Source organism: Macaca thibetana, chromosome 2, assembly GCF_024542745.1.
Source record: "Macaca thibetana thibetana isolate TM-01 chromosome 2, ASM2454274v1, whole genome shotgun sequence".
NCBI lineage: Eukaryota > Metazoa > Chordata > Mammalia > Primates > Cercopithecidae > Macaca > Macaca thibetana.
The window spans coordinates 145,219,653-146,354,922 of NC_065579.1; the positions used below are offsets into that span (position 1 = coordinate 145,219,653).

At 48.1% G+C, this 1,135,270-nt stretch overlaps 19 protein-coding genes, 2 long non-coding RNA genes, 4 other non-coding genes and 1 pseudogene across 65 annotated transcripts; 14 read left to right on the forward strand and 12 right to left on the reverse strand.

The window, feature by feature from the left end:
• Positions 1-3,246: 3,246 nt before the first annotated feature.
• Positions 3,247-100,725, reverse strand: IFT122 (intraflagellar transport 122). Of its 9 annotated transcripts, none has more exons than XM_050781584.1 (30): positions 100,390-100,725; positions 74,384-74,450; positions 72,333-72,417; positions 65,680-65,758; positions 62,528-62,604; positions 60,218-60,284; positions 59,071-59,217; positions 57,146-57,322; positions 54,798-54,873; positions 47,101-47,292; positions 46,806-46,944; positions 45,392-45,594; positions 43,687-43,824; positions 41,917-42,081; positions 39,940-40,137; positions 35,238-35,378; positions 30,862-30,915; positions 27,661-27,822; positions 23,234-23,400; positions 20,411-20,582; positions 18,857-18,959; positions 16,724-16,864; positions 15,523-15,620; positions 10,835-10,935; positions 8,729-8,894; positions 7,689-7,800; positions 5,983-6,108; positions 4,396-4,475; positions 3,850-4,014; positions 3,247-3,419 (listed from the first exon to the last, which is right to left on the reverse strand). In XM_050781584.1, the coding sequence occupies exons 1-30, from the start codon at positions 100,428-100,430 to the stop codon at positions 3,330-3,332; spliced, it is 3,729 nt and encodes a 1,242-aa protein (XP_050637541.1). In that variant the 5' UTR covers positions 100,431-100,725; the 3' UTR covers positions 3,247-3,329. The 9 variants fall into 9 exon arrangements, with proteins under 9 accessions (XP_050637541.1, XP_050637542.1, XP_050637544.1 ...); XM_050781585.1 differs by having other exon boundaries at positions 15,523-15,617; positions 100,390-100,684; XM_050781587.1 differs by having other exon boundaries at positions 7,689-7,797; positions 100,390-100,684.
• Positions 100,726-433,090, forward strand: MBD4 (methyl-CpG binding domain 4, DNA glycosylase). Of its 6 annotated transcripts, none has more exons than XM_050781701.1 (8): positions 100,726-101,045; positions 102,840-103,070; positions 104,132-104,973; positions 107,666-107,740; positions 107,818-107,952; positions 108,535-108,684; positions 109,175-109,278; positions 110,494-110,805. In XM_050781701.1, exons 1-8 carry the CDS (start codon positions 100,942-100,944, stop codon positions 110,569-110,571), a joined length of 1,719 nt encoding a protein of 572 aa, XP_050637658.1. In that variant the 5' UTR covers positions 100,726-100,941; the 3' UTR covers positions 110,572-110,805. The 6 variants fall into 6 exon arrangements, 4 of the variants coding, with proteins under 4 accessions (XP_050637658.1, XP_050637660.1, XP_050637659.1 ...); XR_007723593.1 differs by lacking the exon at positions 110,494-110,805 and adding an exon at positions 429,064-433,090 and having other exon boundaries at positions 100,732-101,045; positions 109,175-109,961; XR_007723592.1 differs by having other exon boundaries at positions 100,732-101,045; positions 109,175-110,266; positions 110,494-110,603.
• On the forward strand, positions 113,171-141,273 carry EFCAB12 (EF-hand calcium binding domain 12). The gene is made up of 9 exons (XM_050781812.1): positions 113,171-113,948; positions 120,260-120,696; positions 123,908-124,093; positions 126,840-126,996; positions 130,856-131,052; positions 133,732-133,945; positions 138,188-138,341; positions 140,021-140,077; positions 140,749-141,273. Exons 1-9 carry the CDS (start codon positions 113,900-113,902, stop codon positions 141,005-141,007), a joined length of 1,710 nt encoding a protein of 569 aa, XP_050637769.1. The 5' UTR covers positions 113,171-113,899; the 3' UTR covers positions 141,008-141,273.
• Positions 145,446-145,584, forward strand: LOC126949518 (small nucleolar RNA SNORA7). The gene has a single exon (XR_007723797.1). It is a non-coding gene; the product is annotated as a small nucleolar RNA SNORA7 (small nucleolar RNA).
• ISY1 (ISY1 splicing factor homolog) lies at positions 153,162-438,204 on the forward strand. Its single transcript, XM_050781805.1, has 12 exons — positions 153,162-153,181; positions 405,867-405,998; positions 407,762-407,784; positions 408,335-408,386; positions 409,960-410,025; positions 410,205-410,247; positions 421,450-421,562; positions 426,864-426,981; positions 433,113-433,235; positions 433,873-433,994; positions 437,406-437,492; positions 437,853-438,204. Exons 2-12 carry the CDS (start codon positions 405,996-405,998, stop codon positions 437,958-437,960), a joined length of 858 nt encoding a protein of 285 aa, XP_050637762.1. The 5' UTR covers positions 153,162-153,181; positions 405,867-405,995; the 3' UTR covers positions 437,961-438,204.
• On the forward strand, positions 231,796-233,856 carry LOC126949155 (histone H1.10). The gene has a single exon (XM_050781777.1). It carries the CDS (start codon positions 232,724-232,726, stop codon positions 233,363-233,365), a length of 642 nt encoding a protein of 213 aa, XP_050637734.1. The 5' UTR covers positions 231,796-232,723; the 3' UTR covers positions 233,366-233,856.
• On the reverse strand, positions 242,737-273,829 carry HMCES (5-hydroxymethylcytosine binding, ES cell specific). 2 transcript variants are annotated; one of them, XM_050781742.1, is made up of 7 exons: positions 272,794-273,829; positions 271,821-272,026; positions 261,237-261,380; positions 259,748-259,873; positions 251,102-251,283; positions 247,037-247,229; positions 242,737-244,278 (listed from the first exon to the last, which is right to left on the reverse strand). In XM_050781742.1, exons 2-7 carry the CDS (start codon positions 272,001-272,003, stop codon positions 244,042-244,044), a joined length of 1,065 nt encoding a protein of 354 aa, XP_050637699.1. In that variant the 5' UTR covers positions 272,004-272,026; positions 272,794-273,829; the 3' UTR covers positions 242,737-244,041. The 2 variants fall into 2 exon arrangements, with proteins under 2 accessions (XP_050637699.1, XP_050637698.1); XM_050781741.1 differs by having other exon boundaries at positions 261,237-261,398.
• COPG1 (COPI coat complex subunit gamma 1) lies at positions 273,928-857,299 on the reverse strand. 2 transcript variants are annotated; one of them, XM_050781630.1, is made up of 25 exons: positions 857,296-857,299; positions 301,692-301,828; positions 300,795-300,847; positions 299,946-300,026; positions 299,613-299,684; positions 299,352-299,431; positions 297,598-297,673; positions 297,261-297,353; positions 296,170-296,256; positions 294,700-294,857; positions 294,467-294,600; positions 291,902-291,969; positions 291,495-291,683; positions 287,718-287,813; positions 285,924-286,167; positions 284,399-284,474; positions 283,465-283,568; positions 282,884-283,009; positions 282,503-282,571; positions 280,684-280,826; positions 280,178-280,349; positions 279,692-279,789; positions 277,033-277,171; positions 276,717-276,815; positions 273,928-274,414 (listed from the first exon to the last, which is right to left on the reverse strand). In XM_050781630.1, exons 2-25 carry the CDS (start codon positions 301,726-301,728, stop codon positions 274,284-274,286), a joined length of 2,625 nt encoding a protein of 874 aa, XP_050637587.1. In that variant the 5' UTR covers positions 301,729-301,828; positions 857,296-857,299; the 3' UTR covers positions 273,928-274,283. The 2 variants fall into 2 exon arrangements, with proteins under 2 accessions (XP_050637587.1, XP_050637586.1); XM_050781629.1 differs by lacking the exon at positions 857,296-857,299 and having other exon boundaries at positions 301,692-301,882.
• CNBP (CCHC-type zinc finger nucleic acid binding protein) lies at positions 374,169-389,764 on the forward strand. 6 transcript variants are annotated; one of them, XM_050781797.1, is made up of 5 exons: positions 374,169-374,313; positions 387,257-387,394; positions 387,492-387,584; positions 387,753-387,951; positions 388,771-389,764. In XM_050781797.1, exons 2-5 carry the CDS (start codon positions 387,271-387,273, stop codon positions 388,886-388,888), a joined length of 534 nt encoding a protein of 177 aa, XP_050637754.1. In that variant the 5' UTR covers positions 374,169-374,313; positions 387,257-387,270; the 3' UTR covers positions 388,889-389,764. The 6 variants fall into 6 exon arrangements, with proteins under 6 accessions (XP_050637754.1, XP_050637753.1, XP_050637758.1 ...); XM_050781796.1 differs by having other exon boundaries at positions 387,492-387,582; positions 387,748-387,951; XM_050781801.1 differs by having other exon boundaries at positions 387,257-387,373.
• Positions 446,184-485,746, forward strand: RAB43 (RAB43, member RAS oncogene family). 3 transcript variants are annotated; one of them, XM_050781780.1, is made up of 3 exons: positions 446,184-446,722; positions 478,813-478,996; positions 482,008-485,746. In XM_050781780.1, the coding sequence occupies exons 1-3, from the start codon at positions 446,519-446,521 to the stop codon at positions 482,256-482,258; spliced, it is 639 nt and encodes a 212-aa protein (XP_050637737.1). In that variant the 5' UTR covers positions 446,184-446,518; the 3' UTR covers positions 482,259-485,746. The 3 variants fall into 3 exon arrangements, with proteins under 3 accessions (XP_050637737.1, XP_050637738.1, XP_050637739.1); XM_050781781.1 differs by lacking the exon at positions 482,008-485,746 and adding an exon at positions 480,765-481,566 and having other exon boundaries at positions 446,381-446,722; XM_050781782.1 differs by lacking the exon at positions 482,008-485,746 and having other exon boundaries at positions 446,381-446,708; positions 478,813-478,949.
• Positions 499,377-499,484, reverse strand: LOC126949559 (small nucleolar RNA U13). The gene has a single exon (XR_007723836.1). It is a non-coding gene; the product is annotated as a small nucleolar RNA U13 (small nucleolar RNA).
• GP9 (glycoprotein IX platelet) lies at positions 505,053-506,728 on the reverse strand. The gene is made up of 3 exons (XM_050781802.1): positions 506,601-506,728; positions 505,837-505,962; positions 505,053-505,737 (listed from the first exon to the last, which is right to left on the reverse strand). The coding sequence occupies exon 3, from the start codon at positions 505,722-505,724 to the stop codon at positions 505,191-505,193; it is 534 nt and encodes a 177-aa protein (XP_050637759.1). The 5' UTR covers positions 505,725-505,737; positions 505,837-505,962; positions 506,601-506,728; the 3' UTR covers positions 505,053-505,190.
• On the reverse strand, positions 527,527-573,295 carry EFCC1 (EF-hand and coiled-coil domain containing 1). Of its 2 annotated transcripts, none has more exons than XM_050781690.1 (8): positions 572,272-573,295; positions 570,491-570,774; positions 539,136-539,293; positions 536,966-537,110; positions 535,568-535,733; positions 532,419-532,559; positions 530,627-530,696; positions 527,527-529,816 (listed from the first exon to the last, which is right to left on the reverse strand). In XM_050781690.1, the coding sequence occupies exons 1-8, from the start codon at positions 572,965-572,967 to the stop codon at positions 529,680-529,682; spliced, it is 1,797 nt and encodes a 598-aa protein (XP_050637647.1). In that variant the 5' UTR covers positions 572,968-573,295; the 3' UTR covers positions 527,527-529,679. The 2 variants fall into 2 exon arrangements, with proteins under 2 accessions (XP_050637647.1, XP_050637646.1); XM_050781689.1 differs by having other exon boundaries at positions 536,966-537,113.
• CFAP92 (cilia and flagella associated protein 92 (putative)) lies at positions 572,472-655,543 on the forward strand. 15 transcript variants are annotated; one of them, XM_050781600.1, is made up of 16 exons: positions 572,472-572,545; positions 575,820-575,899; positions 581,252-581,545; positions 583,694-583,884; positions 584,710-584,923; positions 592,549-592,689; positions 593,687-593,774; positions 594,815-594,939; positions 599,707-599,853; positions 604,524-604,708; positions 616,403-617,307; positions 627,743-627,937; positions 630,321-630,618; positions 649,401-649,565; positions 650,104-650,310; positions 650,389-652,043. In XM_050781600.1, exons 3-16 carry the CDS (start codon positions 581,284-581,286, stop codon positions 650,707-650,709), a joined length of 3,444 nt encoding a protein of 1,147 aa, XP_050637557.1. In that variant the 5' UTR covers positions 572,472-572,545; positions 575,820-575,899; positions 581,252-581,283; the 3' UTR covers positions 650,710-652,043. The 15 variants fall into 15 exon arrangements, with proteins under 15 accessions (XP_050637557.1, XP_050637566.1, XP_050637558.1 ...); XM_050781601.1 differs by lacking the exon at positions 572,472-572,545 and adding an exon at positions 573,222-573,453; XM_050781597.1 differs by lacking the exon at positions 572,472-572,545 and adding an exon at positions 573,470-573,937.
• On the forward strand, positions 582,718-941,741 carry RPN1 (ribophorin I). The gene is made up of 11 exons (XM_050781688.1): positions 582,718-582,722; positions 915,637-915,948; positions 920,814-920,878; positions 922,039-922,345; positions 928,757-928,966; positions 930,805-930,997; positions 934,521-934,620; positions 935,341-935,479; positions 935,698-935,817; positions 939,013-939,258; positions 941,121-941,741. Exons 2-11 carry the CDS (start codon positions 915,688-915,690, stop codon positions 941,301-941,303), a joined length of 1,824 nt encoding a protein of 607 aa, XP_050637645.1. The 5' UTR covers positions 582,718-582,722; positions 915,637-915,687; the 3' UTR covers positions 941,304-941,741.
• On the reverse strand, positions 652,537-684,086 carry ACAD9 (acyl-CoA dehydrogenase family member 9). 2 transcript variants are annotated; one of them, XM_050781680.1, is made up of 18 exons: positions 683,885-684,086; positions 678,930-679,023; positions 673,369-673,470; positions 671,012-671,118; positions 669,886-669,986; positions 668,303-668,381; positions 666,585-666,759; positions 664,972-665,045; positions 663,075-663,150; positions 661,550-661,620; positions 661,174-661,293; positions 659,432-659,560; positions 657,417-657,496; positions 656,592-656,718; positions 656,273-656,350; positions 655,539-655,667; positions 654,819-654,891; positions 652,537-653,147 (listed from the first exon to the last, which is right to left on the reverse strand). In XM_050781680.1, exons 1-18 carry the CDS (start codon positions 684,032-684,034, stop codon positions 653,047-653,049), a joined length of 1,866 nt encoding a protein of 621 aa, XP_050637637.1. In that variant the 5' UTR covers positions 684,035-684,086; the 3' UTR covers positions 652,537-653,046. The 2 variants fall into 2 exon arrangements, with proteins under 2 accessions (XP_050637637.1, XP_050637638.1); XM_050781681.1 differs by lacking the exon at positions 678,930-679,023 and having other exon boundaries at positions 683,885-684,080.
• Positions 684,310-710,853, forward strand: LOC126949154 (intraflagellar transport protein 122 homolog). Of its 2 annotated transcripts, XM_050781775.1 has the most exons (6): positions 684,310-684,367; positions 692,556-692,764; positions 694,341-694,474; positions 700,040-700,204; positions 703,315-703,509; positions 709,349-710,853. In XM_050781775.1, exons 2-6 carry the CDS (start codon positions 692,713-692,715, stop codon positions 709,442-709,444), a joined length of 642 nt encoding a protein of 213 aa, XP_050637732.1. In that variant the 5' UTR covers positions 684,310-684,367; positions 692,556-692,712; the 3' UTR covers positions 709,445-710,853. The 2 variants fall into 2 exon arrangements, with proteins under 2 accessions (XP_050637732.1, XP_050637733.1); XM_050781776.1 differs by lacking the exon at positions 709,349-710,853 and having other exon boundaries at positions 703,315-708,620.
• Positions 739,055-826,910, reverse strand: RAB7A (RAB7A, member RAS oncogene family). Of its 2 annotated transcripts, XM_050781786.1 has the most exons (7): positions 826,703-826,869; positions 761,492-761,609; positions 758,482-758,542; positions 756,069-756,195; positions 747,302-747,520; positions 746,204-746,332; positions 739,055-740,524 (listed from the first exon to the last, which is right to left on the reverse strand). In XM_050781786.1, the coding sequence occupies exons 3-7, from the start codon at positions 758,532-758,534 to the stop codon at positions 740,429-740,431; spliced, it is 624 nt and encodes a 207-aa protein (XP_050637743.1). In that variant the 5' UTR covers positions 758,535-758,542; positions 761,492-761,609; positions 826,703-826,869; the 3' UTR covers positions 739,055-740,428. The 2 variants fall into 2 exon arrangements, with proteins under 2 accessions (XP_050637743.1, XP_050637742.1); XM_050781785.1 differs by lacking the exon at positions 761,492-761,609 and having other exon boundaries at positions 826,703-826,910.
• On the forward strand, positions 838,106-838,232 carry LOC126949514 (small nucleolar RNA SNORA24). The gene has a single exon (XR_007723793.1). It is a non-coding gene; the product is annotated as a small nucleolar RNA SNORA24 (small nucleolar RNA).
• On the forward strand, positions 838,427-838,556 carry LOC126949513 (small nucleolar RNA SNORA24). The gene has a single exon (XR_007723792.1). It is a non-coding gene; the product is annotated as a small nucleolar RNA SNORA24 (small nucleolar RNA).
• On the reverse strand, positions 885,002-885,933 carry LOC126949147 (elongation factor 1-delta-like). The gene has a single exon (XM_050781769.1). The coding sequence runs from the start codon at positions 885,865-885,867 to the stop codon at positions 885,094-885,096; it is 774 nt and encodes a 257-aa protein (XP_050637726.1). The 5' UTR covers positions 885,868-885,933; the 3' UTR covers positions 885,002-885,093.
• Positions 941,742-1,020,782: 79,041 nt separating the features above from the next.
• LOC126949162 (transmembrane emp24 domain-containing protein 10-like) lies at positions 1,020,783-1,022,296 on the reverse strand (annotated as a pseudogene).
• Positions 1,022,297-1,058,882: 36,586 nt separating this feature from the next.
• LOC126949195 (uncharacterized) lies at positions 1,058,883-1,067,119 on the reverse strand. The gene is made up of 2 exons (XR_007723616.1): positions 1,067,021-1,067,119; positions 1,058,883-1,066,902 (listed from the first exon to the last, which is right to left on the reverse strand). It is a non-coding gene; the product is annotated as an uncharacterized LOC126949195 (long non-coding RNA).
• A 3,953-nt stretch (positions 1,067,120-1,071,072) lies between these two features.
• On the reverse strand, positions 1,071,073-1,081,077 carry LOC126949188 (uncharacterized). The gene is made up of 3 exons (XR_007723607.1): positions 1,080,840-1,081,077; positions 1,079,103-1,079,393; positions 1,071,073-1,072,482 (listed from the first exon to the last, which is right to left on the reverse strand). It is a non-coding gene; the product is annotated as an uncharacterized LOC126949188 (long non-coding RNA).
• Positions 1,081,078-1,081,211: 134 nt separating this feature from the next.
• GATA2 (GATA binding protein 2) lies at positions 1,081,212-1,089,720 on the forward strand. Its single transcript, XM_050781715.1, has 6 exons — positions 1,081,212-1,081,452; positions 1,082,081-1,082,354; positions 1,082,786-1,083,427; positions 1,085,136-1,085,281; positions 1,087,196-1,087,321; positions 1,087,824-1,089,720. The coding sequence occupies exons 2-6, from the start codon at positions 1,082,126-1,082,128 to the stop codon at positions 1,088,121-1,088,123; spliced, it is 1,443 nt and encodes a 480-aa protein (XP_050637672.1). The 5' UTR covers positions 1,081,212-1,081,452; positions 1,082,081-1,082,125; the 3' UTR covers positions 1,088,124-1,089,720.
• A 16,171-nt stretch (positions 1,089,721-1,105,891) lies between these two features.
• Positions 1,105,892-1,106,981, forward strand: DNAJB8 (DnaJ heat shock protein family (Hsp40) member B8). The gene has a single exon (XM_050781771.1). The coding sequence runs from the start codon at positions 1,106,168-1,106,170 to the stop codon at positions 1,106,864-1,106,866; it is 699 nt and encodes a 232-aa protein (XP_050637728.1). The 5' UTR covers positions 1,105,892-1,106,167; the 3' UTR covers positions 1,106,867-1,106,981.
• Positions 1,106,982-1,135,270: the final 28,289 nt, after the last annotated feature.

Below are 1,135,270 nucleotides of genomic sequence, written 5' to 3' on the forward strand. Positions count from 1 at the left end.
CGGCACTGAGAGCATCAAGAGGGAATAAGGGAGGGGGAAAGACCAGCTCTCATTCCCTCCTTCCTCTTTCTTTTTTCTACTCTAGCATTTGCCAGACTCCTTACACGCACCAGGCCCTGGGGACACTGAGGCAGATCCCAAACAGTTCCTGCTTTCAAGGGGCTCCCAGTCTCAGGGGGCACTGATGGGAAACTAAGCATGAGAGATGAGAGTTTTCTCCGAGTCCCAGTACTATGGGAGCCCAGAGGAGCAAGAGGTGGACCAGGAGGGTCAAAAGAGCCTCAAAAGAGTCTCCCAAGCAGGGCAGACAGGGAGGGCCAGCTGGGCGTGGAGGTGCTGGGCCCCCCAGGGTGGCGTGGTGGGGACAGAGGGCAGGCCTAGGGGTCTGGGTGTTGGCTGAATGGCATGGGCAGCTGCTGCAGGTGGCAAGCAGGGAGGGCCATGATGAGATCTCCATACTAGGCCAGTGTTCTAGATCTGTAGGGGAAGAATCAGGGAGGCCCAGGGTAAGCACCCTGCCCAGTGGTGGCCTCTGCTGTGGGCACACAGACTCCGAGCCAGAGAAGAGACAGAGCAACCTTGGAGGAGGGGCCTCTGCCCACCTGTGCGATAGCCACCAGGGTCTCCTGGCCTCACAGCCTTGCTGGAGAAAGAGGGGAAAGCAAGGCCTGGGGACCTCCAGCTGCCTGAGGTGCGCCTACAGTCAGGTCCACCTGAGGCTGCCCAGTCCACCTCTCCCTTCCTTCCTCATTCCAAGAACATGGGCACAATGTTGAGCAGTTGGAGATGAGAGATCGGGACCAGTCCCAGCCAGATGGGGTCTCCCTATATTGTCTGAGCTGGTCTCTAACTCCCGGCTCAAGCGATCCTCCTGCCTTGGCCTCCCAAAGTGCTGAGATTACAGGTGTGAGTGACCACACCCAGCCATGTTCAGTTTTTACAGTCATTACCATCAACGATTATTTCATTTGTCTTCTTAAAACAATTTTTAAATGTTTAGAGATGAATGTTGCTCTGTTGCCCAGGCTGGAGTGCAGTGGTGCAATCACAGCTTACTGCAGCCTTGAATTCCTGTCCTTGGCTCAATTAATCCTTCCACCTCAGCCTCCCGAGTAGTTGGGACTACACGCTACAGGCCAGAATCACTGCTCCACTGTGCAGCCGCCAGCAGCCGCTCCTGTCTGGCCTCAGTGTCCTCTTAGTTCAATGGGCATCGCCAGGTCCCTGTGGTGCCTTTCTTGTCACAGGCACTTGAGAGGTCAACAGGATCATCAGCGCTGTTAACAGACGCAGACTGAGGCTGGAACCTTGGAGTCAGAGCTGGAGGGGGCCCTTTTGTGCAGATGGGGAAACAGCCTTGGAGAAAAGACTGGACTTGGTTCAGACCCAGATCAGGTTGAGAGAGAAAAGCAGCCAGACACAGGGCTTATGCACAAAGGTTGCACTCAGGTGCAACCAAATATGCCTTGGCTTAATGCATATTTGCTGAATGAAAAATAACATGACTGAGGCTCAGTGTCATCACCTGCGTAATAGGCAGCCTTGGATGATGCACGGAAAGTGCATCTGACTGAATAGGGGTCCCACTCAGGCCTCTGGAGCTGAGCTTCCCGGGGCAGCAGAACCCAGCAGAGCACACTCATTTTTGTGTTCTTCGGCTGAGGGGATGCATGCTAGAGTCTCGGCTGGAACCCTCCCCTGCCTCCAGCCAGGGACCATCTGATCTGTCACTGTGATTGACTGCTGGGTAGCTGGAGCTGTTTTCTCCCTCGCCTCTTTTTCCCAGCCATATGCAAATGATTTCAGTTCAAGTCATGCGCTAATGGAAATCCTAACACACTAATAAATGTTTAGTGGGAGAACGCATGCATGATGGTAAGTAATTAGACACTCGATGGAGGAGTTCTGTTGGCACAACTGTCTGGCTCCCTTCCTTTCTTTTCCTCCATCATCTCCAGAGAGATGCAGAGGGAGGCAGGGAGGAGGGGCGGTCTAGGGCGGGGCAGGGGCTCTGGGATGGGGCTCTATCTCTGACACTTCCCACTGGGGGCCTCTGTAGCCACTCTCCTTGGGGCCTCCGTGTCTGCGTCCCTGCAATGGGCACACTTGCCCTGCCCTGCCCCCTGCACAGGCGGGTTGTAAGGAATCAATACTGCAGCACAAGGGGAGGGTGCGTTTCAGCATGGCATGGCAGCCCATACCCTTTCTCCTGCCTGTGTCCGGCTGCTCTTGGGCTTTTCATGAAGTGCTGCATTGCCACCTCTGGCAGGTGGAGTGGGGGTGATAGGGGCAGGGCCTCGGGGCTGGACAAATTGTGGGCCGCCCCTCCCAGGGCTGGAGGCACCCCCGGGCCCTGGCAACCCCCTTCCCAGCCCCACTGGAAATCATAACCCTTCCTTCACAGGGCTGCTGAGAGGCTTGAGACAGCATGGAATGTGGCTGGTGCCAAAAACGTCCCCAATACATGTGAGTTCTCCTCAGCTTCTGTGTGCTGTTCCTTCCACGCCCTCAAGCTGTTGGACTGGACACCAGTGATGCCTGAGGGAAGGGACCTTGGCAGCATGGAATCTCAAACGGAAGCCCCCTGCTTCAGGAGCTGTTCCAAATGGAAGAGTCTCCACTGGGCTGGAGCTGCTCTGTGGGGCTGGGGAAGGTGGACGGAAGAGGGCAGCTCCACGGCCTGGACAGGAGCCTTGACTGGGCTACCAAACAGAAGGCTTTTTAAAAAAACTCCTGCCATCTTCTTTGGACCCAGGTATTTTTTCTTGTCAAGATGGATCCCCATTAAATCAAAATAAATAAACAAAAAAAAAATCCCTGCTCCCCTACCCCTTTCCATATTGCCATTTTGATTAAATGTTAAGAGCACACAAATGTAATGTTCCTTTCAAATTAGAAACAGGTGCACTTTTGCATATGGAAATTAAGTTGCAGACAATAAGAAGATTTGCTAAAATGTAGACGGTGATGAAAATAAGGAGCCCTTTTGTTATTATTGAGGCAATCTGTTGGCAAAATGTACATGCTAACGGTCTGACAGATCGGCGGACTCCAGCAGGCTGCCACGAACAACTCGGAGCCGTTCTGAAAGTAACAGATTTTTTTCCTTAGAAAATATATGTACATTCTCTTCCTCATCTCCTGGTGCTATTTACAAGGCATGAAATGCCATAAATAGGAATTCTGTGGTTACACAAGGCCCCCCCCCAAAAAAACACAAACTTCATCTGGGCAAGAAACACATTCTGACAGTTTAACTCTTTATTCTCCTTCACAGCCCAGCAGACCTCAAGGCGGGCAGAGGGTGCAGGCCATCCCCAGGATGCTGGTCATGGGCCAGGATCGTCCTTGCACCTGCGGCAGTAGGGGCAGCAGCCATGCTGAAGCACCAGCAACTCATAGTCCTCAGAGTGGAACATCTGAGGGAAGACAGCCATAAGCCCAGGCTGAGGCCCTAGTGCTTATCAGCCCTACGCCTGGGGCCGGGACACACTGCCTCTCAAGGGGAGGGGGCTTGGCAGTGGTCAGGGCCGGACACAGACCTGCAGCACCTTTGTTTGAGGGCTGGAAGGGAAGATGGGAGGGGGCTGTGGGGTTCCTTGTTTTCTGAGTGAAGGTCAAAAGCACATCACACTTGCTGGTCCTCCTGATCTGGGGAGGGTGTGGACAGCGCAGGGTCTGGTGAAGCACATGGAATGCAAGTAGGGGCAGAGGACAGCCAAGCCTCTGTCCCAACTTGGAGCCATGGACGTGCCCCTCCTCCAAGGGGCCAGACCTCCCAGAGGGACATTTGGGCAAGGGAAAAGTGGCCAAGAGAAGCACACGTGAGCTGCTGGGGGGGCCACCTACCTGGAAGCAGGAGGGGCACATGGTAATGGAGGCATCAGGTAGTAGTGAGCGGAAGTATTGCCATCTCAGGGGCGGGGGCCAGCGCTTGACGAGGACATCCCGGCGGCTCATGGAGCGCAGCACTAGCCGGCTTACCACTACTGGCACGAATTCTGAGCCACCTTGCTGCAGGGTGGGTGGGAAGGAGGCACAGTGTCCTCACTCAGCCACAGTGACACATCTGTGTGGATTATGATCCTGGAATCTTTGGCAGTGGCGAGAGAGGACCTGCTTCCTAAACCCGGGTGACCCCAACAGTGACAAGCTCCTCCCACCAGAGCTGAAGCTGCCTCCCTGTCCACAGACCTGTGCCCCTGGCCATGGTCCTTTGGGGGCAGCCATGGCTCCCATGCCCCACAGGAAAGGGTCCTGCCCCTCCCTCGTGCCACCACATCTGGAAGTTCTGGCCAATCCTCCTCCACTACTGTGCTAGCTGAGGGTCCCCATGTGCACAGGAGAAGGGATAGAGGATGCCCTCCTTCAGGTCACCCAGAGAGGCACCCTCACCTCAAAGCTCAGCTTAGCTGTGAATGGGTCCTCATCTCCCATGGAGTCCTTGGTCTCCACTAGCCGCAGAATCTGGGAGCCTGGAGGGGTCTAGTCAAGGATGGAATCAGAAGCAGAGATGGAGACAGACCTTAGCCTCCACCCTACACCTGTGTGAAGACTCAAGAGCAGCCAGGCCAATGGAACAGTTTTCCAGGTGGAGGAACAAAGGGGGCTTAGGCCAAGAAGGCGGAGAGAAGGGACTCTGCTGGCTCTGCTGCCCTCACCCATTCCCCTGGCAGGCCACACACACCATGGCTCCCAGGGCCAGTGGGAAGCACATGAGGGCCCGGTGAGCTGCTGTGGATGGGCACGGAGGGAATAGGCCCAGGGATCCTGGAGAAACATTCCGTGGCTGCTGGGGGTCTGTGGGCACTTGTGATGGAGCAGACAGGGGTGAGAGCCCCTACTGACTCCAGGGCGGGTCAGACTCACCTGGAGGTCCCCGGAAACCGCCCCTCACCCACAGTGGTGGAGCTGGTGACAGAGGCCAGCAGGGGTCCTGCAGAGAGGCCCAGGACATGAAGACTGCTGGTGTCAAGTTGGAGTGGGCACAGCACCCACCTGCCAGCACCATAGCATGTATCATCTGTGGCACCTGAGGGAGCCTGGGTGGCATAGATGGGTCCGTGTTTCCTTCAGCAAGCAGCTCTCTGAGCTTCCCTCCTCCTAGTGTGGCCCCTGGGGGTGGCAGCACCTGGGAGCCGCAGGAAAGGCAGGCTCACAGCCCCCAGACCTGCAGACTCGGCCAGTGCAAGGAAGCAAGGCCCCAGGCCATGCGTGTGCTGTTCCCTGCCAGAAGACCCTCCCATGTCCAGCCTGCAAGTGTGGCCTGGCCTGGACAACTGCCCTGGTGCATCCTCCTGGCCAAAGGGGCAGGCTGAGTTGTGCACCGGGGCTTTCACTGCCACGGCTGAGAGGAAAGCTGGCTGTTTCTGGGGGCTATGAGGCTGAGGGGATATGGGGCTGGCACTGCTCCTGACATCTCTGTGTTATGGGGGCACCGCGGTGCTGCCAAAGAATGAAGCTCCCCAGAGGACAGTGCGGCCAAGAGAGGCAGAGCCAGCCTGTGACAGACCAGACTAAGCGCTGGGCCAGGGAGCTTCCTCTCCTGCTCAGGGCTTCCTTGTACACCCTTCGCTTGTTCGGCCTGTCTGACAGTTTTGGACTCTGTCACTTGCATGCAAAAGTGACCTGAGGGGAAGAGCTAGGGGCCACCACCAACATCATGTCCCATGTTGGCTATGTAGGAGTTATGCACAGACAGAGGCACAGCCAGTGCCTTTTAAGGGGCAAGGGAGGGTGGGAGACCCACACGGGAACACCAAGGTGCCACTTGCCACTTCTGGGTCTTCAGGTCCTGGCCAGCTCTCTGCCCATCTCTGGTCCCTGTCTCTGTCCCATGTGGGCCTCTCCAATCTCTCTGGGGACACACAGCCAGGCTCAGCATGGCCTGCCATCCCCTGGGACTGGGCTCTCCTGCATCCCGCCTGGCCCCAGACCCCTCACACAGCCGCATATACAGGCTCTGGCCAAGGGCATGGATACTGCTGTTTGCAATCTCTTGCTGTCTGTTGTCCTGCTTGGGTCTCGGCACCTCCAGGTCGATGAGGGAGATGGCTTCTTCATCAGTGATCCCTTCCTCCAGGTAGAACTCAACCAGGTGTAGCACGTCTGGAGGGCATAGAGAAAGGGCTGAGGGGGCTGAGGGCTTTGCAAGGGACTTGTCGCCAGGCAGGTGGGGTGACCACAGAGTTCCTTCTCAACCCACTGGCAGCTTCACCAAAAGCAAGAAGAGGCAGCAGGGGCAGTCTGTGTGTGTGTGCAGGGGCAGTCTGTGTGTGTGTGCAGGGGCAGTCTGTGTGTGTGTGCAGGGGCAGTCTGTGTGTGTGTGCAGGGGCAGTCTGTGTGTGTGTGTATGTGTGTAGGGGCAGTCTGTGTGTGTGTGTGCAGGGGCAGTCTGTGTGTGTGTGTGCAGGGGCAGTCTGTGTGTGTGTGTATGTGTGTAGGGGCAGTCTGTGTGTGTATGTGTGTAGGGGCAGTCTGTGTGTCTGCAGGAGCAGTCTGTGTGTGTGTGCAGGAGCAGTCTGTGTGTGTGTGTGCAGGGGCAGTCTGTGTGTGTGTGTATGTGTGTAGGGGCAGTCTGTGTGTCTGCAGGGGCAGTCTGTGTGTGTGTGTGCAGGAGCAGTCTGTGTGTGTGTGTGCAGGAGCAGTCTGTGTGTGTGTGCAGGAGCCATCTGTGTGTGTGTGCAGGGGCCGTCTATGTGTGCAGGGGCAGTCTGTGTGTGGGCAGGGGCAGTCTGTGTGTGTGTGCAGGAGCAGTCTGTGCGTGTGTGTAGGGGCCGTCTATGTGTGCAGGGGCAGTCTGTGTGTGTGCAGGAGCAGTCTGTGCGTGTGTGTAGGGGCCGTCTATGTGTGCAGGGGCAGTCTGTGTGTGTGCAGGGGCAGTCTGTGTGTGTGTGCAGGAGCAGTCTGTGCGTGTGTGTAGGGGCCGTCTATGTGTGCAGGGGCAGTCTGTGTGTGTGCAGGAGCAGTCTGTGTGTGTGCAGAGGCAGTCTGTGTGTGTGCAGGAGCAGTCTGTGTGTGTGCAGGGGCAGTCTGTGTGTGTGTGTGCAGGGGCAGTCTGTGTGTGTGTGTGCAGGGGCAGTCTGTGTGTGTGTGCAGGGGCAGTCTGTGTGTGTGCAGGGGCAGTCTGTGTGTGTGCAGGGGCAGTCTGTGTGTGTGTGTGCAGGAGCAGTCTGTGTGTGTGTGCAGGGGCAGTCTGTGTGTGTGTGTGCAGGGGCAGTCTGTGTGTGTGTGTGCAGGGGCAGTCTGTGTGTGTGTGTGTGCAGGGGCCGTCTGTGTGTGTGTGTGTGTGTGTGCATGGGCAGTCGTGTGTGTGTGGCCTCTGCTCAGCTCCTGGGAAGGAGCTTCTGATCCTCTGTCAACATCAAAGGAGCTGGGCCTTGAAAACCTATCTCAGTCCGAATGAAGAGCCATCGGACTCTCTTCCTGGGGCATTTGGTTATGTACAGCACTGTGCCAAGTTCCCAGAGTGGGTGCTTCAGCTTTGGGCAGCAGTGGGTCCTATCTGTGGGAACACCGACAGTGACTCCTTGTGTCAGGCAGGTGGGTGTCAGAGTGTCCTCATTTCATAAACAGGGACATTCAGAGGCCTTTGGCCATTGCCCAACGTCCTGAGGCCAGAGAGCAGTGGAGTGAGCGTAGTGGTCCACAGGCTGTCCCGCCCACATGCTCAGGATGCAGGGACTCACCGTAGGAAGAGGCGGAGAAGATGAAGGGCTGGCGGCAGTTGATGCAGACGTTGCCCAGGTTGTTGAGCAGCGGGTTGTTGGTGGAGCAGCGGTAGCACAAGGGCACCAGCTCCTACAAAACAGCCACGGACTCCCGAGGGGCCAGGCACGTGTCCTCCTCCCCCTGGACTCTGGTTTCGGGCCCCTGGGGCCTGGCGGCAAGAAGAAAGGCCACCTGGGTGGGCAGGCAGGGAAGGGGCGCTGGGCCCAGGGGCTCCATGCCATGGGGAAGCAGGATAAAAGGCCTGCCGAAACACCCAAGCCCTGTCACTTGGGGCCCTGTGCCCAAGACACCTGCACAGGCAGTGCTCAACGGCACTGTTCCCCTGGCAGGAATGACAGTGGCCGCTGCCACCATTAGCCAGCCATTTACCATGCTCTAGGCACCGTGCAGAGCACGTGGCCTGTGCTGGCTCATTTAGCTTCACAACTACCTGTGGGAAAGGGGGAACCCGAGGCGCAGAAAGATGGAGACAGAGCTAGGAGAGGGTGGAGCCAGGATGTGAACCCAGGTCTGTTTGATGCAAGTCCTTGCTCTGAGCTTGAGGGAGGAGGTGTGAAAGAAGGAAATTGGCTGGGTTGAAGGAATGTGCGCTGGGAGTGTGGGGTAGATTTGCTGGAGAAACACAGCCTGGTTCCAGAAAGGGCAGAGGTTTCTAGAGTGAGGGTCAGCTCTGGAGCCAGGCCTGGGGTAAAGGCAGAGCCACCTGGGCATAGAGGTGTGGGGCTTGCCTAAGGGAGGGCAAGGAGCAAGGGAGACCGGGCTGAGGGCTGGGGCTGGGGTTGGGGACTGTGAGCTGGCACCGGGGGGACTGCGGGGAGAACAGGGGGTGGACAGGGAAGCACAGGGGAGCTGGCATGGCCAGGCCTGAGCAGGGGGCACAGAGCCTAGAGGGAGCTACAGCTGTCTCTCTTCAAACGGAACCCAGGCCAGGCAAGAAGGCATGAGATGGCCTCAGGGGAGAGGAGAAGCTGTCTGCCCAAGGGTGCTGCGTCCTCACCTCACTGTCATGGAAGGGCTTGGCGCGGATGGTCAGGGTACCCAGCTCAATGGACTTTTGGAATCTGGCAGGGATGTACAGGCCACGCAGCTTGTCATAGGCATGCCGGGCCAGCCTGTAGGCACCGAGGGCCTTGCTCTGCTTGGCCAAGGTGAAGAGTATTTTCCTGCCGTGAACAGGGTTAAGGACAGCAGGGGCAACACCAGGCCTAGGAGCTGGCACTGCCTATCCTTGAAGTGAGCCCCGGGCTGGAACACAGCTCGTGCTGGTGCCGGGAGGGCAGAGGAAGGATTGTGGGAAGGCTCCGTGCGCTTGTGAGAGGTGAGTGTACTTCTCGGATGGCAAGGCCCAGGAATTTTTTCAGATATAAAAACAGCATAGTTTCCATTAATACTTTAACCTTGCTTAGCATCTCTGGGCCTGCTGATGGCTCATCTTGCACCCTGACTAGGCCAAAATGGCTGTTTCTGCCTCACCAAACCTGCCAGCCAGGCCCTCCTAGGACGCCTGGCACGAAGGGCGCTCTGCTCTCGCCCTGCCAGGTGAGGCCTGGTCAAGACTCCCTGGGGAGCCACCCTCAGCCCTGCTCTGAGGCCCCTGGGTGTACCCCACTCTGCCTGCATGCCCCTCCCCGAGGGCCTGGTGGGCACTTTCTGAGCGGCAGCCTCACCTGTACTCTGGGGCCCCCTTGGAGCTCCTCAGCCAGAGGCTGATGAGCCTTTGTGCTCTCCTCTCAGGTCACCTCCGATGTTGGCTGCTCCCAGGCCCTCCTGCCCTTCCTCCCACCTTCCTCCCAGTATTCCTGCTCCTGCCCTCTGCAGCGCAGCCCCGTCCACTTCAGCAGCTTTGTGGAGAGTTTCCTTCTGTGTCTCCGGCATGACTCCTCAAAGTCAGGGACTGTCAGGAGCCATTAAGGCTCGGGGCAGGAGTCCCATCAAGCTGTTGACTCAAACAGAACTTGCTGCAAAGGATGAGTACAGGTGCTCAGCCCACACAGGCATAGCCCTGACTGCTCCTTTGGGGAAAGACGGAGATGCATGCAGCAGAGGTCTGACTCCAGGAAGGCACCCCTTGATTTGGGGTCGTTTCCCCTGAAATATAAATAATGGGCCTGGAATCCTCTAGCAAGGCCAATTCTTACAACAAAGAGCTCTGCGTCTTTTCCAGTGGAGTGCGTTTTCCTTACAGAGGGAAGGTGGTGCTAGGGCTGGGAAGGAGCTGAGAGTACAGTGAGATTTAGAAAAGAACAGGGACAATTATGTCTCATGACATCCAAGACTTTAAAAATCTGGATCCAATGATCCAGTACGTGGCTGCACAGGCCCTTCAGGCACCTGCTCTGCTTATGGCACCACTGTGGCCCTCAGTGTCTACAGAAGGGGAAGAAAACCCAAAGGTATGCCCTCAGGCCTTGGGTCCTGCTGCCTCTCCGGCCCCTCCCACCCAGGGCCCCCTTACACCCTCCCACATGCCTTGCTTGCCTCTCCACATGCTGGGTCCTCCCCTGGAACATCCACTTTGCCATCTTCCCTGGCTGCCTCAACTTGCATGATGGACATCACCTCCTCCAGGTAAACTTCCCTGACCGTGGCCCTGACCTCAGCCTCATTCCATCCTCAGACACAGCAAACATCCACCAAAGCAGGCCCTAACTTGTGACCTCCCTCTTTGATGGCAGCTTTGTCACCCGGTGCCTGGCCCAGGGCTTGGGGACATAGCAGGTGCTATGTATACCTTGGCTAAACAAACACTCCCTCCTTCCCAGTCTGGGGAAGTGCCCAAGGTTCCAAGCCTGAAGGCCTGATGCTTCTTCCATTTCAGTCACATTTTCATCTGTGGGTTCTAGGAGGAATTGGGACAGTGTGTTGGCCAGAGACCTATTGCTGGGCTCAGCTCAGAGAGCCCTGAAAACGTATCTTCTCTTGGCCTGGGCCCCTGGGCCTCCCTGCTGAGCCTCTACAGCCAAACAGCAGCGGGAGGGTGAGTTCTGTCTCTTCCCTGAGGGCTGCTGAGAGAGGAAGGTTCTGCCAGGAAAGTGCTCTGGAAGGAATTTCTTGGGGCCATTAGACAAGAACTGGGACGGGGGAGGGGTAAGAGAAAGGATACACCTTAGAGATGCCCAAGGGGGTGTCCTTGGGCAGGCTGTGCAGCAGGAACCTGGAGATGTTGAAAAGAGTTTCAGGACGATGGACACTGAATGGATCCTCCTGCAGTGAGAGAAAAGTAAACAGGGATTGAGTTCCTCAACTGAGCTGCTGCTGGGCCAGGCCAAAAGGTAGACACCAATAATTCTGAGTGACATCAACAAGAGCGGCTCTGATTATTGAGCACCCACTGTGTGCTGGGCACCATACAGTCACTGTCTCATCTGGTCTTTAACATAATAACCTTGTGGTATGCATTTTTATCCTCACAGTACTGATGAGGAAACCGACACCTAGATAGATAATTTGCCCAAGTCACCAACTAGAACAGAGCTGAGCTCCTATTCAAACCCAGGTCTGATTCCAAAGCCCAAGAATGTCTTTCTTCCAAGCTGTACTGCCTCTGGAGTTGGTAATGACTCCGTTTCTCTGAACTACTCAAGTTGTCTCCAATTAGGTCTAAAAGAGAAGACCTTCTATGCAACTTAGGACATAACCACTGATTCATATAAGCCTGTCTTTCAACAGGACATTTAGCCCTCTCCAGCATGAACCCACATGCCTCTTCTGTGCTTTCCAACAGCAGCTTGACTGATGTGCCACCAAATGAGCACACATGCGGAGTTCCTCAACTGCTGACCCACTTCCCTGGCTCCTGGCATAGGCACTAACAGGAGGCAGTTAGCACACATTAGTGGAATGATTGGTCTTCGTACCTAGAGGCTGCCAGAAGCTCAGAAGACAAATAGGGAATTTTCTATGTGAGGGTCTATAAAAGGTCAAGAATACCTTATTTTGAAGGCATCTGGCACACTGTACATAAACTGAGATTACCCATTTCTAATAAAGCTTTAAATGGTGAGGATTAAAGCAGGCCAGCCACTCCTTTTTCTTGTGAGCACTGAAGAAGGGTCTTGTGACGCCCTACTCATCACTGAGCCACCAAAGCTTAACCCCTAATTGGTCTAAACTCCTGAGGACTCACTTTGCTCTACACTTCTTCAGTTCAGAGCTTAGCATTTTCTATTTAATTCACACTTAAATTTCTATAGCTTTTGTTAGCTCCAAGAACTCAAGAAAACCTGAGACCACATCCTTTCCAGGGTAAGAACAAGATGAAGTCTGTCTCTGCTTCTACTGCACTAGGTAGGGAAGCTAAGTAACGTCCCAGAAACAATAGGTAGGAGGGGAGTCCTTTCCTCTGGGAAAGAAGCCATGTATCCAGGAAGGACCTGAACTTCCCTTTCCAGTCTTGCCCTGAATCAATGCTGCTCTCCTGGGCCCTGGATGTTGAACCACAAACTACCACTCACCTCCAGGCCTTTGCACAGGCTGTGACTTTTGCCACAAACACCTTTCCTCCTCCTCCTCTGCTTCACTTGCCCCATTTTTACTTTTCTCCCGCCTTCTGGCTGAGGGGCCACCTCCTCCAGGAAGTCTCTTCACAGGCCTCTAAACTTTACCCCTGAGGGATTGTCCTGTTTGCTAGACTGGGACTGACTGCAGGGACAATGTTTTGTTCACCACTGTGTCACCAGGTCTTATCACAGGGTCTATCACACAGTAGGCATTTGTTGAACGAAGGAATGGCCCAATTAAGAAGATTCAGCTAGGATAAGAGCCAGGGCCCCAGCTGGTCTGAAGCCCCTTAGCTCCTAGTCCCATGTAGGTCCTGTGTGTATTAGCAGAGCTCAGTTGTTAGAGACAGGAGCCCTCAGCCCCATGCCCCAGGTGAGGAAGAGGACAGGGAGCAGCAGGAGAAAAGTCTAAGGGAAGGAGCTGAGAGCCAGGTTCCGGAGTGGCTTGGGCAAACTGAGGCAGAGCTGGGCCCTGACTTCCAGCCCAAGTTGAGTCTGGGCTTCTTTTGTGGTAGTTTCTCTCCAGGTGAGCACCTGATAGAGATGAGGGACCCTAGGGGGTCTTGTTTCAGGAAAGGCAAAGACTGTAAGGGAAGATGAGGTCCCTTGAGACCACTGACCCTGCTGTGGGAAGAGATGTGACACTAGACTGACGGTTGGCCTGCACAGAGCCTGTCAGGAGTCCTTCTTGCCAGACTTTCCCAAGAAGCAAAAAATGTGCTGAGAGGTCAGCACAGATTAGAGGGAAAGAAGTGCCCAAGGTGGAAGGCAGGGCATTTGAGAGGTCAAAGAACTGTGGAAAGGCTGGGCGTGGTGGCTCATGCCTGTAATAATCCCAGTGCTCTGGGAGGCTCAGGCAGGAGGATCACTTGAGTCCAGCAGTTTGAGGCTGCCATGAGCTATGATCATGCCACTGCATCCCACCTTGGGCGACAGAGACCTCATCTCTGAAAAAAGAGAAATGCCAGATGCCCAGCCGCAGGGTGCAGGCCAGGGAAAGCTGGTGTGAAGCCTTGCCTGCAGCAGCAGTAAGGATAGCTGCCACCTAGGGTCACTCCATGCTGGGTACTCTTCCAATATTAACTCATCTAATCCTCACAACAATCCCATCATGTAGATACTGCTATTATCACCATTTTATAGAGAAGGAAGTGAAGGCCAGAGAAGGTAAATAACATGGTGTCATTTGTGTGTGAGGACTCTCAAGTTTACCCACTAGACCAACATACTAGCCTGCTTTCTCTAAAGGGAGAGAGGGAGGGAAAGGCTAGGAACACAGGCTCCAGTGCCAGCCTATTGAGACTCATATATTGGCTCTGGAATTTGCTGTTTGATAGTAGAATACATTCCTAAATGTGTTTATGTTATACATCATTTCAATGGGCATTTCTCACTTTATGTTTTTTCGCTAATGAGTTATTACTTGCTGTTTGTTTTAGACTATGGAAGTGATGTTAGACAAAAAACAAATTCAAGCAATTTTCTAAATTGAGTTCAAAATGGGTCATAAAGCAACAGACACAACTCGTAACATCGACAACGCATTTGGCCCAGGGACTGCTAATGAACGTATAGTGCAGTGGTGGTTCAAGAAGTTTTGCAAAGGAGATGAGAGCCTCGAAGATGTGTAGCGTAGTGGCCGGCCATTGGAAGTTGACAACAACCGAGAGCAATCATCGAAGCTGATCCTCTCACAACTACAGGAGAAGTTGCCGAAGAACTCAATGTCAACCATTCTACGGTTGTTTGGCATTTGAAGCAAATTGGAAAGGTGAAAAAGCTCGATAAGTGGGTGCCTCATGAGTAGATCGAAAATGAAAATATAGTCGTTTTGAAGTATTGTCTTCTCTTATTCTATGCAACAACAACAAAACATTTCTCAATCAGATGTGATGTGTGACAAAAAGTGGACTTTATATGACAACCAGTGATGACCAACTCCAAGGCTAGACTGAGAAAAAGCTCCAAAGCAGTTCCCAAAGCCAGACTTGCACCAAGAAAGGCCATGGTCACTGTTTGGCGGTCTGCTGCCGGTCTGATCCACTACAGCTTTCTGATGCTGGTGAAACGATTACATTTGAGAAGTATGCTCAGCAAATGGAGGAGATGCACTGAAAACTGCAACACCTGCAGCCAGCACTGGTTAACAGAAAGGGCCCAATTCTTCTTCACCCACCTGACTGCACGTCACACAACCAATGCTTCAAAAGTTGAATGAATTGGGATACAAAATTTTGCCTCATCCGCCATATTCACTTGATCTCTTGCCAACCAACTACCACTTCTTCAAGCATCTCAACAACTTTTTGCAGGGAAAACGCTTCCACAACCAGCAGGATGCAGAAAATGCTTTCCAAGAGTTCACTGAATCCCAAAGTATGGATTTTTACACTACAGAAATAAACTTATTTCTCATTGGCAAAAATGTGTTGATCATTATGGTTCCTATTTTGATTAATAAAGATGTGTTTGAGCCTAGTTATAATGATTTAAAATTCAGTCTGAAACTGCAATTACTTTTGCACCAACCTAATAACCTGTGAGACCCCTCTGTCTAGGGCTTCATTATCATCTGTAAAATGGGGGTGACAGTCCTTCCCTCAAAGTGTGGTTGAAAGGAGGAAATGACTTGATACAATGAAGCCCTCAGTACATTGCCTACTAGGTACTAAGTGCTCAACATCTGTTGGGTGATTGAGGAGATACAGTGGATGAAGAGGCTGTTGACAACCCATCACCTGTTCTTCATTGCCACCAGACAGATTTAAAATGGCTTTCTCAAAGGAATCAGAGAGTGACTAAAAAGAACTATTTGGGTTTCTGGAGACCAAGCCAACACTCTGGTTTCACAGAGAAAGAAACTGAGGGACAGAGAGGGAAAGTGAACTGCTGAAGAACACACAAGTCACTGACAGGGCCAGCCAGGGAGGGAACTCGAGCCTTTGGTTAACCTGGGTCTTCGCCCTACTGCAGGAGAGGGCCTCATGGAACTCCCGCCCCCCCCTGCTGGTTAATGCAGAGTTTCCCCGAGTCATTAAAGCCTGCACTGAGGAACTAGCAAGGACCATACCAGCTCTGGATTACAATTCAGCAGCCCACTGCGTGATACATGGCAAACAAATAGTCAAACAAGGAAAATCAAACTTTTTCTCCCCAGCGGAGACCAAGATTCCTCAGCAGTTCACTGTGACCAGTGGGTTACATTCCATCCAGTCTGCTGCTCTTTAGACATGCCCGGGACCCCTAGCACAGCAGACGGTACCCTCAGGCGCTGGCGACCCAGCCACCTTACCGTGTGGCGATGGATGGCATGGTAGCCATGGTACAGCTCTGCCAAACGCTGGAAGTGGTGGAACTTGCCAAGCATCATGTCCTTCTGGGCAGGATCTGCTGTGTGCAGCGGGTGGGAAGGGAAACATATCAAACAGTGTCTGTGGCTGCCAACTGGCCCCAGGAGGAGGGGCCAGGCAACAGTACTTTTGCCAGCATCAGTTCTCCCACCACACAGTGTCTGTGCCAGGGTGAGGGACAAAGTGTAGTGAGGGGAAAGGTACTCTGCTTAGGAGTAGGGCCAGTCCAGGACAGTGAAGTCTTAGGTGGGCAGGGCATAAGGCCAGGGAGTTTGAAGATATTTTTTCCAGATCTCTCACTGCACCCTCCCAGGTTATTCCCCTCAGGGAGCGACAGCTGCAGCAAGACCCCAGATGTGTCAGAAAAGCCTGCTGGGACAAGGGCAGGCAGACACCAACTGTATTCATGCTTATCTTATGCCTCTTCCCTCTGCTGCTCCTATCAGAAGCATAAGGCACTGGCCAGAACACAAAAATGTGACCTTACACCTGGGCTTGACAATTTTCAAACTGTAAGCATGACTCTGTGAGGCTCCCAGCAACCAAAGGGACCAGGACAAGGGACTCCCACAGGACAGATGGGCATGCAGAGCTCAGGAAGGATTGTGACTTGTTACAAGTCACCTGCAGCCTCCATTCCAGTGTTTTTCCCACCCCTGCATGTGGCCTTTTCCAGTGGAAAAGAACATCTTTCTCTTCCACTTCCAGGGCTCCTTCAGTACATCTTGGGAAGTCTTGTGAAAGAAAGCAATATTGAAACTGTTTTTCTGGCTGGGATGAGTAAGAATCTGGAGTGCGTTATTGTAAAGTCATCTCTTGTTCATCTTCTCTTTAATTAAAAAAATTTAAAACCCAGTGCTCACCCAGGTCCAGCTATGGGCTCCCAGGTAGCAGGGGAGAGATATGCTCTGAATTAGCAATGCAGGGCTGGACCTGCCAACCGTAACCCCAGGACGGTCCTCATACCATTCTGATGGGCAAACTGGAAAAAGATGACACACCAGATTACGCCACTGCAAGGCAGGCTTATGGACAATACACCCAATAAACAAGCCCAGAGCTTTAATTAAAATGTCCCAGCTCTTCTGATGTTTATCAGAAGTGGGGCTTGGGAAAACAGTGGTCTGGCTGATGTTTACGCACCTTGAGCTATATCGAGGCATTGCATGGACAGCATCCAGTAATAATAGGCAGCATCATTAAACCTGCTCTCTGCCACGGCATTGTTTGTGAGTTGCTCCAGAACCTGGACCGCTTCTCTCTGTCGCCCGGCCTTGTGGAATGCTGTAGGAGCGGTGGAGGGAGGAAAAAAGCACATGCAATTTAGGAAGTCACTCAGGAGGCAGGATGGAGCTCTGTGGGGCTCGCACAGGGCTGTTTTGGAAGTAGGACACTCATTGGAGCATCTGCAGTGCTTCGTTGCTGGGATGGAGCTTCTCTAAATAACCGAGGCTACATCCTGGAAAAAGTACAGTGAGACAAATTCCTTTTTGGCTGGGAAAAGGCGACCGACTTTGAAAAGCATGGCAGAAAGGAAAAACTGGAGGGGCCAAATTCCAGGGCAAAGTCTAAGAGTGAAACTTGCTCATCTTCAGTGAGGTTCTGCCCCCTGCTCATTCCAGGGCAAAGTTTTGTGACTCCTAAGGTGATACAAACAGGACCTGCCACTTTACTGCACTTGGAGGTTTGCAAAATGCTTTTGTTGCTAATCACCTCACTGGATCCTCACCACAGACTTATGAAGAAGGAAAATTATCCCCCTTTTTATGAGCAATGAAATGGACTTTGCAAGATGGAGGTAAAGCGTCACACCCAAGGTCCCAGAACCAAGCCCAACTCTTCAGTTTGTCTTCAAATGACTGCTTTTCAGTGACCACTTTGAAGGATCTACCTCAGTTCTCACAACCATTTGTGAAAACAAGCAAAAAAACTCTCAATCATTCCTACACTGTTTAACAGATATTTTCTGAGTACCTACTACGTGGCCAGCCCCTTGAGATGTTGGTGGCTGATAGTGAAGCACTTGTAGCCATGACACTTGCCATATGTGGGCATTCAAATGATCCTAATCCTCTGCCTTCAGAGAAGGAGAAGGTCTGGCCTTTGTTCCATTCTCATATACAATCTCTTGTCTGAGTACCAAGTTACTATGGTGATGGATTCTTGGAAGGGCAGACACAGACAGATGGATAGGTTGATGTGTTTTGCCCAAACATGCAGATACTTCAGCAACTGGATGCTCTGGAAATGCTGAAGCAGCAGAGAATGCGCTATCCTTCAATGAGGGCTTTCGGTTGAGAGCTCCAACAGGGAGACATTTGTTCTGCAATGTGTCCGGAGGTGGCAACGGTTATCATATAGAAGTGTAAATCAGATGCTATGGAACATGAAACACCCAACTTCAATTAGAAGGCTAAATAGGCAGCAAAACAGAAAAATCAGGTTCCCCAGTCAGAGAGGTACTGGTCCAATTCTGGCTCTCCTGCTGACTAGATTTGTGACTTGGCATGGCACATTTAGCCTCTTCATCCTTGCACAGCTGTTGGCAATATTCAAGGTTACATAGGTTAAGTGCTCAGCCAGGGCCTGACACAGAGAGGGAAGTCAACTTAAAAAAAATATGATTAATAACATCAGCGAAAGTTCTATACTTGCTTTGGCTCCAACTTCAGATGCCGTTGTATGTTTTGTGCAGCCCATTTTACCAACAGAAATCTTGAGGAGCAGAAGTCACCCATTTATCTGAGCCAGAAATAGAAGCTGAGTTTCTATTCTCAGTAGAGGTGAGACCATGCCTCACACTGTGTGGCAGTCCTCCCTTATTGTCCTCATGGCACCCTGGCTCACATTACCTCCCTGCCACTTCCTAGCTATGAAACTTCAGGCAAATTTCTTCACCTCTTTACCCTTCAGTTTTCTCATCTGCAAAATAGGAATCATAATGATGGTAGCTATACCATAGGGCTGTTGTGAGGATTAAATGAGAAGATACAGTGCAGTGCACAGCACTTTGCTCAGTAACCACAGAGGCTTGGAGAGGAGGCAGCACCTCTTAAGGGCCTGTAGCAAGTGAGTGTGGCCCAGGAGGGTGTGACTCCAAAGCCAATGGTCTTTCCATGCTCCATAGTCTTTCACCACCAAACAATCACATCCCCAGGATGAAGTCATCTATCTTGGGACCTACAGATGGGAAGGGCTTGGTAGCCTTCCTGAAATGTATGTCTTGGCAGTGACTTCTCCTGCTCCTTCTAGAAGGTGACAGTCTGTGTTGCCTACCTTTCTGGGCTTCCTCAAAGCGATCGTTCTCTGCTAGCCACTGAGCATACGGCACGTAGATGTCATCCTTAAACTCAGGATGCTTCTCACCCAAAGCAAAGGCCTGGGGGAAGGAGCAAATGAAGTCTTAATAAAACTGCCCCTGCAGCCCCCATGAAAACACTGCACTTGGCTGAATTCATTAGGGATGTCATATTTTGCCAGCCTGACGACTCAGAGAGGGAGAGTGCCTCCCCCAAAAACTACCCACAGAAACGCAAAAACAAATCAGCTCTTCGAAAACAAAAGGCAATTAACAGCAATATGCAAGCGACTGGATTCAGTAACAACACAGTCTGTTTCTGGACCACAGAAGCGGCACAGAATCGGAAACATTTTATTTTGAGGGTTTGCGTGGGCTCCTGTAGTGCTGCAAACAGATTTCTTTTAATTGCAGGCGATACCTAAGGAAACAGAATTGACATTATCATCATTACCACTTCTTATCAGTTGTCAAAGATGACTGTGGGCCTTGAGCTGTATGGACCCATTGACTACTTCTCACCTAAGCCCCAGAATCACCTGTCAGGCCAGGAGAACTGGACATGAGCCATGGGGAGAAAGTCTGCCTGATGCACAGCGAGGTCTGAGTCATTCTAAGATGCTCTAATCTATGCTGCTTGAGAAATCTAATAAATTTCTCTTGAGAAGCCACCATTGCCTCTGTCCCTAGCCCCACCTTTTCTCATGAGTGACCTCAACACCTCACCAAATGGAGCCATCCAGAGAGCAGACAACAGTCAGATGGCTCCTCTCAGTGAAGGCTTTGCTTTCACTCTAAAATGGACCATGATGGGTGGGTGGGTGAGTCGGGGGAGGATCTTGGCACAGCTCCTAATCCTCTCGGGGATGGATTTCTCTGAAGGGCACAGGGAGCCGGTGAGCTGGAGGGTGGGGGTTGACCACAGAAGGGGCAGCATTAGCTGCTTCTGCCAGCCATGGCCACTTTTCTCACTGGCCTGGCTAATTCTTTACAGCCCCCAACACCAGAGAGAGAAGCAGTGGTAGTGGGGTGGGGGCAGAGAAGGGAGGGAAAAAACTGGCCCCTGAAATGACTCTCGCAGTCTGGATCTGGAAAGCACAGATGGTGCTTTCTGCCAAAATGTTACCCAGCAGGTTTTAAATGTCACGCAGGTGCATCTTCACATCAGCCACGTGTCTGAGCCTGTGGTGCTGGTCAGAGGCAGCTCAGCCCAATGGCAGGCACTGGAGCTGTCGTGTTCACACTCACATCCCCGGTGCCTGTCACCACCCTGGCACAGAGCTGGCTGTCAGTAATGATTTTCTCAATGACTGAATGAACGGACAAGTGGAAAGGCGCTCCACTTCGAGGTTAAGTTGCTCAGAGAATTCGAGGTTCAGAGAATTCGAGGTTAAGTTGCCTGACTGCCAGCCCAATGTTCCTTTCATCACGAGGGCAACTTCTCTCCATCTGAACCCCAAAGGGCCCCTGTACCCACCCGTGTCCCAGGGCTCAGGTGGGGCCCCAGCCCACGAGGCCTGCTTTCCCCTCACCTCATCCCAGCGCTGGGTCTCCACGTGCAGCTGCACCAGGGACTTGAGGTCACCCATCTTCAGGTACGTCTCGGCAGCATAGCCAGGGCTGTCCAGCTTCTTGAGGTAGGTAGCACACAGCAGCAGCGGCTCGCGCTCAGCCTTGTCCAGCTTGCGGGCGATGTCGATCAACCTGGAAAGGAAAGGGGCAGGTAGGAGGGGGGGCTCTGGGTCTTGTCAAGGGCAGGCCGTATGTCCATTCATCCTGCAGTCCCCAATGTTGATACCGTGCCATGGTCCCTGCGAGCTGCTCAGTGGTTAGTTATTAAATGCATGAATACACACTCCAGAAACATCACCAGGGACCGGGAGAGGTGGCCTTTACAGGATCCCATCAGCCACCTCGTGTATCTTTCTCGGAAGTCACTGAGCTATCCAGCAGGGCATAGAAACAATTATCTCCTAATCCCCTACCAGTACCCAGATAATGCCATGAGCTTTCCCATGCATGAAATCAGAATCTTCACCACCCTAAGAGGTGGGCACTATTATTTCCATCTCTCAGATGAGAATAAAGTCTGGGGGGAAGGTGAAGCACCCAGCCCAAGACTCAGCAGCCAGGAAGTAGCCCAGCGCTCTTTCCACCACAGGTGCAGGAATTCTCACAGAAAAGTGGAGGCCAAGGCATAAGAATACCTCATTGACTGCCCTCTAAAGGAAGAGGTGAGTATGGGGTCTGCTCGGAGCTCTGGACAAAGGCCTGCAGGAAGTCTTCCCTGTCCTCCTGGCCAAGGAGCTGACCAAAGGGAGGAGCCGCAGAGACCCACTGGCTCACCACTGCTTCCCCGTGGTGAGCGGCCCTCCCATTGCTCATGGGGACATGACGCCTGGATAGAATGTGCTTGTTCTCTCTGGTCAGGCTGGAATTTGGAGTCAAACTAACTCTCCCAGGAGAAAGGGTTCTACCCAGGCTAGTCTTGGTGAGAACGGAAAGAGAAGCAGCTGTAACGAATCCCTGTCTCAGAGATAGGCAAGGCACGGAGGCCTGTCAGTCTACACTTAGAATAATAATGGCATCTAAAAATAACACTGCTCAGCAGAAAAAGGACACATTTTTAGGGAAAGGTGGCATAGACAGACCTTAAAGCCTTAGAAACCTTCCCACTCATCACACCCAATGTCCCTAGAGGAAAGGCACCTTTTATAGCCGCATCTGGAAAGCGAACAGAACATGCTTAATGTGTTTCTTGAATTACTCAAGTACCCTCAGAGTAACCTGACACATAGCACTTACAAATGAAAGTGACATGAAAAGCCAGACGAGAGAACAGGGGACCCTAAATCTGCCTGGCCCTCTTCTATATGAACCCCTTCACTTAAAGAAAAATGTGGGGAACAAAATCTGTGCCTCTGTCTTAAAAAAATTACTATTGGACAAGAAAATGGGGTGGTAGGACATCCACCAAGGTCCCTTTGTAAGGGGCCAACACACCAATTATTAATATATGGCAGCACTCAAGGAAATAATTTAATCATTAACCAGCCTCCTCCGTATCCCCAAATCCTGGCTGGGCCACTGCTACCTGTAGACCACAGTGTTGTTTCCTGAAGAATCAACAGCCTTTAGGAACCAGCCTAAGCCACCCTCAGGAGCTTGTCCCATCATGTCCTCTGCCTGCCACAGCAGCACGTGCATGTGTGTGTGCATGTGTGTGAGCCTGAAGCTCACTGACTGGAAAGACAAAGCCTTCCCCCTGAAGGTCTAGTGCACTGAGTCCCAAGGCTGAATCCATCCTGTCTCAGTGCTGCCCCACCCCAACCTCCTCCTCTCCCTGTTGTCCACCTTGACGAATGGTGTAACCCACCAGCAGCCACAGAGCAAAGCTAGCCTGACACTCACCCCTGCCCCACCACCCTGGGATGGGTCACTTGGTTCTAACTCTGCTACTTCTCTTTCATGCCCTCAGCTACCAAGTTCCCTCCTGCTCTACTGCACTAGCCAGTTATCTGGTCTCCATTATACCTGCCTGCCTGAGGGGATGTCTGACTGTACAACCCTGACCGTAGGTGGTCACTCGCTATCGGCAAATCTAAGCACCTCCGTTTGGCATCAGGGGCCCTTCCAGTGTGGCCAGCCCACTTCCCCCAACCCACAGCCCACGTCCTTCACCCTCCCATTCCCACACGTCTTTTACTCCAACCAGAGCCGACTCGCTGTGTTCCTGCTGTACTTCCTGCCTGCATTTCCTTTCCCCCCATCTCTATTTACCTCTTGGAATTCTTCAAGGTCCCCTCATGCAAAGAGTGTCTCCTAAGAGAAGACATCCATGGTTCCTCCCATAAGAATTCTTCCCTGGAACTTGTTTTGTTTTTGTTCCTACCATTACACATGTAGTTGGAATTGACATCGGCCAGATTAGAGGCTAAAGCTCAGCTCTACAACTTTCCAGCTATCTGGACTTTGGGAATAACTTGTCCCTTTAGCTTCTGTTTCATCATCTGCAAAGTGGGTGAGGAGACACCAACCCTGATGGCATGGGTGGAAAACCTAATGCCTGGAAGATTAGCACAGTGTCTGGGTTGTAGTGAGCATTCAGAAAATGGCAGCTGTGATGTCCTGGTGTCTCCTCTTCCCTGGTCCCCACCATCCCTTCCCCTAGTGACTCCACAAGCTCCTGGAAGGCAGCTACTGCCTTGTGCAATCTCTGTGTCTCCTGAAGAAGCTAGCCACTATCATATTAGCTTTAGATAATTAGAGAAGCACTATTTGTTCCCTTGACAGTCAAGAGGTGACATGTGATGACATGCTGCCAAATGCTTCTCGGGGCAGGGACCAAAACCTACATGTCAACCCAGCCATGGTCACCACAGATCTCGATGGCCTTGACGTGCTCTCCTGCTGAGATGTACATCTCCACGGCGGCTTTGGGCTCCTTGATATTTCTGGCCCAGTCAGCCTGTTTGGTGATTAGCATCTTTGTTTCTTTGGGGTCTCCAGATCCAAGGAAATCCTGAGGAAGCACAACAAACAAAAACACTCTGGATCAGAACTTCCTGTGCCAGCGTTACATCAGGCTTTTCTAGCAGCAAGGGCAGGCTCCACATGGCTGAAGCAGGCAACCAGGAGGCAGGCAGGGCCCGTCCCTGAGGGGCTGAGTAGGGGGAGTCCCAGGTCTCGGGAAGAGTGATCTCAGGCTGCCCTGCAGGTGTTCCTGGGGGATCCTGGGACAGCGTCAAGGACACTGGCCCCCAGTACTTCCTTCCCATCTCACAAATGGGCATTTGTTCATTGGCTAAACAACACTTTCTAGACTATTTGGGGCCCTGCACATGAAGTCTGCAGGCTTGGGGGTTCATGATCAGGCTGTCTCTCTCTCACATAGTTTGGTAAATACATGATTATTCCTAAACAGCAATGAGACAACCTGGTGCACAATTCCAAATATCAAGACCTGTCATCTTTATTCAGATCGTATGGGTGACACCACATGCTTCAGAGTGGGCTGAGCATGGGTTCCCCTAAACTTACACAAACAAAATGACTTACAGTTTGCCGGCCCTCCATGCCCTCTCTGAATCACCAGCAAACACTCTGTGCCCCGAACTAGGGAATCATTGCATGGTCTTTGCCCCAGTTACTTGCCTGGGACAGATAATAAGCAAACCTCTCTCTGGTTAGCTGCTTCTCAGCTGAATGGTTAGGGATCCTGTCCTGAGGTCAGGTCTGCAGCGGTGAGGACCTGATCCGACAGTGGGACAGCAGGAGACCATGGGGGGATCTGAGGCAGGGAAGGTGCTCAGGAGAGGACCTGAGAAGGAAGAGACGACTGTGGTCCTGGAGGCTCAGGGGTCAGGCCTAGAGCCTGTGTTCCTTTGGCCTCAGCAGCGGCCCTCTGAAGCGGTATGCCCAGCTTCTCTGGGCTGGCCATAGAATGTGTGAAAAACAGCCTCAGAACATCACCTCTTTTCACGGTAGTTACCCAAAATACACATGTGGGAGTTTGCCAGAGTCGAGGCAGCTTTTAAAGGTGGAGCTTTTCAGAAAGGGAAACTGGGAGCCCTTAGAGCCCAGGTCTATGTTACTGGTAAGAAGTGGTTTGTCTTAGGAATAATGTACCCTGCAGAGAGTGCTTTGTGTCAGCCTCACTGAGAATAAAAAAAGCACTCCTTTCCCCATGATTAACGCTCATGTGTCAGGAAAGTGCAGTCAATGTATGCTAAAAATCCACTTGAACAATTAGCTCGCTTTTTTTCATTTGCTTTCAGGGTAATTGTGCTTTCAGGGTATTAGGTCGGCCTAATATATGATACATTTTAAGAAGGGGAGGAAAGAGCATTGTATACCCTGATGCTGGGATCCAATAGAAGACAGACCTCCTGGCTGGCCTTTGGTTTTCCCAGGAGCTGACAAAGGGAAGGGGCTTGGAAAGCAGCCACTGTCCCCGCCTAGTTTGGGCCTTTACAGACACACCTCTCCTTTTGGCAGCTGCTATGGCGCGGATTCTGTACGCTAGCACGAAGCTGGAAACCCTGCCTACCTGGCTGGTGAAATGAGGGTGGCAGCTGGGGGAAACAGGCATCTTCAAAGGGACTTCAGTGAGTGCTCAGGGGACTAGGGGTGACCAGCAAGGGTGAGAGGCTGAGAGGAAGCCATAAGCCTAGGCCAGCTGGCCACTCAGGGAGCTGTGACTTCACTGAAGCTGGGTCTAAAAGCTTCCTTCAAGGCTCAGCAAACTGGGAATTCAAAGGCTTTTTGCTTTCCTGAAGCTAAGTTACACGTTATCTGGGGCCATGGCAAAGACTTGGCCCTGAAGTGGACAGAAAGAGGCTGTGTTGAGTGATGAATGAGACTAAACAGTGTTCTCATGCTTGGTGATTTTGATAAGAACATACTACATAAGAGTTAAGAGCATTATAATTCCCTTTATCACCATATAAACATGTCACTTATCCAGAAAGCATACAATTTATTTGTACGTGGGAATGTAATTTAAAAATTTTCTGAAAACCAGATTGAATCTTGGGAAGCAATTTTCAAGTAAACAAAAACATGCCATGTTAATCAGTACTAGATCTCCCCCACCCCCCACATAATGTGTATGTACACATTTCTTAAATTCAGACTACCAAGTGGGGGCAGGGCGGATTGAAATGGAACCAACTTCCTTGGAATAGTGATCAAAAACTAAAACCAAAAACAAGTCCCAGAGTATATACCTTCATAGAGAGACGGAGCAGATGGAGTGTGTAAATGGGCTGCAGTTCTGGTGGGAGGCTGTGGGCACATGAAGTCCACCAGAGTGTAAGGAGGGGCCTCAGAGCAGGGGCAGGAGTGAGGCCAGCCAGGGAGAGAGGTGTGAAGATCCACTCTGTGGTCACGTGTGGCCCTCTCATCTTCCTAATCTTTCTACAGCTTGGCATTTCTAACGGGCTTTCCTATACATTATTCTGTGCAAATCTCAAGACTAAACTGAGCTGTGGCTATTACCATCTGAGAAGGGAAGGGAGGCTTGGCAAACTGAAGAGCCTTTCCCTAGGTCATCCCACAGAAAGAACCCGCACTCACACCAGCTCTGGGGCACCAAGGCCAGGCATTTTCTTATTTATTTATTTTTGACATGGGTCTTGCTCTGTTACGCAGGCTGGAGTGCAGTGGTGTGATCTTGGCTCACTGCAACTTCTACCTCTGGAGCTCAAACAATCTTTCCACCTTAGCCTCCCAGTAGCTGGGACTGCAGGCACTGGCTAATTTTTTGCACTTTTGGTAGAGACAGGGTTTCACCATTTTGCCCAGGCTGGTCTTGACCTCCTGAGCTCAAGCAATCCACCCACTTCAGCCTCCCAAAGTGCTAGTATTACAGGCTTGAGCCACCACGCCCAGTCTGACCAGGCATTTTCTACTGTAGCACAGCTGCCTCCTTGAGGAGGCTTCAGGGGTTCCTAAGCCTAAATTCTACCTCTAGGGTCTTGATCCCTGAAGGGTTCATCCTGAGTTAAAATTTTGTTATCCCCAGAAGCAGAGATGCACTGACTCTGGTGATCTCAGTATGAATGTGTTATGAAATCCTCTAGGTGTCTGTGGTGGGGCCTGGGGGAGGGTAGAGAAGGTGACGAGGAAAAGGCAGAGGGAGCCTGTACACTCTGGGTCTCAGGTACGGAGTGAATAAATCACTAAGGTGAAAAGACAGGCTGGGGCCCAGAAGCTCATCCACGTACTGATGAAAAGGTCCTGGGCAACATCACAGGCCACCAAACACACCTTCAGCCCCAGGGTCGAACAGGTGGTGGAACAGCACAGCCATCTTCAGGAATATAAAAGCAGAAAAATGTGGGGAAGATTTTCCATCTTGAACTTGTGAGCTGGAGAATTACCATTAGTAGCCCACTAATAGGTTGTGGCTGATGAGTCACTTCAAAACACACTGAGAGCCACTTTTGACACTCCCGGAAAAGGCAGGTTAACAAAGCCCCTCTGTAGAAGGAAGACTGTAGTTGCTCAATGCACCCAAGCCTCTTTGAACTTTGCTTAGACTGAACTGCCAATGTCTTGGCTGGTCTGGGCTCCTTAGTGCAACTCCTTCCCACAGAAGCCATCAAGAGCCAGGTCCAGGAAGCTCCTCTCCTATACCTGCCTTAAAAGGCCCAGCTCTGCTGGGGACTAAGGTTCATAAGGGCCATCCCAATGCAAAAGAGGATCTCTGTTATCACCCACTGCAACCACATGGTAGCCACTCTGCAGCCGGTAGGCGTGAGGCATGCTGCGCTAACACAGGAGGGCGGAGGCTCTGCCTGACTTCCCAGAGGCCTAGTGAGAAGCCCAGGACAATCAGCAGGTGCTATGGGAAACCTGGCTGGCAGGCACCACATTATCCTGTATGACTGGCAGGACCGGCTCCCGCCTGAAGACACCGATTCTTGGCAGCTCCTGATAAGGATTGAGAGGATTTGTGGGAGACAGCCCTGAAGCACTGAGCCCTCAAATCAATGAAGGGATTGTGCTGGCGCAGACCCACAGCCATCCAGCTCTGGTGCTGATGAAGGTCTGAACTGCCATAGTCTGCCCCATTGGTGTCAGCGTTAAATGTCAGTTTTAGGTGAGTTTCAACCAGTGGCTGTAGATGGGTCATTTGTTTACCAGTTTCCCCACATCCTTTCTGAGACCATTGCTAGTTTTTGTCTACACCACTCTTGGGGAAAATAACTTGGACACCGCAGGTGAGAATACCAGTGGGCTCCAAGCTAGAGCTTGGGCCTGGGACAGGGTGGGTTACCTTGGCATACTCAAACATGCAGAGGTCGGTATACATTTCAAGCGCGAGGTTCTCGTGCCCGCTCCTCTTGTACAGTTTGGCGGCCTCATGGAACTTCCCCTGGTAGGAAAACACATCTGCCAGAAACAGGTCATTGTTGGTCTCTCCCCGCTTCTTCCTCTCCTGGAAAAATTAGAAGCACAGGAAATGGCCTCTGCAGCCATGGGCAGGAAGCAGCCTTTACAAAGGTTAGATGTGGCTATTTCAAGTGAGGCCCCTGGACCTTCCTACTGGAATCTGGGCTTGGCTCCTGGCTGTTGTCTCTCTCCCCCAGGTTCCCGCTGGGAACACTTGACAACAAAAGCAGGTTTTTACCAGACAAGCAAAGATCAAAAAAAGATGCAAACCTTTGTTTGTTTAATGGAAATTCCTCAGGGTTGCTTTCCTGTGTATTCCAAGGCTATGACAGAATAGTTTGAATAGTGTGTGCTCTGACTCATCCATGACCCCTAAGCTCCAGAGAGCTCCCAAATCTGCAAGCCCTGTTTGGCAGAGTTGTGGCTCATGGGGATGACAGAGCAGGAGAATGTTTAGGGTTTCTGCCCAAGAGCGAGACCAATAAAATAGGATGACAAGTCTCACTATGTCCCTACTTTTAAAGAGAAAGTAAGAAATCCCGCATGCTGAACATCCACTAGGTTCTGGGTATATACTTATACACACATGGCCCCTTTATTCCTCTCAGTGACCCTCAGGGTAGGTCTCACTACCCAAGTATTAGAGTGAAGGATGCTGAGACTCAAGAAGAGGAACAGGTCAGGGTCAGACAGAGCTGGAATTTGGATGCAGTTCTGTCTGACTCCAGATATTCCTTGTATCACGTAACACTGTCTTCTGAAGCAAGTGACGTCCCCAACAACACACACACACACACACACACACACACACACACACTTAGCACAGCTGAGGATAAAGCTTCTTCCTTCTGTGTCAGGGAACATTCACTTGTCTACAGCTCAAGTATTTGTAAATACTCAGTAGCACTCAAACCCTGAGCCCTAGCAGTTTCCTTTTGCTTGTTTTCTAGCAAGAGTAGCATACAGAGGATGATGAGACATTGAATCAAACTCTTAGACAAGCTGGTGAAAGTTTTAACAGCTGGAGGCAACGTGCTTCCACACTGACAGAAATCATCATTCTAAAAACCTGCGCACAGCTCAGGCTCATCAAACAGACTAACTCCTAATAGTTGGAAAGGAATTAAAATCTTGCAGTGAGATAAAAGATTGATTTTGGCTGGACATGGTGGCTCACACCTGTGATCCCTACATTTTGGGAGGCCAAAGGAGGAGGATCACTTGAGCCCAGGAGTTGTAGGCCAGCCTGGTCAATATAGCCAGACCCTATCTCTGCAAAAAAAAAAGGTTTTACTAGACATGAAATTCAGGCCATATCCATTCTAGGCCCCAGGACATCACCATGACCAATAATAACGATCTATGGCACTCAGCAGGTGCATGTCAACATGGGTAGGTTCTTCCCCGCCGTCAGCAGGACAAGAACATCTCCCCTATCCAAAAGGCACCCATTGAGGATCCGCAGTTCTCTGGAATTATGCTGAGCACCGAGATGTGTGCAACCAAGTCTGCAGGCAGTCAACATAGAACACACTCAAAGGCACTTTACTTTTTTTCAGGAGACAATCTTAGTTTACTTTAAAGCACTTCCCAGCTCATAGCACATGAGGAGAGGACTATATTTTGATCCCAGTAAAATGTGACAAATAATAGTTGGACCCCACAGCAATCAGTTACTTTTGTGGAGAGGAAAATTATGCTCCTTGACTTCCGGTGAAGACCCCCAGATCCAGGCCAGTGGATTTTGTAAATCCACTGACAGTGAGAGTCAGCAGCACTGGGCATTTTGGGCAATAGCTCCGAACAAGCCCTTTACCATGTGGTAGGTAAACCCCAGAACATACAGATGCCCTTTACGACACGCGGGTAGGGAGGGTATGTGGCCGAGAGAGCATGAGCTTAGGAAATAGACTGGGCTTGAATTCCACCAAGTTTTTGGCTGTGGACCTGTGGGGACGTGGCATTGTCTCACTGAGCCTTAATTTTCTCCCACATGGAATAGGGAGAGCAACAATACCTGCCTCATTCAGTTAATGTGAGGATCTAGAAGAGCACTCACATAAATCACACATAGGGCACAGAGCAGCTTATGTTATGAGGTTTAGCAGGCTGTGAGCTCCTGTCGGCCTCTCTCTTCCTCAGCTCTGTGCCCACTGAACTCGGCACAAGGGTTGGCCCACGACAGGTGTTTATTACATGGAAATGAATGAGAGGGACAAGACATTTGCTGATTTCCTCACTGTTTCCAACTGGGAATTCAAATGTGTCTCACATTCCCATACCCTCACAATAAATCTGTTCAGGAGAAAAAATGTATATGCCTTTTAACAGACAGCCAGACAGCACTGAGATACACAGAAATTAAGAATAGTGTCTAAGGGCCGGGCCTGGTAGCTCAAGTCTGTAATGCCAGCACTTTGGAAGGCTAAGGTGGGCTAATAGCTTGAGCCCAAGAATTTGAAACCAGCCTGGGCAACATGGGAAAACTCTGCTCTACAAAATATACAAAAAAATTAATCAGGCAGAGTGGCACATGCATGTGGTCCCAGCTACTTGGGAGGCTAGGTGGGAAGATCGTTTCAGCCTGGTAGGTCAATGCTGCAGTAAGCCGTGATCGTGCCACTGCACTCGAGCCTGGGGAACAGAGTGAGACTTTGTTTCAGGAAAAAAAAAAAAAAAAGGCATAGTGTTGACCACCACCCAGCAAATGGCGTACCTACAACCAGCTTCCTTAGCACACTGCAGGCCTATTGGGTTTGGATGACAAGGTCAATATTCTCAGCCAGAAACAGTAGGGCTGGGGGTTACTCCAGAACTCTGGGGCGTTCAATTCAGACCACGGGCCATGCTCCCCACGGAGATTGGGAGAGCTTCACCCAGCTATCACACGATAGCTCACACTGCCTGCCGCTGTCTCCCCATGTGGCCACTCTGCCCCCAGAGCAAGGCTGTGGCCCAGATGCCCAGACGCCAGTGAGCTCTGCTCCCATGTCCTCAAGGCTCTTGCCTGCCAGAAGGGCTGCCCCTAAAACAGGAACCCCAAGTATGCCTTCTTGAGAAGGAAGAAGAATGTTTCATCTTTTACCTCAATGCTGCTGATGAGCTCTAAATATCGGAGGTCTTGTACTCTGATGAAGGCCTGTGGGGAAGAAATAAAGAATAAAATAAGCTGTCTTCTTGGCTTCCAAAGTGGGTGACTGGCTGGGGGTGGGAAGTCAAGCTCTATCTAGACAGTGAGCCAGTAAGGAGAGGAAGGGAGCAAGCATGGATTAATCGTCGTGTGTGCAGGAGGTTATACCACTCAGCGAGGTGTGGTTTTATCCGTGGGATTGGACATGTAAAGAACAGCAAAGACGTTCCAGTTGCATCAATCATTTTGGGATCAGGTAAAACAAAACCGTGATGCCACAGTCTGTGGTGGTGCCTCCTTGGGAGACTCTCGACCCAAAGAAGAACAAGCCAGCCGGGCGTGGTGGCTCACGCCTGTAATCCCAGCACTTTGGGAGGCCGAGGCAGGTGGATCATGAGGTCAAGAGATCGAGACCATCCTGGCCAACATGGTGAAACCCCATTTCTACTAAAAATACAAAAAATTAGCTGGGTGTGGTGGCAGGCACCTATAGTCCCAGCTACTTGGGAGGCTGAGGCAGGAGAATCACTTGAACCCGGGAGGTGAAGGTTGCAGTGAGCTGAGATTATGCCACTGCACTCCAGCCTGGGCGACAGAGTGAGACTCCATCTCAAAAAAAAAAAAAGAAGAAGAACAAGCCGGTCTGACCCTCTGGCGGGGCAGGCAGCATCACAGCAGGAGAAGGTGAGATGCATGGACTGACGAGAGACTGCCTTGCACATCTTGGTGACATGGGTAGAATGCAGGGGACAGCTATGCCTACCCAGTGTTGCCACAGACACAAGGGACCCAGAGGCCCTGGTACTGCAGAGGGAACGGAGGAGGGGAAAGCTGAGAGGGCATAAAGACAGATTCTGGAAGAAGGTGGAGGGGTAGGGAATGAATCCCACCAAGTCCATGGAAGGCAAACTCTTATGTAAATCCTAAAATTGCAGCCCTTGCCAGAGACTTTAACTCATGGACCTCTAGAAGTTTCTGAGGAACAAGCAGACTGGTGTTGGCTAAGCCAGTTTTGCTGCTTTCAGATTCTGCCCAGGATTTGGAGGAGCATGAGCCACCAGGTCAGGCTGCTTTCAGGTGGCTTTGCTGTCACCATTTCCACCAGCTGTGCTTGCTTACATTGCCCCATTCAATGGGCTGACCTGTGCCTAGAGGAGGCAGCAGCTCCGGAGCCCTTTGAACCAAACATGCAGAGCAATCCTGACCACTTGCAGCCTCCACTCAGCAGCACGGCATCCTCCCTCCTGAAAAGACCTCGGGAGATGAGCGAGTCCCCAGCCTCTGGCTGCCTTGCAGGTGACCACGACGCAACTTCATCTTTTCATCCCACAGGGCCAGGCTTCCTGTCAGAGACTGGGGACCCAGGGAGAAACATGTCCTGGCCCCTGTCCCCCTCCACAATTCAGAGGCCCACATTCTAACCGGGGAGGCCGGCCAATTAAACAGATCATGACATCTAGAGCTAAGAGCTCTCCGACTATGAACCAGATGCCTGGAGAACACAGATGAATGGTCTGAGCATGAGCAGGGGCAGGAGGCAGCCTTAAGTGAGGCATCAGAATCAGAACCTGGCAAATAAGTGTTTGTGGAGAGGAATTCGTAGAATAGGGCAATGTGGGCATCGCATGGGCCAAGGAACACAGGGTTAAGACTACCTGGGTCCCAAGCTGTAAGTCTTACACTCTACCCTCTAGATCTGGGTTTCCTTAAAGCGCCTTGAGAGGGCAACCCTGCAAAGCCTGGCACGGTGGCCGAGAGGGAAAGGAGCATTCGAGGTCCGAGTCCTCGCTCTGAGCCTACTTCTCTGCTTCTAGGCTCCAACCATCTTCTTTGTGGAAAGGGGCCTGCTAGTGACACCCTCTCAAGGGTCTTTCTAGCTGTAGCTCAGCTGTGCTGGAGTCTAGGATTTGCCTACTAAGAAGTCTGTTTCCGAATTCCTTCAACCTGATACATTTTGCAGCGTCAGGGCGCCTGGTCAGAGTCACAAGGCCCCTGAATGAGCTCAGCAGAGGGAACCCTGGGAACAGGGAGGCACCTGCAGCTCTGCTCAGGGTCTGGCGGGAGCTCAGCAGCTCTTCTCTGCCATCTAGTGGGGATGGCAGTCCATCTCTAGGAACCACCCTATCCAAACTGGTGAGCCTGAGTGCCTGGCACAGAGGAAGGAGGCGGGGGACTCGGGATTCGGATGAAATATTAACTTCTAGCCTATCTTCAATATCATGTGGCTTTTTCAAAACAGCATGTTGTATACAATAGATATATATCATATACACTTACTTTTCAACTATAATAAATTTGGCCAGGTGTGGTGGCTTATACCTGTGAATCCCACACTTTGGGAGGCTGAGGCAAGAAGACTGCTTGACCCCAGGAGTTCAAGACCCACCTGGGCAACATAGTGAGTCCCCATCTCAATATTTAAACAAATACATATATACGAATCAATAAACACTCATATAAAACCTTGTGGCTTTTTACAATCCTTTCTGTTCTAGGGATTTGTCGTCTTCCTCCCTGTTGGCATTTCTGGGTGGGGCAGGAGAGGGAAGCTCCCTCCATGGAGATGCCTCCTTCCGCCTCTGAATTCTTTTTTTTTTTTTTTTTTTGAGACGGAGTCTCGCTCTGTCGCCCAGCCCAGGCTGGAGTGCAGTGGCGCGATCTCGGCTCACTGCAAGCTCCGCCTCCCGGGTTCACGCCATTCTCCTGCCTCAGCCTCCCGAGTAGCTGGGACTACAGGCGCCCACAACCGCGCCCGGCTAATTTTTTGTATTTTTAGTAGAGACGGGGTTTCACTGTGGTCTCGATCTCCTGACCTTGTGATCCACCCGTCTCGGCCTCCCAAAGTGCTGGGATTACAGGCGTGAGCCACCGCGCCCGGCCTCTTTTTTTTTTTTTGAGATGGAGTCTTGCTCTGTTGCCCAGGCTGGAGTGCAGGGGCGCGATCTCGGCTCACTGCAAGCTCTGCCTCCCGGGTTCACGCCATTCTCCTGCCTCAGCCTCCGGAGTAGCTGCGACTACAGGCGCCCGCCACCATGTCCGGCTAATTTTTTTGTATTTTTTAGTAGAGACGGGGTTTCACCGTGTTAGCCAGGATGGTCTCGATCTCCTGACCTTGTGATCCGCATGTCTCGGCCTCCCAACGTGCTGGGATTACAGGCGTGAGCCACTGTGCCCAGCCCCTCCTCTGAATTCTTATAGCCTCCTCCATCTCCACTTTCCTACACTGAGGACATCTAAAAATATAATCTAGATCATTGTTACACAATGATCACTTCCCTTGTTTAGTAATGGCTAGCATCTGTACAACCATCCCTGATTTAAATTCCCCTTTACAACATCTCAGTTAAGCCTCATGACTGCAGCGGGCATTCTCACAACCCCCATTTCAGAACTGGAAGGACTGGGGATCTGAGGGAAGCAGCTGGCCTGAGGTCCCAGAGCCCCTTACGTGGCACAGCTGGTTCTCAGCCAGGCTTCTTAGTCCCGGTCTGGTCCAGTCTCCTCTCTCTTCATGCCTACAAGTCTTGACCTAACCCAAGGTGGGCATCACATCCCTCTTTGCCACTCCTTCAGTATCAGCCCAGGAGTATGGACAAAATGAGCAGCTCATTAATTGGCTGTGGGGAGATAAAGAGGGAAGGGGTAGGGGAGAGGGGTTTGGAAGCCATTCCTTCCTCCATCTCAGGTTCTAGATGGAAACACAGCTCAGGAACATACCTGGGCTTTTCCTTATGTGCAGAAAGGGGCCAGATGTTTTCAGCCATCTCTCCAGCTTTCATAGACTAGGCCAGGAAAGGACACAATGAATCAAGTCCATGAATCCCGCCATGAAGGTATGTGGGAAGTGTCTACATTGCTGTCACAATCAGAGACCTTGACCTTAGTTGGCAGATGCTAAGAAAAGCAGCATTGTGTGCAGCATCATGGCCAGTGATTACACCGATAATAAAAGCCGCCATTTACGGAATGCCTATGATGTGCCAGGCTACTACCAGGTGCTTCCCATAGATGACGGCTAGTAAGAGTGACAGCCAGAATCTGAGATGCTGCTCCTGGATCAGGCTTTACAGGAACCTTCCCATTCGATCCTCAAAGCTTTGTAAGGATGGGGCCTGTCATCACCCTACATCTATAGAGAAGCAATCTCAGAAAGGGTGTCACCTACCCAGGCCCACAGTGAGGAAGTGGCTGAGCTTAGATCTAAGCCCAGGTCAGCCTAACTCCAGAGGCTGCTGCAGTCTGTGGCCTTTCCGTGCCAGCTGGGTCCCCATCTGCCTTCTTAAGGGACCCCACAAGGACCAAACTCCAGCTTCTGCTGGCTAGATGCTTACCTTCTTTGCTGTTTCAAAATCTAAACCTTCTAGAGCTTCCATGGCCAGTTCACGCCAATCAGTGTCGGTGACACCCAAGCACGCAATCTGGTAGGCTTCCTTGAACAGTTTCCTATCCAGGTACTGGTACATGGGAGCAGACTGCAGGATTTCATCAGGGGTAAAAAAGAAGACTGTTTTCAGAGCCATGGAAAGAGCCAGATTCATACAGAGCCTGCCTCCAGATGCGTGGGACAATTACCCACGCCTGGGGAGCAGCCCTGCAGCCGTCAATCAGCACCCTGCCCAGCCTGCCCAGTCCACTCTGTGTGCTCCATTCTGCACCCCTCTCATGGCTGGGCCACTGTGCTTCACAGCACAAACTCTCTGTCCATCCTCCCCTCCTTCCCACCTGTGGGCCTGCCTCACCATAGGATGTCATCCTCGCCTGGAATGCCTTTGCCCCTCCCCACTCTCCCTCTGGAAAATACCTATTTGGCTTTCAAGGCCCTATTGAAATGTCACCTCTTCTCAAGAGTCCTCCCAAGCCCCTCAAGCCCCCACCTCAGATGAAGGAGTCTCAGATTCCTCTGCCCTTTGTCCAGATCTCGGGTTGTGATGCAGTTACAGGCCTGTTCCCACAGCAAGGCCATGCACAGCACGTGGGCAGTGGTGGGTTGTACCGGCCTCCCTCAGCAGACCCCTAGTCTATGTTTGCTGACAGAATGAATGAGTTCCTGGGAGGAAGGGGTCTGGGATGGCCTCTTCTTCCAGGGACTGTGTCCAAGAAAGGTAAGTGATTTGCTCCAAGTTACCCTGGAAGCCTCTGGAAATAAGTCTCCTGCTCCCTGCACTGGGACCAACGCCCTCGTACAAGATGGAGTTGCCCATGAATAGTTCCTAACGACTTCTCTTTCTTAGGTTTATAAAGGGCTTTTGGCTGTCCCCATAGGCCTGTGCAGTAGGTATTATTTCTCCCTGGCTACAGCCCAGGAGACCGAGACTCAGAGAGGACAAATGACCTGTTCCAGCAAATAGCTGGCAATAGCCAGAGGTGACTGGACTCCAGGTTCTGTGCCCTTTCTTGCCACATGTATGCACGTGTGTACATGTGCATATTTGTGTGCAGGCCTGAGAATGAGTCTAAGTTGGGCCAGGACGTCTTTAACAAGGAAAGGCCTTGCCCTTGTTTTAGGCCAGCCAGTGTGCTTCAGAGGCCTGCATCTCTCCTGGCTAACTGGGCAGGGAAGAGAAATCAGTCAGGACCTCTGTGCTAATGGTTCCCAAATGTGGAGCTTGAAGTATTGTTTTCTCCACTTGGGGCTTTTGTCTTTGAAATTTCTGGTCCCATTTTTTAGCTTTATAATTGAAGAAAAAAAAACTTTTTTTGAGTCTGTCTACTCTCAGAGCAAAACATGGCTGCTTCCAAGTGCTTATCTTTTCCACTATGCCATCTCTCCTCATTGACACATTAAATGTTCCCTTTAGGGGGGCAGCAGGCATAGGCTAGGGAGCAGGTGACCTAGAACCCAGGCCAGACTCAGCCACATCCTAGGGTGGTGACTTTTTGGGTAAATCCATTAACTTCTGTTTAGATGTCCTGCCCAGCTCAGGCTACTATGGGCAAAGGAGAGCTGTGCTCCAAAAATGATGAAGCACTGGGCAAAACGCAGGCATGATCATTACCTTCACTATATTTTCTCAGCACTAGCTCCTCACCACCTCCTAGGCTCTCCATTCTTGTTCTACCCCCACCTTTTCCTTTGTTTGAAAAGCTTCCCTGCTCCAGTCTTCCTTTCCAGACCTCTCAGGGTTCAGATCAAGTTTCGCCATCTCCTGGAAGCTTTCTCAAACTCCTGAAAGCTTTTCTTAAAGCACACAACGAGCTTTCCTTTCTAAAGTCCATTAATAAGCACAGCCTGTTGCAATTTAGTTGTGTTTTGTGGTTTTTACTATTTTATGAGTCAGTAATAAGGTGAAATAATAATAGAAATTTGGCTTGACAAAACCTGAAAGATGGGTGTAATTAACCCCATTTCACAGAAAATAAAATGAGGCCCCAAAGAGTGAAATGAGTTGCTCTAGTTACAGCTGCTTGAGATGGCAGAGTCAGGACTGAAAGCCGGTGCTCCTTCCCCGAACCGCAACCAACTGCTTGCCACACTGACTGCCCTGTGAGTGGGACAGGCACTCAGACAGGCATATCACAGCTGAGCATATGATGGATGGCTAACACTTGGACTTACTTGGGAGGCATAATTTGAGTGGAGTTTTAAAAATAGACTCACTGAACAAATACTCTCTGAGCTATACTTTATCTTGCTGTTGCATTCCAAACATGAAGTCACCACTGCCTTGAGAAGCCCTCCTAGGGCTCGTTGTCCTACTTGGCAGCCCTGACAAACCAGTTCTTACACAAGACAATGTAAATTTCGAAAGGAAACCAAAAATTCCAAGACTGGGTCTGATGCTTTCTCCCTCCTCTCTGGGCCAAAACCACAGGATGGCTGGAGGCAGAGGCAACAGATGAACAGCCTCTGTCTTGAGAATGTGTTTCCTAACCCTTGGCAGTCCTGACCTGCTGCATCAGCAGGATGGCCTTGGTGCAGTCAGCAAGACTTTGCTGCTGAATCTTAAAGTCCTGGCAGAGGAAGCCCCAGGCCGCCCCTCTGGCTCCTCTTGGCCAGCCACAGTCAGGGAGCAGCAAACTGCATTTATTTTTGAGGTCAGGATGCCAATCTTGGGAGAAAACTTTTAATAAGCAGAGTTGGTTTGGTGCAATTGAGGGAGAGCAAGTTCCTGGTGGATGTGGTACATAGATTTGTAATGGGGCAGACAAGGATGACGAGGACACAGTCCAGGAGAAACTGTTTGTGCCCCTCGTCCTGCTGCCACTTCCACCCACCTCGTTCCCTTCTTCCTCTTGTTTTCTCGTCTTTTTCTTCAGATCTGAATTCCACTAACATTTCTTGAATAGCTGCTCTGTGTCAGGCCCGGATGATGGGCATTTCCCCAGTAAGTCTTGCAGTCATGAGTTTTGAGGGGATCATCAGCTTAGAAGAAGTGGGCTCTAGCCTGAAGCAGAGTTGTGTGGGGAAAACACAGACTGACAGAGCCTAGCGGAAGGGAAACCTGGAAATTTCCCTAAAAGTCTTTCAAAGGTACACATGCTTGAACCCAGAAATTTCATTTCTAGGAATTCACGCCAAGGCGCCAAGTTGGGACAGATGCAAGGACTTAGCTAGAAAGATGCCTGCTATTTATAATACAAAAAAAGCTGTAAGCAGCAAACGTGCAGTACGACTGGTAAAAAAAAAAAGCTATGGAACATCCACAAGACACGATAAAATGCAGCTGTAAATACAAGGCAGGTGGGGCCTAAGCAGGAGGGAGGGGTGCTGGCTGTAAAAAGCACAACACCAGGCACCTTGTGATGGTGGCAGTGTTCAGTGCCATGACTGTGGTGGGAGGTTACACATGCCAACATGGGTGGGAAGATCACCCTAGAGCTTTGCACACTGTTACCATTGGGAGGAACTGTGCAAAGGGTATAAGGGATCTCTGTATTATTTCCTACAACTTACGTGAGTCTACAATTACCCTAAATTTTGCCATGCAGGGTAAGAACATTTAATGACACAGAATCATGCTTCAGGAGATTGCTGAGTGAAAATGCCTGATGACTAGTTTATAGCCAGCACTTTGTAGACAGTGATAGGGCTGCCATAACCGAATGTGAGGTGAAATGAGAAGATGGCCATAAAGGAAGGGATGAGAAGTCTTGTTTACAGGACAGGCTCAGGGAATACAGTAAATCTGAGGTTCCATCTATAGGTAGCAATACATATACACATAAAAGTCACGAAAAGTATTTGCAGTGTGATTCCACTTTCGTTTAAAAATGTTCTTATAAAATCACATGCTCCTAATTGTATATTATGCATACATTATATATACACATAGAAAAGCTCTAAGCAGATGTATTTCAACATGTGTAAGAGTGATTCTGTCCTCAGGATGGGATGATGAAGGCTAAAGTTTCTCACTGGTGCATGTCTCTGTTTTATGGCAATCCTACATTGAGCACTATCTGTGTGGGGTGCAGAAGGCGGAGGGGAGACCATCCTGCATTCGGGAGGTCAATCTCAGCCGTCTGTCTGTGGTTCTGCCCTTCCCCATTCTGTGGCTCCTCCCTTCAGTGCCCCATTTCTATTCTGGCCTCCTCCTGGTTCAGGGGGCTTGTGCAGAGTCCTATGCTCCCTTATTGGCTCACAGACCTCAGCCCACACCCCCACCCACTCATTCTCTCTCTCCCCATCTCTCTCGCACACACATCACTACCATCACACACATACACACACACACACACACACACACACACCCTGCCAGACTCCTAGCTTTGTTGCTCGCTCCATTTGGCTCCACGCTGGGCTCTCCGCAAAACACACACTGTTGGTAACACTGCATACCCCTCCCATCCTTACATAAAGGGGACCAGGAAGAAACTGAGGCTCAGGGAGGTTAATCTGTTTGCCCCCAGTCACACAGGTTGCAAGGAGTGGAGACAGGGCAGCAGGTTCCAGGCCCAGACTGCCTCCCATGACATCACAGCTGCCATTCTTCTCTCCTTGCTACTGTCTCCCCAAAGCACCAGCAAGGGGCCTGGCTTCCCTGATCTTGTCCGCCTTGCCAGCGCTGACAGTGGACAGGTGCCCCCAGTTACCTGCGGCACCTCCACAGCAGAAATGGAGAAGACATGGAGGCAGAAGATCTTGGAGCCATTGTAGCCGACCACAAAGCCCTGCAGCTTCTGCCGGTGCACAGGGAAGGTGCTGGCTTTGATGTTGAGGTAGCCTCCTCCCGAGAAGCAGAGCATGTCCTCACACTGAGTGTTCCAGGCCACACTGTTGGCGTTTGGTTCCTGGGGGACAGGGACGGTGGGGATCCTGTGAGAACCACCCTGGGCTTGGGCAGTGCTCGCACATTTCAGCCCAATACCCTCTTAAAGACTGAATCCCACTAAATTGCTTACAGTGGGATGAAGGGAAAAGGAGGAAAAGGGACCACAAAGAAATGAACAGAGGCAAGCCCCTCCATGCACCTGCATGTTGTTGGAATTTTTGAGTTAGCAAGCATTACTTTTGAAAAAAAAAATTATTCTCCTGAAATATGCTCATACCCTTCTGCCTAGGATCTTTTATAATGACTAAATCTTTTATAATGAGCATGGATTGTTTTTTATAATGAGAAAAAAATCAATATAGCTGTTTTATGTTTAGAGGGTGGGGCAGTGGAGAAGAGGAAAAGCCAGCAGGCAATGTCACAGCTGGGAATGCTGATGTCTCCTGGCAGGGCTGAGAATCACCTCCCCTAGCCTGCTACAGAACCAGCAGTGGGGACGGTGGAGCACACACCCTTCCATACTTGTATGGTTCTACGCTTAGACACAAGATTCACATTTGGGGCCAGCTACGCCCCCTATAGGTGGGAGGTGAGGCTGGGGAGAAGGGAGGTAACATTTCAGGCCCCATTTTGTGCCCAACACTGAGCTAGGCACTGTGGTATCCCCTATTCCTATAGCAATTCTGTGAGGGGCAATTACTAATTTCATTTTAGAGAAAAGTAATCAAGGCTCAGAGAGGCTCACTAACTTAAGATCACACAGTAAGGGATCCAGGCAGGACCCAAGCCCAGGTCAGCCTGAAGGCTGTGCCCTCTCTTGCCCCCAAACCATTCTACTCTCTTCGGGACATGAGTGAGTTGAGACTGACAGGGAGTCACCCCTGGGCTAGAGGTGGCCAGGTAACCCCTTCTCACTGACAGAGGCTGCTCCCCACTTCAGGACCCTCCCCCTATCAATTCTGCTGCTGAGAACAAGGAGGAGCCTGGTAAGGGGACTCAATATGCCCATAACATGAGGAAACCCTGCAGTGGCCGAGGAAACCAGTCAGGAAGGGCTCCAGCTTTGGGGGGAACTTCATTCCGGGAAACCAGTCCTGACCACCTACAAAGACCTAAAGAGACAAAGAATGGCACGAGCCCAGCGAAAAGCAGCCAGGCCCTGGGCACAGAGCTACTGGGCTATCTTCTCTGGTGACACTTCCTCAGGCCACAGGGCTGGATGACTCCACTAAACAATGCCTAGGCCCCCAAAGATCCAAGCACTTTGCATTCTACCGGCTCTTCTAGCATTCTTGTGAATTAAGCAGAAGGCAAGGCTTGCCCATCCCCTTCCCCCTTTCAGATGACAAAACTGATCCTGTTTCCTTCCCGTGCGATAGGTGCGCATAGACACAGGCAGGCCTGCACAGGTAAGACGCAGACTTCTGCAAAGGAAGTGCATCCATCGCCCCATTCACTGAGTGCCAACGTCACACCCCTCTCAGAGTCATGGCCCCATTTCTTGTTCATGGTAAACGCGTAAGAAAGGCTCTGCTTGCTCAGAGCCTTTGGTTTCCATTGGCAAGGAAACCAAAGTTAAAGAGGCTGGTCCAGGCCCTGCAGCTTGTGCCTGTGTGGGAGGAGCAGGTTGTGGCCCAGGGCCTCTGGGACTCTGCACCTGTGCTTGGCCCCTGCTCCTCACTGCTCCTCCCAGAGACCTGCCAGGACCAGAGCTGGAGAGCCTCCTGCAGGGGCTGGGAAGCTAGAGGAGGGTCTCTAATCAAAGGATGATGTCCCTGGGCCCCCTCGGGGACATCACCTGAAAAAGCAGCTCCTTGGTATCGATGTCATACACCAGGCAAGTGTCGTTTTCATCTACCACGGCCAGCTTCTTACGGGAGGCACTCATGTCCAAGCAGCGCACGGCTGTGGCCTGCTTCAGCAGGATGATAGCAAAGAGATTGTCCACGAAGATCTTCAGGATCTGGCAACATTTCAGTGAAAACAGTGTCAGTCACCATGGCAACAAGATCCTGGCCCACTGCCAGGCCGCTAGAATCCCATGTGCTCTGTAAGAACAACTCCCACCACCTTCACCAGAAGTTCTGTGCAGAGAAAAGGACTCCTCAAAAGAAAGAGGGGGGTGGTGGGCGCGTTGGCTTATCCTCAGCAGGCCAGAAGCGAGGTTCATCAGAGGCTGCAGACATAATGACAGCCCCGAGACAGGCCGAGCTCACTTCAGTGTCTGTTCGGACCGGGGATTTGTTGATGACATTACCCAAATGGCAGCGTTAGGAGAGGCCACCTAGCAGAGATCTGAGTCACGAACTAACACAGGAAAAGGCTACTATGAACACTGACAAGACATGTGGTAGAGAATTATAATAATGATGATGACAGCCATCATCTACTGATATCCCTGGTTTAAAAAAAATTTTTTTTAGAGATAAGGTGTTGCTATGTTGCCCAGACTGACTGCAGTGGCTATTCACAGTCTTAATCATATCACACTGCAGCCTTAAACTCCTGGGCTCAAAGTGATCCTCCTGCCTCAGCCTCCTGAGTAGCTGGGACAACAGGTACCCACCACCATGCCTGCTTTAATACCCCTGGTGTTTTTTGTTTGTTTTTTGTTTTTTAACACTGGCTTTAACTCCCAACCTTGATGATATCTGGTTTTGACAGTCCTATGAAATATGTGGTATTATCCTCATGTAAAATCAGCCTCACAGAAGTAAAGTGCCCAGCATGACAAAGCCAGTGAGTAGCTAAGTAAGAACATGACCTCAGGTTCACCTGACCCCAAAGTCCATCCTCCCATGGGAAGTGAGAGCTGCCTGAGAAAGAAGCGGCCGTTCCTCCCCTTGGCATTGCTGCTTGACTTCACTCACTGCTCTCACGCCCCGTGACTTCCGTACCCAGCAAAGACCTGACAAGCCTCAGCCATAAGCCATCTGCTGCACAGCTTGGCTGTCAGGCTAATGCAGTTACATTGTCACTTTCAAAGTTCCATGTAGCAGCCCACTTAGAACTTTTCTTATGCTGAGTAAAGAACACACATGTACACACACACACACACACAGAGAAATCTGTTTAACTTTGTGTAACCTGGATATCCCACATCTAACTGGCCAAAGGGCTCATTTTTCTTACGACATCTATCAGTACCCTGAGGACCCAGCATTCTCTAGGACACATGCTGGAATACACTGCCTTAATCCACTCACTGCCCTAATCGGGAGCTGACCTAGGTAACAATCTCTGCCTCCCTCTAGAAATCCACAGAAGCAGCATCTCTAACAAATCTCCCACCTTCTGGTGACCTTAAGCCACTAATCCACTTTACATGTAGCCAAAGGTTATAGCTCAACTCTGCCAAAACATGGGCCTGCTATGAGTGTGACGGCCACAGCACCTTTGGCCTGAGGCGGTCCTCAAAACCTGAACTCAGGGCTGCCCCACAATTCAACCATGGAGGAGAGAAGCCCTTTTCCTGCCCTGAGAACCCAGCTCAGAGTCATTGCTAGACGGGTCACCCACGTGTGCATGTAGATTATCAGCCTGAGAGGAGACATGCGGGAGTGCTCACCTGTCCATTCTTCAGCCCCACTAACAGGCCTTCCCTTCCAGGAGGGCCGCCGATCACCTTGATGTAACGAATGAGAGACTCCATCTGCCACTCCCGCTCCTTCACTCCGCTGAAGGACAGGCACTGCAGCCGTTTCTCCTAAGAAGCAAACCCAGATCTCATGGAAATTCAACAGAATAAGTGCTCCCAGCCCTCCCCAAGGAGGTCTTCCTGCCCCTAAAGTGTGAAAATACCTACACATTCAGTATCTATCTATCTAACCCAATGTAGACCCCATAATTGGCATCGTTAATCCAAGACTCCGTGCAAGGCTTCCCCACAGAGCCCAATTCAGCCTCAGACTTTCAATGCAAACCTCCATCCAGGCAGCCTAGGCCAGAGGCAGCACTCAAAAGTACACATACTTGCCAGTACACATACTTGCCACACGTATCCTGTAATTTGTGGCAACCCTAAACCGCTTGAAGTTCTAGACTTTGATTATTGATTGATTGATTGATTGATTTTTGAGACAGAGTCTCACTGTCACCCAGACTAGAGTGCAGTGGCGCTATCATAGCTCACTGCAGCCTCCAATTCCTGGCTCAAGCAATCCTCTTGCCTCAGCCTCCCAAGTAGCTGGGACTACAGGCAAGTACCATCACACCCAGCTAATTAAATAATTTTTTTTTTGTAGAGATGGGGTCTCAGTTTGTTTTCTAGACTTCTTTCAAACTACTAGCCTCAAGCGATCATCCTGCCTTGGCCTCCCAAAGTGCTGGGATTTACAGGCGTGAGCCACTGCACCCAGCCCAGTTCCAGACTTTGAGAGATTTTAATAGTATTTTACACTACAGTGATTCCTAAAGAATTATTCTCTTTCATCACCTCCAATAGAGCTATGTAAAACTAAATCCACCTCTACTTCCAAGATGCTGGACTAGCCTTCTCTCAAAGTCTTTCCAAACTTCTCTTGGCATTGACTGAGACACTCTCTAGGAATCTTGAGAAATTTTTTTCTATGAAAAAAAAAATCTTTCAGGAATTAAAATTTCCTTGACAATTACTGAGTTGATACAAATTTTATGTGTATATGCTTATCCATAAAAACTATCTTCATTTTGTATAACACCAATTTATGTTTTAAGTCATTAAAATATATCTAATCCCAGTATGACAAAATGTTCTGCAATAGAAAAAGGTATTCTTGGCTAGACACAGTGGCTCACACCTATAATCCCAGTACTTTGGGAGGCTGGACAGGTCTTAAACTCCTGGGTTCAAGCATTCCTCCTGCCTTAGCCTCCCAAAGTACAGCCTCGAATCTCTACTAAAAATAAAAGATTAGTTGAGTGTGGTGGCACGTGCCAGCTACTCAGGAGGAGGACTGCTTGAGCTTGGGAGGTCAAAGCTGCAGTGAGCCAGAATTGTGCCACTGCATTCCAGCCTGGGCAACAGAGCGAGACCATGTCTGTCTCAAGAAAAATATTTTTAAAAAAATAATAAAATAAAACAAAAAGCATTCTTCAGTTTATGGCTCATGACTTGCTAATAGAGTCTGGTTCATCCAGATGCCAGGAAAATGAAAGCCAATAAGCACCACTTAGTCTGATGGAAACAGACTTGTTTTCTAGTGACCAGTTTTAAAACCATGAGATGGGCACCCTATCATTGCAGGGAGCACAAATGGAATTCAGCCCAACCCCTCCAACACGCTGCTGCCCACCTGGCACAGGATGATGTGATTGGCACACACCACCAGGAGGTTGCACTCAAACTTCTTGATAATCTTCTCCTTTACCCGGTAATGCATGTCTGATGAGTCCTCTGAATACAACTCATAGATGAGGATTTTCTCTGGCAGTTGGATAGCCAATCGATTTCTGTAGATGGCAATCTTCTTGACAAGCTCTTTGCATTTAATCCGAACTGTCAAAGAAAAAAATATCTAGTTCTAGCAAGAGGTTGTTAAGTAAGGTGGAAGGGAGAGAAATTAAAAGCCATCATTTACTTAACGCTACTGGCAATTAAAGTGAGATACTCTCATTGAAAAATCTTTAGAGTATCTAATATACACAATCAACTCTGCTGAGCACTGGGATCCAAAGTCCTATAGGATCCAATCTTCACGGTCCAAGGCTGACAACTGAGTATGGAAATGAACTACTCACTGTTACCATCACTTGCTGGATACAAATATAAACTCCTCTCCACAGCACTAGTGGCCCCTGGTGATCGGAAGCCTGCTTAAGTAACTGACCTCACCTCTGGCCGCTCCCTGCCCACCTCCTTGACAAACAGGAAAGACACGTTAATTTCTGGTACACACCAGGCTCTACACTCCCACTACAGACCAGGTGGAGAAAATGTCCCTGACGGGGACACTGTGGAGCTGTCCAAGAGGCTTTGCCCCAGCTACCACAGCCAGAATCTTCAAAAACATATGGTCCTCCAGGGGGACCAAAGGACACTCATCTGAATCTACAAAAGAACCCCCCACCTGGATCCCTTGCAAAGGCACCCAGCAGTGCACTAAGGCCAGCACATGCAGATATGAATACACCTGGAGTAAGTGGATTCTGAGCCTATTTAACCAGCACAGCTACTTAAGTGGACAGAGGGAGAGACTGCGGTCTTAGGGCTTGGAATGACTATGCTAGGCCTGGAACCCTGATCTTCTGACTAAGCCTGTGCCAATCCAATTCCGCTGCTCATCTCTGGCAGAAGGACCCAGCAGGAGGCAAGTGGAGACTGGGCTGAGGGAGAAGCACCCCTGAGTGACTCTGACCAGAAAGGATAAAGGTCCACAAAGACCCATGTAGGTCAACCACCTGGCTCCAATCTGTCATAAATCATCCTCCCTCACTCAGGAAATTCACGTACTCCTTGAAATTATGAGTTGGTACATTTTTCAGAGAGGGCTTATTGCTTTCATGAGATCCTCAAGGAGATTGGCATCCCTAGTTCCCCCACCAAAAAAAAAAAAAAAAAAACCAAAACCCCAAGACACAGACCCAGTGGCTAACATGTTTTCAAAAGGCCAAGGAGAAACCTTTCCTGTCATTTCAAGTGCCCTGTCAGTAGCCCTTTCCACCTGCTTCCACCTGTCCCTCTTCCCAAGGTCTAGACCTGCTTCTCACCTTTCTGCTCAGTAATCAGGTGCTGCACAATGACGTCAGTCATGCTATCCCTGTAGGCATAGCGGTCCTTGTAGAGCCCATGGACTGTGCTGAAAATAAGCTGGTAGAAGGAAATGGTGCCGTCCTGGCAGCCGACCACCTGCAGGGTGACAGAACTGTCAATTCCCAGCTCTCTGGAGACAGTCTGCACTCCCATTTGTCAGACACAAACCCCAGTGATATGTCTCTCGACATATGGCGGCTGCTCAGTGCCTCTTCAAGCCATGGCCCCACAGAACAAACTTCCTCTTCTTACCACATAGTTGGAATCCGGTTTCACTTGACACGTCCACACCCAGGAGTTCTGCTCCCCAACAGTCCCAAGCCGCACTCCATCCTTGGTGAAAAGAGATACTTGCTTGTCTGAACCCCCCAGCAAAATGTACTCCCCTTTAGTAAAGTAGCTGATGCAGCAGGGGTCAAAGTTCAGTGCCCGATCCTTCCCAATCTGAGGAAAAAGAACACACACCAAGGGAAAAACCATTTCCGAATCCATAACCATTGCAATACAATTAAGGGCTTTTCTCGCCAACTTTAGAGGGAGTTGGGAAGACAGGGATAGCTGGCCAGCCTTTTCTCCCGTGTCATCCCATGGTGAACACGGGCCTCTCTGCCTCTGCATCTCCCTACTCCCCCACCACACAGCCCAATCCTTAGCTCCTAGAGTCAGTGGCACCTCCCCTAGTCCCACCCAAGTGCTCCAGGAGTGCAGGTGTGTCAGGGCTCCTCAGCCAAGATGGAGACTGTGGGTGGTTTTGCTCCCAAAGGCCCCCCTCCCTCTGCAAATACAGTTCTTCATACAGTTCAGTGGGTTCCCTCAGCTTCTTTTCTCTGCCTTTTTTAAAAAAGTATTTTATAAAGCTGAGTTTATTCAGTTTAAAGACTGTCCTGGTCGGGCGTGGTGGCTCAAGCCTGTAATCCCAGCACTTTGGGAGGCCGAGACGGGCGGATCACAAGGTCAGGAGATCGACACCATGCTGGCTAACATGGTGAAACCCCGTCTCTACTAAAAAATATAAAACACTAGCCGGGCGAGGTGGCGGGCGCCTGTAGTCCCAGCTACTTGGGAGGCTGAAGTAGGAGAATGGCGTAAACCCGGGAGGTGGAGCTTGCGGTGACCTGAGATCTGGCCACTGCACTCCAGCCTGGGCGACAGAGCGAGATTTCATCTCAAAAAAAAAATAAAGATTGTCCTTTTATTCTGCAACTACACCCATACTACTTCTCTTTATTTTTTAATTCTTATTTATTTCAAGATAGGGTCTCACTCTGTCACCCAGGCTGGAGTGCAGTGGTGCAATTACGGCTCACTGTAGCCTTGAATTCCTGGACTCAAGTGATCTTCTTGCTTCAGCCTCCTAAGTAGCCAGGACCACAGGTGAGTGCCACCATGCCTAGCAAAATTTTTTTTTTTTTTGAAACAGGGTCTGACTCTGTTGCCCAGGCTGGAGTGCAGCGGCGCAATCTTGGCTCACTGAAACCTCCACCTCCCACCTTCAAGTGATCCTCCTACCTCAGCCTCCCAAGTAGCTGGGACTACAGGTGTGCGCCACCACGCCTGGCTAATTTTTGTATTTTTTGCAGAGACGGTGTTTCTCCTTGTTGTCCAGGCTAGTCTCAAACTCCTGAGCTCAGATGATCCACCCACCTTGGCCTCCCAAAGTGCTGGGATTACAGGAGTGAGTCACAGCTCCTGGCCTAAATTTTTTTCTTTTTAAACTCTACATTGAACCCTTTTAGGAACTGCTACACTTTTCAAAGTGAATGCACCATTTTATATTTGCATTAGCAGCGTATAAGGATTCCAATTTCTCCATTTTAGTGAGTATGAATTATCTCATTGTGGTTTCAATTTGCATTTTCCTGATAGCTAATGATATGGAGCATCATTTCATGTGCTTATTGGCCACAAAGAAATGTCTCACTCTATGGCTTAGGCTGGAATGCACTCATATGATCATAACCCAAGGCAACCTTGAACTTCTGGGCTCAATTCCTCTGCCTCAGCCCCCTGCCACACCTAGGAGCTGAGACTAGAGGCATATACCACCACACCCAGCTAATTAAAACTATATTTTTTTAGAGATGGGGTCCCACTATGTTACCCAAGTTAGTTCTGAACTCCTGTTCTCAAGTGATCTTCCTGTCTCTGCCTCTCAAAGCACTGGGATTACATGCATGAACCACCATGCCCAGCCCTGTCTTTATAGTTCTTTATATATTCCAGATACAAGTCCCTTATCAGATATATGAGTTGTAAAACTTCTCACATTCTGTGGCTTGTCTTTTCACTTTCTCAATGGTGTTTTCTCAGCTTCTAGGATGAAGGTCACTCCCAAACTCAGCCCCCAAGGTCATTCTCTCAGCCAAAATGAATTTGTAAGTTTCCTAAGCAGGCAATGCTTTTTCAGGTTTCTACATCCTCACAGGTGCTGTACTCCACACCATCCCTAGACCCAGCCAGGAGTGCTCTTTCCCTCACTTTGTCTGCCAGGTGTCATCTCCTCCAGGAACATCTCCAATCCCCATCCCCTCATCCCACCACAGCACCTGTGCTCGCCTATCCCATTGCACTTCTTTCATTGCCTGTAGATACAGGGTTAATCAGGTCTGCCCCGCTAAAGCACAAGTTCCTTATTACCACTGGAGTTTTTTGCTGCCCCAATGGTGTCTTTTGTGAATAAAAAGACTGTTTGTGATTAACATTATTAAACTAATATTCAATTTATAAAAGAAATAACTTTAGGGAACTGATTTCTCCTTAAGTTTTTAAGTTCAATTTACAAATATTTTCCTATTTATAAATCTAGTTAAAGTGAACAGCCAATTGACTGACTGTTTAAGGAATTTAATTTTGAACAGATTATAAAATCCCTTAAATATCCAGTCTCATTTAAAACTTAGTTAAATTAATTCCCTTATACCAATTTAAACTGCAATTATAAGTTTAATACATTCAAATTTCCTTTCCTTTTTAGGAATTTCAAATGCCTAGCAACCAAAACTTTCCCTAGCACTTATCTGATGCTAGAAAACCTAATAAGAAAACTAAAAATTCTTATGAATCATGACATGGAAGGCTAGCAGCTTCTGCAAGTGGCTCAGTAGTTCCTATCGGAACATCCTCCCACAAGTATAAACAATAAACTCTGGACCAACTATAAACAACAACCATTTCAGGGCAACCAAAAGCAGGCAGGAACTGAAGACACATGCACATCTGGAAGAAGAGAACAAGCACTAGGTGAACTTCTCATTTTTTTTAAGGGTTCTTGCCGGAGGGTAGCCCTCTTCAGCATCATGCTGGGTGAATATAGAATTTGGGAGGACCACAGCACCCAGAAAGTGAGGTGGGAAATTCCAGAAAAGAGATGCAAAGTAAGAGCTTAAATTCTGCACATAAACTCCGCTGAATATCTGGAAACTCTTGAACTACAAACTGTGATGAGATGCCAAGCAGCCTAGCTACAGCTAAAGAACTGCACAGAGATGTCAGCTGCTGACACCACTGAAAACATGCAGTTTTGATATTGAGCCCAGCAAAGTAAACTGCCTGCTTAAACATATATACACACAAACATACACAATAATCTTCAGAGGAACATGATGGAAATGAGTCTCTATGACGTATCACTCACTATATTGAGTACAATTCAAAATTCCCCAAAGCAGAAAATGTGAACCATATTCAATGGAGACTGAACCATGACGACCCAGATGTTAGAAATAGCAGATGAGAATTTTGTTTGCTTTTTGGGCACAGGTCTTGCTCTGTCACCCAGGCTGGAGTGCAGTGGTAAGAGTTCACTGCAGCCTTGAACTCCTCAGCTTGGAAATACTCCTGCCTCAGCCTCCTGAGGTGCTAGGACAATAGGTGCCTGCCACCTCGCCTGGCTAATTTGTTTGTTTGTTTTTAGGGATGAAGTCTCTCTATGTAGCCCAGGCTAGTCTTGAACCATGATCCTGGCCTCAAGTAATCCTCCCTCCTCAGCCTCCAAAAGTACTGGGATTACAGGCACGAGCCACCATGCCCAGCTGCAGATGAGAATTTTAAAACAGCTATTGGCAGGGCACAGTGGCTCAAGCCTGTAATCCCAGCACTTTGGGAGGCCGAGACGGGTGGATCACAAGGTCAGGAGATCGAGACCATCCTGGCTAACCCAGTGAAACCCCGTCTCTACTAAAAAATAAAAAAAACAAAAAAAAACTAGCCGGGCAAGGTGGCGGGCGCCTGTAGTCCCAGCTACTCGGGAGGCTGAGGCAGGAGAATGGCGTGAACCCAGGAGGCGGAGCTTGCAGTGAGCTGAGATCCGGCCACTGCACTCCAGCCTGGGTGACACAGCGAGACTCTGTCTCAAAAAACAAACAAACAAACAAAAAAAAAACAGCTATTATAACTATGGTTAAGACGATAAAGAAAAATATGCTTGTAATGAATGAAAAGGAAAAAAGAACCAAATGGAAATTCTAGAACAGAAAAATGCAATAATAACTGAAACAAATATGCACTGAAAGAGCTTAAGAGAAATGTCAGAAGTTGCAGAAGAGTCAATGAAATTTAATACTGAACAACAGAAATCCTCCAATCTGAAGATCGGAGGGAAAAGAAGGGATTTAAAAAAATAATAACAGAGCCTCAATGACTTGGAGAACAATAACAAAAGGTCTAATGTAAGTGTAATTAGAGTCCCAGAGGAAAGGAAAGAATGGAGAAGAAGAAATATTTCAAGAAATCATGGCCAAAATGTTTCCACATTTGGTGAAAGACATAAAGATATCAATGTGTACATTCAAAAAGCTCAGTGAACACCAAGCAGAAAAATACAACAAATTGCTTAAGCATTCCAATATTGCTTAGGAACCTTAAATAATATACACTTTAAATATAATTCTTATATCTTTCCACTTAAAATCAGAAGTAGGCCAGATATGGTGGCTCACACCTGTATTCCCAGGAATTTGGGAAGCCAAGGCAGAAGAATCACTTGAGCCCAGGAGTTTGAGACCAGCCTGGACAACATAGAAGACCCTATCTCTAAAAAAAATATTTTTTTTTTAATTAGCAGGGTGTGGTGAAATGTGCCTATAGTCCCAGTCACTTGGAAGGCTGAGGTAGGAGGATTCCTTGAGCCCAGGGGGATCAAGGCTGTAGTGAGCCATGATCATACCACTGCATTCCAGCCTGGGTAATAGGGTGGGAGCTTTTCTCAAAAAATAAATAAATAAAATCAGACATATAAAATTACTCAATACAACTTTTAAATGGTCATTGCAAGACTAATCTGATAGATATTCTAATATGGATTCTGGCACCAGCATGCCTGGGTTTCACCAGGGTGGACCACAGACTAAATGTGTGCCTTTGGGCAAATTATTGAGCCTCTCTGTGCTTCAATTTTCTTGCATGTAATATGGTGATGATAACAGTATTTACCTCATAGGGTTGTTACAAGGATTAAGAGAGTTAATCCTTGTAAAGAGTTTATATAATGCCTGGAATTCAATAAATGTTAGCTATTATTATTATTAAGTCGATCCTCTTAAGTATTACTAACACTTCAAATGACAAAAATACACAAATTATACCTCAGGCTAACACAAAAGTATGGGTTTGATTTACTTCATCATCCTACATTTAATTCTAATCTTCCCAGATTGGGAAGGGAAGACACTTATCCACCAAGAAAACAATTTTACTGTCCCAAACAAGTTGGGATTACCATCTCAGCCATCTCAGCAGGTTAAGGTTGCTTATCATGCAGAAACTTTGGGCCACAACACGAGCTCTGGGGCGGCATAGATGCAAGATATTTCCTGTGGCCCTCCGCCATGTTGAGCTCTTTTCTACTGTGGCCACAGCAACAAGACCCCATTCCCTCCCACTGCAGTGCGGTCATTTGTTCCCAAGAGTCTTCAGTACCCACATCCAGTGCCTCGTACACAGTAGGTGTGCCTATAAATATCTGTTGAATGATGACGTACACACATTAAGCGGATGAATAGAGAGGGCCGGGGAAACTAGATGATAGTTAATTAAAATGAGAGTTTTAGGAAATCAACCATGGCAAACTGAGAAAACACTTCATTATCTGCTCCCTTTATCTTTTCTTTACTTGAATACAAAAGAAATGACCAATGGTAAGGCAGGGGTAGAAGAAATGGCCCAAAAGCTGGGCTACACACATCTAAAACTCTTCCGTCTTGCATGACATATTTTGAGGAATAAGGATGCTATGAAATTAAAGGCTTCACTGCACAGGTTGCATTTCTCACTTGCTTGGCTATGGTATGAACCCTGTATCCAGCACCTTTACTCTAATTCTTGGCGTTTCCTGCCTACTAATAAGTCATCCTACTACCATGCTCTCTATATTTTAATCCACTCCCCACGGAAACAAGTTATTCTTCTGAAGCAAGAATCTGTGATGCCACTTCCTGCCATCTATGGCTCCTGAATACTTACAATATATGATGTTTGAACTTCTTATTCTCACTACTCAGGTCCTTTATAATCACATCCTCGGCCAGGTGTGGTGGCAGCTCATGCCTATAATCCCAGCACTTTGGGAGGCTAAGGCTGGCAGATCACCTGAGGTCAGGAGTTTGAGACCAGCCTCACCAACATGGAGAAACCCCATCTCTACCAAAAATACAAAATTAGCCAGGCGTGGTTGCACATGCCTGTAATCCCAGCTACTCAGGAGGCTGAGGCAGGAGAATCGCTTGAACCCGGGAGGCAGAGGTTGCAGTGAACCGAGATTGCACCATTACACACCAGCCTGGGCGACAGAGCGAGACTATCTCAAAACAAACAAACAAAAAATCATAGGCCGGGCGTAGTGGCTCACACCTGTAATCCCAGCACTTTGGGAGGCCAAGGCGGAGGGATCACGAGGTCAAGAGATGGAGACCATCCTGGCTAACACAGTGAAAACCCGTCTCTACTAAAAATACAAAAACAAACAAAAAAAAATTAGCCGGGCGTGGTGGTGGGCACCTATAGTCCCAGCAACTCAGGAGGCTGAGGCAGGAGAATAGTGTGAACCTGGGAGTTGGAGCTTGCAGTGAGCCAAGATGGTGCCACTGCACTCCAGCCTGGGCCACAGAGTGAGACTGTCTCAAAAAAAAAAAAAGAAAAATCATGTCCCCATGTTTCTCTTAAGCTCTGTCTTCAGGTCACAAAATCTGAGATGCAGTCACCCTGTACAACTCATCATTCTCTGAAATGTCATATATTTTCATTCCTTCCTGCCCTGATACATGCTATTTTTTTTCTGCCTGAAACACCATTCCCAATATCCTCAGCCTAACTCAAAGATGGCCTGCTCAAAGATAACTTCTAACAAGACTTCCCATCTCTACCAAGTAGTGATGTTACCCTCTTTTGTATCCCTAAAAGCCATCTATATAGCTTTCTATTATGTCACACACTGCATCACACAGGGGCTCTTTGCTATCAAGTGTGTCTCCGCCAGCCTGTGAGCTCTTGCAGGTAGAGACTATCACTTTCCCCGCTCTATGTCAGCAGCTCCTCTGTGAAAGGGCTATCCTAAGTGGGTACTCATAAACGTTAGTTGAATGAATGAAAGCAAATAGAGAAAAGTAAGGTCAAAACTAAGAGCTAGATTTTAAAGTCAAACCAATCTGGGTTTAACTCCTAGGCTCCACCATTTACTAGCCGTATGAAATCTTGGACATATAATTTCACTGCTCTGAGCTCTGGTTTACTCATTCCTAAAAAGTTGATAAGGAAAGTAGTACCCACTTCATTGGGTTTTATAAGAATAAAATAGGATAAAACATGCAAAGCAGTGAGCACAGTACCTGGTATCACAGCAAACACTCAATAAGCAGGAACTAACAATGATAATGTATAATGAATAGTAACAGAATCTCAGAAAATGAAAATATAACAGGCATGACTGCAATTGGATTTGCAATTGGATTACATACCTGTTTTCCACTCAGTTGGTAGAAGGAAATTTTCTGTCCCCAGTCAGCCACAGCCAGGATGTCATTACGTTCCTCTCTAATCAACAGAAGATAAAAGACGTTATGAAGGGCCACAGCCTGCTGATGAGTATAGCTCTAAGGGCTTAAACAACAGGAACAAGAGAGCCCTGGCCTCAGGTTGCCAAATGTTGTACAGCTTTACTGAGGCCAAAAGTTGTAATTTGGCCCAACCCATCCATCAGTCTTATGGGATGAAGCAGAGGTGAGGTTTAGCCTTCCTGGGATCTGCTGTTTCACTGAGTCCTCTGCTATGAGCTTATGGTGCTGGGGACACTGCTACAGCTGAAGAATATAAACCTCTCATTTCAGAGCTTACTGGGGAGCAACACTAAGACAGACAAGGCTCCAATATTGAGACTGCTTTTCTCTTACATACTGGAAAATGTGGGGAGATGGCAGAGAAACATCTCTTTCAATACAAACGCATTTTTTAATAGAAGGAAAACTTGCTTGCTTTTCCTGAAGAAAGAAAATTAACATCTAAAAATAAGTTCTCCTGCAGGTGGGGGTCCTTGCACAAGTGAAATGGTTTCTGACTGACTCTAATTTTCAAAAAAGAGCAATGGGCTCTCTGAAAACATGCAACTTGTCTTTGAAACTGATAACCTATGGGGATCAGTACCATGGGGCTGGGACTGTAGGACCAGCACATAGGAGAAACTCCCTTGCCTGAGGCTAGGGAGCAAGCTACCTGGGAATCTAGTTCAAGAGAAAAGTGGCAGCACGTGGTGGCTCACGCTTGTAATCCCAGCACTTTGGGAGGTTGAAGCGGGTGGATCACCCGAGGTCAGGAGTTCGAGACCAGCCTGGCCAACATGGGGAAACCCTATCTTTACTGAAAATACAAAATTAGTCGGGTGTGGTGTCACGTGCCTGTAATCCCAGCTAGTCCAGAGGCTAAGGCACAAGAATCACTTAGAACCCGGGAGGCAGAGGTTGCAGTGAGCCGAGATCGTGCCACTGCACTACAGCCTAGGTGACAGGGCCAGACTGACTCAAAAAAAAAAGAAAAAAACCAAAAGCATTCCTAGCCTTTGAGGCTGGGTCTTAATCCACCTAATGTTGCCTCTTTGTTTATTAATTCCAGCTTTTCTGATCCCAGTGTCTTGTGGTCACCTGGTAGCACCACTGGATATGTAGGCAGACAAGCTAAGGCCTTGTTTGTAAAACCCAGTCAAGAGTGGCAAATGTCATAGGCACTAACTCAAAACTAAGGGAAAAGAGACAAAGGCCAAGAGGGACGTTAATGAGGGAGCCTGCAGATGATCTTTGTGTGAACTGGCACTGAAGTCCAAAGTACAAACAATCCAGGAGCCCAGCCCACCAGTGAGCCCTCTTGGGGAGGCCACATATGGCTCTGGGCTGGGCTCAGTCCCTGTGAGGTGGATTAGTGATTTTCAACCCCCTTTTTCCTTCTAGGGCAGTAGGATTCTTTACGAAACAAAAACTCATGTTGAAACAATCAAAAGCACTGAAATGGGGACCCAAAGCCATACCTTCCTCCTTTACCGTCCCCACTTCCTAGCCCCCATGACCTCAGGGTGGGATTCTTCCAAGGAAACTCAGGTACCATGGAAAACAGTTCGGAAAGTCCCAAGCTAGTGCCCAACTGTGATATCCTGGCTACCCCAGCTTTCCCCACTCTGGCCTGCCCATGTTTTCCCTACAGGCAATCTCGACTGAAGAGAAGAAAGAATGACTGGACAGCCAGGATTTGAGTGTGAGGACTGTGGCTAAGGTAAGGGCTTCCTCACTGACATGCATCCTAGAAAATGCAAGGTAAGGTAAGGGATAGTGTGGGAACAGGCTAAGAAACGTGTTCAGTAATAGAGGAAGTGTCTAATGATGGGGCATCCACAAAAGGGCACACGCTTCAGCAATTAAAAATCATGTTCTTTGAAGGATTTATAATGTTACTGGAAAGGGGTCACACTATAATGTTAAGTGAAAAAAAGCAGAATATAACTTAATTATATGAACACACTAAAAGACTGAGGAGAAATACACTAGATTGCTAACAGTGATTTCCTCAGGTGATGGGGTTTTATCAGAAAAGCTGAACTTTCTCCTTTAGTCTTTTCAGTATTTCCTATAGTTTCTCACAGGATCACTTTATAACCCACACACAATTTTTAAGGGTGTGTCTCCTTTTTTTGAAGGAGCTTTCACCCACAGTTCCCCCCAGTCCCTGTACTCCCTTGGCCAAGGAGCTTAACATCTGTCCTGGCAAGTCTGTGTGGGGCCTGGGCCCTTACCAGGAGGGTTCCCACTCATTGGGACACACTCACAAGTTGTCGTCCCTGGGACTGTCGTCTTCTTCCTCTGGTTCTTCCTCCTCTGCCTCACTACCCTGACTACTGTACACTGCTGACTTCAGAGTGGAAGGGATTTCCTGAAAATATCTGTTGACAATGACATCCTCGGCATCCTCATTCTCTCTGTTCATCCAGAAACTCTCCCATCGGCTGTAGACAGTAAGTAGTTGTTCAAAATTACATTGCCTAGAACTACACTAAAACTATAATTTAAAATCCTGTCAAGGAGCCCCTGGGGGCCGGGTGCGGTGACTCAATGCCTGTAATTCCAGCACTTCGGGAGACCGAGGCAAGTGAATCACCTGAGATCAGGAGTTCAAGACCAGCCTGACCAACATGGTGAAACCCTGTCTCTACCAAAAATACAAAAAATTAGACAGGTATGGTGGCATGTGCCTGTGATCCCAGCTACTCAGGAGGCTGAGGCGAAAGGATTGCTTGAACCTGGGAGGCGGAGGTTGCAGTGAGCCAAGATCACACCACTGCACTCCAGCCTGGGTGACAGAGTGAGACCCTGTCTCAGAAAAAAAAAAAAAAAAAAAAAAAGATAATAAAAATAAAAAATAAAAGGAGCCCCTGAACCCTACCTGGAGGAAGACAGCCACCAGTTATATAGGACATCCTGCTTCTCATGAATTAAAAATGGTAGCCTAGAGCCACAAAGTCCTCTGCAGCCACAAATCAAACAGCAGGAACTCTGGGGTGGGCTAATGGCCTTTGATAGCATTACACATGCATGGTACAGCATGGGCCAGACAAAATTATTCAGGAAGAAGCATAATAACCTTCCAAACAACCTTCTAAATCAAGTAGGCAACCATCTGTAAAGTGACATTGAGCTGGTAAACAAGTAGGACCTTTAATTTACCTTCAGAGGACTCCATAAAGGATACTGATGGTTTAATAGTATCATAGGATATATAAAGAGCATATAGGGTCAGGTGCAATGGCTCACACCTGTAATCCCAGCACTTTGGGAGACTGAGGTGTGTGGACAACCTGAGGTCAGGAGTTCAAGACCAGCCTGGCCAACATGGTGAAACCCATCTCTACTAAAAATACAAAAAATTAGCCAGGTGTGGTGGCGGGCACCTGTAATCCCAGCTACTCAGGAGGCTGAGACAGGAGAGTTGCATGAACCCAGGAGGTGGAGATTGCAGTGAGCTGAGATTGCACCATTGCACTCCAGCCTGGGCAACAGAGTGAGACTCCATCTCAAAAAAAAAAAAAAAAAAAAAAAAAAAAAGCATATAATTAGTTTACTGTCAAAGTCACATGGACATAGAAAGGAAAGTGTGTACAAAATTTGAGAAGGTAGGTGCCAACTGCTCGTGTATCTCTAGGCTTTAGGGATGTCTGCAGACTTAATTTTGACTTTCTGGCAAAGGCAACAAAAAGGCTCATGAAAAAGCTATTTATTAACAGGTGGGCACATATTCTGCCCAAACTTGGAGGGAAGAACTAAAAAAGGAAAGGCAAAAATGAAGCCACAGCAGAGAGCTCCACTATTGATTCATAAGGAAACGGTCCTCCTGCATCACTCACACACCACACACACACCATACTCATGTACATGTGCACATACACATATGTGTGCATGCACATGTGTGCACACATGCCACACACACACTTTGGCCTGGCCTAAATAGCTCATCTGCTTTGCTAAAATCTCCAGGATGCATTCCAAAACTGAACTTTTCAGCAGGCTCTTAAAAAATTCCATACATTCTTAGGTAGCAGGACCGTTAAAAAAAAAAAATCCATACAAATGGAGCAGGTTCTAAAACAGACTATTCAAGTGAGGTGAGAAGCCTTTGAATCTAGGGAGACCTCAGGAAGGCAGAAAGCCCTTCTTCATGATGGTGTTTGTTCTAGAAGGAGGACAATTTAAAGAGTACCTTGAAGGGTTCCAGCAGATGGACCATATTGGCGAAAGGGAGCCCCCTGGCCGCTCGATCTTCACTTTCTCCTCGCCATTTTTGTTCCGTATGCTGATGATCCCATTGAACATCCCCAGCGCCAGGTACTGACCATCATTTGTCCAGCTGTGCACACAACCAACAAAAGGCATGGGGATAGAGGAAGCATCCCACAGAAGGTAAAACTAGTGAGGATGATGCCTTGGTTTGAAATAAAAGTCTGAAGAGGCAGCAACAGCTGGGATGGATATGGTTTCATTATTGCCAGTCCTGACATAAAGTCAGAGGATCAAACTTAAAATGCTATTTAGTTCTGTAATCAACAGTGAGAAGTGAAGGCACTATTTGGTACCTTTTTCTGAGCTCCCCCAGCCCTGTGTACACACCTCTATGACAGCCCTTACCTTGTGCCTACATCTCTGGGCCAGCCACCACTTCTCACTCTCCATCTCAATCCCCTCCCACTTAAAGAGCACCTTAAGAACAGACTTAGTGTCTTCCAATCCCTAGGACAGTGCTTGCTTTGTAGAAGGTGCTCAGATGCTGAACGGAAGGGATATACTCCTAGAAGCTGAACAGCTACCATTTAGAGTGTCTGCTGTACACCAGGTGCTGTCCTGCATGCTTTACACTCATAAGTTTGCGTACATTTCACGACAATCCCGTCAAGTCAGTATTTTTATCCCTATTTGTCAGATGAGGAATATAAAGCTCCAGCTCAGAAAGATTTAATAACTTTCTTGAGGTCACATGGCCTGTCAATGACAGATTCTGGATTCTAATCCAGGTCTAGCATCAAAGTGTGGGAGGGAAAGCTTTCTTCCCCACAGATGCTGCCTGGACAATGACAGCCTCACATTTTCTACAAGCCTCCACTCAGTATAGCTGGGTGTTGAGGCTTGTTGCTAGGTAACTGCATGAAGGCAACTTGTAGTTCTCTTTTGCTTCATGATCAAAGGCATAGGTCTTTCCCATTGAGGAGACCAAAAAAGAAGAAAAAAGGAAATACAGGGGCCTAAACCAACTACTTAACACAAGACCTTCTCCGCTGCATGAAATAATTGGATTTTGAAAGTCTGTGTGGAAGATGAAGGAACATAAATCTTATTGTCAGAGCTGCACTTACCTGCAGCAGATGATCTTGCTGCTTGATTTGTGTTTGGAGACAGACTTCTGTTCAGGAGACCACAACCCTTCAATGCATAATAATATAAAAGAAGATGGATTGGTTGGAATACTACCCAGCAATAAAAAGGAACAAATAATTGAAACATACAACAACTTAGATGGATCTCCAGGACTTTATGCTGAATGAAAAAACACAATCTCAAAAGGTCATATACTTACTGTATGATTCTATTTCTATAACATTCTTGAATGACAACATTATAGAAATGGAGAACGGATTTGTGGTTACCAGGGTTTGGAAATAACTGGAGGTAAGGTGAGTAGATATGACAGTAAGTGGTAACTTCATGGTGATGGCTTAGCTCTGTGTTGCACTGGTGGTAATCTACACATGTGATAAAACAACAGAACTATATAATATACACACTTTGTGCCAGTCTCAGTTTCCTAGCCTTGATATTGTATAATAGTTACATAAGATGGATCCACTAGGGGAAACTGGATGAAAAGTACGTAGACTTCTTGATACCATCTTTGTAACTTACTATGAATCTATAATTCTTTCAGAAGAAAAATAAGATAGATTGGTAAAGTGCCAGCCAACTTTTCAGGGATCTGACTCTCAAAGAAATGACAATTTCACTGTTCATAACTCTGACATTGCAACTAGAATATAACCTAGCATTTAAAATAACAATGCTGCTTTCTGAAAATCTAGTTTTCTTTCATAGGTCTCAATCACAACACATAGACCTTATCTGAGCTGTGCCTCTTCCATGGCATACTGGTCACCTAAGGCTTGCTCCTCCCTGTCCCAGATGCCCTGGCTCAGTGCCTCATAGCAACAAGTGTATGTCTAGATAACATAAGCAAATTATTCTATTTGCCAAGTTGCGAAGTACAATCAAGAAGGTAACTCCAGGGCACAAATATATAGCCAAGTGCAACACCAAACAAGTTATTTTTTGCCTTTTCCCTGGTCCAAAACGCTTCTCCAAACATTCTGACTTGTGCACATGTTATCTGTGTTCCACCAAGCCTGCCTGGAGCTCCCAGCTGGAGGAACCTCCTTCTTCTTGGGCGTCCTTCAGCAGTGCTTAGCAGGGCAGGCTTTCTATGTAATCACCTGGTCTAAGGTCCAAGCCCTGGTTCCTCTACCTACTAGCTAAGGGACCTTTACCTCTTTTTCATCAGTAGGGTGGGAATAATACCTGACACCTCAGGGGCTGTCATAAAGCTCAAATAAAAATTCATTTCTAATCCTCAGAACAGTGCCTAGCACACTGCAAGCATTCAACTTTAATATTGTATTTTTTAAAATCCCACCTTCCCCTAAGACCATAAGTTCCTTGAGGGTAGGGATTCTATTTTGTCTTTTTAATCTTCCAGTATAAGCATACAGACCAGTGCTTCACATGAAGAAAATGCTATAAAATACGTTAAACAAATGATAGGCCTTTCTCCATGTATTTATACAATTGGCTTTCAATTCCATTCTCTCTTTTGAACCTCAGAACCAGAACCGTATCAGTGAGACAGTGAGTAGCATGCTCCTTTTAGATAAGGGAACTGAAACACTGAGAGGGATTAGGCCTCTGACTCCTCATCTAGTGACTCCATTGTATCCACTAGCAAGGAACACAGACTGATAGAGCTGAAAACAGAATTAACCATTAATGGAAATAACCTATAAGCCTCTGCCCAATTTCACTCCCTTCTTCCCTCCATAGACATTTTACTGATACCTCTTTTGTGCCAGTACTACACCAGTGCTGTAACGCTGGCACGGGACCATGGCCAGGATGAACTCCTCAAGGTGTTCAGCCCCTCAGGGAGGACAGCTACAGCCGCCCCAACAAGTAATGATGACAAACTGTGCAAGAAGTACAACTGCAACAGTGAAGAATTTCACATACACACAGATGTGGGTCAATACAAAGGTGAGGACAACTGCACTGTCCTTGCCACGGTGAGTCAGGGAAGGCTTCCTAGAGGCAGTAACACCAAGGGAAAGCTTCCCAGAGGCAGCAACATCAAGTTATGCCTGTGCCCTCCCAATCTTCTTACCATTTCCTTTGCTGGGGCCCTTCCTGTAGTCTCTGATGTCTTACCAGAGTAAAGGTCACCATTCACTATCTTGGTTTCTACACGATTTAAAGAATAACTGTCAGCCTCCCCTCAGCCATTGAAGGCAGAGAAGTAGTATTAACTCTCTCAGGATAAAATCACCATATTCTGAATGCATTTCAGCATTTTTAGCCCAGATTTTCAGTTATTTCAGGACAGGAGATCAGGAAGCAGAACCTACCAAAGTCACTGGAGGAACAAGATGCCAGTTGATGAGTAATAGGATTGTAGGAGACACACTGTATAGCATCATTGTGCCTGGGAAGTAAACAACTGTAGATTACTATGCAGCAAACCACAAACATTTCAGTGGCTACAACTGAAGATTTAAATAATGAGCCCACAGCCTCTGACTACAGACCACTTGCACTTCTGCAAGTGACCAACAAAAAGCACAGAAATTAATTCTCCTACTCCAAAATAATTAATTCTTCTCACCTACTGTTTTCTTTTTTATAGAGATGGGGACTCGCTTTTGGCCAGGTTGGTTTTGAACGCTTGGCCATAAGCAATCCTTCCACCTTGGCCTTTAGGTGCTTTATTTGTGGTTGTTACTCTTACTGTTTTGCGGAGGCCCAGAAATGTAAGATGGAGGTGCAATGAAAACATTACAGACCAAGATCTGGAAACATGAGAGATCCTTCAACAACAATGAAAACTGAGCAAATCATGTACCATGCATGGCATCTCAGCCCCAGTTTTATTCCTTCACTTGTGGGTAATACTTTACTTACAACATCACTCATTCATTCATTCATTTATTCAAAAATTATTTGTTGATTTGTACACCCATGTTCATAGCAGCATTATTCATAATAGCTAAGAAGTGGAAGCAACACAAGTGTCCATCAACAGATGAATGGATAAAGAAAATGTGGTCTATATATACAAAGGAATAATATTCAGACTTAAAAAGGAAGGAAGCTGAGCCCAGTGGCTCACACCTGTAATCCCAGCAGTTTGGGCACCCGAGGGAGGATTGTTTGAGCTCAGGAGTCATAGTGAGACCTCATCTTCACAAAAAATAATAATAATAAAGAAAAAAAAGGAAGTAAATTCTGACACATGCTACAACACAGATTAGCCTTGAGGACATTACGTGAAATGAAATAACCCAGCCATGGCCGGGCGCGGTGGCTCAAGCCTGTAATCCCAGCACTTTGGGAGGCCGAGACGGGAGGATCACGAGGTCAGGAGATCGAGACCATCCTGGCTAACACGATGAAACCCCGTCTCTACTAAAAAATACAAAAAAATAGCCGGGCGAGGTGGCAGGCGCCTATAGTCCCAGCTACTCGGGAGGCTGAGGCAGGAGAATGGCTTAAACCCAGGAGGTGGAGCTTGCAGTGAGCTGATATTCGGCCACTGCACTCCAGCCTGGGCAACAGAGCGAGACTCCGTCTCAAAAAAAAAAAAAAAAAAAAAAAAAAAAAGAAATAACCCAGCCACAAAAGAACAAATATTGTATGACTCTACTTATATGAGGTATGTAAAGCAGTCAAACTCAGAGAGAAAGAAAGTAGAATGGTGGTTTTCAGGGGCAGGGGGTAGGAGAGAAGGGTGAGCAGGTAATTTGAAGGATATAGAATTTTAGTTTAGCAGGATAAAAGAGTTTGGGAGATTGGTTGCACAACAATGTAAATGTATTTAACATTAAACTGTAAACTTAAAAAGTAGTTAATATGATAAATTTTATGTCATGTATATTTTACCACAATTGAAAAGAGGCCAGGTGCAGTGGCTCATACCTGTAATCCCAGTAGTTAGAGGACAGAATGAGCCAAGGAGTTCAAGACCAGTATGGGCAACAAAGTGAAACCCTGCCTCTACCAAGAAAAAAAAATTTAAAAATTGGCCAGGTGTAGTGGTGTACACCTGCAGTTCCAGCTATTTGGGAAGCTGAAGTAAGAGGATTATTTGAGCCTGGGAGGTTGTAGTTGCAGTGAGCTAGGTACCACTGTGCTGTAGCCTGGGAGACAGAGCAAGAGCCAATCAAGAAGGGAAGGGAAGGGGAGGAAAGAAGGAAGGGGGGAGGAAAGAAGGAAGGAGGGAGGAAGGGAGGGAGGAACGGAGGAAGGGAGGAAGGGAGGAAGGGAGGAAGGAAGGAAGGGAAAGAGAAAGAGAGAGAGAGAGAGAGAAAGAAAGAAAGAAAGAGAGAAAGAAAGAAAGAGAAAGAAAGAAAGAAAGAAAGAAAGAAAGAAAGAAAGAAAGAAAGAAAGAAAGAAAGAAAGAAAGAAAGAGAAAGAATTGGTGAGTGCCAATTATGGATGGGCTAGGCATTGTATCAGGGACACAAGAGTGAGAAAAAAAAAGATGCAGTATCTGCTCTTATGGAACTTAGGAAGGAAGGAAGGAAGGAAAGAAAGAAGGAAAGAAGGAAAGAGAAAGAAAGAAAAAAGAAAGAGAGAGAGAGGGAGGGAGGGAAAGAAAGAGAGAGAGAGAGAAAGAAAAGAAAGGAAGGAAAGAAGGAAGGAAGGAAAGAAAGAGAAAGAAAGAAAGAAAGAAAGAAAGAAAGAAAGAAAGAAAGAAAGAAAGAAAGAAAGAAAGAAAGAAAGAAAGGAAGGAAGGAAGGAAGAAAGAAGAAAGAAAGAAAGAAAGAAAGAAAGAAAGAAAGAAAGAAAGAAAGAAAGAAAGAAAGAAAGAAAGAAAAATTGGTGAGTACCAAGTATGGGCTAGGCATCGTATCAGGGACACAAGAGTGAGAAAAAAAAACAGATGCAGTATCTGCTCTTATGGAACTTACAGGCTGATGAGCAATACTAATCAGTCACCAGAATAAATCTAAAACTGCGATTGTGAGAAATGCCTCAAAAGAGATCTGTCCCAGCCTAGAGAGGCAGGAAAGTCCTTACAAAGAAAGTGACATTTGAGTCTGAGATTTGCAGGATAAGTAGGGACTAACTAGTAGAGGAACAGGGGAAGAACACAGCAGATCTCCAATAGTGAGAGGAGGCCTGGAGCACACTGACCCCAAGTTTCTGACATTTGACACTGGGTGGATATAAGGCCATTCTCTGAGATAGGGCCACTGGAAGATGACAGGTTGGGGGTGGGATAAAGTCTACAATGTCAGATGAACTGAGATGAGCTTCATGAAAGCACCTGGCCCAGTGCTGACCATGCCAGTAAGTGGCCAAGAAATATTCATTAACTTATTCACTACTCAATCTTCCTATACCAACCACACACACCCACAACTTAATTTCAAGTTCAATTTAAGAGAAAAAAGTTTTCTCCTACATCTTTTCTAAGATGTAGCCTCTAAGAGGCTTTTGCTGCAATTATTCAATAAGCATCAAACTCATAATACTGTACACCTAAATGGTTACTTACGTGTACTTCAGAATGCCTTCCAGTTTTGATGTCCAGATAATAACGCTTTTGTCAGCTGATCCAGAAGCAAAGCGCTTGCCTAAAAGTGTTTTTAAAATGGAAAGTCTTACATTTATCTTAAACCAGTATTTCCCAGAGAGAATTCTTTAGAAAACTAGTTCTTTAAGGTACCTAATAAGTGTTAGCTTCTTTACTACTTCTTATCAGTACTGGGAGGCAGGACCTTGGAGTCAGAATATTTGGGTTCCAAACCTGCTTTGTCTGACACTGAGTAAACAGAGATGTATTGCGGGTCTACTACTATATAGTTGTCATGTTCTATGCTAGGGATCAAGTAATGATTAAAACACACATGATCCCTACTTTATAAAGTTTAGTCTAGTGTAAGAAGTAGGCATCAAATTAATCTAACAAAAATACAACGTGGTAAGACACAGATCCTATGAAAGAGAATAACTAGGGAACTTGATTTACTCTTTTACTTAAATTTTTATTTTTGACAAATAATATCTACTTATGAAGTACAATGTGATATTTTATGTACATACACATTGAAGAATGATTAAGCTAATTAACATATCCATCACTGCAGATGCTTTTTTTTTATAGTGAGAACATTTAAAATCTATTCCTGGCCGGGCGCGGTGGCTCATGCCTGTAATCCCAGCACTTTGGGGGGCCAAGGCAGGTGGATCACGAAGTAAGGAGATGGAGACCATCCTGGCTAACACGGTGAAATCCCGTTCGGTAAAAATATAAAAACAAAATTAGCCAGGCCTGGTGGCAGGTGACTGTAGTCCCAGCTACTCGGAAGGCTGAGGCGGGAGAATGGCATGAACCCAGGAGGTGGAGCGTGCAGTGAGCCGAGATCTCACCACTGCACTTCAGCCTGGGCAATAGAGCGAGACTCCATCTCAAAAAAAAAATCTATTCTTGTACCAGTTTTGAAAAATAGGCTATTATTAACTATGGTCACCATGCTGTGCAACAGATCTCAAAAATGTACTCCTTTTGTCTGACTGAAACTACCCTTTGGTCGACATCTCCTGGGGGACCTAATTTAGATGAGGGAAGGTTTCTCTAAGGATGAGATCCTTCAGTGGAGACCTAAAGGATGAGCAGAGCTTAGCCAGATGTAGAGAGGAGAAAGACCCATCCACATGGATGGAACAGATGTGCAAAGGCCCCGAAGCAGGAAAAGCCTGGCATGTCTGAGGGAATGAGTGGAGTCATCATGGAACTGAGGGAAGGGTGAGGTGGGTTGTGGAAGGATCTCTTGGGAACTCAGGGACACATTAGAGGCCTTGCTCTTTATCCTAACGCAATGCGAAGCCAAAGAAAGGTTTTAAGCAAAGAGTGGTAGATCAAATTTGCATTTTCATACTACTTGGGCTTTATGAAGGAACAGACTGGAGAGAGGCAACATATAATAAGTAATTTGTTATTAATTATACTGTTACACATTTATAAGTATTTGGGAGAGGATCATGGTATCATGGCAGCAAACAACGGGGTCTTCACCTACTCTGGTGAAAGATGAGGAATGAGAGGTAAGCATGAGCCACATTCTGTACACCTTAAGGACTTTCAGACTTTATTCACAGGGCAAGTGGAAGGTGACCTTGGGCAAGTCACTGTCCTCTGAGCCTCAATGCCTTCATCTGAAACACAGAAATAGTATCTTCCTCAGTCTTTTTGTGGGACTCAACTAAGATAGTATCTGTAAAGAACCTTTATTTTTTTATTTATTTATTTTTTTTGAGACCAAGTCTCACTCTGTTGCCCAGGCTGGAGTGCAGTGGCACGATCTCAGCTCACCACAACCTCCGACTCCCAGATTCAAGGGATTCTCCTGCATCAGTCTCCCAAGTAGCTGGGACTACAGGCGCCCACCACCACACCCGGTTAATTTTTTGTATTTTTTGTAGAGATGGGGTTTCTCCATGTTGGGCAGGCTGGTCTTGAACTCCTGACCTCAGGTGATCTGCCTCCCAAAGTGCTGGGATTACAGGCATGAGTCACCACCCCCGGCCCTTTTTGAGACGGAGTCTAGCTCTGTCACCCAGGCCAGAGAGTAGTGGCATAATCTCGGCTCACTGCAACCTCCGCCTCTCAGGTTCAAGCAATTCTCCTGCCTCAGCCTCCCAAGTACTGGGATTACAGGCACACACCACCATGCCTGGCTAATTTCTGTATATTTAGTAGAGATGGGGTTTCACTGTGTTGACCAGACTTGTCTCGAACTCCTGACCTCATGATCCACCTGCCTTGGCTTCCCAAAGTACTGGGATCACAAGCATGAGCCACCACGCCCGGCCAACTACCTTTTATAGTAGCTGAAATAGTAGATATTAGGGTGAGCCGTATGATATTGCTGCAAATACTAAAGAAACAAAGAAACTGCTCTTACTATTTCCATCACTCCTCCTTCATCCTGGTAGGTAGCAGGTGATGTGATGAAAAGCATAAGCTTTGGGCTCAGAGTCTCTGGCTCAGAATTCCTAGAGATCTCACTGAACAGCTGTATGACCCAAACAAGCTACTGAAGGGCTCTATGATTTCCTTATTTGAAAAATGGATATAATGTTAGTATTTACCTCATGGTTGGTGTGAAGATTAAATGAGTGTATGTATGTGTGTACATACAGTTGACCCCTGAACAACATGAGTTTTACTACATGAGTCCACTTTTACATGTGAATTTTCTTTTGCCTCTGTCTCCCTGGCACAGCGTCACCAACCCCTCCTCTTCCTCCTCCTCCTCCTCCTCCTCAGCCTAATCAACCTGAAAACAATGAAGACGAAGACCTTTATGATGATCCACTTCCATTTAATGAAGAGTGTATATTTTTCTTTTTTCTCAATTAACATTTTATCTAGCTTACTTATTTTAAGAATACAATATATAATACATATAATATTAAAAATGTGTTAACTGTTTATGTTACAGGTAAGGCTAGTGGTCAACAGTAGCCTATTAATAGTGAAGTTTTGGGGGGGGTTCAGAACTTACATGCAGATTTTTTACTGCACAGGGAGTGGCACCCCCAACCCCTGTGTTGCTTAGAACTGGGCCTGGAATAGAAGCAACACTAAAAAAAAATTAGCTATTTCTATTCTTTCTTCATATTATATTGTTTTTCTTGAACAAAAAAACTATGTCTTACATACTTTTATATCATGGTTGCTCATTAAATACTTATTAAACTTGGGCCAGGAGCGGTGGCTCACACCTGTAATCCCAGCACTTTGGGAGGCCAACGTGGGCGGATCACAAGGTCAGGAGTTTGAGACCAGCCTGAACAATATGGTGAAACCCTGTCTCTACTAAAAATACAAAAATTAGCTGGGCATGGTGGTGTGCACCTGTAGTCCCAGCTATTCAGGAGGCTGAGGCAGGAGAATCGCTTGAACCAGGGAGTCGGAGGTTGCCGTGAGCTGAGATCGCACCACTGCACTCCAGCCTGGGCGACAGAGCGAGATTTTGTCTCAAAAAAAAAAAAAAAGTATTAAACTTAAGGGAGAAATCAGAAACAAGTAGACTTAAAAGAGCAATTCAGTGTATCTCAATCTTCAGGTCTGAAAGGAAAAAACCAGTTCCGAGGACTAAAAGACTTTTTAATCATCATACAGGTGTCATGAAGAGGCAGCGTGATACACCAGAAAGAACGAGGGTTCTGCAGTCAGAGGACCTGGGTTAGGCCTGCCTCTGCCACCATCACCTGTAACTGCTCCAAGTCTGTTTTCTCATCTTTGAGCAGGAATAAGAGTCCCCTTGCTGCCTGCTTCAGAGAGTTGTTGGGAGCATCAAATGAGATGTGTGTGACATGACTCTGGAAAGTGCTGTGCAAATGCCACTACTGACGGGTCACACTCTGACATCCCCAAGTGCCTTAATGGTGTTGCAGGTCAAAGAGTCCTGCTATGCTTATAAACACCAGAGGCATCAGAGGCCCAATAGCTCTTCTGTACCTACTGGGCCTTATACCAGGCCCTTGACTGGCCCACGTTTCTCAAGAGCCACTAGGATGAGACAGAAACAGTTCAGCTCTCCAGGCTCCCTCCTCACAGGTCTCCCTAAAACATTATTCTGACCTTGAACTCAAACATGCACACACACACACACACACACACACACACACACAAAATATGACTACCATGGTATAGCACACCTGACTATAAAGCAAGAAATTAGTTTTGTCTTTGGGCCAACCTGCTGCATGGCCTTGTCAAGTCACATGACCTGTCTTTTTTTTTAGAGACGGAGTCTAGCTCTGTCACCTAGGCCAGATTTTAGGGAGTCTCACTATGTTGCCCAGGCTGGTCTCAATCCTGCCTTAAGCAATTTTCCCAACTTCAGGCTCCCAGAGCTTTAGGATTATAGTAGGATTATAGGCATGAGCCACCGTGCCCGGCCAATTGTCTATGTCTTTATGCAGGGCTAAAGTGAAGAGACTGGACTAATCAGACTAAATTATATGCACGAAATTCTGTATATATATGAAGAATCTACATTTTTCTAGGAAGTGGTCTAAAGCTTCCATCTGACTATCAAAGAGGCCCATCAGCCAAAAGAAGTTAAAAATCTGGGACTGGAATGATCTCCAAGGTTCATTCAAGCATTATAACATTACAATTTTGTGACTTCTTGGCAGTGGCTACAGAATGTTATCTCTAATGTTATCCATTTGACACATGAAGAAATTGTGACTCAGACTCAATAACCAGCTCGAACTCACAGAATTCTGGTGTTGGGTTGGGGTTGGAACTCACAACTGTCTCATTCCAAAGCCCATGTTCTTCCCACTAATCCTATGCTGTGGGACAACATGGATTATTTTAAAATAAATTTAAATCTCAGTTTCATGCATCACTTCCCTTCCTTCCCAACCCACCTGGTACCCCAACTGTAACAATCCTTCAACCCCACCAGAACCTACTACTTCTCCATTGCTGTCCTCTCTCTCTTCATTATTCAGCCAACAATTCAAGGTTAATGTACATAATTATTTATCTGTATACACTTTCTGCTCCCTTGCCCTCCTACTTCATCTTCAAATGTGCTTGCAAAACCACCTCTGGTTAAATTCATCTCTTCTGTCTCACAACTATGCAGCTCAAAATGGCTGGAGAAAAAGACATAATCACACCAACTAATCTCACTTTCAATTCATGATCACAACCTTCAAGAGGGCTCTTCATGTCACTGGGGATCTCACTACACTGGGGAACTCCCGGGTCCACTCTCTGAGGCAGTGATTTTACACTTTTTCCTTTCTCTTCAACTCTCTGAAACCTCCCTTCCCCATTGTCACTCTCAGTTGATGTTGCTTCCTATTTCACTGAAGAAAAAAAAAAATGGAATTGAGAATTTCCATTAGATTCCTACTACCACACTGTCCCCATTTGCTGGCCTCTGCAGTTCCTACCATACCCCTACCTAAAGCAAACACCCTGTCTATGCCCTAGATCCCATCTCCTCTTGCCTACTCAACTCTGTTCCAGCAGTCCTCTCCCCTCTCCTATATCATCAACTTTTCTCAAATTCAGCATGTGTAAAACTGAATTTCTGATCTTCAACTATAAGTTTTCTCTACCTGCAGTCTTTTCCATCTCTGTCGGGGGGCAACTCCATCTTTTCAGTCCTCAGGTCAAAAACTTTGACTCCTTTTTCTTCACAGCCCATATCCAATCTGTCAGACAATCCAGTTGGCTCCACCCTCCCATTATATCCAGAGTCTGATCATTTCTCACCACCTCCTCTGCCCCTACAGAGGTCTGAGCCACCATCACCCCTTGTCTAGATGATGCTTCCTCACTCAGATGTCCCAACCCTCACCTCTTGCAGGTTGTTTCCAACTCAGCAACTAGAAGGATCCTTTTAAAATATAAATCAGATCAGATCCCTTCTCTGCTGAGGACCTTTCAGTAGTTCCATTTTGATTGAGAATCAAAATCTTTATGATGGCCAGCCTGATCTGACCACCCCATGTCTGTTACCACTTTATCCTCATCCTCTACAATTCCTGATTCTCTTTGATCCAGCTCCTAGTAGGCACACCCACACGTAAGGGCCTTTGCAATGGCTCTTCCTCTGCAAGGAGCTCTCGTCCCCCAGATGCCCACTGGCACAATCTCATTGCCTCCTGACTTCAAACTCTTTGCTCACCTGTCCTCATCTCAATGAGCCCACCTTCACTAGTCTAATTCAATACTGCACCCAACCCCCTGCCCTGCCCAGCACTCTCAATCCCCCTCACACTGCTCTACTTTTTCTTCTTCCATAACAGTTATCATCTTCCAGCATACTGCTTAATTTACCTTTTTACTATGTTTACTGTATGTCTTCCCTCATACTCTCTTCCTCCCTCACTTCTCACCACCACCCCATAAAACAGAAGCCCCATAAGGGGAGGGACCACCGTTTTTTTCTCTGAAGTATCTCAAGCATCTTGAACAGCACCTGGAATATAGATCGCCTCAATAAATACTTGGTAGATTGAATGACTGAATTGAAGTCTAAGCAACTTCACTATCTTCTGAACTTGCAAGTTGTACTCTAGCTTATTAGAAATAATTAAAAAGTGACTAAGGAGAAAAATGAACAATGATGAGGCCATCATAGAGAATGGAAACCCAGAGCAGCCTTTTACCATCCTTCGCATATGCCACACAGTACACAGTGTCTTTGTGTCCCTTGAGGGGCTGAAGTAAGGTGCCATCAGAGGTGTCATAAACCTGGCAAAAGAGACAAATACAGATTATCTATGTGATATCTATTAGTCAGAATTCCTGCAGGGTTGCTACTGCTATTTTTGTTTTTATAACAATACACGTGTCAATATTCTAAATTTGTATCCAATAAAAACTATACGGTGAAACCAAAAACAACGTGACTTAAAATTGGGTAACCAAGAAGTAAAGGTCCCAGGTCTATGTACTACTACGTGACCAGGAATATACCACTAATCCTTAAGAACCAAAGGTTCAATTATTCACTCCATGGAAATGCTTTACACTCATCCTTACCTGAATTCAGATACATGACTAATCAAGGCAGGCTCTTCTAAATAGAACTAGCCCCTAAAAAGAGCCAGCTATAACATGATTAAATTTCAGTGCCAGTTCTGCACTAAATCAGCATAATAGAGAGATGTTTCATATTTGCTACCAAGAGTTTGAAAGTCACACAACTCTGGGTTTTCAAGTAGGAGGGAATGTTATAAAACCCAACTGTAGGCCAGGCATGGTAGCTCACGCCTGTAAACTCAACACTTTGGGAGGCTGAAGCGGGAGAATTGCTTGAAACCAGGAGTTCAGGACCAGCTTGGGCAACAAAGTGAAACCCCATCTCTACCCAAAAAAAAAAAAATTATTTTAATTTAAAAATTACGTGGGCGAGGTGGTGTGTGTCTACAGTCCTAGCTACTCAGGAGGCTGAGGTGGGAAAATCCCTTAAGCCCAGGAGTTTGAGGCTACAGTGATCTATGATTGCACTACTGCACACCAGCTTGGGCAACAGAGCACGACCCTGTCTCTAAGAAATAAAATACAATAAAATCCAGGTGTAATATGGATTTAGGTATTTGATAGCCATGTGACATCTATTACTACGTGGAGAGTTAAAAACACACCATCTGAGAAATCAAGGGGAAACTTTCTGAAATGGTTATAGTGTTGGAAAAGATAACCTATGTAGAAAAACTAAAATGGCTTGGATTGTTTACACTGGAGAGAAGTCTGCAGAACAATTCAACCATGTTTTAAGATTATGTAGTTAACCATACAAAGAATGGAGATTAATCAGTCTGCGTATCTAGAGACAACAGAGAAAAGGAAGTAGACTTAAGACAGAAAGAGAGATCATACAAAGGTTTTTTGGTCAAACATAAGGGGTTCTCTGAAAATTACTTTTATATACCTGGATAGGTTCCAGAGAGAGCATATGTTCTTTAAAAATATGAAAAATAGGCCGGGCGCGGTGGCTCAAGCCTGTAATCCCAGCACTTTGGGAGGCCGAGACGGGCGGATCACGAGGTCAGGAGTTCGAGACCATCCTGGCTAACACGGTGAAACCCCGTCTCTACTAAAAAATACAAAAAACTAGCCGGGCGAGGTGGTGGGCGCCTGTAGTCCCGGCTACTCGGGAGGCTGAGGCAGGAGAATGGCGTAAAAACCCGGGAGGCGGAGCTTGCAGTGAGCTGAGATCCGGCCACTGCACTCCACCCTGGGCGACATAGCGAGACTCCGTCTCAAAAAAATAAATAAATAAATAAAAATATGAAAAATAGGACAATATCCATATGGAATTGTTTAGGTAGGCCAATGCCTAAAAGTTGGGGTCTGACTTTTCATGGACAGAGCACCTTCAGTCCTGTTGCTTGAATTTTTCTGGGGAACAAAATGTAAACTGACACCAGTCCAGTTTTAAAGGCATTGTGATTGTTTTCAACTCTTTCATGGGTGTCTCAAAGTAAAAAGGGAAAGATTAATGACCCCAAAGGAGGTATTGTTCACAGGTTTTTATCTGATAGTTTACTTGCCTGTTTTAAATAGCCCATTTCCATCCCTATTAAAAAGTAATAAGGAAGGTTTTTCCACCCTTGCCTTTTTAATCTCAAAAAAAAAAAGGGTCAAATTTCAGAGTACTCACAAGAGGGAGGTTGGGGAAGTACTTTAAGAGGAAACTAAAACAAAATCCTACCAGTAATCTGTTGCCGGCAGCCAGAATCAGTTGAGTTCCATCAGGCTTAAATGCGATGTCATTTATACTGAACAGAAAACAAGGCGAAAAGACAATTAGGAATCAAAATTATGAAGTCTGCTAATGGCCAGGAAAGTAAACTTTATTTCCATTAAGAAACACTGTGTGTGTACTGAGGAGAAAAAGAATGATTAAGAATTGCATTTGTTGCAAATTCCATTCAACCACCATACCACAACAGCCCATTCAATCATGATCCACTCAGTAGTTAGCTCTTTGTCCTGACTTCCTCTTATCCAGAAACCAGACACAAGAAATTATTCAAAGGGTCGACTGTTCAGGGTATTAACTCTTCTAATAATACCATAAAGGCCAGACCACATGAGAGAATGTGTTGTAGCAGGACGGGCGGCAGACAAAACTCCTCAGACACCGAGTTAAAGAAGGAAAGGGTTTATTCAGCCAGGGACATCGGCAAGACTCCTGTCTCAAGAGCCAAGCTCCCCGAGTGGGCAATTCCTGTCCCTTTTAAGGGCTCACAAGTCTAAAGGGGTTCGTGTGAGAGGGTCATGATTGATTGAGCAAGCAGGGGGTACATGACTGGGGGCTGCATGCACCGGTAATTAGATTGGAACAAAACAAGATAGGGATTTTCACAGTGCATTTCTATACAATGTCTGTAATCTACAGATAACACAACCAATTAGGTCAGGGGTCGATCTTTAACTACCAGGCCCAGGGTGTGGCATCAGGCTGTCTGCCTGTGGATTTCATTTCTGCCTTTTAGTTTTTACTTCTTCTTTCTTTAGAGGCAGAAATTGGGCATAAGATGATATGAGGTTGGCCGGGCGCGGTGGCTCAAGCCTGTAATCCCAGCACTTTGGGAGGCCGAGACGGGCGGATCACGAGGTCAGGAGATCGAGACCATCCTGGCTAACACGGTAAAACCCCGTCTCTACTAAAAAATACAAAAAACTAGCCGGGCGAGGTGGCGGGCGCCTGTAGTCCCAGCTACTCGGGAGGCTGAGGCAGGAGAATAGTCTAAACCCGGGAGGCGGAGCTTGCAGTGTGCTGAGATCCGGCCACTGCACCCCAGCCTGGGCGACAGAGCAAGACTCTGTCTCAAAAAAAAAAAAAAAAAAAAAAAAGATGATATGAGGGGTGGTCTCCTCCCTTATTCCCCGCTTTTGAGACTCCCACTCATTTTATTAGTGGGAGTTCTCACTTTCATTTTCACTACCCATGTCTTCTTGCAAGACAGATCGATAGTGATTCATATAGTACACTTGTGCTGAAGCATTTTGGTGAACTAAGGTAGCGATGAAGCTTTTTATCGTTTGAAGAAGTACACGTGGCAAACAAGGGAGCAGTAAGTAGGTTCCTATTACTATTATAACTCTTATTATAAGAGTTTTAAATTTTCCCAGTGCTGGGAACCATTTTCCAAACATGGTCCCAGGATCAAATCCATGCCACACTTGCACGGGCACATGTGCCAGTTTTGTCATATCTCTAACTATGTCTTCGACTACTTGCCCTTGATTATCTATGTGTAGGCAGCGATTAGTAAGGTTAAATTTCCTACAGACCTCTCCTTCAGCTGCTAGCAAGTAGTCAAGAGCTAATCTATTTTGATAGATAGCATTTCTCATCTGAGTTTCTTGCTTGGCCAGAACAGTCAAGGATCTGCTAGTTTTATTAGTGATTATTTTTAAGACAGCTTGTAACCATATGATTTGGTTAATTATGTAAATGGGGGTCTGGTATCCCCACAAGCCGTCTTGTGCCTAAGTAGCAGGCCTATATTGTATGATTCTCTCAGGGGGCCATTTATCATTTTTTCAATTTCTTATAGCTATACTTCTCTTTTCGCAGGAAGCACAGACAGGGAAGCCCGGGAGTTCGCCTGTTTTTAAGGGCAGTTGGAAGAAAGATGGTTTAATAGTGCCAATAACACAACTACCTGCCCACTGATCAGGTAATCTGGCATAAGTTCTATGCCCACATATCCAGTATAATCCAGTGGGGGCTGTCCAGTCCCAGTGGGACTCCAGGTGGGTCCACACGGTTTGCAACTTTGGGAATTTAGTAAATGGATTTCTCTCTGTGTGATTTGAACTCCAATAAGTGACTGTTTTTGTGGTACTATTGTACAGTTTCTGTCTCAGACAACTAAGTCATCTTACTGGGTGAGTGAATTCTTTTCCTTCTCTAGCTGTGCAATGTTGTCCAATAATTGAGGTTTTTAGGACCTAGAAATTATCAGGGTGATTCTTTTGAGCCAGGAATTTATAAGGAACTGGGTCTGTAGGTACTAATTCTCAGGCTTCCTATGGCCATTGATCTCTTATTACAGTTCCTCCACATACATAACATGAAGTGACACTGAGAGACTGTGCTACATGCTTGGCTAATTGCAAAAACAAATTTCTTGTTTTTCCTGGAATTTCTGGTACTGGCACTTTTAGTTTATCATAGAAGGTTTGAAATACTGGCTCAGGAGAGTGTTTATAAACTTTTCCTCAAACCATGATATTTACTTAAAAATCTAGTCTAGATCCATCAATTGTTAGGGTTCCATGTTCCCCTTTTTTTCCAGTAAGGATCAACACGATTGGTTATTACTAGTTCTAAGGGGTTACATTGTCCCTTAGTACAGGAAGGGTCATTTTTTCCTTTCTGAAGGTGGACTGGATCCTTCTCATTTTTTTTTTTTAATCCAGGTAGCCTAAATGACACAAGACCAGTATTTACATTTATTTTTCCACACAGTCCTAATTTATGACAGATGTACTTATTTTCTGCCATATAGCCCCTTTTCTAATTAAGAGAACTATACCTTATTCCTAACTTATTACTATTAATGACAGCACAGGCATCAAATTTTAAGGTGACTCGTTTAGGCACCCTTTTTTTTTTCTATTTTGGCTAACACTTTACTCGTATTGTTTATGAGCCCCTAACAGTCTTCTGTTCTTAATCTTATTTTAAAAACTGTGGTCATGGGAGGCTCAGATGGGTCATAACACACATCAGGTTGGTCATTTCCTGGGCTACATACCTTGTATAGTATAACATTATACAAACAAGTTCTTTTTAGAGTTCCAGTACACTTATAATAACCATAAAATAATAGGACCGTAGCAATCTTTTGTCCTATCTCAGTGACTTGATGTATACACTGGGAACAGCTCTCAGTCTGAGGAAGGTCAGTTGAAGTCCTTACTGTACAAGTCCAAATTTTAAGGAAAATGAGTCCTGTGAAGACTTTCCTCATGCTTCAGCCGTGAGTGGACCAGTCAGCTTCCAGGTGTGACTGGAGCAGGGCTTGTCGAGTTCTTCAGAGTCACTTTGCAGGGGCTGGCAAAGCTGCTCCCATCCACGTATTGCTCACAGTCTACTGATGTTTAAGGATGGTCTCAGAGGTTATGCCTGCTAGAATAAACCGAGTCTGACACCTCTACACAGTTATGTTCAATTGGGCTCTTTGATACCGAGAGCAAGGTTGTGGTGGGGTTTAGGATGTTACAAACTTCAATGCTTATGTGGGGATTTTCACATAGCAAGCTTTGGTACTTGGTTAATCTAGCATTTGTTAACCAATGATGTCCTTTGGTATTTATTGAAGTTACCACAGCGTGGAGGGCCTTTATATTCAGGTTTTGTCTAAGGGTTAGTTTATCTGCTTCTTGTGCTAACAGGGCCATTGTTGCTAGGGCCATTAGACCTGGGGACCAGTCTTTGGAAACTCTGTCTAGTTGTTTTGAGAGATAGGCCACTGGCCTTGGCCAGGGCCCCACAGTCCGGCTTAAAACGCCAAACAAAACTCTACATTCTCTGTGTCAGAAAGATTAAAAAATGGCAGTTTTGTCAGGTCAGGTAGCCTCAGGGCTGGGGCTGACATGAGTTTTTCCTTTAACTCATGAAAACCTTGTTGCTGTTGGTTGTAATAGATGTAGTTTACCTAATCTACATTTTTATTAACTGTCACCTACCAAAATATTGACTTAAATCCTGCAGCTATTTGATTTCCAGCTTTAACTTGATCTGGTATTCCTCGTGGGACTCCAGTTGCATCTAAATAGACATGAGGGTCGAAAGATCCATAAGTGGCTTCTCTCGCTTTTATGACGTCTTATTTTTTTTCCTTCTGGTTGATGAAATGCCAGGGTGAAAGGGATAGCCAATTGGACTAAAGTACAAGTGCCACTCCAGTTATTCGGCAGAGTGCCCAGTAAATGTCCACCACAATACCACCACACATCCACTCAAGGATGAACAAGGGCTGACTGATTGATAAGCTCTTGAAAATTCTTAAGCTCATCACATCCTTTCAGGTCTCTAAGGAATGCTAAGTTTCTTCCCTGTCGTGAGAGACACGAAGTGAACTTAGTGTTGGGAGACGGAAGCTGGATGGCCCTCAGGGGCTGAACCGCAGGGTGCCAGACTTTGGCATATAGCAGAGAGAGAGTCTGGCATGACTTATTACTCCAGGCTGTAGAATCCTAGAAAAGAGCTACCATGCAGCCTACGCCTGGTCAACTGGAGGACCACCTTAGTTCCATGGAAGGGGGACAGTCTGGGCCTCTGGCCTGCCATGTGCACAAGCATAACAATTGCTTTTTTTTTTTTTAACGTGCAGATGGAATATTTGATACATTTTAACCAGGCATTTGTATCTTGGTATCCTGTCTTAATTGCTAAAGTTTGTTTTAAGTCTTTAACGTCTATGATCCTCTACTAAAATGAATGTATGGTTTTAGGGAAATTACAAAAAGCAGTTCGGGCAGTCCATCCTTGCTCTTTAGTGGCCCAGAGAATGTTGGACCAACTATGGCATGAAAGCTGTACACTGGGGGGCAACATTCCTGGTTGGCACTGGGGTCTTTATTGAAATCTCCCCGGATTAAATGGTCCTAGTTTACTACTGCCTAGTCTGAGGAGAGTCAGGAGGGACAGAAGTAATTTTCTAAAGTAGAAAGCTGTCTTTGACTTGGCAAGTCCTCACAGGATATAACAAGGCAAACATTAAATGCAACAGTTTGAGATGAAATTGACTTGGTTATGTTAATAACCAGATGGTCAGCAATAGAATGAGGAAAGAAGAAAGAGTAATAGAATAGATGAAAAGAGTTAAATTTTTCTTAGCTTCAGTTTGGTAGGGTTTTCCCCTGGGACGATGGCCCATGACTCTGGAGGGGGTGGCGCTTTCTTGACTCGGGTGTGATGAGTCCATCCTTTTTTTTTTTTTTTTTTTGCTGTACAAATAGCGGTCTTGGTGGTTAGTAGCGTCCTTCTCAGGTTGGCTCGAGTTTTTCTTCTTTCCACCCCTTGATGAGAATGTGATCTTCAGGCTGGTGCTTGTTTACTGGAAATTCTAGGGGTGGTACATGTGCTAAAAGACTTTTAGTTTTTTTTGTTTTTGTTTTTTTTCTGAGAAAGGAAAGTGGAAGATAAACCAAGTATATCATTTTTAAGAAATTGATCTTTTGTTTTAAATGTGGGGACTTTGGCAGTGAACTTTATAGTCCTTAGTGCCTTTTTACTGAGAAATTTCCTTTAGCACATATTTTTATTAGTTTTTAAACCAAAGAAAGCCAAATACCATTTTACATTTAACAATGCTTCTCATATGATTTTTATACCAGGTAAGCTAAATTTTATCTTTACATTAGTGTGTTATTAATGTTAAAGCTAATTTTAATAAAACCTTGTAGACATATTTATCTAATTTTTAATGTTTGACCATAAGGTAAGATTTTATAGACTCTTTTTAACCTTTTATAATTTTTGCTAAAGAGCAGGTTGGTGCTTTAAGAAAAACCTGTTATGCTTTTACTTTAATGTCCAGTTCACAGAAAAACTGGATGATACTTCTTTAACTTTAGCTAATATGTTTACACACAGAATTTTCTTTACAATTCACGTTTTAAAACTTGCTTAAACCTTCAAAACAATATTTTTTTAAACTTTTTAATGTAGGTAAAAATGTACATTCTTATGCCTCCTTATAATCCTTTTACCAAAGGTATATTTTACTTTTCTTATACACCTTGCGCATAAACTGTTTTTTTGTCTTTTTTCAATAGTTTTACATTCAGAAAGCCTAGTTACTTTTAAATTATACAACACTTTTTGCATAAATTCTTCTTTTAACACACATTTTTCTCTTTTACGACTTTCGCAATTCTTCGACATGCCTCAACTTTCTGACTTATTACAAATATTTCTTTCTTTAAACAACCAGTTAATTTATTTCAGGATAAGAATTTACCATATAATACTCTTTTTATATAAATTCCGCCCCCCCCCTTTTTTTTTCCTTAGGATACTTCTGAACTGGTGAGTTGTGCTCACAATGAGGTGTCCTCTAAAAGTTATTTATTTTTTTTACTTTTGTTGTTGTTGTTGTTAGCAAAGCAGTTGCCGCTGCAGATTGAAAGCATTTGGGCCATCCGTGGGTTACTGGGTTAAGGATTTTTGATAGGAAGGCCTCAGTGCTTTCGGGATACGCCCTTGTTTACACTGGCAACAAAGTGGTATTGGAGTGCTATAGGGTTATGGAGAATACCTTCAATTATCAATTACAGGTTTTAAATTTACCTTGGCTTTTAAAGGAATAGGGTACACTTTTTTTTTAACTACTTGTATATCTCTCTCTTTCTCTCTTTGACTTTGTCTCTCTTTGACTTTCCTTTTGCCTCTGTCTCCTCTCTCTCTCTGCCTCTCTCTTTCTTTCTCTCTCTCTCTCTCCTTGACTCCCTCTTTGTCTGTCTCTTCCTCTCTGTTTCTTCCTCTCTCTCTTTGCCTCTTGTCATCTCTGTATCTTTCCTTTCTCTCTCTCTCTGCTGGTCTTTCCTTGCCTCTGCCAGCCGTTTATGCTGCTGTTCTCTCAACCACTGTGTGTTGGAGGCAAGGAGGTTAAAACCAGCTGGTCTGGGTTCTCTGGCTTACAGGTTACAGGTTACCTTGTGCCATACCTTTGAAACAGGGGACCTGTCCAGGCTTCCTTCTAATGGCCAACCTATCTCTAATGCTGGCCAGTCTATCTTACACAAAGTTTTAAATTTTCCTGGTGTCATGATACTCCATAGTCTCCCTTAAATCCTTTTTTTGAAAATTTTCAACATAGTTCCTAGTAGAGTGGGCTTATCTGTGCCTGACTTATGCTGCTTCAAGACAAAACACCATGCTCACACCACATACACACCACAAAACAAAGAACGGATAAAAAGGGCACACACACTTTTTTGCAGTTTGCACCAAACCAAAATCAAAACCAAAATCAGAGTATCCAGAAATCTAAGCCAGGTCAAAACCAAAACCAAAGCATCAAGCAATCCAAGTCAAGTCAAAAACAAAAACCAAAGTGCCAGTACAGGCACACCGTGGGTAATCAGGCCACGCTTCCACTCAAATGGAGTAGGCAAGTTCCCAAGACCAATCCTGTCAAGCAATTCAAACCAAGTCAAAACCAAAACCAAAGTGCCGATAAAGGCACGCCGTGGGTGATCAGGCCACGCTTCCACTCAAACGGAGTGGGCAAGTTTCAAACACTAGTCTTACCAAGTTTTAGATGTCCAGACTCCAAGGGCCCATTCCTTCCCAGTGTTCAGCCACTGCGTTGATCCTCCACGGGGGCCTGCCACACACTGCTCTGGCGAGGTGTCCCACCAGGGGAAATGCAGGATCCGCGTCGCTCGGGCTGGTCGGAGTCCCCCGCAGGGATGTTCCACAGGGCAGGCTTAAGCCGCCCAAGGAGCTACCTCGACCATCCGCCAATCACCTAGCTTCCCAGTCAGGGAACCAAGAAATATAGCAGGACAGGCAGCAGACAAAACTCCTCAGACAACGAGTTAAAGAAGGAAGGGGTTTATTCGGCCGGGGGCATCAGTAAGACTTCTGTCTCAAGAGCCAAATTCCCCGAGTGGGCAATTCCTGTCCCTTTTAAGGGCTCACAACTTTAAGGGTGTGTGTGTGAGAGGGTCATGATTGGTTGAGTAAGCAGGGGGTACGGGGGTACGTGACTGGGGGCTGCATGCACCGGTAATTAGATCGGAACAAAACAAGATAGGGATTTTCACAATACATTTCTATACAATGTCTGTAATCTACAGATAACATAACCGATTAGGTCAAGGGTTGATCTTTAACTACCAGGCCCAGGGTGCGGCACCAGGCTGTCTGCCTGTGGATTTCATTTCTGCCTTTTAGTTTTTACTTCTTCTTTCTTTGGAGGCAGAAATTGGGCATAAGATGATATGAGGGGTGGTCTCCTCCCTTAGAGTGAGGGCCAATAAATCCACAGATACTTACTGAGTCCCTCTTAGGTGCCAGGCACCAACAGATATGAACTGATCATAATCCCTCCCTCCCCTCAGGGAAATTACTATCCAGTGAGAAGGTGTGAATCAGACACTTTCACAAAGAACTACCATATGTCATCAATTCTAAGGGATACATTTTTTTTTTCACATTTTCCTGAAAGGAATGAGGCACATCCCCCATATATCTCCCAACTCCCTGAGCCCAGCACGAGCCCAGCACAAACACATCCCCCATATATCTTCCAACTCCCTGAGCCCAGCACTAACACATTCCTCCATATTTCTTTCAAACTTCAGAAAAAAACACCACCTGGGAAATCTCCGATAAGGACGCAGCGGGAACCAATAAAAAATGCTAAATGTATAATATTAACCAATTGTAATGCTGTAACCGAGAGAATTACCTTGTTCCCCTGTAACTTTACATATCCTGTTTACATCGGGCTATAAAAAGCAAGCACTCGCATTGTTCGGGGCCCTCTTGTATGCTGTAGAATGGAGGGACCAAGTTCGAAGTTGCAGTAAAGATCCTTGCCGCTTAGCTTTGACTCTGGACTCTGGTGGTCTTCTTTGGGGAACAAACGGTCTGGGCATAACATCTGGGGGCTCGCCCGGGATTCCCCAAGCCCACCAGACCCCTGGTCAACGGATCTACCAAGATCGATCTGCTGATAGGTGAGCCGGCTCATCTCTGTTTGTCTGTCTTTTGTCTGTCTGTGTCTGTTCTGAACCTGTATCTGTGACTCGCGAGGTCTGAAACTGAGGCTGACGCAGTCCTGGCGGACGCGCTATAGGACGGTCAGCGGAGACCGGTGGGAGACGTCCCCTGGCTCTCGTCTGATTTAGATTTCGATCTGAGCTGCCGGAGCGCGTTAGCGATCTGAGCAGCAGCTGATTCTGACCCGGGCTGCCGGGGCGCGCTCGCGATCTGAGCTGCCGGAGCGCGTTTGCGATCTGAGCAGCAGCTGATTCTGAGCCGGGCTGCCGGGGCGCGCTCACGATCTGAGCTGCTGGAGCGCGTTTGCGATCTGAGCAGCTGATTCTGACCCGGGCTGCCGGAGTGCGCTTGCGACTAGATATCATTAATAAGTCAGATTTCCTTTACAGGGATTCTAACCCACATTCCTTTACAGGAAGAGACTAAAAATTATTACAGGATGGGTAATATCCAGAGCACTCCTCTATCTCTCCTTACAAGTAATTTCAAGGAAGTAAGAGCGAGGGGCCAGGATCTTAGTATAGAGATCAGGAAGGGAAAGCTAATTACTCTGTGCCGCTCCGAATGGCCTGCCTTTGATGTGGGGTGGCCACCCGAAGGGACGTTCCGACTTGCTGTCATCACTAGGGTAAAGTCCAAGATTTTCCTACCTGGGCATGTGGGCCACTTAGATCAAATCCCATATATCCTCATATGGCAGGACCTTGTTGAGAACCCGCCTCCTTGGCTGTCCCCTTTCCAATTAGCCCCTGAACTAAGGCACTGGTTGCTCGACCACTAAAATCCAAGCAACCAACTGCACTCCCCCATCCTGTTCTACCTGATAGCGGGGACCCACTGTTCACAGAACCCCCTCCGTACCCCTCTGGGCCCTAGGCCCCAGCCTCCCGGGCTGAGCCGAGGGAGGGAGCAGGCGGACGGGAGGCACACGGGCCCGCTGAAAGGGAAAGTAACTTTGAAGGGCCGGCGGGGCGGACGCGAAGGCGCACTTCGCGGGCTAGCCCCCCCAGCCGCCTGACTCCACAGTGGCTCTACCCCTTCGGGAAATAGGACCCCCAGATGAAACGGGAATCCCCAGGCTCCAGTACTGGCCATTCTCTACCAGCGATCTGTATAACTGGAAGACCCAGAGTGCTCGGTTTTCAGACAACCCCAAAGATTTAATGGCTTTACTGGATAGTGTCATGTTCACCCACCAGCCCACTTGGGATGATTGTCAGCAGCTCCTCCGAATCTTGTTCACAACGGAAGAGCGAGAGAGAATACAGGTAGAAGCTAGAAAGCTGGTCCCGGGGGACGACGGTCAACCGACTGCCAACCCCGACCTCATAAATGCGACTTTTCCTCTGACCAGGCCGGCGTGGGACTACAACATGGCAGAAGGTAGGGGACGGCTACGCCTTTATTGCCAGACTCTAATGGCGGGTCTCCGGGCAGCTGCTCGCAAGCCCACTAATTTGGCTAAAGTATACTCTGTTCTGTAGGGAAAGACAGAGAGCCCAGCTACCTACTTAGAAAGATTAATGGAAGCTTTTAGACAGTACACCCCCATAGACCCAGAGGCTCCAGGAAGTCAGGCAGCTGTTGTAATGTCTTTCGTAAATCAGGCAGCCCCAGACATTAAAAGGAAACTCCAGAAATTAGAAGACTTAGAGGGAAAGCGGATTCAGGACCTCCTTCAGATAGCCCAGCGGGTTTATAATAACAGAGCTACTCCAGAGGAAAAGCAAATAAAGGCCACTGAAAAAATGACCAAGGTCCTGGCAGCAGTAGTACAGAAAGAGCATCTACAGCCAGAGAACACCCAACCTAGGCAGCCCCCCAGGCATGATAATCTGAGCAAAGACCAATGTGCCTACTGTAAGGAGGCTGGCCACTGGGTAAAAGACTGCCCCAAAAAGAAACAACGAGGACAGGGACCCCCTAGGTCTACACCCGTACTAGTCACTCAAGACGAGGACTAGGGAAGACGGGGTTTGGACCCCCTCCCCGAACCTAGGGTAACTTTACAAGTGGAGGGGTCCCCAGTCCAGTTCTTGGTCGATACAGGAGCACAGCACTCAGTCCTAGTTAAAACTAATGGAAAATTATCCTCCAAGTCCTCGTGGGTACAAGGGGCCACAGGAGTTAAGAAATACCCATGGACAACACAAAGAACAGTAAATCTCGGAGCCAGGAATGTAACCCATTCTTTCCTGGTCATCCCTGAGAGCCCCTGTCCCCTATTAGGGAGAGACCTGCTAACTAAAATGGGAGCACAGATCCATTTCCTCCCTGAGGGGCCCGTCGTGACCAACTCCCACAATCGGCCCGTGTCCGTCCTGACTATAACCCTAGAAGATGAGTACCGGCTCCACCAGGAGCGAGCGGCCCCTGACCAGGACACAGCAACCTGGCTCCAGCAATATCCAGAAGCTTGGGCGGAAACGGGGGGCTTAGGACTAGCAAAGCACCGTCCTGCCTTGTTTGTTGAACTTAAGCCTGGGACAGACCCCGTGCGGGTACGCCAATACCCGATGCCCCTAGAGGCCAAGAAAGGAATTGCCCCGCATATTCGCCAGCTCCTTGACCAAGGGGTCCTTCGCCCATGTCACTCGCCCTGGAATACTCCATTGTTGCCAGTACAAAAACCTAATAGTGAAGAATACAGAGCTGTACAAGACTTAAGAGAAATCAATAAGAGGGTTGTAGACATACACCCAACTGTGCCTAACCCGTATACCCTCCTGAGTACCCTAAACCCTAAACATCAATGGTACACTGTTTTAGATTTAAAAGATGCTTTCTTCAGTTTGCCTTTAGCCCCTCAGAGCCAAAAGCTCTTCGCCTTCGAGTGGAATGACCCTGGAAGGGGCATAAGTGGCCAACTGACATGGACCAGACTGCTGCAGGGATTCAAAAACTCTCCTACCCTGTTCGATGAGGCCCTCCATGAAGACCTGGGTGAGTACCGACATAAACACCCTGAAGTAACTTTACTACAGTATGTTGATGATCTCCTGATTGCTGCTGAGACCCAAGAAGCTTGTGTTCAAGGGACCAAGGGTCTCTTACAAGCTCTGGGAAATCTAGGCTACCAAGCCTCGGTAAAGAAAGCTCAAATCTGTAAGCCAGAAGTAACATATCTGGGGTACCTGCTAAAAGGAGGGCAGCGCTGGTTAACAGATGCCCAGAAGCAGACTGTTCTGCAGATCCCCAGGCCACAATCCACCCGACAAGTGAGAGAATTCCTGGGGTCGGCGGGATTTTGTAGACTATGGATACCTGGGTTCGCAGAACTGGCTAAACCCTTATATCAGGCAACACGGGGGCAGCAGCCATTTAGTTGGACAGACGAAGCCGAGTCGGCTTTCCAACAGATCAAAACCACCCTACTCTTTGCGCCTGCACTGGGACTACCTGATGTTACCAAGCCCTTCCACTTATACGTGGACGAGAGTAAGGGTGTCGCCAAGGCGGTAATAACTCAGAACTTAGGCCCCTGGCGGAGGCCGGTTGCCTACCTGTCAAAGAAGTTAGAACCAGTGGCGGCCGGGTGGCCCCCTTGTCTCCGAATGATTGCGGCCACGGCTCTGATGGTGCAAGATGCTGATAAACTTGTCATGGGTCAAGAATTGTGGGTCGTAACCCCACATGCCATCGAGAGTGTTCTCAAACAGCCACCTAATCGATGGATAAGTAACGCCCGGCTCACCCACTACCAAGGACTACTACTAAATCCTCTCAGGATAACTTTCCTGCCCCCAACGACCTTAAACCCTGCCTCGCTGCTGCCCAACCCGGACCTGGACACCCCACTCCATGACTGCACCGAGATACTAGCTCAGGTGCACGGAGTTCGAGAAGACCTGCAGGACCGCCCGCTCCCTGACGCCGACCTCGTCTGGTTCACTGATGGGAGCAGCTTCATGCATCAAGGCCAGAGGTACGCTGGAGCGGCAGTGACTTCAGAGACTGAGGTAATCTGGGCGGAACCCCCGCCCCCGGGGACATCGGCCTAGAAGGCCGAACTGATAGCGCTCACCCAAGCTCTTACCTTAGGGGCAGGGAAGAAGCTGACAGTATATACAGACAGCCGATATGCTTTTGCTACGGCACACATACATGGGGCCATTTACAGGGAGCGAGGGTTACTAACAGCTGAAGGAAAAGAGATAAAAAACAAGCAAGAGATCCTAGCCCTGTTAACAGCCCTATGGAGGCCAGAAAAGTTAGCCATTGTGCATTGCCCAGGGCATCAGAAACCAACCACTCCAACTGCTCAAGGCAACTTTCTGGCAGACCAAACTGCAAGGAATGTGGCAAAGGCTCCCAGCCAACTCCTTGCACTCCAGCTCCCTGACCCGGGCCCCTGGGACTTGCCATATTTTCCTGATTATTCAGAACAAGATCTCCAGTGGATTGACAAACTTCCCCTGAAACAGATCCAGAATGGGTGGTGGACTGATACTAATGACCAAACCATCCTACCAGAAAAATTAGGACAACAAGTGTTAGAACACATCCACCGAACCACCCACCTGGGTGCTCGGCAGATGATAGACCTGATCAGACGCTCTAAGCTCAAATTCAGACATACAGCCGAGATGGCCAGCAGCATCGTGACAAGTTGCAAAGTCTGCCAGCTTAACAACTCCTACCCCCAATCCCAGGCTGCAACGGGGACAAGGCTCAGGGGAACCAGGCCCGGTATCTACTGGGAAGTAGATTTTACTGAAATAAAGCCAGGAAAGTACGGGTATCGGTACTTACTTGTCTTTGTAGATACTTTTTCAGGGTGGACTGAAGCATTTCCAACCAAAAGAGAAACTGCTCAGGTTGTAGCAAAGAAAATTCTGGAAGATATCCTCCCCAGGTATGGCTTCCCCGTCCAGATAGGGTCAGATAATGGGCCGGCCTTCGTCGCTAAGGTAAGTCAGGATTTGGCTTCCATCCTTGGGACAAATTGGAAACTACACTGCGCTTACAGGCCCCAGAGTTCAGGACAGGTAGAGAGGATGAATCGGACCTTAAAAGAGACCTTAACTAAATTGACTATGGAGACTGGCGCTAATTGGGTGGTCCTTCTCCCCTACGCTCTGTTCCGGGCCCGTAATACCCCTTACAGACTGGGCCTTACCCCTTACGAAATCATGTATGGCAGACCCCCACCCCTGGTTCCCAGTCTAAAAGATGATCTGCTCAAATCTGAAACAGGAAATGTCTCTGAACTCTTATTTTCCCTACAAGCCTTGCAGAAAATTCATCAAGAGATCTGGCCCAAGCTGAAGGAGCTATATGAGACCGGTCCCCCACCGACACCCCATCCGTACCAGCCGGGAGACTGGGTCCTGGTTAAGCGACACCGACAAGAGACCCTAGAACCCAGGTGGAAGGGACCACTCCAGGTACTCCTGACCACACCCACCGCCCTGAAGGTAGAAGGCATCGCGTTGTGGATCCACTACACCCACGTCAAGCCAGTGGACCCAACCTCCGACCTTCTGGGACCAATCACGGCGGCGGCTGAAGCACCGGCCACGTGGACTGTGGACAGAGCTAAGAACAACCCCTTAAAACTCACCCTGCGCCGGCAGCATAGCTCACTGCAAACATGCAGTTAGGTAGTCTAGCCCTAACGTTAGTAGCCCTGGTGGCCGCTGGGGAAAACACCAGACCAGCTCCTAATCCCTTTGTCTGGAGATTCTGGCTTTATGAAACCGAACCCACCCTGGGCAACCTCATAAGCCTGGGAAATTATTGGCCAGTGCTGATTGCCCCTCCTCAGGGTGCAATAGCCCAATTTTACTAAATTTTACTGGTTTTCAAATAGCCAAACCAGTGACACCAATAATATGCTTTGAGTTTGACCAGACTAAATAAAATTGTACAATTGGTGGCACCAAAATGCCGGCTGTCCTTATAACTATTGTAACATCCATAGATCCCATTATTGGGGCAGGGAAAAACAGTTAGACCCTAAGTGGCCCTTCCGTCGTAGATGAGACAGAGACTTTTCATATACGTGGATAGTTAGAGATCCCTGGAACTCCCGCTGGACCACGCCTCAACATGGGGCTGTATACTACTCCCCCTCCTCCACGTGGCCTAGCAGTCACCTCTATCTGTGGTGAGGTCTAGTGCAGGTACTGCCCCTGGTCCATGGAAATATCCAACGACAAGAAAACAGACTAACACAAGACTTACGTCCTTTCTCCTGGTTAAAATTGTTACAAGAAGGACTAGAACTTGCTAACCTTACAGGACTTCACAGCCTGTCTGGCTGCTTTCTGTGTGTCACTCTAGGGCGTCCACTGCTAACCGCTGTCCCTCTGCCATGGGGATCCTCTACCTCTGCCCAAGCTAACAACCTCCGAAACCTCTCATATGCCCCTATCCTAAACATGCCCCTATACCTAAACCCCAGTCAGGAGAAGTTTCCCTACTGTTTCTCAGGAACCAATTCCAGCCTCTGCAGCATCACTGCAGTGCCCCCTAATATCACCCTAAGGGCTCCGCTGGGCATATTCTTCTGGTGTAATGGGACATTATCTAAGAACCTATCCAGTCCCTCTGTTACCAACCTACTGTGTCTCCCTGTCACATTAGTTCCCCGGTTGACTCTACTAACTGCTGGCGAGTTCCTAGGGTACACCAGTAACTGGACTAGTACTGCTATTCACCCAGTCCCTAGACCGAGACCAGCACGAGCCATATTTCTCCCCCTCATTGCAGGAATCTCCCTCACCGCATCCCTCATTGCGGCCAGGCTAGCGGGGGGAGCCCTAGGTCACACCCTCATAGAAAGCAACAAGTTGTACCAACAATTTGCCGTTGCTATGGAGGAGTAAGCTGAGTCCCTTGCCTCCCTTCAGCGGCAGCTCACGTCCCTAGCCCAGGTAACCTTGCAGAACCGGAGGGCCCTAGACCTACTCACTACTGAAAAAGGTGGTACGTGTATGTTTCTGAAAGAGGACTGTTGTTTCTACATAAATGAATCAGGGCTTGTAGAAGACCGGGTCCAACAGTTACGCAAGTTAAGCACTGAAGTAAAAACACAGCAGTTTGCTTCAGCTGCAGACCAATGGTGGAATTCCTCTATGTTTTCTCTGTTAGCCCCCTTCCTTGGACCCCTGCTAAGTCTACTATTTCTGCTAACCGTAGGACCTTGTGTTGTTAACAGAATTTTGTAGTTTGTCAGAGAAAGGTTTGACACCGTTCAGCTCATGGTCCTCAGAGCCCAATACCAACCTGTAAACGCTGAAACAGAGTCAGACTTATAAGACCCAAGATTGGCTCTAGAGTTACCTGAAAAGAAGGGGGGAATGAAAGGAATGAGGCACATCCCCCATATATCTCCCAACTTCCTGAGCCCAGCACAAACACATCCCCCATATATCTTCCAACTCCCTGAGCCCAGCACTAACACATTCCTCCATATTTCTTTCAAACTTCAGAAAAAAACACCACCTGGGAAATCTCCGATAAGGACGCAGCGGGAACCAATAAAAAATGCTAAATGTATAATATTAACCAATTGTAATGCTGTAACCGAGAGAATTACCTTGTTCCCCTGTAACTTTACATATCCTGTTTACATCGGGCTATAAAAAGCAAGCACTCGCATTGTTCGGGGCCCTCTTGTATGCTGTAGAATGGAGGGACCAAGTTCGAAGTTGCAGTAAAGATCCTTGCCGCTTAGCTTTGACTCTGGACTCTGGTGGTCTTCTTTGGGGAACAAACGGTCTGGGCATAACATTCTCAACCTCTGAGGTTAGGATGTATCTTATAAGTGATGATGTTTCAGTGTAGCTGGCAGCATTTTTTGCTTTCTTATTGATACACAAAACAACGGTATTTTATAATCAATGACCTATTAGTTTGGATGAAATACAGAACAGTACTCTGATAAAGGCTTTAAGAGACACATGAAAACAGGATTCGAAGGAGGAAGACACAGCGATACAGGAGCTAGAAAGAAATTACTTAGCCAGATACTGAGGGTAAAAGAGTCTTCAGCGGAACTTCCCTTTTAACAAAGAGCAGCCCGAGAAATTATTTTTTTCTAACAAAGAGCAGCCTGAAAAATCGAGCTGCAAACATAGGCAAGCTGAGGCCGGGCGCAGTGGCTCACGCCTGTAATCCCAGCACTTTGGGAGGCCAAGGCAGGAGGAAGACTTGGGGTCAGGAGTTTGAGACCAGCCTGGCCAACATGGTGAAACTTTGTCTCTACTAAAAATACAAAAATTAGCCGGGCGTGGTGGTGGGCGCCTGTAATCCCAGCTACTCGAGAGGCTGAGGCAGGAGAATCACTAGAACCCAGGAGGCAGAGGTTGCAGTGAGCTAAGATCATGCCACTGCACTCCAGCCTGAGTGACAGAGCAAAACTCCGTCTCAAAAAAAAAAAAAAAAAGGCAAGCTGGAAGCTTCCACTGGTGTATGCCAGCAGCTGTGCCAATAGAAAAAGGCTACCTGGGGGCCAGGTGTGTTCAACATGGAGGTTCCATCCTCCCTTTAATTTGTCACCACATGTAAAGAAACAAGGCAACATGGCGCTGGCAACGTAAAGAACCCATCTGCATAATAAAAGATTAGGGTGGGGGTGGCCAGCTTTTCACACCATATGCAAATAACACACCTAGCCCTAACCAGTTTTTAGAAAGTTATGCAAATGAAACACCAATCCAACCAACCTTTTGCGCCCTATGTAAATCAGACACCACCTCCTCAAGCTTATCTATAAAACCTGCATTTCACCACAGAGGTGGCAACTCATTTTTGAGAACCCTGTCAGCTGCAGAGAGCTCGTCTCTTTCTTTCGCCTGTTAAACTTCTACTCTTAACCTCACTCTGGTGTGTCCATATGGCCGTTGAGACAACAAATCTCGGATATTTACCCCAGACAATGACACCGTTTCAACAGCATTTTAATTCGAGGAGAGGATCAGAAAAAGATTCATGAAGAAGATATTTGAAAAAGATAGGGCTTTTGAAACATGCAGGAGGACACTGGGTAGAGGAAATTTCAGGCAGAGAAAATAAAACAAGCAAAGACATGAAAGTGAGAAATAGCACGTATAAACCAAAAATAAAATTGTAAGCCCCCCACCACCCACAAATCTGAATGGGCTTCCTCCTCAACCAGGGCTCTTTTAAAATTTAACCTGAGAGACTGTTTAAGGCCATGAAGGGAAGTGGGCCTCTGACATGCCTCACTGTACCTCTCTGGCATTAACATCAACACAGACTTTCAGTATGAGAAAAAAACATTTTAGGCTGGGTGCGGTGGCTCACGCCTGTAATCCCAGCACTTTGGGAGGCTGAGGTAGGCGGATCACGAGGTCAGGAGCTCGAGGCCAGCCTGGCCAACATGGTGAAACTCTGCCTCAACTAAAAATACAAAAATTAGCCAGGTGTGGTGGTGGGCGCCTGTAATCCCAGCTACTTGGGAGGCTGAGGCAGGAGAATTGCTTGAATCCGGGAGACAGAGGTTGCAGCCAGCCAAGATTGCGCCACTGCACAAGACTCCGTTTTGCAGAGAGAGAAGAAATATTTTACAACCTATTCTCTCTGAAGCCTAGTACCCGAAGGCTTCCTCTGCAAATAAGAACATGGGTCTCCATAATCCTTTATCTTAACTCAGACATTCCTTTCTGTTGATCCTAGGTCTTTAAACAATCTCAACCAATTGTCAGCCAGAAAATGTTTACATGTTTAAATGTACCTATAGCCAATGTATTTCTTAAATGTATCTGATTGATGTCTCATGCTCCCCGCAAACTGTACTCCAACCACCTTAGGCACATGTTCTGCGGACCTCCTGAGGGCTGTGTCACTGGCTGTGGTCACTCATATTTGGCTCAGAATAAATCTCTTATAATATTTTGCAGTTTGACTCTTTTTGTCAACACAAGTAATCAAAATAATTTGACTGAAACATCTGGCTATATGTGAGACGTTGCTAGAACATGGAGATATGAGGCTAGAAAAATGGGCTGGAGCCATATTACAAAGATTTTCAAATGCCCCAGGCAGAGGATTTCATTGGTTCAGTAAGAATGTGTCAAAAACCTGTCAAGCACTGTCAAAACATACTATTGTTAAGGTTACTACTGAAGTTGCTACAAACAAAACACTCAAAAAACAAACAACAACAACAAAAAAACAAAACCCAACCTATAGTAAAAGTTTAGCATGGGAAAAACTTGTCAGTGTCAACAAAAAAATCCAACTCTGTAAAATGTTTGAAGAGATTTATTCTGAGCCAAATATGAGTGACCATAGCCCCATGATACAGCCCTCGGGTGGTCCTGAGAACATGTGCCCAAGGGGGTCAGGGTACAGCTTGGTTTTATACATTTTAGTGAGACGTGAGACTTCAATCAAATACATTTAAGAAATGCACTGGTTGGCCGGGCGCGGTGGCTCACGCCTGTAATCCCAGCACTTTGGGAGGCCGAGATGGGCAGATCACGAGGTCAGGAGATCGAGACCATCCTGGCTAACACGGTGAAACCCCGTCTCTACTAAAAAAAAAAATACAAAAAAAACTAACCGGGTGAGGTGGCAGGCGCCTGTAGTCCCAGCTACTCGGGAGGCTGAGGCAGGAGAATGGCATAAATCCGGGAGGTGGAGCTTGCAGTGAGCTGAGATCCGGCCACTGCACTCCAGCCTGGGCAACAGAGCGAGACTCGGTCTCAAAAAAAAAAAAAAAATGCACTGGTTTGGTCCAGAAAGATGGAACAACTTGAAGCAGGGGGCTTCCAGTTTACAGGTAGATTTAAAATTTTTCTGATTGACAATTGGTTGAGCTTATCTAAAGACCTAGCGTCGGCCAGGCGCGGTGGCTCACACCTGTAATCCCAGTACTTTGTGAGGCCGAGGCAGGCGGATCACGAGGTCAGGAGATCAAGACTATCCTGGCTAACACGGTGAAACCCCGTCTCTACTAAAAACACAAAAAATTAGCCGAGCATGGTGGCGGGCGCCTGTAGTTCCAGCTACAGGAGGCGGAGCTTGCAGTGAGCCAAGATCACGCGGCTGCACTCCAGCCTGGGCAACAGAGTGAGACTCCATCTCAAAAATAAATAAATAAATAAATAAAATTAAAAAAGACCTAGTGTCAACAGAAAGGAATGCCTGGGTTAAGATAAAGGATTGTGGCAACCCAAGTTACTGTTTGCAGAGGAAGCCTTTAAGTACTAGGCTTTAGACAGGATAGTTTGTAAAATGTTTCTTATCTTACTTAAAGTCTGTGTTGATGTTAATGCCAAAGAGGTATACTGAGGCATGTTTGACCCCCATTTCCCATCATGGCCTGAAACAGTCTCTCAGGTTAAATTTTAAAAGAGCCCTGGTTGAGAAGGAAATCCATTCAGATGGTTGGGGGGCCTTTGAATTTTATTTTTGGTTTACACCAGTAATCTAAAAATCAAGCTTTTGTCAGTAACCTAAAAGTACACTCTCAATACCAGTACTTCGAATTCTTATTCCAGACAGCACCTGCTGAGTTCTTAAAATGCATTATTTTGTTTCATCTCCACAATAATTCTGTGAGGTAGGAATTATTACTCTGTTTTGTAGATGAGGATACCATGGCTCAGAGAGGTCAAGTGGTTTGCCTGATGTCACACAACTAGCAAGTGCAAGGGCCAGGATTTCAACTCAGGTCTGACTCTAGAGTCTGTGCTTGTAACTACCGTGCTATGCTGCCTTCTGCTCCCTTGAATTACTGCCAAGTATGTCAAATCTGTTATCCTTCATACATTAGTAAGTGACTAACATTTATTGAACACATTTATTATTGTGTATGCCAGGTACAGTTTAAATGCTCTACATGTATTAACTTGTGTTAACCTCAAAACAACTGTATACCTGTTTCACAGATGAGAAAACTATGGCAAAGAGAAGTTAAATAACTTGCCTAAAAATAAAGAGCTACTGAATGGAAGTGGAGCCAGGATTCAAACCAAGGCAATCTGTTGTGTTTTTGTTTTGTTTTTGTTTTTGCTTTTGAGGCGGAGTCTTGCTCTGTCACCCAGGCTGGAGTGCAGTGGCAAGATCTCGGCTCACTGCAACCTCTGCCTCCCAGTTTCAATCTATACTCCTGCCTTAGCCTCCCAAGTAGCTGGGATGACAGGTGCCTGCCACCACACCCAGGTAGTTTTTGTATTTTTAGTAGAGACAGGGTTTCACCATGTTGGCCAGCTGGTCTCGAACTCCTGACCTCAAGTGATCCATCTGCCTTAGCTTCCCAAAGTGCTGGGATTTTAAGTGTGAGCCACTGCACCCGGCCTCAAACCTAGGCAATCTGGCTCTGAAGCCCATGTTTTAATCATTATGCTATGTGGCCGCCATTATCATTGTTATCATATGTCAAAAAAAGGTATTATTACCTACTTAAGGCATTACAGGAAGAATTCAGAAAGCTTTTAGTATGGCTCTGTTGACCTGATGCTTCTTTTAATTAAAAACTCTTCACAGTTATTCAATATTTAAGAATTGTTAAAGAACGTAAACTTGGTCAGACATGGTGGCCCACGCCTGTAACCCTAGCACTTTGGGAGGCTGAGGTGGGAGGATCATGAGGTCAAGAGATCAACACCATCCTGGCCAACGTGGTGAAACCCTGTCTCTACTAAAAATACAGAAATTAGCTGGGTGTGGTGGTGTGCACCTGTAGTCCCAGCTACTCGGGAGGCTGAGGCAGGAGAATGGCTTGAACCTGGGAGGTGGAGGTTGCAGTGAGCCGAGATTACGCTGCTGCACTCCAGCCTGGGAACAGAGCGAGACTCCATCTCAAAAAAAAAAAAAAAAAAAAAGTGTAAACTTACATTATCTCATTTGATCCTTACGAAAACATAGTGTAGTAGACAGGACAGGCACCACTGCCCTGATTTTACCAATGAGAAAACTCAAGTACAGAGAGGTAAGTTGTTTGCTCCTTGTCATAGAGCTGGCTGATAAAGAAGCTGGAACAAGGATGATTATCACACTCTTTCTAGCTGGGCAAACTGAAACCCTGAGTTTTTCAGCTTCCTCACCATTATGTGGTAACAGACCTGGGTCTTCCTTGTTTCTTATGCTTTCTTCCTCTGAGCCTTGGCACATTTCACATTTTGAGGAGAAGCAGCATGGTGGACTAAAAAGTAGAGGGGTTGTGGGGCCAGAAAAGCTGACCTCCTATTTGAGCTTTCATTCTCACCTACAAAACAAGGATAGAGAGGTAGCCTCCTACTCACGGGGTGCACAAGCCAGTCTATGTAAAGCACCTGACACTTGTGGATTGCTATGGTAGATTATCAGATGTTGGAGCGGTGTCTGCACCCCTCATCTATAGTCATCCTTGGTATGTGGCTTCCTTTCTGCCTTATACACATATGAGCTCATCAAAGTGGTTCCTGTGTGACCTCTTCTTCATAAGGGTCATTTTGGGTTGAATTATCACAAAATCGTTTCTGAATGTCTCATTTGAGCCAAGCCTGAACTATCTTTCTCTTAGATATAAAAATTCATTTTCTCTGAATATCTTGAAATCTGCCTTCCTAAAATATAACATATACATCTGATTTGCCCCAATCTAAACTCTTAATGTACTTAGAATCTGTATGTTTCAGTTTAGCTCTGAATTATACAGTCTTCTTTACATTGTGTTAGATATCTTACCCCTTTAATTATAGTCATACGCAATTTGAGAGCAATGGCCCTGTTTTATATATTTGTGGACCCACAGTGCATGGCACTGTCCTAGACACGTAATAAATATAATTATGAGATCACCAGAAACTCAGAATTGGAAAGGACTCTAGACCTTGTCATGCAGTCCAACTGCCCCATCAGGGCAAGAATTCCTTATAGATGGCCATCTAGCCCCTGCTTGAACACTTCAGGGCTGGGAGCTCACTCATTTGCAGGCAGTCTGTTCTACTTACTGTAGGATGGTTCTCTCTCCACCTGCCTCTTTTTATAAAAGAGATACATTGTCAGAAGACACACTGTCAGATTCTATTGCAGAGATACAGAGGAATCCTGCAAATTGTCCTCTGACAACCCTGTACCCACCTCACTGTAAACCAATGTCCCACAGTGCCTCTCCAACTCCTGCATAATCTGACCCAGCCCCACTTACTCATTTTGTAATCTTAGGTAAGTTATGTCACCTCATTAAATGTCAATTTCTTCATCTTTAAATGAGATAAAAAATTCCAACCTCACATGTTGTAGAGATTAAACATGATAACACATATAAAGACATGTTGCCTATAGCAAGTACTTAGTAAATACTAGCTGGCATGAATGGAGAGTTATAGCAGATGCTAGCCTGACTGGAATAGCCTAATAAGGCATCCTGGTTGAGATGAACCTGGAGCTGTGCATTTAAGGGAGAAAACTAGGGAGTTCATAGAATAAGGGAGCATTTGGGAAGGATAGAGTTTTCTGCTCAACCTAAAAGTATAAATTTAAATGCTGCAAGCCTAGTGGGGAGGAGGGTCAGGAGGACCCTCTAGCAAAATGCACAATTTTGACATGGAAAGTAATTGGGAATCACTCTAGGTTTATGAGAAGCAGAGTAACAGGATCACAGCAGCAGGTCTTAAATAAAAAGAGAGTTCCTGCTGCTATGTGAAGGTTAAAATAGAAGCAAAGGAGCAGACTGGGAGACGACGGCTGATTTGGATGTGGAGGACTAATCTTTGACATCTAGGATTTTTTTAGTTCTACTACCTTTTTTTTTTTTTTTAGTTTTTTGTTTTGTTTTCATTCTGGGCCATCAGCTGGTGGTACATCTAGCAGCCATCAGGATTGATGGTCTATAGAACCCTACATCCCTTATCCTAATAGGTTGTTTCAAATCTGTAATGGGCCAAAAACCAGACAACCAATCTTTATTTATCATTCATTCACTCACTTATTCATTCATGTATGAATACATCTATCCACAGCATTTCATTTTATATATATCTAGTATTTTATTACTACCCATAGTAACAACAACCACTGACCTGACTAGGCTCTAGAATAATTTGGAAACGAGTAACACATAGCCATTGCCTTTAACGGGTTTATCAGACTTCCGAAATAAACAGATTTAAAAAATTAACTCTTACACTCAACAGACTTTGGAAGTACCACAAGAGAGAAATGAACGAAATTCTGTGGCAGGGGTTGAAAACAGAGCAAATCGGGCTGCATTTGGCCAGCAAATGTTTTATTTGGCCCACACAGTGTTTTGTTTTGTTTTTTTTCAGAGTAGATGCTAACATTTAAAAATTAGGCCATTTCACATAAAAACCCAGATTCCTAGCTTCTGGTGAAAACAGGAAGAGCTGAGCACACTAGGCCAAATTCCTGCATGGTGGTAATTGGCAGGAGCTGAGCAGCAGCTGCCCCTTTTAGGACAAGCATGAGCTCTGCAGTTTGCCACACTCCTTGCCACACTCTGTTACTCTCTGACATTGAAGCCAAATGTTCAGTTGCCTATCATCAGCTTGTGATATAGGTACGTTTATAATAAAGTTAAAAATAAAATGATTTTTTAAAACTCAAATCTCTATTAAAAGTACAAATGAAAGATTCACTGATAGGGCTGTGTGTTTCAAGAAAAATGGGGTATAGAATACAAGACTATTCCTAAGGAAAACATACAATTCCTAGTGTTTAAGATGCAAATAGACATCTCCCATTTATGTTACCTGTCTATCTCCTGCAGACATTTGAGTTTGCCACCTCTGTAATATAAGGAAAAATTAATGTAGGGGCTGAGAGCATTGACGTTGGAGTGAGGAAGACCTGAGCTTGAAAGCTGGCTCCACCCCTCACTGTGTTACCTTGGCAAATTACCCACCCTCTCTGTGCTTCAGTTTCCTCATACATAAAATAGAGGAAATTATAGTACCTACCTCAGAAAGTGGTGAACAGAGACAACGAGATGAAGGATAAGAAGTGCTTAGCGAGACCTGGCACATAATGTCAGCTACCACTAGTGCCGAACACAAAAGAGAGGACCCGTCTCCAACGTGAGCCTTGAAGGATGTGCAGGATTTCCGTGTGAGATGAGGAGAGAGGGCACGCTTCACACAGAGAAAGATCTCAGAAAGGACTGAACCAAAGACAAGTAACCTGCTCCAGTGGCCAGAACAGAGGCTTCACAACAATGTTGAATGATTTTCAAAGTCAGGCCGAGACCTATCCCATAAATAAGTGTATGACAAAACAGACTATATTATAGATTTAGCCAATAACAATGGAATAGGACATTAAATAACTGAATCAAAAGGTGACAAAGTTATTCACCTTCAATTCTTTTTCAAACTTCCCAATTAGGAGAGCTTGTGTTTGATGCTCATTTTGAGCACCTCTCTGATCATACCTGCCAATCTCCAATTTTAGAGAAACGAGATACCAGGTTTAAAGGCTCCCTAGCAACAACAGCTAGCTACAGCCTGTTCAGTTTTGTTTCTCCCTACTTTAAGTTTTACTTTTACACTTAGAGCAAGTGACGCTGATTTTATCTTAACACTTAGAGCAAGTGACACTGGTTTTCATACATGGAGTAATAAAGTTTCCTTGTAAAATGTGAAATCATAATTAAAATAAATGAGACAATTTAGAGAAAAACGTCAAGTAAACAAGAGTACGGGTACTATGTGGAAGTGGCAAGAACTGCGAAGCTTGAGCAGCTTCGTGCTGTGTCGTGGGTGTGAGACGAACCCAAGGCAGCGACAAGGCCAGACCGTGAGGGAAGAGCCGCCTCCACCGGCACTACCTCCAGGCGCGGCACCTCCCTTTGCCGCTCTCCAACCCTCAGGAGTTTCGCCAACCGCCAAGGGGCGGGAGGGTGACCCTGCAGTCTCCCAGGCCGGGGTTCAGTGCCCTCGGCCCAGGCAGCAAGCTCGCTGCCACCCTCAAACACGCTGCAGCGGCTCGCGCAGTCCCCGCTGGGACTCGACCTCCCGCTTTTCGCGGACCGCCCGGCTTCTCACCAGTGCTCGGCTTTATCTCTCCACGTCAACACGGCCCTCATCGCGGCTTCCCTTACGCCTCGGGCTCCTCCTCTCCGCCTCAGCGTCTGTCTCAGCAACCGCCTCACTAACGGTAGCCACGCCACAAGCCACTTTGGCTACCTGCGTTACCCCTGGCAACGTACATGCGCGGTAAGCTGAGCGCGAGGTCGCCTTCCTCCGAGTGCGCATGTCCGAAAGGCAAAGCGAGAAAAGCAGCAAAAGCTAGGGTGGAACCGGAGCCCCTAAGGCATCAGCGCAACCAGAGCGCGCGCGATTGGTTGGGGTTTGTGGGGGCGGTGCGCCTTCCTCGACAATGGATTTGATTGGTGGAGCGTGGAAATGGCGGCTGTAGCCGAGGGGGCGGCCGAAAAGCAGGGGCGGCCGAAAAGCAGCGCTGGCGTCTGGGCCACTTTCGCAACATTCAGACCTCGGTTGCAGCCCGGTTCCGTGAGCTGAGGTTTCACATCTTACTCCGCCCCACACCCAGGGCTTCGCAGCGCTGGGCTCGTTGCTGCAGCCGGAGCCTGCTCGATGGGCACGACTGGGTCGGAGAGTCTGAACCTGGGGGACCGCGGAGCTGCCCCCACCGTCACCTCTAGTGAGCGCCTAGTCCCAGATCCGCCGAGTGACCTCCGGTAAATTACTGTTCCCTTTTGGGCCTCAGTTTCACCGCCTGTAAAACGGGATCGGGAGAGTGGACGGTGTGTGGGCCTTTCTAACCTTGGACAGAGGGTCGGCAGAGACCTCGAAGCCCACGGGTTTAGTTACTAGGGGCTGGAGCTCAGGTGCTTTTCCTGTGGGATCAGTCCTGGGGTGCGCCCGACTTCCTCATCCAAGATGACCAGGGAGACTTGAGGGGGAGCCAGGAGGTTTTGTGCAAGAGGTCCCCTTGAGTTGGAGGATCCTAGGAAGTTATTTGAGTACATGTATGATAGGAGGTTAAGATTTACCTACTTTTTTCGAAATTGAATCCTAAGAACTACTTTGAAAGAGGCATCAACTTCTTTTTACAGAAAGTATTTTACAGGGACTTTGAGATGTTAAGTAACTTGCTGCTAAACTTACAGCTGGCGGAGCTGGGATTTGAGCCCCAGTCTCTTTAATAGTTTGTGCTGATTTCACCAGGCTTCAGTATCTTTATCTCTAAAATTGTAAACAGTATCATTTCATAAGATCTGCCCAGCTCCGCAAAATTATTTTACCCCAACTTACATCAGAAAACCTTGATTCTAATTCTAGTTCTTGCATAGTTTCCCTATTTGTAGAAAATAACTTGGGTTAAATGATCTCTCTAGACCCATCCAGCTTTTACAATCTGTGGTTTAGTGATTAGGATACACTTTACTGAAATTTTTCTTTTTTCAATTTTTAAATTATGTTTTCATCATAGAAGACACACTGGAACATTAATGAAGTTTTAGTTTAGTTTAGTTTTTTGTTTTTTTGAGATAGGGTGTCACTCTGTCACCCAGGCTGGAGTTCAGTGGCACAATCATAGCTCCCTGAAGCCTTGACCTGCCGGGCTCAGGCAATACTCCTGCCCGCAGCCTGCTTAGTAGCTGGGACCACAGGTATGCGCCATCACGCCCGGCTGCTTTTTTTTTTTTTTTTCCCATTTTTTATAAAGACAGGTATCTCACTGTGCTGCCCAGGCTGGTCTCAAACTCTTGGGGTCAGGTGATCTTCCCACTTCCTCCTCCCAAAGTGCTGGTATTATAGGCATGAGCCACCTTGCCTTGCCAACTTTTTTCAATAATAGTATGGGAGAGAAGTATTAGACCAAGATTTGGTAGACTTGGGTTCAGGTGTCTGTTCTGCAAGTAATTTAACCTTTCTGTCACTCAATTTTTTATCAATAAATTGAGAGTTAATCTTATCGTACCTACAAGGTTACCATGAGGATCAAGAATGAAGGAGATTCAAAAATTCTGTATCAAATTATTTACCTTCTGGAGGGTTACATCTGATGAAAGTGATACACTCTCCCAGAAATTTTACATTATGTAAAACTTTTACCTCATTTATTGGCAGAGAAGAGAATGTAACTCACTGATTTATTTAAGCATTTTCTGATGCTTAAGAGCTCAGGTTAAGAGCTCAGCTGTTGGCTCATATTCTCAAATTTATGCTAAGTGCCCCCAGAAATCTTTACAATAGCCCTACTCAGTAATTAATCGGAAAAGTTTCTAACTTGACCTTTTTGTTGTGCAGAGATTTCCAACACTTTTTAACTTGTGCTAGAGGGTATGGGAAGCTTTTGGAAGACAGGAAAATACTCCCATAGCACAAGGCTGGTCCATACTGACTTTAGTCTCCCCCATTTTAATATGGATAATCTATGTGGTTCCCGCATTATCATGGATTAAAACTGAGTAGGCAGTGGAAGATAAATTTTAAATGAGTTAATCACTTAGACTTTGTTTTTCCAGCAAAGAAGATGTTGCTGTGGAATTGGAAAGAGTGGAAGAAGATGAGGAACAAATGATGATAAAAAGAAGCAGTGAATGTAATCCCCTGCTACTAGAACCCATCGCTTCTGCTCAGTTTGGTGGTACTGCAGGGACAGAATGCCATAAGTCTGTCCCGTGTGGATGGGAAAGAGTTGTGAAGCAAAGGTTATTTGGGAAGACAGCAGGAAGATTTGATGTGTACTTTATCAGGTAAGCATATAAGATGGTAAAGACAGTAAAGCAAAATAATTTTGTCTGGTCAGGCCGGGCGCGGTGGCTCAAGCCTGTAATCCCAGCACTTTGGGAGGCCGAGACGGGCGGATCACTAGGTCAGGAGATCGAGACCATCCTGGCTAACACGGTGAAACCCCGTCTCTACTAAAAAATACAAAAAACTAGCCGGGCGAGGTGGCGGGCGCCTGTAGTCCCAGCTACTCAGGAGGCTGAGACAGGAGAATGGCCCGAACCCGGGAGGCGGAGCTTGCAGTGAGCTGAGATCCGGCCACTGCACTCCAGCCTGGGCGACAGAGCGAGACTCCGTCTCAAAAAAAAAAAAAAAAAAAAAAAATTTTGTCTGGTCAGATAGTGGGAGCATAGCAGGAATCTTGGCTTCTTTATATTTTTATCATAAAACGATTGCAGATTCTATTCTTTCAATGTTGCTATTAATTACATCAAGTGATTTGGGGAAAATTACATACATTTTGGCCGGGCGCGGTGGCTCAAGCCTGTAATCCCAGCACTTTGGGAGGCCGAGACGGGCGGATCACGAGGTCGGGAGATCGAGACCATCCTGGCTAACACGGTGAAACCCCGTCTCTACTAAAAAAATACAAAAAACTAGCCGGGCGAGGTGGTGGGCGCCTGTAGTCCCAGCTACTCGGGAGGCTGAGGCAGGAGAATGGCGTGAACCCGGGAGGCGGAGCTTGCAGTGAGCTGAGATCCGGCCACTGCACTCCAGCCTGGGCGACAGAGCAAGACTCCGTCTCAAAAAAAAAAAAAAAAAAAAAAAAAATTACATACATTTTGTCCCTCCTACTGTGAATGGTTAACGGGTAGGTTGCATTTAAGTTATATTTATAAATTTATTTTATATTGTCATAGAGGAAACAAACCATTTAAAAGTGCCATTTATCACTCTTTTTCATTTTTAAATGACAGATGCCTATGGCAACATTTGGAAATTAATTAGAAATCTGAAATGTGGTCCAATTCTTTTAAAAGTCTCTTCTATTTACTAGCAGTAAGTTTCCTTTAATATCATTTTCTAGCCCACAAGGACTGAAGTTCAGATCCAAAAGTTCACTTGCTAATTATCTTCACAAAAATGGAGAGACTTGTCTTAAGCCAGAAGATTTTGATTTTACTGTACTTTCTAAAAGGGATACCAAGTCAAGATACAAAGACTGCAGCATGGCAGCCCTGACATCCCACCTACAAAACCAAAGTAACAATTCAAACCAGAACCTCAGGACCCGAAGCAAGTGCAAAAAGGATGTGTTTATGCCGCCAAGTAGTAGTTCAGAGTTGCCGGATAGCAGAGGACTCTCTAACTTTACTTCCACTCATTTGCTTTTGAAAGAAGATGAGGGTGTTGATGATGTTAACTTCAGAAAGGTTAGAAAACCCAAAGGAAAGGTGACTATTTTGAAAGGAATCCCAATTAAGAAAACTAAAAAAAGATGTAGGAAGAGCTATTCAGGTTTTGTTCAAAGTGATAGCAAAAGAGAATCTGTGTGTAATAAAGCAGATGCTGAAAGTGAGCCTGTTGCACAAGAAAGTCAGCTTGACGGAACTGTCTGCATTTTTGATGCTGGAGCATGTGGTGAGACCCTCAGTGCGACCAGTGAAGAAAAGAGGCTTGTGAAAGACAGATCATTGAGTTCAGGATCAAATTTTTGTTTTGAACAAAAAACTTCCGGCATCATAAACAAATTATGTTCAGCCAGAGATGCAGAACACAATGAGAAGTATGAGGATACCTTTTTAGAAACTGAAGAAACTGGAACAAAAGTAGAAGTAGTTGCGGAAAAGAAGGAACATTTGCATACTGACATTTTAAAACGTGGCTCTGAAATGGACAACTGCTCACCAACCAAGAAAGACTTTACTGGTGAGAAAATATTTCAAGCTATCCAGTGCTTTCAAGCACTATTAAACTTTATATGATGAGAAATTTATAATCCGGCATCTTGTATTTGTGCCTGTACATGGTTAAGACGTGAAAATAGAGCCAAGAAATAAGGCCAAATATGAGATACATCCTACCAGTTGATCCTAATACTTATCTAACTGATATTCAAGCAGTTTCCTATGGCAGAGAGAAAATCAGCTGACTGCTGTCATGAGGCCATGGCAAAGGAGAGTACTACTGTTAACAGCTGCCATTGTCTTTCCCTGGTGCAGCACCTGGGACTCTCCTTCTCAGCAGGGCTTTCCCTTCTTTCCATCCTCTTTCCAGCCAGTAATCTTAAAACTTGAAGGAAAATTAAAAGCCTTCACTTGTGAAAAATTTAGGGAAGACTTCTTTTTTTTTGAGATGGAGTCTTGCTCTGTTGCCCAGGCTGGAGTGCAGTGGCACAGTCTCGGCTCACTGCAAGCTCTACCTCCCAGGTTCACACCATTCTCCCACTTCAGCCTCCCAAGTAGCTGGGACTACAGGTGCCCGCCACCACGCCTGGCTAATTTTTTGTATTTTTAGTAGAGACGGGGTTTCACCATGTTAGCCAGGATGGTCTCGATCTCCTGACCTCGTGATCCGCCCGTCTCGGCCTCCCAAAGTGCTGCGATTACAGGCGTGAGCCACCGCGCCCGGCCGGGAAGACTTCTTATATACATAAATGGGTGGAGAATAGTTGGTGTCTTCTCTTCACACCCCTCCTAATACTTACTACTAGATGTGACTTCCAATTTAATTTTGTATATATCATAGTCGTTTTTATCTTCTATTATAATGTAATACTTCTCTGAAATGCTTTAGAGCTCTAAATAATTCAAAAGTATAATCACATAGTTCATCTATTATTTGTAATATGCTCTTAATACAGAATTCAGAACTTAGCAGTTTTGTCTTTATTCCCTCAGTGAATAAGAGATAAAAAGGAGACCTTTTGAGCAGCCCTGTATTAGTTATTCATTATGCTATTATGGTGTAATGAATAACTCCTTTAAAGAATAATAATTTTACTTAAACTCCTGTGGGGAAACAGCCTGGACAAATTTGTGAAGCAGGAGAATAGATACGATTCTTGTTCCCAGTTCTACCCATGATTGTATGTCTTTTCTGTGCCTGGAGTTTCTCTGCCTTTAACACAAGATGGCCATATATACCTAGTGGTATATTCTTATGGTATAAGAATTCTTCATAAGAATTCTTCAAGTCTGTGTCCTAAACACTGAGCTTCTTGACGAAAGCTTTGAGGTTTATGTAGATTTATTGCTAGCAAAATGGGCAAAAATTAAAAACTTTTTTTGTGATAAGAGTGTAGTTCTCAACATGAGATGAAGAACTCTTAGGTTCCTAGGTGTCCCATGAAATAGTGAAGATTCCCATTGGCTTAGCTAGAAATTGCCAAGTAAACTTGGCATAAAGGAGATTGGTTAGTAATTATTCATAGGAGCCCACAGAAAAAGTTGTCAAATCAGAGCAGTCAGAGCAGTTTCCTTTGTTGTTGTGGTTGTTGTTGTTGTTGTTGTTTTAACTCTCTACTGGGCTTTACCTACTCAAACTAAAATAGCAAAAAAACAGTAGTCTAATTATCTGGAGACCTGGATACTTGTTCCGGTTTATAGTCAATCCCAATATCATTTTGGGATGATTGCTTAATTTCAAAGCTTTAGTTTCTTCATCTGTAAAAGAGAGGTAACCACCCTGACTAGTCCTGTTTTTCACATCAAAAATATTATAAAATGAGAAGTGAAAAAGATGCTATACAAATGCAAGGTATTATTAACTGATATTCAAATTGCGAGGATATGGCTAAGGAGTATTACATGTGATTTTAGAAATTTGAGAAGTCTGATAATACTGGTTCCCAGTAGACAGAGGTTCTTAATAGGTAGTTGTCTCAGGTGCTCTAGGGTTCAAATTGTAGGTTTTTCTGCAGACTTTGTTTTGTCTGTATGTTCTGTTTTGTCTGTATTCCTTTTTTTGGTAGGCGTAAAAGTAAGTTCACTGCAGAAATTTTGGAAAATATAGAAAAGTAAAGAAGAAAAGAAAAATTAGCACTTGGCAACAACCGTTATATCATTTTGGCTTATTTCATTCTTAACCTCTGTATTTTTATTTATATATGTTTCCCCTTTTTTATAAAATTGGGATTATGTGTAGACTTTTGCTTTTTTCATTTAGAAGTTAATGGGAAAGTATTCACAATAGTCTAAAAAATATTTTAATGACCACATTATACAAATGCATTGTAATTTAAAATATTCCATACTGCCTTTAATTTTTCAATACTATAAACTCTGAACATAAGTCATAAAAAACTAGTATCACAGAGTGGTTAAGGTGAGGACTCAGGAGCCAGACTGTCTGGATTTGAATTTTAGCTCTGACACTTAGTATCCGTGTGATCTTGAGCAAGTTACTTAGCTTCTCTGTGCCTCAATGTCCATATCTGTAAAGTAGAGATAAAAATAATACCAAGTTCATGGGTCATTAGTTGGATTAATTGGGTAATTTATGTAAAGGGCTTAGAATAGTAGCTGGCATGCTTTGTAACAGTGTTGATATTATTTGCATCCCTGAATATTGCTTTAAGCTAAACCATAGACTCGATAAAGTGTTCACTTTTCCTTTTCAGAAGATATCATCCCACGAACACAGAGAGAAAGAAGGAAAACAAGCCTGTATTTTTCCAGCAAGTATAACAAAGAAGGTATCCCTTTCCCAATCAGAACAGCAAATTCTAATTCTATTTTGGGTTTTCAATTCTGATGCAGTATGTTTGTTTAGCTCCTAGCCCCCCACGACGTAAAGCCTTTAAGAAGTGGACACCTCCTCGGTCACCTTTTAATCTCGTTCAAGAAACACTTTTTCACGATCCATGGAAGCTTCTCATCGCTACTATATTTCTCAATCGGACCTCAGGTTTGGGGATTATTATCTTTGTCTTACAGACAGTGTGGTAAGGAGAAAGCACTGAATTGATGCCTGGGTTCACAGTCCATTTTGAGTGTGTCACCTGGGATAAGGCATTCTCCCTTCACCCTTAAACTCTTCACTTACGAGGAAATTAGACTAGATGACATCCAACAGACCTTTTAGAATAAAGGGGTAGATTTTATTTATTTTCTACTTTCAAATTCATTTTGATCATCAATGAAAATCAGTTAATGTTTCTCCACCCTCTTTCGTGTGTGTTTAAAAGTATCTTTTTCACTGAATGTACCTTGTGTTCTATATGCCTCTACTCTCATTATCTGCTGATGTGATCATTTAAAAGCTAATCATGCAAGGCCAGTTTTCAGCATAATTTGGACTATTAGCCCCATATATTAGCAGTGTTGGCATTTGATTCTGAAAGTGGTTGCTGGTTCAGATAATGGCTTCTCGCCAGTGGTTTTAAAAAAAAAAAAACCCTCTGGATGAGATTTCTAGATGAGAAACTACTTGAACATGAAATCAGCCTATCTAGAGTCTTGTAATCATTCAGTTACTTTTACTTCCCAGGTAAAATGGCAATACCTGTGCTCTGGAAGTTTCTGGAGAAGTATCCTTCAGCTGAGGTAGCAAGAACCGCAGACTGGAGAGATGTGTCAGAACTTCTTAAACCTCTTGGTCTCTACGATCTTCGAGCAAAAACCATTGTCAAGTTCTCAGGTATTTTCCTGTATACCCAAAGGAAAAACATAATACCTTGTGCTTATTTAAGAGAGCCACACCTTAAACTTTAATGTCCTCAGATACTATATTAATGGAGGTTTTTCAGCTCAAGCACCCAAGACATTTAAAAAAGTCCACTTTCCCCAAACCACAGCCTCCCAGTGACCTAAACAATAAATCTTTGCCCATCACTGGGTCAGGCATGTGGGCAGAATTAGGGGAAGAAGTCAGTGAAGCAGAAAGCCCAGTTCTTGACCTCAGGGACGTGACCTCTGTCGCATTAGCACAGCACAAAAGAGTGGTTAGGATTTGGTAAATGATATGGGTGCTACAGGAATTCATTAAGAAGGGCAGTCACAACTGAGGTTGCCAGGAAAGAGCCTTTCCCGTCCCTTTCTTCTGTTCTCTCCATCCTGCCCCGTCACCACACATTTTGGGAGGGTGTCTTTAGAAGCTGACCTGGTGTGTGGGATGTTGTATTCTTCAGATGAATACCTGACAAAGCAGTGGAAGTATCCGATTGAGCTTCATGGGATTGGTAAATATGGCAACGACTCTTACCGAATTTTTTGTGTCAATGAGTGGAAGCAGGTGAGGCCCACTCCTATCCATAATTCAGCACATTTGGTCTCTGGGGCAAAATAAGTCCACCATTATGGTTAAGACTATTTATTGGACACAAATGCTATTATAGTCACAAACAATTTTGTTCCTGGCTGTGGGGAAGTGGGTGGCATGCAGGTTTTGGGGTAGGCACTCCCAAGTCCACAAAGACCAGTCCAGAGGTGTGGCCTCTGACTCATCTCCAGTGGTTTGTCACCTCTGGCCCTCTTCCTGTCATTCCCCATTTGTGTACTATCTCTAAGCCTGCCATGGTTTTCCTCCTGTCAAGAGTACACCACTACAGGAAAGCAGGAAGGTTTGGGCCTGCAATGTATACTTATTGGGTTTCTCTTAGTGGTCTCAGGCTACTTTTGTGGTGACTGGGTCCTGCTTTAGCCCTGTTGAATATGCCCAGCCCTTGGCATACTGATGGTATCCTGGCACCTGATGGGTGCCCACTCAGCTTGCGACTCACCCTCATGCATTCAACCAGTAGGTCTGGCCAGGCCTGAACTGAAGGACCATGGTCCTATCCCTGCTTCATCAGAGCAATCCATTGTGACCTGAGAATCCTTTTTTTTTTTTTTTTTTCCTGAGACGGAGTCTCACTGTGTCGCCCAGGCTGGAGTGCAGTGGCGCAATCTTGGCTCACTGCAAACTCTGCCTCCCGGGTTCACACCATTCTCCTGCCTCAGCCTCCCGAGTAGCTGGGACTACAGGCGCCCGCCACCATGCCTGGCTAATTTTTTTGTATTTTTAGTAGAGACGGGGTTTCACCATGTTAGCCAGGATGGTCTTGATCTCCTGACCTTGTGATCCACCTGCCTCGGCCTCCCAAAGTGCTGGGATTACAGGCATGAGCCACCATGCCCGGCCCTGAGAATCCATTTAACCTCTCAGGGCCTAGAACCTCCTTCTGGAAAGTGAGGTATTAATACTTGACTCATGTCATCACCACCCCACACTCCAAGTCATGGTGAGTAGTCATTTGGACAGTACTTTGTAAACTGTATGTGATTACCTTAATATAAGGTATAACTTAAAATATTCATGAATCCCATGAGGTTAAAAGTTATAACTTTTAGGTATAGTATCATAATGTACTGTCCCCCAGCAAACATTTAAAAAGCCAATTTTAAAAAACATATTTCTGACTAAGTTACATTAAGGTCTCTGCCTCTTTGTGTGTTGTATTTCTTCCAGGTGCACCCTGAAGACCACAAATTAAATAAATACCATGACTGGCTTTGGGAAAATCATGAAAAATTAAGTCTGTCTTAAACTCTGCAGTTTTCAAGCTCATCTGTTATGCATAGCTTTGCACTTCAAAAAAGCTTCATTAAGTACAACCAACCACCTTTCCAGCCATATAGATTTTAATTAGCCCAACTAGGAGCCCAGTGTGTGTACTTTCTTAATGTGTGTGCCAATGGTGGATCTTTGCTACTGAATGTGTTTGAATATATTTTGAGATTATTTTTAAATAAATTATTATTTGACAACAATCCAAAAAAAGTGTGTGGCTTTTCCAAAAGTGAAATATAATCAGAAGATAAAAAGTACATCTAAACTATCAATAATATAAAGCAAATTTCTATCAACCTTGCTAAAGCTAGGGGCCCACTAAATATTTTTATTGGCCAGGTGTGGTGGTGCACGCCTATAGTCTCAGAAGGCTGAGGCAGGAGGATCATTTGAGCTCATGAGGGCCCAGGAGCTCAAGGCTTCAGTGAGCTGTGATCATGCCACTGCACTCCAGTTTGGATGACAGAGAGAGACCCTGTCTCAAAAAATATATATTTAAAAAAAATTAAAAAAAGCTAACCCCAAAGTCAAATAAGATTCCTCTGGCATTGTATATTGTTGACAGCTCCACACTGTCCCTTAGGAATTGTAGATTCCACCTCAGCATCCGCTTGGTAACGTAATGTGAATATCTGTCTGCTGCTCCTTTTCAGCTCACTCACTCTTTTACCTTGGTCCCTTTGTGAAAACTCATTTCTCATCTTCCATTTGGAGTTTATACCATTTGGCCAGGCACAGTGGCTTACATCTGTAATCCTAGCACTTTGAGAGGCTGAGGCAGGAGAACTGCTTGAGCCCAGGAGTTCAAAACCAGACTGGGCAACCAGATAATGAGACCCCATCTCTACAAATAATTTTAAAAATTAGTTCGGCATGGTGGCACACACTTGTGGTCCCAGCTACTCAGAAGGCTGAGGTGGGAGGATCCCTTGAGCCCAGGAGATTGAGGTTGCGGTGAGCTATGATCACACCATTGCACTCCAGCCTGGATGACACAGCAAGACCCTGTCTCAAAAACAATTAGTCTTATGCCATTTTTATACAAGCACTGTTATTGTTCAAATACCAAAGCATTTACTATTAGAAAAAAAGGGAAAAAACTAGTTATTAAGTCTTAATTACCAACTACCATTTTAAGATATAATTTGAAAATTAAATTGATTGAATAAATGAAAAATCAGTTGTTCAGAAAACTGCCTTTGTTGTAGAGCGGTGTGAACCAGATTAGGCTGCAGTGTGATGCAGAGGTAGTTGGTTGTTTCCACTTTAGTGAGTAATAAGTGTCAGTTTTTAGAAGGATGAATTTTGACCAGAGAACAGGAAAACTGGCCACACCTCCCTCTCCCCACGGCAAACATCCACTTTATAATTTACCATCACATTTTAATTTGACAAACATCCAATTAGCATTCACAAAGTGTGAAGCCCTGTGGTGGGGAGGGGCACAAAGATAAGTTCTGTACAGTCTCTCAGAGAGAGAAAAAAGGGCACCTAATAATGGAAGGGAACAAAAGGGGTAAGGAGTAGGGACAAGACAGCCAGATATGGCAGCTAAGGATAGCGAGGGGCCTCTGAAACCTTGGGCCCAGCTGGGGCTGGAGGGTGGGGCGGGCTCACCAAGCTCAGGGCATCAGATATGGCTTCGTTGTAGAGCTGGTGGTCATATCCTTTCCCCTAGCATCTCCATGGGGAGTGTGGGCCCATGTGAATGCAGGAGGCGAGCTCTGTGCTAGGGGACCTCAGGACAGCCAGGTTGCTCAGGCTCTAGGCCTGGTTTTTCCCCTTTATTGCAAGTAAGGTTGCCTGACCTCTGTACCTGTTAACTTGTCTTGTAAAAATGGGATAGTGGGCCAGGCACGGTGGCTCACGCCTGTAATCCCACCACTTTGGGAGGCCGAGGCGGGCAGATCACGAGGTCAGGAGATCAAGACCATCCTGGCTAACACAGTGAAACCCCGTCTCTACTAAAAATACAAAAAAAATTAGCTGGGGGTGGTGGTGGGCGCCTGTAGTCCTAGCTACTCGGGAGGCTGAGGCAGGAGAATGGCATGAACCTGGGAGGCAGAGCTTGCAGTGAGCCGAGATTGTGTCACTGTACTCCAGCCTGGGCGACAGAGCAAGAGTCCGTCTCAAAAAAAAAAAAAAAAAAAAGGGATAGTGGTGTCTACCTCACACGGTGATTGTGATTATGAAGTTCAGACATGTAGTGCTAAAATGGTACCTGGCTTGCAAGAGTGCTGTATGAATGTGACCCATGGCAACCATCTCAGGTTGTGAGGGTCACAAAGATAGCTTGTCTCAGCAAAGGACAAGTGCTTAGGTGTTTCTTTTTAACTTTTTAAAAATTGAGCTAAAAGCCACCATTTAACCATTTTAAAGTGTACAATTCAGTGGTTTTAGTACATTTACAATGTACAGCCATCATCACTAATTCCAGAAGTTTCCATTTCTTTTTTCCATTCCAAAAAGAAGTTCCCCACCTGTTAGCGGTCACTTCCAATTCCTCACCCCATCCCCTATCTGCCATTAATGTACTTTCCGTGTCTGTGGGTTTGTCTATGCTGAACATTTCACATAAAATGGAATCATACAGCACGTGGCCTTTTGTGTTTCGCTTCTTGCTTAGCATACTGTTTTGAAGGTTCATCAATATTCTAGCATGTACTTCATTCCTTCTTATGGCCATCCTATGGCTATACCTCATTTTGTTTATCAGTTGATGCACGTTTCAAGGGTTTATTATTCTCTGGTCCTCAGGTTCTGTAACTCCAAACCATGGCACCCTGCCATAAGGGGGGCAGAACATACCAAACACCTTTATCTGGCCACAGCTCACTTTGGTTCTTCCTAACCCTCTGGAGGAGGCAGGGCCTATTTTTCTGATGAGAAAACTAAGGCCTAGAGATATGGAGACCTGCTGAAGATCCCACACTTCACGGGAAAACCGGAGACTTTCTACACTAGATGCCAGGGCACCGCGCCAAACAAATCCCGCCTTTCACCAACCCCAGAACTGGGCACGGCGTGGATTTGCTCGCTGACCCTCCTAGAATTGGACGAAAAGGAGGTGGGGTCAGCAGGCACTCGGCCGAGCGGGCTCGCTCCTGGCACGTGGCAGAGCCCAGCCAATTGGCGCGGGGCGTCGGTAGCCACGGTAACAGGTTGCTCCGGCTGTCCCAGCTGAGCGCCTTTCGCACGACTTGGAGTTACTGTTTATCTGATACCCCGGCACCCGTACGCAAGCAAGCCCACATCTACACACATTCATACACGCCCTTCAGCACCCCCTCCCAGCACCACGACCATGGACGACGACTATGAAGCGTACCACAGTCTGTTCTTGTCGCTGCTGGGTAAGTCCCGGGAAGTGGCGTCTGCAGGGAGCGCTCAGCGCCCTAAGGACGCGTGGAAGTGGGGTGACGGCAAAAACTCAGCCACAGATCTCATTGTGCCGACCCCTCTGGGTGAAGGGTTGCCATGGAGTCGGGGGCAGGTCATGTACATTTCTGAGATTTCCACCTGAGCCTAGTTGGAGGCACCAGAGGCCCGACCCATATTGACGGGAGCCCTCCAGCTCACCCTGTTTCTCTGTAGGACATTAATGTATTCAGTACTGGAGGAAAGGCACGGAGAAGACGTCAGTCTTCAAGGTTTTGGCAGTAATGTGCTGGGGACCAAGTTCTTGGCAAAGCAATGCAGCTTCATGGGTAAAAGACAGAGATAAATTGATAATTACAGAATAAGAGGGGGTGAATGCCGGGCCCAGGGATGACACCCACGAGTAAAAGGTGTGCTGAGGGTATGGGATGGGGAGCAACAGTTCCAAGCTTTTGGAAAATATCTTTACACTTGAGCTTAAAGGATAAAAGGGAGCTCTCCAAGCCAAAAGGGGAAGGAAAAAGCATTTCGGGCAAAGAAACAGCATGGCCCAAGAAGTCTGGTGTCTCTGGAAATGAGGTGAGAGAGGTCAGAAGGGACAAGATCATAAAAGATCCTGCAAGCCAGGAGATGGAGAGGCCACTGGGAGTGGCAGGACAGGAATGGGAGCAGTCAGAAAAGATTCTGAGACTGAGTTGGCAGACTCAGAATGTTGGTGTGGGAAGATGAGAGCTGGGGCTGTAAAGCTTGAAGACTGAAGGTCTTCTCCATGCCCCTTCTCCAGCAGTGAACACATTAATGCCCAGTGGAGAAACAGGGCGAGCCAGAGAGGCTGACCACCTTTCCCAGGCACACAGGTCAGGGCTCTGGTCAAATGCTCAAGCTAAAGATGCTGGGAGGTGAGGGAGAAGGCCCAGGCTAGAGGTAACTACAGGGACTTGGGGACTGGTTGGTCAGGAAACATAGAAGGGGCAAATAAAGATGGTGCTCAAGTTGGCAGCTGGGGGACCTGGTAGATGGAGGTGTCTTCCACAGAGATAGAGAACGTATTCAGAGGACCCAGTTAGTGGGGGCAGGGGCACGAAGACAAATCCAGTCTTGGTTGAGTTTAAGATCCTTGTCAGTGGCTAGACACAGTATATCCCGCCTGTAATCCCAGCACTATGGGAAGCTGAGGTAGGAGAATTGCTTGAGCCCAGAAGTTTGAGAATAGCCTGGGCAACATAGTGAGATCCCATCTCTACAAAATCATTTTTAAAAGTTAGCCAGGCCTGGTGTGGTGGCTCACGCCTGTAATCCCAGCACTTTGGGAGGCCAAGGCAGGTGGATCACGAGGTCAGGAGATTGAGACCATTCTGGCTAACACGGTGAAACCCCATCTCTACTAAAAATACAAAAAATTAGCCAGGCGTCATGGCGGGCACCTGCAGTCCCAGCTACTCAGGAGGCTGAGACAGGAGAATGGTGTGAACCGGGGAGGGGAAGCTTGCAGTGAGCCGATAGCGTGCCACTGCACTCCAGCCTGGGCGACAGAGTGAGACTCCATATCAAAAAAAAAAAAAAAAAGTTAGCCAGGCTTAATGGCATGCACCTGTAGTCCCAGCTACTCAGGAAGCTGAACTGGGAGGATCATCTGAGCCTAGGAGTTCAAGGCTACAGTGAGCTATGATTGAACCACTGTACTCCAGCTTGGGCAACAGAGCAAGACCCTGTCTCAATTAAAAATAAATAATAAAAAAAGATCCCTGTAAGCCATCCAAGTGGAGATGTTTTAGGAACAACTGCAGGTATAAACTTGGAGCTAATTCCAAGTCAAAAATATTGGTATGGATGTCCCCAGCATAAAGAAGGTCATAGAAACATGAGAGTGGAAGGGATTATTTGAAAAGAGAAGAGAGCTTGGGTATAAGCCTGGAAGCAACAACCTTTAAAGAGTACAGGAAAAGAGGGGCCCAAAAATGGTAGCCAGAGAGGTAGAATTGGACATAGCAAGAGATTGAATCAAGCCAAGAGCAGGGAGAATTTCAAGAAAGAGTGGAATTGTTTCCAGACACCTATAGGCTGTCCGATAAAAGAGAGGACAAATGTGTTTTCTGGGACATCCATGGGAAGGACTAGAACCAAGGGATAGAAAGTCCAGGGAAACAAATTCTGGGTCAATATAAGGAGGTATTTTCTAGCAGTCAGAGTTTAGCGTCCGCCATGTTAAGTAGAAAGTTCCACGTCACTGGAGGTGTATAAACGGAGGCAAAGTCTGCCAGTGACATTGAGGAAAGCGTCCTTGACCTGGGCAGGTGATTGAACTAGTTGGCATATGAGAGCTTTCCTCGCCAGTCTCCTAGGAACATTGTCACATAGTCTCTACCCATAACTACATAATGACAGCCTCTTTTATTATAAGAGCCCACTTCCCTTTCTGTCAATGGACACAGGACTCCAAAGAGCACTAGAATGAAGCTCCCTGAGGAGGGTGTGGTTGGCAGGCACCCTTGGAAAGTGGGGTCAGGGGCTGGTGCAGGTTTAGAACTATGTGAGGAGAAGGACTCAGCCAGGGAAAACCCTGGGAAATGCAGTGCTCTTCAGAGGGCACAGCAAATGCAAAAACTGAAAACCCAGAGCCAGGAAAGAACCAGGCACCTCAGATAACAGAAAGGAGGACAGCAGCTGGGACCACATGAGTGAGGGGTGGGGTCTGGGAGGTGACAAGGGAAGAGTGAGGAGCAGGGCCAGTGAAGGCAGCTTTGTAGGCCACAGAAGGAGGCGGGTATTTATTCAAAGAGCACTAAGAAGCCATTGAATGGTTTCAAATTGGGGAGGGACAGACTGTGAATTTACATTTGTAAGGCTCTCCTAGCTGAGGGCAGAACATGGATTGGGAGTATAGGGAGGACCCAAATGGGAGCAGCAAGACCTGTGGGGAGCAGGTTTTGTGTTGCTGTGGTCTGCAGGGTAAAGTTTCAATCTCTTAGCCTGGCATTTGAGATGATGCCAACCTTATTTCCCACTAACCTCCTCCTTTACACACAGTGTGCTTCCAACATGTGGAACTGTCTGGTGACCCAAAAATCCCCAAATCCCACTCCTGACCTTTCCCCATCCCTGCCCCTCCATCCCATGAAGTCAGACTATTCTTGAAGGTCCACATCAGAGACACTTCTTCCTTGATGCCCTCCCAGGTTCCACAATCAGCATTTCTCCCCCAACAGAGAACATCTTGTTACCCTCTGGGTGCCCCACCTTGTTCCGTTGGGTGGACTGGGATCAGGTGAACCATGGTAGGTGCTCAGCCTAGTTTAATCTGCACCTGGTACAGCACCAAGCCCTGGGGGATTCTCAATAAATACTGGTTTGATGAGTGATGACATTCTCAGTCATCCCCTTTTGAGAATGGACTTTCTTGTGGTCAAAGTAATGATACATGTGTTGTTAGAAGTGCTCACTTCCATCCTTATTGATGTGTAATAGTCTGTTCTAGCACTGCTATAAATAACTACCTGAGACTAGGTAATTTATAAAGAAATGAGGTTTAATTGACTCACAATTCCTCAGGCTGTACAGGAAGCATGGCTGGGGAGGCCTCAGGAAACTTAACAATCATGGCGGAAGGCAAAGACAGGCACATCTTACACAACCCAAGAAGGAGGAAGAGAGAGCAGGGGGAGGTGCTACGCTTTTGAACAACCAGATCTTGTGAGCACTCGCTCTCACGAGAACAGCAAGGGGGAAGTCTTCTCCTATGATCCAATCACCTCCCACTAGGCCTCTCCTCCAACAGTGGGGATTATAATTTGACACGAAATTTGGGCAAGGACACAGATGGAAACCATACCATGATGTTTACTTTTATTATGTGCTGACTATGAAAGGAACACATAGGCCTTGTAAAGACACTTAACAAATGTACTGAATGTCCACTTTGGGCCAGGCTGGGCACCGAGGACACAGGGGAACTAAGACACAGTCCTTGTCACTGAGAAACTCACAGACTGTTGGGAAAGAAAGATGCAGAAAATATCTTCATTTCAGAAAAATATGGTAAATGCTTATGATGGGACTAAGTATGGGGGCTGTGGGACCCAGAGGACCCATGAGAGGGGGAGTGGGAGGGTTTCAAGGGGCCGGGATGCCTGAGCTAAGTCTCAAAGGGTGAGTCAGGGATCAACAAGTAAAGCAGGGAGGGAGAAGAGCGTGTCATGGGGAGGAAACAGCATGGCTTGTGTGTGTGTTAGTGGAGCAGATCTGTTTGGATACAAATGCAAGGGAAGACAGAAGGAGCCAGAGAAATCGGAGAGACTGGCAGGGGCGAGAGGGCCAGATGGGGCCAGGTTAAGGAGCTTGAACTTTATTCTAGAGGCAGTTGGGAGCCATGGACAGGTTTTAAGCAAGGGAGTTTGGGTTTTAGGAGGAAAATAACTGACAGTATTTCCAATAAGATTGTTATATCCCTTCTGATATTTTATTTTTTTGAAAAAAGGTCTCTGTTGCCCAGGCTGGAGTACAATGGAGGTCATCTCAGCTCACTGTAGCCTTTACCTCCCAGGCTCAAGTGATCCTCCCACCTCAGCCTCCTGAGGAGCTGCGACTACAGGCGTGCACCACCATGCCCGGCTAGTTTTTAAGTTTTTTGTACAGATGAGGTCTCACTATGTTGCCCAGGCTGGTCTTGAACTCCTGGGCTCAAGTAATCCTCCCACCTCAGCCTCCCAAAGTGCTTGGATTACAGGCATAAGCTACTATGCCTGGCCCCTTCTGATTTTTTAGAACACTTTCAAACTGTTATCTCATTTGATCTTCATAACAACTTCAAGAGGTAGATAGAGCAGAGTTTATACCGTTTCAGAAGTGAAATACTTGAGACTCAGAAGGATTGGGTGACAGCCCTGGGTAATATCAAGTAACAGCTAAGAGCTGAGCTCTGGGGCCAGACAAACTGAAGTTCATGTCTCAGCTCTGCTACTAATCAACTGAGTGACCTTGGGCCTCTCTAGGTCTCAATGTCCTTATCTGCAAAATGGGCATAATCATAGTACCAGCATCGTAGGTCTGTCCATTTGTCACTCACCAAATATGTACTGAGTTCCCATTATATGTAGACACTGTGGAGGTGTCAGGGCTCCAGTCGGGAACAAGAGAGATAGGGTTGTAGTCTTCACAGAACTCATAGTCTACTAGAAAAAATAAACATCAACCAAGTAATTACACCGGGGGTCTCAAAGCAAATTGCTGCCCAAACCAAGGACTTAATAAAGAAAATGAGCTGCCTGCGAGACAATAAGGAATGGGGGAGTGTGTGGCAAGCTGGAGAGGGCAGTGCCTCAGCCCAAAGTAACTCAGATTGAAAAATATCAAGCAAGGTGTTAAACAAAACAAGACCTCAACCCTCATTCAGCATGAGGGCCACCAGTTTTCAGCCCTTGATGTACCCAGTCGTGATAAGTGGTCTGAAAGAAAGTGCAGGTTGTGATGCAAAGATGTGGCCTGGAGGATGAGGAAGAGTACCCAGGGTGTGGATGGGGAGGGAGCACTCCTGCTAGAGGGAGGAGCACATACCAACCCCTAGTCAGGATGAAGCTTGGACCACTCAGCAAACAGAGAGAAGCCCAGGTGTCCAGGACATAGTAAGGAAAGAGAGGCAAGGGACTAGGGGGACAGGTTGACAGAAGAGGGGCACGGGACTTCATTTTAAGGGCTATCAAAAGTCACGGAAGGGCTTCAAAATGAGTGAATGGTGAGTATATACCAATAATAGCAGATATATTATATACAAAGCAACTCTAATAGATTGACTGATTTTAATATCACTCCCATCCAATAAAATAGGTTACCTTCATTATGCCCATTTTACCAATGAAGAGGTTGAGACAGAGAAGTTAAGTGGTTTGCTCAAGATCATGCAGCCAGTAGGTGGCAGGACCAGGACTCAGACCGAAGAGCGTTCTGGCCCCAAAGCCTCTGCTCTTAATACTGTGCTGCCTTAGATGATCACACAAGATCAGACTGGCATCTTTAAAAGTTCATTCTGATTGCCAGTGGGAGTGTTGGGGGCTGGGTGTGGAGAAGATGAAATAAGAGAAAGCATATAGAGCCCTTAGCTTGCTGCCTGCTGTTGGGAATGCCCAGTCACATTAGATGAAATTATCCTTATCATTACAGCAAGACAATGATAAAACCTGTCCTGGAATCCAGGGCCCCTGACGCCCAGCCTGGGGCAAAAGTGTTTTTCCTTCCTGGCTCCTTTTAATCCTCTTCCAGAAAGAAACTCACCTTTTAACTCTCTTACCCCAAGGACTCTGCCCATCTAAGACTTCCATCGATGAAAATGCCGCCGTCTTTGATCCTGAACTGGTCATTGCCCACTGCTTCAAGCAGTTCAAGCAGAAGGACTTCCGCCTGCCTCAGACCCGCCGGCGAATCATCGTGGTGCCTCGCAAGGAAGATCAGACACCCATTAATCCTGCATCCCAACCTCAGGCTCCCCCAGAGCCCATCCCCAGCTTCAAAGCTCTGGAAGCTAAAGATATCCAAGAGCAGCCAGAGGACAGGAAGACCTGGCTGAGCCGGAGGGCGAAGCTGCGGCAGGAGCTGGAGTCCTTTGGTGATGTAAAGAGGTGGCTGGAGAACAAGCCCAGCATCACGCCTTCAGAGGCCAAGGTCTTACACATGATCCACGAGGAGCAGAGTGCCCAGACAAATGCCTCCCAGGCAACTACCAGGACCACCAGGGTGAGCAGCCCCATTTGCCAGATGAACAAACCAAGAGTTTAGGGATGCATCATCATTTTATTCCCTTGGCTTAGGCTGGATAGGGATAGTTCACCCCATTTCACAGAGGAGCAAACGGAAGTCTTGAGAGGGAGGTGTATTAGTTATCTAGTTATCTATTGCTGCATAACAAACACCCCCAAATGACTGAAAGCAGCAAATATTTATGATCACACACAGTTTCTAGAGTCAGGAATTGGAGAGTAGCTTTGCTGGGTCGCTCTGGCTCAGAGTGTCTCATGAGGTTGCAGTCAGGATGTTGGCCTGGGCCTCAGTCGTCTGAAGGCTTGACTGGGGCAAAAGGATCTGCTTCCAAGCTGGCTCACTCATGTGGCTATTGGCAGGAGGTCTCAGTTCCTCCCCACATGGACCTCTCCATAGGGCTGCTTGAGTGTCCTCACAGTATGGCTGCTGGCATCCCCCAGAGTGAAGGGTCCAAAAAAGAGAGAAAGACAGAGGCTGCAATGCTCTTTAGGACCTAGTTTCCGAAGGCCTCAGTTTCAGAAGTTTCACACTATCACTTCCACCACATTCTCTTTGTCAGAAGTGAGTCCCTGAGTACAGCCCATGCTCAAGAAGGAAAGAAGACTCCATCTTAGAAATGAGAGAAGCAGAATAATTTGTGGACATACCTTAAAATCACCCCAGAAGGGATCATTCCTGGCAGTCCATCTTATGGGGTATTTGTAAAATACCCATTGTTCATTCATTTGTTCATGACACATGTTTGCTGAGGGTTCCATGTAGCACGCAGGTGCTCACAAGGCTATTGTGAGGATGACGATTGTGAGGTTGGGAGGAAAAGGAGGATCCCCCTTTTACAAATGTGGAAATAGAAGCTCAGTGAGGCCAACATTTGTCCAAACATACAGTGATAGTAAGTGATAAGGGCACTACCAACTCCTTCTCTCTCTGTGACATTTCCTTGGAATAAAAGGTCAGATAAGTTGGGTTTAAACATAGCTCTGCTACTTCCTAGCTGTATGATTTGGGTCTCAGTTTTCTCATCCATAAAATAGAGATAACCATTGTTCCTACCTCCTGGGGTCACTATGATGTCTAAATGGATTCATTTATATAAGGTGCCTAGGACGCTATTGGACACATAGCACTCAAGCATGTTTTCCATCTGTATTATTATTGTAATCTCACGATTGTCCATTGGGTTGGTTGACCCAGAAGCTTCAGGGCCAGTCCTTGCTGTTACTATAGCCAAAATCCTAATTTCGTGGGTCTAACACACCCTCTTCTGCCAGCAGCATGGGGTTTAAGAATAAGAACTAGACGGGTTAGAAATGCAGGTGTACTGCTTACTGGCTGTATGGCATTGGGAAAACCCTTGACATCTCTAAGCCTGATTCCTTATTGTGAATTAGGTAGTACCTCGTACCTCATTCATCGGATCGTTTATTCCTTCAGCAAATAATTACTGCCTGTCTTCCTAGGGTGGGAGATGGGGATACACTGTAAATAAGAAATGGTCTTGCTTTCAAGGTGTCTTAGCATGACTTCTCTTGCTATCACAGAAGACCTGATACTGGGTAATTTATAAAGAAAAGAGATTTTTTTGGCTCACAGTCCTGGAGGCTGAAAGTCCTCATGAGGTTGCAGTCAGGATATTGGCCTGGGCCACAGTCATCTGAAGGCTTGACTGGCCGGCCTCTAGGTAGGGCCTCGTGCTGCATCCTAACATGGTGGAAGGCATCTCAGGGTGAGGGGGTACACGAAAGAGAGCCAAACTGGCTTTTCTAGCAGATCCCACTCATGATAACGAACCCACTTCCATGATAACCAATTAATCCATAACCCATTAATCCATTAATCCATACATGAATTAATGGATTCATGACAGCAGACCCCTCATGACCCAATCACCTCTTAAAGGCCCCCTCTCTTTTTTTTTTTTTTTTGAGAAGGAGTCTCGCTCTGTCGCCCAGGCTGGAGTGCAGTGGTGTGATCTCGGCTCACTGCAAGCTCCGCCCCCTGGGTTCACGCCTTTCTTCTGCCTCAGCCTCCCGAGTAGCTGGGACTACAGGTGCCTGCCACCACGTCCGGCTAGTTTTTTGTATTTAGAGACGGGGTTTCACCGTGTTAGCCAGGATGGTCTTGATCTCCTGACCTCGTGATCCGCCCGCCTCGGCCTCCCAAAGTGCTGGGATTGCAGGCTTGAGCCACCGCACCCAGCCAAGACCCCACTTCTTAATACCATTATGTTAATAACAGTATTAAGTTACTTCTGACCCAGCCCACCTGCGGTCATCAAAAGATGCTGCGTTTCTAACGACCTTCTGGTGATGCCTGTGGTACTGGTCCACGGACCACACTTTTACTTTCACTAGCTATTTAATAATGTAAATTAATTATAAATTTAAAAATCCAGTCCCTCAATCACACCAGCCACATTTGGAGTGCTCAATAGTCACATGTGCCAAGTGGCTTAACAAAACTCACCTTAAGTTTAAACATGTGTTTTGGAGGGGACAAACATTAAGCCATAGCACAAGGTGTTCACATGTTAGTCGGGGAGGCAGCCACATTGGATTAATGGCTCTACAGTTTGCTACAGGCCATTAATATAAGTGGGTCTCTATTATAGTAAGCACCCCTGGAGGAGCACAGAGGAACAATACCCTAGGGAATGGGAAGGCCCTTTGTAAACTGTCCAGTGTTGCACCAAGGTAGAAGATTATCATCATTACAAAATATGCCCTTTCACCTGGAATTGGAGGAGGAGGAGTATTTGGACAGATAGAGAAAGAGAAAAATTTTCCAGGCAAGAGGCCTATAGCAGATGCAAAGGCTGGTGGAGGGGGTGGGGGATCTCCACCTGGTTCCAGGGAAGGGTATGGGTTTTGGTACACTGAGAGACCAGACCAGTGGGATTACAGATACTGCCTGGTTTGACAGGAGAGATGTAGATAAGAATGAAATTTTAGTTCCTATATTTTCCAAGCCTTGTGTTTTTCAGATGAGAAAACCAAGGCTCAGAGAAGCAAAGTCTCCCAGGCATTTTGTGGCCAAACACAGTTGCCCTGAATCCAGTGCCCTTTGTACTCTATCTTGCCATTTAGAGTCGCTCGGCCTCTCCTTACTCCCTAACTCTGGTGACTGCATCCCACTGGCCGGTCTCCCTTCAACTCTCTCCTCTGCCCTATCCTCTCACCTCTTCCAGAAAAAAGGCCCCCGGCTCTCCCGCCAGATGGTGCCCCAGCTCCAGCTGCCCAAGCCCCCTGCCCTGTCAGTCATGTACTCCTACCTGCATAGCCGCAAGATCAAGATCCTGGAGATATTTCACAAGGTGGGCCAGGGTGAGAACCAGAGAATCACCAGGGAGGAGTTCATCACGGCTGTAAAGGCAGTAAGTGCCACCTGCTTTCTCTGGATGGGCCTAAGTGGGCAGGATGTCCATGTACTCCCTCTTTGCCGCCCCCTGCTGGGTTCTGGTTCAACTGAGAAGTAGACATAAGGAGTGCAAACTGTCCGCCTTATTACTTATAAAGCCAGATTGGAAAATATGGATTAACTTGTGGCCAAATCAGATCCTTAAAATCTCCTCCCCACACCAGTCTGACATTGAAAGCCCCCACCTGAGTGGAAAGTCTGCAGAGTCAACCTCATAACCAGCCAGCTACCTTGGGGAATCCCTGTCTTGCACAGCAGACCCCAAAACTGAGATCAGAGAAAGCTGGTAGAGTGTCTCCAACTTTACTGGCATATAAATTACATGGGGGTCCTGTCAAAATGCAGCTTCTGACCCAGTACATCTGTGGGTCATCAAAAGATGCTGTATTTCTAATGAGCTCCTGGTGTTGCCTGCAGTACTGGTTCATGGACCACACTTTTACTTTCACTGGCTATTTATTAATGTAAATCAATTATAAATTTAAAAATCCAGTCTGTCTATCACACCAGCTACACATTTTGAGTGCTCAGTAGTCACATGTGGCAAGTGGCTCCTCTACTGGACTGCACAGATGTGGAACATTTCCATCATCATGGAAAATTTTATCGGCCTAGCAGAGGTCTGCAAACTGTGGCTCACAAGACAAGTCCAGCCTGCTTCCTGTTTTTTTAAATAAAGTTTTATTGGAACACAGTCACACTCATTCATCCTTGAATTGTCTGTGGCTGCTTTCATGCTACAATGGCACAGTTGAACAGTATGACACACTGTATAGCTAGCCAAATCTAAAATATTTACTGAGTTTTTTGTTTGTTTGTTTGTTTGTTTTATGAGATGCAATCTCACTCTGTCACCAGGCTGGAGTGCAGTGGCGCAATCTTGGCTCACTGCAACCTCCGCCTCCTGGGTTCAAGTGGCTTTCCTGCCTCAGACTCCCGAGTAGCTGGGACTATAGGCATGCACCACCACGCCCAGCTAATTTTTGTATTTTTAGTAGAGAAGGAGTTTCACCATGTTGGCCAGGATTGTCTCGATCTCTTGACCTTGTGATCCACCTGCCTCAGCCTCCCAAAGTGCTAGAATTACAGGTGTGAGCCACTACGCCTGGCCCTATCTGACTTTTTACAGAAAAAGCTTGCTAACCCTAGTCTAGATGAATTAAGTTTTTATATATTTTGAATGCAAGATACTTTACCCTGGCATGATGGCTCATGCCTGTAATCCCCCAACACTTTGGAAGGCCAAAGTCAAAAGATTGCTCGAGGCCAAGAGCTTGAGATCAGCCTAAGTAACATAGTGAGACCCCCATCTCTACAAAAAATTAAAAAGCTTAGCCCAGTGTGGTTGCACACACCTGTAGTCCCAGCTACATGGGAGGGTCAGATGGGAGGATCACTTGAGCCCAGGAGTTAGAGGCTGCAGTGAGCTATGATCACAACACTACACTCCAGACTGGGTGACAGAGCAAGATCCTGACTTAAAAGAAATCCAAACAACAACAACAAATACCTTAAACAACTTTAAGAAGTTGACTGTGATGTCTTTTGTGGCTTTAAATTATTACCAGTTTTCTCACACATGTTTTATGACATGTAATTATCTCAACAACATTTCAAAGCATTTAAAGATAATGGTATTTAATCTCCATAACCCAAAGGTTAAATAATTACATTCTTTAGCACCAGGAGAGTTTTTTTTTTTTTTTTTTTTTTTTGAGACGGAGCTTCGTTCTTGTCGCCCAGGCTGGAGTGCAATGGTGCAGTCTTGGGTCACTGCAAACTCCCTCTCCCTGGTTCAAGGGATTCTCTTGCCTCAGCCTCCCGGGTACTGGGATTATAGGCATATGCCACCATGCCTGGCTAATTTTGTGTTTTTAGTAGAGATGGGGCTTCACTATGCTGGCCAGTCTTATCTCGAACTCCTGACCTCAGGCATTCCACCCGCCTTGGCCTCCTAAAGTGCTGGGATTACAAGCATGAGCCACCACGCCCGGCCAGCGCCAGGAGAGTTCTGATCTTACTTAAGGAACGTTCAAGGCTAGGCGCAGTGGCTCACGCCTGTTTACCTAGCACTTTGGGAGGCCGAGGCAGGAGGATCACTTGAGGCCAGGAATTTGAGTAAAGTTCAGTGAACAATGACTATTGTCTAAAGAAACTGAAGAACAAAATCATATTTCCTTTACAACTTTTCTTCTTGAATATCCAATGTTGCTGGCAAGCATTATACACTTCCAGAGTTGCTCATTGTCCTTAAAAGAGTGAGGTGTATAGTATTCTTGATCCCATTTTCCAGGAATTAAGGGAGATTTATGTGTTACTTGTAGACAGGGATGATCCATATGTGAAATCATGCTTCACATCCAGGATGGTAGATGCTGCCATTGAGACTGGTAGGAAGTGGGGTGGGACCCTAGAGGAAGAAGTAACCCACTCTATAAAGATGGTGACATCTGGACTGGACTTTGAAGGAGGGATGGGAGTTTTTCAGGCAGAGAAGAGGAACTGCCTGAGCAAAGGCAAAGGTAAGAAAGGACCAGGAAAGGGCTCTGAGCTCCTGCAGCAGGGACCTTGGGTATAGTAATGAGTGGTTGAGGATGAAACTGGAAGCAGGATGGGGATCTGAGGAGGCTGGTAAGGCCTTGGCCATCAGGGCAGGATGTTTAGATGGGAGCCTGCTAGTCTCAAGGCCTCTGTCTCCTCAGGTCGGAGTCCCTCTGAAGAACCAGGAGGTGGAGGATATAGTGATCTACCTCAGCTCTCTTGGGAAGCACAACACCATCACCATGGACATCCTGGCCAATACCTACAAGCAGTGGTCTATGGCTCAGCAAAGGAGCAGCCTGGCCACTGCAAGGAAGCGTGCGTACCCCTCCCTGTCCTGTGCCTCCACCTCCCCGTCCTGGGAGCGAGCATGGTGCAGGAAGCCTTGGCCTCTCCTCCAAACTCACTTCCTCAGTGTGTTCCCCAGTTTGGGCTGACTGTGGTTTGGCCAAGCCTCTGGAAATTTTCAGGCCCAGAGATTAAGTAAGGAGTAGATATTCCCTTGAGTGCCCAGCTACCACTGTGTCCATTCAAAGACAAATGAGTCCCTGCCCTTGTTCTTAGCGGAGGATACTCAGCCCACCAGAGCCCACCTGAGAGGCTGAGAACTGACCCAAATGGCAAGCCTTTCCAGAGACATTTATGTGTATGTGGGTCCAAGGCCTCCTCACTATTAATCCATACCTTATTGATAAAATTCTTGTTCAGAACCAGAATTAGCACGTTTACAGTTTACTGGAAAGTATATTTTGGTATTCTGCTATCAGGGGTATTATAGCAGGGTTGCTGTGAACAGTTGTAAAGGTTGTGCATGGCTCAAGTTCCATCTGCCAAGCAATACACTTGTGGGGCCACATCTGCCCAGACAAGGCACAGAGGCAAATTAGAAATGGACTTGCTAAAGCTCTGGCTGTTAATTTACTCTACAACACAAAGGTGCATTGTATAATATTTCTTTATATCTTAGTACCATTCTTGTAGTAAACAAACAAAAAAGAACAATTACAACCACCCACCCATTCCAGCACCCTTCCCAAACATAGCCACAGCTTTGTTTTTCTAAATGAAACAAATCTTGCTCTGTTCCTGTCCACCAGGTTGGCACGAATTTAATCTCATGCATGTTTGGAGCGTCCTTGTCCTCCCTGAGTCACACAGGAGCCCTGGAGGAGGCAGTGGAGGGGTTTCCTAACAATGCTAAAGATCCGGGGTGAGGCCATTCGAGTTTACGGTCACACCAAGTGGAGTTACTCAGCATCTTCACTGGAGTGGCTCATTTGGGAACAGCAGGCAGCTCAGAGCATCCATTCCTCAGTCCTCTGGGAGATTTTCAATGTCCAGTCTCAACCAGCTGCCCTGCAGAGAAACCATCACCTCCCAAGCAGGGTCTCTGCCTCTGTCAGAGCTCAGGGAACCTTAGCACCCCAACAGTCGCCTCCTGCATGTATCACCACCCCAACAGTAGTAATCTCCTTTATGTCCAGCACATTTTTAAGGTCGCCTCGAGTTGGGCTGCTTTCCCTCTGATACTCTTTGTGCCTTTTTATTATAAATTACCAAGCTCATCGCTATCTGTGTAGCTGGCTGCAAGTCATTTGAATGACCACAGTGTGCTGTGATGCATATTTGCAGCAGAGATATTTTGGGGCCTGTTACTTCCCAGTAAGTAAACACAAAGCCAAACAGCAGACATTTGCTCTCATGGTGCTATTTTGGCATCATCACTGAGTTCTTTTGCCCTGGTGGGCAACAGTGGGTAAGATGGGTAGACTGGGGTGTGTAAGAATTAAAGAAAGAGGAAAGAAACATGAAAGGTGGCTCAATAGTCAAGTACAGGTTTATTTCAGAGAAAACAAACCTGAGAGGGGCTGCTGGCTGAGTTAGGTCAGAGCCACACTCTCTTACAGACTAAGAGTTTTTAAAGATTCAGTGTGGGAGAGTTTATCAGAGGTGTGGACTGCTTCTGTGTCTCTTTGTTGGGCTTATCTGGGAGGGAGAGTTGTGTGTCTGTTTCCATCTTTCTGCAGCTGCAGGCATATCCCCCAAGTCTGCTTTTAGCTTCCCTATCTTAGTGCACCTGAAGGGAAAGGAATGTGCTTATTAAGGCCCACTGTTTTACTGGGGCCCATTGTATGAGGGTGAAGTTTGGCAGTCACCCAATAGACTTTCCCCCACCTCCCTCTGTGCCCAAGCTGTCTTATCTGTGTTTTACCGTCTGCTGTTTCTGGCTGCTCATAGTTAGAAGAGAAGTGATTTCCTTGAAATGCATGAGGCTAGAAAGGGAGCTGAAACTTAAAGTGGCGGTGTTTGTCCCTGGTGACGGTGCTCCTGCTCTGTCAGGGTGTCTCTCACTTTGTCTAAAGAGGCAAGAGTTTGAGTGTCTTGGCAGGGGTGCCTTCTTCCAGTAGTTCTTCTTGCAGTAGCTCGTCTTCATTCTTGCAGAATGATCTCAGTTTATCCTTCATGTCCGCAGAGGTCACAATTGCTATTCCTGCTTTACGAGGAGGAAGCTGGAGCTCAGAGAGGCTGAGCCACTTGTTCACAGCCTCAATAGAAGGTGGTAAGGTTAGGATATTATTTCAGCTTGAGACAATGAAGGTCTGAACCAGGGCAGGGACAATGGGATTCTTTCATTCATTAGAATCTTTGTTGAGCAACTACTGTGTGCCCCTTCTAGAAACCGGGAACACAGCAGTGGGCCAGCCAAAGCGCCAGCTTTCAATGAGCTTGCACCTAAAGGGCTGGTGGTCAGGGAAGGCCTCTCTGAGAAGCAGACATTGGAGCCGACATCTGAGTGAATGACAGGAATTAGTCTTGGGGGAAGTGCAATCTAGGCAGATAGAACTGTGAAGGCAAAGGCCCTGGGGTAGGAAAGCTTGCAAGAGACAGAAGGTGATGAAGGTGGCTAGGTGGAATGGGTGAAGGGTGAATTGTATGCCATGGACCAGGTGGGAAGGCAGCTGAGGCCAGACGGTGCAGCAGGGCCTTGTAGCCCAGGGAAAGGACTCTGGGTTTTGGTCTAAGTGCTGTGGGAAGCCAAGGGAATGAGGCGATCTCGTCTGTCTATCTATCTATCTATCTATCTATCTATCTATCTATCTATCCATCCACCCACACATATCCAACATAAGGAGACCCATGCAGCGGGATCTCCTTATGTTGCCCAGGCTGGAGTGAAGTGGCTATTCACAGGTGTGATCATAGCTTACTGCAGCCTCGAATTCCTGGGCATAAGCAATCCTCCCACCTCAGCCTCCTGAGTATCTGGAACCACAGGCGTGCCACTGCACCCTGCTCTATATATGTATATATTTATATATTTTTGGGACGGAGTCTTGCTCTGTCGTCCAGGCTAGAGTGCAGTGGTGTGATCTCTTCTCACTGCAACTTCCACCTCCCATGTTCAAGCAATTCTCCTGTCTCAGCCTCCTGAGTAGTTAGGATTACAGGCACATGCCACTGCACCCGGCTAATTTTTGTATTTTTAGTAGAGACGGGGTTTCACCATATTGGTCAGGCTGGTCTCAAACTACTGACCTCAGCTGATCCATTTGCCTCGGCCTCCCAGAGTGCCCTGCTCTATATTTTTGTTTGCTTGTTTATTTTTGAGACGGAGTCCGGCTCTGTCACCCAGGCTGGAGTGTAGTGGCGTGATCTCAGCTCACTGCAACATCCAGGTCCTGGGTTCAAGTAATTCCCCTGCTTCAGCCTCCGGAGTAGCTGGGACTACAGGCACGTGCCACCACGCCTGGCTAATTTTTTGTATTTTTAGTAGAGATGGGGTTTCACAATGTTACCCAGGATGGTCTCGATCTCCTGACCTCATGATCCACCCTCCTCAGCCTCCCAAAGTGCTGGGATTACAGACGTGAGCCACCGCACCTGGCCATACTCTATATTTTTTAAAGATCCTATTTGCTGCTTGGTGAGACAGGGTGACAGGACAAGAATGGCAGCCAGAGGGCTGGGGTTGGTGCGGTAAGGGACGCCATTAATGGAGATGGAGAGGAGGGCCACATCTAAGGTACAGCTCAGGTGGGCACTGCCCAGATGTGTGGGAAGGGAGCAGAGGGTTGGCCTGATGCCTGCTGGGTGACACTGGATAACTGCTTGGCAGGTTCCGTGGCTCGGCACCTTCTTAGTCCCTCCTTCCTTCATCTTTTCCCTCCGACTCTAGGTTATATCTTGGTTAAGCACAGAGATTCCCTGAAGGGTCCGCTCAAGAAGCAGGAGGTGGATTCAGCCCCACAGCTTCCCAAAGTGGACCTGCTGACGGTGCCTGCAGTCGACACACAGATGGAGGCGCGGCCCATGACCCTGGAGGAGATGGAGGAAGTAGGCAAGCGGTACCGCGAGCGGCAGCGACAGCACAAGGTACCTCGCCAGCCCAAGGAGGGCATGCGGCTTGGGGATGAGCAGCTGGGGTTCAGATCACTGCAGTAGCATCACCCGCTGGCTGCAGAACCCTGGGGAGGGGGGTCTTCACCTCTACAACCACCCCTTCTTCACGTCCCTCACCTGTAAAATAAGAATACCCGCCTCCTGAGTTTTTTCTAGTAAGATCCTGTTTCTGAAAGTATCACGTTCCCCCCCCCATTCTTTAATTATGACTTTTCATCCTGAGACCGGGCCTGCATTTTCATCACAGCTGGAATCCAGGCAGCTGGCACAGGGCCTGGCCCTGGGTAGACTCTCCAGAAATACATGGCAAATGAAGGAAGGATTGATTGCATGAATTAGCTTGTCCAGTAAACATTTGTTGAGAGCCTACCATGTGCCAGGCACTCTTCTGGGCGTTGTAGTAAGCCTAACAGTCCCTGCCTCTAGGAAGCTGACAGTCTAGTAAGGGAGGCAGACAACATCAATACAATACTACATATAAATATTCATATATAATATAGGCTTGGAGTGGTGTCTTGCACCTGTAAGCCCCGCACCTTGAGAGGCCAAGGTACTGAGAGGACTGCTTGAGCCCAGAGTTCGAGGCCATCCTAGGCAACATAGGGAGATCCTGTCTCTACAAAAAAATTAAAAAGTTAGCCTAGTGTGATGGCATGTGCCTGTGGTCCCAGCTACTCAAGAGGCTGAGGTGAGAGGATTGCCTGAGCCCAGAAGGTTGAGACTGCAGTAAGCTAAGATCGTACCACTGCACTCCAGCCTAAGGGAAAGAGCAAGATCGTGTCTCAAAAAAAAAAAAAAAAGTATATACAGGCCAGGTGCAGTGGCTCACGCCTGTAATCCTAGCACTTTGGGAGGCCAAAGTAGGAGGATCACTGGAGGCCAGGAGTTTGAGACCAACCTGGGCAATATAGCAAGGCCCCGTCTCTGCAAAAAGTTTTTAAAAAATTAGCCAGCGTGGTGGCGTGTGCCTGTGGCTCCACCTACTGAAGAGGCTGAGGCCAGAGGATGGCTTGAACCTGGGAGGTCAAGGCCGCAGTGAGCTATCATTGCACAATGCACCCCAGCCCAGGCTACAAAGTGAGACCATGTCTCTAAAAAAAAAAAAAAAAAAAAAAAAAAAAAAAAAAAAAAAAAAAAAAAAAATTAATTAATACAAATATATGTATATAAAAAATTAAAAATACACATTTGTAGTTATACCTACAATATTTGTATTTGTACCTATAATAAAATGGCAGATATTGCTAAGTGCTATATCTACTAAGATTTGATTCAGTTGCTTGACAAGAAAACCCAAAATGTTTGAGCAGGGACCGGCAAAGTTCCCCTGTAAAGGGCCAGATAGTAAACATTTTAGGCCTGGTGAGCCATATGTTGTCTGTCGCAACTACTCAGCTCTGCTATTGCAGCAGGAAAGCAGCCACAGACAGCACCTTAACAAATGAGTGTGGCTGTGCTCCAACAAAATTTTATTTATAAAAACAGCTGGTGGGCCAGATTTGGCCCATGGGCTGGTCTTTGCTGATTCTGGTGTTAGAAGCTTTAAAAGATAGGTTTTTTTTTTTCCTTGTTAAAAAACAAGGTGGTGGCAGCCAACAAAAGCAGCTATCTGCTCCGCCAGCCTCCTCCTATCTTAGCTCGTGGCTTTCACCTCAAGGTTACAGATGGTTGCTCCTAATTTAAATTCCCATGCAGCCAAACACTCAAATGTCACTTTTCTTTTCTTCTCTTTTCTCCTCTTCTCTTCTCTTCTTTTTTTTTTTTTTTTTTTTTTTTTTTTGAGATGGAGTCTCACGCTGTTGCCCAGGCTGGAGTGCAGTGGCGCGATCTCGGCTCACTGCAAGCTCCGCCTCCTGGGTTCACGCCATTCTCCTGCCTCAGCCTCCTGAGTAGCTAGGACTACAGGCGCCCGCCACCGCGCCCGGCTAATTTTTTTTGTATTTTTAGTAGAGACGGGGTTTCACTGTGGTCTCGATCTCCTGACCTTGTGATCCGCCCGCCTCGGCCTCCCAAAGTGCTGGGATTACAGGCTTGAGCCACCGCGCCCGGCCTCTTCTTTTCTTTTTTTGAGACAGTCTCACTGTAGTGCCCAGGCTGGAGTGCAGTGACTTGATCTTGGCTCACAGAAGCCTCAACTTCCTAGGCTCAAGCCATCCTTCCACCTCAGCCTCCTGAGAAGCTGGGACTACAGGCGTGTGCCACCATGCCCAGCTACTTTTTGCTTGTAGAAACAGGGTTTTGCCACATTGCCCAGACTGATCTCGGACTCCTGGGCTCAAGTTATCCTCCTGCCTCGGCCTCCCAAAGTGCTGGGATTACAGGTGTGAGCCACCTTGTGGCCTTGTGAATGTCATTTTTCAATAGGACACCTCTAGGGCATGTGTACTGTGTTTTACTGTATATATTACACAATCATGTGTGCACACCTGCACACCCATCAACAGGGCTGTGACTTCAGAACCTGAGCTTCCAAACCTGAAGTCTTCACTGACTTCAGAACCGGAACTGCAGCCCCACTGGACATTGGTTGCCATCACCCCTCGTGGGGACCTCGCAGGGGAGAGGTCGATGAGGCACTGCATGTACCTTCTTCTGGCCAGGAGGAGGGATACAGGCAAGAGAATGACAAGCCTCTTTCTGCTTCCTTCGCAGCTCATGATCCCCTCCATCCAGTACACGGAGCAGTGCCGCCTGGTGCGCTGTGGGAATCGGCACTTTGATGAGCACTGCCTCCCGTCCACCATCCACGGGGATATGAGGGAGCTCATTGACTCGACCCGCAGGCACAACTTTCTCGTCTACCTGCAATGCTGGAAGCTCTGTGAGTCCTATGGCCTCCCGCTGACGGAGGACATCCTCATGAAAGGTAAGGGCCTCGGTGGCTGGCCCTAGGAAGATGCCAAGGGAACCCCAGAGCCGGGGCGAGGGTGATGCCACCCAAGGCACCCATGCAGCCATTCAAGCCACTATAGTCTCTGGTGGTGACACTGGGAATAAGGCAGAGTGGGGGCGTGGAGGAGAAGAGGAGGAGCCCAGTCTGTTTTGCTGCTAGATGGGATTTCCAGAACACAAGGCCTGGAGGTCTGGGTTCCACAACTGAGATTGGAGGTCTGGATTCTGGAACCCTAAGCTTGGTGAACCAAAAGCTCATCCTAGAGTAGAAAGCCCCAAGGACAGGAGTTCTGAGTGAGAAAGCCCTGAGGTTGAACATAAAGGAAGAGTTGTAATAGTCAAGAGGGAGATTTGATAGAAATGATAACTGCTATCGAAACAAAGCCTTTCTCTAGGCCAGGCTGTTGCTTGGTTCTTCTGCAACAAGCAGTGGGGTACAAATGCACCTGGAGACAGGACCTGCTGAAGCCCTGAGATTTCCACACTGCTTCTACCCTCTGCTTGGGTGGAGTATGCGTTTTCATACATCCAAGCTGGTCTGAGCCCACTGTGTCTCTGAGGGGTGAGCACTTCTAATATGTGGGAGTGAAGAAGGGCCCAGCCCTAACATGTCAATTTAGCAATGCCTGCATTCCAAACTCGTGAATTGGTGAATGTATAAATTTGTTTTGTTTTGTTTTAAAATGGAGTCTTCTCTGTCACCCAGGCTGGAGTGTAGTGGTGCGATCTCAGCTCACTGCAACCTCCACCTCCTGGGTTCAAGCAATTCTCCTGCCTTGGCCTCCTGAGTAGCTGGGATTACAGGTGTGCACCACCATGCACAGCTAATTTTTGTATTTTTAGTAGAGACAGGGTTTCACCATGTTGGCCAGGCCGGTCTTGAACTCCTGACCTCAGGTGATTCACCTGCCTTGGCCTCCCAAAGTGCTGGGATGACAGGCATGAGCCACCACGCCCAGCCTGGTGAGTGTATAAATTTAATGGGCAGGATCTTCTCTGTGCTTTAAAAACATGAAGGAGCAAGCTGCACTTGGGGGCAGAGGTTTTCTCCTCGGGACCTCTGCCTAGGAAGGAACTTTGGCCATACTGGGAAATGTAGCTTTCTGAGAAAGGAACACGCCACACAGGCAATGGTGTGACTTATGTGAGAACTAGACTTTACAGTCACAATTGATTATTACTGTCTTTTTCCCAAGAGGGAGGGAAACAAGTGCTGAATTTATAGGGCCTTGGGTCTTCTTAGATTAGTTTGCTAGGGCTCCCATAACAAAATACCAGTCTGTGGACTGGGCTGCTTCCACAACAGGAATTTATTTTTCACCATTCCGGAGGCTGGAGGTCCCAGATCGAGGTGCCAGCAGGGCTGATTTCCAAGGCCTCTCTCCTTGGCTGGCAGATGGCTGCCTCCTTGCTGCCTCCACACAGTTTTTTCTCCGCACATGCACACCTGGTGTCTCTCTTGTGTGTCCACATTTTCTCTTATAAGGACACCAGTCAAATTGGATTAGGACCCACCCATGGACAGCCTCGTTTTAGCTTGATCATCTCCTTCAATACTTTATCTCCAGGCTGGGCACAGTGGTTCACCCCAATAATCCCAGTACTTTGGGAGACCAAGGTGGAAGGATAGCTTGATCCCAGGAGTTCAAGGCTGTAGTGAGCTATGATCATACCACTGTACTCCAGCCTGAGTGACAGAGCCAGACCCTGTCTGGAAAAAAAAACAAAAAAACAAAAAAACACCAAAATCTCCAAATGAAGTCACATCTTTTTTTCTTTTTCCCCCCTCAATGGTCACATTCTAGCAAGGTGAAGTGGCTCGCGCCTATAATCCCAGCACTTTGGGAGGCCAAGGTGGGTGGATTGCTTGAGCCCAGGAGTTCGAGAACAGCCTGGGCAACATGGCAAAACTCCATCTCTGCAAAAAATACAAACATTCATCAGGCATGGTGGCATGTGCCTGTAATCTCAGCTACTCAGGAGGCTGAGGTAGGAGGATCGGTTGAGCCCGGGAGGTCAAAGTTGCAGTAAGCCGAGATCACACCACTGCACTCCAGCCTAGACGACAGAGCGAGACCCTTTCTGTCTCTCTCTCATACACACACACATGCACACACACATCACATTCTAAGGTATAAGGATTAGAATTACAACATATGAATTTTAGGGAGACACAATTTGGCCCATAACAAGTGTATACAGGAGAATGTGGTCAGAGGCTCTCAGGAACACAGGCAAGCAACTTCAGTGGTCATTGTCTCCTACGCGTGCTGCCTGGGCTGGGAGGGCAGAGACAGAAGGAGATCCTACAGCTCTGGATGCTGACTTTTCACCAAAACATCCCTCCTTCTTCCTTCCTTGGGGAGCCTCACCTTTTCGGATTATTTACGCCATGGTCTTACGCAGTGGTGGAGCTGCAGCTCTGTCTTCTGAAATGCAGGCCGGCTTGCCATGTGCCCCGGACCGCTCCTCTGGGTTAGGTCTTCCCCTGTGTGCCTCCTTTGTCCGTCCCCACCAGAACATCAAGCTCCCCCCACCCTTTATTTTATTTTATTTTTTTGAGAGATGGGATCTTGCTTTATTGCCCAGGCTGATCTCAAACTCCTGGGCTCAAGCGATCTTCCCACCTCAGCCTCCCAAAGTACTGGGATTACAGGAGTGAGCCACTGCATCCACCCCTGGCTTTTGCTAGCTGCTGGGTTCCTACATGAGTGAGCTTCACCTCTCTGCAGGATCTCATGTTCACGGGCACACAGGAGCATCCTGTGGGTAGGACTAGGCCCAAATCCATCTCTGACCACTGTCTTGGCCACTGGCTATTGGGTATCTTTATGACAGAGGCCTGATCTCCTGTAGGCAGAGAGGCTCAAATATCAGGACTTCCAGCTCTGTGTTCTAGACTAGACCTTGGTGGCTCAGACTCCAGGCCTCAAGCTCAGGAGCCAGAATTCTAAACAAGGTCTCCCCCTCCCCTGTGAATATAACTTTATTGGCTTTCCACCCTGGTTTTGGTGATAATACTTGCTCATTTGAATTTTTTGAAAACATAAAAATCTAAATTCCACCAGCCTGACTTGGCCCTTGTGAACCTTTTAGTGACCATCCTTTCACAAATCTCTTTTTCTTTTCCATTTATAGAAAATTATTTATATAACTCATTTTTAAATCATACTTTAAAAAATCATGTGTACCTTTTGAAAATATTAATGTTACATATCTCCCCCTTCCCTCTCCTTCTTTCTCACCTCCACAGCCCCTTCCCAACCCCCAAATAGCCAACATTAACTAGCTGGAGTGTAACTTCCATCACTTTTTCTAGAACATGAGCTTTCATGTGTTACCATCTTAAGACAAGCACTGCTCAATAGCTGCAGAAGGTGGAGACCCTGGCTCAGTATTTTTTATATTCAGCACATCTGAGAAAACTCTACCAAGGATCTCCATGAGATTAATTCAAGACAAGGAGAAAACTGCCACCAAACAAATCTAAGTGGGCCAGGCACAGTGGCTCATGCCTGTAATCCCAGCAGTTTGGGAGGCCGGGGTAGGTAGGATGGCTTGAGCCCAGGAGTTCCAGACCTGCCTAGGTAACATAGCAAGACCCCATCTCTACTAAAAATTTAAGAAATCAGCCAGGCATGGTGGTGCATGCCTGTGGCCCTGGCTACTCAGGAGGCTAAGGTAGGAGGGTCGCTTAAGCCCAGGAAGTTGAGGCTACAGTGAGCCATGATCTGTACTTTAGCCTGGGTGACAGAGTGAGCCCTTGCCTCAGAAAAACAAAACAAAACAGAAAATAGGTCTAAGTTAACCTCGTCAACTCTTGGTCAAATCCTCCTGCCTCCTGGGACAGCTCAGATCTCGTTGCACCCAGGCCTTCGGGGCTTTGTTGACCTGGTTATAAACAAGCCCTCCTCATCTGTAGTCCCCTGAGCCATATTGTCCCAAGGCCCCTTTCCTGGCATCACACTACAGCTATATGCACGTCACCCCTGGGGCAGTGGTTCAAAGGACTCCTCTGCATTATTTTTGCAACTTCCAGTGAATCTACAACTATTCAACAACAAAAAGTTACTATATAGATAAGAAGAAAATGTCTTAAAAATGTGAATTAACAAAACAAAACAAAAACAAAAAACACCTCATCTGACCCCAGAGGCTCAGGGAGGGATGGGCGGTCTGGATTGATGGCTGCAGATGCTTCTCTTGCTGTCCACAGCCTTGCTGTACCCAGGAGACAAGATCATTTTCCAGATGGACAAAGTGCGCCCCATCCGGCAGCCAGGAGGCTACTACTCTGACTGGAAGGTCTTTTCTCCGAATCTGGCTCTGCTCCGGTCCCAGGGCCCCAGCAAGTCTAAGAGGACTGACAAGCTAAGTTTCGGACCCTCTTTCCCCCTGCCTTGGCCTCCTGCCCCATTGCTGTCCTTTCAGTGCAGGGGCTGGAGGCTGGCATACCTGGGACGCCATGCTGTGCTTGTGTCTGCATCCTAGGGCAGCATCCCCCAACCTGACTGCTCAATGCAGACTGACCAGTCCCGGGTCACCCTGGGCGTGTGTCTCAGGATCACGGCCTGCTGGCCTCAGCTCCCATACAGCTACCCTCCTGACCCCAGTCCTGCACAATCGCAAGGTTTCTGGAAAAGATGAAAAAGAGAGCCTTCTTAGAGAACATGGTTGGAGGGAGGGCCTTCACAAATCCCCAGCCAGGTGTCAGGGCCCTGCAGAGAACAGGGGGCCGCCCTTTCTCTGCCCTGCCCCCTTGCAGCGGACACACCCCTTCTCTGGCAAGAGGTGGGCTTGCAGCTCCTAGGAGGAGAAAGGAATGTTTCCCTGGGACCTGCTCCCAGCCCTTTCGAGAGACCAACCTGAGTCTTCTCTAAGAAAACGGCCTCCTTTGGCACTCCAAAGCCTAAGCTACCCAGATTTGAGTCAAGCAGCAGGTGACAGCCCATGGGCAGCATCAGTGGGTGACTGCATCCCCGCAGAGGGAGGGCGCAGCATGGGCGGAGGAGAGCCCAGCTGGCCGGACAACAGGAGGTGGGAGGGGCCTGAACCTGCCCCTGCCCCTAGACCCCTGCCAGCTGCCCACTGGGTGTGTGGCCAGAATGCCTGCAGTGGGACACAGCGGGGCCCTGTAGAGATCAGACAGGCCTCCGGTTAAATGGACAAGGCACTTCTCTGAGCCTCAGCATCTTCATGTGTAAAGGGGCCTAGTAGCTCCTACCATACACTATGAGGATCAGATAAGAAAGAGCGTCAACATCTTAGCAGTGACAGCACTCAATCAATGATTGTTGTTGTTTTACCTTGCTCTGGTTGGGGCATCTTCAAGTGAAGGCGTAGGCCCAGGCCTGCAGGTGGGTCCTGTCCATGACATGGGCTGTGACTTCCTTCCGGCCCCGGGTGGCCCAGGAAGTGACTGGGAACCCAGGAAGGAGATTTTGGTCCGTGCTTAGGTAGGCCATAGCTAATAAAGGATAAAGAGAGTTCTCTTACCTCAAGGAGAGACATTGACTGTATCTTGCTTCTTAGGGTTATGAAAGATTTCGAGGTCAGATGGAGGCTGGGTGGGAAAGAGTGTTGTGAACCATTAGTGATATCTGTCAGGCTCAGGGTTGGAGGGGGAGGGGGTTAGATTTCACCGTCTTCGTCCTCAGGGCTGGGTTAAGCTCTGGAGTGAGGAGTGGGAGCCAGGGACCCCAAAAGGACTCGGGATTCGGCAGTGACTTGCTGAGCCTTCCTCATAACTACCCTGAGAGGTCTCTATTCTGGCCCATGAGAAAACGAAGGATAAGAAAGGGGACATGACTTGCCCAGGTCACCTGGCTGGATTCTGAGGCTAGGTCCAGCTGACCTAAGCCCACTGTGTTCCCCTGGAGCATGAAGGCACAGAGTCAGGGTCCACCTCAGGTGGAAGACATTTTTCTTTCAGAGCTCTGGTTTGAGACTTAGAAACGGGCCCACCCCTGCGGCCCCTGACCTACTCCCTAAAGCCCCATTGGCCTGGATTTCCACTCTCCTCACAAAATGCCTCTCTCTTCTCCACTAGGAAACCACCAAAGAAAAGCAAGAAAATGCACTTTAAGGAGTTTGAGGAATTTACCAGGTCTGTGGCAATCATCTAACTCCACAAGGAAGGAAGGTGGGAGGAGGCGCAGCTTCACCTGAGACAACTGGGACTCTGCGCTCCTGGCACAACAGCTGGGGCTCAGTGCCCTGGCCTGAGAGGCAGTAACACAACACAGAGAGGGCCAGGAGGCATCACTCTGGGGCTTTCCATGTGTCCACTCACTCAAATCCTCCCAACAGCCCTATGAAGTGACACTAAGCATATTCATTTTACACAGGAGGAAACTGAGGCAACAGAAAGGGCAAATATCATGCTCAGAGTCACACATCTATGAAGTGGTGGAGTACGGATCTGAACCCAGCTAGGGCGGCTCCAGGGGCCGTACTCCAAACACCACATTAAAATGCCTCCAGATAACAGATGGTGGCGCTTAAGGCTTTGAGTTTTAGAGGCGTTGGACAGGGAGTGAAGCCTGCACTTGGCCACTTGCTCAGGGTACAACGGCCTCTCCAGGCCTCTGGGTCCTCACAGGTGAGGTCGACAGGATAACAGCGCTGACCATATGGAACTGTGGGGAGGACTGAGGTGCTGAAGTGCTTGGCACGGGCTAAATCTCCGCTTTGGTCACAGTTAGTGGGCTCTGCGATGAAGCCTCAGCCCTGGCCTGTCTGCCATGACAACCATCCCTGTGTCTTCTTGTTCTCCAGGAAGCTGAAGGTGAGGAGGTCCAGCAGTCTGCAGCAAACCCACCCCAATTCCTTCTGGCCGGGTCACCTTCTGGATAAGCTGCAGCTCTACTTGCCCACTGTGGCCACAGACCGGAGCCTGGCGCTCTTCAGTTGTGTTCAACACCAGCCCCATGTCTACCCAGCCACCTACCACCCTGACCACTGGTGGCCCCTTAGGAACAAGAACTACATGACCCGCGCCTATTATGATGCTGCCAAGGTGTACTACATCAACTAGAGCGTGCCAGGTGTTGCCGGGCCCAGCCTTCCTGGGCCAGGAGCCGGTGCAGCCAGCGGCCCAGAGCCCAGACACAAGAGGAGTGTCAAAGAGTCAGACTAAAGAAATTCTTTCAAAGAGGGGTAGCCGGGGCCCAGTTCCCTCTAGACTCCAAGTGTCCAGTGTCTCAGAGGGTTGATGTGTCTAAGAAAGGACATACAGTTTTTGACTATTTCCCTCCCCTGACCTCTGCCCTTTCTAAATAAAGCAGGTTGGAGTTTTTCTCACGTCACCTGTGACCCAGCTAATGTGATTTCTTGCTCAGGAGCTGTGGCCGGGGGGGAAAACTTGAGCCTGGGGGAATACAGGCATATTCCCTGGGCTATTCCAGGGATGACTGCAGGCCACCTTCAGCCTCTTGTCCTGGGACCCCAGTGCCCACAGGGAAGCAGTGTGGGTACCCCTGTGCTCTCCTCTGTGAAGTGAGGTGGCAGCATGTCCCGTACCCCACAAAGACTGAGCCATCAGGTTACTGCTTCCAAATCTCTTGGGTCTTTGGAAACTGAGGGCAGGCTGTCTGGTTCATGAACCCTCCCAGTCAATGAACCCACTTGAACCGATCAAGACCTTTTCTTTCATGACACGCATCATGCAGGCTGCCATTAGCAGTGTGCTTCCCTGCTCCACATCCCATCTCACTACATACAGCCTGCAGGATAAGCACGATTCATGAGGTATGGAATAGCCACAGATGCAGCAGGGTTCTAGCCCCAACGCTACGGCTTGCCAGCTATGTGACCTCAGACATTCCACTTTTCTGGATCTCCTCAAACTTCCCATTCCCTTCATGCCCAAAACCTCACCATGGAGTTACTAACACACCCTTCTCACCCCTCTCTCATTCACTCATCAATACAATCCAGTTTAACTTCTGGCCCCTTCGGGTCCCTGGAACTACCCCTGTCAAGATCGCCAGTGACATCTGTACTGTGTTCCAGGAGTGGAATCTAGGAGGTTTTTTTTTTTTTGCTCCTGAAATTTGATTTTCAAAATAATCTTAAAAGCCAAGGGCCAGCTCGGTGGCTCACGCCTGTAATCCCAGCATTTTGGGAGGCCAAGGCGGGCAGATCGCCTGAGGTCAGGAGTTTGAGACCACAGTGACCAACATAGTGAGACCCCTGTCTCTACTAAAAATAAAAAAAATTAGTCGGGCGTGGTGGTGCACACCCATAATCCCAGCTACTACAGAGCCTGAGACAGGAGAATCACTTGGCCCCGGAACCTGGGAAGTGGAGGTTGCAGTGAGCCGAGATCATGCCACTCTATTGCACTCCAGCCTGGGCGACAAAGTAAGACTCCGTCTCAAAAAAAAAAAAAAAAAAAAAAGCTAAGCAAATCAAGAACAAGTTTAAAAGTTAGACAGTAGCTGGGCACAGCTACTCGGGAGGCTGAGGCGAGGACAAGAAGATCACTGAAGACCAGGAGCTGGAGACCAACCTGGCCAACACGATGAAACCATGGCTCTACACAACAACCAACAGAACAAAACAAGGTAGTTTAGAATAACGGTTAGAAGCGTGGAGCCTGGAGTAAAATCTCCAAAATTCTCCTTTCACATATGCAAAATAGAGACAATAATAGGGGTACATTATAGAATTGTGGTAGGCCTATGAACCCCATCGCATGTTAGCAGTTTCGATCTTATTACTATGTACTATGTAAATTCAGTGAGGGAATTTTGGGAAATCTGTCTTGTTCTCTCCTGACCACTAGGAGGTGCACTTCGGAGTAGAAGAAACACGACCGGAAATAGCCCAAACGCTAGATTGGCTTCAACTTCTGGCGGAAGTAGATTCCTCCCTACACCAGGTGTTAACTCAGAAAGAATTCCAAATTTCTACCTAGTGCCAAGGGCAGGGAGGATAAGTTTCCCTTTATACTCTTAGATGTTAATCTCTATTAAAACAGTTAAATTCGCCGGGCGCGGTGGCTCACGCCTGTAATCCCAGCACTTTGGGAGGCCGAGGCGGGCGGATCACAAGGTCAGGAGATCGAGACCACGGTGAAACCCCGTCTCTACTAAAAATACAAAAAATTAGCCGGGCGCGGTGGCGGGCGCCTGTAGTCCCAGCTACTCAGGAGGCTGAGGCAGGAGAATGGCGTGAACCCGGGAGGCGGAGCTTGCAGTGAGCCGAGATCGCGCCACTGCACTCCAGCCTGGGCGACAGAGCGAGACTCCGTCTCAAAAAAAAAAAAAAAAAAAAAAAAAAAAAAAAAAACCAGTTAAATTCGGCATTTTTGCAGCACCATTTCTTTCACGTGTCTTTTTTAAAGGACCCGGAGCCGGAAGTGCTTACCTTTTCCCTGCCAGGACCCAGAGGTTACCTCCCATCAGCACCGGCGCTCTCTTGTCCACTGTCTCTTTCTCGGCGCTTCTTTTTCTGGCTCGGTGAGTTTGTTTGTTTGTTTGTTTTTGTTTGTTTGCTTTTGAGACAGAATCTCACTCTGCTGCCCAGGCTGAAGTGCAGTGGTGCGATCTCAGCTTACTGCAGCCTCCTCTTCCCGGGTTCAAGCGATTCTCCTGCCTCAGCCTCCCAAGTAACTGGGGCTACAGGCGCCCGCCACCACGCCTGGCTAATTTTTGTATTTTTAGTAGAGAGTGGGTTTCACTATGTTGGCCAGGCTGGTCTCGAACGCCTGACCTCAAGTGATCCGCCCGCCTCGGCCTCCCAAAGTGCTGAGATTACAGGCGTGAGCCCCCGCGCCCGACCTGGGTGAGTCTTAATCCGGGTGTGTACCCTGGTAAGGAGGCCTTCCCTACCACTGTGTGTCTGTGGGTATTGTCGGCTTGCTGGAGCGCCTACAGGAACAGAGTGAAGCAGGCAGCGGGGACCGGGGCGGGGGCAGTGGTTGGGCTTTGCGTCCGTTGACGAAAAGAGTCAAACTGTGTGAAGTATTTGAAGAGACTTATTCTGAGTCCAGTATAAGTGACCATGGCCCGTGACACAGCCCTCAGGAGGTCCTGAGAACATCTGCCCAAGGTGGTTGGGGTGCAGCTTGGTTTTGTACATTTTAAGGAGGTGTGTTGCGGGGGCCTGGGCCAGGCTATTGTTAGGTTTGACAATTGGTCAAGTTTGTCCAAAGACCTGGAAGCAACAAAAAGGAATGCCTGGGTTCAGAAAAGCGGTTGTGGAGACCAAGATTCTTATTTATGCAGATGAATCCTCCAGGTGGCGGGCTTCAAAGAGACTAGATTGTAGGTGTTTCTTATCAGACCTGAAAAGGTGCCATACTCTTAGTGGAGTCTCTCCTGGCTCAGGGAGAAGACCTGGAAAGGGAGAGGGATTCACTACAGAACGTAGATTGTCCCAAGAGACAGCTTTACAGGGCCATGTCAGAATGTGTCAAAGAAATATATTTTTGAGTAAAGTACTTCTGTTTCTTTCAGGGCCTGCAGTCTGTCATGTGATGCTATACTAGAGTCAGGTTGAAATTTGGTATCTTATTGCTACAAAGTCTGTTTTGTCTGTCTTGGGATCGCTTTTAATGTTAATGCTGGTCAGCTGTGCCTGACTTCCATAGGGAGAAGGGCATAATGAGGCAAGTTTGACCCCGCATTTGGCCTGAACTAGTTTTTCAGGTTAACTTAGGAATGCCCTTGGCCAAGAGCAAGAGTCCATTCAGTTGGGTTGGGGGCTTAGAATTTAATTTTTGGTTTATACCGTGCTTACTGATGTTGGCCCACGTGCATTCGTTCATTGCCATGGCCCCACGCTCCTTTTCTTCTAGTCTGTGACCCTAGGGCTGCTATGGTGGGACTGAAAAAAAAAAAAAAAAAAAAAAAAAAAGATGGGGTGCAGGTCCGCTCACTCAGTTGTTAACAGAGATTCTGATAGTCAGGATCTCTGGGAATATAAAGATGAAACTTCCCCCTCGCCTTCAAGGATATCATGGGCCAGAAGGCAAAGTCGTTTTGAATAGTGGTTCGCTGAGTACCCACTCTGTGCCAATTGATGGCTGCAAAGAGAACAGAAGGGGTGCTGCTGTAGGAAATAAATGAATGGCTCGGAAGACCACACTGAGGAAGGTGTGAGTTGATACTGGAAGATCTCCAGGTTTGAGGCATCCTTAGAGGGATATGATGGTTTTGTGTGTGTTGAGGGTGTGGTAGCGCAGCAGCTCCCTGGGGAATTAGAAGGTTTTTTCTTTATTGACCGTTTACCCTGTGACAGGCACTGCAGGCATTCAGCGCACAGTGTCTTCTCCATTTTACAGGTGAGGAAAAGACGCAAGTTCAAGTAGATGGTCAAGGCCAGTACTACCGGAAGGACCATCTTGGGGTTCGGACACTGGCGGGGTGGGATTTGCTGCCCCTTGCAAATTGAGAGTATCTCGGGGTCAGTTTTGGTTTGCTCAGCTGTTGGCATTCTTTGGGCTCTGAGTGGGTGAGGTGACCCTTGACCTCCTGGGATCGCGTCTGGAGAGTGCCTAGTATTCTGCCAGCTTCGGAAAGGGAGGGAAAGCAAGCCTGGCAGAGGCACCCATTCCATTCCCAGCTTGCTCCGTAGCTGGCGATTGGAAGACACTCTGCGACAGTGTTCAATCCCTGGGTGGGAAAACCTCCTTCCAAGCCTCCTTCCAGGATTCTTCCTCACCTGGGGCTGCTTCTTTCCCAAAAGGCATCATGGCTGCCCTCAGACCCCTTGTGAAGCCCAAGATCGTCAAAAAAAGAACCAAGAAGTTCATCCGGCACCAGTCAGACCAATATGTCAAAATTAAGGTATGTGGTCCTGGGATGGAAATAGGTGTGGGGTGAAGAAAGAAGTTTCCAACAGGCTGTCGGTTTCTGACATCACCTAGTCGGGATTACCTTTGACCAATGAACTGGTTTGTGGAAGAGCTTTCTGTAGAAATACAGGTCTCCCCCAGTGTGCCCTAGTGCTGGTCTCAAGTCTCTTGGTGTATGAAGTGAAATTTAAATTAGAAGGGACACTTGGCTGTTTCGATGTGTTTAGAGGGCTTTGCATTTGTGTCGTGTATTTTGGGTTGCCTTATGACAGCAGGAGCCCTATTTTATAGACAGGAAAACTCAGAGGTGCTGAGAGCAGTGTCTGCAGCTGTGCTCGCCATCTCAGTATCTACACAGTCCCCTCGCATCCCATTGGTGTCTCCATTTCTTGGGAGTGAGAATGGCAGGGGTGCCTGCATTCCTAATGGCTAAAGCCAAGAGCTCCTGGTTTTTCCCACCAAAAAAGCATGTAAGGAAATAGTGAAGTCCTGTTACCAAAGGCAACTGCTGTGTGGCATACTTCCTTTTCATTTGGTTCTGTTTTCCCTCCCCAAAGGAACAGTTGGCACTCTGCACAGACGCTAACCCACCTGTGTGTTATTTCCTTCAGTGTAACTGGCGGAAACCCCGAGGGATTGACAACAGGGTTTGTAGAAGGTTCAAGGGCCAGATCTTGATATGATGTCCAGCATTGGTTATAGGAGCAAAAAAACCCAGAAAGCACATGCTGCCCAGTGGCTTCCGGAAGTTCTTGGTCCACAATGTCAAGCAGCTGGGAGTGCTGCTGATACGCAACAAGTGAGTTGGGCCCATCTCTGGTTTCAGGGCTCAGAAGTTTGCATCTGTGTGGGCACTTCTGGCAGGAACTCTGGAAACTCTTGGGATGCATTTTGGGAAGCTGACATTCTCTGAGGGAACCTGAAGTCATTCCTTGCAGGAGTTTAGAGAATTCTTGTTGGGGCCAGGTGTGGTGGCTCATGCCTGTAATCCCAGTACTTTGGGAGGCCAAGGCGGGCAGATCACCTGAGGTCAGGAGTTTGAGATCAACCTGGCCAACTTGGCGAAACGCCATCTCTACTAAAAAGACAAAATTAGTCAAGCGTGGTGATGTACGCCTGTAGTCTCAGCCACTCGGGAGGCTGAGGTGGGAAAACCGGAAGGAGAGGTTGCAGTGAGCTACAATCGTGCCACTGCACTCCAGCCTGGGCAACAGTGAAACTCCATCTCAAAAGGAAAAAGAGAATGCTGTTGGGGAGTTCAGTGTGTTTCCTTTGTTGGAGAGGGGAGAGACTTTTGTCCTCATAACTCTGGAGACCCAAGACCAGAAAAATGGACTTTGCTTGACACAGTGAACACAGCAGTAATCACCGGTTTTCAATATAATATCTTTTGGCTGTTTCCAGAATGTTGCTTTATTTATGAGGGAATTCGGGGAAGATCAAACATAGGCCTCAGACCTTAAGGGGCCCTTTATGCTTTGGTAAGGGGTATTTTCAGGGGCACAGAGGCATTACAGCCAAATGTGAACTAGAGGGAGAATTAAGAGGAAGACTTTGTGGACAGAGAGTGCTTACACAGAGGTGGAGAGTGCAAAGAGGGGTCACAGGACATTAGTGCTAGGTAGTCTTTATGGTTTGTTTTTAGAGACTCTGTTGCCCAGGCTAGAATGCAGTGGCCATTAACAGCTGTGATGATGGCCTACTGCACCCTTGAACTCCTGGGCTCAACTGATCCTCCTGCTTCGCCCTCCCAAGGTGCTGAGATTACAGACATGAGCCACCATGCCTGCACAAGAACAACAGGTTTAAACAACTAGGCAAGCAGAGGCGGCAGGGGCAGTCTGTATGTGTGCAGGGGCAGTCTCTGTGTGCGCAGGCGTTGTCTCCGTGTGTGTGTGCGCGCGCGCACGCACAGGGGCAGTCTCTGTGCATGTGTGCGTGTGTGCAGGGGCAGCCTGTGTATGTGTGTGTACAGGGGCAGTCTGTGTGTTTATGTGTGTGTGTGTGCAGGGGCAGTCTCTGTGTGTGCGCAGGGGCAGTCTGTGTGTGTGTGTGCGCGCGCGCGCGTGTGTGTGTGCGCAGGGGCAGTCTGTGTGTGTGTGTGTGTGTGCGTGTGTGTGTGCAGGGGCCGTCTCTGTGTGTGTGTGTGTGTGTGTGTGTGCATGGGCAGTTGTGTGTGTGCATGGCCTCTGCTCAGCTCCTGGGAAGGAGCTTCTGATCCTCTGTCAACATCAAAGGAGCTGGGCCTTGAAAACCTATCTCAGCCTCCCAGTCTGAATGAAGAGCCATCGGACTCTCTTCCTGGGGCATTTGGTTATGTACAGCACTGTGCCAGGTTCCCAGAGTGGGTGCTTCAGCTTTGGGCAGCAGTGGGTCCTATCTGTGGGAACACCGACAGTGACTCCTTGTGTCAGGCAGTTGGGTGTCAGAGTGTCCTCATTTCATAAACAGGGACATTCAGAGGCCTTTGGCCATTGCCCAACGTCCTGAGGCCAGAGAGCAGTGGAGTGAGCGTAGTGGTCCACAGGCTGTCCCGCCCACATGCTCAGGATGCAGGGACTCACTGTAGGAAGAGGCGGAGAAGATGAAGGGCTGGCGGCAGTTGATACAGACGTTGCCCAGGTTGTTGAGCAGCAGGTTGTTGGTGGAGCAGCGGTAGCACAAGGGCACCAGCTCCTACAAAACAGCCACGGACTCCCGAGGGGCCAGGCACGTGTCCTCCTCCCCCTGGACTCTGGCTACGGGCCCCTGGGGCTTGGCTGCCAAGAGGAAAGGCCACCCGGGTGGGTAGGCAGGGAGGGGGTGCCAGACCCCGGGGCCCCATGCCGTGGGGAAGCAGGATAAAGGTTTGCTGAAATACCTAAACCCTGTCACTTAGGTCCCTAAGAGGTGGGCACGATTATTTCCATCTCTCAGATGAGAATAAAGTCTGGGGGGAAGGTGAAGCACCCAGCCCAAGACTCAGCAGCCAGGAAGTGGCCCGGCGCTCTTTCCACCACAGGTGCAGGAATTCTCACAGAAAAGTGGAGGCCAAGGTGTGAGAATTCCTCAATGACTGCCTTTTAAAGGAAGAGGTGATTGTGGCGCCTGCTCTGAACTCTAGACACAGGCAACCTCTGTGTCTCCCAAGAAACCCAATCACTATCACATTTACTTTAAATATTTAGAGAAGCACAATTTGTTTCCTTGTCAAAGCCAAGAGGTGGCATGTGATGACATGCTGCCAAATGCTTGGGGCACAGATGGAAACTTTCATGTCAATCCTGACATGGTCACCACAGATCTCGATGGCCTTGACGTGCTCTCCTACTGAGATGTACATCTCCACGGCGGCTTTGGGCTCCTTGATATTTCTGGCCCAGTCAGCCTGTTTGGTGATTAGCATCTTTGTTTCTTTGGGGTCTCCAGATCCAAGGAAATCCTGAGGAAGCACAACAAACAAAAACACTTTGGATCAGAACTTCCTGTGCCAGCGTTACATCAGGCTTTTCTAGCAGCAAGGGCAGGCTCCACATGGCTGAAGCAGGCAACCAGGAGGCAGGCAGGGCCCGTCCCTGAGGGGCTGAGTAGAGGGAGTCCCAGGTCTCGGGAAGAGTGATCTCAGGCTGCCCTGCAGGTGTTCCTGGGGGATCCTGGGACAGCGTCAAGGACACTGGCCCCCAGTGCTTCCTTCCCATCTCACAAATGGGCATTTGTTCATTGGCTAAACGACTTTCTAGACTATTTGGGGCCCTGCACATGAAGTCTGCAGGCTTGGGGGTTCATGATCAGGCTGTCTCTCTCTCACATAGTTTGGTAAATACATGATTATTCCTCAACAGCAATGAGACAACCTGGTGCACAATTCCAAATATCGAGACCTGTCATCTTTATTCAGATCGTATGGGTGACACCACATGCTTCAGAGTAGGCTGAGCATGGGTTCCCCTAAACTTATACAAACAAAATGACTCACAGTTTGCCGGCCCTCCATGCCCTCCATGCCCTCTCTGAATCACCAGCAAACACTCTGTGCCCTGAACTAGGGAATCATTGCATGGTCTTTGCCCCAGTTACTTGCCTGGAACAGATAATAAGCAAACTCTCTCTGGTTAGTTGCTTCTCAGCTGAATGGTTAGGGATCCTGTCCTGAGGTCAGGTCTGCAGGTGTGAGGACCTGATCCGACCGTGGGACAGCAGGAGACCATGGGGAGATCTGAGGCAGGGAAGGTGCTCAGGAGAGGATCTGAGAAGGAAGAGACGACTGTGGTCCTGGAGGCTCAGGGGTCAGGCCTAGAGCCTGTGTTCCTTTGGCCTCAGCAGGGGCCCTCTGAAGCGGTATGCCCAGCTTCTCTGGGCTGGCCATAGAATGTGTGAAAAACAGCCTCAGAACATCACCTCTTTTCAGGGTAGTTACCCAAAATATACATGTGGGAGTTTGCTAGAGTCGAGGCAGCTTTTAAAGGTGGAGCTTTTCAAAAAGGGAAACTGGGAGCTGACCCCTAAGTTTGTCTTAGGAATAATGTACCCTGCAGAGAGTGCTTTGTGTCAGCCTCATTGAGAATTAAAAAAGCACTCCTTTCCCCATGATTAACGCTCATGTGTCAGGAAAGCGCAGTCAATGTATGCTAAAAATCCACTTGAACAATTAGCTCGCTTTTTTTCCTTATTTGCTTTCAAGGTAATTGTGTAGCTCCTAAGATCATATATTAGGTTGGCCTGAGAACCAGTGTTTTAAGAAGGGGAGGGAAGGGCATTGTATACGCTGATGCTGGGACCCAATAGATGACAGGCCCCCTGGCTGGCCTTTGGTTCTCCCAGGAGCCGACAAAGGGAAGGGGTTTGGAAAGCAGCCACTGTCCCCGCCTAGTTTGGGCCTTTACAGACACACCTCTCCTTTTGGCAGCTGCTACAGCGCGGATTCTGTACGCTAGCACGAAGCTGGAAACCCTGCCTACCTGGCTGGTGAAATGAGGGTGGCAGCTGGGGGAAACAGGCATCTTAGGAGACTAGAAATGTCCTCCAAAGGGACTTCACAAGTGCTCAGGAGACTAGGGGTGACTGTGTTAAGAAGGGTTAGAGGTTGAGAGGGAGCCATGAGCTTGGGTCGTCAACCCAAGGAGACCATCCAAGCACACGGCTCCCAGGCTCAGGAAGCCTCCTCCAGTCCAGCAGGACCCTCAGGGAGGTGTGACTTCATTGAAGGTGGCTCTAAAAGCTTCCTTCAAGGCTCATCAAACTGGGTTTTGAAAGACTTTTTGATTCCTGAAGCTAAGTTACACGTTATCTGGGGCCATGGCAAAGACTTGGCCCTGAAGTGGACAGAAAGAGGCTGTGTTGAGTGATGAATGAGACTAAACAGTGTTCTCATGCTTGGTGATTTTGATAAGAACATACTACATAAGAGTTAAGAGCATTATAATTCCCTTTATCACCATATAAACATGTCACTTATCCAGAAAGCATACAATTTATTTGTACGTGGGAATGTAATTTAAAAATTTTCTGAAAACCAGATTGAATCTTGAGAAGCCATTTTCAAGTAAACAAAAACATGCCATGTTAATCAGCACTGGATCTCCCCCACCCCCCACATAATGTATATGTACATATTTCTCAAATTCAGACTGCAGCACAGCTGCCTCCTTGAGGAGGCTTCAGGGGTTCCTAAGCCTAAATTATACCTCTAGGGTCTTGATCCCTTAAGGGTTCATCCTGAGTTAAAATTTTGTTATCCCCGGAGGCAGAGATGTACTGACTCTGGTGATCTCAGTATGAATGTGTTATAAAATCTTCTAGGTGTCTGTGGTGGGGCCTGAGGGAGGGTAGGAAAGGTGACGAGGAAAAGGCAGAGGGAGTCTGAACACCCTGCGTCTCAGGTACGGAGTGAAGAAATCACTAAGGTGAAAAACAGGCTGGGGCCCAGGAGCTCGTCCAAGTCCCGATGAACAGTAAGTCCTGAGCAACATCACAGGTCACCAACACACCTTAAGCCCCAGGATCAAACATGGTGGAAGAGCACAGCCATCTAGAAAAGCAGAAAAAAGGCCGGGCGTGGTGGCTCACGCCTGTAATCCCATCACTGGGAGGTGGGTGGATCACGAGGTCAGAAGATCGAGACCACTCGGGCTAACACGGTGAAACCCCATCTCTACTAAAAATACAAAAAATTAACCGGGCATGGTGGCGGGCACCTGTAGTCCCAGCTACTCGGGAGTCTGAGGCAGGAGAATGGCGTGAACCTGGGAGGCGGAACTTGGAGTGAGCTGAGATCGTGCCACTGCACTCCAGCCTGGGCAACAGAGCGAGATTCCGTCTCAGAAAAAAAAAAAAAAAGCAGAAAAAAGGGAAGATTTTCCATCTTGAACTTGTGAGCTGGAGAATTACCATTAGTAGCCCACTAATAGGTTGTGGCTGATGAGTCACTTCATAACACACTGAGAGCCACTTTTGACACTCCCGGAAAAGGCAGGTTAACAAAGCCCCTCTGTAGAAGGAAGACCCTCATTGCTCAATGCATTCAAGCTTTTTTGAACCTTGCTTAGGCTGAACTGTAAATGTCTTGACTGGTCTGGGCTCCTTAATGCAACTCCTTCCCACAGAAGCCATCAGGAGCCAGGTCCAGGAAGCTCCTCTCCCACACCTGCCTTAAAAGGCCCAGCTCTGCTGGGGACTAAGGTTCATAAGGGCCATCCCAAGGCAAAGGGGAATCTCCGCCATCACCCACCGCAACCACATGGTAGCTACTCTGCAGCCGGTAGGCGTGAGGCATGCTGCGCTAACACAGGAGGGCGGAGGCTCTGCCTGACTTCCCAGAGGCCTAGTGAGAAGCCCAGGACAATCAGCAGGTGCTATGGGAAACTTGGCTGGCAGGCACCATGTCGTCCTGTATGACTGGCAGGACCGGCTCCCGCCTGAAGACACCAATTCTTGGCAGCTTCTGACAAGGATTGAGAGGATTTGTGGGAGACAGCCCTGAAGCACTGAACCCTCAAATCAATGAAGGGATTGTGCTGGCGCAGACCCACAGCCATCCAGCTCTGTCGCTGATGAAGGTCTGAACTGCCATAGTCTGCCCCTTTGGTGTCAGTGTTAAAGGTCGGTTTTAGGTGAGTTTCAACCAGTGACTGTAGATGGGTCCTTTGTTTACTTACCAGTTTCCCCACATCCTTTCTGAGACCATTGCTAGTTTTTGTCTGCACCAGTCTTGGAAAACAACTTGGACGCCACGGGTGATAACACCAGTGGGCTCTAAGCCAGAGCCTGGGCCTGGGATGGGGTGGGTTACCTCGGCATACTCAAACATGCAGAGGTCGGCGTACATTTCTGTTGGGGTGATCAGACCCAACACCAGGTCGTGGGGGCGACGAAGTCCAACGGAGTCAAAGGAATGAGAAAGAGTTTAAGAGAGAAAGTGGGACCAGGGGGCCATCACAAGTGTGGAGGCTGGGAAGGCCTCGAGCTCTGGGAGCCCACACTATTTATTGTATTTATTGTTGCTCAAACAAAGAAACAGGTGGTGAGGATGTGGGGGTTGGAAGGAAATGGTGTATCAAGTGAATGAGAAACATATGGCTGCTTGAGATAATGGGAATGCTAGAAGCAAGGAGCCAGCAAGTCTAGCAGACATGCAACCCTGCCTCAGCTTCTCTCCTAACACTCAGCTTTTCTTCCAACACATTTCAAGCTGCCCGCTCCTCTTGTACAGTTTGGCGGCCTCATGGAACTTCCCCTGGTAGGAAAACACATCTGCCAGAAACAGGTCATTGTTGGTCTCTCCCCGCTTCTTCCTCTCCTGGAAAAATTAGAAGCACAGGAAATGGCCTCTGCAGCCATGGGCAGGAAGCAGCCTTTACAAAGGTTAGATGTGGCTATTTCAAGTGAGGCCCCTGGACCTTCCTACTGGAATCTGGGCTTGGCTCCTGGCTGTTGTCTCTCTCCCCCAGGTTCCCGCTGGGAATGCTTGACAACAAAAGCAGGTTTTACCAGACAAGCAAAGATCAAAAAAAGATGCAAACCTTTGTTTGTTTAATGGAAATTCCTCAGGGTTGCTTTCCTGTGTATTCCAAGGCTATGACAGAATAGTTTGAATAGTGTGTGCTCTGACTCATCTATGACCCCTAAGCTCCAGAGAGCTCCCAAATCTGCAAGCCCTGTTTGGCAGAGTTGTGGCTCATGGGGATGACAGAGCAGGAGAATGTTTAGGTCTTCCCAAGAGGGAGACCAATAAAATAGGATGACAAGTCTCACTATGTCCCTACTTTTAAAGAGAAAGTAAGAAATCCCGCATGCTGAACATCCACTAGGTTCTGGGTATATACTTATACACACATGGCCCCTTTATTCCTCTCAGTGACCCTCAGGGTAGGTCTCACTACCCAAGTATTAGAGTGAAGGATGCTGAGACTCAAGAAGAGGAACGGGTCAGGGTCAGACAGAGCTGGAATGTGGATGCAGTTCTGTCTGACTCCAGATATTCCTTGTATCACGTAACACTGTCTTCTGAAGCAAGTGATGTCCCCAACAACACACACACACACACACACACACACACACACACACACTTAGCACAGCTGAGGATAAAGCTTCTTCCTTCTGTGTCAGGGAACATTCACTTGTCTACAGCTCAAGTATTTGTAAACACTCAGTAGCACTCAAACCCTGAGCCCTAGCAGTTTCCTTTTGCTTGTTTTCTAGCAAGAGTAGCATACAGAGGATGATGAGACATTGAATCAAACTCTTAGACAAGCTGGTGAAAGTTTTAAGGACTGAAGGCAACATACTTCCACACTTGAGAGAAATCATCTTTCAAAAATCCTGCACGTAGTTCAGGCTTATGAAACAAACTAATTCATAATAGTTGGAAATGAATTAAAAGCTTGCTGTGAGATAAAAGATAGATTTCGGCTGGACCTGATGACTCATGCCTGTGATCCCTACACTTTAGGAGGCCGCGGCAGGAGGATCACCTGAGCCCAGGAATTCAAGACCAGCCTGGTCAACCTAGCAAGACTCTATCTCTGCAAAAAAACCCAAAAAAACCTCCCCCAAAAAAAGGTTTTACTAGGCATGAGAATGAGTCCATATCCATTCTAGGCCCCGGGATATCACCGTGATGAATAGAAACGATCTGTAGCACTCAAGCAGGTGCCTGTCAACATGGGCAGGTTCTTCCCCCCCCGTTAGCAGGACAAGAACATCTCCCCTATCCAAAAGGCACCCACTGAGCATCCGCAGTTCTCTGGAATTATGCTGAGCACCCAGATATGGGCAACTAAGCCCCGAGCAGTCAATGTGGGGTGCACTTGAAGGCACTTCATTGTTTTTTAAGAGACATTGTTAAGAGTTTACTTTAACCCATTTCCCAGCTCATAGCACACGAGGCGAGGCAGGCATTTTGACCTTGGTAAGACCTGACAAATGACAATAGTTGGACCCCACAGCCATCAGTTACTTTTGTGGAGAGGAAAATTATGTTCCTTGCCTTCAGTGAAGACCCCTAGATCCAGGCCAGTGGATTTACAAGTGAGAGTCAGCAGCACTGGGCATTTTGGGCAGTGGCTCCGAACAAGCCCTTTACCCCAGAACATACAGATGCCCCTTATGACATGTGGGTGGGGAGGGTACTTGGCAGAGAGAGCATGAGCTTAGGAGACAAGACTGTATTTGAATTCCACTGAGCTTTTGGCTGTGGACCCATGGGGACGTGGCATCATCTCGCTGAGCCTTAGTTTCCTCCCGCATGGAATAGGGAGAGCAACAGTACCTGCCTCATTCAGTTAACGTGAGGATCTAGAGTAGCATTAACATAAATCACGCTTGGGGCACAGAGCAGCTTCTGTTATGAAGTGTAGCAGGCTGTGAGCTCCTGTCGGCCTCTCTCCTCAGCTCTGTGCCCACTGAACTCGGCACAAGGTTGGCCCATGACAGGTGTTTATTATGTGGAAATGAATGAGAGGGACAAGACATTTGCGGATTTCTTCACTTTCCAACCAGGAATTCAAATGTGTCTCACATTCCTATACCCTTACAATAAATCTGTTCAGGAGAAAAAATGTGTACGCCTTGTAACAGACAGCCAGGCAGCACTGAGGTACACAGAAATTAAGAATAGTGTCTAAGGGCCGGGTGTGGTAGCTCAAATCTGTAATGCTAGTACTTTGGGAGGCTGAAGTGAGGTAATTGCTTGAGCCCAGGAATCTGAAACCAAACTGGGCTACATGGCAAAACCCTGACTCTACAAAAAATACAAAAAAAATTAACCAGGCGTGGTGGTGCGCACACGTGGTCCCAGCTACTTGGGAGTCTGAGGTGTGAGGATTGCTTGATCCCAGGAGGTCTAGGCTTCAGTGAGCCATGATTGTGCCACTGCACCCTGGCCTGGGGGACAAAGCGAGACCCTGTCTCAAAAATAAATAAATAAAAAGAATGGTGCCTACCACCACCCAGCGCCTAGTTTCCTTTGCCCACTGCAGGCCTATTGGGTTTGGATGACAAGGCCAATACTCTCAGCCAGGAACAGCGGGGCTGGGGGTTGCTCCAGAGCTCTGGGATGCTCAGTTCAGATTGTGGGCCTTGCTTCCCAGGTGCATTTCTGGGAGTGGAGCTTAGCTCGTGCATTTGGGAAACCCCTCAACACTATCAGATTACTGGAGTCTGAGAGGATGGTGACCGACTATTTGCCACCATGAGGATACAAACCATTTCCTGAGAACCTACTGAATCCTCACAGCAGCCTGTGAGGTAGGTCCAATCTCTTTTCACAAACAAGAAACCCAACCCTGGAGAGATCAGGAACCCATCTGCCTCAGTCAGCTATAATGTGACAGCTCACACTGCCCACTGCTGTCTCCCCTGTGTGGCCACTCTGCCCCTGGAGCGAGGCTGTGACCTGGATGCCCAGTCGCCAGTGAGCTCTGCTCCCATGTCCTCAGGGCTTTTGCCTGCTGATATGGTTTGGCCATGTCCCCACCCAAATCTCATCTTGAATTCCCACGTGTCGTGGGAGAGACCCAGTGGGAGGTAATTGAATCAGAGGGGCAAGTCTTTCCCATGCTGTTCTCACGATAGTAAATAAATCTCACGAGATCTGATAGTTTTAAAAAGAGGAGTCCCTCTGCACAAGCTCTCTTTGCCTGCTGCCATCCATAAAAGCTGTGACTTGCACTTCCTTGCCTTCTGCCATGATTGTGAGGCTTCCTTAGCCATGTGGAACTGCAAGTCTAATTAGACCTCTTTCTTGTGTAAATTGCCCAGTCTCACGTACATTTTTTCCCGCAGTGTGAAAATGAACTAATACACCTGCCACAAGGGCTGCCCCTGAACCCCGAACCCCAAGTTCACTTTCTTGACACATAAGAATGCTTCAACTTTTACCTCAGTGCTGATGATGAGGTCTTATACTCTGATGAAGGCCTGTGGGGAAGAAATAAAGAATAAAACCAGCTTACCTTCTTGGCTTCAAAAGTGGGTGATTGGCTGGGGATTGGGAAGTCAAGCTCACCTAGACAGTGAGCCACAGAGGAGAGGAAGGGAGCAAGCATGGATTAATCATCACGTGTGCAGGAGGTTATACCACTCAGCGAGGCACGGCTTTATCCCCGAAATTGGAACATGCAAAGAACAGCAAAGACATCTCGGTTGCATCAGTCATTTTGGGATCAGGTAAAACAAAACCGTGATGCCACAGTCTGTGGTGGTGCCTCCTTGGGAGACTCTCGACCCAAAGAAGAACAAGCCGGTCTGACCCTCTGGCGGGGCAGGCAGCATCACAGCAGGAGAAGGTGAGATGCATGGACTGACGAGAGACTGCCTTGCACATCTTGGTGACATGGGTAGAATGCAGGGGACAGCTATGCCTACCCAGTGTTGCCACAGACACAAGGGACCCAGAGGCCCTGGTACTGCAGAGGGAACGGAGGAGGGGAAAGCTGAGAGGGCATAAAGACAGATTCTGGAAGAAGGTGGAGGGGTAGGGAATGAATCCCACCAAGTCCATGGAAGGCAAACTCTTATGTAAATCCTAAAATTGCAGCCCTTGCCAGAGACTTTAACTCATGGACCTCTAGACGTTTCTGAGGAACAAGCAGACTGGTGTTGGCTAAGCCAGTTTTGCTGCTTTCAGATTCTGCCCAGGATTTGGAGGAGCATGAGCCACCAGGTCAGGCTGCTTTCAGGTGGCTTTGCTGTCACCATTTCCACCAGCTGTGCTTGCTTACATTGCCCCATTCAAAATGGGCTGACCTGTGCCTAGAGGAGGCAGCAGCTCCGGAGCCCTTTGAACCAAACATGCAGAGCAATCCTGACCACTTGCAGCCTCCACTTAGCAGCACGGCATCCTCCCTCCTGAAAAGACCTTGGGAGATGAGCGAGTCCCCGGCCTCTGGCTGCCTTGCAGGTGACCACGACGCAACTTCATCTTTTCATCCCACAGGGCCAGGCTTCCTGTCAGAGACTGGGGACCCAGGGAGAAACATGTCCTGGCCCCTGTCCCCCTCCACAATTCAGAGGCCCACATTCTAACCGGGGAGGCTGGCCAATTAAACAGATCATGACATCTAGAGCTAAGAGCTCTCCGACTATGAACCAGATGCCTGGAGAACACAGATGAATGGTCTGAGCATGAGCGGGGGCGGGAGGCAGCGTTAAGTGAGGCATCAGAATCAGAACATGGCAAATAAGTGTTTGTGGAGAGGAATTCGTAGAAAAGGGCAATGTGGGCATCACATGGGCCAAGGAACAGAGGGGTAGCAGTAGCTGTTGTGCCAAGCGGCAGGTCTTATACGCTACCCTCTAGATCTGGGTTTCCTTAAAGCAACTTGAGAGGACAACCCTGCAAAGCCTGGCACGGTGGCCGAGAGGGAAAGGAGCATTCGAGGTCTCAGTCCTTGCTCTGAGCCTACTTCTCTGCTTCTGGGCTCCAGCCATCTTTGTGGAAAGGGGCCTGCTACTGACACCCTCTCAAGGGTCTTTCTAGCTCTAGGTCGGCTGTGCTGGGGTCTAGGATTTGCCCACTGAGAAATCTGTTTCTGAGTTCCTTCAGCCTGATGCATCCTGCAGTGTCACGGCTCCTGGTCAGAGTGGTCAGAAGGCCCCTGAATGCACTCAGTAGAGGGAAGCCTGGGAACAGGGAGGCACCTGCAGCTCTACTCAGGTCCTGGCCGGAACTCAGCAGCTCTTCTTTGCCATCTAGTGGGGATGGCAGTCCATCACTGGGGACCACCCTGTGCAAACTGGTGAGCCTCAGTGCCTGTCCCAGAGGAAAGAAAGGCAGGGGATACCGGATTTAGATGAAATAGCAACTCCTAGCCTATTGTCAACATCCTCTGGCTTTTTCAAAACATATCGTACTGATTTTCTTTGTTTTTGACACAGAATCTTGCTCTGTCACCAAGGCTGGAGTGCAGTGACATGATCTTGGCTCACTGTAGCCTCTGTCTCCCTGGTTCAAGCAATTCTTCTGCCTCAGCCTCCCAAGTAGCTGGGACTACAGGCATGCGCCACCACACCCAGCTAATTTTTGTATTTTTTTTAGTAGAGTCAGAGTTTTACCATGTTGGCCAGGCTGGTCTTGAACTCCTGACCTCAACTGATCTGCCTGCCTCGGCCTCCCAAAGAACTGGGATTACAGGCATGAGGCACTGTGCCTGTCCCGTGTTGTACTTAATAGACATTTACTATATACAGTTATTTTTTAATTTAAATAAAATCAATGAACAGTGTTATTTTTTAAATCTTGTGGCTTTTTTTTTTTTTTTTTTGAGACAGAGTCTTACTCCAGCCCAGGCTGGAGTGCAGTGGCCGGATCTCAGCTCACTGCAAGCTCCGCCTCCCAGGTTTACGCCATTCTCCTACCTCAGCCTCCCGAGGAGCTGGGACTACAGGCGCCCGCCACCTCGCCCGGCGAGTTTTTTGTATTTTTAATAGAGACGGGGTTTCACCGTCTTAGCCAGGATGGTCTCGATCTCCTGACCTCGTGATCCGCCCGTCTCGGCCTCCCAAAGTGCTGGGATTACAGACTTGAGCCACCACGCCCGGCCAATCTTGTGGCTTTAATACACCCTTTCTATTCTCAGGGAGTGTTTTGGGGATACAGGCTGGGGAGTTAAATAAATGAATGAATAAACTTAGTTGTTATCCATTCAAGCATTTTTTGAGCACCAGTGTATCTAAGGCAGTGCTAGGCAGTGTGCAGTGTTATTAAGATGAGGTACGTGTTTAGTTCCTGGATGTAAGGAAGTGACAATCTAGAGGGAAGATTTTTAATTTCATTCCATGCCCAAAACAAACAACACCTATTTTAGGGATTTGTCGTCTTCCTCCCTGCAGGCATTTCTGGGTGGGGCAGGAGAGGGAAGCTCTTTCCATGGAGATGCCTCCTCCCTCCTCTGAATCTTACAGCCTCCTCCATCTCCACTTTCCTACACTGAGGACATCTAAAAATATAATCTAAATCATTGTGTTTTGTTTGTTTGTTTGTTTTTGAGACGGAGTCTTGCTCTGTCGCCCAGGCTGGAGTGTAGTGGCGGGATCTCAGCTCACTGCAAGCTCCGCCTCCCAGGTTCACGCCATTCTCCTGCCTCAGCCTCCCGAGTAGCTGGGACTACAGGCGCCCGCTACCTCGCCCGGCCAGTTTTTTGTATTTTTTTTAGTAGGGACGGGGTTTCACCGTGTTAGCCAGGATGGTCTCGATCTCCTGACCTCGTGATCCGCCCGTCTTCGGCCTCCCAAAGTGCTGGAATTACAGGCTTGAGCCACCGCGCCCGGCTAAATCATTGTTACACAACGATCACTTCCCTTGTTTAGTAATGGCTAGCATCTGTACAACCATCCCTGCTTTAAATTCCCCTTTACAGCATCTCGGTTAAGCGTCATGACTGCAGCAGGCATTCTCACCACCCTCATTTCAGAACTGAGAGGACTGGGACTCTGAGGCACTGTGCCTGTCACATGTTGTACTTAATAGACCTTTACTATATACAATTATTTTGTAATTTAAATAAAATCAATGAACAGTGTTATTTTTAAAATCTTGTGGCTTTAATATACCCTTTCTATTCTCGGGGAGTGTTTTGGGGATATAGGCTGGGGAGTTAAATAAATGAATGAATAAACTTAGTTGTTATCCAGGCTGGCCTGAGGTCCCAGAGCCCCTTACGTGGCACAGCTGGTTCTCAGCCAGGCTTCTTAGTCCCGGTCTGGTCCAGTCTCCTCTCTCTTCATGCCTACAAGTCTTGACCTAACCCAAGGCGGGCATCACATCCTTCTTTGCCACTCCTTCAGTATCAGCCCAGGAGTATGGACAAAATGAGCAGCTCATTAATTGACTGTGGGGAGATAAAGAGGGAAGGGGTAGGGGAGAGGGGTTTGGAAGCCATTCCTTCCTCCATCTCAGGTTCTAGATGGAAACACAGCTCAGGAACATACCTGGGCTTTTCCTTATGTGCAGAAAGGGGCCAGATGTTTTCAGCCATCTCTCCAGCTTTCATAGACTAGGCCAGGAAAGGACACAATGAATCAAGTCCATGAATCCCGCCATGAAGGTATGTGGGAAGTGCCTACATTGCTGTCACAATCAGAGACCTTGACCTTAGTTGGCAGATGCTAAGAAAAGCAGCATTGTGTGCAGCATCATGGCCAGTGATTACACCGATAATAAAAGCCGCCATTTACGGAATGCCTATGATGTGCCAGGCTACTACCAGGTGCTTCCCATAGATGACGGCTAATAAGAGTGACAGCCAGAATCCGAGATGCTGCTCCTGGATCAGGCTTTACAGGAACCTTCCCATTCGATCCTCAAAGCTTTGTAACAATGGGGCCTGTCATCACCCTACATCTATAGAGAAGCAATCTCAGAAAGGGTGTCACCTACCCAGGCCCACAGTGAGGAAGTGGCTGAGCTTAGATCTAAGCTCAGGTCAGCCTAACTCCAGAGGCTGCTGCAGTCTGTGGCCTTTCTGTGCCAGCTGGGTCCCCATCTGCCTTCTTAAGGGACCCCACAAGGACCAAACTCCAGCTTCTGCTGGCTAGATGCTTACCTTCTTTGCTGTTTCAAAATCTAAACCTTCTAGAGCTTCCATGGCCAGTTCACGCCAATCAGTGTCGGTGACACCCAAGCAGCAATCTGGTAGGCTTCCTTGAACAGTTTCCTATCCAGGTACTGGTACATGGGAGCAGACTGCAGGATTTCATCAGGGGTAAAAAAGAAGACTGTTTTCAGAGCCATGGAAAGAGCCAGATTCATACAGAGCCTGCCTCCAGATGCGTGGGACAATTACCCACGCCTGGGGAGCAGCCCTGCAGCCGTCAATCAGCACCCTGCCCAGCCTGCCCAGCCCACTCTGTGTGCTCCATTCTGCACCCCTCTCACGGCTGGGCCACTGTGCTTCACAGCACAAACTGCCCATCCTCCCCTCCTTCCCAGCTGCAGGCCTGCCTCACCATAGGATGTCATCCTCGCGTGGAATGCCTTTGCCCCTCCCCGCTCTCCCTCTGGAAAGTACCTATTTGGCTTTCAAGGCCCTACTGAAATGTCACCTCTTCTGGAGAGTCCGCCCAAGCCCCTGAAGCCCCCACCCCAGGTGAAGGAGTCTCAGCTTCCTCTGCCCTTTGTCCAGATCTCGGGTTGTGATGCAGTTACAGGCCTGTTCCCACAGCAAGGCCGTGCACAGCCCGTGGGCAGTGGTGGGTTGTACCAGCCTCCCTTGGCAGGCCCCCAGGCTATGTTTGCTGACAGAATGAGTTCCTGGGAGGAAGGGGTCTGGGATGGCCTCTTTTTCCAGGGACTGAATCCAAGAAAGGTAAATGATTTGCTCCAGGTTACCCTGGAAGTCTCTGGAAACAAGTCTCCTGCTCCCTGCACTGGGACCAACGCCCTTGTACAAGATGGGGTTGCCTTGCTGTGAATGCCCATGAATAGTTCCTAACGACTTCTCTTTCTTAGGTTTATAAAGGGCTTTTGGCTGTCCCCATAGGCCTGTGCAGTAGGTATTATTTCTCCCTGGCTACAGCCCAGGAGACCGAGACTCAGAGAGGACAACTGACCTGTCCCAGCAAATAGCTGGCAATAGCCAGAGGTGACTGGACTCCAGGTTCTGTGCCCCTTCCTGCCAGGTATGTGGTCGTGTGTATATGTGCATATGTGTGTATGTGTTACCAGTGGAGAGTCTTGACCACAAGCCATCAGGTTCTTGGTGTTTTCAACAAAGAGCTGAACAAAATACACAAATAAAACCATGAAGGAACGAAGCAACAAAAGCGCAGATTTGTTGAAACAAAAGTACACTCCACAGAGTGACAGCAGGCTTGAGGAAGAGGCTCAAGAGCACCAGTTGCAAAATCTTCTAGGGTTTGAGTACCCTGCAGAGGTTTCCCATTGGTTACTTTGTTATACCCTATGTAAATGAAGGAGTGGTCCACAATCATTCTGATTGGTTGCAGAAAGGGGCCAATCAGAGGTACTTTTCATTTTTTATCTGCTATGCAGTGCAAAGGGAGCCTCTGATCCTTTTGTTACTTCGGTGTGGAGAAGTGAGGTTTACCTTTTGATTCAGTTCTAGGAAGTCAGCATGAATCAGCCTTAGGTTTCCTCCCTCCAGACCCTATTCTGCGTCACGCGGGAACAAGAACCAGTCTGAGTTTGGCCAGGATATCTTTAACAAGAAAGGGCCTTGCCCTTGTTTTAGGCCAGCCAGTGTGCTTCAGGGCCTGCGTCTCTCCTGGCTTCCTGGGCAGGAAAGAGCAGTCACCCAGGACCTCTGTGCTAATGGTTCCCAAATGTGGATGTGGAAGTGCTGTTTTCTCTGTTTGGGGCCTTTATCTTTGAAATTTCCAGTCCCATTTTTTAGTTTTAGTGTTGAAGGCAAGTTTTTTCTTTTTAAGCTTGTGTAAACCAAAAGTAAAAGTCTACGCCCTCCATGCCTCCCTTGAATGAACCCCTCCCCTTGGAGAAGGAGGATTCCAAAAAAACCCTAAAAAACTAGTTCCAACCATCATGGGCATAAGGGGTCAGACATGCCTCATTTTACCCTCCTCCCTTTGGAGTTTAGACACAATGGACCAATATTAACAAGAAAACTGGGGTCTCAAGACTGACAAAACAGACTCTGTAGCAATGAGGCAGGATAGTATCTAGTCTGGAGGCAGGGAACTTAAGGCCAATTCATGCTGAATCAAGGAAAAACACCAAGGTCTGGGTGGAAGCAGGGAGTCTGAGGCCAATTTGTGCTGACTTCCCAAAGCTGGATCAAAAGGGAAACATCTGGGTCTGGAGGCAGGGGCCCTAAGGCCAATTAATACCAACTTCCTGAAGCTAAACCGAAAGGAAAAACCCAGCTCCCCATGCCTAAGTAGCAAAGGGTCAAATGTTACTCTTTCTACAATCCTCCCTGTTCCACTGTGGCTTAGACAAAAAGGGAGAGTGGCTTAGAGTGGCCAGGGCCAAGCAGGGACCATCCCTTCATCTGCATAGAGTGCCATTCACCTCAGTCTTTAGCCACAGATCAAATCCTTCAACTATATAAGGGGTAACTGATAGGAACCTCAAAAGGAGTACTTGAAACCCAGAAAACTTTGTAATCAGACCCTTGAGCTGCTTGGGCCCACTCCCACCCTGTGGAGTACTTTCTCTCTTTTATAAATCCCTGATTTTGCTACTTCAATCCTGTGTTTCAGTCCTTTGTTACTTAGTGTGTTTTGTCCAATTTTTTGTTCAAAACACCAAGAACCTGGACAACTTACACTCAAGGCCCTCCTTCCAGTAACAGCAATAGAACACTGTATTTCAACTTGACTCCGATACAACATTGATGGCAGTGACTACTCCAGATCCCTGAGTTTTGGACAATCAGATGTAGCCAGCTGTTCTACTGTAGCTCCCAGCTGCAGCAGGGAGACGTGGCTGGGGCTGCACGCTCCATGAAGCCCTTCCAAGTTAGGGTGGGAGCTCCCCAGGTGCCACTGCAGCTGCCCAAACCATTGGGTTGCAGACCTGGGCCTCCCAGTCCACAGAGCAGGCAGGAGCCCTGCCCTTTGGGGCAGGGCTGTAGCTGCCCAACTTGCGGCTGCAGGTCTGAGCCTCCCTGTGCTCTTGGAAGGCCAGGAGCAAGCAGGATCCCTGCCTTCCTGGGCACAACTGTAGCTGCCCAAACCATGGCTGCAGACTCAGGCACCCCTGCACTCTTGGAGGCCTGGAAGGTCCCCCTGTCCTTGCCGGCTCAGCAGTGCCTGCTCCCATTGCCTGGCTTCTCCCTGCTGTTGGTGCCCACTCCAATCTTGGAGAAATGTTGGGGCCAACCTCTGGTGTCATGAATGGCAGCAGGAGGCAGACAGATTCCTGGATGGAAGGGGGCAGGTCCCCAGGGAGGCCCCAACTTCAGGCCAGGGAGGGTCTGAAGGCTGGGAGCCAAGCTGCCAGTCCCAAGGACCAGACTGGGAACTTGTGGTGCCATTTCCAGGCCCACCCAAGTACCAGTCGGCATACACTTTCTCCCCTCTGAGGCCCATAAAAACCCTGGGCTCAGCCAGAGCTAAGCAGACTACAGGATGACCAGCTGCAGAGAAGAGCTACCCTTTCTGCTGAGAGCTTCACAGACCTGCAGAGATGTTGGGACTACCAACTTCAGAGAGGAGCAACCCACTCCAGGGCCTCCTCTCTGCTAGGAGTTGGGCAGATGTCGGGATGACCAGTAGAGAGAGGAGCTACCCTCTCCAGGGGCTCCAATCTGCTGAGAGCTGCAGAGACAATGAGATGACCTGTCTGCAGAGAGGAGCCACCCTCTCTAGTGCCTCCTCTCTGCTGAGAGCTGAATACTCCACAGGACCACCTGCCTACAGAGAGGAGCTACCCTTGTGGGTCTGCTCTGAGCTGTTCTAACACTCAATAAAGCTCCTCTTCATCTTGCTCACCCTCCACTTGTCTGCGTACCTCATTCTTCCTGGACACAGGGCAAGAACTCAGGCAAAGGCGCCACTGGCCACAGAAGTTTCTGGCCAGAAAGACGACACCCCAGAGATCCCATAACAGCATCATGCAACAGTAGGCCTTGAAGGAAATCAAAGTATTTTACCCCAAAATATATTTTCTTGACATATTTTGAAATGGGCCTGCAAAGCTTTCTCTTGTGCAGGGAAATGTGCATTCTGTAGAGAATCTCCTTCTCTTCCTAGGTCTTTTCTGGAGAGTTTTGACACATTTTAAGGTCAGACAAGAGACATTTGCCATCTGTTCTCACTGAAGCTTGCTACCTGGAGGCTTCATCCACATGGAAAGAACCTGGGCTTGGCTGGGCACTGTGGCTTATGCCTGTAATCTCAGCACTTTGGGAGGCCAAGGTGGGTGGATCATGAGGTCAGGAGATCGAGATTATCCTGGCTAACATGGTGAAACCCCGTCTCTACTGAAAATACAAAAAATTAGCTGAGCGTGGTGGCGGGCACCTGTAGTCCCAGCTACTCAGGAGGCTGGGGCAGGAAAATGGCGTGAATCTGGGAGACAGAGCTTGCAGAGAGCTGAAATTGCATCACTGCACTCCAGCCTGGGTGACAGAGCGAGACTCCATCTCAAAAAAACAAACAAACAAAAAAAAAACCTGGGCTTAAGCTCCAGCTTACTCTTTCAACCAATTGCCAATCAGGAAATCTTTGATCCACCTATGACCTGTGAGTCCTCTCCACTCCCACTCCCACCCCTGCGTCTGAAATGTCCACCTTTCTGGGGCTGAAGTAATGTATACTTTACATGTATCAATTTGTGTCTTTGCCTGTATATTTTGTCTCCCTACAATGTATAAAACCAAGCTGGGGCCGTTCGCGGTGGCTCACGCCTGTAATCCCAACACTTTGGGAGGCCAAGGTGGGCAGATCACAAGGTCAGGAGATCGAGACCATCCTGGCTAACATGGTGAAACTCTGTCTCTACTAAAAATACAAAAAATTAGCCGGGCGTGGTGGCGGGCGCCTGTAGTCCCAGCTACTTGGGAGGCTGAGGCAGGAGAATGGCGTGAACCTGGCAGGCAGAGCTTGCAGTGAGCCGAGATTGCACCGCTGCACTCCAGCCTGGGCGACAGAGCGAGACTCCATCTCAAGCAAACAAAAAGCAAGCTGTAACCCAGCCACCTTGGGCACGTGTTCTTAGGACCTCCTGAGGCTTTGTCATAGGCCATGGCCCTTGACCTTGGCAAAAGAAACCTAAGGTGATGGAGACTTGTGTCAAATACTTTTTGGTTTATAGCCGTTTACCCTCTGACAGCAAGATGTGGCTGCTCGCGAGAGCTTATCTTTTCCACTATGCCATCCTTCTGCCCTTCTCCTCCTTTAGTGGGGCAGCAGGCGTGGGCTGGGGAACAGGTGACCTAGCTCAGCTACATCCTAGGCTTGTGACTTTGGGTAAACCATTAACTTTTTTTTTTTTTTTGAGATGGAGTCTCACGCTGTTGCCCAGGCTGGAGTGCGGTGGCATGATCTCAGCTCACTGCAATATCCACCTCACGGATTCAAGCGATTCTTGTGCCTCAGCCTCCCAAGTAGCTGGGATTATAGGCATGCGCCACCACGCCAGCTAATTTTTGTATTTTTAGTAGAAACGGCATTTCACCATGTTGGTCAAGCTGGTCTCAAACTCCTGACCTCAAGTGATCAACCCACCTTGGCCTCCCAATGTGCTAGGATTACACGTGTGAGCCACCGTGCCCAGCCTAAATCCATTAACTTCTGTTTGGATGCCCTATCCAGCCCAGGCTACCATGGGCAAACAAGAGAGGTGCTCCAGAAATGATGAAGCACTGGGCAAAATGCAGGCATGATCATTACCTCTTAAGTGGACCCAGGTTCAGCTACATGAGCCAAACGAGAGGTGAGGGCTGTTGGGAAGAAAAGCAGGTTTAATTGGAAAGCCGGCAAATGGAGACGTCAAACGAGCGTTCTAAAGGAGCATCTTACATTTTCAAATTTACCATACGGGTTTTAAAGCGAAACTTGGTATGGGAGATACGGGAAGAGTGCAGGGCACAGAGTCAGTCTGTGTCTTTGTCCCCATGGCTGTCTCAGGTAACTGCTGGTCTGGAGGTCTGATTGGTGTTATCTTGACTTTGGCCCAATGGTGGTGGACCAATTGTTCGTGACTCCCCCTAAGAGGGAGTATTCCACAGAGGCTGCATGCCTGGTTTGTTTCAAGATTCACCTCTGGGGTTTCTTAAACAAGAGCATAATTAGATGAACATTCATTGCCGGAGAGAAGTGTCTACAGAAGGAAGGAATGAAGGGGTGAGAGTGGAGAAATGAAAGAAAATTAAGTAGGTGATTTTTAAAACTGAGGTCCCAGCAGCCAAACAAGCACTGGCCTCGAGATAAGCAACATTAAAACCATTAACACTCCACTAATGTTGACTGACCCCCGGCCCAGTTCTACCAGCCACAGCTACAGCTTTAATTAGACAAGAGACTGATTTCAGTAACTTTCCCCTGATAAAAAGACCACCGAGCATGCATTAGTTCTGGCCAATTTACAAAAATCACACACTCGCATGCCTTGTGTCCCGAAAAAACCTTTTGACATATAGGGCCTAATTGTAACATATTTAAATGGTCCCCACTCCAAATTGAATGTGGGTCATATGTCACATGCATATTTGTTCAATACGTATGTCAGGACCACCATCATGAGTATTCATAGCTCCTCCCAAAGCCTGTTAAATATGTATGATTAGCCAACCTGTCATCAGATCCCCACAGGAGCTCTAGGTACAATTGACAGCGGGAAACGTGCACTGTAATTTTGACTGACCGGCCTGAACAACAAAGTGAGAGCCCATCTCTACAAAAAATCAAATTAGCCCTGGTGTGGCTGCACACACCTGTGGTCTCAGCTGCCTGGAGGCTGGGGCAGGAGGATAACTTGAGCCCAGGAGGTTGATGCTGCAGTGAGCCATTTTCATACCACTGCCCTACAGCCTGGGTGAAACAGTGAGACCTGGTCTCAAAATGATGATAATAAATTTTAAAAGGACTGAATATTATGTGTACTTCCTGGATAACTCCAGAAACATATTCTCAGCCCTGCAAGACATACACAAATAAACTAGTGCTATGTCTGATCCCACAATATCTAAATCAATGGCTTTTATCATGGTTTGTATCGTGCCCCTTCTGGTGGAAAAAATTGATCATTATTTTGGCCGTGACTATAGGAACAGGCTTATTCTTCTGCTGTGAACTCTATTGCTGTTGTGTGCCATGCTTGAGAATGCAGAACTAGTTCTCCCAGGGGCTTCTGGCCCTTTGCACCACGATGCTGCAAAAGATTTTGTCTGTAAGTTCAGGGACTTGCAAATACTTTCAACTCCAAGTAGATCAGTTCCATTCCACAGCTCCCTAACTACTTCACTTTTCAGTAGGAAGTAGCCAGAATGAGTATATTGCTCATTTTTCGTGGAAATGGAATGGAACTTGACAGTAAGGAGTTTGTAACCAGAGACTTCAGTTTTGCTGTTGTGGTTACCATGGGCTTATAGTATAGTTAGAAGTCAGGTCATGTGATGCCTCTGGCTTTGGTCTTTTTGCTTAGGATTGCTTTGGCTATTGGGGCTCTTTTTTGGTTACATGTTGTTAAACCAAGTTTAGCCTAAAGCTGCCTCCTTACATATTTTAAGTTCAGCCTAAAGGTTTCTCTGTACATTGTGAACTATAACAAGTGGAGGAGTAAACCGACCATAGCCTTCACTTGTGCCAATCACCGAGTTTTGGACAATCAGATGTAGCCACCCGTTCAAACTGTACTCAAATAAGGCAAATACCAACCTGTAACCAATCTAGCTGTTTCTGTACCTCACTTCTGTTTTCTGTACATCGCTTTCCTTTTTCTGTCCATAAATCCTCCACCACTTGGCTGTGCTGGAGTCTTAGAGCCTGCTGGCTCAGGAGGCCGCCCAATTCACGAATCGTTCATTGCTCAGTTAAGCTCCTTTAAATTTAACTTGGCTGAAGTTTTTATCAATGTGAATTTTAGAATTTTTTTCTAGTTCTGTGAAAAATGACATTAGTACTTTGATACGAATAGTGTTGCATTTGTAGATTGCTTTAGGCAGCATGGCCATTTTAATGATATTAATTCTTCCAGTCCATGAACATGGAATGTTTTTCCATTTGTTTGTATCATCTGTGATTTATTTCAGCAACAAAAAACAACCCTATTAAAAAGTGGGCAAAAGACATGAACAGACATTTCTCAAACTAAGACATACATGCAGCCAACAAACGTGAAAAATGCTCAACATCACTAATCATCAGAGAAATGCAAATAAAAACCACAGTGAGACACCATCTCACATCAGTCCGAATGGCTATTATTAAAAAGTCAAAAAACAATAGATGCTGGCAAGGCTGAGGAGAAAGGGAATGCTTATACACTGCTGGTGGGAATGTAAATTAATTCAGCCACTGTGGAAAGCAGTTTGGAGAGTTCTCAAAGAACTTAAAACTACCATTCGACCCAGAAATCCCATTACTGGGTGTCTATCCAAAAGAAAATAATTCTACCAGGCCAGGCATGATGGCTCATGCCTGTAATCATTTTTGGTTCTGACATTTAGTTACATTTTGAGTTAATTTTTTGTTTATGGCCTGAAGCGAGAGTCCAGATTCATCCACTTTTGCAAGTAGATATCTAATGCAAAGGCGGCAGAGGCAAGGGGCAGGAGGATAACTTGAGCCCAGGAGGTTGATGCTGCAGTGAGCCATTTCCACTGCCCTACAGCCTGGGTGAAACGGTGAGACCTGGTCTCAAAATGATAATAATAAATTTTAAAAGGTGGGGAATGTAGTTCCTTGTACATAATCTGGCAAGGGAAGAGAAGGTGACTTCACTGACAATCCCTCCATATGCCACAGTCTGGTGGCAGGGCTTCCTTCACTTGGCAGCGTTTTTGAGGTTCATCCATGATACAATGTGCACAGTAGATTGTTCCTTTTCAGGGCTGAGTAGTATTCCACTGCCCGAAAGTACCACATTTTGACTTTCCATTCACACCATTTTTAAGAATATTTCTGCCTAGAAAGAGGGCAGATCGGGGGCACCTCCCCAGCTGGTCCAGAAGCCTTGGGTCTGGCAGCTCCGAATTTCCCCAACTTGATTCATTCAAGCCCCCCGTCTCCAGTTTTGTGCCTTATCCCTACTAACTACTTAGAATTTTTCTTTAAATTGGCTCACTCTTTTACTTGAGTGTATTCTGTAGAGAAAATGCACATTTATTTATATTCACACTTTAAATGTAAAATACTATCATTACTCCAAATAGAAAAGAATGCTCAAAATAATGCCAGGAACACAAAACAATGTCATCCCATTCTGGCTCCAGACTCTTGCTGTTTCACCCCAAGCTGATTCCTGAAAGAGGCCCGCACACTGGACTGGCACCAAACCAAGCCACTGTCCCTCACAGAACCAGGAGAGCTGGAAAGACCTGGGATGGAATGACCTGACCTCTCACATGGCGCCCGAAGCCTCTAGAAGTAGCACCATAATCACGTGCTAGCTCCCCACCTAAAGGGAGGGTGCACCCCCGGCTTCTGAGGCCCCTGGGTAGCTCCGGCATTCCAGGATTCCAGGATTTCTACATGCAGAGGCTGGGGACCTTCCCAAAGCCATGGGGGGAGCCCAGAAGTGACCTAGCACCTCTGTGTGCTGAGTTCCTTCCATGCTCACCTATGGTGCTCCCAGGTGTGCGAGGCCTGGGGTAAGGCATGTGCGGGGAGCAGCTGGACCTGGCTGTGCTGAATCTTTGAAGTTGGGATCATTTCTTAATCCCATTAGTCCCCAGGGTCTGGCTCAGTGCTGGCTATACAGCAGGTGCTCATGGACTGTAGAATGAATGACTCATAGGTGTGTGCATGAATGAGCTGGCTGCTGAGAGAAAAGACAGACTGAAATAACTCATCTGAAAACTACTCGAACCATCCAAAAGGGGCTGCTCTCCAAGGCAACGGAGTCTTTGGTGGGAGGCGAGGGAAGCCTGTGGCTGAGACAGCATGGTGGCTGCACTCACACACAAGATGCTTTTCACATCTCACGACGGGGAAAAGGGAAAAGGTTTTTAAATTTTTTTCATGGAAACTGGAAAATGAAGTTCGTGTGCTCTGTTTGCTCCTGCTCATGCACAGGTGGAGGTGAGGGGTGGCCCCAGGCCCAGAGGGGTCTGTCGGGGAGACCCCTGACTGCCACCCTCAAGGGTGTGCACTGGGTCCTGCAGGCAATGGGGAGCCACTGAACATTCTTGAGGGAGGGTGGCCTGAACAGATCCAGCTTCAGCATGACTCCTCTGGCAGCAGGTGTGCAATGGAGGGAACCTGGAGAAAGGAAGACAGCCCTGGCCGCCACCTTCACCCCCAGAGGCTTCCACACTTCCTCAAACTGTCCCAAATCACCCATAATGCCTCTTTTCCCCTCACTTACTCAGTGCCACCCACCAAGTCAGCTGCAAGTGAGCCCAAAATGCCCCTGCTGTCACCACAGCCACCCTGATCCAGGCCAGCAGCAGCTATCCCCTGGGCCATGATGCCAGCCTCCCAATGGGTCTGGCAGTTTCCTCTGGCCCTTCTACAATTTGTCCCTCAGCAGAAGCAGCTTTTATTTTATTTTATTTTATTTTATTTTATATTTTATTTTGACAGAGTCCTGCTCTTGTTACCCAGGCTGGAGTGCAGTGGCGCAATCTTGGCTCACTACAACCTCCGCCTCCCAGGTTCAAGCAATTCTCCTGCCTCAGCCTCCCAAGTAGCTGGAATTACAGGCATGTGCCACCACGCCCAGGTAATTTTTGTATTTTTAGTATAGACGGGGTTTCACCATGTTGGCCAGGCTGGTTTCGAACTCCTGACCTCAGGTGATCCGCCCGCCTTGACCTCCCAAAGTGCTAGGATTACAGGCGTGAGCCACCGCACCCAGCCAGGAGAGGCCTTTAAAACAAAGTCACACCATGTCACCCCTGAGCTCCTGTGAAAATTCTCCAAAGGCTCTGTCACAGAGCACTGAGTACCAAAGCTCCTCTTCTAAGCCCTGGCCTGGGTGCCCTGGGCTCTGCGCCACCCTCTCTCCCAGGCCTGCTGACCCTGCTCCTCTCTCTGGCCTCCTTTACCTCCTGCCAAACTCATCCCAGCTCCTCGCCCCTGATACACATTCCTCACCTGGAGCAGTCCCCTCACCTGGTCACAGCCCCTTCTCATCACCTGATTCCAGACCACTGGCCGCTTCCCAGCCCACACCCATCGCAACCGCCCTGTGCTCTGTGCTCTGGATCATCAGCTCTGTGTCTATTTGTCTTCCCCCAGGAGACCATCAGCTCCCTGCAGGCAGGGACAATGGTCCATCCATCCACCTCGCCAGCAGGCCCTGGTTGAGCCATGCTTCCCCAGAGACCAGGCTGCAGGGTGTTCCTGACGCCTGCTCCCAAGTTTACCGGCAGGGGGAAGCTGAAAGTCAGCGGACTCCAGAACCAGCCCTTCAACTCACTCCGTGCCAGCCGCACTGCCCACACTGTCCAGGTGCTGGAAATCCCCTCCCTACAGTTTCTCCTGGCATTGTAACCACCCCACAGCCCCCCAGGGAGCTCCTCACACTGGAAAAACATTCCCAGGGCTCTGGCGACTCCAAATTGGGATGGCCACCATCGAGGATGTGCCCTCACCCCGGCGGGAAGGCACAGAGTGCTGCCTCGTTAATACTCATCACAACTTCACCAACGCCCACCTGGTGGTCTTCGGGGATCATTGGAGGATGTGAAAGTAGATGCACTAGGATGTTAAATAGTTCAACAGCAAGCAGCTCCTGCCAAGTGCTTAGCAGCTTACTGCTCACTGGGGCAGTGGCGGCGCCAGTGCTGGCTCGAGGCCCGGCCACCTCTGCAGGACAGCTTGGGGACAGTCCAGGCCCGCCACGTGGCCACCAGAGGCGGGGTGGTGCCTCTAACAAGCTGGGAGACGGCACATCTTCATCCACGGACCATCAGTTCCCAGCAAGGCCCTGAGAGGCTGGTGACTTATTTCCTTAATGCCACTGCTGCCCACAATATCCAGGGAGCTTGACTTTGGGACTCAAATGTGTGTGTTTTCTCTCTCCCAATCACTCCAGGCGTGGCAACTCCTCACCAGAAACTTGAAACTTGGCAAAAGTCACCTGAAGCCTTAGTCCAGGGAACTGGGGTCTGTGCAGCCACCTACATTCAGGCTGCCCCCACTCCCGTCACAGGCTCCTGTTGGGATGCTATTTCTAAACCCCAGCCTTAGGCACTTCAGTGCTTTTGAAGATTTTAAATTGGCACGTACTGGGGTTGCAAACTCAACTGCCTGCTGAGGCTGGGAGTGGCCGGGCTAGGTGGGCCTGGGGCAAACTAGAGAGCCAGCCCGGCCCCTTCGAGGGGACTGTGCCACTCAGTTCCAGCCCCAGACCTTGATCGCCTCAAATTTCAAACTTGGAAGTCATCACATAGGATAAAGGCGGCCTGTGACCAACATTGCCAGTTTGAGACCTGGGACCCGGGGGAACAAAGGGGGTCCTTGACCCCTATCTCCTTTTTACCCCGTTATCTGCCGCTTGCCCCTCATACCCCACTCGCCCCCTTAAGAGGCTTTTCCTGCTCTGTGGCCATCATCTAGACTGAGACGTGGGTCTAGACTGAGTCCCTCAAAGGCAAGGTTTCTGGGTCCCAGGGAATAGGACTCCCTAATAAATATTCATTGAATTAAATGACTAGTTAATGATCAAGCCCATTTCATGGTCAAGACAAGGTCAGCCTCACGGCCATCGCTGTCTTACTCCTCTGGTTCCTGCATGGTCTCCGGAGCCGGTCCTTACAGAGCACAGCCTGAGACATTCCGAGGTGCACATTGACCCTTGCAGAGCACAGCCAGCACCCAGGTGTGAAGGGCGATGCCACCTGGATACTCACATCCCGGGACATTTGGCTAAACTGGCCTCATTAACAGGCCGGCCAAACACTCCTCACATATCCGCTGGCATCTAGATCTGCGTGGATGGGTTTTGCTGCCAAACTCCTGTTTCTCTTAATAGCTACCAGCCACCGGGCCACTTCACGGGCATTAATGCCACTTATTTCTCAAAGAGAGCTCCTGGCCTCATCCACGGTGGGGAAACGACATCGCAGAGAGAGGCCGTGACTGAGGCTTAAGGAGGCAGGGAGGCAGGGAGGCAGGGGGGCCAGTGAGCAGGGGAGGCCAGGGCTCGTAAGCAGGGCCACCACTGGAAGGACCTTATAGTGTGACACCATAGCAAGGCCTGGAGCCAGGAGGCCTTGATGAGGGGAGGGAGGCGGTTTCTGCCCCTGAGGCCACTGTCCCAGGCCCTGCCCTGGTCACGGTGGGGTGCCTGGGTGGTGCCCAGAGGGTTTTTCCTGAGGGTGGACACAGGCCCCAGTCTCTCTGCTCTGCGGGCAGCTGCCCGGCCCATGCACCTCTGCAGGCACCTTTGTCTCAGCTGGAAGGGTGACACTGTTCCTCCAACAGGACGTGTCCCAGCGGTAGGAGCCAGGGAGAGGTGGAGTTAGGACAGGTTCTGTCACACGGAGGCCTCCCTCAACCTCAAGCATCCTCAGGGGGCACAAGAAGGAGGCCAAGTGGAGGCCCCCCCTCCAGCAAGGCCAAATGGAGGCCCACCCACCCAATGACTCCTACCCCAACTGCATATGGCCAAGCCCCTGCCAGCCCACCCCAGGCCTCCTCGAGGAGGCCCTCCCAAAGCAAACCCAGGGGCCTAACGAGCTCAAATACTGCAGGGCTCCCAGGGGCCCAGGAGCAGACGCCTGGAGCCCACAGTGGCTCTCCGTGCCCTGCCCGAGTGGGGCTTCCATTCCTCCAAAGGGGCGGCGTGGCACTCCATGACTGTATCACATGGGCCAGGCCTCTTCTGCCGGGAGCTGCCTCCGGCACAGGCATCTGCCACAAAACCAGGAACTCCCCTGCAGTATCTTGGAAAGTCAGGCTCCCAAACTAGATTCATAAAGGACTCCAGGGCCTGATCTGGAAATTTAGTGTGCTCCGGAAATGAGCCAGTTTCCTCAACCACGACTAGACCCACCTGGAGAGGGGAGCGGCGGAGCAGAGGGGCAGGAGGCGGGAGGACGACCCCAACCTACTTTCAGAGGAGGGTCCCCTTTCCTTTTCATTGTGGTAAAGGATGCATAACACACATTTACCACCTTATCCATTTTCAGTGCACACTTCAGTGGCGTTAAGTACACTTTCTCATCTTCCCCAACTGAAACTTTGCTCCATGAAACACAAACCCCATCCCCTCTCCCCCAGCCCTAGCACCTCCATTCCACTTTCTGTCTCCGTGAATGTGACTACTCCAGGGACCTTGTGGAAGTGGAATCCTGCAGTATTTGTCCTTTTGTGGCCGGCTCATTTCACTAGCATCCTGCCATCCAGGTTCATCCCTGTTGCAGCGCAGCGCAGAACGCCCGTCCTTTTTAGGGTGAATCATATTCCATTGTAGGGACAGACCACGTTCTTCTGTCATGGACACTTTCTTTGCTTCCACCTTTGGCTGTTGTGAATAATGCTGTTGTGAACATGGTTGTGCACATATCTGTTTGAGGCCCTTTCAATTCTTGTTTTTTTTTTTGTTTGTTTGTTTGTTTTTGAGACGGAGTCTCGCTGTGTCGCCCAGGTTGGAGTGCCGTGGCCGGATCTCAGCTCACTACAAGCTCCGCCTCCCGGGTTCACGCCATTCTCCTGCCTCAGCCTCCCGAGTAGCTGGGACTACAGGCGCCCGCCACCTCGCCCGGCTAGTTTTTTGTATTTTTTAGTAGGGACGGGGTTTCACCGTGTTAGCCAGGATGGTCTCGATCTCCTGACCTCGTGATCCACCCGTCTCGGCCTCCCAAAGTGCTGGGATTACAGGCTTGAGCCACCGCGCCCGGCCGAGGCCCTTTCAATTCTTTTGGGTCTACACTGAGAAGTGGGATTGCCGGATCATATGGGAATTGTGTTGCATATTTAACTCCTTCGGGAACCACCACACCATTTCCCACGGCAGCTGCACCACTTTACCTCCCCACAGCAATGGAGCCACAAAGGTTCTTATTTCTCCACATCCTCACCAACCAGAGAATGGCCTCTGGCAGCAGACGCTGGGGGCCAAGCTCAGTGGTAGAGGCCGTCGAAAGCACTCCAAGGTCAAACAGGCTTGGGCAACAGTGAGCACGTTTCTTCCCACAGGACTCCTCAGAGTGCTCGATGTTCCAGTGAGCTCAGGACCCACAAAGGGCAACGTGCGTGGAGCCCCAGACCCTCTGCTTCCTTTACGGCTGCTGAGGAACCATGCTCTGAGGGGCAGCCTGGGGACTGGCTGGTCCCCCATGGCACAGGCCCACAGCAGGGTAAGCTCAGAAAGCAAGAGGCAGCAAGCAGACTCAGCTCCAGCCCCTCAGCACCCTGGCATCTCACACAGGAGTATCTACTTACCAAGGTGTCAATCGTGATGGATGGAAAAATAACAAAAAGGGGTCTTTTGTCAGACAGGTTGAGAACTGTGGTTCCATAAGGCCCTGCCATCGAGGTTTGGGCAGCATTGGGTGGCGGAGGTGTGACCCATCCAGACCCCCAGCTTGCCCGGCCAGTGGGCATGTGGCAGCTGCTGTGCCTGACTCTCCACACTCCCTCAGTAATGCCCCAGAATGTCAGGTCTTCATGGAAATGTCAACGCTTCCTGCATAATTGGCTTCTTCCCAGTTAGAGGCCTGAGCTCTGGGAGGAAATCATGGAAACATACAAACTCAGGTTTAGAAGGGATCCCAAAGACCCAAACCCTCCCACAAGGATGGAGATCGTCCAGATTGCAGGGAGGTCCCCGGGTCTCTCCTTCCCCACCTCCAGAGATGGGAGTGTTCCTGGCACAGCCTCTACCCCTAGAGAGTGGAAAACTTCTGCACACCCAGCAGGGTCCTCCCTGCTGCAGAGGGAGTCCTTGAGGCAGAACTCCTGTCAAGGGGGAAGCTGGGGATGGTGGACAAGTGGGTAAGTTCTACCCTCCCAGCAGAACGGCAGGAAAAACTGCCCTCCCAGGTCCCTGCACCCACCTTCCCCATGCACCCATTGGCCAGATCTGAGAACACAAGCTCCTGCTTACAAGAGACATACTGGGGACACACGGGGACTGCGCCGTCTGCAGAGGAAGTCAAAGCAAAGGCGTTAGCGAGAAGAAAAGCTGATTCATTTTTGAGTTGCATTCCAGACTTTACACCTGGCCCATCTCAGCATTTTCTGAATAGACAGACCCAGACAGAGGAGGGAGGAAAGGGGACATCTTGTGCCCTAGAAATTCACTGCCCAGACCTCCCTCCTAAGGTGTTGTTGGCTTGGAGTCACAGGACATTAATGAGCTTTGGAAGGGAATGTTGGTCAGCACAAAGCAGTGCCTCGGAGCCAGGCTCTGAGCCAGAGGGTGGGGGGCTGAGTCCTCCCTCGGCCCCAGAGCTGCTGCGCCACCTTGAGCAAGTTGATGAAATCTCTCTGAACCTCTGGTTCCTTATCTGAGGAATGGAGGCGATGAGGAGGCCAACCTTGGGAGGCTGCCGGGAGGCTTCAGTGGCAAAGGCAGGAAGAATCCACCATCCAGGGCTGGTGCAGAGCTAGAGCCTGTGACAGGGGCCATTAGAGCCGACATCGACCTCCCCACCCAGGCCGAGTCCCTTCTGCAGCCCAGAGCAATCAGAAGGAGGGAGAGGACAGAGGTCCTGACTGAGCCCAGGAGGTCAGCAGGAAGAAAGAGGCCCCCACACCCAATTATCAGGCCCTGAGAGGAAGGGTGGAAGGACCTGGGAGGAGAATGACTTCTGCCTTGGGGATCAATGTGGGCATCACTGGTCTCCCAGTTCTGGGCCCTGGGCCCGGCCCAGGCAGGGACCGCCTGCTGTTTAAGGTGCAATGGGAAAAGTGGCTCTGGGCAGACTGTTGGGGGGCTTCAGCCTCGTGACGTCCTCTCAGCCAATCTGCTTTTCCTTTAGGCTCCTAAGTGCTGAAGCAGCCCCTGTGCGCTTCCTCTCCAGTGCTGCACGGGGCGCACAGAGCACCTGATCTCCGCAGTGCCCACCAGGGCGTGTCTTGGGGTTCAACTCGATGTTCAGCACCACAGGCCTGACCTAGGCCACCGTGCACCGAGAAGGACACAGGACAGGAGCACAGCCTGCCAGGAGGGTAGCTTTGAGTGTTCCTCTTCTGCAGTTGCCCACACAGCCACATGGAAGTCATCTCCATTGTCAAACTCCCCCAACCCGTGACCACGCAGGTGCAAGGAGACCAGAGGCACATCAGGCAGGTGTGGGAACTGCCCTGGCTTAAAAGCCTCATGCCCCCCAGAAGCCAGCACCTCTAGTAACAATTCCATCAGCAAAGTGTCCTGGGCGCCCCACAGGGATGTGTCCAGCAGAGTCACTGTGCTCTGTGAAGCCCAAGCCTGGTGGCCCAGCAGGTACTCATAGCCCCCGCCCAGATACCAACCAGGGGACATTGTGCCATTAGCAATACTGCCCAGCAGCAGAGGGACATTCTGCCTTTACCTGGGTCCCAGGGAAACAGAGCTAGAAAATTAACCCAAGGTTAAATTCTCACACAGGGCAAGGGTTTTGTTACCATAGTCCACCCCATAACCTTTGGTCAACACCTTTACATGGACACCAGTGCATTTTACAAAAACCAGGAGTTGTATAACCCAACGGGGCATGAACATCCCTTTTGTCCCCTAACCAAGTGGATTTCCCCCATGGTCAGTTAGTTTTACAGCCCAATGGTGCCTTTTGATTCTGGGGTAAAAGGCAATGGTACATCAGATAACATTAAATGTGTGTTTAATGCACCGAAGATGGAACAGTGTTTTACCAGAAGCCACTAAATGAATGACATGGGCCGGGCGCAGTGGCTCACACCTGTAATCCCAGCACTTTGGGAGGCCGAGGTGGTCGGATCACGAGGTCAGAAGATCAAGACCATCCTGCCTAACACGGTGAAACCCCGTCTCTACTAAAAATGCAAAAAATTAGCCGGGCATGTTGGCAGGTGCCTGTAGTCCCAGCTACTCGGGAGGCTGAGGCAGAGGAATGGCGTGAACCCGGGAGGCGGAGGTTGCAGTGAGATCGCGTCACTGCACTCCAGCCTGGGTGACAGAGCGAGACTCCGTCTCAAAAAAAATAAAAATAAAAAGCTATGATTGTATGTGATTCTGTTATGATTTGGGCCTGTTTTTCTCTCTCTGGAATGCATGGGCCATGTTAAGATGAAAGTTCATCATAAATAGGACTCAACAAGCATACGTTCACTTGGCAGGCGGTAAGTACCAGAAAGCTTTCTAGTCACCCATTCAACAAATATGTATCAGGCCCCTAACATGTGCTAGACACAGGCTGAGAGAGATGAAGAAAATAAAGAATAGGTCCCTGCCATGAAGAAACTCAAGGTTAAGTGAAGATTCAGAAACACACATAAATAGATCACTTCTAAGGACTCTGAGAAAGGTATATCCACAGGACTATGGAAGCAAAGGAGACAGATAAATTAACCCTACTTGGTGAAGGGGCAATTCAGGTTGGGTTTTGAAGAATGAAGAGTCCTTTATGTGAAAGGACATTCTGATTATAGGAAACAGCACGAGCAAGGGAATGGAGGTAGGAAAGAGAATCAAAAGGGAGAAAAGGTTTGGGGATCTAGTGTACAGAGTGAGTACAAGAAGAAGGTAGAAAAGCTATTTAATTTAATTCATCAAACTTTAATTTTTTTTATTTTCTTTTGAGACAGGGCCTTGCTGTGTTGCCCAGGCTGGAGTGCAGTGGTTTGATTTCGGCTCACTGCAATCTCTGCCTCCTGAACTCAAGCAATCCTCCCACCTCAGCCTCCCGAATAGCTGGGACCACAGGCATGAACCACCATGCCTGGCTAATTTTGGTATTTTTGGTAGAAATGGGGTTTCCTCATGTTGACCAGGCTGGCCATGAACTCCTGAACTCAAGCAATCCTCCCACCTTGGCCTCCCAAAGTGCTGGGATTACAGGTGTGAGTCACTACATCCAGCTTCATCAAAGTTTAATTGAAGCAGCAATATAGATTAGGGACTAAGAACACTGACTCTGAAACCAATCTGCATGGGTTTGAATCCCAAGTCTGCCATTTAGTACTTGCATTACCTTGTGTTTGTTATTTAATCGCTCTGTGCCTCAGTTTACTCATCTTTAAAATGATAATCATACCTACCTCAGATCATTGTTCTTTTATTCAACAAATATTTACTGAGTATCTACTATGTGTCAGGAATTGTCCTAGGCTCTAGGGACACATCAGGGAACAAAACAAAATTTCCTGCCCCCAGGCCGGGGTAGTGGCTCACACCTGTAATCCTAGCACTTTGGGAGGCCAAGATAAGAGGATCACTTAAGGCCAGGAGTTCAAGGCTGCAGTGAGCTATGATCCTATCACTGCACTCCACCCTGGGTGACAGAGACCCTGTCTCAAAAAAAAAAAAAAAAAAAATTACCCTTTTTCAGCTCATGTTCTAGTGGGGATACTGGAGGGGCAAGAGGAAGAGCAATAAGATATGAGGTCAGAGGGGTGACAGTGACACATTGTGCATGGGCTGTGCCCACCATGAGGACCCTGGTTGTTACCTGGGTGAGGCGGGTGCTGTGGGAGGGTGCTGAGCAGAGGAGGGGCGAGGGATGACAGGCAGAGCAGGGAGATCGTTCATAATGCTACAACCATGGGAGAGCTGGTGGTGCCCAGGCCAGGTGGGGTGATGGAGGCCTGGAGGGGCAGATTCCGAAGGGGCCCACCAGGTTTCACTGATGGCTGATAAGGGGTGTGGAGACAGACAGCAAAGTGGGGACTCTCGGGGCGGCATCTCACAGGAAGACGTCCACACGTGGGGAGCAGAGACCACTGCCCTGGCTTGGAGCTGCAGGAGGCAGGCTAAGCTCACATGGATGCCGAGGCCTGAGGCTGGATCCCCAACCTTGGTGCCACCCCCGCCCCAGCTCACCTAGGACCCCTTCACCATCCCCAGCAGCCTGGCCTCAGTTTCCAACCAGGGTGAAGGACTGGTGATGGTTCCACTGAGGCCCTCCGCTGTCCCTGCTGTCTGTGTGCCTCCCGCTCTCAGGCCTGGGAACTGCGATTTACTCTCCTGACCTCCAGGCAGCCCGGCTCCTGCTGATAAATGCACTAAAACATCCATCTTTTCCACCGCCAGCCCTGCTGGGAGTGCCCAGGCGCGATCACCTGGGAACAGCTGATGACGCGAGCTAAGAAGTTCAGAGTTGCTTTTGCTTACAAGGTGCATAGGAACACATTGTACTAAGAACGTGCCAGAAGCCTCAAGATCACTAAAGATCCCCATTTACCAGACCGGAAACAAAGGAGCAGGGGAAGGAAGCACCCACGTGGGGCTTCGTGGGCTGGAACTGTGTGACCTCGGCAAGTCACTTCCCTCCCAGAGCCACTCTTTCCCAGGTCAACTGGAGACAGCCATGACCTATGGGCAGGCGTGGTTGGAATTAAAGACAGTGGGCACCCAATGCGTGGTGAATGGGAGACATTATAGTAACTATTTTATTGATCTTAGATTGAAATATTTCTTGCAACTTTGAAAAGAAATGAAAATCTTATTTTAGCTTGCGAAGGCTTTAACATCTTAAAATTTTTTTGAAATCTTTAAAAACCTTACCAAATCCCTTTGCAGGGCCTGCAAGGAGTGGCGGCATCTGCCCCTGCTCACTTCCCCCTTCTCAGCTCCTTCCTCTCACCCCTGCCCTCTGTGTTCCAGCCTTGCTGACCTCTTAGCTCTCCAAACAAGGAAACTTATGCTCACCTCAGGGCCTTTGCACATGCTGTTCCCTCTGCTGGAAACACTGTTCCCTCCGCTGGAAACACTGTTCCCTCCACTCAGTACTGACAAGCTCCCTCCTGCACCTCCTTCAGGGCTCAATGTAAATGCTACTTCCTTGGCAAGGCCTTCCACACTGCCCCACCTCAGTTTTATCTGTCTCCTCTGTTTTCTCCTCCTGGCACTTAGGATGATCTGTGATCGGTCTGAGAACTCTGCAACAGCATCTGTCTGTCTTTTTACCACTAGAGCCCAGCCTGGTGCCTGCCACACAGTATAGACTATGGAATGAATAAATAAGCCTGTGACATGGGCTGGCACCACCAGCACACACACACACACACACACACACACTCTCATACACACCCTCTCACAGTCGGCACAGCACAGAACAGAGTAACCTCAAATCCTGACTGCCTGGGTTCAAATCTCACCTTTGCCCTAAACAGCATTTGGATGAGTTACCCGCAGATTTGAAAACTGTGATGTTGTTTTGGTTTGTCAAGGTCTTAGTATCGTGATGTTCTCTGACAACCGCATACCCTTTGTTGTACACATGAGACTATGATGATAGGGCCTGGCTTATAACGACTACTGCGTAAATGTCACTGTTCATGAGGTCATCAGTGTTATGATCACCCCAGGCACTCAGAGACTGCTCAGCCTTCAAATGTTTGTTGAGTGTACAAGGGTCCAGGCAGTATTGACACCTGAGGGACCCTCATCCCCAAAGTAGATTTTATTTTATTTATTTGTTTGTGTTTTTTTTGAGACAGAGTCTTGCTCTGTCACCCAGACTGACGTTCTGTGGCCAGATCTCAGCTCACTGTAAGCTCCGCCTCCCGGGTTCACGCCATTCTCCTGCCTCAGCCTCCCGAGTAGCTGGGACTACAGGCGCCCGCCACCTCGCCTGGCTAGTTTTTTGTATTTTTTTAGTAGAGACGGGGTTTCACCGTGTGAGCCAGGATGGTCTTGATCTCCTGACCTCATGATCCGCCCGTCTCGGCCTCCCAAAGTGCTGGGATTACAGGCTTGAGCCACCACGCCCGGCCCCCAAAGTAGATTTTAAAGACAGCAGCACACTGGGGAGAGGAGAAATCTCTCACAACACTCCCACCCGCTCCCCAGCCCGCCTCTTGCTTCCTGGTCCTGTTCTCTTGGGGAGAAGGAGAATCTTATCTGACTGGTCAAACTCCAGGACCATCCCTGGCCACCATTAGTAATGGGCAGGGTCATCGCATGTTCAAGGCTGTGCACATGGAGCCCCGGCCATGCATGAGGGTGGGGCCTTCTGGATCTTCCTTAAGCTCCTTAGGAACCCACGAGGAAGCTCCCTGATGGGTGCTGAGGGGCATCTGCACCCATAGATTCTCTGCCTGACACAGAAACACCGGGTTCCTGGGAAACTGGATCCTGCCTTATGAAAGCCCCCATTCCCACCACCCCCTCCATCCCTTGAGGCTGCTGCTGTGTTTTGCCATTAACCCTCCCCTGATCCCCAGGACACCTGCCTTGCCCAGAAGCACCCCTTCGACCTGGGCCTGGCTGAAGGCTCACTCCTCCGTCAGGCCTCTGAGGGGGACCGCTTCGTGCTGTTCTTATCAAAAGGAGAAACTATCGCAGCAGAAAGGTCAATGCCACACTAGACAGCCAGGAGCCCAGCAGCACAAGTAGCCCCCTAAGGCGCTTTGAGGACCATATCTCCGTCACTCTGACCGCAACACAGTCTGGTTCCCAGGACTTCAGGATCCTCCTGGAGACCTCTCAGCATGATTAACACAGGCAGATGGGACCTGAATGGGCCACTGGTCCTTCTGAACATGTTCACAAGGCAGTGTGAGTGTGGGGAGACCATGCACAATGTGTGGGACTCTGCCCTGCACACGCTCAGAGCCCCAGCCCTTCAGAGCCACTGGTAATGATTTGCTGCAGGTGGGGTCACTCTGAGTCTTCTCTGAGGTCTCTTTTCCTTTCAGTTTTTCTGAGTAACTGAGAGGATCGCATGACTGCATGCCGCCTAAACTAGGGTGTGCAGAGCCCCCGTTCTGTGCAGGGAGGGTGAAAACCAGCAGAGTGTCTGTGACCCACCTGCCACCTTTCCAATGCTACTACAAGATTTGAAAGAAACGGTCATTTATCAGGAGCCATCTTTATTAAAAAAGATACAATAGAGCAGGGCAGGGGAGAAGTGCTGCAGGAAATAGTCCAGGTTCTGACGTTGCTCCAGGTGGGGTGGAGGGGGCCTTTTGTCTCCAGGAAGCTCCAGGCTGTCCTTCAGTTCACCTCTTGGCATAGGATGCCTTTGAAGGCCACAGCAGTGTGGACGTCTTGCCTGGCCGCCACCTGCAGCTGTTGGAGTCCACACAAGACTGATCTATCAGGTTTCAATGTTCTTGGACCTCAGGGCCTTCGTCCTCTCTAATGTAAATGCAAAAAGACATTTGATGTGGACTCTCTCAGGTGTTTTGCAATGCAGTACATTCTCATTGGCTCTGGTCATCCTGCTGTGCACTGGATGTCAAAACCTCTTCCTCCCGTCCATCTGAGATTTGGGTCCTTTGACCGACAGCCCCCCATTTCCTCCCTGTGCCGCTCCCCAGCTCCTGTCACCATCGATCTACTCGCAACTTCTGTGAGGTCAACTTTTTCTGATCAACATTTCCAGGACATCATGTGGAACTGGTCTCTCTGAGGCGGTGGAGATGCTAAGCAGCATGATTTCCTCATTCCACGGTGCACACAGCTAACTAATCATCATATTCTACCCCATAAATGAATATGATCATGATTTTCCAATTTAAACAATACTAATAAAAACATAATAAATAAAACGCAGGAAGTGCGGCTTGACTGCCCCACCTACTGGATTTTTGTCTTCACCACAGCCATCCAACTACTTCGTTGGGGTGATCTTAGTTGTAAGAATTTCTGCGCTGGGCACAAGCAACACATTTGTAAAAGAAATGAAAGGCATATTCCGGGCAGCCCTGTGGCAGTTCTTGTCGATGAGGCTGACTTCACAGCCTCTGGCTGCCCAGCTTGGAGGAATCTGGCTTTCTGCAGTGGTTGTCACAAGGCCAAGGTTTTTTCTGGGTCTCCTCCACTACTGCTGGTGCTCTGGGTAGAGAACGAGCCCACAGGGTCATGCTGGGGGTTTCACTAAAACTGTCTGGCTTCCTCTACAGGATGGCAAGAGCACTGGCAGGAATGGTGGGACAAGTTGGCTCGCTGTGAGCCCGCTCCAGTGGGAGAGGGAAGCTGGAAGCTTCAGTAGATGGAGAAGGAGAGGTGGGAACCCCAGGAGGAAAGGACAGTTCTCTGATGGTAGAGTGCTTCCTCTTTTGTTTTGTGTGCTCTAAAATGACATAGGTGGCCATGGGATAGTTTAATGCTTTTTCTTTGGCACTGAGATGTTCTCAGCCTAGAATCCCATGGCCACTATGAGCTGAGCTGTTGGAGTTCGGGTGGTCCAGGAGTGGCTCTTTGTATGATGTCAGTGGGATCTTCTGGCCACTGTTCACCCACAGGCCCCTCATCAGTTGTTCCAGTAGGGATGGCTCCCTAATGTTTAGCATTAGGTATTTTTTAATACATCTTTCAATTTGAAGTGGGAAAAAAATGGTGGGGAATAGTATTGCCCTGTGATAATTTTTTTCCTCAGGTCCACCAGGTTCCCTGATTAGAAGGGCAGGGCCCAGCCACCATGGAATAGAGAATGACATGGAGGCTCCATACGTCCATGGCAGGGCACTGGTACCCCCGGCCCAGGAAGAGTTCTGGGGCAGGAATGGTGGCCTTCTGCCCTGACTTCTGACTCTCCTTGGGCAGCCAAAAATTAAAAGTGTGAATAGCTGGCTTTCTTTAAGCTGTCTTTGGTTCCACAGGGAAGATGGACTTTGTCAGATGGGAAAGAGCAGGGGGGACACCCAGGAGGAAGGAACTGTGCTTAAATGACAGAGCCCTTCCTCCTCTGCACTTTTCCTGTACCCCAGAATTAGGTAGGTGGCCGTGGGATAATCATATACGTATTTTTTATGGGGTGGGGGAAATACTGATTCCGAAATGTGTGCTGCCTGGAATCCCATGGCCACCATGACTAGGGTTGTAGGGGGCCCAGGTGCCCAGGGTCTCTGGTGTCAGCAGCGTCTCCTGGCCAGCATTGGCCCAGGGATCCCACGTTAGCTGGGTTAGTGGGGGCCGCTCCCTGGGGCTAAGGGTGAGGAATTGTTTTACTAGTGTTTCCAGTGGAAACGAAGAAATAGGTGGGGAGTCATATTGTCACATAGCCTGAGGCGGGAAGGGACCACGGGTGGGGCTGGATGTTCTTTCAGCCTCCCTGGCAGGTATCACAGACACAGTGGTCAGCTTGGCCAAGCTTCTGCAGTGGTTGACTCTGATGTAGGGGAGGGAGGCAGTCCCCAGAGCAGGAATGACTTCCCGGGGGCCCCTATCCTTGCAGGGGAGGAGCCGGTCTTCCTCCCCTCAGAGCCTCCTTCACTGCAGCCCGTTGGGGGGCAAGTGACCTGGAGGATCCGTGCCCCAGAGGCAAACCTCTGGCCTCTGGCTTCATCCCCGCCCCAGGGAAACATGCACAGCCGCTCCGGAGGAGAGCTCTGATGCAGGAAGACTCTAGGGCGGGTCCCAGCTGCGAGGTTCCTGGGCTGTTGGTGACAGTACCCCAGGCTTCAAACTCTCTGGGCATGGGGGCAATTCCCTTCCCTGGGTACAACAGATTCCCACCCCACCCTGGCCTTCTGCTCACCCCACTGGGAAGTGGCCCAGGGGTGGAGGCTTGGACAGGCATTCTGATGTCTCCAGTCTGGGTCAGCCTGGACAGCACGGTCCCCGAGGGGCAGACAGGGTGCGAGGGGAAGATGCCAGGCTCCAGGGCAGCCCCTGACAGGCGGTCGGGCGGCCTCGGGTCCCCAAGGAGATGGGGTCGGGGCCAGGCGGCGGTGAACTACGGCCCAGTCCAGCCTGGGCAAAGAGACCCAGCTTGGGCTGGGTAGCAGAGACAGGGACCCCCCGTCTCTCCCACGCTCGCTCCCCTCCCCCTCCGCCTGGCAGAGCCTGACCCCTGCAGGTGGCCAAAGCGCTACTGCACTCACATGGACCGGTGCCCTCTGCGGGTCCTGCGGCTCCCGGCCCCACTCAGAGCCTCCAGATGCCTCATCTGGGCCCTCCGGGCTGGGTCCCCGGGGCCTCAAAGCACTGGCCAAGCCGCCGGGTCACTCCCCTCAGCCACTCGACTTTCCCATGGGTCCTTTGGAGTTTGTCCTTCCTAAGTGCCACCTGCCCGGACACGGCTGCCCCAGGACCACAGCTGACCCAGTGTGGCTGCGTCCTCTGTGGGCCACCCATCAAGGGCACAGGCAACAGGAATCCCAAGAGGCAGTGGCCTGCCCTGCCCAGGGCTGACCCTCAGAGTGGGGAGAGGCCACTAAGTCAGGTCCTCTCCCCTTCCTCAAGGCTCCTTCCGCACCTGGGGTGAAAGCCTGCCAATCCCAGCACCTCAGGGGCCTTCCTGTTTCATTTATACCAACAAATAATCATGCAGTGTGCTGGGACAGAGAAGACAGACATGCTGGCCCCCAGGTGGGTGAGAGAGACTAGTCTATCAGTGCAGAAAATTCCCAGTAGGGACAGGGGCTAAGAAGGAAACACCAAGAAAAGTGAGGGTGGAAGATGGGGGTGACCCTACTGCAGATGGGTGCTCAGGGAGGGCTTCTCTGAGGAGGTGACATTCACTAGATTGACAAAAAGGAGGGGCAGGGCCTGTGTAAGTCTTCTAAGAGAGGGAACGGCAGTGCCCAGGGCACTGTCCCAGAGATGGAAATAGGGCAGCGGGTGGGGGTGGGGGTGTGAGCCAGGCAGGCAGGACCTAGACACCGTGTGATGGGTGCAGTGGTGGGACCCATGGAGGCTCTGAGGAAGCCCTGGGCCTCAGAAGATGGGGAAACAAGAAGACCCACTTAGAGGCCTTCACAACCTTCTAGGGCACAGACAGTGCAAAATAGCTCAGGCCAGAATGAGGTTTAGGTTTCAGAAGGGTGCTGGGTCCCCCATGCTCTTCTTGAGGCTAAAGGGCTTCAGCTCCGTAGGCCATTGCCACATGGTTCTGGGGCCCCACGGACAGCCTTCTGATGGTTTTCGTCTGTGGCCAGGCAGGGGGCGTAGGGCAACCCGCCTCTTACTTGGCCAGGCGGACAGATGAAGGGAGCCTCTGGGAGCAGGATCGCTGCATTGGGAATTAGACTTGGAGTGTAATCCAAATGCCCCACAGGTCCTGCCTCTTCTCTGGAGCTTGGCTTCTTCAAGAAAACTGGGGACAAGAGATGGCAAGACTAGCTCTCAGGACCCTTGCCCCTCCACCCCGTGATGCTTTTAGACGGTTCTCAGGGGCTACCTTTTTCAGGAAGAATTCTCGAGTTACAGGAAAGTAAAGGGAGGAAACGTGTTTTGAGTGGCTTTTAGATCAGGCTCTAGACTAGGTGTTGGTTTGGTGGGGTTTGCTTTTCCTCCTGCCCCAGCCCGCTTCACAAAATCTGAGTCCTGACTAGGGCCGGGAGTGAGATCCCTGTTTCTAGATTTTCATCATTCTGTGTTGCACAAAACAAGATCTGGGGGAAAGGAGACAGATATTAGCAAGTATATAAAAGATAATTGGCCGGGCATGGTGGCTCACACCCTGTAATCCCAGCACTTTGGGAGGCAGAGGTGGGCAGATCACCTAAGGTCAGGAGTTTGAGACCAGCCTGGCCAACATGGTGAAACCCTGTCTCTACTGATAATACAAAAATTAGCCGGGCATGGTGGTGTGTGCCTGTAGTGTCAGCTACTTGGGAGGCTGAGGCAAGAGAATGGCTTGAGCCTGGGAGGTGGAGGTTGCAGTGAACTGATATTGCACTACTGCACTCTAGCCTGGGGGACAGAATGAGACTCCATCTCCAAAAAAAAAAGATAATTTAGCCAGAGAAAACCTAGAAGAGGAATCAGGATGGGGGGATTAGGAATGGCAGAGAAAGAGCTGGGGGAGAGGGAGTTAGGGACAGAGCTGGGACAAACAGAAAGGAGGTGGGGGAGGGGGCCAGGGAAATAAAGTCCAAGAGGTCAGCGGGGATCAGAAGCCACAGCCTTACTGGGGGCCTCAGGAGAGCAGCAAGCTGCATTTATCTTGGACAAGTGGAGAGAGGACTGCAGTGACTTCAGTGGGGAGGAAGGGGGAGGTGGCAGGGCAGAGGAACCTGGGGACAGACAGGAGGAAGAGATGGTGCACTGGGTCAGGTGGCCACCACCGCTACCATCACCAGAAGTGGAAAACTCTGCCTTCTCCTTACCCCTGTCACCGTGACGCCCCCATGCTTTCTGCCTGCGCCCCCCAGTCTTTAGTAATAGGTGCTGGCAACTAAGGAGCAGAGTCTGATTTGAAACTTCAAGGAAACCATCAGGGGCAGCTGTGAACCCACTAGGCTTGCCCAGTAGGGAGCTCAGGATCCCCAAATTGGATAAGCAAATAAGCTTCTGCAGGCTGTGCTGTCCAGGCAAATAAGACAAGGGCAGGGCCATGTGGTGGAGGCGGGTCTGAAACAGGACTCCCAAGGGCACAGGCCCTGCCCAGCCTTGGCACCCAAGGCAGAGCTCGTCAGCCCTGGGCCCCTGTGGGCTGCTGTGGCCACCTCCCTTCAGGTGCTGCTGCCCCCACAGGGACGGGTGACCTCTGCGGGTCGCTCGGATTCCAGCAGTCTTGGAGCCTCCAGATGCCTCATGCAGGCCCTCCCTGCTGGGTCCCCAGAGGCCTCAAAGCGCTGGCCCAGCCACCAGGACACTCCTTTGAGCCTTCTGACCTTCCCATGGGTCCTTTGGAGCCCTGGGTTTTGGAGCTTGTCCTTCCTAGAGTGCTGCCCACCTGAACGCAGCTGCCCCAGGACCACTGCTAACCAAGTGTGGCCACGTCCCCTGCAGGCCACCCATCAAGGTCACAGGTGACAGGTTCCCCAAGAGGCAGTGGCCCGTCCTGCCCGGGTCTGACCCTCGGGGTAGGGAGAGGGGAGAGGGCACTAACTCAGGTCCTCTACCCTGCCTCAAGGCTCTCTCCTCACCTAGGGTGAAGGGCTCCCAATCCTTACACCTCAGGGGCCTTCCTGTTTCATTCACGTCCACAAAGGAACACTGATCATCTCCAGTGTGGAAGGACAGAGAAGACAGACAGGCTGGCCCCAGTGGGCAAGGGAGACTAGTCTATCAGAGCAAAAACTCCCCATAGAGATAGGGGCTAGGAAGGAAACACCAGGAAAAGTGAAGGTGGGAGACGGGGGTGACCCTACTGCAGATGGGGTGCTCAGGGAGGGCTTCTCTGAGGAGGTGACATTCACTTGATTGGTGTATTATTCTGTTTCACGCAGCTGATAAAAATATACCTGAGACTGGGAAGAGAAAGAGGTTTAATTGGACTTACAATTCCACATGGCTGGGGAGGCCTCAGAATCATGGCAGGAGGCAGAAGGTACTTCTTACATGGTGGCAGCAGGAGAAAATGAGAAAGAAGCAAACTCAGAAATCCCTGATAAACCCATCAGATCTTGTGAGACTTACTATCATGAGAATAGCATGCAGAAGACTGGCCCCCATGATTCAGTTACCTCCCCCTGGGTCCCTCCTACCACACGTGGGAATTCTGGGAGATACAGTTCAAGTTGAGATTTGGGTGGAGACACAGCAAAACAATATCAGTTGGCAAAAGGGACGGGCAGGGCCTATGAAAGTCTTCTAAGAGAGGGAACAGCAGTGCCCAGCATGGTGTCCCAGGGATGGAAATAGGGCAGTGGGTGGGGGTGGGGGTGGGGGGTGTGAGCCAGGCAGGCAGGGCCCAGACACCATGTGATGGGTGCAGGGGTGGGACCCACGGAGGCTCTGAGAAAGGCCTGGGCCTCAGAAGATGGGGAAACAGAAAGACCCACGTACAGGACTTCACAACTTTCTAAGGCACAGACAGTGCAAAACGGCTCAGGCCAGAATGAGGTTTAGGTTTCAGAAGGGTGCTGGGTCCCTCATGCTCTTCTTGAGGCTAAAGGGCTCCAGCTCCTTGGATCCTTTCCATGCAGACATTGTTCTGGGGCCCCGGCTACACAGATGGCCTTCTGATGGTTGTCTGCATCCAGGCAGGGGGCATGAGCTGACCTGCTCCTTCCTTGGCCAAGTGGACAGATGAAGGAAGCCTCTGTGGGTAGGATTGCTGGACTAGGAATTAGACTTGGAGTGTAATCCAAATGCCCCACAGGCCCTGTCTCTTCTCTGGAGCTTGGCTTCATGTAAACTGGGGCTGGGGGACAAGGGATGGCAAGACCAGCTCTCAGGACCCTTGCGCTCCACCTTGTGATGCTTCTAAATGGTCTTAGGGGCCACCTTTTTCAGGAAGAATTCTCTGGTTATTGAAGAATAAAGGAAGTAGGCTGGGCGTGATGGCTCACGCCTGTAATCCCAGCACTTTCGGAGGCTAATGCGGGCAGCTCTCTTGAGGTTTGAAGTTCGAGACCAGCCTGGCCAACATGGTGAAACCCCATCTCTACCAAAAATTCAAAAAAACAAAATTAGCCAGGCATGGTGGTGGGTGCCTGTAATCCCAGTGACTGGGAGGCTGAGGGAGGAGAACTGCTTGAACCCAGGAGGCAGAGGTTGCAGTGAGCCAAGGTTGCGCCATTGCACTTCAGCCTGGGTGACAGAGCAAGACTCTGTCTCAAAAAAAAAAAAAAAAAAAAAAAAAAGAATAAAGGAAGGAAACACGTTTTGAGTGGCACTTATATCAGGCTCCAGACTAGGTGTTGGTTTGGTGGGGTTTGCTTTTGGGTTTTTTTGTTTGTTTTTGTTTTGTTTTTGTTTTTTTCTCCCTTTCACAAAACCTGAGTCCTGTCTAAGGCCAGGAGTTAGATTTCAATTTCTAGATTTTCATCATTCCATGTTGCACAAGACAGACATCCAGGGGACCGAGGGATAGATTATTAACAAGTGAATAAAAGATGACTTAGCTAGAGAAAATGTAGAAGAAAAGGAATCAGGATGAAGGGATTAGGAATGGCAGAGGGGAACTGGGGGAGAGGGACTTGGAGGTGGGTCTAGGACAAACAGAAAGGAGGTGGGGGAAAAGGCCAGGGAAATCAAGTCCCAGAGATCAGCGGGGACCAGAAACCACAGTCTTAGTGGGACCTCAGGACAGGAGAGCAACAAGCTGCATCTACCTTGGAAAGGTGAGAGAGGACTGCAGGGAGCTGAGTGGGGAGGAAGGGGAAGGTGGCATTACAGAGGAAGCAGGGGATAGACAGGAGGAAGAGATAGTGCCCTGTGCCAGGTGGGGCGGAGGGGCCCTCTGTTCTTCAGGAGGCTCCAGGCTGTCCTTCAGCTCACCCATAGCTTTGGATAGGCCTTTGAAAGCCACAGGGCTGCCAGATGCCCTCTTGACTTTTGAATCGTGTTCATTAACCCTGGTAGAAGCTTGGACACCTTCGTCCTCTGCTGAATGCCTCTGGGCCAGGTGTTTTGGGCACATGGCAGCGTCATCATCTTGCCCAGCTCTCACCTACAGCTATTGGAATCTACACATGGTCAACCTGTCACAAGGTTTTTAATGTTCTTGAACCTCGGAGCCTTTATTTTCTTCATTCTGAATGCAGGGATTCGACATGAACTCTCTCAGGTGTTTTCCGTATGCAATACATTCTCATTGAATCTGGTCACCCTGCTGTGCAATAGATATCAAAACCCCTTCCTCCTTTCCTACTGAGACTGTGGTCTTTAGACCAACAAGCCCCCATTTCTTCCCTCTGCCACCCCTCCACACACTCGCTCCCCAGCCCACATTCACCATCAATCTACTCGCTACTTCTATGAGGTCAACATTTTTAGATGGAAACTTCAGGGACATCACGTGGAATTTGTCTTTCTGAGGTGATCGGATGCTAAGTAGTGTGATTTTGTCATTCCATGGTGCACACATTCATCTAATCCTCATACTGTATCTCATAAATGAATACAAGCATGATTTGCCAATTAAAATAATATTAAGAAGAACATAATAAATGTAAAGAAACACAGGAAGTGTAGCTTGACTGCCCCACCCAGTTGATTTTTGTCTCGGCCCAGCTGTCCATTGGGTTCACTGGTGCTGCCTTATTTCTCCCTTTGACTTTTTTGTGCTAGTCAGAAACAACACAATTGCCGCATGAAACTGAAGCATCTTTTGCCAATGGCATCTGTGGCTCCTTTTTTTTTTTTTGAGACGGAGTCTCGCTGTGTCACCCAGGCTGGAGTGCAGTGGCGCGATCTCGGCTCACTGCAAGCTCTGCCTCCCGGGTTCACGTCATTCTCCTGCCTCAGCCTCCGAGTAGCTGGGACTATAGGCGCCCGTGTGGCTCCTTTTAGTCACAGAGATTGAGGTTACACCATCTGGCTTCCCGGGGGTTCCCTCAGACCAAGTCACCTCTTCTAGGTCTTCCACATGAAGCGAGCTGACTTCCCAGTGGTTTCCCTGAGACAAGGCTCCTCGGGGGTTCCCCCATAGCTGCTGGTGCTCTGTGGAGGGTGAAGCCACAGGCTTCTGCTGGGCGGCTTTGCTGGGAATGGCTGGCTTCATCTCCAGGCCAAGTAGGGTTCTGCCCTGACTCCCAGGGATGGTCCTGTTCATGCTTCTGTGAATTAGAAAGTGGGGAAGGTCAGCTGATTTTGAGTCCCTCTCTGGGTTGGACAGGGAAGGTTGACATAACTGTGGCAGATGGGGAAGGACAGGTGGGACCCCCAGGAGGAAGGGATTGTGCTCCGGTCTTGGAGCCGTTTCTCCTCTGCACTTTTCTGGACTCCATGATTAGATAGGTGGCCATGGGATGATTTTTTCTTTTTTAATATCGCTTCCTCGATATGCTCTGCCTAGAATCCCATGGCCATTATGAACTGGGTTGTTGGGGGCCTGGGAGATCCAGGAGCGGCTCTCTGTATGGCTTGAACCATGTCTCCTGGTCACTATTGACCCAGGAGTCCCTCAACAACTGGTCCAGTGGGATGTGCTCCCTGGGGTTGAGTGTGAAGAATGTTTAAATAATTCTTTCCATTAAAATGAAAAAATAAGTAGCAGTACTATTTTAAGGTATTTTTTTTTCAATGTATCCTTACAGTTCTGCTCATAAGATGGCAGGGCCCCAGCAACCATTCTGCATATGATGATGCCAAGGTTCCAAACATTGATGGCAGGGCATTGGTACCCATGGCCCAGGAAGAGTTCTGGGCCTGCATAAGGGAGAGTCCCATTAAACGTTTTCAGTCTCTCTTTGCAAATGTTGAACTAAACCCAAAGTTGGTTATTTTGATGTTACGTTCTGTTTTCGTTTTTGTTTTTGTTTTTGAGACGGAGTCTTGCTCTGTTGCCCAGGCTGGAGTGCAGAGGCACGATCTTGGCTCACTGCAAGCTCCGCCTCCCAGGTTCATGCCATTCTCCTGCCTCAGCCTCCTGAGTAGCTGGGACTACAGGTGCCTGCCACCATGCCCGGCTAATATTTTGTATTTTTTTAGTAGAGACGGGGTTTCACCGTGTTAGCCAGGATGGTCTCGATCTCCTGACCTCATGATCCACCTGCCTTGGCCTCCCAAAATTCTGGGATTACAGGCGTGAGCCCTGGCCCAACACCTGCGCGTTAAGATCTGGGTACTTGGTGGATGGGGCAGCAGCCCCAGTGCTCCTTAGCTGGCCTCTCTTAGCAGGTGTTCTTCCCATTAGCCAGGGAAGGGTGGCCGGGCCCCAGTATTCTCACGGATGCTGAACTCAAGGCAGAGCCTCTATCCCATGAGTGGGGCCTGGGTGGAAGACAAGAGCCTCCACCTCTCAACCTCCTTTCCTGGGCTGAGCAAACGGTCTCAGCAAGCGGTAGCTGGTGGCATGATAAGAAAAGATGACATTCTGCCCCTCTTAGGAAGCAAATCCCCGAAGCGGGAGCTGGTGGGGGCGAGGGATCCTGTGATCTTGGAGAAAGCAGTCTGGAGTGGAGTCCCCCTCACTGGGGTGGGGAGTCAGGGAGGACAGTCATCTTATTTTACACACCGCAGGCCCTTGTCATTCTTCCCAGGTGTTAGTAGGTTTTCTTGAATAAACACTTCTTCATTTGCTGTGTGCCCTTGGAATCATCCCAGAGATTTTATTTTAGTATTTATTTATTTATTTGAGACAGAGTTTTGCTCTTGACACCCAGGCTGGAGTGCAATGGCACGACCTTGACTCACTGCAACCTCTGTCTCCCGGGTACAAGCAATTCTCCTGCCTCAGCCTCCCGAAGAGCTGAGATTACAGGCACCTACCACCACGCTCAGTTAAGTTTTATATTTTTAGTAGAGACGGGGCTTCACTGTGTGGGCCAGGCTGGTCTCGAACTCCTGATCTCAAGTGAGATCTCTGGACCTCATCGCAGAGATTTTCAATGGCTTTGTGTGTGTTTCATGATTTTCGCCACCTTTCGGAGTCCATGGCCTCCTCACACTGTCCTGCAGAACCTTTGACTGGTTTTTGATGTGCAGGGGTGTGGGCCTGTGAGCCAAGAGCTATGATTTTCGAGAGAAAATAGAAATCTCTGTTTTTATGTGAAACACCTCCTGTTTAAAAAGTTTTTTTATTCCATTTTTTTTTTTTTGGTGGCTGTTTGGTGTTTGGTGTGCTTTTTAAAAACATTCCTTAAAGGCCGGGCGCAGTGGCTCAAGCCTGTAATCCCAGCACTTTGGGAGGCCGAGGCGGGTGGATCACGAGGTCAGGAGATCGAGACCATCCTGGCTAACACGGTGAAACCCCGTCTCTACTAAAAATACAAAAAACTAGCCAGGCGAGGTGGCGGGCGCCTGTAGTCCCAGCTACTAGGGAGGCTGAGGCAGGAGAATGGCGTAAACCCGGGAGGCGGAGCTTGCAGTGAGCTGAGATCCGGCCACTGCACTCCAGCCTGGGCTGCAGAGCGAGACTCCGTCTCAAAAAAAAAAAAAAAAAAAAAAAAAAAATTCCTTCAGTGTTTGACCTTAGTCTCCAGCTGTCTTGCAGAGAGGACCCTTTCTCAGCGCCATCCCTCAAGGACAGGGTGGGAGTCCCGCTGTTCCTGTTCTTCTCAGAGGTAAACCCTTGGATGGCAGGACGCCCTCCGAACCTGGGAACACGCGTGTGATTGGAGGACGCTGGAGGAGGGGAGGAGCCTGAGACCACAGGCAGTGTCCCCTAAGCATTCTTAGCCCCTCATAGAAGAAAGAACAATTTCCCAACTCTTCCTCCCGTCATGCAAGTGAGGAGAACCTCACACCTTAATTCTGACTGCTTGACATAAGCCTTGTTTTGTTTACTTTTAGAAATTAATAAAAACGTCTCCATGACCAAGAAGTGGGGAGTTCTTTTTTTTTTTTTTTTTTTTTTTTTTTTTTTTTTTGAGATGGAGTCTCGCTCTATCGCCCAGGCTGGAGTGCAGTGGCGGGATCTCGGCTCACTGCAAGCTCCGCCTCCCAGGTTCACGCCATTCTCCCGCCTCAGCCTCCTGAGTAGCTGGGACTACAGCCGCCGGCCACCACGCCCGGTTAATTTGTTGTGTTTTTTGTAGAGACGGGGTTTCACCATTCACAGGATGGTCTGGATCTCCTGACCTCGTGAACAGTCCGCCTCGGCCTCCCAAAGTGCTGGGATTACAGGCGTGAGCCACTGCGCCCAGCCCGAGGGGAGTTCTAAGTTAGGTAAAATGTGTACAGTGCCATTGAAACTGGGCACCCTCTCATTCACAGCAGTGGCTGCGTCTCTCCATTCCTGGGTCCTGTGAGCCTGTGAGGTGCAACCAGTCATAGGGCCATTGTTCAGGCAAGGACGCATGTCTGGGATGAGGGGGGAGTGGGTGACAGCTGTGGGACCTGAAGTCAGGTGTGTCCTCCTTTTCCCTGAGACTGACGTGTGGACAGTGATGCACGTCCCCAGCCCTTGCCCTGGGGAAGGTCACAGGGCTGGCCGGGGCCCTGTGTGAAGTTTCATCCAGTGCCCAGGTCAGAGACCGAGTCAGTGCCTGTGAGTTTCATGTGAGCTTAGGTCCTCCACTGCCAGCCTCCAGTGCGGGTAATCAGGCAACACCTGGCCCATCACATGACATTGATAAGCAGGCTGAAGGAAATGGAAGCCCATGGCTCCAGTGACCTTCAGAAATAGCTGCAGTCGCCACCTGTCAGGGGACAAGTCAGAAATGTAATCAGGGCTCCTGGAAGTGGGGGCCGAGATGACGCAAGCAGAGCCTTGGGGCCTGCGAAGCTCCAGGGCATGTGACGGTTTCAGAGTGGCCAAGTGCCCTCCATTACCCAAGGCTCCAGGGTGGCCTGGTGGGCGCCCCCTTACAGCATAATTCTGGGGTGCATTTAGCAGCTGTGCACCAGCCTGAGGGGCAGGCCAGGCTCCAGAGATGGTGGTTGAACAGCTGTCCCCTGGGAAATTGAGTGGAAGAGCAATTGATTTCCCCACTGCCATTTTATGTCTTTGTTTAAAATGTGCAAAATGGTTTTTCTGAAGGAGAAAAAAAGGAGAAAAAGTCCTTCCCTGTGCTGCCCTGTGCAGGGCTCTGTGGTGGGGGCACCACAGAATTTCTTTGCATTGTGAAGGACCTGCCCACTAATGACAATGGTAACTTTGCAGGAATTTCAAGTCAGAGCCACAAACTGGGTTCTCAAATTGGGTTATCAGATTGGGTTCTCCAATTGGGAAAGCGCTTGTTACTCTCTGTAATTTTCCGATGGGTTTTCTTTGGGTGAAATGTAATAAACTGGGGTAAATCAGTGGCTCCTGGATCCCATTCCTCAGTCTGTTTTGACACCAGGCTAGTGTGACAATGGCTCAAGTTACATAGCCATGATTTTGGAGCATAAGCGTGACGTCCATCTTGGATCTTTGTTAATCTACTGTAAGTCATTGTATGAAATAAGCGTACAGATACGCTTCATCTGTACCTCATGCCCTCAAGCTCGCTTACATGGGTGGCATGGACAGCTTGCCGATCCTCCGTGACGCCAGCTAGCTGTGGCCTTTGCCTTTGTCCACTCTCCCTCCCCAACTCCCCACATTCCATTCTGGCTGCAGGAGGCATCCAGCCCTGTTTCCCTGCTAAGTGGAGAGACAGGGAGAAGAGCCCAAACTGGGAGTTTCTGCTCATCTTCCACAACTAGAAGTTATGTACCTGAGGACAACCCTTAGGACAGGGCCTACCCGACACACAGTCGGTACTCAGGAGTGTTTCTTGTTGGTGAATGGATCTATTCTGTTGTCATATATCAGCACCGTTGTGGGCCAGACCCTGGGCCGGCAGATGAACGGGAAGCTCCGCCTAGAGAGAGGATACAGCGACAAACACAGCAGGAAAGGGGCAGCTCTGAAGATGCGACTGAGGAAGGGGGTGACTGGTCCCTCCTGTGAGAGGAGAGATGCTTCAGAGGAGCTGCTTTGCTGGGTCTGGAAGGATGAGTAGCTGGGGGAGGGCACTGCAGTAAGAGACCCTGGGCAGGATATGGGTCCTGGACCAGGAGGAGTTGAGATCGAAACAACCTGGGCAACAGAGTGAGACTCTGTCATAATTCCCTCTCTCTCTCTCTTTTTTTTTTTTTTTTTTGAGACAGAGTCTCGCTCTGTCACCCAGACTGGAGTGCAGTGGTGTGATCTTGGCTCACTACAACCTCTGCCTCCTGAGTTCAAGAGATTCTCCTGTCTCAGCCTCCCGAGTAGCTGGGACTACAGGTGCTTGCCACCACACTCTGTTAATTTTTGTATTTTTAGTAGAGATGGGGTTTTGCCATGTTGGCCTGGCTGGTCTTGAAATCCTGGCCTCAAGTGATCCACCCACTCCAGCCTCCCAAAGTGCTGGGATTTCAGGTCTGAGCCATCATGCCCAGCTTCAAGAATCTGTCTCAAAGAAAAAATAATAATAATAATCGGTGTGGTGGTGCATACCTGTAGTCCCAGCTACTCAGGAGGCTGAAGTGGAAGGATTGCTTGAGCCTTGGAGGTCGAGGCTGCAGTGAGCTGTGATCGTGCCACTGCTCTGCAGCCTGGGTAACAGAGGGAGACTTTGTCTCAAAAAACAAACAAACAAACAAAAAAGAGTAGTAGGCCCGGCGCGGTGGCTCACGCCTGTAATCCCTGCACTTTGGGAGGCCGAGGCGGGCGGATCACGAGGTCAGGAGATCGAGACCATCCTGGCTAACACGGTGAAACCCTGTCTCTACTAAAATACAAAAAATTAGCCGGGCGCGGTGGCGGGCACCTGTAGTCCCAGCTACTCGGGAGGCTGAGGCAGGAGAATGGCGCGAACCTGGGAGGCGGAGCTTGCAGTGAGCCGAGATGGTGCCACTGCACTCCAGCCTGGGCGACAGAGTGAAGACTCCGCCTCAAAAAAAAAAAAAAAAAAAAAAAGAGTAGTTTGAACTGGCAAAAGAAAGGATTAGCGAACTTGAAGATAGACTGATAGACATTATGCAATCTGAAGAACAGAGTGAAAAAAGACTGAAGAAAAATGGAGCCACAGGGATAATGGGAGAACACAGAAGAGAGGAGAGAAAGAAAAGAGGAGAAAAAATCCTAAAAACAATAATGGCTCAAAACTTCCCAAATTTATTGGAAGACATTAATGTACACATCCAGGAAGCCCAATGAAATCCACATAAGATAAACCCAAAAATATACACAAATAGAAGAACACTCCTGGGGTCAGAACAAATCACAAATACCTTCTTCAGAAACTATCCCTTCAGAAGATCCAGAACGTGATTGGATCTGTTGTGTAAACTGAAACAGTTTAAACAATGTTTAAAGCCAAAGGCTACAAAAAAATCTTGAAAGCAGCAAGAGAAAAATGACTTATCATTAACAAAGGGACTCCCAAGAGATTAACAGATGACTTCTCATCAGAAAAAATGAGGCCAGAGGGAGTAGGACAACATTATCCAGGTGCTCAAAAAAAACCCCCAAAACACCCATCAACCAAGAGTCCTATATCCAACACAGTTAACTCAAAATGGATCAAAGACTGAGACATAAGAGCTGAAACTATACAACTCTTAGAAAAAAGCATAGGGTAGCCGGTTGAGGTGGCTTATACCTGTAATCCCAGCACTTTGGGAGGCTGAGGTGGGTAGATCACCTGAGGTCAGGAGTTCAAGACCAGCCTGGCCAACATGGTGAGACCCCATCTCTACTAAAAATACAAAATTAGCTGGGCATGGTGACACATTCCTGTAATCCCTACTCAGGAGGCAAGGCTGGAGAATTGCTTGAACCCGGGAGGAGTGAGCTAAGATTGCACCACTGAAGCTGGGTGCAGTGGCTCACGCCTGTAATCCCAGAACTTTGGAAGGCCGAGGTGGGCAGATCATGAGGTCAGGAGATTGAGACCATCCTGGCTAACACGGTGAAACCCTGTCTCTACTAAAAATACAAAAAATTAGCTGGGCATGGTGGCGGGCGCCTGTAGCCCCAGCTACTCAGGAGGCTGAGGCAGGAGAATAGCGTGAACCCAGGAGGCGGAGCTTGCAGTGAGCTGAGATTGCGCCACTGCACTCCAGCCTGGGTGACAGAGCGAGACTCTGTCTCAAAAACAAAAAACGAACAAACAAACAAAAAGATGGCACCACTGCACTCCAGCCTTGGTGACAAGAGTGAAACTCTGACTGGAAAAAAAAAAGGAAAAAGGAAAAAAAGAAGAAAGCATAGGGTAAATCTCCATAAACTCAGGTTTGCAATGGCCTCTTAGATATGATATCAAAAACATGAGCAACAACTGAAAAAAAAAAAACAAAATTAAACATGCATGTGCTTGAAAGGACACCACCAAGAAAGTAAAAAGACAACCTAAAGAATGGGAGAAAATATTTGCAAATCACATCTGATGAAGGACTTGTTTCTAGAATATATGAAGAACTTCTACAACTTAAGAAAAAGACAAAAACTGGGGAAAGGATCCACATAAGTATTTGTACAAAGAAGATTTATAAATAATGAAGAAACACATGAAAAGATGCCCAACATCATTAGCTGTCAGGGAAATGTAAATCAAAACCAAAATGAGGTACCACTGTCACCTAATAGGATGGCTACAGTTAAAAAGCCTGATAATAAGTGTTGCCAAAGATGTGGAGATATTGGAATGCTCCTACACTGCTGGTGGGAATGTGAAATGGTGCGACTACTTGGGAAAACAGTCTGACCATTCCTCAAAAAGGTAAATACAGAGTTTCCACGTGACTCCAGAGATTCCACTCCTGGGTATATACCCAACCGAAATGGAAACATGTCCTCATAAAATCTTGTATACAAATGTTCACAGTAACATTATTGATAAAAGTCAAAAGGTGAAAACTAACTAAATCTCCAACAATGATGAGCAAATGAAGAAAATGTGTCATAGCCATACAATGGATTACTATTTGGCCATAGAAAGGACTGAAACACTGACATATGCTACAACGTGGATGAAACTGGAAAACATGTGAAGTGCAGGGAGCCAATCACAGAAGACCACACGTTGTATGATTCCAATTACATAAGCTGTTCAGAACAGCCAAATCCATAAAGACACAAAGTAGATCAGTGGTTGCTCAAACCTGGGACAGAGCGCACACGTGTGTGTGTGTGTGTTTGTGTGCAATAATAGGGAGCTGACAGCTGGAGTGGATGGGTTTCATTGTGAGGTAACAGAAACATGTACAAGTGACCTGGTGATGGTTGTCAACTCTGTGAATGTGCTAAAAAGCCCTGAACTGTATGCTTTAGGTGTGTGAATTGTATGGTGTGTGAGTAACCTCAATACAGGTGTGATTAAAAACAACAACAGAAATTAGCTAGAGGTGCTTGGTGGCTGCCCTTAGACCCGGCCAGTGTACTCGTTTGCCACAGTCTCCACCATGCCCTGTTACTCCCCGACACTGCACCTAGGGGCCAGGTCCGTTTAGCACAACACTTCCAGCTGTGTTCCTCACACACTGCTGCTTCCCCTCGCCGACTTTACACCTGTCTCACCCCAGAGGAAGTTAATTTGGTGATGGCCTGTGTGAAGACAGTCAGTAGGTACAAAAAGCCAGAGAAAGGTGCCCTGGCTGTGTTTCTGAAAGGAGACTCTGGGACACGGTCACTGCAAAGGTGAACTCCGACTTTGGCCTTTCCTGAAGCCAGGAAGTTGTTTCCCGCCGCCACGAGCCTGCGAGGGCTCACCTGCATAAACCAGGCAAAGCGGAGAGCAAACCCGGGCATCAGGACCGCAGGAGCCCCACAGTCAGGGCACCTCTAGCCCATCCACAGGGGCTGCACCGTCTGAGTCCCCACCACACGCCAAGCACCGAATCAACCCAGGCCTCGCTGGGTCCAGGGAAAGTCTCCTCTGATGCTGGCCTGACCGCAACACTCCTCAAACACGCAGAACCACCCCTTTTAACTGAGGAAAACAGGTCTTGGGCTCACAGCAGCTCAAAGGCCACAGCACAGCTGTGATTTACTGACACGCAGGGGTGGGTGTCATTGTTGGGTCATTGTCATTATTGTGTCAGCCCCGGGTGCTTTGGACTGCCTTGGGTTACTGACTTAGGGAGGGTTTACGACACTTTCAGTAGTGAGAGTTCCCTTTTAAAGTAAGTTCCATATTCGTGATTGCATCATAACCCATCCTGCAGATATACAGACATGTCTGATAGTGTTTGTTTTTATTCCTTTCATTCTATGCTTTCCTATATTTTTGAAAGAATAAAAACATTATGACCATCCAAACACTCTATTTAGAAGAGAATGGCTAAAGTACAAATTATGGCATAAAAATAACCAGCCGGCCTCCATATCAACACGGAGAAATAGAAAAAGTAAGAATAACATAATGGAAAAGAAGAGAACACTAAATTCTTCCATGCCTTGAGCACGGCTAAGTCAACACTTGCAAGAATAGGGAAAGGGTCAAGAAATAAACCTGGGGGAATAGATAAAGGTGCAACCTCTTTTAAAAGGAATTTTCTTTAGGGTTGTTGTAGTGCTGCTTATGCAATAACATTTTAATTTTAATGAAAAGATTGACAGAAAGGAAACCATTAGGTAACAGTGTGGGTAGTTTGTGGACATGGAATGAAAATCACAAAGGTAGCCTGGGCACGGAGAGTGACGCCTGTAATGCCAGCATTTTGGGAGGCCAAGGCCAGCAGATCTCTCCAGCCCAGGAGTTCAAGACCAGCCCGGGCAACATGGCAAGACCCGCATCTCTACAAAAAATACAAAAATTAGCCGAGTGTGGTGGTGTGCACATGTCACAGCTACTCCAGAGGCTGAGTTGGGAGGATTGCTTAAGCCCAGGAGGTCAAGGCTGCAGTAAGCTATGATCCTGCCACTGCACTCCAGCCCAGGTGACAGAGTAAGACCCTGTCTCAAAAAGACAAACAAAAAAATCATAAAGGTAGCATGAAAATGACTAAAGTTGCAGAATAAATCGGAGACTCTAAAGGCTTTGCTAGTTATAGCTGATGCGATTGACGGCTTCTGAAACAACCAATCTATGAACTTCACAATGGCTCAGATGAAGAATGAAAATCACCCCAGGGACGGATGACCCAAACTCACCATGGTGATGGTGCTGGCCTCCTGGTAGGCCATCTTGATGTCGTCCGCAGTACTGGTGTTGAGGAAGAAGTAGCCTGAGCCTTTCCTGAGGTGGACCTCCGCCTGCAGGAGGCAGATTCAGGGAGAGTCAGGCTGTGTGATGGAAGGCAAGGGGTCCCCTGGTAGGTCTCGCCCAGGCAGCTGGCAGGGCAAGGGTGGTATCTAGAAGCCAAGGTGGTTGTAGACGGTCACCTCTTCCAGGCTCACCCTCACATCCTCTACCAGGACAAGCTCTGTGGAGGTCAACGCTGGCACTGGAGGGTCATGCTGAAGGGCAAGGGCAACGCCTTCAGATCCAGGAGGCCATGGGACACCCGCGGGCCAATACAAGGCCATCCTGCAGGCTGCCCCTCAAGAAGAGCAGGCCCAGAAGCCCCAGGGCCTGGCCTTGCTCCCAGCCACAAGCCCCGATAAAGCCCCTGGTGCTCCTGAGCCCAGTGGAATGGCCATGGCCTCTTTGAGGCCTCCTGTCAGTGAGTTGCTGGCTCCTCCACTTCAGACCCAGGAGGGGGTTGGCAGCAGTCCCACTTAGATGCCACCTCACCCCACCAGGCCCCAATGGTGGGCAACTCACACACACACCCTGCCCTTCAGGACCTCAGAGCAAAGGGCCAGCTTCAGAGCATGTGGGAGACACCACCCTGGGCAGAACAGGAAGGCCGCCGGCCAGGCTAAGGAGTGGGGGAGGGTCCCCTGGAAGAGTGGCCAAGCCTGGCTCACAAGAGATCAAGGACATCCCTCATCCCCTAGGGCAGCACATGATCCACCGAACTCTGCTTCCTGCCTTGTGTCACACAAAGGAGTCACGCAGATCTGAGGCCCTCAGGGAATCTCGTGTTATAGCACCTCCTCAGGGCCACAGGTGTGCCAGGCACTTGGTGCAGCAGCTGCCCGCAGGGAGAAGCGACACCAACGCAGGGATGGAAGAGCAAGAGCAGGCTGGGTGTGGTGGTTCCCGCCTGGAATCCTAGCACTTTGGGAGGCCAAGGTGGGAGGATCTCTTGAGCCCAGGGGTTCAAGACCAGCCTGGGCAACATGGAGAAGCCCTGTCTCTACAAAAAATACAAAACATTAGCCAGGCATGGTGGCATGAGCCTGTAGTCCCAGCTTCTGGGGAGGCTGAGGTGGGAGAATCACTGGAGCCTGGGAGGTTGAGGCTGCAGTTAGCTACAATCATGCCACTGCATTCCAGCCTGGGTGACAGATCTAGACCCTGTCTCTCACACACACACACACACACACACACACACAAAGGAAAGCAAGTGTGAGTCAATGACAAGAAGGTGTTCAGTGTGGGTGACAAAAACAAGCGGGGAGTCCAAAAAGGGGAGCAGCTCGAGGGGAGCAGAGACTTCAAGGAGAGAAAGCCTGAGCGACTCAGCAATCATTGGGGGGCATCAGGGCAGAGGGAGGAAGTACAGGCCAGGTGCAGTGGCTCAAGCCTGTAATCCCAGCACTCTGGGAGACTGAGGTAGGCAGATTACTTGAGGTCAAAAGTTCGAGACCAGCCTGGCCAACATGGTGAAACCCCATCTGTACTAAAAATACAAAAAATGAGCTGGGCGTAGTGGTGCACACCTGTAATCCCAGCTACTCAGGAGGCTGAGGAAGGAGAATAGCTTGGCCCCAGGAGGTGGATGTTGCAGTGAGCCAAGATCACGCCATTGCACTCCAGCCTGGGTGACAGAGTGAGACTCTCTAGAAAAAAAAAAAAAGAAAAAAGAAAAGGAGTGCAGAATCCTCGGGGGAACATGTCGGGGTGTTCAGGCACCAGGCGGGAGGCCATGACACACCCCATTCCCGACCAAGGGATTCCTGGTGCCAGTGAGAACTGAGCCATCAGGGACAGGGACAGGTGTACCCCTTCAGTGGCCATCTCCCTCCAGGCTGGCCTCCTCAGTGCTGCCCCCATGGGCCCCAGCCTCTTCCAAAGCTTGCTCCCCAGGAGACAATAAAAGTACCTCATCCTGGCATTTAGGGACCCCAGGAATCCGGTCCCACCTTCTCCTTCCAGCCTGTATCTGCTGCCTCCACCTTATTCAAGACCTAAGTTTCCTGGTGGCCATGTCCCCCATGGGGTGGCTGTCATCCAGGCAGGGGTATTCTTGGGGAGCCCTTCCCTTCCCCACCTCCAGTGTACCTACAGGGCCCCTACTATTAATAGCAGTGCCTCTGCCTGGGGCCCCTGAGAGGCTGGGGTGGGAGAGGGGCGGACCAGCAGGCAGCGATCGTTGTCTCCAGATGGTGGCAAGTGTGTGTGAGGATGTGTGCAGGTATCTCTGTATGTGTGTGTGTGTGTGTGTGTGTGTGTTTGTGTGTGTGTTTTATGTACATCATTGTTTCCGGTTCTTAGAAAAGGAATAGTGTTGTCTATGAGACTGGGAAGGACTTCACAGCAGAGCTGTCATCTGGGCTGGGCCTGTTTGGTGGTCAGTAGGATTTCAGGTCTAGCACGAACACCAGCACAGGGTGCAGAAGTTTATGGTAACAGTGAGCAGGAAAAAGCAAAATCAAACACTGAAATGTATGCCGGGCACGGTGGCACATGCCTGTAATCCCAGCACTTTGGGAGGCTGAGATGGGCAGATCACGAGGTCAGGAGATTGAGACCATCCTGGCCAACATGGTGAAACCCCGTCTCTACTAAAAATACAAAAACTTAGCCAGGTGTGGTGGCGGGCACTTGTAGTCCCAGCTACTTGGGAGGCTGAGGCAGGAGAACGGCGTGAACCCGGGAGGCAGAGCTTGCAATGAGCCAAGATGGTGTCACTGCACTCCAGCCTGGGCAACAGGGCGAGACTCCATCTCAAAAAAAAAAAAAAAAAAAGTGTGAAATGCAAAATGCTTGAAAACCTAAAACTTTTTGAGCACCTACATGACACTCAGAGGAATTGCTCATTTTGAGCATTTCAGATTTTAGGAATTTGGATTTGGGATGCCCAACTGGTAATTATATATAATGCAAATATTCCAAAATCCAAAAAAAAAAAAAAAAAAAAAAAAATTCAAAACACTTGTGGTGTCAATCATTTCAGATAAGGGATACTCAAACTGCATAATTTCCAGCATTGGTGAGGATATAAACACGTGGAGTAATGACCACTCCCCAAAACTCTTCGTGAGCAAATGGATTTGCATAATTTCTCAGAGGGAATTCGGCAGTATCGTTCTAGTATAAAATTTTCAGCCAGGCACAGTGGCTCACGCCTGTAATCCCAGCATTTTGGGAGGCCAAGGCAGGCAGATCACCTGAGGTCTGGAGTTCAAGACCACCCTGGTCAACATGGTGAAACCCCATCTCTACCAAAATACAAAAATTAGCTGAGAGTGGTGGCACACACCTGTAATCCCAGCTACTTGGGAGGCTGAGGCTGAAGAATCGCTTGAACCCAGGAGGTACAGGCTGCAGTAAGCCAAGATCGTGCCACTGCACTCCAGCTTGGGCAACAGAGTAAGACTCCATCTCAAAAAAAAAAAAAAAATTGTATTTCATGAATCTCTCCCATTTCTAGTAGTCTGTAGTGTAAAATATTTGTACAATTAGAAGAAATATAGCATGGGGATTGTCTATGTAGCAATGTTTCTTTCTTTCTTTTTTTTTTTTTTGACGGAGTCTCACTCTGTCACCCAGGCTGGAATGTAGTGGTGCTATCTCGGCTGCTCACTGCAACCTATGCCTCCCAGGTTCAGGCAATTCTCCTGCCTCAGCCTCCCGAGTAGCTGGGACTACAGGCACGTGCCACCACGCCCGTCTAATTTTTGGATTTTTAGTTGAGATGGGGTTTCACCATGTTGGCCAGGCTGGTCTTGAACTCCTGACCTTAAGTGATCCAACTGCCTCAGCCTCCCAAAATGCTTGGATTACAGGCGTGAGCCACCATGCACAGCCCAGTGTTTCTAATAGAATAAAAAATAGGGACATAACAAATTTCCATCACCAGAGAAATAGGTACACAAATAATAGTGCACTGAGTATCATGCAGGTTTTAAACATCACAAAAGAGCTCCACTTCTGACTTCCAGTGATGCCATGGAAGTAGGTAACAGATGCTTTACATTGGGTTTTCAGGTGGGAACTCTCTGTCTAGCCTGGTTTCCTGATTTTCTGTGTCATTAAATGCACCTTCTGAAAAGCAAGTCAATTTATGGCCAAATGAAACTTTCAAATGTTTCTCAACAACTAGCTCACTTGTTTGGTATCCAATGTATCCTTTCATCCACCTGCCCATCAGTCTGGCCTTCCATTCGTGCATTTGAGTGCCCTCTACTGAGCTGACAATTCAATAACTTCCATGTTCCCAGTTACGTACTAAGCATTCAGCAAATCATCCTTGATTGTGATGATGCATTTATCTCCATTTTCTTCTCCAACCTTATTTATTACTGTTCTCCCCAGTGCACACACCAATCCATCCATGAAGGTTTATTTACTTCCCCCTATATGCCAAGCTATTATTCACTCCTGTTTTTTTGTTTTTTTTTTGTACCTATTTTCCAAAACAAAAGAGAAACCTAGGATTTTAAAACTTTGTTTCAACCTTCCTTCCTTCCTTCATGAAGATTTCTCCAACAGCCACTCCCATGGCTCTGTGCAGACTTAGTACTTGTAAATAGTAGGTCTGTTTAGCACTTGAGAATATGTTGTCTTGAGCTGTACACTAATTGTTTTGTTTCTATTAGTTATTCAATTTGGAGGCATGGTCAATGCTTGTTATTCTTTAGGACTGTTTATATCAGTGCTCCTGAGTAAGGCTGGCTCATAATCTGTCTTTATTATATTTAATATTTGTTTGGTATGGAATTAAGATCATAGTGTTCTCAGAATTTATAGAAAAGTAGCCCGTTATGTCAATTTTATGGGAGTTTTTTTGGTCTTTTAAAAAAAATTATTTTTTTTTACTTATGCAAATGGCGGTATTTTTAAAAAATTAGAATGACTTTGGTATTTAGTCAATAATACCATTAAGGCTGTGTTTGTGTGTGTGTCTGTGTGTGAGAGAGAGAGAGAGAGAGAAAGGCGCAAAGATGCACTTCTTGACTAATGATTAAATTTATATGGTGGCTATTGAGCTACTTAGGATTTCCATTTCTTCATACACATATTTTTAAAGTTATATTTTTAGGATATTGCCTATTTGGTACAAATTTTCAAGTATATTGACATCAATTTTTCTTTTCTTTTTTTTTTTTTTTGAGATAGAGTCTCGCTCTGTCGCCCAGGCTGGAGTGTGGTGGCCGGATCTCAGCTCACTGCAAGCTCTGCCTCCCGGGTTTACGCCATTCTCCTGCCTCAGTCTCCCGAGTAGCTGGGACTACAGGCGCCTGCCACCTCGCCTGGCTAGATTTTTGTATTTTTTAGTAGAGATGGGGTTTCACTGTGTTAGCCAGGATGGTCTTGATCTCCTGACCTCGTGATCCGCCCGTCTCGGCCTCCCAAAGTGCTGGGATTACAGGCTTGAGCCACTGCGCCTGGCCCAATTTTTCATAATATGCTACTATCTTTTAAAATATTTTCTACCTCCATAGTTATATCTTCCTGTTAATTTCTGAGTTTTTGTGATTTCTCTTTCTTCTTGATAATCCCCATTAAAGACTTGTATATGATACTTTCCTCAAAGAACCAACTATTAGCTCTGTCTTTCTCCGTCTTTCTATGATTATCCTCATTTTTTCTGTTTCATTAATTTATCATCTATTTATCCTTCCATTTACATTATTTGGGTTTATTCTCATGTTATTTTTTCTCATATGTTGGTTATTAGCTTCATTAATGTTCATCCTTTCTGCTTTCCTAATGTAAATAAAGCTACAGTTTTCTCTCACATGTTTACTGCAGCATCTCACAATTTTTAATTTGCACAGTTTTAATCATTTATTAGCATTATCTAATTTTCTTTCTTTTTTTTTTTTTTTTTTTTTTTTTGAGATGGAGTCTTGCTCTGTCACCCAGGCTGGAGTGCAGTGGCTGGATCTCGGCTCACTGCAAGCTCTGCCTCCCGGGTTCATGCCATTCTCCTGCCTCAGCCTCCCGAGTAGCTGAGACTACAGGTGCCCGCCACCACGCCTGGCTAATTTTTTCTATTTTTAGTAGAGACGGGGTTTCACCGTGTTAGCCAGGATGGTCTCGATCTCCTGACCTCGTGACCCACCTGCCTTGGCCTCCCAAAGTGCTGGGATTACAGGCGTGAGCCACCGCACCCAGCCTAATTTTTTGTATTTGTAGTAGAGACGGAGTTTCACCATGTTAGCCAGGATGGTATCGATCTCCTGACCTGGTGATCCACCTGCCTCAGCCTCCCAAACTGCTGGGATTACAGGCGTGAGCCACCGTGCCTGGCCAGTATTATCTAATTTTCATTATGATTTATATAGACATTTGAGTTTAGAAAAATGTTCTAATTTTTATTTTTTTCTTTTCTTTTTTTTTTTACTTTTTTTTTTTAATTATACTTTAAGTTCTAGGGTACATGTGCACAACGTGCAGGTTTGTTACATATGTATACATGTGCTATGTTGGTGTGCTGCACCCATTAACTCGTCATTTATATTAAGTATATCTCCTAATGCTATCCCTCCCCCCTACCCCCTCCCCACAATAGGACCCGGTGTGTGATGTTCCCCTTCCTGTGTCCAAGTGATCTCATTGTTCAATTCCCACCTATGAGTGAGAACATGCGGTATTTAGTTTTCTGTTCTTGTGATAGTTTGCTGAGAATGATGGTTTCCAGCTGCATCCATGTCCCTACAAAGGACACGAACTCATCCTTTTTTATGGCTGCATAGTATTCCATGGTGTATATGTGCCACATTTTCCTAATCCAGTCTGTCACTGATGGACATTCAGGTTGATTCCAAGTCTTTGCTATTGTGAATAGTGCCACAATAAACATACATGTGCATGTGTCTTTATAGCAGCATGACTTAAAATCCTTTGGGTATATACCCGGTAATGGGATGGCTGGGTCAAATGGTATTTCTAGTTCTAGATCCTTGAGGAATCGCCACACTGTTTTCCACAATGGTTGAACTAGTTTACAGTCCCACCAACAGTGTAAAAGTGTTCCCATTTATCCACATCCTCTCCAGCACCTGTTGTTTCCTGATTCTTTAATGATTGCCATTCTAACTGGTGTAAGATGGTATCTCATTGTGGTTTTGATTTGCATTTCTCTGATGGCGAGTGATGATGAGCATTTTTTCATGTGTCTGTTGGCTGTGCATTTGTCACATAGTTCTCGTGTTATGGTTTTCATCTCTATCAGTTCTTTTAAGGACTTCTCTACATTGGTTATTCTAGTTAGCCATTTGTCAAATCTTTTTTCAAGGTTTTTAGTTTTTTTGCTTTGGTTGCATAGTTCCTCCTTTAGCTCTGAGAAGTTTGATTGACTGAAGCCATCTTCTCTCAACTCATCAAAGTCATTCTCCGTCCAGCTTTGTTCTATTGCTGGCAATGAGCTGTGTTCCTTTGGACGGGGAGATGCGCTCTGATTTTTTGAATTTCCAGCTTTTCTGCACTGCTTTTTCCCCATCTTTGTGGTTTTATCTGCCTTTGGTCTTTGATGATGGTGACGTACTGATGGGTTTTGGTGTGGGTGTCCTTTCTGTTTGCTAGTTTTCCTTCTAACAGTCAGGACCCTCGGCTGCAGGTCTGTTGAAGTTTGCTTGAGGTCCACGCCAGATGCTGTTTGCCTGGGTATCAGCAGCAGAGGCTGCAGAAGATAGAATATTGCTGAACAGCGAGTGTTGCTGTCTGATTCTTGCTCTGCAAGCTTTGTCTCAGGGGTGTACCCAGCCGTGTGAGGTGTGAGGTGTCAGTCTGCACCTAGTGGGGAATGTCTCCCATTTAGGCTACTCAGGGATCAGGGACCCACTTGAGCAGGCAGTCTGTCCGTTCTCAGATCTCAATCTCCGTGCTGGGAGATCCACTGCTCTCTTCAAAGCTGTCAGACAGGGACATTTACCTCTGCCGAGGTTTCTGCTGCTTTTTGTGTAGCTATGCCCTGTCCCCAGAGGTGGAGTCTACAGAGGCAGGCAGGCCTCCTTGAGCTGTGTTGGGCTCCACCCAATTCGAGCTTCCCAGCAGCTTTGTTTACCTACTTAAGCGTCAGCAATGGTGGGCGCCCCTCCCCCAGCCTTGCTGCCACCTTTCAGTTAGATCTCAGACTGCTGTGCTAGCAATAAGGGAGGCTCCATGGGCGTGAGACCCTCTGGGCCAGGTGTGGGATATAATCTCCTGGTGTGCCGTTTGCTAAGACCCTTGGTAAAGCGCAGTATTAGGGTGGGAGTTACCTGATGTTCCAGGTTTGTGTGTCTCACTTTCCCTTGGCTAGGAAAAGGAATTCCCTTCCCCCTTGCACTTCCCAGGTGAGGCGATGCCTCCCCCTGCTTCAGCTCTCACTGGTCAGGCTGCACCTGTGGACCAGCACCACCTGTCCGACAGGCCCCAGTGAGGTGAACCCGGTACCTCAGTTGAAAATGCAGAAATCACCCGTCTTCTCTGTCACTCAAGCTGGGAGCTGGAAGCTGGAGCTGTTCCTATTTGGCCATCTTGGGCGTGCCCCCGAAAAAATGCTCTAATTTTTATAATGGTGCAACAAATGTCCTTGTGCATGAGCCTTTTTTTTCTTTTTCTTTGAGATGGAATCGCGCTCTGTCACCCAGGCTGGAGTGCTGTAGTACTATCTCGGCTCACTGCAAGCTCCGCCTCCCAGGTTCACACCATTCTCCTGCCTCAGCCTCCTGAGTAGCTGGGACTACAGGCGCCCGCCACCAGGTCCGGCTAATTTTTTGTATTTTTAGTAGAGATGGGGTTTCACCGTTTTAGCCAGGATGGTCTCGATCTCCTGACCTCATGATCCGCCCATCTCGACCTCCCTCCCAAAGTGCTGGGATTACAGGTGTGAGCCACCACGCCAGACCTGTGCATGAGCCTTTTTAAAATATTTTTTGCCTGTCTACTTTTGGGGTAGATTTTAAGATGTTGGATTGTGGGTCACAGGGTTAATGACTATGCGGTTTTACTAAATATGGCCAAATTGCTCTGCACAACAATGTGTACACAGCCACACTAGCACAGTTACATGTGAAACTATAGAAATTTTGCTACAGATAAGTAGTATTTCAGTATATTTTAATTTGCATTTTTCTGTTTTGAATAAAATTAAGAGGCTTTTGTCTTTTTTCTTCTTGGAACTGTTCATGTGTCTAGCATACCTACATGGGATTGTTGGTAGTCTTTAGAGACTTGTTATATATTAAATACATTAAAACCTTTGTAATATACTCGGCATATATTTGTTGCTGTTCACCATTTATCTTTTGTACTTTATTGACTTTATATCAATAAATATAAATGGTACATAGTACACATTAATTCTATGTTCTCAGGCATCCTTCCTTCTTATGGAAGGGCTGTGATCACTCTCTAATCTGTGCTACATTGACAAGGAACAGCCAGTGTCAGCTGAAGTAGAAGTTTTATTTCCCAGGCTTCATGATGATTTAGTTATCTTTCTTTCAGATATACCTGAGAATCTCTTGGATGTCCCCACAAGGCTTTCGACTTACTCTGGGGTTTGCAAAACCTGGGCCCCAAGTTGCCCAGCGGGGATGCAGCCCTGAGGAGGCAGGGTCATCTACAGGGAGCACCGCCCACCTCCTCCTGCAGGTCTTCACCCACAGCTGTTTTGTCTGAGCACTCATCTGAGTCACTGAGAGCATTTATTCATCAAAAAATAATTCTACTGAGCTTGACTTGTATAGTGTTTGTTTCAAAAGTTGTTTCTTTGTTGAAAATTTTATCTAATGAAATGACTATAAACCAGATACTTTCTCTTTTTATTTTTCCTTTGTGTCATATGTAGAAAGCTGATAATTTAAAAAGCCAGGGAAATGACCCTATCTGTTTACGTAAACTACGAGCCTTGGATCTAAAGTCTTTTTCCAATAGCTCCTGAGGAAGGTCGCCTAACCATACGCTTGCTTTCTGCAGGTTCCAGAAGTTTCCATGTGAAAGGAATGTCTCTCCCAACTCTGCCTCACCCAGTAACCTCCTCATTTAAAAAGCAGTGACTTTGTAATTTCCTAACTATACCTCACTGATTTCAAGGCACTGAAAAGCAGAAAAACCTCTTAGTACATGGAGATGGGGGTGATCTGGAAATTCCCTTTGTAACTTTTTTTAGTGAGTCTAATGTAAATTATTAGCTTATGTTTTAAATAAAGTCATCTCTTAACACTAGAATATGAAGCCATTCATTTTAAAATAGTGCTAATAAGATAAAATTCGCATGCCATAAAATTTATGCACATGTAGTATATAATCTAATATAATCACAGATTTATGCAGTGACTACCACAATCTGATTGTAAACATTAACGTAACTTTATGTTTTTATGTGTGAATTATATATCTGTATTTCTGTTTTGTCATTCTGAATGACAATTATCTTTATGTAGATTTACATAGACGTAAAACACCCTTTTTTTTTTAAGTCAAGACATTTAAGTTTTTTATTTTTTGAGACAGGGTTTTGTTCTGCCACCCAGGCTGGAGTGCAGTGGCCTAATCACAGCTAACTTCCTCTCACCTCAGCCTCCTGAGTAGCTGGGACCACAAGTATGGCCCACCAAGCCCAGCTAGCTTTGGTTTTTTGTTTGTTTTTCTGGTTTTTTTTGAGAGGGAGTCTTGCACTGTCGCTCTGGCTGGAGTGCAGTGGCGCAATCTCACCTCACTGCAAGCTCCGCCTCCCGGGTTCACGCCATTCTCCTACCTCAGCCTCTGGAGTAAGCTGGGACTGCAGGTGCCCACCACCATGCCTGGCTAATTTTTTGTATTTTTAGTAGAGATGGGGTTTCACTATGTTAACGAGGATGGTCTCGATCTCCTGACCTCGTGATCCACCTGCCTCGGCCTCCCAAAGTGCTGGGATTACAGGCATGAGCCACTGCACCCGGCCATTTTTCTTTTCTTTTCTTTTTTTTTTTTTTTTTTTTTGAGACGGAGTCTCGCTCTGCCGCCCAGGCTGGAGAGCAGTGGCCGGATCTCAGCTCACTGCAAGCTCCGCCTCCCGGGTTTACGCCATTCTCCTGCCTCAGCCTCCCGAGTATCTGGGACTACAGGCGCCCACCACCTCGCCCGGCTAGATTTTTGTATTTTTTAGTAGAGATGGGGTTTCACCGTGTTCGCCAGCATGGTCTTGATCTCCTGACCTCGTGATCCGCCCGTCTGGGCCTCCCAAAGTGCTGGGATTACAGGCTTGAGCCACCGCACCTGGCCACATTTAAATGTTTTTAATACATTAAACAAGAATTGTGTGTCTTAAGTATTGTTATAAAATTCAAATAATTATTTGATCTATAGAATAAAATATACTACCATTAGGTGACAGGTTTAGATTAACCCTTTGATTCCAAATCCCATGCACTTTCTTCCCACCTCTACTTCCTGGGATAGACTCTAAGCTTCTACTATGAATTTGGCATCAGTTGGGATTTTAATCCTGTTCCTGGGTCCCTCTGTGTGGAACACTTGCCAGGACAGAGACTGCAGGAACCCCAGAGTCCTTGCTCCTCAAACACTAGGATTTCAAGGAGGAAGAGTCCCCCCATTGATGCTTCATCCTTATACCTCTCCACATCCCCCAAGCCTTTTTATTACAGGAAGCCTCGGAATTAACCCTCCCCATCGTAAACACATGGACGCCAGGCTGGGCCTCCTTCTACAGTGAGCCCCACACCTAGTTCTGGGAGGACTCTGAGAAACGAGGATCCTCTAGACAAATTGGGGCAATTTCCCTCCAGCTTTCTCAATTGAGGTCTACTATTCCACTTCAGATAATGTGGCCGAAAATAGGTAATTCCATTTCCACGTGGATAATCTCTCCTGTTACTTACACCAACCATGGCTTCTGGGTGGTGGAGCAACACACACTATAGAATGAAAGAGAAACAAGGGGCTTCTTCAGGGACCCAGCCTCAGGGTGGAGATGTGGTTTCCTTCCTAGGAGGAGGACATAGTAGGGTGCGCATTGCAAGGGGGAGAAAGATAAACTCAGCCACGGGGGGCAGGACGATGCTCACTCGGCCTGGTAGGACCCACTCACTGAAATAGGTTCTTGTTACTTCCCAACTCCTTTGCAAGGAAACAAGTCAAGGTGTTTGTTGAAGTAAACACAAAATATCAAATGAGGCAAAATCATGGCTTCAGAATCCCTTTGACCATGAATACTGTGTGACACACTTTGTTTTAACAGAATTTGATTGCTCTGTAGGTGTCAAAATTTTTCCCCACAAAATAATAATAATAAATAAGTGAGACTGCTCAATTTTAAAAATGTCACTTTCCCCCCAAGAAACATGTTTCTTATAGTAAGAGTCTCCAAGAACCATTGCTGTCTAGAATAGTTTCCCAGTGGTGCCTGAGGAGACACCTGCTGTGAGGGATGAAATGTTCAAATGAGTGACACCAAGACCAAGGGCTCTAGGAGTTCCGAGACAGCCGCCCATGGACTCCATGGGAGAAGGCAGGGCTCGGGGCCCTGGGCTGGACCAGAAGAGGGAGGAGTACAGTAGGGCTGAGAGAAGTCACAAGAATGTCCAGGCCGTGTGTGGACAGGAGGGGGAGGATGGATTCCAGGGTTTAAAGTTCAGAAAAGTCAGTACACCATCATCCAGCCACAGCCATCTGCACAGTGATTTCTGTGCTCCGTCTAAGTGAGAGTGAATCCTAGCCATGGCTGGTCACTGCCAGGGCAAGAACTGAGGCCTTCCCATTCCTTGTCATCCCAGAGCTCAGCCCTGGGCAGCCCAACTTAGTCCTCCCAGAGGTTCTGATAAGCACATCACTGGGCTGGGATCTAGCTCAGGCGTGGAAAGGTTTCATCCTCACCCTGTCTAGCCTGCTGGGTCCCACACTAATCCAGGTGCCTTCTCGGGCTCTGATCCAGGATCAGAGGAGATGAGAGTGGGCTCCTGAAGACAGTAAGGTGTCCCCATCCCCTCTGTCCCTGCTGCTCTGATCCTGTGTGGACTTTGCTGGTTCGTGCTTTTCATCTCTGTATACAAGTGCAGCCCCTGCTGGGAACCCTTGACCTGGATGCTGTGCTCCCCGCTGCAGCATCCCCAGGCCTCACAGAGTGCCTGGCCCCTGTACCTGTGCCCAGGAAGCTCCCATAAATGGGTGACTGGATCACAGCAGTCACCTACTCTGCAAGAAAACACCAGGGTAGAAGAATCATGTCTTCTTCATCTTTATATCTCTGAAGCTGCGCTCTTCTGTGTGGTGGCCACTACCCGGAGGTGTTGCTTATAACTAACTTAATTAATTCATTCAGTTAATTACAGTGCAATGAAACACTCCAACAGCCACATTTCACGTGTCCCTAGGAGTTATTTGCCACTGACCATAGCACTCAACAGCACAGAGAGCATTTCCCTCCATACAGAACACTTGGGTAGCTGCTCTGAGCCCAGCCCAGGTCTGTTGAATGAGCTCATCTACCTCACAATGTTTCCATCACAGTTGCAATTCCAGGTAGATAAGTCTGTAGCTGAGAGCTGTAACGCTGCAGTGAAAATGGGGAAGTGAGAGGAGGAAAGGAGACCTTCTCACTTGACGATTTACAATTGTCAGCAACGCCTCATTGATGGCCTCGAACTCCATAGAGCCCAAGGAAGGTAAGAGAGCCCAGAGGACAGAGAAGGGTGATCTTGTGCCATCTAATGTGACCTCAGTGGAGTAGGAGGGATGGGTGAGTCACTCACTGGAATACCATTCTTGCTGATGTTTGTGGCCCTGGACACCACGCGATGCGCGCAGCAGTGAGGATGAAGACGGGAGATAGGGAACTGCACCCCAGGTAGGACCCAACGGGAGAGGCTTCTGGGGAGCACGAGGGTTACACCTGAGGCTATGAAGCCTTGGAAGGGAGCTGTGAAAGCAGAAATAAATGTGTAAAATCTGATTCGTTCTCTCTGTATTTTAACAACATACAGAGATGGCGCCTCTGGGCTCTGAAGTGTGCTGTGTTTGCCATCATAGTCCTCACGCTGATACTTAAAGATAGTCTTTCCCAAAGCATCAGATCTTTCCTGCCTTTGCCACAGCAAACTTCAGAGCCTTTGATTATGTTTCACGTCTTGGGAATGATACACAAAAGATTTTGGTTTGAGTTTTGGGTGTTGACCTCCAGGGGAAGTAATCTGGTGAGACACAACTCTCTCACAGATCTTGGATGGGAAGTCCATCTAGTGAGCGCCGGGTGCTGGGTGAGAAGTCGGCCCTCTCCCTCTGCACTTCCTTTCTTTTCTTTTCTTTTCTTTCTTTCTTTCTTTTTTTTTTTTTGAGATGGAGTCTCGCTCTGTCACCCAGGCTGGAGTGCAGTGGTGCGATCTTGGCTCACTGCAACCTCCGCCTCCTGAGTTCAAGCGATACTCCTCCCTCAGCCTCCTGAGTAGCTGGGATTACAGGCGCCTGCCACCATGCCCGGCTAATTTTTTGTATTTTCAGTAGAGACGGGGTTTCATCCTGTTAGCCAGGATGGTCTCGGATCTCCTGATCTTGTGATCTGCCCGCCTCGGCCTCCCAAAGTGCTGGAATTATAGGTGTGAGCCACCGCCCCCGGGCCCTCCCTCTGCACTTTCGGGACTTGCAGCAGAATCTTCAAGTTCTGTCCTCGTAACAGGGGGATCAGTTAAAGGGCAGCCAGGTTTCTGCTGGGATATGGGCCAGCTGTGCCCGCTGGTCTCAGGTGGAACAAGTTAAGTCAGCCCACAGTGGTGTACACGGACCCTTTGTGAGGTGGACGCCTTAAACTTCTTGACCTGTGTTATCCTCCCAGCAGCCATGCGAGCTTGCACGCCACTGTACTCTCCATTGAGTGGTCATAGAGGCTGAGACCTGAAGAGGCCGAGCTGTTTGTCTGAGCTCAGGGAAGGTAGAACTGGAGTCTGAACTCAGATCCATGTGGATCTGCACTCTCATGTGGGAGCCACAGGCCCCAGGGTTATTTACTTGTAGTTAGAAAATGAGCAGTTTGGCCAGGCACAGTGGCTCATGCCTGTAATTCCAACACTTTGGGAGGCTGAGGAAGGTGGATCATGAGGTCAGGAGATCAAGACCATCTTGGCTAACACAGTGAAACCCCGTCTCTACTCGAAATACAAAATAAATAAATAAATAAAAAATAGCCGGGCATGGTGGCAGGCACCTGTAGTCCCAGCTACTCAGGAGGCTGGGGCAGGAGAATGGCGTGAACCCTGAAAGCGGAGATTGCAGTGAGCCGAGATTGTACCACTGCACTCCAGCCTGGGCGACAGAGCGAGACTCCGTCTCAAAAAAAAAAGAAAAGAAAAGGAAATGAGCAGTTCAGTTCCTGAGATGCACAAGCCTCCTGTCCAGGGCTCACTGGCTGCACGGCAAGTGCTGCCACATGTGGGACAGGGCAGGAGCAGAGCCACACGGGTCCTTGGCCAGCGCTGGTGAAGGCCCAGGGTCTCAGCTTGTATTCGCGACTGTGCTGCTTGCCTCAAGTTTTGCTATGTGATTTTTTTTAAAGAGCATGATCCCTTTTTTTAAAGTTTTATTTCATGTTTGAGTCTCCTTTTGCAGCACTTCAGGCCTGTAGAAAATCTGCCAGTGCAGTCCAAAAAGAGGTTTCCCTCCCTCACCTGAAAGCCAGTTGCCAGCCTCATGTCTCATCACCTTGATGATTTTCAAGTGCTTTATGACCATCAATGACATTGTCCTGTATGGCCACCGTGCAGTTATGGTGCTAGGAAACGAACACTGATGCCGACTGTCTTCAGACCTCACTCGAGTTTGGTCATTTGTCCCAGTTTTTTTTTTAATTGAGACGGAGTCTCACTCTGTTGCCCAGGCCGGAGTGCAGTGGCACAACCTTGGCTCACTGCAACCTCCACCTCCCGGATTCAAGCGATTCTCCTGCCTCAGCCTCCTGAGTAGCTGGGACTACAGGCATGTGTCACCACACCCGGCTAATTTTTTTTGTATTTTTAGTGGAGACGGGGTTTCACTGTATTAGCCAGGATGGTCTCGATCTCCTGACCTTGTGATCTGCCCGCCTCGGCCTCCCAAAGTGCTAGGATTACAGGAGTCCGTCTGTCACTAGGCTGGAGTACAGTGGCACCATCTCAGCTCACTGCAACCTCTGCCTCCAGGTTTCAAGCGAATCTCCTGCCTCAGCCTCCCGAGTAGTTGGGACTACAGGCATGCGCCACCACACCCAGCTAATTTTTGTATTTTTAGTGGAGACGGGGTTTCACCATGTTGACCAGGATGGTTTCAATCTCTTGACCTCATGATCTGCCCGCTTCGGCCTCCCAAAGTGCTGGGATTACAGGCATGAGCCACCATGCCCGGCCATTTGTCCCAGTTTTATCCCTTTCAGCAAAAAGAAAAATCCCAGCCCTGAGTCACCTGCTGCATGTGTCCTGTTTCTCTTAGTCTCTGTCAGCCTGGGACAGTCTCCTGGGCTTTGACTTTGGACACCGTGACACTTGTGAAGAGGACAGTCTGGTTATCTGTAGAGCAGCCCTCATTTTGGGTTTATCTGCTGTTCCTTCATGGCCAGGCTCTGAGTGCTGCGTCTTTGGCGGGAATATCACCGAAGTGAGACTCCATTCTTCCACTTGCTTCTGATCTGGGGAAGTCGCCTTCTCACCCCTTTGTAATTATAAGTCCTTTGTTGGGGAGTTTACCGTCATCTGTTTTTTTGTTTTTGTTTTTGTTTTTGTTTTTTTGAGATGGAGTCTCACTCTGTCACCAGGCTAGAGTGCAGTGGTGTAATCTCAGCTCACTGCAGTCTCTGCTTCCCAGGTTCAAGCGATTCTCCTGCCTCAGCCTCCCAAGTAGCTGGGACTACGGGCACGAGCCACCATGCCCAGCTAATTTTTGTATTTTTAGTAGAGACAGAGTTTCCCCATGTTGGCCAGGATGGTCTCGATCTCCTAACCTCATGATCCACCCACCATTACTCCATTAAAGTCCAGCTCTGGGCCACAGGGGATGTTGGGGACGTGGTGGTTCCTCCATCACAACGTTCTCCAGGGCTCAGCTCACGGTGACTCCAGGCAGACGTCCTCACATCCTCATGCCTTTGAGAGCTGAGTTGCCCTCCTGAAGGCAGAGCTTTCTGGACCAGCTCTGTGGTTTCTGGTGTTTGTAAAACCACAACCACAGGACAGAGTCAGAGACCTGGATTCCAGTCCTGGCTTTGTCACTTCCTGCCTGTGGCCTTAGCCAGGGAACGTTACCCACCTAAGCCTCAGCCTCCTGCCCTGGGAAACAGAGCCGGAGGGGATCCCATGCCCAGCTCGGCAGATGGATCCACTCAGGGCCCCTCTCTGGGCCTGGCGCACATTGGATATTGAGGGGGATACTGGTTCCCCGTCCCCTTCTGACAGCCCCCAGTCCCTTGCCATGTCAGGCCCCACAAGCTTCCAGGCAGCTCTGCACCTGAGCCAAATGATAATAGAAATACCAGACACCCAGGCTGGTTGGAGCAGGATTGTCCTGGATTTGTGGTCAATTCGACATGTGACACCTAGAGTAACCAGGCAAGGAAATAAATCACCGTGTGGCCTGGCACTGGCAGATGCTGGGGAGATGGAAGCATGGTGGCAGATTGCTCTTGTGCAGGGGAATGGTGGGCTCGTTTGTAAATGCAGGCTGAAGTGGGAGGCTGTGTGGGAAGGATCCCTGAAGTCAGGTCTGCCCAGCAGCCCACACTGCAGGCTCCACCACGTCCCCGACATCTCCCCAAGCTGGGATCTGGGGAGAGTGAGACGTAGTGTTGTCCGGTCCCCAGTGGGAGGTGTTAATAGGGAATGCTGTGGTAGATTCTGACAAACCTTGTGTTCGGGTTTGATCAACAAACTTTGACATGTTCCTTTTCCAGAATCATCACTTTCTTGGAGTCTATGTCCATCCCTCCTCAGAGCATAGACCCCCCCAAAGGTTCGGACTAGTGCTACTGTGAACACTATAGACCTATTAACACTTCAGAGCATAGCCCTGCTGTGTGTTGAGGACAGAGCTGCTAGGATTCTGAGTGTAGACCCACGGAGGATAGGAACGAGTTTGAAGGAGCCTTCTTCAGATAGAGTGGGATGAGTCCAGGTTTGGTCCTCGGGAGGTCAGCTCAGGACTCAGGGCTGAAGGCGGCATCAGGCATCTGTTCCTCAGCAGCAGTTCCCTCTCCATGGAGGAGGCCAGGGCCATAGTTGTGGGGCCTGCAGGTGGGTGGCGTGGGGCCCGCAGGTGGGTGGCGTGGGACCCGCAGGTGGGTGGCATGGGGCCCGCAGGTGGGTGGCGTGGGGCTCCCAGGTGGGTGGCGTGGGACCCGCAGGTGGGTGGCGTGGGGCCCACAGGTGGGTGGGGTGGGGCTTCCCATGTGGATGCTGAGGGCCCCTGTGCTGAGGGTGGTGGTCCCATCCTCCTCCACCCTGCTGCATCTGAGGCCTGAGTGCTCAGGCTCCCCTGCCTGTTTTAGGGTTCACCGTTCACCCTGGTGACAGGTGGGTGCTGGAGACCGGCCGCCTGTATGAAATCACTATTGAAGTTTTTGACAATTTCAGCAACAAGGTCTATTTATCTGACGTGAGTGCCTGCTTGTCCTGCCTGGGGGATGAGGTGGGGTCGTTGCCTGACGCAGCTGCTGGAAACAGCCCCCAAAGCAACAGGAGCCCCCATGCAGGTCAACCGAGGAGGGGTCCTGTGTCTAGCGGCGCTCCCGGGTCTGTGGGAGATAATGCGGAGGCGTCCCGGGGCATCTCCAGAGCCTGTGAGCCTGCACACCGGCCCCGCCATGGAGCCCCTGTCGGGCTGGAGAGCAGAGGGTGCCACAGCGGCAGGGTTCCAGGAGAGGGGGATAGGGAGGAGGTCTCTGCCCGCCACTCTCCCACCCCCTTTTCCCCAAGCTAGGGACCTCAGAGAATCCATTCTCCTCCTGCCCTGCAGAGGGTCAGGGAGCATGTCCTGGCCTTCTGCCTGCTGAGCCCCAAATACCTGGAACCCTGCATGACAGAGGCCGAGCTCAGCTTGCTTTCTGGTTCTGGAAAGGGGTGTCAGACAGATGGGGAAATGTACAGGAGTCTTGGCCGCCTCTCTGTCCCCTGTGAGAAACTCCAGTCTCATCAGTGAGTGCCTCCAGGCCCTTCCAGGTGGCATTGGAGATTTATTTGTTTGTTTTTTGAGACGGAGTCTCGCTCTGTCCCCTAGGCTGTAGTGCAGTGGCATGATCTCGGCTCAATGCTACCTCCGCCTTCCAGGTTCACACCATTCTCCTGCCTCAGCCTCCCAAGTAGCTGGGACTACAGGTGCCCACCACCACGTCCGGCTAATTTTTTTGTATTTTTAGTAGAGATGGGGTTTCACCGTGTTAGCCAGGATGGTCTCAATCTCCTGACCTCGTGATCCGCCCGCCATGGCTTCCCAAAGTGCTGGGATTACAGGTGTGAGCCACCGCGCCTGGCCCTGCGTTGGAGGTTTCAGAAGGAGGTGAGGTTCCGAGGTCAGGAGATCGAGACCATCCTGGCTAACACAGGTGAAACCCTGTCTCTACTAAAAATATAAAAAAAATTAGTTGGGCATGGTGGCGGGCGCCTGTAGTCCCAGCTACTCGGGAGGCTGAGGCAGGAGAATGGCAGGAACCCAGGAGATGGAGCTTGCAGTAAGCTGAGATCGCACCACTGCGCTGCAGCCTGGGCAACAGAGCTAGACTCCGTCTCAAAAAAAAAAAAAAAAAAAGGAGGTGAGGTTCCTCTCGGTGTCCTTACAGAAGTCATTGCTTTGCTCGTGTTATCAAACAAGGGCTGGGATGGTCACCATTTGCAGTTAGCTGTAGGGGACGTGATGTCCTTTTTTTGCATTTACTTGTTCCTTGTTGAGACCTCAGTAGGCTCCAAGCTGCCCCAGGTGCCACACAGGGAGATGAAACAGGAGTGCAGGTCATCGGGCACGCAGGGAGGGCGGCCTCAGTGGGGACAAAGGCCGTAGTGGTCAGAGCTCTGTTCCAGGGCCTGGCCCACCCATCTGCTGCTAGTGAAGGCTGCTGAGCCCCAGGGGGCCCCTTGGCCTGGCCTGGCTGCTGGTTTGAGTCCTGTAGCTTCTTGCCCAAACTCTGACTTTCCAGAGTCACCCCAGAAGCACCTCTCTCCTGTCCTGCCTCACCTTCCAGAACATCCAAATTGAAACTGTGCTTCCTGCTGAGTTCTTTGAGGTGCTCTCGTCCTCCCAGAATGGGTTGTACCATCACGTCAGGGCACTAAAGAGGGGACAGACGGCCATTGACGTGGCCCTCACCTCTGTGGTGGACCAGGCAAGTTGGTGTCTCCCCTGCGTTGGCTTATGAAGCCCCCCTCTGTAGGCAGAAATGTCAGCCCAGGAGGGCCATGAGTCCCAGGGAGTTGGGTCACCAGCGTACCTTTGCCTGTTTGGGCTACTTGCATCCTGGGTTCTTTTTTCCCTTGTCTTTAAGAAGCCTATCAGCCTTAGGGAGCAAAGCTCTGATGATTGGAAAATTGGCCTTGGTGTTCCCATTTTCCTATCCCGCACAGGAGACCTCCTGGCCTGGAAGGGGCCACAGGCCGTAACAGGAAGAAACGCCCATGCACCGACAGTGACTCCTGCCAGAGTCAGCCTCCTCAGCTCTGGAGGTTGGGCAGGCTGCTTTAGCTCTCAGGCCTCAGTTTCCCCATCTGTAAAGTGGGGGAGAGACGACATTCATCCTGCCAGGGTGCCCTGAGGATTCAGTCAGGCAGCACTTCCAGGAGTGGCTGTAGCAGAGCCATGGAAAGCCATCCCCGTGGAGAACGAGAGAGTGGCAGGGTGTCTGGAACCTTCTTCTCCACTCTCCCACAAAATCCACCTTTGTGGCCTGATCCCCAGGGAGGGATGGGGGTCTGGTGACTGGGAAAGACTGCTGACGACATGGTTGTCATGATGACGTATGGCACTTTCACCCCTTGTAGGATGGAGGGGTCCACACACTATGGGTGCCTGTGTGGAACCAGCAGGAGGTGGCAATTCACATCCCCATCACCCTGTATCCCAGCATCTTGACGTTTCCATGGCAACCAAAGACAAGTACCCATCAGTACGCAATAAAGGTACGTGAGACCCCCACTTCTGGGTGCATTCCTTTTGTATTTTCATAGGATTGTGGCTTTTTGTCCATTCTACTTTTTTTTTTTTTTTTTTTTGAGATGGAGTCTCGCTTTGTCGCCCAGGCTGGAGTGCAGTGGCCGGATCTCAGCTCACTGCAAGCTCCGCCTCCCGGGTTTACGCCATTCTCCTGCCTCAGCCTCCCGAGTAGCTGGGACTACAGGCGCCCACCACCTCGCCCGGCTAGTTTTTTATATTTTTAGTAGAGACGGGGTTTCACCATATTAGCCAGGATGGTCTCGATCTCCTGACCTCGTGATCCGCCCGTCTCGGCCTCCCAAAGTGCTGGGATTACAGGCTTGAGCCACCGCGCCCGGCTTTTTTTTTTTTTTCTTTTGAGACAGAGTCTTGTTTTGTCACCCAGGCTGGAGTGCAGTGGCGCAGTCTCAGCTCATTGCAACCTCTGCCTACCGTGTTCAGGTGATTCTCCTGCCTCAGCCTCTCGAGTAGCTGGGACTACAGGTGCACACCACCATGCCCAGCTAATTTTTGTATTTTTAGCAGAGATAGGGTTTCACCATGTTGGCCAGGCTGGTCTTGAACTCCTGACCTCAAGTGATCCTCCTACCATGGCCTCCAAAAGTGCTGGCATGAGCCACCATGTCCAGCCTCATTCTGTTACTTTTAACATTACTCTCTAGTGGCCTACTTTAAATCACAGTCTTTATGATTTCTGTTGTTTCTTGAGGTTTCCATCATAGCAATGCATTTTTTGTAATCAGGAAAAGCCCAACAAAAACCAATAGTGAAAAAATAGAGAAAAGAAAATACAATAAATTCTGGAATACAGATTTGAATTTCATTAACATTTATTTTTCTAAAAGTTGTGTTTTGAAAGCTATATATATCTGTATATAGATATAGATATATGCCCTTAGAGAAAACATTCAAATTCAAGGCATAAGTATCTCCAACCCCATCACATGGGACGTGTCACTGCTTTGACCCTCCTGCTTGCACATGGCATTAGCCTGCAGGACTCGCCTCAGATGGGGTTTGAGTCCTCATGGTCAGTGCAGGGCACGGCACATCAGGCCTGCTGTCCCCTGGTGTAGTGACTGGTGTCCTGTCTGTGCACTGGCACCGGCTCCCTTGCCCACTCAGGTGTGTCACCATCCTGGCCCCTTGGGTTCTGGTGTTGTTTCCTCTGGTCTGGGAGCAGAGGTGTGGTCGCTGACCTCCCAGCAGATGATGAGTGGGCACGGGTGTATGCTGGGAGCTTGTGTCTGGTCAGGGAGGCAGCGCCCTGCAGCTGGCTCTGTGGTCAGGGGTTCTTCCCACTGCAGCCTGAGCTCTGGTAGGTGCCACCAGATTCTGGGGCCTCTGTCATGGGCCTGTGTGTTTGTGTGCATCAGTCTCAAGGTCCCCAGAATATGAGGGTGGAAACGAGACAGGACAGAGAGGGCGAAGGCAGGGAGAGCCTCCAGCGAGACCCTAGCTGACGCCACGTTTTTCCCTGCAGTTGGCATCGACTTTGTGTGTGAGTGAGGAAGTGGCCACAGGTGTTTTTGAGGATGTGAGAATGGGTGTGTTTGAATGTGTCAGTGTGTGAATGTGTAAGAAAGTGGGTATGTGTAGAGCTGTGTGGGTATGTGAGGATGTGTTTGAGTATGAATGGCTAGGTCAGTGTGCATTGGCTCATGTGTGTGTGAGCCCCTATGTTTGAGGGTGTGTCCATGGTCAAGTGTGAGCTTGGGTGAGTGCATGTGAACTGGTGAGTGGGAATGGTGAGTGGGTGAATGTGAGGGTAAATGTGTCAAGTGTGTGTGAATGGGTGAACCTGTGCGAATGTGAGCGTGTGTGTACATGTGCAAGTGGCTATGTAAATCAGCATGTGTGTGTGAGGGGAGTGAGTGGGAGCATGTGAATGTGTGTGTGAACCTGTGGGTGTGAAGGGTATGTGATGGTGAGCTTATGAGTGTGAAGGGCACATGCCTGTGTGAATGTGTGTGTGAGCATGTGAATGGGTGGATGATGTGTCTGAGTAGGTGAATGTGTATGAATCTGTGAGTGTGAATGGTGTGTGAATGGGTGAGCATGTGGGTGTGAGGGGTAAACTGTGTGACCATTTTGTGAGCACGTGAATGACAGGATGACAGGTGTGAGTAGGTGAATGTGTGAACCTGTGGGTGTGAATGGTATGTGTGAGGGTAAATGTGTAGATATGAGTGTATGTGCATATATGTGTGAATGGATGGGTAGATATGTGTATGAATGTGAACTGTGTGAATGGTGTGTGAGCATGTGAGTGGGAGGGTAAATTGTGTGTGAATAGGTGAGGTGTGCATGTGAACTGTAAGTGTAAATGGTGTGAGCGTGTCTGAGCATGTGACTGTGAGTAGGTGTACATGTGTGAAGTGTGCACGTGAATGGTGAGCATGTGTGAGGGTAAATGTGTCTGTGGGTGTGAACTGTGGGTGTGAATGGTGTGTGTCTGGAGGCCCAGAATCAGACTGTCAAGCTGGATCATTCAGACTCCACACATCTAGCCCTTTTATACAAACTGGGAGACTGAGGCTGGGCAGTGGTGGTGGGGAAGGAATCACACCCAGGGTTTGAAGGACAGCCCGGGTCACAGCTCAGCCAGGAGGAGCTCCTAACCCCTGTCCTCCCTCCCATCCGCTGCTGCCGCAGGTGTGTCTGTGTTGGGAGCGTGCTGCGTTCACCCCGCCTTGGTGCAGCTACAAGCATGACAGCCCCCACCCTGCACTTAGCTCACAGCCCACAACTCAATGGACACACTAGATGGCAGGTGCTGTGAGCCAGGCAGGGAGGGTGCTCTGATAGGAGCACCTGAGGAGGGGTCTAGGGAGGCTGGCCAGGGCAGGAGCCAGCCATGGGGCCACCCCAGCAAGCCCCAGGTCATGAAAGCCCTCTGGGTATGTGTGGGCAGCAAAAAAGGCTGTGAGGCTGAGCACTGAGTGGGGGAGCTGCGGTCAGAGCCTTGGTAGAGGCTAGTGGCAAAGGTGTTGGGAGACTTTACCCTATGTCTGGTGAGAAGCCACTGGAGACCTTTTGGCAGACCCAGGACCCACTACTCAGACTTCTGTGCTGGGGCTGTGCGGAGAGAACAGGAGGCCGGGGGGAAAGGGTAGAGAGGGTGGGGGCTCGGTGGCTGTGGGACCAGTTCTGGGGTAAACAGGCAGGAAGCCATGGGTTGGATGAGAGAGTAGGGAAATCAGGGAGCAGTTCCTGTCTCTGGGCAGAATCACTGGCAAAAGTTTGGGAGGAGCGGGGTCTGTGTTGGCCACACCTAGACTCCAGGTGAGAGCGGCAGGAGGAGCGGGATGCTGGGGTCTGCATGGGAGAGAGGCCGACCTCGGGCTAGAGAAATGAACTGCATCATCAGGGTACTGGTGGTGTTTGCAGCCCCAGGACTGAACAATCCCCGAAACAGGGAGGAGGGAGAGAGCCCAGCAGCCATAGAGCCCCTTCTGGATTCCGTCCCCAGAAACCCCACTGCTCACGAGCCAGAGCCTCCTTCAGACTGGCCAGGCCCAGGGAAGGGCGCGACTCAGGTGCTGGGTACATGGTCTTGCCCTGGTCTCTGCTAGGCCCTGGCCACTTCCAGAAGCTCCTTTTCTTTTATTTGGCCATTTTTTTTTGGTTGAGGATCTGGGACCTTCCCCACCTATGGTTTCCTTGGAGGGGTAATGCAGGAAGGGTGACCAGGAGTATGGGGGGTAAGAGACACCCTGAAGGCTGCAAGACCCCAGCCTGAGTCCTGGTCTCCTTCTGGCTAACCCCCTCCTCAGGCCTCAGTTGCCTCCACCATATCATGAGGGCAGGTGAAGATCCCACTTAGTCCCTGCCAGCTCCCCAAGTCTAGAATTAGTCTTCTGAGCCCTGGGCCACAGGCAGTCTCCCTCTTGACAAAAGCAGCCCTCCCCTCACAGGCGGAGGAGCTGGCCCCCAGGCCACGTGCCCACTGACGCTGGCATGGGGTCTGAGCTGCATCCTTCATTTCCTGCCCCTGGGACTGGACAGCACTGCCCTGCCCGCAGGGCTCCAGTCCTGTGCTGACTGCTTCTCCCCTGCAGTCCCAGCCAGGTGCCCCAGGGCACGGTGGCCAGGAGCCTGGCCACTCTCCTCAGTCCCCCAGACGGCAGCTCCACTTTGTGAGTGGCTGTGGTGCCCAGTCCTTCTCTCTCGCATCTCCTCTCCTCAGATTTCATGAAGGAGGCTACACCTGGGTCCTGCCTTCCTCCCTGACCCTGTCCCTCGGTCTCCACTAGCGCATCCTCCCTTTCCCCAGCATGGATGACCCAGGAGTGTCCCTGGCCCAGCCTGTGGCTGCAGCCAGCTCCAGAGTGGCATGTCCAGCAAACTCCTCTCCCCGTAGTGGCTGCACAAGAGGCCGAGCGATGGCCCTGTCACCCATGGCTGGGACTCCTTCAAGGGTATCACTTCTCCTCACCCTTTGACTTTTCAGAAGACCTAAGCTCAAGCCCCTTGTATTAGTCCATTCTCACAAAGCTATAAAGAACTACATGAGACTGAGTAATTTATAAAGAAAAGAGGTTTAATTGGCTCACGGTTCTGCAGGCTGTACAGCAAGCATGGGGCATCTACTTCTTGGGAAGCCTCAAGGAGCTTTTACTCATGGTGAAAGGTGAAGTGGAGCAGGTGTCCTGCATGGCAGGGGCAGGACCAAGAGAAGTTCAGGGGAGGTGCAACATGCTTTCAAACAACCAGATCTCATGATAGCTCACTATCATGAGGACAGCACCAAGGGGATGGTGCTAAACCATTAGAATCCACCCCCATGATCTGATCACCTCCTATCAAGACCCACCTCCAACACTGAGGATTAAAATGGAACCTAAAATTTGGGTGGGAACACAGATCCAAACCATATTACCCTCTCTGGCATGGCTGGGCTGCCTCCCCTCCACCTGGTTCCAGGGTCAGCTCTTTTGGGTTTCCTGCTCCCATCCCATCTCTGTACACTGCGGTCACTCCAGCTGTGGCCGCCACGTTCCTCTCTCCAGAGTCCCTTCTGCACATCCTCAGAGGGCTCCTGGTCCTGAGCACCCTGATCAGTGGGTCCAGTACACACAGCTGGCTGCTCCTCTCATGTCCTCCATGCAGCCAGCCTGGCCTGGAAACAGCTGTTCAGTCTGCGCAGGCTCAGCTGGGTGGTGCTGTCAGAAACTTGTCCCCATTCTGTCAGGAAATTCACATGGGCCTTCCTCAAGCAGGTGGAGGCCTCAGTCTCTCAATGTTGTTCTGTGTTGTTCTGTGTTGTTCAGTCCACTCAGCCAGTCCTTCCTGGTAAAGGAGCCCATCCTCCTCCGCAGGGACCTAGCTGCAATCTCTCTTCTCACTTTTCTCAGGGTACCCAGTGCTCCGGAGGGCAAAGGCTGTTCCCGGTTCCATGCCCCTGCCAGCCTCCCGGCAAAGAAACTCATCCAGGCTCACCGTTTCCTCCTAGACACAATTTCTTCCTCTCTAGGGCTTATTCCCTCGTCAGGGTGACAAAATGGGGTGTGTGTGTGTGAAAGGGGTGAGCTGGAGAAGAAGGGAGGCGCTGCCAGCCCTCACTCAGAGAAGCCTGCTTGGGTCCAAGGCCACAAATGCACCCACCCACCCCCTTTTCAGGGCCTGTTGCTCTGTCCACCTGTAAATGTGCCTATCCCTCACTCTGGGAACCCCAATTCGCCAGCGTCCTGTTCCCCCTCACCCCTCCATCGCTTTTCTATGCTAGGCCTCCGGAGACTGTTTCCTGCCTGCATCCCTGCCACCCCCCAGCCCCAACCCCACTCCTGTGCCCTACACATCACCTACCCCCAAAGAGATCCCCTCTCCTACCCGAGCATCTTACTCTGGTCTCAGCTTCCCCAAGTGGAGGCTGCACTGGCTTCGACAAAAACTGTCCTGTGCCTCCTCTGCACCCCCAATACAGGAATCAGCAGAGATGGAGCCGCCAGGCTTGCACAAGCCCCCCGGGGAGGGTGGGGCCCCGGACCCGGGACCCTCTCCAGGACATGGTCTCCTTTGCTGTGTTGCCGCCATCATTTCCCTGTGCACGGGAGAGGGGGAGGGGTGCGCCCAGGAACTAAGAGCTAATCTCTTCCCCATCCTCTCACAGGTACGCCTCTGGGGGTCATAACCTCACCCCCGCCCACCCTGTCCCACCCTGGAGTCCCCATTTGGCTTTGGGAGGACCGGCGGCAACTACTTGTGGATCACAAAATGAGGCCATGGGAACATCAGCGGCAACGGGGTAGGGGGAGAGGCGAGGCAGTGTCCCCAGAGAGGCCCTGCTGTCGTCCTCCATTTCCCGGGTTGTGCCTAGGCCCCCAGAGGCACAACCAGACCCCAGGGTGCAGCTGGAGAGTGCCTCCCATCCGCCATCCGCTTTGGAAGGGGCGGAAAACCCCCGAGGATGTCCTAGCGCAGTTCACGTTGCCCCAGCCGACCACGTGAGGGCGCGCCCTGTGTTAGTTTGGACAAATTAAAGCTCCTCTTGCGGGCAGGCCTGGAGCCCCCGGGGCCGGACCAGGGCTCGGGTGCCCGTGGCCTTCTCTGGGCTGCCGGCTGCCAAGCTCCCGGCCGTGGGGCCTCCCCTGGGGCCCGCGCTATTGGCCTCCAAACGAAGTGCCCCCCTCCTCTCGCGCTCCCGCAGCCTAGGGTGCACCTCTCCGTTCGCCTTTGCTGAGCCCTTCCAGGACGCAAGCCGCCTCTCCACTGCGCCAGGAGCTCAAGCCCCGTCCGAGGCGCCCCGCTGTGGGCGCCGCGGCGCTGGTGAGGCGCGATCCGAGAAGCCAGCGGCCCAAGAAGGGGCTCCAAGAAGCACAAGTTGGCGCTGGCCCCGGACCAGGCTGTTGTTGTTCTCAACGTGGTCCGCCATGAAGCTATAAAAAGCCGAGAGAGGCGCCCTCCCGCCAGAGCGCAGCGCGCACGCCCAGCGAGTTCCAGAGGAGCCAGTGGAAGCTGCGGCGGTGTCTCGCGTTCGGCGGGATTTCTCTTCGCTCGAACTCGGCCTAGGTCTGCGTCCCCAGCTCCAACCGCCGGCTCGGACTCGGTCTCTGACCCCAACTCGGTCCCCTAGCCCGGCCCCGGGCCCCCCAACCCTCGCTCCGGCCCGGCCCGGCCCCCACCCCAGCCCTGCCGCCCGGCCCCAGGCCCGGCCGCGGCCGCTCCCGCCTGGAGCCGCCGCGCGCCCCCAGCCCCCCTGCACCCCCTCGGCCCCTTGCCTTCCTCTTCCCGGCGCGGCCCCCCGGCTTCCGCGCACCGCCCGCCACCAACCCGCTTGCTACCATGTCTGTGGAGCTCGAGGAGGCCCTGCCGGTGACGACCGCGGAGGGGATGGCCAAGAAGGTGACCAAGGCTGGCGGCTCGGCGGCGTTGTCCCCATCTAAGAAGAGGAAGAACAGCAAGAAGAAGAATCAGCCGGGCAAGTACAGCCAGCTGGTGGTGGAGACCATCCGCAGGCTGGGCGAACGCAACGGCTCGTCGCTAGCCAAGATCTACACCGAGGCCAAGAAGGTTCCGTGGTTCGATCAGCAGAACGGGCGCACCTACCTCAAGTACTCGATCAAGGCGCTGGTGCAGAACGACACGCTTCTACAGGTGAAGGGCACCGGCGCTAACGGTTCCTTCAAGCTCAACCGCAAGAAGCTGGAGGGCGGCGGGGAGCGGCGCGGAGCCCCGGCGGCCGCCACCGCCCCGGCGCCCACCGCGCACAAAGCGAAGAAGGCGGCTCCAGGCGCGGTCGGCTCCCGTCGCGCGGACAAGAAGCCCGCCAGGGGCCAGAAGCCGGAGCAACGCTCGCACAAGAAGGGCGCTGCCGCCAAGAAGGACAAAGGCGGCAAGACCAAGAAGACGGCGGCCGCCGGGGGCAAGAAGGTGAAGAAGGCGGCCAAGCCCAGCGTCCCCAAAGTGCCCAAGGGCCGCAAGTGAGCGTGCCGGCTGGTCAGAGCGGCCGGCGTGGGCTTTTCAATGTTTTTGTTTTTCTACCCCAAGTGACGTAGATTTTGTACGGCTCGCCCTGGCCAGGGCCGCGGGGCCTGGTCTGAGCCTCAGGGAGGGGCCCCGGGTCCTCTCTGTCTTTCCCCTCCCCCAACGATGTAGCGTTTTTCGTTGTTTGCTTTAGGTTTTTGAAACAGCCCTGGCGACGCCTCCATTGGCTCTCGGCCTTGGCAACGGTCGTCGTCATGGTTACTGGCCCCTAGGCTCTGGTGGCCGAGGCCGCGCCTGCCCACCAGGCGGGGGCCGCTGGTTGGCCGGGCCCAGGCGCGCGGGGACGCGGAGGCCGCGCATCCCTTCCCGGCTCCCCACCCTCCCTGCCTTTGGGTGCGCGACAAACAATCGCTTAGGGCTCAGGGCTGCGCGGCGCTTCCCTTCATTCCATGGGCCTATTTTTGGGCACAATAAAGCGTTTAAACCTTTCAGCCTCTCTCGTTTAATCTGAGTGGAATAGAGATGGGCGCTTTCGGCAGGCAAGGTTGGAGGGCGGGCCCTTCGGGTCCGTATACCCCAGATATGTTGGCCATTGTAAGCCTGGATGGAGCCAGGGGCCTTCAGCAAGAGGTGGGAATTGCTGGCCTGGGACGAACAAAATACCTGGGGCAGGGAGATAGACAGGTTCGGTCCTTTAGGAGGGATGGGTGTGTCTGCCCGCACAGGGGGGTACATCAGCCATTGCCGAGGTGGGTGGGGGAATTAATGGGTTTTCAGGGTTAATGGTCAGGGCCCTTGCCAGGGACCTCAACTTGGTCTCCAGAGAGGTAGGTCTTACAAAGTTAACACCAGCCTGGCCTGTAAGCTTAGTCATTCTGATTCCAGCGAGAGTTAGAGATTGTGACCTGGACGAGGTGTGGTGGCCAGAGTGGAGTTGCCGACCACAACTCAAACTGTGGTCTCAGAAGGGTGTTAGCTCTCCCTGAGCCTACTGGTTAAGCTGGAGTGCAAACGGGACCCAAAGGATTGCTGGGAAAATTAGTAGAAGCAGAAGGATCCCCAGCCCTGGGACACTCTGGTGTCCAGCATATGGGATAGTTGTCTGTCCAGTTGGGCAATAGGCCAAAGTCTATTCTGACAGATGTCCCTAAAAATGGACAACTGCAAAACAGGCCCCCAAGGGCAGTGGGAAATGGGGGAAGGTTCTAAAACAGTGGGTATATACTCATACCAGTGTGAGTGACCCTGGGCTGGGGTTAGGTGAGAATGCAGGAGAGCTCATTTTACCCCCTATGTTTTACCCCCTGTGTAAAAGATTGCAGAAACCACAGGTGGGGGCAGGACCTCCTGGCTGTAGACTGGAGGGGAGGGAGCATTGCTGGAGAGGAGCCCAGGACTGCTGCTACCCTTGATCTGGGCCTGGCAGACCTCTCTGGCGCCTGGGTGAGTTGCCACTCCATTCCATCTGCAAATCTTCATAACCCGCTGGGGCCTCCTCCCTGCTGCTTCCTGCTTCACTGAACTGCAGAGCCAGGTGCCAGTGAGAGTCTTACCTGCCCTGTCCTGGGCCAAGTGCTGCAGACACAGCAGTAGGCAAAACCAGTCCAGGTGCCTGCCCTGCCCAAGCTCCCTGGCTAGTGTGGAGACAGTGAATGATGAGGGCAGAGGTACCATCATCAGGACACAGACGGCTGTCGCTGGGGTCTGGGGGTCTGGGGCTCCTGTGGGCACCTAGGAGGCAGGTAGGCCTAGGCTGGCAGCTCCACCCCTGCTGCCAGCTCATGTCCTGGTTGTCCAAATCTGAATCTCTGGGGCTGGGCCTGGGAATCAGCCTTCTGACCAGCTTCCCAGGTGGTTCTGGGATTCAGAGGGCTGGGAAGGGCTGCAGCAGGGGGCCATGGGCACCAAGGCCACCAAGGCCTCAGACATCTGTCCTCTGTGGACACTGCTCCTTCCTGCCTGCCTGTTAAGTGCTCCATGAACAGAGTTTCATCCCTTCCTAAACCTCCCTCCCTAACTAAGTCCTCCACCTTGCTGACCATCTGTCCTTTGAGGACATCCCATCATGTCCAAGTGCCAGCCCAGGCCTGTCCCATACTCCTTGCAGGGCCAGCCAATAGGCCACCAGCAGCAAGGGTCCAGAAGAGGCCTTGGCACACCCAGGATGCTAAAGAGATGGTGCTGCTGGCCAGCTAAATCCAGTGCCCCAAAGTGCGTTTTGGGCTGTCCTTATTCCTCATTGCCTTTCCGTATTTCTCACCAAAAGCTACCCTTTGCTGTTCACACCACCTGCCTCCACTAGTGGCCGCCTCCTCTGGTGCTGCCTCCCACCCCTGCCACCTTTCACCCTCTCTTCATTCCTTGGCATGGGCCCCAGCTTGCTGTCTTCTCCACCCTGAGGCTGTAGGAGCACTTAAGCACCCAGTAGACCAGCCCTCAGTGAGACAAGCCATCCACTTTGCTGATAATATTGTGAGTTTCCCTTGGGGACCCAGCCCCAGGGTGGTCACATGACTGAAGACCTGGCCAATAAGTGTTCAATCAGTTGTTCACTTGGCCACAGTGATTAGGCCCGAAGTGGGTTCTTGATCCAGTGGGTTCAATGCAAGTCAATCCTGGGACTTCCCCTGGAACTGCTGAGAAACAGGTGCTCTTTCACTGGGATCACTAAATGTTAGGGATGTGGGCCAGCGTTGCCAGTAACTATCTTTGTCAACATATAGGGAGAGCTCCCCTGAATAAAGAGCCAAGATAGAGAAAATTGGAGCCAGGAAATGGACAGATGCTTAATGACATTAATGGAGCTTCTGGATCAAGCCATGCCTAAAGCTTGGATAGCCCTGACTATCCTGTGAGCCTATACATTGCTTTTTGCATACATTAGTTTGACTGGGGTTTCTGTTGCTTGCATCCTGGTCTCTCACTCAAAGGAATGAGTCACCTAACCCTCCCCACAAGCCCATCCTGGACCTTGTCATCCTTTCAAATTGCTCTTCCTCTGAACCACCCTTCTAGTGTCCCATTCTCTGCCCACAGGCCCCTCCCCTCCCTTTTTCCCAGCTTGCTCAGTTGGCCCCTTCAGCTGGGCGGCTTTCTGACTTTATGGGACCTGTGCTACTGTGGGGTTCACAGAGTAGGTCCCATATTCCTGAGAGGTGCCCTAAGTTGATGCCACATGACCACAACCAAGCACACCTGAGTACTCACTGTGTCTGGTACTCTGAGGACTCACAGGCCTGATCTCAACCTCAAAACAACCCCAATCTTGAAAAAGGGTGTTCAAGAGCCAAATTTACTGATGCAGTTGCTGAGACTCTGGGAGGCCACACAGCCAGGTCAAGATTCAAACCTGCTCTATGTGGCTCCAAAGCCTGTATTTTTCTGCCCTGATGCTTAGCTCCTACAGTGGGCTGGGGAGTCCAGGATCCACCATTTATTTACTGTGTCTCCTGGACTTGGCTTCAAGACGCCTCAATTCCAGTTGAACATTGAAGGCACTTGACACTGTGAGGCTAAGGAAGAAAGGGCTTTCTAGAGGAGGTGACCCTGGTACAGCAAGGAGGTAAAGGGCTTATGTGCAAAACAGCCCAGGCTTGAGCTCTCCTCTGCAGCCCAGTGCGGATTAGTATTAGGCGGGCAGGTAGGAGCAGGCCCCTGCTAGAGGCTCCCATAGTGGACCTATCTCCACTAGGATCTTTGGGTCTGGGGCAAGATTGTTCTCCCCAAGTCTGTTTCCTCATATATAAATGGTGCTAAGAAAGACTTTAAAATCACTCATCTGCTAACTAGGCAGAGTCTGATCACACTATCTCTGGTCAAGACCTCTAGCCTCTGCACCCCCAATCCCTTGAATCCTCCTGGGGTTAGCATTCTACCTGTCACCAGGGCTACTCTGCTTTCGATGTTGCCTCCTCCCTGTGAGCCTCCTCAACATCTCACCTCTGCCTTCTGGGTCCCCCAGTCTGCCTTCTCCCTGGCCCCAGGACAGCTCTGCAGACACTGCAAAGGCCCCATCCCAGGGTGTGTAGCCTTGGTGACTGGTAGAAGGGGATCTTCAGTCAATGTCCCTAGACCAACCTGGTCTAAAGCTGTCTCTCTGCCAGGGCAGGGCTTGGAGCTGAGCACAGGGCCTGTTGGGGAGGGTCTGAGCTCCTAGCACAAGGGGTGCTGCCATCTCACTGTCCCAGTCATCACATCTTGAGTGATGTGGCCCAGGGCATATTAGCTCTTCCAGCAGCTCCACCAGTTATGAACAGGCAAAGGTCCTGGTTCTTCCCACAGCAACTGCTGTTAGGGCTACTTACACTTGCAAGCTGGGGGCGGTGATACTTGCAGAGGTATGGGAGAACAAAACATCTCATATGCCAAGGGTTTAGTCCACAGTCATTCATTCAACACCTCCTGGATGGGGCCCGTTCTCTTGGACTGTGCCAGGCTGGGGGTGAATGGGAGCAGAGGCAGTGATGGGACGCAGTCACTTGCAGGAGAAGGATAGATAAACCAGCAAGCTCCTATTAGGGACATTCCAGACTGGAAACCCCACAGTAGCACAGGCTGCTGGGTTTGGGGAATGGTGAAAGGTGTAGTGGTAAAAGCAGTGGGGGAGATGTGACAGGGCATGAGGCCGGATAAATCAGCAGGGCTTCAGGTTCCCATGTAAACTCAACAGAGAAGGAAAACCAGGGAACTGGCTTGCACAATTGTAGGGGCTGATTAAGCAGTTTCTGTAAGGCTGTATCTCCAAGACTGATGGAGCTTGAAGTCCACAGGCAGGTGGTCAGGAGGGGAAGACCATGAGCACATGAACATACTGAAACCTCACTAGCACAGGGAGAACCCATAAGGACAGACTGAAACCTGTGTCTATTCTTATTACCTCTGACCTCACTGATGAAGGTAGAAGCTGGGACCCTTAGTCACAGAGCTAGACGTGCACACACCTGCCCCAGGAGTCAGAAAAAACTGAAGGAGAGTCCAGGAAAAGCACAACAATTGCAGGTCCAGGTGCTGCTTCATGCCCATCAGGTGAGTCAGCAGATCAGTAATCCAAATGGTTGCTTCCTTCCAAATCTGGTGAGAATCTGCCTCCTGGCCCACCCTAATGGAAAACATACTAGTCAGGGAGTTCTGGAAAATATGGTTCAGCCAGGCCAAGTTGGCATGTTGCAAAGCCCTCCCAATTCCACAGTTAAAAATGGGTGTGGGGGGTGGTGAGGAGGGCTTCCAGACCAGGTAGAACATTCTGGCCAACTGGAAGACACAGACTGCACATGAAGAGGGGCAGTGACTACCCAGCTCCTACTGATTGTTTTCAGAGCTTCCCAGTTTTCCAAATAATGTTAGAAGCAGCACCTCCTGAAAGTTTCCATGTCCCTCTCTGGAGGCTAGGAGTGGTCTGGACATCCAGGGAGGAATGGGGTAGGGTACCTCAGTGCAGCAGTGGTGCCTGGGTGTCGGAGGCACCTCCTCAAAATTTCTTAAAGTGGAAACTATACTATTACCTGAAATTTCCCATTATTTTAAAATATGGGCTTAAAAAACAAATACCCCATACCCATTAGACTGGCTACTATCAAAAAACAGGTCTGGGCATTGTGACTTACACCTATAATCCCAGCACTTTGGGAGGCCAAGGTAGGAGGATCACTAGAGCCCAGGAGTTCAAGACTAGCCTAGGTAACATAACGAGACGCCCATCTCTCCAAAAAATACAAAAATTAGCCGGACATGGTGGTGTGTACCTTTAATCCCAGCTACTCAGGAGGCTGAGGTGGGAGAATCGCTTGAGCCCAGGAGGTGGAAATTGCAGTGAGCCAAGATCGAGCCACTGCACTCCAGCCTGGGCAACAGCGCCAGACCCTGTCTTAAAAAACAAAAAACAAACAAACAAACAAAAAACACAGAACACAGCAAGTGTTGGCAAGGATGTGGGGAAACTGGAACACTTGTGCACTGTTGGAAGGAATGTAAAATGGTCCAACTGCTATGTAAAACAGTATGGCAGTTTCTCAAAAAATTAAACACAATTACTATGTAATCCAGCAATTCCACTTGTGGGCAAATACCCCAAAGAATGTAAAGTAGAGAAGAGCACATTCATGTTCATAGTAGCGCTATTCACAATAGCCAAAAGGTGGAAGCAGCCCAAGGATCCATTGACAGAAGAGTAGATTTTTAAACACATGATCTACCCATACAATGGAATATTATTTAGCCTTAAAAAGGAAAGAAATTCTGACCCATACTACCACATGGATGAATCTTGAGAACATTATGCTGAGTGAAAATAGCCAGTGACAAAAAGACAAACACTGCATGATTCCACTTGAATGAGGTATCTAGAATAGTCAAATTCACAGAGATAGAAAGTAGAATGGTGGTTATCAAGGGCTGAGGGGAGGGAAATATGGGGAGTTGTTTAACTTTCAGTTTTGCAAGATAAAAAAGTTTCAGAGATTGGTTGCACAACAACGTGAATACAATTAACAGTATTGAATGTATATTTTTAAATGTTCGGCTGGGCACAGTGGCTCACGCCTGTAATCCCAGCACTTTGGGAGGCCGAGGCGGGCGGATCACCTGAGCTCAGGAGTTTGAGACCAGCCTCGCCAACATGGCAAAATCCCATCTCTACTAAAAATACAAAAATTATCTGGGCATGGTGGTGGGTGCCTGTAGCCCCAGCTACTCGGGAGGCTGAGGCAGGAGAATCGCTTGAGGAGGCAGAGGTTGCAGTGAGCCGAGATCTTGCCACTGCACTCCAGCCTGGGGGGCAGAGCAAGATGTCTGTCTCAAAAAAAAAAAAAAAAAAAAAAAAAAGGCTTAGATGGCAGATTTTATGTCACATGCATTTTACCAGAATTAAAAAATAAATACGGCCGGGCGCGGTGGCTCAAGCCTGTAATCCCAGCACACTGGGAGGCCGAGATGGCGGATCACAAGGTCAGGAGATCGAGACCATCCTGGCCAACACGGTGAAACCCCGTCTCTACTGAAAAAAAATACAAAAAAAACTAGCCGGGCACGGTGGCAGGCGCCTGTAGTCCCAGCTACACGGGAGGCTGAGGCAGGAGAATGGCGTGAACCCGGGGGGCGGAGCTTGCAGTGAGTGGAAATCACGCCACTGCACTCCAGCCTGAGCGACAGAGCGAGACTCCGTCTCAAAAAAAATAAATAAAATAAATAAATAAATAAATAAATACATATTGTATGGGCCAAACAAAATCACTGTGTGAGCTAAATGTGGCCCGAAGTCCCCCAGCTTTGAGATTTCTCAACTGGATCTTCTATGAGGGCCCTTCTGGCCACTTCACAAGACAAGGAGCCCCAAATGGTCGTATCCTGAAGGAGACTCAACCAAAGGAAGCCATACACTGGTGAAAGCCAGAGACCTATCGGCCAGTGCTGAGCATCTACACCTGGGTAACAACCTCTCCATAGAGGGTTGTCATTAGGACCCCAGAGCCTTGCCCAGTGCATCCTATAAATATGCTCTCACAGAGGCTACTTTTCTTGCTCACCTCTTCTTGGCTCTCCCATCCCCTATCCTTCTTCTGGCTGCCTTGGTTAGGGACTGTGAAAGACTCTGCCTTTTACAACTTTCTGTGGTAGGACAGGGGGTTGGGTGGTGCCGTGGTTCACACCTTTAATCCCAGCACTTTTGGAAGCCAAGGGCAGGAGGATCGCTTGAGCCCAGGAGTTTGAGATCAGCCTGGGCAACATAGTGAGACTCCCATCTCTGCAAAAAACATGAAAATTAGCTGTGTGGTGGCATGCATCTGTAGTCCCAGCTACTTGGGAAGCTGAGATGGGAGAATCACTTGAGCCCAGGAGGTAGAGGTTGCAGTGAGCCAAGATCACGCCACTTCACTTCAGCCTGGGTGACAGAGCAAGACCCTGTTTCGGGCGGGGGGGGGGGGCGGGAAAAAAAAGTCTGTGTGTACTGAGGACCCTCTCAGGTGGAGAGTCCTCAGAGGAGCCTGAGCCAAAGCTCCTATCCCCAGGTAATGAGGTTCAACCCTTCCCATCACTTGTTCCTCACTCTGGTTGAGAAGAAAGAGGCCCAGGTAAGAATGGGGAGTTTCTACAGGCCCAGGAATCTAGGAGTCTGAGGTCTCACTTATTGCCTCTGGTTCCCCCCACAACACCCACCCTCTGGGCTCTTCTTGGCAACAAGCAAAATCTCATCCAACTTCCCCAAGCTGATACACTCCTCCCAAGTCAGGAGTCCTGTGGACTTGTCCTTAACTTATCTATGTCAAGCCATATTTGCTTGCCTGGGTCTGCTTCCACCTCTATACAAAGCAGGGTTCAGCTTTAGGTATGTAAGCCTTGCATGAGACAATGGATTAACATGGACTGCAGACAGGACTGAGGGGCAGGCACCTGTATCCATCAGGACCAGAAATCCCAGGGACCCTCTGCCTCCTCTAAGGCTACAGTGCGGGAAGCATACCCTTAAGGCTTAGAGCCAAGCCTGGTCACTGCTAGAGGGTGAAAGGGAGGGAGATGGGAAGGACTGCTATCTGGGAGCCAAGCAGAGGGGCCAGATGGCCACATCCTAGGCCTGCCCCCACCTGCTCCAGAGAATGGTAGAGGGCCTGGCTCTACCTGGCCACACCCAGACAGGCAGGTAGGAACTACCCTGTTTGGTCCCTGAGATTTGACTAAGAACGGAAGACAGGGGAAGATGCTCCATTGCTCTAGTAAGCAGGATTCAATGTTGGCAAGGTGGGAAAATGAAGATTTTTATGCCCCTGAAATACATGAAAATTTGGAGAGCAATTTGGCAATACCTAGTAAAGCCGATGACTTAAGAGAAAAAGAAGTTGCAGAATGCCCTTCAGTTTATGTAAACCTGAAACTCATAAAATGATACTGCATGCTCTCAGATGTAAGGACTTGCTTTTTTTTTTTTTTCCTCAGATGGAGTCCTGCTCAGCTGCCCAGGCTGGAGTGCAGTGGCATGATCTCGGCTCACTACAACCACCATCTCCCGGGTTCAAGCGATTCTCCTGTCTCAGTCTCCCAGGTAGCTGGGATTACAGGCACCCACCGTCATGCTCGGCTAATTTTTGTATTTTAGTAGAGACAGGGTTTCACCATGTTGGCCAGGCTGGTCTTGAACTCCTGGCCTCAGGTGATCCACCTACCTTGGCCTCCCAAAGTGCTAGGATTACAGGAGTGAGCCACCTCGCCCGGCCAGGATTTGTTTCTAACATCACATTTATATGAAAGTATAAAAACCTGAATGAAAAGGAAACGAGCCCCTGCAGGCATTATATTCTTTCATGTTAAAATGGAAATACCTCACCAAACTAATTTGCAACCATGAGAAACAGTGGGGAGATGGTAATGAAAAACAAAGGGAATTTCATTTTTGTCATTTATTAAACTGGAAGCAAATACGACAAAACAGTCATACTAGTAAGTCATCTAAATTTTTTAAATCTCTTAATAAAACAACCAAATCCCACGCAAATCAGTTCACAAGGGAGGCCCCGTCTTCACAGTGCGGGGTGACTGAGTGTGTAACTACGAGCCAACCCCCACCTCTCAACCGGAAGGGAGGGCACTCAAAAGAGGAATTTAGAGAAAAGGCGAGGAGGGCGGGCCTCGGGGAAGGGTCGGGGCGAGAGCCCCACCTGGCCCCCCACCCTTCCAGCGGAAAAGCCTGTGGCGTGGCGCTGCTGTCTCCCATTAACAGTTACGGGGCCGAGGCTTCCCGCTGATTGGTGGAAATTCCGATCGTCTGATCCCTGATTTGCATACAGGCTGGGGCCTGCACCACCACCGCACTAGTAGTAATCGGTCCGGTCGCCCGCAGCCAAGGCTGCGCGAGGAGCGTTCTGGGCTCGGCGCCGCCCAGTCCTCCTGGTCATTTCGAAAGCTGTTGGGGCAGCTTTTGTGAATGCCTCCCTTCTAGATGCTTAAAAGAGGAGTGGCCCGACACGGCTAGAAACTGGTCCTTTCCTTCCCACCTGTGGTAAGGACAGGTTCTGCTGTGTCAAGCACTCAACTCAGGCTGGTTTGAAGCTAAAGGATTCAGACAACTTGCAAGTATCAAGACTGAAATAAAAAGAAACATAACAAGGAGCCCACCACCAAGACTTGTAGTTATTTCCTCAGAAAGCCCCCATGCCCCGTTTGTGACAAAACCCATTCCTGAGGACTGATTCTAGAAGAAAAACAAGTAAGATCCAGAACTTTCCCCACCAGCATCATTTTCCAAAATGTAGGCAGAAGTTTACCAAACATAATTTATTCAGGAAAAAAATACATTTTAAGAACTTATTCTAAAAAACTGAAAGAGCCCAGTAGCTGAGCAGAAAATAGCTTACTACAAGGAGTACCAGATCAGGGCAGAGACTTCCCAACTGGGTAAAGCATGCTTTGAGGGAAGACTCCACCAGCCCTGCCAGGAAAAGGGCAGCAGGCACAGTGCCCCTATGGGGCCCACATGGCTGGTGACAGCAACAGGACACCTCTTCCAAAGCTGTCCACCAGCCCCACTAGGGGCTCCTACTCATGGCCAAAAAGGCTACTTCCCCATGAGCCCACAACTGTCAACACAGTGCCACCTCCTCCCAAAGCAAACACACACACATACAATGTAAGAACCTATTATCAGAACAGCAGTGAGGCAGACCCTGGCCTTGGTCTCTGAAAGTCCTGTGTCACTGGCTGTAAGGACGCTTGGCCACAGGTTCCTCTTCCTTCTCTCGCTTCAGCCATTGCTCTAGGAGTCCTGCAGTGCCTCTCTTGGTGGGGAGTGAACTCTTCTGCAGGAACTGACTGGACCACTGGGGAACATCTGACTCTTCCTTTTGAGGTGTTTTTGAGTCTTCTTTTTTGGGTGACTTTGTGGCCAGCCACTGCAACATCCTCTGGCTACTGCCACTTGCCTTGAGCTCCTAGGAGAAAGAGGAAAAAGCTCAAACCATTCAGCTCAAGCTTTTGGGAAAAGGCCAAGTCCCAGGGAAGAAAAAGGGGAAGAGGCATTAGGTACTTACCCAGGCTTGGAAAATGTTACTAAGGGCCAGCTGGGGCCCACCAGTAAAGAGTGGAAAGAGAGGAGTGTGCTCTAAGGGGCAGGAAAGCAGCTCTTAGAGAAGGTTTCACAGAGGATTGTGTGGGACCAGCCAGAGAAGAGAACTGAAAGGCATTCCAAATGTGCAGAGAATGAAGCATTCTCAGGGAAAAGAACGTAATTCGGCCGGGCGCGGTGGCTCAAGCCTGTAATCCCAGCACTTTGGGAGGCCGAGGCGGGCGGATCACAAGGTCAGGAGATCGAGACCACAGTGAAACCCCGTCTCTACTAAAAATACAAAAAATTAGCCGGGCGCGGTGGCGGGCGCCTGTAGTCCTAGCTACTCAGGAGGCTGAGGCAGGAGAATGGCGTGAACCCAGGAGGCGGAGCTTGCAGTGAGCCGAGATCGCGCCACTGCACTCCAGCCTGGGCAACAGCGTGAGACTCCGTCTCAAAAAAAAAAAAAAAAAAAAAAAAAAGAATGTAATTCAGCATGACCGGGGGGAGTGTTGGAAAATGAGACTGGAGAGATACAGAAGAATTTCTAACAGCCACTGTGATATGGCTACATTGTTTCCTCTTTGTGCAGACAATCTGTACAACCTCTGCTTGACTGTCACTACTCCCTATTCGCTTGCTTTACATCACACCCCAACCCTGAACTGAAAGGTTCTGAATTGGCACAATGCCACCTCTCCAGAATGTGACATCTTTTGGAGTAAACACCATGGCAGGGTTAGGTGCAGTGGTGCATGCCTGTAATCCCAGCACTTTCGGAGGCTGAGGTGGGAAAATCAAGCCCAGGAGTTTGAGAACAGCCTAGGAAACATAGGAAGACCCCATCTCTATAAAAAATTTAAAAAATGAGTCAGGCATGGTGGTGTACGCTTGTAGGCTGAGCTACCTGGGAGGCTGAGGTGGGAGGATCGTTTTAGCCCAGGAGTTCGAGGCTACAGTGAACTATGATCATGCCACTGCAGTCTAGCCTGGGCAACAGAGCGTGACCCTGTCTCTAAAAAGGAAAAAGAAAAAAAAACAGATCATGGCAGAAATAGGCAGTATCTAGTCCAAAATGAATACAGGTTGAGCATCCTAACCCTGAAAATCCAAGATCCAAAATGCTTCAAAATCCTAAACTTTTTGAGTGCTTACATGACTTTGAAGGGAAATGCTTGTTGGTACATTTCAGATTTGGGATATTCAGCTAGGAAGTATATAATGCAAATATTCCAAAATTTGAAAAAATTCAAAATCTAAAACACTTCTGTTCCCAAGCATTTTGGATAGGGATATTCAACCTGTATATAGAATTAGTTTTAGAGTTACCTAATTTTTAAAAAGTGCCACAGTTGCAGGAGTTTATCAGAATCGTGACAAAAGAAAAAAAGATGACACTGACTGTGGGTATGGAAAAAACTTTAAGAAAAATAGAGAGGGGACAGCTAGCTATTCTAACAATCATCCTTAACACGGCATTCTAAAATGTCTATTCTTGGAACATTCCAAGTATGTCCTACTTTAAGTCCCTCCATGCCACCTAAAAACAATCGCTACTCCTAAACCCTTACCCACAAATGTCAGTGGGGACCAGCTTTTTGCTCTGAAACTTCTCTCCCCACTGCAGGCCTTCTGCTTGTTTGCCTTCCCTCCCTAAAATACACCCTCTGGATCCTTGCTGATTCTAAGAAGTTAAGGTTCACGGTAGGAATGCTCTCAAATCCTCCTGAAGGAGACTAAGGACTGGAGCTCCTCCAACTTGTAGTTCAGAAAGCAAAGATACAGAAAAGAGACACCAAAAATCACAGCTGGTTGGGGATGGAGACACAATATGGTCAAGGGCTCCTTTGTCTTTCTCACAATCACTGTCTAGATTAGAAGTCCTCAAACTTGGTTTATCAGACTCATTTCATCAAAGAAGCTTTTTTTTTGTTTTCCTTTTTGTGGAGAACGGGGTCTCACTATATTGCCCAGGCAGGTCTGGAACTAATGGGGTAAAGCTACCCTCCTACCTCTGCCTTCTAAGTGCTGGGATTACAGGCATGAGCCACTGCACCCAGCTGAAGCTTTTTTTTTTTTGAAACGGAGTCTCACTCTGTCACCAAGCTGGAGTGCAGTGGCCCGATCTCAGCTCACTGCAACCTCCAGTTCCCGGGTTCAAGTGATTCTCCTGCCTCAGCCTCCCAAGTAGCTGCGATTACAGGCGTGGGCCACCATGCCCAGTTAATTTTTATATTTTTAGTAGAGACTGGGTTTCACCATGTTGGCCAGAATGGTCTCGATCTCGACCTCGTGATCCGCCCGCCTCAGCCTCCCAAAGTGCTGGGATTACAGGTGTGAGCCACTGTGCCCGGCCTGAAGCTTCTTAATTATACAAAAGCCCAAGCCTAGCTCTAAATGTTGATTCAGGATGTCTGGATAGGGTCTAGCATTTACATTTTGAAACAGTTCTTCTCCTGGGAACTCTGAGTCATAGCCAGGTTTGAGAATCGCTGCTCTACACTACCTTGCCGTGTACAAGGGGCATGAGAGCTTTTGATGGTCCAAATTAAAGGGCTGATCATAAAAGGCCACATCCTAAAAGAAAGGCACACTGACAGAAGACAGAAAGCTCAAAAAGGACTGTACCAGTCACAGGCCCCTACCTTTTTGACCACCAAGTCGACAGGAGCCAGACACTCAGGAGTATTGTTTCGCGAGTTGTTCACCACAGAAGAGACTGCATGGAAGGTGATGTTCTCTGTCGAGTGGATTAATTTCAGAGCTTCCTGAGTTGAGACTTCACCAAAGTCAAGCCATTTAGAAACTGCCTCCTCTCCATCTAATATGGCAGGCATCCTGGCCAGGGAAGTCAAGACAATGGTTGGGAGAGGTAGCGTGAGAATAAGGAGAGAAGGGAGAGAGACTTGAGTCAGCTGATAGCTCAGATATCACAAGGGGAGCCTGCCCTCCCTCTGCGCTTCACATGCTGATTGCTGCCATGTGTTCCCTGAGCACAGGGTGACAGGGCACCAGATTCAACACCTGGACAACCACATTATAAAGTTTCATGGCAAAGACAGTGATGAGTACTATGACTGGTCTAGGGTACTCCAGTGTCCACTCTAGCAAATTGGTAAACTTTCTATGACACTCCAGCCTAGAATGCAGGGAAAATAGTTCTTGAAAACTTGTCTATCAAAAGTAATCTCAAGCCTCACCACCTCTCAAAGACTTACACTAAGAAAATTGTGAACAAAAGGAAATGATGTGTCAGAAAAGCAGAGAAGGTGTGAAACATGACTCCTGGGTACCCAGAGGACGTAAAGAAAATATACTAGGTTTAGCTTCCAGTTTTATGTCCCAGTCAATGCAAAGTGTGGCACACACTTTATTGGGTGGTACAGTTGATTCATATACAGACAAATGTTCATTTGTCTCCTAAACATATATATAACATATAAAATAATGTTAAACACTGTAACATAAAACAATGGTACATTTTAAAATGAATGGTGATTTAGATTAAATGAAATGTAATTTTTAAAGGTTAATTACTACAAGAGAACTATATCACATGAAAGCATATTTTCACAGATATAACCTACGACAAGGCTAAAGCAGGTAATCCTGACAGATGTCACACTGCATTCTTTTCAGGAGAACTCCAAAAAATCACTTCAGGGAGTACTCAGCTCTGGCAGAAATTATAAAGGTAGAATACACGTATAGTCAGTTCTGCCAATGCTTATGTTTAAAATGCAAATCTGTTCCAGTGCCACTGATATATTAGAGAGTAATTGGAGCACAATGCAAATTTTGTGTTTGCTTATGCAGTTTCATCTGTGAGAAACACAAGGTGAATACAGAAAACTGCACCCAGCTGAACTGAGCCTTGTAGAAATACACAAAGTGCATACATCTCAAACACTGACTGCTACTTTGGCTCACTACATACTATTTCACAAAATTGTGTTTTGCTCTTCTTTTGCCTTTCTGAACTTTTCTATATATATAAAAAGACACACATTTAACATCTCAAACATGTCTAAGCTTCCTGGCTCAAAACATGGTAGGCAGTGCATGTGAATGGAAACATTTTAAATATTGAAGAGAAGCTTGAAATAGTAAAGAATCCTGGAATAAAAATCAGAACGTGATTATTTCCCGAGCAAAGGATATCAAGGAGTCCACATCAGTGATAATGCTACAAAAAAATAAATCAAAATGACCATGGCTGAAACAACTTCAAGAAGTACTCTGGGCCAGGCGCAGTGGCTCAAGCCTGTAATCCCAGCACTTTGGGAGGCTGAGATGGGTGGATCACGAGGTCAGGAGATCGAGACCATCCTGGCTAACACGGTGAAACCCCGTCTCTACTAAAAAATACAAAAAAAACTAGCCAGGCGAGGTGGCGGGCGCCTGTCGTCCCAGCTACTTGGGAGGCTGAGGCAGGAGAATGGCCTGGACCCGGGAGGCGGAGCTTGCAGGGAGCTGAGATCCGGCCACTGCACTCCAGCCTGGGCTACAGAGCAAGACTCCGTCTCAAAAAAAAAAAAAAAAAAAAGAAGAAAAAAAAAAAAAAAAAAAAGAGAAAGAAGTACTCTGGCCAGGCGTGGTGGCTCACGCCTGTAATCCCAGCACTTTGGAAGGCCGAGGCAGGCAGATCACAAGGTCAGGAGATCGAGACCATCCTGGCTAACACAGTGAAACCCCATCTCTACTAAAAATACAAAAAATTAGCCGGGCGTGGCGGCGTGCGCCTATAGTCCCAGCTACTCAGGAGGCTGAGACAGGAGAATGGTGTGAACCTGGGAGGCGGAGCTTGCAGTGACCCGATATCACACCACTGCACTGCAGCCTGGGCGATGGAGCAAGACTCTGTCTCAAAAAAAAAAAAAAAAAAAAAAAAAAAAAAAAAAAAAAAAAAAAAAAAAATTACTCTGAAGTCAACACTAACCAACTAACCAGGCCTAAAAGAGTAGAAGCAATGGAGAGATTCTTTAGCATATGGTCTGAGTGCCAAAAAACAAAAAATTGGAACCTTTCTCACAAAGAGAAAGCATTTGGCTGGGCGCCGTGGCTCACGCCTGTAATCCCAGCACTTTGGAAGGCCGAGGCGGGCGGATCACCTGAGGTCGGGAGTTCGAGACCAGCCTGACCAACATGGAGAAACCCTGTCTCTACTAAAAAAAAAAATACAAAATTAGCCGGGCATGGTGGCACATGCCTATAATCCCAGCTACTCGGGAGGTTGAGGAAGGAGAATCACTTGAACCTGGGAGGCGGAGGTTGCAGTGAGCTGAGATTGCACCATTGTGCTCTAGCCTGGGGCACAAGAGCAGAACTCTGTCTCAAGGAAAAAAAAAAGAGAGAGAAAGCACTTATTTATATATAAACAAGCATCTATATTTGACCTCTGCTCAGTGACTGAAAAAATAAATATAAAAATAAGCACCTAATTAGCCAGGCATGGTGGTGCATGCCTGTAATCCCAGTTTCTCAGGAGGCTGAGGCAGGAGAATCATTGCCTGAACTCGGGAGGTGGAGGTCGCACGAGCAGAGATCACACTATTGCATTCCAGCCTGGGCGACAAAAGTGAGACTCCATCTCAAAAAAAAAAAAAGCACCTATAAGGTTTATACAAAAAATATATAAATAAGACCTATATATAAATAAAACCTTAAATACCACAAGTGGCTCCTTTTAGTGCTAGTGGTGGTTAGTTCACTGGTTTCGAACATGGCGACAATTTTCAAAGCTTTCTGCTATTGGGAGAAGCCACAAGTACAGATGAAAATGCCGCTAAAGAATTTCTAGCAGTGATACAGAAGTTAATTGGAGAAGGCTATACATTGAATCAAATATTCAATTTTGATTAAACAGTATCTATTACAAATGCATGCCTCAAAGGAAATACGTTCAAAGGAGAAAAAATGTGCCCCAGGATTTAAGACTGCAAAAGATAAAAAATTTTACATAACCTTCCTTCCACAACTTCACAGTAACTCATGAGATGCATTTCTTCCAACACCCACTTCCACAAGCAAACTTCAGGTCTTGTCAAGGTAAAGTGCCATATTTATTGTAGTATGTATTTATGTATTTATTTACTTATTTTTTGAGATGGAATCTCATTCTGTCGCCCAGGCTGGGGTCCAGTGGAACGAGCTCAGCTCACTGCAAGCTCCACCTCCTAGGTTCATGCCATTCTCTCACCTCAGTCTCCCAAGTAGCTGGGGCCACAGGCACCCGCCACCACGCCCAGCTAATTTAGTTTTTGTATTTTTAGTAGAGACAGGGTTTCACTGTGTTAGCCAGGATGGTCTCAATCTCCTGACCTCGTGACCCACCCACCTCAGCCTCCCAAAGTGCTGGGATTACAGGCGTGAGCCACTGTGCCCTGCCTGTAGTATTTATTTATTTCTTAACCACTTAACATGAATAAAGCAGTGTTACTGTTTTATTAGGTTTCCGTTATTTTTAATGTGTCACTGACAACATTTTAAGTGTTGTCTCAACCCCATTTTCTCCTTAAGTTATGTGGTTTTTATTCTATCCTTTTACATAGTACAGTGATTTTTAGGAATGTATGTCATGTTAAAGTCAAACTGATTTTAACTTTACCTGGTAAAACGACTTGGTTTCCTACTCTCTAAAGCTACCTAAAAGCAGAGGACAAACTCTCCTTTGGATCCTTTTGGATCCAGGGGTAAGAAGTATGACTTGCCTGTGGTGGATGTCACTCAAGCCTTTGCAAGAATCCACTGTGATGATGGTATAGGAATACAGGACATCTCCTCCCTCTGGGGGCTCCCAGCAGTCAAAGATCCCAGCCATTGTCAGCAGCCTCCAGTTGTCCCAGACTTTCTCCCAGTTCTCAGGACTATCTGCAGCACCAGTGCTACCTGACTGGAAGCAAAATATATGGGCAGATTAGATGCACTCAGCAGACTTCTTCTACATGCAGGTTGGGTACTACTTCAGACTCAAGAGCATGGAAATCATTTTAAAAGTAATTCAGCCCATGTCTTACTAACCCCTCTGTCACCAAAGCAAAGAAGGTTGGTGGCAAATGCCAACTGAAGCTATAGATTCATGGCTCTTTAATACTTTCAGAATTTAACACCTTCACTGGACATTTAGGCCTTCCGTGAACTGACCCACCATTCTAGCTATCACTCATATTGTTAATTTGAACCCAAACCAGCTGTTGGTAAATGAAGCTCTCATGAAATTTCATGCTCCTGTCAATCTTCCTCTGCCCAAAATGTCCTTCCCACCCTTTCTTAATTGAATTGAATTTCATGCCAATTCCTACTTGCCGTTCAAAACTCAATTCAAGGCCTAAAATGTAGAAAGCTGGAAAGAACATCACTTCTATTCTAACAATAAGAAAAAAGCTGGATAATATGCAAAATCATAACTTTTCTTAAATTCATCAGAGAGGTGAGGTCGATCAATTTCCCTGAAATTTAAGAAAAGACAGGGTCCTCCAAGGGGCAATGGGACATAAGTACTGGCTTATTGGCAGCAACAGGAGGAAGACACAAGCCTTCATACAAGCAGGTAAGAATTCAGATAATGTTATTATCACATTTCTACAAGCAGCGTATGGGCTGGTAGGATAGTACAGAATCCCCGGGAGCTGCAAACCTCAGAGGAGTCTGAACCAGCTCACAGGCTCTTCTTCTTGGACGTTGCCAGTGCTCGAAAAAGACTGGGGACAGGGCAGGAGCCTGGAGGAAGCCATCCTCACTGTTGCATACTTTAAAGTCAAGCTCCCTTGCCTCACCTAATCACTTTTCCGGAACTAAGGAGCAAAAGTCTTAAGCTGCCAGGGAAAGGGTAATAATCCCTTTCACGTCTAGGATACAGGTAAAGACCCACAGAGGCGGCCGGGCGCGGTGGCTCAAGCCTGTAATCCCAGCACTTTGGGAGGCCGAGACGGGCGGATCACAAGGTCAGGAGATCGAGACCAGCCTGGCTAATACGGTGAAACCCCGTCTCTACTAAAAAATACAAAAAAAACTAGCCGGGTGAGGTGGCGGGCGTCTGTAGTCCCAGCTACTCAGGAGGCTGGGGCAGGAGAATGGCGTAGACCCGGGAGGCGGAGCTTGCAGTGAGCTGAGATGCGGCCACTGCACTCCAGCCTGGGCGACAGAGCAACACTCCGTCTCATAAAAAAAAAAAAAAAAAAAAAAAAAAGACCCACAGAGGCTGGGGAAGGAGAGAAAGAAAAAGCCCCCTACGCCCTGGGGAAGACTAAGTCACAGAGCCAGGTCTGCCTAAGACAGACTGAACGGAGAGCTGCCTCCACCTCTGTTTAGATGACAAACATTAAGTGACAAGCAGAAGCAGTCTACTTCTGGAAGAGGGAAAAGGGCACAAGAAAGACCCTGTCTAAGGCACAGGATCACAGGAAAATCCAACAACTGAAGAGAGCAGGGCTGCTGAGAAACCCTCTGGAAAGTCAATCCTTACCCTAAACAATGGGTAACACCAGAGCCCTTGAAAGCCTGTGATCAAACAAAGGCACTGTAATGACAACAAAGCCCAAACCCAGTTCAATTCCTGACAAGACTGACTTAACCTCATATATTAATGACCTAATAGAAGAATTTCCAGACATATTATTAATCTCAGTCTCTGTCCTACATATCATCTCTGGCAACAATAAAAAATTACAAGACACACAAAAAAAGCTAAAGCAATCAACCACCAAGAGACATACAAACTAATAGAACCAGATTCAAGAGGTTACATTTCCCAGATGCTAAAATTATCAGAGAACTTGAAGTAAAATTAATGTCAAAGACTCTTGTGGAAAAGGTGGACAACATACATGAACAGATAAGGAATTTTAGCAGAGAGATAGAAACTATAAGAAAGACTCAGTGAACTTAAAGATAGGTCAATAATGGCCAGGCGCAGTGGCTCATGCCTGTAATCCCAGCACTCTGGGAGGTCAGGCATTCAAGACCCGCCTGGCCAACATGATGAAACCCCGTCTCTACTAAAAATACAAAAAAAAAAAAAAAAAATTAGCCAGGCATGGTGGTGCGTGCCTGTAATCCCAGCTACTTGGGAGGCTGAGGCAGAATTTATGAACCTGGGAAGCAGGGGTTGCTGTGAGCCAAGATTGCACCACTGTACTCCAGCTTGGGTGATAGAGCGAGACTTCATCTCGAAAAAAAAAAAAAAAAAAAAAAAAGTCAATGAAAATTAGCCAAACTGAAACAGAGAAAAAAAGAAAGAAAAATGGAGAGAATATCCAAGAACGATGGGACAATAAAATCATCTAACATGTGTCATTAGAATCCCAGAAAGAGAAAATCAGGCAGAAGAAATATTTGAAGAAGAAAAAGCCAATAAATTTCCATAAATTATGAAAGATATCAAACTGCAGATCCAAGCAGCAAAGAGAATAGGCCAAAACACGTACACACAATGTATTCAAACAGCTGCCCTAAGAGAAAATCTTAAAGGCAGGGGTGGAGGGGAAGGCGGTGAGAGAAGCACACATTTATGCATTACATACAAAAGAAAAAAGACAGTTATACACTAGACTTCTCAAAAGAAACTATGAGAGCCAGAGACAATGAAGTGTATTTTTTTGCAGGACTGAAAGAAAACGAAACACCACTAACCCAGAATCTTATACACAGTGAAAAATACCTCTCAAAAACAAAGACAGTGGTTGCCAAAGGTTAAAGACAGGGAGGTATGGAAAGTGACTACTAATGGGTATGGTTTTATTTGGGGTTGATAACAGTATTGTGGAATTAGTGATGATGGCTGCAAAACATTTTGTGGGGTTTTTTTTTTTTTTTTTTTGATAGGGTCTCGCTCTGTCACCCAGGGTGGAGTGTAGTGGTGTGATCTCTGCTCACTGCAACTTCGACCTCCTAAGCGCATGTGATATTCCCGCCTCAGTCTCCCAAGTAGCTGGGACCACAGGCATGAGCCACCATGCATGGCTAATTTTACAGGTGTGACCCACCATGCCTGGCCAAGGTTTTGAATATACTAAAAACCGCTGTACATTTTAAAAGGGTGAATTTTATTATATGTGAATTATATCTCAATAAAAAGCATCATGATGACTTTTTAAAAATAGATACTTTTTCAGACAAAAAAAAAAAATCAGAATTCATTACCAGCAGACCCACACCACAAGAAAACTTAAAGTCTTTCAGGCAGAAAGACTGTAATACCAGAGAGAAAACTGCATCTATACAAATAAGTGAAGATCCATGAAAATGGCTAAAATGAAGGTACATGTACAAAGACTTTTATTTTTTACCACTCTAAAACATAACTGACCATCTACAGCAAAATAATAGCAATGTATTGTAAGTTTATAGCATATGTAAAAATAAAATGCATAACAGTAGCCCAAAAGACAGGAGGAACTGGGAGAATACTGTTGTAAGGTCTTTTCAATGGTAGTGTAGTGTATAAAGACAGAATATTATTAACTTAAAATGTATACTGTAAGCTGTAAGGCAACTACTAAAAACATTTTTAATAGGTAAAAATAGGCCGGGCGCGGTGGCTCAAGCCTGTAATCCCAGCACTTTGGGAGGCCGAGACGGGCGGATCACAAGGTCAGGAAATCGAGACCAACCTGGCTAACATGGTGAAACCCCAACTCTATGGCTCACGCCTGTAATCCCAGCACTTTGGGAGGCCGAGGCGGGCGGATCACAAGGTCAGGAGATCGAGACCACAGTGAAACCCCGTCTCTACTAAAAATACAAAAAATTAGCCGGGCACGGTGGCGGGTGCCTGTAGTCCCAGCTACTCAGGAGGCTGAGGCAGGAGAATGGCGTGAACCCGAGAAGCAGAGCTTGCAGTGAGCCGAGATCGCGCCACTGCACTCCAGCCTGGGCGACAGAGCGAGACTCCGTCTCAAAAAAAAAAAAAAAAAAAAAGAAACCCCAACTCTACTAAAAAATACAAAAAAACTAGCTGGGCGAGGTGGCGGGTGCCTGTAGTCCCAGATACTCGGGAGGCTGAGGCAGGAGAATGGCGTAAACCCGGGAGGCGGAGCTTGCAGTGAGCTGAGATCCGGTCACTGCACTCCAGCCTGGGCTACAGAGCGAGACTCCGTCTCAAAAAAAAAAAAAAAAAAAAAAGAGGTAAAAATAATAAGCCAATAATGGAGACGAAATGCAATTATAAAAGATTATTCCAAAAACAGAAAGATCAGGAGAAAAGGAACAAAGAGTTGATGGAACAAATAGAAAACTAGCAAAACAATGGATTTTAACCCAATCACATCAATAATTACCCATTAAATTAAATGTTCTAAACACAAATTAAAAGAATGATTGTCAGACTGAATCAAAAAGGAAAACCCAACTATCTGTAGTGTAAAAATTAAGTTCACGGCCAGGCACAGTGGCTCATGCCTGTAATCCCAGCACTTGGTGGGTGCTGAGGCAGGTGGATCACCTGAGGTCAGGAGTTAGAGAACAGCCTGGTTAACATGGTGAAACCCTGCCTCTACTAAAAATACAAAAATTAGCCGGGCAAGGTGGTGCGCACCTGTAATCCCAGCTATTCGGGAGGCCGAGGCAGAATCACTTGAACCCAGGAGGTGGAGGTTGCAGTGAGCTGAGACCACACCATTGCACTCCATCCTGGGCAACAAGAGTGAAACTCTGTCTCAAAAAAAAAAAAAAAAAAAAAGAATTAATGTATATTAAGCTAATATACATTAAGTTCCTAGACAGAGTAACTGACTTGTAGTAAGTGCTTAATATTTGCTATTATAATTTTTTTTTTTTTTTTTTTTTTTGACGGAGTCTCGCTCTGTCGCCCAGGCTGGAGTGCAGTGGCGCAATCTCGGCTCACTGCAAGCTCCGCCTCCCAGGTTCACGCCATTCTCCTGCCTCAGCCTCCCGAGTAGCTGGGACTACAGGCGCCCGCCCCTGCGCCCGGCTAATTTTTTCTATTTTTAGTAGAGACGGGGTTTCACCATGGTCTCGATCTCCTGACCTTGTGATCCGCCCACCTCGGCCTCCCACAGTGCTGGGATTACAGGCGTGAGCCACCACGCCCGGCCTTTTTTTTTTTTTGAGACGGAGTCTCGCTCTGTCGCCCAGGCTGGAGTGCAGTGGCCGGATCTCAGCTCACTGCAAGCTCCGCCTCCCGGGTTTACGCCATTCTCCTGCCTCAGCCTCCGGAGTAGCTGGGACTACAGGCGCCCGCCACCGCGCCCGGCTAAGTTTTTTTTTGTATTTTTTAGTAGAGACGGGGTTTCACCGTGTCAGCCAGGATGGTCTCGATCTCCTGACCTCGTGATCTGCCCGTCTCGGCCTCCCAAAGTGCTGGGATTACAGGCTTGAGCCACCGCGCCCGGCCAATATTTGCTATTATAATTGACAGATGTTTTTATAAATTAATCTTGTCTTGTACCAAATCATTTGTGTGTTACTAGATTGGCTAGACAGGGGATTTTCTTTTTTTTTTTTTGAGACGGAGTCTCGCTCTGTCACCCAAGCTCGAGTGCAGTGGCCGGATCTCAGCTCACTGCAAGCTCCACCTCCCGGGTTCATGCCATTCTCCTGCCTCAGCCTCCCTAGTAGCTGGGACTACAGGCGCCCGCCACCTCGCCCGGCTAGTTTTTTGCATTTTTTTAGTAGAGACGGGGTTTCACCATGTTAGCCAGGATGGTCTCGATCTCCTGACCTTGTGATCCGCCCGTCTCGGCCTCCCAAAGTGCTGGGATTACAGGCTTGAGCCACCGCGCCCGGCCGGGATTTTCTTTTTTAATTTACATTTCAATAGGTTTCTGGGGAACAGGTGGTATCTGGTTATATGAATAAATTCTTCAGTGGTGACTTCTGAGATTTTGGTGTACCCATCACTGATAGGGGATTTTCTGAGGGTGAAGCAAACTCTCTTGACTACTGAAACTGTGCCCCAGGAGTTAAAAACAAACAAACAAACAACAACAACAAAAAAACACCAATGACTAAATTCTTGGGCTTATAGGATAGCACATGAGAAAAGAAACAACTTGCTGAAACAGTGCAACTCCCTCCGCCTGTAAGATAACAAAACTCGCTGAATTGGTTGGAACCAATGTAACTGACTAGAGTATATGCAAAACAAGCTTGCTTATATCACAGCCTGAATTTCCACCACGTTTCATACTAACTCCCCCTGAATTTGCACATGAGACCTATATGGAGGCAGGAAGAGATAACTGCACATACCTGAAGACTTTCCAGGCCTCCCTTTTCCTTCCACCAATCACCTACTAATCCTAGAATCCATTCCCTAAACCTTTTTTTAATAAAAGTACTGCCTTAAAGCCAGCAAGGGAGACAGAGAGGAGCTGGACTCCTATCTTCTTGTTAGTCGACTTGCAATAAAAAACTTTTCTGGCGGGGCGCGGTGGCTCAAGCCTGTAATCCCAGCACTTTGGGAGGCCGAGACGGGTGGATCACAAGGTCAGGAGATCAAGACCATCCTGGCGAACACGGTGAAACCCCGTCTCTACTAAAAAGTACAAAAAAACTAGCTGGGCGAGGTGGCGGGCGCCTGTAGTCCCAGCTACGCGGGAGGCCGAGGCAGGAGAATGGCGTAAACCCGGGAGGCGGAGCTTGCAGTGAGCTGAGATCCAGCCACTGCACACCAGCCTGGGCAACAGAGTGAGACTCCGTCTCAAAACAAAAAAAACAAAAACAAAACAAAACAAAAAACTTTTCTCTGTTACCCAGGCTGGAGTGCAGTGGTGCAATCTCGGCTCACTGCAACCTCCACCTGCTACCTCAGGCTCAAGCTATCATCTCACCTCAGCCTGCCAAGTAGCTGGGACCAGCTACTCAGTGTCATGGTATTGGCTTCTAGCACATTGGGTAGCAAGTCCCTTTTACTCGGTAACACTATTTCCAGTCCTCAAAATGAGATGACAGGTGAACAAACAATTCCCAATTTTAACAAGCAAACTGCTAAGAACTCAGGTGTTTCAGCAGTGTCAGACTAAATAATCTAATTAAAAATAAAACATGAGGTTGGCATGTCTGATTTGTTTGCAATCTCCTGATAATGTTTTAACATGAATAGCTCAAATTATATCTTACAATGAAAGAGTTTTTGTTTTGTTTTTGAGATGGTGTCTCACTCTGTCACTCAGGCTGGAGTACAGTGGCACGATCTTGGCTCACTGCAACCTCCACCTCCTGGGCTCAAGTCATCTTCCCACCTCAGCCTCCCAAGTAGCTGAGACCATGCCCAGCTAAGTTTTTGTATTTTTGGTAGAGATGGGTTTTAGCCATGTTGCCCAGATTGATCTTGAACTCCTGAGCTCAAGCAATCCACCTGCTTTGGCCTCCTAAAGTGCTGGGATTACAGGCATGAGCCACCTGCCTGGCCTGAACCACTGCGCCCAGCTACAGTGAAAGTTTTATGAGGGAAACGTAGAGTTATGATATGACCTAGCAATTCCACTCCTAGGCATCTATCCAAGAGAGATGAAAACATGTATCCATGCAAAAACTTGTAAATGAATGTTCATAGCAGCATTATTCATAATAACCAAAAAGTAGAAATAATCCAAGTGTCTATCAACTGATGAATGAATTAACAAAATGTGGTATATCTTTACAAAAAGGAATGAAGTGCTGATCCATGCCAAACATGGATGAATCTTGAAAACATTATGCTAAATCAAAGAAGCCAGTCACAAAAGACCACACAGTCTATGATTCCATTTTTATGTAATGTCCAAAATAGGCAAATCCATAGACATGGAAAGTAGATTGGTGTTTGACAGGGGCTGGGCATAGTGGAGAATGAAGAGTGATTGCTAATGGATATGGAGTTTCCTTCTAGAGACAAAAATATTCTAAAAATAGAGGTAATAATTGCATACTTTGAATATACTAAAACATTCCTGAATTGCACATTTTAAAAAGGTGAATTTTATGGTAAATTATCTCTCAATGAGCTCATTTTATTTCACTTTATTTTGACAGACTCTTTCTCTGTCACCCAGTGCAGTGGTGTGACCATAGCTCATTGCAGCCTCTATCTCATGGGTTCAAGCGATCCTCCCACCTCAGCCTTCCAAGTAGCTGGGACTACAGGTGCACGCCACCATGCCCAGCTAGTTTTGTATTGTTTGTAGAAACGGGGTTTCGCCATGTTGACCAGGCTGGTCTCAAACTCCTGGGCTCAAGCAATCTTCCCATCTTGGGCTCCCAAAGTGCTGGGATCACAGGCATGAGTCACCGCACTGGGCTAAAGCTGTTATTTTAAAACAAATAAATAAAACTACGAGGGAAAAAAAAATTGTCCTTTGATTAATTTGTTTCCCTGTGCCTTTCCAAATATATATTGTGAATGCTGATAATGATACCTTCTCTGTCTTGATTTGAGGAAAATAGATGAAGTATGGCTGCCTCTGGTTTGTTCCTTGACATCGCTGCCACTCATAGAATCCATCTGCTAAAACGACACAGCGTCTTCCCTTTCCCAGAGGCACCTGAGGGAAAATGTGAGCAAGATATGGTCTTAGTAATACAATAATGTTTCATAGACTGCCATTACTTGGCGAACTTGAGTTAAAATCTGAGGTTTGGGCCAGGCGCGGTGGCTCACGGCTGTAATCCCAACACTTTGGGAGGCCGAGATGGGAGGATCACTTGAGGTCAGGAGTTTGAGACCAGTCTGGCCAACAAGGTGAAACCCCATTTCTATTAAAAATATAAAAATTAGCTGGGCATGGTGGTGCACACCTGTAGTCCCAGCTACTTGGGAGGCTGAAGCACGAGAATCACTTGAACTTGGGAGGCAGAGGTAGCAGTGAGCCAAGATCGTGCCACTGCACTCCAGCCTGGGTGAAAGAATGAGACTCCATCTCAAAATAAATAAAAAAAACAAACAAATAAATACATAAAATCTGAGGTCTGCCAATGTATGACCTTAAAACAGTTATTTAATTTCTCTGTACCTCTCTTATGTATAAAGAAAGTTATAACTCACACAGATGTTGAAAAGATTAAATAATGTACATAAAAGCAATCACCTCTATTCTAACAAATAGGTACTTGTGATAGCTAGTCTTCAAAGGTGCCTTCCCAATGAAGCATGCTTCCCAGTATTCACGTTTCATAGACACCTCCCACACTGAATTTGGGCTGGCTCTGTGTAACCCATTGAATGCAACAGAAGTAGGCCAGGATGCTAGCTCACACCTATAATCCCAGCACTTTGGGAGGCCCAGACAGGAGAATCACTTGAGCCCAGGAGTTTGAGACCAGCCTAGGCAACATAGCCAGACTTTGTTTCTATTAAAAATAATAATAATAATAATAACAATAATAAAAGAATACAGCATAAGTAATGCCGTATGACTGCCAAGATTAAGTGATGCTTTCAGACAAAGCCTTGTATCTTCTGTCCTGCTCTGTTGGATCACGAGCTCTGGGATAAATGAGTCACCATGACAGAAGCCTGGCTACCCTGACACCCTCGAGTTAGGCATGTGGAAAGCCTTCTAGTTGTTCTAGTCATCCCAGCTGAAGTGTCAGATGTGGGTGAAGAAGTCATCTTGGACAAGCAGCCTCAGCTGCCATCTAATTGCAACATGAGAACTTCCAAGTGAAAACTGCCCAGATGAGCCCAGTCAACCCAGAGAATATAGAGATAATGTTTATCATTTTGTTTCACACTACTCTCTGGTGTGGTTTGTTATGTAGTAACAAAATAGCATTCCACATTAACAACGGGGAACATTCTTTTTTATGTTATTTATTTTTGGTTGTCCTCTGTAGGCTAGGATGGAAACACTCTTTGGAGCCTTATTTCTCAGGTATACAGGGCATTAATAGCTACCAGCCACCTACCTTAAATGACCGTTTCTCCATTATGGTATCACTACGACAGTTGGTAGTATTGAACTGCAGCTTGGAAGGATCACTTTCTTTGAACCAAGAAGGCACCAAGCCCCAGCGCATGGGAGCAATGATACGCTCAGATGAGTCTGCATCCTGCCACGGAAAGAAGATCTAGTGAGGAGATCATAATGAAATTCTAATTTAACATACGTATTTATTACATTATTTAGTAGTATTGAAATATAAAGAATTCAAGATTATGGCCAGGCGCGGTGGCTCAAGCCTGTCATCCCAGCACTTTGGGAGGCCGAGACGGGCGGATCACAAGGTCAGGAGATCGAGACCATCCTGGCTAACACGGTGAAACCCCGTCTCTACTACAAAATACAAAAAAAACCTAGCCGGGTGAGGTGGCGGACGCCTGTAGTCCCAGCTACTCGGGAGGCTGAGGCAGGAGAATGGCGTGAACCCGGCAGGTGGAGCTTGCAGTGAGCTGAGATCCGGCTACTGCACTCCAGCCTGGGCTACAAAGCAAGACTCCGTCTCAAAAAAAAAAAAAAAAAAAAAAAGAATTCAAGATTATTTTTAAAAAGGGAATCTACTTGAAAACAATTTTTTTACTGTTTTTGAGATAAGGTCTGGCTCTGTCATCCAGGCTAGAGTGCAGTGACGCAATCTTGGCTCAATGCAACCTCTACCTTCTGGGCTCAAGTCATCCTCCCACCTCAGCCTCCCAAGTAGGTGGGACTACAGACACATGCCACCATACCCAGCTAATTTTTGTATTGTTTATAGAGATGGGGTTTTGCTATGTTGCCCAGGCTGGTCTTGAACTCCTGGGCTCAAGTGATTTGCCAAGTAGCTGGGACTACAGACACACGCTACCATACCCAGCTAATTTTTGTATTGTTTATAGAGAGGGGGTTTCACTATGTTGCCCAGGCTGGTCTTGAACTCCTGGGCTCAAGTGATTTGCCCACCTTGGCCTCCCAAAGTGTTGGAATTACAGCTGTGAGCCACCACAACCAACCAAAAACAATTTAATGATTTATCATGATGTAGGTAACTTGAGTTTTTTAGCATTCATATTTACTGGAACGTAAGACATTCTGCTTGAATAAGGCAGAGGGATGCAAAGAGGTTTAGTTTCTTTAAACTTTTTTGTTTTTTAGAGACAGGTTTCACTTTGTTGCCCAGCCTGGAGTGCAGTGGCATAATCACAGCTCACCGCAACATTGAACTCCTGGGCTCAGGTGATCCTCCTGCTTCAGCCTCCCAAGTAGCTGGGACTACAGGTGCACACCACCATGCTCAGCTATTTTGTAGAGATGAGGTCTTACTTTGTTCCTCAGGCAGGTCTCAAATTTTTTTTTTTTTTTTTTGAGATGGAGTCTTTGTTGCCCAGGCTGGAGTGCAGTGGCATGATCTCGGCTCACTGCAACCTCTGCCTCCTGGGTTCAAGCAATTCTCCTGCCTCAGCCTCCCGAGTAGCTGGGACTACAGGCTACCACCACCACGCCTGGCTAATTTTTGCATTTTTACTAAAGACAGGGTTTCACCATACTGGCCAGGCTGGTATTAAGCTCCTGACCTTGTGATCCAACCACCTCAGCCTCCCAAAGTGCTGTGATTACAGGCATGAGTCACTGTGCCTGGTGTGGTCTCGAACTCTTAGGCTCAAGCGATTTTCCTGCCTCGGTCTCTCAAAGCACTGGAGGATGCTATTTTTAGGAAAACCTATATACAAGGTTGGCCCTTGATTAACATCTCAGAACTAGATTTTGAGAGTGTTCTCACCTTTCCCCAACTCATAAGGGTGGTTTATTCTGCCTAGTCTATGTAAACAATAAAGTTTATGCCAAACACCTGTTTTCCTTCTGGGAGTCTGAAATTTTGGTACCTGCTAGGCAGAGTGCCTACATGATCAGCCTCCAGTAAAAATCTTGGACCCTGAGTCTCTAATGGGTTTCTCTGGGCATAAACATTGTACATACCAACCTGGGCAACATGGCAAACTCCTGTTCCTACCAAAAAAAAAAAAAAAAATTATCCGGGTGTGGTGGCGTGCATCTGTAGTTCTAGCTACTTAGAAGGCAGAGGTAGGAGGACCACTGAGCCTGGGAAGTTGAGGCTGCTAGTGAGCTGTGATTGAGCCACTGCACTCCAGGACCTGGACCATACAGCAAGACCTTCTCTCAAAAAAAAAACCAAAAAACAAAACAAAACAAAAAAAACACTGTACATACGTTACTACATTTTTCGTTGCTGGAGAAAATGACATGCTTGGAGTATCCTCCCACAGGAAGGAGAACATAAGGAAACCTGTGCATGACTTTTTCCAGATTTCTACTAGTGTCTTTTCCCTTGGCTGATTCTATTCTGTGTCCTTTTACTAATAAACCTTATACACAATATGCCTTATATGCTTAGTCCTTCTAATGAATCTCTAAATATGGGGGCAGTCTTGGGGACTCCCAACGCATGGTTGTCAAATTTTTTTAAAGTAATGGGCCCCTTGATAATTTGATGAAATCTACAGATTAAGAAGCACATACACATTATTCTTCATGGCACAGTACACTCTGGGTTGGGAGAGACCAGTGAGCAGAGAGTGCATTTTGGGGTGTTACTACAATGGTTCAGGGGTCTGGTGATGGCAGTAAGAAAAACAGTGACGGCCGGGCGCAGTGGCTCACGCCTGTAATCCCAGCACTTTGGGAGGCCGAGACGGGCGGATCACGAGGTCAGGAGATCGAGACCATCCTGGCTAACACGGTGAAACCCCGTCTCTACTAAAAAATACAAAAAACTAGCCGGGCGAGGTGGCGGGCGCCTATAGTCCCAGCTACTCGGGAGGCTGAGGCAGGAGAATGGCGTGAACCTGGGAGGCGGAGCTTGCAGTGAGCCGAGATCCGGCCACTGCACTCCAGCCTGGGTGACAGAGCGAGACTCCGTCTCAAAAAAAAAAAAAAAAAAAAGAAAAACAGTGACATCCAAAAGATTAAAAAAAAAAAAAAGAAAGAAATTGTAGTACAAATGGATTTGGATGAAAAAAAAGCAGGATGATTAAGTTTTCGAGCCCAGAAGAGTGAAATAATGATGGTACTACTGAACAGAGAAGAAAAAATGCTGATGAAAGGTTTTATGAAGATCATGTGTTAAATTTCTGATACTCGTGAGAAGTCTGTGGCAGTTTTCAAAAAATGGTGGTAAAATCTGACACTCCTCCCATTGAGAGTTGGAAATCTATGTTCATTCCCTGAATCTGGACGGGCTTGTAACCAACAGAATGTGGCACAAGTGATACTATATGATTTATCTCATAGTTATGAAAGCTGGGATTAAGGTGCCAGCAGATTTGGTGTCTGGTGAGGGCCCACTTTCTGCTTCACAGATGGTGCCTTCTCACTATGTCATCACACGGAGGAAGGCGTGAGCTAGCTCTCTGGGGTGTCTTGTATAAGGGCACTAATCCCAATCATGAAGGCTCTGGTTCCCAAAGGCCCTACCTCCTAATACCATCATCTTGGGGGTTAGGATTTCAACATACACATTTTTCAAGGACACAAACATTCAAACCATAGCAGCTGTGGTCTAATAAGACTTTATACAAACAGGCAGTAGGCCAGGTTTGGTCTGAGGACCATAGATTGCCAATCTCTGGTATAGAGGAAAGAGCAAGGTCTTTGTAAGGAGATCTTGGTTCAAAAATCCTTACTCTGAGCCAGGCATGGTGGCTCACGCCTGTAATCCCAGCACTTTGGGAGGCTGAGGTGGGCGGATTACCTGAAGTCAGGAGTTTGAGACCAGCCTGGCCAATGTGGCGAAACCCCATCTTTCCTAAAAACACAAAAAGTAGCTGGGCGTGGTGGCGTGTGCCTGTAATCCCAGTTACTCAGGAGTCTGAGGCATGAGAATCACTTGAGCTCGGGAGGTGCAGGTTGCATTGAGCTGAGATTGTGCCACTGCACTCTATGACTCTGTGATGCAGAAAACAAACAAACAAACAACCTTTCTCTGCTACTTATGAGGTTGGACTAGTCTCAATTTCTTGGGCCCTCAACTTTCCTTATCCAAAAAATAGAACAAACAATAATTACCTTGTAGGATAATTTTCAAGAATGAAAGATAATATAGTTAAAATGGGTGGCATGGAGTAGGCACTCAATTGTAGTATAATATTTTTCTGAGGTAAGGATTAAAAACAAATCATAAAATTGTCTATAAAGAAATGACTATTAATGCCATGAAGATAAAGTTTCTTAGAAAGTATATAATGCACAGGATTTAACCAGGGGGTACAAAAATTTTTGTTAAAAGAAGAAATTAGGGTAAAGGCAGAGTTCCAAGTAAAAGTACCTACTAAGATAAAAGTAGAATGAAGAAAGTCAGAAGAGGATGGAATCTGAAGAAAGGAATCATAGGTAGTGGCAGTCTCAGGAGAAGGACTTCCTTTTGTTTAAAAGCTAATCCCTCCACAGTGTTCCTGATAAAATCCAGTCCTGCTTCTTCCAGAATCCTGCCTGCTGTATCCATTAATTCTTTTTTTTTTTTTTGAGATGGAGTCTCACTCTGTTGCCCAGGCTGGAGTGCAGCGGCACGATCTCGGCTCAATGCAACCTCTGCCTCCCAGGTTCAAGAGATTCTCTTGCCTCCACCTCCGAAGTAGCTGGGATTACAGACATGTGCCACCACGCCTGGCTAATTTTATATTTTTAGTAGAGACAGGGTTTCACCATGTTGGTCAAGCTGGTCTCGAACTCCTGACCTCAAGTGATCTGCCTGTCTCGGCCTCCCAAAATGCTGGGATTACAGGCGTGAGCCACTGCACCGGTCAACTGTCTTTTCATATATATACACACAAACAGTTGATTCTCATTATTTGCAGTAGTTAGATTTCATAAAGTTGCTTTGAGTATTGAACTGCTGCTCTTAGGGAAATGCAAGGTTATGTTTCTAACAGCCTCTGGTGACAACACTTTCATCAACTGATCAATGTATGACCTTGTTTTATGTGTGTTTCTGTTTAAAGACATCTAATTTAATCTTACTCTTGATTCGTTTACACCAAATTTAAGACCAAGAGCACTATAACTCATGCCTGACTAAAGTTTATCCAATACATTTTCTCTGTAAGACATATCACAGCCTTCTTTAGCTTGGGAATACCAGCCAGCACTTTAGCACTATGCTTGGGGTCATTTTAAACAGTGAAATTACACATGGCACTAAACTGGCTGCAAAGAAGACACTTGTTTATAACATAAGAGATGAAACAAGAAGGCAGAGCTTTGCCTCAATCAACCTCAGCTGGAAACATGAAGCTACTCAAATTTATCACCTCTCTGTATGTGCACCAATGATTGCAAAAGCAAAGTGAGTATGAATTTAGGGGTTACAAATAAATTTTAGTGAGTAGGTGAATTTGGAAATATGGAATCTAAGAATAATGAGGACCATTTGTGTGTGTTTGTGAGAAAGAAGAGTATCCTCTTTCTCTTCCAGAATCAAATTTGCCTTCTGGCCAGTGGCAGCAGCTCAAGCCTATAATCCTGGCACTCTGGGAGGCCAAGGCGGGAGGATCCCTTGAGCTCAAGAGTTGTTTTTTCTTTATTGAGATGGAGTTTCGCTCTTGTTGTCCAGGCTGGAGTGCAATGGAGCGATCTTGGCTCACTGCAACCTCCGCCTCCCAGGTTCAAGCGATTCTCCTGCCTCAGCCTCCCAAGCAGCTGGGATTACAGGCATGCACCACCACGCCCGGCTAATTTTGTATTTTTAGTAGAGACCAGGTTTCTCCATGTTGGTAAGGCTGGTCTTGAACTCCCGACTGCAAGCAATCCACCCGCCTCAGCCTCCCAGAGTCTTGAGACCAACTTGAGCAACATAGTGAGAACTTCCCCCTCAAACTGCCAAAAGGCAAAGCCTGTGATCCCAGCTGTTGGGGAGGTTGAGGCAGCAGGATTGCTTAAGCCCAGGAGGTCAAGGTTGCAGTGAGCCATGATTTATTGGGAGAACCGGCTCCCGATGTTTAACGTGGGTTCTTTTCTATTTCCTAAGTGTTTCGGCTGGGTTGAGAAATAAAGGGAAAGAGCACAAGAGAGAGAAATTTAAAGCTGGGTGTCCGGGGGAGACATCACATGTCGGCAGGATCCGTGATGTTTCCCGAGCCGTAAAACCAGCAAGTTTTTATTAGCTATTTTCAAAAGGGGACGGAGTGCACGAATAGGGTGTGGGTCACAGAGATCACATACTTCACAAGGTAATAAAATATCACAAAGCAAATGGAGGCAGGGGGAGATCACAGGACCACCGGATGAGGTGAAATTAAAATTGCTAATGAAGTTTCGGGTATGCATTGTCATTGATAACATCTTATCAAGAAACAGCGTTTGAGAGAAGATAACCTGTCTGACCACAATTTATTAGGTGGGAATTTTCTCATCCTAATAAGCCTGGGAGCACTATAGGAGACCAGGGCTTATTTCATCCCTTCGGCTTCGACCATAAAAGATGGGACGCCTTAAAAAGGGGCCAAGGCCGTCCATAGGCCTACCTTCAGGGTGCATTCTCTTTCTCAGGGATGTTCCTTGCTGAGAAAAAGAATTCAGCGATATTTCTCCTATTTGCTTATGAAAGAGGAGAAATATAGCTCTGTTCCATCTGGCTCACCGGCGGCCAGTTCAAAGTTACCTCTCTTGTTCCCTGAACATCACTGTTATCCTGGTTTTTTTTTTAAGATGCCCAGATTTCATATTGTTCAAACACACATGCTCTAGAATTTGTGCAGCTGATACAATCACAGGGTCCTGAGGCGACATTCATACTCCTCAGTTTACAAAGATGATGGGATTAGGTGATTAAAGTAAAGACAGGCATAGGAAATCACAAGGATATTCACTGGAGAAGTGGTAAGTGTCCATGAAATCTTCACAATTTATGTTCAGAGATTACAGTAAAGACAGGTGTAAGAAATTATAAAAGTATTAATTTGGGGAACTAATAAAAGTCCATGAAATCTTCACAATTTATGTTCTTCTGCTGCGGCTTCAGCCAGTCCCTCCATTTGGGGTCCCTGACTTCCCGCAACAATGATTGCACCACTGCACTCCAGCCTGTGCAACACAGCAAGTCCCTGTCTCAAAAAAAAAAAAAAAAAAAGTCTTCCAAGCAGAAGGACCCCCAGCTCAGTGCATAAATGAGAATAAGAGACAACATTACACAATGGTCAACTAAATGATCTTTCATCAGAAATTTGCAAGATAACAATATGGAAAAATCTGTGGTTCTCGGTACGGGACAACTCTGACACACCCCTCCCCATCATCCAGACTTCTGGTGGTATCTGGAGATATCTTTGGTTGTTCTGATCTGGGGGATGCTACTGTGGGGGATGCTACTGACATCTAGCACGTATAGGATGTTGCTAAACGCTCTACAATGCCCAGAATAGCTCCCTACAACAAAAAATTACCCTGGCCAAAACTGTCAATAGTGTCAAGGTTGAGAATTCTGCTCTCACAAATTCCACTGATCATCTTTGAAAGTGTACACTTGACAACTGTAAACCAAACCCGAATTTGAGAACGACGAATAGAAAGTAGTTGAAAAGCCAAAATACTAAAACCATTGCTCAGTATTAGTCATCTTTCCTCTATCTACCCTTTTGGACTTCTGAACAGAACAGCTGGTAGCACTGGGGTGGATAAATGAAAGAGGAAGTAATTTGCAAATCTGTGGTTTCAAATGAAAATGTTGCAATCTATATATATATGCAGGCTGTTGATGATTTGAATGAACTGCTAAAATGGTTCTAAGTTTGCTTTATAATTTATAGGTTTGAGAAAAATGAGATACCTAATATTATCAAAATTAAGAAACCCTAGCAATCTTAACAAAACTTGTTAGAGATGTGAAATCAAATACTATATCAGCAAATTCATACCACTGGCCCAACTGAGGGCTGTATTTGCTAGGAGCTCCACACCTTCCCCATTCCTGGTTCCAGGATGCATCCACTGGAACGGGGACAGTGGTCTGGATCTCACTTCTAGTTCTGTCCCTCACTGATTAGGTAACCTAGGACAAGTCATAATCTTTCTATACTTCTATCTTTACATGTGTTACACAAATTTTTCTTCCAGCTAACTTTCTATAATTCTAAAGAGGTCATATAAATGACTAAGGCTCTTTTTGTTGTTGTTGTTGTTAAAAACAGGGTCTCATTTGCTCAGGCTGGTGTCTTGAAATTCTGGCCTCAAGCAATCCTCTGGCCTCAGCCTCCCCAAAGTGCTAGGATTACAGGCATGAGCCACTAGGCCCAGTCAGGCTCATACACTTAATCCTGCTCTCTATTCTCACTCTAAATTATGCTTTCCTTTGAAATATGTTTTATGTTCTCTTTTCCCCTTCAAGGTTCTCCAGGATATTTTATTTTGATTCCCCTCTCATTTAAAACAAAAAGTTTCAATACGGAAGTATGCATCCTCTAAAAATGACACAAAAATAACTATTTCATATAAATGGCTTTATTCAACCAAGAACATTAATGTTATTTGATATCCTTTTTTTTTTTTTTTTGAGACTGAATCACCTAGCCTGGAGTGCAGTGGCACATTCTTGACTCACTGCAATCTCCACAATTTTTTTTTTTTTTTAAGTATAGACAGAGTTTCATCATTTTGGCCAGGCTGACCTCGAACTTCTGACCTCAAGAGATCCCCCCGGCCTCAGCCTCCCAAAATGCTGGGATTACAGGCGTGAGCTACCACACCCAGACGTTATTTGTTATCTTTATTTCTTTTTGAGACAGAGTCTCACTCTGTTGCCCAGGCCGGACAGAGTACAGTGGCGTAATCTCGGCTCACCCCAACCTTCGCCTCCTGGGTTCAAGCGATTCTCCTGCCTCAGCCTCCCGAGTAGCTGAGATTACAGGGGCCCGCCACCAGACCCAGCTAATTTTTGTATTTTTAGTAGAAACGGGGTTTCACCATGTTAGCCAGGCTGGTCTCGAACTCCTGACCTCAGGTGATCACCCGTCTTGGCCTCCCAAAGTGCTGGGATTACAGGCCTGAGCCACCATGCCCAGCCTGTTATCTTTATTTCAAAATGATGTGATACCCTATAATGCAGAAATGAGTCCTTTTTGACTACCATATTATCACAAAAGTTTAAAGAGTATGTACCAGAGGTATAACCAACTTTATAAAGTGATTTTGGCATTATGGATCAAATAGGGTCAAAATTCAGGAAGGAAACAATCACAATTTTTTTTTTTTGAGATGGAGTCTCGCTCTGTTGCCAGGCTGGAGTGCAGTGGCACGATCTCAGCTCACTGCAAACTCCGCCTCCCGGGTTCAAGTGATTCTCCTACCTCAGCCTCCCAAGTAGCTGGGACTACAGGTGCGTGCCATCATACTCAGCTAATTTTTGTATTTTTAGTAGCGACAGGGTTTCACCATGTTGGCCAGGATGGTCTCGATCTCTTGACCTCGTGATCTGCCCGCCTTGGCCTCCCAAAGTGCTGGGATTATAGGCATGGGCCACCGCACCCAGCGAACAATCATGATTTTAAAAAACATGTCAAGGTCATTTAAAATATTTAAGACATAGAGAAACTATTACTTTCTAGAATGAAGCATTTTTATTACGCACACATACACAGACACACACACTTTCAGGAGATAAGGCAAAGAACTAAAACATGAACGTAAGTGACTGGTAATTCCAACACTACAGGGATAAATACTATAAACACAATGAATGCAATTAAACTTCAGATAACCAAACCAAATACATGTTTCTAGCTTTAGTAAAAGACAAACATAAAAATATTGAAAACACAAGCAGAAAGAATAAAACTTTTCAATGTTCAAGAAACATTAGAAGTGTTTTAAATTAACTGATCTTAAGCCTGTCCTGGGCCTAGAAAGTCTGATTAAGCTGGCCTGGTAAGGGGCATAGAAATATTCTTAAATTTTTTATTTTTTCTTTAGGCAGGGTCTTGATCTGTCACCTAGGTGGGAGTGCAGTGGTACAACCATGGCTTATGAAGCCTCGACCTTCACAGCTCAAGTGATCTTCCCACCTCATTTTTTTATTTTTTGTAGAGATGGGGTCTCCCTATGTTGCCCAGGCTGGTCTCAAACTCCTAAGCTCAAGTGATCCTCCCACCTCGGCTTCCGAAAGTGCTGGGGTTACAGGCATGAGCCAGGGCGCCTGGCCTTAAATTTTTTTATTACTATTTTTTAAAGATATTCCAATGACCCTGATGATCAGTGAAAGCTGCTATTTTAAAACACAAAGCTCATATAAATTTGGCATAAATTTGGCATATATTAAGGCTAGTATACCATGTATAGCAAAGGCATTTAAATTGAGCCTGAAAAATGCTGAAAAATACGTCTTTACCAGTGTTAGAAGCCATTGATAAAACTTCTTTCATGAGGTCTAGAGAGGTTCTCAACGGGAAGTCAGAATATAGCAGTAAACGCTGGTTTTTAATATCATCCCAAGAGGCTGAGCACACACCAAACCAAATAGGAGATAACCATCGCGAGGCTGGGTGAGGGGCTAGCATGGTGCAAAGCTGGTTACCTTCTCAAAGTGCAGTCGAGACAGAAGCACTGGGCTGTTGGACTGAGGACTCTTGTTGTAAGAGGGGCAGTACTTATCAGGGTCCCTCCATTCCGGGAGCCGCTGCTGGCCCCGCCGATCCTGGTAGGCGCAAGCTCTCGTGAGAACATCTCTAGGTAAGTGACAGGATGTTCGCCCACACATTCTTCAACACCGTCCCTCGCAACCTTTAAATTACAAAAGGTAAGGAAAAGGCTTACATATCTCAAATATTAGGTCTTATTCCTTGAGTCCCCGCCTTCTCTTTCCGTTCCCACAGGGCCGTGCCCCTCCGTGACCACAGTCTAAAGTCTTCCCCAAGAAGTCCCACAAGGACAAGGATGTGCCCATTTGCTTCGCTCCCTGAGCTCACTGCCCAACTCCGTGCAGGGCACTGAGGCAAGTCCCCAGAGGAGCTCTGCAAAAGCCTGCCTGAGCGCAGGGAAGAGCCGCAGCGGAGGGGGCTTCACGGTCCAACCAAGCAGGGCAAGCGCAGCTAGCAGGGGTCGCCTCCTCCGGGTGACTCGGTGCCCCCAACTCCCGGTCCTTCCCCCGAGTCCCCGCTGGGGTCAGCGCCCCACGCCTGCCAGCACCCGCTTACCTCGAGGGCGGCCACTGGACGGCCCGGGGCCGGGGTGCAGAATCCCCGCCTCCCGCCCGCAGCGTCCCCGGGCCCGACCCGCGAAACTGGGCCGCGGATCCCGCTCCGGACGGGGGCCGGTTCTCGGGGAGGAGGTGGCCCCCAGCCACCGGCCGCAATCCCTCGCCCCTCCCCTCCGCTCCGGCCCTCAGACTCCACCGCCCCGAGTTGCCTCACTTCGGCCCAGGCCGCCCTCTCCGCGTCGCCTCGCGTCCGCTCGGGCCTCCGCTCCCCTCTGTCAACCCGCGTCGCGTCCTTACCCCTCCTCTCCCCTCCCCACACCCCAGCCGCCCGCGTCGCCTTCCCTCCCCTCACCTCGCCCCGGCAGCACGCTTCACCTCCCTCAGCTCGCGTCACCTCCTTCGGCTCTCCTCACCGCTTCTCAGCTCCCTTCTGGCCGCCCGCCTCACCGCCCCGCACGTCAGCCCCGCCTCAGCCCGCGCTCCCGGCGCTAGGCCCCGCCCCCTGGGGGGGCCCTTGGTTCTCTCCGCGCCCTCGGGCACCGGAGGCGGCGTCTTCTCCCTTCCGGTTTGGGATGAATTTTTTCTCGTTTCCCCAGGAGACAGTGACTGCCTTGGGGAATGCATCCATCCCAAGCTTCTCGGGACTCCACTTTCTTCCATATTGGCCGTTCCCTGGCGGGGTTAACCTTCCTCCCCGCCCCCAGCGCGCCTCAGGGCCGCCGGCGGGGAAGGTTCCCGCCGCGCTGAGTCTAGGGCACAGGGTCATCGAAGGCGGGAAACCAGGAAACTCCACTCCTTACTTCACAGTCGTGCCAGCCGTCTCACAGTGCGAGGCAAAAATGGAGGAACACTGAATAAATGGAAGTCTGGAGAACTTTCAGGAATCGCGCACTTAGCCCTCAAACGATGGTGTACACTAGAATGAGCCTTTTCTGTCCCCGCACCCCAACCCGCCAGCTGAATCTCTAAGGGTGAGGCCCAAATTTTTAAAACAGTCCTTACGGGTGTACTTTGTTCTCAAAGTTGGTAAAATAACCTGGCTTGAGTTTAAAAGCCTGCTCCCCTTGGGACCTAAACCGGAGATTTCTTTATCTGCAACCAACAGAGAATACTCTAGAGGGCTGTTCTTCGCCTATGCTGATTCGCTGAACAGGTAGCAGAAACCCCAGGGCACACTCCACATAGGACCTGGTGCTGGAACGGCCACAGGACCCAAGCCCTTTGGAGCCTCCGTTTATCGACTACCAGAGGAGGATGCGTTGCGAAGAAGCACGAGTGGGAGGGAGTGGGAACTCAGTGCCTGTTAGCTGATTCACTCAACCAACCTGTACCGCTCCCACCCCTGGGCTTGGTGCTGGGACAGCGATGACGGGGAGAGGGTCCTGCCTCACAGGATTAAAACAGCCAAAGGGCTGTGGGTACAAGGGGGACAGGGCACGTGTTCTGCCTCTTGGGGGAGGCCTTGAAGGGGAAGGTGTAGCAATCATTCAATAAATACATGCTGATTTATTAGAGGGATAAGATGGTTTCTTGGGGGATAAATTCAAGAGGAGTCGAGAATGTTTTATTCATTTACAATGTCCCTTTCCTGGAAGGGAGGATAGCAAGATTTAGGACAAGCTAAAATCATTCCCTATTTAAAAAAAAAAAAAAAAAAAAAGGCACCCCCAAGTAGTCCCGGGTGGGGGGTAGGGGCAGAATAAAAAAAAAAATCTGCAATGATTCCTAATTGTTTTTGAATACAGAAGCTTGGGAAGGGGTTTCCGCCAGTTTCATGAGGAAGGCACAACTTCCAGGTAGTGTTGGGGGGGAAGGGCATAAGGTCCTATGCAGGCTGGCCCCTTATCCCACAGATGCCAAGATGATGTCTACTGGCAGCTCCTCCAAACTTCTGGCTGTCACCTGCATTGTCACTGTGTCCAAAAGCAGCAGCCGGGAACGCACCAGGATGTCATGACCACCCCGGAACACACCTAGAAGGGAAGACAGAAGTACAGGTATATACAGCAGAAGGGATTGTACAGGGCAGGCTAAGGATGGCATTTGCAGCAGCCCATCAAGACAGCTGTGGTGTAGTGAAATGGGCAGGAGAGCTGGGCTGAAATCCCTGAGTGAGGGATTTCACTGTGAAAGTCACTGACTCTCGGCTGGGCACGGTGGCTCACACTTGTAATTCCAGCACTTTGGGGGGCCGAGGTGGGTGGATCATGAGGTCAGGAGTTTGAGACCAGCCTGGCCAACACAGTGAAACCCCATCTCTACTAAAAATACAAAAATTAGCTGGGCATGGTGGTGGGCGCCTGAAATCCCAGCTACTCGGGAGGCTGAGGCAGGAGAATCACTTGAACCCGGGAGGCGGAGATTGCAGTGAGCAGAGATTGTGCCACTGCACTCCAACCTGGGTGACACAGCTAGACTCCGTCTCAAAAAAAAAAAAAAAAAAAAGTCACTGTCTCTCTGGGCTTCAGTATCCTCAACTACAAAATGGCGGGGATGATAATACCATATTCAGGCTTCTGCTAAGTTCAAATGAATTGATGGACATAAAAGGCTCATATCTGACGTCACATAGGCTCTTGCATGTTGGCTGAATCTGACAGCACAAATGAAGGGGACAGCCCCACCACGAGAAAACCACAGGGCAGGTGTCTGCAAGACCCAGGGGACTGGGTTGTTTCAATGTGGCTACAAACTGTCAGCTGTAGACAGGGTACTGAAGCAGAGCCTCCTTTCAACCCTGTTTATAAACACTTAGCCAAAAAAAATCATCCCATTTCCTTTTGTTAACTGTTTTAGGTATGATAATTGTATTGTCCTTTAAAAAAGGGCAGGGGTCATTATCTCTTAGAGAAACATAAAGATACAGAAGAATTTACATATAAAATGCTATTTCTGGAGTTTGCTAGTAAGTAATCTGGGAAGGAGAATGAGTGCAGGTACACTCAGCCAACCCTGTAGAAAATAAGACAAAGGATATGAAGACAGTGATCAGAAAAGGAAATACAAATGCCTCAACATTTGAGAAGATACTTAACTTCAATGAAAATACAAAAACTACACTAAGATATCATTGTCCACACAGACTGGCAAAGATCATAAAGTGTGGTAACATATTGTGTTGTCCACAGTGTAGGAAAAAAGGTATACAATTCTATGAAAGGCAACTTGGAGTTATTTATCAAGATGAGAAACACAAATCACTTTGACCTGGTGATGCCTTGGAAAATTTATCCTACAGATATTCTCAGTGTACACATGCAAAGTAAATTGTGTGTGTGTGTACACGATTATTTACTATAACATCTGTAATAGCAACAGATTGAAATCAAACTGGCCGGGCGCGGTGGCTCAAGCCTGTAATCCCAGCACTTTGGGAGGCCGAGACGGGCGGATCACGAGGTCAGGAGATCGAGACCATCCTGGGTAACACAGTGAAACCCCGTCTCTACTAAAAATACAAAAACTTAGCCAGGCGAGGTGGCAGGCGCCTGTAGTCCCAGCTACTCGGGAGGCTGAGGCAGGAGAATGGCGTGAACCCGGGAGGCGGAGCTTGCAGTGAGCTGAGATCCAGCCACTGCACTCCAGCCTGGGTGACAGAGCGAGACTCCGTCTCAAAAAAAAAAAAAAAAAAAAAAAAGGAAATCAAACTAAATGTTCATCAGTAGCGGCTGTTCCACAGAATATGTGGTGCATCCACACAATGGAATACTAAGCAGCTATAAAAAAAAAAAAAAAAAAAGGATTCAGTTTGGGATGAAAAAAGTTCTGGAGATGGATAGTGGTCATAGTTTTACAATAGTGTGAATGTACTTAATGCCGCTGAACCACACACTTGAAAATGGCTGAAATGGTGAATTTTATGTATATTTTACCACAATTAAAAGAAAAAGAATGAGGAAGCTCTACATATTGGCAGGAAAGATCTCTTAAGATGCATCGTAAAGTGAAAAGCAAATTGCAGGACAATATACCATTTGTACATAAACATTTGAGTTAAAAAAAGGAAATGTGTTCCTTTATAGCAATAAAATAACTGCAAGGTTATACAGGCATTGTTTGTAATAGTAACACTGGTCGTTTCTTGGAAGGGAATCTCAATGGCTGGCAGCCAAGGTAAGGTGGAAACATTTCGCTGCAGATTATTTTATAGTTTGCGAATTTTAAATGCTGTGAATTTTGACTCCCCGTATTTACAGTTAAGTCCTTAGCCCAGGATCCAGTGGACATCCAGGCTGTAAGCTATCCAGGCCCTCCCCACCTGGAAATGCCACTTACCAGCCAGAAGCAACGTGTGGGTATTCTTGTTATCCGGCACTTTGTCTGACCTCTCACAAGGGTGCATTCCCAAGAACTTCACAATATTACCCACAGCCTCTATAGTGAGAAATCCCAATATTGTTAAGCCATCTTGTCTGCCCTTTGTGCCACCACCACTCCCCCATGTTCTGAAGGGCTTTTAATGAAATGGCATTTGACATACGTGCCCCAGACATGGCCCTGGATCCTCGGAGAGAAAAGGTATAAGCACTTCAACAGTACCCAAAGATCTTGAACGGCAAGTAGGCCAGAGGTGGCATTCCCAGGATTTTACCTTCAAGTGTCTTGATGGTAGACAAGGTGAATGTTTCCTCCTTCTCAAATTCATCCCCTACCTCATCCCAGGCTGCTTCGAAGTTCAGTTTCATGACCTTTTGAATGTGATCAGCTACAGTAACTTCCAAATCTTCCAGCTGGAGAGATGGAGATAGAAATCAAGCACCCATCCACACACTCTGCTCTGAACTCATCCACACATCCCTTCCTGCCAACTCTTTCTGCAGGTGCTTGCTCGGCACTGAGGACTGTGCTAGACTCTGGGGACACAGAACAACTTGACCAGGTACCTATCCTTGAGGTGCCCACAGGCAAGTGGTATCCCTTCAACAGAAAATGCCCTAATCCCAAGTACCAATCTACTAACTCATCCTAGAGCTGCCTGCTGTGAGATCACATCTCTTTTAAGCCTGCCTAGTGTCAGTGCTTCCAGGATCTGGCATACAGGGAATTACATAGCATTCTCAGAGGTCTGCTTCCTATGCCTGTCATTTCTAGGGGATGATGAGCTCTTCAGGAGCAGCAGCTGTTTCTAGTTCAGCAGAAACCTCCTACCCCAGCTGTGTCCTCTGGATTTGACAGATCCTGAATCTCTGTCTCCATTTCAGCTGTGTCTTCTCTGAACTTGACACATAATACTCCCACTGAGTCCACATGAAGGTTCCCCATTCGTTCTCCCATCAGATTTTCACTGAGGCCCTACTCCTGTGGATGTTTACAGTGTATATAAATACAACTTCGACCCAGCTCTTTTTTTTTTTTTCTATCATCTCTGGGTGGGCTCAAACAGACCCAGCTCTCTCAAGGAGCTCACTTGGTCTTAAAGCAGCTCCTGCCTCAGGGTCATTTCCAGCTTAAGGAAGGTCCATCCATCCTCAACTGTGACTCTAGGATGACACAATGGTGAATGTCAGCTGTATTCCACCATGACTGTCCCTCTAGTCAGGAGGAGTTCTAACAATCCCCATCCACAGGCTGAGCGTAATGGTCTGCACTCAGATGGCCCTGAGCCACTGCCCCAAGGTCAGACCCCAGAAGGATCCTGTGCTTAGTTCCATCGAGCTAAGATAGGAGAATTTAGAAGGGCTATTCCAGTGCATGAAAGGACTGCCCAGCACGGCAAACAGGTCAAATGTATCCAGAAAGCATTTGACAAAAGGAATCAAAATGTCTTAAAATCATGCTTACCCTTTGACCCAATTATTCTCCTTCTAGGAATCTATCCTAAAGAAATAATCTAAAATGCAGATAAAAATTTGTATCTAAAGGGATATTTAGTGCAGCATTATAAATAGTAAAAATATGGAAACCCAAATGCCCAACATTCAAGGAGTGAAAGGTCAATCAAGTTTTGACATAGTATATAACAGTATTTTAAATCCACTAAAAAAATTGTGTTTATGAAGTATTTGTAATGACACTGGAAAATACACTATGGTTTTAAAATAGCAAGGTCTACATTGTAAGAATGATTCCAATTATACCACTGCCCCCCAAAAGTAACTCTGAAGATTATGAGTAATGTTTTCCTGTTGTTCATACTTTTGTTTTGTATTTTGTTTTTGTATTTCCCAAGTTTTCTTTTTACACATGAACATGTATTTCCATAAGTTTAAAAAGTTATTTTAGGCCAGGCGCAGTGGCTCATGCCTGTAATCCCAACACTTTGGGAGGCCAATGTAGGTGTATCACCTGAGGCGAGGAGTTCGCAACCAGCCTAGCCAACATGGTGAAACCCTGTCTCTACTAAAAATACAAAAAATTAGGCAGGCATGGTGGCGGGCGCCTGTAATACCAGCTACTCGGGAGGCTGAGGCAAAAGAATCACTTGGGGCCGGGCGCGGTGGCTCAAGCCTGTAATCCCAGCACTTTGGGAGGCCGAGACGGGTGGATCACAAGGTCAGGAGATCGAGACCATCCTGGCTAACACAGTGAAACCCCGTCACTACTAAAAAATACAAAAAACTAGCCGGGCGAGCTGGCGGGCGCCTGTGGTCCCAGCTACTCGGGAGGCTGAGGCAGGAGAATGGCGTGAACCCGGGAGGCGGAGCTTGCAGTGAGCTGAGATCAGGCCACTGCACTCCAGCCTGGGCAACAGAGCGAGACTCCGTCTCAAAAAAAAAAAAAAAAGGCCGGGTGCGGTGGCTCAAGCCTGTAATCCCAGCACTTTGGGAGGCCGAGACGGGCGGATCACGAGGTCAGGAGATCGAGACCATCCTGGCTAACACCGTGAAACCCCGTCTCTACTAAAAAATACAAAAAAAAACTAGCCGGGCGAGGTGGCGGGCGCCTGTAGTCCCGGCTACTCGGGAGGCTGAGGCAGGAGAATGGCGGGAACCCGGGAGGCGGAGCTTGCAGTGAGCTGAGATCCGGCCACAGCACTCCAGCCTGGGTGACAGAACGAGACTCCGTCTCAAAAAAAAAAAAAAAAAGAATCACTTGGACTCGGGAGGCAGAGGTTGCAGTGAGCCGAGATCGTGCCATTGCACTCCAGCCTGGGTAACAAGAGAGAAACTTCATCTCAAAAAATAAAATAATAAAATAAAATTTTAAAGAGCTAAAAAGTCAAAAACAGCTCCAGTCTGTCTGTCAGTTTCTGAAGGGAGTTGCTTTGCAGCCTCAGCACAAAACTGAGCTTCCTGACACCAGGCTCTTACCACATACTCATCCTCATAGCCTTCGTCATCGGTCTCCCCAGTGGTGGGATCACAGTCCTTGACAGTGAACTTCATCATGCAGCTGAATGTGCAGGCCACTGTGGGGAAGAGAGACTGGGTAGTTAGGAAGTCCCCAGACTGCAGGGGACGGGCTCCTCCTGCAGGGAACAAGCAGGCAGGGGTCACAGCCTGCTTTCTAGGCCCCTGCTATGTTATTAGTAGCAGCAACAAGCCATACAATCCTACAAAGCTGGACAGAGGGCGCCACCTTGTAGGACAGGAAAGTCAAGTCATGAGTTCTAGTGAGATCCTGTCTCTTTAAAAAAATTTTTTTAAAGAAGAGCATTTGGGACTCAGCTATTCTTCTTGGGACTGAAATCAAGGAGCTGAAGCTCTAATAAAAGGCAAACAACTGGTGCCCAGTCGCCCACCTCCTGATCCCATGAGCTCCCATAAGGATAGGGTGGTATCTGGAGAGGGTCTCACCAGCTGTGGGGTCTTCTTTGGGCAGTGCCACCAGTGTGTAGCAGGTCCCAGGCTGGTTGTAGGGCAGGCTCCGGGCAGGCACATAACAGAGCACCTCATAGGCCTCAGTGGGCTCCATCTGCACTGTGACATTCTCCAAGGTCTGGTCATTGAGTGTGTTTGTGCAGTCAAACTGAACAGGGAAGAGAGGGGAGCTTAAACATTGCTCTAGGTCTGAGCCATGCTGCAGAGGAAGAGCCAGGAGGTCCCACCTCTTTCCTGTTGACCAAGGTGATTCCCATCCCAGTCCCCCTGCCCCAGGCTCCCTGTCTCCATGCTGATAATCAGGAGCCATGGAGGCCCTGGGTCAAGAGATATGTGAGACAGGCATGTTGGGGACAGATTCTGTCATCAAGTTGGGCTCCCAACCAACACAGTGTGGGGACCCATGTCCCTACAGGACCTGCCAGACCTGGGACAACTCCCTGGGCGCATGCCCCAGCAGGGCCTCAGCCCACCTTGCTCACCTGAAAAACCATGTGGTTGGTGAAGGTGTGTTTGGTGCAGCGGATGACATACTCCGTCTCTGACTCAGTGAGGGCCACGGGCTCAGGCGAGGACTTGAAGAGGGGCCCAAGTCCCCGGAACTCTGGCACCGCCGCCAACTGCTCTGAAATCCACAGGCCACATTCACTCAGCTTCTAAATCCCCAGACCAACTTGTGATGGTTTCTAATAAATTCCCATGACCATTCTCAAGGTGTTCCACCTACCTTAGATGGATAAATATGTTTACCCAACTGGCTACTCATTATTTCCTGAATATTTCCATGCATTTTCTCATCTCCCTGACTTTGCTCATGTGATACAACCCCCAACAAATACTCTCCCCATCTCTGTACCATGAAAGACCTCAGAAGCAAAACACTGATATGAGACCACAAAATCCTAGACCTAATTGGAGATTCCCCCGGTTTTAGAAGCTTAGCAAGGATTTCCACCCCCTAGCTCAGCAAGGATTCTTAAAAGAAGGTGACAATTAGGAAAATAAGATCAATTAGGAAAATAAGATCGATACTACTATAGCTACAAAATCAGACAAAGTAACAAACTGGTCCTATATATTTGTCAGTTAAGACAAATGGCCAATAAAGAGATATTTCAGAATGAGAGCGTTGCAGAAAACCCAACTTAGAATGGTCTGTGTCTGATTAAGACCTATGCCTACACCCTATGGCCAGGTTCAAGCACTGGATTTAAGCACAGGCCCATGGGACCCCACCCTGGCTGGTCCTGGCATTCCTTGCAGACTAAAGGGAATAACCCAAGTGAATGAGGCATCTGGTAGATGTGTGCACATGGTGTCCACCTATAATGGCTACAGCTACCACTCTTGCACCTATTCTATGGCAGGATTCCTCGCACTATGACCATGGATCACCTGTATCAGAATTATTAGGGGTTGGCGGTAGAGCTTGCTAAAAACTCAGATTCCATCCCAAATCTACTACATCAGAATCTCTGGTTTCAGGATCAAGGAATTTGCATTTCTAATATGTTTCCTCAGATTATTCCAATATATACTGATATTTGAAGACCACTGCTCTAAGATTCTCAACTTGTCTTCCCAATTAATTGAACTCCATTAGAACAGGAATTGTGCTTTGAGGCCAGGGATCTGATATTTTTCCCTGTACTTAGAAGGTACTCAATTCACGTTTCAGACATAGAGAAAGGTGGGCCTTATTGTTATTATTTTGCTTTTTTCCTCCACAAAAAGTCGGCCTATGCGACTGCTTCAGCCCTCTGCAGCCTGAAGACTGAATCTAATGAACACGCAGGCAATAAAAATACCAGAACAATCTAGGCTAGATATTAGGAGCAACTTTTGGGCCACCATGACCATCAACCACCAAAGTGCTTTTCTATTGCTATTTATTTTCTTGGGAGTCAGAGTTTTGGCCTGATACTTACTACCTGGGGGATTCTGTTGATAGGGTTTCAGACTCTTCTTCAATAAAACTGATACAATTATCTTGATCACAGTGTTGTTGTAAAGACAAATGAGGCAATAAATGTCAAGATCTAGGAAAGTTCTTGGCACTGAGCCAGTTTGATCTGGATCTTAATTCCAGACGCTCCTACCACTTTCTCTCTCTGAACTTTCAATTCCTCAGATATTGAAGGAAACTAACAACCACCATCTGAGGGTCAAATGTGATACTAGGTCTAAAGCATCTCAAGGGCCCAGCACTCAGGAGAGACCAATAAATGACAGTTCTTACTCTTGATCCCCCTGAGGAAAATGAGCCCAGGTCCCAAGCACCCCCCAACCACTGTGACTCACCCTGGAAGATCTCCTGCCTGGTAGCTGCCACTTTCTCAGGCTGTTTGGCTGCTGTGATGGGGGTGCTTTCTGCAGGAGCAAATTATACACATGATGACCAACGGCTGCAGTCATGGGGCAGTGTGGTGGTGACCCCAGCGCTGTTACTCAGGGATTATGAATACTAACCCTCCTGAGAGTGGAAAGCACAGGACATGTGAGAGAGCACACATCTGTGTGTATGTGTGTCTCTATTTTTGGGAGCCAGAGGCGGAAAGGATCATTTCCTCCTCCCAGCATAACTCCCACCCGTCCCAGTTAGGTTTAGTGGCTTTGCAGCCAATGCAGACCCTCTGACAGAGGCCTGGCCTTGATGGCCTCTGGGAGGAGTATAGGTGTTACCTGTTCTCTGCTCTGCCATGGGCGCTGTGGCCAGGGGTACAGACTTGAGGTCAAAAGGTTTTTCTGATGGTTCTAGAGTGTACTGCTGCAGAGCCCTCTCCAGACCAGGGATGGACACAGTCAGACCTAGAGGCGAAGAGAGGTCACCATGTCTGGCAGACAGAGCAAAATGCGCACCAGGGACCACCATGGAGGCCCTGGGTCCCGAAGTTACAAGTCCTAAGTGGTACGACCCTGAGAAAATCACTTTATTCTCTAAGCCTCTTCATTCTCAGATACATCCTCCCTTACAGGGTAGGTGTGAGGAATAAACATACATACGAAGTGACTTGTAAAGGGTAAAGTACTGTAAAAATAAAGTTTTTATTAATGATGAGAGTTTGAATTCACTGGACAACTTCCACCCACACTGGTGTGACCTGAATGACCCAGGACCTCCTGAGGTCACCGTGATGCCATGTGGTTACCAGGCAAGTCCAGCCACGAGCATCTTGCCTCGGATTTCCCCTTCCCAGGGAGTGATGAGAAGAACCACAGCTCCAGTAAGGTGCTGAGTCCAAGGTAGCTAGGGAATGACTCACCATTTAGGATATAGCCTGCATTGAGGGCCTTCTGCTTCTGCTCCAGGACATTTAAGTAGAAGGTGGCTCGGTCCCTTACTTCATTGTCATCATCCATCACACACCTGCAGCCGGGACACAAGGTGGTCCTGACTGGGGCCCAGCAGGGATGGCAGGAGGGATCCTGCAGGGCTTCATTAGAGGCAAGTCCATAGGGATAACAAGTAGACTAGTGGTGGCCCCAGGCTGAGGGTGGAGGGAGTGAGGAGAGGCCACATTCATGAACATTGAGTTCCTTTTTGGGATGATGAAATGTTTTAAACCCAGGTTGTGGTGATGGCTCCATAACTCTGTGAATATGCTAAAACCCATCAAACTACACATCTTAAATGGGTAAATTGTATGGTATGTGAATTATATCTCAATAGATTTTTTTTTTTTTTTTGAGATGGAGTCTCGCTCTGTCACCCAGGCTGGAGTGCAGTGGTGCGATCTCGGCTCACTGCGAGCTCCGTCTTCCGGGTTCACACCATTCTCCTGCCTCAGCCTCCCAAGTACCTGGGACTACAGGCGCTCGCCACCACGCCCGGCTAATTTTTTGTATTTTTAGTAGAGACGGGATTTCACCATGTTAGCCAGGATGGTCTCAATCTGACCTCGTGATCCACCTGCCTCGGCCTCCCAAAGTGCTGGGATTACTGAGCTACTGCACCCAGCCTCAATAGAGCTATTTTTTTTAAGTGGGCAAAATAATTTAAGTTACCAATTGTCACATCTGGTTGGTGCGATTTGTACAGCATTGTTTTTCATGCTTTTCTATGCTTTCTCTTTTTTTTCTACAATCAGTAGCTGTAACTTTTCTCTCCCTTCTCAGTTAAAAAAAATAAAGACAAAGGAAAGCTGCTTGAGTCTAAGGGAATATTGTTCCCATGAGGGCCCCTGGGCCTAGACTCACCTCTTCAGCAACACCAAGATACTGGGTAACATCTCTTCATTCTGGGCTCCAAACTTGGCCAGAGCACTCACAGCACCTGTGTTTAGGAAGCGAATGTGATTTACCCAATGCACCCTGACAACTCACTGGGCACTTCCAGCACTCAGAATGGGTCTTCAGGCAGAAGAGCCCCAGAGGCAAGAAGTCTCAAGCCAGAAGGCCCAAAGTCACTATCAACACAGTGAGTGGCTTTGGGTGGATCTTGGCGCCACGCCAGTCCTCAACTTCCTTATCTATTTAATGGAGAAGGGAGCCAGATGGGATCAGTAGCTCCCATTCTAAGGTTCCAGGAGCTATTTTCAAATTAACCATGATGAGGTCACAGAAGCTGGCTATAATGTAAAGCTCCTCACCTTCCATATCCAAATGGCGTCAATTTGCAGTTAAGGCTCAGAATAATATAAATGAGAAAGGGAAAAATTACTTAAAGATTATCAATTGTTGAAAGAAGAAAATCTGTCCAGTGGGGGCATGAAAAGAAATTAAAAATAAAGAATAGGACGGTGGCTTACTGAACTGTAAACTTACATAAATGCGTGAATTTTATGGCATGTGAATTACACCTCAACAAAGCTTTTTTTTTTTTTTTGAGAAGGAGTAGCTGGGACTACAGGTGCCCACCACCACACCCGGCTAATAGTTTATATTTTTCAGTAGAGACGGGGTTTCACCGTGTTAGCCAGGATGGTCTCAATCTCCTGACCTCATGATCTGCCCGCCTCGGCCTCCCAAAGTGCTGGGATTACAGGCGTGAGCCACCATGCCCAGCCAGCTTTCTTTTTTTTTAAGCTAAACATCAACATATAGTGAAAGTTAAAAAAAAAAAAACACTTAAGGCAAGGCACAGTGGTTTTGTAATCCCAGCACTTTCAGAGACTGAGGCAGGAGGATTGCTTGAGCTCAGGAGTTTGTGACCAGCCTGGACAACATAGCAAGACCCAGTCTCAATTAAAAAAATACTTAAAAAAAAAAAAAAAAAACACACAACAAATTATAGGGGTTAAGAACCATGGCTGAGCACAGTGGCTCACACCTGTAATCCCAGCACTTTTGGGAGGCCAAGGCAGGCAGATGACGAGGTCAAGAGATCGAGACCAGCCTGGACAACATGGTGAAACCCCATCTCTACTAAAAATACAAAAATTAGCTGGGCATGATGGCGTGCACCTGTAGTCCCAGCTACTCGGGAGGCTGAGGCAGGAGAATCGCTCGAACCCGGGAGGCGGAGGTTGCAGTGAGCCGAGATCGCACCACTGCATTCCAATCTGGTGACAGAGGGAGACTCCATCTCAAAAAAAAAAACAAAAAAAAACAAAGAACCGTTCAACTAGATGACGTGTAAGGTCCTGCCTACGATATTATGAAAAACAGCTTGTGCAGCAAGAACAGTGAGTGCACAAGTCCCCACTGGAGGCTCAGGTCCCTTTGCTGGGACATTTATTCAAGGGCAGTTAAGTTTCCAAGTTCAGCCCTGGCTCAGACCTACCTGCTCGGACCTCCTCATGCTCCAAGACCACTCGGTTATAGATGAAGCGGATGTACTTTGAGGGGTTGGTGGTCTTGGGACCCTCCTGGCCCAGGAGATGTAGAATACGGGTGGCCAGCACTGTGAACTCGCAGTCCTCGATGAACTCGCACAGATGTGACAGCCCTGTCTCCTTGCTCTCTGAGTTCTCCTCAATGATGCTGATGATGCAGTCCACAATGGCGCGCTTGTACTCAAAGCCACCCTGCAGAGAGAAGCTGAGCTGAGCAAGGAGCCTGCTCTCTCCAGAAAAGAGCTGAAGACCTGAGCTGGACCAAGTACAGTTGTCCAAACATAGAACTTGGAGACAGGGCACTTGGTTCTCTGGGCCTCTATCACTCTTTCCTGTCAAACAAAAGGCTGGTCAGGCACAATGGCTCGCACCTATAATCCCAGCACTTTGAGAGGCTGAGGTGGGTGGACCACTTGAGCTCAGGAGTTCGAAATCAGCCTGGGCAACATGGAGAGACCCCATCTCTACAAAAAATAGAAAAATCAGTTAGGCATGGTGGTGCATTCCTGTAATTCCAGCTGCTTGGGGGTCTGAGGTGAGACGATCGCTTGATCCCAGGAGGTTTAGGCTGCAGTAAGCCGTGATCATGCCACCACACTCCAGCCTGGGTGACAGATCGAGGTCGGGCACCAGTGGCTCACGTCTGTAATCCCAGCACTTTGGGAGGCCGAGGTAAGTGGATCACCTGAGGTCAAGAGTTTGAGACCAGCCTGGCCAACGTGGTAAAACCCCGTCTCTACTAAATATAAAAACTTAGCCGGGCATAGTGGCAGGCACCTATAGTCCCAGCTACTCAGGAGGCTGAGGCAGGAGAATCGCTTGAACCCAGGAGGTGGAGGTTGCAGTGAGCCAAGACCGTGCCACTGCACTCCAGCCTGGACAGCAGAACAAGACTCCTACTCAAAAGAAAAAACAAAAACAAAAAAAACTGCTATCATGCATAGTGTCTCCAAAGTGCTAGGCCTGGCCAGGCATGATGGCTCACACCTGTAATCCCAGCACTCAGGTGGCTAAGGTGGGAAGACCACTTACAGCCAGGAGTTCGAGACCAGTCTGGGCAACCCAGCAAGACCCCATCTCTACTTAAAAAAAGCAAACACAATCACCAAAGTGCCCGGCCCATTAGCTGACGACTCACTAAACATTAGTGCCTTCTATAACATTCTTGGGAAACGCAAAGACACTCAAGGCAATGGCTCCTCTACTGCCCAGTCCATGGGCCACTCTGGGGCTCGGTGAAAGGGGTACCATGTATCTGAGGAACAAATCTACTCCATGAACATTTGCTATTGCTCCTAAGAATTAACCCATTTTGTTGAGACATCCAAAAAAGGTGGCATACGTGAATCAGAATTCACATCAGGAACAGAAATAGAACCAATGTCGCATTATTAGCACCAGTTTCACAAGAAACCACCCCTCGAGCTCCTGGAATGGTCCGGAATATTTCTGCACTAGAGTCCACGAGAAAAGAATATGCATTTTCCCATCTTCTGCACAAGCATCACCTCAGGACATCCAGTTTTTAAAGTCAGGCTGGTGAGTCATAGTTATTATTGTAATTACTAGCAACTGGTACATGTTTACATGTCCACAAGAAGTTTAAAGGGTTGCAGGCACCATGAAAACCAGTTGGTCAACAGGCTAACATGAGCACACGCACAAAGTTGAGCATGCAGCCAGTGGTCAGGTCACTCCCTGCACCAAGAGACCTGGCATCCCCCAAATGCCCCGACTCTTACCTCTTCCCGCAGCATGGTGAACAGGAAGTTCATGAGGACTGCATGTTTGCGAGGATATTTCTGACACAGGGCACTGATGGCCTGGACAACCACCACCTGAATGAAATAAACATGCATGAGCAGCAGGCCCTGACACCAAGATGGGGTGACTCAGTGCCCTGAGTGCCCACTGAGTCCTTCCTTTGGTAAGGCCAGGCCTTGGGCATGACACAAGGGCAAGGAGACCAGAGGAACTCAACTCCACGCTTGTAAGGGCACAATTCCTGAGCCCACCCAGGGCAGTGCCAACAGCCCCAGTGTCAGACTCTCAGACTCTGGGTCCCCCAAACTCTGCTCTTCTACTCAGGCTTCTTAAGTCTCCGAGTCCCCTCCACCCAACCTGTCCTGCTTCTCTCCCTACCACTGGCCCCCACTGATGGTTCCCACCCATCATCTCCTCTGGTTCCTCTTTGGTTAAGCCTGTCTCTGGGGTATTCTGTCCTTGGCTGCTTCTCTTCTCACAGTCTCTTCGGCAATCTTATCCCCTCCCATGGCTTTAACCACCTCTTATATGCCACTGACTCCCAATATTTATTTCCTGTCTGAGCTCAAGACCTGCCATTTCCAACTGCCTGCAAGACAACTCAACCTCGTACCCATAGCACTTCAAACTCCACATGTCTGCAACCACAATCATCTCCATCTCCTTCCCCTTCCCTCATCCAATACCCCATCTTTTCCTCCTCCCACAAACTAGTCAAGAGCACCACTGTCAGCTCAAAGTAGAAAATAGCATCATCTCTGTTGACATCCACCCCTCAACCCTCATACCAACCCTGCCAATAGGCATTATTCCTCAAAAAGCTCTTGCGCTATCCCTCCTCTCCTACTCCCGCTGGTTCAGGCGCCATCCTCTCCTTCTGAATTACTCCAACAGTCTCTTTGCCCAGTCACCCCTCCACTCTGCTCCGGAAGCACTTTTTTTTTTTTTTTTTTTTTTTGGGGACAGAGTCTTGCTCTGTCTGGAGTGCAGTGGCACAATCTCAGCTTACTGCAATCTCCACTTCCCAGCCAGGTCAAGCAATTCTCCTACCTCAGTCTCCGGAGTAGCTGGGACTACAGGTGTGAGCCACTATGCTGGCTAATTTTTGTACTTTTTTAGTAGAGACAGGGTTTCACCATGTTGGCCAGGCTAATCTCAAACTGCTGATCTCAAGTGATCTGCCGACTTCAGCCTCCCAAAGTGCTGTGATTACAGGTGTAAGCCACCGCGCCCAGCCAATTTTTTTTTTTTTTTTTTGAGACGTAGTCTCATTCTGTTGCCCAGGCTGGGGTGCAGTGGCCGGATCTCAGCTCACTGCAAGCTCCGCCTCCCGGGTTTATGCCATTCTCCTGCCTCAGCCTCCCAAGTAGCTGGAACTACAGGCGCCTGCCACCTCGCCCGGCTAGTTTTTTGCATTTTTTAGTAGAGATGGGGTTTCACCGTGCACGTTAGCCAAGATGGTCTCGATCTCCTGACCTCGTGATCCGCCCGTCTCGGCCTCCCAAAGTGCTGGGATTACAAGCTTGAGCCACCGCGCCCGGCCTTTTTTTTTGAGACAAGGTCTCACTCTGTCACCCAGGCTAGAGTGGCAGTGGCATGATCATGGCTCACTGCAGCCTCGAACTCCTGGTCTCAAGTGATCCTCACACCTCAGCCTCCCAAGTAGCTGGGACTACCTGGCATCACCACATATGGCTAATTTTTTTAAAAATTTTTTGTAGGTCGGGTGCAGTGGCTCATATCTGTAATCCCAGCACTTTGGGAGGCTGGGGCAGGCAGATCACGAGGTCAGGTAGATTGAGACCATCCTGGCTAACACGGTGAAACTCCGTCTCTACAAAAAGTACAAAAAATTAGCTGGGCGTGGTGGTGGGCGCCTGTGGTCCCAGATACTCAGGAGGCTGAGGCAGGAGAATGGCATGAACCCAGGAGGTGGAGCTTGCAGTGAGCTGAGGTCGCACCACTGCACTCCAGCCTGGGCAACAGAGCAAGACTCCGACTCAAAAAAAAATAACAAAAAAAATTTGTAGAGATGAGGTCTTGCTACGTTGCCCAGACTGGTCTGAAAATTCAGGCCTCAAGTGATCCTTCCTCCTTGGCCTCCCAAAGCACTGAGATTACAAGCACAAGCCACCGTGCCCAGTCCCAGAAGGATCTAATATTCAAGTCTCACTGTGTCATTTCAGCCTGCAAAGTATTCTTGTAACCCACAGGCAGAGTAGACTGCTGCCTACTTTGCATAATCCACACTACAGAATTTACCTCAATATATGCATATTATTGTCTGCTCTAAAACTCTCTGGTGACATACTACATGTTCTATTAATTAAAAATTGTGAAATAACAGAATTACAGAAATTGAGAACAAATTAATGGCTGCCAGGGGTTAGGGATAGAGAGGTGGGAATGGGCGTGGTTATGAAGAGGTAACATGAGAGTCTTGTGGAGATGATAGTTGAGTGTCTTCACTGTGGTGGCAATTTTGAAAGTCTCCACGTGACAGCTTGCAAAGAACTTCATATATATACACACAAAGGAGTTGCCTGTGTAGGTAAAATCTGAATGAGGTCTATGGATCATGCCAGTGTCACTTTCCTGGTTGACATTGTCCTGTGCTAGCATGGGATGCTGGCACTGTAGGACAGGGTTGATGGAGGGGTGCATAGGACTTCTCAGTATATTTCTTTGTAACTTCCTATGAATTATTTCTTTTTTTTTTTTTTTTTTTTGAGACAGAGTCTTGCTCTGTCACCCAGGCTGGAGTGCAGGGGCGCGATCTCGGCTCACTGCAAGCTCCGCCTCCCGGGTTCACGCCATTCTCCTGCCTCAGCCTCCAGAGTAGCTGGGACTACAGGTGCCCGCCACCACACCCGGCTAATTTTTTGTATTTTTAGTAGAGATGGGGTTTCACCGTGTTAGCCAGGATGGTCTCGATCTCCTGACCTTGTGATCTGCCCATCTCGGCCTCCCAAAGTGCTGGGATTACAGGCATGAGCCACTGTGCCCGGCCGAATTATTTCAAAATATAAGCTCAAAAAATACATCCTTCCCTGTCCCAAAAGAACACCTTTCCAATGTCTTCCTTGCAATCAAAACCCTTTACCTGACCATGGGCCTTACATGATTGAGCCCTGTATATTCTGACTTTGTCACCTGCACTGGCCCCACAGCTCTTCCGCCCACTGGCCTTCTCTCTCCTTGACTCGTTCCTGCCTTTCCTCCTGGTTCTTTGCACTGATCCAGGTTTGAGCTCAAATGTCACCCTCCAGAACGGCCTTCCCAGACCATGTTCCTCCTAGGATCATCCCTGCTGTATTTCTACACTTTTAACTGCAATACCCATGCCTGAGATGATCTCATCTACTCCTTTCTTAACCTGTTTACTGTTCCTCTCCCATCCCCTGAAAGGAAGCTCCAGAAGGGCAGGCACCTGCCTTGTTCACTGCTATGTTCCCCTCTTGTCACTCTACATAGCAGACAGCAAGTGCTCAAGAAATACTTGGACAACAAATCAAGGAACCCTTAACTGGCCTGGAAACTACTGTTCTTTCAGTACAAGGGGACGATATGGATGAAGGCCTGGAGGCAGGACTACACACATTTCTCTGAAGGCCAAGCAATGCACTGGCCTCCTCTTGAGTCCTCAAGGCTGACCAGCCCCTCAGATCAGTCCTGGCAGGAAGGCTGTGGCCACAGAGAACAGGGATAGAGCTCCTTTCTCTGGAGGCCATGGGTGTCCCGGGAGTAGCAGGTACCTTGAATTCATCCGAGATCTCTGACATGAAGGAGGAGATCTGCTTCATGAGGCGGTCGATGCTGCTCTCGCTGCCCGTCTTAAGGAGGGTGGTGATGGCCAGCGTGGCAATGCTGCGGTTTGAATCTGTGACCAGGTTCTCCAGATCCAGATTACAAGCTGTCACAGCTGACGGATGCTTCATGGCAACCTGTTTTGGGAGGACAGTGACAGAGAGGGCAGGACCCCAATGCTGTCACTACATTTGATGGTTTGGCCCAGTCAGAAGTCCTTTGGATGAGATCATCTCACCATCCAGAAGAAAGTAACTGTGACCAGGGCTATTATCCTTCCCAGCCAGGTCAGAGGCTAGGACACACCTCCAGTTGGATCAGACAGCTTCCTCCAATCCCCAACCTGGACTCTTACCTTATTGAGGGTACGAACAGCAGCATAGCGGAGAGCAGCCTTGGGTGAGCTGCAGAAAAGCTGGAGCACTGTGGGGAGATGGATGCCACATGTCAGGCTGCCTTCACTGCTGGACAGCTGGGAAAACCAGGGGCAGCTGTTCTGACTCAAATCCTCTGCTCAGTTCATTTCCCTGCTGACACCCCCATCCCGACCTAAGACAAAGAGCTCCCCTCACCCTATGCACCTGAGCCATGGACAGAGGCCATAATGTCTGTGAGTGCCCAGGGGTTCCCGTGAGGGCTGTTATTCACTGGGCATCTGCTGTGTGCCAGGTGCTGTGCTATACAGTGGACATGCCTCACTTCTATAGCTTGCAGCCACCACTAGCCCACTTTACAGGTAAGGAGACTGAGGTACAAAGGGGAAAGCAAACTTTAGGTTGGCAGCCAGTAAGTGGCAGAACCAAGATTAAATTCTAAGACTGCCTGCACCTGCAGCCTGAGCACTTAACCTCTGTGAAGTAACATTCTACACCTGTCTCCTATTGTGTCTACAGGATCCAACAGAACTTCTCCCTCGGCACTAAGTCCTCTCTTAAACAAATGGTTTATTTCCTTTAACTACATGACAGCCATTCGGGTACCATATCCCTCCCTTGCCCTGGCTGCCAGGAAGCTCAGAGCTAAATTTGGCACTCAATCACAGGAGCGAAGATGACTACTGTTTTCTGGAATATCTATGTTCGTTTCTTCATAACTTGGCTTTTATTCTCTAATACTTAAAAAAATTTTTTTTCGTAATGTTTATTTTGAAAACCCTACTTTATTTATATCTTTCATTACTCTGGAAATATGGGGGATATAATAAGAATGAATGAATACCCAAATCAGTGAGTGAATTCATTAATTCTTTTTTCTTTTTTTTGGAGATAGAGTCTCCCTCTGTTGCCCAGGCTAGAGTGCAGTGGTGCAATCTCGGCTCACTGCAATCTCCGCCTCCCAGGTTCAAGTGATCCTCCTGCCTCAGCCTCCTGAGTAGCTGGGATTACAGATGTGTGCCACCACACCCGGCTAATTTTTGTATTTTTAGTAGAGATGGGTTTCACCATGTTGGTCAGGCTGGTCTCAGACTCCTGACCTGGTGATCTGCCCACCTTGGCCTCCCAAAGTGCTGGGATTATAGGCGTGAGCCACTGTGCCTAGCAGTTCATTTTTTCTTCATTTCTAAAGAGGAAGGGAGACTTCTCTCTCCAAACATGAACTCCATCTGTTTCCCTGACCAAGTTTACACTGTTATAGTAGAGAATAATAGAAAAACAGGAGGCCCAATCATTTCTCAAAACCTGGAAATCTAACTCTCCTGCCACAACATCTTTGCTTTCCATTGGCCTGTTCTAAAACACTCCCCACTTCTCTTCCACTTTGAAAGTGCCGAATCCTAGCCACTAGACCACCAGGGAGATTCTCTTCCACTCTGAATCCAGGTTTCTCACCCTGAGTGCCTCTCCTTTTCTAGCCTCTCAACATACCACTTTCCAGTACCAACCACTTTGCACCTCTTCACAGGCTTTCTCCTCCCTGACAGGGGGATTCCCACACCGGGAGCAGGGCCCTGAACAGAGACACCAAAGACTCCAGGACTCAAGGCTGCCGGCTTCCCCTTAATAACAGCAAACAACGGCTGGGCGCAGTGGCTCACACCTATAATCCTAGCACTTTGGGAGGCCAAGGAGGGCGGATCACAAGGTCAGGAGTTCGAGACCAGCCTGGCCAATATGGTGAAACCCCTGTCTCTCTAAAAATATAAAAATTAGCCAAGCGTGGTGGCGGGCGCCTGTAGTCCCAGCTACTCAAGAGGCTGAGGCAGGAGAATCGCTTGAACCCAGGAGGCAGAGGTTGCAGTGAGCTGAGATTGCACCACTGCACTCCAGCCTGGGCGACATAGCGAGACTCCACCTCAAAAAGCAAAAACAAAAAACAGCAAACAGCAAACAACAAACATGTTGCCTTCTAAGCAATTTGTCTAGATCACACATTTTCTGGCTATATAACCCTATGTAATAGGCATGATCTATCATCCACATCTGAGAAAAGAAAAGGAAGGCATGGAGAGAATGGGTGGCCTTGCCAGGCTTGCCCAGCTGGTAAGGGGCAGAGCCAGGGCTCTATCCCAGGCTGCCCTGCTCCAGTGCTAGAGCTAGAGGCTCAGAACGACCCTCTATACTATTCTCTCCTTCACTTGGAAAAGTTCAGCCCCAGTTCACATGCACCAGTTTCATAGATCCTGGGTTCCTCCACCAGGCCTCCTCCTGTGGCCAGCCAACCCAACAGACTCCAGAGTGGACCTGAGCCTTACCTTAGCCTCTTCAGCGGTCAGGTGAACTAACAGCAGCCCACCCCCAAAACGTGACACAAGTGGGGCCCCAGCATAGTGTCTAGGGCAGGTGCTTCCTAGGTATGGACTCCTTAACACCAGTGTGTGGCCTATTTGAGAGCATTTTCTTTCTTTCCCCTAGCCCCTGACCCAGGCCTAGTTCCCGGCAAGCATAAACATGGGAGGCTGGGTGAAGGAACGCCCAGTGACCTGACACAGCCGGGGCCAGCTCTTTGGCACTGCAGCCTGGCAGATTGACGATGGCCGAGGCAGCTTCATATACCACCATCTCGTGCTTGTTGCGCAAGCAGCTCTCGATGAAGTCAAAGAGCGGGCTGTCACGGCTACAAAAGAACATAGCACGGCAATAAAATGTTGGGGATGGCCCAGCATGGTAGGATGAGTGAGGCATCATCTAGCTGGTGAGAGATGAGAGCCGTTACCTGCCATCCTCCTCTTCCAGCTGCTTGCTGGCCACCCGGATCATCATGCAGTAGGCAAAGGGAGACTTAAGGCCATGCCGTGTGACCTTGCTGATCATCTTATTGACGGCCAGGCGGTCATTCTTACGCACATGGTACAGGAGCCCTAATGCGTGGTACTATAGGACAGGAGAGAGCAACAGAGTACAAATGTATCAGTTTTGGGTATACTGGCCGTGTGGCCTTGGGTGGGTCCTTCAGCCCTCTCTTTTCTAAGATGGGCACCGTAGCAGCTACTACACAGAGCGGCTATGCCAATTGCCCCAGGTACTCTTTGTACACAGCTCTCCGCACAATGCTTCACAAACCACAGAATTATAACTGTGGTTCTTGTTCCCACCCCCACTTCGGCAAGAGCCCTAACAGGCAGCATAAATACAAATATGGAAAGGGATAACAAACAGCACAAAGATGAAAGCAATGTGGGAGACCTGGTGCTTTCAATCAGACAATGAGAGAGAGAAGGTGGGAGCCAGACCCCGAGCACGGTCATGTTTTATAAGTCACTGTGTGGGACACCTTAGCCATGAAATCTTGCATTACCCACAACAACCCTGAAGGTAGACAGTTTTATCTCTGCTGACTTGCCCAAAGACTCCTGGCTGGTATTGACAAAGCTAAGTCTAGAGGGCCAGAAGTCCAGGGACTCCCTTTCTAAAGATGTGAGGTCTCATAGTTATTTCCTGTCCTCGATACTCTTTTTTTGTTTCCTAAAGAAGCGACATTTGAGGGCGAAGTTATGGCAGCTGTGGATGCCTTCTATGTGGGAAGCTTATCTGGCCCTCATAAGTGTTTTAAGGGGCCACAGCTGGCCCTGAAGACAAGACTCATGCAAAGGATGAGAAGACAGATGAGAGATGAAGGGAATACATAAACACACAGGGAGCGCCGACAGGCAGGCCCCAGATGGGTCATGTGTTACATGCATGATCTCGGCTCATCCTTGCTGCTTTGTGAGGCAGTAACCTTCATTTGTATTTTACAGACAAGGAAATCACGACCCAGAGAGATAAAAGGAACGGCTGGCCTAGGTCACCGAGGAAGAGTAAAGTGGATGAAAGCCTCATCAAGATAATTCCACACATCATAACAAAGCCAAGTTGGCAAAGGCCTAAATTTAGGCAGCCCTCTGCCTGCCTTGGCCAAGTTTGCCACATCATCTGCTCCAAAACAATACTCAGCTGGTTATCAAAACACTTGAATATTTCAGCACCAGCTGGTAAGCAGTCTCTAACCCAAGCCCCCGAAGTGGTACCCTGGATTCTCTAACCCAGGACCTCCCAATTCTTCCCATGATCCAATGACAAAAAGATTAAAGCCTGCTATGGCCAGGAGTCACAAGGATCTCAGTGGCAAGTGTCCATGCCAACCGGCCAGTGCCTTACCACCTGCCTGAGTGTTTTAAATATCACTCCCTTGCTCACATCTCACCTGGACCATGATGTTATCACTGGATGCCGCCTCCTGAGCCTCATTCACCCAGCGCTTGACCACATCAAAACTGCACTTCAGCAGGTGCTGTGGGCAACAGGGCGCATTAAGGGGCAGGTAGGAAGTGTCCCCATCACACCTTCTGGGCCCAGTTCTGGTCCTCCCTCAGACATAGCTCAGGGGCTCGCCACTGTCCTGGTCCTCAGAGACCACGGACAAACTCAGGATGCTCCCACCCTCATTGTCCCTGCCCAAGGCATGGGTCAATGCCATCCACCCACGACCCTCTTCAATCACCCCAGAGTTCCTTGGCTCTCTTCACGGAGAAGGGTGGGACTCTCAGGCTTACAGATACAAAAATACTTTATTTTGGCCAGGTGCAGTGGCTCATGCTTTGTAATCCAGCACTTTGGGAGGCAAGGCGGGTGGATCACCTGAGGTCAGGAGTTCAAGACCAGCCTGGCCAACATGGTGAAACCACATCTCTACCAAAAATACAAAAATTAGCTGGGCGTGGTGGTGCACCCCTACAATCCCAGCTACTCAGGTGGCTGAGGCATGCAAATGGCTTGAGCCAGGGAGGCAGAGGTTGCAGTGAGCTGAGATCAAGCCATTACACTCTAGCCTAGGCAACAGAGCGAGACTCTGTCTCAAAAAAAAAAAAAAAAAAAAAAAAAAAAAAAGGCCAGCAGCAGTGGCTCACGCCTGCAATCCCAGCACTTTGGGAGGCCAAGGGGGGTGGGTGGATCACGAGATCCAGAGTTCAAGACCAGCCTGGTCAAGATGATGAAACCCTATCTCTACTAAAAACACAAAAATTAGCTGGGCACAGTGGCCGGTGCCTATAATCCCAGCTACTCGAGAGGCTGAGGCAGGAGAATCACTTGAACCCTGGCGGTAGAGGTTGCAGTGAGCCGAGAGCGTGCCACTGCACTTCAGCCTGGGTGAGAGTAAGACGCTGTCTCAGTTAAAAAAAGAAAATAAAATAAAAAAGAAGGAAACACTTTCTTTTTTCCTACTGGAATGTGACTCTGAAATTTTCTTCAGTTTTCTACCCCACCCCCAGCAGGGCTCCAGCAGCAGCTACACACCAAGGAAGACACGAGGGCAGAGCTGGAGACACTGGGCACCTTGTCCACAATGGCTTGTTTCATGTAGCGCTCAATAGCCTGCAGCATGGTGCTCTGTGGGCAAAAGAAGCAGGGTGGAAGGAGATCCAGTCAGTCCTTGGCAGCTCTCAGGAGTGCAGAAATGGGGGCAGATAGGAGTATGAGGAGGAAGTAAGTGTTTCTCATGTGCTCCTGCACACCACCTCCACCCCACATCACCTGGCTCAGTGAGATAGGGGACACCCCAAAGCATGCAAAAGATGATGCCGAGAGCCTCAACTGAGAGGCCAGGAAGCAGGGAAGGACCGGCATGACTCACATCGGTGATCTGGCAGAGGGCTCGCACGGCTGGGCCCCGGTAGTTGTCTTCTTTCCCAGTCATGTCTTTTGTTAGGCTGCAGGGAAGAAGGCATTGTCAGCATGCAGAAAGCCTGAGCCTGCTCACTCCTCTCCAGCTCCCATCACCACCCTTGCCCAGATTACTACACAAGCCTCCTAACCAGTGCTCTCCCTCTATTCTTGCCCCTCTAAGTCTAACTCCACACAGCTGCTGGAGGGAGTTTCATAAAACTCAAAACCAAACAGGTCATCCCCCTGCTTTTGCTAAAAAGTTTCCATAGCTTCCTACTGCCAGTGACCTGAATGTAACTCCTTGAATTTCCCCAACTGGCTATGCTCACTCCTCTCCAGCCTTTGCATGTGCTGTTTCCTTAGCCTATAGCACTCCTCACCCCTCACCTCCACTCTGTCCTACTCTTTTTTTTTTTTTTTTAATTTTTTTTTTGAGACAGAGTCTCACTTTGTCGCCCAGACTGGAGTGCAGTGGGGCGCGGTCTTGGCTCATTGCAGCCTCTGCCTCCCAGGCTCAAGCTCTACTGCCTTAGCCTCCCCAGTAGCTGGGATTATAGGTGTGCGCCACCACACCTGGCTAATTTTTGTATTTTTAGTAGAGACAGGGTTTCACTGTGTTGGCCAGGCTGGTCTTGAACTCCTGACTTCATGATCCACCCACCTCGGCCTCCCAAACTGCTGGGTTTACAGGCATGAGCCATCGTGCCGGGCTTCTTTTTTTCTTCTTTTTTTGAGACGGAATCTCATTCTATCACCCAGGCTGGAGTGTAGTGGTACAATCTCAGCTCACTGCAACCTCCACCTCCCCAGTTCAAGCAATTCTCCTGCCTCAGCCTCTCCGGTAGCTGGGATTATAGGTGCACGCCACCACACCTGGCTAATTTTTATTTCAGTAGAGACGGGGTTTCACCATGTTTGCCGGGATGGTGTCAAACTTCTGACCTCAAGTGATCCGCCCATTGCGGCCTATGGATTACACTGTGGATACAGTGTTGGGATTATAGGTGTCAGCCACTGCGCCTGGCCTGTCCTATTTCTTCTTACTCATCCTTCAGGACTCTACTTGGATCATTCCCCTAGGAGGACTTTCCTAATTCAAATCCAGCTGGATGCTCTTCTGGTCTCCTCTCATAGCCCATAATACTTCCGTGATAAACCATATTACACCCTACCTTAATGGCCTGATGCCTGGTTATTTCTCCATAAATTCTGGGGCTACAGAGGCTATGTCTATCTTTGTTGCTGCTACATCCCCAGAGCTACACACAGGGACTGACAGACAATATTTTCTAACTGAACCTACAAATCAATGTATGACCCCCCCACCCTAAACTGTGGCAGGAAGAAGTAAGAGAACTGAGCCCCAGTTCTTAAGGGCAGTGATTACACTTTAGTCACATCTGTCCCTGAATCATTTAGCTTAAAGCAGACACCAGTCACTTAGTAAGCAGTATACCGCTTGTACTCTGTTTTTTTTGTGTGTTCTTTCTTTATACTCAAGAAAGTCTTTGGGAAAGTTCTAAGCTGGTTTGGTTGACTAAAACAAATCAAGAAAAGGAAGCATTTGTGTCTGCCACGGGGTGGGCAGCAATAACAGGGAAGCTGCCATGGGGTGGGCAGCTGGCAATATGCAACCAAAAGTCTCACTGTCTGGTACACACAAGAAAAAATGGTCTGTCAATGGAACCCATCAGAGGAGCCACCCACAACCCCATGACCTGCCTGCTGGTGACAATGATGACATCCTCTGCGATGCAAGACATCTCCTTGATGGTCAAGTAGCACATCCGACGGAGTGTGGGCTGGGAGACAGGTGGGAAAAGCCCTATCAGCCCGGGCTCACCAAGGGCCAGAGTTGGGAGAAGATACCTCCTATCTCCACAAAGGCAGCCCACACTAACTGGTGGGGCCACCTCTCCTTGGCCCTCCCACCACCTTGTCACAGCTGCCACCTCTCAAGGAAAGCTGGGTCGAGGCACTTACATCATTGGACTGAAAGAGCTTGGTCATGGCAAAGAAGGCCTCGGTCGCTTCCGTGGTCCCCAGGTGCTCCCCCTGTGTTAATCAAGAAAGAAGTCTCAGCTTGGGACAGAGGGTCAGACAGCAATTCCTGCAGGATCAGCCCATACCAGATCCCCAGACCCTAAAGAGGCTCAAGGGCAACATATGAGACTTGGATGCTGAGGGGACCCAGAGCTGAGCTGTTGTCTACAACCACATAGAGGCTGTCCAATAGCCTGAGAGTGATCATGATTTGTCCACTCCCCTCCAATCCCCCAGCACCATTCTCCCTACCCCCAAGCTTCACCCTGTTACCTGGTTTATGAGGTAAAGAATCTTGGTGAGGATGTGGGCACATTTCCGAGGGTTGATGGGAGTTTCATTAAATACACGGGCCTAAGAAGAAGTGACCAAGGATGTTACCTTCTAGCCTAGTTCATTTCCCTTCAAGTATATTCAATGTCTGAGAAGTCTCAGGGTAAACTGACTTGCCTAAACAGGGCTTTCTGGGTATGCAACAAGCTTATTTTCATAAGGAAAGGGTTTGTTTTTCTTTACTCAATTACTAATTATTCTTGAACTCTCGTGTAAATATTAGTTAGGGATGTGCTAACCTATTGACTAGCAGATAGATAGCAAACATCTACTAACTGGAAACAGAAACAATGAATGACAACAATCAAGAAAGCAGCAGCTGGATGCAGTGGCTCACGCCTGTAATCCCAGCACTTTGGGAGGCGGGGGTGGGGGGAGTGGATCACCTGAGGTCAGGAGTTCAAGACCAGCCTGGCCAACATGGTGAAACCCCATCTCTATTAAAAATACAAAAATTAGCCAGGCGTGGTGGTGGGTGCCTGTAATCTCAGCTACTCGAGAGGCTGAGGCAGGAGAATTGCTGGAACCTGGGAGGCAGAGGTTGCAGACAGCCGAGATCATGCCATTGCACTCCAGCCCAGGCCGACAACAGTGAGACTCGATCTCAAAAAAAAAAAAAAAAAAAAGAAGTAGGCATAACTCTCTCCAGGAACAAAGGTTTCCTGTCTTCCAGGCACAAGTTTTCTCCCGTGTTGCTCTTTAAAACAACATTTTGAATGTGTTGGTATTTCAGTGGCATTGATGGTGAATATTTATGATGGAAGCTAGAGGGGAGCAAATGTCACTTGCCTCCTGGAGTACGGCACTCTTCTCGAGGTGCTGGAATGGGTTGGAGCCTCCACCTACAGTCAAGGACAATGGAGAAGGTAGGTTGTGACTGTGAACTTCAAAACTCTCCCAGACATAGTAAAGGGAAGATGTCCCTTTCTAGGCGGGCTCCACTCTACCCCAAACCACTCACAATCTCCTAGCAGCCCTAGTACAGTCCTGTGCTTCTCATAGTGCCATGTCTTGTGTTCATTTATATAACTTGTAATTAACTAAGTCCCTATGTGCCAGGGACCACCATCTGGCTGTAACTAGTTCCTTCATAGCAGATGACACATTTGCAAATAATTACACGTGTGATTATGTGGTTGATGTCTGTCTCCTCCACCGTGGGTGCAACCATTCTAATATTCCCAGCTTAGGCACTGAGTGTCCTACTTGCTCTATTGCAGTATCCAGGACACCGTACAGTGCCCGGCGTATAGTAACCGCTCAATATACTTTGCTGAATAAATGAATGATGGGGTCAGAGTTTCCAGTCACAGGACGCTGGCTCCGCGGATTACGCCCCAGTATGGCCAGCACCAACGTAGCCCCAGCGAATCCCAAGAGGTTGGAAGAAGAAAGTAACAAGAGAGCATTCGGCCTGGTCCCCTCCTTTGACAGATGAGTAAATTGAGGCCGGGGGGAGGCGGTGACGCGCCCAAGGTCACCCAGAAAATTGCAGTCCGAGCTTACAAGCGTGAGACAGCCGAGCATGCTCGGGCTCTTCGAGGCCTGCCACTGACTAGCTGCGGACCCTGGCACAAGCCCCTGCCCCTCACTGGGCCTCAGCCTCTGGGTCAGGACAGAGAACCCCAAGGAAGGCTTGGCGGGTGGGGGCCCGGCCTCCTTCAGACCCAGGCCTGGCCCCCTCACCTGACTCCTCGTCCTTCTTGTCGAATTTCTTCAACATAGTGGAGTCGGTGGGGCGCAATGCAGCAACGCAATGCTCGACGGGCGCGGCACGGAGCAGCGGGGCGACAGTGATTCTACAGGGACCACTTCCGGGCCCCAGCTGGCCACGTCGCCCTGCGCTCTGCGCAGGCGCTTTCCGCGCTCTGCGCCTGCGCTCATTTTTGTCGCCGCAGCCACGTCGAAAGTTAACCCGGCGTCCGCCGCAGCGGGAGTGGGGAAAGCCAGAGGGAGGGGCGAGGGCTAGGTGCGGGGGCTACTGACGAGCGTACCCACTCTGCTCTCTACGCCTCTTTCCGTGTACCAAGGGAGGAGGAGGAGCCCCTGCCTCTTTGCGCTGTGGCGTGAGTCTTTGTGGCTTTGGGATGTGAGGTTGGTGGCACGCACTGGCCCGCAGTAAACACCCAGTTGATGTGACCGGTCTATGACTGTTATTGCCACCTTCCGAGGGAGCCTTGCCAGCCACTCCTCGCTTTCAGTTTCTTTCCCCTGCCTGATTTCCTTCTCAGCTCGAATCGCCATCTAACACTTTATTTTTGCTTTCTGGTTTTTGTTTATTTTGAAACAGGGTCTCGTTCTGCTGCCCAGGCTGTGGTGCAATTGTGCAGTCTCGGCTCACTGCAGCCTACACTTCCCTGGCTCAAGCGATCCTCCCACCTCAGCCTCCCGAGTAGAGCTGGGCGCACCACCCCCGACTAATTTTTTAACTTTGGTAGAGACGAGGTCTCACTATGATGTTGCCCAGGCTGGTCTTGAACTCGTGGGCTCAAGCGATCCTCCCTTCTCGACCTTCCAAAGTGCTGGGATTACAGCGGTGAGCCACCCGGAAACTTTCTTGCTCTTTTGGGGTTTTTTGGTTTGTCTTTTATTCACTTCAGTGGATAACGTTGACACATAGTAGTTGCTCAGTGAGTTCTCATTGAATGAATGCATGAAATTGCATTTTTAATTTATATCTGCCGGGCCCTATCTTGTCTGCTCCTGATGCAAATTGTCTTGTACGTTATCAACTTTAAGAGATCTAACTAAACAGCATGGAACTTCAACGTTATTTTGTAAATACTTTAGATGTTTATGGAGTGCTAACTAGATCCACTGCCTACGCGGGGAGATGGAAGGGCTGTAAATGAAGCATCACCCAGGGTTTATCTTCCTGGGGACCTATGCAGGACACCCTGAGGCTAAGGTCAGTGCATACCAAGGAGCCAGACAAGTGCTGCGACACGGCCCCAGCTTATCTGGGGAGGGGAAGCTGGCAGCCCTGTGGGCAGGAGGAGTGGGCTTGTGGAGAGGAGAGGCCGGGGGCTGAGACAGAGGCCCCAGGTGAAAAGGGTGACCACAAAGCTGGTGGAGGGGAAGATGTTGCTGGGGCCAGCCTTTAGGGTCTGGCTTTGCAGAGGCTAAGGCCAGGGACAACAGATCTTACAACATGTAAAATTGTCAAGAGTCAGAAAGATGTTCAAAATCTTTTATCAGTAACCCCACCCCTAATCAGGAGAAAATTGTTCAAAAGAAGAAAATGAGGCCGGGTGTGGTGGCTCAAGCCTGTAATCCCAGCACTTTGGAAGGCTGAAGTGGGTGGCTCACCTGAGGTCAGGAGTTCGAGAGCAGCCTCACCAACATGGTGAAACCCCGTCTCTACTAAATACAAAAAAACACAAAAAACTTAGCCCAGCGTGATGGTGCATGCCTGTAATCGCAGCTACTTGGGAGGCTGAGGCAAGAGAATCGCTTGAACCTGGGAGGCAGAGAGATTGCAGTGAACTGAGATCACGCCATTGCACTCCAGCCTGGAGCCTAGGCAACAAAAGCGAAACTCCATCACTCCATCTGAAAAAAAAAAAAAAAAAAAAGAAAGAAAATGAAAATGCAGTTTGCAGCAAAATAATTGTAAACACCCTAAATGTCTATCAATAAAGGGATGATTAAGGAAATTATGGTACATCTGAGGACTAAACTCTGATTTTTGTCTTGTCTCAGCTATTCCAGGAGCCTGAGATGGGAGGATCGCTTAAGCCTGGGAGGTCAAGGCTGCAGTGAGCCATTATCATGCCACTGTACTTCCATCTTGGGCAACAGAGTAAGACCCTGTCTCAAAAAATATATAGGCATGACCAGGCACAGTGGCTCAAGCCTGTAATCCCAGCACTCAGGAGGCTGAGGAGGGTGGATCACCTGAGGTCAAGAGTTCGAGACCAATCTGACCAGCATGATGAAACCCCATCTCTACTAAAAATACAAAAATTAGCTGGGCGTGGTGGCAGATGCCTGTAATCCCAGCTACTCGGGAGGCTGAGGCAGGAGGATTGCTTGAACCCTGGAGGCACAGGTTGCCCTGAGCCAAGATTGGGCCATTGCACTCCAGCCTACATGACAGGGCAAGACTCTGTCTCAAAAAATATATATATATATACACACACACACACACACACACATAGGTGTACAATTCAGTGGCTTTTAGTATATTAAAAAAAGTTTATGCACCTGTCCGCACTAATTGGAGAACATTTTCATCACCCCAAAAAGAAACCTGTTCATTAGCAGTCACTCCCCATTTGCCCATCTGCCCAGTCCCTGGCAACCACTAATCTACTTTCTGTCTATAGATTTGCATATTCTGGATATTTCATATAAACAGAATCATATGCTATGTAGTCTTTTGTGTGTTTTGCTTCTTTCATTTAGCATATTTTCAAGACATGTTATAGCATGAGTCATTCCTTTTGTAGCTGGATAATATTCCATTTTATGGATTTACCATATTTTGTTTGTTAATCAGTTGATGGACATTTGGGTGGTTTCCAGTCTAGCTCTTGTGAACAAAGCTGTGAATGCTGGGAATATTAATATACAAGGTTTTGTGTGACCCTATGTTTTAACTTCTCTTGGGTCTATACCTCAGAGTGGAATTACTAGGTCATATGGTAACTATGTTTAACTTTTTGAGAACTGCCTAACTGCTTTTCCAAAGCAGCTGCACCATTTTACATTTCCACCAGCAGTGTATGGGGGTTTCAATTTCTTCACATCCGGCCGGGCGCAGTGGCTCACGCTTGTAATCCCAGCACTTTGGGAGGCCAAGACGGGCGGATCACGAGGTCAGGAGATCGAGACCATCCTGGCTAACACGGTGAAACCCCATCTCTACTAAAAAATACAAAAAACTAGCCGGGCGAGGTGGCGGGCGCCTGTAGTCCCAGCTACTCGGGAGGCTGGGGCAGGAGAATGGCGTGAACCCGGGAGGCGGAGCTTGCAGTGAGCTGAGATCCGGCCACCGCACTCCAGCCTGGGTGACAGAGCGAGACTCCGTCTCAAAAAAAAAAAAAAAAAAATTTCTTCACATCCTTGTCAACACTTGTTACTGTCTTTTTTATTATAGCCATGCTAATGGGTGTGAAGAGGTTTCAGTTTGCACTTTCCTGATGGCTACTGATGTTGAGCGTCTTTTCATGTGCTTATTGGTCATTTGTACATCTTCTTTGAAAAAATATCTGTTCATATCCCTTGCTCATTTTGAAATTATTTTATCTTTTTATTAGAGTTGTATGAGTAATTTAAGTCTAGACCCCCTTTTTTTTTTCCAGAGTGTAGCTCTGTCACCCAGGCTGGTGTGCAGTGGCGCAATCTCAGCTCACTGCAACCTGTCTGCCTCCTAGGTTCAAGCGATTCTCATCCCTCAGCCTTCCTAGTAGCTGGGACTACAGGCGCATGCCACCAGGCTCAGCTTATTTTTGTATTTTTGGTGGAGATGGGGTTTCACCGTGTTGGCAAGGCTGGTCTTGAACTCCTGACCTCAAGTGATCCTCCCGTCTCGGCCTCCCAAAGTGTTGGGATCACAGGCATGAGCCACCATGCCAGGCCAGCAGAGATTATTTTTATGATACTTTCCAATGACCACCACCTTCCATACTCTAAGGATTTCCCCAGCCCTCCTCTGAGATGCACTCTCTTGCCCTCTAGGTGGCACCAACTCTCTATTTTTACCTCTAGTTTTTTAGAGACGGCACAGCTGGAAGAGGCTTGAAGCCCCCATGCCAGGCTCTGTCTGTCCACTAGAGTGACCCAGGGCAGTTTCAGAGTCCGGGGACTAACCTGAGCATTCCCTCAGTATAACAGGGAAACTCAGGGCTACTCTTGCTTTAGGGGCAGCTTCCAGCCTCATAAAATAAGTTTTCTAGTCAAAGTAGCAGTCACCTGTTTTTTTCTCCACCCACACCCACTTTTGAAACCATGCCCTCGCTCATTCGGCATTTGTTGAGCACTCACTGTTACATAATACTTGTAAAAATAGCAAGTACTCTATACATATGAGCTGTTGTTAACAAAAATTCAACTTTTTTAGGATGAGATCATCAATATAAGCACCCCCGCCTTTGCAAACTGTGAAGGGCAACATTGTGCTAAGGTGTGATCATTATTAGGGCAGGAGGACCACAATGCAAGTGCTAGCGTTTATCGAGGGCTCACCAGACGAGAAGCACTTCATGTATTTTATCCTGAGCCCACCTAATGAAAGTTCAAAGTAAACATGCTGACTTCACTGGCACAAACCTGAATCTCAGAGACATTATGTACATTGATGAAGGACACATGCCAACTGAATGACACAGCTGGGAATCAAACCAGTTTCTTGGGTTTCCACAGACTGCTACTTACCCTGAATCACAAGCCATCAACTAAAAGGACAGCTCGGGGTGAAATCAAGGTTTGACCTGGACACATGGTTATTAGACAACCTGGGGGGTCCCATCAGCCTCATAAACATGTTTTCCTTACACTATTTTTCTTTTTTCCCCTTTTATGTATGTATGCATTTATTTATTTATTTATTTGTTGAGACAGAATCTCGCTCTGTCGCCCTGGCTGGAGTGCAGTGGCACGATCTCGGCTCACTGCAACCTCCGCCTTCCTGGGTTCAAGCGATTCTCTTGCCTCAGTCTCCTGAGTAGCTGGGGCTACAGGCGTGCGCCACTACACCCAGCTAATTTTTGTATTTTTAGTAGAGATGGGGTTTCACCATGTTGGTTGGCCAGTATGGTCTTGACCTCGTGATCCGCCCACCTCTGACTCCAAAAGCGCTGGGATTACAGGCATGAGCCACCACGCCCAGCCTTATTTATTTATTTTTTAAAATAGAGACAGGGGCCTGGGCGCTGTGGCTCACGCCTGTAATCCCAGCACTTTGGGAGACCAAGGCAGGTGGATCACCTGATGTCAGGAGTTCGAGTTTTTTTGTTTGTTTGTTTGTTTTCATTTTTTTGTAAAGACAGGATTTTGCTGTGTTGCCCAGGATGGTCTTGAACTCCTGGCCTCAAGCCATCCTCCCGCCTTGGCATCCCAAAATACTGGGATTACAGGCGTGAGCCACCATGCCCTGCCCTGAATAATGTTTGATCAAATATCTAGGCAAGTTGACACATAAAATTAACTGCACTTGTTTTTTGTTTGTTTGTTTTTGAGATGGTGTCTCATTCTGTCACCCAGGCTGGAGTGCAGTGGCCCCATCTCAGCTCACTGCAACCTCTACCTCCCAAGTTCAAGAGATTCTCATGCCTCAGCCTCCCCAGTATTACAGGCACGCACCATCATGCTCCACTTATTATTATTATTATTATTATTATTATTATTATTATTTTGAAACAGAGTTTCTCTCTTGTTGCCCAGGCTGGAGTGCAATGGTGTGATCTTGGCTCACCACAACCTCCGCCTCCCGGGTTCAAGCAAATCTGCCTCAACCTCCTGATTAGCTGGGATTACAGGCATGTGCCACCATGCCCAGCTAATTTTAGTAGAGACGGGGTTTCTCCATGTTGGTCAGACTGGTCTCAAACTCCAGACCTCAGGCGATCCACCCGCCTTGTCCTCCCAAAGTCAGCGTTTGTTTTTTATCTTCTTCTGTTTACCTTTGGAATGTAAGTTCCTTGTCTGCATATCCGCAAGGCATGGCACAAAATAGGTACTCAATACACATCAGTTAAATGAATGAATGCCAGAACCAAGATTCCAGCCCCGTGGTCTGAGCAACTACAGGTTTATTCTTTTTCTGCAATAAGAAATTCCAGGCTGGGGCTGGGCACGGTGGCTAACGCCTGTAATCCCAGCACTTTGGGAGGCCGAGGTGGGGAGATCACGAGGTCACGAAATCGAGACCATCCTGACAAACACAATGAAACCCCATCTCTACTAAAAATACAAAAAAAATTAGCCGAGCGTGGTGGCAGGCATCTGTAGTCCCAGCTACTCGGGAGGCTGAAGCAGGAGAATGGCGTGAACCCGGGAGGTGGAGCTTGCAGTGAGCCAAGATTGTGCCACTGCACTCCAGCCTGGGTGACACAGCGAGACTCTGTCTCAAAAAAAAAAAAAAAAAAAAAAAAAAAGAAATTCCAGGCTGGTTGCAGTGGCTCACACCTATAATCCCACCACTTTGAGGGGGCCAAGGCAAGAGGATCGCTTGAGCCCAGGAGTTCAAGACAAGCCTAGGCAAAATGGCAAGAACTCATTCATACAAAAATTTTAAAAATTAGCCAAGTGTGGTGGCATGTGCCTGTAGTCCCACCTACTTGGGAGGCTGAGGTGGGAGGACCACTTGAGCCTAGGAATTCAAGGCTGCAGTAAACTGTGATCCTGCTGCTGCACTGCAACCTGAATGACAAAATAAGACCCTTTTTCTAAAAAAAAAAAAACAAAAACAAAAACAGAAATTCCTTTACATTGATCACTTAAGTTTTACTAAGAAGAAAAACATAATATGACATGTAAAGTCTAATCAGTATCTATGTGCAAATGGTTGAGTTTCTTTTCATGTGATAAAGTTGAAAGAGCCCTGGTGTGGGGATGTGAGGGCACTCTACCTACCCGGCTTCTTATGGATCCTAAATTCTGAAGCAACGAAATTAACACCATCCTGCTCTTCTGAGTGTGTGACTGTAAGCTGAAGAGGCTGCAGCAAAGCTTCAAGGTTCCTAAGAACCTGCTTTCCTGCCACTGTAGAGTAGGAGAAGCAGCTGTCTGCAAGCTCTCCCCACCCTCCAGGAGGACTGAAGGGCTGGTGTGGTGGAATAGCTATTAGTGACTCACCAGGAGCTGGTGACAATGAATAGGAAGGGTTTGGAACATCTCCACCCACCAGCAGACTGAGAATAATGACAGTCCAAAAAACCAAAAGGGAGTGTCTATGATAAGGTCTTCCAGGCCTATGCCCCCCACCCCAACCCCTCAGTAGCGCTTCCTTGTTTAAACCATCGTACACAGTAAACATTGGGTTGTACCTGGGTCAATACATTTTGTAGTCAAAATCTCCTGGAACAAGTCTGCTTTTCCATAATAGCTAAAATCTGCCTGATATCATGGAGTGTACACAAATCACTTCGTGTGAATAAAGCAATATGCATTTGTTGTGCAAGGCCTGCCCACTTCGCTGCCATTCCATCAGGAGTGTACACAAATCACTTCGTGTGAATAAAGCAATGTGCATTTGTTGTGCAAGGCCTGCCCACTTCGATCCCATTCCATCAGCTCCCTGAAGGGTGTTTATGAAGGAATTTGGGAAGGGCCTTGAGCTTAGAAGTCCCCAGGAAGTGCAGCCACTGGGTGACTGTTTTCTCATGCAAAACATGTCACTGGGGACTGGAAGAGCCCTAAATAGGAGTTAGTGGGTACGGGAGGAAGGGCACAGAGCTAGATTGCCCAAGAGACACAGTAAACAAGTATTTGCACCCCAGCGAAGCAGGGGAACCAAGACGAGAGAGCAAGGAAGGGAGGGAGAATACTTGAAGTAATTAAATATTTGATATTTACTCCCCAAAAAAGACTCAAAGTAGCCATCAGGAAAAAATATCAGGATATTGCTGGTTTATGTTAGTCGTTATTTTGCTTCAGAACTAGGAAGTCAACAGTGCATCCTGGGTAACGTGCAAGCTCCGGAGCCATCCAGCCTGGGTTGTGGTCCATGCCCTTGCCAGAGGTGTTTCTTTCCCATCATAAAAATAAAAAGAAAACAAAACCCTCTCTCTCACTATCTTCTACTCCTCATTTCTCTCTCCTTCACAAGAAAGAATATAGACAACCTATAAAAATTCTAGGGATGGCTCCTTAAAAAGAGCAGCCCTTACTCACTCCCTGTCTCTGCCTCTTCTAGGCCAGACACTATCCCCACATCTCCACTAGGATCTGCTCTGCCCAATGTCCCCAGCCTTCTCTTTTGTATTTTATCTTATTTATTTATTTACTGAGACAAGGTCTGGATCTGTCACCCAGGCTAGAGGGCAGTGACTCAATCATGTTTCACTGCAACCTCAGCTCCTAGGCTCAAGTGACCCTCCCACCACGGCCTCCCAAGTAGTTGGGACCACAGGCGCACACCACCATACCCGGCTAATTTTTGTATTTTTTGTAGAGATGGGGTCTTGCTATGTTGCCCAGACTGGTCACAAATTCCAGGGCTCAATTGATCCTCCCACCCTGGCCCCTGAAAATGCTGGGATTACAGGCATGAACCATGTGCCCAACCATATGTTGTTTTAGGCAACTAAGTTTTGAGATCATTTTTAAGTAGCAATAGATAAGTAACATACCATTTCCTTTGGTGAATTCCAGGAAGGGTGTGGTCATTGGTTTCAAATGTTGCTGAAAGGTTGAGCAAGAGAAGTGAAACAAAGTTCCCCCGGAGTCATCAGAAAGAGAAAGCTGGGGCTGGGTGTGGTGGCTCATCCCTGTAATCCCAGCACTTGTGGGGACAAGATGAGAGGGAGAATCGCTTGACCCCAGGAGTTGAGAGCAGGCAACATAGTGAGACCCCATCTCTACGAAAAAATGTAAAAAATTAGCTGGGCAGGGGGGTGCACGCCTATGGTCCCAACTACTCAAGAAGCTGAGGCAGGAGGGCTGCTTGAGCCCAGGAGGTAGAGACTGCAGTGAACTATGATTGTACAACTGCACTCCAGCCTGGGAGACAGAGAGACCCTGCCTCAAAAAAAAAAAAAAAAAAAAAAAAAAAAAAAAAAACACACACACACACACAAATAGACCCTACAAAAATCCCCGCACATTTAATGAGATGCTACCTTATGCCCATTAGGATGGTCACTGCCAAAAAAACAGAAGATAGCAATTGTTAGTGAGGATGTAGAGACATTGGAACCCTTTACACTGTTTTGTTTTGTTTTTTGTTTTTTGTTTTGTTTTGTTTTGTTTTGTTTGAGACAGAGTCTCACTCTATTGCCCAGGCCGGAGTGCAAAGGCACGATCTCAGCTCACTGCAACCCACCTCCTGGGTTCAAGCGATTCTCATGCCTCAGCCTCCTGAGTAGCTGGGATTACAGGTGCCCACCACCATGCCTGGCTAATTTTTTGTATTTTAGTAGAGATGGGGTTTCACCATGTTGGCCAAGCTTGTCTCAAACTCCTGACCTCAGGTGATCCACCCGCCTCAGCCTCCCAAAGTGCTGGGATTACAGGCGTGAGCCACCACACCTGGCCTTCCCTTTACACTGTTGAAGGGTATATAAAATGGTACAACTGCTCTGGAAAATTGCAGGGCAGCTTCTCAAAAAATTAAACATAGGATTATCATGTAATGCAGCAATCCCACTTCTGGATATATACCCAAAAGAATGGAAAGCAGGATGTCAATGAGAATATTTGCATACTCACATTCATTGTTATATTATTCACAGTAGCCACAATGTGGAAGCAAGACAAGTGTCCATTGAAGGATACACAGATAAGAAAAATATGGCATATGATGAAATATTATTCAGTCTTAAAAAGAAGGAAATCATTCACATACTACAATATGGATGAACCTTGAGGATGTTATGTTAATAAGCCAGCCATAAAAAGACAAATACTGTATGATTCCATTTATTTGAGTATATAAAGTAGTCACACTCAAAGAAACAGCAGAATGGTGGTTACCAGGGACTTAGGGAGGGAAATGGAAATTGTTGAACAATGAGTATATACTTTCAGTTTGCAAGATGAAAAAGTTCTGAAGATCTCTTATACCACAATGTGAACATAGCTAATGCTGCTGAAGTGTACTTTTTTTTTTTTTTGAGACAAAGTTCACTCTGATCACCCAGATTGGAGTGCAGTGGCATGACCTCGGCTCACTGCACCCTCTGCCTCCGGGCCTAAGTGATCCTTCCACCTCAGCCTCCCAAGTAGCTGGGACTATAGGTTTGTGTCACCATGTGAAGCTGATTTTCGTATTTACTTTTGTAGAAACAAGCTTTTGCTATATTGCCCAGTCTGGTCTTGAACTCCTGGGCTCAAGCAATCCGTCTGCCTTGGCCTCCCAAAGTGCTGGGATTACAGGCCTGAGCCCCCATGGGTGGCCAAAGTGTACTCTTGGAAATGGTTAGAAATGGGCCAGGCGCAGTTGCTTATGCCTGTAATCCCAACACTTTGGGAGGCCGAGGCAGCAGATCACGAGGTCAGGAGATCAAGACCATCCTGGCTAACATGGTGAAACCCCATCTCTACTAAAAATACAAAAAATTAGCCGGGCGCGGTGGCATGCGCCTGTAGTCCCAGCTACTCGGGAGGCTGAGGCAGGAGAATCGCTTGAACCTGGGAGGCGGAGGTTGTAGTGAGCTGAGATTGTGCCACTGCACTCCAGCCTGGGTGACAGAGCGAGATGCCGTCTCAAAAAGAAAAGAAAAGAAATGGTTAGAAATGACCAGGGATGGGCTGGGCACGGTGGCTCACGCCTGTAATCCCAGTACTTTGGGAGGCCAAGGCGGGCAGATCATGAGGTCAGGAGATCGAGACCATCCTGGCTAACATGGTGAAACCCCATCTCTACTAAAAATACAAAAAATTAGCCGGGCGTGGTGGATGCACCTGTAGTCGCAGCTACTCGGGAGGCTGAGGCAGGAGAATGGCATGAACCCGGGAGGCAGAGCTTGCAGTGAGTGGAGATCATGCCACTGCACTCCAGCCTGGGCGACAGAGTGAGACTCCATCTCAAAAAAAAAAAAGAAAAGAAAAGAAAAGAAAAGAAATGGTCAGGCATGGTGGCTCACACCTGTAATCCCAGCACTTTAGGAAGCCAAATTGGGAGCATGGCTTGAGGCCAGGAGTTTGAGACCAGCTTGGGCAACATATTGAGACCCCTCTTGATAAAAAAAAATTTTTTTTAAGTTTAAAAATAAGGCTGGGCACAGTGGCTCATGCCTATAATCCCAGCACTTTGAAGGTGGATCGCTTGAGCCCAGGAGTTTAAGACCAGCCTAGGCAACATGGCAAAACCCCATATCTACTACAAATACAAACAAAAATTAGCTGGGCGTGGTAGTGCGTACTTGTAGTCCCAGCTACTTGGGAGGCTGAGGTCGGAGGATCATTTGAGCCTGAAAGGCAGAGGTTGCAGTGAGTAGAGATTGCACCACTGCGCTCTAGCCTGGGTGACAGAACGAAACCCTGTCTCACACACACAAAAAATACGTTTTTAATGGTTAGAATGGAAAAATTTCATGTTATATGATTTTTATGAGAATAAAAGAAACGTAAACACCACTCTTATTGTCTTCCAGTTTCTGTGGGTAGGGATCCAGGCATAGTTCAGCTGGGGCCTCTGCTCCAGGGTCTCTCATGAGGCAGCACAAGGGCTGGAGTCTCATCTGTAGGATCAGCTGGAGAAGGACCCTCCTTCAATATCACATGATCATTGGCAGGACTCAGTTCCTCACGTGCTGTGGGACTGAGGGCCTCAGTTGCTCACTGGTTGCTTACCGGCTGTTGGTCAGAGGTTGCTCTCAGTCCCTTGCCACATGGGCCTCTCCAACGCTGCAACTTGCTTCTTCCCAGTGTGCCAACCAAGAAGGCAAGAGAGAGAGTCTGCTGGCAGAGGGAAGTAATAATTTTTGGTAACATTATTACAAAGGAGCATCCCATCACCTTTAGTCATAGTCTATTGGGTAGAATAAAGTCACTAGGTCCAGCCCACTTTCAAAGGGAGGGGTTGACACAGGCCATAAACCCCAGGAGGCAGGGATCACTGGAAGTCTCTCAGCCTTTCCACCATGTGAGGACCCAGCAAGAAGATACCATCTACAAACCAGGAAATGGGCCCTCACCAGACTCTGAATCTGCCGGACTTCCAACCTCCCGAACTGTGAGAAATAAATTTGTGTTATTTATAAGCTTTTTAAAAAAAGAACTCTCTTAAGCAGAGAAGGCAAGTGAGTAAAATATAGAAATATTCTTCATATTCATTAAGAAATACGCTTTTTGGGAGGCTGAGGTAGGATGATCACTTGAGCCTTGGAAGTCAAGAGTACAGTGAGCCGTGATCACCCCACTGCACTCCAGCCTGGGTGTCAAAGAAAGACCCTATCTCAAACAACAACAACAACAATGACAAAAAAGAAATGTGCTTCCTCCTATTTTTCTTTTTTTTTCTTTTTTTTTTTTTTTTTGAGACGGAGTCTCGCTCTGTCGCCCAGGCTGGAGTGCAGTGGCCAGATCTCAGCCCACTGCAAGCTCCGCCTCCCAGGTTCACGCCATTCTCCAGCCTCAGCCTCCCGAGTAGCTGGGACTACAGGCGCCGGTCACCTCGCCCGGCTAGTTTTTTGTATTTCTTAGTAGAGATGGGGTTTCACCGTGTTAGCCAGGATGGTCTCGATCTCCTGACCTCGTGATCCGCCCATCTCGGCCTCCCAAAGTGCTGGGATTACAGGCTTGAGCCACCGCACCCGGCCCCTCCTATTTTTCAAGAGATACTTACTCTATCTTTTGTTTTCCCACTTTCTTTTTTTTTTCTGTCTCTTTTTTAAGAATCAAGATCTTGCTATGTTGCCCAGGCGGGAGTGCTACTAACAGGCACTATCACAGGGCACAGCAGCCTCCAACCCCCAGGCTCAAGGATCCTCCTCTGTAGTAGCTGGGACTATAGGGATGTGCCGTTTTCCCCACTTTCAACAGTAACATAAACTTAAGAAGTCCTTTCCCGGCCGGGCGCGGTGGCTCACGCCTGTAATCCCAGCACTTTGGGAGGCCGAGGCGGGCGGATCACAAGGTCAGGAGATCGAGACCACGGTGAAACCCCGTCTCTACTAAAAATACAAAAAATTAGCCGGGCGCGGTTGTGGGCGCCTGTAGTCCCAGCTACTCGGGAGGCTGAGGCAGGAGAATGGCGTGAACCCGGGAGGCGGAGCTTGCAGTGAGCCGAGATCGCGCGACTGCACTCCAGCCTGGGTGACAGAGCGAGACTCCGTCTCAAAAAAAAGAAAAAAAAAAGAAGTCCTTTCCCTTCTCTTAACTTTACTAGAAGAAAAGCAGTAATGCAACAGAGATGGTGAATAATATCTGCTAGGCCTCTGGTGGCAGGGATAGGATAGGAAGAGGTAGGGACTCAGGCAAATAGGAGATGCACACCTCAGGTAATGGGATGGCTGTGAGTCACTGCACCTGGCTGTTGGTATGCAGGAATTCAGGCCCAGAATGGCCAATCTTCAGATTTTTCCAGAAAAACTGGAAATGGAGATTTCAAAAGAAATACCCTGTTTTTTAAATTTTTGGCAACAAACTCAACACGTTTTAAAATATTGTGCATGCAGGCCAGGCGTGGTGGCTCACACCTATAATCTCAGCACTTTGGGATGCCAAGGCAGGCATATCACTTGAGGTTAGGAGTTCAGAGAACAGTCTGACCAACATGGTGAAAACCTGTCTCCACTCAAAATACAAAAATTAGCTGGGTGTGGTGGCGCGTGCCTGTAGTCCCAGCTACTCGGGAGATTGAGACAGGAGAATCGCTTGAACCTGGGAGGCAGAGGTTGCAGTGAGCCAAGACTGCTCCACTGCACTCCAGCCTGGGTGACAGAATGAAACTCTGTCTCCAAAAAAAAAAATTGCTGCCGGGTTCAGTGGCTCATACCTGTAATCCCAGCACTTTGGGAAGCCGAGGCAGGCAGATCATGAGGTCAGGAGATGGAGACCATCCTGGCTAACGCGGTGAAACCCTGTCTCTACTAAACATACAAAAAAATTAGCTGGGCGTGGTGGCATGCACCTGCAATCCCAGCTACTCGGGAGGCTGAGGCAGGAGAATCGCTTGAAGCTAGGAGGCAGAGGTTGCAGTGAGCTGAAATCATGCCACCACACTCTAGCCTGGGCGACAGCGCAAGACTCCCTCTCAAAAAAAGAAAAAAAGGCCGAGTGCAGTGGCTCACGCCTGTAATCCCAGCACTTTGGGAGGCCGAGGCGGGCGGATCACCTGAGGTCGGGAGTTCGAGACCAAACTGGTCAACATGGTGAAACCCCTTCTCGACTAAAAACACAAAAATTAGCCGGGCGTGGTGGCAGGTGCCTATAATCCCAGCTACTCGGGAGGCTGAGGCAGGAGAATCGCTTGAACCCAGGAGGCAGAGATTGCAGTGAGCCGAGATCGCACCATTGTACTCCAGCCTGGGGGACAAGAGTGAGACTTCATCGCAAAAAAAAAAAAAAAAAAAAAAAAAAAAATTGTGCATGCCAAGATGTTGCAGACCAAAGAGAAGGAAAAAAAAAAAAGAAAGAAAACAAAGTTTGCTCCAACCCTGTAATGCTTGCAAATACCACATGGTACCCTCTTCTCTTTTCCTCGGCTTCCAGAGGTCACCTGCTCTGGTTTCTCACTTCCCTTTTTTGCCTGCTTCATCTCACACTGTTTTGCAGGGTCCTTCTTGCTGCCCATTGGATGTGGCATTTGCTTACGGCTCAGCCCTAGGCTTCCTCTTCTCACTCAGCAAGCTTCCCTGGGTGATCTCAATCACTTTCAACCAACCTACCACTGGTGTGCTGATGACACCTAAATCTAGACCCACCACCCAGCCCAGAGCTCCCAACACAGCACAACATAGGAACTGACTCCCTAACTCCTTGTTTTCCTAACCAGACTCGTCAACCTGTTCCAAGTCCCTGCAGACCAGCTCACCTCTCTCAATGACACCACTAAGTTGCATAAGCCAGAAACCTAGAGCCATCCTTGACATTTTCTTTCCTCTCATTCTCCACATCCAATTCATCCACATCCTTCTTTGTCTCTTCAGCAAATATATGTAGAATTCTTCCTGTAGACCAGGCTGTGTGTCTTGGGATGAGCAACAAACAGGACCGGGAGTCCCATGCTGTGGGCCAGTAGCTAATTATGCTCTTTCACTGCAGTAGTCTGGGTTCAATTCCCAGCCAGGAAGTGATTCCTTTTAAAAAATTTTTTTTAAAAATAATAAGCCTGAGTGCAGTGCCTCATGCCTGTAATCCCAGCATTTTGGGAGACTGAGGTGGGTGGATCACCTGAGGTCAGGAGTTCGAGACTAGCCTGGCCAACATGGCAAAACTCCATCTCTACTAAAAATACAAAAATTAGCCAGACATAGTGGCATGCACCTGTAGTCCCAGCTACTCAGGAGGCTGAGACAGGAAAATTGCTTGAACCTAGGAGGCAGAGGTTGCAGTTGAGCCGTGATCGTGCCACTGCACTCCAGCCTGAGCAACAGAGTGAGACTCCTTCTAATATATATATATAAAATATATAATATATATATAATATAAAAATAAACAAGTCAAGCAAAATCCCTACCCGCATAATGGCCACAGTCTAGCTGAGGTGATAGTTTTAAACCAGTTGCTTTAGCTTTGGAATTAACTTTATTTTTTTTTTTTCTTTATTTTTTTTTTTTTTGAGACAGAGTCTTGCTCTGTCGCCCAGGCTGGAGTGCATTGGCCGGATCTCAGCTCACTGCAAGCCCCGCCTCCCAGGTTCACGCCATTCTCCTGCCTCAGCCTCCCGAGTAGCTGGGACTACAGGCGCCTGCCACCTCGCCTGGCTAAGTTTTTGTATTTTTAGTAGAGACGGGGTTTCACTGTGTTACCCAGGATGGTCTCGATCTTCTGACCTCGTGATCCACCCGTCTCGGCCTCCCAAAGTGCTGGGATTACAGGCTTGAGCCACCGCGCCCGGCCGGAATTAACTTTAAATGGGAGAAATTGGCCGGGCGCGGTGGCTCAAGCCTGTAATCCCAGCACTTTGGGAGGCCGAGACGGGCGGATCACGAGGTCAGGAGATCGAGACCATCCTGGCTAACACGGTGAAACCCCGTCTCTACTAAAAAATACAAAAAACTAGCCGGGCGAGGTGGCGGGCGCCTATAGTCCCAGTTACTTGGGAGGCTGAGGCAGGAGAATGGCGTGAATCCAAGAGGAGGAGCTTGCAGTGAGCTGAGATCCGGCCACTGCACTCCAGCCTGGGTGACAGAGCGAGGCTCCGTCTCAAAAAAAAAAAAAAAAAAAAAATTTGTTTTTTTATTTCTCTTTTTTTTTTTTTTTTTGAGACGGAGCCTCGCTCTCTCGCCCGGGCTGGAGCGCAGTGGCACCATCTCAGCTCACTGCAAGCTCCGCCCCCTGGGTTCACAATTTTTTAAAATTTTAAATAGGATTATACAACAGAGTTGGGTAAATTAGCACTAAATGGGTTACTATAATGCAGTGTGCTTAGAACAGCATCTGGCACACAGTAGGTGCTCAATAAATGCTAGTTGTTATTATTAGAGAAAGTAAGCAAGCTCATATGGGAAAAACTAAAAGAGGAAGCTGTGGCGGAGATCAAGAGAGGAGGATCTCCTGTCATGGGGATGGGCAAAGAAGCCTTCTCTTAGGAGGCCACATACCAGATGAAACCTGAGGAACGAGAAGGCAGGGAGATGGACCAGTACAAAGACGAAAGGTGGCGAATGGTCTGGACTAAGGTGCAGCAGGTGGAGAGGGAGGAAAGAGGACCCTTATCAAATCTATTTGGAAGTAGAATTGACATGGGCGGGTAAAGCAAGGCAATGGGAGGGATCCAAGGTGACACCTCTGTTCCTGGCTTTTTTTTTTTGAAACAGAGTCTTCCTCTGTTGCCCAGGCTGGAGTGCAGTGGCGTGATCTCTGCTCACTGCAAGCTCCGCCTCCTGGGTTCAAGCCATTCTCCTGCCTCAGCCTCCTGAGTAGCTGGGACTACAGGCGCCCGCCACCAGGCCCGGCTAATTTTTTGTATTTTTAGTAGAGACGGGGTTTCACCGTGTTAGCCAGGATGGTCTTGATCTCCTGACCTCATGATCCACCCACCTTGGCCTCCCAAAGTGCTGGGATTACGGCATGAGCCACCACGCCTGACTGTTCCTGGCTTTAATAAGCCAACATCATTGATTGAAATGGATAAACCTCGGACAGCACCAGGTTGGGGGAACAAGCTTCCCAGGAGAGTGTTCCGTAGCCCATTTCCCGCACAGTCACTAGGATCCACCCTGACCCTCCCTCCCTGTGCCCCCTGGTCCCAGCCTGCCTCACTGGGCTCCTGAAGCAGCCTCCCCCACATCTACCCCTGTCCAGTCTTCCCTCCACTCTGCAACCAGGACGGCCTTGTGCACACAAACCTCCAGGCACCCCTGGTGAGCAATTAATTGCTCAGTCTAAGAGTTGAACAAGTGCTTACTGACCGACAGATTTATAGGCTGTTGCAGCCAGAAGGAGCCTTAATAGCCACCTATAGTCATGAGCCATGTAACAACATTTTGATCAATGATGGATCGCATATGCAACAGTGGCCCACAAGATTACAATGGCTCTGAAAAATTCCCATCACCTAATGATGCTGTAGCTGTCTTAAAGTCAAAGTGCAATACATTACTCATGTTTTTGTTGTGATGCTGGTGTAAACACACCTACTGTGCTGCCAGTCATAGAAAAGTACAGTACATAATACTTGATAGTGACAATAAACAACTGTTACTGGTTTATGCATTTACTTTTTTTGTTGTTTTTAAGACAGAGTTGCCCAGGCTGGAATGTAGTGGCTCAATCTTGGCCCACTGCAACCTCTGCCTCCCGGGTTCAAGTGATTCTCCTGCCTCGGCCTCCTGAGTAGCTGAGATTACAGGCATGAGCCACTATGCCTGGCTAATTTTTTTTTTTTTTTTTTTTTAGACGGATTCTCGCTCTGTCGCCCAGGCTGGAGTACAGTGGCACGATCTCGGCTCACTGCAAGCTCCACCTCCCGGGTTCATGACATTCTCCTGCCTCAGCCTCCCGAGTAGCTGGGACTACAGGCGCCCGCCACCTCGCCCGGCTAGTTTTTTTGTATTTTTAATAGAGATAGGGTTTCACCGTGTTAGCCAGGATGGTCTCGACCTCCTGACCTCGTGATCCACCCACCTCAGCCTCCCAAAGTGCTGGGATTATAGGCTTGAGCCACCGCGTCCGGCCTGCCTGGCTAATTTTTGTATTTTTAGTAGAGATGGGTTTCACCATGTTGGCCAGGCTGGTCTCGAACTCTCGACCCCAAGTCATCCACCCACCTCAGCCTCCCAAAATGCTGGAATTGTCGGCGTGAGCCACCATTCCCAGTCTGTATTTACTATACTATACTTTTTTATATGTAAAAAGTAAAGATGGGGTCTCACAGTTTGGGAGGCCGAGGTGGGTGGATAACCTGAGGTCAGGAGTTCAGACCATCCTGGCCAACATGGTGAAACTCTGTCCCTACTTAAAATACAAAAATTAGCTGGGCATATAGGCCGGGCATAGGGGCTCACGCCTATAATCCCAGCACTTTGGGAGGCAGAGGCGGGCGGATCACAAGGTCAGGAGATGGAGACCAGCCTGGCCAACATGGTAAAATCCAGTCTCTACTAAAAAAAAAAACAAAAATTAGCTGGGCGTGGTGGTGCACGCCTGTAATCTCAGCTACTCAGGAGGCTGAGGCAGGAGAATCACTTGAACCCTGGAGGCACAGGCTGTGGTGAGCCAAGATTGCGACACTGCACTCCAGCCTCGGCGACAGAGCGAGACTCCATCTCACAAAGAATAATAATAATAAAGATGGGGGTCTCAATATGTGGCCCAGGTTGGTCTTGAACTCCCGGACTCAAGTGATCCTCCTGCCTCATCCTCCCAAAGTGCTGAGATTGCAGGTATGAACCACTATGTTCAGCCAATACTATACTTTTTTTTTTTTTTTTGAGACTGTCTCACTCTGTCACCCAGGCTGGAGTGCAGTGGCGCGATCTTGGCTCACTGCAACCTCTGTCTTCTGAGTATAAGCAATTCTCATGGCTCAGCCACCTGAGTAGCTGGGATTACAGGCACACGCCACCATGCCTAGCTAATTTTTGTAATTTTTGTAGTGATGAAGTTTTGCCATGTTGCTCAGCCTGGTTGTGAACTTCTGGCCTCAAGTGATCTGCCTGTCTCAGCCTCCCAAAATGCTGGGATTACAGGCATGCACCACCATGCCTGGCATCCTTCTACTTATTAAAAACAAAAGTTAACTATAAAACGGCCTCAGGCAGGTTCTTCAGGAGGTGTCCAGAAGAAGGCATTGTTATCATAGGAGATGACAACTCCATGCTTCCTGCCTCTGAAGACCTTCCAGTCAGACAAGATGTGGAGGTGGAAGACAGGTATTGATGATCCTGACACTGTGTGGGTCTCAGCTAATGTGTGTGTTATGACTTAGTTTTTATTTTTTATTTTGTTTTTATTTATTTATTTATTTATTTTGAGATGGAGTCTCTCTCTGTCACCCAGGCTGGAGTGCAGTGGCACGATCTCAGCTCACTGCAAGCTCCACCTCCTGGGTTCACGCCATTCTCCTGCCTCAGCTTCCCGAGTAGCTGGGACTACAGGCACCCGCCACCTCGCCCGGCTAGTTTTTTTTTGTATTTTTTAGTAGAGACGGGGTTTCACCATGTTAGCCAGGATGGTCTCGATCTCCTGACCTCGTGATCTGCCTGTCTCGTCCTCCCAAAGTGCTGGGATTACAGGTTTGAGCCACCGCGCCTGGCCACGACTTAGTTTTTAACAAAAAAGTTTAAAAAGGAAAAAATTAATAGAAAAAGGCTTATAGAATAAGGACATAAAGAAAGAAATTGGGCAACATAGGGAGACCCCATGTCTACAAAACAAAGAAGGAAAAGAAAATTTTGTACAGCTGTACAATATGTTTATCTTATGCTAAGTGTTATTACAAGAGTCAAAAAATTAAAAACATTTAAAAGTTTATAAAGTAAAAAAGTTTTAATAAGCTAAGCATAATTTGCTATTGAAGAAAGAAAAATATATTTTATAAATTTGTGCAGCCTAAGTATACAATGTTTATGAAGTCTGCAATAGTGCATAGTCATGCCCTAGGCCTTCACATTCACTCACCACAAACTCAATGACTCACCAGAGCAACTTCCAGTCCCACAAGCTCCATGCATGGTAAGCACCCTATACAGATGCACAATTTTTATCTTTTTTTTTTAATTGAGTCAGAGTCTTGCTCTGTCGCCCATGCTGGAGTGCAGTGGGGCGATCTCGGCTCACCGCAACCTCCACCACCCAGGTTCAAGTGATTCTCCTGCCTCAGCCTCCCAAGTAGCTGGGATTACAGGCACATGCCACCAAACCTGGCTAATTTTTGTATTTTTAGTAGAGATGGGTTTCAACATGTTGGCCAGCTGGTCCCATACAGCCTAGGTGTGCAGTAGGCTCTTCCACCTAGGTTTGTGTAAGTGTACTCTGTGATGTGCACACAACAGAATTGCCTAAGGAGGCATGTCTCAGAACATATCCCCACCGTTAAGTGACACATGACTGTACTTTAAACTGTCAGCCAAGTGGTCTTTCTGCTTCCACATTCCCACTGCCTGCCCTATCCTTGTGAGAGTCAGTGGGCAGGGCAGCAAGAGACAGGGCTTTAAAGTCAAGAACCCGCATTCAGTTCAGGAAAGTTACGTAAGTTCTGGGGACTCTCGACATTTTGTCTGTAAAAGAAAAAAGTGTCCAGGCCGGGCACGGTGGCTCAAGCCTGTAATCCCAGCACTTTTGGAGGCCGAGATGGGCGGATCATGAGGTCAGGAGATCGAGACCATCCTGGCTAACACGGTGAAACCCCGTCTCTACTAAAAAATACAAAAAAAAAACTAGCCGGGTGAGGTGGCAGGCGCCTGTAGTCCCAGCTACTCGGGAGGCTGAGGCAGGAGAATGGCGTGAACCCAGGAGGCGGAGCTTGCAGTGAGCTGAGATCCGGCCACTGCACTCCAGCCTGAGCACAGAGCGAGACTCTGTCTCAAAAAAAAAAAAGAAAAAGAAAAAAGTGTCCTTTTTAACTGGTATGTGGGGGTTGCAGGTTCAGTGATTTGCTAGGGGGACTCATAGAACTCATAAAAGCTGCTATACTCATGGTTACAGTTTATTACAGCAAAATTGTACAGATTAAAATCAGCACAGTAAAACGTGCTTAGGGCAGAATCCAGGAGACAGCAGGTGCGAGTTTCCATGTGGCCTTACCGGAAGAGTTGTAGGGACCGTGCTTCATTCTCCCATAAGGATGTGTGGCAGTCTGCAGGGAGTGTTGCCAACAGGGAGACTCACCCAAGCCTCAGTGTGCAGGGTTTTATTGAGGGTTAGTCACGTGGGCATGGAGCACCCACCTGCTTGATCTTAGTCTCCAGCATGACCCTGCAACCACGTCAAACTCAGTGTGGCCCAACACCCCAGGCAAACAGAAATAGAAATTCACCCCAAAGCACATTTTTAGCACAAGTATCTGGCAGGGCCCAAGGCCCCAGGTATGCAAAGCCACTCTATCAGGCAGGATATTTCAACTGTTTACAGGTTATCTCCCAGGAGCCAGTCTTTGGAATGTGCAGGGTTTGAGTATCGCAAGCCTGCTGAGTCATCTCTTTACTGCATAGCTTGGTGTGAACAATTACCGTGTGTATCAGCCAGAGCCCAGGCAAAAGCAGACAGAATTCAGTACAAAGAATTATTACACAGGAATGGAAGAGCTGGGAAGCCAAGCAGGAAGCAGTGAGGGAACTGGGAGATCAGCAACAGGAAGGACAGGAAGCCTCTCCCGCCTCTAGGGTAGAGGTGGAGGTGGAGCCCAGGGGCTGGAGCCATCTGTGGGAACCAAGGTCGTGATGGGGGCCACCTGGTGGGCACTGCAGCCACAGAGAGAGGGGCTGTCCTACTGGGAACCAGAATTCAGAGGGGAATTAATTGCCATCCCACCCCAGGCAGAGGGAGAAAGGGAGAAATACCCTGGTTTCTCCCTCCCCCAAGGCACCAGCCTCCCACATGCATCTCCCAGTGGCTGGACCCGGCCTAAAACAATTGGCAAGGGAGCCTGGGAATGCAGTGTCCACAAGAGTGAGGACCCCTAGGAAATTATCAGACACCGTTCACTTAGGGCCTTTTCCGCTGTGCCTGACACCGTGCCAGGCACCTCAGTTTTATGGGTGAGGAAATTTAGGGACTCCGATAAAGAAAAACAGTCTTTTGGGAATGGAAATGAAGCAAGAGGGCTGGAGGAAAAGAAGGAGGGCTGTGGGCTTCGCCCAGTCATAGAATGCACAGAATGTTCTGTGAAACCTTCCAGGGCAGGAAGGAGCCCCTGTAGCCAGAGCCACAGGTAGGAAAAGTAGGGTATTCATGCAGCACATTCTTTACTAACTTAACACAGTAAAGGATTTTCTCCTGCCAGCGACACGGTGGCTCACCCCTGTAATCCCAGCACTTTGGAAGAACAAGCTGGGTGGATCACTCAAGGTCAGTAGTTCGAGACTAGTCTGGCCAACATGAGGAAACCCTGTCTCTATTAAAAATACAAAACTTAGGCAGGGAGCAGTGGCTCACGCCTGTAATCCCAGCATTTTGGGAGGCCGAGGCGGGTGGATCACAAGGTCAAGAGTCTGAGACCAGCTGGACCAATATGGTGAAACTCTGTCTCTACTGAAAATACAAAAATTCGCTGGGCGTGGTGGCGCATGCCTGTAGTCCCAGCTACTTGGGAGGCTGAGGCAGAAGAATTGCTTGAACCCAGGAGGTTTCAGTGAGCCGAGATCGAGCCATTGCACTCCAGCCTGGGTGACAGAGCAAGACTCTGTCTCGAAAAAAAAAAAAAAAAAAAAAAGAATTTCCTCCTGCCTGGAGCCTCATTTCCTTCCTCAACCAAATCGCCCCCACCCACTTCTCCCCCTGGGAAGACCTGGGTTCATTCACAGCAGAAATTGTCTGCACTGAATCTTTTGTCTTTTTCCCCTTGTTTGCTAGGATGACCTTTGGGTATAGTTTGTTTCATCTCTCAAAGGCTTATTCACATCTGTTTTTCATGTCATTTCACCCTGTTCATCAGTGGGGTCTTCCTAGGGCTTGCTAATACACAAAGCAGTTAATCACACGTGCTCAAGATCCAGGCAGCTGAGGTCTCCCATAGATGGCTTTAAGCATACATTTGAATGATGCTAACTTCAAGCATTTGTCCTGGCCTTCAAGAAGCACAAAGCCCTTTCCTTCCCACAACCTGCATTTGGCCTAGCACTCTGGCTAAGTTTCTTGTGATTTCAGATATCTCAGTTATCTCCTTCCCCAAAACCCTTGTTCAAAGATTCTGTCTAAATATAGTTAATTTTCCTCGGTGTGACAATGCTATGGTGGTGATGTAGGAGAATTGAAATTCCCTCCAAATCTTTGAGGAAAGGCCTGGCGCGGTGGCTCAATCCCAGCACTTTGGGAGGCCAAGGCAAGCGAATCACGAGGTCAGGATATTGAGACCATCCTGGCTAACACGGTGAAACCCCCTCTCTACTAAAAATACAAAAAAATTAGCCAGGCGTGGTGGCGGGGGCCTGTAGTTCCAGCTACTCGGGAGGCTGAGGTAGGAGAATGGCATGAAACCAGGAGGCGGAACTTGCAGTGAGCGGAGATCATGCCACCGCACTCCAGCCTGGGCGACAGAGCTAGACTCCATCTCAAAAAAAAAAAAAAAAAAAAAAAAAAAATTTGAGGAAAACACACACATAAACACACACACACACAAAGTGAATATAGCAATTTATCAACAATTGTAGAATCTTTTAACTCTTCTGTATGTTTCACTTCTTCTTTCCTTTTTCTTTTCTTTTTTTTTTTTTTGAGATGGAGTCTTGCTCTGCTGCCCAGGCTGGAGTGCAGTGGCATGGTCTCGGTTCACTGCAACCTCCGCCTCCCAGGGTCAAGCAATTCTCCTGCCTCAGCCTCCGGAGTAGCTGGGATTACAGGTACACACCACCGTGCCTGGCTAATTTTTGTATTTTTAGTAGAGACGAGGTTTCACTATATTGGTCAGGCTGGTCTTGAACTCCTGACCTCGTGATCCTCCCACCTCGGCCTCCCAAAGTGCTGGGATTACAGGTGTGAGCCACGATGCCTAATGACTTTTTTAAATAATAAAAAATTGGGAAATAAAAGAATCCCCACTTTCCCTATTTATTTATTTATTTTTTCTTAGAGTGTCACCCTGTTCCTGGACTGGAGGTGTATAGCAGCACAATCATAGCTCACTGCAGCCCCAAACTCCTGGGCTCAAGCAATCCTCCTGCCTCAGCCTCCCAATGTGTTGAGATTACAGGCATGAGCCACTGTGCCCAGTCTAAAATTTTAATGTATTCATTTGTAAAAGAAATTTTTTTTTTACTCTCAAATAACCAATGGTCACTTCTAATCTACGTGAGACAAGGTGTGTCATCACTTTGAATTTACTTAATTCCCTTTAAAGAAGAAAAAAAAGGAAGGAGAAAAGCCTTTCTACTTAAACTTAGGTTTGTATAGAGTGGAGTTTTGGTTTGGTTTGGTTTTTAATACATGAAGGAGCTGCAAGGTCACACAGACCTGCATCTCTCTCTCTTCTCTCTCTCTCTCTCTTTCCCTCCCCAAAGAGTAGTGATCTTGTGAAAATGGGAAGCTGGGAAGTTGGGCATGTCCTTGACAGGGCCCAGAGAGAGGGGATGTGGCCCCAAACCTCAGGGGCCACAGAGACAGGCTGGCTTTGAAGTCTGCAGAAGCTTACTCTTTTTAGCCTGGGTGTAGTGGTCCTTCACAAGTTGTGTGACCAGTGACAGACAAGCTGTAAAATGACTCAATTAATACCTCATGGGGCCGGGCGCGGTGGCTCAAGCCTGTAATCCCAGCACTTTGGGAGGCCGAGACGGGCGGATCACAAGGTCAGGAGATCAAGACCATCCTGGCTAACATGGTGAAACCCCGTCTCTACTAAAAATACAAAAAACTAGCCGGGCGAGGTGGCGGGCGCCTGTAGTCCCAGCTACTTGGGAGGCTGAGGCAGGAGAATGGCGTAAACCCGGGAGGCGGAGCTTGCAGTGAGCTGAGATCCGGCCACTGCACTCCAGCCTGGGCGACAGAGCGAGACTCTGTCTCAAAAAAAAAAAAAAAAAAAAAAAAAAAAAAAAAAATACCTCATGGGATGGCCTTAAACATCACATGAGAAAAGGACCAAAACACTTTGCTAACTTCCTAATTTTTTTTTTTTTTTTTTTTGAGATGGGGTCTCCCTCTGTTGCCCAGGCTGGAGTGCAGTGGTGCGATCTCGGCTCACTGCAAGCTCTGCCTCCTGGGTTCAAGCCATTCTCCTGCCTTAGCCTCCCGAGTAGCTGGGACTACAGGTGCCCGCCACCATGCCTGGGCTAATGTTTTGTATTTTTAGTAGAGATGGGGTTTCACCATGTTAGCCAGGATGGTCTCGATCTCCTGACCTCGTGATCCACCTGCCTCGGCCTCCCAAAGTGCTGGGATTACAGGCATGAGCCACCGTGCCCGGCCAACTTCCTCATGTTTTAAGACAGCAGCTAGAACACAACTGATGCTCAGCTCAAAAGCCACTTCCTGGATTGGTAAGCCTTCCCTGTGTCTCCGGGGGAAGTTGGCCATGCTCTTTCTGGGCACCCACAGACCTTGGTTTCAAAATCTCCAAACACCGATGTTCACCTCCTGCATCTGGACTGCTGCTGCACTGGGAGCGCTTCGTGATCTCTGACCACAGGAATGGCCTTGAGAAGTGTTCAGGGAGTGAATCTTCATGATCTCCTTCTGGACCCCTCTATATCCCTGCCCCCTTCCCTGACACAACCCCCCACCCCAACACACACACACACAAAACCAGCCACACACAAATAATATGGAGACAAACACATAGAGGAACTAATAAATCTTTTTTTTTTTTTTTGAGATGGTGTCTTGCTGTGTCACCCAGGCTAGAGTGCAGTGGCTTGATCTCGGCTCACTGTAACCTGCGCCTCCTGGCTTCAAGCAATTCTCCTGCCTCAGCCTCCCGAGTAGCTGGGACTACAGGTGCCTGCCACCAGGCCTGGCTAATTTTTGTATTTTTAGCAGAGATGGAGTTTCATCCTGTCTTCTCTAATAAAAATACAAAAATTAGCCGGTCATGATTGATTGCTTGCAGTGAGCAGAGATCACACCATTGCACTCCAGCCTGGGTGACTGAGTGAAACTTTGTCTCAAAAAAAAAAAAAAAAAAAAAAAAAAAAGACAAGACAGGAGAGAGTAGGGGACAAGATGTGAGGGAGCATGCAGTGAGTGGTCTTGTTGGATGCTGCCTTGAAGCATTAGTTGAGTCAGGAGCTGTGACCCTTATTTTTCAGTCCACGAGTCTGCCTCCTGAATGTTCTCTGCATTTCCAGAACCTATTCCAAGAAGCTAGCTAGGTCTGGGGACTGCCAGACAGGAAGGGGCTCAGAAGGAGGTTAAAAAATATTGTAGCATTGGAGGACTAACATCCTGTTGCAGACACTCTGACACAACATACACACAATCAGATGTGGTGTCTTGAATTAGATTCAGGACCTTGTTACCCATTTCTAATTATAACTAACATTTGTTTTCACATACATCATCCAACATAATCCTCACATCCAGCCAGGGAGAGACAGTCGAAGGGAGCAAACATTTGGGCAACCTACATGCTAAAGTGTGCTGTGGGCTTTCCTATGTGTTATCTTGGTGAATCTTCCCCACAACTCTGCGAAGAAGGTTTCATTACTATCTCCACCTTACTGTGGATGATATAGGCTCAGAGTTGACACAAGAAATGGCAAAACTGCAATTCCACCCTGAGTCCTTTGATTCCAAGTCACAGACTCTATCCACTCCCTGCTCTGCCTTTCCCACAGCAGGGCATGTCATGGGCGGGTGGCCAGGCTATGCACTCTCCAAGAGCTTCCTCTCCATACAAGGGTGTGCATGAGTCAGAGACACGCTGGCAGGATTAAAAGAAGATGCTTATCATATTACCTTGAATTTGTCTTTCTTTATCCAACCATAACACCTGAAATTCACTATGTGTAGATAGGATATATATAAAATGTTTCTATGTGTTCACTATACTTTTTCAAATTAACAATGGATTCCACTGTATTTTGTGGGGTTTTTGTTGTTGTTTTTAAGACAGGGTCTCAGGCTGGGCATGGTGGCTCATGCCTGTAATCCCAGCACTTTGGGAGGCTGAGGCGGGTGGATCACGAGGTCAGGAGTTCAAGACCAGCCTGGCCAACATGGGGAAACCCCATCTCTACTAAAAATACAAAAAATAGCTGCACATGGTGGCACATGCCTGTAATTCCAGCTACTTGGGAGGCTGAGGTAGGAGAATCACTTGAACTCAGGAGGCGGAGGTTGCAGTGAGCCAAGACTGTGCCACTGCACTCCAGCCTGGCGACAGAGCCAGACTCCGTCTCAAAAAAAAAAAAAAAAAAAAAAAAAAGGCAGGGTCTCATTCTGTCACCCAGACTGGAGTGCAGTAGTGTGATCTCTGCTCATAGGCTCAAGTGATCCCCCTCCCTCAGCCTCCCCAGTAGCTGGGACTATAGGCATACACCACTGTGCCTAGCTAACGTTTTTAAAAAAACAATTTTTGTAGAGATGGAGTATCATCTTGTTGCCAAGGCTGGTCTTGAACTCCTGGCTTCAACTGATCCTCCCGTCTTGGCCTACCTACCCAAAGAGCTGGGATTATAGGCATGAGCCACCATGACTGGCTAACTCCATTGTTTTAAATGTAGAGGTGCTTTACCTGAAAAGTTGACTAGAAGGACCGGCGTGGTGGCTCATGCCTGTAATCCCAGCACTTTGGGAGGCCGAGGCGGGCGGATCACAAGGTCAGGAGATCGAAACCATCCTGGCTAACACGGTGAAACCCCGTCTCTACTAAAAATACAAAAAAATTAGCCGGGCGTGGTGGCGGCGCCTGTAGTCCCAGCTACTCAGGAGGCTGAGGCAGGAGAATGGCGTGAACCCTGGGGGCGGAGCTTGCAGTGAGCTGAGATCGTGCCACTGCACTCCAGCCTGGGCACAGAGCGAGACTCTGTCTCAAAAAAAAAAAAAAAAAGAAAGAAAGAAAGAAAAGGTGACTAGAGGTTTAAAACAATGTATATTACTATTTTAAAATAAGCTTACCTGGCCAGGCACGATGGTTCACACCTATAATCCCAGCACTTTGGGAGGCTGAAGAAGGAGGATTGCTTGAGCCCAGAAGTTCAAGGCTGCAGTGAGCTATAATTGTGCCACTGCACTCCAGCCCAGGAGACAGACTGAGACCCCGTCTCTAAAAAAATTTCATAAATAAAATAAAGCATACCAAAAATGTTTAAGTTGTATTTGCTATTTCTTGATATTCAATAAACAAAATTAGAAGTAGCCCAAGTGGCTGGGCGCGGTGGCTCAAGCCTGTAATCCCAGCACTTTGGGCGGCTGAGACGGGTGGATCACGAGGTCAGGAGATCAAGACCATCCTGGCTAACACGGTGAAACCCTGTCTCTACTAAAAAAACACAAAAAACTAGCCGGGCGAGGTGGCGGGCGCCTGTAGTCCCAGCTACTCGGGAGGCTGGGGCAGGAGAATGGCGTGAACCCGGGAGGCGGAGCTTGCAGTGAGCTGAGATCCGGCCACTGCACTCCAGCCTGGGCGACAGAGCGAGACTCCGTCTCAAAAAAAAAAAAAAAAAAAAAAAAAAGAAGTAGCCCAAGTCTCTCACTCACCCCCTGAGATGCCCTGCTCCAGCTGATTTGAACCATATCAAGTCTAGGATTTACTTTGCTTTTTAAAATTGCAGGGAAGTGATCTGCTTGGATCACATTCAACTTGCAGTCCATGTTTAGCCATGACAAAAACAAACTTGAGGGCAGATAACACTCGTTTGGCTTGGCAGAGCTTGCAGAGGAAGTCCTGTGGCTTCCTTCCACGTCCCAGCTTGCTGCAGATCCTCTTTCCGGTGCCCAGCACACAGTGGCTGCCAGCATGTCCCAGTGCCCCGCTGGCCCTGGGCTGGAGCTGTAACTGAGCAAGAGGCTGTGTCCTAAACAACTCTTACAGCTACTGAGGCTGATTACAATTCTGTCGCAACATAGTCTCTGATTTGCTTTCTCCATAGGTCAGAAGCTTGACCTAATGTGTTTCAGGGACACCCAGGTCAGCTTGTATTTAAAAAAGAGAATTTGGCCTGGCGCGGTGGCTCACTCCTGTAATCCCAGCACTTTGGGAGGGAGGCCTAGGCGGGCGGATCACGAGGTCAGGAAATCGAGACCATCCTGGCTAACACGGTGAAACCCCGTCTCTACTAAAAATACAAAAAAATAGCCGGGCGTGGCGGCGGGGGCCTGTAGTCCCAGCTACTCAGGAGGCTGAGGCAGGAGAATGGCGTGAACCTGAGAGGCGGAGCTTGCAGTGAGCCGAGATCACACCACTGCACTCCAGCCTGAGCAACAGAGCGAGACTCGATCTCAAAAAAAAAATAATAAAAATAAAATTAAAAAGAGAATTTTTATAATTTGAAAAAGAAGATAGAGCATCCGGAAACTGAAGTTCTTTCCTCCCATTCTTGATGTGTATCTTCTTGGAATATAACAGGAAAGGAAATAAAAATTTTAAAACCCTCAACAGTCTCAGCATTCCTCCTTCAGTTCTCATCCATACAGGACTATAGTTTGACCACACTGTAACTGTAGCATGATACAAATTTCTGTTCTGTCTTCTCTCCTGTAATAAATTCCAAAAAAGGAAACCTAGCTTTTTATGGGGTAGGAGTTACTTTTTATTTTAAAGGCAGTACAATATTACATAAAGTTTGAGGAAATTGAAAAAAAAATTATTCATAAGCCTGTCATCCTTAGTTAACAATTTTTTTTTTTTTTTTTTTTTTTTTTAAAAAAAAAAACAAGGTTTGGATCTATTGCCCAGGCTGAAGTGCAGTGGTGTGATCTCGGCTCACTGCAACCTCCACCTCCTGGCCTCAACTCATCCTCCCACTTCAACCTCCCGAGTAGCTGGGACTACAGGCCCCTGCCACCATGCTCAGCTAATTTCTTTTTTTTTTTTTTTTTTTCGTAGAGATGGGGTTTTGCCATGTTGCCCAGGCTGGTCTCCAACTTGTGAGCTCAAGCAATCCACCCGCCTCGGCCTCCAAAGTGCTGAGATTATAGACGTGAGCCATCATGCTCATCCAATTTTTGCATTTTCTTTTACTCTTTTTTTTTTTTTTTTTTTTTGAGATGAAGCCTTACTCTGTCACCAGGCTTCAGGGCAATGGCACAATCTCGGCTCACTGCAACCTCTGCTTCCCAGGTTTAAGCGATTCTCCTGCCTCAGCCTCTTGAGTAGCTGGGACTATGGGCGTGTGCCACCATGCCCAGCTAATTTTTGCATTTTTACTAGAGATGGTATTTCACCATGTTGGTCAGGATGGTCTCGATCTCTTGACCTTATGATCTGCCTGCCTTGGCCTCCCAAAAGGCTGGGATTACAGGTGTGAGCCACTGCGCCCAGCCTAATTCTTGCATTTTCTATCTATACTTTGTCCACTGCATCCATAGTTTGCATCTTTTACATAATAGAACTATTATGGTTATTCCCCACAAGTATTCACAAGTATTTATTTTAAAAAGACTATATCCTAGCTTGTAAGTGCTACAGAAAAAAAAAACAAAATAAAAAAGATTACATACTTCCTAGCACTCTAAAAAACCCTAAAAAACTTTTAAGTTCTCCTTACCAACTGTATTCACATGCATATTTTATTTTTACAGTTGTGGATAAAGCAGGAATTCAATTTAATATTTTTGTTGTCATTTTATATTATAAAAAATTAGTATTTCTTTATAGTCTTTGTCATTTTTTCCTTAAATTTTCTTTAAGAATTGAAAGAATTACAGGCCGGGCGTGGTGGCTCAAGCCTGTAATCCCAGCACTTTGGGAGGCCGAGACGGGCGGATCACAAGGTCAGGAGATCAAGACCATCCTGGCTAACCCGGTGAAACCCCGTCTCTACTAAAAAATACAAAAAAAAAAAATAGCCGGGCGAGGTGGCGGGCGCCTGTAGTCCCAGCTACTGGGGAGGCTGAGGCAGGAGAATGGCGTAAACCCGGGAGGCGGAGCTTGCAGTGAACTGAGATCCGGCCACTGCACTCCAGCCTGGGAGACAGAGCAAGACTCCGTCTCAAAAAAAAAAAAAAAAAAAAAAAAAAAAGAAAGAAAGAATTACAAAAGTAATTTATGCTTATTTGTTACACACAAAATAATCCAACATTATGTGAAAGGAAAATTATATCTGCCCCACCTTACCCTAATTTCATCCCCTAAAGTAATAAATATTAACAACATGAAGTGTATAATCCCAAATATTTTTTTTCTCCATCTTTCCTATATGAACAATATCCAAACTTCCTCTTTTTTTTGAGACAGGATCTCACTCTGGTGGCTAAGCTAAAGTGTAGTGGCATGATCTTGGCTCATTGCAGCCTCTACCTGGACTCAAGTGATCCTCCAACAGCAGGCTCCTAAGTAGCCGGGACTATAGGTGTGCACCACCATACCCTGCTACTTTTTGTATTTTTTGTAGAGTTGGTGTTTTGTCATGTTGCCCAGGTTGGTCTCAAGCTCCTGAGCTCAAGTAATCTGCCCACCTTGGCCTCCAAGAGTGTTGGAATCACAGGCATGAGCCACCACACGTGGCCTACAAACCCATTTCTTAAACAAAAACTGGGGCTGGGCGCTGTGGCTCACGCCTGTAATCCCAACACTTCCAGAGGCCGAGGCAGGTGGATTGCTTAGGTCAGGAGTTTGAGACTAGCCTGACCAACATAGTGAAACCCCCTCTCTACTAAAAAATACAAAAACTATCTGGGCATGGCAGTGTGTGCCAGTAATCCCAGCTACTCGGAAGGCTTAGGCAGGAGATCGGTTGAACCCAGGAGGCAGAGGTTGCAGTGAGTCCAGATTGTGCCACTGCACTCTAAATTAGGCGACAGAGCAAGACTCTGTCTCAAAAAAAAAAAAAAAATAGGGAGACTATGGACTGTGTACATTTCTTGGCAACTTGCTTTTTAAATAATAATAAAAAAACAATATGGCATGCATATTTCTTCAGGTCAATAGTACAAATTTAAACTTATTCTTTTAAATAGGTTCATAATATTCTATGGTAAGGATCTGCTAAAATGTATTCAACTATTTACTATTTACGACTATAGTTGTACTATTTATAACTATGTTCATTCAAAAATAAAACATTCTAATTGTTTCCTGTTTTTTGCCTCTACAAAACAATGCTGCAGTAAAACATCTTTCGACATATATCTTTTTATACTGGTGCTTGTATTCTGTAGGCTGAATTCTCCTAATGATACTTCCAAGATTAACGAACATATATCTTTGTAATTTTGATAGTACCAAATTACTTTCCAAAAAGGTGACAGGCCAGGCAAGGTGGCTCATGTCTGTAATCCCAGCACTTTGTGAGGCTGAGGCAGGCGGATCATTTGAGATCAGGAGTTCAAGACCAGCCTGGCCAATGTGGTGAGACTCTATCTCTACTAAAAATACAAAAGTTAGCTGAGCATGGTGGTGCATGCCTGTGATCCCAGCTACTTGGGAGGCTGAGGCAGGAGAATGGCTTGAACCTGGGAGATGGAGTTTGCAGAGAGCAGAGATCACACCACTGTACCCCAGTGTGGGCAACAGAGCGAGGCTCCAGCACACACACACGAAAGGTTACAGCAAGTCACATTACTACCAGCAGTGAATGGGAGTTTCATTTTCTCTGAATCTTTTTTTTTTTTTTTTTGAGATGGGGTCTCGCTCTGTCACCCAGGCTGGAGTGCAATGGTGTGATCTTGGCTCACTGCAACCTCTGCCTCCCAGGTTCAAGTGATTCTCCTACCTCAGCCTCTCTAGTAGCTGGGATTACAGGCACCCACCACCATGCCCGGCTAATTTTTGTATTTTTAGTAGAGATGAGGTTTCACTATTTTGGCCAGGCTGCTCTCGAACTCCTGACCTTGTGATCTGTCCACCTCGGCCTCCCAAAGTGCTAGGATTACAGGCGTGAGCCACCGCGCCTGGCCTTTTTGTTTTTGTTTTTGAGCCACAGTTCAAGTGATTCTCCTACCTCAGCCTCCTGAGTAGCTGGGATTACAGGCGCAAGCCACCAAGCCCAGCTAATTTTTTTTTTTATTTTTAGTAGAAATAGGTTGTCCAGGCTGGTCTCAAACTCCTGACCTCAGGTGATCCACCTGCCTAAACCTCTCAAAGTGCTGGTTGTTTTTTTTCCCTGAATCTTCGCAAGTACTGGATTTTATTTCCCTTTTTAGTGTATGCCAATCTCACAAAAGAATATTACTATCTCATTATTGCCTGAATTTGCATTTCCTTGATGACTGGAGTTGTGTTTCTTGGATTTCCTTTCATGAATTATCTGTACATATTATTTACCCATTTTTCTATTGGATTTTAATTTGTAGAAATTCTTGGTTTGCTAACAATATTAACATCTATTGTAGGTATTAAAACATTTTTTTTTTTTTGAGACGGAGTCTCGCTCTGTTGCCTAGGCTGGAGTGCAGTGGTGCGATCTCAGTTCACTTCAAGCTCCGCCTCCCGGGTTCACACCATTCTTCTGCCTCAGCCTCCTGAGCAGCTGGGACTACAGGCACCCGCCACCACGCCCGGCTAATTTTTTTGTATTTTTAGTAGAGATGGGGTTTCACCATGTTAGCCAGGATGGTTTCGATCTCCTGACCTCGTGATCTACCCGCCTCGGCCTCCCAAAGTGCTGGGATTACAGGCGTGAGCCACCGCACCAGGCCACCTTTTTTCTGTTCTATGCTTTGTTGTTTGACTTCATAGTATCTTTTGTCACAAAACTTTAAACATTTTAAGTAGTCAAATATGAATATCTTTGCTGCTTCCATAGCTTCTGGATTCCCTGATAAGCATCATGCATTTTATTTCTTTTGTGTTATTTTTTCATTTAAGATATAAGTGGCCAGGTGCAGTGGCTCATGCCTCTAATTCCAGCACTTTGGGAGGCTGAGGGCCAGAGGATCACTTCAGCCCAGGACTTCAAGATCAGCTTGGGCTCAAGTGAGACCTTGTCTCTAAAAAAAAAAAAAAAAAAAAAGCTGGGCCTTGTGGCTCGTACCTATAGTCCCAGGTACTCAGGAGGCTGAGGTGGGAGGGTTGCTGGAGTCTAGGAGTTTAAGGTTGCACTGAGTTATGGTTATACCATCACACTCGTCTGGATGACAGAGTGAGACCCTGTCTCAAAAAAAAAAAAAGTAAGATATAAATATTTTCCATTTGTTGCAATCCTCAAAATTATAATTATTAATGGCTGCATAATATCCCATCCAGTAGATGACCCATAAATTAGTTAAAAGTAGTCTTCTCTTGAATATTTAGGTTGTTCTTTTTTTTTTTTTTTTTGAGATGGAGTCTGGCTCCGTCGCCCAGGCTGGAGTGCAGTGGTGCGATCTTGACTCACTGTACCCCCCACCTCCCAGGTTCCAGTGATTCTCCTGCCTCAGCCTCCCAAGTAGGTGGGATTACAGGCGCGGGCCACCATGCCGAGCTAATTTTTTGTATATTTGGTAGTGGCGGGGTTTCCACCGTGTTAGCCAGGATGGTCTCTATCCCCTAACCTTTTGATCTGCCTGCCTCGGCCTCCCAAAGTGCTGGGATTACAGGCATGAGCCACTGCACCTGGCCTATTTTTCATTTTTAATTGAAACATCTTTGTGCACATGCCTTTTTCTACTTATTCAATTAATTACTTTCAGTAATTTCCCAGGAGTAAGGCCCTGGGTTTTGAATAGACATTTAATTTAAAGACAGTAATTTAAAGAAATACCAGCCTAAAATCAACAAGGATTTCATAGTTCAGTATAAAACGACACTTACAATAGACCTAGAGTTTCAAGGGTTGACCACATCAACCCCAAGTGTGCTTAAAACCCACTGCTGACTGGGCACAGTGGCTCACACCTGTAATACCAGCACTTTGGGAGGCCAAGGCGGGCAAATTGCCTGAGGTCAGGAGTTCAAGACCAGCCTGGCCAACATGGCGAAATCCTGTCTCTACTAAAAAACACAAAAATTAGGCCAGGTGCGGTGGCTCACACCTGTAATCCCAACACTTTGGGAGGCCAAGGCGGGCAGATCACCTGTCAGGAGTTTGAGACCAGCCTGGACAACATGGTGAAACCCCATCTCTACTAAAAATACAAAAATTAGCTGGGTGTGGTGGCAGGCGCCTGTAATCCCAGCTACTCGGGAGGCTGAGGCAGGAGAATCGCTTGAACCCGGGAGGCGGAGGTTGCAGTGCGCCAAGATTGTGCCATTGCATTTCAACCTGGATACAAGAGCGAGACTTCGTTTCAAACAAAAACAAACAAACAAACCAAAACAAACAAACAAACCAAAACACAAAAATTAGCTGGTGTGGTGGTGGGCACCTGTAATCCCAGCTACTCGGAGGCTGAGGCAGGGAGAATTGCTTGAACACGCGGGAGGCGGAGGCTGCCGAGAGCAGAGATCGTGCCACTGCACTCCAGCATGGGCGACAGAAGGAGACTCAAAAAAAAAAAGGAAGGAAGGAAGGGAGGGAGGGAGGGAAAGAAAGAAAGAAAAAGAGAGAAAGAGAGAGACAGAGAGAAAGAAAGAGAGAGAGAGAGAGGAAGGAAGGAAGGAAGGAAGGAAGGAAGGAAGGAAGGAAGGAAGGAAGGAAGGAAGGAAGGAAGGAAGGAAGGAAAAGAAAGAACTCACTGCTGCCCCTGGCTCAGGGTAGAAAAGAAACTGACTTTTGGTGTCCCCTGCACTGAGCTTGCTTTTTCCCTTATCTCATTTAAGTGTTCTCCACCCACCCTCTTATCTCCTTTTTACAGCTGAGTAAGCAAGCTCAGCCTGAGTGGGTGGACCCAGGATTGCATCACAACTGTGACTGTAACTCCAAAGCCCACAGTCCCTTCACTGCATCTACAGGTGAAGTGGCATTTGTGGAGCTTGTTAGTTTACAAAAGTCCTTCCACAGACTTCCTGGCCTCCCGGGAGTTCCTCTTCTTTCTTCAAGACTCACATGAAATGCCTCCTTCTCCAAGCGGTTCTCTCTGTCTGCATGGTGATTCCTCTTTCTGTGACACCACTCACGCCACTGATTTTCATGGGTCGTTTATGTGACAGTCTCCCTGACTGAACCCAGCTCGTCTTCCCACTTTGAATTCATCAGAAGAGCTGGCGGTGCCTTTGCTAGCTAAGCATGGGAAGGAGCCACATGGTGAGTTCAGCATGAGGCAGGGTGGAGGTGGGACAGACCTGGTACAGTTGGCTGCAGCTGGTCACCAAGAGCCTTGCTCGCCATGCAAGTGGTTGGACTCCAGCCTATGTCAGTCGGGAGCTGACTGCGAGGCGCGAGTACGATCAGACCTGGTAAGACATGGTAGTGTGCGGACTGATGACAATGTCCAGATAGCAAGGTGCCTAGCAGAGGCAGCTGGGATGGAAGAAAAGGATGTGTCTGGATCTCAGAGAAACATCAGGTTTTGAAACAATTTTTGGCCACTGTGGTGTCTGCAGCTATTCAGAACTGATTTCTCCCTAAAAAACTTTACAAGTCAGGGCCGGGTGCAGTGCCTCACACCTGTAATCCCAGCACTTTGGGAGGCTGAGGCGAGCGGATCACCTGAAGTCGGGAGTTCGAGCCCAGCCTGACCAACATCGAGAAATCCCATCTGTACTAAAAACACAAAAATTAGCCGGGCTTGGTGGCGCATGCCTGTAATCTCAGCTACTCAGGAGGCTGAGGCAGGAGAATTGTTTGAACCAGGGAGGCGGAGGTTGCAGTGAGCCAAGATTACACCATTGCATTCCAGCCTGGGCAACAAGAGTGAAACCCTGTCTCAAATAAAAAAAAATAAAATTAAAAAAAAAACTTTACAAGTCAGACTTTCTGGCACTGACGACCTCCCCAGGAGAAAATGCCTCTTGAAAAGGAGCTCCGAGACGGGCGGATCACGAGGTCAGGAGATCGAGACCATCCTGGCTAACACGGTGAAACCCCATCTCTACTAAAAAAATACAAAAAACTAGCCGGGCGAAGTGGCGAGCGCCTGTGGTCCCAGCTACTCTGGAGGCTGAGGCAGGAGAATGGCGTAAACCCGGGAGGCGGAGCTTGCAGTGAGCTGAGATCCGGCCACTGCACTCCAGCCTGGGCGACAGAGCCAGACTCAGTCTCAAAAAAAAAAAAAGAAAAGGAGCTCCCTCATCCTTCTACAGAAAAAGAGATAAGGAAACACAAGAAGTCCCTAGCACAGAATCCCAATTCCTCCCTCATAGATGTGAAACGCCAGGATGCTGGAAAGCCACTATGGCCTCTGGCCATGCACCAATTGTAGTTTTGTGTGTTGGCTGCTCCACTGTTGTCTGTCAGCCCACAGGAGAGAAAGTGAGGCTCCTGGAAGGATGCTTCATCAGATGGAAGCAGCACTGAAAGTGCCCCAAGTTGAGGTGCATTGGACACAAAACTAAGTGAACATATTTTGGATTTGAAAAAAAAGAACTTTATAAGTCATGCCTTGGTGTGGTGGCACATGCCTGTAGTCCCAGCTACTTGGGAAGCTGAGGCAGGAGGATGGGTTGAGCCCAGGAGTTTGAGGCTGCAGTGAGCCATGATAGCGCCTATAGATAACCATTACATTCCAGCCTGGGCAATATGGTGAGACCCCCATCTCTCTCTCTCTCTCTTTTTTTTTTAATTTTGAGACAGTCTCACTTTGTCACCCAGGCTGGAGTTCACTGGCACAGTCTGGGCTCACTGCAACCACCTGGGTTCAATCGCCGCCTGGGTTTGAGCAATTCTCCTGCCTCAGCCTCCGGAGTAGCTGGGGCTACAGGTTTGCACCACCAAACCAGCTAATTTTTGTATTTTTAGTAGAGACAGGGTTTCACCATGTTGGCTAGGCTGGTCTCAAATTCCTGGCCTCAAGCAATCCGCCCCCTTTGGCCTCCCAAAGTGTTGGGATTATAGGGTCTCATCTCTCTTTTTTTTTTTTTTTTGAGACGGAGTCTCGCTCTGCCGCCCAGGCTGCGGTACAGTGGTACCATCTCGGCTCACTGCAAGCTCCGCCTCCCGAGTTCACGCCATTCTCCTGCCTCAGCCTCCTGAGTAGCTGGGACTACAGGTGCCCACCACCACGCCCAGCTAATTTTTTTGTATTTTTAGTAGAGATGAGGTTTCATCGTGTTAGCCAGGATGGTCTCGATATCCTGACCTTGTGATCTGCCCGCCTTGGCCTCCCAAAGTGCTGGGATTATAGGCGTGGGCCACCATGCCCAGCGAAGACCCCCATCTCTTAATAAAAAAAAAAAAAAAAGAAGGTAGACATTGTCAAAGCTATTTGGTGTGGTGAGTTGTAGTCACTCCACTCCATAGGCTTTGATCTAATGATGTGAAAACGGAGGCAACTTTTTCACACTACTTGTATTTTTTATAAAATTATTCAGCATAACGAAACATTGTTCAATATAAAAGTACCTGATCTAGCCAAGTTTCCTGTGAAAACAACAGCACATACAGGCATGTTGCTGCAGGGTAGGGCCAGACAGTCCCTTCACTTCCAGGTGGGTGTCGCATTAGGGATGCTCCCTCCCTGTGGCTGCTGAGGTGCTCCCTTCCTGTGGGTGATCCAGAACAAGAGCTCCCTCATCAACGGGAGGGCCAGAACCCTCAGCCAGAGACTCTCCACCTTCAAGGGTTGGGACAGCGGAGAGACTGCATGCTACTCCTGCTGTGGTGGGCGCAAATGGCACCATGCTCTGCAAGCTCAGGGCTCTTGCACTCTGGAGTGGGGAATGGCTTTCCAAGATTGATTTCCTTGGGGCTGTTGCCTTGCATAAACTGCTCTGATGGGCTGCCTGCAAATTAGTAGTCCCTAGTATGCCGGTCCCGGATATGACAAGTGCACCCCTTGCTCTGATGTACATTTTATGAATATGTAAGTAGGCAGTCCTAGTATATTGATAGTGATAAAAGATGTGTTGACCCTCACTGGGTCACATAGGGCAGCCCCCATGTGTTGGAATTGATAATGTGCCCAGAACTGAGACCTAGGGTCATAGTTCATATAACAACATACTCTACATGCATAAATGAACAGGAAGAAAATCATAATTTCTCATAATCCCACGAGCTAACAGTTTTTTGAGGTTACACACGTCTATGTATTCATGCATTTGTTGTGATTTTTTGTTTGTTTGTTTGTTTTTTTGAGACAGTTTTGCTTTTGTTGCCCAGGCTGGAGTGCAATGGCATGATCTCCGCTCACCACAACCTCTGGCTCCCAGGTTGAAGTGATTCTCCTGCCTCAGCCACCCGAGTAGCCAGGATTACAGATATGTGCCCCCACACCCAGCTAAATTTGTATTTTTAGTAGAGACGAGGTTTCTCTGTGTTGGTCAGGCTGGTCTCAAACTCCTGACCTCAGGTGATTTGCCCATCTCAGCCTCCCAAAGTGCTGGTATTACAGGCATGAGCCACCGCGCCCAGTCTGTTTTAACTTTTTCAAAATATATACCTGCACACATAAAACATCACAACAGGCCAGGCGTGGTGGCTCACGCCTGTGATCCCAGCACTTTGGGAGGCTGAGGCAGGCGGATCACCAGAGGTCAGGAGTTCGAGACCAGCCTGGGCAACATTGTGAAACCCCTTCCCTACTAAAATAACAAAAATTACCTAGGTGTGGTGGCGGGCACCTGTAATCCCAGCTACTTGGGAGGCTGAGGCAGAAGAATCGCTTAAACCTGGGAGGTGGAGATTGCATTTAGCTGAGATAGCGCCACTGCACTCCAGCCTGGGCCACAGAGCGAGACTCCATCTCAGGAAAAAAAAAAAAAAAAAAAAAAAAAAAAGAAAAAAGAAAAAGTTAAAACAAAAAATACAGCAATAAAATTGAGATAATACTATGCACACTGTCGCATACCTTGTTTTTCACATAAACACATATTAGTGGACATATTTCTGAGTTTGCCCAGAAATGATTAGGTGGTCTCGAGTAGGTTACTTTCCCCACGCTTCAGTGTTGTCATCTACAAAAATAAAAATATATCTTTTTTTTCTTTTTTGAGTCGGCGTCTCACTCTGTCTCCCAGGCTTGAGTGCAGTGGTGCGATCTCAGCTCACTGCAACCTCCACCTTCCTGGTTCAAGCAATTCCCCTGCCTCAGCCTCCTGAGTAGCTGGGATTACAGGCACACTCCATCACACCCGGCTAATTTTTTGTATTTTTTTTTAGTAGAGACGTGGTTTCACCACATTGGCCAGACTGGTCTCAAACTCCTGACCTCAGGCAATCCGTCAGCCTCAGACTCCCAAAGTGCTGGGATTACAGGCATGAACCACCGCACCCGGCCAAAAATACAAGTATCTTAATCACAAGGAGTATTGCCAGGATTAAATAAAATAATGTCTATAAAGCGCTTAATACAGGTCTAGTAAATTAAGTATTTTTAAACATTTTTCTCCAAAATTTTAAATGGCTGTATAGCATTTCATTGTTCTGATATACTGGCATATGTATAAATAAACATACATTTATGTACTATAAATGTGTTTAAATATTATTTATGTCATATATTACTTATATATGCTATATCTGACATATGTATTGATATATTTATATACTGATATATATATTAATCAAGATTTCATATACATTATATGTTTTTTTTATATATATATATACACACACACACACAAACCAATTCCTTACCTTTAAACATTTAGGTTGTTTATCCTTTTTCAATATTATTAAAAAATCCAGGCCAGGCACAATGGCTCATACCTGTAATCTCAACACTTTGGGAGGCCAAGACAGGTGGATCACTTAAGGCCAGGAGTTTGAGGCCAGCCTGGACAACATAGGGAGACACCTATCTCCACAAAAAATAAAATAAAATAAAAAAATAGCTGGGCGTAGTGGTTTGTGCCTGTAGTCCCAGCTTCTCAAGAGGCCTAGGTAGGAAGATAGCTTGACCCCAGAAGCTCAAGGCTGCATTGAGTATGATCACATCACTGTATCCCAGTCTGGGCAACACAACCAGAACACATCTCAAAATAAATAAATAGATAAATATCTTAAATATTTGTCCAGTTATATATTATATTTCATTTTTTTTTTTTTTTTTAGAGACAGGGCCTCAGTTGTGTAATCCAGACTGGAATATAATGGTGCAATCATAGCTCATTGCAGCCTCCACCTCCTGGGCTCAAAGGATCTTCCCACCTTGGCCTTCCAAAGTGCTGAGATTACAGGTGTGAGCCACTGTGCCCAGCTTCATATTGTATTTTAAATACCAAAGTGTTGGCCAGGTGTGGTGGCGCATGCCTGTAATCCCAGCACTTTGGGAGGCCAAGGTGGGTGGATCACCTGAGCTCAGAAGTTTGAGACCAGCCTGGCCAACATGGTGAAACCCCATCTCTACTAAAAATACAAAAATTAGCCAGGCATTGTGGCATCTGCCTGTAATCCCAGCTACTCAGGAGGCTGAGGCAGGAGAATCACCTGAACCTGGGAGGCAGAGGTTGTAGTGGGCCAAGATTGTACCACTTCAGCCTGGACGACAGAGCGAGACATCGTCTCAAAAAACAAAACAAAACAAAAAACTAAAGTGTTAACCCAAATTGGAATCAGGAAAAACATCACTGATTATATTTACCCATTTCTTTTTTTTTTTTTTTTTTTTTTTTTTTTTGAGACAGAGTCTCGCTTAGTCGCCCAGGCTGGAGTGCAGTGGCGCGATCTCGGCTCACTGCAAGCTCCGCCTCCCGGGTTCACGCCATTCTCCTGCCTCAGCCTCCCGAGTAGCTGGGACTACAGGCGCCCGCCGCCTCGCCCGGCTAATTTTTTGCATTTTTAGTAGAGACGGGGTTTCACAGTGTTAGCCAGGATGGTCTCGATCTCCTGACCTTGTGATCCGCCCGCCTCGGCCTCCCAAAGTGCTGGGATTACAGGCGTGAGCCACCGCGCCCGGCCATATTTACCCATTTCTAAATGTTTTCTAAAGGGAGTCATACAGCATGTATGATTGTGAGACTCATTCATGTTGTTGCAGGCAGTTGTGCTTAGTTTGTTTTCATTGCTGTATAGTATTCCATGACCCTACTCGTTTCACCACCTCTTTTAGTTGCTTATAAAATTTTTAAAAAATTGACATGTAGTTTCGTTACACTGCCCAGGACAGATTCAAAGTCCTGGGCTCAAGTGATCCTTATGTCTCAGCCTTCCAAGTAGCTGGGACTACAAGTGCATGCCACCAGGCCCAGCAGTTGCTTCTGCATTTAACTATGTGTTGCTAATATCCAGATTCTACCAAAAGTCCTAGACTTACATTGATGAGCTAAGGCCAACAAGAATAACTATTATTTCCTTTGGGTAGTTTCTTTTGTGGAAATCCTAATAACATAACAAACACTAAAATTCTTGACTAAGTCAATATAAAAACTCTTAATTTTGGTGAGTGAAAGATTTTTTTCAGCTGAATGCAGTCTATAATCCCAGCAGTTTGGGAAGCTAAGGCAGGAGGATTTCTTGAATCCAGGAGTTCACACTAGCCTGGGCAACATAGCAAGACTGCCCCCTATCAAAAAGAAAAAAAAAAAAAATTACCCAGGCGTCGTGGTGCACACCTGTGTCCCAGCTACTCAGGTAGCTGAAGCAGGAAGATCTGGTCTTCCCGGGAGGTTGAGGCAGCAATGAACCATGATCATGCCATTTGTACTCCAGCCTGGGTGACTCATAGAGACTGTCTCAAACAAAAAAAAAGATTTTGTTTCCATTTTTTTCTCAAGAAACTTTAAAGACTGCTCCATGTGCCCCAATAAGAATAAAATCGTCAACTGAACATTTCAGGAAGGCTTTCTCTTCTGAAGAAGGTTACCTCTACCCTGCTGTTCTTTGCTACCCAATTTTAGTCACAAAACCCTGGAATGGGCCAGGCACAGTGGCTCACACCTGTAATCCCTGCACTTTGGGAGCCGAGGCGGGAGGATTGTCTGAGGTCAGGAGTTCAAGACCATCCTGGCTAACACGGTGAAACCCCGTCTCTACTAAAAATGCAAAAAAATTAACCGGGCGTGGTGGTGTGCGCCTGTAATCCCAGCTACTCAGGAGGCTGAGGCAGGGGAATTATTTGAACCAGGGAGGTGGAGGTTGCAGTGAGCCGAGATCGTGCCACTGCACTCCGGCCTGGTCAACAGAGGGAGAATCCGTTTCCAAAAAAAAAAAATTCTGGAATGAAAAACACCCTTACAATCCCAGTCCAGTCTCTCATTTTGCAGAAGAGAAAGCAGACTCAGGGAGGCAGGGACTCTTCCAGGGCCACCCATGAACTGGAGGCAGAGACACTAAGTACCCAGCCGCCTTCCTGACTAGTGCAACTAGAGTCCTAAGGCCTGGCCATAGCCAGCCCTGCCTCCACCTGTTTGGCTTCCTCTCCTGGTCCTTATGATGACTGAGCAGAAAGCCTTGGGCGAGCCCAGGTGACTCAGAGCTGAGGGTTGGGAGGGTCGGGGTGGGGTAGTGGGTGGTGCAGGAGTGCCTGGTTACTCACAAGAGGGAGAAAGGCTCTCAGACCAGGAACCTGGGAAGACTTCATGGAGCAGGGCCAGTCAGCTTTGGACTCAGGCCAAGAGCAGCCTAGAAGCTGCACAGGAAGGATCTGAGGAGGCAACTGGTGGGAAGAGAGGGCTGCAGAGGCTGAGTGGGGCCGGCATGGGGCCTCCCTGCCAGTCATGGGGCTGTGGAGTTTTCATTCTGCAAAGCTACAGAGCCACTGAAGAGCTGGTTGGTTTGTTTTCTTTCTTATTTTGGTGGCCAAATGTATATGACAAAATTTGCCATTTTAATCACTTTTAGGTAGCAATTGAGTGACATTAATTATAGTATTGTGCAACTATCACTGATAACTATTTCCAAAATTTTCCATCACCACAAACAGAAACTCCATACCCATTAAGCAATAACTTCCACTCTCTATCCTTATGAAATTGTCCCCTTTTATTTATTTTTTTAAGACAAGGTTGCCGGGCGCGGTGGCCCACGCCTGTAATCCCAGCACTTTGGGAGGCCGAGACGGGCGGATCACGAGGTCAGAAGATCAAGACCATCCTGGCTAACACGGTGAAACCCCGTCTCTACTAAAAATACAAAAAATTAGGCGGGCGCGGTGGCGGGCGTGGTGGCGGGCGCCTGTAGTCCCAGCTACGCGGGAGGCTGAGGCAGGAGAATGGCATGAACCTGGGAGGTGGAGCATGCAGTGAGCCGAGATTAGGCCACTGCACTCCAGCCTGGGCGACAGAGCGACACTCCGTCTCAAAAAAAAAAAAAAAAAAAAGACAGGGTCTTGCTTAGTCACCCAGGCTAGAATGCAGTGGTGCCACCATACCTCACTGCACTCTCAAATTCCCTGGATTTTGCCTGTTACAGATGTTTCTTATAACTGGAATCATACAATATTTGTCCTTTTGTGCCTGGCACGTTTCACCTAGAAATGTTTTTAAGATTCATCCCCGTTGGCTGGGCGCAGTGGCTCACGCCTGTAATCCCCAGCATTTTGGGAGGCCGGGGCAGGCGGTTCACAAGGTCAGGAGATCCAGACCATCCCGGCTAACAAGGTGAAACCTTGTCTCTACTAAAACTACAAAAAAAAAAAAAAAAAAAAAAAATGGCTGGGCGTGGGGGCAGGCACGTGTAGTCCCAGCTATTCGGGAGGCTGAGGCAGGAGAATGGCATGAACCTGGGAGGCAGAGGTTGCAGTGAGCAGAGATCGCGCCATAGCACTCCAGGCTAGGTGACAAGAGTGAAATTCCATCTCGAAGACAATAAAATAGGCTGGGCACAGTGGCTCACGCCTGTAATCCTAACACTTTGGGAGGCTGAGGCGGGTGGATTGCCTGATCTCAGGAGTTTGAGACCAGCCTGGGCAATATGGTGAACCCTGTCTCTACTAAAACACACACACACACACACAAAATTAGCCGGTCGTGGCAGCGTGCACCTGTAGTCCCAGTTACTCGGGAGGCTGAGGTAGGAGAATTGCTTGAACCTGGGAGGCAGATGTTGTAATGAGCCGAGAATGTGCTACTGCACTCCAGCCTGGCAACAGAGTAAGACTCTGTCTCAAATAATAATAATAATAAATAAAATAAAATAAAAATAAAAACAAAAATTAGCTGGCCAGGTGCGGTGGCTCACATCTGTAATCCCAACACTTTGGGAGGCCGAGGCGGGTAGATCACCTGAGGTCAGGAGTTTGAGACTAGCCTGGCTAACATAGAGAAACTCTGTCTCTACTAAAAAATACAAAAATTGGCCAGGCATGATGGCACACACCTGTAGTCCCAGCTATTTGGGAGGCTGAAGCAGGAGAATCGCTTGGACCTGGGAGGTGGAGGTTGCAGTGAGCCAAGATTGCACCACTGCACTCCAGCCTGGGTGACAGAGCAAGACTCTGTCAAAAAAAAAAAAAAAAAAAAAAAAATTAGCTAGGCGTGGTGGCAGATGCCTGCAGTCCCAACTACTTGGGAGGCTGAGGCAGGAGAATTGCCTGAACCCAGAAGGCGGAGGTTGCAGTAGGCAGAGATCATGCCATTGCATTCCATCCAGCCTGGGCAACAGAGTGAGACTCCATCTCAAAAAAAAAAAAAAAAAAAAAAAAATATATATATATATATATATATATATATATATATAAAACACAGAGAGAGAGAGAGTAGAATATTAAAGTATAAGAATAAAGCATAAAATATTTTATGTATTGCTAGTTTCATATAGACTACAAATGTCCTTAAATCAATTATTGCATTCCTTTTATAAAGATTTATATAATGCTATAAAATCCATGATTTATATTTACATGGCTTGTCCTGGACTGGGACGGTCTGAGATATTATGTACTTGGACTCTGCCAACTCATTTGTGTTTATTTCTCAGAAAGACAGTTCCAGAACACAGTCTGATTATCTGAAAGCCTGCTGGATAAAGTAAAATATTTAAAAGCAAACAATGTTTATAGTTGCCCTGATTCAGCACAATTTAGATTCTGTTTTGGCAAACAAAACTTAACAATGTTCTGCTACTTCTCAGCCACCGTCATAGGGAGAGCTTCAAGCCCCTTGTCCAGATGACCATCCTTGCAAAGGCAGCCTCTGGAGACAGTGGCTGGCAGCCAGCGTGGACAGGCCTCTCAGGCTGCGTCGTGCCTTTAGGTTGCTTTGGCACATTTGTTTGCAAAATCAAGGCTGACTTGTGTTGTTTTAATTTGAAGCGAAATGAAGGGATAAGAATTCAACTAGAGACTTAAAAAGGAAATAAATTCTGAGCATGAGCTACAACATGCTAAGTGAATAAGCCAGTCACAAAAGGAAAATACTGTATGGTTCTATTTACATGAGGGCGCTAGAGTAGTCAAATTCATAAAGACAGAAGGTAGAATGATGGTTGCTGGGGGCCGGGGGAGGGAAAATGGGGAGTTAGTGTTTCATGGGGACAGAGTTTCAGTTGAGGAAGACAAAAAGTTCTGAGATGGATGGTGGTGATGGTTGCCCAACAATGTGAATGTACTTAGTGCCACTGAACTCTTCACTTAAAGTGGTAAATTTTGTTATATATATTTTACCACAATAAAACATTCAGATAGAGAATCCACTCCAAAGCTGCAGAAGGCCTTGGCTTGTAAAACAGAAATCTGCTAGCCAAGCATGGTGGTATATACTTGTAGTTCTAGCCACTTGGGAAGCTGAGATGGGAGAATCGCTTGAACCCAAGAGTTCAAGGTTGCAGTGAGCCAGGATTGTGCCCCTGCACTCCAGCCTGGGCAACAGAGGGAGACCCTGTCTCTAAAACAACGACGACAAAAACAACCAGAAATCTGTTTAGTCTTCCTTTACTGAACACTGACCCTTTAAAAAAAATCAACTTAAAATGTAGTGAGGTGGGCAGGGCGCAGTGGTTCACGTCTGTAATCCTAGCACTTTGGGAGGCTGAGGCTGGGGGATCACTTGAGGTCATGAGTTTAAGACAAGCCTGGCCAACACAGTGAAACCCCTTCTCTACAAAAACACAAAAATTAGCTGGGCCTGGTGGTACATGCCTGTAGTCCCAGCTACTCACGAGGCTGAGGCAGGAGAATTGCTTGAACCCAGGAGGCCAAGATTGCAGCAAGCAACAAAGTAAGACTTCATCTCAAAAAAAAAAAAAAAAAAAAAAAAAGTAGTGAGGTGGAGACTTAAAAAAAAAAAATCCTTCTAGATTAAAGTTCTAAGTCAGACTCAGTGTCAGATGCAGTGGGTGCAGGGGGTCAGTATCCAGGGCCATCAGTCGGCCACGTACACAGGGTAGCCAGGCTGATGATGGGCTCAGCCTACCTTTGTACACTTGTCCCTTTCAATTTAACAAATGTCTGTAAGCACCTACTCTAGGCCAGCACTGGGGAGACAGAAAAATATTTGTGACCCAGTCCTGTCCTAGGAGCAGCCATCCTGGTGCGGAAACCCCCACGTGTTTCTGTGGAACCTTTCAGGCTATTACAAAGGATACCTGATGAAGTGGGGGGGGGCTGTGCCAGGGCATCTCCTCCTGAGGGTGTGTGGGCCACTGCCTGCAAAGACCGTGACCCAAGGATGTGTGGTTCACCTGGGAGTTGGCAGGAAGGGCAAGCACAAGAGTGGTCCAGGCAGAGTATGTGCAGGGCACGAAGGCAGGAAACTCCCGAAAACTCTGCACAGACCATGTGGCTGCAGGGAGAGGCAAACCTAGACCACAGAGGCCTGCGTGGCTTTAGCGTGTCCTGGCATCATAGGATACTCTGCTTGTATGGCAGGCTCTTGTCATTTGTGGGCTGAAGCAGTCTTAGCTTGGCCTGTTCTCTGGTGACTCTGAAGGCCTAGGAGAGTGCCACTTGGTCATTCTACTAAGGCATAGAGCTGGACTTTTCTTGGCTGAGAGCGGGAGAACTTTGTTGTTGTTATTGTTTGCTTACCTCACTACATGGCATTCTCCCGTTGGCAGCGTTTGTGTATCTATGTTTTGGCAAAGCTCTCTCTAAACACAGCCCTGGTAAAGTAAACTCCATAAGGCTGGGCACAGTGGCTCACACCTATCATCCCAGCGTTTTGGAAGGCCAAGGTGGGTGGATTGCTTGAAGCCAGGAGTTCGAGACCAGCCTGGGCAATACAGAGAGACACTATCTTTACAAAAAATACAGAAATTAGTGGAGTGTAGTGGCTCACACCGGTGGTCCCAGCTACTGGGGAGGCTGAGGTGGGAGGACCACTTGAGCTTGGGAGGCGGAGGTTGCAGTGAGCTGAGATCACGCCACTGCACTCCAGTCTGGGCAACAGAGAGAGACCCTGTCTCAAAAAACAACAATGACAACAACTCCATAAGCCAGGGTCTTCATCCTCTGTGTTATCTGCAGTGCCCGGAGCATGCCTGTCACATAGCAGGCTCTTAATAAATGTTTGCTGAGTGTACCTTTTTTTTTTTTTTTGCAACCCTATTAACTGAAGAATTAACTATTGAATAATTTGCCAGAGTTCTACCGCATTTGGTTCTGTATTCTTCTCTATTGGAGTGTAGCCTGTGGGCAGGGACAGTGTCTCTTTAGTAGGAGCCAGGAATTAAATGAATCCTGTTAAATTACCATGTTACTTATAAGCAAATGCAGGTTCAGGGGTGATGCAGAAACAAAGAATTTTTGCTAATGTGATTTGGGCTATATGTTTTTTACACTAATTTTTATACCAAAATTCAGGTAATATCTACTTTTTAATTCTAAATTTATTCAGTTATTTAGTTTATTTAATTACATAGTTTTTTTAAAGTTTCAACTAGTTAAAATTTCCTAGCTTTATTTTCTGATTTTGATTAGAATTTGTATATTGATTATTCATACCTATTCAAACTGTGTATAAAACTGTATAGGCCGGGTGCGGTGGCTCAAGCCTGTAATCCCAGCACTTTGGGAGGCCGAGACGGGCGGATCACAAGGTCAGGAGATCGAGACCATCCTGGCTAACACGGCGAAACCCCGTCTCTACTAAAAACACAAAAAATTAGCCGGGCGAGGTGGCGGCGCCTGTGGTCCCAGCTACTCGGGAGGCTGAGGCAGGAGAATGGCGGGAACCCGGGAGGCGGAGCTTGCAGTGAGCTGAGATCTGGCCACTGCACTCCAGCCTGGGCGACAGAGCGAGACTCCGTCTCAAAAAAAAAAAAAAAAAAAAAAAAAACTGTATAAAACCACTTTTCACATGAAGAAATATGATGTCTATTTTAATGCCTCTTTTGTTTTTTGTATAATATAGGTACAGGGGGAATGGAACTAATAATTATTCAGTGGCCACTAAATACCAGGCTCGAGCTGGGCACTTTTACATATGCGATCTCATTTCATTTAAGCCTCACAAAGTCATGTGAAGATGATCTGTTTTGGAGACAAGAAAACTGAGCTCACAGAGGTTGAAGGACTTGCTCCAAGATAAAGTCCTGAATCAAACCCTATTCTGACTGTTTTCAAAATGTATGCTTTTTTGGTATTTCTAGAGCACTCGGTAATGGTTGTTGGACTGTAAGCAACAGAAACTGTATATTTAAGGTATGAGGACACTCTGGGCACAGTGGCTTCCACCTGTAGTCCCAACTACTCAGGAGGCTGAGGCAGGAAGATTACCTGAGTCCAGGAGTTTGAGGCTGTAGTGAGCCATGATCGAACCACTGCATTCCGGCCTGGGCAACAAAGCAAGATCCCATCTCTAAATAAATAAACAAAAATTTAAATATAAAGCAACTATTATCAATATGTTAAAGGTTACAACAGATATAATGAATGAAAAGATTAGTTATTGCTGGAGAGAAATGGAAACTTAAAAGTAGCCACGCTGGGCATAGTGGCTCACACCTCTAATCCCAGCACTTTGGGAGGCCAACACAGGAGGATCACTTGAGGCCAGCAGTTCACAACCAGCCTGGCCAACATGGTGAAACCCCATCTCTACTAATAATACAAAAATTAGCTGGGTGTGATGGCACGCACCTGTAATCCCAACTACTTGGGAGGCTGAGGTAGGAGAATCACTCGAACCTGGGAGGTGGAGGTTGCAGTGAGCCAAGATTGCGCCACTGCACTCCAGCCTGGGCGACAGAGTGAGACTCCATCTCAAAAGAAAAAAGAAAAAAAAAAAAAAAGAAATACCTGAGACTGGGTATTTTATGAAGAAAAGAGGTTTAATTTCTCACGGTTCTGCAGGCTGTACAAGCATGGCACCAGCATCTGCTCAGCTTCTGGGGAGGCCTCAGGGAGCTTTCACTCATGATGGAAGCTGAAACAGGAGCAGGCACCTCATTACATGGTGAAAGTAGGAACAAGAGAGTGTAGGGGGAAGGTGCCACACGCTTAAACAACCAGTCTCATGATAACTCACTCACCATTGCAAGGATAGCATCAAGCCATGAGAGATCTGCCCCATGACCCAAACCCCTCCCAACAGGCCCCACCTCCAATATTAGGGATTACATTTGAACAAGAGATTTGAGTGGGGACAAATATCCAAACTATATATTGTATGCCCTTAGGGAATTACAAATTAAAACAAAAATGAGATACAATTACACATCTATTGGAATGGCCAAAATCTAAAACACTGACAATATCAAATGCTGACAAGGATGTTGAGCAACAGGAACTCTCATTCATTGCTCAGGGGAAGGGCAAATGGTACAGACACTTTGGAAGACAATTTGGCAGTTTCTTATAAAAATTAAATATACTTGGCCAGGTGTGGTGGCTCACACCTGTAATCCCAGCACTTTGGGAGGCCGAGGCAGGTGGATCACGAGATGAGGAGATCGAGACCATCCTGGCCAACATAGTGAAACGCCATCTCTACTAAAAACACAAAAATTAGCCAGGCATGGTGGCACATGCCTGTAATCCCAGCTACTCGGGAGGTGGAGGCAGGAGAATCCCTTGAACCAGGGAGTTGGAGGTTGCAGTGAGCCAAGATGGCGCCACAGCACTCTAGCCTAGCGACAGAGGGAGACTCCATCTCAAAAAAAAAAAAAAAAAAATTAAAAATTAAATATACTCTTACCATATGAACCAGCAATTTGCTTTGTGGTTATTTAACCAAATGAACTGAAAATACGTCCACATAAAAACCTGCACAGAGATGCTTATACTAGCTTTATTTATGATTGTCAAAACTTGGAAGCCACCAAGATGTCCTTCAGCAGGTGAATGGATAAACTGTAGTACATTCAGACAGTGGAACAGCATTCAGCACTAAAAAATGAACTATCAAGCCATGAAAAGACATGGAGGACCTATAAATGCGTATCACTAAGCGAAAGATGCCAATCTGAAAAGGCTACATACTGTGTGATTCCAAATACTGTGTGTAACAGTCTGGAAAAGGCAAAAATACGGAGAAGTTCAGGTTGCCAAGGATTAGGAGAGAGTGATGAATAGGCAGAGCACAGAGATTTTGGGGGCAGTGACAACCACTCTGTATGATACTTCAAAGGTGGATACATATCGTTACACTTTTGTCCAAACATATAATGTATGGCACCAAGAGTGAACCCTAAAGTAAATTATGAACTTTGGGGGGTAATGATGTATCAATGAAAGTTCATTGATTGTAACAAATCTATCACTCTAGGGGAGATGTTGATCCTGGGGGAGTTTGTGCATGTGTGGGGGCAGGGGATGAATGGGAACTCTGTACTTTCTGCTCAATTTTGCTATGAACTTAAAACTGCTCAAAACAATGTTCTGGGCTGGGCACCATGGCTCACACCTGTAATCCCAGCACTTTGGGAGGCCCAGGCACTTTGCATCACTTGAGCTCAGGAGTTTGAGACCAGCCTGAGCAACACAGTGAAATCCCATCTCTATCAAAATTTTTTAAAACTCAGTGTTCTGGAATCAGTGATGACAACTAATTCGATGTCATGGCACTGTGAATGTACTAAAACCTACTGAATTGTACATTTTTAAGGGGTGGCTTTTATGGTATGTCAATTATATCTCAATAAAGCTGTTATTTAAAAAGATACCTATTTCACAAGGTTATTGTGTGGATTAAACAAGATCATGTGGCGTTTTATACATGTCTGTTATAATACTTGCTAAATATTGTCTTGTAAATACTTATTGCCTTCTGCCCATAGACATTAACACCTGCAGAGCCTGGCCTGAGCTGTCTTTTCAACTTTAGTTTTATTTTTATATTTTACTTTTTAGAGACAGGTTTTCACTCTGTTGCCCAGGCTGGAGTGCAGTGGCGTGATCATGGGTCACTGCAGACTTGACCTGTGGGGCTCAAGCAATCCTCCTGCTTTGGCCTCCTAAGTAAGCTGGGAGCACAAGCGCCCACCACCACCACCGGCTAAGCTTTGTTTCCTCAGTATTTAGCATAATACCTGACATTTGATGCTTCAGGAAGGAATTGCAGGTGAGAGACAAAGTAGAGAGAAGGACCACAGCCTTGACTCCAAGGCTTCTAATCTGGACTAACAGATGAGTGGTAGCTGACAGAGACTTTAAAATGATAAGCTGGTTTTGTTGTGCTCATTGTATGTTTGGTAAAGTACATTGTAGTTTAAATGAGTTGTATTTGAGCAGTGTGTAGAAATGCCCGGCTTAATCTATCCAAATTTTATTTATTTATTTATTTATTTTTTTGAGACGGAGTCTCGCTCTGTCGCCCAGGCTGGAGTGCAGTGGCCGGATCTCAGCTCACTGCAAGCTCCGCCTCCCGGGTTCACGCCATTCTCCTGCCTCAGCCTCCCGAGTAGCTGGGACTACAGGCGCCCGCCACCTCGCCCGGCTAGTTTTTTTGTATTTTTGTAGTAGAGACGGGGTTTCACGGTGTTAGCCAGGATGGTCTCGATCTCCTGACCTCGTGATCCGCCCGTCTCGGCCTCCCAAAGTGCTGGGATTACAGGCTTGAGCCACCGCGCCCGGCCAAACTATCCAAATTTTAAGTAAAGATACAGGTCCCAAACTCAAAAAGGAGGTGAGGGCCGGGCGTGGTGGCTCACACCTGTAATCCCAGCACTTTGGGAAGCCAAGGAGAGTGGATCACCTGAGGTCAGGAGTTAGAAACCAGCCTGGCCAACATGGCAAAACCCCGTCTCTACTAAAAAAAAAAAAAAAAAAGAATACAAAATTAGCCGGGTGTGGTGGTGCATGTAATCCCAGTTGCTTGGGAGGCCGAGGCAGGAGCATTGTTTGATCCTGGGAAGCGGAGGATGCAGTTATCCGAGATTGTGCCATTGCACTCCAGCCTGAGCAACAAGAGTGAAACTCTGTCTCAAAAAAAAAAAAAAAAGAGAGAGAGAGAGAGAGAGAAAGGCGAGGGGTAAAGCCTGAAAATGTGTCATCAGTCACCAGCAGTCTGTGGGCAAATCCATCCTACTAATGGGTTTCATTTGGCCAGAACAATCTTTTAAATAAGTTGCCAATAGTTGAAAATTAGAAGATTCTCAAAAACATCAAGAATTTTAACTTCTGCCAAAAAGTCAGATATGTGGCAACCCTAATCTCGTAGTCCCCAAAGGCAAAGACCAGCTGCCCTCAAGCGAGCTTAGTTGGCTCCTTTCATCTTAGATGGGAGTTGAAATGAACATTCCGGAGAGCAAGGAGGGACACCTCAAAGGACAGATCCTCCAGAATCACCAGCAAGTAGCCAGGCGCGGTGGCTCATGCCTGTAATCCCAGCACTTCAGGAGAGCGAGGAGGGAGGTTCACTAGGTCAGGAGATTGAGACCATCCTGGCTAACACTGTGAAACCCTGTCTCTACTAAAAATACAAAAAATTAGCCGGGCATAGTGGCTCATGCCTGTAGTCCCAGCTACTAGGGAGGCTGAGGCAGGAGACTGACGTGAACCCGGGAGGCAGAGCTTGCAGTGAGCCGAGATCATGCCACTGCACTCTAGCCTGGGCGACAGTGTGCGACTCCGTCTCAAAAAAAAAAAAAAAAAAAAGAAAAAGAAACACACCAGTAAGTACAGATGAGGAGGTGAAAGCAGGCACGGGGTGGCAGGTCTTGCATTCACTGGCCTTTCCATCTCCTTTTCTGGGTCACCAGTATTTAGCCTGGCTTCTCGTCTTGTTGCTTCACCATCAAGAATCTCAACATAGTCGACTTTGGAGGGCATGGACCCTTGTACTTGAAACTCTTTTCCACTCTATCCCTTTTCTCTTTCCCAGCAGAAGGCTAATGGAAACCAGAAATTAAAAGTAGCTCTATACTTCCTATTTATTCTGGCAAAATTCTTGGACTGAGTAGTATGGGTAATTGAGATAAGAAGTTTTGAGGCCGGGCGCGGTGGCTCAAGCCTGTAATCCCAGCACTTTGGGAGGCCGAGACGGGCGGATCACGAGGTCAGGAGATCGAGACCATCCTGGCTGACACTGTGAAACCCCGTCTCTACTAAAAACTACAAAAAACTAGCCGGGCGAGGTGGCAGGCGCCTGTAGTCCCAGCTACTCGGGAGGCTGAGGCAGGAGAATGGCGTGAACCCGGGAGGCGGAGCTTGCAGTGAGCTGAGATCCGGCCACTGCACTCCAGCCTGGGTGGCAGAGCGAGACTCCGTCTCAAAAAAAAAAAAAAAAAAAAAAAAGAAGTTTTGAGATATTTTGCCAAAGTGATTAAGACCAAAAATGTTGAGAACCATTGCTTTGTCGCATAGGATGAACGTGACTGAAATTATTATTCTTTATAAGGTCCTATGGGTTGTTTTCTGATATAATAAAAATAACAACAAAACATTTGAGTAGCACATTACAGTGTAAAAAGTACTTCTTATTCCAAACATGATTTGGAAAATCATGATTTGGAAAAGTACATGATTCCAAACTCACAGCCCTTTTGTGGTAAGTGATAACTTCCTCATTGTATGGCAGTTCCATTTAGAAACTATTCATATTGACATCGATTCTGGAGATTCCAGATTCCATTTGCTGTATCATTGCAAAGGCCAGCATAAAATACAAGCCAACTGCTGTTATCAGCAAATCAAGGTTGGAAGGTACTTAGAAAACAGGAAAAGCCTGTGGAAAATGCCTTGTCTTAGCGACTCTCAAATGCAATGTAATAAATGCTGGCTCTGAGGACAACGTATAAATCGGGCAATCTCAGGTGTGATGCCAAGAGGGAAAGTGAGGCATTCATTCAATAATAGTTCATTGGCCGGGCATGGTGGCTCACGGCTGTAATCCCAGCACTTTGGGAGGCCAAGGCGGGCGGATCACGAAGTCAGGAGATTGAGACCAGCCTGGATAACACATTGAAACCCCGTCTCTACTAAAAATACAAAAAAATTATTCGGGCGTGGTGGCGGGTGCCTGTAGTCCCAGCTACTCAGGAGGTTGAGGCAGGAGAATGGCGTGAATCCGGGAGGCGGAGCTTGCAGTGAGCCGAGATCGCCCCACTGCACTCCAGCCTGGGCGACAGTGCGAGACTCCGTCTCAAAAACAAAAGGTTAATTGAAGGCCCATGTGCCAATGTGCCAAGTATGCTGTTAGATACCGGGACCTTGCCTACCCTGGGCCTGTAGAGTCTGCTATTTATTTTATTTTATTTTATTTTAGGGACAGAGTCTTGCTCTGTCACCCAGGCTAGAGTACTCTAGGTATGTGCCACCACACTCGGCTAAGTTTTATTTTTAAATTTTTTTGTAAAGACGGGTCTCACGTTGTTGCCCAGTCTGGTCTCAAACTCCTGGCCTCAAGTGATCTTACCTCAGCCTCCCAAAGTGCTGGGATTACAAGCGTGAGCCACTGCACCCAGCCTGCAATTTAGAAACATATAATGAAATGATGAGATTTGTTTTCAAGACCTTCTATGGTTTTAATTGGCAAAGTTCGCTTTTTTTCCTCCCTACTGTGAATCTTAAGATATAATTTCACCTTTTATGCCCCTGTGTAACAACTCAATATATTATCCTTCACATAGAAATATATTACTTGGCACAGGGGCTCACTCCTGTAATCCCAGCACTTTGGGAGGCCAAGGTGGGCGGATCACTTGAGGTCAGGAGTTCGAGAGCAGCCTGGCCAACATGGTGAAACCCTGCCTCTACTAAAAATACAAAAATTAGCCAGGCATGATGGCGGGCACCTGTAGTCCCAGCTACTGGGGAGGCTGAGGCAGGAGAATCACTTGAACCTGGGATGCAGAGGTTGCAGTGAGCTGTGATGGCACCACTGCACTTCAACCTGGGTGACAGAGCAAAATTCTGTCTCAAAACAACAACAACAAAACAACAACAACAACAAAATTAGCCAGGCATGGTGGTGGGTGCCTTTAATTCCAGCTACTTGGGAGGCTGAGGCAGGAGAATTACTTAAACCCAGGAGGTGGAGGTTGTAGTAAGTCAAGATCGTGCCACTGCACCACTCCAGCCTGGGTGATAAAGTGAGACCCTGTTTCAAAAAAAAAAAAAAAAAGAAAAGAAAAGAAAAAAAGAAATATATCAAAGTAGGTATTAGGAGAAAGTGAGTAAGGGTCTGTACTATAGGTCTGATGTGAGGAAACTCAAGGAGACTGCTCCCTGGCTTCTCTAGGAAATCTACCACAAGAGATTTAATGGGGTCTTCAAGAAAGACCCTTGGAAGAAACCCTGGAAATGCTAAGACTTTGGCCAATGTCCCCTAGCTACTCAATGGGAAGTTATTTATTGGTTCTTGTTCAGCTGGGACCACAACCTAAGAATACTGGAAAGGTAACGGGAAAGAAGGGGAAAGGGAGATGTGAAAAAAGAGACAGAAATTAAAGAAAAATTCCACCCTTTAGTTGTGTCTTAGGTCTCCCTGAGTCCCAGTCAATACCCTGGGGCTTAATCCTGCTGTATTATTCTTCCAGTTTTCCATTAATCAAGGAAGTACAAGGTGCTGTGTGCAGCTGTGAACATGTGGGTGTGTACACACACACACACACACACACACAGATTGTTGTTCAAAACTTGGGATGTTACCTGCATCTATCCTGAATTTTTCAGGAATACACACCTTCCCCACCCCCTTACAAGCAGCCCTATATTCCTGGGAATAGCAGGCCAACAGGAAAAGCTTGCTGAACTGCCAATGTGCAGACATTCACATATCCCAGGCCCCAGCCCCGCACTCCCTAGGGTTCTTCTGCTCTAACTCCACACAGAAGGAATATGAAACAGAAACTTGTTTCTGTCCTCTTTTCTTCTCCCTGCAATTTAAAAAACATTGTTAATTCTCAAGGATAGCTGGCCAAAGCATTATGATTACTCTACAGAGTTCTTGCTATATTCAAAGGAGAAAACAATCTTGTGTTTTACTTTTAATGCCATAGTGTATTTCTTGAGAATCTTCTCTTCCAACGGAATTAGCACACAAATCATCCAACAAGTGACCCCCAAGCCTGTAAGATGCCAATATTGCATTAGGTGAGAGGCCCTGAAAATGCTGCCCCATCTCCTGCACTTCTCTTCTTCCACCATTAAACATTCCTTTGGATTATTCCAAGTATGGATTCCCACACTTGACTCCACTTGCATGTCATCAGCTCAGTTTTTGCCAAATCTATTGTTGTGCACCATCTTTCTAAATATTTACAACAAAATCATAGTCCCTGATGGATTGTAACAGGTCAGTCTTGGAGAGAGAAGGAAATGGCCCTGATTGCCCTAGGATGTCCCAAGGAAACTAGCTGTGTATTTGAAGTATCCAAAAGGAAAGAAAAGGGAGGCACAGAAAGGATCGTATTAGCCACCATTTCAGTTTTGTTCAGAGCTATCTTTGAATTCTGTGTCACCCAAAGCAAACCTCATTTGGGATAAACAACATCAGTAACATTTAGTCCCTTGAGAATATTACCTCAAATGGGGAAGTCAAAATCTCAAAAAGAAAATTACTTTCAATCATTATTTGAATACAATAGAAATTATATTATTGCCTATTCACAAGTCAAAAATATTTACTTATGTGTAATAAATCAGTGTAGACTTGATTTCATGACTTGGATGTATGAGACTGACAGAAACCGATTTTAAAAATCTTTTATCTTGGTAAAACATTTTGGAATTCACACAACATTTTCATATATTATACCTTATTTAATCCTCACCACAGCCCTTTGAAAATATCCAAAGCCTGTTTTCTTTAACATTGTTTGTGGGACATAGATATAAATTCCATATTCCCAGAAATCCTAGTACTTGCCTTCAAGTTTTTGCTATGGTTTGAGGGGAAATTATAAGAAACATTGTATATCAGTTTCTCCATGGCTAATTTGGGGTAATTGCAAAATTCATATAAATAAGCTACTCAAGGTAATCTTGGTCAGTGAGTGTTTTATAAGGTAATTTATTGAAATAAGAGCTGAAGTTTGAACTGTTAGCTCAGCTATGCAGACGGCTTCACTGTGAGCATTGCACCACAGCCAGGCTCTCTCAGTGCAGATCAGGACAGTTCACTGAACTCAGTAGGGCAGTACTGGCCGTGCCAGCTTGTACAATCCACAGCTTTATGGCCAGGACTGCAGAATCATGGCTTCCGCTTCCGTCAGGGGAGAAAGCAGCAGCAGCTGAGCAGATGAGAAAGCTAGAAAAGAAAAGCTTGTCTACTATCTGAAATTGCACTGGCTTTGACTTGTCCAAAAGCTATTTCCCCTTTCAAAGTCACTTCGTGAGCATTGACTGTACCAGAATAATCAGCATTCTCTGTGGCTGGCTGAAGGGTGAGTCAGGATTCTAAATTCTGGCTGCAGTGCTGGGGAAAATGGAAACACCAAGCAAGAAGTACATCATGATGTCAGCAGTTTCTGAGGACTGGTCAAAATGCCAGAAAACATGGCTGGCTTTACAGTGTAATAAATGTATCTGAATGCTCCAAAAAAATGAGGCAAAGGATTTGTGCTCATGACATCTGCCCTCAAGCAGGTAGATATTTTGATATGGTGTGCCTAGAACCTAACACACCACCAATTAAAGTGTATCGCTGGCATGCAAGGATGCAAAGAAATGCTGCTACATGTGAGGTGCAGCAGGCCCAAAGCTCCACAAGGTGGGCAGCCCCGAATGAAACTCCTTGGTCACTTCATCAATGATCCAAGCTCAAGTTTCAGAAATCGTTCATGTATTCCCAAATTTTACAGCACGTTGAGAAACAACGACCACCAAAATGTTAACACAAACAATCTCATATAACTGACAAAAGATTGCTATGCAGAACATATAAAGAACATTTAGGCTGGGCACGGTGGCTCACGCCTGTAATCCCAACACTTTGGGAGGCCGAGGCAGGTGGATCACCTGAGGTCAGGAGTTCGAGACCAGCCTGACCAACATGGAGAAACCCTGTCTCTACTAAAAATACAAAATTAGCCAAGCGTGGTAGTGCATGCCTGTAATCCCAGATACTCAGGAGGTTGAGGCAGGAGAATTGCTTGAACCCGGGAGGCGGAAATTGCAGTGAGCCAAGATTACACAAAACTCCGTCTTAAAAAGAAAGAAAAAAGAACTCTTACAAAGTAGTAAGAAAAAGACAAACAACCCAACAGAAAAAATAAGCAAAATAGCTCCTTCTTGAAAGAGGAAACCTGAATGGTCTACAAATATTTGAAGAAATGTTCAACCTCACTGGTAATCTGGGAAATGCTAATTGAAAAAAAAATGAGACACCAAATGGAAATTTATATTCGCACAAAAAACCTATATATAAATCTTAACAGCAGCTTTATTTCTAATAGCCCAGACTTGGAAATAAACATAGGTCCTTCAATGAGTGATGGCTGAACAGACCGTGGTCCATCCATACCATGGAATACCAACAATAAAAGGGATGGGTTTGTTTTTCTTGGGTTTTTTTTGAGATGGAGTCTCACTCTATCACCCAGGCTAGAGTGCACTGGTGCAATCTTAGCTCACTGCAACCTCTGCATCTCGGGTTCAAGCAATGCTCCTGTTTCAGCCTCCCAAGTAGCTGAGACTATAGGCATGCACCACCACGCCCAACTATTTTTTTTTTTTTTTTTTGAGACAGAGTCTCGCTCTGTCACCCAGGCTGGAGTGCAGTGGTGTGATCTCGGCTCACTGCAAGCTCCGCCTCCCGGGTTCACGCCATTCTCTTGCCTCAGCCTCCTGAGAAGCTGGGACTACAGGTGCCCGCCACCATGCCCGACTAACTTTTTTGTATTTTTAGTACAGATGAGGTTTTACCGTGTTAGCCAGGATGGTCTCGATCTCCTGACCTTGTGATCCGCCTGCCTCGGCCTCCCAAAGTGCTGGGATTACAGATGTGAGCCACCGAGCCTGGCCAACGCCCACCTAATTTTTGTTTTTTGTTTTTTGAGATGGAGTCTTGCTCTGTCACCCAGGCTGGAGTGCAGTAGCGCTATCTTGGCTCACTGAAACCTCCGCCTCCCAGGTTGAAGCAGTTATTTGCCTTAGCCTCCCGAGTAGCTGGGATTACAGGTGTGTGCCACCATGCCCGGCTAATTTTTATATTTTTAGTAGAGATGGGGTTTCACCATCTTGGCCAGCCTGGTCTTGAACTCCTGACCTCGTAATCCACCTGCCTTTGCCTCCCAAAGTACTGGGATTATAGGTGTGAGTCACCATGCCCGGTCTACTTCTTGTATTTTTAGTAGAGACAGGGTTTCACCATGTTGTCCAGGCTAGTCTCAAACCCTGGCTTCAAGTGATCTGCCTGCCTCAGCCTCCCAAAGTGCTAGGATTAAAGGTATGAGCCACCGTGCCCGGCCTTGGATTATTGATACATGCAACAACTTGTATGCTGAATATGCTGAGTGAAAAAAAGCCAATCTCTAACGGTTACATACTGCATCGTTCCTTTTTTTTTTTTTTTTTTTTTTTAGATGGAGTCTCTCCTGTCATCCAGGCTGGAGTGCAGTGGTGCAATCTCCGTTCACTGTAACCTCCGCCTCCTGGGTTCAACCAATTCTCCTGCCTCAGCCTCCCTAGTAGCCTAGTAGCTGGGACTACAGGCACGCGCCACTGCGACTGGCTAATTTTTGTATTTTTAGTTGAGAACAGGGTTTCACCACGTTGGCCAGGCTGGTCTTGAACTCCTGATCTCGTGATCTGGCGGCCTTGGCCTCCCAAAGTGCTGGAATTACAGGCGTGAGCCACCGTGCCCAGCCTAATTTTTTGTATTTTTTTTTTTTTTTTTTTTTTTTTTAGTAGAGATGAGGTTTCACCATGTTGGCCAGGCTGGTTTCAAACTCCTGACCTCAAGTGATCTGCCTTGTTGAGTCACCTTGCCTAGCCAGAAAGGATAAAATCTTGCAAGTGAAGAATAGAAATTAAAAAGGAGGGGGAGGCCAGGTGCAGTGGCTCACGCCAGTACTTTGGGAGGTCGAGGCAGGCTGATCACTTGAGGCCAGGAGTTCCAGACCAGCCTGGCCAACATGATAAAATCCCGTCTTTACTAAAAATACAAAAATTTGCCAGGTGTAGTGATGCATCCCTGTAGTCTCAGCTACTTGGGAGGCTGAGGCACAAGAATCGCTTGAACCCAGCAGATGGAGGTTGCAGGGAGCTGAGATTTCGCACAACAGGAAGATCGTTGTGTTTCAACTGTTCTGTATCTTGAGTGTGGAGGTGGATACATGGACCTACATATAACATCAAATTGTATATAATTAAATGCACTCACATACACATAAAATGAGTCTGAGTAAAACTAGGGAAACTTGTACAAAATTGGTGGACTGTGTCAATTTTGATATTCTGGTTGTGACTATACTTTTGCAAAGTATTATTATCAGTAGGATCTGGGTTAAGGGTATGCAAGTTCTCCATATTATTTCTTTCAACAACATGTTAAATCTACAGTTATCTGAATAAAATCTTTTTCTTTCTTTCTTTCTTTTTTTTAGACGGAATCTTGCTCAGGGTGGAGTGCAGTGGCACAATTTTGGCTCACTGCAACCTCTGCCTCCCAGGTTCAAGTGATTCTCCTGCCTCAGCCTTCTGAGCGGCTGGGACTACAGGTGCTCACCACCACACCCAGCTAATTTTTTATATTTTTAGTAGAGATAGGGTTTCACCACGTTGGCCAGGATGGTCTCAATCTCCTGACCTTGTGATCCACCTGTCTTGACCTCCAAAAGTGGTGGGATTTCAGGTGTGAACCACCGTGCCTGGCCTGAATAAAAATTTAAATAAAAAGAGACACCATATTTCACCCCTGAGATTGGCAAACAAATTTTAAAATCTCACAGTATAAAGTTCTGGCAAGGGTGTAAGAAACATGAAGCCTTCATCTACTGCTACTGAGAGTATAATTAGCTATGGCCACTTTTGAGAGTAATATGACAAGCAACCAGTGAAATTTAAAATACGACCCTTCATTGCTCAACATTCACCTTCTGGGGCATATATACTCTAGAGAAATTATTCTGCATGGGCCTGAAAAAATTTGCACATTTGCATATAAGGGTTTATGATAGCAAAGGAGTGAAAATAACATAAATATCCTCTAATAGGTGAATGAACAAGTAGAACATAGTTTATTTATAATATAAAGCAGAATAAAGTAATGAACTAGATGAGAATGAACATATATATATATACACACACACACGCAGATAGATCTTAGAGACAGAATATCAAATTTAAAAAGCAAGTTATGGATTGATATTTATTTATTCAACAAATACTTGGGTGCTAACCATGTGTCAGGAGCTGTTCTGGGAGCTAGTAGTACAGCAGAAAACAGACAAAGCAAGATAAAATTTCTGCTTCACATATCTTACATTATTGAATGGGAACACAAATAAGCAAATAGACACGATACTATTTACATAAAAATGCTAAGGGTGCATGTATGGTTTGGAACATATATCACATGTACACACATACACACACATGTTAATGTATACACCCATTTTTTAACTGCTCCTTGCGGAACAGGGGTACCCTAAAAGCAGTGTGCCTAGGGAAGCCATACTTTTTAAAAAATAATATTTAAGGCCGGGCACAGTGGCTGATGCCCCGTAATGCCAGTACTTTGGGAGGCCAAGGCGGGTGGATCACCTGAGGTCAGGAATTCGAGACCAGCCTGACCAACAAGGTGAAACCCCGTCTATACTAAAAATACAAAAATTAGCCAGGCGTGGTGGTGTGCACCTGTAATCCCAGCTACTTGGGAGGCTGAGGCAGGAGAATCACTTGAACCTGGGAGGCGGAGGTTGCAGTGAGCCAAGACGGCACCATTGCACTCCAGCCTGGGCAACAGAGCAGGACTCCATCTCAAAAATAAATAAATAAATAAAATCTCGAAAATAATATTTTTAAATGGACTAGAAGGATATACATAATTTTTTTTGGAGACGGGGTCTTGCTATGTTGCCCAAGCTGCTCTTAAACTCCTGAGTTCAAGGGTCCTTCCACCTCAGCCTTCCGAGTAGCTGGGACTACAGGCGCATACCACAGGGCCCAGTTTATACTATTTTTATCATATTGGGAGAAAGGAAAATAAGTAGGACTTGGGTGAGGGTAGTTGAAGGGAATGTTAACTATATTTTCAATTTTTTTTTTTTTTTTTTGAGGCAGAGTCTCACTGTGTCACCCAGGCTGGAGTGCAGTGGCGCGATCTCGGCTCACGCAAGCTCCGCCTCCCGGGTTCACACCATTCTCTTGCCTCAGCCTCCCAAGTAGCTGGGACTACAGGCTCCCACCGCCACGCCCGGCTAATTTTTTGTATTTTTATTAGAGACGGGGTTTCACCGTGTTAGCCAGGATGGTCTCGATCTCCTGACCTCATGATCCACCCGCCTCAGCCTCCCAAGGTGCTGGGATTATAGGCGTGAGTCACCGCACCCAGCCTATATCTGCAATATTTTAATTATATAAAAGCCATTCTTTGGCCAAGTATAAACACAAATTTTTCTTTTGTAGTTACAATTAATAATTGAAAGATATTTTTATAGTATAAAAATTTAGAGTCTAAGTTAATATTTCATAAATTGAGGTCTGAGCACATTTCTCAAGATTGAAAACTACTGAGGTATTTATTTGCCAAACTCACGAGTGACTAATTTATAAACTAGAATGGCCATTTGTGTTAATTTCCGAAGGGGCTAGAGACTCAATGAACAAATAGGTAATATAAAACCTGGGCTCTCCTTTTCTTATCATCACTGCAATTAATTGCATTAATCAGGCATTAAGCCCCTTATGAGATGTGGCTGGCACCCTAGTTTAGATCATGTTCAAAACATCTGCTCTTTTTGGAATTTGTAGGAACTCTGTGCAACTCTTTAGAGGTCTCCTTTTCTCATTTAAAATGAATAGATTAGGCTAAATATCTGAGATTAGACTAAATACTTTTCTGGATGTTAGATTCTAATTCACCAATTTATATAGTAGTTCCTTTTCAATTTAATCTTTACAAATTTGTTATTATTATTATTATTTTTGAGACGGAGTCTCGTTCTTGTCTCCCAGGCTGGAGTGCAATGGAGCGATCTCAGCTCACTGCAACCCCCCGCTCTGATTCTCCTGCCTTAGCCTTCTGAGTAGCTGGGATTACAGGCGCCGGCCACAGCTGGCTAATTTTTTTATTTTTAATAGAGATGGGGTTTCACCATGTTGGCCAGGCTAGTCTCGAACTCTAGACACATAGCTAGAAAGTACTAGAATCAGGATTTCAAGAGTCTGACTCTAAACCCTTTGCAGAGGTTTTGGTTTTTGTTTGTTTGGTTTTTTTTTTCTTGAAACGGAGTCTTGCTCTGTTGCCCAGGCTGGAATGCAATAGCACGATCTCGCCTCGCTGCGAACTCCGCCTCGTGGGTTCAAGCAATTCTCCTGCCTCAGCCTCCCAAGTAGCTGGGATTACAGGCGTGCACTACCATGCCTGGTTCATTTTTTTTTTTTTTTTTTTTTTTGAGACAGTCTCGCTCTGTTACCCAGGCTGAAGAGCAGTGGCATGATCTTGGCTCACTGCAACCTCTGCCTCCCAGGTTCAAATGATTCTCCTGTCTCGGCCTCCCAAGTAGCTGGGACTGCAAGTGTGTGCCACCACACCCAACTAATTTTTTTGTATTTTTAGTAGCGACAGGTTTCACCATGTTGGTTAGGTTGGTCTCGAACTCCTGACCTCATGATCCACCCGTCGCAGCCTCCCAAAGTGCTGTGATTACAGGTGTGAGCCACTGGTGCCAGGCCACAGAGGCTTTTGTTAAGAGTTAAATGAGGCTGGGCACGGTGGCTTATGCCTATAATCCCAGAACTTTGGAAGGTGGAGGAGGATGGACCACTTGAGTTCAGGAGTTTAAGACCAGCCTGGCCAACATGGTGAAACCCTGTCTTTACTAAAAATACAAAAATTATGGCTGGGTGTGGTGGCTCACACCTGTAATCCCAGCACTTTGGAAGGCCGAGGTGGGCGGACCACCTGAGGTCAGGAGTTTGAGACCAGCCTGGCCAACATAGTGAAACCTCGTCTCTACTAAAAATACAAAAAACAATACGTGGTGAAACCCTGTCTCTACTAAAAATACAAAAATTAGGTGGGTGTGGTGGCACATGCCTATAATCCCAGCTACTCGGGAGGGAGGCTGAGGCAGGAGAATGGCTTGAACCCGGGAGTCAGAGCTTGCAGTGAGTCGAAATGGCACCACTGCACTCCAGCCTGGCGACAGAGTGAGACTCCATTAAAAAAAAAAAAAAATATATATATATATATATATATATATATATATACACACACACATACCCGGGAGGTGGAGGTTGCAGTGAGCCAGGATTGCACCATTGCACTCCAGCCCGGGCAACAATGTGAGACCTCGTCTCAAAAAATAAAAATAAAAAAGTTAGCCAGGCGTGGTGGTGGGTACCTGTAATCCCAGCTACTCCGGAGGCTAAGGCAGGAGAATCACTTGAGCAGGCAGCAGAGGTTGCAGTGAGCCAAGGTTGCACCAGTGCACTCCAGCCTGGATAACAGAGCAAGACATAAATAAATACATAAATAAATTAATTAACCATACCAAAAAACTCCATTATTTTGGTATCTATTACTTAGTTCCAAGTTTAATTAAATTATGTAGATACTTGATATAAAATTACTTTTTAAAAAAAATTAATGCAGCTTCTTTTCTTTTTTTTCTTTTCTTTCTTTTTTCTTTTTTTCTTTTTTTTGAGATGGGATCTCACTCTGTCACCCAGTTTGGAGCTCAGTGGTGCTATCTCGGCTCACTTTAACCTCCACCCTGGGCTCAGGTGATTCTCCCACCTCAGCTTCCTGAGTAGCTGGGACTACAGGCAGGCGCCACCACGTCTGGCTAATTTTCTGTATTTTTGGTAGAGGCAGGGTTTCACTATGTTACCCAGGCTGGTCTCAAACTCCTGAGCTCAAGCAATCTACCTGCCGCAGCCTCTCAAAGTGTTGGAATTACAGGCGTGAGCCACTGCACCTGGCCAGCTATTTTTCTTTTAAGGAAAAAAAGAGGCTGCTCTGCTTATGGAGTAGTCCTTCTTTATTCCTTTCCTTTATACAAAGAAAAAGAAAAAGAATGGGTGGTTTTACTTTGAAACTTTTACTTTGAAACTTTTTTTTTCTTTTGAGATGGAGTCTCGCTCTGTAGCCCAGGTTGGAGTGCAGTGGCGCCATCTCGGCTCACTGCAAGCTCTGCCTCCCGGGTTCACGCCATTCTCCTGCCTCAGCCTCCCGAGTAGCTGGGACTACAGGCACCCGCCACCACGAGGGTCATTTTTTGTATTATTAGTAGAGTCAGGGTTTCACCTTGTTAGCCAGGATGGTCTTGATCTCCTGACCTTGTGATCCACCCGCCTCAGCCTCCCAAAGTACTGAGATTACAGGCATGAGCCATCGCGCCTGGCCTACTTTGAAACTTTTTTTTTTTTTTTTTTTTTTTTTTTTTTTTTGAGACGGAGTCTCGCTCTGTCGCCCAGGCTGGAGTGCAGTGGCCAGATCTCAGCTCACTGCAAGCTCCGCCTCCCGGGTTTACGCCATTCTCCCGCCTCAGCCTCCCGAATAGCTGGGACTACAGGCGCCCGCCACCTCGCCCGGCTAGTTTTTTGTATTTTTTTAGTAGAGACGGGGTTTCACTGTGTTAGCCAGGATGGTCTTGATCTCCTGACCTCGTGATCCGCCCGTCTCGGCCTCCCAAAGTGCTGGGATTACAGGCGTGAGCCACCGCGCCCGGCCTACTTTGAAACTTTTAAAACTATTTGCAAATACAATTTTTCTCTAACCAGTTAGTTTGCAGTAGAGAGTTTCAATTTAAGGTCACAGAGGAGGACGCCAACTAACTTATAAAATGCTCACTAAATGCTTGGTCAGTGTTTCATATTTTCTTTATCATCAGTTAGCATTCCCTACACTATCACTTTAGAGAGTCAATGGAATTTCATAGGAGTAGGCCTCAGTAACTACTGGGAGGCCAGTAGCACTGTTCAAGCACATGGGCTGTGTTTGAAGCTTGACCTGTCATTTGTTCACTTTCTGACCTTGAGCAGATTACTTAAACTCTCTGTACCTGTTTCCTCATGGGGATAATACAAGTACTTCTAGGGTGTTTGTGAAAACTCATAAAGAGGTTAAAAACATTGCCTGGCATATAGTAAGCACCCAATAAATAAGAATAAGAAATAATATTTGAGGCCGGGCGCGGTGGCTCAAGCCTGTAATCCCAGCACTTTGGGAGGCCGAGGCGGGCGGATCACGAGGTCAGGAGATCGAGACCATCCTGGTTAACACGGTGAAACCCCGTCTCTACTAAAAATACAAAAAACTAGCCGGGCGCGGTGGCAGGCGCCTGTAGTCCCAGCTACTCGGGAGGCTGAGGCAGGAGAATGGCGTAAACCCGGGAGGCGGAGCTTGCAGTGAGCTGAGATCCGGCCACTGCACTCCAGCCTGGGTGACAGAGCAAGACTCCGTCTCAAAAAAAAAAAAAAAAAAAAAAAAAAAGAAATAATATTTGAATAGTAATTATGCCAGAAACTGTTATAAGAGCTGTATCTATATTAACAATTAGCTATTACTAGTATTACTAATTCCTAGTTCAGGATTTAGCTTAGTAAACTTTCTGCTTCAGAAGCAAATATGAGAGGTGAAAACACCAATTTATTCTCCTCAGTCTTAGTTACATACTTTCCAAGTAAAGTCACAGAGCACCATTTCCTTGCTGGCAGGGACAAGACATGGGTTTATATATCACCTATCCCCTCAATTTAAGAGCATGTACTAAGCAGTTGGGCATTTAAGCAGAAATTAAGAGTTGCCAGGTATTGCTGCTCAACTGGTACCCATTTTAGGAATGATGCTGAATCATAGCATTTTAGCTGGTCTTCTCTCAGGACACTTAAGGCTAGTTTTTTGTATTTTTAGTAGAGATGGGGTTTCACCATGTTAGCCAGGATGGTCTCGATCTCCTTACCTCGTGATCCGCCCGCCTTGGCCTCCCAAAGTGCTGGGATTACAGGCGTGAGACACTGCGCCCAGACTTTTTTCTTTCTTTTTTTTTTTGAGGCGGAGTCTTGCTCTGTCGCCCAGGCTGGAGTGCGGTGGCCGGATCTCGGCTCACTACAAGCTCCGCCTCCCGGGTTCACGCCATTCTCCTGCCTCAGACTCCTGAGTAGCTGGGACTACAGGCGACCGCCACCTCGCCTGGCTAGTTTTTCGTATTTTTTAAGTAGAGACGGGGTTTCACCGTGTTAGCCAGGATGGTCTGGATCTCCTGACCTCGTGATCCGCCCGTCTCCGCCTCCCAAAGTGCTGGGATTACAGGCTTGAGCCACCGCGCCCGGCCTCTTTTTTTTTTTTTTTTTGAGATGGCGTCTCCCTCTTTCGCGCAGGCTGAAGTGCAGTGGCCCAATTTTGGCTCACTGCAACCTCCGCCTCCCAGGTGCAAGCAATTCTCCTGCCTCAGCTTCTTGAGTAGCTGGGATTACAGGTGCCCACCACCACACTCGGCTATTAGTAGACCTCAGGTGATCCACCTACCTCCACCTCCCAAGTGCTGGGAATTTTTTGGGTTTTTTTTCTTTTCTCTTTTCTTTTTTGGAGACTGAGTCTCACTCTGTTGCCCAGGCTGGAGTGCAGTGGCCCGATCTCGGCTCACTTCAAGCTCTGCCTCTCTGGTTCAAGTGATTCTCCTGCCTCAACCGCTCGAGTAGCTGGGACTATGGGTGCCCGCCACCACGACCGGCTAATTTTTTGTATTTTTAGTAGAGACGGGATTTCACTGTGTTAGCCAGGATGGTCTTGATCTGTTGACCTCGTGATCCGCCTGCCTCAGCCTCCCAAAGTGCTGGGATTACAGCCATGAGCCACCGCACCCGGCCAGTGCTGGGAAGTTTTTTGTATTTTTAGTAGAGACGGGGTTTCACCGTCTTAGACAGGATGGTCTCGATCTCCTGACCTCGTGATCCGTCCGCCTCGGCCTCCCAAAGTGCTGGATTACAGGCGTGAGCCACCGAACCTGGCCGACACTTAATACTTTCTTATGGCCCTTGTTATCCTGCAAGTTCTTCAAGGGCAAACTCTGTCTTAACTAGTCACCTTTGTAACCCTTGCAATGCTGAGTATGAGACTGAACACTGGAGGAGAGGAGGGGAATAAAACATCTCCAGGGAAGAGGAATGTAATGGGAGCCTCTTCAAGTCCCACTGGCAGCTTATCTTTTGAGTGAGCTTTTTCCTATTTTCAAACATCTCTAGTAAAATAGATGTACCAAAGGGCATATCCAGGCAATACAAGCCATTGTAGTTAAATTCCACCATACACCTTTTCTGGAGATAGTCATGGTGCCTAACGATCAGCCTGGCTCTATTAATAATAGTCATTACAGGAAGCTGCACACCAGGTAGAAAGAGCCATTAGCTGTTACTACTCCACTGCCAAGAAGTAAAGACATTATGTTTCCATTTCTTCTACTTAAGTCTTTTAAAACCTATAGAACATTATGTCCAGTATCTCTGTCTCACACTTACTTTCATTTTCTATAGCTGTTAAAATTTTTGTTTTAAATATTAGGAATATTCCATTCATGGGTCTATAATGAACAGCAAACATTTTATAGAGTACCATGGTTGGAATGAATGGTAAACAAAAATAAGTCAGAAAATACTAATTTTTGGTCCTACGGTAATTTTAACTTGTCCTCCTGGTGTGGTGTGGACACACCCAGGTTGGACTTCATACACAGCCTCTTGCATTATATTGACTCATTGTTAGAGCTCAGGAAGTCACTACCTAAGTGTCTGATTGCTACACTACACATTACCTCAAGATACTATGAAGGTTAATCAGATTACAGAGGGGACATCTATAAAGCTGAGTAAGCCTCTTGGTAATAAAACTACATAAATACAAAATACTGTTTTTTATTGGCAGATAATATATCGTGTTTTAGCACAACACATAAGCTGCTAGGCATGTATTCAATCTGATTGGGATTTGGTTAAATTTGGTTAAAAAATTTTTACCTTAGGTTGCTTCAATTAAAAAAATGTTTAAGGCTGGGTGCGGTAGCTCACACCTGTAATCCTTTCACTTTGGCCTAGTACCGCTTGAGGCCAGGAGTTCAAGACAAGCCTGGCCAACATGGTGAAACCCCATCTCTACTAAAAATACAAAAATTAGCCAGGCGTGGTGGAGGGCGCCTGTAATTGCAGCTACTCAGGAGGCTGAGGCAGAATTGGTCAAACATGGGAGGTGGAGGTTGCAATGAGCTGAGATCGCACTCCAGCCTGGGAGACATAGGGAGACTCTGTCTCAAAAAATAGTAATAGATAAATTTAAAAAGTTCAGTCAGGTGCATTGGCTCATGCCTGTAATCCCAGCAGTTAGGGAGGCTGACCACCTCTTTGGGTGGGCGGATCACCTGAGGTCGGGAGTTTGAGACCAGCCTGACCAACATGGAGAAACTCTGCTTCTACTAAAAATACAAAATTAGCTGGGCGTGGTGGCGCATGCCTATAATCCCAGCTACTCTGGAGGCTGAGGCAGGAGAATCTCTTGAATCCGGGAGGTGGAGGTTGCAGTGAGCCGAGATCGTGCCATTACACTCCTGCCTGGGCGACGGAGCGAGCCTCCGTTCTCAAAAAAAAAAAAAAATTTAAAATATCATTGGTCCTTAAAGTTATGCATTCATTCTCTGATAATTGCTATGTTGAACACAATCTCCTGCTTTACAATGATTAAGCACTAATGATTTGAACCCAGGTTTAATGCCTGATTCTCAGCACAGGTGCTCTGCCTTCTCACGAACATGATTTCAAAAATCATAGCACTGGGATTAGGGAGTGGTGGCCCATGCCTGTAATGCCAGCGACAGAGCAAGACCCCACTCTTAAAAAAAAAGAAAAAGAAAAAGAAATCATAGTATTGAACTTGGAGGTTTCTCTGAGATTAAACTTGGGACTCTTCCCTTTTTTTTTGTTTCGAATAAAGCCATTCTAGGATGAGACACAAAATTCTAAAATATTATAGTTTACAGTTAACAATTTAAATTGGGTTTAATCTTGACAAGACTATCTAGGGCTATATACACAAATCTCTTTTGGAGAAAATACCGTATCTAAACTGAAGTCTATTCCTGAATATGACAGACCAGGTCAAAAGGTTCTCCTGGCCCTCCAGGGGGATGTCACTCACAAACGTGCTAAACGTCACACTCTGGGTCCCACTCCCTTCCATGCTCATGACCTTCCCAGGAAGGCCCCTCGCCCTTACAAGGCACTTTCATCTTGGGAAGATACATCAGTCCTGGCGGAGAAAGGAGCAAGGCCTTCCCCGGCTCACAAAATCAATACAAATCTCAGCCTACATCCCACAGCCGTGACGACCGTGACCTGGCATCCCCTTTTCTGCAAACTTAAATGTTATCTGGAAATCGGGCCTGGCTCTGAAAGCCAAGGGGCTGGCAGGAGCCCGAGAAGGGGGAGAAACTTTCTGCGGCCCCAAGCTAATCGCAGTCACTGCACCGAGACCCGTCCCCTGGCATCCCTTTGCTCCAGCTGACAAGACAGACCACCAAGGTCAGCCAGATTTCCACCCAGTCCGGCCGGGCCCGGATCCAGCTGGGAACCGCCCGAGAAGCATCGGGACCGGGATCCCAGCGGGAAAGGCCGCGCCCGGGGCACAGCGGGTAAGGCCGCGGCGCGCAGAAGCACTCGCCCCGCCCCGCGCCGCGCTCTGGATGGGCGGCCCTCCCACGGGCGGACACTGATTGGACTACCGAACCCCGCGCGCTGATTGGCCGCGTGGGCGAGGCGGAGGAGAGCCGTGCGCAGCGGCGTATGTGGGGCCGTGTGCAGACCCGCGTGTGGCGCAGGCAAGGACCCTCAAAATAAACAGCCTCTACCTTGCGAGCCGTCTTCCCCAGGCCTGCGTTCGAGTCTCCGCCGCTGCGGGTCCGCTCAGACGCGGAAGGTGAGGGCTGGGGGAGGGGGCCGGCACTGAGGGAGCCGCAGTGCGGGCCGGGTCTGTGGCGGACAGAGAGGGTAGGGAGCGGCGAGGCGGCGATGGCGGCGGCACTTTGGCCTGCGCCGCTGCTGCGTCAGGCGGGAAGCTCGGCTGCTGCCGCCGCCGCCTCGGACCCGGGTTTCTGGCGCACCGCTGTCGGACGACACTCTTGTCCTTTCTTCGTCCTGAAAAGCTGGGTCGCCGAGCATGCGGGTCTCTCGGCGCCAGGGCCGCACCCCAGGCCGCAGGCTTAGGGCAGAGGAGGCCCGTCCGTGCGCCCTTGGGGCCGAGGCCCTGACGCTTCAAGGGTCGCGGAATGAGGGGTCGAGAGTGGATTTGGCGGGAACTCACTGGAAGGAGTCCGTGTGGTGGGGAAAGGCTCCGACGAAGGGGGGATGGGGTGGGTATAGTCGTGCCGGCCATGTGCTGGGGTCGTGCGCCTGGCGGGCCATGTGCCAAGGGTTTTGGGGGCCTTAGAAAAGGGTTTTTAGGCCGGGCGCGGTGGCTCACGCCTGTAATCCCAGCGCTTTGGGAGGCCGAGGCGGGCGGATCACGAGGTCAGGAGTTCGAGACCAGCCTGGTCAACATGGTGAAACTCTGTCTCTACTAAAAACACAAAAATTAGCCGGGCATGGTGGCGGGCTTCTGTAATCCCAGCTACTCGGGAGGCTGAGACAGGAAAATCGCGTGAACCCGGGAGGCGGAGGTTGTGATGAGCCGAGATAGCGCCACTACAGCCTGGGCAACAGAGCGAGACTCCGTCTTTTAAAAAAAAAAAAAAAAAAAAAAAAAGGATTCTTGAAGGAGCCCTTGTGTTTGGGGTGGCGAGACACTGCTGGAAGACTTGGGAGCCTTTAGTGTTTATACTCCCCGTAGTTGATAGTTTCCCGGTTCTTGAATTTATATCATTTAAATACTAAGTTGCTTGTTTTATATTACCATTCGAAAAGAGGCTGATGGGGCTCACTTTCCCTGAGTCAACACGATTTAAGTTGCTGGGATCCTTTAAAAGTGCCATTACCAGAAAAAACACGAATTTGTCAAAGCTCCAAAACCACAGCAGCGGGCGGTAGTCTGCATCATTTCTTGGATTAATGAAACAGATGTAATTACAAACGAGACACGAAATTCAACTAGCCCCCCTCCATCTAGATTTTTCCATATCGTGAGAACCTATTTTAGAATGGCATAATGGTCCACATTTGGGTTTAGGTGTTGATTTTATTATGGGTAAGGCTTGTGCTTGTTCCCACATGTTAACCACATGGCCTCAGCCACAGGGCACTTCCAAAGGAAGTAACTGCTTCTGGTCTTGGGGGTCTTGTGAAAAGAGAACATTGCTCAGTAATCGTCTGTGATTTCAGCTAGTGTGTTTCAGGCATTATTCAGAAGGACTCAGAAGAGGTAAGAGAAACCAAAACTGAATTCGTTTTTTGTCTTTTTCAAAGTGAAGGAGGTCTAATGAATATCCCCATCTTGCTTTTAAATTAAAATTTTAAAAGTAGATTTTTTCCCCCTTTCCTATTGTTTGACCCAATTTTGGAGTGAAAGGTAACCAGTTACTATTTCCATTCGAATTTAAATTAGCAATTTTATGTTGTTTGCTCAAGCAATATAACGAGTGTAGAGCTTTGAGGGTTTCAAAAAGATACGAAATGTACCTCTTATCTCCTGGGCTTCCCCCTCCTCCCTCCTAAATAGTTTTAAATGCTTCTAATGAGTTACTTTGGTTAAGGATAATCAAACACCTGTAAACTGCCAGGATCCTAGGTACATGCTGTTTTTAGTTTGAGCAGCCTGATTTTTGTCTACAAGAGCTCTTTGTGTATTGGAATATAAAAGGAATAATTTATTACATTCCCAAGGGTAGAATTAAAGACTTAAGTTTTTCAGATTTCATCTCTTGATAACAGTTTTCCTTTAAAAAAGTAACAGTTTGTTTTTCTGAGGAACTAAAGGTCCACTTTTTCATATTGGTAACAGTAAAGGTAATGTATTTCAAACAGGTGATGCAGTCTGTAAAATATTTTGAACCAAATCAGTGGAAGACCAGGGTTTTTCTTTTTTTCTTTTTCTTTTTTTTTTGAGACGGAGTCTCACACTGTCACCCAGGCTGGAGTGCAGTGGCCTGATCTCAGCTCACTGCAGCCTCCGCCTCGCGAATTCAAGCGATTCTCTTGCCTCCCCAGTAGCTGGGATTACAGGCGCCCACCACCACGCCCAGCTAAGTTTTGTATTTTTAGTAGAGACGGGGTTTCACCATGTTGGCCAGGCTGGTCTCGAACTTCTGACCTTGTGATCCGCCTCCCTCGGCCTCCCAGAGTGCTAAGATTACAGGCGTGAGCCACCGTACCCGGCTGGGTTTTTCTTAAACTGGCATTTGAACATCTGGAACAGGCAGGGAGATGTCTTTTTTGAAGTATAAATGTGTTTTGTTATATGATCTGTAACAATTCTACTTGTCTCTTTTGAGAGTCTTTCTCTGTTGGCCAGGCTGGAGTGCAGTGGCACAATCTTGGCTCACTGCAACCTCCGTCTCCCGGGCTTAAGCAATTCTCCTGCCTCAGCCTCCCGAGTAGCTGGGATTACAGGCGTATGCCACCATGCCCGGCTAATTTTTGTATTTTTTTTTTTTTTTTGGTAGAGATGGGGTTTCACCATGTTGGCCAGGCTGGTCTCCATCTCCTGACCTCAGGTAATCCACCCGCCTTGGCCTCCCAAAGTGCTGGGATTACAAGGCCTGAGCCACTGTGCCTGGTCGATAATTCTACTTGTCTTTTAAAGTTCAATAAAAATATGTGGCATGTATATGGGATAGTACCAAACTGGTGCCTAAAAGCAATGACACCACCATTGGACTAATTGGAATGATTTTTCTGTTGGCTGAAGATTCGACCACAGAGAGGTTTTGCTTTTTTTTCCTTGCAGGAATGAAAAATTAAAAAAAAAAAAAATAGTTCTTTTTTCTCTTCCTAGCCTCTTGACAGTAAGTAGAGAGTGAGAAGAATGATGCCAAGGCATCCTGACCTGCTACGTGGAGAACGCTCTTTCTCACTTAATAGAACTCCTATTCTGGCAGTGTCAGATGCTGCTGCAGCAAGGGAAAGCTATTAAGTGATTGCAGTAAGCTATGCAGCATTTTCATGTTTAAAACTACTGGGATAATAAAGTGAGAACTTGAGGCCACCAAATTTCAAGTTGTAATTAGAAGGATTTTGTTAATTAGGAATATGAGTGCTACAGTGATCACCTGTAAATACAAATGAGGTGTTAACTAGTGAATCAAGTTGCTAGTGTTTGTGTGTTTGGTGAGACTCCTAAGTTCTGCCATGAAGTTAAAGAAAATACCTGTCTTGGCCGGGCGCGGTGGCTCACGCCTGTAATCCCAGCACTTTGGGAGGCCGAGACGGGCGGATCACGAGGTCAGGAGATCGAGACCATCCTGGCTAGCACGGTGAAACCCCATCTCTACTAAAAAATACAAAAAACTAGCCGGGCGAGGTGGCGGGCGCCTGTAGTCCCAGCTACTCGGGAGGCTGAGGCAGGAGAATGGCATAAACCTGGGAGGCGGAGCTTGCAGTGAGCTGAGATCCGGCCACTGCACTCCAGCCTGGGCGACAGAGCGAGACTCAAAAAAAGAAAATACCTGTCTTAAGATTCGAGAAACCTGTGTGAATGAATTAAAAGTAATTATGACTGTAGATTTTTTTTAAAGCTATCAGTTCTAGTTTTACTTTGATTTTTATCTAAAGAGAAATACAGAATGAATACAGCATTACAATTCAAATGTGTGGCTTTTTTTAAGTTACTAGATATATAGTAGTAATACTTTTATGTAATATTTTGAAGAAAGGAGTGAATTGGTATAATTCCCTACTTTAAAAATATTACACAATAGCATTTTTGTCATATATTATCATAGCATTTTTGTGTACTTTACCACTTATTTATTTATTTTTTTTTTTCTTGAGATGGAGTCTTGCTCTGTCACCCAGGCTGGAATACAATGGCAGGATCTCAGCTCACTGCAAGCTCTGCCTCCTGGGTTCAAGCCATTCTCCTGCCTCAGCCTCCTGAGTAGCTGGGACCATAGGCATGTGCCACCACGCCCGGCTAATTTTTGTGTTTTTAGGTTTTTTGGAGATGGAGTCTCGCTCCGTCACCCACACTGGAGTGCAAATGGCATGATCTCAGCTCACTGCAACCTCCACCTCCTGGGTTCAGGTGATTCTCTTGCCTCACTTTCCTGAATAGCTGAGATTATAGGCATGCACCACGATGGCCAGCTAATTTTTGTATTTTTAGTGGAGACAGGATTTCACCATTTTGGCTAGGCCGCCGACCTCAAGTGATCTTCTCGCCTTGGCCTCCCAGAATGCTGGGATTACAGGCATGAGCCACTGTGCCCGGCCTCAAGTCTTAACCAAAGCCTTTGCAGAGGATTTAGAGCAAGACTCTTGAAATCCTGATTGTAGTACTTTCTAGCTGTGTGGCTTTGGGTAAGTCACTTGGTGTCAGATTTTCTTATTTTTTATCTTTTTGAGATGGAGTCTCGCACTGTCGCCCAGGCAACCTCCGCCTCCTGGGTTCACACCATTCTCCTGTCTCAGCCTCCTGAGTAGCTGGGGCTACAGTTGCCTGCCACCACGCCCAGCTAATTTTTTGTATTTTTAGTAGAAATGGGGTTTCACCGTGTTAGCCAGGATAGTCTTATATCTCTTGACCTTGTGATCCGCCCACCTCGGCCTCCCAAAGTGCTGGGATGACAGGCATGAGGCATTGCACCCAGCCAGTGTCAGATCTTGAGTTTGTCATTAAAATGGAGCAAGAATACATAACTTGTAAGGTTGTAAGATTATAGATATGTTTACTAATGCCTGACTCATAGATACCCAGCTATTAATTAAAACCCTTCAAGAATTCAGGGCAGGCAGAAATAGATATAATTAACCAAGGTCAGGCAGTAAATGCAGGAACCAGGATAAAAATACAGAATTGCTCCCGGGTAAGTATTCTGTTTTCCATTATTCTGGCTAGAATGCGGGTAATACAGAATGTATATTGCTTCTTTTCATTGCTTTTTTTTTTTAGGCGGAGTTTTGCTTTTGTTGTGGTGGTATCTCAGCTCACTGCAGCCCTTGCCCTGTGGGGTGCGGTGGCTCACGCCTGTAAGCCAGCACTTTGGGAGGCCGAGGAAGGTGGATCATGAGGTCAGGAGATTGAGACCATCCTGGCTAACACGGTGAAACCCTGTCTGTACTAAAAATACAAAAAAAAAAAAAAAAAAAAAAGGTAGCCAGGCGTGGTGGCGGGCACCTGTAGTCCCAGCTACTGGGGAAGCTGAGGCAGGAGATTGGAGTGAACCTGGGAGGTGGAGCTTGCAATGAGCCGAGATCACACCACTGCACTGCAGCGTGGGCAACAGAGTGAGACTGTGTCTCAAAAAAAAAAAAAAAAAAAGTCTGAAGTGTTTTACTACCATGTTGAAACACCAAACTGACTTAATGGAGCATAATAATGCATATATACATTCAGAGGGCAAAAGCTCCAATATGGTCTAAATGGAATTAAGTGAACAACATGAATGAGTCAGGGATAACCCTGAGCTTGCAAAAAGTAAGGATATATACAAATGTGAATGTGTACAGCGGTGTTAGGAAAACCATATAAAGTAATAAAGATAGCCAGAATCATACCCTTCTTTGCTAGTGTCATTTTTATCTCCAACTTTCCTGTTGCTACTTTATTTTAAATGTATTTTGTAGGACCGAGTTATGATCATTCTATTTATTAGAACCCTGATTGTTAGTCTTGACCACATACTATTAGATTTTAGTAGTTTACTAGATTTGTTCTTAATAGTATGGTAAAATTACGTTAAGGAAGACAAATTTAGTAACCACTTGTGGTTTCTTTAATTCCAAGATAAGTTCAAAATTTTAAAAATAGTTACCCCTCTTAGTTTAGCATACATGGCTCCTCAGTGAATCCGTCAGTCTTGTCAGACCTTTTTTTTTTTTTTTTTTTTTTTTTTTGAGACGGAATCTCACTCTCACCCAGGCTGGAGTGCAGTGGTGCGATCTGGGCTCAATGCAAACTTTGCCTCCTGGGTTCAAACAATTCTTGTGCGTCAGCCTCCTGAATAGCAGGGATTACAGGCACACGCCACCACGTCCAGCTAATTTTTGTATTTTTAGTAGAGACAGGGTTTCACCATGTTGGCCAGCTGGTCTCAAACTCCTGACCTCAGGTGATCCATCTGCCTTGGCCTCCCAAGATGCTGGGATTACAGGCATGGGCCACCCGGCCTGGTCCAGACCTTCTGTTGATTGTCTTAGTCATTTCTTCTCTTGCCTCGCATGCCCTGTGCTCCTGCCACCCTTTAAAGTGGTTTGTATCATAAAAATTTGATACACAAAAATTGAAACTTAGGACAAATATCTTGATGTCTGGTAGTTGAAAATGTGAACTGATTTGGAAATCACCAGTTTTTCTCCTCTTAATCTCTTTTCCATTCCATTCAGGAAATAGACTGTAAGATGGGAAACAAGTAGAAGCAGTTAGTCTCACTCTAAACCTGCTATGTAATAGACATTGGACTGAGTTCTGTCTACTGTCTGTAAGCAGTCTAAGGTAATTGGCAAAAGTGGAAAGAATATGTACCTAGAAGACAAAAACTTTGGTTATTAAATTGAATATATATTAAGCACAAGGTACTGTGTAACAATTCTTACCACACATCAGTTTTATTATTTCCCTTTTACAAGTAAGACACAGATGGGTAGTCAGATGTCTTTGAGGTAACACAGCAAGTAGTTAAACTGGGTTAAGTGATTAACCCAGGTTGAGTGTGGTTCCAAAATCTCTTACGGTGTCAGGCAGGCTACATCAGTGCAGTATACATATGTCAGGTTTCATGAAAATTTTTTTCCAGAGAAAACACAAACCCAAGGAACCTTTAGTAACTGGTCCCTTATATTAGTGGTTTTTAGCAAAAGGAAGAAAATAAGTGTTTTCCAGCTGCCTGACAAAAGTGAAAAACATTTTATTTTTTATTGAAGTTAGTATGTATGTTTTGTAGCATTGCATAAAATAGTACTGAAGTCTAATTGATTATGAATTCTTGGACTAATAGAACCTGGATGACAAATTAGAGGTTCTGGTCTGGCTGCTGGCTTTTTTAGTTGTCTTGGGTGTAAATTTCCTAGCCACACGTGGGGATGGTGTTAGATAATCTGAAAAAAATATAATTTTCATGGTTTTATGATTCAGCAGTTTTCTTCCTTTGATATTTTCTAGTCTTTACTTTATTATAGACTGGAATCCCAAAAATAACAATTACAAGTAGAAGATACTTCTGTTACTGGATTTGTAAAAAAGTTACATTGGAAATGTCCTTTGAGTGGTTGGCCCTGATCCCTGTCAGAAGCTGAAAGTTGTGGATCCTAAATTCATTTGGGCAGAATCTTACCTATGGTTTCAGAAAGCTGAGAGTTTCAGAGAGTGACTGTAGTCAGTCCTTAGTGAATACAAAATTGAGAATACATCATTACTTTAAATTAATGGTGCAGTAACTCTGGTGACTGATAGCAGTAATTTAGATGCATTGTTGTTAGTACTTGATTAGATTGGATTGGGTCAGTAGTTTCATTCACCAAATTACTAAAGACCCCTGCCCCCCCAAAAAAAATTAATTAAAATACTGAGTTACATGATGGCTACTAAAAGGATAACTGTATGGGATGTTCGATGATTCAAAGGTTAATTACTTGGTCTCTACCTTCAAGGAATATGATACAAGGCAATGTGGTACTGCCATTAGACAGATATTAACAGAGTGTCCTGGGACTTAATAGGAAGGATAGTTCCAGGCTGGGAGATGTAGTCAGATTCTTTTATAGAGTTGGCATTTGAGTTGGCCCACGAAGATTGGAAAAAGTTGTGACAGGTGGAAAAGGAGCAGGGGAGACCAGGACAGTGCAGTGAGAATCCAGCCAGGAGCAGTCATAGGCAATGAGACAGACTCATGGAGCCATGATTCTCAGCTGTCTTACCTTACCTTAGTTTTCCTAAGGAATATCATGGAATTCTGTAAAGACCTTTAAACTAAATACACTCATATGAGAGGAGTGCTAGGATCGGGACCTGCTGCCTAATATAAGTAGTGTGAGTCTAAAACATTGTGGAAAGCAGTTAGTTTAATAATGTTGTTAAAGAGACAAGCCTATCACAAGGGACCAGTTACCAGTGAAACTGTAGACCACCTGATTCACTCTGATAGGGTTGGCCAAAGGGAGGAGAGGACAGATTGCGTACATAGTACCTAAGGACACTGAAAGACCTCTTTAAAAAGCATGTCATATTGATGATGTTTGAAGGCTATTAATGTTTTTCTTCCCTTTTAAGGCTTAGTGTTTTGTTTTTGTTTTCTTTATTAGCATTAATTTACTCTAGTAAAATTATGTGTGACTAAAAGCGGCAAAAACAGGCTGGGCGCAGTGGCTCACGCCTGTAATCCCAGCACTTCAGGAGACCAAGGCAGGCAGATCACGAGGTCAGGAGGTCAAGACCATCCTGGCCAACATGGTGAAACTTGTCTCTACTAAAATACAAAAAATTAGCTGGGCATAGTGGTGCACGCCTGTAGTCCCAGCTATGCGGAGGCTGAGGCAGGGGAATTGCTTGAACCCGGGAGGTTAAGGTTGCAGTGAGCCAAGATTGTGCCACCATATTCCAGCCTGGTGACAGAGCGAGACTCCGTCACACACACAAAAAAAGGCAAAACATGTAAAACTTTTGTTCTAGTGTGCAGAGTTCTGCCTTTGCCACTGAGGTGCGTATCTTTTTTACAGAACATTTTTGTTTTTTTGAGACGGAGTCTCGTTCTGTCGCCCAGGCTGGAGCGCAGTGGCCCGATCTCAGCTCACTGCAACCTCCGCCTCCCAGGTTCAGGCGATTCTCCTGCCTCAGCCTCTCTCAAGTAGCTCGGACTACAGGTGCGCACCGCCACACCCGGCTAATTTTTTTATTTTAGTAGAGTTGGGGTTTCACCATGTTGGCCAGGATGGTCTTGATCTCCTGACCTCACGATCCACCTGCCTCCCAAAGTGCTGGGCTTACAAGCGTGAGCCACCGCGTCTGGCCTAATCTTGTATTTTTAGTAGAGATGGAGTTTTACTGTGTTGTTCAGACTGATCTCAAACTCTTGACCTCAGGTGATCCTCTTGCCTTGGCGTCCAAAGTGCTGGGATTACAGGTGTGAGCCACTGTGCCCAGCCTTGTTTTGTTTTTGTTTTTTTTTTTTTTGAGACAGAGTCTTGCTGCCCAGACTGGAGTGCAGTGGCGCAATCTCAGCTGACTGCAAGCTCCGCCTCCCAGGTTCACTCCATTCTCCTGCCTCAGCCTCCTGAGTAACTGGGACTACAGGCGCCAGCCACCACGCTTGGCTAATTTTTTTTTTTTTTTGTATTTTTAGTAGAGACGGAGTTTCACCATGTTAGCCAGGATGGTCTCCATCTCCTGACCTCATGATCCACCTGTCTTGGCCTCCCAAAGTGCTGGGAGTACAGGCGTGAGCCACCGCGCCCAGCCTGGTTTTGTATTTTAAACAAGATGTATCTTGTTTAAATATCAAATTATAAAATATTCAGGCCTTGCAGATTGTCTGGATTATACTTTAAAAGTAATCATTTATGTGTAAATAATTCCTTGAGAGCAATAGTTAAATGAGCTCAACTGGAGAAGATAGACTATTTTATATGCCTTTTTTTTTTTTTTTTTTTTTTGTGTGTGTGTGTGTGTGAGACAGAATTTCGCTCTTGTAGCCCAGGTTGGAGTGCAATTGTGTGATCTCGGCTCACTGCCACCTCTACCTCCTGGGTTCAAGCAATTCTCCTGCCTCAGCCTCCCGAGTAGCTGGGATTATAGGCATGTGCCACCAAGCCTGGCTAATTTTGCATGTTTAGTAGAGACGAGGTTTCACCATGTTGGCCAGGCTGATCTCGAACTCCCAGCCTCAGGTGATCTGTCTTCCTCGGCCTCCCAAAGCGCTGGGATTACAGATGTGAGCCACTGCACCCAGGCTGCCATTCATTTTTTTTTTTTTTTTTTTTAATCCTGACTCTTCCCTTTGGTGGAAACCGGCAAATACTTTACATAATTTAAGATGCTTGATACTAGTATAGTTAAGAAAGAATGATTACAAAGCAGATACTGTTTGAAATTCTGTGAAAATCTGTTTTTAATCTCCTTCACTGGCTGGTTTCTTCTGACTAGAAATATGTTTTTTGCATCTGAAAGCACCAATAACTCATAGCCAAATGATTTTTTTTGGTAATATGTTTGTAGGCAAGTGGCAAGAGTTAGTAAAAAGTTAAACAGTTACTGAAAGTGGAGAACCTTGCCATTTTTCTGACTGCCTTTTGGGTCTTTGGTGCTGTGGTTGGGTTAGCTAATTCCATTATCCAGTCAGTTTTACTCAGTTGGAAATACGTTTTTCTAGATGATGATGCCTGTGCTTAGGTTTGAGAGGATATTTAAAATACGACTTTGTGTGCCATTGTTTGACAATGGAATTCAGAGTAAAAATATTGAGATATGGAAGTGTGAAAATATAGTTACATTGTTTTCATTCCATTCTATTCCATTTCATTCTATTTTAAGAATAGCCTCAATTTATTTTTAGATTTTTTTTTTTTTTTTTTTTTTTTTTTTTTGAGACGGAGTCTCGCTCTGCCGCCCAGGCTGGAGTGCAGTGGCCGGATCTCAGCTCACTGCAAGCTCCGCCTCCCGGGTTCACGCCATTCTCCTGCCTCAGCCTCCCGAGTAGTTGGGACTACAGGCGCCCGCCACCGCGCCCGGCTAGTTTTTTGTATTTTGTAGTAGAGACGGGGTTTCACCGTGTTAGCCAGGATGGTCTCGATCTCCTGACCTCGTGATCCGCCCGTCTCGGCCTCCCAAAGTGCTGGGATTACAGGCTTGAGCCACCGCGCCCGGCCTATTTTTAGATTATTACATAAGAAGTACAAAATCCATTTGCTTTAGTGGGAGTTTTATTTTTATTTTAAAATGATACCCAATTAAAGGAGTTTATTATGAAATTCTAAGTTGCATTGTTTAAAATGGAAAATTACAGAAACATTTGGAAAGGGGAGAATAAAAGAAAAGAAAACAAAACACAAATTTTCCCAGTGCTGTATGTGCCATTATTAGCGCTTTGGTGTAACTTATGGTCATTTTCCTAGTGTTTTTATTATACAGTCGTCTCTTGGTATCTGTGGATAAGTGGTTCCACGAACTCCCTCAGATACCAAAATCCTCCTATGTTCAAGTCCCTGATATAAAATAGTGTACTACTTGCATTAGAACCTTTGCACATCTTTTTATATACTTTAAAATCATCTCTACATTACTTATAATACCTAACACAATGTAAATGCTGAATAAGTAGTTGTTAGCATATTGTTTAGGGAATAATGGCAAGAAAAGTCTGCATATTCAATACAGATGCAACTTTTTTTTCCACTGAATATTTTTATTCCCAGGTTGGTTGAATCCATGGATGCAGAACCCATGGATATAGAGGGCCTACTGTAGTTGTACCATCTAGAGATAAAATTTGTATCTTGCATTTGTTTTAACATACCTGTTCTAAGGAATATCTCAGTCACCAGGCAAGTGCTGCAGTATAACTAGGTACTGTATCAGGTGCTAAGGTTAAGAGTATTTTCCTTCACTGACTCCTCACTCTGAGAGTCCATTTTCTGTGTGCGTGTGTGTGTGTGTGTATGTCTTACTTTGTCCCCTAGACTGGAGTGCAGTGACGTGATCTCTGCTCACTGCAACCTCCACCTCTCAGGTTCAAGTGATTCTTCTGCCTCAGCCTCCTGAGTAGCTGGGATTATAGGCGCATGCCACCATGCCCGGCTATTTTTTGTATTTTTAATAGAGACGGAATTTCGCCATGTTGGCCAGGCTGGTGTCAAACTCCTGACCTCAGATGATCCACCTGCCTCGGCCTCCCAAAGTGCTAGGATTACAGGTGTGAGCCACCGCTCCTGGCCACTACCAATTATTTGTTCTCATAATGGATTTTCACTGACCCTAACCCTGTAAATTCCATCACTTCCATCAATAACTATTAACGTGGCCGGGCGCGGTGGCTCAAGCCTGTAATCCCAGCACTTTGGGAGGCCGAGGCGGGTGGATCACGAGGTCAGGAGATCGAGACTATCCTGGCTAACATGGTGAAACCCCGTCTCTACTAAAAATACAAAAAACTAGCCGGGCGTGGTGGCGGGCGCCTGTAGTCTCAGCTACTTGGGAGGCTGAGGCGGGAGAATGGCGTGAACCCGGGAGGCGGAGCTTGGAGTGAGCCGAGATCACGCCACTGCACTCCAGCCTGGGAGACACAGCGAGACTCCGTCTCAAAAAAAAAAAAAAAAAAAAAACTATTAACGTGTGTATTATAGTAGGTCTATAATAAGCATGTAGTTGTATGATTATTTTATTTTTTTGAGATGGAGTCTCACTCTGTTGCCCAGGCTGGAATCTTGTGGCACCATCTCAGCTCACTGGAAGCTCCGCCTCCCGGGTTCACTCCATTCTCCTGCCTCAGCCTCCCAAAGTAGCTGGGATTACAGGCACCCGCCACCTTACCCGGCTACTTTTTGGATTTTTAGTAGAGATGGGGTTTCACCATGTTAGCCAAGATGGTCTCGATCTCATGATCCACCTACCTTGGCCTCCCAAAGTGCTGGGATTACAGGCCTGAGCCTCTGCACCCAGCTATTTAACTGATATATTAGCTAGCTTTCTCCCCCAGAATAGTTTTCCAAAAATACATTTAACGGAGAATAAAAGTTAAAAGAACTTTCAGTGGTTTAATGTTGTTACTTTTAATATTTCAAAGATCTGACTGCAGCCATGAGCAGCAATGAGTGCTTCAAGTGTGGACGATCTGGCCACTGGGCCCGGGAATGTCCTACTGGTGGAGGCCGTGGTCGTGGAATGAGAAGCCGTGGCAGAGGTGGTTTTACCTCGGATAGAGGTATTTTGTCGAATAGAAAAATTTGAAGTACTTCAGTATTTGTTAGTATCAAGACTGGTCTGACTAGCCAAATTCTCTTTGTTTTTGCTCAAAACAGGTTTCCAGTTTGTTTCCTCATCTCTTCCAGACATCTGTTATCGCTGTGGTGAGTCTGGTCATCTTGCCAAGGATTGTGATCTTCAGGAGGATGGTAAGTATTTAACACTTCCTTTTTATCCCCCTCTAGAGTTTGGAGAGGTGAGCACATGCAACTGCGTATAGCATTTCCACCTTTGAGGTTTTATATTGTATAATTTAAAACATAACACTTTGTAAAGGTTTTATAGTCTTGGTCTGTTTCTTTTCCTTATTGTTGAAGCCTGCTATAACTGCGGTAGAGGTGGCCACATTGCCAAGGACTGCAAGGAGCCCAAGAGAGAGCGAGAGCAATGCTGCTACAACTGTGGCAAACCAGGCCATCTGGCTCGTGACTGCGACCATGCAGATGAGCAGAAGTGCTATTCTTGTGGAGAATTCGGACACATTCAAAAAGACTGCACCAAAGTGAAGTGCTATAGGTAAGGTGTCAGAATGTTGTTAGAAGAAAACTCATTGCAGAGATTCTTCCAGAAATGAATTAGCTATAAATGGAAGGGCCTTAATAAATTCAGTGAAAGTTAGCTGTGACCAGATAAGACCAATTTTCACCATACGTAACTGGCAGTCTGTCTGTATATAATTCTGTATTCTGCCCTGATATCCTGTGGCTTATGGTACAAGGACAGTTTTCACAACTGGATTTTTTTTTTTTTTGAGACAGAGTTTCGCTCTGTCCCCCAGGCTGAAGTGCAGTGACCGGATCTCAGCTCACTGCAAGCTCCGCCTCCTGGGTTTACGCCATTCTTCCGCCTAGGCCTCCCGAGTAGCTGGGACTACAGGCGCCCGCCACCTCGCCCGGCTAGTTTTTTGTATTTTTTAGTAGAGACGGGGTTTCACCGTGTTAGCCAGGGTGGTCTCGATCTCCTGACCCCGTGATCCGCCCGTCTCGGCCTCCCAAAGTGCTGAGATTACAGGCTTGAGCCACCATGCCCGGCCTAACAACTGGATTTTTTTAATACGTAAAAATAAGAGTGTTACAGTTTGAAACTTCCAGAGACTTCATAGAAAGCTCTATGATTAATACACATAAATCTTTTATCATGTAACCAGAAATCTTTGCCTGTTTGTGACATGTAAAGTATATAATTTGATAAATGTTGTGTACATATCTGTGAAACCTTAGGGGTTAATTGCATGAAGACAAGGATCAGGCGTTTTGTTCGGCATCGTGACTGTTGCTTTGGTAGACAGTTTTGTTCTGAGGCCCATTGTGAAAAGTATTTTAATTTCTTTTTTAGGTGTGGTGAAACTGGTCATGTAGCCATCAACTGCAGCAAGACAAGTGAAGTCAACTGTTACCGCTGTGGCGAGTCAGGGCACCTTGCACGGGAATGCACAATTGAGGCTACAGCCTAATTATTTTCCTTTGTCGCCCCTCCTTTTTCTGATTGATGGTTGTATTATTTTCTCTGAATCCTCTTCACTGGCCAAAGGTTGGCAGATAGAGGCAACTCCCAGGCCAGTGAGCTTTACTTGCCGTGTAAAAGGAGGAAAGGGGTGGAAAAAACCGACTTTCTGCATTTAACTACAAAAAAAAGTTTATGTTTAGTTTGGTAGAGGTGTTATGTATAATGCTTTGTTAAAGAACCCCCTTTCCGTGCCACTGGTGAATAGGGATTGATGAATGGGAAGAGTTGAGTCAGACCAGTAAGCCCGTCCTGGGTTTGTTGAACATGTTCCCATGTAGGAGGTAAAACCAATTCTGGAAGTGTCTATGAACTTCCATAAATAACTTTAATTTTAGTATAATGATGGCCTTGGATTGTCTGACCTCAGTAGCTATTAAATAACATCAAGTAACATCTGTATCAGGCCCTACATAGAACATACAGTTCAGTGGGAGTAAACAAAAAGATAAACATGCGTGTTAATGGCTGTTCGAGAGAAATCGGAATAAAAGCCTAAACAGGAACAACTTCATCACAGTGTTGATGTTGGACACATAGATGGTGATGGCAAAGGTTTAGAACACATTTTTTTCAAAGACTAAATCTAAAACCCAGAGTAAACATCAATGCTCAGAGTTAGCATAATTTGGAGCTATTCAGGAATTGCAGAGAAATGCATTTTCACAGAAATCAAGATGTTATTTTTGTATACTATATCACTTAGACAACTGTGTTTCATTTGCTGTAATCAGTTTTTAAAAGTCAGATGGAAAGAGCAACTGAAGTCCTAGAATATAGAAATGTAATTTTAAACTATTCCAATAAAGCTGGAGGAGGAAGGGGAGTTTGACTAAAGTTCTTTTTTGTTTCAAATTTTCATTAATGTATATAGTGCAAAATACCATATTAAAGAGGGGAATGTGGAGGACTGAAAGCTGACAGTTTGGACTTTTCTTTTTGTACTTAAGTCATGTCTTCAATAATTAAAATTGCTGTTAAAAGGATGTATAGGATTTAGATACTTGTGCAAAGCTATAGAAAATTCTCTTTGTAATGCATTATAATAATGCCCTTGAGTTCTGTGTTCAGTCTGAACAAGTTTTTTGGTGGTGGTGGTTTTGTTTTATTTTGGAGATGGAGTCTTGCTCTGTTGCCCAGGCTGGAGTGCAGTGATGGAATCTCGGCTCACTGCAACCTCCACCTCCCGGGTTCAAGCAATTCTCCTGCCTCAGCCTCCTGAGTAGCTGGGATTACAGGCACCTGCCACCACGCTCTGCTAATTTTTTGTATTTTTAGTTGAGACGGGGTTTCACCATGTTGGTCGGGCTGGTCTCAAACTCCTGACCTCAGGTGATCCACCTGCCTCCCCCTCCCAAAGTGCTAGTATTATAGGCGTGAGCCACCGTGTCCGTCCCATTCTGAACAGTTTTAATACCATTGCTGTTTTAGCGTTTTGTGTTTTTTGAGACACAATCTCACTCTGTTGCCCAGGCTAGAGTGCAATGGTACGATCTCAGCTCACTGCAGCCGCCGCCCCCGCCCCTGCCCCCCACTTCAAGTAGTTCTCCTGCCTCAGCCTCCCAAGTAGCTGGGACTACAGGTGTCTGCCACCACACCCAGCTAATTTTTGTATTTTTAGTAGAGACGGGGTTTCACCTTGTTGGTCAGGCTGGTTTCCAGCTGTTGACCTCAGGTGAGCCAATGTGCCCCACCCTTTCCTGGGTTTCATAAGGATCTGAAGTGATGGATTCCTTGTTTTTGCTAGTATCTTATTTAGAGTTGAGATGGACCTTAAAACTCATTTGTTTTAACTCACTTTATAGGTGAGTTAAATTTAATTTACTTAAGGATGTACAGTTAGAGCCTGGAACCTCAACCATTCTTCACTCCCCATGCCCATTTAGTTCATTTTCCCCTTCCATGCTGCTTTGTGATTCTTCACTTGAGGTATGAGTTTTTCATCCTTCACGCAGGGTTCTGTCAGTTCATGGTATAGCGATTCAGTGTTAAAATGGTGGTGTCTCAACTGTGCTGTGCACGTTCCAACCATGTCAAATTAATAGTCCAGAGCAAGCAAGAAAAAGGTAATAACATACTCATTTCTTTATGAATATAAGCTTATATTTTTTCATGTGCTATTTTTACTGAGCAAATTGTATGTCTCACATGTTAATAAATATCTTGGCAATTTTATTTTCTACCACATGTATGAAACAGCATAAGGAAAATTGTTTTCGAAGGCATCACTGTTAAATGAGGTTTGGGGGAAAGACATTTTCGAAGGCATCACTGTTAAATGAGGTTTGGGGGCTGGTGTGCACATGGAGTTATTTCCCCCCAAATTCTGGGCCTCATGTAGGAAAACCTAAAACATAGTAAATGGGATATGTTGTTATGGCTCTTTAGGTCAACTTAGTGTTAATAATAATTTCTCATGTGTTAATCACATCTTTGTGTGTTGGGAAGGGAAAAAGTGAAGTGGGTTGGTTAAAATTTAGAACTCCCTTTGCTTAATGCACTCATTCCTTGTGCTGAATTTGTTGCCTTTTGAGACCTTTTGAAACACATAATTAAGGACCTATTCACAGGAGACCACAAAGTGTTCCTTTATAAGATAAAAATTTATTTGCGTTGACCTTGATGACTGGAAAGCAAATGCAACGCATGAAAATGTGTATTTTACAGAGAAATCCAGCTAATTAAAAGGAGTCATGCTGGGCGTGGTGGCTTACACCTGTTATTCCAGCACTTTGGGAAGCCAAGACGGGTGGATCATGAGGTCAGGAGTTCGAGACCAGCCTGGCCAACATGGGGAAACCCCGTCTCTTCTGAAAATACAAAAATTAGCTGGGTGTGCTGTCATGTGCCTTGATTCTCAGCTACTCAGGAGGCTGAGGCAGGAGAGTACCTCGAACAGGGAGGCAGAGGTTGCAGTGAGCCAAAATTGGCACCATTGCACTCCATTCTGGGGAACAGACCATCTCAAAAAAGAAATCTGTGCAATGAACACCTATGTGTTCTCTCCCTCTAGGTTTAACAATAGTCTGAAAGTTATAGACATGACACTTCCCTTTATCATGCATAAGATGTTATTGTTACCACAATACCATTATCATAATGCATCTAAACATTATTCCCTAGTGTCTGATATACTATATTCAAATAGCATAATAGTGTCTAAAAAGTGTTATGTAGCTACTCTTTCCAAACCAGGATCCAGTCAGTGTTTATGAGTTGCATTAGGTTAATGTGTTTCTTTTTCTTATTTTAAGAAGGAGTCTTGCTCTGTTGCCCAGGCTGGAGCTCAGTGGCATGATCTCTGCCCACTGCAACCTCCACCTCGCTGGTTCAAGCAATTCTCGTGCCTCAGCCTCCTGAGAAGCTGAGATTACAGGTGCCCGCCACCAAGCCCAGCTAATTTTTTTAGTAGAGACAGGTTTTACCCTGTTGGCCAGGCTGGTCTCTTAACTCCTGACTCAAGTGATCTGCCCACTTCAGCCCCCCAAAGTGCTGGGATTACAGGCGTGAGCCCCTGTGCCCGTCCAGGTTAATTGGTTTCTTTAGTTTGCCTTACTCTCCTAACTTAAGTGTTAGGAGGCTACAACAGTTTTTTTGAATGTCCTCTATTTACTGGTTTCCTTAGGGTATCATTTAACTTGTTTCTCTTTATCTCTGTTTCCTGGTCTAGAGGCTAAATTATTAGGTTCAGCTTAAAGTTTTTGCCTTTTTTTTTTTTTTTTGGACAGTCTTGCTATGAGCATCCAGGCTGGAGTGCAGTGACTGAACCATAGCTCCCTGTAACCTTCAATTCCTGGGCTCAAGGGATCCTCCCACTTCAGCCGCCTAGCTGGGACTACAGGTGTGTGCCACCAAGCCCGGCTAATTTTTTAATTTTTTGTAGAGATGAGGTCTTGCAGCCTGGCACCATGGCTCACGCTTGTAATCCCAGCACTTTGGGAGGCGAAGGCGGATAGATCTCCTGAGGTCAGGAGTTCAGCACCAGTCTGGCCAACAGGGCGAAACCCCATCTCTACTGAAAATACAAAAATCAGTGGGGCATGGTGGCAGCCACCTGTAATCCCAGCTACTCAGGAGGCTGAGGCAGAAGAATCACTTGAACCCGGGAGGTGGAGGTTGCAGTGAGTCGAGATCGCACCACTGCACTCTAGCCTGGGGGATAGCGAGAGACTCTGCCTCCAAAAAAAAAAAAGAGATGAGGTCTTGCTGTGTTGCCTGGGTTGCTCTCAAACTACTGGCCTAAAGTGATCCTGCTCCCTTGACCTCCGAAAGTGCTGGAATTATACGCAAGAGCCACTGTGTCCAGCCTAATGTAATTCTTTAGTAGCATGCATAACTTAGTCTGTCTAATTTTCTTCACTTGATGAAAATAATTTTTCTAATTTGTTTCTTCGAATCTGGATCCAAATGCTCTCTATACATGTATTTCGTAATGTCTCTTACGTGTCTAAGTCTCTAACAGTTTTCCTGTCTTTACTGAAGAAAACCTGAGGTTGATCCTATGACCTATATTTGGCTGATTATATCATTGTGACATTGTTTCACATGATTTTTAACCCCCGTGGTTTTTGTAAAGTGGTAGAATCAGAAGGTTGATTTTACATATATACAAACATATATATAGATAAAAGTTCTTTTTTTTTTTTTTTTTTTTTTTTGAGACAGAGTCTTGCCCTGTTGCCCAGGTCGGAGTGCAGTGGCTCTATTTTGGCTCATTACAACCTCTGATTCTGAAGTGATTCTTCCGCCTCAGCCTCCCAAGTGGCTGGGATTACAGGTGCCTTGCCACCACGGCAGGCTATTTTTTTATTTTTTTGCATAGGAATCTCGCTCTGTTTCCAAGGCTAGAGTGCTGTGGGAGCACGATCTTGGCTCACTGCAACCTCCACCTCCTGGGTTCAAGCAATATACCTGGCTAACTTTTGTATTTTTAGTAGAGTTGGGGTTTCCCTATGTTGGCCAGACTGGTCTCAAACCCTGGACTAAAAGCGATCCACCTGCTTTGGCCTCCCAGAGTGCTAGGATTACAGGTGTGAGCCACTGCACCCGACCTCTTTTTCTTTGTTTTAGACAAGAATATATCATAGGAGATGCAGTGTGCTTCCTGTTGCATCATATCAAGAGGTGCAAAATGTCAGGTTTTAGTTTCGGTGATCATAAGCATGATCAGTGTGTTCAGTGATTTTAGTTTTGTCCATTCATCATGAACTTCCTCATTAATCTTGTACTAAGTGGTTTTTACGGTTTGAGAGCCATGGATGATAGATACCCTGGATGACTTCAGTTATGAGGAACTTTTAATGGAAGAATTCTAAATCCTTTAAAATGCAAGCCCAGGGGAGAAGACTCCCAGGAATTAATGTGCGCTCTTTCTTTTCTTTTCTTTTTTCCTTACTGTCCTCCTGTCTGTTTGTCCGTCCTTCCCTCCCTCCCTCCCTTCCTTTTTTTTTTTTTGACAGAGTCTTGCCCGTTTCCCAGGCTGGAGTGCAGTGGCACAATCTCTGCTCACGGCAACCTCCGCCTCCCAGGTTCACGCTATCCTCCTGCCTCAGCCCCCCTAGTAGCTGGGATTACAGGCTGAGGCTGGTGGATACCCTGAGATCAGGAGTTCGAGACCAGCCTGGCCAACAACGTGAAACCCTGTCTCTACTAAAGATCCAAAAATTAGCCAGGTGTGGTGGTGCATACCTGTAGTCCCAGCTGCTCGGGAGGCTGAGGCAGGAGAATTGCTTGAACCTGGGAGGCAGCGGTTGCAGTGAGCTGAGATCGTGCCGTTGACTCCAGCGTGGGTGACAGTGAGATTCCTGTCAAGAAAAAGCTGGGCACTTGGCCGGGCACGGTGGCTCATGACTGTAATCCCAGCACTTTGGGAAGCCGAAGCGGGCGGATCACGAGGTCAGGAAATCGAGACCATCCTGGCTAACACGGTGAAACCCCATCTCTACTAAAAATACAAAAAATTAGCTGGGCATGGTGGCAGGCGCCTGTAGTCCCAGTTACTCGGGAGGCTGAGGCAAGAGAACGTCGTGAACCTGGGAGGCGGAGCTTGCAGTGATTCAAGATCGTACCACTGCACTCCAGCCTGGGTGACACGGACTCCGTCTCAAAAAAAGAAAAAAAGCTGGGCGCTTTGGCTCACGCCTATAATCCCAACACTTTGGGAGGCCAAGGCGGGTGGATCATCTGAGGTCAAGTGTTTGAGACTGGCCTGACCAACATAGAGAAACCCTGCCTCCACTGAAAATACAAAAATTAGCCAGATGTGGTGGCATGCGCCTATAATCCCAGCTACCTAGGAGGCTGAGGCAGGAGAATCACTTGAACCTGGGAGGCAGAGGTTGCAGTGCACTGCACTCCAGCATGAACGACAGAGTGAGACTCTGTCTCAAAAACAAACAAACAAAAAAACAGAAAACTTGTCTCCTTTAGGTAGATTCTAATGTATGGTAGATAATTGTAATCTAACACTATGTTTTAGTCTATCAAACTACATTTGTGCCCATTTATCAGTTTCTCTTCATCTTCCTTTCCTACCTTTCCCAGCCTCAGTCTACTGTATCTTTGAGATCCTCTTTTTAGTTCCATGAGTGACTTGTGATATTTGTCTTTTTCTGCTTGGCTTATTTCACTTAATGGCCTCTAGTTCCATCCATGTTGCTGTACATGATAGATTTTCATTCTTTTTAGTGGCTGAATAATACTCCATTGTGTACATATACCACATTTTTTTTTTGAGACGGAGTCTCGCCCTGTCGTCCAGGCTGGAGTGCAGTGGTGTGATCTGGGCTCACTGCAAGCTCCGCCTCCTGGATTCACGCCGTTCTCCTGCCTCAGCCTCCCCAGTAGCTGGGATTACAGGTGCCGGCCACCACGCCCGGCTAATTTTTTGTATTTTTAGTAGAGACGGGGTTTCACCGTGTTAGCCAGGATGGTCTCCATCTCCTGACCTCGTGATCTGCTCGCCTCGGCCTCCCGAAGTGCTGGAATTACAGGCGTAAGCCACCGTGCCCGGCCTACACATTTTTCTTTAGCCGTTCATCTACTGATGGGCACTTAGGTTGATGTGTATATCGGCTATTGTTAACAGTGCTACAGTAAACATGGGGCTACAGATAACTTTTCGACATTGATTTCCTTTCTTTTGGCCATATACCCAGTAGTGGAATTGCTGGGTCATATGGTAGTTTGACTTAGTATTTTCTACTATTATTTTTATTGAAACTCTTCCTGTAGTGCCACCAGGTTCTTTGCGTTTCTCTTGCCACATGAGAGGAGTACCTCAGCATATTTGGCAAAATAGAAATAGGCCTGGTTTAATTCAGGGACATGTTTAAACATATGGCCTCTAACTCAAGGTCCTTTGGGAGCAGGCTGATTGTGTTAGAGATGACTGAAGTTGCTCAGCTAGGAAATAGAGGGGATGGTGGTGTCAGGAACTGGGGAAGAAGCTATGTGTATGTCCCTATAAGAGGCTCCCCTTAACTGTGGATAGATGGGTAAAGGGAGCAGTCTATTACTTTAAACTTTGTTTAGTATTAATTTTTATTTATTTTTGAGACAGGGTCTCACTCTGTCTTCCAGGCTGGAGTGCAGTAGCCTGGTCTCAGCTCACTGCAACCTCCACCTCCCAGGTTCAAGTAATTCCCCTGCCTCAGCCTCCCAAGTAGCTGGGATTATAGGCGTGTGCCACCACACCCCACTAATACTTATATTTTTAGTAGAGATAGGGTTTTGCCATGTTAGCCAGACTGGTCTCGAACGCCTGTAATCCCAGCACTTTGGGAGGGCCAGGCAGTTGTATCACTTGAGGTCGGGATTTCCAGACCAGCCTGCAAAACGTGGTGAAATCCTGTCTCTACTAAAAATATAAAAATGAGCCTGACATGGCCAGGCGCGGTGGCTCACACCTGTAATCCCAACACTTGGGGAGGCCAAGGCGGGTGGATCACCTGAGGTCGGGAGTTCGAGGCCAGCCTAACCAACATGGAGAAACTCTGTCTCTACGAAAAATGCAAAATTAGCCTGGTGTGGTTGCACATTCCTGTAATCCCAGCTACTTAGGAGGCTGAGGCAGGAGCATCACTTGAACCCAGGAGGCGGAGGTTGTGGTGAGCCAAGATCGTGCCATTGCACTCCAGTCTGGGCAACAAGAGCAAAACTCCATCTCAAAACAAAAACAACAAAACCCCTGATGTGGTGATGCAGTCCCAGCTACTCCAGAGGCTGAGGTAGGAGAATCTCTTGAACCTGGGGGGTGGAGGTTGCAGTGAGCCGAGATTGTGCCACTGTACTCCTTCCTGGACTAAGAGTGAGACTCTGTCTCAAAAACAAAACAAAACAAAGATTTTTTGAGGGGCGTCTTGATTCCAAATTCGTTTACAATTTAAAGTGACTAGAAATTTAATTTGGCTTTGAAATTTTGAAATAGAAACATCCTGCAAATACAGAGGTTATGTATCTTATAAGTAAAGTTTTTCTTATACCTTTGTGGTTTTTCAATGAGACATCTTCCTAAAGATTTCCATTTTAGATTACATTTTTATACCTTGGTGTTAATACTTATTGGGCTGAAAAGAAAATGCTTTATTTTATATATTTTTTCCTTTTTTTAATTTTTATTTTTTTTTGAGACAGAGTCTCGCTCTGTTGCCCAAGCTGGAGTGCAATGGCACTATCTCAGCTTACTGCAACCTCTGCCTCTTGGGTTCAAGTGATTCTCCTGCCTCAGCCTCCCCAGTAGCTGGGATTACAGGTGCCCACCACCAAGCCTGGCTAATTTTTTTTTTTTTTTTTTTTTTTGAGACGGAATCTTGCTCACTTGCCCCAGGTGGAATGCAGTTGGTGGTATCTCGGCTCACTGCAACCTCCGCCTCCTGGGTTCAAGTGATTCTCCCACCTCAGCCTCCCAAGTAGCTGGGATTAACAGGTGTGTGCCACCACGCCCGGCTAATTTTTGTATTTTCTTTTTTTTTTTTTTTGAGACAGAGTCTCGCGCTGTCGCCCAGGCAGTGGCGCGATCTCGGCTCACTGCAAGCTCCGCCTCCCGGGTTCACGCCATTCTCCTGCCTCAGCCTCCTGAGTAGCTGGGACTACAGGCGCCTGCCACCACGCCCGGCTAATTTTTTGTATTTTTAGTAGAGACGGAGTTTCACCGTGGTCTCGATCTCCTGACCTTGTGATCCGCCCGCCTCGGCCTCCCAAAGTGCTGGGATTACAGGCGTGAGCCACCGCACCCAGCCTAATTTTTGTATTTTCAGTGGAGGCAGGGTTTCACCGTGTTGGCCAGGCTGGTCTTGAAATCCTGACCTCAGGTGATCCACCTGCTTCGGCCTCCCAAAGTGCTGGGATTACAGGCGTGAGTCACCGCGCCTAGCCTACTTTTTAATTTAATTTAATTTAATTTTATTTTTTTTGAGATGGAGTTTCACTCTTGTTGCCCAGGCTGGAGTGCAATGGCGCGATCTCGGCTCACTGCAACCTCCGCCTCCCGGGTTCAAGCGATTCTCCTATCTCAGGCTCCTGAGTAGCTGGGATTACAGGTGCCTGCCAGCACATCTGGCTAATTCTTATATTTTTAGTAGAGACAGGGTTTCACCATGTTGGCCAGGCTGATCTTGAACTCCTGACCTCAGGTGATCCGCCCGACTTGGCCTCCCAAAGTGCTAGGATTACAGGCATGAGCCACCTTGCCTGGCCCGCCTATTTTATATATATATATATATATATATATATTTTTTTTTTTTTTTTTTTTTTCGAGGCAGAGTCTTGCTCTGTTGCCCAGGCTGGTCTCAAACTCCAGGGCTCAAGCAGTCCTCCTGCCTCACCTCCCAGAGTGCTGGGTAGAATGCTATCTCAGATCATCGTGGCGGTAGTTTCTGGTTGTTTGGCTGCTAGGACCCTAGTCTGGGACACAGAAGATCGTTGCCCAAAGGTATTTCAAACTTGAGCTGCTAGAAGTGGGGCTGAATCCCTTTTCATAACAGTTTTCCTTAGTACATTACTACGTGATGGATGTCTTGATCTCTTTCCAACACATTTTAAACCTATGAGCCCTTTTTCCCAGAAACAAAGTGTTCATAAAATCTCTGGTCTGGCCGGGCGCAGTGGCTCATGCCTGTAATCCCAGCACTTTGGGAGGCCAACACGGGCAGATGATGAGGTCAGGAGATGGAGACCATCCTGGCTAACACGGTGAAACCCCGTCTGTACTAAAAATACAAAAAATTAGCCGAGCATGGTGGCGGGCACCTGTAGTCCCAGCTACTCGGGAGGCTGAGGCAGGAGGATGGTGTGAAGCCGGAACCCGGGAGGCGGAGCTTGCAGTGAGCCAAGATTGCGCCACTGCACTCCAGCCTGGGCTACAGAGTGAGACTCCGTCTCAAAAAAAAAAAAAAATCTCTGGTCTCTGCCTACCATGTATCATCATGACTCATTGGCTCCAATGTTAGACCCTCTATTTAATTGGTGGCATCTGACTATAGCTAACTGGCTGTTAGAATATTATTTTTTAACATTAGGCCATAGGGGGTGTTCAGGCCTTTTTTTTTTTTTTTTAATTTTTATTTTTTTTTGGTAGACGGAGTCTTGCTCTTGTCACCCAGGCTGCAGTTCAATGGTGCGATCTCGGCTCACTGCAACCTCTGCCTCCCAGGTTCAAGTGATTTTCCCACCTCAGCCTCCTGAGTAGCTGGGATTACAGGTACCTGCCACCAAGCCTGGCTAATTTTTGTACTTTTAGTAGAGATGGAGTTTCACCATGTTGGCCAGGCTGGTCTCGAACTCCTAACCTCAGGTGATCCACCCACCTTGGCCTCCCCAAGTGCTGGGATTACAGGAATGAGCCACCACGCCTGGCCCATATAGTTGTTTGTTTTTGTTTTTGTTTTTGAGACGGAGTCTTGCTCTGTTGCCTAGGCTGGAGTGCAGTGGTGTGATCTTGACTCACTTCATGCTCTGCCTCCCGGGTTCACACCATTCTCCTGCCTCAGCCTCCCGAGTAGCTGGGATTACAGGTGGCTAGGTGGCTGCCACCACGCCTGGCTAATTTTTGTATTTTTAGTAGAGACGGGGTTTCACTGTGTTAGCCAGGACTAGTAGTTGTTAATTTAGCAAAATTATAAACTCATTGTCATTTACAAATTATTATTTTATGCTCAAATTGTCACATTCTTGTTTTCTGCTAAGAACAGAATGCTCCAGGATCCATTCAGACTTTTTTTCTTGCTTCAAGGAATCAACAACTGTTACTTTCCTATTGATGTTATAATTTAGTCACATCTATAAGGTCCTTTTGCATGTACACAGGTTTGGGGGATTAGAATATTTACATCTTTGGGAGGGTACTGTTCTGTCTGGCTTCTGGCCCCCAAAGTTTCACATCCATTTCACATATAAAATGCATGTATTCTATTCCAAATTACCCAAAGTATCAGCCCACTGATACTTTTGTAAAATCTTTGGTAACTGGGGTGGGGGGTGTGGAGTAATATCTCATGTACATCTCATCAGCTCCACCTGAGGATATCCTCAGGCTCAAGCCTTTTCTTACATTTTGTCCTTTTTCTCATAGTCCGAGCTGGCAGTGTTTCTGCTGGTATAAAATTCTCTGAAGAACCTTGTGAGCCTCCTTTGTGTGTCGTGGGAATTAATTCCATTAGACAAACAGGAGGCTCCTCTACAGACAGATGGGATAATCTCATATCTGTTTCTGGTTTCTGCTGAGATAGCTGTGTCAGTTGCCTAGTCTCTTCAAAGAGCCCGCAGTATGAATGAATATTCTGATCTTTTGACTCTTCTGAGGCACTAGAAAAAGGTTGTACAACTGCACCTTTGGCTTTTCCTCCAGAGCACACATTCTTTGCAGTGAATCCCCTAATTTTAGCATCTTTTGCTATATGGAAGGCTGAAAATTTCCCAAATCAAGTATCGGTTCCTTTTGGCTTAATAGTTCTCCCCTCAACTTCTCTCTTTTCTTTTGCATTTTATATAAGCAGTAGGAAGAAACCAGAAAACCTCCCCAGCTAAATATCCAAGTTTATTGTTTACAAGTTCTGCTCTCCGCATAACTGTAGGACACAATTCAGCTCAGTTTCTCCCACTATTTGAGGACTCCCTTTCCTCCTGTTTCCAGTAGCATGCTCCTCACTTCCTTCTGAGCCCTCACCAGCAGGAATTTTTTTTTTTTTCCTCGAGATGGAGTCTTGCTCTGTCGCCCAGGCTGGAGTGTAATGGCGCAGTCTTGGCTCACTGCTACCCCTGCCTCCTGTGTTCAAGCGATTCTCCTGCCTCAGCCTCCCGAGTAGCTGGGGTTACAGGCATCCGTCACCACGCCCGGCTAATTTTTGTATTTTTAGTAGAGATGGGGTTTCACCATGTTGGCCAGGCTGGGCTCGAACTCCTGACCTCGTGATCTGCCTGTCTCGGCTTCCCAAAGTGCTGGGATTATAAGTATGAGCCACAGCGCTTGGCCCCCAGCAGTATTGTTAATGTCCATATTTCTATTAACAGTCGTTATGATGATTTACATATTCTTTAACACTGTATGTTCTATTACATTTTCCTTTTTTTTTAGACAGGGTCTCTCTATCCCAGACTGGAGTGCAGTGGTGCAATCACAGGTCACTGCAGCCTTGACTACCTGTGCTCAAGTAACTTCCCAGTTCAGCCTCCCGAGGAGTTGGGACCACAGGCAAGCCACCATGTATGGCTAACTTTTAAATTTTTTTTGTAGCCGGGTGCAGTGGCTCACGCCTGTAATCACAAGCACTTTGGGAGGCCAAGGTGGGTGGATCATGAGGTCAGGAGATCCTGGCTAACACGGAGAAACCCTGTCTCTACTAAAAATACAAAAAAATTAGCTGGGTGTGGGGGCGGGCACCTGTAGTCTCAGCTACTCTTGAGGCTCAGGCAGGAGAATGGCGTGAACCTGGGAGGCGAGTTTGCAGTGAGCTGAGATTGCGCCACTGCACTCCAGCCTGGGCGACTGAGCGAGACTCTGTCTCAAAATAAATAAATAAATAAATAAAATAAATAAATAAATAATTTTTTTTTTTTTAGAGATGGGGTCTTCCTATGTTGCCCAGGCTGGTCTTGAACTCCTGGGCTCAAACCATCCTCCCACCTCAGCCACCCAAAGTGCTGGGATTACAGGTGTGAGTCATCGCGCACTTCCTCTATTGTGCTTTTCATTTCCTTCAGAGTCCTCACTAGCAGAGTTGCTAACCCATACTTCTACAAATAATTAAGGCATTCTAGGCTTTTTCTGTCATCAGAATTCTCCAGCCTCTGCCCAGTGCCCAATTCCAAAGCCACTTCAACACTGTTAGGTATTTGTTAGAGAAGCATCCCACTTGGAGGTACCAAAATCCATATTTCATATTGTTGCTTTAACAACCTACCACAAACTTTGTGGTTTAGAACAGTACCAGTTCTTTATAGTTCTGGAAGTCAGAAATAGGTCTTATGGGACTAAAGGTGTCAGCAGGGCTATTTTCCTTCTGGAGCTCTAGGGAAGAATCTTTTTCCTTGCATTTTCCAGCTTCCAGAGACTTTCTGGATTCTTTGGCTCACGTCCATGTCACTCCAGCATCAACTTCGTCACATCTCCTCTGATTCTGAACTTTGGACCCCATCTTGTGGTTTTTTGTTGTGTTTTGTTTTGTTTTTTGAGACGAAGTTTTGCTCTGTTGCACAGGCTGGAATGCAGTGGCGCGATCTCAGCTCACTGCAAGCTCCGCTTTCCAGGTTCACGCCATTCTCCTGCCTCCGTCTCCTGAGTAGCTGGGATTACAGGTGCCCGCCACTGCACCCAGCTAATTTTTGTATTTTTTGTAGAGCCAGGGTTTCATCATATTGGTCAGACTGGTCTCAAACTCCTGATCTCAGGTGATCTGCCTGCGTCAGCCTCCCAAAGTGCTGGGATTACAGGTGTGAACAGCCGCGCCTGGCCTCAAATTTTTTTTTTTTTTTTTTTTTTTTTTTTTTTAGGCAGAGTCTCACTCTGTTGCTCAGGCTGGAGTGCAGTGGCGTGATCTGAGCTCCCTGCAACCTCCACCTCCTGGGTTCAAGCGATTCTCCTGCCTTAGCCTCCTGAGTAGCTGGGATTACAGGCATTCACCGCTGTGTCCAGCTGATTTTTGTATTTTTAGTAGAGATGAGGTTTCACCATGTTGGACAGGCTGGTCTTGAACTAGTGACCTCAGGTGATCCGCCCGGCTCAGTCTCCCAAAGTGCTAGGATTACAGGCATGAGGCACAGCACCGGGTCCTATCTCAAGCTTCTTAACTGCACCTGCTAAATCCCTTTTGCCATGTAAGGTAACATACTAACAGGTTTCAGAGATTAGGATGTGGACATTTTGGGGGGCTGTTTTTCTCCCTGCCATACCTGCTCTCCCGTGAATCCACGTTTAGTGGAGGACAACATTTGAGGCACTTACATGGATGCTAGGGGACATATATATGAATGTTAGGCAAAAGTCCTGCCTGAAGCTGGAAAATATCTTTTTAATACTAGTTTTTTTCACCCAATTTGATGTATGACATTATTCTATGCCACTTAAAACACATGAACTAATAAAACCAGATTTTTTTTCACCTGTGCGGTTGCTGTTCAGGAATGTAGGCTCAATGTCGTCTCACATCAGCATCTGTATGTGAGATTTTCTAATTTTTGTAACCTGATGTAAATCATAGCAGCTTTGTTGGCCAAATCCAGCCTGCTGGCCAGAAGTTTACAACTGCTGCTTTAGGATTAGTGATGTGATCCAATGACAGATCATAGTTGGGATTGGAATCCCAGATGTCTAAACTGTCTCAAGTGGCAGGGGGATAAAGGAAGGGGTGCTACAGGCAAAAGGAGCAGCACAAACAAAGGCAAGATCAGTGGGAGCAGAGAAAGGAAGGCCATTTAGCAGACTGGCAAGATAGGTCTGACTATTTGTTGCAACCCTAAAGAATTTTACATAAATCTTCACATAACTAAATATTTAAGTGGGCTGGAGGCAAAGCCTTATTCTCATCCACCCAATGATGTCACCAAACACTAAATCTTGTCTCCTGAGCTCTTAAGTGGCTGACAGTTGATATTACCTTTTGTTGACATCCAGCAGGATGTATTTTCTCCAGCATTGCAAGCAAGTCTCAAGACCCATTCTGACTAGGTCAGCTTGGGTCTTAAGTCCGCCAGTCACTATGCCTAAGGAGATGGGATGGATGGAATAGCTTAATCTAGTGCTTGATCCATACTTAAAGCTGGGGTTGCAGTTCCCTTCCCTACAACCAGAGGGCTACCCAAATGGAACTGAGATAAGTGAGTAGGGGGAGCAGATGCTAGGACAACATAGGTAACACCTCTTGAATCCTGTTAATATGTGATCTCTGCATCCTAGAGTCAGGGACTTAATGGATAAAGGCGGTATGGACATGTTGAGAAGGTCTCATTTGAGTGAGGAATGACCCTGCTTGTTTGAGATCAGATATTTAAGGTAAAAGTTAAGCTGCTTGAACAAAAGACCCCCAGATGCAGAGGCCTTAACAAGACATGTTTTTATTTTTCTCATTTTACAGAGCTCAGTGTTGCAGAGCTGGGAGGGGGGGACTCTGGCATCTTCACAATACTTCCATTTCTGAATTCAGGTTGGCTGATCCCATGGACACCTCTCAGCAGAGAAAGGAAAAGGGCAAGGGATGTGTATTTTTGTCATGGCTTCATCTATGTCACACATCCCTTTGACTCGATTCTCACCGACCATTACAAATCATAAACCAGACAGGTGGGAGGATGGGGTCTGTAGTGGGGCGGTCATATGCCCACTTAAAACTTGTCACATTTCAGGCACGAGATTCTGGTGACTAAGTACTTTTCCTGTCCTGTCTTATCCCGAACCACATGTCAGCTGCTTCTCTCTTTGGCTTGTGCCTGCTGGCTGCTGCTAGGGTGCCCATCACTAGTTAGGTCCCGTGGTGGAGGGAGTCCCTACAGCTGAGGCACCATGCTTGAAAGGGGAAAGCGGCTGTAACTGAATTTGCTGCGGGCCCTCACCTGAATTCCCCACCACAGCTCCCCTCACTGCTGACACCATGCGGGAGTAACCATCAGAACGTCTCCTACTAGGGACCTCTCCTGTCTTCCTGGTCCTTGTCTAAGGATCCTCTGGTCCCAGCAATGTTCTCAGGACACAGTGATAGCACTTCTCCATCCACCCTCCTCCCCTAAGTGGCACTGTTTGCCTGGAACTTAAATTTTTATTTTAAAAGAGGATGACCTCAAGCATCGTCCAGCTCTGAAAGGCCCCGCGATTCCAGCAGACGAGCCAGAAATGGCCCTAAGAAGTGACACGGAAACGTGAAGGAGTTTACGAAGCCTGGCCAGCTCCAACTCCTGCAGGACGCACACTCCAGCTCACACTACGGGAGCTGTCCGGGCCGTAGATGCCTCGTCGCAGTCAGAGATGATGTCCAGTAATTTCCAAAAGGGGATATTTGCTCTCACAGAAGAATCAAGAAGGAAGCCAGTGGGATTAGAGTAGCGGCGAAAACTCAGCCTTCCACAAAACGGCGCCCAGCGCCGCCTGCTCCCGCACTACCGATAGTGAACGCAAGACATTTCGCACCGCCTGTTTCGAGAGCTAAGACCCGCCGCCCAGGCTGAGTCCGAAAACCTACAGTCTCTCTGCGCAAGCCCGATCCCACAGCTGCGTGTGATGGTGCCGCGTGCTGGCGCTACCGGAAGACCGCCTGCCGGAGCGCGCCGGAATTATCTCTCCCAATCTCCGGCTGGATCTCCCTTTCACTTCCGGTCCCTTTCTTTTACGTTTCCGACAAAACATGAGGCTCTGTGGGCCGTTAGAATCTTCAGTTCCTGCGAGCGTCGGCTTCGTCTGGGCACGTCCGGTACTCCCTTTCACTTCCGGTCCCTTTCTTTTGCGTTTCCGACAAAACATCAGTGTCTGTGGGCAGTTAGAATCTTCAGTTCCTGTGAGCGTCGGCATCTTTTGGGCCTGTGGAGTTTCTTGGACAGGGGCCGCGGGGCTCCAGGACGGCGCCCTTAGCGACACCATGGTGAGTAGGGTGGGCGGGCAGGCCGGGGGGGCGCCCGGTCCCCCTGGGGCGCTCATGGCGTAGAGGCTCAGGCGTGCAATGCTGAGGGCTTCAGGTTCTTTGGTGTAACGAGGGGATTCTCTTCCTGCCTCGTTTAGCTGTCGCAAATTGAAAAACTGGAAACTGGGGAGCCGCGTTATCGTTCTGGACAGTGTCTTAATCCCGATGAAGCTCTTTAACCTGAGGGAAACAGACACAGAGAAGCGCTAGGGCCCGCTCCGAGTTACGGTGCATAGTGTGGGCCGGCTGTTTGTCCCTAAATACCACAGAGAAGATTAAGAGCAGTTGTGACTATATGTTTCTGGGATTATTTCATTTATGTCCGTTCTCAGTCTGCTCCATAATATACAAACATCACGAGGGTAGGGTCTTTTCATTATTGCTTCCTTAATGTCTCATAGAGTCATTGTAGATGTTCAATAACTATTGAAGAAATGAATGGCACAGACAGGAAATGTTCTTTGAGGGTGTGCTCTCTGTGGTCTGGCGTCATTTGTTGTTTCTTCATTTCTTCAAGAAGCATTTACGACGTGTAAATATAAGAATGCACGTAGTGCCGGTACAAAAATGTTAATTGGTTACTGTAATATTGGCTACTGTATTATTTTCATTAAGTGAAGCCCCTGTAAGAAACACGGGGCGTCATGGTTAGGTTATATGAGATATATTGGAAGCCATTGTAGATTGATGAGCACAAGCTCCCAAGAAAAAGAGAGAAACTAGTGGAATAGAAGTAGCCGTTTCGCGGGAGGCTGAGGCAGGAGAATGGTGTGAACCCGGGAGGCGGAGTTTGCAGTGAGCCGAGATCGCGCCGCTGCACTCCAGCCTGGGCGATAGAGCGAGACTCCATCTCAGAAAAAAAAAAAGAAGAAGAGGTAGCCGTTTCTGTGAGAAGGTATGTCCCAAATTACTGCGGTGTTCGCCTATCTACCAAGCATTTGCCAAGTTTGTTTCTGTCAGTTGAAGGGGAGAGTCTCAAAGGAGACTTAAATTGAACTCAATTTTGCTGAGTGTCTGTAAACTGCATGCTTGTTGTATTTATCTCATGAAGACATTGTGACACCTCTGTGAGATGAGGTATGCACCCTATTGTAAAGATGGGGAAACTTGAGTTATAGAGAGACTACTTCTCAGAGATGGTAAGTGGAAGAACTGGGAATGTAAGTCCCTGACTTAGCTGGGACCCTTTCTACCTAGACTCCAACCCAGAAAACTCGGTCTCTGTCAGACACTGTGTTTCAGGGATAATTGAGTTGACATTTAGTGTGACAGTACTTACATAAAGCTTACTTTACGAAAGGCAGTCTTCAGACTTATTTTCCCCAAATACCACTGGCAGGGAACAGGCAATTGTGATGCTGGGTGTTAAGTGCCATGGTAAGTATAATCCTTGATAGAGGACACCAGCCTAACTGGGAAGAAAGGGTCACAGAATAATGTTCTGGGTGGTCATGACACAAGTAAAATTTGAAGGAAGAATAATGCGAGTTAGCCAGATACAAGGTGTTAGGGTCAGTGGAGGAGTAAAGATTTTAAGTAGAGGGAGGCACAGCCTTGGTCACAGGATTTGGACATATTTAATTTTTGTTTATTGTTGTTCATATAGTAGTTCAAGTGGTTTGCTTGTGACTGTATTCTTGTAAAACTTTTCACTAAAAAGTAAATGGCAAGAAAAAAATATATTTTAAACATGGGCATTTTTCTTCTCTTTTCTCTCTTTCCAGGCCCGAAATGCAGAAAAGGCCATGTAAGTATCAATTTTTTGTAACTTAATAACCACCATGTAACTCTTTTCGTATTTCTTCTTTTTGGTATCTGAGCCTTTTGAGAAGCTGTTTCTTTCTTTACATAAGTTAAAAATAGCATTCCTGTTTTTGCCCATTTGTTTTTTCCGTTAATGTGTTTTCTCATAGTTTCCAGAACTTTTACACTGGATGTACATTTGTTCACCGGTGGTTGGTGCAGGAGTTGTGAGAGTGACAGCTAGAGAACACCAGGATGTTAGCCTTTTAACACCTGGATGTGTTGCTCCTCACAGTGGTCTGATAAGTAGAGTTTCCCACAGTCCTTGTGTGTAGTGTAAGTAAAATATATTCTTGGGTGTTCAGGAATACAAATTGCCCGTTAATCCCTACTCCTGAGAACATGGAAATCCCTAACTACTCTGTGGTTTCTTTATATATATATATATATATGACATTAAATACGATCATAAGCAGATCTAACCCATCCAGGAACATGGGTAATGAGAAGTCTGTGTGAACAGGATCTAATGCAGTCTTTTATATCCCTGATAGGACGGCCTTAGCAAGATTTCGCCAGGCTCAGCTGGAAGAGGGAAAAGTGAAGGTTGGTGTAAATCTTCCTCATGAACTGTAAAGTATCAAGAATAAATGCAGACTGGGCACAGTGGCTCATGCCTGTAATCCCGGTACTTTGGGAGGCTGAGGTGGGTGGATCACTTCAGTTTAGGAGTTTGAGACCAGTCTGGACAACATGGCAAAATCCTTTCTATACAAAAAATACAAGATTAGCCTAGCCAGGCATGGTGGTGCCTGCCTGTAGTCCCAGCTACTGGGGAAGCTGTTGGCAGGAGGATCACTTGAATGGAGGAGTCTTACATTGCAGTGAGCCATGATCATGCCACTGCACTGCAGCCTGGGTGACACAGTGAGAACCTGTCAAAAAAAAAGCTGGGTGCAGTGGCTCACGCCTGTAATCCCAGCACAGTAGAGGCTGACGGGTGGATCATTTGAGGTCAGGAGTTTCAGACCAGCCTGGCCAACATGGTGAAACCCTGTCTCTACTAAAAATACAAAAATTAGCTGGGCATGGTGGCAGGCACCTGTAATCCCAGCTCTTGGGAGGCTGAGGCAGGTGAATCACTTGAGCCCTGCAGATGGAGGTTGCAGTGAGCCGAGAGCGCGCCGCTGCACTCCAGGTCAACAGACTTCAAACTTCAAAATTTCCTATTTCTTATCTGTACCTGCTGACGCTCTTGAGAGTCTGTACACTTGAATTCCAATACCTCCTCATAGCTGAGGCAGGGTGATGGATCTGCCTGCTTGTTTTTCAGTTTATTCTGTATTATGATGAGTGGGCCCCCTCCCTTTTTTTTTTGAGATGGACTGTCGCTCTGTCGCCCAGGCTCGAGTGCAGTGGCGTGATCTTGGCTCACTGCAACCTCCATCTTCCTGGTTCAAGCAATTCCCCTGCCTCAGCCTCCCAAGTAGCTGGAATTACAGGCACACACCACCACGCCCAGCTAATTTTTTTGTATTTTTAGTAGAGATGGGGTTTCACCATGTTGGCCAGACTGGTCTCAAACTCCAGGCCTCAGGCAATCTGCCTGCCTCGACCTCCCAAAGTGGAGATTACTGGGATGAGCCACCGTCCCCGGCCTGATGATTGGGTCCTGTATTACTCCAGCTCTAATATTGAATAATAGGGACTGGAGTAAGTTGTGGAGAACAGCTGTAAGCTGAAACTGGTAAATGATTTCATCTCTTAGAGACTCAGCCAAATTAGAGATAATATATACCATTCTTTGGATTTTTTTTTTTAATTTTATATGCACATGTATATGTATACACCCATATTTATGTGTGTTTGTTTTAAACACTGATAGACATTGTTTCTTAAGGTACTATAAATATGCCATGAAATAGCTATAACCTAGTTTAGCTGTCTCTCTATTGCAGGACAGTTAAGTTCTTTTCAGTACTAAATACAATGCAATGAATGTTTTTCCTAAGGAGAGATTGTAGAATGAGGTTTAAGGCTTAATGAGAATCATCTGGAATGAAAACTTCAAATGTATTTAGGCCATTAGATGATTTAGGCTTAAGGCCTGAATCAGTTGTGAATGTTGTATGAAACTTGTAAATAGTATAATGGAAATGTGTTATTTTTTTCTCCTTAGGAGCGAAGACCCTTTCTGGCCTCAGAATGTACTGAGCTGCCCAAAGCTGAGAAGTGGAGACGACAGGTATGTTCTGGTAAATTTGATTTCAGTAGAAGTAACAAGTCTCTCATTTCTTCTTACTATCTAAATGACTATTAAACCAAAAGTCTTAAGTATTTTTAAATACTAATTTTCAATTATAGTTTTTCTATACTTTCTAACATATTCAAAACTCATTAAAATGTATTACTTTTTTTTAATAGATCATTGGAGAGATCTCTAAAAAAGTGGCTCAGATTCAGAATGGTAAGCAAACCTGTTCCTTTAAAGTGCTTGATTCTCAAATCCACAGTTAGACTTGAGGACTTCAACACTCCTCTCACAATAATCAGTAGAACAAGTATAGTAAATGAGTAAGGACATAGAAGAGCCAATCAATACGATCAGTCAGTTTGATGTAGTTGAAAGTTGTGGAATACTCTACCTCACAACACTGTACCTAACAAAAAAGAATACATGGTTTTTTTGTTTTTTGTGTGTTTTTTTTTTTTTTTTTGAGACAGAGTCTCAGTCTGTCGCCCAGGCTGGAGTGCAGTGGTACGATCTCGGCTCAGTTCAAGCTCCGCCTCCTGGGTTCATGCCATTCTCCTGCCTCAGCCTCCCGAATAGCTGGGACTATAGGCGCCTGCCACCATGCCCGGCTAATTTTTTTGTACTTTTAGTAGAGATAGGGTTTCACTGCTTTAGCCAGGATGGTCTCCATCTCCTGACCTCGTGATTCGCCCGCCTCAGCCTCCCAAAGTGCTGGGATTACAGGCATGAGCCACGACGCCCGGCCTAATACATGGTCTTTTTTAAGAGCACATGGAACGTTCACCAAAATAAAACATATTCTGGGCTGCAGAACAAATGTTAACAAATTTAAAATATTTGAGACCGGGTGCAGTAGCTCAGGCCTATAATCCCAGCACTTTGGGAGGCCAAGGAGGGAGGATCACCTGAGGGCGGGAGTTTGAGACCAGCCTGACCAACATGGAGAACCGCCATCTCTACTGAAAATACAAAATTAGCTGGGTGTGGTGGTGCATGCCTGTAATCCCAGCTACTTGGGAGGCTGAGGCAGAAGAGTCACTTGAACCTGGTGGGTGGAGGTTACAGTGAACCGAGATCACACCATTGCACTCTAGCCTCGGCAACAAGAGTGAAACTCCATCTCAAAAAAAAAAAAAATGAAATTACACAAAGTATTTTCTCTGATTATAACAATAGATTCATATCTGAAAAATTCCTAAATATTTGGAAATTAACACACTTTTAAATAATTCATGTGTCTGAGAGGAAACAGCAAAGAAATTAGAAGATATTTTGAATTTAATTAGAGTGAAAACATAATGTCAAAATTTAGGAGATGAAAAAATTTATGGGATATAGTGCTTAGTTAAAAATGTATAGCACTGGCCTGGTGCAGTGGCTCACGCCTATAATCCCAGCAGTTTGGGAGGCTGAGGTGGGTGGATCACGAGGTCAGGAGATAAAGAGACTATCCTGGCCAACATGGTGAAACCCTGTTTCTACTAAAAATACAAAAATTAGCTGGGTGTGGTGGCATGTGCCTGTAATCCCAGCTACTCTGGAGGCTGAAGCAGGAGAATCGCTTGAATCCAGGAAGCGGAGGTTGTAGTGAGCCAAGATCGTGCCAATGCACTCCAGGAATCCATCTCAAAACAAACAAACAAAAAATATATATATAGCACTGAAATAATGGAAAATTATGGAAGTTTTCAAATCAGTGATCTAACCTTCTACCCTACGAAATTAGAAAAGAAGAGGCCAGGCGCAGTGGCTGAAGCCTGTAATCCCAGCACTTTGGGAGGCCGAGACAGGCGGATCACGAGGTCAGGAGATCGAGACCATCCTGGCTAACACGGTGAAACTCTGTCTTTACTAAAAAATACAAAAAATTAGCCGGGCGTGGTGGTGGGCGCCTATAGTCCCAGCTACTCAAAAAAAAGAAAAGAAGAACAAATTAAACGCAAAGGAAGCAGAAGGAAGGAAATGGTTAAGATAAGAAATCAATTAACATTGAAAACAAGATGAGTAGAGAAAACAGCCCAATAGCTGGTTTTTTGAAAAGATCAATAAAATTGATAAACTTCTAGTCAGACTGACCAAGAAAAAAATACACAAATTAAGAATATTAGGAACCAAATTGGGAATATTACTATAGACTCTAGACATTAAAAGGATAATACGGAAATATTACAGACAATTTTATGCCCATAAATTTGACAACTTAGATGAAATAGGTCAATTCCTTAAATTCCTTATAATTCACAAACTGCCAAAGCTCATTTAAGAGGAGTGGTTCTTTTTTTTTTTTTTGAGACAGAGTCTTGCTCTCTGTCACCCAGGCCGGAGTGCAGTGGCGAATTCTCGGCTCACTGCAACCTCCACCTCCCTGGATTCAAGCAGTTTCTCCAGCCTCAGCCTCCTGAGTAGCTGGGATTACAGGCACCCTCCATCATACCTGGCTAATTTTTGTAATTTTTTAGTAGAGACAGGGTTTCACCATGTTGGACAGGCTGGTCTTAAATTCCTGACCTCAAGTGATCCACCCTCCTCAGCCTTCCAAAGAGCTAGGATTACAGGTGTGAGCCACTGTGCTTGGCCAAGAAGTAGTTCATTTTTTTATTGTTGTTTTGTTTTGAGACGGAGTCTCGCTCTGTTGCCCAGGCTGGAATGCAGTGGCATGATCTTGGCTCACCACAACCTCTGCCTCCTGAGTAGCTGGGATACAGGCACCTGCCACCACGCCCGGCTAATTTTTTGTGTGTTTTTAGTAGAGATGGAGTTTCATCATGTTAGCCAGGGTGGTCTCGATCTCCTGACCTCATGATCCACCTGCCTCAGCCTCCCAAAGTGCTGGGATTACAGGCGTGAGCCACCGCACCTGGCCCTGAAGAAATTTTTGATTGTTACAACTGGAAGGGTGCTACTGGCATATAGTGGGTAGAGGCCAGGGATGTGTTAAGCTTCCTACAAATAATTATCCTAAATAAACCACAGTGTCAATAATTCCACTGTTTAGAGACACAGTTCAAGAAGAAATGGTAAACCTGAGTAGTCCTGTATCTGTTAAAGAAATCAAGGCTGGGCATCGTGGCTCACACCTATAACCGCAGCACTTTGGAAAGCCGAGGTGGGTGGATCACCTGAGGTTAGGAGTTCAAGACCAGGCTGGCCAACATGGTGAAACCCCATCTCTACGAAAAATACAAAAATTAGCCAGGCATGGTGACGTGTGCCTGTAATCCCAGCTACTTGGGAGGCTGTGACAGGAGAATCACTTTAACCCAGGAGACAGAGGTTGCAGTGAGCCAGGATTGGGCCACTGCACTCCAGCCCGGGTAACAGAGTGACAGTCCATCTCAGAAAAAAAAAATAGAAAAAAGATGGAAAGAAATTGAATTCGTTTCTAAATAACTTTCTACAAAGAAAATTCCAGGCCCAGATGGCTTCACTGGTCAGTTCTACTAAATATTTAAGGAAGAAATAATACCAACTCTACATAGTTTCCTCAAGAAAATGGAAGAAGAGGGAACACTTTTTAACTCATTTTATGAATTTTAGTATTAGTATCATTAGAATTCATTTTATGAATATTTATTATCAGTGTTACCCTCATGCTAAAATCAGAAAAAGATATGGGAAATAACTACTGACCACTATTTCCTATGAATATAGACAAAATCTTTAATGAAATACTAGCATATCAAACCTAGCAATGTATAAAAAGGATAATACATCACAACTAAGTAGGATTTATTCTGGAAAACCATAGTTGATTCAACATTCAAAAATAAGTTAATTCACTATGTCATTCTAAAGAAGAAAAACTGTATGATGATCTAAGTAGATGCAGAAAAAGTATTTGACAAAATTAAACATTTATTCATGATAAGAACTCAGCAAACTGGGAATAAAAGGAAGCTTTTTACCTTTGATAAAGCACTTCTTTTTTTTTTTCTTTTTTTTTTTTTTTTTTTTTTCTGAGATGGTGTTTTGCTCTTGTCACCCATGCCGGAGCGCAGTGGTGCAATCTCAGCTCAATGTAACCTCCGCCTCTCAGGTTCAATTGATTCTCCTGCCTCAGCCTCCCGAGTAGCTGGGAATACAGGCGCCAGCCGCCACGCCTAGCTAATTTTCGTATTTTCAGTAGAGACAGGGTTTCACCATGTTGGCAAGGCTGGTCTCGAATTCCCAACCTCAGGTGATCCACCCACCTTGGCCTCCCTAAGTGCTGGGATTATAGGCATGAGCCACCACACCCGGCCCTGCTAAAGTACTTCTAATAAGAAACCCATAGACTAAACTATTTAATGGTGAAGGATTGAATGCTTTCCTCCTAAGATCAGGAATAAGGCAAAGACATCCATTCTCACCACTATATTCAGCATGATGCTGGAAATCCTAGCTAGTGCAGTAAAGTTAGAAAAGGAAATAAAAGGCATAAAGATTAGAAAGTAATAAATTAAAACTGTCTTTATTGTAATGTAGAAAATCCTATATAATTTTCTTTGTTATTTGAGATGGAGTCTCGCTCTGTCACCCAGGCTGGAGTGCAGTGGCGTAGTCTCAGCTCACTGCAACCTCTGCCCCCTGGGTTCAAGCAATTCTCCTGCCTCAGCCTCCTGAGTAGCTGGGCCTACAGGCATGTGCCACAATGCCTGGCTAATTTTTGTATTTTTAGTAGAGACAGCGTTTTGCCATGTTGGCCAGCCTGGTCTCGAACTCCCAACCTCAGGTGATCTGCCTGCCTCTGCCTCTCAAAGTACTGGGATTACAGGCATGAGCCACCATGCCCAGCCTAAAATCCTACATAATTTTGTATGTAGAAAATCCCAAGGAACCTACAGAAAGAATTCTAAAATGGATAAGTGAGTTTATCAAGTTCACAGAAAAGTTCAGTATACAGAATTTTTTTTTTTTTTTTTTTTTTTGAGACGGAGTCTCGCACTGTCACCCAGGCTGGAGTGCAGTGGCCGGATCTCAGCTCACTGCAAGCTCCGCCTCCCGGGTTCACGCCATTCTCCTGCCTCCGCCTCCCGAGTAGCTGGGACTACAGGCGTCCGCCACCTCGGCCGGCTAGTTTTTTGTATTTTTTAGTAGAGACGGGGTTTCACCGTGTTAACCAGGATGGTCTCGATCTCCTGACCTCGTGATCCGCCCGTCTCGGCCTCCCAAAGTGCTGGGATTACAGGCTTGAGCCACCGCGCCCGGCCTCAGAATTTTATATATATATACACACATACACACACACACACACACACACACACACACACATATATAATTTTTTTTTTTTTTGAGACAGAGTCTTGCTCTGTCGCCCACGCTGGAGTGCAGTGGCCCAGTCTCGGCTCACTGCAACCTCTGCCTCCCAGGTTCAAACTATTCTGCCTCAGCCTCTCGAGTAACTGGGACTACAGGCATCCACCACCACACCTGGCTGATTTTTGTATTTTTAGTAGAGACAGGGTTTCACCATGTTGGCTAGGCTGGTCTGGAACTTCTGGGCTCAATTGATCTGCCTGCTTCAGCCTCCCAAAGTGCTGGGATTACAGGTATGAGCCACCATGCTCAGCTTCAAAGTTATATACTAACATTGAATAGCTGGAAATACAACATTTTTTTAAAGTGCTATTTACAAAAGCACCAAAACACAAGAAATAACTTAGGTATAAATCTTTTTAAAAATTATTATTATTATTATTTTGAGATGGAGTCTCGCTGTGTCCCCCAGGCTGGAGTGCAGCTCACTGCAAGCTCTATCTCCCAGGTTCACGCCGTTCTCCTGCTTCAGCCTCTCGAGTAGCTGGGACTATAGGTGCCCGCCACCACGCCCAGCTAATTTTTTGTATTTATAGTAGAGACGAGGTTTCACCGTGTTAGCCAGAATGGTCTGGATCTCCTGACCTTGTGATCCACCTGCCTCGGCCTCCCAAAGTGCTGGGATTACAGGCATGAGCCACTGCACCTGGCCATACTTAGGTATAAATCTAACAAAATACAGTCAGGATCTGTATGCTGAAAACTAGGATGCAATGATTAAAGAAACCAAAGAAGACCTGAATGAATGGAGAAATATACTGTGCTGTCGTATGAGAAGACTTAACACAGTAAAGATGTTGATTCTTTCTGTCTTCAAATATATCACAATCAAAATTCTAACAGGATTTTTTGTTTACATTGATATTCTGTGTCTGAAATTTAATTGGAAAGGCGAACTACAATAGCCAAAACAATTTTGAAAAGGAACAAAATTGGAGCATTCATTCCACCTGATTTCAAGATGTAATAGAAAGCTCCAGCTTCCAGGTAATGTGGTATTGGTGAAAGGATAGGGCACATAGACCAAGGAAACAGAATTAGAAGTCCAGTAGAAGTCCAGAAATAGAGCCGCACATAAATGGTCAGTTGACTTTTTTTTTTTTTTTTTTAATAGAGCCTTTCTCTGTCACCCAGGCTGGAGTCCAGTGGTGCAGTCATAGCTCACTGCAGCATCCACCTCCTGGGCTCAAGTGATCCTTTTGCCTCAACCTCTCATGTAGCTGAGACTGCAGATGCATGCCACCATGCCTGGCTAATTTTTTTCTTTTTTTTTTTTTTTGAGATGGAGTCTTGCTCTGTTGCCCAGGCTGGAGTGCAGTGGCACGATCTCGGCTCACTGCAAGCTCTGCCTCCAGGGTTTAAGCAATTCTCCTGCCTCAGCCTCCCGAGTAGCTGGGACTACAAGTGCATGCCACCATGCATGGCAGATTTTTTTTTTATATATATATATATATATATATATATATATATTTTTTTTTTTTTAGTGGAGACGGGGTTTCACTGTGTTAGCCAGGATGGTCTCCATCTCCTGACCTGATCTGCACACCTTGGCCTCCCAAAGTGCTGGGATTACAGGCGTGAGCTGCTGTTCCTGGCAGGCCTGGCTAATTTTTTTTTTTTTTTTTTTTTTTTTTTTTTTTTGAGATGGAGTTTTGTTCTTGTTGCCCAGGCTGGAGTGCAGTGGCGTGATCTCAGCTCACTGCAACCTCCACCTCCTGGGTTCAAGCGATTCTCCTGCCTCAGCCTCCCAAGTAGCTGGGATTACAGGCACGCATCACCATGCCCAGCTAATTGTTTGTATTTTTAGTAGAGATAGGGTTTCTCCATGTTTGTCAGACTGGTCCCGAACTGCCAACTTCATGTGATCTGCCCGCCTCGGCCTACCAGAGTGCTGGGATTACAGGTGTGAGCCACTGCGCCCAGCCCTGCCTGGCTAATTTTTAAATTTTTTGTAAAGATGGGCTCTTGTTGCCCAGGCTGGACTTGAGCAGTCTTCCCATCTGTGTCTCCCGAAGTGTTGGGATTACAGGCATGAGCCACTATGTCTGACTTGGTCAATTGACTTTTGACAAAGTTATGAAAACAATTCAGTGGAGAAAGGGATGACAAATAACTCTTAAAAATTGATCAATAAGAAAATATAATTTGCGGCAGGGCGTGGTGGCTCACACCTGTAATCCCAGCACTTTGGGAGGCCGAGGCGAGTGGATCACAAGGTCAGGAGATTGAGACCATCCTGGCTAACACGGGGAAACCCCGTCTCTACTGAAAATACAAAAAAAATTAGCCGGACTTGGTGGCAGGCGCCTATAGTCCCAGCTACTCGGGAAGCTGAGGTGGGAAGTGGCGTGATCTCAGGAGGCGGAGCTTGCAGTGAGCAGAGATCGTGCCACTGCACTCCAGCCTAGGTGACAGAGTGAGACTCCATCTCAAAAAAAAAAGAAAAAAATATATAATTTGTTTTAAGAAGTGGGCAAAATTTTGAACAGATACTTTACCAAAGAAAATATGTAGGCTCGGCACGGTGGCTCACGCCTGTAATCCCAACACTTTGGGAGGCCGAGATGGGTGGATCACTTGAGGCCAGGAGTTTGAGACTAGCCTGGCCAAGATGGCAAAACCCTGTCTCTACTAAAACTACAAAAATTAGCTGGGTGTGGTGGCTCACGTCTGTAATACCAACTACTTGGGAGGCTGAGGCATGAGGATAGCTTGAACCTGAGAGGCAGAGGTTGCAGTGAGCTGAGATTGTACCACTGCACTCCAGCCTGGGCAACAGAGCGAGACTGTCTAAAAAAAATATATATATATATAGAGGCAGATGAGCATCTTTTCATGTATTTAACATAATAGTCATAAAGGAAATGCAGATTAAAACAAGATACTACACACTTAATAGAATGACTTAAAGAAATAGTGACAATGCCAAGTGCTGGTGAGTATGTGAAGTAATGAACTCACATGCACTGGTAGTGAGGAGGCAAAATGGAACAGCTACTTTAAAATGGGGTTTGGTGGTTTCTTATAAAGTTAAACATACACTTAACCTGTGATCCAGCAATTCCATTCCTAGATATTTCTCCAAGAGAAATGTAATCCTTTTCTGTTACACAAAAACTCATACATAATGTTTATAGTAGTCCCAAAACTGGAAGCAACCCAAAGGTCCTTCTGGTGAATGGATAAACAAACTGAGGTGTGTCTATACAATAAAATAATACTCAGTAGTAAAAACAAACATATAGACTAGGCACTGTGGCTCATGCCTATAATCCCCAGCACTTTGGGAGACCAAGGTGGGAGGATCGCTTTGAGCCCAGGAGTTGGGGACCAGCCTGGGCAACATAGTAAGGCCTCATCTTTGTAAATGATAATAATAATCAAAGTAAATAAATAAAATTAAAATATATGGATGAATCTCAAAAGCATGCTTTTGAGCATAATGCTGAGTGAAAGAAACAAAACTCAAAATGCTGTATAGTTTATGATCCCATTTATATGATGTTCTGGAAAAGCAAAATTATAGGAACAAAATACATTATGTTTACTAGTGGCCAAAAGTTGGGTAAGGGGAGGGGGTGAATATAGTGGCACATAAGGGAATGTTTTGGGGCGATGGAACTTTTTGTGTCTTAATTGTGGTCATGATTACATGATTATATGCATTTGTGAAAACTCATTATGTACCAAAAAGTAATGTTTTTATATATAGATTTTGGAAAGTCAATGAAAAAACGTAAAACATGTGATTCTTGTTTTCTCCAAGATGTCTTGGCTTTGCTTTGGGAGAGGCTTCTGGAATCCTCTCCGTTTGCTTTGGTTGAGGCCCTCAGATGATTGGGCAGATGATTGGGCTGCTTTGAGTTCTCTGTGTCTTTAGCACTGGAAAGTCTCACCATGGTGGTGGCAGATCTTTTTCTTTCTTAACAGAACAGAACATGGGAGTGGGAGGTTCTAAAATGTATTTTTTTAAAAACTTTTTATTTATTTATTTTTTTTGAGACAGTCTTGCCCTGTCGCCCAGGCTGGAGTGCAGTGGCATGATCTTGGCTCAATGCAACCTCTGTCTTCCAGGCTCAAGCAATTCTTCTGCCTCAAGCTTCCTCAGTAGCTGGGATTACAAGCGTGCACCACCGCTTCCGGCTAATTTTTGTATTTTTAGTAGAAACAAGGACTCCCCATGTTGGCCAAGGCTGGTCTCGAACTCCTGACCTCAAGTGATCTATCCTCCTGTGCCTCCCAGAAGGCTGGGATTACAGGTGTGAGCTACCGCACCCACTTACAGTGTATTCTTTTTACTTGACTTTTTTTTTTGAGTCAAGGTCTCACTCTGTCACCCAGGCTGGAGTACAGTGGTGCTATCACAGCTCACTGCAGTCTCCACCTCCTGGGCTCAAACGATTCTCCCACCTCAGTCTCCCAAGTAGCTGGAACCACAGGCATGTGCCACCACACCCAGTTAATTTTTCGTATTTTTGGTGGAGATGGGATTTCACTATGTTGCCCAGGCTGGCTTGAACTCCTGAGCTCAAGCAGTCCACCTACCTCGGCTTCCCAGAGTGCTGGGATTACAGGCGTGAGCCACTGCACCCGGCCTGTTTGACTTTTTTTTTTTTTTTTTTTTTTGAGGTGGAGTCTTGCTCGTCGCCCAGGCTGGAGTGCAGTGGCACGATCTCGGCTCACTGCAAGCTCCACCTCCCAGGTTCATGCCATTCTCCTGTCTCAGCCTCCCGAGTAGTTGGGACTACAGGCGCCTGCCACCATGCCCTGCTAATTTTTTGTATTTTTAGCAGAGACAGGGTTTCACTGTGTTAGCCAGGATGATCTCGATCTCCTGACCTCGTGATCCACCTGCCTCGGCCTCCCAGAGTGCTGGGATTACAGGCGTGAGCCACCGCGCCCGGCCTGTTTGACTTTTTTTAAAAAATGGACTTTATCCAGCAAAAATTACATGTAATAAAATTCCTCCATTTTTAATGTAGAGTTGGATGAATTACAGCAGATTTTTATACCCATGAAAGCCACCACGTCCACAAGCAGTATCCATCACCCCTAGAAGTCCTCTCATGCCCATCTTCTAGAGCATCAGTCTTAGCTGTAACCCAGGTGTAAGAGCCCTTCTGGACCTGCTGTTGTCATCTAGCATTACCTCATAAAGGCCTTGCTGTATCTACACTGTGTGCAAATTGTCCCTTCCAACAGTTACATGATGTTTCATTTCAACATACTAGGGTTCATTAACCATTTTTCCACCTTCTCTATGGTGTGATGCCCCAGCTGCACCGCAGTGAAATTTGTTGTGCACATCCCTTTCAATTAATCCCTTAGGCTTAATTCTTAGCCCTATAGTCCTTGCCAGAAATTTTTCCCATATAGCAATACATTGCTTTCCTGAAAAGGCTAAACCATCATAGAATGCTGCCAGCCCTGGGTGCCCATCCCAGCCTCATTGTGTCTTTGCTGGCCTTGGTTGCTGTTTCCCCCTCTCTCTTAATAGCTTGTTATTGGCCGGGCGCGGTGGCTCAAGCCTGTAATCCCAGCACTTTGGGAGGCCGAGGCGGGTGGATCACGAGGTCAGGAGATCGAGACTATCCTGGCTAACATGGTGAAACCCCGTCTCTACTAAAAATACAAAAAACTAGCCGGGCGTGGTGGCGGGCGCCTGTAGTCTCAGCTACTTGGGAGGCTGAGGCAGGAGAATGGCGTGAACCCGGGAGGCGGAGCTTGCAGTGAGCCGAGATCATGCCACTGCACTCCAGCCTGGGAGACACAGCGAGACTCCGTCTCAAAAAAAAAAAAAAAGAAAAAAAGAGCTTGTTATTTCAGTAGCTGTATAAATGGAACTGCCGGGTTGTTTCAGGGTAGTTTGTATTTTTTTGGTTGCTAGTGAGGATGAAATTAGTTTCAAGGATTTTTTTTTTCTTACGCTAGTGGAAACTCTTTATAATTCTTGTCCTTTCATTTATTTGGGTTATTTTTCTTATCAATTTAGATGAGTATTTTTATGTAGTGTACCTTTGTAGATGTTGACATTGATTTTAAGGGTATGATATTGAGTGTAAGTGTTGGAGGTGTTGATGATTTTTATGGAATTATATCGTTAACCTTTTTGTTTTCTAGCTGGTTTAGGTGAATTTCGAATTCGTGACCTGAATGATGAAATTAACAAGCTGCTAAGGGAGAAAGGACACTGGGAGGTCCGGATAAAGGAGCTGGGCGGTCCTGATTATGGAGTGAGTACATGGCAGCCCCAGTGGCGGGTTCCATCTAGTTTTCCACCCCCAGCAGTTCCCAGCCCATTCCTGCCATAGTAGTCCCTTGATACAGGAAACCTGTGAACAGGTGGGTAGGATGATGCTGGAAGACTTCACAGCACCTGCATCACAGTAGACAGGGCATCTGTATGCACTAGCCAGAAGGCCTTGTGTAAGCTGCTTCATCTCTGGGCCTTGTGTTTAAAATGACCGTGAGCCTGGGTGCGGTAGCTCACTCCTGTAATCCCAGCACTTTGGGAGGCCGAGGTGGGCAGATCACTTGAGGTCAGGAGTTCAAGACCAGCCTGGCCAATATGGCAAAAGCCCATCTCTTCTAAAAATACAAAAATTAGCTATGTGTGGTGATGCATGCCTGTAATCCCAGCTACTTGGGAGGCTGAGGCAGGAGAATCACTCGAACCTGGAAGACAGAGGTTGCAGTGAGCCAAGATCGCTACTGCACTCCAGCCTGGGCAACAGAGTCAGACTCCTTCCCCCCCCACAAAAAAAAAAGAAAGAAAAGACTATGGTTCTTCGCTGGGTGCAGTGGCTCACGCCTGTAATCCTAGCAGTTTGGGAGGCTGAGTCAGGACGACCACTTGAGCACTGGAGTTTGAGACCAGCCTAGGCAACGTTGTGGGACCCTTAATCTACAAAATATTTAAACATTAGCTAGGCATGGTAGCAGATGCTTATAGTCCCAGAAGGATGAGGTGGGAGGGTCGCTTGAGCCTGGGAGGTGGAGGCTGCAGGGAGCTGTCATCATGCCACTCACCTCAGCCTGGGTGCCAGAGCAAGATGCTGTCTCAAAAAAAAAAAAAAAAGATAAAATGACAATGGTTCCTCCCATTATTTGAGCACCTTAGGAACTGGAGACAGCCATTTGTTGGCTTTGTTATCTGAGAGCCATAGAGACACTCCATTCTGTCCTTTTTTGGACTTCTGTAAGTACAATACTCTAGAAACATAGCTTTCAAACTTTTAAGAACATGGCCCATTGTAAAACACACACAGACACACACACACACAATCACAAGCCAGCACACAACGGTGCTGAAAAAACAGTAGTATGGTATACTTTGATATTTTTTATTCTGTTCTATTTTGGTTTTTAAAAAATTGATGTTTGTGACCTGCTTAACTGATTTCATGACGCACTAATGGGTCTTGGTTTTGAAAACTCCTGCCCCAGAGCCTAATTATTTCACACTTTTGTGATGAGACCTACCTCAGATCACTGGAAACAACAGTATCTAATCAATGGACGATAACATGTTATATAAGAAACACATGCAGTTTTTCTACGTGTTGATCTTTTCACCTTTGAGAAAGTCTTAACACATAACCGTAATTCTCCCCCTAGTACATACAAATGGAGCATTCAGCCTTCCCACTGCAGAAGAGGAAAGACACTCCCATTTCTGAAGCCCCTTTTGTGTCTGGGCACTGCACTAGGAGCCTTCTTTTCTCTTGGATGTCTTGCCTAACTTCTTTTTTTCTTTTCATTTATTTTATTTTTGTTGTTTCTTATTTTTATATGCCAATCTTCTCTGTATCATTCTGATTTTAGTATATGTCCTGCCAGAGTGAGCACTTGCCTGACCTCTTCAGCAGTTGTGTGGTGGAGATTTTATTTTTCCTGTGAGGCTGCTTAAAAGCAGCTCATTAATCCACTTAGAAAAGTGGTCTCAGATGTATGAAAAAATTAATATATGAAATGTTAAGTTCCACCACCTAAATTCAACATAAATGCAATATAAATATATGAAAATTAATATTTTTATATATTTTCTTCCAGAGACTTTTAATACTTAATAATTTTGTTTTTATTTTCCACATATAAAAGTAATATATTATCACTAAGTTCAGAAAAGTACAAAGAAGCAGAACGACACTCAGTCACAATCCCATTACATAAGCGCAGCCACTTGAATATGCTCTTTATCTTTTTTTTTCCTTCTGTTGTTTTTTGTATGAATGTCATAATTGAAACCATACTCACTATATGTCCAATTTTGGTTCTAGGTTTTGTTTTTCTTTTCAAAATGGTAGCTTTGATTATATAAACAAGTACATATTTTCGTGTAGAGAAAGAATATAAATATAAAAATTATAAAATATAAACAATACATATTAGTGTATACATTATAGAAATTCATTAATATTCTCAACTACGTGCTTTATTCTCTAAACTGTATAAGGAATACCCCTTCATGTCAGATAATCATATGATCGATAAGTATATTAAATTGTTTTATTTTATTTTATTTTAGTTTTTTTTTTTTTGAGATGGAGTCTCGCCTTGTCACCCAGGCTGGAGTGCAGTGGCGTGATCTTGGCTCACTGCAACCTCCGCCTCCTGGGTTTAAACAATTCTCATGCCCCAGGCTCCGGAGCAGTTCAGATTACAGGTGTGTGCCACCATACCTGGCTAATTTTTGTATTTTAGTAGAGTTGGGGTTTGACCATGTTGGCCAGGCTGGTCTCGAACTCCTGATCTCTGGTGATCTGCCCATGTTGGTCTCCCAAAGTGCTGGAATTACAGGTGTGAGCCACTGCACCCAGCCTTTTAGTTTTTGAGACAGGATCTTACTCTGTTACCCCAGGCTGGAGTGCAGTGTCACGATCATGGCTCACTTCAGCTTTGACTCCAAGTGCAAGTGATCCTTTTACCTCAGCCTCCCGAGCAGCTGAGATGACAGATGTGTGCCACCATGCTTAGCTAATTTTTTTTTTTTTTTTTTTTTTTTTGACACGGAGTCTTGCTCTGTTACCCAGGCTGGAGTGCAGGGGCGTGATTTCGGCTCACTGCAACCTCCCCCTCCTAGGTTCAAGCGATTCTCATGCCTCAGCCTCCAGAGTAGCTGGGATTACAGGTGCCCACCACCACACCCAGCTAATTTTTGTATTTTTATTAGAGACAGGGTTTCACCATGTTGGCCAGGCTGGTCTCGATCTCCTGATCTCAGGTGATCCACCTGCCTTGGCCTCCCAAAGTGCTGGGATTACAGGCATGAGCCACTGTCCCTGGCCATGCCCAGCTAATTTTTAAATTTTTTTGTAGAAATGGTGTCCCATTATATTGCCCAGGCTGGTCTCAAGCTCCTGGAGTTAGTCATCCTGCCTCAGCCTCCGAAAGTGCTGGGATTACAGGCGTGAGCCGCTGTGCTCAACCAAATTGTATAATTTTTAAAAATGTTTTTTAACTCAACATTGCAGAAATATACAGAACTTTTATATACCCTTTTTACAGATTTACCAGTATTTAACATTTTACTTGTGTTTGCTTTATTTTCTTTATGTACCTTGAGATTTATTTTTTGTGAAGCATTTGAAAGGTAGGTTAAAATACATCATGCTTCTTTACTCTTTAATATATGTGTATTTCCTAAGAAGAAGAATATTCTCTTATATAACCATGGTAGAGCTATCAAGTTTAAGAAATTTAACCTGGCTACAATAATTGAATCCATGTGGCATTTCATCAATTTTCCCAGTAATGTCCTTGGTAGCATTTCCCCTGCAGTACAGGACCTGGTCCAGGGTCACATACTACATGTAGTTGTCAAATCGTCTTTTTTTTTTTTTTTGAGGCAGAGTCTCACTCTGTCGTCCAGGCTGCAGTGCAGTGGTGCGTGATCTCAGCTCACTGCAACCTCCGCCTCCCAGGTTCAAGTGATTCTTGTGCTCCAGCCTCCCAAGGAGCTGAGATTACAGATGTGCACCACCACACCTTGCTAATTTTTGTATTTTTAGTAGAGATGGGGTTTTACCATGTTGGCCAGGCTGGTTTTGAACTCCTGACCTCAGGTAATCTGCCCGCCTTGGTGTCCCAAAGTGCAGGGATTACAGATGTGAGCCACCATACCCAGCAAATCATCAGTTTTAATAGATATAGTTGTATCTTCTGGATGTATTTCATTTGTTTTCTACTGATTGTCATATAGGTTGTTGGTAATCTTTTTAAAGGTTTTGTCACTTAACATCGTGTTTTGTATTTTTATTTATTTTTATTTTATTTTATTTTATTTTTTTGAGACAGAGTCTCGCTGTGTCACCCAGGCTGGAGTGCAGTGGCGCAATCTCGGCTCACTGCAAGCTCTGCCTCCTGGGTTCATACCATTCTCCTGCCTCAGCCTCCTGAGTAGCTGGGACCACAAGCACCCGCCACCATGCCCGGCTAATTTTTTGTATTTATAGTAGAGATGGGGTTTCCCCGTGTTAGCCAGGATGGTCTCGATCTCCTGACCTTGTGATCCACCTGCCTCAGCCTCCCAAAGTGCTAGGATTACAGGCATGAGCCACCGCGCCTGGCCTATTTTTATTTAGTTTTTTTGAGACAGGGTCTTGCTCTGTCACCCAGGCTGGAATGCAGTGGCACGATAGACATATGTCACCATGCCTGGCTAGTTTTTGCATTTTTTTGTAGAGACAAGGTTTCACCATGTTGCCCAGGCTGGTTGTGAACTCCTGGCCTCAAGTGATCTTCCCGCCTCGGTCTCCCAGAGTGCTGGGATTACAGGTGTGAGCCACCGTACCCAGCCCATAAGTGTTTTTTATTTATTTATTTATTTTATATTTGAGACAGAGTCTCTCTCTGTCACCTAGGCTGGAGTGCAGTGGCATGATCTTGGCTCACTGCAATCTCCACCTCCCAGGTTCAAGCAATTCTTCCTGCCCTAGCCTCCTGAGTAGCTGGGATTACAGGGATGTATCACCACACCTAGCTAATTTTTGTCTAGTAGAGACAGGGTTTTGCCATGTTGCCCAGGCTGGTCTTGAACTCCTAAGCTGAAGTGATCCGCCTACCTTGGCCTCCCAAAGTGCTAGGATTACAGGTGTGAGCCACTACATCCGGCTATTATCTTAAAATATATTTGCAAACATGGAAATAGTGGGTTTAAAGATAAGATTCGCCAGACGCAGTGGCCTATGCCTGTAATCCCAGCACTTTGGGAGGCCGAGGCAGGCGGATCGCTAGGTCAGGAGATCGAGACCATCCTGGCCAACATGGTGAAACCCCATCTCTACTAAAAATACAAAAATTAGCCAGGCGTGGTGGCATGCACCTGTAATCCCAGCTACTCAGGAGGCTGAGACAGGCAAATCACTTGAACCTGGGAGGCGGAGGTTGCAGCGAGATTGTGCTACTGCACTCCAGCCTGGGCAACAGAGCGAGAGTCCACCTCAAATAAGTAAATGGGCAACAGAGCGAGACTCCACCTCAAATAAATAATAACTAACTAACAGATCCATTTTCTCTTTTTTCTTCCCAATAAGAAAGTTGGTCCTAAAATGCTGGATCATGAAGGAAAAGAAGTCCCAGGAAACCGAGGTTACAAGTACTTTGGAGCTGCAAAAGATTTGCCTGGTGTTAGAGAGCTGTTTGAAAAAGAACGTAAGTAACTAAGTTTATGACAGTTTTAGCCTTTCGTTGGTAATAATCATAGGAGTAGATATGCTATATGCTAACTGCTCTTACTTTTTTTTTCTTAGTTGCATAACAGCCTTATAATGTAGGAATTATTGTTCCCAGATTTCAACTGAGAATTCTTAAGAAATGGGATGGAATCATAGGCCCATGACATACAACTGGGGCTGGAAAGTGCACCCAGGATTGGCTGGTGCAGGTTTCTGCCTTTGGCAGGTGCTAATCTGTCAGTCTGGACAAGGAGTTTCCTTATTTGAAGTTTCCCAGAACGATTGGGGCAGGTTCTGAAGTTCATTGAATCCGGTTCATGTTTCAGTTACTTATTAGTTGAAAAAATGATAACCAATGAACAAATAAAATCTTGGGCCAAACCCTAACATGTAAAAATGGAAAAAAGCGAGACCGGGCGCTGTGGCTCATGCCTATAATCCCAGCACTTTGGGAGGCCGAGGTGGGCAGATCACCTGAGGTAGGGAGTTTGAGACCAGCCTGGCCAACATGGTGAAACCCTGTCTCTACTAAACTTACAAAATTAGCTGGGCATGGTGGTGCATGCCTGTAATCCCAGCTGCTCAGGAGGCTCAGACAGGAGAATCGCTTGAATCTGGGGAGTGGAGGTTGCGGTGAGCCGAGATCACAAAATTGCACTGCAGCCTGGACAACAAGAGTGAAAGTCCATCTCAAAAAAAAAAAAAAAGGAGAAAAGTGGAGCTGCTTTGTGTGAATCCAGTAGGGCACCTCCACGTCTCCTCCTTCTTTCAGCCAAACCTCCAGAATATAATTTGAAACTGTTAGTCTGGAGTTTTAGTCTGTTTTAATTTTGTGTTTTAGAAAGGTAGTCAGCACTTCATAGGAAAAAGTATGAGAGGCAGAGAAGAATGATGCTAGTATTCTCACCATTATTAGCGTTTTGTTGTGTCTCTTTTTAGTTGATTTTTCTATTTTTTTTTAATATAGTTCTACTTTTATTAAACCCTGCTTATTTTAAAATTCGTTATTCCAAAACTAGTTTTGTATAGGTCGCTGCCACCACTTAAAAATAATTCAGAGTTTAAATATTGTGCCATTAATTATGAAGCAATGTATTTTTTATTGCAGAGAAGTTATAGCCAGGTACAGTGGCTCATGGTTGTAATCCCAGCACTTTGGGAGGCCAAGGCGGGAGAATCACAAGGTCGGGAGTTCCAGACCAGCCTGGCCAACGTGGTGAAACCCTGTCTCTACTAAAAATACAAAAAACAAAATTAGCTGGGCATAGTGGCAGGCACCTGTAATCCCAGCTACTCAGGAGGCTGAGGCAGGAGAATCGCTTGAACCTGGGAGGTGGAGGTTGCAGTGAGCCGAGATTGTGCCACTGCACTCCAGCCTGGGCAGCAAAGCAAGACTCCATCTTAAACCAAAAAAGTAAGTTGTAAAATACAGAAAATCAGAAAAAGACCACTCACATTTTCACACCTCATATGTAATGATTGTTAATACATTAGGACATTGTTCCCTCCAGTTTCTTTCTATTTGTTTATTTTTATTTGTTTATTTTTTTGGTGAGACGGAGTCTTGCTCTGTTGCACAGACTGGAGTGTAGTGGTGCGATCTTGGCTCACTGCAACCTCTGCCTCCCGGGTTTGTGGCCCAATCTCGGTTCACTGCAAGCTCTGCCTCCCAGGTTCACGCCATTCTCTTGCCTCAGCCTCCCGACTACAGGCGTCTGACACCATGCCCAGCTTTTTTTTTTCTTTTTCTTTTTCTTTTTTTGTACTTTTAGTAGAGACGGGGTTTCACCGTGTTAGCCAGGATGGTCTCGATTTCCTGACCTCGTGATCCGCTCGCCTTGGCCTCCCAAAGTGCTGGGATTACAGGCGTGAGCCACCGTGCCTGGTACTAATTTGTATTTTTAGTAGAGACAAGATTTCACTATGTTGGCCAGGGTGGTCTCGAGCTCTTTTTTTTTTTTTTTTTTTTTTTTTTTTTTGAGATGGAGTCTTGCTCTGTTATCCAGGTTGGAGTGCAGTGACGCGATCTCACATCACTGCTGCAAGCTCCACTTCCCAGGTTCACACCATTCTCCTGCGTCAGCCTCCCGAGTAGCTGGGACTACAGGTGCCCGCCACCACACCTGGCAAAGTTTTTGTATTTTTTAGTAGAGACGGGCTTTCACCATGTTAGCCAAGATGGTCTCGATCTCCTGACCTAGTGATCCACCCGCCTCAGCCTCCCAAAGTGCTGGGATTATAGGCGTGAACCACTGCTTCCAGCCGGTCTTGAACTCTGATGTTGTGATCTGCCCACCTCAGCCTCTGTCTCGTGCTCCCAAAGCGCTGGGATTATAGGAGTGAGCCACCTCACCTGGCTGTTCCTTCCAGTTTCTAAAGGATTATACTGGGGCGGCTCCTACTTTGTGATTATGCTCTATATGTTAGGTTTTTTGCATTTACATTTTTCTACATATATTTTTGCTTATTCCAGTCATAGATTTTTGGATTTTTAAATTTATTTTTCCTTTTTTGTCATCTCTTTAAAAGATTTTTGTTTTAGAAAGAAAATGCTTAAGTCAATTTTACCGGTTATAATTCAAATAGTACAGATAGAGTTAAAGTCCTCTTACCTCTACCCTCATCCCGGTGCCCCTCCTAGAGGTAACTGATAATCATTATTATCATTTGGTATGTTCCTTTCCGGCCTTAAGAAAAAAAATTTTTTTTAGGCCAGAAAGGAACATACCAAATGATAATAATGATGGTGGCTTACACCTGTAATCCCAGCACTTTGGGAGGCCAAGGAGGGTGGATCACATGAGGTCAGGAGTTCAAGACCAGCCTGACCAACATGGTGAAACCGCATCTCTACTGAAAATACAAAATCAGGCCGGGCGTGGTGGCTACGCCTGTAATCCCAGCACTTTGGGAGGCCGAGGTGGGCAGATCACAAGGTGAGGAGATCAAGACCATCCCGGCTAACACAGTGAAACCCCGTCTCTGCTAAAAAAAAATACGAAAAATTAGCTGGTTATGGTGGCAGGCTCCTGTAATCCCAGCTATTCGGGAGGCTGAGGCAGGAGAATGGCGTGAACCCAGGAGGTGGAGCTTGCAGTGAACTGAGATCACGCCATTGCACGACTCTGTCTTTAAAGAAAAGAAGAAAATACAAAATTAGCCAGGCATGGTGGTGCATGCCTGTAATCCCAGCTACTTGGGAGGCTGAGGCAGGAGAATTGCTTGAACCCGGGAGGCAGAGGTTGCAGTGAGCCGAGATTGCACAACTGCACTCCAGCCTGGGCGACAGAGCAAGACTCTGTCTCAAAGACAGGACCTTGTTCTGTCACCCAGGCTGTGGAACAAGTGGTGCAATCATAGCTCATTGCAGCCTTGAACTCCAGGGCTCAAGGCATCCTTCTGCCTCAGCCTCTTGAGTAGCTAGGAGTACAGGCATGTATCACCACCCCTGACATTTTTAAAAATTTCTGTAGAGATGGGAGTCTCACTATGTTGTCTAGTAATTCTTGAACTTCTTGCCTCGAGCAGGCCTCCTGCCTCGGGCTCCCAAAGCATTGGGATTACAAGCATGAACCCCTGCACTCAGCCTTCTTCTAGTCCCGTTTCCAGGCAGTTACATGCTTATTTCATCAGTATAAGTGACAGATGACTTAACCCCAAGGAAATCCCAGGATAGTTTGCCTTCAGGCATGGCTGAATGTAGCTCACATTTCTTTGTGTTGCAGTTTTGACTTCCACTGTGTAAACTTCTTTCTCTGCCTGGCTTTCCACTTGTGGCAGTCATCTGTCATTGACTTAGGTCTTGTTCTCTCAGCAACAGATTTTTCTCCCAAGCAGCTCAAGCAAAATTCCCAGACTGAGTGTAGTTGGTTTTGATTGGATTATAATGCCATCATCCATATACCAGCCCCTGTGGCCAGGAGGAATGCAGTACTCTGAGCCAGCCAGGCTTCAACCTGCACTATCTCCTGGCTCCAGCCAGCATGATGACCACCACTTACATGACGTGGCCCAAGAGTGGCAGAGGGGTGGGCAGAGTTGCTGTTACCAACAGTGGGGTGATAGATAGAGGCCTGCCAAATGACAGTGGCTCTTTCATAACTGTTGTGTTGTGATAGCCATTAGTATCCTCCCACAAATGTACTTAGAACTCTGTTAGTGGATGTGAAGGATTAAAGAGTATCATGGTATGGATTAACCATACCTAACAATTCCTCCATTGCAGACCTTTACTTTCCAGTTTTTTTTTTTCTTTCTTTTTTTTTTTTTTTTTTTTTGAGATGGACTCTCACTCTGTTGCCCTGGCTAGAGTGCAGTGGTGCGATCTCGACTCACTGCCAGCTCTGCTTCCTGGGTTGAAGTGTTTCTCCTACCTCAGCCTCCTCAGTAGCTTGGGATTATAGGCGCCTGGCAACACGCCTGGCTAATTTTTGTATTTTTAATAGAGATAGGGTTTTGCCATGTTGGCCAGTCTGGTCTTGAACTCCTGACCTCAGGTGATCTACCTGCCTTGGCCTCCCAAAATGCTGGGATTACAGGCATGAGCCACTGTGCCTGGCCAGCTTTTATTCTTTGACTAATCTGGTTGGTTGTCATTTTCTTTTTCATTTTCAATAATTACTTGGCCGGGCGCAGTGGCTCACACCTATAATCTTAGCACTTTGGGAAGCCTAAGCAGGCAGATCACCTGAGGTCAGGAGTTTGAGACTTGCCTGGCCAACAAGTGAAATCCATCTCTCCTAAAAATACAAAAATTAGCTGGGTGTGGTGGTGGGTGCCTGTAATCCCAGCTACTCGGGAGGCTGAGACAGGAGAATCACTTGAACCTGGAGGCAGAGGTTGTAGTGAGCCGAGATCATGCCATTGCACTCCAGCCTGGACAACAAGAGTGAAATTCCATTACAAAAAAAAAAAAAGAATTACTTGAATATTCTGGCTAATAGTCCTAGTCTGGAAGTATCTTCTTTAGGGCTTTCTCATCTATCTTTTTTGTTCGTTTATAGTTTCTTTTGTCTTTTTTATTTACTTATGTTTCTTGTCATGCTTTTTCATTAAACATTATGACAGTTCCTGTGTTACTAAAATACTTTGTGAATTAGCATTACAGGGGCTGCAGGATATCCCATCCCATACATATTCTGCAATTTACAATCCTAGGTTATTTCCAAGTTTTCTCTCTTACATAAATAATAATGTGATGCATATTTCTGTCCATGAAGCTTTTTGCTATCTTATGTTTGCACTGCAACCAGCCTGGATTTCTTTTTTTTTCCTCCTTTTTTTTTTTTTTTTTTTTTTTTTGAGACGGAATCTGGCTCTATCGCCCAGGCTGGAGTGCAATGGCACGGTCTTGGCTCACGGCAACCTCCGCCTCCTGGGTTCAAGTGATTCTGCTGCCTCAGCCTCTGGAGTAGCTGGGATTAAAGGGGCCCACCACCATGCCTGACTGATTTTTGTATTTTTAGTAGAGATGGGGTTTCACCATGTTGGCCACGCTGGTCTCGAACTGCTGACCTCATGATTCTCTCGCCTCGGCCTCCCAAAGTGCTGGGATTACAGGCATGAGCCACCGCGCCGAGCTTGGTTTTGTTTTTTAATTAGGTAGGTTGCTTTTAAATGGACTAATGGGTTCAAGTACTGAATTTAAAAAGGGCTCTACCGCTTAAATAATCCCATGAATAATATAGAAAAGTGCCTATCCATGGTATTTTCTTTTTTTGTGATGGAGTCTTGCTTTGTTGTCCAGGCTAGAGTGCAGTGGTGTGACCTCGGCTCACTGCAAACTCTGCCTCCCGGGTTCAAGCGATTCTCCTGCCCCAGCCTGAGCAGCTGGGATTACAGGTGCGCACCACCATGCCTGGTGAATTTTTGTATTTTTAGTAGAGACGAGGTTTCACCATGTTGGTCAGGCTGGTCTCGAACTCCTGACCTCGTGAGCCACCTGCCTCGGCCTCCCAAAGTGCTGGGATTATAGGCGCGAGCCACCACGCCTACGCAGTATTTTCATGAACATACGTGCCACGTGGCTGTGTAGCGTTGCATCAGGAGACAGCTTTGCTGGAGTGTGATTGTGACTTGGAAACTCAGCTCTGTTTCTGTTTCTTATAGCTCTTCCTCCTCCCAGAAAGACACGTGCTGAGCTCATGAAGGCAATCGATTTTGAGTACTATGGTTACCTAGATGAAGATGATGGTGTTATTGTGCCTTTGGAACAGGAATATGAAAAGAAACGTAGGTCTCTGGGCATTTTATTTTAGAATAGATGGCATCTGTTTTCTGTTGTCTCCTTTGAAAACAGGATTTTCAATAGTGCTCTATGCCAGAAGGGAGTTTTCTTTGTTGCTAATGGTCTTCAGGTGTGATGGTCTGTTAATTCCCTGATCCCTATGAGGCAGTCAAGGCTGTGTGGGCCAGAGATAAAGGTTGGGGAAGCCATGAGAGCCAAGTCTGACCAGTCCCTGTCTGCTAGGAGGTCACCATCTGGATTCGTGCTAATACCAGTGCCCATGTGACACATCAAGCCAGGACTTTGGAAGCAAGTGGTCTGGAGCTGGAGCTGATTTCTAGCATGCTCTGCCCCTGCCTTCTCTGTTTTCATGTGGACATGTTGGGAAGCCACTCAGGTTGTGGAACTGGGGAGGATTTGGGAATGTTCCCTAAAAATCTGCTTTGAAGTGACTGAAAGCCAGAGCTGTTGTAGGACTACTATGCCTCACATCCATTTCCACTCATGGGGGCAGAATGAAGGGCGTCCCTTTCTAGAGGGGATGTCTAGACTTTCCCTGCATAGTGTTGGCCTTTCCCTGCATAGTGTTGAAAGCTCATTTAGAGACTGAAATAAATAGCACCTACCCTCTCTTGTGTTCAGTCAGAGCCGAGTTAGTGGAAAAGTGGAAAGCAGAGAGAGAGGCTCGGCTGGCAAGAGGAGAAAAGGAAGAGGAGGAGGAAGAGGAGGAAGAGATCAACATCTATGCAGTCACCGAGGAGGAGGTATTGGGATTGGTCACCTCTGGCACTCACTGCCATCTGCTCCAAGCCATGAAGTATGGCAGGGAGGAAGCTTGGCTCCAAAACATAGAGTCAGGGTTCACAGCCCAGCTTGCTCGCCTGCAGGATGGCTGTGAAAACACTCGTGAGATTACAGGAGGGTTTCAGGAGGCAGCAGCCATGAGAGTGCCCTGCTGGCCATGCTTTACACAAGGGCTTCCTTCCTTCCTTCTTAGAGACAGGCCCTCCTGCATACCCGGGAATTAGATTGATAAACACAGAGGAAGCCATGAGCTTTAGCCCATGACCTCATCACTTCTGTTCACGTGGCAGTGCCAGTCGCTCTTCTGTAGTCTAACACCCCCATCTTTTTTATTTTTTTTGAGACGGAGTCTTGCTCTGTCACCCAGGCTGGAGTGCAGTGGCATGATCTTGGCTCACTGCAACCTCTGCCTTCTGGGTTCAGGCAATTCTTCTGCCTCAGCCTCCCGAGTAGCTGGGACTACAGGCGAGTGCCACCATGCCCGGCTAATTTTTGTATATTTAATAGAGACAGGGTTTCACCATATTGGCCAGGCTGGTCTCGAACTCCTGACCTCGTGATCCGCCCGCCTTGGCCTCCCAAAGTGCTGGGATGACAGGCGTGAACCATTGTGTCTGGCCCTAACACCCCATCTTACAGATGGAAACAAACCCAGAGGGTCATGGTGGGGGGATCCTTGCATGTTTTCAGACCTTTTGCATATTTTCTGATCTATAGGAAACACTCATTATATATCTTAGTTACTACTTTTTATTAGAGCCACCATGTAAGTAATCTTAATATATCTGTCTGTGCTACACCTTTTATTTTTTTCTATGAAACATTACCAAAACTTCACTGCATTAAAGGAGATATTCTGAAACAAGGAAAACTCAGCATTTGAAATCTCTGCCTCCCAGGCAGAGCTCTTCTGCAGGGCCCTCTGTTTGGAGTCCTTGCTGCCTGCACAGATCCAGGTGGATCTGATTTGCTGGACTGAGAGAGGGGAGGGGATCACCCACACATGGATGATGGCTCAGGTTCCACATAAGGAGCTTGCTGAGACACCACTGGTGAAGAAGCAGGCTCAGGTTTAGTGACTTAGTCAATGTCACACAGGATGTAACAGGCCTGATGTTCCTGCTCATGTCCAGCTGGGCCACCAGTGGAGTTCAGTGCAGGTCTGAAGCAGGATGGCAGCATGCCTTAGGAGGATTTCCTCTAGGTACAAATAATCATTTGCTCTCTCAGCAGATGTTTAATTCATGGCTCCTGTGAGCCAGCCCCTTTCCAGGTACAGGGGCATAGTGGTACAGAGGCTTGGTGTGTAGCTCTTAGTCCAGGGGGAGGCAGTCCAGTAAGAGAGACAGTGAGTAGCAGTCCCTCAATAGAGCCTAGTGCAGGGACAGCCTGCAGACACTCTGCTGGGAAGCTAACCCCTCAGCTGAGATTAGGATGATCCAGGGAACTTAACCAAGGGAGGAGGAGATAATACGCCCCAGCAGGAGCACATCGTGTGCTGAGAGATCCTGTGATGAGTATGAGAGACAAAGGACAGCCCAGTGTGCTAGAGTTCAGAGAGTGGGTGCTGGGTGTGAGTGGAGGCTGATGGGGAGCTGGCGTTGTGGGGAAGAGCAGTGGAAACCCACAGCAGAATTTTTTTTTTCTTTTCAAATAATTACAGAGATACAGGAAGTTGCAAAGAGTGCAGAGAGATCTTGTGTATGCTTCACCCATTTCCCCCAATGGTTCTATCTCATGTAGTTCTAGCACAGTAGTAAAACTGGGAGGTTGACGTTGGCATAATGAATATGTAAAGTTCTGTGTCATTTGTCTCCATGTGTGGAGATCCATGTGGCCATCATGACAATCCAGATACAGAACTGGCCAGGGGTGGTAGTCACGCCTGTAATCCTAATACTTTGGGAGGCTGAGGTGGGAGGATTGCTTGAACTCAGGAGTTCGAGACCAGTCTTGGCAACACAATGAGGCCCTGTTTCTACCAAAAATAAAAACAATTAGCTGGGTGTGGTTGGACATGCCTATAGTCCCAGCTCCTCAGGAGGCTGAGGTGTGAGAATTGCTGAGCTCAGGGGGTTGAGATTGCAGTGAGCTGTGATTACACCACCGCACTCCAGCCTGGGAACTGTCCCCTTACCACAAAGATCCCTGGTGCCACCCCTTCACAGTTCACACCTCCCTGTCCTCACCATCTCTTGCCCTAGCTGAACCCCAACCATCTCTGATTTTGTCATTTCAGAATGTTTTATAAATGGGATCATGCTGTGGGTCACCTTTCGAGATGGCCTTGACACTCAGCATGATTCCCTTGCCATCCCTCTGGTTGTTGAGTTCAATAGTTCATTCCTCTTCACTGCTGAGTGTTGTTCCGTATACAGAAAAGTACACACCTGCTAAATGTGTAGGTCACTGGACTTTCATAGGGTGAACACACACACATAGCAAATACCAGTGAAGAAACAGAACAGGACCACAACGCCAGAAGCTCACTACTGCCTCAGGGGTCACCCTCCTGACCTCTCATGACCCATATGTTTCACTTGTGTCTGAACTTTACATATGTGGAGTCATGTGTACTCTTTTGTGTCTGATGTTTGTAGGTATTTGTGTTGTGTCCAGCTTGGGGTTTTGGCAGATAGGGTTGCTGGGAATTTTCTTGTTCCCGTGCAGTGTTTCTCTTGAGTACATGCTGAGGAGTGGAACCACCAGATCAGGGTAAGTGTGTGTTTAGTGTTAGATACAACCAGTTTCTCCAAGTGCCAGCAATGGATGAGAGGTTCCTCAAGAGGCTTTTCAAGCCACCCCCACTGGGAACCAGTCAGGGAACGGGTCGTGCACGGTGTCTGGCAGAGCCCAGCAAACAGTGGACTTCCGACTCGCCACAAGACCCTTTCTCTCTTTCCAAGTCCATGTTGTTTTCTTTGTTATTAGAAATTTGTATTGACTCGTAGGCAACCTCTGAGTTGATTATTTTTTTATACATGGTGCATTATTTTACATTTACGTTTTTAAAAATAGTGATAACATTCACAAAGTTCAAAAGTGAAAAAGTATATAAAGATATTCCACGAAGATTCTCTTTTCTCTCCCTGTTCCTCATCTACCTTGTTCTCACTGCCATCAGTAGTTTCTATTCTTATTTCCTCCTTAGACAAAAGGTAGCGTAATGTACACCGTGTTCTGTGGTTTTTTTAACTTAATATTGTGGCTCAAGTGTCTTTCTGTAAGTATAGAATTTTTTTTTTCTTTTAAATAGTTGCAGTTTTTTCTTTTAAATAGTTTTTTTTCTTTTAAATAGTGTGTTTCATAGAGTTGCCAGCATTTATCTAGCTGGGCGCCTACTGATGGACTTTCGCTTGTTCTGTTTGTAGTCGGATGAGGAAGGCAGCCAGGAGAAAGGAGGGGATGATGGACAGCAGAAGTTCATTGCTCACGTCCCCGTTCCCTCGCAGCAAGAGGTAGGACCACAGCTAAGAGCTGCCTGGGCGCCAGGGGCTTCTCCAAAGCAGACTGCACGGAGCACTGCAGTGGGTTTTTGTTGTCCTTCCTACCCATCAGGGCAGCTCAGGGTCATGACCACATGACACCTGTCATTGTGCTCAGGGTGTGGGGTCCGAAAAAGGCAGGACCCTCTGCCCTAGGCCATTCTGTTGTTCAAATGTTTCCAATGGGAGGGACTTATGGCTCTTGGAGACTATTCTGGGTATTTAAATCAGTCTCCTCATGGACTTCTCCCTCAGGGACTTCCTCTTGGCTGGGTCTGGCAAGGGTTGGAGGGCTTTGCTGAGGAGTGAGCCCTGCACTCTTAATTTCCACAGATTGAGGAGGCACTGGTACGAAGAAAGAAAATGGAACTCCTCCAGAAGTATGCAAGCGAGACTCTGCAGGCCCAAAGTGAAGAAGCCAGAAGGCTCCTGGGGTATTAGGACCCAGCTGGGGCTCTCCTTGAAGTTCTTCCGTCCCCCAGTGGTACCTCAGGACCCAGGGCTGCAGACAGGCAGGCTAGTGCTGAGCCCCATTCTCAGCCTTCCTTCCCTCTCCTTATCTCGTGCTGACTCGACGGTAAGGGTCTGTCCCTGGTCTTCCTGGTAGGTTTTGTACACATATTTTGCTACTGTGTGGATCCATTTATTTTTATTGTGGAGTGTATACAACAGGTTGCGAACTGGCTGCCTGTATCTGATTTTGCCTTGCATTGTGATTTTGAGGAGAGAAGAATCAATTAGTGGCAAACATTTAAAAATGCAATTTTTTGCAGACCAAAGTATAATTTTAAAAAATGCAAATTTTCTAAAAGACAAATCTTCTCTTGAAAAATGAGATGATGTGGCCATGCGTGGTGGCTCACGCCTGTAATCCCAGCACTTTGGGAGGCCGAGGCAGGCGGATCACGAGGTCAAAAGATCGAGACCATCCTAGCCAACATGGTGAAACCCCATCTCTACTAAAAATACAAAAAAATTATTCTAATGCTGGGCGTGGTGGCGGGCACCTGTGGTCCCAGGTACTTGGGAGGCTGAGGCAGGAGAATCGCTTGAACGCGAGAGGTAGAGGTTGAAGTGAGCTGAGATTGTGCCACTGCACTCCAGCCTGGCGACAGAGTGAGACTCTGTCGCAAAAAAAAAAAAAAAAAAAAAAAAAAGGAGATGATATGTCAGCCCTGAACATGCACCCCACAGGTCAATGACCAGGTCCATCTGTGTCGGGCGCTGCTCTGGGCTCTCCGTGAGCCCCGCTCCACCTGCTCCACTCGCTCCTGCCTGGGTGGCAGGAATTTGAGTTTGCTACTCCTGTTTTATAACCTGTTCTGCAGAAACCTATTTTTATTAAAGATTTTTATAAGAAAGGGAAACCTCCATGTCTTCAGCCTATTCCCTTGGCCAACTGCTCTGAGGTGACAGTGGCATTAGGATGTGTAGCCAGTCACTGAGGGGCACTGCCTTCCTGCAGGGGAGTCCCTGAAGCCCCAGTCCCAAGTGTGGCAAGGACAGGACCAGATCCCAGGAGCCTTGGTGGGAGTGAGCTGACCCACTGTGGCATCTGTGGCCACAGCTGTAGACAGGGCTCCTTGCAGTGGGCTGCACTGTGGGCTGCACTGTGGCCTGCTGAGAGCACACAGTGGACACGAACTGAGTCCAGAGCTTCCTCTGAACTGGGACTAAGCTGTCCGGTGGGGAACCATGGTCAACAGCTGCAGCACCTGGGCAAGATGGGGCCTGGCCTCCTGCCCTCTGCAGGGTCATGGGAGTGTCTAGGAGCTCAGGGTCAGGGCCAGATGGCTATTCCTGGGGCCTGGGGCTCCAGCTCAGGCTGTTTGGGAACAGGAACTCTTGGCTTGGAGAAGCCCATCACACAGCAGAAGGCCTGGGATGGTCGGTCTACGGGGAGCAGCTCAGTCTGAAGGTGGCAGAGCCTCGTGTGGCTGTGTGTGGCTGAGTCGGGAGAGTGGCCAGTGCTGGGCCCTCTCTAAGGAGTCCGAGGGCCACAAGGACTGTGGAAAGGGTCTGAGTGAGGGAGTGGAGACCTAGTGGCTAGGAGACTTGCTTGAGGACGCTCTCTGTGGCCACAAGGAGAGGCCCAGGTATTACCAAGTCAGGAGGAGGCTGGGGCAGAGGCCCTGGCAGGTGGGTGGGCTGGTTGGGGATGGGAGTAGCCAGGGTGTAGGTGAGGACAGGGAAGGGCCCCCCTGCCTCCTGGTTTCCTTGAGGGCAGGGCTGGCCAATTCCAGCCCAGAGGCAAATGTGTGCAGGGAGGAGAGGGGTCCAGGTTGGAGCTTTGGGAGCCCTTGGAGGGAGCAAGGCAGATTCACCTCTGGGACCCAGCACCCAGCTTGGGTCTGCAGGTGGGGGCTCAGGAGTGAACATCGTGGGGGCTTTGAGCAAGACCCTCTGGGCCCCAGACTCAGCTTTTATACTTTGAAGTCAAGGAGTGACCTGTGCTGTCTGAGTTTGCTCTGGGGTCTGGGCAGTCCTGTGGTTTGGGCAGAGGCCTCAGAGGGCCTTAGGGACAGACTGATCCTGGTCTGAGCCTCTGGGGAGCGTGGGGGTGGCCAGGCTCGGACAGGCCTGGTTATGGGTTTGTCTTCTAAGGGGCACACTCAGGTGCTTCCTGGCATTCAGAAGAGAATGGGGAATTCAGACATCAGGCCTTCTCCCTGGGAAGGATGACAGGTGCTTGGAACCAGGCCTGTCTTGAAAGCTTGGGCTCTGGGCCTTCCTCCTCCAGTCCCCTGTTCCAGGCCTTCAGTGTACAAAGCACTCCCCTCCTGGGATCTCTTCTCGGCTCCCCGGGATGCAAACTGGCTAGGGGTTAGGATCCCACATTTGAGGAAACAGGCTGAGAGTGGAGAAGCACCCAGCTGGACATCCTCTAGGTATTCCTGGCAGAAACCCTTGCTACTTGTCTGTGCCCAACGGCCCTAGAGGGTCCTAGATGTGGGACAAGGTCTCAGCAGGCTCCAGTCCTAGGCCTGGAAACAGCTGGAGGTGGGGGAAGCTGGCTGGGTGGGTGGGGTCATCTTTTCCCAGCTTGTGGCCCGTCTCAGGAGGCTTTGTTTGGTTAATAAAATCTGCTGAATGGTTTATATTAGCTTTGACTCTGCCTGTGGTTTCCCAAAAAGCTACTTTTTCGTAGTCACGTTTCCATTAACTTCCTTCTTCCCTCACACTGTGTGTCCTCCGTTGTCTAAAACACACCACCTCCCTCCTGTTTTGCTTTAAGACTAGACACAGCATGCCCACCCAGGCCTCCTGGACCTCCTCCTGCTGCATCCCCAACCGGCTGACCCCACCTGCCCTTGGGCAATTTATAAACAAGGAAGAAATGAAAACCTTTCTCCTCTTGCCCTGCGCTCACCCTGCAGTCCTGCACATGCCCACCCCATTCCCTGAAACACTGGCAGGTTCTGGAGCCGAGGTGGGGGTCCTCACCCTGCTCACTGTGCAGCACTGAAAGCAGGAACCCACCTGGATGGACATTAGGCCTGGCCCAACACCCAGCTGACTAGCAAGCAGAGGAATCCACAGGGGTGGGCAGTGGCACCCAGCCCCTTCTGGTATCTCCACACTTGGTGCCCACCTGCTCTACCCGAAAGGATGGAGAGGGTAGTGTCCGTGGAGGGCTGGCGTGGCGCTCTTAGTCCTGCTTCTCTGCCGCAACGCCTAGGGCTTTTAGCAGGTCATGCAGTCCCTGAGCCTGGGTTTCTTTTCCAACAAAATGAGCCGTGGAAAGGGCAGAGTTGTTCACAGTTCTCTCTAGCTGGACCAGGGTAGAAGTCTGTAAAAAATATGTGTTTGAGGGGCTGGGAAATCAGGTGAGGGGCTGAGGGGAGGAGATGATGTTGGGAGAAGTGGAACCTTAAACGTGTGCACATTCCTGAGGGTCTGGGACTTGGCACTGAACTTGCTTGAGCAGGGGATGCCTTTGTAAGATCCCTTCTAACAGCAGATGGGTTGAGGGTAGGGGTTGTGCTGGGGGAACTTGAAACAGACCAGGGAGGAAGCCAATCTGATCCTCTAGGGGATGGCTGGGTCTGGTTGGGGGCTAGCAGTGAAGGTGTGAGCTGGGGTGCTGAGGTGCTAACCCCTGTATTTTGAGTCAGATCCTCAAGTGTGAGACCAGTGCTATCAACAGAAGCAGTGAGAGTGGAGGTGCTCATTTGCCCATGTTTATGACATTTGGGATTCTGGGAGGAGAGAGAGTGGATGCCTGTGTTTTCTCTGGTCACCAGGTGAGTGCAGAGAGCTGTCTATGGAGGAGCCTTTCCAGCCAGCAGTCAGCACCAGCCAGAGCACTAAAGTTTATGACTGCTGTAGCCGATTTCTGCTTTATTCCTACTTTTAATTTTCAGAGTCCAGAGTGTTCACCATTACACCACGGAACCTCACAATTCTACTTTTAATTTTGTAATATTTTGTAGCAAGCACCTCTGTATGAAAGACACAGGATATTGTGGTTGGCGTCTGGCCTTCATGGTGTTTTTTCACTTGGGGGCACATTTTCAGCACTAGCCTTGGTATCACCACATAAAGAAAATTTGGGGCTGGGCGTGGTGGTGCACACCTGTAATCCCAGCACTTTGGGAGGCCAAGGCAAGAGTATCATTTGCTTGAGCCCAGAAGTTCAAGACCAGCCTGAGCAACATAATACGACCTCTACAAAAAAATAAAAAATTAGCTGTATGTAGTAACGCACGCCTGTGGTCCCAGGCCTGTGGTCGAGTACAAGAGGCTGAGTTGGGAGTATGGCTTGAGCCCTGGAGATGTGAGGCAGCAGTGAGCCATGATTGTACCACTGCACTCCAGCCTGGACAACAGAGGAAGACGCTGTCTCCCCCACCCGCTTCCCCCAAAAAAGAAGAAAACTTCAAAAGGATAGTGTTGTAGGTTTGTATTTTAATAATGGCAAGTGTAGAAAGAAAAAGATGAAAGGAGAAAGAAGGAAGGAGAAAACCAGGTACGAATGTCCCTCTAGCCACTTGGAGGAGGTCTGATCCAGGGAACATTGCCATTATGGGATACCCTCTGAGATGGTGCCACTGCATGGCAATGACACAGTTAAAATGTATTCAACACACCCACCAGCTTTAAGAATGTTAAATTCTTGGCCAAGCGCGGTGGCTTATGCCTGTATCCCAGCACTTTGGGAGTCTGAGGCAGGCGAATCACAAGGTCAGGAGATCGAGATCATCCCTGGCTGACACAGTGAAACCCCATCTCTACTAAAACTATAAAAAATGAGCTGGGCGTGGTGGCTGGTGCCTGTAGTCCCAGCTACTCGGGAGGCTAAGGCAGGAGAATGGTGTGATGTGAACCTGGGAGGTGGACGTTGCAGTAAGCCAAGATTGTGCCACTGCATTCCAGCCTGGGTGACAGAGCGAGACTCCGTCTCAAAAAAAAGAATTAAATTCTTGGCTGGGCGCGGTGGCTCACGCCTGGCCAACACAGTGAAACCGTGTCTGTACTAAAAATATAAAAATTAGTCAGGTGTGGTGGTACACGCCTGCAATCCCAGTTACTCCGGAGGCTGAGGCAGGAGAATTGCTTTAACTCAGGAGGCGGAGGTTGCAGTGAGCCAAGATTGCGCCATTGCACCCCAGCCTGGGCAACAAGAGTGTTCTCAAAAATAAAAAAAGGCCGGGCGCGGTGGCTCAAGCCTGTAATCCCAGCACTTTGGGAGGCCGAGATGGGCGGATCACAGGGTCAGGAGATCGTGACCATCCTGGCTAACCCGGTGAAACCCCGTCTCTACTAAAAAATACAAAAAACTAGCCGGGCAAGGTGGCGTGCACCTGTAGTCCCAGCTACTCGGGAGGCTGAGGCAGGAGAATGGCGTGAACCCGGGAGGCAGAGCTTGCAGTGAGCTGACATCCGGCCACTGCACTCCAGCCTGGGAGACAGAGCGAGACTCCGTCTCAAAAAAATAAAAAAATAAAGTAAGTTCTTGACACATATATATATTATATATATAATATATATGTATATATTTTTTGAGACAGAGTCTCGCTCTGTTACCCAGGCAGTGGCACAATATCTGGGCTCACTGCAAGCTCCACTTCCTGGGTTCACACCATTCTCCTGCCTCAGTCTCCCGAGTAGCTGGGACTACAGGTGCCCGCCAACATACCCAGCTAATTTTTTGTATTTTTAGTAGAAACAGAGTTTCACCATGTTAGCCAGGATGGTCTCGATCTCCTGACCTTGTGATCTGCCCGTCTCAGCCTCCCAAAGTGCTGGGATTACAGGCGTGAGTCACCGCCCAGCAACTAAATTCTTGACCTATTTTTAAAAATTTGCAATATACATTTTTTCAAATTTGATGTATTAAATGAAACATATTTTTAATTGCTGTATTTCAAATTAGCATGATTCCATTTTAAATAAAATGCCACTGTGCTACTCAGGAATTTACCACCAAAAGAGGAAATGCAGATATTAGACAGCTTTATTGAGGTATAATTTACATACCATAAAACCCACCCTTTGTAAGTTTACATTTTAATGATTTCAATAAACTTGTGGAGTTGTGCAACCCTTACCACAGTCCAATTTTAGAATCACCCCACAAAGGCAAGGGAGTGGTGGCTGGGTTTTCTGACAAAATCTGTACTCAGACCAACATGTCCCCCGTCCCAGCCCAACCAGTTCCAGGCTAGAGCAGTGGAAAGGCCAGTTAGCTATCCAACCACCATCTACCCCCACGCTTCATCCTGGCTTCTGGATTCCACACCATTCTGTGCTGTGGTAGCTGCTCTGAGCTGGGGGCAGGCCTTGTTTTCTGGAGTTCTGTACTTTGATCTGAGCTAGCCCCAGCATGCAGAAATCTTCCAACCCATCTCCTGTCTACTTCTACCCTGGAGTGGAGGTTATTTCTGCCGCTGTAGCTCCCTGCTCCCATCAGGTGTACCAAAGCGGGGCTCTCAATTGCTTTTCAGTGGCACTTTGGGGTTTCCTGATTCTGTTGAGTATTTCCCATGAGATTGGAGTTCAAACTTTCAGAAGAAACAAACAACTCTTCTACCTTCTCCATGAGGTCTGCCTTTGCAGACTGCTTATTCAGTCCCTTCCCATCTTGACCTGAAAGGTTGGCTTGGGTCCTCACAGTAGCACTGGGGGACTTAATCTCTGAAGTCTCCTTCAGCTTCTGGAAGACCCTCCCCTTTTCTCCTGGATTTTTGTCTGCTTTGTCCACAGGTGCATTACAAGGCCCCAGGACAGTGCCCGCCTGTAGCAGGCATTCATTAAATGTGTTGAATACCTGGAATTGGAGTGCCACAAGGGAGCTGTCTGGAGGGGTAAGGGGTGCTGTTAATTCCTTCCCATCTTGGGAGCTGGGAATCCCAATCCTGTTGGATCTAGTATAAGCTTCTTACAGATGTTTGGATCTCCTTTCTTTGATGGGCCCTGGTTCACTGGGCCAACTCAGGAGCTAGTCTCCCCTTCCTCAGAGTCCCCCACAAGTTTCTCTGTTCCTCTTCCTAGACTGGTGCTTTTTGGCTGGGTCAGTTTCCCAATGGGAAACTGTAGCTGCTCTGAGCTGGGTCATCCAGCCGTTTGGCAGCTGCTTCAACCACTGCTAGGCTGCATTTTGGAGATGAGAGCTCCCAGCTCCTCCTTCTGGCCCAGCTTCCCATGAAATGGGGGCCTGGGTCCTCTCCCCACCAGGATTTTTGCCTCCTCCGCAGTTTTGTAGCCAGCCTGGATTCTGGCCTTCTGCAGCCTGCTCCCTCCCTTCCCTTCCGCCCCTGGGAAGAGTGACCCCCGCCACTCTCAGGGACTCTGCACTGCCCGCCTGTCAGAGTGGGCACTCAGGTGCTGTGGTCGTCCCCTTTCCCCGTGATCCATTCCGGAGGGGGTCATTCTAAGTCTAGGCCTGCAGGTCCGGAGCTCCTGCCATGGCCTTCGCCTGTTCCTGACCGGGGGTCTGGGAAGCAGCAGGTAGGGGATCCCGGCAGGCAGATCAGGCCTGCGTGGGGGGCGGGCAGGAGGCGCGGGACAGCACCTGCGATCCCAGCTGAGGAAGGGTCGGGATGGGCAGTGGTTTGTGGGCCAGACGGATCCGCCGTGTGGGCGCGCCGGGGTGTTGATGCAGGAGGGGCCGAGGGTGCTAAGGGCGGGGTCGGGCTGGGGGCCGGGCTGAAGGCGGAGTCGGGTTGGGCGGAGTCAAGAGCTGAGGAGAGCCTGAGGGCGGATTTGGGGCGGGCCGAGATGGGCCTGTGGGCGGAGTCGGGTCTGAGCTGGGGGCGGAGTCGAGGCCGGGCTGAGGGCGGAGTCGGGGCGGGCTAAGGCGGGCCTGAGGGCGGAGTCGAGGTCGGAGCTGTGGACGGAGTCGGGGCGGGCTGAGGTGGGCCTGAGGGCGGAGTCGAGTTCGGTCTGAGGGCGGAGTCGGGGCGGGCTGAAGTGGACCTGTGGGCGGAGTCGAGGTCGGGCTGAGGGCAGAGTCGGGTCGGAGACTGGGCGCGCTGAAGTGGTCCTGGGGACGGAGTCAATGTCGGAGCTGAGGGCGGAGTCGGGGGCGGGGACGTAGGCAGAACCGGGGGGTCGGGCCGAGATGGGCCCGAGGATAGGGCTGGGGGCGGAGTGGGTGCCGGCCTGAGGGCGGAGCCCGGGTGGGGCGGAGTCGGGGGCGGGCTGGGGCGGGCCTGAAGGCCGGACTGGCCTGGCTCGGAGTTGAGGACCGGCTGGAGCTTTGCCGCGGGCCCCGCTTGGCGGATCCGGGGCGGAGCGGAACCCGCGGGGCTCCGAGTCCGGGCGGGGCCGAGCCGGGCCGGGGCGGGACCCAGCCACGTTGGGGCGGGACTGAGCCAGGGTGGGGCGGGGCCGAGGCCGAGGCAGGCGGCCGGCAGTGCTGGGGGTTCAGGTGTTGCGGCCGCTCCACGTAGCCAGGCGGCCCGCCGGCTGGAGCGGGCGGAGCTCGGCCCGCGGCTTGCGTGAGCTCAGGCCGGTCCCAGCGTCCAGAGCGCCGGCCCTTCGGCTCCCTCTAGGCCATGGCGGGGCCGGGCCCGGGCCCGGGGGACCCGGACGAGCAGTACGATTTCCTGTTCAAGCTGGTGCTGGTGGGCGACGCAAGCGTGGGCAAGACGTGCGTGGTGCAGCGCTTCAAGACCGGCGCCTTCTCGGAGCGCCAGGGAAGCACCATCGGCGTCGACTTCACCATGAAGACGCTGGAGATCCAGGGCAAGCGGGTCAAGGTGGGAGGCTGGCCAGGGCCCCTGGAAGGCGCTCCCTCGGCGGGCGGGGCGGGGGCAGCGCACCCCGCGGCCGTCTGAAATTTCCTTTGGCTTCCCCTTTTTCCTTCCTCGGGTCGCAGCAGGCCTGGGCCCCGGGGTCTGGGCCGGGTTCAAGTCCTCAAAGCGTTGGCCATGGGTTGCGAGGAGGGGCGAGGGAGTGTGGAGGTGGCGGCCCTGCCCTCCGGAGCTCATACCCTGGGGGGGACTGTGCTCCAAAATAACTTTAGCCATTGGGTGGCAGGGGGTTAGACTCCCCAGTTCCAGGTACTAGCGGAGCGCCTCGGAGTACGGAGATCAGACCCCCCACCTCCATCCACCGCAGTGGCAACCTCCAGCTCGGCCCACCGGCGGGGCACTCAGCCAGAGAACTGCACCCCCACCTCAGGACTAGGAGCGATCAGGAAGTAGTTGCTTCTAGGACCGGAGGGCAAAACTTTTTGTCAGAATTTCCGGCCTGGCCACGCCTCCCTGCAGTCTCTTTGTGGACCTGGTGGTGGAACTTTACTCGACTAGGGCCAGCCCCGGTTCCCTCCCCCAGCTGGAGTTTGATAGAAACTGAAAACTTCACAGATACCGGAAGGTGGGGGAGAGGACCAAACTTTGGCAATGGCTCCGAATAAAAACAGCAGGATGTGGTTGCCACAATGTCCTGGCAGTGGTTTGATAAATATTTGCGATGAATGAAATCAGATTTACTTAACCTAGGTGTTAGGTAGTCCCTATTCAACCGGGAGACCCCGGGCTGAAGGCACTCAGTAACTTTTCTGAACAGCACTGTACAGAAATCTTTGCTTGCTTTCATGGTTTCCAGTCCCCATGATCTTCAGGACACCTCTCAGAGCACAGGGCTGGGACGATCTCTGCCAGGGATATGGGAGTCACTGGAGCCTTGCTGCTGCTGGGCTCTGCCTCTCAGGGTGGCTCTAGGCCTGCTCCTTGTTGCCTTTGGCTAGGATACGTAGCTCTTTGTCTTTGTTTCTGTAAAATTGGGATAATTTCTGGGTGTTGCCTCCCTCCTGCCCCACGGTGGAGAAAAAAGTCAACAGTCTTTATGTGACCACAGTGCCTCTCAGTAGATGTGACGGGGAAGCAGAAACTCCTGCCTGAGGGTTTTTTAATTTTTATTTTTTAATCGTCTTCTGGGGTCTGTGTTTTGGGCTCCGTGGATGGAAAAGAGCAAGGTGCAGAAGGCAGCTTTGAGTCACTCCGGACCACCCTTTTGGAGCAGATAGCCAGGGAAGAGCTGGAGTGGGTGGAGTGTCCGTTAATGAGTGTGTACCCAGTGATGATGCCAGCAGCTGCAGGGAAAGGGGAGTGTGAAAATACAGGCTAAAGAGCAGTGGTGTCCTCCTCATGAGCTATCGGTCTGCTCCTGGAGTGTCTGAGGTGGCCCGGTGCTCATGGTGGTCAGGGAGGGGGCAGGGTTCCTGTTTACCTGTTGAGATTACAGCCTGTGCCCTAGCAGAGCTCCTGGTTTACTGTGCACAGGTTATGCAATGCAGGGCTGGCCAGTTCGTTATTTCCTTTCCTTATGGTTACCTCCAGATTGTCCTTCCTAGGAAGCAGCCTGGGGGCTGGGGAGTAGAAGAGCTGTGTAGCTGTGGTAAAACCTCTCCAAGTTATAACTGCTGCCCTTGAGAGGCTGTTGGGAATCAGCTGGGTTACAGGTGCATTCTCTGCTGACTGGAGGGAATTCTTTTTTTTTTTTTTTTTTTTTTGAGACGGAGTCTCGCTCTGTCGCCCAGGCTGGAGTGTAGTGGCCAGATCTCAGCTCACTGCAAGCTCCGCCTCCCGGGTTTACGCCATTCTCCCGCCTCAGCCTCCCGAGTAGCTGGGACTACAGGCGCCTGCCACCTCGCCCGGCTAAGTTTTTGTATTTTTTAGTAGAGACGGGGTTTCACCGTGTCAGCCAGGATGGTCTCGATCTCCTGACCTCGTGATCCGCCCGTCTCGGCCTCCCAAAGTGCTGGGATTACAGGCTTGAGCCACCGCGCCCGGCCTGACTGGAGGGAATTCTTACCCCCACTCACATAGGATGGAGCCTGGGCGCACAGCTAAGAAGTGATAGAAGTGGGAATATTTTTCCCAGTTTTTCTGACTCCAAAGCAGATTTTTTCCTCCATGGCGGACAGCTTTTCAGAATCCCGTTGTCTGTGGTGGGGAAGCCTCTGGCAATTGTTTACCACCTCGTTTTGCAGTCAGGAAAACCTAAAGTCTGACTCACTGCAGGGGCTCCAAATTAAAACTGGGCAGCCATGAACTTGAGGGAACACTGTCCTCCGAGTCAGGATTCCTGGGGTCTGCTGCCTCAGCAGGAGCAAGCCGTTTTCCCTCCTCCATCTGTAAAGTGCCTCTGAGTGAGTAGTCTTTTGGCAATGTGATTTTAAGTCAAGTTTTTTGAGGTCTGATTTACACACAGTAAACCTTCACCACTTGAGGTGCACAGATCTATGAACTTGACAAACGTACACAGACAAGCAGCCACACCACAATCAAGATCGAGAATTTTTCCACCAACCCAGAAAGTTCCTTTTGTTTCTCTGTAGTCAGTTCCTTTCACCCCATCCTCTGGCAACCCCCAATCTGTTTTTTGTTTCTGTAGTTTCAGCAGTGTGATTTTAACTGAAACCCTTGATAAACCAGAACTTATTATTGTTTTTTCTGTGGAAAGCAAGTTCACATCAGGGATTTAGTGTAAAACCTTCCCGGGGCTGTGTGCGGTGGCTCATGCTTGTAATCCCAGCACTTTGGGAGGCCGAGGCAGGAAGATTGCTTGATGCCAAGAGTTTGAGATGAGCCTGGCCAGCATAGTGAGATGTGGTATCTATTTAAGATAAAATAAAATAAACCTTCTCAGGGCCTGTCTTGGGAAGCCTGGGATGCTTGTCCAGCAAGCATCCATTCTTATTTCCTAAAGCTTTCCCTGTGATTCTTTACAATGATGCTGGGTTTTATTAGAGCTGAGGAAGCTTAGAGATGGATCACCTGGTGGTTTTCCAGCTCCTGTGAGCTTGGAGGTACTAAAAGGTGAGGAGAAAGGCCAAGAGGGCAGAGAGAAGGTCAGAAGGGCTTTAACTAGTTTCCCAACCAGTCAGAGCAATACCTTTATCTAGTTGTATGTTGAAGTTCTTCTTGTTATTTGACTAAAGAGTTCTGCTGCTAAAAAAAAAAAAAAAAAAAAAAAAAAAATTGAGAATCACAGATTTAATAAAATTACTTTATTTCTGTAGCCACTTCCCATTACAACCAGAATAACCTCCAAACACCTTCCCCAAAGAGATGGACCTCTGGAAAGAGATGAAGTTGGAGAGGCAGACAGAGGCCCATCTCTACCCTTTACTGCCTGCTCTCCAGCTTCACTAGCCCTTCAACATGGCAGGCTCACCCCTGCCTTGGGACCTTTGCATCTCTTCCCCTGCCCGTCATACTCTGCCTCTACATCCCCTTGTAACTGCTACTTCATCATTCAGGTCCCAACACGAATGCCACATCTTCAGAGAGGCCTTGCCTGACCTCCCAGGTCCTCTATTCTGTAACTCTATTGTATCTGGTCATAACACTTACCAGAGCATCAAATTAACTGTGGTTTTTTTTTTTTTTTTTTTTGTCATCTCCCCCTATAGAAGTTAAGCTCCTTGAAGACACAGGGATCCCGTGGGCCAGTGTCAAACACATGGTGTCCAATATGTGCCTGTTAATTGGTTCCTTTGTAGAGAGAAAGCTGAGGCTAGGTCACTTACAAGTCTGTGGCAAAACCAAGGGTTTGGCTGGCTGCTAAGCCCAATCCTCATTTTTACTTGACTACCCTTCTGATTTGCTCTGAACTCATAAAGATGACCCTGAGATTCTGAAAGTGAATGGATCTAATAAAAATGCGGTTGTGGCCATTGCATTCACTGAGAGAAGAATGTGGAATGGGGCATTTTAGAAAAATTGGGGTTGACAGTTAAAGAGTTTTAGGGTATTTATCAATTATTATCAACATTTATCAATTATTAACCAGAGCGTGTAGATATACCCAAAGAGCTCAGAGACACTGCTGTACGAGTCAGTAAGGCTTTGTGTGTGGTGGTCATTTCCAGTGTTCTTGTGGATGCATTTGGCTGTAGCTATGAGAACTGGACTTATAAAGTGAATCTGAGGTGCTGCTTGTCTTGTATACTGTGGAGTCTCTGACAGAACACTGGACTAGGAGCCTGAAGTTCTGGGTCTTGCTTCAACCCTGCCACAGACTTGGGCAATTCATTTTTTTTCTCCTTGGAACTTCAGGCATCCTCATCTGTGAAATGGGACTAATGGTCTTTGCTCTGCCTCTTTCTTAGGGTTGTCAGAAAACTTTGAACATGCTTGAAAGAGTTTAAAGTTTCCATGACTTACTTTTGAATAGATTTCAAAATTTTAAAAACTTCAAACGGTGTATAGTGAAAAGTCTTCCGTGTTTGTCCCGTAAGTCACCCAGTGTCCTCTGAGAAGCCATCAGTGTTACTCATTTCTTATTTAAAAACAAGGATTTATAAATATAAATATATATTATATTAGTGCTGCAGTTACTGTTTTCCTCCCTAGATGAGACAGATTAGGTCTGAATTTGCCCCTCCCCCACCCTCCTCCTCCCCACCTCAGTGTCCTCAGGAAATCTCAGCTGGCTCTAAATCCTTAAAACATTCTGAAGCTCCTCCACTCACTCTTATCTGGGACAACACAAAGGCCTGTTATGTAAACTCCTTTTTGCAGATCACTAGGTTCACGGGCCTCAAGTCCAGTGCAGAGGTCAGCCTTGTGGAACTGTACCCCTCTATTCATCTCTCTCTCAGGCTGGCTGTCTGCTCGCTAGGGATACTGCCAGATCTCTCCTTCATAGAGGTAAAGTCTGTGCCCTTGGGCCTGGACCTTCAGATTTCAGGACCTTTGGCCTTGACTCAAGCTTCCCCTGGCCCTAGGAGTCATCTTTGTTTTTGTAGCTGCTCCTGGCACTTCAAAAAGAGGGGGCAGGGCGGGATAAGGGGAAATGGTTTCTGGTTAAAGTTTGCATTCTCAGTCCTTCCAATCAAGAGTCTAGTTCTGCTCATCTTTTTTTTTTTTTTTCCTATTTGGATAAAGTCTGTTTGACTTTTTCAGTTTTCATTAGAAATAGCAAAAGGACTGTTAGATAAGAAAGAAGTTCTAGGTCATGCTGATTTTCTGAAGAAATCTGTTCTTGATACCAGGGACAGCCATCCTAATTGCAAAATAAACCTTGCCTCTTGAGGTTTCTTAGAATCCTGAGGCAGCGTGTCTGGTGGAGAGATAGTGGAAAGCGGGCCAGCTTTAGAATTGCACAGCAGCAGGTTAAATCTTATCCTCAATGGATACGTTCCAAGACCCCCAGTGGGTGCCTGAAACCTCAGATGGTACTGAACACTATGTAGACTATGTTTTGTCTTATACATACACCCCTGTGATAAAGTTTAATTTATGAATTAGCACAGTAAGGAATTAACAACAATAATTAATAACAAAATAGAACAGTTATAACAATATGCCAGCATTGCTACTCCTGCGCTTTGAGGCCATTATTAAATAAAATAAGGATTCTTTGAACACAAGCACTGTGATACAGTACATGCTGGACAAAGGACATCCCAGGTGGGATGGAGCAGGGTGGTGTGAGATTTCATCATGCTACTCAGAATGACGTGCAATTGAAACTTACGCATTCTTTCTAGAATCTACCGTTTAATATTTTTATTTGTCTTTTTGAGACAGAATCTCGCTCTGTCGTCCAGGCGGGAGTAGAGTGGTGTGATCTCGGCTCACTGGAACCTCCACCTCCCAGGTTCAAGCGATTCTCCTGCCTCAGCCTCCCAAGTAGCTGGGATTACAGGCACCCACTACCACACCCGGCTAATTTTTGTATTTTTTGGTAGAGATGGGGTTTCACCATGTTGGCCAGGCTGGTCTCAAAACTCCTGACCTCAAGTGATCCACCCACCTGGGTCTCCTAAAGTGATGTGATTACAGGCGTGAGCCACTGGGCCTGGCCTACTTAATATTTTTATTTTTTGCCGGGCGCGGTGGCTCACGCTTGTAATCCCAGCGCTTTGGGAGGCCGAGGCGGGCGGATCACAAGGTCAGGAGATCGAGACCACGGTGAAACCCCGTCTCTACTAAAAATACAAAAAATTAGCCGGGCGTGGTTGTGGGCGCCTGTAGTCCCAGCTACTCGGGAGGCTGAGGCAGGAGAATGGCGTGAACCTGGGAGGCGGAGCTTGCAGTGAGCCGAGATCGCGCCACTGCACTCCAGCCTGGGCGACAGAGCAAGACTCTGTCTCAAAAAAAATATATATATATATATATTTTTATTTTTTATTTTTATTTTTTGAGACAGGGTTTCACTCTTGTTGCCGAGGCTGGAGTGCAATGGCATGACCTCGACTCGCTGCAACCTCCGTCTCCTGGGCTCAAGTGATTCTCCTGCCTCAGCCTCCTTAGTAGCTGGGATTAAAGGCATGAACCACTATGCCTGGCTAATTTTGTGTTTTGTATTTTTTTTTTTTTTTTTAAGTAGGGACAGTCTTTCACCATGTTGGCCAGGCTGGTCTCGAACTCCCGACCTCAGGTGTTCTACCTGCTTCGGCCTCCCGAAGTGCTGGGATTATAAGCATGAGCCACCATGCCCTGGCCCTACTTAATATATTTAGAGCAAGGTTGATGGCAGGTAGCTGAAACCTTGGAAAGTGAAACCATGGATGAGCGGGGGATACTGTACCACAGGCATGTGACTTCACCTCTTCAAATCTGTCTTCACCTGCAGAACCCCTGCCCTTAAGGACCTGACCCGTAGTGGATCATTCACAGATGGGAACTGATGTTGGTGTGTGGAGAGAGAGAGTGGATTGGGGGAGGGGGGTCAGGAAGCTTGGTTTCTCAGCCTAGTTGCCCGGCTGACCATAAGCAAGTCACTTCATTGACCTGTTGTCCTGTCAGTAAAGTGAAGACGATAATACTTGTCTTATTGGCCCATGTGGGATTTCTATAAAGGGAAGAGACTGACCCCTGTGGCTATGCTAGTACTGGAAATAGAGCTATACAGTGACCCCAAACTGATCAGAGATTGCGGGAAGCAGAGGCACACAAGGCCTTTACCACCTTTTGTCTCCATGCGGTGACTCAGGATGTCCACATGTCTGCTTTCCTTGCTTTCCTCTCATTGGTTGTTTAGCCCTTGTAGGTTTCTTTTTTTTTTTTTTTTTGAGATGGAGTCTCGCCCTGTCACTCAGGCTGGAGTGCAGTGGCGGGATCTCAGCTCGCTGCAAGCTCTGCCTCCTGGGTTTATGCCATTCTCCTGCCTCAGCCTCCCAAGTAGCTGGGACTACAGGCGCCCGCCACCTCGCCCGGCTAGTTTTTTGTAATTTTTAGTAGAGACAGGGTTTCACCGGGTTAGCCAAGATGGTCTCGATCTCCTGACCTCGTGATCCGCCCGTCTCAGCCTCCCAAAGTGCTGAGATTACAGGCTTGAGCCACCGTGCCCAGCCCCCTTGTAGGTTTCTTTACCTTGCACTGGCTTTTGTGTAGTGCTGAGGCTGTGATTGGCCTTTGCTGAGGCCTCATGCTAGGTGGTTTTCCTGGGTGCTTTGGGTATGAGGAATTCTCAGAGTTGAGTAATAAGAGGAGCAACTCTCCCTCAAATGTGCATGTGTTTTATCAGTTTCCACTGCTTTTCTCATGAGTTGTTGCATTTGATCCTCATAGCCACCCTGTGGGAGACTATCCCCATCTTACAGAAGAGGAAATGAAAGCCCATTTGTGGTAAAGTGCGAACCAGAGCCGAGCTTTTCAGCTCCTAGTCTGGTACTTTTCTCCTCATTGCAGTGTTGTGCCCTCTCCTACTACCGCAAACACAAACAAATCCACAAATGAAAAAGGTTGGGACTGATTTAAAATCTAGGCCATCCTATATTGCTTGCATTTTACACATTGATTAGCAGTATCATGTCAACATTTTAATGCCCGGTACTTATTAAATAAATGCTTATTAATTCAGATGAACTGTGAGTAGTGTTTGGAGTGGCCAGTGTGAATGACAGAAAAATTCCACTTTCTAGACTGGCCTGCGAAGTGCTGTTTTATTGTTGATGTGGCAGCAGAAGCCAACCAAATGCTGTTACATATCGAATCTTTCTTTTTTTTTCTTTCGAGACAGAGTCTTGCTCTGTCACCAGGCCGGAGTGCAGTGGCACAAGGCGTGATCCTGGCTCACTGCAACCTCTACCTCCCTGATTCAAGCAGTTCTCCTGCCTCAGCCTTCCAAGTAGCTGGGACTACAGGCACACACCACCACGCCCCAGCTGATTTTTGTATTTTTAGTAGAGACAGGGTGTCACCATGTTGGCCAGGATGGTCTGGATCCCTTGACCTCATGATCCGCCTGCCTTGGCCTCCCAAAGTGCTGGGATTACAGGCATGAGCCACTGTGCCCAGCCACATGTCGGGTTTTTCTAACCTGCTTTGGGTTCGTGTGTAAGGACTGTTTGCCATTCATAGCTCCTATCTAGATACCATTAAAATCAGCTCTCCTCTACTTGCACCAGTTTGCCTTCCAAATCTCCCTTTTCTGGATTGGAAAAAGGCAAACTTAATCCCAAAAACTGTGTGTGAGCATCACTTGTTAGGGGTTTTAACCTGTACTCGTGAATGACCACTCTGACATCCCAAAAACAGTGTGGCTGGAGAGTAATGTGACTGGCGTTTAAAAATAACCTAGGGCCGGATGTAGTGGCTCATGGCTGTAATCCCAGCGCTTTGGGAGGCCGAGGCAGGTAGATCATGAGGTCAAGAGTTCAAGACCAGCCTGGCCAACATGGTGAAACCCCGCCTCTACTAAGAATACAAAAATTAGACAGGTGTGGTGGTGTGTGCCTGTAATCCCAGCTACTCGGGAGGCTGAGGCAGGAGAATCGCTTGAACCCGGGAGGGGGAGGTTGCAGTGAGCTGAGATCGTGCCACTGCACTCCAGCCTGGGCAACAGAGCAAGACTCCATCTCAAAAAAATAAAATAAAAATAATAAAAATTAAAATAACCTAAAACTCAAACGTGTATATGGGTGTTATCCCTTTCAGAGTCATCTCTTTGGGTAATTGTATATGCTTTTCCCAAAGGTTTCATCTGCTGTAACCCGCACCTGCTTTGGTGGGTGTTCCAGGGGTGGGTTTGATGCATAAAACAGTCAAAAGAAGCCTGGACAACATAGGGAGACCTCATCTCTACAAAAAAATTAAAAATTAGCCAGGTGTGGTGATGCATGTCTATAGTCCCAGCTACTGAGGAGGCTGAGGCAGGAGAATTGCTTAAGTCCCAGAGGTCAAGGCTGCAGGTAACTATGACCATACCACTGCACTCCAGCCTGGGTGACAGAGTGAGACCCTGTCTCAAAAAAAAAAAAAAAAAAAAAAACACCAACAAAAACCAGCCTGCCTACCATAATGTTAGCAGTTCTTCTGTCCAAAATGAGGTCTGGCTATAAAATAATTCTGGTTCATGTTAGGCAATTCCTGTATGCGCTGGGCAGTGGCAGCTGTTGGAGTAAGTGTACTGCCTTCTGAGGTGACGTCTCTTAAAGGGGACAAGATGCATTTTGGTTTGAGAGACCTAAAAGCCTGGCCTTCGGCTAACAGCACGAGGGCTGGGAGTCATTTCTCCTCCTTGCTGCATCAGTTTCCTCACTGTTGCGTGACGAAGTGGGACTGGGTGATCTCAGAAGCCTCTCTAGGTTCTGTTATTCTTTGAAAAAAGGCCCTTGTCGGCCAGGCGCGGTGGCTCAAGCCTGTAATCTCAGCACTTTGGGAGGCCGAGACGGGCGGATCACGAGGCCAGGAGATCGAGACCATCCTGGCTAACACAGTGAAACCCCGTCTCTACTAAAAAAATACAAAAAACTAGCCAGGCGAGGTGGCGGGCGCCTGTAGTCCCAGCTACTCGGGAGGCTGAGGCAGGAGAATGACGTAAACCCGGGAGGCGGAGCTTGCAGTGAGCTGAGATCCGGCCACTGTACTCCAGCCCGGGCGACAGAGTGAGACTCCGTCTCAAAAAAAAAAAAAAAACAACAAAAAAAAAGAAAAAAGGCCCTTGTCATTTCAAGCCAGATAACCTCCATGCCCACCATTTTTATGGCTATGGAGTACAAAAATTGGGTGTTTTTAAAATCAAAAAATGCTGTTTACAATTTCTAATTAAAAACTTTGATTTTGGGGTTTTTTTTTTTATTCTTTTTTGTTTGGAAACAGGGTCTCAGGTCTCACTCTGGTTGCCCAGGCTGGAGTGCACTGGCACGATCTCAGCTCACCACAGCCTCTGCCTCTTGGGTTCAGGTGATTCTCCCACCTCAGCCTCCTGAGTAGCTGGAACTACAGGGCATACGCCACCACGCCTGGCTAATTTTTTGTATTTTTAGTAGAGATGGGGTTTCGCACTGTTGCCCAGGCTGATCTCAAACTCCTGGACTCACACAATCCACCTGCCTTAGCCTCCCAAAGTGCTAGGATTACAGACGTTAGCCACCGCGCCTGGCCTTATTCTTGGCTTTTAACTGTGTGGGTCCATAAATAGTGGGTGATTTCGTGACCAAAAAAATGGATCTTAGTGTCAGAATAAACTTCAGTTTGCTAGTTAGGAATTGTTAATATCTGTTATGTTTATATTATTTTTTTCAATGCTCCCAATAAGAATTGGACTCTCATGTTTACATAGAACAGAATCAATTTTATGAAATACATGAAAATTCTATGAAATATGTAGAAAAATCTCTTAGAAAAAAATCGTTTTTATCATTGAAATCTCAAGGCCAATACTTCAGTGTAAACTCTGACCCTCCAGTTTTGTTTGGGTTTCTTCCCCAGAATAAGCCCTCAACATGTGTTGGCTGCATGAGTGGGAGAGTGAGGAGCAGGATCAACATCTGATGGGTGGGTGCCGCTGGATCCCACGGCTGGCAGCACAGGTCTCTCTCCATTTTTTTTGTTTTTGTTTTTGTTTGTTTGTTTGTTTTTTGTGTTTTTTTTTTTTTTTTTTTTTTGAGATGGAGTCTCTGTCACCCAGGTGGAGTGCAGTGGTGCCATCTCAGCTCATTGCAACTTCAGCCTCCTAGGTTCAAGCGATTCTCCTGCCTCAGCCTCCTGAGTAGCTGGGACCACAGGTGCACACCACTACACCTGGCTAATTTTTATATTTTTAGTAGAGATGAGGTTTTGCCATGTTGGCCAAGCTGGTCTCAAACTCCTGACCTTAAGTGATCTGCCCACCTCGGCCTCAGGCATGAGCCATTGCGCCCAGCCATGGACTCTTGAAGCTCTACTAGAAGCTCTACTAGAAGAGTCCAGGAAAGGGCTGGAGGACACCCTCCACGTTTTAACAGAACACATGGAAGGAGAAATGCATGTGAAGTGAAAAAAGGAGACCTCCTAGGAATTTGCGGAGTCCCCTGCCCTTGGGAAGGCACATGGTAATGGCTGGAAGGTGAGGTGTGGCCAGATAGGCTTGGGGCCAGTTTGCTGTACATTTGTGGTACAAGTGCATATGTCTACAGATTGATATTTTGCTTTCCCTGAATTATCTTACCTGACTGTCCTGTCTAACGTAGCACTCTCCCAAGTTCCTTAAAAAGAAAAAAAAAAAAAACTTTGTTGAGATATAATCCACATACGATAAAAATTCCCCCTTAAAGTGTGCGATTCAGTGTTTTGTTTGTCTGTTTGTTTGTTTTTTAATATACTCAGAGAGTTGTGCAGTCATCACCACAGTTGATTTTAGGATATTTTCATCACCCCAAAAGAAACCTCATCCCCATAAGCAGCCACTCTCACTTCTTGATCCCCAACAGCCCCTGGCAACCACTTAGCTACTTTCTCTCACTGTAGGTTTGCCTATTCTAGATGTTATACATAAGTGGGACTGTGCAGAATGTTTTCTTTTTTTTTTTTTTTTTTTTTTGTGTGTGTTTTTTTTTTTTGAGACGGCGTCTCACTCTGTTGCCCAGGCTGGAGTGCAGTGGCATGATCTCTGCTCACTGCAAGCTCCGCCTCTCGGGTTCATGCCATTCTCCTGCCTCAGCCTCCTTAGTAGCTGGGACTACAGGCGCCCGCCCCATGCCCAGCTAATTTTTTGTATTTTTAGTAGAGACAGAGTTTCACTGTGTTAGCCAGGATTGTCTGATCTCCTGACCTGTGATCCACCACGTTGGCCTCCCAAAGTGCTAGGATTTCAGGCCTGAACCACACCTAGCTGCAGAATGTTTTCAACATTATGCCCTTAGTTGCCTTGTTTTGTTTTTTACTTTGCATTGCCCCAGTCATACTTCACTTGTTTGTTACTGTTTGCTTCCTTCCACCCTCAGGCACTCAGCGCTTCTGGGCATGGACTTTGTCTTAGGTAACAAAGCACTTGGAACAGTGTACTTTATCTTTTGGTTTGTTGAATGAATAAAGGAAGGCAGGAAGGAAGCACACCCTTTCTCCGTTTATCTAGCTACCTCTTGGCTTGCTTTTGTTGAATTGATCAGTTGTCTTCCATGTTACTTTCTAGTAAGTTGGAAATATAGTGCTGTTTCTATCCATTTTATTAAGTTTTAAATTCATGTTTAAATTTAACTACCAGGATTTGGTTTTTTTCACCTAAAGAAGACAAGAACCACCATAATCCCAACACTTTGGGAGGCAGAGGTGGGCGGATTGCTATAGCCCAGGAGTTTGAGATTAGCCTGGACAACATAGGGAGACCCCATCTCTACAAAGAATAAAAAAAAATTAACCAGGTATGGTGTTGTGTGTCTGTAGTCCCAGCTACTCAGGAGGCTGAGGTGGGAGGATCACTTGAGCCCAGGAGGTCGAGGCTGCAGTGAGCCAGGATCGCACCATTGCACTCCATCCTAAGTGACAGAGTGAGACTCTGTCTCACAAAAACAAACAAACAAACAAAAAAAACAAAACCAAGCACACTTTTACTTTCTCCTCATTGCCCATTCCAAATTTTTTTTTACATTATGTACCAACAGTTAGACTTAAATCTAATTTTTATTATTATTATTATTATTATAGACGGAATCTCGCACTGTCACCCGGGCTGGAGTGCAGTGGTGCAATCTCGGCTCACTGCAACCTCTGCCTCCCAGATTCAAGCACTTTTCCTTGCCTCGGTCTCCCAAGGAGCTGGGATTACAGGCGCCTGCCACCACACCTGGCTAATTTTTTTGTATTTTTAGTAGAGACGGGGTTTCACTGTGTTGGCCAGGCTGCTCTTGAACTCCTGACCTCGTGATCCACACGCCTCGACCTTCCAAAGTGCTAGGATTACGGGCTTGAGCCACCCTGCCCGGCCTAAGTTTTATTATTTTTAAACGTACTATTCTTTATTTCTTTGATTCATTTTAGTTTTGTCTGAATTTTTTCTCAAATGATTCTTTTTTTTTTTTTTGAGACGGAGTCTCCCTCTTGTCACCCAGGCTGGAGTGCGGTGGCGTGATCTCGGCTCACTGCAAGCTCCGCCTCCTGGGTTCACGCCATTCTCCTGCCTCAGCCTCCTGAGTAGCTGGGGCTACAGCCACCCGCCACCACGCCCAGCTAATTTATTTTGTATTTTTATTAGAGACAGGGTTTCACCATGTTAACCAGTTGGTCTCCATCTCCTGACCTTGTGATCCACCCGCCTCGGCCTCCCATAGTGCTAGGATAACAGGCGTGAGCCACCGTGCCCAGCCTCTCAAATGATTCTTACAGAAAAAGTCTGTAGTTGATAAACTTTCAGTAATCACATAACCAAAATTATTTTTCCCTCACTTAAATGTTAGCTTGGCTAGATATAGAAATCTAAATACAAAATAATCTTCCCGAGAACTTAAGATACTGAACTACAGTTGTGTGTTGCTTAAAGACGGGGATAGGTTCTGAGAAGTGTGTCGTTAGGCAAGTCCATCATGTGCCCATTGTAGAGTGTCCTTACACACCTTAGATGGCATAGCCTCCACACACCTAGGCTATATGGTGTGGCCTGTTGCTCCTAAGCTACAAACCTGTACTGAACACCGTAGACCGTTATAACGCCATAGCAGGTGTTTGTGGATCTAAAGTAAACATAGCTAAACATAGAAAAGAGGCAGTAAAAAGACAGTATAAAATATAAAAATCGGAATATTTGTATAGGACCCTAACCATGAATGGAGCATGCAGGACTGGAAGTTGCTCTGGGTGAGTGAATGAATGAAGGTGAGTGACTGTGAAGGCCTAGGGCATGACTGCTCTACCGTAGACTTCATACACACTGGACACTTAGCCTACACTAAGTTTGCTTAAGTTTTCTTTCTTCGATAATAAATTAACCTCAGCTTACGGTAGCTTTGTTTTGCTTTATAAACTTTTTTTTCTTTTTTCTTTCTTTTTTGTATTTTTATTTTTGAGATGGAGTCTTGCTCTTGTTGCCCAGGCTGGAGTGCAATGGTGCAATCTCGGCTCACCGCAACCTCCGCCTCCTGGGTTCAAAGAATTCTCCTGCCTGAGCCTCCCAAGTAGCTGGGATTACAGGGAGTCGCCATCACTCTCGGCTAATTTTTGTATTTTTAGTAGAGACGGGGTTTCACCATATCAGCCGGGCTGGTCTTGAACTCGTGACCTCAGGCAATCTGCCTGCCTCAGCCTCCCAAAGTACTAAGATTACAAGTGTGAGCCCTTGCACCCAGCCCTTTTTTCTTTTTTTTTTTTTTTTTTTTTTGAGACGGAGTCTCACTCTGTTGCCCAGGCTGGAGTGCGGTGGCGTGATCTCGGCTCACTGCAAGCTCCGCCTCCCGGCTCCGCCTCCCGGGTTCACAGGATTCTCCTGTGTCAGCCTCCCCAGTAGCTGGGACTACAGGCGCCCGCCACCACGTCTGGCTAATTTTTTGTATTTTTAGTAGAGACGGGGGGTTTCACTGTGTTAGCCAGGATGGTCTCAATCTCGTGACCTCATGATCCACCCGCCTCGGTGTCCCAAAGTGCTAGGATTACAGGCGTGAGCCACTGCGCCTGGCCCCTTTTTTCTTTATAAACTGTTAAATCAGGGATGTCCAATCTTTTGGTTTCCCTGGGCTACATCAGAAGAAGAGTTGTCTTGGGCCACGCATAAAATACACTAACGATAGCTGATGAGCTTAAAAAAAAAAATCTCACAATGTTTTAAGAAAGTTTATGAAGTTGTGTTTTGCTGCATTCAAAGCCATCCTGGGCCACATGTGGCCTGTGGGCCATGGGTTGGACAAGTTTGTGTTAAACTGGTTTTTAGGCCGGGCGCGGTGGCTCAAGCCTGTAATCTTAGCACTTTGGGAGGCCGAGACGGGCGGATCACAAGGTCAGGAGATCAAGACCATCCTGGCTAACACGGTGAAACCCTGTCTCTACTAAAAAATACAAAAAACTAGCCGGGCGAGGTGGCGGGCGCCTGTAGTCCCAGCTACTCGGGAGGCTGAGGCAGGAGAATGGCGGGAACCCGGGAGGCGGAGCTTGCAGTGAGCTGAGATCGGGCCACAGCACTCCAGCCTGGGCGATAGAGCGAGACTCCGTCTCAAAAAAAAAAAAATAAATAAACTGGTTTTTAATTTTTTTCACAGTCGGCAATGTTTTTAACTTTTGACTCTTTTGTAATAACACTTGATTAAAACACAAACATGTTGTACAGCCGTTATAAAAATGTTTTTTTACATTCTATAAGTTATTTTCTATTTTAAAAATGTTTACTTAGTTTACTTTTTTATTAAAAACTAAGACACACATACATTAGCCTAGGCCTACACAGGGTCAGGATGCTCAATATCACTGTTTTCCTCCTCCACATCGTGTCCCACTGAAAGGTCTACAGGGGCAGTCACCTGCATGGAGCTGTGGCCTCCTGTGATGACAGTACCCTTATCTGGATGCTGCCTGAGGCTCTTGTTGAGGAGGAGGCTTGTTTTTTTTTTTTTTTTTTTTTGAGACGGAGTCTTGGTCCGTTGCCCAGGCTGGAATGCAGTGGTGCGATCTTGGCTCACCGCAAGCTCCGCCTCCCGGGTTCACGCCATTCTCCTGCCTCAGCCTCCCGAGTAGCTGGGACTACAGGTGCCCACCACCACGACCGGCTAATTTTTTGTATTTTAATAGAGATGGGGTTTCACCATGTTAGCCAGGATGGTCTTGATCTCCTGACCTTGTGATCCGCCTGCCTCAGCCTCCCAAAGTGCTGGGATTACAGGCGTGAGCCACCACACCCAGCCTGGGAGGAGGCTTGTTTCTACCAGCATCACCAAAAGTACGTGAGTAATATGTTGGGAGCCACCAACACATTATCAGCCTAATGCTGCAGCTGATATGAAGTCTGATAGTAGTTGAATTATTGTTTGCTTGTTATTAACTCATATTTTACTTTTGGAAATATATAGGCTTTTAAAAAAATTACTTCTGGTGTTTTGAAGTCTTACCACAGCCTGTTTACATGTGGGATTTTTTTCATTCATCCTGCTCTGAACTTGGTAGGTATAGCCAATGTGAAAATTACTGTGTTTCTAGCCCTCTTGAGAATTTTCTTTTTTTTTTTTTTTTTTTTTTTTTTTTTTTTTTTTGAGACGGAGTCTCGCTCTGTCGCCCAGGCTGGAGTGCAGTGGCGCGATCTCGGCTCACTGCAAGCTCCGCCTCCTGGGTTTACGCCATTCTCCTGCCTCAGCCTACTGAGTAGCTGGGACTACAGGCGCCCGCCACCGCGCCCGGCTAATTTTTTGTATTTTTAGTAGAGACGGGGGTTTCACCGTGGTCTCGATCTCCTGACCTTGTGATCCGCCCGCCTTGGCCTCCCAAAGTGCTGGGATTACAGGCGTGAGCCACCGCGCCCGGCCGAGAATTTTCTTTTATTTCTTTGATTAACTCCTTCTTGTCATCTCTCTATTCTCTTTTCTGGAGGTTGTACAGGACAGGAGCTAAAATTTAAGGTCTGTCTGCCAGGTCTCTTGTCTTTTTTTTTTTTTTTTTTTTTTTTTTTTTTTTTTTTTTAAGATGGAACCTCGCTCTGTCACCCAGACTGGAGTGTAGTGGCACTATCTTGGCTCACCGCAACTTCCGCCTCCCAGGTTCAAGCGATTCTCCTGCCACAGCCTTTCAAGAGTAGCTGGGATTACAGGTGCACGCCACCACATCTGGCTAATTTTTGTATTTTTAGTAAAGGTGGTGTTTTGCTATGTTGGTCAGGCTGCTCTCGAACTCCTGAAGTCAGGTGACCCGCCCACCTCGGCCTCCAAAAGTATTGGGATCATAGGTGTGAGCCACCATACCCGGCCATAATACACATTTTTTAAAAAAATTTTAAAGTAAGTTGTAAACATCATACTTCACACCTGAATACGTTAACATGCAACTGTTTTTTTTTTGTTTTTTTTTTTTCTTAGATGGAGTTTTGCTCTTGTTGACCAGGCTGGAGTACAATGGCACGATCTTGGCTCACTGCAACCTCCGCCTCCCGGGTTCAAGCAGTTCTCCTGCCTTAGCCTCCCAAGTAGCTGGGATTACAGGCATGTGCCACCACGCCCAGCTAATTTTGTATTTTTAGTAGAGACAGGATTTCTCCATGTTGGTCAGGCTGGTCTCGAAACTCCCGACCTCAAGTGATCTGCCTACCTTGGCCTCCCAAAGTGTTGGAATTACAGGCGTGAGCCACCGCGCCCGACTACATGCAACTTTTTAATTTTTAATTTTTATTTTATTTTGTGGTTTTGGTTTTTTTTTTTTTTTTTTTGAGACGGAGTAGCGGTCTGTCGCCCAGGCTGGAGTGCAGTGGCACGATCTCGGCTCACTGCAAGCTCCGCTTCCTGGGTTCACACCATTCTCCTACCTCAGCCTCCCAAGTAGCTGGGACTACAGGCACCCACCACCACACCCAGCACATTTTTTGTATTTTTAGTAAAGATGGGGTTTCACCATGTTAGCCAGGATGGTCTCAATCTCCTGACCTCGTGATCCACCCGCCTCGGCCTCCCAAAGTGCTGGGATTACAGGCATGAGCTGCCATACCCAGCCAAATGACATTGATTTTTAAAAATTAATTTATAGATGAGTATATGCCATGATTTTGTTGTTGTTGTTGTTAGAGTCACCTTCTAGTTTTTTCTCATAGTTTCCTTATGTTGTTTTTTCACTTGTTTCTTTATTCCTTATATTTCCTGTAAGCTGGAAGTGTGAGGACTCGATGAGCCTCAAGTTAAACCATTCTGGCAAGAATGTATCCTAGGGGATGTTGTAGGCTTCATCCTGCAGCACGGGAGGCAGCCCCTGGTGCCAGGTTCCCCACTAGTAATGGGGCCTGTTCGATCACCTGGTTAGGGTGGTGTTTACCAGCTTTCTCCATTTCTGTTGATTTCTAAAGATTTCTCTGTTCTTTTGACTTGTGTTTCTTGATTGCTTAAGAGCTACGGCCTTCCATCTGGAGCACCAGACAAGTTGAAATGGGGCTAAAAGGGAAGAACCCTTGAAACCTGGAAGGTGGTGCTCTGTCTAGTTTAGTTATGGTTGTTGGCTGGGAATTACCCATCTGACACCCTGTATGTAAATTACATAGCATGGTGACTTGTGTATGGTTTATTTGTTCATTCATTCCTTAGGTACCTGCTCTCTCCCAGGCACTGTTCTAGGCACCAGAGAGAGAAAGGTAAATAAGAGGCAGTCTCTGTTTGGGGACTCACCTCTGGTGGAGAAAATATATGTAGACAGATAATTAGCATACAATGCTATTAATGCTGTGGCTGTGGTAACTGAGACTTCTGAAGCAAGAGTTGGACTGCATGGCCTGACAAGTACTCATCTTTCACCTCCACACGTTGTGACAACAGCCGGCCAAACATGGACAGTCAGGGCTGTTCCTGGAAGGCAGGGCCATGTGGCTGCCGTGGCTGTCCTAGGGAGGCATGCTGAGTTCTGCGGAGCTTGGCGGGGGGCTTTAATCCACATTTCTCAGGGCCACAGAGGCGTGAAAGAGAGGGAGGCCCTGGAAGATTCGTGAGGGATTCCTAGGGAAGTGAGATGGGCAGGGCTTTGAATGCCACGGCCGCCTCTGTGCAGAGCTGTGGCCTTGGGAGGGAGGAGTGTGATGTTTGTCCAAGCTACGTGCAGCTGGAGAATGGGGGCAGATGAGAGCATGGCAAGTATGAGGGCCAGCCTGGTGGCACTGGCAGGTCATGGGCCTGGGGGCCATAGGCAGTGAAACGGCCAACTGTGCCTGGGAGCCCGGGGAGGAGGGTTTGCTCTAGAGAGTTGATGAGGCAACTGAATGGTGTGCAGGGTGAGGGTGATGGACACGTGAGGCCAGTCTGGGATATCGCTGATGACCAAAGTAGTAGGAAACTGGAGGGATGGTTTGAGAGTTGGCGTTGTTCAGTGTGGGCCACAGGACATCTGAATCCCTTGTGCCTGGGCCCTTGCAGCTGAGGAATTTGGGGAAAAGAGGTGTGGGGTTTACGGGAATTCTTGTGGAGGCTGTGAGGGCTCCAGGAGGCTGTCTACCAAGGACACTGGCGCTTGCAGCTCTGACTCTGAGGATGCTGTCAATGCTTGCTGAAAGCCCTTCCTGATGGGCCTCCCGGCTTAGCGGTGCCCACTGCAAGCTCCTGCGTGCTGCCTTGGTTTCCTCATTACCAAATGTTTCCCTCGTGCCGCAAGGAGCCTGCAAGCAAGCAAGCTGTTTGGGTGGCAGCAGGCTAGTCATAGATGCCCTTAGCTTCCTGCGAGGAAGAGGAATACCTGGAAGAGGTGGCACTTGGCAAGCAGAAGAGGCAGGACTTATTGGCCAGAGGCCAGGATCATTTTCCACAGGGCACCTTTTTCCCATCCAAGCTGTTCAGGAAAGGGTTTGATTCCTACAGGAGGTGCCAGTGGCAGTGAGATTTCTTGGAAGCAGTTTCTATGTGCTTGTGGAGGAGCCATGTCCACAGTAAAGGACACCAGGCTTCAGAGTCAGACCTCTGCTGATGCTTCATTCCTGTGACCCCTCAGACATAAGGAGTAATGAGACCGACCTTCTAGGGTTGTCACGGGATGAAATGGCCTGACACACAGGGAGCACTGACAGACAGTGCCAGGCGCCCACAGAACTCTGCCTTCTGACTTTCAGGGCCTCTGGCCTCTTGCTTTCACCGGCTCTACAAAACATGGTGGGTTACTGTACTTCCTGGGTGACTGGGGAGGAAACTCGAACTGCGAGAAGCCGAAGGGGCCTTCCCTCATCTCATGCTGGTGGAGCACAGGAACAGGAACGCACATCCTGGATTTTTCTTCACTCAGCGTCGCCACCAAGCCTCCCAAGGAGAGCTGCATTTTAACAAGGGACAAAGAAAGCCATTTCTCATGTTGGGCCTTGAGGCACTCATGTTTAAGAGGCGGGAGGAATTTTGGGCACGAGAGTCTGTCCTGGTCCTCTACTCCCCTACTGCAGAGAATTTGTGCCCCCTGACACCAGACTGCATGCGTTGCAGTCTGCTCTGCCTGCCGCCAGCCTGTGTTGCTGGTACAGCCTGGTCTTACCTTTCTTGTCCTCACTTTGGTCTCTCTCCACCTGTCTGGCCAAATGGTGGCAGGCTGTGTCCTTAGCCGGTTAATATGCTAGAGGTTTTGCTGTCTTACCATGGCACTTCATAGTGCTTCACTCCCTGGCTTGTGGCCTGCTTGCAAGCCCAGGGCCAAACCCTTCCCTGGAGGACCGCAGCACGGTGGGAGGAGGGACAGTGGCAGTCAGGAGCTGGCATGGCCCACAAACTCCATCTCCTGGTTTGACTCACCATATCCCAAGACACAATGAAAAATAGCTCAGGAACTTGTATTTGGGTCAGTCTGAACAGTTTTCAGAATTTGTCTTGAGAACTAACTTTTCCAAGGTCCTTCTCTAATATGAAGAAGCAAGGAACTTCCCACCGCCTGCTTCGTTACTCAGGAGAAAGTCTCGTCAAATAAAACCTTCCTGTTTCCATTGGGAGGGACAGATGCTGGACACAGGTCCCAGAGCCGAACTTCAGTGGTGCTTTTAACCTAGTAGGCAGGATTGATTTCCCACTGGGGCACATCTGAACTCACTCAGTGGGAATGTGAACCAGGAATCCCTGGAAAGCAGCTTTCAGCCCCGCTGCATGGGCCTGACTACTGGGACCTGCCCATAGTGGACTGCTGATGTGTTGAGGCCCTTCTCTGCAGGCACTGTGCAAGTATTGATGGTGTCAAGAGGAATAAGACAGGGTCTTTCTCCTTAGGGAATCCATTCCTGGTGGCAAGAGATGGACATAGGTAGCCGGGCGCGGTGGCTCAAGCCTGTAATCCCAGCACTTTGGGAGGCCGAGACGGGCGGATCACAAGGTCAGGAGATCGAGACCAGCCTGGCTAAATACGGTGAAACCCCGTCTCTACTAAAAAAATACAAAAAACTAGCCGGGTGAGGTGGCGGGCGCCTGTAGTCCCAGCTACTCGGGAGGCTGAGGCAGGAGAATGGCATAGACCCGGGAGGCGGAGCTTGCAGTGAGCTGAGATGCGGCCACTGCACTCCAGCCTGGGTGACAGAGCGAGACTCCGTCTCAAAAAAAAAAAAAAAAAAAAAAAAAAAAAAAAAAAAAAAAAAAAGAGATGGACATAGGAACCAGGAGCCAAGCAGTAGCCCGAGGTCAGTTTCCACTACAAAGCCCGCTTTTTGTTTGTTTTTTTAATGTTAACTTTTTTTTTTTTTTTTTTGAGATGGAGTTTCACTCTTGTTGCCCAGGCTAGAGTGCAATGGCGTGGCCTCGGCTCACTGCATCCTCCGCCTCCCGGGTTCAAGTGATTATCCTGCCTCAGCCTCCTGGATGCGATTATAGGCATCCACCACCATGCACAGCTAATTTTTGTATTTTTAGTAGAGACAGCGTTTCACCATGTTGGCCAGGCTGCTCTCGAACTCTTGACCTCAGGTGATTCGCCTGCCTTGCCTCCCAAAGTGCTGGGATTACAGGCATGAGCCACTGCGCCTAGCCCCGTTTTTTTGGGTTTTTTGTTTGTTTGTTTGTTTTTTGAGATGGAGTTTCACTCTGTTGCCCAGGCTGGAGTGCAGTGGCACAATCTCGGCTCACTGCAACCTCCACCTCCCAGGTTCAAGCAGTTCTTGTGCTTCAGCCTCCCAAGTAACCAGGATGACAGACATGTACCATCTTGCCCAGCTAATTTTTGTATTTTTAGTAGAGACAAGATTTCGTCACGTTGGCCAGGCTGGTCTTGAACTGCTGGCCTGAGGTAATTTGCCCATCTCAGCCTCCCAAAGTGAGCCACCACACCTGGCCTAAAGCCCGTTTTGTTTGGCCAGCAGAAGGGTGGTTGCCTGGTTTGTTACTATTGAACTTGTTTTAGATATCATATCCTTTTCTGATTGCCAGCAAGTCCCACCAGTCCTGTCTTCTTACTGCCTTTTATGTTCCTCATCTGGCCCCAAAGCCCAATAGTGTGGGACATTTGACTTAGATGGATAACCCACTCTGTGATGTGTGTTGCTGTAGGGGCAAGAGTAAACAGTTAGGGGAACATGAACGAACATATGGGAACATGCTCAGGGTTGGCCCATGGCCCATGGTGTCAGGGAAAATGAGAGACTTTTGAACTGGGGTCCTGAAGGGTAGGTAGGAGTGCATCAAAAGGTTAAGATGAATGCAGTTTATCCCAGAAAAGATAACAGTGAGAAAAGCACTGCTTTGTCATGAGTGTGGAGAGTCAGAGGGTAGTATAAGCTGGGAGTTATGTTTGGAGCTTAGAAAAGGAAAGAAGCCTCATCCTTCACCCAACACGTGCTTCCCCACTGAGGCAGTGATTGGCAGGACTGAGCCCTTCTGTCACTAAGGTGAAAGAAGGGCCCGAAGCCCAGGACTGAAACCCTTGCAGCCTTGAAATCTCCACCCCATATGAAACTTACCTGCTAATGCTTGCTGAGTGGGAGAGGAGGGGGAGTGCTGCTTTTCTGAGCATACACACTCTGCTAGCCCTTTTTCTTTCCTAATTAGGCCTTACCCATACCCTCTGGGTCCAGCAGATGCTTCTGGACTTCACCCTTCCCTGAAGGTCAATTATAAGACAAGCCTACTGGGAAAAGTTCAAATAGTTGGTGATGTGCTAGGTGAGAGGGCTTGGAGCTCATTCACAGTTTAGAGTCCCTGTTAGCTGGTCAGGTTAGTGGCTGGTCAGGGGAGTGTGCAGGAGGAGGGCTTGGGGGTGGGGGGTAGAGAAAGTGGGGTTCCCATTCTCAACTTGGCAGATGTTTTCAGCAGTTTAAGGCCATTTATGTCCTCTGGGCAGTGAAAAACACTCTTAGCCATAACAGTGTGCAGCTCATTCAATGGCAGTGTGAAAGGCTTCCAAGGCAAAATGGTCCTCAGTACTCATTCCTCCAGATTATGTTTCTGTCGGGCACCTTCTACATGGTAGGCACTGTGCTAGGTGCTGTGCAGATTGCAGAAAACCAGACCGATGCGGCCTGTGCCCTTGTGGAACTCATGAGGCAGAGAGAGTAAACATTTAAAAAGTATGTGTGTGCATGTCAGGCAGTGATGTGCACTAAAAAATAAATTGGGGTTGGGACAGGATGGGACTGCTCTTTTAAGAAAGGCCTCTTGGTCAGGTGTGGTGGCTCACGCCTGTAATCCCAGCGCTTTGGGAGGCCAAGGCGGGCGGATCACCAAGGTCAGGAGTTCAAGACCAGCCTGATAAACATGGTGAAACCCTGTCTCTACTAAAAATATATGAATTAGCCGGGCATGGTGGCAAACACCTGTAATCCCAGCTACTTGAGAGGCTGAGGCAGCAGAATCACTTTAACCTGGGAGGCGGAGGTTGCAGCAAGCCCGAGATTGTACCACTGCACTCCAGCCTGGGTGACAGAGTGAGACTTCATCTTAAAAAAAAAAAAAAAAAAAGGCCGGGCGTGGTGGCTCAAGCCTGTAATCCCAGCACTTTGGGAGGCCGAGACGGGCGAATCACAAGGTCAGGAGATCGAGACCATCCTGGCTAACCCGGTGAAACCCCGTCTCTACTAAAAAATACAAAAAACTAGCCGGGCGAGGTGGCGGGCGCCTGTAGTCCCAGCTACTGGGGAGGCTGAGGCAGGAGAATGGCGTAAACCCGGGAAGCAGAGCTTGCAGTGAGCTGAGATCTGGCCACTGCACTCCAGCCTGGGCAACAGAGCAAGTCTCCGTCTCAAAAAAAAAAAAAAAAAAAAAAAAAGCATAGATGGGAATGAATGAGGAGGCCAGTCACATGGGCGTCTGGGAGAGCTTTTCAGGCAGGGAACACCAAGGGCAATGTCCTTGATGCAGAGGCCTTGCAATACTCTAGGAATGGCAAGAGGCAGATCCTGGGGTTGCTACCCAAGGGTTGAGGGCAGAGGAGTTACAAGATCCTAGCACTGTTTCAGATGCTGCACTGTGCTGTGTGCCGAAAATGGACTGGGTGAAGTGGAGGTGTGGAGACAGGCCTGAGGCCATTTGTGTAGACCCTGGTAAGAAGCTGGAGTAGCAGTAGGGAGGTGGGGATAAGTGGGCAGGAGGAGGGCACAGCTAGGGCAGATGCAGTGGGGACTCAGAGCCCATGTGTCCCTGCTGGTCCCGGCCTCTCCCAAGGCAGAGAGACAGCCAGCCTGGAGTCCAGGACTCTGCGTTGGGATTCCTTGGCCGAGTCCTGGCACCCCTCAGAGCCTCCCTCTTTCCTCTATAATGTCGGCTCCTGGTCTCTGCCTGCAGGCAGTGGCAAGGACGAGTGAGATGGCCAGAACCCCCACAAGTCCACAGGGTGGGTCTGCTTGCCTTCTGAGACACTGAGCCTAGGCCTGGCCTCTCCAATAGATGGTATGATGGTTCTTGTTTGCTGTGTCTTGTCATCTGCCTGTTTTTCAAGTAGCGTAGCTAAAGTGGCAGATCACAGGCATTCAACTCTCATCCAGCCTCCTTTGGGTGCTGCCTAATGCCAGCTGGCTTGGTTGGGGTGAAGAGGGGTCTCCAGGCTTGGCTTCTCCCTCCTCTTGGAATATAGTAGGCATGGGTGAAGTGATCAAGCTGCCTGTTACACTAAGCCCTCTCTGTGATCCCGTGACAGGACTGTTCTCCACCCAGTGACCTGAGTGATTTTTTTTTTTTTTTTTTTTTTTTGAGACGAGTCTTGCTCTGCCGCCCAGGCTGGGGTGCAGTGGCCGGATCTCAGCTCACTGCAAGCTCCGCCTCCCAGGTTTACGCCATTCTCCTGCCTCAGCCTCCCGAGTAGCTGGGACTACAGGCGCCCACCACCTCACCCGGCTACTTTTTTATATTTTTTAGTAGAGACGGGGTTTCACCGTGTTAGCCAGGATGGTCTCGATCTCCTGACCTCGTGATCCGCCCGTCTCGGCCTCCCAAAGTGCTGGGATTACAGGCTTGAGCCACCGCGCCGGGCCATGATCACCTTTTAAAAGGATCTGTGGCACATTCTATCTCCTCTTACTAGAATGGAGCTGGTTTTGCTCCATTCCCTGCTATATCCCCAGTTATCAGAGCAGAGACTAGGACAAGGCAGGAGCTCAGCACATGTTGAATGAAAAATGAACGACTCGTACACGGCCCAATATATTTTTCTTTTGATACTTTATATATTCTTATTTGCATTAAAGTTCCTTTGTGTATATTAAAAATGTTTGCCACAAAATTATAATAGCTCAGTAAATATTGTTAAACGGATGCATTTATCAGCACCTTCTCCATGCTAGCACTTGGGCACAAGGATTTGGTCATTTGACTCTGACAGCGCCTTTTTGTATGGATGAAAAACAGAATGGCCGGGCACGGTGGCTCATGCCTGCAATCCCAGCACTTTGGGAAGCCGAGGTGGGCGGATCACCTGAGGTCAGGAGTTCGAGACCAGCCAGGCCAACATGGCGAAACCCCATTTCTACTAAAAATACAAACATTAGCCGGGTGTGGTGGCACACGCCTGTAATCCCAGCTACTCAGGAGGCTGAGGCAGGAGAATTGCTTCAACCTGGGAGACGGAAGTTGCAGTGAGCAGAGATCACGCTACTGCACTCCAGCCTGGGTGACAGAACGAGACTCATCTCAAAAAAAAAAAGAAAAACAGGTTGAACTTTTAGCCTGGAGACACAAAGCTGGTGACAGAGCATCAGGTCATGAGCTCAGGCTTGTTGGCCCCAGAGTACCACCGCTGCCCTGTTTCCTTCCCTTCCTCTAATTTGGGGGAATAGGGTGGGAATACTACCAGCCATGGGAAGGGTCTACTTTCCCAAAATATCTTCTCCATTACTGCCCACAGTTCACCAGCTGGTTGGCCTACATGCCTTAATCAGTAGTTATTTTGTTGGTTTTTCATTTAGTTTTTATTTTAAGCAAACTTACACTTGCGTATGGGTTGAGGAGTCATTTGGTTCTACAAGGATTGATAGCAGAAGGTTTTAGGATACTGCCAACCCCCTGCCCTAGAGCAGCCACTTCCAACTCTTCTTTTGAAATAGGGTCTCAGTCTGTTGCTCAGGCTGGAGTGTGGTGGTACCATCTGGCATTTTTTGCAGGGCAGCTTTTTTCCTCTCTACTTCCACTTATCTGAAAATGTCTTGATTTTACCGTCTTATGAGGGAAAATTTTGTTTGACAAGGACTTCAGTGTTGAGAGTTTTTTCTTTCCGCACTTGTTTTTTTCTTTTTAGCACTTCTCAGCATTGTCTTCTAGCCTCCATTATTCTGAGAAGTGGTTATTTGTCATTTCTATTGTTGTTCCCATGTATGGAATATGTCTTTTATCAGACCGTTTTTTATATTTCCCCTTTATTCTTATTTTCTGTCAGTCTGACTGTGATCTGCTTTGGTGTATTTTGTATTTTTTCTGCTTGGGGTTTGCTGAGCTTCTTGAATCTTTAAGCCAGGTGTGTTTCATCAGATTTGGAGATTTTTCAGCCACTAACATTAGTTCTTTGAGTATTTTTCCCACATTATCACTATCTTTTCCTGGAACTGCAATTATGTGAGTGTGAGACAGTTTGGTATTATCTCACAATACCTTGTGATTTTATTCATTTTCTTCCATCTTTTTTCCCCTTCCTCATGTTAACTCTTTATTGATTTTTCTTCAGGTTCACTGATTTTTTTTTCTCTGCCATCTGTAATCTGCTATTAAGCTCATCCAGTGAATTTTCCACTTATTATAATTTTTTTTTTTTTTTTTGAGACGGAGTCTTGCTCTGTTGCCCAGGTGGGAGTGCAGTGGCATGATCTCAGCTCACTGCAAGCTCTGGCCTCCCGGGTTCATGCCATTCTCCTGCCTCAGCCTCCCGAGTAGCTGGGACCACAGGCACCTGCCACCACGCCCGGCTAATTTTTTGTAGTTTTAGTAGAGATGGGGTTTCACCGTGTTAGCCAGGATGGTTTCGATCTCCTGACCTTGTGATCCGCCCGCCTTGGCCTCCCAAAGTGCTGGGATTACAAGCATGAGCCACTGCACCCAGCCTCACTTATTATAATTTTTAGTTCTAGAATTTCCACTCATTTAAAAATTAAGTTTAGGCCAGGCACACTGGCTCACGCCTGTAATCCCAGCACTTTGGGAGGCCAAGGCGAGCGGATCACCTGAGGTCGGGAGTTTGAGACCAGCCTGACCAACATGGAGAAACCCCGTTTCTACCAAAAATACAAAATTAGCCGGGTGTGATGGCACATGCCCAGAATCCCAGCTACTCAGGAGACTGAGGCAGGAGAATCACTTGAACCCAGGAGGAGGAGGTGGCGGTGAGCCAAGACCATGCCATTGCACTCCAGCCTGGGCAACAAAGCAAAACTCTGTCTCAAAACAAAAATTAAGGCCAGGCGCCGTGGCTCATGCCTGTAATCCCAGCGCTTTGGGACGCTGAGGTGGGCGGATCACGAGGTCGGGAGATCGAGACCACCCTGGCTAACACAGTGAAACCCCATCTCTACTAAAAATACAAAAAATTAGCCGGGCATGGTGGTGGACACCTGTAGTCCCAGCTGCTTGGGAGGCTGAGGCAGGAGAATGGCATGAACCCGGGAAGCAGAGGTTGCAGTGGGCCGAGACCACGCCGCTGCACTCCAGCCTGGGCGACAGAGTAAGACTCCATCTAAAAAAAAAAAAACTTTAAGTTTAATATCTATATTTTTGTTTGAGACAGTCTTGCTCTGTTATCCAGGCTGGAGTGCAGTAGTGTGATCTGGGCTCACTGCAACCTCTGCCTCCAAGGTTCAAGGGATTCTCGTGCCTCAGCCTCCCAAGTAGCTGGGATTACAGGAGCATACCACAATGCCCAGCTAATTTTTGTATTTTTAGTAGAGATGGAGTTTTACCATGTTGGCCAGGCTGGTCTTCAACTCCTGACCTCAGGTGATCCACCTGCCTTGGCCTTGCAAAGTGCTGGGATTATGGGCGTGAAGCACTGCACCCAGCCAGTAATTTTAATAATAATAAATAGTTTAATAAAACATTTTTTAATGTTTTAAGAAATAATTTTCATTTATTTCCTTAAATCCCCTAGTCGTCCACTCATTATGATGATATTTTTCTTTAATTATTTAAACATACTTTCCTTGTAATTTTCTGAACATATTTAAAATCACTGCTTTAAAGTCTCCCTACTAAATGCAATATCTGGGCCATTTTGGCATCAGTGTCAGTAGATTGCTTTTTCCCTATCTGTGGTTCATATTTTCCTATTTTTTACATGTTTAGCAATTTTCAATAGTATATGGGAATTGTGGTTGATAACTTAACGAGACTCTGGATTCTGTTATCTTCTTTAGAAGAGTGTTGATTCTTGTCCTAGTAGTCAGTTCAGTTACTGGCAGATCACCTTGAAGTTGTTTGTTTAGGCTTTTTTTTTTTTTTTTTTTTTTTTTTGTTAGGGTGGATATGTGGAAAGACGAAGGTGTTTCTGAGCCTCTCTAATGTGGCAGAACTCAACCTCCAAACCCAAGGCTTATGTTGGTTAGGGCAGGTCTATAGAGGCCTTTCTTTAGGCATGGTCCTCACCCATAGTGACATTCTGATATCTCAGCTCATATATGGGGCACTGATGAGACACTAATGAGGCCTCTTCACTGTGTCTGGCTTGAAACTTCAGCATCCCCTGGCACTCCTGAACCTCTATCTCTGGTCTGTTCTCAACTCTGGAAGGGGCACTCTCTGGTCAAGAGCTCACTGGGACACCTCACATAGACTTTTGGGCTCCCCCTACATATGTCTTCTCATTTCATCACATAATCTACTCCAGACCCTGATCTCTGCCTCCTTAGTTCAGTGGGACCACTGTGCTCTGCTTGGATTCTATCCCCATGGTCAGGAAACTCCCAGGTAGAGCGTCATGATGATCATGAGGTGCCTTTCATGAGTTTTTCCTCTTTTAGGGGTTATGGTCTCATGCTGCTTGTTGTCTACATTCCAAAAACGACAGCCTCATATATTTTCTCCAGTCCTGTGGTGTGTGTGGAGGGAGGGCTACTCTGCCACCAGTGATGCTGCCATGGTTGGAAGCTGCTCCAGGAGCCCTCTTACCAGCTCCAGGTTGGCTGATGTCTAGGCTGCTGCTTAGGTATTATCTTGGGATCTATCTACCTTTCCATCATCCTGGCATCTCCCTTTGCCCCCCTTTCAGTTGAACTTTCTGTTTTCTGGATCCCACATTTTCTTATTTTTTGTTGACTTCTTTAGGTAGAGGAACTTTCAGTCACTCCCTGAGGAAGGGTGGCAGGAACGTGAATTTTTCGAGGACTGTATGTCTGGGAATGCCTTTATTAAACTTCACACTTGACTACTGGTTGGTTGGGCAGAGAATTCTAGGTTGGAAATAATTTTTCTCCTCATTTTAAGGCATTTTTTCATTGGCTGTCTAATGCCAGCCACATGGGTCTTTTGTATTCTTTCTTCTTGCCTGTCGTTCTGCAATTTCCGCCCATGGATGCAGTGTGGTCTGCTCTGCTTCATTGTGTGTGTGTGCCTGGTGGGCCCCAGTCAATTCTGGATACTTTTCTTGAAATACTTGATTTCCTCTCCTTGATTTTATTGTTCTCTTTTTCTGAAACTCTGATTATCCTGCTCTCCAAGCCTGGTTCTTAATTTTCTTTTTTGTTTTTGAGACGGTCTCACTCACTCTGTGATCCAGGCTGGTGTGTAGTGGCGCCATCTTGGCTTACTGGAACCTCTGACTCCCAGGTTCAAGCAGTTCTCCTGCCTCAACCTTCCCAAGCTGGGATTACAGGTGTGCACCACCACACTCGGTTAACTTTTTTATTTTTAGTAGAGATGGGGTTTCACCATGTTGGCCAGGCTGGTCTCGAACTCTTGATCTCAGGTGATCCTTCTGCCTCGGCCTCCCAAAGTGCTGGGATTACAAGCATGAGCCACCGCGCCTGGCTCACAATTTTATTTTCTTTCTTTTCCATTTCTTGGTATTTTTTCTCTACTTTGGAGGGATTTCTTCAACTTTGTCTTCCAACCCTGATCTTGCATTTTTCATGTATGTTATCATATTTTTAATTGAGCTCTTTTTTCTTTCTGAATGCCCCTTGCCAAAAAAGATAGTATTCTTTTCTTATTCCGTGAGTCTTTCCCTATTTCTGAAACACTGATGATTGTTTGAGGACTTTGCCTCTGTGTTGTTTCTTCTGTGTTGCGTTTTTGCTGTTGTTTGGCTGGTGTCTTTCATGTTATGTGTGGAGACGAGTTATCTCCACACCAGAGGTTATCTGGATCCCAGACTTGTGTGGTGCACACATAAACCTTGCACGTCACCCCATGTTGCCATGCGTGAGCTGCTAGACGCATGAACTATGGAACATAGGCCTGGTTTTCTTGGAGCCATTTACTGAGGAGTAAATGGGACAACTCAGAAAAGAGGGGTCGTATTTGGCACATTGTGGCCCAGAGCTTTCACTCTCAGACTTCTCTGTGTTGGGGCTGGGGAAATGGTGGTCACCTCCACAGTGCTAGGGACAGAGGCCCTGCCTTCAGGAACTGTCTGGGCCTCTGTGGCCTTTCCCCACCCCAGACAGACCTTGAGAGGAAGACTTTTCTCATATACCTTGAGAACTAGGTAAAGAGGCACCCCGAGTGTTTGTGCCTGCAAAGGGGGCTGATGGACCTGCAGCTCAGCATACGCCACAAGCTGGGTGTCTGTCTTCAGAGAGCCACAAAAACCTGTGATTGGTGGGGCAGAGAAGGCACAGCCGATCTCTGAGGCATTTGGTCACCGAGAGCCCTGGCATATGCACCTTGGCTGGTGATCTCCCGGAGTAGCCCCACAGACCTCTGCCCCTGCCTGGCCTGGTATCCATCCTGCCAGACTCTGCTTCTAAAAGATGCTAGGGAAGCTCCTCCCGCCCACGGGCACCTCTCCTCCACAGCCCACGTCTGGTGGGAGGTGGGGCAGAGTAGGTGTTAAATGAAGATATGGGTGGAAAAAGCCCCCAAGCTCCTTGCTTTGGCCAAGCTGGGTCAGCTGATGGGAACTGCCTTGTACTCAAAGGCCCCATGGGAGGACTCTGCCCATTGCCACCACCAGTCACCTTTCCCACAGCCCTCATCACTAGGCTGTAGAGTCCTGAGGGAACCCTAATGCTGGAGGAGCCTCACACATAGCTGGGTACATGATGCTCTTGCAGGGGAGGGGACCTGGCCTTGTGCGCTGCTGGCGGCGCAGTACACCTGGAGCCAGCTTTCCAGCCGCCGGCCGCTTGAGCACTGGTGGTTCTGTGTTCCCAGCAGTGGGCCCAGTGCTAAGGGGAGAGGGGCACATGGAGGGGCACACAGAGGACCTGGGCCAGCTCAGAGTATGCCCCTTCCTCCACTATTCCCCGAGGACCCTGGAGGGCCAGGACGGGCTGCTCACCTTCCCTTTGCTTCCCCGGTTTTCCAACAAGGTTGAGCCACTGAGTTGCTTTCTAAGGGCTCAGAAGGCCTCCTAGCCCAGTGGAACCATAGCTCTGGGTGTGGGTCTGTGGGGTCACTCTGCCTGTCCCCATGTTCAGCCTGTGCCACTGGGTTCACTGAGGAACCCTATTTCTTTAGCTGCAGATCTGGGACACGGCTGGCCAGGAGCGGTTCCGCACCATCACCCAGAGCTACTACCGCAGTGCCAATGGGGCCATCCTCGCCTACGACATCACCAAGAGGAGCTCCTTCCTGTCAGTGCCTCACTGGATTGAGGATGTGAGGAAGTACGCGGGCTCCAACATTGTGCAGCTGCTGATTGGTGAGTTGGAGGTTCCTCGGGACCACAAATCCCATCACTCTGCCTGTCCTTGCCTCCCTCTGCTTTTTAAACACAGGGTAACCCTGAGTCCAGAGGGAGTCCCAGCCAGAGTTTGAGCCATAGTTTTGCAAATCCTGATCCCGCTAATCACTTAGAAAGTTATATTCAAGGCTGGGTGCGGTGGCTCACGCCTGTAATCCCAGCACTTTGGGAGGCCAAGGCAGGTGGATCACAAAGTCAGGAGATCAAGACCATCCTGACTAACATGGTGAAACCCCGTCTCTACTAAAAAATTAGCCGGGCGTGGTGGCGGGCGCCTGTAGTCCCAGCTACTGAGGCAGGAGAATGGCGTGAACCTGGGAGGCGGAGCTTGCAGTGAGCCGAGATAGCGCCACTGCACTCCAGCCTGGGTGACAGAGCAAGACTCTGTCTCAAAAAGAAAAAAAAAAAAAAAAGATAGAAAGTTATATTCAACATTGGAATTAGAGGAAAGAAGAAAGGGAGCTGAAGTTTGCTCTGCAGTTCTTCACATGTGTCAAGGTTTAGCTCTTGTATCCTGGCTTCTCCTCATTTGACAGGGCCTGGGGTGAGGCTCAGAAAAGTGGAGTGATTTTATCCGCGTCCGCTGTGAGCATACACATGTAGGCTTTGAGTTTGCTTCTGCTGACCTCAAGCTTCTGACTTTCTCTGTTGTGCCACACACAGAGCAGGGACACCTGATGGCTTCTGTGCCTCAGAATCCCACAGAAGGCTTCTTCAAGTGCAGCTGCAGGGCCTCACCTCCAGAGCATCTGATCCAGGCGGGCTGGTTGGGGCCCATGAATGTGTATTTCTAACAAATTCCCAGGTGACACCCAGCTTGCTGGTCCAAGGACCCCACTTTGAGAACTACTGCTGTGAAGGATGCTGTTTACCTTTGTTTTCCTTCTATACAACCTTCCCAGACCTGGACTGGAGAAGCTCTTTAGCTCTTATGTTATCCCTGGGGTCCTTACCACAGCAGGTTGATAGAATCTCACTCAGTGACCCAGGGTGGAGTGCCGTGGTGTGATCTTGGTTCTGCAAGATCTGCAAAGCCACTGCAACCTCCACAAAGCCACTGCAACCTCTGTCTCCCCGGTTCAAGCGGTTCTCCTGCTTCAGCCTCCGGAGTAGCTGGGCCAACAGGTTGATTCTTCTGACTCAGATGTACAGACAGGGCCTGGACCTGACTCTAGTTGGGAAGAGGGTGGTGCCTGCTTCCATGTGGCCTGCCTTCCATAGCCTATTCAGACTGGGACATGGAGCGCTTGGCAGGAACAGGGTTTTCCCCACCTGGCCTAACCATTTCTCTCCCCTTTTTTTTGCTGGGGTGGGGGACGGAGTCTTGCTCTGATGCCAGGCTGGAGTGCAGTGGCATGATCTTGGCTCACTGCAACTTCCACCTCCCAGGTTCAAGCGATTCTCCTGCCTCAGCCTCCTGAGTAGCTGGGACTACAGGCACGCACCACCACACCTGGCTACCAATTCCCTTTTATCCAGGACATTTCTGGAAAACATTCCTGCCTGGCATGGAAATTTTATATTTTTAGTAGAGATGGGGTTTCACCATGTTGACCATGATGGTCTCGATCTCCTGACCTCATGATCCGCCCGCCTCTGCCTCCCAAAGTGCTGGGATTACAGGCGTGAGCCGCCATGCCTGGCCTATAGAACATTTTATACAGCTATGAAAATAGTATTTTTTGTATTTATTTATACATACATATATACATACATATATTTTTAGAGATGCAGTCCTGCTATGTTGCCCAGGCTGATCTTGAACTCCTGGCCTCAAGCAATCCTCCTGCCTCAACCTCCAAGTAGTTGGAATTACAGGTGTCAGCCACTATATCTGGCTTGGAATAGAATAATAATGAGCCCCCAGGTACCCATTACCCTGCTTCAGCAATCAGCAACTCAAGTCCAGCCTCCTCTCATCTATACAATGTCACCTCCCCTTCCTCATATTGAGACAAATGCACATCAAACCATTTCACCTGGCAGTATTCCAGCATGAACCTACAAAATATGTAAACACTTAAAAAAAACCGTCAATATTATTTTCTCATCTAAAAATACTGACATTTCCTTAATAATATCAAATAGCCAGTCTGTATTCAGATTGATAATTGCTCATAAAATTCATAGGTGTTTTATTTTTTCCAGTTTGTTGAGATCAGGATCCAAATAAGTTTCACACTTTGAAATTGGTTGCTATATCAATTAAGGTTGCCAAGGAAATTTTAGATCTTTATAGACTCCTTTTTTTCTTTGAGATGGAGTTTTGGTCTTATTGCCCAGGCTGGAGTACAGTGGTACAACCTCGGCTCACTGCAACCTCCATCTGCCCGGTTCAAGTGATTGCCTTGCCTCAGGCACCCGAGTAGCTGGGATTACAGGCCCTCGCCACCATGCCTGGATAATTTTTTCTATTTTTTTTTAAGTAGAGAAGGGGTTTCATCTTGTTGGCCAGACTGGTCTTGAACTTCCAACCTCAGGTGATCCACCCACCTCGGCCTTCCCAAATGCTGGGATCACAGGCGTGAGCCACTGCCCCCGGCCCAGACTCTTTTTTTTTGTCTTCCTTTTAACCACATTACAAAACTGAGACTTCTAAAAAGTTATTCTAGAAATTGGGTCAAGGAACAATTTAACAACTTATTTGGAACATAATGAAGTCATCTCATACCTTCTAGGAGGAGCTGGGTAAATTGAGATGGGGTCTCCCTGTGTTGCCCAGGCTGGTCTTGAATTCTTGGGCTCAAGCTATCCCCCTGCCTTAGCTTCCCAAAGTGTTGGGATTACAGGCGTGAGCCACTGCACCCGGCCTAAAAATGGTTTTTTAAAGAAAGGTAGATGACCGTGCCAGGGTGTCCATTTGTAGTGGTGGAGGGGAGTGGCGTGGGGCTGCCAGCATGGCCCTCCCAGGTGGGACTGGGCTTGCCCAGCCCCCGTGGCCTCATGCTGCCCCTGGCTTTCCTCTGCAGGGAACAAGTCAGACCTCAGCGAGCTTCGGGAGGTCTCCCTGGCCGAGGCACAGAGCCTGGCTGAGCACTATGACATCCTGTGTGCCATTGAGACATCTGCCAAGGACTCGAGCAACGTGGAGGAGGCCTTCCTGAGGGTGGCCACGGAGCTCATCATGCGGCATGGGGGCCCACTGTTCAGCGAGAAGAGCCCCGACCACATCCAGCTGAACAGCAAGGACATTGGAGAAGGCTGGGGCTGCGGGTGCTGACCGGGGGCCGGGCCGGCAAGCTGGGGGCTCCCCACCTCCTTGCTCTCCCCGGCCTGCCAAGCCCAGCCCTCCAGAGCCAGCCCCCCTGGGCACCGGTGACTAGAGCAGCCGGGTGAAGTTCTGGAGCTCTGCATCCTGTGGTCTGGCTGCAGGATGGAGGCTCTCCTTGAGGAAGGGGAAGCAGGATACCCTCACGGGCCACCCTGCCAGCCAGCAGCTGGCCCTCCACAATCTTCACATTCCAGGACTGGCCTGAACCCGCCAGTGTGGGCCACAGTAGGAGGGGCTGGTGGTCCTCCCTGTCCCACGCCTGGTGGCTCTGACTGTTTCCTCTCATGGGTTTGCTTAACCTGTGGCAGCAGGTTGCTGCTTTCCAGGGATGTGCCCAGTGCCCTGGGTTCTTCTGGTCATCCTGGGGCTCTGCACAGAGCAGCAGAGCAAGAGCCATGAGACCCACAGACTCAGTGCCTGAGCGCAGCTCCAGAGAAGCCCCAGCCCCTTCCAGGTGGGGAACCTGCTTCCTGCCTTCACTGCCCCCCGCAGCACTCACAGTCGTCTCCCTGGGGCCTGGCTCACTGCCTCATCAAGACCTCTGAGTTTTCTGGCTCTCCGTGTAGCTTCTCATTTTCATCGGCACAGCATGGGGTCACGGCCCACAGCTAGGTGGGGACTGTCTGCTGGCTCGGGTCCCAGTGTTTTGCCACTCAGGTTGCAAAAGTAGCGAATCCTTCAATGCCAGCACTCAAAAGTTTGGCGGGTGGGGGAATGAGATGGGAAAGTGGACATTTAAGGTCCAAGTAGAAGCTTGCATGCTTGCATCCTTGAGGCTCAGGGATGAGAGGGCACTGCAAGGCACCCAGCCTTACCCCACAAGCAGAAATCCTGCCAGCTGAGCGTGGGTCCTAGTCTAGTTTATAGAATCGAGTCTCCCAGACAAGAAAGGAGAGGGGCTGGCGGTCCTTATCCTGGCCCATTTTATTCCCTGGGCCCTTAACTGCCTCATCCTGAGCTGGGTGCCAAGGTTAGAAGGCAAAAGTGGGGTGGGGGGATCTGGGAAGCAGCATTGTCCTCTGGGCCTGTGGCTCAGAGGTATCACAGTGACAAGAGAGCCAGGGCTAGGACTGGAGGGGCCAGGTGATCTTCCCTAGCCAATCCCAGTCCGTCTGTGTCAGCCCAGCTCTGCCTCACAGCCTCCTTAGCACGGGTGCCCCCAGAAATAAGCAGCTCTTGGACCCACGAGCAGGGCTGCATTGGGGCGTGGTCTAGCTCCCAGGCCAGGCCAGGCAGGGCTCAGTGTAGTCCCTGGGCCAGTGAGAGGCCTCCCCCATGCCTCCCTGCCCTCTGCACTAAACACTTTCCCAGCAGGCCTGGCTGAGGGCAAGAGTAGGCCTTACAGCAGTGCCACGGTGACCCAAGAGGCAGGGTTGGGGCCCCGACGGGTTCCCCCGCTGAGACTGAGACAAGCAAGGGCTTGATGGTGGTGGTGGAGCCAGCATCTCACCTGCCAGGCTTCCTTTTGGGCAGGGAGGCTACCTGTGGAATGCTGAGCCTGGTTCTGCAAGGGAGTAAGGCTGCCAGGAGCTGGGGGGCTGGCATCTGCACTGAGGGGAGTCTGGGTGCATCAGATTGGGGGACACCAGAGGTGAGGCTGCCTGGCTTCCTTCCTCAGCAGCTTTGCTTGTGGCAGGGGCAAGAGTGGAGCTGAGTGGGGTCTGGGTTCTGTCCCTGCACCTCCACTGCAGTGCCTGGGCTCTGCTTGCAGGGCAGACAGTGCCTGGCACTGAGGGGTGCCCTCAGACTCCATTGGGACTGGATATGTCGTGGGCAGTGCCTTCCTCCAGCCCCACAACCTTTCTGCTGGGGCTGATGTTTCTGGGGTCACATGGTCAGGAGGGGCTGAGCTGGTCTTTCACCGCAGGCCCACACTGGAAGAGAAGTCGCATGAAGCCTGTCCTTGCAGAGCCCCTCTGTTTTGGGGGGAACGGAGCATGCATGGGGTCTTGGGAGCAAAGGCCTGGGACTCCCTGTCTGAATTTCAGCCCCAGTTCCAGGGCAAGTCCCAGCCATCTGAGCATAGTTACTGGTACTGCCCACCACCACCCACTGCCCACCTCTGAAAAGCCCGGCTCTCCTACTCTGCTTCCAGGCCGGGGCCTCACAGTTGGGGCTGTTACCTTCCTCAGGGCTTAGGGAGGGAGGGAGGGAGGACATGGACAGGGCTCTCCACCCTGGCTCCTTCACAGGGATGGTAGCTGACCGGTGATGGGTTCATTTGTCACCTTGGGACTGTGAGCCACCTCCATTTCTCACCCCCCAGGCAGGAGCAGCCTCACTCCAAGGGCTTGGCCTGGAAAGGCAAACGCACCTGGGACTCCACGTTCCTTCCCCTGCTGCCACTGTGCCCCTGTCCCTCCACCCCAGAAGCCCTGACCTCTCATTTGGGCACCTTGCTGTCCTCTGGGCTTCTCTGCCCAGGTCACCCAGTGGCAGGCCTGGGCCCTCAGGATGTTTCAAAGGCCCCACAGCTCTGCCTGGCACCCTGTCCCTGGAGCACCTCTGTCCTGTCTGGGCCAACTTGGCCTCCCTGCCCCATGCCCTCCCCTGGCTCTTACCAACCTGCCCTTTTATTCATGCCATTTGGGGTCACAGATGGCCTAGCTGGACACAGCTCCTAGAACTGGCCCCACCCTGGGGCCTTGCCCCTAGTACCCCTTGGCAGGAGCAACCCACCCCATAGTCGAGGTTCCCCTACCCCTGGGTCCTGGGCTGAAGCCATTTCCTACCCAGAAGCGTTCCCACCCACTCTCAGGCACAAAAGCCGGTCAGGGGCTCAGGGCCTGTACCTGGGGTTGCAGGGGCTCCTGCCCCGCTGTATCCCACCGGGAGGGGGCCCCACTGCCCTTCCGGTCCTTAAAACGGCTGGGAGAGAAGATGGGGAAGTGTGTGAGACAAAACAAAACTGGCTTGTTTCCTCCCCTTGGCAGGCAGGCTAAGCTCTCCTGGCAGCCCAGGCTCTGGGGTGGGAGAACAGTGTCATCTCTTCCTTTGTTGACAAATTGCCAAAGAGTGGGAGCAGGTAGGGTCAGGGGCTGGAGTGCAGGGGAGGGGGCAAGGGTGGAGGTGACTGGCGGGGGGAAGCAGAGGGAGGTGGGCTGAGGCCTGGGTGGGGCCAGTGTGATGCTGGCTTAAGGAGCTGGAGGGTTCCTAATACACATTGCATTCAGTTTATCTTCCTAAGAGGCTGTTGGAGTTGGGGCCTCCTCCAGCAGGGACCCTCTGACCCCTGCAGGGCCTGGACTTGGAGTGAACAGGGCTTCAGGCAGCCCAAGTATTCTATTTGCATTTGGTAATTTTTCATGTCACCTATTTATGAACATATAAATCTTTATACCAAATCTATTTTTTAAAACATGGAAAAGTTGCCTTTATGGAAACTTGGCAGAGCCAGTGTACACATTCCTAAACCATTAAACAGATTTCTATAACAAGCCACTGCGCCCAGGACTGGTTCTCTCATCTTTGAGCCCAGAGGCAGCCCAGGTGGCCATGTACCTCAACTAGTCTCCAGGCCCGGGGTGGCAGACATGCTGCCCCCTGACAGTCTGCTGCCCAGAGCCCTGCGAGACCTTCCCTCTGTCCCTAAACCCCTAGGGGACCCCCTGAGCAAGAAGCAGTCGGTGCCTGAGGGGCAGGGGAAGCTTGGGCTGGGTCCCTTCTCTGCCAGGGACACCCCAGGTTCCTCCCATTGGGCTTGTATTGGAGAGGGCTCAAGGTTCTCCCCATCCCTGGATCCTGGGCTGAAGACATTTCCTACAGAGAAGTGTTCCCACCCCGTCTCAGACACAAACGCCAGTGTCGGGGCTTAGGGCCTGTGCCTGGGGGTTGGGGGGCTCTGACCCGTTATTCCGAGTTAGGACCTAAGAACACTCCTGTGATGTGACCAGTGCAGAGATGTTACCAGGCACACAGTGGATGCTCAGGTTAGGTAAGTGCCTGAATCAAGTCTCTGGCACCGGGAAGCCCATGAAATCTATAGCCCGCCCACCAGTATAATCAGGGGTCTATTCCTGGTCACTCAAATAAGGGGTTCTCTGTTGAAAGGGACTCTCAGAACAGCAGGGCTGCTGGTCGGTCACCCTGAGGAAGAAGAGGGGGGCCTGGCAGTGCTGCACCCCCTTGCCAAGCCTGACTCAGACAAACTGACATGATGGGGCTCAGAGCAGACTGCCATTGAAACCCAGGTGCGCCCTGACTGTCCTGTGGCACTGGGCAGGTCATTTCCCCTCTCTGGGCCTTGGTTTCCTCAAACATGGGATCCGATTCCCTGTCCCATTTGCATCCCGGGGAACCCTGAAGAGACCCCAGGAGGGGAGTGCTTTCTGCACTGAAAGCCTGGAACAGGGCACTGGAAGAGGAAGGCCCAGAGCCCTGGCTCTCAAGACAGGCCTGGCTCCAGGCAACTGTCATCCTTCCCAGGGAGAAGGAAGGCCTGATGTCTGAATTCCCCATTCTCTTCTGAATGCCAGGAAGCACCTAAGTGCACGTGTGCCCCGTGGAAGACAAACCCATAACCAGGCCTGTCCGAGCCCGGTCACCCCCACACTCCGCAGAGGCTCAGACCAGGGTCAGTCTGTCCCTAGGGCCCTCTAAGGCCTCTGCCCAAACCACAGGACTGCCCAGACCCCAGAGCAAACTCAGACAGCACAGGTCACTCCTTGACTTCAAAGTATAGAAGCTGAGTCTGGGGCCCAGAGGGTCTTGCTCAAAGCCCCCACGATGTTCACTCCTGAGCCCCCACCTGCAGACCCAAGCTGGGTGCTGGGTCCCAGAGGTGAATCTGCCTTGCTCCCTCCAAGGGCTCCCAAAGCTCCAACCTGGACCCCTCTCCTCCCTGCACACATTTGCCTCTGGGCTGGGATTGGCCAGCCCTGCCCTCAAGGAAACCAGGAGGCAGGGGGGCCCTTCCCTATCCTCATCTACATCCTGGCTACTCCCATCCCCACCCAGTGCACCCACCTCCTGCCAGGGTCTCTGCCCCAGCCTCCTCCTGACCTAGTCCTGCCTTGGCCTCTCCTTGTGGCCACAGAGAGCGTCCTCAAGCAAGCAAGTCTCCTAGCCACTAGGTCTCCACTCCCTCACTCAGACCCTTTCCACAGTCCTTGTGGCCCTCGGACTCCTTAGAGAGGGCCCAGCACTGGCCACTCTCCCGACTCAGCCACACACAGCCACACGAGGCTCTGCCACCTTCAGACTGAGCTGCTCCCCATAGACCGACTCTCCCAGGCCTTCTGCTGTGTGATGGGCTTCTCCAAGCCAAGAGTTCCTGTTCCCAAACAGCCTGAGCTGGAGCCCCAGGCCCCAGGAACAGCCATCTGGCCCTGACCCTGAGCTCCCAGACACTCCCATGACCCTGCAGAGGGCAGGAGGCCAGGCCCCATCTTGCCCAGGTGCTGCAGCTGCTGACCATGGTTCCCCACTGGAGAGCTTAGTCCCAGTTCAGAGGAAGCTCTGGACTCAGTTCATGTCCACTGTGCTCTCAGCAGGCCACGGTGCGGCCCACTGCAAGAAGCCCTGTCTACAGCTGTGGCTACAGAGCCCACACTTGGGGCTGGGGCTTCAGGGACTCCCCTGCAGGAGGGCAGTGCCCCTCAGTGACTGGCCACACATAAAATGCCACTGTCACCTCAGAGCAATCGGCCCAGGGAACAAACTGCAGACATGGAGGTTTCCCTTTCATATCACATTTTAAAAATTTGTTTCTTAGCACAACAATTGTATCTGCTGTATTTTGGCCCTTCACTCTGCCAGGAAGCTCCACAGTCTGTGCTGGTTGGAGGGAAGCAGGAGAGGTGTGGCCCATTGAGAAGGTAGCACATGGCAGAGGAGGCTGGGAGAGGGGAGAGTGTGGCCAGGTGGCCCCGAGGGAGCTCCCTGGAGCCGGGTAAGTGCAGCCTGCCCGCTCCTGCCTTGCTCCACTTGTGGTCCGTGGGCCAGCGGCGTGGGCATCATCCAGCAGCCTATAGAAAAATGCAGAACCTCAGCCTCTACCCCAGACCTCCTGAGTCAGAATCTGAATTTCAAGAGGATACCCAGGGGGATCCTCATTGTGTGCACATGACTGAGGAACTCTGGTCAACACAGCCTGCTCACTGCACAAGCATGGCCCAGGGTCAGACCCTGACATCCTAGAATTTTCAGGTTCTTCCATTGGCCTGAAGGATCTTATCCATTTATGTCTTGGTCAAGTGTCTTTTCCTTCCTTCCTACAAGTGCCAACTTCATCTGCAGACTTCAAGGTCAAAGGGCTCACAGCGGCCGGGCATGGTGGCTCAAGCCTGTAATCCCAGCACTTTGGGAGGTCAAGGCGGGCAGATCACGAGGTCAGGAGATCGAGACCATCCTGGCTAACGTGGTGAAACCCCTTCTCTACTAAAAACAAAAACAAAAAAATTAGCCAGGCCTGGTGGCAGCCACCTGTATTCCCAGCTACTTGGGAGACTGAGGCAGGAGAATGGCATAAATCTGGGGGACAGAGCTTGCGGTGAGCCGAGATCACGCCACTGCACTCCAGCCTGGGCAACAGAGCGAGATTCCGTCTCAAAAAAAAAAAAACAAAAACGCTCATGGCTCGCTCCTCAGCAAGGCTCAGACTCCATCCCACAGCCAGAGACAGCACCATGAATGGAGTCAGCAGGACCCCTGCATCACCCTGACACCCAGACACTCTCCCCAGGGCACTTTCATCATCCAAATGCTACTCTGCCTGGAAACATGCAAGCTTGTCATCCCTAATGGTGTTTTGTTGTTGTGGTGGTGGTGGTGGTTGTGTTTTATTTTCTTCATGTTACCTTGTCTGAGACCTAATATGGTCCTTAATCTCTTCTTGATCCTTGACCAACTTGACACTGTAAACTCTTTGGGCAGAAAAGACATAAATTCACATATAGATGCCAAATCATCTAGATACAGATGCAGAAGTCAGGGAGGGGCCTGAGGGTTACAAATGCTGAGAACTAGACTTCCAGGCAGCCCTGATTTTCAGGCCTCTCTCGTGATCTATGGCAATCTGCAGTGTCTGAGTGCTGACCCCTGGGGATCCTGGGGGCACAGTGGCTGCTTCTCCTCAGGTTTCCTCTGCTAGCCCCACTATGATCTGTGGAAGCGGCCACTGCCTCCTTCCACTCTCTACCTCACAGAAGCATGTTGGCATCTCTTCCCCACAGTCACCTCCCCTCATTCCCTTTGTCCTTGTGGATTTGTCCCTTTTTTTTTTTTTTTTTTTGAGACGGAGTCTCGCTCTTTGCCCAGGCTGGAGTGCAGTGGCGGGATCTCGGCTCACTGCAAGCTCCGCCTCCCGGGTTCACGCCATTCTCCTGCCTCAGCCTCCCGAGTAGCTGGGACTACAGGCGCCCGCCACCTCGCCTGGCTAGTTTTTTTGTATTTTTTTAGTAGAGACGGGGTTTCACCACGTTAGCCAGGATGGTCTCAATCTCCTGACCTCGTGATCCGCCCGTCTCGGCCTCCCAAAGTGCTGGGATTACAGGCTTGAGCCACCGTGCCCGGCCGGATTTATCCCTTTTTAAAAATAGGTCGGGTGTGGTGGCTTATGCCTGTAATCCCAGCACTTTGGGAGGCCAAGGTGGGCAGGTCACGTGAAGTCAGGAGTTCAAGACCAGCCTGGCCAACACAGCGAAACCCTGATTCTACTAGAAATACAGAAATTAGTCAGGCATGGTGGTGCACATCTGTAATCCCAGCTACTTGGGGGGCTAAGACAGGAGAATCGCTTGAACCCAGGAATCAGAGGTTGCAGTGAACCCAGATTGTACCGCTGCACTCCAGCCTGGGTGACAGAATGAGACTCTGTCTCAAAAATGAATAAATAAATAATACAAATTTAATTGAATTAAATTTTAAAAATAAAAATAACTGCCAAGGAATTCTGGTGGGGTGTAGGTAGGGAGAGGAGACTCCCTCTCCCCTGTGTGGTCAATATGCCAAGTGTAGCTGGAAGCCTGGGGCAGACTCCAGAGGCATCCCCACAGCGCAGGTTGTCTGTGATGGTTGTCTCTTGTGACAGTTGATCATACGAACTGGGTAACTCTTGTCACACCCAAATAAAACAGAGTCCAGAAGTGGGGGGCAGGATGGTGGCACATAACACTGCTCCAGGAATGTCATTCTCTATAGCCTGGCTGCTGAGGTTGCCTGCTCCAACCTGAAACCAGTTTTTTGTTTTGTTTTGATTTGTTTTTTTGAGTTGGAGTTTTTGCTCTTGTTGCCCAGGCTGGAATGCAGTGACGCGATCTCAGGTCACTGCAACCTCCGTCTCCTGGGTTCAAGCAATTCTCCTGTCTCAGCCACCCAAGTAGCTGGGAGATTACAGGCATGCGCCACCACGCCTGGCTAAGTTTTTCTATTTAATAGAGATGGGGTTTCACTATGTTAGTCAGGCTGGTCTCGAACTCCTGACCTCAGGTGATCCACCTGCCTTGGCCTCCCAAAGTGCTGGGATTACAGGCATGAGCCACCACACTCAGCCAAAGCCAGTCTTATCTGATAGGTACTGACACCACCCGCTGCAACTCTAAGATGAGTTTCACGCTCTGTCACTCACCAGTTAGAGCTGGCCAGTGTCCCCAAATTTTACTGGTGCCAGTGAACTTTCCGAAAAACAGTATGTACCATTTCTCCTTTTTATAACACCTCTAACCTCCTCTTTGTTCTTCAGACATATTGAAGACCACTTACTTGGTCTGTGTGTAAGACCAAAATTGCTTCCCACATAAAATGTTAAATGTAGAGATTTGTCTCTATATTTTAATCCTTGATTTTGACACTCTGGAAGGTGCTCTTCTGGCTGTACCCAGCCTTCTGCTGAAATTGCTCATGAGGAGTTTCAGGTGGTGTCAGCCTCGTCTCTTCCTTTGTTAAGTTCCTCAGAAAGAAATTTGCAAAGATATTCATAGGATGAACTGAATTTAGAGGTTCATCTGGGAGACTTGAATCTTGCTGTCATGAACGGGTACATTTTTTGTTTATTCAAACCTTCTTTCTGTTCTCAACAACATTTTGCTATCATTGTTTTTTAACAAACCAAATTTAAAAAACTTCTTTTAGAGATAGAGAGTCTCACTATGTCCCCCAGGCTGCTCTCAAACTCCTGGCCTCAAGAGATCCTCCCGCCTCAGCCTTCCAAAGTGCTAGGGTTACAGGTGTGAGCCACCGCACCTGGCCAATAAACCAAATTTTAGTACCCCACGAAAGTTCTGGATCTGTGTGGTACAAACAGGCTTTTAAGAAGTCCTCAGGCTTGTCAAAAGCCCACGGGGCAGGGGCAGAGAAGCCGGGAGGATTCTGTTAGACTCATTTATCTTATATATAAGGTACTGCCTAGAAGCTTGAAAAAAGGGCTTAGTGCTAAAAACGTTGCAGAATCGTTACTCAACTTTAGAAAACTTACGGTAAAATATACAAACATAAAACTCATCATCTTTGTCATTTTTTAAGAGCACAGTTCAGTAGTGCTAAGTCTGTTCCCATTGTTAGGCAGCCAGGCTCCAGAGCTTTCTCACCTGAGAACTGAAACTGTACCCACTTAACAGCTCCACATGCCCCTCCCCGAGTCTGTACTCTAGACTTTTTAAAGGCAGCTGACTGGGTGACTTCAGTCACAAAATAAAATTACCCACAAGTTTGCTGAAGGATACAACATAAATACATAAATACTTGATTTTTTTTTTTTTTTTTTTGAGACGGAGTCTTGCTCTGTCGCCCAGGCTGGAGTGCAGTGGCCGGATCTCAGCTCACTGCAAGCTCCTCCTCTCGGGTTCACGCCATTCTCCTGCCTCAGCCTCCCAAGTAGCTGGGACTACAGGCACCCGCCACTTCGCCTGGCTAGTTTTTTGTATTTTTTAGTAGAGACGGGGTTTCACTGTGTTAGCCAGGATGGTCTCGATCTCCTGACCTCGTGATCCGCCCGTCTCAGCCTCCCAAAGTGCTGGGATTACAGGCTTGAGCCACCGCGCCCGGCCAATACTTGATTTTTTAAAAGCCTTTCTGTGAGATAATTCGACTTTCTTTTTTTTTTTTTTTTTTTTGAGACAGAATCTGTCTCTGTTGCCCAGGCCGGAGTGCCGTGGCACGATGTTGGCTCCCTGCAACCTCTACCTCCTGGGTTCAAGCGATTCTCCTGCCTCAGTCTCCTGAGTAGCTGGGATTAGAGGCATGTGCCACCACACCCAGCTAATTTTTGTGTTTTTAGTAGAGATGGGGTTTCACCATGTTGACTAGGCTGGTCTGGATCTCCTGACCTTGTGATCCTGCCGCCTCGGCCTCCCAAAGTGCTGGGATTACAGGTGTAAGCCACCGTGCCTGGCCAATTCAACTTTCTAAACTCAATGGAAGGAATGATTCTTCAAGTTATGATGGAGGTCCATGGAGCTTTTCTGCAATGGAGGACATCAGGTAAAGAGTGTGTATTCCAGGCTCTGGCCTTGGTCTTATTAACTGACAGGTAGCTGCAAACCCAGCAGGCTGGGTGAACCGCAGAGCCTGTTTTTTCCCTTTTATTATGGAATCTTTGTAAACCGAAAGCCTCAAAGTTGCCTCCCCTCCCCTCCACTCCCCTCCCCTCCCCTCCCCTCCCCTTCCCTCTCTCTTTTCTCTTTCTTCTCTTTGTTTGAGACAGGATCTCACTCTGTTGCCCAGGCTGGAGTGCAGTGGTGCAATCTTGGCTCTCAGCAACCTTCGCCTTCCGGGTTCAAGCGATCCTCCTGCCTCGGCCTCCTAAGTAGGTGGAACTACAGGTGTGCGCCACCATGCCCGGCTAATTTTTGCATTTTTTTTTTTTGTAGAGATGAGGTTTTGTCTTGTTGTCCAGGCTGGTCTTGAATTCCTGACCTCAAGGGATCCACCAGCCTTGGCCTCTCAAAGTGCTGGGATTACAGGCATGAGTCACTGCACCGGGCCTCAAAGTTGTTTTCTAATTAATAGGAATACAAAGACCCCAAATAGCAGCATAAAATTGTATCTATATCCCTGTAAAAGTCTGAACAAAAACAGAACAGGATATCTGTGCGGTTGCACTGCCACCCTGAGGTGCCACCTGGCTCCAGTCTCTGCTTCCCACTGAAGGGGTGGCCTGCCCCTCCACACCTGTGGGCGTTTCTCATTGGGTGAAACAAGAGACTTGAGAAAAGAAATGAGACACAGAGACAAAGTACAGAGAAAGAAAAAGTGGGCCCAGGGGACCGGCGCTCAGCATACAGAGGACCCATGCTGGCACCGGTCTCTGAGTTCCTTCAGTATTTATTGATCATTATCTTTACCATCTTAGAAAAAGGGAAGTGACAGGATAATAGGATCATCGTAGGGAGAAGGTCAGCAGTAAGACATGTGAATAAAGATCTCTGTGACATAAGTTTAAGGAAAAGTGCTGTGTCTTGATATGCATATGCAAACATCTCCATAAACCTTTTTAGTGCATAAAGAGCAGCATTGTGGGGCCGGGCGCGGTGGCTCAAGCCTGTAATCCCAGCACTTTGGGAGGCCGAGACGGGTGGATCACGAGGTCAGGAGATCGAGACCATCCTGGTGAACACAGTGAAACCCCGTCTCTACTAAAACTATAAAAAAACTAGCCGGGCGAGGTGGCGGGCGCCTGTAGTCCCAGCTACTCGGGAGGCTGAGGCAGGAGAATGGCGTGAACCCGGGAGGCAGAGCTTGCAGTGAGCTGAGATCCGGCCACTGCACTCCAGCCTGGGCGACAGAGCGAGACTCCGTCTCAAAAAAAAAAAAAAAAAAAAAAAGAGCAGCATTGTGCTAGCAAATCCCACCTTTCGCCCTAAGGCGGTTTTCTCCTTTCTCAGTAAACAGAACATACAATCGGGTTTTACACCGAGATGTTCCATTGCCCAGGGACGGGCAGGAGACAGATGCTTTTCTCTATCTCAACTGCCAAGAGGACTTCTTTCCTCTTATACTAGTCCTCCTCAGCACAGACCCTTCACGGGTGTCAGGCTGGGGGACGATCAGGTCTTTCCCTTCCCACGAGGCCATAGTTCAGACTATCACATGGGGAGAAACCTTGGACAATACCTAGCTTTCCTAGGCAGAGGTCCCTGCGACCTTTGGCAGTGTACATGTCCCTGGGTACTTGAGATTAAGAGAATGGTGATGACTTTTCACAAGCATACTGCCTTCAGGCACTTGTTTAACAAAGCACACCCTGCACAGCCCAAAATCCTTTAAACCTTGAGTCACCACAGCACATGTCTCTTGCAAGGACAAGGTTGGGGTAGGGTCACAGATTAACAGCATCTCAAATACAGAACAAAATGGAATCTCTTATGTCTACTTCTTTCTATATAGACACAGTAACAGTCTGATCTCTCTTTCTTTTCCTCACACCCACTCCACAGGAAGGGGAAAGGGAGGACCAGTCACCCCTTTCCTTAAGGGCACGGCCCGAAGCACCTGCCTGCATCCCCTTGCCTAGGACTTGGTCACATAGGCGCAGCTCACTCAGGGCATCTGGGAAATGTCTGTATTCTGCACGGCCCTGTGCCTGGCTAAAATTCTATTCCCATGGAAGAAGGGGAGGACAATTCAGAGACCAAGTGAGCAATCCTTGCCACATTGAGTGATCCCTGCCCAGCTTGCAAGGGTGGCCAGAAAAGGCCTGGTGCTTTGGGTTAACTAAAGAAGGCATTCAGTTCCATCTCCCTCAAATGCAGCTGTGTTGCCTTGGGAGCCTTTCTTCCTCTAAGCATAAGTTTTCTCATTTGAAAAAATGAGGATAATTCTTCTTATCTTGCAGGGTTTTCTGAAGATTAGAAATGATATATATTGCTGAGTGCGGTGGCTCATGCCTGTAATCCCAGCACTTTGGGAGACTGAGGAAGGAGGGTTGCTTGAGCCCAGGAGTTCAAGACCAGCCTGGGCAACACTGCAAGATCCCATCTCTACCAAAAAAAAACATTAGCTGGGCATGGTGGCACGTGCCTGTGGTTCCAGCTACTCAGGAGGCTGAGGTGGGAGGATTGCTTGAGTAGCAGAGGTAGAGGCTGCAGTGAACCGTGATTGTGGCACTGCACTCCTGCCTGGGCAACAGAGTAGGAACTTGTCTCAAAAAAAAAAAAAAAAAAAAGAAAAAGAAAGAAATTATATGTAATGCATATATAATAATGACATATGTGAAACAAATGGCTGGTGCTTACCAAATAGGTGTTTCCACTGTAATTAGTACTGCCAAGTATATTATTATTATTAATAATTTTTTTTTTTTGAGACAGAGTCCTGCTCTTTCACCAAAGCTGGAGTGCAGTGGCGTGATCTTGGCTTACTGCAAACTCTGCCTCCTGGGTTCAAGTGATTCTCCTATCTCAGCCTCCCAAGTAGCTGGGACCACAGGCATGTGCCACCACACCCAGCTAATTTTTGTATTTTTAGTAGAGATAGAGTTTCACCCTCTTGGCCAGGCTGGTCTCGAACTCCCGACCTCAAGCCTTCCAAAGAGCTGGAATTACATGAGTGAGCCACTGTGCCCGGCCTTGCCAAGTATATGATTCAGCAAACAAACATTACAGACTGTGATGGTTATTTTATGTGCCAACTTTGCTGGGCCCTGGTATTGAGATATGTGGTCAAATATCATTCTGGGTGTTTCTGTGAGGGTGTTTTGGATGAGATTAGCATTTGAACATTGGACTTTGAGAAAAGCACATTGCCCTCTGTAATTGGGTGGGCCTTATCCAGTCAGTTGAAGGCCTGAAAAGAACAAAAAGACTGACCTCCCCTGAACAAGAGGGGATCTGCAGCAACACGCTTTGGACTTGACCTGTGATTCTGTGTCCCCAGGTCTCCAGACTGCTGGTCCAGCATGCAGGTTTTGACTTGCCAACATTCATCATCATGTGAACCAATTCCTTAAACTCTCTTTCTGTACACACTTCCTATTGGTCATTTCTCAGAGAACCCTGACTAATACACGGATGCCAATGTTTACTTTCCAGGGGACATTCAGACATGGGGTCAATCCTTTGCACTCCAGAGTATTTGTAATGATGATTTCTGCCCTGCTGACTTTTTTCCTTTATTCATCCAGCATTTTAGAGCCAACTTTATTTTAAGTGGGGTGAGGAGAGGAATGAGAGGGAAGAGGGAAAATTCTTGCTATTGAAAATGCATCTGGGGGCCAGATGAGGTGGCTCACACCTGTAATCCACCACTTTGGGAGACCAAAGCAGCTGGATCACTCGACATCAGGAGTTTGAGACCAGCCTGGCCAACATAGTGAAACCCTGTCTCTACCAAAAATACAAAAATCAGCCGAGCATGGTGGCAGGTGCCTGTAAACCCAGCTACTCAGGAGGCTAAGGCAGGAGAATTGCTTGAACCTGGGAGGCGGAGGTTGCAGTGAGCCGAGATCATGCCACTGCAATTCAGCCTGGACAACAGAGCAAGACTGACTCCATCTCAAAAAAAAAAAAAGAAAAGAAAATGTATCCGGGGCCAAGCATGGTGGGTCATGCCTGTAATCCCAGCACTTTGGGAGGCCGACATGGGTGGATCACTTGAGCCCAGGAGTTCGAGACCAGCCTGGCCAACATGGTGAAACCCCATCTCTACTAAAAATACAAAAATTATCTGGGTGTAGTAGTGCACACCTGTAGTCCCAGCTACTGAGGAGGCTGAGGCAAGAGAATCACTTGAACTTGGGAGGCAGAGGTTGCAGTGAACCGAGATTGCTCCACTGTACTCCAGCCTGGGCAATAGAGCAAAACTCTGTCTCAGAAAAACAAACAAACAAACAAACAAACAAAACAAAATGCATCTGAACTTTGACCCTCCAAATGAACTTACTTTTTTTTTTGAGACAGGGTATCACTCTGTCATTCAGGTTGGAGTGCAATGGTGCAATCTTTTTTTTTTTTTTTTTTTTTTTTTTGAGACGGAGTCTCGCTCTGTCGCCCAGGCTGGAGTGCAGTGGCGCGATCTCGGCTCACTGCAAGCTCCGCCTCCCGGGTTCACGCCATTCTCCTGCCTCAGCCTCCCGAGTAGCTGGGACTACAGGCGCCCACAACCGCGCCCGGCTAATTTTTTTTTTTTTATTTTTTAGTAGAGACGGGGTTTCACCGTGGTCTCGATCTCCTGACCTTGTGATCCGCCCGCCTCGGCCTCCCAAAGCGCTGGGATTACAGGCGTGAGCCACCGCGCCCGGCAATGGTGCAATCTTGACTCACTGCAACCTCCCTCTGCCTTGTGCCTCAGCCTCTCGAGTAGCTGGGATTACAGGTGTGTGCCACCACGCCCAGCTGGTTTTTGTATTTTTTTTATTTTATTTTATTTTATTTTTTATTTTTTATTTTTTATTTTTTGAGATGGAGTCTCGCTCTGTCGCCCAGGCTGGAGTGCAATGGCCTGATCTCAGCTCATTGCAAGCTCCGCCTCCCGGGTTCACGCCATTCTCCTGCCTCAGCCTCCCGAGTAGCTGGGACTACAGGCGCCCGCCACCTCGCCCGGCTAGTTTTTTATAGTTTTAGTAGAGACGGGGTTTCACTGTGTTCACCAGGATGGTCTCGATCTCCTGACCTCGTGATCCACCCGTCTCGGCCTCCCAAAGTGCTGGGATTACAGGCTTGAGCCACCGCGCCCGGCCTTGTATTTTTAGTAGAGACAGGGTTATGCCATGTTGGCCAGGCTGGTTTCCGTCTCCTGGCCTCAAGTGATCCACCCACCTTGGCCTCCCAAAGTGCTAGGATTACAGGCTTGAGCCACCGCGCCCGGCCTAATTTTTGTATTTTTAGGAGAGATAGGGTTTCGCCATGTTGGCCAGGCTAGGCTGGTCTCAAACTCCTGACCTCAGGTCATCCACCCACCTCGGCCTCCCGAAGTGTTGGGATTACAGGCATGAGCCACTGCACCTGGCCTGTTTTGCTATTTGACCCCTCCAAATCTCATGTTAAAATGTGATTCCCCAATGTTGGAGGTGATGCCTGGTGGGAGGTGGGTCATGGGAGTGCACCCCTCATGGCTTGGTGCAGTCCTCACACCAATGAGATAACGAGTGAATTCTCACTACATTAGTTCCCAAGAGACCTGATTTTCAAAAAGAGCCTTACACCTCTCTCCCCTCTTTCCTGCTCCCTCTCTCACTGTGTGACCCACCAGGCCCCCTTCACCTCCACCATGAGTGAAAGCTACCCTGAGGTCTCACTAGGAACAGATGCTGGTGCCAGGCTTCCTGAACAGCCTGCAGAACCATGAGCCAAATAAAGCTATTTTCTTTATCAATTACCCTGTCTCGGGTATTCCTTTATAGAGACACAAACAGACTAAGACATAATGCCATTTGTGGGGGTAGGGGGGACTTGGAAACAACCTAGATATCCCAGAAAAGGAGTGGCATAGAAATGATCTTCATGAAGGAGTTGATTGAAGTAGTGACTAGAATTCTAATATTGATTGGAAAATGCCAGTAAGTGAAAAAAACTGAATAGCTGTTTATCATTGCAATTTCCCACCCAAACCTAAATGTTCCTCAATAAGAGGTGAATTAATAAAAATAAAATGAATACAATAAAATTAAAAATGACTAAGTAGGCCAGGCACGGTGGCTCACGCTTGTAATCACAGCACTTTGGGAAGCCAAGGTGGGCGGATCACTTGAGCTCAGGAGTCCGAGACCAGCCTAGCCAACACGGCAAAATCTTGTCTCTACAGAAATATATTAGCCGGGTATGGTAGCATGCTCCTGTAGTCCCAGCTTCTCAGGAGGCTGAGGCAGGAGGTTAGCTTGAGCCCAGAAGGTCGAGGTTGCAGTGAGCTGAGATCGCACCACTGCCTCTCAGCCTGGGAGACAGAGTGAGACTCTGTCCCAAAAAAAAAAATTGACCAAGTAAAAACAGATGAACCATGAAAATATATTCTCAATTACTCTCATAAATAAAACAATCTTAAATATATATTTAAATATGTGGGTGTGTATACACACACGTACCCACCCACATATGTATACATTTTGGGGAGAAAGCCTGGAAGGATATTCAGTCAAAGTTAGGAAGAAATATCTCTCTGGAGGGTGCTGGATTTCAGGCCTTTTATTATCATTTTTCATGTCTGGTAGGTAATGTGCTGACATCATAACAAGGTTTGAGAGAAGCACTTCTCACTCACACAAGAACGAGAAAAGCCAATTATCACACTTATAAACTACAAAAGCCTCCTAATTTTCTTTGTAGTTTTAGAGAAAAATTTTTGGTTATGATCATGAGTTAGTTATATATAGCCAGGAAAATCAATAAAGCTATTTCCATTCTTTAAAGAAGGGAAAAAGTTGGGCTAGATAATTTGTGTGGTTGTGATCTCAACCCCATACAACTGTTCAGAGAAGGACACCAGAAGGAAATACTGTAATGGCGAGCCCCACTGTTTCCTCCATGCCTTCAGTGGTGTGTTTACTTGCTAAGAATGTATCTTTTCCAGAGGTAGAAAAGAGAAAAGCTGGGATGCTTAGACTAATGTTGTGTTAATAGTGACTGTCTTTGGCTAAGGGCGCTTACAGAGATTGCTCTATTACTTAAAAAAAAAATTATTGCTATGTATTGTGGTAAAACATACATGGCATGGGCCGGGCGTGGTAGCTCACGCCTGTAATCCCAGCACTTTGGGAGACAGGCAGGTGGATCACTTGAGGTCAGGAGTTCAAGACCAGCCTCGCCAATATGGCAAAACTCTGTCTCTACTAAAAACATCCAAAAATTAGCTGGGCAAGGTGGCGCATGCCTGTAATCCCAGCTACTCAGGGGGCAGAAGAATCGCTTGAACCCAGGAGGAGGAGACTGCAGTGAGCCAAGATCGGCCTGGGTGACAGTGCAATGGCGTGATCTTGGCTCACTGCAACCTCCACCTCCCAGGTTCAAGCGATTCTCCTGCCTCAGCCTCCCAAGTAGCTGAGATTACAGGTGTGCGCCACCACGCTGGCTAATTTTTGTATTTTTAATACAGAGAGGTTTCGCCAGGTTGGCCAGGTTGGTCTCAAACTCCTGACTTCAGGTGATCCACCTGCCTTTGCCTCCCAAAATGCTGGGATTACAGGCGCGAGCCACTGTGTCCAGCCTTGCAATTAAATATTAATGAAGGAAGTGGCCGGGTGTGGAGCCTCACGCCTGTAATCCCAGCACTTTGGGAGGCCGAGGCGGGTGGATCACGAGGTCAGGCGATTGAGACCATCCTGGCTAACATGGTGAAACCCCGTCTCTACTAAAAATACAAAAAATTAGCCAGGTGGCCAGGCGTGGTGGCTCACACCTGTAATCCCAGCACTTTGGGAGGCCGAGACGGGCGGATCACGAGGTCAGGAGATCAAGACCATCCTGGCTATCACGGTGAAACCCCGTCTCTACTAAAAAATACAAAAAACTAGCCGGGCGAGGTGGCGGGTGCCTGTAGTCCCAGCTACTTGGGAGGCTGAGGCAGGAGAATGGCATGAACCTGGGAGGCAGAGCTTGCAGTGAGCTGAGATCCGGCCACTGCACTCCAGCCTGGGCGACAGAGCAAGACTCCGTCTCAAAAAAAAAAAAAAAAAAAAATTAGCCAGGCATGGTGGCGGGTGCCTATAGTCCCAGCTACTCGGGAGGCTGAGGCTGGAGAATGGCGTGAACCTGGGAGGCAGAGGTTGCAGTGAGCAGAGATCATGCCACTGCACTCCAGCCTGGGGGACAGAGTGAGACTCCATCTCAAAAAAAAAAAAAAAAAAAATTAATGAAGGAAGTAATATAGTCTAGCTTTCCTGTCTGAATTTGATCCACTGTTTTAGAGATCCATCCAAGAAAGTAACACTTTCCCAAGATTTTGAGACATTTCTCAAAACCTGGAGTAGAGGTCCTCACTGCTTATTATCCAGAAGGATTGAAAATGAGAACTGCAGCCCCAGAGCCGGTTAGAAAGCTGGCAATTAGAGGCCCAGGTGCTGCTGAGTCCCAGCGGGCTTTCCATGCCACCAGTCACCCTCCCAGCATGGGCTGAGCTGAGCTGGGACAGAACTTCCACCTTCCGCTCACCTCCATTTCTAGCCAGTCCAAGTCCCAAAACCTCAAAAATAGGGAAGCCAACAGTGCAGCCTTCAGTCTGTGGCCAGAGGCCCAAGACCCCTGGCCAGCCACTGGCATAGGTCCAAGAGTCCAAAAGCTGAAGAACTTGGAGTCTGACATTTGAGGGCAGGAAGCATCCAGCAGGGGAGAAAGATGAAAGCCAGAAGACTCAGCAAGTAGAGTCCTTCCATACTCTTCTGTCTGCTTTTATTCTAGCCGAGCTGGCAGCAGATTAGATGGTGCCTACCTAGACTGAGGATGGGTCTGCCTCTCCCAGTCCTCTGACTCAAATGTTAATCTCCTTTGGCAACACCCTCACAGACACACCCAGGAACAATACTTTATATTCTTCAATCCAATCAAGTTGACACTCAATATTAACCATCACAGCCACTGACTGAGATCTGGACAGCAAATGTGCAAGCATGATCTGTGCCCCTCAGGGCTGGCCATGGGCATCATGCAGTCCTCTTTGTTCTCTGCTCTCCCACTGGCCAGGAGCATGCAGAAGAGGGGAAGGACAGTTTCAGAAGCTGGGGAGGACAGTTTCTAGAAAGATAGACTTGCCACTTGTGCCCAGTGCTGCACTATTAGCCGGCAGGCTTGAGCTCCACTTCCATAACAGACACCGTAGCATGTTGTCTTGCATGTTGAGAGTGGATTCCATGTTACAGCAGAGAAGGAGGCCTCCCAGTGAGCAGGTGGCCAGCAGAGAGGCCTGTGATCAGGAAGAGCGGCCGGATGGGTGGGTCAGTGGTTCTAGCTGCTGGTAAAATTACCCTACACAGACTGGGTGCGGTGGCTGCTCACGCCTAGTAGTCCCAGCACTTTGGGAGGCCGAAGCTGGCTAATCAGTTCCTTGAGTCCAGGAGTTCGAGATCAGCCTGGGCAACATGGCCAAACCCCTTCCCTACAAAAACTACAAAAATTAGCTGGTGTGGAGGTGCATGCCTGTGGTCCCAGCTACTCGGGAGGCAGAGGTGGGAGGATCGCTAGAGTCCAGGAGGCCGAGGTTGTGGTGAGCCATGATCGCACCACTGCAGGAGGTCAGTGTGAGGCTGGTGTCAGGGGAGGTGATGTGGACGGCTCTGAGGGAGAGGAGATCGTGTGAATTGCTGGTGAAGTTACCCGTGCTGGGGTATGTTTGGCCAACCATGCCTGTGGTGGGGGAGGCACTGAGGCTGGGGCTGGTGATGTTGAATGCTGAAATTTTATCCCTAGTGTGCTTGCATTAGGAGGTGGGGCCTTTGGAAGGTAATTAGGGCCCTTATAAAAGTGCTTGAGGTTGGCCAGGTGTGGTGGCTTTGGGAGGCCAAGGCAGGAGGATTGCTTGAGCCCAGGAGTTTGAGACTAGTTTGGGTAACAAGGTGAAACCCCATCTCTACCAAAAATTAGTTGGGCGTGGTGGCGCATGCCTGTAGTCCCACTACTGGGGAGGTTGAGGCGGGAGGCTGCAGTGAGCCATGATGGCACCACTGTGCTCCAGCCTGGGCGACAGAGCAGGACCATATCAAGAAAGAAAAGAGAAAGAAAGAGAAGAGAAAGAAAGAGAGAAAGAAAGAAAGAGAAAGAAAGAAAGAAAGAAAGAAAGAAAGAAAGAAAGAAAGAAAGAAAGAAAGAAAGAAAGAAAGAAAGAAAAAGAAAGAAAGAAAAGAAAGAAGGAAAGAAGGAAAGAAGGAAAGAAGGAAAGAAGGAAAGAAGGAAAGAAGGAAAGAAGGAGAAAGAGAGAGAGAGAGAGAGAGAGAGAGAGAGAGAAAGAAAAGAAAAGAAAAGAAAAGAAAAGAAAGAAAGAAAGAAAGAAAAGAAAAGATGTGTATGAGGGAGCTGGCTGCCTCTTCTATCCCTTTCGCCCCTTCGCCAATGAGAGGAAGAGGGCCCTCAGCAGACACCAAATGCCAGTGCCTGGATCTTGGACTTCCCAGGCTTCAGAACCATGAGAAATAAATATTCACTGTTTTTACAGTACCCAGACTGGCATTTGGTTGAAGCAGCAAAAACTGGCGAAGGCAGACAGTGACCTTCCAGGGAGTCACCGTCTCCTAGGGTGCTTGTGTGGCCAGCCATCCACCTTGGGAAGTCCCTGCCTGGCCTCAGAGGCCTCCACCCTCCCCACCCACAGAGGACTTGTTGCCCAGGCAGCCTGCAGCTTCCTGCTGGACCGAGCAGGACAGGGGCCTGGAATCGCTGGTGGGTACACATGGCCTCAGGAAGGCACCGAAGGAGGGGGATCTGTGTAGCACCCCGTGTCGGGGGTTGGGGACTGAAGGGCCTTAGTTCCAGGGTCCCCCACAGGCCTGGAAGCTTTCGAGGGAGCACGTGTGAAAGAGAATAAGCAGGTAACCTTGGGCCTGCACCCTCCTCCAAGCAGCAGGTCACACAACAGCTCCCTCCCTACAGGCTCCCACAGGGAAACCCGAGAGTGACCCATGGGAGGTGCTGCACGCAAGCCTTGAACACACCTGGTGCCCAAGGAGCAGATGCCAGCTTTTACGATTGTTCTTAGGCAGCCGTGTCACAGCGGAAATCGCAGGCTCAGCCTGATCCAGTTGGCTGATGTTCTATTTGTCCTGCCTATGTATTTCCTAAAATTTCTTATTTAGTTGCCAACACTTAAAGACTTCAGAGAGTTCACATAACAATCTAGCTTTCTGACCTCTCTGGAAGAACGGGACGCCTGGCACCTGGGCCCCCATCTCTACATGGTGGCAGTCGGCTGAGCCCCTCTGGATGGAACACAGGCTCCCTGGTTTGCCACATTCTCTACCACTCCTTACTGGCCCCCACCTCCTAGTTTGGGGTTCCTGCTCCGACCTGAGCTCTGTCAGTCAGTGCCCTCCAGCTGCACTCTAAACCTGCTTGGGCTACCTGGTGGAATCTTCCGACCCACAGGCCCACCCAAGCTGGTCTGCTGGTTACATATACATGCAGCCCCTCGAGGGGTGGAGTCCCAGTGTAATTATATTTGGATTTGGCTTGGCCAGTAACAGGCCCATAAATGTTACCTCATGTGGTGGAGAAAAGTTTATGATTTTAACATGTGGCACCAGGATTCCTCAGAGGGGCAGAGCTGCCTTGTTTGAAGGATTTGGTGATCAGGGCTTGGGGTAGGAGGGGGCCCCAGGGTTTGGAGGTGCAGATGTTAGCCCTGTAGGAGCTTGTCTTCCATGAGAGAGGGATTTGTCTTGTTTCTGGAGAAGAGTAGACAGGAAAAAAAAGAGAGAGAAGACAGAGGAGAGGACGGGGCCAGGTGAGCCCCAGCAGCCTCATGGCCAAGGTGGAGTGGTCGGAGGCCGCGACAGAAAAGGGCCCGCCAAGCCATTTCTGTCATGGGGACGGAAACCCTCCTCTCCTCCCTCCAGGGGCCTTTGGGACACCCTGCTCTGCTCACTACTGTGCTGGGAGAGCGAGATTTCTGGGGAATGTGGTGAGGGCTGGGCCCCAGTGTGAAGCTGGCCTGGGCTGTCCAGGGTGACCCACACCAGAAGCAGACGGCTGAGGCCATGAGACCCAGAGTCCCAGGTCCTGGCTTGGGATGTCCAGAGACTGTGTAATTAAGGGTGAAAGGTGGGGGAGGTGGGCAGTCCATTTTACTAACAACTTGAGGAACAGGGAAGCCCCAATTGATGTCTGGTTATGACAAAATGGAGCCAGGTTTTCAGAAGGAGACAGACTCAAGTGCCGAAAGGGGAAAAAAGATCTCTGAGCTTATATAAAACAGCCAAGCTGCCAGTTTATTTTGGGCTTCTAGTGGTTTGGGCTGACCAGGCTTGGTGGAGTCTGGGGACCTGCCTCAGGGATTGGCCCCCTGGCCTGGGACCAGGGGTTCTGGGGGCCTGGCTCAATCCAGGGCCTCAGTGGTGGCACACAGCAGGCCAGCCAGAAGAGCCAGGCCCAGCGCAGCCACGGCGACCAGTGCCACGTCCCACAAGACCCCTGAGCGCACCCAGGACGCCTGCAGCTGCCAGCCGCAGCTGCCCAGCTGGTAGCCTGTCAGCTGGCCCAGCGGGCCATGGGCAGCGAGGCTGGGGCTGGCGCAGCGGACCTGCAGCAGGGCCTCGGGTGTGCGGTCCTCCAGCCAGAGGCGCAGATAGGTGAGGCTGCAGTCACAGTGCCACGGGTTCTGCGTCACATCGAGGGTCTGCAGCTGGGGCAGGTGGTCGAAGGCTCCCGGGGGCACGGACTGAAGGCTGTTGTTGGCCAGCAGGAGGTGGCGGGTGCGGGCTGGCAGGGTAGGCAGGGCCGTGAGCCCGCGGCCCCTGCAGTCTACCCACAGCCCCATGGTTTCCAGGGCGCGGCAGGTGCATGGGATAGGGCAGTCCTTGGTGGCCTCTGCTGTGGCCCAGAGCAGGAACAGGGCTTCCCAGGCAGGCATGGGACAGGCTGGGCTGCAGAGAGAGGAGCTGTGAGGGAGGGCCTGGCAGCTGACCCATCCTCAGGGATGGCAAGCACCGGGGATGCAGTGGAGCCTGACATGGCGCACTCACCTCCCTTATCGGGTCTCAGCCTTCTCCTCCGGGAAACAGGCTGGTGACTGGGGAAGGTACAGCGTGCCCAACCCAGGCCTGGCTGACCCTCTCTGGACACCGTTGAAGGCAGGGTGGTGCGGGCAGCTGTGGATTGGGGTAAATTTGTTTTTGGGAAGGGGAAGGGACTTCCTGGCCCCTAGCAGAGACCCCAGTCCCCTACTTGGGGATGAGAGGAGCAGATGGCTGCTAAATGAGTCCCAGCCCAGGACCACAGACCCCAGAGACTAGGAAAGAGCCTTGGAGGGGCCTCCAGGCTGCGCCCCCGCCAGCTAAGTGAGCTGTTACCTGATTCCCAGATGCAGAAGACAGTGGGATGGGGACACTGACTGGAGCAGGGAGGGGAACCCAGTGGGGCCCCATTTGGAAAGTCACTCATCTGGGCTAACACTGACTTGGGGAAACTGAGGCCCACAGAGGGAAAGCAACGTGCCCAGGGCCACCTGGTGTGGTGTCAGAGGCCAGACTCACACTCAGGTCTCAGGAACCGTGGCCCTCTGTTTGGTTCTTCCCCACAGGCGTTTCCCCTACACAAGCAGAGCTTCCCCCACCCACAGCAGGTTTCCAGGGAATAAGTGTCAAATCAACTCATTAATCTTGACTCAGCCAAGGAGATGATGTCTCAGAGAGAATGTCCCACCCAACCCTGTCTTGTTAAGGGGACAGGAGTTGACCTCCTCTCTCCCTGTGGGAGGCCATGTTGGGTAATACAGAGGGCCACTTACCTGTGAAGCCTTCGGTTGGGCACTCCCGCGTGGCCTGAAAGGTCCTGGCTGAGGTCTGGGTGGCAACTCTATGGGATGCAGCTGAGGTGCCCCCTGCGGAAGCGGGTGGAAGGAAGTGATGAAAATAGCCTGGCTTATCCTCCCAGTGCAGCCGTGGGGCCTATTTCCAGAGGCTGGAGGCCCTCAGGGGCCCGCGCCTTGGGCACAGAACCACATCTCAACCCCGGTTTATGAAGGGTGTCCCACTGTGCCGCCAGTGCTGCGACCGGCTTTGGGATCAGGTCTGTGGAGGACTGAGGTGGCCCCTCGCCTGCTCCCAGAAGGTGGAGAACTAGGAGACCCCCGAGAAACGTGGCTATGCTAGATGTTTCTCCGAACCTCAGTTTTCCTCATCTGTAAAGTGGGAGCAGTGACCCCGTCCTGCCTGCCTCACAGAGGTATGGGCTGGGCAGCTCTCACTGGCTGAGAACACCATGGTGGGGAGAGTGACTTCATTTTTAACTCTCCCCTCTCTTCTTGGTGCCATGGTTTTTAGCTCCTGCCTAGCGCTTCCCCATCCCTCTTTCTGACAAACAGCTGCAGGCCTGGGAAGCAGAGCTTCTACCAAGCGTGAGTCTCTAGCTAGAAATTTGGCCTATGGTTTGAACATTTGCAGTACATTTCCTTCTAGAGCACATTCTACTTAGGGGAGGGACACCATTTTCCATTTATGCTAGTGACATAAAGCTTCCTATAAAACATAAATGTGGCCGGGCGCGGTGGCTCAAGCCTGTAATCCCAGCACTTTGGGAGGCCGAGACGGGCGGATCACGAGGTCAGGAGATCGAGACCATCCTGGCTAACACGGTGAAACCCCGTCTCTACTAAAAAATACAAAAAATAGCCGGGCGAGGTGGCGGGTGCCTGTAGTCCCAGCTACTCGGGAGGCTGAGGCAGGAGAATGGCGGGAACCCGGGAGGCGGAGGTTGCAGTGAGCTGAGATCCGGCCACTGCACTCCAGCCTGGGCGACAGAGCGAGACTCCGTCTCAAAAAAAAAAAAAAAAAAAAAAAAAAAAAAAAAAAAACATAAATGTAGTTTGGGATGGAGAATTGCTTGAACCCGGGAGGCAGAGGTTGCAGTGAGCTGAGACTATACCACTGCACTCCAGCCTGGGCGACAGAGTGAGACTCCGTATTAATAAATAAATAAAATAAGGTCAAAACACAGAAGTTACAGAAGCCTGGCAGGAAAAGCCAAGGACAAAAGGCTGACGGAAGTTTTAAATGCACTTCATTGACACGCTGGACCCTCGGGAATATTCCTCGGCCCTACAGCGGGGGGGTGTCTGTTCTTATTTTGGTCCCACACCCTTCTCAGGCCAGCCTCCCTCCTCCTGCATGGCCAAGCAGGCTGAGTCCTTCCCCGGGAGGCCTCCTGTTCTCTCCCCCGCCCCCAGTTCTGCTCCTGGGGCAGGAGTTGGGTGTTCACCCTCCTGGGAGGCCCTGAGAGGCCGCCAGGCCCTAGCTCTGCTTCCCCCACCCACTGATCCTGGGCTCAGAGAAGGGTGGAGAAGGTGCTGTTCCCCCACTGAAGTCACACCTGCTTGGCGGCCTGGTTGCTCCTGGGGGTCCCCTGGTGTGTGCTCAGTGGGGACTCTGACTGGAGCCTGGACCCTGGAGAGGAGCCTCAGCCTGTCAGGGCCTTCCCTCCCTCCCCATGGAGCCCTGGCATGTTCCGCCTCCTCTGCCCTGCACACATTCACCAGTGAGCCCCATGCAGGTGGGTAAGGGGTTCTGGAGTGAGTGGGGGCGCTGAAGCCGCCAGGCCAGGTGTCCTGAGTAGGGCTGGTGGGGCCCGTGCCCTCCTTCCTCTTGAGCCTCTGAGATTCCTTATTTTCAGCATGTACAACTTAAAACGAAAAACTACATCAACATAGAGGGGTTTCGTGAATTTAAAAAACTACATAAATAATAAATAAGTGATTTTCATTGTGGGAAATTAGAATATTCAGATGAACAGGAAGAAGAAAATAAAAATTTCCCCCCCATCCCAACATCAGGCAAGACTGTCTTTTTTTCCCATGTGTACTTACCCATATGGGTAAATACACTCCCATCTGTCCAAGAGGGACAGGATAATGCAGGAACTGGATCTGCGAACAGCCTGGATGAGCCTGAGAGTGGATTCTCCCAGAGCCTCCAGAGAGGAATGCAGCCCTGCCAGGTGAGCCCTGTTGTGGGGGCTCACCTGCCCTGCATCACCTTGATTTCCACCTACAAGTGATGCAGGGCAGGTGAGCCCCCACAACAGGGCTTAGCCGCTGAGGGCTCTTGGCTTGGGCCAGGATAGAAGTCAAAGAGCCAGTGGTGAAGAAAGCCGCTTTATAGTCATTACATGTAATTTAAGGGGCAGGTTATTTAGAACTTTCTAGAAAAGGGGTGGTGAGTTTCCAGAACCCTGTAACTTTCAGGTTGTTGCCATGGCATGTTGCCATGGCATTTGTAAACTACCGTGGTGTGGGTAGGGGATGTCTATGTTAGAGAGCAGTGAGGACAACTAGTGGTTGCTTTTGTCCCCATCTGCTGGTTTCTGGTTTCTGCCAGCTTCTTCACTACACCTTGTTTCAACCAGATCCTGCTGCCGTCAGCAGGATGGTGACCAGGGGTCCTGACAGGTGCTCAGAAAACAGGTCCTGCTGATCTACCTCAGGAGGGCTGGAAGAAAAGAGCCCACAGGAGCTGCATGATGAAGAGTGAGAAAATAAATGTGTGATGTATGAAGCCTCTTATGACAGCAGCAACAGGAACCAAGGCGAAGGCCAAGCCCCGCTCTCGTGCTCTGAGTTCTCCCCTCTTCACCATTCCAGGACATTGCCCCATCAGGTGCCCCTTCCTCTGCATCATCAGTTTCTCCTTCACTGGGTCATTCCATCAGGTTAGGAGCAGCCAGGCTGGGCGTGGTGGCTCACGCCTGTAATCCCAGCACTTTGGGATGCTGAGGTGGGCGGATCACTTTAGGTTGGGGGTTCGAGACCAGCCTGACCAACATGGAGAAACACTGTCTCTACTAAAAATATAAAATTAGCTGGGGATGGTGACGCATGCCTGTAATCCCAGCTACTTGGGAGGTGGAGGCAGGAGAATCACTTGAACTCAGGAAGCAGAGGCTGTGGTCAGCCAAGATCGCGCCATTGCACTCCAGACTGGGTAACAAGAACAAAACTCCATCTCAAAAAAAAAAAACAAAAAACAAAAAAAAAAACAAAAAAAGCAGCCTATAATACTGCCCTTTTGAAAAATCCTGCCTTAATTTTTCTGCTTCTCTCTTCCATAAAACTCCTCTGAAGAGTCACTTCTCCTTCCTGTCCAACCCATCAGTAATTCCTGTCATTTCAGCCACCAGGATCTATTCAGAACTTAACCACTTATCCCTGTGCTGCTACTGCTCTGGTCTTCATTAGCCTTCTTGGCTTCCCATCGCAAATAAAAGAAAGCCCGTGCCGCTGTGGTCAGGAAGCTACAGGCCCCGCTGTAGCTTGGCCCCTATCTGTTTCTTGACCCCATCACCCACTCTCTACTTTGCTCATCAATGTCCAGCCACACCGATTTTCTTTCTGTTGCTCAAACACTCCAGCACTTTCCTGCCTCAGGGCCTTTGCACTTGCTGTTCCCTCTGTCTGGAGTGCCCTTCCCCCAGAGCCCCACATGGCTTCCTCCTGATCATCATTCTCATCTCAATTCAGATGACCCCTCCTCAAAGGCCTCCCTCGCCAAGGCAGAGCTCCATCCTTCTGTACCAAAATACTCCATTTCATATTTTCCTTAGCATTGATCAGGATCTGAAATGATCTTATTTTTACATTTTTATGTGTTTATTAAATGTCTCCTCCCATTGATGTGAGAGTCAAGAGGGCAGAGACTCTGTCCCATTAACTCTTACCTCCCCAGCACCTCTGCCTGGCCCATGGGCATTATGTAATACACACTCGTCGGCCTTGCTGGCCGTCTCTTCTCTAGTGCTGGTCTTATCTGTGTCTTGTCAGGACTGTTGTCTCCTTGATGCCGGCCTCTGCCTCTGCTATTCAGATTTAATCTCACCAAGCCCCTGCTCCATGTCTTTCATGGTTCCCCGCTGTCTTCAGGATACCCTCTGCCACCCTGTCCAGCCTCACCTGTCATCTCTTCCTGATCTGAAGCTTCGTGGTAGGCTAGCTATGTCCCTCACTCCCCACCCACATGCAGACTTTTGTCTCTGTGCTTTTGCCTCTGCCCTGCCCTCTTTCTGGAGCCCTGTGGAATTTCTGCCTGGCACGCTGCATCCTTTAAGATTCACCAGGAGCATGACCTCTTACAGGAAGCCCTCCCCCATGCACTCACCCAGCCATTTGCTTATCTGTCTGCACATGGGCCCAGCGGCTCCTTGGAGAACCTCAGCACCCACTAGGGAAGCGTTCGCAGATCTTGTGACTAAAATTTGGTTGAGCCTCTCAGGCAATTTCAGGTGATACATGCCTATGACACAAATAACGAGAAACATGAGGGAGAGAGCCACTCCTTTCTTGTCCCCTGAGCTGAAGGAAACAGCCTCTGTTTGGTAATTGTATTATAAAGGAAACTGCTTAGGCAAACTTACTTTGGAGGCTGGGATCTTTCAATATCCCCCAAGACAAATTTTCCTTCTCATGGGAAGCAGAGGGGATCGAGAGGCAGTGATTATTAGGTAGCATTTTTAGCACGTGTGCGACCAGGAGGAAATGGGTAACCCTGTCTGCCGCTGCTGGGCCCCCTTGGAGCAGAGCCTTTGCTTGCTGGATCTTTGCAGATGCAGGTCTCCATCACCCCGGCTGTTCTGAGCCAGCCTGTGGAGCAGCCTGCCTTGCTCTGAAACGTGATTTTGCTATTTACTTGCTCTATGACCTTGGGCAATAGTCGCAGCCTATCTCTGCCTCAGTTTCTTCATCTGCAGAATGGGGAAAGTCAAAGACCCCACCTCCCTGACTGCTGTGAGGAAGGAGTAAGATAAGCCTGGCAGGTGCTTTGCTGGGGGTCTGGCCACACACAGCAGGCACTGTGGAAGTCACCATGGGCAGGGGCCACTGGCACACTGTCAGGGAAGAAATGGGGGCCTGATAGCCAGGCGTGGTGGCTCACGCCTGTAATCCTAGCACTTTGGGAGGCTGAGGTGGGCAGATCACTTGAGGCCAGGAGTTCAAGACCAGCCTGGCCAACATGGTGAAAACCCCTCTCTACTAAAAATACAAAATTTAGCTGGGCTTGATGGCATGCACCTGTAATCCCAGCTACTCGGGAGGCTGAGAAGGAGAATCGCTTGAACCCGGGAGACACAGGTTGCAGTGAGCTGAGATCGTACCACTGCACTCCAGCCTGGGCAACAGAGCAAGACTCCATCTTGAAAAAAAAAAAAAGAAAAAGAAAGAAAGAAAGAAAAGAAAGGGGGGCCTGACACCCTTTGACATACCCTCTTGTGTCTGAGGATTTTTGTCTCTTGTGATTAAAAGGATTAAATACAGTCTAGCTTGGCACAGAGACACCCCTCCCCAGCTAACAGCCCTAACCATGGGACTTCTACCTGCCTCTCAGCCTTGATGTCTGGCCCTTCAGCTCGGCAGCTGTATCTGGTCAGAAATGAATGATGATGCTTTATTTGCTATGAACTTACTGTGATGTTAGTTTGTGTGTGTGACAGGTGAGACTGGTTTCTCAATTAAATTTGAGCATATAAACTTTCTTAAAATACATTTATGTACATTTAAAAAGAGAACTGATTCTAAGAAAAATTTTAAGTGTAAACTAAAAATAAAATTATAAGCCCCCAGCAAACTGAATGGACCCCTTTATGGCCAACGGGACCCCAGAAAAACTTTATTTATTTTTATTTTATTTTTTTTGAGACGGAGTCTCGCTCTGTCGCCCAGGCTGGAGTGCAGTGGCCGGATCTCAGCTCACTGCAAGCTCCGCCTCCCGGGTTCATGCCATTCTCCGGCCTCAGCCTCCCGAGTAGCTGGGACTACAGGCGCCCGCCACCTCGCCCGGCTAGTTTTTTGTATTTCTTAATAGAGACGGGGTTTCACCGTGTTAGCCAGGATGGTTTCGATCTCCTGACCTCGTGATCCGCCCGTCTCGGCCTCCCAAAGTGCTGGGATTACAGGCTTGAGCCACCGCGCCCGGCCCAGAAAAACTTTAAAACTGAGCTCCCAGCCACAACAGGATAGGAGGTCAGAAACTTCGTTACACCCCCTCCTTTTTGTGGTTCAGACACAACAACTGACCAGCATTACCGTTAAAATAGAGATAGTAAGACAAAATAGAGATAGTAAGACTGACATGACGGACTCTTTGTGGCAAATAAGATGCTGAATTATAAACAGGACCTAAGGCCACGCCAGGCAAGGGTTAAGTCAGGCACCCCACACTTAAAAGAATGAACTCTGTTCTCACTGCCACAAGGCTTTTCTTTTTCTCTAGCAGCTAAACAAGCACTGGCCTTGAGATAAGCAATACTGAAACAATTTGCAGTTCCACCAGATGTGACTAACTGACCCCCAACTCCTGTTCCACCAGCCATAACTGCAGCTTTGATTGGACAAGAGACTGATTTCAATAACTTTCTCCAGATAAGAAGACCACCGACCATGGTCTGCCCCAGCCTGTTTACAGAGGTTGCACACAGAGTGTGTTTGTGTCCTGAAAAGCCTTTTGACGTATAGGGCCTAACTGTAATACATTTACATGTTCAGTTTCCATCTCAGAGCAAACATGGGTCATATGTTACGTGCATGTTTGTTCAATATGAATGTGTTAGAAACACCTTAATGACTATTCCTTTTTTTTTTTTTTTTTGAGACGGAGTCTCGCTCTGTCGCCAGGCTGGAGTGCAATGACGTGATCTTGGCTCACTGCAACATCCGCCTCCTGGGTTCAAGCAATTCTTCTGTCTCAGCCTCCCAAGTAGCTGGGACTACAGGCATGTGCCACCACACCCAGCTAATTTTTGTATTTTTAGTAGATGGGGTTTCACCATGTTGGCCAGGCTGGTCTTGAACTCCGGAACTTGTGATCCGTCCACCTCTGCCTCCCAAAGTGCTGGGATTACAGGCGTGAGCCACTTGCGCCTGGCCATAACTATTCTTTTGTTTGTTTTTGAGACAGGCTCTCTCACCCAGGCTAGAGTACAGTGACTCAGTCGTGGCTCACTGCAGCCTCAACCTCCTTGGTTCAAGTGATCCTCCCACCTCAGCCTCCTGAGTAGCTGGGACCACAGGCACGTGCCATTACCCCAGCTAATTTTGTATTTTTTGTAGAGACGGAATCTCACTATGTTGCTCAGACTAGTCTCTAACTCCTGGGCTCAAGCAATCCTCCTGCCTCAGCCTCCCAAAATGCTGGATTACAGAGAGGAGGCACAGTGCATTCATGAATATTCATAGCTCCTCCTGTAGCCTGTTGAATACGTATGTCTAGCCAGACTGGTCAGCATAAAGCTCCTGCCCCAACCCCTCCTCTTTCAAAGGGCTTGGCCATTGGCACACTTCCCAGCCTGCGGATGGCCACCTTGCAGGCTGGAATGTTTTACAGGAAATAAAGTCTTCTCTTTTTCTAAATGTATGTGTGTGTGTGTGTGTGTGTGTGTGTGTGTGTGCGTGCACGCGCGTGTGTATGTGTGTTTTAACATAGGCAATAGCACAGATAATGGGAAGATGTGGTAAATACCCACGGCAGGGGCTGTGAGAGGTGGGGGGCAGGGGTTCATTCAGAGAAGTTAAACTTGGACTCCCAGAGCTCCTGCTTGGGGGCACTTTGGATTTACCATTCATTTTTCCTCTCAGGGACAGCATTCGCCACCTAGTGGAAATAGTGTGAAATTACAGGACATTTTTTGCTGTTAGGAGTGCAAATTAGGGTCAATGGAATGATATTCTTTTTTTTGCCAGAAGGTGAGAGAGAGGACATTAGTTAGAATTTCCTAGAAAACATTTTAAATGTGTTGCAGTCCATTTGAACAATCCCAAAGAATCTCTTATAGAAAAAAGGCCAAAGGAGAGTGGAAGATGTGAAGTCTATTCATAAATATTTGATTCTCCTATTTTTTGAAACCTTGTAGGATAACTGCCCCTCTCTACCTCTCTATGCATCTAGACCTGGCTTTGTGGCATGGGGCTGGGGTAGCTGCAGAGGACTTCCTGCTCAGAAGGGCCCTGTGCCTGGGGTTGTAAGCTCTGTAGCTGCTGTCTTGAAATTCATAACAATTTTATATTTAAATTTGTATTTTGTAAGTGAAGTCTGATGGGACAATAGGCATGCATGGGGGACTTGGAGCCTGGGCTGCAACTGGCGCCCCTCCCAGCACCTCCTTGCCTTTTGACTATCTGGGCCCTTTCACCCGATCCCCTCATCCCCACCCCAGGGCCTGAACAAGTATGTACTCCCCCGACCCCCGTATCTCTGCATCCATGAGCGCTCCTTCAGCTGGCTCTGTGCCTGGGGACCCTTGTACTCTTTTCAACCGGCCAGTGATTATTGTCAGGACTCAATGGTTACTGGTAAACCTACATGCCTGCCACAGCGCTCCCTGTGACAGCACAGTGGGTAGCGTGGAGGACTGCAAGAATCTGCCACAGACACATGTGCATAGCCCCTATGCGCTGATGGAGCGTAAGTCTCTGTTAGGAAATTTGTTATTACTGCTCCATGACAAACCATCCCCCAAAACTAGCAGCTTCAAACAATAACATTTTAAATTTTAATTATTTATTTATTTTAAATTTTTTAGAGACGTGGTCTCAGTCTGTCACCCAGGTTGGAGTGCAGTGGTGAGATCCTAGCTCACTGCAGCCTGGAACCCTTGGGCTTGAGATCCTCCTACCTCAGCCTCCCAGGTAGCTGGGGTCACAGGCATGCACTGCCACAGCCAGCTAATTTGTTGTTGTTATTGTTGTTGGAGATGGGGTCTCTCTAGGTTGAGCTGTTCTCAAACTCCTGAGCTCAAGCGATCTTCCTGCCTTAGCCTCCCAAAGCACTAGGATTACAGGTGTGAGCCACCATGCCCAGCCCAACAATAACATTTATTTACTTATTATCTCACATGTTTCTGTGGGTCAGAACTTGGAAGTGGCTTAGCTGGGTGGTTCTGGCTGTTGCAGTCAAGATCTCAGCCCAGTGAGACCAGCATCAGAGGACTTGGCCATGGCTGGAGGAGACGCTTTTGAGATGTGAGTCGTGGCTGTTGGCAGGAGGCCTCAGTTCCTTGCTGGCCATTGACAGGAGACTTCGGTGACTCTCTGTGTGGCTCTCTGCACAGGGCAGCTAGCTTGCCCTGGAGCAAGGGATATGACGGAGAGCAAGGAGGGAGCTGCCAGGCCCCTTATGACCTGGTCTCAGAAGCTGCACCAGCAACTCTGCCACAGTCTATTAGTGAGTTATAAAGTTTATCTAGCTCACTTTCAAAGGGAAAAGTGTTAATGAGCCTTTTACGATTTTTTTTTTTAAGAGACAAGGTTTTGCTCTGTTGCCCACACTGGAGTGCAGTGGTGCAATCATGGCTCACTGTAATCTTGAGCTCCTGGGCTCACAGGTAGGCTTCCCATCTTGAAGGAAGAGTATCAAATATTTTGTGCATATATCTTAACAGGAAATTTTCAAATTCAAGTAACTGCAAGGCTTCTATCAGAAAATAAAGCTCTAACCTTTATGGAGAGGCATCAATCAAGAGATTAATTAGTTACTAGTAGCCCCTAGGACCCTCAAGTTACAGGAACCTTTTTTTTTTTCTTTTTTTTTTTTTGAGGCAGAGTCTCATTCTGTCACCCAGGCTGGAGTGCAGTGGTGGGATTTTGGCTCACTGAAGCCTCGGCCTCCCGGGTACAAGCGATTCTCATGCCTCAGTCTCTCAGCCAGCTGGGACTACAGGTGTGTGCCATCACACCCAGCTAATTTTCGTAGTTTTAGTAGACACAGGGTTTTGACATGTTGGCCAGGCTGGTCTCGAACTCCTGGCCTCAAGTGATCTGCCTGCTTTGGCCTCCTAAAGTGCTGGGATTACAGGCATGAGCCACCACTCTTGGCCAGGAACCTTTTAGGTCAGAATTGTGACTGTTTCTTGGACCCAAATATCAGGGGAGGTTCTTTTTTTGGTGAAGGTTTTTTTTTTTTTTTTTTTTTTTTTTGAGACAGAGTCTCACTCTGTCGCCCAGGCTGGAGTGCGGTGGCCGGATTTCGGCTCACTGCAAGCTCCACCTCCCGGGTTCACGCCATTCTCCTGCCTCAGCCTCCTGAGTAGCTGGGACTACAGGCGCCCGCCACCTTGCCCGGCTAGTTTTTTGTATTTTTTTAGTAGAGACGGGGTTTCACCGTGTTAGCCAGGATGGTCTCGATCTCCTGACCTCGTGATCCGCCCGCCTCGGCCTCCCAAAGTGCTGGGATTACAAGCTTGAGCCACTGCGCCCGGCCGGTGAAGGTTTCTTAGGAATTGTTTGCTTACTCCGTTTCTGGCCAAAGGAGACCCCATGTTTCCCATGGTTGCAGCTCCCTGGGTGCCACTGAGAGGTGACAATGTGCTAGCAGCCCTCACTCTCGGCGCCTCCTTGGCCTCGGCATCCACTGTGGCGGCTTGAAGAGCCTTTCAGCCCGCCACTGCACTGTGGGAGCCCCTCTCTGGGCTGGCTGAGGCCAGAGCGGCCTCCCTCTACTTGCAGGGAGGTGTGGAGGGAGAGGTGCGGGCGGGAACCGAGTTCCTGCGGGCGCCGGCGCGGGCGCGGGCGCGGTCCCGGCAGGCCCCGCACACGGAGCGGCGGCAGGCACCGCCAGCCCAGGGCAGTGACGGGCCTTAGCACCCAGACCAGCAGCTGCAGAGGTTGCCCCGGGTCACCCAGCACTGCTGGCCTGCATGCACCATGCTCGAGCCTAAGCCGCCTCCCCGCGGGGCAGAGCTCGGGACCTGCAGCCCGCCATGTCCGAGGCCCCCCCTCCTCGGTGGACTCCTGCACGGCCCACGCCTCCCCGACGGCCGCCGCCCCCTGCTCCCTGGCGCCCCCTCCCATGGACCGCCCAAGAGCTGAGGAGTGTGGGCGCGGCTCACGACTGCCAGGCAGCTCCGCCTGCACCTACTGGTGCAGGATCCACTAGGTGAAGCCAGCTAGGCTCCTGAGTCTAGTGGGGACTTGGAGAACCTTTATGTCTAGCTAAGGGATTGTAAATACACCAATCAGTACTCTGTATCTAGCTAACCTAGTGGGGACTTGGATAACTTTTCTGTCTAGCACTCTGTGTCTAGCTAAAGGATTGTAAACACACCAATCAGCACCCTGTCAAAACAGTCCAATCAGCTCGCTGTAAAATGGACCAATCAGCAGGATGTGGGTAGGGTCAGATAAAAGAATAAAAGCAGGCTGCCCAAGTCAGTAGTGGCAATCTGATTGGGTCCCCTTCCACACTTTGGAAGCTTTATTATTTCACTCTTTACAGTAAATCTTGCTGCTGCTCACACGTTGGGTCCACACTACCTTTAAGAGCTGTAACACTCCCTGTGAAGGTCTGCAGCTTCACTTCTGACATCGAGACAATGAATCCACCAGAAGGAAGAATCTCCGGACACATCTGAACCTCTGAAGGAAGAAACTGTGGACACACCGTCTTTAAGAACTGTAGCACTCACCGCGAGGGTCCACAGCTTCATTCTTGAAGTCAGTGAGACCAAGAACCCACCAATTCCTGACACACAACCATTTTGCTCCCTTGAGACACTGTCTCAGCCTTCAGCTCAACCAACAAAGGTGTACCTCTATTTTTCTGTGAAATTGCACCTTCTTACCCCCTTTCTTTCCGTGGCCTCCAGGCTTGGCACTCAGCACAGGCCCTGCCTGCTGATCATGGTGCAGCCTTGTCGAGTGGTTTTGAGGTGCAGACTTGTCGAGTAGTTTTGAGTGTGGGCTTGGATGGGTCGGGCTGAGCTTTGAGTCCTGGGTCTGCTATTGTGCTGTGTGACTGTGAGCATGAGTCCTCATCAGTGTCCCCAGCAGTAAACGTGGATGTGGGAGAAGCCCCATGCCTGGTCTCTGAGTCACAAATGTTGATGCTGCCTTTGATTTCGTGATCCGGGTTTTCCTCCAGGGAAGCTCCCTGGTCCTCTGAAGCCCTCCTGAACTCTGAGGCTCATGCCGGGCTGACAGTGGTGGGCCAACTATGGGCCAGGGCAGAGCATCAGGCAGTTGCTCAGGTCACACCCAACACCGAGGTGTTGAAATTACAGAAGTCTCAGCCTCTCCCCACTGGGCAAAAGGGAAGGCCGCCCAGGCTGCAAACCAGTGACGTTCCGAGGGCCCAGGACGCTCCGACACTAGGCTGACTGCAGAGACAGCTGAGAGGCTGCCTGTATCCATTCTCCAGTTCTTTTTTTTTTCTTTTTAAATAGGCTTTACTTTAGGTTCACAGCAAAAATTGAGTGCAGTCAGTTCCTATACATGCCTTGCCCCCCAACATGCACACCCTTCCATATCAGTTACATCCCCAGTAGAGTGGGGCATGTGTTATTACTGATGAAACTACAGGGACATGTCATTATTGCCCAATGTCCATAGTTTGAGGGCCCACTCTTGGAGTCAGACATTCTATGGGTTGAGACAAATGTCTAATGACACATATCTACCATTATGGTATCACACAGAATGGTGTCATTGCCTTAAAAAATCTTCTGTGCCCCCTCGTTCATCCTTCCCCATCTCCTAATCCCTGGCAACCACTGATCCTTTTACTGTCTCCATAGTTTTGCCTTTTCCAGAATGTCATACGTTGGGACCATACAATATTTAGCCTTTAAAGATTAAATTCTTGCACTTAGTAATATGCATTTAAGATTCCTACATGTCTTTTCTTGGCTTGGTAGCTCATTTCTTTTCTTTTTTTGAGGTGGAGTTTTGCTGGTATGAAGTGATGTGATCTAGGCTTAGTGCAACCTTCACCTGCCCCGCCCCCTGCCCCGCTCCGAGTTCAAGCGATTCTCCTGCCTCAGCCTCCCGAGTAGCTGGGAGAATAGGTACCTGCCACCACGCCCGGCTAATTTTTGTATTTTTAGTAGAGACAGGGTTTCACCATGTTGGCCAGGCTGGTCTCGAACTCCTGACCTCCGGTGATCCACTCACCTCAACCTCCCAAAGTGCTGAGATTATAGGCGTGAGCCACTGTTCCTGGCCTTGGGTTAATTTTTCCAAAGAGTGTAAGGTCTGTATCTAAATTTATTTTTTTCTATTTGGATGTCCAGTTGTTGTGGCACCATTCATTGAAAATAATTTATTTTCTCCATTGTATTTCCTTTGCTCCTTTGTAAAAACATCAGTTGACTATATTTCTATGGATATATTTCTGGGCTCTCTATTCCATTCCATTGATCTATTTGTCTGTTCTTTTACCAATACCACACTGTCTTGATTACTGCAGCTTTAGCATAAGCTTTGAGATTGGGTAGTGTCAGTCCTACAACTTTGCTCTTCTCTTTTAATATCGTGTTGGCTATTTTGGGTTTTTTGCTTCTCCATATAAACTTCAGAATCAGTTTGTTAATACCACAAAGTAACTTGCTGGAATTTCGATCGGGATAGCATTTAGTCTATAGATCAAGCTGGGAAGAACTGAGATCTTGACAATATTGAGTATTCTTGCTCTTAAACACGGAGTCTCTCTCCATCGATTTCGTTCTTAGATTTCTTTCATAATAGTTTTGTAGCTTTCCTCACATAGAGCTTATACATGTATTTTAAAATATTTATACTTAAGTATTTTGTATTTGGCGGTGTTAATATAAATGGTATTGTATTTGAATTTCAAATTCCACTCGTTCATTGTTTGTAGAAAAGTGATTGGCTTGGCCGAGCGCAGTGGCTCACGCCTGTAATCCCAGCACTGTGGGAGGCCGAGGCGGGCGGATCACAAGGTCAGGAGATCGAGACCATCCTGGCTAACGTGTCTACTAAAAATACAAAAAAAAATTTAGCTGGGCGTGGTGGCAGACGCCTGTAGTCCCAGCTACTTGGGAGGCTGAGACAGGAGAATGGCGTGAATCCAGGAGGCGGAGCTTGCAGTGAGCCGAGATCGCGCCACTGCACTCCAGCCTGGGCGACAGAGCCAGACGCTGTCTCAAAAAAAAAAAAAAAAAAAAAAGAAAAAAGAAACATAATCTGAATAGGCCTCTATTAGAGAATTTAATAATTAATAATCCTCCAAAACAGGAAGAACAGGCCCCGATGAGTACACTAGTGAATTCTACCTGTGAACATTAAATAAATTATACTAATTCTCCACAATCTCGCCCAAGAGATAGAAGCAGAGGGAATGTTTTCTAATTCATTCTATGGCGGCAGCATGACCCAATACCACAACCCGACAAGACGTCGTTACAAGAAAAAAAGCTACAATTTGCTCCAGCGGAAGTGAGGAGCTGGCCTGAGCTCTAGGGCCTGGGCCTTGACACCCCGCGGTCCCAGTCCCCGCCCAGGGCGTCTGGTGGACCCAGCTGCGCCCCCGCGGAGAACTACTACTGAGGCCTGTGAGCGGCGGCAGGGCAGGGCGTGGCCTGCATCCCGGAGCCTCGCGCCTTCTCCTGCGCTGACTTCTGCGGGGCCTCTGGCGGCCCGAGCCGCCCTGCGCTGCTCCCGCGCCTGCACCCGGGGCTGGGGCACCCGCGGCGCTAGGTGATGCCGGAGTGGGCGCCCGACTTGGACCAACTGCGGCAGATCCGGGAGCCGGGGTCCAGGAATATAGCCCGAACCCCAAGAATACAGCCCGAACCCCAAGAGCACGTGCCCCTCAGAGACTGCAGTGGCTGCTGGGAGGAGCACATCCAGGGTGGCTACTGCCCCAAGGGGTGGCCACCTCTGGGACCGGCATCCGTTCAGGGACACTCGGCAAGGGACGTGTCTGCCCGCCGTGCTCTTCCTGGCCCAGGGCGCGCTGGACGTGGATGCCCCTCGCCTGGTTTGCGCGGGGCCTGCTGGCAGCTGGACCTGGTTCCGCGCCCACGCCTTCTCCTCCTCCTCCCCCTGGTCCCGCAGCGCCGGCTGATGAGGGAAGTGGCTCCTCGTCCCCAGGTGCACAAGGAAGCCCTGGGGACTCCCGCGGCTGCCTGCCCGATGGCCAGACCTCCCCGGTGCTCCCGACGCGCCTGCACCCGCGACTCCGGCTCGCGGCCTGCCCTGGAGCTCACGCGCAAGGCGGGCGAGATGATGCTGATGCCAGTGTCGGGCACCACCGGGTTCAAAACCTGCAAAGGCCGAGGTGCGCCCCGGTCACCCAGGTCCGGAGCTAGAGTGTGCTCCGGCCTTCGACCATGGGCCCTCCCTCAGTAAGAGGGCAACGCCACTCTAGACTGTCCCTCCACTAGGGGGCGTCACTGGGGCCCCGGCCTTTGCTTCACCCTCTCCCGCTTTTTCCCGGCATACTCGCTCTGGGTCCGCCGCTGCCGCTCATCATGAGGTCCGGCTCGGGCATCAGCTTGGAAGAGTTTTACCACTTCCCCAGGGTCCTCATTGATAGGCGGCTCCTAGTCCTGGGGGAGGCGGCGGCGGATGGGGCCCGGCCGGGCCCGAGCAGATGGCCTTCGACATCAGGCGCACGGTGGAGGTAGGTGCTGGCCTCCGTGCTCTCGCACCGCGACTTCAGAGAACCGGCAGCAACCTCCGAGAGGAAGGGAGGCCACTTCCCGCTCCAGGACCCCTCTGGAAAGGAAAAACCGCCCTCCAACCACCGCGGACTGCAGCCCCCACCTCTCCAGTGAGGCCAGGACATCTGAGCAACGGGCGCTCGGGTTGTCTGCTCTGGAGGCCCCTCTGTGCGGCCAGTTTCGTCCCTTCGTCCCAGGCGGTCACCTCCAGCTCTGCCCCGTGGACTCAGGGAGGACTTGGGCGCGGTGCTACGGACCCACGCCGGCCCTTGCTGCACTGGGTCCGCCCGGACCTTGAGGCAAGGGTGGACTGGCTGGTCCTCCGGGCGGTTGGCTGCAGAGCCAGTGGCCTGGGCCTTCATTCCCCACCGTCTCCGACAGGGCTGGGCCCTGCTGCCGCTGAGCAGGGGCTGGCAAAGAGCCTGCTCCACTGCCACCTCCCCGCCTGCAGGGAAGCCTGGCACATCCTCTGCCTCCCGGCCTCTCCTCACTGAATCCTCAGCCTGGACGTGGAGGGGTTATGTCTGCTGTTTGTTGCACTCACTGCACATAGTAGGTGCTGCATAAGTCCCTGCGAGAGGAGGAAACACACTAGTCCGTCCTCCCCTGACCAGCCTCCGCAGAGCTTTTATGGCGCTTCGGAGAGGCCTTGTTCGCCTCGTGGCCAAGTCTTCCCAAGGATGCTGTTCTCAGGACGGCAGATGCAGGTCTTCGGTCCCACGGCACGCTAGGCAGGACTGAGGTGTGCACCGGGCTGCTCACCATGCCCCATGCAGGGACCCCATCAAGGCATGGACAGGCGAGCAGCACTGGGACCTGTGGTGGGGCCATGGGCTCTCAAGTGGCCCCAACCACAGCTCTGCTAGTCCTCCCTCCTGCAGGAGACATCCCAGACCTCTACCTCTACCTCTACCTGTATCACAAGATGTAGGACTGGGGCTCTGCCAGCCCCACCCTCTCCACCCAAAGTCCACGTACTTTTTTAGCTGGCCCTGGGTGGCAGGCCCCACCCCAGCAGAGGAGGATGCATTCAAACCTGCAAGAGTAGCACGTGCCACGTGCTGTGTGCCCCACCTGCCCAGTGATGTCCAGTGGGGCTGGCTGCTCCCAGCTGGGATGGAAGCCCCCAGGAAGACAAGGATTTCTGTCTGCTGTGTTCAGTGAATTATGCTAAGTGCCTGGAAAAGCGACTATACACAGGGGGGGGAAAAAAAAAGCAGACTAGACTAACATCTCTCATGAATATAGATGCAAAATGCTCAACAAAATATTAGCAATTCAAATCCAACAATGTATAGAAAGAAGTAAACACCACGACCAAGTGAGATTTACCCCAGATACGCAACACTGGTCCAATACTTGAAAATCAAGCAATTCATCACATCTACAGGCTAAAGAAGAAAAATCACATGATCATGTCAATAGAGGCAGAAAAAGCGTGTGACAAAATCCAACATCCATTCAAGGTAAAATCTCCCAGCAAACTAGGAAAAGAGAGGAACTTCCTCAATTCATAAAGAACATCTACCAAAAAACCCCACAGCTAACAATACAGGGAATAGTGAGGAACTAGATGCTTTCTCAGTAAGATCAGGGACAAGGCAAGGATGTCCTTTCTCACCACTTCTTTTTCAACACCATAGTGGAAGTCCTAGCTAATGCAATAAGATAAGAAAAGGAAATAAAAGATATAAAGATTTTCTACATAGATGATCATATCATCAGCAAAGTTGTAGAAAATCCAAAAGAATCAACAACATACTACTGAAACTAATAAGCAGCTATACCAAAGTTGTAGGATACAGAGTTAATACACAAAAGCCAATCACTTTTTTTTTTGAGATGGAGTCTCACTCTGTTGCCCAGGCTGGAGTGCAGTGGTACGATCTTGGCTCACTGCAACCTCTGCCTCCTAGGTTCATGCCATTCTCCTGCCTCAGCCTCCTGAGTAGCTGGAACTACAGGTGTCTGCCACCACGCCCAGCTAATTTCTTTTTTTTTTTTTTTTTTTTTGTATTTTTAGTAGACACATGAGCCAGGATGGTCTCAATCTCCTGATCTCATGATCAGGCACCCACCACTATGCCCAGCTAATTTTTTTGTGTTTTTTTAGTAGAGATGGGGTTTCACCTTGTTAGCCAGGATGGTCTCTATCTCCTGACCTCATGATCTGCCTGCCTCGGCCTCCCAAAGTGCTGGGATTACAGGCGTGAGCACCATGCCCGGCCTGTTTCTTCTTATATGAGTTTTGGCAGACTGTGTCTTTCAGGAAATTGATCTATTAAACATAGATTACCAAATTTTTGGGCATAGATGCTTCATAGTATTCCTTTAATATCCTTTTGATGTCTGTGGGCTCTGTAGTGATGTTCCTCTTTCATTTCTGGTATTAGTAATTCATATCTTTTTTTTTTCTTTAATTAGGTTGGTCAGAGGCTTATCAATTTTACTGATATTTTCCAAGAACTGGCTTTTGGTTTTGCTGATTTTCTCTCTGATTTTTGGTTTTTAATTGCATCGATTTCTGCTCTAACTTTTATTATTTCTTTTCTTTTGCTTAGTTTGGAGTTAATTTGCCCTTCTTTTTGTAGTTTAATGAGGTGGAAGCTTAGATTATTAATTTTAGATATTTTTTCTTTTCTAATATATGCATTCAGTGCTATAAATTTTCCTCTAAGCAGTGCTTTTGCTGCATTCCACAAATTTTGATTCGCTGTATTTTTATTTTTATTTTGTTCACAGTATTTTTTGTGGCGGAGGTACAGGCTATCACTCTGTGGCCCAGGCTGGAGTGCAGTGGTGTGATCTCTCGTCATTACAATCTCCACCTCTGGGGCTCAAGTGATTCTTGTGCCTCCGCCTCCCCAGTAGCTGGGATTGCAAGCATGCACCACTGCACTTGGCTAATTTTTGTATTTTTAGTAGACACTAGGTTTCACCATGTTGGCCAGGCTGGTCTGGAACTCCTGATCCCCCCATCTTCACCTCCCACAGTGCTGGGCCTATAGGCATGAGCGACCGCACCCAGCCTAGTTCACAGTATTTTAAAATTTCTCTTAAGATTCCTTCTTTGACCCATTTGGTATTTGGAAGTGTGTTGTTTAACCTCCAATAATATGGGGATTTTCTAGCTATCTTTCTATTATTGATATCCAGTTTAATTCCATTGTCATCTGAGACCATCGTATGATTTGTATGCTTGTACATTTGTTAAAGCGTGTTTTATAGCCCAGAGTGTGGTTTATCTTGGTGAAGGCTCTGTGTGAGTTTAAGGAGAATGTGTATTCTGCTATTCTTGGGTGTTCTATCCATGTCATTTAGATCCAGCTGACTGATGGTGCTATTATTAAGTTCAACTATGTCCTTACTGATTTTCTGCATGCCGGATCTGGATCTGTCCATTTCTTATAGAGGTCGTTGAAATTTCCATCAAAAACAGTGAATTCATTTTTTTTGTAGTTCTATCAGTTTTTGCGTCACATATTTGCCACACTCTTATTAGGTATATACACATTAGGGATTATTACGTCTTTTTGGAGAATTGTCTTGTTTATCATTAGATTGGTCTGCTTTGTCTGAAATTATTATAGCTACTTCAGCTTTCTTTTTTGTTCTTTTTTTTTTTAGACAAAGTCTCACTCTGTCGCCGCCCAGCTTGGAATGCAGTGGCACCATCTCGGCTTACTGCAACCTCTGCCTCCCAGGTTCAAGCGATCCTCCCACGTCAGCCCCCCAAGTAGCTGGGACTACAGGCGCACACCACCATGCCTCCTTAATTTTTGTATTTTCAGTAGAGACAGGGTTTTGCTGTGTTGTCCAGGCTGGTCTAAAACTCCTGGCCTCAAGCGATCTGCCCATCTTGGCCTCCCAAAGTGCTGGGAGTATAGGCATGAGCCACCATGCCCAGCCAGTCCACTTTCAAATAATACTGTATTGCTTATGCTCAGTACGAATACCTTACAATGACAAAATATTCCTAGTTCTTCTCTCCTGTCCCTTGTATCATTGCTGTTATCCCTTTCACTTGTATGTCAACTATAATAATTTCCTACACTGTTGCTATTAATATTTTGAACAAACTGTTGTCTTTTAGATCAAATAATAAGTAAAAGTTTTTATTTTACCTTTATTTATTCCTTCTCTAAAGCTCTTCCTTTCTTTATGTAAATCCAAATTTTGGAGCTGTGTACTTTTCCTTCTCTCCAAAGGACTTCTTTTAACATTTCTTGCAAGCCAGGTGTACTGGCAACAAATTATCTAACTTGCTGTTTGTCTGATGAAAGTCTTTATTTCTCCCTCACTTTTGAAGTATAATTTCAAAGGATACAAAATTCTCGGTGTATTTGTTTTTCCTCTCTACACTTTAACTACTTCATTCCACTCTCTTCTTGTTTGCATGGCTTCTGAAAAGGCTGATGTTAAGTCTCACCTTTGTTCCTCTATAGGTAAGGTGTTATTTTTCCCTCTGGTTTCTTTCAAGGTGTGTTCTTTATCATTGATTTTCTGAAGTTAGAATGTATGATACCTAGGTAGTTTTTTCTTTTCTTTTCTTTTTTGCATGTAACCTACTTGTGTTCTATGAGCTTCCTGGATCTGTGTCTGACATTAATTTGAGGAAATTCTAAGTCATTATTACTTTAAATATGGTTTGTGTTCCTTTGTCTTTTTCTTGTCTTTCTGGTACTCTTATTATGCATGTTATAGCTTTTGTAGATGTCCCACATTTCTTGGATATTCTGCTCTTTCCCCCACACTCCTCGGTCTTTTTTCCTCTTTGCTTCTTAGTTTTGGAAGTTTCTAGTGACATATTCTTAAGCTCAGCGATTCCTTCCTCAGCTGTGCCCTGTTTGCTAATGAGCCCATCAGAGGCATTCTTCATTTCTGTTATGGTGCTTTTTATCTCTAGCATTTTTTTTTTTTTGATTCTCTTAGAATTTCCACCTCTCTGATTACATTACCCATCTGTTCTTACATTTGTCAACTTTTCCCAAGAGAGTTCTTGCATATTAATCACAGTTGTTTTAAATTTATAGCCTGATGATTCCAACATCCCTGCCATATAGGTGGGTCTGATTCTGATGCTTGCTCTATTTCTTCAAACTGTGCTTTTTGCCTTTTAATCTGCCTTGTATTTTTTGCTAAAAGGCTGGCATGCTGCACTGGGTAAAAGGAACTTTTACCTTTTACTCAGAGGTAAAGAGACCTTTAGTGATGTGCTGGGAAGGTGTGGTGGGAAGGGATGTGTTCTACAGTCCTATGATTAGATCTCAGTCTTTTAGTGAGCCTGGGCCCTGGGCTGTGAACGTCTTAGGTTTTCTTTCTCATAGGTGGGACAGGACGGCTGAAGGGACTGGAGGTGGGTATTTCTCTTCCCCCAGTTTGATTAGGCTCTAATCAAATCCTAGTGGGCTAGGCCCTGGTAAAATAGTTTCTTTTGAAGGAAGGCCTTGTTAAAAAGCACAGAATGTCCTGGCATATTTTAAAATTATTACTTTCCCTGTTCCTGCCGGAAGCACGAGGGGACTTTCTCTTCTATTTTCACTGTGCGAACATAGTAAAGTTCCTGGAGGTAAAACTCACAAAAGTTTGGGGGTTCCCCTGTGACGAGGTGCCCTGTGATGAGGGCCCCCTGGGGCCTTGAACTCTCATATCTGTCCACAGTGAGTTTTTTTTTTTTTTTGCTTTTTTTTTTGAGACGGAGTCTCGCTCTGTCTCCCAGGCTGGAGGGTGGCACGATCTCCACTCACTGCAAGCTCCGCCTCCCGGGTTCACGCCATTCTCCTGCCTCAGCCTCCCGTGTGGCTGGGACTACAGGCGTCACCGCGCCCGGCTAATTTTTGTATTTTTTAGTAGAGACGGGGTTTCACCGTGTTAGTCAGGATGGTCTCGATCTCCTGACCTCGTGATCCGCCCATCTCGGCCTCCCAAAGTGCTGGGATTACAGGCGTGAGCCACCACCGCACCCGGCCCACAGTGAGTTTTAACCCATGTGTAGGTTCATGTAGCCACCACCATGTTCAGGACACAGAGCAGCTGGCCCTGCGACTGAGCTGGGACACATGGGAGCCTGCCTGGCCTGAGTCCGCAGGCAGCGCAGGACCTGGGTCCCGCAGGCAGCGCAGAGCCTGAGGTGCAAGGCCGGTGGGCTCCGCCCAGATGCCAGGAGCAAGTTGGGCGCATCCCTGCCTGCTCAGACCACCTCCCCGGGGCCAGCGCTGCATGTGGCCCCACGGATCCGGGGCCCGTCCCATCTAATTGGACCAGGGGTGGGGATGGCCCTTCTGTGGTGGCCACTGGTCTTGGTCTCTTTTGTTCCATTTCCGGAGGAACCATCTGAAAGTTTCTGGGCCTGTGTTTCCCTGCTTAGGCGTTTGCAGTGGTTCCCTGAGTGAAGGCCAGGGTGAAACCCATCATCTTTGCAGCCCTCCCTCCACCTCCTCCTCTGCCCCTGCCCCTGCCCCTTCCCACCAAGGTTCAGAGCAGACAGGGCTCCCCTGACTCTTGCAGTTTCCCCAGGCATCCCGAGGCTCGGACAGACCCCTGCTGGTTGGGCTCTTACAACACTTAATTTTACCTCCATTTAGCACTGGTTTCACCCCCATGGCACTGTTTGGCAATGGCTCTTTCTCTCTCATGACAGTTTAAGCTAGGTGATACCAGGCATCTGGCCACTCCTTCCTGCAACCCCATGATGCAGTTCGGGAGGAGCGGCTCGCAGTTCAGGAGTTAGTGTGTGTTCAGGAGCAAGGGCTCACAAGCACTGCATTCCTGAGGCTCCCTGCTGGTTCCACACCTTTGCTCTTGCGGTTACTTTAGATTCTATGCCCTTCCCTCCTCTTTTGCCTAAATCCTACCTGTCTTCTAGAGCTGGTTCAAGGCCAGCTTCCACCAGGGAGCCTACAGTGATTATTCCTTGGAATTCCCGCAGCCTTTCCTAGTCATCAACATTTCCTGGGGTGTGGAGTGCTTTCCTACAGACCAGGTATCCCAAAGGTTGGGCCCAGTCTCCCTTGCAGCAGGCATGCTGGTGGGAGGAAGGAGACAGTGCTGGGAGGGGAGGAGATCCTGAAACCCTGGGGAAGAGATTCAGGGTCAGACTCAGTTAGAAAGTGGGCACCTCTGCCCTGAGGGCAGGGGAAAGATATAGCATCAGGTGCAGGCTGATCCAGCAACTGCAGGGCTTTAATGTGGACTCTGGTGGCAGGAATGCAGGGGCTACGAGGGAATGTGGAGGAGCCCAAGGAAGGGGTGGCTTCCAGGCACTGCAGTGGGAGGCTCTGGGCTTGGGCTCAACCTTGGAAGGAGCCAGCACAGACTCAAGTTCTGATGATGTGACGGTGGTCAGACCAGCTGTCAGTGGTTGGGCTGATCATGGAGGCTGGTCCAAAGGCAGTCAGGCTGAGCAGGGTGCCCACAGGCTGGGCCAGTAACCTCAGCAGGAGACGAGGAGGGGGTTGGCGAGCGCAGCTGCTGCAGAGGCTGGTGCGGAGGGCTGTCTCCTCAACAGCTGGCAGGCAGCCAAGGCTTGGTGCAGGGCATCCAGGATGGCTGCGGGGCTGGGCCTCCCCACTGGAGGGAAACAGCAGGCAGGGAGGGCAGGATCAGTCTGCTTGCCTTCACCCACAGAGCTACTGTCCCTCCTTCCTGAGACCCAGCCACCCTTACCCCCTGTGCCCTTCCCCAGCCCTGCCCAGCTTCCTCGCTCTGTGGACCACCTCCCCCCGAGGACCCCGGAGAGGGGGCTTGGAGCACACAATTTCTGATCTCCTCCACGAGGGCAAGGACTGCTCAGGGCAGTGGGTGCACCTAAGCTCTGCCCAGTGGTGCCCGGGGAGGTCAGCGAGCAAAGGGCTTTTGGTTGCCCTGTCAGCCTGTGAAGCCCCGTGAGTCGGGAGCTCGGCCTGGCTGCACCAGGCATAAGCTGGCACTCCTGCCGTTCTGCTCCCTGAGCTTCGTGTAAACACCAGGTCCACGTTACTGAGTGCTTAAGGGAGATGTCCCAGGCTTGGGCGCGGCCAGCACTTGACCCCTGTGCCTCAGTCTCTTCCTCTGTAGGAAGGGGATAACAACTCATTCCTTCTAGGGCCCTCATAAGGATTCAGGGGTTTAAAACCCTTGGGGCACCTCCCCTGCATGTGGCTGCAGTGCTGCCGGTGGCGCCCACCCATCCCCTCACTGGGCTTCTGTCTGGCATTTCTGCCTGGGGCTTCTGTGCCTCTGCTCTTGCTAAAAGCCCCTTCAACTTTCTAAAGCATGCAGGACAGGAATAACATGATTGTTTTGTAGACAAGATGCTAAGGATGAAGCACGCTGGAGTCTCCTCCTCAGGACACCCTCCAGCCACTGCCTGGGCTCTGAGAGACTGGGGTGCTCTCCTACCGTGGGTGGGGTCCTTGAAAGCGTCCAGCGTGCTCAGCAAAATCTTCCCCAGGGCTCTTTTCGATATGCTCTTAAAAAGAAATGGAGACAGGGCTGGATCAGACTGGTTGCTGTGTCCCTGTTCAGGCGACGGGAACTGGTGTCTCCTAGGGGCTTCTGGGCAGCTCCCTGGGGACAGATCAAGCCCCTCCCCAACCCTCATCCCTTCCTGGCCCCCTACCCCTAGGCTGCCCACCCTGTGTTTCTCAGAGACTCTTGGAGGGTAAGTGGGGCAGTGGGCAAGATGCATGCCATCAAAGATCACGTACCTAAGGATTACCATCTGTGCCCAGGTAGACACTGGGAAATAACCCTAAGAGCATTTTTATGCATTTGTTCATTTGATCTTTGCAACAACATATTTTATTATGCCCATTTTAACCAGCAGAAAAAAGCAATGCTGGGAAAGAAAGCGAAATTTGCCAAAGGCACCCAGCTGGGAGGTGGAGGGGCCGCATCATCTATCCTGAGGCTGCATGGCCCATGGCCTCTGCTGGGAACCACTGCCCTTGCCTGCCTGGGCTCGGACTGGCCTCTCGGGGCCCATCCCCAGGTCTCTGCTTGCCCAGGATATGGACACTGGGCTGGACCTCAGCAGCTCCGGGGCCCAGGCAGCCCGACGCACAGGGCACAGCCCACTTCAGAGCCCCACAGACCTGGGTCTTCCTTTCTTTCTAATCCTTATAGCCTTTCCCTTTCATTTTGCTGCATTGGATGGAACCTCTGCTTTGCATAAAAACAGTGATGACAGGCATTCTTGTCTTGAGTCTGATTTAAATTTAAATTTAATTTAATTATTTTTTTGAGGTAAGGTCTTACTCTGTCACCCAAGCTGGAGTGCAGCGGCACAATCTCAGCTCACTTCAACTTTTGCCTCCTGGACTTCAGCAATCCTCCCACCTCAGCCTCCCAAGTAGCTGGGACCACAGGCACACACCACCATGCCCAGCAATTTTTTTTTTTTTTTTGTAGAGATGGGAGATGGGGGTTTCACCATATTGGCCAGGCTGGCCTCAAACTCCTGAGCTCAAGCCATCCACCCACCTTGGCCTCCCAAAGTGCTGGGATTACAGGCATGCGCCACCACGCCCAGCCACATCTGATTTTAGGGGGATTCCTCTGAACACGTCACTAGTCAGTGTGAGATCTGCATGAAGTATTTGGTTGAGAGCCCTTATCTGGTGAAGGAAGAGCTCTACTATTCTTAATTTGCTGAGGAGTTTTATAATCAAAGGAGATTGAATTTTATTGACTTCCTTTTCTGCATCAATTGAGATGATCATCTGGTCTTTCTCCTTTAATCTGCAATGTGGTATATTTTGGTAATAGATTTTTTGATGTGGTATCATCCTTGAATTTCTAGGATAAGTCCAACTTGGTCATGTTGCATTTCTTTAAACACTGCCAGATTTGGTTTGCTAGTATTGTGTTTAATAATTTTGCGTCCATGTTTAAATGTCACGTTAGTTTATAATTTTCCTTTCTTGTCTTTCTTCTATTTATCCTCTTCTGGTTTTGAGAACAGAACCAGAAAATGATACATACAAGAGTTTTATTAGCTTCTTAAAATGACCTGGGGAGACCCCCAACCCTATTTTTGGTTGGTTCCTCTGAGCCTCCATTTCTGCATCTGTAAAATGGGGTAACAGCTGCCTACTGTGAGGAGAGCCTAGAGCCTGGTGCCTGACACAGGTGGGGCTCCCTCCAAGAGCTCCTTTCCCTTCCCTGAGTGTGGCAGCTCCCGTGAGCCTACCAGGTCCCGGAGCCTCTGCAGGAGCTGCAGCACGTCCACCAGCTTCTCCTCCAGCAGGGACAGCCGCACCCTCTCAGTCTCCACCATCTGCAGCTCCAGCCTCAGGTGCTCATTCTCTTCCACCTTCTGCTGCAACTCTGCCTGGGGAGAGAAGGGGGCTCAGTGCTTACCTTGCTGGCCTCCCCCAGCCTTCCAGGTGACCGGATCAACTACTCCATCTCCCAGAGGCTGGTGCTGAGGCCAAGAGAAGCTGAGTGTGTGGCCTAGAGCCACACAGCGGGTTGGACTGATGTAAAAATTGTGTATTTTGTTTCCTACTCTAAGGACTCCATTCTCCCTTCTCTTCTCTGGTTTTGTTGTATTTTCTTTTCTTTTCTTTTTTTATTTTATTTTATTTTATTTTATTTTATTTTTTTTGAGACGGAGTCTCGCTCTGTCGCCCAGGCTGGAGTGCAGTGGCCGGATCTCAGCTCACTGCAAGCTCCGCCTCCCGGGTTCACGCCATTCTCCTGCCTCAGCCTCCCTAGTAGCTGGGACTACAGGCGCCCGCCACCTCGCCCGGCTAGTTTTTTTTTTGTATTTTGTAGTAGAGACGGGGTTTCACCGTGTTAGCCAGGATGGTCTCGATCTCCTGACCTTGTGATCCGCCCGTCTTGGCCTCCCAAAGTGCTGGGATTATAGGCTTGAGCCACTGCGCCCGGCCTTTTATTTTATTTTTTTTAACAAATTAAGTTTGGTGGGAAGCAGCAGAAACCAATCTGGCTAGCTTACACAGAGAGGACATTTACAGCAGGCTAGTGGGCACATCCCAGAATGGACTGGCAGCTGGAGAACCTCAGGAATGGGACAGGGTTGAGACAGTGGTAGTGTCCCAAGCCTCTTATCCAAGAGCCACAGCTGAGAAGGACCATCTCCAGCCATCCCCATCCCACAGCATGGAGAGTCCCAGGAGAGGGGCCTGGTTGGCCTACTCTGAGTTATGGGCCCACTCTTGGCCAGGGAGCCACCGAAACCATCAGTCGTACCCAGTAACACTAGGATGCCAGGCAGTCACAAAGTGCTTTGTGGCCCCTGCCTTCTAAAGCAAGCATGCCAGGCATGAGGCAGTCCCTTCCCCGGCACCAATGGAGGGAAAGAGAAGCAGTGGAAAGTGTGGTGCCGAAGGGCGCTCAGGGTCCACTCTGGGCTTGGGCAGGAGGAGGGAAGGCCCAGTGCCTCTGCTCTCTAGGGATGAGACTGGAAGGCCGGCTAATTTTAGGATCCTCCAAGCCCTGTTTCCTTGAAATGTTCTTAGAAAAGGAGTGGCTATGCCCTTCAGAACTTTGTGACTGCCAGTTTATTTCCTGATGGCCCACAGTACTGCACCCTCCCCAGCCACAAGGGCTACGACTTTCCTGAGGGGTGCCTGGGCAGGCAAGATCAAGGCCTCCAGGAAACCAGAGCGGTGGTGGAGAAAATGTAGAAACAACTTTCAACTTAGGAGACCTGCACAACACAAAAGAGTGCTAGAAACAGGGACAGCTGTGGCGCATGTTTGCTGAGCACTCACCACAAGTGTTCACTTGTTTGATACATGCAGTATAGTACCATTATTATGCCCATTTCACAGGTGAGGAAACCGAGGCACAGAAAAGTTGAGTAACTTTTCCAAGGTCACATAGGAAATGGAGTCAGGATTTGAATCCCGGCAGCCTGGCTCCAGCACATAACCGCCATGCCGTGCTACTTGGTGTTAGCAGCCTTCTCTGGGGAGTAAGTGAGGGATGCCCCTATCCCGGTGCAGGGATTCCACAAGCTGGAGGTGGTGCAGACCCGATCGCACTGGAAGGTTTAGCTGCAGCCACACCAGCTTGCCCTGTAATGACATTCGACTTTGTTTCCTTTTGCACATTTCAGCAGAATATTTGCATAGTCCTGGTCTTTGTCCAATCGACTGCAGCACTCCAGGGCCTGCTACCTTCTGTCTTGGTCTCTGATTTCACACACTAAGAGGATGGAGCCCAAACAGGCCCCTCTGCTCCCTCCTGCCCCCAGTGACTCAACCCCTGGCCTCAGGGCGGACGGTGTGGCTGCCTTGGTTCAAGGGGGGCACACTGGCGTGGATGAGGCATGGGCTCCCAGCCCAGCCCATCTGACCTCTCTCAACCCGTTTCCTACCTCACTGGACTCCTTGAACATAAAGTAAGACAGAGCACATCAGCACCGAGCGTGTGGTTCATGGGTCATACAAGTCAGCTGGTATCATTTTTAAAAAGTTATTTAAGGAACTAGGACTTCATCAGGCCATGCATAAGTAAAAAGCAGTACAGACTTAGAATTTCATATGTATAAATATAAAACTATGTCAAAACCAGTACGTAAAAGCACAGTGGGCAACAGCTTAGTGAAATGACAGCTTTCAGCAGCATTGCACACTTGGCTACTGTGGAATAGAGAAGTTCCTATAGAGTAGAGAGAATGAGAAATGCGAAGTGGTCTTATTGAAATGGAGACAGCTGGATGCCCGGCCTCCCTCCCCATCTTCTTGCTACCACACTCCCTTTCTTTTGGGAAACTGCCCCTCCTCCACTTCATCTGACTTTGGTGGCAATGCCAATCACTGAACCCGCCCCACCACCACAGGGATTGGCCCAGGGACGGGCACATGAGTGAGGTGGCCAATCGGAGATCCTCCCTGAGATTTCGTGTATTAGGAGTGAGACTCATTTTCCTCTGAGGGCTTCCCAGGTGGGCTGATGGAAGTCTAGGGCTGTTAATGGTCCTGCCTTCCCTTCCCCCATCATATGAAGTAAGCCCTTTTGAAGCAGGGGAAAGTGAGACCACCTCCTACAGAAAAACACAGCAGACAGATGGAGACAATCTGGTCTGAGTCCCTGGACCCAGCTGTGCCTGAAGTCCAGATCATCGTCTTCTCCGCTGCATGTTCCAATAAATTCCTGTTTTGCAATCAAGCTAATTTGAGGTGGGATCCTTTAATTTGCAACCAAAAGATTTCTTATTAAATTTAAATCAGAGGAAATCACCTCCCTCTGGGCCTTGGTTTACTCATTTGGGAATGGGGCACGAGACTTGGCTGCAATCCCTCAGACCCTTCCAGCTGTGAGATCCTCTAGAATTGCTCCAGCCTTTGATCTCTGGGACCTGCTGACCTCCTCGCCAGAGGTCCCCAGGGTCCTCCCACCGCAGCCCTGAGTCCTCAGCTGCTCCACCAGCATGGCAACGCAGGCCTCCAACTCCCCCAGGGTGCAGGCATGGTCGGCACCGCCGAAGTGACCAAAGTAAGTCATGAGCTTCTCCGCCGTCTGGTCATCACACCTGCAGCAAAGCAGAGGGCCCGCATTGCAGGGGCTGCTTCCCAGAGCCCACTCTGTCCAGCCTCGGAGAGGTGGTGCTGGTGTGGAGTCGACCTCCTAAAGCAAAGCCAGGCCACGGCACCTGCCTGCCCAGCACCCTCCCACAGCCCCCATCTCACTCTGAGGAAAAGCCAAAGGCTTCACCTGATCTGCTCCGTGAGCTCTCTGACCTTCCCTCCCACCCACCCACACTCATGCTGCTCCAGCCACAGTGGCCTCCTGGCGGTCCCTCCAACATGCCTCAGCGCCTCTGCACTTGCTCTTCCCTCTTCCTGGAATGCTCTTCCCCCAGCATCTGCATTGCTTATTCCCTCGTTTCCTTCAGGGCTCTGCTGAGAGAGGCATTCCCTGCATCTCCCTGCCCCGCCTCTGTCCCTGCCCCTGTGTGACCCCTCTTCCTCACGCCTGTCACACTCACTAGAGGATCCAAAAGAGGAGGCCACTGTCTGGTTTACTGCAATTTTCCCTGTCTCTCAGATTTTGCCTGGCAAGTAGTAGGTGCTTCATAAGTGCTTGCTGTTGACATGAAGAATTGGTGGTAACAACAACTCCAGAAAATCAACAGCATTTTACCATACAATATAATAACTGTTGCCCCCACCAGCGTTCCCACCTCCTGTGCACCAGGCACCTGTTAGGCATTGTATATCTTTGACTTCAAATCCTCACACAGCCTCTGCCACACAAGTGTCACCATCCCATCTTAGAGACGAGAAGACTGAGGTTCGGAGAAGCCAGGTGATTTGTCCGAGGTGTCCCAGGTGTCCTGGGCCTGTCCTCGGTCCCCATGAGGGTGGAGGTGAGGATGAAACAGGGAGCCAGCACCTGCCTGGGGCCAGGCTGGAGAGCTGTGAAAATGGTGTGTGGCAAGGGGTGATGGGTTGGGAAGGGGTCTGAGAGGGACACTGGTGTCTGGGAGTGCCACAAGAGCTCCGGTGCAGGTGCTGGTGAGAAGGCACGAATGGGAATTCAAGCCAGCCACGAGCTGTACCCTGGAAGGTCATCCCACTTCATCCTCTACATACTGGTGGGCCTTCCCACCTCCCCCTGAGGGACAAGGGGACAGAGCCGCAGAGGGGCTGGGAGGTGGCTGAGCCAGGCTAACCAGCCTCCCGGGTGCTCCTGGCTTCCCTGGCCACCTCTGAGTGTGAGAGCCTGAGGCCCACAGTGGCTGACCCTAGACGGGCCACACACCTGCCTCTGCAGCTGGAGAGCCGGGCCAGCAGTGTCTTGGCCTCAGCTGCCGGCATCTTCTGCTCCTCCCGCCACTTCTCCTCCTCCTCCTCCTCCTTGTCAGAGGCGGCCTGGCCCTCCACGGATCGGAACAGCTGCTCGTCCACTGCTGGGGAAGCACAGGATGTGGGGACGCAGGACAAAGGGTGGGGAACCAGGCATCCCTCCCCAGGTGGCAGCCTGAGGAGAGGGCTCTTGTGCCATGTCCCCTCTTGAGATAGCCACCCCCCACGTCCCAGGCTCCTGTGTGGTAAGGCCACCAAGGCTGGTTCTGTCTCCCTGTAATGTGACCAGCCCAAGAGTGAAGCTGGCCAGCCAGAGCCCCTTCCTGGGACTTCACACAGGGACATGGGGAGAAATGTTCTTTTTCTTCTCTTTCTTTTTTTTAAAGAGACAGAGTCTTGCTCTGTCACCCAGGCTGGAGTACAGTGGTGTGATGATAGCTCACTGTAGCCTCAAACTCCTGGGCTCGAGTGATCCTCCTGTCTCAGCCTCCCAAAATGTTGGGATTACAGGCATGAACCACTGTGCCTGACTTCTTCCTTGTTTTCTAAGATGACACAAGCCAGGCCCTGTCTGTGGTCTCAGAGATAAGTGTTATTTCCATTTTAGGCCGTGGCAACCCCAGTCAGGAAAGGCCAAGCCAGTCTCTTAGGAGCTGGGGTGGGTTCCTCAAGGTACGGGCACCAGGATGGACAGATTTTCAGTGCTCAGGGAACTGCAGGCATCTAATGTTTGGAGTAATGTGGAGGAAGGGGGTGTGACACATGTGACTGTCTGTGGTCCCCAGTGTTGCTTGGCCTTGACGGTGGGCTCCCGCCTGCAGCAGCATCAGGAAGCCCGGGGGTCTGTGTGGCCCCCTGGTGTTCTGCTGCCCAACCTCAGTCCCCATCCCTGTCCCCAGGGGAGTCCCACTTCCTCCTCTTCCTCTCCACCCAGCTCCAGGGGCACTTGAGTCAGGCCCAGCCAGGCTGAGTGCAGCCTCCTCTGCGACTAGTTCAGGAAGGGCAAGGGACGCTGTGGGAGCCACTGGAGTTAGCCCAAGACTTGGACTCAAAACTTGCAGGGAAGAGAAATGCCCTCCATGCTTCTGGCCTGGGAGTTGAGAGGACCGGGCCTGGAGCCGCTGGTGACCATCTTGCCACTATGGGGGGAGTGCCTCCTGTGAAATGAATCGCTGTAGAGCAACGCAGGGCCAGGCGTCGAGACAGCGGCGCTGCTGACGTTTCAGCTCTGCCTGAAGCTTGCGTGGACTTTGAAGCTACATGAACCAATACATTCTCTTTTAACTTAAGCCGGTTTGGGCTAAATGATCTGACACTGGGAGACAAACGATGTCCTAACCGATACAGCTGTTTAAAAACAAAACCAGGCTTATGACCTCACCCCCACCACCCCAGAGAATCACATGCAGAGATCCGGGGTGGGCCTGGGCATCCATGTTTTTCTTTTTTCTTTTTCTTTTTTTTTGGGGGGTAGGGCAGGGCCCCACTCTGTCACCTAGGCTGGAGTGCAGTGGCACAATCTCGGCTCACTGCAGCCTCGACCTCCCAGACTCAAGTGATCCTCCTGCCTCAGTGCCCACAAGTAGCTGGGACTATAGGCACGTGCCACCACACTGGGCTAATCTGTTTGTATTTTGGGTAGAGCCAGCTTTTGCCATGTTGCCAGGCTGGTCTCAAACCCCTGAACTCAAGTGATCTACCCGCCTCAGCCCCCCAAAGCGCTGGGATCACAGGTGTGAGCTACCATATCCAGCCTGCATCCATGCTTTTAAAGGTGACCCTGGCCACCTGGCAAGTTTGGGAACGTCTCGAGGTATCCTGACCTCCTGATGGCTCTAAACCCCCCAGATTCTCCAGGCCTAGGTTCTTAGGATGATGGGGCTGGGGAAAAGGGCCCCAGCCCAGCCTGAGCAGCTGGTGGGAGTGGGCTCTGTTTGGAGGCTGGTGGTAGCATGGACGCAGACAGACCCCTGAGAGCAGGGCTGACACAGCCTGAGGGACTATGAACCTGGCAGGAAGACTGGGCGCACGGGTAGCATGGATGCAGACAGGACCCTGAGAACAGGGCTGAACATAGCTGGAGGGACCGTGAGCCTGGCAGGAAGACTGGGCACACAGGGACAAACCTTCATCCGGGGCTCTGCTTCCGGAGCTGCTGTCTGACTGCCAGGCTCCCTCTGGAGTGGGGTCTGGGTCTCTGGTCCCAGCATCTTCAGGTTCATTACTCTTGTCTCCTGGCTCCGGGCTGGCTAACTGTGGGGTTGGGAGCTGGGAGTCCTCTGACCTGCAGTGGTGGGAGAGACACGGGCATTGAGGAGGAGAGTACAGGACTCTTCATTCCCCACTGTGCATGGGCAAGCTGTCTATGAACCATTGTCACCCTGGCAGAGTCAGCTTCCCACAGTCCAGGAGGAAGTGCTAGATACTGGGATTCCCAGCATCCCTTGCAGCTAGGGCACATGCATGGAACCCAGTTTTAGCCAATGGGACTCAAGGCAAAATCTTCTGGAACAGATTTTCATCCTTATAAAAAAAAAAAACTCTACGAAAGGAAATGCCCCTTCCTTCCTGCCTTTAGACATTGTCATACGAGAATGTGATGTTTGGAGCTGCAGCAGCTGTCTTGTGACATGAAAAAATGTCTGAGAGAATTACTGAGTTGTTGAACAAAAGCCCTAATGTCTTTTAGCTGTTGACTTCACCAGCCCTAGGGCCACCCATCTCTGGACTTCTTGTTATAGGGGAATTAAAAAAATTTTTTTTCATTGTTTCAGCTACTTTTTTCTCTTTCTTTCTTTTTTTTTTAAGAGATAGGGTCTCTCTGTCACCCAGGCTGGAGTGCTGTGGCATGATCTTGGCTCACTGCAGCCTAGACCTCCCAGGCTCAAGCGATCCTCCCACCTCAGCCCCACAATTAGCTGGGACTACAGGTATGCACCACCACACCCAGCTAATTTTTTTTTTTTTTTTTTTTTTTTTTTGAGACAGAGTCTCGCTCTGTCGCCCAGGCTGGAGTGCAGTGGCGCGATCTCGGCTCACTGCAAGCTCCGCCTCCCGGGTTCACGCCATTCTCCTGCCTCAGCCTCCCGAGTAGCTGGGACTACAGGCGCCCACAACCGCGCCCGGCTAATTTTTTGTATTTTTAGTAGAGACGGGGTTTCACCGTGGTCTCGATCTCCTGACCTTGTGATCCGCCCGCCTCGGCCTCCCAAAGTGCTGGGATTACAGGCGTGAGCCACCGCGCCCGGCCCGACCCAGCTAATTTTTGTGTGTGTGTGTGTGTGGAGACGGGGTTTCGCCATGTCGCTTATGCTGGTCTCAAATTCCTGAGCTCAGGCAATCGAGTGGCCTCCTGAAGTGTTGGGATTATAGCCATGAGCCACTGCACCTAGCCTACTTTTTTTTTTTTTTTTTTTTTTTTTTTTAAGTAGAGACAGAATCCTGTAATCCTAGCACTTTGGGAGGCCAAGGTGGGTGGATGACCTGAGGTCAGGAGTTCTAGACCAGCCTGGCCAACATGGTGAAACCCTGTCTCCACTAAAAATATAAAAATTAGCCAGGTGTGGTGGCACACGCCTGTAATTCCAGCTACTTGGGAGGCTGAGGCAGGAGAATCACTTGAACCTGGGAGCCCAGGAGGCGGAGGTTGCAGTGAGCTGAGATCCACCACTGCACTCCAGCCTGGGGCAACAGAGTCAGACTCTGTCTCGGAAAACAAAAACAAAAAACAAAAAAGAGACAGAATCTTACTGTGTTGCCCAGGCTGTTCTCAAACTCCTGGTCTTAAGAGATCCTGCAGTGCCTTGGCCTCCAAAAGCACTGGGATTTTGGATGTGAGCCACCACACCCAACTAGTTTAAATTGCATTTCTATTCCTTGTCCCCGAAAGCCTTTAATTGAAACATCTCCCTTCTCTGGGCTTTGGGGAACCTACATTACACCCCACCAATCACTTTTCTTGATATTTTAAGGGCCTGACCTTTTGAATATTCATTTTCCATGTCCCTGCAGTTACAAGATAGGGGAAGAAAGAAAAATCTGTCATAACATGAAAATATTCACTAATAAAAGGGCCACTTATTAAACTGGCCACTTTATACTAGCATCTGTCCCACACCCATCTCATCATAACAACCCGATAGAACCCAATATGAAGCAAAACCACATCTTGGAAAAGGGGAGGCCGAGTGGTGTTGGTCAGGGGGACATGGGAGAACTCGAATCGCAGGCAGAGCCACTGATGTGGGGCTGTGGCAGGGCTGGACTGGATTACAACCAAGGAAGAGAAAACCAGCAGGATAAGCACCAGCCAGGAGCATCAGGAGAGTGCTCTGCTGCACGAAGAAAACCTTTAGAAAAGCCAACAAGGCTGGGCGCAGTGGCTCACGCCTGTAATCCTAGCACTTTGGGAGGCCGAGGCTGGTGGATCACGAGGTCAAGAGATCGAGACCAGCCTGACCAACATGGTGAAACCCTGTCTCTACTAAAAATACAAAAATTAGCTGGGTGTGGTGGTACGTGCCTGTAATCCCAGCTACTCAGGAGGCCGAGGCAGGAGAATCACTTGAACCCAGGAGGTGGAGGTTGCAGTGAGCTGAGATCACGCCATTACACTCCAGCCTCGCAACAGAGCAAGACTCTGTCTCAAAAGAAAAGAAAAGAAAAAAAAAAAAAAAGAAAGAAAGTGAACAAAGGCCTGAGATATTTTTGCAAAAGTGACCCTCCTCATGATAAAGCTGCAAAAAGAAAACCTCCAGAAAAAAAAAAAAAAAACAAAAACCATAAAGGTAAGGGTACACCATTGTGTTCTTACAGAGTGTTATTGGAAAAATTATTCCAAAAGCAATAATCAGTCCTAAATCATTCTGTGTTTGGTCTAAGAATGAGAGCACTGTACTGCAGTCATAGAGATTATTTTCAAAGAATGACTAGACTAGGCACAGTGGTTCACACCTGTAATCCCAGCACTTTGGGAGGCCGAGGCGGGTGGATCACTTGAGGTCAGGAGTTAGAGACCAGCCTGGCCAACATGGTGAAACCACATCTCTACTAAAAACACAAAAATTAGCCGGGTGTGGTGGTGGGTGCCTGTAATCCCAGCTACTCAGGAGGCTGTGGCAGGGGAATTGCTTGAACCTAGGAGGCGCAGGTTGCCACAAGCTAGATTGCACCACTGCACTGCAGCCTGGGTGACAAGGTGAGGCTCCATCTCAAAAATAATAATAATAATAATAATAATGAAATGGCTGAAAATATTACCTGGTTTTATTAAATAGTATGATAACTCATTTTCATACATTGTAGCTTTATTTTTCAATCTCCAAAGAGTCCCCATTTTATTTTTATTTGTATTATTTATTGAGACTGAGTCTTGCTCTGTCACTCAGGCTGGAGTGCAGTGGCGTGATCTCGGCTCACTGCAACTTGCACCTCCTGGGTTCAAGCGATTGTCATGTCTCAGCCTCCCAAGTAGCTGAGACTACAGGCGCCTGCCACCATGCCAGGCTAATTTTTGTATTTTTAGTAGAGTCGAGGTTTCCATGTTTGAACTCCTGACCTCAGGTGATCCGCCCGCCTCGGCCTCAGAAAGTGCTGAGATTACAGGCGTGGACCACTGCGCCCGACCCAAGAGTCCCCATTTTATATGGACTCGCTGAGTGGACTTCCCACGACCAAATATTATTGGAACACAAAGACCCCTGCTCCGGAGGTGCTGTTCGGAGCCATGGCCCCTTGCTGGGCCTCTCACTGCGCAGGTGGAAGCCCTGCAGCACCCAGGAGGGGCAGGCAGGGAGCCTCCCGCGGCTGATCCGCGTGACCGGGGTGAGGCCCCGCGGAGAGTCCGGGCAGGTGAGGGGCGCGGGCTCCCGGCCGGGGCTCCGTCAGGTGGACTCGGCACTTGGAGGGCCCGCTAGCCCACGGGCGCCAGGGCCGCCCTGCAGCGCCTCCCGGTGGCCAGCTCCCCGCCGGCACCTTGGTGGCGAGCACCGCCCCCGCCCGCGGGGCCTCCCCGTGCTTATCAGCATAACCCCACCCTGGCCACCGTGAGTGGCCCAGGGCTGCACGGGGAGCCAATGAAACACAAGGAGCGTCTGCAGGTGTTTCCGGGCCTCAGCGGCGTCCTCTCCTGCAGACCCCCTTCTCTGCCTGCCTGAGGAGGGCTCGGAGTATGATGACCGACGAGGCGGGAAGTTGTGACTCTGAGGGGACCGTCCAGAGATTCTGGGGGCTGCAGATAGAGCCCAAAGATGACGGCAAAAGAAACAGGGCCCTTAGTAACATCAGCTGAGCTGCTGGGTCAGGCTTTGCCTAAAGCCAGGGCTAACCCTGAAATTTCGTGTTTTTTGAGCCCATGACTCTGATTCATAAAATCCTGCATTCAGCGTCCTCCAGTGCAAGCTGAGAATGGGCATGTTGCTTAGCAGCAACCAATGTGAAAATCCCCGGGTGGGGATTCTTGCTTCAATGTGAGACCGCGTGACTACAGCCATGGTCATAATAGCTGAGATCTCACTGGGGAGGTGCCTGTATCTCCCTACTCCACGGGCTCCAGCCTGGAGAAGAAAAGACACAAGGGAATAAGGTCACTGTCTCCAAGACACAAGGATAGAGGCAAGTACCTGGTTATATGGCCCCATAGGGAGGTGTTTAACTGGGGTGAGACAGCAAAGATGGGAGTTGGGGAATCAAAGGGAGGTGATTTTAGCTCACTGGGAGGAACAACTTTCTGGCAGGAACTGCTGATGAAGAATGATGATGATGTGCTGTGGAACGCAGTGAGCTTCTTGGCAGAGGAGGTATGTCAGCAGGTAAGGGACTTCAGCGGCTGGAATTGTGAATACAGTTGGAGGTTGAATTAGACATACCGAAATCCCACTATGAGATGCTGCTGCTTCTTCTAGTCCCTAAATCATTTAAGGGTTTCAACAAGCAAAATGAGATAGAGGGACAGCTCTTACCAAGGGGCCTGTTTAAACATTTCCTGACACAGGCTGCCTGGGGTGGACTGGATCCCCACACTCCACCTCCTAGCACTTGCATGTGTCTTAGAAAGCCTGCTCCAGGCACAGCTTCCTGCACGGACAGCAGCGACAATACCAACGAAACCGTTCAGTGTTCTGAAAGCCACTCTCAATACTTCAAACATCTTCCTCACAAAAACCCTGTGACATAGGTAAGGTCATCATCTCCATTTACAGAGGAAACCAAAGCACCAAGAGCTGGAAGAAGCTGTGGAGGAAGAAGTGGAGGAAGCCGCACCGTGCGAGAGGCGGGGTCTGCACTCAGGCAGACGGCTGCAGGCCCGTATGCCAGGCATAAGGGAAGCTTGGAAGGCACACTCTGGAATGACCCGGCCCAGCTGCCATCGTCAGTGGGTGACTCCAGGTCACAGGCAGTGAAGCTGGGAAGAGAACAGAGCCATCTGGAGAGCAGGACAGATGAGGACACTCTTTGGAATTTTCCAAGAAGTAAAATGTGGCCGCAGAGAAATGGAACAAGTGCTTCCTCAGGGAGCCCTGGGGCGTGCTACTGTTGTCTAGTGAACGGTATTCAACTGCTTCTCCCATTGCCCCTCTCTCTGCTGGATTATTCAGCAGGATCAGCCATCCCCCATCACACTCACGTGCTATAATAGCTCCACCTTCAAACAAGCAAATACACAAAACACCCTCTGACCATATGACTTTCCCAGCTACCACCCTTACTCTGCCCTACTTGACAGAAAACTTGAAAGCACTGTGCCTACTGTACACGCTGCCCCAATCATGTCTTGGTCCCCGTCACATCACCCACAGCGCTAGGCTGCCAAGCCCAGTGGCCGGTTCTCAGCACCCATTTGACTTGGCCTAAGAACAAAGGATTGGACACCAGATTCCTTCCTCACTTACACAATCTTCCCATGGCTTCCAGGAGACTGCTCTCCTCTGGGATTCCTCCTGCCTCCTTGGCACTCCTTGCCTTTTTGCCAATTTCTCCTCTCCATCCCAACCCCTAATGCCGGTGAGTCCTGGGACGCCCTCTGAGGACCTCTTCTCTCCTCAATGTGCACTCACTCTAGGAGGGGTCTCAGCCAGCGCCATGGCTTTGCATGCCCATGACTTCCAACTTCTTATCTCCACTTCTGGCCTCTCTCCTGAACCTCGGGCTCAGATCCAGTTCCTGACAAGCGCCCCAACTTAACTGTGGCACCTCTATTTGGGTGTCCCACAGGCTTCTCACAGCCTCTCATGCCACCTGAACTTGTCCTGGTCTTCCTCCATCTGCTCCTTCCTCCCTCGGTAAAGTGTGCCATCACCCACTTGACCGCCCAAAGAGTGGCCACTGGGTTTGGCCACCTGGAGGTCATGCGCAGCTACTTAGCATCTGGCCAACCACTCAGTTCCACCCCAGCGCCCAACCCAAGGGTGCCACAGGGAGGGTGCTTGGCAAAGTGCTGTTGTATTGTGTGGCACCTCCTATGTCCAGGTCTGTGCAGGTTGGCAGGGGAGGTAGAGGGGCAGGAGGGGAGAAGGACTGCAAGTCCCCGCCCTCCGTGGGCTGCTTCTCTGGGTGGAGTACCAGGAGGTCAGGCAGGGCACGCAGACACAGCCCTCCCTCCAGGGCGTGTCCACTGGCCTCGGGCCACTCCCTCTACAGACAAGCGGGGTGTTGAGTCCGGAGAGAGCAGGGGAGGTATCCTGCAGGAAGCAAGACCTGGGGTTGAGCAGAATTAGTACTAGGTGGAGGAAGATAGGCAGCGGGTATGTTTGGGGACAGAAAAGAGTACAGCACAGCTAGAGAAGAGGACCCAGAGCAGACAGGAATGGGCGGAGAAAGGAGGCAGAGAGGGCTGAGTGGCCTGGCAGGGCACCCCTCCTGTAGCTGGGGCTGTGTGTGCTGTTGGAGTAACGCTCACCCCCTGGTTGATATCTTTCAGAGGAGGAAGTGGTTAGGTTACCAGGTGGTTGGGGTGAGTGGGGATTTGAACCCGACTCTGCCACCTCCAGACCTTGACCTCATTCCCTTGTCCACGCTGCATTTTACCCGCTGGCACCAGACACAGACCTTAAAAAATCACACCTTTATTTATCTTATAGATGATGGAAGCCAGTGGGGGTTGAACCATATGGAATAGTGGTTTTTAACGCTTTTGACCTGCAAAAGGGCAATTTAAAATGGGGCAATCTTGGCTCACGCTGTAATCCCAGCACTTTGGGAGGCCAAGGTGGATAGATCACCTGAGGTCAGGAGTTCGAGACCAGCCTGACCAACATGGTGAAACCCCATCTCTACTAAAAATACAAAATTAGCCAGGTGTGGTGGCGCGTGCCTGTAATCCAGCTACTTGGGAAGCTGAGGCAGGAGAATCACTTGAGCCTGGGAGGCAGAGGTTGCAGTGAGCCGAGATGACACCATTGTACTCCAGCCTGGGCAACAGAGCAAGACTCCATCTCATAAATAAATAAATAAATAAATGCTGCAATCTGATAAAACATGTTCACAAAATGTTGCTTGGTGGACTGACTTCAAATCTGTCACTTCATTAGTGGGTGTCCAGGTTTGTGAAAAGTTTTGTTAGAATTTTCTGGTTCTAGAAACCTGACAGCCTTTGGCCCTGAGACTGGACCACAGGGCCCAGGGTTTTAGCGTGGGTTTCATGTGAGGGTGTGCTCTCTGCTTATGCACTGTTGGTGGGACTGTAAATTAGTCCAACCATTGTGGGAAGCAGTGTGGCAACTCCTCAAAGAGCCAATAGCAATCCCATTCCTGGGCATATTCCCAGAGGAATACAGATCATTCTACCATGAAGACACGTGCATGCAAATGTTCATTACAGCACTATCCACAACAGCAAAGACATGGAGTCAACCCAGTGCCCATCAATGACAGAGTGGATAAGAAAACATGGTGTATATACACTATACTATGTAGCCATAAAAAACAACAAGATCATGTCTTTTGTGGGAACACGAATGGAGCTGGAATCTACTATCCTTAACAAACTAACACAGGAACCAAATGCCACATATTCTCCCTTATTAGTGGGAGCTGAATGAAGAGAACACATGGACACAAAGAAGAGAACCCCAGTGTCTGGGGCATACTGGAGGGTAGAGGGTGTGAGGAGGGAGAGGAGCCGAAAAAAAATAACCATTGGGTACTAGGCATAATACCTGGGTGATGAAATAATCTGCACAACAAACCCCTAGTGACATGATTTTACCTACATAACAAACCTGTACATGTACCCCTAATTCTAAAAAGTTAAAAAAGATCAAAACAAAAATAATGCTATACAAATTCTAATAGTAATAATAATAGTAATGATAATAATAAGAATTAAAAGAATCTGCTCCCCAGAGTTGGCTCTGGGAGACGGTGGCACTGCCTTTGGTGTTTCTTGGCTCAGCTGACTGAGGACAGAGTTGCTGGTGGCCTCGCTGGGTGGGCCAAATGCTATGGCCCCATCCTCTCTGTCACACTCAGTGGCTGGGAGCTCCTGCTCCTGACTTGCAGGTCCAGCATCCTGACCCCCAGCTTTAAGGTCACCAAGCTGCCCCCTGCCGCTGCAACATGCTGTCTGTCTTTACTCTCTGGATCCAGCAGCAGCCCACGACCATGTGTCGTCATGGCCATTTCCTTGAACACAGCTCTGACACACCTAGCCCCGGAGCCTACTGTGTCTTCCCAGAGAGGTCCAGATCCCTAATATCTCAGCCCACCACAAGGAGTTTCTGAAGTTACAATGCAAAATTCGTTTGGAAGACATATTTTGTTCAGGTGGGCCCTATGGATGGAAAAATGTCCCCTTGCCCCGCTTCCCACCTCAGTTCCACCCCTCCAGTCCCCACTCCACTCTGGCTGCTGAAAGGATCAAAGGTCAGCTTTTAAAATGCTTCTGTGGCTCCATATGGACAACAGAAGCAACTTGAGTGTCAGGCTGGGCGCAGTGGCTCATATCTGTAATCGCAGCATTTTGGGAGTCAGGTGAATCACTTGAGCTCAGGAGTGCGAGACCAGCCTGGGCAATATTGCAAAACCCCATCTCTACCAAAAATACAAAAATTAGCCAGGTGTGGTGGCCACATGCATGTGGTCCCAGCTACTCTGGAGGCTGAGGTGGGAGGATCACCTGGGCCTGGGAGGCAGAGGTGGCAGTGAACCAAGATCACACCATCGCACTCCAACATGACAGTGAGACCCTGTCTCAAAAACAAACAAACAAACAAACAAACAAACAAACAAACGTGTTCTTAGCACAGCATTGAGAGGCCTCCAAGATCTGACCCAGCCCAGCCCTCCAGTATCATTGCTGGCAATGACCCATGGGCAGCACAGCCAGACCCATTGAACTTCCTGTGCCTCACCCTTGAGGTCTTTGCACATGATAATAACCATAGCCAATGCCTCTATGGAGCTTATAGTATGCTAGGTGCTGTCTTAAGTGTTTTTATGCAAACAAACTTGTCAAACGACCACATTCTGAACCCACACAGATTCCTCTGCCTGAAAGGTACACACCCCAGCTCCAGCAAGTAGAGCCCAGAAAATCCTCCTGGTTCTTTATTCTCCCACCCCAACAAAAATGTCACTTTCTCAGAACTCACCTCTCCCTCTGCTATGGTTTGAATGTGTCCCCCAAAGTTCACGTGTTGGAAACTTAATCCCTAATGCAACAGTGTAGAGAGGTGGGGCCTTGAAGAGGTGATCAGGCCATGAGAGCTCTGCCCTCACGAGTGGATCCACACCATTACTGCAGGAGTGGGCTCCAGATACAGGAATGCATTTGTCTCCCTCTCTCCCTCTTTTGCTCTTCCACCTTCTTCCCTGGAATGATGCAGCAAGAAGCCTGTGGCCAGATGTGACATGCCGTTTACTTCCCAGCCTCCAGAACACTTAGCTAAATTTCTGTTTTTTGTTTGTTTGTGATGGAGTCTTGCTGTGTCACCCAGGCTGGAGTGCAGTGGTGCAATCTTGGCTCACTACAACCTCTGCCTCTCAGGTTCAAGTGGTTCTCCTGCCTCAGCCTCCCGAGTAGCTGGGACTACACGTGTGTGCAACCATGCCCTGCTAATTTTGTATTTTTAGTAGAGAACGAGTTTTAACCATGTTGGCCAGGAGGGTCTTGAACTCCTGTCCTCAAGTGATCTGCCTGACTCGGCTTTCCAAAGTGCTGGGATTACAGGTGTGAGTCACCAGACTCAGCCCGATTTCTTTTCTTTATAAATTACCCAGTCTGTGGTATTCTGTTACAGCAGAACAAATAAATACGAATAAGACACCTCTCAGAATGTGGCTCCCAGAGCCCTCGTGTGGTGTCTTATGGTGTTTCTCTCTCACCAGACTGGGATTTCCTTGAGGACAGTTAGCACAGGGACAGAGTGGCCCAATGAAGGTTTGTCAAATGAATGAATGAGATTTAGGGGAGGAAGAGCAAGGAAAGGCCAGGCCAGGGACAAGACCAGAGCCTGGGTAAGCATCCAGTTTCCTCCTATCACCTACTCACGTGCTCTTGGATTGTTCCAGAAAGGCCAGAGAAGGAAGAGCACTAGATCTGGAGCCACAAGACATGGGTTGAGTCCCACCATTCCCAGTTCCTATCAGCTTTGTCCTGTGGAATGGGGCTAAGTCCTCTGTGCACCTCAGAGGGGTGGACCCTACATGATAGGATAATGCAGATTCCTAAGCTGCAGACATTTTTGGTCATTTGTCCTTTTATTTACTAATACATATTTTATTTTGTAGTAAATATTATAACCAATAATGAAAACCCAGCATCTCTTGCCATAAATAGTAACCACTGTTAAATTTAAGCAGCAAGAGGCAGCCAGGCGCGGTGGCTCACACCTGTAATCCCAGCACTTTGGGAGGCCAAGGTGGGTGGATCACGAGGTCAGGAGATCGAAACCATCCTGGCTAACATGGTGAAACCCCAGCTCTACTATAAATACAAAAAAAATTAGCCAGGCAGAGTGGCGGGTACCTGTAGTCCCAGTTACTCGGGAGGCTGAGGCAGGAGAATGGCGTGAACCCAGGAGGCAGAGCTTGTAATAAGCCGAGATCACACCACTGCACTCCAGCCTGGGTGACTGAGCAAGACTCCATTTCAAAAAAAAAAAAAAAAAAATGGCCAGGCGCAGTGGCTCACGCCTGTAATCCCAGCACTTTGGGAGGCCGAGGCGGGCGGATCACAAGGTCAGGAGATCGAGACCACGGTGAAACCCCATCTCTACTAAAAATACAAAAAATTAGCCGGGCGTGGTGGTGGGTGCCTGTAGTCCCAGCTACTCAGGAGGCTGAGGCAGGAGAATGGTGTGAACCCGGGAGGCGGAGCTTGCAGTGAGCCGAGATCGTGCCACTGTACTCCAGCTTGGGGGACAGAGCAAGACTCCGTCTCAAAAAAAAAAAAAAAAAAAAAAAAAAGAAGCAAGAGGCCATTAGCCCGAGGCTGTCTCTGTACTTTGAGTGATGATCTGAAGCCGAACTTAGTATGTGAAGAAATCAAATCCCAATTTAGAAGCATATGTTTGTAACAAATAGCAGGCTGAGCTCCCCAAACCTCTGCTGGCCCTGCCAGCTGCCCAATTCATGACTTGTTCTTTACTCAAGTAAACTCTGTTAAATTTAATTTGTCTAAAGTTTTTCCTTTTAACACCTTACAAATACATAAAGCAACAATAAAACACAGTTAGTCAGTTGTAGCTAGATCTTGTTTTCTGTCTGCCTCTGAACCCGAGGCTGTTCTCTGTCCATCCAAGAGAGGCTAGCAACTGTCAGAAGTCAGAGACTTCTCAGCTCCAAACCACAGCTTGGGAACCGGTGCTGGAAAAGCATGGCAAAGGCCCAACCTCCCTGCCCTGTGCTTTCCGGCCTGCAACTCCCACATTCACTCCTGCCTGCCGCACCTCTGGGCCACTGTCTTTCGGAAGCCATGGGGGAAATGGGCTGGGGGCCTTCTGTGAGCTGCAGAGACACTTGTCACTCAACGGGCATTACTGAAGCACCTCTGTCAGGGCTCCAGGCAGTTCTGGGGAAAGGCAGGCCCTGGTAGCCACCCACTCTCCCTTCACATCCTCACTTCCTGGCAGACCCCAGAGTCCTTGTGTGCGGTTGGGTGTTCCCTCCAGCTGGCCACATCTGCACAGCACCCGGAGGCTGGGTGAGCCTCTGATGTCTTCCTCCTGCTGGAGGCCGATGGTCACATCTGGCCACCAGCCCAGGGGGTTACACAATCTGACAAGGGCCAGATGTTGCTCTTCATCCCTTCCACTGCACTGGTGACTCCTGGCTCCTGGCTCCAGATCTTCATGCAACAGACCCCCCCTTTAGTTCTGTGATGCAAAGAGGTGGATCTCAGGAGCTGCAAACCTGGGTTCCACCCTCCGGACTGTGGCTTCGCTGTGTGACCTGCACAACTCCCTCCCCCTCTCTGAGCCTCCATTTCATTTTCCTGATTGATTAATCAGTCAACACTGCTGGGGGCTCTGTGCTAGCTGGGCCTGGAGGTCCTATGAGGATGAAATAAAATGACATAGTCCTTCTAAACTTTGTGGAGCTCCTGCCCCTGCTAATATTTGAGATAATTTTAGGTGGCACTCAGATGAATGGCTAGGAGTATGTGCACTTGTTGTTAACAGTTAAGCATTTATTTTAATGTGTACTAAAAAATTTAATGAGCACATCAAACCATCTTAGTTTTACATTTATGACAGTGATATAACTTCCTTTTACAATTATCTAGGTAAACAAGTGAGTCAATTTAAGGAAAAATATTAATTAAATAATACAGGTGCTATATAGATATGACAAAAAAATGACATGGATCTTAGGAGATCTGAAGCTTGGCAAATGCTTAGACACCAGCACACAGTGAGCTCTGGGTGCTGTGAGAGCAGAGCTCTGTGCCTGCCCCAGCCACCTCTGCCCCTCACAGCAGGGGACCCCGACCCTAACATACTGACACCCTCTTTCTACAATGGCCCTGTGCTATCCCAAAATGAACTGAATACATAATATGCCCTATTTTCAGATGTACTTCAAGAAAATTAATGTGATGCCCTAATGGTAATTTAAAAGAGAAAGAAAAGGAAAGGAGTTTTATGATATACATTTCGATATGTAAATACTCATAAACAATGAAATTTTCAGATACTTAAACCTGCCTGTGATGGATACATTTAAATTTAAGAGGGGCCAGGTAACATTCAATTGAATGTTGTTGATAATCTTTCCCTATATTTGGCATTTTAAAATATCCAGATTAATAGAGGGATTGATAAATAGACAGACACCTATGCAGACTCACAGGAGTACAAGCATAAGGACTGCCAGTGTTTTTTGTTTTTTGGGTTTTTTTTGTTTGTTTGTTTCTTGAGATGGAGTTTCAATCTTGTTGCCCAGGCTGGAGTGCAATGGCGCGATCTCAGCTCACCACAACCTCTGCCTCCCGGGTTCAAGCGATTCTCCTGCCTGAGCCTCCCCAGTAGCTGGGACTACAGGCCAGGCATTCCCTGCCAGCAGCTTCAGCACCATGAGTGTTGTCACTGTCTTTGATGTGCCTCTGAAATGATGAGCAACTCTTGGAAAATGCCAAACAAAACAAAGTGTGACCTTCCCTCAACTCACACAGCATCAGATTCTTGGAAAACCCTTTGTATATTAAAACCTTGTGGAAAACCCTGTGTTTATACATAAGACAGAGGTGGGCTCCAGCCTCAGATCATCATGGCAAAAGTGAGGCTTGCGCAGCACAAATGTGTCCAGCAGGACACATGGAGCTCATGTGGGGTTTGGGGTGATGCTTGGTTGTACAGGATCTGCCCAGAGGCTTGTTTCCCTGGCAGGGCCCCTCACCTGTCAGGAGCACCACCCTTCCAGTCATTGAGGCAAACCCTCCTCCCTACGAATTTCCAGAAAGTCCCTGGGGAGATACTGCTCCCAAGGAGATGCCCTGTTCCAGACCCCTCCCAGCTCTCAGGCTTAGATCCCACTGGCCACGGCAGCCTCACCCTGGGACTATGAGGTGCCCACCCCTGTGGATTTGGACTTGGAGGCTGCTGGGTCAGCACACTGGACCATGCCCAGCCTTCAGAAGGGTGGTGTCCAGGGTTCCCATCTGCAAGCGCCCAGCCAGCCTGTAACCTTCCTGGCCCCCTCCCCTGGAGCCTCTGGGCTCACACAGCCTTTTAAGAGGGGTATCTGGCCTGTGTCTGTTTAATCCTGGGCCAGCCACTCCAATAAGCGTGCCTTACCAAGTCTTTCACCTCTTTGAGACTCAACTTCCCCATCATTTTATTATTTATTTATTGAGAGAGGGTCTTACTCTGTTGCCCAGGCTGGAATGCAGTGGCGTGATCTTGGCTCACTGCAGCCTCAACCTCCTAGGTTCAAGTGATCCTCCCACCTCAGCCTCCTCAGTAGCTGGGACCACAGGTGCACGCCACCACGCTCAGCCAGTTTTTGTATTTTTTATAGAGATGGAGTCTCACTATGTTGCCCAGGTTGATCTTGAACTCCTGGGCTCAAGTGATTCACCCATCTTGGCCTCCCAAAATGCTGGGATTATAGGCATGAGCCACTGTGTCCAGCCTTCCCAGTCTTTTAAATGGGAATAAGTCACCCAAGCTCATAGGGTGCAAGTCAGGGCTAAATTAGGCATGTATGTGTCTGGCACACAGTAAACACTTGACAAATATTAACTCCCATCCTCTGTTTACAGCTTCTTGCTTGTTCATCTTTCCTTTTCCATTTCTCATTTTACCCCCTAAAACCTCAAATAAATGCATAAATTTCTGCAGTGGTATCCCAGTGTTTTAATCTGGCCTGCATCGTCCAATGTGGTAACCACAGTCACAGGTGGCTATTTAAATTTAATCAGGCTGGTCGTGGTGGCTCGCGCCTGTAATCTCAGCACTTTGAGAGCCTGAGGTGGGTGGATCACCTGAGGTCAGGAGTTTGAGACCAGCCTGGCCAACATGATGAAAACCTGTCCCTACTAAAATACAAAAATTAGCCGGGCGTGGTGGTGGGTGCCTATAGTCCCAGCTACTCGGAAGGCTGAGGCAGGAGAATCACTGGGAGGCAGAGGTTGCAGTGAGCTGAGATCACACTATTGCACTCCAGCCTAGGCAACAAGAGTGAAACTCAGTCTCAAAAAAAAAAAAAAAAAAAAAAAAGTAAATTTAATCAAAGTTAAATAAAACTAAGAATTCAGTTCCTCAGTTGCACTAGCTACATCAGGTGCTCAGTAGCCACCCGTGGCTCACAGCTACCAGCACAGCCAGAAAGCATTTTCATCATCTCATAAAATCCAGTTGGACAGTGCTGATCTGCAACTTATATTAAAAGTTAAATCATTTACAGTCATTTTTCCCAGAACTGTAGTTCTCACTTGTTTGTACTACAATTATATGAATCTAGAATGTGACTGTTTATATAAACACAAAATATATACAAGTGAGTGTCCTTCTGCAGTCCCACATCCTCAGAGGAATTATTGGACTGATGAGCAAACCACTAAGACAAACACCGATAAGTGGGCTGACTGGGCTTCTAAATCCCACGTGAGTGAAGGTAGCCAGCCCTCGCTAAACCTAAACTTACCCAGGACAAACTTAAAGCTGGGTCCCTGTCTTCATCACCCAAAAGGGTAGACTCCAGGTGGACTGAAGACCTAAAAGATACGATTAAAACAAAAGAATGTCCAGCAGAATACCCTTGTGACCTAGGAAAGGAGGACCACTCAAGAATTCAAAGGCAAAAATCATAAAGCCAAAAGAATTTGGTGAATTTGATTACATCAAAGAACACATTGGGGCCGGTGGGCATCACTTGGTCAAATCATGTATGTGTCTCCACAAGACCCAGCAACCCCTCTCCTGGGACAGTTCTCACAGCAGGCTGCTGCACGGTGGCGTGGGGGAGGACAGGCACTTGGTGTCATCTGGAGTGGTGGCCAGTTGGAGGCAGCCTAGTGTCCACCCCTGGGAGTAGACGGAGGAGTTTGCAGAGGGGAGAAGCAGCGGGCAGATGCACCCACAGAACAACATTTGGGTTGGGTGGGAACTCCAACACCGAGTGGGGAGTCAGAGGCACGGCTAGACATGTGCCACAAGGCCGCCGATTGGGTGCAAACAGACCCCGAAAGACTCGCTTTGCAAGAACACATCCCAACAAGAATATACACAGAAATCACCGGGGAGGGACTGCCTGAAGGGCAGGAAGGCGTGTGGGACCAAGAGGCGAGAGAGTCCATTCCTGCCCCTGCCCAGTCCCCTGCTCAGGATACATGAGGAATCCCAAGGTTGGAATTGCTGGCCACCGATGACCAGCACATTGTGATTTGACTCAGGGCTGGCATACTTATGCTGTAAAGGGCCAGAGAGAAAATACTTCAGGCTTTGAAGCCCATGAGGTTGTTGTCAGAGCTACTCCACTCTGCACAGGAGCAGTTCCACAGAATATACAAACAAGCGGACATGGCTGTGTTCCAATAAACCTTTATTCATCGACATTAAAATTTGAATTTTATGAAATTTTCATATGTCATGAAATATCCCTCTTTTAGTTTTTTCCCAACCATTTAAAAATGTAAAAACTATTCTTAGTTTGTGGATTGTATAAAAATAGGGGTGGAGCTGGACTGGCCCACAGGCTGTAGTTGCTAATCCCGGATTTAACTGATGACTTCTGCTCCCCGTGGAGACAATTTAGTCCAAGGCAAACATGTTTAGTGAGCTGGAGAACTGAGGGCTCATCTTTACTCCCAAGGTCAGCCAGTACCTCTGGATTTGCTAAGAGAACTAACCCTATTAGGTTAGGGAATAAATGAAACCAAGCATCTGGCTGTGGATAAAAAGACTACCCTGAGGGGGATGGGGACCCTCTTGTATGGCCAGGACTGCATACCATATGGTAGTCAGGAGGGAGGGCTGTTATTTTCTTGCTTCGATGACCAGCATTGATTTCTGTTGTTTGCAACCATAACTCCCTGGCTGGTACCTTGAGAAACTCATTTCACCTCTCTGAGGTTAACTTTTTTTCCAACGAAATGTCTGCCTCATGGGGGTAGGCACTATGGTGACCACCGGGGTGGGCAGAATGTCTAGGAATGGGCCCCCAAGTTCCACACCCTAATTCCCAAAGCCTGTGAGTGAAGTGAGCCTATCACTCGGAGATGGCATGACGTTCTATGGCACAGCTGGCCAGAAGACAGGGGATTATCCCTGTCTAATCACACAAGTCCCTTGAAATGCAGACAGCTTTCTGGGCTGATGTAGAAGAGGCCGTGAGAGAGATGTGAAGTGCGAGAAGGACATGGAGCAGGTTGTTGCTGGCTGGAAGATGAAAGCAATGTGGGTGAAGGAATGCAGAGAGCAACCCCAGCTCATAGCCAGCAAGGAAAGGGGGCCTTGGTCCCATAGCCAAAAGGAGCTGGATTCTGCCCACACTGGAATGAGCTTTCCCAGGGGTTCCAGACCCAGCCAAGGGTGCCTTGCTTTTGGCCTTGTGCGAGCTTATGCAGAGAAGCCAGCCACACCCGCCTGGACTTCCGGCCTACGGAATTATGAGGTCACAGGTGGGTGTTGTTTCAAGTAACTAAGAGTGTGGTGATCAGCTATGGTTGTGATAGAAACCAAATTCAGCCATCCAAACAACCACACCCCATCTGCTGTCAGCTCAACCCTGACTGTGGCCTTGTGCTCCCAGAGAGACTTGACCGGCCTAAGCCAATCATGAAGCCTCCTTCACGTGGCCAGAGGTTGGTTTAGGAGCAGGCATGTGATGCAGTTCTGGCCAAAGGGAGGTGAGGGGAAGTCTGCCAGGAGGACCTGCGGATATGGCAGTGATGCCTGAGGCCATGGCAGCTCTCTTGTAACCATGAGGGGCCCTTGCTGACAGGCCAAAATGACAAGCTGAGGAAGACAGAGTGGAAGATGAATCAGGTCCTTGAAAACTTTACTGAACTGCCAACGAACTGCTCTCCCCTGGACTTCTCACATGAGATAATAAATGTCCTTGTGGTTTAAGCCATTCTGAGTTGGGTTTTATGTTCTTGCAACATAAAGCATCATCACTGATAAACCACTCACAGCACTGCTTAGGAGTGCAATAAGGTTGTACAGATAAAGTCCTTAGTGCAGTGCCTCCTGCCTCAGCCCCTGTACGAGTCAGGGTTTGACCAGAGAAGTGGGGCCAGTGTGCGGAATCCATCTACAGCCATGCCTGCAGCTGTAGCTCTGTCTCAAGGGCTTTATCACAAGCAGGTGGCCTGTGTGATCATGGGGGCTGGCTAAGCGAGTCTGGAATCCACAGAAGGGAAGCTGGCAGGCAGGTGGAGCTCACAGGCACTGCTCATGGGCTTCCCCAGAGGCTCTAGACACGGGCACACCTGTGAGCTCTGCAGCTTCCTGAGACTTGCTGAGTCGCTGAGCGGCTCAGAGCATAAGAAGCAGAGAGAAAAAGACACCAGTGACATTTCTCATCTACTCCAGAATAAACTGAGCCCCGGGGGTGTAATGAGCTTTTGATGCATCCCCCTGGCTTTGATGTGATGCCTTGACCTCTCCCTTGGTTCCCCAGAACCCAGCCAGGCTACTGTGGGCCATCAGGCCACAGCCACGCTGCAGCACCTACCCTGGGAGGTCCTGGAGGTTCGCACACAGTGGCTTCCTTTGCTGCATGGCGTTTCCTGAGCTAAGCAGCCTCACAGGAAACCGAGAGCAGCATGTGAAAACAAGAGAACAACAGGAGGAAGAACAGCTTGAGGGGTGGGGGGCAGGGGGCGGCAGAGGAAGTGCGGAAAATAGATCACAAGGGGTGCAGGGACAGTCTTCAGGGGTCCTCTGTGCCTCCTCTCTGGTCCCTACCTGAACTCGGGAACCCCCCAACTTTACTGAGCAGGGGATGGCTGTGGGACCGGTGCGACAGGAGTGTGCGAGCAGACACAGACACTCAGCTCTTGGGGCCTCGTGCAGGGTGTCAGGCTGGGCTGGTGACCTCTAAGGCCCTGCCAGCCCAAGCTGCTGACTTAGTTCTGTAATTCACCGAAGGATGAATTATTGAGCCAGCCACTGTCCTTAGCAATGGCATGAAAAGGTCAGGGGCGGTGAAAGACAACAGGGAGAGACTGTAGATGGAGATGGGGCCTCCCTAAAGAGTTGGGGTCTGGCAAGACCTGAAGGGTGAATGTGGATTGGTCAGGAGTAGGCTTGTGGATGGTGGAGGGAGCCTTATGCCCAAAGGGCCTGAGGAGGGGAGACTTGGAGGGTCAGTGTGGCTGCAGCAGATGATGGGAAAGGGCCTGGTCACTCGGGGTCAAGACGGTCACCAGAGGAGGTCATGGGAGAATTGTGAGTAGGGAGGCCTGAGGTGGGATCTGGGTGTTGAAAAGATTAACCTGGCACTGTGTGGTCAGTGGTTCTGAGCCAGCTGGGACACCAGTCAGGAGGCCAGGACAGCTGTCCAGGGGTGGTGCTGGGCTAGGCTGGGTGGTGGGTGCAGCTGGAGAGTAGCGGGCAGGTCTGAGCCACGTGGAACTGAGACTTAGCAGGACTCGGTGTGCACAGCTGAGGAGGGCTCTTCACCTGCTCCTCCTCCTCACTGGCCCCTCCGCATCCAGTCTGGTTCCAACTTGCTCCTCCCCGTGCAGGCAGAGCAGACAAGCCAAGCTTGTGCCCAGCCCTGTGGTTTTTTGCTATGGGGGTCGCCTCTGCCCTGGATCACACAAGTCACTGGCCCCACCTTGCCACTCAGGCCTCAATTCCAAGGCCACACCTCAGAGAAGTCTCCTGTGATAGGCTGGTTGTGTCCCCCCAGTTCATATATATATATATATATATATATTTTTTTTTTTTTTTTTTTTTTTTTTTTTTTGAGACGGAGTCTCGCTGTGTCCCCCAGGCTGGAGTGCAGTGGCGCGATCTCGGCTCACTGCAAGCTCCGCCTCCCGGGTTCACGCCATTCTCCTGCCTCAGCCTCCTGAGTAGCTGGGACTACAGGCACCCACTACTGCGCCCGGCTAATTTTTTGTATTTTTAGTAGAGACGGGGTTTCACCGTGGTCTCAATCTCCTGACCTTGTGATCCACCCGCCTCGGCCTCCCAAAGTGCTAGGATTACAGGCGTGAGCCACCACGCCCGGCCCCTAATTCATATGTTGCTGTCCAGACCCCCAGTGTTCCTCACAATGTGATCTTATTTGGTGATGGGACATTTAATGAGGTAATCAAGTTAAAATGAGGTCTTTAGGGTGAGCCCTAATCCAGTCTGACTGGTGTCCTTCTAAGAAGAGGAGATTAGGACAGAAACACGCACAGAGGGAAGACCACGTGAGGATACAGGGAGAAAGAGGCCCTGTCTGCTAGCCCAAGAGAGAGGCCGCATGAGAAGCCAACGCTGCTGACGCCGCACTCTGGTCAGCCTCCAGAGCTGTGGGAGACAAATGCCTGTTGTTGAAGCCCCCGGTCCGTGGGGCTTGTCACAGCAGCCTGAGCTGACTCACACACTCCCCGACCCTCCCTTTGTCCACCTGCTTAGTTACTGGTGGTCGACAGCATCCCGCACTGAGAGTGGGCCCACGAGGGCAGGGTCTCTGCCTCTTCCCAGCTGCCTCCCTCATGCCCAGGACAGCATGGGCCCTCTCCGGCCACTTGACAGAATTTGGTTGAATAATGAAAAGTCAGTGGTTATTTCTGACAGAAAATCATGAAGAGGCAAAATGAAGAGTCTGAAGACTCTGTCTGCCCCTTCCTGGGTCTCTGCCTGGGTGGCTCCAGGCTTCTCCAGTCACCTCAGTCGTCTCCGGAAACACCCCCACCCCCAACTCAGAGCAGATTCTGACAGTCCCTCTGGCCCCTGCCTAGTCACAAAGAAGCCACCGCCCTTCCTCGGCCAGGTCCTCTGCCTGGCTGAGGGGGACTGGGTGCCATCATTGCCTACAAGTAGCTGCCCGTCCAGCCCCCTGACTACTGTTCTTTGGAGAATCGACTCCTCCATTTCTCCTGGCCAATGTGTCGGGCAGGGCCAAGGGTGAGAATGTTTTAGCCAGGCCTAGCTAATCGGAGTGGCAGTGATTGGTCCAGAGTAGTCACATGACCCTAGGTTGGCCAATCAGCATGCTCCATTTCCCTGGTATCAGTGACTGGTTCCAGGAGGGGCGTGGCCTATGTTGGAACTACTGGGAAAGAGAAAGTGTTTCTGTTGGGGGTGATTGGGAGGATAGGAGCTAATCCTGATGATGATGGTAGCTGTCTTGCTACCTTATGGGAAGAATGTCTGAGATCAGAGCCAACTAGGAAAAAGACAAGATAAAGGATAGAAAGTAAGAGATTCCAGGTATCATAACTTGAGCTCCCGAATCTAGCCATGCCTGAAGCTACATACGCTTAAGATTTTTAGTTGATAAATAAGTGCCGTTCCTACTTTTCTTTTGGCATAAGGCAGTGAGAGTGGTTTTAGTCATTAGCAACTAAAAAATCCAATATAATATAGAACCCTCTCCATCCAAAGGAGGCATATTTTTATTTTTTGTCATTTTTTTTCTACACAAGACCACTTTGACCGTCTATATCCCAGGTTGTACCGTCAAAACAATCTGGCGATCATGATGCCCACCCCCTTGTGTCCTCCAGAGCTCACCCGGCTTGGGTCTGCAGAACCATATATACTACCCCTGACTTAGGCCAGGCCATGTGAAAGTCCTGACACTGGCACCTCCGGAGCTACAGGACAAGCCAGGCCTCCACCCAGGAACTGGCCTTTTCTTCCAATGTCTCCTTGTGGGTAAACAGATATCCTTATGTGAGGAGAGATTTTCTCTTTGGATGAGACCACCTTAAATGAGGAAAACTACCCATGCACCAGGCCCTTTGACTTTCTGGAAAACTACTACACTACATAAAAAATGCCCAACGCGGCCGGGCGCGGTGGCTCAAGCCTGTAATCCCAGCACTTTGGGAGGATGAGACGGCCGGATCACGAGGTCAGGAGATCAAGACCATCCTGGCTAACACGGCGAAACCCCGTCTCTACTAAAAAATACAAAAAACTAGCTGGGCGAGGTGGCGGGCGCCTGTAGTCCCAGCTACTTGGGAGGCTGAGGCAGGAGAATGGCATAAACCCGGGAGGCGGAGCTTGCAGTGAGCTGAGATCCCGCCACTGCACTCCAGGCTGGGCAACAGAGTGCGATTCCCTCTCAAAAAAAAAAAAAAAAAAAATGCCCAACGCCTGGCTTGGAGGCCCAGTGTCCACTCTTCCACCTTCTCTTTGCCTGGTGCTGAGCTGTAGCCTTTACGTTTCTTGAATTTTCACTTCTAAGGAGAAATTCATGAGGTGAACATTTGCTGTTTCTGTCTAACCTGCATCCTTTTCTGTCTCCTAGTAACAGCACCAACCTTCCTTTTGGGAGTTGTCCCACCTCTATGGCCACCCAACTCTTGGCCCACTTCAGGGTTGAGTGTGTGCCCTGGTCCAGGCCAACAGGACTATCCTAGTAGCCTGGTCCTGGTCTCGGCCTAGAGGCGGTGCTGTGACCCAGGTTGGGCCAATCCACGTTCTTTCCTAGGACTTTATCTACAGGTGCTGGGAAGCAGAATGTTGGGTCACAGAATTTGAAAAGTTATGAATCTGGGGTCCCTGCAGCCATGTTCCCAGCTATGTGGAGCAGGAGTGAGTAGAACCAGGCAGGGACAAGCAGAGATCCAGGTGGATAGAGAGTGCTGGAGGCACGGGGGCCGAAAGCCCATCCGAGGAGTGTGCAGCAAACACAGGCACACCCCACAGGTGGGAATGCATCCCACAGGCCAGGGCCAGCTGACAATGACATTTAAGGAGGGCTTATTATGTGCCAGGCATCATTTTAAACGCTTTCTATTATCTCATTGGATTCTTACCCTGTGAGGTAGGTACTAAAATTAACCTATTCTCCAGATGAGAAAACTGAGGCACAAGCAAGTTGAGTTGTAGCTTCCCCAGAAGCATCAAGACACCAAAGAAAATGTGCAACATACATAGGTTAGCAGATGAGGCAGGTCATGGCCAAGGGTGACTGGTCTGGCACTTCAGCCCACCCCATGTTCTTTGTGGCTGCCTCAGGCCTGAAAAGGCTGAAGCTTATTTCCAACCCACCTGTGGGAAGTAGCAGAAAGAGCCACAAACTCGTGGACTGAATCCAGCCTGGCTGTGCCCCTGATTTACTGGGTGAGCCTGGGCAGATTACCATCCCTCTCTAGGCTCCTTCCTTCTCTGAAGGATGCATTCATTGTACATATTAGCTTGTGCAGTCAAGGCCCCTCTCTCTGGGAGGGGTGCAAAGCCTCAGGCTCAGGAGAGGGTGTATCTCTAAGCTGTGAGACCAAAGTGTGGGCCCAGGCTCTGTCCTCCCAGAAGTACAGCTAGGGGAATGCATTTGAATGAGGGCAGGTTTCTCTGGGGACACCACTGATTGGCCACCTCGACAGATAGCCCACGGCTCCTCCTCCTCTGCCTCCTTGCTCTCCAAGGCCTGCCCCTTTGTGATCCTGCCCTGGACAGGCCTTGCTTTTTTGGATAGACAAGAATGAGTGTCCCCACTTCATTCTTTCTTTCTTTCTTTTTTTTTTGTTTTTTGAGATGGAGTCTTGCTGTGTCACCCAGGCTGGAGTACAGTGGCATAATCTTGGCTCACTACAACCTCCACCTTCTGGGTTCAAGCAGTTCTCCCGCCTCAGCTTCCCGAGTAGCTGGGATTATAGGTGCGTGCAAGGAGGCCTGGCTAATTTTTGTATTTTTAGTAGAGACGGGGTTTCACCATGTTGGCCAGGCTGGTCTTGAACTCCTGACCTCAGATGATCTGCCTCCCAAAGTGCTGGGATTACAGGTGTGAGCCACTGTGCCCAGCCCAATAAGTTCCAATATTTATTAAGCCTTTCATTATTCTGGGTACTTTCAACACATCAGCACGTTGAATCTTCAAATACTCCATGATGTGGGTATTATAATCATTACTATTCTCATCTCATTTTACAGATGAGCTGAGGCTCACAGAGGTGAGAACGGCTTGCCGCAGGCCACACTCCCAGAGCTCTACCACCATGCTGCCTCCCCCGCCACACTCGACGTTTATGCCAAGACAGAATCCTATACCCACTTTACGGCCGAGGAAACTGAGACTCACAGAAGTGAAGGGAACAGCTCTAGCTCCTACCACACATGTGGAGGAGCCGGGAATCAAAGCCAGATTGGTCTGGGCCTTCTGAGCCTGGGCCCCCACCCACTGAGCCCCCTGTGCATCCTGAGGGCCTGGGGCATGCAGTGGGTACCCGAGTGGGTCTGCCTCTTTGTGAGCCTGAGTATTGTTCCTGGAGGAGGAAAGGCCTCTTTTCTCACCAAGGCCACCCACACACCCACCTCCAAGGACGACGGAATCCGAGGCCTCCCAGCTCCAGATGGTGCCCCATGCCCCCTCTGCTCGCCCCCACCCATCCACCTCCCTCCCGCCCCGGACCCGCTGACTTTGGCCCACCCAGGTCAGGCCAGGCAGCCGCAATGGGGCAGAAGAAAGGAGGCAGCCCTCAGATGGCCTCACCTTTGTGTCCCCTCCATGGTGACCAGCCAATTGACCCCCCTCCTCCCTCCCCCACCCCCTTTCTTCCATCCCAGCCTTTTCATCCTCCCCCGACAACAAAGCCAGAGGCCAGGCCGCCAGGCCTCTCCTTGTTCCAGCTGAGCTAAGCTGGCTCTCTGCCTTTTCTGTCTTTTTGAGAGCCAGCCCCTGCCCGGTGGTGCTGGCCCTAGGCTGCCTGCCCTGCCCAGGTGTCCTGAAGGCCCTATCAGGGCCTTCAGAGCAGGGTCAGGGGCCAGACCAGGCAACTGGCTGAGACATGGGCGGTTTCAAAAGGACAAGATGTCACAAATCCGCCAGATACCATCTACTGAGGACTCAAGGGGGACCCCTCAAGGCAAGACAAGGCCACTGGACCACTTAGGGGTCTCCTTGTGCTGAAGTCCCAGACGTTATGCCCTTTCTTCCACTTTTGAGGACAGCATCCACTCCCATGCCCGCTGGCCCATTCGTGTGTCCACACACATCTTACTATGTGACAAGGCTGGACTGGGTGCTAGGCCACAGAAGTGCCAAGCCCTTATGCTCCCTCTGGAGGGCTCCCAGCTATGGACAGAACCTGGGGATAACAATCTTCTTCTGTCCACCCTCCCCAGTGAGCCCTAAAATCACCTGAATGGGCACAGGTTGGTGAGGGCATAGAGTCCCCCTGAAACCACCCCTAAAGCACCCAGCAGTCAGGAAAAGCTGACCTCCAGACAAGCCTGCTCCCGTGTCTAACCAGGTTTCCTCCCAGGACCTTTAGAGTTCAGAGTCTTGAGCTGCCACAGGTGGGCTATTCTACGCAGACAAGAAAAGGATTGGTCTGCAGGCTCCAGAGAGGGGCAAGGGGGTGTGTTCCTTGAATGTGTCTGGGATACAGTGTCCCTTGTTTCTCCTGGGAGGATCTCATTTCCAGAGTCCAATGGGCCTTGCTCTCACTCCAGTGGTGGGTATGTGACTAAGGTTTGGCCAGTCAGAGCATCAAATTGTCCTGGCCCCTGTGATGAATTCAGGATGAACATGTTTCCAAGTTGGCTGAATGAGGCCCATATCCAGGACTTCAGTGGGATGGTTCAGATAACAGATGGCCTTTCTACCGGACTGAGCTTTGGGGATGTTAGCCTGGCACCCCAAGGGCTACTGGGGGAGAGAACTTGCCAGAGAGTAAAGCAGAGCTTCAGCATATCCTCGTAATACTACGTGAGTACCTGAATTCAGCCATGTCTGAAGCTGGACATGCCTACACTTTTCAGTTCTAAGAACTAACTTCTTTTTCACCTAGGTCAGTTTGCATTAGGCTTTCTGGCACTCACCCAGGAGACCTGGATGATAGAAAGGAAGAAAAGAAAGAGAAAACAGAGGAGAGAAGAAAGGTGGAAAGTGGTTTCGGTGGAGAGTGCCACTGAAACACCTTGGTTGGGCAGGGATTGAATGACATTTTATGAATGGTGATGTCAGATTTTCCATATGAAGCTGTTTGCATTACTGCAACAGAATCCCCCCCTCCAATAATCAGTAATGTCTACTATGCATAAAAATTTGTGTGGGGATGGACTATTTTGTGGGATTTGAAGGATAAGGAGCTGAGTTTCTCACCTCAGACGAGGTCGTGTTTGAACAGAGACCAGCTGTGGGGAAGCAGGATCAGAGGCTGATGTGGCTGTGAGGAGACCACAAGCCTTTTGGGAGGGCTGCATGCCTCAGCAGGCAGGGGCTGGGCCAGGGAGTGCCTGAGTCTTCCCCAGCTCTAGGAGGCCTGAAGATGCCTTTTGACACCTGGGGGGCTTCTATTTCACCTGCAATTCCTACAACTCTGAAAGCAGCAGCAGCAGCTCCTTCGTGGCCCCTCAGCACATGGCACACCTGTGCCCTGACATGTCTACTGCCATTTCTGTGTCCCCAAGGATTCTGGCATGGGGATTGGTCCACAGAAGTTGCTTAGAAAATACTGTTGAATGAATTAAATAAATATCTCCAATTGCTTACATATTTACTGTCCATCCTCTTAGGCTGCTGGTCAAGATGGTGGATTGAGGTGCTATGGGAAGCCCCTCTTCCATCTACGAATATGCTGAAATGCTGCATAAAATAGAACTATTTAAAAGGGTATAGAGCCAAAGTCAAAATCAAGAAGAGGAGATCTCCAGCTTGTGTGGAAAGCAGGAGATGGAGCTGAAATGCCCATGGAGGGATTAGGGACAGGAGACCTTGCATAGTGAGTTACAGAAGGAGACTCCCTGCATGAGGCCAGGGGCCAGCAAGGGCTGTCTTATCCATAAACAAAGATGAAAAATATTCCACCTATTGGCCTTGGGGTTTTGTTCCCAGGTATGGGACTCAATCTCTCACTACCTGTGTAGCTAGGCAACTCCAAGCTAAGAATCACAATTAAAAACTGGTCTAGAATCAGGGCCTAGTGGAGGCAAATGGAGAACTGCTCTGAAGGGAACTCTACAACCGGTTCTATGTGTGACTCTCAAGGATCATGGCCCTGCCAAAGATGGGCTCACAGCCCAAAATGACAGTGCCTGCCAAGAATGCCTCATCATGACAAAGACAGCAGGTGTAAAACATCTCAGGAAGCTCAGGTATTACAGCAATCCAAAAGAGACTGTAAAATTAATATGGTTGAATGCTACAGAGATAAAGGATTAGACAGAACCCACAACACAAGGACTGATAAGGATGAAAAAAAAAGTACAGGTCTGAAAAAGAACTCAATAGAAGCCCTAACATGAACAATAGAGTCATCGAGATCCCATTTTAGGAAAGTGGCAGAGTTTGACTCAAAGTTAGGAAACTCAACACAGTCTGAATTCAGCTGAGTTCAGGTATGTGACTTTAGTAAACCCACTCCCAACTCCAAGGGTCTATTTCCTCATTTGAAACATATGACATAATACCAACCTCAGAGGGAAGATGAGAAGATCGGAGTGAGTCGGTCTCTGTGAAAGTGCTTTGAACACTGGGAGATGCTGGAAAAGTGTGAGTTGGGTCATTTATTCTAACCAAATGGCTTCAAGCTGTCATTCTCAGGGGGAGTTCAGTCATTGCTCTGTTTTCCCCCCCAAAGACACATCTGCAGAGCACCTGGAGACATTCCAGAGTGATGTCACTTAAGAGAGTGTGATGGGGCTCTGCTGTTTGGGGCATGGGGCCCTTTCCTCCCTGTAATTCCTCTAGACTGCAGCCCCCTAGGCCAGCTGCAGAGGAGGGGGTTGATTCAGCGCAATAGTCAGGGACATCTGAGTTTCTGGCACTTGAAAAGCAAAAGCAGGCTGGGTGTGCTGGCTCACGCCTGTAATCCCAGCACTTTGGGGGGCCGAGGTGGGCGAATCACAAGGTCAGCAGTTCAAGACCAGCCTGGTCAACATGGTGAAACCCCGTTTCTATTAAAAATACAAAAATTAGCCAGAGGCAAAAGAATGGCTTGAACCTGGGAGGCGGAGGTTGCAATGAGCTGAGATTGTGCCACTGCACTCCAGCCTGGGTGACAGGCGAGACTCCATCTCAAAAAAGAAAGGAAGGGAAGGGAGGGGAAGGGAGGGGAGGGGAGGGGAGGGGAGGGAAGGGGAGGGAAGGGGAAGGAAGGGGAAGGGAGGGGAGGGGAGGGGAGGGGAGGGAAGGGAAGGGAAGGGAAGGGAAGGGAAGGGAAGGGAAGGGAAGGGAAGGGAAAGGAAAAGAAAGAAAGAGAAAAGCAAAAGTAGAGGTGAATTGTACCCTCCCCAGCCAGTAAAATGTCTGGCCGATGTTTCCGGGGTAGGAGAATCCAGGGGGACTTGTGCATATTACCAAACCCAACTCGAGCTTGTGGCCTGGGGCCATCAGGCTGGGCTGTGAGTCCTGCCCTTGCCACTAAGTTGCTGTGCCACACTGGACAGCTGCTTCCTCCCTGGTCTTGGTTTTCTCGTCTGTGAAATGCTGACAATAACACTTTTCTTTTAGACTAGTTCAGAGGCCCCATGAGCTCACATGAAAAAGTGCCTCGTACGCAGCTGATGCTCAATAAATGCCCATGGCTATTCTGTCTCCTCTCCTTTCCCTTCTTCTCAGAGTGAGAGCTTTGGGGCAGGTCAGTCCATAAACCAGCAAACTCTGACCATAGAAAATGGGCAGAGGTGGTCAACCTCCTGGGCAAGGTAGGGTTGAAAGCATATTTCTAGAGGGGCAGAGAAATGAGTGACACAGTCATCTGCCTAATCACTGTGTGCCCTTCACATAGTGTTACTCGCTCTCTGGTCCTCAATCTCCTCATCACTAGGTGTTTCCTTCAAAGCCTCTGCAATAGCTGCTCCTCCTTCTTCCTTACTAACAGAATCCACTTTTGGCTGGGCGCAGTGGCTCACGCCTATAATCCCAGCACTTTGGGAGGCCGAGGCGGGTAGATCACCTGAGGTCAGGAGTTTGAGACCAGCCTGGCCAACATGGTGAAACCCCGTCTCTACTAAAAATACAAAAATTACCCAGGCGTGGTTGCATACGTCTGTAATCCCAGCTATGGGGAGGCTGAGGCAGGAGAATCTTTTGAACCTGGGAGGCAGAGATTGCAGTGAGCCAAGATTGCGCCATTGCGAAAAAGCCTGGGTGACAGAGCAAGACTCTGTCTCAAAAAACAAACGAACAAAAAATAGAACCCCAGTTTTGTTTGAGACTGACTAACAGGACCAGTCCTTCCAGGTTTCTTCTTATGCCCAATCAGCAGATAGAAGGTCTGGAGGCACAGCAGCCATCGTGTAACTGTGAATCAAAGCACACAGGCAGTGGGGGAAAAGTGCTTTGACTTTTCTGCTTTGTGGCTGTGTGGCCTTGGGTATGTTATTTACTTCTCAGTGCCTCATTTCTCACAATGTGTAAACTGGGGATAAAATGCCTACCTTGAACAATCTTATGGGGACTAAATGGTGCATTGGCTATGAATCCACTTTTTCTGTTGTAAAGGGCTATGCCAATGTTTGTAGTCACTTGTAGCATTCTGCTATAGAGGACTAGTTGTGACTTTAGAAATAAACAAAGAAGAGCCCCTTTATTTCTCCTCTTGGATAAAGTTCCAAGGCTGGATGTGGGCCTCAAGCCAACCAGCCCTGCTCTTTAGCCATCAGCTATGCAAACAGGAAGTGGCTCTCCAAACACTGCACGCTGCAGGAGGCTGGCCCAGAGTCTGCCTCTTTGGAGGCCTCCTTCTAGCCCCATGCCTTCCCATCTCCCAGTTGTGAGCTCCTCAGATGTCCAGTAGGTTCAAGGCCATCCCTTCTGCCTGCCCCACCCCCAGCCTGGGCCAGACCACCTTCCTCTCAGGACCAGGATGGCAGGAGCCCCTCACTGGGCTCCGCACTATCTTCTGCTCTCCCTGTCTGCCCATCTCTTTGTCACACTGTAGCCAGGGTAACTTTTTATTGAAATGTAAATCTGCTTCTGTCACCTCCTTGCTTAAAACTTTCCCATGGTTTCATGTTCTTTCTCTTAAGGGAAAAACTGAAGTCCTTGCTGCCACCTTCCAGGCCCTAAATGGGCCTACCTCCAGCTCTACCCCTCCAGCCACTTGGGCTTCCTTTTAGTTTTTGAATGGTGCTAAGGCCCCTTCTGCCCTAGGGCTTTGCCCGTACTGTTCCCATTTTCTAGAATGTTCTCTCTTCTCCTCTTTCCATCTGGCCCAGTAACATCCTACCCTCAAGTGTCACTTCTTTGGGGGCAGGCTGATTAGTGTCCTCCACATCCTGCCTGCTGCCACACATCTGTTCCTGTGAAGGTCTTATCTGCTCACAGGTGGCTGCTCAGGGCAGGGAATTCAGTCTGTCCTAGTCACATGGTCACATCCCTGATACCTGGGATGGCCCCTGGCACAGAGAAAATGCTCAGCAAATGTGTAGTCAGGCCAGCCGGCAGGCAGGGGTGCCTTGTGATTTGAAAGGGAGAGAGGCTCTGTCTACCAGGCATCTACCATGTGCCAGGCAGGAGCCCATGGCCTCTTCACAGCCACTCCCGCAGGCAGGGACCCCAATCTGTATTCTACCCAAGAGGAAGCAGGGTCTTTGAGGGGTGGTGACTTGCCCACACTCACACATCTGCCAAAAGTCCTGCCAAGATTTGAATCTGGGTCCCAAGTCCAGCTTCCTGCCCTGGTGGAGCTAGCACAGGCAGTCATTATACACCTGTTTCCTCATCTACAGAGTGGAAACACAGCAGTACTCACCTCACAGGGCAGCTGTGAGGCTTAAATGAGTTAAGCCACATAAAGTACTTAGCTCAAGGCCTGGCACACAGCAAGTGCTTAGTAACTGTAAGCTATTATCATTATGATCGAATCCAGGAACAAATAAGAATAAGCACATTCAACTGCAATCTATGATAAACAAATAGAGGGTGTTTGTGGGTGAACAGGAGGATGGATGGACGGCTGGCTGGGTGGGTGGGTGGGGGGAAGGATGGATGATGGATGCGTGGGTGGGTGGGGGGATGGATGGATGATGGATGGGTGGGGGGATGGGTGGGTGGGTGAGTGGATGGATGGATGAATAGATGGATGATGGGTAGGTGGATAGATGGTGGGTCGATGAGTGGATGGGTGGATGGATGAATGGGTGAGTGGATGGACGAGTGAGTGGATGGATAGGTGGGTGGGGTGGGTGAGTGGATGGACAAATGAATGGATGGATGGATGGATGGGTGAGTGGGGTGGGTGAGTGGATGGACAGATGGATGGATGAATGGATGGGTGGGCAGATGGATGCAGAGCAAGCAATGGAATAGACTTATGACTTAAGAAATGGAGAACTGACAAAGGAATGAAAGAACACGTGAATAAATGCATGGAGAAACTGGGGAACACGAGAGCGTGTGGGAGGGGGTTTGCACACCCGAAGTCTGGGAAAATGGGAGCCGAATTGGGGCACTTGGGCCCAGGGCCCGCGCCCCTGCTCACCTGTAGCGTTGCAGCTCCGCTTCCAGCCGCCGCACCCAGCGCTGCAAGCCGGGCACCTGTCGCGCCAGCGCCTCCAGCTCTCGTACGCGGTGCAGGCTGCGCAGCACCACCTGCCGGGCCTCCTCCGCGCGCCGCCGCACCTCGGCCTGGCCACGGCGCAGCCGCCCAGCGCGGGCCTCCGCCGCAGCCAGCGCGCCTTGTGCCTGCCGCAGTTCCCGCACCGCAGCCTCCGGTCCGCCGCGCTCCATCTCGTGGGTGCTCGCCTGGCTCTTCCAGAGCCCGACCTGCGGGGACAGGGCAGCAGGGGCAGGGGGTAAGTGCCCCAGCCACATGCACCAGACGAACGCCCGCCACGACGGCGGTCCCCATTCCTCCGCACCCAGAAGCGCGTGAGCACGTTTATGGCGCCGCCTGCTTCCAGGTGCCAGCCCCTTAGGTCCCGTGCGTCTGAGATCCTTTAACCCTCGCCACATCCCTAGGGAGGCGGGAGCTCTAATGATTCCTCCTCGCCCGCCCCCGCAACCCTCCAGCGTTTTTTTACTGATGAAGGAAACTGAAACACGACGCCAGTATTCTGTTCCCTCTGTGGTACCAATGATTCTTCAACCTCGCACCTCGTCTCGGTCTACTCCTGTGTTGGCGGCGTTCAGCCTGCCGGGTGGCAGTTCCTCATCTCCTAGACTCCCCCCAGTGGCACTTGCAGCCCTCCCCGTGCCTGCTCACTAGAGGCTCCTTGAGGGCGGTTTCTGTCTGTCTTTACTGGTGTGTTCCCAGAGCCTAAAACAAACCTGGCACATAGTAGGTGCTCAATAAATACCCGAGCATGAGCGATGCCGGAAGACCTTTCAGGCGCATCCCATGGCTCCCCGTACATTACTTGGGATTCCACATCAGAGGAGTACTTTCCCGCCTCCACCCTGGCTTCCATGCACACCAACACTGAAAACCACACCTTGCCACTTTCCTGCACTCTGCAGTGTCCTGAGCTAAAGCGGGGTCATATAACGTCATTTTCTTCCTGGCCTGTTGTCGCCTGGGGTAGGGGCTGTTCCTTTCCTCCTCTGACCCCTGCGGCCCAGCACTGCCCTTCGCGCACAGTTGGCACAGTGCTTAAGTGTTTGTCGACGGCTCCCAGATGCTAAGGCTGGGTCCTCATCTCACCCCATGGTTTCTTCTCAATAGCCCAGAGCGGGTCTGGTTCCCACAGGCATTTGGTGGCCCATGAGTGCCTGATCCATAGTGTGAGCCACCCTGTCTATTTCTCACTTGTCTGTTTCTCCCGCAGGGAGCCCCGTAAGTCGTTGCTGATTGACAGAAGGAGCTGTCAGTCTACTCCAGGAGGCAGGGAGATCCTTAAAGGTGAGCTCAGGGCCTTCTTCACACTTCTGTCTCCTAAACCTCCCAGAAGCCTGGCAGGAAGGAGAGAGAAAGATGCTTGTTGAAAGGGAATGTGTGAGACTACCCAGACAAGTGCAATTCCTGGGTTAGAAGGGGCAAGACGCGATGATGCGGGGGTGGAGCAGAAAAGTGGGGTATGGTTGTCTGAATGTGACTGGGGTTTTCAGGAGTGGAACAGATGGTAAGAATAGGGTTGGGGACTGGAGTGGAATGGGGAGGAACAGGGACAGGATGCAAGTGGGCTGAGGCGGGGTGGGATGGTGTAGGGCTGCCCTCTGTCTACCCTTCCTCTGCCTCTGTCCCGTCGCGCTCCGCAGCCAGCCAGCTTTTAGTTCGAGCCCTCTCCCAGGCGTTACCGCCCTCCCTCCGCGGCCAGCGCGCACCTGCAGTGCTAGGCAGCGTGCATCACTGCTCTGCAGCGCAGCGCGCAGGTCCTCCACCAACTCGCGCAAGCTGCTATTCTCCTCCTCCAGCCGCGCAACGCGCTCGCAGTCAGGACCGCTGTCAGGGCCAGGCGCGCAAGGCGGGCGGCGGCGGCGGCGCGGACGGCGCAGGCGGATCTGCGTCTCGATGTGCTCGCTGAGAGCGCCGCGGGGCAGCCGGGGCCCCGCACGGGTGCCGAAGTAGCCGCAGAGGCGCGCGTGGAACTGGCGGAAGGTGAGCTCCGGCGGCTCGGCGCGCAGCGCCAGGCGCGCCTCTTCGTCGGTATCTGAGTCCCCGTCCGTGGCCAACTCAGCGGCCGCGTCCCCGGTGGTCACAGCTCTGGAGTTCGCGTCTCCGGCTGCCTCCCCGGCCGCGGTGGCCCCCTCCGCGCGCAGCCCCAGCACAGCGCAGAGGGCGCGGAAGTCGGCGCGGGGCAGGCGGCCGGCGCCGCGGCAGTCCAGGTGGTGGAAGACCTCCTGCAGGTACTGGTCCAGGCCGGTGGCCAGCACCACGATCTCGTTCTCCACGCCGCGGTCCAGCCCATAGTGGTGCGCCAGGGCGCTCAGCAGCCACTGCGTGCGCCGCGCAGGTCGCCGGTACGGGTCACCTCCCGCGCTCTCCATGCCGGCCTCCGCGCCCGCGCTGTCCGGCTCCATCGCTGCGCCGCGCGCCTCGCTCCTCCGGTCCCTCCTCCGGTCCCTTCGCCCCGCCACTTCCAGGGGCGGCCCTAGAGTTTCTTGAAAGGAGGGGCTTAGCGGTCGCGATCTGGTTGGAGCGGCGCCGGGGACCGTGTCCAGCAGCTGCGCTGGCCTCACAGGGCGTCTGGTTTACCCCAGTTGCTTTGGAGGGGTCTGGGGTAGGAGGTCCAGGAGCCCCCCGGGACCCCTGCAGCGCCACCAGTGCCGGGTCGGCGTCCGAGTTTGGCTTCTCCGCGTGACTCCCGCGCTCTCCTCTCCTCACTCCCGGGGCGTTCCTGGCGTCTGCGCTTTTCCTCCCCCTCCCGGCCGTCCACTCTCAACTCCCTCCTCCCTTCGCCCCGCCCGCCTGGCGCGGAGAGTTCGCCCCGAGACTTGGGCGAGGGGTTGGCGCGGGATCCGAAGCCCAGGAGGGCCTTGGGGGTGGCGGCCTCGTCCGGTTGCTGGGTATGTGCCCCCACACCCAAGCGTCACTCTTCCCCCTCTTCCCGGAAGGCCTTTCGAGGGTTGCCTGGCAAGCCTGCTCTCGCCGCCCTGTAGCTGTGGGTGCGGAAAAGTCTCCCCTCCGCTTAAATTCAGCTACCAGGTTTCCGAGCACTTCTTGTGCCACCACAGACCTTGCAAAAAGCCCCAAGTAGTAACTGGGAAAGAGAGGGAAACAGGCTTGGAGAGGCAAGGGGTCTAGGTTAGGGGCACCCCGCTGGTCAGAAGCTGATCTGTGCTAACTGCTCTGTCCAGATCCCTGTTGGGGGTGGGGATAGGATTCTCGGGAAAGTGGTGTCTCCCGCCCCTGCCACCTTTGTGCCTGAGGGTGCTGACTTGGCAATGGGATCCGAGTTCCATCTCTGAGCTGGGGTTAGGTTAACAGGTTGATGATTGGCTGATGTTTTAGAACACATTTCTGGAAGATGAAGAAAAACCTGCTTCTCTGGTGAGTACTGGACTGTGTTCGCTTTCTTTTTCACGAGAGGCGTGCAGTGATATTGTGATATTGTTCACCTGTTACCTGCACCGGGAACGGTTATCCAGCCACGGTATCCAGCCACGTTGGAGCAAGAGGCAGACTCTTCAGCTGTTCCTAGCTATAACAGAGACAGAATCTTGCCTTGTGGATAACTCTGTGAGTTTAAATGTAAAATCTTGCCGTTTGAAAAGCGATAGCATTCTGTCTCCTCTGCCACAGTATCCCAGAATCAGCACTTTGTCCATTTGGCAAATTCGTACTTGTTCTTGAAGGCTTTGCCCAGAGTACATCTCTGCTGGGAAGGAATTAAAGGCTTCTCCCCAAGCATTTTGGACATACTGTTTTAGGTTTGTTTTTAATTATAAAAGTAATGGCAATTTGACAAAGTTTTTACATCACATACACTTCTTGGCTTCTACCTTAGAAAGCCACTGTGCACAGGATGTTCACTGCATCATTGTTTATTAGAGTGAGAAACTGGAGAACACACGGTGTCCATCAGATCAGCTAGGACTCAGCAAACGAGGATGAGCAGACACAGCAAGGCACAAGCTGATTATGCACAACACTGATGCTTGCATAACAAGAACAAAAACATAAAAAACAATACTATTTTCTGCTGAGACATGTGTATGTGAGTGCACAGAAGAAGAGGGAGGGATTCATAAGTGGATTCAGTGGTTTTCTCTGCAGATGGGAAACACTGCAGTATTTACCTTTTGAGAAGATGTTCTCATGTGTTTCTTTTTCTTGGCCGCGTGCGGTGGCTCACGCCTGTAATCCCAGCACTTTGGGAGGCCGAAGCGGGTGGACTGCCTGAGGTCAAGTGTTCAAGACCAGCCTGGCCAACATAGTGAAACCCCTTCTCTACTAAAAATACAAAAAATTAGCTGGGCATGGTGGCAGGCGCCTGTAATCCCAGCTACTTGGGAGGCTGAGGCAGGAGAATCATTTGAACCCGGGAGGCGGAGGTTGCAGTTAACTGAGATCCTGTCATTGCACTCCAGCCTGGGTGACAAAGCGAGACTCCGTCTCAAAACAACAACAACAAAAAAAAGAACCTGATTTTATTTCATGTCAGTGCTGAGGGCTGGTAGCCCAGGCAAGAGTGCAACACCCTCCCCGCCCCCCACATCCCTGCAGCTGGTAAAGGAATCCTTTGAACAGTAGCTTTCCTGGGCCAGTCAATATTGAAAAGAAAGCTTTTAAATGTCTTGCTGGGAGCCTTTGCCGGCCTCTGCTCCCCTACAGCTCAGGGAAGTAAGGGTTGATAATGGTTTTCTGTCAGGCCTGTCTGTCTGCCCCGTGGTGTTACCAGGCACCTCTGAAATAATTCTGGTTGCATCCACAAGGTTTTTGTTTAGGTTCAAAGTGAGCAAACTCAGAGGTCTCCTTGCACTCTTTTGTATGAGCTGGGGGGATGGGCTTGTGTCTGTGTAGGGTAGAGTCAGGGCTGTGGCAAAGAAATGATTTTCTGAAGTCAGTTCAGTATTGTTTGAGCCATTTCAAATAGTATATTGTTTAAAGTGTCTTTTAAAGGTCCAGGAAAATGCTAAAAAGCAAAAATCATCCACTATTCTGCCACCAAGAGGGGACCACTGTGTATTTCTGATGTATTTATTTCCAAACTTTTCTATGTATTTGGGCATGAAAGAACTTTTTGGAGTGATTGAAATACTCTGTCTTCATGGTATAGTGGTTGCGTGACTGTGTACATCTGAATTTCACAGTGTGCAAATTGTAGCTCATTCAACTTGACATGAAAAGCACAGTGGAAAGGGCGCCGTTGGGATCTTTCTTTGCACAGGAACTGAGCTTTGTAAACAGCTTGACTGTGGTTTCTTTGCAGACACTGCTCCAGAGGCTGCTCTGTGCTCCCTCAGAATGAACTATAAGGTGCTTTGTCATCCCCCACAGATGCCTACAGAGGTAATTTTCAGCTTTTCTCCACAAAAACAATACTGTGAACAGTTTGTGCCATATCTCGAGTGATTTATTACTGGGCCATGGAGTATACATATTTTATAAACTCGCGATATTGTCACACTGTTTTTTGGAAACTTGTGTTATTCTATCCAGAGCCCAGAATTGTCTGGGAATGTCCTTGGGCCATTATTTTCAGTGTCATAAAGCTTTTGGGTTTTTAGGAGTCTTGGTTAGTGGATTTGCTTTAGTGTTCAGACACCAAGCTTTACTTCTATTAAAAATAGGCCTGTTGGTAGGCAAAGATTTCTTAGATACAACACCAAATGCATGGTCCAAAAAAGAAAAAAAATGATGAATTGGACTTTCATCAAAGTTCAAAACATTTACACTTCAAAAGATACTATTAAGAAAATAAGATGAACAGGAGACTAGAAGGAAATATTTGTAAAACATATGCCCAGTAAAGAACTTATATTCAGAATTTACAATGAACTCTTACAAGTGTGTTCTGGCTTGTAAGAACAAGTAACAAGTAACAAGAAGACAAACAATCCAATCAAAAGTGAGTGAAAGATACAAACAGATATTTCGCCAAAGAAGTTGTATAAATGGCCAACATGCATATAAAACAATCTCAGTATTCTTAATTGTTAGGGAAATGCACATGAAAACTACAATGAAATACTATATCATACCCATGAGAATAGCTGTAATGAATAAAACAGGCAACAAATCTTGTCAAGAATTTGGAGAAACAGGAAACTTCATGTTATTGATGGGAACATAAAATGATGCAGCCCCTGTGGAAGATAGTTTGGCAGTTTCTCAAGAAGTTAATCACAAAATGACCATACGACCCAACTATTCCACTCCTAGATATCGACCCAAGAGAGATGAAAACACGTCCACACAAAGACTTGCATGGGAATGTTCATTGCAACATTGTTCATAAATGTCTAAATGCCCAAGCCAAATGCCCATTAACTGATGAATGGATAGGCAAACTGTGGTCTGTCCACACAATAGAATATTATTCAGTCATGAAAAGGAATGAAATACCGACACATGCCTCAACATAAATAAACCTCAGAAACATAACGGTAGGTGAAAGAAACCAATCACAAAGCCAGAACACATAGTGTCTGATTCAATTTATAGGAAATGTCTAGAAAAGGCAAATTTTTAGAGATAAAGTAGATATTGGTTGCCTAGGACTGGGAGTTGGAACAGAGATTAATTATAAATGTGCATGAAGTCTTATTAGGGGGATGAAAATGTTCTAAAATGAATTTATGATGGTGATCACACCACTTGGTTACTGAAAATTACTGAAAATCATTGAATTCTATGCTTGAAATGGATGGATTTTGTGAAATAAAAAATACTTCAATAAAGCTGTTAAAAATGGGGAAGGGGCAAGAAGAAGATGGATGTAGCTGATTCCCAATATGCTTCCAGCTGCCAGAGTCTTGGGATAACTTCAGGAAGGCCTCGACATAACCTGTGGGAGCTTGGGAACCCCCCACCCGGCAGAGTAAGGAAGCAGGGATGGATTGTTCAGTGACCTTGAACACCTCCCACCCCTGGATGTTTGCCCCTCTGCTTACCAGAGGTACAGTCCATGTCTTCATCCCCTTGAAGTGGGGCCAGCCTCATGACTTCCTTTGGTTAATGGCATGTAGCAGAGTGACATGGTGCTGGTTCCACGCCTAGGTCCCAAGAGGCCTTGCAGCTTCTTCTGTGCCCTCTGGGATCCCTGCTCTGAGAATGCCATGTGAGGAAGCCAGGCCAGGCTACGGGGAGATGAGGTGCCACCTGGAAGGAAGCTGGTGTACCACTGGGGGCGGGGGAGCCGATGGAGGGGAACCAGCGGGCCCGCGGAGAGCCAGCAGCAACTTCCAGACATGCAAGTGAGGCCTTCTGGCACCTTTCAGCCATGTTGGTCCTCCAGCTGAGCACAGCACAGGGAATGAGCCCAGGCGAGGCCAGCAGAGAACTACCCAGCTGATACATGGAGTGGTGAGAAATAACAAGTGTTTGTTGTTTGATGCCATTAAGTTTGGGGATGGTTTTTACTCAGTAACAGATAATTGAAACAGAAGACCCCTTTCCTTTGCTTCTGATCTGCCAGCCCTGAAGCCATCTTCACTGAGGTGGGGTTGTAGACACACCACTCTCTCACACCTGAGTAGTGGGTGGCACACCTTTGCCCTGACTTCATCCTGTGATGCTCTAGGTCTTGACCCAGACACCACCTCTCTCAGGGCAGTGGTTCCATATTCTGGTTGTATAATACAATCTTGGTGGTAATTTAAAAATATGGCTCCTGTTCCTATTATTTATTGCACAACAAATCACCCCAGAACTTAGTGGTTTAAGAGAGCAACAACCTACTTTGCTTATAAATCTGCAATTTCTCATGATGGAGACAGCTTGTTTCTGTTTCTTAGTGTCAGCCAGGGTGTCTCAAAGACTAAAGGCTGGGATCATTTGAATTCTTGCACTCTCATATGTCTGGGAGTTGAGGCTGGCAATTGGCTGGGAACCATCAGTCACAACAGCTTCATGTGGCCATTTCACATGGCTGCTTGGGCTTCCTCACAACATGGTAGCTGGATTCCTAGCATGAATACTATACCTCAAAAGAACAGGGCAGAGGTAGATGGAATTTGTACGACCTGGCCTCAGAAATCACATAGTGTCATTTCCTCTCTCTCTTTTGACTGAGGCAGGTCACAAAGGTCTGCCCAGTTTCCAGGGGAGGGGTCTAGACCCCCCCCGCCCCCACTGGGTGGGAGGAATGTGAACCCCAGGATGCCTGCCAGAAGATTATGTGGGAGGGGATCTTTTGAGGTGGCTGTCTTTGGAAAATACAATCTGTCACTGGTTCTTAAGCCCCACCTCTGGAGAGTGACTTCCACAGGTCTTTAATGAAGCCTCAGAATTGTATTTTTGACATGTAGGTGTTTCCAATGCACATCCAGGATGGCACATTGGTCCTTGGTCCAAGACCTCTGGCCTCTCACTACTGAACTTGGGGAGAGATTGGCCTCTGCCCTAGGTGGTGATGTGATCAAAGAACCTTTGGAGGGAAACCAGCCTCAGGCCAGTGGGTAGGACCTGGGGAGCAGGAGGCCTGATGTCTGTCCGAGGGTGATGGTGGTGTTGAACTGCCCTTGTTAAAGGGCCCTTTTGGGGGCTGGTGTATCTGAGTAGCTTTGTATTCTTCCAGCCCTTTGTGTGTCTCCTGAGCACTTCCTAGCATATAGACAGCAGTCTCCAGGCTGCTGCAGGTGGGGTGTGGGCAGGTGGTTGTGGCTGTCATGCTGAGAGTTTCAACCCCCTCCTCACAGGGCCCACTGCCATTTGGTGTCTCCCCTCACAGCTGTACTTGAGGCTGTTTTTTAGACTAACTGAACCCGAGGAGTATTGGAGCGCCCAGTATTAAAGGGGCTGTCCCATGCCCTGAGAGCAGTCTGGGGAGGCATGCACTAGGAGGCTCAGGACTTGGGTCTCAGCCCCAGCTCTGCCACAGTTTTGCTCTTTGACACAAAGTAGGTCATAGCTCAACTCAGAGCTAAAGTTTTCTTAATAGCCAAGCGTGTGTGTAGCCTCAGCTCTCATTCTCTTGAACAAACTGACTGCCAGAGCGGGGTACCCTCCCTCAACAGAAGACCTGCCTTGGCTTCCCATTGCCCATAGTCCTGTGCCCTACCTGCCCTTTGGGGCTATGTACCATGGGCCGCGCACGCTGCTGCAGCCTCACCATCCATTCCTGAAACTTGCCATGCCCTTTCACCTCAGCCTCACCATCCGTTCCTGAAACTTGCCCTGCCCTTTCACCTCTATGGGCCTTTGCATATGCCTCTACCTGGAATGCTTTCTCTTGCTTTCACCGCCTCTGCCTAGTCACCCCCCAGATTTGGCTTTGCTCACCTCCTCCATGAAGCCTACCGCAGCCCTCCACCCCAGCGGCTTGCTGTGCTGAGGTCTTCTATATTAGGAGCGGCAGCCAGGGCTCTCAGCTTGGGTGGTTTAGCAGATGAGCGGAGGCTTTGGAGTCAGGCAGTCCGGATTTCAACACAGTGCTGCGCCCTACTTGCTGTGCGACCTCAGGCGAATTGCTTCACCTCTCTAAGCTTTGTTTTCTCATCTCTGAGTTGGCGCTCATAATCACTAACCAGAATTCTCATGCTATTTTAAGGACATCAGCGACAGAAGCAGGGAATCTAATGAGACAGATCCTGGGGAGGTCTGAGTTTGCAGAGCCCACAGCTTCCTTTGCTTTTATTAAAGAATGGGAGGTGGGAGCTGATGGAGGGGGAGGGAGAAGCCATCAACCCCTCTCCCCCATCGTACGGGCAAGGGCCAGGCTTATAGTAGGTGCTGACGTTCAGAGTAGAAACTCCTTAAAGAGTGAATGAATGATTGAATGAATGAAGGCAGCTGGTTTCTGAACGTGGATGTAGCCATTTGACAGACTGCGCGCAGTGGCTGAGGGGGAAAGCCCCGCCCCGCGGAGCCCCGCCCCCAGGCCGCAGGCCCTCGCATCTCCTAGCAACCGCCAAACGGAGCTGAGTGGCTGGGCCTCCGGCCCTCCCTGCACCCGCGGACGCTCCTTTCAGTCTTGGAGTCTCTTCGAGGTGGCTGTGGATCTGGTGCGGGAGTTGCCGCCGCCGTCCAAGTCCCCGCTGCCACCCAGCGCATCCGCTCGCAGGTACCGCCAGCACCTGGAGAGGAACCCCGACCCCTGTCCCCAACTCGGCCGCAGCAGCCCGGGACCCTTCCCTCCTCTCCTCGACGCGTGTTCCCTCCCCGGTGTTTGCCCGGCGTTCCGCCTCCGTGGGCCCTGAGCTGATGCCCCAGCACCCAGTGCACATTCATGTTCTGTCTAGGGGGCAGAGCTTGCCCTCCCCGACCTCGCCAGGCTCCTGCACGTGCTGCCCGCGGCCTGGTTTGCCTCTCCCCAAATAGCAAACGCATCTTGTGCTTAGTCGCAGCAGACCTGCCTGAGTAGACGCCCCCTCTTCCGCCTGGTGGCTCCCGGGAGCTGCTCACCTGGGGCAGGCATTCCAGAAGCCCGGCGACTGACTCCTGGTTAGGCGAAGGAAACGGGGTTGCTCGTCGTCGTGCTTACTGCCAGCCACTCTTCTCTGTGGTTCCTTCATCCATTCGTTCTCTTAAGTCGGTTGAGTACCGACTGTGTGGCAGGCAGTGAAGGAGCCCCGGAGTTCACCAAGGAGCAAGCTGGGGAAGCGGGGAAGAGACGGGTGGGTGCTCCTGCAGGAGGCCGGACTTACTTCCTGGAGCAGCCCTGGAATACAGGCGGGGACAGCCTTACTTTCTCCCTGCCAGGAGCGCCGGCGGCCAGCGGCGCGCTCTGCAGCATGTCGCTGAATGCCTGGGAGTGGGAAGAGGACCCCGCAAGCATAGAGCCCATCTCCTCCATCACCAGCTTTTACCAGTCCACGAGTGAGTGTGACGTGGAGGAACACCTCAAGGCCAAGGCCAGGGCCCAGGAGTCTGACTCTGACCGCCAGTGCAGCAGCACTGAGTCCTCATCTGAGACTGCCAGCACCTTCAGCTCCGACGTGCCCCACGTAGTCCCCTGCACATTCACCATCTCACTGGCCTTCCCTGTGAATACGGGTAGGTGCTAGAGCAGAACTCTAACACCCTCTGAAAAAAGGAGGTGTATGACTTTCTGCAGGAATTTAGGGTGCATATGCCCCACATCGTCTCTCCACCTGCCCCACCCCAAAGCGGGCTGACCAGTGCCAGCCAGGAACAGAGGTTGAAAAGAAACAGCAATTTTAGGAGAGGCCCAACTGTGGCTGCATCAGCTTCACATGCTTAATCCTCTCAATAACCCTGAAGCAGATGATGTTCGGTCTGCTTTTTACAGAGGAGAAAAAACCAAGGAGAGGTTAAGGCATGGATTCTCATAAGCGTTTGTGCATCACCTAATACCTTGTTTAAAATACATTTTCCGGGAGTCTGAGGCAGGAGAGTCTAATGAGAGAGATTGTGGGGGAGGTCTGAGTTTGCAGAGCCCACAGCTTCCTTTGCTTTTATTAAAGAGTGGGAGGTGGGAGCTGATGGAGGGGGAGGGAGGGAGAGAGGGAGGAGCCATCAACCCCTCTCCCTCATCCTACGGGCAAGGGCCAGGCTTATAGTAGGTGCTGATGTTCAGGGTAGAAACTCCTTGAAGAGTGAACGAATGAGTGAATGAATGAAGGCAGCTGGTTTCTGAACGTCTCTATGTGTCTCTAATTTATCCTACCCCTTATTGGTGGATATTTGAGTTGTTTCAAATGTTTTTCTGTTACAATTCTGCGATAGACATTCTTTACATACATTTTTGTGCATATATGTGGGCACTTCTGTTGTCTGTATTCCAAGAAGTAAATTTGCTGGATTGAAGGCATACATTTACAGTTTTTGACAGATACTGTCAACTTCTCCTTTAAAAGGGCTAAATAACTTGCCTTTCTGTCTACAGAAAATGAGAAGCTCTGTTTGTCCATTTGCTGGCCCACCTGAGATTGAATCAGAAAAGGTCTAATGCTACCAGAGCCTGGCAGGAGAAGCTTGACTCCAGTCTCTGCACAAATGCTAACCATTTTGGTAGCAGAAAAATTAATGCTGCAGCAGCCTCCTGGGGTTAAAAATATAGACTTTAAAAGCTACAGCTTTAAAGAGGGTCATGTTTTTATAGAATTATATTTGGATTAAATGTTATGGAGCTTCTTATCATGTGAAAAGCCCCGACCTAGAGTGTGGAGTTTAAGCTGGAGTGTAAGCAACCAGGGGCGGGGTCAGGGGGCTCCTTGGGCTCTGGACTCTGGCAGAAGCCCATCTGTACCTTCCACATCCTGTCACCCTGTCCACCCTACATTGGGTAGCTTCACCTATGACGTTTTTTTTTTTTTTTTTTTTTTTTTTTTTTTGAGACGGAGTCTCGCTCTGTCGCCCAGGCTGGAGTGCAGTGGCGCGATCTCGGCTCACTGCAAGCTCCGCCTCCCGGGTTCACGCCATTCTCCTGCCTCAGCCTCCCGAGTAGCTGGGACTACAGGCGCCCACAACCGTGCCCGGCTAATTTTTTGTATTTTTAGTAGAGACGGGGTTTCACCGTGGTCTCGATCTCCTGACCTTGTGATCCGCCCGCCTCGGCCTCCCAAAGTGCTGGGATTACAGGCGTGAGCCACCGCGCCCGGCTTATGACGTTTTTTTGAAGCTGTTTTCTCTATGTCTGGAATATCTGCTAGCTTTGCTCCTCTAAGACTCTGCTAAGGACCCCCTGGGAGGCCCACCCCACCCTCCCCATGCAGAGTTTGCCCCTCCACCTTTGTTCTTCACAACCTTGTTTCTGCTGCTGTTATTGCACAAATCACATTGTACTGTGATTATTATTATTATTATTTTTACCTGCTTCTTAGGGCCAGGAGGGACTAGGGTGAGGCAAGTAGGGCGTCTCTCCCAAAAACATCTGGCTTGGCCATGTGATTTCACTTTAACTCTATCACTTTTTTAACCCTAGGCCTACTAACCAACACTCACTCTCCAACAGAGACACTCACTCTGAAAACCACGCACTTCAATTTTGCACTCAGGTGCGCAGTCCAGGTCCTGCTACTTTGCTGGCTAGGAGCACTGGACCTGTACCTCCTTTCCCAAATTGGGCAGGCAATGTCGAGTGCGCAGCCTCTCACAACATCAAGCTCCATGGAACTGGGGAGATGGATCTGCTTTTCCACATGAGGTTAAAACGAGACTTTTTCAATCTGTATCTTCAAGGTCATAAGGGGAAATATGCAAGTTTGATTGAAAAATATAAGAAGCACCCTAAAACAGACAGTTCTGTTTCAAAGTTACGTCGTTTTTACCACATCGAGTATTTCCTTCTGCCGGACGATGGAGAACCTAAAAATGTTGACATATTGCTATTTCCAATGGTGGCCAAAGTGTTCCTGGAGTCAGGAGTAAAGGTGCGTGTGTGACTGCATGTGACCTTACATATGGTCTAATGCTTATCATGAAAAGTGTGCCACTCCATGGATGTGCAACATCAGCTTTACCTCCAGTTTGCTGGAATTGGAGGATCCCAGGCCCCACCTCCTGAGTAGGAATCTGCACTGACCTGATCATTCCAATTACTGACTTTTTTTTTTTTTTTTTTGAGTCGGAGTCTTGCTCTGTTGCCCAGGCTGGAGTATAGTAGTGCAATCATCTCCACCTCCTGGTTCAAGTGATTCTTATGCCTCAGCCACCTGAGTAGCTGGAATTACAGGTGTAAGCCACCATGCCCAGCTAGTTTTTGTATTTTTAGTAGAGATGGGATTTCACTATGTTGGCTAGGCTGGCTTTGAACTCCTGACCTCAAGTCATCCTCCCGCGTTGGCCTCCCTAAGTGCTGGGATTACAGGTGTGAGCCACCCCACCTGGCCTATTTTTTATTTAGATATTTTACCCAGTAATTTCCGGAATGTTTCAAAAGTTTTTGTGTACACACTACCTGCACACACACACTCCTGCCAGTGGTTTGACCTTGGGTCATTGCTTAGAAGCAGTCGAGGAGGATGCTATTTGCAGATAATTACTTTGATTTTATTCTTCCTGAGGAACGCAAAAGTCTGATGGGGCCCAGTACACACCACCCCATTTTCCCTGAACTCAGAGCCTGAAGAGTGACCAGGCACTGAAGTCAGGCAGCGCTGCTGCTGAGGGCCAGGCTGGGGCTGGGGTTTGCTCTGTTCACCATGGCCTTCACACATCTTTCCCCAGTTGACATCTCTGAATGTTGTTTTACACAGACTGTGAAGCCGTGGCACGAAGGTGACAAAGCCTGGGTGTCGTGGGAGCAGACTTTTAATATCAATGTGACAAAGGAATTATTAAAGAAAATAAATTTCCACAAAATCACCTTGAGGCTCTGGAACTCTAAAGACAAGATGTCAAGAAAAGTCAGATATTACCGATTAAAGACTGCCGGCTTCACAGACGACGTGGGAGCTTTCCATAAGTCAGGTGCTCTGGTTTTATTTGAAATGGTTCTGGAAGCCTGGGGCTTACTCAGTAGTAATAGCATAAAAACCAGTGTCTCCTGGTTTCCTTCATCTAATTGGCATGTGCACACACGGGTTTCTGCATCCGTGGGGGCATCCCACCAGGCCATGCTGTGGTGACAGGAAGCGCCACCTAGGGGAGTGATGGTGTGGTGGGCAGTGTTCTTGCAACTCCACCTTTTGGGCCCTTTCATTCCAGGGCAGCTCTGACGCGGGCACCCACCACCGGTCTGGACTAGTATTGTATGTTCACTGAAAAAAAAAAACCAAACCAAACCAAAACAAAAAAAACCTTAGAGGATACCCAGAAACAAAAGAGAAAACTTAAAAATCCCACCACCCCAAGCCAATTGTCTTAAGATTCTCATGTAGACTCTTCCAGACTCATTTGTGTAAATATTTTATCAATATCTGAAAGACTTTTTTTTTTTTTTCGAGATGGAGTTTCACTCTGTCGCCCAGGCTGGAGTGCAGTAGTGCCATCTCGGCTCACTACAACCTCTGCCTCCCCGGTTCAAGTGATTCTTCTGCCTCAGCCTCCGAGCAGCTGGGACTGCAGACACGTGCCACCACGCCCGGCTAATTTTTGTATTTTTAGTAGAGATGGGGTTTCACCATGTTGGCCAGGCTGGTCTCGAACTCCTGACTGCAGGTGATCCACCCGCCTTGGCCTCCTGAAGTACTGGGATCACAGGTGTGAGCCACTGTGACCAGCCAATGTCAGAAAGTCTTTTGAACTCATCTTGAAGGAGAGAGCCAGGAGGGATGGAAAGATCCAGGCTTTGATGCCAGATGCTGGAATTCAGTACTGTCTCCAACTTGTACTTGCTGGTGACCTGGGTATGTTCCTGAACATACGTTTCTCATCTGTAAAAAAGGAAAAATAACTAGTACCTGCTTCACTGGAATATTGGAGGCAGGTTGACAGGAGTGGTCCACCTGGGTGCAGGCAATAAGGAGGGTATGCATTGTCTATAGAAAATTTAAGAACTGTAATTAAATGCTACCAATTAAACTATGACATGGCATTAATTGTAAGATGCATCCTGATGCTTAGAGATGTTAAAAATTTAAAAAGGCAGGTACAGTGGCTTGTGCCTGTAATCCCAGCACTTTGGGAGGCTGAGGCAGGAGTTTAAGACCAGCCTGGGTAACGTGGCAAGACCCTGTCTCTACAAAAAATTTAAAAATCAGCCCAGCATGGTGATGTGCACCTGTAATTCTAGCTTCTTGAAAGGCTGAAGTGGGAGGATTGCTTAAGCCTGGGAGGTTGAGGCTTTAGTAAGCTGTGTTTGTATGACTGCACACCAGCCTGGGTGACAAGAGCAAGACCTTATCTCAAAAAAAAAAAAATGTAAAACAGATGTACATATTAGAATCAATGATGTATGGTACTATTATCATTGTCAGCACCTTCCAGACGAGTATAATTATCCTCAATTTTGTGTGGCCGGAAAGCCTTGCTTTTCTCTGATTTTCTAGCCTGCCTTCTCAAGGAGCCTTTCTGACCTTGGAGGCTTGGAACTTCCCACTTTAAATCTTTCATTTATGTCCAGAGTTGCTTACTCTTGGCACTATTGACATTTTGGGCCAGATAACTCCTCACTCTGGGGGCTGTTCTGTGGATTGTTGGGTGTTTTGCAGCATTTCTGGCCTCTACCCACTAGCTTCCAGTAGTAGCCTGCCAGTTGTGACAATCAGATTTCTTCAGACATTGCCAGATGTCCCCTGGGGATCAAAATTGCCCCTGGCTGAGAAACACTAATGCATATACCTACACTACAAGTTGTAGGTTTCCAGTGTGAGAAAATGGGATTCAAGGTAATTTTTCTTACCTGGACTAGAGGAAAGAACCATGTCCTCAAAGCGTGGGCTGTGGACCACCTGCATCAGATGCTTACATGCAGATTCCAGGCCTGATTTGGAGCTGTTGAGCCAGACTTCCTGGTTAGTATCTGCCCTGCGGTGGGCTCTCATTGGAGTAGGGTGCTGAGGTGGGAGTATCAGGAAGGATTCCTGGAGGAAGGGCCGTAGTAGCAAAGTTTGGATGGGTAAAGGGAATTCGGTGGCCAGAAAAGGAAGGAGAAAGGGTGTTCTATGGCCTCCAGGGTGAGGCCACAAGCCTCCTGCTATGAGTATTCTTATTGATTGATTGAGACGGGGTCTCACTCTGTTGCCCAGGTTGGAGTGCAGTGATGTGATCATAGCTCACTGCAGCTTTGAGTTCCTGAGCTCAAGTGATTCCTCCTGCCTCAGTCTTCTGAGTAGCTGGGACCACGAGTATGTACCACCACACCTGGCTACTTTAAAAATTTTATCTTTCTTAGAGATTGGGTCTTACTATGTTACCAAGGCTGGTCTCTTACTCCTGGTCTTAAGTAATCCTCCTGCCTTGGCCTCCTAAAGTGCTGGGATCACAAGTGTGAGCCACTATGCCTAGCACTGTGAAACATTGCAATGACAGCACCTGCTCCTTCCTGAACCCTGTCCCAAGCTTAGCATCACTGCTTCTTATTTAAATAAGTTTTTCCCCATTAAAAAAAAATGCGAATTCAGTTTGTAAAACAATTTAGAAATCGCCTAGCAAAAAAGAGAAAAAGTTAAAACCACGTGATTCCTGTCCAGAGATAGCCATTGTTAACATTTTTCCTGTGAATCTAGTGTACATGTTGTCTTAAGTCCTGCCTTTTCTCACTTAAAAAGATTTCTTACAGAAACTCTTATTTCTTGGAAGCACAGGAATACTGTAAGAGTTCTGTCTCATATTATGAAGGGGATAGGATGTTTATTGGATGCCTGGTAGGTCACATTCCAGAACTTGTTAGTATTCAGCCTGCTGGTCTTGAAGGACATATCCCAACCTGACTTAGTGTACTAGTCAGGGTTCTGTAGAGGGAAGGACTAATAGGTTAGATGTATGTATGAAAGGGAGTTTATTAAGGAGTATTGACTCACATGATCACAAGGTGAAGTCCCACAATAGGCCGTCTGCAAGCTGAGGAGCCAGGAAGCCAGTCTGAGTCCCAAAACCTCAAAAGTAGGGAGGCCGACAGTGCAGCCTTCAGTCTGTGACCGAAGGCCTGAGATCCCCCTGGCAAACCACTGGTGTAGGTCCAAGAGTCTAAAAGCTGAAGAACTTGGAGGCTGATGTTTGAGGGCAGGAAGCCTCCAGCACAGGAGAAAGATGAAGGCCAGAAGACTCAGGAAGTCAGCTCCTTTCATGTTCTTCTGCCTGCTTTCTTCTAGCTGCGCTGGCAGCTGATTAGATGGTGCCCACCCAGATTGAGGATGGGTCTGCCTCTCCCAGTCCACTGACTCAAATGTTAATCTCCTTTGGCAACACCCTCACAGATACATGCAGGATCAATACTTTGCATTCCTTCAATCCAATCAAGTTGACACTCAGTATTCACCATCACACTCAGTATTCACCATCACACTCAGCATTTCTTTTCCCTTCAATCTGTTCATCTGCTGGATTTCTCAGGACTGGACAAAGACAGCATTCTTTTCAAAGCCCCCCAGTCACATTTAATTACTCCTATGCTCTCAATTCTGGGCACCTCCACCCGGTGCCCAGTGGGTATCCCCCACCTGTTGTTCTTGGGAGCTCTCTGCCCAGCTGTCTTCTCCCTCCTGCCCTCTGGCTTTCTCTGCACCCAGGATTGTTCCCCCTTCTCTCTCCGGCCGCTGTGGCATGGCCTTTCTCTGTCTCCCGTTCGGTCCTGGTGCTGCCTTGCTTTGCAGCTGTTCATGGCTGCCCCAGGGCCTTTAGAGAACCAAGTGGTTTGGCCTTGAAGGCACTTTACAATCTGTTTCCAAGACTCCTTCTCACTGCCACTGCCCCTTCACACCACAGCCCACCTCCTGGTCCCTGCAGACATGCGGCTCTCTCTCATGGTAAGGCCTCGTGATAAACCAGCTGGGCATTCTTCCATGGCTGTCAGCCTCATCTGTTTCTCCAAAAAGTGTTGTCTATTTTTCAGCACTGAATCCAATTTCACCTCCTTTTTTCCATTTCTTTCTTGTAGCATCTTTCATCTCCATTTGTCAATTCACTTACTCCATTTATTCATTATCCTCCCCATTCTTGGTGGCTGCCATGTGTATCTGAGGCCTCTAGGGATAGAAGTGAAGGGCATTGAGGAGCTGACACCCTGGCTGGGGACAAGGCACTCTGGGTGCAGTCCTGGCTTTGTTAAGGACCACCTCTCTGACCACGGGAAAGTTACTTCAGTGTCAGATCTTCATCTGTGAGATGGGGAATGTTACTGCCCTCCTTAAAGTGGAATGCTAGGAGCCAGCGTAGCAGCGCATGTCACAGGCTCAATGCTCACATTTGGAGGAGGCTGCTGGCCTGCTGAGGTCTGAGAACCTCAACATGTGTGCCTGTCCCAGACGTGTGTGCTTATTGTTTTGGGTTTCCTGGAATTTGGAGGCAGCTTCCTAGGCAGCAGCTCCAGGAGAACAGAGGCCTTATCCATTGCTTCATCTTCTTCAGAGGAAGATGACTGTCACTTATAGGCATACCTTGATTGATTGTGCTTTGCCTTACTGGGCTTCACAGAGATCATGCATTTTCCAATTTGAAGGTTTGTGGCAATCCTGTGTCGAACAAGTTTATTGATGCCGTTTTTTCAACCTCGGGTGCTCATTTTGTGTCTCTGTCACATTTTGGTAATTCTCGGATGTTTCTTTTTTTTTTTTTAAGACGGAGTCTCGCTCTGTCGCCCAGGCTGGAGTGCAGTGGTACAATCTCAGCTCACTGCAAGCTCCGCTTCCCGGGTTCACACCATTCTCCTGCCTCAGCCTCCCGAGTAGCTGGGACTACAGGCGCCCGCCACTGCACCCGGCTAATTTTTTGTATTTTTAGTAGAGATGGAGTTTCACCTCGTTAGCCAGGATGATCTCGATCTCCTGACCTCGCTATCTGCCCCACCTCGGCCTCCCAAAGTGCTGGGATTACAGGCTAGAGCCACCGCACCCAGCCCCAATTCTTGGATTTTTCACACTTATTTATACCTGCTTTGGTGATCTGTGATCGGTGATCTTTGATGTCACTTTTGTAAATGTTTGGAGGTGCCACAAACTGCATGTGTGTGAAACGGTGAACTTAACTGATAAATGCTGTGTGTGTTCTGACTCCAGAACACAGGGTTCCAGTGACCAGCCATTCTCCTGTCTCTCCCTCTCCTCAGGCTTCCCTGTTCCCTGAGAGGCAACAATACCACAATTAGGCCAATTAATAACCCTACAATGGCCTCTAAAGTGTTCAAGTGAAAGGAAGCCTTGCACATCTCTCCCTTTAAGTCAAAAGCTAGAAATGATTAAGCTTAGTGAGGCAGCCGCATCGAAAGCCTAGACAGGCTGAAAGCTAGGCCTCTTGTGCCAAACAGCCAAGTTGAGAATGTGAGGGAGAAGTTCTAGAAGAAAGTTAAATGTGCTACTCAGTGAACACAGAAATGATAAGAAAGTGAAACAGCCTTATAGCTGATACAGAGGAAGTTTTCATGGTCTGGATGGAAGATCAAACCAGCCACAATATTAGCTGAAGCCTAATCCAGAGCAAAATCCTGTCTCTACTAAAAATATGAAAAATAGCTGGATATGGTGGCGGGCGCCTCTAATCCCAGCTACTTGGGAGGCTGAGGCAAGAGAATTGCTTGAACCTGGGAGGTGGAGGTTGCAGTGAGCCGAAATCGTGCCATTGCACTCCAGCCTGGGTGACAGAGCGAGACTCCGTCTCAAAAAAAAAACAAAAAAAACAAAAAAAAACAAAAAAAAACAAGGCCAGGTGCGGTGGCTCATGCCTGTAATCCCAGCACTTTGGGAGGCCGAGGCGGGTGGATCACGAGGTCAGGAGATCAAGACCATCCTGACTAACACGGTGAAACCCCGTCTGTACTAAAACTACAGAAAAATAGCTGGGCGTGGTGGTGCGCACGTGTAGTCCCAGCTACTTGGGAGGCTGAGGCAGGAGAATGGCGTGAACCCGGGAGGCGGAGCTTGCAGTGAGCCAAGATTGCCCCACTGTGCTCCAGCCTGGGCAACAGAGCGAGACTCCATCTCAAAAATAAATAAATAAATAAATAAAAATAAAAGGAAAGAAAAGAAAAACCTTCCGGAAAGGATTCACCATTCTAGATGTCTTTAAAACATCTGTGATTCATGGGAGGAGGTAAAAACATCAACATTAACAGGAGTTTGGAAGAAGTTGATTCCAGCCCTCATGGATGACTCTGAAGGGTTCAAGGCTTCAGTGGAGCAAGTCACTGCAGACGTTGTGGAAATAGCAAGAGAACTAGAATTAGAAGTGGAGCCTGAGGATGTGACTGAATTGCTGCTGTCTTGTGATCAAATTTGAACAGATAAGGAGTTGCTTCTTACGGATGAGTAAGGAAAGTGATTTCTTGAGATGAGATGGAATCTACTCCTCGTGAAGAGGCTGTGAACATTGTTGAAATGACAACAGAGAATTTAGAATAGTACACACATTTAGTTGATAAAGAAGTGGCAGGGTTTGAGAGGATAGACTCCAATTTTGAAAGCAGTTCTACTGTGGGAAAAATGCTATGAAACAGCTTCATATGCTACAGAGAAACCTTTCATGAAAGGAAGAGTCGATCAATGCAGCCAACTTCATGGTGAGGTGAACCCAGCCCTCGGCACCCACCACCCTGATCACTGAGCAGCCGTCAACATCGAGGCAAGACCCCCACAGCAGAAAGATGATTATCCGCAGGCTCAGATGAGTGTTAGCTTTTGTGTGTGTGTGTGTGAGATAGGGTCTTGCTCTGTCCCCCAGGCAGCAGTGTAGTGGTGTGATCATGGCTCACTGCATCCTTGACCTCCTAGAATCAAGCAGCCCTCCCACCTCAGCCTCCTGAATAGCTGGAATTACAGGTGCATGCCACCATGCCCAGCTATTTTTCTTTTTTCGTAGAAACAAAGTTTCACCATGTTGCCCTGGCTTGTCTTGAACTCCTGGCCTCAAGTGATCCTCTTATCTCAGCCTCTCACAGTGCTAGGATTACAGGCATGAGCCATTGTGCCCAGCCTGTAGCATATTTTAGCAATAAAGTATTTTTTCTCTCTCTTTTTCCTCCTTTCTCCCTTCCCTCCCTCCCTTTCTTCCTCCCCTACTTTCTTTCCTTTTCTCTTTTTTTCCTTAAGAGACAGAATCTCTCTGTGTTACCCAGGCTGAACTGCAGTGGTGCAGTCACAGCTCCCTGCAGCTTCAAACTCTGGGGCTCAAGCAGTTCTCCCAATTCATCCTCTCAAAGTGCTGAGATTACAGGCATGAGCCACTGTACCTGGCTCAATAAGGTATTTTTTAAACTAAGGTATGTACTTTTTTTTTTTTTTTTTTTTAGATGTAATGCTGTTGCACACTGAATAGACTATGGTATGGTATAAACATAATTTATATGCACTGGGAAGATAATGTGTGACTCACTTTATTGTGATACTTACTTTAGTGTGGTCTGAAACCAAACCCCCAGTGTCTCCAAGAAATGTCCATAGTAGTTATTCAATAAATATTTTGGATTGATTGAGTCAATGATCCTTTCTTCTCCTGCATTCTAGAAGTGAGACATTTGGTTTTAAATCAGAGAAAATTCTCTGAACAGGGCATTGAGAATGCCAACATTGTCAAAGAAGAGTCGAATCAGGAATATCCACCAGGAAAACAAGAAAAAGTAGAAAAACACCCAAAGTCTTTGCAAGGTGAGCGGAGAAGGCCTTAGTGGATAAGCTGAGTGCAAGGCAATGGCAGGGAAAGTGGTCGTGTGGTGTGCTGGGGTGGTGCATCTGCATGGGCGTCCCTCCCGTGTGTTGGCAGTGGAGGCGGGTGGGGCTCATCCTGCCACACAGCTGTACTGCTCTTGCTGCATGGCTTACTTTTCCTTGCTGATTCGGAGTTCTGCTCTTGTCCCTCAGGCTGGAGTGCAATGGCACAATCTTGGCTCATTGCAACCTCTGCCTCCTGGGTTCAAGTGATTCTCCTGCCTCAGCCTCCCGAGTAGCTGGGATTACAGGCGCCCACCACCACACCCAGCTAATTTGTGTATTTTTAGTAGAAACCATTTAGTAGAGACCAGCCTCACCAGGTTGGCCAGGCTGGTCTTGAACTCCTGACCTCAAGTGATCCCCCTACCTCAGCCCCCAAAATGCTGAGATTGTAGGTGTGAGCAACTGCACCCGGTCCCAAAAACTTCTCTGACTGTGGAAGTTGTGTATATGGTTTTTAGAAAATTCAGTGAATAGATAAAAATATAAAACAAACAGGGAAAACAATTTCATCACAAGGAGCAATCTATGTAACATTGTAGTGTGGTGACTATGTAGTATTTCATCTTCTCGGCAGACTGTAATTTGCTAACCATTCCCTATGGTTGGGAACTTGGGACTGTTTTCATTATTCTCTAATGTAAACAGGACTGAAATGGACCATTTAATAGATAATAGACTTTCTTCTTTTTCTCTGTGGGCTGTTATGTAAGGAACTGGAGGTCTCCTCTTGACTCCATTTATCCAAATAATCAAATATTAGTCTGTGTTTATTCGTTTACTCACTTATTAACAACAAACTTTTTGACTGAGTGCTTCCCACATCCCAGGCCTTCTGCGTAGAGACTGACATTACAGAAATGGGTTGGGGCCCTCATTTCTTAGTGAACTAGCATGTAACAAAAAGCTTAGAAATATTTGCTACTGTTTTCAGGTTCTCACCAAGCAGAGCCCGAAAATTCTTCCAAGAACAGTGAGGAATATGAGAAGTCCCCCAAAACAGACGATTCTTCCACGGTTCAGTAAGGATTGAACGACATTTTGGGTGGTGGGAGTGGAGCTCCTCTTGTACTAGCCCTACTGTGAGTCATGGTAGGTTTTTTAGTAAATCCAGTTAAATTGGAGCTCATGCAATCCAGGCTAAATTAAGCGAACAGGGAAAGGGCAGCTTGTGTTTATGAGTATATGTTGCACATCAAACTTTCTGCATGCATTATTTTATCTCATTTGATCCTCATAATAACTACACAAAGTGACTGAGTAATTAAATGATTTACACAAAGTGATAAACCAGAATTCCTGGTTAAGCTGGGATTCCAACCCACAGCTTCAGACTCCTGAGTCTCCAGTCATCCTGCATGAGCTCAGTTGCTTTTAGGGCCTCTGGTAGCCTAAGGGTCTGGAGAAGGAGACTCCTTGGATGCTATGGGGACCAGGGAGAGAATGGAAGCCCAGCTGGTGGTTTTGGGAAATGGAATGAGAAGAACCAAGAGAACATGTCTTTAAACAATTTTGATTTTTTTAAAAATTGTTTTTGTATGGAATATATAGATTATTTGGAGAAGAACTGACATTTTTACATTGTTAAGGTATCTCATCCATGATCATGGTATATCCTTTCATTCAATTCATACCCTCCCTTATGTCCTTTAATGGAGTTCATTTGTTCTGCCTATAAATGTTGTGGATAATTCCTATAAGTGAATTCTTAGATGTTTTATAGTTTGGGTTATTTTTATAAAAATATATTATTTTCCATTATATTTTTGAGTTGGTTAGTACCTTGAATGCAGACCAAGTGTGTCAGCATTACTAGGAATTTGGTAGAAATGGAGAATTTCAGGCCTGCCCCTGGTTTACTGAACCAGAGTCTTCATTTTATTTGATAAAATCCCTAGGTAACTCACAGGCACATTGAAAACTGAGAAGCACTGGGTTAGAGGAATGCACTATAAGGTTTTTTAAAAATCTGCTCTCCTTTGGTCCATCAGTAAATAGATTATCAGATCTGGCCCCTGATTTTTTTCACCTTCATTCATTTTTCTCTTTGTGACTTTTCTAGATGGAGTGTTTCAAGAACACCAACCATTTCTTTGGCAGGAGCAAGCATGATGGAGATCAAGGAATTAATTGAGAGTGAATCACTTAGCAGCTTAACAAACATATTAGACAGACAAAGGTCTCAAAGTAAGTTAGGATAGGATTTGGGAATTTTATAGTATAACTAGACTTGGAAGAATTATGAAATATTTTAAATTCAGGATATTCCAATGAGATTCTTGCATATTTGACCAAATGTTTCTCAAAAGTAAAGAGTACTGTATACATTTTCAACTTATGCATCCCATCCTTACCATCCATCCATCCATCCATCCATCCCCATCCATCCATTCATCCATCTGTCCATCCCCATCTATCTATCCATCCATCTCTATTCATCCATCCATTCATTTATCCATCCCCATCCATCCATCCCCATCCATTCATCAGTCCACCCACCCATTCCATTTATTCATTCATCCATCCATCTCCATCCATCCATCCATCCATCCATCTCTATCCATCCATCTCCATCCATCCATCCATTTGTTCCATTTCTTCTCATGTCATTTACTCACCCTCGTCATCCATTCCATTCCAACAATAGTTTTGACCCACGGTGTTGTGCATATGGGGGACATGAAAATCTCTAATATCTAATGGAGACTTTCAAATAAAGAATTACAATTCTATGTGATAGATGTTGTGGTAGGGGTAGGTATGCGGTATGTTGGGGAAGCATAAAAGAATCATGTTTATGTAAAAACTCTCCTTGAAAGATAAAGTATTTACTCTTTTTCTTTTTTTTTTTTTTTTTGAGACAGAGTCTCACTCTGTTGCCCAGTATTGGCTTACTACAAGCTCCACCTCCTGGGTTCACGTCATTCTCCTGCCTCAGCCTCCCGAGTAGCTGGGACTACAGGCGCTGCCACCGCCCTCGGCTAATTTTTTTTTTGTATTTTTAGTAGAGACGGGGTTTCACCGTGTTAGCCAGGATGGCATTGATCTCCCAAAATTGTGATCTGCCCGCTTCAGCCTCCCAAAGTGCTGGGATTACAGGTGTGAGCCACCGCGCCCGGCCTTCTTTTCTTTTTTTTGAGAAGGAGCCTGGCTCTATTGCCTAGGCTGGAGTGCAATGGTGCAATCTTGGCTCACTGCAACCTCTGCTCCTGGGTTCAAGCAATTCTCCTGCCTCAGCCTCCTGAGTAGCTGGGATTACAGGCATCCACCACCATACCCAGCTAATTTTTGTATTTTTAGCAGAGACGGGGTTTCACCATGTTGGTCAGGCTGGTCTCAAATTCCTGATCTCAAATGATCCGTCTGCCTCAGCTTCCCAAAGTGCTGGGATTACAAGCATGAGCCACTGCACCCGGCCCAGTATTTACTCTTATGGTGGAATGAAGAACACAGTATTCCGTGTCATGGGACCCGCTCATGAAGAAGTGTGTAATCTTATTCACATACTCTCAAGAGATCTGAACCCTCAGAAGCCACTAAATCGACTTCCTCATTCTCAGCCTACATCCCCTTACCAGTTTCTCATTAAGAAGTTGTGTTTCCAGTGTGAGGTGGGAAAATCTAGAGCCAGTGGGTATACTGCTGCCTCCTGGGATGGGCCATTTCACGTCCTTTTAGCTGTAATTGCTACAGATCATTTCCTCATCTCTCAATCAGTTAATCTGTTGTTTGCTGACACTGGCCTGGTTCTAGTGCAACAGTCAAAGGCTGCAGAGGGAAGTGACTGCTTGAGCCAGGCTCTCTGCTGGGTACTGGAGATACAGTTGAAGAAAACTCATTCCTATTCTTACGGTCCACAAAGACTGAGTCACACTTTCACATGTGAACGCCTCTCAACTTCTGACTTTTTTCTTTTCCAGATTAAAAATGTCACTTTTTTAAAGAATGTGCTTTAAGCATTCAATGAGGTTTTTAAACCATTCTTTTATTTTGAAATAAAGATAGGAAAGTTCACACAAAAATGCAACAACTACATATTCACAATTTAGGTGTTAGCATTTTGCCATGTGTTATGGGTGGACCGTCCTGCATGCATACAGTCCCCCTGCCCGGGATCTGAGTTGTCTCCAATTTCTTGCTCCAGCACTGCCATGGTGAGTGTCTGGGCACACATGTGAGTCCAAGGCATTGGCCCAGTGGGACCCCTGGGGCACAGTCTGTGAGCCTCGACCCCATTGCTAGATGCTGCTAGTTTACTGTCCAGGCAGCATCTCTCTCTCTTTTTTTTTTTTTTTTGAGACAGAGTTTTGCTCTTGTTGCCCAGGCTGGAGTGCAATGGCGTGATCTCAGCTCACCACAACCTCCACCTCCCAGGTTCAAGCAATTCTCCTACCTCGGCCTCCCGAGTAGCTGGGATTATAGGCATGTGCCACCACGCCTGGCTAATTTTGTATTTTTAGTAGAGATGGGGTTTCTCCATGTTGGCCAGGCTGGTCTTAAACTCCTGACCTCAAGTGATCCACCTGCCTCAGCCTCCGAAAGTGCTGGGATTACAGGCGTGAGCCACTGAGCCCGACCTCAGGCAGCATCTCTTTACCCCTCTGCTCGCAGTCCTAAGGACTGCTGTTCTCTGCTGCTCTGCACAGACATGGTTTAGTTCCTGACTCCTGGTGAGGCTGAGCAGCACTGCATGTGACAAAATAGGTCACACTCTTCTACGATTTTCCTATTCATATCTTTGCTTATTTTTTTGTTAGTTCAAAAAAATTGTCTTATTGATCTGCCAGCTTTGTGTTTACATCTGGATGATTGTGCATTGCCAGTTATATGCATGATAACCCTCACAGACAGGGGTATGTAACTTATCCTTTGACTAGATTTATGGTATCTTGTTTTGTACACCAATTATTTAACTATTCCTTTCTAGTTTATACTTTCAGGAATGTTTAAGAAATCCTTCCTCAGCTGTGTATGGTGGTGCATGCCTGTAGGCCAAGCTACTTGCAAGGCTGAGGGGATCATCACTTGAGCCCAGAGTTCATGGCCAGCTTTGGCAACATAGTGAAACACCATCTCTCTCTTTTTTTTCCCCCCAAAGACTGAGTTTCTCTCTTGTAGCCCAGGCTTGAGTACAGTGGCACGATCTGGGCTCACTGCTACCTCTGCCTCCCAGGTTCAAGTGATTCTCCTGACTCAGCCTCCCAAGTAGCTAGGATTACAGGTGCCTGCCACCATACCTGGCTAATTTTTTATTTTTAGTAAAGATGGGGTTTCACCATGTTGGCCAGGCTGGTCTCAAAATCCTGATCTCAGGTGATCCACTTGCTTCAGCCTCCCAAAGTGCCGGATTCACCATGTTGGCCAGGCTGGTCTCAAAATCCTGACCTCAAGTGATCCACTTGCCTCAGCCTCCCAAAGTGCCGGATTTACAGGAGTGAGCCACCGCACCCGGGCAAAACATCATCTCTTAAAAAAAAAAGAAAAAAGAGGCTGGGTGCATTGGCTCAAGCCTGTAATCCCAGCACTTTGGGAGGCCAAGGCAGATGGATCACCTGAGGTCAGGAGTTCGAGACTAGCCTGGCCAACATGGTTGAAACCCTATCTCGGCCGGGCGCGGTGGCTCAAGCCTGTAATCCCAGCACTTTGGGAGGCCGAGACGGGCGGATCACGAGGTCAGGAGATCGAGACCATCCTGGCTAACACTGTGAAACCCCGTCTCTACTAAAAAATACAAAAAACTAGCCGGGCGAGGTGGCTGGCGCCTGTAGTCCCAGCTACTCGGGAGGCTGAGGCAGGAGAATAGCGTAAACCCGGGAGGCGGAGCTTGCAGTGAGCTGAGATCCGGCCACTGCACTCCAGTCTGGGCGACAGAGCGAGACTCCATCTCAAAAAAAAAAAAAAAAAAAAAAAAAAAAAAAAAAAAAAAAAAAAAGAAACCCTATCTCTACTAAAAATACAAAAATTAGCTGGCCATGGTAGCATGTGCCTGTGGTCCTAGCTACTCAGGAGCCTGAGGCAGAAGAATCACTTGAACCCGGGAGGCAGAGGTTGCAATGAGCCTCGATTGTGACATTGCACTCCAGCCTGGGCAACAGAGTGAAACTCTGTTTCAAAAAAAAAAAGAAAAAAGAAAAGAAAAGAAAGAAAGAAAGAAATCCTTCTTCATGAAGATGTCAGTATAGTCTCCTAGATACTCTTCTGATGATTTTGAAGTTTTTGTTTTATACTCTTAGTCTGTAATTCATTTTGTATATGCCATGAAATAATTCAGTAACTTAATTTGCTCCCATATGGATAGTCAATATAACTTACCCACTGATTTGAAACACCACTTCTGGCATCTGTTGGGTTCCCCTATGTGTTTGGGTCTGTTCCTCGGCTTTCTCATCTGTCCCATTAGTCTTGATGACCATAGATTTATATGTGTTCTCATCTCCTTTTCCTTCTGGTCTGAGCTTGGCATTGAGCTGAATGTTTTATGTAGCGTTGCTAATTTCCTCTTTTCAGTGCCCTAGAAGGCAGGTGCTGTTGCTCTCATGTAACAGGTGAGGTTACTGAGGCTCAGACTGTGGGCTTTTGTTTAAGAGCAGGGTCTCTTAAAAAAGCCCACCCTCCGCCCTGTGCTGAGATTAAGAGCTGACTGGAGGAAGCCTTGAGTGTGTTATGGCATCATTGTCATGGTGACTTTAGTCCTCTTCTACCTGTGTTCTCAGTTAGCAGAGGCGGGGAATAAGAGACCCTTACCTTATTACTACATATAACTGGCAACGGGCCTGCCATCTATATTTGGCCACCACTTCTGGTTGCTGGGAAGAGGCAGTCACACAAAGAACAACCCCTGCCTTCTAGGAGCTTCCGGAACCTTCCCAAATCTCTGTAGCATGTTCAGGTCCACATGTGGCAGCTCAGATACAGTCTCCTCTTAATGCTTATCTCCTTTATTTGATTTCACAGTTAAAGGAAAAGATTCAGAGGGAAGAAAGAAAATCCAGAGGAGACATAAGAAGCCCCCTGCAGAAGAAGAGGCAGACCGCACGCTGACAGGCCTAAGGAAGCAGAGCGCTTTCTCCATCCAACTGGCCGTCATGCCGCTCCTTGCCGGTACCCACTCCTTGCCCTGTTCCCAGCAGCTCCAGCTTGCCAGAATGGCCATAAGCGGATGCTCCTAATGACAACCCTGCTGTGTGCCACCTCATTTCATCCTCACAGCCACCTCAGGAAACTCAGGGGAATTGGCTCCATAGTACAGGGGGAAACTAAGACCCAGAGAGGGTAGCTACATTGCCTGAGATCACACAGCTAGGAAATGTGAAGTCTGGACCTGAACCCAGCTCTATTTGATTCCAAACTCCAAGGAAGCCTATGGGAATATTAAATGTCATCATTGTGTTTGCAAAGAAGATGCTGCTTTTAATAAATGCTTTCCTATAGATTTTTACAAAAACATCTAGTAAAGGGAATGAGGAAAGGGAACCCTTTTTGACTGAGCCCCTCTGGGTGCAGGCACCTCCCGTATGATACATCACTTCTCAGACCAAATTCTGAGCCACTCAGCCAACCTGTGGTGTGGTGGCTGTGGTGCTTACCATTGTTACCATTGTTTTCAGTGAGGAAAAGAACTCAAAGAGGTTAAGTAACTTTCCTAAGGCCGCATAACTCAGTGGCCAGCAGGGATTTAATTCTTTTGCTTTATAAGATCTACCACAATTTATGAACTAGATTTTATACATATTGGTAAATCTTAACTAAATATTATATCAATATGTTTTGATGATGGAAATCTCAGCATATATTTTGGTAAAATTATATTGCTTTGTTCCAAAAAAGAGTAATACGGGGTGAGCTCCCCCACTTTTTTTTCTTTTTAGAGAAAATTCAGACTTTGTTCATTTTTTTGGCCATCACGTGTCTTGTGCGCCCTCTCCTGGCTACTCTGCAGAAGCGCTTGCGTTGGTCTTTTCTGAACTGGGACCAGTGTTCATAGAGGAGGGGGCGAAACCCCCATAAGTCAGAGCTGCCAGTTCACTTCCACAGGTGCCAGTCATCATCCTCCTCATGCGCTTTTGGGTTGGTGTCGATTCATTGTGAGAAAGTCCTATTAACTTTTCAGTTTGCACTTTTTTTTTTTTTTTTTGAGATAGGGTCTTGCTCTCTCACCCAGGCTGCAGTGTAAGTGACACAATCATAGCTCACTCTAGCCTGAAGCAAGCCCTGCCTCTGCCGCCCGCATAGCTGAGGCTACAGGTGCACACTACCACAGCTGGCTATTATTGTTATTATTTTGTATTTTCTGTAGAGACAAGGTCTTGCTATGTTGTCCAGGCTGGTCTCAAACTCCTGGACACAAGTAATCCTTCTGCCTCTGGCTCTCAACGTTCTAGAATTATAGGTGTGAGCTGCCGCACGTGGCAGTTTGCAGTTTTAAATGACTTTTTGAAAATCATACTTCACCTACAGCTGGTCCTTCCTGACCACCTTCACTTTCTCGTAGCATCAGAACCTTCTTGAGAAGTGACAGTGCCAGAGAGTAAACTTAAAGAGCGTCTTCCCCCGCCCCATTCTCCAGCCTGACACTCCAGCATACCTGTAGCACACAGTGACTTTGAGCAAACGCCTTTGCTAGCTGCTTCCTCTGTCCTAGAGTCCCAAGGACGAACCCATGATCCTCCTAGGGGAGTGTACCATGGGACCTGCCCCACTTTGGATTTTACTGTGAGAGGAAAGAGAAGTTCAACTGTCTTGGCCTGCCTGGCGTGACTGTTTCCAGCAGAATGAAGCCAGGACATGGTCCCATCTCTCTTTTTTTTTTTTTTTTTTGAGGTGGAGTCTTGCTCTGTTGCCCAGGCTGGAGTACAGTGGTGTGATCTCGGCTCACTACAACCTCTGCCCCCCGGGTTTAAGCAATTCTCTTGCCTCAACCTCCAGAGTAGCTGGGATTACAGGTGCGTGCCACCACGCCAGGCTAATTTTTGTATTTTTAGTAGAGATGGGGTTTCACCATGTTAGCCAGGCTGGTCTTGAACTCCTGACCTCGTGATCCGCCCGCCTCAGCCTCCCAAAGTGCAGGGATTACAGACGTGAGCTACCGCGCCTGACCTAGCCTCCCTTCTCTTTAACCTGTACCGTCATGGCTGTACAATGCAGGGGTTCATATGTAAGAACTTTGGTGACAAAAACACTTTGATCATGGCTCAGTCACTTACCAGCAAGTTACCTGCTTTCTCTGAGTCTCACTTTCCTCCTCTATGAAATGGAGGTGATCACTCCTACCTCAGAGCATTGTTTTAAGGATCACAGGAGCTGATGTGTGTAAACTGCTTAGCACAGTGGGACCCAGAGGGTGCTGGTGTGGAGGCAGCAGCTGCCTCCCGAGGCCATGTGTGTGGGCCACTCCATTATACCCTGACACAGCCTATGGTCGTCAACAGAGCACAGGTCGGCTCAGCAGGCCAGTTGTATGTCTGGTTTTGCCAGAAAATAATAGCATAAGATTATTTATTGTAAACTCAGCATAATTATTTTTGGTAATCATCTTCAATTTCAAATTAGGCCATAGATCATGTATACCTTATTAGTAAATATTGGTTGGCTAGTAACCTAGTAAGATTCTAGAAAGATTCTGTGTCTGGCAGTGAACTCTTATTTTAAAAGGATAGTATTGCATAGCGGAGGGGCCCCACTTAGCCCCACAGAACTGGTTTGGATGCTGGTTCCACAACGTATTGGCTAAGAGACCTTGGATGATTGCGTCAGAACTCTGGGCCTCAGTTTCCCCATCAGTAATGTGGCGATGACAGCAACCAGACAAGGTTAAGGATGAAATGACATTAGCACATGTTGGGACAGGCTATAGCAGGAGCACAAACATTCCCTTGCACTGTTCCACTCTTACTCGACCAGGGCTCTTAACTCAGGGGACTTGTGTCTGCTGGGGACATTTGGCAGTGTGTGGAGGCATTTTGGTTGTCATGACTGAGAGTGGGGTGCCACTGGCATCTAGTAAGATACTGTTAAACATGCCACAATGCATAGGACTGTCCCCTGAGCAAAGAATGGCCTGCCCCAACTGTCGGCACTATGGAGGCTGTGAGCCCCCGGCCTGGAATTCTGTTCTGGTACATGTCTCCCTGACTCTGATGATTTGAGCACTTTTTAAAATTTTTATTTTTGCACTGGGGATTCCTTCTACCTTGAGTAGTCTTTTTTTTTTTTTTTTTTTTGAGATGGAGTTTCACTCTTGTTGCCCAGGCTGGAGTGCAAAGGTGTGATCTCAGCTCACTGCAACCTCCGTCTGCCGGATTCAGGTGATTCTCCTGCCTCAGCCTCCCAAGTAGCTGGGATTACAGGCATGCGCTACCATGTCCGGCTGATTTTGTATTTTTAGTAGAGACAAGGTTTCTCCATTTTGGTCAGGCTGGTCTCGAACTCCTGACCTCAGGTGATCCGCCCCCCTCGGCTTCCCAAAGTGCTGGGATTATAGGCGTGAGCCACCACGCCTGGCCCAGGATGCTTTTTCTATAAAAGGGATCCATGTATTTCACCAGTCAGAGATGTACTAGGTAGGGGAAAAAAAAAAAAAAAAACCCTCAAGTTTTGGAGGCAGCATTGACCTGGGTTTGAATCCCAGATCTGACTCTTTGTCATGTGATAAGTTAGAGTCTCCGAGGCTCAATTTCATCTGCAAAATGGGGATAGATACCTCCTTCCTTGGGGTTAAAAGATTAAGAAAGATGATGTATGAGATAGTGCTCAAAAAGATCAGTCTATTCCTTTCAACATGCCTGTAAATGCATTTCTAGGGCATGTAAAAGCCAAGTCACTCACATTCAGAAAGAGTAGGCGCTTCTAAAACAAGTCATGGGCCAGGTGTGTTCAGCCTGGGCGACAGAGTGAGACTTCTCCTCAGAAAAAAAAAGAAAAAGTATTCTGACAGCTACCTATATGCCTTGCAATGGCTCCATTCACCCACCCTTTTCATGAGGCGCACTAGTGCAAAACCATCCTGGTGGGAGGTGTGCACGCTTGTATTTGGCTCAGATGTGCCAGTTGTGTTCTACATCATTATCTGTATTTTCCTCATCAGATCACAACAGGTGAAGCAACCCACTGAGTACCAAATGTACACACTGGCATGATATGTCCTTGACGGGAGAACTGCCCGGAGCACTCCATCCAATAGCCTTCCTGCAGCAATGGCCAGGCTCTCTGCTGACCCATACAGGAGCCCATAGCCACATGAGGGTACTGGGCATTTGGAATGTGGCTTGTGTGGAGAAGGAAGTGCATTTTATATTTTATTTAATTTTAATTAGTTACAATTCAAGTAGCTACCTATGGCCCATAGCTACCATAGTGGATAGCAGAACAGGTTTAGAACGTTGGTTCTTAAGTTACCTGGAGAGCTATTAAACCTCCAATTGTGGAGGCCACACCCCAGACCAATGAAATCAGACTGTCTGGGAGTGGCACCCACACATAGGGGTTCCTGTTGTATCCCAGATGATTCAGGAAATGCTTGTATTACTTATTAACAGATGTCATCAAGATTAAGTCACACACATTCAATTCTAGAGAATTTTCTCAGTTTGAGAAACTAGCACAGAACATGCTGCCCATGGGTGTTTCCTGATTCTTTCTTTCTTTTTTTAATTAAAGTTTTCCCTTTTGGGTTGTGATTTTATCATTGGCTCATCTCAGGTTGCTTGATCCTTCTGTGCTTGTCTTGGGGCTGTCATGAGGAAAGGTCTAATGCTGGGTGTATTTCCCCCCAGGATGGCAAACTGTCATGAGTCGTGGCAGTGAGAAGTCTGCCAACATTTTAGATTGCCTTTTGACTTTAAAAACAGAAGTTCCAATCATGACCGAGGAGCAAAAGCAGGATTTAAATCCCCTGACCATAAAGATCAAGTGTGCTTCCTGCCTTCCGTCACAGCCTGTGCCCATTCAGGAACTAGAGGTAAGAATGAGCCGGACACATGGAGTTTAGAGCTCCTCCCCTTCTACCCACCTGCCCGTCATATGCCATCACTAGTCCTCCTGATGGCACCAAATGAGAAATGTGGTTATCACCTGCATTCTACCATTTAGGATCCCACAGTGATATACAAAAGAGATGGGGTTCCTGAGATTAGGTGTGACCAATCCTGAGGTCTCCTACTACGCCGCAGGTGTTCTTGAAATGCAGGTCATGAGCCTCCCTTCAGGAGCCCCCAGGCTGCCCCGTGGCAGTTACCAGCAGGATGCTCGCTCATTGTTAACCAACCAGGTTCAGTACTGCTGTTTATTCTGTGAGTTCTTTGTTCCCTCTCCCAGTTGGATCCCTGTCTCCTGAATTCTCTCCCTTTATTTGCTGTCTGGTTTTGCTGGAGTGCATCCTCTAGTAGCTTCTCAAGAAAAGGTCAATGGGAGATTTATTTTTGAGATCTCACATGTCTGCAGATATATTTTTTCTACCTTTTTTTATCCTTACATATGACTGGTAGTTTGGTTGTGTATAGAATTCTAGGCTAAAAATCATTTGCCTTCAGAGTTTTGAAGGCATTGTTCTATCATCTTTTATTTTCATACAAGTTGAACCTTTGTATGCGACCTGTTTTTTGTTTCTCCAAGTGCTTATAAAATCTTTTTTCTCTCCTTTTTTGTTTTATTTATTTATTTGAGGCAGAATTTCGCTCTTGTTGCCCAGGCTGGAGTGCAAGGGCGCAATCTCGGCTCACTGCAACCTCCGCCTCCCGGGTTCGAGCAATTCTTCTGCCTCAACCTCCGGAGTAGCTGGGATTACAGGCATGCGCCACCACACCCGGCTAATTTTGTATTTTTAGTAGAGACAGGGTTTCTCCATATTGGTCAATCTGGTCTCAAACTCCCGACCTCAGGTGATCCACCCACCTTGGCCTCCCAAAGTGTTGGGATTACAGGCGTCAGCCACTGCGCCCAGCCTTGTCTCCTTTAAAAAAAAAATTTTTTTGAGACAGGGTCTCACTCCACTGCCCTGTCTGGGGTGCAGTGGTGCAATCATAGCTTACTGCAGCCTCAACCTCCTGAGCTCAGGTGATCCTCCTGCCTCAGCCTCCCTAGTAGCTGAGACTGCAGGTGCACACCACCACACCCAGCTAATTTTTGTATTTTTTGTAGAGACAGGGTTTTACCATGTTGCCCAGGCTGGTCCTGAACTCCTGGGATCAAGTGATCCTCCTGCCTTAGCCTCCCAAAGGGCTAGGATTACAGGTGTAAGCCACAGTGCCAGCCCTTTTTGTCTTCTGAAACTGCTTAATTGTGTGTCTTAGTGTGAATATGTCCATATACATATGTCATACTTTTACTTTAAAATATAGATTCACAGAAAGTTGCAAAGACAGTACAGAGAGGTCCCATGTATCCTTTACCCAATTTCCTCAGTAATTAAGTGTTTCATAACTATAGCACAATATCAAAATCAGCACATTGACATTGGTCTAATGTGTATATAGGTCTGTGCCATTTTATTGTACATGTATGTAACTGTCACAGCACTTGAGATGTAGAAATAATCTATTGTCACAAAGATCTCCTTCACGCTACCCTTTTATAGTCACAACAACCCCCTAATACCCACCATCCCTAACCACTAATTTGCTCTCTATCTCTATACTTTTGTCAATTTGAAAATGTTATTGTTAAGGATTGAATTGTGTCCCCCCAAAAAAATTGTATGTTGAACTCCTAACGCCCGGTATCTCAGAATGTGGTCTTATTTGGAAAGAGGGTCTTTGCAGAGGTAATCAAGTTGAAATGAGGTCATTAGGGTATCCTTATGAAAAGGGGGAAATTGGACCCAGAGACAGACACACATAGAGGGAAGACTATGCAAAATGACACACGGAGAACGCCACGTGGAAAGTGGATGCTGCCACATGCCAGGGGACATCTGGGGCCACCAGAAGCTGGAAGAGGCAAGGAAGGACCTTCTCGAGCACCTTCCGAGGAAACGTGGCCCTGCCAACAGCTTAATTTCTGACTTCTAGCCCTCAGAACAGGGAGACAATAAATTTCTGTCATTCTAAGCCCCCCCAGTTTATGGTGCTTCATAGGAAACTGGCATGGTTATATAAATGAAAACATCCAGCATGTGACCTTTTGAGACTGGCCTTCTCCCCGACTCCAGCGTAATGCCCTTGCATGTAGTTTGGTCATGTTTCTTTATTTACTCTGCCTTTTAATTGACATATTTAGACCATTATATTTAGAGTAAATGTTGATATATTAGAGCTTAAGTCTACATTTTAATTTTTGTTTTCTCTCTGTTCCTTCTGTTTTTTTGTTTCTCATGGTTTTTATTCCTGCTTTCTTGTGGGTTACTTGACCAATTTTTAGAATTCCATTTTGATTTATCTATAGTATTTTTGAATTTACATCTCTTGGTATAGATTTTTAGTGGCACTCTGGGTATTGTATTACGCATACATAACTTTTCACAATCTATTGGTATCAATATTTTACCAGTTTGAGTGAAATATAGAAACTTTACCTCCCTTCAAACCCCTTTAGTTTTCCTAAATATTTCCTCTACATAGATTGATAACCACATGAGATGATGTTATACTTTTTGCTTCAACTGTCAAACATAAACCTAGAAAACTCAAGGGTTGAAGGAAAGTATATATGTTTACCCATGGTTCTACTTATTTCATTATCCTTTCTTCCTTTCTAATGTTGCAAGACTTCTTCTTTTGTCATTTCCCTTCCGTTTCAAGAACTTCCTTTAGCCTTTCTTGTAGGATAAATCTGCTGAAAACAAATTCTTTTAGTTGTTCTTTGTCTCAGGGTGTTTTTATTTTTCCTTCATTCTGGAAGTATAGTTTCACTAGATATAGAATTGGTATAGAATGGGTTTTTTTGTTTTTTTTTTTCTTTTGAGACAGAGTCTGGCTCTGTCATCCAGGCTGGAGTGCAGTGGCGTGATCTTGGCCCACTGCAACCTCTGCCTCCCTGGTTCAAGTGATTCTCCTGCCTCAGCCTCCTGAGTAGCTGGGATTATAGGCACACACTACCATGCCTGGCTAATTTTTGTATTTTTAGTAGAGATGGGATTTCACCATGTTAGCCAGGCTAGTCTTAAACTCCTGACCTCAGGTGATTCATGCACCTCAGCCTCCCAAAGTGCTGGGGTTACAGGTGTGAGCCACTGCACCTGGCCGGATTTTTTTTTTTTTTTTTAACACTTGAAAAATGTTATACCACTTTCTTCTGATGGGAAATCTGCTGTCATTCAAATTGCTTTTTTTCGCGATAGGTAAGATGGCATTTATCTCTTGCAGCTTTCAAGATTTTCTTTCTTTGCCATTAATTTACAGAAGTTTGACTATGACGTGTCTTGGTGTGGATTTCTTTGTGTTTCTCCTATTTGGGGTTCTCTCAGCTCTTTGAATCTATAGGCTTATGTATTTTGCCAATTTTGAGAAAATTTTAGTCATTATTTATTGGAATACTTTTCAGCACTACCTTTTGTCTCCTCTCCTCCTGAAACTCCAATGACATGAATATTAGTTCTTTTGTTTTAGTCCCACAGGATCCTGAAGTTCTGATTTTGATGTTTGTGTCTTTTTTCCACTGTGTTGTTCAGATTGGGTAATTTCTTTTTTTCTTTTTGTCTTGAGACAGAGCCTTCATCTGTCGCCCAGGCTGGAGTACAGTGGCACGATCTCGGCTCACTGCAAGCTCTGCCTCCCGGGTTCATGCCATTCTCCTGCCTCAGCCTCCAGAGTAGCTGGGACTACAGGCACCCGCCACCATGCCCGGCTAATTTTTTTGTATTTTCAGTAGAGATGGGGTTTCACCGTGTTAGCCAGGATGGTCTCGATCTCCTGACCTTGTGATCCTCTTGCCTTGGCCTCCCAAAGTGCTGGGATTATAGGCGTAAGCCACTGTGCCCGGCCCAGATTGGGTAATTTCTATTGTTTTATCTTCAGGTTTACAGATTCTTTCCTCTGTACATTCCATTCTGCTATTGAATCCATCGAGTTTTTTATTGCAGTTATTGTATTTTTCAGTTCTAAGATTTCCATTTGTTTTTTTTGTTTGTTTGTTTGTTTGTTTGTTTTTGAGATGGAGTCTCACTCTATCGCCCAGTGCAATGGTGCCATCTTGGCCCACTGCAACCTCCGCCTCCTGAGTTCAAGCAGTTCTCTGTCTCAGCCTCCCAAGTAGCTGGGATTACAGGCACCTGTCAACATGCCTGGCTAATTTTTGTATTTTTAGTAGATAACGGGGTTTCACTATCTTGGCCAGGCTGGTCTTGAACTCCTGACCTCGTGATCCACCCACCTTGGCCTCCCAAAGTGCTGGGTTTACAGGTGTGAGCCACCGCACCCGGCCTGTTTACTTTCTTTTTAAGAGATGGGGTCTTGTCTTGCTCTGTCACCCAGGCTGGAGTATGATGTTACTGTCATGGTTCACTGCAAAGTTGAACTCCTGAGCTCAAGTGACCCTGCCACCTCAGCCTCCTGAGCAGCTGGGACGAAAGGCATGCACTACCACACCTTGGTTATTCTTTATATCTCCTGTTTCTTTGCTGAGAAACTGTTTTTTTCATTTGTTTCAAGCATGTTCATTACTGCTTCAAATTCCTTGTCAGATAATTCCAAGATCAGTGTCATCTCAGTGTTGGTGTCTGTTCATTGGTTTTTCCCGTTCAAGTTGATTTTTCTGGTATGACAAGTGATTTTTTAAAAATTGTATCTTGGATATATTGAGTATGACACCATGAGACTGGATCTTATTTAAATCTTATGTTTAAGTTGGGCACTGGAGAATCACTTGAGCCCAGGAGTTTAAGACCGGCCTGGGCAACACACTGTGACCCCTTCTTAATTCTTTTTTTAATTAGCTGGATGTGGTGGCATACACCTGTAGCCCAGCTATTCAGGAGGCTGGGCTGAGAGGATGGCTTGAGCCTGGGAGGCTGAGGCTGCAGTGAGCTATGATTGCACCACTGCACTCCAGCCTGGATGACAGAGACCCTGTCTTTCAAAAAAAAAAAGAAGAAGAAGAAAAGAAAGAAAGAAAAAAAATGTATGTGTAGCAGGCCTTCTCCAACACCAAACTGCATGTGTAGCAGGCCTGTGGAAGGGAAGATGAGAGAGAGACCATCTCAATACTGCCAGGTGAGACTCCAGGTTCCCCACTTGGTCACTGTACCCTGTGGGTAGGGATATCTTGTTACTGCTCTTGTGGACTTCACTGGCCCATGATGGGAGGCTTCATTTCCGTTGAGTGTTGGGGAAAGTCCTGGCTCCCTACCAGGTCTTTTCTGACACCACCCCAGTGAGGCAAGGAGCACCGAGTTAAAGTCACTGAGGATAGAAGTCCAGGCTTCCCATGCAGCCTTTGTTTCTGGGGTGGGGCATGATTTTTTCCATGGTGTGTGTCTGGAGTAGGGAAGTTATTTGCCTAAAAGTTTCCTGTTCTGCTGGGTTGTTCCTTTCTTGGTCTTTGATCTGGAGAGAGCAGACTTTTCTTGGGGATTTTTCTGCCTACTCTCACTGGTATTTCTGGATACTGCCTTCTCCAGCACCCAGTCCAGAATATATGAGGCATATAGAAGACCCAGGGTCCCATGTTCCCTAAACACCTTTTCTGTACTTTTCAAAGTCTTTGTGTGTTTTTTTATATACAACCTGCAGAGTTTTAAAGCTGTACTCAGTAGAACTAGAAGTGTGTCTATTCCATCTTGATCCAGAACAGGAACTCTGTAAGTGTATTTTTACCCATGAAGCTGGGGATTCAGTGGGCCATTTCAACCTAGAAGCCCACGTCCTTCAGCACTGGGAAATTGTCTTAAATTATTTCATCGATTATTTCTTCATTTTTTTCCCCTCTCTTTTTGGGACTCTTATCTAGATGCTGACTCTCCTGGGCTTTCCTTTTCTTCTTTTTTTTTTTCTTAAGACGGAGTCTTGCTGTGTCGCCCAGGCTGGAGTGCAGTGGCGCGATCTCAGCTCACTGCAACCTCCGCCTCCCAGGTTCAAGCAATTCTCCTGCCTCAGCTTCCCGAGCAGCTGGGATTACAGGTGCCTGGCACCACGCCCAGCTATCTTCTACTTGTTTTTATTGTTCTTTCTCTCTTAATTGATCCTTTTTCTAGGAAATGTTCAGAAAGGAGTAAACAGAGTGGGCCTGAGAATACCATCCTTAAAAAGTCCTGTTTGCAGAGTTGACCCAGGTTGGCATATGGGAACTAGCATTTTGAGAGGGTTCCCTGCACTCCCCGTCAAGAATGGCTCACTGTGCCTAATTGGCTTTTGCAAACAGTATTGTTTGTGCTGAACACCTGTTTTCCCTTTGGGAGGCTGAGATTTTTTTTTTCTTCTATTTATTTATTTATTTATTATTTATTAATTATACTTTAAGTTCTAGGGTACATGTGCACAACATGCAGGTTTGTTACATATGTATACATGTGCCATGTTGGTGTGCTGCACCCATTAACTTGTCATTTACATTAGGTGTATCTCCTAATGCTATCCCTCCCCCCTCCCCCCACCCCACGACAGGCCCCGGTGTGTGATGTTCCCTTTCCTGTGTCCAAGTGTTCTCATTGTTCAATTCCCACCTATGAGTGAGAACATGAGGTGTTTGGTTTTCTGTCCTTGTGATAGTTTGCAGGATACAAAATCAATATGCAAAAATCACAAGCATTCCTATACACCAATAACAGACAGAGAGCCAAATCATGAGTGAACTCCTATTCACAATTGCTTCAAAGAGAATAAAATACCTAGGAATCCAACTTACAAGGGATGTGAAGGACCTCTTCAAGGAGAACGACATACCACTGCTCAACGAAATAAAAGAAGACACAAATGGGAGGCTGAGATTTTCATACACGCTAGGCAGGGGGTGCTGTGTGACCAGGCCTCAGCAAAAGCCCTAGACACTGAGTCCCTCTTCCCCAGTGGACAGCGTTTCACACGTTGTTGCACTGCATCATGGAGGAATTGAGCCGAGTGCCCTGTGTGTATCCCGTGGGAGAGGGCTTCGGCAACTTGTGCCTGCCCCCTTTGTTGATTGCTTTGTCTCTTTTGCTGTAATAAATCACAAACACAAGTGTGCCCATGCTGAGTTCTGTGAGTTCTAGCGAATCACTGAACTTGAGGGTCTCGGGGGCCCGGGTCACAGTACTTCCAGCCTGTTTCATGGGCACTGTCATCACATGTGTAGTCCACTTCCTTTACGTTGATCTTCATGTTTGTTTCACTCCACCTTCCATGTCACATGTTTTCCTTCACTGTTAATCCCCTGGCCCATTGCTCATGGCTGAGAGAGCACAGACCTAAAAGGTGAGCTTTGGGTACACGGTGGGCTTCTCAGCTTTGAGCTTCACCATCGGGTGATCTGAGTGGGGCACTGGTGGGAACCCCTGGGTCAGTATCTACAGGGCTTTCCTAGTTCCCTGCCTGGGGGGTCAAGGTCTAGCCTGCTGCATTCTGAATGCCCACAGACAGAAAGGAGCTGGGAATTTGCACTAAGCAGTGAGACTTTCATCACCTAATCTCCCTGTTTAGGAATGGCTCAGATGCCCTCAGCTATCCCCTATTCCAGAGACCCTCTGTTATTTTATTATTTTAAAACAATTTTTTCTGCAGTAAAATTGATGTTTATCTTTTGGTGTACAGGTCTATAAATTTAAAATTATGTATAGATCAGGCCAGGTGTGGTGACTCACACCTGTAATCCCAGCATTTTGGGAGGCTGAGGAGGGTGGATCATTTCAGGTCAGGAGTTTGAGACCAGCCTGGCCAACATGACGGAAACCACGTCTCTACTAAAAATACAAAAATTAGCTGGACGTGGTGGCGCGTGCCTGTGATCTCAGCTCCTCAGGAGGCTGAAGCAGGAGAATTGCTTGAGCCTGGGAGGCAGAGGTTGCAGTGAGCCAAGATCATGCCATTGCACTCCAGCCTGAGTCATGAGAGAGAAACTCTGTCTCAGAAAAATAAAAATAAAATCATGTATAGATCAGTATTATCACCACCACAGTTAGGATACAGTTCTGTCACCCCAGACCCCTCCTTTGTACTCGCCCTTCATAATCCCTTTTGCTCCATACGCATAGCCTCTGACAGCCACTGATGTGTTCTTTATGGCTATAGTTTTAACTCTGGAAGAACATCATGTAAATGGGGCTGTGTGTTTTGCAGCATCATGCAGCTGTAACCTTTGATTCAGCAGGTAACAATGTGCATGGCCTCTCCACTCACAGTAATGCCTTTCAGATTTAGCCAAGTGGTTGCGTCTATCGGTAGGTCTTTCCTTTTCATTGCTGAGTAGTATTCCATCGCAAGGGTGTACCACAGTTTGTGCACCCATCAAAGGACATTTAGGTTGCTTCTAGTTTTTGGTAATAGAGCTGCTTAAAAATAGTGTACACATGTTTTTATAGGAGCATAAGTTTTCAGTTATTTAGGGTAAATGCCAACAAATGAAATTGCTCAGCTATATGTTAAGTATATGCCTGACTATAAAAAACTGCCCACTGTTTTCCAGTGTGGCTAGATCACTCTGCATTCTCACCAGCAGTGAACAAGGGTTCTAGTTGTTCCCTACCCTCTCCAGAGTGTGGTATTGTCAGTATTTTAATTTTAGCCATTCTAAGAAGTTTGTATTGTTATCACATCATGGTTTTAATTTGTAGTTCCCTGATGGATAATGATGTTGAGCATCTTTTGATGTGTTTATTTGCCATTTTACATCCCATTTGGTGAAATTTCTGCTTGAGTTTTTGCTCATTTTTCAATTGGGTTGTTTACTGTCTTACTGCTGAGTTTTGGGAGTTTTAAAAAATATATATTCTAGGCTGGGCACGGTGGCTCACACCTGTAATCCCAGCACTTTGGGAGGCTGAGGCAGGCAGATCTCTTGAGGTCAGGAGTTCAAGACCAGCCTGGCCAACATGGTGAAACCCCATCTCTACTAAAAACACAAAAATTAGCCAGGCGTGGTGGCACACGCCTGTGATCCCAGCTACTCAGGAGGCTGAGGCAGGAGAATTGCTTGAACCCGGGAGGTGGGGTTGCAGTGAGCTGAGGTTGAGCCACTGTACTCTAGCCTAGGCAATGGAGCGATATCCTGTCTCAGGTAAAAAAAAAAAAAAACAAAACAAAATTCCAGGATGGGCACAGTGGCTCACACCTGTTATCCTAGCAATTTGGGAGGCTAAGGCAGGATGATCACTCGAGCTCAGGAGTTCAAGACCAGCCTGGGCAACATGGTAAAACCCTGTCTCTACAAAAAAAAAAAAAAAAAAATAGTGGGGCATAGTAGCACACACTTGGAGTCCCAGCTACTAGGGAGGCTGAGGTGGGAGGATCAGCTTAGCCCAGGGAGGTTGGGGCTACAGTGAGCCATGACTGTACCACCTCACTCCAGCCAGGGCAACAGAGTGAGACCCTGTCTCACCAAAAACATATATAGAGAGATAATAAATATGTGTTTACACACACATTCTGGATTTAAGTCCTTTGTTGGATATATTATTTGCTAATATTTTCTCCCAGTCTATAGTTTGTCTTTTCGTTCTCTTTTTTTTTTAACCCAATCTGTGACAAGCACATCTTTTCATTCTCTTTACAGTGTCTTTTGCAGAGCAAAATTTTTAATTTTGATGAAGTCCAAATTATACATTTTTTTTCATGTATGCATGTGTTTCTGTGTCACATCTAAGAACTCTTTGCCTAACCCCTGGTCACAAGGATTTTTTTTCCATTTTCTTCTCAATGCTTTAATAGTTTTATAGTTTACATTTATATAGCTTTGATCAAGTTTTTCTTTTTTGAGACAGAGTCTCATTTGTTGCCCAGGCTGGTGTGCAGTGGTGCAGTTGTAGCTCGTTGAAGCCTCAAACCTCCTGGCCTCAAGCAGTCCTGCAGCAGCCTCCCAAAGTGCTGGGATTACAGGTGTGAGCCCCTAGCTTTTGATCAATTTTGAATGAATTTTTGTATATGGTGTGAGGTTTACATTGAAGTTCTCTTTCTTTTGCACTTTTGATAAACATAGATTAGCCATACTTGTGTGGATCTGTTTCTGGATTCTCTTTTCTGATCCATGGGTCTGTGTCTGTCCTTTCAGCAACACGACACTGTCTTGCTTATAGTAGCTTTGTAGTAAGTCATAAAAATGGGTGAAGTGGTTCCTCCAACTTTAGTTTTCTTTTTCAACATTGTTTTAGCTCTTCCAGTTTCTTGGCTCCTCTATACAAATTTTAGAATCAGTTAATCAATATCTACAAAAAGTTGTGCTGGGATTTTGATTGGAATTGCATTACATTTGTAAATCTACAAAAGTTGTGCTGGGATTTTGATTGGAATTGCATTACATTTGTAAATCAGTTTGAGGAGAGTTAACATCTTTGCTATGCTGTCTTCCAATCTATGTGTATAGTATATCTCTCCATTTACTTACATATTTTTTTTTAATCAGTGTTTTGAAGTTTTCAGGACCCCCTATTTACATTTTGCCTGGAGAGCAAACTAATAGACTTCTGCCAAGCCACTGCGGGGACACCTAGGGATCTGATTGCTTCTTAAGGAACTTGCACCGAGTCCTCTCTGCTCCAGCCTTCCTTTTTACTGCCAGCTCCAGAGATACTAGGTTTGCCATTCCCAAGTCTTTTGAGGGTTTTACAGAGAAAATCTGGTTGGTTCTCAGCTTCTCCATTGTGTGGTTGGTATTTGGCTTTCTCAACTGTACCAAGCCTGTTACAAGTAAATAGGAATACAGTAGATTTCACCTTGATTATATTCTTTCTTTACTTAAACTTCTCAAATATCCTTACTTTATATCTCTGATCATTCTAATATCTTATGCCTTGGTGCATCTGATTTCACTAGTAGTGCTTCTGTCTTTAGGTGTTTTGTGATTTTTACCATGATCTCATGTTCAATGGAACTTTCTTGATGGGAATTCTTTGAGGCCTAGGTTGAAAGTGAGTATCTCCAGAGGTATTGTGTCTCTGCCCACTGCTCTGGGAGCACCGCCAATCCGGGATTATTTTAGAATAAATTCTCAGCTTCAGTGTAAAATAGTGCCTTTAGATTACGAATTCAGACCACAAGGCTTAATTTGTGATAATAAAATCTCAGCACCAAGGTCAAACTATGCAAATGTCCCTGCTGCCTACCTCATCATAGCTTGGCTCATCCTTTCCATCCAGTTCTCCATGCTCTCTGAGGCTCTCTCCTGCCCAGAGTGTCCGTTGTCAGCTTGGCACCTGTGACTCTGCTAAAGGGGTCTGTGTCGACCCCCAGATGTATGTTTGGAAAACAGGAATTTCCTTTCTAAAAATCACTTCTCTGTAACTTTTCTGTGCCCAGCCTTAAGATAGGAACTAGAAGTACAGGTGTGAAAAAGGACACATGGCCCATCTTCATGGCACTCACATTTTGGGAGGAAAATAATTAATGAATGCTTTTTGAGTCCTTGTTTCATGCCAGTCGCCATCCCGGTGCATTCACATGCATGATGTCTGCAGTCCTAGTAATGACCTTGCACAGTAGGGTCTCTCGTGGATATTTCGTGGATGAGGAAACTTGGGCTACAGGGACAGGCAATGAGCTTGGCACTGGGGTTTGAGCTCCTCATGCTGGGGCTGAGTGACTGTCCTGCTCTCTCGTAGAGGCTGTGCATGCCCGTGTACTGCAAGTACCAGTTCCATAAGACTCCAGTTCACAAGACCAAGGGGGAGCCCCATGGAACCCACGTTTATTTCCGGGACATCAACGTCATCTTCCTTGGGGCGCTGCATCCCAGTGACCTAAGGGAATACCTGGAGGGTCCCCCCATGATGGTGGAAGTTCACGACCGGGACCGCAAGTCAGACGAGTTTTCTCAGAAGCCTGTGCTGTTTGGGGAGGACCCCCTGGATTCATACCTCAACTTCCGGGCCCTCATCTCTCCCAGAGAGACAGAGAACAACCCCTTTGAGTCCCAGAACAAGATGTGGTACCCTTATGGGATCGCCCAGGTCAGTTTTGCTGACCTCCTCCTTGGCCACAAGTATTTGAACCTGGCCGTCCCCATCCACAGCTGTGAGGTTCAGCCCACACACTGCAGCCAGGACAGCAGGAGAAGGAAGGTTGTGGGGCTTGGGGTCCCCAGAGATGGCCACCAGCATGGCCCAATGCCCATGGGCAACTACCTAGAGGCTGACTCCCAGCTCAAGTTGCGAGTGGACATCGCGGTGCCACTGAGGGCCGGGGCCAGAGCTGCCGATCCCGACCTCGGGGGCTCCCAGTTTGGCCGCATCATCTTCGTCTTTGACTTTAAGAAGGTCTCCCTGCTCCACAGCCTGCTGCAGGACATCACTATGATCAACGCTAAGGCCCTTGGCCTGGACTCCTACCCCCTCAGGACCCTGCAGCAGATCCTGTCGGCCTTCAAGATGCGTGTGCGGGTCCAGGAGCAGCAGTACCTGGATGTACTCACCGGCTTCCACCTGCTGGACGGGAAGACCCACCTTTTCATCCTGGAAGGCCTGGCCAACCAAGGCTTGAGGCAGCTGTGGGAGAACCACCAAAGCTGGTAGGTGGTTTGTTTTACATTTTACATAAAAATGATGGCATCTGGATGCCGAGGGAGTGGAGAGGTCTTTCAGAGTCAAGCCTAGGTTCAGTGTCCTTGTCTGTGAGTCTCCTTTCGGGGATCATTGTGAGGTACTTACCAGGGTTTAGTCATTGGACTTGAAGGCTCGATTGCATTTGCTTGCAGGGAGGAATTCAGGCGTATCTAAGATGACTGAGGGGTCCAGGAGAGTGGCGCCTGTCTTCAGGGTTCTGAGCCAAGGGCTACTGTGGCTAACCAGGAGCAGAATATTCTGTATTAGATTTCAGCTTGCCCCAGGGAAGATCATTTTGAAGATGGAGGGGCTGCTTAGGTTGCAGGAAGTTACCCTTCTCTGAAAGCCTTCAGGGGACCTGGGGGCCACTCAGTGGGGACACTAGAGGTGAATAATTAAAGTGTCCAATTCTGGGCTGCAGCAGGTAGCCCTTTGCAGTTCCTCCATTCTTTAGTTTTGATGACATGACACCTCTCCCTTCCTTTCACAATTTGCAGGTATACTAGTTCGGGTAGATAGGATCTCCCTCCTTTAGTCCGGAGGGCCCCCATCTGTCTTCAGAATTCAGATGCCCCAGGACCCACTTGTCTGCAGTAGGGAGTCCAGGAGTTGAGGCTGTCTGCCCAGAAGGGGATTGCACTTCTCTGGACCTGCCTTCCTGTGCTGATGGGCCCAGAGGCACCGGGAGAAGCTGGCCTTGTATCTATTATAAGCCCAGGAGAACTGAAAACATATTTCCACGCAAGAGCTTTTACACACATGTTCATATCAGAGTTATGTATAATAGTCAAAAAGTGAAAACAGGCCAGGTGCAGTGGCTCACGCCTGTAATCCCAGCACTTTGGGAGGCTAAGGCAATCCTGGAATCACTTGAGCCCAGGAGTTCAAGACCAGCCTGGGCAACATAGTGAGACCTTGTTACTACAAAAAATACAAAAATTAGCCAAGCATGGTAGCTCCTGCCTGTAATCCCAGCTACTTGGGTGGCCAAGGTGGGAGAACCCAGGAGGCAGAGGTTGCAGTGAGCCAAGATCATGCCACTGAATTCCAGCCTGGGTGACAGAGCCAGACCCTGTCTCAAAAAAAAAAAAAAAAGTGGAAAGAACCCAGATGTTTATCAACTGATAAACAAAAGATAATAAGTCCATAGAATAATTGAGCCATAAAAGAAAATGAAAGCCAGGCATGGTGGCTCACACCTGTTATCCCAGCACTTTGGGAGGCTGAGGCGGGGGGATTGTCTGAGGTCAGGAGTTCAAGACCAGCCTGGCCAACATGGTGAAACCCCGTCTCTACTGAAAATAGAAAAACTTAGCCGAGCATGATGGCACGTACCTGTAATCCCAGGTACTCGGGAGACTGAGGCAGGAGAATTGCTTGAACCCTGGAGGCAGATGTTGCAGTGAGCCAAGATCACGCCACTGCACTCCAGCTTGGGCAAGAAGAGCGAAACTCCATCTCAAGAAAAAAAAAAAAAAAAGAAAGAAAGAAATGAAATACTGATACACATATCTCAACCTTGAAACATTCTGCTAAGTCAAAGAAGCCAGACACAAAAAGGCACATATTGTATGACTCTGTGTTTGTGAAATGTCCTGAACCGGCAAATCCATAGAGATAGGTAGGCTGGTGGTTGCCAGGGATAACCACTCAGGGGAGGGCAAGAGAGAAGCGGGGAGCCACTGCCAGTGGGCACAGGGTTGCCATTAAGGGTGTGGAGGATGTTCTAGAACTAGATAGTGTTTATGGCTGCACAACATTGTGAATGTAGTCAAAATCACTCATTCATGCACTTTAAAAGGTTGAGTTTTGTTCAAGACCAGCTTTGCCAACGTGGTGAAACCCCATTTGTACTAAATATACAAAAATCAGCCAAGCGTGGTGGCAGGTGCCTGTAATCCCAGCTACTTGGGAGGCTGAGGCAGGAGAATCACTTGAACCCGGGAGGTGGAAGTTGCAGTGAGCCAAGATCACGCCACTGCACTCCAGCCTGGGCAGCACAGCAAGATTCCGTCTCAAAAACAAAAACAAAAAAAAAAATGAGTTTTGTTGTGTGTAGCAGAGAATGTGGCCTGGCCCAGGAACAGTCTGGGCTCTGCCCTTGGCTCCTGGGAGGCAATCTGAGTCACACCTAATAGGAGTGTCTTTGTTCAGGGAGGGGACTGGCCACACCTGACAGTCACAGGATGGAGGCTGACCTTCCAGAAAGACCAACCGGGTGCTTCGGGATGGGGGCTTTGGGTCATGCAGAATCAGGAGACTGAGTTTAGCCATGTAGGCGGTCAGCCCGCCTGCTATACCTGTGCAGTGGAGCCCCCTGGAAACTCTGGCCACCAGGGCTGGGGCGAGCTGCCTGGCTGCAGTGTGCTTGCACGCCGCCACTCACCAGTGCTAAGAGGGTAGCACATCCGGCCCCACAAGGAGAGGACAGTGGAAGCTTTGTGTCTGGAGCCGTCGTGGACTCTGCTCCATGTGTTTGTTCCCCTGGCAGATTTTAATCTGTATTCTTTCCCTGTAATCCAACTAACTGTGAGTGTAGAACTGACTTTCAGTAAGTTCTGTGAGCCCTTCTAGCGTGTTGTCAAACCCGAGGGCAGTCTCAGAAACCTCCTGAACTTGCAGTCGGCGTCAGAAGTAAGGGTGGTCTTGGGGACTGTGCCCTCAAACTTTGTGGTTTGGCTAATGCTGGGCAGATAGTATATGAATTACATCTCGAAAGCATTTTCCAGTGGCAGAAATAACATGAAGCATGCTCATTGAACCCCGTTGAATTAGGCTAGAAATAAAACATAGATCATTAACCAGAAAAAAGTTCATATGGAAGGAAATTAATAACCATACTTCCAAATAACTTGTGGGTCAAAAAGAAATCCTAATGGAAATTAGACATTTTTGAACTGAACAATAATGAAAATAATATATTAACTAAAGTTGCAGGGTGGGCCAGGTGCAGTGGCTCACTAGATAGTGTTTATGGCTGCACAACATTGTGAATGTAGTCAAAATCACTCACAATCCCAGCACTTTGGGAGGCCAAGGTGGGCGGATCGCCTGAGGTTGGGAGTTTGAGACCAGCCTGGTCAACATGGTGAAACCCCATCTCTACTAAAAATACAAAAATTAGCTGGGCGTGGTGGCACACACATGTAATCCCAGCTACTCGGGAGGCTGAGGCAGGAGAATCTCCTGAACCCAGGAGGCAGAGATTGCAGCGAGCCAAGGTCATGCCACTGCACTCCAATCTGGACAACAGAGTGAGACTCTGTCTCAAAATAAATAAATAAATAAATAAAAATTTGCAGAGTGATATTGAAGCATTAGTCAGAAGAAAATGTATAGCCCTAAAATGCTTATTTGGAAATGAAAAATGTCTGAAAATTATTGAGACATAATTATAGTTGTTGCAGACATTGATATGTGTTTCAAATTATGCCAATATATTAAAAAATTTATAAGAAATTTAAAAAATAATACCAAAAATATGTTCAGATAAGATTATTTAATGTGGTATTGAATATAAAAATTAGTATAAAAATATCAAATTTTGAATACCATCTACATACGAAAACTAATTTTTAAAAATTGGAACACATTTAAAGTAAAATGTATAAAATTCATGGGACTAAATTTGACAAAAAGATGTGAAAGACGTCCATCATGAATATTATAGAACTTCAGGAAAAATTAAGGAAGACATAAATAAGTGGAGAGAGATACCATGTTCATGAATTTGAAGACTCAATATTCTAAAGGCTCAGTTATCTTCAGATTTGAACTGTAGATTCAGTGCACTTCCAGTTTTAAGAATCCCAACAGTTTTTAAAGTATGGACATTGATTTTAAAATTTTAAACTTTTGGCCGGGCGCAGTGGCTCAAGCCTGTAATCCCAGCACTTTGGGAGGCCGAGACGGGCGGATCACGAGGTCAGCAGATGGAGACCATCCTGGCTAACCCGGTGAAACCCCGTCTCTACTAAAAAATACAAAAAACTAGCGGGGCGAGGTGGCGGGCGCCTGTAGTCCCAGCTACTCGGGAGGCTCAGGCAGGAGAATGGTGTAAACCCGGGAGGCAGAGCTTCCAGTGAACTGAGATCCGGCCACTGCACTCCAGCCTGGGCGACATAGCGAGACTCCGTCTCAAAAAATAAAAAAATAAATAAAATAAAATAAAATAAAATTTTAAACTTTTGCATGTTAAGTTTCATACTTTTTTTTTTAATCAAAGTCCATACTTTAAAAGCTGTTGGAATTTTAAACCCTTTACAGCAACATGCAAAGGTCTTTTTTTTAAAAAAGATACCCTTGAATAAGAACAAGATAGAAGAACTTGCTGTACTAGATATCAAGACTCATGATAAAACTATAGTCATTAAGATAGTATGGTGTTGGTTCAGAGATAGACAAGCAGACCTATGGAATATAATAGAGAATCCAGAAACAGACCTACACATAAGTGTTCATTTGCCGTATGACATATGTGATATTGCAAAATTGGTAGGGAATAAATATACTAAAAAACACTGAATGTTCTACTTCAAAAAGATGAATCTTATACAATGGGATGCTATTTCATACTCATTAGGATAGATAGAATCCAAAAGTCCAGTAATGACAAGCATTGGCAAGGATATGGAGGAATCAGAAGTGTCCTTCTCTGCTGGGAGGAATGTAAGTGCAGCCACTTTGGAAAACACTCTGGCAGTTCCTCAAGTGATTAAACACAGAGTTCCCATATGACCCAGGAATATCACTCCTAGATCTGTGCCCAAGAAAATGAAAACATGTATATCCACACTAATGTGTGGATTATTGCTAATTAGTGTACTAAACTTGTACACTCATGTTTATAACAGCATTATTCATAATAGCCAAAAGATGGAAACAGCCCAAATGTCCATGAAGTGGTAAAAGGGTAAACAAATGATGGGATATGCATACACTGGAATTCTATTTGGACATAAAAAGTAATGAAACACTGACACATGCTACACTATGGATGAACCTTGAAAACATGCTGAGGAGAAGCGGCTGGCCACAAGATGTTGCATATGACATGATTCAATTTATGTGCAATGTCCAGAAGAGACCAATCTATCAGAAAGTAGATTAGTATAGGGCCATGGACCTGTACCAGTCTCTGGCCTGTTAGGAACCGGGCTGCACAGCAGGAGGTCAGCAAGCTCTGCCTGAGCTTTGCCTCCTGACAGATTGGCAGCAGCATTAGATTCTCATAGGAGCGGGAACCTTTTTGTGAACTGTGCATGCGAGGGACCTAGGTTGCGCATTCTTTTTTTTTTTTTGTTTTGTTTTTTGAGACGGAGTCTCGCTTCTGTCGCCCAGGCTGGAGTGCAGTGGCGCGATCTCGGCTCACTGCAAGCGCCGCCTCCTGGGTTTACGCCATTCTCCTGCCTCAGCCTCCTGAGTAGCTGGGACTACAGGCGCCCGCCACCGCGCCCGGCTAATTTTTTGTATTTTTAGTAGAGACGGGGTTTCACCGTGGTCTCGATCTCCTGACCTTGTGATCCGCCCGCCTCGGCCTCCCAAAGTGCTGGGATTACAGGCGTGAGCCACCGCGCCCGGCCTGCGCATTCTTTATGAGAATCTAATGCCTGATCATCTGAGGTGGAACAGTTTCATCCCGAAACCATCCCCCCAACCCCATCCATGGAAAAATTGTCTTCCACGAAACCACTCCGTGGTGTCAAATAGGTTGGGGACCACTGGATTGGTAGATACTTAGTGGATCAGGGGTGGGGGTATTCAGGGGGTTGGGAGTATACAGAGTGATAGCTAAGGGGTGTGGGGTTTCTTTTTGAGGTGATGAGATGTTCTGAAATTGATGATGGTGGTAGTGGTTGCACTAAATAGATGAAAAACTATTGACTTATACTTTACAAATGGGTAAATTGTCTGACATGTAAATTATATCTCAATTAAAAAGTAACTCTAGGCTAGGCACAGTGGCTCACGCCTGTAATCCCAGCACTTTGGGAGGCCAAAGTGGGCAATTACCCAAGGTCAGGAGTTCGAGACCAGCCTGGCCAACATGGTGAAAACCTGTCTCTACTAAAAATACAAAAATTAGCCAGGCTTGCTGACACATGCCTGTAATCCCAGCTACTCGGGAGGCTGAGGCAGGAGAATTGCTTGAGCCCAGGAGACAGAGATTGTAGTGAGCCAAGATCGTGCCACTGCACTCCAGCCTGGCCAACAGAGAGAGACTCTGTCTCAAAAAAAATAAGTAACTCTAGTGGACAAAAAAAGTTCAGTAGGGAAAGGATAAACTTTTCAATAAATGGTGTTGGGATAATTGTGTTCCATAGGAAAAAAGGAAAGACATCCTTAATCCCTGGCAACCACTGCTATATCTGGAAATAGAACTGATTTTTGTATGTTGATTTTATATCCTAAAGCCTTGCTGAAACTCACTGGTTCCACGAGTTTTTGTTTTGTTTTTTTGGGAGATTCCTTGGGATTTTCTATACTGATCATCATGTCATCTGCAAATAGGGATAATTACATTTCTTTCTTTCAGTCTGTATACCTTCATCTCCTTGTTGTACTGGCCTGGACGTGCAGTATTGTTTTATGTAAGAATGGTGAAGGTGACTCACTCCTATAATCCCAGCCCTTTGGGAGGCCTAGATGGGCGGATCACGAGGTCAAGAGATTGAGACCATCTAGGCTAACGCGGTGAAACCCCATCTCTACTAAAAACACAAAAATTAGCCGGGCATGGTGGCGGGCGCCTGTAGTCCCAGCTACTCGGGAGGCTGAAGCAGGAGAATGGCGTGAACCCGGGAGGCGGAGCTTGCAGTGAGCCGAGATCGCGCCACTGCACTCCAGCCTGGGCAACAGAGCGAGACTCCATCTCAAAAAAAAAAAAAAAAAAATGGTGAAAGCACACACACTTGCCTTGTTTCTGGTCTCTGCGGCAAAAGGCATCAGTGTTTCCCCACTACCTATGATGTTAGGTGTAGGGTTTTTGTAGATGTCCTTATGGGTCTGAGGAAGTTCCATTCTATTCCTAATTTGCTGGCTCACACAATTCATAAAAATCAACTCTAGTCTAGGTAGACCAAGCCCCTGTTTTTAAACTTTTAACTTTGTTGGGTTTTTTTTGAGCTTTTTCTTTCTTTCTTTCTTTTTATTGAGACAGGGTTTATTGCTGTTACCCAGGCTGGAGTGGAGTGGTGCGGTCACGATTCACTGCAGCCTTGACCCCCCCGCCTCAAGCGATCCTCCTACCTCAGCATCTCAAGTAGCTGGGACCACAAGCATGTACCACCATGCCCAGCTAATTTTTTTTCTTTTGTTTGAGACAGAGTCTCGTTCTGTTGCCCAGGCTGGAGTGCAATGGTGCGATCTTGGCTCACTGCAACCTCTGCCTCCTGCGTTCAAGCAACTCTCCTGCCTCGGTCTCCCTAGTAGCTGAGATTACAGGCACCCGCCATCATGCCCGGCTAATTTTTTGTATTTTTAGTAGAGATGGGGTTTTGCCATGTTGGGAAGGCTGGTCTCGAACTCCTGACCTCAGGTGATCCACCCGCCTTAGCCTCCCAAAGTGCTGGGATTACAGGTGTGAGCCACTGCACCTGGCCTAAACTTTTAACTTTGAAATTGCAAAAATAGTGGAGAGGTTGCATGTACTCATTACTCAAGGTCCCCCAATTCCCCCAATGGTGACATCTTATATAATGACTACTGATTGACACAGTATAACTAAGTAGACTACAATGATCTGATCTCAGATTTCACCAGAATTTTTTTTTTTTTTTTTGAGACAGAATCTCGCTCTGTCGCCCAGGCTGGAGTGCGGTGGCGTGATCTCGGCTCACCGCAAGCTCCGCCTCCTGGGTTCACGCCATTCTCCTGCCTCAGCCTCCTGAGTAGCTGAGACTACAGGTGCCTGCCACCGCGCCCAGCTAATTTTTTGTATTTTTAGTAGAGATGGGTTTCACCGTGGTCTTGATCTCCTGACCTCATGATCCACCCGCCTCAGCCTCCCACAGTGCTGGGATTACAGGTGTTAGCCACTGTGCCTGGGCTTTTTTTTTTTTTTTTTTTTTTTTTTGAGACAGGGTCTGTCTCTGTCACCCAGGCTGAGTGGTACAAGGGCTCACTACAACCTCTACCTCCAGGGGTCAAGCCATTCTCCCATCTCAGCCTCCCAGGTAGCTGGGACTACGGGTGTATACCACCATGCTCAGATTATTTTTGTATTTTTTGTAGAGATGGGGTTTCACCGGGTTGCCCAGGCTGGCCTCCAACTCCTGGGCTCAAGCAACCTGCCCACCTTGACCTCCCAAAGTGAAAAATCTATTTTTGAAAAGCAAAATTACAAAGCTTATAGATGAAAATATAGAAGAACATATTCATGACCCCAGAATGGAGAAAGAGTTCTTGAACCAGACAAGGACAAAGAAGAAAAGAATCATACATTTGGCAACGTTAAAAGTAACTTCTGCTCATCAAAAGACACTGTCAAAGTCAAAATACAGAGATGAATCTCTAAATTTAAAAATTTTATTTGGCGGCCGGGCGCGGTGGCTCAAGCCTGTAATCCCAGCACTTTGGGAGGCCGAGACGGGCGGATCACGAGGTCAGGAGATCGAGACCATCCTGGCTAACACGGTGAAACCCCGTCTCTACTAAAAAATACAAAAAAACTAGCCGGGCGAGGTGGCGGGCGCCTGTAGTTCCAGCTACTCGGGAGGCTGAGGCAGGAGAATGGCGTAAACCCGGGAGGCGGAGCTTGCAGTGAGCTGAGATCCGGCCACTGCACTCCAGCCTGGGCGGCAGAGCGAGACTCCGTCTCAAAAAAAAAAAAAAAAAAAAAAAATTTTATTTGGGAAGCAAGAATTACAATTTGAGGTACACACACAGGCTGGGCAGTCTTCAGTATGTCTGAAAAACAGAGAAGGTTGGAGGTTTTATAAAAAGGAGGGGCATTATAAAAATGTTAGCTATTGTTTTGAGAATTCACTTTGTTTTGTGTTTGACAGAACACAAAGTTTTGGGGCACTGGCAACCTCCGACTGGCAAGTGCCAGTGAGTAAAAGTAGTCTTGGAGTTGCAGCACATGGTATCAGTAGCTATCAGATAAGACTGGCTTCAGGTTGGAGCAGGCGGCCTCAGCAGCCAGGCTGCAGAGAATGACATTCCTGGAGCAGTGCTACGTGCCCTGGGTGCTTTCTCCCCGCCTCTCGACTCTGTTTTAGTTGGGTGTGATGAGAATGACCCAATGTATGTGATCAACTTTCACGACACCATAAATATGGTGAAAAGACAAGCTACAAACAAAATTATTTGCAGTGTCTGGAACTGACCAATAATTAGTATCCTAAATATATTTTTTAAAGTCCTGTGAATCAGTAAGAAAACATCCCAGTGGAAAGTATGGGCAAAATACCCAAACAAATACTTCACAAAAGAGGACCTACCTCTGACCAGGAACACAGATTCCTGAAGGGGAGATGAAAGCATTGTAGACTTCACCAGGTTCAAAAAGGCGGTGGATTGGCATAGGCCAGTGCACGGCAATGAGAGTAGGCTGTGCATAGAAACCCTGCCAGGCTGGTGTTGCCATAGTGCAGAGTGCGAGTGCCAGGGCAGGGCTTGGAGGGGTGGTGAGGGGCTGAGTGGGGGCAGGAAGGGGGTGGGAGGCACAGGCCATGAGCCAGATCAGGTCAATTTCAGCATTTCACTGCCAGTTCTCTGTCAAGGCCCCACGTTTTGAAAGATGTTGTGTCTACCAGGAGGCATTCATCATCATCATATTCTTTTTGTTTTTTCTATTCTTTTAGTTAATTTTTTATACTTTTAAATTGCTCTATTTTTATCTTAGTATAGTCTTTATTACCAACCTTGTCTTTTGTTGTTGTTTTGAAATGGGATCTCACTCTGTTGCCCAGGCTGGAGTGCACTGGTGCCATCAGGGCTCGCTGCAGCCTCTACCCCCCTGGGCTTTTTTTTTTTTTCGTTTTGGTTTGTTTTTGTTTTGAGACCGAGTTTCACTCTTGTTACCCAGGCTGGAGTGCAATGTCATGATTTTGGCTCACTGCAACCTCTGCCTCCCGGGTTCAAGCGATTCTGCCGCTTCAGCCTCCCAAGTAGCTGGGATTACAGGCATGCACCACCATGCCAGGCTAATTTCGCATTTTTTACTAGAGATGGGGTTTCTCCATGTTGGTCAGGCTGGTCTCGAACTCCCGACCTCAGGTGATCTGCCCACCTCAGTCTCCCAAAGTGCTGGGATTACAGGCGCGAGTCACCACACCCGGCCCCTGGGCTTGTTTTTAAACAACATAAAAGCTGTACCTGACAGTGCACCCTCACCATGGTGTCCCAGGAAGCCGCCATGCAAGTTAGCTCTGGCCCTTGGCCTTCTGTCTCTTGCAGGATTCCCAGGTCAGAACACGGGAAATACAAGGTGCTGTACAACTCTCAGCTGCTGTTCCGCAGCCGGCTCTATGGGGACCTGGAGGCCATCCTGTACCATGTGCACCTCTTCCAGCCCACGGAGCTGCTGCTGCAGCAGGCCGTGCTTTTCCTGCGAGACACTGAGTGGAGGCGGGTCTTCCAGGCACTGACCAGGTGGGCAGTGGCAGCCCGCGTGGGGTCCTGCGCCCCAGCGGAAGGGGCGCTTCTTAGCACTCTGCGCCCAAACAGGCGAGCTGGGGTGTCCAACAACTACATAGTGGCCCCAACAGACGGTGGGGGGAGGAGGGCATCTGCCCAGATGCTGTGACTCTGTCGCGTCTGCAGTTCTTGGGGCGTGTCCTAGAATCACCTGAGGAGGGAGTGGCTGGTTAAACCCCATTTTCTAACCTGGGCAACAGAGTGAGACCTCATCTCCACAAAAATTTGTTAATAAAATTGGGAGGCCGAGGCGGGCGGATCACGAGGTCAGGAGATTGAGACCATCCTGGTGAACATGGTGAAACCCCATCTCTACTAAAAATACAAAAAAAAATTTAGCCGGGCGTGGCAGCGGGTGCCTGTAGTCCCAGCTACTACTGAAGGAGGCTGAGGCAGGAGAATGGCCTGAACCCGGGGAGTGGAGCTCACTGTGAGTGGAGATCACGCCACTGCACTCCTGCCTGGGCGACAGAGCAAGACTCCGTCTCAAAAAAAAAAAAAAAAAGTTGTTAATAATTAGCCAGGTGTGGGCTGGGCACAGTGGCTCACACCTGTAATCCCAGCACTTTGGGAGGCTGAGGTGAGAGGATGGCTTGAGCCCAGGAATTTGAGACAAGCCTAGGCAACATAGTGAGACCCCATCTCTACTAAAAATACAAAAAGTAGCCAGGTGTAGTGGTGCACACCTGTAATCCCAGCTACTTGGGAGACAGAGGCAGGAGAATCTCTTGAACCTGGAAGGCAGAGGTTGCAGTGAGCTGAGTTCGAGCCATTGTACCCCAGTCTGGGCGACAGAGTGAGACTTCCATCTCAGAAACAAACAAACAAAAACAGGCCGGATTCAGTGGCTCACACCTGTAATCCCAGCACTTTGAGAGGCCAAGGTGGGCGGATCACCTGAGGTCGGGAATTCGAGACCAGCCTGACCAACATGGAGAAACCCTATCTCTACTAAAAATACAAAATTTGCCGGGCGTGGTAGCACATGCCTGTAATCCCAGCTACTCGGGAGGCTGAGGCAGGAGAATTGCTTGAACCTGGGAGGTGGAGGTTGCAGTGAGCTGAGATCACACCACTGCACTCCAGCCTGGGCAACCAGGGTCTCACCATTCCCTCACTGAGCAGCTGCTAGCCCACAATGGCTCTAGGGGAGCTGTGAGCACACCAGTCCCCACTCTCAGGAGGCCACAGTTCAGAAGGAGAGAGGACATAAAGAACACAGGCAGTGGGGTGCCCTGGGACCCAGCAGGGGCATGGAGGAGGGGGCTGCTTCTTTCCCCAGAGCAGGAGAGGCTGCTGTTGAGGAAGGGCCAGGGGATGTTCAGCAGGTGGACAGTTCACTTGCTGCTGGGTGTGGGGCAGGAGGTACAAACCCTGTCTTTATATTTTTAGAGCCAGCAACAGGTCTGGCCCTAGCTAGTGCTCGCTGGATATATTAATGAAGGAGGGGAGGAGGCTGGAGAGATAGGAAGGATAAAGATCTTGGTTGGAACCAAGAGGCTTTTCTTTGATTCCGTGGCCCTCATCTTTGGCATGTGGGGTGGTGCCACAGCATTTGGGAGGAGGCCAGACCCGGTCCTGCCTGGTAGGTGACAGGAAGTAGCTGAGGGTTCTAGGAAGGAAAGAGAACACTTTTTAGGAAGTGCTTACTGCATCCAAGGTAGCTGCATCCATATAGCTTTATTTCTATCTGAGGGTGAGGAAACCATATTCAGAAAGGCTAAGGCTGGGCCAGGGTCACTGCGACAGTGAGAGTGAGGGCAGGCATCTACCGCAGCGGACTTCGGAGGCAGCTGAGACAGTCAGCAGCCAACAGCCATGACCGAGCATGGGTTCTGGACCCAATGCCCACTGCACACCAGGCCATGGCAGAAGGCACCTAGGAGGAGGCTTCAGGGCTGGGGAGCTCCTTGAGCTTTGCTGAGGACTCTCTCTCCAGCCTCCTCCTCCTCCTCTATTAGCCAGCCCTCTGAGGCTCCTTGCATGATGTCCTCCTGGTGCGGAAGGCTCTGTGCTCTACATCCCTGATGGGCAGCTGGTAGGGCTGTGTCCGATGGGATATGGGAGGAGGGGAAGCATGACTAAGGACACAGGAACAGAGCAGCACTCAGAGCAAACCATGGGCAGCCTTTGGCTTCTGGGGGCTGGGGAGAAGATGGAGAAGGAGCCAGGAGCCCAGGCTCAGCAGACTGGAATGGGAGCTCTTTCGTTACAAGCTCCAGGGCCTGGGACCAGCTAAGCAACCTCTGAGTGCTCATTTCCTGCTGTAGGATGGGAGTGATTACACCTGTCTTGCAAGGTAGGCGAGGTTCAGTGGGGCAGTGGTTCTTTGTTCCAGGATCCACGACATCTGCTATAACAGCACCACCCTCTGGGACGTGATGGTGAGGAACCTGCTGCCCTCCTCTGCTATGATCAAAGACTTGAGCCAAGAGTTTGGGATGCCCCTTTCGCAAGAAGAACTCACAGATGAGAAACTGTTCGCCCTACCACCTCAGCCCACCCCCAATCTTGAGGACTACCACGGTCGGGACTCCAGCCTCACCTTAGAGATCCACGCCCACCAGGAGAAGTACCTGCAGTGGCGGAGCGCCATGCTACTGAAGAACAAAGACAAAAAGCACAGTTTCATCCAGGTGGGCCGCCTTCCTCTCCAACTTGGAGCTCCCAGGCCTCACCTGGGCAGTCCAGGCGCCTGCTAAGAGGCACAGGGCATATTCCTGAGTGGGACATTTGCCTCTGGTCTGTGCCTGCGCTCCTGGCCTGGGTTACCCCACTGGATGGGCAAGAAGTGCAGGAGGTGGGGCTGAGCCATGTCAGAAACCTTCACTCCCAGTCCTAGATAACCTTGTCCTTCCTGAAAGGTGAGAAGGAATGCTATTAGGTGTATTACCTTTACCATGGCCCCCAGAGTTCATTATAGAGAAAGAACTGTGGCGTGTGTGTGTGTGTGTGTGTGTGTGTGTGTAACATGTTGCTTAGGTTGCTCAGGGCATAAGTGTCGTAAGATGTCCAAGCAACATGGGACATAAACTGATCTGCATGACAGAGGGAGAGAATGGGAGACTGAGAAGCTGGTGAGAGGGTAGAAGGCTGGTGCTATGCGGCCTGAATGGGCAAGGAGAACCTCGCTCACCCCATGCCAACCAAAAAGACATGAAAACACAAATATCTATGGTATGACTTGGAGTTGTCTGCCTGTGGTCTCTGTGAAGGCCCTACCATCCCCCGCAATTCTCTAGTTTAAAAACAAGTGTCTCCTAGAAGCTTGTAAGTTTTATATGTGTGCATTCTTTATGAAAACCAAAGAACAGACTTCTTCTATTTTGTTTGAATTGGGGTCTCACTACGTTGCTCAGGCTAGAGTACTATGACTTGATCACGGGTCACTGCAGCCTCCAACTCCTGGGCTCAAGCAGTCCTCCCACCTCGGCCTCCTGAGTAGGCAGGCATGTGCCACCACATCTGGTTAATTTTTTTTTTTTTTTACCTTTTTAAGAGATTGGGTCTTGCTATGTTGCCCAGGCTGGTCTCCAGCTCCTAGGCTCAAGGGATTCTCCTGCCTCGGCCTCCCAAAGTGTTGGGATTACAGGTGTGAGTCACTGTGCCTGGCTGTTTTTTCCATTAGTGTTCAGGTTTTTAGCTTTTTCAAAAGAATCAGTTCTTGGATTTATCAATTCTGCTTTTTCTGTTTTTCTAATTCATTAACTTGGGCTTTTATTTTTATGATACTTTAAAACATACACCTTTCTCCTTTTTTCTATCTTCTTGAGTTGGCTATTTCATTCATTTTTATTTCTCTTGTTTAATAAATATATATATATCATAGAACTGTGGGAGGCCAAGGTGCGCAGGTTGCTTAAGCTCAGGAGTTTGAGACCAGCCTGGGCAACATGGCAAAACCGTCTCTACAAAAAATTAGCTGGGCATGGTGGCATGTACCTGTAGTCCTAGCTACTCAGGAGGCTGAGGCTTGAGCCTGGGAAGCACAGGTTGCAGTGAGCCGAGATCACGCCATTACATTCCAGCCTGGATGGCAGAGCGAGACCCTGTCTCAATGCGGGGCACAGTGCCTCATGCCTGTAATCTCAGCATTTTGGGAGGTTGAGGCAGTCAGATCCCTTGAGGCCAGGAGTTCAAGACCAGCCTGGCCAACATGGCAAAACCCCTGTCTCTACTAAAAATACAAAAATTAGCTGGATGTGGTGGTGTGCACCTGTAATCTCAGCTACTTGGAAGGCTGAAGCAGGAGAATCACTTGAACCTGGGAGGTAAGGTTGCAGTGAGCTGAGATCGCACCACTGCATTCCAGCACTCAGAGCGACAGAATGAGACCCTGTCTCAAACAAACAAACAAAAAAAGTCAAACAACGTTGAGAGTATTTGCAGTCTTCCTTATCCTACCTCTCAGTGCCCTTAAGATATGTGCAAGAATATATATTCATTTCATAGGTTAATATAATTTTGTTAATGCCACATAATATGGTAACATTTTAAATTTATATTTATTTTTGAGATGGTCTTGCTTTGTTGCCCAGGCTGGAGTGTAGTGGCATGATCTCAGCTCACTTCAGTACCTGCCTCCCAGGCTCAAGCGATTCTCCTGCCTCAGCCTCCTGAGTAGCTGGGATTACAGGCACACACCACCATGCCTGGCTAATTTTTGTATGTTTAGTAGAGATGGGGTTTCGCCATGTTGCCCAGGTTGGTCTCGAACTCCTGACCTCAAGTGATCCACCCACCTCGGCCTCCCAAAGAGCTGGGATTACAGGTGTGAGCTACCACGCCCGGCCACAAGGAAGGGTTTTTAAAGATTTTGCAGGGCCAGGCACAGTAGCTCACACCTGTAATCCCAGCACTTTGGGAGGCTGAGGCGGGCGGATCACAAGGTCAGGAGATCGAGACCATCCTGGCGAACACGGTGAGACCCTATCTCTATTAAAAATACAAAAAAATTAGCCGGGTGTGGTGGCAGGCGCCTGTAGTCCCAGCTTCTAGGGAGTCTGAGGCAGGAGAATGGCATGAACTCGGGAGGCAGCGGAGCTTGCAGTGAGCCAAGATCATGCCACTGCACTCCAGCCTGGGTGACAGAGCAAGACTCTGTCTCAAAAAAAATGCAATATTATAGACAATTTTATAATATAGTAGTATACAATTTATTTACTAGCCCCCATCTCTTGTAAATTTGCTGAAATCGCTTGTATTGTTCCAGCTTTTTAAAAAATCATGTTCCTATTATCTTAGATATGGCTACTCTAAAATGGCTTTAAATTTCCTATTCATACTATAATAATTGAAACCCACCCATAATTTAATTTTTTCACATTTTTACACCTTGAGATATAATTTACATACCATAAAATTCACTCATTATAAGTATATAAAAATAGTTTTCAGTAAATTTATAGTTTTAACACCATCATCACAATCCAGTTTTAGAACATTTCCATCCCCACAAAAAGTATTCTCATGCTAGTTTACAGTCAATCTCTCCTCCATTCTTAGTCCCACATAACCACTGATCTGCTTTTTGTCTTGATAGATTTGCCTTGTCTGAATATTTCAGGTAATTGGAACCATATAGTTATGTAAATTTTTGTGTCTGGCTTCTTTTACTGAGCATAAAGTTTCTGAGGGTCATCCATGTTCCTGAATATATCAGCAGTATGTTCCTTTTTTATTGCTGAATATTATTGCATTGAATTGATGTACCATATTTATCCATTCACCACTTTTTGGAATTACTATTATTTCTTGCTTGGGGCTATTATAAATTTGCTCCTATGAACATTTGCATACAAATCATTATGTGAAAATATGTTTTCATTTCTCTTGGGTAGAACATAGGAGTGGAATTGCTGTCATATAGGTAGGTTTATATTTATGATTTTAAGAAATTACATTGTAAGAAAAGCAGTTTTTACAGTGTAGTTGCACAATCTTAACATCCCTACCAGCAATGCATGAGGGTTCTAGTTTCTCCACATTCATACAAACACTTCTTATCAGTCCTTTTGATTATAGCCATTCTAGTATGTATCTCATGATTTTAATTTGCATTTTATAATGACTGACGATGTTAGGTATCTTTTAGTGTGCTTATTAGGAATTAATAAAGCTTCTTTGATGTAATCTATATTTGTATCTTTTTGAATTAATCTCTTTTTTTCAAATTGAGACAGGGTCTCACTATGTTACCCAGACTGATCTTGAACCCTTTGGGCTCAGGCAATCCTTCTACCTTGGCTTCCTGAAGTGCTGGGATTACAATTATGAGCCACCGTGCCTGGCCCTCTGTTTGTATCATTTATCCATTTTAAAATCAAGTTGTCTTTTTATTGTTGAGTTGTTATATATTCTGGATACAAGTACTTAATGGGAAATATGATTTGCAAATATTTTCTCCATATTTGTGGCTTGTCTTTTTTTCTTAATGGTGTAAGAAAAAGCTTTTGAAGTATAAAAGCTCTTAATTTTGATAAATTCCAATTTACGTTTTTTCTTTTAGCAATCATGCTTTTGGTGTTATAGCTAAGGACTCTGCTTAAAGTTACAAAGATCATTTTATATCCTTTCTCTTACACTTACTCTTTTTTTTTTTTTTTTTTTTTTTTTGAGACGGAGTCTCGCTCTGTCGCCCAGGCTGGAGTGCAGTGGCCGCATCTCAGCTCACTGCAAGCTCTGCCTCCCGGGTCTACGCCATTCTCCTGCCTCAGCCTCCCGAGTAGCTGGGACTACAGGTGCCCGCCACCTCACCCGGCTAGTTTTTTGTATTTTTTAGTAGAGACGGGGTTTCACCGTATTAGCCAGGCTGGTCTCGATCTCCTGACCTTGTGATCCGCCCGTCTCGGCCTCCCAAAGTGCTGGGATTACAGGCTTGAGCCACCGCGCCCGGCCTACACTTACTCTTAACTCGCACATTTAGATCTCTGAACCATTTTTTTTGAGGTCCATGGTAAGGGTCTAAATTAATCTTTTTGCATATGGATATCCAGTTGTCCTCACATCATTTCTTGCAAAGACTAGCTATTCCCCCATTGAATTGACTTAGCACCTTTGTCAAGAATTGATCATAAATGTAAGAGTTTATATCTGAGTTCTAAACTATGTCCCATTAACTTATATGCCTCTCCATATACCAGCAACACATTGTCTTGATGACTTTAATTATAGTTAGTTGGATTTTTTAAGTCCTTTAACTTTGTTCTTTTTCAAAATTGCTTTGACTACTTTGGGTCCTTTGCATTTCCACATATATTTTAAGATCAGCTTGCCAATTTCTGTAAAAAATTCTATAGGAATTTCATTGGGATTTTATTTATTTATTTTGAGATGGAGTCTCGCTCTGTCGCCCAGGCTGGAGTGCAGTGGCGTGATCTTGGCTCACTGCAAGCTCAGCCTCCCGGGTTCATGCCATTCTCCTGCCTCAGCCTCCCAAGTACCTGGGACTACATGCACCCGCCACCACACCTGGCTAATTTTTTTTTTTTTTTGGTAGAGACGGGGTTTCACCGTGTTAGCCAGGATGGTGTTGATCTCCTGACCTTGTGATCCGCCTGTCTCAGCCTCCCAAAGTGCTGGGATTACAGGTGTGAACCACCATGCCTGGTGGGGATTTTATTGAAACTATAGATTGATTTGGGAAAAACTGCCAACTTAACAATTTTGGGGTTGCCAATTTATGAACATGTAATGTCTCTGCTGTTATTTACGTCTTGTTTTCCTCAGCAATTTCTGTAGTTCTCAATGTGTAACTCTTGCACTTCTTTTGTGAAATTAATGGTGCTATGAATTTAATTACTTTTTGTATTGTTTCCATAATATATAAATAGAATTAATTTTTTGTACATTGATCTGGTGTCCTACAACCTTTTGAACTGGATCACATCATCTGTGAAGAAAGGTCATTTTCCTTTCCAATCTGGATACTCTTCCTTCCTTCCTTTCCTTCTGCCTGGGCTGTCATAAGCTCGGAGGTTCAAACAACAGAAAATTATTTCCTCACTATTCTGGAGGCTGGAACGTCTAAAACTAAGAGTCCGGCAAGGTCAGTTTAATTCTGAGGCCTTTTCTCTTGGCTTGTAGGTGGCCACCATCTTGCTGTGTACTCATATGGTCTCTTTGTTGTGTGTGGAGAGAAAGGAGAGATCTCTAATGTCTCTCTTTTTTTTTTTTTTTTTTTTTTTTTAGACAGAGTTTCGCTCTGTTGCCAAGCTGGGGTGCAATTGCGCAATCTTGGCTCACTGCAATCTCCGCCTCCCGGGTTCAAGCCATTCTCCTGCCTTAGCCTCCCGAGTAGCTAGGATGACAAGCACACACCACCTCACCCAGCTAATTTTTGTATTTTTAGTAGAGACAGGGTTTTGCCATGTTGGCCATGCTGGTCTCGATCTCCTGACCTTGTGATCTGCCCGCCTTGGCTTACCAAAGTGCTGGAATTACAGGTGTGAGCCACCTCGCCCATCCTCTAATGTCTCTTCTTACAAAGACACTAATTCTATCAGATCTGGGCCCAACCTTATGACCTCATTTAACCTTAATTACTTCCCTACTCCAAATAGAGCCAGGCTGGGGGTTAAAGCTTCAATAGAGGAATTTGAGTGTGAAGACATTCAGTCCGTAACACTTGCTTTCCTTACTCTTTTCTTCCTTCTCTTTGTCTTTCCCTCTGTTTCTCCCTTTGCATTGTCTAGAATGTCTGGTATAAAGTGCAGTGTTGAAGAGGAGTGGTGAGAGCAGGCATGCTTGTCTTGCTTGTGATCTTGGGGAGAAAGTATTCAGGCTTTTACCATTAAGTTGGACATTAACTGCAGATTTTTGAGAGATGCCCTTTATCAGGTCAAGGAAGTTCCCTTCTAATCTTAGTTTGTTGAGAGTTCAGTATGAATAGGTGTTGGATATTTGTTAAATGCTTTTTCCACATTATATATACATGTTTTCACAATATATGCATTTTTTAAATTAAATTGTGAAAATTTTGTGAAAATAGATGCATTTAACAAAAAAAATGCTTTTGTTGAATGCAAATATTGTGATCATGTGGTTTTTGTTCATTATTAATATGGTATACTACATTATTTCATATTTGCATATTAAACCAGCCTTGGATTCCTGGGATAAATCTCACTTCTTCATGTATAATCATGATGCATATGTGGCTAGATTTGGTCTAGATTTGGTTTTATGTTCACTGCTCAGGTGAGGTGTACTGGTATTACATTCAGGTTTCTTGTTGTTTTTGAGATAGCATCTTGCCCTGTCACCCAGGCTGGAGTGCAGTGGTGTGATCTCAGCTCACTGCAACCTCTGCCTCCCAGGTTTAAGCAATTCTCCCTGCCTCAGCCTCCTGAGTGGCTGGGACTACAGGTGTGTGCCACCATGCCTGGCTAATTTTTGTACTTTTAGTAGAGACAGGGTTTCACCATATTGGCCAGGCTGGTCTTGAACTCCTGACCTCAGGTGATTCACCTGCCTCAGCCTCCCAAAGTGCTGGGATTACAGGCATGAGCCACCATGCCCAGCCACATTCAGGCTTTAATGTCTCTCTCTCTGAATAATGTTGAGCACCTTTTCACATATGATTGGCTATTTGGATATCTCCTTTTATAAAATGCTTGTTCAAATTTATATATTTTCTCCATTTAAAATAAATCTAGTTGTATTTTTCTGATTGACAGTGTTTTACCGTTATTCAAGTATGAGTTGTTAGATGTGTCTCTTTTCCCAGTCTGTGACTTGTCTTTTCATTGTTTCAGTGTTGAGAAATATCTGTGAATACCAATTAATTTTTCTGTGGTTAGATTTTTTGGGTATTTTTCCTGGGTTTAGAATTCTAGCTTGGCAGTTATTAACACTTTAAAGAAATCATTCCCTTGTCCTCTGACTTCCATTGTTTCTGTTGGTCAGCTGCCAACCAGTCTTGTTCTTTTGAAGATAATTTGGCTGTCTCTGGCTGCTTAAAATTTTTTTCTTTTCTTTGGTTTTCGGCAGTTTTATTGTGATGCTCATAGGCATGTTTTTCTTTGTATTTAACCTGCCATGGGTTTCTAGAACTTGTTAAATCTGTAGCTTGTTTTAAGTTTTAAAAGTTCTAAGACAGTATTTCTCTTCAGATATTACTTATATTCATCTTCTCTCCCTCTCCTCCTGGGACTCCAGTGTTAGATATTTTCACCATGATCTGCATCTGATATTATTTATACATCTCACACTTTTTATTTTACAGTCTTTTTTTCTCCTTTTTGTCCTTCAATCTGATTATTTTCAACCAATATATCTTCTGATGCAGGGGTCCCCAACACCCAGGCTATGGACCAGTAGCAGTTTGAGGCCTGTTAGAAACTGGGTGGCACAACAGAAGGTGAGCAGTGGGCAAGTGAGCGTTACCACCTGAGCTCCACCTCCTGTCACATTAGTGGCGACATTAGATTCTCATAGGAGTGTGAATGCTATTGTGAATTGAACATGCAAGGGATCTAGGTTGCATGTTCCTTATGAGACTCTAACCAATGCCTGATGACCTGAGGTGGAACAGTTTCATCCCCAAACCATGCCCATACAACCTTCTCCCACTGGCCGTGGAAAAATTGTCTTCCACGAAACCAATCCCTGGTGCCAAAAAGGTTGGAGACTGCTGTTTTGCTAAATCACTAATCATATCCCCTGCTGTGTGTTGGGGTGATCAGACCCAACACCAGGCCGTGGGGGCCACAAAGTCCAGCAGAGTTCTCATTCTCATAAAGGAATGAGACAAGAGTGCATAAAGTGGGACCAGGGGGCCAACGCTAATACGGAGGCTGTGAAGGCCCCGAGTTCTGGAAGCCCACATTATTTATTGGTGATCAAAGAAGCAGGTGGTGAGGATGTGGGGGTTGAAAGAAAGCAGTGTATCGGCGCATGATCTACAGCTATGACAGTTTAGCATTTTCTTTGAAGCAAATGGAAAATGTTCTGCTACTTGAGATAATAGTAAACATGTTCTTCTAGTTTAAGATACAATCAGTTGGGCGCAGTGGCTCACGCTTGTAATCCCAGCACTTTGGGAGGCCGAGGCTGGTGGATCACCTGAGGTCAGGAGTTCGGGACTAGCCTGACATGGAGAAACCGTGTCTCTGCTAAAAAAATTACAAAATGAGCCGGGCATGGTGGTGCATGACTGTAATCCCATCTACTTGGGAGGCTGAGGCAGGAGAATCACTTGAACCCAGGGGGCGGAGGTTGTGGTGAGCCAAGATCACGCTATTGCACTCCAGCCTGGGCAACAAGAGCAAAACTCCATCTCAAAAAAAAAAAAAAAAAGATATAATTGATCTATGAGCCTGGGAGTGCTAGAAGCAAGGAGCTAGCAAGTCTAGACACATTCCAGAGACCACGAGGGGTTTTACACCCTGAGCCCTGGATTCCGTCCAAGCCACGAAGAGTTTTTTTTTTTTTTTTTTTTGAGACGGAGTCTTGCTCTGTTGCCCAGGCTGGAGTGCAGTGGTGCGATCTCAGCTCACTGCAAGCTCCGCTGCCTCCTGGGTTCACACCATTCTCCTGCCTCAGCCTCCCTAGAAGCTGGGACCACAGGCACCTGCCACCACACCCAGCTAATTTTTTTGTGTTTTTAGTAGAGATGGGGTTTCACTGTGTTTGCCAGGATGGTCTTGATCTCCTGACCTTGTGATCCGCCCGCCTCAGCCTCCCAAAGTGCTGGGATAACAGGCGTGAGCCACCACGCGTGGCACCATGAGGAGTTTTATGCCCTGGGCTCAGATTATGGTGCGGCAGGGCTGCCTTCCACCCTTTGGCACAGAGCTTGGTGTTCCAAAGGCCATGAGGGGTTTTAGACCCTGGACCCCAGACATGTTCCAAGACTCTTTTACAATATATCAGACATGCAAGTCCAGCCTCAGCTTTTTTCCCAACACTCAGCTTTTCCCCAACATGCCCCCTTTTCTTTTTTGTAAAACCGCCACAGCTATCATTGCTTGTTCTCGACGGCAGCTTTCTCTCCAGAGGTGGCTTCTGCATCTGCAGACTAAAAGGAGACAGCAGAAACACATAATTATTAGAACAAAATCTGCAACTGTAGAGCTTTCAATGGCCTTCATCCATTTAAGAGGATTGTGGACAACCCATTGGCTGTCTTGTTCAAAATATCAGTTCCAGGGAGCAGGGCTAAGTGAGTCAGACAGGCTTCAAAAATCTACTTTTTTAGTTTTACAGTATCAAGGGTGAGATTTTCATCTTTGCCCTCCAGAATGTGGTTAAGAGTAGCATTCCCTATTGCTAGCATAAAAGGTGGCTGAACACAACTTTGAATCCAAAAGGTCCTCTTTTTGTTTTTAAATTAATTAAGCAAGGCAATTGCAGGCTGTGCCGCCCTTAATTGCCGGTTAGTGACTCAGCTTCATTTTTCTTAGCCCTTATTCAAAATGCAGTCACTCTGGTTTGAATGCTTCTTACATATTTCTCCTTTCCCTTTTACAAGAGGACCCTTAATCCTAAGGGTTGCAGAAGGATGAAGGTCCGTCTTCTGCAACTTCTTCATGCTGAATAGGGATGATGATATTCCTGCCTATTAGGGTCTCTTGTATTCAGGGTAGAGAGAAGCTCAGTCAGAAAGCATTGGTCCGTTAAGCATCTGTTGTACCTCTGAGTTCCAGCAAAAGGTGAAACCCTGGTGCTCCAGCAGTTTCTCAGCTTCCTGTGTGGTTTTCTTGATCTGTCCCCATGTTATGGGGGTTGATGTCAGTGTGATTCCAGTCGGTCCTTGTTCCATCCTTGCATTCAGATTCAGCTGGCCCATGGCTTGTACTGGGGGAACCCAGTCCATGGTTGGGATCCATGGGTCCCTCCAGTCTCCCATTCCATGGTCATACACATCTCGAGGGCACCCATACGGTTTGTTCATGTCCTGCAAAAACACTAGCATACCCTCAACCCCACGTTAGTAAATCTAGCAAAACAGAAGCAAAAACTTTTGTTGCTGTAGCTGGGAGGCATACCATTGCTGAAGCATTTGTTCTACAAGCTGTAACTCAGCTTCTGCCTCTTTGGTTAATTACCATGGGGTAAAACTTTCCACTGATAATGAGAAACAGGCCCCTTCTAACAGAAGGCACAGAGAAAGCAAATCGAGGCTTATCCTTCTTGTGCAACAGTATAGCAAAAAAGCAATCCTTAAACCTTCAATCTGCACTGTACAGGTGGGTGCACTAGATGCTGTGGCTCATGACAGATCTTCAGATGTTTGGTGGGCACCCCATTGTTGCAATAAGTCTCTACCCCATAAATTGACAGGAATAGGTGTAATAATAGGTTGAATTGTTCCTTCCTGGCCATCCGGCCCTTGACATGGTAAAATCAAGGAACTCTGAAAAACTTCTGAAGCAGTCCCTATGCCAACAATACCCATGGAAGTCTTTTGTTTGGGCCAATGTTGGGGCCACTGATTTAAAGCTGTAATAGAGACATCAGCTCCAGTATCTACTAGTCCTTCCAAAATCCTTTCCCTGAATAGTTACTGTACAAATAGGTCTTCTGTCAAACACTTGATTAACCCAATATACAGCCTTTCCTGCTTGATTAGTACTACCAAAGCCTGTTCTTTTCATTGTGCTGCTTCCTAGTTTTGTGTAAGGTAACAACAATAACTAAGCAATTCTTTCTCCTCGGGAGGCGGACCATGGAGTTGAAGAACTAATAACTAATTGAATTTCTTTTTTTTTTTTTTTTTTTTTTTTTTTTTTGAGACGGAGTCTTGCTCTGTTGCCCAGGCTGGAGTGCAGTGGCGTGATCTCAGCTCACTGCAAGCTCTGCCTCCTGGGTTCACACCATTCTTCTGCCTCAGCCTCCCTAAGACCTGGGACTACAGGTACCCGCCACCACGTCTGAATAATTTTTTTTTTTTGAGACGGAGTCTTGCTCTGTCACGCAGGCTGGAGTGCAGTGGCCAGATCTCAGCTCACTGCAAGCTCCGCCTCCCGGATTCACGCCATTCTCCTGCCTCAGCCTCCCAAGTAGCTGGGACTATAGGCGCCCGCCACCTCGCCCGGCTATTTTTTTTTTCATTTTTTAGTAGAGACAGGGTTTCATTGTGTTAGCCAGGATGGTCTCGATCTCCTGACCTTGAATAATTTTTTTGTATTTTTAGTAGAGGTGGGGTTTCACCGTGTTAGCCAGGATGGTCTCGATCTCTGTACCTCATGATCCGCCCACCTCGGCCTCCCAAAGTGCTGGGATTACAGGCGTGAGCCACCATGCCCAGCCAACTAATTGAATTTCTCTGGTATAATCAGAGTCAATTATTCCCATATGCACAGTGACACCTCTTAAACTAGACCAAGTAATAGACCGACTGTTCCTGAGGGTAAGGGTCCCCTAACGCCTGTGGGGACCTTCTTTGGTGGCTCCGCAGGAAGTAAGGAGATGGGAATTGTGCTGCAGAGGTTTATAGCAGCACTGCCTACTGTGGCAGGGGACAATTGTTGTGTGTTTGGAAGGGCACTGGCTGTGCTGGATATGCCTCGGTTTGTTGAGGGACCTGAGGCGGGCCCCTCTTCCCGTTTCCTGAAAGAGGTTGTCCATCTTTGCTAAATTTAGAATGACACTGATTTGTCCAGTGATTGCCTTTCTCACACTGGGGGCATACACTGGGACTTTTCTGTTGATTGATGGTAGTTTTTGCCTTTTGATTTCCTTTTCTACATTCCTTTTTTGTGTGTGTCCAAATTGCCCACAATTGAAATAAGAGCCTGAGAAACGGGGCATATTCTTTCCTGCTTTCAATCCAGCCATAGCCTGAGCTAAAAGAGTAGCCTTATGTAAGTTACCTCCAATGCCATCAGAAGCCTTAATATATTCAGCTAAATGAGGCTTCCCTGTCAGGGGTCTAATAGCAGTTTGACACTGCATTAGCATTATTGTATGTAAGAAGCTGTATTGCAACATCCTGAGCTGTTCATCGGTTATGGTTTTATACACAGCCTCTTGGAGCCGAGCAATAAAATCAATATATGGTTCTTTAGGTCCCTGTCAGAACTAAAAGAAGGATATTTTTCCCTGTAACATTTATCCTTTCCCATGCCCGTAAGCACAGAGTGTGCAACTGAACAATGGCGACATCCTCCAGTACTGACTGATTTTCTAATCGACCCCAATTAGGGCCAATTCCCATTAACTGTTCAAAGGAAACAGGCACAGGTGGCTTCACTTGTGTTTTCCCTTGCCTGAGTCTGAGCTTCATCAGCCCACCAAGTTTTAAACTGTAAATACTGAGATAGAGTGAGAACAGATTTTGTTAAAGTATCCCAATCATACGGTATTAACCTATTATCAAGAGCCACATTTTTAAATAAAGTTTGCACAAAAGAATTTGGCCCATATTGACTAATGGCTTCCTTAAATTTAATAACTTATAAGGAAAAGTGGTCCAATTGGCTATATTCTGTCCTCCTTCCTGGGTTATAGTAACCGGAAATTGCCATGTTTCAAGGTCTCCCTCAGCTCTAGCTTTTTGAATAGAATTTTGTATAGCACCACCAATTGCTCCATGTTTTAATGTTGTAACTACAGGAGCAGTAAGTTTTTCAGCTAATTCATTTTCATTAAGGGGAGAGGGAGGAGGTGACCATTCACTTAATTCAGCAGGCAGAGCTGACGAGCTAGTAAAATATACCTTTTTCAGTTTCTCCTTCTTTTCATAAACCTCTTCTGGTTTTTTGCTCCTCGCATTCAGAATCTGAAGTTAGTTTTTCACACTCGTCCTCCTCTTCCTCATGTGAATCTGCCTTATCTGTTTGAAATGGCTCAAGAGCTGCCTTTATTAGCGCCCACATTGACCAAACGGAAACTGGAATTTTTGCTCCATCTTTATATCCCTTTTTAAAATCTCTGCCAATTCTCTCCCATTCATCCAACTCCATAGTCCCTTGTTCTAGAAACCATGGGCAAAACTGTTCTACTGTACTAAAGAGTGATAACAAATTCTGAGTACTTTCACTCCCCCTCTTTGTAATAAATGCCTTAAGAAATTCAAATAAGCAGAATGTTTGCTTTCACTTTGTCCCATTGTTACCCTGGTTCTTCTGAGCCCTCAGCTTTCCTGAGCTTCTTTCAGTCGTCCTTAGGTGTCCTCTGACGATGCATCCTCTGCTTTCACACATCTAGCATTCCTTCGCCGGGGTCTTCATCACCTCACATTGGGCGCCAGGAATGTTGGGGTGATCAGACCCAACACCAGGCGATGGGGGCTAGGAAGTCCGGCAGAGTCAAAGGAATGAGACCAGAGTACATAAAATGGGACCAGGGGCCAACACTAGTATGGAGGCTGTGAAGGCCCTGAGCGCTGGAAGCCTACACTACTTACTGGTGATCAAAGAAGCAGGTGGTGAGGATGTGGGGGTTGAAAGAAAGCAGTGTATCAAGTGCATGATCTACAGCAGTGATGGTTTAGCATTTCCTCTGAAGCATATGGAACATGTTCTGCTACTTAAGATAATGGGAAACACGTTCTTCTAGTTTAAGATACAATCAACCTATGAGGCTGAGAGTGCTAGAAGCAAGGAGCCAGCAAGTCTAGACACATTCCAGAGGCCACGAGGGGTTTTATGACCTGAGCCCTGGATTCCATCCAAGCCACGCCGTCGTGGCTTGTGCCCTGAGTTTAGATTGTGGTGCGGCAGGGCAGCCTTCCACCCTTTGGCACAGAGCTTGGTGATCCAAAGGCCACAAGGGGTTTTAGACCCTGGATCCCAGACATGTTCCAAGACTCTTTTACATTATGTCAGACATGCAAGCCCTGTCTCAGCCTTTTTCCCCAACATTCAGCTTTTCTCCAACACTGTGTCCAAGCTGCAATTAAACCCATCCACTGGATCTTAACTTTAATGATGATTTCTCCAATTCTATGATTTCCATTTACTTTTCCTATAGGTTCCAGGTGTCTGGTGAAATTCTCATTTTCATTTATTTTGATTAATCATAATTATTATTATTTTTTTTTTTTTTTGAGATAGAGTCTCGCTCTTTCGCCCAGGCTAGAGTGCAGTTGGCTCACTGCAACCTCCGCCTCCTGGGTTCAAGCAATTCTCCCTGCCTCAGCCTTCCGAGTAGCTGGGACTACCTACTGCCACGCCCAGCTAATTTCTGTATATTTAGTAGAAACAGGGTCTCACCATGTTGGTTAGGCTGGTCTCTAACTCCTCACCTCAGGTGATTCACCCATCTCGGCCTCCCAAAGTGCTGCGATTACAAGCATGAGCCACCATGTCCAGACTAGTTTAATGTTCTTGTCTGATACTTCCAATATCTGGATTACCTCAGGTCTGTTTCTATTGTCTCTCTTTTTTCTTGGTTTCCATCTTTTCATCCTGTTTCCTGGCATGTCTGTTATTTTTTGTTAAATGGTAAAGAGTGTATTGAAAACTGTAGAGACTCTTGATGTCTTATTCCACAGATGATATAGCAGGAGACAGAGGACAGATAAATCTCCTTAATCAGAGTCAGGCTTGCCCTTACTCCTAAAGCACAGATTTTCTGAATTCTAAACTGGAGGCCTAGAGGTACCAGGGCCTTTCCTCCTTGGCACAATTTCCAATTTTGAAATCCAATTTTGTTTCCCTAGCAATGCAACATTTTCCAAAATACCTTCTTAGCTTCTTTTTCTGCTGACGTTCTTATTTCTCCCTTATCCATGTGCAACTTAGTAGTCAGTAAATCCCTTGAGAAAAAACTGCAAAAACAAAATGGAACCACCATTATTTCCCTTTTCTCCAAATTCTTGGCCTCTCAAATCCTGGTTGCCTTGGTTGCTCTCCAGTGATGATAGATGTCTGTTTCTTCTTGTAATCCTGTCAGTTGTTTCTTAATATATTTTGAGACTATATTGCTAGGTGCATATATATTTACAAGTTATACCTTTTTGTTGTCCTCAATATACAATATCCTTTTGCCCCTTTTGATAGATTAACTTGAATTGTTTCAGCAGATATTAAGAATGCCATACAGCTTTTTTGTCTTTGCTTTCTGATGCCTTTTTGCCTAGTGTATATGCTGTCTCCCTTTAGCTGTCAAACCTGTATCTTTGTGTTGAAAGTTTTGTAGATAGCATATTGTTAGCTTTAAAAAAAATCCAGGCTGGGTGTGGTGGCTCACACCTGTAATCCCAGCACTTTGGGAGGCTGAAGTGGGTGGATCTCTTGAGGTCAGGCGTTCAAGACCGGCCTGAACATGGTGAAATCTCATCTCTACTAAAAAGGAAATTAGCCAGGCGTGGTGGCACACGCCTGTAATCCCAGCTACTTAGGAGGCCAAGGCAGGATAATCACTTCATCATGGAAGGCGGAGGTTAGAGTGAGCCAAGATCGCACCATTCCACTCCAGCCTGGGCAACAAGAGCGAAACTCTGTCTCAAAAAAAAAAAAAAATCCAATCTGAGATTCTTTATTTGGCAACCTTAACACTAATTACTGTTAGATGAGGCATTTTTGCCACCTAATCTACTTTTAAACCCTCCATTCCTGTGTTCTTTGGGTAGATCAAGTTTTCTTCTGTGGACTTGTTATACGTTCTATCTTTGTTTTTAAGGTGGTTATCCTGAAGACCATATGGTTAGGCATTCCTACTGAACTGTTAAAACTCATAATTGTTAAACTCATAAGACTATATTCCCTTTGTAAGACAAATAGTACATTCTCATCCCTCTTATCTCCTACCCATACAACACCATCCCTTTTATAGTCTCTAGAATTTCAGTTTCAGGCTCTGAAATTTTACTTTTTCCTAGTCCTTTTTTTTTTTTTTTTTTTTTTTTTTTTTTTTTTTTTTTTTTTTTTTTGAGACGGAGTCTTGCTCTGTCACCCAGGCTGGAGTGCAGTGGCCGGATCTCAGCTCACTGCAAGCTCCGCCTCCCGGGTTTACGCCATTCTCCTGCCTCAGCCTCCCGAGTAGCTGGGACTACAGGCGCCCGCCACCGCGCCCGGCTAGTTTTTTTGTATTTTTAGTAGAGACGGGGTTTCACCGTGTTAGCCAGGATGGTCTCGATCTCCTGACCTCGTGATCCGCCCGCCTCGGCCTCCCAAAGTGCTGGGATTACAGGCTTGAGCCACCGCGCCCGGCTCCTAGTCCTTTTAAGACAACTTTACTAGGATACTGGACATTACTTGCTAACCTTGAATCCTCCTGCATGTTCCTCCTCCATTTTGAATTTTTTCCCATGAGTTTTGTTTTGTTTGTTTGTTTTTCTGAGATGGAGTCTCGCTCTGTCACCCAGGCTAGAGTAGAGCGGCATGATCTCAGCTTAATGCAACCTCCACCTCCTGGGTTCAAGCAATTCTCTTGCCTCAAGTGGCTGGGACTACAGGCATGTGCCATCATGCCCAGCTAATTTTTGTATTTTTTAGTATGGAAAAGGTTTCACTATGTTGGCCAAGCTGGTCTCGAACTCCTGACCTCAGATATCTGCCTGCCTCAGCCTCCCAAAGTACTGGGATTACAGGTGTAAGCCATCACACCCGGCCCCAAGAGTTTTTAAAGGAGGGTTTTGTGTAAAACCTAAGGCCTTGTAAACCTAAGCATATGCCCTCACAATTAGGTTGCCTGGATATGAAATTCTAGGTTGAAGTTAATTTACCTTGTTGCTGTTGTGGATCTGATCACAAGTGATACTTTTTTCTTTACAGGTGGCCTGCTCTTTTCCTCTAGAAGCTTTGAGAGTTTATCTTTGTATTTGTTTGCTTAAATCCCACTAATAACAGTGTACCCAGGCTTGGAAGTTTTGTCTTTTCTGACATTCATTATTTCTTCAAATTTTCTTGTTCTCACTTTTCCCCTCCTTTTGGGACTTCTATTATTGGGATGTTATTTCCATCCTCTATGCTCAGTTTCTAATTTTATCTTTTTATACAGGACTGCTTTCTGACAGCATATCTCAAGTGGATCTTCCAGTTCATTCATTCGTTCTACAACAGTATCACTTCTGCAATATATCTTTCTCTTGTCTTCTATTTCAACTATTTTCATACTCAATACTTTTTCTTTTAGTCTTACTTCTGCTTCATATTGCTATCTTCACTCTTATTTTAAAATAATTTATTGTGTTAAATTCTTGGCCCATCTTTTCCAATAATTTAGCTTCAGTTGTTCAGTCTGTGGCCTTTTTTAATACTGTTACGTACTTCTCTAGCATCGACTTTTGCTCTGAGTCCAAATTATCCTGCAGGTGTCACCCCTTGGCAGAGAATCTCAGGCACCCAGAAGAACTACGGAACACTGTTTGCTTTCCCTCTAACAAGCATTAGTTCAGAATTTCAACTTCAAATTTTAAGAAAGGAGTAACATGGAAAGAAGAATCTGTCCCCCTAGGTTGTAATTCACCAATTCTAGGATTTGGAAGGAGCAGGGACTTCTAGGAATGGCAGACTGAGAAACTCAGATCAACTCCCCACCTAAGGATAACTAAAAAAACTCGACACATCAAGAAATATTGATTGAAGTTCCGTGTGGGCCATGACAGGATCCTTGCTTTACATGGCATCCCTAGTATAATCTTCTCGCAGGTGCTCCAAAGTCTGAGGACCTAGACCTGTCTTTGCCTTGCATCCCTGTTGCCTGGACAGTCTGTTCTTTCATGTGTGTGAATCGCAGATTTTGTCCTCCCCTGATTATTCTGCATTCTTGTGCAGAAATTCCTCAATGATTCCAAAGTCAAGCCACTGTATTTGAGCTAAGGTCACCATCTTGTGCTAAAAAGATTTTTAAAGGTAAAAGATGGTATTTTGCTGAAGGTTACTGTGAAATATGCATATGAAACACTGCACAGTGCCCAACAATTTAGAGTGGTAACTTTTCCCAGTTCTCCCTTGTTTTGGGTCCCAGCCACCTTTCCCCCCAGCCTTCTGTGTTGTCTTTTATCTCCTTCCACATTTCTATTTTCATTCACAAAGAAAGCCAACAGACCATCATATTTCCTTCTGTTCAGGGAAGAGTTCCCATTTCCATACTGGGCCTGCTGGAGAGAATGAGGGTCATGCTCCTTACGCACACTTGACAGTTAACCACGGTCAAGGACGGCAGTCCTTGCTGCTTTAGGTTGTAATATCCCATCCACACTCTCCTACTTCTGACCATGTGAGACAGAAATTCTGTCTTTATCACAAGCTGGTTGGGAGATGAGTGGTCACATGATGTGTGTTCCAGTTACAGTGATCTTAAGGGTCTCAATTTTTTGGTCCTCTTAAATTCCATTTTGGATAGTGAGAGGTTGGACTAGTGGCCCTTTGCCCTGGTTCTACAATGAAATAACAGCACCAGTATTGAAGAATCAATCAATACCTGCACCACAGCTATGTCCCAGAGATCATCTCACTGCCTATGAGCTGGCAGTTGGGGGTGAGGATGACCTGGTGTGGGTAGTGACTGGTGTCTCTTTCTTCAGAAAAACATCACAGAAGCCTACCAGGTCAGCAAGAAGCCTCCAAAGTCCGTGGCGAAGGTGATTAAAATTTCAGCCCCTGCCAACAAGGCCGTCTACAACTATAGTATCCAGACCATGAATTCTACAGAGCTTGCCAAGAAGCAGCTGTATCAAGAGATGGCCAAGGTGAGAGACCCAGACAGGATGATGGCAGTTGGCAAATCCCATGAATTCTTTCCTCTGACCACACCTGCCTGGAGGTCAGCGGGGGATCTCAGGTATACAGATGAAAGCCAATCATGCTAGGGGAAGTAGACAAGGCTCAGATGTTGAGAAATGTTCTCTTCCACACTAAATGAGAATCCTCCACACTGAGGGTGAGCCCGAGATCCTCAATGGAAGCTCAGATGTACATGAAGGAGAACAACTGTAGCATCCTTACCTCTGGGGTACACTTTATGATTGCTGCTTATGAAGGCAGCTACCAACAGAAGGGAAAGCCATGGTTTAGGCTTCCAGCACACATTAACTTCAGGAAACGGCTTCTCCCATCAAAGGGGACAATAATATGACCCTTACGGGACTGCTGCACAGTCATTTCCTCTCAATGCACTATTTACGTCATCAGGAACTATGATTATGCCCCCAGCTGTTTCTGATTCCTACAAGAAATCCAAGATTGCTATCAGCCCTTCTACCCCAACCTGTCTGCCCCCATTTCTAGGAGCCAAGAAAGAGATTCACGTACTCACAGGATTACCTCTCAGCCATGGTGGAGCCCCTGGACTTGAAGGAAGAGGAGAAGAAAGCCCAGAAGAAATCCCGCCAAGCCTGGCTCACAGCCAGGGGATTCCAAGTGACAGGTCTTCAGAGCGACACTGAAGGCAGCTTTCAGGATCTCAAGCTGCCACCCATCAAAGAGCTGAATGAGGTCCACAGGGAAGAGCAGGGTCTCAGGTGGGGTGTCCATAGGGACCTTTCTCCTGATTTACTTACTCCCCCAATTTAGGAGTGGAAGGAAAACTCCCTGTTTGCTAACGTACTGGAGCCTGTGTTGGATCGAGACCGATGGAGCTGGGACAGGCACCACGTGGACTTTGATCTGTACAAGAAGCCACCACCTTTCCTCAAGCTGCCCCCTTCGCCTGTACCAACTCCTGTAACAGGTAACAGGCAAGGCTTTGCCAAGCTGGGCCTCCTGATGCCGTGGGCAGGCAGGAGCTCTGTGCCACTCTGCATCTTCAGTGGTATCCATTTTGTTTATGCTATCAACCAAACTTTCTATGCTAAAAAAATCAAGATGCAGAACGGGTCTGATAGAAGAGATTGAATGTTGGGCTGGAACTCAGACCAGGATTCTAGTCCTAAGTGTGGCATTTGTGTGACTTCAGGCAAATCCCTTCATGCCCTGGGCCTGGTTTCTTGGCTATAAAGTGGGAAAGTTGGAAGATAGGTCTAAAGGCTTCCTGAGCTTCAACACTATTACCCATGACTGATCTCTAGGTGTCCAGCCAAGAGCTGAGGGCAGAGGCTCTGGGCTTTACTGGGACCTTCCAGCTGCAAAGATACTGACAGTTCTTCCTGTGGGGGAAAGGCGGAGACAGGAAACGTAGGTCTTCCTACACCAGTCCCTCCAAGTCCTCTCCCTCTTTATCCCTGCTTATGAAAATTGATCTCAGGATCATCTAGAGGTTAACATAGAATCCAAACTTGTCAGTTAACAGAGCCAGAACCTTTGTTCAGGGAGAACGAGACATGAACCTATCTAACAACAAGGTCTGCCAGAGAAACCTCTCCCAGAAAACTAGGTCAGGTGAAAATGACGGCTTGCTTTCCTTCTCGACTCTTAAGGACAGCTGATCACAGCTCCATGGAAGTGCTAACAAGTTTGCCAAAATGTCACTTTCTCCATTTGCCTTGACTTCGCTCCCTCCCTCCCCAGTAGGCCCTAGATCTCCCAGGCTGCCTGAAGAGACCTGGTCTCTGTGGGCATGTCTCAGGCCCACAGTTACTGCTGTGGCTCTCAAGGAGGCTCCAGCTAGGAGAGCTGTCTAGCCTAAGAACACAAGGCTTTTCCTTGGTAAGAATGCTTCCTAGTGAGCTCCACTGCCAGCCTTCCCAGCAAAAGTCTCCTGGGGGTTTCACTGGTGAAATCATTTAAGAAACACATGCTGGGGTCTCCTCTTCCCACAACATGCTTAAGAAAAGTTAGCAACTACAGATGAGAGGGACAGGCTTGAACTGGTCGCTAGGCCTTTTCAACCCAGATGGATGAATGGAGAATTTGCTGCTGACCAAGGCCTTACACACCACCAGCCTAGAGTGAAGCCCCCTTCCAGAGGTCTGCCTGGAAGTGGGGTGGGTCTGACAGCCCCTCCCCAAACTTCCCCTGTGCAAAGAAAGTCCAAGCAGCCTTTTGTCCAGAGGTATGCATGCTTCATTTTGTGCAAAATGCTTCCTTGCTATCATTAACAAAACAGAACTTTAGGTTTCACTGAGAGGTTATTTACATGGTCACAATATTTAGAAACTTTCTCGTTTTAAAAACTAGTTACCAAACCCCTGGCACAATGCTCAGGCCAGCCCCGCTCAGCCAGCTCAGCTCTCCAAGTTCCCAATCTCCTCCTTGCCTATTTCCAGCATCACAGTAAATTGGGAATATACTTGGAGGAAAAAGAGCTGGCCGCTTTCTCTGTGCTCAAGGGAATGTCCACCATAGGCATTTTAGAGCTCCAGACCACCCAAGGACCATACCAAAGCTTAAAGTCCACCACAGTGAGCATGCTGGGACCCAGTGTATCTTGCAAGCGCCAGTAAAAGGGAGGCTGGAGAAATGCAAAGACCTGCTGGGACAGCCTGGAGATACCATTCATCCTCTCCTCAAGAGTAGGGGCCAGTTTTGTAAAGAAATTAAAGTCCCTAGGTGCGTATCTCAGCTGAGGCAGCCTCCCTATCTCCTGAGGAGGATAAAAACTAAGGGCTCATAACTCCAAGGCATTGTGGACTGCACTGTGTCTGCTCCTTAGCGTTCTGGGCCCTCCTTGCAGAGTGAGGACAAAGGGGACCCGAGGCCATCAACAAAGGGTGGTTCTCAGGGTCCTGCTGTCACCCATTAAATGCTGGTTCTGAGGAACAGTGTGACAAGTACAGCAAAGGCTAAGAGTGCACAGATTGTGACATTTTATATTCTTCTTTAAATGGTTCCTGGTACATGTTTTAAGTGCCTCTGCTTCTAGTTTAAATGAATGACCCAGACACAGCTTTCAAGCTGTTTCTTAGAGAATGTGTGGTTGAGCAGAAATGGCTATCCACACCTGACACAGGTCCCCACCCACCTCACGCCCTGGAGGCAGCAGCTCAAGCCCCAGTTTCCACTATGGTGTCTCCTCAATGACCAGAATACCCGCCAGTTCCAGAGGTCGGCAATTCCATTCTCTCTCTCCGGCTCAGTTCAGAAGCTGTGATGGTCCTGTTAGAGAGCACTCCTGCAGGTCGAAACCTGGAATAGGCTCTCCCAGGCCAGGAGACAACCCTTCAGGTGCAGACAGGGAACAAATGGCTCAACCCGTGATAATGCCAAGTTGTAACACCTGAAAAAAGAGTGACAGTCATCCAGCAACGGGCCATGGGTGGGGGTGGGCAGCAGCAGGGGACACTCTCCCCTGCCTCAGCATGTCCTGTCCAGAGGGTGGGCACAGATATAGGCTCGCTTCTCAAGGATCTGCTGGGACACTTTCTTAATCTGCTCATCTAGGTTTTCTGGAGCATCTGGGAAGGAAAAGGAAAGATGGTGGGTGATACTTCTGCATTGTGATAAGACAAACATGGCTGAAGTGGGGGCATTTTTCCACAAAGTCAGCCCACCCACCATGAAGCAGCCCTAAGGGTGACCCCCTCCTCCAAACCCCCAGCAAGTGATTCAGGGCTGTAGGGAGAGAAGGGCACAGCTTCATTCTCAGTTACAAAGGACTCATCCTGCTCATTTCTAAGCCCCAGATCTCGTGGGGTGGAGCTGGCACTTGCTCCATAAACAGCCCATCTGTGATTCCAGCCCACTGGAGGAGAAACCATTTCAGCATCCTCCACAGCACATAACCTGTCAGCACTCGGGGGGGGGGGGGCGGTCTGGGCTACCCCCAGGGCTAGGACCTGCAAAAAATCATATGCCACTCTCGGCGAGTGCCACAGTGCTGGCACCTACCCCCGTCACTTGGCAACAGGACTGGGCTCTGCAGGGACACTGATCCAGAGCCTCAGGCCAACAGGACTGTGAGGGTCAGAGGTAGACTGAGCTGGGCATTCCCAGATGTGGTCAAGTGGCTATAGAAGAGGAAGAGCACTGCAGACAGACCAGGGAGCACGAGCAAAGCCCTCTGTTCTCTAGGCCAAGGCCTGAGACCTCTGCAGGGCACTGCAAGGTCATTTTGGATGGGTCGCAGTGGGTAAAGGGGCAGGTAAAATGCTGTATCCAGAATCAGGTACAACCTGGCGCTCCTCCCTTCATAAGCCTTCCCCAGACAGCTTCGAGAATACAGCCAGGGCCAGGCACAGTGGCTCACGCCTGTAATCCCAGCACTTTGGGAAGCCAAGTAGGCGGATCACCTGAGGTTAGGAGTTGGAGACCAGCCTGGCCAACATGGTGAAACCCTGCTTCTACTGAAAATACAAATATTAGCTGGGCATGGTGGTGCATGCCTGTAATCCCAACTACTCAGGAGGCTGAGGCACAAGAATTGCTTGAACCCAGGAGGTGGAGGTTGCAGTGAGCCAAGATCGTGCCACTGCATTCCAGCCTGGGTGACAAAGTGAGACTATGTCTCCAAAAAAAAAAAAAAAGAATACAGCCAGGCATGCTGGGCAGATGCCAGGGGTCCTGCACAAAGGGCTCTGCACTTGCTCAATCTAAAATTGCCTTGGCAGGCAGGGCGCGGTGGCTCATGCCTGTAATCCCAGCATTTTGGGAGGCTGAGGCAGGCAGATCATCTGAGGTCAGGAGTTCGAGACCAGTCTGGCTAACATGTTGAAACTCTGTTTCTACTAAAAATACAAAAAATTAGCTGGGCGTGGTGGTGTGCACCTGTAATCCCAGCTACTTGGGAGGCTGGGGCAGAAGAATCGCTTGAACTGAGGAGGTGGAGTTTGCAGGGAGCCGAGATTGCACCATTACACTCCAGCTTGGGCAACAAGAGCGAAACTCCATCTCAAAATAAATAAATATAAATAAATACAACTACCTTCGTGAATGGGGCAGGTTTGCACCTACAGTGCCTGGCGGGCACTGCTGCAGCTAAGCCCAGGCCTACCCGGGCCCTCACTCAAGGCAAAGGTCTGTGAGTAGCCAGCAGGCTCTGGGAGCTTGACAGGGTCCAGAAACAGCTCACCCTCAATAGGGGCCTAGAAGTGGGCCCTTCCTTCCCTCCCCCAAGACATGCCACTCACACTTGTCCAGCTGAGAGAGGCTCAAGAGATTCTGGAAGTAAGCTTCCACGCAGAAGGTGTTGGCCAAGAGAACCTGCCAGAACCAAGGACAGAAAAGATATGCCCAAATTCCTGGAATCTGACCTCTGAGCTTCAAAAACCCAGCCTATCAGCCAAACTGGGTAGCATGGCAGGGGTGAAAAGGCCTGGCTCAGGAGTCACCCCGTCTCAGGTTCTAATTCCAGCCCCGACCCAACAGCCTTTCCCCAACAGCAAGTGACTTAATATCTCTGAGCCTGTTTCCTCTGAGAGGCAGATGTCACAATCCTGGTATCTGCAGGCACTCTGGGAAGTGCAGGCAGAGATCCTGGTACACAGTGGGTCCTCAGACACTGCACCGCCTCCCCCCAGCAGAGTGGGCAATGTGCAGGGTCTGCCCCTCACTGGGGGTCAGGGCACTGGGATCGGGAACCCCTGTCACTCACCCGCCTCTTCTCTCAGGCAGGAAGAAGAAAAGGAACGGCCCCATCTCCTGAACAGCACAGACCCTCCCACAGCCACCGCATGGTGAACTTGCACAGCCTCCCCCACAGCCTCTCCCTGCAGGACCTGTGGATACCCCCTCAACTGGCCCAGCCCTCCCCCACACCCGCCCACACCCTCCTCAACAATTAACTTCATTAAAGTGCAGCAGGACAGATGCCAGCAGCCAGGCCCTGTGTGAGGCTAGGCTGGACTCACCTCATGGTCGTGGTTGCGTAGCCCGATGCGGATGGAGCGGCTGGCCCGCGACAGCACAGCCGTCATGCCATAGAGGTTGATGAGGATGTTGGCCACCCGCTTCAGCACCAGCTGCTCCTCCATGATTGTCTGGGATCACAGAGGCTCTGAGTGGGGACTCACTACCTAGACCAGTCCCCCACACGGTCCCTCCCTGGGCTGCATCTCTGCCTGTCTTAGTTTCCTGTGTTCCTTGAGAAAGTGGAGCCAATAAAGCCTTTCCCTTCAGGTCATGGGAGAACGGCTCCCAGCCACCTTCTGTTTTCCCTTCTCTTTGATCTCTAGATTCAGGGAGGAGGTTAAGGCAAGACCTGGTCCCAGAAACTTGGCTGAGACCAGAAGCCAGTGCTTACTGTGCTACTGTCACCTTCAGCAGCAAGGGCCCCACCAATCAGGTCCCTAGATTCAGGCCCCAGGTGGGGCCGCCCTCCCGATTCTAGGGAGCCTCTCTACCTGAAAGGTGCACAGAAAAACACTGCAGAAAACTCACCCAGCAAGGGTGCCCCTCCAAGTAGCTAAGTGGGCCCCAGGACAGGCTGACAAAGTCAGCCTGACCTCACCACCCCATCCCTCCAGGGCGATCAAGATTTCTGTTCTAGGCCTGGTCCCAAAGGATGCTTGACAAAAAGTAGTCTCATGAATGCTGGCCAAATTGGGGGACCGGTTGCGACCCAGGCCTGGGAGGGCCTGGTTACCTTGCCAAAGCGGAGCAGCAGTGTCTCCACGGTCTGGCCGAAGTAGTAGGTGTTCTCCTCAAACTTGTTGGCACTGTCCTATTAACCAAGACAGGAGTCAGTTCAGCACCTCATCCCTACAGTGCCCTGTCCTGTCCCACAGTCCGGGTACCAGGCAAAGATGCCCCATCTGAGGGAGGCAATCCAGGGTGTCATGGACTAGCTGGTGTTCCCCAGCCTCCCCTGGAGGAGCCCAGACCCCCCACAGTGAGATCTTTTCTGCCATGAGATCTGGCAGAAGGGCACTGAAGTAGGGGGTATGCCTGTTAGGCCCACTTACCGCAAGACTGGGGTGCACAACTCCATGGTTGCCTGTCAGTCCCAGGTCCACAGTTCGGCCCAGGGAGTCCCGAAGCTTCCGGCCAATGGTCTCCATGACTGTGGTCACTTTGGCCTGTTTAAACTCACTGCAGAAAGTCCATGGTCCTGTGACTGGAGGCCTCACTGCTGGCTCTCACTGTCCAGCAACACGGCCCACTTGGCACCCAGAAGCTCCGTGCCCCTCCCTGGCCTGGATATGCCGGGCCTCTGGCTATAGGCTGAACCCCTCAACCAAACCACCTGCCGGAGAGCACCCAGTCGCCTCAAGGGAGCCACACATGTAAGGGGTGGAGTCACAGCCAGCTTCCCAGCAGCTGTCTCCTGTGAAGGAGACAAAATGCTACCAGCAACCTGTACTTAGTCTCCAGCAGTGATTTGGGATTGCTGTGCCCCTAGGATGGGGGTGGAGGGGGGCAGGAGGGGAAGAAGGGCAGAGAAGAAAAACACTGGTCTTATGTTGGCTGTGAGGCCTGGCACCTTTAAGGGGACACCTGTCATTCTTCAGATTCTGAAAAACCAGCTGCCTCCAGTGTGAGGGACCAGAGCGGGGATACAGTGTTCACATTGGAGCTGTAGGGTAGTGTGGCCATAAGGGCAGGGCAGCGAGGGCTTCCCTGGGCAATAAGCCCCCAAATACCACAGGGGAAGGTCCCCTCCACAAGGCTGCGCCACACCCCCATGCCCCCACTCGAGGTCAAGGCAGCTCTTTCCTCCCACTGCCCTGGACTGGCCCCTGCTGGGCAGGTATAGGCTCTGAGAAGCACACAGTGACAATGGTACTTACCGGATCCTGGCAGTCAGGATGCGGCCAGCATGCTGCAGACCCGTCAGGGCGATGTACATCCGGAGAATCTCATTGGTTCCCTGTGGCCAGTAGTGTAGAGGTCAAAGGCTGCCCCCCAGCCAGGCAGCCATGGTAGTGCCATATGTGCTGGGTAGGCCCAGCCACTGCCTGCTTGCCCATGCCACAGAAGCCACTGCTCCTGAAGTAGCTGGGAACAGGGCTCTGACCAGGGCTCAGAGAGTACACAGGGATGAGGAGGAGGTGACCAGATGGCCATGGGCTCCCGCTGGGACCCTCTACTGCTCGGTGACCAGCTTCACGTGTCAAGCCTTTCTCCAAGTCTCCAGGTCCTCTTTAAAATGGAAACCAACTTTCCCTGGGTGGTAAGGGGTGCTGATGCCTGGGGCTCAGCCAGTGCCGGACAGACATTGCTGGCTCCAGGTGGAGGCCAGATTCCTAACAGAAGCCACAAATTGCTGAGTGGCAGCTAGAAGCTCCTCAGTGCCAGGTGTCAACACCCAGAGGGCCACATGCTCCCCACTCCCCCAACCCATGATTCTGATCAGTGAGAGGCCGGTGGGCTTCTGCCCACTCTGCACAATGGAGATGTGCGTCAGGTGCAGGGGCCTGACCCAGGCTACACAGCCAGCACCAGGGACTGAGGACTGTCCTCTGCAGCCAGGCAGAAAACACAGACAGCAGGACTCCCTACAGGAAAAGAGGGGACTGCAGAGGCCTCCTGGCAGAACCACCCAGCTCCGAGCAGGCTCCAGACAGGAGGTACCACCCCACATTGAGAGCCCTGTGTTCTTCCAAGGCCTCGAGGGCTTCCTGAACCCTGCTGACCACCCCAGTCCTGGAGAACTCCAGCCCTCCCGGGCTGAGGGAAGGGCATTTGGAGAAGGCCCTTTGCAAGGCTGAGACCACTCCAGTGCCCTCAGGCTGGCCCCTGCCCCATATGTCCACTACAACAGTGGAGATGGCTGGAACCCAATGGACAGGCCGGGAACAAAAGCAGCCAAGGAGGCTTCCCACTGGACAGGACGGCCCAGGAGACAAGACTACACTCCCGGAGGCTGATGATGTCCCCTCATTACCAGACCTGCTGCTCAGGCCCAAACCCTCTCCCTGTCTCAGGCTGCCTCCTGTACACCCATGCCCACCATCACATCCCACCCATCCTGCTATGCTCTCTTAGGTCTAGCCTCTCCCTCCCAGCAGGAGAGCCCCTGGCCTCTGGCCTCATCCCTGTAACTCACTCTCCACATGAGCCCCATCCATATGTCCGGCACTTGCTGAGCCCCTGGGGGAATTTCCCACAATACAGATACAACCAAATAATGCCCTGCTTACAGATGTTTTATGGCTTCCAAATTCCTCTGCTGTCAGTCAAGGTCCTCCACACTCTGGCTACTTTTTTAGCCTTCCCGTGTACCTTCTTCAACACCCCCAAACCCACTACCTGCCCCAGCCCACCTGGCAGGACTGACTGCTGCTCCCAGAAAGCCCTTCACTCTCTCTTCATTCACCTTGATGATCAGTCCCATCTGGGCCTGGCATGCTCTATTACCCTGCCCTCAGGGACAAACTGCCCTCTCCCCGGCCCTGGTCAAAGCCCTTTTTTTTCTGCCCCTAAGGGCATGCTTCACAAAACTCTGGCTGCCTCTGGAGGACGCCCGCTCCCTGCCTCTTTGTGTACTTGCACTCTGTCATTCCCCTTGGTCGGCCCTGCTACACAATCAGAACACAGCACCCAAAAACATCTCTGTGGCCCCAATTCCCTCCCCTGCCACCAGGCACATGCTAACTGAACTGACTCCTCAGGCTTGTGACTTCATGGAGGGCAGCAATCAGGAACGAGACGTGCCAGGGCTAGGAGAGCCCTTGAGAGCCATTGAGAGCATAAGACCCAGCCCTGGGCCGCGGGGGCCTCTGTGAGGCCCTGAGCAGCATCTTCAGGACCAGGCAGGGTCCTGGGGGTGGAGTACAGCTTAGCTGGTGGCAGGGCCACTCACCTCAAAGATGAGGAGGATGCGGGTGTCACGCAGTATGCGCTCGTACGGATAGTCCTTCGTGTAGCCCAAGCCCCCGAGGATCTGCAGCGCCTCACTCACACACTGCCAGGCAGCTTCGGAGCTGAACACCTGTGGGGTGTCACACCGAATCCTTTCCAAAAGGAAGACCTACGCTGCAGGGAGCTGGGTGGCTGGGGAGCCATGGGAGGCACCAGGGTTTGGGGAGGAGATCGGCCAGGGAGGGACTTGAGGGGTGATGTGGACAAGTCCTTTGCCTTCCTTGACCACACTGGCCAGCTTGTGTTCCCCACCCCACCGTGACCTTCTGTACCTCTGGGCCCACCTTCATCCTATCTGCACCTGGCTTAGCTCCTGTTCCTTTAAAACCCACCTAAGATCTCCCCCTCCCGAGAAAACCTGACCTGTTCCTGCCCAGTCCCAGCGGCCGTGACTTCTTTCTGTCTGTGCACACTATAAGTGCCTTGGGGGCAGACAAACTGCCATATTTAGCCCTAGGTTTAGTATCTGGAAGAAGTTGGCTACAGCAAACTAACGTCTGTGGTCACTGCTCAAGGGTGACAAGAAAACGAGATGATAAAACACATGCAAATGCACCCAGTACACAGCCTGCACCTAGAAAAGACTCAAACACGGCCCAAGATGCCCAACCTTTTATTATTATTATTATTATTTTTTATTTTTTCAGGGACCTTGCCACTTCAGGATCCCAACCTTTTAGGTAGACTTTCCTGCCCACACCAGGACGTTTGCTTCTGTAAGCTGCCATACCTCTCACCATTTCTCTCAAGAGCTCAATTCCAGAGATCAGCTTAAAAACAATTGTTGGGGGAACAAAGTAGGGTCCCCCAAAGGGTGGCCATCTTTTTTATTACAGCTAAAAAATGACACCCTCTACCCTGAACAAAACAAAAGCAAACTCTATTATCTACTTCAACCAAGTAAGATGCTCTTCCCACCTCAGCCTCTCAGGTAGTTGGGACTACAGGCATGTGCCACCATGCCAGCTAATTTTTGTATTTTTTGTAGAGATGGGGTTTCACCATGTTGCCCAGACTCATATACTTTTTCTTTTTTTTTTTTTTGAGATGGAGTTTTGCTCTTGTTGCCCAGGCTAGTGTGCAATGGCACAATCTTGGCAACCTCCACCACCCTCCCTGGGTTCAAGTGATTCTCCTGCCTCAGCCTCCCAAGTAGCTGGGGTTACAGGTGCCTGCCACCACGCCTGGCTAATTTTTTGTGTTTTTAGTAGAGATGGGGCTTTACCATGTTGGCCAGGCTGGTCTCGAACTCCAGACCTCAGGTGATCCACCCACCTTGGCCTCCCAAAGTGCTGGGATTACAGACGTGAGCCACCACGTCCTGCCATATGCTTAGTTTTTAAGACAAAGTTTTGATACCAGAAAGTAGGAAGGCCATAAACTAAGGAAAAAAGAAGTCTTTCTCAAGCAAGCCAGCTGCAATGTTATTACTCTAAAAGGATGTTATCATAACGGTCTCCTTCTGCTATAAACTGCTGATCCACTGGCTCACCGGACACTTCCCCACTGCTGCTCCCCACTGCTTGCCTATCCCTGGAGTGCTACACAGGGCAAGTGTATCGCAAATACTGGATCAATGACAGGAGGAAGATGACAGGCAACAGCATGGGCTTGAAAGGTCATAGTGAGGGAGCTTTCCCAAGCCTCCCTCCAGCACCAGCTCTCTGGCTATGCCGGGGTTACCTTCACCATGGCCGCCTCGATGGAGCAGTCGGGAAAGCCCGGTTGGTCTAGCATCCCTGCTGTGAGGTAGGTCATACTCTCCATGACGTAAGCCTTCTGAGCCATCAGTGCAAATTTCTCCTAGAGTGTTCAGAAAAAAACACGAGAAGCAATTTGCATGTGCTGAGAGCCAAATCTGTGAAACAGGACAGAAGGTAATTAAGTCAGAAGCCTCAATGCCCAAGAGAAGCTAGCCCAGTGACCAGTGTTAAATAAAGCCTTAACTAGTCTTCTTCCCAAATCACCACAGAAGAGTCACCAGTACAGAGACATCAAAAGAACACACCATTCACGTCACACAGTGAAATGCACAAATACAGTACTCAACCGTCGGTACCTGAATCAATCCAAATTCACTGAGCCTCTTGTTAAACTGTTTCCTTGTGCAGGCGTACTCAGCAGTCATTTCTGAGGAAGAGCAGAGTTATTAGAAAGAACTGGAACATTTCTGTTGTTCAAACATGATTTCCTATGGCCATCATCCTTATCCTTCCCACAGGCGGGCACTGTGAGAAGCATGTCTGCTGAGATCAAATACCCCAAAAGCTAGCACCCCCACTTGCCAGCACCCGTGGGTCAGAGGAGAACCGCCCCTCCTCATGGCACCCACACACAGAGTTTGGCATCAGATACAGGCTTGAATCCTGGCCATGGTTCTTACAGCCTGTGCCTTGGGCCAAGTGTGACACCTCCCTGAATACCATCCCACACCTCAGAGTCACTGTGAAGATGCAATCAGGTGGAAGGTGGAGGGCGCCTTGCACAGAGCCAGGCACAGAGGCCCCAGACAGAGGTGGTCCAGGCTCACACCCAGCGCAGTGTTCCTAACCAAAGCAGGTGGGGCCGCCTGGCTTGAATATTTGAGCTGGGGCTTCCAGGCGTGTGGTTGTGACAAAGTGCTGAGCTCTAAGGGCCCATGAGTGACATGGCGCCTCCCCCAGGCAGAAGCACTCCCACCCCGCCCATAGCCATGTTCTCCACAGGCTCTCCCAGGTGTGGTACACTCAGCAGGTGAAGAGGGCCGAGTCCCACTGAGAGCCCAGGCAAAGGAGCTCCCCGGAGGCCTTGTGCCTGAGTGAGAAGAGCCCTGAGCCTGGAGCCTGACAGCTTTCGTTCTGGGTCCAGGAGCATGGCCCGCAACAAATCACTTGCCCTCTCTTGAGTCTCTGTCTTCTCATCTCTAAAATGGAGGGAAGCCAAAACAGGCCCAGAGCCTGGCATCAAAGAGGAGCTTCATAAAGCACTTAGGGGTGTGCTGCCCCGGGTACCCCCATTTCCCCACAGATGCTTCCACCACAACCAGAATGGTTACAGGGCTGTTCTAAGTTCACTGGCAAGGGAAAATGGAGGTTTGGGGTATCCTAACAGAAGAGAACAAAAGAAAGATCCAGGGGCCCAGGCACCTGGGTTCCAAACCCGACTCTACTCCCTACCCACCGTGCAGTCACCCAGAAGACACAGACCTTGGGAACCAGAGGCCGTGTATCCTGGAAGCCTGGCTCTTGGTGTGTGCTCACCAAGTAGCTCTGCTCCTACTGGTCGGTGGCAACCTCTCACCCCAGACAGAAAGCCTGTTCCCCAATCCCCACCCCTACCCCAGAGAGAAAGCCTGTCCCCACATCGGCATCACCCATGTGGAGATGAAACAGAGGAATGTGGACGACGACAAACCTCAGGGGCAGGCTGAGGAGACCCTCTGGTCTCCACAAAAGCCTAGGGACCGAGCTTGGGCTGGACCCTCAGTCTAGGTGGCCTAGTTCAGCACCGGCCTGGAATGGGCCAGGGGAATGGCAGAGCCTCCAGGGCTGAAGCTGGGGAAGCGGGGGGTGGGGCACAATGGGCCTTGTCCCTAACTTACCTACCAATCAATCTCTTGAGCATCCCAGCCACGGCGCTGCCCATGCTGAACCGGCCGCTGTTGAGGATGTTCATGGCCACCTGCAGGGAGAACAGGGAGAGCCCAGGGGCCCTGAAGGAGGCAGCAGGAGGAGGCCACAACCTGACCAGGCCGGGCAGATCAGCTTGCCTTCCCTCAAGCTGGGAAAAAGCACTGTCCTAATGCCTCAGAACAAGGTGATTCAGTCACTGTTACAGCTCTACCAACGTCCCCGCACACAAGACCACTGAACATTATTCCAAAGGAACATGCCAGAGCTGGGCATGGGGGCTCCCACCTGTAGTACCAGCATTTTGGGAGGCCAAGACAAGAGGATCGCTTGAGCCTAGGAGTTCAAGACCAACTTGGGCCAAACAGAAATTCTACTTTTAGATATAAATTAAAATAACTGAAAAAGTATTTCCACATAAAAACTTGACATGATCACGCCTGTAATCCCAGCACTTTGGGAGGCCGAGGCGGGCGGATCACGAGGTCAGGAGATCGAGACCATCCTGGCTAACACGGTGAAACCCCGTCTCTACTAAAAATGCAAAAAATTAGCCGGGCGAGGCGGCGGGCGCCTGTAGTCCCAGCTACTCGGGAGGCTGAGGCAGGAGAATGGCGTGAACCCAGGAGGCGGAGCTTGCAGTGAGCCGAGATCGCGCCATTGCACTCCAGCCTGGGCGACTAAGTGAGACTCTGTCTCAAAAAAAAAAAAAAAAAAAAAAAAAAACTTGACATGAATGTTCATAAGTAGCATTACTGATAGCAGCCAAAGTGGTAACAACCCCAATGTCCATCAGCTGATGAATGGATGAACAAAATGTGCTATCTCCACTCAAGAGAACAGAATTCAGCTATAAAAGGAATGAATTACTCATTCATGCTATGAGAGAGATGAACCTTGAAAACATCATGCTATGTGAGAGAAGCCTGTCACCAAACCGGATCTTGCATATGACTGCTTTTTTTTTTTTTTTTTTTGAGACGGAGTCTCACGCTCTTGCCCAGGCTGGAGTGCAGTGGCGCGATCTCGGCTCACTGCAAGCTCCGCCTCCCGGGTTCCCGCCATTCTCCTGCCTCAGCCTCCTGAGTAGCTGGGACTACAGGCGCCCGCCACCGCGCCCGGCTAATTTTTTGTATTTTTAGTAGAGACGGGGTTTCACTATGGTCTCGATCTCCTGACCTTGTGATCCGCCCGCCTCGGCCTCCCAAAGTGCTGGGATTACAGGCTTGAGCCACCGCGCCCGGCCTTCATATGACTGCTTTTCTATGAAATGTTCCGAAGAGGCAAATCCATAGGGACGTAAAGTAAAAGAGTAGCAGCCAAGGATTGGGTAAGGGTCATACTGGATGGTACAACATTTCTTTTTGGGGTGAGGAAATGTTCTGGAATTAGACACAGGAGATATTTGAACAACATAGTGAATATACTAAAAACCACTGAAATGATACGTTTTAAAATGGTGAGTCCTTTGTTGTATGAATCATCTCTTAATAAAAATAGTAAGTCTTAGTCCAAAAAGAAAAGAGTAGGGCAGGGATGCAGACCACGGTTGTGGGACACAGAGCTTGAGATCCACCAGAACCCACAGGTTGCTTTCTCACACCCACTGCAGAAGGGAATCCTAGGCTTCGCTCGAGGCGAATAAGGCCTCAGACATGAAGGAAGATTCCCAATCCTTACCATACACTTCTTCTAGGAGCCAGCCAATTTTCCAGTCTCAATTTGGCCAATTTCCCAACAGATAACCATGCAAAGTCACCTGCCATGCACAGGCTACTCTGCTACGAGCAGGGACAGGGCAAAAGCTGGGGGCCGACAAGCTGCACTCATGACACTACCTGGTACTCACAAGGGGCTGTGGCTGGCAACTCACCTTAAACCCACCTCCGACCTCTCCTAGGATGTTTTCCACAGGTACCTTGGTGTTTTCAAAATGGACTTCACAAGCTGAAACACATGAAATTTAAGATCTCATCTGATAATGCAAACCACTCTGCATTTGACCTGCAAGCAGGCAATTCATCCATCCGTCCGTCCGTCCATCCGTCCGTCCATCCATCCATCCATCCGTCCGTCCGTCCATCCATCCATCCATCCATCCATCCATCCATCCATCCATCCATCCATCCATCCAATGTTTGGTAGGACAGTATAGAAAGACAAAGTTCCTATCTTTGTGCAGCTCATACTTTGATTAGGGAGACAAAAGCTATAAACAAAACAATGTAACATTGTGATCAGTGCTATGGATGAAATAAATAGGTCATCACGATAAAGAGAAATGGAGGTTGGCAAGGGGGTGGATAATAATATTTTTATTAAGGGCTATGTCAGACTTTTCTAAGGTGACATTTAGCAGAAGTTTAAGAATGAAAACAGTCAGGGATATAAAGAGCCAGAACAAGCAAAGTGAGGAAGAGAACAGCATTTCCTAAAGCCTTAGGGTAGACTGGGACCACTGGTCTCAATTCTTAACTCTAACACAATCACACCCCTGCAATCTAACGGTAGCACTCTCCCACTGTAAGGAGGGATGGACCTCCCTCCCTTTCCCTGCCTGCTAGGGCCATGTGACTTCCTGTGGCCACTAGAATGAGGCCAACATGAACAGAGGACTTAAATGTGCTTTCAGGGTCGGGTATGGTGGCTCATGTCTATAATCCCAGCATTTTGGGAGGCAGAGGCAGGAAGATCATTTGAACCCAGGAGTTCGAGACCAGCCTGGACAACACAGCAAGACCTCATCTCTATTTAAAAAAAAAAAAAAAAAGGGGCCAGGTACAGTAACTCACATCTGTAATCCTAGCACTTTAGGAGACTGAGGCAGGTAGATTGCCTGAGCTCAGGAGTTCAAGACAAGTCTGGGCAACATGGTGAAACCCCATCTCTACAAAAAATACAAAAATTAGCCGGGTGTGGTGGTGCACGCCTGTAGTCCCAATTACTTGGGAGGCTGAGGCAGGAGAATAACTCGACCCCAGGAGGCAGAGGTTGCAGTGAGCTGAGATGACAGCACTGCATTCCAGTCTGGGTGACAGAGAGAGACAATGTCTCCCACGACAAAAAAAGTGCTTATATGGCTTGGCTTGGCCCCTTAGGTGCTTATGATCTGCTCTAAGAACAAGCCCCCAGATGGACCTGAACCCAACCCACATCCTGAAGCAGGCTGCCAGGCACTGCAGACTGAGACAACTAAAGGCTGAGGACTGTAAGCTGAGCTCTAAGGTGGTAAGGTGGTCTGTCCGTTAGGGCAGCTACAGCAGGGGATGACCAGCAGGTCTTCAAGTGAGCAGCACTCAAGTGAGCAGCACTCAGCTGTGGGTACAAAGACAAAGCCCATGTGGCATTCTTAGTTTGATCTTTTTAAAATGCTTAACAAAAACTGAAAGTATTTAAATCTCATTTTATCTTGCTATTTGGACACAGTCAAGGGCCAGTCTCCCCCTTACACACATACACACACACACGCACACACGAGCTACTTACTGTTGGAGCCCCGAATGCCTAATTTATCTTCAGGTTTCCCATTAGTGACTCCACCAAAGTCTCTTTCTACTATGAATGCTGTGATTTTGTCTTTCACTGATCCATCAGAATCAACTACCTCAGTCTTTGCAAACACAGTAAAAATATTGGCCAGTCCTCCATTGGTAATCCAGACCTGAGGACAGAAAGAAGGACTTTGGAGAAAACCAAACCCCTATGTGACCCATCTCAGCTCTGTCTTTGTCGATCAGTCAGACCTCAGGCCAGACATGCAGGGTCCTTGGCTCTGCAGAAGCCAAACAAGCATGAGTGAACACAGGACAGGGCTCAGCCCAGTTTGCCCACACCAAGGATTTTCCCAAGGGACATGGATGGCCAGGGTGGAGGTGGAGGGGGGAAAGAACATCCAAAGTTGTCAAACAGCTCAGGTTCCACCGCCAGACAACTGCATTTCTTCAAGAAAGAAAGGGTTTAATCATTTCTTAAGGTATACATATATCAAAACATCATGTTGCACATCTAAATACACACAACATTTATTTGTTAATTCTAAAAAGAAATGAAAAAAGAGAAGGCAGGAGGGTGGTGAGGAGGAGGAAAGGAAACAAAGGGAGTTAGAGGCAGAAACAGACTCCTTAACAAACCGCAACAGATGGGATCATGTGGATCTTAATTCAAGCACATAGTTAAACCAAAAAAAGGTATGAGGCAATCAGGGATATTTGAATGCTGATAGATGTAAGAAATTATCAGCTGGGCACAGTCACTCATGCCTGTAATCCCAGCACTTTGGGAGGTCGAGGTGGGCAGATAGCTGGAGCCCCAGAGTTTGAGACCAACCTGGGCAACATGGTGAAAATCCATCTCTACCAAAAAAAATACAAAAAAAATTAGCTGCATGCCTGTACTCCCAGCTGCTTGGGAGGCTGAGGTAGGAGAATCACCTTAGCCCAGGAAGTTGAGGCTGCAGTAAGCCAAGATTGTGCCACTGCACTCCAGCCTGGGTGACAGAGCAGGACCCCATCTCAAAAGAAAAGAGAAATTATCAATTTTTAAAATGTGATAAGGATATTACAGCTTTGTTTTTATTTAAAAAAACAAACAAAACTCCTGTCATTTAGAGAGGCATGCTGTGATTGTTACCATGCGATCTGGAGGTAGCAATGCTGCTGGAAGAGGCACAGTGGCCATGAGCAGGTGACGGCCGGAATTGGGGCCAGCCAGGCACACAGAACATGTCTGAAATTTTGTGTAACAAAAAATTTAAAGATTTTTCGGGTTTACAGGCCGGGCACGGTGGCTCATGCCTGTAAACCCAGCACTTTGGGAGGCCGAGGTGGGCGGATCACTTGAAGTCAGGAGTTCAAGACCTGCCTGGACAACATGGTGAAACTCCATCTCTACTAAAAATACAAAAATTAGCCAAGAATGGGTAAGCCCAGCTACCAAGGAGGCTGAGGCAGGAGAATCACTTGAACCTGGGAGGCAGAGATTTCAGTGAGCTGAGATCACACCACTGCACTCCAGCCTAGGTGACAGAGACTCCGTCTCAAATTTAAAAAACCAAAAAAAATCAAAAACAAACACATAAAAGCAGCTCAAGAAGGCAGTCAGTGCTACAGCAGCAGGTACAATCCCTGGTGTGTGGAGAGTGCTCACTCAGTGGCAGTGAAGGTCGTGACTGAGATCCTGACGTGGCCATGGGGAAGGAGCCCTACCTTGGAGCCATTGAGGATGTAGTGCTTCTTGTCTTCACTTAGCGTGGCTCTGCTCTGGACTGAGGCTGCATCGCTCCCACTGCAGATGCAGAAAGATGTGGTCAAGGGAGAATACTGGGAATATGAATGCTTTTGAGAGCCTGAAAATGGAGGTTCTAGTACTTTTAAGAGGTCAGCGAACTTTTAAAATGAAGGGTCAGATAACATATTCAGCTTTACAAGCTACAGGATGTCTGTCTCACCTCCTCAACTCTGCTGCTATTAATAGAACATGAGGCCGGGCATGGTGGTTCACGCCTGTAATCCCAGCACTTTGGGAGGCTGAAGCAGGTGGTGCACGAAGTCAAGAGATTGAGACCATCCTGGCCAACATGGTAAAACCCCATCTCAACTAAAAATACGAAAATTAGCTGGGTGTGGTGGTGCATGCCTGTAGTCCCAGCTACTCAGGAGGCTGAGGCAGGAGAATCGCTTGAAGCCAGGAGGCGGAGGCTGCAGTAAGCCGAGATCATATCACTGCACTCCAGCCTGGCAACAGAGCGAGACTACATCTCAAAAAAAAAAAAAAAAAAAAAAAAACATGAACACAGCTGAAGACAATTTATAAAACAATGGGCATGTTCCAATAAAACTGGGCTGGGCATGGCGGTTCATGCCTGTAATCCCAGCACTTTGGGAGGCTTAGGTGGGTAGATCACTTGAAGTCAGGAGTTCGAGGCCAACCTGGCCAACATGGTGAAACCTCATCTCTACTAAAAATACAAAAATTAGCTGGGCATGGTGGCACATGCCTGTAATCCCAGCTACTCGGGAGGCTGAGGGAAGAGAATCACTTGAAGGCGGAGGTTGCAGTGAGATGAGATCGTGCCACCGCACTCCAGCCTGGGTGACACAGCAAGACCCTGTCTCAAAAACAAACAAACAAATAAAACTTATTTATAAAAAACAGGCAGGAGGCTGGATTTAGCCGACCTTTGCTTCAATACATCACGTAAAAAAGCGGCAGTGAAAACAACTTGGGCTTAGGTTTAAACATGGAAATGGGTGCTTGCAATGGGCTCATCTGAGGTCCTGTGAGGATGAGTTGTGGGCACTCCAGGAAGGATGTTTGTTCCCAGGTTCCCACGCACAGTGAAGCAGGATGGAGGATGGTCCAGGTGATGGACTTATCATTGGAGACCCGAGTCCTGCTGCAGCCCTGCTCCATCCAGCAGATCACACAGCCTCAATGAACCTCAGCTCCTAATGTGTAAGCAGGAACAGTACCACCCACGCTACATATTCTGAAAGGTGCTTTGAAGCCTGAACGTTATTACTGTATTGTACGTCAAGGTGTGTTATAAACCACAAAAATTTATTTAGTAAGTGCTGTCAAGCATGGTATCTCACTTGCAAGTCTCACTGGGACAGAGAAATAAGGTCAAGGTAAGAGGAATGGCAAGAACCGTTGCTGAGTTGATTCTCTGCAAGATTTTGGAAAGAAGGAAAAGTCAGCTACTCAACAAAACCAACACCCCCTTGCCCCAGTGAGTCTTGGGCAATGTCACAGCTGCTGAGGGATAACATTTTGTGCAGGGACAGACCTGGCTGGCTCCGTGAGGCAGAAGGCTGCAATGTGCTCCCCGGACGCCAGTTTAGGCAAGTATTTGGCCTTCTGCTCCTCAGTGCCGGCCAAGATGATCCCCTAAACAGAACAGACACAGACTAATGTCAGCTGTGGGGAGAAAGGAGAGCATGAGGTGTGTTTGTGAAACATTTCCTTTCTGAGGCAAATATTTACTTCAGGCAAGAGAAGACAGCAAAAACTCAGAGCAAGCGGCCACAGGCAGAGCCCAGGGAGCCAGGCTGCTGAGGAGACTGTCAGGGGCCCATGTGCCAGTGCCGTGAGCCTCGGAGACCCACAGTGCTTTGCAGTCTGTGTCCAAAACTTTCATATCAGTTCCTTCATTTCCCAGACTGGTGGTCTTGGGCAAAGGATATCCCTTTCCAAAGAAACCCTCCTCCATCTTATCATCCACAAACTGGGCCACTCCCACCCACTGGCAGGGTGGTCTGGATGATGAAATGTGAAGACACAGGAGCACTGGAACCAAGCCTATCTTAAAGAAGGTGCTCAATGTCAGGGCTGTCCCACCTGCTGCCCTCCCAGTGCCACATAGACAGGCCCCCTCTTCATCAAACATCTGCATGAATGCATGTGCTCTCTGGGGTGGGGGAGCCAAGCATGGTGTGCATTCAGCTCTCTTTGATGTCAACATTAAGCAGAAATAATCTGAGTAATGAGATTGCCAGTAAGGGCAGTTAGCCCTGGGCCTGCCCTAAGGTGCTCAAGACCAGTGGGGGGAAGGCGGCTTGCATAAAGAGTGGGGGCACGCTTAGGCTGAGGGACGAGGGCTCAGGAGGGGAGACCACTTCCAGCCCAAGGCGAAGACAGCAGCACCCCACCTGGGCCTTGAAGGGTGGATCAAAGGCAATGGGGACAGGAGGCAGATTCAAAAGGAAGGGACATGCAACCCAAGGGCCACTACGCATGTGGGCAGTGTGTGGGGACTGAGCACCACGAGGTGTGGCCAGAGTGAGGGAACTGAAGGGCAGGACTGCACGTCAGATATCAGGCCCAATTCAGAGGGAGCAAGCCTCTGGCCTCTATGCCACCATGTGACTCCAGAAGACCTACAGAGAGCACCACAGAATCCCTAAACACCTGACCTTGAGGCCGATAGCCTGGTGCGCTGCCAGGGTCACAGTAATAGACCCATCCATGCTGATGATCTCCCCTAGTCGTGAGTACATGGTGTTGGAGAGGCCCAGGCCACCTAGGAGACATGGACCAGCGTCAATCACAGCCCAGCCCCAGATTCCTCCCATTAAGCCTTCATTGTTTTTTTTTTTTTTTTCTTCTGATTATAAAGTAATGCCAGATCACCATTTTTTTAAAAAAAAATCACAATACAGGCCGGGCATGGTGGTTCACACCTGTAATCTCAGTACTTTGGGAGGCTGAGGTGGGCAGATCACCTGAGGTCAAGAGTTTGAGACCAGCCTGGCCAACATGGAGAAACCCCGTCTCTACTAAAAATATAAAAATTAGCTGAGTGTGGTGGCGCGTGCCTGTGGTCCCAGCTACTCGGGAGGCTGAGGCATGAGAATCACTTGAAGTTGGGAGGCAGAGGTTGCAGTGAGCCAAGATCACACCACTGCACTCTAGCCTGGGCAACAGAGACTCCGTCTCAAAAAAAAAAAAAATCACAATACAGAAAGGTACAAAGTAAACAAAAATCGAGGGCTGGGCACACTGGCTCATGCCTATAATCCCAGCACTTTGGGAGGCTGAGGTGGGAGAATTGCTTGGCTCCAAGAATTCAAAACTAGCCTGGGCAATATAGCAGGACCCCAACTCAACAAAATTAAAAAAAGTCCCAGCTACTTGGGAGGCTTAGGTGGGAGGACTGTTTGAGCCCGAGGAGTTCAAGGCTACAGTGAGCTATGATCGTGCCACTGCACTACAGCCTGGATGACACAGTGAGACCCTGTCTCAAAAGACAAAAAAGAAAAAAAATGCGGCCGGGCACGGTGGCTCAGCCTGTAATCCCAGCACTTTGGGAGGCCGAGACGGGCGGATCACGAGGTCAGGAGATCGAGACCAGCCTGGCTAACATGGTGAAACCCCGTCTCTACTAAAATTACAAAAAACTAGCCGGGCGAGGTGGCGGGCGCCTGTAGTCCCAGCTATTTGGGAGGCTGAGGCAGGAGAATGGCGTAAACCTGGGAGGCAGAGCTTGTAGTGAGCTGAGATCCGGCCACTGCACTCCAGCCTGGGTGACAGAGCGAGACTGTGTCTCAAAAAAAAAAAAAAAGAAAAAAAATGCTCACAATCGTGTGCCTCAGAAAGTGCATTTCTGTGTATATCCTTCTATCCACACTTTTCCTAGGCATACAAGCATATGTAGATACATACTTTAAATATGAAGATATCTACACACACATCAAATCAATTAACACATAGCGAGGATCTTCCATCACAGCTGTAGGTCTTTATAAATGCAACAACTATAGTGTGTCCCACTGCCCAGTATCCAGAGGACTCCAGGACAAGGCTTCTCCACTGTGGCACTGTAACATTTTGGAATGGATTGTTTTCTGTTGTGGGGGTCTGTCCTGCGGATTGTCAGATGCTTAGCAGCATCCTTGGCCTTTATAACTTTATATCCAAAAGGCCTGAGGGTAAACACAAATGGCACATGTGTGTGGTCTATCCCTTTGAACCATTTTCTTTTTTTTTTTTTTTTTTTTTTTTTTTTTTTGAGACGGAGTCTCGCTCTGTCGCCCAGGCTGGAGTGCAGTGGCCGGATCTCAGCTCACTGCAAGCTCTGCCTCCCGGGTTTACGCCATTCTCCTGCCTCAGCCTCCTGAGTAGCTGGGACTACAGGCGCCCGCCACCTCGCCCGGCTAGTTTTTTGTATTTTTAGTAGAGACGGGGTTTCACCATGTTAGCCAGGATGGTCTCGATCTCCTGACCTTGTGATCCGCCCGTCTCGGCCTCCCAAAGTGCTGGGATTACAGGCTTGAGCCACCGCGCCCGGCCCTTTGAACCATTTTCTACCTCGCCTTCCACACACTGCTTGCCTGTCCCTTTAACCTCTGCAGAATTCAGGTGACCAACTCGAGAAAAAGCATAAGGGAGGCAAGTTGTAGTGAATGGCTAACTCTAATAAGGTAGAACCGTCACTTGGGAGCTAAAAACATCACTAGGATGCTCAAAGAATTACAGGGACAGTCCATAGCACAAAGGACGCTGCTCAAAGGTTCCCACTGGTCCAATCTCCCACCTTGATGTGCTTTGCACTCTACAGCCAGCCAGACCACATGCCTCATTCCTCTGTGCTAGGATGAAAAGCACAGGACCCGAGAGCACTCCCCCCCTACAGGTCCTTCAGTCAGTCCACCCCTACTATGTAGCCCATGACAGAAGGTGTCATCTATTCCAGCAACTAGACCTTTTATGGACAAATTCAGAGTGCTTTCTTAAGAGCTAAACTGGTTGGGTGCTTGTTTGCTTGACTTACCATATTCTTCGGGGACTTGCAGCCCAAAAAGGCCCAGGCTCTTCAATTTCTCCAAAGTTTCATCTGGGATTTTCCCTTCCTGGTCAATTTTTCGGGAGTCCACTGCCAAGAGGAAAATCTTGATTAAACAAATATAAGCTATGTTTCTACAAATATAAGTAAACAGGACAGTGGTTTATATATTGATAATATATAATCCCAGAATAAAAATTTTTTCAAAACTAGAAATTCTGTAGTCATGGTCATTTGGCCTGTGTTCAATTTTATGTAATTAGCCCAGGAAAAATTTTATTTTTATATATTTATTTAGAAACAGGGTCTCACTCTGATACCCAGGCTGAAGTGCTGTGGCACAATCATAGCTTATATAACCTCAATCTCCCAGGCTCAAGTGAGCCTCCTGCCTCAGCCTCATAAGAAGCTGGGACTACAGGTACATACCACCACACCCAGCTAATTATTTTTTTTTTTTAGTAGAAACAAGGTCTTGCTATGTTACCCAGGCTCGTCTTGAACTCCTGAACTCAAGCAATCTTCCTACCACAGCTTCACAAAGTGCTGGGATCATAGGTGTGAGCCACCACGCCTGGCCAGAATTAAACTGTTAAAAGCTGTCAGAGGCCGGGCGCGGTGGCTCAAGCCTGTAATCCCAGCACTTTGGGAGGCCGAGACGGGCGGATCACGAGGTCAGGAGATCGAGACCATCCTGGCTAACACAATGAAACCCCGTCTCCACTAAAAAAATACAAAAAAATTAGCCGGGCGTGGTGGCGGCGCCTGTAGTCCCAGCTACTCGGGAGGCTGAGGCAGGAGAATGGCGGGAACCCGGGAGGCGGAGCTTGCAGTGAGCCGAGATCGCGCCACTGCACTGCAGCCTGGGCAACAGAGCAAGACTCCGCCTCAAAAAAAAAAAAAAAAAAAAAAAAAAAAAAAAAAAAGCTGTCAGAGCTAGGTGGTGTTCTATTTGTTGATCTGGGTGCTAGTCACAGGAGTGCTTTTGCTGTGTAAAACAGCAGCAAATTATACATTCATGGCATGTAAATTTTTCTATAGGCATGTTAAACTTCATTTTTTCCCTCCTCCTTCTAGACCTCATACTTTTTTTGGCTAGTATATTCTAGGAAATGAGAGAATAAATATGCAACTCTCAGAATTATACTAAAATGTTCAGCTAGATAGCCACCTCATGGCAGTATCTGGGCCAAGATTTACCTCACTGTCAGAGGCCATACTGCTTTCAGCACAATCCACCAGTTCTGAGACAGTTTAGCCTGTTTAACACCAATTCATTTATTCATTCAACATTCACATTCAGCCTGCACTCTCAGCTACTTGGGAGGCTCAGGTGGAAGGATCACTCGACCTGGGAGGTTGAGTAAGCTATGATGGCACCACTGCACTCCAGCCTGAGCGACAGAGTGAGATCTCATCTCTAAAATAAAAATTCACATTCACTGCAGCAAAACTGAACAATCAATAGCATTAGGCCTATAATTGCACACTTTTGTATGCATCAAGCCAATTAAAGTGTACTTCTGAATTGCTAATTAAACTTCATCAGTATTATAAATTGTGAAAAACACCATAACCTACACTTAAGAATTTTTGCATACATGGGTCACTAAGACAACTACAGATTCCCAAAAGTGCAGGCCAAACCCTTCATTTTTTTATCCTTTAACAACTTTATTGACATATATAATTGGCGAAGAATAACCTGCACATATTTACAATATATAATTTGTTGAGTTCTGGCATATTTGTCAGTGAAAACATCACAATTGAGAAGAAAACATTTCCTTTTCCACCAAAAGTCTCTATGCCCCTTTGAGAACGATCCATCTGTCCACCATCCCCAGGCAACCACAAATCTTTTGTCTATAGATCAGCTTGCATCTTCAAGTTTTATATAAATGAATCCATATGGTACCTATCTGTTTACCCTGGCTTCTTTAACTCAGGTCATGATTTAGAGATTCATCCATGTTTTTTCATGTATAAATACTTCATTACTTTTTGTTGCTCAGTATTCACTGTATGGGTGTACAACTGTTTATCTAAATTCAGTAAGCAGTATAAACACACAGAGCCAGAAGTTCAAAGAACTCCAAGCAAAATAAGTGTGCAAAAAACTACATAAATAAATGTGATAATCAATTTTCCTAAAACCACTGAAAAGCAGCCAGAGATGAAAGAAACACTATGTACAAAGGAACAAAGATAAGAATGGAAGCAGACATCTCTTCTGAAGCAATATGAAGTCAGGAAGAAAGCAGAGCAACACCATTAATTGCCTGAAAGGTAAATCCTGTCAACACAGAAACCTGTTCTGATGAAACAGACTTTCATTTTACTTTTTCTTTCCTTTTTTTTTTTTTTTTGAGATGGAGTCTCGCTCTGTCACTCAGGCTGGAGTACAGTGGTGCGATCTCAGCTCACTGCAACCTCTGCCCGCCAGGTTCAAGTGATTCTCCTGCCTCAGCCTCCAGAGTAGCTGGGATTACAGGTGCATGCCACCACATCTGGCTAATTTTTGTATTTTTGGTAGAGACGGGATTTTCCCTGTTGGCCAGACTGGTCTCAAACTCCTGACCTCAGGCGATCCGCCCACCTCGGCTTCCCTAAGTGCTGGCATTACGGGCATGAGCCACTATGCCCAGCTGAAACAGACTTTTCTAGACATACAAAAGGTGAGAATATGCATCCCCTGCAGAGCTACACATCACGAAAAGTGAAAGGAAGTCTTTCCCACAGAAGAGCAACGGTAGCAAAAGTTCAAAGAACTCCAAGCAAAATAAATGTGCAAAAAACTACATAAATAAATGTGATAGGCCGGGCGCGGTGGCTCAAGCCTGTAATCCCAGCACTTTGGGAGGCCGAGACGGGCGGATCACGAGGTCAGGAGATCGAGACCATCCTGGGTAACACAGTGAAACCCCGTCTCTACTAAAAATACAAAAACTTAGCCGGGCGAGGTGGCAGGCGCCTGTAGTCCCAGCTACTCGGGAGGCTGAGGCAGGAAAATGGCGTGAACCCGGGAGGCGGAGCTTGCAGTGAGCTGAGATCCGGCCACTGCACTCCAGCCTGGGTGACAGAGCGAGACTCCGTCTCAAAAAAAAAAAAAAAAAAAAAAAAAAATGTGATAATGTTTTCCTAACACCACTGAAAAGCAGCCAGAGATGAAAGAAACACCACGTACAAAGGAACGAAGATAAGAATGGAAGCAGACATCTCTTCTGAAGCAATATGAAGCCAGGAAGAGACTCCACAAGAGACATGAAGAGCCCTGGAATCAGCAACTACATGGGTAACAAGATCCTTTTTTCCTAGTTTTAAAAATTGCTGGCTGGGCACAGTGGCTCAAGTCTATAATCCCAGCACTTTAGGAGGCCGAGGCAGGTGGATCACTAGATCAGGAGTTCAAGACCAGCCTGGCCAATATAGTGAAATCCTGTCTCTACTAAAAAAATATAAAAATTAGCCGGGCATGGTGGTGCGCACCTATAGTCCCAGCTACTCGGGAGGCTGAGGCAGGAGAATCACTTGAACCCAGGAGGCAAGGGTTGTGGTGAGCCAAGATCACGCCACTGCACTCCAGCCTGGGTGACAGAGTGAGACTTCGTCTCAAAAAAAAAAAAAATTGCTCTAAAAGATAAACCAACCATTTAAAAACTTATAGGCCTTTTTGTAGACTTGAAAAGCTGATTATTAAATTGATGCAAAAGAAATGCAAAGGACCTCCAAGAGTCAAACCAACTTTAGACAAGAATAAAGTTGGAGAACTAACATTACTTGGTTCCAAGCCTTAACAGAAAGCTCAGTAAACAATACAATGTAATACCTGAATAAAGATGGACAAATAGATCAGTGGAAGAGAACAGAAAATTCAGAGATAAACTCATACATAAATGGTCAACTGATTTTTGATAAAGGTGCCAAGTAGATCCAATAGGGAAAAGATAATCTTTCCAACAAATGTTGATGGAACTGGATAGCCATAAGCAAAACAATCCTCCTCAAACTTCACCTCACAACAAACCCCAAATTAACTTTGAATGAATCATAGTTCTAAACCTGAATTAAAACTATAAACTTTTTTTTTTTTGAGATGGAGTCTTACTCTGTCGCCCAGGCTGGAATGCAGTAGTGTGATCTCAGCTCACTGCAAGCTCCACCTCCCGGGTTCACACCATTCTCCTACCTCAGCCTCCAGAGTAGCTGGGACTACAGGTGCCCGCCACCACGCCTGGCTAATTTTTTGTATTTTCAGTAGAGACAGGGTTTCATCATGTTAGCCAGGATGGTCTCGATCTCCTGACCTCATGATCCGCTCGCCTTGGCCTCCCAACGAGCTGGGATTACAGGCGTAAGCCACCATGTCCAGTCATAGTTTAGAAACTATGAAGTTTCTAAAAGAAAATACAGGCCAGGCTGGGCGAGGTGGCTCTCACCTGTAATCCAAGCACTTTGGGAGGCCGAGGCAGGCAGATCACCCGAGGTCAGGAGTTTGAGATCAGTCTGGCCAACATGGTGAAGCCCCTTCTTTACTTAAAAATACCAAAAATTAGCCAGGCGTGGTGGCACACACCTGTAATCCCAGCTACTCGGGAGCCTGAGGCAGAAGAATTGCTTGAAGCTGGGAGGTGGCGGTTGCAGTGATTCGAGATGGCGTCTCAAAAAAAAAGAAAATACAGGCCAGGCATGGTGGTTCATACCTGTAATCCTAACACTTTAAGAGGCTGAGGTAGGAAGATCACCTGAGCCCAGGAGTCTGAGACCAGCCTGAATAACATAGTGAGACCCCATCTCTACAAAAAACTTTAAGAATTATTAGCTGGGCATGGTAGTGTGTACCTGTAGTCTCAGCTATGCGGGAGGCTGAGGCAGAGGATGGCTTTGAGCCCAGAAGTTGGAGGGTTGCAGTGAGCTATGATCACACTACTGCACTCCAGCCCAGGCGACAAAGAAAGACCCTGTCTCTTAAAAAAAGAAAAAGAGGAAAAAAGGTATGTTTATGGCAACTTTTTTGGTGATAGCTAAAATCTGGATACATACCCCATGTCAATGAATACTTAAATGGATAAACAAATCTTGGTATATCTATAGAAAGAAATACGACTCAGCATTAAAAAGGAAGTACTACCGATACATGCACCATGGATGAAATTCAAAATTACACAGAAAGAAGCCAGACAAAATCACACATAATTCCACTGCCACAACAACCAGCACATGCTCCAGGGGCTTGTAGAGTGTGTGGCCTTGGCTTTTTGCCATCTCATTTTTTTAGTTATTCATTTTTATTACAGCTTATGGAAGTGTTGGCCTGGAACAGTTTGGAAATGTTTAAAGTGGTCCTTCACCACAAATACAATGAGAAGCATTTAACTGGATGTTTTTTAATTAAATGGCAACAGGGATGAAACCTAAAGCAAATTATGATGAGTGGAAACCATTTCTCCCTCAAGAAGAATTCCCCTATGTATGCCGCTTCTAATATAAATATCAACCGAATCACCCTTACAGTGGAAATCGGCAATGGTAAAGAAAACCATACGTACCCTCTTCAGTGAAGAATTTTTCCACTGGTCCCAAGAACTGATTGATTTCATTAAGTTCATCTTGGCTAACTTCCGGAAATGGGAAAACTTCTTTCTAAAAATAGTAAATATTTTCTAAAAATTTAATTTTTATTACGCTGCCATCATGGAAACATCAGTTAAAGGGAAGGAAAAACATGTGCTCTACTCCACCCTGGCCAGCGGGACGTGACGTACTGAAGGAACTGGAAAGCAAACCTCACAAGGTTCTCGAGATACAGGAACTATGTGGAGGCTCCACCACCCACATCCATCTCCCTCCCCTGTTCAAATAGGTTCTTCCCAATTTTCATCAGCTTTCCTTCTCAGTACAAGGGATGATAATGGTCCCATGAAACATGCAGCCCAAGACTAACATTTAGAAGCCTGGGGGTCTGGTCCTTGATTTCAGGCTTACTAATTATGTGGCCTTCACCAAATCCCTTCAGCTCTCCAAACTACCTCTTTCTTACCCATAACACGCAGGTAATATTTACTCAAGGCCCTTGTGAGAATTGTGGAAGATAGTGGACGTGGAAGCTCCTTACTGAAATGGACAATTCTACATCAACTATTGTGTGAGCTCAAAGATGTTACGCTGAGAAGAGCATGTCGTGCTTACCAAGTCTCATCGATCCCTATAGCCTCTGTCTCTCCTGCTCATGGACATCTGCTCCCTGTACCAAGCCTCTGTGGACTTTTGGGCTCTGGTACCCCTTCAGTTGCCAGCATGACACAAACTGTGGATGTGGGCTTCAGGTTGCTGGGCAGTGATGTCCTGAGTCATAGCTATAGGTCCAAGCAACACCTGTCCTCATGGCGCCTCTCACCAAGTGTCTCTAGAGAAGTCTTTGGGAGACCTCAACCTTCTCCTCAGACCTTGTACAGCCAATCAGCCAACAGATTTCTCTACTCTATCAATATGCTCCCACTTCTTTCTCCTCTCTGGGCCCAGGACCACAGGCTTATAGGTGAGTCCCTAACTAAAAGTGACAGCCAACTTAAAGGAATCCCTGCCTCTGTCCATTCCAAAACCACCACGAAGGTGGTATCGAAAAAAACAAGCTGGGAGGCCGGGCGTGGTGGCTCACGCCTGTAATCCCAGCACTTTGGGAGGCCAAGGTAGGTGGATCACGAGGTCAGGAATTCGAGACTAGCCTCACCAACATGGTGAAACTCCATTTCTACTAAAAATACAAAAATTACCCAGGCGTGGTGGCGTACGCCTGAAATCCCAGCTACTCAGGAGGCTGAGGCAGAAGAATCGTTTGAACCCGGGAGGTGGAGTTTGCAGTAAGCTGAGATTGCACCATTGCACTCCAGCCTGGGTGACAGAGCAAGACTCTGTCTCAAAATAAAAAAAAAAAAAAAAGAAAAATTAAAAAACAAGGTTGGCTGGGCACAGTGGCTATTGCCTGTAATCCTAGTCCTTTGGAAAGCTGAGGCAGGGGGACTGCTTAAAGCCCAGGAGTTCAAAACCAGCCTGGGCAAGGCTACACACACCTATAGTCCCAGCTACTCAGGAGGCTGAGGTGGGAGGATCCCCTGAGCCTGGGGAGGCTGAGGCTGCAGTGAGCTGTGATTACACCACTGCACTCCAGCTTGCGTGACAGAGTAAGACTCTGTCTCAAGAAAAAAAAAAAAGAAAAAAAACAAGTTGATGGCCCCATCACTCTGCAGCCTTTTAGATCAAAGCTCAGTCTCCTTCAAAGCTCAGTCTCCTTCACTGAACACAGAGGCTCACTGACACTTGGGTCTTGTGCATGGGCTGTATTAGAGATCATTCTGGTACCAGTGGGCAGGCCAGATAAGACAGCCTGGCAACTAGTTGGCCTTCAGGTACAACCACAGAAAACCTGTCACATAGGAGAGACTGCAGGGGCACGGGAGAAAGATTCTGATGTTATCAAATCAGGTCAGTGCCTTAGGGGAGGAGAGTTCAATTGCAATAAACAGTTGATAAATTATCTTAAAAAGTGGAACCTGTTATTCAAAGAAATCTAGTGCAGAAACCAAATATGTAAAACAGACAGAAGTCAAGCAGTTCTGAGACCGCTAATATGGAAAACAGTCACCTAAATCCCACCCACTCAACTTCCCACCCATCCCTGCAGCAGTTCCAGGGGCACTCCATGAATAGCTTGGGTCTGGCTGAGGGCAGGGTGACAACCACTGGCCTACATAATCTGAAAGATCTTTTCCAGTTCTGAGATTCTAAGCATCATGTCCCATGTTTCTGCTCTAATCCCAGTAAGGCTGTGAGAGATGACATTGGCCTGATCCGAAGTAGTAGCAGAAGGGTCTAAAAGTGGTCAGACTCTGAAGAACCTCAAAGTAGAGAAAACCAGATCTTCTGTGGAATTAGACGTGAACTAGGAGAATAAGAGTACAAGGTGACGCCAGGTGTTCTGTCTGAACAGGTGGAACAACAGAGCCACCATTATCTATGATAAAAGAAGGCTGGTGGAAGGACCAGGATTGGGTGGGAACCAGGAACTCAGTTTTGGATCTATTAATCTCAAACGCCTGTTAAACCTCTTAGCAGAGCTTTTGAGTACAAAGGTAGATTTAAAAAAGGACCTTGGCTGGGTGTGGCAGGGCGTGCCTAGTCCCAGCTACTGGGGATGCTGAGGTGGGAGGATCTCTTGAGCCTAGGAGTTCAAGGTTGCAGTGAGCTATGATGGTACCACTGCACTCCAGCCCGGGTGACAGAGGAAGGCCCCAACTCTGAAAAAGCAAAAGGAATCTGGAGCTCAGGGAGAAATCTGAACTGGAAAAAGAAATTTGAGGCATCAGGATATTGATGATATTTAAAGCCAGGACACTAAATAAGGTCACCCAGGAGATGGTTGTAGATGAAAAGACATCCACAGACCCAGCCTTAGTAAATTCCAACTTGGCTAGTTGGAAACACTGGTCATTGTTTAGCAGTAAAGGAGCTAAAAAAGAACTAGCAATTGACACAGAGAAGTATCAGTCAGTGAAGTATTTAGAACATTCAGAGAACGATGAGAATAGTGATTCAGAAACTAGAGAAGAAAGTGTGTCAACAGGGTAGAAGAACGAACAGCGTCAGATGCCAATGATGGGCCAAGTAGGATGAGGTCTGAGAACAGATCACACGATTTGACAACAGAGAGGTCACTACTGACTTCCATGGCCATTAGGGACAAACGTCTGAATGGTAAGGTCTCAAGATCCAGTAGAGAGAACAGTTAATGATTCCGAGAAAGGAAAGAATTACCCTTGAGTAGGTGAGAAGGCCTGGGGTCTAATGAGAGGTTGGTTTTGCCAGAAGCAGACAGTTCAGTCATAGTAACAGAATGTAGATAATATGGGCACATGCAGGGGGAGGGGGTAACTATGCCTGTGAAGTTCTCATCTGACTGCATGGATTTTCTCAGTGGAATGGGAAGCAAAGCTGACAGCTGAGAGTAAGGGCAGGGCAGGTGGTGCCAAAGGTTTATGATGGAAACAGATCTGAAGGATTTGTGTTCTTTCTTCACCATGCTGCTGGAAAGCAGGAGGTCCCAGGATAGAGCACCACACTGCCCCAGGTCCTGGGTAAAAGGGTTTCCCATATGTCAAAGACATAGCTCTGCACCTTCTAGCCGGGCAAACTGCTTTTAGTCTGAGTCTTAGCTTCTGCATCAATAAGGTTGCTTGCTATAAAGGGATCAGCCTGACAACCTCAGAGGAATGTTCCAAAGAGAAGCCAGGGAATAACTTCCGTGATAGAGGATCAGCCAACATTCAGCCAAGCTCAAAGCAGGGCACCTCGAGGAAATAGCAAGTATACTGTTGCTTTCCTTAGAAGATAAAATAAAACACAAAGGAAAAAGCAAGAAATGTGTTTATTCCTATTTTGTAGATGAAGGCACTGAGGCACAGGGAGGTGAAACCATCAGCTCCAAGGTCACAAGACTAGTAAGTGTTGAAGCCAGTTCTCTCTTCTGCTGCACAGTACTCTACAGTTTAAGACGACTCTCCATGCACCATTTATCTCACTGGGGCTCTACAACACCTCTGTGAAGGAGACACAACACTATTTCCATTTTAAGGCTGAAAGAACTGAGTCTCTGCCGGGAGTGGTGGCTCACGCCTGTAATCCTAGTACTTTGGAAAGCCGAGGCGGGTGGACCACCTGAGATCAGGAGTTCGAGACCAGCTTTGCCAACATGGTGAAACTCCATCTCTGCTAAAAATACAAAAAAAAAAAAAAAAAAAAAAAAAAAAAAAAAAACCGGGCATGGTGGCGGGCGCCTGTAATCCCAGCTACTCCGGAGGCTGAGGCAGGAGAATCGCTTGAACCCAGGAGGCGGAGGTTGTAGTGAGCACTCCAGCCTGGGCGACAAGAGCGAGACTCTGTCTCAAAAAAAAGAACTGAGTTTCAAAGTCAACGAGCCAAGACCAAACCCAAGTCTTCCAACTCTAAGAGGACAATGAGTGTTTTATAACCAAACTGTTACTACTGGCAGGGTTGTGCGACGCCCGGGAAGCATCTTGGAGCCAGATTTCTGAGGAACCTCAATGGCTGGGAGAGGCGCTACGGCTCAACTGGGGAAGGAAGCCCCAGGGCGCTGGAAGGTGACTGAGGAGGGACACGGTCTAAACTGTTTAGGAATAAGAGAGGAAGCCCCGCACATTTCCAGACCAGACCAGCTGAGATGAAGGCTGCTTTGTAAATTACCTAGCCTAGAGTTTTCCAAATTCTGACAAAATTTACACTTCCAAGGGTCCCCCGTCTAGGAAATGTCCCACCCTTTCTCTGGGAAGGTTTTCCTGGAACTCAGGAATGCAGAGTGTTAACACGCCTCGCCCGCAGGGTGTGTCTCTCTGGCAGGTTTGGGGAATCCGACAAAGCTGAACACCAATCTTGCAGCTGAGGATGAAAAGCGGGAGCCAGACAGCAAGGATTCGCCCAGGGCTCGCGTTACCTTCTTGATTTTGCCCAGGAAAAGCTCTTTGGCGAAAGCTCGTATAGGCGGGCTGGTGCGCAGTAGCCGCCGGTTCGCGGTAGAGACCACCAGACCCCGGCAGGCACGAGCCGCAGCCGTGGTACGCAAGAAGAGCCTGCACCAGCTCATGCCGCCCGCTGTTCCCCGGCCTCAGGCTCCACTTCTTACTTGGCGCAGCAGGAACACACACATGGTCCGCAACGTCGGATGACGTTACTGGCCCGCGACGCTGTGCAGTACTCACTGCGCTTGCGCGGTCTACCGCAACAGGGGATGGAGAGGCCAGAAGGGCTTGACGGCTGCCACCTTCCGCGGCCAAGGCCGTAGTCATGTGCACCTGGCTGGTCCGCGCTGACTGATGACGTCACGTGCCCACGCTTCCCTCCGGTCCCACTGTGCTTGCGCGGCCAGAGTTGCTGGGCGGAGAAAATTGGAGGGTCGGGGCCGCGGGCATGTTGGCGGGTATGAGCTCCGGCCGTCGTGACGGCTGTGAGGGACCTGTTTTTCACATACCAGCAGTTGTTTCCATAAATGCTAGCCATGGGAAATCTCCCTGTGTATAGAAACCTAAAGGCCGGCCCAGCTGCTTCCCCTTGCCTCTTTTGTCACTTGCGGCCGCGAGGCTGTGGTAAAACTTGAGGAAAGCAAAAGAATGGGGGAAATGCGCGGTATTGGGGTCTCTGCAGGGGCACGGTAAGGATAAGGTTCCATTTTTAACTGGATGGTGAATTCCTGAGATACTGTTTTGTACCTAGTTGACAAATATTTTCTGGAAGAGGAAAAGAAAATGGGTGTTCAGTCACAGAGCGGTCTGGATAAAACTGAGTCACGGCCGGGCGCGGTGGCTCACGCCTGTAATCCCGGCACTTTGGGAGGCCGAGGCGGGCGGATCACAGGGTCAGGAGATCGAGACCACGGTGAAACCCCGTCTCTACTAAAAATACAAAAAAATAGCCGGGCGCGGTGGCGGGCTCCTGTAGTCCCAGTTACTCGGGAGACTGAGGCAGGAGAATGGCGTGAACCCGGGAGGCGGAGCTTGCAGTGAGCCGAGATCGCGCCACTGCACTCCAGCCTTGGGGACAGAGCGAGACTCCGTCTCAAAAAAAAAAAAAAAAAAACTGAGTCACCTCTGTCTTGGGAAACACTGAAAAGGCAGGTGGAGGAAGAGAAACTACAGAGGGAGCTGAGAAGAGATGGGAACTATTGGATGGGATGGGACAGGCCAGGCTGTAGCCGCCCAAGGCGTTCACTTGCCTGCTGACTAGATAGCTGATTTATCAAGACAGGGGAATGGCAATAAGAAAGAGTAATTCACGCAGAGCCAGCTGTGCTGGAGAGGGAGTTTTAATAGCCAAATCAGTCTCCCCAAAAACACGAATCGGAATTTTTAAGGATAATTTGGCGAGTAGGAACTCGAAGTGGAGGGTGCTGATTGGTCGGGTTGGCGATGGAATGATAGGGGGTCGAAGTGAGTTTTTCTTGCTGTCTTCTATTCCTGGGTGGGATTGCAGAACTCGTTGAGTCAGATTACCAGTCTAGGTGGTGTTAGGTTTTGCAACAGTGATGTTATTCCCAGGAACAATTTGGGGGACGTTCAGACTCTTGCAACCAAAGGCTGCTTGGCCTCTAAACTGTAATTTCTAATCTTACAGCTAATTTGTTACTCCTCCAAAGGCCGACTGGTCCCAGGCAAGAAGAAGTTTTTTTGTTTGTTTGTTTGTTTGTTTGTTTGTTTTCTGGGAAAGGGCTATTTTGTTTTGAAGTTAAACTTTAAACTCATTCCTTCCCAAGGTTAGCTCAGCCTACGCCCAGGAATGAACAAGGACAGCTTGGAGGTTAGAAGCAAGATGGAGTTGGTTAGGTCAGATCTCTTTCACTGTCTCAAGTTATAATTTTGCAGTGGCGGTTTCAAGGCCAGGCCATAGGAGCCCATGTAGGAGGCAGGGCATGCCGGGCACCTCACAGCCCAGCGGTGCACATGGGCCCTATACAGATCTTCAGCCTGCTCCTCTAGGAAGAATGCCGCTCTGCTTTTTCACCCAGACCGGTCATCTGGCTCAAGCAGTTTTGCAATCCCACCTAGGAACAGAAGACAGCAAGAAAAACTCACTTCGACCCCCTGTCATTCCATCTCCAACCCGACCAGTCAGCACTCCCCACTTCCCAAGCTCCTACTTGCCAAATTATCCTTAAAAACTCCGATCCCTGTTTTTGGGGAGACTTGCTTGTTCCCTGACTGTAGCATCGACCACAGTGTTGGGAAATGCCTCCAGCTTCCATTGTGTGAACTCCTTGAGAACAAAATGAAATCCCTTTATCCCTTTCATCTCAGCGAGCTAAGCTCAGCACCAAAAAAGATTAAATTGCTAACACAACATCAAGAAAAAAGAGCTCAAAACTCTACAAGGCGTAGAGTCTAAACTGCAAAATATGTGCAGGCATCTTTTCAGATTATTTTACTTTGTCTAAGGTCTCTCAGCTGGTTTATTCATCGGTGGTTGATATTTACTTGCTTGGCATTCAGCTTCACAAGAAGGTATTTGGAAACAACTGCCTTTGTAAATTATCCCCATAGGTAAAACAAAGAAAAATATACATATATTGCAAAAACTTTCAGTTTTGAGCTGCTGTATGTTTTTGCCAAACAAATGTAGTCAAATCAGTCAAGTAGTCTGTTAATGTGTCAAATCTTCTTTAGTGTACACAGGTCTCCCTAAATCAACCAAACGAGAAATCCAGTGGCACATATTTTACAAAATAAAAATAGAAAAATGTTAAGGCATAATTTTTAATTGCTCCAGTAGAGTATAGCAGAAGAGTTTTCCTGTTTTACTACTATACCAGTTTCTAAATTCAGTTTCCTCATCTGTAAATATGAGTATGATACCCTTTATCTGACAGGACTTTTAAGAGGTTTAAGTAAAATAATCCACATGAAAGCACTTAGCACAGCAAATGATAAAAATGAAAATAGTTACACTTTGATCCTTCCATCCTATATTTAAGTATTAACCTCTGAGAAATATGTGGTTTTAAACAGTTTCCCCTGTTCAGTATACTAAAAGAAAAGCTTCAGCTGAATTAAATTTAAAGGAGCTTAATTGGCTGGGTCGGGTGCAGTGGCTCATACCTGTAATCCCAGCACTTTGGGAGGATGAGGTGGGCAGATCATTTGAGGTCAGGAATTCGAGACCAGCCTGGCCAACATTGTGAAACTCTGTCTTTACCAAAAACACAAAAATTGCCGGGCATGGTGGTGAGTGCCTCTAATCCCAGCCACTCGGGAGGCTGAGGCATGAGAATCACTTGAACCCGGGAGGTGGAGGTTGCAGTGAGACGAGATTGCACCACTGCCCTCCATCCTGGGTGACAGAGCAAGACTCTGTCTCAAAAAAAAAAGAAAAGTTTAATTGAGCAATCAATGATTCAAGTCAGGCAGCTTTCTGAGCCAGAGCAAGCTCAGAGACTCCAGCGCAGCCATGTAATGGAAGATTTCTGGACAGCAAAGGAAAGTGAGGTACAGAAAATGGAAGCGAGGTACAGAAACATCTGGATTGGTTACAGCTCTGCCATGCCTTATTTGAACATGGTTCGAACAGTTGGCTACATTTGATTGGCAAAAACTCTGTGATTGGCACAAGTGTAGGCTAGTCTGTTTATGCCTCCACTTGTCATAGTTCACAATGTGCAGAAAACCTATAAACTCAACTTAAAATATATAAGGAAGCAGCTTTAGGCTAAACTTGATTTAACAAGTGTTTAAAATATCCTCACAGTAGTTCTGAATGTCTCCTCACATCAGTACAACTGATTCACAACATAGGAGAAAGTGAACATTCTTTAGCCATAATATTAGCGTTAGCATAGCAGAATGCTTGACTCTGGGTATGAGGAACATTGAGTAGAAACTATTGCTTGATCCCTTACTATTAAAGCTGAGGCTGAGATTGGACTGATTATTTTATAAGCCAAAGACCACCAAAGATTGCCAGCAAACCACCAAGAGGTAGGAGAAAGGCTGTCCTGCAGATGCTGCTGCAAAGACCTGCCCCTTCCGCCTTGCACCTCCATCCTCCAGGGCCTAGAGGCCTCTGCCTGCAGCTGGGGGAAGAAGAGACTGCGAAGAACGATCCTGTCTTTTAAAAACTGACAGAAATCACGGATTCCTTCCACTCACATTCCCTTGGGAAGAACTTAATTTGGGGGCAGGGGCTAGGAAAGGGAACACCTGGGCAGAAACATGGTTTTGACAAGTGTTCTTGTCAGGACGATTTGGGAAAGCCCAGATGAGTGATTACTGAGTGACTCTCATCTCCAGTGTTTTGACATCGAAATATGCAAGGCTTCCTCTCTGATTCTTAAACAGCTCGGGCCATGCCGCTCCCATGTCACACTCTAGTGGCCTGTGGGCTTCCTTGCCAGCTGAGCCCTAGCGCTACCCCCTGCCTTTGAGATTCTGCAGAAATCTAGCTGCAGGGTGACTTCCACAGGTTGCACAACCCAGCCAATAGTAACAGCTAGGTTATTAAACACACCATCTTCTTAGAGGTGAAAGGCTTGGCCTTAGGTTCAATTCTTTCAGCTTTAAAATGGAGCAAGTGATGTGTCTCACTCGAAGATGTTGTAGAGCCCAGTGAGTTATGTAGTGCGTGGAGATTGGGAGGTACTGTGCAGCAGAGGAGATGGACAGTGCAGGCTCAAGAAGATCTTGTGACCTTGAGCGAGTCACTTTTCCTCCTTGTTCCTCAGTGTGCTCATCTACAAAATAAGAGTAAACACAGTAGCATTTCCCCCTTCCTAGGGGTGCCTTGTTTTCAGCTTGGCTGAATGTTGGCTGATCCTCTATCACGGAAGTTATTCCCTGGCTTCTCTTTGGAACATTCCTCTGAGGTTGCCAGGCTGATACCTTTATAGCAAGCAACTTTACAGATGCAGAAGCTAAGACTCAGACTAAAAGCACCTTGCCCTGCTAGGAAATGCAGAGCTATGTCTTTAACATATGGGAAACCCTTTTACCCAGGACCTGGGGCAGTGTGGTGCTCTATCCTGGGACCTCCTGCCTCCCAGCAGCATGGTGAAGAAGGAACACAAATCCTTCAGATCGGTTTCCATCTTTAAACCTCTGGCATCACCTGTCTTGCCCTGCCCTTACTCTCAGCTGTCAGCTTTACTTTCCATTCCACTGGGAAAATCCATGCAGTCAGATGGGAACTTCACAGGCACAGTTACCCACTCCCCCTGCATATATGCCCATGTTACCTACATTGTGTTACTGTGAACTGTCTGCTTCTGGCAAAATCAACCTCTCATTAGACCCCAGTCCTTCTCACTTACTCAAGGGTAATTTCCTTTATCTGCATCGTTAACTGTCCTCTCTACTGGATCTTGAGCCATTACCCTTCAGGTGTTTGTCTCTAATGGCCATGGAAGTCAGTAGTGACCTCTCTGTTGTCAAATCGTATGATCTGTCCTCAGACCTCATCCTACTTGGCCCATCATTGGCATCTGACACTGTTCATCCTTCTACCCTATTGACACACTTTGTTCTCTGGTTTCTGAATCACTATTCTCACTATTCTCTGAATGTTCTAAATAGTTCACTGGCAGATACTTCTCTGTGTCCATTGCTGGTTCCTTCTTGGCTCCTCAACTGCTAAACATTGGCCATTGTTTTTCACTAGCACGGTTGGAGTTGTCTGTGGCTCAGGCTGTGGACACTTTTATTTTCCTCTGCAACCACCCGCTGGATGACCTAATTTAGTGTCCTGACTTTACCATCAATATCCTGATGACTCACATTTCTCCTGCAGGACAGATTTTCCCCTCAATTCTAGCTTGTTTTTGTATCTGCCTTTGTACTCAAAAGCTCCACATAGAGATCTAATAGGCGTCTAAAAGTGGCATATGCAAATCTGAGTTCCCGATCCCACCCAATCCTGTTTTCCCACCATTGTTCTTTATCTTAGTTAATGGTGACTCTTATTCCACTTGTTCAGACCAAACATATGTGGTCACTTGTGTCCCCTCTTATTCTCCTAGTCCATATCCAATTGAGCAGCAAATCCAGTGCTGTCTACCTTCAGGTTATATTGAGAATGACCACTTTTAGGCCCCTCCTTTGATAGTACATAGGGTCAAGCCAGCATCATCTCTCAGCATTACTGGGACTTGGGTTAATTAGCTAGGTAAGATGAAACATGAAGGATTACAAATAAAGGCAGAATACAGACTTAAAACCAGGAATCCAGACTAAACACTCAAACATGGAGTCCATCGTGGCCCCAGGGCCTTTGTGCTTGACGTTCTCTCCATCTGGAACACCCTGCCCATTGCAGTAATTGTTCTCTAAATGCCTTCAGGCATTCTCAGAAACATCCTGACTTTGTCTTCCTTCATGGTACATGTCACCACCTGCCTGTGTATTGTTTCCTTATTTTTTTCTCTTTCTTTCCCACTAGGCTGTCAGCCCATCAGAATAGAGATTTCTGCCTGCTTCTCCCCTTGGTGTGCTTTGGTTTCTGGAACAGGCTCAGCATGCAGTGGAGCCTCAGTGAATGTGCACTGAAGGAGTAGATACTGGGGAGCACAAACACGTATCAGGTGGTGAGAAGAATTGCTCCTTTACTATTTACTGACCCCTATTATGTGCTCAGCCATGATGTAGGCTGTAGACAAAAGCAGGAATTTAGAAAAAAACAAAACCAGCTGCTCCTTGTTGCTGATACTGTGCAGGAGAGAAAAACTGAGTATTACTCAGTGTGGTGGCAGAGGGAAGTGCTGTGGAGAGGGAAGTGCCGCAGAGAGCGAAGCAGGGCTCAGGGAAACCAGTAGAGCAGAGATGGGGCTGGAGTGGCCTGAGAGAAGGGCAGTGGTGGGAGAGGAGACCTAGGATGTCAGGGGGCCCAGGTCCTGCAGGCCTTGGGGCTGCTCTGAGGACTTTTACTCTGGGTGAGGTGGGAGGCCCAGAAAGATGCTGAGCCGAGGGGGACAGGCCCTGAATGTCATGAAGGGAATGAAGTGGGAGCAGCTAGGGACATGTGCACAGGGGAGGCTCTCACTGTAGATGGCACAGGCAGAAAAAGCTTCTCTGAGGAGGTGACACTGTACTGAGCCCTGGCCTTGGCCATGTTTCTAGCTTGTATGAACTTGGAGCTTTAACACCTGCCCTCTGTGTGTACACGGGACTTCATGTTCTGAACAACCTCATGATATGCCAGGTCACCTTGCCTTGGCCCCTTGCCTCCCATGTCACCTTCTCCCCCAGAGCAATCTTCCTCCCAAGGGTGCACTTTTCTTTTTTCTTTTTCTTTTTCAAGAGAGAGACAGGGTCTCCCCTCATTCAGGCTGGAGTGCAGTGGCGTGATCAGAGCTTACTGCAGCCTCGAAACCTGGGCTTAAGTGATCTTCCTGCCTCAGCCTCCCAAGTAGCTGGGACTACAGGTGTGTGCTACCCTGCCTGGCTAATTTTTTCATTTGCAAGTTTTTGTTGAGGTGGGGTCTCACTATGTTGCCCAGGCTGGTCTTGAGCTCCTGGCCTCCCAAAGTGATGGGATCATAGTTGTGTGCCACTGTACCCAACCTACTTTTCAAATACAAACCAACCAATCCAGTGCACCTCAGACACTTCCCCTGTGGGCTGTCATACTGGGACCATTATCCGACTGCCCTAATCACCTCAGTGACAGGAACCAGACCCCTATGGACTGGAATGATTGGAACTGCCCTCTCCTAAGCCTGCTCGTTGCCCCTCACTCTTTTCTCCCTGTAGGCAGCACAGGAAAGGGGCTTGCTCAGAGTACCCCTCCCTCTGCCTCCTGACCAACCCTGCTGCTTCCCATGTGGCCCTGCCTAACTGTGCTCTGCCTTCCTTCTGGGAACTGTGACTATCTTCAGTTTTACTCATCTGATCTGGAGGCCTTATTATACCTCAAACTTTTTATTAATACACAAGAATTAGAGTGGCCTGGAATGACAAGACACTTTGGACACAAGATAAACAAATGAGAACATACGAACTATGCACCATTTTCCAATATTCTGAAGAAGTGTAATAGTTTAATACGTGAGTTTTTTCAGGTGATGGGAAACATTGTGGCTGTTGGTGGGATCTGCTGAAGGCAGGGACTTCACTGTGATGACGGAGCTCTCTGCCTCAGGTTTCCTGCAGCCCAGGATTTTTGTATGAGGCCGTGGTGTTGTGAATTTTTTGTTCCAAAGATTCCTGGATGTGATCTGTGTGAATTCCATATACATCATGAGCTCTTTCCTTCTGTGATCCTGGTGGTCATTTATTATTTTTTAACCTTCCCAAAAAGATGCAGTGTGAACCTGGTGATCAAAGAGCAGCTTCTGGTAGGGCCTTGGGGTCTCCCGCTGGCCCATGTTGATTTACAGATGCCATATAACGTAGTGTAGGGTGGTCTTTCCCTGGGTTTGCAGGCAGCAGTGTGTTGATGAGTCTTTCTTTATTTTTTTTTATTTTTTTTGGAGTCTTGCTCTGTCTCCCAGGCTGGAGTGCAGTGGTGTGATCTCAGCTCACTGCAAGCTCCACCTTCCGGGTTCACGCCATTCTCCTGCCTCAGCCTCCCGAGTAGCTGGGACTACAGGTGCCTGCTACCACGCCCAGCTAATTTTGTTTTTGTATTTTTAGTAGAGACGGGGTTTCACCATGTTAGCTAGGATGATCTCGGCTCGTCTCGATCTCCTGACCTCATGATCCGCCCGCCTCGGCCTCCCAAAGTGCTGGGATTACAGGCGTGAGACACTGAACCAGGCCCCTACTCCTTCTGAAGGAACAACTGTATCTTATGTTTGCCACACAGTATTTGTTTCCTCAGCTCCACAAAGGTCTGACAAATGGTAAGGTTCTGGTTATGGTGGTATAAAAAATGACTCCAGATTCCACCTCTACCCATTCACCATAGGGCAGTACAACGGGGAGTTATACAAAAGGTGTCCAGCTTGTAGCCTATCATAAATCTGGTGCCAAAGACAAAGATATTTTATGTTGTAGTTGGCATCTTGTAAATACAAGTACATTCTGGGGCATGAGGTTCCTATAGAAATGTTTATTTTGGCGGTGGTACTGTAGGGCAGATAGTATTTGCCGGAACTTGCCCCAGGCCTCTTCCTCCTGCTTTTGGTGGGGCTCTAGGATGTAGTGAAGTAGCTGTCCCAGCTAGCATGCTACATGACTCGGTGTAGAGTGCCCATGATGGCAGTCACTGGAAGGAGCTGGTTGAGATTGGGTGATTCGGGGTCCTCATTATATCGACTTCACAGCTATCAACTCCAGAGGCTGGAGGAGCTCTGCTGACCTCTCTAGGTGACCTTCACAGCCACCTAGATCCCAGTGAGAATGTTCTGGGGTAACTGTACCTTGGCTGCACCTGGGTGCTCAATAATGTCACCTGGACTCTCTCCCAACCTCTGACTCTGTGTCCTTCCCTCAGTGTGGATGTCGTGCTCAGGTGGGCTTTCCCTTCAAGGTGACAGGATGGCACCCACAGCCCCAGCCACCCAACAGAAATAGACCTTCTCTCCCCTGCTACCAACCCTTGCCCTGACCCTCGCCACCTGATTGGTCACGTGCCCAGACGTTAGCTAATCACTGTGGCTGGGTAGGTTGGGCTCTTCTGATTGGCCAGGTTGAAGTCATGTGGCCACTGTCGCCAGGGGTACTTAGAGCTGCTCCCCTGTTTGGGTGGGAGATGGTATACCCACTGGCTTCTGTGTAACAGAATCCATGGTGGCATTTTTCCCTCTCCCATCACCTCCGCCCCAGGCTCCATTTCACCCATGCAGAAAGGAACAAGGTCTGTCTGAAGATAGGATTTGGGATTCCCCTCAGCTTCAAGATTTGCTCCTTGTCCTGGTGCCATCAGCTACTCACTCAACGAACATGCACTGAGCACCCTCAATATGCCAGGCTGTCACTAGGTGTGATACAAGGATGATACAGGGATGAGCAGGGCTAATGGGATTCCTGTCCTCCAGGAGCTGACACTCTAGCGGGAGTGCACAGACAAATCAAAGACCAATTCAGATCAGATGAGTCCAGATGAATAAAGAGATAGGATGGGATGGAGGGTGTCATGGAGGTGTCCCCAGCAAATCCCAATTCACTCACCATGCACTCAGCCTCATGCAGTATAGATCATAGGAAAGGGAGTACACATCATAGAAAGTCACCTTCATGTTCAGGCAGCTGATGAAGTCCTGTGGGCTCAGCTTGTTCAGGTCAAAGGTTATGCGGGCCACATCCATCTTCTTGGCAAGCTTATGGGAGAGAGACAGTGGGTGCCTCATTCTCTGCATCGAGACAAGCAGATGGTTAGCACCCCTTGAAGACTTCTCCCAGGGTCCCAGTTTTCTCCCCGGACAGGTGGGACCTCACCTGTTCTGATGGGGGCTTCCATTTCTGCCCCTTCTGGAGGACCAGGAACACCGTATTGCCTGCCAGAGCTTGGAAGGAAGGACTCTTCTGTCTCTACAGTTGTGCCATCTTCCTCCAGCACCAGGAAGAAGGGCTTGTCTGCCAGTATCAGTGTCCTGGACCTGGGGAATAAGGTGGGTGATGCTTCCGCCATCTCTAAAAAGTCACAGAGCCAGTCTGGGAAAGCCCCACGTCATAGCTCCTCAGATGCCAGGGAAAGAACAAGTGGGCTAGGGTCTATGGGGTAGAACTGGAGCCCAGGCCCTCTGCTGTGGAATCACTATGTAGAGACTTTATCATGGTACCTCTTGGCGCCTGGCTTGAGGGTTCATAGTCTAGAATAATGTTGTCCAATAAAATATAATGTAAGCCACATATGTAATTTTTAATTGCCGGGCGCGGTGGCTCACGCCTGTAATCCCAGCGCTTTGGGAGGCCGAGGCGGGCGGATCACAAGGTCAGGAGATCGAGACCACGGTGAAACCCCGTCTCTACTAAAAATACAAAAAATTAGCCGGGCGCGGTTGTGGGCGCCTGTAGTCCCAGCTACTCGGGAGGCTGAGGCAGGAGAATGGCGTGAACCCGGGAGGCGGAGCTTGCAGTGAGCCGAGATCGCGCCACTGCACTCCAGCCTGGGCGACAGAGCGAGACTCCATCTCAAAAAAAAAAAAAAAAAAAAAAAAAAAAATTTAATTGAGATACCATTTACATATTATAAAAGTCACCCTCTTAAAGTGTACAATTCAGATCCAAGTACTAGGCAAAATGGTGAGACTCCATTTCTACAAAAAAAAATACATAAATTAGCCAGGTGTGGTGGTGTGTACCTGTAGTCCCAGCTACTCAGGAGACTGAGGTGGGAGGAACACCTGAGCTCAGGAGATCAAGGATGTGGTGAGCTGTGATCATGCCACTGCACTGCAGCCTGAGTGACAGAGTGAGACCCCATCTCCGAAAAAGCATGTAATTCAGGGTTTTTTGTATATTAACGAAGTTGTGGAACCATCACCACTATCTAATTTCAGAACATTTACATCACCCCAAAAAGAAACCCAGTTCCAGCCGGGCGTGGTGGCTCACACCTGTAATCCCAGCACTTTGGGAGGTCGAGGCGGGCGGATCACCTGAGGTTTTGAGTTCAAGACCAGCCTAACCAACATGGTGAAACCCCATCTGTACTAAAAATACAAAATTAGCTGGGTGTGGTGGCACATGTCTGTAATCCCTGTTACTCGGGAGGCTGAGGCAGGAGAATCGCTTGAACCTGGGAGGTGGGGATTGTGGTGAACCGAGATTGTGCCATTGCACTCCAGCCTGGGAAATGAGTGAAACTCTGTCTCAAAAAAAAAAAAAGAAAAAGAAACCCAGTTCCCATTCGCAGTGACTCCCCATTCCTCCAATTCCCCATCCCATGGCAACAGTTATTTTGTTTCTATGGATTTGCCTATTCCAGACATTTCATTGAAATGAAATAATACAATATGGGGTCTTTTTAGACTGACTTCTTAGCATGTTTTCTTTTCTTTTCTTTTCTTTTCTTTTTTTTTTTTTTTGAGACGGAGTCTCGCTCTGTTGCCCAGGCTGGAGTGCAGTGGCGCAATCTCGGCTCACTGCAAGCTCCGCCTCCTGGGTTCACGCCATTCTCCGGCCTCAGCCTCCCGAGTAGCTGGGACTACAGGCGCCCGCCACTGCGCCCGGCTAATTTTTTTCTATTTTTAGTAGAGACGGGGTTTCACCATGGTCTCGATCTCCTGACCTTGTGATCCGCCCGCCTCGGCCTTCCAAAGTGCTGGGATTACAGGCGTGAGCCACCGCGCCCGGCCTCTTAGCATGTTTTCAAAGTCATCTGTGTTGCAGCATGATTTGTCTTTTTTTTTTTTTTTTTTTTTTTTTAAGATACAAGGTCTCAGTCTGTCACCCAGGTTGGAGTGCAGTGACACACTCATAGCTCATTGCGATCTCAAACTTTTGGGCACAAGCGATCCTCCTGTCCCAGCCTCCTAAGTAGCTGGGACTACAGGTGCTTGCCATTACACCTGCCTAATTTTTATGTTTTTTTAGAGGGTGTCTGGCTGTGTTGCATAGGCTTGTCTCAAAATCCTAGTCTCACCGGGCGCGGTGGCTCATACCTGTAATCCCAGCACTTTGGGAGGCTGAGACGGGTGGATCATGAGGTCAGGAGATCGAGACCATCCTGGCTAACACGGTGAAACCCTGTCTCTACTAAAAAATACAAAAAATTAGCCAGGCGTGGTGGTGGGCGCCTGTAGTCCCAGCTACTCAGGAGGCTGAGGCAGGAGAATGGCGTGAACCCAGGAGGCGGAGTTTGCAGTGAGCCGAGATTGCGCCCCTGCACTCCAGCCAGGGCGACAGAGCGAGACTCCACCTGAAAAAAAAAAAAAAAAAAAAAATCCTGGTCTCATGGGATCCTCCCACCTTGGCCTCCCAAAGTGCTCAAAATACAGGCATGTGCTACTATGCCCAAACATGATTCATTCATTTTTGACTAAATATTCCACTACATAGATATAGCACATTTTAAAATCCATTTATCAATTGATAAATATTTAGCTTATTTCTTATCGGCTACTATAAATAATGCTGCTGTGAGTTTTGGTGTACAGGTTTTTTATGAACATGTGTTTTCCATTCTCTTTGGTATATACTTAGGAGAAGAATTGCTGGCTCATACATTAACTCTGTTTGACTTTTTTTTTCTTTTTTTTTTGAGACAGAGTCTCGCTCTGTCACCCAGGCTGGAGTGCAGTGGCGTGATCCCGGCTCACTGCAAGCTCTGCCTCCCAGGTTCATGCCGTTCTCCTGCCTCAGCCTCCCAAGTAGCTGGGACTACAGGCACCTGCCACCACGCCTGGCTAATTTTTTGTATTTTTTAGCAGAGACGGTGTTTCACCGTGTTAGCCAGGATGGTCTCCATCTCCTGACCCCGTGATCTGCCCGCCTCGGCCTCCCAAAGTGCTGGGATTACAGGCGTGAGCCACTGTGCCCAGCCAGACTTTTTTGTATTATTTTTTGCTTTTTGAGACAGGGTCTTGACTGTTGCCCAAGCTGGAATGCAGTGGCACAGTCACTGCTTACTGTAGCCTTCACTCTGGAGCTCCAGTGATGCCCCCACCTCTCTGTGCAGCTGTGTGACCTCAGGCAAGTTACTTAACCTCTCTGTGCAGCTGTGTGACCTCAGGCAAGTTACTTAACCTCTCTGTGCAGCTGTGTGAACTCAGGCAAGTTACTTAACCTCTGTGTGCAGCTTCAGTCGAGTTACTTAAATTCTCTGTGCAGCTATGTGACTTCAGGCAAGTTACTCAATCCCTCTGTGCAGCTGTGTGGCCTAAGGGAAGCTACTTAAACCTCTCTGTGCAGCTGTGTGACTTCAGGCAAGTTACTTAACCTCTCTGTGCAGCTTTGTGGCCTCAGGCAAGTGACTTAACCTCTCTGTGCAGCTGCTTTGCCTCCGGCAAGCCATTTAACCTCTTATGTACAGCTGTTTTGCCTCTGGCAAGTGACTTACCCTCTCTGTGCAGCTGTGTGGCCTCAGGGAAGTTACTTAAACTCTCTGTGCAGCTGTGTAGCCTAAAACAAGCTACTTAACCTCTCTGTGCAACTGTGTGATCTCAGCAGTTACTTAAACTCTCTGTGCAGCCCTGTGGCCTCAGGTAAGTTATTTAACCTCTCTGTGCGGTGTGTGGCCTCAGACAAGTTACTTAACCACTCTGTGAAGCTGTGTGACATCAGGCAAGTTATGTAGTTTCTCTGTGCAGCTGCATGGCCTCAGGCAAGTTACCTCACCTCTCTGTGTAACTGTGTGACCCCAGGCAAGTTACTTAACCTCTTGTGCAGCTGTTTTGCCTCTGCAAGTTACTTAACCTCTCAGTGCGGCTGTGTGGCCTCAGGCAAGTTGCTTCACCCCTCTTTCCAACTCTGAGACTTCAGAGAAGAGTTTTTGTTTTTTGAGGACAGCCTCAGGCCAAAGGTGCTGTGGCCGTCACACTCATAGCAGGCCCATGTTTTGGCAGAATTGAGCTATAACCATTGGCTACATGTAAAGTGGATTAGTGGCTTAAGGTGGGAGATTTGTTAGAGATGCTGCTTCTGTGGATTTCTAGAGGGAGGCAGAGATTGTTACCTAGGTCAGCTCCTGATTAGGGCAGCGAGTGGATTAAGGCAGTGCGTTCCAGCATGTGTCCTAGAAAATGCTGGGTCCTCAGGGTACTGATAGATGTCATAAGAAAAATGAGCCTTTGGCCAGTTAGTTGTGGGATATCCAGGTTACACAAAGTTAAACAGATTTATGTGTGTGTGTATGCGTGTACAAGCATGTTCTTTGCTCAACATAAGAAAAGTTCTAAGTGGGCTGCTACATGAAACTTTGAAAGTGAAAATGAGCCAGGCGCAGTGGCTCATACCTGTAACCCCAGCATTTTGGGAGGCTGAGTCGGGTGGATCACTTGAGGTCAGGAGTTTGAGACCAGCCTGGCCAACATGGTGAAACCCCGTCTCTACTAAAAATACAAAAATTAGCTGGACGTGGTGGCAGGCGCCTGTAATCCCAGCTACAGGGAGGTCGGGAGGCCGAGACAGGAGAATCTCTTGAACCCAGGAGGTGGAGGTTGCAGTGAGCCGAGATCGCGCCACTGTCCTCCAGCCTGGATGACAGAGTGAGACTCCATCTCAAACAAAACAAAACAAAACAAAAAACTGAAAATGTAGCTGCATTAGCCTGAGAGCCAAGCCATGCAGCAGGTGGCTTATGGATGAGGCTTGTCGGGTCTTTGCTGGGGATGGAAGTCATGGGGCGTGAGAGCAGTGGGTGAAGTCAAGAGCAATGCCAAGGGGAGGAAGGGCCGCTTCTTTCTCAGGCAGCTCTCACTTCCCGTGGGAGGATGGACTTTGGGGTCAGGTGGGCCTGAGGTCATGTTCTTACTTAGCTACTCACTGGCTTTGTCCCCCTGGTAGGTCATTTTACCTCTCCGAGGCTACAGTTTGACATGAGGATAATATTGCATTTCACAGGGCTGTCAAAAACAGATATCAAGGTTGGGAGTTAAATCCAGTTTCAAAAAAAACCCCAAACAGGCATACTGAGTGGGTACCTGTTGTCCCAGCTACTCAGGAGGCTGAGGCAGGAGGATTTCTTGAGCCCAGGAGTTTGAGGCTGCAGTGTGATATGATTAAGACTGAATAGCCACTGCAGTCAGCCTGGGCAACATAGCAAGACCTTATCTCTAAAAAAAATTTTTTTAAACCAGGGATATCAGTAGATGATGGCTGTCATCATCATTATTATAATTCTCTACCACATGTCTTGTCAGTGTTCATAGTAGCCTTTTCCTGTGTTAGTTCGTGACTCAGATCTCTGCTAGGTGGCCTCTCCTAACGCTGCCATTTGGGTAATGTCATCAACAAATCCCCGGTCCGAACAGACACTGAAGTGAGCTCGGCCTGTCTCGGGGCTGTCATTATGTCTGCAGCCTCTGATGAACCTCGCTTCTGGCCTGCTGAGGATAAGCCAACGCGCCCACCACCCCCCTCTTTCTTTTGAGGAGTCCTTTTCTCTGCACAGAACTTCTGGTGAAGGTGGTGGGAGTTGTTCTTACAGAGCACATGGGATTCTAGCGGCCTGGCAGTGGGCCAGGATCTTGTTGCCATGGTGACTGACACTGTTTTCACTGAAACGTTGCCAGATCCTGAAGATCTTCGTGGACAATCTCTTTGCTATCATCCTGCTGAAGCAGGCCACAGCCGTGCGCTGCTTGGACATGAGTGCCTCCCGTAAGAAGCTGGCCGTGGTAGATGAAAACGACACTTGCCTGGTGTATGACATCGACACCAAGGAGCTGCTTTTTCAGGTGATGTCCTCGAGGGGGTCCAGGGACATCATCCTTTGATTAGAGACCCTCCTCTAGCTTCCCAGCCCCTGCAGGAGGCTCTCCAGCTCTGGCCCTGGCAGGTCTCTGGGAGGAGCAGTGAGGAGCAGGGGCCAAGCACAGGTGCAGAGTCCCAGAGGCCCTGGGCCACAACCTGCTCCTCCCACACAGGCACAAGCTGCAGGGCCTGGACCAGCCTCTTTAACTTTGGTTTCCTTGGCAATGAGATGAGCCAGCAGAGCCTTTCTTAAGCATTTACCATGAACAGGAAATGGAGCGATGACTCTGAGGGGAGCGTGTTGTCGGCGTTCAGTGAATGGGGCGATGGATGCACTTCCTTTGCAGAAGTCTGCGTCTTACCTGTGCAGGCCTGCCTGTGTCTATGCGCACCTATCGCACGGGAAGGAAACAGGATCAGTTTTGTCATCTGAAAGGGGGAAGGGGATGGGCAAGCCTTGCCTTCTGCTTAATTCACAAGAATGCTAGAAGAGCCGGTAGAATGCGAAGTGCTTGGATCTTTGGAGGCCTAGGCATTGTTTAGTGGAGTCATCCAGCCCTGTGGCCTGAGGAAGTGTCACCAGAGAAGATAGCCCAGTAGCTCTGTGCCCAGGGCCTGACTGGCTTTCTGCTGGGCTCGTGCAGTTATTTGTCTCTTTCAGGCTTTGAAGGTGGGGAGGGCTGGTTTGGCAGAATCGAGTTCCCCTTAAAGCTGGAGCCCCTCCTAACTGGTTTCCTCAGCCTTACCAGGCTCCTCCTTGTCCTCAGCAGCAGAAATGAGAAGGGGAGGGGCCTGGAGTAGGGAGCAGCCTCAATCAATTAGAAGGGGTTACCTGGCCACCTCAAGCCCAGGGGTGACTCCCTGTCAGTCTCAACTCACTCATGTCCCAGAGAGAGTAGAATGGTTTGGGGGAAAGAGAGGGCACAGCCTTTAGGCTGACCTGGGCTTGGGTCCTGCCTGCATCCCTTACTGTGTGATCTTAAGTTAGTGAGCCTCTCTGAGCCTTGATTACTTTTCTCTAAAATGAAATTAGTAATTGCCCCTCACAGAATTGCTACAGGAATAGGGGATACCACAGTGCCTAGCTCAGTGCTGGAGACAAAATGGGGCCTGAAATGTTACCTCCCTTCTCCCCAGCCTCACCTCCCACCTATAGGGGGCGTAGCTGGCCCCAAATGTGAATCTGTGTCTGAGCCTAGAACCATACAAGTGTGCAAGGGTGTGTGCTCCACCGTCCCCACTGCTGGTTCTGTAGCAGGCTAGGGGAGGTGATTCTCAGCCCTGCCAGGAGACATCAGCATTCCCAGCTGTGACATTGCCTGCTGGCTTTTCCTCTTCTCCACTACTCCTCCCCCTACACATAAAATAGCTATATATTTTTTTCTAATTATAGAAGCAATCCACGATCATTATAAAAGATTCAGACAATTGTAAAACATTCTAGGCAGAAAGTGTGAGCATCTGCTGGTCCCCAAGGCTCCAGGGCTGAGTAGGGAACTGAGGTGCAGTGGGTGCCTCCCAGGGTGACTCTATTTTCACAATGTGTGGACTGTAAATACAAAGACATTATTTTCAAATCTTACAAATAACTCACTGTTCTTTCTCTTATTATCAAACAGAATGACAGAACAAATTCAGGCAAACAAAAAAGATTTTATAATTATGCAATTTCACCCACCCAGAAATGCTGTTAATCTTTTGGAATATCATATTCTTTGTTTTTTTTTTTTTTTTTTTTTTGAGACGGAGTTTTGCTCTTATTCTTGTTGCCCGGGGTGAAGTACAATGGCACAATCTCAGCTCACTGCAACCTCTGCCTCCCAGGTTCAAGCAATTCTCCTGCCTCAGCCTTTTTTGGAACATATTCTTGTAAACATTCTTCTGTGTATAGAGATGTATATGTCTTCTGTAATAGAAGTGGAATCCCACTTTGCCGATTCTTTTTTTTTTTTCTTTTTCTTTTTTGAGACGGAGTTTCGCTCTTGTTGCCCAGGCTGGAGGTGCAATGCCATGATCTTGACTCACTGCAACTTCCACCTCCTAGGTTCAAGCCATTCTCCTGCCTCAGCCTCCCAAGTAGCTGGGATTACAGGCACATGCTACCACGCCCGGCTAATTTTTGTATTTTTACTAGAAACAGGGTTTCACCATGTTGGCCAGGCTGGTCTCGAACTCCTGACCTCAGGTGATCCACCTGCCTTGGCCTCCCAAAGTGCTAGGATTACAGGTGTGAACCACTGCACCCGGTCTGATTCTCCACTTTCTATACAGGGACTCATATTTCAGGAGAATATTTTTTTTTAAATATTATTATCCTTTAAGTTCTAGGGTACATGTGCACAATGTGCAGGTTTGTTACATATGTATACATGTGCCATGTTGGTGTGCTGCACCTATTAACTCATCATTTACATTAGGTATCTCCTAATGCTATCCATCCCCCCTCCCCCCACTCCACGACAGGCCCTGGTATGTGATGTTCCCCATCCTGTGTCCAAGTGTTCTCATTGTTCAATTCCCACCTATGAGTGAGAACATGCAGTGTTTGGTTTTCTGTCCTTGCGATACTTTGCTCAGAATGATGGTTTCCAGCTTCATCCATGTCCCTACAAAGGACATGAACTCATCCTTTTTTATGGCTGCATAGTGCAGTGTATATGTGCCACATTTTCTTAATCCAGTCTATCCTGATGGACATTTGGGTTGGTTCCAAGTCTCTGCCACTGCGAACAGTGCCACAATAAACATACATGTGCATGTGTCTTTATAGCAACACGATTTATAATCCTTTGGGTATATACCCAGTAATGGGATGGCTGGGTCAAATTGCACTTCTAGTGCAATTTGAGGAATCGTCAGGAGAATATTTTTCAAAAGTAACACCTGCTTACTCAAAAATTCCAACAACACGCAGGTGCATGGAGGGGATTGCCGCTGTTCATTTCTTTTTGGTCCCCTTTCCTCCTTTTCCCTCCATCCCACTGTAAGCAATTTAGTGGGATTCAGTCTTTAAGAGGGTATTGGGCTGAAATGTGCAAGCGCTGGCCAAGCCCAGGGTGGTTCTCACAGGATGCCCACCGTCCCTGTCCCCCAGGAACTAAATGCCAACAGTGTGGCCTGGAACACCCGGTGTGAGGACATGCTCTGCTTCTCGGGAGGAGGCTACCTCAACATCACAGCCAGCACCTTCCCTGTGCACCAGCAGAAACTGCAGGGCTTTATGGTCGGCTACAATGGTTCCAAGATCTTCTGCCTCCACGTCTTCATTTCTGCTGTAGAGGTGCTACAGGTAACTGGGAGTGCCTGTCCACTCTCAGTGCTGGCAAGGCTGACAAGACCAGGGAAGCCAGGCCCCTTGCTGGTGCTTTGGGGAGAGTAGCAAGGAGAGAAGAATGGCAACTGTGATGTCGTGGGAGGCAGTCTGGGCTTGGAACCTGTGGTCTTATATCCACTCCTTGCAACCTGCGTTTCTGGGGGCAAATAGCTCAAACTCCCTGTGCCTCAATTTCTTCCTGGTCCCCATTCTGGTAGGGATGGGAGGGGTATACAGTGTTGTCAGTAGAGTGTATTTTACAGAGAGCCCAACGTGGGCCAAGTGGAGTGAGCAGCAAAGCCGAGAGTCCAGCAGGGTATGTGTGTGAGCACATGTGTGATGGTGGTGATGTGTGTGCGAGAGAGAGGGGAAGAGAGAGAATGAGTGGGTGGGGGTGAGTCCTGAGGTCTGTGAGCCAATAAGGGAGCATGGGACTCTGCACAAGGCCCCTGAACTAAGAGGAGGCCACAGCAGAAATGGGGCACTGAAGGGAGGAGCCACAGAATGGAGGAGGGCAGAACCACAGACAGGCGGCTGAGATTGACCTCCCGAATGCAGGCTTGTCTCCCCTCCGCCTCCTGCACCCCACGCAGATGGTGCTCACTGTAGGATTGCCATAAAACAGAGACACAAACCAGCAAGAAACTTTAGCCCTTAGCACCCCATCCTCAGGACAGAATCGCTCCTAAACATGTTGAAATACATCTACTTAGACCTTTTCTGTGTGAATATGTAATGTATGCATAATATATAATTAGGAGCATGTGATTTTATAACATTTTTAAACAAAAGTGGAATCACACTGCAAATACTGTTTCATGACTTTTATGTGTGTAAGTATCACTACCTATAGATGGAACCTCAGATTTACTGTATTCCCTTAGCCTGGCCTGTAAACAAGACTTCTCATCCCTTCCTCTATGGCCATCTTCTCATTTCACCTCACATTCGGTTATGGCAGCCCTATCACTGTCTATGAAGTGCTGGCTATAAACTCGTCATCTGGCCTTTTCACTCAGCAATCTCCTGAAGCATGGTTCTGTGTCAGTAAATGTTCTTATCCAGCATGGCAAAATGTTAAGGTAATTGTAGACTCACATAAGTTGCAGGAAATAATATAGAGATGCCTTATACTCTTTGCCCAGTTTCCCACAATGATAACAGTGTGCAAAGCTACAGGACAATTTTCCTACCCTTGTTGGCATGTGTAACCGCCCCCCACAGTCATGGCACTGAACATGGCCACCACCACAAGGTGCCCAGTGTTGTGCCACCCTTTTACAGCCAGCACCCCTCCTTCCTGCCTGGGCCCCACTGCATTGTATTTACAACTGCATTTTGTCCTGTCTTGTGGATGTTCCATTACTGACAGACAGGCTGAACAAAGAGTGTGCAAAGAAGCCCGGAGCAGGAGAGAAGGCTCCCCAGCCTGGCTCTCAGTTGGCGCAGTTGCAGGCTGGCTCTGCCTTTCTTGGCTGCACTGTCCTGAAGCAGGAGATATAAGAAAAACAAGTAAAGGGAAAACAAGTCTAGCTGGAGCTATGATAACATTATCTGCAAGGCCAGGCAGGGGCCCCAAAGAAATGGGTTCCAAGAGCAGGGATGAGAAAAACAAGTTCTTAGTATCCCCCTGGAATTCTGTCCCCATGCCATCATTCTTTATTCTGCTCTTATAACTATTTTCATAACTATTTCTGCAAGTTTGCAAGGATTTTATAAGTTCCTGTTTTCCCATCTGTGCAGGATGGCAAAGGTCACAAGACACGTCTGAGTTGCAAAACCTGTCACAGTTTGATTAACTGCCTTTGTTCTACTTCTGTAAGCTTGATTTCCCCACCCCGCAATTTTCACACCACTAGCTAGCCACTCCCCTTCAGTCGCCTGAATAAAAGTCAAGCCTGGTCTTTGTTCATTGCTCAGCCTCTGGATATTAATTCGCTGGGCCAGTGGCCACCTAAATGAAATCCTCCTGTTTCACCCATTGGTCTCTCCAGTCTCCTGATTCCCACAACATTTTGGCGAGCCAGCCAGGAGCAGAGACAACAGGTTTACTGTCTCATTTGCCTGTGGGACTGGAGCCCCGGGCCAGCAGAGACCTGTGACCCCAGGTGCCATTGGTAGAACTTCAACCCGGAGGGGAGATCAGCTCTCCTGTGGTCTGGTGCCCCTACCCGATAGTGCAGCGGAACCTAAAGGGGCTACAGGATGATTCCAGGAACAGCACACTTCAGGACCGCAGTAAGGTTTGGGGCCCAAGGCAGGACCTGTCCCATAAGGGTAGAAGGGAACTTGATCAGCTCCTGGGGGTGCACCAAGTAGTCTGACCCAGGATACAAGAGTGGCTCACAAAGTCAGATGAAACTGACACCCAGAGCATACAAGTAATCTGACCTAGGACACGAGAGTGGCTCGCTATTTCTGATGAAACCTACACCCCAACCGACCCAGGATGCGAGAGTGGCTTGCTAAGTTGGTTGAGAAAGGAAACGGAGCAGGGAAGTGTGTGGGTGCGTATGAAAGAGACGGTTCCAGGAGGAACCAACACAGGGAGTGATGTGTGGGGGTTGCAGGTCTCTTAGCGTAGACCGTACGCTCCAAGCAAAGTGTGGACTGATCAGGACTAGTGGCGAACATCCTACATGAGCTACCACATATGGCTCAGGAATTACTAAATTGTGGGGGGATTAACAATCACTCCAAAGATAAGCAGCGTCTGAAAGACTCCCGCGAGGGAGATGATCTAATCAGTCTGAAGCGAAAGTGAGAGTGAGTGTGTTGTGCCAAAAAAGGAGGAAATGGGAGGGAAGTCGTCAAAACCCACCCCATTAGAATGTATGTTAAAGAACTTTAAGAAAGGTTATAAGGGGGACTATGGAATCAAGTTGACCCCCCCAGAGGTTAAGAACTCTCTGTGAAATAGAATGGCCCTCTTTTGGTGTAGGGTGGCTGGCCTAAAGGACTATAGATAGATAAACAATTGTATATCAGGTGGTGACTAGGGTCGGAGAACAGCCAGGGCATCCAGACCCGTTCCCTTATATTGACTCATGGCTGAATGTAGCCCTGCCTATTAGCTTATTGCAGAACGCTAGTGGCTTGAGTCAAGCCAAAAGTGAAAGAGAATTCAGCTTCACTGTCAGCTACAGAGACAAAGGGAAAGCCACAGGAAAAACCAGTTTTGCAGGAACTACCAGAGGAGATAGAGACCCCTCCTCCCTACACTCCAATCTACCCACCCTTTACCAAGGCTGGCCCCTGAGCAGCCAGACTCAGATGGTGATACACCCCAGGCTACACCCCAGAGGGAGAAATCTGAGCCCTCACCCCAGGAGGTCAAGGAGGACAGTCAGAATGATCAAGCAGGCTGCCTCCAGTCTGGCTGCACCCAGGCTATGCAAATGCCTCTCAGGGAAACAAGGGGACCCCTTATTATAATGAACAGAGCCAAGTGCAAGGAGGAGAACAAACTTTCATTTACCAGCCTTTTTCAACCACTGATCTCCTAAACTGGAAACACCGTACTCCCTCCTACATGGAGAAGCACAAGCCCTCACAGATCTAATGCATTCCATCTTCCTGACACACAGTCCAACTTGGCCAGACTGCAAACAGCTCCTACTGGTGCTGTTTAACACTGAGGAGTGCCAGAGGGTAACCCAGGCAGCCCTCCACTGGTTAGAAGCCAATGCGCGAGAAGGCACACTTAATGTTCAGGCTTATGCTCAGGGCCAGTTCCGAGAAGCAGACCCTAACTGGGACCCAAATGATGCAGCCCAGTTTCAGCCCCTACAGAGGTACCAAGAAGCACTGGTGCAAGGATTAAGGGAGGGTAGAAAGAAGGCCATCGATACAGGAAAGATCTCAGAGGTGCTTCAGGGAATTGATGAAAGCCCTAGCCAGTTTTATGAGAGACTCTGTGAGGTGTTGCAGTTTTATACTCCCGCATTTGACCCTGAGGCCACTGAAAATCAGCACATGGTGAACACAGCATTTGTAGGAAAAGCCCAAGGGGACATTAGGGGGACGCTGCAAAAGCTAGAGGGCTTTGCAGGTGTGATTGCCACTCAGCTTTTAGAAGTGACCTGACCAAGGTGTATGTTAACCATGATCAGGAGGCAAAGAAGGAGGCTGATCAGAGACTCAGGAAAAAGACCGATTTGCTGGCAGCAGCACTTACAGAAGCGGGGGCAAGTGTCGTGAGAGGACGTGGACATAGGTGCAGGCAAGGAAGAGGTCAAATCAGGCAAAGACCCAAGAATCAGGCAAGACTAGATAGGGACCAGTGTGCATGGTGCAAGAAGAAAGGACATGGTAAGAATGAATGTCCAGAAGGCAATGAGGGAGAGGACGAAAGCCAAGCAGTTAGAAGGCTGCCAGCTAAAGGCTGTCATACCCAGAAAGAGCCAGATGCCAACTTCATTGGGCTGGCAGGGATTGAAAGGTATGAGGACTAGGCCAGACTGGGCTCCATCTCCTTAGGCCCCCAGGAGCCCATGTCACAGTGGAAGTAGGGGGCCACCTGATGGACTTTAAATATTAGGGCTGAACACTTGGCAGTGATACAGCCCGTGACTTTAAGCCTGCTCCATCCTGAAGAAATGGTGTTAACCCTTACCGCCCTGCAGGCAGAGGAATGGAGACTGTATGCAGAAGGGTTGCCAAAGCTGGGGCTAGATGAGCTGTATAAGTTACCTAGTAAAATTCCAGGAGTGTAGACTGAGGATAACCCCCCTGGCCTGGCTGTGAACCAGGCACTAGTGATAGTGGAACTAAAATTGGGGGTAACACTGGTTCAGGTTTGTCAATACCTACTTTCCCAAGAAGCTGTACAGGGCATTCAAGGGCATTTGAAACAGCTATTAGAACACAGGACCTTGGCCCGATGCTGGTCACCATAGAACACTCTGCTTTTGCCAGTGTGGAAACCAAGGACTAATGAATATAGACCAGTGCTGGACATACTTGTTGCAAACCAGGCCCCTGGGGATTCAGGAAATGGAAATTACACACGGCCAACTGGCCACAAAGCTCAGGAAGAGTGGAGCACATGAACCGGACACTCAAGCAGCTACTAAAGAAATATTGCCGGCCGGGCGCGGTGGCTCAAGCCTGTAATCCCAGCACTTTGGGAGGCCGAGACGGGCGGATCAGGAGGTCAGGAGATCAAGACCATCCTGGCTAACACGATGAAACCCCGTCTCTACTAAAAAATACAAAAAACTAGCCGGGCGAGGTGGCGGGCGCCTGTAGTCCCAGCTACTCGGGAGGCTGAGGCAGGAGAATGGCGGGAACCCGGGAGGCGGAGCTTGCAGTGAGCTGAGATCCGGCCACAGCACTCCAGCCTGGGCAACAGAGCGAGACTCCGTCTCAATAAAAATAAAAAAAAATAAAAATAAAAAGAAATATTGCCAAAAAACTCATCTAAGATAGGATCAGGTCCTGCCCATGATCCTCCTCCAAGTCAGGTGTACCCCCACCAAACAAACTAGATATTCACCCTCTGAAATCTTGTTCAGCCAGCCACCCCCAACCATAGGTCAAATTAAAGGTAATTCCATGAGTTAGGGAAGCTAACCTTGAGAAGGCAGGTGCAGGCCTTAGGGAGAGCCATGCAAGAGATCCATGGCTGGGTACAGGAAAGAATGCCCATAGGCCTAATAGACCAAACACACGCCTTTAGACCCAGGGACTCTGTTTAGGTCAAGAAATAGAATCCAACCACTTCAAGACCCACATGGGATGGGCCCCATACTGTAATCTTGTCCACTGCCACTGCTGTTAAAGTTGCAGGAATCATGCCTTACATCCACCACAGTTGGCTGAAACCAGCAGCCCAGGACAAGTGGACCAGCCAGCAAGTCCCAGACCATCCGAACCGGCTGATCCTATGACAGGACCGAGGTGCCAGTGAAAGTGACAACAGCCCTGCTCTGGTGACTCCAGAAGCTGAACAGTCTACACACGGCTGAAGCTTGAGGAGACAGCAGCCCTGCTCTAGTCACCCCGGAAGCTGACTAGTCTATGCACGGCCAAGGTTTCATCAAGGAAGTAAATGTAGTTAGAAATCTTAAGCCCAGTAACTTTCCTTGTAATCTTAATTGTTTTACTATTAACCTGTCACTGTGCTCAACCTCCTCCCCTGGTTAAGGACCTCTGCTGTCCATACTGGGTATGAGTATACTATTCATTACTTTGTTCTTGCTACTCCCTCTATCCATGTTAGAAGGAGGGGTATGTGGAAAGTTTAAACTAACTGTTGTCTAGAAATTGATGACAATAGGAAGGTCGTCGAAGATATAACTGCAAAAATTCAAAAATTAGCCCATGTCCCAGTCCAAATTTGGAAAGGATGGTCTCCAGATACCCTCTTTGGGAGCTGGTGTTTGTCCCTTGGAGGATTTAAGACCTTAATAGGAATAGTTCTGGTCATATTGGGAGTCTGCCTCATACTCCCTTGTCTCCTACCTCTCCTCAAAAACATCCAATCAGCCATAGAGGTTCTTGTAACCAGGTAAACCACCACCTAACTAATGGCTTTAACCAAATATCAACCTTTGCCAAATAAAGAACTAACTCCTCATGGAGAATTAAATTCTGATGATAATTCTTTGTATTAAACTTTATTTATAAACAGCATCAAAGGGGAGAATTAAGCAGGAAATATAAGAAAAACAAGTAAAGGGAAAACAAGTCCAGCTGGAGCTATGATAACATTATCTGCAAGGTCAGGCAGGGGTCCCAAAGAAATGGTTCCAAGAGTAGGGATGAGAAAAACAAGTTCTTATCAGTCTCCCCCTGGAATTCTCTCCCCATGCCATCATTCTTTGTTCTGCTCTTATAACTATTTTTGTAACTATTTCTGCAAGTTTGCAAGGATTTTATATGTTCCTGTTTTCCCATCTGTGCAGGATGGCAAAGATCACAAGACATGCCTGAGATGCAAAACCTGTCACAGTTTAATTAACTGCCTTTGTTCTGCTTCTGTAAGCTTGCTTTCCCTGCCCCACAAGTTTTGTGCCATGGCTAGCCACTCCCCTTCAGTTACCTGAATAAACGTTAAGGCTGGCCTTGTTCATTGATCAGCCTCTGGATATTAATCCGCTAGGCTCGTGGCCACCTAAATGAAATCCTCCTGTTTCACCCATTGGTCTCTCCAGTCTCCTGATTCCTGCAACAGTCAGTCCAAGGCTCAGTTTCCCCATCTGCACAAACGGGCCCCCTCCAGCTCTGACTCCGAGGGTCCAGCCTCAGTCTGTGTCTGTGAACAGTGCTGGGTGATGATCCTGTTGACCCCTCACGTGCCTATGACAAAGAAGGTACCACAGAGACCTGGCAATGCCCATTGAACTAAGAGGACACTCAGGCCAGAGAGGAGCGGCTGCCAGAGGCTGAGCAGTGGGGCAGTGGTTCCGGCTGGGACTGGTCCCGATCTCTCGTCTCCAAATGCTCACCATTGTGCCCATATTCTTGGAAGGAGGAAGTAAGGGAGAGGTGGACTGGGCAGCCTCAGGTGGATCTGAGTCTAGCCGCACCTCAGGCAGCTGAGGGTCCCCAGGTCTCAGTTTCCCATCTCTCCCCAGCAAGGCTGTGAAGCCAGGAGCCCCTGGTGGCTGTCACACAGGTGGGCAGAGGCCCCTCCTCCAAGGTTGCTGCCGTGTCTCTTCCCTGGCCTGGGGTCTGTGTACCCATGGCAGAGGCCACCACTGGGCAGGGTGATTATCCTGGGCCTTCCTGATTCTCCCCCTCACAGATCTGGAACATCAGCCTGGAATGGAGACCTCATCATGGCCCTCCCTGTTTGCCACCCGCAGTGGCTGCCCATGCCATTCAGCCGTTCAGAGGCAGAGGCAGAGCCTGCACCTGGGATCCTGAGGGCTAGGGCTCGGGTGCCCCCAAGATGGCTGCCTCCATCTTCAGAGATGGCCACCCAAGGGCCCCGACCACACACCTTACAGCTCCTCACAGCTCTTCCCCAGCCCACGGAGGGGAAGTCAGAGAGCAATGGCTCAGAAAGTCCTCCACACTCAGGCTCGTGTGGGAACACTGAAGAGAGGAGCTCAGGGGGACCCTGTCATCGTGGGAGATGCTGAGGCCCCATAAAGCCTCACGCAGAGGAGAGGGCCTGGCTTCAGTCCCACCGTCTGCCTGCTGGAGCACCAAAGCCTCCCCAGGATTTCCTTTCACTTTGAGGGCAAGTGTCTCCCAGGTATGAATACTGAATCTTCCCCACTCAATGCCAATTTGCAATCTGAGAGGGGGAATCTTGTGGGCCCTGCTTGAGCTCCCCAAGGGCCCATCAGAGTCTGTGCCCCCACCCCAGGGCCACTCCCCTCTGGAAGTGCCAGCCCTGTGAGAAGGCACCTTCTCCAGGTCTGGCTTCCACCATCGAGGAGGCCCTTAAAAATGCCAAAGTCCTCAAGACCATTGGCCAGGGAAGCCTGGGTGAGGTGAAGTTGACCCAGCACAAACTCACTGGGATTCAGGTGGCTGTAAAAATAAAATTAGGGGCTCCCCCAGCCTTCTACATCTACATAGAAAGGTAGAAGTCATGAAGGCCCTGAGTGCCGCCATCATAATAAAGCCATATCATGTCATTGAAACCTCGGACATCCCATACTGAGCTATGGTGATACTCATAGTGAAGACCTTTTCCACCAAACACTCCAGCCCAGCCACATGGAGGAGGAGGCAGCTCAAGCCATGTTTCTGCAAGTACTATCTGCCCTCCAGTACTGCTACCAAAGTCAGCCGCCAAGACCTGAGTGGCAGGACTCCTGGATGAAGAGCACAACACAAAAACAGCTGATGTTGGCTTCAGCACCACAGATTCCCAAGGCCAGAAACTGAGCGCCTTTGCTGGGACTCCCCTTAAGCTGCCCCAGAACTCTTCCTGGGCCACAAGTATCACAGCCCCACCATGGTCGTGTGGGTCTTGGCTCTCTCCTCTACCACATGGGACCAGGGCCCCGCCATTTGGCAGGCAGAACTTCTCAGGCTCAAAAAAAACATACTTCAAGGAAAATATGTACTGTCCATATTCCTTCCGAATTGAAATATTTGTCAAGAAATTTCTGATCCTTGACCCCAGAGAGTGACCCACAGAGGACCAGCTGATGCGGGACCCCTGGGTCAGTACTAGCCAGGGAACCCTCAGGCCACACATAGAGCTGCTCCAGTCACCTGGGCCCCCTGACAAGCTGACAGCCTGACTCTTGGTAGCCATGACATTCTAGGCACATTGAGGAATCCCCAGTAGGAAAAAATATATATATAATTATTCCATGGCCACCTACCTTCCCCATCCCCCAAAGTTAAATCCAACTTTTCTGTCCCAACCAAAGGGGAAGTCAAAGGCTGGAATGTTTGGTGAAAAAGGTCTTCACTGTGACCTTTCCCACCTTTACTTCAGAAATCCAGCAGCCTGAGGAGGACCAGGGCCGGGGCAGAAGATGCCCAGAGACGCCACCTTGCCTGCTTGTCCCCTACTGGGCCTGGAGGTGACATGACCCAATACCAGCACATCTCCGAGTGTGGCCTTGTGGCCTCCCCCTCCATCCAGAGCACCAGCAGCAGTGGGAGCAGCCCAGGAGGAGTCAACTGCCCCCAGGGAACATCCTAGGAAGCCAGTTCCGTCTATTCAGGAGACCCAGGGGTCACCTGTCCCCAGGGAACATCCCAGGACGTCATTTCTGTCCATGCGGGAGACCCAGAGTCACCTGTCCCCAGGGAACAGCCCGGGAAGCCAGTGTCCTCTCCACTGGGCATCAGATGGTGTGACCTCAGCCTCTCCTTGTGAAGAGAACCAGGGCTGCCAGGGAGCCACTAGATTTGTCTTCAAAAACATTTTGCTTCCTCCTGGCCCCAAAGTCCCACTGTGGATGGAGAAATACGGTGGCTCCAGTAAACCCAGGGGACAGCTGTGGCCCAGACACAAACCAAGCACGGGGGAGGGGCGGGCAAGCTGCCTTTTCTGCATTTTATTTTATTTATTATGTTTTTGTTGGTTTCTATTTTTGTTTTTAGAAAATGTCTCTGAGTCATATGTTTATTATTATTATTATTATTATTATTATTATTTTGAGACAGAGTCTCCCTCTGTCACCCAGGCTGGAGTGCAGTGGCATGATCTTTGCTCACTGCAGGCTCTGCCACCCAGGTTCACGCCGTTCTCCTGCCTCAGCCTCCCAAGTAGCTGGGACTACAGGCGCCCGCCACCAAGTCCGGCTAATTTTTTGTATTTGCAGTAGAGATGGGGTTTCATCGTGTTAGCCAGGATGTTCTCGATCTCCTGACCTCGTGATCCGCCCGCCTCAGCCTCCCAAAGTGCTGGGATTACAGGCGTGAGCCACCGCGCCCTGCTGTTTATTATTTTTAAATTATTTTTAATTGGCAAATCATGCTTGTATTCATTTATGGGGTACAATGTGAGGATTAGATAGATGTGTGCACCGTGGAGTGATGAAATCTTAGCATCTCCATCACCTCAGAAAGGCAAATTCCACATGAAGTTACGGAAGTGTTGATCGAAAAATGTTGGCCCCATAGAAGTAGTGAGTAGATCCATGGTGACCAGGGGCTGGGTATCAGGTGTGGGGGTGGGAAAGAGGGAGAGAATGGAGAGTTGTTGGTCAAAGGATCAAAGTCTGAGATGGACAGGAGGAAGAGGTTTTCACATCCAGTGCACAGCACGGTGACCAGAGTCAATGATAATGTATTGCGTATTGCAAAACACCTGAGAGGGTCCATGTCAAATGTCTTTCTGCACTTAGAATGGAGAGGACGAAGGTCCTGAGGTCAAAGAACACTACAAACATATGACAGGTCAGCCACGTGTGGGCTCCAGTGGCTGCATGGGATAACTGGGCAAGACACCCTCACTGTTGTGTGTCTGACACCCCCATCCTGGAGGCCTCGTCGAGGACAGAAGCGTGGAGGACAGAAGCATGCAAAGTGGTGGAGGGGTCTCGGCATGGGATTCAAATCAAGGAAGCTTCTGGTGCCCGTGTGGCCTTGAAAGCATTCCTATGCAAAGGAAGAGGTGAAATGGAACGCCTGGAGCCTCCTGGACACCAGAGGGCGCCTCCATCCCACCTAGTGGAATGTAAAAGCCGGGACGGTGTTTCCTGGGGCACTTCTCTTCTGCCCTGCTCTTCTCTTGTCTTTTCTTCATCCAGGTTGTTCTAATTTGGCTCATGTTAGGGTAGGAGAGAAGATACGGCCCAGGGCACCGTCTCTTCCTCCTGTGTGCCCCTGCTTCCTCTGCCCTGCCACCTCCTCCCCCAACCCTGCCCAGGTCACTGCAGTCCTCTCTCCATTTGGAGGCAGCCAGAGCGATACTGCAGCCCCGCGGGAGGCCATGGCCGGGATCTTTATGGGCAGCATCCAATGGAGCGCCAGAGGCCCTCGACCTGCCCACGGGAGCAGCTTCCATTTGTTCACACTAACCCAGGGCGAGCCCTCACAGGGCGGCTGGGGAGCATAAAGTGTGTGCGCTTGGATATCCTCCAGGGGGTTCTGCAGTCTAAAGGGGACGGTGGAGGGGAAGTGTCCTCTGGCTGTGCCCCTGAAGTCTGATTGTGCCTCTGGGGCCTGCGCACAGCCCCGGAGCAGAGGATAACCACAGGGCCTCTCTGGGGACACCTACTAGCTGCCCCCACATGGCCGTGCATGCACCCAGGGCCTCAGGTGTGATTCGAAAGTCACTGCCCCGGGTCCCCTCGGAGCAAAACGGGGGCTCCAGGGTGGGCAAGGGTGAGGGTGTGACCCCAGAGGAGTGCCCATGACAGGATGAGGAGGGGAGTGGCTCTTAGCTTCTGGGCACACCCCTCCCCCTCTCTTGTGCACGGGAAAATGACACAGGGAACATGGCAAAGGAGATCAGGCCCTGGAGAGGGTTCTTGGGCTCCACCCTCCCCGGGCGGCCTGTGGGAGTCTAGCCTAGTTATCGGAGTTGGTGTTGTGCCTCAGTTAGCATAGTTCAGAGGTAGGATTTGTAGTCAGGGTAGTTAGGAGGCACCATGGAGCAGGGATTGGCGTCCAACGCACTTGATGAAGAGATCCGAAAGGATCCTCAAGACCATCAGCCGGGGCACATTCAGTGAGGTCACACTGGTCCAGCATGTGCTGACGGGGACCCAGGTAGCCATGGAAACCATACCAAAGAAGGCTGGCTCCCCCCGCATCACTCTCCAGAGAGGTCAGTATCACGGAGCCCCTCAAGCATCTGAACATTCAGTTCCATCAGGTGATTGACACCATAGACACCGACTATTTGGAGATGGAGTGTGCCAGACGAGGACAGCTGCACCACCAGATATGCCACCAAGGCCACATCGAGGAGGAGGAGGAGGCCCACACTGGGTTCAGGCAGATTCTGTCGACACTGCAGGACTGCCACTTAAAGAACATCGCACATGGAGACCTAAAGCCATAAAACATCCTACTGGATGAGGATGGCAACATCAAATACCTGGACTTTGGCTTCAGTACCACACTTACGAAGAAGCAGATGCTGCCAGCCTTTTGTGGCACGTACCCCCTACGTGGCCCCAGAACTCTTCCTGGGCCAGGAGTGTCAGTGCCCGCTGTGGAGGTATGCTTAGAAAAATGCAATACCACATGGTAGCCAGGGCTCTGCCCTTCTATCTATGCACATCAAGAACAAAATATAATAGGAAAGTACACGTTGCCTCCATTTTTGTTTTCATTTCAAATAGATTTATTAAAAAGTTACTAACACTAGACCCCAGGGTGTGACCCCCACTGGAACAACCGATGAGGGACTTGTGGGTGGACAGTGGCCAGAAGATGCTACTGACTCCATACCAAGAGTGACTCCTGGACCACCTGAACCCCAGCAACGCAGCTCATGGTGGCCATGGGATTCCAGGCCAAGAACATCTCCGTGTCAAAGAAAAAACATTCAACTATCCCATGGCCACCTACCTCATTTGCACAAAAAAACAGAAGAGGAAGCACTCCGCCATCAGAGCACTGTCCCTTCCTCCTAGAGTTCCCACCTTTTCTTCCCCAACCCCCAAAGTTTCCACCTTCTGGGAGAAACTGAAGAGGGCTCAGAGTGAACCAGCATTTGAGACTTCCAAAATTCAGCTGCCCGAGGAGGGCCAGAAGTCAGGGCAGAAGACCACCGTTCCTGCCAGTGCACCTGCCGGCCTGCAGAGGAAGCCAGCCATTTCCAGTGAAGCCCCCAGCATGACCCCGTGCCCTCTCCCTCCAGCCAGAGCACCAGCAGCAGTGGGGGAGACCCAGAAAGGTCCCTGGCTCAGTGACAATCATCACAGGAAGCCAGTGTCCTCCAAGCTGGGCAGCCTGAAGCTGTGATGTGGCCTTGCTGTCAAGAAGCTGGGGCTGCCACAGGGCTGCCAGGAGATGCCTTTCAATTCTTTTAAAAGTATTACGTTACATGTGTGTCCACCAAAGAAAACAAGCAAAATGATTGCCCCAACATAGTTGAATGGCTGAAGACAAAAATCGAGTAGGTGGAGCAGTCAAGCTGCACTTCCTGCATTTTATTGCACTAAGGCCTTGAGGTTCAAGAACATTAAAAACCTGTGACAGGTTGGACATGTGTAGATTCCAACAGCTGCGGGTGGGAGCCAGGCAAGAGGCCAATGCTGCTATGTGCCCAGCACACCCGGTCCAGTGGCATTCAGCAGAAGACGGAGGTGTCCAAGTTGCTGCCGGGGTCATTGAACATGATTCTAGTCAAGAGGGCATCTGGCAACCCTGTGGCCTTCAAAGGCCTCCTATCTAAAGCTACGGATGAGCTGAAGGACAGCATGACGCCTCCTGGAGACCAGAGGGCCCCTCTGCCGCACCTGACCCAGTGCACCATCTCTTCCTCCAGTCTGTCCCCTGCTTCCTCTGCTCTGCCCCCTCCCGCTTCCTCCCCGCCCAGCTCACTGCAGTCCTGTCTCCACCTTTCCAAGGTAGACACAGCTTGCTGCTCTCCTGAGGCCCCACTAAGGCTGTGACTCTGGTCCCCACTATCCTCTTGGACTTTACTTCCCTGGACCCCTCCACACCTCCTTTTTGTTTGTCCCAGCCCCGCCCCCAACTCCCTCTCCCCCAGCTCCTCCTCTCCCATTCCTAATCCCCTCATCCTGATTCCTTTTCTCCTATATTTTCTCTAGCTAAATCATCTTTCCTTTACAGGCTAATAGTCTGCCCCTCTGTCCCCTAGATGTCTGCCTTGTGCAGCATGGAATGATGAAAATCTAGAAACTGGAATCTAACTCCTGGCCCTAGTCAGGACTCATGTTTCGTGAAAGGGAGAGAAAAAAAAAAAGCAACTCCCCATCAAAAGCAATACCTAGTCTAGAGCCTGATATAAGTGCCACTCGAAACATATTTCCTTCCATTATTCTTCTATAGCCAGATAATTATTCCTAAAATAGATAGCCCCTGAGACCACTGAGAAGCATTGCAATATGGAGTGACAAGGGTCTGAGAGCCGGTCTTGCTGTCCCTTATCCCCTAGTCCCAGTTGACATGAAGCCAAACTCCAGAGAAGAGCTGGGCCCATAGGGCATTTGGATTTTACTCCAAGTCTAATTCCCAGTCCAGTGCTCCTGCCTCCAGCGGCTCCATTTCCTCTGTCAGCCTGGCCAAGGAAGGGGTGTGTGGCAGAGTGCAGGGTGTGGGGAAAGAAAGGGAGGCCCAGGGTAGCCCCAGGAGGGGGGTGTGGTGCATTTGGCTCTTGCTCCCTGCCTGGGTGCAGGTCTCCAAGTGAGTCTTCCTGTTTCCCCATCTTCTGAGGCCCAGGGCTTCCTCAGAGCCTCCATGGGTCCCACCACTGCACCCATCACACGGTGTCTGGGTCCTGCCTGCCTGGCTCACACACCCACCCCCACCCGCTGCCCTATTTCCATCCCCAGGACAGCCCGCTGGGCACTGCCGTTCCCTCTCTTAGAAGACTTACACAGGCCCTGCCCGTCCCTTTTGTCAATCTAGTTAATGTCACCTCCTCAGAGAAGCCCTCCCTGAGCACCCACCTGCAGTAGGGTCACCCCCATCTTCCACCCTCACTTTTCCTGGTGTTTCCTTCCTGGCCCTTGTCCCTATTGGGAATTTTCTGCACTGATAGACTAGTCTGTCTCACCCCTCGGAGGCCAGTGTGTCTGTCTTCTCTGTCCCAGCACACTGCATGATCATTTGTGGGCATGAATTAAACAGGACGGCCCCAAAGTGCTGGGATTGGGAGCCCTTCACCCCAGGGGAGGAAGGAGCCTTGAGGAAGGGGAGAGGACCCGACTTAGTGGTCCCTGCCCACCCCGAGGGCCAGCCCTGGCCAGGCCCGGCCACTGCGCTTTGGGGCGCCTGTCGCCTGTGCCCTTGACGGGTGGCCTGCAGGGGACACAGCCACCCTCGGTCAGCTGTGGCCCTGATGCAGCCACATCCCAGCAGGCGGCACTGAGGAAGGACAAGCTCCAAAACCCAGGGCTCCAAAGGACCCATGGACAGTCGGGAGGCTCAGAGGAGTGACCCCGCGGCTGGGTCAGCGCTGTGAGGCCCATGGGGACCCAGCGGAGAGGGCTCGGGTGAGGCCTCTGGAGACGCTGAGCAGGGCCGGGAGCCTCGGGACCTGCAAAGGGCTTCCGTCTGTGTGGGGGCAGCAGAGCCAGAGGGCCCTTGGCCTTGGCCTTGGCCTTTGGCAGTTGAGTGTGGGTTTTTGGCAGTTGAGGGCGGGCAGTTGGCTGTTGGGCACCCCGCCCCTGCTGCCTGGCCCCGCCCCCATCTCCATGGAGACCCGAGGCTACCCAAAGGCATCTCAGCCCTGCCAGGCAATCCAGGACTCCCAGCAGAGCCTGCAGAAGGGCTCTCCCTCTGAGGGGCTGTGCATGTTTCCCCGGGGTGGGGCTGAAGCCAGAGCCCAGAGGTTTGCCCCTGGGGCATGGATCCCCCAGTCACTCACCCCCCCAGGCTGCAGTGAGGGAGGTTCTGACGGGAGGATTTCCAGCTCCTACCCTGCAAGGATATGAACCTCAGGGAAGGCATTCCTGCTCTGGGGACTGCCTCCGTCCACCACATCAGAGCCAGCCATCGCAGAAGTTAGGCCAAGCTGACCACTGTGTCTGTGATCTCTGCCAGGGAGGCTGAAAGAACATCCAGCCCCACCCGTGGTTCCTTTCTGCCTCAGGCTATGTGACAATATGACTCCCCACTTATTTTTTCATTTCCACTGGAAACACTAGTAAAACAATTCCTCACCCTTAGCCCCAGGGAGCGGCCCCCACTAAACCAGCTGATGTGGAATCCCTGGGTCAATGTCGGCCGGGAGGTGCTGTTGACACCATACGGAGAACCTGGCACCTGTGTCCCCTACAGCCCTGGTCATGGTGGCTAGGGATTCCAGCCCGAGAACATCTCAGCGTCAACACTGGAAAAGAAATCAACTCTCCCATAGCACATACCTCGTGTTAGAACACATAGAAGAACAGAAGAGGAAGCGCTCCTCCATCAGAGCAGCGGCCCTTCCTCCTGGGGTTTCCCCCTGTCCTTCCCCGTCTGCCAAAGTTTCCACCTTCCCAGCAAAACCAAAGGGGGCTCAAAGCAAGCCAGTATTTCCTACTCGTCATTTTCAGCTGCCCAAGCAGGGACAGAAGTCAGAGAAAGTCAGATAAGAGTCTTGGTCCCCGCAAGAGAACAGGACCAGGAAGCCAGAAACGGGCTGGGAACCGGGTGGGAGTGTTGTGGGGTCCTAGTCTCCCCAGTGTGCTGCTGTCCTTAAAATCCACTTTGGGAGTGAGGTGTCAATACTGAATCTCCCTGCACCCAATGCCAGTTGGCAACCCCAGAGAGGGGGGCCCTGTGGACTCTGTTTGAGCTCCCGAAGGGCCGGCCCCTCAGAGTCTGTCTTCCCCACCTTGCTGCCATTCACCCTCGGGAAGTGCCAGCCCTGTGAGAGGAAGCACCTTCCCCAGGCCTGGCACTGGACAAGGCCAGAATTGTTTCTGGCCCATGACCTGTGGCAAAGCCTGACATCTCTTCTTCAGAAGCCAGGGCTCCAGGCTCAGCCAGCTAGGCTGGGTCAAGAGACCATAGATAAATGGCTTCAGGCACCAGAGCAAAGCCCACAAAGAGAAAGCCCCCTCCAGTGTCAACTCATGCTAGGCCTCAGGAGCCCTGCGGCCCTAGGTGCAGGCCGGGCAACTGTGGCTTGTTTATCTCCCTTTGCGGCAGCGTAGTTGGGAGGCACCATAGACCCGGGATCAACCTCCACCTCACCTCGCAAGAAGATACAAAACTATGGGATCCTTGACACCATCTGCCAGGGAACTGGCCCAGCATAGGCTAACTGGGACCCAGACTGTCCTCCAAATCATCTCTAAGAAGGCTGGCCTTGCTCTCTAGAGAGAGAGAGATGAGTATCATGAAGACTCTCTGTCACCCAAATATCATTCAGCTCCACCAGGTGACTGACAAGGTGGAAACCATCCATGTGGTCATGGAGTACGCCAGTGGAGGAGAGCTACAGCACCAGATACGCCACCAAGGCCACATCGAGGAAGAGGAGGCCTGAACCACGTTCAGGCAGATTGTGTCAGCCCTGCACTACTGCCACTTACAGAACATCACACATCCACACCTAGAGCTACAAAACATCCTACTCAATGAGGAAGGCAATATAAAAATCATGGACTTTGGCTTTAGCACGACATTTGGGGAGGCAGAGGTGCTGAAAACCTTTTGTGGCACGCACCCCTACATGGCCGTGGAACTCTTCCTGGGCCTGGAGTGCCAGCGCCACCAGGATTGTATGGAGCCTCAGTGCCACACTGGATTCCATGGTGGCCAAGGCCCTGCCCTTCTATTCAGGGAACCCTACAGGCCTCAGGGAAAAATGATCAGTGCAGAGCACCATTCACCACAGTGTTTTTTCCCAACGAATGGAAAGACATTAAAAAGTGACTAATGCTGGACCCCAGGGAGTGTCCTTCACTGGAACAAGTGATGAAAAATCTGTAAGTGAAAAGTGTCCAGAGGTTGCCAATCACACCACACCGAAAGCCACTCCTGGACCACCCGAACCCCAAACAACCCAGCTCGTGGCGGCCGTGGGATTCCAGGCCGAGAACACCTCAGTGTCATCACTGGAAAACAAATCAACTATCCCAAGCAACCTGCCTCATTTTAGATCACAGAAAACAACAGAAAAGGAAGCGCTCCACCATCAGAGCATGGTCCCTTCCTCCTGGGGTTCCCACCTGTCCTTCTCCATCTGCCAAAGTTTCCATTTCCTGGTAAAACCAAAGAAGTCTCCAAGCAAGCCAGTATTTCCTACTTGTCATTTTCAGCTGCCCAGGAAAGGCCAGAAGTCAGGGAAAGTCAGATAAAATCCCCTTTTCCCCCAAGAGAGCAGGACCAGGAAGCTGGAAGCAGGCTGGGGACAGGCTGGGAGTGTTGTGGGACCCCTTGTCTCCCTCACGTGCTTCTGTCCTTAATATCCACTTTGGGGGTAAGGGTCCCCAGGTGTCAATACTGAATCTCCCTCCACCCAATGCCAGTTTGCAACCCCAGAGAGAGGGTCTCTGTGGGCCCCGCTTGAGTTCCCCAAGGGCCCCTCAGAGTCTGTCCCTCTGCCTTGCTGTTGTGCCCCGCTGGAAGTACTGGCCCTGTGGGAGGGTGCCTTCCCCAGACCTGGCTTCCATTTGCATCCGACAAGGCCAGAGTTGTTTCTGACCTGTGACCTGTGGTAGACCTTGACTTCTCTTCTCCAGAAGCCAGGGCTCCAGGCTCACCGAGCTGGGCTGGGTCAAGAGACTACAGGGAAACGGGCTCCAGGCACCAGGGCAAAACCCACAGACAGAAAGCGCCCTCCAGTGTCCACCCAGGCCGGCCTCAGGAGCCGTGCAGCCCTCGGTGCAGGCCGGCCAACCTTGGCTTGTTCATCTCCCTTTGCCGCCGGCAGCCTCCATTTGGAGGACATTCTTCTTGGGAGGGACTGACAGTCATGGAGGGGTGAGAGCAGGCCTGAGCAGGGTGGCCTCCCTAGAGGCAATCCAGAGAGCAGGGTCAGGCAGTCAGGGGGCTCCAGCTCCACCATCCAGGTGAGGAAACCGAAGCTGAAGAGAGACCAGGTAGCATTTCTGATATGGTTTGGCTGTGTTCCCACCCAAATCTCATCTTGAATTGTAACTCCCCCAATTCTCACGTGTCGTGGGAGGACCCTGGCGGGAGGTGATTGAGTTCTGGGGGCGGGTCTTGAAGACCCTGGCGGGAGGTGATTGAGTTCTGGGGGCGGGTCTTGAAGACCCTGGCGGGAGGTGATTGAGTTCTGGGGGCGGGTCTTGAGGACCCTGGAGGGAGGTGATTGAGTTCTGGGGGCGGGTCTTTCCTACGTTGTTCTTGTGATAGTGAGTGGGTCTCACAAGATCTAATGGTTTAAAAAACCATCTGTTCCCTTCCTTAGAAGACTTCCACAGGCCCTGCCCATCCCTTTTGTCAATCAAGTGAATGTCACCCCCTCAGAGAAGCCCTCCTTGAACACGCCATCTGCAGTAGGGTCACCCCTATCTTCCACCAGCACTTTTCCTGGTGCTTCCTTCCTAGCCCTTGTCCCTATTGGGAGTTTTCTGCACTGATGGACTAGTCTCTCTCGCCCACCTGGGGGCCAGCGTGTCTGTCTTCTCTGTCCCTGCACACGGAAGATGCTCAACGATCATTTGTCAGCAAAAATGAAACAGGAAGGCCCCTGAGGTGCTGGGATTAGGAGCCATACACCCCAGGTGAGGAAGGAGCCTTGAGGAAGGGGAGAGGACCTGAGTGAGTGCCCTCCGCCCACCCCGAGGGTCATCCCTGGGCAGGGCAGGCCACTGTGCCTTGTGGCATCTGTCACTTGTTACCTTGACAGGTGGCCCATAAAGGATGTGGCTGCACTCAGTGAGCTGTGGTCCTGGGGCAGCTGTGTCAGGGTGGCCCTGACTTGAGACACCCGGATGCCTGTCCACCCGTCCATTCCTGGGCAGCAGCTCTGGGAAGAAGGCAGCCTCCTGGGGCTCTGCCACGAGCTGCCAGGCTGAGGGAGTCTTGGCTTTGGGCTGTTGGCGGTTGAGTGTGGGGCATTGCTTCATTCCTGTCCATAAGGATCACCAGAAGCAATTTGCCTTCAGCTGGGAAGGCCAGCAATATACCTTCATGGTCCTACCTCAGGGCTCTATCACCTATCTGGCTTTGTGTCGTAATCTTCTTCACAGACATCTTAGTGGCGTGTTCCTTGCACGAGATATCACACTGGTCCATTACATTGATGACATTATGCTGACTGGAGCAAGAAGTAACAACCACACTGGACTCGCTGGTGAGACATTTGTGTGCCAGGGGATGGGAAATAAATCCAACTAAAATTCAGGTGAGGCTGGAGAATAGGGAAACGAAGCAGGAGAGTAGCAAAGGGAATTAAAAGCTAAATAAAGGGCAGAATGACTAAAAGCAGAAAGCAGAAGCAAGGTAAAAGGGCAGTGGGCAAGAAGCAAGATAAGAAGAGCTAGAAGCTGAGCAGCCAAAACAAAAAGAGAAGCGAGCCAGTACACCCTGGCCGGCAGGATCCAGACCAAACCAGTAAGGGTCCGCTCTTCAGGGCTAGGCATGTGCATTAGAGAGAAAACGTATCCTTACCATGACCCCATATGATAATCAGCTCATTAAAGCCCATGAATGTTGGGGACCAGCTTCAACACCACCCGCAGGGTACCCGAAGTCCAGTGGCAACAAAGGATTGAAAAGAGACAGGTTAAGAGTTCATAGCCGGGCGCGGTGGCTCACGCCTGTAATCCCAGCGCTTTGGGAGGCCGAGGCGGGCGGATCACAAGGTCAGGAGATCGAGACCACGGTGAAACCCCGTCTCTACTAAAAATACAAAAAATTAGCCGGGCGCGGTTGTGGGCGCCTGTAGTCCCAGCTACTCGGGAGGCTGAGGCAGGAGAATGGCGTGAACCCGGGAGGCGGAGCTTGCAGTGAGCTGAGATCGCGCCACTGCACTCCAGCCTGGGCGACAGAGCGAGACTCCGTCTCAAAAAAAAAAAAAAAAAAAAAAAAAGAGTTCATAAAAGGGGGAGCCAGGGGGCCAGTTGCAAAATGGAGGCTGCAAAAGTCTCAGAGCTCTGGTCTCCACACTATCTATTGAGTACGATCACTTAGATCTAAGAAGCAGATGTTCAGGGTGAAACAGTGAAAGGGAGACAGTGCGTCACAGGTGTAATCTTTTTTTTTTTTTTTTTTTTTTTTTTTTGAGACGGAGTCTCGCTTTGTCGCCCAGGCTGGAGTGCAGTGGCCGGATCTCAGCTCACTGCAAGCTCCGCCTCCCGGGTTTACGCCATTCTCCTGCCTCAGCCTCCCGAGTAGCTGGGACTACAGGCGCCCACCACCTCGCCCGGCTAGTTTTTTTTGTATTTTTAGTAGAGACGGGGTTTCACCATATTAGCCAGGATGGTCTCGATCTCCTGACCTCGTGATCCGCCCGTCTCGGCCTCCCAAAGTGCTGGGATTACAGGCTTGAGCCACCGCGCCCGGCCCACAGGTGTAATCTGTAGCAATAGTGGTTTAATTGAATCTCCTTTGTACTCAAACAGCGTATCTTTACCTTATCGGAGAGTAGCTAGTGGGAGCGGCTTAACCAGGAGCCTGCACATCTGTCCACATTCTAGGGTTTCAAAGGAGTGTCTTTCTCCTTGAACACAGTGTTTACAGATAAGAGAGCGGGTCTCTTGGCCAGGTGCAGTGGCTCATGCCTGTAATCCCCGTACTTTGGGAGGCCGACATGGGCAGATCACGAGGTCAGGAGATCGAGACCATCCTGGCTAACATGGTGAAACCTCGTCTTTACTAAAAATACAAAAAATTACCCAGGCATGGTGGCGGGCGCCTGTAGTCCCAGCTACTCAGGAGGCTGAGGCAGGAGAATGGTGTGAACCTGGGAGGCAGAGCTTGCAGTGAGCTGAGATCACGCCACTGCATTCCAGCCTGGGCAACAGAGCGAGACTCTGTCTCAAAAAAAATAAATAAATAAAAAACAAAAAAAAGTAGGTCTTGCTCTGAGCATGGGGACATGATGGCAGTTAGGAGGCTTTCCTCCTTAGAGGCCGCTTGTGGCTTTCCACAACATATTGTCCTATATTTTTATGGCCAGTTTATGCAGGCACCCCATAAACCTTTCTCCCAACAATGCATATGGACTGCATATCGGAGGTGGTGCACAAGCGCACAGGGGCCAAAGTAACTAAGCAACACACCTATCAATCAAAAAGGCAGACACCGGCTAGAGATTAGGGAGCCTTGGGAAGAGAAGGAAAAAAAACCCATAAAAAGATCCAAACTACACCACGCTGGGTCTGATCTCACCTCCCAGAGGTCAGTCCGCACTCCCCCTCAGAGAGTGGAATGCTGTGCCTAATCCATTTCTGCTGCCTTGCTTTCCTATCTGTGTGTGTCTCATCCAATTCTTTGTTCAGGACACCAAGAGCCTGGACCTGCATGGCACCTTCTGGTAACACAGGGACCTACTACTGCAGTAAAATATCTAGGGGTTCAGTGGTTTGGGGCCTGTCGAGATATTCCTTTTAAGGTGAAGGATAAGTTGTTGCATTTGGCCCCTCCTATGACCAAGAAAGAGGCAAAATGTCTAGTGGGCCTATTTGGATTTTAGAGGCAACACATTCCTCATTCAGGTGTGTTACTCCGGCCCATTTGTCAAGTGACCCAAAAGGTTGCCAGTTTTGGGTGGGGTCCAGAACAGGATAAGGCTCTGCAAGAGGTCCAGGCTGCTGTGCAAGCTGCTCTGCCACTTGGGCCATATGACCCAGCAGATCCAATGGTGCTTGAGGTGTCAGTGGTAGATAGCAATGATGTTTGGAGCCTTTGGCAGGCTCCCACAGGTGAATCACAGAGGCCTCTAGGACTTTGGAGCAAGGCTCCGCTATCTTCTGAAGATAACTTGTCTCCTTTCGAGAGACAGCTCTTGGCCTGTTAGAAAGTGAACATTTGACTATGTTTGACTATGTTCAACAGTTGACTATGTTTGACTATGTTCAAGTCACCATGAGACCTAAACTGAATATCATGAACTGGGTGTTTTCCGACCCATCTAGCCATAAAGTGGGAGGGGTGTGCACAGCAGCATTCCGTCATCAAATGAAGTGGTATACATGTGATCTGGCTCGAGCAGGTCCTGAAGATACAAGTAAGTTACATGAGGAAGTGACTCAAATGCCCATGGTCCCCACTCCTGCCACCCTGCCTTCTCTCTCCCAGCCTGCCAGTGGCCTCATGGCCCCATGATCAGTTGACAGAGGAAGAGGAGACAAGGGCCTAGTTTACAGATGGCTCTGTACAATATGCAGGTACCACCCATAAGTGGACAGCTGCAGCCCCTTTCTGGGATATCTCTGAAGGACAGTGGTGAAAGGGAAATCGTCCCAGGAGGCAGAACGTCGAGCAGTGCACCTGGTTGTGCACTTTGCATGGAAGGAGAAATTGCCAGATGCGTGATTATATACTGATGCATGGGCTGTAGCCAATGGTTTGGCTGGATGGACAGGGACTCGGAGGAAGCGTGATCGGAAACTTGGTGAACTGGGGGAAGAGGTATGTTGATGGATTTCTCTGACCACAGTATGTGGTCAAAAACTGTGAAGATATTTGTGTCCCGCTTGAGTGCTCACCAAAGAGTGACCTCAGCAAAGGAAGATTTTTATCGTGGGTATTTATCAATCATGACTCATTCTGTAGACACCACTCAGCCTCTTTCCCCAGCCACCCCTGTCATTGCCCAATGGGCTCATAAACAAAGTGGCCATGGTGGCAGGGATGGAGGTTACACATGGGCTTAGCAACACAGACTTCCACTCACCAAGGCTGACCTGGCTGTGGCCACTGCTGAGTGCCCAATTTGCCAGCAGCAGAGACCAACACTGAGCCCTCGATATGACACCATTCCTCGGGGTGATCAGCCAGTTACTTGGTGGCAGGCTGATTACCTTGGACCTCTTCCATCATGGAAAAGGCAGAGGATTGTCTTCACCGGAATAGACACTTACTCTGGATGTGGGTTTGCCTATCCTGCACGCAACGCTTCTACCGAGACTACCATCCTTGGACTCAACGGAATGCCTTATCCACGATCTTGGTATTCCACACAGCATTGCCTCCGACCAAGGCACTCACTTTACGGCTGAAGAAGTGCAGTCGTGGGCTCACGCTCATGGAGTTAACTGGTCTTACCATGTTTCCCATCATCCTTAAGCAGCCGGATTGATGATTGATAGAACATGGCCTTTTGAAGTCACAATTACAATGCCAACTAGGTGACAATACTTTGCAGGACTGGGGCAAAGCTCTCCAGAAGGCCGTGCATGCTCTGAATCAGCATCCAACGTATGGCAGTTTTTCCCATAGCCAGCATTCACAGATCCAGGAATCAAGGGGTGGAAGTGGATGTGGCACCATTCACCATCACCCCTAGTGACCCACTAGCAAAGTTTTGCTTCCTGTTCCTGGAACATTATGTTCTGCTGGCCTAGAGGTCTCAGTTCCAGAGGGAGGAATGTTGCCACCAGGAGACAAAATAATAATTCTATTAAAGTGGAAGATTGCCAACTGACCATTTTGGGCTCCTCTGCCTCTAAGTCCACAGGCTAAGAAGGAAGTTAGTGTTGGCTGGGGTGACTGACCTGGACTATCAAGATGAAATCAGACTACTACTCCACAATGAAGGTAATAAGGAAGAGTATGCATGGAATATAGGATTCCCTTAGGTCGTCTCTGAGTATTACCAGGCCCTGTGACTAAGGTCAATGGGAAACTACAACAGCCCAATCCAGGCAGGACTGCAAATGGTCGGATCCTTCAGGAATGAAGGTTTGGGTCATTCCACCAGGTAAAAAGCCACAACCAGCTGAGGTGCTTGCCGAAGGCAAAGGGAATACAGTATGGGTAGCAGAAGATAATAGTTATTAATACCAGCTACAGCCATGTGACCAATTGCAGAAACAAGGATTGTAATGGTCACAACCATTTCTTCCTTATTTTGTTAAAAATATGTTTGTGCATGTATACACTTGTACTGAGAAAACACCTCCATTTTATTTCCTTTCTTTTTCCGTTACCATGTGACATAAGATTTATTGATTTTATATCAGCATTTAAATGTTGTTAACTTTATGTAATAGCATTTATGTTAAGGATTAGTGTGCTTCTGGTTGTATGAAGGATAGCTGTATTATGTTAGGGGTAATTATGACCTTATTATTTCCTTTATTTGGAGATTAAATATGATTTCAGGAGATGTGTATGGGTTCAAGTTGACAAGGACTTGTGATGTTAATATATCAAACTGATTGGATTGAAGGATGCCTAGATAGCTGATAAACTTGTTCCTGGGTGTGTCTGCGAGGGTGTTTCCAGAGGAGATTAACATTTGAGTCCACGGACTGTGAGTGGCAGACCCACCCTCAATGTGGGTGGAGACCATCTAACAGCTGCCAGCGTGGTTAGAACAACGCAGGCAGGTGGGATAAGCTGGCTTGCTGAGTCTTCCGGCTTCATCTTTCTTCTGTTCTGGGTGCTTCCTGTGCCCTGGGACATCAGACTCCAGGTTCTTTGGCCTTTGGACTCTTGGACTTACACTAGTGGTTTGCCAGGGGCTCTCGGGCCTTTGGCCACAGACTGAAGGCCACACTGTCAGCTTCCCTGCTTTTGAGGTTTTTGGACTTGAACTGATCTACTTTTGGCTTCTTTCTTCCTCAGCTTGCAGATGGCCTATTGTGAGACTTTGCTTTGTGATGGTGTGAGTCAATTATCTTTAATAAACTCCCTTTCATATATACATATATCCTATTACTTCTGTCCCTCTAGAGAACCCTGACTAATACATTATCTCTCTCCCAGGGGCCACAGGCTTGCAGGCCTACCTGGCCAGGGAGATGATCTAAATCTGCCTGAGAGGCAGGAGGTGAGGAGCCGGTGCTGGAGGTGCAGTGGCCCTGCCTGGGGGCACCAGCGGCTCCAGCTGCTGCAGCAAGGAGAATGGGGGCCTGGGGCTGCAAGACGGTTTGAAGAGATGTGAGCATCAGCATTTTTTATACGTCATCTTGTGTTTGTGTGTGTGTGTGTTTTAAACACTGGAGCCATAAAACTTCACATTGAAGGAAAACTGCAGGATATAAAACAAAACCCACCTGCAGCTCGGGGCTGGCCTGCAGGCCTGTAACTGGTGCAGTTTTCAGCCTGTGCTGACTGTGACTGCGGCAAGGCTCCACTGCACGCCCCAGGGACATGGTCTCTGTGGCTGCAGCCACAGGGATCCCTCCCCATTGCCAGGGCTATCTGGCTCTGAGTCTGTGCGCTCCTGTGGGGCAGGCGTCAGCTTCTTGACCTGGTTTTCCTTCATAACTGCTCTCTGAGGGTAGCAGCTGGCCAGAAATCCTTTGCCGAACGGATCCTGGAACCCAGCCCCAGTCCCTGGGCCTCTCCCCACTGGAGCCACTCACCACTGCCAGGCTGGCCACCAGGGTATACTCTTCTTCCCTTGACTTTCTATCCCAAGCCTGGAAGGCATACAGAAGGCTCCTCCTAGCACCAAGGAACCCAGAGAGCAGGAGAATGGAGCAGCAGGGTCACAGCCTGGCTTGCAGTGCCCGTTCTTGGCAAATGCCACAGGCCTGCTACACTCAGCTGTAGGTTCCCAAACACAGCCTGGAACAGCTGCAAACACTTTTCGGGCCTTCTCTGGTTGGTCTATGTGCAAACTAGCAACCTGCCTCTGTCCATAACCCAGTACCCCATGTAGACACAGCGGCTCAGGGGTCCCATCATTCCCGGGAGCCCCTGCCTCCTCCAGACCTTGGTGTGGCCTCTGGAGGGGACAGTAGAGCCACAACTTCCTACAGGAACCAGGTTCACATACTAGAAGGGCCAGGCGGAAGAGCAGTTCTGCTGGTTTTGGGCCTCAATGAAGAAAGATGGGATTTCTTTTCCTACACAGAAACACCCCGAGCAGAAACAGAGATCTTTTGTGCCCACTGATAGGTCTCTCTGCCCAGCCTGTCATTGTCCAGAGCCATGGGTAGTGGAAGGCGGGAAGTACAGGCTCCTTCCCGGCTTCTGCAGAAGCCCTGGGCCAAAGGCCTCTGCTGAGGGCATCCAGCGCTGTGTGCTTCTCCACCCTGGCCACACCCTCAAATCATCGGGTGAGCCTTCAACACACCCAGACCAAGGAAATCCATGGCACTGAAGGTGGGGGAAAAAAGCAAAGCATGAAGTTTTCTTAAAGCCCCAGCTCTCCAGTGAGTTTCCTGCCTTGGTGCTCCTGGAGATGTTATCTGGGCAGCTCAGGGGCCTGCAGCCCTGCCTGGGGCAGAGCTCCAGGGACTTGCAGGGTCAAAGGTGCCTGGGGCAAGCTTCCCAGCATCCCAGTCTCCACACTAGCCTCAATGGATGTGAGGAAAGGAGGCCACTGACTTTCCAGGTCCCTGCTCCGCTGGGGAGAGTGCCTGGGGAAGGGCTTCTCTGCACTACCTACAGCCTCCTTCAGCAACAAAGCTGGCTGGAGTTGCCAGGAGATGCTTGTACAGCTTTAAGGCCCAAGAAATGAGTCCTAACTCATGTGTCCCCCGAAACTGAGTAAAAATTTCTGGCCCCCACCCTGATTCGGAGCCGAGTTCCAGAAATGTGTGGGGGTGAAGCCTCATTTTCAAGTTCATGGGCTTTAGGCACTCATTGATCTTTGACTTTTTTCACTCAGCAGTTTCCTTTTTTTTCAATTAAAAAACGTATAAAACTTGCAAAAAATTTACCTTCTTGTCAATTCCAGCATCATTAAATATATTCACAATGTTGTGCAAACATCACCACTGTTCACTTCCAAAACTTCCATCATCCCCAACAGAAACTGTGTACCCTTTAAAGAGTAATTCTCCACTCCCCACCCCCGCACTCTGTTCTACTTTTTGTCTTTTATGAATTTTCCTCTTCTAGGTACTTCCTAAGAGTGGAATGATACAGTATTTGTCCTCCTGTGTCTATTTCACTTAGAATAATGTTTTTCCTTTAGAGATAGGATCTCGCTCTGTTGCCCAGGCTGGAGTGCAGCGGCACAATCACAGCTCACTGCAGCCTTTCTAGGCTCAAGCAATCCTCCCGCCTCAGCCTCCAAGTAGCTGGTACTACAGGTGCGTGCCACCACACCTGGCTAATATTATTTTTTGTAGAGATAGGGTCACACTAAGTTGCCTAGGCCAGTTGGAACTCCTGGGCTCAAATGATCCTCCCACCTTGGCCTCACAAAACGCTGGGATTACAGGAGTGAGCCGCTGCTCTCGGCCTTGGAATAATGTTTTGAAGTCTCACATATACTGCAGCATGACTCAGATTTGTTTTTTTTTGAGACGGAGTCTAGCTCTGTCACCCAGGCTGGAGTGCAGTGGCATGATCTCAGCTCACTGCAACCTCCGCCTTTCGGATTCAAATGATTCTCCTGCCTCAGTTTCCCGAGTAGCTGGGATTACAGGCGTGTGCCACCACACCCAACTAATTTTTGTATTTTTAGTAGAGATGGGGTTTCACCATGTTGGCCAGGATGGTCTCGATCTCTTGACCTCATGATCCACCTGCCTCAGCCTCACAAAGTGCTGGGCTTACAGGCATGAGCCACCGCTCCTGGCCTTACTCCTTATGAATAATATTCCATTCTATATACATATCACATTGTGTTTATCTATTCCTGTTGATGGACACTAGTTTCCACTTTTTGGCTAATGTAAATAATGTTACCATGAACATGGGTGTGCAAGTATCTCTCTGAATCCCAGCTTTCAATTATCTTGGGTACACATCTCAAGAGGGGAGTTGCTGGTCCCATGGTAATTCCATGTTTCTCTTTTGGAGGAATCACCAGACTATTGTCCAAAGTGGCTGCACTGTTTTACATTCCCACCAGTAAAGCACGAGGGTTCTGATTTCTCCACATCTTCACTAACACTTGTTGTTTTTTGTGTTAAGTAGCTCAGTGTGGTTTTGATTTGCATTTTCTGGTGGACTGACAGTGATCATTGTATCTTCTTTGGAGAAATATATATTTAAGTCCTTCACTCATTGTTGAATCACTTTTTAAAACTGAGTTGTAGGACTTCTTTATATATTCTGGATATTAATCCCTTATGAGATATATTATGAGTTTTTTTTTTTTTTTTTTTTTTTTTTTTTGAGACGGAGTCTTGCTGTGCCCCAGGCTGGAGTGCAGTGGCGCGATCTCGGCTCACTGCAAGCTCCGCCCCGCCGGTTTCACGCCATTCTCCTGCCTCAGCCTCCCAAGTAGCTGGGACTACAGGCGCCCGCCACCTCACCCGGCTAATTTTCTTGTATTTTTAGTAGAGACGGGGTTTCACCGGGTTAGCCAGGATGGTCTCGATCTCCTGACCTCGTGATCCGCCCATCTCGGCCTCCCAAAGTGCTGAGATTACAGGCTTGAGCCACCGCGCCCGGCCTATGATGAGTTTTTACTCTTTATAGTGTCCTTTGCGGCACAAAATTTTTTAATTTTCATGATGTCCAATTTATCTGTTTTCTTTTGTTGCCTGTGTTTTTAAAGTCATATCAAATAAATTACTGCCAAATCCATTGTCATGAAGCTTTCCCCCTATTCAAAGGGTTTTACAGTTTTAGCTCTGACACTTAGGTCTTTGATCCAGTTCAAGTTAGTTTTTGTATACGGTGCAAGGTTAAGACTCCAACTTCATTCTTTGCAGATGGGTATGGGTATCCGTATCCCAGCACAATTTGATGAAAAACCTGTCTTTTCCCCATTGAATGGTCTTGGCACCCTTGTCAAAAATCAATAGACCATAGATGTGAGGGTAGTTTCCTTTTACCTGGGAGTGCAGTTAGAGAATCAAGTGACTTAACAAAACCTTGGTGATCTCTCCAAGACAACCTAAGTTAATGTCTAGAGTTGGAGGATCCTGTTCTACGGCAAGGAATGAAATTTGGCAAGAAGTTTCCCTGTCCTTCCACAACTTAGACAGTACCCCAGCAGGCAATCCTGGGAGTGCAGAGATGACTAGGGACCCAGGGTACTTTTATTTTATTTTTTCTGAGACGGAGTCTTGCTCAGTTGCCCAGGCTGGAGTGCAGTAGAGCAATCTTTGTTCACTGCAAGCTCCGCCTCCTGGGTTCACGTCATTCTCCTGCCTCAGCCTCCCAAGCAGCTGGGACTACAGGCGCCGACTGCTACGCCCGGCTAAATTTTTTTTTTTTTTTTTTTTTGTATTTTTAGTAGAGACGGGGTTTCACCATGTTAGCCAGGATGGTCTCGATCTCTGACCTCGTGATCCACCTGCCTTGGCCTCCCAAAGTGCTGGATTACAGGCATGAGCGTCCGGCCTAGGACCCAGGGTACTTTTACAAACCGCAAGCCAAGCTTGCTTCTGAAAGCAGAAGCAACAGATACCAATGGAAACCCAATTACTGAATTCACCACCTCCATACAATATGCCATCCAGAGTGGCCTTTTCCTCCTCTAAGCTAGGGATTTTTTATAGCCTTTACCCTTTCTCTTTCCTGGCATAAAATAGGGAGTAATAATACACCCACGGACTACGATTAGAACCCAAAAAAACTAACAAAATTCCAGTTCTGGCTCCCTTCCATGAAACGACGAAAATAAGCAAAAAGGGGCCTCTTTAGCCCTGCAATGTGAATGGAGGCAGGACTTCTGGCAAAGGGAAGGGGTACTGTGAGGAAGGGCATTATGAAGGCACATGGTTCCTCTCCTTAAAGGAAAGAGGTGGGGACAGGATGTGCCATGCTGGCAGTTTTGGGTTCTCCTCCAGACTTCCAGTATCTTCTACCTAGCCAGGAAACTCAGGACATGGAAACTCGGTAGTCACTGTGGACCAGGCTGAGCTCACTTGGCAGAGCAGCAGCACTCAGCGCACCACGTCCCAAAGCCCGGTCTCTCGGAGCACGCGCATTCCACTTGGAAGCTGCCAGGCCGCCCTCAGACACAAGTTGGTTTCTTAGCATGGGAGCCAGGCAAGCAAGTTTTAAATAAGGTGGGTCCTCAATTAGTGGTCACTATGAGAAATTCGGGAGTGTGATCGAAGTGTTGCACTTTCTTCCAATTTTTTAAAAAACAAACTAGAGTTGGATTTTGTGTGCTATCTTCCCATTTACAAATATTGGTTGGATGTATGTAGGGAAAGTGGGTCAAACAAAATCTGTGCAGTGTTGCAATTCAGTGGCGGCAGTGGTGGGGAAGGCTAGAGCATATATTTGAGATCTTTAATTTTTTTTTTTTTTTGAGATGGAGTTTCGCTCTGTCGTCCAGGCTGGAGTGGCACTCTCTCTGCTCACTGCAAGCTCCGCCTCCTGGGTTCATGCCATTCTCCTGCCTCAGCCTCCTGAGTAGCTGGGACTACAAGCGCCTGCCACCATGCTTGGCTAATTATTTGTATTTTTAGTAGAGATGGGATTTCTCCATGTTAGCCAGGATGGTCTCAATCTCCTGACCCCAAATGATGCACCTGCCTTGGCCTCCCAAAGTGCTGGGATTACAGGCATGAGCCACCATGCCTGGCTGAGATCTTTAATTTTTTTTAAGGCCAAACTTTTTCCTGTCTCTTAGGAACCAGCTGTGGACCTTACACATTTGTGGTTCATAAAATATTTAAGGAAATATTTTTACACCAGTTCAACTCCAGCTACGCGTTAGAATCACCTGGAGAGGTTTTAGTTAAGAAAACAAAACAAGGCCAGGCGCGGTGGCTCACCCCTGTAATCCCAGCATTTTGGGAGGCCGAGGCAGGTGGATCATGAGGTCAGGAGATTGAGACCATCCTGGCGAACATGGTGAAACCCCATCTCTACTGAAAATACAAAAAAATTAGCCGGGCGTGGTGGCGGGGGCCTGTAGTCCCAGCTTCTTAGAGAGGCTGAAGCAGGTGAATGGCGTTAACCCGGGAGGCGGCGGAGCTTGCAGTGAGCGGAGATCGCACCACTGCACTCCAGCCTGGGCGACAGAGCGAGACTCTGTCTCAAAAAACAGAACAAAACAAAACAAAACAAACTAAGACATGGCTAGAATGATGTTCAAGGTGATAATCAGAGTCAGCCTCAAAGTCACGTCAAGGTCCAAATGGCTCAAGCTCAAGGTAAAGTTGAAACTTACGGTGTGATATGGTCAGAATGCTAGTCAGCACCAGGACAAGGTTGGGTCCAAGGTCATACCAGTGCTAAGGATTAGAGCCAAGAGGATCAAGGTCATTTGAAGGTCAGAGCAGTTCAAAGGCAGACTATCATCAATGGCAGGATGACTAAGGTTAACTTAAGAATGGTTAAAGTCAGCTAGATTCACTTATAAACTTAGGGGAAGTATAAACTTATGGCCAGGACAATGTTCAGGGTTGGCTTCAGATTCAGATTCAGGGCTATGAAAAGCATCAGCGCGTACTGGATTCAAAATCAATCAAGGTCAGTTTCAAGGGCAAGTTTAAAATGAGGGCAAAACATGGTCAGGGTGATGGTTAGGATGAGGACAAGGGTCAGAATTAGGGCTAGATTCAAATTCAAGGTCAAGTTCATGCTTATTTCAGCTTAAGGTCAGGATGATTGTGTATGAGATTCAAGATCAGGATCAACACACCTGTAATCTCAGCACTTTGGGAGGCTAAAGTGGGCGAATCATTTGAGGTCGCGAGTTTGAGACCAGCCCAGCTAACATGGTGAAACCCTCTCTACTAAAAAATACAAAATGTAGCTAGGTGTGGTGGTGCACACCTGTAATCCCGGCTACCCAGGAGGCTGAGGCAGGATAATCGCTTGAACCCAGGAGGCGGAGGTTGTGGTGAGCTGAGATCACTCACACTACTGCATTCCAGCCTGGGTGACAGAGTGAGACTCCGTTTAAAAAAAAAAAAAAAAAAAAGTCAAGGTCAGGACATGTGGGTCAGTTTCAAAGTTAATCCAAGGTCACCTCAAGGGGATCAAAGTCAGGATGATCGTAAGTGTAAATCAATTAGAATGAGTCTAATGTGCTAATGAAAAGAATCGATATTAGTACAAGTACATCCAGTCTCAATCATTTGATTCATGTAACTCCTAATTGCATGCGACTGACAACTGAGAGGAAGGTAAGCAGGACACATACATTCCTCTCTAGGGCACGTTCTTACTGCAAGGTAGAGTGAACCAAGATGCACCTACTTCGTGCTATTGGAAGGCATCATTTTCAGTGCAAAAAAGCTTAGTCTCAGATCTCTAAGGTGAAATCTTATTGCTGGTCAATGTTAACGGACATGAATGTAAACAACGCAATACACATTAACCTCAAAGGCATATTCTTACTAAAAGATGAGTGGAATCAGAATGAACCCCAGTAGGAGTTTGGATGAGAATTCCTGTTAGTACAACAAACTCAGGCATTCTTCTTAAAACCAAATCCTCATAGCTTCTTGGGGGAGATAAAAGTCGGCACAGCAACACACACTCACATGGAGACAGAATAAGCTGGGATCTGAGGAAGGAGTACTACTGAAACAAGTACATATTAGTACAACAAACTCATTCCCAGATGTCCTTTCCAAAACTTTTTTTTTTTTTGAGATGGAGTCTCACTCTGTTGCCCAGGCTGGAGTGTAGTGGCACAATCTTAGCTCACTGCAACCTCTGCCTTCCGGGTTCAAGCAATTCTCCTGCCTCAGCCTCCCAAGTAGCTGCAACTACAGGCGCCTACCACCATGCCCAGCTAAATTTTGTATTTTTATTAGAGATGAGGTTTTGCCATGTTTCCCAGGCTGCTCTCAAGCCCCTGGCCTCAGGTGATCCACCCACCTCGACCTCCCAAAGTGCTGGAATTACAGGTGTGAGCCAGTGTGCCTGGCCAAAAGTAACTTCTGATTACTTGTTAGAGCAAACTGAGATGGATGTAAACACAGCAACACACTCATCTCTCATTCTCACCTCGAGGCAAATACAAATGAACTCAAACAATCCATAGTACTGCAGACAAACTCAGTCCCAGATATTCTTCTCAGAAGTATATCCTTACTGCTTATTGCAGCAAAATGACAAGTTCCCTTCTTTTGAGAGAAAACACATGTTTATGCTGAATCTACATAGGAATATAGAAGAAGGCACTGTGTTGATGCAGAGCTCAGTCTCAGCCATGGCTTCCTACTGTAGTTAAGCTGAATCCCTTAGATAAACATTATACAATTTAGGGTTGTAATATGACACCAACCTTAGCCATCAGGCTGATGGGACATGAGACTAATTAGTCCCAGGTCAGAGAGTAAGACCTATTGTCATAGTAGGGTTCCATATTAGCTTCAAAGTCAGGTGATGATTAGGGTCAGGAGGTGGGTCAGAGTCAAGGTTATTCAACAGTGATCATGTTTAGGGTAAAGTCAGTCAGTTCAAAGCCAAAGCCGTTAAGGTAAGCTATGGTAAGGACAATGGTTGAAATCAGAGTCAATTAAAGATTACATTCATCTTAAGCTAAGTAATGTCAGGATGATCATCAGTTTAGGATAAAGGTCAAGCAGATCAGAAGTCAAGGTCCATTTTAATGTCACATACAAGGTCAAGACCAGTGTAACACAATCAGAGGAACAGATGCCTGATTTGCAGAGGTGAGCATCACACAAGAGTCCACACACTGTGGCCCAGTCACTGGGCCCCAAGCTGGGGCCCTCTAGAGTACAAACACCTGATGAGGCCCAAACAAAATACAGGACCAGAGAAGATTTAAGCCATGCGCCACCAGCCAGGGTGAAATCGCACTGTGGATAATCTCACATTGTGCAGCATCTGAGCTTCTAAACTATGCTATTTTTAACACATAAAGTACATGCCAAGAGGAGCCATGAGGAAATAAACCAGCTGAGGAGCCTGAGAAGTAGAAATGTAAAAAAGTGTAGCAAAGTAGAATTCAAGATCTAAGTCAATGAGGTACTTCTGCAAAACCTAAAGTGACCCACGGCCTGAACTACTACTATTTTAATAAAATTGCTTCTAAGTGGGATCTATTCCATTCCAGGTAGGGGTTTACATATGTTGGAATACAGGGTCTCTGCTGCCAAATCTTCCTCTCCTGTGACAAACGCAGAATTATACATCTAAGTGTTAGCAACTAGGTCAACTAAAAATAAAACACATAACACACGAATAGGTTACAGTTACACCTACAGGATATGCATGGCTCAGAGGTCCCCAGCAGTTTGTGGTTGATCTTCTAAAGGGACAATGCTTTCTCCATCCATGGTCCTCAACCTCCAACACTGCGATTAAACTACCCACCCCTCTCCCCTCAAACAACAACAACAACAAAAAAACAACTAGGGACAGGCACTACAGGACCAGATATGAGAGGGCCTTTCTGCCTCGAAGCACCACACATGCCCATTTATGGAGGGCTCCTTGCTGGATAAGGCATTGGCTATGATTAACTCATGTGGTCTCTACTGAGTCAAGGCTCTCAAAGAAGGAAAAAAAGACATGGCAAAGGCAGATGATCATTGTTCTTGTTCAATTTTATTGGCATTGCGTTCATCTCTTTACAGAAGAACTCAGCCCACACCCTAGAATGTAGACCTTTGGAAAAAGGAGAAGTGCTCCATTAAGCAAGCTACAATGCGGGGGCAGATCCTAGGAAGGGAGCAGAACTGCCAGGGTTCCAACCAAAGAAACAGGTTAATTAATAATGGGCAATATTGGGGAGATGGATGGGGAAAAGGAGAAAAAGCTCCGCTAACCTAAGGATACCACAACCCTGAAAGGAGCGCCTTCTAGAACAAAGGTAAAAATCACTAGGACAGATCTGTGAGGGTTTTCCTTTCGCTCTCATAGTAGGATGTTGATCTAACAGGGGAGTTTTGAAGTGTGGAGCAGGGGGGAAAAAAAGAAAGAAAATGAGAATTTTAATTTTTGAAATAACGGCAATTTATCCATTGCACATACCACTGTATTATGCAAATCAACCTTTTGGAAAATTTAGACACAGAAGGGAACTAGACAGTTTTCCCCCTGGAGAGATGAAAAGCTTTTTGGCTCTTAAGTCTTTGATAAAAGGCGTACATAATTCTTGTGTCTACTGTACAGAATACTGCCGCTAGCTGGATTTCCCAATTCTGAGTAACACTCTGCAATCCAAACAGGGTTCAACCCTCCATCTTACATGCCTGCATTACAGGACTTAAACACATAATCCAAGAATTTCTTACACTAATTTATACATTTTAATTGGTTGCATATATTAACATGTACTATAAGATTCTTTTCTAAGAAGCATTACATAATAAATGGATACTGTAAAAAGATCTGATTAGTTAAAAGTAACAAGCATTAACAGATAGATACATACAAAACTCAGCCTGATCAGACTGGGTGTGAGCCTGTAATGGGGCATGGGGCACCAGCCTTCCCAAGGGGTAGCCTTCAAGGAGGGAGGGGAAAGGGGAGGTAAAAAGACCACAAGACCGTTAAAAAAAAATTAGACACAGATTAACTGTAAACAGTTCTCTCTCTCTCCAGTGGACAAAAAGAATAAGCTTCCAATGCCAACTCCATATCAGAATGACATCCACCGCTGGCCTGTCCTGCTGCCATACACGCGGGCTCATGTGGGTGGGCAGGCAGACCCCAAGAGCCATCACGGGCAGGGGCTGGAGTTTGATTACGTCAGGGGTGTGTGTGTGTGTGTGTGTGTGTGTGTGTGTGTGTGTGTGTGACATGTGGGGTGTAACTATGTTTGATGGGGTTTTCTTTTGGCAGCTGGATGTGAGAGATCAATGTATGTTTTGTTTGGAAGAGGAGAGGGGAATTGTGTTGAAGGCCTACGTGTGTTCTTGGTTTGTGAAGGACTCTGTGCTCAACTCTCACTGCCCCCTCAGCAACTGCAGCTTTCTGCTGAGGCCTTGGCCCGGTCATTCTTGTCCAGTTTGATAGGTTCAGGGAATTCGTTGTACAGCTCCACCTCCGTTTCCTGGACAAGGAGACAGAGAAAGGTTGGTTATTCAGGGAATTGAAACATTTCAGCCCTCATTGCGGGCCCTTTCTGCCCAGGAGGGGCTCACTTCTGCTTGGGCAAGCAGAGTGGGTGGGGAGCTGTGGAGCAGAGCCTGCCCACGCAGTTAAGGGAACACTCTGGCAGAAGGTGCCATGCTCAGGAAGTAGCAAGAGAAAAAGATTTTGTGACAACTCCAGGTCAATGTGAAGAGAGGAGTCCTGCCAGGAGACGCATCAGTCTGCACTGAGCAATGAGGACAGAAGTTCACATACGTTCTCAATCAGATCATGATCTGGGAGCTCTGGGACCACATCCACATCCAGTTCAGATGCTTTCTGTATGTTCCCTATAGTTGACAATGGTTGACAATGGTGTGGATTTCTAGCTTCTCAAACATCTGGCAACCCTCAGCCAGTAGGTGCACGAGGTGAAGTGGCTGGAGTTGAGTATGAGCTGCCCTCTCAACCTGGAACACTCCTTCTACCTCCCCATCTTCCATACACTTTTCTGGACCAATGGCCTCTGCTTTGGTCTCTTTTTTCTTCCAAAGGTTTAGCAGAGTTTTGTCTCCCAAATGCTGCAGGCCTAGAAAGGCAGCTGTGAATGAATTTTATTACCATCTGTGACAAGTGTCAGAGCAGATGGACTATGGTCATTTTAGTGGGACTTTGCTAAAGTAACATGTTTCCAATGAGGAGTAGCATTCTACTTTTGGGTGCAGGAAAACAATGTCACTTAAACATTGAGCACTTGTGTGCCAGTGACTGTTTTAGGATTTGCAGATAAAGCAGGAACTGTTTCTATTCATTAAAAGTTATCTAGGAAAAAAATCATTCCATTCACAATAGCTATAAAAGTATAACACATCTAGGAATACATACTTAAAAAAATAACAGCTTTGGCTGAGCATGGTGGCTCACGCCCGTAATCCCAACACTTTGGAAGGCCGAGGCAGGTGGATCACCTGAGGTCAGGAGTTCAAGACCAGCCTGGCCAACATGGTGAAACCCCGTTTCTACTAAAAATACAGAAATTAGCCGGGCATGGTGGCAAGCACCTATAATCCTAGCTACTCAGGCGGCTGAGGCAGGATAATTGCTTGAACCCAGGAGGTCGAGGTTGCAGTGAACCAAGATGGTGCCACTGCACTCCTAATAGCTTTATTGGGTTTTAACTCACATGCCATAAAGTGTACAATTCAATGGTTTTTAGTATATTCAGAAAGTTGGGCAACCATCAACATTAACTCTAAAATACTCTCATCACCCCCCTCAAAAAAACCCTATGCCCATTAGTAGTTCCTTCCCACTCCCATTCTACACCATCCTGGACCCAGCAACCACTGATCTACTGTCTCAATAGACTTGCCTATTATTCTGGACACTTAATTTTTAAACATTATTTATTTTAATTTTCCCCATTTCTTCTAGTGGACTGCAATTTCTGTTTTTGTTTTGTTTTGTTTTGTTTTGAGGCAGAGTCTCGCTCTGTCGCCCAGGCTGGAGTGCAATGGCATGATCACAGCTCACTGTAGCCTCTAACTCCTGGACTCATACAATCCTCCAGTCTTGGTCTCCCAAGTAGCTGGAACTATAAGCTCATGCCACCACGCCTAGCTAATTTTTAATTTTTAGTAGAGATGGGGCCTTGCTATGTTGCCCAAGATGGTCTCAAACTCCTGGTTTCAAGCGATCCTCCAGCCTCAGCCTCCCAAAGTGCTGTGATTTTAGGCAGGAGCCACTGCATCCGGGCCAGACATTTCACTGAAATGGAATCATACAACATACGGTCTTTTTACAACTGGCTTCCTTCGCTTAGCACCCATGTAGCAGCAGGTGTCACTACTTCATTCCTTCTTATAGCTGAATAATATTAGAATGCATGGATAAGCTGTCCTTTGTTTATTCACTTATCAGTTGATGGACATTTGAGTTGTTCTTACTTTTTGGCTGTTACAAATAGCGACATTTTATATTGCCACTAGTACCTAGGAATATGTTTACTGTGAAAGGCAAAGGATCCTATTATAAATCAATTATAGCTTGGGTGTGTCTGTAGTCCTACCTACTTAAGAGGCTATGGTGGAAAGATCACTGGACCCCAGAAGTTGGAGGCTACAGTGAGTGATGATTGCACCACTGCGTATCAGCCTGACAGAGCAAGACCCTGTCTCTTAAAAAAAAAAAAAAAAAAAAAAAAATCAATCAATCTTACTGAAGGAACAGAAACAAGACCTAAAATAGATTCATGGGTGGAATGTTTTGTTTTTTTGAGATGGAGTTTTGCTCTTGTTGCCCAGGCTGGAGTGCAATGGTGCAATCTCAGCTCACTGCAACCTCCGCCTCCCAGGTTCAAGCAATTCTCCTGCCTCAGCATCCTACGTAGCTGGGATTACAGGTGCCCACCACCACGCCCAGCTAATTTTTTGTATTTTTAGTAGAGATGGGGTTTCACAATGTTGGCCAGGTTGGTCTCGAACTCCTGACCTCAGGTGATCCACCTGCCTCGGCCTCCCAAAGTGCTGGGATTACAGGTGTGAGCCACCGCACCCGGCCGGGCAGAATGTTTGTGTTCCTCCAAAATTCCTGTGTTGAAGCCCTAACCCTTCAGGTGGCTGTATTTGGAGTAAGGAAGGAATGAAGGTTAAATGAAGTTGCAGGGTGGGGTCCTGATCTGAGAGAATTCGTGTCCTTTTAAGAAGAGGTGACACCACAGACACCTTACTCATGTGTCCTCTCTCTGTGCACACAGCAGAAAGGGCATGGGAGGACACAGTGAGAAGACAGCAGTCTGTGAGCCCAGAAGAGCGCCCTCACCAGAAACAAAATGTGCCAGCATCTTGCTCATGGACTTCCAGCCTTCAGAACTGTGAGAAAACAAAATGTCTGTTGTTGGACCCACCCATGTTGTGGGGTTTTGTTAACGCAGCCTGAGCAGACTAATGCAACAGTTGCAACAAAACTGCAATCAATGGGGAAAAAACAGGGGGCTTGAAGAAAAAAATTCCAATCAAAATCTCAACAGAGTTTTATTTGGGGTGTGGAAGGTAAGAGAGGAAAATCATGGAACTGAAACAAAATTATTAAAAAATAATGTGGCAGGCAGGGCAGGGTGGCTCATGCCTGTAATCCCAGCACTTTGGGAGGCTGAGGTGGGCGGATCACAACATGAGTTTGAGACCAGCCTGGCCAATATGGTGAAACCCTATCTCTACTAAAAAATACCAAAATTAGCCAGGCGTTGTGGCAGATGCCTGTAATCTCAGCTACTTGGGAGGTTGAGGCAGGAGATTCACTTGAACCCGGGAGGCGGAGGTTGCGGTGAGCTGAGATCACGCCATTGCATTCCAGCCTGGGCAACAGAGCAAGACTCTACCTCAAAAAAAAAAAAAAAAAGAATGTGGCAAGAGGAAACTTGCCTTATCAGGCAGTGAAATCAAGACAGTCCAGATAAGGGAACATGGCATAGACATCACCAGAACAGACCGGAGAGACCAGAAACAGATCCCAGCACATATGAGCATTTAGCACAGGCCACGGTCTATTCAGGGAGGGAAACGGCTTATGTAACATAGCCGAATGATTTCAAACAACTGGCTGAGCTCTCTGAGAGAAAAGGCAAGTCTCTCTTTCCTGCCATAAGCCAAAACAAATTCCAGCTGAATTAGAGAAAAATCTGATGTAGACACAGGAAACACAGAAACTTAAAATGACATACCCAAATAAAAAATTACTTTTTTCCTATGTTCAAAGGACTTAAAAATACCACAGAGTTGAAAAAGTCCCTTGAGATGCAAGTAGAATTAACTTCAATTGACTAGCAGCTCATGAGAACTGAGAGAGGCCCAACCATGTGCTATGTGCTAGCTGTGTGCAGCAGAGAAAATCCAAATGGCTAAGCCCCAGGAAGAGGGACTCAGAGGGACCAGTAGCCACGATGGTGGCAATTTATACACCCAAAGATTGGCAATGTCAGCAGAGTGACAAGTGACACCTATTGCTTGCTGGCAAGGAGGTAGAACAAAGCAAGCCCACGCTGCTGAAATGTTATTCCCCTTGGGGAAAGCAACCTGGCACCCTAACTTATAATAAAACAGACCCTCCAATGTAACAATCTAACTCCTTAGGGGCTAGCTCTAAAAATAAAAGCATAAAGACAACAGGGACAGTAGTGATGGAAGAGAAAAACTCAGACGGTGATGCCAGGCAACAGGGAAACAGGTGGGAAACACTATCCTACACGATTTGGATTTCCATTCCCTTATATGAACATTAAGAAAAACACAACCGTTTATTATTTGTGGGTGAGGGTGGCCAAGTTTGCATCTTGGTCTTTTCCTTACCACTTGAGGGCTCTCCTGGCATTCTGGGTGGAACAATTTCCTCACTGAGTAGGTCTGTCCCTTTCATTCTGGAACACTTAGTGCAGACCCCACTCATGCCAGAATTTCCCTGGTCCTTGGAGCAACCATTCCAAACAACTCTCTGTCCTGCTGAAAGCCATTACCTTCATTCTGCCGGATTCCTGGAGTCAGCAGAATCTGCCTTGCCCTTCACAGCCACTATGTGCTTCAAGTGCTCTATGCATCCCCCCAAACCTGTCACACCTCTGACCACCCCCAGACCCTGTCTGATGAGGCCTCGTGATCTGCCTTAATCACCACTGCCCCTAACAGAGTTGTACATCAAAACAGACTTTCAACTCGCATGAGTGGTTGTATCTAATCACAGAAACAGTAAGTAAGAAATTCTAGGTATTGTATTCCTTGAATAGTTTTCCTACATTTTCTTCCTTGTGTTGTTTACTTAACTGTTCCTAAGGAAAAAAGTTACCTGTCAGTATGTGAGAGCTGAAAAAGTTGGTCTCATTTAATCTTCATGATCACCCTGCAAAAGCAGGTATTCCTATTTTTCAGGTGAGGGGGTAGAAGTTCGGATATAATTTTATTTTTAATTTTTTTTTTGAGAAAGAGTCTCACTCTGTCACCCAGGCTGGAGTACAGTGGTGCAATCTTGGCTCACTGCAACCTCTGCCGCCTGGGTTCAAGCAATTCTCCTGCCTCAGCCTCCTGAGTAGCTGGGATTACTGGCAACCCCCACCAGGCCTGGCTAATTTTCTTTTTATTTTTTAGTGGAGATGGGGTTTCACCATGTTGGCCAGGCTGGTCTCAAACTCCTGACCTCAAGTGATCGGCCCGCCTTGGCCTCCCAAACTGCTAGGATTATAGACGTGAGCCACCATGCCTGGCCATAATATATATATTTTTAAGCCCAAACTAGATATAATGATTGGTAGGCAGCAGAGCTGGGATTTGTATTCAAGTTAATTTCCTTCTTAAATAGAGCAGCAATCTGATCAGGGGTCTCCCAGTGACCTGATCTCCTAATCGCAGCCAAGAAAATAAGAACAAGCCTAGTAAAAGAAGGGCAGTCTCAGTCTTCCCAGCCTCTACATCTTTTAGGTTATTTCCCCAAAGTGGGGTTTCTGGAAGCTTAAGCAGAACATGTCCTAACCTTCCCAGATGAACACTTAGGGTATTCTGACTACATAGAAAAGAGTGGGTTAGGGAAGAAGATTAAGGGCAGGAGGTCAGGCAGGGACTGGGTCAGTGGTCAGGCATCACAAGAGTGGGCAGGTCAGCTGTGGGAGACCCACCTGCTTAAGTGCATTCCGTGCAATCGTCTGGAACGCCTGCTCCACGTTGATGGCCTCCTTGGCACTGGTCTCAAAGTAGGGAATGTTGTTTTTGCTGTAGCACCAGGCCTGTGCCCGCTTTGTGGCCACCTGAAAGGAGAAGTAGGGTGCACACAGGCTCATGATAGAAGCAGCTAGCACTGACTCCATCCTCCCCAGGAAGTGTCATGGTCCCTCGTCTACAGGTGGTACAGGTGAGGACACAGATGTGGGGAAAGAGGGTGTTGGAAGAGACCAGTAGACCCCTCCAAACTCGCCCTGCTGGCTATGCTCAGGATAGCTAGGATTCAGCTAGAGAGCTCAAAGCCTGTCTCAGTCTACAGCTCATACCTTCTGACCCTCAGTTATACTTAAAAGCCATTTGTGAATGGAGTAAGAAGCCAGTCTGGGAAGAAATGAAGAGTGTTTACTGGGACCTCAGAGATCCCAGGACAGGAAATGCCCAGCAGCTTGGTCTTAAGGTTTAGAGTCCCTTTACCATTACTGCTAGTGTGATGTCACCCATGCCACTCACACATTCTCATTCCTTCCCCAACCCCTAGCCCATTTTCAGCCAAGAGATAAGGACTAAGTCACTTAGGAAGGGGAGAAAAAAAGATCCATGGTCAGAAATAAACGTAGTCGTAATTAATCAAAGAGTCTATGTTTCCAACAGAAATGATATTTGAAACTATAACTATAGTACAGCAATTTCACTCAAAGCCCAAAGCAATATTCTGCACACATGGAGATCCAGGCACGGCCTGGAGGTACTGGGAGGGCACTACTGAGAATGACAAAACTGAATTCCCTCCTTCAAAGTGCAGAAAGGGAACTGAAGTTGAGATAGCCAAGACAATGGCGTAAAGTCACAGCCAGCTGGGAGCAGGATGGGGACTTAACCCAGGTCACCTGGGTCCCAGTCCTTAAAGGCAGTTGGCCTGAAGGGCTGGCATAGGGTGATGAAGACTCCCACCAGCACCTCCTAGAGCCATGTGAGCTTAGCAGAGAACCCTCCAAATTCACAAGGCCCCTTGGGAGCAAGTGTCTGTGACAATATCTATCATCGTTGGTACTTACTTGTCTGTTTTCGAGGTCAATCTTGTTTCCCAACACAACAAAGGGGAAGTTTTCAGGATCTCGGGGACTGGCCTGGATGAGAAACTCATCTCTCCAGCTATCTAGGGTTTTGAATGTGTTGGGGGCAGTCACATCAAATACCAGAACACAGCAGTCTGCACCTCTGTAGAAGGCCACACCAAGAGACTGGAACCGTTCCTGTCCTGCTGTGTCCCATATCTGTGAGAGACAAAACATTTATTCCTCGGGAGAGTGCTAGGCAGAGCACAAGGAGCATGTATGCAGGGGATGCCAGAAGAAATGGGCTAGATTGTGAGGTCACCCACAAAGACAAATGACACCAGACTTCAGGAAGCAAATTTCAGCACCAGAGTATCCGAAACAATCCTCACAAATATTGTATGTAAGTATGTGTCTGTCTATGAACAGGTGACATGAGTCCAATCTCCAGGGCGCTAGAAATTTCTTATATCTTGATCCAAGTAGTGGTCACATTTAGGTAAGTGTGTAAAATTTGAACTGTAAATAAAACTTAGGTACTCTGGGAACTTTCTGAGAGCAATGGAAATACAGGGAAGTGAGGTGATGACTCACAAATGATACAGTTCCATTTATGCATTTTACTGTATGAAAAGTTTGCCTAGCCAGGCACAGTGGCTAACCTGAGGTCAGGAGTTTGAGACCAGCCTGACCAACATGGAGAAACCCTGTCTCAACTAAAAATACAAAATTAGCCAGGCGTGGTGGTGCATGCCTGTAATCCCAGCTACTTGGGAGGCTGAGGCAGGAGAATCTCTCGAACCCAGGAGGCGAAGATTGTGGTGAGCCGAGATCGTGCCACTACCCTCTAGCCTGAGCGACAAGAGCGAAACTCTGTCTCAAAAAAAGAGAGAAAAGTTAGCCTAAACAACAAAAAAGATTAGCATGTTATATTTCATTTGTATTATACCTCAATTAAAAAACAAATGAAAAACTCTTGACAGAAAGAGATCAAGAGAAAGACAATGAGAACACACACCAGATTAACTCCCAGGTACTACTGACCAGCTCTAAGCTGGTCACATCATTCACTGCCATGCTAGGTTTAAGAGCAAGGCTGGGTATATTTACTGCCCTAGATCCGTAACAGGCACTCAAACAGAGCCAGACAAACATGATAACAACTCAGATATAAGAATGAAGGGCAAAAAAGACAAATTTATCTCTCATGATTCCACTGCCTCTCAGCAGGTTAGGGCACTAAATGTTCCCTTCCCCAGATACAATAAACGAAGTCCACACATGTAGACTAAACAGGATCAGGGCTGCTGGTGGTACTCATTTATGTGCTCTCCTGGTTCTCGAATGTTCTACACTGAATATGTATGCATCTCTGTCAGTGGAGAAATGACCCCATTCTCAAACAAACAAACAAACAAACAAATATACGAACACTTGGCATCCTCCCACACAGGAAGGAGTTCATGTCTTGTGTGGAGAAAACCTCTCCACACAAATAACTGACTGGAGACTGCACATGTGACACTCTCCACATTCTCCCACGTTCCTCCCCTTTACCCCGTCACGCACTAGGGCACTCTGGCAACAGCAGATGGGGTGACGTGGGAGAGCAGGTTCACTGGACTTTACAGCTGCCCAACAGATTTAGTGAACCATCCATTCCTGTTTTTAAGAAAATATTGTTGCCAATCTCCTGTAATTATAAACAACTCAGCAATGAACATTAGCATAGAGAGCTTTTTCTGTATTTCAAACGGCTTTTTTTCAGGAAGACTCCTACAAGCAGAATTACATAAGAACTCTGTTACTGTTAGGTGGAACCAATTCATCATCTGGAACTCATATACACAGAGAAGGCAAAGTAATACTTTCAAAAAGAAAAGTCAACAAGTTGATGGGTTCCTAGAAAGTTACCAAAATTAATTTAATTTTGAATTTACAAAAGTAAAGGCCATATTTATCAAAACATCAACAAGTACAGTCCTATGGCTGGCTGTGATCTTTAAATTTTTTAATATTTTAATTGAAATTGTTAACAGTGACCTAGGTTCTTGGAATCTTCCATGACAGAAATCAAGAGAGATCATCAGACACAATAGCAAAGAGAAAGTGAAAGTTTATTTAGCTTGTGCATAGTGAGCTAGCACTGCAAAAGGAAAGGGGCAGCTGTTCTCTGAAAGCAGTGTGGGAGTTAACTTTAAAGGGCCTTCCTATGGGGAGGGGTGATGTCAGGGTATGTATATAGGAGGGGTTTCTCTACCGCATGCACAGTGGCTAAACATGCTTCTTCAGAAATTGCGTGTAGCACTAGCAGGTTAAATCTCCACCCTGGGTGTGATTTTTAGCATTAAAATGAGGAAAAGGTAACTATAAGTTGAAGTCTAACTGCACATGCTGGGGGCCCCAGGGAGGTCCCTAGCCCCATGAAGCAGGAACTTATGATAACAGTTTCTTGGGATTTTTTTGCTGCTGATTGTCTGGAAGTTAGGTAAGCTACAGCTTGAGTAAGGGGCTTTTGTTCTTTTTCTCTAGACTACATCAAAACAGGAAACCAGCCAACCTGCTTGTCTCAAAATGGTTTGTTTTCTCCATTTAAAATTATACCCTTATAACTATCTACCCAATACTCTGATGTTACCAAAATTAACACTGTTATTTTAATCCATTTCTTCCAAGAATTAACCCTTCCCCCATTGCATTTTCTTCCTACTTTACCACAAGCAAATGCTCCTGAAGAGATACCTTACATAAATAGTATCATTCTGTACAGCTTTTTGCAACTTGTCTTTTTTCACTCCCAAAAGTTAACAGTTATATAATATTTCATTGCCTTAACGGACTACACTTAGTTTCCCAGATCATTTGAGTTACTTGCAGTTTTTCACTACTATCCATGCAACGCTGCAATGGTAACTCTCGTTACACCTCAGACGTCATGCCCAGACGTAAGTTTCTCTAGGCCATACACTCAGACTGTTGCTGCATAAGTGTATGTTCAACACTGGGGAACAGAGTGGCAGTTTCTACTGAAAAGGCTGTACTCATTACTACACTCCTACCATCAACCTGAGGCTGTTCAACTCCCTATATTCTAGCATCCACCAGGTTGCCTACTGCTTGGATATTATTAGGCATTAACATCTTTTTCACCTGCTTGTATGGTTTGTTTTTGTTAGTCTGGGAATCTTGTTATACAGATGTTTAATGTAATCTATTATCAATCTTCAAGATTTTATGATTTGTACTTTCTTTTTTTTTTTTTTTTTTTTGAGACAGAGTCTTACTCTGTCGCCCAGGCTGGAGTGCAGTGGCGCGGTATCGGCTCACTGCAAGCTCCACCTCCCGGGTTTACGCCATTCTCCTGCCTCAGCCTCCCGAGTAGCTGGGACTACAGGTGCCCGCTACCTCGCCCGGCTAGTTTTTTGTATTTTTTAGTAGAGACGGGGTTTCACCGTGTTAGCCAGGATGGTCTTGATCTCCTGACCTCGTGATCCACCCGTCTCGGCCTCCCAAAGTGCTGGGATTACAGGCTTGAGCCACCGCGCCCGGCCTCTTTTTTTTTTTTTTTTTGAGACGGAGTCTTGCTCTGTCACCCAGGCTGGAGTGCAGTGGCAGGATCTCGGCTCACTGCAAGTTCCGCCTCCCGGGTTTACGCCATTCTCCTGCCTCAGCCTCCCGAGTAGCTGGGACTACAGGCGCCCGCCACCTCGCCCGGCTAGTTTTTTGTATTTTTTAGTAGAGACGGGGTTTCACCATGTTAGCCAGGATGGTCTCGATCTCCTGACCTCGTGATCTGCCCGTCTCGGCCTCCCAAAGTGCTGGGATTACAGGCTTGAGCCATCGCACCCAGCGATTTGTACTTTCCGTACTTTCAAATGCCAGAGGAGAAAAGTATTCACTATTTTCATTTTTAAAGTTTTCACTTTGTATTTTTTCCACCTTCAGGTCTTGAATCCTCTGGTTCCCCCAAGCTAGAATGTAAAGCTCTGTCCTGGTCCCACTTATTTACCCTACGGGCTAGGCGCAGTGGCTCACGCCTGTAATCCCAACACTTTGGGAGGTCGAGGTGGGTGGATCACCTGAGGTCGGGAGTTCGAGACCAGCCTGGCCAACATGATGAAACCCCATCTCTACTAAAAAAAAAATACAAAAAATTGTCCGGGCATGGTGGCAGGCGCCTGTAATCCCAGCTACTCAAGAAGGCTGAGGCAGGAGAATCACCTCAACTGGGGAGGCGGAGGTTGCAGTGAACCAAGATCAGGCCACTGCACTCCAGCCTGGGCGACAGCAAGACTCCTGTCTCAAAAAAAATAAAAAATAGGCTGGGCGTGGTGGCTCATGCCTGTAATCCCAGCACTTTGAGAGGCTGAGGTGGTTAGATTACGAGGTCAGGAGATCAAGACCACCCTGGCTAACACGGTGAAACCCCATCTCTACTAAAAATACAAAAAATTAGCTGGATGTGGTGGCATGCAGCGGTAGTCCTAGCTACTCGGGAGGCTGAGGCAGGAGAATCACTTGAACCCAAAAGGCAGAGGTTGCAGTGAGCCAAGATTGCGCCACTGCACTCCAGCCTGGGCAACAGAGTGAGACTCCGCCTCAAAAATAAATAAATAAATAAATAAATAAATAAATAAATACACACCCTACAACACCCTTCTCCCCATGTATTACCAGAGAGGTGCACCCTGTGCCCTCTGTTCCTGTGCTCTGTGTATCACTGTACTAATATCACTGTTTAAATTACTATGATCTCACAACATGTTCCGTGGAAATTTTTCATGCCTATTTGATTCCATCTAAGATACTACTCAATTTCCAGATTCTTTCTGAACAGTATAGAGAACTTTAAAAAACAAGAAACACAGCAGTCACTAATATTTCCCTACACATTAGATTATATAGTTCTGATCTTTGTTTCCTCATATTACTTTGGAAGTTACATACTCATGATTCCAAAAATAGATACAAGTATACTACTGAAGTGTTCTTCCTTCAGACCTATCTACGTGAAATCATTTTCTGCCTGGAGTTATCCTTTAGAACTTCTGCCACTAGCCCTTAAAGACGTACTCTTTCATTCAGGAGGGTTATATTTCAGCAGAGACAGAATACTGTGCTGCCCGTCTCTTTCCCAACATACCCCACTGCCTGCTGGGCTCTGCTATTACTGCCAGGACTCACCTGGCAGCCTCAGTGCTGTGCTTGTCAAGTTTTCCTCAGTCTATTTTTAAGTCTTTTTTTTTTTTTTTTAAATTTCACTATGACTTACACAGAATTCTTTTTATTTATCCTTCCTGGAATTTGGGCTTCCTGAGTCAGTGGACTGGTGCCACATCAGCTCTGGAAAATCCTCAGCAAATATCATCTTTGATCTATTATTCTCTCTTTACACCTTCTGAGACTGATTAAAAGTAGGTCCAACCTTCTCACTTTCACTTATCTCTTTCATATTTCCTGCCATTTTTCTTCCATTCTTCCAACACTTTTCTGGTGTGGCCAATCTGCTGTGCTTTAGCAGCATTCTCTGAATTTCCAAATTTCATTGATTGTGCTTCATTTTCTCCCCACATCAATGTTAACCGTTTCGTTTCTCCTCTGCAGATTAAAAGATTATCTTATATTTAACCAAAGCCCCTTTAGTGAGGTATGGCTGACATACAAAGGCTGCACATATCTAATAATCTAATGCATAGAACTCAATGAGTTTGGGGAGAAAACCATCATTACAATGTAGGCCACAAACCTACTCATCAAAAGGTTCCCCCCATCCTCTTTTATTAGTTTTTGTGATAAGAACACTTAAAATAAGTAAATTCTTTTTAAAAATTTTTTTGTAGAGATGAAATGTTGCTATTTTGCCCAGGCTAGTCTTGAACTCCTCTCTTGGCCTCCCAAAGCACTAGGATTACAGGCAAGAGCCACTGCATTCAGCATGCAAAATTTTAAGTGTACAATATAGTATTGTTAACTACAGGCACCATGCTGTACAGATCTCTAGGATTTATTCATCTCATATAACAAACTCTGTATGCTCTGTATTTCTTTAAATATAAAAAAACACTCTGGAATTACCAGGCAAGTTTTTCACTGGTTCTTTCTTGTGGTGCCTTGTTTTCTTACTTTGATTATATTTTACTGCAAGCTGCTAAAAGCCCTCGAAAAACACACGAGGATTCCTCAAGATCAGGATAATGACGCCTTTGTCCAGAGACAATGATTTTCATTTACTTCTAGTATCTGAAGCTGGCTACAAGAGTACAAAGGCCATCCTTTACTTCAATCTCTTGGGAACTTGTTATCTTTTTCCACTCTTTCCTCACCTCACTCAGTGCCCTGTGGATCTCCTGATGGGGTTGACTTCAGGGGTGCAGCACCCCAAGGTCCCAGCTTAGTAACACAGACAGGACTGTTATGACAACCCCCCAACCAGCAGGGGCCGAACTCTGATTTCTGAATTCGCTGGCCCACATGGCTATCAAAACCACAGCTCAGCTGGAGAAGTTCTATTTTTCCTCAGCAAAAGGCAGTCTGAGTCTTGCTGCGACACATGGAGAATCTTCAGATGGGCCTTTACCCCAGCTCCCTGAAGTTATTCTACTCCCTTCTGCCTTCTGTTGAGAATTCGTCAGTCTGTTGTTCCTTTGTAAGTCGTGTGTTTTTTTCTATAGTTGCTCTTAAGATTTTGCTTTTTGGTCTTCAAAATTTTAAGTCTTCTTTTAGAAAATATGCTCAGCTCTTATGGCTTACTGCTTTTTTCAGCTGTATTTAATCTACAGTTTAACTGTTCATTTAGCTTATTTCAATACTATTTTTTTCACTTCTTGAAGTTCTAAGTTTTCCATATCCTCATTTTTTTATAGTATCCCTTTCCATTATGGTTTCTATTTCTTTTTAGAACATCTCTAGTCATTGTGAACATCTCTTGTGGTACATTATTTCCTCATGTGGTTATGAATTCATCTTCTCTCCTACAGTAGTAAATGTCCCTACAGAGTAGTCTTACCCTTGTTTTTGCCAGGATTGACAGAGATTTATGTTAAATTCTTTGAGACAAAGATTTCTGTACATGTGGATAGTGGGACTGAGATTCTCCAACAACTGCAGACACAAGTTTTGCCAATTCCTTGGGCCAAGGTTTTCCAGTTCTACTCTCAAGCTTGACTTGCTTAAACTGCAGTTACATTTTGAAGATCTCTAGGTGTATGTGTATAGGTAAGGTGAGGATGAGAGATTCATACTAGCTCTGTCCTAGAAGTGTCAGTCAATTAAGAGTCCTGATCCTCTAGGAGCATGCCACAGCTCGAGGTCAACACATGTACAAACTTCTACCTTTAACCTACATCATTCACACATTTCAGCGAGCCCCCACTATCTGCCAGGTACTTGCTAGGACTACAATGGGATTGGAATTTGCCTCTAGAAGCATGTAGGAAAGAACATCTGCCACAGAGATAGAAGTTTCAAAAGATCTGAGCGAAAAGTTGGAGACTTCCGGTGGGTATACAGGCCCTGCTGGAAGCAGAGACATATCCACCAACACAAGTCTGTAAGAGCAGCACATGATTCAGAAGGACTGGAAGGAGACAAAAAAAAGTGAGTAGCAGCTATTTCTACCATCTTTCCTTGCCTCCATAATGGTGTGCATGAATGTCTTGGTTGATGCTCTCAAAGGCAAACACCAGGTACTTATTAGGCTGTGCTCCCAAGTCATCGTCTGGTTCTAAGTGTGAAACGAAACATGATCACATTGAAAAATTGAAATCATCGGTGATCACAGAGCTGGGAAAATTACTGTGAACCTCACAGGCAGGTTAAAACTGGAATGAATGGCCCCAGATTTGATGTGCAACTCAAAGATCTAGAAAAGTGACAGAATAATCTACTCCTATCCCAATAGTTTGGTTTCAAAGTCAGGTTGTACTGACAACCTCAGCTGGCATCACGGACCATGAATAAAGAGATGAAAATACAGGAGGGAAAATCATGGGATTCTTTTATTTTTTTAATTTAGTGACAGGGTCTCACTCCATCACCCAGGCTGGAGTATAATGGAGCAGTCACAGTTTACTGCAGGCTCGAACTCCTGGGCTCAAGGTATCCACCCTTCAGGGGTTCTTTTCTAGGGATATAATACATGTATACAAACAAAATGACTCAAAGGGGAAAAAAAAAGGGAGTAACAGTTTATAGCCAGAATGTGAAGGCTTTTCAACAAGTCACATGAAAGAATCTACATCTTATCCTAACTGTTGAAAGGGAAACCCTTGAAAGATTAATAAGCTGATACATAAAAAAAAAAACAGATTGGCTCAATAGACACACAACTCTTGAAGTTACATATGAAATAGAAAGTCAAAAAAATAAAGAAACTTCATGTCTCACTACTGAGGTGAGACAAATATGTTTACCTAAAGCACTGGGCAAGAACGTCAAGAGAAACACAAGATAGAGACCTGCAGGTTGCCAAATTTAGCAAACAAGACCAAAAACAACAAAAAACAAGAAAGGATAAATCTGAGTTTTTTTTAAAAAAAGAAGAAATTTTAGTGTGTCTTAGCAAGTTGTATCTGAGATATACAAGAAGTATACCAAAAAAGTATTCACTATTGATCTGAAATTCAAATTTAACTGAGTATCAGCCAATTATCTACAAACAGGATAATAAGATTTGAAGAACAGGGAAGAAAAATGTCTATGCATGAGGAAAGATTAAGACTAAAGGAACTATCAAGGCCTGGTTAGCACAGCCAAGACATATGCTTACCTGCATTGTGACTAGTCTGTCATCCACCATCACCTCCTTGGTCAGAAAGTCAGCTCCTATTGTGGCTTTGTACTGATTGCTGAATTTCTTATTCACATACTGGTTCATGAGTGATGTCTTCCCGACTCTGAAATTGGAGAAAAACCACAAGCATAAGTCAAATAGGAAGGTCCTGAAACTGACATGAATTACTTGAAGCATTTGAAAGAATCTGCCTGACCTGAAGGACAAGAAACTGCTCTCACAGCAAAGGGCAATGCCAGTAGCCTTCCCAGCATTACACTTTTGAAGTTTTGTGCTTTCTCTCTGGGTAAAAATACAAGGTACAGATGTGGGGCAGATGTGGAAAAGCTGCTTACATGTTTTGGTACAATCAGGTCAAATGGTAAAGCCTAGTATTATTTTTCCCATTCTAGAAGGATGCCAGCAAATATACTCCTTCTAAAGAAGCTTCACTAATAAGAGTGCTCTGCTATTCCAACAGTATCCCTGCTATCTTAGATGTTTCTCCATTTAGTGGCTGCTCTTTAGCTTGATGAAGTAACACCAGGAGGAAGACCTTGGCTTTGAGCAGACATATACCACTCAGACAATTTGCTGCTTTAAAGTTTAAAATCTGAAGCAGAAAAAGCACCAATATATCACCAAACCAAATATACTTCAAAGAATACTCCTCCAAATATGTTTTCCAGTAAGAAAACTCAGCAAGAGACAATGTGTGATTTTTGTGTGATGAGGTTAAGGCAACCTAAAGATAATGCAAAAACCTTCCAAATACCCAGTGATATCACCTTCCTTTGCCACAAAGGAACATGTTCATATTTGTGTTAAAGAACCTAGAGGTACCCAGACGGCCTAAGGCAGTGTTTTCCAATCCAGACCACCTGAGCCAGAATCTCCAAGGGGAGAGGTGGCAAAACCTGGAATCAAATGAGGGCTCGGTGAGACTTTTTGCACACATTTGGGTAAGGCAGGCCTAAAAGCACTATCTTTCCATCCCGACAGGGATGGAGTTGCGGGGTAGGAAAGACAGCACAAATTTAGGCCCTAGCCCACTGGTCTGGGGCTGGACAAATGCTAGCGAATAAAAGGTTCTTCAAAGGCTGGGCATTGTGGCTCAAGCCTGTAATCCCAGCACTTTGGGAGGTCGAGACGAGTGGATTGCTTGAGCGCAGGAGTTTGAGACCAGCCTGGGCAACATGGCGAAACTCTGTCTCTACAAAAAATACAAAAATTTAACCAGGAGTGGTAGAACATACTTGTGGTCCCAGCTACTCTGGAGGCTGAGGTGGGAGGATCACTTGAGCCCAGGAGGTTGAGGCTGCAGTGAGCTGTGATTGCACCATTCACTCTAGTCTGGGCAACAGGGCGAGACCCTGTCTCTCACACGCATACAAAAAAAGGTTCTTCAGGTGATTCAGATAAGCCAGTCAAGATAGAAAAACCTCTGGCTTTTCAAAGGAAGGACAGGGGACTTTGGACTAAAGAAGCATGCCTGCATTAGCTATTGTTGTTATTTTTAAAAATATATAAGCTTCCAATGAGTCAAAGCTTTCATGGGTCCCTTCAGATGCCAAGTCTGAAAAGCCTACCACAGAATCTTTTTATTTTAAGAGTTGGGGTCTTGCTCTGTCACTCAGGCTGCAGTGCAACGGCATGATCATACCTTGCTACAGCCTCAAACTCCTGGGCTCAAGCCATCCTCTCGCCTCGGCCTCCCCAGAAGCTAGGACTACAGGTATGGCACCTGGCTATATTTTTTTTTGTAGAGACAGGTCTCAAACTCCTGGGCTCAAGCAATCCTCCCCTCAGCCTCCAAAGCACTGGAATTATGGGCATAAGCCACCTCACCAAACCTACCACAGAATCTTAAGAGCCATTAGAGTGAGCTACATGGTTAGTGGCACATCTAGAATCAAAACCCAGTTGTGCCATCCCAGGCTCTTTTGCAGACAGACCTGAAGCAGGCACAGCAGCAGGAGGATACTGTATGGTACACTAAGAACACACATCTGCTAGGCCAGATGCCAATGGCAATACATCTATGTAACAGCAGGAAGATACTGTATGGTGCACTAAGAACACACATCTGCTAGGCCAGATGCCAATGGCAATACATTTATGTAAGGAAGACTCCCCAGCCTGGCCGGCTTGGAGAAAAGGGATTCCATGAAAATGCCTATCCTTAGTTGAGTTCAAATAGTCATCCGTTCCCCATAAAAATCATGCTAAAAACCAGAGAACAAAAGGTTATATAACAAGGATCATCTAAATTTCTGCCACGCAGGGAAATATGTAAGGCCCTAAGCCTCCACTACGAAAGCAGGAAGTGGCAGCACAGACGGTATGGGCTCCGCAGCAGAGAAGCTTAGCTCTGAGCCAATCTGTTAGCTCAAATTCATGAGAAACTTACCCAGAATCTCCCAGGATGATAACCTTCAGCAACACTTTCTTCCTAGAGGTCATCCTTCAAACTAAAGGGGGAAAAGGAGAAATAACTGTGAGTGTGATGGAAACACCAAGGCAAAACACCTCCCTTGCATAAACGTCTTAGCAGCCCCGAGAGTGCAGGGCCCTGAGCCTTCCTGCTAGTTATCTTCTTTCCACCCAGGGGGTCCTGACAAACAACAGTATCACTCACCAGAACTCTGGACCCAAGAGCTAGGCAGAACAGCACAGGAGGGCGATCCGGCCCCTGCAAGCTGTTGGAGAGAATGTCTTCTCTTGCTTGGGTGGCGCATCAATTGAATGGATCGGCAATTTGAACCAATGCTCCAACTTACTCAACAGCTTGGTCCTTGCTTCATTCAGGTCACTGCTTCAGTTACACTTTCTCAAAGAAGTGACAGCTTTATCTAAAGCAGCATAACCCCTCATTTGCTCTCTATCCCATTACTCTGCTTGCTTTTTCTTCAGAGCACTTACCACTAATTGACATTTTTATGTACTATGTTAATCTGTTCTCTCCCTTTTCTAATAACCTCCATGAAGACAGTTTTATTCCTCATTGTATGCTCAACACCAAGTAGAAATTTTTTTTTTTTTTTTTGAGACAGAGTCTTGCTCTGTCACCCAGACTGGAGTGCAGTGGCCAGATCTCGGCTCACTGCAAGCTCCGTCTCCCGGGTTCACGCCATTCTCCTGCCTCAGCCTCCTGAGTAGATGGGACTACAGGCGCCCGCCACCTCGCCCAGCTAGGTTTTTCTATTTTTTAGTAGTGACGGGGTTTCACCGTGTTAGCCAGGAGGGTCTCGATCTCCTGACCTCGTGATCCACCCGTCTCGGCCTCCCAAAGTGCTGGGACTACAGGCTTGAGCCACTGCGCCCGGCTGAAATTTATTAAATGTTGGGTACTGTCTCAATAATACTTGACTCTGCAGCTCTAGGGACTACGCTTTTCCAGAAAATCTTTCAGGCAGCCTTGTCTACTCATGACCAGAAGATGTGAAAAATGCCTGATCTCTGCTCAACTGTCTTCCAAGACTTGCCACAGCATGGTCTATCTACTCATCAAGACAGGGCTCCTGCCGTAACTGCCTCTCATTTGCCAGGGTCTGACTCAGTGACTTCCAGAAAATGAATGGGACTCAGAAGAACTACTTGTTAGTTTCCTCTTTAACCACCTAACTTTTGAAGGCAAGGCTGACAGCAGTGCCTACAGTAGGAGTGACTTAAGCAGCAGATACGAACCCAGGCCACAGGGATTTCTATTGTGGTTTTGCCGCTTATTAATTTAGCTATATGACCTTGAGCCAGTCATTTAATTTCTCTGCTGGAATAGGGAATATAGAAATGATAGCTCTTATGTCCTAAGAATGCTGTGAAGACTGAATGAACAAAATGCTCAGGACAGTGACTAGAAAACGGTAGATGATTAGTAAATACTGGCTACTACCATCTTAAGGTATGCCAAATACAGATATGAGTAACAGAACACAGAGTCCAGAAGACAGTGAGAGAAGCAACAGGTCACAGCTCCTAGGCAAGGTTATCCAGCTATCCCCCTCTTTCCAGATGCTTGGCTGTCAATTGTTCTTTTTCTTAACAGGTGGTATTACACCCAAGACCACTAACTAAAAGGAAGTATCAGACCTGACTACAGTCCTACAGGGCAGGATTTGGTAACAAGGCCTACGCTCTTGAAAGTGACCATCCTCGATGGCTTCAGAGTCTGTTTCTGGCTACAAGAACAGTATGGGAATAGGAGCCAGACTAGAGGATGGTTTGCTAGGCAAATACCCCAGGTCCCATGACCTACGCAAAGGGTCAAGCTGTTTCTCTGCCAAAAGCCTCATGCCCATGGCTGGACTGTATCTCAGCCCAACAGCATTTATCTAGAAAGTTCTTACTAGTGCTAGTTAGGGGCAGTATAAGATGACTTGAAGTTCTGTCTTCCATGATAATCAGCACCGAGAGGTATACCCCAAACTATTCATTATATGTGGAGCCCCACTATTCCCCTACCTTTCTCCCCAGGGACTGCTTTGACTGGTCAAAGTTTAAATGTCACACTCTAAAGTCTGGTATCACATTTCAAGATAGAGATCAGATGATGAGAGTGGTGGTAAGTTTCAAATCGAAAGAAGGGGAGGCCAAGGCGGGCAAATCATGAGGTCAGAGTTCAAGACCAGCCTGGCCAACATGGTGAAACCCCGTCTCTACTAAAAATAGAAAAGGCTAGGCGCAGTGGCTCACGCCTGTAATCCCAGCACTTTGGGAGGCCGAGGTGGGCAGATCACGACATCAGGAGATCAAGACCAGTCTGGCTAACGTGGTGAAACCCCGTTTCTACTAAAAATATGAAAAATCAGCTGGGCGTGGTGGCATGCGCCTGTAGTCCCAGCTACTCGGGAGGCTGAGGCAGGAGAATCGCTTGAACCCGGGAGGCGGAGGTTGCAGTGAGACGAGATCACACTACTGCACTCCTGCCTAGGCAACAGAGTGAGACTGTCTCAAAAGAACAAAAAACAAAACAAAATTAGCTGGGCATGGTGGCACGTGCCTATAATCCCAGCTACTCAGGAGGCTGAGGCAGGAGAATCATTTGAACCCAAGAGGCGGATGTTGCAATGAGCCGAGATCATGCCACTGCACTCCAGCCTGGGTGACAGTGTGAGGCTCTGTTTCAAAAAAAAAAAAAAAAAAAAAAAAAAAATTAGCTGGGCGGGCATCTGTAATTCCAGCTACTCTGGAGACTGAGGCAGGAAAATCGCTTGAACCCAGAAGGCAGAGGTTGCAGTGACTGGTGGGGAAGGGAAAAAAAGGCTGGGTATGGTGGTTCACACCTGTAATGCCAGCACTTTGGGAGGCTGAGGCAGGTGGATCACTTGAGGTCAGTAGTTCAAGACCAGCCTGGCCAATATAGTGAAACTCCGTCTCCACTAAATACACACACAAAAATAACCAGGCATGGTGGTGCGCACCTGTAGTCCCAGCTACTCGGGAGGCTGAGGCAGGAGAATCGGTTAAATCCAGGAGGCAGAGGTTGCAGTGAGCCGAGATCACGCCACTGCACTCCAGCCTGGGCGACAGAGCAAGACTCTGTTTCAAAAAGAAAAGAGAGAAAAAGATGATAAAAGGATCTGCAAAGATATTTGGAGAATATTTATGAAAGTGACTGATTTTGAGAATGGGAAAAGGGACTTGCATAACTTGCTTTGTTAATATGTTTCACTGGTGTACCAATGTTGTTTAATAATATTAAAAATAAAAGAAACAGGAAACACACTTCAACCTCCACACTCCCACATGACAGAATTCACGTTTGTTTCCTTCCCTTTGAGTCTCTACCCACATGTGTCACAAAGCAGTGACCATCAGGCCACGTTACATCTTAATGTCTAATACCTCTCTGAGTGAATTAAGCATTTAAATAGCCATTCCTGCTCTTTATTTATTAATATAACAAAAATTTGGAAAAAATGCTGTAATCTGTGGGATTACTTCCTTGAGATAAAGCAACACCTATGTGGGGGTTGAGGGGTCGGTAGATCTTCCTAGATTCCGACTCATAAGACTATCACAGGCCATATTTGGCACAAGTCCACTGAGAAGGACGGGGACAGAGACACAGCTGGCAGGCAGGGCAGTGGCAGGTCAGCAGCAGCAGTTCTTGCAAGAGTCCATACACAAGATGGCTCAGGCACAGGGAGACTGTGTTGACTCAATACCTTGACTTAGAACGCTCAATCTTGGGGGTGCCAGTATCTCTTTTGACAGCTCCTTAGGCTCCCCATAAGGACATCCCCAGCAGAGTCACTGTGTTCCATGAAACAAAAGCCTGGTGGCCCATCAGGTGTCCATGGCTCTTTCCTGTCCAAATGTAATTTACCAGAGGATATTTTACCATAAGGACCATGCCCAGCAACAAATGTGACATTCTGCCTTATCTAGCTCCCAGGGAAACAGAGATGGAAAGTTAAACAAAGGTCAAATTCTCATGCAAGGAAAGGATTTTGTCAACTGTAACTCATGGATACTGTTTAGGGATGGGATTACTGAGTCAAAAGCAAAGTTTTGGCCAGGCGCGGTGGCTCATGCCTATAATCCCAGCACTTTGGGAGGCTGAAGAGGGTGGATCACCAGAGGCCAGGAGTTCGAGACCAGCCTGGCCAACATGGTAAAACACTGTCTCTACCAAAAATACAAAAACTTAGCTGTCGTGGTGGTGGGCGTCTAATTCCAGCTACTAGAAAGGCTGAGGCAGGAGAATCGCTTGAACTCAGGAGGCGGACGTTTCAGTGAGCTGAGATCACACCACTGCACTCCAGCCTGGGCAACAAGAGCAAAACTGTCTTTTTTTTTTTTTTAAAAAAAAAAAAAAAAAAAAAAGCAAAGTTTTCATGATTTTTGCTAATTCACTTTCCTGAAAGATTTTTCCAATTTATACAACAATCACTATTACAGTGGTTAGCAGGAGTACAGAACCTAAATGAGAAAAATGATAACTTTACAGAGAAAAAACAATCTGAATAAACAGTCTAGCATTCTCTCCTATTTAAACAATTTTTTTTTTTTTTTTTTTTTTGAGGTGAGGAGAATTTAATTAAACAATTCCATTTTTATTCATAAAAATAAATAAATACACAAGAAATGTCCCTTCCCCTAAAACACTAATGACAAGAGACTTGCCTTTACAGTCTTAGAAGGTATGCTATAAAAATACAGTATTAACAGTGGGGTGCTGGAATAGGACTAAACCGATCAAGGAAAGGGACACCAGAAATGGAACAATTTTGACAAATACGGCATTATAAAATTCAGTGGCAAGGCCGGCAGCGGTGGCTCAAGCCTGTAATCCCAGCACTTTGGGAGGCCGAGACGGGCGGATCACGAGGTCAGGAGATCGAGACCATCCTGGCTAACACGGTGAAACCCCGTCTCTACTACAAAATACAAAAAAACTAGCCGGGCGAGGTGGCGGGCGCCTGTACTCCCAGCTACTTGGGAGGCTGAGGCAGGAGAATGGCGTGAACCCGGGAGGCGGAGCTTGCAGTGAGCTGAGATCCGGCCACTGCACTCCAGCCTGGGCGACAGAGCAAGACTCCGTCTCAAAAAAAAAAAAAAAAATTCAGTGGCAAAAAGATGAACAATTCACTAAATGGTAAGAGTCAGAAAAATTTTGGTGAAAATTAAGATCTCTACATCTCCTCTTCCAAGAGAGTCCCAAAGGAGTAAAGATTTGAATGGAAAAATGGTTACACATGAAGCAGAAAGGAATACACACAAATATTAGCAAGTTGTTCCATGTGGTGGGATTACAAAGGTTTTTGTTTCCTTATACTTAACTGTGACTCTCAGAGGAGCACATTACCTTTACACTCAAACAGCCACCTCCACTTTGGAGAAAAACGTTAATCTGTTGATTTTTTCAAATAAATTTCTGATGACAAAAATCTCCATTAATCATGCAAGACAAATTACACTTAAATGCAGGTTTTCATCTTCACTCAGGGCTTGCTAAGCATTTCAGAGTTATTGCAAATGGTACTAAACAGCCGATCCTAAGAATTCCACATCTTCTTTCACCAGGACATTGATGGCTTTAAACTGGCAAAAGTTAAAAGGTATATTTTTGTACTTAATGTTCTCCAATCAAGAATGGGACACTTGGCCAGGTGCGGTGGCTCAAGCCTGTAGTCCCAGCACTTTGGGAGGCCGAGACGGGCGGATCACGAGGTCAGGAGATCGAGACCATCCTGGCTAACACAGTGAAACCCCATCTCTACTAAAAATACAAAAAATTAGCAGGGCGTGGTGGCGGGCGCCTGTAGTCCCAGCTACTCAGGAGGCTGAGGCAGGAGAATGGCGTGAACTCGGGAGGCGGAGCTTGCAGTGAGCTGAGATCATGCCACTGCACTCCAGCCTGGGCGACAGAGCGAGACTCTGTCTCAAAAAAAAAAAAAAAAAAGAATGGGACACTTGTTAGAAAAGAGCCAGGTGCGGTGGCTCACACCTGTAATCCTAGCATTTTGGGAAGCTGAGGCAGGTGGATCACGAGGTCAAGAGATTGAGAAATCCATCCTGGCCAACATGGTGAAACCCCATCTATACTAAAAATACAAAAATTAAGCTGGGCAAGGTGGCATGTGCTTGTAATCTCAGTTACTCGGGAGGCTGAGGCAGGAGAATCGCTTGAACCTGGGAAGTGAAGGCTGCACTGATCCGAGATCGCACCACTGCACTCTAGCCTGGGCAATAAGAGCGAAACTCCATCTCAAAAAGAGAAAAGCCAGGAACAAAACACACTAAATGCAACTTTTGCTACAAGAAGCTGCCCAAGCAGAGTTAGCTTCAAAATGTCCACCAGCAATTTCTGCTTTTGTTATCAATTTCTATTTCCATCTTCATGGATTTCTGAAGATTGAAATTATTTTGTAAAAGGCTGTGGCCAGGCATGGTGACTCATGCCTGTAAACCCAGCACTCCGGAGGCTGAGGCGGGCAGGTCAAGAGTTTGAGACCAGCCTGGCCAACGTGGTAAAACCCCATCTTTACTGAAAATACAAAAATTAGCTGGGTGTGGTGCACACACCTGTAATACCAGCTACTCGGGAGGCTGAGGCAGGAGAATCGCTTGAACCAGGAGGCAGAGGCTGCAGTGAGCCGAGATCGCACCACTATACTCCAGCCTGGGCAGCAGAGCGAAATGAAGTCTCAAAAAAAAAAAAAAAAATACCAAAACAGGCTACAAAGTTTGAAATTTCTAACTGGAAAACAGTTCTCTAAAGCAATGACTACTTCCTCTCACAGGAGAATTATGAGCCGGCAGAGTAGAAAGGAAGAAAGAGTTACACAAGGTCTCTGAGACCTGGTCCTTCAAGGAAAGCATTTTAGATAACTTCCATTATTAATCCATGTATATATTAACATCCTCTAAAAACTTTCTAGAAAAAGGTAAATTCAGAACACCTTTCCTTCTGCCACCAAACCAAACCTCACCGGTGTGCATCAGAAGAAGCTCCTCAGAGCGAAACTACCAATATTTGTACCAGTATTTGAACGATGAAACAATTCTTTCCTTCAAGTACAATGTTTCTCATAACAAATCAAAAGCTGACATCTTCCTTTATTCACCTGCAGTCATCACCTTCTTCATCTATGCCACAGAGAAGCCAAATGGCCACATGAGCAGACACAATAAGGAAACACCAGCAAATAAAAAGATCAAGAAAAATATTGTCCAAGGGTTTGGGCGAGCAGAGGTCAGTGGTCAGACAGAGGTTAACCAGGAACGCACAGGGGTACTTAGGGGAAGGGCAAAAGACTTCTATGGTGAAAATGAGGACAGCAGGGAAGGGCTAGGAAGTTGGGGGTCAGTTAGCAATTCAAAAGTCTGAAATCTTGCAGGTAGGATAATAGCTCACATGGAGGTGAAGGCTTTATGGTGTTGCAGTACCCAGGAATTGAAAGCAAAGTATAGTAGTCCCCACTTATCCATGGGGGATAGGCCCCAAGACCCCCAGCGAATGCCTGAAACACAGCAAGTACCAAACTTGTCACCCTTCAGGACACATTGATGATGTTCATGTCTTCCACCTACAAATTTAATGCCTTTTCCTTTGTAAGTAAGCACTCATCATACACTGTGCGTTTTACCTTTTGCAGTGTGAGGTACCACAGCAAAACTAGCATGACTTTCTTTTTCCTTCTTCACAATTTCAAGGATAGAAAATATGTTCTCACAGATTTTAGCAACCTCAGCATACGATTTTTTCACTTTCCTTATTAAGTCAACAATTTTTACCTTTTCACTTTAAGAGTTTCTCTTTGGCATAACCGAATTGCTAGCATCTTGTGCTTTGGGACCATTATTAAGTCAAATATGAGTTACTTGAACACAAGCATTGCAACGTCGACTTGATAACCAAGACAGCTACTAAGTGACTAACGGGCAGGTAGCATCTATGGTGTAGAAACCCTGGACAAAGCGATGATTCACTTCCTGGGTGGGATAGCACAAGCTTTCATCAAGCTAATCCAAACAGCACACAATTTAAAAATTATGGCAGGGTACAGTAGCTCATGCCTATAATCCCAGAACTTTGGGAGGCTGAGGCAGGAAGACTGCTTAAGGTCAGGAGTTTGAGACCAACCTGTGCAACATATTGAAACCCAGTCTCTACCAAATATTTAATACATTACCTGGGCGTGGTGGTACACTCCTGTGAGTCCCAGCTACTTGGCAGGCCGAGGTGGGAAGATGGCTTGAGCCCAGGAGTTTAAGGCTCCAGTGAGCTATGATCGCTCCACTGCCCTTCAGCCTGGGTGACAGAACAACCCTCTGTCTCAAAAAGCAGATGAACAAAAAGAAACTTAAGAATAGTATTTCTAGAATTTTCCATTTAACATTTTCAGACCACAACTGACTGCAGACAAAGAGGATTACTATATCTGCAAAGTCATCAAAACAACAGTATAAAATGCAGGAGATGAAACTGAACCAGGTGTTTATCACATCCACGGTCAGACAGCAACTAAGTGGCTGAGCTGGAATTAACAGGAGTGTCAGTCCAAGTCCTACCATGCCATTTTGCAATACCAGCTCTCACCCAAAGGATTCTGGCTCGTGAGGGCTGGGACTTTTAACAAGTCTTTTATGGCAATTCAGGCATACACATCAAGTTTGGAAACCAATGATGTGAAGAGTTTACAGCTACTGTTCTGATTTACGTGTTGTGCCTGATCCAAAACTGCAATAGCATTAGATATCTGAACAAATGCTAAAGGTTCAACAAAGCCATGGCAGTTAAACCAATTAATGTTCTATAGCTTGTTAACATTTTTAGTTGCTTGGTGTTTCCAAGTTGCCTGCCTACAACAGCTGGGTCCTAACCACAGTTGGCTCTTCTGCTCCCTTGCACTGTTACCACCCTAATTATGGTATCAAATTGTAGAAAACTCAGGAAGGTACTAAAGAATGAAGACAAAAAGCTACTGACAATTCCATCTCCCAGAAGCAATTGCTATTAGTATTAGAGTGTATGTCTTTCCAGTTTTCCTTCAAATAGTTGAGGTTATATATATCATGTATAACTTTGCATCTTATTTTTTCTACATTAAATATGTTACCATGTTGTTAAGGTTACACGATATTCAGCACATGGATAATCTCAAATTTTCCCTTGCTGCTAAGTATGCATTGTTTTTAAATTATGATGAGATGAACCTACATGTAGACTGTCAGCATAATCTGATCAGACTCACAAATGTTTTAATCACTCAGCATTTCTTGGATTAGTAGAATACATTTCATCCATGTGCTTCTCAGTCTGCTGATGGTCTTTGCCTACCCTGCCTACTAGAATGTGACTTACTGCACATATGATCTAAATATAGCACTGGGAAGGAAGCATCATAGGGATACGGAGTTTGGAAGTATCAGGCTTCTGAGCAGATTCCAAAGTAACATTCCACACTTTCACCAGCACGGAACATGGGTAAATGTCTCTCTCCACCTCATTTTCTTCCAAGACTTCATGCTCTGTATATGACAATGAGAGAAGACCCAGCAGTCATCCTGCCCTCAAAACTGATAGACTTCAAGGCTCAGAGTGAAGTAGGCAAGCAATATTTGCTCATAAAGTTTTAGAGAAGGTCATGAGGAGAGACCGAGGGGAAGGGCAAAGGACTGCTATGGTGAAAATGAGGACAGCAGGTGAAAATGAGGCATCGAAAGTCACATAATACTACTGCACTGGACGTCAAGCAGAATAGCAGTGTCTGTTGTAGGCAGACTCTTTTCAGCTTCCCAAACTGAGGAATCAAATTAGGGCCTGAATAGTGAAGAGTCCCTGAAACAGCAAGACATCATTACCGAATGCGCTTTGTGCCAGGCACTGTACTACAGACTTTACTGGGGCAATCTGTTTACTCTTCCAACAAACCAAGCCTATAGGGATACAATGAGAATCCTCATCTAACAGATGAAAAAAAAGAAACTCATCAGCAGTCACTTGGTTTCTAAAAAGACTCATTCTGGGGAGGGGGCAGGAATAGAAAGACTAGTAGTCTGACAAGGAAGGGGATGAGTGGACGGCTCTGGCCAAGCCATTTTTGTGGAATAATGAAGTCATTTGGGGGCACTCAGGAAGTAGGTTATCAGTCTGTTGTTCCATTTAGAATTACCACCTCTAGGAGGAAACCCAGTAGGAAAAGATAGAAGCCTTCGAAAAGAAACATTAAGGATCTAGGGGGGCAGGATAAACACTTTCATTACAATTAAAATATCTAGTGAGAGAAGCACATCAAGGAGCTGACCAAATATCTTAAAACACTTTTTTTTTTTTGAGACAGTCTTGCTCTGTCTCAGGCTGGAGTACAGTGGCGCAATCTAGGTTCACTGCAACTTCCCCCTCCAGGGTTCAGGCAATTCTGCCTCAGTTTCCCGAGTAGCTAGGACTACAAGCATGGGCCACCATGCCTTTTTTTTTTTTTTTTTTTGATGGAGTCTCACTCTGTCGCCCAGGCTGGAGTGCAGTGGTGTGATCTTGGCTCACTGCAAGCTCCACCTCCAGATTCATGCCATTCTCCTGCCTCAGCCTCCCAAGTAGCTGGGACTACAGGTGCCCGCCACCATACCCAGCTAATTTTTTCTGTATTTTTAGTACAGACAGTGTTTCACCGTGTTAGCCAGGATGGTCTCGATCTCCTGACCTTGTAATCCGCCCACCTCGCCTCCCAAAGTGCTGGGATTACAAGTGTGAGCCATCGCACCCGGCCTGTATTTTTAGTAGAGATGGGGTTTCACCATTTTGGCCAGGATGGTCTAGAACTCCTAAATTCAAGTGATCTGCCCGGCTCAGCCTCCCAAAGTGCTGGGATTACAGGTGTAAGCCACCGTGCCCAGCCTAAAAAATTCTCTTAATTTTTTTTATTTTCAAGAGACGGGTTTCACTATGTTGTCCAGGCTGGAGTGCAGTGGCTTTTTACAGGTGCAATCCCACTACTGATCAGCATAGGAGAGTTATTTGATCTGCTCTATTTGCTACCCGGGCCGGTTCACCCTCCTTGGGCAACCTGGTGGTCCCCTGCTTCTGAGGGGTCACTGCACTAATGCTGAAGTTAAAGCAGATACCCAATTGGTATAATGCACTAAAACCCAGAATTCCTGTGACTCAAGTGATCCTCCTGCCTCAGCCTCCTGAGTGGCTGGTACTATAGGTATGCACCACTGTGCCCAGATGCAAAAATTTAATTCTGTTCTCTCTTCTACAGAGTTAAGAAGTTCCACTCCAGTATTTGGTAATCCCAGCTACCAGGGAGGCTGAGACAGAAGAATCACTAGAACCTAGGAGGTGGAGGTTTCAGTGAGCTGGGATTGCATCACTGCACTCCAGCCTGGGCGACAGAGCAAGACTGTCTCAAAAAAACAAACAAAAAATTATGCCATGAGTAGAACTCTTAAGCCCCAGGACTACTAATCATTGTGTTATTAATCTTACTATATTAATCAAACATATACCAAGGGCAGAAGTAGATACGAGACTACAAGAAGAAATCATACCAAATGCAAAAAGTAAACTACTACTGTGATCAAGACATGTTAAGTTTACTTTAAGGGTAATTACCTTAGTTGGGAAAATTAGGGAAGGATTCCTCTGAGAAAAATTGAACCTGGATGTGAAGGGCGAAAAGGGAGCAAACAATTTTCCTTAAAGAACATATGAAAATGAGGTGCCTGGGTCAGATCACGCAGGACACAGTGGGCTGTACTAAGGTCCCGAAACCACACAGTAATGAGAAGCCTGACTTGAGATTTCTAAGCAGCAGTGTTCATCCTGCAGAGCCAGCGTCCTGCCTGCCTGCAGTGGGGAGGGGAGGAGACCCTGCGGTGGACAGTGAGGATGCTGCTGCCACCTTCAGGCAAGAGAGGACTGCACTAGACCAGTGTGAAAGCAGAAGGGAATGGGGACAAAGTAAAGGTGGATGGCATCTAGTGATGGATTGGATTGGGATGGGTATGGGAAATGCGGGAAAACGCCAAGGAAGTCGCCTGGGTTTATGTCTCATGGGACCAAGAGGATTTCTTAGATCAGGGAAGTCTGAAAAACAGTGAGGTGTTTCTTGGGGTGGAATTGTGTTTGATTTTAGACATGCTGTTTGAGATGACCCTCAACCAAATCTATTTTTAAAGATACACTGGTATTTAGTTATATTTAAGCTTCATTGTTAACTGAGGGAATATTAATTTGTGCTAGGATTTTATGGCTGAAGTCTATCTAGACGCCTGTGCTAAATTGGGAATGTTATGTGCATTCACCAGACACGGAAAGCAGATGGCTGGACCTGCCATCTAGAGGTCTGCTGTCTGGAGGCCCAGATGACATAATCATGGCAAAGTACACCAGCAGAAATATTGAATGTTTTCAAAGGCAAGACTAAACAGCTGAATGTGCAACCCCTAAAAACAAGTGTTCAGCATGTTAAAAATAACTGGTCAAAACATTTACTGGTTATCAATCCCTTAACAAGCTTCAAAGAAGTTCCTAGAAAGCATGCTGGAAAATGTTAAATGACTGAAATGAGAAAGAGCAAGATTGATGGGTCAGGTACAGAGAGCAGCTAAGCATCAGGGGGGTGGCGCAGTAAGTTATCTTGGCAGGCCAATGAAACAGTTGGGATGCAGGAACAGGGCCTGAAGACATAGATCCACCAAGGCTAGAGACCTGAGCGGGCACATAAAAGCAGCCAGGTGAGGGAGATATCTAGTCTACCCTTCCAGTCCTTCTCCAGAATACACCTCGTTCCCAGCCATCACACGGCTTGTCTCAAGTGGGCCTGCCATTCCTCCCACAGGGTCCTACCTGACCCCCTAATGTAATGCCCTTTCTGCCCAGGAACCTGCTCATCTCCCTCAAACCCAAGAGCATCTGGGGCCCAGATACCTTTTTAAAAATCATACTTGAGGCCAGGCATAGTGGCTCATGCCTGTAATCCCAGCACTTTGGGAGGCCAAGGCGGGTGGATCACAAGGTCAGGAGATCGAGACCATCCTGGCTAACACGGTGAAACCCCATCTCTACTAAAAATACAAAAATTAGCCGAGCGTGGTGGCCTGCGCCTGTAGTCCCAGCTGCTGGGGAGGGTGAGGCAGCAGAATGGCATGAACCCGGGAGGCGGAGCTTGCAGTGAGCCGAGATCGCGCCACCGCACTCCAGCCTCGGAGACAGAGTAAGACTCTGTCTCCAAAAGAAAAAAAAAGAAAAAAAAATCATACTTGAATCATGATTACCTGTGTCTCTGCCTCTCATCCAAGTGGGGGTAGGGCAGGAGGAGGACAGGGCAGGTGGGAGGTGTGTGTTGCGGGGGCGGGGAGAAATTCTCCTTGAAGGTATTCTCTCCTTCATCCCCAAATTCCTATTCCCAGTAGCGCCTGTGGTGCAAGGGCTTGGTAAACAATGGTGCAGGGACAGTGGACACGCCCAGAGGCCAAGGAAGAGATGATGGGGAATGCCAGTCTATCTCTGTTTAGATATACATTTTTGGGTCACTGCCTCTGTGAAAGTGCCTTCTTTTAGGTTCCACTGAGGGCTGCAGATTCTTAGCACAAGACACTCTCTTATTCAAATGAAGACTTTGAGCCTCTTGCCCATTATGAAACCTCACAGGTACCACTAAGCAGGAAAAAGTGGGCTGACAATTCTGGCCAAGGAGTATTCTCTGAAGTACCAACAACAATAAATGTTACCTGGACTCTTACTTAAAAGGTATAGACATACTTCCTCACGCTGGTGACCTGTGATACTTTGGTAATAAACAGTTGAAGAGAGTAAACAAAATCTCGAGAGATTATACAAGACATAAAAAATGCCTGGGCACTTCCCCCATCCCCCTATTTCCAGGTTTCAGTAAATTCTGCTGACAGCCCTGCATCTTACTAGAGCCTACCATGGACAACAGAGGCATGCTGATGTGTGTCACAAGAAGGGGTGTCTAAGTATCAGAAGGTACAGTCACTTTTGCTGTTACTACTGGTCACAGCAGGCCTTTGTGCAATGAATACAGTGCTGTCCCTTAGAGCTAGCCCATGGAGCCTATGTGGCACTATCAAAGGTAACCTCGCACGCTGCTTGTGAGGCTGGGAAAAGGGCACAGGGAGGAAGACAGCAAGCATTTCCATCCGTGTGGGCATCAGCCTGGATGAACCATGAGGGAAAATGGTTCTGGCATGTGCAGTGTTTGTCCATTCAGCTAGGGCTCAAATGGCAGTCTCTTCCTGAGAATTCAAGATTTACACAACTTGTCTAAGGCTCCACAGCTAGTTATGTGCAAGGTAGCAGGCCAGATTCTATTTTGTCCCATTCAGAGATGCTTAAGGAACTTGAGATCATGGTCCCCATTGTAGCAACCAGAAGGATATGCTCCCAAATGCTCAGGAAGACTGCTGATTATACTGAACACTGGGAAAAGAAAGATGGCTAGAAATTGCCAAAACAAGATAATGGAAAGCCAACCCTCCGGTTTTAGGATCGCAACCATGGGTTTTGTTTTTGAGATGGAGTCTTGCTCTGTCACCCAGGCTGGAGTGCAGTGGTGCGATCTTGGCTCACTGCAACCTCTGCTTCCCAAGTTCAAGGGATTCTCCTGTCTCAGCCACCTGAGGAGTTGGGATTATATTATAGGCACGTGCCAGCACCCAACTAATTTTTGTATTTTGGTAGAGACAGGGTTTCACCACGTTGCCCAGGTTGGTCTCCAACTTCTGGCCTCAGGTGATCCGGCGCCTCGGCCTCCCAAAGTGCTGGGATAACAGTGAGCCACCGTGCCCAGCCACAACCATGGGTTTTCAATCCCACCTCAGATACATTCAGCTGCATGAACTGTTTTTTGTTTTTTGAGACAAGGTCTCTCCCTGCTTCCCAGACTGGAGTGCAGTGGAGCGTGATCACTGCAGCCTCGACCTCCGGGGCTCAGGAGATCCTCCCACCCTTGGCCTCTTGAGTAGCTGGGACTATAGGCACACGCTACCATGCCCAGATTTTCTTTTTTGAAAAAAAATTATGGTAGAAATGAGGTCTCTCTACATTGCCCAGGCTGGTCTCAAATTCCTGGGTTCATGCATTCTTTCCCACCTCAGCCTCCCAAAGTGCTGGGATTACAGGGATAAACTACCCCATGTGGCAGCTGTGTGAACTGAAATGCCCCTCTGCTTCCATGTGAAAAATGAGAATCCTCCACAAATGAGATAATGCACAGAAAGCTCCTAGCATTCCATTTGACACATGAAATATGAGTGGCTTTGTTATGAGGGCTTTTCTAACTTAAATGAAAAATATGTACTTAATCAACAAGTATTATTCCATCTTCCAAATCTCACTATTGTAGTCTCTCACACTAACTTCTAGATTTTTGCTATATCCATGTCAGTGCAGATACGTGTCTAATGTCTTGTTGTATTTCTAATACAAATTATACATTCAGCTATATACTACCTAAAACTGCAGTGTGATCTGCATTGGTGTACTGCATCATATGTTAACAGGGCAGTGGAGAGTCATATTTAGCATAAGACCCCTGTCATTTGAGGAAGATAAGGTCACAGAGACCTTTGTGAAGTCCTAATTGGCCAATACCAATTATTACAAAGGGCAAAAATGCCCTTTGTTAGAAGAAAAATAAAGCAGCACTGAAACATGGGCACTGGGTCACTAAGTGGCTCACTCCCATATACCAATTTGAATTCTTGCCTCCACTTTCACTGTTTTGCAGTGACCACATAGGCACATAGGCCCTAAGAACATGGGTTACCACTCATGATCCTATCCACGTCATGCTAAAATATCCCATGTCCTAACAGCCTCTTTCTGGGCCCCACTTAAAGCTGATCATGTGTTGCCATTTTAAATTCAGAAGCAGTAGTCACTGACCATGAGCTAGGGGGTAAACACACCAAATCCAGTTCAAACACTTGCTGAGTGCCACGAAGTGTCCATTACTGAGCTAGGTGCTGGGGATGACCTAAAGACAAAACTGCAAATACTTTCTTACTTCAAAAGGAGGCCATCTCAGTTCTCTATAAGCTAGTAAGTACATGATTGTGTCCTGTGGCTTTGTAAGTGTTAAACTGGAAACCTCAGTGGCTATATTCCACTAGTTACTTCACAATTCCTTCCTGGACAAGGGCATCTACACAATTCTGAAACCGCCTCCACAGAGTTGACAAAAAAGGCCTGCTGGGTTCTAGATAGAAATGTAGTTACAACAAAGCATTAATCAGAGTGTACTTTGGCCCCTTTCCTTGTTGCTACAAGTCTGACGTTTTGCATCCCCATTGTTCCTAGAGATAGGATTTCTAACATCAGGGTCGTAAGACTGTGTAAAAATTTGCATCCCCACTGTTCCTATAGGCAGTATCTCTGACATTAGAATCATAAGGCTTTTATTTAAGGATCGCTTAAGATGTGTATCAGACCCCAATTCCAGCAACCAGTTTGAAGATCCCCATGGAGGAACATGAACAGCATAACACAGCTTCTCTCCCTGTCCCATGACTTCACTCTGCACTCTTTGACCAATCAACAATCTCCACACTTCGGCCCACTTAAAACCCTTAGAAACCCCAGCCCCAAACTCCCTAGGGAAATGGATGTGCAGTTCTCTCCTATCTGCTCATGTGGTGGCCCTATGATTAAACCTCTTTCTCGGCTGGGCACGGTAGCACCCCTGTAATCCCAACAATTTGGGAGACAGGAGTTTTGAGACCAACCTGGGCAATATAGCAAGACCCTGTCTTTACAAAAAATAAAAAATTAGCCAAAGCCGGGCGCGGTGGCTCACGCCTGTAATCCCAGCACTTTGGGAGGCTGAGGTGGGCGGATCACCTGAGGTCAGGAGTTCGAGACCAGCCTGACCAACATGGTGAAACCCCATCTCTACTAAAATACAAAAAAATTAGCTGGGCGTAGTGGCATGCGACTGTAATCTCAGCTACTTGGGAGGCTGAGGCTGGAGAGTCGCTTGAACTCGGGAGGTGGAGGTTGCAGTGAGCCGAGATTGCGCCATTGCACTCCAGCCTGGCAAGAGTGAGACTGTCTCCAAAAAAAAAAAAAAAAATTAGCCAAGCATAGTATTGTGCCTGTAGTCCCAGCTATTCAGGAGTTTGAGGCAGGAGAATGTCCTGGGCCTAGGAGTTCAAGGCTGCAGTGAACTATGATCTTGCCACTATACTCCAGTCTGGATAACAGAGCGAGATCCTGTCTCCAACACCCACCCCCCACCCCCCACCCCCAACACACACACAACTCTTTCTCTGCTACAACCCAGTGTCTCAGCATTGCGGCATGCATCAGGTAATGGACCTCTTATGGTCTACAATTCTGTGTTATTTAGAAATGGTGAGGCCAGTTGTAGAACAAAACCAAAGCGCCTGAAACTCAGCCACAATGAATTTTTTTTTTTTTTTTTTTTTTTGAGACAGTCTTACTTTGTTACCCAGGCTGGAGTGTGCAGTGGAATGATTTCGGCTCACTGCAACCTCTGCCTCCCGGGCTCAAGTGATTCTTCTGCCTCAGCCTCCCGAGTAGCTGTAGCTGGGATTACAGATCCCCACCACCATGCCAGCAAATTTTTGTATTTTTAGTAGAGACGGGGTTTCATCATGTTGGCCAGACTGGTCTCGAACTCCTAACCTCAGGTAATCTCCCCGCCTCGGCCTCCCAAAGTGCTGGGATTATAGGCGTGAGCCACTGTGCCCAGCCCCACAATGCATCTTTAAAAGTCAATTTTATTTCAACTCTATATTCATCAATATACGTGGTCCACAACACTGAAACATCACCTGGTTTCTGCCCAAACACTTTCAATAATGATTAACTTCCTCCTATGCAGTGTTTCATCTTCAAACTATTCTAGCTGCAAAATGATGCAGGGAACTAGATTCTTTCCCTGTGTATTCTCCTCCCTGCCTTCTTCTGTGAGGCAGCAAAGTACCAATCTAATCCTTCTCCCATGTGATATCCTACATTATTTGGAGACACCCAGTCTCTTGATCACCAAAACTGCACATCTCTGGTTCTCTCAACTCCTCTGCATGCAACATGGCTTCTAGATGCCTTAACTTCCTGGCTGCCTACCTCTGGCTGAATTAGGCTCCTTATATTTCTTTAAATGTCTGTATCTTTGTACAAGTACTATCTATTACTAAAACAGGTTGATGCTTTAAGAATGTCACATATGGGGCCGGGCGCGGTGGCTCAAGCCTGTAATCCCAGCACTTTGGGAGGCCGAGACGGGCGGATCACAAGGTCAGGAGATCGAGACCATCCTGGCTAACACAGTGAAACCCCGTCTCTACTAAAAAATACAAAAAAAAAAACTAGCCGGGCGAGGTGGTGGGCGCCTGTAGTCCCAGCTACTCGGGAGGCTGAGGCAGGAGAATGGCGTAAACCCGGGAGGCGGAGCTTGCAGTGAGCTGAGATCCGGCCACTGCACTCCAGCCTGGGCGACAGAGTAAGACTCCGTCTCAAAAAAAAAAAAAAAAAAAAAAAAAAAAAGAATGTCACATATGAAGAAAAACAGGATGACTGAGTATTTTATAAACTTCCAAAACTCCAAAAACTTCCTCAGTTCTGAATAATACTCATGGTAAGTATGATTAGCCTTCAGTGATTTTAACTGCCCAAGAAATATAACAACAGTTGGTTAGGCTTCACTATGATGCCAACCCCTGATTAGTCTAGACCACACATTCCTAACAGAAGTGATAACTAACATGGATCTGCAGCCCTCTAGTAGCCACAATGTATGCACAGTATATCCATGGTATTAAAATTTCATTGAAGCAGGGGAGACGTTAGGAAGAAAAGGTCTAAAAATTTAGGCTTGGAGGTAAAAGAGAGGTACAATAATGAAAAAAAATTGAGAAAACTAGTTTAAACCTGAACTGTCCAATACAACAGTTACTAGTCACCGGTGGCTATTTAAAGGAAAATTGCACGATATCAAATACAGTCTCTCAGTCATAGCTGCTATATTGGACAGTTCTACTATATGGTGTTGGTCTAAACAATTCTGAGGCATTTTACTAGGATTAACATATACTCTTCAAACATCTCAAGACTCAAGTTATAGCCCTTACTCATTTCATTACTATAATCCCAGCACTTTGGTAGACCGAGGTGGGCGGATCACAAGGTCAGGAGTTCAAGACCAGCCTGGCCAACATGGTGAAATCCCATCTCTAAATTAGCCAGGTGTGGTGGCAGGCGCCTGTAGTCCCAGCTACTCGGGAGGCTGAGGCAGGAGAACAGCTTGAACCTGGGAGGCAGAGGTTGCAGTGAGCCGAGATTGCGCCACTGTACTCCAGCCTGGGTGACAGAGTGAGACTCCGTCTCAAAAAAAAAAAAAAAAGAAAAAGAAAAAACAAAAGTAAATTGTTTATCTGACCTTCTAAAAAATCAAGAGAGACAGAATATCCAAACAAGCCGGTTTTAGCAGGCATGATAAGGAACTACCCTCTCCTTTAATCCTTACAAAAAAGTAACCTGAAGTTAACCAATCAGTTATCTTTCAATTATTGTTTCCTTGTTCCCACCTTACAAAGTCCATTCTTCTACAACTGCCCACTGGGAGTTTTCATCCTATTTTGTATAACGGAGGCTGCCCTGATTCACGAACTGCAAATAAAAGCCAACTAAGATCTTTAAATGTGTTGTAATTTTGTCTTTTAACAGATATCATATCAAAAAGAACTATCCCTAGAAGGACTGACAAACTGGACTGCATCAACACTAAGAGCTTCTGCTCTTCCAAAAACACTATTAATAGAATGGAAAGACACAGACTAAGAGAAGATATTTGGAAATCACATATCTGACAAGAAGACTTGTATTCAGAATATACAAAGAACTCTCAAACACAGTAAGAAAAAAACCAACCCAATAAAATAAGTGGGCAAAAGATCTAACAGATACTTCACCAAAGAATAAGCAGGTGAAAAGATGTCTGTTCAACATTGCTACTCTTTAGGGAAACACAAATTAAAAACATAATGAGACACCATCACACACCTGTTAGAAAGGCTAAAAAATTTTTAAATGACCATGCTGTGTTAGCAAGGACATGGAGCAGATGGAACTCCCGTATACTGCTGGTGAGAATGTGAAATGGAAAAACCATTTTAAAAGTTAGATATATACTTTGGGGTGATGAAAATGTTCTGGGCTGGGTGCGGTGGCTCATGCCTGTAATCCTAGCACTCTGGGAAGCTGAGACAGGCAAATCACTTGAGCCCAGGGTTTGAGGAAATCCTGGGCAACATGGCAAGATCCTGTCTCTACAAAAAACACAAAAATCAGCTGGGTGTGGTGGTGTACACCTGTAGTCCCAGCTCCATGAGAGTGAGACTCTGTTTCCTTAAAATAAAAAAAGGAAAGGAAAGGAAAAGAAAGGGAAAGGAAAAGGAAAAGGAAAAGGAAAGGAAAGGGGAAAAGAAAAGGTTCTGTAATTAGATGGTGACAGTTGTATAACCTTGTGAATATTTGAACTGTACACTTTGGGCGAAGTGTCTCATGCCTGTAATCCCAGTACTTTGGGAAGCTAAGGCAGGAAGGCTGAAGCTGGGAGTTTGAGAGCAGCCTAGACAACAAAGTGAGACACTGTCTCTATCAAAAAAAAAAAAAAAAAAAAAATTAGCCAGGTGTGGTGGCGTGTGCCCTTAGTTCCAGCTACTCGTGGGGCTGAGGTGGAAGGATCACCTGAGCCTGGGAGGATGAAGGAGCAGTGAGCTGTGGTCACACTATTGCACTCCAGCCTGGGCAACAGAATGAGACCCTGTCTTCAAAAACTAAACAAAACAAAATAAAACAAAACAAAACAAAAAACGCACATTTTATATAGGGGAATTTTATGATGTATTAAGTATTTCAACTTTTTAAACAAAGTTAAAGCATATGCCTACCATATGCCCCAACCATTCCCCTCCGAAACAGCTACCTACCCAAGGGAAATGAAAACACAGATCTAGACAAGAGACTTGTGCACCAGTGTTCACAGAAACTTTTGTTGTAACAGCCAGAAATGTGAATCAATCCAAATGTCTATCAACAGAAAAGCTAATCAAATTGTGATATAGCTATACCATGAAATACCACTGAGCCACAAAAAGGAATGAACTACAGATACATACAGCACAGATAAAATAATAATGTCGAATGAGGCCTGATACTCCCCCAACCAATAAATACACAGTATATAAAGGATATATACAGATTCCACTTATACAAAATACCAGAAAATGCAAACTAGAAAGCAGATCAGTGGTTACCTGGAGAGGGGTAAGGAAGGGCAGCAGGCAGGAGGGCGAATTACAAAGAAATACTGGGATACTTCAGGGCAATGGATTTGTTCATTCCCTTGATTGTGGTGATGGTTTCACACAATACATACCATTTGTGAATGGTATGTATTCATACGTACATATGTCAAAACTCAAAGTATATAGTTTCAATATGTATGGCAATTATATTTCAATCAATGAAGCTGTTCTTCAAAAAAAAAAAAAAAAAAAAAAAAAAAGGTATAGTCAGAGGCCAGGAGGCTGCAAATATCTGAGGGGATGACATGGAAGAAGCAGCCACTCCGCATTGCCTCAGTTCTCACTGCATTCACGATTGCTGAATCTGGATTCCAGCTTCAGCTTTTCTTAATTCTCTGCTGCAAATGTCTGCCTTGTGTTGTGTTAGCACCTGAAGTCCCATTAGACAGAAACCTTCCACTTACCCCATCCGTCCTTCCCAAGAGAAACACCTTCTCCTGTTCTCATACCCAAAACCACTTCCTATGTCCCTTTACCCCAACTATCACATCTGGTTTACCCCTAGCCATACAAATCTTTCCCTAACCTCTTTACATTTCCACAATCCTAGTTGCATTATTACTTCTTGACTCCTGATTTACTTCCTTACCCCAGGCTCCCTTCACTCTACTCCTGCTTGCTTTGCTACACACAGGAGCAGCTACTGAAAGCCAAAGCTGCTTGGGCTAATTCCTCAGGCCCTCTAAGATCTTGGCCCCACATCCCTTCCGAGGGTCCCACAGCCCAGGTCTATGTGTTTGCTTGCTACACCTGACTTCCTCTTCTATCTTAAACCTGCCTTGCCACACTTTTCCGACCCCCAGATCCCACAAGGGGCATCCCTCTTGTATTCTGTGACTCAAATCCAGCAACTCCTCAGGACATTAGCTGCAAACACCTGACTGAAGGGACAATTCAGAGCAGAGGCTGAGCCCTCGGATTTTAAGTCAAATCTGAATGCCAACACGCAGCAGGGTGAAGCAGCATCATGTACTAGGCATGAAGGCTGCAGCAAGAGATGGTATCAGGGCAAATCAGACCCTAGTGTTGGTCAAAAGAAAGGAGGATCCGGCCGGGCGCGGTGGCTCAAGCCTGTAATCCCAGCACTTTGGGAGGCCGAGACGGGCGGATCACAAGGTCAGGAGATCGAGACCATCCTGGCTAATATGGTGAAACCCCGTCTCTACTAAAAAAAAAAAAAAAATACAAAAAACTAGCCGGGCGAGGTGGTGGGCGCCTGTAGTCCCAGCTACTCGGGAGGCTGAGGCAGGAGAATGGCGTAAACCCGGGAGGCGGAGCTTGCAGTGAGCTGAGATCCGGCCACTGCACTCCAGCCTGGGCGACAAAGCGAGACTCCGTCTCAAAAAAAAAAAAAAAAAAAAAAAAAAAAAAAAAAAAAAAGAAAGGAGGATCCACTTCATACCAACTAGGACCACTAGAATAAAATAAAAATAAAAATAAACCAAACAGATAATGAGTTTTGACGAGCATGTGGAGAAATTAGAACTCTTCTACACTGCTGGTGGGAATGTAAAGTGGTGCAGTCATTTTGGAAAACAGTCTGGCAGTTCCTCAGAGAGTTAAACATATGACCCAGACCAAGCACGATGGCTCATGTCTGTAATCCCAGGACTTTGGGGAGGCTGAGGCAGGTGGAATACCTGAGTCTAGGAGTTCAAAATCAGCCTGGGTAACCTGGTGAAACTCCATCTCTAAAAAGCAAAAAATAAAGAAAAACAAACACACATAACCATTCCTATGGGATCTGCTCTGCCATCTCTATAAAAAATAAAAAATAAAGAAACAAACAAACAAAAACATATGATCATTCCTATAGGATGTGCTCTGCCAGTGTAGACAGTGATCTTTGGTTCAGGAGCTGCTTTCTCTTCCCTCAAGAAAATCATGGTTGACTTTTGATTTTTATTTTCAAAGCTTCTTGGTAGTTGATTTTAAAATCATGAACCCCGAAAAGAACCATACAATAAATTTAGTCCAATTTTATGCCTTCTGCCCTAGTGAAAGACCCGTCTTCTGTTTCCCAAGACAGTGGTTACCCAGGACTTCTTGGGTGTCCTAATTTATTGTTGCATAACTGGTATTTACTTGGTTTCACTGTTTGAAACTTACTGTGACTGGTTCAGATTCTGTCCTCTGGAGAGATGCAATTTGGCAAACATACTGATTTTATATGTTGAGGGTGCCATGTTTGAGTCCCTGTATTCAGTGAAGCACATCAGAGTTCGTGTTAATTTTTACATTAGTGCACATCTAAGTAGAGGGGCTGCTCTGGTCTGAATGTTAATGTCCCTGCAAAATTTGTATGTTGGAGCCTAAGGCCCAAGGTGAGAGTATTAAGAGGTGAGGTCTGGCCAGGTGCAGTGGCTCATGCCTATAATCCCAGCACTCTGGGAGGCTGAGGCGGGTGAATCACCTGAGGTCAGGAGTTTGACACCAGCCTGGTCAACATGGTGGAACTCCGTCTCTACTAAAAATAACAAAAATTAGCCCAGAGTGGTGGCACGCGCCTGTAATCCCAGCTACTCTGGAGGCTGAGGTAGGAGAATCACTTTAACCTGGGAGGTGGAGGTTGCAGTGAGCCAAAATTGCGCCATTGCACTCCAACCCGGGCGACAAGAGAGAAACTCCATCTCAAAAAAAAAAAAAAAAAAGAGGGGGTACGGCCTTTAGGGGAGTGATTAAGTCAGGAAGGGTAGGGACCTTGTGAATGGGACTAGGGCCCTTAGGAAAGTGGCTGCAGGGAGCCACCTCGCCCCTTCCATCATGTGAGGACACATAAAAGGAACCATCCAGAAGTGTGACCCTCACTAGACAGTGAATCTATTGGAGCCCTGATCTTGGACTTTTTCAGCCTCCAAACTGTGGGCAATAAACTTCTGTTGTTTACAAATTATCCAGTCTAAGATATTTTGTGACAACAGCCCAAAGGAACTAAGACAAAGAGGTTAACTGAAGATTTAAGGGGTTTCTTCATTTTAGGAGGTGTTTAATTGTATTACTTGAGTTGAATTAGCAAGAGTAATGGTAAGTTAATTCAGTAAGAGTATGGGTAAGTATGAGAAGCAGGGATGGTGAGGAAGGACAGGAAGGCCACTCGACTTAAACACAGTATCGCTGGTAGAGGAGAGGTAGAAAAGGCGAGGGTACTGGACAGGCACTGATTTTGGCACAGTGAGAAAGTTGTGGGTAGCAAAGCTATTACAGGACAGAAATGTGGTATGTGGTCAAGGCTGTCACTGCACTACTCATCACTCACACTGAGGTGACTGGGAGGAGCCGGGGAAGGACAGAGAGGAGTCACAGGGAGCTCATTTCCAGCCCAGCTAAATGGGAGGGAGAAGGCTGCCATCTCTGTGGCACAGCTCACAGCTTGTCATCTGTCCTCCCTTTTGACCTCTGTAATCCTGCCAGGCCCAGATTATTTTGCTCACTTGTTGCTTGCTCTCCTGAAATAATCTGATGAACAAAACAATTTCATTAAAGATGAATGAATACTTCTAACAATAACTCCTCACTCTGAAAACAGGTAGGTAGAGGAAAACAATGTATCCTGTCTTTTAAGTAGGAATTGCATTAGTTGAAAAGCAGGGGGGAATCTAACATGTGAATGCCAGTAGAAGGAATATATTTAAAATGATTGAAATAAAAAATAATTTTGCCATCTTTAATGAAGGGATTCAGGTAAAGATCAGTGATACCATAGGTGAAAGATGGGTGGGAAACTTAAAGATCCACATGGCGCCAGAGTATTACCCCACAGAGCACTTCCTAATCACACAGGAATGGGTGTAGGGCAAAGAAAAGTATCTTTACAATGCAGTGATATGGCTGTGACTACCTTAATACCATGATTAAACTTACTGTCTCTAATTGGAACAATCAGACATCATGAGGTACCTAATGAAGTATTCTTGTTAAAAATATATAAGCTAGGCCGGGTGCAGTGGCTCACGCCTGTAATCCCAGCACTTTGGGAGGCTGAGGTGGGCGGATCACGAGATCAGGAGATTGAGACCACCCTGGCTAACACGGTGAAACCTCATCTCTACTAAAACTACAAAAAAAAAAAATTAGCCAGGCGCAGTCCCGATATTTGGGAGGCTGAGGCAGGAGAATGGCGTGAACTCGGAAGGTGGAGTTTGCAGTGCGCCGAGATTGCGCCACTGCACTCCAGCCTGGGCGACAGAGACTCCATCTCAAAAAAATATACATATATAAAATATATATTATATATACAATATTATATATAATATTGTATAATATATAATACTGTATATATTATATACAATATAATTGTGTCTATAATATATTGTATATATTATATAGTATATATTATATTGTATATATTATATTCACATATATATTATATTCATATATATAATATATATATGAAAGCTAAATGTACTCAAGCCTTTAGACCTAACTTCCACTTCACAAGAAAGAGTGGGGATGGAGAAATACATTAAACATCAAAAGATGCACCAAGACAAACCTATAATGTGGAACACTCTGTTAGGACAACTGGCTTGATCTTTCCAAAAGTAAAGATAATGACAGAAAAAGGAAAGGAGGGACCACATTCTAGATTAAAGGACTTCAGAGCATTTACAGGTGAAGTATCATGAGGTCTAATTTACTTTGTAGTAGCTTAATCGAAAGAAGAGATAAAGCAAATACAGAAAAATGCTAACCGTTGAAAGTAGGTAGGAGAGTGTATCTTTTACACTGAGTCTCTTTGTTTTGTGTATTTTTGACATTTTTTTCAAAATCAACTGCAACAGCTATTCCATATTAGAGGAGGAGTGGCTTTCTGAACAGGACAGTTGGGGCAGAAGCTCTCATTGGATCCTAATCTAGCTAAACAGATTCTGCTTTTTTTTTTTTTTCGAGACGGAGTCTTGCTCTGTGCCCCAGGCTGGAGTGCAGTGGCGCGATCTCGGCTCACTGCAAGCTCTGCCTCCCAGGTTCACGCCATTCTCCTGCCTCAGCCTCCTGAGTAGCTGGACTACAGGCGCCCGCCACCGCGCCTGGCTAATTTTTTGTATTTTTAGTAGAGACGGGGTTTCACCGTATTCGCCAGGATGGTCTCAATCTCCTGACCTTGTGATCCGCCCGTCTCAGCCTCCCAAAGTGCTGGGATTACAGGCATGAGCCACCGCGCCCGGCTTCAGATTCTCTTCTAATCTCCACCCTCAGGCTCTCCCACTGGAGTGGGGTCCAGGTAACATCAACAATTAGAAATGCCCCAAACCAAACCTTCCAAAGTACTTCAGGTTTGTTTGACCCGTAACTCTCACCCCATCTCACTCCCTACTCCCAGAAGGCACTCAATACTCATTGAGATTTAAGTAATCCTTCAGGTCTTCATATAATCACTTCCATTTTGGGGGTCATGGTGGGAAGTAGGGGGTGATAAGACTTGAGGAGGTTAAGAAAAACTGTGACAGTGAGGGATCTTATTATAAAGAATAAATAACAGTTTGCTTGGTTAACTGTGTTGGGGGAGGAGAGCTTAAAAGGGAATGGAACATTTAGTAAACATTCCTTCCAATTCCTTGGGAAGAGTTAGCAGGAACCCTTAAAGTTTCCACTTTTCTTTTCCCTTGTCCCTCCTCCTTAGCCTTTTTCATGTTTAATCTTCACACAGGAAAGTCTATCTGTTGCCTAGAACAAACTGACCCATAGTTCAACACTGCCAGCAGAATTTCCCCTCCGGGTTTTCAAATTTATTCGCATAAAGTTATAGAAAGTATTCCTATATAAATTACTGTGGTAAAATATATATAACAATTACCCTTTTCACCATGTTTAAGTGTATATTTCAGTGGCATTAAGTACCATAAAGTTTATTTTTGTTTTACAATAGATTTAAAATCCCACTTTAAGATAACTGGCAAAACATGCAAACATGGTGCCAAGTCCAGGGGGAGAAATGTAAAGGCTCCACACCTTCTGCACAGTTAAGTGCACCATAGACATCTTGATGGGGCTGGTGCCAGTTTGGCAGGCACAAATATAAATAAAAACATTAAATGCTTGGTTGCTTTTCAGTAATGCCTAAAGTAGTCTTATTCACATCCCTATTTCAATATGTTAATTAAGTTATATACAATCACACTCTGTCCCTGTAATTTAACTAAAATTCCAATTTTCAAAACAGGATTTATAGGCTGACAGCTGCTGCTCTAGAGGAGAGGTGCCTTTTTCCAGAAGGCAAATCTATCTGTGGCAGAGAATTCAGTCCTGAAGATCTAAATAAAGGACTGTTAACTCAGAGGTCATGCCAATCTGGACACAGACCTTGGTACATAAGGCCTGTTCAGAGGCTGGTGATCTTAGCACAGATTCATTTCCCAAGCACCTGCACCAGCCCAACTGCTAGAGATGCAAAGATGACCAAGATAGTCTCCCTACTTCAAGTTTGGTTTAAGGAAACCCTAGATAAGCAGACAGGAAAATGGCAATATATGTGTGATGTCATAGGAATAGTCAAGACTTCATCCTCCAAGTGGGATGGGGGGGTATAGAGGACTTTGACTATGGTTTGCTGTATTTTAAGTTTTGAACCAATGAGTATGTATGACTTCATAATCAAAAGAAACTCTCAACACAAAATAAGGGGCTAGAGATGATCAGGAATCTAACCCATTATATGAGGGCTTAAAGAACGCTTCCCAAAGAGGATACCTAGATGTTGAATCCTCAGCCGGGTACAGAGATTATCTTCGAAGAATAAAGGCCAGAATTTTAACATGGGGAGGAGGCAACAGGCTAAGAAACCCCAAGAACAGCTGTGCTTACTTTTTATACACTTATGCCAAGGATTTGGGGGCTGGAAAAATCTGACTCCTTGGTACTCTTGCTTCTACTTAGCTTTAGAAACAAATTTGTTCATCTGTACAATTTCCATCTTTATCTGTAAGAAAAGCTTCCTCTCCACCTCTTAGGGTTGTAGGGAGGATTCCACAGGCAAATGGGTGATGATGCTTTTTAAGGGATAAAACATTTTATATAGGTCTATACCTTAACTGAAGTCGCTATGGGACTGGCAGTGAAACGACATGATTTTGCCTAGGTACCCCTACAAAGAGGATTCGACCAGAAAAGATTTCAAGGTCTACACTAGTTCCATATGTTTATAACTCAGTTTAAGCTAGAGGCTGAGTAGCTCTTGCTAGCCGAAAAGAGTAGCTGAGTAGCTCTGTAGCTCTTGCTAGCCGAAAACCCATCCACCTTACACTTCCAGGCTTTGCCTCTGTTATGCTTGCTAGATGAATTTCCTTGCTTCCACACAAAGGCCTGACAATCAACAGACGGTTAAGTGACAGCACTGACCTTATTGCTCATCCCAGTGTATCTAAGGGGTACTCACAAACCAGTTATTAGCACTCTACATTGTAGGAACTGTTTGTGAAACAGAGATATGGGAAAGATCAATATAAGAATCCTCCAAGATAAAACCTATCTCTGGGAAAAAGTGACTCTATTACTGCTGCAGTATCTGGGCTCTCCAGAGATAAACGGAACCAATAGATTACACATAAAGAGAGTTATTACAAGGAATTGGCTCACAGGATTATGTAGGCTGAGAAGTCCCATGACCTGTAGTCGGGAGGTCTGAGAATCAGGAGAACTGACGGTGTTAAGCTCTAGTCGGAGCCTCGAGACTAGAGGGCAAAGAACACCTATGCCCCATCTCAAGCACGGTCAGGTGGAGAAAGGAACACTCTCCTGCTCAGCCTCCTTCTCTATTCAGTCTCCCGTGGATGAGGCTTACCCACCCTGGGGAGGCAGTCACCTTCACTCAGTCTACCGAATCTCATCCAGAAACACCCTCACAGACACATCCAGAATGTTTAACCAAATATCTGGGCATCTGAGGCCCAGTCAAATTGACTCATAAGTCATCATCGAGGCTGGGCACGGTGGCTCACGCCTGCAATCCCAGCACTTTGGGAGGCCGAGGCAGGCAGATCACCTGAGGTCGGGAGTTAAGAGACCAGCCTGACCAACATGGAGAAACCCTATCTCTACTAAAAATACAAAATTAGCTGGGTGTGGTGGTACATGCCTATAATCCCAGCTACTCGGGAGGCTGAGACAGAAGAAATCGATTGAACCCGGGGGGCGGAGGTTGTGGTGAGCCAAGATTGTGCCACTCCACTCCAGCCTAGGCAACAAGAGTGAAACTCTGTCTCAGAAAAAAAAAAAAAAGTCACCATCATACACAGGCAGATATGAAAACCTAATAGAGCTTACTTGAGGTTCAGGTACCATGGGGTGTTGTAATGCCCAAGCAAAAGCTGAGATCTTCAGGCTGAGGAGGAAGTGCTAAAGAACAGAATGTCAAAGGTTTTGCAACACTTTGCTTCTATTTCAAAAGCTACATTCCTGCAAAGGAGGTGTAAAGTGACTAAAACGGAAAACCCATTCTCAAACTGGGCCCACAAGATCTTGGCACAATAGATGTCTGCCTGCCTCACAAGATCACCCAGTGCACAGCCTCCCTCAGACAACTTTTAGGTAGTCGTGGCTAGAAGCTGACCTGAGACGGCAATGCACAGCGACTGGGACAATCGGGGAAAGGAACTAACATAAACCTTCCTTACCTACCACATTAAGCTCCTGCGGGTTTTCCACCATTAACACTGAATTCCTGCCAAACCATGAGGAGCTAATACACAGTCTACTTAATTTTATTCCTCTTAGGTTAACACATTTGCCTTAGAATGTAAATTTTCAGTTTCCCTGTAGCTACTCAACAATCTCAGTGTTAACTGAAACCATATTTCACAGCCACACCAGCTTATGACGCATTTGGCTTTCTTTGGAAAAATAATTTGAACAGAAGATACGGATCTTACTCATTTGTAAAACAGAGGGGCTGTAGGTTGAAGATCTTCACTGAACTTAAAAACAAGCTGTAGTTTGTTTACTACTTAACCAAAGCCTGAGTAGCATTAGAACCGTAAGTCCCCTTAAAACTCTGAGCCAGGGATTTTGTTTCTTTGTGGCAATAGAAACATTTCAAATGAACGCATATGTGAAATCTTAAGTAAAAAACAAATAAAACACAGCTATTCCTCGGATGGCCAAGAGCAATCCAATGCTACCAAAGGATCATGTTCAGGGAACCCTCAAGACTTCTATCCACAACCAGAACATTATTGATTTACTACAAACCCTTTTATCTGATAAATGAGAAAACTAATGCTCAGAGACAGAAGCATGCTTGTCCAAGAGTAAAAACCCCTAAAGATTTTTCGTTGTTGTTTTAAAGTCATTTATTCTTGATGAATGTCACTACAAACAAGCAGAATTAAAAAACCAAACGCTGGGGTGGTAGCTCACACCTGTAACCCCAGCGATTTGACAGGCCAGGGCAGGAAGATCATTTGAGGCTGGGAATTCAAAACCAGCCTGAGCAATACAGTGAGACGCTGTCTCTACAAAAAAATTTAAAAATTAGCCAGGTGTGGTGGCTCACACCTGTAATCCCAGTGATTTGGGAAACCGAGGAGAGAAGACGGCTTGAGCCCAGAACTTTGAAGTTAGAGTGAGCTACAATCGCACCACTGTGCTCCAGCCTAGATGACAGAGCAAGACCCTGACTCTAAAAATATAAAAAATAAAATAGGCTGGGTACAGTGGTTCACAAGTGTAATTCCAGCACTTTAGGAGGCTGAGGCAGGAAGACTGCTTATGCCCAGGAGTTGGAGACCAGCCTGAGCAACACAGCAAGACCTCGTCTCTATTTTCTTAAAAATATTGCTTTTAGGCCAGGCACAGTGGCTCACGCCTATAATCCCAGCACTCTGGGAGGCTGAGGCAGACGGATCACGTGAGGTCAGGAGTTCAAGACCAGCCTGGCCAACATGGTAAAACCCCATCTCTACTAAAAATATAAAAATTAGCTGGGCATGGTGGTGGGCACCTGTATTCCCAGCTACTCGGGAGAATGAGGTAGGAGAAATCGCTTGTAACCCAGGAGGCAGAGGTTGCAGTGAGCTGAGATCATGCCACTCTACTCCAGCCTAGGCAACACAGCAAGACTTGGTCTCAAACAAACAACAAAAAAAGTGTGTTTTTAAAATAAATAAAAATATTTCATTTTAAAAATAAAATATAAAGCACTCATCTCGTGCCTCTGCCTCTCCTGTACTTCTAGCTTTGCTTTCAAACTGCTAAGCACACCTGGCCTCAATATCACACTTGTTCCCTCTCCTGCACCATCAGTGGCTCAAATGCCATCTTTCCCCAACCATCCTACATAAAATGGCACACTTTCACTCACCCTGTGTTACTGTTCTTCACAGCACTTAGCTGACATTCATATCTATCAAGTATGGCTGGGGGAGAAGTAAACGGAGAATAACTGCCTAATTTGTATAGTCTCTGGTTGGCATGAGGAAAGGTTCTGGAAATAGGCAGTGGTGATGGATGTACAAGAGTGGGACTGGGCCAGGTGCGGTGGCTCACACCTGCAATCTCAGCACTTTGGGAGGTGAGGGTGAGCAAATCACCTGAGGCCAGGGATTCAAGACCAGCCTGGGCAATACAGCAAAACCCTGTCGCTACTAAAAAATACAAAAACAAGCCAAGCGTGGTGGTACACGCCTGTAGTCCCAGCTACTTGGGAAGCTGAAGCAGGAGAATCGCTTGAACCCAGGAGGTGGAGGTTGCAGTGAGCTGAGATCATGCCACTGCACTCCAGCGTGGGTGACAGAGCACAACTCTGTTAAAAAAAAAAAAAAAAAAAAAGCAAATACTAAGGTGAAAAACCCCAACAGTTCAAATATGAACCTCTGCCATTACCACACTGTTTTCACTGGTGTAGCTTTGTAGTACATTTTGAAATCAGGAAGTGTGAGACCTCCAACTTGGCTGCGTGTTTTCAAGATTATTTTGGCTACTGGGGATCCTATGATTTTCCATATCCATGTTAGGATGGATTTTTCTATTTTCTGCAAAATCATCATTGAGATTTTAATAAGAACTGCATTGAATTTCTTACTTTGGGGAGTATTGTGATCCTAATAATAAGTTTTTAAATCCATGAACATGAGTTACCTTTCCATTTATTAAAGTCTTTAATTTCTTTTTGCAGTGTTCTGTAGCTTTCTATACACATCTTTCTCCTACCTAATTTACTCCTATTTTATTCTTTTCCATAATATTGTAAATATAACTGCTTTCTTAATTTCCTTTTCAGATTGTTCTTTGTTAATGTTAGAGAAACAGAACTTTTGTTGATTCTGTATCCTGCAACTTTGCTGATGAGTTTATCAGATCCAAAAGGGTTTTGTGTGTGAGAAATTTTCAGAGTTCCCTACATAAAAAATCCTATCACTTTCAAGGCTGGGGAGATGGCATCATCCAAAGCAGAAAGAGTACAGTCCCAGTAACTGAGCAAAGAAAGGTAAATGAATTTGAGATTCTGATCTCGGGCCTAGTCAATCTAGGTAAGAGATTGTCAATTTTGTTAGTCTTTTCCAAGAACTAACTTTTGGATTTGCTGAATTTTTCTATTTTATTTACCTCTACTGTATTAGTTCCTTCTTTCTGCTAGCTTTGAGTTTGTTGTTTTCTACTTCGTTAAGGTGTAAAAAGTTAGACTGGTGATTTGAGGTCTTCCTTCTTTTTTAATGAAGGCATTTTTATATGAAGGCATAGTTATAAATTTCCTCCTTTAACACTGCTTTTGTGGCATCTCATAGGTTTTACAATGTTTTATTTTCTTTCTGTTAAATTGTTTCTAATCCTTTTTTTCTTTTCTAATTGCCCTTGTGATTTCTCCCTTGACCACTGGTTCTTGAAGAGGGCATTACTTAATTTACACAAAGTTTCCAGTTTTCCTTCTCTTACTGATTTCTCACTTCATCCCATTTTGTCAAAGAAAATACTTGGTATAGTATTTTTTAAAATCTATTGAATCTTAATTTCTGGCCTAATGTATGGTCTATCCTAAAGAAGGTCCTAAGTCCACTTAAGATGCATTCTGCTGTTGTTGAGTAGAACGTCCCGTGCATGTCTGTAAGATCTAGTTGGTTTCTTACATTGTTCAAGTACTATATTCTATTTCCCTACTTATCTTCTGCCTGGTTCTTCTACCCATTAAAGTCCTCGACTACTACTGTAGAACTATTTCTCCCTTCCATTGTCAGTCATGCTTCACATATTTGAGTGGTCTGTTATTAGGTGTATAAATGTGTGTTTTTTCTTTTTGCTGTATTAAACCTTTTACCAATATATAATGTCCTGCTTTGTCTCTTGTAAACTTTTTTGATTTAAAGTATATTTTGTCTGACATTAGTGTAGCAACCCCGATCTCTTTTGGTTACTGTATGAACAGAGTATCTTTTTCCATCCTTTCACATTAAATTTTTTTGTCTTTGATCTAAAGTGAGTCTCTTTTTTTTTTTTTTGAGACGGAGTCTCACTCTGTCGCCCAGGCTGGAGTGCAGTGGCCAGATCTCAGCTCACGGCAAGCTCCCCCTCCCGGGTTTAGGCCATTCTCCTGCCTCAGCCTCCCGAGTAGCTGGGACTACAGGCGCCCGCCACCTCGCCCGGCTAGTTTTTTGTATTTTTTAGTAGAGACCGGGTTTCACCATGTTAGCCAGGATGGTCTCGATCTCCTGACCTCGTGACCTGCCCGTCTCGGCCTCCCAAAGTGCTGGGATTACAGGCTTCAGCCACTGTGCCCAGCCTAAAATGAGTCTCTTATGGCAACAAGCTGGATCATGTTTTTCTATCCATTCTGCCAATCTGTCTTTGGACTGCAGGGTTTAAGCTATTTACCTTTAAATTAAACACTGATAAGGCAGAGCTTTTGTCATTTTGCTGTATGTTTTTTTCTATATATATATATCTCACAGTTGTTCTGTCCCCTATTTCCTGCATTATCTTCCTTTGTGTTTAGTTGATTTATGTAGAAAAAACATTTTAATCCCCCTTTCTTTCCTTTTGTGTATATCCTACAGTTCTTTTCTTTTTGGTTACCATGGGGGTGATATTTAACATCCTAAAGTTGTACTACTCTGATGTGAACAAATACCAAGTTAACTTCAATAACATATAAAATCTGCTCCTGGGCCGGGCGCGGTGGCTCAAGCCTGTAATCCCAGCACTTTGGGAGGCCGAGACGGGTGGATCACAAGGTCAGGAGATCGAGACCATCCTGGCTCACACGGTGAAACCCCGTCTCTACTAAAAAATACAAAAAACTAGCCGGGCGAGGTGGCGGGCGCCTGTAGTCCCAGCTACTCGGGAGGCTGAGGCAGGAGAATGGCGTAAACCCGGGAGGCGGAGCTGGCAGTGAGCTGAGATCCGGCCACAGCACTCCAGCCTGGGTGACAGAGCGAGACTCCGTCTCAAAAAAATAAATAAATAAAATAAAAAATAAAAAATAAAATAAAATAAAATAAAATCTGCTCCTATACAGCTCCAACCCCACCACTTTTCAGCCATTAATGCCACAAAATTACGTCTCTATGTGGTGTGTGTCCAAAACACAGACTAACAACTTCTTTTTTTTAATTTTTTTCAACTTCTTGATACATTACTCTCTTAAATCATGTAAAAAACAGAAACAGTACTAGCTTTTTTTTTTTTTTTGAGACGGAGTCTCGCTCTGTCGCCCAGGCTGGAGTGCAGTGGCCGGATCTCAGCTCACTGCAAGCTCCGCCTCCCAGGTTTACGCCATTCTCCTACCTCAGCCTCCCGAGTAGCTGGGACTACAGGCGCCCGCCAACCCGCCCGGCTAGTTTTTTTTGCATTTTTTAGTAGAGACGGGGTTTCACTGTGTTAGCCAGGATGGTCTCGATCTCCTGACCTTGTGATCCGCCCGTCTCGGCCTCCCAAAGTGCTGGGATTACAGGCGTGAGCCACCGCGCCTGGCCAAAAGTACTAGCTTTTATAATTTTTCATATATTTACCTTTATCAGACATGATTATATCTTCATATAGATTTTATTTCCTGTCTAATGTCCTTTTATTTCAACCTTTATGACTTCCTTCGTAAAGGGGGATCTAGTGGTAACAAACTCCTTAAGCTTTTGATCATCTGGTGCTGTAGTTTTAGTGTTTGTGTTCCTCCAAAATTCATTCTGAAACTTAATCCCCAGTGCAACAGGATTAAGAGGTGTGGCTCACACCTGTAACCACAGCACTTTTGAGAGGCCCAGGTAGAAGGATCACTTGAGCCCAGGAATTTGACACCAGCCTGGCCAACAGAGTGAGACTCCATCTTTAGCAAAAATAAAAAATAAAGAGGTGGGGCTTTCAAGAGATGATTAGGCCATACTAGTTCCACCCTTAAGGATAGGACTAATGACTTTATATAAGGACTCAAGGGAGCAAGTTCATTCCTTCTGCCGAGTGAGGACACAGAAACAAGGGACCACCTTGAAAGCAGAGGGCAAGCACTTATCAAACACCGTATATGCTGGAGCCTTGATTTTGGACTTCCCAACCTTCAGAACTGTGGGAAACAAGTTTCTGTTCTTCATAAATTATCCAGTCTTAAGGTATTTCGTTACAGCAGCACAAAAAAACTAAGACATCTGAGAATGTTTCAATTCCACCCTCATTTTTTTAAAAATATTTTTTATTCAGGTTAAACACACACACACGAAATTTACTATTTTTATCATTTTTAAGTATACAGTTCAGGGTAATAAATATATTTACATTCTTTTTTCCCCCTTCATCCTCTATCTGCTTCCCCACCAATACATGCTCTATCTTCATAAAATCTACTTTTCTAGCTCTGACATATGAGTGAGAACATGCAATATTTGTTTTTCTGTGCTTGGCTAATTTCACTTAACATAATGGCTTCCAGTTTCATCCATGTTGCTGCATATGACAGTATTTCAGTTTTGCTGGATACAGAACTCATAATTGACAGTTTTCTTCCATCAATAACTGAATACATCCTCCCACTAGTGTTCTTGAAGGTTTTGATGAGAAATCCGATATGATCTTCTGGGGAAATTATGATAATGGATATCCTCCCCTCTCCTTTCTACAGATGTTAATCATGTACCCAATTGTGTCTTATGCAACAGAACATTTCCTTAGGGTATCATGATGTCAGTTAATTTGTAGTAACATTTTGAGACCAAACATTCAGAGTTTAATTCAGAAAAAGGTATTGAATATTTTGAGTGTACACACTATGACATGTTTAAAAGCCAAAAGGTATTAGAGATTTTGAACCTGGAAATAAAAAAGGCTGCTGTAGCATACTTCAGGTTTCCAAAAAAAAAAAAATACCAACCTCTATAACCCACCTAAAGAATAAGCACTTTTTTTTTTTTTTTTTTTTTTAAAGAGGAAAAGGTTCTTCAGACCAAAAGTGAGAAAACCACTATGGATTATCTCCAGCTATGTATGACTGGCTCATTTCTTGCTCTGGATATTATAAGGAACCATTGTTCTGGAATTACAATCACCTAAATAAGCACTTGGCAGGATCTAGGTTTTTGATCTGTACAGCCCAGTAAGCTGATTTTTGGTGACCTGACAAACAGAGACCACAATTATATTGTTTCCTCATGTGTGTGTTTTTTTCTATTTTATTTATCTTTTTTTCCTACTTTGTCTTTGTCCTTAATTTTCTTGTCATTTTTAAATTTCCTTCTTCTTATTCTTTTTTCTTTTTATTTTCTCATCCTCCTTTACTCTTTTGTCCTACTTTTTAAATTCTTATATCTTCTTCCCATTTTTCTTCCATTTCCTTTGTTGTTTTTCGCATTTTTTCATTTTTTATTTAGTTAATGCTGTTGGTTAGTTATTATTAGTATTGTTGGTTAGCACTGTTAGTGAAGTCAGTATACAGTTAGTGTTGTTAGTATTATGCTCATTAGTTAGTTAGCAAAGTTTGTAGCACCAGTACTATTGGTTAGCATTCTTAGTTAGGATTTGTAGTTAGTGTAGCTAGGAGATCACTGTATTAGTCTGTTTTCATACTGATGATAAAGACATACCCAAGACTGGGCAATTTACAAAAGAAAGAGGTTTAACTGGACTTACAATTCCACATGGCTGGGGAAGCCTCACAATCATGGCAGAGGGCAAGGAGGAGCAAGTCACATCTTACGTATGGTGGCAGGCAAAGAGAGGAATGCTTGTGCAGGGAAACTCCCCTTTTTGTAACCATCAGATCTCGTAAGACTTATTCCCTATCTCAAGAACAGCATGGAAAAGACCTGCACCCATGATTCAATTACCTCCCACTGGGTCCCTCTCAAACCCATGGGAATTCAAGATGAGATCTGGATGGGGACATAGTCAAACCATATAATTCTGCCCCTGGCCACTCCCAAATCTAATGTCCTCATATTTCAAAACCAATCTTGCCTTCCCAACAGTCCCCCAAAGTCTTAACTCGTTTCAGCATTAACACAAAGGTCCACAGTCCAATGTCTCATCTGAGACAAGCCTGTAAAACCAAAAGCAAGTTAGTTACTTCCCAGCTACAATGGAGGTAAAGGCACTGGGTAAATACAGCTGTTCTGAATGGTAGACACTGGTCAAAATGAAGAGGCTACAGGCCCCAGGCAAGTCCAAAATCCAGCATGGCATTTAAATCTTAAATCTCGAAAATGATCTCCTTTGAATCCATGTCTCACATTCACATCACATTGAAGCAAGAGGTGGGTTCCCATGGTCTTTGGCAGCTCCACCCCTGTGGCTTTGCAGGGTACAGCCTCCCTCCTGGCTGCTTCCACAGGCTAGTGTTGAATGTCTGCAGCTTTTCCAGGTGGATGGTGCAAGCTGTTGGTGCATCTACTATTCTGGGGTCTGAAGGATGGTGGCCCTCTTCTCACAGCTCCACTAAGCGGTCTCCCTGTGGAGAGCTCTGTGTGGGGGCTCTGTCCCCACATTTCCCTTCCACACTGCCCTAGCAGAGGTTCTCCATGAGAGCTCCGCCCCTTCAGTAAACTTCTGCCTGGACATCCACGCATTTCCATGCATCCTCTGAAATCTAGGCAGAGGTTCCCAAACCTCAATTCTTGACCTCTGTGCACTCAGGCTCAACACCATGTGGAAGCTGCCAGGGCTGGGGCTTGCACCCTCTGAAGCCACAGCCTGAGCTCTACATTGGCTCCTTTCAGCCATGGCTGGAGCAGCTGAGACACAGGGCACTAAGTCCCCAGGCTACACAAAGCACAGGGACCCCAGGTCCGGCCCATGAAACCATCTTCTCCTAGGCCTCCAGGCCTATGATGGGAAGGGCTGCCATGAAGACCTCTGACATGCCCTGGAGACATGTTTCCCATTGTCTTGGGGGTTAACATTCAGCTCCTCGTAATTTCTGCGAGGGCTTGAATTTCTCCTCAGAAAATAAGTTTTTCTTTTCTATTTCATTGTGAGGCTGCAAATTTTCCTATCATTTATGCTCTGCTTCCCTTATAAAACTGAACGCCTTTAACAGTACCCAAATCACCTCTTGAATGCTTTGCTGCTTAGAAATTTCTTCGGCTGGCCAGGCGCGGTGGCTCACACCTGTAACCCCAGCACTTTGGGAGGCTGAGGCAGGTGAATCACCTGAAGTTAGAGTTCGAGACCAGCCTGGCCAACATGGTGAAACCTCGTCTCTACTAAAAATAAAAAATTAGCTGGGCGTGGTGGCGGCACCTGTAATTCCAGCTACTCAGGAGGCTGAAGCAGAAGAATCACTTGAACCTGGGAGGCAGAGGTTACGGTGAGCTGAGATCACGTCATTGCACTCCAGGCTGGGCAACAAGAGCAAGACTCTTGTCTCAAAAAAAGAAAAAGAAATTTCTTCTGCCAGATACCCTAAATCATCTCTCTCAAGTGAAAAGTTCTACAAATTTCTAGGTCAGGGGCAAAATGCCACCAGTCTTTTTGCTAAAACATAACAAGAATCACCTTTGATCTAGTTTCCAACAACTTCCTCATCTCCATCTGAGACCACCTCAGCCTGGGCCTTATTGTCCATATCGCTATCAGGCTTTTGGTCAAAGCCATTCAACAAGTCTCTAGGAAGTTCCAAACTTTCCCACATTTTCCTCTCTTCTTCTGAACCTTCCAAACTCTTCCAATCTCTGCCCAGTTCCAAAGTGGCTTCCACATTTTCGCTTATCTTTTCAGCAGCACCCCACTCTACTGGTACCCATTTACTGTATTAGTCCGTTTTCATGCTGCTGATAAAGATATACCCATGACTGGGCAATTTACAAAACAAAGAAGTTTAACTGGACTTACAGTTCCACATGGCTGCAGAAGCCTCACAATCATGACAGAAGGCAAGGAGGAGCAAGTCACATTTTACATGGATGGCGGCAGACAAAGAGAGGAGCGCTTTGTGCAGGGAAACTCTCCTTTTAATCGCCATCAGATCTCATGAGACTTACCCACTACCATGAGAACATCACAGGAAAGACCTGCCCCATAATTCAGTTACCTCCCACCAGGTCCCTCCCACAACAAATGGGATTTCAAGATGAGATTTGGATGGGGACAGAGCCAAACCATATCAGTCACCATGTAGCAGGGTCTCACCATGTCTGGTGAGGAGACACTTATTTACAATTACAGGGTCCACTGGCCAGGGAAGCTTCACTAGTGAAGTTGGCCTGGCATATTCTGATTGAGACCCAGGTAGCCATGACAGTCATCACAAAGCTCCTCAGCCTCCAGAGACTACACCAAAGTATATATATATTCAGTATAATGAAGATCCTGAATCACTCCAATATCAGCAAACTCTCTCAAGCAACCAACATAACAGAAACATTGTATTTAGTCCTAGAATGTGCCAGCAGAACAGAGCTATTTGACTACATCCTAGAGTATGGCCACAGAAAGGAGAAAGAGACCTGAGGCCAGTTCCTGTAAACAGTATCTACTGTGCGGGTGATTGTCCACAGGGACCTGAAGCCAGAGAACTTCCTTCTGGATACCAATTACAACATAAAAACAGCAGACTCTGGCTGTTGGCCAGAATCTGGGCACATTTTGTGGGAGTCCCCCTTATGCTGCCTCAGAACTCTTCCAGGGACAAAATTATGACCACCCTTCTCCCAGCCCCGGTGGATTTGTGCAGCCTGGGAGGCCTTCTCTACACCATGGTGACAAGGGTCTTGCCATTTGTCAGATAGACCTTTGTGGAACTGCAAGATGAGATATGTTACGGGAATTTAAAAATCCCATTCTTCATTTCCTCAGAACTAGAAAGGCTCATGAACAAATTGCTTGCCCTCAACCTCAGGAAGAGGAACACAATAGGCTAGATTATGGGGCATCCATGAGTCAATAACGACCAGGGGATACTAGGGCCACACCAGGAACCACTCCCTGATTACCAAGTCCACGGAAAGACACAGCTTATGGTGTCCATGGGATTCAAGGCACACCACATCCAGGAGTCCTTCTTGGGAAAAAAATATGACTACACCATGGCCACATACCTAGTCCTGATGTATAGGAAACTGGAGGAAGGCTCCATCATCAGAGTGCAGCCTCTGCCTTCTGGGGGTCCCACCAATTCCTCCCCATTCCTCAAAGTATAGTCCACCTTCCCTGTCTACCCAAAGAGGAGGAGTCTAAGCTAGCCTGCCTTTCCTACCTTTACCTTGGTTACCTCTAAAAGTCAGCCAGCTGAGAAGAACAAGTGTTAGCGCAGAAGACCACTAGAAAAACCACCATGCCTGCCAGTCCCTTACTTGATGTGAAAATGAGACCAATATTAACACAGCCCCCTCCACTCAATGTACCAGCAGCAGTGGAGGAAACGCAGAGGGAGTCACCTGTCCCCAACGATAATCTTAGGAACCAAATCCCTCCATGCTGGGCGACCAGATGATGTGACCTGAGCCTCATTCCTATGGCAAGTGGCCAGGGGGCCACTAGGACGTTTGTCAACTTCATCTTAAGAATACTTTGCTGGGCCAGGCGCGGTGGCTCACGCCTGTAATCCCAGCACTTTGGGAGGCCAAGGCGGGCGGATCACGAGGTCAGGAGATCGAGACCATCCTGGCTAACACGGTGAAACCCCGTCTTTACTAAAAATACAAAAAATTAGCCAGGCGTGGTGGCGGGCGCCTGTAGTCCCAGCTACTCAGGAGGCTGAGGCAGGAGAATGGCATGAACCCGGGAGGCGGAGCTTGCAGTGAGCCGAGATCGCGCCACCACACTCCAGCCTGGGAGACAAAGTGAGACTCCTTCTCAAAAAAAAAAAAGAATACTTTGCTGGGCCACGCACAGTGGCTCATGCCTGTTATCCCAGCACTTTGGGAAGCAGAGGTGGGTGGATCATTTGAGGTCACGAGTTCAAAACCAGCCTGGCCAACATGGTGAAACCTCGTCTCTACTAAAAATACAAAAATTAGCTGGGCGTGGTGGCACGTGCCTGCAATCCCAGCTACTTGGGAGGCTGAGTCAGGAGAACTGCTTGAGCCCAGGAGGCGGAGGTTGCAGTGAGCCAAGACTGCACCACTGCACGCTAGCCTGGGAGACAGAGCAAGAGTCGTCTCAAAAAAAAGAAAAATCATTTTTGTTTTCATTTTCTTTTCATTTCATCATTTCGTTTCATTTCTTTATTTCATTTCTTCATTTCATTTCATTATTTCATGGAGTTTTGCTCTTCTTGCCCAGGCTGGAGTGCAATGGCATGATCTCAGCTCACTGCAACCTCTGCCTCCCGAGTTCAAGCAATTTTCCTGCCTCAGCCTCCCAAGTAGCTGGGATTACAGGCATGCGCCACCATGCCCAGCTAATGTTGCATTTTTAGTAGAGATGGGGTTTCTCCATGTTGGTCAGGCTGGTCTTGAACTCCCAACCTCAGGTGATCTGCCCACCTCGGTCTCCCAAAGTGCTGGGATTACAGGAGTGAGCCACTGCGCCCAGCCTATTATTATTATTTTTTAAGAGACAGGGTCTTGCTCTGTCACCCAGGCTGGAGTACAATGGCAGGATCATAGCTCACTGTAATCTCAAACTTCTGGGCTCAAGCAATCCTCTGGCCTGATCCTCACAAGTAGCTAGGGCTACAGGCATACACCAACAAGCCTATTTTTTTGTAGAGATAGACTATTGCTATGTTGCTCGGGCTGATTAAACTCCTGGCCTCAAGTGATCTTTGCCCTTCGGCCTCCGAAGGATTACAGGCATGTGAACCACCGCACCCAGTCTATTATGTTTCAGTTAATATGATTTTTAATTACCAAATCATAATTGTATACATTTATGGGTACCATGTGATGTTTTAGATATATGTATACAATATGGAATGATTAAGTCAAGCTAACTAACATATATCTATCACCTCAGAAAAACAATTACTACATGATATCACTAATGTGTTGAATCTTAAAAAGTTGAACCCCAACCTGGTCAATATAGTGAGACCACATCTCTACAAAAACTAAAAGTAACCAGGTGTGTCAGTGTAGGACTATTGTCCCAGCTCACTGGGAGGCTGAGGCAGAAGGATCACTTGAACCCAGGAGTCCAAGGCTGCAGTGAGCTATGATTGAGCCACTGAACTCTAGCCTGGGTAACAGAGCATACCCTGTCTCTAAAAATTAAAGAAAAATTTAAAAGCTAAAAATAAACAGTTGAACCCACAGAATTAGAGAGTAGACTAATGGTGAACAGAAGCTGGGGTGGTGGGAGAGAGAAATAATCAAGGGTTGTTTATCAAAGGGTACAATGTTTCAGACAGGAGGAATAACTTTGGAGATCTACTACACAGCAGGGTGACTACAGTCAATAATACACGTTTGGACATTTCTGAATATCTGAGTCTATTTCAAATGTCTCCTTGCATTTAGAATGGAAAGCAACAAGATCCCGAGCTCCATGGATCCTGACAATACGGCATGGCAGGTCAGCCAGGCATGGACTTAAATAGCTGCCAGGGGGCGCTGGTCAAGAAACCCACATTGCTGTGTGACCAGCACACCCAGCTCAGAGGACTCAACCAGCAGAGGATGGATGTGTGCCAGCGAAGTCTCTGCATGCGATTCAAGTCAAGAGGACAATTGGCAACTCTGTGGTCTTCAAAAGTATCCTATTCAAAGTAAAGGGTGAGCCTCTCCATCCCACCTGGGACAATGTCAGAGCCTGGACTGTGTTTCCTGGACTTCTCCCCTTCCCTGCTCTTCTGTGTCTTTTCTTAATAAGATGGTTCTCACCCGGGCCTGGTGGCTCATGCCGGTAATCCCAGCACTTTGGGAGGCTAAGGCAGGTGGATCACTTGAGGTCAGGAGTTCAAGACCAGCCTGGCCAACATGGCGAAACCCCATCTCTATTAAAAATACAAAAAGTAGGCCGGGCGCGGTGGCTCAAGCCTGTAATCCCAGCACTTTGGGAGGCCGAGACGGGCAGGTCACGAGGTCAGGAGATCGACACCATCCTGGCTAACACAATGAAACCCCGTCTCTACTAAAAATACAAAAAAATTAGCCGGGCGAGGTGGCGGGCGCCTGTAGTCCCAGCTACTCGGGAGGCTGAGGCAGGAGAATGGCGTAAAACCCGGGAGGCGGAGCTTGCAGTGAGCCGAGATAGCGCCACTGCACTCCAGCCTGGGCGACAGAGTGAGACTCCGTCTCAAAAAAAAAAAAAAAAAAAAAAAAAACAAAAAGTAGTTAGGCGTAGCGGTGTACACACCTGTAATCCCAGCTACTCTGGAGGCTGAGGTGGGAGAATTGCTTGAACCAGGGAGGCAGAGGTTGCAGTGAGCTGAGATCATGTCACTGCATTCCAGCCAAGGCAACAGAGCAAAACTCTGCTTCAAAAAAAAAAAAAAAAAAAAAGATGGTTCTTAATAAACTACCATTTCTTCCAAATTTTATAGTACAACTGAAACTCCAGAAAGATGGGTCACACATATTTTGCTGTTTGGCACCCTCCCTGCACAGAATTACGGCAGTGCATACCCTAGTTTAGGCAACCGGTAGGCATGTAGTACTTGGAATTAACCAGAAAAATTTAATGAAAAAGTGACTTCAGAGAAGTATCAAGGTAACCCCAACAGCAAAAAAATTATTACAAGTGGCTCTGAGTCAAATGCAGGGCAGAAACACACACATTGCATATAACCTCACACTGACATTACCTGGTTGGCTTTTCACAAGAACTAACGGCAACTTTAAATCCTGTGGGCCTATGTTAATTGGGCCAAAAGGTCCACAATAGGATAAGGAAATCTTGTGAACCAGGCTTTGTGGGGAGTTACAGAAGTGGCATGGGTGTGGTCCCCAAAGCAGCTTAGATCACTTGGCTGCGCTGCTGAGGTTCCCAACTGGATAATGAAGGAGTGTGGCCTTTCCACTGTGATGTTTTCTTTTTATTACAGTGAAATGTAGTCAATAATAATGCATCATATTTCAAATAATATTGTATCATATTTCAAAATAACTAACAATAAATTTCAAATGTCTCCCAGATGGATTAGTTCCTCTAAGAGACCTGACCTAGGTATGGGCCCTTCTGTCTGCTCAAATCTATTGGTGAACCCTTCTAATAAAGTTTTCATCTCAGTTATTGTACTTATATGCTCCAGAATTTCTGTATAGTTCCTTTTTATTATTTATTTTTGAGACAGGGTCTCACTCTGTCACCCAGGATGGAGTGCAGTGATGTGACCATAACTCAATGCAGCCTCCAACCCAGAGTTCAAGTGATCCTCCCACTGTAGCCTCCCTAGTAGCTGGACTACAGGCATGTGCCATCAGGCCCAACCATTTTTTTTTTTTAAGAGAAAGAATTTGGCCAGGCGCGGAGGCTCGCACCTGTAATCCCAGCACTTCGGGAGGCCAAGGCAGGTGGATCATCTGAGGTCAGGAATTCAATATCAGCCTGGCCAACATGGTGAAACCCCGTCTCTACTAAAAATAAATAAGTTAGTTGGGTGTGGTGGTGGGCACCTATAATCCCAGGTACTTGGGAGGCTGAGGAGGAGAATCACTTGAACCCAGGAGGTGGAGGTTGCAGTAAGCCGAAATTGCGCCACTACTCTCCAGCCTGGGAGACAGAGTGAGACTCTGTCTCAGAAAAAAAAAAAAGAGAGAGAAAGAATTTCCTCATGTTGAATAGGCTGATCTTTTCTTGAACGTCTAGGCTCAAGCAATTCTCCCATCTTGGCCTCCCAAAGTGCTGACATTACAGGCATGAGCCACTGCACCCAGCCTCTTTCTTGATTTTGTTCAGACACTGTATTTCTGCTCTCCTTTAGTTCTTCGTCCATGGTTCCTTTAGACCACTGAGCATATTGCTGACAGTTGCTTTAATGTCTTTGGCTAGCAATTCCAACGTCTGGGCTTCCTCAGTGATGGTGTCTATCAATTTTTTTTTCCTGTGAATGGGCCACACTTTGTTTCCTTGTTATGTTTTATAATTTTCTGTTGAGAAATAAACAATCTGAGTATTACATTGTGGTACTCTGGAAATCTGCTTCTTCCACTCTTCAGGGATTGCTGATTATTGCTTGTTGAGAGCTAGAACTGTCCATCTATGAGTACATCACTTACGAAAAACCTGCAGCCTCTCCTTCACACATCACTCCCCTGGGTCCTTATAAGTGTCTAATCAAGTTGCTGAGTTCCAAAACACTTGATTCCAACCACTCTTTCCAGCTCATGGTTGATTTGGTGGGAAGGACTAAGGCCTTCGAGCTTCCTACTCTGCCATATTGCTTGACATCACCCCCAGTCTGTAGTCTTAATTTAATTATCAGTGGCCCAGTCCAATTTTTAGACCTCAATCAAATGTTTTCAATCCCTAAGTCACTGCTAATTCCCTCTACAGAGAATGCCAGGCATGTGCATATTCTATTGTACATACAGGTATTATCTGTTTTCTAGCTGCAGTAAAGTATAGTGATGAGCAGGTTGCAGTGGCTCAAGCCTATAATCCCAGCACTTTGGGAGGCCAAGGCAAGCGGATGACTTCAGCTCACGAATTTGAGACCAGGCTGGGCAACATGACGAAACCCCATCTCTACAAAAATCAGCCGGGCATGATGGCACGTGCCTGTAGTCCCAGGTACTAGGGAGGCTGAGGTGGGAAGATGGCTTAAGCCTGGGAGGCAGAGGTTGCAGTGAGCCAAGATCGTGCCACTGCACTCCAGCCTGGGCGACAGAGCCAGACCGTGTCTCCAAAAACAAAAAATAAAAATAAAAATAAAAAAGGATAGTGATTTAAGGACTCCTTCCTTAAATAGCTTATGACCAAAGAAGACTACCACAGGAAAGGATCTGATATATGGCAGAATAAAATAAAGATAATCTAATGTAAAAGCAGACTCAAAACATGAAACTAGTGGATCCTGGGTTTAAGCAGTTTTCAAAATGCCAGCAGTGAAATGTAGCATTAAGAAGTGATTAAGAGGGGCCGGGCGTGGTGGCTCACGCCTGTAATCTCAGCAGTTTGGGAGGCTGAGGAGGGAGGATCACAAGGTCAGGAGATCAAGACCAGCCTGGCTAACACGGTGAAACCCCGTCTCTACTAAAAATATAAAAAATTAGCCAGGCATGGTGGCGGGTGACTGTAGTGCCAGCTACTTGGGAGGCTGAGGCAGGAGAATGGCGTGAACTTGGGAGGCGGAGCTTGCAGTGAACCAAGATCACACCACTGCCACTGCACTCCAGCCTGGGGGACAGAGCTCCAAAAAAAAAAAAAAAAGAAGTGATTAAGAGGCCAGGCGTGGTGGCTCACACCTGTAATCCCAGCACTTTGGGATGTGGAGGCGGGTGGATCACAAGGTCAGGAGATCGAGACCATCCTGGTTAACACAGTGAAACCCTGTCTCTATTAAAAATACAAAAACAATTAGGTGAGCGTGGTGGCACGTGCCTCTAGTCCCAGCTACTCGGGAGGCTGAGGCAGGAGAATCGCTTGAACCTGAGAGGCAGAGGTTACAGTGAGCTGAGATCGTACCACTGCACTCCAGCGTGGGCGACAGAGCGAGAGACTCTATCTTTAAAAAAAAAAAAAAAAAAAAAAAAAAGTGATTAAGCGCATGACATAAAATTTGCATCCAGTGTCTTTATTCTGGAAACAACTGCCCAGTGCTCTGAAGCTACAGCTGGAGTGATTACTTCTAACTGTGCCCAGCACACATTAGAACTTGAATATGTTTTGCTGAAGTATTTAGCTTTCATTGTCTTATTGGAAGCACCTTTTTGGAAGCATATATAAGAAAGAATACAAAGAATGCTTCACAGAGGGAAAATACTTAGGTCTCACTATGGAAATACTCTCTAACCTTCTCTTCCTAAAACATGCCTTTTTTGAGGCAGTTAACTTGTATCAGTAGGGTAAGCCAGAACTTAAAATGCTTGGGAAACTGATGTTTCAAAAATCAGTCAGCAATTCCTACTAAACATAGCCAAAAATAGCCAAAACTACTTCAGCAACTGACCATTCAGTATTCAATAGCCATGCATATGATATAATCTTTGATGAGCAACAAAAGAGCAAGTCGAGAACTTCTATTGTGTATTACCAGAAATTGATACAAACCTGCGTACCACACTATGCCCAAAGTGCCCAGATATCTATCGAAGTGCCCAGAGAGCTAAGGTTACTTCTGTTTTTCAAGAGCATCAGCCCTGCTTCTCCACTTCTCCATCACTAACTCTGCTGCGTATGTCCATGCCCACCCCTCATCCCTCATCTGTGCAAAGTCTGTCAAATAGGGCTGGGCACCGGGTCTCACATAATTCCAGCACTTTGGGAGGCCGAGGCAGGCAGATCACCTAAGGTCAGGAGTTCAAGACCAGCCTGGCCAACATGGCAAAACCCCATCTCCACTAAAAATATAAAAATTAGCTGGGGGTGGTGGTGCGTGCCTGTAATCCCAGCTACTTGGGAGGCTGAGACAGGAGAATAGCTTGAACACAGGAGGCAGAGGTTGCAGTGTGCTGAGATCATGCCACTGCACTCCAGCCTGGGTGACAGAGCAAGACTCTGTCTCAAAAAAAAAAAAAGAAAAAAAACCTCTGTCAAATAGGCTTCCTCGATTTTACAGCCATGGCTATTATCTTATACTAGGCTTGTATACATACTTGTGCTTTACAACAAATGTAAATACTTTCTACCAGAATAATCCCCCTCAGATATCATTTTCTTGTCATTACCTTCTAAATATGTAAATATGGATAGATTATCATGCCAAAGATGTTGTTAATGTGAAAATAAGTACCACAAAACTTTCTGCTTTTTGCCACATCACAGTACTTCCTACCTGGGCTCTTGAAAAGTAATGTACTTGAAGACCACAATGCTCACTTGAAATCAGTACTGCATACCATGCTTGCTTGCTTATTGTATTCGGTCCCAATTCTTTCCCCACATTTTCAAGGCCTACCACCATCTCAAATCGTTGCCCAAGAACGTCTACTTACTCAGAGAGCCCACCTCCCAGGTACTGCCACATTAACGAAAGTCACAGGGCCATTCTCCTTCTTTTCCCTATATGTATCCCTCTCAGTTGAGAAAATCCAAGTGAGAAAAAAAATTCTGCCCCTACCTCAATTCAGAACACATATTCGAAGTAAGGCAGAAATACATGTAGTATTAATAAACATTCTTTTTTTTTTTTTCTGAGACAAGTCTTGCTCTGTCACTCAGGCTGGAGTGCAGTGGCACAATCATGGCTCACTGCAGCCCCAACCTTCCAGCCTCAAGCAATCCTGCCACCTCAGCCTCCCAAGTAACTGAGACTACAGGCATGTGCCACCATGCTCAAAAAAAATTTTTTTTTTTTGTAGAGACAGGGTCTCCCTATGTTGCCCAGGCTCCTCTTGAACTCCTGGGTTCAAGTGATACTCTGGCGTTGGCCTCCCAAAGAGCTGGGATTACAAGCATGAGCCACTGCACCTGGCTGAACGTTCTAAACTGCACTTACGTATTTTTTAAAGTAGGGAACTGAACAAGTTATACTCACATTTACACGTATTATCATATAAAGCTCATTTTTTTCCAAGTACAGCTGCATTTAAATATTTTAAAAAGAGAAAAAACAAAAATAAAAACTCATTTTGTAGGTCAAAAAACAGCAATTCTGTAGGGTTCAATATTGTTTCTAAGTAGGTAGGGATTGAGGTAGCACTTGTTTTCCAAATTTCCTTTTGTACAACTGGATTTATTACAGATACCATTGCCTATTAACAAAAAAGTGAAAAACTGTCCTGAAGCCTACTATCAAATCTTATTATTTCATACTATATCATCCTCTTTGGTAGGTGATTCTTCATGTCAGGTAGCCAACCAGAAAAATTCCTCCAGCGCAGGAACTGTCCTTCTCCTCTGGCATCTCTTTACCATAGCATCTGGCACAATGCATCCTCTGAGTACCTGCATACTGACTACCATTCCGCTTACCCTGTATCACTATGGGGAGAGCTTGGTGGTTCCTACCACAGCAGGAGAAAGGCGAAAAACTAAATTAACTTCTTAGATTTTGATATACACTGTATGACTTGTCCTGTGAACAGGTGAAGTTTTTCACTAATTGTATACACCATCTTATACAGGGATAAGGGTGCACTGCAGGGTCAACCAACACAAGCCCCCTCCCTCTCACACTCACATACTCTCACAAGGAGAATCTTTCTAATACTGCCTCACTTCCACACCTGGCTAACAGAAAATTGCTCATAGGGTTCCACCCTCCTCAGAGACAGCCCTCCTTCCCTGTCCCCAGAAGATCACGTGAGCTCCACAACTTAGGATGACTTTATAGACTCACAGAACTGCAAACCACAAAAGACAGCCATTTGGCAGGAACAGGTGAACAGTTGCATGTAGACAGGATTTCATATAACAACATGCAGAAATGATTAGCTATGTCTTTAGAAGACAACAGGAGAAAAAAAGGAAGACTTAGTTGACCCAGTGTACTTTCTTCCTGTCTTAACAGGTTAACTGTTTTGTTCAATTCAAACCGCTAACATTTCTGCCAAATCCCGGAAAATAAAGACTGGCCCAATGGGCCACTGTAAATCGTGAAAATTAATTAACCCCCTCTTTAAATGTTAAAATTAATAAGGCAGAAAAGAAACATTTGTGGCAAAAGAAACATTTTTAATGTATGTAAAATCTGGGACATTCCTATGGAACTGAGAATAACCTTCCAACAGGAATAAATCCAATTTGCCAAAGTTAGACAACGGTTAACAGTAAAAATCCATCTAAATTGTAGATTATGAAGTGACTGTTCAAATACTGAAAAAAAAAGAAAAAAAAGAAAGGCTTCATGAACCTAATTAAAAATCTAATACTTGCAGCCCGGCATGGTGACTCACGCCTGTAATCCCAGTACCTTGGGAGGCCGAGGCAGGCAGATCACTTGAGGTCAGGAGTTCAAGACCAGCCTGGCCAACATGGCGAAACCCCATCTCTACTAAAAATACAAAAATTAGAAGAGGTGGAAATAGGGCTGAGGCATGAGAATCGCTCGAACCTGGGAGGTACAGGCTGCACTGAGCTGAGATCGCGCCGCTGCACTGCAGCCTGGGTGGAGTGAGACTGTCTCTAAAAACAAACAAACAAAAAATCTAATACTTGCTTTCCAAAGCCTTCTTTTAATCCATTACATAAACCAGTAAGTATACAAGGATTAAAAGATATGTACCAATGACCAATGCCCTACCAAACCCAGGGCTCCTTGGGGGCTGGGAACCAGATATTTTACCATTTGTATAGATACTGTCTTGCACAGGGCCTGGGACATGGTAAGTACTCAAAAACCTCCTGAGTAAACATTCATTTACAGGATATTTTTCCCAGATACATTGGGAGGGGGAAAATTTAGCTTCTTCACTCTGCTGAGGCACCTCAGGAAAGGCGCCCTCTAAATTTCTTTTCTTCTTTTTTTTTTTGAGACAGAGTCGCTCTGTTGCCCAGGCTGGAGTGCAGTGGCATCATCTCAGCTTACTGCAACCTACCCTTCCCGGGTTCAAGTGATTCTCCCACCTAAGCCTCCTAAGTAGCTGGGACTACAGACATTAGCCACCACGCCGGGCTAATTTTTGTATTTTTAATAGAGACAGAGTTTTGCCATGTTGGCCAGGCTGGTCTCTAACTCAGGCCTCCCAAAGTGCTAGGATTACAGGCATGAGCCACCGCGCCCAGGCTCCCTCTAAATTTCTTGATGAACGAGTCTGCTAGACATAAGATGACTAAGGGACAAAGGAAAGAAAGAGCACCGATTTAATCAGAAGTAAACATGTATTTGAGTCCAACTTCAGCAGAGTTCTAGGAAACATGGGAAACTGCTTAGCTTATCACAATAAATTATGAAGTAGGCCAGGCACAGTGACTCATGCCTGTAATCCCAATACTTTGGGAGGCCAAAGGTGGAAGGATCACTTAAGCCCAGGAGTTTGAGGCCAGCTTGGACAACACAGCGAGACCCCATCTCTACAAAAAAAATTAGTCGGGCATGGTGGTACACACCTGTGGTCCCAGCTACTTAGGAGGCTGAGGTGGGAGGATGGCCTGAGCCTGGGAGGTCAAGGCTGCAATGAGTCAATGAGTCGTGATCGCACTACTGTACTCTAGCCTGGGTGACAGAGCAATGCCCTCTCTCCAAGGAAAAAAAAAAAAAACGTGTTGTGTGTGTGTGTGTGTATAAGTATATGTACGTATGTACGTATCTGTGTGTGTGTACATATATATAAAACAAAACAGATGCAAATAAGACAGTAGTACTGTCCCACAGACAATGAAACAGAAGAGTTAAAAAAAAACAGACACAGCCAGGCATGGTGGCTCACGCCTGTAATCCGAGCACTTTGAGAAGTGAAGGTGGGAGGACTGCTTGAGTGCAGGAGTTCGAGACCAGTCTAGGCAACATAGTGAGACACCATCTCTATTTTGTAAATAAATCTATCTAAAATTAAAAAAAAAAAAAAAAAAAAAGACATGGAGGTGGGAAATATACTGTGTGATAAAAAAATTTCTAGTCAATGAGGAAAAGATAATAATACAATAAAATACTGGAAAAACTATGCATTTGGGAAAAGATCCTGACATATTATACCTGGCTAAGTACTAGAATTACTAGAAGAAAACATTGTTTTTATTGTCCTGGGGGTGGGAAAGGCCTAAGCATAACATGAAGCGCAGAAAACAAATTGACAGATGTGACTACAGAAAAGTTTCTATGTTACAAAAACATGCCATCAGCCAAACAAGACCAAGAGATACAAGCCAGGAACAATGTTTGCAACATGAAAAGGATCAAAATTCTTGCCATATAATGTTTATAAACTGGGAGAGAGGTGAGGTACAAGAACCTCACATGGGCTTCAGAGAACAAAAGCCAATTCACAAAAGACAATAAATGTACAAAAGCAGAAAGTTAAAAAAAAAATTAAGTATACATAAAAAAATGTAGTTAAGGCCGGGCGCGGTGGCTCAAGCCTGTAATCCCAGCACTTTGGGAGGCCGAGACGGGCGGATCACGAGGTCAGGAGATCGAGACCATCCTGGCTAACACGGTGAAACCCCGTCTCTACTAAAAAAAATACAAAAAACTAGCCGGGCGAGGTGGCGGGCGCCTGTAGTCCCAGCTACTCGGGAGTCTGAGGCAGGAGAATGGCCTAAACCCGGGAGGCGGAGCTTGCAGTGTGCTGAGATCCGGCCACTGCACCCCAGCCTGGGTGACAGAGCAAAATTCTGTCTCAAAAAAAAAAAAAAAAAAAAAAAATGTAGTTAATATTTTTTCAAAAGTTTAATCTATTGAATAAACAATTTTTTTTTTTTTTGAGACGTCTCCCTCTGCCACCTAGGCTGGAGCACAGTGGAATTATCATGGCTTCCTGTAGACTCAACCTCCTGGGCTCAAGAGATCCTCCCCTGAACCCCCCACAAGTAGGTGGGACTACAAGTATGTGCCACCACACCCAGCTAATTTTTTAACTTTTTGTAAAGACAGGGGCTTACCATGTTGCCTAGGCTGGTCTTGAACTCCTGGGCTCAAGAAATCCGCGCACCTTGGCCTCCCAAAATGCTGGCATTACAGGCGTGAGTGACCCGCCAGGCCTGACCAAAACACAAGCCCTCAATAATGAGACATCATTTAAATTTTTCCCATTCATTAAACTGGCAAAGATTAAGAAAACTGACAATTGACAACCATATAAATGAAATTCTCAAACTACAAATGTAAAGTATACAACCTTCCCGAAGGCTATATGGCAATGAAAACCAAATTTTAAGTATGTATACTCACTAAATCTTAAGGAAATGATTAGATAAGTAGGAAAATATAAATATTAAATACTTTTCTTTCTCTGTCGCCAGGCTGGAGTGCAGTGGTGCGATCTCGGCTCACTGCAATCCCCACCTCCCAGGTTCAAGCGATTCTCCTGCCTCAGCCTTCGCAGTAGCTAGGATTACAAGCGCACACCACCACACCCAGCTAATTTTTGTATTTTTTTTAGTAAAGATGGGATTTCACCGTGTTGGCCAGGATGGTCTCGATCTCCTGACCTTGTGATCCACCCATCTCGGCCTCCCAAAGTGCTAGGATTGATTACAGGCGGGAGCCAACGTGCCCAGCCCTTGTTTTTTTTTTTTTTTTTTTTTTGATATGGAGTTTCACTCTTGTTGCCCAGGCTGGGGCAAAAAATGGCCAATCTCTGCTCACTGCAACCTCCACCTCCCAGGTTCGAGCAATTCTCCTGCCTCAGCCTCCCAAGTAGCTGGGATTACAATCGTGCACCACCATGCCCAGCTAATTCTGTATTTTTAGTAGAGACAGGGTTTCACCATGTTTGTCAGACTAGTCTTCAACTGACCTCAAGTGATCCACCCATCTTGGCCTCCCACAAGTGCTGGGATTACAGGCGTGAGCCACTGTGCCCGGCCCTATTAAATACTTTTCTTAAAGAGCTGGAAATAACTGAAATGTTCATTTAGAGGACTGTTAAATTATGATCAATACTATACAGTCATTAAAAATAGTATGCACTTACAAGAAAAGCTGACTACTATATATGGTTGAATTTTTAAAAAGTTAATTGCAGAAGAGTACGTATTTTTTTTTTTTTTTGAGACGGAGTCTCGCTCTGTTGCCCAGGCTGGAGTGCAGTGGCCGGATCTCAGCACACTGCAAGCTCTGCCTCCCGGGTTTACGCCATTCTCCTGCCTCAGCTTCCCGAGTAGCTGGGACTACAGGCGCCCGCCACCTCGCCCAGCTAGTTTTTTTTTTTTTTTAGTAGAGACGGGGTTTCACCATGTTAGCCAGGATGGTCTCGATCTCCTTGACCTCGTGATCCGCCCGTCTCGGCCTCCCAAAGTGCTGAGATTACAGGCTTGAGCCACCGCGCCCAGCCAAGAGTATGTATTTTATGATCTCATTTAAATTTTATAAAAAATAAACGTTTTGGCCAGGCGCGGTGGCTCAAGCCTGTAATCCCAGCACTTTGGGAGGCCGAGACGGGCGGATCACGAGGTCAGGAGATCGAGACCATCCTGGCTAACACAGTGAAACCCCGTCTCTACTAAAAAATACAAAAAACTAGCCGGGCGAAGTGGCGGGTGCCTGTAGTCCCAGCTACTCGGGAGGCTGAGGCAGGAGAATGGCGTGAACCCGAGAGGAGGAGCTTGCAGTGAGCTGAGATCCGGCCACTGCACTCCAGCCTGGGTGACAGAGCAAGACTCCATCTCAAAAAAATAAATAAATAAATAAACGTTTTGAATTATAGCCACCAAATTATCCAGAATGATAGAAAAAATCTGTTTACTTTAAGATTTTTTTTTTTTTTGAGACAAAGTCTTGCTCTGTTGCCAAGGCTGGAGTGCAATGGCATGATCTTGGCTCACTGCAACTCCGCCTCTCAAGTTCAAGCAATTCTCCTGCCTTACCCTCCTGAGTAGCTGGGATTACAGGAGCGCGCCACCACGCCTGGTTACTTTTTGTACTTTTGGTGGAGATGGAGTTTCACCATGTTAGTCAGGCTGGTCTCGAACTCCTGACCTCAGGTGATCCACCCGCCTCAACCTCCCAAACTGCTAAGATTACAGGTTTGAGCCACCACTCCCGGTCCACTTTCTTTTATACTGCTTCTGTAATTTAGAAGAGTACACGTTTTAAAGAAAAATCTAACTGCCTACCAGTGCCTCTTGCCTCTAAGAAATGAATGGGCAAAGATCCATATACTCAATGGCTAACAGGGTCCTTAAAGTTTCTGATGGTGTCATCTAACCAGCTGGATGGTGCAAAAGCCACAGCAGTATGTTCAAGAGTCAGAGAATGTCAAAATACGAAAGGATCTTAAGGATTACCCATTACTCTCGTTTTTCAGAAATGGAGACTAAAGCTTAGTAACACATTTGACAGCCATACTGTGACCTTGCTTAAGGAAGCTTCTACAATCCTACAGCTTCTGACACACTGATTTCAAACAATGTGAAGAATTCACAGGCATTTTCTTTTCCAGCCAGGTATGACAACAGATATATTATTATACATGTATCTATCAAAAGCCATTTGAGAAACATCCATTTAATTCTTTCTTTCAAATGGTTAACATTTGGGGAAAAACAGGTAAATCAGTCTGGGACTTACCCTTAAGGCCCCCTCCTAAGGTAGAAAAGATACATACACAAAATCCACAACTACAAGATAATATGTGGCAAGCCCAGGGATTCAGTAAAAAGAGAGAACAGTATGGGTGGAAGTGATTAAGAAAAGCTAAAAGTGGACTGGTACCTGAGTCAGGCAGGATGCCAACAGAGTACTGGAGCTAGAAAACAGATGAAAGGGAAGTGGCAGGAATCAAGATAAAGGAAGTAGAGAACAAAGTGTGGTAAGGAAAAGGTGAGTAAAGCAACTCAGAGGAACGTGTGTCTTTATTAAAAAAAACAAAGCCGCCGGGCGCGGTGGCTCAAGCCTGTAATCCCAGCACTTTGGGAGGCCGAGACGGGCGGATCACGAGGTCAGGAGTTCGAGACCATCCTGGCTAACACGGTGAAACCCCGTCTCTACTAAAAAATACAAAAAACTAGCCGGGCGAGGTGGCGGGCACCTGTAGTCCCGGCTACTCGGGAGGCTGAGGCAGGAGAATGGCGTAAAAACCCGGGAGGCAGAGCTTGCAGTGAGCTGAGATCTGGCCACTGCACTCCAGCCTGGGCGACACAGCGAGACTCCGTCTCAAAAAAAAAAAAAAAACAAACAAACAAAGCCAGGAAGGCAAGCTGGAAACCATTTGTGGAGAGCCTCAAACAAGAATAATGGAAAAACATAGGGTTCTTGACGAGTAGTGGCTCACACCCGTAATCCTAGCGCCTTGGGAAGCCAGGGTGGGCGAACTACTTGAGCCCAGGAGTTTGGGACCAGTTTGGGCAATATGGCCAAGACCCTGTCTCTATCAAAAAAACAAAATTAACTGGGCACAGTGGCACACAACTGTGAGCCTAGCTACTCAGGAGGCTGAAGCAGGAGGATCACTTGAGCTTAAGAGGTCGAGGCTGCAGTGAGCTGTGTTCAGGCCACTATACTCCAGCCTGGGCAACAGTGAGACCTTGTCTCAAAATGTTAAAATACAAAATAAAAACAAGAACAAATCCTTAAAAAAAAAAAAAAAAAAGGGCAGGGGGGAGGTTCTAAAGACAGGGGAGAGCTGGGCATGGTGGTTCATTCCTGTGATCCTAGCACTTTGGAAGGCCAAAATAGGAGGATCACTTGAGTCCTGGAGTTTGAGATGAGCCTGGGCAACATGGTAAAACCCCTCTCTAAAAAAAAAAAAAAAAAAAAACCTACAAAAAAATTAGCCAGATGTGGTGGCATGTGTCTGTAGTCCCAGCTGCTGGGGAGGCTGAGACGAGAGGATCACCTAAGCCTGGGGAGGGCATGGCTGCAGTGAGCCATGATGGCGCCACTGCACTGTAGATTGGGTGACAGAGTGAGACCTTGTCTCAAAAAAAAAAAAAAAAAAAGACTGAAAGATAGGTCGCTCACACATGTAATCCCAGCACTTTGGGAGGCTGAGGCGAACGGATTGCTTGAGCTCAGGAGTCCAAGACCAGCCTGGACAACATGGTGAAATCCCATCTCCATCAAAAATATAAAAAATTAGCTGGGGCATGGTGGTGCACACCTGTAGTCCCAGCTACTTGGGAGGCTGAGGTGGGAGGATCGCTTGAGCCTGGGAGGCAGAGGCTGCTATGAGGTGGGGTTGCATCGTCACTGTACTCCAGCCTGGGTGACAGAGACTCCATCTCAAAAAAAAATGGCCGGGCACAGTGGCTCACGCCTACAATCTCAGCACTTTAGGAGGCCGAGGCGGGCGGATCACAAGGTCAGGAGATCGAGACCATCCTGGCTAACATGGTGAAACCCCATCTCTACTAAGTACACAAAAAATTAGCCGGGCACATGGTGGCAGGCGCCTGTAGTCCCAGCTGCTCGGGAAGCTGAGGCAGGAGAATGGCGTGAACCCAGAAGGTGGAGCTTGCAGTGAGCCAAGATCATACCACCGCACTCCAGCCTGGGTGACAGAGGGAGACTCCGTCTCAAAAAAAAAAAAAAAACACAAAAAACAAAAAACAAAAAACAACTTTCTTAGGATAGGAAGGTGATTAGTGAGTAAAGATGGGCAACACAGTTATCTATAACTAAGCTCTTTTTTTTTAGGATCACACTTGATTCCTTGTGTGGTGTGACTCATTTTGGTCAATGAACGGTAAGCAGAAGTGACATGAAATAACGTGTCATTCCTGTGCTGGAATTTAACTGTAGGAACAAGAGCCTCAAACAGTTCTTTCTCCCTTTGCCAAGGCAGCCAGCAATACTCCTACCACGGCTGCTCCACTGGTTGGAGAAAGAATGATGCAGAGCCTCTAAAAAACCAATGCTCTTTTCGGCCATTTTAAAGTTATTGGTTACTACAGCATAACCTAGCTTATTCTGTCTGATAGTGCTTGAAGATTTACCACCTGAAAATTTATATTTCAAAAGAAACAGACTACTCTGAGCAACCTTCTTTTAAAAACATTTAAATAAAACTGAATGATAAAATTTACAAAGGCTGTTCTTCCGCAGAAGATGCTATTACTCTTTTGCTATTATTAAAGAATTATCTGTCAACTTGGAATACTGGATGCTAGTCCCGGTACCACTAACGCACAGTGGCTCCAAGATACTGAGCATGACCTTTTAGTCCATTTCCTCATCTGGAAAAAAAAAAAAAAAGACAAATCAAATGCTACTTAGTTTAAATTGTGAAGCTTAAACAAGGTAACAACCTCTATGTAATGTAAAGACATTGTTTATGTACTTTGCTCTGGGTATTGCCTTCCTGCTGGGAGGGAAAAAGCAAAGGCAACTTACACAAAGAAGAGTCTCTTGGAAGGCAATTCTGGTGAAGAGGACTTCACTCTTAGATCAACAGATTCTTCAAGGTGACGCACCACTGTTCTCAAGCTTTCTAAACCCACGTACTAAACCAAAAGTTTAGTCTCTAACGAGAGACTAAGATGATTCGTGCCTTTTTTTCTTTCTGGTAAGACAAACTGGAAAGCAGACACCTAGTAAAACAGTTACATAAGAACTATTTTGGATAGCTGGAAGCTTTTGATATCAACCCTAGATTATCTCAGGCATTTAACCAGTAAAAAAGATTGCCCATAAATTGCTAAGAGGAGCCCACAATGGACTGGCTAAAGAGGAAAACCAAGGCCGGGCGCGGTGGCTCAAGCCTGTAATCCCAGCACTTTGGGAGGCCGAGACGGGTGGATCACAAGGTCAGGAGATCGAGACCATCCTGGCTAACATGGTGAAACCCCGTCTCTACTAAAAATACAAAAAACTAGCCGGGCGAGGTGGCGGGCGCCTGTAGTCCCAGCTACTCGGGAGGCTGAGGCAGGAGAATGGCCTAAACCCGGGAGGCGGAGCTTGCAGTGAGCTGAGATCCGGCCACTGCACTCCAGCCTGGGCGACACAGCGAGACTCCGTCTCAAAAAAAAAAAAAAAAAAAAAAAGAGGAAAACCAAACTTACTGCTCTCTTCCTCTATCCCACCTCCCCTAACCAGTTCCCACATTTAACTTTTCATTAAAGCCACTTCTGAAGAAACAACTCTCTAAAAGTTTAAGCACAACACTTGTGGTATTTCAGTCCTGGCCCACTAAGCTCTTAATGTATGGTTTCTTTAAACAAATGACAACATAAAAGCCATTCCTCACCCATAACTAGGGTACCATCTGACTTACTTGTGAGGTTCAAGTGACAGGATTATGCCGTGTCTATTCCAGCATTATGGAGCGAAGTGCCACTTGGTTGACCTTAAAGCCTCCAACACGGGATTGCAGCGCCTGCCCTCCCCACTAGGATCTGGATTCCATACATACAGTCATTCCCAAATTAGAGCTACTGTAATCCCTACATCCATTCATCGACTTATGCCATCCCTTTCAACTACAATGGTTTCCCAACTGTAACCTGCCTACCAATTTATTTAAAAATCCACTCAATATGTCCCTCACCACCCTAGGCATTGAACAACTCTAAACTAAATGACTCTCATCTGCCCTGTATTTACAATTATTCCTGAATAATTCCCCATAGGAGCCAACAGTGTTTTCTTATAGTAGAGAAAAAAATCTGTTAAATGAACACAACACACAGTTTATCATTCAGGAAACCTACACATATTAATCAGTGACCCAGAAGCATAATTTACATGCTATAAACAATAACTTACTCTGCAAAGTTAGAACTGGAAAAATTTTAAACAAAAGTTTAGTAATATTTCAAGATCCATTCTAGAATAGTGATTCATCCCTGTCCTCAAGTGGCTTAAAGTTGGAAGACAGGCAAAGTCATGCAATGTTTTATTTCAATCACACTAAGGTCTATAATAGATACACAAAGCTGAGCATCACGCAGCCAACATGCTGGTGGTCAAAGGCCCATTAATATCTGAAAGGTCAGTCAGAATATGCAAAACAGACCTATTTCTAGCATATGTACGACAGAATATGATATTTTAAGGGCCCAAGTGTCTGATCAAAAAAGAGTTGGAAGGAAAGCACTATCTACTATGGCTAGATTTATACCCCACAGATTACTCTTTTACAGGCCAATTCCACCACCAGGAATGGAGTCCAGACTACAAAAGTAAGCGATGGGCAACTATGGAAGTACTAACTGCTCACTCACTGGACTGAAGTGGTGCTTTTTTTTTTTTTTTTTTTTTTTTTTTTTTTTTGAGGCAGGGTCTCATTCTGTTGCCCAGGCTAGAGTGCAGTGGTGAGATCTCAGCTCCACCTCCCAGGTTCAAGCAATTCTCATGCAACATCCACCTCCCGGGTTCAAGTGATTGCAATGTCTCAGCCTTCTGAGTAGCTGAGATTACAAGTGCCCACCACCATGTCTGGCTAATTTTTTGTAGTTTTAGTAGACACAGGGTTTCGTCATGTTGGCCAGGCTGGTCTTGAACTCCTGGCCTCAAGTGATCCGCCCGCCTCGGCCTCCCGAAGTGCTGGGATTACCGGCGTGAGCCACCATGCCTGGCCAAACCTCTGCTTCTAACCCCAATGGATGTAAGTAGCATTTACAAGAGGTAGTCTCAAACTGACACATATTACTCCAGGATAACCTTCCCCAGTCCCTTGAGGTTCCCCCACACTGTTGAGTAAACAGGCTGTACCATGGTGCCATAAAGAAATGGGTTTCTACCAGAGGGAACTAAAATTAAAGAGACAAAAAGTTACAAGTGCTAGCAAGGATGTGGAATATTTGGACTTCTTATACACTGCTGATGGGAGAGTACGCTGCTACAACTTTTGAAAACCGGCCATATCTACTAGAGCAGAATAGATACTCTTATGAAGTGAACTGTGTCCACCTAAAATTTTTAAGTTGAAATCCTAATCCCCAATACATCAGAATGTGACTTATTTGCAGACAGGGCCTTTAAAGAGGTAATTTAGGTTAAGTGAGGTCATAAGGGTGGGCCTCAATCCAGTATGACTGGTGTCCTAAAAGAAAAGGAGATTAGGACAGACAATACAGAAGAAAGATCATGTGAAGACACAGGGAAGAGAAGACAGTCATTTACAAACCAAGGAGAGGCTTCAGAAGAAACCAATCCTGCCAACAGCTTGACCTCAGATTTCTAACCTTCAGAATTGAGAAAATAAAACTTCTGTTTAAGCCACTCTATCTGTGATACTTGTTACAGCAGCCCTAGCAAATGAATACAGACACATACCCTAAAATTCAGTCTTTTTACTTAAATATATTATGATATATCACATAATACTACTGAGCAATGGAAACTCCAGTTACAACTGCACACAACGACACAAAGTCTCACAAACAACACTGAGTCAAAGAAACCAGATACTGAAGAATACACAGTGTATGATTCCATTTACACAAAATCCAAATCAGGCAAAATTAGTCTACAGTTCTAGAAATCAGAAGACTCACTACCCAACCATCAGGGCATCGATGATAATGACTTAAAGGAGACTAAGAGGGCCTCTGGGTTTATAAAAATTATCCAAACCGTCCACTTATTTGTGCACTTTTCTTTATATATATATACTAAAATACAGAAATGATAAATCACTTGGAAATACAGGCAACAATGTACTTATCCAGTGTTACCATGGCAAATAAACCTTACTCTGGAGCTGGATGCATCAGGTTCCTCACTCATTACCATTAAACATTTTAAAAATACAGCTATTCCTATGATCCCTAGCTTCTCATCATTCAGTGTCTACTAGGAGAAGTATCACAGGTCACATGACCCAAGAGTGTCCTGTCTCCTCCACAGTTAAATTCTCACATCATTTCTGGGGAGAGTTCAATTTCTTTTTTCTTGAGACACAGTCTTGCTCTGCCACCCAGGCTGGAGTGCAGTGGCACGAACACAAATCACTGCAGCCTCAAACTCCTGGAATCAAGTGATCCTCCCATCTCAGCCTCCCACGCACAGGTGAACCACCACAACCACCACACCCACCTAATTTTTTTTTCTTTGTAGAGATGGAGTCTCACTTTGTTGTTCATGGTGGTCTTGAACTCCTGGGCTCAAGCAATCCTCCTGCCTCACCCTCCCAAAGTGCTGGGATTACTCCTCCCAAAGTACTGGTCACCACGCCTGGCCAAGAGTTCAATTTCATTAAAGGAAGGTATTAAAATATACATTCAAAGGAAGAAAATAACCAGTTAACACTTTGGTCTTCCTCAGGGTAGTGAATCACAAATTTTCCTTCTTTATATTTCTGAATTTTCCTAGCTTATTTTTTAACTGAATAGTTTAATAATCAGCAAAAAAGACATATCATTTTAAATAAAAGGTAGTGGGGCCAGGCGTGGTGGCTGACAACTGTAATCCTAGCACTCTGGGAGGCTCAGGCAGGTGGATCATGGGGTCAAGAGGTTGAGACCATCCTGGCCAACATGGTGAAACCCCATCTATACTAAAACTACAAAAATTAGCTGGGCGTGGTGGCGCGCGCCTGTAGTCTCAGCTACTTGGGAGGCTGAGGTAGGAGAATCATTGAACCCGGGAGGCAGAGGTTGCAGTGAGCCGGGATGATGCCACTGCACTCCAGCCTGGCGACAGAGCAAGACTCCGTCTCAGAGGAAAAAAAAAAAAGGTAGTGCATGCCACCATGCCCAGCTAACTTTTGTATTTTTAGTATAGACAGGGTTTCACCATGTTGGCCGCGATGGTCTCTATCTCTTGACCCCGTCATCCGCCCGCCTTGGCCTCCCACAGTGCTGGGATTACAGGCGTGAGCCATCGCCCCCAGTCAAAGATACACTTTTACAAGGGGTAACATGACGCAGTCTTTAGGGCACTAGCATATAATGGAAAGGCAAGATGGTACATCAGAAAGAGCACTGAGCTGGTTAACAGACCTAAACTGACATTCCAGCTGAGCCACATGAGCATACAGCCTCAGCTATCTCAGGCAGATACACACAACAGTTGTGAGCACCAAATGAAATCATATGTAAACTACAAACAGCACAGAAATATTAAAAAGCATTTAAAAGCAAATGTGTAGGAAGGTTTCTACAAAATGTTATTGCTCTTTTAACAACCATCAACATGGCGCAGGTCAGAGGATTTAAGAGTGGGTTTTAGATGACCCGCAGTTATCTCAGGGACCCCCGTATCTGTAAGTGCACGGGAGAACTGCTGGTTGGCTGACTGCATACCATATATAAGGGACACTATTTTTCATAAAGTCTATGCTGTGTCACTTAAGGTTAATTCATAGCAGCTTTGTAATTACGTACTCTCAAATAACTCAAAGTACAAAGCTTACTAAATGGAAACCAACTTTTTATTATGCTTACATACCAATACTGGAAATCAATGATATAACTATTTATCTCACTAAGTAATTTTTAAGGGACTCCTAATGTGAGATGGTTAATGCCCAGTATTATGAAGCAAAGCTGGAAAGGAAAGGCGGAGGGAGAAGAGAGAACCTCCTACGGCAGCAGCCACACAACTAAGGACCAACTAAGAGACAAGTAAGGCTGGAGAATTCCTAAACTGCCCTGGTCCCAGGCTTCCCTTAATAGGCTTCCTCATATTTGCTTGGTCCCAACTGTAGACAGTCCCAGGAGACCAGAAGTGGACAAAAGAATCAGGCAAACTTAATTTCTCAGCAGTGATGCCATCACCAAAACAGAGACTCGAGGTCCCATGAGTTAAGTACTGCATCTTCAAGCAAATGAACAAGGCCAGTACTGTAGATTAGTGTTGGAACCAACTTCCAAGCTTTCTCCTCCTCCCCCAAGGAGATATTTTGCAAGTAGCTATTCTTAAAAATGTTTTTGTAATCACAGCCTGGGATACTAAAATTGAAACTGGTAACAGACACTGCTAAAAAACCTTTTTTGATTTCACTCGCCACATCACTTACACCTCTGATTCACAAATTGCAGTGACCACAACTACCATTAAGAAATGTTTTAAAAATAAGTTTTTGGCCGGGCATGGTGGCTCACACCTGTAATCCCAGCACTTTGGGAGGCCGAGGCAGGCGGATCACGAGGTCAGGAGATCGAGACCATCCTAGAGGCCATCCTGGCTAACACAGTGAAACTCTGTCTCTACTAAAAACACAAAAAAATTAGCCAGGCGTGGTGGTGGACACCTGTAGTCCCAGCTACTCGGGAGGCCGAGGCAGGAGAATGGCATGAACCTGGAAGGGTGAGCTTGCAGTGAGCCGAGATGGCGCCACTGCACTCCAGCCTGGGCTACAGAGCGAGACTCCTCCTAAAAAGAAAAAAAAGTTTTAAAACACAAACGCAAACTATTTTTCTGTCTTTAATGCCATATGGAGTGTGGGGAAAAACAGAATAGAGGGAAGATGTAAGAGCAAATAACTGAAAAGATCAACACATTGCAAAATGTTTCTGCAGCAAACTGCAGACAGAGAAGCACAGAGAACTATTAGATGATATTAACAGATAAGCTCATGGTAACACAAAGGAATGGATGCCTGAGAACACAGCGGCAACCTTCCTTATATGAGAGGTAAGAGTCATCAACAGCAAGCCAATAGCCAAAAATAAGGGGGGAGGCGGGGAGTTCATTTCTCCAGTTTCAGTCGCCTTCAGAAGACATTTAGTGCCAAGGGGAACCTCTGTTTAGCCTTATTCAGAAGCACTTCTAATCCTTACCTCTCCAGGAAAAAAAAAGCCTGCCTACAGCTCTAAGTCCAACATCTGGTCAAATCTATCTCAGCTGTATTTGTTGAATTATATGAATGGGGAGTTAAATACTTTATCATGGGAAAAACTAAAATATTTGTGTCAAATGCCAGAGAGCAATGTGCATAAGACAACCGTCGTATTTGTGTGGTCTGTGTTTGCTGCATCTTTGTATACAAAAGCTAATGCCAAAGTAAGAGCAAAAATGTTATTAGCAAAGAACTCTTTGAAGACATATTAAAAGCTAATCAAATAACCAAAATTTTTTGGCTTCACTTGGCAGTGGGGTCAGAAAACTGATTCAAAGCCACACTTTACTATAAAGCGTTGTTCTCTGATACAGGTTTTGTGAGCTTAGACACAGTTGGCATCAAAAAAAATACGAAAAAAAAAAAATTGCCCCACGTGGTTGCTAACTACCTAGAAGGATATACTAATAAAACTATTTTTAGAGTATCTTCTACATTCCACCCTCTGTTTACTCATGCAGTTCTACCACAAATGCAAAATCCAAATCTTCTCTTGAAGGGAACCTAGAAAGTTTGTGGGAGATAGGGTAGCACAGCTTTTCTATGTAGAATGGTACTGAAACTATGGCCGACACAATATCAGTGCTACATTAAACTTTCTTGCCAGCTGAAGAAAAAAATCCAGTATGCCAAATGTCCAAATGTACCTTTGCTCAAAGACACTGCAGTGCAAGGTAATGGTAGTGACATGGACTACCTCTCGAGTGAACCAAAAAAATGCCACTAGAGTCGGCCGGACGCAGTGGCTCATGCCTGTAATCCCAGTACTTTGGGAGGCCAAGGCAGGCAGATCACCTGAGGTAGGGAGTTCGAGACCAGCCTGACCAACATGGAGAAACCCTGTCTCTATTAAAAATACAAAATTAGCCGGGCATGGTGGCACATGCCTGTAATCCCAGCCACTCGGGAGGCTGAGGCAGGAGAATGGCTTGAACCCGGGAGGCAGAGGTTGCAGTGAGCTGAGATCGCGCTATTGCACTCCAGCCTGGGCAACAAGAGAGAAACTCCGTGTCAAAAAATAAATAAAATAAAACAAATGCCACCAGAGCAAAAGGAGAAACAAGTTGAGTGTTGAAGGTTACTCTTTAAAAGATGTGATAAATTAGAAACTGTAATATTATCTTCTACACTCTCTGAAGAGCATACAAATGCTGTTGTTAAAATTAACAAAGCCTTAAAGTTAGCCAGAACACCATCCTTTGGATTACTACGGATTCATCAGCAGAAATGAGAAATAACTCTTTCCAAAAAGCCTCAAGTTCTACCACCAAATCATTCCACAATAGAATTTCTGGCCAAGATCATTCACCTTTTAAAAATTCCCTGAGGACAGGAACCATGCCTATCTCCCTGAGTCAACATCCCACAACGCCTGATACATTGCTGATACTCAAAATACTTCATGAATGAATAAAAAGGTGCCTATCATTACTCTCCTCTAAACTCAAACATTATATAAAGCTACAGTACTTATTACTCACTTAAATATTTTAGGCTGGGTAGCAAAGTTAAAAAAAAAAAAAAAAGACAAATTTGAATACAACAGGATTGTGAACGCTAAGCTTTAACTTAGCCAGTCCCTTCAGGAGAAGCACTCCTAACTCACCTTCCAGTTCTTAAATCCAAATCTGAACAAACCTTCCCAGGTTTGAAGAAAGAAACACACTAAGAGGAGACTTTATTAATCCATGGATTAGAAATCATGTGCCTCATCAGCTGCTTAAGTCACAAGAAAGAGACAAGAGCCTGTTCTTTAGGAAACCAAAGATGCAGTATTTTGAATAGGGAAGAACCAACTGGCTGGACAGCCATCAACTAAGGTTGTAAGAAAGGTTCGCTAGGCAGCTTTGCCAGGCCTACCTGCAAAATTTTTCAAACCTCAGTTAAGTACCCCGCCAGTATTCAAGAGCTCCTAATTCAACTACACTACAATATGTGTGATAAGTCGCAAACGGCATTTCTTATGGCTTTAAGAGAGAACTGATGCTACCAGAAAGACTTTCAAACGACATCAACAGAAAGAAAGGAGGTGGTGGAAGGCAGTGAGGTACAGATACCAGGTGGCAAAAGATAAACCACAAGCTTCAGGGGCACGTGAAAGCAGTATAACCTACAAATTGAATAAAGTGCTCTGGAGTCTGACTGCCTGGGCTTGCATCTTTGCTTCGTAACTTAGCTGTGTGACCTTGGTCAAATGGTTTAGCCTCTCTGTTCAATTTCCCACTGTGTTAAGTGGGCACAACAGTGGTACTTTAGAGGGTTGTTCAAAGAACTAAACATAATGATCTGTTAAAAGGTCTTGCCACGCTGCCTAGCATATAACAAACGCTCAAATATTTGCTGTCAGTATTCTCAATATTCCCCTTATGACCCATTAGGTATCAAGCGTAAAATGAATGCAGAAAGAGGCCCCCAACACGGTCCGAATGGAAACACAACTCTACATCCAACTACCATCTTTCCCCGACTAAGTTGAAAAACTTCTCTCAGGATTTACCGTAACATGCCTAGGACAAAAAGCTCCCTGTCTCCCAGCGCCAGAGGCGCCTCAATGTACACAAGTGTTGAGGCGATCCCAGCGCACGTGACCTGACTCACGCCTTGACTCAGTTGCCGTCAGGGAACCTCTCCCACTAACAGGGTCAGGCTGTTCAACTGAAGAGCCGGATGGGAACGCGGCTCGGCCCCCAGCGCCTGTGACCCATGCCCGCCAGGTGGGCACGGCGGCGGGCGGCGTGGGCTCTGACACCCTCCTGCTCGCCACGCTAAATAACTCCACCGCCTAGCGCGTCCTGCCGCGGCGCAGGGCCGTCCAAGTCAATGAACCCTCTTGGGTCTCTGAGATCGACGCCAACAGTAAACAGAGCGTCCGAGACCGGCGGCCGGGGCCGGCAACCCGGCCAGAGGTCACGCCCGACGACCTCCGACCTCTCCAACCCGGGTGGGGTCCTGGCCTGCTCCGTGGGCCTGAGCGATGCCGAGTTTGCCCGCGAGGCCAGGGCTGGGCCGGGAGCCTGCCAGGAGGACAGGGAGGACGCGAGGCCCTGGCGACCGAGGAGTTGAGGAGGGGGATGGGGCCAGGCCGCCGGCCGGGCTGGGCCCGCTGCTTACCGCGGCCTCTGCGCTGGGGGCTCTGGGCCGGGCGCGTCGCGAGGGCTCCCGCCGAGGAGGAGACTCAACGGAGGACAGAAGAGGGGAGGTCCAAGTTCTGGTTCCAGGGAACTCTGCTGAGCTCTCCAAGCCGCCAACTCCGCCGCTGCCGCCGCCTCAGGCTTTATGGCCAAGACTCCAGGCCCGCTCCCACTTCCGCCACCGCCGCCGCCCCGAGCGGAAGTACCTGTCACGAGACGCTCGACGCCAGGGTGCGGAGGAGGAGCCCCGCCTCAACCTTGCGTCACGTTCCGGCTGCCTTGGGACAGAGCCTGGATCACGTGCTACAAACATGTCTGCTCCCAAACGGTTGTCCCCATCTTTGAGGCTTGTACAAGGAGCAGGACGGCGCCATGTTGGACCCACAGACAGATTCCCTCAGCCATCCCTCCTTGCTCCAGAATAAAGAATGCCACCGAAGAGAGGTCAAGGGGTAAACTGGCCATTCCAATTGTGTCCTTCTTCGGAAGACATCATTTATCCTTACTTTAACTACCTAACCAAAAATTATTATCACCATTTTACAAATAAGGAACTGAGACCGAACATATCAGGTCACTTGGTCTAGCTCAACACAGAAACTGGTGGAGCAGGGTTTTGAACCAAGGTCTGTCTGATGCCAATGTGTGTTATCGTTCTAGTAGACTGCAAATGACTACAGCAATTGTGTGACTCAGTAATAGAGACAGGAGAAATAGACACTTTGGCAGAGGAGACAGCACGAGAAAATGGAAAATGAGCTAAAGCCTCTCTGAACTTAGTATTAAAGAAGATGTGATAAAGATGGACCTGGTAGAACTCTTCTTGTAAGCACAGAGCAGCCTCCCAAGCACCAGCCCCATCTGAACACATCAGGATCCGCTCAGAACTTTTGTCTCCATCTTTAACAATGCCCTCTAATAGTCTTTTCTTATTTGGTTCATGCAAACTCCATTCTTTCAATTGTTCCATCCAAAAACCTTGCAATTGTTACAGTAAGTAAGTAGTTAGACCTGAGCAGGGCAGGAGTGGGGCCACTCCCCCACCAGCAATGTGAGGCAACCATGACGTGGTGGTCAGATTAAGCTATCTCTCTAAAATAATAATTGGTTGCAGTCAGAACCAGGGAAAGAGTCTCCCAATAGATAAAAACACCTAAAACTGGTGATCAGCAGCTTCCCATTGAGATCTCAGAAGTTGAGGGGTCTGGGGGGAAAAAAAAAACAAAAAAAAAACCTCAAAATCTAGGCAAGCAGTCCCAACCCTGAGATGGCACAATGTCTGGGGTTTCCCCTACTTTTTCAGCTAAAATTGGCTCTTTCCGCAAAACCCTCGCTACCTATTCTCCTGTTTTCTCTATGTGTATTCTGAAATGGCCTTGCACACTGCAGGACCATCAGCTTCTGGGGTAAGTCTACTTTTCTCTGCTTTCACTTTGCATGTGCCCAGGAGTTCGAGACCAGCTTGGGCAACATAACAAGACTGTCTCTTCCAAGATAAATAAAAAAGAAAGGAGAAGGCACACATCTACATCAGACTTTTGCAGTTGTACTTCTCTCTACCTGGAAAGCTCTTCCTCCAGGTATCTGCTTGGCCACTCGCTCACTGTCCTCTGGTCTTGACTTTAAAGTGACCTTTTCAGTGAAATAGCCTTCCCTATTTAAAACTGAAGTCCCTCTCTCTGTCACCACAACATAAACACAAAAATTGCCATCTCCCTACGGCTTTTCTCCTTTTTTTTTCCTTTTCTTTTCTTTTTTTTTTTTCTTTTTTTGAGACAAGGTCTTGCTCTGTTGCCGGTGCTGGAGTGCAGTGGCATAATCAGGGCCTACTGCAGCCTTGAACTTCTGGGCTCAAGTGATCCTCCTGTCTCAGCCTCCTGAGTAGCCACAGGCATACACCACTATGTCTGGCTAATTTTTTTTTTTTTTTTTTTTTTTTTTGTAAAGAGAAGGTCTTGAACTCCTGGTGTCAAGTAATCCTCCCGACTCAGCCTCCCAAAGTTTTTCCTCTTATATTACTCACTTATTTGCATATTGTCTGCCTTCCCCACTAGAATGGCAGGTCCATAAGGCAGCTATTTTTGTCTATCTCATTCACTGCGATATCCCTGATTCTTAAAACAGTGTTAGGGTACAGTAGGTGCTCAATGTGTAGAATTTACAAAGTATTCAGGGGAATGAAAACTGAGAATAGTTTCAAAGGCCAAGAGTTATGAAAATTCCACCCCATTCGGTAGCCAATCAAAATGCTAGGTTTGAAGATAAAGTAGCAACTGGGAATGCAGTAGTCCTTATCCCCAGGTCTGGCAGGGCTGACTGCAGTATTTGAGCATCTGAGTCCTAGAACCAATCCACCGCAAATAGCAAGGGACAATTATACCAGAAAAGGCAGAGCACAAAAATAAAATGGGACATGTGGGCCCCAGCCTTCTAAGAAGCCTTCTGAGAAGGCTATTCAGATGCAAACATGGGCTATTTCCTATGGGAAAGAAAGGACGACTTAAAAGAAACCCATGAGCCAGAAGGATAGAGCCAGGAGCTGCAGGTAATCATTCCCAAGGAGCAGGAGAGGACTCAATCAAGGAACTGGCATCACGTGCCTTGCTGGATTTCAGAATTACTATGACCCAGTGGCAGCTGTCACTCCTGTTTTTTCCCCTTTTGAACAAAAGTGTCTACTGTGCTTATCTTCCGCTTGCCAACTCTGTATGCTGGGTCCATGGAGAGGAGGTAACGTCTCTAGCTCATAGGCCTTCAGAGAAACAGTGCTCAGAGCTGTTCTTGAGGAATTATATCTTAGGAACCTCATCCACATCTGGACCTGATTTATGTGACAGGATCCATTATGAGTCAGTGATGTATTGGGATTGAGACTTTTAGGGTACTTGGAGGAGTTAAGTAGAGCAGGACCTCCAATAACATCAATTCAATTAAAACATTGATGAGAAAAAGTTGATTCCTGGCTGGGTCCCCTGTCTGTGTAGTCTGCACTCTCTCCCCATGTCTGAGTTTTCCTTGGTTCCTCTGGTTTCCTCCCAAATCCCAAAGATGTGCCCTTTAGGTGAATTGGCTTGTCTGAATTGTCCCAGTCTATGTGTGTATGTGTGTGTGTGTTTGTGTGTGTGTGTGCATATGCGCACATGTGTGCACAATGGGATGGCATCCTGTATAGGGTTGGTTCCTGTCCTGAGCTGCCAGGATAGACTCTGGCCACCTGTGACCCTGAGATGGAATAATTGGATAAATAAATATCTTGCTCATTTTCATTATCTGTCTTATATATATATAGTTCATATTTCCTTTAATATTTAATATAAGAAGTGTTTTGGTCTTTACCAGCCTGACCAACGTGGTGAAACCCCGTCTCTACTAAAAATACAAAAATTAGCCTGGCGTTGTGGCACGTGCCTATAATCCCAGCCCAAATCCGAGGGGCATCTTGGCTTTAGCACAACCTACTCTCTTGGGAATTAATCCTTTCCTGTGAGAACTCATCCAGCCTCACCAGAGCCAGAACTCACTCACTACCTAGAATGGCACCACAACTCAAACACCCCCAATTAGGCCCCACCTCCCTGGAGACACTGTGGAATCACATTTCTTCCTTTTTTTTTTTCTTTTTTCTTTTTTTTTTTGAGACAGTTTTACTCTGTTGCCTAGGCTGGAGTGCAGAGGCGCTATTAGCTCATTGCAGCCTCCACCCCCTGGGTTCAAGCAATTCTCACGCCTCAGCCACCCAAGCAGCTGGAAGTACAGGCGTACACCACCATGCCCAATTAATTTTTGTATTTTTAGTAGAGATGGAGTTTCACCAAGTTGGCCAGGCCCATATCGAACTTCTGGCCTCAAGTGATCTGCCCCACTCAGCCTCCCAAAATACTGGGATTACAGGCATGAGAGCCACCACTCTCATTCTGCCTGGATCACATTTCTTTTTTTTTTTTTTTTTTTGAGACAGAGTCTTGCTCTGTTGCCCAGGCTGGAGCGCAGTGGCACAATCTCGGCGCACTGCAATCTCCATCTATGAGGTTCAAGTGATTCTCATGCCTCAGCCTCCCGAGTGACTGGGATTACAGGCGCCTGCCACCATGCCCAGCTAATTTTTTATTTTTAGTAAAGACGGGGTTTCGCCATGTTGGACAGACTGGGCTCAAACTCCTGAGTTCAAGTAATCTGCCCTCCTCAGCCTCCCAAAGTGCTGGGATTACAGGTGTGAGCCATCACACCTGGCCTGGGATCACATTTCAACATAAGATTTTGGGGGCACGAACAAACCATATCCAAAGCACAGCAGGTAGGTTGGAGGGGATTAGGAGTGAGAAGTTCAGTTTTGGAAATGCTGAGACAGAGGAATTCTGTGAAACATCCAAGTGGAGATGGGGAGGAGGCAATTAGACATTCTGGGCTGAGGCAGAGATGGGAGTTTGATATCTGGGTCCTTCAGGGTAGCCTTGGCTGAAAATAGAAATTTAAGAGTAAATGGAAATGAAAGTGACGGGTGTTAACAGGATCGCCTATGGAGAAAGTGGAGAAGTACATCCTTCTTTCAACAAACAATTTACTGAGAATCTACTATGCGCTAGGCTTTGTTAGGTTCTAAGGACACAAGGAAAACAAGGCCCTCGATGTCAAGACCCTTACTACTCAGTGTGGTACACAATGTGAAAACATGTACACACACACACACACACACACACACACATCCCTGCACAATTTTCATTCAAATTTCTATCTATAGGGAACTGGTAAAAAAGATATGGTACATCTCGACAACGGAATACTATACAACTGTAAAAAAGCAACGGGAGAATTCTCTATGTATTAGCATGAAAGGATCTCAAAGAGATATTGTTACATGATAAAACCAGATGCAGAAGAGTATATATCATATGCTTTAAAAGGTAAAGAATAAGAACATCCTTCAGTAACTAATAAAAGTGGTTACCTGATATATCAATTAAAATCAGAGTAGAAGGACTGTGAGTGATTAGAATGAGGAATTAATGGAAGGGGTTAGACCTTATCGATTTGTGGGAGTTGGTAGAAAGTCTGCACAGGTCGTTGCTTCTGTGGCTAGTGTTAAGCCCAACATCAATCACTACAGGTCAGTTGGACCAGCAATTTATTCAGGAATAAAAGCTGGATGTGGATAAGAATAATGACACACTGGAGCCAAGGAGGATAAAAAGAGGCACCCATGAGGACCAACTGGGAACCATATCTGTCTCTCATCACCTCTAAGTTCAGTACCATGAATGGATGAGCAGCAGCAGAACCCAACACCTTTCATCCAGAGCTACACACATACCTGGGTGAGGATTCAGAGAAGCCAAAGGACAAGATCTGGCGGGGGCTGTAGGAGATGTACTTCTGGGTTGGCACCCTTTGCCAACAAGTCTAGTGACACAATGAATGAGCTGCCCCAGTGCTTGGCATGCTGCCTAACCTTCAGAGTATAAAAAATATTGGCCGGGCGCAGTAGCTCACGCCTGTAATCCCAGCACTTTGGGAGGCCAAGGCAGGCAGATCACCAGGTCAGGAGATGGAAACCATCCTGGCTAACATGGTGAAACCCCGTCTCTACTAAAAATACAAAAAATTAGCCGGGCATGGTGGTGGGCGCCTGTAGTCCCAGCTACTTGGGAGGCTGAGGCAGGGGAATCACTTGAACCCAGGAGGCAGAGGTTGCAGCGAGCCAAGATCACACCACTGCACTCCAGCCTGGGCGACAGAGAAAGACTCTGTCTCAAAAAACAAACAAACAAACAAAAACCACAACAAATCGGCCGGGCACAGTGGCTCACGCCTGTAATCTCAGCACTTTGGGAGGCCAAGGCGGGCGGATCATGAGGTCAGGAGATCGAGACCATCCTGGCTAACACAGTGAAACCCCATCTCTACTAAAAATACAAGAAATTAGCCGGGTGTGGTGGCCGGTGCCTGTAGTCCCAGCTACCCGGGAGGCTGATGCAGGAGAATGGCATGAACCTGGAAGGCGGAGCTTGTAGTGAGCTGAGATCGTGCCATTGCACTCCAGCCTGGGTGACAGAGCGAGACTCTCTCTCAAAAAAATAAAAAGTAAATTACTGTTGGCTGGGCGCGGTGGCTCACATCTGTAATCTCAGCACTTTGGGACGCCAAGGCAGGCGGATCACTTGTGGTCAGGAGTTCAAGATTAGCCTGGCCAACATGATGAAAGCCCATCTCTACTAAAAACACAAAAATTAGCTGGACATGGTGGTAGGCACCTGTAATCCCAACTACTTGGTAGGCTGAGATAGGAGAATCGCTTGAACCCAGGAGGTGGAGGTTGCAGTGAGTTGAGATTGCACCACTGCACTTCAGCCTGGGTGACAGTGTGAGACTCTGTCTCAAAGAAAAAAAAAAAAAAAATCACTGCTGTTAGAGAAGAGAATTCTGGTAAATGTAGCTTAGTTGACACAGCACAAAACCACTGTACTATACCTGATAATGGGACAGGAAAGGGAGCTGGGTTTTTCTGTGGACATCAGTTTATATGTTTAAGTTTTAACCATGATATTTCATTAACTATCAAATGTTTAGATTTTTTTTAAATCCATAATATGATCAATGAGATGCAGACAATAAAACAGTGTTACCGAACAGTGACGGAGGTGGAAGCGAGGAGAGGTGACAATCAAACAGTGTTACCGAACAGTGACGGAGGTGGAAGCGAGGAGAGGTGACTTAGACATAGGTGGTCAGAAAGGCCTCTCTGAGGAGGTGACTTTTTTCTGGAGAGATAATCTTGTTATGGTCCCCGGATTGATGTGCAGTGCTATTCACAGGCACAATTACAGTGCACTGCTGCCTCAAACTCCTGGCCTCTAGCCCTCCATCCTCCTGTCTCAGCCTCCAAGTAGCTGGGACAACAGGCACGTGTCATTGCACCCCACTGGAGGTGACATTTGAGCAAAGACTTGCTGACATGGAGCCAGCCTTTTGAGAATATCTTAGCAGAAAATGTTGCAAGTGGAAGGAATGGCAAGGGTAGAAGCTTCGTGCAGAAAAAGGTGTCCTGCTCAAGGAACAACAAGGAAGCCAGCGTGGTTGGAGTGGAGTGAGCGAGGGAGAGAGTAGAAAGAGTCGAGGTGGGAGCAGTGTGCAAACCTAGGTCATATAGGATCTCACAGATCATAGCAAGGCCTTGAAAATTTATAGCACGTGTGATGAGAAACCCTGTGGAACATTTTAAGCCAGGCCGGGGGGCGGGGAGTGTGTGTGTGTGTGTGTGTGTGTGTGTGTGTGTATGTGTGAGATGTGTCTTCCTTCACAGGTTGTTTGCACAGCAGAGCCTTTTCTGGCCACCGCCCTTTTCTCCTCTTTTCCCACAGTGAACCCATGGCTCTCTGGCTGTTTATTTATCATCTAAACTGGGGAGGTCTTCCAGGGCCAGGACCTGCTCTGGTCTACTTTGATGTCCCCAGCACCCTACTGGGCATTGACAAATGTCAACACATAACTGAGCAATTTAAAGCAGAGAAAAATATTGAATTATTCTGACATAGCTTTGCATGATTTATAAAGTTCTCTGGATTTTGCTGCCTTATTACTTTGTATTTATTTATTTATTTATTTATTTATTTATTTTTGAGACAGAGGCTTGCTCTGTCGCCCAGGTTGGAGTACAGTACTGTGATCATAGCTCATCGCAGCCTCAACCTCTTGGGCTCAAGTGATCCTCCCGTGTAAGCCTCCTGAGTACCTGGAACCACAGGCACACCACCGTGCCTGGTTAATTTTTTGCGTTTTTTGGTAGAGATAGGGTCTCACTGTGTGACCCAGCCTGGACTCAAACTCCTGTCTTCAAGTGATTCTCTTGCCTTAACTTCTCAAGTAGCTGGGACTACTGGCACATGCCACCACAGTGAGCTAATTTTTAAATATTTGTAGAGATGGGGTCTCACTATGTTGCCCAGGCTGGTCTCTAACCCCTGGGCTTAAGTGATCCTCCCACCTTGGACTCCCAAATTGCTGGGATTACAGGCATGAGCCACTGTGTCTAGCCAGGTTTTGCTGCTTTAAAATGGACAATTTTTTCAAAGGTTTCCTTCTTGGCAGTTTTTATTAATCCAGAAGTCACTGGTTGGCTGTCCCAACATGCCACACCATAGTCTTTTATCCTTGGTAACTTCTCCTGGTCCCCAGCACCCAGTCTGAGCTCCTGTGTCAGTGCAATTCACTTGAGCTCTCTGGGTCCCAGTATCCTCACTTCCCATGGTGGTGCTATGGTCAGGCTCGGTGACTCACTCCCAGCACTTTGGGAGGCCAAGACAGGCAGATCACTTGAAGTCAGAAGTTCGAGACCAGCCTGGCCAACATGGTGAATACAGTCTGTATTAAAAATACAAAAAATAAGGCCAGGCGTGGTGGCTCATGCCTGTAATCCCAGCACTTTGGGAGGCCAAGGTGGGCGGATCACAAGGTTAGAAGTTCGAGAACAGCCAGGCCAACACGGTGAAACCCCGTCTCTACTAAAAATACAAAAGTTAGCCAGGCGTGATGGTGCATGTGTGTAGTATCAGCCACTCGGGAGGCTGAGCCAGGAGAATCAATTGAACCTGGGAGGCAGAGGTTGCAATGAACCGAGATTGCGCCACTGCACTCCAGCCTGGGCAACAAAGCGAGACTCCATCTAAAAAACAACAACAACAAAAACCCCAAAAATTAGCCAGGTATGATGGCACAGGCCTGTAATCCCAGCTACTCAGGAGGCTGATGCACGAGAATCACTTGAACCCAGGAGACAGAGGTTGCAGTGAGCTGAGATTGCGCCACTACACCCAGCCTGCGTGACAGAGCAAGACTCTGTCTCAAAAATAAAATAAAATAAAATAATAAAATGGACCAGGCATGGTGGCTCACTCCTGTAATTCCAGCACTTTGGGAGGCCAAGGTGGACAGATCACCTGAGGTCAGGAGTTCGAGACAATCCAGAAATCCCGTCTCTATTAAAAATACAAAAGTTAGCCGAGCATGATGATGCACGCCTGTAGTCCCAGCTACTCGGAAGGCTGAGGTAGGAGAATCAATTGAACCCAGGAGGTGGAGGTTGCAGTGAGCTGAGATTGTGCCACTGCACTCCAGCCTGGGCAACAAAGTGAGACTCTGTCTGAAAAAAAAGACACCAACAGTTAACCAGGTGTGATCACAGGCCTGTAATCCCAGCTACTTGGAAGGCTGAAGCACGAGGATCACTTGAACCCACAAGGCAGAAGTTGCAGTGAGCCCAGATCATGCCACTGCACCCAGCATGGGCAACAGAGCAAAACTCTGTCTTAAAAATAAAATAGGCCGGGCGCGGTGGCTCAAGCCTGTAATCCCAGCACTTTGGGAGGCCGAGACGGGCGGATCACGAGGTCAGGAGATCGAGACCATCCTGGCTAACACAGTGAAACCCCGTCTCTACTAAAAAATACAAAAAACTAGCCGGGCGAGGTGGCGGGCGCCTGTAGTCCCAGCTACTCGGGAGGCTGAGGCAGGAGAATGGCGTAGACCCGGGAGGCGGAGCTTGCAGTGAGCTGAGCTCCGGCCACTGCACTCCAGCCTGGGCGACAGAGCGAGACTCCGTCTCCAAAAAAAAAAATAAATAAATAAAATAAATAAAATAATAAAATAATAAAATGGGGCGGGTACAGTGGCACATGCCTGTAATCCCAGCACTTTGGGAGGCCAAGGTGGGCAGATCACAGCCTGGCCAACATGGCAAAATCCCAATCTCTACTAAAAATACCAAATACAAATCAGCCAAGTGTGGTGGCACCGGCTTATAGTCCCAGCTACTTGGGAGGCTGAGGCTGACTAATCACTTGAACCCAGGAGGCAGAGGTTGCAGTGAGCTGAGGTCACACCACTGCACTCCAGCCTGGGCGACACAGTGAGACTCCATCTCAAAAAAAAAAAAAAAACTATCTATCTATCTATCTATCTATCTATCTATCTATCTATCTATCTAAAAATAATAAAATGGTGATGATAAACCCTACCTCTGAGTTCTTGTGAGAATCAGATGTGAAAGTGATTCATAAGGCACTCCTGCCGGGCGCGGTGGCTCAAGCCTGTAATCCCAGCACTTTGGTAGGCCGAGACGGGCGGATCACGAGGTCAGGAGATGGAGACCATCCTGGCTAACACAATGAAACCCCATCTCCACTAAAAATACAAAAAAATTAGCCGGGCGTGGTGGCGGCGCCTGTAGTCCCAGCTACTCGGGAGGCTGAGGCAGGAGAATGGCGGGAACCCGGGAGGCGGAGCTTGCAGTGAGCCGAGATCGCGCCACTGCACTCCAGCCTGGGCGACAGAGCGAGACTCCGCCTCAAAAAAAAAAAAAAAAAAAAAAAAAGGCACTCCTTCAGCCAGACACAGTGGTATATACCTGTAGTCCCAACTACTCCAGAGGCTGAGGCAGGAGGATCACTTGAGCCCAGGAGTTTGAGTCCATCCTGGGCAACATAGCAAGTCTCCATCTCTTAAAAAAAGAAACAACTTAAAAACAAATATAGTGATCCTTTACATTACAAGAGAATGACTGACATTACATGTCAGTTGCCAGGTGAGATAAAGCTCATGTGGTAGCCTGAGGCACTTTTCTATTAGGTGCTATAAAGGAAATGAAGGTTTGTGCATTCGTTTATTCAAAAGTAATCAATTTTTAGCTTCCAGAGTATGACCATAGGGACACAGAGATGAACCAGGGCACCAGGAGCTCCCAGTTCTATGTGTGTGGCTGGGGGAACACTCACAGGAAGACAGCCACACATCACACTAGCACATAATCTCCTATCCTTCCTCTTCCTTGTGCCACACTAGCCATAGCTGCTTTCTAGAGCATTCCTGCACACAGGCTGCATTGCACCCCTCTGCCCACAGTGACTCTTTTGGAAGAGGTCACTTGACCACATCCAGGGCACTCAGGGCCCATAACACTCAGTGGCTCTGTTTTAGGATGGAAGGAGCATGAAGAAAGATTAAGGCATGTCTAGAATTGTTGGGGACTTCTGTCACCTCGAGAGAACCTAACTGAGAGTGAAGCTGTATTTGGCCGTGCCTGCTGCTCTAACAAAATACCTTAGACAGGGTCATTTATAAACAGCAGAAATTTATTCCTCAGAGTCCTGGTGCCTGAGAAGTCCAAGATCAAAGCACAGAAAGATAAAGTGTCTGGTGAGGGCTTGCTCTTTGCTTCCAAAATGGCGCGTTCTGGCTGAGTCTTCCCATGGCAGAGGGAGTGGGAGGGATGATCAGGTTCCCTCAAGCCCTTTTGTAAGGCCACTGATCTCTTTCATGAGGGTAGAGCCCTAATCACCTCCCAAAGGGCACACTTCTTAATACCATCACTTTGATGGTTAAGTTCCAACATAGTCTCCATGTATCTTTGGAACCTGTCAGCTGTGGCAGTCGCCCTTCCTAGCCATGGAAGACTATATTCTTTTTTTTTTTTTTTTTTTTTTTTGAGACGGAGTCTCGCTCTGTAGCCCAGGCTGGAATGCAGTGGCCGGATCTCAGCTCACTGCAAGCTCCGCCTCCCGGGTTCACGCCATTCTCCTGCCTCAGCCTCCCGAGTAGCTGGGACTACAGGCACCCGCCACCTCGCCCGGCTAGTTTTTTGTATTTCTTAGTAGAGACGGGGTTTCACCGTGTTATCCAGGATGGTCTCGATCTCCTGACCTCGTGATCCACCCGTCTCGGCCTCCCAAAGTGCTGGGATTACAGGCTTGAGCCACCGCGCCCGGCCTGAAGACTATATTCTTGTTTACTGGCAAAGCTGTCACCATTTCATTGGTATCAGATTCTGACTTGCACAAGTAACATTCTTCACCTTTGAAAACCTGGAGGGTGCTGGGTTATTGGGCAAACTTTTCTAAACTATTTTTCAAATGTTTCTAGAGAAAAAAAAAGGTTCCAACATAGGAATTCTGAGAGGGGGCACCAACATTCAGACAAGTCAAAATAAGAAGAAAACAGGCCGGGTGTGGTGACTCATGCTTGTAATTCCAGCACTTTGGGAGGCCGAGGCATTCTGATCACCTAAGTTCGGCAGTTCGAGACCAGCCTGACCAACATAGAGAAACCCCGTCTCGAGAATGGCGTGAACCCGGGAGGCGGAGCTTGCAGTGAGCCGAGATCACGCCACTGCACTCCAGCCTGGGAGACACAGAAAAGAGAAACCCCGTCTCTACTAAAAATACAAAATTAGCCAGGAATCGGGGCGCATGCCTCTAATCCCACCTACTCAGGAGGCTGAGGCAGGAGAATCGTTTGAACCTGGGAGGCGGAAGTTGCAGTGAGATCATGCCATTGCACTCCAGCCTGGGTGACAAGAGCGAAACTCCGTCTCAAAAAAAGTGGGGGGTGATGAGACCCTATCTCAAAATAGAGGAAAACGAGGAAATGAAGAGGGACTTGTCTGAGTGATGCAATTTTGGGCACCCGTATTTAGTCATGCCAGAAGCCATCTGCTCCCTTCCCTCTCCCTCTTGGTCCCCAGCGTGAGACTCAGGTATTTCTTTATAGTGATGCAAATGGACTGACACAGATGGGAAGATCAAATGGCCTGAGGAAGGACAGGTGGTAACACCAGGACCAATGGGCCACTATAGTGGGCTTGAGCCCCAGAGCTGCCCCCTGCCACACTGAGCTCATGAGGCTGCTGGGAAATGGGACTGCTTGCCCTGCTCTGGCTGTGGGTTCCTTCCATGTTCTCTCGCTGGGATGATGTCTCCCCTGGCTCCGCTTCACCAGACCACAGCACCTGCCTGCTTCAGACTTTGCCAGTCAGATTAACAAGCACCAAGGAGACCAAGAGGACCAGGGCACTGCCTTTACCCTGCCACTCTTTCTACAGTGTGGACTGCAGCCCTCCTCTGGCTCCATGATGACAGGGCTATGGGAGGCTCAGCCTGTCTTTACCTAACCAGTGCTTGCCTCTCCCTGAGTGCACCTGCAATTCCGTTTGCCTAGAATGACCCCAACATGGCCTTCAAGGCCCTGCACTATCTGTCCTTTATCCATCTCTCATTTATTTATTCAATCAACAAACACAGCTTGGGAAGACTGTGTGGCAGGCATTGTTCTAGGCACTGTCTACCAAGAGACAGCAGTGAACAAAACACAGACAGAAATCCCTGCCTTCATGGGACTTACAGCCTGGTGGCAGAGATAGAAAATAAAGCATGTACGTAAGAGAAATACATAGCATATTAAGTGATAAGAAGTGCGATGGGGAAAAATAAAGCAGGGATGAGGGGTGGGGACACACCCTGGCCCCATCTAGCCTTACTCTCTCCCATTCCCACCATGCTGGCCTTCTTCTTGTCTCAAGTGCACCAAGCTCCTTCCCACCTTGGGGTCTTTGTGCTTCTAGTTCCTCCATCTAGGAAAGTCTCCTCCTTCCCCTTCCCTAATGCAAAGATTGTTGCATGGCCGGATTCTTCTTACCATTGGGGTCTCAGCTAAAGTGACACTCCAGGGAGGCCCTGCTGGATCATCCAGTCCAGTGCCTTTTCCCAGTTACTCTTTATCCCATTACCTTGTTACACTGGTATGTTTTCTCCATGTCACCACTCTGAGAAATCCTTCTCTGTACTTTGTGTGTTTACATGCTCAGTGCTTCTCCCCCTAGAATTTCAGCACCATGAGAGCGGAGGACTTTGTTTGTCTGGTTTGCTGCTGCCCCTCCAATGCCTGGAACATAGTAGGTGCTCAGTGAGTAGATATTGAGTTACTGATACAATTATTGCTCTTTTGTCCTCCCGCTACCCCCACCCCAAGTTCATTTTCTTTCACCTAAAGAACTCCTACTTTTCCTTTAAGACTAGTCTAGCAAGAGACTGGGCGCGGTGGCTCATGCCTGCGATCCCAGTACTTTGGGAGGCCGGGTGGGCAGATCGCAACATAGCAAAACCCCGTTTCTACAAAAAATACAAAAGTTAGCCAGGCATGGTGGCACATGCCTGTAATTCCAGCTGCTAAGGAGGCTGAGGTGGGAGGATGATTTGAGGCTGGGAGACAGAGGTAGCAGTGAGCCAAGAACATGCCACTTCTCCACTCCAGCCTAGGCGATAGAGCCAGACCTTGCCTCAGAAACAAAAACAAACAAAAAGACTACCTAGTGGAGAGACACCAGTAAACACTACAATACTGTATTAATTAAGGTAACCCTAGCTGCTATAACAAATAGGCCTTCAAAGGAATTATGTCTCAGACATAATTGAAGCAGGTGGCTTTCCTCTATACATTGATCCTGGGCGCTGGGCTCTGTCCACCTTGTGGCAGCACCATTCCTAAGAATCTTGTCATTGCCTAAATACAGCTGGTAGCAGGACATTGACGGTGTGTAGATGACACACCTGCTCCTTAAAGGCCTTGATGTGGAAGTGACACATATGGGTTCTATTCACATTCCTTTGACAAGAGCCAGTAGTATGACCATACCTAGATGTAAGAGGTGGTTGGAAATGGGGTGTCAGCTGGACAGCTGCTTTCCAGCAACATCCACATGCTGTAGAAGAGGGAGAATAAACTGTGCTTCAGAAACTGTATTTCTGGGCCAGTTGTGGTGGCTCACACCTGTAATCCCTGCACTTTGGGAGGCCCAGGTGGGCGGATCACTTGAGATCAGGAGTTGGAGACCAGCCTGGCCAACGTGGTGAAACCCCATCTCTACTAAAAATACAAAAAATTAGCCGTGCATGGTGGCAGGCACCTGTAATCTCAGTTATTCAGGAGGCTGAGGCAGGAGAATCACTTGAACCTGGGAGGTGGAGGTTGCAGTGAGCAGAGATCACACCACTGGACTCCAGCTTGAGTGACAGAGCAAGACTCTGTTTCAGGAAAAAAAAGAAATCGTATTTCTGCCTCTGCCACAAATACAGCGTCTCTGCCACAAATACAGCGTGGTAAAGGAAGCAAAGGATCTAGGGTGGCCCAGAAGAGGCACTTAACATAGCCAGAGTCAGAGGAGTCAAGGAGGGCTTTCCTGAGGAGACAGTGCTGAGGCAGCTTGTGAAGGGTAAGAGTCTGTTGGGCAAAGGAAAAGGAAGGTTGTTGCCAGCAAAGGGACCACCATGTGCAGAGGTTTGGTGAAAAGAGAGCATGTCACAAATCATCCCAGAAAGTGCTGATATATTCATTGTCAAAGGGACAGAGAGTGAAGGAAGCAGGAACAGCAAAGAAACCCAGACTTTTCCTGTTTTCCTGGTATTGACAATGGAGATCCAAAATTGATGACAAATAGTGCTGTGGACCTCACGCTTAAGGATGATTCAAAGCCTCTGTTGAGATTGAGGCAAGAACATGCCCCAGGTATGTACAAAGAGGTGGCAGAACCGGCCCTACTACCATCACTCATCCCTCCCCACCCTCAATGTGAACACAAGTGTGAGAAGAAGTGACAGAGGGAATCCATGCTAGTCACTGCCCACTGGGGAATGCTGGGGGTTTCTTTCCTTCCTCACTATTGCCACAATGAGGGGATTCTAGAAGACTTATTCTTAAAGCCTGGGGGGCAGTGCCATCAGCAGGGGAGATGGGCATCTCATTCCCCAGTGGAACCTCCAATGAGGCAGCAGATGGGTCGATCCTGCCCTCTGCCTCCCTGGAGAGGGAAGGGAGAGTGAGGCAGCTGGAGGGAGGGTAGAAGGGGGGTTACAGGGGGTGCATGGGGGGGCACGGGGGGTGACATGGTGGTGTGGAAGGAGACTGCAGGGGAGCTACCTGCAAAGCCTCAAGCTTCGGGGAAGTGAACAAGGAGGACTTTCCCAGAGTGTTGCACTGGGCTTCAGCCATTGTATTAGTTATCTATTACTGCAGTACAAAACACCTCAAAACTTAGTGCGTAAAACAATAGTCATTTATTATCTGGTGATTTCTGTGGGCTAGGAATTCCCACAGGGCACGGTGTGAATGACTTAACTCTACTACATGATGCTTGGGGCCTCAGCTGAAAATCTCAAGGGCTGGGGCCTAGAGCCATCTGAAGCCTTGTCTGGGGCTGGAGGGCCTGCTTCCAAGGTGGCTTGCTGGCGTGGCTGGCAAACTGGTGCTGACAACTGGGCTTCTCTCCACAGGGTTGCTTGAATGTCCTCAAGGTAGGGCAGCTGACTTCATCCCAAAAGAACAAGCCAAAGGCCCAAGGTAACACCGCAGGGTCTCATATGACCAAGCTTCAGAAGTCATGTACTGTCCCTCTGACAGAATGCTGCTTGTCACCCAGGCTAGCTTTGATTCAGTGTGACAGGAGACTACAAATGGACATGGACAACGGTGAGTATGGACCTTTAGGGTCAACCCAGAGGCTGAAGATCACATGCATCTTGCTGGCTTCTCACCCAGGAGGACTGGCCCAGGAATGGGGAGCCCTGGAGAGGAGGTGAGGGAGCAAGAAGACATCAAACCCGAGGCAGATCTCTCTCTTTATGGCCCTGAGCTGGGGGAAGGCCCTGCAGAGTTCTGTGGATAATGTGCAGGTGCCCTGCGTGAGACTCCTGGGCACACAGAGGGTGCTGATGGCCAGTAAGCATAGCCAGAGAAGCAGAAATGACCCCGTATCATCTATGAAGAAGACCTCCTGGCCGGGCATGGTGACTCAGACCCGTAATCCCAGCATTTTGGGAGGACAAGGTGGCCAGATGGTTTGAGCCCAGGAGTTTGAGACCAGCCTAGGCAACATGGTGAAACCTCATTTCTACAAGAAGTACAAAAACTAGCTGGATGTGGTGGCATGTGCCTGTGGTCCCAGCTACTCAATAGACTGAGGCAGGAGGATCACTTGAGCCCAGGAGGTTGAGGGTGCAGTGAGCTGTGATCATGCCATTCTACTCCAGCCTGGGTGACAGAGCAAGACTCTGTCTAACAAAATAAAAATAAAAAATTAGCTGACCATGGTGCCATGTGCCTGTGGTCCCAGCTACTCAGGAGGCTATGGTGAGAGGATCGCTTGAGCCCAGGAGTTTGAGGCTACAGTGAGCTATGATTGCACCACTGCACTTCAGTCTGGGCAAGAGTGAGACCTTGTCTAAAAAAAACAAAAACAAAAACACTCCTTTCCCAACTGCTGTCACCTTTGTCATAAATCAGATGACAGTATGTTAATGCGTCTATTTCTAGATTCTGTCCTGTTCTATTGATCTGTTTGCCTGTCCTTATGCCAATATCACACTGTACTATATTTACATAATATGTGTATTATGTTTACATAATAGATTCTAATATCTGGTGGTGTAAGTCCTCCAACTTTTCTTCCTCTGACAGATTGCCTTGGCAGTCTGAGGTCATCTCCAGCCCTGACTGGGGAGGGATCCACTTTGAAGCTCAGCAGCTCATCCCCTGTCTCCTGGTTGGTATCTGGAGACATCAGTTCCTTGCCATGTGGACCTCTCCACAGGGCTGCTCATGCTCACGACATGGCAACCGGCTTCCCTGGGGGGGGAGGATGCAAGTGACAGAGAGAAGGAGGGACCCAGAATCTCCATCATGGGAGCCATCGTGTCTTTTCACAACTTAATATCAGAAGTGACGTTCTATCATTTCTGCTGTATTCTGTTTGTTAGAAGTGAGGAACCAAATCTGGCCCACACCAGAGGGGAGAGGTTTACACAAGAGTGTGACTATCACAAGGTGAGAATTACTGGGGGTCATCTTACAGGCTGCTGACCTACCACATATACAAAACAGATTGCTTCGTAAACTACTTTTTTTATTATTATTATTAAGATATAATTCAGCCAGGCGCAGTGGCTCACGCATGTAACCCCTGCACTTTAGGAGGCCGAGGTGGGCAGATCACCTGAGGTCAGGAGTTCGAGACCAGCCTGGCCAACATGATGAAATCCCATCTCTACTAAAAATACAAAAATTAGCTGGGTGTGCTGGTGGCTCCTGTAATCCCAGCTACTCAGGAGGCTGAGGCAGGAGAATCACTTGAACTAGGGAGGCATAGGTTGCAGTGAGCTGAGATCACGCCATTGCACTTCAGCCTGGGTGACAGAGCAAGACTCTGTCTCAAAAAAGAAAAAAAAAAAAAAGAGGAAGAAGATATAATTCACACTTTAAAGCATGCAATTCAGTGGTTTTTGGTATATTCGTAAGGCTATGGAAATACCACCATTATGTTATTCCAGAATATTGTCATTATCCCATAAAGAAACTGTGTCTGGGGCCAGGCATGGTGGCTCATGCCCACAGTCCCACCACTTTGGGAGGCTGAGGCAGGCAGATCACTTGAGGTCAGCTTGCCCGACATGATGAAACTTGGTCTCTATTTAAAATAAAAAATCAGCTGGACTCTGTGGCACACGCCTATAATCCCAGCTACGGGGGAGGCTGAGGCATGAGAATTGCTTGAACCTGGGAGGCAGAGGTTGCAGTGAGCCGAGATCATGCCACTGGACTCCAGCCTGGGCAACAGAGTAAGACTCTGTCTGAAAACAAAACAAAACAGAACAAAACAACAAAACTGTGTCCGCTTTAGCAATCACTGCCCCATTCCCTTCTTCCCCTGCTCCTGGCAATCACTAATCTACTTTCATTCTGCGTGGATTTGCCTATTCTGGACATGGAATATAAATAGAATCATACATTACGTGGCCTTTTGTTTCCAGCTTCCTAGCAAAATGCTTTCAAGGTTCCTCTGTGTTGTATGATGTATTCATGTTAAATGATGTATCAATACATCATTCCTTTTAATGGCCAAAAAAAATTATATTGTACGGACATACCACATTTTATTTATCAGTATCAGTAGATGGACATTTAAACTGTTTCTCCTTTTTGACTGTCATAAATCATGTTGCTAGGAACATCCATGTACAGGTATTTAGTGAATATATGTTTTCAGTTCTCTTGGGTTTAAACCTGAATGCTCATATGGAAACTCCACATTTAACTTTTTGAGGAACTGCCAAATTATTTTCCAAAGCTACTGCACTATTTTACATTCCCACTAGCAATATATAACAATTCTGATTTATCTGGCCAGGCGCAGTGGCTCATATCTGTAATCTCAGCACTTTGGGAGGCTGAGTTCAAGACCAGCCTGGGCAATATGGCAAAACCCCATCTCTACAAACAAAGAAAAAATTAGGCGTGGTCTACCGTTTGGCCGGGCGCAATGGCTCACACCTGTAATCCCAGCACTTTGGGAGGTCGAGGAGGGTGGATCACCTGAGGTCAGGAGTTCGAGACCAGCCTGGCCAACATGGCAAAACCCTGTCTCTATTAAAAATTAGCCAGGCATGGTGGTGCGCGTGCCTGTAATCCCAGCTACTCGGGAGGCTGAGGCAGGAGACTCGCTTGAACCTGGGAGGCGGCAGTTGCAGGAGCCAAGATCATGCCATTGCACTACAGCCTGGGCAACAGAGCAAGACTCTGTCTCAAAAAGAAAAAAAAAAAGAAAGGCCGGGCGCGGTGGCTCAAGCCTGTAATCCCAGCACTTTGGGAGGCCGAGACGGGCGGATCACAAGGTCAGGAGATCGAGACCATCCTGGTGAACCCAGTGAAACCCCGTCTCTACTAAAAAATACAAAAAAAAAAACTAGCCGGGCGAGGTGGCGGGCGCCTGTAGTCCCAGCTACTCGGGAGGCTGAGGCAGGAGAATGGCGTGAACCCGGGAGGCGGAGCTTGCAGTGAGCTGAGATCCGGCCACTGCACTCCAGCCTGGGTGACAGAGTGAGACCCCGTCTCAAAAAAAAAAAAAAAAAAAAAAAAAAAGACTTTAAAAAAAAAAAAAAAAGAAAGAAAAAGAAAAGAAAAGAATTCTGATTTCTCAGCATTCTGGCCAACACTTGTTATTGTCTGTTTGTTTTTTACTGTAGTCATCCTAGTGGGTATGAAGTAGTATCCGACAGTAGTTTTGATCTGTATTTCCCTAATGACTAATGAAGTAGAATAATGTGCTTATTGGCCTTTTTTATACCTTCTTATGAGAAATACCTATTCAAATCCTTTGTCCATATTTAAAAATTTAATTATTTATTTTTTGAGACCAAGTCTTCCTCTGTCACCCAGGCTTGAGTACAGTAGTGCAATCATAGCTCACTGCAGCCTCAAACTCCTGGGCTCAAGTGATCCTCCCACCTCATTCTCCTTAAGTTTTGGGACTATAGGCATGAGTCACCTTGTGGACCAGTCTATTTTTAAGTTGGGTTGTTTATCTTTCAATTGTTGAATTGTAAGTGTTCTTTGTATATTCTGGTTAACAGACTTCTCTCAAATAAAGAATTTGTGCCGGGTGTGGTGGCTCAAGCCTGTAATCCCAGGACTTTGGGAGGCCGAGGTTGGTGGATCATGAGGTCAGGAGATTGAGACCAACCTGGCCAACATAGTGAAACTCTGTCTCTACTAAAAATATAAAAAAATTAGCTAGGTGTGGTGGCATGTGCCTGTAATCCCAGCTACTTGAGAGACTGAGCAGGAGAATCGCTTGAAGCCAGGAGGCGGAGGTTGCAGTGAGCCGAGATCATGCCACTGCACTCCAGCCTGGCAACAGAGCGAGACTCTGTCTTAAAAAAAAAAAAAAAAAAAAAAAATGCCGGGGGCGGTGGCTCAAGCCTGTAATCCCAGCACTTTGGGAGGCCGAGACGGGCAGATCACGAGGTCAGGAGATCGAGACCATCCTGGCTAACACGGTGAAACCCCGTCTCTACTGAAAAATACAAAAAACTAGCCGGGTGAGGTGGCGGGTGCCTGTAGTCCCAGCTACTCGGGAGGCTGAGGCAGGAGAATGGCGTAAACCCGGGTGGTGGAGCTTACAGTGAGCTGAGATCCGGCCACTGCACTCCAGCCTGGGCGACAGAGAGAGACTCCGTCTCAAAAAAAAAAAAAAAAAGAATTTGCAAGTATTGTCTTCCATACTATGGATTGTCTTTTCACTATTTTTATTTATTTATTTACTTATTTATTTTTTGAGATGGAGTCTCACTCTATTGCTAGGCTGGACTACAGTGGCACAGTCTCGGCTCACTGCAACCTCCACCTTATGGGTTCAAGCGATTCTCTTCCCTCAGACTCCCGAGTAGCTGGGATTATAGGCGCCTTCCACCACACCTGGCTGATTTTATTTTATTTATTTATTTATTTTTGTAGTAGAGACAGAGTTCCACCATGTTGGCCAGGTTGGGCTCGAACTCCTGACCTCAGGTGATCCACCCACCTCAGCCTCCCGAAGTGCTAAGGTTACAGTCGTGAGCCACTATGCCTGGCCAAAAAATTATTTTTTTATATGCTGCTGGATTCAGTTTGCTAGTATTCTGTTTGTCAGGATTTTCACTTACACCATCATAAAAAATACTAGTTTGTAATTTTCTTTCTATGTCTTTATCTGGTTTAGATATGAGGGTAATACTGGCCTCTTAGAATGAGTTGGGAAGTTTTCTCATTTTTTTGTTGGAAATTGAACTTTTTTTTTTTTTTTTTTTTTTTTTTTTTTTTTTTTTTTTTTGAGACGGAGTCTCGCTTTGTCGCCCAGGCTGGAGCGCAGTGGCGCGATCTCAGCTCACTGCAGGCTCCGCCTCCCGGGTTCACGCCATTCTCCTGCCTCAGCCTCCAAGTAGCTGGGTCTACAGGCATGCGCCACCACGCCCGGCTAACTTTTTGTATTTTTAGTAGAGACGGGGTTTCACCGTGTTAGCCAGGATGGTCTCAATCTCCTGACCTCGTGATCCCCCGCCTTGGCCTCCCAAAGTGCTGCGATTACAGGCATGGGCCACTGCGCCCGGCCAGAAATTGAACATTTTAATTTAATTGTAATTATAATGTGGCAGTTCTAAGATTTGTTGTCTTTACTGCTTGTAGTAGTGGTTTTGTTTGTTTAGTGACTTCCTGAACTAATTCTGTAAAGTTTGTATTATTTGTCATGTGAGACCACTGAAGTCTCTACTTGGTAGGTTAGCTTAGTGATGAGCTAATGATGGGACAGAGATGTCTTTAAACGCCTGGAACCATAGATCCCTCAGTCTTTGCGGAGGGGCTGTGCGTGCATGTTAGGACATGCTTTCAAAGTGTAGGTAGGCTGTTTACAACCCCACCTTAGCCTTCACTTCCTGCTTGTGCAATGCTTCAAATTCAACCAGAGATGAATTTAGGGACTTCTGAATGTTTTCCTGAGCACATGCACATCCGTGGGCTTGCACACTGACCTATGATGTGCTTGGCCTTTTGGATGCCCAGGAATCTGCCAGAGATATATATATATATATATCTTTAAGATTAAGTCTTGCTCTGTTGCCCAAGCTGGAGTGCAGTGGCACAATCTTGGGTCACCGCAACCTCCGCCTCCTGGGTTCAAGTAATTCTCCTGTCTCAGCCTCCTGAATAGCTGGGATTACAGGCGCAAGCCACCATGCCTGGTAATTTTTGGTGATCTTTGTTTTTTTTTTTGAGTTGGAGTCTTGCTGTATCACCTAGGCTGGAGTGCGGTGGTGCAATCTTGGCTCACTGCAACCTCCATCTCCCAGGTTCAAGTGATTCTTCTGCCTCAGCCTCCCAAGTAGCTGGAATTACAGGCACCTGCCACCATGCCAGGCTAATTTTTGTATTTATTTATTTATTTTTGAGATGCAGTCTTGCTCTGTCGCCAGGGTGGAGCGCAGTGGTGCGATCTCAGCTCACTGCAGCCTCCGCTTCCCGGGTTCAAGCGATTGTCCTGCCTCAGCCTCCCAAGTAGCTGAGACTACAGGCATGCACTACCACGCCCAGCAAATTTTTGTGTTTTTAGTACAGACAGGGTTTCACCATGTTGGCCAGGATGGTCTCAATCTCGTGACCTCGTGATCCACCCACCTTGGCCTCCCAAAGTGTTGGGATTATAGGCGTGAGCCACCGTGCCCGGCCTAATTTTTGTATTTTTAGTAGAGACCAGATTTCACCATGTTGCCAGGCTGGTCTTGAATTCCTACCTCAGGTGATCTGCCCGCTTCGGCCTTCCAGAATGCTGGGATTACAGGTGTGAGCCACCGTGTCTGGCTTTGCCAGAGTTTTCAAAGCCCTTATGGACATCTATTCCCTAACTTTTAAGCTTTAAAAAAATTTTTTTTATTTTTAGTCTATTGCTTGATCCAACTGTTATCCACTGCCTCAGGCAGTCACAAAGTTAAAACTCTTGCCTATAATTGTTTAAAAAAAAATCCCCAGAGAAGACAAGTTTTCACACTGGATGAGCTCCAAGTCAGGCTAAATACAGACAGCCTTGCAACTGACATATTCCAGGGAACCACCAGACAGGTGAAATAATGACAATCACTTGTGAATGAGTCTTTGAAAAGGTTCCAGCTCCACTCTTCTTCCTGCAGCGGCTGCTGAGCTGCACCATGGATGCAGGTTATTATTTTTGAAGGCTACTGTGGGCCTGGAGGACAGAGGATGGATTTAGGGCAAGTTAAAATGTCACAGAGTTGGCCAGGTGTGGTGGCTCATGCTTGTCATCCCAGCACTTTGAGAGGCCGAGGTGGATGGATCACTTGAGCTCAGGAATTCAAGACCAGCCTGGCCAGCATGGTAAAACCCTGTCTCTATTAAAAATAAATAAATAAATAAAAAGAAAAAAGTGTGTCACAAAGCTTTCTCATTTTACTGAGATTCATCCACATTCTTGAATAATGTTCTCCAGGTTGTTGCCAGCCTTTTTTTATTTTGAAGATTAGTCTCACTATGTTGCTCAGCATGGAGTGCAGTGGCTTTTCACAGGTGCGATCCCATTATTGATCAGCACCGCAGTTTTGACCTGCTCGGTTTCCTGTGTGAAACTGTTCACCCCTCCTTAGGCAGCCCGGCAGTCCTCCACTCCCAAGAGGTCACCATACCGACGCTGAACTTAGTGCGGACACCCGATGAACATAGTCCATCACAGCCCACCACAGCTCGAGTAGCCAAGACTATAGAAGTGTATCACCCTGCCAGGCTGCAAGACTTCGACTGATTTCCATAGTCACAGTCTTCAGAATGTGGATTCTGACAATTTTGGCCATTTTTCTGTTTGGTTTTCCGAGAAGACAGTTTTTAGAACCTTTACACTTCTTTACTTTTAATTTTCACTGACCTCACTCACTGCCACCACTGGCTTTTTTTTTTTTTTTTTCCTGGTTTGAGACAGGGTCTTGCTTTGTCACCCAGGCTGGAATATAGTGGTGCGAACATAGCTCACTAGAGCCTTGACCTCCCCGGCCCAAGGCAATCTTCCCACCTCAGCACCCCCAGGTAGCTGGGACTACAAGCGGGTGCCACAACACCTGGCTAATTTTTGTATTTGTGTGTGTGGAGATAGGGTTTTGCTATGCTGCCCAGGCTGGTCTTGAACCCCTCAGCTTAGGAGATCCACCTACCCTGGCCTCCCCAAATGCTGGAATTATAGGCGTGAACCACCAAGGCCATCTGCCACTTGCTTTTTAAGCTTGGAAATAAATTCTGAACTTTCCCCTCTCTCTGTTTTTGTTTGTTTGTTTGTTTGTTTTTGAGACGGAGTCTCACTCTGTCGCCCAGGCTGGAGTGCAATGATGTGATCTTGGCTCACTGGAACCTCCACCTCCCCGGTTCAAGCAATTCTGCTGCCTTAGCCTCCTGGCAAAAATGTTTACATCACAGAAATTGCACCAACACGCCCAGCTAATTTTTGTATTTTTAGTAGAGACGGGGTTTCACCATGTTGGCAGGATGGTCTTGAACTCCTGACCTCATGGTCCACCCGCCTTGGCCTCCCAAAGTGCTGGGATTACAGGCGTGAGCCACCACACCCAGCCCTCTTTTTTTTTTGAATGGCATTATAACTAGATGAACTTCTTCAAATATGACTAATTATTCTACAGTATGATATTTTCATGACTGATTAGGATTCCATGCTATGAATAAATTATTGCTTATTTAGCAACCACCTCCCCAATGTGCTGCTGAAGCTAGTTTGCACTGACTCTCAAGAGCTGCTTATGTATCTCTTTCCAACACTGTGTTAGTGAAATTCCATCGGTATCTTGAAATCAGCCTGGCGAAAATGTTTACATCACAGAAATTGGCAAAAACTCTAGGACGTTCATCCCCACCCACAACCAACAGGCAGCTATCAAATATTCAACTTGCTTTGTCATAGGAGGTTCCTGGTAAGAGTTCTAGGGGCAGGGACCACAACAGAGAGTCACATCAAGACCACACTTTATTCATTGTGTATCGTTGAGACTCAGCAGAAGGCCTACCACATATTAGGTGATAAGGACATTTTCTTCTTCTTGTGTATGTGTCTCTTGACATAGTTGGATTCCCAATCTGAGTACCATTTTATAATCTTTCTTGATTTAGTATTACTTCAAAGCTTCATATACATTGACACATAGTTGTCATTATTTTAATGACTGTAATTTTCCTTTGAATGAATAAGTCATTAGTTCTTTAACCCCTTCCATGTTGACTTACTCTTAGGTTGTTTCCAGTGTTTCACAGTGATGGACAACTCTACATAATGAGCTTCCTGAGTCTTGTTGAACTTCCTTAATTATTTTTAGAGATAGGGTTTCACCCTCTCGCCCAGGCTGGAGTACAATGGTGAGATCATAGCTCACTGGATCCTTGAACTGCTGGGCTCAGGGGCTCTTCCCACCTCAGGCTCCCAAGTAGATGGGATTACAGGCATACATGCCACCATACCCAGCTAATTTTTTTTTTTTTTCTTTTTGAGACGGAGTCTTGCTCTATCACCCAGGCTGGAATGCAATGGCGTGATCTCGGTTCATTGCAACTTCTGGCTCCCAGGTTCAAGCAATTCTCCTGCCTCAGCGGTCTGAGTAGCTGGAATTATAGACGTGTGCCACCACACCTGGCTAATTTTTGTGTTTTTAGTAGAGATGGGGTTTCACCATCTCTACTACTGTAGGCCAAGCTGGTCTCAAACTCCTGACCTCAGGTGATCCACTCACCTCGGCCTCCCAAAGTGCTGGGATTACCGGCGTGAGCCACTGCACCCAGCCTAATTTTATTTATTTATTTATTTATTTATTAATTATTTTTATAGAGACGGGATCTCACTATGTTGCCTAGGCTGGTCTCAAACTCCTGGACTCACACAGTGCTCCTGCCTTGACCTTCCAAAGTGCTGGGATTACAGGCATAAGCCACCATGCCTGGCTGGAGCTCCTTTAAAGTTGGGAACAGGCTACTTTGCCAAAAGAGCAGTTGAGACAGTGTGAAAAATACATATGACCTCCTAAATCATTAATTCCTTCATATAGTGAGAGTCTGTTTTATGACTGAGTCTAGCATCTGCTTTAGGGCTCCAAGAAAAACATGGGCCTGGATCTCACAATCACAAAAAAGGTCCTACATTTGAAAGTTTAATGCTGTCTCCAAATGAGATTATACCTGCAAGACATGAGTGCTTATCATATCACTCCATAGTCCTGAACCAGGATCAATCAAATATATATTTGGCTGCTGTAACAGAGAATCAAAATACATGTGCAGGTGGACAGTCACTGGCACGTGTAATCCCAGCTACTTGGAGGCTGAGGCAGAAGGATCACCTAAGCTCAGGAGTTGTTTGGTCTTTTGGTTGTTTTTTTTTTGTTTTTTTTTTAAACAAGATCTCACTCTGTCACCCAGGCTAGAGTGCAGTGGCCCAATTGCAGTTCACTGCAGCCTTGACCTCCTGGGCTCAAGTGATCCTCCTGCTTCAGCCTCCTGAGTAGCTGGGACTACGTATGAGCCACAGCACCTGCATCATCATTTTTGTGTTAAAAGCATTAACCTGGCAAACTTAAACCTTTAGACTGTTCTAGAAACTTTAAAACCCTATTTCAATCTCCTTTTTTTGTTTTTTAATAATAAGCCAGGAGTTAAAAGGAATTGGTTCAGACTTTCCTCAGCCGTGATACCAAAGAGATGATCTCTGCCCTCTTAGTCAAGTGTGGGAGACACACATGTAAATATATCATTTAAAAAGGTACACACGAAAAGCTATAGGGGGCTAGAATATGACTTCTTCCCCATAAGGTAAGAAAAAGCTTGTAAGAAGAGGCAATTCATTCATCTGGTGGAAAAAGCAAGAAAGAACATTCTAGACAAAGGGAACAGCTTGGGCTGGGTGTGGTGGCTCATGCCTGTAATCCCAGCATTTTGGGAGGCAGAGATGGAAGGATCGAGTGAGGTCAGGAGTTCAAGACCAGCCTGGCCAACCTGACGAAACCCCATCTCTACTAAAAAATACGAAAATTAGCCAGTCGCAATGGTGCGTGCCTGTAATTCCAGCTACTCGGGACGCTGAGGCAGGAGACTCTCTTGAACCTGGGAAGCAAAGTGCCACTGCACTCCAGCTTGGGTGACAATCCAAGACTCTGTCTCAAAAAAAAAAAAGGGAACAGCTTGAGCAAAGGTACTGAGTGTTGGAGGTACCCCAGTGTCTTGATCTATTTTGTGCTGCTATAGCAAAATACCTGAGATTGGGTAACTTATAAGGAACAGAAATTTATTTCTCAAAGATCTGGAGGCTGAGAAGTCCAAGCTTAAGGCTCCAGCAGATCCGGTTGTCTGGTGAGGGCTGCTGTCTGCCTCCAAAGTGATGCCTTGTTGCAGTGTCCTCTGGAGGGAAGGAACACGGTGGCCTCACATAGAGGAAGGCAGAAGGGCAAGAGAGCTGGAGGCTGCTGCACCAAGCCTCTTTTATAAAGGCCTTAATCCCATCCATGAAGGAGGAGCCTCTAAGATCTAATCATCTCCTTAAGCTCCCTCCTCTTACTATCACTTCATTAGCCATTAAGTTTCAACACTTAAATTATGGATGGGACACATTCAAACCATAGTACCTGACAATTCACCTGAACACAGAGTACATGTGGGTTGGATGAGTGGCTAGAGACCAGGCTGAAGAGGTAGGCTGGGCCCAAGTGTTGGAGATGAAGGCTTTTTTTTTTTTTTTTGAGATGGAATTTCGCTCTTGTCCAGGCTGGAGTGCCACGGCGCAATCTTGGCTTACCACAACTGCCGCCTCCCGGGTTCAAGTGACTGTCCTACCTTAGCCTCCCAAGTAGCTGGGATTACAGGCACCCACCACCACACCTGGCTAAATTTTTTTGTATTTTTAGTAGAGAGAGGGGTTTGTCCATGTTGGTCAGGCTGGTCTCGAACTCCTGACCGCAGGTGACCCACCCGCCTCAGCCTCCCAAAGTGCTGGGATTACAGGCGTGAGCCACCGCGCCTGGCTGAGGATGTTTTATTTGTTAAATGGTGTATGTTACATTGGTTTTTATCATCTATGTCAGCCTCTTAGTGTGACTTTTTAAGCTGCAGAGATTAGAGAGCTTAAAAAAAAAAAATTCACAGCCAGGCGTGGTGGCTCACACCTGTATTGCCAGCACTTTGGGAGGCCGAGGAGGGCAGATCACGAGGTCAGGAGATCGAGACCATTCTGGCTAACACGGTGAAATCCCATCTCTACTTAAAAAATACAAAAAATTAGCTGGGCATGGTGGTGGGTGCCTGTAGTCCCAGTTACTTGGGAGACTGAGGCAGGAGAATGGCGTGAACCTGGGAGGTGGAGCTTGCAGTGAGCTGAGATCGCACCACTGTACTCCAGCCTGGGCGACAGAGCAAGACTCTGTCTCAAAAAACAAACAAACAAACAAACAAAAATTCACATTTCCCAAACTTTCTTGCAGTTAGAATTCTGGGTAAGAGTTAGCTTTATTCCTTAAATGCACTAGTGCATAACATAACAGCTAGGAGTGAGATGGGGGCCATTGTTCTGCTGCCCAAGTCCTCACTGCTTGCCAGCATAGACAGGGAGACACTAGGTTTCAGCATAGACCAGTTCTTCTGTTTAGTTTTGGGCACATTCTTTTTTTTTTTGAGATGGAGTTTCACTCTTGTTGCCCAGGCTAGAGTGCAATGGCGCAATCTCGGCTCACCGCAACCTCCGCCTCCTGAGTTCAAGCGATTCTCCTGCCTCAGCCTCCTGAGTAGCTGAGATTACAGGCATGCACCACCACGCCGGGCTAATTTTATATTTTTAGTAGAGACAGGGTTTCTCCATGTTGGTCAGGCTGGTCTCGAACTCCTGACCTCAGGTGATCCACCCGCCTCGGTGTCCCAAAGTGCTGGGATTACAGGCGTGAGCCACCACGTCCGGCCTCTTTTTTCTTTTTGAGCCAGAGCCTCGCTCTGTCACCCAGGCTGGGATGCAGTAGTGTGATCTCAGCTCACTGCAGCCTCTACCTCCTGGGTTCGAGTGATTCTCCTGCCTCAGCCTCTTGAGTAGCTAGGATTACAGGTGAGCGCGCCATTGCAGCCAGCTAATTTTTGTATTGTTAGTAGAGACGGAGTTTCACCGTGTTGGCCAGGCTGGTCTCGAACTCCTGACCTCAGGTGATCCACCCATCTCGGCCTCCCAAAGTGCTGGGATTACAGGTGTGAGCCACCACGCCCGTCCAAGTTCTGGGCAATCTTGGAGGTCCACCAGAGCCCATTTCTTTAGGACCTCCAAGATTTTGTAAGCATCTAATCGCCTGTATTAAATCCCTTTCTGATGAAAATGGCTAGAATGGCATGTCTTCTGTAACTGAACCCTGATTAATGCAGAAGGTATGTGATTTGACTGCCCAGCTGCATTCCAGCTAAAACATGGCTCGAATTCAGGCTCTGGCCCACATTTTGGAGAGCCTGTTATGTCCACAAGGCAATGTGGACACCCCCATTAGAAAATTCTTCTGACCTGGTCTGCTGCAGTTGAAGACTAGACCATTCCTGAGGGCAAGTTAGGGCAAATATAAAAGCCTTCTCTGTAGGTATCTTGCTTCTGTGACACCATTGGTCCTGTCTTCCACACTTAAAGGTGAGGATTGTACAATCCTGTTCATGACCAGGGTCAAATGTCTGCAACAGTATACTAAACGAGTTAAAATGCCTGTCATCACTGAGATTTTGAATCTATTTCCCTATAAACAAAGCCGGAGACTGGAGGAGAGGAAGGGTAGTGGTAGAGGATTCAGAAAAAAGAGGAGGAAGTGAATATAGATGAACACTTTTAAAAATTATTTTAGCAATCATCTATTTTAAATAGAATAGGAAACAATAACCTGCAAAATAAACCCTATTTTTCAAGCAGCTTTGCTTCGGGACATGCCCATGTTTAAAAAGCAAAACAGTTAGAGGAAATCTTAGATAAACAATAGTATAATAGAACTGGCATGAAGGAATAGCACAGATTTGTGCAGATATTCCAATTTCTGACATTTGGAAAGCCCGCTGCAGGATTACATTAGTCATCATGACAACCTAGGAGCTGCTTATTTTGCCCCTACTTTAGAATGGAAACAGGGTTAAAGGTTGAAATGACCTGTCAGGATCACATGACAAGGTTGGGATTTGATCCTGGCCAATGTCTTCTTCACTGCCCTCCCACCCCCCACCTCCTTTGTCTTATATATAGACCCTGGAGCTACCAGGAACAATATCTTTGGAGAAGTGAAAAACTCTTCCAGGCCACTTCCTGGTGGCTGTGGTCATTTGCCAGATCCCAGTTCCCCTCTGGTGGAACTGGTCTGTTGCAGAGAGCACTCAGGAAATCTGCCAGGCCCTCTGCCTGGGCCCCCAACCTGGCCGCTTCCTCAATGGTGCAGGTTGGAGGAAAGCAGCTGCATTCAGGTTCCAGGGCACAGAGGAGAGATGGGCTGGCTGGGTCTCTGCTGCTTTTCCTTGTGCAGTCTCTGGCCTACAGTCTGCATTCCAGGAAGACAGTACAGAAAGAGCAGCAGGGATGGTGCAGGGGGATGGGATGCTGCCTGATGATAGGCCAAGAGTTTTTTCTCAAAAGCCAGTGGCCCCAGGACTCAGGCCAATGTTGCATGAAGCAGCAAACAAGAGATGGGTAAGGTCCAAGCCAGCCTTCCTGAGGAGCTAGAGGCCACTGGTGTGTCTGATAAGCCAGAGGTTTCCATACTTTCCCAGGATGTGGAATGGGGTCCTTCAGAAGCCAGCCAGGTGGGGAGAAGGTCTTCTGGGGGTAGCTGCAGCTCACTGCTCTTACTCCCACCAAAACAACTTTCCTTTTATCTGTTTTAGATCCTAAAACCTTTTTGAGAACCATTGCCCTTGCATCTTTTAGGCCCTAGGTTTGAAGAAATGCTCCTTAAGGCCTCATTCAGCTACTGGTTCTGAAGATATCCAGGGCAGAAATGGATGGGCTGGAGGAGAGCAATGGTAAGTATGACAGAGGGATCTGGGAACTAGGTGAGTGAGAGGAGAGTGGATCCCAGAAGCAAACTTTTACCAAACCCTCTTCCAAGGTGCCTCCTTTTCATTCCCCTACCTAGTTAAAAAACAACAACAGTCCGGGTGTGGTAGCTCATGCCTGTTATCCCAGCACTTTAGGAGGCTGAGGTGGGCTGATCACGAGGTCAAGAGATCAAGACCATCCTGGCTAACATGGTGAAACACCATCTCTACTAAAAATACAAAAAAATTAGCCGGGCGTGGTGGCGGGCGCCTGTAGTCCCAGCTATTCGGGAGGCTGAGGCAGGAGAATGGCGTGAACCCAGGAGGTGGAGCTTGCAGTAAGCTGAGATCCCACCACTGCACTCCAGCCTGGGTGACAGAGTGAGACTCCGGCTCAAAAGAACAAGAGCAACCAACACCAACAACAAAAAACACAACAACAAAGTATGTTGGAGGCCAGGTGACGTGGCTCACGCCTGTAATTCTAGCACTTTGGGAGGCTGAGGCAGGTGGATCACCTGAGGTCAGGAGTTCGAGATCACTCTGGCCAACACTGTGAAACCCCATCTCTACGATAAATACAAAAATCAGCCGGGCCTGGTGGCATGTGCCTGTAGTCCCAGCTACTTGGGAGGCAGAGGCAGGAAAATTGCTTGAACCTGGGAGGCGGAGGCTGCAGTGAGCCGAGATCACACCACTGCACTCCAACCTGGGCGACAGAGGGAGACTCTGTCTCAAAAAAAAAAAAAAAAAAAAAAAAAACAACAAAAAAAAAAAAACCACGTTGGTCTCAAAGTATGTGTGTACGATTGTTAATTATAAAATAATAACTTGGCTGGGCGCGGTGGCTCACACCTGTAATCCCAGCACTTTGGGAGGCCGAGATGGGTGGATCACCTGAGGTCAGGAGTTCAAGACCAGCCTGACCAACAAGGTAAAACCCTATCTTTACTAAAAATACAAAAATTAGCTGGCCATGGTGGCGAGTGCCTGTAGTCCCAGCTACTCAGGAGGCTGAGACAGAAGAGTCACTTGAATCCCGGAGTGGGAGGTTGAAATGAGCTGAGACTGCGCCACTACACTCCAGCCTGTGCAATAGAGCGAGACTCCATCTCAAAAAACCAGTAAAATAAAATAAAATAAAATAAAAATAATAACTTTAGAGTGGAAAAATCTGGTAGACTCCACCTTAACCAAATGATCACATTTAACATTCTTAATATTGTGCTAAAGTACAATCATGAAGCCTGCGGGAGGGTCACATGCTTATAGTCCCAGCTCATTGGGAGGCGGAGAAAGGAAGTGTGCTTGAGGATAGGAGTTCGAGGCAGTAGTGTACGATAGCCACTGCACTCCAGCCTGGGTAGCACAGTGAGACCCTGTCTGGGATACTGAATGTTCTCAACACCAAGCTATAATCCCAGCTACTCGGGAGGCTGAGGCAGCAGAATCATTTGAACCTGGGAGGTAGAGGTTGCAGTGAGCCATTGCACTCCAGCCTGGCGAAACTCCGTCTCAAAATAATAATAATGATAATAATAATAATAAATAAAATCCAAATTTAAAAATCAAGATTAGAAAAGACAAAGGCTGATAAACTCTTCCAGATTAAGAGACTAAAGAGGTGTGACAACAAAATGCAATGCACCTTAATGGATCTTGGATGGACTAGGCTGTGAAAAGCCACGAAGGATGTTGTTGGGACAATTGAACAACCTGAACACGGATTGTGAATTAGGTAACCGTATTGTGTCTTTTTTTCTTTTCTTTTTTTTCTTTTGAGACAGAGTCTCACTCTGTCACCCAGGCTGGAATACAGTGGCCTGATCTCGGCTCACTGCAACCTCCGCCTCCCGGGTTCAAGCGATTCTACTGCTTCAGCCTCCAGAGTGGCTGGGATTACAGACGCGCGCCACCACGCCCTGCTAATTTTTGTATTTTTAGTAGAGACGGGGTTTCACCGTGTTGGTCAGGCTGGTCTGGAACTCCCGACCTCAGGTGATCCGCCTGCCTGGGCCTCCCAAAGTGCTGGGACTACAGGTGTGAGCCATTGCGCCCGGCCTGTACCGGGTTTTCTAACAGAATGCCTTTGTTCTTAGGAAATAAACCTTGAAGGTAGGGGTTCAGCAAAAAGATGTCTTTAACCTATCCTCAAGTGGTTCCGGGAGAAAGGGAAAGGTAAAGAAAAATCCTGAGGGGTGTGAGCTGCCCGGGGCTGGAGAGGGGAGGGCGCTGGGAGAAGCTTCTGCAGGTACCCTTAGGCGGCTGGGACAGCCTCCACCCCGCGGGCCCCTGTTGTCGGGGAAACGGCGCGGCGCTGTGGCGGCTCCCAGGGACCAGGCTGGGCCCTGGTGAGACAGGCGGGTGGTTGTGGAGGGCAGAGGCTGGGAGCACGACCCCTGAGGAAAAAGAGACAGCTGGTTGGGGTGGGGAGAGGGGGTACCGCGCTTCGGTCCTGGGCGAGGAGGGGGCCAGAACCCCGGATCAGAAGGAGGCGGCCGGAGATCAGGACCGTGGGTTCAGCCGAAGGAGGAAAGCCTCCAGCCCAGCGTTCCCCTCTTCATTTCTCCCCGCCAAGCATGCCGCTCCGCAGGAGGAGGATCCCGGGCATGTGGCAGTGGCTGAGCCGGTGGGGAGCCGAGCGGGGCCCGCGTGAGACACGCAGTTCTAGGTGCCCCGGGAGGCCTGTGGGAGGACAAGGCGGGAAGGCTGCAGTAGCGGACGGCTAAGCGGTCCCGAATGGAAGTCGCTCACGCGGGAGTGCAGGGGCCAGGGTGGCGGCGTCTGCGTACAGCATTCTGGGCGCTGGAAAGCCTGTCACTGAGGCAGCAGTGGGGAAGGGCGTGCTTCCAGCAATTTTTTAAAATGTGATTCGCGGCCGGGAGCAGTGGCTCACGCCTGTAATACCAGCACTTTGGGAAGCCGAGGCAGGCTAATCACGAGGTCAGGAGTTCGAGACCAGCCTGGCCAATATGGTGAAACCCCATCTCTACTAAAAATATAAAATTAGCCAGGCATGGTGGCGCGCGCCTGTAATCCCAGGTACTCGGGAGGCTGAGGCAGAAGAATTGTTTGAACCCGGGAGGTGGAGGTTGCAGTGAGCCGAGATCGCACACTCCAGCCTGGGTGACGGAGTGAGACTCTGTCTCAAAAATAATAATAATAATAATAATAATAAAAAGGCCGGGCACGGTGGCTCACTCCTATAATCCCAGCACTTTGGGAGGCCAAGGTGGGCGGATCACGGGGTCAGGAGATAGAGACCATCTTGGCCAACATGGTGAAACCCCATCTCTACTAAAAATACAAAAATTATCCGGGCCTGGTGGCACGTACCTGTAGTCCCAGCTACTCGGGAGGCTGAGGCAGGAGACTTTCTTTTCTTTTTTTTTTTTTTTTTTTTTTGAGACGGAGTCTCGCTCTGTTGCCCAGGCTGGAGTGCAGTGGTGTGATCTTGGCTTACTGCAACCTCCGCCTCCCAGGTTCACGCCATTCTCTTGGCTCAGCCTACTGAGTAGCTGGGACTACCGGCACCCGCCATCTCGCCCGGCTAATTTTTTTTTTTTTTTTTTTTTTTTTTTTTTTTTTAGTAGAGACGGGGTTTCACCGTGTTAGCCAGGATGATCTCGATCTCCTGACCTCGTGACCTGCCCGCCTCGGCCTCCCAAAGTGCTGGGATTACAGGTGTGAGCCACAGCGCCCCGCAAGGAGAATTTCTTGAACCCGTGAGGCGGAGGTTGCAGTGAGCCGAGATTGGGCCATTGCACTCCAGCCTGGCGACAGAGCAAGACTCTGTCTCAAAAAAGAAAAAAAAAAAAAAAAAAGATTTGCTTCAGAATAAATGAGGACACAGGAAGTCCTATGTCCTCATAGGCAGCGAAGAAACAAGATTGGCCACTAGTTTATATTATAGAAGCTGGCGATGTGTACTTGGAGATTCAGTATTCTATCGTGGTTACTTTTTGTATTTTTTTAAATTTTTATTTTATTTTTAAATTGTATGTAGAGATGGAGTCTCACTTTATTGCCCGGACTGGTCTGTATCTTTAATTTTTTTTTTTTTTTTTTTTTTTTTTTTTTAGACAGTCTCGCTCTGTTGCCCAGGCTGGAGTGTAGTGGCACTATCTCCACTCACTGCAACCGCCGCCAGGAATGGTTCAAGCGATTCTCCTGCCTCAGCCTCCCAAGTAGCTGGGACTCCAAGAGCGTGCCACCACGCCCAGCTAATTTTTTGTATTTTTAGTAGAGAGGGTGTTTCACCGCATTAACCAGGATGGTCTCAATCCCCTGATCTTGTGATCCGCCCGCCTTGGCCTCCCAAAGTGCTGGGATTACAGGCGTGAGCCACTGCACCTGGCTAAAATTTTAATTAAAAAAAAATTTTTTTTTTTTTTGAGACAGGATATGGCTCTTTCCCCCAGACTGGAATGCAGAGGCCTGATCAGAGTTCACTGCAGCTTCACCCTCCTGGGCTCAAGGGATCCCTCCACCTCAGCCCCCCATGTCGCTGGGACCACAGGCATGCTCGACCACGCCCCATTAATTTTTCTTTTATTTTATAGAGATAGGGGCTCCCTATGTTGCCTAAGCTAGTCTTGAACACCTGGGCTCAAGCAATCCTCCTGCCTCGGTCTCCCAAAGTGCTGGAATTACAGGTGTGAGCCACTGCACCCGGCCTGTTTTGTTTTGTTTTGTTTTTTGAGACGGAATCTTGCTCTGTTGCCCAGGCTGGAGTGCAATGGCATGATCCTGACTCACTGCAACCTTTGCCTCCAGGATTCAAGCAATTCTCCTGCCTCAGCCTCCCGAGTAGCTAGGATTACAGGCACCCACCATCATGCCTGGCTAATGTTTGTATTATTGTAGAGACAGGGTTTCACCATGTTGGACAGACTGGTCTTGAACTCCTGACCTCAAGTGATCTGCCTGCCTTGGCCTCCCAAAGTGCTGGGATTACAGGCGTGAGCCACCGCACCTGGCCTGTTTTGTGATTTTTTGGTAACAGTCATCCCAATTGGTTTGAAGTGATACTTCATTGTGGTTTTGGTTTGCATTTCTCTAATGATTAGTGATATTGAGTATCTTCTCATGAGCTTTTGGCTATTTGTATTTCTTTTTTTTTTTTTTTTTTTTTTTGAGACGGAGTCTCACTCTGTCACCCAGGCTGGAGTGCAGTGGCCGGATCTCAGCTCACTGCAAGCTCCGCCTCCCGGGTTCACGCCATTCTCCTGCCTCAGCCTCCCGAGTAGCTGGGACTACAGGCGCCCGCCACCTCGCCCGGCTAGTTTTTTGTATTTTTTAGTAGAGACGGGGTTTCACCGTGTTAACCAGGATGGTCTCGATCTCCCGACCTTGTGATCCGCCCGTCTCGGCCTCCCAAAGTGCTGGGATTACAGGCTTGAGCCACCGCGCCCGGCCTGTATTTCTTTTTGGAAGAAATATCTATTCAAGTACTTTGCCTGTTCTTTAAAAAAGATCTAAAAATTGTAGTAAAATATGCATAACAAAATTTGTAATTTAAACTTTTGTGTGTGGTTTTCTTTTCTTTTCTTTTCTTTTCTTTTCTTTTTTTTGAGATGGAGTTTTGCTCTTGTTGCCAAGCTGGTGTGCAATGGTGCAATCTCGGCTCACTGCAACCTCTGCCTCCCGGGTTCAAGCAATTCTCCTGCCTCAGCCTCCCGAGTAGCTGGAATTACAGGAGCACGCCACCACGCCTGGCTAATTTTTTGTTTTTTTAGTAGAAACGGGGTTTCACCGTGTTAGCCAGGCTGCTCTCAAACTCCTGACCTCAGGTGATCAGTGCAATAGCTATTGCACTCCAGCCTGGGCAACAGAGCGAGACTCCATCTCCAAAATACATAAATAAATAATATATATGTACACACACATATATGTACACATACATATATACATATATACACATATATATACACACATATATATACACACAGGTATATATATATATACACACACACGTATATATATATACACACACACACACACACACACACACACACACATTGGTCTCTGCCTTAGTTGCTGGCACAGACCCCCTAATACTCGTATAATTTTCTAAGCAGTAGGGGTGCTAAGACAATCTTTTGTTCTAACATTTGGTCTTTGACCCTGGTTGCTGACACAGAGCTCCTAGATCTGTTGGAATTTCCTGGGTGACAGGAGCGGAGCCCTTTTGTTCTAATGAGGGAACTCATGGCAGATATCCTCAGGATATCCTCAGGATGGGGGCTGGTTGACAAGGGAACCAACCTGTGATTAGAGGGTTGGAACTTTCAGCAGCCCCCTGATTTGGGGGAGGAGAGAGAAGCTGAAGGTTGAGTTGATCACCAAAGGCCAATGATTTAGTCAATTGTGTGGGTCATGAAGCCGCCCTAAAAACCCAAAAGGGGCCGGGCGCAGTGGCTCAAGCCTGTAATCCCAGCACTTTGGGAGGCCGAGACGGGCGGATCACGAGGTCAGGAGATCGAGACCATCCTGGCTAACACGGTGAAACCCTGTCTCTACTAAAAAATACAAAAAAACTAGCCGGGTGAGGTGGCGGGCGCCTGTAGTCCCAGCTACTCAGGAGGCTGAGGCAGGAGAATGGCGTGAACCCGGGAGGCGGAGCTTGCAGTGAGCTGAGATCCGGCCACAGCACTCCAGCCCGGGTGACAGAGCGAGACTCCGTCTCAAAAAAAAAAAAAAAAAAACCCAAAAGGACAGGGTTCAGAAGAGCTTCCCAACAGCTGAGCACAGGTAGATTCCTGGAGAGGGGCATGCCTAGAGAAGGCATAGAAGCTCTGTGCATCTTCCCCACACCTCGTCCTGGGCATCTCGTCCATCTGTCTGTTCATCTGTTTTTTGTTTGTTTGTTTGCGACAGAGTCTCACTCTGTCACCCAGGCTGCAGTGCAGTGGCACAATTTTGCCTCACCACAACCCCTACCTCCCAGGTTCAAGCGATTCTCGTGCCTCAGCCTCCTGAATAGCTGGGACTACAGGCACACACCACCATGCCCAGCTAATTTTTATGTTTTTAGTAGAGACGGGGTTTTGCCATGCTGGCCAGGCTGATCTCGAACTCCTGACCTCAGGTGATCTGCCTGCCTTGCTCGGCCTCCCAAAGTGCTGGGATTACAGTGTTCATCTGTATTCTTTGTAATATCCTTTATAAGAAGCCAGTACACATCAGTAAGTGTTTCCCTGAGTTTTGTGAGCCACACTAGCCCATTAAATGAATCCTGGGAACCCCAATTTACAGCCAATTGGTCAGAAGCACAGACCACAATCCATGCTTGCAGCATCTGAAGTGGGGGGCAGTCTTGTGGGACTGAGCCCTCCACCTGTGGGATCTGACGCTATTTCCAGGTAGATGGTGTCAGAATTGAACTGGAGAACACCCAGTTGGTGTCTACTGGGGAATCCACAGAATCGATGTTTGGTGTGCGGGGAAATAACCCCCACGTATCTGCTGTTGGGAATGTTGAGTGACTGGGTAAGAGTAGGAAAAATCACTTAGGTTTGTTCCTCTATCTCACACATATATTAAGTATGCTCACATTGCTGTGCAACTCTTGCTTATTCTGAAAGTGGGTTTTCTGTTGTTGAGTTTTAGGAGTTCTGCATGCATTATGGATATTAATCTCTTATCAGATATATGATTCACAAATATTTTCTCATAATATGTGGGTTGTGTCAAATAACACAATTTCAACACATTGAGTTTTAAAGATTTGGCTAGATGTGGTGTCTCATGCTTGTAATCTCCTCACTTTGGGAGGCCGGGGTGGGGGGATCACTGGAGCCTAGGAGTTCAAGGTTACAGTGAGCTAGGATTGCACTACTGCACAGTAGCCTGGGTGACAGAGCAAGACCCTGTCTGTAAAAAAAATAAAGATCTAATTAGCTTTTATTGGTGATTCATGAACTGAGCAACATCCAGCCTACAAAATAGGCAAGAGCTCTACCAGGTATGGCAGAGCAGTAGGTTTTTCGAAGGCAGGCAGCTTGACAGGGAACAAGAAAACAGCATAGTGCAAAAAGGGGATTGGTTAACATTAGGTTCCTTCGGGTTACTTTTCTTGTATAGCTTAAAGAAGAGGAGACTTCCTTATCAAGTAGTTTAGGTTACATGGGCCCCTTTTGATCAGTTGCTGTGAATCTATTTTTTGTAAAACTGACCTATTGGGGATTTGACTATTGCCTCTCTCCTGATTTCTCAGGTCAGATTTTTTGGCTTTTTTTTAGACAAGAGTTTTGCTCTGTTGCCCAGGCTGGAGTCCAATGGCATGATCTCAGCTCACTGCAACCTTTGCCTCCTGGGTTCATGCAATTCTCCTGCCTCAGTCTCCCAAGTAGCTGGGATTACAGACACGCACCACCACACCCAGCCAATTTTTGTATTTTCAGTAGAGATGGGGTTTCACCATGTTGGTCAGGCTGGTCTCGAACTCCTGACTTCAAGTGATCCACCTGCCTCAGCCTCCCAAAGTGCTGGGATTACAGGCGTGAGCCACTGTGCCCAGCCCTAAGGTCAGATCTTATAAGCAAACAGCTTATGTTTCAGTTTGGTGACATGGAACCTTAGCATGAGTGACTCTATTTTGGGTTGGCCTGTGGGGTCCTAGTGTAGGAGGAGCTTAGTACAAATCAACGGCCTCCATTTGGCCAGGCACTGTGGCTCACACCTATAATTCTAGCACTTTCAGGGGCCGAGGCGGGAGGATCCCTTGAGCTCAGGAGTTCAGCACTAGCCTGGGCAGTATGATGAGACCTCTTCTCTACAAAAAAAAATAGTAGTCCCAATTACCGGGGAGGATAAAGTGGGAAGATCGCTTGAGGCCAGGAGGTCAAGACTGCAATAAGCCATGATGGCATCGCTGCATGCCAGCCTGGGCAACAGAGTGAGATTGTGTCTAATAAAACAAACAAACAAAAAAACCCAAATCAGTGGCCTCCCATAAATACAGCAAAACCTTTTGTTTTTCTTTGATGCTGCTCAGGCTCAGAAAATGATACCCCAAAGTATGCTGCTTTGGCATGCTGAGTGCTTTGAACTAAAGGAGACTGAAAGGTTCCAGAAGCAAAGTCTCTCTCTGACCTTCTCCTGCCCTCCTATCTCCCATCCCTCTTTCTCCACTGAAGTGAGACTCAGAACCCTTCTTCCCAAGGCAGCTCATAGTAACTAGAATCCCACTCCCCCAGAGCTAGCCACAAAATCTAGAAAAGTTACTCTGTCTAGGCTGGGCGCGGTGGCTCATTCCTGTAATCCCAGCACTTTGGGTGGCCGAGGCTGGCAGATCAACTTTGGGTGGCCAAGGCTGGCAGATCACTTGAAGTCAGGAGTTCGAAACCACCCTGGCCAACATGGTGAAACCCTGTCTCTACTAAATATACCAAAAAAAAAAAAAAAAACCTGGGCGTGGTGGCATACGCCTGTAGTCCCAGCTACTCGGGAGGCTGAGGCAGGGGAGGCTGAGGCAGGGGAGGTTGAGGCAGGAGAATCGTTTGAACCCAGGAGGCAGAGGTTGCAGTGAGCTGAGATTATGCCACTGTACTCCAGCCTAGATAACAGAACAAGACTCTGTCTCAAAAAAAAAAAAAATTAGAAAAGAGAGGTTACTCTCCTCTTCTCCCTTGAGGACCCTCATTCCAGAAGAGTCCTGCCCATACCCCAGGGTGAAGAAATGCTACACTGACAGACCAAGAAGAATTTGAACCTTACTGGGTTTATTTCCCCCAGTGTATTACTATAAGATCACACCATTTTTGTCCAATCACATTTCTATGTGGCTGTCCATTCTTCATTCAACCTAAGCATACAAATAGTTTCCCCTTGGTCTTTGGGTCTTCATTTCCAGAAGCTCCTGTATTGTGTAAAATGTTGTAAATAAGTTTGTTATTATTTTCTCTTGTAATTCTGTCTTTTGTCATAGGCATGTTGGCCATGACCCTTATGATTGGTGAGGAAATGTATCACACCTTTCCACCCCTCCAATGCAAAAAGTTAATTTCAATGAAGTCTAATTTGTCTTTCTTTTCCCTCCCTCCCTCCCTCTTTCCTTCCTTCCTTCCTTTTTCTTTCTTTTCTTTCTCTCTTTCCTTCTTTTTTTTGAGACAGAGTCTCACTCTGTAGCCCAAGCTGGAGTGCAGTGACGCGATCTTGGCTCACTGCAACCTCCTCCTCCGGGGCTCAAGTGATTCTGGCCTTGGTCTCCTAAGTAGCTGGGACTACAGGAGTGCGCCACCATCCCCAGCTAATTTTTTTGTATTTTTAGTAGAGATGGGGTTTCACCATGTTGCCCTGGGTGGTCTTGAACTCCTGAGCCCAGGCGATCCACCTGCCTCAGCCTCCCAAAGTGTGTGAGCCACCACACCCTGCCCCAATTTGTCTATTTTTCTTTTGTTGCCCGTGCCTGTGGTGTCATAGCCACGAAATCATTGCCAAATTCAAAATCATGAAGCTTTCCCCCTATGCTTGCTTCTAAGAGTTTTATAGTTTTAGTTCTTTTTTTTTTTTCAGGCGGAGTCTTGTTCTGCTGCCCAGGCTGGAGTGCAGTGGTGCGATTTTGGCTCAATGCAACCTTGGCCTCCTGGGTTCGAGCGATTTGCCTCAGCCTCCTGAGTAGCTGGGATTATAGGCACAGACCACAACACCTGGCTATTTTTTTTTCAGTAGAGACAGAGTTTCACTATGTTGGCCAGGCTGGTCTCGAACTCCTGACCTCAGGTGATCCACCGGCCTCGGTCTCCCAAAGTGTTGGGATTACAGGTGTGAACCACCACGCCCAGCCAGCTCTTACTTTTATGTCTTTGAGAGTATATTGTGTAGCACAAACGCCCTGTAAACCACATCTTTCTCTACTGTCACATGACAACAATCATCAAGACTTCTGTGAGCAAATGTGTGGGGGAGTTTTCCCCACACACCAAGCAGTGGACACAAGGTAGGTGTCCTCTAATTCAGTTCTGACACTATCTGATAGTGTGAGATCTCACAGGTTAATTGCTCATTCTCCAAGACCACCTTCTCCCCCAACACCAGTGGCAAGTCCAGACCTCCAGAACCTTTTTTTTTTTTTTTTGAGATGGAGTCTCGCTCTGTCACCCAGGCTGGAGTGCAGTGGCATGATCTTGGCTCACTGCAAGCTCCGCCTCCCGGGTTCACGCCATTCTCCTGCCTCAGCCTCCCAAGTAGCTGAGATTACAGGCGCCTGCCACCATGCCTGGCTAATTTTTGTATTTTTAGTAGAGATGGGGTTTCGCCATGTTGACCAGGCTGGTCTTGATCTCCTGACCTCGTGATCCACCCGCCTCAGCCTCCCAAAGTGCTGGGATTACAGGCATGAGCCACCGTGCCCGGCCTCTCTTGGATTTTTATGGAAGCTTCTCGCCATCAGCATTCCTTCCTCCTACAGAGTATAAGATGGGACCTTCTCATGGGAGGGTCTGACGACCCACAATCAGAGAGGTGGGGAATACTGGAGAACATTAAAGTGGAAGGAGGGCAGGGCAGGAGGTCAGAGGCCTGCTGTGAGGCCTAACATACCCAGCATTGTAACAAAAGACTGTAGCAAAGGCTATAGAGTATGGGCCAGGAACCGTGGACCAGTGTATATCAAAACATCACATATGTAGATTTTATAACTTATTAGAATGGTCTTTAAGAAACCTAAATCCAGATATGTCACTCTCTGCTCAGAAGTCTGAAGTTTCTCATCTTCTAAAAATCACTATCCAGGCCAGGCGCAGTGGCTCACGCCTGTAATTCCAGTGATTTAGGAGGCTGAGGTGGGAAGACTGCATGAGCCCAGGAGTTGGAGACCAGCCTGGGCAACATAGTATGATGTCATCTCTAAAAAAAATTAAAACTAAATTTAAAAAAATCACTATCTTGGCCAGGCCCAGTGGCTCATGCCTGTAATCCCAGCACTCTGGGAGGCCGAGTGGGGCAGATTGCTTAAGCTGAGTTTGAGACCAGCCTGGGCAACATGGTGAAACCCCATCTCTTACTAAAAATACAGGCCGGGCGCGGTGGCTCATGCCTGTAATCCCAGCACTTTGGGAGGCCGAGGCGGGCGGATCACAAGGTCAGGAGTTCGAGACCAGCCTGGCCAACATGGTGAAACCGTCTCTACTAAAAAATACAAAAATTAGCTCGGTGTGGTGGTATGCACCTCTAGTCCCAGCTACTTGGGAGGCTGAGGCAGAAGAATCATTTGAACTTGGGAGGCGGAGGCTGCAGTGAGCCGAGATCGCGCCATGGCATTCCAGCCTGGGTGACAGAGCGAGAATCTGTCTCAAACAACAACAATAAAAGAGAATTATCTGGGTATGGTGGCACACGACTTCCTAGGCTCAAGCAATCCTTCCACCACAGCCTCCTGAGTAGCTGGGACTACATGCATGCACCACTGCACCCAGCTAATTTTTTTTCTCTTGTTTTTTGAGACGGCTCGCTGTGTCCCCAGGCTGGAGTGCAGTGGCGCTATCTTGGCTCACTGCTACCTCCACCTCCTGGGCTCCCCTGCCTCAGGCTACCAAGTAGCTGGGACTATAGGTGCGCACCACCACGCCCAGCTAATTTTTGTATTTTGTTGTTGTTGTTGAGACAGAGTCTCGCTCTGTCGCCTAGACTGGAGTGCAGTAGCACAATCTCTGCTCACTGCAAGCTCTGCCTCCCGGGTTCACGCCCTTCTCCTGCCTCAGTCTCCTGAGTAGCTGGGACTACAGGTGCCCACCACCACGCCCGGCTAATTTTTTTTTTTTTTTGTATTTTTAGTAGAGACAGCGTTTCACCGTGTTAGCCAGGATGGTCTTGATCTCCTGACCTCGTGATTCGCCCATCTCGGCCTCCCAAGTGCTGGGATTACAGGCGTGAGCCACCGTGCCTGGCCTAACTTTTGTATTTTTAGGAGAGACGGGGTTTCGCCATGTTGGCCAGGATGGCCTCAATCTCTTGACCTCGTGATCCGCCCGCCTCAGCCTCCCAAAGTGCAAGGATTACAGGCTTGAGCCACCATGCCCAGCAATTTTTTTTCTTTGTAAAAAAATATGATAGAGATGGGGTCTCACTCTGTTTCCCAGGCTAAAGTGCAGTGATGCAATCATAGCTTACTGCAGGCTCAAACTCCTGGTCTCAAGGATCCACCTGGCTCAGCCAGTAGCAGGGTAGCAGGGACCACAGGTATGTGCCACCATGCCTGGATTTTTTTTTTCTTTTTTTTTGGTAGAGATGCATCTTGCCATGTTGTCCAGGCAGGTCTCTAACTCCTGGACTCAAAAAAATCCTCCCACCTCCCAAAGTTCTGGGATTACAGGTGTGAGCCACCATAGCTGCTAAGGCAAAGGTTTTGACCTCTCTTACTGTAGTAAGACCTTCAATTTATATCTGAATATATGAATGCATAGAATAAAGCCTTACATGCTGGCCAGTGGACCAGTAACTTCTTGGTTATACTTTTAAAAATGAGGCAGATGTGGCCGGGCACGGTGCCTCACGCCTATAATCCCAGCACTTTGGGAGGCCGAGGCGGGCAGATCCCCTGAGGTTGGGAATTCAAGATCAGCCTGATCAATTTGGAGAAACCCCAGTCCCTACTAAAATACAAAATCAGCCAGGTGTGGTGGCACATGCCTGTAATCCCAGCTACTCGGGAGGCTGAGGCAGGAGAATCGCTTGAACCTAGGAGGCAGAGATTGCAGTGAGCTGAGATCTCGCCATTGCACTCCAGCCTGGGCAACAAGAGTGAAACTCCGGGGCCAGGCGTGGTGGCTCACGCCTGTAATCCCAGCACTGTGGGAGGCTGAGGCAGGAGGATCATGAGGTCAAAAGTTCAAGACCAGCCTGACCACGATGGTGGAACCCCCTGTCTCTACTAAAAGTACAAAAATTAGCCAGGCATAGTGGTGGGTGCCTGGAAGCCCAGCTACTTAGTAGGGTGAGGCAGAGAACTGCTTGAACCCGGGAGGTGGAGGCTGCAGTGAGCTGAGATCACACCACTGCACTCCAGCCTGGGCAACAGAGCAAGACTCCATCTCAAAAAAAAAAAAAAAAAAGAGGGGCATGCCTTTTTTCTTCTCTTCCAGTTTCGCGCTCGCTGAGATTGGATGTGGTGGTAACCAAATTTTAGACTATTTAGGTGATGGCAACTCCTTAGAGGTTACAAAGCAAAAGACAGATGGAACCTGGGTGCCCCATGATTTCTCAGAACAGAGCTGTCAAGAAAGCTTGCGGCAGTGTGCGGCGGGTCACGCCTGTAATCCCAGCACTTTGGAAGGCCGAGGCAGGCAAATCACCCGCAGTTAGGAAACATGAATAATGTTGCTTAATGAAGTTTTACTGTATGCTCACCTATCTACTCTACAATTTGTTCTTCTAACAGAACCCTGATTTGTTCAGGACAACAATGTGCCCAGATAAAGAACTTCATTTCTCAGTGTTCCTTGGAAGGAGAAGTGGCCAAGTAATACAATATGGTTCTAAGTAATGAAGTGTAGGTGGAAGTTGCTGGGTGGGGCTTCCTGAAAAGTTCATAAAAACCAGGGCTGACTGAGCTGGCAAATATGGTTTGCTATTTTTTCTTCCCTTCTACCCTGTCTGAAATGCGGATGTGATAGAGGAGGTAGCAGCCATTAATGACCCTGAGGTGACAAAAATGAGGATGATATCCACAGGGTAAGGATGACTGAGCAAAAGTACAGAAGTAACATTGGCCCAATGGCTCCATGATGTGATTTTACCACTCTGGACTTCTCGATCATGAGAAAACTGAACTCTATGCTTGGCTAAGGCATTTTATGTTGAATTTTAATTTTTTAAATTTTCATTTATTTGCTTTTTTGAGACAGTCTCGCTCTGTCGCCCAGGCTGGAGTGCAGTGTTGTGATCTCGGCTCATGGCAACCTCCACCTCCTGGGTTCACGCCATTCTCCTGCCTCAGCTTCCCAAGTAACTGGCACTACAGGCGCCCGCCATGGCACCCAGCTAATTTTTTGTATTTTTAGTAGAGACGGGGTTTCTTTTTTTTTTTTTTTTTTTTTTTGAGACGGAGTCATGCTCTGTCGCCCAGGCTGGAGTGCAGTGGCCGGATCTCAGCTCACTGCAAGCTCCGCCTCCCAGGTTTACGCCATTCTCCTGCCTCAGCCTCCCAAGTAGCTGGGACTACAGGCGCCCGCCACTTCGCCCGGCTAGGTTTTTGTATTTTTTAGTAGAGACGGGGTTTCACCGTGTTAGCCAGGATGGTCTCGATCTCCTGACCTCGTGATCCGCCCGTCTCAGCCTCCCAAAGTGCTGGAATTACAGGCGTGAGCCACCATGCCCGGTCTTATGTTGAATTTTCTATCAAAAGACAGAAGGGCTGACCGAGTGCAGTGGCTCGTGCATATAATCCAAGCACTCCGGGAGGCCGAAGTGGGCCCAGGAGTTTGAGACCAGCCTAGCCAACATGGCGAAACCCCAACTCTACCAAAAATACAAAATTGGCTGGGTGTAGGGGGACATGCCTGTAGTCCCAGCTACTTGAGAGGCTGAGACTAGGGAGGGTGGCTTGAGCCCAGGAGGCCAAGGCTGCAGTGAGCCATGACTGTTCCACTGTACTCCAGCCTAGGTGACAGAGCAAGACCTTGTCTTAAAAAAAAAAAATGCAGTAGCCACTTCACATTAAAGTATGAAGATGAGCCTCAGAAACAGTGGTTTATAGGCAACTGTGAAATGAAACAGTGCAGGTGGCTGTTGGCAAAGAGGCATCTCTGCAATAGCCTGCAGACCATATCCGCCTCCTGTGGAGGCCTTGCCTTTTCCCCAACAGAGACAGGAAGCCTGAGGCCCGAGGCTCTGAGGCCCATGGACCTGCCATCCCTTCAACTTCTCACTGTAGGCTTCCTGTGTTAACTGTCACCCTGCAGCAACCCACTCCTGCCTCTTTTTTTTTTTTTTTTTTGAGACGGAGTCTCGCTCTGCCACCCAGGCTGGAGTGCAGTGGCGCGATCTCAGCTCACTGCAAGCTCCACCTCCTGGGTTCACGCCATTCTCCTGCCTCAGCCTCCCGAGTAGCTGGGACTACAGGCACCCGCCACCTCGCCCGGCTAGTTTTTGTATTTTTTTAGTAGAGACGGGGTTTCACCGTGTTAGCCAGGATGGTCTCGATCTCCTGACCTCATGATCCGCCCGTCTCGGCCTCCCAAAGTGCTGGGATTACAGGCTTGAGCCACCGCGCCCGGCCTACACTCCTGCCTCTTGACCAGGGAAACTCTTCTGCCTGAGAGCAGTATTAATTAGTTCTTTACCTCTGAGGTTGAGATATTACAGAATTAAACACCACTTATTGAGTGCCTACTGCATACCTTGCACAAAGTGCTTTACATATATTATTTATAATTATTCTCACAGTGACCCTATAAAACAGGTTTTGTGATTCTCACCTTAGTTATATGGAGACTGAAACCAAGAAAGGTTAAGTATGACCAGGTGCGGTGGCTTACACCTGTAATCCCAGCACTCTGGGAGGCCAAGGCAGGTGGATCACCTGAGGTCAGGAGCTGAAGACCAGCCTGGCTAACATGGTGAAACTCCATCTCTACTAAACATACAAAAATCAGCTGGGCATGGTGGTACACACCTGTAATCCCAGCTATTCGGGAGGCTGAGGCAGGAGAATTGCTCCAACCCAGGAGGCAGTTGAGCCAAGGTTGCAGTGAGCCAAGATTGAGCCACTGCACTCCAGCCTGGGCAACAGAGTGAGACTCCGTCTCATTAAAAAAAAAAAAAAAAGTTAATTAACTTACTGTAGGTTCCACAATAAGAATCTAAATTCTTTCCACGTGGCCTCTAAAATTATGAAAATAGTAAGAGCTCTACACAACTAGCATACTTTCAAGTCCCCATAAAGTCTAAGAGGCAAAAATGTACTTTATCAAGCAACTGAGGGATTCCCCAAAACAATTATAGCTAATATTTACTGAACATTTAGTACAGGTAAGTAACTTGGCTAAACTCTTATTAGCATATTTAATGCATTCAACAACCCACAGTGCTATGTGTAATTATCCCATGTAAGAATGCCCTCTTGGCCTGGCGCAGTGGCTCACACCTGTAATCCCAGCACTTTGGGAGGCTGAGGAGGGCAGATCACCTGAGGTCAGGAATTCCAGACCAGCCTGGCCAACATGGCAAAACCCCGTCTCCACTAAAAATACAAAAATGAAGCTGGTGCGGTATTCACGCCTGTAATCTAGTACTTTGGGAGGCTGAGGCGGGCAGATCACCTGAGGTCAGGAGTTCAAGACCAGCCTGACCAACACGGAGAAACTCCTGTCTCTACTAAAAATACAAAATTAGCCAGCCGTGGTGGAGCATGCCTGTAATCCCAGCTACTCGGGAAGGTGTGGCAAGAGAATCGCTTGAACCTGGGAGGTGGAGGTTGTGGTGAGCCAAGATCGTGACATTGCACCCCAGTCTGAGCAACAAGAGCGAAACTCCATCTAAAAAAGAAAAAATTGGCCGGGCGCGGTGGCTCAAGCCTGTAATCCCAGCACTTTGGGAGGCCGAGACGGGCGGATCACGAGGTCAGGAGATCGAGACCATCCTGGCTAACACGGTGAAACCCCGTCTCTACTAAAAAAATACAAAAAACTAGCCGGGCGAGGTGGCGGGCGCCTGTAGTCCCAGCTACACAGGAGGCTGAGGCAGGAGAATGGCGTAAACCCGGGAGGCGGAGCTTGCAGTGAGCTGAGATCTGGCCACTGCGCTCCAGCCCCGGCGACAGAGCTAGACTCTGTCTCAAAAAAAAAAAAAAAAAAAAAAGAAAAAGAAAAAATTAGCTGGGCGTGGCAGGCGGATCACGAGGTCGGGAGTTCGAGACCAGGCTGGCCAATATGATGAGACCCCCCCCCCCGTCTCTATTAAAAATACAAAAATTTGCTGGGCATGGTGGCGCGCACCTGTAGTCCTAGCTACTAGGGAGGCTGAGGCAGAAGAATCGCTTGAATCTGGGAGGTGGAGGTTGCAGGGAGCCATGATCATGCCACTACACTCCAGCCTGGGCAACGGCGAGATTCCATCTCAAAAAAAAAAAGAAAGAAAGAAAGAAAGAAAGAAATTAGCTGGGTGTGGTGGCACGCACCTGTAATCCCAGATACTCGGGAGACTGAGGCAGGAGAATCACTTGAAGCCAGGAGACGGAGGCTGCAGTGAGCCAAGATCACACCACTGCACCCCAGCCTGGGCAACAAGAGTGAAGCTCTGTCTCAGGAAAAAAAAAAAAAAAAAAAAAAAAAAAAAAAAAAAAAAAAAAAAGGGCCGGGCGCGGTGGCTCAAGCCTGTAATCCCAGCATTTTGGGAGGCCGAGATGGGCGGATCACTAGGTCAGGAAATCGAGACCATCCTGGCTAACATGGTGAAACCCCGTCTCTACTAAAAATACAAAAAACTAGCCGAGCGAGGTGGCGGGCGCCTGTAGTCCCAGCTGCTCGGGAGGCTGAGGCAGGAGAATGGCGGGAACCCGGGAGGCGGAGCTTGCAGTGAGCTGAGATCCGGCCACTGCACTCCAGCCTGGGTGGCAGAGCGAGACTCCGTCTCAAAAAAAAAAAGAAAAAAAAAAAAAGAATACCCTCTTCTCCAGTGCCTGGCACACTAGTAAAGGGTCAGTATGGTTGTTGCTTTAGGATGGAGAACTAAAACTTCTTTCAAGTTCAAATAGGTGATTTCCAAAATCAATGCCAATTCTGAAACTGCTACTACTTATTTTTCAGGCAGTGAAAACCCCTTTCTGGATGATTCTAAGGCAGAACTTGGCTCACACTCTCAATGTTGCCACTGATATTAACCCGAAAAGCCTAAGATACAACAAAATCAGAAGCCACTGAGTCTATGTATGCTCATAGTAGAAAGGCATTCATTCGTTCTATCAGCAAACAGGTCGAGTGCCTCCTGCTTCCAGGTCAAATTTTCTGACCCTCCTCCAACAAAAACTAGCTTTCAAGAGGGCTCAGGCTGTCACAGGGATTGACATTCTTTGCAGTAAGTACTATAGTATCGACCCTGAAATTTTTATCCTTGCAAGTTGAGTTTCATGAATGTTTATCAAATGTCTTGGTTCTAGGTGAAAAAAGTCTATTTTTTTTCTATGTGCTAGTCTGCCCTTATGATACCCTTATAAAAGAACTTGTCTTTAAGTCATAATTTAAATGTTTACCAAAAATTTAAAATTAACACCTGTCCATAGTACAATACTCAGAAGACTCAATGGTCTCAGATGAAAACTGTCTCCCCCCATCCCCGTTCCCTCTCTCTCCATTCCCTTCCTTAGGCTGGGTGATCGCTATTACGATTACCACTATACTATGCTTACACATTCATATCTTCATTTATGTGGGTCTTCTTGTTTAAAAACACAAAGGCATGTCTATACACATTTTCCTGGGCTTTGCTTTATTTCACTGATCTCAGAGCTGGTACATAAATTGCAGCTTTGCTCTTTTTAACGGTGGCAGGCCATTCCTCTGAAAGATGGCCTCTAATTTATTTCACCAGCCCCTGGTTTTGCGGCTCAGGATGGGAAAAAGGAAGTCTGAGTGAGTCGCATTGATGTTACTAGGAATTCCCACGCTGCCCATCTCCGGAAGTGTCAGGCGGTAACGTCGCCTCATCGCGCTTCAATGGATTGTCGCGAAGTTGCAACTCGGCCCCAAGGCGACCCGCACTTCCACCCGCACACAAAGGCGGGTCGCAGCCCCGCAGGCGGGGACAGGGCCAGCAAGGGGCGTGGACCCTCGGTGCCACCGCCTCTGGCAGCCCCGCGTGTGGGAGCCTCGGGTCGGGCCGCCATCTTGTGCTGCGGCCACCGCCCCCGCCAGGAGACACCTGGCAACTCCGCCCGGCCATCTTTTACGATAAACCTTCGCTGCAACCGCTGCGTCACATCACTGCGTCTCCGAGGGACAGGAAAGCCTCTCCGCGTTTGGTGAAGCTTTAGGGGAAGCAGTCATCCTGTCGTCTAGTACGGCAAAATCCTCCATTGCCGTAGCCGTTCGGCTGACGTGACGAGGGAGGCGCAGGCCAACACGGCGACTCCGCGCCCTCTGGCGGCAGTGCCGGAGCAGCGGCGCTGTCTTTGACCTATTGGTGATTCGGCTTCCGGGACCGCTCGGCGGCTGTGAAAGCAGACCTGGGGCGAGGTGGGGTCGCTTCCTGGGACTGGGTCTGAGCTTGCGCAGTGAGCGATGTGGGGGGTCATGGTCTGGCGTGGGTGCGTGGACGGGTGGGGCTGCTGGATTTGGTGCTGGAAAGCTGGGGAAATAAGCATGCATTTAAGAAGGGTGGGCTGGGTTCGCTGCCTAAAGCCGGTAATTCCAGCACTTTAGGAGGCCGAGGCAGGCAGATCACGAGGTCAGGGGTTCGAGACTAGCCTGGCCAACATGGTGAAACCCCGTCTCTAGTAAAAATACAAAAATTAGCCAGCGTGGTGGCATATGTAATCCCAGCTACATGGGAGGCTGAGGCAAGAGAATTGCTTGAACCCAGGAGGCAGAGGTTGCAGTGAGCCGAGATTGTGCCACTGCACTCCAGCCTGTGCGACAACGTGACATTCCGCCCCCTGCCCAAAAAAAAAAAGCCGGGCTCGGTGACTTACTCCCGTAATCCCAGTACTTTGGGAGGCCGAGGCAAGGCGGATCACCTGAGGTCGGGAGTTTGAGAACAGCTTCACCAACGTGGAGAACCCCCACCCCATCTCTACTAAAAATACAAAATTAGCAGGGCATGGTGGCGCATGCCTGTAATCCCAGCTACTCAGGAGGCTGAGGCAGGAGAATTGCTTGAACCCAGGAGGTGGAGGTTGCAGTGAGCCGAGATCGCGCCATTGCACTCCAGCCTGGGCAACAAGAGCGAAACTTTGTCTCTCTCTCTCTCTCTGACACACACACACACACACACACACACACACGCCTCCTGTGGTCTCACTTGGTCCTTTTTGTGACAGTGCCATTGTTACCATTTACAGGGGAGGAATGGAAGCTCACCGTTGAGCCTCTCACTTGCCCACTTTGCCAAACCCTGGTACGGATGGGATTAGAGCCCCTTGTCTTTCGTGAAATGAGACAAAAACGCTTACTCTGGGGGATCGTTGGAAGGATTAAAATGAGTATTCAAATTACAATGCTGGATTCTTAATAGTGTCCTCTGTTAATAAGAATAATAATAATATAGTAGCAACAGTCACGTAGTCTTTACAGTCACAGGCGCGTATGTGTAGATGGGTTCTCTGTATTAGTCAGGTTGGTCTCCAACTCCTGGCCTGAGGCTATCCTCGCATCTCTTCTTCCCTTAGTGCTGGGATTACAGATGTGAACCACTGCACCCGCCTGCAGTTTTTACTGCAACTCTGTGAGGTGGTTGGTACTAGCATTCCCTTTTGACAAATAAGGACACTGAGGAAAGCAGAAGTAACTTGGTTTGGCTGAGGTCACAGAACAGCTGTAGCAATTCCTGGGTGATGTGGAGTGGAAGGCTCTGGCCTTAACTGCTACACGTTGTCTTTGGTAACAAGGCCCTGCCTGAAGTATATTCCGGCTTCTAGAGGTTGCAAGGAAATGGACCACTCGTCAGTTCTTGCAGCCTCCTTATAATCTACAGTGGGACGTCACAAAGGAAGGCCTAGTAGGAAAACAAAGAGAAGAGGGTTGGAAGAAGAGAAGGATTGGGACTCAGAAGTTATGAGGGAATGGACTAGAAAGGATAGAAACAAAGCTCTTGGCCAGGTGCAGTGGCTCACACCTGTAATCCCAGCAGTTTGAGAGGGCGAGATGGGTGAATCAACTGAGGTCAGAAGTTCTAGGCCAGCCTGGCCAACATGGCGAAACCCCATCTCTACTAAAAATACAAAAAAAAAAAAAAAAAAAAAGAGAAAAAATGGGCAGGGAGCAGTGGCTCACGCCTGTAATCCCAGCATTTTGGGAGGCTGAGGTGGGCGGATCACCTGAGGTCAGGAGTTTGAGACCAGCCTGGCCAACATGGAGAAACCCCATCTCTACTAAAAATACAAAATTAGCCGGACATGGTGGTGCATGCCCGTAATCCCAGCTACTCGGGAGGCTGCGTCAGGAGAATCACCTGAACCCAGGAGGTGGAGGTCGCAATGAGCTGAGATTGCGCCGTTGCACTCTAGCCTGGACAACAAAAGTGAAAGTCCATCTTAAAAAAAAAAAAATTATTTGTGCTTAGTGGCACACTCCTGTAATCCCAGTTACTCAGGAGGCTGAGACAGGAGAATCGCTTGAACTTGGGGGGTGGGGTTGCAGTGAGCTGAGATTGTGCTACCGCACTCCAGCCTGGGTGACAGAGTCAGACTCTGTGTCAAAAAACAAAACAAAACAGAACAAAACTTAACCAGGGATTCACCGTGTTGCCCAGGCTGGTCTTGAACTCCTGACCTCAGGTGATTGGCCCGCCTCAGCCTCCCAAAGTGCTGGGATTACTGGCGTGAGCCAACGCGCCAGGCTCAATGGAAAACATTTTTCTAAAAAGAAGTGTTCTTATTTTATAAAGAAAAATAATTTTTGTGTAATTCAAAGTTTATTTAAAGATTATTTATGAAATGAAGTAAAAGAAATGAGTAAATAAGGGACATATAAAGTATGAATCAAAAAGTATTTGAGTCAAGTATCAATCAGTTTGGAAGTTTATTTTGCCAAGGTTAAGGACACACCTGGGAGACAGGTCTGTGTATTTCTCCAAAGATGAGTTTGGATTCCAAGTCTGGCATACTTTAAGTGTTATATCAGGAGCGTCTAACAACAAAGCCTGATATTTCAATAAGTGTCCTCCTGTCATCCACTGGTGTCCTTTAGCTTCTAAGGACTCCTTGTACTTGATGTGGGGTTAAAACCTCCAGATATTGTCCTAAAGCCAGTTTATTGGCTTCATCTACTAAAAGAGCAGTTGCTGCAACTGTCCTGAAGCATAAGAAAGTTGTGTGAGGAAACCAAAGTCCCTGAAGAACACCTTAGAGGATAGGTAAAATGCCCTCTGTGGGCTTGTCCATCTACCCTGTGACCATACAGTTTTGGGGTGACAGAGGCCCATTATAATGGGCCAAAACAGAATAAGCAGCCCAGAAGGAAGTTTGACCTGCCACAGTCAAGGGTTACCTGAGGCTCCTCCAGAGATATGGGTAGTTGTCTGATGGGAGCTGTGGTGGAAGGTCTTGGCCCTGTCACTCTTGGGCTTGCCTGGCTATTTCTTGGTTCTTTTTCTTTTTCTTTTTTTTGAGCCAGATTCTCACTCTGTTGCCCAGGCTGGAGTGCAGTGGCGTGATCTCAGCTCACTGCAACCTCTGCCTCCTGGGTTCAAGTGATTCTACTGCCTCAGCCCCTGGAGTAGCTGGGATTACAGATGCGTGCCACCACGCTGGGCTAATTTTTGTGTTTTTAGTAGAGACGGGGTTTTGCCATGTTGGCCAGGCTGGTCTCGAACTCTTGACCTCAGGTGATCCACCCACCTTGGCCTCCCAAAGTGCTGGGATTACAGGCATGAGCCACCATGACTGGCCTTGCCTGGCTATTTCAGCCATCACTGGTTCGAGTGCGGATGGCTCCATCTGGTGCACTGGGCAGTCCCTCTTCCAATGGCCAGTTTTCTTACGATGTGCACACTGATTCATGCCCAAGGCACGGTGACTGGAACACCCAGCTTTGGGCTTCCTGCCTTTCCACTTCCCTTGTTCAGTCCAAGAGCAAGGAGGGCAACCCCATATGGGAGGTGAGCTTAAGCCTGCAGCCAAGAGCTGCACCTTGTGGGAGGTCCTTCTTGCTCTTTCTGCTTCCTCTGCTTTGTCCCTATTATTAAAAACTAAAAATGCTGTATCCAAAGCTGTTCCATAGGAGTTTGGGGACCCATAACTGCTTTTTATAGTTTCCTACGGGTATCGGGGCAGACTGGGTTATAAAATGTACTCCCAAAAGGGTTTGTCTTTCCCTTGAGGCAGGATCAGTGTTACTGTAGTTTCTGATAGCCTCAACGAAACACTCTTGAAACAAAACTGGATTCTCATCTTTACCCTGAGAAACTTCCTTAACCTTTTCAGAGTTAACAGGCTTTTTCATCCCTTCCAACAAACAAGTGACCATATGATCTCTCCTCCCCAAGTCCTCACTGCCCCTTTGATAGTTCCACTCTGGGTCTTGATCTGGAACTGCTATACCTCCTGCCTGATATATATAATGGTTTGGGTTGTGAGCCAATACCTCGTCTGCATGGGTCCTAGCTGTCCCCAAAATGTGTTCTTTCTCTTCCACTGTACAAAGCAGAGACAACAAGACATGCAGATCCTGCCAAGTTAAACTATAGGTTGGAGTTAATTTCTCCAACTCATCTATGAATTTTCCTGGATCTTCAGAGAAAAGACCAAACTTCTCTTTATATAGAGCCACATTAGGCAGAAAAGGGAACATTTACTCTCACAGTGCCTTCTTCCCCATTTGCCACCTCTTTAAGTGGACAAAGGTTTCCTGTTGGAGGTTGATAGGAGGCTCCACTATGAGTGGTACTTGCTGGGCTAAGTTCCTCAGGGAGTGGTGGGTACAGAGTGGGACTAGACGGGTAAGAAGGAGGGAATGAAGGGTTCTCAGTACAGCTTTCGGGTGGACTAGAAAGAGAAATGACCAATGCATTGAACCTTCATAGCTGACAGAAGGAAGTTCTGCTCCACCCAGAAATGCCTGCTGTCCTTCATGGTCACCAGAAATATGTTACAGGACAGGAGTCCCCATCCAGGCCCCAAGAGAGGGTTCTTGGATCTTGTGAAAGAAAGAATTCAGGGCGAGTCCGTAGTGCAAAGTAAAAGCAAGTTTATTAAGAAAGTAGTGAGCCCAGTGGCAGTGGCTCACACCTGTAATCCCAGCACTTTGGGAGGCCAAGGTGGGTAGATCACATGAGGTTGGGAGTTTGAGACCAGCCTGACCAACATGGAGAAACCCCGTCTCTACTAAAAATAAAAAATTAGCCGGGCATGGTGGTGCATGCCTGCAATCCCAGCTACTAGGGAGGCTGAAGCAGGAGAATCGCTTGAACCCAGGAAGTGGAGGTTGTGGTGAGCTGAGATTGTGACATTGCACTCCAGCCTGGGCAACAAGAGTGAAACTGTGCCTTAAATTAAAAAAAAAAAAAAAAAAAAGGAGTCACTCTGGTTCGAACGCCTCTGACACTATCACTAAGTAAAGGAGAATTTATAATAAAGGAAAATTTACATCCTGTCTTTAAAGTGGCAAAGGAAGGAGGAGGATAGAAAGACCTTTTTTCTTTGTCCTGCTCTAGGCCAAGAGGGAAGGCAGAGAGCTCCCCTACATGTTCCTTATCTTTAATTCAAAATCCTTTATGTTTCGGGGAAAAATATTCTGGCTTCCTTCAATGACCATGCTAATAATGTCTATTTTGTAGCCTTTTTCTGATAAATTCAACTTCTGTCACTCTCCCAGGCAATTTCCTCCTCGTTTGTTTTCTTCCAGTGGATCATGAATACATTCCTGTTTCTTTGTATACCTTGTATTTCCTCAGAAATTGGACATTTTGGATAATATGTTGTAGGAATTCTGGGTCTTGACCTGCCTCCCCTTTAGGGTTTAATTATTTTCTTTTGTATTTGTTTAGTGACTTACTGGATTTTTTTTTTTTTTTGTCTGAGACAGAGTCTTGCTCTGTCCCCCAGGCTGGAGTGCAGTTATGCAATCTCAGTTTACTGCAACGTCCGCCTCCTGGTTTCTCCTGCCTCAGGCTCCCAAGTTGCTGGGATTACAGGCGCCTGCCATTATACCTGGCTAATTTTTGTAGTTTTAATGTAGCAGGACTAGCTGCAGACAAAACCTCTCAGACACTGAGTTGTAGAAGGAAGGGCTTTATTCAGCTGGGAGCATCGGCAAGCTACTGTCTTAAAATCCGAGCTCCTGGAGTGCACAATTTCTGTCCCTTTCAAGGGCTCACAACACTAAAGATTTCACATGAAAGGATTGTGATTGATTTGAGTGAGCAGCAGTATGTGACGGGGGCTGCATGCGCCGGTGGTCAGAGTGAAACAGAACAGAGCAGGGAATTTCACAGTGTTCTTTTATACAATGCTGGGAATCTATGGATAACATTGGTTTCAACCCAGTCATGAGTTGGTTTTTAACTACTAGGTTTAGGCCAGGTTTTGGGTCTGGCACCAGGCTGCCTATCTTTGGTTTCACTTCCTTGTTTTTTTTTTTTTTTTTTTTTTTTTTTTTTTGAGGCGGAGTCTCGCTCTGTCGCCCAGGCTGGAGTGCAGTGGCGCGATCTCGGCTCACTGCAAGCTCCGCCTCCCGGGTTCCCGCCATTCTCCTGCCTCAGCCTCCCGAATAGCTGGGACTACAGGCGCTGCCACCACGCCCGGCTAATTTTTTTTTTGTATTTTTAGTGGAGATGGGGTTTCATTGTGTTAGCCAGGATGGTCTCGATCTCCTGACCTCGTGATCCGCCCGTCTCGGCCTCCCAAAGTGCTGGGATTACAGGCTTGAGCCACCGCGCCCGGCCTCCTTGTTTTTTTCTTAAAACAGGTACTGAGTATCAAACAGTATAAAACAATATGAGAGGATCTCTCTCTTCCCCATTTCCCCCCTTTGAGACTCTCACTTTTTGTTAGTGGGAGTTCTCACTCTTATTTTTGCTACTTGTGTCTTTTTGTGCAATAGATTGATAGTGATTCATATAGTACACTTGCGCTGAGACATTTTGGTAAACTAAGGTAGCGATGAAGCTTTTTTTTAAAAATCATTTGAAGAAGTACAGGTAGCAAACAAGGGAACAGTAAGCAGGTTCTTATTACTATTATAACTTTTATTATAAGAGTTTTGAATCCTCCTGGTGCTGGGAACTAATTTTTAAACATGGCTTCAGGGTGGAATTCGTGCTACACTTGTACGGGCACATGCATCAGTTTTGCCATATTTTTAACTCTGTCTTTAACTACTTGCCTTTGATTATCTATGTGTAGACAGTAATTAGTAAGGTTAAATTTCTTATAGATCTCTCTTTCAGCTGCTAGCAAGTAGTCGAGAGCCAATCTATTTTGATAGATAGCATTTCTTTTTTTTTTTTTTTTTTTTTTTTGCCGGTCTCAGTCTTTAATCGTGGCAGGGCCTCAGGCACGCGCGCGCACACACTCAGGCTTCAGATCTTGTTGAAAGCTGCGATATCGACACTCTGCACGTGCTCCTCAAACTTGGTGATCTCCTCCTCCAGCAAGTCTGTCCCCACCTTGTCGTCCTCCACCACACACTGAATCTGTAGCTTCCGGATACCGTAGCCCACGGGCACCAGCTTGGAGGCCCCCCAGACCAGCCCGTCCAGCTGGATAGATCGCACACAGGCCTCCAGCTGGGCCATGTCCGTCTCATCGTCCCAAGGCTTGACATCCAGCAGGATGGAGGACTTGGCCACCAGTGCAGGCTTCTTGGCCTTCTTCTCCGCGTACTGCCGCAGCTGCTCCTCCCGCAGCTGTGCCGCCTCCTTGTCCTCCTCCTCATTGTCGCTGCCAAACAGGTCAATGTCATCATCCTTGTCATCCTCTGCTGGTGTGGCTGGCTTCTTGGCCGGGGGCTCCACTTGGCGCATGGGAGACACGTGCTGGGTCTGCGGGGCCGTGGCCCGGTGGCCAGGCGAGCTCTTCTCCAGCACGTTCAGCCGGGCCTCCAGCTTGGAGATGGCCTGCTGCAGCTCCTGTACCACGCCACGCAGGCTCTGGTTCTCCACTTCCAAACTGGCGATCCGGACGACAAGCTCGCTGTGGTCTCCGCTGGGGCCGCTGGAGGCCCCGGGGCCTGAGGTCTGGCGGGAGGCACCGGCCACAGGCCCGTTCATCTGCTCGTAGAATCTCCTTTCTGCATTGTCATATTTGAACTTGTCAAACCAGATCTTCTCATGTACTAGGAAGTTTGTAGCCATTTTTACGCCAGCCAAGGATGTGGCGACCAGGGAGGAGGAATCGGCGGACACGGGATGCCTGAGGAAAGGGCGATAGATAGCATTTCTTATCTGAGTTTCTTGCCGGGCCAGAATAGTCAAGGCTTGACCGGTTTTATTAGTGATGATTTTTAAACCAGTTTGTAACCATATGATTTGGTTGAGCATGTAAATGGGGGTCCAGTATCCCCATGAGCCATCTTATGTCTAAGTGGCAGGCCTATAGTACTGTATAATTTTTTAGGAGGTCATTTATCATCTTTTTAATTACCTATGGCTATGCTTCGTTTTCCACAGGAAGCATAGACTGGGAAGCCCAGGAGTTTGCCTGTTTTTTATGGGCAGTAGGAATAAAGATGGTTTAATAGTGCCAATAACATAACTACCTGTGCACTGGTCAGGCAGCTTAGCGTAGGCTCTATGTCTACATATCCAGTATAACCTGGTGGGGGCAGTCCAGTCCCAGTGGAATTCTGGGCCCAGACAGTCTGCAACCTTGGAAATTTACTGAATGGATCTCTTTCTGTGTAATTGGAACTCCACCATGTAGCTGTTTTCTTTGGTACCATTGTACAGTTTTTGCCCCAGATAACTAAGTCATCTTACAGAATGAGTGAATTTTTTCCTTTTTCTAGCTATGCGATATTGTCCAATAATTGAGAGTTTTAGAACCTGGAGATGATTAGGGTGATTCTTTTGGGCCAGGAATTAATCAGGAACTGGGTTTGTAGGCACTAATTCTCGGGCTTCTTATGGCCATTGATCTCTGATTATAGTTTCTCCACAAACATAACATGAAGTGACATTTAGAGACTGAGCTACATGCTCGGCTAATTGCAAAAACAAATTTCTGGTTTTTCCTGGAGTCTCTGGTACTGGCACATTTAGTTTATCATAGAAAGTCTGAAATACTGGTTCCGGAGAGAGTTTATGAACCTCCTCTTTTACTAAGATGTTTGTTCTAGGACCTAGTCCTTTCCTATTGATGCCCGGAGATACGTGTTCTCCTTTTTTTACCTTGGGTTTAAGGGATTTGTAATTGTTAATTTTAAGGGGTTGCAGCTTCCACTCGTACAGGAGGGGCTGTCTTCCCCTTTTTGGAGCTAAACAGGATCTTTTTCATCCTTTTTCTAAGTAGTCTACATGACACAAGACCAGTAATTACACACATTTGTACATTAGCTTAATTTATGGCAGATATACTTATTTCCTGCTGTGTAAACTTTCTTTTTTTATTTAAAGAACTGCATTTTATTCTATGCTGATTGCTATTGATAGTGCTACAAGCATTATATTTTAGGGTTATGTGCTTGGAGACCCTTCTTTCTTTTGTCCTAGCTATTACTTTACTTGTGTCGCCTAGAAAAGGACCAGTCCTTGATTTTATTTTAAAAACTTTGATCATGGGCGGCTTAAAATGGGTCATAACACGCATCAGATTGGTTATTTCCTGGGCTACGTACCTTGGATAGAATAGCATTATACAAACATGTTTCTTTTAGAGTCCTGGTACACTTATAATAACCATAAAATAATAGGACTGTAGCAATCTTTTGTCCTACCTCAGTGACCCGATGTATACACTGGGAACAGCCCTCAGTCTGAGGAAGGTCAGTTGAAGTACTTAGTGTACAAGTCCAAATTTTAAGGAAAATGAGTCCTGCAATGAGTTCCTCACGTTTCAGCCATGCATGGACCAGTCAGCTTCGGGGTGTGACTGGAGCAGGGCTTGTCATCTTCTTCAGAGGCACTTTGCAGGGGTTGGCGAAGCTGCTCCCATCCACGTACAGCGCCCAGTCTACTGATGTTTAAGGATGGTCTCGGAGGTTGGGCTCACTAGAATAAACTGAATCCAATACTTTTACACAGTTATGTTCAACTGGGCTCTCTGATACCAGGAGCAAGGTGGTGGGGTTTAGGGTGTTGCAAACTTCAGTGGTTATGTGGGGATTTTCACGGAGCAAGCTTTGGTATCTAGTTAGTCTAGCATTCATTAGCTAATGGTGTCCTTTGGTATTTATTAAAATTACCACAGCATGGGGGGACTTTATGTTTAGGTTTTGCCTAAGAGTTAGCTTATCTACTTCTTGTGCTAATAGGGCTGTTGCTGCCAGGGCTCTTGGACATGGGGGCCAGCCTTTGGAAACCCTGTCTAGTTGTTTTGAGAGATAGGCCACTGGCCTTGGCCAGGGACCTACAGTCTGGGTTAGAACTCCAACTGCTATTTTTTCGCTTTCTGACACATAGAGTGTAAAGAGTTTTGTCAGGTCAGGTAGCCTCAGGGCTGGGGCAGACATGAGTTTTTCTTTTTAACTCATGAAAAGCTTGTTGCTGTTGGTTGTAATAGATGTAGTTTAATCTATATTTTTATTGACTGTCATCTACCAAAATATTGACTTAAATCCTGTAACTATTTGATTTCAAGCTTTAAATTGATCTGTTATTCCTTGCAGGGCTCCAATTGCATCTAAATAGATGTGAGAGTTGAAAGACCTATAAGGGGCTTCTCTCGCTTTACGATGTCTTATTATTTTATTTTATTTTTTCCTGTGGTTGATGAAATGCCAGGGTGAAAGGGATAGCCAAATGGACTAAAGCACAAGTGCCACTGTAGTTATTCGGCAGAGTGCCAAGTAAAGATCCACCGCAATACCACCACACATCCTCTCGGGGATGAACAAGGGCTGACTGATTGAAAAGCTCTTGAAAATTCTTAAGCTCACTTCATCCCTTCAGGTCTCCAAGGAACGCTAAGTTTCCTCTCTGCTGTGAGAGACACAAAATGAACTTAGTGTTGGGAGATGGAAGCTGGATGGCCCTTGGGGGCTGACCCGCAGGGACTTTGGGATATAGCAGAGAGAGCCTGGCATGACTTATTACTCCAGGCTGTAGAATCCTGGAAAAAAGCTACCATGCAGCCTACGCCTGGTTAACTGGAGGACCACCTTAGTGGAAGGGGGACAATCAGGGCCTCTGGCCTGCCATGGGCACAAACATAACAATTGCTTTTGTTTAACATGCAGATGGAATATTTGATCCATTTTAACCAGGCATTTGCATCTGGTATGCTTTTTTTTTTTTTTTTTTTAAGATGGAGTCTCGCTCTGTCCCCCTGGCTGGAGTGCAGTGGCGCGATCTCGGCTCACTGCAAGCTCCGCCTCCTGGGTTCCCGCCATTCTCCTGCCTCAGCCTCCCGAGTAGCTGGGACTACAGGCACCTGCAACCGCACCCAGCTAATTTTTTGTATTTTTAGTAGAGATGGGGTTTCACTGTGGTCTCGATCTCCTGACCTTGTGATCCGCCTGCCTCGGCCTCCCAAAGTACTGGGATTACAGGTGTGAGCCACCGCGCCCAGCCTGGTATGCTGTCTTAATTGCCAAAGTTTGTTTTAAGTTCTTAACTTCTATGATCCTCTAGTAAAATAAATGTTTCCTTTAGCACCTATCTTTATTAGTTTTTAGACCAAAGAAAGGTAAACACCATTTTATATTTAATAATGCTTCTTGTATGATTTTTTTTTACCAGATAAGCTAAATTTTACCTTTATATTGGTGTGTTATTAATGTTAAACTTAATTTTAATAAAACCTTGTAGACATATTTATCCAATTTTTCATGTTTGACTATAAGATTTTATAGACTCTTTTTAACCTTTCATAATTTTTATTAAAGAGCAGGTTGATGCTTTAAGAAAAACCTGCTGCATTTTTTTTTGTTTTTGTTTTTGTTTTTTTGTTTTGTTTTGATTTTTGTTTTTGAGACGGAGTCTCGCTCTGTCGCCCAGGCTGGAGTGCAGTGGCCGGATCTCAGCTCACTGCAAGCTCCGCCTCCCGGGTCTACGCCATTCTCCTGCCTCAGCCTCCCGAGTAGCTGGGACTACAGGCGCCCACCACCTCGCCCGGCTAGTTTTTTGTATTTTTAGTAGAGACGGGGTTTCACCATATTAGCCAGGATGGTCTCGATCTCCTGACCTCGTGATCCACCCGTCTCGGCCTCCCAAAGTGCTGGGATTACAGGCTTGAGCCACCGCGCCCGGCCTGTATTTTTTTTAGTAGAGACGGGGTTTCACCGTGTTAGCCAGGCTGGTCTCGATCTCCTGACCTCGTGATCCGCCCGTCTCGGCCTCCCAAAGTGCTGGGATTACAGGCTTGAGCCACCACGCCCGGCCCTGCATTTTTACTTTACTGTCCAGTTCACAGAAAAACTGGATGATACCTTTTTAACTTTAGCAAATGTTTACACAGAGAATTTTCTTTACAATTAACGTTTTAAAACTTGCTTAAACTTTCAAAACAATAATTTTTTTAACCTTTTTATGTAGGTAAAAATCCACATTCTTATGCCTCCTTATAATCTTTTTACCAAAGGTATATTTCACTTTTCTTATACACCTTGCACATAAACTGTTCCTTCAATAGTACTCAGGAGGCCTTATTACTTTTAAATTATACATTTTTTGCATAAAATTTTTTTATAACTTTTTTTTCTTTCATGACTTTCACAGACAAGTTTTCGACATGTCTTAACTTTCTGACTTATACAAACATGTTTTTCTTTAAACAACCAGTTAATTTATTTCAGGGCAAGAATTTACCATATAACATTCTTTTTATATAAATTCTGCCTCCCCACTTTTTTTCGGTTCTTGAATTTTTTTTTTTTTGAGATGGAGTCTCACTCTATCACCCAGGCTGGAGTGCAGTGGTGTGATCTTGGCTGACTGCAAGCTCCGCCTCCCGGGTTTATGCCATTCTCCTGCCTCAGCCTCCTGAGTAGCTGGGACTACAGGCGCCCGCCACCGCACCCGGCTAATTTTTTTTTTTTTTTTTTTTTTTTTTTGAAACAGAGTCTCACGCTGTCGCCCAGGCTGGAGTGCAGTGGCCGGATCTCAGCTCGCTGCAAGCTCCGCCTCCCGGGTTTGCGCCATTCTCCTGCCTCAGCCTCCCGAGTAGCTGGGACTATAGGCGCTTGCCACCTTGCCCGGCTATTTTTTTGTATTTTTAGTAGAGACGGGGTTTCACCGTGTTAGCCAGGATGGTCTCGATCTCCTGACCTCGTGATCCGCCCGTCTCGGCCTCCCAAAGTGCTGGGATTACAGGCTTGAGCCACCGCACCCGGCCCACAATGTTCTTTTATACAATGCTGGGAATCTATGGATAACATCGGTTTCTAAGTCATGAGTTGATTTTTAACTACTAGATTTAGGCCAGGTTTTGGGCCTGGCGCCGGGCTGCCTGTCTTTGGTTTCACTTCCTTGTTTTTTCTTAAAACAAGTACTGAATATAAAACAATATCAGAGGGTCTCTCTTTTCCCTCATTAGTAGAGACAGGGTTTCACCATGTTGGCCAGGCTGGTCTCAAACTGACCTCAGGTGATCCACCCGCCTCGGTCTCCCAAAGTGCTGGGATTATAGGCGTGAGCACCACGCCTGGCTGACTTACTGGATTATTTAAGTGAAGCCTGTCTTTCCTCTCGAAGTGTAAATCTCCCTTCCCTTCCCTTCCCTTCCTTTCCCTTCCCTTCCCTTCCCTTCCCTTCCCTTCCCTTCCCTTCCCTTCCCTTCCCTCCCCTCCCCTCCCCTCCCCTCCCCTTCCGTTCCCTCCTTTCTTTTTTGCTTGCTTGCCTTTTTCTTTCTTTCTTTCTCTCTCTCTCTTTTCTTTCTTTCTTTCTTTCTTTCTTTCTTTCTTTCTTTCTTTCTTTCTTTCTTTCTTTCTTTCTTTTTTTTTTTTTTTTTTCTTTCTTTCTCTTTCTTTCCTTCCTTCCTTCCTTCCTTCCTTCCTTTCCTTTCCTTTCCTTTCCTTTCCTTTCCTTTCCTTTCTTTCCTTTCTTTCTTTTCTTCTCTTTTTCTTTTTTGACAGTCTTGCTCTGTCGCCCAGGCTATAGTGTAATGGTGTGATCTCGGTTCACTGCAATCTCTGACTCCTGGGTTCAAGCAATTCTCATGCCTCAGCCTCCTGAGTAGCTGGAATTATAGGCGACCGCCACCATGTCCACTAATTTTTGTATTTTTGGTAGAGACAGGGTTTTGCCATGTTGGCCAGGCTGGTCTCAAACTCCTGACCTCAAGTTGTAGCAGGACGGGCCGCAGACAAAACCTCACAGACACCAAGTTGTAGAAGGAAGGGTTTTATTCAGCTGGGAGCATCGGCAAGCTACCGTCTCAAAATCTGAGCTTCCCGAGTGCACAATTTCTGTCCTTTTTAAGTGCTCACAACACTAAAGATATCACATGAAAGGGTCATGATTGATTTGAACAAGCAAGGGGTACATGACAGGGGCTGCATGCACCGGTGGTCAGAGAGAAACAGAACAGGGTCAGGAGTTTCACAATGTTCTTCTATACAATGTTAGGAACATTGGTTTCTAAGTCATGAGTTGATTTTTGACTACTGGGTTTAGGCCAGGCAGATCCGGGCCTGGTTCCGGGCCTGGTGCTCGGCTGCCTGTTTTGGTTTTGCTTCATTGTTCTTCTTCTTATTATTATTATTTTCTAAGAACAGGTACTGAGGATAAAACAATATAAAACAATGTGAGAGGGTCTTTCTTTTTCCTCATTTCTCCTCTTTGAGACTTTCACTCATTTTGTTAGTGGGAGCCCTCACTCTCATTTTCATTATTTATGTTTTCTTGTGCAATAGATTGATAGTGATTTATGTAGTGTGCTTGTGCTGAAGCATTTTGGTGAACTAAAGTAGCGACAAATCTTTTTATCATCTGGAGAAGTACAGGTATCAGACAAGGGAGCAGTAAGCAGGTTCTTATTATTATTATTACTCCTATTATAAGAGTTTTAAATCATCTTATTGCAGGGAACTAATTTCTAAACATGGCTCTTGGATTAAGTCCGTGTCACACTTGCATGGGTACATGTGCCAGTTGTGTTATATCTTGATCACCTATGTGTAGACAACAATTAGTAAGGTTGAATTTTCTACAAACTCTTCCTTCAGCTGCTAGCAAGTAGTCAAGAGCTAGTCTATTTTGATAGATAGCATTTCTTTTTTTTTTTTTTGAGAGGGAGTCTCGCTCTGTCACCCGGGCTGGAGTGCAGTGGCGCGATCTCGGCTCACTGCAAGCTCCGCCTCCCGTGTTCCCGCCATTCTCCTGCCTCAGCCTCCCGAGTAGCTGGGACTACAGGCGCCCGCCACCTCGCCCGGCTAATTTTTTTGTAATTTTTTAGTAGAGACGGGGTTTCACCATGTTAGCCAGGATGGTCTCGATCTCCTGACCTCGTGATCCACCCGTCTCGGCCTCCCAAAGTGCTGGGATTACAGGCTTGAGCCACCGCGCCCGGCCTGATAGATAGCATTTCTCATCAGAGTTTCTCGCCGGGCAAGAACAGTCAGGGCTTGACCAGTTTTATTAGTAGTAATTTCTAAAACAGCTTGCAACCGTATGATTCGGTTGAGCATGTAGATGGGGGTCCCATATCCTCATGAGCCATCTTGTGCCTAAGTGGCGGGTCTATAGTATTGTATGATTCTTTCTGGGGGCCATTCATCATCTTTCTAATCACCTATGGCTATGCTTCATTTTTCGCAGGAAGCATAAAATGGGAAGCCTAGAAATTCACTTGTTTTTATGGGCAGTAAGAAGAAAGATGGCTTAACGGTGCCAATTACACAGCTACCTGTCCACTGAGCAGGCAGCTTAGCATAAGCTCTGTGTCCACATATCCAATATAACCTGGTGGGGGCCGTCCAGTCCTGGTGGAATTCTGGGTGGGCCTAAACAGTCTGCAACTTTCGAAATTTACTGAATGGATTTCTTTCTGTGTAATTGGAACTCTACCATGTAACTGTTTTTGCGGTACCATTATACAGCTTTTGCCTAAGACAACTAAGCTGCCTTACAGGATGAGTGAATCCTTTTCCTTCTCTAACTATGCAATACTGTCTAATAATTGAGGTTTTTAGAAGTTAAAAATTGTCAGGGTGGTTGTTTTGGGCTGGGAACTTGTCAGGAACTGGGTCTGTAGGAACTAATTCTCAGGCTTCCTATGGCCAGTGCTCTTCTGTTATGGTTCCTCCACAAACATAACATGAAGTGACTTTTAGAGACTGGGCTACATGATCGGCTAATTGCAAAAACAAATTTTTAGTTTTTCCTGGAATCTCAGGTACTGGCACATTTACTTCATCATAGAAAGTCTGAAATACTGGTCTGGGGAGTGTCTTTGAGCATCTCTTTCTATTAGGAGGCTTACGCTAGGATCTAGTCCTTTTCTATCAATGCCTAATGTTACATATTTTCCTTTATTCTATTTTGGGTCTGTGGGGTTTGTGATTACTAATTCTGAAGGGTTGCAGCTCCTACTCATGCAAGAGGGACTGGCTTCTCTTTTTTGGAGCCAAACAGGATCTTTTTCATCTTCTTTCCAGGTAGCCTAAATGACACAAGACCAATACTGACATATGTCACATGAATAGGATTCTTGACAGATATACTTATTTTCTGCTGTGTAACTTTTTTCTTAATCTAGAGAACTGCATCCTATCCTATGCCGCTTACTATTAATAGTGGCACAGGCATCAAATTTTAAGGTTACATTTTTGGGACCCCCCTTTCTTCTGTTTTAGCTATTACTTTACTTGTGTCTTTTAGGAAAGGACCAGTCTTTAGTCTTATTTCAAAGACTGTGATCTTTGATGGAAGGTTCAGAGGAGTCATAGCTGGTCATCGGGCTGGTCACTTCCTGGATCACATACCTTGTACTGGGTGTTATTATATAGACAGGTTCCTTTTGGAGTTTTTAGGCATTCATAATAGCTATAAAATAAAAAGATTGTCTTAACTTGTCCTACCTCAGTGACCTGATGTATACACTGAAGGCAGTCCTCTGTGTGGGAAGAAGCAGTGGAAGCTTTTACTACACAAGTCCATGTTATAAGGAAAATAAGTCCTATGATGATTTTCCTCATGCTTCGGCCATACATAGACCAGTCAGCTTCCGGGTGTGACTGGAGCAGGGCTTGTCGTTTTTCTCAGGGTTGTCCCCAGGCTTTGCAGGGATTATCCAGGCTTGGTTTGGCCTCCTAGGTCTCAGCAGCTGCAGGCTTCACGTGGCTATGGTGAATCCAGGCTGGGATTCCTCCCACCTTTACCGCTGTGGGACTGGTCAGGATAATGGTCTGGAGTCCCCTCCACTGTGGCCACAATGAAGCCACGTTCCAGTCCTTGATCCATACACGGTCACCTGGATCAAAAGGGTGAACTGGGGAGAAGAAGCTAATTGGGTACCTCTTATTAAGTTGAGATAGTCTAGGCAATTTTCTCTAAGGCCCATAGCTGCCGCTGTAATTCAATCTCACCTAACTCTTGGGGAGTACCTGGAAGTCCTCACAGTATAGGAGGAGGCCTATGATACAGAATTTCATAGGGGGAGTATCCTGTTTTCTTAGAGGGGGTACACTTAATTTTAAACAATACTATAGGAAAGGCTTGCATCTATTTAAATCTTGTCTCCTGGCATACTTTCTTTAGACTATTTTTGATAGTTCAATTCATTCACTCCACCTTTCCGAAATTCTGAGGTCGATAAGCGGCATGTAACTTTCATGTGATTCTTAATACTTTTGCTGTCTTCTGTGCCGAGTCAGCCACAAATGCCGGCCTATTATCTGAGCTAACTCGTAGGGGCAGTCTAAACCTAGGGATGAGATCTTGAAGAAGCACACGGGTTACTTCACGAGCTTTTTCAGTTCGTGTTGGATAAGCCTCCACCCACCTAGAGTAAGTACACACTAGAACCAGTAAATACTTGTTACCTCCGCATTTAGGCATCTCTGTGAAGTCCACCTGAAGATCTTCAAAGGAGCTGCTCCATAGGCTTGTATGCCAGGAGGCACAGAGGGTCCTTGCTTTGCATTGTGCTGTTGACAGGTAGCGCATCTCGCTGCGCTACTGTTTTAGCAAGTAGCTAACAGCTTTTCGAGTGATTCTTGGCCTAAATGGGTAGTTTCATGTACAGCCAGCACGACTGTGGCTCCTAGCAGCTGTGGCACAACTATTCTTCCATCTGATAACTTTATCTATCTTTCCTTTATTGTTTGTCCTCCCTCTGTTTGAAGAAAATCTTTTTCCTCTTTAGAATAAGTTGGCACCAGATCAAGCGTTTGAGGGAGTAGTGGGGCTGTGACTGATGCCCGGTAGGGAATGGATGCTGCTTTTCGTGCCTCGGTGTCCGCTCGGGAGTTTCCTTGGCTACCGAGGTGGAAACTCGCTGGTGTCCCCAGCAATGCATGACTGCCACCCTTTGTGGTTTCTACACTGCTTCTAATAATTGTAGAATTTCTTGTTGATATTTTATGTCTTTTCCTTCAGAATTTAACAGGTCTTTTTCTTTATACAATGTTCTATGTACTTGAAGGATTAGAAAGGCATATCGATAATCAGTATAGATGTTTACAGTATTACCTTCACTGAGTTCCAGAGCCCGAGTTAGAGCAATGAGTTCTGCTTTTCGGGCCGAAGTGCCCTGGGGCAATGGCTTAGGTTCAACAACATCATCTAAAGTTACTACCGCATATCCTGCACACCTTTCCCCTTGCGAGTTGATGAAGCTGCTCCTGTCCACGTATAACTCCTAATCTACCGATGCCCATGGCTGGTCCCGAAGATCTGGTCGGCTAGAATAGACAGAGTCTAACACCTCTACACAGTTATGTTCAACAGGGCTGTCAGATACTGGGAGCAAGGTGGCAGGGTTTAAAGGGTTACAGACTTCAGTGGTTATGCGGGAGTTTTCACATAACAAGCCTTGGTATTTAGTTAATCTGACATTTGTTAGCCAATGGTGTCCTTTGGTATTCATCAGAGTTACCACCGCATGGGAGGCTTTTATATTTAAATTCTGTCCAAGGGTTAGCTTATCTTCTTCTTGTGCTGAGAAGGCCGTTGCCGCCAAGGCTCTCAGACATGGAGGCCAGCCTTTAGAAACTCTATCTAGTTGTTTTGAGAGGTAGGCCACTGGTCTTGGCCAGAGCCTTACAGTTTGAGTTAAAACTCCTACTGCCATTTTTTCCTTTTCTGACACATAGAGTGTGAAAGGCTTTGTCAAATCTGGTAACCTTAAAGCTGGGGCCAACATAAGTTTTTCTTTTAACTTATAAAAGGCTTGCTGTTGTAGAGTCCCCTATTCAAAGGGCTCTTTGTCGCCCCCTTTTGTAACCCTGTGAAATGGTTTGGCTAGCACCATAAAGTTTGGAATCCATAATCTGCAAAACTTCACACCTAGAAAAAAATTCTCTTACTTGCCTCCTGGTTTTAGGTTCCGGTAGGCTGCAGATGACCTGCTTTCTTTCTGACCTTAGGCTGTGCTCCCCTTTTCGAATAGTGAATCCTAGGTAACGTACCTGCTGTCTGCAGATCTGAGCTTTCTTCTTGGACACTTTATACTCACAGTCCTCCAGGTGCCGAAGCAGGGCATCCATCCTTTTTGCACACTCGACTGCCGTGGAGTGTCCTAGCAGAAGGTCATCTACATACTGGAGCAGGATGCAGCCTAGGTCTTTAGCAGGAAACTTCTGGAGGGCTCCAGCCAACGCCTCCTTGAAGATGATGGGGGAATTTTTGAACCCCTGGGGAAGCCGAGTCCAAGTGTACTGAGTGGTGACACCTGACCTCGGATCTTCTCACTGAAAGGCAAACAGCTTTTGACTCTCAGGAGCTAGCCTGATGCTAAAGAAGGCATCTTTCAAGTCCAGGCAAGTAAACCAGCCGTCCTCAGCTGGCAACAATCCTAACAACATGTAAGGGTTAGGAACTATTGGGTGCAGAGTCACTGTAGCTTGGTTTACCAAGCGTAAGTCTTGTACAAGTTGATAGTCTTTGGTCGCTGGTTTAGGGACAGGTAGAAGGAGGGTGTTCCATGGAGACTGGCAAGGAACTATAATTCCAAAGACTTTTAAGCTTTTAAGATGAGTCTGTATTCTTTTAAGGGCTTCCCTGGGAACTGGATACTGCTTTTGTCTGATTGGCTGGGCCCCAGGCTTAACTTCTCTGTGTATGGGGGCTTGATTGATTGCCAGCCCCGGAGGATTGTCTTCCGCCTATACTCGGGGCCATTGCTTAGCTAGAGCCGGTGTTACTTCCTGACCTGGCTCAGTTAGGAAAAGTCTCCACTCTTCTTCCCAGGGGACTGTAAGGGCCATGATGACTCCCGTTTCAGGTAACTCTAGCTGTAAAGAGCCTTGTGTTGTAAAGGAAATAGTGGCTGTCAGCTTGCTAAGCAAGTCTCTTCCTAACAAAGGCAAAGGCAGTCAGAAATATACAGAAATTGATGAGTCACTTTATGTCCTCCTACCGAGCAGGTCCACGGTAGGCAGAAAGCCTGCTTGGTGGAGACTCTTGTTGCTCTAATTATATCAATGGTCTTTTTAGATAAGGGGGCCACTGGAGTGGTTACTACCGAGTGTTCAGCTCTGGTATCGACCAAAAACTTGATGTCCTTGCCCCCTATTATTATCCTGACCATGGGCTCTTTGGGAGCATTTGAGCCCGGTCCTCTTCAGTCTAGCAGCCTTTCAGCTAGATTGAACAAAGTTCCTTCATCTTTCTTTGAGGTCTTTTGTTCTGCATCACTCTGTTTTTCTCTTAGTTGGGGACATTCGCCTTTCTAATGATGTCCTATTTCTTTACAATAGGTACATTGGTCATGTTGCAGACGTGAGTGATTGGACTGAGCATTCTTTCCGGAACCCCCTTTTCCTTCCCTTTCTGGGGGATTCTTTTAATTGCCGCAGCCAGCAAATCTTTTAATTCTTTTAATTGCCGCAGCCAGCAAATCAGCGTTTTGCCTGGCCTGGCGTTCGCCCTCCTTACGGCTTTCTCGGCGGCTTGTTGCATCTTTATTTACAAATACTTGATTAGCTATTTCCAGTAACTGCGAGGTATTCATTCCTGCAAACCTAGCCTGTTTTTGCAATTTTCTCCAGATATCTTCTGCGCTCTGACTAACTAAAGCCATATTAATCATACTCTGATTTTCAGGACTATCCAGATCAAAAGGAGTGTACATACGATAAGCTTCACACAGTCTTTCATAGAACTGGGCTGGGCTTTCTTCCTTTCCTTGGATGACTTCAGAAACATTATTTACATTGGTAACCTTTTGAGCCTCTTTTTTAAACTTTTCAATTAATGCCTCTCAGTACCATCTTAGCCTCTCCATATCTGGTCCTTCATTTGGGTCCTATTGAGGGTCCGTTCGTGGCAGCTGAATTTTTATATATTCCCGGGGATTTTGATAATCGGCTGGGATGTGCTCCTCTAGCCTTTAGCTGCCACCTGCAGCACCCTTCGCCTTTCATCTGTGTTAAAGAGGTACATGAGTAGCTGGTGGCAATCAGCCTAAGTGGCATTATGAGTCTGGATAATTGTTTGGAGCAAGTCAATTAGAGCTTGAGGCTATTCAGTGCAAGATGGAGTGTTATTTTTCCAATTGAGGAGGTCAGCAGAGGTGAAAGGGTGATACACAAAGGCACGCCTTTCCACCATGTGTCCGTCCTTATCTACCCTAGTATATCACTGCTCTCTTAGGGGCATTTGGATTCCAGTCTTGGGCCGTAAGCGGGCTGCCAAGGGAGGAGTTTTTCCTGCAGCTTCACTTTCTTTCTTGTCTACTCTGGGTGGTCTAGGGGCTTCAGGCTCAGGAGAAGGGGGCCTCCCTGCTTGATAAGGGGTGGGGGGTACTGTTGGTGCCATCTCCTGCCATGAGTCCTTGGGCTCTGGGTCAGATAGAACTTTAGGTGCCGGCTTCCCTTGTCTGGTGGAGCGAGAACTTTCCTTAACTAACTGTCCTTTTGCTACTAGTACTTCTGCTGCCTGTCCCCTTCACTGCTGTGGGGGATCTAAAACTAGCTGTAACCAGGAATCTGTATATGAAATTGATCTGGGTGTCCGGGCTTGCCTGTTACTTTGTGCCATACCTTTGAAACTACAGACCTGTCTAAGCTTCCTTCTGATGGCCAACCTACATCTAATGCTGGCCAGTCTATTTCACATAAAGTTCTAAGTTTTCCTGGAGTCATAGTGACTCCATAGTCTCTATTAAGTCTTTTCTTGAAATTTTTTAGCATAGTTCCTAAGGGGGTGGGCTTACTTTGCGCCTGACCTATGTTTTCCTAAGACAAAATACCACACTCTCACCACACACACTCACTACAAAAACAAAGAACGGGTAAAGAGGGCACACACACACTTTTATCATTTATACTAAACTAAAATCAGAATACCACAAAATCCAAAATCCAAGTACCAAGAACTTTAAGCCAAGTCAAAACCAAAACCAAAGTATCCAGCAATTCAAGTCAAGTCAAAACCAGAACAAAAGTGCCAATACAGGCACACCATGGGTGATCAGGCCACACTTCCACTCAGATGGAGTGGGCAAGTTCTAAAGACTAGTCTTACCAAGTCAAGTCAAAACCAGAACAAAAGTGCCAATACAGGCACACCGTGAGTGAGCAGGCCACGCTTCCACTCAGATGGAGTGGGGCAAGTTCTAAAGACTAGTCTTACCAAGTTTCAGATTTCCAGACTTCAAGTGCCAGTTCCTTCCCTGTGTTCAGCCACTGGGTTAATCCTCTGCCGGGGCCTGCTACGCGCTGCTCTGGTGAGGCGTTCCACCCGGGCAATTGCCTACCCGGGAGCGCTCTTTGGATCGCATCACTCAGGCTGGCCGGAGTACCCCGCAGGGGGACTTAAGCCGCCTAAGCGGCTGCCTTGGCCATCCGTCAATTACCTCGCTTCCCGGTCAGGGAACCAAGAAATGTAGCAGGACGGGCCGCAGACAAAACCTCTCAGACACTGAGTTGTAGAAGGAAGGGCTTTATTCAGCTGGGAGCATCGGCAAGCTACCGTCTCAAAATCCGAGCTTCCCGAGTGCACAATTTCTGTCCCTTTTAAGGGCTCACAACACTAAAGATTTCACATGAAAGGGTCGTGATTGATTTGAGCAAGCAAGGGGTACATGACAGGGGCTGCATGCACCAGTGGTCAGAGAGAAACAGAACAGGGCCAGGATTTTCACAATGTTCTTCTATACAATGTTAGGAACATTGGTTTCTAAGTCATGAGTTGATTTTTAACTACTGGGTTTAGGCCAGGCAGATCTGGGCCTGGTTCTGGGCCTGGTTCTGGGCCTGGCACTGGGCTGCCTATCTTTGGTTTTACTTCATTGTTCTTCTTCTTTTTTTTTCTTCTAAGAACAGGTACTGAGGATAAAACAATATAAAACAATGTGAGAGGGTCTTTCTCTTTCCTCAAAGTGATGCACCTGCCTTGGCCTCTCAAAGTGCTGGTGAGAAAGGAGACCACCTCTCATATTGTCTTATGCCCAATTTCTGCCTCCAAAAAAAGAAGAAGTAAAAACTAAAAGGCAGAAATGAAATCCACATGCAGACAGCCAGGTGCCACACCCTGGGCCTGGTAGTTAAAGATCGACCCCTGACCTAATCGGTTATTTGCATATGAAAAGCACTGTGAAGATCCCTGTCCTATTGTTCTAATTACCATTGTATGCAACCCCCAGTGAGGTACCGCTGCTTGCTCAATCGATCACTACCCTCTCACGTGGACCCCCTTAGAGTTGTGAGCCCTTAAAAGGGACAGGAATTGCTCACTCGGGAGCTCGGCTCTTGAGACAAGAGTCTTGCTGATGCTCCCGACCAAATAAAGCCCTTCCTTCTTTTTTTTTTTTTTTTTTTTTTGAGACGGAGTCTCGCTCTGTCGCCCAGGCTGGAGTGCAGTGGCGCGATCTCGGTTCACTGCAAGCTCCGCCTCCCGGGTTCACGCCATTCTCCTGCCTCAGCCTCCCGAGTAGCTGGGACTACAGGCGCCCACAACCGCGCCCGGCTAATTTTTTGTATTCTTTTTAGTAGAGACGGGGTTTCACCGTGGTCTCGATCTCCTGACCTTGTGATCCGCCCGCCTCGGCCTCCCAAAGTGCTGGGATTACAGGCGTGAGCCACCGCGCCCGGCCAGCCCTTCCTTCTTTAACTCCGTGTCTGAGGGGTTTTGTCTGCGGCTCTTCCTGCTACACTGGGATTGCAGGCGTGAGCCACCATGCTTGGCCAATCCTCCCTTTTTCTTTTTTTTTTTTTTGAGACAGAGTCTCACTGTGTCACCCAGGCTGGAGTGTAGTGGTCAGATCTCAGCTCACTGTAAGCTCCGCCTCCTGGGTTTACGCCATTCTCCTGCCTCAGCCTCCCAAGTAGCTGGGACTACAGGCGCCCGCCACCTCGCCCGGCTAGTTTTTTTGTATTTTTTAGTAGAGACGGGGTTTCACTGTGTTAGCCAGGATGGTCTTGATCTCCTGACCTCGCGATCCGCCTGTCTCGGCCTCCCAAAGTGCTGGGATTACAGGCTTGAACCACCGCGCCCGGCCTAATCCTCCCTTTTTCTTAAGGAGGTGCAGCTATGGGTAAATCCATAGTTGTCTTGAGATGACAGTTGCCTTGAGAGAGGTATTGTCCTGTCTTTCCCTGACAACACCCTGCAGTTTAATTTAATTAAATTAAGCAGCTGACTGCTCAAGAGTTTTCAACAAGGCCAGGCGCGGTGACTCACGCCTGTAATCCCAGCACTTTGGGAGGCCAAGGCAGGCGGATCATGAGGTCAAGAGATGGAGACCAGCCTGGCCCAACATGGCAAAACCCTCTCTCTACTAAAAATACAAAAATTAGCCAGGCGTTGTTGCGGGCACCTGTAGTCCCAGCTACTCGGGAGGCTGAGGCAGGAGAATCACTTGAACCCAGGAGGCGGAGGTTGCGGTGAGCAACCTGCATTCCAGCCTGGTGACAGAGCAAGACTCTGTCTCAAAAAAAAAAAAAGAGTTTTCAACAATGCCGGGGGCAGGGTGGGGGGGTGCATAAATTGCTCTTCAAAGTAATCCAATCAAATGTGCTCCTTTGAAGGAATAGTTTCTGCTCTCAGTGTTTTGCATTTGTGCTAACCCTAGGAGGCCTCTTCGCACTTGTCTTGGTCACCATTCCCTCTTATAAACTAGCGGTCTTCCGGTTCTGCCTTTCACTTTAATTTTCATTGTTTGCACTCCATTGAGAGCACCCATGATCTTGCAAATGGGAGGAGATTAGAAGCTACCTATTTTACTGCCTGCTTCTCTTCCCAGGCAAAATCTCGGAGAACAGGGTAAAGACAATGGCAAGTTCTTGCTGAGTGACACCTGGACTCTAAGACCTAATCTCTCAGTGGGTGGGGAAGTATGGGAGGAGCCAAGTATCTCTCCACTGGCCTCTCTTGAAATGCAAAGTGCTGGGACAAGGGTGACCAGGGCTCCAGTCTCCTCAGTGCACTATGCCTAAGGTAGCACCTTCATCCTGCAAGTTGGGACTGAATAGCAGAAGAGAAACTCCTACTCTCAGCTGTGCTCGCCTACTATCTTAGATTAAACAACAGGTAGCTGGGGGCAGGATGAGAAACGCTGACCTTTCCCTCATCCCGAAGATAGAGCCTTCTTTTTTATTTTTATTTTTTAATTTTGAGACGGAGTCTCACTCTGTCACCCAGGCTGGAGTGCAGTGGCACGATCTCGGCTCACTGCAACCTCCACCTTCCGGGTTCAAGCGATTCTTCTGCCTCAGCCTCCCGAGTAGCTGGGACTACAGGTGCGCACAACCATGCCCGGCTAATTTTTGTGTTTTTAGAGATGGGGTTTCACCATATTGCCCAGGCTGGTCTCAAGCTCCTGACCTCGTGATCTGCCCGCCTTGGCCTCCCAAAGTGTTGGGATTACAGGCGTGAGCCACCACACCTGGCCAGATAAAGCCTTCTGACTAGGAGCTGCAGGGAGAGGGAGCGCTGTCTGGCAGCAGCAATCTGAGGCAGATTCTCTGCCTTGTTGATCTGATAGGGAGGAGAGTGGTGGCAGTTTTGGTTCACATACCTGAGACGCTTGCTTTTCCTGCAGAATATTCGTAGATTTTGTTGAATATGTTTCTGCATTTTCCTGAGGCCCTTATGACCATTTCTAGAGTTTTTGTTTGTTTTTGAGACAGGCTCTGCAGCCTTGACCTCCCAGGCTCAGGCAATCCTCTTGCCTCAGCCTCTTGAGTAGCTGGGACCACAGGTGCATGCTACCATGCCCAGTTATTTTTTAAATTATCTGTAGAGACAGGGTCTCCCTATATTGTCCTGGCTGGTCTCAAACTCCTCAGCTCAAGCAATTCTTCCACCTAAGCCTCCCAAAGTGGTGGGATTACAGGTATGAGCCACTGTGACCAGCCCATTTCTACAGGTTTTAAATAGTTGGGTCTTTAGAGTTTTCACAAATCTCACTGGAGAATGGGTCATGGAGCTCCTCATGCTTTCATGCTGGAATTTGGTATTCTATTCGTCTGCTTTTTTTTTTTTTTTTTGAGATGGAGTCTCACTCTGTTGCCCAGACTAGAGTGTAGTGGTACAATCTCAGCTCACTACAGTCTCTGCCTCCCAGGTTCAAGCGATTCTCCTGCTTCAGTCTCCCAAGTAGCTGGAATTACAGGCGTGTGCCACCATCCCCGGCTAATTTTTTGTATTTGTAGTAGAAATGGGGTTTCACCATGTTGCCCAGTCTGTTCTTCAATTCCTGACCTCAGGTGATCTACCTGCCTTGGCCTCCCAAAGTGCTGGGATTACAGGTGTGAGCCAACGCCTAGCATGTCATAGTCTTTTTCTTAAAGTTCTGAAAACATGCATTTTTACCCTTTCTGCCAGTATTCTTAATGGCAGCATTACATCCAGCATTAAGCCCCCCAGCCACCTGGATGGATTCCTCCTCTTGACCAAGGGCATTCAAAAATAAACCTGAAACATTATTTCAGACCATCATGGGAATGGGTGGTGGGACAGGCAGCATTATACCTTCCTCCTGTTGAAATTCAGGCACAGCTGACCAGCATTAACATTAAAACAGAGACTTTGAGACGGAGAGAGCAGACTCTGTAGCAATAAGATACCAACATGACAGATTGCAGTTGCAAAATAAATACAAATATTTTATCCCAAAATATATTGCTTTGACATATTTTGAAATGGGCCTGCAAAACTATCTTTTTTTTTTTTTTTTTTTTTTGAGACGGAGTCTCGCTCTGTCGCCCAGGCTGGAGTGCAGTGGCCGGATCTCAGCTCACTGCAAGCTCCGCCTCCCGGGTTCCCGCCATTCTCCTGCCTCAGCCTCCCGAGTAGCTGGGACTACAGGCACCCGCCACCTCGCCCGGCTAGTTTTTTTGTATTTTTTTAGTAGAGACGGGGTTTCACCGTGTTAGCCAGGATGGTCTCGATCTCCTGACCTCGTGATCCGCCCGTCTCGGCCTCCCAAAGTGCTGGGATTACAGGTCTGAGCCACCGCGCCCGGCCAAAACTATCTCTTTAAGTCTGATAAAACTGTCTCTTTAAGTCTGATAAAAACATTTATAATCTATTCTCTTTGAAGCCTGCATAATAGAACCTCAATTTCATCTGCACAATAAGAACCCCTTATTTTAACCCCAGACACTCCCTTCTATTGATTCCAAGGCTTTAGATAAACTCTCAACCAATAACCAATCAGAAAATCTTTGAATCCACCGATAACCTGGAAGCGCCCCCTCCTGTTTTGAGTCATCCCAGCTTTCCAGATGGAACCAATGTACATCTTTTTTTTTTTTTTTGAGACGGAGTCTCGCCCTGTTGCCCAGGCTGGAGTGCAATGGTGCGCTCTTGGCTCACTGCAACCTCCGCCTCCTGGGTTCAAATGATTCTCCTGCCTCAGCCTCCCAAGTAGCTGGGATTACAAGTGCCCACCACGACGCTCAGCTAATTTTTGTATTCTTAGTAGAGACAGGGTTTCACCGTGTTGGCCAGGCTGGTCTCGAACTCCTGACCTCGTGATCCACCAGCCGCAACCTCCCAAAGTGTTGGGATTACAGGCGTGAGCCACCACGCCTGGCGGAACCAATGTACATCTTACATATATTGACTGATGTCTAAAATGTGTAAAACTGAGCTGTAGTCCTACCACCTTGGGCACAGGATCTCCTGTGACTGTGTCACAGGCCATGGCCAATCACATTTGACTCATATTTCAAATATTTTACAAAGTTTCGCACTTTTTGTTGACTTGGAGGAAATGATTTTTTAGAGGTCCTTACTTTCCCATTCCTACTGATATTGTCTTACCCATATAATATTTACAGAAATCTTTACCTTTCTTTTTATCTAGGATGTTTTCACTTTTTGGTATTATAGGCAACGCTTCTGCGAATATTTTTGTCTATGTAGCTGGGGGTACATGTGCTCACATTTCTCTAGGGTATATGTTTAGGAATGACATTGGTAGGCCATTGGGTTTGTATATCTTTAGCAGACTATTCCAAACTGCTCCTGAGTGATGATACCTATTTATTTCAGGGAATGAGAGTCCCTTTGATCCGCACCCTCAGCAACAGTTGGTATTGCGAAACTAAAATTTTTGCCCATTGTGCAGAGATATTAACTTATAAAAGGTTTGGCCAGGTGCGGTGGTTCACGCCTCTAATCCTGAAATTTTGGGAAGCTGGGGCAGATAGATCACCCGAGGTCAGGAGTTTGAGACCAGCCTGGCCAACATGGAGAAACCCCGTCTCTACTAAAAATACAAAAATTAGCCGGGTGTGGTGGCAGGGGCCTGTATTCCCAGCTACTTGGGAGGCTGAGGCAGAAGAATTGCTTGAACTTGGGAGGTGGAGGCTGCTGTGAGCCGAGATCACACCACTGCACTCCAGGCTGGAAGATAGAGCGAGACTCTGCCTCCAAAAAAAAAAGAAAAAGAAAAAGAAAAAGTTTTGCTAGCTGATGAGCATATACTGGTATCTTATTATGGTTTTAATATGCATTTCCCTAATTATTATTATTATTACTTTTGAGATAGTCTTGCTTTGTCGCCCAGGTTGGAGTGCAGTGGCACCATCTCAGCTTACCACAACCTCTGCCTCCTGGGTTCAAGCAATTCTCGTGCCTCAGCCTCCCGAGTAGCTGGGATTACAGGCGCATGCCACCACACCTGGCTAATTTTTGTATTTTTTGTAGAGACAGGGTTTTAACCATGTTGGCCAGGCTGGTCTCAAACTCCTGACCTCGGGTGATCTACCTGCCTCAGCCTCCCAAGGTGTTGGAATTACAGACGTGAGCCATCGCGCCTGGCATGCATTTCCCTAATTACTAATGACATTATATGTACTGTAACCCCGCTGGCCATTTGTATACACTTCTTTTTTTTTTTTTTTTTTTTTGAGATGGAGTCTCACTTTGTCACCCAGGCTGGGGTGCAGTGGCGCAATCTTGGCTCACTGCAACATTGGCCACCCGGGTTCAAGCAATTCTCTGCCTCAGCATCCCAAGTAGCTGGGATTACAGGTGCCTGCCACTATGCCCGGCTAATTTTTTTTGTATTTTGGCCGGGTTGATCTTGAACTCCTGACCTTGTGATCCACCCGCCTCGGCCTCCTGGAGTGCTGGGATTACAGGCATGAGCCACCGCACCCCGCTGTATATTCTTCTTTTGGAAGTACAGCATCAATTCTTCTGCTCATTTTTCTATTATGTTATCTTTTTCTTAATAAGTTGTCTTTTTGTGTATATTTTGGGCAGGAGTCTTCTGTCTGTTAGATGTATTTCAATTATCTTCTCCCACTCTGAAGCTTTATTTCTACTCTGTTAATGGTATCTTTTTCTCTAATTTTGAATTTCTGATATATAGGAGTTGAAAAAATAATAGAATTCTTGTCTGATCTAGGAGTGTCTGCACAGCTGCCAATTTGCATCTGGCATCCTTCACACAGCATTCCCTTATGTGAACATCTTACAGAATAATAAAGAATTGGGTGGACATCCTTTTTTTTTTTTTTTGAGATGGAGTTGCCACCTCTTCCTACTGGGTTCAAGCGATTCCCCTGCCTCAGCCTCCCGAGTAGCTGGGATTACAGGCACGCGCCGCCACCCCCGGCTAATTTTGTATTTTTAGTAGAGACAAGCTTTCTCCATGTTGGTCAGGCTGGTCTGTAACTCCCGACCTCAGGTGATCCGCCTGCCTTGGGCCTCCCAAAATGTTGGGATTAGAGGCATAAGTGACAGCAACTGGCCCCCTTGGTTTTTTTTTTTTTTTTTTTTTTTTTTTTAGATGGAATCTTGCTCTTGTCGCCCAGGCTGGAATACAATGGCAACTAATGCCTTACGTTATCAGTGTCTGTGAAGGAGAAAGCAGGGAGAAGCAACAGGGAACTGATGGGCTTGAGAATAGCAGAACCCCAAAACACACAACCAGGATTCCCTAGAGAGCACGGCCAATGTGAGGAGTGGCTGAAACTCGGAGCACTCGTGCCCTGCCTAATGGTGAGTGAAATGGGCCTATAGAAGGTCACGAGTCTGCAGCAGTCTGGCCCCTGAGAGCAGAACTCCCCTTCTGCCCTACAGTGAGGAGAAACTGCTCAACACAATCAAAATTGAGCATGATAGGGACAATGGAGCTCAAAAACCGAGCAGGGGGAAGTTCAGAAAGCAAGCCACATGTTTTCGCAGTATACTACGTGAAAACAGCAGAGATCTGGGAAGGTACAAAGGCCATCCTAAACCATCCCTCCTTCCGAAAGATCACATTAAAAATGATCAACAGACAGTGGTTCATGCTTGTAATCTCAGCACTTTGGGAGGCAGAGGCGGGCAGATCACCTGAGGTCAGGAGTTCAAGACCAGCCTGACCAACATGGTGAAACCCCGTCTCTACAATAGTACAAACGTTAGCTGGGCATGGTGGCATATGGCTGTAATCCCAGCTACTTGGGAGGCTGAGGTAGAAGAATTGCTGGAACCCGTGAAGCAGAGGTTGCAGTGAGCCAAGATCATGCCATTGCACTCCAGCCTGGGCAACAAGAGCGAAGCTCCGTTTCAAAAAAAAAAAAAAAAAAAAGGATCAACAGAAAAGAGTAAGGGTGTCCCTCACTGTTAGAATAAGTTATATAAGAAAAATGGGATGAAAACGAGAACATCTCTATAAGAAAATGAAAACATGCCAGCAAGATGCCCATAAAAACGAACCAGGAGACTGTTCCTGCTATTCCAAAACAAGCTAAAGTATTAAGAAAATGACACAAGTCATGCAAGACAACATAAACAATAATTAGAAAAATTCAGAAAAAAGATAGATATCAGGAAGAAATTTATTTATTTATTTATTTATTTATTTATTTATTTTTTTTGAGACGGAGTCTCGCTCTGTCGCCCAGGCTGGAGTGCAGTGGCCGGATCTCAGCTCACTGCAAGCTCCGCCTCCCGGGTTCACGCCATTCTCCTGCCTCAGCCTCCCCAGTAGCTGGGACTACAGGCGCCCACAACCGCGCCCAGCTAATTTTTTGTATTTTTAGTAGAGACGGGGTTTCACCGTGGTCTCGATCTCCTGACCTTGTGATCCGCCCGCCTCGGCCTCCCAAAGTGCTGGGATTACAGGCGTGAGCCACCGCGCCCGGCCAGAAATCAGGAAGAAATTTAGAAATAAAAGAAGCATTTTAGGAATTAAGGCTAAGCTAGATGGATTAGAGTGAATAACAACAAACAATAATGCTTTAAGATAAATAGAAGGTAAAACGAAGAAAAGCAACTTTAATTATTTTTCAGAGACAGGGTCTTGCTTTGTCACCCAGGCTAGAGGGCAGTAGCACAATCAGGTCTCTGCAGCCAGGAACCCAACTTCCTGGGCTCCTGTTACTCCTGCTTCAGCCTCCTGAGTAGCTGAGACTACAGGTGAGAGTCAGATCATTTTTCACTTAAAAAAATTTTTTTGTAGAGACTTGTTTTCACCATATTGCCCAGGCTGGTCTCAAACTCCTGAGCTCAAGCAGTCCTCCTGATTCAGCCTCCTAGAAAATTTTTTTTTTTTAATCCTTTTGAGATGGAGTCTCGCTGTGTCGCCAGGCCGGAGTGCAGTGGCGCGATCTCAGCAAACTGCAACCTCTGCCTCCTGGGTTCAAGCGATTCTCCTGCCTCAGCCTCCGGAGTAGCTGGGATTACAGGCATGTGGCACCACGTCCAGCTAATTTTTGTACTTTTAGTAGAGATGGGGTTTCACCATGTTGGCCAGGATGGTCTCGATCTCCTGACCTCGTGATCTGCTTGCCTCGGCCTCCCAAAGTGCTGGGATTACAGGCGTGAGCCACCACGCCCAGCCCAGAAAAGTTTTAAATGAAAAAATGGGCCTGGCACAGTGGCTTACACCTATAATCCCAGCACTTTGGGCGGCTAAGGTGAGTGGATCACTTGAGGTCAGGAATTCAAAACCAGCCTGACCAATGTAGTAAAACCCCATCTCTACTAAAAATACAAAAATTAGCCAGGCATGTTGGAGGGTGCCTTTAGTCTTAGCTACTCAGGAGGCTGAGGCAGGAGAATCGCTTGAACCTGGGAGGCAAATGTTGCAGTGAGCCGAGATCATACCACTGTACTCTAGCCTGGGCAATAAAGCAAGGCTCTGTCGTACTAAAAAAATAAAAATAAATAAAAAAGAGGGCAGGCTTAGTGGCTCGCTCCTGTAATTCCAGCATTTTGGGAGGCTGCAGCGGGTGGATCACCTGAGATCAGGAGTTCAAGACCAGCCTAGCCAATATGGTGAAACCCTGTCTCTACTAAAAATACAAAAATAGCCGGGCATGGTGGTGGGCACCTGTAATCCCAGGTACTTGGCAGGCTGAGGCAGGAGAATCCCTTGAACCCGGGAGGCAGAGGTTGCAGTGAGTAGGGATCACGCCACTGTACTCCAGCCTGGCGACAGAGCGAGACTCCATCTAAAAAAAATAAAAAAATAAAGAAAGAAAGAAAAGAGAAGGGGCTGGGTGCTGTGGCTCACCCCTGTAATTCCAGCACTTTGGGAGGCTGAGGCAGGTGGATCACGAGGTCAGTAGTTCGAGACCAGCCTGGCCAACATGGTAAAACCCCGTCTCTACTAAAAATACAAAAATTAGCTGGGTGTGGTGGCATGTGCCTGTAATCTCAGTTACTCAGGATGCTGAGGCAGGGGAGTCGCTTCAACCTGGGAGGTGGAGGTTGCAGTGAACTGAGATCTCGCCACTGCACTCCAGCCTAGGCGACAGAGTGAGACATGGTGTCAAAAAAAAAAAAAAAAAGAAAAAGATTCAAGACAAAGTCCAAAATATTGAAGATGGGCAAAACCCAACAGTAAAATAAGAGGAATCCCCAAAAAAGACGATTTTCAAAAAGGTTTGAAACTACAAGCTGAAAGAACATAATGCATGCCCAGAACTATCACTGCTAAGATATATTCTAATAAAACGTTAAGACTTTAGGCCGGGTGAGGTGGCTCACACCTTTAATCCCAGCACTTTGGGAGGCTGAGGCCGGCGGATCACCTGAGGTCAGGAATTCGAGACCAGCTTGGCCAACATGGTGAAACTCCATCTCTACTAAAAATACAAAAATTAGCTGGGCGTGGTGGCGCATGCCTATAATCCCAGCTGCTCAGGAGGCTGAGGCAGAACTGCTTGAACCCAGGAGGTGGATGTTGCAGTGAGCCAAGATTGCAACTCTGCACTCCAGCCTGGGCAACAGAGCGAGATGCCATCTCAAAAAAACAAAACAAAAAAAACACACAAAAAAAGTTATTTACAGAAATTTGTGGCTTGCCTGCACGTGGTAATTTGCAGACTCCTGCTCTGTAGGGAAGGAACATGCCCTCCTGCTTCCCTACTTCTCTTCTCATTAAATGGTGCTCTGATTTGCATGTTTTTGTACCCTCCAAAAATTCATATTGGAATTTATTCCCTAATGCCACAGAATTGGAAGGAGTGACCTTTGGGAGATGATTGAGTAATGAGGGCTTTGCCTTTGTGAATTGCGTTAAGTTCCCTTATAAAATGGCTTGATGGGAGGGAGTTCACTGCTTTTTTGCCCTTCTGCCATATGAACACCCAGCATTCCTTTCCCTGGAAGATGCAGCATCCAGCCACCCTCTTTTTTTTTTTTTTTTTGAGACAGAGTCTTGCTCTGTCGCCCAGGCTGGAGTGCAGTGGTGCAAGCTCAGCTCACTGCAACCTCCGCCTCCCGGGTTCCAGCGATTTCCTGCCTCAGCCTCCCGAGTACTGGGATTACAGTCACCTACCACCACACCCTGCTAATTTTTTGTATTTTTAGTAGAGACAGGGTTTCACTATGTTGGCCAGGCTGGTCTCGAACTCCTGACCTCAAGTAATCCACCAGTCTTGGCCTCCCAAAGTGCTGGGATTACAGGCGTGAGCCCAAGCCACCCTCTTAAAAGCAGAGAGCAGCCCTCACCAGACAGCCAGTCCTGCTGGTGTCTTTTTTTTTTTTTTTTTTGAGACAGAGTTTCGCTCTGTCACCCAGGCTGGAGTGCAGTGGCACAATCTCAGCTCACTACAACCTCTGCCTCCAGGGTTCAGGCGTTTCTCTTGCCTCAGCCTCCTGAGTAGCTGGGATTAGAGATGTACACCACTATGCCCAGCTGATTTTTTGTATTTTTAGTAGAGACTGGGTTTCACCATATTATTCAGGATGGTCTCGATTTCTTGACCTTGTGATCCACCTGCCTCAGCCTCCCAAGGTGCTGGGATTACAGGCGTGAGCCACTGTACCTGGCCGAGTTTTGACTAATACAGATAATAACAGAAATTTGGAGTGTGAAGGAACTGTTCTGAACATTCTTCCATGTGCATTTGGTGGGCTCAGTGTTTTTGTTTCCTGTGATATCTGGTTAGTTCTATCTTTCCAAAATTAGAGAATAAGGAGGTTTCGCTAATCTGCTGATGTGCAGTGTGGTACTTCTCATGTTTACTTGACTATGTGGAAACACTTTTCTACAACTTTTTATTGAGACTTGCAACACCCCAGTCACTCTGGAAGTCATCAATGGGGAAGAAATGGATGGAGCCTCGGTGTTCTCCTTTCCCACAAAGAAAATCAGGTGCACATACAACCTATGAAGAGACATGGAGATAAGAAGGATTAATACTTGAAGAGTCAGTTATTTTGTAGAATTTTCTTCAATTTTGGTTTGTCTGATTTTTATCTATTTTTTTTTTAATTATTACTATTTTTTGAGATGGAGTCTTGCTCTGTCACCCAGGCTAGAGTGCAGTGGCATGATCTTGGCTCACTGAAACCTTGCCACCACACCTGGCTAATTTTTTGTATTTTTAGTAGACACGGGGTTTCACCATGTTGGCCGGGCTGGTCTCGAACTCCTGACCTCAGGTGATCTGCCTGCCACAGCCTCCCAAAGTTTTGGGATTACAGGTGTGAGCCACTGCACCCGACCTCCTCCTTCTTCTTTTTTTTTTTTTGAGACAAAGTCTCACTTTGTCATCCAGGGTGGAGTGCAGTGTCATGATCACAGCTCACTGTAGCTACGACCTCCCAGGCCCAAGTGATCCTCCCACTTCAGCCTCTTGAGTAGCTGGGACTACAGGTGCATGCCACCACACTAGGCTAATTTAAAATATTTTTTGTAAAGATGGAATGTCGCTATGTTGTCTAGACTGGTCTCAAACTCCTGGGGTCAAGCAATCCTCTTGCCTCGGCCTTCCAAAGTGCTGTGGTTACAAGCATGAGCCACCATGCCCAGCCTTGTTGGTTTTGTTTTTTTGGTTTTTGAGACAGGGTCTTGCTCTGTCACCCAGGCTGGAGTGACACGAACATGGCTTACTGAAGCCAAGATCTGTTGCGCTCAAGTGATCCTCCTGCTTCAGCCTCTCAAGTAGTTGAGACTACAGGTGTTGGAGGCATGTGAACCACAACAACTCCATCCTGAATAGGAGCTGGGTAAAATGAGGCTGAAACCTATGAGCTGCATTCCCATACAGTTAAGGCATACTAAGTCACAGCATAAGATAGGAGGTTGGCACAAAATACTGGTCATAAAGACCTTGCTGATAAAACAGGTTGTAGTAAAGGAATTGGCCAAAACCCACCAAAACCAAAATGGCAATGAGTCCTCACTACTACACTCCCACCAGCGCTATGACAGTTTACAAATGCCATGGCAACGTCATGAAGTTACGCTATATGGTCTAAAAAGGGGAGGCATGAGTAATCCACCCCTTGTTCAGCATATCATCAAGAAATAACCATAAAGATGGGCAACCAGCAGTCCTTGGGTTGTTCTGTCTATGGAGTAGCCATTCTTTTATGCTTTTACTTTCTTAATAAACTTGCTGGCTGGGGGCGGTGGCTCTTGCCTGTAATCCCAGCACTTTGGGAGGCTGAGGCAGGTGGATCACGAGGTCAGGAGTTCAAGACCAGCCTGGCCAAGATGTTTAAACCCCATCTCTACTAAAAATACAAAAATTAGCCAGGTGTGGTGGTGGGCGCCAGTAATCCCAGCTACTGGGGAGGCTAAGGCAGAGAATTGCTTGAACCAGGGAGGCACAGGTTGCCGTGAGCCAAGATTGCGCCACTGCACTCCACCCTGGGCAACACAGTGAGACTCCATCTCAAAAAAAAAAAAAAAAAAAGAATAAATAAAATAAAAAATAGTAAACTTGCTTTCACTTTGCATTGCAGACTCACCCTGAATTCTTTCTTGTGTGAGATCCAGGAACCCTCTCTTGGGGTCAGGATCCAGACCTGGGATTGGTGGTATGAGCCACTGTGCCTGGCCTTGTCTATATTTATGACTAGATTGAAGTGATGGATTTTCTGTAATTTTGTGGCAATACCACAGAAGTGATGTGCCTTTCTCAAAGGATCCTATCAGTAGATACCTAATGTTACTATATTTTACACGTGGTGATGTTAACTTTGATCACGTGTTTAAAGTGGTGCCTGCCAGGATTCTCCACTGTAGACTATTTTTTCCTTTGTAATTACTAAACATTTTATTTTTATTTTATTTCTTTTTGAGAGGGAGTCTCGCTTAGTCGCCTAGGCTGCAGTGCAGTGGTATGATCTTGGCTCCCTGCAACTTCCGCCTCCCGGGTTCAAACGATTCTCGTGCCTCAGCCTCCAGAGTAGCTGGGATTACAGGCGTGCGCCACCACGCCCGTCAAATTTTTTTTTTTTTTTTTTTGAGACGGAGTCTTACCCTGTCACCTAGGCTGGAGTGCATTGGCGCTATCTTGGCTCACTGCAACCTACGCCTCCGGGGTTCAAGCGATTCTCCTGCCTCAGCCTCCCGAGTAGCTGGGATTACAGGCGCCCGCCACCACGCCCGGCTAATTTTTTGTATCTTCAGTATAGATGGGGTTTCACCATGTTGGCCAGGCTGGTCTTCAACTCATGACCTCAGGTGATCCGCCCGCCTTGGCCTCCTAAAGTACAGGAATTACAGGCGTGAGCCATAGTGCCCGGCCTAATTACTAAACATTTTAGTAGAGATGTTTTGAAACTTTGCATATGTTTCGGCTTCAAGTTCTGCCTACTAATTTTAGCATCCATCGGTGGATGAAGAAGGCCGACTTTTACTTTCTCAGTCTGAGCAAAATTTCACTGCTTTAAGGAGCAAAACGAGCAGAATTATTGGACAGGAAGAATGGTAGGAGAGAGTAGAGACCTAGGCAAGTGCCGCTCCTGTAAAAATTAGGTAAGTGAAATCTAATAATAATAAGTGCACTCGCACTACAAACAGAAGGATAGCCCGGGCAGCTCTGAGAGGGGTTTGCAATCAGGCGCCGGGTCGACTTCCCGGTTGCCCTGGAGACAGGGTCCTTCCTTGTTGGGCGCCTCCATCTTGTGTCACCAGCCCTTGCCCAATGAGCGGCTGCTCAGTGGCGGGAGGGCGGGCTACCGCGGCGGGGCTCTGCCCGCCTTGGCCCTCTGCTCTTCTCGGTCATGGAGGCGCCAGTCGCCCGCTTGTTTCTGCTCCTGTTGCTCGGGTCCTGGACCCCGGCGCCAGGCAGTGCCTCCTCCGAGGCACCGCCGCTGATCAACGAGGACGTGAAGCGCACAGTGGACCTAAGCAGCCACCTGGCTAAGGTGACGGCCGAGGTGGTCCTGGCGCACCTGGGCGGCAGCTCCACGTCCCGAGCTACCTCTTTCCTTCTGGCTTTGGAGCCTGAGCTCGAGGCTCGGCTGGCGCACCTGGGCGTGCAGGTGAGTGTGGGCCACCCCTCGCCGCCGCTCCCGGGGCCCTTCCCGCCTCCCTTCCTGCCGGTCCCCCTACTCCGCCGGCGCCCCTCTAGGCCTCAGGAAATGCGGAGACCTGGGCGGCGGGCGAGGCGCAGGGGTCGGTGGGATTGCCTCGGGGCCCCGGCGCCTCCGAGGCCGGTGCACGGGCACCCTCATGCCTGGGCCACGTCAGCACTGGCCTGCCCCCGCGCGGGTCGCTGCTCGCGTGGGCAGCTGCTGGGATTCGCAGCGGACCCGCCTCGGAGCTTGCCCTTGCGGGGGCCGTTCTCGGCACCGCTCGGGCGACCTCTGGCCGATAGAACGCATCTCCCTTCCGTAAGGCGAGCGCGGCAGCCGCTCGGCCCGGTGCCAGCGGGCGCCGGACTTCATTTCTCACGGCCTGACGCCGTGGCCCAAGTGGAGGACAAATAAATGAATTAAAATGAATTTCATTCTCTTAATTCAGTATCTGGTCCGTTGTAGGTGCTTCTTTCTAGACATAGAGAACCATCAGAAATGTAACAGGTTTGGCATCTTTAAGTCAGTAATCACTTGAAATCCCTATTAATGTGACGCATTTCTTAAGGTTGCTAATGAACACTTTCTAAATGTTAAAACTCTTCTTAAAGTTAATTTTGAAATTCCTGCACGTAATATAAGTTTTCTTATGCCGTACAGAAAAGGAAAGTCCAGTTTTCTCCCGTCCCCCTACTGCTTCTCATTCTTAACCTCGGCAATAAATGGCTGTGTTTGGCTTAAGTGTTTCCAGGTATTTCAGTGATCACCAAAGAAAATGTTGGGTTTGGGAGTAGAGAGAATATACTTACACAGAGGTTTGTTTTTTATTACTATTGTTGTTAAACAATTTCATTAAATGATTACCTAATTATTTGTTGAGAGAATAGTCATTACAGTGTCACATTTCCCTCTAAGCAAACTTCGTTCTCTGACTGAATATGGAGCTATAAAGCTGGGTTTATAGAGATTACGTTTCTGAAATGACTCCTATTTTCTTTCATGCCTTGTCCGTGATGAAATAAAGTTTTACTCAAAGGCTTGTGGAAAGATAGATCAAAACTTCATGTAAATTTGCCTTGCCACCTTTGAATGTCTTGAATGTTAAATCCTATTCTTTATAGAAGCCAGTTGTGATTTAATGAGCTTGTTACAGTATAAGTGAACCACAGCAGGAGCTCGGCTATCCTGCCATCATGCCTGCGAGCTAGGTTAATGTGCTTATTTTATGTTGTTTTTATTTTTTCTCCCAACTTTATTGAGGTATAATTGGTATACAAAAAACTGCCTATTGTTAATATATTCAAAATACATATACACTGGTGTTACCATTACCACAATCCGGGTAATAAACATATCTATCACCTCCAGAAGTTTCCTTTTGTTCTTTGTTTTTGTGGTAAGATACTTTCTTACTGGGACTCTACTTTGTGTCAGATATTACGGTGGGTATTTTAAATATATTTTAATTTAGCCCTCATAGCAACCATTTAAGGGATAAGTCCTCATATAGCAGGCAAGGAGGCTGTAGTCTGGCAGATTAAGTTATTTAGCCCCCTACATGTGGTCTTACAGTGCAGAGTAAGTCAGGGCTCCAGCTTATTCCATAATTTGTGTATTCTCACACTGTATAATGTTGCCTCTTCTGGCTTTGATGGCTGTGAGGTAGGGTTGTATTGAGTATAAGACCTGCAGTCACATCAACAGATTTATTTAAAATCATTTTAAATTTTGTAGTCCAAGACACTAGTTAAATGGATATATGTGCTATTTTGTACTCTTATCCCAGTGGGAAACAACTGGATGATGAACTTAACAAGGAGGTGCATATTTTCCAACAGTTGTGTTGGAAACTGATGAGGTTGTTGAAATGTTTTTCAGTGGGTTCTTTTCTTTCTTTCTTCTTTTTTTTGTTTTGAGACGGAGTTTCACTCTTGTTGCCCAAGCTGGAGTGCAATGGCCCTATCCTGGCTCACTGCAACCTCTGCCTCCTGGGTTCAAGCGATTCTCCTGTCTCAGCCTCTGGAGTAACTGGCCCATGCCACCATGCCCGGCTAATTTTTGTTATTTTTTTTTTGAGATGGAGTCTCGCTCTGTCGCCAGGCTGGAGTGCAGTGGTGCGGTCTCAGCTCAGTGCAACCTCTGCCTCCCGGGTTCAAGTGATTCTCCTGCCTCAGCCTCCTGAGTAGCTGGGACTAAAGACGCGTGCCACCATGGCCAGATAATTTTTGTGTTTTTTTCATAGAGACAAGGTTTCACCATGTTGGCCAGGATGGTTTTGATCTCTTGACTTCGTGATCCGCCTGACTTGGCCTCCCAAAGTGCTGGGATTACAGGTGTGAGCCACTGCACTTGGCCTGGCTGGTTCCCATTGTGATAAGATTCTAGTCAAAGTCATGAAACTTGTTGTTTGTGTTAGACTGTACAGCTTTATTGAGGATGATTGTATGATTGTTTTAGACTTTTTGATATAATATTTTAAAAGTTCACCATTACAGCTTTTTGTATCCTACTGGGAATCACTACTTAAGTCCTAAAAGATAGCCTAATTTTTGTTTTTTTCAGTTGAGGGTGGGTTGGCAGAGAGATCAGTGGGGTATGTATACACTTCTCCCTTGCAGCCTGCTCCAGAGTCTTATGATTGGAGATAACTCCTCTTTCTCAGAAAACCCCTGCAGCCTGCTGGAGTGAACGTCCTTTTCCTGGTTACATAGCTTGTTGCTGTGAGGTACCCCAAACAGTGGTCATTGGCTCCTCCCCAAGGGATTTTTGCCAATGTTAACTTTTTTTTTTTTTTTTTTTTTGAGAGGGAGTCTCACTCTGTCGCCCAGGCTGGAGTGAGTGCAGTGGCACGATCTCGGCTCACTGCAACCTCTGCCTTCGAGATTCAAGTGATTCTCCTGCTTTAGCCTCCCAAGTAGCTGGGCTTACAGGTGCCCGCCACCACGCCTGGCTAATTTTTGTATTTTTAGTAGAGATGGGGTTTCACCATGTTGGCCAGGATGGTCTCGATCTCCTGACCTCACGTGATCTGCCTGCCTCGGCCTCTCAAAATGTGAATCACCGCGCCCGACCAACTTTTTTTTTTTTTTTTGAGATGGAGTTTCACTCTTGTTGCCCAGGCTGGAGTACAGTGGCATGGTCACAGCTCACTGCAACCTCCGCCTCCTGGGTTCAAGCAATTCTCCTGCCTCAGCCTCCTAAGTAACTGGGATTACAGGCGCCCACCACCACGTCCAGCTAATTTGTATTTTTAGTAGAGACGAAGTTTCACCATGTTGGCCAGGTTGGTCTCGAACTCCTGACCTCAGGTGATCCACCCCCCTCTGCCTCCCAAAGTGCTGGGATTACAGGCGTGAGCCACTGTGCCTGGCCAGTTTTAACTCTTATATTAGTGAAAAAACAGTTTTAAGCTGGGCGTTGTATCTCATGCCTGTAATCTGTGGGAGGATTGCTTGAGCCCAAGAATTCAAAACCAGTCTGGGCAATATAGGGAGACCCTGTCTGTACAAAAATAAAAACCCCTGAGACTTTTTTTTTTTTTTTTTTTTTTTTTTTTTTTGAGGCGGAGTCTCGCTCTGTCGCCCGGGCTGGAGTGCAGTGGCCGGATCTCAGCTCACTGCAAGCTCCGCCTCCCGGGTTTATGCCATTCTCCTGCCTCAGCCTCCCAAGTAACTGGGACTACAGGCGCCCGCCATCTCGCCCGGCTAGTTTTTTTTTGTATTTTTTAGTAGAGACGGGGTTTCACCGTGTTCGCCAGGATGGTCTCGATCTCCTGACCTCGTGATCCACCCGTCTCGGCCTCCCAAAGTGCTGGGATTACAGGCTTGAGCCACTGCGCCCGGCCGACTTTTTTTTTTTTGAGACGGAGTCTTGCACTGTCGCCTGGGCTGGAGTGCAATGGCATGATTTCAGCTCACTGCAGCCTCTGCCTCCCAGGTTCACGAAATTCTCCTGCCTCAGCCTCCCGAGTAGCTGGGATTACAGGCACACACCACCATACCCAGCTAATTTTTTGTATTTTTAGTAGAGACGGGGTTTCACTATATTGGCCAGACTGGTCTTGAACTCCTGACCTGGTGATCCACCCGCCTTGGCCTCCCAAAGTGCTGGGATTACAGGCGTGAGCCACCACGCCCGGCCCCGAGACTCTTCTGTTACATCACTAAATACATTTCTTTGAGTATGCTTATTTGAATATAAATGAGGAAGAAAAGCATCAAGAAAGAGGCCTTTGAGAAGTATATTTGGAAGTGTAATCTTTCTATGTATATGTGTATTTCATCATTCAGGAAAATATGCATTTATAGAAGTTTTATGCCACTTTTATTTATTTATTTATTTATTTTGAGGCGAAGTTTTGCTCTTGTTGCCCAGGCTGGAGTGTGATGGTGCCATCTCAGCTCACTGCAATCTCCACCTCCCGGGTTCAAGCGATTCTCCTGCCTCAGCCTCCTGAGCAGCTGGGATTACAGGCATGTGCCACCATGCCTCACTAATTTTGTATTTTTAGTAGAGATGGGGTTTCTCCATGTTGGTCAGGCTGGTCTCGAACTCCTGACCTCAGGTGATCCGCCTGCCTCAGCCTCCCAAAGTGCTGGGATTACAGGTGTGAGCCACTGCGTCTGGCCATATGCCACTTTGTAAAAGTAAGTCTTTGACAATATTCTTGTGTTTCAGAGAAAAAAATTGTTACTGAAAAGAAAATTCAATCTCTAAAAAGTTCTGGTAGTTTGACTACTTTAATGGGGATGTACTGAAGCACTTGGTTAATTATTGACTCAAAATTTAGAAGCCAAAAGATGTGAAGAACAAACTATCTTTTTCTGTTCTAGGTGAAGGGAGAAGATGAGGAAGACAACAATTTGGAAGTACGTGAAACCAAAATTAAGGGTAAAAGGTAAGCTGACAAACAATATACCTTGTCTCTTGTTCAAGGTTATGTCAGGGTTGGGCTCATACGGGATCATAAACTAGGCAAGTTGCTCAGGAAGTGCCTGCTGTATTACACATTTTTTTCTTTTCTTTTTTTTGTAGAGAGGAGGTCTAGCTATGTTGCCCAGGCTGATCTTGACCTCCTGAGCTCAAGCCATCCTCCTGCCTTGGCCTCTCAAAGTGCTGGGATTACAGGTGTGAACCACTGCATCTGTCCTAGAGGATTTTTTTTTTTTTTTTCTTGAGACAGGGTCTGGCTTTGTTGCCCAGGCTGCATTACTGTGGTGCCATGTTGACTCACTGCAACCTCCACCTCCAGGGCTCAAACCATCCTTCCACCTCAGCCTCCTGAGTAGCTGGGACTAGAGGTGTGTACCACCACACACAGCCAGTGTGTGTGTGTGTGTGTGTGTGTATGCATTTTTAGTAGACACAGGGTTTTGCCATGTTACCTAGGCTGGTCTTAAACTCCTGGCCTCAGGTGATCTGCCTGACTCGGCCTCCCAAAGCGCTGGGATTACAGGCGTGAGCCCCCACACCTGGCCAAGAGATCACCTTTAATGTAATAATTTAAGTCTTTTATTAACCGGATACGGTGGCGGGTGCCTGTAGTCCCAGCCACTCGGGAGGCTGAGGCAAGAGAATCGTTTGAACCTGGGAGGTGGAAGTTGCAGTGAGCTGAGATCGCATAACTGCACTCCAGCCTGGGTGACAGAGCAAGACTCCATCTCAGAAAAAGAAAAAAAATAATTTAAGTCTTTTAAGACAAATATCTAGCTGTTTCTTTCAGGGCTGTTTATAAATAGCAAGAGTGTAAAACAACATAAATGTTCAACAATGGAACAAAAGTTAAAAACATTCTAATAGGTAATCCCCAGCTACTTGGGAGGTTGAGGCAGTAGAATCTCTTGAACCCAGTAGGTAGAGGTTGCAGTGAGCCGAGATCGCACCATTGCACTGCAACCTGAGTGATAGAGCCAGACTCCATCTCAAAAAGTAAAAGGTGATCTCTTAAAGATAATTGCTTTTGTTTTGGGTTCAAAATTTTATTCTGAGTTTGAACTGCTACTAGTGTTTTCAGTATCCTCAGTCTCTCTTATTTCTCTTGCCTTGTTCTTCCTTTAGTGGGAGATTCTTCATAGTCAAGCTCCCAGTTGCTCTTGATCCTGGGGCCAAGATTTCAGTCATTGTGGAAACAGTCTACACCCATGTGCTTCAGCCGTATCCAACCCAGATCACCCAGTCAGAGAAACAGTTTGTGGTGTTTGAGGGGAACCATTATTTCTACTCTCCCTATCCAACGAAGACACAAACCATGCGTGTGAAGCTTGCCTCTCGAAATGTGGAGAGCTACACCAAACTGGGGAACCCCACGCGCTCCGAGGACCTACTGGATTATGGGCCTTTCAGAGATGTCCCTGCCTATAGTCAGGTAGGCTCAGGTGGAGTCCAGCCCATCCCTGTCTGCTTCAGAGAATGTCTTGCAGAGTGACTACTGGTTGATAGGCTTGGGTGGTGTGGGGTGGATGGAATCTGCAGTCATTTCTAAGGTCATTCCAAAAGTGTTTAACCTGCAGTGAAATGATTCCATGGGGGTCTTGTTTCTCCTTTGGGGATCATAGGTAGAGGCTGGGGGTAGCATTCGGAGAGGTGGAATGGGTGTTGGGGGAGATGGAAGTAAGACATTCCATGCAGAGGCAGTAAGGACTTGAGATAGTGTGGCTGGGCAGATACTGGGGTAGCAAAGCTGTCCGAGTGGTTGAAGGCCTTCCTTGAATGTTGGGCCTCGGTTGGAACTTGAAGGGAGAGGGCGAAATTAAGGCTTACAAAGATTTTGTTACTATGGCAAATTGCAAACATGCCAAAGTACAAAGACTAGTATAAACTCCCACACACATCACTTAGATTCAGTGGTTATCAGGTTACCATAATTAACCCACCTCTTTTTTTCTTTGGTGGAGTACTTTAAAAAAAAATTTTTTTTTTTTTAAGAGACAGGATCCAGCTCTGTTGCCCAGCCTGGAGTACAGTGGCATAATCATAGCTCACTGTAACCTCAAACTTCTGGGCTCAGTCCATCTTCCCAGCTCAGCCTCCCATGTAGCTGGAATGACAGGCGTGTGTCACCATGCCCATTTAATTTTTTATTTTTGTTGTAGAGACATGATCTTGCTTTGTTGCTCAGGCTAGTCTCAAACTCCTGGGCCCAAGTGATTTTCCTGCCTTGACCTCCCAAAGTGCTGGGATTATAGGCATGAGCCGTGGTCCCTGGCCTCTTTGCTAGAGGAATTTTTTTTTTTTTTTTTTTGAGGCAGAGTCTCACTCTGTCGCCCAGGCTGGAGTGCAGTGGCACAATCTTGGCTCACTGCAAGCCCTGCATCCTGGATTCATGCTATTCTCCTGCCTCAGCCTCCTGAGTAGCTGGGACTACAGGCACCCGCCACCACACCAGGCTAATTTTTTGTATTTTTAGTAGAGACAGGGTTTCACCGTGTTAGCCAGGATGGTCTCGATCTCCTGACCTCGTGATCTGCCCGCCTTGGCCTCCCAAAGTGCTGGGATTACAGGTGTGAGCCACTGTGCCCGGCTGCTAGAGGATTTTAAAGGAAATCTGAGGAGTCATGTCTTTTTACTCTACCTACTTCCTTACCATTTCTAAAAAATGTGGATATTTTAGACGTTTAACATTTCTTTGCACTGGGTGCAGTGGCTCATGCCTATAATCCTAGCACTTTGGGAGGCCGATACAGGAGGATCATTTGTGACCAGGAATTCAAGACCAGTCTGGGCAACATAGTGAGACCTCATTTTTACAAAAAACATTAAGCTGGGCGTGGTGACACACTCCTGTCGTCCCATCTACTTGGGAGGCGGTGGGAGGATTACTTGAGCCCAGGAGGTTAAGGCTAGAGTTATCTATGATTGCACCACCACACTCTTAAAAAAAAAAGATTGCTCTGCATCTCTCTGTGTGTTTAGAACATGTGTCACTAAGGATGTGCAACCAAAATACTTTGTTCTAATGCTACATGAAATAATTGTTTGTTTTTTTTGTCTTTTTTTGTTCTTTCTTTTTTTCTTTTTCTTTCTTTTTTTTTTTTTTTTTGAGGAGTCTTGATCTGTCACTCAGGCTGGAATGCAGTGGGGCGATCTTGGCTCACTGCAACCTCTGCCTCCTGGGTTCAAGCAGTTCTCCTGCCTCAGCCTCCCGAGTAGCTGGGATTACAGGTGCCCGCTACCACGCCTGGCTAATTTTTGTATTTTTAGTAGAGTCAGGGTTTCTCCATGTTGGCCAGGCTGGTCTCGAACTCTTGACCTCAGGTAATCCGCCTGCCTCGGCCTCCCAAAGTGCTGGGATTACAGTTGTGAGTCACTGCGCCTGGTCTGTTTTTTTATGTTTCAAATGTCAGTTTGATACATAGTTAGGGCTGTTCATTTTGGGTTGTTTTAAACTTTTAAGAACTTTTTATTAACTTAATTTTTTGAATGTGAAAACAACATGATTTCATAGTCAAAATTATATAAAACAAGTTATACATAACAAAATTATATATAACAAGTTATATATAACAAGTTAAAAGGCCAGGTGCATATATATATATATATATATATATATATATATATATATATATATGGCCTTATATATATAAGTGCACTTACATAAGGTGCATATATATACACACACACATATATACATACATACATAAGGCCAGGTGTACCATTTTAAGTTATATATATATCTCTCTCACAACTTATAAAGCCAGGTGCACTGGCTCATGCCTGTAATCCCAGCACTTTGGGAGACTGAGGTGGGGCAGATCACTTGAAGCTAGGAGTTCAAGACCAGCCTGGCCAACATGGTGAAACCCCATCTCTACTAAAAATACAAAAATTAGCTGGGTGTAGTTGCACTCAACTGTAGTCCCACCTACTAGGGAGGTTGAGGCACGAGAACTGCTTGAACCCAGGAGGTAGGGGTTGCAGTAGCCAAGATCATGTCACTGCACTCCAGCCTGGGCAACAGAGCAAGAGTCTGTCTCCAAAAAAACAGGCAAGTTATAGTCAGAGAATTCTTGCTTCCAATTTTCCCGTTCATTTGTTCTCCTTGGTAACCATTTATGTTAGCTTTTGGTTTATTCTTCTAGTGTTTCTTTCTAAATATATGCAGATTTGTAGTAAACATACTCATATTCCTCCATGTCTCAAAACATAGCTCCCTATGTATATTGTTGCTCTGTGGGGTTGTTTTTGGGAAGGGGGAGGGTCTCTGTGCCTCCTGTTGTGGTTGTAGAGTGCCCAGGGCCCATGTGCCCACTGTGAAGATGACAGCCTTGCCACTCTGAGCTGTGCTTTCTCTAACTGCATGATTTCTTTTACTTACTTAAAACTGAATGAGAGTTCATATTGGGACACTGATTTGATTTTCCTCTATGCAGGCTTTTAAAAATATAAAGGTTTTGGGTTTTCAAACTTGCCTCCATTTTAAGTTAATAGAACGTACTTGAGAGGCTGGGTGCGGTGGCTCACGCCTGTAATCCTGGTACTTTGGGAGACCGAGGTTGGCAGATCACGAGGTCAGGAGTTTGAGACCAGCCTGGCCAGCATGGTGAAACCCCATCTCTACTAAAGATACAAAAAATTAGCCAAGCATGGTGGCATGCGCCTGTAATTCCAACTACTCGAGAGGCTGAGGCAGGAGAATCACTTGAACCTGGGAGGTGGAGGTTGCAGTGAACTGAGATCACGCCATTGCATTCCAGTCTGGGCAACAGGGTGGCACTTTGTCTCAAAAAAAAAAAATTAAAAAAAACGTTCATGAGAGACCATTTGGCAAATATAAAGGAAGATTTGAAGTCAGTTCACCACCACTATCGACACTATTGACATTTTAGTACCTGAGTCATTTCTAAGCATAGGGCTTTTTAATATATGTATTATGTTTAATGTCATATTATGTAAAAGTATTGTGTAATACCTTTGACACTTAGAATATTCTCTAAACATTTTACATATTACTACATTACCTTTGTCAACCTTTTTTTTGTTTTTTGAGACAGGGTCTTACTCTTGTCGCCCAGGCTAGAGTGCAGTGGTGCAATCTCAGTTCACTGCAACCTCTGCCTCTTGAGTTTAAGTGATTCTCCCACCTCAACCTTCCCAGTAGCTGGGACTTACAGGCATGTGCCACCACGCCTGGCTAAGTTTTGTATTTTTCGGTAGAGACAGGGTTTCACTGTGTTGGCCAGGCTAGTCTCAAACTCCTGACCTCAAATGATCTACCCACTCTGGCCTCCCAAAGTGCTGGGATTACAAGTGTGAGCCACTGTGCCCGGACGGCCTGTAAACCGTGTTTTTTTTTTTTTTTTTTTTTTTTGAGACAGAGTCTTGCTCCGTCACCCAAGCTGGAGTGCAGTGGCTCAATCTCAGCTCACTGCAACCTCCACCTCCTGGGTTCAAGCAATTCTCCTGCCTCAGCCTCCCGAGTAGCTGGGACTACAGGCGCCCGCCAACCTGCCCGGCTAGTTTTTTTTGCATTTTTTTAGTAGAGACGGGGTTTCACTGTGTTAGCCAGGATGGTCTCGATCTCCTGACCTTGTGATCCGCCCGTCTCGGCCTCCCAAAGTGCTGGGATTACAGGCTTGAGCCACCGTGCCCGGCCTTTTTTATGTTTTTTTAAATTTTTTAAAATTTTTTTATTTTTGAGACAGAGTCTCGCTCTGTCGCCCAGGCTGTAGTGCAGTGGTGTGATCTTGGCTGACTGCAAGCTCCGCCTCTCAGGTTCACGCCATTCTCCTGCCTCAGCCTCCCGAGTAGCTGGGACTATAGGCGCCCACCACCAGGCCGGCTAATTTTTTTGTATTTTTAGTAGAGACGGGGTTTCACCGTGTTAGCCAGGATGGTCTCAATCTCCTGACCTCGTGATCCGCCTCCCGGGTTCACGCCATTCTCCTGCCTCAGCCTCCCGAGTAGCTGGGACTACAGGCACCCGCCACCAGGCCGGCTAATTTTTTTGTATTTTTAGTAGAGACGGGGTTTCACTGTGTTAGCCAGGATAGTCTCAATCTCCTGACCTCGTGATCCATCTGTCTCGGCCTCCCAAAGTGCTGGGATTACAGGCATGAGCCACCGCGCCCGGCCACGCCTGGCTAATTTTTCTATTTTTAGTAGAGATGAGGTTTCACCATATTGGCCAGGCTGGTCTCAAACTTCTGACCTTGTGATCTGCCCGCCTTGGCCTCCCAAAGTTTACAGGCGTGAGCCACCGTGCCCAGCTGCTACACCGTTTTTAAGTGGCTAACTCACTGATTTGATGTCCTAGAGCTCATTTGCCAAGTTTCTATAGTTAAACAGTTAGTTTTTTTTTTCTATTTAATATTATAATATACATCTCTGCACATAACTTTGTATTCTCAGAATTTTCTGAAGTAATGTTTTTCAAATTGAAGGATGTGAACATTTAAAAATCTCTTGCTGGTTGGGCACAGTGGCTCATGCTTGTAATCCCAGCACTTTGGGAGGACAAGGTAGGTAGATTGCTTGAGACCACCTTGGGCAACGTGGTGAAATTCTGTCTCTACAAAAAATACAAAAAATTAGCTGGGCATGGTGGCATGCACCTGGAATCCCAGCTACTCATAGGGCTTGAGGTGGGAGGATTGCTTGAGCCCAGGAAGTTGAGACTGCATTGAGCCAAGATTGTGCCACTGCACTCCAGCCTGGGTGACAGAATGAAACCCTGTTCATTACAAAAAAAAAAAAAAAAAAAAAAGAGAGAAAAACCTCTTGCTGTAGTTTGCCCAGTAGTTTTTCAAAAGATTTAATCAATTTTTTAGGATTCCAGCTGTGTGAAACTGCTGGTTTCCCTATGCCCTTGCTTGTACTGGCATTAAATGCTATCAAATATGATTATGAGTGAATTGTACTTTTAAAAATCTAGTCATAGAATGAGTAAATAAACTAGTGAATAAACTAGCTGTAAGAGCTAACAAAATAGATTGTCTTTTTCATGGACTTTTCGGAAGCAAGGTGTGTTGGGCCTTATTGAGAGGTGATGTTTAACATATAGAAGAGTGAAATCAGGCTGGGCATGATAGCTGGCTGGGCGGTGTGATACCTCACGCCTGTAATCCCAGCACTTTGGTAGGCCAAGGTGGGCGGATCACCTGAGGTCAGGAGTTCGAGACCAGCTTGGCCAACATGGTGAAACCCCGTCTCTGCTAAAAATACAAAAATTAGCCAGATATGGTGGTGCATTCCTGTAATCCCAGTTACTTGGGAGGCTGAGGCAAGAGAATCGCTTGAACCCAGGAGGCAGAGGTTGCAGTGAGCTGAGGTTGTACCACTGTACTGCAGCCTGGGTGACAGAGCAAGACTGTCTCGTCTCAAAAGGAAAAAAAAAAAAAAAAAAAGCGAAGTCAGAATTTAGCAGACCTTGTATTGCTACTTAGGTTTATGACCTTGAACAAGGTAATGGAAACTGCTAGGCCTTGAGATTTTTATTTGTCAAATGGGGATAAGTAGTTCTTACTTCATCATATTGTCTTGAGAATGAAATGAGATAATGCACTTATTTAGAACTCATAAAACTGCCTAATACATACAATCAGCTCCAAACACATTAGTTGTTGTTTTGTGTCCTATTTTTTGAATAATATATCATGAACATTTTTTCCCATATGTTAGCAAGAAGTCCTAGTAAACATCATTTTAAAATGTTGCATACGTTGGATACATCATAATTTACCCATTCTGTTGCTGATACATAGGTTGTCTCCAATCAATTTGATTTAAACTAATGGTGATTTCTCTGTTGCCAAAATTTGGACTGTTTCCTTCCTTCCAGGATACTTTTAAAGTACATTATGAGAACAACAGCCCTTTCCTGACCATCACCAGCATGACCCGAGTCATTGAAGTCTCTCACTGGGGTAATATTGCTGTGGAAGAAAATGTGGACTTGAAGCACACAGGAGCTGTGCTTAAGGGGCCTTTCTCACGTTATGATTACCAGAGACAGCCAGATAGTGGAATATCCTCCATCCGTTCTTTTAAGGTATGGAATGTTCAACTTGGACATGTGAGAAACGAGGACTTCATCATAGCTACTTACTCTTTGCTTTTTGAAACTAGCTAAATATATAGGCAGTTGTTTAGGGTTGACTGATGTTCATGTTGTTGATTGGGAGTGTTAGAAACCAACAGAATCTTTAAAAATACCCCCCCCATGACCAGGTGCGGTGGCTCACGCCTGTAATCCCAGCACTTTGGGAGGCCGAGGCGGGTGGATCTCGATCGGATCGAGACCATCCTGGCTAACACGGTGAAACCCCGTCTCTACTAAAAGTACAAAAAATTAGTCGGGTGTGGTGGCGGGTGCCTGTAGTCCCAGCTACTCGGGAGGCTGAGGCAGGAGAAATGACCTGAACCCAGGAGGTGGTTTTTATTTATTTATTTATTTATTTATTTTTGAGACGGAGTCTCGCTCTGTCGCCCAGGCTAGAGTGCAGTGGCGCGATCTCGGCTCACTGCCAGCGCCGCCTCCCTGGTTCATGCCATTCTCCTGCCTCAGCCTCCTGAGTAGCTGGGACTACAGGCACCCGCCACCACCCCCGACTAATTTTTGTACTTTTAGTAGAGACGGGGTTTCACCGTGTTAGCCAGGATGGTCTTGATCTCCTGACCTCGTGATCTGCCTGCCTCGGCCTCCCAAAGTGCCGGGATTACAGGCGTGAGCCACTGTGCCCAGACTAATTTTTGTATTTTTAGTAGAGACGGGGTTTCACCATGTTGGCCAGGCTAGTCTTGAACTCCTGGCCTCAAGTGACCTGCCTGCCTTGCCCTCCCAAAGTGCTGCGATTACAGGCGTGAGCCACTATGTCCGGCCTAAACCATATTTTTTAAATGAAAATTTGAATAGAAAAAGGAAAAGCATACTCAGTACCACGCCACCCAAACACAGCTGACATTTTGACCTATTTCTTTGTTCTTTTCTTTTTTTTTTGAGATGGAGTTTTCACTATTGTTGCCCAGGGCTAGAGTGCAATGGCCCGATCTTGGCTCATTGCAACTTCTTCCTCCCGGGTTCAAGCAATTCTCCTGTCTCAGCCTCCTGAGTAACTGGGATTACAGGCGCATGCCCCCATGCCCGGCTAATTTTTGTGTTTATAGTAGAGGTGAGGTTTCATCACATTGTTCAGGCTGGTCTCGAACTGCTGACCTCAGGTGATTCACCCGCCTCGGCCTCCCAAAGTGCTGGGATTACAGGCTGCTGGGATTACATGCGTGAGCCACTGTGCCCGGCCCTTTTGTAATGTTTTTAAAAAACATTTTTTCATATTGCATATCGTTTCTAAATCTTTTTTGTCTTATAAATGAAATCTGATAAACTTTTTTTTTTAACTTATGTATGATAGAAGGGGTCAGTATGTGAAGAAAGGTGTTATCCCTTCCTCCCATGATCAAAATACACTGACAGATTTGGAAGATACAATGAAGAATATCAAGTAGAAAAACCCTTTCTGTAACCCTACCACCTAGTAATTTGATGAAATTTCTTCCATATTCCATCTTTATTTGCAAAATAACTTGAAAGATTATTTTTACCTTTGTATCAAGTCTTCAGTGTTCACAAAGGTATTTGCAATTCCCTTAATTATTTACTGTTTAGAAGAATTTGGGTAGTTAGCACCCTTGATTGAGAGGTTGACGCAATTTCTAGAAATTCTGAAACCTTTGTGGGAAAGTTAGACTTTTTTAGGTTGTGTTTGGGGACTGTTTTAATTAAGTAGTACCATGTGAGGATCTTGGTGCAGAAAGTCTTCTGTGTTTAGGATCATTTCCTCTTTGAGCTGACTCCTGGAGTTATAGAAGGGCATATCTACTCTCTTGCAGACCATCCTCCCTGCTGCTGCCCAGGATGTTTATTACAGGGATGAGATTGGCAATGTTTCCACCAGCCACCTCCTTATTTTGGATGACTCTGTAGAGATGGAAATCCGGCCTCGCTTCCCTCTCTTTGGCGGGTGGAAGACTCATTACATCGTTGGCTACAACCTCCCAAGCTATGAGTACCTCTATAATTTGGGTCAGTCTTCAATAGCAAGGGAGGAACTAACCTTTTCTTTAATTTTGTGCATTTTTTTTCTTTCAATTACCAGTCTTTATAGATAGGGAGTGTTCATTTGTCATTCTTAGGAAGACTGGTTTATCAGGAACTTTTATTAAGTGGGTACAAGTTACTATTGTAAAAGTAATACATGCATTTGATAGTCAATTCGAACAGCATGTAAAAGTCCTCTCCTTGTAGTTCTGTCATCAGATGGAACTGCTTAAATTCCTTTAAATAGTTTTTGAGTTATTTAAAAAATAAAATTCAGAGAATAATAAAACACACTTTTATATGAGCACCCAGAACTAATGATTGTAAACATTTTGTCTTATTTTCTTCAAGTCTTTCTTTTTTTTGAGACAGAGTCTCACTCTTGCCACCCATGCTGGAGTGGAATGGTGCGGTCTTGGCTCACTGCAACCTCAACCTCCCGGTTGAAGTGATTCTCTTGCTTCACTCTCCCGAGTAGTTGGGATTATAGGCGCCCACCACCACGCTCAGCTAATTTTTTGTATTTTTAGTAGAGACACGGTTTCACCATGTTGGCTAGGCTGGTCTTGAACTCCTGACCTCAGGTGATCCACCTGCCTTGGACTCCCAAAGTGCTGGGATTATAGGTGAGAGCCACCATGCCCAGCCAAGTCTTTTTTTTTAAACCTTTTTATTGAAAAATAAGATATAGAAAACCACACAAAAATATATATAGTTCAGTGAATTATTATAAGAGGAACACCTTGTGCCACTCTCCACCCCCTCCCGTCAATAAACCAAAATTTGCTAGCTACTCAAAAAGTGTTCCATGCACCTCTTCCTTCTCCATAAAGTAATCACTTCCCTGACTTTGAGTAATCACTTTCTTGAATTTCTTTGTAGTTTTAACACCCAAGTATATGTCTCTATATACTATACCTTAGTTTTGCCCTTTTCAATCTCTTCAATTTGTCTTATCTATTAATCTTTTTTTTTTTTTTTTTGTTTTGAGACGGAGTCTCGTTCTGTTGCTCAGGCTGGAGTGCAGTGGCGCCATCTCGGCTCACTACAAGCTCCGTCTCCCGGATTCACGCCATTCTCCTGCCTCAGCCTCCCGAGCAGCTGGGACTACAGGCGCCCACCACCACGCCCAGCTAATTTTTTTTGTATTTTTTAGTAGAGACAGGGTTTCACCATATTAGCCAGGATGCTCTCGATCTCCTGACCTTGTGGTCCACCTGCCTCAGCCTCCCAAAGTGCTGGGATTACAGACGTGAGCCACCGCGCCTGGCCTGTCTTATCTATTAATCTGCAGTTAACTCCTACGTCTATTTTTCTTGGCGCGATCTCCGCTCACTGCAACCTCCGCTTCCTAGGTTCAGGCGATTCTCCTGCCTCAGCCTCCCGAGTAGCTGAGACTACAGGCACCTGCCATCATGCCTGGCTATTTTTTGTATTTTTAGTAGAGATGGGGTTTCACTACGTTGGTCAGGCAGGTTTTGAACTGACCTCAAGTGATCCACTTGCCTTGGCCTCCCAAAGTGCTGGGATTATAGGTTGAAGCTACTGTGCCAGGCCCGTTTTTTCATTTAAAACTTTTCTGGGAGGCTGAGGCAGGAGAATTGCTTAAGCTCAGGAGTTTGAGACCAGCCAGGGCAACATTGTGAAAACGGGTTTCTACAAAAAAATTTTTTTAAGTGAAAAATTATCTGGCTCACACCTGTAGTTTTAGCTACTCGGGAGGCTGAGGCCAGAGTAACACTTGAGCCCAGGAAGTTGCCCTCTATCCTGGGTGACAGAGCAAGACTCTGTCTCTAAAAAATAATTAAAGTTGCTTTTCTTCGCATTTATCTTAAAGCATTATTGTTTGTTGTTATTCACTTTAATCCATCTATATTCACTCTAATCTATCTAGCTTAGCCTTAATTCCTAAAATGCTTTTTATTTCTAATTTATTTACTTATTTACTTATTTTTTTGAGATGGAGTCTCACTCTGTCACCCAGGCTGGAGTGCAGTGGTGCAGTCTCAGCTGACTGTAACCTCCCAGGCTGGCGTGCAGTGGTGCGATCTCAGCTCACTGCAACCTCCGCCTGCCAGGTTCAAGAGAGTCTCCTGCCTCAGTTTCCCGAGTAGCTGGGACTACAGGCGCGTGCCACCATGCCCAGCTAATTTTTTATTCTTAGTAGAGATGGGATTTCACTGTGTTGGCCAGGCTGGTCTCGAACTCCCGACCTCAGGTGATCCACCTACCTCGGCCTCCTAAAGTGCTTGGGATTAAGACATGAACCAGCACGCCCAGCCTGAATTTTTCTAATTGTTTACATTGTTCTTGCATCACTTGTGTCATTTTTTAAATACCTTTAGCTTGTTTTGGAATAGCAGGAGCAGTCTCCTGGTTCATTTTTATGGACGTCTTTCTGGCATGTTTTCATTTTTCTTATAGGGATGTTCTCATTTCCATCCCATTTTTCTTATATAACTTATTGTTTTCTTCTTCCTTTTTTTTTTTTTTGAGATGGAGTCTCGCACTGTCGCCCAGGCTGGAGTACAGTGGCACAATCTCAGCTTACTACAACCTCCACCTCCTGGGTTCAAGCAATTTTCTTACCTCAGCTTCCCAAGTTGCTGGAATTACAGGCATGTGCCACCACACCTGGCTAATTTTTGTAGTAGAGACAGGGTTTCACCATGTTGGCCAGGCTGGTCTTGAACTCCTGACCTTAGGTGATCTGCCAGCCTCTGCCTCCCAAAGTGCTGGGATTACAGGCATGAGCCACTGTCTGTTGATCATTTTTAATGTGACCTTTCCAAAGGAGGGATGGTGTAGGGTGGCTTTTGTACCTTCCCAGATCTCTGCTATTTTAGTGTGGTATACTGCAAAAACACGTGACTTGATTTCTGAGCTTTCACCTGCGCGGTTTTTGAGTTCCATTGTCCCTGTCATGCTCAATTTTGATTGTGTTGAGCGGTTTCTTATTGTAGGGCACTGTCCCAGAAGGGGAGTTCTGCTCTCAGGGACTAGACTGCTGCAGACTCGTGACCTTCTGCAGGCCTGTTTCACTCACCATTAGGCAGGGCATGAGTGCTCCGAGTTTCAGCCACTCCTCACATTGGCCTTCTGTGCTCTCTAGGGAATCCCGGTTGTGTGTTTTGGGGTTCTGCTGTTCTCAAGCACACCAGTTGCCCTGTTGCTTCTCTCTGCTTTCTCCTTTACAGACACTGATAACGTGAAGGTCTTGTGGCTGTCGGTGTTTTGACCCCCATCCCTGTCTCTGTGTTGTGTGGTTCAGTAGAGATACTTTGTTGCCTGGTTTTGTGGCTGTCGGTGTTTTGACCCCCATCCCTGTCTCTGTGTTGTGTGGTTCAGTAGAGATACTTTGTTGCCTGGTTTTGTTGTAAACATGGTCCGTGGGTTTTTGGTTTTGCTGTCTAGTTGCTTTGTCTTTATGTGAGCCCCTGTACTTCTTTCTCTCCTGCCCATTTGATCTGTTTTCCACATCATTGCTTATGCTTGCTTGATCCTTCAGGTGACCAGTATGCACTGAAGATGAGGTTTGTAGACCATGTGTTTGATGAACAAGTGATAGATTCTCTGACTGTGAAGATCATCCTGCCTGAAGGAGCCAAGTGAGTGTGACTGTTCCTTTCCTTTGCACCTGATTTTTCTGGTTGTACCCTTGTGGTACTCTAATGGGAGTGTATGTTCTAGGGGCACAGTCTTTGTGTCACTTTGCTCTAGATTTACTTTATCAGGGAACATCTACTTGGCCTCTCTTGAGTGACATGTCCACTCTGACTGACAGAATGAGAGACCCCTTGATTTTCTTCCTGTGGAGAACATTCCATAGGGGAAGGATAGTTCCTCACGTAAATCCAGGTTGTGCTGTTTACCAGGAGAAGGGACAGTGGGCCTGGGCAGACAAAAGCAGGACATGTCCCGTGCCCCGTAAGAAGCTCTTATTCATGTGAAGAGAAAGAACATTCAGAACAGCCCGTGAGGCATCTGTTCAAGCCCCCGAGGGACTCACTGGGTCGGATGTACAGGAGAGCTGTGTCAACTTTGTGACTCCAAGGAGTGGGGCCAGTATCTGTGAGAACTTGGGAGTGGAAGATTCAGAGGGACAGTTGTTGTCCCAGCAGACAAGGGCTTTAAAACAGAGGGCTCTGTGGCACTGGCTCCCCTGTCTCAAGAGAGTGGATGTTCTCCATAGCTGGGAAGGGAGCAGAGTGGAGGAGTGTAAACTTAGTGACCTTGAAAAGCCCCTTAGCCTTGGAATTCTCTGATTCTAAACCTGGTTTATTGGAGTAGTTAGTTGGAGGCTATGTTTTATTCCCATCTTCTTCCAGGAACATTGAAATTGATAGTCCCTATGAAATCAGCCGTGCCCCAGATGAGCTGCACTACACCTATCTGGACACATTCGGCCGCCCTGTGATTGTTGCCTACAAGAAAAATCTGGTGGAACAGCACATTCAGGACATTGTGGTGAGTGGCTCCACTGTTTGCCTTCCATGTCATCTTCCCCAGACAGTGAGCTCTGGGGCCAAGAACTCACTCCCCATCCTTCCTTGGGCTGGAGTCATTTGAGCTCACAGCGTCTTCTGGTCTTAGGGTGGGGCAGCAGGTCAAGTGGGCCAGCCTGGGTGAGTCTAGGCTCCCGTGTCCCTGCAGCTCCAATGAAGCTGTCCTCTTGCTTCTCCCAGGTCCACTACACGTTCAACAAGGTGCTCATGCTGCAGGAGCCCCTGCTGGTGGTGGCGGCCTTCTACATCCTGTTCTTCACCGTCATCATCTATGTTCGGCTGGACTTCTCCATCACTAAGGTACCCTCTCAGCCTTCTTCCTACTTGTCATTTGTGTCCTTGGTAATATTTTGCCAGCTTGAGCACTGATCCTCACAGTGAGCCCAGGGCAAGACGCCATGGCCAGAAGACCTCTGCCTGTGCTCATCCTTGCCAGAAGGGTACTTTGTTTTTGTTGCTTGTGGTCACCAGCACAGGAGGTTAAGTCCCTGCTTCTGTCTTGTTTTGTCTCTGGAGACAGAGTAACTTGGATGCTCAGGTGAGGTAGGAAAAACGAAAAGATTGGTGCTTGTTGTTTAGCTGTTTTGCTTCTTGTTATTCAGTGGAACTTGGGAGGTGGAACTCCCCTCTTAGTCCCCTTGCCAGTGTCCCCTCTCCCTTCCCCTGTGGTGATCCCTTGTTGGGAGCAGAAACCACTAACCTGGCCCCATCAGCACCCTTCTCCCCACCCCCACTCTCTGCTCCCTGACAGACAGGCTCCGTGACTCCTTGGTCCTCCCCAGGCTGCACTGCCATTATCCTCAGGTCATCCTCTTGGTATTTTCTTCCTTCTTTCCTCCATTTCTCATTCTCTCATTGTTCCTTAGGGCTCTTGGCACCATGCCCCAGGGTAGGTGCTAGTACCAGGCACTTATTGTAGTCAGGTGGGTGAGGCCTGGGGGAGGAGATGAGCATAGCTGGTGCTTGAGGACTGTGGGAATGTGATGACAGGCACAGGGTGTGCTTTTTTCTATTTTTTTTTTTTTGAGATGGAGTCTCGCTCTGTCTCCAGGCTGGAGTGCAGTGGCGCTATCTCCGCTGACTGCAACCTCTGCCTCCTGGGTTTGAGCGATTCTTCTGCCTCAGCCTCCTGAGTAGCTGGGACTACAGGTGTGCACCAAGGGTGTGCTTTGAATGGGGCAACCTGGCAGGCCCCAAGGCTACCCTGAGGAGGTGACAGGCAAAGAAGGTGGGGAAGGGCATTCAGCTGGAGGGGCTGATGTTTTTGAGACAGCAGGGAGGGGTTTTGGTGGGACCTGTGAGCAAAGATGTTGATCCAGCTGAACTGTGTGGGTCCACTTATATGTAGATGTTTTTATGTTTTTCTTTTCTTTTTTTTTTGAGACGGAGTCTTGCTCTGTTGCCCAGGCTGGAGTGCAGTGGTGTGCTGTCGGCTTGCTGCAACCTCCGCCTCCTGGGTTCAAGCAATTCTCCTGCCTCAGCCTCCTGAGTAGCTGGGACTACAGGTATGTGCCACCACACCCGGCTAATTTTTTGTATTTTTAGTAGAGACAGGGGTTTCACAGTGTTAGCCAGGATGGTCTCAAATCTCGTGACCTTGTGATCCGTCCGCCTCGGCCTCCCAAAGTGCTGGGATTGCAGGTGTGAGCCACTGCGCCTGGCCAGATTTTTTTCAATCAAATGCAGATAGGAAATACAATACCCAATACAGTGTTTGAGGGATCTGAAACCAAATATGTGGAGGGCTGACTTTTTGTATGCTTGGGTTTTGCAGGGCTGACTACAGGACTTGAGTATGTGCAGATAGTCGGAGAGTGGGGGACCTGGAGGAATAACTCTGTGTGTGTGTGTGTGTGCGCGTGTGTGCGTGCGTGCATGCATGCGTGTGGGTGTGTGTTTAATTATTTTTGCTGAATCATTGGAGGTTAAGTTGTAGACATTGTGCCCCTTTACCCTTGAATAGTTGAGCATGTGTGTAGCCTGAGAGCAAGGGTATTCTCTTACATAATCACAATATAATGATCAAATTCAGGAAATGTAATGTTGCTAAAAATCTGGTAGAACAGCACGTTCAGAACTTTGTGGTAAGTGGCTCCACTGTTCTGCCTTCTGTGCCTTCTTCCTCAAAGAATGGATAGTGTAATTAATTAGTTAATTAATACTATTAATTGGCCAGTTAATTAGTACTGTTGACCAACATGGAGTCCATAATTTTGCTGACTGTCCCCTGATCAATCACAGCTCACTGCAGCCTGGAACTCCTGGGTTCAAGCCATCCTCCCACCTCATCCTCCCAGGTAGTTTGGGAGCATGCCATCATGCCCAGCTAATTAAAAAAAAGTTGTTGTCTTTTTTTTTTTCGAGACAGAGTCTCACTCGGTTACCCAGGCTGGAGTGCAGTGGCACGATCAGGGCTCACTGCAGCCTTGACCTCCTGGGATACAGTGATCCTCCCATCTCAGCTCCCTGAGTAGCTGGGACTACAAGCATGCACCACCATGCCTAGCTAATTTTTTGTATTTTTATTAGAGACAGGGTTTTGTCATGTTGGCTAGGCTGGTCTTGAACTCGTGGACTCAAGCAATCTGCCTGCCTTGGCCTCCCAAAATGTTGGGATTACAGGTGTGAGCCACTGCACCTGGCCAACATTTTTTTTTGTAGAGATGGAGTCTCCTTATGTTACCCAGGCTGGTCTTGAACCCCTGACCTCAAGTGATCCTCCTGCCTCAGCTGCCCAAAGTGTGGGGATTATAGGTGTGACCCACCATTCCTGGTCCTTTCTTTGTGTTTAATAACCTTGACATTTGTAGTGTAGAGACCAGTTTTATAGAATGTCCCTTAATTTTGGTTTATCTAATATTTCCTGCTGATTAAATGGGCAAGACTGCTGTAATGTATATGCAGGGCACACTGACATTATCATCCTTGTTCACATCTATCTGCCTGCCTTACTGGACTGTGAAGTAAAAAGTCTGCTTCATTTTTTTTTTTTTTTTTTTTTTTTTTTGAGATAGAGTTCACTCAGTCGCCCAGGCTGGAGTGTAGTGGCACAATCTTGGCTCACTACAACCTCCACCTCCCGGGTTCAGGTGATTCTCCTGCCTCAGCCCCCTGAGTAGCTGAGATTACAGGCGCCTGCCACCATGCCCGGCTAATTTTTTTTTTTTTTTTTTAGTAGAGATGGGGTTTCACCATATTGGTCAGGCTGGTCTTGAACTCCTGACCTCGTGATCCACTTGCCTTGGCCTCCCAAAGTACTGGGATTACAGGCATGAGCCACCAGGCCCGGCCGGTCGGCTTCATCTTTATGGCCCTAGTTTTGCCCATTGCTGAACCTGGTCCAGATTAGGTGTCAGTAGGGGTTTGACTCTGACTTTCCAAGAAGGTGGCATTTCTTTTTTGGATGGCTGGTGGTGGCAGATGTTCTTTGGGAGATAAGATCGGAGTGGACCCAAGCCTGGATGTTGTCACACATGGTGCCTCTCCTTCCTTCAGGATCCGGCCGCAGAAGCCAGGATGAAGGTAGCCTGCATCACAGAGCAGGTCTTGACCTTGGTCAACAAGAGAATAGGCCTTTACCGTCACTTTGACGAGACTGTCAATAGGTACAAGCAATCCCGGGACATCTCCACCCTCAACAGTGGCAAGAAGAGCCTGGAGACCGAACACAAGGCCTTGACCAGTGAGATTGCACTGCTGCAGTCCAGGCTGAAGACAGAGGGCTCTGATCTGTGTGACAGAGTAAGTGTCGGGCATCACTGAGTTGCTTGGCTTGGGGCTCTCCATGCCTCACTGCTCTGTCTAGGGCAGACACTAGGCAACTCTCTTGCTTACCTGCATGCTTGTGGGATGAGACTGCATCTGGCCATAGCTTTTCATGTGGTGCCAGTCCTTGTGGAGGAACAAGGGATTTTGGGGTCCTGGTTGTGAGCTGGGTGTGGAGGAAGCTCTGCCAGCCTCCTCAGCACTGTGTGCCCATATGGCCAGTATTGAGAGTAGCTGCATCCTCTCCTGGAGGCCAGACTGTTGTAGGTCCCAGGCCGCTTATGTCATGGTAAAATGAACCTAGACTTTAGAATCAATAGGTTCGAATCCAGGCTCTGATTCAGAGTTCGTAAACCTGGCCAAGTCACCTAACTTCTGTGCCTCAGTTTCCTCATCTGTAAAATGGGAATGCTGTTAGCCCCTCATAGGGGTTGTGAGTGTAAAATGAGTTAATGCATGCAAAATATTCAGAACCCTGCCTGATACAAGCTATGTAAAGGAGTTATCTGTAAATGAGGATAGTAACCTTTTCGCAGAGGTGCCCCTCAGAGTCACTGACTCCCTGTCCACTTCCTGGCATTCCCTCTCCTCACCCTATGTGAATTTCCTCATAGCGCCTACCACTTTTTTCTCTCTATCACCCAGGCTGGAGTGCAGTGGTGCGATCTCAGCTCACTGCAAACTCCGCCTCCTGGGTTCACGCCATTCTCCTGCCTTAGCCTCCCCAGCAGCTGGGACTATAGGCGCCTGCCACCACGCCCGGCTAATTTTTTTGTATTTTTAGTAGAGACAGGGTTTCACCGTGTTAGCCAGGATGGTCTCGATCTCCTGACCTTGTGATCTGCCCACCTTGGCCTCCCAAAGTGCTGGGATTACAGGCATGAGCCACTGCGCCCGGCCTCACTTTTTTTGTTGTTGTTTTTGAGACAGGGTTTCACTCTGTTGCCCATGCTGGAGTGTAGTGGCGCAATCTCAGCTCACTGCAAGCCCCACCTCTAGGCTCAAGCAATCCTTCTACCTCAGCCTCCCAAGTAGCTGGGCTCACAGGTGCACACCACCATGCCCAGCTAATTTTTTGTATTTTTTGTAGAGATGGGGTTTTGCTATGTTGCCCAGGCTGGTCTTGAACTCCTGAGCTCAAGTGTTCTGCCTGCCGTGGCCTTCAAAGTGCTGGAATTACAGATGTGAGCCACCATGCCTGGCCCACACCTACCACTTTCTGAAACAATTTATTCTTCTACTTAAGTGTGAATTATATGTCAGCATCTAAGGGCAAGATCCCTTATCTGTCCTTAGTGCTGTTTTCTGGAACCTAGAATTGTGCCTTGCGCCATGGCTTACTAATTTGTTGAATGTTGAATGAATGTGACTATACCAGTCCTCAATGTGACATACAGTAGGTGACAATGGCTGTCACCCCCCCTTCCCTTGCCATTGATCTTTTGCCTAATTGAATCCCTGGACCTAATTTGGCAAGCTGCAGGGAGAGAAGTGACGTTCATAGAGGAGCTGCTATGTGCCAGGGCGCGTGCCAGGTGCTGCCAAGTACTTTCACACTCAGTCCTCAGAGTCCTGGAACGTAGATGAGGCCCAGGGATGGTGCAGGGCTTGTTCACAAGGGCGTAAGAACAGGGCTTGTGGGTGGTGAAGTTGGCATTTGAAGCCAGGCCTATCTTCCTCCATAGCCAGCCCTGCTGCCCTGGGACACTGTGCTGTTGGCTGCATTTGTGGCTGATCCCTGTGGAGCTCTGGGGTCTATAAGCCTGGGAGATGGTGGGACCTGCCGAGTGGGGTGGGAGGATCGCTCACAAGTCCTGCCCTGCTCTTACCTCGGCCAGGTGAGCGAAATGCAGAAGCTGGATGCACAGGTCAAGGAGCTGGTGCTGAAGTCGGCGGTGGAGGCTGAGCGCCTGGTGGCTGGCAAGCTCAAGAAAGACACGTACATTGAGAATGAGAAGCTCATCTCAGGAAAGCGCCAGGAGCTGGTCACCAAGATCGACCACATCCTGGATGCCCTGTAGCCCCTGCCCGCATCCTCAGGGGGGCCCAGGGTGCCTGCACTTTGCAGTGGCAGGCAGAATGGGTGGTAGTGGGAGGTTGTGCATGGAGGCCAGTGAAGGCTGACATCTGTAAAAGGCCTTCAAGGAAGAGAAACCAGGCCCTGCCTCAGGCAGTGTGAGAAGCTTGCTGTTTGTCCTTAAATCTTTCCTTTTTTTTTAAAAAAAGAAAAAAAAACTCCAATTAAAAACAAAACATCTTTGTGTTTTGAACAAAGGAATTTTCAATATTTGATTGGTATTCTGTTCTGAAGCTAGGGTATTTTTTCAGCCTATAAAGCCCCCTGTTTTATGCCCTTCTAATTCCTGATGTTTGGGTATTTTGTGAGTGCATGTGTTTTTTTTTTTTTTTTTTAAAGTGTGTGTGAACAAATGGAAATAAAGCAGGGACTGTGAACATTTGTTTTTGGTCTGTTGAAGATCTCTCATAATTCTTAATTTTGGGAATAGTGCTTTTATCAAGTGCTTTTTATTTACTAAATAATGGATTTGCTTCTCAGCAGGTTTGTAAGGCAAGTATTTACATTTTACTTATTAGAACACTGAGGTATTCTAGTACCAGAGTGTTGAAAGAGGTATCAGAGTGTTGAAAGAGGTGAAGTGGCTTAGGTCACAGAATGGAGTAGTGGAGTAAGGCCTCCGTTTTTGTAGTTTTTGCATCCTTCCTGTGAGTCATGTTTTACTCAGCATCAAGGCAACAGTGATGAGCAAAGCAGAGAGAGTTCCTCTCAAGGGGCAAGGGATTGAAAGGTCAGGTGGAGAATCAACAGTGCCAGTGAGTGCCAGGCTTTCTGCCCCTCTTTCCTCTCTGCAGGGGTTCACTCCCTGTCTCCACCTAATGAATTCCTGCTCAGCCTCATGCAACATCTTAAGGTTACTGTGTCAGGAAGCCATCCACAGCCTGCCACACTCAGTCGACTCCTGTGGTACCCTCTTGTTTTCCTTTGTACCTCTTCTCCACCTCATATACCACAGTTGGAATGTGTGTGATTACTGAACTAGCTTCAATAGGGCAGGAGTTTTATCTGATGTGCTCATCTTTATGTTAACAGCTAGGTGTTCAGACCAATCTATGACACGTAGTTGGGTTACTGAATGTTTGCATGAGTGGCTTACAAACAGCCTAAATATTGACAGGTGGGTTGAGGGATTACTGGGGAAGTCTGTAGAAGACCAGTTGTGAGGAACTGATACTGAATTCTGTTTCAGACATGGCAAAATGGAGGTGCTTGGGACATCCAAGTGGGAATGTCCCTGGGCAGGTGGATACTCAGGCCTGGAACTCTAAGGTCTGGTGTGACAGTGGTAAATGTGGGGCTGCTGGGCCTAGACAAGGTTATGGAAAAGGTGAGAAAGAGGCTGTGGCAGGGGACAGTGCCTAGGAAGGGTGTAGAATAAGAAGAGATCCAGAACTGAACATTAGGATGACGAAGTAATAGTGGCCACTTGGGTTGACAAAGACCAGGACTGTCCTCACCTGGGACGAGAAAGACCAGGACTACGTAGTGTCATGAAGCCAAGTGGAAAAATGTTTCCAGGAGTGAACCATCAGCAAATGCTGAAGAGACCGAGCAGTGCCTTTTGGCTATAGGAGTGGATCACTGAAGCCTTTTACGCATTGGTGACTTGAGAACTGTGTTGGTGTGGGGATGGGAATTGGACTGATGTGAGGCTTTCTTTGAATCCTGACAATGCATTTCGCAAACAGGCTGGGAATGGGATGAGTGAGGGCCTACAGAAGGATGTGCAGCTTGAATGTTCTATTCTAAGGTGGGAGACACCAAGTGTGTTGAATGCCACTGGGAAGGATCCAGTTGAAAATGAGAAGCTGAACATAGGGATTAAGAGATTGTGCAGGGGAAAATGGGGGATCCAAGGACAGTGGAAGAATGGGAGGAGCAAGAAGGAAGAACCTCCAGAATGGGGCTCTGCAGTAGGATCCCTGGATGGAAATCCCACGCCTGCCATTCCCTGTGACCTTAGGCAAGCCTTTCCGTGCAAAAAGAAGCAGGGCTGTTACCTGCTTCCTAGGATGGCTGTATGCGTCACGTGCAGTCATAATGCAAGGTGGCCTATAGCAAATGCTTGTTAAACAGTGACGGTCTCACCGAGCTCTGGCCCGAAAGCTGGGGGCGGAGGGTTGGTTCTGTCCTGGGGGTTGGAAGCCGTGGAGGCCACGTTTAACCAGTGTTCACAATGGTGTGCCCATGGACCTGGCCGCACGCACGCCCGGCCTCGGGAGCCCCTGCTGGAAGGTGCATACCCTGACCTGCCCGAGAGGCGTCCGCCGCAGCCCCTGCTTCCCTAGGGAACCCCTGGGCGGCTGCGCCTCACGGAGGGGGCCCTGTTTTACTGCGACTGCATACCACCTCGGGCCATTTGCCCAGCTGCTTCACCAGCTCTCTTCATCCCCTTACTCTCTCTGAAACTTTGTCTCCGTTTTTAGGAGCAGTCAGAAAGCTTGGCCGAAACCAAGAGAACTCGCTGGGCCCGCGTGCAGATTGGTGGGCGCCCTCTGCTGGGCCGGCGGGCCTCTCGCAGGCCTGAGGAGCCAGCTGCGCCTGCGCCCTGGTGTCCCTTCGTAACACTGCAGCGCGTCACTAGGGGTCGCCAGGGAGTATGGGCGAGCACGCAGGCGCAGACGGCGGGCTCTGGCTAGAAAAGTCGCGCATGCGTGGGGCTGCTCCTAATTTAAAGGCAGCGCGGCTCCAACATAACCAAAGCCAATTCTCCGGCTGTGGCGCCACCTACGGGTGTGGGCTCGTAAACGGCCGCCTCTGCCTGGACTAAGACTGGGTCTGGGGTCGGTGGGCTCAGGACCACTGGGCTGCTGAGGGGCTTAGCCATGGGGATCTGGGCTCTCAGCTGCCCTGGAAGGCCGCAGGGCTAGCTGGGTTGGCCAAGGCCGGTGGCTCCCCCAGCATCCTGTGCTGGGTGCATCCCTGGGCCCAGTGGGGCATCCAGCGCTGCCCTCCCCGCCTATGGCCTCACATCCGTTGCTTGCTGGGACGGAGCGCCCTAGGCCACGCGCAGCCCTGCGCTTCCCTGATCCTCGGTTTCCCCAGTTGTAAACAGGGCCTCAGTTTCCCCCTTGTAAATCTCAGAGAGGAGGTCAAGTGGGGCCCTAGGTGTAAAGCCAGGTTCAGGCCGGGCATCCCTTGGCTCAAGGTGACATGCCCCAGACACCTGACACCTCTCACTTAGTCTCAGACCCAGCGTACCTTCTCTGTGGCCCTCATGTGGCCGTATAGGAGTGACCCACCCACTGCCACTCCCATTCAGATCCCCAGGCCACAGTGCCTGTTGTCCAGCATTGGCCAAGATGCCTGACCCTAGTGGCCTGGTCCTGGCAGCCTCCATGGCTGCAGCTTTGGGATGTCCCTGTAGCCATAGGTGGCCGCATGGCAGGCCCCCAGCCTTGAACCTGAACCCTGGCTCAGGGAGGGGAAAACACGGCTGAAGAAGGGCTGGGTGTCACTTTCTCTCTTCCATTTGTCTTGGAGGCTGTCATGGGAGAAAACCCCAAAGGACTCAGCGCGCCCTCACAGTTTCACCACAAGTATCCTGACCGGGCGTCTGGTGCCGAGCTGATAGTGCAGGCCCCGGCCGCAGCCCCGCCGGAAGCCCATGCTGCCAGCGGTTGGGGGCCGCAGGCTCAGACAGGAAATGCCCCCAAGTGTACCCCAGGGCCCTCTGCAAAGGCCTGATGCTTTGGATGAGGCCCGGCGCCATTTTGAAGCTGGGCCTGACTCTGGGACCCTGGCCTGGTTCTGGGGCTGGTGACCTGAGATCTGGGGACTGCTTTGTCACCTGCCTGGACAGGTATGGGAGATGACAGGGAAGGAAGAGAGAATATTCAAACTCGGCTAGCCCTGAAGCGAAAGCTGAATGATGCAGCCTGTCGCCTACCATGGCCAAACCCTTCATGGTGCCCCCAGCCCAGCCCTTTATAGTCTCAGCTTCCGTCAGGCCCTTGGTTCCATATGTGGTGTGACAGGTCCAGGACTAAATGCAGGGGACACAAAAGGGAGCAGACAGCAGAAGTGCTGGGCATCAGGAAAGGCAGGCCGGAGGGGAGGGTCATCAGGAGAGGCCATCACCACATCTGAAGGGTTTGCCTGTGGGGGATGGTGGGGAGGGAGGAGCCCAGACTCCTTTTTTGACTTCCACTCAAGAGATAGCATCCGGAAAGACTTAAGACGAGTGTCTCAGTCTGTTAGGGCTGCTGTAACAAAATACCATATTCTGGGTAGCTATAAATAGAAATTTCCTTCTTACAATTCTGGAGGCTGGGAAGTCCAAGATCAAGGCACCAGCAGATTTGGTGTTGAGAGGTCCTGCTGCTTGGTTCAAAGATGGCACCTTCTTGTGTCCTCACATGGTGGCAGAGATGAGGGAACTCTTGAAGGTATCTTATAAGGGCACTAATGTCCATTCATGAAGGCTCTACCCTCATGGCCTAATCACCTCACAAAGGTGCCACCCTCTAATGCTTCACATTGGGGGTTAGGTTTCAACATAAGAATTTTGGGGGGATGCAGACATTCAGTCTGTAGCAGTGGGAAGGACAGGAGCCTGTTCAAATGCTGATGGGAAGGAGGGAGGTAACAGGGACATAAAGGCAGAAGATCCAGGATACAAGGGGCCAGTGAATAGGTCCCAGTAGAGCAGGATTGGGTGGGACTGAGGACTTAAGGGAGAGATCTCATAGGAGAGCCCTGAGAGATCGTGCCTTTGTTAGTACTGAGGAGGAGATCAGCAAAGACCTGTTTAAGCTTCGCCTCCTGGGCGGCCTTCCCTATTCCCCAGGTGGGCTGAGATGTCCCTACCTTACACTACTGGACACCGCTCTCTGAAGTGGAATGGACTGTTTGCCTCCCTAGACTGGGTGCTGTATTCCAGCAGAGTTTAAACAGAGGCAGTGCATCAATTCATTCAACAAATATCTTCAACTGAGTGCAGTGGACTTCATAAATGTCCTCCAAACACTTTGGGAGGCTGAGTTGGGAGGATCATTTGAACCCAGGAGGTTGAGGCTTCAGTGAGCTATGGTTACACCACTGTGCTCCAGCCTGGGTGACAGAGTGAGACCCTGTCTTGAAAACAAAAACAATTTTTGTATTTTTTGTAGAGACATGGTTTTGCCACGTTGCTCAGGCTTGTCTCGAACTCCTAGGCTCAAGTGATCCTCCTGCCTTTGCCTCCTGAAGTGCTGAGATTACAGGCATGAGCCACCGTGCCTGGCCTATTTGCCATTTTTAAATAATGGATGAGGTTGGTCATTTTTCTTTGTTAATTTGCCCTCTTATGTGCGGTTTATGTATTGTTGAGGTTTTTGCCCTTTTCAAAGTTGAGTAGGAAAGCTAGTAACAGAAAAATGGGTGCTCTTTGTGATTTCTTTTTCTTTTCTTTTCTTTCTTTTTTTTTTTTCTGAGACAGTCCCGCTCAGCCACCCAGGCTGGAGTGCAGTGGCGTGATCTCGGCTCACTGCAACCACCGTCTCCCAGATTCAAGGAATTCTCTCATCTCAGCCTCCCAAGTAGCTGGGATTACAGGCACCCGCCATCATGCCCGGCTAATTTTTGTATTTTTAGTAGAGACGGGGTTTTACCATGTTGGCCAGGCTGGTCTTGAACTCCTGACCTCAGGTGATCCACTCACCTTGGCCTCCCAAAGTGCTGGGATTGCAGGCATGAGCCACCGCACCCGGCCTCTTTGTGATTTCTAAAAGTCGGCAACTCAGAGGGTAGACAGGAGTATTCTAGAAAGGGCCCTGCCCTGGAAGGGACAGGAACTGGAAGACCAGAGGGAGGGCTGCTTCGTATTTTTACAAATAATGCAATTTGAATGGCTAAAAACAAACCAACCGACCATACAGACATCCACCAAAGAGAAATCCACTTTGTAGTGGGCACTGTTTTGGGCACCAGCAATATAATAGTGATCAATGCTATGAAGGAAATAAAATGAGTGATGTGATAAATGGATGTAGTCTGAGGGGTCAGGAGGCCATTCCTTGGAGGAGACTCCTGAGCTGAGATCCAGGACAGCTGAGAGCTGGGCAGGGTGATGTAGCAGGGTGTGGGCTGGCGGCCATAAATCCTGCAGCCTCTTCTCCTGGCCTCTTCCTCACCCCATCTGGGCCTCTGGTGGCTGCAGGACTTCTTGCCTCCAAATCAGGTCTCGTGCATACCTGCCCTCTAGAGCGCTCCGGCTTCTCAGCTTCCAGCTTCCTCTCCCCTAGACCTGGGTCCTAGTGCCTGCAATGGCCCCAGCACTCACGCCCCCTAGACTTTACATCAAGGAGCAGTCATACCCATGCCAGGCTCCTGATGGGTGTCTGACCCACTCAAGGCTCCCAGCTTTCTGTTTCTCTTCTCTGAGCCTCACATTGCTCACCTGGAGAGTGGGGACCATAACGATATCAGGACTGGAAGGAGCTCAGAGCTATGCTGCCCGGGAAAGCCCCTGGCGCAGCACCGGCTCAAGGAGCAGGAGTCTATTCCTTTGACAGATACCAGGATGACAAGTATAACACTTTGATTTGAACTGAGCGTAGCTGTTTACAAAGTGCTTTCTTTATAAATGTCCCTTTATTCGTTGGTTCAGACTGCAGATCGAGGTCTCAGCACACATTGGGTTGGAGCCCTAGGTGTGGAGGGAGAAGCCAGCCCTTGCCGAGACAGACAGACCTGGGACAGGTCCCTCTCTGCAGCCAGCACCTGTGTGAGCTTGGGCAAGTCCCTGACCTCTCTGGCCCTCAAGTCTTACTGCACAATGACAGATGTCCGAGGGCCTTCTAGCATTGATGAGTTGGGATTCTGGGGCCAGTTAGTGCAGGCGGAGTCCCAGAAGCAGCCTCAGTGGAGCAGGGGAGGAGGCACAGGTTTTCGTTTTTATTTTATTTTTCCAAATTCCTGTTTCTCCACAGTGCTGGGATGAGGCAGGTGTGAGGTTCCCATGGCGGGTCTCCTGGTTGTCTTGTCAGTGAATGCTGGGGGTGCTGTGATGCAATGTGGATCCTGATCCCTGTGACCTGTGCTAGCATGGTGGGCCTTTCTCTCTGTCTCCCTCTCATGTTTACCCTCATGGGGAGTGCGCAGAAGGCACATGGGCATGCACATGCAGCCCTTCCAATGCTCAGGTGTGCACCTGCCACTCTCACACCTGTGACTGTCACCGAGGCTCACAGACATGCACACACGAGTGAACACACGCAGGTGCACACCCGGCGCTAGGCAGATTCACACATGCCAGATATGTGCACTCGCCATGTCCCTGGCCCTGAGGATACAGTAGGGAGTGGGCAGAGTCCCCGCCACAGGGACCTTGTGCAGCCCATGGACATGCCTGCAGAGTGGAAATGATAAGGAGCTCACTCACGCTCTGCCAGGTACTGCTCTGGCCACCACCCTTGTCACTGAAGGAACTTGCACAGCATGTGAGCGTGGCGTGCCGGTCTCAGAGCCTGTGTTCTCACCCTCTGTCCTTTCCCACAGACTCTCCCCTTCATGCACACGTGCACAGACTCCCAGAGGCACGCAGAGGCACACAGGCTGCTCTGGGGCACATGTGTGTGCAGAAACACTTCGCATGGTTTGCTCACACGGTGAGTGCACCCTGCCGTTGTGTGCTACCACGCGCCTGTCTCTGGAGAGCACCTGTCTCTTCTTTAAAAAAATTTTAAATATAGGCTAGGCGCGGTGGCTCATGCCTGTAATCCCAGCACTTTGAGAGGCCAGGGCGGGCGGATCACGAGGTCAGGGGATTGAAACCATCCTGGCTAACATGGTGAAACACCCTCTCTACTAAAAATACAAAAATTAGCTGGGTGTGGTGGCATGCGCCCATAGTCCCAGCTACTTGGGAGGCTGAGACAGGAGAATTGCTTGAACCTGGGAGGCAGAGGTTGCAGTGAACTGACATTGTGCCACTGCACTCCAGCCTGGGTGACAGAGCAAGACTCTGTCTCGAAAAAAAAGACAAAAAAAAATTATATACATATTTTTAAAATTGTAGAAATGGGGTCTTGCTATGTTGTCCAGGCTGGTCTTGAACTCCTGGTCTCAAGCGATCTACCCACCTCAGCCTCTCAAAGTGCTGGAATTACAGCCATGAGCCATCATGCTGGCCACCTGTCACATTCCTAAGTCTCAGCCCCAGGTCCTGTCACTGTCCCCTCTGCCCCTTGAAGCCCTGAGGCCTGCCCACTTTCCTGACCACTTCTCTCCATCAGGATGGGGCCCTGGGCCTGGAGCTTGTGCATGGCACAAAGGCCTGGAGGAGAGGGAGTGGGGTCCAGGCACACAGGGAGTACGTGTTGGATGGACATGGATGAAGGCACAGCCTCCCATCACCAACACCCACAGCTCTACCCGAGAGCCCAGGGTTTCCCTCTCCACCAGCAAAGAGGTGTGGTCTGTAGCCGAGCCACTGGGCCAGGTACTGGGAACCCTGGGAGAGCAGGACCAGAGGATGGGGTGGGGGGGATTTGTCAGAGATGGAGGCTGGCCTGAGGAGGAGACACTTCTAAACCTGACAGTACTAGAGAGGGGTGATTTGGGGAGGGAGGCTTGGGCTGGGGGAATCCATACACACTCGGGGTGAGGGGGAAGGAGAGGCGTTAGCTCCAGGAAGGTGTTATTTTGGGCTATGGCCCTTGTGTGTGTATCCGTACGTCTCTGTGTGTGCATGTGTGTGTCTGTGTATATATATGTGTGTGTCCTTGTGCATGTTCATGTGGCTGTGCATGTGCACGTATGTGTGCATATGTGTGTGGGTTGTGTGTGGTGGGAGATAGCCTGGGGCTGTCAGAAGAGGGCAGGAGGTGGGATCAGGCCTAGCTGGACCTGGACCCTGCTTGTGCCAGCTGGGTGACTTTGAGGCAAGTCACTTAAGTTCTTTCTGCCTGTTTTCCCATTCAAAAAATGGACCAAATATTACCTGTGTTGTGAGGATGACAAATATGTGTGTAAAATCCGGGCACACACGATGTGCTTAGGACACAGCAGTTGTGATTGATTTGTGTGTTGTGTTTGTGGGGTGGGGGGAGGATTTGGAGCCTTTTAAGGACTTGGGAATTTCAGGTCTTGACAGAGCCAGTCTGGAAGGCCCATCTGGTGTGGCTGCTCTGAGGGACTGGGGACACTGTCCCCGTGTTTACAGAGACCCATAGTCAGACATCCATGGGCCAGGCACAGAGGCAACACAGCAGTCCTGCCCGCAGGGCCCCCAGCTGACCGACAGAGGCACAGATAACACAGTGACTGTCCTAGGGTCCACAGCTAGGTGTGGGGGCACTGAGGGTTAGAACTGGCCAGGCCCTGTGTGGGGCATTTGATTTTAGTCCATTCTATTTTTATCTTTTTCATCAGATCAGGGCACTCTGCCCTCTAGGCTCACTGCTTCTTCCTGCTTCCCAGTCCCAACTTCCCTCCCCTTTCCCACCGCCAGCGCATCTTGTGTGAGACGCATGGGGACAGGTATGTGTACACCCTCGGGAACATGTGTGGGTTTTCATGTACTTGTGTCCATGTGGATCAAGAGCACACACTTATGCTGGTGTCTTGGTCTGTTCAGGTTGTGATAACAAATAACAACAATCGGGGTACTTAGACCAACACACATTCCTTTCTCACAGTTCAGGAGGGTGGCAACTCCAAGATGAGGGTGGCAGCAGGGGCGAGCTCTGCAGAGGGCTGTCTTCCGGGATGCAGCCTGCCGGTGTCCTCACTGTGTCCTCGCAGGCAGAAGTTGGCACGCCAAGCGAGGGCTCTGCTCTCAGGGTCTGGAGCCCAATTATGAGCACTCCTCCTTTATGGCCTAGTCGCCCCAAAAGGCCCCACATCCTGATACCATCACTATGGAATTAGGACATCAACAAGTACATTTTGGGGGGATAACAGCATTCAGACCATGGCACCGGTTTCAGTTGTCATCTAAGTCACCACTCATATATCAAGGCTAACCCATGACCCTAGTTCTACGTGGGGTCTGCCCTCTACCTCACAGCAGAGATGGACACCCACACCACCATCTTCCCCGTGTCTCACCACCTGCACCCCAATGATGGACACCCATGCCTCTGTCTTCCCTGCATCTCTCAGCACTCTCCAGTGAGTGACACACACACCTTCGTCTTTCTTCCTTGCTTCGTGTTGCACTGGAGAGGCTGGGGGTTGGGAGGAGGTGCTGCTGGGGTGTGGGGAGTGAGATCTGTGCCGCAGTGGGGTGGGATTCAGGAGAAAACCAGGTAGTGCCTCACCAGTTCACTTGCTTGTAACACAGAAACCTCTTCAATGGAAATGGAGCCCTGTCTAGGATGCCAGGCTGTCTGCTGACCGTTCTCTATCTAGCCCAAACTGGATCACTTTATTTGATGTACATTGTATTTGATTGATTTTTTTGTTTGTTTGTTTGTTTTTGAGACGGAGTCTCGCTCTGTCGCCCGGGCTGGAGTGCGGTGGCGCGATCTCCACTCACTGCAAGCTCCGTCTCCTGGGTTCACGCCATTCTCCTGCCTCAGCCTCCCGTGTGGCTGGGACTACAGGCGCCCGCCACCGCGCCCGGCTAATTTTTGTATTTTTAGTAGAGACGGCGTTTCACCGTGTTAGTCAGGATGGTCTCGATCTCCTGACCTCGTGATCCGCCTGTCTCGGCCTCCCAAAGTGCTGGGATTACAGGTGTGAGCCACCACGCCCAGCCGATTTTTTTTCTTTTTTTAAGAGATGAAGTCTCACTATGTTGCCCAGGCTGGTCTCAAACTCCTGGGCTCGAGTGGTCCTCCTGCCTCAGCCTCCCAAAGTGCTGGGATTACAGGTGTGAGCCACCACACTGGCCATAAATTGTATTTGATTTTTACAGCTACCTGTATTTAGCCATGTGAAAGTGATTTTCCACTTACGTCAGAGATACAAAGTTTCATTTAAGGATAAATTGTAAAAAAGAATATAGGCCTGGGTGGTGGCTCATGCTTTTAATTCCCGTACTCTGCTTGAGTACGGAACCAAGACTAGTCCAGGCAACATACTGAACCCCATTTCTTAAAAAAAAAAAAAAAAAAAAGAATGGCTTGAGCAGAGTAGAGCTGGGTTAGCTGGAAGCTCCACCTCGCAGATGCCGGGAGCTGGTGGCCTGAGTTGGGTTGCTGGATTTGATGCTGCCTGGCTGTGTGACTGTGGAAAGGTGCTCAGCTGCTCTGAGCCTCCATTTTCCATTCATAAAACGGGGTCATATTAATTTCTAACAAGAGTGTGGTTGTTGGTGTGATCCTCAGATGAGCTGACAGTGGTCAGGTGGTGCCCATGGTCAGCACTGCGTAGGCCTGGCGTTAGGATGTGAATATGAACGTGGGTGATAGGTGCGTCCTGCACACACTGCAAGGTGGACTTGAACGCTGGCAAAACACTGATCTAGTTCAGCTCAGGTTTCAGAGGGAAAATGGTCCCGTTTGCCTCATGCCACACTCTGCTGGCTCCAGTGGAACCCAGTGGCTGTTAAGGGGCTGTCTGGGGTCAGTCGAAATGGGTGGCTTTAGAGTCCGATGGGTCTCTGAGCCTCAGGGTCTCATCTATAGAATGAGATAACCCCTGTGGGAGGCTGAGGCAGGTGGATCATGAGGTTAGGAGTTCGAGACCAGCCTGACCAACATGGTGGAACCCCGTCTCTACTAAAAATACAAAAATTAGCTGGGCACGGTGGTGCATGCCTGTAATTCCAGCTACTCAGGAGGCTGAGGCAGGAGAATCGCTTGAACCTGGGAGGCGGGGAGTTGCAGTTAGCCGAGATCGCGCTACTGCACTCCAGCCTGGGCGACAAAGCAAGATTCCATCTCAAAAAAAAAAAAAAAAAAAAAAGGAATAACCCTATGCTGGCGGTAGGAGGGGTCGTGGGACCATACCTGCAGAGCACACAGCAGGCGCTCCATAAATGCTGGAGTCACACCCCATGTCCGATGTGCCATCTACCTAGCAGCAAGTCTGGTCTCCTCCTCCAGTTCTCCCGTGGACGTGTTCCATAGTCCTGAACAAAGTCACCGCTCTAGGGACAGCCTTGGTTTCTCCATGGCAAAGTGGGGCTCTGGGTCCTGGCTAGAGCGCGGCTGTCCTGCCCCACGCCTGCGAGGCCGGCGGGGATCGGAGCCCGTGGCCGCCAGAGGGCGCCCCCGCCTAGGCCACGCGCGCATCCCGGCGGGCAGAGGGGCCGGTCCCCAGCGCGGTGGCAGTCTGAGCGCCCGCCCGCCACTCCCAGACTGTGGCACCTTGCCTGCCTCAGTTTCCTCAGCTGTGGCATGGGATTCTCCCCGGGATCGCCTCGCAGGGCTGCTGAGAGGCTCGATGAACGCCAGCGGTTGTTGCGGCGTTGCTGTTCCAAGCCTGGGGTGACGGGAACCCACGTCCTCGCGCCCTGGCTCCTCCCGGCTGCCCCGCGCGCCGGCAACTTCCCGTTCAGGAAACCGAACCTCGGGAAGGGCAGCGAAAGGTCCCGCGGCTGCGAGGAGCCCAGCGGGGCCTGGCGCCTGATGACCGGCTCCGGAACGGGCTGTCACCCTGCATATCTCGGCCTCTGCAGCGGCCAAAGCCGCCCGCTGACCTGGAGCACCTGCAGGCCCTGAGCAGAGGAGCTGGGGCTGTTCCCGCAGCTCTGGCCTGGGAGCTCCGGGCTTCTAGTGGTGGCTCCGGGTCAGGTCCTGTGGGGTCCCAGGGACATTTCCAGGCCGAGGTTCCTGCTCAGAGGCCATCCTTTGGTACCAGAACCATCCAGCGCGGCCTGCGATTCAGGGCCAGACGAGACAGCAGATACTGAGAGGCTGTCTGGCCCCAGCTTTGCAGAGCCTTTGCTTAGGGGAGAGAATGGATGCCCATTGGAGAGCCATGGCTCTTCCCAGCCTGTGTGACAGTGGTGGGTGGGGCGGCCCCTCTCCTGGGCTGACTCTGCGCCAGGCAGTGAGGATCGGTGCCAACTCCTCACAGCCTGTGGGCAGTTCATTAGCTGTGGTTCTCAGGTGCTTCTCATACACTCTTTCAGTAGGGCACAAGTTCCATGCTCCCATTTATTTATTTAGAGATGTGGTTTGGCTATGTTGCTCAGTGTGGCCTCAAACTCCTGGGCTCAAGCCTTCCTCCTGCCTCAGCCTCCTGAGTAGCTGGGACTACAGGCACACGCCATTGCGCCCTACTACACATCCCCGATTTAACAGGCACGCGAACGGGGCATGGAAAGGGCAAATTCAAGGCTTCACGCCAAGTAAGTGGCAGAACCTGGACTTGAACCCCGGTCCTCACCCCTCCCTGCCATCAGGGAGATAGCCTTCCTGGAGCCACAGCCAGATCCCACTGTCCCTGGCATTGTTCTGTGTCCATGCCTGTGCTACACTCCCCATCCTAACCCCCATCTCACTCCGATTCTCCCCTCCTTCAAGGCTTAACACCTCCACAAATGCCACAAAACATTCCCCGGTGATCCCCACAGCTACTGATGTCCTGGGTCTTCGAAGTGTTCCTTCTTGTCTGCCTGGAAAAACTCCTATTCATTCTCTAAAGCCCACCTCCAGTGTTACGCCCGGGAAAGCTTAAGTGCTACTTTCCTTCTCCCTCTCATAGACATGGTTACCGCCTTGCTGGGCTCTCTGTGCACTGGGGTTACAATGTTGTGATGGTATCACCACATCTGTTTATATCCAGATTCATTAAAAAATGTTTCTGTGTTTTAAAAATTGTAAAAGTGGTGTGGGCCTATAGTCCTAGCTACTTGGGAGGCTGAGGAGGGAGGATCGCTCTAGCTCAGGAGTCTGAGGCAAGCCTGGGTGACATAGCAAGACCCTGTTTGTAACAACAAAAAGAGATTTTAAACATTGTAAAAGGCCAGGCATGCTGGCTCATGCCTGTAATCCCAGCACTTTGGGAAGCTGAGGTGGGCAGATCGCTCAAGTTCAGGAGTTCGAGATCAGCCTGCCCAACATGATGAAACCCCACCTCTACTAAAAATGCAAAATTTAGCCGGGCATGGAGTTGAGTACTTGTAGTCCCAGCTACTCAGGGGGCTGAAGTGGGAGGATTAATTGAGCCTATGAGGTTGAGGTTGCAGTGAGCTGAGATCACACCACTGCACTCCAGCCTGGGTGACAGAGTGAGATCTTATCTCAGAAAACAAAACAAAACAAAAACAAAAAACAAAAAAAACCCAACCAAATTGTAAGAGTTAACACATGCTCATGGTAAGGATCCAGACAGATCAGAAGGGTATACAGAGGCAAGCAGAATCTCCGGCTTCCTACCAGCTTCCCTTCCAGAGAAACACGGTGTTAGCAATTTCTTGTGAATTCCTCTGGAAAGTCTCCATTCATGTACGGGATGTCATACTATCTCTTTGCTTTAATTATCCTTCTCTGTCCACTGCTCCATGCCTAGTTCCCCGAGGACCGGCTAGGATCTGACTTAGGTAGGTGCTGGGAAGCAGTCCTGGGCTGGGCTGGAAAAGATGATCAGAAAACTTTGCATAGGATAGTTTTATTCCCACCTGACACCAACTGACTAATAGCATGGGATCTGGTGAACCTCCTTGCTCCTGATTGGAGGCTGCATCTCCTAGCTGGCAGATGTATTTTCTTTTCCTTATAGAATATTATTATTATTATCATTCCTAAAGGGTGAATTCATTTTCAACGTTTAAAACCCGAGAGATATTACTTAAAAAAATATAATTTTCCCATCTGGCACAGTGGTTCATGCCTATAATCCCAGAACTTTCAGAGGCCGAGGTGGGAGGATCGCTTGAGCCCAGGAGTTCAAGACTAGCCTGGCCAACAGACTAGCTTGAGCCCAGGAGTTCAAGACTAGCCTGGCCAACAGAGGGAGACCTCATCTCTACAAAAAATGTTAATAATTAGCCAGATGTGTGGTGTGTGCCTGTAGTTCCAGCTATTCGTGAGGCCAAGGCCAAGGTGCGATCGCTTGAGCCCAGGAGGTCGAGGTTACAGTGAGCTGATTGTACCACTGCACTGTAGCCTGGGCAACAGAGCAAAACCACTTAATAAAAAAAAAAAAAAAGCACAATCGAATTTTCCAGATCTGTTGAAAAGGTTCAGAGGGTTCACCTGAGCACTCAGGTCTGTGCAGCCTCATGTGCGTCCACCCTTACTCCTGGTCCACAAGCCCCGGGGCCCCTAAGCCTCTGTCCCCTGTCCTTGGCAACCTAATGAGGAAGATGGACTTGCATGAAAATAGTCCATGAGATTTGTGATTGCAGCAGTTGAGTGACCCAGCAGAGGTGGGAGAATGATTGAGACGGACCCCAGGCCAGGGACCCTGCAGAAGCGTGAACCCCAGTGCTGTCCTGTGTGACACATACTCCTCCCGATCTGTGGGGTTCACACTGTGGATCCTGACTGTTCTGTTCACTACAGAGAGGAGCAGGGGCGGGAAGTGGGTGGGCCTGTTTCAGGGTGGCCCCTGCTCAGCTCCAGGCATGGGGCTGTGAAGGAATGTTGGCTCAGAGTGGCCAGAGCTTCCAAAGCAAAGCAGAAAATACAACCTGAAAGAATGGACTTAAAGAAAATAAAAAGCTGGTAACCCATGCAGCAAGCTCAGTATGCTAGTGGCCCTCAGTTTGTGTCTCTGATTTGCTGGTACCTTCATTGCTTTAGAGAAAAGTTTCCCCCACCTAAGAAATAGGAAGTTCCTAATGGCAGAGCCCAGGACAGCCCTTTCAATGGCTGCATTTTGCTTTATAGAAAACCCAGCTTCTGGTTGTCCCATGAGGAGAGGGAGCTTCATCGGCTTGAGCCTGTCGACCATGTGTGGTCCCGCATGTGATGACCCCAGAGCCACCCCCAGCCTCCTCCTGCAGTCCTCCTGTGCTCTGCCAAGTCCAGTCCTGGAGTCCCTGCCTGGCTGCGGAAACACAGGGACACTCCGCAGCACTGAGAGAGGTGCCTGCCAAGGAGAAACACATGTCTCCCTCCAGGGCAGCCACCCTGGGGGCTGGCAGGACCAGGGACTGGAGTGCAGGGTCCTGGGCTGGGAGGTTTGGAGTCAGCCCCGGCTTTGGGGAGCTTCCAGGCTGTGGGGGCTCAGCAAGCAGCAGCTCCCTCCCACCCTCCTGCACAGCCAGGGCCTTCTTGGGCATCAGACTGGCCCATGATACCAGCCTGGCCTCACACCTTGGCCTCTTCCCGCCCCAGGTGCCCAGAGCCTGGCCGGTGCAGGTGGGGCAGCCAGGCTGAGGCTGCAGGGCAGGGCTGTGCTGTCCTCTTGCCTGTCTCGGGGTGAGGCCTCCTCTGTCCTTCCTTTCCCAGTGCCCACCCCACCCTGCTCCTCTGTGGGGGTGCAGCATGGGGAGGTTGTTGACAATTTGTGCATTAATCTCTCTGCCGGGGGCCTCCTGGTCAGGTGGTGCTTATCAGGGCCCTGCTCCTGTCAGATGGGCCTTCCGGAGCCCGTGGGCGAGGGGGGGTGGCAGAAGCCCCTGCTGCAGGGCCTGGAGGCTGCCTCACCATCCCTGGGCCTTCACATCCCCTTGCGCCCCCGCGGGCAGCCTGCTTTACCACATCAGGATACAGAACATTGCATGAATTCCGGTCTCAATGGAATTATTTCAGAATTCTGGTCAACCGCAAGCTCAGGGTATTTCACAAACTATCTATCACTGCTGTGCGGTGGGCAGAGTCTGGGCGGGGGGCAAGTAACGGATGCAGGGAGGCCCCGTCCACTGCCTGTGGGGGTGGCGTGTCCCCCCCAGTGGCACCCCTGCCTCTGCAGACAGATGGCGTGTCCCCTGCCCCCCATCAGCAGGGGAGCTCAGGCCCGGGGTGGGGGCTCAGGAGAGGCAGCGGGAGGCCAGGCTCTGGCTTTGAGGGTGCCTTCGAGAGAGCACCTAGGTTTGGGGCCCACTCCTACCAGCGTGGGGCCTTGGCAGGTGCTTGGAGTCTCAGTTGCCTCAGCTGTAAAATGGGATAATGATGCCCAGCCCCCATTTAGTAAATGTTCAGAGATCAGCAAGATCTGTGTGCCCTTGCTGATTCTCTCAGCATTTCAGGATTGCTCAGCATCTATGAAGTGCCTGGCTAACAGTGGGTGCTCCATGACTGGGAGCTGTACCGTAATGAGTCATTCCCCTGATAACACCTCCCCACCCCTCTCTACTTGGGATCATGCATAGAACTTGGGGGAAAGAAAGGCCCTACCTCCAGGGTGGCAGACATCTGCACACTGCCTGTCCTCCACTGTGGCGAACGTGGCAACATCTCCGAGGAGCTCCTTCCTTCAAGCGTGGATGGTGCCTCAGAATCCTCCTCATCACATTACCGACCCCTCAGAGTAGGCGCCAGAGGAAGCCGCTTAGTTATTCTGGCCCCAACTCGTGAGAGTGGTCTGAATTGGCAGGGCAAGGGGTCCCCCTCTGCTTCCTAAACTTTCCTGGAAGCTCCAGGTCCTTCCTCCAGAACCTGGCACCAGCCAGCTTTCCCAGAGGCAGGGATTGGAGGGCCAATCTCGTCTCTCCCTCTGCAGGCCTCCTGCTGGCCACGAGTGATTAGGCCCCGCACTGGGAGGAAGGAGATTGGGGCACACAGGCTGGCACAGGCTCCACTTCCCACAAGGGTCTAGGCCTCCAGGCCGTCTGTTCAGCAAGACGCTCTCAGGCAGCATGGCCAAAGTGGGGCTGGAGCACCTGGGGGCTCTGCTGGCCCAAGCCAAGCTCAGACTGCCCAGCCAGTGGTGATGGGCTCTAGGGCCTGAGTCTGGGATAGCAGCCCTGTTCCTCTTGGGCAGAGGGTAGGGGAGGACAAGGCCCTCACCCAAACATTTTTCAAGCCCACTTTGGGATCCCCAGCTGGCTGAGGGTATCAACAAGGGTAGGGGAGGGAACTTTTGAAATCAGGAGTCCTGAGAAACCCAGGGCTCCTGTCCTTGTGGTAAGACTGTGAGGGATACAGAGCTCGCGGGGGTTCCCCAGGGCCACTTAAATCGTTCTCCACCCCAATGATGGCTTTTTCTTGTCCCTTTAATGAGATGCACCCCCTGCCCCCATGGCCATTTTGCAAGCTTTCCTGGGGTCTTCCGCACCTGTGGGCTGAGATCCGCGGCTGTGTGAATTCTTCCATAGATAGGACCAGAGTGCACAGCCATTCAGCCTGCGGTACCTGGGCTTCATCTGTTGTTTTGGAGATTGCGTATATTGGTTATGTTTTTCTGCCTAATCCTTTTTTTTACTTTTAAACTTTTGGCCAGGCAGGGTAGCTCACATCCACAGTCCCAGCACTTTGGGAGGCTGAGGCGTGGGCAGATCACTTGAGCTCAGGAGTTTGAGATCGGCCTGGGAAGCATGGCGAAACCCCGTCTATACAAAAATCAACCAGGCGTGGTGACTTGTGCCTGCAATCCCAGCTACTTGGGAGGCTGAGGCAGGAGAATTGCTTGAACCTGGGAATTGGAAGTTGTAGCGAGCCAAGATCGCGCCATTGCACTCCAGCCTGGGTAACAAGAGTGAAACTCCATCTTAAAAAAAAAAAAAAAAAGCACTTTGGGAGGCTGAGGTGGGCAGACCACGACGTCAGGAGATTGAGACCATCCTGGCTAACATGGGGAAACCCCGTCTCTACTAAAACTATAAAAAATTAGCCGGGTGTGGTGGCAGGCGCCTGTAGTCCAAGCTACTTGGAAGGCTGAGGCAGGAGAATGGCGTGAACCAGGGAGGTGGAGCTTGCAGTGAGCAGAGATCGCGCCACTGGACTCCAGCCTGGGCGATAGAGCGAGACTCCGTCTCAAAAAAAAAGAAAAAACAAAAAAAACCAGGCTGAGTGCAGTGGCTCACGCCTGTAATCTCAGCACTTTGGGAGGCTGAGGCAGGTGGATCATCTGAGGTCAGAAGTTCAAGACCAGCCTGGCCAACATGGTGAAACCCTGTCTCTACTGAAAATACAAAAATTAGCAGGGTGTGGTGGTAGGTGACTGTAATCCCAGTACTCGGGAGGCTGAGGCAGGAGAATGGCTTGAGCCTGGGAGGTGGAGGTTGTGGTGAGCCGAGATCATGCCACTGGGCTCACTCTAGTCTGGGTGACAGAATGAGACCCAGTCTCAAAAAAAAAAAATTACAATTTTTAAATGTTGCCTGTCAGTTTGCCTGTGAACCAGCTATTAGACAGAATTGATTAATTATTTTGTCAGCGATGATAATGTGTTTTGACTATACAGAAAAAGTATTTTTTTAAACTTGTGCACTGGAGTATATAAAGGTGCATGAAGACATGATGACTGTGATCTACTGAGAAATATGTCAACATTAAACATAAAATGAATTAATATTTTCTTCTGCATAAAATGAATTAAGTTTAACTTCAGATCGGAGCTTCACATCAGCGTTCCAGAGATAAAGGTCATAAAGTTGAGGACTGGCTGAGAAAGAGGGTGGCTCTAGGGCAGGCCTGGGGAAGCTGAGGAGGTGAGGGGCTCGGGGAGGGAGGGGCCCAGGCGCTGGCAGGGGGCAGCAGGTGGAGGAGGGTGACTGGGGCTTCAGAAGGACTCGTAAACTGGGTGCTGTTCTAAGCACTTCTGCATGAACTAACTCATTTGATCCAAGCAATGGCCCGACGTGGTCGGAACTGTTATTATGCCCATTTTAAAAATAAGGAAACTGGCCAGGTGTGGTGGCTCACGCCTGTGATCCCAGCACTTTAGGAGGCTGAGGTGGTCAGATCATCTGAGGTCGGGAGTTCGAGACCAGCCTGGCCAAAATAGTGAAACCCTATCTCTACTAAGAAGACAAAAACATTCAGCTGAATGTGGTGGTGGGCACTTGTAATCCCAGCTACTCGGGAGGCTGAGGCAGGAGAATCACTTGAACCCTGGAGGCAGAGGTTGCAGTGAGCTGAGATTGCACCACTGCACTCCAGCCTGGGTAATAGAGTGAGACTTTGTCTCAAAAAAAAAAAAAAAAGGAAACTGAGCCAAAAAGAGGGGATAGGACCCTGCCACAGACACTGGCAGGGGACTGCAGGAGTTGGGACAGGAGCCCAGGAAGCCTGTCTTTGCTGTTAACCACCACCTTCACGTGGAGTGACCACAGGTGGCCCGAAAGTTTTAAAGTTGCATTTATTTATTTATTTTCAAGGAGTTTTGCTCTCGTTGCCCAGACTGGTGGCGTGATCTCGGCTCACTGCAACCTCTGCCTCAAAATGATTCTCCTGCCTCAGCCTCCCTAGTAACTGGGATTACAGGCCCCCACCACCACGCCCACCAATTTTTTTTTTTTTTTTGTATTTTTAGTAGAGATGCGGTTTCACTATGTTGGCCAGGCTGGTCTCAAACTCCTGACCTCAGGTGATCCACCCTCCTCGGCCTCCCAAAGTGCTGGGATTACAGACATGAACCACCACGCCCAGCTCGCATTTATTTATTATTTTATTTTCTGAGTTAAAATCTCGCTCTGTTGCCCAAGTTGGAGTGCAGTGGCATGATAATACCTCACTGCAGCCCCAACCTCCTGGGCTCAAGCAATCCTCCCATCTCAGCCCCCGCCCCTCTGCCCCAGTAGCTGGGACTACAGGTGTGTGCCACCATGCCCAGCTAAGTTTTTTTTAAGAGATGGGTTCTCACTATGTTGCCCAGGCTGGTCTTGAACTCCTGGACTCAAGTGATCCTCCTGCCTTGACTTCCCAAAGTGTCGGGATTATAGGCATGAGTCACTGCTCCCGTCCTGTATCTATTTATTCTGAGAAGTGATATATCATTGCAGAAGTCTTAAAAATAACAAAACCAAAGTGAACAAACAAAACATTTCCTCACAAAACCGCATTCCCACCATGATCATTTGGGTGTGTCCTTGCCCGCTGGACATTTTCACGAACGTAACTTTTTCTTTTTTCTTCCCCTCCCTTTATCTGTTTTTTTTTTTTTTTTTTTTTTTTTTTTTTTTTTTAACGACTTTCTAAGACTAGATTTCCAGAAATAAATGAACAGGGCAAGGGGGATAGGTTAAAAACTATATTTTAATGGTTCCTGGCAGCGATTATGTGAGGCCCAAATTGAAACTAGGGGACTCTCATTCGTGGACGTTCACAGATCAGAAGATGCATCTCAGATCACTTTCGGGAAGCTTCTGGGCAGTGCCGTTTGTCGGCGTCATCATTGTCCTTATCGCTGACGGCCATCTTTGCTGCATTATCTGCAACCCTTTCGGGAAGTGCCGGGGGCTTGGTAGAGAGGACCCAGCCCCAGGCCTGGTCTGCCTTGGGGCAGATGCACACCACAATCGTGGAGCCCACGGAAGGGCACCCTCAAACCCAGGCAGTCCTATGTGCACGGCATGGGGAGCAGGGCTGAGGGCCTTGAGATCTGAGATCGCAGATGCCAAGCCTCCTAGGGCCCCTGCTGTGTAGGGGGTGGACGGCGGAGGTGCCATTCTCAAAGACCTGGCTGAACATTGTCCCCTGGAGAGGAGCAGTATGCAGCCGTTACCACGTTGAGAGGGGCCTCTGGCCCAGCGGCGCCGCGCATAGTAAACAGGACAGGTGTCTGCAGATGGACTGCACCTGAACATTCTGCATGTCCACAGAGGAAAACTTGAGGCCCTTCCATTTATTTTCTATTTTCCAATTTTTGATGGAGACATGGGTACCAAGAACTATGCCTCCACCATGAGCAGACCAACAGCATAAGGGCCCTTGAAAATGAAAACAGTAGGGTTGGTGTGGTGACTCACACCTGTAATCCTAGTACCTTGGGAGGCCTGAGCTCGGAAGTTCGAGACCAGCCTGGGCAACATGGTGAAACCCCATCTCTTTTTTTTTTTTTTTTTTTTTTTTTGAGACGGAGTCTCGCTCTGTCGCCCAGGCTGGAGTGCAGTGGCCGGATCTCAGCTCACTGCAAGCTCCGCCTCCCGGGTTTACGCCATTCTCCTGCCTCAGCCTCCCGAGTAGCTGGGACTACAGGCGCCCACCACCACGCCCGGCTAATTTTTTGTATTTTTAGTAGAGACGGGGTTTCACCATGTTAGCCAGGATGGTCTCGATCTCTTGACCTTGTGATCCGCCCGTCTCGGCCTCCCAAAGTGCTGGGATTACAGGCTTGAGCCACCGCGCCCGGCCCCATCTCTTCTAAAATACAAAAAATTAGCTGGGCGTGGTGGCACGTACCTGTAATCCCAGCTACTTGGGAGGCTGAGGCAGAAGAATTGCTTGAACCCGGGAGGCGGAGGTTGCAGTGAGCTGAGATCGCACTGCTGCACTCCAGCTTGGGTGATAGAGCAAGACTCTGCCTCCAAAAAAGAAAGAAAACAGTAGTTCGGCTTCAGGTGGTGGGGACTGGGGCAAACTGATGCTCACATGTTTCACGCAAAGAGGTAGCTGCTGCTCAGCACCAGCTGACTGGGGCTCTGTGAGGGTATAGGCCTAGGGCTGGTCGATCTACTTTTTTTCCTAGAGAAATTTGAAATTTGGATTTAAAAAGTGCAATCCTTTGATATTTACATGTTGACTTAGATGTGTTTGAATTACCACATGGGCCTGACAAAACTTGCTGGAGGGCTGCACCAGGCGTGGAGAAGCAGCTGGGATAGCAACATCTGTCCCTGTTGGTAGGGCAAGGGCTGGGCACTCACAGGGGCCTGAGAAACAGCAGTGTCCACCCTGCCCACTTTGGTTGTGGGGGCTGGAAGAAGCAGCAGAGCCCTGCCCTCACCCATGAGTCTCAAACACGGCCCTTGTTTTGGAGCAGGGGACCTAGTGAACTGCTGGCTTTCTAGAATGTCCGCCCAGGGCCAAGGCCGCCACCCCTTGCTGGGCATCAGGCACCAGTGCCCAGGGCATGGAGGGGGCTGAGAGGACAGCACCAGCAGGGTGATGTTGTCTTCTCTCTCCAGGGCTTAGGCCCTGCAGCCAGGCAGACGGGCTCTTGCCTTAGCCCTGCACTCAATCCTGTGCGTGGGTCTCTGTAAACACTAGTCTCCCCCTTGTCACTCCTCAGTCCCAACTCGGTGAGCAGAGCTCTCCCTGCCCAACCTCCTGGCTCAATGATCTTTGGCAGGTGACTTACCCTCTGTGTGCCTCAGCTTTTCCGTCTGTGGAGTGGGAGGACTCATAGCAACTACCTTGTCAGGAGTAACGGGACAGTAGACCTAAGACCCTGCAAGCAGGACCACTGCCTCTGCTCCTCAGTGCTTCCTTTGATTTGCCATCTCAGTGAAGCCACTTATATGTAGGGATTAGGTGTTAGACTTCAGCTTTCTCTTTCTTTTCCTTTCCTTTCCTTTCCTTTCCTTTCCTTTCCTTTCCTTTCCTTTCCTTTCCTTTCCTTTCCTTTCCTTTCCCTTCCCTTCCTTTCCTTTCTCTCTCTCTCTTTCTCTCTTTCTCTCTTTCTCTCTTTCCCTCTCTCTCTTTCTCTGTCTCTCTCTTTCTTTCTCTTTGTCTCTCTCTCTCTCTCTTTCTTGATAGAGTTTCACTCTGTCACCCAGGCTGGAGTGCAGTGGTGCGATCTTGGCTCACTGCAATCTCTGCCTCCTGGACTCAAGCGTTTCTCCTGCCTCAGCCTCCTGAGTAGCTGGGGTTACAGGCACCTGCCACCATGGCTGGCTAATTTTTGTATTTTTAGTAGAGATGGGGTTTCACCTTGTTGGCCAGGCTGGTCTCGTACTCCCGATCTCAGATGATCTTCCCACCTCGGGATTCCAGACATGAGCTACTGTGCCCGGCCTTATTTTCTTTTTAGATAAGATATCTGTCACCCAGGCTGGAGTGCAGTGGCACAATCTTGGCTCACTGCAACCTCCGCCTCCCAGGCTCAAGCAATCCTCCCACCTCAGCCTTCCAAGTAGCTGGGACCACAGGTACACACCAGCACACTGGCTAATTTTTGTATTTTTTGTAGAGACAGTGTTTTGCTATGCTGGCCAGGCTGTTCTCGAACTCCTGGGCTCAAGGTATCTGCCCACCTTGGCCTCCCAAAATTTTGGGATTACAGGCATGAGCCACTGTGCCCGGCCCAGCTTTTCTTTTCTGTTTTTCTTTTCATCTTCTGTGACTTGGGGACCAAATATTTCAGCTTTTCTGAATTGATTTTTTGTTTAGACAGAGTCTCACTCTGTGGCCCAGGTTGGAGTGCAGTGGTGCAATCTTGGCTCACTGCAAACTCCACCTCCCGGGTTCAAGCGATTCTCCTGCCTCAGCCTCCCGAGTAGCTGGGGTTTCAGGGACAGGTCACCATGCCTGGCTAATTTTTATATTTTTTAGTAAAGAAGAGGTGTCTCCATGTTGACCAGGCTGGTCTCCAAATCCTGACCTCAAGTGATCCTCCCGCCTCGGCCTCCTAAAGTACTGGAGTTACAGGTGTGAGCCACAGCACCCGGGCAGCTTTTCTGATTTTTGAAAGAGGAGAGGGCACTCCTGGGCACAGATAAATAACTCTTAAAAAAAAGGAATTGAGGTGAGTGTGCACGGTCAGAGGGCTGTCATCCACCACATCATGTTGACACTGGCCTCCGCCTTCCCAGTGGTCCCGCTAAGGCCCCAGAAGTGCAAACCTGGCACCAGATCAAGCTGCCACACTGCACAACTCAGGAATGCCAGGCCTGTTTGCGTCTTCATGAAAGGCGCCGCCCTGGCCTGTGTGTTCACATTAATCTCCTTAAACCAGACAGTGTGAATTTGGAACAAGAAACGGTGCCTCCACCACATGAAGAGCAACAGCGTAAGGGCCTTTAAGAAGGAAAACAGTATCTCAGCTTCCATGTCAGGTGGCAATAGGAAGTGGTGGGGACTTGGGCGAACTGGTGCACATGTGTTCCACGCAGGAAGGTGGCTGCTGCTTGTGCCTGCTGACTGGGGCTATGTGGAAAGTTTTTTTTTTTTTTTTTTTTTGAGATGGAGTCTCACTCTGTCACCCAGGCTGGAGTGCAATGGCACGATCTTGGCTCACTGCAACCTCTGCCTCCTGGGTTCAAGCAATTCTCCTGCCTCAGCCTCCTGAGAAGCTGGGACTACAGGCGCTCGTGACCACGCCCAGCTAATTTTTGGTAGAGATGGAGTTTCACCATATTGGCTGGTCTGGTTTCGAACTCCTGACCTTGTGATCCGCCCACCTCGCTCTCCCAAAGTGCTGGGATTACAGGCATGAGCCACCACGCCCGGCTGGGAAGTTTAAACCATGTCAGTGACTTGATCTCTCTGTGCTTCATTTTCCTCACCTGAAAGTGGGGATCACCCCAGTAACCGCACAGTTGTTGTGAGAATCAGTTAAGCCCAGCACTTGAAGCTGTGCCCTGCTATGTAAATGTTACCATGACCATTTAATCTTCCCTCCACTGGAATATCGGTCTGTGCCCATAGGCAACAGTGGAGGGGAGATGTGTCCTGTAACCAAATGGATCGATAATAATACTATAATAGCAAGTAACTTGCTGTGTGCAAGGCCCTTTCATCTATATTATCTCATTTAATCTTCACACTCATCCTGGGAGTTCTCGACCCTAGGTTACAAAGAGGAAACAGGCACGGGGGGTTGCAGAGGCCTGCCTGGAGGTGGCAGAGGCCGAGTCAGAGACTTGGAGCCAAGGCCCCCTGCCCAAAGGCATGCTGGGCTTTGAGCCAGGCCTGCCTCACAAATGGGAGACCCTGATATTTCTGCCGCACTTCAGGGGGTTGGAGAGAGACCTCCTTGGCCAGTGCGCTTCTCCTGTGTGCTCCTGTTCCATGGGACTCGCCTCCCCGGATGAAGTCTTCCTGCTCAGGCCCAACTCCCCGTGCGCTGCAGGGAGGGCCCTGTGATGGTTCCCTTTGGGGGACCCAGGAAGCAGCACCCAAGGACACATGTGGATCCTGAGTCTCCCTCACCCTCTTGCAGGGGCTCATCTCCTTTCCCCCGTCTCTGCTGTGGCCTCAACTCTTGAAACGCCTCATCTGATCGTGGCAAAGTTCATGAGGCTGCAAGTTGCTTCCATATTTTTAAAAACTGAAATCTTGATTGAGATGGTTGTAGATTCACATGCAGTTGTAAGAAATAATACTGAGAAATCCCATGTACCCTTCACCCAGTTTCCCCTGACAGTAACATCTCATAAAACTGCAGTGCAACACACAGCCAGGATATTGACATTAATGCAATCCTCCTATCTTCTGCAGGTTTCGCTAGCTGTGTCTGCACACCCATGGTGCACCTGTGTGTGCGTGTGTATGTGCTGTGTATTCAGTTCTCTGCAATTCTATCGTCTGTGCCGCTGTGCATATCCCACTGCAGTGAGATTACGAGCACTTCCCACACCACAGCCTCCCTCCTGTTACCCTTGCCCATGAGACCTCAGTGCTGGGCTCCATGCTGGAGCTGCTCACACCAACCTCTTTATATGAGATTTATGGCAGCCCTGGAGGTTGGCACAGCTGCCCCATTGAGGGTTAGTTTGCCCACCATTGTGCTGTCTATCAGGGATGGCTGGGGCAGCAAGAGCCAGTATCATCTCAGGACCATGTGACAGCCACCAGGTCTTTCCTTTTAACTGCACCATTTCTGTATTACTATTATTAGAACAGTAATACATGCTTCTTAAAAAAAATGAAATATGACAGAAGAGGTTAAAAAAGTAAAAGATCTGTATTTTTCCATCTTCCCCAGCAGGGTCCTCTGTTTCTTAGTGTAATCTTCAAGTCTTTTTCTATATATTTACAAGTATATATGTGAATATCCTATTATCTCTTTCTGTGTTTTTTTAAACACATCGAAGTGTACTAGACACACTGTTATTCAACTCACTTTTCGTTGAATCACAAATCCTGTACATCTTTCCATGTCTCTACGTAGAGATCTTTTTCATCCCTTTCCTTTTAAAATTTAAATCTATGTTAAAAGATTTATGTTAAATTCATGGGATTTAATATTCACAAGGCACAAAAGAGCATGTAATGCAAGCCGCCTCATCCCATGGCCTGACCCCGCCCCCAGTTATGTTCTGTAGAGAAAAGCATAGTCAGTTCCTCGTGGATTCTTACAGAGAGAGGTTTCGTATACACAAGCAGATATGTAGATACATCCTCCCCTTCCTTCTCATGCCCAGGGTTCTGCACCTTGATTTATTTTCATGGAACAGTGTTTCTTGGAGACCCATTGGTAAGAGTTTCTTTCCTCTTTTTAATTTAATTTTTTTTGAGATGGAGTCTCACTCTGTCGCCTAGGATGGAGTGCAGTAGGGCAATCTCGGCTTGTTGAAACCTCCTCCCAGGTTCAAGCGATTCTCCTGCCTCAGCCTCCTGAGTAGCTGGGACTATGGCGTGCGCCACTGCACTGGTTAATTTTTGTATTTTTAGTAGAGATGGGGTTTTACCGTGGCTGCCAGGCTGGTCTCGAACTCCTGACCTCAAGTAATCCACCTGTCTCAGCCTCCCAAAGTGCTGGGATTACAGGCATGAGCCACCATGCCCAGCTTCCTCCGTCTTTTTCTTTTTTTTTTCACAGCTGTGTATGTTCCATTGTAAGTGTGTATCATAGATTATTTAAGCAGTCCCTCATTTATGCACATTTGGGCTGATTCCAGTTTTTTTTTTTTTTTTTTTTAATTGTGTGTGCTCCAGGAGACAGACTCTTTCATGGTGGAATTCCAGACACGGACGAAGTATTTGGGATCAGGGGCTTCTGGGTGCTCTTAGAAGCACCTGTGTCCACCTCGAGGTCAGGAGTCCTTAAGACAGAAGGAGCCCTTGCCGGGTTGTCACGGGGCAGACCCCGTGCATGTGTGTGTCAGCGTGCTTCCTTCCCGTGGCGCCACAGGCCTCCTTGTGACATTTGCAGGTTGGTGACTCAGAATGCTGTTCAACATTGATCTCTGCCCTCACTTTTTCCTCTTCTCTTCTCCCTACACCCCTCCACCTGACCAATGGTGCCCAGTTGGACCTCCAGTGAGAATCTCTTGGCTTTAATGAGCTAAAAAGGTGGTCTTGAGCCAGGACAGTTAAAGCTTAGGTTCCTTATTTGGTTTATTTGTAGATAGACGGGGAGCTGAGAAGTCTGGCTAAGGTTTTCACTTTGCGATCTTACAGTCAGGGCACAGTGACAGCTCCTGTTCTTCCAGAACTGCAGTTCTGCTTTGACAGTTGACAAAATTTTGTGAAATTGGCAACATCTCAGGCCAAAAGAGACATTTGTAGGTTGGGCTCCTGCCTGATTTTATGTTTACCTCCTTGATTATTTTTGGTGTGTGGGGTTTGAAAAGGGAAATCAAATGCAAACAATCTCATGGATGTATCCTTAAAACGACTTCTTTTGTCAAGTCAGGAATTTTTTTATTTTTTGAGACGGAGTCTCACTCTGTCGCCCAGGCTGGAGTGCAGTGGCGCTATCTCAGCTCACTGCAACCTCTGTCACCTGGGTTCAAGTGATTCGCCTGCCTCAGCCTCCCCGAGTAGCTGGGATTACAGGCACCTGCCACCACTCCTGGCTAATTTTTGTAGTTTTAGTGGAGATGGGCTTTCACCATATTGGCCAGGCTGGTCTTGAACTCCTGCCCTCATGATCCACCCGCCTTGGCCTCCCAAAGTGCTGGGTTTACAGGCGTGAGCCACTGTGCCTGGCCAAGTCATGAAATGTTTAAGTGAAGGTTCTCTCTGGAATGTGACTTCCACAGGCTGGGCCCGAGGAATGGCTTAAAGTTGGATTGTAGATTTGAAAGGTCTTGATTTTCCAGCATGTGTGGCACAGGTGAGCACAGTGAAACCCGACATTCCCATTTGACCACTGGCCCTCTTAGGGCCTGACTGTCCCAAGTGTCAGGAACAACGGCATGTCCCACTTACTGTTTCTTTGAGGGCTGGGCTGTAGGAGCAGCTCAAGAGGGACCCCTAGTGACCGCATGGAGCGCTGTCGCCTCTGCACCCTAGGCCAGGCTGGCTCTAGCATCTGCCTGTCCTGGCAAAGGAAGGTCCTCGGGGCTTGGGCCCACAGGACTTGCCAGCAGTGTCACCCCTGCCTCGGGGACAATGGCTTCACATGGCCTCCTCTTCCTAACGGGGCTCCTTTTCCCAGACAAGCTTTCTGCAACAGCCTCAGCTTCCTACACCCCTAAACGCCCCTTCCTCACACTTTTTTCCTCAGGGGGCCCGACTTTCCCCTCCGCAACTTCTCCGCAGAGGGAGGAGCCTCCACACAGGTTCTGGCCTGGCCTCCCTCCTGAGGAGGTCCGCCTCTTTCCTTCACAGGCCCCGTCTCTCTCCTTGGGGCACAGGACAGTGGAGGCCTGATCCATATTGCATGTGGTGAGTCTCATCTCAAGCCTTCAACATCCTCCTTGAAAGAGGGGGATATCAAGAGAATGAAAACATGAGCCGCAGAATGAGAGGAAATATTTGCAAAAGACATAGCTGATAAAGAACTGTTATCCAAAATATAAAAGAATGCTTAAGACAACAATAAGAAAACAGGTAGGTGCTGTAGCTCACACCTGTAATCCCAGCACTTTGGGAGGCCGAGATGGGAGGAATGCTTGAGCCATGAGTTCAAGACCAGCCTAGGCAACATGGTGAGAACTTGTCTCTACAGAAAATACAGGAATTAACTGGCATAGTAGTGCACACCTGTAGTTCCAGCTACTCAGGAGGCTGAGGTGAGAGGATTGCTTGAGCCTGAGAGATTGAGGCTGCAGTGAGCCATAAGTATACTGCTGCACTCTAGCCTGAGTGACAGAGTAAGACACTGTCTCAAAAAGAAAAAAAGAAAAGAAAAGAAAAAATCCCCAAATATCCAAATTTAAAAATGGGCAAAAGATCTGAACAGACACATCAACAAAGAAGATACACAGATGATGGCTAAGTGCATGTAAAAACATGTTCAACATCATATACCATCAGGGAAATGCAAATTAAGACAACAATTAAATACTACCACACACCTACAAGAATGGCCCAAATCCAGAACATTGACAACACCAAATGCTGGCAAGGATGTGGAGCAACAGGAACTCTCATTCATTGCTGTGGGAATGCAAAATGGCACAGCCACTTCAGAAGACAGTTTGGCAGTTTCTTACAAAACTAAACATACCCTTACCATACAATCCGGCAATCCCACTCTTTGGTATTTACCCAAATGAATTGAAAATTTATGTTCACACAGAAACCTGCACACATATGTTTAGAGCAGTTTTATTCATAATGCCAAAACTTGAAAGCAACTAAAATGTCCTTCAGTAGGTGAATGGATAAACTGGAGGTCATCCAGACAATGAAATATCATTCAGTGCTAAAGAGAAATGAGCTCTCTCAACCATGACAAGTCGTAGAGGAAGAATGCCTGTTACTAAGTGAATCTGAAAAGGTTACATACTAGATGATTCCTATTCTGTGACATTCTGGAAAAGGCAAAACTATGGAGACAGGAAAAGGATTAGTGGCTGCCAGGGGCTGGAAGGGGATGGTGGGGATAATGGATGAATAGTCAGAACATGGGGGAATTTTTAGGGCAGTGATAACATTCTATGTGATTCTAACAATGGTGGTTATGTGCCATTATACATTTGCCCAACCCCATAGAATGCACAATACCAAGAGTGAGCCCTCATGGGAATGAGGGACACTGGATGGTGATGATGGGTCCAGGCAGGTTCACTGATTGCGCTAAATGTACCACGCCGGTGGGGATGATGATAGTGTGTGTGTGGGGAGGCTGGGCATGTGTGGGGCAGGGGGCACACAGGAACTCTGTACTTTCTGCTCCATTTTACTACGAAAATAAAACTGCTCTAAAAAATAAAGTTTATTTTAAAAACTGAAAATGAAAATGAAACAAAAGAAACAAAAGGTTGTATTTTGAACATACAAAGAGATTCACTAACAGAGCTGAAAGAAGAGGACATTTCTTATTCAGTGTAAATTCATGCTTCACTACTGTTCTCACTCCTTACAGTGACTCCAGATTAATATATGCACATGTTTATAGATCTTCTAATGATCTGGGTGAGTATAACTACATTGCAGTATTTTTTTTTCTTATAACAGCTTTAAGGTGTTAAACAGAAACACTTAAAACATCCTGTAATTTGGGATTTAAAAAATTTTTAAATATTCTGCTGGGCATGGTGGCTCAAGCCTGTAATCCCAGTACTTTGGGAGGCCGAGGCGGGCAGATCACCTGAGGTTAGGAGTTTGAGACCAGCCTGGCCAACCTGGCGAAACCGCATCTCTACTAAAAATACAAAAATTAACTGGATGCGGTGGCAGGCACCTGTAGTCACAGCTACTTGGGAGGCTGAGGCAGGAGAATCACTTGAACCCTGGAGGTGGAGGTTGCAGTTTGAGTCGAGATTGCGCCATTGCACCCCAGCGTGGGTGACAAGAGCAAAACTTTGTCTCAAAAATTTTTATTTTTTAATTTTTTTTAATTTTTAATATTCTGGTGGCCCCACAAATGGAAGTAGTTATGGCCCCTCTCCAGTGTGAAGAGCCCCACCCTTAATCCCTTTCACAGGCCAGAGATGTCTCACCCCTCAGGCCCTTCTTTACCCTCCAGGCCCTTCTTCACCCCTCACATGGTCTCCTACTCAATCCCAAGGTGGGACTCCTCCTGTTGTTCCCCTTGGTGACACTTCACGTTGCTTCATCTCAACTCAGCTGGCTCTGTTGGCCCTGAGGCCCCCGGCAGAGCCGCAGCCAGTGTGCAGAGCTTCCTCCTCAGGCACTCCAGGAAGCCCTGGAGTTTCTTTCGTGCAGCTTCTCTGTCACACCCTACGACAGCTCACAGGTCTGAGCTCACCAAGCCGGGGAAGACAAATGAGCAGATCTGGGCTATTGCAACTCGAGCACTCCTGATGTCATTGTGAACCTAGGTTTGTGGCATGAGAGAAAGGGGATACACCATGTGAGATGCAAAAGGTTAAATTAAAAATCCCAGGGTAGTGAATGTGATTTTTTTGTTTTTTTTTGACAGTCTCACTCTGTCACCCAGGCTGGAATGCAGTGGCACAATCTCGGCTCACTGCGGCCTCCGCCTCCTGGGTTCAAGCAGTTCTCCTGTCTCAGCCTCCCAAGTAGCTGGGACTACAAGCGTGTGCCACCACACCTGGCTAATTTTTGTATTTTTAGCAGAGACGGGGTTTCGCCATGTTGGCCAGGCTGGTCTCGAATTCCTGACCTCAGGTGGTCTACCCACCTCAGACTCCCAAAGTGCTGGGATTACAGGTGTGAGCCACTGTGCCTGGCTGAACTTGTGTATTTTGTGTTAAGACATTATGCGTATTTTTTCCTGGCTGTTCAATGAGAGGCCTGAAAACAAGGCCAAAGGTAAGCACCCTTATGTTTTGATTATGTTCTCTAAACACCATTCCCCACTGAAAGAAACCAGGGTTGGCAGAGAAATGGCTGACTCCAGGTCTGGGGCAGAAGAGGAAAAAGATGAGGACATCTAGTAGTACTAGAAAGCAAGGACAGTATCCAGGTGATATAGGTTGGATGTCTGTCCCTGCCCAAATCTCATGTTGCAATGTAATTCCCAGTGTTGGAGGGGGGGCCTGGAGGGAGGTGTCTGAATCATGAGGCTGGATCCCTCATGAATGGCTTGGGCCATCCTCTTCGTAATAAGTGAGCTCTTCCCCTGAGTTTATACATGATCTGGTTGTTTAAAAGTGTGTAGTACCTCCTCCCCCATTCTCTCTCTTTCTCTCTCTCTCGCTCTCGCTCTTGCTCTCTCTCTTGCCTGCTTTCCTTCTCCTTCCACTATGACCGGAAGGATCCTGAGGCCTCCCCAGAAGCCAAGCAGATGTTGGCACCATGCTTCTTGTATAGAATTGTGAGCCAGTTAAAAACCCTTTTCTTTTCTTTCAATGTATTTGTTGAATACATTTTCTTTTCTTTTCTTTTATTATTATTATTTTTTTGAGACGGAGTTTTACTCTGTCGCCCAGGCTGGAGTGCAGTGGTGAGATCTTGGCTCACTGCAACCTCCACCTTCCAGGTTCAAGCGATTCTCCTGCCTCAGCCTCCCAAGTAGCTGGGATTATAGGCACCCGCCACCATGCCGGGCTGGTTTTTGTATTTTTAGTAGAGACAAAGTTTCACCATGTTGGCCAGGCTGGTCTCGAACTCCTGACTTCAGGTGATCCACCTGGCTCAGCCTCCCAAAGTGCTGAGATTACAGGTGTGAGCCACCATGCCCGGCAAAACCCTTTTCTTAATAAATTACCCAGTCTCAGGTAATTTTTTTTTTTTTTTTTTGAGATGGATTCTCTCTCTTTTGCCCAGGCTAAAGTGCAGTGGTGTAATCTCGGCTCACTGCAATTTCTGCCTCCCAGGTTCAAATGATTCTCCCTGCCTTGGCCTCCTGAGTAGCTGAGATTACAGGCATGCACCACCATACCCAGTTAATTTTTTGTATTTTTAGTAGACCTGGGGTTTCGCCATGCTGGCTAGGCTGCTCTTGAACTCCTGACCTCAGGTGATCCACCTGCCTCGGCCTCCCAAAGTGCTGCGATTACAGGTGTGAGCCACGGCGTCCAGCCAATTGCTGCTAATATTATAAAAAGAGAGACAGGCAGCCATGATATGCCTTCCGATGAAAGAATGATTGCCACCTAGACAGAATCTTGCCACAAAAAAAATCAGATCTGACTCCAATCAAGCATCTATAGATCTAACTACCGATTTCAGGAAATACGAAGGAGAAGGAATGTGGGGCCCTGTTACTCTCAGATTTCCATGTGGGTATGAGTCCCTGGTGGGCTTGCCGGGTGAAGAGTGTGGTCCAGCAGGTCTGGGTGGGGCTTGAGACATTCTGCATTGCTGGCAGGCTCCCTGGGGAGACCATGCTGCTGGCCCACAGACCTACTCGCCCTGAATCATGAGTTGTTAGATGATGCCATCATGGTGCAAATGGCAAAACCACACCAGGATAAACTCTAGGGGATGAACAACATGGTTTTCTTCAACAAATACGTTGAAAGAAAGGAAGGAGACTGGGCACAGTGGCTCATGCCTGTCATCCCATCACTTGTGAGGCTGAGACAGGCAGATCACTTGAGCTCAGTAAGTAGTTCACGACCAGCCTAGGCAACATGGCAAAACCGTGCCTGTTATCTAAGCTACTGGGGAGCCTGAGGCATGAGAATCACTTGAACCTGGGAGGTGGAGGTTGCAGTGAGCCGAGGTCACATCATTGCACTCCAGCCTGGATGACAGAGTGAGACTTTGTCTCAAAAAAAAAAAAAAAGAATGAAGGAAAGAAAGGAAGGAGATTAAAACAGTCTTAAGATACTTTAACCAGTTGCAGTGGGGGTCCTTGTTTGAATCATGATTCCAAAAAAAGTGACACAAAAAGTGACAAAAAAAAGTGAGATAATTGGAAATTTGAATACTGACCAGGTTAGTTAGCTAGGGCAAGGTACCATGAACTGCGTGGCTTGGAATAACAGAAATTTATTTTCTCCCTGTTCTGGGGGCCAGAAGTTAGATATCAGCTGTTGGCAGGGCCACACTTCCTCAGAAGACGCTTGGGAAGGTCCCTCCTTGCCTCCCCAGCTTCTGGTGGCCGCAGACGTCCCCTAGCATGTGGCAGCATCGCTTCTCATGTCACTTTGCTAGTCTTCCCTCTGTGCGTGTCTGTTTCTGTCTAAATTTCTCTTTTTGATAAGGACATTAATCATATTGCATCAGGGCCCACCCTAATGACCTCATTTAAACTTGATTACCTCTGTACAGACCCTTTCTCCAAATAAGGTCACATTCTGAGGTCCGGGGGGTGGGACTGCAGCATCGCTTTCTGGTGGGGGGTGGGGGGTGGGGGGTGGGGAGTGTGGGGGACACAATTTAACCCATTACACCAGATTTCTGAGACTGTCAAGGAGATAGCACTAATTTTCTAAGGTGTCATAATGGTATTATGGTTATGTTTAAAAAGTGTCTTTTTTCTTTTAGATAAACATCCAAAAAACTTACAAATGAAATGTTATGATATATGCAGTTTGCTGTAGAATGATACGGGGGCGGCAAATGTGCAGCAGTAATAGATGAAGTGACCCTGCCTCGTGCCCGTAATTGTTGAACCCAGGGGAACCTGGTATATGGGGTCAGTATATTGTTCTGTTTACTTTTATAAAAGTTTGATGTTTTTTCTAAAGAAGGTTAAAAAAAAAAAAGAAAAAATGAACAGCAAACAACAAAAATAAGAAACTTTCCACATAACTGACTTGGCCTCTCCCTTGACCCCCTTGTACCCCTGGAGAGGGTCCCCACGGGCCTCCCCTTTGCACAGCAGCCTGGCTGGGGCTTCCCTCCTAAGTCCCCCACCCCAGGCTTCCTTGTGCCCAGAAACTTCCCCTGCGCCCCGTTGCCACCAGAACTCCCTCCACGTGGTGTCCCCGCTCCCAGCCCACTCTCGCCTGCACAGGAAGAGCCAGCGCAGTCTTTGCCCTCATGGGGGCAGCCACCGCTCAGGGAAGAGATGCCCAGCCCCAGCACAGCAGCAGGCTGGAGCTCTGCCCCGGTGGGTACTGCCGTGAGCCACTCTGCTATGTCCTTGGCCAGCCTCATGGCCTTTGAAGGGACAGTGACTGGGATGTGCTTCTCTTGAGAGGGAAAATTCAGCCTGACTCCACTTTGGTCAGCTCTCCTCTCCTGGCTCTTCGAGGGGCTCTGGGCCAGGCCTCTGAGGCACGGCATTAAGGCCCAGAGATCCCCTGGGAGGAAGGCCCCATCAGCAGAGGGAAGGAGACTACCAGCCGAGTGCCCCCTAAGAACCCCTGTGATCTCTGTCCAAAGGCTCTTCCCCCCAGGGGGAGAGAGCCTTCTAGAACCATACACAATGAGGACAAGACAAACAGCCTTGTGACCAATGATGGGAGCTTGCAAGCGTTTACACTGCATAGATCAACACCTTTAAGAGAAAAACTTAACAATGAAGCAAGTCTTTGGTAAAATGTTCCCCTGACCTCTTTCGGGTCACACACGGCATCTCCTAGGCCTTTCTCCAAGGGCATCCTCCAAGGCTGACCCCTTCCCCACCATGATCCTACAGGGCTGGAAGGGTGGAGGGGAAGAAGTGTGGGGAAAAAGGATATAGCAAGGGTCTCATGCACTCCATCCATCGATGTGAATACCCCCACCTCCCTGTCCTCCATAAATAGGAAACCGTCCAGGCAGATGTTTTTTCTGCAAGTGTAGACTGCAAACTGCATGCTGCGGCCTGAAGAATCCCAACAGCTAGTGACGCCCCGAGCACACCCTGTTCTCTCACCAGGGGTTACCACTCTGTCTACACCCTGGAATCACCTCAGAGAGTTTCCAAATGCCCCTCCCCAGCCGGAGGAGATCAGAATCACTTTCTAGTTTCCCCAGGTGACAGCAAGTTGCGGCCAGGGTGGGCAATCAGGAAGGTCTCTGCCCAGCGTGAGATGAGGTGCCAGAAAGTGATGGAAGGCAGGTGCCAAGGCACGTTTCCGGTGGATGGAGACTAGTAATAAAATGACAGGGCCAACGTTGGGGTAAAGGATCTTGGATTGGGGGAGGATGAAACCAGGGTGGAGAACTTGAATAATGGATGACATTCAAAAAGCACCCACTCTGCAGGGGCCTCTTTCAGGCCGCTCTTTGTTGGTGTGACTTCGGCTCCAAAATGGCCCAGGCGAGAGACACAGGGATGCGGAGGCCACTGCAACCTGCAAGGTGGGCGTTTCCAGGCAGAGGAAGCAAGAACAGTTAGTGGGTGGGCCAACAAGGACCTTGCATCCCGTCTCAGCGTCTGTGGACTTTGCCTCATTTATGAATTTTAAGCAGGATCAGACTTGTGCTTTAAAAAAATTGCTGCCATCTGAAGCGGGGATGGGTTGGGGAGAGACTGGAGTCAGGAAAACCATGTGAGGAGGCTGTTGCCTTGTCAGGAAATAACACCAGCATGCACTGCAGCAGGGGCTGGAGGTTTGGCACGGAGTGGCTAAGGTGGGGAGTGTGGATGGGATGCAGAGATGGGGAGATCCCCCTTCCCGGGAAGGCATCTGGATGTCCCCACAGCTCTACAGCTCTGGCAAGGAAGGTCAGCCCCTTTTTCTGAGATGGTCCTCGCTCCCAGCCTCTTTCTTCAAGGCTCGGTGCCGCCATGCTGCTTGCCACCATTCATGCTGGTGGAGGAGGCTGCTTGTGGGTTGCTCTGAATATGTCAGCTCTTCCTAGGGGAGGTGAGAAACCTCCCGCACACAGGCTATGTTGCCGCCACTTTGTGTCACCAGAAACCAAATCAGAAAATTCCCAAGATTTGATCAACATCAAATTGATAACACTTTGACCTGCAATCTGCCTTGGTATGTAAATATATCTGTTCTTTCAGATCAGATCGACAGGCTTCTATTTCTCCTGCACAATCACATTGGTTTGATTTGCTGTTTCAGAAACCATGTTCTTTACACCTGAGCCCCACACATCTAGTAATCCCTGTGCTTAAGAGAGAAAGCAAGAGTCCGGAGACATGAGTAAAGCCCAGATGGCCAAAGCCAGGATTCCTCTTAGGCAGGGAACCCCCATTACTCAAGAAACCACCTTCCTGAAGTATGCTGGAAGGGGATGAGTTGTGGTTTGGAAGGAGACGGGAAAACAGAACTGAGCTGTCACGTGAAGAAATAAGCTGTGATTTGATGGCAGGGCGCCGTGGCTCACACTTGTAATCCCAGCTGCTTGGGAGGCTGAGGCAGGCGGATCGCTTGAGCCCAGGAGTTCAAGACCAGCCTGGGCAACAGGGCAAAACCCCATCTCTACAAAAAACACAAAAATTAGCCAGGTGTGGTGGTGCGCGCCTGTAATCCCATCTGCTCAGGACGCTGAAGCAGGAGTATTGCTTGAGCCCAGGAGGCGGAGGTTGCAGTGAACTGAGATCGTGCCACTGAACTCCAGCCTGGGCAACAGAGTAAGTCTCTGTCTTTAAAAAAAAAATAGTAAAAAACAAAGAAGCTGTGATTTGGTAAGGCAGAGAGCTGAAGAGAGGGGGAGACGAGGGAGGAAGGGGGCGCCAGGCCATGGAAAAGGGAGCCACGAAGGAATCTTGGTGATGGGGTTATTGCTGGGCTCCTAATTACTTTTGTGAAAAGAAAATAAAAACTTGGAATCCCAATTCTCTCCGCCAAAAGAAAAAAAATTAAGCTGAAAGCTGAGTTATGCAAGAAGCTGCCTTTCCTTTTGTTCCTAAGCAGATAGTGACAGATAAAAAGTTGAAGATCTCCACAGGTAGCTCCTCTCCATTCACCTTATCTTATAGTGAGCACCAGGCCAATTCGTTGTTGACTATGCCCCTAACTGCTTCTTTTCTCTTGCAACATTTGGACCCAGTAAAGAGACCACACCTTCCCTCTGTCCCCTCCAGCCGGCTTTTCCTCTTTAAATATTGAAGCCCTCAAAATCATCTTTGGAAAAAGGCACAGATTTGTCTCCCTGGCACACATCCTTAACCCTGGCAAAATAAACTTCTAAACTGATTGAGACCTGACCCGGATCCTTTCTGGTTTACACTTTATAAATCCTTGTGAGTTAGGGTGTTCCTATTTGATGAAGGTTTACACTGCTGTCATTAAAGTGCCCCAAATCAGCAGTAAAATCCACTCAGGTGTCTTAGGTGAACCATCTTGGGAGCACAGGGTGGATTAAGGAGAAGTGGTGCAGTTCTACCTTCACGTTGGTGCAGAGACGAAGGACACGGTGGATGAGCAAGAACGTGGGTCCAGACGGAGTCACAGGTGATCAGAAGAGCAGCCACCAGGGCACCAGGAGAAATCTTGGAGAGAACCCTGGACAGGATGAAGGCTCGGTGGCATGGCCCAATATTGAGCTTCCAAGGTCAGGGCGATCCCAAGGAACACCTGGGTTTTATGTAGACATATGCAGAAGCCACCACATACACCTGCTGACCAGGATAAAACTACCCTGTTTCAAGGTACATATTAAATAAACTCAGCTCAAAGATAATTTCTGTAGTAGGACTCAGGACTTTCTTTTTGGTTTTAAGAGACTGACTCAACCCAAACTGACATAAGGAGGAAAAATAATTTATTGGTTCTTTCATTTAGAAAGTCAGGGGTAGGCCGGGCGCGGTGGCTCAAGCCTGTAATCCCAGCACTTTGGGAGGCCGAGACGGGCGGATCACGAGGTCAGGAGATCGAGACCATCCTGGCTAACATGGTGAAACCCCGTCTCTACTAAAAAATACAAAAAAAACTAGCCGGGCGAGGTGGCGGGCGCCTGTAGTCCCAGCTACTCGGGAGGCTGAGGCAGGAGAATGGCGTAAACCCAGGAGGCGGAGCTTGCAGTGAGCTGAGATCCGGCCACTGCACTCCAGCCTGGGAGACAGAGCGAAACTCCGCCTCAAAAAAAAAAAAAAAAAAAAAGAAAGTCAGGGGTAGTTGCAGGTATGGCAGACTTAGGGGCTCATTGGGTCAGCAGGACTCCATGTTTCTCAGATCTGGGCTTCCTTCTGAATTCTTTCCTGTTGGCTCAATTTTTAGGCAGCCTGTTCCCTCCTAGTGGCAGGTAGTGATAATGAAATGCAGAATTTTGATGTGTCCAGAGGAAATTAAGCCACACATATGCACACACTTGCATGTGCATGCGTGCCCACACACACACACACATACAGAAATATTGCTGAATAATGCCAACAGAAACTTGTTCACAGGGTGTAACTGGAGAGAGTTTCCATGAACAGAAATGGGGTCTGCCTTTGGAGAGAGTTCTCTTGTTTTAAGAGAAGACAAAAACTGGCAGTAGACTCGAAACAAGAGGAAATGTAAGCAGGTGGGAGGTCCTTTGGGTCAGAGTCTTCCTGGTCTAAGTCTGGCAGGACAACCTGCTTGCTTCCCAGCCTCCCTTGCAGCTAGGTTGGTCATGTGACCCTGTTCTGGCCAATGAGGCACAAGCAGAAGCCAACTTGGACGAATCCAGGCAGACTTTTTGCTGTCCTTGGAAAGGAGGACAGTAGCTGAGGCCTGGGCCGAACCTTCCCCTCTTGTCCTTGAGCACTTGAGCTAGGTTCACCAATGCTGCTTCTCTCCTCCTGGACCGAAGCCATGCCACAGAGTCCCAGCTTAGGAAAAGGTTTAGTTCTTGCTAAACCACGCCTATCTATCATCTATCTATCTATCTATCTATCTATCTATCTATCTATCTATCTATCTATCGAGTTAGAGATGTAGATATATAATAGATATACACAACATATACATATATACACACATATATTCATGTATTCTTAATTCTTAATTGATGTGGTTTAGCAAGAACTAAACCTATATATGCAACTCTCTCTCTCATATGTATATATATGCAACAACACACACACACACACACACACATATATATATATGCAGAGAGAGAAAGTCTTGCTCTGTTGCTCAGGCTGGAGGGCAGTGGTGCCATCATAGCTCACTGCAGCCTCAAACTCCTGGGCTTAAGCAATCCTCTTTTTTTTTTTTGAGATGGAGTTTTGCCCTTGTTGCCCAGGCTGGAGTCCAATGGCATGATCTCGGCTCACTGCAACCTCCACCTCCTGGGTTCAAGCGATTCTCCTGCCTCAGACTCTCGAGTAGCTGGGATTACAGGCACCCGCCACCATGCCCAGCTAATTTTTGTATTTCTAGTGGAGACGGGATTTTACCATGTTGGCCAGGCTGATCTCAAACTCCTGACCTCAGGTGATTCACCTGCCTTGGCCTCCCAAAGTGTTGGAATTACAGGCGTAAGCCACCGTGCCTGGCGTCAAGCAATCCTCTTGCTCAGCCTCCCAAAGCACTGAGATTAGAGGTGTGATCCACCACAGCCAGCCAAGAATATATATATATTCTTCAATTACAAAAGCAATATGTACTCAATGTAAAAAGTTAAAATAATACCAAAGTATGTATAATAAGTGCAGTTCCCTCACCTCCCCTTGTCTCCCTAAATCCTGACATAGTAGCCACAGTTCATGCAGAGGTAGCCACTCTTCATGGTTTTGGGAGAATCCTCCAGACCTTTCCCTGTGCTATATACAAACATATATATATATATATCCACATATGTATATATGCATATGTACGTGCCATCCTGCAGCTTTCCCCACTGAAGTCCGTGATGTCCACCCACATGAACGTATCTAGATCGGCCTCATTCTTTTGTGTGGCTCCAGATGGCCCCATGCTGGGTAGGTATTCCTCTGTGAGTGGACACTGAGGGCATAATTTCTTCCACGAGAATACTAGTATTTGTAACTTCATTGTCTGATTTTTCCAAGAAAAAAGAAGCCACTGTGATTGTTCTCATCAATGACATGTAGTGCATGGCCGCTGTGTACAGGACACTGTAGTTTACTTAGGGGTGTGGGACAGAACGGGATGGGATGCCCACTCCTGAGGGCCTGGCTGAGTGGTGGGGAGAAGTATGTCAAAAGGTAAGGTCACTGCCTGAGGACTGAGTGAGGTTGCCTGGGAGGAGAGGTGTTTGCTGGGGTGGGCCTCACGGCAGGAGAGGCCTTCAGTGTTGGCTCTGGAACCCTGGGGAGGAGTCCGTGGAGGGAGGGGTGGTGGGGTGGGGGTGCCCCGGGCCGGGGAACAGGGTGGCCAGAGATGCCCAGGCAGGAAGAATGAGCAGACCTGCTCTTCAGGTGTACCTAGGAAGCACCGTTTTTTCTGACAATGGTGAAATTAAGGTGCCAGAATTCATTATCTGGCCTTTCTCCGTGCTGCGAGGCCCATGCTTGCTTGTGTGATGGCATTCTCTCTCTCTCTCTCTCTCTCTTTTTTTTAATAAAAATAACTATGAAGGGTTCAAGGCGCCTTTCTTTCACGACATCCCAGCTCTTAGGTCCCAGCGGTGCATCGGTGGCAAAGAATGTCCCCTGTCACCACGGCTGCTTGCCTTTATTTGAAGTGTCTGGCAGAGCTATCTCCCTGTGACATGCTTCTTTCAGAGCGAATTATTCATCCCCCCGCGGCCCCCACCTCTCCCGGCCTTGGGCTCTGTTCATCCCCGCAGGTGTGAAGACAGGCCCGGCCTTTGTGTGTGAGGAGCTTGCCCCCTCCTTGGCTCCCCTCTTGGATCCCCTCCAGGCCTGTCAAGGCTTTCCTCGCTTGCTCCGGGCCCTGCGGTGTGTGCGGGGCTGATGTCTCCTGTCATCCAGGGAGGGCTGCGCAGCCTCCAGCCCTCCTCTAATCTCCCCCTCTACAAAGGGCAGCCCTGTCACTCAGGGGGACAGCGGGGAACCTGGATCCGGGGCCACACAGTGAAGCATCCACCCTGCCTGAGTAGGAGGAAGCAGCCTAGCAGAGGTGGCTGTTGAGGCAGAGGGCAGGTGGGCAAGGGCCTGGGTAGAGAGAGTGAGAGCTCAGCTATCTTAAGCCACTGAAGTCAGGTAGCCAAGCTTATTTTAGTGGAGTACGCAAGTGGCAAGGGCCAGGCACAGTGGCTCACATCTGTAATCCCAGCACTTTGGGAGGCTGAGGCGGGAGGATGGCTTGAGGCCAGAATTTCAAGACTAGCCTGGGGAACATGGCGAGACCCTGTCTCTACAAAAAATAAAAAAAACAAGCCAGATGTGGTGGCGCCCACCTATAGCCCCAGCTGCTCAGGAGGCTGAGGTGGGAGGATCACTTGAGGCCAGGAGGTGGAAGCTGCAGTGAGCTATGATTGCACCTCTGCACTCCAGTCTGGGTGACAGAGTGAGACCCTGTCTCCAGCAAACAAATAAATAAAACAAATGGCACAGAGCAAGCTGGCCAATCCTGGTAGTGCTGGCTAATGGTTAGTGCAGAGGGGGCAGTCTCAGTGGCTGTCTTGGGGCCATCCTACAAAAATGAAGGAGGCACCTACAGAAATAGGGTCAGCTTCCCCATCCTCCACCAGACTCCAGAATTCTTCCTCGGCCTCCTGCATCAGTAGTGATGAAAAACTGATGCAGTGAGGTGGGGTGGAGTGAGCAAGCCAAGACCAGCCTGGTGCCCAGGGCCAGGAGCCTGCTCTTTTGAGCCTCTGTCCCCTGTGTGTCCACAGGAAGCACAGTGCCTGCTGCCCGGGGGGGCTAAAGACACAGGATGGGTCCCGGTGGTGGAGGTGCCCGGGCAGCACCTGCATACAGCAGGTGTTCACTGTTGGTGTTGGCATGGTGGCACAGAGCAGAGGCAAAGCAATGTGCTGCCTGCAGACAGGCTTTTGTGACCTACCCCGTGTCTAGAAATGTATCTTCTGAGTTACTAACAAGGAAAAATGTGGCCACGCAGGGCCCACCTTACTTCAAGGCAATAGCAGGCTGGGTAGAGCAGCGCTGCCCCTGGAGATGGCACAGGGTCCCCTCTGCCTGCACCCCAGGGTTCTCCTCCACCTCCCACCGCTCCCCCTCTGTACACCGGCTGGTGGCACTCGGTCACATGCTTTTGCTGGCTTCTGAGACATTGGAGGTTGAGAGCTCTGGGACCTGGAGCAGACTTGGGTTTGCATCCCACTACTTCATTCGCGACCTGTGTAGCCAGCCTTGCTGAGCCTCAGTGACTTCTTCTGTAAAATGGGACTCACGATCCTCACCAAATGAAAAGAGCAAGCATACATCACCTGCCCTTGAACCTGAAACAGAGAGCGGATTCCCAACCACAGAGAAGACACTGTGGCTGCCTTGCCATGGCTCACCGCTGACAGCACAGTGTGCACCCCACAGGGCTCAGCTTCCCGCGGGTGGGCAGTGTGACCCAGGCAAGCAGGCAGGGCTGCCAGGGCCTCGGCCAGCAGGGAGCTGGCCCAGCAGGGAGCAGGCAGGAGCTGTGGCCAAGGGTCTCTGGAGGAGGCTGCGTCTCTGCAGAGGGGACCCCTCCTGAAACACCCTCCAAGCTGGAAGCTGGCCCCTCAGAGGGGAAAACAGGTGCTGCGGGCGACTCTGAGCTCCCCACTGTAAATTAATCCACCCGAGCAATTGGGAACAGAAAGTGCTTCCTGTCCCGGCCTGAGACAATGGACAATAAACGCAGCCAGCCTGCTGGGCCCCGGCCCCTGACCCCAAGGCTTCAGGAAGAGGCTCCCACACACACACACCTGCGGTGTGCGAAGCTCGCATTGTTCTGGGCTCACAGCCTGAGCAGTGGCCCTTGCTCTCAGGAGCCTCCAGCTCTTTCTGGACCTGAGCCCCAGGAGCCTTCACTACGCCCAGATGTGCTTCCTGTGGAAGGAGACCCACAGATGACACAGGTGAGCAAGGGTCCTTGGGTTCGGGTTCGTTTAATGCATATTCTTGAAGCCCCTACCACGCACGGAGCCTGCACACCAGCGGCACATTACAAAGCCTTTCCAGAAAGGCTGTGGTCTCACACCGAGCACCAGACAGTGCCCGACCTGCCCCTCTCCACCGAGCACACAGACAGGGCCACATACATCCTGCTGGGGAAGGCCCAGTTGAGGCGGCTCCTTGGAGTGAAAGGCCCTGAGATACCAGAGGCTCCTGGGACGTGAGGCTCCTTCTGAATTTCTGAGGCTGATAACCGAATACTCTTGACTTGAGTAGATGATGAGCTTGTGGAACATGGTATGCATGTGCACTCCACCATGAAGTTAGTAATCATTCTTGCTTGCTGGGGCCATGTGTGTGTCCACATTTTGTCTTTTAATTTTTTTTTTTTGAGACGGAGTCTTGCTCTGTTGCCCAGGCTGGGGTGCAGTGGCGTGATCTTGGCTCACTGCAACCTCTGCCTTCCGGGTTCAAGCAATTCTCCTGCCTCAGCCTCCTGAGTAGCTGGGATTACAGGCATGCGCCTCCACGCCTGGCTAATTTTTGTATTTTTAGTAGAGACGGGGTTTCACCATGTTGGCCAGGCTGGTGTCGAACTACTGACCTCATGATTAGCTCGCCTCGGCCTCCTAAAGTGCTGGGATTACAGGTGTGAACCACTGCACCTAGCCTCTCGTCTTTTAATTAATTTTTTGAGTTGGGGTCTCACTCTGCCACTCCGGTTGGAGTGCAGTGGTGCTGTCATAGCTCACTGCAGCCTCAACCTCCTGGGCTAAAGCAATCCTCCCACCTCAGCCTCCCAAGTAACTGGGACTACAGGCATGCACCGCTATTCCTGGCTAGGTTTTAAAAACTTTTGTAGAGATGGGGTCTTGGTATATTGCCCAGGCTGGTCTGAAACTCCTGGGCTCAAGCGATCCTCGTACCTCAGCCTCCCAAAGTGCTGGGATTACAGGCATGAGCCACCATACCCGCCTCAATGTCTTTTAATGTCATTAAAAGACACTCATTTTGTCTTTTTTTTTGAGATGGAGTCTTGCTCTGTTGCCCAGGCTGGAGTGCAGTGGCGTGATCTTGGTTCACTGCAAGCTCTGCCTCCCGGGTTCACGCCATTCTCCTGCCTCAGCCTCCTGAGTAGCTGGGACTACAGGCACCCGCCACCATGCCCATCTAATTTTGTTTTTGTATTTTTTAGTAGAGACAGGGTTTCACCGTGTGAGCTAGGATGGTCTCGATCTCCTGACCTCATGATCTTCCCGCCTCGGCCTCCCAAAGTGCTGGGATTACAGGCGTGAGCCACCGCCCCCAGCCTCATTTTGTCTTTTAATGATTAATGGACTAGCACAGTCTTAGAGAAGGAAAGAGCAGAGGTTCTATGTCCAGTCAGTGGGGAACTGGGAGATTCATTCAGAAAGGCTTTGGGCAGGAACCGGGTCCGGGTCACTCTTTGAAAGGGTGGATCTCCCATTTTCCTGCAGAAAATCTGAGCAGCAGGTGAATCCGAAGGACTGCCCGGAACCCCAGAGCATGGCAGTGGGTGAGCAGACCTCCCTGTCCTGGGCATCCCTGTGGCCATGGAGCTCCTGGGTGAGCAGCTGCTCTGAAACAAGTCTGGTGAAGAACACAGCAGGACTCCTGAACATCCTTCATTAAAATAAACATTTATCTATGGAAACCAGAACTGTCCTTGGCGTGTGGCTCGTGGACGTGCTGGGCAGCTGGGTGGGGAGGGTGCACGGGTGGAGCCTCAGCTCGGTTTCTTTCTCTGGGTGGTGTCCCCACTGCCGGGCTTCTCCCGCTCTCAGCTCTCTGGGGAGGTCCCCTGTGAAGGGCCTGTCTTTCCTGTCCCCTCCCTCGGATCATTAATGAACCACTCTCTCTCTCTTTTTCCTTTTCAGCGATTGGGCTGTTGGAATCAAAGAGGCCCTCCGGTGACTCAGGCGTTTCCCATTGCCCTATTCTAGCATCCTCTACTCTTAGCACTGAGAGTTTTTCACGTCCTATTTGGAACTGATAGGAAACCCTTTCATTGTTTCGCTACATGGATATTAGCACTGATGAAGGAAGCGCTCCATCAGATAGTCGTCCGCTGCAGTGAGCTGGTTTCCAGCACGAGCCTGCCTAGACTCAGCGTCTCCCGCCTCCAGGGACCCCCAGAATCTCAGCCCCTAGGAACCCTGGGCCAGGGTGGACGGAGGCTTCTAGGTATTGTGGGGTCTCTGGCACCAGAGACACTCAGGGGTCTGGGGACCGAGTTTGGCCCCTGTACCCACCCACTACCATTTGACATGGTGAGACAGAGATGACGAGCTCAGGCAGGGGATGGCTTCTGCAGTGCCCACAATGTGCCAGGACTCTGCTCTGCCACTGTGGACCTTTCCTCACCCCTCGCTCCCAGGCATCAAGCTGTGGTTTCCAGTTGTGCTCCTTGAAGTCCTCGGGCTCCCTGGTGACAGTCACAGAGCCTCTGAGCAACTTCCCTTTCAGCTATTTTCCATGACCTATTCCTGGGTAAGGCTTCATTTGAACGAAGGGTTCTGCTGCTAAAAAAAAAAAAAAAAAAAAAAAAAAAAAAAAAGTTGGAAAAGCCATCACCTGATCACAACTTTCTAAGGTAGATATTTTGTTTTGCAATGAGATATTTGCAGTGGTTTCACTAAAGCCTGATCTTCCCACCCGACTGTTTGCCTGTGAGGATGAGGACGTGTCTATCACAATCAGTATGCCCTGAATGAACCAGCGTCACCCTCCTCCCCCTAGTGAGAGATAAGGACCTCAGGCTCAGAGAGGTTATGTGATTTTTCTCAAAGCCACACAGCAAAATTTGGAACCGCAGGTGAGCCTTACTTCTCTTCCTGGGCGAGCCTGCGGTCAGGGGCAAGGCTTTTTGATGATAAGAGTGAGGTGGAGCCAGCTCTAGATTGGGGGTGGCAGAGGGAAAAGGAGGAGGGGGGTTCCCGAAGCACCATTCTGCTTTCTGTGAGAAGGGGTTTCCCCTCAACAACTTCTGTCCCATTTTTCAGAGCTAAAGTGACAAGCCACATCCACGTCCCTGGGTAAAGGTGCTCCCCTTGCAGGAAACACATGTGCACTTGGGATGGAGCCCTCTGTGCGGGAGCGGCTTGCTCACCTCTCATCAGGCGCCAGCTGGGTGGGTCTCTCCCAGCTCTCAAATCCTAACTGCAACCACCATTTATTCAGCACCTGTTATGCACCAGGCACTCTATGTATGTTGTTGCTAACCCTCAAAACAAGCCCTTCCCAACATAACCGTTTTTGTGCCCAACAAAATGGTCTGAAACTGACACCCAGAGAGGCTGAATGACTTGCTCATAGTCACACAGCAGGCAGTAGCAGGCAGTGGGGAAGTCGGCTCTATGGATTATACACCTGGGCTCCTCCAGGCCTCTGTGCTGCCAGGCCTGACACCCTAGCATGTTGGGTGTTCAGAGGTGCCTGGGAAGCTTGTTAGAAGTGTAGATTCCAGGCCTCCTTACCCTTAAAGATTGTGACTCAGTAGCCCGGGGCAGGGCCCAGGCATCTTCATTTTGACAGGCCGTCCTGGTGGCTGCCATGCACAGGCAGGTTTTGGGAACATCATGGGTCGATGATTCCTGGTCTCCCCAGCCCTCTTGGCCTGGCCACAGAGAGCTGCCTTTCCAGCGAGGTCAGCCGAGATGATGCTGCTGGGAGAGCAGTCTCCTCTGCCGTCTCAGGACGGGACTCCTTGGAAGAAGGATGAGTCTGAGGGCTCCGGTTGTCTTGGCCTGAGACAACCCAAGGTCTTTTAACAGGAAAAAACCTCACCTATTCCCAGTGTTGATTTCATACCTTTATTTTATATATCTATTTTTATTGTGGTGAAATACCTATAACAATAAAATTGCCAGGTGCGGTGGCTCATGCCTGTAATCCCAGCACTTTGGGAGGCCAAGGTGGGTGGATCATGAGGTCAGGAGATCCAGACCATCCTGGCCAACATGGTGAAACCCCGTCTCTACTAAAAATACAAAAAATTAGCCGGATGTGGTGGCGCACACCTGTAGTCCCAGCTACTCAGGAGGCAGGAGAATCGGTTGAACCTGGGAGGTGGAGGCTGCAGTGAGCCGGTATTGCACCACTGCACTCCAGCCTGGGCGACAGAGTGAGACTCTGTCTCAAACAAAACAAAACAGAACAACAAAACAAAACAAAACAAAACAATACCATTTACCACCATAACCATTTAAGGTGTAGAGTTCATTGGCATGAAATATAATCACATTGCTGTGCAACACTCACCACTATTCATCTCCAGAATGTTTTTCATTGTCCCAAACTGAAATTCTGTACCCATTGTACACTGACTCCCCATTCTCCCTCTTCCAGCCCCCTTCTACTTCTCTGTGTCTGTGAATGTGACTGCTGGGGATCTCATATGAATAGAATCGCATAGGACTTGACTTTGTGTGCCTGGCTTATTTCACTCAGCATCATGTCCTCCGAGGTCACTGATGTGGCAGCACAGTTCAGAACCTCCTTCCTTTTTAAGGCTGAGTCCATTGTGGGACAGGCCGCATTCATTTGTCTATTCATCTGTAGATAGACACTTGAGTTCTCCCGCCTTTTGGCTATTATGACTTTGGCTTATTTTAACATTATATAAATATGAGGCCAGGCACGGTAGCTCACACCTGTAATTCCAGCACTTTGGGAGGCTGAGGTGGGAGGATCGTTTGAGCCTAGGAGGTTGAGGCCGCAGTAAGCTGAGATCAAGTCACTGCACTCCAGCCTGGGCCACAGAGAAAGACCCTGTCTCTAAAAAGTCAATCAACCAATCAATCAATCATTCAATCAATCTGTGCTCACCTAAAACTAAACATTGGTACTTTCTACTTCTTCAACAAGATGAAAATGAAAGATAAGTTAAATCCAATCAAAATTACAAGACGAATAAAATTCAAGTGAATGGTATTAGTTTGTGCCAATGGATGATGTTGTCTTGCTTGGAACAGGAATGTGGTGCTGATGGCCTCAGTGCAGCTTCCGTGGAATCTGGCACATTCTCTAACCACTGTGACAACTCAATTTCCTCCTCCTTGTCTTTATTTGAACTACTGCAAAGCCTCAGTGTTTTAAAACACATCCAAGTGCCATTGCCCTTCTCTTGTCATGAACATGTCATTTCCATCTGACATCCACCTTTCTTTCCTTAGTATCCTGTGGACATTAAAGTTTGATCAGGCCATGATCAAACTGAACATTGGGACTGGAATTTTGCAGATGTCCTTGGTTAAAAGGTCACTATGCAAATAATCATGGGAAATGACGTCCTAAAGTTAAAAACTCTTGGTGAACTAGCAGTCTGAAGACCATGACCACTGGCCCCAGCTTCAGAGGCGGTGGTCCAACCTCCTCTTCAGGTCGCTTCCACCTGCCTGTGGAGTTCTCTGTTGTCTGAAGTTACTCTATGGGCGCCCAGGGTATCAGGAGGCTTCAAGGCTGTGCTGACTGACTGCAGATAGCCTCTCAACCTATTTCCAAATCCGAGTCCCCACAAGGCACCTGTTGGTTTCTTCTCCACTTTTATTTATTTATTTAAAGACAGGGTCTTGATCTGCCCCTAGGCTGGAGTGTAGTGGTGCAATCACGGCTTGCTGCAGCCTCAACTTCCTGGGCTCAAGCCATCCTCCCGCCTCAGCCTTCTGAGTCGCTGGAGGCCACAGGTGTACACCACCATGCCTGACTATTTATTTATTTATTTTTGTAGAGATGGGGTCTCACTTTATTGCCTAGGCTGGCCAACTCGTGCCCTCAATCGATCCTGTCACCTCAGCTCCCCAAAGTGTTGGGATGACAAGCATGAGTCACCGCACTCTGTGGCTTTTTCACTTTTAATTCCCAATGCATTGCCATGCAGAGAGGCTGGGCAAGATCTGAGATTGGAAAAAGGAAAAATCCCCTCCCCAGATTATGGACCCTGCACCATGCCTTTGGCATTTGGGACCTCTCTTTCCCCATTTCTTTCTTCTTTTCTCCCCCAGGCATGGGCCTTGCAGAACTTTTATTATTATTTATTTATTTACTTTGAGATGGAGTCTCGCTCTGTTGTCCAGGCTGGAGTGCAATGTCATGATCTTGGCTCACTGCAACCTCTGTCTCCCGGGTTGAAGCGATTCTCCTGCCTCAGTCTCCCAAGTAGCTGGGATTATAGGCGCCTGCCACCACGCCCAGATAATTTTTTGTTGGCCAGGTTAGTCTCAAACTCCTGACCTCATGATCTGCCCACTTCGGCCTCCCAAAGTGCTAGGACTACAGACGTGAACCACCGTGCTGGCTTGAACTTTTATTATTTTTAACAATACAAGTCACCATTATTGAGCACCAACTATATGCCAGAGACTGTGCTAAGTTGTTAGAACAATTTTTTTAGAGATGGGGTCTTGCTATGTTGTCCAGGCTGGTCTCAAACTCCTAGCCTCAAGTGATCCCTCTGCCTCAGCCTCCCACAGTATTGGGATTACAGGCGTGAGCCACGCTTCTGGCCTATACTAAGTTCTTGACGCCCACTATCTCTGTGTCCTCAGTGGGCCCCAGGAAGGACCGTAGTGCTTCTGCTCCCCACAAGGGGACCTTCAGAGAAGTCCAGTAGCTCTCCTGGGACCAGACATGCAGGAAGCGGCAAGTCCACGTCTGGCTCCCCCCTCTGAGGCTCCACACCGTCCCAACATAGGGTTCATTCTTTGGGTAAAATCTTGGGTCGGGTGCTGTCTGGTTCTATCAGTGGGAGAGACTGGCTTTGAAGCTGTTCCCAGGCTGCCCCTGCCCCAGCGCGGGAAGTTGGCCATTCTCTTCTGGGCTGGCGCTTCCTGAGGCAGCCAGCGCTGGAGACAACAAACATCTTTCTCCCAACATCAGTTTTTCCCTTCATTGTTTAATGACTGTGGTTCTAACCTGACTCTGTTCTGTTCTCTTTCATTGTAAATGTGTGGGGGCCCTTCAGGTGGGATGGGCAAACCAGGCTTCGGGGGGCTAGTGGGGACACCCACAGCCATTTATAACATTGTTTATGTGGGAAAGCGGTTTAGTCATCCAAACAACAGCCTTACAAAAGAATGTTAGGAACACAATTAGTTTGTAAATTGGCCACTTCCTGTCTTTGTTGGGGTGGAGTGAGGATGGGCACAGTAGTTAGTTTTAAATACTAAATGAGATAGTACATGAACAAAAAAGCCCAAAACACAGTGATTAGGGCACTGGACCCTCTCAAAAAATATGTAGTTGCCATGGCATTCTTATTATTGTTATCATCGTTTCACATGAGGGTAAAATCTGTGTGGCTCAGGAAGGTAGAGCAGAGACCAGTGAGTTGCAGGTGGTGAGCTTCTCCTCGAGTAAAGGGCTTCCTAATCTATCAAGTCCATTCACAGTGGAGCAGACTGGCAGTGAGCACCCCCATCCCTGAGGGTGTTTAAGCAGAGGCTTGGCCTGGGCAACAGCACCCTTGAAACTTCTATCCAAATGTCGAGTTCTAGCTTCTCTCTCTCCCTCAGCAAGCCCTCAGCTGGGGCCATGCTGCCCCCTGCCCCCCACAGCCAGCACACATCGCTGCTTTGGTTCTGCAAAATGGACCAAGCACCTGCAGTGGACTTGCCGGACAGCAGAGTACAATTGCCAAGGGCAAGGACTCTGGAGCCTGGAGGTCCTGGGTTCAAATTTTGACTTTGCCGCTGCCCAGGAGTTTAAACATAGGCAGGGGGCTAACAGTTTCTGGGCCTGTCAAATGGAGCGAGTAGCACTGATCAGCTGGGTTCTCAGGAGGATTAAATTAGGTAAAATATGTAAAGTGCCTAGTTTGGAACAAGACTCTAGTTCCATCACTTGCCAGCAGGGCAAGTCACTCAGTTTCTCTGAGTGTCACTAACTCCAGCTCTGAAGCCGGGTGGTGACATCTTCTGAGCACAAGGTCATGGTCATCGTGACGCTGGCAGCCACTCTGGGAAATACCAGGCACGGGGTGGACCCTTGGCAGGTGGCGATTATCCCAGCCTTAGCTAAATCCATCCCATGTGCCATGAAGCCTTCCTCAGTTTTTCTTTCTGGTAACAGCTAACACTGAGCATGTGCCATGGGCCAGGCATGGTGCTAAGCAATTTGAATACAGTAACTCACATCATTCTCAGTACAGCCTTGTGGAATGGGCAGTGTCACCACAGCCACAGCACAGAACAGGCAGGGGAGGAGTGCAGAAGTGTGCGAAGGGACTCACTCAGATTCACACAACCTGAGGTGAGAGGATCGATTGAGGCCAGGAGTTGGCCAGCCTAGGCAACAAAGTGAGACCCCATCTCTACAAAAATAAATAAATAAATAGGCATGGTGGTGCACACCTGTGGCCTCCAGTGACTGGGGAGGCTGAGGCTGGAGGATGACAGGGCCAGGGTCTGACTGCAAAAGTCTTACTCAGGACAGGATCAATCTGCAGACCCACCAGGCTGGCCAGCTAAGTGCCCTGTGTCCAGCTGTGTCCCCTTGCTGCATTGGAGGCGGCCCCAGCATGCCCTACTATAGTCTGGTTGGGAATGTAAGGTGCTCACGGGCTCAGGGAGGGCTTGGAACCTCCCTTTGTACTCACCAGCACCACACTCTGAGCCTCCGCAGATCCCATGTAGATAGTCTCTGGGAATTCAGTTCCTCAATGTCGACACCCCCGGCCCCGACACAGCTCAGGCTGCAAAAGCCCTGGCCTGGGACAAGATGGTGTGGCCAAGAGGCAATGTGGAGAGGGTCAGTAAGTCAAGAGGTGGCTGCTGTACCCAGGCCCTACAACCAAAGTTGTGACTTTGTGCGATTTAGCTGAGGTTCTCTGAATTTCCTTTCCTCTTCTTTCTTATTGAATATATATATTTAATACAGAATATATGTATTTAATACAATCTTGCCATGTTGCCAAGGCTGTTCTTGAACTCCCAAGCTTAAATGATCCTCCCACCTTGGCCTCCCAAAGTGCTAAGATGACAGGTGTGAGCCAGCACGCCCGGCCCCTTTCTCCTCTTTTAACATGAAGAGTCACTAGAGATTTCCCAATAGCAATTCCAACACAAAATTTCTCTCAGTTAGGACACGAGCTAGAAATACTATTTATGTTGGTGGGAAAGTAGGTTAGGACAATACAATCAAGAAGAGAGACCTTGAGCAAGGCTGAATGTAGGAAGTGGCTAAAATATTGACCAAAATTCCTCCTGAGACCTTAGAGTTCCCCTTGTAAATAAGCTGTTCCCTACTGTGAGAACTAGGGGTGGGGAAAATGAGCAGATGGGCTGAGCTGGGGCCTAGGGCAGAAGGAAGAAAGGACCAGGGGCTGTACTGTACTCAGTCTCTCTTTTCCAGAATGTCTCCAGAATCTGTCTTCTAGACTGTACCTTCCCTGTCAGATTTTGAGGCAGAGGCTTGGCTCTCAAACCTCTGGTGGTGATGCTGTTTTAATCAGTGACTTGCTTTCGGGCCTTTGTTTCCCATTCCCTACAATTAAAGCACACTGTCACCAAGCGGCAGTGGTGTTTCTATCTTGTCTATGTGCTCGGAAGATTTAATGCTAGCTGTGAATTCAACCAAAACTGAAGACATTGGCTTAAATTTTATTTTATTTTATTTTTTTGCGACAAGGCTTGGTGTGTTACCCAGGCTGGAGTGCAGTGGTGTCATCATGGCTCACTGCAGCCTTGACCTCCCAGGCTCAAGCAACCCTCCTGCCTCAGCCTCCCAAGTAGCTGGGACTGCAGGTGTGTACCACTATACTCAGTTAATTGTTAATTTTTTAAATAGAGATGAGGTCTCACTATATTGCCCATGTTAGTCTCGAATTCCTGAGCTCAAGAGATCCTCCTGCCTCAGCCCCCTAATATATTGGGATTACAGGCGTGAATCACCATGTCTGGCTTTTTTTTTTTTTGGTGGAAACAGAATTCTGTATTAGCATTTTGGCTGCTGTGAGTTGCCAGCTCTGTTCTTAATACTGCCTACCTTTAGGAGTCCACAGTCACACCCTTTCCCTCAGATTCTCATCACATTCCTGATGTAATATCATGGTAGAGATCTCTTTAGGAATTGAAAGGGGAGACTCCTGTGGAGTGAAAAGTTTGTCTTTTTCCTTTGAAAAACGAGGTGAGAGTTTTGATTTTTGCAAAGGCGCTAGGTGGTTTGTAGCAACCCCTCCACTGAGGACGCCCAGAGGAGCTGCACAAAACACATGCAACGGAAACGCGGGGAAAGGTGAACTCAGCATTTGGGATAACTTTTTCCTTGAGGGCGCTTGCCAGCATCAGAAGAAGTGGCTGAGGGCTGAGCGGGGCTTTCGCAGATTGTGAGGGTAATGGAGAGAAGGTGGTGGGAGCTGGTTCCTAGCTTGCATTTTTGGTTGGGACCATGCAGCAGGACACCTGGGCATATGGGTGGACTGGAGGAGACCTACATCAGTCCTGGCGAGACCTGCTTGCTCAGTTTCAGATAATATCAAACTCTACAGCTGGATTTAGGATTGCTCGTGCCCTCGGCACCTGGAAGAAGCCATTTGAATACCTTTCTGGAGGAAGATAGCAGCATTCTAGGTCTCATTATTTCTATTAACAATGTTTAAAATTTTAATGTCAAGCACACAATAATAGTAGCTAGGCACAAGCAGAAACAAGAGTACACAAATGAACGCCAGGAGAGACAACAGATAACAGAAAACAGAAAAGAAGAAACGGATGCTTCTCATTTTGGAAAACTGAAAAAGAAAAAAAAAGAGTGAGAAATGGACAAATCCACAATTACAGTAGGAGGTTTTTATATACTTCTTGCCTCTCTCACTAACTCATAGAACAAGCAGAAATACATCAGTAGGATATACAGATTTAAATAACATGATCAGCCAACTTCAGACAGATACAACAACTACTTAGGTTACACATTTTTTTTCAAGCCCACATTCGAAATTTACCAAAATGGATTCATACTGGGAAACAAGTCTCAAAAATGTTTCAAAGAATTGAAATTATACAAAATATATTCTCTGGCCATGATATAATTAAGTTAGAAATACTCATTAAAAAGATAACCAAGTCTTCAAATGTTTGGAAAGTAAACAGTATTCCTTTTTTCTTTCTTTTTTTTTTTTTGATATGTAGTTTCACTCTCGTTACCCAGGCTGGAGCGCAATGGTGCAATCTCGGCTCACTGCAACCTCTGCCTCCTGGGTTCAAGTGATTTTCCTGCCTCAGCCTCCTGAGTAGCTGGGATTACAGGCATGTGCCACCATGCCCAGCTAATTTTGTATTTTTAGTAGAGACGGGTTTTCTCCATGTTGGTCAGGCTGGTCTCGAACTCCCAACCTCAGGTGATCTGCCTGCCTCGGCCTCCCAAAGTGCTGGGATTACACGCATGAGCCACCACGCCCGGCCAAACAGTATTCTTAAAAAAACTCTCAGGCCTGAGAAAAAGCATGATGGCAATTAAAATTATGTTTTGAACAAACAATAACTAAAATATTAAATGTACAAATGTTGGAATGCAGTTAAAGCCATGCTTAGAGGGACAGTTATAGCCTGAATGCATATGTTAGAATTGAGGAGAGATGAAAAATAAATGAGCCAGGCAGTTGTTTCTCTCTTTATTGCTCTGGTTTGAAAGTTGTACTCGGGATCTTGACTTTACAGAGTGTGAAGTTATGCTATTTTTTGCATCTTGCCTGATCTACGTTTAACATTTTTGTGTGGCAAAATGTTACATCCATCACTGCAGAAGTCCTCAGCTAATTTGACATGTCAACAGCATTTAACATGGTTGGTCACTCTTCATGCTTGTAATTCTTTTTTTGTAACTCACTGTTTGCTTGGTTTCCAGGCAGTGGGGAGCAGGACAAACTCATAATAGTTTGCAAGAGTTGACTATGTGCAAAGCTCCTGACTCCCTGTTCAGTGACGTCATGTTGGTAGCCTGAAATGGACCACAGTGAGAGTATTTACACCATGGAAATTGGCAAACTCGACAAATCAGTGCGTTTATTTCTTTATTTTCAGAGGGCAGGTTTACCAGCACACCCTGTATCTCCTCTCCTTTGCTGGTGTCTCTGAATCTGCCTTCAGTGTTGGTTCTTTCTCATCTCTGGGCTGCTGGAGTTTGGAGGGCCCTGGGACTCAGTCCTCCAACCTTTTCTATCTGCCCACTCCCTTGGTGACCTCACTCAGTCTCATGTCTTTAAGCACCATCTTCACACTGATGACTTCCAAATGGATTATCTTCAGCCCCAATTTCTCCCTTGACTCCAGGCTCATAAATCCAACTGTCAACTCCAGCATTGTCAGGTTAGATTTGCAGTGCCTGTTAGAAACCCAGGTGGACATGGGGTGTGAAAGAGAATGCTCAGGGTGACTCTGAGGCTTTGGCCTGAATGATGGGAAGGATGGAGTTCCTGTCAACCAAGGTAGGAGATCTGAGGGAGGAGCAGGTTGGGAAGGTTGGGGAGAGAAGCAGCTGTCTCCCCAAGAGATGTCAAAATACACAGAAGCAGTGAGGTTTAAGTATATGATTTGAAGTTGAAAGTGTGGGAGGGGTGCTTACAAGGGTTTCAGGTGGGATACCAGTGGTCAGGGATACTAGTTTAAATGTGTCTTAGCATAAGATTTAAAGAATGATAGTGAAGTAAATTCTTTTAAAGTACTTTCATTTAAAAAAGCAAATCAATTAAAAGAATAAGTAGTAAGTAAACGGTAATACAGGTAGGCACTAGATGGATGAAGCAAAAATTGCAAAGGTGGCACGAGAAAGACTGAGGTTTGATAACTCTGAAATGGAGGAACTAAATACATTAAATAAAACTGAAGGAGGTGCAGGTACGGCAGCTAGGTTTTAGCTGACTGTCCAGCTTGGCTGTCCTGGTAGGCAGTCAACAGAGCATGATTTAAGTTGATACATGAAATAATGGTAGTTTTAGGCTTAGTATTTAAATGTATGGAGATGACTATAATAAAAAACTAAAATCAGAACTAATTAAGGTTGTCGGCTCCCAGGGAGAGGGATCGGGGCCAATGCTTTTTATTATAAACCCTGTGCTACTTGGTACTTTAAAAATTATTATTAATATACTTTATTGTTTAGAACAGTTTTAGATTGATGGAAAAATTGAGCACTTGGTACAGGGAGTTACCTTATACCTCCTCCCCTTCCCCTACTATCAACCAGGTAACTCTGAGAAACTGTCACAGCCCAGAGGAGCCTCAAGCACGACTAATCGTAATGTGTATCCTGGAGGCAGTCCCAGGACAGAAGAAGGACATTAGGTGAAAACTAAGGAAAACTAAATAAAGTATGGATTTTAGTTAATAGCTCATTAATAGTAACAAATGCACCATGCTAACATAAAATATTAATAACAGAGGGCGCTGGCTGTATATCTCCTGGCTGTGGGATATACAGGAGCTCTGTGTACGAGCTTTGCAGTTTTTCTGTAAGATGTTAATAAGTGCTGGGGAGGAAGCCCACAGAGGTAAGCGTCCTTCTCATCACATCGTATCCGAGGTGGGCACTGGCACATGACTTACCACTGTGATGCTGGCCTTGACCGCCTGGCATAGGTCGTATCTGTCAGGTTGCTGTCCTGAAAGATTACCCCTTCCCCCTTTCCGTCCTGAACACTTTCAAGGATGTCACTCTGGGTAGCCCACACTCAAGGGGTGGGGTTCTATCCTTGCTTTAGAATGGAGTAGCTTCATAATTTATTTGAAATTCTTCCCTATAAGAGATTTTTTCTTATTTATGAATGTATTCAATCATTTATTGATATCAGTGTGGACTCAGACTCTCACCTGGGCTGGAGTGCAGTGATGCAATCATAGGTCGCTTCGTCCTTGAACTCCTGGGCTCAAGTGAGCCTCCCACCTCAGTCTCCTGAGTGGCTGGGACTACAGGTGCCTGCCACAATGCCCGGCTAGATATTTATTTTATACTTTGGGCTACTTGACAGTTTTTTATTGTGGTAAAATGTATAGAACACATTTATGATTTTAACCATTTATTATTTCATTTTAATTAATAAATTAGTTTTTTAATAGACATGGGGTCTTGCTATGTTGCCCAGGCTGATCTCAAACTCCTGGGCTCAAGTGATCCTACTGCCTCAGCCTCCAAAAGTGCTGCCTGATTTATTACAAGCATGAGCTGCCATGCCCGGCCTGATTTTAACCAGTTCAGAGGCATTTAGTGAACTCACAGTGTTGCATTACCATGCCCACCATCTACCCACAGAACTGTTTCATCTTCCCAAACTGAAACTCTGTCCCCAGTCAACTCCAACTCCCCATTCCCTCCCCAACTCCTAGCGACCACTTGTCTACTTTCTAGGCTTCTGGACTTTTGAATCATGTAACTACATTAATGAAGATCTTGATGTCGGTTGAATTTTCCAGAAAACAAACTCTAGGGTGTGTCCTGGGGTGTCTTCTTGGGGACAGTGCCTCTGAGGAAGCAAAGGTAGCAGCATGGGCACAGACCTCAGTGGATCCTGGGGGAACTCTGGAGCTGGGCTTTTGGGTCCCCACTGGGACCAGTCATTCCATGCCAGCTGCACCCACAGGGAAGGGGGGAGAGGCAGCTGCATTCAGCTGACAGCAGTTCCTGGAGAGGGACACAGCCGAGAGTCAGGCCACCAGCCCTGCTGCCGCTGGGGACCAGGCCTCCGTCCTGGGGGGCTCCGGGTGCCGCAGTGTGTGCCACACTTCTCTCTGTGTGTGGTGTTCTGCAGTTTCGCTGCGACGCATCCAGGTGTTGCTTTAGTTTTATTTATCGGGTTTGAGATTTTTGCTTCTCCATTTGGAGAATTTATATTTTCAATAGAGTCTGACTGGACAGTCTTAGCCATCGTTTTTTCAAATATATACTCTCCCCCGGCCTCTCAGTTCCCCCAATCGGGAATCCTGGTCACTGCGGGGAGAGCATTTTCCTTTTGCTGTCTGACGTGGGGTCTCTTTTCCATAGTTTCCATCTCCTCATCACGCTGGGCCTGTTTCTGTGTGCTGCACTTGGAGTTTTCAGCTGCCCTTCACTTATGTTTAGATAAACTTCTTATTTTAGAGCAATTCTAGATTTACAGAAAAGTTGCCGACATGGTACAGAGAGTTCCCATAGGTGCCACACTCAGTTTCCCCTGGTGTTAACGTCTTTTCTTACTGTGGTGCGGTTGTCACCGTTAGCCAGCCAAGGCTGATGCAGTGTAACTGAAGCCCATGCCTCATTCAGGCTTCTCCATTTTACTCAGTGGCCCCAGGATCCTGTGCAGGACTCCCCATCACATTTAGTCTTCCTCTTAGGCTCCTCTCTTGGCTGTGACAGTTTCTCAGACTTTCCATGTTTTGGATGGCCTTGACAGTTTGGGGCAGTGCAGTCAGGCATTCTGTAGTATGTCCCTCTGTCGGGATTTGGTGTTTTTCTCCTGGTTAGACCCAGATTGTTTGTTGGGGGAGGATGCCCACAGAGGTAAGTGCACTGCCCATCACATCCTAGCAAGGGCACCTGCTGTCAACATGACTCAGCGGCACGGGTGAGCCCGCCTTGGTCAGGTTTCTTGTTTACAAAGTTGCTCTTTTCTCTGTTTCCATGCTGTGCTCCCTGGAAGGAAGTCTCCATGTGCAGATCACACTGAGGGGAGGTGGGGAGACGGAGGATGGGGTTGGGCTCCACCTTCTTGATGCCTCTGCCACTTTTGGCTCTAATGAATTTTTGTATCTTTTCTTCTTTTTTTTTTGCAAGCCCTGCTGTATATTTAAAAAGATACTTAATATACTTTAACTACTTCTAGAAAATACAAGGCCACTCATGACTGTGTGACCTCGGCAGGCTACTTAACCTCTGTGTCTCAGTTTCATTATCTGGGAAATAGGGAGGCTGATATTCCCACCACACAGGGCTATCGCTGGCAGGCACATAGAATGTTCAGAACGGTGTCTGGTTGTAGTAAGTGCTATGTAATGGCAGCTGTCATTAGAACGATGACTGCATATTGCCCACTATCCTTTTGCCGGAAATGGAATTCCCATATACTTTTTTGATTTAACATTATTTATTTATTTATTTGAGACGGAGTCTCACTCTGTCACCTGGGCTAGAGTGCAGTGGCACGATCTCGGCTCACTGCAACTTCTGCCTCCAGGGTTCAAGTGATTGTCCTGCCTCAGCCTCCTAAGTAACTGGGATTACAGGTGCCTGCCACTACGCCCAACTAATTTTAAAAATATTTTTAGTAGAGACAGGATTTCACCATGTTGGCCAGGTTGGTCTCGGACTCCTGACCTCATGATTCGCCCACCTCAGCCTCCCAATGTGCTGGGATTATAGGCGTGAGCCATGGGGCCTGGTCAATTTAACATTATTTTTAAAAGGATGGTGACGGCTGGTGCGGTGGCTCATGCCTGTAATCCGAGCACTTTGGGAGGCTGAAGCAGGTGGATCACGAGGTCAGGAGGTCAAGACCATCCTGGCTAACATGGCGAAACCCTGTCTTTACTAAAAATACAAAAAATTAGCTGGGCATGGTGGCGGGCACCTGTAGTCCCAGCTACTAGGGAGGCTGAGGCAGGAGAATGGTGTGAACCTGGGCGGGGGGAGTTTGCAGTGAGCCGAGATTGCGCCACCGCACTCCAGCCTGGGTGACAGAGCGAGACTCCATCTCAAAAAAAAAAAAAAAAAAGGATGGTGACACCCCAGGGTTGTGTGCCTACACACAGAAGCCTGTGGCAACAGCAACACGGCAGCAGCCATGGTGAGGCAGAGGAGTCAACGCCAGCCCAGGAAGCATCAGGAAGTCCACCCATATCAGGGGAGTGAGATGGACAGGTTGGGCAGGTGGTCAAACAGCAGCCCGTTAGCCAGGTGCAGCCCAGATGGGCATGCTAGACAGGATCCCATGCCAGGAGGGGGCCAGCGGGAACCAGTGGGTCTCTTGAACACCGGACTGGACTTCTTTTGGGTGCCAGAGATCAAGGCAGGTGGAACATTCTAGAGGCCTGAGACCTAGTTGGCTGCCCTCACACTGGACAGACAAGGAAGTTGCCCTGTAACCCTCACCAGAAACCTGGAGATAATTTTTGAGGCCTGCCTGGAGTTTGAAGAACGCTCCTGGTATTGTGGGCTGAGCTCTCATTGGTTCTAGCACTGAGCACAGCTGTGTGCGGGCGGCTGGGGGCTCATTGCGCAGTGGAGCCAGGTGGGGCAGGGCCTTGGGTGACCCACAGCATCAATGCCAGATAGCTGCTGTGTAGGTTGTCCCAGCATCTCTCCCCAGCCTTCTGCTCCCTTGCTGCCTTTCACTGTACAGGCTGACAGCCAAATACTTCCCAGACTTCACTATAGCTGGGGGTAGCATGTGACTCATTTTTGGCCCATGATATATTAGCAGATATCTTCTGGGCATAACTTTTAAAAAGCCTTTCTTTCCTGACAGAAAGAGAGGGACTCAGCTGGTGCAACTCCTCCCCTTTCCTCTTTCTCTTTGCTTTGAACATGGATCTAATGGTGGGAGCTAAGGCAGTCATCTTGTGACCATGAGGAAAGAGACTGACAGCAATTTCAGTCGGGCATGCCTCAGCCATTGAACAGCACCTTAGATTTTTCACATGAGAAAAATAAATTCCTGTTTGTTTAAATCACTAAAGTAGTTTTTTGGTTATTTTTTTTGACTGAAAACTATCTTAACTGTACCCTAGTCTGTAGTCAACCTGGCCACCATGATGACCCTCCTAACATACAGATAGGCATGATGTGCTCCCTCTTCTGCTCAAAATCCTTCCTTTGGAAGACGTCATTGTCCTCCATCAGACTGGCAAGGATACTCCCTGCTTGTAGAAGGTATAGAGAAGCAATTCCTAGCATTCACAGCTGGTGGTGCAACCCTTTGGGGAAGTAACTGGCAATAGCTTTGCAAATTAAGGATGCTCATAACCTTCTTGCCACTAACCCCATGGAATTGGCAGAGCAAAGGCTTCCTCACATGGGGCCCCAGCCCAGGGCTGCACCTCACATCGACTGGGGAAGCTGTGGGCCTGTCCCCACCAAGGTCTGCACTGTTGTGACCGGTGGCCATAGGTTTCCACCCAGCTGGACGGGGCTGCAGCTGGGCCCTCCTGACGGTAATAAAGAGCCTGGCGACCTGCTCACTGCCACAGCCCCGCGGCAGGAAGCATTCCAGGAGCACCTGTTTCCTGAGGACCCTGTCAGGGGCTCCCGGGCACCATCTGGGCCCTGCCCCACATGTTGTTTGCATTAGGACTTTAGAAAAACAATTCAACTTTGACTAATGGCGCTTTAAGTTTTTCAGGCGCATCCCAGTCTCACCCCTGCCCCACTCTCTAGTTCCTCGCCAGCTTTTCTCAGGAGGTTTCTAGACTGTCACACACACAAGACACACTCTCATACACACACACACAATCTACACACCGACACAGTCTTATAACTCACACACCACATGCACACACACTCAGTACACACTCAGATGCACATTCACACAGACACACTCTCATACTCTAACACACATGCACACCACACCGGCACGCAGTTTTGGGGAACAATCTACTTTCCTCAAAAAAGTGGGTCTTAAGAATGTGTGTGGTTCAGTGTCTGTGATCGTCGGCCCTGGGCCAAGATGCCAGGGTCTCACCCGGTTGTCAGTGACCTGGCTCTGGGCACCGTGTCCACCTCTTCCTGCTGCCTTCGCCCTCTTGTTGGAGAGGGCAAGGCGGCTGCTGCTGGCACTTGCATGTAGGTGAGGAGTTAGAGCAGTGCCCAGTGCAGATTAAGTGCTGGATGTGGTTGTTTTCAAAAATTCCAACCAAAGTAATAGCACAAGGCAGTACTGAAATTAACGTGCTTTCCCTTCAGATTGTTCTGGTTCCATCATTCCGCTTGGAGACAAAGATGAAAGGCTCTTTTCTCAGGGATGTTTTACTTTACTGCACTGAAGTGGGAGTCTCTGGCCTTCTTTAGAGCTGGCAGCTGAAGCCCAGAGAGGTTAAGCGGCTCTCCTGATGTCGCATGGTCTGCCAGGGCTGGGGCAGGGGCTGGGGTAGGGGCAGGTCTTCAGAGTGTCCATTGGGGGCCATCCAGGGACCACTCCCGCTCAGCGTCCAGTAAGTTGCCATCGAGGGCTGGGTGGGAGGGAGAGCGGGACTTGGTGGGGTGGTCTCTGCCGCAGACACAGCCCGCACGGCTGCAGGAAATGGGTGGCTTCCGCGAAGCCCCCCAGTTGGAGTTGACACAGCCTGTCCAGCTGGACCTGGCCCAGTTTCCAGGCGGCTCCAGGGGCGGGGGGCGCTGGGGGGGCTGTGGCGCCGGTGGGTGGGGGGTGCCCGGGGGAGGGTGGCGGGCATGTGGGGCAATGCCCAGCGCCGCAGCCGCTGCGAGCTTCCTGAGGCCTGGCTCTGGCCTGCCCCTGCCCCCCCCCCCCCCCCCCCCCCCCCCCGCACAGGTCCGATGGCTCTAGCAGCGCTGCCATCTGAGAACAAAGCGTCCTGCAGGAATTCCGGCCGGGTAAGGCGATGCATTGTGGAGCCGGGCGCCCTGCCCGGCCACTCCCCACCCCCACCCGGGGGCTTGGAGTCACCCCTAGCGCTGAGGATGGCAAGAAACCCCGTCCTCAGCCCGTCCCCGAATGCCACAGCTGCGTGGATGATCAGGTCACCTCTCCCCTTCCTGTCCTCAAAAGTGCCTGCCGCGGACGCGCCCCAAGGGGGCGGACGGGGCGCTTCCTGGTGGGGCGGCCGCGGGCCAGGCCGAGCCCCAGCCTGTTACAGGAGCGAAGGCTTCCTTCCTGAAAAACACGCCGGGTGCCCCAGCCTGCGCCGGTCTCTCCGCAGAGCCCGCGGCCGCCGCTCTCACTCCCTGCCGTCCGAGGCAGGGCGCACAGGATCGAGGTGGGGTACCGCCCGGCCCGCGTCCTGGGACGGCAGCCCCGCCTCGGCTCTAGACCCCCAGCTCTTTCCCATGCCCCTTCTGAGGCTGGCTCTGCGCTGAAAGCATCCTGAATCCGGCCCCTGAGCCCAATACCCTGACCTCCGGGTCCCCGTCCCCGCTGCCCGTCCGGGGTCTTCTGTCTTCCGCCCAGGCCACAGCCTCCCCTCCACACGCAGCCGACAGGGTCCGGTTCACACCACGCCTCCCCTCTACGCGAGCCCTCCCAAGGGTGCCAGCCCTCCCCTCCCGTGACCGCACTCCCTCACCGTCCACGGTGCCCCTAACCCCGAGGCTCCTCAAACCCGCAGGCCGTCTAGCTGTGCAAGGCTGCGTCCCCAGGAGTGATTCCTGGGTCCTTAAGTGCTGCCTCTAATTAAACCTTCCCCTGTCCTCCGCGGTCTCGGGCTCTTGGGAGGCACTCTCTGCCTTCACACCGTGGCTTATTTTGCCTGCTTCATTGGGGACGCCGGGACACTTAGAACAAGGGCCAGCGCTCAGAAGGTGCTTGATACACAGTCGTTGCCCGCATGGATGAGGAGTGCCCGTCCTGCAGTTGTCGGTATGGGCTGAGGGGCCACGAGTAAAGTGCTCAGTCCGACAGGAGCTCGGGGCCTCCGTGGCTGCTAATTCTTAGCAGCAGTGGCGCTGTGGTGTAGATGCCCCTTTGCTGTAAGTCTCTGGTGGACCAGCATCCACTCCCTCTTCTTTTGACATTCACCTTCATTCGCTCACCCACTCTTAGCCTGTGTGATTTGACTGCGGCTGACCCCATCATGCCCTAGTGTGGGTGACCTCAGCCACATCTAGTCAATCCTTGCATTCCTTTGCCCACAGCAGCTGACTTGGAGATGGATATGACCATAGTCAACCAGAGGCATTCCCTGTTTCTCCATGGCCTCAGGGCTGAGCAGAGGTAAGGCCTGAACTGCTGCAGCCATCCTGCCACCAGGAGGAGAGTGCGGTCGTCTGAGGAGGTGGGCTGAGCTCCAAGACAGAAACCAGTGCTGGTCGACCAGTTGTGTTTAGGCCCCAGTGACTTTGGGCCTATCCGTGTCTGGGTTTTTTGGCTACCTATGTCAATAATGCTAATTTCAGTTAAGACAGTTCTGTTAGGTCACTGCCGCCTGCCACCAGAAATGTCCTGTTTGACCTAGAATCTGACCTAGAATCCTTACCTTCTCTCCGTCTTATCTGGGTGGACCTGCTTGGTCTCCTCTGGTCTGGTGTTTGGAAACCAGTGGTTCCCTCTGGTTCCCTCTCCTGTGACTCGCTTTTCATGCTTTTTGCCTGGTCCCTGGTGGTTGGTGTGTATAGTTCCTTCCTTTTTGGAAAACCAGAACTTAGGACATCTGAGTTTTAACACATTATTTACTCGTTTGCCAAATTAGAGGCAAGGCCTTGTTAGTGGACACAAGGTGTTCCACTGGAGTGCTCTGGCTGAACAGAGGCTCTGGTCATCAGGGAGCTTCTGTGACCTCTCCAGCTCCTCTGGGAGCCTGTTCCTCCCTTCCTCTTTTGTTTACTCAGCTTCAAGCCACACAGCCACACTGGGGCATGTAGCTGTGTCTGCTCCCTGGACAAAGCGAGTTCCTTACCACACCAAGGGCTTTGCCCTCTGTTCCCTCTGCCTAGACTGTGCTCTCAGTTGCCCACAGTGGTCTTCTTTTGCTCTTCATTCACTTCTTTTTTTTTTTTTTTTGAGACAGAGTTTCACCCTTGTCACCCAATCTGGAGTGCAGTGTCTCGATCTCTGCTCCCTGCAACCTCTGCCTCCCGGTTCAAGCGATTCTCCTGCCTCAGCCTCCTGAGTAGCTGGGATTACAGGTGCCTGTCACCACGCCCTGCTAATTTTTAAAATTTATTTTCTATTTTTAGTAGAGACGGGGTTTCGCCATGTTGGCCAGGCTGGTCTTGAACTCCTGACCTTAGGTGACCCACCCGCCTTGGCCTCCCAAAGTGGTGGGATTACAGGCGTGAACCACTGTGCCCAACCTCTTCATTCACTTCTGAACTTCGTTGTCCCTTCTTCTGAGAGGCCTTCTCTGACCATTCATCCCTTTCTATCCCAATTTTCCTCGGATCTTTCTGCAGTAGTTGTTCCAAATAATTTTGGAAATTATTTTATCCGCTGGGTCATCCGTCTCCCTTGCTGGAATAGAAGTCCTATGAGGCCTGGGGGTGTGTCTGTCTTCCCCTTGCATGCCTGATGCCCAGGTCCCCCTACATACTCACATGCATGGCCTTATTTACCTCCTTAGATACATGGAATCCCCTTGGTCCCATCCACCTGGGTTGAGACCTCAAGGTCATTCTTCATGGCCTCAGGCAGGCAGTGGCCGAGTCTGGCTTATTCCTCAACCCCATCCTTCCTGCTGCTCCATCCAGTGTCCTTGCCCTAGTTCCTGCTCTCGTCACATCATGCAGTAACTCTGAACTAGGCCCTCACCCCTGCCTCTACCCCGCCCTCCTCCATCTTCCGTTAGGTGATTACACTCATGCCAGTGGCTTCATCTGGAACATTCTTTGGTGCCCTCTTTGTCTGATGTATTGGTTGTAGGAAACAGAAGTCACTCTAGGTGTTTTAAGTGGGAGGAGATTTAATACAGGGACTTGGGTGCTTCAATACCTGTGGAGAGGCTGGTGGACTGTGTCGAGGCTGAAGATGGTCCTAGAAAAACACTGCGGAACTGGCTTGTCAGGGGAGCTGCCGCCAGACCTCTGCTGTAGTTGGGGAGTAAGGAGTCTTGAGATCATTGTGGGAACTGCTGGTTTGAGGACGTAGCATCTGAGGCTATGCAGTGGCTCAGGCCTGTAATCCCAGCACTTTGGGAGGCTGAGGTGGGAAGATCCCTTGAGCCCAGGAGTTTGAGACCTGTGTGGGCAATGTAGTGAAACCCTGTTTCTACAGAAAATTAAAAAAAGAAAAAAATTAGCCAGGTGTGGTGACACATACACCTGTGGTCCCAGCTACTTGGGAGGCTGAGGCAGGAGGATTTCTTGAGCCTGAGAGGTCAAAGCTGCTGTGAGCTGTGATTGCACCACTGCACTCCAGCCTGGGTGACAGAGCAAGATACTATCTCGAAAAAGAAAAGAAAAAAAAGAATGTAGCATCTCAGCTGTGATCCAGGGATTAGAAGCCACTTCAACTGCTGCAGCTGCTGTTGGGCACCCAAGAAGCTGAAGCCAGAATCCTGGATTGTCTTTGCAGAGAGACCCACCAACTCCATGCCTCACTTACCAGCAGAAAATCCCCCAAAGTCACGTGGAGATGGTGTCTTTGTTCTGTTTGCCTTCCAAATCACACAAGGGCACGTTATTGGCAGAACCTAACTTGAACTCAGTTGTGAAGGAGGCTGGGGAATGTAGTTTGTTAGTTTCCCAGCCTCTGCATTAGGGTCTGGGACACAGAAGGAGGTGGGGGCGGATGCTGAGGGCCGGCCACGTGGCTGAGCCCTGACCCTCGTCCTGCAGGTCCAGCCAGGGGACCTTTCCTGGCCCCAGTGGAGGGATTGCCCGATGAGCTCCGTCTTCTCCACAGACTGCTTGCTCTGTGAAGAAGGGACCACACCATGTCTTCTTGTTCCCCTGTGCTGGGAAGGACCCACAGGGGAACAGTCTTCAAGCCCACACTGCTGCAGCAGCCCTCCCCTCCGTCCTGGGGCGTTTGCTGCCTGCCTTGCCTTCCAACAGCTCCCACAGGCTATCCTGGAGTCTTCCTGCCTCAGCAACAGTTGTCCTTTCTCCTGGGGCTCTTGTGGTCTCGACTTTTATCCCTGGTCTCTTCAGGTGCCTGCTAGGTTGCAGTAAGTCCATCCTACACAGATTTTTAAGGAAGAGCTTTTAAAAAATATTTTGAATCAGGTCAGGCGCGGTAGCTCATGCCTGTAATCCCAGCACTTTGGGAGGCCAAGGTGGGTGGATCACCTGAGGTTGAGACCAGCCTGACCAACATGGAGAATCCCCATCTCTACTAAAAATACAAAAAATTACCCGGGCGTGGTGGCACATGCTTGTAATCTCAACTTTAGCTACTCGGGAGGCTGAAGCAGGAGAATCACTTGAACCCGGGAGGCGCAGGTTGCAGTGAGCCGAGATCGCGCCATTGTACTCCAGCCTGGGCAACAAGAGTGAAACCTTGTATTTAAAAAAAAAAACAAAAAACCTATCTATCTATCTATCTTGAATCTTTCATAAGGCTGAGGGGGAGGATGCCCACTGGAGGGGAGAGCTTGGCTTAAACTCCAAGGAGGACGGGTGAGGAGGGAGACTTCTCAGGGCGCCAGCTGAAGAGACCTGAGCAGCGGCCAGAGCAGCAAGGACCCTGCCTTGTGTCCCATGTCAGACATGCTGGCCTCTGTGCTTGTGGTTGCTGAACTGGATGTGATCACTAAGCATGGATGATGCCCCGTATTGGTGGGCAGGGACCCCCACACACACCTACCACATGCTTCTTCCAGGGTCAGTTAGAAACGACACGGCCTCCACCTGCCTCTCTGATCAACCCTGGCTGGCCAGATAGATCTAACAGATGGATCTTTTGGCCTGAGGTCGAGGAGTTCCTGTTTCCCACTGTGATGATGTCAGCGAGTTGGGTCCTGGTGAGATGGAGGAAGGGGCTGTGGGGGTGGGGCGGAGGCTGCCCCTACGGCAGGGCCAGTGCCCTCCCCCGCCCCCTCTGTGGCTTACCCCACTCTCCCTCTCACTCACCCAGTCCTGGTGGTGCTGTGTGCCCACGCACCCTCAACTCATCCCTATCAGCCAGCATTCTTGGGTTGTAGACAACAGAACACCAGCTTCAAACTGGCTTCAGTGGACCTTGTTTTCTGGGTGTAGCACTTGCTTCAGGTGCAGGTGAATCCAGGCACTCAGACAGATCCAAGGAGCCAGTCTCTCCCCGTCTCTTGGTCTGCTCTCTTCTCTGTTGGATCCATTCTCAGTACAGTTCTTCCTGCAGGGGGACAAGTGGCCTCCAGCTGCTTTAGGGCCCTCATTCTCCCAGGTGTAAATCTTTGTCCAGGTATTGCCTGCCAGAGTCCTGATATTTGCCCCAATTGGGCCAACTGGGATGGCATTTCTACCCTAGGCCAGTCACTGTGGGGTGGGGCACAGGATCTGAAGGTGGCAGGACCTTCATGAATAAGGAGTGGGCAGCCTGGAGCTTACCAGTGGTTTTGGAGTGAACGCGCGCACGGACGAGTGGATGAATGAGTGAATCAACCACTCCACCATGAGAGAGAAACACTTCTACGCTGCTTATCCCACTTGCACTCTGGATTTCTGTCCTGTGAGTTCACTTGTGTGGGGAGGGAGCCCCTCCTGGCTAGATGCCATGGGAGCTACAGAAGTCTGAGAGAGGGCCCCCCATGGAGCAGCTCCGTCCCCACCCATCAGTGGGATTCTCTGCCCAGCGACCTCTTTAAACTGCCCCCCTCCTTTGTCCCCTCCTATTCCAAGTATCCTTCTGACTGAAAGTACAGGTCATACAGTGAGACCCCCAGCCCCAAGCACAGGCTGTAGGTGCGGCGGCCAGGCTCAAAGGAGTCCCTAGGGTACCTCCTCCAAGTTCATCCCACCCTCCCCTCTTTGTCCACAGCCACCCACTCTAGAGGCCTGTTGAGGAGCGGCCGACACCTCCTTCCCTGGCCTCCCGCCCCCACCCCCATTCCCTGGCATGTGCCAGGAAGTGCCAAGGATTCCCCATCTGTGAGAGGGGAGGCCAGTGCCCTGCCCTGAGAGGTCCACTGGCCTCCCCAGGCCCCTCCGCGCTGCCTTTCCAGAAACTCCCCAGCCTCTTCCTGCCTGGCTTCCTGCCCAAGCCCTTCCTGGAAACCAGGCCCACCCTGCCCCCAGCCCAGGGCGCCAGTATTTCCATGGGGTGATTCACACAGCCCTCCCCAGGCAGGGCGCCTCCTTCTACTCACGATACTGAAAGTTTGGAAAACAACCTGGGGGTGGGAAGGAGAGTCCGTCCAGCCACGGCCCCAACCCCACCAGACGACCCTGCAGTCACCATAGAGTGTGAAAGACAAGAAAATGGAAATAACAGGGTGTGAAAAGCAAGAAAACAGGAGATTTTCTATTGAAACATTCATCTAAAAAAATAAATGAATGCAGCTTTATTAAGACATGAAATGCAAATAGTGTTGCAAAGTATGTCATTTATAAAGAAATGGATGGTTATGGAGGTGCTTCCCTGTTTTTTTCCTGATAGGGCGCATGGTCCACAAAGGCCATCAGCCTGAGGCTGCTCTGCTCAGCCCCACCCCTGGAGCCTGTGTCCCCTGTGGGGAGTCCTGGGCCACCTTGGAGGGAGGATGGACCAGAGGACCAGACTGTGGGTGTTGAGGAAGCAGGGAGGTGTGGCCTCGGCTGCTGAGGAACTGCCATGTTATGTGTGGGTTGGGAGGGTGGTCAGATAAGGAGGTGATTGGACAGGCCTGGCAGGGAGACAGCAGATGACTGAAGTGATGGGTTGGGTGTGGAGGATTTTATTTCTTACTCGATGAGAAATGGGCATAGTTTATGCCTTGCAAAAAGTGATCCTGTTGGATACAATAAATTGTAAAAGTGAAGTCAGGGTTCCACTTGAGTGTATGTGACAGAAACCCAACTCACCTTCAGGATACAAGAGAAATTATTGGTTTATGTACTTCAAAGCTCTACCAGCTTCAGGAATGGCTGGCTCTAGGGCTTCTGTGTTGGCTTCTTTCTCTGGAAACTTTCTCCTTGTGCTAACAGGATAGTTCCCAAAGGCTTCAGGCTCATAATTAACCAGCTCAATAATTCCAGTGGAAAGAAAACTTCCCTTTCCCATATGGGCCAGAAAAAATCCCCAGACTGGCTGACTATTGGCTCAAACTGGGTCATATGCCCATCCCTGAAATAATCACAATGACTGTGATTGGCCCTGCATAGGCCACAGGTTGGATTCTGGTGCCTCTGTGAGAGGTGATGCCAACCCTCGTAAAATAGCCTAAGGAATTTCCCTTAGGAAAAGTCTGTTCTTCAGGGAAGGGGAAATATAATCAGGGCAGCTGGTGTCCCCCACATTAATATAGCCGATTCCAGGGACATCCAGTTGGAAATACAGGGTCATCTTTCAAGTGATCACACACTTGTTTTTCCTCTAGGATTGAAGGGAAGAATGCATCCCTCTTACCCAGTGACATGTTTGTGGGCAGCAGGACAGGGTGTGGATAGGACCTCCGCAGAGAGCCAGGTACAGGCTCGGGGGCAGCTCTCCATGGTGTGGAGTGAAGTGAAGGGCAGAGAACACCATGGGTGCCTAGGGAGCAGGGCAGAATGGTCCTCCCTTGACAACCACTGAGACTGGAAGATGACAGGCAGAGCAGCTGTGCAACCCAAAGGGAAGGTTTCCTTACTATTTAGATCTGTATTCAGCCCCCAGCTCGGTCACTATTACAGGTGATGTTGGTAAGTGATGTCACCTCTCTGAGCATTGCTTTTTATCCCAAGTGGAATGGAACTACCCCTCTCTGCCCTGGTGGTTTTGAGGATTAAACAAGATGGTCTCTCTAACTGCAGAACACTATCCCTGGCTCCTGGTGGGACTGGTGACAATTGTGATTATTGTAGGCTCTGGGTCTGCACAATGTGTGCCAGGAAGGGTCTGGCCGGCCATGGGGGCCACTTTGCTCCTGTTGAGACTGATTCGGGCCTTAGTCATGGCTGGCCTGAGTCAGCAGGTGGGAGGTCCCTGCTGACATGGCTTAAATTAGCTGGAGTTTGAGGCCTCTAGATAGGAGCAGGCAACATGGAAGTCCTGCCTGTCTCCTTCCTTGTTGCTGCAGGGCTCACCTCCCTCCTTATGAAGCTCCTCAGCATGGGCGGACATGTTGGACTGGTGCTCAGCATCCATGTCACCACCTTTTGGGGTCCTTCCTGTACTGCAGAGGCTGGAAGGATACAAGTACCTTTGCTGGACTCCCTTGCAGCTAGGGCTCTGGAAATTATTGAGATTTGAGCAATCAAATACTCATCTACCATCTAACCATAAGTCCCTGGGGTGAGGAGTTCAGACGATGTTTTCTGGACCAGAGCTTTGGGTAACACATTGGTGAGGGAAGCATGGGCATCTTGAAAGGCTGTGCCATGACTACTCTTTGCAGGCCAGTGATGATAGTGGAAGATGTCCCCATTGAAATGCACTCCCTGAAAAAATTGTAACAATGGCCATGCATACTTCTCTCATCCACTGCACTCTGCAGCTCTTCCCAAGTGGACTCTATTGCTCCACACCTTGTCTCTGGGTTTGAACATGTGACCTACTTTGGAACAATGGAACAGTAGGAAAGGTGATGCAGGGCAAGGCTTGGAAAGTCCTTGTGCATTGGGGTTTGCTTGCCCTTCCCTTTCCTTCTGCCTTTGGAGGCCAGCCCCAGTGAAGTCTGGCTAGACTGCTGGATGATGAGAGGCATGTGTGTCCAGTGCCCCTGCACTCTGGCCAGCAGCCAGCCAATTGCCAGATATGTGAGTGAGGTTGTCCTAGGTTGTTCAGCCACCAACTGACTACAGGCACATGAAAGAGCTCAGAAGGAATCAGCCCAGGTTACCCAGAACACAAGAACTGTTCAGCACAGTTCTTGTGTCCACAGAACTGTGAGAAAAAATGAAAGTTTAGTGTTTAAGCCACTAAGTTTTGGGAAACTTAACCGATTTGAGGAAGCAGGAGAGTATGGGAGGCAGCCCCTTACTGCCAGAGATAAGGTGGACTGGAGCAATAATCAGGATGGCTTGGCCCGCAGAGATCTTCAGTGGTGGCTAATTGATCATGATGTCCTTGAACTAAGTACATGGCAGCCTACTAAAGTCTGACCTGATCTGCATGCCTCACAATTTGCTATGCCATATTTTCATTTGCATTTGTTCAAATGTTTTCTAATTTCACTTGCAGTTTTTCTCTTTGACTCATGGGTTATTTAGAATTGTGTTATTTAGTTGGGGATTGACTTCCAATTTAATTCTGTTGTTGTCAGAAGAGATACTTTGTATGACTTTCACCCTTTAAAATATATTAACACTTGCATTATGGTGCAGAATACTGTCTGTTTTGGTCAACGCTCTCTGTATACTTGAAAGATAATGTATTCAGATGTTGGGTGGAGTGTTCTATAAATAGTAATTAGGTTAAGTTGATTGATAATGTTGTTTATGTTTTCTATACCAGAGATTGGCAGGCTGGGGGTGGTGGTTCATGCCTGTAATTCCAGCATTTTGGGAGGCGAGGCAGGCGGATCACCTGAGGTCGGGAGTTCGAGACTACCCTGACCAACATGGTAAAACCTTGTTTCTACTAAAAATACAAAAATCAGCTGGGCATGTGGTGCACACTTGTAGTCCCAGCTACTCAGGAGGCTGAGGCAGGAGAATCACTTGAACCCGGCAGGCGGAGGTTGCAATGAGCCAAGATTGTGCCACTGCACTCACACCTGGGTGGCAGCACAAGACTCTGTCTCAAAAAAAAAAAAAAGAAAAAAAGATTGACAAACTTTTTTCTGAAGAGCCGGATTATAAATATTTCTGTCAGTGGAGGCCATACCATCTCTGTTGCAACTCAACTACTCAATTCTGCCATTATAGCATGAAGGCAGTCACCAACAGTACGTAAAAAAGTGTTTGTGGTTGTTTTCCAATAAAACTTTGTTTACAAAAACAGAGCTAATCTGTTTTCAGACCTCTGTTCTATAAGTTTATTGATTTTCTGTCTTCTTGTTCTATCAGTTATTGAGAGAATGTGTTGAAATCTCCAGCCATAACTGTGGATTTGTCTGTTTTTCCTTTTAGTTTTTGCTTCATGTATTTTGAAGCTATGTTATTAGGTGCATCAATACTTAGGATTTTTATGTTTTCTTGACCAAGTAACTCTTTATCATTATGAAATGTCCTCTTTATTCCTGGCAATAGTTCTTGTTCTGAAATCTATTTTATATGATATTAGTATAGTATCCCAGCTTTTCAAAAAGAGTGACTTCATGGTGTGTGTGTGTGTATTATATATGGAATATATATTATATATGGAATATATATAATATGGAATAGATAATATATGGAATATAGTATATATGGAATAGATAATATATGGAATATAGTATATATGGAATAGATAATATATGGAATAGATAATATATGGAATATGTACATTATATATAGAATATATAATATATGAAATTATATATAATGAAATACATATTATATATTATATATAAATATATAATATATAATAATATATACAAATGAAATATATATGTATTTACACTCCACTTAAAAAATTTTAACCGATCTGTAGCTTTTATATTTAAAATGGGTTTCTTGTAGACCGCATATAGTTAGGTCTTATTTAAAAAAGATGTGGCTGTGCGTGGTGGCTCACGTCTGTAATCCCAGCACTCTGGGGGGCCCGAGGCAGGTGGATCACCTGAGGTCAGGATTTCGAGACCAGCCTGGCCAACATGGTGAAACCCCATCTGTACTAAAAATACAAAAAAATTAGCCAAGCATAATGGTGGATGCCTGTAATTTCAGCTACTTGGGAGGTTGAGGCAGGAGAATCTCTTGAACCCAGGAGGCAGAGGTTGCAGAGAGCCGAGATCGAGCCATTGCACTCCAGCCTGGGCAACAAGAGCGAAACTCCATGTCAAAAAAAAAAAAAAATTCCATCTGATAATCTGTGCCTTTTAGTTAGAATGTTAGGGCATTTACATTTACTGTGATGATTGATATGGCTGAATTTAAATCTAGCATATTGCTAGTTGCTTTCTATGCCATCTGTTCTTTGTTTTTCCTTCTTTTCCTGCTTTATTTTTCTTCTGCAATGTCTAATATGCTGTTAATCCCATCCATTGTAGTTTTTATTTGTAGAAATTTAAGTTTTGACTTTTTTATATGTTCAATTTCTCTTTTCACAATGTTCATGTTTTCTTCTCCCTTCTTGAATATGTTGAGCATTTTTATAATAGTTGTCTTAATGCCATAATCTAATAAATCTATCATTTGCATCATTTGTTGATCTGTTTCTATTGATTAATTTTTGTCCTTATATTTTCCTGTTTCTTTGCATGCCTGATAATTTTTGATTGAACAGCAGACATTGTAAGTGTTTCAATCCTGGGTGCTGGATTTTATCTGTTTGTGCTTTGTTCTGGGATAGCATTTGATTCTTTTGTGACTTGCTTTTAAGCATTGACCCAGAATAGCCTTTAATCCAGGACTAATTTGGCCCTGTTGTTGAGTTAAGGGAGCTTTCCATTCTGGCCAGTGGGAACATGAATGCTTCCTGGCCCTATGTCAACCCTAGGGATTGTTCTATCTGCTACTTGTCAGTGGTTCTTTACCTAGCCTCACAAGTTTCTTCACATACATGCAATGATCAATATTCCACTGACTAACTGAGGAGAGCCCTGTGCAGAATTTCAGTACCACCTACCCCCTCTCTGAAGCTCTCTTTCTGGTACTCTGCCCTGTTAATTCTATCTACCTTGTATTTTCTGAACACTATCTCTGTAAACCAGGGAGACCACAAGAGTCTGTTTAAGCCTCCCAGCACCGCAGCCTGAAACTCCCTCCAGGGATGAGACAGCACAGCAATGGGGCTCACCTCATTCGTTTTCATTCCCTCAGAGATCATCATCCTGCACTGTCAGTAAAATCTGAAAGCCATTGTTTTGCATATTTTGTTTTGTTTTGTTTAGTTGTTTAAGATGGGAGGGTAAGTCTACTCCCTGTTATACCATCATGACCAGAAGCAGAAGTCATATAATTTGATCTGTCTAAACACCAACAAAAAAGGTTCTTTAGGTCAGGTGACTAGAGCCCTGAATTGAATTGCCATAATAGAGAGTCACAGTCCCTTATCCAGTTCCCAGACCAGAGCTAGTTCCCAGATGGGTATCCCTTGAATAAAGGGGGCGCTGGAATCCCTGAGGAATTACCTTGTGACGCTGCCCCCAAGCCAGACCCAAGAGACTCAGGCATGGTATTCCTTTTAGAAGTGCTGAGAAAAGTTACTCTTTGTCTGCTGGGATTGCTCAGCTAGGAAGAGGTAAGGATAGAGATACTGTGGCCATTGTGAGGTGGGTCAAGACATATGGAGGAAATAAGAACCAAGAAATGGACACAGCCTGGTTCCTGAAGCCATCTTTTGAGCCCCCACACCAGCCTTGCGGGTCATGGTTGTTCAGTCTCATGAGCCAATGTATTGCCTGTTTTGCTTAAGTCGCTTTGAGGTGGGTTTCTGTGTTGGGTTGAGACCTGAGAAATTTGTATCAGGGCATGAGAGGAACTTCTTGAGAGAGGAAGCACTCCCAGGGTCTGGATCACATGAAATAGCCCAGAGAAAATCCAGGCAATGTGAGTCTGCAGATTCCAATTGGGAATACCAACTAGGGATACCAAGGAGCTCACCTAGCCCCAAGAAGATGAGGGGGGCAAACCATTGGGGCATCCCAATTCCAGAGCTCAATCCTTGCCAGGATCCTAGCTGCAGCCCCTCTGGGACTTTCATGTCCTCTTTCTTGTCTCTACAAGCATATGTGACATCTGACTTGTGACAGGTCTGGGGCTAGTGCTCCAGTGGGGAGGTATATTTAGCTTTTCTTGCATTGCTGTAAAGAAATACCTGAGACTGGGTCATTTATAAAGAAAAGAGGTTTAATTGGTTCATGGTTCTGCAGGCTGTACAAGCATGGTGCCAGCATCTGCTTGGCTTCCGGAGAGGCCTCAAGAAGCTTACAGTCATCGTGGAAGGTGAAGCAGGATCAAGTACCTCATATAGCAAAAGCAGGAGCAAAAGAGAGTGGGAGCAGGGAGGTGCCACACACTTAAACAACTCGATCTTGTGAGAACTTACTATAGCGAGGACAGCACCAAGCCATGAGGGGTCCACCCCCATGACCCAAACTCCTTCCACCAGGCCCCATCTCCAACATTGGGATTACAATTCAACATGAGATTGAATTGTAAAACTATATCAGGAGGGGAAAGGGATGCACAGGGGGTTCTGCATTCCTTGAGGGTAAGGTCCAACCAGGAGGCTGGGAGCTGATTTTCTACACAGGCTACCCTGCCTCTTCTCCACCCTGTCATACTCTGGGTGGTGTCCTTAGATATGTGCATCTCCCCTCCCAGCCCCCAGACTTCTTCTCAGATATCACTGAGCCCCAGTTGCACTGAATCCAGTATCCCCCTCACCATGTACCTCCCTCACCCAGCCCTCTATCCATCCAGGAGCCATTCAGGGATGCATCCTTAGTTCTAGGCCCTGGACCAAGCTCTGGGGCTACAGTATTGCCAGATACATCCTTTCTTTCTACAAGTGGAGGTGAAATTCAGTCAGTCCTGGAAAGCCCCAGCATGGCTCCACGTGGATGCATTGCCAAGAAGAAGCAGAAATGTGTGTGAGTTCTTACCCACTAGAATGGCTACAGTAAATTAGACAGACCAAAATTATTGTTGAGGGTGTAGAGAGATGGGAATGCTATACACTGCTGGTGGGAATGTAAGGTGGTGTAGCTGCTTTGGAAAATAATTCAGTGGTTGGCCGGGTGTGTAAAGGTGGCATACTTCACGCCTATAATCCCAGCGCTTTGAGATGCTGAGGTAGGAGGATCGGTCGAGGCCAGGAGTTCAAGACCAGCCTGGGCAACATAGCGAGACCTTATCTTAAAAAGAAAGCAAAAATAATTTGGTGGTTTCTCAAACAGTTAAACATAACACAACCATGTGACCCAGCAATTCCACTCCTAGGTGGAATAAAATGAAAATAAGAGAAATGAAAGCATATGTCCACACAGAAACTTGTACATGAATGTTCTTAGCAGCATTATTAATAATAGCGAAAGAGTAGAAACAACCCAAATGCTCATCAACTGACGAATGGATAAACAGTATGTGGCATAATGGAACATTATGCAGTTATGAAAAGGAATGAAGCCCGTTTACATGCTCCAACATGATGAACCTTGAAAACATTAAACTAAGTGAAAGAAGTCAGTCACAAAAGGCCACATATTGTATTTGTTACCACAAATTGTTGAATCCTATACTTGAAATGGGTGAGTTTTATGACATGTAAAATACACCTCAGTAGTTTTTTCTTTTTTAAAAAAGTGTGTTAGGAGACTGAGGAGGAGTAAGGTGGGTGGACAGTGGAGATGAAAGACTCTCATTCCTGAGGTTTGTCTTTCTTAATAATTCTGAAATCTGCTCAATTCTCTCCATCCCTACTGCCACTACCCTGGGCCAAGCTGCCATCATCTGTCTGTCTGTTTCTCTGACCACTGCCACAGTGTCCTCACTGACCTCCCCATACCTGCTCCTTTGCCCTCTCCATTTACTGGCCACACCACAGTCAGGTGGGGGTCTTTTTTGCAATGTGGCTTTGATTGGGTCACTGCTGCTTAGAAAAAAGCATAGGCACAAATCTCTGAGCTAGGCAAGGATTCGTAGATATGACACCAAAAGCACAAGCAACCAAAGGGGAGGAAAGCTAGATAAACTGTACTTCGTCAGCATTTAAAACTTTGTGTTTCAAAAACACTATCAATAAAATGAAAAGACAAGCCATGGAATGGGAGAAAATATTTGCAAGTCATATCTCTGATGATGGTCTAGTGTCTAGAATATATAAAGGATTCCTTAAACTCAACAATAAGAAGACAAATAATCCAATTTTTTAAATGGACAAAAGATTTGAATGGGCGTTTCTCCAAAGAAGATAGACAAATGGCAACAAACACATGAAATAATGCCCAGCATCAGTAAAATTATGTGCATCAGAAAATGCACATCAAAGCCACAGTGAGACACCACTTTACACCTGCTAGGGTGGCTGTAATAAAGATGAATGATAGCAATGGCGAGGATGTTGAAGCACTGGAACCCTCTCGCATTGCTTCTGGGGAATGTAAGATGGTGCAGCCATTTTTGGAAACAAATAGACAGTTTCTCAAAAAGTTAAACATAAAACTACCAAATGATCTCTCTTCTGCTCCTAGGTATATATCCAAGAGAACTGAAAACAAATGTTCAAAGGAAATCTTATGTTCAAAGCAGCATTATTCCTAATAGCTAAAGGCTATAAACAGCCCAAATATCCACCAACTGATGAATGGATGGGCAAAGTATGGAATGTCGATGCCATGTAATTTTATTTAGCCATAAAAAGAGTGAAAAAATGATATGTAAATTATATCTTTTCAGAGCACAAATATTTTAATTTTCTAAAATGATATTTTCTTTAAGAGTCATCTTCAATTCAAAGCTCACTTTTTCAAGTGTCACATCCGTCAACCTTTTAAGAGACATAAAAGTATGAGAAGATATCACCAGAAGCTACGTAAACATTTCAGCTAAAGGCAAAGAGAAAGTTAAGGGTGTTTTCACAAGGAAACCCAAAGAGGACAACCGGAAGGAAACAAGTTCAGCATGGTCATACCAATCTGGGTAAAAGAACTAGAGTGGAAACCCAAGCTGCCGAGAAGGCGGGAGAAGGAAAGAAAACTTGGTTCAAACAGATCGCACAAGGAAACCCAGTACAAATCCTGGCTTTGACATTATCTCGGTAACCCTTATTTTTTGTCATAGGTGACTCTAATACTAGACCTATTGTTGCAAAACCAGTCCAAATCCTACCAGCTAAAAAGAAATCTCTCACTGACTTGTTGGGTAGGTGGTAACCATGTCCTCCCACACCAAGAGATCATTTCTGGCAAGAGGGCTCCATTGCATCTTGATGGTGCTGTTGGTAGGATGCCCAGTGATGTTCTGCTGCCTGAGATACAAGGTGGGAGGAGAGTGCACTTCATTCATTACTCAATCAACATCTTGGCCTTGAAGAAGCAACATGGGTAGAAAACCTGTCAGGTCGCTAGTCCAATGAAGCAGAACATTAAAGAGATACTGAAGTACAGGGCTCAAGTGTTTGTTGATTCATTGGTATCACACATCTCTCTTCTTCATGCAGCAAAATCATTAACAATAGATTCTGAGAGGTCTTCTAGGCATTGCAGTTCCACCTATAATGGCTTAAGCTTCTCGACTTTTGTAATCTCCTTGTAATTTTTTTTTTTTTTTGCCTCTACTCCATGCTTCATGTCTAGGATTATGAATTGATCAAGTATCTTCCCTGTTTCTTTACTCTCAAATCATACTTCAAACATGTCATAATCTTCCAGGGTAAAGGTGAATTTCCCTTTGGTTGCATCCTCTTTGGAGTAGAGAATGTGGCCAGCAGAATCTGTGATCCTGAGGTGGCTGTACAGGCTACCTGCACCCCTGGACTGGTTGGAGATTTCGTACACACCCATCACTAGCAGGTCCTTGTGGATCTCCTCACGGAGGCACTTTCAGGAGTTAATGGGCAGGTGGAAGGAGATGGTGAGGACCAAGCTGGGGTTAAGTGGAAACAAAAACAGCCATGCCAACATTGTTACTGAAAAAAAAAAAAAAGGAGTGAAGAGTGAAGAACTGATGTTTTCTATGCCATAGATAAACCACAAAATATGTTACATGAAAAAAGCCAGACACAGAAGGCTCCATGTGTAATTGCATTTACATGCAATGTCCAGCAAAGGCAAACCCATAGAGACAGAATGTAGATGAGAGCTTTCCAGAGGCTGGGGGATAGGGTGAGTGAGGAGTGACTGCTAAGGGGCACAGATATTCTTTACGGGATGATAAATTATTCTGAAATTAGAACAGTGGTATTAGATAGGAGTGATGGTTGCAAAACTCTGGATATACTCAAAATGACTGAATCACGGAAGTTTTTAAGGTGAATTTATGGTAAGCGAATTATACCCCAACAAAAAATATTAACAAGTAATAAGACACTCCAAATTTTAGATATGTACATGGCCACCCATTTAGTGACCACATTTCCCAGACTGTTTGTAATCAACATGGTCATGTGATTAAGCTCAGGCCAATGAGACTCCAGGAGAAGTGATGAGCCCCAACAAGCTGCCGTCTCTGGAGTCCTCATTCTCCTTCTCCTGGGCTGGAAGGCAAACATGGAGGTGACCATTGTGCCACCAGGGGCTAAACAGAGGCAAAACCCGAGGATGGCAGAGCAACAAGATGGAAGGATCTCTGGATACGGGGTCTCCAGATACTGTTTTGGAGAAAAGCTGCCCTGCCAGCCCTGGGCTGCTCCTCAGCAGACTGCTTCTTGAGGGGGTAACAAGTCAAAGCCATGAAGAGAGTCATTTTTTCCCTCTCTTTCCTGCTTTGACATGTCCCTCCCTGAAGCAATGAGTACAGAAACGAACTGATGACCTGAATGGGGAGGAGGTAAAAGAGGGCTTGAAGGAAGTCTGTGGGAAAAAAATTGATAATTTAAAAAACATCTTCCCACAGCAGTACTTCTCATGGCTCTTAGGATGAAGCTCAGAATACTAAATATGCCCCTTCCAACTTAGCGCAGGTTCTCCAGGTACTTGCATGGAATGGCTACTTCAGAACACTTTCCACTTTGTCTAATTATACGTTAATTTGTGTTTCCTCTTGGTTGATGTCTGTCTTCTCCATGAGGCTGTGAATCTGAGGAAGTCAGAGACTGTGTCTGTTTAATAGACCATGGCTAGCACTTGGTGCATGATAAATGCATCATACCATTTGTTGAAAAAAAAAAATGAACAAGGGAAGGTGTTGTAAATTAGGGGCTTTTGTTAGTCTGAACTATTGACTTCAAGTGACAGAATTGCAACTCAAATACACAGGCAAGAACAAATTGGTATGGCTGATGTAACTGAGAATTATAAGGCACTAGACAGAGACAATAAAACCAGTCTCTCTCCATTACTGTCTCTACTCTCCTCTATGTGGGCTTCTTACAAGGTGGCACAGAAGTCCTTGGTACTCTCAGGCTCTTGAGCTACTTTGTGGGAAAAAAGGACTTTTAAATTTCCCAGTGATTCCAGCAAAAATCCCGGAATTTACTCTAATTGGTTGAATGTATGTCATGTGATCACCAATGATCCAATCACCAAGGCCAAGGACATCTGGTACTCTCTTATTTTTGAAGTGATGTTTGTGCCCATACTGACTCAGGATAGAGGAGATTTGTGAAAGTGGAGATGAGGAAAGGGTTTTTCTCGGCAATGTTTGAGGATAGGCACAGCGAGAGGGGCAAAAATAAAGCCTATATTAGGGGCATAGGTTCATGAGAAAGGCAGCCTAGAGTCCTGACTAGAACTCAAGATGTGGTGTTAACAGGCCTAGGTGAAGTGAGCAGAGGCTCTGCCACTTACTAGTTGGGGCATCTTGGTTGAGTCTTAACTTTGCCTTGACTTGATTTTCCCATCCATAAAATGGGGATTAAAAAAAATCCTAAGTGAGAGGGGTCTTGTGAGAATTTCATGAGACAAAGTACATGAAAGAACTTTGTAGTCAGGAAAGTGGACAAAGATAGAAGCCAACATGAAGCTGCAAAGGTGGGGGAATCAGATGGTGAAGTCCTTGAGTGCCATGAGAAGGTGTTAGGAGAAGGAATGTGTTCATTGGTTTCTGTCCATCGCATGTGACAGATGATCAACTATAAGTCTCTTTGTCAATGATAATTATTTTTTCATATAACGTGAAGTCCAGAGGATCAGGCAGCTCCAAGTTTGGATAAGTTAGTGGCTCACAAATGCCAGCAGGAATGGAACCACATGGAGCCAGGTGCCATTCATCTTCCTCTTACAATCCTCAGCATGTTCGTGGCCATGAGTTGACTGCTTTGGATCCATTTGCCGAGAGCAGACAAGACCACATTTGGTGAAGAAGATGTGCACCTTCTCCATGTTCACAGGAAAGCTTTCAATTGGGATTCTTGTTTGCAAGCAGTGCAAACTGATTCCATGTAACTTAAGCTTTTATCATCACCCTCAAAGGAATCTTTGCAATGATATATTAGTTAAAATTAGATTTTCTGCAAGTAATAGACAATCTCAAAATAATGGTGGTTTAAATAAGATGGGAATGTATTTCTTGTTTTTGAGAAGTCCATGGGTGGACAATCCCGGCTGCTGTGGATTTGCATAGCGCTAAGGACCCAGGCTCTTCCCAGCTCAACACTCTACCATCCTGGAGGAAGGTCTTCGTCCCATGGCTCAAGATGGCAGCTAGAGTTCTGCCATCATATCTGCATGTCAGGCAACAGGATGGGGAAAAGGAGAAAGAAGAGAGGGCAAATTCCAAATGAAAATGTACGTCCACACAAAGACCTATATGAGAACAGTTAGAGCTGCTTTATTCACACTGCCTAAGACTGAAAGCAACACAATTGTCTGTCAACTGGTGAATGGATGAACACATTGTGCTTTATCCATGCAATGGAATACTACACAGCAATAAAAGGGATAGAGTTATTGATACATGCAACAGTACAAATGAATTAGAAAGCATCATGCAAGGCAGAAGCTGCATGACCTTTATGACCTAGCCTTGAATGTCACAGCATAATTTCAACCACCATGATAGAACTGGTCAAAAATCTGTCCAGACTCAACGGGAGGGATGAAAGAGAGACAGTGTCAAGGAATTTGCATGTATGTTTAAAAATTACCACAGTGTTATCTTGGACCAGAGGTACAGATGGCTGGTTAATGGTGTTCAGTGATGCTGAGTGGACAAATAGATTGAGGCAAAGGGAGAAATTACTAGATTCAACAACTAATCCATCCCCATGGAATTCTCTCAAGAGCTTAAGTGGGAGGTGGGAAAGCCAAGACAACCAGTGTAGGCTGCAGAAATGCAGCACACCTAAGGTAGATGGCCTAGCAGAATAGAGATCTCCTGCAGACTCCTCTTAGGAACTTCTGAAAAGAGTTGTCTACACTCCTGTCTTCTCCTTCTTTAACTGCCTGCTCACTCCCTCAGCCTTGACCACCTGGATTCTGCTCCCACTGCCACTGAAACTTCTCTGGAAGGTACTCCTCTCCTCTGCTTGGGCCACCTGAAGCACTCGATGTGTGGATCCCACCCTTCTCCTTTGATTTCTTCTACTGGTTGTACTCTCCTAAATTCCTCCTGATTTCATGCCCACTCCTTCTCTGATGCCAACTGTCTCTTCTATCACCTCGAAGTCAGTATTTTCCAATGATCTTCTCTGGTTCCTCTTCTCTCTCGGCCTTCTCTTGTCCATTCCCTGGCTTTAGTCTTTACCTCTTTGTTGATAATTTTCAAATCTTGGTCTGAAGTGCCAGAGATAAGCCTTTGTTGATAATTTTCAGATCTTGGTCTGAAGTGTAGGCTCCTCTCCTGTACTTCAGACCTTGATACTGCATTATTTCCTGAACAGTATAATGCCACACAGGCATCTCAAATTTGGAATACCCAGAGTTGAACTCATGATCTCTCCTCATCATGCTTGCTTCCTCTTTCCGGGTCCCTGTCTCTGTGAAGGTTCCCACCAACCATGAAACTATCAGATAAAAATCTTCACATCATGCTGTTATCTTTCTTCTTCCTATATCCAATCAATCACTAGGGTCTCTTGGTTTCACCTCCTAAGTGTTTCTTCTGCTCATCTCCCTCTCCATCTTCACTGTTAGCCACTTCAGTTCTTACTTCCATCAATGGTAGATTATGTTTTCCAGACCAACCTTCCTCTGAGAATAACTAGAAAATCTGGACTAAATATTTTTTTAAATCTCTTTGAAGAGCTACTATAGCAATGAGAGATTGCAGGGCTAAGATAATTGGAGTTAAGTTAGTAAAAATCTGTGTAGTTCCAGCTACTCAGGAGGCTGAGGCAGGAGAATTGCTTGAACCCGGGAGGCGGAGGTTGCAGTGAGCCAAGATGGTGCCACTGCACTCCAGCCTGGCAACAGAGCGAGATCTGAAGTTGACGGTAAGCCAGATCAACCACGAAGGAGAGAAGGGACACCCAGAGATGGGTGTCTGGCAGATGGGTGTCTGGCATTTGGTACCATTTCCCTCTCAAGGCTGATTCTGAAAGGCTGAAAAGTTAAGAAGTAAACTGAACCCTTTTTTTTTTTTTTTGAGACAGTTTGGCTCTGCACCCAGGCTGGAGTACAGTGGCATGATCTCGGCTCACTGCAACCTTCGCGTCCCGAGTTCAAGTAATTCTCCTGCCTCAGCCTCCCAAGTAGCTTGGGTTACAGGCACACACCACCATGCTTGGTTAATTTTTTTATTTTTTCAGTAGAGATGGGGTTTCACCATGTTGGCCAGGCTGATCTCGAACTCCTGACCTCAAGTGATCAGCCCGCCTGGGCCTCCCAAAGTGCTGGAATTACAGGCGTGAGCCACTGCTCCCGGCCGTAAACTGAACTCTTGATAGACTCACGGGCCTGAGAAGATAAGAAAAGGAGGTCAGAAACTTCCCAGAAGCAGGGGCCTTGATAAAATCCCCAGGTTAAGACCCCAAAGGGCACTGTACCCTGGAAACAAGTTTGTACTTCTGGCCTGACAGCATGAGGAGCTCTATGGACCCAGCCGCATTCAAAACTGGTAAAAAGTTATTCTAAAACAATCATTCTGTAAATGGTCCCAAGAACATACACAAATGAAGAAATATTTATTCAAGCAAATCTCCTAAAACTCAGTAATAGTTTGTGGTATTTGGACCAAGACCCTCTTTCCCATTGCTCCCAGCTCAGTGAGATAGTGAAACCCTGCACCGTGCTAGTACAGTCAAGGACACAGGACTCCTTTCCCCGCCACTCTGCAGCTTTCTGTTGAAGGGCTATCCTCCTGGGAGGGGCAGATCTTCAGATTTTTCTCATTCTGCCCATAGCTACCTGTTGCTGAGGCTAAATTCTGGGCAAGTGCATCTCAGAAGTAGAGGCTCCCTTGTGCCCAGCACTCCCAACTTGTCGGACAAAGGCTCAGTACAGGGCACAGTACCACCGAGAATCCTGGGTCCCCTACTGCTCACTGCCTGTCCTGTGGAATGAAGGATCCACGCTGGGAAAGGTAAGCTGAGGAGACCTGGGGCTGTGCCGTCCCCTCTCCACTGAGTGCTCAGCTCCTCAAACTGGGGTGTCACTCAGAGGACAGCATGCCATTGTTCCTGCCCCAAGCACCAGAGCCATGGCTCAGAAATTTTGCCCAGAGAGAGAAGCAAGCCATAAAATAGAAAACTCCAAATCTCTCCCCAGAGGAACTGACTTTACATGCAACAGAGTTTGGAGAAATTCAAGCCTAAGAGCACTCTGAAAATCAGTGGAGGTTGTGGTGAAAGGCTATGAGGGGGATGTTGCTAGATTCAGTGGAGAAACAGGCTAAACTGCAAGCTGGCTAGTTTGCCAAATAGAAATGGGGAAGAGATAACTGGGAGGGGCCCTCTTGGGAGTTAGAACAAGTTTCAAACACTAACCTTGGGAATTATTTGTGCAGTTTAGGCCAAGTGCAAAGTCAGAGGAGAACACAGTCCACATGAGACTGCCCTTACTTTTGATATTAATGGGAAGTTTGGGGGTCCCCAAGTTTTGACAGTTCACTGGAAAGACTCACAGAACTCACTAAAAGCTGTCGAATTCACAGTTACAGTTTATTACAGGGAAAGGATACAGATTAAGATTAGTCAAAGAAAGAGGTAAAGAGGGCATAGTCCAGGAAAAGTACCAAAGCAGAACTTCAATTGTTTTTTTGAATCCACAGACACAAATTAAGAGAACCAGGAATGACAAATAACAGGGCTAATATAATAAAAACTATAAATATATAGTTGCTCTCCTTTCTCCTCACAGTTTCTTTGAGACCTGAAGTTATATAAAGTAATAATTATAACACTGTAATGTTGGGTTTATAGCATTCATAAATGTAATATATAAAAATAACAGTAATCCTATAAAAAGGGGGAAAAGTGAATAGAGCTATTAGGAGTAACATCTCATTGGAGTTAAGTTAGTAAAAATCTGAAGTTGATGGTAAGCCCTAGATCAATCACTAAGGAAATACCTCAAAAGGATATATTGAAAATAACATTACATAAATTTAAAGACTACATTAGAAAACATTTAATGCAAAGGGAAGGAGTAGAGTAGGAATAGAGGAACAAAAAAGACAGTAGACAGAGAAAAAAGTAAAATAGCAGATGTAAATCCAATTATATGAATAATAACATTACATGTAAATGGATTAAACAATCTAGTCAAAAGTCAGAGATTGTCACATGGGAAAAACAAACAAGACCCAACTATACATTGTCTAAAGGAGCCACACTTTAGCATCACAGATATAAATAGACTGAAAAAAAGAACTGGAAAAAAGCATATTATGCAAACAGCAAACACAAAAGGGCTGGACTGGTTATCCTAATGTCATGCAATTTAGACTTTTAGCTGGACTGAATAAGTAAAAGAGAGAAAAGACTCATATCTAGAATCGGGAATGAATGAGGGAATATTACTACTGACCTTACAGAAATAAAAATGATTATAAAAGAAAACTATGATCAATTCTGTGCCAATAAATTAGGTAACCTAGATGAAATGGGCAAATTCCTAGAAAGGCACAAACTACCAAAACTAATTCAAGAAGAAACAAACAATCTGAATAGACCTGTAACAAGCAAAAAGATTGAGTTAGTAAACAACAACAACAGAACTACTCCCAAAGAAAAACCCAGGGCCAGATGACTTCTGGTGAATTTTACCAAACATTTAAAGAATTTCACAACTTTTTCTCCAAAAAAAAAAGATGAGAGAACAATTCCCAACTCTTTCTATGATGCCAGCAGTACACTGATACCAAAACCAGACAAAAAAAATTACATGAAAAGAAAGCCACAGAACAATATCTCATGATTATGAATGCAAAACTCCTACACAAAATACTGGCAGACTCAATCCAGCAACATATATAAAAATTATACACTATAATCAAGGGGGATTTATTCAAGAATGTAAGGTTAGTTAACATTTGAAAATCAATCAGTGCAATACACCGTATCAACAGAGTGACAGAGAAAACCAAATGATCATCTCAATAGATGCAGAAAAAAGCATTTGACAAAATCCAACATTTCATAATAAAAACATTCATCAAACCTGTAGTAGAAGGGAACTTCCTTTGTAGATAAAGGACATCTACAAAACACCTACTGCTAACATCATACTGAATCGTGAAAGACTGGATACTTTTTCTCTAAGATCAGGAACAAGACAAGGATACCCACTCTTGCCACTTCTATTCAACATTATACTAGAGGTTCTAGCAGGCTAGTTGGTCAATTAAAAGAAATATAATGCATTCATATTGATAAGAAAGAAGTAAAATTATCTCTATTCACGGAAGACATAATATTATAAACAGAAAATCCTAAGGAACTCACTAGAGAAAGTATTAGAGCTAATAAATGAATTAAGCATGTTTGCAAAATACAAGATCAATATATAAAAGTCAATTGTATTGCTGGGTGCAGTGGCTCACGCCTGTAATCCCAGCACTTTGGGAGGCCAAGGAGGGCAGATCACAAGGTCAGGAGATCGAGACCTTCCTGGCCAACATGATGAAACCCCGTCTCTACTAAAAATACAAAAATTAGCTGGGCGTGGTGGCAGGTGCCTGTAATCCCAGCTACTCGGGAGGCTGAGGCAGATGAATCACTTAAACTAGGGAGGCAGAGGTTGCAGTGAATGGAGATTGTGCCACTGCACTCTAGCCAGGCAACAAAGTGAGACTCTGTCTCAAAAAAAAAAAAAAAAAAAAAAAAAAAAAAAAAAAAAAAAATTCAAAAGCTAGCAGAAGGCAAGAAATAACTAAGATCAGAGCAGAACTGAAGGAGATAGAGACACAAAAAAACCCTTCGAAAAATCAATGAATCCAGGAGCTGGTTTTTTGAAAAGATCAACAAAATTGATAGACCGCTAGCAAGACTAATAAAGAAGAAAAGAGAGAAGAATCAAATAGATGCAATAAAAAATGATAAAGGGGATATCACCACCGACCCCACAGAAATACAAACTACCATCAGAGAATACTATAAACACCTCTATGCAAATAAACTAGAAAACCTAGAAGAAATGGATAAATTCCTGGACACATACACTCTCCCAAGACTAAACCAGGAAGAAGTTGAATCCCTGAATAGACCAATAGCAGGCTCTGAAATTGAGGCAATAATTAATAGCCTACCAACCAAAAAAAGTCCAGGACCAGATGGATTCACAGCTGAATTCTACCAGAGGTACAAGGAGGAGCTGGTACCATTCCTTCTGAAACTATTCCAATCAACAGATAAAGAGGGAACCCTCCCTAACTCATTTTATGAGGCCAACATCATCCTGATACCAAAGCCTGGCAGAGACACAACAAAAAAAAGAGAATTTTAGACCAATATCCCTGATGAATATCGATGCAAAAATCCTCAGTAAAATACTGGCAAACCGAATCCAGCAGCACATCAAAAAGCTTATCCACCATGATCAAGTGGACTTCATCCCTGGGATGCAAGGCTGGTTTAACATACACAAATCAATAAACATAATCCAGCATATAAACAGAATCAAAGACAAAAATGATTTTCTCAGATATGATTATCTCAATAGATGCAGAAAAGGCCTTTGACAAAATTCAACAGCCCTTCATGCTAAAAACTCTCAATAAATTTGGTATTGATGGAACGTTTCTCAAAATAATAAGAGTTATTTATGACAAACCCACAGCCAATATCATACTGAATGGGCGAAAACTGGAAGTATTCCTCTTAAAAACCGGCACAAGACAAGGATGCCCTCTTTCACCACTCCTATTCAACATAGTGTTGGAAGTTCTGGCCAGGGCAATCAGGCAAGAGAAATAAATAAAGGGTATTCAATTAGGAAAAGAAGAAGTCAAATTGTCCCTGTTTGCAGATGACATGATTGTCTATTTAGAAAACCCCATCGTCTCAGCCCAAAATCTCCTCAAGCTGATAAGCAACTTCAGCAAAGTCTCAGGATACAAAATCAATGTGCAAAATTCACAAGCATTCTTATACACCAATAACAGACAAACAGAGAGCCAAATCATGAATGAACTCCCATTCACAATTGCTTCAAAGAGAATAAAATACCTAGGAATCCAACTTATAAGGGATGTGAAGGACCTCTTCAAGGAGAACTACAAACCACTGCTCAAAGAAATAAGAGGACACAAACAAATGGAAGAACATTCCATGCTTATGGATAGGAAGAATCAATATCATGAAAATGGCCATACTGCCCAAGGTAATTTATAGATTAAATGCCATCCCCATTAAGCTACCAATGACTTTCTTCACAGAATTGGAAAAAACTACTTTAAAGTTCATATGGAACCAAAAAAGAGCCCGCATTGCTAAGACAATCCTAAGTCAAAAGAACAAAGCTGGAGGCATCACACTACCTGACTATACTATAAGGCTACAGTAACCAAAACAGCATGGTACTGGTACCAAAACAGAGATATAAACTAATGGAACAGAACAGAGCCCTCAGAAATAATGCCACACATCTACAACCATCTGATCTTTGACAAACCTGACAAAAACAAGAAATGGGGAAAGGATTCCCTATTTAATAAATAGTGCTGGGAAAACTGGCTAGCCATAATTAGAAAGCTGAAACTGGATCCCTTCCTTACTCCTTATACAAAAATTAATTCAAGATGGATTAGAGACTTAAATGTTACACCTAAAACCATAAAAACCCTAGAAGAAAACCTAGGCAATACCATTCAGGACATAGGCATGGGCAAGGACTTCATGTCTAAAACACCAAAAGCAATGGCAACAAAAGCCAAAATTGACAAATGGGATCTAATTAAACTAAAGAGCTTCTGCACAGCAAAAGAAACTACCATCAGAGTGAACAGGCAGAATGGGAGAAAATTTTTGCAATCTACTCATCTGACAAAGGGCTAATATCCAGAACCTACAAAGAACTCAAACAAATTTACAAGAAAAAAACAAACAACCCCATCAAAAAGTAGGCAAAGGATATGAACAGACACTTCTCAAATGAAGACATTTATGCAGCCAACAGACACATGAAAAAATGCTCAGCATCACTAGCCATCAGAGAAATGCAAATCAAAACCACAATGAGATACCATCTCATACCAGTTAGAATGGCAATCATTATAAAGTCAGGAAACAACAGGTGCTGGAGAAGATGTGGAGAAATAGGAACACTTTTACACTGTTGGTGGGACTGTAAACTAGTTCAATCATTGTGGAATACAGTGTGGCGATTCCTCAAGAATCTAGAACTAGAAATACCATTTGGCCCAGCCATCCAGTTACTGGGTATATACCCAAAGGATTATAAATCATGCTGCTATAAAGACACATGCATACGTATGTTTATTGCGGCACTATTCACAATAGCAAAGACTTGGAACCAACCCAAATGTCCATCAATGACAGACTGGATTAAGAAAATGTGGCACATATACACCATGGAATTCTATGCAGCCATAAAAAAGGATGAGTTTGTGTCCTTTGTAGGAACATGGATGCAGCTGGAAACCATCATTCTCAGCAAACTATCGCAAGAACAGAAAACCAAATGCTGCATGTTCTCACTCATAGGTGGGAACTGAACAATGAGATCACTTGGACACAGGAAGGGGAACATCACACACTGGGGCCTGTTGTGAGGTGGGGGAGGGGGGAGGGATAGCATTAGGAGATATACCTAATGTAAATGAAGAGTTAATGGGTGCAGCACACCAACATGGCACATGTATACATATGTAACAAACTGGCACGTTGTGCACATGTACCCTAGAACATAAAGTATAATAATAAAAAAAGTCAATTGTATTTCTATACACTTGCAATGAACAATCTAAAAATGAAAGAAAACAGTTCATTAGCAAATAGCACCAAAACCCTAAAATCCTTAGTGATAAATTTAACAAAAGCAGTGTAAAACATATAATCTGAAAGCCACAAAACATTTCTATTAATCAATCTAAAGAAAATAGAAATAATTAGCCAGGCCTGGTGGTGCATGCCTGTAATCTCAGGTACTTGGGAGGCTGAGGCAGGAGAATTACTTGAACCCAAGAGACAGAGGTTGTAGTGAGCCGAGATCGAGCCATTGCACTCCAGCCTGGGCAACAAGAGCAAAGCTACGTCTCAAACAACAACAACAACAACAACAACAAAACGGTGGCTCACGCCTGTAATCCCAGCACTTTGGGAGGCCGAGGCGGGCAGATCACGAGGTCAGGAGATCGAGACCATCCTGGCTAACACGGTGAAACACCGTCTCTCCTGAAAATACAAAAAAAAAAAAAAAAAAAAAAAAAAGCTGGGTGTGGTGGTGAGCGCCTGTAGTCCCAGTTAAGCGGGAGGCTGAGGCAGAAGAATGGTGTGAACCTGGGAGGCAGAGCTTGCAGTGAGCTAAGATTGGGCCACTGCACTCTAGCCTGGGCAACAAAGCGAGACTCCGTCTCCAAAAAAAAAAAGGGAAATAGAAATAAATGGAAGAACATCCCATATTCATGGATCAGAAGTCTTAATATTGTTAAAATGACAATACTCCCGAAATTGATCTACAGATTCAACAAAATCCCTGTCAGAATCACAGCTGAATTCTACTAATGGTAAAAGAGAAAATCTGGTTCTAAAATTCATATGGAATTGCAGGGGATCAAGAATAGCCAAAAACAATTCTGAAAATGAAGAACAAAGTAGGAGGACTTACATGTCCTGATTTTAAAACTCACTACAGGCTGGGCGCGGTGGCTTACACATGTAATCCTAGCACTGTGGGAGGCCTAGGCAGGTGAATCACAAGGTCAAGAGATCGAGACCATCCTGGCCAACATGATGAAACTCCGTCTCTACTAAAAATACAAAAATTAGCTGGGCATGCTGGCCCGTGCCTGTAGTTCTAGCTACTCAGGAGGCTAAGGCAGGAGAATTGCTTGAACCCGGGAGGTGGAGGTTGCAGTGAGCCGAGATCGTGCTACTGCACTCCAGCCTGGTGACAGAATGAGACTCCATCTAAAAAAAAAAATTACTACAAAGCAACAGTAATCAAGACAGTGTGACATTAGCATAAGGATAGGTATAAAGACCAATGGAATAGAATAAAAACCTAGAATTAAACCCATGCATTGGTGGCAAACTGATTTTTCACAATGTTGCCAAGATGGGGAAAGAATAGTTTTTTCAACCAGTGGTACTGGGACAACTGGATAGCCATATGCAAAGGAAAGGAGTTGTACCCTTACCTTACACCATATAAAAAATTAACTCAAAATGGATCAAAGACCTAAATATTCACTTCTATACAGTTTATCCATATAACCAAAATCCGCTTGTACCCCTAAAGCTGTCAAAGAAAAAATAGACCTAAAACTATAAAATTATTAGAAGAAACATAGGAATAAATCTTCACTACCTCAGATATGGCAATGATTCTTAGACTGAACACCAAAAACATGAGCAACAAAAGAAATAAATAGATAAATTAGAAATTTATCGAAATTAAAAACTTTTTGCTTCAAAGGATACCATCAAGAAAGTAAAGACAACCCACAGAATGGAATAAAATATTTGCAAATTATGTATCTGATAAAGGACTTGTATCTAAAAATATTTTTAAAAATCTTACAACTCAATAATTTTTTAAAAAACCAAATAAACGGCTGGGCGTGGTGGCTCATGCCTGTAATCTCAGCACTTTGGGAGGCCAATGAGGGTGGATCACGACGTCAGGAGTTCAAGACCAGCCTGGCCAAGATGGTGAAACCCCATCTCTACTAAAAATACAAAAATTAGCCAGGCGTGGTGACGGGCACCTGTAATCCCAGCTACTCAGGAGGCTGAGGCAGAGAATTTCTTGAATTGGGGAGCCAGAGCTTGCAGTGAGCCGAGATTGTGCCACTGCACTCCAGCCTGGGCGATAGAGTGAGACTCCATCTCAAAAACAAAAACAAAAACAAAGACAAAAACCAAATAAACAAATTCAAGTCCTTTGGCCATTTCAAAATGACCAAGGGCCTTGAACAGGCATTTCTTCAAAGAAGATACACCAATGTCCAATAAACATGTGAAAAAGTGCTCAACATTGTTAGTTATCAGGGAAATGCAAATCAAAACCAGGAGACACTGATTCACATCCACTAGGATAGCTATAATAAAAAGTCAAATAACAAGTGTTGATGAGGATATGGAGAAATTGGGACCCTCATACACTGCTGGTGGGAATATAAAATGGTACAGTCACTTTGGAAAACAGTCTGGCAGTTCTTCAAATGGTCAAGCGTGGAGTTACCCTATGACTTAGCAATTTTATTCTTGGGTATCTACCCAAGAGAAATAGAAACACATGTTTACACTAAAACTTGTACACAAATGTTCATAGAAGCACTATTCATAATATCCAAAAGGTAGAAACAACCCAAATGTCCATCAACTGATAAATGGGTAAATAAAATGTTATATAGCCATAGACTAGAATATTATTCAGTCATAAAGAGAAAGGAATACTGGCACATGTTACTACTTGGATAAAACTCGAAAACATTATGCTAAGTGAAAGAGCTAGTCACAAAAAGACCACGAAAAGAGCTCGTCACAAAAAGAATATAATCCCATTTTTATTGAATGTACAGAATAGGCAAATTATAGGGACAGAAAGTAGATTAGTGGTTGCATAGAGGTAGGGCATATAGGGGTGATAGTTAAAGGATGTGAGTTTTTTTTGAGCTATGAAAATATTCTAAAATTGATTTAGAAATGCTTGCATAAATCCATGCATATATTAAACACCACTGAATTTTGCGCTTTGAATGGATGAATTGTATCGTGTGTGAATCATATCTCAATAGAACTGTTATTAAAAACCAAGCAAAAGTGAATCAGAAATAGGCCACCTCTCATCGGGATTGATGCTTAGTTTTGAATTAACTCCATGATTGGATTGAGATGATCGAAGACTGGTAATGTTTCTACCCTGGTTGTGCTCTAGAAGCAAATGTAAATCCTTTCTAAAGAAAGATACTATCATTTAGTACTTTATATTATCTCTATAGGTTTTCATAGACAATGTCTGGCATGCAATTAAAAATCACCAGGCAAATGAGAAGATGGGGTGTGATTGAAAACACAAGAAAAATGACAGAAGAAACAGCCTTCATTATTTTTTAGGTTTCAGCTTAAACATTAGTTCCTCAGGAAAGTTTTTCTGAACTCCCTAGAATTATAAATCCCTAAGTACATTTAGTTCCATTCCACCCTATGCTTCCCCTAGTTACTTGTTTAACGTCTATGAGAAAACTGTATAACCATGTTCAGTATATACGTTTCGCACAAATTAGAATTTAACTTGTTCTATTCACAATAGGAAAGACATCAGATCAACTTAGGTGCCCATCAACAGTGGATTGGATAAAGAAAATGTGGCACATGTACACCATGGAATATTATGAAGCCATTAAAAAAGAACAAAATCATGTCCTTTGCAGCAACATGGCTGCAGCTAGAAGCTATTATCGTAAATGAATTAATGCAGAAACAGAAAACCAAATGCCTCATGTTCTCACTTATAAGTGGAAGCTAAATCTTGGGTACATATGGACATGAAAATGAGAACAGACACTGGGGACTCCAAAAGGAGGGAGGGAGGGAGAAGGGCAAGGACTAAAAATCTCCCTATTGAGTACTATGTTCAGTCTCTGGGTGACAGGATCAGTAGAAGCCCTAACTCCAGCATCATGAAATATATCCGCCCCTCTTTTTTTTTTTTTTTTTTTGAGACAAGGTCTTGCTTCGTCGCCCAGGCTGGAGTACAGTGGCACAATCATGGTTCATTGCTGTTTTGACCACCCGGGCTCATGCAATCCTCCCACCTCAGCCTCCAGGTGCACACCACCATGCCTGGCTATTTTTTTTTTCTTTTTTGGTAGAAATGGGGTTTTACCATGTTGCCCAAGCTGGTCTTGAACTGCAGGCCTCAAGGGATCTTCCCACCTCAGTCTCCCAAAGTGCCAGGATTACAGGTGTGGGCCATAGCACCCAGCCAAAATATACCTTGAAACAAAACTGCACATGTACCCCCTGAAACTAAAATTAAAATAAAAAAGAATTTAACTTGTTATAGAGCTTCAGTCATCTCTCACATTTCCTCTGAAAAACATATATATATATATTTTTCTCACACATTAAAGTAAAATTTTACATGTAACATACATATAGAAAAGTAACATACATACAGAAAAGTAAAATACATATAGAAAAACGCACAACTCACAACTGGTGAATTTTCAGTAACAGAACACACTCTTGTAACCAGAACCAGAACATTCCTAGGGTCTTAGAGACCCTCTAGGGCCCCTTCCCAGTCACCAGCCTTTCCCCAAAAGATAGCAAATTTCTGTCTTCTAACACTTGTCTGTCAACATTTCCTGGATTAGTTTTGTTTGCTTTAGTTCAATGTATTTTCAAAGCTTACAAAGATGCATGTACAAGAACGCTCACTGCAATTTCATTTATGATAGCAAAAGATGGAAAAGAATGAAAATGTCTATCAACAAGAGACTGAGTAAATTTATTATAGTCCTTCTTATAATAAAATTCTATGTAACCATTAAAAGTAAAGATCCAGATATGAATCTACTAACATGGAAAGATGTCCAAGATATGTCAATAAAGTAGGAAATCAAGTTTTACATCTGTCTGTCTATATCTCATTTATGTAAAAAAATTCATATTGATTTGTGTGTTTGCAAATACATAGCAAATATGTGTCCACTGTTCACAGTTGGGAGAAGGGAATGGGCTAGGAAGGGAGAGAATTGTGCTTAAAAAGTATGGGTGTCTATTTTTTACAAGGAGCATGCATTCATTTTGCAATTTTAAAGGCAACTTAACAGTTAAGAAAAAAACCCACACCTGAAACTTGCCCTTGGTGTTAACGCGACTGAATTGAAAATTGTATTTATTTACTAATGAATTTTCACTGGCCTGTATCTATTAAAATGACAAATGTGCATCCTGTCTGACACAGAGATTCCCCTTCTTTGGGTATTCTCAAAGTAGCCTTTGTGTATACACACCAGAAGATAGCCATTGTTTGTAAGAGTGAAACAATAGAAATAACGTCAGTGTCCAATCATAGAGGAAGAGCTAAGTAAACCATGATGTAGCCATTCACTAAATAATGCAGTAGTTAAGGAGAATGAGTGGCTCTATTTATTACCATGAATAGGTCTCTAAGATAAATCTTTGAGTGCAAAAAGCAAGGTGCCGAGTACCGTGCAAAGCATCATAACCCTCCTCTGGCTATGCATACATATGAAAACGTCTGGAAGGATGCATTCCAACCTGATGTCCATTTTATCAGCCCAGGAGGTGGTGAGTCTAATGTGTAAGGTTTCAGTGTGAGGGCTGAAGGCAGCCAGGTGTGAGCTTGAAATAAAATGAACTTTCCTTCTCCTGAGCATGGACTTCCTGTCCGTTATGGCATATAATCCTCAGAGGAGAAATCAGAGGCTCAGAGAAGGGAAGGGACTTGTGCAGGGCCACACAGAGGGTAGGTGGCAGAGCTGGGATCAGCCCCAGGTGGATTTGGTTTCTAAGCCCATGCTCAGCCCACTTCTCCCTGGGGGAGGTGCCATGGAGGCTCAGGGGAAGCTGGAGGGACTCAGTGGGGAGGGGAGGGGCCTCCTCCTCATGGGGTTCCCTGCTTGGTCTCCGAATTCCTCTCCTCACTCTGCTGAGCAGCCTGATGGGTGAAGGGCACTTTCAGGCCAGGGGCACAGATATGCCCGGGGTTCCCTTTAGGACATTCCTCTCGGCATTCCATCCCATCTGCGGAAGCTCTGGGCAGGAAGAAGTTCTTGTTGATATGGAGCTGGGATCTGCCTCTGTGGGACTTCCCCACAAGCCCCAGTGTTGCCATCTGGGCCCTGAAGGCCGCCTGCTTCCTTAGAGGGATGGTGACTGGGTCCCCAGCACTGCCCTTCTCCAGGCTGAGCCACCTCAGCTCCTCAAAGGGCGGGCCTCCAGCCACCTCCCTTTGCAGTTGTCTCCTCGAGACCCTCGCCCCAGGTTGGGCCTGTCCCCTCTGAGGTGGGCCTCCTAGGGAGCACTGGCTGCTGATCACCAGATGAGGCTGTCTTCCTGTCTTCTGGATTCTGTAGAATGGGAAGGAGATCCTTGGAGGAGAAGATGCCAGCACTGCCGGGGTCTCGTGGGTCATGTGCTCCCAGGGTGACTTCAGGGAAGACCTGTCATGGTTCTTGACACCCCACAGCCTGGGCCACTCTTCACACTGCCAACACAGAACCAGAGCCTGTGGCCAGCGTGGCCAAGCCAGCCACCTCTGCTAGCAAGGCACATCGCTTGGTGGTTTCCGTAAGTTGGTGGTGGTTGCATAACTCCTTCACCAACTGCCATGCCAGATATATTTTGCAACCCAGCCCGCTGTGCCACACACGTCGCGGGCACGGCCAGGCCTCCCACAGCGGCGGGAGGAAGTCTGAGAGTGAGACCCTGACAGCGCCTCCCAGGAGCCTTCCGCAGGACACCGCCTCTCCCCAGGCCCTGCATGCACCCCTGGCCGGGCAGCGCAGGAGGCTCCCGGGGCCCCGCTGTCCTCCGAGAGGCCACCTTCCTCTTGGGGATCAGGTGGAGATAGGCCCCAAAGTTCCACTGGAGGGAGACAGCCACCCTCAGTCCACAGGCTGGATCCCACACAGGCCACAAGCCTGGAGAGGACCCGCAGGCACATGGGGAAGCTCGGCATCGTTCCGGGAGGCATGGGAGGGGGGCTCCAGAGCGAGTCCCGAGGACAGGTGGACCCATGGCCACCCGAGAGGAGAGAAGTAGAGTTCACCCCGATGCAGGAAGAGACAGGAAACTGTGCCAGCCTGTGCGTCTCTCGCCACAGAGAGCTGTGAATGGCTTACCAGCGCTCAGGGCTTGGCTGTCTCCAGAGAACGTCCGAGCCCGGGGGGCATTTGTCCACACATTTGTCCACAGGCATTTGGGCCCCATCGTTCCAGGGATGAGGGTGATCCACATGGCTTCGTGGTGTTCCCAACCAGAAGTGAGGAATCCCTGGGGAAAAGGAGCCAAAGGCAGAGAGAGGACTGGGGACACTCCCATTCCTGCAAAGGTTGCTGTTGGAGTTGGGAGTATAGTGAGCACTGTGGTGAGTCTCACAGGTTCCCTGCTCAGCCCACCTGCTTTCTTGATGAGGTCTCAGAAATCATTGTCAGCTAAAGACAGCTGCTTTCACCAAGGACACTTAAAGGTTCAGTTCCTTGCTCTGACTCCAGAGAACCCCGAGGGCCATCTCAGCCCCCATCCCTCATGAGATTGGCTGAGCCTCGTGGTGGCCACAGCCCAACTCCTCCCTCTGCCCAATCCTGCCTCTTTGTTCCTGAATCAGATGCTGATTTTGAGGGCTCTTCAATAGACCTTGTGGAGCCTGCTCCAGAGGGAGCCCACTTAGCAAGTACTCGGACCACAGGGACACAGAGGGGCCCAACAAAACAAAAGCAAACGCGTAGGATTCCAACCGGCAGATCCTCTGTTCCCCGATGCCAGTCTCTTCCAGCTTCTCCCGTTCCAGCATCTCCCATCTGGCTGCTGGTGTTGGAGCACTGTTTGCACTGCCTTAAACCAAGAAAGGCACCATCAGGCTGAAGGAGAGAGTGGCTGGCCATTACAGACAAGTGTGAAAGACTAGCGTCCAACTGAGGCTTTCTGGCCAGGACATTCCCACTCAGGTTTATACCAAAGGTGGATGGAGAGTTCACCTTTGGTATAAACACTTGTGAATTACTCTACTTTGGAAGATGTCTAGGTCATTTTTGGAAAGAAGAAACTTTCTGATTGCCTTATAACTCCCATAGCAAAGGTGAGCCTTTACCACACCATGTCTAGGCAGAGCAAAACTGGGACTAGCTGTCAGCAGTTTTGCTCACCTATCCGGCAGGAGTGATTTCAAACACATGTCTAGGGTTGAACCATTTACCAAATGCCCTTCTGTTACTCATTGCAGCAGTAGGGATCCAAATTCTCTTAAAAAAAAAAATAGGGAAAAGAGGTGTGGCTGCATGTAACAGAAAAAAAATCTAAGGGTGGTCTTTAGGTATGGTTTGATCCAGGGGCTTAAATGATGCCGTGAAAACCTTGTTTGCTTTCTGTCTGTCTCTGGGGTCTGCTTCGTCTGCATGACTCCATTCTTAGGAAGCCTCTCCTCTGGTGTGGCAAATCAACTGAAGCAGTTCTGGCTTCATACCCCGCACTGTTAGAGGTGCGTGGGAAAATTAATATCTTTTCCAGCTGTTTGAGCAAAAGTCCTGGGACTCACTTTAATTGGCTTGAGTGACTTGGCTTTGGCCATCTCTGAACCAATCGCTGTGCCTTGAGAGAACTGCAGTGCCCTGATTGGTCATGCCTAACATTCCCCTGTAAACATTTCCTGAATATCTGGCTGGTGTGAGGCCATGCCACAGGTCTGTGGATTATATAGATATGATGGCCATTCATTTGCCCTCAAGAAATCACTCTTCTAGTAGGGTAAACTGACATACAACAAGCTTAGAAAATAATCCATTATCTGATTTGATTCACACAAAGATCTTGTAAGAGAGACTGTTATATGTATGAACTTAATCTGCAGATAAGGAAACAGAGGCTTGGAGAATTGAGTCCACATACAGCCTAACAGATGCCTGATGAATCCTGATGTTGGGGGGAGTAGAGCTTTCCCAGCTCTCAGCATGCCTGATTGCTGAGAGACGTGATGAGAACTGGCGGTCCCAGAAGGGTCCCGGCTCCCCGCACCAAGGCAAGAAGAATCCAAGTCCTGAAGCTCCCTTCCGCATTCAGCCCAGGGCAATTTTTGTTGAGGATGCATAAGCTCCTGAGAAGGCTCCCGAAATATTCTGTTACTTCTGCTGCAAGTAACAGAAAGCCTGGCGACTTCTGGCTTATGCATCAAAGAGTGGTTCTCTCCTGTCACAGGGAGTCTGGAGGCATGCATTCTCGGGCTGGTTTACACAGTGGACCAGGGACATCATCCAGAACCCCTTGGCTGTCCATCTTCCCCTCTGCCAACCTTGGCAGCTTAACCTTCCTCCCTAGGATTGGCTCTTCAAGGTCAGAAGGTGGTTGCATCAACTCCAGGATTCATATCACAACCATGTCCAAAAGCCAGATGAAGGCAGGGTCCCTTCCTGTGCACCTTTAGGAAGAGGAAAAAGTTCCCCCAAAGCTCACCAGAAGACCACCTCCCGTGTCCAGTGGCCAGAATTGTGGCACATGTTCATGCCTACTCAATATAGGACTCAAGTTCAGTGGCTACGACAAACATCCAGAAATGACAGTGGCTTAAACAAAAACAATGTCTATGTCTCTCTCAAGGAAAAGCCCAACTTGGTGGTCCTAGACAGATTTGTGTGTCCACAATAAACAGGGACCCAGGTTCTTCCTATCTTGTGCCTCTGCCCCTTTCATCTGAGGCTTTTATCTTGTAACCCAAGGTGGCTGCACCAGCTCCTGTCATCACATCTTCATTCCAGCCAGTAGGAAGGGGAGAAGGGATGGAGACATGGAGACACACCACTCTTTAAAGGTATGACCTGGAGGTTCAGATGTAACTTTTGCTTATTTCCCCTTAGTTCAACTGAATCTTGTGTCCACTCTGAAGTGCAAGAGGCTGGGCATGTAGGCTTTGTCCTGCTACTAAGGAAAGAAGAAGGAAATGGATATTGAGGAAGAGTAAGCAGCCTCTGCCAAAGCATTGAACCATGAGGAGGATTAATCTAGGCTAGACTGAGCTTCTCCCCACCCGGCTGGGAGCAGGAGCCAGTTCTCAGTGTCACAATGACCATCATTTATGAGGCCTACCCTGTGCCGGGCACCGCAAAACACATGTTTTCACCTGGATCTCCGCCACTCAGCAGGGAGCAGATATTATTTGAGTGACCCACCCAAAGTCATGTGGTTACGAAGGGGTGAAGATGGGATTTGAACCCAGGTCTGTCTGATGTTGACGTCCAACTGTTTGTCCCCACACCACCCAGCTCCCCACAGCCACAGGAAGATCCTCTGGGGATGGGAGCTGGAGGAGGGGCAATAGACTTAAAAGCTCTATTCACAATGGTAGCTATTCCTTATCCAGGACCTTCTCGGTGCCAGGGACTTGCTATTATAGTTTGCATTATACACGGATTTTCTGTAAATTAATAGTATCCCATCTTACAGAGGTGGACACTGAAGTTCAGAGCAATTATTTGTCTTGTGGAAAAATCACATGGCCAATAAATGACAGTGTCAGAATCTGAACCCAGATTTGTCTGACTTCAAAATAATTGATCTCTCTGTGGCACCAGGAAATTAATGAAATTGCTGCGGCTGAGAGGGTCGAGGTGTCCAACATGAGATTCACCAAAACTGCGAGCCCCTGCAGGTCCTAATCTCCACCTTATCCAGCCCCATCTTCCCAGTACGCAGCACTGGGTCTGGCACAAACATCTCCTCCCCACCCCCACACCCGTTTCAGTTTGCAAAGGTTTCAAAATACAGAAAAATAAGGAGAGCAATCTCATAAATACAGAATCCCCACAATGCACATTTTACCACATTTTCTTCAGTTCTTTTTTTAAAGAAACAAAATATTCCAGATGAAGCTGAAAAATCTTTTGTCCCATTCTTTTCTCCTCCGTACACTTTTTCCTTGTTATAAGACCATACTGCAAGGAGCATCCTTATATTCAGGGGAAACAGAATGGCTGGGTGGACGGGTGTCCCAATTACCACCCTCCTGGATGTTGTCAAGTGGCTCACCCAAAGGGTTCCATGGGTCTTCTGTTTTTCTTTCTTTAGTATTAAAATGTTAAATCAAAGCTTTACATATATAGATTGAAAAAGGGCCAATGGTTCTGCAAGCCTTTTTTAAAAAAATAGCATCCTCCTGCCCTGTGTGACTGTTTCCCCCTTCCCTTCCAAGTTGTCTTTCAAACTTCTTGGCTCTGTCTTGTACTGTTTACCCCATATCTCTCACCAGCATACCTGTCATGCTACTTTGGGATTTTCAGCTTCAAATCATTTTTAAGGGAGAGGAGGTGTCCCTGTGTGTCCCCACCCATGCTCTCTGTCTCCCACTCCAGCTAGGGCATTGCTCTGATTAGATTCCTTCCAGCCAAAGTTGTGAGTCTTTGGATTATTCTCTCTCATTCTTTTTCCCACTTAGCCTCAACTTGAAACTCAGTGTGCATCTCTGAATTAAAAGTCTCTACATTCTCAACCAGGATCACTACCAGGGGAAGTGCTCTGTGGATTCCAGGAGCTGGAATGTAGACCCCAACAATCTGCCTGCAGAGATGGCTCATAGGCGGGGAGCAGGCCTGTCCTTTTGGGAGGCTGACCAGGGACGGGAGGGTGGGGAGCGTTGGCCTTCAGCCTTCCTGAGCACAATGAAGACAATAGCACTGGCCCAGCGCTCCTGAAGTCCAGCAGGTGTGGCCAACTTTTCCAGCTTTTCCAAAGATCAGTTCACTAAAGGCCACATTTCTGTTATGTGTAAAGTACAGTTATAAAAAGAATACAGCTCATAAACATAGCCCTTAGAACAGTTTCCACTTCAATCTCTGCTACTCAGCAGGGAGCAGATATTATTTGAGTGAGACACCCAAAGTCACATGGTTCCTAAGGGGTGAAGATGGGATTTGAACCCATCTTCATTGGGTTCATAGATAAACTGGGAAAGTAATTGGCTTTCCAAAAATTGCCTTTTTTAGGTGGCTGATTGGCCTGTGCTGAGGGAGCATCGCCCTGGAAGAGGCCACCAGGGCAATCCTCTTCCCTGTCCTGACAGAGGCCCCACCTCCTTCCCTAGTCGGGGAGAGAAATGCCAGCTCAGTGGTTTCATGACCACGTCCACGCCTGGGCACATCTTGCCTCCTGGTGACAGGGAAGGATGCAGGTGGCTTCCTGATCCCTCTCCAGCCCAGGCCTCTCTCCTGAGCTCCTGCAAGTCCAGCAGCCTCACGGAACTCCACCACCAGCTGTCACAGGAACCACAGACCCTGCTCTTCCATCTCTCGTGGGGTTCCCCAGAAGCAGAGCCTGAGACGGGATTATTGTGGATGTGGCTGGTTGCGGGGGACCCTCAGGAGAGCCATGAAAGGGCCTGAGGGGAGAGGCTGGCAGCACAGAGCTAAACACATCTCACTATGTGCTCGCACTTGGAGTGGTGCCTCGGCCTGGTCTGGGAAGCTGGGGAGGAGTCATGGCACCACAGAGTCCAGCCGTCTTGAGGCTGGGGATTTGGCCTTTTGTACTGTGTCAGGTAGTCATTTGCACTGCACTGCCTAAGAGGGAGGGATGTAATCAGAGGAGGGTAATTCTGCAGAGAAGAGGCAGTGGGAGCAGTTAGCAGCCAGCACTCACAGCAGCAGGGTGCACTGGTTCAGGAAAAGGGGACTGTGGCGGGGCCCACGAAGCATCGGTGCAGCATCTAGCACTGAGCTAGGCTCCTTCCCTTCGGACGGACCTCCCTGCATCCCTGATGGTGCTGGCACCATCTTCAGGTGCCACCAGGCCCCAGCTCCTCTCCCGTCACTCCCAACATGCTTCGGTGAGGCCTTCCTGCAGCAGAGGGCAATTCCCAGGGGGACTCAGCAGCCTACTCTCTCAGCAGCTGCAGGGATGAGGGCCTGGTCTCAGGGGGATCTAGGTGTACCCCAGCACCCACTGCATGTAGGTGTTGCTCCAATTATATAGAAACTGAGTCAGGGGAGGTTAGAGGACACATCCAAGGCCACACAGTTAGTATAATAAATATAATATAATATAATATAATATAATATAGTATAATAGTAAACAGTAGAGCCATGTGAGACACCAAGAAGTAGAGTTTCTGAGTCATATGCAGCAATGTGGTGATAGATGTTTAACAACTGATTCTCTGGGGAAATAAGAAGCCCGAGTTTGTAGTGAGCACCAATTTCTAAAGCTGATTCAAACTTCCCACGTGATGTCGCAGAGCACAGAGCTGGGAAGAGACGCTCAGTGCTGTGTAGTATTATTTCCCTCACACAGACATGCCAGGCACAACTCATACCAGGAGCATAGGTGACAGCGAACGACACAAAACAAGTCAAAAGGGATGCATTTGGAGTACTTACTACCTTGTTGTTAATACGTTATTTTATTACAAGTTTACATAATTTAAATTTTTTTGAGATAGGGTCTCATGCTGTCACCCAGGCTTGAGTGCAGTGGTGTGATCATAGTTCACTGCAGCCTCTTGCTCCTGGGCTCCAGTGATCCTCCCACCACAGCTTTCTGAGTAGCTGGGACTATAAGTGTGCACCACCACGCCCAGCTAATTTAAAAAATATTTTGTAGAGATGGGTTCCTGATATGTTGCCCAGGCTGGTCTTGAATTCCTGGCCTCAAGCAATCCTCCTGCCTCAGCCTCCCAAAGCACTGGGATTACAGGCATGAGCCATCATGCCTAGCCTATAATTTCCTGAAAATTTAACAGTAAATTCTGGTGAGTTGGTAAGAGCCAGCCCAGCCCAGCACTGGGCAGTTGAAGTTTTATTGGGAAGCAATCCTAATAAAAAGACAAATCTAATCATGCATTTCCCTCATTGAGTTACTGCCGGTGGCTCCCATTCCCTCAGGATCAAGTCAGAATCAACCTACTTTTCTAACCTCATGTCTACACCTTTGACTCCCCTGGTTCTCCCCGTGCTAGTCTGTGACCTGAAGCCCATCCCTTTGTTCACTCTGTTCCTCCCACCCTGCTTTCTATGTATTTACTTCTCCTTTTATTCATCCTGTGAGGTCCAGAGTGGACCCCCTCCCCTGAGCATGCCTCTGAACTGCCTTGCAGGGACCACTGCCCTCTCTGAACACCTGCAGGCTGTCTATCTCCCAACACCATTGATCTCTGATTGGTGATGGTCACACTAGCTTCTCTTGGCTAGTGAAATGAAAGATGAAAGGTGAAATGAAAAGGTGAAAGGTGAAATTTCAGTTGCTTAGCATGATAGAAGTGTATGGTTTCCAATTGAATCAGTGGGAATTAGTCCAGACCTTTTTTTTTTTTTTTTTTTTTTTTTTTAATATCAACTATGTGGCAACTTTTGTTCTAGGCACTGGGAATGGAGCTTACATCAAATATATGAGTACATAATGATACTCAAACAACAACAACCTCAATGTCACCATTGGAGAGCAGTAGGGAATGAACTCGTTATTTTGCAAAGTGGTAAATAAAGGGAAAGAAGCATTTATCCTGCCTTTCCCATGTGAACTTCCCCTTGGGACAATCAAATAGTTGGTGAATGAAAGTGTACGTTAGCTAATGAAGGGGAGCGAATGACTGAATTAGAATACGGCAATTATGCAACCACTAATGAGACCATAGATCTTGGAGCTCTCATCAAGGTTGCTAACTTCACAAAAAGAGAGACAGCCAGCCTCATCCGCAGGTGATGTGCCTCCTGATTGAGCAAGGTAGACACCATCACCCGTGAAAGGCTCTTGCCAAAATAGCCTCGAATCTCATCAGGATGTAATAGGAAATGGAGGACAGGGGAACTCGTTAAAAAGCACCACAGGGCTGCAAATCAGCAGAATCCAGAGTGTAGGATACTCTACAGATAGATAACCTGACTCTTTCAACAAGTAAATTGTAAGGAACAAAACAAGGGGTGGCATGGATTCAAAAAAACTTAGGAGACTTATCAACCCACTGCAGTAAGTGGACCTTATCTGGATCTGGTTCAGACAGAAAAGCTGTGGAATAACAGCCAGGAGCCATCAGGGAGATTCAAGCTATGAGTAAATCATTTATATTAAGGAATTATTGTTAATGTTTTAAAGTGTGATAACTTTATTGCGGTAATGTTTTTAAAAAACCTTTATGCTGGGCGTGGTGGCTCACGCCTGTAATCCCAGTACTTTGGGAGGTCGAGGCCAGTGAATCGCCTGAGGTCAGGAGTTTGAGACCAGCCTGGTCAATATGGTGAAACCCTGTTTATACTAAAAGTACAAAAAATTAGCCGGGCTTTGTGGTGCATGCCTGTAATCCCAGCTGCTCAGGAGGCTGAGGCAGGAGAAGTGCTTGAACCAGGGAGATGGAGGTTGCAGTGAGCTGAGATCGTGCCACATCACTCTTTCACTCCAACCTGGGTGACAGAGAGAGACTCCATCTCAAAACAAAACAAAACAAAACAAAATAAAAAAGTCTTTACCTTCTAGAAATACATATTTAAATCTTTACAGATAATAGATGATACAATGCCTGGATTTGCTTCAGAATAATCCAGGGGGCTGGGTTCCTGTAATCCCAGCACTTTGGGAGGCTAAGGCAGGAAGATCCCTTGGCCCCAGGAGTTTAAGACCAGCCTGGGTAACATACGGAGACCCCCATCTCTACAGAAAAAAAAAAAAATTAGCCAGGTGTGGTGGCACATGCCTGTAGTCCAAGCTAGTTGGGAAGCTGAGATGGGGGGATTGCTTGAGCCCAGGAGATCAGGGCTGCAGTGAGCTGAGATGATGCCAATACACACCAGCCTAGGTGACAGAGTGAGACCCTGTCTCAAAAACTAAAACTAAAACTTAATAATGCAGAGGAGATCTAGGCTGGTGGGAGGTTCGTCCTGGTTGAGTTGATTGCCATTGAAGCTGAGCCAGGGGTGCAGTGGTGTGCATTCATTGCCTGGTGCTGCTGTAATGAATTACTGCAAACTTAGTGGCTTCAAACCACACACATTTATTATTTTTTTGCTTTGTAGGTTAAGAGTTCGACCTGGGTCTCACTGGGCTGAAATTGAGGTGTCAGCTGGGCAGCGTTCCTTGCCAGAGGCTCCAGGAGGAGAATCCATTTTCTGGCCTTTTCCAGCCTCTAGAAACCACTTGCAACCGCTGGCTCCTGCCCCTTCCTCCACCTTCAAAGCCAGCAACCTTGCATCTCTCAGACCTTCTGCCATTGTCACAGCTCTCTCTGACCACAGCCAGGAAAGGTTCTCTGCTTAGGATTTTTGTGATGACACTGGACCCATCTGGATAACCCAGGATCACCTCCCATCTCAAGGTTCTTAACCTTAATCACACCAGCAAAGTCCCTTTTGCCATGTAAAGTGACGTATTCCCAGGTTCTAGGATTAGGACGTGGACACCTTTGAGGGGGCATTATTCTGTCTACTGTCTCGGAGGGCATGGTAGGGAGTATCTCATTCTCTCTACTTTTGTGTAGGTTTGAAATTTTTCACAGTAATAAGTTAAAAGTGAGTTTGTATCATGCTATGCCCTGGGGGCTGTGATTCTAGGAAGGGTGGTTGGGCAGGTCTCTCTGAAGAGGTGACATCCAAGCTAAGATACGATGCACACTGGGTGCTCCATGAGTGGCCCCTGCAGCACAAGGAGGAGAAGCAGGGAGCAGGGACAGGTGGGAGGACTGTGAGGGCCCTGTTTCCTGGCTGTCTCAGCTGGGGGTAAGGGGCAGCCTGGAGCCCTGGACAGCCCCTGTGCTCTGAGAAATGGGGCACAGGAAGCTTCTTGCAGCTGGAAGCTCCTCAGCTCACTTTATTAGTACAGGATGGAGCTGCCTGAGGGAGCTGTGTTCTCCACCCCGCTGGAGCCGGCCTGCTGTGGTGCTGGTGGGACAGAGCAGAGCCTGGCCTGGCCACCAAGGTCATTATAAAATATGTTTTGTAGCCATTTTGTGCTGTAATGGTTATTTGGAGCTCACTTTGTACCAGGCATGATTTTAAACACCTTATTTATATGAGCACATTTCATCTTCGCTGCCATCCTATGGCGTAGGCCGTAGTGTCCACCACTTTCAGACAGTCTCTCGGCCAGGGTTCAACCAGAGAAGCAGAACCAGTGGGACATCTACAGCAAGATGTTTGTCGCAAGAAATTGGCTTTAGGGAGGGGTGGCACGAAGTTGCTGTCCACAGGCAGAACTTCTGGAAAGCCTCAGCTCTACCCTTAAAGCTTTCCAACTGATGAAGTCCAGCCCACCCCAGTGATCTAGGCCAATCTGCCTTACTTAAAAGCCAACAGATTATAAACTACTTTAATCCCACCTGTGAAATACCTTCACAGCAACACTTAGACTTATATTTGATTGAAGAACTGAGACTGTAGCCTAGCCGCATTGACACATAAAACCACCATCACTGCTGGGGAAACTGAGGCACGAGGCAGTGAGACCATCTGGCTGAGGTCTTGCAGTGGGTAAATGGCAGTACCAGGACTTGAACCTAAGGATCCTCAGTCCTCTTCCACACTGCCTGTCTCAGTTGCTTGCTGGTCAGGAAGTTAACCTTGTCCCTGGCTGCCTTCCGCTGTCTTGTCATATGGGGTGTGATGGATGTGCTGGAGCTGGAAGCGCGTCAGACCTAAAACGTGGGGGCTTCAGGCAGGCGGATGTTGTGGCTGGGAGCACCTGCTCTGCAGCTGGATTCATGTTCTGGCTCTGCTTATGATAGTTGTGTGATATTATTGGGCAAGTTATTCGACCTCTCTGTGCCTCGGTTTCCTCATATGTAAAATGTGCATAAAATAGTACCGGATTCATTTTGTGGGGATTACATGAGATCATAGACACTCAAAATAGTAAGAAGCCAATGAATATCAGTTTTAAAATTCTGGTCCAATAGCCCACTGCCCCCTCCCTCAACTGCCTGGGCTCAGCCCCAGGGCTTCTCCAGCGCTGGCTGCCTCTTTGCCCTGCAACCCCCCGGCCCATCAGGAAACTGCTGATCATGTTCCTTGGGAGGCTGCCCTCCTGAGGGTGGATGGGTGGAGGCAGCTCCTCCAGTCGCGGCAGCCCCCAGAGACATATGGTTTTGGCACTGCACTGCGTAGGGCTGTGCACTGCCAAGGAGCGGGCACAGAAACCTGGCCCAGCCTGGCCCCCCTTGGGCTCAGCAGGTGCTCCAGGCATGAGGGGAGGCTGAGATGGAGGAGGAAATCTACCGCAGGAGAAGGCAGGCTCTCAGGAGGCAGGACTGGCCAGGGAACCCTGGGGGGCATCAGGGATGGAGTGTGGCCCAGTTGGGTGGAGGCAACTGGGCAAGTACTCCAGGACAGAGATTCTGGCAACAGAGAGAGTGCCCCCTTGCAACCTTTGCTAAGGGAAGAAGGACCAGCCTGGCTCCCATCCTATCCTACTCCCGAGCCTCAGTCACTCTCACTGCCTCTGCTCCTGCAACCTTCTCTTCAAAGTTGGTCTCAACACCGAGCCCCTGGCACCACTGCAGGACTTCCTCCCTGCTGTATCAGTTAGCTACTGCTGCATAAGAAACCACTCCAAGGCTTGGTGGCCTAAAGTGACAACCATCTGTTATTGCTAATGAGTTCATAGGAGCACCTGAGTGGTTCTACTGACCTGGGATGGGCCTAGATAATCTTGTCCCTGTCTCTGTAGTTTTGCCAGAATGTCATATAAACAGAACCACACAGTACGTGACCTTTGAGCCTGGCTTCCTTCACGCGTACAATTGAGGTGCATCCATGTTGTTGCATGTATCAGTAGTTCATTCCCTTTTATTGCTGTGTTAGTTTCCTCCTCCTACTTTAACAAATTACCATGGTGGCTTAAAACAATGCAAATTTATTATCTTACAGTTTTGGAGGCCAGAAGTCCTAAAGTCAATGTGTCGGGGTCGGGGGCAGGGCTGGTTCCTTCTGCAGGCTCTGAAAGGAAGATTGACTCCTTGCCTTTTTCAGCTTCTAGTAGCTGCCTGTCTGCCTGGCTCATGCCCTCTTCCTCTATCTTCTCTCCAGTCTCTGCTTCCAGCCTCACATGGCTTTCTCCTCTGACCCCACTTGTGCCTCCTTCTTATGGGAACGCTTGTGATTGCATGGTGCCCATCTGGGTAACTCACGATCATCTCCCCATATCAAGATCCTTAACTTGATCACATCTGCAAAGTCCCTTTGCCATGTGAGGTGACATAGTCACAGGTTCTGGTGATACGACATGAGCATCTGTGGGGCAACCATTATTCTGCCTGCTGCAATTACTGCTAGTAGCTCAACATGAGCTTGCAGCAGTGGGAGGACAAGAACATGCATTGAGATTCTCCAGTCAACCAACTTTTCTCCCAGCAAAAACTGGGAAAGCATACTGCACTGTAAGGTGAACTGAAAAGATTGAAAAAATATATTTTAAAAAGAAAAATAAAAACTCCTTTATTGGGTTTTAAAAATATTTATTTTTTAAAAATAACTTTATTGAGATATAATTTACATATGATAAAATTATAGTGTTGGATGAATTTTGATGATTGCTATACTTTTACATTTTCTAGAATTTCATTAAAAAGAATCATACAATATATGATCTTTTGTGTTTGACTTCTTTTCCTTAGCAGGTTTTTGAAATTGATTCTTGTCATTGTGTGATTTAATATTTCATTCCTTTTTATTGCTGAATAAGAATTCATACTATGGATATACCACAAATTTGTTTATTCATTCCCCCAGCTGGGGGCCATATGGGCTACTTCCTGTTTGGGGCTACTTTGAATAATGCTGCCATAAACACTTGTATACAAGTCTTTGCATAGATATGTTTTCATTCTCCTTATGTATCTACAGTTAGGAGTGGATTTGCTGAGTAACATGATATACTATGGTTAATATTATAAAACACTGCCATACTGTTTTCCAAAGTAGCTATACCAGTTTGCATTCCCACAGTATATGAAAGTTACAGTTGCTCCATGTTGTCTTCAACACTTGTTGTTGTCAGTCTTTTTAACTTTAGCCATTTTTTTTGTTAGTATCTAGTGCCTTTAATTTGCATTTCCTTAAAGACAAGTGATGTTGAGTATCTTGTCATGTTCTTCTTTTTTTTTTTTTTTTTTTTTTGAGACAGTCTCGCTCAGTCACCCAGGCTAGACTACAGTGGTGCGATCTCTGCTCACTACAAGCTCTGCCTCCGGGGTTCACACCATTCTCCTGCCTCAGCCTCCTGAGTAGCTGGGACTACAGACGCCCACCACCACGCCTGGCTAATTTTTTTTTTTTTTGTATTTTTAGTAGAGATGGGGTTTCACCATGTTAGCCAGGATGGTCTTGATCTCCTGACTTCAGGTGATCCACCCACCTCGGCCTCCCAAAGTGCTGGGATTATAGGTGTGAGCCACCATGCCCCGCCAAGTATCTTGTCATGTTCTTACTGGTCATTCATACATCTTCTTTTATGAAGTGGCTGTTCAAATAATCTGTCCACTAAAGAAAAAATCAGATAGCATGTCCTGTTATTGAATTGTAGGAGATTCAGTTTTAGAAAAACTAAATTCTGGATATAAGCCCTTACCAGATATCTATTTTTTTCAAGTATTTTTTTCCAAGTTTGAGGCTTGGTCTGAATTCCAACATTAAGAATTCAGAAAAAAAGAACAAAATAAGTTGAAAAAAAGATGTAAAATTAACAGAAATCTATGAAATAGACAATAGAGAAATCATAGACGAAATCAGGGAATCCAAAATCTGGTTCTTCAAAATGAACAGTAAAATTGGTAAGCCTATAACTTGATTGCTCAAGAAAAAAAGATACAAATTACCAATATCAAGAATGAAAGAGGAGACATCATTAGAGATCCTGCAGGCATTTAAAGGATTATAAGAAATTGTGAACAAATTTGTGCCAATAAATTTGACTACGTAGATAAAATGGACAATTGCCTTGAAAGACATGAATTGCCAAAACTGGTCCAGAAGTAACAGAACTTTTGAATAGTTCTATATCAATTAAAGAAACTGATTTTGTCATTTAAAACGTTTCCACAAGAAAACATTCAGGAAAAAATAATATAAATCCTGGCCAAGTGCGGTGGCTCACACCTGTAATCCCAGCACTCTGGGAGGCTGAAGTTGGGAGGATCACTTGAGCCTAGGAGCTTGAGACCAGCCTGGGCCACATGTTGAAATCCCATCTCTAAAAAAAATACAAAAATTAGCCAGACTTGGTGGTGTGCACCTGCAGTCCCAGCTACTTGGGAGGCTGGGGCAGGGAAATTGCTTGCACCCGGGCTGCAGTGAGCCGTGTTCATGACGCTGTACTCCAACCTGGGTGACAGAGTGGAACACTGTCTCATAGTAATAATAATAATAATAATCATCATCATCATCATCACCATCCTACATGAACTATTTCAGGAAATGGAAGAGGAAGAAATACCTTTCAACCAACTTTATGAGGTAAGTATTATCCTGATAGCAAAAACAGACAAGAGCATCACAAGAAAAGAAAACTAGGAACCTAAATCCCTCATGAACATAGATGAAAAAGTCTTCAACAAAACATTAACAAATTGAATACAGCAATATGTGAAAAGGATAATATCATTACCAGGTAGAACTTATTCTAGGGAGGGAAAGTTGATTCAATATCCCAAAATCAAAGAAATTCATTCCATTAATAGAATAAGATGGGGAAACCATACGATTATTTTGAAAGATGCAGATAAAGCATTTAACTAGATTTAACACTGATTCCCAGTAAGAATTCTCAGCAAAAGAGGAACAGAAGAGAGTGTCCTCAGTGTAATGAAGGATGTCCATGAAGAACCTACAGCTAACATCATCCTCAATGATGAAAGGCTCAATGCTAAGATTAGGAACAAGGTGCAGACATCTGCTCTCACAGCTTCTAGGGAACATTTATACTGAAGGTCCTAGCCAATGCAATAAGGCAAGAAAAAGAAATAAATGGCATAAATATAGAAAAGAAAGATGTAAAATTGTCTTTATTTTTAGACAGCATGATTGCATGCACAGAAAACTCTAAGGAATGGGGGCTAGGGAAAACTAGAACTATTAAGTGAATATACCAAGTTTTTAGGATTAAAAAACCAATATATAGAAATCTAGAAATCCATCATATTTCTATATACTATCAATGAGCAATTGGAAAGTGGAATTTAAAGAATAACTCAGTTTACAATATCACTAAAGATAAAACACTTAGGAATAAATTGAGCAAAAGATGTGCAAGATCTGTACACTCAAAACTATGAAAACTTACAAAGAGAAATTTGAGATCTAACTAAATGGAGAGATATACCCACATGCATGAACTGGAAGCCTCAGTATTGTTAAAGTGACAATTATCCTCAAATTGATCTATACATTCAAAGCAATCCCAATCAAAATCTTACATCTTTATTAAGAAGAGAAATGGACAGCTTAATTTAAAAATTTATATTGAATGGCAAAGGACCTAGAAGAGCCAAAACAATCTTGGAAAAAGATGAAGCTCAGAAGGATTACACAATCTGCTTTCAAACCTTTCTAGAAAGCTATAGTAATTGAGATGTGGTATTGGTGTAAGGATAAACCTTAAATCAGGCTGGTCTCAAACTCCTGATCAATGAAGAAGAAACCAAAAATAGGCTCACATTTATATGGCCAACTGATTTTTTACAAAGGTACCAAGGTACTACTGAGTTTTTACAAAGGTACCAAGGTACCAAGGTACAAGCAATGGGGAAAATATTGCTATTTAGGTATATGGTGCTCAAACAATTAAATATCATTATGGTAAAAAAAAAAATCTAACCTTTACCTTGCAACATTCTAAAAAAATTAACCAAAAAAGCTTATATATCTAAACACAAGTGCTAAAACTCTCAAAGTCTAGGAGAAAACATAGGAAAAAAATCTTAGTGACATTGGGTTAAGCAAAGATTTTAAAAATAAGACACAAAAGGCACAATCTATAAAATAATTATAAAATAGACTTCATTTTTATTATTTTAATCACATATTTATTTATTAATTATTTTTTTTATTTCGAGATGGAGTCTCACTCTGTCACCCAGGCTGGAAATCAGTGGCACGATCTTGGCTCACTGCAACCTCCACCCCATCGTGTTCAAGTGATTCTCCTGCCTCAGCCTCCTGAGTAATTGGGATTACAGGCGTCTGCCACTGTGCCCGGCTAATTTTTTTGTATTTTTAGTAGAGACGGGGTTTCACCATCTTGGACAGGCTGGTCTTGAACTCCTGAGCTCATTATCCACCCGCCTGGGCCTCCCAAAGTGCTGGGATTACAGGCGTGAACCACCGCGCCTGGCTCACATATTTATAATACATTCTTTTTCTGTTGTTGTTTTTAGACAAAGTCTCTCTCTGTTGCCCAGGCTGGAGTGTAATGGCACTATCTCAGCTTACTACAACCTCCGCCTCCTGGGTTCAAGGAATTCTTTTGCCTCAGCCTACCGAGTAGCTGGGATTATAGGCGTGCACCACCACATCTGGCTAATTTTTGTATTTTTAGTAGAGATGAGATTTTGCCATGTTGGCCAGGCTTGTCTTGGACTCCTGACCTCAAGTGATCTGCCTGCCTCGGCCTCCCAAACTGCTGGGATTACAGGGGGGAGCCACTGCGCCCAACCTTATAATACATTCTTTATTAGATTTTTAAGGTGTTTTTTAGATTATAAAATAATTATAATGTTTGTTATTACAATTCAAACAATGCCACTTTTAGACAAACAGGTAACCCTTAAAAATGGACATATGTGTGTGTGTGTGTGTATATATATATATAATCATATATGGTTTTAAAATATGAATGGGGCCATAATATGTCTATTATTCTAAAATTTGATTTTAAAGACTTAATTTTTTTAAGAGTGGTTTTAGGTTCTCTGCAAAATTGGGAAGAAGGTCCAGAGAGTTCCCATATATACACCCACTGTCCCCCTACAGACATAGCTGTGGAGCGACTTGAAAAGAAATTGTGGAAAATATTCCCTATCAGCACATAAATGAATCAATTATTTAAAAAGGTGGATGAAAAGCCACCTTATGGTTATATCAAAATCTATTTAATCAGTCCATATTTATGGACTTAAAGATGTTCCTGATGCTTTTGCTATAACAAGTGATGTCTGTACATTTATTTTCTTATGTGCTAGTATTTCTGAACTGTATATTACTAAGGCTGTGATTGTACAATTTATATTAAGATAGATTCTAGGCAATTGCTCCCCCAAAAAGTTGCTTCAATTTATATTCCTGCCAATAGTGTAGAAGAATGCTTACTTTCCTGCAGGCTTGCCATTGGATGAATATTATTGCTCTTGTTATTTGCGTGAATTTTTTTTTTTTGCCAGTCTGCTAACTGAAAAATGGTATCTCATCATTGTTTTAAGTTTTCATTTATTTGATTATGAATAAGGGTATACTTTTCATATCTTAATTGACCACTATATTTCTTCCTCTGTGAATTGCCTATTTTCCTATTGGTTTTTTGTCTTTTTCTTATTGTTGTTTTGGAACACTTTGCATATTGTAGATATTGAGTCCCTGTATATATTGCAAATAATCTCTCAATCTATTTATCTTTTAAGTTTGTTTATGGTATCTTCACTAGGCAGAAGTCGAAATTTTTACATAGTCCAAAGAATCCAACAAAGCATTCATTTTTTACAGCTTCTGCTTTCTGTGCAATGCTCTGAAAATCATCTCCCACCCCAAAGTCATAAGAAAGTTGTACATTCTATCTAGTATGTAGTAAATTTCAATTACAACTATAGTTGTATTTTAACTACAATTTCAATTTCAATTGTATTCCTGCTTCAACTGTATTGTTGACATTTTAATACTTAATATGTAAGCTAGGTGTTGGGTATATAGGTGTTTTTTATATTATTCGATCTAATCTTTCGTGTGCCTGAAATATACACATGTATATACACACATCTACATATATATATATATATATACACACACACATATATATTTTTTGAGACAGTGTTTGGCTCTGTTGCCCAGACTGGAGTGCAGTGGTGTACTCATAGCTCATTGCAATCTTGAACTCCTGGGCTCAAGCAATCCTCCTGCCTCAGCCTCCTGAGTAGCTAGGACTATAGGCATGTACCACCTAGCCTGGCTAATTTTTTTTAATTTTTATTTTTAGTAGAGATGAGATCTTGCTGTTGCCCAGGCTGGTCTTGAACTCCTAGGCTCAAGCAAGTCTCTCTCTTCAGCCTTCCAAAGTGCTAGGATTACAGGTGTGGTGTGAACACGTCCAGCCTACAATGTGTATATATTTAAAAATAAAGACAGGGAAATGCCTAATAAATTTTTGATGGAGGCTGGGTGTGGTGGCTCATGCTTATAATCCCAGCACTCTGGAAGGTGGAAGTGGGCAGATCACTTGAGGTCAAAATTTTTTTTGATGGAGCTGCACTGCCCCAAAACTTCAAGTCTGGTCAGAAAACAAAAAACAAAGACAAAAAATTGTTTTCAAAAAGCCTGTGTGACATTATTTCCAAGCCCAAGTAATCTCTGCGGTCTGGAATCTGCACCATTAGGAATTGGCCACTAGAGAACTGAGATCCCCAATGCTCACCTCAGATGTGGGAGTGAAGAATGGTAGGCAGGGGGCACTCCTTCCCCTCCCAGAGGGCAGGGCTGGGCAGTTGAACTGGCTGCCCAAGAAACTCAATATGGCATTTTTAAAAAAACATCTTTATTGATGTTAAACAAATCTTTTACATCTTTATATAATTCACATACTATAAAATTCACCCATTTAAGGTGAACAATTCAATGCCATTCAATGCTTTTTGGTATATTCACATAGTTGTACATCCATCATCACATCTAAGTTTAGAACATTTTCATTGTCTCCAAATAAACAGTGTTCCTATTAGCAGACACTTCCCATTCCTCCCTCCCCGCAGCCTGTAGCAACTACTAATTTCCTTTCTGTCTGGAAATGGAATCACACAAAGCCTTTTGTGTCTGACTTTTTCATTCCTTTTTAGGGCCATATAATATTCCATTTTATAGATATGCCATATTTTGTTTATCTAATCATCAGCTGATGGGCATTTGGGCTATTCTCACTTCTCAGTTATTATAAATAATGCTGCTATGAACATTGTGTGCAATTTTTTCTGGTGACACATGTTTAATTTGCCTTGGGTAGATACCCAGGAGTTGTAATCCTGGGTCCTGTGGTAGCTCAATGTCTAATGTTTCTCAGTATTTTTCTAGCAGGGCTTTGGATGTGCTGCAGGCTAGGGGTCTCCCATCCTCTGCCACCAGCCATGGAAAGTTCTCTGCTTTTAAGGGCCTGTGTGATCCACTGAGCCCACGTGGATGATCCAAGACACTCTCCCTATTTTAAGGTCAACTGATGAGCGGCCTTAATTACATCTGCAAAGTCTCTTTTGCTATGTGAGGTAACAAATTCATGGGTACTGACAGTTTCCAAGGATGAGGGTGGCATCTGTGGGAGCTGTGCACACATCTGTGCTGCCTAGCGCACCTCCCCCAAAGGGAGCTCAGGAAGAAGCATGTGCATGGATATTGGATGGGCAAGGGCATAGGCTGGGGTGGGTTTCTGCAGTTTTGCCACCCAGCATCCATTTCCATCCTTCTGAAACTGCATCTCGATTTTCCACTGGGGGCACCGCTCTGCCCTAGCCAGTTGTGCTTTGTGAAGAGGTTGGACTTGAGGCTTGGGGCTCAGTCCTGGCCAGTCTGACCATGGTGCCTTCCTGGCCCCAGAGGCCAGGTCAGGGACGACACATGACCCAGCTGAAGCTAATGAGAATCTGCAGAAGCTTCTGGAAGAAGACCTCACATTCTTCCCACTGGACTTGGCCACAAAAGGGTCAAGCAGGGGCTGGAGCTGCTGCCACCACCTTGCAGCCACGAGGGCAGAATCTGTTGGAGAATGTCACCTCCGTGGCAGGGAGAGAAGCCTGTGTGCTCGTCTGGACATTGTCAGCACCCTGATTAAAGCTGCCTGAGGCAGTCCACCATGGAGCGTTCAGTTTTGTGTGCCCAAGAATTTTCTTTTTCCATAAACATGTATAGTCACATGAATGGCTCAAGTGTGTGTTTAGCCTTGAGGGTACACATCTGTGAAAATATATGACCTTTGGGTGTGGGTGCTAAGTGGGACTAAGACCCAGAGAGACAAGAACCAGAGCATGGATGCTGGGTGCCCCACGTGTGGGGACAGGTTGTGCTGGAGGGAGAGGTTGGAGGCTGTTTTTATAGAAGAACTGGGTTTTCTCCCCCATTTTCATAACTTTTAATTTTGATGCAATTTCTCATATACCCTTTACCTAGATTCACCAATTGCTTACAACTTGTCCCAAGGCTGTACCATCCTCCTATATTAATATATACAGAGACACATGCATATTTCTCCTGAACCATCTGAAAGTATGGTGGAGACGCCTCTCTACTACTGTATATTTCAGTGTTTGTCCCCTAAAAACAAGGACATTCTCTTACATAAACACATATGCTTATCTGAGCAAGGACAATTTGCATTGATATGATACTGTGATTGAACCCCACAATCCATATCTAAAAGTCATCAATTGTCCCAAGAATGTCTTTTATAGCTATTTCTGTCCTGCTCTAGGATCCAGTTCAGGACCCCACATTGTACTTAGTGTTCATGTCCCTTTAGTCAAGGAGGTGACATTTGAACATGGCTTGGAAACTCTAGTGGGTCCTTGACATCCTTAGGAGTGAAATCCAGAAGAGCTATTTGGCCTCATACACACTGTTCTTTGGTGACTTGCTTTTTTCCCTCACAGTATGGTTGGGAGGTGCATCTGCGTTGATGTGTGACACTGTTGTTCATCTTCATTGCTGTCGAGTATTCTATTGTGTGGGCATGATATGGTTCATTTATCCTTTCTCCTGTGAATGGACCTGAGTGACTCCCAGGCATTGTTACTGTGGTTGTGTTTATATCAATGGATGCTGGTGAGACTTTACCTGTTCAGGGAACTGCTAAACTGACCTGTGCACATCTCCTCATTAGTGTTGCCAAATTCTCTCACAAAGTGCACTTTCCAAAAAACACTCCCACCAGTGGCATGCAGAGCTCCTGTTGCCCCACCTGTCCACTCACATTTGGACCTGTCAATTAATTGAATTTCTTCCCGCAGGATGTGGATGAAGCCATACCCATGCATTTGTCAGACCACAGGAATATGCTTCCTATTCCTTTGCCAGTGGTTGGTAGCATCCATATACTTTGCACAGGTTTTGCCACAGTTAAGAGTGCACAGAGGGCAATGGCAGGCAGAGTCCCAGCCCTGGCTGCATGGCTGTTTCTGTCTTCCTGTCTCTCTGTCTCTGTCTTTTCTCTCCCCGGTGAGGACATGCCCACTCTCTGCCCTGGCAGGATAGGAGCTCATCATGGAGGATTCTGGGTGTTGATGGAGGCCGAGAGAGAGGCCAGGCTCCACTGGACAGGGAATGAAGCAACTTGGGCTAAATCCTCCAATTGGGAGGCTCTCTCAGATCCCGGTCAAGCAGAATGCTGTGGCCATAACGTACCTCCCTTTGTTGGCCTAGCACCTAGGAGCCCTCATAGGCACAAGAGTTGTTTCGTGGACTCTAAACAGCTTCTGCAGGTGCTAAGGTGAGTTGAGAACCCCAGTCTATTCATCCACTGTTTATTGAGGTCCTACTGTGTGCCAGGCTGTGCTTTTGAAGCTCCAGATGCAGAGGATAACAAGACAGATGAAGTCACCCGTGCCAGTCCCAAGCTAGTTTGCCCTCAGCTCTTGTTACCCCATCCCTTGGCTCTGTTACCCATCAGGGAGGGGAGCTTAGCCCCAAGGTGTGAGGCCAGCTGAATTCCTGCTGGATTCAGCCAATGAGAGGCCCTGGAGTGAACAAGGGAGGAGCCAGGATATTCTCCCCCTTCCTCTTCATCTCAGATGGCATCTCTGGTGTGGCTGTCTTTCCTACAGCTACAGCTCCCACCGGACAGGCCTGCTGAGCCTCCCTGCATCACCCAGGCCCTGGGCTCTGGTAATACCATCTCCTCCCATTGCCCCTCCAGCCCTGGGGAGGTAATAGCTTCTTGCTCCTAATTTCTGTGCTGCCTCACTGTCCCCTGTTCTTAGCAATTTCATCACCTGCACAATCACATCCCTGAATTTTAACTTTTAAATTAAGCTTTACACTTTTTAAGTGACTTCTATTTCCCTGGTGGGATCCTAGAGATACCCTCCCTCTCTTTGTGGTGTGTATATTAGAGTGTAGAGAGATGGATGATGAACAAATTAAGAAACAAATAGTTATGGTAAATGATGTGAAGAAAATGAAACAGGGTGTCCTCCTGGGGAGGGAACTCATCCTTGGAGGGTTGGGGCAGAGAAACACCATTGAGGAGGGCAGCAAGGTGTACAGCTAGAAGAGCAAAGAAGGATGCCTTGTGTATTGGGTGCCTACTCTGTGTCAGCCCCTCTGCCATGTCCTTTACAAAAGACCTGATTATGTCTTTTGTAGTTAGTTTTGTGGGAACTGGCATGCAGCAGGGGTTCAAAACAAAAGCTCTTCAATCTCGTGTCAGTCATTACATAAACTCTTGACATAGATACTTGTTGCAGAGACTGTCAGGTATCTTCCAAAAGCTATTCTTCCTCCATAGAATTTTAGCTGAGCACATGTTTTCCCAGAGCAAGACTACATTGCCCAGCTTCCTTTGCAGCTAGATATGGTCATGTGACTGTGCTCTAGCCAATGGGATACAAGTGGATGTGTCAGCTTTCAGGGGACTTCCTTAAGAGACAACTGATGTGCACCTTTTGTTCTTTTATTCACTTCTTCCTTCCTGCTCCCTGGAATGTAGATACAATGGTGAGACTGTGACAGCCATCTTGGAACATGGGGCAATGAAAGCCAACTTTGGTGTCTGACGCCAGGGAGTGATATAGTAGCCCTGGATTGCCTACCTATGAATTTTCACATGACAGAAGAAAAAAATTATATCTCCTTGTTATGTACAGTTGAATCTCATCCCAGCAACATAGTACTAATGTTTTTATTTGACAGGTGAAGAAACTGAGGCTCGAGGAGGGGAAATAACATAGCCCTGGGACTCAGAGCTGGTCTTACAGCAGAGCAGGGACTCAAATTCAAGGCTATCTGCTATCAAGACTTTTTTGGCTCCACTATCCTATTCATGCATCCTGCACTCATATGGGTGTGTGTAAGAATTCCCAAGGAGGTGAGTTGATCCTGCGCACGTTGGCAGCCCCATCTCTGTCTTGCTTCCCAATCCAATAGGTATATGTGGCCCTTTGCTCATTACTGTTGTTCCATCTATCTATTGCTGCTTTAAAAATGACCCCAAAAACAAATCTCACAAACTGGGTAAAGAATCTGGACAGGCCGTGCAGGGATAGCTTGTATCTGGTCTGTGATATCTGTGTCCTCAGTGGGGATGACTCAGAGAGCTGGGGGCTGGGGCAATGGAAACTGGTCGGGCAGCTCTTTCGCCACCGTGGCCTCCCCACCTGGCTCCGGCCTCCTCACATCATGGTGGCCTCAGGGCAGTTGGATTTTTAACATAGCAGCCCAGGACTCCCAAGGAGAGACTTTCAAGAAGCAAGAAGTGGGCGTTAATCTCTTCAGGCCTGGGCTGGAAACTTCAGTGTCACTGCTACCGTAATATCCTGGTCGAGTCATCTCAGAGCACACCCACATTCAAGGCCCCAAGTATATGAGGGTGTAGCAAAGACCTGGTGGGCATCTTTAATCGGTCATGCCTATGACCGCCAGTACTCTTTCAGTTGTAAGAGGCAGACCGACTGGAGGGAGAGAATTGGGAGTTTTCGTTGGCTCATGTCACTGAAAAGGCCAGGGCTCTAGCTGGCTTCTGGGGCTGAGACGCTTGGGAGCCAGTCTGTCTCTATCTCTGCTGCTCTGTGCTGGCCTCACTCTCGGGCAGGCTCTCCTAGGTGGCAGTAAAGATGGCCACCCGCAGCTCCCAGTGCCACATGATCAGCCCATGACCCCAGCAGGAGGGCAGTCCCCGAGAATTCTTGCCAAGTTTCCAGGTTGGACTCTCCATGGATCCTCCTGAGTCATGTGCCCAGAATCAATCAGCCAGGATGGCTCTGATTGACTGGGCCAGAGGTGGGTACTCCACATGGACCACCTTGAACTGAGAGTGGGAGGGGGTGGTCCCTCGAGGGAAAATCTAGGTGCGGCTATCTGGATGGACACACAGATGCTGCTGCAGTGACCCGCTGGGTGCCCAGTTCTGGGCCCCTGCCATGTCCCATGCAGGTGGCCTGGACAGGCACAGGGCTGACCTGTGGTCCTTGTATAGAGTCCCGAGATCCTCTCCTCTAACATCCCAGGCCTTGGCTCCGGATGGCCCCATGTTCCAAGCCTCAAGCATTCATCTCTGGAAGGGCAAGACTTCTGGGACCTCTTGCCGGGAGCTGCAAAGCCTGGAGACTGGCCTCTCAGGCTTGCCTGCTGGCCCTGGGTAGTCTTCACCCTGACCCCAGTCTGCAGGGCTTCCAGAACCCACCTGCGCCCCAGCTGTCATCCACAGTTCATCAGGAGGTGGTCCAGGAAGGTGACCAGGCCTAAAGTATGAGGAAGCCATGTGGTATCTGGGTACAGGGACAGCTAGTAGCAATGTTCCGGGGTGGACACGTGCCAGCTGTTTGAGAAACAAGAAGGAAGCCAGTGGGGTTGGAGTGGAGCAAGCAAAGGGAATGAGACCAAAGAGGCCAAGAGGGACCCGGGTGCTGTGGGAGGGTATGGTGCAGATGGGACAGGTTTGACTTACATCTTTTTTTGTTTTTGTTTTTGTTTTTTTTGAGACAGGGTCTCACTCTGTTGCCCAGGATGGAGTGCAGTGACGCAATCACGCCTCACTGAAGCCGTGACCTTCTGGGTTCAGGTGATCTTCCCGCCTCAGTCTCCCAAGTAGCTGGGACTACAGGCATGCGCCACCACGCCTAGCTAACTTTAGAGTTATCTATCTTCTGTAGAGATGGGGTTTAGCCATGTTGCCTAGGCTGGTCTTGAACTCTCGGGCTCAAGCAATCCACCCACCTTGGCCTCTTCAAGTGCTGGGACTACAGGCGTGAGCCCCTGCGCCTGGCCTGACTTCTATCTTCACGGGCCCCCGCCGGCCACTGTACTCTGAACAGACAGTGGGGAAGTTGGGGACTTCCAGCAAGGAGGCTATTCCAATAGTCCAGGCGAGAGACACAAGCAGCTAGGACCAGGCCAGCTGCTTGTTGAGGTGGGAAGTGGTCAGGTTCTAGAATGACAGACGGGAGGCTGGTGTTTGAGGAGGGGGCAGGCAGGGCCCTAGGCCTGGACCCTGGCTTCCACCTCCTCATTTTCTAAGGAATAGACTTTCTGGTCACCTTCATGCTCACTCCGACTCCCTACCCATCCAGTCCCTCCTGCCCACAAGGTGGCAGGGCAACTTCCAAAATGCACATTGAGCCCAGCACACTAAGGTAGCTAATGCCAGACACTGTTTCCTTCTTCATGGTCGATGCATTTATTGCCATGTGATTCAGAAAATACATAACTAGCTCGCTGACCCTTGATTTTGGCAGTAATATAAATTTGCCTTTTCGAAATAATTTGGTTTATAAAGATGCGGACCGATTTAAAAAAAATGATTAAGGAATTGGGGGAGGAAGAGATGCAGCAGAAAGACCTGGGCAGAAACCCATGAAGATGGTGCTGGGAATGACTGGGCTTTGGGGGCTTGGGCCTGTGGCAGAGCACCAGCCCCTCTCTGTGCATTCCTGGCCCATGGGCCCCCACCCCTGTGCTCCCACACACCCAGGTCTCCGCCATCATCCCAGCCTTGGTGAGCCCTACCTTTTCCAGAACATGCTGGGCTACTCCACCCCCTGGCCTTTGCATGTGCTCTTCCCACTCTCCAGATGGCACAGGTCGTCTCCAAGATTTTTTGCAGGACTGTTAGTCATTTATATTTTTTACATTCAAAGTTTTAATCCATCTGAAGTTGATTTGGATCTCTAAGGGGAGTGCAATTTTATTTTATCCCAGATGGATAGTCAGTTGTGGCTGGCACCACTTACTTCAAAATCTGCCCTTCTCCCACCGAATCAAAATACTACCTTTGGCATATATCTCATTCTGATATATCTTGAAATTTATTTTTGTATTCTACATTCCTTTCTATTGTCTCTGCCAATGCCATATTGATCTGATTGCAGTGACTTTGTAGTATGTTCTTATTTCCAGGAAGGCAAAACCCCCACAGCAGTCTTTTTCTAGTCTTCCCTGGTAATTCTTGGGCATTTATTCTGCCACATAATCTTTGAGGTCATTTTATCTAGTTTTTTAAAAAATCACCCTGTTGGTAATGAAATTGGAATTACATTAAATTTATATGGAGAAAATGGGAAAATTGACGTTTTTCTGGTATTAAGTTTCCACATCCAAGAACACGGCATGTCTTGCTCTTTTTTAGATCTTATTTTAAAATCTGTCAGAAGATTTAATTCCATCTCTGTTTCCAAACTTTTACTTCATATGCTTCATTTTCATAAACGATAGACAGTGCCCTTTTGTGATGAAAATCCTGACACTTCTTTCTTCAGCTGAAACACTGTGTGCCTTGTGAATATCAGCATGGATGCCTGCAAAGGAAGGGTCATGTGGCGTCCACCTGAAAAAGGTCCCAGCATCTGCTATCTGGTACCCTCAGATACCAGATACCATCAGGAGGTGGTCCAGGAAGGTGACCAGGCCTAAAGTATGAGGAAGCCATGTGGTATCTGGGTACAGGGACAGCTAGTAGCAATGTTCCGGGGTGGACACAGCAGGATGGGCCGTCTGCTGTGTCCAAAGTTTATTTCTGTTTCTTTTCCCTCCCTTCCTTCCTTCCTTCCTTCCTTCCCTCCCTCCCTCCCTCCCTCCCTCCCTCCCTCCTTCCTTCCTTCCTTCCTTCCTTCCTTCCTTCCTTCCTTCCTTCCTTCCTTCCTTCCTTCCTTCCTTCCTTATTTGAGACAGGGTCCTACTCTCTGTCACCCAGGCTGGTGTGCAGTGACACGATCACAGCTGATTGCAAGCTTCTATCTTCTGAGCTCAAGTGATCCTCCTGCCTTAGCCTCCCAAGTAGCTGGGACCACAGGTGTGTATAACCATGCCCGGCTAGTTTTTAAAATTTTTATTTTTAGTAGAGACAGGGTCTCTCTATGTTGCCCAGGCTGGGCATTTCTTAATTTCTTTTTTTTTTGTTTCAACAAATAGGGCTTCATGAATGTCTTTGGCCACATCTCTTTTTTGCTCATGTGTGAGGGCTTCTCATATGCCTGGAAGAGGAATGGCTGGGCCGTGTGGCATTCCAATCTTCAGCTTTGCCAGAAACAGCCAAATTATTCTGCAAAATTGTTGGAACAATTTACATTCCTGGTAATAGGGCAAGGGAATTCTTGCTTCTTTATGTTTTAGCCAGCGGCTGGAATTTTCCCCCGGCTTTTCTTCCTCGCAAACTTCTTTTTTCCGCCTTTACTTTGTAGTCAAAAGTTTTCATTTTGCATTTTAATCTCATTTTCCTGTATAGGATATATGTAGATGTCAACCATTGTTAACAGCTTCTTTTGTTTTCCATCCAGAGAAATTCTGTAAATATGTAAGCAAATGTATATATTTTCTCTCCTTACCCCAGCTCTTAATCAAGTGGCAACACATTGGTGTTCTGTACCTTTATTTTCACACTAATTCTATCTTGGGATTATGCCGTATCAGTATGCAAAGAGCTACTCTTTCCTTTTTCTCATCCTTTCTTTCTCTTTCTCTTTTTCTTTTTTTTGACAATGGCAAAACATTTCACCTGTAGACAAACATCTTTTGTTTCCAAACTTTTGCCATAATCTATGAGGCTCTGGTGAATTTCCTTATACATTTTACAGATGTAAATAATATCTATCAGATAAAGTCCTATGAGTGGAATTCTCAGCTCAAAGGGTAAATGTATTTGTAAGTTTGACAGCGTCCTGTTGACCACCCCAACCAGAGAGTGCATCAGTGGACGCTTGCCCCAGGCTGTCTCCCCCATGCCCTTAGGAACATAATGCATTATCCAGTGTTTTGACATTTGCTAATACCAACAGGTATAAAATGGTATCTCAAAGTGTTTTTATTTTTAAAATAGCCTTATTGTGATATAACTGACATACTATAAAGTTCATTTGTTTTAAATGTACACTTCAATAAGTTTTAGTAAATTTATAGAGTTATAACCATCACCACAATGTAATTTTAGAACACTTCCTTCACCCCAAGTATCTTGACATGGGTTAAATTTTCATTTCTCTGAGTGAGGGTAGGTTTTCTTTCATTTAAGAGAGCCATTTCTATTTCCTTTCCATTGAATTTTCTGTTCATATGCTTTGCTCATTTTTTTCTATTTTATTTTTTATTGATTTGTAGGTACTCTTTATATATTATGCTTCCTGATAGTGTAAGTGCCTCTCCTCCAAAATTCACCTTGTGGTTCCAATTCTCACAGGCTGGAATTCATAGAACCTGTTGATGGGGCTGCTCCTTTACCATACAGTGAGCTGCCTGCATACAGTGACCATATTTGATTTTATTCCGCGTCCTCCGCTGCCTAGCACAGGGCCTAGCCAGCATAGATCTCTGCAAGTAAGCCTGGACTCAGCAGCAGTCCATCTATGTTCTTTCTTCCCTCAGCATTCTTCTCATAATTTGTGGAGAGTTTTCGATCAGTATGGTGAGTCATATCTGACTCCTCCACTGGACTGACTGCTCCCTGAGGGAAGGCACCATGGCTGTTTTGTTTGCTGCTGTATATCTGGGGTCCATGACAGTGTGGCGTAGCACGTTATTTAAAAGTGCTGATGAGATGAATTTATTAACTAATTAATTACTAAGTGGTTTACAGTACCTGGAAGGAGAAAGATATTGGAAGGCTACAGAGATGGAAAGCCAAAACCAGCAGAGCCACAGCACCTGGTATTTCCATGAGTGGCACATCCCTTACCCGAGGACCTGAAGCGGTTGGGAGGGAACCCTGGTGCACAAGTCCACAGGCAGTAATACTGCAGGACTCCACCATTATATTGCCATTCAGGAATACAGTCCCAGGGTAGCTCATCTTACAACTTTTCAAGAGAAGCTCGAAATGACGCTCTTTATGTGAAATCTCTCACTTTGAAATGTTGGCAATGATTAGTCACTGCACAGGCCCCTGAGACTTGGGCTGCCAATTTACAAAGCCTGGGTTTACAAAACAGAACTCTTTTTAAATGCGTGCTCACACGTAATTCTGCCAGTAATCCTGGGGGGAAGTGGACAGAGGAAGACCCTGAGGCTCAGAGTAGAAAAATGACTTGCATATAGCCACCCAGCTGGTAGGGGTATGTGTGTGCGGAGGAGATGGAGGCAGTCCTGACCCCCTGGCCTAAGCTGTCACACAGCTCCTCTTCCAGGAGGGAATTAGGGCATTTCTGAGGGAAGTGAAGCTAATTCTTAGACCTCCTGGCCAAGGAGTTTGTCACAAGCCTGCCTGGGCAGGTGAACCTTGGCCTGACACCTCTGAGTCCCTTCCATGGCAGAGATAGGCAGGTCGAGCTCCCACCTGGAAGCCCATTTGGGCTGTGGCCTTCTCTCCACTCTCTATACCTCGCTGTTTGTCGGTGCCCCACGCACAGCAATTAATCATCACTGCCTCATGACAACTCTGGTATAATTATCTTGTATTATGAGTGAAGTCTCACCAGCAGGCCAGCCCTCCCTAGAGAGGCCACGGCTCCCTGAGAGCCGGGTGAGAAGTGTTCTCTGCCCCCATGGGTACGACGGGTGCAGGGATGTGGAGGGGCCTCAGTGGTTCTCTCCCTCCATCCCAGACCCCTCTGGGATGGGAGCAGGTCGGTGGAGCTGGAGTGGCTGCTGAATGACTTACAAAAGTCAAAGGGGAAAGTCATAGGGGAAAGGAAATATTACTGTAGTGATAAAGAGAAATGACAATGAAGAAGGCAGGTGGCTGGGCCCGTCCAGCCCCCTCTAGTCCTCATTCCCTCATTCCCAAAGTTGCGACTGATGCCAACCAATTGTCAGATATGATTCTAGTTGCTGAGCTGTAGCCACAAACAAAACAGATCCTGCCCCCTCCCCCGCAAGGATCCTGGCATTCTAGAGGGAGAGTCAGACAACACACACACAGGGGCAAGACTATTTCAGACTGTGTTAAGCACTATAAAAGAAATGCATAGACAGAGAAGAGTGGGGGACAGGGGAGCAACTTGGCTTTCGGAGAGTGACACTTGAATGGAGGCGGAATGCATTCGGGGTGGAGGGGACAGTAGACTGGAAGGCCCTGGGGTGGGGACACTCTGGAACAGGAAGAGAGTCACTGTGGCTGCAGTGAGGAAGAAGGAAATCAGGTCTGAGAGGTCAGTAAGGGCGACTACATAGGTTCTAAGAGTTTGGCTTTTATTCTAAATTCAGTGGGATGCATTCTCAAAATGCTGCCAACTAAACTGTAGCCTTTGGCAGTTTGCCCCCGTCTATAATTTCCTGCCCATCCATCCATCCATCCATCCATCCATCCATCCATCCATCCCTCCATCCCTCCATCCATTCGTTCAACAAACACTTATGGAGCACCTACTGTGTGTTAGTCTGGCCCTGGGGAACAGTAGTGACAAAGCAAAGCCCCTGCTCCCAGAGAGCCCGCCTTCTGGAGGAAGACCCTCACCCCACTTCTGCACGGGAACCGGCTCCGCGGACCCCACCCGAGATCTCGCCGCCGCCAGGTGGCGCTCTGCGCCTGCGCTTGGGCAGCGGCCGGGGGTCGCTGGGCCGGGGCCGGGGCCGGGGACAGGGACGGGGCGGGGGAGGGGCGGCCGGGGAGTGGGGGCGGGGCCCGCGTCGCAGGTTGTGTGACTTTGGGTTTGACCTGCCTGGAGATGAGCTAATCCCGCCGTATAATAGACTCCGGGGAGATAGGGAAAATGGCTGCGGCGCTATCTGCGTCGCCATGGGGACCATCGCGCGCGCGCGGGCGGGGCGCGAGCCTGGAAAAATACAGCCTTTGTCGGCGGCGCGTGTCACTCACGGCGCGGGGACCTCAGGCGGCGGGCTCGGGCTTCCTTGTCCCAGCTGCAGAGGCTCTGAGGCTCGGATGCCCGGGTGTCCCCAAACTCCACGGACGGCCCCTCTTCCTTCCACACTCGCACTTTCCGTTTTGGTCAAGAAAGTCTTCTGTGACACAGCATGTTCCACCCCATCGCTCTGGCGTCTGTCACCCCCGCACACACCATTCCCTGTCGCTTCCCCAGCCCGGAGTCCACCCACGCTGGCACATAGACAGGCCCCGACAACTGCCCTTCTCCCGTGCCCCTCTCGCAGCTCACCTGGGCACACCTGGGCAGAGATACAGCAGGACACACACAGCCTCACACAGACCCGAGCACACCCCAAAGGCACGCCGGGCGGGAGCGGTGACACTTGCACGCTCATGCCCGGCAGGCACAGGAAGCTTGTGTGCCCCGAAACACAACGTAGGGTGGGCAACTGCATGCACACAGCACATCCACCCTAGTGGCCTCCGGCGTGCGACCCTAAACAGCCACCTCCAGAGCAGACACAGTGAGGCACTCGCGGGATGCTTATCCGCTGCCCTCAGACACGCGGGCTTGCACTCCCATTCCTCCACCACGTGTCCAGCCACCTGGGCCGCATGCCTGCCCACAAGCTTAGTGTGGCACCGCCTCCTGTGTGGACCCTCCAACCGCCTCATCGGCCGCCTCTGGGCACTTAGCACACACGCATGAGTGTGTGAAACATGCATTTCAAAGATGTAGTCATATATGCAGTTACCCACAACCCAGATACCCAGACACAAACACCCACTGCAACACACATCAATTCATACATGGAGCTGTACATAGACATGCAGACACACTCGGATACATCTCCTCCGGGCGCTCAGCACACACGCCTCCCATGCGTGTGCATGGATGGGCTCACGTACTTGCACTTTTTTGTGGTACACTTGTTTGACACACCCGCACACTTGCATCGGCGTTAGCCCATGCACTGGCACACCCGCGTGTCCATCCAAACACGCCGGGCACACCGGGGCGCGCACTCAGTGGTCCTGGCAGGCAGGCGGGTGGTGCGGGCACGGGGAGCCCGCGTGCCCCCAGCGGACGGCTATCTGCCTGCCCATCAGCGCGCGGATCTGCGGTGGTAAATGATGCATTCGATGGCGGGCGCATTTGTTGTGCGCTCTCTGAAAGGGCTGCGATAATCTGGAAGGCAGAGATAAGGAACACCATTTATTCCGCGGCACTTTGGAAACAATTCCCAGCCCTGTACAACCCCATTCTCCGGCAGCCTTCGGGAGCCGGGCAGATAACGATTGGCTATTCATTATCTTCGCCGGGAACAAAGATTAGCCGGCCGAGATGAAAAATTACCCCGGACAGCGGCGCAGCCCCGCGCGGAGCCCCCTGCCCGCTGCCACCACCCGTGCCTTGGTGTCCCGCCCTGCCCGCGGCCCGCAGCTCATGCCCAGCCCGGCCTCGCCCGGCTCCCGGCCTCCGGCGCGTTCTTCGAGCTTGGTGGCTAAGCCCTGTCGGTCTTTCCATCTCAGTCTGTCCATCTCATCCTGCCCATCTTTCCTTTGTGTCCCCACTCTTCTCTCTGGGGCCCTTCCCATCCCTGTCCCTCTTCTAGCATTGGCTCTTTGAGCCTCTCTGGGGTTCTCTTCCCATCTCTCTATTTTTGTCGTATCTCTCTGTCCTCTCTTATCTCTCTCATGTCTCTGTCCATGTCTCTCTGGTTATCATCTTCTCTGCTTTTATTCCCATCTTTCTGACCCTTTCTGCCACTTTTTAGTTGTTTATTTCTGTCTGTCTCCGAGTGTCCAAAGTCCCAGGCCTGTCCCCACCAGTGACTCTTCCTCATTGTTTTTAAAACATCTGTCCTTGGGCCTCCCATCTCTTTCCCCGCTCCTTGTCTCTCTGGATCTTTCTGTCACCGAATCTCCATTTCTCTTCATCCACCCCACCCTGAGGGCCCCACATCTCCAGGCCTCATACCTCCCGCCCTCTCAAGGCTGTGAACCTGGCCACAGACCAGAGACTGGAAGGCTCCAGCCAGCTCTGGCCTGGCCAGCCCAGCCCCGCCCAGTAGGCAGGAGGCAGGTGGGGTGGGGAGGTGCAAGGCCTGGAACCCCCTTTCCAAGGAAACAAGACAAGTAGAAAAGGCCCCATAGGCACCCAGGCCCTGCTCCTGTGCTTCAGACAAGCTCTCCCATGCCCCTCCCCAATGAGGCCCGGGGCCTTGGGATCTGGTGGTCCCAATGAGGACACCTCATTAGAGCAGTTATTCAGCATGGCGCTGGCGACAGCAGATAAGCCTTATCATCTCATCTCCCCTCCCACAGACAGACAGAAAGTGCCCGAGCAAATGGTACCCTGGAGCTCCACTGGCGGCCTGCCCTGCTGGTTAAGGAAGGTCTGGATGGTGGGTGATCCTGCAGGATGCACACCCTGCATGTCACAGAGGACACACTTTTCCACAGTCCACAGAACAAGGCAGTGCTGGCCACAGAAACATGCATTTCAAAGATATAGTCATATATACAGTTACTCACAACCCAGATACGCAGACACAAACACCCACTGCAACACACATCAATTCATACATGGAGCTGTACATAGACATGCAGACACACTCGGATACATCTCCTCCTCCCCACCATCAGTTCAAAGATACAATGATATACAATGATACCTATGCTGTTAAAGACAGATGCACACACACACAGCCAAATGCATGTTCAAATACACAAACACAGGCCCCAACAGCCATCAATTAATAAACAGAATTATACATGGACATCCAGACACATGCAACATACCACACACACACCTACACATACACCAGTTCAAGGACACATGCAGATACCCAGGTACAAACTATTAAAGACACACACAGGCCAGGCGCAGTGGCTCATTCCTATAATCCCAGAAGTTTGGGAGGTCGAGGTGGGAGGATTGCTTGAGTCCAGGAGTTTGAGACCAGTCTGGGCAACATAGTGAGATCATGTTTCTACAAAAATAAAAATAAAAAAATTAGCCAGGCATGGTGGCACATGCCTGTGGTCCCAGATACTCAGGAGGCTGAGGTGGGAGAACGGCTTCAGCCTGGGAGGTTAAGGCTGCAGTGAGCGGTGATTGAACCACTGCACTTCAGTCTGGGTAACAGATCAAGACCAGGTCTCAAGAAACAAAACAAAACAACAACAACAAAAATACATACAGTTTAACACATGCCTAGATACATGCACATACACAAACACACACTCCAAAACATGCCAATTCATAGACATGCCACACACTGCTACAGACACACAGGCAAACACTTGGAAATCCCCACCCCTCTTTACACGAATCTCTGACATGATGACCCCACAGACACAGAGCCAAAGGGACACACAACCATTTCCACAGACACACTCTCTTGTGCCAGCTTCCAGGGTCATGCTCTGAAATAGCCACATTGTGACCTACTGCCCAATACACAAACTCTCAGGAACCCACAAGAAGAAATGGACATACTAATACATCCAGTTTTGCAGACACTCCTGTGTGCTCATAAGTGTGCACAGACACACTTGGGCACACAGGACATAGACTGTGAGCCACACGCATAGAACACACAAACAATGCAATAGTCACCACCAGATTTGGAGAAAGACCTATAGACAGCAGGTGTCACAAAGACCAGGGGACAGAAACACTCCTCTGGGGCACACCTGGGCACAGAAGCACAGATTTCCCAGTCCTTCCAAGCCCAAGCACTTTCTCTCCAGGCCTAAGGTCCCCAGGTCACTCTTTGATCTGCTGGGATGGGAATCAGGGGTCAGAGTGGGGGGACACTGACTGGCTGAATCCCTTAGTAAGAACTTTGGCAGCACAAGAACTGAACTCTCTTTGCCCACAAACCCAGGGGCCTTCTGGGGATGAGGACTCCCACACTCCCTTTCTCCCCTCCTCCTGCCCCCCACTTCTGTGAACAAGCCCTCTGCACCCTTCCTTGCTTCCCCCATTGTGAGAGTCTGCCCCAAGGAGATGGGCCAGGGGGACACCAGACAGTGGACCTCTAAAGTGCTCAGGGTCCCCCAGAGTTAGGAACTGGAGTGGGGGTGGGACAGGGAGAGGGGCTGCCCCTGCACTTAGCTAAACCAGCCTGGCAGTGAGGGCGTCCAGAGTGTGAGCCAGAGTGCCGAGTTGCATCTGATTTGTGACCGTGTGTGTGCACATGTGTGTGTGCACACACCGTGTGTGTGCACAGCTGCGTGCACATGTGCAGGGATGTGTGCGTGTCCGTGTGAGCACTCCTGGAAGTGGGTTGAAGAAAGAGGAGCGGGCGTCTGTGTACCATTGTCAGTGAGTGCGTGTGCCCACAGCTCCTGAGGGTCCCCAGGGAGAGTCTCCGTAAAGACGTGTCCCAAGCTTTCTGAGCGAGCATCCCTGAGGTCAGGGGCGCGCGTGTGCGCTCCGGAGAGGGCGGGAGCGGCCTGGAGTGTGGATGCGCAGGGTGTGCACGCCCTGAGTGCCTAGCGGCCCTTGGCTGGCCAGGCGGCTGGACCTGGTAGGCCGGGTGCAGAGCCCCGGGCACCCTCCTGCCCCCTGCGGCGCTCCCGCCCCCGTCGCCACCCCCTGCCCCCCCGCAAAGTGATGTCGAAATAAAAAGCCGCGTTGCGGCCGGTGGGGGAAGAGAGAGGCAGCGTGAGCACAAGGAAGGTAGGGAGGCCAGCGCCGCCGCCGGGGCTCGGTGCTCAAGTCTGTCCATTGCCTGCCGCCACCTCCATCCTAGCAGGGCCCCATCGCCCACCAGGCGGATAAAAGCAGTCCGCTGAACACCATGCGGCCGCTCGGCGTGCCGCCCAGGCTCTGCTGGTGAGCGCCGCCACCCCGCGCCCAGGTCCCGCGAGCCCGCCTGCCGCGCACCTCGCCCTGCTCCCAGCTCTGCTCCGGCCCCGTCCGCCCGGGGGCGCCGCCCACCGCGCCTCGCTCGGTGAGTTCCCTTCACTTCCATCTGCCCGGGCCGGGCCCTTTCCGCCCCCGGCCCGGCCCGGCCCGCCTGGCACCCGAACCTCTTGGTCCGTTTGCCCTGTGGCCCCTACCTTTGGGGCTCGCCTTGGCCCTGCCAGAGACCGGAAACCCTGGTTATAGGGACTTCAACCAGAGGGAGTATTTGGTGACCTGGGCACAACAGGCCCGCCTCGGGCCTCCTGTCTTCCCATTTCTCCGAGCCACAGGCCACGAGACCCCGGCATTCCCAAAGCCTGGCAAAGCACCCCCGCCTCCTGGTCCCCGAACTGGGGGCCTTTGTCTCGGTCGCCCCCAACCCCCAGGCCGCGGCGGCGGATGCGTCCGAGCCGGGCCGCCGAGCGACGGCTGCACCTGCCGGCTGGTCCCGTGCGCCGGCTTTTCGCGGCTTAACCCAGCTCGCTCCTGTTTGCGCCCCCGCGCGCTGCGCCCCGCAGACCTTTATCCTGTGTGACTGGGGTGCGTGTGGGGGAGAGCGCCGGGTCTGGAAGTCTCCCCCCACCCCAAGCCGGAGTCTGAATCCGTTTAGTGGGATTTCAATAAGAATGGGGCCGCCGCGGGCTCGAAGATCTGCCGCTGGTAGGCGTAGACGGCGTTCTGGATCTGTCTCAAAACCGGGCATTTAAAATTATTCGGTGGCGGCCAGGCTTGAACTCCGGGTTGCTCCAACTCCGAGGGGAAAGGCCCCGCGTTCAGGGCCCCCATGTGTGGCGGCCGCTTCTTTACCGGAAAACAAGGAAGGAAATTCGTTGTTTTGGAAAAAGCCTCCTCTCCCGAGGTTGGGAACATCTGGTGGTGAGCTCCAGGTCTACGCAGGCACCCCGTACTGGGATTCGTTTATGAGCAGGCAGGATTCGAGAACCAGGTAGGGCCCGTGCGGCAGCCGAGGCGTCTGGAGAGCGTTTCCCAGGCGGGTTGACAAATTGCAGACAAATTGTGTCTAACGAAACGGATTTACCAGTTGTCAGGCCGCCGGCCCCTGTCGCTCCGAGTAAACCCTCCGAGTAAACCGTGGCTGTTCGTGGAGGAGGGAGAAGCATGGCCCGATTGTCTCCGGGTCTCAGCAGGGTCCCGCGGGAAGCCTGCCAGGCTTGAAGGTAGGGGTCAGAAGCCAGAAGCGATATCGAATCTCGGAGGCGCCTGGGTCCAGGGTGCCGAGACACCTAGGACGTGGGGGCCACAGACTCTACGATTCCCAAAGACGCAGAACAGGAATGGGGTGGGAGAGTCTGCACTGAGGCCGAGGGAGGGAGCCTTCTGCTTTGAGGGTCTGGAATTGAACCCCAAAGAGCAGGAGGGGCCGTTATAGCCGTAGTCCCTCCTTGGGCACACCCCCCCCCCAGGGATGGCTGCTGGCCTGAGATCTAATGCCTCGGCTTTAAGGGAACTTCTGAACCCATCTGCTAAGGCATCCCACTTCCTCCCCGTACCCCTCAAGGTTTATTGCCAATGTGGGACTGGGAGGCTGCTGGGTTGCGAATTAAATTTCTCTATGGAAGGTAATCCCATAGCAAATGGGTTTCCTTGACACCCCACCCCCAGCCCCACACTGCGGGCCAATTAGCTGCCCATAAGGAAAAGGCGAGAAGAATTAGGTTACAAAGGGAGGGCAAACTTATGGTCCCAAAGGGGCCACCTCGGATGAGCTAAGTTTAAACAAAGGGCTCAGAGGGGAGGGGAGACCTGGGCAGCTCTGTGTCCCACCTGGGACCAGCGGCTTAGTAGAGGCCTGAGAAGCACTCTAGAACCGGATACCAGATCTGCTACCTCCCCAGCTCCCAGGCAGAAGCACCCAGGTCAAATTGTGGCGATCACCGCTGTGAGTTCTCGGGCCACTTGAAAAGGGTCCTTAGAAAATTCTGTTTCCAGACTGACCTTCTCCAGTCCTCGGAGAAATCTTGTTCCCAAGTAAGGAAAGTGACAGCTTCTTAATGTGATCAAAGGCAGCGCCAGCATTTCCAGCTATGCTCCCGAACAAACAAAATACTGAAAAAGGGAACGTGTCCCTCTGAAGGTGTTCTGGGGACCCCAAAGTTCCAGCCCATAAACTGGAGTAAATCTGCTCTCACCAGGCTTGTAACAGCGCCGCAAGACCCCAGCCGATTCTGGGGGCTGCGTTGCCCCTCCCCGGGAGTTTGTTTGGGGCCCGAGGTGGGAGGACCATGTCTTCGGCCTAGTGGGGAGGGGCCCAGGTGGTGTCCCTCGGTCTGCCTGACCCACATAGATATTGACGAGCGCGGGTCCCCCTTTACTGTCCATCTGGGCGCCCTGCTACCTGGCGCCGCATTTCTCTTTCCCAGGCGGGTTTGTTTCCGCCAGAGAATGCAGCAGTCCCGCATCCTACGCAGGACCTGCAACCGATGTGGAGGCTTCGGTCAAGCCGTCCCCTGCCTGCGTTGTCGAGGAAGGCAACCCCAAGGCCTGAAGGGACCTGGCAGAACTCCTCTTTCCTTTTTTTCCTCTACACCCGGATTGCGGGCGAGGAGGCTGGTTCAGGTCTCCCGAGGCCCCCGCTCAAGCACTCCTTAGCCGTCCTGCTAAGCCCCTCCGTGCGCCGATTTTCTGAGCTGCCGAGCGGGGTAATTAAATCCCCTCCCTCCCTCCGCTCTGTGCCAAGGCAGGCGGCAGTGCAGGGCTGACGTTTGGGCAGGGGACTCAGCCACGCTGGCCACCTCCACTACCGCAGTGGCCGGGACCCTGCCGCGAAGGGGTTAGACGCGGAGCTCGCTGCGCTGAAACTGGGGATACACACAGAACGGGGGAGGGGGTAGTTTTTACCGCGCCGGTGGGAGAAAAAGGAGAATTACCTGCTTTCTCGAGGGCCGCGCGTAGCCACTTCCCTGAGAGCCGAGGCACCGATCGCGGCCGGGCGGGAAGCTTCCGCTCGGCCCTGGCGTTCACAGCCCAGCGGCCAGCTGCCGGTCTGCCTTCCGCGCTGGGTCCCAGGGTTCGCGCTCGAGCAGGGTAGCTTTGCTGGACACGGGGAATTTTCCCTGGGGACGCGGTGTCTTTCAGAGGGTCTTGCTAGTCTCCGGAGACGCCAAATAGGCTCGAACTCCGCGGCGATCTCATTTTACGCATTGATGAAGAATCGTAAGCTAAAGGATGGGAAAAGTTGAGAGACAGACGGACGGAGAGACAGTGGGTCCCGGCGGGACCGCACGCGTTGAGGGGAGCACGAACTGGGAGACACGGAGACCGCTCACCTGCCCGGCCTGGCCGCGGAGGTCCGGCGCCAAGGGCCTTGCGCTCGGCCTCCCGCCCCGGGCGCGCCTTCCCGGGCTGGCGCCGGCCTCCGCTCCCGCGGAGTGGAGTTCCGAGCAGACTGGGCTCCACGCGCTCCAGAGTGGAGGGGAGCGGGAGGCTCAGCAGGCGGCTCGGGCAGGCGGGTTCCCCAAGGGCACGAGACGCGCTGGTTCCCAGCCCAATGGAGCTCTGCGCCCCCCAGCCCCGCGCTTTACCTGCGCTGGGGCCTTGGACAGACAAACGGACGCCAGACGCCTAGGCAGGAGGAGGCCTCAGCCTGAGCCCGCGCCCCCTTGGCGCTGCCCTGAGCTGGCCTGGGAGGGGGTGACGGGGGCGCGCCCGCGGAGCTGGGCCCAGCCGGGCGCCCCCGGAGCTGAGGGGACCGAGGGCTTTCCTCCCTCCTCGGATTATTAAAAAGTTCATTTCCTGGCGAATCGGGTGACGTCAGGGGCTCGGCGTCGCGGTGGCGGGGCCGCCCGGCCGGAGAAGCCGCCTCCAGTTACCCAATTACCGACTGTCAATCCCGCCGCCCCTCCCCCACTCTCCCGGGGGTGGCCAGGACCCCAGCCCTCCTCCTGCCCCCGACCCACCCAGGGGCCCTCTGGACATCTACCCCGGGAGCCTCGGGGCCAACAGGGAAGAGGGCTGGAGGACGCTGTTGAGTCCCCTCAGTACTCGGCACCTGTCTAGGTCCCCCCAAATGCCTTTGTCCTGGAACCCCTCCTCGGTCCGGGGCCCCCTTCGAGCCTTCGTCTCCCCAGTCTGTACAATGGGAGGGAGCAAGACTTGTGCGCCCGGCCCACTCGACTCATAGAGCCGATCTCCGGGCTGGAAGTGAGTGGGAAGCAGTTTCAGGTGACTTAGAAGACTGAGACCTCAGACCACCTCTTCCCCCTCACCAGAGGCCACCTCGGGGACCCCCGGAGGAAAAAATGCCACCTCCTGCCCGGGGGCGTCTCCCTCCAGCTGGCGCCGGCGCCAGTCCGGGTCTCCATGGCCTCGCCCCAGGCAATTGGGCCCGTTGGCCTGCGAAGGCCACGCCTGGGGAGGGGATGCCCCCTCCCCATCTCTGGAGCCACCGGCCCGGCCACCTCCACTGGGTCAAGCACAGCCCTGAGCGGCCGCGTGTCCGAGGCCCAGGTGCCCTCTAGAGCCCTGTAGTTCCTGCCCCTCTCTGCCCCTCCCGGCTCCCGCTGTTCCGCTGCTGTACTCCGAGCCCTCCCAACCCCCAGTCCACTCAGACACCGCCCGAGCTAGGGGAGGGAACGGTCTGGGTAGGTAACTGCGCTCGGACTGACCACGTTCAGCGGTGAAGGAGCGTGGCGGGGTTAGGGTCTCGGGGACAGGCAATCCAGAGGGTGCGCGGCCCGGGCTCCTGGGGAGGGGGCAGTTGGTTAGTTACTGCTAGTTACGCCCAGAGCGTCGAGGGATCTCGGAGTGTTCGCAAGAGGGGCTGCAGGGATCGGGCCTTGGGGTGAGGGTCCCTTAGTGGTGAGGCGCGTTGGCAACAGGGGCCTCCAGGAGCGCGCAGGGAGGGGATCCGCCGGCGGAGGGGGGGCTGGCCTGCGGGTCAGTCCAGGAGTCCAGCGGTTCGGGAATTGCGGACGCAGCCAATGGGAGGCGGAGGCTGGGAGGCGCGCGGCGCTGATTGGCTGGCGTGGGCTTCTTAGGCGTGCGCGGCCCCCGCTTCATGTCTGTGCAGGAGTCGGCAGCTGGCGCCAGGGCGGCCGGAGGATGCCGAGGGGCCGGAGCCGGGAGGGCCCGAGGCCGAGGCGCAAGCTACCCCCTGCTCCTACCCTGTAAGCCCCGCCAGCCTCTGGACGTGCTGTCCCTGGGCCCGTCGCCCCCGGGGCTCCCGCCGGAGCTCCTTCACTCTGAGGCCGAGTCCCTACCCTCCCCACGGCTGCGTGTGTAAGTTTGGGGTTCGAGAGCCGGCTGGGGGCCTGGGGCGCTCCTAGCTTTGAGGGGACTCTAGGGGGACTTAGGGCGGGGTGACCAGGCTGCGGGCTACTGCTTTGGTGTGCCTTGTTGAGCGGTCCTGATTGTGCCGCTTAGGACTGCACTCAGGGGGCTGCGTGTGCATGTTTTGGGGACTGAGGTCAGTATCTGGCGCCAAGCGTGGGTGTGTGGGTGTTGCTGGGATCAAGTGCCCCACTGGGTGCCCGGGTGCCTGTCTGCAACTTTTGAGTCTGTGTTCATGTGTTTGTCTACCGGGCGGGGGGGCCTCAGTGTGAGTGTCCGACTGAAGTGCTGCTCTGTGCGTTTGTTGGGGTCACTGGTGTCGGGACCCGTCCCCGGGTGTGACCCCATGTGCACGGGTGTGTGATTCTGCATCCGCGGGTCACCACGTGAGTGTGCGTGGCTGAACCCCCTCCCCCGCCTTCCTTTCGTTTTGAGCCTTGGGCTTTCCTCCCACCCGGGACTGGTGCTCTTTCTCATCGGAGCTGGGCTGGGGCTCCGCGGCGCGCGGGACACCTCGTGGTGGGCTTTGGGGGTGTCAGACGCTGGCGGCACGCCTCACGCCCCCTTCCTCGCGCAGGGCCGTTGCCGCCTCCACCCAGACCCCGAGCCGCCGCCGCCGGCCATGGAGGTGGCGCCGGAGCAGCCGCGCTGGATGGCGCACCCGGCCGTGCTGAATGCGCAGCACCCCGACTCGCACCACCCGGGCCTGGCGCACAACTACATGGAACCCGCGCAGCTGCTGCCTCCAGACGAGGTGGACGTCTTCTTCAATCACCTGGACTCGCAGGGCAACCCCTACTACGCCAACCCGGCTCACGCGCGGGCGCGCGTCTCCTACAGCCCCGCGCACGGTGAGCGCTGGGCCGGTGGTGATGGGAACCCAGGCGCCGCGCGCCAGGCTAGGGAGGGGAGGAGGGCCCGGCTACTTGCTTCCCGGATGTGGGATCCGCAGGAATCGAGCTGCTGAAAAATCGGGGCGGGAGAGGTGGGGGCAGCGGCCGATTGGGGAGGGTCTGGGACCCACAGGGTTTCTGCCCACTTCCAGCTGGCCCGTGAGGGTTCCCTGTAGGGCCCGTCCGGTGGGGTTCCTTCTATGCCACTTGTCCTTCAGCTCGGACTGACATTCCTGATTATTATCGGTGGGGGTTATGTTTCTGGTTTTTTTTGGGAGGCGATGACTGCTGGTTCTGGGAGTCGTGATCTCATGTCTGTCAGGGGCGTCCCTACCTCTGCCTACCCTGGTCTTTCTGCCCACCCTGACCCTCTCTCTCTTTGCCCGCAGCCCGCCTGACTGGAGGCCAGATGTGCCGCCCACACTTGTTGCACAGCCCGGGTTTGCCCTGGCTGGACGGGGGCAAAGCAGCCCTCTCTGCCGCTGCGGCCCACCACCACAACCCGTGGACCGTGAGCCCCTTCTCCAAGACGCCACTGCACCCCTCAGCTGCTGGAGGCCCTGGAGGCCCACTCTCTGTGTACCCAGGGGCTGGGGGTGGGAGCGGGGGAGGCAGCGGGAGCTCAGTGGCCTCCCTCACCCCCACAGCAGCCCACTCTGGCTCCCACCTTTTCGGCTTCCCACCCACGCCACCGAAAGAAGTGTCTCCTGACCCCAGTACCACGGGGGCTGCTTCTCCAGGCTCATCTTCCGCGGGGGGTAGCGCAGCCCGAGGAGAGGACAAGGACGGCGTCAAGTACCAGGTGTCACTGACGGAGAGCATGAAGATGGAAAGTGGCAGTCCCCTGCGCCCAGGCCTCGCCACTATGGGCACCCAGCCTGCTACACACCACCCCATCCCCACCTACCCCTCTTATGTGCCGGCGGCGGCCCACGACTACAGCAGCGGACTCTTCCACCCCGGGGGCTTCCTGGGGGGACCGGCCTCCAGCTTCACCCCTAAGCAGCGCAGCAAGGCGCGTTCCTGTTCAGGTAAAGGCAGGTGCTGGGGACTTTCGTGGAACAGGGGAGCATTTGCGTTTTTGTGGTGGAGGGCTGTGACTTGGGAGAGGGGCAATGTCGGTTTCCCAGATCTGGGAATGGGTGATGTCCTCTCTAATAGTCCCCAATAGATGTTTGAGACCCCTGGGTCGGGGAGAGGAGACTCTAAAACTTTTGCCATTTTCTTAAGTGTTTCCGGTGGACCCCCAAAGTTCAGTTCCTTGACCCAGGGTTGGTCACTGCTTGACCAGAACACAGAATGGGAATTCCCCCTTCCCCTTCCTGAATCCTAAGTGAAAATTCAAGCTACCTCAGGACTTAGCATGTGAAGCGAGGGAAGTGAGTCTGTATGTGCATGTGTTTGGGAGCATGCGTGCATGTGTGTACGTGTGTCTCTGTGCATGTTGTGTGTGCATGTTTCAGGCATTCTGGAGGTTCCAGACCCTTAAGGAATCTGGGTCTCCAACTCAATCAGTCTGATCTTGGGATTTCGATGGATCCCCCATCTCCTTGGGAGATTTCCCCCAAAGCAAAATTCCCAGGACCTGCTCCTGCTCCCTGCCCTGGCCAGGCCCTTCCCTCTCTCTCCCTGAGGGCTGGAGTGAGGGGATGAAGCTGCAGTGCGCCCGCCCCTTTTCCCGCAGCTGGCCAAACTGGGTTTGTCCAAGAATCTGGCCACAGAGCATAAACCCAGAAACTGGTGGCTAGTGTGGAGTTCCTGCTGTCCATGTCTCTTTACCTGGTCCCTTTGAGCCACAGAGCAGGAAGGTTTTTAAAACAGTTACTCCTGAGTGCAAGAACCACCTTCTTTTGCCAGTCTGTACTGCTCATTTAAACTAAATCAAGAACAACTTCCTGGGGAACACGATGCCAGGCAGCGATCCTGCTCAACTTCGTCCCCAACCCCAGCCCCTGCTGGTCCCAGCCCCCGCTGAGCCCCGGCTCAGGATCCTAGTTCTGCTCAGGCCCGTCAGCTTGCGTTTTCTTGGTCCTTTTTCCCAAGTTTGTTTTGCATTTTATTTGAATTCCAGATGGCCTTTTAACTGGGGAAAAAAAATTACAAACAAAAAACCGAGGCCACTTATCTAAAAAAGAAAGAGCTTATTATTTATTTTATTTTAAAGAACAACAACTTCAATCCATTTTTTCCAGGTCTCAGAAAAATTCTAGGGTTCGGTGGAAGAGGAGAAAAGTTGGGGAGAAAGAGGGAAATGATTCTGGACTTAGAGCAGAAAGATGGGGTGGGGCGGACACAGTTGGGTAGAAAGGAGAGGGACAAAAGAGGAGAGGGAAAGAGGCGCGCCGGAGCGGGAAGGAGAGAGCCTCCTGGGCCCAGCCAGGTTGAGCTGGGTGACTCCTGCCACCGCCCTACCCTCGGCAAAGTTTGCAGTAAATAGCTCCTGGTTGCTCCAGAACGCCTGGGGCCCTGGGCCCCTCCTCCCCACCTCCTTCGTTTCCATCCCTCCTCGGGAGGATTGGAAGCAGGGGATTTGGCCTTAAAGGACTCTGGACCTGGGCCCCATCCCATGTAGGAAACCCTCTGGGTCCCTCTTCCTGCCCAGGCTGTCGCAGCCAGGCCCAGGCCAACCGCATGCCTGAGAGGCACCGGCACTGCTTGGCCGGTGCTCGCGTGCCCTGGGTTCCCTCCAGAGACCTTGCCGGTTAAGCAGGCCCTGTGTCTCTCCCTGTCCCCCTGCAGAAGGCCGGGAGTGCGTCAACTGCGGGGCCACAGCCACCCCTCTCTGGCGGCGGGACGGCACTGGCCACTACCTGTGCAATGCCTGTGGCCTCTACCACAAAATGAACGGGCAGAACCGGCCACTCATCAAGCCCAAGCGAAGACTGGTAGGAGTGGGCACAGGTGGCTGGGAGGGGGCTTCTGGGCAGGAGCTGGCGGTTAATTAAGGAGAAAAAACTCCTTCAAATGCAGACACTTTGCCGCTTGAAATCCTCTTTTATCATGAAAAGCACTGGGATATCAGTTGGGTCATCCCTCTTTCTGGCCAGATTCTTTTGGGCCAGATTTCCTCCTCGGGTATAGGGAGCCCACCGGGTACCCTCGCGCCACGCCACTGTGCTCCGGGATCCCCAAAGTTGAGTGTCCACGGGCTGGACTCCTGTCCTCTGGCCTCTGCTTAGCTCTTTTTTAAAAATAGGGCCATGAAGTATTTTTCCTTGTGGCTCAGCCCTCCCCGACAGCCCCACTCACAAGCTCCTCATGCTTATTTAAATAAAACACAAACTCACACCGGCCACTAAAAAAACCTGCCCTTTATTATTTTTCCATGGAGTCACCTATACTGTGTATTTTCATTTGAGTGATTTTAAAAAAATGCCCTTTCGGATCTCCTGCCGGAGTTTCCTATCCGGACATCTGCAGCCTGAAGATAAGGAAACTTCGTGTATCTGTTTCCGGACTCTGCGAGTTTTTAGAGTCTCCTCAGCTCAGTCCTGCCTCTTGCTGGGCTGTTTTGAAATTTCTAATAACCTCCACTCTGCAAATAATGCGTAAAATGCTAAGAATAATAAATATATTTTTTCAGGGCGAAGTGATTTATGAGGCTTAAATCGTTCCCTGCTTTGGGGGCCTTTTTTTTTCCCCTGGAGCGAGGGCGGGGTGAGGCCCGGGTGGGGGTAGAGGTGGAGGACGCGGCGTTGGCCCCTGAGTCAGAATTCCAGCTTCAGGCTGCTTACTCACCCCTCCCTGCCCCCGCGGCTGCAGTCCCTCTGTCCCTTCTGTGACCAGGCTCGGGCCTGGGGCCGTTCCAGGCTCTGCAGGCCTCAGCCTCCAGCTCCCAACACTCGCCACCTGGTGCACTCCTGCCTGCGGTTCTCTGGGAAGTGTTGGGGGACCCCTTCTGTCACTGTGGGGTTGGCATTGGTGGAACCGGGAGAGGGGATCTGCTTTCTTGGGTAAAGCCTCCCTCTGGCTTCTCTCTCCAGGGACCAGGCGCTCATTTCCAGACCCTGCCTCTGCCAGGCGTTTCCTGAGGGACTAGGACTCAGAGGGGCTGGGGGTGTTAAAGCTCTAAGGGTTGGGGTATGGGTGGCTGCATAGATGGGGATCAGCATTCGGGTCAGCTGAAGAGATGGAAAAGTTCTGTGTCTGCACTGCCCACTGTGGTGGCCCCTGGCCACATGTGAATATTGATCACTTGAAATGTGGTTAGTGCAATTGAGGGAACTGGATTTTTAATTCTGTTAATTTGTAGTTAGATCTTATTTAAATGGCTCCCTGTGGCCAGCTGCTACGGTGTGAGACGGTGCAGCTCTGCACTCTGTAAACCTGTGCTGGCCTCAGCTACACTGGCTCACCCAGGATTATGGATTTTGAGCAGAGTTGTGCTAGAGGAGACACAGAATCAGCCCCAGATCCAGGGGCTCGAGGGGGACCAAGCCAGCTCGGCCTCAGGATGCCTGTGCTACTAGAGAGGCCCTTCTCAGGGCCTCAGTTTCCCCATTTATGGAGTTAGAGTGCAGGGTAGTTGGGGGAGGTAGCTAATGCTGCCCTCTAGCTCTTGCAATCCCATTGATTCTAACATCAGGCTTCTGAGAGTTCTTTATTCCAAAGTTCTGTGAGTCTTGACTTATTTCATTCTCAAATTCTGAAATTCCATGGTTCTGAGATGCTTTGATTCCCCTGTGAGATTTAGCCCTCCTTGACTGAGTGGGTGGGGACTGGGGCTGGAGCGAGGGTCAGGGAGGGAGGTCTAGGTGGGCGTGGGAGCCCAGCCTGCTGACGCTGCCTTGCCCTCCCAGTCGGCCGCCAGAAGAGCCGGCACCTGTTGTGCAAATTGTCAGACGACAACCACCACCTTATGGCGCCGAAACGCCAACGGGGACCCTGTCTGCAACGCCTGTGGCCTCTACTACAAGCTGCACAATGTGAGTGTGCCCCGCCCCGGCCGCCCCACCCCTCCCCGGGGACCTCTGCGCTTTGTGCTGCCAGGCAAGAGGCCCCAGCCACAATATCCAGCTTGGCTTGGCTTGGGAAGCCGCTGCCCTGAGCGAGCGCCAGAAGGGCTTCCCGTAAGAGGGGGCGCCTTGCCTCTGTTCAGGAGATGGAGCTGGCTAGGACAGGGTCTCAGAGGGTAAGGAAGTGGTTTTTCTACTTAAAAAAGGTCAGGGTGGAGGGGAGGACTTCAGTTGGCTGGGCAGTGCTGGTATGCGGTGGGCAAAGCCAGGGAGGGTGTGGATCAACCCCATACACCAGAACCTGCCCTTCCTGGAATTGTAGCCATCTGGTGATGGGACTGTGAAGGTCGGGCACAATTCCTGGCTTCCTGGGACCCTCAGCTTGACCTGCCTCTGGTCCACGCTGTGGCAGGGGTGGGACATGTTGCTGGAGGAAAGAATTGGCCCTCTGAAAGCTGATGGTTGCCTCTAGGTTAACAGGCCACTGACCATGAAGAAGGAAGGGATCCAGACTCGGAACCGGAAGATGTCCAACAAGTCCAAGAAGAGCAAGAAAGGGGCGGAGTGCTTTGAGGAGCTGTCAAAGTGCATGCAGGAGAAGTCATCCCCCTTCAGTGCAGCTGCCCTGGCTGGACACATGGCACCTGTGGGCCACCTCCCGCCCTTCAGCCACTCCGGACACATCCTGCCCACTCCGACGCCCATACACCCCTCCTCGAGCCTCTCCTTCGGCCACCCCCACCCATCCAGCATGGTGACCGCTATGGGCTAGAGAACAGATGGACATCGAGGACTGGGCACTCCCAGGATGGGTGGACCAAACCCTTAGCTGCCCAGCATTTCCCGAAGACCGACACCACTCCTGCCAGCCTGGCTCGGTCCAGCACCCCTTCTCCTGGAGGGTGCCCAGCAGCCTGCCAGCAGTTACTGTGAATGTTCCCCACCGCTGAGAGACTGCCTCTGCACCCGGCCGCTGCCCAGGTGGGGTTTCCTGCATGGACAGTTGTTTGGAGAACAACAAGGACAACTTTATGGAGAGAAAAGGAGGGGACGGGACAGACGAAGGCAACCATTTTTAGAAGGAAAAAGGATTAGGCAAAAATAATTTATTTTGCTCTTGTTTCTAACAAGGACTTGGAGACTTGGTGGTCTGAGCTGTCCCAAGTCCTCCGGTTCTTCCTCGGGACTTGGCGGGTCCACTTGCCAGGGCTCTGGGGGGCAGATTTGTGGGGACCTCAGCCTGTACCCCCTTCTCCTCTGGCTTCCCTCTCAGAAACAGCCGAACTCCAGGCTGGGCTGAGCCAAAGCCAGAAGGGCCATGGGCCCGGGAGGGTGAGCTGGTGCCTGCTTTGACGGGCCAGGCCCTGGAGGGCAGAGACAATCACGGGCGGTCCTGCACAGATTCCCAGGCCAGGGCTGGGTCACAGGAAGGAAACAACATTTTCTTGAAAGGGGAAATGTCTCCCAGATCGCTCCCTTGGCTTTGAGGCCGAAGCTGGTGTAACTGTGTCCCCTTAGCGCAAGCCACAGCCCGTCTTGTTTGTCAGGTGGACCCTGTAAATACATCCTTTTTCTGCTAACCCTTCAACCCCCTCCCCTCCTACTCTGAGACAAAAGAAAAAATATTAAAAAAAAAATGCATAAGCTTAACTCACTGATGAGTTAATTGTTTTATTTTTAAACTCTTTTTGGGTCCAGTCGATTGTACATAGCCACAGAAGCCCTGCTATGAAAGGAGTAAACCCTACACACAAGGTTGGAGATTTGCAATTGTTTTTGGAAAAGAGCTGGGATTCCACAGCCCTAGTATGAAAGCTGGGAATGGGGAGGGGCCTTTACTGCCCTTGGTTTCCGGGGGCTGGTTGGCATTTGCTGGCCTGGCAGGGGGTGAAGGCAGGAGTCGGGGGTAGGTCAGGACCAGGACCCAGGGAGAGGCTGTGTCCCTGCTGGGGTCCCAGGTCCAGCTTTGCTGTGGCTGTCTGGATCCTTCCTAAGGTACAGCTGTATATAAATGTGTCCCGAGCTTAGATTCTGTATGCGGTGATGGCGGGGTGTGATGGCCTGCGAGGGGCCCCTGGCCCAGGAGGAGGATTGTGCTGATGTAGTGACCAAGTGCAATATGGATGGGCAGTCGCTGCGGGGAGCACCAAGGCCAGAAGTAACTTATTCTGTACTAGTGTCCGCATAAGAAAAAGAATCGGCAGTATTTTCTGTTTTTATGTTTTATTTGGCTTGTTTTATTTTGGATTAGTGAACTAAGTTATTGTTAATTATGTACAACATTTATATATTGTCTGTAAAAAATGTATGCTATCCTCTTATTCCTTTAAAGCGAGTACTGTTAAGAATAATAAAATACTTTTTGTGAATGCCCCTGGCCTGTCTTGTGGGCTCCCAGGGTGCCGAGTCCCGGGTGCGAATTTGGGCAGCCAGATTGCATTGCTCTTGTCGGCGGGGTGGCTGCGACGGGAAGGCCCCTGGAATCCAGGATGGGGCCCTGTTGGGCCTGGGTCTGATTTTGCCACTGACGTCCTGATGCTCCTCCCCTGAATTGCTCCCATCTGGATTTCCTGTCACTGCACCAGGGGTCCTAGTGAATGGGAAGATACTGGGGAGGCGCAGGGAGGCTGTGGTTTCTCCAGCCTGTGGTCCACCCCTGAGGGCTCAATGAGGCTCCTACAAACCCCATCTCCATTTGCTTCCTTCCAGGTGCTGAGCTTCCTCTCAGCTCTGGTTTCTGAGATATTTGGTCATCAATATTCCTGTTCATTGACTGACTTGACCAGCAGTGTCTGTGATCACTGATGTCATTGATTGCTGTCATCTTTGATCAGTGATGTTGGTCATCAATGATAGGCACCAGGACTGATATTCCAGATCAATGACATGTCTGATCATGAGAGCCTGCCATCAGAGACACCTGATGACTAACAACTGATCACCAATATTTCATCAATGCCTCTGCTCAACCATGAATTTGATCACTGACACCCACAAAATGTGATCACGAATGTCTCCAGTGACTGTCTTTGCTCACCAGTAGTATGCCTGATCATAGTATCTCTTCTCACCAATGTGTTGATCGTCAATGTGCTTTGTCACTAATGTTCTAGGCCATCAATAAGTATGACCACCAATGTAATTGATCAGTGTTTTTTTCTAGTGATAGATCAATCACTCACATGTGATCTCCAGTATCTCTGATCACACTGTTTCTTATCACCAGTGTTTCTTTAACAATGTCCTTGGTCAGTTGTTTCTGATCACCATTATTTCTAACCAGCGATGTGCCTGACAACCAATGTCCCTGATCATAGGATCCTCTCCCCATCAAATTTCCTATCAATGTAGTCACTAGTGTTTCTGGTTCCCAATACCCCTGAATGCTCAACACTGATCATCAAGATCTCTTATCACCAATGTCTCTGATGCCCAACATCAGTGATTGCTGAATCTTCTTCAAAGTCTCTGCTGACCAATGCCCCCATTTTCCAAAGTCCCTTATACCTCTGATCACTGACCTCCCTGATCATCAATATCCCTGGTCATCAGAATACCCAGTCACCAATGTCTCTGATCACCAAATTCTCTAATCATTGATGCCTCTGCTCACCAGTGCCCTTGACCCCTAATGGTCTGCATTTGGTTCTCTTCACCAAGATCTCTGGACCCCATGTCTCCAGTCATTGAATCTGGTCACTAATATCTCGTGTATCTTTGGCCACCAACGACATGGACACCCAATGCTTTCCCCGCTAATGCTCCCACTTACTCACAGCTGAAGCCACCCATGGCCCTGATCAATGATTGATGACATATTTGATCAATGATAATTCTGGTTACCAAGACCCCTGAACACTGGCTCCTGATGGCCAGTGTGTTACACACCCCTCCCTGACCAGGTTGTGTTTGACAGACATCTTCTCTGGCTGACTCCACCATCCCTAATGACAAGTCACTCTGATTGTACATCCCTGGTCAGCCATGGCTTCTCTTCACCTTAGTTGTCATCATCTTTGACCAACAGGATCTTTATTCACCAGGGGCCCTGAGGACAGGTATTTCTGATTGCCACCATCCTTGTTTCTTGACAGCCCTGCTGTGCACCTGGTCCAGGAGATTTTCCTTTAATTTTTTCCAATACCAGGCTGCTGACACCTTCCTCGCTTAGAGCTGGGTGGGCCAAAGCACCGGAACAGTCAGCACCTTGTCCCAGCTGCTGCAGTCCATCAGGATAGACTCTGACCTCCAGACTCTGCCCTGGTGTGCCACCAGTACCCCCTCCTGTCTTTCCCTGTGAAGTTGGCACTGAGTACAGACAGGAGCCAGCCCGGGGTTTGGCAGGGTAGGCACGTGCTTCCTTCCTACCTGATGCAGAGTGGCCCTGGGCCCCCCTGGCCTCCACCCCCTACAACTCTAGGGCAGGAGGCCTCCTCTCTTCTTGCCAGCTATTGCCACAGTGAGGGCAGGGTTGGTTCTCTCTCCTATGCCCCTAGATCGTGACAGCAGGATTGTGTGTTTCTGCGATGGGGTGTTCACGTGTGCACATCCTGTTGAACATCTCCTGTATGCCACGCACGGTTGTAGGCATGGGGCTACAGCAGGGAATAAAACAAACAAGAATCTGTCCTCAAGGAGCTTACATTCCAGGCATGAAGCATAAATAATAACTCTACTTGGCCTCTGGCGAACCATCCTACTTGCTTGGCCCAGAGTCCATCCAGAACCCAGAGCCAGCCCTGGACTCCAGAGTTTAGAGTTGAGAACCTGCAGCCTAGATCCCCAAACCAGGAACGATAGCTCTAGGCCCCAGAACTCAGGAACCAGAGCCCAGAACATACAGCCCAGAGCTTGGACCCTTCAACCCAGAATTGGCAGCTTGGGGCTGAGAGCTCAGAACTTACAAAGACCTCTAAGACCGGGACCCAGAGCCCAGACCTCAGAATTGAGTTCTCAGAACACAAAGCCCAGAACCTGGGGCCCCGAATGTGGAAACCCAAATCTACAACCTAGAGCTTGGAGCTCAGAACCCATAACTTGGCATTAAGGACATGCAGCCTTGGGCCTAGAATCTAGGTCCCAGAACCTAGAACCATATCCGAACCTAGAACTTGGCTCAGGACTTAAAGGCCAGAATCCAGACCCATAATCCAGAACAGCCATCAAAAGAGGCCTCCTTGTTTCTCTGTTGCGCCCCGGCTTATTTCCTTCCTTCTGTCAACCAGCATTTTGGAGCACACAGTGCCAGGCGCTCTCATGAGTGCTGGGAGGTGGCCAGCCGGCAGAAACAAGCGGAGAGGATCCCCTCGTCCCGTGACGTCAGCTGCAAGAGAGCAGGGGCTGTGTCTGGTCACTCTTGTGTCCCCGATGCCCCCAGTGGCTGGTGTTAGGCTCTCCCCAGTCATCTGTCGTATCTGTGCTATCGTAGCTCACTGCAGCCTCAAATTTCTGGGCTCAAGCCATCCTCCCACACACCTAAGACTTTAGGTATGTACCACCAGGCCCAATTAATTTAAAAAAGAATTTTTTTTTTGGTAGAGACAGGATCTTGCTACATTGCCCCAGCTAGTCTCGAACTCCTGGGCTCAAGTGAACCGCCTGCCTTGGCCTCCTAAAGTGCTGGGATTACAGGCGTGAGCCACCGCATCTGAATTGCAGGGGCTGTTTCTCACAAGGAGGCAGCAGCCAGAGCTGGGGGAAGCTGGGGGTTGGTGTTGAGTAGAGATGGGGGTGAGAGCCTCAGATTCAAGTCCCAGCAAGTCACTTTAGAGCAAAGAACCGAGGCTCAGGGGCTACAGTTTACAGCTTCTCTTCCCTCCTTCATAAAACAATTCACTTCTTTTTTTTTTTTTTTTTGAGACGGAGTCTCGCTGTGTCACCCAGGCTGGAGTGCAGTGGCGCGATCTCGGCTCACTGCAAGCTCCGCCTCCCGGGTTTACGCCATTCTCCTGCCTCAGCCTCCGAGTAGCTGGGACTACAGGCGCCCGCCACCACACCCGGCTAGTTTTTTTTTGTATTTTTAGTAGAGACAGGGTTTCACCATGTTAGCCAGGATGGTCTCGATCTCCTGACTTCGTGATCCACCCGCCTCGGCCTCCCAAAGTACTGGGATTACAGGCTTGAGCCACCGCGCCCGGCCTAACAATTCACTTCTAACAGTGACTCCTGCCTCCTCGAGTCACTGTGTATGGTAAACAGTTTGAATTTTGTGGCCACAAAGTGCCCAGGTATGGCCAGACACGCAGGCCAGGAGCTGCAAGTGACTGTCTTGAGTGGGTCAGGGTGGCCTTGATGATTCCCCAGGGCCTGGTGCCAGGGTGGCCGGGTGGGTCGGCCTTCTTCCCTCTGTTTGCACCTCGGTGGGGCTGGTGGGCCATGGACTTAGCTCGACTTGCCCGGCCCCTTCCTCCCTGCCTTGCACAGGGACACTTCCAGGCCTGGCTTTGATGCCCATTTGTAGGAAGAAACCAAGTGCCCTTTGTAACTCTTAGGGAGCAGTGCTGTTCTTCCCACAGCACCTCCTGCCCCCCTGGTGACCCAGTGCTAGGATGGGGAAGAGCCCTCAGGGCCACAGAAATGGACACTGCCCTTGGGGAATGCCTGCCATCCGTTTGACACAGGGACAGAATCACCTGAGCAGCGGTAAAGATGAGGGGCAGCAGGGGAGGAGGTGGGTAGATCCTAAATGAGTTATCATACAGGACGGTTCGATCAAAACTCTGCCTTTTTTTAAAGGCAAAATGGCAAATGATTCCAAACTTTATCTGGAAAAACTAACAAGATCAGCAGAAGAAGTCAAAAATTAGGAAAAATAAACTGAGGGGGTGTGTGTGGGGGTGTGTGTGTGTGGGGGGGAAATGCTTTCTGATATTAAACAAGATTCTATTATCACGATCGTTCAAACCTTGTGGTTCCGCTATAAGAATAAACAGATCAATGGCACAGATTCAGTAAACCTGCAACAGACCCTATTGTTTACAAGATAATGGGTGATAAAGGAGGCATCCTGAATCAATGCAAAAGTGGAGGGTTACCCAATCCAGTGGTGTTGGAACAACTAGCTGGTTAGCATCTCACTTGGTGAATACTGACTGTTCTGTCCAGACAGCAGGCAAGTGTGTTTGGGCAGCGTGAGGCTTTACAAAGTTTGAATGAGTTGCAGATGATTTCAAATTAGGAGATTCACATAACACACTGTGGAAGGAAACAGGCAGAAGGATACACAAGAGGTCATCCTCAATAGCAATGTGAATCCACAGCCACCAGACATCCCGACAGGTGCTGAGTCTCACAAATGATCAGATCCATGCCCATTCCACATGGGGCACCACTTCCCTCTCTCAGCAGAAATGGAAGAGACTGGGCAGGTGTAGAGAAGCAGCCTGGAGATACCTGTATGGGCAGAAATGATCTAGGTTTTGCACGCTCTCTGGCCCAGCAAGCCTCTTCCCGTACATCTCACAGAAACACTAGGATACGTGAAAATAAGCAAGCTGGAAAACAACATGTAAAGCAGACTCTGTTTTTGTTTTTAAAATATTTGCGTAGAGGTAGAAAAACACCTGGGGAGACATGTACCTGGATGATGATAGTTGTGAGTTCTGAGAAGTGTGCTGCAGACCCAGGGTGTGGAGGCGGCACTTTTCCCTTTATAACTGTGGGCTGTTGTTTTGATACGTTCTGAGTATATGCCACTTGTGTAATTTAAAACATAGTCATTCACAAAAACCTGTCTTCTCTGCCTTGTTCCTAGCTGGCCTCTCTCCCTGGGATGTTCTGTGCTTCAGATCAGCCTGGAGAATTTCTCTTCACGCTTCAAAACCCTGATCAAGGATCGTAGGGAAGCTTTATTTGAGTTCTTTCCCTGGGGCCCTTCAGGGCCTCCCTGGTCCCTAACCAAGGTTGCTCACGGTAAAGCCCCGTCTGAAGGACAGACCTGACTCCCCCTTGCTGTGCAGCTTCGAGCAAGTGGCTTGGGCTCTCTGAACCCCAGCTCCTCATCAGTCAAGACCACATTTTGCAAGGTTGTTGGAAGGATCATATGAGGAAGACGGAGGTTTCTTGGAGAGGCCACCCAGCGAGGAGACACTTCTAACGCCATTTTATTCGTCCAATCTAGGCTCATTCTGGGTAGCCCAATGGGCTTCAGACTGAGCCCCCAAGCCCACCTCCACTCTTAGAAGACCAGGGTGTTTGGGGACCCTGGGCAAACTGCCTGCCCTTTCTGTTCCTCCTTCTCCCACAGAACCAAAGGCTGCCAGGGCCGGTGGGAGTGCCAGTGGGGTGCCCTAGGCTATTTGTAGGTGTTCTCATGTCTTTCTCTATCCCACCCAACTCAGGGGGGTCCTCACAGATCGTCTGTCCAGTATCACTAGGGAAACTGAGGACTGGTGGGAGCAAGGATAGGGGGAGGGTCTCACGATCTCTCCCACTGGTATGCGGGCTGGAGTTGGGGAGCGGGCATCCCTGGAGAGGGGAGCGGCAGCTGCTCCCTCCCACAGCCCCATCTGTCCTCCTCGCCTGGCCCCAGCCTATACTGCCAGGCTCCCCAGGGGACCCTGGGAAAATACTGCCTCTGCTCCTTCTCCCTGGCCCCTCCCCTGCCAGGTCTGGCTGTTCCAATGTTCTGATGCTGTGAGGCCGGGATCCAGGTTTCCCAGGCTTTGAGGGGATGCTGGCATGGGCCCCCCCCTTTCCTCGGAATCTAGCGATGAAGGGGACTTTCTACACACACACACACACACACACACACACACACACACACACACACACACCCCACCAGCCCTGACACCAGCCCATCCTGCTTCCTCACCTTGGACGGCATGGCCTGTCCCCTCTCCATTGTGCCAGCCTCCTCCTGGGCCTCCCAGCCTCCAGACCCATGCCCTGCACTCTGTCTCTTCTTCCTACAGGTGAGGCCACCACAGGGGCCTTTCTTAACCTCTTAATTATGAAATATTTCAGTTATCTAAAAATATAGCTAATAATATAAGCAACACCATGGTAGCCTTGGTATTGATTTTCTATGCTGCATCACAAACCGCCACACACCTAGCCTCTTGAAACCACACGTGTTTGGTATCCCACGGTTTCCATGGGTCAGGATCCCAGGCATAGCTCAGTCGCAGCCTCTGCCCAGGGCCTCGCCAGGCTGCAGTCCACCTGCCGACCAGGGCTGGCTTCTCATCAGAGGCTCAACTAGGAAGGGATCTGCAACCCAGCCCCTCCAGGTTACTGGCAGAGCTCATCTCCCTGCAGCTGTAGGGGTCTCGGCAGCTCACTCCTGCACAGAGCACAGCTGACGGAGGCGTCGAGAACTGGTGAAGCACGGCCCAATAACATTCCCCCGCCTTGCGTATGCTATTGGCTGCACACAGGTCACGCTCCTGCTCACTCTCCAGGGCACAAACTCCAGGAGTTAGGACAGTGGAGGCAGCGTCAAGTCCCTTTGACACCCTCCCCAGCCCAGCTTAAGGAGGGAAACACCACGGAGATCATAGAACTCTCCTGACCTTGTTGTCCCCTTTCCCCGCCTCCAGAGATAGCCAGGGCTTCATTTTCCCATGCATGTTGTTATACTTTTACTCTAGGTGTATAAATCCTTAATGCATTATTCTGCATGTTTGTATGTTTTTTATAAACGGTGTCACAATGATGCTTTCAATGACTGGCTTGTGTTGCTCACTGCTGTGCTGGGGCTGCTCCTCCATGCTCACATATGGAGTCGGTTCCTTCGTTCTCACTGTAGTGTCATAGTCCGCTGTGCAGCTGTAACACAATGTATTTGCTCATTCTGCTTAAGATGTATATTTCAGTCATGCCTGCCTGTTGCCACCATAAACAGTGCAGCAGTGAGTGTTCTTGTCTCTATTCCCACGTGTGAGGGTTTCCCTGGGGGTATAAGCCTTAGAAGTGCAATTACTGGGACAAGAGACTTCACATTCACGTCTACAAGAGGAGGCCAAAAGGCCAGGCCTTGTGGCTCACGCCTGTAATCCTAGCACTTTGGGAGGCCGAGGTGTGAGGATCACTTGAGGCCAGGAATTCGGGACCAACCTGGGTAACATAGTGAAACCCCATCTCTCCAGAAAAATACAAAAAATTAGCCAGGCATGGTGGTGCACACCTGTAGTCCCAGCTACCCAGGAGGCAGAGGTGGGAGGATCACCTGAGCCTGGGAGGTCGAGGCTGTAGTGAGCTGTGATTATGCCACTGCCCTCCAGCCTAGGTGACAGAGTGAGACCCCATCTAAAAAATGAAAAAAAAAAAAAAAAAAAAGAAGGCCAAAGGATTTTCCAAATTGGTTGTTCCAATGTATGTTCCCACCAGCAGGGTGTGGGAATTTCAGTTGCTCCATTTCCTTGTCAACACTTGGCAATGTCAAACTGACATTTTTACCAATTTCTTGGGTATAAAACTGAATCTCATTGCTGCTGAGGGATCTTTCTAGAACATACTACAGATTCCATCCTCCCCTTGCTTTAAATCTTCTCAAGGTCTCCCCCTCCCAGGACACAATCCATGCTCTGTGGCCTGGCGTCTGAGCCCTGCCTGGTGTAGCCCCTGCCCCTCTCTGGGCTCTATTCCCATCATCCCTTCAGTCCCAGCTGCAGTCGACTACAGATGCCTGCTCTTTCCACTGAGCCACAGAGCCTGGTGCATGCTGTTCCCTTTGCATGGAACCACTCCCATGTTACAAGGCTTCTGCTTTATTAAGAAATAAATCACCGAACAGGTCACCTGTGTGTTTTAAATATTCACATTGAAGACATTAATGCCTTTGGTGCATCAAAAAGACATTGCATTATAATTGTGCTTGTCAAATGATAATTTCAGGGTTTAGAACAGAGTTCTCAACCTCGCTGCTGTTGACATTTGGGGCTGCATGATTCTTTGTGGTGGAGGCTGTCCTGTGCACTAGACAGGGATGCTCAGCAGAAGCCCTGCCTGGCCTCCACCCAGGAGATGCCAGTAGCAACTCCTCCAGTCATTGCCAAATGTCCCCTGGGGAGGGAGGACTGTCCCTGTTGAGAACCACTGATTTAGGAGATGAAATCCTCATGCGCCCAGGACAGGGTGGTCTGCAAATGGGCACATGATCATAGCCATGTGATGAACACCTTCTTCCCACCTTGAAATGTTCCATGACTGAACGAACTACCTCCCTGGGGAAGGATGTCCAGTGTCGACATCCAAGACCCTTCATGTGTGTGAGGCTGACCCTGCTGGAACCTCCCTCTCCAAGTGCTGCCAAGGTGTCACCTCCTCTGACCAGCCTTCCCAGACACCCCAGACAGTGTCACCTCTCCTTCCAGCGAGTGTTGCAGCTGCATTCGCACATTGGTGTGTGTCTGCTCCTTCTCCCAGAGCCTGGGGTTGGGAGTTCCCTGCGTGGGAGGACAGGGGTGATGCTGCTGAATTCAACTGTTTCCAGCCCCCACTCAGACCAGCTCAGGGAAGAATTGTGAATCTGAATTGTTGGCTACATAGGAGCTGCCCAGGCCCTTTGCTAGCTGACCTAGTAAAACCCAGATGTGCCCTGGGCTCCAGGAAGCAGGCCTGACTTGGGTCATGGGAGGGCCCAGGCTGAGAGAGGCATGAGGCAGCCAGATCTCCCAGTGAGGGACAGCAGGGCCCACACTTTTGGAGACACAGCAGGGCTACAGGCCTCATGGAGGGCCTGTGTGCACATGTGGGACCATGTGTACAGGTGTGCTCACATGCATAGGGGCATGGGTGTCTCAGCATGCCTGTGGAGGTGTGGGGCACCCAATCTGACCTCCCTAAGAGCCCCAGCTTCCTGTAAGCCCCCATCTTGCTTTGTTTTCCCTCATGGCATCTATGACACCTGCCATCATGCTAAATGTTCATGCATTATCACTTTCTCCTATCTCCCCAACTGCATGTCAGTATCATAAGGGCAAGGCTCTGTCTAGTGCCTTCACTGACATATGGACCCCCAGACCCAGGGGAGCGCCTGGCACACGGCATGTGTGTGGACGAGTGCTCAGGAAACATGTGTGGGTGGCTGGCTGGCTGGGTGTGTGAGTGACTGGGTGTGTGGGTGGCTGGGTGGCTGAGTGGGTGGGTGGCTGGGTGGTCAGGCGGGTGGGCGGCCGGGCGTGTAGGTGGCCGGGTGGCTGGGTGGCTGGGCGTGTGGGTGGCTGGGTGGCTGGGTGGCTAGGTGGGTGGGTAGGTGGGTGGATTGATGGGTAGGTGCATGAGGAGATGGGTGGCTATCTGCTGGTGTAGATGTGTGCATATGCATGCACGCCTTTACTCTGGAAGATACTTCAGGCTTTTTTGTTCTACAAAAAAGACCCAGGAAACTCCACACCCCAGAAACTGCAGAGCCCTGTGGGTGAATGGAGAGGCTCTGGGGTTTGGATCCTCCTGGAGGCTTCGAGTAACTGAGAAACTCAGGGTCACAGCCCTGCCTAGGGTTGCTCCATGCCAGGGGAACTGGGAGCTGGGACCCTTGAGGAGGGGAGCTACCCTAACTGGTTGAAGCAACTTGGAACTCAGAAGGCCCCACAAATGATGCCTTCACTCAGGCAGTAAATCCCTACTTGGGGCTAGATCTGAGCCTCCAGAGACCACATGGGCCACCACCAGGAAGGGTATACTTGGGTTGGGATGGCAGGGAAGGAATCTGGGGAACCCACTGGGCACCTGTCATCACTGGCTTGGAGGACTGGGCAGGAAGGCTGCCTGAAGAGGTCTGAGAGCTGAGCTGAGATCGCCCTGGCACCACTGGGGAGGATGTGAGCTCACTGACCCTTCTATGGTTGCGTAGCCCACTACCTTCCCACCCCATCGGCCACCAATCTGCATGTGAGCCTGCATGTAAGCCTGACCATGGGGCTGTCTGCCTATCATACCTTCCAATGGCTCACCAGGCAGGCTGCCCTTTCATCTGTCTCTGCCCACCCATTATCAACACTGCCAGGATGCCAACACATGCACACACAGCTCCTTCTCCATTCTGACCTCCCCACAGTAACCCTGTGAGAGGGGACCATCATTACTTCCCTTTTACAGATGAGATGAGGATGCTGGGGCACAGCCAGGTTATATGACTTCCCCAAGGACACATGGCTGGGGAGTGGCAGTGCTGGGGTTGGAGCCCAGGCTGTGTCACCTGACAGGCTGAGCTCTTCCCCACTGTGGGATCTGCCCCTTAGCCCGTCTGTCTGTCCATCCGCCCATCCACTCTGTGGCTGCCCACTATTCAGCCCCTTCACTCACCTGCCACTCTGTCCATCCAGCCGCCCGTCCATCCATCCATCGCTGTCGCCCATCCATCCTGGAGCTAATGCAGTTAGAGGACCAGGGGCCCTGAGGGGAGAGAAGGCCCCAAACTGCCCATCTGGCCGGGCCAGGGTGGCCGGGGGTGGGGTGGGCTGCCCAGGCCAGGCAGGGCTGCAGGGGGCTGGAGGGAATTAGCTGAGTGACTGCCAGGATCATCTAATTAGGAACTCTAGTGATAAGCAGATAGGATCGGGGGTGATTAGAATCCTTTTAAAAAGCCACTCCATTAATTACAGAGACAGAGAGGGGCCTCTGGCTGCTCCGAATACCAATTGGCTGCTTAATCGGCTCCATCAGCTCGCCCCGGGGAGACCTTCCTGGTACTGCTGTGTGACCTTGGGTATGCTCTGCCCTCTCTGGGCCTCGCTTGGTTGCTGAAGGTCCTTCTCTCCCTGGCCATGGCTCGGGGTTGGCTTTAGGGTGGGCCTGAGATGAGGGACATAGGACATCAGAGGCCAGGAAGGCTAGGCTGGCTCCCCGGAGAGGGCAAAGCCCTAAAAGCATCCCCTGGTGAATGGGGACAGAGAGGCTTGAAGAGGGAAAGTGGCCTGACAGCATCGAGGGTGGACCATGTGGGGCCTGCGTGTGCACTCACACCTGTGTGTCCCTGTCCCTCCAGCAGGCCCCATGGAGGCCTCAGAGCCCCTGCTGCTCCCCCTTGGCTCCCCAAACGCTGGCGTGGAAGGAGACTAGCCTGCACCCTTTGTAGAAGGGAAATTCCTCTGCACGCTGCCCAGCTCCACGGTCCACAGCAGCCTTCATGGGGAGCTCCCCACAGGGGCCTCCATCTCAGGATGCCATTGATGGTGAGGGGCGGGATCTGTTCCCAGGTGACACACCTGTTCCTGTAAGTCCTACCAAGTGGTCTGTTCTGTGTGCCCTAAGACAGCCCTGAATGGGCAGCAGTGAGGGGGTCTCCAGGCCTGTCTCCATCCTGGCTGACTCCCACAGACCCATCCCAGGAACAGGGGTCGGAGCAGAGCAGTGGCTGGAAGAAAGTTCCCCTGGGAGTACAGTGCAGACCAGAGCCAGAGTCTCCAACAAGGCAGGGAGGGCCGGGACGGGGAGGCGGCCACAGGATTCTCAGATGCCTTGTTATGCTAGGTCCCTTGTCTCTTAACATTGTTGTCACCACCCCTCCCCCACTATCCTGATTCCATCGTCATGGAAACTTCAGGCTTCACCTTTGCAATGTCAGGCCACCAATACCCTCAGCAGTGTCACCATCACCATCAACACCGCAGTGTCCCGTCCCCATCTCCTCTACCACCGCCACCATCCCCACTATCACTATCATCTCCGTCACCGTCACCATGGTGCTGTCCACCCGTGTCAGCGTTGTGTCACCACCACATCACTGTCACCACACTTCCTCCACCTCCATCTCCACCCACCATCCCACCTGCGACATCACCTTATCAGCACTGCCATCTCTACCGCCGCCAGTACCACCACTCCCACCGCCTTCGCCATCACCACCGTCATCGCCTCCTCTATCACCACCACTGGGTCTGCCTCAGCCAGACCCACCACTGTCTCTAATTAGACTGCCACCACCACCACCGCCACCACCACTGCCCCTCCAATGCCTCCCTGATGCCACCATCTGCTTCCTCACTGGTATCCTCACACCCACCTCCACCACTACCACCAACTTCATCTGAGCTGCCATCACCCTCACAGTACAAAGCCCTCAAATGCGTACCAAGGAGGAGGACATTTACTACAAGCTGCACCCTGAACAGTCTGGGACCAGCGGTCAGGGAACAAGGAATTGAGATGGTCACCTGCAGCTTCCAGGTGAGCAGCTCTCTAGAGCTTGCCTGGGAGCTGCTGAGGAGCTCATGGTATTCCAGGAAGCCCCCCATCCATGCCTCAGCCTGTGGCTTGGAAGCAGGGGCTTCACAGAAGATTGCCCTGAGCTGTTGCAAAGCTCTCCATTGTCACCTGCCTGCAACGGCCTCTCTTTTCCACTCTCCAAATCTCGTGTAATGGCAGGCTCTAACCTGGAACTATACTGGTGACAGGATTCTGGAAAATCCCTCAGATTTCTCCAGGATGCAAGGAGACCATAGAAGAGGTTGGTGTAATGCCAAGTTAGCAACAGAAAATACAGAGCCCCACACGTCAGTGCCATTACCATCGCCATCGGCATTCACATCAGTATTTCCACCACTGCGTCCTTCTCACCACTCAGCACCCCCCTCTACCATTGCCTCTTCCACAACCACCCTCACCACCATCCTCCATTAATAGCACAATTCCTGCCTCCTACCCCGTCACCACCACTGGTGACCCCGGCACCAGCAGCACCGACACTGCTCCCAGCAAAGCCATCGTTACCATCCCCGGTCAGTCCCGCCATTAGCATCTGGCATATGTTGGAGAACTGCTCACTCCCTCTTCCCCATGGGAATCTCAGGCCTCTCTCCTTATTGCCCTGAGATTTGCAGAACCTTCCTGAAGGAAACATTCTTTGCCCCACAGATGCTGGCCTTGACCATGGGATGCAGCAAGAGTGCCACACATCATGGACCAACAGAAGCTTTCAGAGGCAGCACGTTCCTGCTGGCTCTGAGTGGCACCCTCATGAGAGAAGAGTGTGTGGGTCAGAGCTGCTCCTCCAGCCTGGGACCCGTAGTGAGAAGCTATGGGAGGCGGGGCCCTGGCAACTGCCTGCAGGCACCAGCGAGCGAAGTCGGGGGAACCAGATGCTTGTCGTGAACGTCGTGAACCACTGAGAGGTGAAAGCTGTCACTGTGGCAGAGCCAAAAAGATACAACCTCTGCTACTTCCACCATCTTCACCTTCATCGTCACCATTACTGTCACCACTGCCAACCACACCAAGGGCTCACTAGGAGCCATTCCCATCACCTCCTCATCATACCTGCACCATCACTGCCAACCACAACACAGGCTCACTATTACCATCTCCTCTGGCATGACCATCCCCACCACCACTACCATCATCAGTTACTCTCCAGCACAAATCTTGCTGCTGTCACCACCAGCATCACCATCACCATGACCAAGTCCAGCATCACCCATAATTACTCTCCCCCTCACCCCCACCATGACCACTACCTCCACACCAACACTGCTACCATGGTCACCTCTACTATTTAATGACACCTTATCCATCTCCATGGACACCCACCGTGCCTCTCCCCACGGGCACCACAGTCAACAGCAACGCCTCTCCCACTGCCACCGCCATCATGGAGAACTGGGCAGGGCAAGCATCTTTCTCCTGCCCCAGTGGACAAGCCTGCAAGGGACAGCAGGTGCTAACTAGTAACAGAGACATAGTGACAAAAATCCAGCCACAGAGATAAAGAACCAGGTTCATCTGTAGCTACATCCAGTAGAGAAGTTCTGCTCTTCAACTCCTCTGCCAAGCCACATGTGTCAGCAGGTGTAGGTGGGTGGATGCCCGGCACGGGGGGTGAGTCATGCTCTGGATAAGCTGCATGGAGAGACAGCGATGGTCACTGGAGGCTGGGTTTGCAAAGTGTCTCTACAGTCTGTCTCCATCCCTCCTGGCATTTGGGATTGGTTAGAACATACTATCCCCTGCTAGGAGCCTGAAACCTAGCACCCATGAGCATTGGAAGAAAAGAGAAAGAGAGAGGGAGGATAATAGAAAGGGATAAAGACTAGAAAAAGGAAGAGGAGAAAGAAGGGAGGAATGAAGGAAGGAAGGAGGAAGGAAAAATGCCAGGAGTGAAGAAGGGAGGGAAGGGAGAAGGGGGAAGGGAGGGAGGGAAGAAGGAAGGAAAGAAGGAAGGAAGGAAGGAAGGAAGGAGAAAGGGAGGAAGGAAGAGGAAAGAAGGAAGGAAAAAAGGGAGGTAGGGAGGAAGAAAGGAGGGAAGGAGTGGGAAAGGGAGGAAGGGAGGAGGGAAGGAAGGAAGGGAAGGGAAGGGAAAGGAAGAGGGAGGGAGGAAGGAAAGAAGGAGGGAAGGAAGGGAGGAAGGAAGGAAGGAAGGAAAGAAAGCAGGCAGGTTATCTTTAGTTAAGACTTGGTGACCCCAAACATCTAGGCTCTTTATTGGTGTGGTTAGTAGGTGGTTTAGCATGGTTTTGATCTTAACTGGAGTGGGGTGAGGTGAAGGTAGGAACAGATATTAATCAGTATTGTGAATTGCTGTTTCTATATATGATCCAACACCAGAACAAGAATTAAAGGAATATAAATGCCTAAGAATATTTGGTTACCTCACTCACCTGATTCGTTTTCTAGGGCTGTTACAAATTATTACAAACTGGGTAGCTTAAAACAAAATAAATCTCTTCCCCCCAGTTCTGGAGGCCAGGGATCTGAAATCGAGGTGTTTGCAGGGCTGCACTCCCTCTGGAGGCTGCAGAGAGAGCCCCCCTGGCCCCCAGCTTCTGGCTGCATCAGTGTCCACCTCCTATAAGGACATGTGTCACTGGATTTAGGGCCACTTAGATAATCCAAGATGATCTCATCTCAACATCCTTAATTTAATTACATCCGAAAAGATCCTTTTTCCAAATAAGCTCACATTCAGAGGTTCCAAGGATTAGGACAGGAACGTATCTTTTTGGGGGCCACCATTCAACCTGCTACACTCAGTAATCAATATTTATCATCAATCCCTATTTTTCTTACCAGAATTGAGCGGAACGCTTCTTTGGATTTGCTGTCCGCTGCAGCCTTGGCCCTGGTTTCACATCCCCTCCCTCACTGACTCGCTGTGTTACCTTGAGCACTGCGTGTCTCTGAGCCTCGTTCATCCAAGTGTTTACCGATGGCCCTCGTATGCCAGCCACTGTCCTAGACAGGGACAGACTTTCCTGCCTTTGTGGAGCTTACCGCGGAAGACCTGGCCAGATAATGGGCACGAGAAAAGCAGACTCTTTTCCCCACCCCAGCCTGCCTGAATCCCACCTTGGCCTCCTCTTGCCTTAGCCGCTGCCTAGCCATCGGCAGAGTGGACATACCCAGAAGGCCCTCGCCCACCTCCCCCACCACGGCCACGGACCTTTGTCACCCACCAAGGCTAGAATCTCATGGCCAATCCTGCCTCTGCCCTTTGGCTCCTGGGGCTCAGCTCACACCACCTGAGTCACAGAGCATCCCGTTCCCACCCACTGCTATGGCCGCCTCAGTGACAGGGGCAGGCCCATATGCCCAGCTTTGCCTGGTGCAGAGCTGGGGGCGGGGGTAGGCCACGCCCTGAGAGCTGATGTCATAAAGGGAGCTCTGGAGGGCAGCCCACCCTGACCTGGCCCCACAGCGGCAGTGTCCCTCCCCTCCCCCCACCCCTCTCAGTGGGGGCCCCTCCAGTCCCTGAGAACTGGTACTATGAAAAGGTGAACTCCCCAGCAGAATCTTGCCTGGAGCCTGAGGAGTCCAGCCAGGCCCCTGCTGAAGGGCCCCAGACCACCGGCCACCTCTCTCCACCGTCCATCTGACCAGCTGGGCCCCTGAGCCCACCTGGCCTCCACGTCCCCTCTCCTCTCACCCACACCCCTGGCCATGGCTAACTACTACGAAGTGCTGGGCGTGCAGGCCAGCGCTTCCCCGGAGGACATCAAGAAAGCCTACCGCAAGCTGGCCCTTCGCTGGCACCCCGACAAGAACCCCGACAACAAGGAGGAAGCTGAGAAGAAGTTCAAGCAGGTGTCTGAGGCCTACGAGGTCCTGTCCGACTCCAAGAAGCGCTCCCTGTACGACCGCGCGGGCTGTGACAGCTGGCGGGCTGGCGGCGGGGCCAGCACGCCCTACGGCAGCCCCTTTGACACTGGCTACACCTTCCGTAACCCTGAGGACATCTTCCGGGAGTTTTTCGGTGGCCTGGACCCCTTCTCCTTTGAGTTCTGGGACAGCCCATTCAACAGTGACCGTGGTGGCCGGGGCCATGGCCTGCGGGGGGCCTTCTCGGCGGGCTTTGGAGAGTTCCCAGCCTTCATGGAGGCCTTCTCATCCTTCAACACGCTGGGCCGCAGCGGGGGCAGCCACACCACCTTCTCATCCACTTCCTTCGGGGGCTCCGGCTCTGGCAGCTCGGGGTTCAAGTCGGTGATGTCGTCCACCGAGATGATCAATGGCCACAAGGTCACCACCAAGCGCATCGTGGAGAACGGGCAGGAGCGTGTGGAGGTGGAGGAAGATGGGCAGCTCAAGTCGGTGACTGTGAATGGCAAGGAGCAGCTCAAATGGATGGATAGCAAGTAGGCGCCGGCCACCCGGCTCTGCCTTCCTTCTGTCACCACCATGAACGGGGCAGCAAACACATGGGGCCGCAGACATAGCCCGATGGTTAATAAATGTGCCAAGTGAGTTCATGGAACAGCTTGCCCAGCTTTGTGGGGATGTGGGGCCAGCTCCAGCCTAGTGGACATGAAGGAGGGTGTGGATGCTGCCTCCAGGGCCTGCGCTGTTTCCATCAGGAAGCCAGGGGTGGTTCTGCATGGGGGTCTGTCATCTCTCCTGTGCCCACCATCTGGGTTGACAAATAACCTGGCTGCCCTGTCTTGATTACCTCAAACCCAACCCTGACCTGTATCCATTCTCTACTGCTGGCCCCTGCCATCTGCACAGGCCTTGCTGTTCCAGTTCTCAGGCTTCCCCTTTCTACCCACCCACATAGGTTCTTCCTGGGACAGCTGTGCCAAACTCACGTTCAATCGCATTGCCTGGTGGCTTTAAACCAGGCTCCCCCGCTCTAAGCATAAGGACTGCATGTCTCATCCTCACCATGAGGGCCTGGTGGCCTGGGCCCACCCATCTGCCTCTGGCCCTCTGCCTCTGACCTCCCACCGTGCTGGCTTCCCCAGTTGTTCCACTGCACCACACACCCTGCAGCCCCAGGGCCTTTCTACAGGTTGCGCTCCCTGGTGAGTGCCCACTCATCTTCAGGCCTGGCATCCATGGGTGGGGGCAGGATCCCAGGGAGCAGATCTCAGCCATGTGGAGCCAGAGCTTTCCCCAAGTCAGAGCCAGGCTGACCCCCTCAGAGGGTGAGTGAGCTCCACGTCATGGGAGGGTGCCTGTGCTAAAAAGGAAAGGGGACTCTGTTCTGATGACCTGAGTCCTACCGAGTGCCAATCTTTAAAAAGTATGCATTTTTAAAATAACATTTTACTTTGAGGCTGGATGTGGGTGGCTCACGCCTGTAATCCCAGCACTTTGGGAGGCTGAGGCGGGCGGATCACGAGGTCAGGAGTTCGAGACCAGCCTGGCCAACATGGTGAAACCCCATCTGTACTAAAAATAAAAATATATATATATAAATTAGCTGGGCATAGTGGCGAGTGCCTGTAACCACAGCTACTCCAGAGGCTGAGGCAGGAGAATTGTTTAAACCCAGGAGGCGGAGGTTGCAGTGAGCTGAGATTATGCTACTGTACTCCAGCCTGGGCAACAGAGCAAGACTCTGCCTCAAAAAAAGTAACATTTTACCTTGAAACAATCTCAAACTCACAGATGTGTCAGGCACTATTAATTGGATGCAATTCAAGAAATATTGATTGAGCACCTGTAAGATACTGGAGATAAGGCTAGGAACAAAACAGGCAGACCCCTACCCTCATGCGGTTAGTATTCTAGTTGAGGGAGACAGATGAGAAACAGGTGTGCAGAACATGGTCCCCACTAGCAATGAATGCCGGAGAGGAAATGGGCAGGTGAGCTGACTGAGAAGGGGGCTCAGGGAGTGGGCAGGGGAGTGCTGAGTCACTCAACACCCAACAGAGTGGCCTCGCCGGACACGGTGGCTCACGCCTGTAATCCCAACACTTTGGGAGGCCAAGGCGGGTGGATCACGAGGTCAGGAGATTGAGACCATCCTGGCTAACATGGTAAAACCCCGTCTCTACTAAAAATACAAAAAAATTAGCCGGGCGTGGTGGCGGGCACCTGTAGTCCCAGCTACTCGGGAGGCTGAGGCAGGAGAATGGCGTGAACCCGGGAGGCGAAGCTTGCAGTGAGTCGAGATCATGCCACTGCACTCCAGCCTGGGCGACACAGCGAGACTCTGTCTCAAAAACAAAACAAAACAAAACAACACACACAAAAAAAACAGAGTGGCCTCCATTTCTGAGGGGGTGACATCTATCAGGAACTGGAATGAAGGTGAGGCACTGGACCATGAGGCTATCTGGGGAAAAAGCGTTCTGGGCAGAGGGAACAGCAAGTGCAAAAGCCTGGGGCAGGAACAGGGCTGCCCCTGTTTGGAGAACAGCAAGAAGGCCAGGAAGGTAGCTATGCATGGTTCCATTCAATGCCCACAACTGTCCACAACCCTCCCAGACAGGGGTCATTATCCAAGAGGAAACTAAGGTCTGGAGAGGAGAGAGTCACACAGCTGGCAAGTGGCTGTGCTAGAATATCACCCCAGGTGTTGACTCCAAAGGACCTGCCTTTAAAATGGTGGTGATGATGATGATGCTGGCAGTGACAGCCCAGGGAGACGCGCTTAAGTGCTTGAGTGCGTCTATATAAAGGACCAGCAGGTGGCAATTCCTTGTTCCTTGGGGTTGGAATAGAAGCCAAAAAGGAGGTGATTCCAGGTTTGAGGGTTAAAGGATGGTCAGTGACAGGGTCTCTGGCTCCCTGGCTGCGGCAGGGAGGTGTGGCATGGCCACAGAAGGTGTCCTGAGCACCAACTGGACTAGGCTCTGGTCAGATTTTGCTCACTTCTGCATCCCAACTCCCAGCCCAGCTCATGGCATCTAGTAGGTGCCCAATAAATGATATATAATGAAAGAAGGGAGGAGCACTGTGCCAGGGAAGAGTGGGAACCAAGGACCATGCTCAGAGGACACTCTCTGGAGCTCAGGACAGGAGAAGACACTGGGAGGCCTTTAACCTAGAGGGGAGGGTGAGGCTCGATTGAATAAGGGGATCACCCAGTGAAGAACTCATCCCATTTCCAGATGCAGAGTTGGTCTGAGGGGCACTCACGAGGGATGCAGAGGCGGGGAGGTGGCCTGCTGCTTTTCTCCAAGGGGAGCCTGCTGAAGGCCTCTTCCAGGAAGCCAAGGGGCATCACCCCAAGATCTTTAGGGCTTGAAAAGCCCCCTTGGCTTCTGCATGTGTCTTGGCTTAGAGGACACAGTCGGCAACTTAGCGCTGTGGCTGTATCTTGAGGCTCAGGCCAAGCTGCAGCTCCCTGGGTTCTGCCTCTGAGAGCCCTGGGACAAGCCGGCAGCTGGAGGTCCCCTAACCACGTTACAGGCAGGGCAGGAGAGCCCCGTGACACACAGAAGGTCAAACCCCAGCTCCCAGTCCTTCCCTGGGACTAACTTCATCAAAGCCCCCACTACAGCATTAACCACCTGACCTCTGTCCCCGCCGACTTGCTAATTTCACCAATTACTGGCCAGCTGTGGCTGCGTCAAGTGGGCCTGCTTAGCACAGGCAGCTGCTGAGCAAATCCAGTTACAGCCCGGCAGCCCAGGAGGCCACAGTCCTGGCGCTGGGTGCACAGCAGAAACCTGGGTGCTGGCACGGCACTGGTCCCCAAACACCCCAGGACTCCTGGCTCTCTGCTTCCTTCTTGTCACCCAGCCTCACACCTGGAGCTGGCACCTGCTCTCTCCAATGCAAATCCAACACGGCATCCCCTGGTCAAACGCCTGCGGGGCCCCAGTCACTGACCCGCCCAGCCGAGCATGTGACACCTGGCGGAATCCCCGTGTCCACCCTTAGCCCCACTTTACAGACAGAGAAGCTGAAGCCTGGCAGCTTGAGTGACTTCCTCAGGAGCACATCTGGGGTAGAGTCCAACCCCCAGGCGGCATTCACTGCCTGGGGCCTGCCCCACAGCACTGCCGGCTCCGGGCCCTTTCTGCTGCGGCATCACACTGTTGCCCCTGCCTGGGCCGCCCTTCCCATCTCCTTCGGCTTGTTAAAGTCATCCCTGGAGGCCCCTACTCTGTGTCACTTTCTTTTTTTTTTTTTTTTTTTTTTTTTTTGAGACGGAGTCTTGCTCTGTTGCCCAGGCTGGACTGCAGTGGCCGGATCTCAGCTCACTGCAAGCTCCGCCTCCCGGGTTTACGCCATTCTCCTGCCTCAGCCTCCCGAGCAGCTGGGACTACAGGCGCCCGCCACCTCGCCCGGCTAGATTTTTGTATTTTTTAGTAGAGACGGGGTTTCACCGTGTTAGCCAGGACGGTCTCGATCTCCTGACCTCGTGATCCGCCCGTCTCGGCCTCCCAAAGTGCTGGGATTACAGGCTTGAGCCACCGCGCCCGGCCTCTGTGTCACTTTCTTGAGGAGGCCTTGCTAAGCTGCGCTGCTGCAGCAGGCCATTCTGGCCTTTCCCAGAGCCTCTTCTAGGCTGGGCTGTGTGTCTAGAGGCCAAGTCTGAAGCAGCGAGGTGTCCTAGGAGCCATTTTCAGAGCCAGATGGGGCAGTGAGAGGTCCGGGAGCCACTTTCAGAGCTGCGCAGGGCAGCCAGGGGTCTGGGAGCCACTTTCAGAGCTGGGCTGAGGCTGGCCGCGCCCTGTGCAGTGGCATGCTGAGCGGAGTCCGCTGAGGTTCCTCTGCTGCCCCAGGGTTCAGCAGGGGGGCAGGGGACACCGCAGAGGGTAGCTCCCCACGAAGATGACGGCCGTGTCCCAGTTGGGTCATTGTCGTCCACTGGACATCACGCCAGCCTCCTCCCCGGCCTCCTCCCTTCCCTCTTTCATCCCATTTTTATCCCAGCAGCCAGAAGGCTCCTGTGAAAGCCTGAGTTTTTCGGAACACTCAGGAGTGGAGGCTGCAGTCCCCATGGCGGCCCTCAGGACCTTCCCCAGCCGGCACAGTGACGGCCCCGGCTTCCCCATCATTCTTTGCTCCAGCCCCCTGGCCTCCTCCCCTTCCTACTCACACTGGCTTGTTCCTGCCCGGGGCCTCTGAGCTGGCCGTGACCTCTACCCAGAGTCCTCCTCCGGATCTCACGCAGCCCTCCCTCGCCTCAGATCCAGGCGCACCTCCCTGCTCTCTCCTGCTCTCTGTGCTCTGGCCCCACCCTGCCTCCCACCTCCAGCTTTCGAACATGCTGACCCCATTGCCTGGGACCCACAGCCCACCCAGCGAACACCACCAGATGCTGCTTCCTTGGGAGGTCTCATACTGGGGCAGGTCTCCACCTTCTCCACCCTCCATTCCTGGGTCCGCACATTCTGTGAGGGCCCTGGCTGTCTGAAGGGACCAAAAGGCTGTGGGGGAGGGAGTGGATGAGATGGCATCTAAGCTGGAGCATTTTGCAAGTTAGGGTGTCAAGGCCCTGGGAGATGCACTGGGCTTGCAGAGCAGGTGGGGAGCCAGGTCTGTGGCCTCTCAGACACAAAGAGCTGGTTTACTCAAATGGCCTTGGTCCCTAAGGCCTGGCTGGTCAGGGATTGCCCACTGGGGCTTAGGCTTCTGCATGGACTGGGTGGGCAGGTTCAGTGTTCTCAGCCTACTGCAGAACCTCCCCCACGCCTTGCGCCGAGCCAAGCAAGAGATATGGCTGTTCACCCCCATTTTGCAGATGCAGAAACTGAGGCTCAGAGGACGAGAGATGTGGTCAAGGTCACAGGGCCACAGTGGGAACCAGTTCTGCCCCCCTCTTCCTCTCCCTCTGCACTGGGCCTGGGGCGGGTGGGTGGGGCGCAGGCAGCCTCCTGCCCGCCTTCCCTCCCTCTGGCCGGTCGATGTTATCGCAGCTGATTTAATTTCAAAGACGGATTGAGCTGCGGAGGGAGGGAGAGTGGCTAATCGCAGCCGCCATCTGCCCCGTTGTCATGGGGATGGGCTCCCAGCAATTGTGCGGGGCAGACCCAGATAAGGGCACCAAGTGGGCTGGAGGGGATTGTGGTGGGCGGGACGGGGAGGGCAGGAGAACTGGGAGCAACGAGACACGGTGACAGAGACAGGGAGAGACACAGAAGGAAGGGGAGATTGGGATTCCGGGGACCCAGGGACCATAGAGACACAGAGATGCCAAGGAGCCAGGGAGATAGCTTGAGGTGCCCAGGTGAGGGGTGGAGACAGAGCCCCTGGAGGGGGCTGGGGGAGGGTGTGAGACGGCTGCCTTCCCGCCTCACTGCCCACCCGGCCCCAGGTGGCCCGCCTGCCCCCTCTCCCCCGGCAGCCTGCCACTGAGTGGGAGATTCTCCTCTTGTCTGCTGGGGAAGGGTCTTGGTAGGGAGTTCAGGCCTCCCCAGTCTGCCCACTCTGCCATGCCAGGGTCACAGACCTCACGGCCCCTCCCTGGCTGGACAGGGTCCCAAGCTCCGCTCAGAGCTGGGGTGTCTGCTGCTTCCAATGACAACTCCCAGGGTCCTTGATCTGGCTTTTACAACAATCATGCCATCAAGATCTGCCAATACAGACTTCATCTTGTGGATGGAGGGTGGCACTGAGCACCTGCATTGGGCTTTGTCCACCCACTGTCATCTGTCTTCCAGGCAGCCCTACCCGGTGGGCATCCTTATGCCCATTTCACAGGACAGAGTCGTCTGACCCCTCCCAGAACAGGTGCCCGGGACAAGAGCCCCCATCTAACTTATGCCAGCAAGCATTTATCATCACCTCTGTGTGCTGGGACTTGGGAAGCTGCCAGGAGACAGCAGAGAAGGAGGCAAGACGTCTGGTCTCTGCTCTGCCAGCCGCCACTACTCAGAACCCTTCACCAGGCTGGGGCGGGCAGGCCTCAGCCCTGCCCTTCCACCTTTGCAGATGCTGTTTCTCCCCGGAGCGACTCCCTGCCACCTGCACTAACCTCACTGCCACCCTGCCTATTCCCCCCTACAGCCTGGTTCTGCCCACCTTGCACCCACCAGGAGCTAGCTTGAGGCCCTGGGAGGTGGGCTCTGCTCACGGCTCTGTTCCCAGCTCACAACGTGGGCCTCAAAATACGGGCTATTAATCAGGGCTACACCTCTACTGGCAACCTCAGCATACGACTGGGACTCAGACTTCAGGTCTGCACAGCATCGTCCACTGGATGCCTCCCTGGTGGCCCCCGGGCTCTGCAGATGCTCAGTTTCCAACGCACCCGATCCCTGCCCCAGCCTCCTCCCTGGGCCCTGGGCACCAGCACCAGCCTGCCAGAGGCGGCCTTCCAGGGCCCGAGCCATCCCCTGACCTGGGCACATCCCCACCAGCCTTCAGAAAATGCCAAGGTGCTCTGCTTCTTGCTGAGGGCATGGATCATTCATCATTATGAGTCTGAAGTCCAAATTCCACAGAGTGGCTCGCAGGGAAATATTAAAATCCCCTCCAAGGCCTTCAGGACAAATTCAGACTGCCCACTGTGTCCGCAGGTGGACGCCTCCACACTCCTCACCAAGATCCTGGACAAAGTCCAAACCCCAGTTGGGACCCACAGGCTCGCATGGGGTCCAACCTCTTCTCCAGCCTCGTCGTTTACAACCTCCCACCTCTCTTTTACCATGAATGGGCTATTTTTGTGTTTGTTTAATTGTGGTAAAATACCCACAATATGATTTCCCATTTCACCGTTTTGATGTGGACAACTAAGAGGCATGAAGCACATTGGCACGGCTCTGTTGCCCTCACCGTCATTCGTCTCAGGACTCTCCTCTTCCCAAATGGAAACAGTCCTCACTCAACTTTAACTCCGCACCCCCCAGCTCCTGGTGCCCCCCGTTCCACTCTCTGTCTCTGTGAAGCGGACTACTCAGGGACCTCAGGGGCCTAGGGGATGGGACAACGGTGGGGGCAGCCCCCCTGCTTCCTGCTGCCTCTGAGGCCATGCTTGGGCTTTGCTTGGGTCCCTCCTCACCCCAGCATGTCCTCTCTTTTGCAATTCTCTTTCACTGTCTTTTGGGTTTTTCAGAAAAGGAGCCTGCAATCATCTTCTATTGCTTCTGTGGAAAATTACTACAAACTTTGTGATTTAAAGCAACCCAAATTTACTGTCCTACAGTTCTAGAAGCCAGAAGTCCCAAATGTGTCTCCTTGGGCTAAAATCAAGGTGTCTTCCTCCTGAGGTCTCCAAGGGAAGACCCGTCTCCTGGCCTTTTCCAACCCAGAGGCCACCTGCATTCCTTGGCTGGTGGTCCCTTCCCTCATCTTCAAAGCCAGAGGCACAGCATCCTCCAGTCTCCCTTCCTGACTCCGACCCTTCTCTTTCCTCTTGTAAGTGCTCTTGGGATTACATCTAGGGCCCACCTGGATGATCATGTATAGTCTTCTTGTCTCAAGATCCTTCACTCAGTCGCATCTGCAAAGTCCCTTTTGCAATCTAAGGGAACACGCAGGTTCTGGGGATGAGGACGAAGACATCTTTGTGGGGAGGGGACATTGTTCCACCCACCACAGAGCCTGCAGAGAGGAGAGGTGGTCTCCTCACAGGGCTGGACAGAGGGGCCGTTGAGAGTCCAGCTCAAGGCCACCTACTCCTCAAATGGCCTCCTGCCTGGGGGACCTATATTCCAGGTTGCTCAGGGAGGGGCACTCGAATGCCTGGACCCCTGGGCAGGACCTGCTCCTAGGGCCCATCCCTGAAGGGGAGCCTCCTGGGGAGGAGGTAGATTGTGTCTGGGATGCAGAGCAAAGAAGTAGAGACCAGGAGGCTAGGGCTGAGAGGCAGGGCTGGGAGGAGGCCCGTGTGGCAGGAACTTGGCAGCAGGACCTGGGAGGTGGGATATGGGGTCAGGGCTGTGGGTTCCTGAGCAGAGGAGCCAGTGCCTTCATGTGGCCAAGGCTGGGAGGGTGCAGGACCTGCTCAGCCCCCTTGCTGGAGACCTCAGGTTTGTCCCTGCCTCTCTCTGGGACTGGCTTTCTCTGTCTGTCAAAGCCCTCTCTCTCCCCTGGCTCTGGGGACACTCCCAGCTGTTCCTCCCCAAGGCTGTGTCCCTTGTCCCAGAGCCCTGGCTGTGGCATCTCGTCCATCTAGAGGCATTAGTCACCCTTCAGTTTAACCCTGGGAATGGTCTGGGTCTGGGTCCCCAGGAGGGCCCAGGATCACAGCTCAGAGCAGAGGAGGCAGAGGGGCAGCTGGCTCCTGGGGACCCAGGATGCAGACAGAGATGTGGGTCCACAGGTTTTGTTTTGTTTTAAGAAAAGATATGATCACAGCCTCCATCAGCATCTCAGAGGGGTCCGGGACTCACCAAAGGTCGAGTATGACCTCAGGCAACATTGCTGAGCGTCCCTCCCCATCCCTGGGGCCATGTCCCCGGGCCCGACACTCCCTGGCTCGGTGGGGTGTGGCCTGGGGACAGGCCTGCCCTTCATGGGGCTTGGGAGCACGGGTGCTGGGCAGCGCGGGGCTGGGGCCGCCTGCCCGCCAACCACACTGCGCTGTCACACCCCAAAGCAGGAACCTGGCACCGCCAGCCACTCAAGCCCCCGGGCGCCGTGGTTATGCCTGCGGTCACCCGAGCAGCCGTCAGGAAACCCCTGGGGTCATGGGGTTCTGGGGTGGTGGTGAGGGCACGAGTCTCCTTCAGGTTCCTGGGTCGCTGCTGGCTTTGGCCACCTCCCACCACTTTGAGCCTCGCCATACTGACGCAGCCATCCCCCAGCCACTCGGCTTCCATCCCAGGAGCGTCCCTTCAACGCTTCCCTGTCAAGGCCGACTGGAGCTGGGTGTTTTCTGCAGCCTGCGGTTCCCCTGTTTCTCCCTCCCTGGGATCCCAGAAACAAGTCCTTCTCCACCTGCAGGTTCCTGAATATCTTCATCTGGCATTCAAGTTGCCTGGGTCTGGGTCCAGCTCTTGAGGGCAGGGACAGTTTCTGATCTGCCCCTAGTTTGCCCAGCAGAGAGCGGGGCTCAGATGAGCATGAAGGTGACTGGAGAAAGCTCTGCCCTTTGCGGCTAAAGGAGATCCGGCTGGTGGCCCCAGAATTCCTGTGGCCATAGGAGAGGGAGGAGCCAGTCCAGCATGGCCCTGCTGTGCTGCCGAGTCCCCCCGGCTCTCCCACAGCGTGGCTGTGGCATGGCCCCCCACCTGTGTGGCTCTGGAGCTGGGCCCTTCCATGCATCCCTCTAGGAAAGGCAGGCGGGAGCCGTAATTGCAAGAGACTGATTCTCATACTTGCTGTACATTTATATTTGATTAAAAAGGTAATCAGTAATTGGGCTTATTGATCCACTGTCAGCTGCCAGCTAGGCAGGGCTGGCTGTGGAACTGTCCCCCAGGAGAGTGGCCATGCTTCTCTCTGAACTGGGTCAGTGGTGCCAGCTCTGCTCACACCAGCTCGGCCACTGATTTTGCGGCCTACCATGGGCTGGATTCCCTAGCAGCTGGCAGATACTAGTGGAGTGTCACTACTGCTCACTGCAGGGGCTGCCCCAGGGGGTGGGTGGGGGTCAGCCCTCTCCAGGCAGCCGCCGCCAGGTGGGGCATTGCCTCCCAGTCTGGTCTCTGCCTTGGGCTCCATGCGATGGATCTACCAGGCAGTGTCCTGCATGCTCCGCCCTGGATGGCCCCTCTCTCCCTATGCCTCACACGCACTTGGCATCTTCCTCTCCAAAGCCAATCCCATCTCATGACCCTTCCCAGGTGCCTGGGAGTCATCCTGAATGCCCCCTCTCAGACACCACATCCTGTGGGGTCTCCCTCCAGGCCCTCTGCCCCTGCCCTGCTCAGAGCCTCCATCACTGCCCACCTGAAGGCAGTGAGGAAGCAGGAGCAGCTCAGGGCAGCATTCCCTGTGGGGAGCACAGCTAGTTGCAAAGGCCCTGGGGCAGAAGTGCTCCTGAAAAGAAAAGCATCCCCTGAGCCAAACAGGTGAGGAGGTGTAGAAGAGGTGGTAGGGGCTAGACCATGTCAGAAGACTCATGGGCCCTTTGAAGGGCTGTGTTCCTTGTGGAGGAGATGGGCAGCCATTGGAAGGTTGAGGGTGGAGGAGGAGCTGGCCTCTGGTCTTTCTGGACTGCTCTGGCTGCTGCATGGAGGAGACTCCTGGGGTCCAGGAGGAGGCTGCAGTTGCTCTCCTGGGGCTAGAGGATGGCGGCGTGGGGAGGCACAGCAGTGCAGGTGGAGATTGGGAGGCTCCATCTGGAAGGTGAACTGATGAGGCTTGCTGGTGGATCGGATGTAGGGGCGAGGGACAGGAGTCAAGGATGGCCCCAAGGTTGCTGGTAGGACATGTTGTGGTTGCTGCTCACAGGGGTTGCAGAAGATCGTGCAGGGAGCAGGTGCCTGGAGGGAAGTCCCATGCATCACAGGGCAGGCTGAGTTTGAGATGTGACAGGCAGCCATGTAAGAAATGCCCTGTGAATTTGGCTTCGGGAGAAAAGTCAGAACCAGAAACATGTACTCGAGATTTATCAGCTTATAGCATGGTATTAAGGGGATGAGAGTGGACAAGATCACCCAGAGAGTGAACAGAGACAAGGAAAGATCCAAGGACATTCGGAGGCCAAAGAGAGGAGGAGAGGCCAGCAGGAGGCGGGAAGGAACGGGCCCCCATCTCAGCTCACCCCACCATTCCTCATCCCATCGGTACCAGTTAGCTTTCTCTGGCTACAAGGGACAGACTTCAACCCCAGCCAGATTCAGTTAAAAGGGAGGAAGAACGCTATTGAATGGGTACAAGCTGAGCCAAAGGAAGAAGAAATCACAGGGGTATGGTGAGGCCAGGAGCCCAGGCAGTCCTGGATTGAAGGATGGTCTCCTTAGGTTGCTGCCATTGGAACAGATCAGCCCCCCATTTCCCTTCCTTACATAAATCTGCTCAACGGTCTGTCAGCCATGCTGGTGTGGAGGAAGGTGACCACCGTCACTAGCATCACCACCATCATCCCTGTCATCACCACCGTCATCCCCTCAGCCACCTCCCACACCACTGTTTCCACTGCCCTTGCATGTCGCCACCACCACCGTCACCTCCACCTCCACCAACACACCCTCATGGTTCATAACCATGCCAACACTACCCCTGCCCTGCCATCACCATCACTACTGTCACCAACACTCCAGACACCATCACCGAGCAAGATTTGAGTGTCCACTACATGACTGGCAAAACGTTGGATTTTGTTGACACCATAATGAAGATCGCTCCTACCTTCAAGTGGGTTACAGTCTAGTGAAGGAAATAGATTTGACTCAAATAGTCACAACAATAGTTGTGAAACTATGACTCAAATATGACCACAGGAGGCAGAGGGGAAGATGAGAAGAACTGCCCTGAGAACAAGCTGTCAAGATCTGAAAGGGAGCAGGGGTGATCCTGGAGAGGAGCATGTGGCAGGCAGAGGGCCCGCACCTGCACAGTCCCCACAGCAGGAGGGACAGGTGACGCCAGGGCTGGAGAAGGCCACTGTGGTTGGTGGGTGGTGGCAGGCACTGGGCTGTCAGGGACCAGATGGTGCAGAGGCTGTAGGAGTGTTGTCACCTGGATGCCAGGAGCAATGGGAAATTACGGGCTTGAAGCAAGGTGGCACTATTGGATTTGCACTGTGAAAAGATCATTCCGGCAGCCATGTGGAGAAAGGATGACAAGGTCAGCATGGCAGCAGGGACCAGTTAGGAGGAGTTCCATTCATGCAGGAAGGTGGCTATGGGGGAGATAGACAGAAGAGGATGGACTCAACACTTCTTTGAGAAGTGAGATCCCAGAGGTTGTGGTGATAGGTCAGAATCTGACTAAAGGGAAGGGACAGTTGAGGCAGACTGCCAGGTATTTGGTCCGAGCATCAGAATGAATAGTGGGGCTGTCCACTGAGATAGGGAAGGAGAAAAAGGACCGTGTTCGGAGAAAGAGCATGAGCTCAGGTTTGGACCTGCTAGGAACAAGGTGCCCTTGAGACCCCCAGGATATTTCAACGGGCAGTTGGAGCAGTGGTCCGGGCTCAGAGAGGAGCTCAGGTTTGAGAACACATTTCAGGGTCATTTGCATATAAGGAGTCAGTGACAGCTGGAGTGCACAAGGCCACTTAGGAATAGCCAGGCAACAGGGTCGGGAATCCTGTCCTTAGAGCCCAGCTGGGGAGGAGGACCCTTCAGAGGAGACAGAGCAGGGGTCTCTGGAGGTTGGGACCGCCGGGAAGAAAACTAGCTTGGGGGGTACACCTGGGAGCCAGGAGGGGAGGGTGTTTCAAGAAGAAGGGAGTGTTAAACCACGCTGACCACTGCAAAGAGGGTCAGGAGTGACAGATGAGGCTTCAAGAACATTAGTTGGTTCTGGCAACACAGAGGACGTTGTTGACCATTGTGGAAGCTGCTTTTGTGGAGTGAGGTGGCAGCGATCAGACTGGGGTGGGAGTGGGGGTCCAAGGGAATGGGACTGCAAACATGGACAGCCCTGTCCAAGTGCTGGGAGAGGGAGCTGAGAAGTGCAGACAGGTGGGCCAGAAGCGGCCATGGCACCAGTCGGGCTGAGCTGAGCTGAGCTGTGCTGTGGTGCCAGCCTCGGGCCACACGCTCCTCTGTGTCCTGCACTTTCTGTGGACACACAGGCTTGATCCGATTCAGGCGTTAGGCCTTGGCAGGAACCTGCATAGGCAGATGTGCCTCCCGCAGCGGCACTCAGGGACACCTCGGGTCCACCCGCACCCTTTTGGTGAGGTCGAGAATGACCAGTGGTTCAGGGCTTCCAAGCCAGGCCCATCTGTGATAAAGTCCCCATCAGCTTCTCACTGATGACTTTGGTGGTCAGTGGTGATTATGCCTAGTTCATCATGAGGGGTTGTGACGTGGTGACATCATCCCTCCTTTCTTTTTTATTCATGAGCTGGCATTTTCCTAAAGAGAGCTTCCCTTGTTAATTAGTTACTCTGAGAAATAGTTCGTACAAGAAATGCATGATCGCTGGCCATTCTTTCCTTTTGTTTTACCATTTCTGGAATGATGAGGTGGTTTCCAGCATACCCAATGTTGATCAATGAGGTCTGAGCTCCATTGGGAACACATGGGTTTTTAGCATCTTTGCTCTCTTTCCATCTATTGACATTTTCTGACATTCAAGGTATCTGCTCTCTGGCCTGAGTGGAAGCCCCTGCAAGCAGCTCCCACATTCTCTTTTCGTGGTTCCATGGTCTCTGATGGCTGCCCTTGTGTCTATAAGATGCTCCAGGTTCGTGTTGAATATGTCCTGACTCAGACCTGGTGCCTTTGAGTGGGACATGGTATTTAGAGACCATAGGAGTGGAGAACTGAGAGGGGCCTGGGAATGGAGAGGAGGAAAAGGAAGATGTGAACATTGCCGTCTGCTGTGGGAGTCTGGAGAAAGCAGCCAAAGAATAATGGGGCCGAGGGCACTGCAGATCCACTGGGAAGAACACAGTTGTGTGGAAGAGGAGGGCTATGCATGGGAGAGAGAAGGGGCATGCATCATGTAAGGTCCTCGGAAAGGAGAGGGGCTGGGGCCACACACAGGTGAGCTCAGTCTTGGAGGAAGCAGCAATCAATTCCTCTAGCAACAGCAGGGAGGAAAGAGAGAGAGGTGTGTGCTCATGGCTTGGTCACAGGAAGATGAAGGACTTCCTGTAGCTTCTATTTTTTTCTGTAAAATTGGAGGTGAGGTCATTTTCTGAGAATAAAGTAACAGAGGAGAGCAGGGGAGAGGTTAGAGATTTGGGGAGCGAGACGTTTCTTAATGTCTCTTTAGAGAGTGGGAGGGTTGAGTTGGGCGCAGTGGCTTACGCCTATAATCCCAGCACTTTAGGGGGACAAGGCAGGAAGATGATGAGGTCAGCAGTTCAAGATCAGCCTGAACAACATGGTGAAATCCCGTCTCTGCTAAAAATATAAAAATTAGCCGGGTTTGGTGGCACACACCTGTAATCCCAGTGAGTACAGGCAGAAGAAGGCAGCGGCCTCCTGGTGTCTATGCCCTGTAGAGCCCCTGCCCACACTATGTGGGGCAGACACAGATAACCAACAAGATGTTTTGGAAATGACAGACTGTAACTTTTGAAGCTCAGTCATCAAAGACACTGTGGGTTTCACTTTCTGCTCACTTGGGTTATTCTCTGTGGGGGAAGGCAGCTGCCATGTCATGAGGACTCTCAGATGGCTCTGTGGAGATGTCCCTGTGGTGAGGAACCAAGTCTCCTGTCAACAGCCAGCATCAGCTTGCCAGCCCCATGTGTACACCATCTTGGAAGCAGGTCCCCATCCCCAGTCAAGCCTTCAGATGATGATGGTCAATATCTTGACTGAGTCAGAACCACCCACCCATGCTGCTCTGGGATTCCCCACGCACAAAAGTGGCATGAGACCATAGTGTCTGCTGTTGTTGAAACTGCTGACTTTTGGGATAATCTGTTACATAGCAATAGGTAACTAACACTGATTGTGACCACAGAAAGACAGTGGGGCATGCAGTGGAGGGTGCTAGCAAGCATGCTATTACAATGCAGTCTCCAAGCTATTGCAACACAGACCCCAGGCTCTGACTGGTGGGGTTGGGGGACTGAAGGAAGTGAGGAGGCTGATGGAGTGAGGGAAGCAGAGAGGTGCACTGCAGGAGGGAGCCAGTGAAGGGGAGAGTGGCTGAACTAGGGGATGGCTGAACAAGGCAAGCTGGGCAGAGATAGAGGTTAGGATGTGGGGAGAAAGGTATCTGAGAGCACAGTAGGAGAAGGTCACTGAGGATGAGCCAGTCAGGAAACCAAAAGGCCAGGAATTGGACAGATTGTCTGAGTGGACATGAAACTCCTCCAGGAAGATGGGAGAGCTGGGATCAATGGGGAAGCCTGGGAGTCTCTTCAAATTCTTCAGTGAATGAGGAAGAGTGGCTAGGAGGTCAGGAGATGCAGCAACAAGGGTGGAAGTGGTGGGATGGCCTACTGGTGTAAGCCTCAAAGGGGAAGGCTGGACTTAGGGAATTTGCTTTTGCATAAGGAGGAAAAGGACAAGTCAGAAAGAAAATTAAAGAACAAGTAGACCGATTCAATTTCCTGACTCTGGGGTAAGGAGGATGGAGAAATTAAAGCCATTATCAGCACCACTGCCACCACCACCACCATGCCCATTGCCATTACCACTAACATTACTGTGTTAGGCCGTTCTTATGTTGCTATAAAGAAATACGTGAGGCTGGGTAATTTATAAATAAAAGAGGTTTAATTGGGTCATGGTTCTTGCAGGCTCTACAAGCATGGTACCAACATCTGCTCGGTTTCCAGGGAGGCCTCAGGAAGTTTACAATCATAGCAGAAAGCGAAGGGGGAGCAGGCACATCACATGGTGAAAGCAGGAATGAGAGAGTGTGGGGGAGGTGCCACACATTTTTTAAGCAACCAGATATTGTGGGAACTCTTTTACTATCACAAGGACGGCACCAAGTGGAGAGTGCTATAAGCCATTCGTGAGAAATCTGCTCCCATGATCCAGTCACCTCCCACCAGGCCCCACCTCCAACACTGAGAATTACATTTTAATATGAGATTTGGAGGGACAAATATCCAAACTATATCAGTTACCATCACCATTACAGCCATACACATTATACTGGTGTCAGCAAAAGCATTACCCTTATCATGAACATCAGCTTTACCACTAGCACAAGCACTACCAGCACCACCACTACCACCACCATCACCATCACCATCACCATGACTACCACCATCACTATCATCACCATGACCACCACCTCCATCATCATTACCACCGCCACCATCGTCACCACCATGATCACCACTATCACCATCACCATCATCATCACCACCTCCATTGCCACTACCACCACCACCACCACCTCCATCACCATCACCACCATGACCACCACCATCACCACCACCACCACGATCACCATTACCATCTCCATCACCACCACGACCAACACACCACCATGACTATCACCTTTACCACCACCACTGTCACCATAAACACCACCACTTCCATCATCACCAGCCCCACCACCTCCAGCACCACCACAACCACCATCGCCACCATCACCACCACCACCAGCACCACCATCATCATCATTACCACCACCACCACTATCATCACCACCACCATCATCGCCATCACCATCACCACCACTATCATCATCACCACTACCACCACTACCATCACCATTGCTACTATCACCATCACCACCACCATTGCCATCCCCACCACCATCACCACCACCACCATCACTAACATCATACCACAACCACCACCTCCATCACCATCCCCACCACCTCCAGCACCACCACCACCATCACCATCACCACCACAACCATCATCACTATCACCACCACCACCACCATCACCATCCCCATCACCTCCAGCACCACCACTACTACCACCATCACCACCACCACCATCATCACCACCACCACCACCATCATCATCACCACTACCACCGCCACCATCACCATTGCTACTATCACCATCACCACCGCCATCAGCATCCCCACCACCATCATCATCACCACCACCACCACTAACATCATACCACAACCACCACCTCCATCACCATCCCCACCACCTCCAGCACCACCACCACCATCACCATCACCACCACCACAACCACTACTATCATCACTACCACCATCATCACCATCACCACCACCACCATCATTAACATCATACCACAACCACCACCTCCATCACCATCCCCACCACCTCCAGCACCACCACCACCATCACCATCACCACCACCACAACCACTACCATCATCACTACAACCATCATCACCACCACCACCACCACCACCATCCCCATCACCTCCAGCACCACCACTACTACCACCATCACCACCACCACCATCATCATCACCACTACCACTGCCACCGTCACTATTGCTACTATCACCATCACCACTGCCATCAGCATCCCCACCACCATCATCACCACCACCACCACCACCACTAACATCATACCACAACCACCACCTCCATCACCATCCTCACCACCTCCAGCACCACCACCACCATCACCATCACCACCACCACAACCACTACTATCATCACTACCACCATCATCACCATCACCACCACCACCATCACCACCATCACCATTCCTACCATCTCCAGCACCTCCAGCGGCACCACCACCACCATCACCACCACCATCACCATCCCCATCACCTCCAGCAGCACCACTACTATCACCATCACCACCACCACCACCACCACCACCATCATCATCACCACCATCATCACCACTACCACCATCACCACCACCATCACCATCACTATCATCACCGGCACCACTATAATCATCATCACCACCACCATCACCATCACCACCACCTCCACCACCACCATCATCACTATCCCCACCATTATCACCATCGCCACCACCACCACTATCATTATCACCACTACCACCACCACTATCATCACCACCACCACCATCATCACCATCAACACATATATCAGCCTCACCACCATCATCCCAAATGTTATTATCACCTTTAGTGTTAGCAACATCATCACCACTGCTACAGGCTTCACTATCATTACTAACACAAACCCACACCACCACTGCTACTGTCACCTTCTATATCAGCAATATCAACATTGTTGCCATACACATCAGTATCACCAGCATCACCTCACACATCACCATGACCATGACCATCACCATCAATGAGACACTACCATCACCTCCACCACCACCACCTTCACCACCACCACCTTCTCTATCACCTCACATGCACCACCAGTAAATGGACCCCCCACCTTGCCAGCCGTCATTGCTCTCACCTTCAGGAAGCCACCATGGTCACCACAAACATCCTCATTGCCACCCCTAGTGCCAGCATTGCCACTTCATTCCTACCACCACCTGTGACCTAACCTCTATCACTTCCAGCCTCATTGGCACCATCACCACCACCAAGTCTGAATCACAGTGGCAGATTGTCAACCGCACCTCAACCAAGCGGGGGAAAAATTATGGCATATCCCTGAAAAAATAAAAGAAAATGAAATCACACTGGCAGAGCCTCTAGATATCTGCTGCAATATCCATCCCCCTTTTCTTCCCTAGAAACAGAATGCCAGAGTCTTCCATGGCACAGGGGTGCTGGGAATAAAGATCACATTTCTTAGGCTCCCTTGCAGTTGGGTGTGGCCATGGGACTAAGTTCTAGCTGGAGGGCTATAAGTGAGAGTGTGAGGGACTTGCAAGAAATCTTAAGGAGGGCAGCCCCTTCCCTGCTGCGGCCCAGGCAACCACCCCTTCTTGCCCATGTTACCATGATCACCTCCTAGCGTGTCTTCCTGCTTTCTCCTTTGCCTCCTGACTCTATGCAGCAGCCAGTGTTCTGTGAAAATGTCAATTAGACCAGCTACTGCCCTCCTCAAAACCATCCTGCCAAGAATGAAATCCTTATCCTAGCCACAAGGTTCTGCCACCTTTTCATTCCCATCTCCCACCAGACTCCCTCTTGCTTGCTAAGCCCTATGTGGCACCGCTTTTGAAGCCCCTAATGAATGACTCTCCTGCTTACCACAGGGCCCTTGCACACACTGTTCCCTCTGCCCAGAATGTTCTTCAACCCCTAACTTCTATGGATTCTTTCAGCCTCTGCTAAATTTTTTTTTTTTTTTTTTTTTTTTTGAGACGGAGTCTCGCTCTGTCACCCGGGCTGGAGTGCAGTGGCACGATCTTGGCTCACTGCAAGCTCTGCCTCCCGGGTTTACGCCATTCTCCTGCCTCAGCCTCCCAAGTAGCTGGGACTATAGCCTGCCACCACGCCCGGCTAATTTTTTTGTGTGTGTTTTAGTAGAGACGGGGTTTCACCACGTTAGCCAGCATGGTCTCGATCTCCTGACCTCGTGATCTGCCCGTCTCGGCCTCCCAAAGTGCTGGGATTACAGGCTTGAGCCACCGCGCCCGGCCTTCTGCTAAAATGTTATTTGTTCCAGGAACCCTGCCCTGACCCCTAGTCAGGTGAGCATCTTGTATACTCTTGCTTCAAGGCCCTGTCCTTGTTTGTAACAATAGATCTGTGTGTTTTCATATTGCATTCATCCTCCCTACCAGGTGGGGCTGCCCTGGGGGCAGGTTATGTTGGGGGGCAGTTGGTGCACTTCTGTCTTCTCAGTACCAGAAACAGCACCAGGCACATGGAAATATTTGTTGAAAACATTGCATGGGTGAGGGAATTAAAGCTGACCCCATGTCCAGATCTAGACTCCTGCCTCAGTTTCCTTCAGGTAAGTATTAAAGTTTTCCTTGCCTCAGTTTCCACATTTGTAAAATGGGAATAACTATAGACCCTACTTATTGTGGTCGTTTGGAAGATACGAATAAGTGTTTAGAGCACTGTACGGCTGAAGGATCACATGAGTGTTTTCGATACTGTTTTTGTTCTCCTGTCCACTGGCCTTTCTCGCCTCCAGCCTGCTGGAATAGACATCGTCCCTGTCTCATCGTGTCAGCGCCTTTCCTGGGGTCTAGACCTGCTTCTGACTTCTAAGCTCCTGGAAGGTCCGGATGGTCTCCAACACCCTCCCTACCAGATCATGCCCTTTGATGTGAACCTGGGCCTGGAGCACAGCCAGGTTTGCCTTCAGTCCACCTCCAGGGAGTCTCCCACCTATCTCCAGAGGAGCCCGGCTTCTAGTTCCCCCACTGTTCTGTTAGGTTGACCCTGGTTCCCATCTAAACTCACCCGACTCCAGCATTTTGGCTGAAATGATACATTCAGTAATTTTTACTGAATGTTTAAATGTTATTTAATGACAACTAAACTAGGTTACTCTAAAACTTAAATAATACAGAGAAATTTAAAAACAAAATTAAATCATTGCTCCCAAACCCCACTACCCAAAATAATCATCATGAACCTGAAAGAGTGTAATTCTATGTCCCTCTGGACCCCTAGATACCCAAGACCAAGAGAGGCCAAAAAATATGTAGCTGGAATCACTGGTGTAATAATGCATCACAGCATATGTGCAGTTTAGCAGTGTGAAAAGATTCCATTTAATCAGAGTTTAAAAAGCTTAATGTGCCACAGGAGGAACTAATGTGCCATGGAATGTCATGCTGGTCCACTCTGCTGACGAAGCTGTGCTAAGGAGGACTGGGAAGCAGTGTGGCATGCACCCTGGTTACCTTGGTAAGATGCATGGGACTTGCTGTATCCGTAGGGACCTGAGGGATCCCAAGCTCTGGGGAAGGCTGTGAAATCTCTTTTGGGGAAAAGGAGAAGCTATTACCCTTCACACCTCTTACCACAAAGAAAGAGGTACAGCATTTAGTGGGCCTTCTGGGACTGGGATGCAGCAGCTATCAGCTTTGGGGATACTGCTCTGTATTCATCAGGTGGCTCAAAGGCTACACGTTTTGAGTGGGGCCCAGAGCAAGATAGGCCCCTGCAGAAGGCTCTGACTGTGGTCAATCTGCCCTGAGGCCCGGCCACACAATGTGATGGCAACAGACACGCCTTCCTGCGGGGTCTCCGGCCAGTTCTGGTAGGAAGTTGCTTAGAGTCCTGCAGCGAGGGCGTGCCGTCCTAGAAGGAGCTCCTGGAATGCTGCTGGGCCCTGCAGAGCCCAGGACATCCAGTGACCCTGTGACAGCAGCTGGCTGTGGTCAGATCCACTGAGTCCTGAGGTGGCTGGATGGCTGGCACAGTGGCCACCTATTGTGTGACGGAAGGCGGGGGTGTTCAGGTCCAGACCTGAGCAGGTCTGCGGAGGAGGCCCAGACTCCCTGTCACCCATCTCTGTTGCACTGACACCTATTCCTGGGATCACCTATGGCTTCATAGGAGGGTCCCCTAAGGCCACCTAATAGAAGAAAAAACAAAGGCCTGGCTCACAGAGGGGTCTGCAACCAAATATGGATCCCCATGCTGTTCTACAGTCCTCAGGAGCACCCCTGCAGAGGAGCAGTGCTTCGGGTAGCCCCATAAGCATTGCCCTCCATGGCTCCTGCTGTAGGGAGAGACCCTGCCCTGAGGAGGGGGTGGCATGAACTTGTGCAGCCAGGCTGGCTGGTCATGGACCCAGAAGGAGTGAGCATGGGAGATCTGAGGCCAGGAGGTCTGGGGTTAAAGGACAGGTTGGGCACAAAGTGTGTGCATCTACCACAGACAGATGTGACAACCGGGGGAGCCTGACCTGTCCCGTGGCCGCCAGTCAGCCTGTGTCCTTGGCCACTCCAGCGCTTGCACAAGGGGTTTATGGACAGAGGCATCAGGAGGGCAGGAGTGGAGCCATCGGTCTCTGCTACTGTTGCTGGGAAATAAGCAACCGCAGCGGCAGAGACAGATGCTGAGCTGGCAATTGGGGACATCCCTTGAGACTGACAGCTACTCACTGGTAGGTTGGTTACTTTGGACCCTGTCCCCCATGGAGGGGCAGCAGCTCACATGTGCACCCACCCTGGTTTGCCTTCTGGCTGCAGAACCTCCACTGACATCACCATCCCAGGGCTCAGGGGATCTGATGGCAACATTTCTCCAGCAGGGCAGGAGGCTTCTCAATCAGTTTCCCATCTGAACCGAACACACAGAAAATGATTTGAGTGATGACTTTCTCAGTGTACCCCAGGATGATACAGAATTGGTATCATTCTTGATACCCAGGAGAGAAGTTAGTCCGTTATGTACAATGCAATCCTTGAGTTTAAAAGCTTACTTCTCAGGGAACCCTGGCATCCTACACAATTGCCTTGGAATAGGGGACTGAGCTGCTATAAGGAGAGGGCAACAGGAATATAAGAATGGGTGCCCTGACCTCACTTTACTTCACATCACTTAGAAGCAGCTGGTCTAAGAGGAGTGGCCCATCAGAGACTCAGCTCAGGTGCCTGCCTGACTAGCAGCCCGAGGGCTGGGGTCTTGTCCTGCCGGCAGCAGTGTGTGCAGTGAGCCCAGGCTGGGCCCTGGAACCAGAATACACACCCGGAGTGTGGGGATGAGGCCCACTCACCATCATTCCCTTTTGCAGAACACAGACTTCCTGCCCCACAATGTTTGGTTCTGCCAAATTGGAAGTCCTGGCTTGGTGGTGGGATGGGACACATGTCAAATATGCCACTGAACCTGAAGCCACAACCACAGCCCAGTGGTGAGCCTGCTGGTGACAGTGACCAACTTGGCCACCGTGAGAAGACTACTGCTGCTGCCCAGGGTGGACATCTAAAACTCAGGGAAGGCTCTGGGGCTTCTCCTGGTCCTTCCATATGAGGGGATAATGACCAGTGGGCACCTGCAGCAACCTCGGCTGGACAAGGGCAAGCCAACTGAGGTCTCAGATCCCCCGAGGAAGAGCCGGCCACCCCACCAGAAAAACACCCCAGAGCAGCTGACATGCGGGCCAAGGCGGGGGCTTCCAGAACAGGCAGTGAGGTGGGGGTGCTGCTGAGCATCAGTTCCAGCCCTGAGACCAGGTGCAGCAGGAGGGACTGTGACCCATCCATGACTTGTGTATCAACACTGAACAAAGATCCAGGCTGGCTGCCACCTTGATTTAAGCTCTGGACACACAGGACTCAGTGATGCCACAAGCAGGGCCAAGCTGGTCAGGGGTGGCGGGTGGCCTTGAGCAACCACCTCCTTCAGTGTCTTTGTTCTGATGCTTTGACACCTGGGGCCTTGCTGAGCCTAGAGGGACCACCTCTCTCAGGGTCGGCCAATCCATGGTGATAAGACATGACTCGCTCTGAGCTTACCTTTCAAAGTCAAAACCACCCAACCCAGTGTCCACACCCCAGCTACCTTCTTTTTTGTAATCTCACACTCCAGACCACCATCCCTCTCCCTTATCCCCCCAAGGGCCAGGACCAGACAACCAGGGGCAGCCCTGTGCCCCAGAGCCCTGAAATTATTCAAACAAATCAGCCCTACACCTGCTTACCCACTTCACCATTAATTCCATGATGGCGGCTCCTGCCCTCTGGTCCGCCCTCCCTCTGCCTCCTGGCCCACCCAGTGCCTCCCAGGCGGCCCCCTCCTCTAAAGAACTGTGAGCAATAAACTATCTTTTCAGCGGCAGTCGCTGTGTGATCTGTTGGCCTTGCTATACTTCAGATTTTCTATTTCACAACCATTATTTTTAACCGTGAACTGCATCAGATACCCCTGTGCCCACTTGATGTCCTCTTGACCTCCTGCTTGTCCCAGCCACAGTGCTATCATGGTCTCTTCCATGTGGTCTTTGCACAGCTTTGCAACTTGCCACTTGCCAGAGCTGGCATGCTGTGAGGACCGCCTGTGGGAACTGCTTGGCACTCACACGGTGCAACCCAGAAGCACAAGGTCACTGGGTGGCCCGATGGATGGATGGGAGCCTATGGCTGTGTGCCCCTCTGCCATCCCTGGGCCAGACAGGATTCAGCACCTCCCACAGGTTTCCACGGATATCCTCTTGGGGTGGAGTGCAGAACCCCACAGAGGTGGCTGGGTTGGCGGTGCCTCCTGCTGCTTTTCCTCCTTCCCTGCCTGGCTCTCCTGTGGCTCACTCACTCCTATCCCCTGCCATTGCTTCCCACCAAAACTTCCTGCACACAGACTCCTTTCTTCCAGACAGTCCTTTCAGGGGAGCTCAGGCTAACGTGAGCCTTGGGTTGCCTTTCCCAAGGTCTGTGCTGAGAATGAAGGGAGATGGTGACCAGGTGAGCTAAGGGCTCCTTCCACTAGCATCCCTAGCTGGGGGTTGAGGGGGGCTCCTCCCTTGGTGAAGGGGAGAGGCATCTATAGGAAGAGAATGGCAGGCTGGCCACTGCCGGCTGTCTTCCATCCCTGGTCCAAATCTCGGAGCAGCCCTGGGGCAGGGGAGCGAGAGCCTCTGGGTGGATTGCAGACACCCACACCCTGCCGCTGCCCCTGCTGGAGGTGTGACCTGAGGCTGAAGTGAGAAGGCAGGGGAAAGGGCAAGCCACCAGTCTCCTCCTGCCCCACAGAGGCCTCATGCCCATTCTGGAGGCCAGAGCCCAGCTATAGAGACACCTGCTCCCCACCCGCCTGCAGTGTTCCAGGCACACAGTTGCAATCCTCTTAGCCTCTAGGGGGCTCTAGACTCCCTACCACCCCTTCCCCATCATTTCCTTGGGCCCTGAAGCTGAGGGGCCTTCTTCAGGGTTGAACAGCAGATCCGGTCAGGAAGGGCCCAAGTTTCAGTACAGAACCACTGGTCCTGAGCGCTGATGTGTGCCTCAGTTTCCCCACCTGAATAATGGAAATGACAAGGAGCAGTTCACAGGATGGGAAGGATGGCAGCAGAGAGGATAAGCTGGCTCGCGGGATGAGGCCTGGAGCCTGTCCCCTGGCCAGGGGTGTCTCCCTGCAGACGACAGATCATGGGCTGCCTTTCCTTGCATGGAAGTCAGCACTGGGATCAGGCTGGGCTGCAGCTGGGGGAACCCGGATGCCCCTGGGCGCTGAGGGGGCACCTCAGCTCTGAGCTGGGCCAAGGGCTGGGTCAGAGGCCTGCAGCAGGCCCCATGGTAGCCCGAATGCCAGGCTTTTTGGGGAGGTCATTCGTGGTTCAGCTCTTGGGTCTCATAAAGGAGGGCCCTGTGGGGAAGCGAGCTCTCTCTGAGCCTCAGTTTCTTTCTTTACTTTTCTTTTTCTAATTTTATTTTTAAGTTTTTTTAATTCAATAGGTTTTTGGGGGAACAGGTGGTGATTGGTTACATGAACAAGTTATTTAGCAGTGATTTCTGAGATTTTGGTGCACCCATCAGCTGAGCGGTGTACACTGTACCCAATGTGTAATCTTTTATCCCTCACCCTTTCCCCTGCGTCGCCAAAGTCCAATGGATCATTCTTATGCCTTTGCGTCCTCCTAGCTTATCACCCACATATGAGTGAGAACATACGATGTTTGATTTTTCCATTGCTGAGTTGCTTCACTTAGAATAATGGTCTCCAATCCCACCCAGGATGCTACGAATGTCATTATTTTGTTACTTTTTATGGCTGAGTAGTAGTCCATGGTGTATATATATATACACCACATTTTCTTTATCCACTTGTTGACTGATGGGCATTTAGGCTGGTTCCATATTTTTGCAATTACAAATTGTGCTGTTATAAACATGTGTGTGCAAGTATATTTTTTGTATAATGACTTCTTTTCCTCTGGGTAGATACCTAGGAGGGGGATTGCTGGATCAAATGGTAGATCTACTTTCAGTTCTTTAACGAATTTCCACACTGTTTTTCATAGTGGTTGTACTGGTTTATATTCCCACCAAGAGTGTAAAGAAGTACTCCCTTTTTACCACATCCATGCCAACATCTATTATTTTTTGATTTTTTGATTATGGCCATTCTTGTAGGAGTGAGGTCATATCTCATTGTGGTTTTGATTTGCATTTCCCTGACAATGTGTGATGTGGAGCATTTTTCCATATGTTTGTTGGTCATTGTATATCTTATTTTGAGAATCATCTGTTCATATCCTTAGCCCACTTTTTGATGGGATTGTTTATTTTTTCTTGCTGATTTGTTTGAGTTCTTTGTAGATTCTGGATGTTAGTCCTTTGTCAGATATATAGATTGTGAAGATTTTCTCCCACTCTGTGGGTTGTCTGTTAACTCTACTGATTATATTATTTCTTTTTTTCTTTTCTTTTCTTTTTTCTTTTTTTTTTTTTTTGAGATGAAGTCTCGCTCTCTCGCCCAGGCTGGAGTGCAGTGGCGCAATCTTGGCTCACTACAAGCTCCGCCTCCCGGGTTCATGCCATTCTCCTGCCTCAGCCTCACAAGTAGCTGGGACTACAGGCGCACACCACTACGCCCAGATAATTTTTGTTGTATTTTTTAGTAGAGATAGGGTTTCACCATGTTAGCCAGGATGGTCTCGATCTCCTGACCTCATGATCCACCCACCTCAGCCTCCCAAAGTGCTGGGATTACAGGCGTGAGCCACCGCACCCAGCCTGATTATTTCTTTTGCTGTGCAGAAGCTTTTTAGTTTAATTAAATCTCATCTATTTATCTTTGTTTTCGTTGCATTTGCTTTTGGGTTCTTGGTCATGAAGTCTTTGCCTAAGCCAATGTCTAGAACGGTTTTTCTGATGTTATCTTCTGGAATCTTTATGGTTTCAGGTCTTAGATTTAAGTATTTGAGCCATCTTGAGTTGATTTTTGTATAAGGTGAGAGATGAGGATCCAGTTTCATTCTACATGTGGCTTCCCAATTATCCCAGCACCATTTATTGAATAGGGTTTCCTTTGGCTTTATTTCTGGGTTCTCTATTCTGTTCCATTGGTCTATGTGACTATTTTTTATACCAGTACCATGCTGTTTTGGTGACTATGACCTTATAGTATAGTTTGAAGTTGAGTAATGTGATGGCTCTGGATTTGTTGTTTTTGATTCTGAGTCAGTTTCTTCATCTGTAAATGGGATGCCTCCAGCTGCCCTGTAGGGCTGTGAGAGTCCTGAGGTTTACTGATCAGATCCTGGCAGGAGAGGTAGCCTGTAAATTAGGGGAAAGGGCTCAATGAGCTGGCCATTTACCAGTGCTGTATAGAGGATGGTGACAGTACAGACAGCAGGAAGCTGCCATTCTTGCCTCTGGGGAATGGGAGCAGGGCTGTTACTGGAGCTCTCCCAAGCAGCAGACTGGGAGAGGGCCACGCTCCCACCACAGTGGTGGCTGTGGCTGTTAGTCAGGACATGGCCAGCCTCGACCCAGGAGGAGCTGGATGAGTAATTCTGGCCACTCTCTCCTTCCACCCTTCCAGTCTTCAGCTGGTGTCCCCATTGGTGAACCAGACCAGAGGCGACGGCAAGGGGACCGTGGCGGCAGAGCACACAGGGCACGGAGAGGGAGAGCTGTGGTGGTGGAGGAGGAAACAGAATGTTCAGTATAGAAAGTGAATTGCTGGCAGCCTGGGAGACTGAGCTGTGCTCTGCCCTGGGTCCCTGGGGCTACAGCACCTATGAGAGAGACTTGCTCTCTGAACCCCTGGCCTGAGGCTGGCAGGAACCACCAGGCAGAGGGCACCCCGCTGATGAGGGACGGAAGTGGTACAGGCCTGAGGCTGTACTGATGGCTGGCAGCATGGCTTTTGTGATTGCGTGTGTGAGAACCAAACGCATCAGGGGAGCTGGCCCAGCCAGGCCCTGGGAGCTTCTGGAATGTCAGACAGAGACAGAGAAACCAAGATGGTGCCTACCTGCAATCCAGAATCCTGAACAACCTCACACCCAGGCAGCCCCAGGTCATGCTGTCTCTGGGCTTTAGAGCCTCATCAGGGGCTGGTATAAACTCTTCCTTGCAGCGCCCCCAGTGCTGGGTCACCTCGGACCTGTACCACCTCTCCCCAGGATCACCTCCTTCTGTGCCACCTCACTGCAGGCAGCGAAGGGAGGTTCTGAGAGGATACCTGGGTGCCTGGCCCCCAAAAGCTGGTGACAGAGGCTGGGACAAGGCAGGGGCAGCTCCTCACTCCACCTGTGAATCAGGCTGGGCCAGGGCTCTCCTGTCTTTGTCCCACTTGAGTCTCCTGCCCAACCTGGCCAACCTGCACAGACCTTATCTCAGCCATCCATCCAGGCCACCTGGACTAACCAGTCCTGCCAGAAACTGGATCTGGCCACAAATGCCCCTCCCTGGGGGAGAGGGTGGCGAGACAAGCCCCCCACCTTCCACTGGCCTTTCCTGCTGGCTGAGCCAGAGGGGCAGGGCCCAGGGGTAGAGGAGTTGGGCCTCTGGGCTCCCCTCCCCTCCCCCGCCCTCTCCTGTGACAGGCAAGCCTGGGTCTAAGCTGAGACTGATGCATGGCCCAACAGACAGACTGAGCCATGTCCCTCTCCTACCCAGCTACTCA

Excerpts from the sequence above, each read along its gene's own strand:
- CFAP92 (XM_050781600.1), top strand. The coding sequence starts at position 581,284 with ATGTCGCTGAATGCCTGGGAGTGGGAAGAGGACCCCGCAAGCATAGAG. Across the intron at positions 599,854-604,523 it reads CGTCATGCCGCTCCTTGCCG|GATGGCAAACTGTCATGAGT; the intron begins GTACCCACTCCT and ends ATTTCCCCCCAG. Across the intron at positions 627,938-630,320 it reads GTCTTCCAGGCACTGACCAG|GATCCACGACATCTGCTATA; the intron begins GTGGGCAGTGGC and ends TCTTTGTTCCAG.
- CNBP (XM_050781796.1), top strand. The coding sequence starts at position 387,271 with ATGAGCAGCAATGAGTGCTTCAAGTGTGGACGATCTGGCCACTGGGCC. Across the intron at positions 387,395-387,491 it reads TGGTTTTACCTCGGATAGAG|GTTTCCAGTTTGTTTCCTCA; the intron begins GTATTTTGTCGA and ends TGCTCAAAACAG. Across the intron at positions 387,583-387,747 it reads GATTGTGATCTTCAGGAGGA|TGAAGCCTGCTATAACTGCG; the intron begins TGGTAAGTATTT and ends TTTCCTTATTGT.
- LOC126949155 (XM_050781777.1), top strand. The coding sequence starts at position 232,724 with ATGTCTGTGGAGCTCGAGGAGGCCCTGCCGGTGACGACCGCGGAGGGG.
- ACAD9 (XM_050781680.1), bottom strand. The coding sequence starts at position 684,034 with ATGAGCTGGTGCAGGCTCTTCTTGCGTACCACGGCTGCGGCTCGTGCC. Across the intron at positions 659,561-661,173 it reads TCGAGGCGGCCATGGTGAAG|GTGTTCAGCTCCGAAGCTGC; the intron begins GTAACCCCGGCA and ends GACACCCCACAG. Across the intron at positions 655,668-656,272 it reads TGCTGCTCCGCTTTGGCAAG|ACAATCATGGAGGAGCAGCT; the intron begins GTAACCAGGCCC and ends CTGTGATCCCAG.
- RAB43 (XM_050781780.1), top strand. The coding sequence starts at position 446,519 with ATGGCGGGGCCGGGCCCGGGCCCGGGGGACCCGGACGAGCAGTACGAT. Across the intron at positions 446,723-478,812 it reads TCCAGGGCAAGCGGGTCAAG|CTGCAGATCTGGGACACGGC; the intron begins GTGGGAGGCTGG and ends CTATTTCTTTAG. Across the intron at positions 478,997-482,007 it reads CATTGTGCAGCTGCTGATTG|GGAACAAGTCAGACCTCAGC; the intron begins GTGAGTTGGAGG and ends TTTCCTCTGCAG.
- RAB7A (XM_050781785.1), bottom strand. The coding sequence starts at position 758,534 with ATGACCTCTAGGAAGAAAGTGTTGCTGAAGGTTATCATCCTGGGAGAT. Across the intron at positions 747,521-756,068 it reads ACAGACTAGTCACAATGCAG|ATATGGGACACAGCAGGACA; the intron begins GTAAGCATATGT and ends TGTCTCTCACAG. Across the intron at positions 746,333-747,301 it reads TTGACCTCGAAAACAGACAA|GTGGCCACAAAGCGGGCACA; the intron begins GTAAGTACCAAC and ends TTCTCCTTTCAG.
- GATA2 (XM_050781715.1), top strand. The coding sequence starts at position 1,082,126 with ATGGAGGTGGCGCCGGAGCAGCCGCGCTGGATGGCGCACCCGGCCGTG. Across the intron at positions 1,083,428-1,085,135 it reads CAAGGCGCGTTCCTGTTCAG|AAGGCCGGGAGTGCGTCAAC; the intron begins GTAAAGGCAGGT and ends GTCCCCCTGCAG. Across the intron at positions 1,087,322-1,087,823 it reads TCTACTACAAGCTGCACAAT|GTTAACAGGCCACTGACCAT; the intron begins GTGAGTGTGCCC and ends GGTTGCCTCTAG.
- LOC126949154 (XM_050781775.1), top strand. The coding sequence starts at position 692,713 with ATGTTTGCCACACAGTATTTGTTTCCTCAGCTCCACAAAGGTCTGACA. Across the intron at positions 694,475-700,039 it reads TCCTGGACCTGGGGAATAAG|ATCCTGAAGATCTTCGTGGA; the intron begins GTGGGTGATGCT and ends AAACGTTGCCAG. Across the intron at positions 700,205-703,314 it reads CCAAGGAGCTGCTTTTTCAG|GAACTAAATGCCAACAGTGT; the intron begins GTGATGTCCTCG and ends CCTGTCCCCCAG.
- IFT122 (XM_050781584.1), bottom strand. The coding sequence starts at position 100,430 with ATGAGGGCCGTGTTGACGTGGAGAGATAAAGCCGAGCACTG. Across the intron at positions 74,451-100,389 it reads AGAGATAAAGCCGAGCACTG|TATAAATGACATCGCATTTA; the intron begins GTGAGAAGCCGG and ends TTTTCTGTTCAG. Across the intron at positions 4,476-5,982 it reads GCAAGAGATTGCAAACAGCA|GCTCCCAGATTCTGCGGCTA; the intron begins GTATCCATGCCC and ends AGACCCCTCCAG.
- ISY1 (XM_050781805.1), top strand. Across the intron at positions 408,387-409,959 it reads TGGAAGAGGGAAAAGTGAAG|GAGCGAAGACCCTTTCTGGC; the intron begins GTTGGTGTAAAT and ends TTTTCTCCTTAG. Across the intron at positions 426,982-433,112 it reads AGAGCTGTTTGAAAAAGAAC|CTCTTCCTCCTCCCAGAAAG; the intron begins GTAAGTAACTAA and ends TGTTTCTTATAG.
- EFCC1 (XM_050781689.1), bottom strand. The coding sequence starts at position 572,967 with ATGGAGCCGGACAGCGCGGGCGCGGAGGCCGGCATGGAGAGCGCGGGA. Across the intron at positions 535,734-536,965 it reads CTCTCCAGCTGCAGAGGCAG|GTGTGATGACCAGACGGCGG; the intron begins GTGTGTGGCCCG and ends GCTTTGCTGCAG. Across the intron at positions 529,817-530,626 it reads TTTCAAGGACCCCACCCACG|TGGGGAGGCCCAGCCCCGCA; the intron begins GTAGGAGAGCAC and ends GTTTCCCTCCAG.
- HMCES (XM_050781741.1), bottom strand. The coding sequence starts at position 272,003 with ATGTGTGGGCGAACATCCTGTCACTTACCTAGAGATGTTCTCACGAGA. Across the intron at positions 251,284-259,747 it reads CTCAAATCAAGACAGAGAAG|TCAGGTAGCACTGGTGCTGC; the intron begins GTATCATTATCA and ends TTTTGCTTCCAG. Across the intron at positions 247,230-251,101 it reads TTGAGTGACATCCACCACAG|GATGCCTGCCATATTAGATG; the intron begins GCAAGTCATACT and ends TTCCCTGGCCAG.
- LOC126949147 (XM_050781769.1), bottom strand. The coding sequence starts at position 885,867 with ATGGCTACAAACTTCCTAGTACATGAGAAGATCTGGTTTGACAAGTTC.
- RPN1 (XM_050781688.1), top strand. The coding sequence starts at position 915,688 with ATGGAGGCGCCAGTCGCCCGCTTGTTTCTGCTCCTGTTGCTCGGGTCC. Across the intron at positions 915,949-920,813 it reads TGGCGCACCTGGGCGTGCAG|GTGAAGGGAGAAGATGAGGA; the intron begins GTGAGTGTGGGC and ends TTTCTGTTCTAG. Across the intron at positions 930,998-934,520 it reads TGAGTACCTCTATAATTTGG|GTGACCAGTATGCACTGAAG; the intron begins GTCAGTCTTCAA and ends TTGATCCTTCAG.
- MBD4 (XM_050781701.1), top strand. The coding sequence starts at position 100,942 with ATGGGCACGACTGGGTCGGAGAGTCTGAACCTGGGGGACCGCGGAGCT. Across the intron at positions 104,974-107,665 it reads AACCAAGAAAGACTTTACTG|AAGATATCATCCCACGAACA; the intron begins GTGAGAAAATAT and ends TTTCCTTTTCAG. Across the intron at positions 109,279-110,493 it reads GTGTCAATGAGTGGAAGCAG|GTGCACCCTGAAGACCACAA; the intron begins GTGAGGCCCACT and ends TATTTCTTCCAG.
- GP9 (XM_050781802.1), bottom strand. The coding sequence starts at position 505,724 with ATGCCTGCCTGGGAAGCCCTGTTCCTGCTCTGGGCCACAGCAGAGGCC.
- EFCAB12 (XM_050781812.1), top strand. The coding sequence starts at position 113,900 with ATGGACGACGACTATGAAGCGTACCACAGTCTGTTCTTGTCGCTGCTG. Across the intron at positions 124,094-126,839 it reads TCATCACGGCTGTAAAGGCA|GTCGGAGTCCCTCTGAAGAA; the intron begins GTAAGTGCCACC and ends CTGTCTCCTCAG. Across the intron at positions 138,342-140,020 it reads AAGTCTAAGAGGACTGACAA|GAAACCACCAAAGAAAAGCA; the intron begins GCTAAGTTTCGG and ends CTTCTCCACTAG.
- COPG1 (XM_050781630.1), bottom strand. The coding sequence starts at position 301,728 with ATGTTGAAGAAATTCGACAAGAAGGACGAGGAGTCAG. Across the intron at positions 294,858-296,169 it reads GTGATAACATCATGGTCCAG|TACCACGCATTAGGGCTCCT; the intron begins GTGAGATGTGAG and ends CCTGTCCTATAG. Across the intron at positions 274,415-276,716 it reads CCACACGTTGCTTCTGGCTG|GTGTGTTCCGGGGTGGTCAT; the intron begins GTAAGTGGCATT and ends CTTCCCTTCTAG.
- DNAJB8 (XM_050781771.1), top strand. The coding sequence starts at position 1,106,168 with ATGGCTAACTACTACGAAGTGCTGGGCGTGCAGGCCAGCGCTTCCCCG.